This window comes from Rhyacophila brunnea, unplaced genomic scaffold, assembly GCF_057557595.1.
Source record: "Rhyacophila brunnea isolate RB1 unplaced genomic scaffold, BYU_Rbru_1.0 scaffold_2, whole genome shotgun sequence".
NCBI classification, from domain to species: domain Eukaryota; kingdom Metazoa; phylum Arthropoda; class Insecta; order Trichoptera; family Rhyacophilidae; genus Rhyacophila; species Rhyacophila brunnea.
Genome location: NW_028232859.1, coordinates 57,388,149 through 58,380,472, shown reverse-complemented (window position 1 = coordinate 58,380,472; position 992,324 = coordinate 57,388,149). Strand labels below are relative to the sequence as shown.

Below are 992,324 nucleotides of genomic sequence, written 5' to 3'. Positions count from 1 at the left end.
ATTAAATTTATAATGTTCAAAATGGTATGAGTGATCTTTTTAAATTGATATTATATTATGTGACTGCGTTATGAAGATGTATCTATCAATTTATTCAATAAATTTGTACATAAAAATAAATTTACTGTTGAAAGTTGTCTAGCTCGTAAGTGTTTTTTTACATTATTATAACAAATTTCCATCAAGAAAAGAATATGATAAATATTTATAAATATGAGTAAAAAAATGTCATGATATCGAAAAGGTTATTGAAAAATAAAACACATTTAAAAGGCAACACACGTATTTTATTTGTCAAGCATAATGTTTTGCTAACGTATCCCCATAACACAATAATAATGATTGCCCATTTTAGAAATGCGATTATCATGCGAAATTGTGGCACAATTGTCTCTTGTATTTTGTACAAAATTGCTAAAAACTTTATAAGCTTACAGTTATACAATAATAATTGATAATAATTTATTATATATCCCTTGTGTCCATTCACTGAAACAAATGTCTGCCGTATCGAAAACATTTGTTGCCCTCAACTGTTCGTCGAGTTACTCATCCAAAAAACTATGGCAACGTGCTGTAAACGAAAATCAAAGCGATAATAATCAATCCATTAATAACCATACATGAATAGCATGCAAAAAGAAATATTAATATACCAACATGTCGATTGGATTTTGCACAACTATTTATAACTTAAATGAGATTTATATCAATTTAATTCTGGCATACCCGAACAATTGACCCCCACAGACAGATTCACGAAGAGAAACTATTGCCTGTTACACAATGAAATCAAATATTGGCCACTTTGTGATTCACAACAAAAAATGTTTGACAACGTATTGGAATTTTGAATAAATAGTGTTAGACCGAGATGCATGGAATATCACAAATCGCTATAAGTACACTATTTTGCCATTTAACAGATAGCAAGAAAAAAATGTAAACAAACATAAGAACATGCATGTAGGACTAGTGACATGTAACACAATGTCTATCGCAACTCTTGAGTATTCATGGAAACAACCAAAAACCTATGGTTCCAACTTTGCATGCATTTGAAGTTTTTGGAGTATCGATTAAATACGCAAATACGAAAGACTAGCAGTTGAAACACATCGCCTTGTATAAATCAAAAATGTTGACATTTACTTTCGTAAACATATGGTATCGCAGTATGATATACAAAATTCTTGCCATGTCAATGAAAAATATACATACGTATCCAGTATATTTTACTAGGTAGGTATATGTATAAAATGTAGGTGCTATATCCACTATGGGTCAATTATTGATTCAGTTATCTACTGGATAAAGCAACAGTTAATTTTTTTATAGTTCAATATTAATTATAATAGGCAGAATGCGATGTGACATCACTAATTTAGAGTTACGGAGATGTCATTCTACTTTGGTGTATGTATGTCATTTTGATTGAACATAACTCAACATTCTACGCATCCTTGACATAATTTAGAGTAAATTAAATGTACATCTTTGGATTTTCTTTTTTCTTATTTCCAAGCATAAAATAAATAAAGAAATGGTAAGAAAAAACTGGAATTAAATAAGACAATAAATAATTGTTTGTTTTTCATTTACAGACATTGGTCTGTGATAATCAATTTTCCGTGAATTGATCCTAGCTGCCAGAAAAGTAAATAAAAGATAATGAATCATGGCTGTATTGATAAACAACTATTCTAGTTATTTATAAACAGGGCCATTCATTTATACCTAATAATAAAAACTATAAAAGTATTGCAAAAGAACAATGCTGCCATAAAAGATTATTATAGTTACTTACAGATAAAGCTTATCAAAAGATTCCATTTCTTTTTAAACTTGCATTAAGCTGATAATAAACCAACTAGCAACATTGTCGAAGCTAATGGCTAAAGAAATTTTCTCATAAATACTTTATTTTGATTGAAAAATAAATTAATTTTAGTACTAAATTGTGTTTCATCTTATATTATTTTTAATAATGTAATATGGAGCAAGCAAGCAGTCCTACAAAACTTACTTTGATGCAAAAAGCAACGCGATGTTCGTGTTTTTTTTTAAAATTTCTTTTCCGTAGGCAGTCAGTGTGTGAAAAAAACTAGGTTATTGAAGAAAAACTTAGTTCCATTGGTCCGATGTAGTATTTTTATAATATGAAATCACACTTGATAATCCTTAGGTTAATTTTATTTTTTTTGTTGCATCAGAGAGATTATTTTATATTTCTTTTCTACGTGAAATAACTTATAACATTGCATGCACAATAATATGAATTTTATCAAAGTACAATAATTATTATAATATAATTATATGAGATTTAATATTATTAGTGATATTTTACCGAAACTAGTGTTTTAATTTAGTGTAAAATATTACTTCGTGCCGCTGTGGATGCCACTAATAATTTTGAAAGGCGTGATTATTAATTATTACTAGCTATGTTTTGATTTTAAACACTGAACTTTAAGAATATTGTCCTACACATAGATTATTAAACGTAGGAACGATATAGTTAACAGGTGTCCACTAATCATGCAAACAAAGGTGGTAAACAGACAAAGGGCAACAGAAAATAGACCAAGGCATATAATTCGTGGGAGATTTCCTTAATATAATATATATATTATGAATTTTAAGATTTAAAAATAATCAAATGATTTGTTCTGTAAATTTTTTTATGTGACAAAAAAATACAATTAAAAATAATTCTACACTATATAGTTTGTAAACAAAATATACAACGCAGTTATCCAACATGAAGAACTTGGTCTCGGTTAGTAGTGTCTTAAAAGTTTTCACAATTTTGTTTACATCCCAAAAGGAAATATATATTTCGTCGTTGAAACTAGAAAATTATGTACTTAACTCCAAAAACACTACTTTAACAGTAGAGACAAAAAACTGTATGGTTTCATATACAAATATATGGTTATGGAGTTGAAACATCCACGATTTAACAATGTTACGATTTTTTTAGAATTACAGCATTTGCAAGACGAGAAGATATTAACAACGGTCACGAAATGGCATTCAAAGTCAATTTTCGATTAAAACGGAGTTACACATTATTCTAGTTTCAATGACGATTTGCTGTAGAGGACGCCAGTCATTTTTTACAATGGCGTCAAAATAATTTCAATAAAATCATAACACAAAATGATAATATAAAATTATATTAATATCTACGGGATGGTTTATTAGTCTACAACTATTTCGGTTGTCACACCATACATATCAACTATAAAATGGTGTTTTTGCTTATACGATCACCGCAATGCATTTGCAGACTCTTTAAACAAAAACAGCGATTTCTAATTTTGTAAAATCTTGCGCAAGTTAACAAAAATTTATAATTCTTTCTTGGTATAAGAAAGACATAAAACACTTTTATTGACTTACCAACATTATACGAAAATGGAAATTACTGTTTTTGTTTTGTTATTTGTTAAATAAATCCGATGAGCATTTGCATTACAATGCATGTACCTGCTATGCGTTCATTGCACAAGTAAAATCACTGCCTTTTGAATGTACACATTTAATTTGGTTGAATGAGATCAATATTACAATATTTCAGCCAAAATTCATAGTAAAATCACTATTTGATAACGTTGATTCAATTTTGATTATTGCAAGTAAAATTGAAATTTTCTGCTACAATCGCATGCAATCATCACACGGTAACACTGTCATTTTGATGTACAATGATCGGATAAGTAAAATCTTTAACATACGATTTGCCTCTTCGTAAGTATTTAACACAGTCTTGATAATGATGTGATGACCGAAATACCTATTGACTAATAAATCGACCTGTAATTCTAAATCAAAGTAAATGCTAAGTCAATTAATAAAATCATAACACTTGATGGAATGATCAGAGTTTCGCTGAATCTGGAATATGTCATTAAATTTTTATCGAATTACCTAAGAGTAATTGAAATTCATTGTCAAATAATTAAGTGAACAGATATCGATAATTTTATTTATTATACAAACAAAATAATTTCATCTAATCCTATTTATTGAAACGATATTATAAAAAATAACTTTCATAACCAAAGTGAGATACATTCAGACTTTTTCTCATTGTTTGCACACACCATACATCCAATCTTTTATTCTGTTGTAAAAGTTTTGATCAATCCTCAGAAGCTTTATATTACTTTTATAAATAACATGTAGATGTAGATGTAGATAGAACAGTGAACGGTGAACTTTAATTTGTCAAAATAATAACACTGCAGTTCAGAAAAAATGTGTAAGTATTGCACCGAGTTGTTTATTATCACAAATAATTATCTCACAAAAAGCATACAAATGAATGACTTATCGACAAAGGCGGATCGGGATCTTCAGTATATTTCTATGAGCCTTACTCATAATCAATAATTTAGATATACTATATACTTATATTAATAGGAATTTACTATACATATTCCAATCAACAACAAATTTTGTTAATGATTATGTCTTCGTAAATATTGTGTCATGAATATGCCTTTAAATGAAATCAGCATCTTTTTATTTCACTTTATTATCGATTGTAGATATAAGTGGCCTAATTTGAGCAGATAAATCTGAACGCCTGTTTGGACGATCCGCCCCTGCTTATTGATGTTTGATTTATTTTAATATTAAAATATTCCATACATACATAATATAAACCTAGCAAAAAATCTCACAGTCCTTGAGTATAAACAACAATGCCTTAGATAATATTATTTCAGGTAGTTCAGTGGGTATTATGCAAAATCCTTCAAAAAGCGTCACCAGCAAAGAAAATTTAAAATTTTGCAATATTTAATTAAATGGATCCATAGACACTATAGAATGAAGCTACTACCTGTGATGGTATTCCCAATATAATAAACACAATAGCCATAAATTGTTATTTTGTGTGAGGTAACATCAAAATGACTATGTGATTCAAATTGTGCAATTATTCATCAACTTGCTGTCAAAAATTGTAAAGTAAATAATAAAATATTATGTCGATTTTGTGTCCTATTGTCGCAAGATACGTGTCAATATTCTGACACATTTGTGCCGGGAGACTGCACAAGATTCCTATCAAAATTTGACATGTAATTAGTTGCATTTTTTGACACAAGCTGCTGGGTAGCGACGGCAGTGATGTGAAAGTTATCCATCAGCATTGTCGTTTAGGAAATAGAAGCTTCCAGAATAAACCGTTTAGCAGGCACACCCGCCTTCCCCGTCTTGTTGGTCCACTCCAAGAGACTGTTGCGTTTGCAAGTCCACAGCTGCACTCTGGTTAAGGATCACATATTATATTTATACCGATCACAAACTTAATACCAAAGACATAATAAATTAAATGGCTGAAAATTACTTACCACATCTCTCAGTCAAGTTCCAAAAATGCCATCATGTGTCGGCGAGCGGTGTTCTAGGTTTTGAGAAGATAACATATCTATTATATTCAATTTTATCGTCAGTACCCACGGTACGATATTACAATTTAATATGGACCTTATCGATTGCACATATTTTCTACAAATTTTACAAAATAATGAAGAGATAATTTTATTCATAAAACTATCTCTAATGAAAATAGAACGGTGGTATCTATTAGATACTGTGGACCATTCTTAAGGTCCTCTACATGGTAATGAAATAAATCTAAAATAAATTTCAAAAATCACAAAACTTAAAAAAGTACAATATAATTTAAAGCGTTGTGCAGTGCATAGCATGTGAGAAGCATTATACATAACATAAAAAAAACAATTACATATACCTTTGACGACATTATCCAGATTCGCCTCTGCATGTTTATAATTTATGAATGTATGTAATAGTAGTGTATTCTCTTCTAATCTATATTTTGTCCATATCCACTCCATGTGGCTGGCGTCTTCAAGAATTCCTGTATCTCGGTCGTCTTCCTGCATCTTCCCAGAATTACGTGGCTCCACTTTACGTATATTATATGGTATTTAATGGCTACGGAAGACACAGGAATCTGGCTGCATGTCTTTGTAAGATATCATAATTTACTGATGTGAAGCAACGGGTGGCATTTGATTGACACATTGAGTTGAATGTTCCTCCAGCTATTACCATTTGAATAGCCATTTACGAAATATGCACTTGCTTGTATCTAAAGTTGTCAACATTTTCGATGTCTTCTTCGTCACTGATCGAAGACGTATCTGGATCAGTACCTACAGTATAGCAATATCAGAAACCTTTGCAAATTTGCTGTAGGAACACAAATTAACTGCTTACTTATAGCTAACTGTTAACTGGGTAACTGAGTAAATAAATGTTATTTAAATCTGGGTAGAGGTATAACTGTTCAAACTGCTCCATATAAGTGTATTTCTAGCATAAAATATCTGGCACTGAAAACTGTACTAGAAATCAATGTAAATTCTTACTTATTCTACTAATCACGGATTCCCAACTTTTTTCGAATATAACATATTTGTATAATTTTCAATTAATCTACAACTCCCACTACATTTGCATAAAAATACATATTGAATTTGCAATCATCACATGTGTCACTAAATTTCAAAACCTGCCTATAACACTTTTTCATCATGTTGACAAAATCAATAAAAACTTTTTGAACTAAAAAGGTTTTTGAATGTTTCAGTAGTTATAGCGGGAATTGATAGATGCATTGAATTTGTTTTATAAATGAGTCAATCATAGCGGATTTTGAGAGGCGATAAAATTTGCATGTAGAGATTTTAATAACGAATCCATTGATATTATATTATATATCTTAATAATTTCAAAAAAGTGTTATAGCGGGTTTTGAAATTTAGTGACACACATTTGCTTTTACTTAACTGTTTACTGTTAAACATTACACGTCTTTTTCTATTCCCATGAAAAATATTTTAGCTTTTTTATTTGTGGGTCTATCTTTATTGCCCATTCCACGTTTATCAATTTTATGGTGAAATTGTTTGTTATCACTTTCAACTAACCAAATATCAAATAAATACACATAATTTTTTACAAAATATGAAATTACCTTGCAAGATATCAAAAATGAATCTTGCACCAAGGTGAATATTGTTTTTCATGACCTCATCACCCATGGGCTGGGAACCCGTGCACTACATTAATAATATTAATAACTGGCAGTCTAAACACACCACAATTAAAAATGTAAGTAATAATTGTTTTACCAAAATAAAACTGACAAAAAAAAAATTAAACATGCTAATAAATGTTTTGTCTACACGATTATGTCTTTTGTTTAGACTCAATTTATATGTATTACTATAATATTATAATGGTTTTGAAACAAAGATTACATATTTTCAAGTCTATTAATAAAATAAGACTTATTTTAGGATCGATAAAAAATAGTTTAGACAAAAAATAAATAAAAGAAAAACAAATTAGAAATGAACAGCTATATCCAATAGCCTGCCTTTTATTAATAATAATAATCATAAATACAATTAAAATATTATCTTAATAAGTAGTAAAACTAGTGCTTTAAGCTTACACTAGTAAATTGGAGGCTACTTTTAATTATTTCACCACCTCAAAGTACAGCTGTCATAAAATGCAAATATGTCATTTACATGTCTTGACAGCTTCTAAACATATTTTTGTCAATACATAATGAAAACTTAAATTTAATTAGTATTTACATGAATAAATCAATAGAATAGAATGTTTTTTTAATACAACAAATAAATAATTTGATTTTATAATGGGTATGGCAATCGTAATTAAAACACCAATTGAATGATTTTCGTAGTGGCCAAATTACACAACCATTCTCAATGCTCACCAACCCTCGGTCTATTAAAATGTCAAAAAAAACTATTCATGTGCAGCTATTACAAAATGTTAATTTGTTGCAAATTTTACAATCCATACACATGAGGCTACTTTAGACTTTGTGAAATATAGATATTGAATATCAATTTGTGTAATAAATAGGTCCAAAGATGATTATTATCCTTCAAGTTATGAGATTGGAGATGTAATATGGCCATTATTTTTTGCTTAATAATCAAAATTTAAGTTTTACTTAAAAATATTGCTTCAAAAAAGGCTTCAAGAAATTAGTAGTTAAGTAGTTATTCTATATAAATAAATATTTAATCCACTGGTCTGTGGAAAATTTTAAACAATGCATATAACTGTCGAGAGTAACACATTAATTATTCTTGTTGAAATGAAGTACGTGAAATTAGGATTAATAATATATTTTTACGATTATGTCACAACCCGATAAAATATGTGAAATTCTTACTCCCATTTGACACAAGAAATCTTTTCAATTAAAAGCTTTTGATATGCTATCGTCGGATGGAATATTTTACTGTTAGATAAACTCTAAAAAAATGGATATTGACAATTTTGCGGTCATCAATCACACTCATAGCATTAATTATATAAGAAAAAATCACCCTAAAAATCACATATAAGGCACCTTGTGTAAAATTAAAACTCGAAGGAATGAGTTGAAAAATGATACACCCAGCAAATCTAGTGAAAAAAAAACAATGAAAAATAAGAATCTGTCTCGATTTGCTGTCATACTTTTATAGATTTAAAATAATAGGTAAATTTAAAATAAATAGGTATAACCGAATTGAAATCACTAGTACCTATTGAAGATGATTTTTTATAAAACATTAATAAACAAATTATAAAAAGATTGTATGGTTTTCTATTATAGATGTTGTAAAAATACATGAACATAATACACTATGGTATGTTTAATCAGATAGTAATATTACAGTTTAATTAAATTTGTCTACTTTAAAAGAAAACGGAATACAGTTTGATACATATAAACAAGTCCAACTACTCTGATTGATGAAAGTATTATATTGTATTGAATTAGAATAAATAAATACATTTGAAATGTGATCCGCTAAAAATTCTAATGAACCAAAATCAACAGCTGCCTTCCAATCAGGAATGACTTTATTTGCTTTCACTATGTCTCGAAAATCAGACGCTACAATAGATGAAACATACGCAGATAATTTTGAAAACAAAACGTGACGTGTGAATCTTACGTAACGAAAATATTAAGTAATTAAAAATATAAAATTTACATACATACACTACTTCCATACTCATAAGTATACATTTTAAAAATCACATATTATTACAATATGTTTATTTAAAAGCTTTACATATATTAGTTTTAAGCACATCAAGCACGCTCAATTTTACTCTAGTATTGTTTAATTAATGCGAATAAATTAATAAATTTTCTTAAATACCATTAAACCCTAACAATGTCTTGTCTTTACTTGAGGGTGCTCAATCGGTGCATGATAGAATAGAAATATCTATTTTTCAAAACAATTACAAGCGGCTTTCATTCTGCTGCGGTTATAAATTATTATTGCACTTTATTTGAGTCATACTTCTCATGTTGCGAGTGAAAGAGTCGTGATTTTTGAGAGAAATTAAGCATGCGATACCGTCAAACGGAGAGAGTACAGAAGTTAATAATTGTAAGTTCACTTGGATGGTATAACTTCTTTAATAACCATTTTAGACTTTTCCAGCATGTGGACGTTTGAGGCATCGCAGATATTATCAAGGATGAACTCGACGACAATTGCTAACATACCTCATAGAACTCATCTTCGAATCCAGTTCTAAATTTCATATTAAAGTTTTAAAGAAGCATAAAATAACTGAATAAAATATTTTTTTAATTTTAATTTAACCCTTTCTAAGCGTTACGAATCCCGACTTAGTACAACAGTGCGCGTTGTGATTTCAAGCATCAATAAATCGTAATAAATGTCAGTCAAACATACACAAATAGAGTAGTAAAAAATCGGAGTCAAGTTCAAAAATGATTATGACAGAACCTAATATTTTATGTGACTCTAAAAATAAACATTCGTCGCCTAAATCTGATAAGAAATCACGAACAAGACTTCTTCATTGAAAAAATGCCAGCTTACTCGAGCGGCGCCATGACACTTACGAAATGGTGCTGGACTAATGCGTCGATGACAGATTAACAAGTGTAAGAACAGTTCAGTATTCTTATAGTCTACCGGCTACCATTTCGACAAATATGTCATACACATAATGAATAATAATATGGTTTATGACTTTTATGAGCATTTTTGTTGAGTGTGTTGAAAAAATATCAGTCATAAATAACTCATTTTTATAGCATCCAGGACATCTCAAACTGTGTAACTTTTGTTTGAACTCGCATACACATTGCAGCACTGCAGGCCGAGTATAAATAAATCATCCTTGAGAACTACTGGCTATTTGAGAGTGATGTACTTACCACCAGTGCCTGGTTTGTACCTACCATTGACCCCGAACTGAATGGAATCGAATGACACATAGTTTATATAACAAAATGGTTTATTTTTCGAATACCTATTACAATTCGTAAAATATTAAATTTCAAACACTTTTTGCACTTCTAAATGCTTTATAGTCACCACAATTTTATTTTCAAGTTCATTTGTTTTTTTTTTATTATATTACTTCAATAACCTGGTACTAGAATAGGTAATCTCTTATTTTATTATAATGACGTGATAGTAAGTAACTCGAGTTATTTTCGACTATAAATATAAGAAGAATTCTACATAAAAAAAATAGTAGTCATGAATCAAACCCTTTTGAATAGTATTACGAAAAAAATAATTCTCAAGTGTCTGTCTCACACCAGCAGACGATGATTTGCCGCGCAGTGTATAAAAATTCAGTAGCGCGGGACCTGGTGTTTGCGTAATACGACAATTTCCGCATTTATGCGGGAACGGGCGTCTGAGTGTTCGTGTCTTTTCTTTATAAATGGCTGATAACTAGGGTAAATAAATAATTTTTGTCTGTTTCACCTAATACTATAACCAGAAAATAGTATTTAAAAATGTTAATCAATGATAAACAAAGAGACATATTAAATCGCGGACTTCTAGGTATATTTAAATGACACCTGGTTCAAATTATTTTCCGAAACTATAAACTCGCGGATAATATACTGGCAGATAGGCGAATGAATGCAATCTCCAAAAGCATTCCTTTTGTAAAAATATTTTGTAAATTCACTTTGATCAATGTAACTTTCGAATATTCTATTTAACAGTTTACGCACCAAATAGTTTTTCAATCACTAAAAAACAATATAACTTATTATATCGCAAACTCGTATCGTTACAAACACGTCAGTCAAATGTCTTCGGCGCACATGCACTAAGAAGCGATAAGACACTATATACGCGGCAAATTTGAATTGGCCCGATGACTGATATATTTTTATTCAAGACACGCTCCCGAAAAATATTTATTTAAATTAGATAGAACAAAAGTTTAGGCTATCCATTGACAGATGTCAAGAGAAGGATGATTTTTGAATAAATTAAATCAATATTCGAATTATTCGCGCCTGGCGGAAAGCAGTACTAGGCAAACGAAAATCGAAATGACTTTAGTCAGCTGACGCGCGGATGACTCGCGCGTATAGGCTGACTAAAGTCAGTTGCCGCGTTAGAAAGGTTAAGGCTGTACAAATAATTAAAGAGTCAAGTTCACTCCGAATACCGGCGATGCCTGATAAAATCTGTATCGCCATTCTCACTATATTAAAAATACTTTTAGAGTTTTCTAGGGCCGGTTCACAGGACATAGTTTAGATGCGACCGGAGGAGACATCAGCAGGCGCATCCGCCCTCTTGGTCTTTTACTTCACTGAGCTTATCCTGAAGTACCACTTCTTGCACTACGACACGCAAATTATTATTTCAATTAAGGAAAATAATCAAAAGAAAAAATGCAAAGCAACAAAAATACAAAAGGAATCTATGACCATTCAATGAAACATGGAGATGTATTCTATATTTGAAAATGATTTTATGTTGGCAACACATTTTATCTAATGTTCCATCATTTGACAGTTCGATTAAATTTACCACCAAATGGGTTTGGTTTGGCATTTATTTTAATTGTACACTACTAATACGCACAGGTCTTGTGTGAACATAGGCAAAACAATTCGCACCTATGTACATTCTAAAAGTATTGTTTCCCAACACCAATTGATATTGCAGTCATTATATAACTATGTAAAGTAAAACTTCTTTAAACAATGAATTTCTACAGACAACATAAGCATTATATCATTGTTCAACCATCTGTGTTTACATATTATGTATTAATAGCTGTTTTGGTTTATCAAAATTAACTCTAGGTGACATTTGCAAATATCTTTATTGTCAGATATGCAAATATGTAGCGTTTACTGTTTAAAATCGCATTGTAAATTGAGCGTAGTTATGCACAAAGCAGCCAAGCCACAATTTTGAAAAAAATGAGTTATTGTGATTTCCATAATCTCACACGTTTGTTTTACGTTCTGCACAAATCAGCCAAGCTGTTGTCACACAAACATCTCATATAAATGCGTTTTAAAGATTTTGCAAATCGCAGAATATGACATTTTCGATTTGCATAAAGCAACCAAGCTGCTGTCATACAAAAATGTCATATAAATGCGTTCTAAAAATATGCAATATTCGTTCTGCAAAAAGTAGCCAAATAATAATATTATGTACTTACGTACATTTTTAAAATCGTGACTGTAAGGTATGTTTTTCTACATTCAATTAATAAACATTATTTTCTCAATTACATTATATGTTTTTCATTTTATTATATATAATATAATATACAGATTTTTCATATAAAAAATAGTGCCAGGCAGCTAAATATTGATGTATAATTTACAAGTTTTTCGAATTATTTTCAGAATTTTGAAATTCCCATAATAATTAAGTAACTTAGAAGGCTATTTTTAAAGAAAATAATCAAAAATAAAGACTTTTCTTACAAAAATAAGAGATGGCTGCATTCTGCAGAATGCACATTCTAAAATAAACCATTTTACTCAAAACACCTGGACTGCTAAAACACCAAAATTTCATAGATTATATGCTTTTATCTCTTCAAAAGTTATACAAAATCATATATATATATAATATCTATCATTCAAAAAGTATACATAGTATACAGAGGCTTTGCTGATTTAAAGAAACACAATTTACATAAAAGTGCTTCTATCTCTGTTTGAGGTTTGTGTGGCTCGGCTGCTTTGTGCATAACTACGCTCAATTATAATGGCAAGATATCGTGTTGTTTTTTAAAATAAGAAAAATGTAGTTTACATCATTTTCAATTCTAGGGTCATCCAATACATGGATAGATGTCACATCCTAATGGGAAGGGGCTGATATAATGTAATGATTTGTGATAGGATGGGTTGTAGAAAATTTGACATTGAAACACCAATAAAACGTAATTTCTTAGAATAAAATATTCACTGAGTTTATTTAAGTATACTGAAAACGATAATTTTTAAAAAAATTGTTTTTTAAGAATCAGTGTACGGACTGAGTGGACAGTGTTCGGCGGGGCGTGGAGCGGAGTGCGCAACTCAAACGTATAACTTTTGAGTTGCGCACATCGCTCCACGCCCTGCTGAACGCTGTCCACTTTGACCGTACAGAGGGGGGTAATTTAGACAGGGGGAGGGGTAAAAGATTTAATGACTAAGCATGACAATGAGGGAACGGTGGAAGGGGGGGTTAAAATACTGAAAATTGTGACATAATTTATGGAAAACCCCAAAGCAGCAAATTAAATTATAAGTAGGTAGGTCTACTTAAAAAAAAACCAAAAAAAACTAGTCAAGATCGAAAGATTGAAAACTTCCTAAGGAAGGCAGGTACAGTAAAACCCAGTTAATATGAACACGGTTAATATTGAATTCAATAACGAGATTTCCACTAATCCAATGAATGAATTGTAATAGTCACCACTGATAAAAATGCAAAAGAAATTGAATCGGAAACGGAACCAATATTACAAAATTACAACAAAAGACAACTTTTTCTTTCAAGTTTTATCGTTTTTCTGCCACACATTTTGTATTTCGAATTTCTTTTCGATTTTCGATCCCGTCGATTTCGAATTAACGGGATTTGACTGAAATACGTTGGCTTATTTACATTTTATAAAGATAGTATGTACACACAAGACATCTGTGGAGAACTTTTAGAGGCACGGTTTCATTGAACGGACACAGATAAAAAGAAGAACGAAAATACTACAGAGGTACATGTTCGAAAAAATATAAAAGCATTGAGAAAGTGATAAAGCAGAATGTCATGCGGAGTTTAAAGAAAACATACTTTACTTACAACACTCTCCCCGGCTTCGATAGTACATAATCTAGAAGAGCTTCTATTAAAAGGTATTTTAAAAGTGTAGAGCAAGTCAAATAATGTCTTAAATTCTAGACATAGACATCACATAGTATTTAGGCAGCTTTTTAAATTACATAAATCATATTCATATTACTGGCTGATTGTCAAAAAATAAACATAAATTGGCTTCCATTCGGTCATGAGACATGCAATCAATAGCAAGAAAGCTTTGTGAAAAATTAATGTTTATTTTGTAAATTCCATTTTCATAATTTCTAATAAAAGGCGTCTATATAGTTAGGCCAGTTACATGTAAATTATACGTAAAACATTTCACCGTGACACAGTTCTTTGTGAACTTTCTTATCGGAAAGAGATGAGATTCAATATGAACATTAATTCAATTTTCATAGCTGATTTTGGCAAAATTCATGAATTCAAGAATGAAAACCTAACCTAACCAAACATATAATCCAGTGTATCCGCTATTTGCTGGCTTCCTGTAAACCGACTAGAACCGTGTTTTATTTAGACATGAATTTTATGTCAGTACTATACGACCCAAAGAAGTTAGAGGGTTTATAATATACGGCCATATATTTCCGATACAACAATTCACGGTGAAGTGTGATACGTACAAGTTTCCGGACAGGAGTTAGGCCACGGCACTAAATTTCGAATTACGGTGGTAGTGCTAGTTATTGTTGAATTTTAAACGCAATGCGGTAATGTGTTCGTAATAAATGAAAATTTTTGATTGCATACTTCTTTCATATTGATTAACGTATTACCAACATTGAAAAATATTAATCAATCATCATTTTCTACAAACGGTTTGCCATATTGCATTCAAAGTATAGGCAATAACTAGCGCTACGATTTATAGTGGGCCTTGATTTCTAACTATAAAAGAATATTTCCAGAAGTTAAATTTAAGAATACAAAATAAAATCCTCAATATGATGTTTTTTGTTTGAGTGAAATTAAATATGTTATACACAAATCAATTAAATTCGTCAGAGCTATATCTGTGGATTCGCTGAATCACTCTCTCATTGCATTTGATCTTGATAACCTAAAGTTCATTTTAATAATAACGTCACCAATACAAGAGATAGTAAGTAAAAAGTTAAACATTTTGGGTCGAATGTTATGCTTCATACCAGCTTACTTTTGCACCGGTGGCTATAGCATCCTTATTCCCGCAAATGTGTTAAATGTTTACGCAAAACGGTGCATTTGTCTACTAGTAAACTCTGATCAGTTCTATAAACAAATTACATTTTTTGCATGAACAATTAACGAAAAAACAAGAAAAAGGTTGCAGCGTTGTAAAAAATAGCGAAAATGCATTATTTTAATTGTTTTAAAAAGGATACTGTCTTCTGGGGGCTTATTCTCTGTTGAATCCATACCGGGCAGAGCTGCTGCCACTCGTCGGAAGAGCTGTAACAATTTAAACAACATGATAAATCAATTAATCACAATTTAATTGCAATTACAACTGCTGCTTATGCGAAATTCATTGTTACATAAATTATCCTGCCCCTCACTGTTGTCAAAATTTGTTGTTGGTAAAATGCTCACATCTCTGTAAATAGACTAATAAGGTGATGGAATTCGATAAAATTAATTATTTTATTAAATAAAATAAGCAGAATATATAGTAGGCAATTTATCCACATAAGTTTCAATTAATGCATTTATAAAATTAATTTTTAGTATAGAATAAAAATAAAACTGATTTCTTTTGATGAAATAATAATATAGTCACGTTAATAATAACAAAAGTATTTTTCTTGGTGTAATACAACGTCCCAGTTCATGTCATTCTTCATAATTGCACATTTTTTTTATTAACTGTTCAAATTAACAGACCCTGTACATGTGCATGGATTTACTGGCACCAATAGTGTGTAAATTCACAAAATAATAACTGTTTACACGCAAAAGTGCCGACTGTCTCACCAACCTGATTCTTCAAGTATAAGCGAGACGCGTTGTTGTCATTGTATGGTACTATTTGATGGGTTGTGAAAATTGGAAGACGTCAAAATGCTCTGTGCGGTGTAGATTGTATTTTTTCCACCATGTTCGCCACTATCGATATCGCACGAGTTCCAACCAACGCGTGAAATTTTTTGATCCATGCATGCAATCTTCCAAACTTGCACAATAATACATGTTTACACATGCATTTCCTGTTATGGTCGCGATAATATGTTCTGTCAGCAGTAAATCCACGCATGTGTAAACTGGCTATAAGTACGCTGCATGTGGATACATATCGTATCCACGTATTCACATGTATTAGTATTACACTACAATACTCTGAATTTATTGTGAAATTTCACCTATTGCCACCGTGTCCAAGAAATATCCCTCGCGATCAACCTGTATTTCTCTTACAGTGGCGAAAAAAGAATTCTCTAGAAAAATAATGGGGGATAATAAATTTGTCTGTGTACCTGCTTAACGTTATAGCCTGCTTTAGCGCTTGTTTCGATAAACATAACATTGAGGTCCTTGGCCTTGCGGTCGCCTTCTTCGGCAGCCACCTGCCGCTTGTCGGAGAGGTCCGTCTTGTTGCCCACCAGCATGATGATGACATCGCCGCCGCGCTCCGTGCGGACGTCGTCAATCCATTTTGAAGTTTGGTGAAAAGAGTTAGCGTCTGAAAGGCAAATGTAATTTCAATCAAACAAACTACACACAGCTGCTCACTAGTCGAGAAATGATCCATAATACCCCAGCAACTCAAATGCAAATATACATGATGTATATTTATTTGAAGAATGAACTAGGTACTTAAATGTAAATTCGAAAAAAGGGCCGATGATTAAATATTCAAAATTTGGTAAAAACCAGAAGAGGAATTATTGCGAATATAACTCATAATATACGCATTTAAAAAAACGTTAAGTAGTTAACAAAAATGTAGATAAACGTAAAGATAATGATAAATGTACATATTAAGAAATTCACTAGGTATTTCAATTTGGTCATAGCTGTTGTAATCTGAGTCATCCAATACACACAATGAACGACTAACCTTAAAACAATTACCTATTTAAAACAGGTATTTCATCAATACACAATTATATTTTACTTCAAATAAGGCAAAATAAAAAAAATCAAAGTAGGCCAACCAATAAAATAGTTAAGACATAATAATCAGCACTTGCCTAATAAACCTTTTATGATGCAAATAAAATTTATCACATACGGCATTTTTAAATAAAAACTAAAGCCGCTTTCATAAAAATTTTATGTAAATTATTTATGCCAATAGTATTTCGCACTTGCATTGAGAATCGATCATCATCATCTATGGCCCTACAACTTAGATTAAAATAGATCTAGCGTTGACGCATTTCAGTTGATTGGCCGAGCATTTTTTAATTTACCGTGGCGCAGTTTAACCGCCTGGCTCTTGTCTTGCCCACAAGGAATGCATTCATAGCTCACTGTGCTGGTAACTCTTCCAGCATTCTATGTCTGATTCAATACAGTCTCTACATTTTCGCACATTATAACTCAACCTTTAAATTCCATTTTCATTAACCGGTTCTATGCCTTCATCGAGTTTTCACGCTCTATGAGGCCGTGATCAACAGGCTGCATATACAAATTTCCCGAGTTATCTCATCCGACTTTAAACTCAAATTACTAGCCACTGTCAATTGATTTGCATAATCTACAAAATTCAACACACAGTGACATCTGTTTGAATAATTATGAAATACTAAACCACAAATTATCGGTATCACAGCGATTTTAATAAAGCTTCGCATCTACATTCAACGTGTCGTTAAAAATTAGTAATATCGTGAGGCATAGAAAAGGTTAACATCCCAAAAAATTCTTCTTAGAACTCTTCTGTCAAGGATATGCATCTTTCTCTTACCCAGTTTGCTGAGTGCCCAGCATTCTGATACGTACACACTGGGTGCAGTAAAGTTTTATAGAAAGTTGTTTCGGTGTTCCTTGTATGTGCTTTGTTTTTTTGAAGCTTTTGGAGTGCAAAATACCACCCGTTGGTGAGGTTGTTCCGGCGATTGATTTAATCGCTTGTAACAAATAACCCCACTATTTCCAAAATACGCTGCCAACAATATGGCTGCTATTATCATTTTTGTTGATGCTCTGTGGAGAACAGTCCCATATTTGCTGAGCAGATTTTACAGAAATAAATGCCTCTTTGAGTACTTCTGCTGATCGGCCAATGATATCAATATTATCAGGATAGACCAGCTATTCAATTGATTTTTGGATAATAATCAATAATTATTGATACTCGATGCAATTTTGCTTTGTTGCAAACGAATAAACTAAATACAATACTTGATTTTCCTGTATGGTATACTTAGCGATCATGACAGCTGCCTATTATGTTTCCCAATTATACCGCTAAAAGTGGCAGCACTAGTAACTAAATGGCCAATTTCAGCCTTCATAGGCTAAGGGATATTTAAGACCACTTTTGTACTGTACAATCACTGCTGACCTTTTAATTACCAAATTTAAATAACATGTTAATTGTATCTAATGGCCAACTACTCCAAACGCGCCAGTCGCGGTGTTAGCACTAAATGAATACTGGTGCTAAGACTGGAGAGCTTTGAAGTATAAAATGAGATGTGTGCGTAGTGTTATCATTACTTGTAATATCATAGACGACAACAGCGACGGTGGAGTCCCGGATGTAGGAGGGGATGAGTGAACGGAAACGCTCCTGTCCTGCCGTGTCCCACAACTGCAGCCGCACCGTCCGGTCTTCCAAGTACATTGTCTTTGACAGGAAATCAATACCTATTGTTGCCTGAAATAATATTACTTTATTAATTTTTACATAATCTTTTGGAGCTTTTTATCATGAGTTTTTAAGTGTGGAATTAATATCGTACAATCAGCACATTTTAATAATTGGTTCTACACTCTGACTACAGTCACCCTGCACGTTATATCTGACGCTCTTGATCAATATCCATTTGGCTCCAAATGTTTGTAATATTGGAATTAATGATAAAAGTATACCGGTTTTCCTTTTGAGTTGAAATTGTTATTGTCCTCAATAATGGCGAAGAGTGCCTAAATAATTTAGTATTTTCAATTTCATTCATCATTAGATGATGTCCGATCATGATAAGATCATATGGGCATCCATAGAGTAGAGGTTTGCATTAACCGATTTTTGTTTTTACTAGAAATGGATGTTAGACATTTGCTCAACCTATTACAACCAAACACAAATAATTGAAAAAAATATGTGTATTTGCCAGACCCATTTTCAATTTAGTTATCATGAATAATTAACCTGATCTGTGCCAGGAGGTTTTGTATAGCGGCAAGTGAGAGGCCGCGAATTTTTTAGCAAAAATAAACCTTTTTACATTTTTTTTAAAAATATATTGAAAGTTTATCATAAACACTTCCCAATCATACGCTAAATGTCTCATTATTGGACCAGTATTCTTCCGAATTTTAAATTATTCAAAACAAACATTCTGTCTTCAAAGACAGGCGAATAATTTCGCGTTTTTTGTATGGTCAGCGTTGTACGCTCGGCCATATCCACGAATATGTCCGCTTAGGCACAGAACCGGTTAAGTACTATATTTCTATTCATATTAATTTAAATATATAAAAAACCAATGTCATTTTACACAATAACATAAGTGCATATATAGTAGACTCCCGATTATCGGGGCAAATGGTGGGGAAAGGCAGCACAGATAAACGAAAAACACGGATATTCCGAACAATGGTTTTTTTCTTTTTAAAATACTACATAATATTACTTAAACATTTCTAAAGCAGGCAATTATTTTAACATGTTTAATACTCATTATTTATTAAGAAAATCTGCGAGTTTGGTTTGCTTGCATGAATCTTTCTAATATTAGCTAGAATTTTCCTAAGTGAGGTTCATGTATACGAAAGTGAGCGTTTTAAAAAAAAATTAAATTCATGCACGGATAATCGGGAGTTTACTGTATTTGTCTCTCCACCTTGCGCTGTTCTTTCAGTATACCATCTCCATGGCAGAAGCTGTTCAATGAGCACCACTTATTATTATAGAAATTGAAGATATTATTTTTTTTGACACCACCACTGGTGTTAATACATTTTGAATGTGTCGAATAGGCTTAAATAATTTAGAGATTTCGCTGAAATTAGATCAATACCAACCACTGCCTAATTAAAAAGAAAATTTTCATTATATCTAGCATTAAACTTTTTAATATGTAACATACATAATTTTGAAAACACATCTGAGAAACTATACTATATTATAACCAATATAAAAAATCTTTTTGAAGAAATTAAGACACCCCACCCCACAGGAATGGAGCCAGCATCTCTCTCGGGTTTCGTGCCCATGCACATAGACCACTATGCAATAGGCGCCATACTTAATTGTGACAAATTTTAACTAATGGATTTTAATACTTCCTGAAGTGTTTTCTAAATTCAGCTACTATTGGCGATCGGCATTTATATTTTAAATCAAAGTAGGTATTACTTTAAATACTAACCGACGACACGGTTCACTCCAAGTTTTTTTGTTGTAACTTACTTGAACTCGCTAATAATTTTGAATTGACTATTTTTTTTATTCAACGAATAATTACAAGATTTAAGTCTCAGAAGTGTTTTCAAAATTATGTATGTTCAATAATTAGAATGTTACATTCTTAAATCATGTGAATTATTCGTTGAATAAAAAAAATAGTTGATTATTTTATATGTGTATCTTAATAATTTTTTGTAATTAAATAATTTCTTTACAAGTCAGATTAACTGTTGCATAATCGTGTTTATCAAGTCTTCGTCACTAGCCCTCGTTTTATCTCATTTTTGAAACTAGCCCGTTGACCAAAAAACCTTTCCTATAACTGTTTGGGTGTATTATCAAAGTAAATAACAAACCTCAATAATATACAATGTATTGGTCATATACTAAATTAAGTTTCACGGGTCATCAGTGAGACAGAAAATATTTATTAAATAATATAATTTTACAAAACTTGAATAAAAAAAATCTTTAGACTTTAGACCTCATTTGACACTGAAAGCAATTTTATTAAATGTTTCCTTTGTTCTGTCATTTCAATTCAGGAATTGAAACAAGTAAATGTGAATACTACACGTACTACTGCAGTGCTCACATCTCCCTGTGAATATACCTCAACCGAATTCGAGTACGGGTATGTACATGAGCAACATGTGACCTAGTAAATGCATTTTATAGCCGGCATAGAATTTTATAGTTGAACACCTCAACTAGTGGTGGCATTTTCATGGTTATTACAAACTGAATTCATGATCAGAGTTAAATTCTGAATGCATTTTAGTAACGGAAAACAATTATGTTCCTAAGAATTTTTTTAATGTGAATATTATCATTTGTTTACCAGTATGAAAAGCAATTGTGCACACAGGAAACGAGATATGGAGATTTTAACGTCGAATGTATAAAACTAATATGGCTTTCCGAAAAAAATTACATTTTATATTATGTTTTTTTTTAAGTATTACTCTATCGTATTAATCATGAAGGAAATATATTAAATAATGCATAAATCTACATTTCGTAAAAGTACTTATTTAGAATTTGAGATCACCCATGGCTTACATGAAATATGGAAAGAAAAAGAAGACAGACATATGCAATTAAGAAACAGACAGATTTATATTATTAACTGTTAATTTTCTTGGCACGCGCTTCTCTATCTACATCCCATCTTATTTCGGTGCAAACTATTGTTGCAAAATTTGTTTTGATTTATAGAAGCACACTTCTCAACTCACGCCTTGCCTCATATTGCTGCAAGTGCGTTACTTTTGAGAAGTGTCTTCCGAGTTATCAAAGATGTAAGTCTAATTAGTTTTATCAATATTGATCCAGTAATTTTTGAGTTATAACCGAACAGACAAACACTCCAATTTTATTATCAGTATAGACAAAGCCTAGAAAATTAGTTATCTTATATCGTCGCTTAAGAAACAACACCGCGGAAGTCAATTAATAAAAATTTTCAGGGGAAACAAAAAACGTCTCAAAAAATTGAAAATTGATACCTTTCAACTTTTTTTTTTTTGTGTTTAGTTAAAAGAAACATTTTTTTAACTAAACACAAAAAAAAAATAAGTTAAAAGGTATCAATTTTCAATTTTTTGAGACATTTTTTGTTTCCCCTGAAAATTTTAATTAATTGACTTCCGCGGTGTTGTTTCTGTAGATAATTAGTACTATTGACTGAGGATACTTGATCAATTTTAGTGGGCAACAAATGGCACAAAAGATAGTTACTTGCTGCTTATATATTAATACCCGGTTTGCATGTGCATGGATTTACTGTGCACAGTAAAAAATATGTGGGCAAATATGTATTATCCTGCAGTTGGCAAGATTGCGTGCATGAATCAAACAAGTTTTGAAGCTTCTGAATTGTGCTGATTTTTTATGCAGTAAGATAGTATAGATAGAAGTAGTAAGATCTGCGCCTGCGCAGTAGAACGATAATGGCGAACCTGCCGGTAAAAAAATGAACTACTCATTTTGAAGTTAACCGATTTTCAATATGTCCTCCTGTCAAATGGTAATATAAAATGACAACATCGCGTCTCGCTTACTCTTCAAGAATGAGATTGGAGAGACTGTCAGCACTTTTACGTGTAAACAGTTATCGTTATGATAGTTTAAAATAAGGACTATTGCCTATAGTAATTCCATGCACGTGTACAGTCGCTATAATGTATTAAAAGATCGTTCAACTACATTATTCTTCAGTTGCCTGAGTAATTCTTTAGTTATATAATGTATTTTCACAATCTTTTAATGTGCATAGTGCCAGAAGATGGCAGAAGGCTAAACCAGAGTCGCTTAAAATGAATCAAAAGGAAAAGAAGAAAACGTAAATAAATTTAAATTTATATGTAGACAGGAAAGACACCAGAGAGAATAATAAATTTAAAGATGGGAGAGAATTGAATTACAAAAATAAACAACATAAGTACAGAATATTATAATAAATGGTATAATTACCTGGTAAGTGTTATCAAAGCTGTCATACATAAACCTTGTAATGAGAGATGTTTTCCCAACTGAAAAAAATAAAAACTGATAAATAATAATACTTAATACAGTGACCTAATTACAGAATTTATTCTTTATATACATGATTAAAAATAGTTATTTACTAGATGTAAAGGAATTTACTACCATTCAACAATTTAAATTTCCTTTCTTAGCAGTTTGTTTTTTTTTTGATAAGCAGAGTTGTCAGAAAATATTTCTAATGTTAGACTCTCCATAGAAATTATTCCTAATCTGTTTCTATTATCCATCATAAATGGTGGTTCACCATTTTATCCAATTTGTACATTACTTATTACGCATTAATGCCTATACTTATGTGGGTGACATCAGTAGATAAGGAGAATTATACTTTCTGTATAGGTAATTGCAGATATAGTAAACAACAGTGGCGAAGGGTGGAGGTAGGCTGTTAAGATCCGCCCTAAATAGTGCACATTAAACTTTGTTAGTCATACATATTTGTTTTATTACGGCCACCCACCCTTCGCTACTGGTAAGTAAGTATGTATATAATATGCAGATAATTCTATAAACATTATTTCAACATATTTATGCAGCATACTTAACGTAAGATATAAAAATAAAATGAAACATAAAAAAAATAATCAAAACATCGCAGATGAATGACAGTTGAAGTGAAGGTTGGTACGGTAAGTACATTTTAAAATTCTTGATGAAAGCAGAAAATCTCATTATGCACAAGGTTCACAGGCCCCGGCTGGGCAACCACTGAACAAAAATACAATGTGATCTAATTCTGCAGACTGACGCGGCAACGCTACCCGGGCCACTATATTTTTATTATTGACTGTTCGTAGACGCTTTTCAGATAGTAATGTAAAAAAAAGTGCCAAACAATCATAATGGGCAATATATGATTTTTGTGTGTTTGGAGCAATGTTTGGAGAAATGAATAATTAACAACTTGCAAATTCCACACCTACCCATGCTGCCTCCTGTGGGGTTTCTCACTAAGAGAAATAGTTAGATCTTATACCTACTTATTTATAATATCACTGTTGCATTCTTCCTGTATAGAAAATTAATAATTTGGGGTGTGTTAGAGGTCTAAGCAAGACCAAACCAGTAAACATTGTAAAAAATACATTTATGTCATTATGATGCCTTACATTTTCTCATTGTTGTTTGATTATAAACAACATTAATTAATGATCTCATAAAGGATTATTTTTAACTGTCTGTTCTAAAATATGTATAAAACATAGCTACATAGACAATTTTTTGACGTACCTACCTATAGGTACCATAAATTCTCATTTAAGCCTATTTACGGCACCCAGTCAATAATGAAAACTAGCCTAGTTTTAAAATGAGGAATATTTACAGGGGTTATCAATATATTGATTTAATTTTATAAATGAGATAGACACCATGACAAATTATTGCACAACACGAAGTGTTGTTTATTTTTACTTACTTTTGAATCTAAAATATATTCTGATGATTAAATATTATATTAGTACAATATATAAAAGGATGAAAGTGGTGATGACTTCATTTCGTATATTGTGTACCTATTGAAACATTCCATTGTGTATGTTATAAAGTTATAAATAAAATTAAAATATATGAACGGTTTTGATAACAATAGCGTGAGATTTATAAAACCTCATCAATTAAGTACAGTATAACCTCTTTCCGGGTTGAGTTGAGTACACTTTTGTATGATACATGAATGTATCCATATATCGACATAGATGTGTGGGAATGACATCGAGGGTCTTATACACACAATGACTTCACAACTACAAATTATTTCGCCGAAATGATGTAATTTAGAATCATTCCGGCAGCTAATATTAAAATTAAGCACTTCATAAACAATTCAATATGCCCTGATTCGCCAATCTAAATAATTAAATTTTAAATGACAGCAGACAACTACTTACCACTTTGCTCTCCTAGGAAAACTAGCTTAAATTTTCTTAATGGATTGCCGAAATCACCAGACGACGACATTTTTCTAACAATTCTATAAAACCTAAACACCTATTACACGCTTTTTTAATTTAAATAGTATCACATAAAATACATTAAACGGTAAAAATGACAGCTACAGCCACTCCTCAGTCATGAAAGTACAAAACCACTAGCACCGCCACGTTAGCTGACGGACTAAGCATATACTACGCCAACTCAGCATTTTGACGACGAAATGAGGAAATATTTATGGAAATATTTTTATGTTGCTTAAAAATAATTATGTATCGTTAAAATCTCCATTAATAAAATAAACCACTTAAAAAATGCCAATATCATTAATACAAGACGTTTCCACGGATGTCATGGGTTTTGTAGTAAACATTGGCTAAGGAATTGAATTTGGTTTTGTCAATACATCTTATTATTATTTGAAAGGCCATATTTAAAATTTTGAAACGTAATTCACAGTGAATAATAATAAAATTGTTAGTTGAAAATTTTCAACATATTGTATACTTGGTACAACATTATTATTAATAAAAATCTACATTCAGTAGCCATAAGCAAAATGTTACCGAGCGATTTCATTATGGCAGCACTGTTCATGTATGCAAAAAGCGGGAATTTAATTTAATCATGGCCATTAACATGACGTTTCGTAAATAAAATTATTGAACTGTTTTTCCTGTGTTGACGGAAATATTCTATTAGGTATAACTTATAACGTAAATGTGAAATAAAAAATATTAACTGAATGTCGTGACATTGTGACACGTGAATATTGTGTTGACAGTAACAATATGAAGCTTCTATGTTTCGTTTTTGAAATTTCGATGTTACATTTTTTTTTTATAGTACATTACTAAAAGTTTTAGTTTCATGAGCATTGAACACTTTCTATAAGATCAATATATTTATATCATCCGTATTAATTAACAAAACTTGATTTTTTTAAAATTTAAATTGGTTGATATTGATAATTTGTACCTATCCGTAAGGATTGTAATAATAATAAAAAAATGACATGTCAAGATTTTCAGTATGCCCTCCATTTTTATAGTCTTCAACATCATCGTCGTCAATACAGGGCTCGAAATGGACTGGGGAACAGCTCCGGTTTATGAAATCCCCAAGGTTATTGCTACGCAGTGATGCCGACCGTACTATAATTATAGTACAATACTATAAATTTGATTTCGCGAAAAATGTAAAATACTATAATTCTACGCCAAATATACCAAAATACTATTAATTATAAAGGATTCAAGACGAAAAATGTTCCTGTACTATATATTTTTTAGAAATACTATAATTTGTACGCCTTTGTACTATAATCAGCATAGAAAAATATGGCAACACTGTTGCTACGTCTCGTAGAAAAAATAATTTGACCATCTGAGCTAAGTAGGCCATATAACAAAAAATCTAAGTGTACGGCCAGAGTGGAAGCGTTCGGCGGGGCGAGCGCAACTCAAACCTATAACTGTGTGTGAAATGTTCGTAGACAATGTCTTTTTTGTCTTTGGTTATACGTTTGAGTTGCGCATGCCGCTCACGCCCCGCCGAAAGCTGTCCACTCATTTTTACGTTTTTATTAGCTCATATTCTTGTTTGTCCAGTACAAATCTTGCAATCGATTTTTAACTAACTTCCCGACTAGCTAGACATTTGAAACTTTTAGAATATATCAGAACACGATGATAATGCATTCTTTTAATACTTTTAGCCATCTTTAAGCAGAATTGAATTCATTTTCAGTTAATTCTATTTTGTATGGAAAGTTATTTCAGAAAAATCCGTAAAAAGTAAGACTATTATTGTTGCTAAGGGGGTGGTCCTAGCAACTAAGTTATTAATATATACATGCGTTACTATGGAAATCAAAATGAAATGTCAAAATAACATTTCAGTATTCTATATTTGTTTGTTTTTTATTTACTTCCCATCAAGTACAAGTTTTAGCATATTGAGCATAATAATTCAACAGGAAATTTAAAAACGTTGTATATAAAGAGTTCTTTTTATCTTGTAATTATTATATAATTAGATCGAGAACTGCGGTTTGTGTACATTTCCATTTCGAGCGCTGTGTCAATTTGAGGCAACTGCAATGACATTATTAATGGACGACGCACTCAATACAGCTAGCAAGTAAATTCGCATGTATAGGTAGACATCACGCAATTTCCATTATGCGATATCACGTATCGGGAATTTATAGCAATATGACCTTTATTGTAATGGCGTTAGAGCAGTGTTTCTAATGTCAATGTTCATTTGAGCGAACCCGTTCGAACCGAACCATTCGGCAGACCCAACAAAAAGCATCAGGAATTTATAACAATATCACCTTTATTGTAATGGTGTTAGAACTTAGAACAGATTATGCCATTCGGCAGACCCGACAGTAAAGTGAGTGTAATTTTCTTTTCCAGATGATTTGTCCATATTAATGTCATTGGGCAACTGTAAATGATATTCTTGTCTATCACTATAAATGTAAATCATCTTATCTTCACTTCCACTAAGAGCCTCTCCATACTTTCAAAGTCAGATAGTTTTGATGACATATATCTGACGGATACGTAAAACTAGTAAAAAACAATACTTATGCATTATGGTTTGTCTTTGAAGTGTCGACCAGCAATATCGGTTTTCTTTTAGTTGAAAATTTCATAGCCGCGTGAGTGTCAAGTGTATTAATGGTTGGCTGACTGGCTCGATATTAGAAAAATCCATCCTCTCCAGTTTGTCAAGTAGTTGTGTGTACTAAGTGCTCTGGAAATTTTTCATATTTGCCATAATCTCAATGGTGCAATTGGTACCGTGTTCAGCTGTCAACCAAAAGGTTGGTGGTTTGAGGCCATACATGATTTTTTTTGTTTTTCAAATCCGTGTTGATGGTTTTCACTACACATCTGGCGGATTCACTCTACCGGCTAGATTGCTGTACATAATAATTTGTAATCCAGTTCCGCTTCAATAATATTATACCTACATCTTGAATATTATGTACGACGCCACATTGAAATCCAGTTGAGCTAATAATAATAAATGAAGCTTGTTTGGAAATTTCTACTATGTATGCAGTTTGCCATATCACAGTTGAGTATGAGCTGTTGTATCAGAGATGGATGGCCGTATAGTATTGAGATCAGATTCATGTCTAAATAAAACATTAAAAAAATACATAATAAAAACCACCGAAATACAAGGGAAAGACACAAAAATAGGTAAGTGTTTGTAAGTATCAAGTCATACCTATTACATATCTGATAATAATGACAGCGTTATTATCAGATATTTAGTACCAATCAATATCAAAATAATGTTCTGATTGAATCTCATAAAATTGGAACATAATTGTCTGCAATGCTCCACGAAGAAAGCATATTTTTTAAATCTCAATGCTATACAGCTATCTATTTCCGATACAATAGCTCATCTTCAACTGTAATACGAACAATATGAAGGCAGGTGAAGGAAGATTTACATTAAACAAATAGAGAAATATTAATACTATCGACCGAAGGTACTTGATGGAATTTGGATTCTAATGGATTTAAGTTTTGTACTACAGTCAACCTCGGTTATTACGATCACGGACATAGCGAGATTTCAGGTGTAACGAGGAAACATTCGTTGACATTTTAGTTTATTGTTTTCTCCATACATTTATTCTCTTTTATAACGAGCTACTTATCGGCTATACCGAGCTAAAATATCATCAAAATTTTTCTTAAAACTGTTGTGTCGATCATTAAAAAAATTTCACAAAATCCGACTGGACAGGATGCCACTGGTATTGGATTACGATTATGACACTAGTTAAGTGTCTTAAGTACCTACCTAATTGGTGTTTCACCGACAATATTGAAAAAGTTTCCACGCATATGGTTGAAATTGCATGTAAAAAATCCAAGGTTTGTGAAGTCGGTAGGTACCTACCAGCGTTCATTACAATAAACAACTTCTTTTGTAGTTATGATTGCCATGCTTCTTTCGGGGAAAAATTCTAATTGTGTATTTTTGTTTGAATTGCGACTTTTTGTGTTATGTGACCGCTTATTTCAAAATACTTCAAGTAATGCTTATAATGAGAAAATTCAGTCGGTCCCATCTTCCTCGTAATAAATAACCAAGTTCGACTGTATTTCATTTGAGACCATTCCATTCCATTGAGAATAGTACAAAACTTAAATCCATTAGAATTTAAATAGAGAAATAACAAAACGCCATGATTAAACAGGTTCCATTTATTTGCCATTTGAGTTACACGACCCATTTCATACATTAGTTTGTGCTAAACATGTAAAATGATAAGAAAAACTTAACCAGCTAATAAATAAATGCCATCACAAGTCAAACCAACCAGACCAAGACTAAAAAAAAATATTACAATAACGGATAATTTATTAGTGGTGAATTATCAAAATTAAAACAATATATTATTGCAAAATCAAATCAACGAAGGCGAAGAATGTTTTAAATCAACATAAATAGTGAAAAACTGTCTTGGCACATTTTTTATTTAGTTATTAAATCTAGTATCCAAAGGAGTATTATTAGACACATTTTTAATGGATATAAATACAATTCATTTGATAATCCAGATATTTTAATTTCTATATAAACAAACAATGAGTGAACATGTTTGTCACAATGAAAATAATAGTTACAAAGAAATACATTTACATAATTCTCTAACTGTAACCTGGACATGGCCCCCACATCTTGAAGCTGGCCCCCAGGCTATAATCTTCGGCGGCCCCCTACCTATCGCTAAGGTTAAAGGCAGTGTGACGATCTACAGTTGTGTATTCCAAATAGTGTCCAAATTTAGAGTATTTTAGCGATTTTTTGTATATATTAATACACCCACTTGAATTATGGACTTGTCAAATATCGACAAACAATAATCAAAAATTGCATCGCACAACCACATATTTTTAAACGTTAGTATGCTTGAAGTGAAATAGCAGGCGACATTTTTTTACTGTTAGTGAAATTTTGTGATGTGTGTTTATCTCACTTGGCTGGTGGATCCGCCATGCCGGGCCCTCCTTAAGCCCTCCCCCAGGCTAGAGCCCTGTCAGCCCCCGCTTGTGGGGGCCATGAACCTGGATATCGACAATAACCATTTTTTAGAATATTATCAAAGGATGATTGTTACGAACAAAGATATTTTCAAATAAATACGAATGTATAACTACTTGTATATTTATATAAAACAATATTATATACAAGTACCTACCTATGTAATAATATAATAGTATAATAAAATTTATGAAACCATTATATTTATATAAATGCAAACAAAATAATAATAATTACTCCATGAATATTAATATTAAATTTAACAAGAACATTTTTAGGATTTGTTACAAATAATCCAAAAACCAGACAAATATAATTTAAGCCCGCTTATTTATGAATTGGTATAAATAATAATAGCCACATACATTATAAACAAATATAGTAGGTATATTAATGCTATAAGTTATTGATTTACGTCTTTGTAAATGTTAGCTGTTTTCTACTAAAAGATTAATCAGTACACATGAATATTTTGGTGAATATGTGATAGACATTTCAGTATATAAATGCACAGAATAACAATATAGAATTCACAAAACTTTTGTAGTCACCTGTACACTTTCAAGTAATCTATCACTAGTCTTTGGAAAGACGTATTATTGAATAAACATTTGGATTCCATTATATAGTTCTATCATAAATCAACACTTTGTACGATAGCATATATGGAGAATTAGGATAAAGCGTGCATTCAATCATATTATAAAGCTTACAAAAAGACAAACGTAAAATAAGCTTAACACTGGTAAAAAACATACTTCATTGGTTTTAGCTAGACATTACCATTTATACAATGTATCATTAAGTGTTAAATATGTATTCGCATTGAACCTATGCTTTATTTAAAAATCTACACAACAGGATATGCTGCAAGCAGGCGTACACACGAGGGGGATGGGGATTTTTGGATCCAGACTGCCCCCAAAAACCGAAAAAATACAAATTATTAAAATAAAAGGCATGTAGTTGTTCTTCTTCGTTAGGACCCCGTGACTGAGGATTGTGACCCCGGATGATTTGACTGTCAAACAGCCTTCTCAACGGGTTGGCCCCACTCCTCTTGGCATAATACGACACGCAAGGCCTGTGGCCACTTGAAGACCCGTCACACTCATCAATTGGTACAACTACCTGCCGGTCTATTCTATACACAAGGCGAATATTGACCGCTAAAGTGATAGTATTTATTACATATTTGTATTGAGGTATTGTAATTGTTACAATAAGTTAGCCTTAGCCGTATAAAAAGTCAAAACTGTCTGTCTCGCTCTGAATTTTATCACACCCAAGAGAGGTGCTGTTAAAATATAGCACTTATTGCAACAATTACAACCAACTTATTGTAATTGTTACAATAAGTGCTAATACTTTGATACAAACCTACCCTAGTTAGCCGTCATATTTATCACTTTAGCGGTCGATAACACCGCTGGGGTTAGACCCACTGGGGTTTGTTTTAATATTCCAATGCGGCATGTCAAAATACAAGCCGGCGCGGATGACACAAATGGACACTAATGATCCTAAAAATTATGACTGTTAAACCATGTGCACTCGATAGCCACTTGTGGATGCGACTGCTCACGATAACACATAGGTGAACACCCTTAGTTATACCGGCAGGCCAGGTGTTTATAGCTAGACTGAAAGTGTAGTGTCTGGGTATGAGAATGTACAGGGAACTTGCGGTATTCCACGAATCTATAAGTAGTATGAGTGGTAAATGTGAAAGTTAGTGGCACTTGCTAGATTTTTTTAACCCCATCCCTTCCCAGCGCCTTAAAAAAATCGATAAGAAAATATTATGGATTTTTGTAAAAATGGTCCCTCCCCAAACTATTTTTCTGTGTGTGCACACCTGGCTAATAGTTTAAACATAATATAAAAATCACATGAATTGAATAAAAAAAAAAAACAAAATTCCTTTGGAAGATTTATAAAATAAGTTATTCCGTAAAACTGACAAAATTTTGCTAAAATGTTGAATTAGTAATATTACATATTCATTATAATATATTTTTAAACATTGCATAAAATACACATACTCAACGTAAAATTACATTGTAAAGGGTGCGGCACAAGTATGTATCGTGAAACCAATTGAAAACAAACTGTATTCCATGCATAAGCATTCCAAGATAATGTAACAAATTTTTTAAAAAGATTTGATTTGTTACCCTTTAAAATTTGAGAGGTTTTTTCTGCCGCACCTTAACCTACATAGTAATATTGAGATTTGGTACGGAATTTATTATTGGTATGTATGTAGTTGTCCTTTTCAATAAAGTACTTATTGAAGTTGGTATGAAACTTTGGGTAAAAATTAATTGTTTAGTTTTAAAACAGGTAGGTATCTTTTAAATGTATTGAAAATTATCTAAATCGAGTTGTACAAAACATACAAAAGTACAATAGAGACATTTGTTATACGTATAGACAGCCTTAAATTAGAAAAAAAGTTAAATTGTGCTGTTACCTAATGAAATAAAATGTTCAGATACTTTTGAACTGTGACAAAATTAAATAATAATATACTAGTATGCGTCTGCATTTTTTAAAGCAGCTGACATCGATATTATAATAAAATACATTACTATTTTTGTGCTTTGGCATGTAGTATGAGGTTAGAAAAGAAATATTGTAATTTGCCTCTAGTAAACGTTTGATAGAGACATACATTTTGCTACTAAACTTACTAGCATTATTTTTATTATATGTATGTGATTAATAATTATATACATGTATTCTTAAATAATTTTTTTTACATACAAGTAACTCATCTGGCATCCATTACCCTCAAAAATATACTTCATATCGATAAATGATAGAAAATAAACTTTTTATAAAATAAGTTAGAATATAAAACGAATACATATAGTTTATGCTTTCTTGTGCAGAAAAAAATGGATAAGACTAAAAGATTTTATAAACAAGGCTTCCCTTTTATATTTCGTGATTGTTCAAGTAAAATGCTACACTTTAAATAAAACATCAATGGCATTTAAAGCTATCAATAAATATTTTATAATAATTTGTGCATTATAAATTGGTTAAAAAATTACTTTTAAAATTAAAAACTGTAAAAAAAATCATTTTTCTGACAGCCGTAAAATCAAAATGACCACTGAAAGAACATTATTACCATAATGCATTATGAAAATGATCATGACACGTAAAAGGTTATAATATACTGACTATTGTTTGACCTACCTAAACATCTAGTAAAGAAATGAATGCAAACGTCATTTAGGAAGATATTCATACAATTCTCTATCACGCATCTCTCTGGTCTCCCTATAATCAGTACGGAAAACATTCAAAGCGATATTGAAAGTAAGAATGACTACAGTCAACCAAATAATTCATAAAAAAAGCATGCAGTTCTTTTGAGAATGTAAATAAAAGAAGTAACCACATGTACATCAGAATTAAAACACTTGCCACAAGGGATAAAATTAATGGGTGAAACTTGAAACTAAACTCATTAAAATACTAGACAGATTTTGTGTTAAAATTGAAAGGAGAAAATACGCGACGAGTTTATAATATCAATTAATGTTATCACATAACATGTAATGCAAACAGTACAAGTTTAATCTGAAACCGCACATACTAAGGTCCTGATTTAACCGAGTAATAATATTATTACATCCAATATGGACAACATATTTTCATTTCATTATACAAACACGCTACATGCTGGAAGGGCGACACGCGGGTCGCTGCATCTTCGGTCCTTAGTCCGCCGTACAAAGGTGAAAACGAGACTGTACAAATCAATTTTCAGATATTACTTACATCCCTATATATATCACAAGAGAAGTATATGGAATAAAATATGTATAAAACAATCCGTAATTTATAAAACAATTTATATACAAAAAGAATACCAAGTATAGTATATACGTATAGATAGATTCGCAGATAAAAAAATTGACAATCAGTTAATTCTGTTAGAGAAGAATTCGAGTCAGGCCGCCCGGTGAGGGGCCCCCCCGCGTGACGTTTGCAAGTCCTCAGTGCATCCACGGACACAAAATTGCTTGAGAAGATGACTTTCTAGCTGTACTTAGCGAGAGTTTCATGAATGTGGCGGTCGTGGTGGCCCTCTCGGAATCCTAACTGAATTAGTTTGTTGACGTGTCGGAGAGTTGTTCAAGCTTCTGGCTCTCCCCCTTTCAACCGCAGCCGTGCAAAATCTTCAAAGATGATGTCGTCATCGTGGTCTTGCCCGTTGTATGATTCATCCCTGAGGAGCAGAAAACAACATACAAATTTTATAACCATTAAAAATCAATCTTTTCAAGTAGGTACTAATTATCTTATTACATATTACCAGTTATGCTAATGTGAACTTTTTATACATCATAGTAAATTTTCAGTGTTTTTATGTAAGTATATCTCTTTTCTTTTAAAATGTGAAATTAATTGGCCTGGGACTTTTTGGTAGCGTCAAACGGGGTCATTCCGCCTGGCTTTTCTACGGCGTGTTGTCAATTTGTATTTTCTGATTTTTTTTTGTACTACCTATCCATTGTTATGTGGTTTTTATGGTTATACATACTTAACTGCAATTTTTAAAAATAGTTAATATTATTTATCTAGATTCTAATACATTAATTTTACTGATACAAATATGTAGGCGTAATTACACAGTCTCGGGGTTATTCTGCCTACTTTAAAAAAATCCATCTAACTCATTATCACTGTTACGAGGGAACAGCAATGTAGTAGAATAATACTCATAACACATGCTGCAAACATGTTAAATACCATAGTCCATCTACATTCATATTTTTTGTGTTTTTGCATTGTCAAAATTTTCTAGGCGGAATTACCCTTGTTTCACTGATACATGCATACATTTTGTAGATTGAACTTAGGGATGTGCAAAAATACAATTATTATGCTTATGTGTATTTTTATATTTTAGTACTTTTTGTACAATTTTATAAGACGCCAATATCAATTTCATCATGCTTCTATCAAATTGGTTTATTAACGAACAAATAATAATAATTGTGTTGTAATACCTATTTTCATATTCTACTAATAAATAATTGACTATTTATTATATTTATTGATATTGAAAATAATACTATTAAAAAGGTGTTTTGACGACCCTACCCAGGCGGAATAACCCCAAAACTTCATGTCGCTCTTCGGTACAAGTCCGCCTGGCGTATTTGAAGTCTTTAAATATAGCTATGCATTCTAATTGCTAACATATAATGGAATGGAGAGTAAAAATATCAATATCGTACCTTTTGTATTTTTGGTAGATAAATGATGATTTTTTGACAGTTGGCGTAACTGCATATGCACACACCATTTACAAAAGTCAAGTTTTATATTAACTAACGTAAAGTTATAGATGTTTAAAATGTACAATATGACTAACTGACAATAATTGAGAATAAAGTTATAAAGAAATATTTTGTCTACCCGAGTGTAAAAGAAAGTAGTGGCCATACAAACAAAATATTTTTTAATAGGCGGAATTATACTTAATGGGCGGAATAACCCCATTTGACGGTACCTCAGGCAAGCGATATATCGAAAAACATGTTTCGTTAAAAAATCTGTTCACTAAAAGTTGTGACCCTTTAATGCTGACATTCAAGATCCAAATTTTCTATTCAATCTGCAATACCAAGGATTCATTCTCTTCCCAATAGTTCTTCTATTGACATGGCACTCAAGCACTATAGGAAATGAACTTTTTTTTGTTGTGTACTACTCAACTTGTTTTATTGAACTTTTTCCTTGTTTATTTCTAATTTAATGGTAATTTGTATTTTGTTGTATTATTATATTCTTTTGCATGCACCTTTTGTAAATAAATAAATAATGTTTCTGAAAACCTTTGTTAGACTGTTATTTCCAAAAATATGCTGTCATGATTTAAATCACGATTAACAATAAAACTATTGTATTAATTGGTAGAGTAACTTACGCATCCAATTGAATGAGGTTAGTGTCGACTGGGACCTCGGGTGCTGGCCGATCTGCGGTTACCACGGAACGTGCGGGAGGTGCTTCCTCTTCAGGTTTCGGGTGCATCAGAATGAACGGCAACTCTGCTACCAAATCACTATAAAAAACAATCAACAAATTGTACTTATAGAGAGAAAGAAATGTAATAAAACTACTATTTTGATCTGTAACAACGATGTGTAAGCTTCAAAAAATTTATGTGGGGTAACACAGTTCACCACCAAACGCAGCGTTATTAAAAATACAATAAGACCCGTTTCACATGGGAAACTGTGTAGCGCCACTAGCATGGCGAAATTCCACATTTACACTAAACTGTGCGTTGTGTCTAACTAGCATTCAGATGGGGACACAAAGAGTGTCGCGTTCATTTATATATAAATGCGGAATCTCGCCACGCCGGTGGCGCCACACAGTTTCTCGTGTGAAACGGGTCTTAGAGTAATAAATAAAATGTTCAAGATTAGAAATAATATGCGAACTTACCCGCCTAATGCTCCTAAGCAAAGTTTGACTTTCACTTTGTACTGGACAATGATACCAAGATTTTCCCTTTGTGACGGATCGGCAACTCTACAAGATGGTAAAAATAAATAAGTATATACACACAATACAAAAGGCATCTTTAGATATATATTTCATTAGTCACCACCACATTATAGAACAAATTTCATGAGTTTTGGATGCGAGTATGAAAATTATAATAAATCAACTCATTTGTCATTTTGTGTTTAAAATACCTTTGAAAAATTAGGACAGGCAGGAAGTGATGGATGTTTCGGATTATGGATGCTACTTTCGAATCGAAATTGGACAGCATTTTGTATTTAGAAACCAAGAGAAGTTTATATGAAAACTTTTATGTTTTCTAAAATATCTATGCAATTAATGCAGTGGTGTTCAATTAAAATTCCTTCACAGCAAAATAGCAACACATTTGTTTGTTATTGTAGACTAATAGAAAGTTAGATAGCTTTCCCTTCTATCAATAATTTTGAACATTACAAAACATGTCTTCAGATTGAAATGAATAATAATTATTATCTTCAGAAACAAAATACTTTTAACTTACACTAAAACAATTATCTTTAGGAACCTTTGGTACAACACTACACAATGTTATAGGACATTTTTTCGTTAAAATAATGGTGTTATTATTAATCTACAATATTATATGCACAAATAATCAATACAATATTCAGAGACTGTTCAAATACAATAAAACCTCGACTTTGCGGAAATTGATTTAACGGATAAAATTTCAGACCTGCATGTTGTTGAGTCCTCGCTTGTAAACAATGATCGATATTCTGCAGCAATTTTAACACACACTTGCCATGGTGGTTCTGACATGTTAATAGATTTTTTTTGTGTTTGTATACAATTATATCTTTGTTTTGTTCAATAAGTCACCTCGTCACCTGAATTAGTCCGCCACATCGAAGTTTTACTGTATTCACAAGATAGTAGAAAAGAATAGTTTTGAGATGTTAAAACAAACAATTTTTCAATGTATCGAATAATCGGCTACAACTGTGTTGCGGTTCAATAAAAATATTTTCGAATTTGGAATACTTGGGCTGTCCTTAGGTACATACTGTCCATGAGACTTTCCCCGATAACTAGTGAATAGCATTAGTAACGCGTTGCCCTTGGATACATTGCTCAATCAATAGATATACAATGCTGTTAATTAATCCCGTTGAATAAAACAATAGGATAGGATAGGATTAATGATAGAAATAGAAACAAAAAATGTTTCAACGGATATTCAAAGTCAAATGGGTATTATCTGTAAAAACAATATCACATTATATATGTAGCAAATAAAGGACAACTGAATGTAGAAAATAATAAGTAAATCATGCAAAAGTATATTGAAACAGTATGAACATCAATGATATTTTATAACAATGCTTTCTTTGACAGATTTTTGCTGTAAAAGTATTATGATTTTTATAAATGAAATTGTTTCAATAGCAAAACAAATGCAACTAATTTACTACAAACTTATGAAAGCGTTTAAAAAAAAAATATATATATATATATATGTATCCATTCATATCTTAATAAACAGCTACTAATTAGTACTATTAAAGTACAATATTTCACTGCTTCATAATACTACTACTTTCAAATTGATTGCTATCTGAAATTAGTTAAAGAATGGGACAGTTATTTTTTATTGGCATTACCACTCAATATAATCAATCCAGATTTTAGGGTGGATTTTAAAATGTGGTAGATATAAATGATATCATGTATATCAAATGTTAAACGTTGTGAATAAGTTGTGAATCGAAGTAATAATAATTTATTTATTTATCATGAGTAGGTAAGGGTATTAGTTGGATAGTCAGAAGTATTCATGCGTGTACAATATTATAGCGCCTGTACACGTGCATGTATTTACTTGCAGCAATAGTGTGTATTTTAAACTATCGCAATAATAACTGTTTACATGTAAAAGTGCTGACTGTCTCGCCAATTTCATTCTTCAAGAGTAAGCGAGACGCGATGTTGTCATTTTATAGGACTATGTGACAGGTCGTGAAAATCGGTTAACCTCAAAATGAGTGCGCAGTGTAGTTCATTTTTTACCAGCAGGTTCGCCACTATCGTTCTACTGCACATGCGCAGATATAGAACAAATCCCAAATGTCGCGTGATTGTAATTCAAGCATGCAATCTTGCAACTTGCAGGATAATACATGTTTACATATATGCATTTTCTTGTTATGGCCGCAATAATACATACTGTTAGCAGTAAATCCATGCACGCGAAAACCGTATATTACGTTAATTAATTATTAAATCTTGAATTCGTTTAGTTTGACTGAAAATATTTTAAAGGAAACAACTAGTTTACTGTTTCCTTTCTATTTTTATTTATACATATCAACAAGACGAAAAAAAAAATTAAATTTTGGCATTCTAAAACATTTACGCAAGCAGTACTAGGAAAGCTTAGGGTAAGATTACCGTTAAAAGATCTATGGAAATAAAAAAAAAACACATAATTTGCTCATAAAAAATGTACATTATGCTTCAAGATTACTGAAATTTCTCCAAATTAATTATACCTATATTCCCCATCGATCAGAGAGCGAGACCTATGGAAAATAAAAGCGTTAATTTTAAAACAGTAAAATAACGCCACTTTTAAATTTGGAGAGAACAATAAATTTATAATATTTTATTAAACCAATGGTTGTCTTGTTTGAATTGTAAAAACAAATCATTGCTACGCTACCTACTGATGGAATTGAGAAATATTATTAAGCATGCGATATTTTCATTTATTTTAATGGGTTGAATTTATGAACACAATCATAGACAAACTGTAATACAGTCGAACTTGGTTATTACGAGGAAGATGGGACCGACTGAATTTGCTTGTTATAAGCGTTACTCGTTATATCAGAGAATAGGTATTTTTAAATGAACGGAACACAAAAAGTCGCAATTCAAACAAAAATACACAATTATAATTTTTCCCCGAAACAAGTATGGCATTCATAAACTACAAAAGAAGTTGTTTATTGTAATGAACGCTGGTAAGTACCTACCGACTTCACAAACCTTGGATTTTTACATGGAATTTCAACCATATGCGAGGATACTTTTTCAGGAAAAACACCAATTAGGTAGGTACTTAGACACTTAACTAGTGTCATAAATGTAATCCGACCCCGGCGGCATCCAGAATGGATAGAAGGCATAAAAGAATATTTCATAAAAAATGTGTCATCTTCCCATTAATAACCTTTAATATATAAAACAATAAATTAAAAGTGATAAAAATACATCACCCCATTAAAATAAACACGAATTTCTCAGTCGACTTTGTATGTATTAAGTCTATTAGTGAATAGGTGTTGTACAGATGTAAATTTCTTGTTTCTGAATCGTTACCTAAACTAATGTGTCACACAAATAGGGGGTTATGAATATAATAGTAGTTTTCTATTATAGTAAGATGTTTCCATTAGTGTAAATCTATAATACTACGATGCTACACATATTTTTAAACAAAGGCACATAAGAAACTAAACAAAAGGAATACACCAAAGACAAAAAAATCCAGAAGCACATATTTTAGTCAACGAATTTTATGTGTGAAGATAATGGCTGGAAAATTAAGTGGAAATACTTTCTTATAGGGCAATTTTTACATTAATATAATATACTATACCAGTGGTGGCGAACCTATGCATGCGTGCCATCTGTGGCACTCACGGAAATTCCGTTGTCACGCAAAAGAATTGCATAATTTATATATATATATATATTAGAAAAATAATGTTAATTTATCTTCATTACACTTGCAATACTGGACGTTATCATTATTTATAGTGAATAACCATCTGATTTAAACAGTTCTTCACTATTATATATTTTTAGGCGATAATACTTTCTGCTTCCCAATGAATGTATGTATTAACATTGCATTGAATGGTTTATCCTAGTTCGTGTAAGGGTTTTTAAGTGGTTAAATCTTCTCATATATGACATCAGATTTAAATGGATGTTAACCATCTAAGTTGTCAAATTGTATAATTATAAACATCGCATTTAATTGGGTTTTCACCAGTATGTGTAATTTTCGATGATTTTGCGTGATATCATGCATGCGTAAGAACAAACATCTTATTCACATTCATATCATTTAACGCTAATAAAATATAAATACCTGTAAATTTATAATGATAAATTAATACTACTAATATGGAGTACTTGTTTTTTGTTTTTGGTACGTACGCATGAAAAAGGTTCGCCATCGCTGTACTATACTAATCAAATTATTTAATGATTGTTGCAGATACACTATTTACTGTTTAACTTTAAAGATTGGTAGACATTTTTTTTATAATAAATTGAATAATAAGATAATATTTCCTCTAAGTATAATGGTTTTTTTTCTTTTTCAAGTACAAATTTTCTATATAGACTATGATACATCTGATGTTCATTGTATCTAATTTTTAGTTGACTCCGGATATCGGCTTATAGCTATGTTATTTATATCCATAGAATGATACTACATTCTACTACACTACTACTAATACACCAATAATTAAACAATGACTACATTGAAATGAAAAACAAATAAAAAAGAAAGTTTGTGCAACTAAGTGTTGGGAAGTCAAAAGCAATACAGAAGCGGAATTAACTAAAATATAAGAGGAATGGATACTCGCAATGGATGACACAGTTAATTTTACATGATATATCAAACACATTTATTATGTAACCCATATAATATAATACCTATATATTATATCATTACATCAACAAACCATACTCTGAACGCAGAGATGATTCTAAAAAAACCCATAAATATGCAGGCCTATTCCTAACACTACAGTCATTAATTGTTATAAAATTAATCTATGTTATGTTTTCCTAAGACACATAAATAGGCTTTCATTGTGGAGGTATCTCAAATAACTTTATCGAGGAGCAGTGATTAGCCATACCCTTGAACTACTGGTTAAATTCACTGGTTTTAAAAACAGTACAATATAAGCTAAATCCCATCTACTAGAGACCGACAACTATAACTCAATGCTAGTGTCGTATGTGAGTATTACGAGGTATTTGTTCGTCAAACTAACGAATTTCAAGTTAAATTTGTCAGTCTATATCACCATTCAAAGAATGTGGAGTTTACCAAATATATAGCATGAGGATGTGTCAGCGTAATGATATTGACATCACCTTATTATTTTGTCTAGGTAATTATGATTTTTTCACGCTATTTTAGCAAAATGCAAAATGGCATGTTTTAGTTTCATGTTCTTTATTTTAATTTTCAATGGTTTTCTTTACAATACTGGTCCTTTTTCGTGATATTCATTGTCACTTTATGACTGTTTATATGGTTATATATATGTCGAGAAGGAATTTAGAATTTAGATAAAGTATGATAATTTAGATTGACCAAAACTGAATTTCGTCTTGTAGCTTGGGATTAATTGTGATAAGAGAAAGAAATTTCTTCTTGATAACTTCACTATTTGATTTCATGCAGACAAAGTAATATTTGTTTCTATAAACATTTGCTCCATCACATTGTCAAGTGAGGGAAGAAATGCAGGAGTGTGAGGAAGAGGGTGTATGGGATGGAGGTTTGTGAGTGAAGAGTGAAAGTGGGCGGGGCGGACTTACAGCGTGCTGGAGGCGAGGTTGGTGTCCTCGTGTTTGAGCTGTCCGTCAAGGGCCAACCCCCACTTGTCCTTGTTGTTGGCCAGCAGGGGCGTGACGCTGAATATTTTGCTGAGCGTAAAGCCCGGCCCGATGGGGCACCCCTCCCTTTGAGCCGCGCCCGGCGTCACGACCAGGTGTCACCACCACCACAATCACGCAACAACGCAAACCAAAACCAAAAAAAGAAACAAGCCAATACTTTAGTTTCTACGGTATAAGTCCGCCGACGGCAGCTTACGTATGACTCGTCGCGTAAAATATTCACCATGCTAAAACACTTCTTCAACCAGAGGCGGTTCTACTTGAAGCACAGAAACCACTCACTTTAACAGAAAGTTGTTTTACAGATTAAAAAAATCAATTCTGCACAACTCTACTACTGTACTTATTTTAACACCATAATAAATTCTATCATAATACACGAAGGCTGATACGTGTATGTCATTCTGTTTGCGCAAATTAGTAGAATGTATTAAAGCTAACTATTTTGTAAAAAAAATATAATAAAATATTTATATAGTTGTTTGGTTTGATGTTTATCGTAGACAGCCCTAAATCAGTAAGCGCTTGGGGCTCCACGTGCCATCAGTGTCAGCAATTCTCATCTAAAATTTCCTCACTTTAATCAAAACAACACTTCATGACACCACACGTCAGAACTTCTGATGAAAGAGTAAATATTTTCCTGCAAACATGTCCACACTTGCCTATTTACATATCCTGTTTTGCATCCACAACGGAAAGGGCATGGGCATTCGTATTAATAACATTTTAAATGTTTTCATACAACTTTTGAATAGTTGTTATACATTTGTTTATTAATTGTTTCCAGGCCGATGTCTATAGGTTTATACGAGGCTTTAGCCTCGAGTTAATATACCACATTGCACGATGAAATAATGAACTAAAAAGAAACCTGAGAATAAATTAACTAAAATATACTTTTGGAGACTTCAAATAGAGAAAATACTTTGATTACAACAATGTTTATAATTTCAAACAACATTCAGTACAAGTTTTGACTGATTAAGATATTTACAATATTTAAAAAAAATGGCATGATTATAATAAGTTTCTTACAGTGTAGGTATTTTAGTCTGTGATAGAGTTGATTGGCACGTTGAATATTTTAGGTACGAGTCATACCGAATCTGTGGTGGGCAAAGCTATACGAGGGAGAGAGAGACTGCTGGAAAAGCGACAAGTTCGGAGAGATGCGAGCACTGCCCGGCTACCGGAGGGACACTACGGGATGTCAGGGCAAAACAAGAAACAATACACCGACACCACTGCGCCGCTATCCACGGCCCCACACCCCCACTGTTCACCTGCCTCCCTCATTCTCTGACACCCGGCCGGCCTGTCTCAGCATAACGCCATTTATATATGAGTATATCAAATTATATATATCTTTTTGATGTTATATTGTAATCTTTGATAATCATAGTATTAATTTCAATTTTATAAAAGAATATTTAAAATACTGGTGCCAGTGGCAAAGACTTATTTAACGTTTACCTTGACTCATAAAAATAAATTAGTTATAATATCTACAAAGTTATTCCATCCGAAAGTTATAAAATTATAAAAATAGAAACTAGTGACACTTTCAGTAAACTTAACTATGTTCATTCCGACTCGTATTTGCTCAAGTCAATGGGACCTTGCACTTGATAAACATACCTATATTGGAAAATAACATTTATTTTGCCCGCTGTCGGATCAAGCCCACAGTTTCAAAGATGGCCACTATGGGTAACAAGCGACACCTTTAAATATTTTGAAAATATTGAGTCTGTAATTGAAACTAATATTTATATGAATGTAAGTATTTAGTGCTGCACTTCCCAGAAATATGTAAAACTCAGTTTCTGTACAAAAATAATATATAAAATAAACAGAATATTTTAGTTCATTTTTTGAGTTACATCGAAAATGATAGAATATATTGTAATTCTTTTTATTTGTTATAATCTTCCATCTCTAACATATTGCCAACAAGTCTTCGCCACTGATCGATACTGATTGAATGATAAATGTTGGATGTCATTTTCAATAGACAGGTGACTGCAGAGCTGTCGCGAGAAAGAGAGAGCCGGCGAAGGGGGCATGAGAGCGCCTGGTGGGGTGCACGAATGGCTCACACTGTGGATGAGGCGAGATTGGTGTCTTCGTGTTTGAGCTGCCCGTCCAGTGCCAGCCCCCGCTTGTCCTTGTTGTCGGCCAACTGCGGCCGCAGAGCAAACACTTTACTCAGGGTGAAGCCCGGAGCCACTGGACACCCCACGCTGCAATTATTACCACAATAACGCTCATAACCCGGCTCAGGATCATTAACTATCGCGCGCCGGCGTCCACTCTGTTTGCCCTGTCAACTTACTTGTCATATTAATATCAGAAACAAAAAAATTATAACCAATCGCCGGAATGTAAACATTTCTGGAATAAACGTTTAAAATTAAATTAATTACAACAGCTCGAATTAAAAAAAATTTACAAAAAAATTTATTATGTCTTCATGAAATTAAAATCTTGTAATATACTGGCGGCTTTATTAAATTTAACGTAAGTTGTTGGAAATATTAAAATTTACTGCATATTTTTATAATACTCAAAAAATCTTGTGAATATGTATGTATATGAGGCAGTTAGTTTCAGAGTTGATAATTTAGAGACAATAGCAAAAAAGTCAAACAAATTTAGGACGTTTTCAACCTCAGGTTTAATTACATTTAACTATGGAAAAAAGCTGGATTTGATATTTTATGAATACAAATATGATGGAAAAGTACTTTCAAAATCAGAATTAAGAAAAGTAAAAATGAAAGTTAGTGACTCTGAAATTAATAGCCTCATATTTTAAACTATTGATGAGTATATTTTTTTCAACAAAGTACTATACGTAGGTACCTAATCAAAAGGTGATCAGATCAAATGTTTCTTTTTTATAAACAAATAGTCAGAAATGGAAAATCAATATTAACTAATTTACACAATTTCAATTATTGATAATAAATTGATGAATTTATAAAAATACACATTGTTGTAAAATTATGAATTTAGTTCCACCTGTAAAACAGCATATTAATTATGTACTTCAATCATTTTAAATAATCTAATAATATATTGTCAAACCCATGCAACACAAAAAATATATTGAAAGAGAATAATTATGTAATTACGCAAAGAAGTATTATTTGAACTTTAAAAAAGTCAATACGCGTATCTTTCAATTTAATTGTCCAAGTATTTTGAAATAAAAGAAATATTAGGGTTGTTATTGATTAAATAATAATAGTAACTATAAATACAGGGAAAAACGTATTTAGGAATAATGATATTATTATTTTTGGCTAAAAAATATGAAAATCTTTATTGAAATAAAAATCAGCATACTTCTTTGAAAATAAAAGTCTTTTTAGTAATTAGATATTATTCAACAGATATACGCATAGGTATGTACTCACTCACACTGCCAAATGAACTTTGAGATAATATATAAAATAATTATGAAACTAATGTAATGTTACATATTCTTAGAACAAAGAAACTTATCAGCCAAGAGTAGGGGTGTGTATTAATAATTATGTCCTTGGTAGGAGATTATTTCATTGGGGATGCGGTGAGTACGGGTTAGACGGGTAAACATTCTGAGCAAGTCGGTACTCACGTTTCACGATTCCGTGAGCCCCCGAATAGACCCGCAAAGGGATTTCTATATTTTCGAATCTCTCCTGTCATTATTTCCCTATCACACACAACATTACAGAACTGTCAATAAATTGAATTTGTTACTTGTCTATGGCAAGAATAGTTTACTATTAATTTTATTTTCAAATTTGATTTAGTAATTTGACTGAATGTCAAATGATATACATAATCAGAAAAATAAAGGGCAAAATTAATGTTTATTAATATTTAAATGGGGGATCCCTAACACTACTTTCAAGCCACATAGGGACATCTACAAAATATTTGATTGCATTAAAATCACATGGGAGAAATTTGAAATGCCATTTGGGATTGTGAATCATATTATTTATATCCAATAAATTTGAATTGGGACTTGTTTCTTAATCCTTACTAATGGACCAAGTTTAGCTTCAATTGGATAAATCATGCAAAAGGGAATCAAGTGAATTTTTCAAGTTATGTTCTGTAAAGACAAGATATTTACTATTTACTTCCTATTTCAAATAGCTGTTTACCTGAACTTTGACACACCATCTGAGTAATATAAAAACACATTTGTTATTTATGATTCAACAAGGAACCATGTGCAATGTCAACATAATAGCCATTCTGACAGAGAGCTGTGACTTATTAATTTATTTACATTTTACTGTCCAAGAAGCATTTATTAAATTGTTAATTGTTCCCCTAATGCATAAATCTAACCAAATGAAAATGAGAGAGACACGTTGAAATGCAGGAATCTAATAAATTGTTTTAAGATTGAGTGTATTCATAGCACAACTACAGATATCTATGCTCATTCCATCTAGCAAGAGATTTAGTGATCGGTTATCTATGGTTTCAGGACTTACTCGCTCTCGGCCTCGGCCACCGTGCATTTGTACTGTGCCGTCGAAAAGAGGCAGATGTCGGCGAATTGCCGTACGGAAACCTTAATCCTCTTCACTGTTCTGTTACTATTGTTGGCAATGTGCACATTTACTGCAATATTCTCTCCGTGGTGGTACAACTGAAATGGGAAATGTGAGCAATTTAAAAATGAATTTTGTTAAATCAGGGGTTTATATTCAGTAATAGAATTGGGCTAGTTAACAAATATCGCTTCAGTCCAATACTTTTAATACTAATTATTATATATATATATTAATACTACTTAATAGACTCATTGGAGAATAAAAGTAGGTAGCAGGTAAAACATAATGACCTAAAAGTGACCAAATTGATAATGACGAGTATGGGTTTACGTAGGGTGTTGATGTATACTTTTCCACTTATTAAAAACACTGATTCAGGGACATTGTAAGTATATTTCGCTTAACAAGTAACAATTAATTATAATAACATTTGTAAATGCACGCTTTGGCGCAAAAAAGTGGCAAATCGTATTTACAGGCGACGTTCAAGGCTCAAGGGTAGGATACCGACTGCCCGTACCGTACCTACTCTCAATCCTTCGTTCGCCCAGAAAACAGATAACGGTAACTTTCTTTTTGTTTGTTTCGCTGTGCGTGCATGCATCCTGGTCTAGCCTTGACTCATTTACAGTTACAATAATATCATTATATTCCCAACTCTGTCGATTGGAGGATTTTTGATGGGGGATTTAGGCATTATGATAATATAATAAATATTATTTGGTATCAATAATTACGACTGCTTAATCTGCAAACCAGCTAACTCCACTTTTAACCAAAAATGAGATTTTGATGGTATTTTGTCATAAGCATGTTTTATATGCTGAGACAAAATTTCAAACTCCTAAACCTATAAATAAATGCGTTATCGTTTTTCACACAAATCGTAAATTGAACAACTCCACTCTTTTTATAAATTTTCTTTATATATAAAAGGGAAGCTAAAATAGAGTAAACATTATTCATAGTGCAGATTATTTAAAAAAAAAAAAAAAGGGTATTTTTGAAATTGTTAAATTCCGCTCGATAGTTAAATTATTAAGTTTTTTTCTATTTCCTGAACAATTTGCCCAAATGGAGTTAGCCGGTTTGTAGATTAAGCAGATTGAATGCTCATAGAATTAATAATTGGTATAATAACTACGATCATAGAATATAATAAAGATTCATCATCATCATCATTAAACTGAATCAATCCATGGCTGCAAAAAGTCATATTCGAGCTGATTCAATTATTCCCAGCCCTACAATGTCAAGTACATCCACAGAAATTTTGTCAATCCAACGGCCTCCATATCTACATTTCGAACATTTTCTACCTCTTGAGAATCACATAACTAGATTTATTCAGTGATTATTCAGGCTATATTATAATATGTCCTATTTCCAATTAAGGTATATAGCAAACATCGCATAGCCATGTTTGTTCCATTATTCAATTACTGTATTTTTGTCCTTACGCACCATGTTCAGTATGCACCTTTCTATATCGCGTTGTCGGTACATTAGGTTAGGTTAGGTTAGATCTATTATACAATAATAATTAATTGAAGAATAAACTTATTTTCAAATCATTCTTAAAAAATTTCATGATTCATCGATGCCTTTTTCTAATGGTAATACAAAATGATATTCTAATGTTTCCGAGAAACGGATACGAAGGTATGTATACTAGGCATATTCATATGAATCATTGTGTTTTTGTTGGAAATATAAAACAAAGTCAGATGATTCATGTTTAATGTTACCTCCTTGTCAAGGGATGCCTCCAGATAGAGTTTATTGGGACTCATCATGAATTCTTTGGACACTTCCACTGACGGCTGCTCCCCTTGTTTGCTAGGCGCATACATTATCTTACGAATTGCTAGGCGAACGGAATTTCTGAAACAAACGTCAACAAAAAATTTAATTTGATTTATTCTTATGTAATAGTAATGTAGAAAGAATATTGAAATCTACTACATTCTAAAAAAAACCAGTTACTATGACTAAAGATTAAATCAAGTGCAAGTCAGTTCATATTACAGATTCAACCGTAGCAAGCTTAACATATCTTGTTGTCTGAAATAAGAAAGCCTTCCATTATTAAGAGCTTAAAAGAACATTTTTCATGGTTGGAACAGTAGACATAATTCTTTAGATGCACAGTAAAGTAAAATCAACAGCAAGGTTTATATGACTAATATAGAAAGACTAACCTTTTATGAGGTTTATCATCCTGCGATTCAGCCACAAAAGCCTTCAGCTCGTAATCCACACCGCATGGTTTCCCTGTGTCCCCGGGTGCCGGCTGAAGAGTTACGCTGGCAGGGCAGTGAGGCGGTAGTTCGAAGTAAAATGGAAAAGCACATGGCCCGAGCTTTCGGACCAGCCTCTCCTGGAGTCGCGTGAGGGGCCGTCTCACCCCTCCGCCACCCACCGCTGCAGCACCTCCCCCTCCCCCTGGAGGAACGGGAAAAATTTGCTCTGCGGCCAGGTAAAGATCTTTGCGGAAGGTGAGCCCCAATACGTCCAGGTCCTCTCTGCCGTACCGGAATGCGGCGAGCACATGGCCGAAGACCTTGCGCTCTTTCACATACTCCGGATCGATCAGCACCACGCCATCTGTAAAATGAAGAGGTTATTATTGAATGAAAGACATTTCATTAAATAAAAATAGATTAAATATATTTTTATTCAGCAGCTATCATATCAACACCAGTGGGTCTATTCTATACTTATCGAACGCTAAAGTGATAAATAGTATCTAACTTAGGGTAGGTTTGTATCAAAATATTAGCACTTATTGTAACAATTACACGAAGTTGGTTTTTATTGTTGCAATAAGTGCTTTATTTTAACAGCAGTAAAATAGGTGCTGTTAAAATATAGCACTTATTGCAACAATAAAAACCAACTTCGTGTAATTGTTACAATAAGTGCTAATATTTTGATACAAACCTACCCTAAGTTTGATACTATTTATCACATTATCACTTTAGCGGTCGATAGGTATAGAATAAACCCACAGGAGCTTTGTTATTTTTTAGCCCCCTTAGTGTCTGCTTTACTTAATTCAGCGTAGGTTCTTCAATGATTTCTTCCGCTGTATGATATACCATTTCATCGTCATGTTCTCCTTGTTCATTGCCAGCATGATGCCAAAATAATAAAGCTCCTGGTATTGATATGATAGCTGCTGAATTAATCAAAAAGGGGGGACCAAAGCTGGAAGAATATCTGTACTAATTAATTCTCAATATATGGAAAAAGGAAACACTCCCCGAAGAATGGAAGATGGGTATTATAGTACCTATACTTAAAAAGGGGGATAAGACTAAATGTGAGAACTACAGAGGTATCACTCTCCTTAACACAGCGTACAAAGTTTTTTCCAGTATTCTATATGCAAGATTACTAAGGTATACGGCGAGTATCTTGGGAGAATACCAGTGCGGATTCCGCCCCAATCGATCCACCATTGATCATATTCACCTGATGCGGCAAACTATGGAAAAGGCGTATGAGTATAATATGATTTTGTATCATGTCTACATCGACTTCAAACAAGCTTTTCACAGTATCAACAGAGAAAAAATGTTGCATGCACTAAAATTACTAGGAATCCCCTCAAAGCTTAGAAGACTGATACATATCTCCCTAACTGAGTCAAAGGCCGTCATAAACATACAAAATGAGCTAACGGACCATATTGTGATTGAGTCTGGTGTAAGGCAGGGTGACGCACTCTCCACCATGATGTTCAACCTGGTTCTCGAGGCCATAGCCCGTAAGGTTGACATAAGGGGTTGTGTTAACTCTAACACATCCCAGATGTGCGCCTATGCTGACGACATAGTCATAACTAGCCGACCCAAACAAAGACTGATCGACCATGCCACAACATTGAAAAAGGAAGCGGAAAAGCTTGGATTAGAAATAAATGCCTGCAAAACAAAATACATGGTATCCACGCGAGAGCAGGGTCCACCTCGAAATATCTGTGTGGAGCAGCAGGTATGGGAAGAGGTTCAGAGCTTCACGTACCTGGGCTCTAACCTAAACACACTCAATAAAACAACAGAAGAGGTGAACATACGACTCATAGCTGCTAATAAGTGCTTTTACGCCTGTAAGGGTCTACTGAGTTCGAAAATCCTAAGCAAGAATAGCAAACTGCTTATCTACAAAACAGTTATTCGACCAGTAGCTACCTATTGGCTGTGAGACATGGTGCCTCACTCAAAGGGAAGAACATAAACTGGCCATATTCGAAAGAAAGATCCTAAGGAGAATTTTCGGGCCCACATCGGAAAATGGAAGTTACAGGATAAAAATGAACCACGAGCTAGAAGAGTTAATAAAACATGAAACGGTGGTGAAATTCTGTCGATCCCAAAGACTAAGGTGGGCTGGACACGTTGAGATAATGCCTGAGCACAGGACGCCAAAAATCATGACCAAATGGATCCCACAGTGGAAACAGTCTAGGGGCAGACCAAAGAAGAGGTGGGCTGTCTGTATCGAAGAGAACTGGAGAAAGATGGGGAGGGCTGGAGACTGGAGAGGAGCAGCCAGGGAAAGGAGCGTGTGGAGGACAATTGTAGAGGACGCCAAATCCCGCCCCGGGATGTATTGCCGAGAAAGAAGAATAAGAAGATATTTTTATTCAACGAATAATTCACAATCAACCTGCATCTCTCGGGTATCGCGCCTACGCACATAGACCACTCTGCTAAAGGAGTCAACTTAATTGCGACAAATTTTAAGTAATGGCTTTTTTAATATTCACTGAAGCGCTTTCCGCGTAGGCGCGATATCCGAGAGATGCAGGTTCGATTCCTGCAGGGTGTCGAATTTGTCATTTTTTCAAAAAGATTTTTTCTTGCGTGTTTTCAAAATTATGTATGTTAAATAAAAATAGATTAAATAATTATACACTCCCATTCTTGAAGATTCGAGGACCAACTTAACAATTTCATTGATCTGAGTTGATAATAAGCTTGATAATGATAATTATTTGGGCCCCATATAAGTTGAAATACATACAGTAGAAATTTGAGACTTCTTTATTTCAGTCTGTATTGATACAAACCAACTGTGGCTTTTAAAAATATGGAAATTTGTATTCATTCAAAAGGCCACAGTTAATGGCCTAGAAAGCCACCGGTTCCCTACACCTAAAAGAGATCTGTATTTGGCTGAAGTAGTGATTTTACTTATGCAATGATCACTTAGGAGAGTGAATAGGGTAATTTACGTTTACATGATAACATGTTAAACTAAATAAATTGAAATTCTATTAGTTGGACATAGACGAGAATTGATTGATAATAAAATTAACTTACCTATAGGGTCTACATGTGTAATGTGATCCACGAAGTCTCGTTTCCCTAGGTAGACCGTGATCTGAAAAAAAAGAGAAATTAGAACCGTATTAGGGCTGTTTTCAGAAACCTAAAAGATGACTTGTACGCTGATCTACCACAAATTAGGAAATTAGAAAATGTGTGCTCCCCGCGATGGCACGCGGATCGGAATATGGACCCTGACCTGGTACACAAATTTAAGGATATCAAAATAAATCAGAAATGAAAATCGACGAAAAAAATCACATCCATGGTCCATTGGATTGCAAAACTGTGTTAGTGGGCCGGCATTATCAGTAGAAGGATAAACAATGAAGAAAAGTCCAAGAATGAATGCCCCAAATGGTACATTGATGTATTGTATTGTATTGGAAAACTCCCAAGGCTGACTATAGTCAGACTGCGACACTGCATTGTGAATTACAACGGTAGTACAAGTTATAGATTGTCTTCAAAATGTGATGTGGTAACGATAAATTAAAATTTTCGATTGTATATTTCGTTTAAATTAATTGACGTATTACCATTTATGTCAATATGTAACCACCATCATTTACTACACACAGTTTACCATATTGCATTCTAAGTATGAGCAAAAACTAGCACTACAATCTAAGTTCACAGTTTATATTGACTATAGTAGGCCTTGGAAAACTCCCAACTAGATAGACAGATGACATAGTACGAGCCACTGGACACAGTTTGATGCGGAAAACACAAGCCCGGATGCAGTGGAACGAAACGGAGTGGGATGTGTTCAGCCGTGGACGTCTACATGCTGATTACAAAGAGAATTATGTTATGGTAAATTAGTGATGAATTATTATTATACCTTCCCATTGGGCGAGCTCTTCTTGAAGACCCTCGTGGCCTGCCGCTTGCTGCTGGCGTCGTCCATGTCCGGGCTGCCGGCGGGCGCCCCCACCACACCCGCCACTGCCCCCTCCGCCACCACCGCTGCTCACCTGCACAAAACATACGCCTTGATGTACAATTGTACAGGATAAAACATTTCATCCGATTTTTGAAACATGATTTTGCTTTTCTCTAGCGATTTAATGATACGTGAAAAAGACAGAAATTTTTAATGGATTTAAGTTTTTATGACTATTCCATTTGAATCGTTTTTTACGGCCTGGGTTTCGCCTTTCGGTATATTCAAGCACTATGCGCACTCACTAATGGTAAATACATTCTAATCTAACATAATATAATAAAATACAATAAAGTAGGTAAAAACTTTATCAGCTACCCATTAACATTAAGTCAAGGACCACAATGAAAATTATAACAAACAAATTATGAATAATTGCAGTGTTTGTAAAAAAAACCTAATTAATAGATCATTAGATACCTAATCACTAATAATAGATTCAATATACGTATACATCGTCAATACCCTAACTCTACATAATATATCATTAGATATCGTGGAGAAAACTATGAGGAAATTAAATATTAGAATTTCAGAGCACCTTTTCATCCCAAAGACGGGAGAAAGATAAATGAACATTTGCGAACTATTTATTGAATGAAAATCATACAGTTGACATTGAAAAAGGTGCAACTTCACAGTCATACGGATGATTATAAATTATTATTCTACCAAGAATATTAGAGATAAATAGAGCACAGTTGCAGCGCCTACCTATCCTTAATGATCAGCTTACATTTTCTAATAGTCCATTGCTATATCCTATGATTGTTTAGATGCGAGACTATAATAAATGGTGTAACCCTCACAGAGCAAATTTTACAGCGGGGGCAAAAAACGTTATTTGAATGATTTTGGTTTAATATTTAAAAAAAAAAAAAAAAACAATAGGCACAGACATTGGGTGTATGATGATTATACATTGTTAATATCTAATAAAAGCACACTTCGAAAAATCGAGGGTTACGCCCTAAGTCGATATGGAATTGATATAAAAAATATATATGTATGCATAAGGGTTTGTTGTATAAGATTTTTCGAATGATCTTAAAACAACTCACAATCCTTATTTTTATCACAAACTAAAATTGTAAATTTATAATATTTCGATCAGAGATATTATATTTTTTTATTTAGAAACTGATCATTATTGAAAAACAACATAATCCTGAAATCACGGTATTCAAACATTTTCATTCACGGGATTATGGAATCACGAAAATGTGCGGTATTCCGGGTTAATAAACACTAGACATGAATGGAAGTCATCGTCTTCTATTGCAGTCTCCCCCCACTTATTTTGATGCAATTGTTTTATGTTTCACTTGGGTGTTTTGACTTCTTTGTTTTTTTTTGTGTATTTATTAATGAAAGCAATAACATTTGTTTATTATTGACATACCTGAATTTCCTGGGATGAATGGTGTCAGAGCACGTTGGAGCGATTCTGAAACAAAAGAAAATAGTAATTTAGTAACTAGTTAAATTTCACTTTCAACTCAAAATAATCAAAAAAAAAAATAGTCGTCGTTTAACTATAAATATGTAAATATGTTCCCAACTTATGGGTCGCGACCCCAAGTAGGGTCTCGTCAAGGGTTTTATGTGGGGTCGCCCCGGCTGAGATAGAAAAGATAAAAAATTTTGATTTTTAACCAAATTGCACCCCTAGCATGACAAGGCTCAAACAGCAAGCATTTTGAGTTAATGTTGGGAATGAACCTATTTATCTTTGTACTATTCCATTTGAGCCGTTTTTTGGGACCGGGTTTCGCCTTTCGGCATCTTCAGGCACTATATTGTGTACTCACCAAAAGGCAAATACACACTGACAACGAATACAGTTAATTCTAACTTACATAACAAATGAATACAATAAAGTAGGTAAAAACTTTATCACTTAACCTATTAAGTCAAGTATCACAATAAAAAATGTAACATACAAGTTATGAATACCTAGTTGAAGTGTTTGTAAAACCCGGGTCGCAAAAAACGACTCAAATGGGATAGTGCAAAACTTAAATACATTAGAATTTAAATTCAAATTCCAACAAGTACCCTCGGTCGATAGTAATAATTCTGAATCAGTTTTGAATCAATTCCGGTGTACTATGTATCATTCATATCCAAATGTTATCATGTTTGCCTTTCAAGTTTTACTACGATTTGCTTCTACATATTATCTTTGCGAGAGTGAATTCTCAACACTTTTTCATTCGAAAACCAAAACAAGAAACAGATTAAATGACAAAATGACATGAGGTTGGCATTAACGAATACTCAACCGCGAATTTTGAGGCTGGTTGACGAGATACAATTTCAACGATCGCATTAATCGCATACCTCCCATCCAGGAGCTCTGGGTTCGACCCGGTGAGGACACAATTATTTATGAGATTTCCTCAAAGCCTGGGCGTTTGTGATTGTTCAAAATTACTATCAACCACCTTGTACGAAAAAGCAAGGACATGGTTATTAATAATTGAAATAAGTATTAAGTAATTATTGTTTCCCATAATAAACATATTATGCGTCTGTCATAGAAAATAAGGATATTGTGTAACTATGAAATTAAAAAAAAAGACAAATTGCATTTCATGTAGAAACATCGCACCAATAGGCTAAAATGTGGGATAAAGAAAATTCAACATGTAAAAAATCCCCTAAATGATTTGACAAGTTTACATGGCTTGAAAATTGTTTTCCAATCGATTTGAAAATGATGTGGCCTGTCAAACGCATATTTTCTCGTTTGATGTCTCAAGTCGAACGAGTATTAAAAGGCCTCAAACAGGAAGGAAGCGAAGGCCAATATTCAGAGGCATCTATCTACATATTTTTACATACCTATTATAAAAAGTGTAATTATTATCTCGAGTTATTAAAACAAGTAGAGACGATTACGAAAAAGTAATTATAATAATAGTTTTATATTTTTAATTAGTACCTATTGTCTTTGACGAGGAAATACGTCATAGGTACGCGTGATGACAAAAAAAAACACGAAAATAATATTAATTTGATATTAACAACGTCATTATTATCAGATATTTGATATGTAGGTACGACTTTCGATTTACTGTTGACAGTACGTAATATTGCGGCCATAACAAGAGAATGTAAGGGTAAACATGTATTATCCTTCAGTTGGCAAGATTGCATGCATGAATCGAAAACGTTTGGAAGCTTCTGAATGTTCATGCCTTTTTCGATCTGCGCCTGCGCAGTTGAACGATAGTGGCGAACCTGCCGGCAAAAAAACTAACGACGAACGAATTTTCAGGTTGACCGATTTTCACTACCTGTCAAATAGTACGAAATAGTTCCTACCATAAAATGACAACATCGCGTCTCGCTCACTCTGTAATAGAACGCAGTGGTCGGGCGGGCGGCGGCGCGGCAGCGGCGTGCGCAACCTAAACGCATAACCGTGTGTGAAATGTTCGTAGAGAGTGTCTTTTTCTTGGGAATATCACTATAATAATATATTAATAATAATAATAATATATTGGGGTTTGAGTTGTACACACCGCTGCCGTCCCACTGCCCGCCCGACCACTGGGGCCAAGCGCTTAAATAAGCGAATGAAATGGTGAGAAACAGTTATTGTCACGGTAGTTTAAAATACGCACTATTGCTATCAGTAAATCAATGCACATGTACAGATGCTATTAGTTGTGTACTATTCCATTTGCGTATTTATTTATGAGTTTTATTTAAACATCAATTTGATCTCAATGCTATACGGTCATCAGGTTCTGGCCAAATGCGTACGTACACTACCGGATACGACAGACGGTAAATAAAACGAAACCGCTTGTCTAAAATAATAAATTCGTTTAAAAAACAGTCTCATACTCTCATAGGTAGATATATCATGTATGCAAATGCGATACCTACACAAAATAAATAAGTTTGATCGAATACCCATATGTAATTAATTAACTTATTCATTTGCATATATATAAGCGAGAGATTCGCGAAGTGCGATCGTAGAAGCAGGCTCTACGCGTGCCGTAGAAGCGATGACGTAATCAAAAGTTCTCTGGCGGCGTAGCGCTACCGGAGCTTAATGGAAAATGCATACAAATGCCAACTCCCCCCAGGTCATTGCTATGCAGTTAAGAAACAGTAGAGAGCCGTTATACGAGGGAAATGCATTTGGTAAACGCTACGTGATTATGTTACAGCCTTTTATTGAATGCTTTCTACTGTTAGTCGCACGCTACAAGGGGGAGAATGAAGCATGGGAAACGAGTATTGAATACGTGGTTGCTTTGTCATACCAACCTAATCTAACCAATATAATTATTGTAATGGCACAAAAAACCAATTTGTAGAATTTAATTCAATGGAAATATTTAAGTAGGAATTCTTCTTCTTTTTATGTTATACATCTGCGATTGTTGCGTTTAGATCAGTTGGAAATTTCCATTCCCTCTTACTGACAGCGTCCTATTGTATCGGAAATATTCTATTGCACAATACAATAATTATAGCGCCTGTACACTGGCAGCAATAATGTATATTTTAAACTATCGTGACAATAACTGTTTACATGTAAAAGTCCTGACTGTCTCTCCAATCTCATTCTTCAAGAGTGAGCGAGACGCGATGTTGTCATTTTATAGTACTATTTATTTGACAGGTCGTAAAAATCGGTTAATCTCAAAATGAGTCTAGGCGGTGTAGTTCGTTTTTCACCGGCAGGTTCGCCACTGTCGTTCTACTGCGCAGGCGCAGATATTAATAAACAACCGCAGGATAATTAATACATGTTTACACGTACATTTTCTTGTTATGGCCTCGATAATACGTTTTGTCAGCAGTAAATCCATTTACGTGTAAACGGGGTATTAATTAGTAATTGTCGTATCCTGAGGCTAAAGTATACTAGGCTTTTTCATCATCGATATTACCTCGACTTTTGTAACTGTATCATTCCAGTCAGAACATGATTTACACACATTTTAAAAGCTTCAAATGTTTTGATTGTTATCTCTGGTGTGCCGGTCCACGACTACACTCAGTACTATAGGGGACCAAAACACAGCGTCTTACTATTCTCATTCCAATTACCAGATTTAGGCTATCTATAGCCATTACTCTTTTCAGTCTTGTAAAAGACCTGACATTTCATTTCAACACGGCGGTCACTCATTCTACTTCGCACGGTCTTTCATATATAGAAAGGCTTACGATACGTTCCGATTTGACCAGGATTGTCATTTTGTATCGGTTTATTATGTTATAGTAGACATTTGATCTATATGCAAGAACCCGAAAAGCTAACCACTGTATTAAAAAAAACTATATAAGCACAGATCAGATAATAAATAAAATTCCGATAGGCTATAATTCAATAGGTACGCTACATTTTGATGCATAATTTCATGCATTTGAATGTGTGAGTGTCATACGAAAACGAAACACGCATTATGCACGTGCAATAGTGTATGTAATACACCAATATTAAATGAGCGTCAATGCATGAACCGAGAGCAGTTGTCAGTATTCGATGTATAACGTCTTCTTGACACGTGGTTAAGTTTATCCAGAATTCTTCCTTACTCGAGATTGGTTACCCGCTACTCCTTACCCATTAGGTATTTCAGTTCCCATTATTTCTGAGGTCCCTGTATATAAGTATAGAGTAGCTATATATATTTAGCTAAAATTATCGCCTTTTATAGATGGCGTCACATCATGTCACATTTATTTTTTTTAAATTATTTTATTTTATTTTATTCTGGTGTGGAAATAAAAATATTATGGTAAGCCTATATTACAACGTTTTTATTAGGTCGTATTCTTATTTGTCCGGTGGTTGTTTATCCAGTACAAATCTTGCATTCGATTTTTAACTAACTTCCCGACTAGCTAGACATTTGAAACTTAGAATATATCAGAACACGATGCCAATGCATTTTTTAAATACTTTTAGCCATCTTTAAGTAGAATTGAATTCATTTTCAGTTAATTCTGTTTTGTATGAAAAGTTATTTCGGAAGAAATACGTAATCCAATCCACTATTATTGGTTGCTAGGAGTCTGGGGTCCTAGCAACTAAATTATTAATATATACGTGCGTTACTATGGAAATCAATATGAAATGTCAAAATGACATTTCAGTATTATTTCTATAAATTATAATTTTTTTTGATCGTTTAAAAAGTTATTTTTATCTTGTAATTATTTATAAGGAACTTGCTCACACCCGTGTATTTGATCTGTTTAGTGTTCGGCTTAAAGCCATATTTATCACAGACCTACATTACCCCATTTATTATTTACAAAGTATCATACGTAAGTACATGATATAAATACCTGTTATAATATACTATTAGTGGTTAATCTTATTTGACATATTACGGTTTAATGTTTCATCCTATATTGGCATAATACTTTGAGTACACTTTAGATATGGGTTTGGGGATAAAGTTTACCTTCCGACGAAATAATTATTAATTAATTAACACACAACCAATGAAGCATAACCATGTACCCACCTACCTAAATTCTAATACCTTGTGGGTCTCAGTGGCGAAGGATGGATGTAGGCTGTTAAGATCCGGCAAAAATAGTGCGCATTAAAGTTTGTCAGTCGTACGTATTTGTTTTCATTGAAATAAAACTACACTTTACAGATGGTGTTGGTTAGTTTAAAATTCAATTAAACCCTTTGAGGCGGACGAACCGGTCCAAATTTATTAAATAAATAAGAGGAATAAGTACAAAAAATTGCGTTTTATCAATATTAATCAATAATACAATGCAGATCCACCATATATTGACAGTTAACACAATAAATGAGTTTATAAATGGTAGTTTGAGAAGATACTTGAATATATTATATTATTATATAGGCGTGTTCCCAATCTGTTCCCGTCATTATTTTCTACTAGGTCCGAAAATCAAATAGTATCTACGTAAGCCGACTTATCAAAATAAGTACCTACTTATTACTATGCAAAAGGCCGAACGTCGATCATTTAGTTAAAGTAAAAAACTAATTTGTGTTGCAACATAGATTTGCGAATGAAACATTCCATATATTGAACATACCTACATACCTTGAAAACACCTGAGATATATAATATGTAGGTATCTACTAGAAAAAATCACATTTGAAAAACTCGACGGGATTTAAGCCCGTATATCAACTGGTATTGCGCCGATATGCTTTGACAAATTAAGCAACGGCCGTCCTACCTAATTACGATAATTAAAACTAGTAGGTCTTATATGAAATATTTATTAAATCATAGCATATTGGCCCGATACCAGTGGATATACGTATTCAAATCCCGTCGGGAGTCGTATTTTTTTCAAATGTGATTTTTAGTAGGTATATATCTGAGGTGTTTTCAAGTTATGTATGTTCAATATGTTATTATCTTGTTCATTCTATCGGTAAGTACGATTTTAATTCTATTATTAACTACTTACATAATATAGTCATTAATATGTATACGAATATCATCATAAGTCATAACATAACTGACGTCAGTAATAGTATTGTATCGATCACTTTGCGGAACTCTTAAATTTATCATTCAGGTAATGTGATAAACTGATAAAATAATATGCAGCTTATTTAAAGTCTAATCAATCACGTCAATAATGATTCTTCTAAAGATGATTTATATACGCAAACAATTTCGACGAAAACTGTTCTAATCTGATACTAAGTATCGAATGAAAGAGCGTGGGTATATCATTATTTATTATATTATGCGGAAGATAGGCTTACTCCAATATGCCGCTACTAGGGAATCCAATCCCAAGCCAAAATTCTGATCCCGGGATTTCGGGATTACAATTCGACAATCCCGGGATCCCAGGACTGGTCCCGGGATTGGCATTTTTTTTCCATTGTTAATATAAAATTTTTATATTTACAAATAACATTGATAAAATCGGTCAAAAATAAATCTAGTATAATTTATACTATTTAAGACATTTATTGTTAATATTGTATACGTTCAATCTTGGAAATACACAAGTTTAATGGAGTAAATATTATTGTAATATAAATAATAATGTGAATTTAATATGAGATTGCTGTTTCTGATAGTAAAAACATAATGAATGGATTAGCGAGATTTAAAATAGTAAAGCAAATAATCATGGCGTACTTATGGCCTTTCCGCTTCATAAATCTAATTAGTCAGCCAAATATGAAACTGCCGTAAAACGTATGATATCATGGTGGAATTACTTTGTTAAAAGTGCGAAGCATTGTTTTTTTCCAATCTTTCTCATTTTTAATAATTTATGTGAAAAAATAAAATGAATCGGCAACCTACACATGGGTATAAATCAAACTTCATTCAAACTCAGTTTATTTCTAATGTAGTTATTTTTTATTAAAAGTATTTTTTCTGTTATATTTTCGCTTTTATTTTATTTTCCATAAAAATTGATAAAAAAATCAATCCCGAAATCCCGGGATTATGTTTATCAATCCCAGGATTCATATGTATTGAGAATAGCTCGGGATTGGAATCCCTAGCCGCTACCCAGAAGGTATCAAGTCATTGAATTACAACCTTCCAACATTTTTTTAAAACCTATTTATTACCTGGCGCTTTTACGCTGAATTTCGCAAGAAACATGACGTAATGTTTAGAAGAATAGTGTCAGTTATGTTTTTTCAATTCGAAAATTCAAAATAAACCAAATTGTAAAATGTATATAATATGCATTTCGTCACCTCAATATTACAACTAGATAACTCAAGATTTTGTCATTGTTGGTAAAATGAAATTTAAACATTATTTAATTAACATAAATCTAGGATATAATTATTATTAAAAAAAAAAATGGAAAATCGTGCTTGTCTAATTGGGAACAATTAAATAATGTTCAATTGTATGAAAAAATATTGTAGATAATTAGTACATATATTAATTATTTTATTTATTTAATGCATTTATGATTTTAAAGTTATCTAATATATTCAAACACAAAATTAATACAGTTCCCATTAACTTCTGCCTTGCCTATCTAGTTTTATCATTTTGTAGAAGAGGACATGCAGAATCATATTCAATAGTTATCTCAAAAACAGTGAAAATAAAGTTATCTAGTTGTAGTATTGAGGTGACAATCTGTAGTGTGGTATCAGCACCGAACACATAGACTGGGTGCTACGGGTAGTTGAGTGCCTATATAATATGAATAACGCAGTTTATTTTGTGATTCGTCTCCCATCAACTATAGTATACACGAAAAGTAGTTGTAGCTCCCACCCATCACCTCCGTAACTCGATACTTCAAGGGCACCGGACGCACGCCTGGGTTTCGTATGGATAGTATGAGATATGCGGTTTCTTCATCCGGGAAACGGTCCTCGGCCATGGGATTCCGTCGGGAAAAAATGATACCTACTATCAAATAAAATTTAATAAAAGGTAGGTACCTATTTGACATAGATTTGGAGACATCGTGCGTAATGTAATGCACACACGCGGTGCTTTTTAAATAGCAAGTTGGATTCACGAACAGTTCCCGAGCTGGCACAATGGCTTATCCGGCTTATCGTATACTATCATTTCAGGTTGACGAATCATAAAAAAACTGCGTCTCTCACATCACGCGAAACTGCGGCGTGCACGCGTTGCCCTGAAATAATAAGTCAGGTGAGGAGTGGGAGCCACAACCACTTTCGGAGCTGGAAACATAATTTTTCCTATAATTCTTACAGAATAAGAAATACTCAAATATTATGTTTGAACCTAGCTTACTCAAAAATAACCAGAATGGACTTGGTTCACTATGCTTGTTATACACTATCGTCTCAGTTATCGTCCCTCATATCATGTGTACTCCGCTCCTCTCAGTAGCAACAGTAACCTTGTCTAATTACTAAGTTAACGACATTACCAACAATAGCTATCCATCGTGAGAGGTCTGACGCTGATCTGATAACCTAGTCAGGGCGTCCATGAAATGCGGAGCGTCCGTCTTCAGCACGCCTCATCTGGAATGAGTGAATTTGTTTCCTATCGGATTCTTAGAAAGTCCAGATTTCAACAGTGTTTAGGAAAGATGCGAAAATCAACGATTTTACAAGTTAATAAAAACTATACGTACCTACCAATGTAATCAAGTACGATAGGAATCATATCAGAAGGTGGCTCTGACCTATGTTGTTTATTAAAAAATAAAAACCGGAAAATTTACAAATATTAACTCGAAGAAGAAAAAGAGAGAATTTTGTAAAGCGAATTTGTCAGCCATTTCAATTTCGTTCATGCTCATAAGTTTTAACTACCCGAGGCATTACGTAGGTAGGTAGGTACGTCTGGCAAAGCCCTGGGGAGAAAAATCTCAGTTAAAACTTACAGCAGAAAAACAACTTAAAAAAGAGAAAATTTATTTCTTTTTAAGTTGCGAAAATGTTGTGATATTATGTCTTATTAAGTAACATGAGAAATGAAGATGTTTATAATATCTAATGTAGTGTTTAGTAGTAAAAATAACAAGTTGCTGCATAGGTACCTAGATTAGGTATACATGCATTTAAAAAGAATGCTATATAAATTTGGAAAATTAAACCCTGACGGCTAAAATTATTAAACATGGAACATGCTTTGCTTACCGATTCTCTGAATGCCGGTTGTCCAAATTCGAAAGAAAATAAAATAAACTGCGGGGCGCGGGCTTACACGTCATTCTCGAAGCGCTTTTCGCGGCCGCGCTACTTTTGTGACTAGATTTTTCGTTACGCCTGTGCGATTTTTCGTAACGAATCCGCCCGGGAGGTCAAGACAAAAGCATGTATTCATGCTAAAAGAGTATTTTTAGAATATAGGTATTACATAATTTTCATCCTAGAGCCGGAGTGCAAAGTTATGAAGCATATATTCTACCTAGTAGGTACCTACGTGGAATCAGAAAATGAATCAAAGACTAAAATTGTGATTTTGAGATATGATACGATCGATTATTATAATTTCCAATTTTTATTAAGTAAGTACTTTTTTGTACATGTTTTCATGACTTATCCATCTGTCAGTAACGCAGCGCAACACAGCACATCACACACGCCCACTGTCTGCAAAAAAAGTATAGACAGCTAACAATAAACTGTCTCCCTATAACGCACATACATTTTCATGCGAGATAGTTTGGGTTTTCGTTGCGCGAAAACATTGATAGAATACTCATGTTGCATTTCTCTCATGCGCACTGCACTCACTTGCTTGGTCGCGTATATGCATTTCGCTCACGCTTCTTAACCCATACACTGAATTGTATTAAAGTTTCGTTATTTTAAAAAATGAAAAAAAAACTATTTTAAGAGAATACCATTGAAACTCACGTAAAATACATCAGCTTTATCGAAATAAATAGCTAACAATCTATATTGGTAGGTATTCATATCGACGGGTTCTTTTTATGATTTGATATAAGGTATTATTTAATTTTGGGTCATTGATGTAGGATCTCTCTAAATTTTAGTTTAATTAAACGTCCTTAATTTTGCTAATATTATTTAATGAAACTTATTTTTTCGTTCAATGAACCAATAATACACAACATTTATAAATTTGTAAGTAACTGCCTACATGTTGCCAAAACTAATGTGGTAGCACAATGTGAGGGTACCGAACGCAACAGAATTAATAAGCGCAGTAAGAGGAAGGTTAAGAATAGTAATCGATAAATATTATGTATGTGTACAATTTAGGTCGTAGGAAAAAACTCCCAACCAGTTAATATTTATATAATTAACTTTTGTGTTGCGTGGTAAATACTTTCCATAGAAACAGGGACAATGATGTCTAACTAAAGATGAATATTTACTTATTATATTATTATAACATAACGACAGGAAAAACCTTTTACGCACAAACCGAACGAGGAAAATGTACAATGCGAATGCCATTCCACAATCCACAATGTAGTCGTTATCGCATCATATAACTTGCTTTATGTATTTATTATATCTATATAGACAATTCAAAAAACGTACGTGACAATTTACAACTTTACAAGAGAACAATATATATGATATTATATATATATTATAATCTATAAATACAACCAAAAAGGCGTAAATGACAATTTGCAACTTTACAAGAAAACAATACAATATATTCTATCTATGGTATAGAAAGACTACCGCAAAGACGTAAGTGACAATTTGCAACTTTACAAGAGAGCAATTCTATAATATAAGTAGGTATATTCACAAACAAATAAAATCGAAGTGTAGGTATATCTGTAATTTGTACATATTTCGAAATATTTGCATTCTGATCACTGTGTTGACAATTTCCATGATACCTAAGCATTGATAATGGTTATATTTAAATTTTTGTTTACTTGTCTGGTTATTTTTAAAGTTACAACAAAAAAATACTAAAACCAAAATTGATGAAACATGCACAAGATAAGAAGACTTCATTAATTGATTCATCACGAGTAATTAAATTAGTCAAATGGCAATGGTGGACTGATGCATGGATAGGTGTAGAGGAGCGCGCGCCTAGATTCAACCACTGTCTAAATATAATTAGATGAATTACATTAAAATCGAATCATTGTATTTGTTTAGTAAACATATATGTTTTTATATTTCCGTATTTCATGCGGACAATCACCAGTTTGAAATAAGAATCGTTTCGTTCTTGAAGTTATCGGTTTCGTCATATATTTTTTCACTAACTACTTTACGAAAAAATAATTGTAACTTCGTCAAGGAGACTCTAATGCCGGCGTACTTTTTGGACGCCGACGATGACATTCTAACTAATCTAAACCAACAAATATAAAATTTTAGTACAAATGTCACTTACGCCCTTTTGGTTTACCATCCTCGATTATGTCACAATGTGTTATAAAATTATGTAAACAAATATTTATAGATAAACGTGATATTTTTCAAAGTTCAAAGATAACAGATAAGGATGTTATCACAGGAACTAGTTATAACTAAATAAATGTAATAAGTAGGATTTAATAAGCCTCAAACACACAAAAGGACTAGAAATGGCTAGGATCGAACAGGATTCAAACATACGTCTTTCGCTTGCGTCGAAACTTATTCTTACCACTTAGCGATCGAAGTACCAACCTTGCAGATGATTACCTAATAACTAGGTAAACTATCAGAGATATTTTCAATTTTCAATAATGGCTAAATATTTGTTATTGAAACCAAAATATTAGAATTGATTAATGTACCCTGTAAGGTGTGCGCGCGCACACCTACCAAAATGTGTCCGCACACATGTTTCCATCCCCCGCACAGTCCTCACACAAAAATATTGTAAAAGAAAGTTTACTTTGCCAGATTTTAGTTTTGCTCGAATGCACGAAATCATCACATGTACCTACAATTCTTTGACTCATTTCTCGGAAGGCGAAGGCGGAAGGTTTGTCAATGACTACCTATGAGTAGTTAATATATTTTATAAACATTATTATAAATTATCGTTGTTTGTGGTAATATTATATAAAATCACTGAAATTTATAAATACCTTAAAAATATAAGTTTTAATGAAAATCGGGGGTGGGGTGTAAATTTACCGCACCGGATGATGGCCCACTGCTCAGATGCGTTGATGATCCGCACACACAATAGAAAAATTAGAGGGAACGTTGGAATTGATATTAACTTAATTCATAGACGGCATCAGGATTAATCAAAATTTAGTTTTCATATACCTACTCGATAATGTCAAATTAAGTTAATTGTTTTTTGAGCTTAATAGTCGAAATGTGTCTTCTTTGGCATATTATATAGGATCGTCCACCTCTAATGCTATGGCGAATCATGATGCTGGATATTACTTATTATTTCATTGTGTATTTGGCTTCAGAACTTGGACACAAATTACAATGGCTAGATTTAATAATTATCGTAAAATAGCGACAATAAAATTGAATCAATCATTATAAAGACCATATTTTATGAAAATTCTTCATCAATTTGCATAAGACTTCGCGCAGATTTCATATTAGCAAAGGCACCCGACAAGGTGATACAATCTCACTCAAACTATTTAAAGCTACTCTTGAAGATTCAGGCAGTTTGATTGGAATGATAAAGAAATTCCTATAAATGGAGAGCATCTGAGACATATTATGGAAGAAAGGAAGTAAAAAAAAAAGTTAATTTCTGCGCACGTAGTAAGTGGCAATGTAATTCACAGGACTGAGAGGAATGGTCTCAGTTTGGATAGGCATTCATTAAGCCAGTGGTTTCCAAGCTTTATATTACTACACCCCTCCTTCAAAAAAAATCTAATCTTGGCGCCTCGCCACCATCCAATTTCATAAAATAACATAAGACACGTTTTAAATGATAAAATTATTAATCCAAAAAAATGAAGAAAGAAAAAAATATTTACAGAATAATAAGGGTGTAGGCATTATAAGTATAATATTATATTGATTTTAAAAATAATTTGTTTTTAATGCGATGGCTGTCCTTGTTCATTTGGACAAATTTTATCAAATCTAGGTGTTATTGAGGAGAGTGCTACTAACTGTTTGTTTCGATGAAGTATCGCATGACAATTCTATCAATTTTTCCTTTTCAATAGTACCTAAGTAGTCATTCCAAATTCATATCTTGTTCATCGACAAACAGATACTGTAGTAGTTACATTGTTCAATTTTTCGCGCCTCCCCTTGCACTGGTCCGCGCCTCCCAAAAAGCAAATAAATATTAAGGGCGTACGTACTTGACCTGTTTCTGTTGTATGTCCAAGATGTGATGATGGCCTTTGTGAAATATTCATGCAAGCTCGCAAAATTCAAAATACAAATCAAGCGATCAAGTATGTGAAAAGTTTTCGCAGACGCCAGAAACAAAGCCTCGCCGGAAGAAGATTCACCCATGTGAGTTATTTCAATTAAAACTTATTTAATTTGCAATGGAAATCTTCGAGCCACATTATACTTCATTATCAGTAATAAGTAAAGACATAATCTAATCTAATCATCCGAAGTAGCAAAGCGTAGTTTTGTGGACCGTTGTTTTGATTAAAGCGAGAAAAATTATATAACATGGACTGTCCAAACTACATTTTTTTAGACAATCCCGAAAACCCCAGAAAATTGCGCCGAATGTGACTTTTGCTTGCATACGAGTAGGTAGAACAAATTTGTGAAAAGGAAAAGAAAATATTATTTTGATAACATGATTGTAGACGAAATAGAATGACATCCAGTGCCACACTTCCCAATCGCTCGCGACCATTGGATACATACTATACCTACAACATACGCCATTCCATACAATATATTTTTACGAAGACAAAAATGGATACTTTTTCCAGAAAAGGTTATAGACATCTGCGCATCTATTCTACACATATGGTAGTTTATCATATTTATGCAGTGAGCTATTATAATTGTTACAATAAGTTAGCCGTCTAAACTGTCAAAACGGTATATCTCGCTCTAAAAGTTAACAATGCCAAGAGAGGCGCTGTTAAAATATAGCACTTTTTGACAGTTCATACCTCTATGGTTCAAACGATTGTACAGACCCACAAACTTATCTGAAGAATCGATGGGGGAGCCACAGTCGAGAACTACCCAATCAAGACTCGCAACTGGACAAAATCTGACATTCGAATGACGTTTTCAAAATGGCGTCCATATGGTAGTTCGTAATTCCATTTTTGACCGTTCTTCAGATAAGTTTGTAGGACTAACAATTAACCGCCTCAATACATAAATATGAGAAATTACCGTCGATAGCCGCCAGGTGTACAGAATAGATGCGCTGGAGAAATCTATAAGAATTGACCTTATTGCAACGTAGGAAGAGTTCAGTTTCAAGTGCATAAAATATGTATTTTTTTAAGATGACGAAAAAAATTACAGTCAAACGAAAACAATTTGCAAATTAGCCCTTACAGCGCTCGAAATGGAAAAGTTTACGAACCGGAGCGCACGTTGGTTTTCTGAAGAACAATACATAGTTAGCATAGTTAGAAGACATAGTTATCAATTTTTTGTGTATTTCATAAAAATAAGTATGCTAGATTTTCTATTACATGGCCTATCCAGCTCAGACGGTCAAATTATTTTTTCCACGAGACGGAGCGATAATTTTACCGATTTCAGGAACAGGAACGGCGCTCCGGTGCGCTCCGGTCCATTTCGAGCCGTTACATTAGATAGTCATCATTAGAAAACAATATAACTTTTCTGAGATGATTCTGGCGGATTAAATTTTTTTTATGTCATTTTAATTTTCACACTATGCTAATTTAATAGTACGCCAATGCTCGTGGCATACTAGTATGTTTTAATATTTTAACATACTACTTATAATATAATACTTACAATCTTATAATACTGTTTGATACGATACACGAAAATTACCAGTCAAATAAATTAAATGAATCAGTCAAAGTTGACTATAAACTAAGAGAGTGTAAATGGCAGCGCCTTGCTATAATTTAAATGCCAATCTCGTTTGTGCCATCACATCAATGTAAGTTCGATCATTTCCTGAGAAGTTTACGGCACATCAGCGACATATACGTCAAGTTAATCATAGGTTTTCGAAGTTTAATCGCCGAATGTAATAAGCGATAAAGTCGCACGGGGGATACATTGAAAGCAACCAGACAATAACCGTTCGGCAACATTATGAGTTTTAGTGGCCGCGGCGTGCCAAGAATTTTAATGGGAGACCTATTCCGATTCCATTCGGGAATAGTGTAAACATAAGTCATTTGGCAAAATTCTGGAGCAATGTGTGGTACGTTCAAATATATCGAAAGACCGCGCAAAGTTTACACGTTTACAACAGTTAAAAGTATTAGAGCAAGAACAACACGACTTCATAGTTCATAAAAAGTAGATATTGAACATATAGAAACCTACCCACACTATTATCAAATCATAAATATCATTCATTTGTAGCGGTCAAAGACTTCGGGCCTTGTCTGCATTATTTCGACAGTGTAAGAATTGGCAAGTCATTTAAACTATCGCACAATCGTCGCATCTACTGTCAGCATATTCTATACGCGTGACATTATTCGATGGGATCGAAACGTTCGAAGTGCAATAATGCAGGGGCCAGCCGATTTCTCAATTGCAAACTTCATCAATAATGACTTTATCAATTTACCGAATATACATCTACATAATTAGCGGGTGACTGTTGAATCAGTCAGTCTAAATACCTATTAGAATCTATCAATCTTAATCTCGGTCCGATCAGTAAGCTTCGTGTAAGTCGCTCCGCACGGGTGCCGGACGAAATCCCGAAGGCCGAAAACACGAATGCTGAAATCCCGAATGGCCGAAATCCCGAAAGCCTAAATCCCGAATGCCGAAAGCCCTAATGCTGAAATCTCGAATGGCCGAAATCCCGAATGGCCGGAACCCCGAAGGCCGAAATCCCGAAAAATAAAAAAAAACACAAACAGTAATAACTTATCCTTAATATTAACAGTCTTAACACTTATCTTGAATTGCGCAAATTTTACAAGAGAGACAAAACCCATTTTTCGTCTCTGTTGTAAAATTTGCGCAATTCACGATACATGGATTGCGCAATTATTACTGTTTGTATTTTTTTATTTCTTCGGGATTTCAGCATTCGGGATTTCGGCCATTCGGGATTTCAGCATTCGGGATTCCGGCCTTCGGGATTTCGACCCAAACCCGCTCCGCACAGCTCGGACCTCGGAACAGTATCATATCATAATTATTGTAACATACTCTTGTACCGACTGTTTACAGTGCAAATAAAACTCGCTCCTCCATCCATCGGAGAAACACCAAATCTTGACTTCTCATCTCTCCTCCTGGTCATCCCCAAACACAGAGGTCTCGATCTCGGTCCCTCAACAACGAGAGTCACTAAACATTAATGCGTTTCAGGGGAATTTTCTTCATTCACTACCAAGAAAATTCATTCTGCCCGCTCGCCTATTAGATGGTGTAATTTGCAGTGAAATTTGTGAACAACGTATGATTTCCGTGAACATTATTGCTTGGAGGGTCGTCGATATATGATACGTCACGCCCTGGGGGTGATATCATTTGATCATTGGTGGGTATGGGGTAAAGCTATCAAATTATTTTTTATTTCTGAAAATAAAATACTTATTAAAAGTAAAAATATTATTTTGGCATCGAAATGGACAAGGGTGGGGGAGAGGGTTAATACATACACCCATGCGTGTGTCCGGAAACTTGCACGTATGCAGTTTGCCGTATCACACTTCACCGTGAAATGCTGTATCGGATATACATGGCCGTATATTAAAGACCGTCCAACCTCTTGGGTCGTATAGTACTGACTACTGACATAAAATTCATGTCTACGTAAAACACGGGTTTTGTCGGTTTACATTTCACAGGAAGCCAGCAGCAAACAAATTTTGAAAATAGCCGATATACTGGATTATTTATTAGGTTAGGTTAGGTTAGTGTTCATTAATCAAGATTGTTTATTCTTGAATTCATGAATTTTGTCAAAATCAGCTATGAAAATTGAATTAACGTTAAAATAATAAAGCTCACGGCGTACTGTGCCACGGTGAAATGTTTTACGCACAATTTACATCTAACCACCTATGTGATGTCATTTATGCACGTTGCCCTTTTAAGAGAGCAGTGATTTAATTTTATTTCTCTTCAAATCGTGAAAATTATTATGTAATATTTTCTTAATCGTTCCGGTTTCAAACAATGAAAAAAGCAGCCTACGGCGCAATTTTCTTTGCTTATTATTAACTAATATTTAGTATTTCCTCGAACATAAGATAAATACGTAGTTATTCGTAAAATTGTACGGAGATTGATTCCATTATCTAAAAAGTATGAGAGTTCCATTGCGAAAATATGTGCCCGACAACTTAATTCTTGAACCAATTGTTAACTCTTAGAGTAAACTGTTTGCATTTCTCAAAATAATGTGACCAATATATTATCTTGCTTTGCTTCACTTGTGCTATATTAATATATCTGCATTAAATATAAAATCACTCCTTTTTGGCGCACAGCGTTCAGTCTCGGCGATTTATTTTAACATGAAAAAAAGTATCATAAGTCTTGGATTTATAACGTTAAACCCATATGAAAAGTTCACGTCTAACTAAGCTTTGTTTTATACGATAAAATATTATGAACATTACTTCGAATTACCACGCGCCCCGGCGCTGCTCGCTGATGGTAATAAACTAATAAAATTCTAACAATATATGTATATAACGACGTCCACGTTGTGAGAAAAGCTCCGACAGAGGAAATTCCGTCGCGCCGGACTCATTAATTAATTAAATAATTAATATTGTTGAAAACATTGTTTTCCAATTTGGGAAAATTAAAATCGCGAATCTCTTGTAACCGGGACAAAGCGGCGAAAAGGTCAAGCGTAACACGTTGTTATGAAACACTTTTCAATTTTGCAAAAGTAATCAGGCGCCATTTAGCCGATTCTATTCTGATGTGGGTACAATTATTATTTCTAACGTCGATTTATTATTAATCGATCGTATGTATTCCACGAAATATAATATAGTAGAATCAAAATACGTTATCGTTCAATATTTTTTTCCAATAACAAAGCATAATATCTGTGTATAAATTTAATACGTTTTCAATATATGATATGTAAATATACAAAGAAAAATAAGGAAATTATAGAAACAGAATGAGATAAGGCATACCTACATATAAAATATGATAATATATCAAAAGAAGCAGATACGTATACATGAGTAAAATAGACTGATAGAAAAATATATTATAAGTAATGTGAGGAATCCTAAGAAATTCATTCTTTATTGAAAATACATATCTTGGAAAAGCCTCAGTTCATATTTAAAAAACCGAACGCCCATTTTTCACTTCCCGGGTGAGTAGTAGGTACCTAGATATTTTCTAATAATTACGCATCTGAAATGTTCTAAATTCCGTCAAAAATAGCGACCATCTTTTGTAATTAAAATTAACGTAGTTACCTACTTAATAATATTAATAACTTTGATTTCATAGATGGCGCACGGATTTATCCAAATGTTAGATTTGACGTCTTTGCACTTGCTAGTAATTTTTTATTTAAAAAAAATATAGATATTTTGGAACACCCCAAAACATACAAACTTATTAGAAAAAATCTGGATAGGATAAGTTGGGTTCCGGCCAATGCGCTTTACCAATTTAGCCACCTGAACCCTACGTAATTACGACAAAATTAATTAATATTTATGCAACTGAAGTGGTCCTCAAACTTCGTTAATATTGGCTACCGGATTTTGTTGATTGAATCAAGGTGCCTATCTAATAATAGTGGAAATGTACATACCTTTATTCCGAGTCGACGTCAAGATATTTCTAAATTTATTTTTTCTCCGATCATATCCAATCCTAATAGGATCATAAATGTACCCCTACAAAGTGGAGGTTTGTATTAACAGATTTTGTTTTTACGAGAGATGGATGTTAGCCATTTGCTCAAGCTATAGGTCCATACTCTGACTCATACGCAAATTGAAAAACAATATGTGTACTCGCCAGAGCCAGGATTCGAACGTGGGACGACGCTCTAGGCCGACAATGAAGCTGCGCGGCCATCGTGGGGTAAAGCTTAGTCTGCACATTTTCTAATATATATATATTTCTGCGGTGTTCCCAATATATTCAATAATGTTGTTAATTAAATTTATAAAAAGATAAATTCAAACATATTAAACGAATTTTTACACACTGGTAATAATAAAATTAATATCTAGCTAGGATGTATCTACGAGTTCTTTGATTACCTACGTTACGTTGTATTTCATAAAAAGAAGAATCAACTGGTGTAAAATATTTATTTTTCTCAGTGTCATGAACAGTTTCACTCTCTTGAGTAACATAGCAAAATAACGGAAGGGTTTATATCACACTTAGGTAGGTATGTGCGAGAGTAGTATTTTATCCTTAGCTATTTAAAATTAAATTATGTTAAACAAATTCTGTGACCTGCAGTATAAGAAAATCGATAGAAAGAAAGAACAGCTGATGACGTAAATGAAATGTCGTTTCTATCATAGCGAAGGCCGACCGTTATGATTTCTCGAGCGATTTATTTCAAATGCGATGAACAAAATCGACGAAAAAGCTTTCACATTACGCTTTCATTGTTTCGCCACAGTAGCAGCCACGCGGAGCAATTCGCTTTGCTTTAAGTAGCGATGTATCAACGTTTCACGTACAAGCTCGCCTCCCCGAGCGTTTTTCCTGCGAAACGTATGTCAAAAAGCGACGCGGGTCACCGGATAATAAATATAAAACCCAGGAAAAATGTACTGCACAGCCCAATAAAAACTACCATCTAAAACAATTTGGAGGAGTCGAAAAAGTACTCGGACTAAAAAAGCTTCGAGACAAGATAAATTACTTGACACGATCGTCCACACTCATACACTGGATGTTTCGGTAGGAATAGTAAATATTTTATAACTTAGTATGGACCATTTCGAGTAAAATAGTTCATATAAATATAATTTATTTTATCCTATTTTCAATGGGTGTGTAAGACAAGACAGTGGCAATTTTCTTTGAGGCAATCGATTCATTATAAAATGTAATAGGTGGTTGCATTCTATGACATTTTGTTTCTAAACTAGTTTTTGAAATTAAAAAAAATACACGTGCAATTTTATCATTAGGATTAGGGGATGCGTTTTATAGAAAAATTTGATAGGAAGAGGGGCACTGAAAATATATATTATCTCTGGAGAGGTGGCAGTGAGCGAAAAAATATTGGAAAACTTTGTTCTGGACTGGACATATAGCTCGAAGAAGGGACAATCGGTGGACAATTCTAGTCATCCAGTGGTACCCAAGATGTAAAAAACGTCCGCAAGGTAGACCTAGAGGCAGCTGGATCGACGAAATGGTTAAGTTCTGCGGAAGTACGTGACAACGCAACGCACAGGACCGTGAGAAGTGGAATAGGAGTGGAGAAGCCTACATCCAGCAGTGGATAGATTTTATCTGATGATAATCTAAATAGCGATTGGGTTATTGTAGAAAAAAGCTTGTTTTAGGCTAGCGAGTCGTATTTATCTCAATGCAACCCTAGCAAATTGATATTCAATGCACAAAATTGTGTTGTAAACTACAAATGAATCAATAGACTTGGTAACACTGCCGTATAATTACAACAGTGATGGCCACGCGGATAAAGCGTCAGCCTATAGCGACGTGGGTCGTCCCAGGTTCGAGTCACAGGTTTGGCAAATAAACATAATAATTATTGTTTTTCAATTAGTGTAAAGCCAGAGTATGGAGCTAATAGGTTGATCAAGTGGCTGATATCCATTTCTCGTAAAAACAGATATCTGAGAATACAAACACCTCCACTCTGTGGAGGCAGTAGAACAAGGTTTCTTGCAATGGATATTGATACGGCCATTGTTATTGTACTTCAATATTAGGTACATATAATGTATATACATATTAAAAATAATAAGTAAATAAAGAATAACGGATTAACTTTGACGAATGTGTGGTTAATTGGAAGAGCGAAAGTAATACCATCAAGCCTTTATCCAACAACGTATAAGTCTCGTAAAAAAAAAACTAAAACTTTCTGCTTTTCTACGCCTGGAATATACCGCAGACATTTAATATTGAAATCTGCTTTAATTTACATGGCAAAGTTAAATATGCATTTGCCTGATAAATTAATTTCTTGTGGAACAAGTCCAGACCGCAGACCAAGGCGTGGAAGCCGCTAAAATAGAACCAAAAGGCGCGAAACGACCCGAAAACGAAAGATACGTGGCTGAAGAGGAAGGTCGGAGGTCTCCGAATGGCGATAGGAAACGGAATAACTTTGATTTATCGGGATTATATTTCTTGTCGGTTGTTTGCGAATAACCAAAGGCAAAATATTTTTCTGATATACTTTTATACTTAGGTATATTATTTTATTTAAATAAATTATGTATAAAAGAAAGCAAACACAGAACATCGATACGGGGTATAGTCAGATAAAATAATAATAATTAATATTAGATTAAGATAAAAAGAACTTTTAATGTACTTACCACGTTTTTAAATTTTCTGTTGAGTCATATAAACTTGACAATTCTATGTATTAATAAAAACTTTTTATTGTACTTGATAGGAAATACTGAATACATATAGAATACTGAAATGTCATTTTGACATTTCATATTGATTTCCATAGTAACGCACGTATATATTAATAATTTAGTTGCTATGACCCCCTTAGCAACCAACAATAATAACTTTCCATACAAAACAGAATTAACTGAAAATGAATTCAATTCTGGTTAAAAATGGCTAAAAGTATTAAAAGAATGGATTATCGTCGTGTTCTGTTATATTCTAAAAGTTTCAAAAGTCTAGCTAGTCAGGAAGTTAGTTAAAAATCTTCAATCGTCCAATACAAATCTTGAACAAACAAGAAAAAAAATGTACTGGACACACAAGAAAAAATTAGTACTGCACAAACAAGAATACGAGCTTATAAAAATGTGGTAATAAAATACGCTGTTTTAAAAAAATCATAGCATAAAACTTTGTAGGGGAATTAGTAGTGCCTTAATATACCTAGTGTAAAAAAATGGTGATGTTACATAGTATATTGGGGGGGGGGTCCAGTTACCCTTCCTGTGTGCACAATATTGATATAATATATCGTGCTACGACCTGCTCGTACCTGTTAAAGTGCCGGCTAGACGGTAGCGACTTGTCTGCGCGGTATAATTTTTGCAAAACATACGGAACACTTCGGTTTGCGCGAGCTACGGTTTTCCCGTCCATACACACGGGCTTCCCGATACAAACCGGTTTGCGCAGGTAAGCTTGCGGTAAAGCATGAGCGTCTAGCCGGCGCTTTAGCGTAGGAATAAGTCAACACAAGCAACATTACTAGAGAACAATTTCAAATTTATAAACGGTTGTAACTTTTATTGGGTGTCATAAAATCATGGAATAAATGGTGTGTTTTTGAATTATTTTTTTTTGACCATGTCCGATCCTGATAGGATCATATGGGCCTCCACAGAGTGGAGGTTTGTATTGACAGATTTTGTTTTTTACGAGAAATGGATGTCAGCCACTTCCTCAATCTATTAGGTCCATACCCTGACATACATAAATTGAAAAACAATATGTGTACTTGCCAGACCCAGGATTCGAACCTGGGACCCACGGCTTTATAGTCCAACGCTTATGCCGCGCGGCCACCGTGGGCGTACTGTAGAGTTCGGAACAGTCAAAGATTGAATTTTACAGTTTTAAATATAATCAAAAGATCAGGTACCTATTTGACTTCTGCGTGGATAGAACAGTAATTATATCTAACAAATTACTGGAGACAATAGATTCAACTGGAATACTAAGTTTGAAATCAATTAAACGTACAAATTTATCATGACACCTTTCAAGGGGAAGCTCTACAGAATCGGCCTTGAGAATTGAAAATATGATTTTTTTTAAATGTGGTCCATAATAACTGGTCTACTAGTTAATATAGAAAGGTTGCCGCCAATGTTTGTCTCAATAAAATCCCTCCAAGTGAAGCTTGTGAAGTGAAGCTATGGGGTGACCAAAAAATAGTACTTTCTAATAAATGTTAATAAATTCAATATGTTTATCAGTTCTTTGGTGTGAAGTATTGCAACTGATATGATTGATATGATAACTTTTTTGATTATATGTTAGCCACGATATAAACTTAGTAATATATTAATAACTTTTTAACCTGAAATTGTCCGAGAACTAAATATACGAAGGATGTTGACATACATATCTATCTACATTTTTATTTCATGTGCTATCCAAAAAACATTACTAATGAATAGCGTTTATTTGTAATATTTAGGACCTACATTGTTTAATTCTAATGCATATTTTTTAAAACGTAGAATTTAGTGTCTGCCTATTATAAAAAGAAAGTGACTTTTTATTGGCTGCGCAACTTCACTTTTATACTAGTGAAACAAATGGTAGGAAGAAGCATTATTGTATGTAAAGCCAATGGGCGAAATAATTTATATCATGAGTGCCTAAAAATAATTATTAACATACAGTCACTAGACACATCATTTATTTACTAGTCCATCCGACTGGCGGGCGACGCCAGGGCTGTCGACGCAATTAATTATATTGTACTAAATTTTATTTATAATATATTTTATTCAAGTTTTGTGCATCTAATGCCGGGTCCACACTGGCAACATGTCGCGCGACAACCTCGATAAATTTTACGATAATTATCATAATGGCTTAAGAAATTTTACGATAATTATCATACTTATCGTAAAATTTAACGAGGTTGCCGGCGACATGTTGCCAATGTGGACCCGGCATAATATCCACTGTGGTTCACGTAGTGGAATGGACCTGTTGTTTCTGGGGTCAACTAATTCAAGAAGTAAACACCCATGATAGAATTTTTCCAGTTTTAGTTGCATTATATTCCAAAACTCATTTCCGATTTTATAAGTGGAAATTTCTTGATGTACATAGTAAACAAACCTACGAATAAAAAAAGACAGGAAGGAACATACTGATTCATTGCCATAAAAACTGGCAACCAAATTCGCCATTTTGGAAAGCGACGACTTTGCGTAAACAAATATCGCGTGGTGTGCACGTGTGCGGTAAACTTAAATAGGTAATTTTGTGTATTTTATGTTTGTGTATCATGCATTTGTTGGCCATATTTTCCGGTCTTTCTTGATTGCCGTGACACAATATGTTCCTTCCAGTATTTTTATTCATAGAAAAAACAGTATGTTCTATTAGTTATATAATGTATTAGGAATCAGTAATAAAATAATACACAATTAAAATATTTTCAAATTGAAAAAAACACATTTTCCTAGCTTTGAGCCGTGCTCACTCATGAATGTCATTCTTCATTTAGGTAAGTATTTACAAATTTTGATGTTATCTTGCAAATTAAACAGGTATCTGACCTTTTCACTATATTATACATGTACCTACATGCAAATGTAATGTTTTCAAATAATTGATATGGATTATATACCATCGTATTATTTTCTCGAAATCATAAACATACTATAATAGTATTTGAGTATCAACCTATGCTCAATTTGAATTAGGTAATAATAATAATATACCCGTAGATATATCAATAGTATGTTTGCTACGATATCCACCCAAGTTATCAGTATGTACTTACAGGTTTGATTAAAAACTATGACGAAATTAACATTTAAAAAATATTAATCCATATAATATTTTGACAGCCCTGTTTTCTAATCGGCGGACACGTGCAGTTGTTTATCAAATAATAATGTGTAAGACGGCCGACAATACCAATAATATTTTTTTTTTTTTTTAAATAAAATCTCCGATGATTAGTGATTTTTGCGAAAATATCGATTTAAATTAACGTCCTAACGACGCCGATGTCCTTTTGATACTAGATTATATTTCAATCTCCTTCTCTTGAGCCCATTAGTTGAGGCACGGTCTAAAAAGATCGTCGCTAGGCGATGCGCGGATTGCGGGTGGCGGGTGAAAATGACGCCTGTCAAACGAAATATTAATTGTCATATAAATCCAACATACGTCCATTTTATGTTCTGTTTATTGTTCTATTAGTAACAATAATAATATATTCATTGACATGTTTTCTTTTAAAAGTAAATGGGTAACGTTTTTAGTCATCTTTACACGATTTTAGAATTAATTGACCCGTCGCCATCACGCAGCAAAGTGACGTGTTCCCGGGTCAACATTCTCTCAGTGAATGGCAGCGAGTCCAAAATTTCGTCGCGCGTACAGTTGAAAATTATTTGGCGTTTCACTGATGCGTCACCTTAATAATTTGGGTGTGAACATTGAAGGAGGTATAAATACGTATTTGACTTTGAACCAAGTGTTTTTTGTGTACTACACTAATTATATTTAAGGAGCCCACGTACCTAATGTTTTACAAACTATAAGATGTTTATAGTTTGTACTATATTAAATTGAGAAACGCTGACTTATAATCTTAGTAGGTATGTACCTATCATTATAGATCGTATAAAGGTGGTAATATCTGATGGAAAAATAAAATTACGATATAAAAATACTGATAATGACATAAAATATACATTAATGTTGGGCCTATGGCGAAAATCAGTGCTGTGCTATTAATTCGATATTACTAACAATATTTCCTACGCACATAAATATACGAATGAATAGTAAAGTATAAAGACGCCGTAAAATCTGGATCAACAAAGTCGTTAATGTGTTACTATTATTAGTGGTATAACATAACTTTCCGATAAATATAATATACCTTTTGGACAAATAGATTAGCAGTCATTGCTACTATTTAACGGTATATTGTTCCATATTCTACGTCTTCTTCTTTAATGGCACTACAGCCCCAATCTACATACACGATACTCGGTCCTCTGCTGTTTTCACCCAGTTGTTCATCAGCTGCAAGTCAATGGCATCCTGCCATATATTAAATATTTTTCACTACTTTTGTATCAACGGTGAGGTGTATAAATAAATCCACCCTTGAACAGCTGATGATAAAAGATAAACCCTTACGCCGCTGAAATAAAATCAAAAACTTTCACCCAATGAGCTCAGTGTCCAGAAATTTGTATGTATGCAGCTGACCTGAGATGTTATATCGAAAATAGATGGCCGTATATAATTGAGATCAAATGTATGTCTAACTAATACACGCAATAAAAACTACCGGAACACAAACGAAAGACCAGAAGAAAATAATTTGGTAACTAAATCAGAAATATAATCATTTTGTATAATTGATATAAAATTCTGGTATGTGCTCGTAAGTATCCAGTCGTACTTACCAAATATCTGAAAATAATGATAGCGTTATTATCAGACATTTGATATCGAGGTCAAGGTATAATGAGGAGCTGTAGGTGCACTTTATGTGGATGAAAAAATCACGTGGCGTATGAAAATGCAGAAACTGAGCTAGATCGGCCACATGCATAGAATACCAGATGAAATACCAGCAAGGAGGGCTATGTATGCAACCACCGCGGGCAAGAGATGACTGGACTCCGCCACAGAATATTTAAGAATGCTCGGTCAAAACAACTAGAGAGTATCTGTGTTGGATCGTCCAGGATGGAGGTTTTTAAAGGAGGCTAAGACCCGCCAAAGATTGTAGTACCTACCACACATGATGAAGATTTAAGAAATTAATTATATATAATATTATATCAATGTTAAACAACCACCTCTTCCGGTGAACTGTGCCACGACGAAATGTAATCAATGAGCTTAGTCGGAACTGGGGGAAAATCGTGTGCAGAATATGAACTATTCATGAAAACTACGATCCTGATTAATGGTGTAACGACTGAGAAAAATTAATTCGTTTAACGGTATTTATTATCTTTGCAAGTTTGCAGCCCTGATCGATTTATCATGTTTTAATTAAATATTTTGACTAAGGTAATTTATTAAAATCTATTTACGGGTCGATTCGTAAACAAAATAGGCAGAATATGCTAGCAAAAGGTCAGCGACTATTTAAATGCCTAGTTGTTAAAAACAAAGTGTTTTTGCGATATATCCTAGACCTAGAGATATAAAAGTCTTTAAGAGATTCTTTAAAAGAGAAAGAAAATATATCGTTATTTTTCAATCGGAAGTGTTATTCGTAAGCATAATTCAAAGTGTAAATACATAATATCAATGCTACAAGCAGGAGCAGAAGATGAAAGAGTGATCGATGCCCACGTGAAGTGCTTACAACGGCGAACACTAAATTTCCGAACGCTTTTAAAAAACGTTCGAAAAATATACGCGGAAAGCTTCGAATAGTGACAGTGCGTTGATTAATAGCGCTGAAAAAGCTCTCTTATATCCGTTGTTTTTGATGAATTATTATTAGGCACAAAACTGGCCTTCCGTAACGCGCGTAAAAGGCGGGATATTAATATTACGCAGTCCAGTATTGTAAACATTTTTTTATTTAATAAACACTTTTTCTTAGACGTTGCCGCATTACTGAGAATCGTGGTCTTGATGAGCTGTTCCTATTCTGGTCTTCACGAGCATTCTACAATCATCATTGTCCTAAAAGCTGAGAGAGAAAAAGAAGATCTTGCCTCCTGTATTCTTGATTTGATCGGTCCAAGCTGCCAAGTCACATGACCATAGAACTCAATACCTCGTCCAATGTTATAGTCCAAACTACGGTAAGTATATCAGCACGTAACCAAATAAACATTATATAAAACTGTTGACTTACATTAAATTTGTATACCTACATACATTTTTTTTAATGCAATTAACAATGTTTTTTGTCTTCCGTCGCAAATAGAAAACTGTAAATATAATGACAAACAAGCAAGTGTATCCATATTTGGAGAACACTATTACTGTCTCATCGAAAGTAGCGACGTGTGATCTTGAAGAATATTGTTTTAAAAACGTGTAATTGTACAAGACGAGTGGACTGTCCAAACTACATTTAATTCGATAGCAATATTTGCAGATTTGGAATAAGCGTATCTTTGAATAGTTTTGTCAGAGTGCTGGTCTACGTCGGAGGGACCTGCACAGTGGAAAACTAAGATAGAAACAATATCTGAGGTAGGAAATGGATATGTTTTGTATGCAATTTCCACTATATTCTCGAGTAGGCTTATTCAACCCGTTGGTCGAATTTGTAGCGTTCGAAATGGAAAATATTAACATGGTTATAGAATTTTATGTATATTTTATAAAACTTAGTATGTTTAAATGGTCTAACGGAGCGATATTTTTTGGGATTTCACGAACCGGAACAACGCTCCGGTGGGCTCCGTTCCATTTCGAGCCCTGAATGTGACCTTAAAAAGCTAGAAATGTGACCTACAAAATCGATGACTATAAAAAATTTAAATAAATTAGTAAGATTAGGTATGTTGTTTTTAGCGATTTTTATGAATTTCACAAAAAAAGTTGAACATCCCCCCCTCCCAGTTCTATATTTATGTGTTTTATTAAAATTTTATAATAAATGAAAATTACAAAATTACATATTATAATTAAACATATTTATTTATTTTGTCTGCGGCCCAAGACACATAATGAGGCCCAGGGAAGCTAAAAGTTTGGACACGTATGCTCCAGAGTAATCAATACAAAATATATCGACCATAAACTTTTCGTAACATATTCGCGGAATAACGTACGAGATAATAATGTACATACAAGACCCTGAGAGACTTGTGAAACATTTTCATAGTTGTCAAAGCCATAACTTACAAGCAAAATAACAAAAATATCCCCCAAGTAAGTACACATAACAACATGTTGGTAGGTACACATACTGTGGGAGGAAAATTAAGTGGTTCCCCGAAAGCCTCCAGGATAATGCATTACATCAGGAAAGAAAAGACGAGAAAGTTTCCACTGAAAGGAAAGTTCTTGAAACTACAAGTAAATAGTTTTGTTTTAACACATAACACCCTATCTTGTTTTATTAGATACTGATACCTCCTACCTAATGCGTGAGCTTGGGAATGCGGTGAAAATGATAAAGCTTGTAAAAAAAAATCTATATGAGGGAAGAGTGGTAGTAATAATTTAAACGTGAGGTTAGTGCAGAGGGTATTTATTACATTTTGCCGTAAAGAGATGGCCTTATAGCATTGAGATAAAAAATACGCGTTGTTCGTGGAGCATTGCAGGCAGTAATGTTCCAATTTTATTAGATTCAATAAAAACATTAATTTGATACTTACGTAGGACTTGAAACTTATGAGCACTACCAGAATTTTATATAAATTATACTTGTATTTCTCATTTATTTACATACCTATTTTCCTTTATCTTTCACTTGCATTCCGGTGGTTTTTATTACGAATTTTTAACTGTTTTTTAGACATTAATTTGATCATGATTATAATGATGGCCGACTGCATACGTACAATTTTCTGAACTTGGGTGCAGATAGTTTAAGTGTAGAGAGATTCATACGAACTTTTTTGTATTATAACACTTGATAGCAATTCCAGAACGTTGTAATGAAGGAAGTTGAATTAAATGCCAAATAAAAACATATTTTTGTTTATTAGCCGCATTGAAAGATGGCGACCTGTCATCCGTGTAAACCGTGTTAATTGGGATGGTACATAGAAATTCTCTAACTAATGATGGTTCAATGTATAAAAAGTAACACGAATGCAATGCATGTCATCTTATTGCAGTCCTGACAGAAATGCCAGAGAATATGCATATGTGTGAACATAAATAAATAAATATGTTTAAAGACTAAATTTTTGCGGAAATAATATTATTTAAGGGGCCGTGAAAAAAACTGTTTAGACGAAGGGTGCTGTAAAATGGAAAAGTTTGAAAAGCATAGGCATAGCGTAGATTCGAAATACTCTAAATCTTTAAAACTCCGGTAGGTAAATAGTCGACTACGAAGCATTTTGCATACGAAAGCGGTATAGGTATATAATGGGTAAGGTAGGCAGGTAACTACTCGACGGCCGAGGTTTGTAGACGACTCAAAGTATGTATATATAAACCGTAAAAGGATCAGCTGTTCTAATGTAAACTCGGCATAAGTCATACCGGTATGACTGTATGCCGGTATGGAATGTCCTAAAATATGTATGGAAAGGGAAGAGCTGTTGGGCCCATCGGACCGTCCGACCTAGTTGCCCACAAAGGCCAACTTATTGCAATTTAGATAAATTGCGGCGCCATACTGCCAACGTGAAAATCTCTTCACATATCATTTTCGGCAGTTTTCTATTAGCTTTAATTTGTTACTTATAAACTTTTTTAATATTGCCTCTACGTGCTCATCTCTCCTATGGGTACCTTAACTTAAAATCATGTAAATTCAGTCAAAGTACATTTGAGTGCATGGCGACCATATTCTTGAGTAACTGCTCCTGAGACATTGTCATTCATAAAAAAATGATGCTTCACAACCAAAAGTAGGGGCCCGTGACATGCCCGATTAAGACCGGGTGTGTTTTGGTAGGGTTATTAACTTCAATATACCGGAATCGGATACGTTAGTCCTCCGTGTGTAACCGTTCTAATTGAAAAAAAAGATTCTTATGACATAATATTGTAATCTGTACAAATTCTTAAAAAAGATATAATTATGAATAATTCAAAAAAGCGTCCGTATAGACTTACTTACGTGACTGAAAAATGAATTTATTAAAACGGTGAAAAATCACTTTGTAAAGCCCAGATTCCTGTGAAACTCAAGCGCTGTATTGTATTACATTTAATGAAAACAAGATCAAATTAATGAAGGTGTATAATATATTATTATATACTCACCTGCACTCAGCGAAAGCTTATTGTCATTCAGAGTAGTAACACACCTACTTACACAATTTTCAGAAGGATCTTGAATGTGAGTCAGGAATTCTTCGAAACTTCGAAAATGACGATAATCCACGTGTAAAATGTTAGAAATAGTAAGCGCAGATGCCAGTTACAATATCCATATTATATTTCTTCGCAATATGTTTCATTGTCAAACTCTTGAATGACTATTATAAAATTGACACACCAGTGACAAATATAATATTGTTGATGTATGAGTTTAATATTTTAAGTGCCTAGTTACTTGCAACTTGTCAGAAATATTTTCTTATATTTGAGAGGAAAATAACGTGAATTTCTTAGCTGCTGTCAGGAAAAACGTAGCATATTGGATTTACAATACCGATATAATAATATATTATATTATTGGAATTGTTATAAATCGAACGTACAATATAAATTTATAACTGAAGAAAAAAATACAACTAAATATTTTAAGCAAACGGAAGGTACGTTGAAATTTGAAATAATACTCGGTTTGCGTATTGTTGAATGCATAATCGTTAACAGACATAGCGTCCGTAATGCGATGGTTGTGGGTTCATGACCCAAATAGTTTTCCATGTTTTCTATAATAGATATATTTTTGATGTGTTACAAAACATAAATGTATAACATGATAAAATCACTACGACCATAGTTTAAACTTAAAAGCATTCGGTTGATCAAAAACAGCTCCACTTTAAATACTGAAAATGAGTGATTTTGTTTGTCTCGACTCTTGCAATGCAAACATCGGAGGATGCTAAAATGAGATGGATCGCAAGAAATATGAAATATGAAAAATACTCTCCTGTAATTGACACATGCGCGCATTTGGCTTAGCAGTCTATATAATATGAGATATTGGTATTACACACATTAACTATGCCGTATTTTATATAAGTACTTACTTAATATTACATTTCCATATGTATATATTATATCTGTCATATAAATTATCAGCGGCTTTTCTTATTAGTTTCTGTACGCATTTGGCTTAGCGACCAATCGACTTGAAATTCAGTATATAGTTTCTAATGTGATAATACTTTATACTAAAATTCGGGGGCGGTCCAGTGCTCTAAACGTGGGTTTCACATACCACGTTATTCCAAAAAGTAACCTGCATACTCACGGCCGACTATATTTAGACGAATTGCGAATTACGATAGTAGTGCCTATTGATTATCATCGAATGCAATGCGGTAACCTGTTTGCAATTAATGAAGAATTTATTCCTTCAGATTATTACCGTTTATGTAATTATTCAACAATCATCATTTTACATAAACAGTTAACCATGTTGAATTGGAAGTATGAACAATTACAGCAATTAGTGGGTCATGCTGTCTACCAAGTAAAAAAACATGTAACTACCAGTGGCGTGCGGTGACTTTTAAGATCTGGCATGCTCTTCATCGCAAGTGCTTTTATTTATCAAAACAGTGATTGATAAGGAACATATTATTAAAACTTATATATGCATATTTTCGAAAATAATGAATGACAGGTTTTATTGATATTTAGTATACACTGAGAACGCAAGCAACCCACACAGCGAAATAAATAGTTCATTTTTTTTCTATTAATATGTTATATAATACTAATAAGTAGGTATTATTATGATGCTATTTGTTCATTTCCACGGTGCATAGTAGGTAAATGTTTTTATCGTATAAATATCTAGGAATAATTTAGGCATGCACCGCACCTACAGCATATATGAACCGCACGCCGCTGCTAAATATATACATATAACATATAACTAACCTAGAAATCCAATAAGCAAAGGAAAGTCCTAGTCTAGTACAAATTAAGTTAACATAGATATATATTGTAAAAAGTATGTGATATGAGAATTGTTGGAACTATGAAATAATTCTCTTCCGTCTAATCAAGTACGCAATAAGACAGACGAGAATGTCCCGGGACCGGGTACAATGGAGAGGATAATAGAATTTTTATTGAAGATCGCAAAATGGAATAAGAGTTTAGAGAAAACGCGAAGGCCGTCAATCTAGGATGATCCTGCGCTACGGGGGAGAGATCCACGAACTAATATCGAGGGAAACCCGGCCGAGCGTTAAATGTACGGATGGAAAATTGAAAATCCACGAACCACGGATGCGATGTATATCTACCTACCTATAATCGGGCATGGGCAAGACTTGTATCGCGGTCCACCGGTGGACCGACAATAAATCCGTGTCCGGAAACTTGTACATATGCAATTCGCCGTATCACACTTCACCGTGAAATGTTGTTTCGGAAATATATACTACTGACATAAAATTCATGTCTAAATAAAACACGGTTCTCGTCGGTTTACACTTTACAGGGAGCCAGCAGCAAACAAATTTTGAAAATAGCCGATTTACTGGATTATTTGTTAGGTTAGGTTTTCATTCTTGAATTTTGCCAAAACCGGCTATGAAAATTGAATCTAATATAATTGGAGCCCGTATAGTAGGTATATGGTCATTTCTTTCCGATAAGAAAGCTCACGGCGAACTGTGCCACGGTGAAATATTTTACGTACAATTTACATGTAACCCAATAATAATCAGAAATGTAAGGTAATTATCATTTATTTAAATTATCTTTTGGTCAACACCGATGAATAAAACGCATGCTTTAATAATACAACAATCTTCAATACAACAGAAACATAAATATTCAACTAATGTATAATATAAACTCTCATTCGGTGTAATTTTGTTTTTAACAAGTAACTTTCTGAGGTACAAAAGATTATAATATATATTCAATAACATAATTATTACACTTTTAATTTTTGTGTACTTACTCATTGTAGTATTAACATGCTTATTATAAAAAGAATTTTCTTTCCAATTTCCTCTATATATAATCCAGCGAGGAAATAAAGAGGTTTCGTGATATTTTTTTACGAGAAAGAGATAGATGTTGGCCAGTTGCTCAACCTAATAGATTCATGCTCTGAAACAGACATTGGAAAAGAACAAAATGTCAATTTCGCCAGACCCGGGATTCGAACCCAAAAACCTTAACTTATCCAACGGATACATGGGACAATATTTGATTTCAAGCCAATTAAATTATACATCATGGACAATTGACTATCGCAGACAAATAAACGCGGACGGAAAAGTGAATTAGGAATAAGTACTTTAATTTCAAGACTAATCACAATTATTTGAATACGTACCTACTATGTATGTTGCTGCATTATTCAGGATTAAATAAAAAGAAAATCGCTAACATTCTAACGCAGACACTAAAATCCACATAAATTATTGCCTTATAATGTCATAGTGATTATTGATATTATTCAATAAAGCAATCAGTTGGTAGCAAGTTATTTGCATAAGCATGTGAATCGATTGATTTACGTGCATGAATCTTAGTCGTCAACGATAAACCAGAATCACATTAAAATATTATATCGAATTATTTAAAATTAATAAACTTTCAAGATTTTACTATAAATCTATACATGGCGTTGTTCTTGTTATTTACATTTTCATTTTCTTCTTGTTGTTTCCCTCATGGTTGCGGAACGTGACCACCTTGCAATGTAATTATCTTCTGAGAAATCAAGACTCAAGAGATACTTCTCTCAGGGCAGCGTGAAGCCTGCCCCCACCTCCAGTAAGCTCATTCATTTGGTCGCTGCAGCGCACCGACGCACTTATTCTGGTTCGTCTTCCACGGAGGCTAACTAAAACCACCAGACAATCCAAATTATCTGGTACGCGCCGAAGAATATGAAAAAAACTGCAGAATGCATTTCAGACACTTGGATGATTTATTGGTTCATTTTTTGCTCCGTTCAAGAAATACAAAGCATTCAGCATCACATTTCGAAGACATGACTTGGCGACCTCCGCTTCCTTGCCCACAGGGCATCGCATCACTAATGTTTGCACAAGCATTGTTTTCGTGGCAATTCCTTGATCCTTACTAGATAATACTTGTTTTTTATACACTGCAATTAACATACTATAGTGGACCGCGACACTTAAGTATGTCTCGGCCTGCAGCGTCTGCCCAGGCCTGACCTACATAGTTGTATAGACTTACATAAATCAGGGAAGAAAATTTGTGTTCGGGGGGAAGGAGCAAAAAGGTTTAAGTCCGTAAACACGACTCTCAGATTGAAAGCATTCTTGTACAGACAACATATTGAGTATTTTTTTCTATTTTACGTGAAGTAAACACCGGCTTAGTTTCTGAAGAATGTATTAGGTACTTAGTTGGGTGTCTTAACATTTTTATCACCGTTATCAACAACTGTCCATTCGTTTCAAGTACCTACTAAGCATTTCTATCTTTTTGTATTGGATACATTACGAGAATAGATTGAAACATACTTGTACGTAAGTAGTAAGATACCTATTCTAACAATAAGAAACGTTATCATCCCAATTAATTACTTACCTACCAACTTTATAGAAGAACCAAAAAATATTATATAATCAAAGGAACACAGAAATAATAGAAAATGCGTTACCTTCTGGGTGTGGTAGAAAAAATTTTCATATCTTGACCGAGTGAGTGTGATAACTATTGTAATCAATAATTACAACAGTTATTATAATGTACCTACCTACATTAAAGTATGTCGTATAAATGAAACGTGCATTCAATATTGGCAATATTTAAGGACACTCAGCGACCTATGTGTTTCATACGATTTATGACCCTGAGTATTTCTATATGAGGGGCATTTCGAAAAAATATTCATATTCATTTTAAGGCGGCCAACAAAATTAGCAGGTGCCACCGAATTACTCGCAATCACAGAACAGATTAATAAATAGAAATGTCAAAGCCACCGCCATGGACCAAAGTTATGAAGCAGAGTAGTTTATGGCCTGACTGCCATAAAACCCAAGTAAAAAAACGGCGTCGACTGTTTCCAAAAATTGAAAGGACGTTATATTAACGTGACAAACTAAAATGCATATAATTAACAATTGAAAATAGCATATTTTTAACACGTGTGTAAGTTTATCGCATATTTTCCACACTCGAGATATTTAGCCTGTTATACCACACCCAGTAGGGTTACCCGGTTCTCATTATTTTTTTGTTCTCTGCTCGCAATTAAAGAAGAAAAACCCGTTCACATTCAAAACCGTGAACTTTCCCTTTTAGCTCTTCTTACAACCTTTCTATTTGCATAATTTCTACACGGGGGGGGGGGGGTGTAAGCCCTCCGTTATAAATATTCACGTTTTTCAGAACCCTCCCCGCGTTTAGGGCGTTACTTAATATATGGATGACCCCAAGCCGCAGGTACAATAGTAAAACATGCGTATTTTTCTCAAAATGAAAGACTAAGGAATAATCGTCAATTTAAATACGTACTACATCCACTGAGCATAAACGTCGTTATACAGCAGAAAATATTTCGCATTGCTTGCTACTGTGCGAACATTTAAAAATTCTCACATGATAAAATTCCGGCGAAATAAAAATATTCAAAATTATTCTCGCGGATAATTTCCTCACTGCGTAACCTTCTAGGCTGGTAATACCGTTTCAAAATTCGTGTTGAATTTTTTTTTTCATTCCGGGAAATGTACGAAAGGAAAGATTCTCTTGCGGGATGTGGGTACTAGGAAAACTTTTATTTCCATAAATTATTCTGTTTACCTGTATCGATAAAAATAACATATTATATAAGTATGGAGGTACTCGTGCACGTGTCGTTAAAGAGCGATGTTTACATGCTTTGATATTATTTTACCCTGGAATCCAGGTAAGTTTTCATCATCTATTGAATCAATAATTATTCACTGTTGAGTGAAGGTCATATCAAAGTGATTAAATTTAGATGATTTTCAAACAAACAATAATTAATATACAAAAGAAATAATAGAATTCCGAAAAAACAAGAATAGTATAAGAGTGAGAAGTCTACCCTACAGAGTGTGTTAAAGACACTTAGTTTTACAAGTTCCTAAACAACGTATATCGAATTTAATTGAATATAATATTATATAAACGAAACAAATCGCCATACATACACTGAAAAAACCACTTGCAGGGCTATTCCAACTTATGACAACTCCAAAATCAATACAAAAGTGATAAATATGCGATGTCGTATTCCGAGAGTCAGTTATCGCGGGATATGAACTGTCAGATATTTGGCGACAATTATTATTATTACATATTGAGATACAGCTATTTGGAAAATAAATAACACTACCGCTACCGCCAAATCAAAGCTGTCGTATTACAAGACGCTCGCTGTGAAATGTCAATGTACCTTTTAACAATGTAATATCATATTATATTATAAACTACATATTATAATACAACAACAAAACTAACTGATATCAGCGCACACATAATTCCAAAAAACTTCAACGTGACATAATATTAAATAATTACAAGATAAAAAGAACTTTTTATATACAACGTTTTTAAATTTTTTGTTGAATCATATAAACTTGACTTGACTAGCTTAAACGATCAAAAAATTTTGTAATTGATAGAAATAATACTGACATGTCATTTTGACATTAATTTCATACTGATTTCCATAGTAACGCACGATTAATAATTTAGTTGCTAGGACCCCAGACCCCTAACAACCAATAATAGTGGATTGGATTACGGATTTCTTCCGAAATAACTTTTCATACAAAACAAAATTAACTGAAAATTCAATTCTACTTAAAGATAGCTAAAAGTATTAAAAGAATGCATTGGCATCGTGTTCTGATATATTCTAAAAGTTTCAAATGTCTAGCTAGTCGGGAAGTTGGTTAAAAATCGATTGCAAGATTTGTACTGGATAAACAACCACCGGACAAATAAAAATACGACCTAATAAAAACGTTGTAGAAAGTCAGTGGCATGGCGAATGCGCAGTGGGTATTAAATGTTACAGGACGTTTTAAACGATTTTTTATGAGGTTAAAGCCGTCCGAAGAAAGAGAAGCTAGAAAAATTCAAAAAAAATCTGGGGAAAACTTTTTATACCCACAGAATTTATTTTATACAATATGTCCGTGATTTAGGTAAGTATATTTTAAAGGAAATAATATCGTATTACGTCCTGCTCAATAGTTGTTTATCACTTTCAGTATGGCATATTTTTGTCGACGAGAATTGGCAACATCAACCGGGGATACATGGCGTAGTAAGTATGGCAACCATGCCCCCCACACTCTGAAGCGGGCCCCCAGGCTAGGATGTTTTGCGGGCCCCCCTACCTATCACTAATGGTAAAGGCAGTGTGACGCGCTACATTAGCGTTTTCCATGGTGTACGCGGTAAAATTAAGGTATATTTTTAGCGATTCTTTGTATTTTTCCCATCCATTTACATTCATTTGAATTATGGAGTTGTCGAGTATCGGCACACAATAAAAAATTGCATTGTACAAGAAAATATTATAATCTCCTATATATTATTATCCTACAGCTTTGCCCGTTTTTGCGAGCGATTGTGTGCCTTATTTGTTATGTCCGATGGGTTCAAACGTCAAACACACTAATTAAATGTTCTTAATTCAAAACGGTCGAATAGAGTGTGAAAGAAAGGGTTTTCCGAATTTAAGTTATCTTGCAATATAATATTGATGTTTCTCTAAAGCTTTGCGGCACGAACGTCACTTTATTGACAATATGGGAATTTATTTTTTCACAATGTTTGCTCACACTCAAACCAACTAAACAAAGATGGCCGCTTTAAATTTAAAATGCGTTTTAACCGATATATACAATCAATTTTCACAAACTAATCATTATAAGATTAACCGATAAACATATTAGAACTGATTTATTAAAATTTTTATGAATTAAGTTCTTTGTTTAAGTTAAGTTTCTACACCTCTGACGGGAAGGAAGTCTTTTGACACTGCGCGTATTTATCACGCTATGTATACTAAACTACGGTATTTCAATTGACTCACCACATATTTACTTATCAGATGCATTCGAGTGACTATAATTTGAAGTGAGCACAATTTTATAAAACTTAACACAGTCACAAAAAATCACTTTTAAAAACTAGGTACCATCCGTCATTTGTTGTTTATGTAAAAAACGACAGGTGATATTATTCACGTCTCATAATGATTTAAAAATGCACAGCACTATATAATAACTCACATTTATAACAAGTACCCACTGGCGGCTCCTTGCTTAGGTCATTCGGTCATTGACCTGCCAAAATAAATACCTTACAATCGACATAATTATATTAATAATATGTGCAATGTCATATATAATAATATTAATAATAATCGGTGGATTTGAAATTATAGGGCGCGCGATATTGTGTCGACCCAGTCTATTGGGCTTTTTTTTTGTTTGGGCGATAATTCCCCGAACAAAAATATTGTGTTCGCCGGCAGTCTGAAAATTGACCCAAATTGAATATTTTTATAAAATTTTCTCTCTCGTTTCTCATACATAAGACAGAGATCGATATAACACAAAATACGAGATCGAAGCTTGTAACGGTGCGTGAATTACTGTAATATCGGCAATGCCCGAGTGTGAGACAAAAGATTTTTTCACCTAATTAAATGAAACAGAATGATAACACTGACTAGATAATTGGTCTCAAGACGCAACTGTGTATGCGGTTCGGATTCGTTGACAGGTTTTGACGAATGCCTTTGGTTATTTTAATCATATGTAAGGAGTTTTTGGTGCAGTTATTGCATATACACACAACGTTTGGTTTTTAGTGATTTATAACATTTTTGTGAAGCAGTTAGTACGCACGCAGTAGGAATTGAAGTCTGTGATACAATTATAATGGAAATGGAAGCACGATTCGCATCCAACGATCATCTCATTATATCCGATTTGTTCAATAAAGAAAATTACACTGATTTTAAAAATAATTTTCCCACACGTCAAGTAAATTTGGTAAAACTGTTAGAAGAAATAAACATAATCAAGTTAAAAAATGAATTATTGGTGTTTTATCAACGAGATGATTTGCATGGCGCTAATAGTGCAGTTTCTCTTCTACATTTTTTACTCAGCAATAATTTCAACGAAACATTTTCCGAGTCGATCAAAGTTCTCCAATTTATTTGCGTCATACCAATGACAACAGTTGAAAGTGAAAGATGTTTTTCCACTCTCAAAAGAATAAAAACCTTTCTACGCAATACGATGGGCCAAGATAGACTGACCGCTCTTGCAATGCTCAGTATTGAAAAAAAATATGTGGGAAAAATAGACAATTTTTATAATCGTGTGATTGATGATTTTTCAAAAAGCAAAGAAAGAAAAGTGGACCTAATTTACAAAAAATTATAACGCGTTGTGTGCAATTTCGGTTAACGATGGGTTGGCGTTATGAAAAACGGACATTTTTTGAAGGGTAAGTAGGTACCTACCTATAACAATTTCTAGCACTTATTCTATAATGTATAAAAAGTCGATTTGCAATACGTCTTTTCAGTATACAACGAAAAGGCAAATTAAAATAATATATTCAAAATTGACCTGCTAGTTTATTCCGGATTAAGCCGCCAATGCAAGTACCCATAGATAACTATAATTATTCAAATAAATAATAACATTTATACGAATTCCGATTAAAACTGATCATTTCATTGAAACGCGGGCGCAAGAAAAATCGGCGTTTTAACATTACCAAGGAATAATATTTCAAAATGTAATGTCACTTTTTTTTTGTACGGCTGTTGAATGAATTTTTTTTTGAACCAATGAAACTTATATACATTTAATTAGCTCATTATATAACCCAAAAATAATTAAAAGGTATCAACCAGTGTTGCCAACTAAAATTTCTAAAGTTCAGTAGATTTTTTGTTTTTTTCTTCAAAATATCAGTAGATTGACAAAAATGTATAAAATTCAACGATTCTGTTGGGTGAAAGCGTGCATATTGACATAATCTCACAAGTGTCTTTTAAAAAATCATGTAAAAAGTGACTTTTGTTCATCACAAATATCATAATTTCTTCTTTTCCTGACAAAAATTTCAGTAGATCTAATGAAATTCCAGTAGACATGGCAACACTGACTATGCGATCAACCCAGTGTTGCCAAGTCAAAATTTAAAATTTCAGTAGATTTTGACAAAAAATTCAGTAGATTTCATAAAATATCAGTAGATTTTGAAAAATGTGGTTTATTAGATATGATTTAAAACTAATAAGAATAACAATGTATTAAATAAGTATTTATCAAAATCGGTGATATTATATTTATCCTCATATTCATATCGTCATCATAATCATCGACCTGAACCAATCCACTGCTGGATAAAGGCCTCCCTACCCTGATTCTACTCCGTTCTGTCATTTGAATTGCTGTATTTATCAAAATCGGTGATATTATATTTATATACATATTCGTATCGTTATCATCATCAACTAGGATCAATCCACTGCTGGATGAAGGGTTCCGCAACCTGATTCTACTACTAGCAGTTAAACGAATTTGTGATACTATACCTATTTATATCATCCTTATCAACATCGACCTGAACCAATCCACTGCTGGATTAAGGCCTCCCTAGCCTGATTCTATACCTTTCTGCATTTTAATTACTGTATTTATCAAAATCGGTGATATTATATTTATCTACATATTCATATTGTCATTATCATCATCGACCTGAACCATTCCAGTGCTGGATAAAGCCCTCCCTAGCCTGATTCTACTCCTTTCTGTCTTTTGAATTGCTGTATTTATAAAAATCGGTGAAATTATATTTATCTACATATTCATATCGTTATCATCATCATCATCATCAACTTAGATCAATCCACTGCTGGATTAAGGGTTCCCATGCCTGATTATATTCCTTTGTCATTTGAATTGCTGTATTGATCAAAATCGGTGATATTATATTTATCTACATACTCATCGTTATCATCATCATCATCAACTAGGATCAATCCACTGCTGGATAAAGGCCTCCCTACCCATATTCTACTCCTTTCTGTCATTTGAATTGCTGTATTTATCAAAATTGGTGATATTATATTTATCTACATACTCATATCGTTATCATCATCATCATCAACTAGGATCAATCCACTGCTGGATGAAGGATTCCGCAACCTCATTCTACTATTATTAGCGAAATGTCAAACTGTCTGACGTGAATAAAAAACCCATCCCGAAGAGAAAACTATGGCGCCATCTATGCATACTTATCAATTATATTAAAATCCAACACCGCCCAGCCGTCTGCAAGACCTAGCGAGACAGACTGGCGAGAGCCAGCTGGCTCAGCTAGTTATTAATAATTATTGAAGCAAAATAGCGCCGCAGGCGACTTCTTTTACTATTAGAGCAAATTTGTGGTGTGTGTTTATCTCACTCATCTGGTCGATTCGTCACGCCGGGCCCTTCCTGAGCCCGGGCCCCTAAGCTAAAGCCCTGTCAGACCCCCCTTTGTGTGGGCCATGATGGCAACAGTCCGTATGTATTGCAAGAAACTTAACAAATTGTGAGGATAAAAGATAATAGAAATCGTCTCAAGTGAGATCGTAAGTATAATTCAAAAAGATGTAAGTATGTAACAAAGTTTACATTTCACAGGAAAATAATTCATCTCCTTTCGTCGAATCGCGATTGAAATGTTTCCTTTGATTTCGTATAAATCGTAGAGATTTTCAAATGCTAATGTTGTTAACGATTGAATCAGATTGAACTGACAGGAGATAGACAGAGTGTTCCCCGTAGCATTATCAATTTGTTACTTCAGACTTGTCACACAAGACTTTTTGCCATTTTACAGTAGAATATGCCTAATATGTAGGTAAATTGGTTTTATAGGGTAGTTTATTTATTTATAACTTTGGTCGCCAGTTATAGTATGTTTTTGATATAAAATAGGAACACTTCCGGTTTTAGTATTTATTCCGAGCTCACAGAGATTAATTAACAATAACAGTGAATAATTCAAACGGTACACGAAAACAGATTAACAAAATAAGATCGCTCGACCAAATAACCAGATGAACTTGCCAAAGGATTAGTTCGGTTCAGGTAGGTATCACAGTTGACAACTAGATACCACACTTTACCTACCACCATTAGAAACGAATCTCGATAGTGTAAGTTGCTTAGTCTCAAAATAGAGGACCTGTATGATGAAAAGGGTCAGAGCTAATCAGACTATACAGACTGGCTGTAAGTCACGCCGCTAAACATAGAGTTCAATCCTAATCTGTCTACATAGCGCTTGCGGTGTCCAGTCAATAGGCCGCGCTATCTGTGGGTCTCTTTTCGAAGTCATGCCGGTGCAGGGTACACAGGGCGCTTAACGTCCGCGGACAGCAGAGCCAGTCCAAAAAACAAAAAAAAAATCTTTCTTAACTGTCTTCTTTAAGCACTACGATGCATGGTTGCAGCATCAGTCCCATGCGACTCCGTCTCGGGACGGAATGAGCACTTAAAATCACTTCTTTCAGACACGTTTAAAGCGTCATGGAAAGCGGCCGTGCATATCCACGGCTGTGCATATATGACGGGTGGAGGTGGGAACTTTAACGTAGACTACGATATACATAGTTTGAATTTAAAAATAAAATATTTTATCAAGCAGGTAATAAGTAAACACCAATAATTGAAATTTCTGTTGAAAAATTACATAATTAATTTATAAGTACAAAGGAAAGGCACCTGTAAGTTTTAAAAGTTTTTTTTCTCTTAATGACACGCTAACATTTTCCTATAATTAGTTTATGTATCTAATATAAGAACGGGGAAGAATCGATTAATGAATAATTGTTCCAATTGATTTAAGTTCTGTATATTCCAATTCACATTATGTTTTGTGACCCGTATATCGGCTTTCTGCATCTCCACGTACCAGTGATTCCATTCGTACTATAATTATAGTACAATACTATAATTTTGATTTCGCGAAAAATGTAAAATACTATAATTTTACGCCAAATATACCAAAATACTATAATTTTAAAGGATTCAAGACGAAAAATGTTCCTGTACTATATATTTTTTGGAAATACTATATTTTTTACGCATTTGTACTATAATCAGCATAGAAAAATATGGCAACACTGCCACGTAGGTACACACAATCATCAACGTAAAACGTACAACTGACACAAAATATGGTCAGGTAGAGTATACGCTTTATAACTTACAAATGCAACATAAAATGCATTTTTTGCATTTTTTTACTGGACTGATACGCCTCTTTGCCTGATTAAGTAATAAATAAATATGTATATAATATTTATATTACACCATTGTCAACATATAGTCGGAGTGCAGTCTATTGAATTGACATATTAAAAGATCGTGAGAATAAATTATGTTAATTTAGTACCCAACTATATTATGTGCCAATTATTGTACGTTTGCCAATGATGAGTGAAAAAGGACGAAACTCGGATCGCAAAAAAATGAAATAGTAAAATACAGAACAAGAATTAATTAGAATTTTAAATGCATAAAAAATCCATAAAGTTTTGTAAAAAAATTAACTTCAGTGGATAGTTAAACTCGTGTCAATATTTGAAATAAGAACTTTCTAATAAGACAGTGTGACAGAATTTGTGATGTTAGGAGTTATATGACACAAACGAGCCATCACTGAAATGGGAAAGAATACTATAACAGCCCAAATCCTATGTCGTAAAGATTAACTTGTCCATAAGGCGAACAAATCAATATTGGTTTTCATATTTTCCCGTATAAAATAAAGGAAAATGACCTTTATTGCCGCATTACTCCCGATACGCATAAATTTGACAATATGGAATAAAATTTCTTACACGTAAATGCTTTTTATTCCACAGTGGCGGATCGTAACTTCCCGTAAAATTATTTTGATTTCAGCAAAAGTGGATTTTTATTAGTTTATATCTTATATCTATAACGTTATCATTTCACCGTTCAACCCACTGGGGAAACGGCATTAAAAATCGCATAAAAATAACGATAAATAAAGGTAAGGTTATTTTTAACGTGTGTGATCTGAATACAATACAATTCGTTTAGCAGACTATACCAAGATGTTTAATTAAATCGGGTAAAGGGAAAGTTGTTTTTTTTCCGAACGTAGAAACTGATAAAGGGTCTGGGGGAAAAACCTCGCTATTTTCATTAGGGATTGCAATGCCGAACGGATTTTGAATCCCGGGATTCCGGGACTGGGGTAAATATATGAAATTGCGCTAATTGTTTCCGGTTCGGTATTGTACTATGTAACAAATACAATAGTTGAAGACTGGTGTGTGTGTGGTGAGTGTTGCATATTTTTTACTTTTGATACGAATTCTAAATTTCTAAAGATTCTGACGACAGTGTTTATTTTAAAACCTTATGATGTCTTCACCTTTTTTGTATTAGAAGGTAGGTTTTAAAGTTTAAATAATCGCCTAGTGTAAAGCCTTCGCCGTGCCGCAGGTTCGCCATCGCTGGTATATGGGAAATTAAATAAATATATGTTATAAACGTATTTATGCACGAACACTGGTATAATATAATAAAATTGTTGTTTTAACTCGATATAAATTTCAGTTGTTAACTTAATATCAATGCTATATTATGAAAAAAATGTTTGTTTCTACTTGTATATTGTTACTTACATGATGGGACGAGAACATAATATTCCTTATAATTTATTCACTCTAGTAATTATGTCAAATATGATAAATACTCTCATAAAAAAATAGAAAATGATTTATCTACATCTTTTCATAATGTAATACATTTCAGAATTAATTTATCATTATGTCCTTTGATCAAAATAATATGCTTGAAAACAGATATTGCGTACCTACTTATTAATTTATTATAAAAGTCACTAAAGTACGCTGTTTTGTTGGCCAATGTACAATGCTAAATAACAAGACTTCTTTCTCCCGAGAATCCCGAGAACAGCGTGAAAGATGACAAAGGAAACATTTCTCGACAAAAATAATTCGTGGAATTAATTGAAAAAAGCTGTTTGGCCTCCAACGAAATCGACCTTGAGGTTTTAACTTCGATTGACAAGACGAAAACACGTTATACCTTCATCAATAAATATTATTCGACATTAACATCAGGGTTGAAAGATGAAATAATATTATCAAGAAAATAAGAAAACTAATTAGGTACTGCATAGAAAGATTTTTAACATGTCGACAACACTAAATATTTAAATACAAAAAACAGAAACGAAATTTGAAAGACATTCCAATTTAGTTTGTGCACTTATAATAGTATATTTTTGTCTTAGATTGTATGGTGATCCCAAATAAATCGCTTGTTGGTTCCGGTGCAGTTGTCAGTTACTGTACCTTAGAGCTAAAAGTGCGGAAGTCACATTTTTATCATTTTAGAGTTAATTAAGTAATAAGTAGGCAGATGATGTGGGTTAGTGGGACCATTAACTTTGAGGTACTGACGCGACGTCCCGATTTTGGTTAGCCTCACAACTAAGCCGATCATAAGCTTTAATTTTAATAGCTAATTATTAATTACATTTTTCATCTTCACAGCATACATTTAGCATCAGTCGCTACATACGGATTTCTTCAACGTTTGTGTTGTACGAAAAAATAAACCTAATACTTATTAGGTACCTATCTGACTTTTAAGTTATTTTCAATTAATCTGAATATCGACCAGTGGCGAAAGGTGACTTTTGGAAAGATGTAGGCTGTGGAGATCTGAGAAAAAGAGCACACTTGTCAGGTATACTTGCGAGAAATAAGAAGATAATACGATATTACTACTAATGACTAGGTACACACTAGTGACAACGACACACTAATTCAATGAAACTTCAAAAACTCACTGACGACATAAAATTGAGCGATGATTAATTTAAATTACGTATTTTTCAAAACATTTATATAAAAAATCATTAGATAATTTTTTTTAAACAATTTATATTTATTAATTACTATTCGATTAAATGCCATAGAAATTATTTTTTTTAAATTATCTAAGTACTAATTATTTTGGACGAAGTGCAGTCATGATAACAATATTATGCACGAAAGTTTTAGGCTCTGCGATAGAATCCTACCATATTTCATACAATTCGATATACTGACTGAGTTTACGAGAAAAAATATCACAATTCCTTCACACATAATCTGATATTTATTTACGTCAAGACAGGTATATTCTTTTAAACCTTTGCAGATTGTTTTATAATCTGTATAATTAATACATTCTTACATATACGACATCTGTCGTTGGCAAATTAAATTGTTTTTATAGAATATGAAATAATCAAGTGATTATATTATAATGTGAATATGTTATTTAGAAATATTTTTCTTTAGAAGGTAGACTTTAAATAATCGCCTAGTATGGAGTCTTCGCCACTGATATCGACGATATTCCATAACATATTACAAGAAATCTATAATAATAAATTACTCATAAGGAATGGTACCTATAACTCATAATACCTTTCCTTGTAACGATGTATGAATGTAATATACCTATTCGTAGAATAAAATTAATGATTTCGTTTGGCGATACTTTGAGTATTACAATACACCATGAAATATGATTGCTTTGGTCATATCAATCAATAATATTACTCAATAGTACAATAATGGAATCGTAGATACGAATAAAAACTATTAGTCAAAAGAATTAGATACATTGTGACAGCAGACAGATGTGTACGTAGATAATAGATAGAAACATCTAAGTAACTACACGTTTGAATCCACGTGTACATTATCATTTCCACTACTAAAAAGATTTCACAATCAGTAGGTACATTTTTTGGTTGAAGTCTATAATACTAGACTATACTTTAAATGAAACAGGTTTGATTGAAGAGTGTCTCTGATAAAATTTAATAATGAGCTAATTAATCAAATCATTTAATTAAAAAAATATATTGTACCTAAAGCCTGGTCCAAAACAGTATTACATATATATGGGTAAGTACCTACACGAAATTATAGAATGGTTTATTAACACGTCCACAATCGTTTGTTCGAAAATCAACTCGTGTTAACACTTGCACAACAATTGCTATTCAAGTAAATGTAGTTTCAACAGTAGACATCGTATAAATTTGCTCGTATTGATCAAAACAACATTTCACAACACCACGCGTTGCTAGTTACGATGAAAGAGAAAAATCGTCACCCAAATTATGGCCACACTCGCTAATTTGTCATTATATTTACACGTGTTTTTGAACCGCGGCGGAACACAAAAAACATATAGAATATTTTTATACAAGTGGTTGTAGACAGTTTGTTGTTTGTTTACGGACAGATGTGTGATCGTCTGAAGTAGGCTTAAAATGGCTCGCAGTAGCTGCTGCTGGTTGTTTACAAAAGAATACATGTACCTACGTTATATGATAATATTTAGAGATGGACCACATTAACTTGATGTGCGGCGGTTTTGAGAACTGATAGCTCGCAATACGACGACAATACTCACGTCACGATACTGGTGTCAAAGCCTCGCCTCGTGTTATAGTTGTCGGCCTATATCTACCTCATAGTGGTGTCCAAAGTTTTCATTTTACGGCGATATAAAAAAATACAAATTTGTGGGATGGGAAATTAAGTTAAATGGTAGGTACCAGTAATATGTAAGTTTCATCCTAGAAGTAGGATTTAAAATAATGAGATATTTTAGTAGGTATATAAGTTGTCCGTAGTTATAACACGTTATGATACTATTGTTTTTTGATGTGTATTATACATACGTTATTTTTTTAACAAATATTATTATAGTGAAATATATTCAGAAAACTTCCAATTAGAGTTTACAATTGACTCGTAATTTTGGAGAAATTACAACATTTTACGTTTCGGATTTGCTATATGTATAATGGATATATTTTTTTAATGATGGTTTAATATATTAATTATTACACAAAATTCAAATTTATTTAAGTACTTATTGTATTATTCTATTTGAGTTATTTTCTGCGACCGGGTTTCGCCTTTTAGCATCTTCAAACACATCAAATTCTACCAACTACCCTCGATCGATAGTAGGTATAAATTTGATACCTAAAAATTTATTCTTTCCCTCCTTGAAGTTGATACAAGAATCCATATTATGCCAGCTTGCTTGCGTATAATTCCATATATAAATATTATGGAATTACATGAATAGTAAACTTGCATAGTAAGAAGTTTTTATTGCCATATTATGATTCATTCATCCATTAGCAAAAAAAATATTGATTGATTCTAATATTTAAAATTAACAATCAAAGCAATTTTTGAATTTGGAATTCGATAAATACGTATTTTTTTTAAATTTGGTTAATTTTTGGTAGTGGTGTTACAGGGACGAAATATTCCTACAAATAATTTAAATACGCGAGAAGGTACTTAGGTGCCTTTGACATGGCGTCGGTATATATCAGGCAGGTGAGATCGAAGATAGTGAGAATTCCTAACCGAACCGATGCATATCATTTGAATTGAATAGCTAATGGTGACGATGACGATTTCGTATGCATCGCGATGCGTTAATCGGGCAATAACACCAATAAACATAATATAAACATGTAATGCTTCTGTTCCACGAATCATCGGGAATACTTCTTGGAACAATAATGACACAGTGTTTTTTCATCTACAGAAATAGTAATTTTTTTTTTGTAAATCAAACACGATTCCTATATCCTGTGGATTCCTGGAAGCTGCAAGCAACCTAGGCTCATTATAAATAAAAATGAAGAGAAATAATTATTGTCGAGAATATTTTTATATATTTTAAAGAACGATATTCGTTCGCATGTCTTGGGTTTAGCTTTACTGAAATATACTTTACTGAAGTACCTACCTAAATGTATGTATGTCAGTTTAATAAATGTTTAAGGTAAACACAATATTATCGCGAATATCGATATGATTTGAGGAGCTGTATTGAAAAAATGTCAAAAAAAAGTAAATTGGGACGGTCCACGGGATACTATTTTAAGAATGCTTCTTTAAGCCAGGTTGCACATATAAACTCGCCTCGACTGCAACACGTAGAATTTATCGATGTGATTTGAAAACAACATTTAACTAAAGGGCCCACATGCCCAAAGAAAATGGAGCTTTTATGGTATTTTCAATGCATTGGCCTGAACATTCCTTAAACGTTGTAGATAATCTATTTATATAATTTTGAAGCCTTATTATCCTTTATATTTATTTTAAAATATTTGATGACTGCATAAAGTATTTTTATTACATAAAATATTTTTTTAAACCTCTCAATCTAATGTTTTAGAATATATGTATTGTCATATTTCAGTACATCCAAGTGCAGTGGTGTTAAGATTTTTTAGATTCATTAATTTTTAAACGGAATTATAAAACCATTAGTAAAATTTATGTTTAAATTATTATAGTGAAATATTTACGACAAAAAATTATATTTACAATTTCTGTGATCCCAAATTTGAAAAATATTAGGCATTTTATTATTCAAAAAATGGGCAAGATTACCACATTTGAAGATAATTCTAAATATACTGATTATAAGCTATGTCTGAAAATTCAAATGTGATAAACATCCTACGAATAATGATTGTTTTATAATAATTATTGACCCATTCCTATTGGCTATTCTATTTCCCAGTTACTTAAATTAATAATTACTTAAAAATCGTGAGTCTTTTCCGAATGTGCTCAGTCAGCTAGTCTACACACAATCGAATAGTTTTTTCAATGAGTGTCGAGAATTTTAATTGGCAATATATGTAATTGAAATATGCCTATGATGTGATGACTGATGAAACATTTCGTTTAATTTTCTCGTCCCGGAGAACGTTCGATTAATAAGCGCTCGACCCGAAAACAAAAAAGCCTAGCAGAGGTAGCCACTAAGCAGCCTTTTATATTGAATACGTAAACAAAGATCTCAGGAAAAAAGGTGAACAAAGTTCCCTTTGTTTTACAAAATAACAAAAAAAACTTCTATAAAGCCGGGAAATAAATGAGTGCTGATTGAGAGTTTGTTAGATCGAAAGGGGAAAAAACAACAGGAGGGGAAATCACAACAGGTGTTTTCCGCTAGGACAGGAAAGAGGCAATCATCGAGAGGCATTGAATACCAGGTGAACTTCCAAGTCCACTTTTCTAATTAGTGGACGTCTGCTTAACTTCGCAAGCTTTTTATTGAACAAACATTTCCTAACTAACTTAAGTAACCTGACGTTGACGTTTTAATGAAATTATCAGTCGGTAGGTAGAAATCGCAGAAAATTTTGAAGTTATTAGGTATCATCATCCACGTTCACCAAATGTGGGTATTGACCGTCTACAGGAAATGTTTTTACTCAGACTTGTGTTGCAAGATTCCTCATTCAGAAATGGTTTACGTACATCTTTCTACATAGTATAAACACTGCAGTGGGTCGATTCTTCTTTACCCTTGTGGTCTGTTGAAAAAGCACCTCAGAAGGCCTATTCTAACATATTATCGCTTAACATCAAAAAAGAGCTAACTGTGATAAATATATCACATTTATCACTTTACGTATTCTGTCTGTTAATTATATAAACAAGTTAACCATCTGAATTGTCAAAATGAGATATCTTCTAACAGCCCGTCTCTTGACCGTGCTAACTTTGAGAACGAGACAGAGGACGTCAATTTTTACATATTAATAATTAAGACGCGAGATCCGACTGTTTTGCTGCAATCATAATGATATGTCTGACGTGTCAATACAAAATTCTTGTGTTCGGCTCATTACCGACTAGATGGCGCTGATTCGGGTTTATCCGCTTATGTTCGGCAGCACGAACATATCCGAATTTGACCGACATGTCTACCGACCTAAATTTTCGCCGTATTACGAATTGGAGATAGCCACCGATAACCGTTTGGTGTATAGGATACCTTCCGTGCTAATGTGGAACAATGAAAATAACTGAAACGTGCTAAAGTGATAACCGTTAAAAATAGACCTGCTGATGGTCAGATGTATTCCATTCTTGAGACTATCTGATACAGTTGTCCCGCATAACCGTGCGAGAAAAAAGAAAAATTCTTCCATGCCATGTGCCATCTCTTTGTACACGGATCTGAAAATTCGGGTCTAGGACGATTTGGCGCCGGGACAACTGGACGCCACGCAATTCGAAAATAAATATACGTTAGGTACTTATAGATACTTAAAAAAATATTGAATATTATTATTTATATTTAAATTATTATATTATGATTTAATAGTTGGTGAGAATTTAAATATGCACGCGTAAATAATGATTTAATCGTGCATATGTTTAAGTTGCAACGTTTTTTTTTAAATTGTATATAAAGCCTTAGGCATAGTAATTCTCAATCCGCAATAAAAAATCGTTATGTTAAGAGTGAAATGAATTAAAACTACTAAGTAGTAGATATAAACTGATTAAAATTCCTCGTCTACGTTCTGTATACGTGTCAATGACAGTGCGACGTCCAATTGTCCTGGCGTCCAGTTGTCCCATTCCCGAAAATTCGTATTAGTATCCTAATTTCAAATAGGTTCGGTTTCTTTATAATTTATGTGATAATTCCGATCCATAGGCTATAAACCATATTTAAGTTTTCATTGAGTATATCTTGAACTTGATCTTAGCGATAGTGCTCATAGAACGCGTCGAGCGGGCGAAGTCGGCGTATGTAGCGTTTATTCATAACCATAATCACACGTCTCTTCCCGCGCATTACCCTTCACCTATGTAATAAGCGGCCCAAGCAGCACAAAATAATTATTTTTACAGCGTCTCTCATAACAAAGCAATAAAAATATTATATTATTTCGGGACTTGTAATTAATATTTACGACGACATTATTCAACCAGCGAAATATAGGACACGGAACAAAGAGTTCCCTGTTATTAAATAATTGCTTTTCGCCCGTCGATCGACGACGCCTCGAGCAGCGTAATTTTGGTAGCCGTGTTCAATGAATGGACTTCTTTGTATTTTCATTAAATCGTATCGCCGAGAAGCGAAAAACGGTGACTCATGCGGCAGGCGGGGCGCAAGGCATCGTCAAGTCCAGTGGGCGCTGGCGTATTTGATTACGTTGTATTTTTGATGATTTACGCGCCACTTGTAGAAATTTTGCGCGAGCGCCGCACTCGCTGCGTCAATGGGCTTTATGCCTTAGTGTCTCTGTGAACTGCGGTAGCATTTGTTTGCCAGGGTAATTTATTCTTCTAATAATTTCTTTACCGACCATACAAATGAAAGGCAAATGTAAACAATTGCCGTGCAAATTGCAACACTGCATACATGCTTCAAAAATGTTGAGCGGCTTCTGAATTTTCACGCGATGAAACGATGGTGGCTAACCTGATGGGAAATAATATACGAAATTTATATTCCGCAGAACACAAAACATGCACGCAACAACAACAAACGGATCTGACACTTGACAAATGAGATTGGCGCGACAATCAGCATTTTTGTGTGTAATCAATTATTTTTGCTATTGCTGGCAGTAAATCCATGCACGTGTAAATCCGCTATAATGATGCATGATCCCAGATATAGAGATAGGTATCTAAATATTTGGCAAATTATAGGATTGATCAAAGTAATTCCGTTACCTTGTAGACGTGAAGGCGTTCGCAGACTTGCTTGAATATAGGTAGACACTGGAAATCTGCAAATTAATAAATAAAAAAAGAATGAGTTGATGTTAGGTACATACAAAAATAATTATAGATATACATACCATATTATAAAAAACCTATCTCCAAGTGACGTATTCTTAATTATCTTAGTTCCACAAACATACATAATGAATAAATGCCTTAATTAGAGCTTAAAAAAATGCTATTTTTTTGTAACCAAGTTTGCCATTATTCATTGAGTTAGTACTTGAATATAATATAAATTAAATTCTATATTTTTAGCACAATAGACCATGAGAACAATGATAGTATGTTAGCAGTGGCGGCTCTAGCATCTTTTAGTAAGTGGGGTCAGATGGCGTGAAATATCTAATAAGTACCTACCTAATCAATATTAATCAAAGCGTAAAAAACATATCTTTTGTAGCTATTACTTCATCTTCATATGCCTCCTGCGTTCGAAAGAATTTTATTGCTACAAGAAAAACAAAATTGTCTTTTCAAGGATACACTCGCCGTCAACCATGTTTTTTTGGTAAACTGTTCGGAGTTAAATGCTTTTTTTGTTTTGATTAGTTCATACACAATAACTAAATCTGTTGGTGACTGGTTGGTGAGGTCCTAATCGTTTCACTTCTAGTTTGTCTTCAAATAACAATGTACTGAACTTATATTTCAATAAATGAACCACCTCATTCATCATAATACCTAATATTATTTATCAAAATTATTTTACTAACGTGAAATTCAACTATCCACTACTAGTAGGTACATTACAATAATTAATATTTAGGTAATACAAATTAATATTGATTTAATTAACTGAAATAGCACATACCTACTCTTTGTTATTAATATTACCATTCAAGATAATATTATAAATTATTATAGTATGTATTAACAAATATATTTTAAAACTTAAGGAGATAGATAACATATTTGATCACTTACTGGCAAACTAACTAATAAACTAAACCGGTGGGTCATGGGATATGAATTTACAGCCGACCGACAAGTTAACTTCATAATATATTATAAACTCACACTTATGCAAGACCAGGTATTTACTACAGTGTCCCCGGTCCAGCATCGGTACATGTGGGTAAAATGTGCATAGCACGTGCAAAACGGCCTACAGACGTACGCATTGTTCAGCTTCCTTATAAATTTTGAGAATCATAACTGGCAATCGCATATAGCATCTCATAATATAAAATTGCTTTGATTTTAAAGGGGCCACCGAATTTCGACCCCAGAAGTTTCGTTGTATTGTACGATGTAGGTAGAGCCAAAACTCACATAGAGCATTAGGGATGGGCCAAAAAACAAGAATCAAGGATGGGCAAACAGTACAAATAAAATATATACTTAATTAATTTATACAAAATCAATGTATTATGGTTGGAACGTATAACATGAATATTCAATTGAATATTGACTATAGAATGATGAGGGGACCAGGGTCTGTCCCCTAGGTACCCTAAGGAAGAGCCGCCCATGTATGTTAGTGAAACAGTAATGTAGCAATAAAAGGCCAGTGCCCTACGCACTGCACAACGATATAAACGAAATAGCTATCGATTAATATAAGAATCTGTAAATTCGAATGTAGTTTATATTAGGTTCGTAACTCATTCGAGGGTTTTTTTATCTTTTCTAGATGCCTGTATGGATACCTCGCATTTACTATCGAGGTTTATTTATGGACTTTGGGCACGCAAACTACTCTACTTGATGCTAGTCAAATGAAAATTGTGCCAGCTGAGAAATATGCCTAATTGAAAACTATTCTTCTACCCGCATCGGGTATTGCTAATTTGAATTCGGCCAAGGCCTATGAAACTGCCTTGCAAAAACCCTGTAAAATTCTTTGTAGCGCAAGGCGGTGGTGATTCTGATGAGTAACAGAAGGGTGTGACTATAAAACCACCGTTTCGAGATAGCATTGCTAAACATTTATTTATTTATACCTAGGCTTTGCGGTAACAAAACAATACACAGTATGGTGTAACACGAAGATTTTGATGAAAGGCGAAAGGGTTTAGGAAGGATTTTTTTTTGTTAACTGTCAATTCATGGTGGAACTGCATTGTATTGTTGTTTTTATTTAATAAAACGCATTTTTTTTAAATTTTGACTAATCATAATTATTTGTTGATATTTATGTTATTGTAAGTGTTGATTGTTTCATATTTTGTGGTTTGTTAATATTTAAAATAATTTGTTTAATGCCCCTGATGTAGTATGAAATATTTATGTCCAACCTCATTAATTTTAAATTAATCTGTTATTGGGAAGGTATTATTGGACGGATAATTATTTATGTACCTATTGTTATATTATTTCTGTCGCTTTGGATTTTGTTGGATAAATATGGTTTAAGAAAAATGAAATCAGTTGAAAATGTCCCTCTGAGGCGGACGAAGCCGGTCCTAGTATATTGATTAAAAGTGGAATAAGTACTACAAAAAAATGCGTTTTACTAAATAAAAACAACAAGATAATAATTGACTTTTGCATTCAGAAATAAATCCTTCCATCCGAAAGTCCTCGATTAGAATATTTGACATAATTGAACTCGCATAGGGATTGCAATACCGGTATTTGAAAAACCGGTATTCAATTATTTATCGATACCGAAATACCGGTATCAAAAATCCAAAATACCGGTATTTTCGGTATTAAGAAGGCATACACGTAGGTACATGTTTTTCAAAAATGAATTTAATGTTATTTTTCCAATACTACCTATTACATTGTACCTATATTATTAAATTTATTGTGTAAGTTTTATGCTGCCAAAACGCAAATATATGAACTGAAACCAACAAATGTTAAAAGATATTAAAACAAAATCCTCAAATATACTTATTGAATTGTCGCAGTGAATTAACATAATAAAAGAAAACATTCGTTCCAAATATTTCCTATAATCCTATAACTATTGATCCGACGTTGATAGTACATCCAATAAACGTTGATTTTTCTGTAAACAGACTTATAGTGTTTGTGTAAAAATTTGCAGTTTTAAAATGAAGCGCCTAATTTCAAAATCCCTTAAAACGATTTTAGGTAGTTTTGGGAAAAATGAGAAAAACTCAGCTGTTAGATCTGTGAACTTTATATGTATTTATTATTTAATTCGTACATTCTAAAGAGTATTTTGGTTTATCCATTTTATGGGTATTTGAAAGGCACACACAACAATTTTAGCGGATTTGGGGGAATTTGAAACGAGGCGCTTCAAATATACTGATCTATACACATTTACAAAAGTCAACATAATAAATGTAGGTAGGGACTTAAAGTTGATATAAAATAGTGTTTTTAAATAGATTTTAATAGTTATGTTGATAGGTACTTCTTATTTCTATAATATGTTTTGATGAATACCGGTATTCAATAAGAAATACCGAAATACCGGTGCTGATATTATATACATTCGGTATTGCAATCCCTAAACTCGCAGCGAGATGCGAAACAGAATGCGCAAAGGGTTCCGCGATTGAAATGAATCTGGAAACGCTGATATTAATAATGTAACATTATAACACATGATTAATATGACAAATTTTCATCACTATAATAATAATAACTAATCGGAAAATATTATTTATATCTAGACACCGGATATCTGGAGTCCTTTTTTTTGGACGGACTCGAATATTACAACATTTTTTAATTAAAAAATGCGTTAATAATTTATGGAACCTATGTTTTTCAGAAAAATAAGTTGTACGATGTAGTAGGTACAATGAAATATGAAATAAATGATATTGATAATATGTGCAAGAGACTTTATCGATACTTAATTATATAGAAACGCTGCTATTAGTAGGTAGTGGTAGATATACTATACTATTTAGAGAAATTAATGAAGCGCTTACGTATAGAGTGGAAAAATTAGTTGTTAATAGTAATATCTATAATATTTAATAATATTCCACTTTTTATATACATACCTATTATTGTAATCAAAGTTTAAAATTTCTACTAAACTACTTTTATTTTCACTATCAAATAACAAATCACACTTGCTCCCATAATGAGAAGGACCTGACAGCTAGTGTATTATTAAAATCGTACCAAATCTGAATGATTTCGTATATTATGTTGATACTACGAAAATATATAATATGAAAACATATTATTATATTATATGGATTTATGGATGGGTAAAATGGGGAATATCGGACCTATGTGGTTAATGAAACCCTTTAGAAAAAGTTTCGTACGAAAGATACTTCAAATCGTACTTTTGTGTTTCAAGCAAGTGGTTGGACATATTGAGATATTCAATTTTAATATATAGGTACTGATGTTGTAATGTTTTTTTTGACATTTTATAGGCCATTTTCAAAAACTTTATATTTATCATGCAAAATATGTAAGTACATGCGTTTTCTGTTAATTGCTACTCCCTAATACTATAAATTATATATCATAGTATTATTTCAATGAAATATATAAACCCGATATAATTATTTATTTCGGAAGTTATCAAAATGATACAATCATAATTAGTCGACATTGATACATTGTGTATATATAGTACCTAATACCATTGATAATAAATTATTTTATCAAGAAAATATTAGATATAAATAGGTATAACACAGTTGCAGTGCCTACCATTTGCCTTAACAAGTTGACCTTGGTTCTAATAGTTCATTGATTTATCCAATCTGGGAGTTCACACATGAAACTATAATTTGATGTTATAGTAATATGGTAGAAAAAACAAAAAAAACTTAACCTGCGCGTTTGTTAACTGATCTACGTATTTTCTTAAAATCCGAGATCACTTCAGTTTTAACGATTATGGATTATAGCTTAAAATTGTTTATTTGTTTTTATTTAGTGAGTAGGTATATTTTGTGATATTTCACATTAGCTGGTTCCATTGTTTACGGGAAATGACGATTTAACGGGCTTACCTATTGAATGTATTAATAGTATGTAATATATTCATTACGGGTTTTTCACAAACACTTCAGATAATCAAAATTTGTTTTTTACTTGATCCTTTACTAATAGGTAAGAAGGTTTTAACAATCTTTTATTATGTCAATGTGCATTTACGATCGGTGAGTGCGCATAGTGCACGAAGAAGCCAGAAGGCCATAAGCCAGAAGGCATAAGCCGGGTCGTAAATAATGACTAATAGAATACCTAGTACAAAACATAAATCAATTAGAATTTATTGATTAATATTTTTGCCACTCGTACCCGTTAGATATAGGGACCATTATACCACTTTCCTCTAGAAGGTGTATAAGGTACTTTTAAACACTTTGTACATTTTGCATTTTTGTTTATTGTTATTAAATCTTAGTTGATATTATTCTTTTGACTTATTAACTTAAAAATAACAACAATGGATGAAATATAATATTCCTAAATATTATAATATGTCACATATATAATATTGTGTAAGTATATAATATATAATTATCAAGCCTCGATGGCGAAGGCTGCGTGACTAGCAAATGCACTTACGACCTATGTAAACCTGCCGCTTTGTAATTTTATTCTTGTAAATCCACGGTATTATAGATGGTTGCACTATTATATCTAAAATGTAAACATAAATTTATATGCAATATTGGTATATACTAAAGCTGATGATGATACATACTATCGTATGGAAAATAATTCATTTTTAAGTTGTGGGTTTCTTGTACGTATCATGCGACAAAAGCAATAAAATCGTCTTCAAGTTTTTGTCATTGGTCGGGAACCTTTTTTGATACATACACCTACGGCAGGTGAATTTTAAACACAGCAAATTTTTCACAGTTTTGAAGTTACGCTATTTCTTAATGTATATAAACCAGTCATTTAATAAATAAGGACAAATATCACCAACAAGTTACGAGGGTGGGTCAATAAGTCCTTAGAAAAGCCGACAGGTGGCGCGACTAGTACTGTAAGCGGTTTGTTTTCATGCAGCGGCACTACCGATTCAGTATGCTGCGAAGTTTCAATCAGATTGGTCGGGTTGTTGTGTGTTTCTCGTACATTTAAAAAAAAAATTTGCTTGTGGAAAATGGAAAAATGGAAAATGGAGAAAATTGAGTTTAGAGCTGTTATTAAACATTTTAATATAAAAGGGTTAACAGCAAAGGAAATAAAAAATGAGTTGGATTTAGTTCACGGCATATCTGCTCCTTCACTTGCAACTATTTATAACTGGTTAAATGAATTTAAACGTGGTCGTACATCAACAAAGGATGAACCACGCTCAGGACGTCCTGTAGAGGTGACTACACCAGAAATGATCAATAAAATCCACAATATGGTGTTAAGTGACCGAAGATTAAAGTTGAGTGAGATAATTGAGGTTACAGGGATCTCAAAAGGTAGCGTCATTTCTATTTTACATGACAAATTGGGCATGGAAAATATTTCTGCAAGATGGGTGCCGCGTTTGCTCACAGTCGACAATAAACGAAATAGGGTGGTGGCCTCTAAAGCCCTGTTGTCGCTCATGCAACGCAATCCGGATGAATTTTTTCGTCGCTTTGTGACTGTAGATGAAACATGGATACACCACTATACTCCCGAGACGAAAGAACAGTCAAAGCAGTGGATTGCGAAGGCAAACCATGTCCAAAGAAGGCGAAAACCGTAAAATCAGCTGGTAAAGTTATGTCTACTGTATTTTGGGATGCACGTGAAATTATTTTCGTTGACTATTTGGAAAAAGGAAAAAAAATAACAGGGGATTATTATGCATCTTTATTGGACCAGCTAAAAAACAAAATTGAAGAAAAACGGCCTCATTTAAACAGGAAAAAAATCCTCTTTCATCAGGACAATGCCCGTGTTCACACATGTTTACGATCAATGGCTAAAATTGAAGAATTGAAGTTTGAATTGGTCGACCACCCACCGTATTCGCCAGATTTAGCCCCCAGTGACTTTTTCTTTTTCCCAAACTTAAAAAAATGGCTAAGTGGACAACGTTTTTTTTCAAATGAAGAAGTCATCGATCGGACAAATGCTTATTTTGAGGACCTTCCGAAAACTTATTTTTCTGACGGTTTAAAAAATATTGAGAAACGTCTAACCAAGTGTATTGAGCTCCAAGGAAATTATGTTGAGAAATAAAAAAAAAATACAAAAATAAAAACTGTTTTAATGCTTTTTTCTAAGGAATTATTGACCCACCCTCGTAGTTCAAGTAAACAATCGACTCCCACGTCCTCTATACTTAATTGACTTTTTATGCAATAATATGTACCTACCTATATTTTGTACTGTTATTCAATTGAAAATGTCCATTAGGATAAAATCGGTTGAATATCAACATTATGGAATAAATGTGGAAAAAGTACGAAAGTACATATTATAAAGTGTTTTAATGAAATATGTATCTAGGTACCAGTCGTTTTATGTGATGAATAGTTCTTTACACTTTATAATATGTAAGTATTTAAATCAAATACATAATATAAACATATATCAGATAATTTCTTTTTAATAACAACATTTAAATATAATGCTAATTATGTCGAATGGCCACCTAATCGGCGCTCCTTTAGCGTACAATGTATTAAATGGGACGGCGGGACTTTTTTTAATGTTACACACCTACAAACTTACCTGTAGAATGGCCAAAAATGGAACTACGAATTACCATAGGACGCCATTTTGAAAATTTCATTCGAATGTCAGATTTTGTCCAGTTACTAGTCTTGATTGGGTAGTTTTCGACAATGACTCCATTTTTTTTGTAGTACTTATTCCACTTTTAATCAATAAATTAGGACCGGTTTCATCCGCCTCAGAGGGACATTTTCAACTGAATCTTCCCTTGTTCGGTTGAAAATGTCCCTCTGATGCGAACGAAACCGGTCCTAATTTATTGATTAAAAGTGGAATAAGTACTACAAAAAAATGCGTTTTTTTAATTAAACAACAATAAATATTAACGTAATACAATCACTAAGTGAAAATCTGAAGTATTACATGGGACGGCGGGACTTTTTTTTAACGTTACACACCTACAAACTTACCTGTAGAATGGCCAAAAATGGAACTACGAACTACCATAGGACGCCATTTTGAAAATTTCATTCGAATGTCAGATTTTGTCCAGTTACGAGTCTTGATTGGGTAGTTTTCGACAATGGCTCCATTTTTTTTGTAGTACTTATTCCACTTTTAATCTATAAATTAGGACCGGTTTCGTCCGCCTCAGAGGGACATTTTCAACTGAATCTTCCCTTGTTCAGTTGAAAATGTCCCTCTGATGCGAACGAAACTGGTCCTAATTTATTGATTAAAAGTGGAATAAGTACTACAAAAAAATGCGTTTTATTAAATTAAACAACAATAAATATTAACGTAATACAATGACTAAGTGAAAATCTGAAGCAATATTATATTGCAAAACCTTTAGAAGAATGCAATTACGGCTTACGCAATACATAATATTATAATAGTAGGTTCAAACGAATATTTTCAGGGATGTCTCGCATCTTCAGATGTACGCCACTGGTATTTTGAAGATGAAATTTCTTACGATCGATTTGATGAAATTCTTCAATGTCAATAGTTTATAATCAAATAGACCAGTTTGGGCAGAGCATCCTCAAAATACTTAAATATCTAAAGAAATAAACAGGTAGGTATGTGACTTTTTTATCGATATGTAGGTACGGTATTGTTGCTTGTAATACTAATAGGTATCAATATGATACATTTAGAACATAAAACGGGTCAGCGGACAAAATCTTCCAATATTTGTATTTATATTAGTGGTAGGTACGCAAAAGCTATTCGATATTTAATTATGAAAAAACATATTCTACACGCATTTTATAAAAATGGTTTACCATAACTTACCTGCAATAAAACAAACCATCAATTTTGTAATGCGATCTTTTTAATTGCATTTTGCGAATTTGAATTCGTTTGTCGTAGCCGCAAGTCGCGTTATAATATTGGCAAGACGATTATCTTAATTACAATAATTACCATCGCACCTGAGCTGCCAGAAAAAACAACTGACAAATTGTAGAAATCCATACTTAGAATCATTTGGGCAAAAGTCTCCTTAGGATATTGGATTCGTCCACCATTTTAATGTGTTTTTTTATGGGTTGACGGTTAAAAACTTGAAAGATCCGGCCTTTATTTATATCAAAGCCAACAATAACTATTTTTTATAATTGATAAGTTTTTTTTTATTTGTTAAAGATAAGAATACAATAAAATAATAATACTGACATCCTGTTGATGTATAAAAAGTTTATCGGAATTGTGGTATTTGATAGTTTGAATGAAGCAACATTTTTTTATATGACGTATGAACAGTTTTGAATGAACGAGATTATTAGTCATTCCATGAATGTTGGAATTTCACTCGATGACGTTTCTGATCTCAATGGCGCAACAATTCGCGAAGACTGCTCGCACATGACAGCTTGCTGTAGAAGCGATAGGTCGCAGCCCACGTCTTCGTTGCACGACTGTCTGGACATGGAGAATGGAAGCGGGGACGCAACGAGGGACAAATCTTATTACATTTAGTCGACATCGTTATAATGCGCAAAGAAAGTCCCCATATAATATGACAAAGAGGAATGTTGAATATTGCTTTATGTCTATATGATGCAACTACCTTAATATTGATATACTTATGTAATTTATTTTTCTAATACGAATATTAATTAATGTTCTGATTTTTTATTCCAATAAGGGAAGTTTTTTAATGATTCAAATTCATTTTTTTTTTTTTTTTTTTTTTACATATAGTGAAAATAACAAATTATCAATTTAAGACGTTCACAACATGGCATTTAGAATTAAAGAAATATTATTAAAACAGTATTAAGTATATAAATATATAAGTTACTAAACAGTAGAAAAGTGTAAATAAAACAAAAAAAATACAATTAATTAGATACAAGGAAATACAACGAATGAGCTAAGCAGACTCTACTTTAAGAATTTATAAAACAATGCCCACCTATCCCACGCATTCTCACGCAGGTGGAATATGTCAATATCCGAAGTGACTTGGTTGAAAAGAGTTATAGCCCTCCCAATTGGCATTAATAATGGCAGGTTAGTTCTGCATCTCGGGAGAACAAACAACTGATGCTCACGATTTCTAAGATAGTTAACAGTCACACACAGGTCAATAGCCAAGAATGGTAGAGAGTTACAGTATGTAAGCATACCTAAGAGGAAGCCAGTTGGTCACACTTACCTACTTATAAGTTTTATTTCAAAATCCATCATCAAAAGACTAAAAAATAAAAATAAACTTGTCTACGTGTAAGTAGAAAACTCATAGAATGACGTGGAATGATCTCTCACCCTTACCATGGGACTATTCAACAATAATACATCCTTACATGGAAATCGTATACTGGCGTAATACTGGCTCAATTAAGTAATAACATTAGTGTTTAGATATGGCGACTCCTCGTAAAAAGAGTGCTAAGATTTTATTCATTATAGTCGTTTCATATTTTATATTTTTAACATTGGATCTATAAACCTGACCGACCCTCGAAGATGTTCTAAGACGATACATCAGTGAAACGGCAAATAATTTTCCACTAAAGGCGTGACGAAATTTTGGGCTTACTGGCATTCGGAGAGAGAACGTCGAGCTGGGAACACGTCAATTTGTTTTGTGATGGCGGCGGGTGTATTAATTCTTAAATCGTGTAAAGATGACTAAAAACGTTACCCATTTACTTGAAAAAGAAGACATGTCAATGAATATATTATTATTGTTACTAATAGAACATACGTTAAAGTTTCCACCACCACCCGTCATATATGCACAACCGTGGATATGCACGACCGCTTTCCATGACGCTTTAAACGTGTCTGAAAGAAGTGAATTTAAGTGCACATTCTGTCCCGAGACGGAACCGCACAGGACTGGTGCTGCAACCATGCACCGTAGTGCTTAAAGAAGAAAGCTAAGAAAGATTTTTTTTTTTGTTTTTTAGACTGGCTCTGCTGTCCGCTGACGTTGAGCGCTTTGTGTACCCGCATACTGAGTGTCACGAATTGAAATGGATGAGTCTACAGAAGAGTTGGGACTATCCCGCTCCCTATACGACGCTGCAAATTTCTCGAATGCCGCAAAGTTGGCCTCGGTTGCTATCAGATCTCCAAGACCAATTATTGGGCCCATAAACAGAACATTAAATGGACGCATGTTGGATTTATATGACAGATTATATTTCGTTCGGCATGCGTCATTTGCACCCGCGACCCACAACCGCGCATCGCCTAGCCACGATCTTTTTAGACCATGCCTCAACTGAGGTATAGCCTTAAATGAAAAATAGTTATTAGACTCAACCTATTATGCATAGTATTATAAAAAAAATAGCGCGAAAATTTGTCAGATGAAGGATTCAAGTTTCACTCGTTACAGCGAGCGGGTACCACAAAAAAACGTTCATATGAATCGGTGATGTACCTACCTTCATACTGTCTATATTAAGTTTTAATATTTTATTACAACGTAGCTCTCATTTTTTCAAACACATATTGGAGTCGACAGCATCCAATAAAATACAGGTAACGTGAAAATAATTTTTATAAGCTGGCACCAGTGATGCCAACCGTACTATAATTATAGTACAATACTATAATTTTGATTTCGCGAAAAATGTAAAATACTATAATTTTACGCCAAATATACCAAAATACTATAATTTTAAAGGATTCAAGACGAAAAATGTTCCTGTACTATATATTTTTCTGAAATACTATAATTTGTATGCCTTTGTACTATAATCAGCATAGAAAAATATGGCAACACTGGCTGGCACGCGAGTTCAATTTGGAGGAAAATGAATGGCTGTCATACGAACCGGCGACGGTTGAAATTTAAGAGACTTTCAGAATATTTAAGGCGGTATTAACGAGGGCGCTATATTCTCTCGGGGCGGGGAGATGGAGAAGGGGGCGCCTGCCTGTGAACCCCACCAGGAGACCACGCCCACGATTGATCAGCTAGATTTATATTGTTCCGAGTCGAAGATCCTGTCAGAGGTAACGATAATATTAAAACACAGTCATTCACTAATGGATTATTCTACCACTATGAATACTAGATACTGTGTAAGGCAGGGGTGGGCAAACTTTTTGGATGGAGGGCCAAATTCAAGAATTCAAAATGAGCGGCGGGCCGCAAGTAAAATACCATTTTTAGATATACACTATTTATTATCACGAAAAATAAACATAACAAAAAAATTAATGAGAATAATGAAACTGTTGTACATTTTTTTAAATTCAGGTGTTAATTTTGTAGTTGATATTTTCAAAACTGCTTGTAAATGGGCATCGGAGATATTGATCGTAAAGAATTTTTATTGAGGTTCATGATCGAAAATGTTTGTTCACATATATAGGTTGATCCAAAAATAACGAACATTTTCCTTGCATAATCTTTAAGTTGGTTGAACTTGTCTGAATAAAGTGCATTGTAAAATTTGGAGATTTCTACACGACGAAGCAATTCTCTTAAATCAGTGTCACACTGCAGATTAATAATCTCAAGTTGTAGCTCTATCGGTACACTATCAATATCAATTGAAAATGGATCGCGTACTATTTCTAAACTGGTCTCAATTTTTCGGAAGTCACCAAATCTTTGTGAAAAATCGTCATTCAGAGCTTTAATAATGTTACTATATTCTTCAAATTTATATTCTGATAGCAACTTCAAAGTTGGATAGTGGTCCACGTTGTTATTCGATATTTGTCGAAGGAATAACTTTTACCATATCATGGGCATTTATATTTTTTTTCTTTGCAACGCGGAGTTAAAAGTATTTAAATGTGTCACAATGTTCAACGTAGAAAATAGTGGTTACATAGTGTGAGGCGAGACGCAAGGAAGACGTACTGAGATAATACATTTACGAAACAACAAATTCTTCAAATTTTAATCTATTGTCAATATTTTTTTTAAAAATTATAAAAAAGTTATTCGTAAACGGAAGTTCGATTAATGATGGCGGGCCGCAAAAAAATACCCGGCGGGCCACATGCGGCCCGCGGGCCGCAGTTTGCCCCCCCCTGGTGTAAGGAATACAAGGGGAAAAAAGAAAATACATCAGCAAGTAAATTAGAAATATCATATCTCTATAAATTCTCGCGAGTGCCCGTAAGTATCAAGAATCTTTTTTTTTATCTCAATACCATACGGCCATATCTTTACAGCACGACAGCTCATGGTGAACTATGCTACGGCGAGATGTAATAATACACACAACTTACATATTGTAAACATTTACTTTGAGATGATTCACCAGATATTATAAAAAAATACATACCTACTTTAATATTATCTACTAATAATTACAAGATAAAAAGAACTTTTTATATACAACGTTTTAAAAAATTTCTGTTGAATCATATAAACTTGACTTGACTAGCTTAAACGATCAAAAAAATTGTATTTGATAGAAATAATACTATAATGTCATTTTGACACTAATATTGATTTCCATAGTAACGCACGTAGGTATATATTAACAATTTAGTTGCTAGGACCCCAGACCCGTAGCAAATAATAATAGTGTTTTACTTTTAACGGATTTCTTCCGAAATAACTTTTCATAAAAAACAGAATTAACCGAAAATGAATTTAATTTTACTTAAAGATAAGTATTAAAAAAACTGCATTGGCATCGTGTTCTGGTATATTCTAAAAGTTTCAAATGTCTAGCTAGTCGGGAAGTTAGTTAAAAATCGATTGCAAGATTTGTACAGGACAAATAAGAATACGACCTAATAAAAACGTTGTAAAAAATACAAAGATCAATCTATTTATACATATTGAATACTGAGTGATAAAATATAAAAAAGCATTGTTTCCAAACCACAACCGACATACAACAGCTGAGGTAAATTACAAAAATCTCATCTTTATATTATAACACCGAAATAATCACGAAACTGTACATAATTATGCATTTAGTAAGTGAATACAGATACAGTGTGGATGAAATTCAATCAATAATACTGGTTTATAACTTGATGAGCGTCAACATTATCTATACTGCGTAATTCACCTTAACTTAGCTCAACAAAATTGATTTTCACTTACGCTTTATTTAAAAACTAGTTAAAATAAAAAAAAGTTTTGACGATATTTACAAAGATTTTTTGATGGCGTTAGGGACGCGCAATATGATACTTGGATTTCCATAGCGCTCCGAAAAGAAAAGAAAACAGTTTACAATAATAAAAAAATCGCCAAACGGTTGGTAGACTTTCAAAAGTGAAACTGGTAATTCAAAAAGTTTTTCGTTCAAAAAACTATTCGGCGGCGCTGGGGTGGGACAAAAAGGCCACGGAAGGCTTCACGTGTTACTTACTCCAGTTGGCGGCGTGCCATACACATCATTTTGTTGTTTTCCGCAAGGGCGGGGAGACCAGGGTTTGCAATGGAATCCCGTTTTATTGCTTAAATGCTGGAATTTCGGAATTAGCTTAATTTAAGATTTTCATTTCAAACATCGTACAGAACTAAAACTTAAAGAAATGCCTAGTTTCTCAATAAGAATAAGTATATAAAAGTGGTGATTGAAGTAAGTATATGTATTTTCTTTTGTTTTTCTTTAATTCAAAATATCGTATAAGTACCTACACTACGCATTATGTATTCCCTTTCATAATAATAACAATGAACACTATTGTCTCGTATACACGTAGAAATGGCGGGACGCGTAGGATTTTTAAGGCGTACACAAATGATTCTATTGTCGATAATTTAAATATTTACGATAGTTTTTTTAGCGGTCTCGTTCTAAAATATAGAGGGACGAGACCGTTTAGAGGTGACAGGTATAGAGATGAAAGTCGGATTGGAGGTTGCTCAGATGAATGAAGGAGAGAGAGTTTATTGCTGCGTAACGGTATACAGTTGGTACAAGAGTAAATGATACAGGAGTTGCTTAAACAGTACGAGGCTCGGTGGAAGTGGGTACTGTGCGGTGTGATACCGAGATCTGACTGAGATTAACATTACGGAAGTGACTGAACTAACCCATCAACTGTGACTCGCTATTTATATACATACATATTTGCAAGAGTCATTGTTGATGTAGTTCTCAATTGGGAAATCTGTTGGCCGCTGCATTATTGTAACTTCAAGGCGTTTTAATGACCAAACCCCGAGTAGTCGAACTACATCACAGTATGTCACGTCTGTAGATGTGAAGATTGTGCGATAATTAAATGATTTGCTGATTCTTACGTTGTCGAAATAACGCTGAAAAACCCCGAGGTCATTGCCAGCTACAGTATAATCATATAGCTTATTGTTTTTTTTGTTAAAATGGGGTACGTGGGTCAAATCAATGCCTCGAAACATGTACACCCACGTCGTCATATTACCATCATAGGCTGATTGGTGGTAAATATTGACACAGTTCTAGACGTAAGTACCTACATAAAAAGCTCTAGACTCTGATTGTGTAGGGATTTTTATGTTGGGGTGACAACCGCTCAATACAAAAAAATATACGGAGGAACCGCCCTGCCAGAAAATATCATAACAAATATTTCCCTTGCGTAAAACCTTTGCCTTATAGTAAAAAATACTTAATGTTTCTCGAGAGAAAAAAATGAGAAATCTCTACACAAGCTCTACACACACCGTTAGATTTATGACAATTTTGAAGAGATGAAAGAGAAAGAGAGATGAAGAGAAATTTAGAAGACCACTATTATTGATTTTACCACTAGTTAATATTATTAAATTCAACATTTTTTTTAGATGAAAGCTACTTCGGCTGTAACTAGTGTTACTATACCTATAATTTCTTTTATTACCGAATTTTTTTTATTAAAAAATCATTTTCTTTGTCAATACGAGAACTTCTTAACGTCTCCCTAGATATGTGAATCGGGGTCGGAAATAATTATCCCAAAATACCGGGATTACAAATTCTACCCGGGATTGCAGTCCCTAGCGGAGAGCTCATGATAAAGTTTTCGACACATTGCCACCGTGGCCCGGATAACTCTGCGTACATGCGTCAGGACGTTTTGATTAAACGGACATTACATTACAAAAGATAGCCAAAATGGAAATGAATCATTGTGGCACAGTTGTTTTCTGGTGCGAGAGATAAAGTTGTAGCTACGGACTGTGTCAACAGAATCATCTGTCTGAGATTCACTGGAACAGTGTCCCCCTACTATTTTTGTTCGCAGAACCATTAAAGCATTTTGTAAAATCTGGAAAAACCCCTTCCTACGAGAATAAGACCTACGAAAATAAGGGAAGTGGGTTATCTCCTGGATGTGACTATAAGAATGAACAATTTTAGAGTGTGGAGGAATATGTGATAAACTTAAACACGTGTTAATGAATATATTTTTAATAGTTAGGGGGGTATCATAAATCATAATATTATGCATGTATGACGATATTGCTCACAGAACCAAACTGACATTGAGTGCGATTTTATCTGAATTACTATCTTCGGGAATGACCTCTTTAGTGTGTCTTAAGCGTAGAGTGTTAAACCAATGTTACCAATGTATGCTATCAACTTACTCGGCATGGGAAGGTGCATCTTGGGCATACCGTGAAAAGATCACAAAATAAATCAATGTATAAGGAAGCAGACAAGAGTAAGCGATGTGATAGAGGTCGCTAAGAAGATGAACTGGCAATGAGCTGGACATGTAGCTCGGTGAGTGGACAACTACTGGACGAATACCGTCATACAATGATAACCGAGGGGCACTGGGACGCTTTAATAGCCGCTGGATGAAAGTACGGTGGATTTACGTGGCAGCGAAATACTAAGGACCGAGAAGAGTGTAGGGAGTTAGGGGAGGCTTTCATCCAACAGTGGATTGACCCCGGCTGATGATAAATATGCAATCAATTATGTCACCCAAACGAATAAAAGCCGTTAATCAATTGCATGTTCTTTCAGTTACTTTACTTTTACATTATCAAGTTCACGACTTTTGCAGTTGTTTCGCATTTAATCTCGAAATTGAAAAATTTGCACATGTCTTGGTTTTACACTTACGGTGCGAAATGTAGGCAGGGTTAAATTTTGAAATACCTTAAATTTGTACGAGTGGACTGGTAGACTGGTTTATAAGGGACCTTTTACTTTCCACATGGTATATTCAGTTGTATCAACGGTTTAAAAACATTCGGGAAAATATGACAATATCATTTTATTGTTGTTTTTTTTTTTGTCAAACAAAAAGCTTTCCGGCCGCGTGTGTCCGAGCGTGTATATTAAATGGTTTTTAAACAACGGAAAAGTAAGCTCGGAGAAAAATCCGGAAATTTAAAGCCGGATAAATACGAGAGTTGGCTTAAAGTTGGACACAGCATTGAAATAACTTTACTTTAATGCGTGAGTATTAGATTATTCGAGAATTACTGGGGTTTCTTTGGTAATTTATTGTTTAAGAATATAAAAAAATGCGTAACGTGGAATATAAAATTATGTATCATTCGAATTGTGAAGCGAGCGAGAGAACCATAATACTTGTAACATAAAATCGTCGTTGCGAAAAATAATGAAATACCTATAAGCAAATCTGCCCACCTAACACTTTACACGTTTCCGTTATTTTCATTAACACGGGAAGCATTCCACATACAAGGCGGCTATCTACAATAATTGGTGAATTCGTAATACGGCGAAAATTTAGGTTGTAAGACAATATGTCGGCTAAATTCAGGTATGTTCGTGCTGTGGAATATGCCCGAACCGAAGATTTTTGTATTGAAACGTAAAACATATCAACATAACATAAATGTTTATTAGTAATGTCATTGCGATTGCAAAAGAAATGTAATTGCAGTAAAACAAATAATTCAAATTAATTTATTTTACATATAATGCACATAACAAATTATAAATTAAAAGCGTTCACAACATGACAAGAAATAAATGTTAACAAATTTTCAAATAAAAATACAGGGTAATAAATGAGTAATAAAATATGAAAAGAAAAATATAAGTACAGGAAGCACACAGAGTGAACTAGGTTGATAGACCCTATCTTAAAAACTTATAAAACAACGTCTACCTAAATTTAGCTCACTTAAGTGGAATAGATCAATATCCGAGGCGATTTGATTTAACATATTAATTGCCCTCCCAATTGGCATACTATGCCAGGTTAGTTCTGCACCTTGGGAGAACAAATAACGGATGCCCTCGATTCCTAAGATAATAATTATCAGAGACACACAAGCCAACACCACCAAGAATGGCAGAGTTATTATTATGTTACTACAGGCCGCTACTAGCCACTCGATAGGTAGTTGACAGCTTGCGGGAAACTATAGATTAAACCGGCGGCCGTGACGTTATTATATTTCAAAACAGTCGGATCTTGCATCTCAATATGTATCTACAATTGACGCACTAGTCTATCTCGCTCTAAAAGTTAACACAGCCAAGAGAGGTGCTGTAAGTTAAAACATAGCACTTTTTGACAGTTCAGACTGTTAACTTATTGTAATAATTAACTGCCTGAATACATAAAGTGATATTATGTTAGAATAGCCTCAATGAGGCGTTTTAAAATTATGTGTGATCAATAGGTATAAAGAATGTTACATTTTAAAATCTTGTGAACTATTCATTGAAAGAAATAGGTAGTTTATAGATTGTCTATAATAATAAAGACTTAACTCGTAATATTCTTACAAAACACAATTTTCTAGCTTTCGGCAAATAGCCGAAAGCTCCAATATGGCCACCGAACAGAAACAAAAAATGGGAGAGAATCTAATAACCGGGAAAGGATGGTCAGATTATTGATACAGATACACACATGCATTAGCAAGCGAGTTATTATAAGCGGCCATTAGACCGCGATTAATCGATCTCACGAATATATTACTGTATCTATCCATCCATCTTTCGTTTGTATTTATTTCATTCTTTTAAGTGGAAGCAGTCATTAACAACGCAACGCCGAACGAGAGATTTACGCAAAGTGATAACTACACAGGGTTGCCAACCGTACTATAATAATAGTATTAGTACTATAATTTTGGTCCGCGTACTATGTACGATATAAAATATGTATAGTACGCCCAAAATACTGTAATTTTGAATATCGGAAAAAATATGTAAAAAGTACTGAAATTTTCACATAATCGTTAAATAAATTGTTGCAAAGTACTATAATTTCGCAATATAAGAAGATTTGGTGAACTTTTTTGCTCGAAAAATGAAATTTCTTGAATTCTTCGGTAAGCATTTGTTGGAAGAGGTACCTAAATAAAAAGGAGTCTCGGAGTTTCTCAAATTCTCCGTTATTTTTTTTCTGAGAAACAAAGAACCTATACATTTCCAAGAGATGACAACGCGTACTATATTTTTCCCCAAATACTATAATTTTGGAGGCTCTGTACTATAATTCTACTTTGACAAGATGGCAACACTGTAACTACACGACGTGATGGCAGAAAATAATATATTGTTACATAGAGAAGATGCGTAATTGAAAATAGAGTGCCAATACGAAGATTAACTGTTAAGAATATCGATATGCATCAGCGGCGAAGGGTGGATGTAAGCTGTGAAGATTCAAAATAAATAGTGCACACTAAACTTTGTCAGACAATATCTGGTCGTTTTCGACCGTTTTCGAATCGTTTTCATTGAACTAATAAATAATACAAATTGTAGATGGTGTTGGTTAGTTTTTAAGTTTTAGCTTTAATGCATATTGATATGAACTATTGAATTTGAATATAATATAATAACACATGTTTAAGTTTATCCCATATACACTCGAGAACTGTACATTCGTACAGCCACACCTAGGAGGTAACTTTCCTTATTCCTTATGTGTCCCATTGGTTTGCACTATAATCATCAGTTATGTTGTAGTCAAAAGAATAATGCATGGTTCAAACTAGGGAATCCAATCCCGAGCTAAAATCTGATCCCGGGATCCCGGACTGGTCCCGGGATTGGCTTTTTTCTCAATATTTAATATTTAATTTTTATATATAAAAATAACGTTGATAAAATCGGTTAAAAATAAATCTAGTATAATAAGTATTAGAAAATATTATAATAATTTTCTTTTTTTCATTTATTTAATTTAAAGTATTTTTTCTGTTATATTTTCGTTTTTATTTTATTTTCCATAATCCCGAAAGTTTCGGGATTATGTTTACTAATCCCGGGACTCATAGGTATCAAAAATAGTTCCGGATTCCGGGATTGGAATCGCTAGTTCGAACATGTACAAGGGGTTAGACTGTTCGAGTTTATCATTATCTGTTGAAGTACTTAATCCCAATTATTCCGGATAATTGAGGTTGAGTGCTGCACGGCTTGTTCGGATTAATCCGCATTGAAAACGGCCGCATATAGCCAGACAATACCAGCCACTATATTATTTTTCTTACTTATTGAAAGTACACAACATACGAAACGATTTTTACATTTATTCAAAAATCCGGCTTTTCGAACCTTTCGTCAATACGTCAAAAATGTATACAAAAAACTGTTCGCGGCAGACACCAATTTGTACATATTGAGGCAAATGGTGAAACTTCGTGTAGCGTAGATGACCTGTAGAGGTCGCTAGTGGTCACAATTTGATAAGGGTTACAGCACAGCCCTTATACAACCCCCAAATCTTACCACATAGTGAGAATAATATGAATTTTACGGTTTACGTTGCGGACCTGATACATGCTTATCATAAACATGTGAATTATGTATATGCTTTTAATGACTTTCTATCTAGTTACGCCTACATAATATAAAAAATGGAGAAATAAACTCTACCCCTATGTACAATATGTACGTCTATTGGATAAAAGTACGACTGATACCTATATTGTTGACAACCCAGAACCGACATTTGACGGAATAGCTGCAACATCATTAATATTAATTTTCATTTATTTTGTGTATAAATTAGTTTTACGTAGTATAACAAAAATCTGCATATATTATGCTGAGATGGCGAACACTTTCCTAAAAATCTTGAAAAAAATACTGGTTTGTCAGATAAATAAATTTAAAAAAATGTTTTTACACAGTCGTACTACAGATGATTCAGTCTGTTGTACTTTCGATTTGAAATAATTCATCGACGAAAATAGTTTTTTGCAATCATATGTTTATTTAAATATCGTCACATTCAGAAATAGTATTACTTTTTGTGCACATACATTAATTAAAAAATATTATTAAAATTCAACCATAGTGATTTTTTGTTAATGATACTGTTAATATGAAACATTCAAAAATAGATTCCTCGTGTACGGCTTTCAGATATATTTGTAAGTAATAAACAGGGTGTCATCGATCTAGTTTTCATGATAACGTAGCTTAAACATTGTGTTGAGTTTTGCGCGTATAGCGAATGGAGTGTTCAGTGTAGGGTAGGCGGGCCCTACTAGTTTTTAATATCATTATTGTGGTGGGAGTTGAAAAAGAGATATCATGTAATGTGAGAAAGGGACACACTCTACCATGCTGTGGGGAGCGCTTGATTGAAAATATGAATGAATTCAATTTTCCTAGAATTTGTAAACATACACATCGGTTTGAGTTCACACGAGTTCGCATGTCTGAATACGCCGAACTCTCGGGTCGGAGGCAACGAAGTATGATAATAATATTCGTACACTTAATTCGAATTGATTTTAATTAACTTCGCATTTATTCAAATGAAGATAAAGCGACGCTATGAAAAAAAAATCACCGTCAATCATCTCTCGCGCCACGTGCTTTCGGGGTTAAGGATCCCAGCTCCTCGGTCGGCAGGTGAGCACGGCGACGGTGGGGCGAAGGACCGAAGCAATCAGCAGGAAGCCAGACCGGAAGCGGCAATTAAACCTCACCGAGATTATTAACGCGCGGTATTGTTTCCGCTTAGCCGGCCATGCCTGCCAACCAAAGACGCGGGACGTCGTCTATCTGCAACTTCGTGTTTCTCAATCGGTGGGTAGGTAGGTACTAAGTAAGACAGCGTAAATAAGGGTCTACAACTCTGTGGTGTTCTGGTAAACTACATAAATCATTTTTAGCAATTAACGTAGATTTTTTTCGGTCTATTTCTAGGTAAAAATAAGTACCTAGTCACCTGTAAAATTTTAATTGTTGAAGTAGGTACTGCATAAGTAAAATATTATAGTAAGTACTTACAACTATTTTCACGTTTAAGATAAATTTACGTGATTGTTTTATCCATTCTAATTTATTAATTTACATGGCATTTAATATTGATATGGATGTATGTAATTAATTTAGTTTTATTTATAAACTTCCTTATTGTGTCCCACGCTATTGATGATCGTCTCTCCAGCGATCACTGTGTATTATATACTGAATGAAGAAATTGATTTGATTTTTCCAAATAATCGAGATAGACAACAGTTTAATCTAGGTGCTCCCCAACCTACACCTCACCACACCACTCAACTGCTGCTATCTGACCACTTTACCCACACGTGATGAATTGTTACAGGTGTGTTAATTTTATGTGTTGTGTTATCTAAACTCCACTGAAGTGATACCAACAACGTATTCCGTACAAGTGCCATCAAAATTGATTCAATTGTTTGATTTATAACGGGATAAACGTACAAAAAAAATATTTTATGGCTACGTATTACTGAAATAGACAAAATACATTTGCAAGACTGTAGTATGGTGCAGTAGTGGGAAGGTACCACAGCACGCTCCTAAGCCATAAACTTTGGAGCTATGATGAACAGTATTTGATGAGGCTTCTACTGAATTGGTGGTCTAACCATAAGAACCAAAGTGTATGTGGTGGTAGGAATGCATACAGAAAGGCAGGTTGAAATAGGACAGAACTATGCACATGTCGATGTATGAATACGATATGAGTAAGTATTACATCTTATATCACTAAGTAGCATGATGGCAAATTTTGGTGCATTGGCCCACATTTTCATGCAAAGCAACCTGAGTAGACGACATGTAGTATTTTTTAATTTAATTATTAATTTTGAAATACGACGTTTCATAATGAATTCGCAAATAACAAAAAGATTTTGTTGATATGGGTGTGTTAAGATGCTGTTTAACGAAACAAGTTTGAGAGGCACTGGTCTACAACTGCCGGCCGTTCGTTGGCGAGTTTGCTTCATGCAGAGCTGGTTAAATTACTTCACGCGTGACAGATGTTGGTTAAATAGGTAGATTTATACAATATATACCTGCATTGAATATTACTACATATTTATAAATTGCATATACATATTTATAAGCAATTATCGAGCATTTAGAAGAATATCACTGGTATAAATTTATTTGTAGGTAATACATAACATTAGGTTGGCCACACATCCGAATTATCTCTGGAGTCTGGACGATTTCGTCCTTATTCGTAGAGTATACGCTTCATAACTTTGCACTCCGGCTCTAGGATGGAAATGATAAAATATATTCTAAAAATACTTGTATAGATATATTATGTATATATTATGTATATATACCTATATATATAATATATACACCCGCGGTGGCCGCGCGGCTTAAGCGTTGGGTCTCAGGTTCGAATCATGGGTCTGGCAAGTACACATATTGTTTTTCAATTTGTGTGTGCGTCAGGGTATGGACCTAATAGGTTGAGCAAGTGGCTGACATCCATTTCTCGTAAAAAACAAAATCTGTTAATACAAACCTCCACTCTATGGAGGCCCATATGCTTCCCATATGATCATATTAGGATCAGACATGGTAAAAAAAATATAATAAATATATAAATACATGTGAATATAGATTGATCTAATTTGATGCGAGGTAATCAGGCAAAGAGGCGTATCAGAGTAGGTAGCAAAAAGTGCAAAAAAATGCAAGTTATAAAACGTATACTCCACTTTCGTCAAAGATTGTCGTCAGTATCTTTGATAATGTTGGATGCGAAGCTGACACACGGTTAACATAAAAAATGAGCATTACGTATAATAGTGTAAATATATTTGAAAGACAAATATAATATATCTGATGGTAAAATCTGCGTTTTAGAATGAACTTTATAACGTGACCCAACTAGGGTTGCCAATATTTTCGGATTGACAGAAAGGGTCTCGGAATTGATATTAATGTTCAATATACCTGCTGGATCACATCCAGGGACGCAATAATATGTTCTGGAATTTTGATGAAATACATCGACTATAACACTCCATTTTCTTTTATTTTCTAGAAAAGGGAAAATATACTTGCACAAATGTATATTTTTGTATAATTATCAATTAATTTAAGAATAACAGATCATTATAATATCTTAACTACATTACAGTGTAAAAACTTAACCTTGAAATTGCGCAGTAGGGCAAATTTAATTATTGCTACCGTTATTATTTCCGACTGCTCGTTTAGGTATGCATAGTTAATTGCATTGTTTTCACATATATCTACCTATTTTGTACATGCCTACATAAAAAATATCTTTTATTTGTTGTTATTTTCAAATATTCGTTTTAACACTATAACAGGTATGAGGCCTAATGACAGTAGTGTAATTAGTAATAAATGTGAAACAGTCACCCAGGCTTTGATAAAATCAGATAAATATATTGTGACCTCACTGGAATCGCACCCGAAATCCCTGAATAAAAGACCAGCGCCTTACGCACTGACGAACTTATGAACGAGGGTGCCGGCCAGTTTAATGAAACATATTGTATAATATATTAGTATACCTATCTACGTATATTAATTTGGGAGTCGCTGGTATGACTTCAGTGGGATATGCCAGACGATGCAAGGCTTCTTGTCCCTAGTTTGCCGCTGCCACGAATATCCGCCGAACTTAACGAGTCCATCGATTCAGAGCGTTTTGGGGCGGCCCTGTTGTCTTTTAATGCCCGTTGGCTACCAATGTATTTGTCCAACGATTGGCGAGCAACATACAGTGACGTACCGAGACAAAATGCCGCCCCTAGCCAGCGCCATAATGCCGCCCCATTTTTTTTATACAGTATTTTTTATCATCTTTTCATGACTCCAATATCTAAGAAATATGTTGTATGGATACATTACTAACAAAATAAATACCACTAAAATATATAAAATTAAATTTAGATATAAAAAGCGAATAAATATAATATAATAATAGGTAGGTAATTATGTTAGACACCCAAATCACCAGACACATTTGGTATGTACCATTTGGCAATACACAGATTATTAGATTTATCATTTTCACTATGCTATTATTGTACAACATGACAACAAAACAATTTTAGCTATTTCTATATATTCTAAATGATTTTCCTCGATTTGCCGCCCTTCGAGTAACTGCCGCCCTCAAGCGACGCTCAATCTGCCTACCCCCACGGGACGTCACTGGCAACATATCAGGCCCATCATTAAGTCCATCAGCTTGGCGACATTTATCACACGCGCAAAACGAATTGAGTCGACTAATTGATTTTATTAAATAACTTGTATAAATCTGTCTGTTCACGCACGTTTAGTACATAAATTACTCACCACTCGACTGAAATACTTGCATAGTTTTAACCAGGCTTAAGTAGCAGTAATTATTAATTCAACTTCTGATTCATGCTACATATCCTGGAATTGCCTCGAAAATAGTTGGCAATCAAGGCCTGAACCAAAACGATTCATACGTGCTAGTGAGAAAGCATTCGGCACGCTTATATCGCAATATGCGTTAAGAGTGAGATAGAATTTCTACGGCTGAATTAAAATATTTTTTGTACGCGTCGCCAGTAAATATTGATTTGGGTGGACTATAGTCATTAAAAAACTGCGAGCACGTGTAGCTGAAATTTATTGTTTTTATGTTAAATATAAAGTTAGTGGTAATGATTTTGAATTACTGACAGTCCACGATGGCCGCGCGGCTTAAGCGTCGTGGGTCCCAGGATCGAATCCTGGGTCTGGTAAATACACATAGAGTTTTTTCAATTTGTGTATGAGTCGGAGTATGGACCTAATAGTTTGAGCAAGTGACTGACATACATTTCTAGTAAAAACAAAAATCTGTTAATACAAATCTCCACTCTCGACCATGTGATCTTATAAGGATCGGACATGGTCGGAAAATTAGTTTTTTGTTAATTTAGCAGAAAATTATTATGGTTAACTATAATGTTTTAAATTTGGTAGCTGTGCAACATGATGGTATAACGTTTCATAGTTAAGTTCATAATAATAAAATTGAGGTTCTACTGTGCGTTATAATCAATAAACACAGCTTCATCTTGCCGAACAATACTAATTATCTTTGTATTATTACTCCTGAGTTGGCAACCCTAGATCCGACATGCAAATGATACGAGAGAACATGTGGGATGTGCCAATGTGAAACGTGAACATTGGTTATTAGCAACAGGCAGAGTACCGCGCCGCGATTTCAATTATTATGAATGCACGTGCCGCGGGCTTATGGTTAGGATTATGACGTCACGGTTGCCTAAATACCGGCTTTTAATGTAAACGATGGAAGTTTACCGAACCGGCTTAAACGGCGCTCATGTCATGCCATTAATATGAAACACATACAAACTGTCGGAGAAAACGCGAAAAGGCGTTTATTTTGCGAGGAAATTAAAAATAAACAAGTGCGCCGAGTTAATTATGCACCAGAGTTTACAGATTAATGTCGCTAATGAGCTTAATGATAATGACATGACACACTAAGGCCCGTTTCAGACGAGACACCGGTATCGCACTCGATATAATATAAGAGGCCTTTGTATTCGAATAAAGGGGCATTTGTATTATGTTTATGAACGCCACAGAGCTAATCAATATGGAAGAACAAAAATATTACCAAAACGACGAAAATGCGTCTATTAAGATCTGATGTCTTCCTGATGTGTACATACCAAATATTATTCCTCCGCGACTTTGATGATTTACGCAGGATAAAGGCAGAGACTGGACGCTTTTGAAATGTGGTGTTGGAGATGGATGTAGAGAATCTCGGTGATGACGAAACATACCAACGAACTCATAATTAGAAAACTCAAAATTAGAGACAGAATCTCATCGGCTTGATTTTGCCGTATTTATCAGTATTTTGTTCGTATAGTCCGTCAAGAAAATGACGACAATGTTGGGACGAGTCGAAGGTCAGATGGGGCGATGAAAAAATCCCTTCAGATGGACAGACCAAATCAAGAGGACAACAGATTTCACATTAATATAGGGCGCGGAGAAGAATTCCACAAAGAAGAGTTATTCATATATGCAAAGAGACGAGATCATCTTCGTAATAATAATTATTTCAAACAAAATACTGTTATTCTGGAATTCTTATTTAGTATGTAAGTTATATTATAAAACCAAACCTAATTTAAAACTTAGACGTATTCGTAATCGAAACGACACGTTACCGGTGTTATTTCAAAATTAAAAACATATTTGATTAACCCGGGAAAATACAATCAACAGGTTTATATATTCACAAGCGGGAGAGTAAGCAACTTTTGAAAGTAAACATATTTGCATTATGCGTAGCAGGATCGTGAATATAAGGAAAGAAACTTGTCAAAAATTTTGGCACGCTTTCGTCGAATTTTACATCAGTACATATATTATAATATGTAACGTACATAATATATATGTTACGCCGAATGTACGAAATTGACTATTACATGAAATGGCCAAAAGTTTGGCTAATTCATGTAATAGTCAAGCCCGTTGCCATATTCATGAATTAGGTAAATTATCTGCCGAGTCTTAGTTAAAAGAGTTTAAACGATTAGTCCAAACTGTCAACATGACAGTAGAAAAAATAAATTTAATACGGATGGTTTTATTAGTTATAATTGGACATTATATAATATTACTATTATTAGGTTAGGTTAGGTTAAGTTTTTAAATTCTGAATTCAACTGAATGTCCATTTTGAGGTTAGCTAACAAGTGTCAACAAACTATCACACACATACAATCGACCATTGCACGATTGATTACCCAAGCACGAATCAAATCGTGAGAATAGCTTTTAATAAAATTCTTCCGTTATCATATTATAGTTCTAGATTTTTTTAGTAAATGGATATGAACATCATTGTAGTTATTGATTGGTATATTTTTATATTATAATCAATGACATTTGACACATTTGGTTAGTTTGATTAGTTGCAAAAAATACCACCGGAGCGCGACCGTCTATTTTGACCATAGATAATATACGTAAATTTTGACCAATGCATAAGCATTTGACACATTTAGTTTAGTTGCAAAAAACACCACCGTAGCGCTACTATCAAATTTGTCCAATGCATGAACTAGGCAGAAAAATTACTGCCGAATTCACGCACTTGGCAGATATTTTGTCTAATTCATGAATAAGGCAACGGGCTTGCATTGTTCATGATTTAGGCAAAATTTTGCCTATTTCATGTAATAGTCAATTTCGCACATTCGGCGTAACATATTATATACTCACACCGTATAATTAAAGCAGTGACGTCCCTAACCAAAGAGCCGCTCTTTGGCCTTCCCTAATTTTTAGTCTCAAATTATTTGCAAAATTGTTAGGTGCATACCTATCTACTTTATCATAAACTCAAGACAAATAAGGCAACAAAAATAGTGACAAAAATGACATAGGTACATATAATAATATACTGAGGATTAGAGCATTTCTACAAAACCTACTCGCAAACAGCGGTGATTTTACGTATGCAGAGGTCTACGGCGCTGACAAAGTAGAATACCACCAACGCAGCGACCCAAATGGACACTGCTTACAAAAGTTGTAATAATCGTATTCAACGGATTAGTTCCTTTGTTTACCGCCCTTAATCAACGCATGACCGGCGTACGCCACGAGACAACATTGAATCAAATCCCGCGTAATAAAATACTTCATCCGCAAATAAGATAAAGCTCGAAGGATACTGTACAAAAAGGGTTTTAACTATTAATAAGAGCAGAGATAAATTTGATAGACATAGAATATTTCGTCATTCAAGAAAAGACCCCAAAAAAGGGTTCGAAGCCTTCAGACCATATAGACCTTACGCAGGTCGTTGAGCATCTGGGGTAGCAAGGAAGTCCAAAGAGTTAATAGGGACCTGTTCCTGCTAAACTTGGCTTTGCAAGGGGATCGAAGGAGGTGTTCTACATACTAGTTTCAATATAAGGTTAAGGTATACAATGAAATATTATATCTTGTACCTAAATATTATATAAAACAAATTTACATTTGTAGAAAAAACTAAGCTAATAATAATTTTAAATTCTACATAACTGTTTTCAGGGTCTTGTAAAATGTTATGGTAGAATTACGTATTTAAGTAATAGAAAACAGTGTCTTTAATGAAGTGTTGTTAGTGTTTGATAGGGTGTAAGGGAAAACAGATTTAAATTAGATACTATTAATTAAAATAAAACACAATTTATAGATCTACCATCGTAAGTTGGCAGCCGGTCGAATTTGAAACTAAAATTGTCTATCGAGGATAAATTTGTCACAAATGCCATTTAATTTTACAACATGTTTCTCGAATTATGGATTGCGCTTGCGTTTATTTAGCTCTCATGGCGTCAAAATATCAAAAACACATTATATTTAGTGTTGATAAATAAAATATACCGACCTATTAAAAAAAGAGATCAACAAGTAAAAAAAGCTTTTTCCTTTTAAATAAGGAATGTACCTAATACATAATTTTATATTTGATATAGTATTTTATAATCGAATGAGTGTTTGTTGCTAATTTAGGTACGAGGGTGGGTCAATAAGTCCTTAGAAAAGCCGACAGGTGGCGCGACCAGTACTGTAAGCGGTTTGTTTTCATGCAGCGGCACTACCGATTCAGTATGCTGCGAAGTTTCAATCAGATTGGTCGGGTTGTTGTGTGTTTCTCGTACATTTAAAAAAAAATTTGCTTGTGGAAAATGGAAAAATGGAAAATGGAGAAAATTGAGTTTAGAGCTGTTATTAAACATTTTAATATAAAAGGGTTAACAGCAAAGGAAATAAAAAATGAGTTGGATTTATTTCACGGCATATCTGCTCCTTCACTTGCAACTATTTATAACTGGTTAAATGAATTTAAACGTGGTCGTACATCAACAAAGGATGAACCACGCTCAGGACGTCCTGTAGAGGTGACTACACCAGAAATGATCAATAAAATCCACGATATGGTGTTAAGTGACCGAAGGTTAAAGTTGAGTGAGATAATTGAGGTTACAGGGATCTCTAAAGGTAGCGTCATTTCTATTTTACATGACAAATTGGGCATGAAAAATATTTCTGCAAGATGGGTGCCGCGTTTGCTCACAGTCGACAATAAACGCAATAGGGTGGTGGCCTCTAAAGCCCTGTTGTCGCTCATGCAACGCAATCCGGATGAATTTTTTCGTCGCTTTGTGACTGTAGATGAAACATGGATACACCACTATACTCCCGAGACGAAAGAACAGTCAAAGCAGTGGATTGCGAAGACAAACCATGTCCAAAGAAGGCGAAAACCGTAAAATCAGCTGGTAAGGTTATGGCTACTGTATTTTGGGATGCACGTGAAATTATTTTCGTTGACTATTTGGAAAAAGGAAAAACAATAACAGGGGATTATTATGCATCTTTATTGGACCAGCTAAAAAACGAAATTGAAGAAAAACGGCCTCATTTAAACAGGAAAAAAATCCTCTTTCATCAGGACAATGCCCGTGTTCACACATGTTTACGATCAATGGCTAAAATTGAAGAATTGAAGTTCGAATTGGTCGACCACCCACCGTATTCGCCAGATTTAGCCCCCAGTGACTTTTTCCTTTTCCCAAACTTAAAAAAATGGCTAAGTGGACAACGTTTTTTTTCAAATGAAGAAGTCATCGATCGGACAAATGCTTATTTTGAGGACCTTCCGAAAACTTATTTTTCTGACGGCTTAAAAAAAATTGAGAAACGTCTAACCAAGTGTATTGAGCTCCAAGGAGATTATGTTGAGAAATAAAAAAAAAATACAAAAATAAAAACTGTTTTAATGCTTTTTTCTAAGGAATTATTGACCCACCCTCGTAGGTACGCTGTTTTTCTTGCTCGCAAGATTTTTATTGTTTGTACATTTGAAAACATAAAGAGCATTTTAGATTATTAATAAACGAATGTGACCTTTCAATATTTGACATTATTCGATAGCTACTTAGCACCAATTATTTGGTAAGTATTTAAAGTAAGCTATATTTTAATATAATAAACAACGAATTATGTCTCCGCAGACGAAGCGCAAGCCGAAAATAACTTCGCAGTAAGTAGTGTTTACTGATTGGGCGTTATGACAAATTTATTTCAGACTGAGTCAAATGTTTACATTTTGAAACGTCAGCGTGCAGAATTCGGGATATATATTGTGTTATTGAAAATACAGAAGAAAAAAGTATAGTGCATAATGGCAAGTAGTTCTAAAACAGTTCGTGGGAATGCCAGAGACATCATTTTAAAAGTATGGCAATTCTGCGATGATGAAAAGGAACAAAAAGAATTGATTATTTATATCGATAATGGAATACAACGGCCAGTCGCCATGACAGTTGAAGATTAATTTTCAGTGTTACCAAGTTGAATTTATATTATTACAACGAAAGTAATTTCTTGTTTTTTTTAGTTTTGTTCAGTTATGATATAATAAAAAATCTATGTCGGATAGCAATATAAATGAATACTTACTTATTATTTGTGTATGTAAACGGATTTATAAAGAAATTTAGTATATTAATTAAACTGACATTTACAAGTTTGAATTCCATAATATGACCTCGACTGGTTTTATTTTTACCGTAAATGGTCCTGAGAGTGACACAGAATCGGATGATAGTCTATCTGGAATTGAAACACTATGGTAGTTATATAAGTTCTACATTGTTTGTGTAATTTATAGCTATCGTGTTTCATTTAAAATTCCATTTATGTTGATACTATTTAACTGTCTTTAGAGTTTAATTTATTTTCGTTTTTTTTATTATATTTTTTCCATGACTAAAATATACACAATACTGCTTTATATTTTCTAATTTCTGATTTTTCCAACTATGCATTTCTTCCTCGTGGTTATAAAAAAAGTAACACGTTTTTATTTTGATTGTGTTAATTTTTTATTTTAATAATATTTGTACAGAAATCTACTACCAATAAAAAATTATAAATTAACATTTTTTTGTTAGTTATGGCAACATTCTCAATGTCATACTAGCGCCCTCGCTGAAATGCCAATTTATGATGGTAGATCTATACTAAGTCCACTTATTAGAGACATTGTCAACTAATAAAAAATAGATATACAATAAAACAGAAATGTATACTAACCAATTATAAAAAATATGCTAATTAGTAATCAGGTACTATTCGTTATGGTAATATTAATAAGCATTTTATTAAACTTTAATAATGATTTCTGATAAGCTGGGTAAATAAATGTGTTTGATTTATTTTGAACAGTTGATTTCTTAGAAATATATTTAATTAACATTCATATTTTCAATAAATATATTTATTTTAATTGGTTATTATAAATATGCGTTTTATTGTATATTATATTATTGTATAGTCCGTCTAAAGCAGACGAGACCGGTCCAATATATTTAAAAAAGTGAAATTAGTGCTATATTATATTGTGTTCTATATTAATTAATACAACGCATTTACACCATGAAAGAAAATAAATTAGATACGTTTAAAAATTATAACATGCTATACACGGGAATTCATAGTGTAATTCAATTCAGGAATAAAATACTTTTCATAAAAAGTAGTTACATACTTCTAATGGATTTAAGTTTTGTACTATTCCATTTGAGTCTTTTTTGCGACCCGGGTTTCGCCTTTCGGCATCTTCAGGCTCTGTGTACGCTCACCAAAGGCAAACATAGTCAGTGTATGTTTGCCTTTGTTGAGTGTAGACAGCGCCTGAAGATGCCGAAAGGCGAAACCCGGGTCGCAAAAAACGAATCATATGGAATAGTACAAAACTTAAATCCATTAGAATTTAAATCCAAATTCCATCAATTACCTTCGGTAGATAGTATTAATAGTCACATACTTGTTTGAATCACTTTTTACCGTGAAGTGAAAACTGCTCCTAGTTCATTTTTACTTAATATTATAAATCATTATTTGTACTCGTTTAATCCATAGCACATTAGGCGGCTCTCGTGGTGCAGTGCGTAAGGCGCTGGCCTTCCACCGGAGATATCTGGGTTCGAACCCGGTGAGGACACAATGTGCATGTGTTTTCCTCAAAGCCGGGGTGTTTGTGAATGTTAAAAATTACTAACAACCACCTTGTACGAAAAAGCAAGAACATGGTTATTAATAATTCTAAAAAAAAATCCACAGCACCTTGATTGATTGCTATTATTCAAAATTCGTAGAGTATGTGATCGATATTAAAACTTAATAGATTCTAGTTTTACATTGTTGACTGCAATGTAATTTAATTTGACAGTAAAATGTTTATAACTTTTCATACAAAGCAGTTGCTAGTTTGAATACATTTTCACACATAATGCTGAGAAAACGCCCCTTAACTCAATTTTACTTAAATGCCTCATATATTCCTTTAATCCCGACCACCCGTACCTTATTACTTCACTATATAATATATTGGCATGTCACGTAGGTATATCCGTGATATATTATATAATTTATGCAAAATTCCAAAGTATATTTCGTTTTCTCTATATCAATCTAAATGCACCGTTTTATTGATTCGAATTGCGATGCGAACACACACACACACAATAACAGTAATAGGCTTTGGGCTTCGAGAGGCAGCCCCCACTTGGCTTATGCCAATAATAAAATATGCAAGCCTATCGGAAAAGTCAAGAAAGACGCCGCGCAGAGTATTTACAGACGGGGGGAGTTTTCCGAACAGTCATTCCCGCCAAATATTATAATAACTTAGGTGTGTAAAATATTTGAAGAAAAAACACTTTACTACTCCAACTGGGTAGTAACTCTTCCCCAGTATAATATATGCACACAACGCAAGACTATGGACTGAAAAGGGTGAAGATAGCAAAGAGAGATAGTCATCCAGCAGTGGATCGGGAGTGGCTGAGATGACAACATTAAATATTAAAAATGGGTGTGCCTATGAAAGGCAGAAGTAAAACACGATAATGACTATTAAAGTGCAAATTAACCATTTAATCATCATCAGCCGGAGCCGATCCGCTATGGATGAAGGCCTCCCCATAGCTCCGCTCCATCCACTCTTCTCGGCCCTTAGTTCTTCGCTGTCACGTACCTACACCCACCGAACCGTATAAGTTCGTATATCCAACAGGTTTTATGGCGTACTATTGTATGACGGCATTTGTCCACTTTTAGCAGTTTTCCACTCGCCAAGCGCATTATCCAGCCCATTGCCATTTCATTTGCGTAGCGACCTCTATCACAATGCGTACTCTTGTCTGCTCCCTTATCCATTAGTTTATTTTGTGATCTTTCCGCGTTATGCCCAACCCAACGTGCATCTTTCCACGTCATGTTGCGTTATTGGTAATTTTTGATTTCTCTCACATTTACAAATTAATCATTTCAATCACAAAGTTCACAAGTTAAATGTAAATACTAAAAAAATAATTAAATTTTGAGAAAATTATGGAAAAACTATTTTGAGTCAAACCGAAACATTCAAATTATAAGTTAGTATACATTGCAATGAATATAATAACGACGGCCATGCATTAGTTGAGGCACGGTCTAAAAAGATCGTCGCTAGGCGATGCGCGGATTGCGGGTGGCGGGTGAAAATGACGCCTGTCAAACGAAATATTAATTGTCATATAAATCCAACATACGTCCATTTTATGTTCTGTTTATTGTTCTATTAGTAACAATAATAATATATTCATTGACATGTTTTCTTTTTAAAGTAAATGTGTAACGTTTTTAGTCATCTTTACACGATTTTAGAATTAATTGACCCGTCGCCATCACGCAGCAAAGTGACGTGTTCCCGGGTCAATATTCTCTCAGTGAATGGCAGCGAGTCCAAAATTTCGTCGCCCGTACAGTTGAAAATTATTTGGCGTTTCACTGATGCGTCACCTTAAGAGGGGGCTCAAGAGAAGGAGATTGAAATATAATCTAGTATCAAAAGGACATCGGCGTCGTTAGGACGTTAATTTAAATCGATATTTTCGCATCACTAATCATCGGAGATTTTATTTAAAAAAAAAACGGCCGTCTTACACATTATTATTTGATAAACAACTGCACGTGTCCGCCGATCAGAAAACAGGGCTGTCAAAATATTATATGGATTAATATTTTTTAAATGTTAATTTCGTCATAGTTTTTAATCAAACCTGTAAGTACATACTGATAACTTGGGTGGATATCGTAGCAAACATACTATTGATATATCTACGGGTATATTATTATTATTACCTAATTCAAATTGAGCATAGGTTGATACTCAAATACTATTATAGTATGTTTATGATTTCGAGAAAATAATACGATGGTATATAATCCATATCAATTATTTGAAAACATTACATTTGCATGTAGGTACATGTATAATATAGTGAAAAGGTCAGATACCTGTTTAATTTGCAAGATAACATCAAAATTTGTATATACTTACCTAAATGAAGAATGACATTCATGAGTGAGCACGGCTCAAAGCTAGGAAAATGTGTTTTTTTCAATTTGAAAATATTTTAATTGTGTATTATTTTATTACTGATTCATAATACATTATATAACTAATAGAACATACTGTTTTTTCTATGAATAAAAATACTGGAAGGAACATATTGTGTCACGGCAATCAAGAAAGATCGGAAAATATGGTCAACAATGCATGATACACAAACATAAAATACACAAAATTACCTATTTAAGTTTACCGCACACGTGCACACCACGCGATATTTGTTTACGCAAAGTCGTCGCTTTCCAAAATGGCGAATTTGGTTGCCAGTTTTTATGGCAATGAATCAGTATGTTCCTTCCTGTCTTTTTTTATTCGTAGGTTTGTTTACTATGTACACCAAGAAATTTCCATTTATAAAATCGGAAATGAGTTTTGGAATATAATGCAACTAAAACTGGAAAAATTCTATCATGGGTGTTTACTTCTTGAATTAGTTGACCCCAGAAACAACAGGTCCATTCCACTACGTGAACCACAGTGGATATTATGCCGGGTCCACATTGGCAACATGTCGCCGTCAACCTCGTTAAATTTTACGATAAGTATGATAATTATCGTAAAATTTATCGAGGTTGTCGCGCGACATGTTGCCAGTGTGGACCCGGCATTAGATGCACAAAACTTGAATAAAATATAATATAAATAAAATTTAAAAAGTACAATATAATTAATTGCGTCGCCAGCCCTGGCGTCGCCCGCCAGTCGGATGGACTAATAAATAAATGATGTGTCTAGTGACTGTATGTTAATAATTATTTTTAGGCACTCATGATATAAATTATTTCGCCCATTGGCTTTACATACAATAATGCTTCTTCCTACCACTTGTTTCACTAGTATAAAAGTGAAGTTGCGCAGCCAATAAAAAGTCACTTTCTTTTTATAATAGGCAGACACTAAATTCTACGTTTTAAAAAATATGCATTAGAATTAAACAATACCTATTATTTTTAATACGTAGGTCCTAAATATTACAAATAAACGCTATTCATTAGTAATGTTTTTTGGATAGCACATGAAATAAAAATGTAGATAGATATGTATGTCAACATCCTTCGTATATTTAGTTCTCGGACAATTTCAGGTTAAAAAGTTATTAATATATTATTAAGTTTATATCGTGGCTAACACATAATCAAAAAAGTTATCATATCAATCATATCAGTTGCAATACTTCACACCAAAGAACTGATAAACATATTGAATTTAGTAACATTTATTAGAAAGTACTATTTTTTGGTCACCCCATAGCTTCACTTCACAAGCTTCACTTGGAGGGATTTTATTGAGACAAACATTGGCGGCAACCTTTTTATATTAACTAGTAGACCAGTTATTATGGACCACATGTAAAAAAATCATATTTTCAATTCTCAAGGCCGATTCTGTAGAGCTTCCCCTTAATGTCGGCAATAAAATGCTTATATCTTCTCATACAAAGTAGTTGGCTGCCTTTTTCACGAAAAAATATGTAGGTGTACATTCGTCGTCTGAGAACTGTAGTGGGAAAATCCGAAGTCATACAACCATATATTTCGACAGTAACATATTTTTATTAAATTGTTTGAGTGCTATAGTAAGACATGTCTGTTACACCAGTTTAACATTTAACATAGTGGGATTTTTGTTCAATGTTATAGTGGTATATTAATCATACAAAGAAATTTTACTAAAAAGACCAAATATCTCAGTACAGCACTCAACATTATGAAACTTTATGAATTTTATAAGCAGATAAAAATTGGGGTTTTTTAGATATCCCATTATAGTTCTCAGGCGACGATATGTCGTGACGTGAAAACTGCTCTTATATATGTCTCACGTACTCGTCCAATCCGCAGCAACTCAATTAGTTCATTGAGCCTACAGACAACTTCATTTCATTAATTTCGAATTTTCTATAATAAAAAAATTCAAGCTCATTTAGCTAATTTCCGATTTTGTCTTCCTAAGTATAGCATGCGGCGCTGCAGCCCTATGTTGTAACTTGTGACATGAAGTCACCCGACGACATGACGTAATTGTGACATATGCTCAATACACGCATCGAGGCGAGCCGCCCAATGCACACGGCTCACCATATATATTATTATGCTGAAACACCTATTTATGTGTGGCGACAATGAATAACGCCAATATTAGAGTAGCGTTAATTTCTCGAAGACTATTGACTCACTCCGGTAGTACGTCACAATGATGTCATATGACGTCATGTCGCCGGGTGACTTCATGTCACAAGTTACAACATAGGGCTGCAGATACTTAAAAATATTTTGGGATTTTAGTATTAAATTCCTTTCATTCATGCGACGTTACGCAAGAACGGCCGAAGAAGTTTTTCTTCAAAAATCCGAAACCATAATTAAAATTCAATTTAACTTTACTGAATTCAATATAATTCACGCTCTACAGATTACAATTAAAGGGCCATTAATAAAGCCTGAAAGAAAAGAGAAAACTAATATTAAAAATACTTGACCTTTGTCTTCATTTATAAATATATGTTCTTCGTCGCTTGCGTCTAATATTCTGTAGGTAGGTACTACTCAAAAAAGCATCGGTATAATAAGATATTATCGATACTTGGTATAGTACCGAAAAAAAGTATTGGCATAAGAAAGTATTAGCACTTGTATTATATTCTCCTACCCAAACACCTGATCTAAGACCATGAGCTCTTCGTCGTCTCGTTCAATTGCAAATCCTAAATATGATGAAGATAAATCTTTGAGCGAAAAGAAAAAGGCGATAGGCAAGTCTTCAAAATGTTTAAATATGTCAAAAGAACCATTATACGAGTACATAATATAATTACACAAATGAGAAAATTGTTGAAAAAGTCGAAAGAACACCTCTTTATTACTAAAATTGACACATTGAAGTTAATGGTCCCACTAAACTACACCCGGTCTTAATCGGGGGACCCTGCATTTGGTGTGTAGCATCATTTTTTATGAGTGGGAATGTCTCAGGAGTAGTTACCCAAGACCGAAGTCGCCATGCACTCAAATGTGCTTTGACTGAATTTACATAACATTTATTCGAGAGTATCCATATGGGTGAAGTGCGCACGTAGAGGCAATATTAAAAAATGCCAATACAAAACTGCCGAACATTCTAAGTGAAGAAATCTTCACGTTGGCAGTATGACGCCGCAAATTTTCTAAATGCAACAAAATTGGCCTTTGTGGCGACCTGATCGAACGCTCCGATGGACCCAACTGGTTGAAACGACTTGAGCAGCTCTTCCCTTTCCATACACATTTGAGGACATTCCCAGAGGATGTCGTTTGCACCTGTATTTCTCAGCGACATGAAAATGTTGAACGGGTAACAAGACCAAGCTCAAAGAGCCTGTCAGCGAAGCCACCATGTCCAGTCAAGAATTGAAGCGGTTATCTCCGTTCGCCATCTAACTGTGTCACTGTCACCCAGCTACACACAAAACAGTCCAAGAATCAATCTTTTTTTAACTATCCTGAAAGGTAGTGATTTTAAACTAAACGTCTTTTCATCTTGTCTCTTAATGGCTGTTTGATTGTTGTGACTCAAATTATACATACGTATAATATAATAGAATAGATTTCTTACCTGAAGAAAAGTATTGATACTTAAAAAATTGTATATGAAGACTTTCAGTTCGAAATATCGAAAGAAAATATCGATTCTTGGTATCAGTATGGATACAATTTTGACATCCTTAGTAATGGGTTTTATTTAGGCGAAGTTTAGAAATCCGAAATACGAGATAATTTGTAAGAACTGTTTCATCACAGAGACAAATGATAAGTCTTTCAAACAATCTGATTTTGTCAATTTCGAAGGACATTAGAAACAATTTTCGTGTCTCAATTTACAACAATTAGGTACGCTTCATAAAGACAGCGTAGCAGAATAGGATGGAAGTAGGTAAATTGATATATTAAAATAAAATAAATTATATAAGTATTATTTAAAGCTTCAAGAACGACTTGCCAGATAACTTCGGGGAACCAGGGAAATCATTTTGATTCGACCCGGGGAGGGGCATGTGATTAGGGTAGGTTTTATTTCTGACATATTTTTCATTGTAGCAAAAAAAAATACTTTGCAAATACAAAACGTACAGCACCCACCCCATTCATCAGGATTTGTGAAAAAAAGTTATATGAAAATATATGCATTCATTTAATTACGCATTAATTATGGATTGACAAATGCACAATTCCTTAAATGTAAAAGGTCTGATGTCCATTTTTTTAATTATCAAAAAGGGTTATGAACGTATGTACATTTTTTTGTGAACGAATGAATTACCCAAAGTTTCGAACCAGAACTGAACCGAAAACATAACACCGGAAAACCGCTATTTTTGTCGGAACGAAAATCGGAACCGAACCGGAAATAATATATATATCTTATTTCCCACTTATTATCACTTTTTTACGTATTTGTATAAATTTAGAGCCATTTATATCATAATTAGATAATTCGCGAGTGCAGAACTACACGGTTCTAAGTGTTTATTTTTGGTAAAAGTAACAATGAGGCAGCTTTACTACGCCGTTGTTAGGGTTGTTTTGTAAATAATACACACTTAGAACCTTGTAGTATTAGGCTTGCGAAATGTCAAATCATGTTTTATTTTATTTTAATAAGAGAGCAGAATGGTTTGTATGTATGAGCTTAGTTCAAGCTTTTAGATTTGAATTGTAGACCGACCAGCCTAGCAAGCTTTGCGTCTGGGCAGAGAATTAGTGTCGGAAGAAAAGCTTGCAGTGATCGTATTGCGTAACGTATTGGTATCCCATATTGAAAAAGTGGAGAGGATGATAATATACCTGATTGGCAGAGCATTGATGTATACGCAAGACGGGTCATATATATTATATATGACAATCGTATAACCTTGGCAAAGATCTCGGATGAATACTAGTGCTATATTATACGAATAGCGGAATCATATCGAACACGGTGAATAAAATATTATTGTGGAAAAATGTAGCGCGTTGTGAAAGTAGGTAGGTACGTGATGCGATTGTCAATCAAGATTTTCCGGCTAGAATATTTCGACAACGAAACATTTCCAGTCAAAACTATTTTCTAGGAAACTGTCCCAGATAGATATAACCACCTACATAAATATGTTGGGGAGTAAGTAGGCTATTGAAGGCTTAGCTACTTCATTCGTATCACGACGCGGTAGAAGAATTTTGAACACCCAATGTCCGACCCTGAATGGCCTGAGGGTGAAATATCACATAATGTTTCATTTTGGTGAATCATGGTGGGTAGCATGTAGGTACTGACTGTAGACATTACGGTCATATGTGCCACACATATTCGCAATATGGAGCGTATAATGCCATCCCACAGATATAAAGCCTTGCTTATACATTATAATTTATAATAATATGTTTAAAGTTATGACATAAGTAATAATATATTAACTAAAACTGTATCGTTTAACGTCCATATGTTAGAATGTTATATTTTGGGCATACCTTGATAAAGACATGTCATTTATGTTTGACGTTTGACGGTGACGTTTCGGGCTCGGCATACAACCCAAAAAAAAAAATACTCCGAAATATATTTATTGAGAAAACAATGGCACAAGCGGAATTATGTCACTGTTTCGGGGCAGTGCTCTTATCCTACGGGGTGCCAATCCGTCAATAACTAATGCGAATAACTATGTGATCTGAGGTGCTTCAAATTCCGTAAACGGATATTAGTAATTATAAATATAAACAACGATATAATTCATAAGAGCTAGTTAAAATGTATGAAATTTTATAACTATATCGTATATTTCTTAAACGTTTGCATTTTGCAACAGAAAATATTTTTTCGCAATTTCGAGAATTCTCATTTCTTGAGAAATCATTTGAGATTATCGAGATATCGAGAAATTGCCACTAGGCTAAGGTGCCCAAGAAAATTTTACATCTCGGTTATATAAAAAAACGTTTGGATTTTTATTCTGAACAGAATTTTTGAAATATCCCGGTAAAAAATGGGCGAAAGAGGTAAAAAAAAAAGTTTTCAAATTCCCGGGTTAAAAAAAAATATTGGCTGAAACAGCTATAAAAACGCTCTGGATTTAACGGAATTTCTTAACGTGATTTTAATAACTGAATTTGATAAATTTCATGAGAATCTCAATAATTCTTGAAAAATCAAAAAAAAAAACTGAAATTCTCGAGAAAACAAAATAAATATCATTGATTTCGAGAATATTCGAATGTCGATAAATGAAAAAGGTCGAGAAATCACAGTCTCGAAATAAACGAACTGCAGTCGCAGGTCTAGGTCCTAGGACATATCCTAACCAAAAGTATGACTCTTGCTCGTCGTGGAGTGGTGGTTAGATAAGCCTTCAAAAATGCAAATAAAAAGAAGATAAAACGACCAAGTCAATGAGTTTACTAGGGCCAGTCTTCATTCAGCCCTGATTGACGTAGGTGAGTGAATTACTGTGAGTAGGTACGTACCGTGGCAGGCATACTTTACAAGGATCTTACTTTTTAGTGTCTGTGAAAATCGCTATAATATTAGTTATAAACGTATGCATGTAGTTGTGGGACGGACGTGAGTATTAGATTTTCCGGACGTGCTCCGTGATAAGAAGGATCTTCTCTAACCCCGCCATTGATATTACGGCAATATGTCTACTACCACGCCCGTCATTTGTGATTTTCAAAATGTCCGACACATTATGAAAACGATGTAATCAAATTGTAGTAAGACCCAATGATAGGCAACATAATCTTTAGACCTTTAATTATTATTACCACCATTGTATTTGGGTAATACTAGGACAATAGCATTAACAATTTACAATGTACGAGGGTGGGTCAATAAGTCCTTAGAAAAGCCGACAGGTGGCGCGACTAGTACTGTAAGCGGTTTGTTTTCATGCAGCGGCACTACCGATTCAGTATGCTGCGAAGTTTCAATCAGATTGGTCGGGTTGTTGTTTTTTATTTTCGTACATTTAAAAAAAAAATTTGCTTGTTTACAAAAATGGAGAAAATTGAGTTTAGAGCTGTTATTAAACATTTTAATATAAAAGGGTTAACAGCAAAGGAAATAAAAAATGAGTTGGATTTAGTTCACGGCATATCTGCTCCTTCACTTGCAACTATTTATAACTGGTTAAATGAATTTAAACGTGGTCGTACATCAACAAAGGATGAACCACGCTCAGGACGTCCTGTAGAGGTGACTACACCAGAAATGATCAATAAAATCCACGATATGGTGTTAAGTGACCGAAGATTAAAGTTGAGTGAGATAATTGAGGTTACAGGGATCTCAAAAGGTAGCGTCATTTCTATTTTACATGACAAATTGGGCATGAAAAAAGTTTCTGCAAGATGGGTGCCGCGTTTGCTCACAGTCGACAATAAACGCAATAGGGTGGTGGCCTCTAAAGCCCTGTTGTCGCTCATGCAACGCAATCCGGATGAATTTTTTCGTCGCTTTGTGACTGTAGATGAAACATGGATACACCACTATACTCCCGAGACGAAAGAACAGTCAAAGCAGTGGATTGCGAAAGGCGAACCATGTCCAAAGAAGGCGAAAACCGTAAAATCAGCTGGTAAGGTTATGGCTACTGTATTTTGGGATGCACGTGGAATTATTTTCGTTGACTATTTGGAAAAAGGAAAAACAATAACAGGGGATTATTATGCATTTTTATTGGACCAGCTAAAAAACGAAATTGAAGAAAAACGGCCTCATTTAAACAGGAAAAAAATCCTCTTTCATCAGGACAATGCCCGTGTTCACACATGTTTACGATCAATGGCTAAAATTGAAGAATTGAAGTTCGAATTGGTCGACCACCCACCGTATTCGCCAGATTTAGCCCCCAGTGACTTTTTCCTTTTCCCAAACTTAAAAAAATGGCTAAGTGGACAACGTTTTTTTTTCAAATGAAGAAGTCATCGATCGGACAAATGCTTATTTTGAGGACCTTCCGAAAACTTATTTTTCTGACGGTTTAAAAAAAATTGAGAAACGTCTAACCAAGTGTATTGAGCTCCAAGGAGATTATGTTGAGAAATAAAAAAAAATACAAAAATAAAAACTGTTTTAATGCTTTTTTCTAAGGAATTATTGACCCACCCTCGTAATATATTAACACCCAGCCATCCAGAATTTGTACAAACGTTTAGAAATCAAACTACTTGTGGAAACATCTAATGGACTAGATGGAGAATAATATATCAATATTAAGTATAATTATTAGTACACGTTAGCAGAATAGATCTAGGTCGCGTGATTTTTAATAATAATTTTTATTGCATTGTAGGTATTGTAGTGAACTTTTCAACTGCATCCAATAAGCGGTAGCAGAATAATAAGACATGAATATGAATTTTCAATATGCACAATTATTACCTATATTCATCCATTTTAATATGTTTACGAAAGAATGAAATATTACGTATGAGGCATGAGCCACACACAGCGGTGTGTAAGCAGGGTCTTACGAACGATCACAAAAATCGCTAACATGCCGCCATCTTTGAATGCCATCGCTGCTTTAATGTCTCATTATTAGCCTGAGTTAATCTACTTCTGAATGGAGACCTCGCCACGTTGAATTCTTTCCACTACGCCATATTGCTACGTACTTAACTACAAGAGGATTTCTTTTCGGTCCGAAACGCAGTAAAACAAAACTTTCATCATGGTTACGTTTACGATTAAGCTTAATTTGCTATTTATTCCGGCGAATCCCTGCATTCTGCTTTGGAGATCTTCTGAGACTTCCTAGCAGACTACTATATCAATTGCGGAGCGTAGAAGAACTAAGACATTCCTCATATAAGGAGATTCTGTTGACATTGCAATCAAGTTGCCTGAATAAGTTTTCAATGGTAGCTATAAATAGCAGGGCTTCGAGTCGGAACTGAACCGAAAAGCGGAAAAAAAACTGTGATTTTTGTCGGAACGAAAACCGGAACCGACGCGAAAAAAATCGGTTTTAAGGTTCGGTATAATATATTCAAACACGTGCGTTAACATTATCTCACTCCCCACTTCAGTTATCGTGACGCATCTCGACATAATTCTCATAATTTATGATTATTTTAATAATTTATGGCTACGGCCATGCGGTGTAGCATAAACATTGGTTTCAGAGCATGGCGCTGGGCTATCATACAAGTACCATAACATGTTCTAAATTATGGTAGAAAATATTTTTTTAATACAAAAAACTCACTCGGAACTGAACCGATATATTTTTTTTACTTGTCATCATCAGCCTGAATCGATCCACTGCTGGATGAAGGCCTCTACAAGCTGATTCCACTTCTCTCGGTCCTGTGTGTTGCGTTGCCACGTACTTCCACAGAACTTTATCATTTCATCGAGCCGCTGCCTCTAGGCCTACCTTGCGGACTTTTTGTACCTCTCGGGTACCACTGGATGACTAAATTTGTCCAAAGATTGTCCCTTATTCGAGCTACTATACTTGTACCGGTACGAAAAAAAATAACGGTTCGAACGGCCCTGGTAAATAGCTTTTTATATAGATTTAGTGACAAGTTGGGGAAAAACCTTCTTATGCGAATAATCTTAATTTGACTGGGAATACAGGACCAATACCAATGCTAAATCTGCGTACCGACCGAATTTGGCCGCTGGTATCCCTTTCCCTTGTGATTTCTGACGAGAGCAACCCGGTTCATTTTGTTTTACTTTATTTTACTTTTGCCTCCAACTTGACGCATACTCCCAGGACAATTCACAAATAACTTAATATATTTCTAAACAGTGTAAGATTATAGGGGGATATACTGTAACATTTATCCCTTGTTATAATATTATATCCCATATCGTCGTTAATTTTCTACAAACACGTATGTCAATATTTGTTAGTTTTGAGTTATTCGATTTAATGAATTCAGAATTTGAATACGCACATATTCCATTAACAAGTATCTCAAAATATACTTAATACCATAATAGATCTAAGCAATTACAAACTTTTTATAAATATTATAAACTCGTATCTTGAGATACGTGTTTGTAAGTACACATAATACTGAACTCCGACCAATGATTATACTGAAGCTCTTTCTCGCAAGGCAAGATACGTGTTTACTGCAGTAATATAGTGGAATGGAATGGCACAGTAAAGTTGCAACGCATTCTCGTACCTTCGGTAATACGACTGTTCGCTTGAAAGTGCAGTGCGATAGATTGAAGAAACATAACTTTTGTTTCATGAAAATATGTGGAACTATAATACTACTTAAATGGATATTTCATAGGAGAAAATTTATTTCTGGATTAAAAACTGAGAGAATAAAGTAGTTTTTTTTTGCTTCTTTTGAAAGCCATGTTTTTTGAAATACGTGGTTGTAGAAAAGTCACGACCATATATTTAATGCATAATGATGTCAACATAATATACGAGGGTTGTCCAAGAATTAAAGACCTTTATTCATTTTTGGCGACGCGGATGTTATTTTCCAAAAGATGGCGTGTAGCGTAGACTTCCCTCTCCAGAACGAGTGGTGAGCCGGCTCGGTAGCTGTTTTAGTTTGAGATGGACGCTCCGCTGTCGAATCCCGCCGCATGCGAGGTGCGTTCAACCATTCGGTTTCTCAACCAGGAGGGAGTCCACCTGTTGAAATCCATCGTCGTTTCACATCCAATTAAGGTAATGTGATGAACCAGCGGAATGTCAGGAAGTGGTGTACATACTGAGTTTTCGAGTGGTAGAACGAGTATTAATGATGAGGAGGGGAGAGGAAGGAGGTCCTCAATTTATGACGTTTTGTCGAAGAAAATCAATGATAAAGATCGCCGTCTGACAGTCCGTGAGCTCGCAATTTTGATCCCAGTCGTCAGTAAGTCTACCATACAAACGATTTTGAAGGGAAAATTGGGTTATGCAAGGGTGTGGTCGTTGGGTATGCAAAATGGTGACGGTAGCTCACAAACAAAATCGTGTGAAAAACCCGAAGCAACATTTGGCTGGAAAACGACCGACGAGGACGTGGAGGAAGAGATGAGAAAATTTTTGAGGTCAGCGGGGCCGGAGTTCTACTAGGGAGTCGAGAACCTAGTGCCACGGCTCACCAAGTGAATCGATCGTAACGGTTATTGCGTCAAAAATAGTGGGCATATGTACCTAAAATTTCGTATGTTTTTTTTGTAAAAATAAAATTCCTGATTTTTTTAAATAATAAAGGTCTTTAATTTTTGGACAACCCTCGTATATTATGAAAACGCGCGAAATATTGAGTTCAAGTCGCACTAATTGAGCACACAAAGTTAGACAAGTAACTAGGACGTGTGCGGCGAGAGAATGGCGGTATCGGTTGCAAAAGGAAAGGGGTGATTGGTCATTAATCCCCCATTCGGAAAACAAATAGGCGCGGGAAATTGTTTCCGTGACATAATTATCATTGTTACGGACAGGGACGGACGCGTCGGACAGACAGGGACGGGGCGACGGGAGTGACACGTGACATTCGGAATTGGGCCAATCGATCTAATGTGGACCTTCGGGATATTAATGTACCGTAAAATAATAGTCGACATAATGTTGAGATAACGGTCGCAATTTTGTAAAATGGATCATGCATCATTATCAGCCTGGGTCGAATCACTGTGTAATTACCTCCCCTAGCTCTTTCCGCTCGTCTCGTTTCTAGTTATTCGCTGCCATATAGGTCCACCAAATGTTATTCAAATTCAAATTTATTTATTTTTACATACCGTGAACATTAAAAATTATAAATTTAAGACGTTCACAATATGGCATTCAAAAACAAAGAAACGGTGTAAAGAAGAAATAAATATATGCAGTATCACAAAAACAGTATGAAAATGAAAGTAAAAGGTAAGTACAAAAATTATAAAAAAAATATATATAAAAAATATAAATTATAAAGCATGGAAGCACACCGAATGAGCTAAGTGGATCCAATTTTAAGAATTTATCAAACAACGTCCACCTATAATACTCATCTTCACTTAGGTGAAATATATCAACATCCGAAGCGATTTGGTTGAACAGAGTTATTGCCCTCCCAATTGGCATCACCAATGGCAGGTTAGTTCTGCTCCTCGGGAGAACAAACAACTGATGCTCCCGATTTCTAAGATAAGGATACACAAGTCATTAATACCAAGAATGGCAGAGTTCTCATTTACACCACGTATAAGTCGAAAAAAATACGTGGCCAAATGATGATATCTTCTAGCATTTAAACTACAGTATGTAAGCATACCTAAGAGAAAGCCAGTTGTGTTCGTCGATTCAGCGGGTTTTGGGGCGTCCATGTAATAGTCTCAAATTTGTTAGGTAGAGGAAGGGCGTATTCTTCAGGCATTGCGGACACGACGAAATCACTTTTCAATGGTGTAAGCGTCATTTGAAAGTAACGATACCAACAGCCAAATGAGTCGCCTGCATTGCCACAAGAATCTGACAATATTGGTACCTACCTACTTACCTAATTTGTTATTTATTTTCGGCTACTTATCTTAAACAGGCATGTGTACAAAAACAATAAAAAATACATACATACCTACTGAGGATTAGAGGTTTCCATTAGGTACGTAAATGTAAATCTGACAGGTTAAGAGATACGCGTGAGAAAATTTTGCATATGCGATAAATCGCTATTGGGTATCAATTACCATACAAACATACGATAGGTTGTAAGTTTTTTTATGCTTGCTTCCATGACTGTTTTAACTAAGATGTCGGCACTTTGTAACGAAGTGACCGCGTCGTCAGTAATAATCGTTTTGGAGTGTCATGGTGTTGTGGATGAAGAAGTCGAGGCTTTGGTGGTTGCTCCGATGGATGGAGAAGCGAGTTTTATTTGCAGCGTAAACAGTCGGTACAAGAGTATGTTACAAGAGCGTTATTTTATGATACTGTTCCGAGGTCCGAGCTCTGTGGAATAGAATGCTGTGCGGCTCGACTTACACGAAGCTTACTGATCGGACTGAGATTAAGATTGATACTAATTGAGACTGACTCATCAACTATGACCTGCTAATTATATGCAGGAATATTCGGTAAATTGCGAGTCATTGTTGGTGAAGTTTGCAATTGAGAAATCTGCATTCTCAATCATTATTGCACTTCAATTTATTTATTTTTTTAACATATTGTGGACATTACAAATTATAAGTTTAAGACGTTCACAACATGACATTTAGAAACAAAGATATATAAATATAACAGTATTACATAAAAAAAGAGATATATCAGTATATGAATTAGATAGGTACAAGGAAGTACACCGGATGAGTTAAGCAGACCCTATTTTAAGAATTTATAAAACAACATCCACCTAAACTCATTCTCACGTAGGTGGAATATATCAACACCCGAAGCAATTTCGTTGAACATAGTTATCACTCTCCCAATTGGCATTACCAGTGGCAGGTTGGTTCTGCACCTTGGGAGAATAAACAACTGATGGTCTCTATTTCTAAGATAGTTATCAGGGACACACAGGTCAACACTGCCCAGAATGGCAGAGTTCTCATTTATACCTTGTATAAGTCGAAAAAAATACGTAGCTAAATAAAGATTTCTTCTAAATTGCAGACTGCAGTATGTAAGCATGCCTAAGAGAAAATCAGTTGGATAAAGCCACGGATAGTATCCATACAACCTCAAGTAAAGGAGTCTCAAAAATTTCTTCTGTACCCTCTCCACTATAAGGCCATACTTTAATGGTGCGGTGCCCAAACAATAGACCCACTCTGAAGTCTGCTGCGAACTAAAGAATTAAATAAAAGTTTTAATACCGTAAGCTTAAGCGCTTTGTTACAAATGGTAACTATATGGCTAATAAATGTCAGTTTACTCTCAAACGTAATGCCAAGATCCCTTACAGATGATATTCGTGACAGAACTCTGCCATGCATCGAGTATTGGAAAAAAAACACTTTTGAGGCTCTGGTAAACGATAAAAGATTGCATTTATCAATATTGAATTCTAGTTTGTTACGCCTGTCCCATTTTAATATATTATCTATATCAAGTTGGAGCTGACGACAATCGTCCAAGGTGACAACTTCCAAAAAGAGTTTCAAGTCATCAGCGAACAACAAAAACATAGCATTTTTTATTACCAATGCTATGTCATTCATAAAAATCGTGAACAGCAACGGCCCTAAGTTTGAGCCCTGGGGGACACCAGAAAATGTGTAAAAGGACTTCGAACGTTTCGATTCCATCAAACGAGACACGAGTATGCTGACTGTAGATGCTAATTCTTACACTGTCGAAATAATGCTGACAATGACCGAAGTCTTTGACCGCTACAATCGTATTCGTGATGTGCCGCCCCTAAGCAATGCATGATTTGCCTACCTCCACAGGACGTTACTGGATAACAATATCCCATTTTACGTAACACTAAAACGATAATCTTAAATGTCTACTAAGTATACTAATTTTATTTTTAACTACCAAATAAAAAGTTCTATACCACACCACATTAATTTACTCTTCTTCACAAAGCAGTACCAGGGCTGGTATTAGACTAAATTGTGAATATCTGACAGATTTAAAACATGGCATTACTCCTTTAGAGACATATTATCCGGCATACCCAAATACGTTGAACTTCATCAAGATGGAGCCTTCTGTGGTTTGAAAACTGCTGAAGCAAGTTGAAGCTTGACATAAGTGCCACTATATATTTAAGTTCCAAGACGGTTTTCAACACAACCTCAGAAATATACCTATTCGAAAACATTCTTGAAAGAAACTTACTCAACGGGACTTTGACCCATATCCATCACAATCCGTACGTAACTTAAAGTTTCCGGCGCAAGTGATAATCATGTCGTTATATTTTAAGAAATACGCAGCAGACGTTTCTTCATTCCGGATTTCGATGGACATGGATTTAAAACCCATTCGGTCCAAGTTATTTTCAAGGATTTTTTTGAAGATATATGTTTCTTAGTCTATTAAATTACGTACCTACTTATAAAAATAACTTAGATAAAATTATGAGTTCCTTTGTTTCTGGGAATCTAATTGATTGTATTCATCTAAGTCAGGGATGGCGAACCTATGGCACGCAAATGGGCTGTGTTGAAGAGGGAAAAAAATAGATATACCTATACCTAATTTTAAAGATATTTTTTTACAACTTATATAATATTAAAAATGCGTATTTTCTTCGGTTTTTAATAATATTTTTACCAATAATATCTATCAATCGATGCGCAAACGGAGACGACGAAATCATGCATAAATGACAGATCGCATTGTATAAAAAATCACTGGCAGCTGATACTCTTGAAGAATAAGTATTATAATTAATTTAAATTGCATAGATGGGTCCATAAGTTTTATGTGTCACACATAAGAATATTATAGCACTGACCTCGTCAGGCGGCGGGGTAAGCCGTGTCGCGAACCTCTGATTTTGATCGATTTATAATCATTATACAATGCTTGAGACCACTGTGGCGAGAGGATGCCTCATCTGATTCGAGAAATTTTGGCGTCAATTTGTGCGTAAAGAACCAAACTAAGTAAGTATTATAGTAATAATACTCAAGAACTCAATTCCTTGTCATTTTGAACTTTTTAATAGAATTCTTACTATTTTTCATTTTTTTCCTGCTCGAACTACTCGAAAAACTGCTCGGCACGTTTTACAGCCAAAAAACATTGGGGAAATTTTGGCACGTGTACGTAAAAAGGTTCGCCATCCCTGATTTAAGTAATAGTTGTTAAATTAGTAAATGCACTACGCGATGTCGTTTTGAAAAAAAATTATAATAGTTTGGCGTACTGTCTAGATAGGTAGGTAGGTATACCTATCGTAACTACATAGTGCGCGAATCAAAATCATAGTACAAATACCAAAATTATATTATAGTTGGCAGCACTGGGTGAATGAATCACTTATACGTCAAATATTTTATCGGGTATCACGTCCACGTGATTGTAATAGCATGGGAATTGAGTAGATTATTTGATAAGCCGTTGATGACAGTATTTTTGTTCGTTGATTTATAGATACGACCATGAACATATAATGTAGAAGGCTTATTTTAGGGAATATCCAAATGTCGAGGTAAAATTATGGTATAGAGGTATTTTCTATTGTGTTCTCTTATTGGTACTGCTCGCCAACCATTACTTCAATTTTATGTTGCCAGTACAGAAGACATGATAATTGTTTTGCAACTGTTTTCTTACGTTTTGAAAATTTAAGAAACGGTTCCTATTATTTAATTTAGCCGCAAATGGCTAGCTACATTCGTACAGCACATTGGCCGGAATTCGGTGGATGAAGATTCGAGTTAGAATCCTATCAGGCGTCATATTTTTTCAAATAACTATGTATGTTTCTGAGGTGTTTCCAGATGATGTAGATATGTTCAATTTTTGTATGCAATATAGACTATATTTTGATATAATCGTTAATTTATCTTTAAACCTCAAAGTCAAACCAACCCTTTTTAGGAAACAGTAAAAACCGTCCAGCTGTCGTTTTGAACGAAAATTCGTAAAATGAAAATATAGAAGAAACGATTACTGATCCAGCCTGACAAGGTATTAATTCTTTCAGGCTGTATGGACACGACTAAAAATGTTTTGCAGATATATGCCTATATTACACCTAAATAACGCGATTTTCACTGTTTTTGCGATAGCTATTGACTATGATTCTACTCCCTTCTCCACAAAATGATAATGACACAATAAGTTAATGGGAACTGTATTAATTTTGTGTTTGAAAATAATAGATAATTTTAAAACTATAAATGCATAAAATAAATAAAATACTATATCTACAATATATTATCATACAATTGAACATTATTTAACTGTGCCCAATTAGACAAACACTATTTTCAATTTTTATTTTAAATAATAATTATAGCTTAGATATATGTTAATCAAGTAAAGTTTAAATTTCATTTTCCCAACAATGACCAAATCAGAGATATCTATCTAGTTGTAGTATTGAGGTGACGATATATCTATATTCGATAACATTAGTGTTAGTTCGATAAAGTTCTCGTTTTTGACGAACATAGAATTTATGTGTTTTTTTTAAGATAGAGCGATTATAATATTACATACGATACAGTAGGTAGAATATGTGAAACTGTTGATACAATATTAATGAATCAATATATGAATTAAAAACTATTTATACCTACTTTTTGGTTGGCTACTGTTATTAAATATTGATCCAGTAACTTCTACGATTATCCAAAGATATTCCTGGTATTTGTCACTTGAACGAAAAAAAAGTATTCATGTAAATGTCTTTCAAAGGGTTTTCTTTCATTAGACGTGAAAACGTTGAAAATTCGCTCGAAATGCTGCACTTTTTCTGCGTTTCATTGGAGCCTACACCTTTATTGAGAAATCTTCCTTATCCATATTAATTAATAAATTTAAAAAAAAATTGGATATGCACACGCCACTGTGTAGCCCTGGAGTTAAATAATTATTGATCATTTCGTTTCGATAAACGTAATGGGGCTTTATTACCTGACTGCAGATACGTTGAATACATTCCAGACGATATGGTATCGTAGCATGATGATCGCAGGATATGGGCAATATGGCCGGATATCAGTAACTGCCACGTGACATCTATAAACTAATGCCATTACATGCAAACCTTCAATCCGGAGAGGCTTAAGCCTTTCGCATTCAGTAGCGGAGAGAAAATTATATTAAAATATGTATCTATAATAATATATTAAAAAAAAAGTTATGGTGCATTTTTGCATTACCGCATGGGTTACTGACTATTTATAGATACAAAAGATTCCAACATGTCCCTGCTTTGCATAAAAAGATATAAGAATTTTATTTCTAGCATTGTATACACAATTCGTTCGGACTGAGAACCTAAAATAAATTTGAATCTCAGCATGGACTCAAACGAAAAGAAAATGGTCAGGAAAGCTAAAAAATGGGATAATGACGTTTCCAATTATTAATATTTGCCCCAATATATCTCCTTGACACGCCTAAGTACTATTTTAATATTTGTTTCAGTTGTTACGGTTCACCATCACTGATGTAGCGGACTCAAATTTTCCTACTATGAAAAAAATAAAGAATGTTTAAGGGCATATGCCGGATGTCCGGAGATTAATGCTTGAGGTATTGTGCATTCTAACGTCTAAATAAAACATTCGTGAGTGACCTAAGAGTAACCGAACGAGGAATGGGGAGGTACATTTTGGGCATAATGCGTAGAGATAGAAAAATAGAGTCATTGTAGTAGGTGTACAAGCAAAAGTATTGGACATAATATAAAATGCAAAGAACTTGAAGTATGGAGGAGATACATGGCTTCAAGAACAGATCGTCACTATTTTGGCAGAAAACACTAATTCGAAAAAAAAACTATTGTCCAAAATGTTCCTTATTTCAAACTTTACCGTCTGGAAACCGTCTTAATAAATAAACAGTTTTTATTTTAAAGTCATCCTTTTTACGATTACTTAATAAACTCACATGATAGACCATTATTTCAAACATTTTAACAACTTCAAAGTCAAATTACTCAAAACTAGTATTATCCAGTTAGTGTGTTCTGCCAGAACAGAGACGAGATAATCGCTCGATAAATCTTATCATCCAGTGGTAGATACCAAATATTAAACGACCCAAGAGGCTACCGAGCCAATTGGATCGATGAGATAATCAAGTTTAGTGGAAGTATGTGGTAACCAAAGATTAAAACGGAGAAGAATGGAAACAGCAAGTCTGATAACTATGATATAATATTATGTATATTAAGCATACAGCAATTTAGTTTAATTTATTCACATATGATCGGGGATGTTTATTATCTTACGTTAAACAATTATTAACAAATTACTTAATTAGTTTGCTCGTTTTTAATTATTATAAGGCTGTGTATAACTGAACAAATAAACAATGTTCTTAAAAAGAAGATTTAAAAATATATCGGCCGGCACGCGTTAAAACTGCTGCAGAAAGCCACGCCACGAGACATCCGCGCGCAATGGTTTGTGATTATTCCATAAACATTGTTTACGGCTAATTAGAAATTTCAATAATTAAATCGGTCCTGAACAAAATTCATAAGCAAAACTTAATTTGTACCATCATTATTAATTAATCATACCGGAGCTTATTCCTGCACCAATGAGAGCTTTAAGTTCGCCGGAGGACATAGAGTTAGAGTCAGAACCGCCAGAATAAAAATTACATGTACATATTCGGTATAAGTATGTATTCAAAATGTCATGTACACGCGCGCCGGTGCATGATTGTATTATTGAATTTAAGATGACATGTATGCATCCTGTATGTACGTGCCAAATGGAATCGCATACTCCACGACGAAATTGCATCACCATGATAAGATCTCTTGTCGACACAGACATTCTGGCGATTCTTGCGCAAATATACATTTTAAATTCGCAACATGTCGCCAAGTATTATTTCCTTGGAGGGGAGTGCACATATAGTGACGGAAATACGCGACATGCAATAATTATATAACATTCACCGAAAAGATACAACGATACGACCTTTTTTATTATTTGCGAAAGCATGGCAGAATTCCATTTTAAAATAATATAATACTTATCAATAATGTAAAATTCTCCTTTGTCAATAGCTATTAAGGTTGTAACACCATTAAATAAAATATGTCAGCGGTGAAGGGTGGAGGAAGCTATGCAAATCTGACATAAACAGTGCACACTACACTTTATCAGTCATACTTTTTTTTGTTTTCATTGAACTAAAAATACAAATTGGAGATGGTTAAATTTTTTTAAATAAACAAACCCTTGCTTTTTCGTACAAGGTGTTTTAAAAATAAGTATGACTGAAAAAATGTATATTATTTTTGTCGGATCCCCACAGCCTACGTCTACAATTATGGTTTAGTCTAGGCAGGGTTTAATTGAATTTGAAAAACTATCTAATTCCGTGTGCAATTTGTATTCTTAGTTTAATGAAAACAAATAAATATGACTGGTAAATAGTGGTGTGCTATATTTATGTTGAAACTACGCAGCCTACCTCCACCCTACGCCACTGCAATATGTAGGCATACTTTTAAGGCACTAAGGCGGCTTTTTATCCTCAACATATTTAGGATCCGCGATTGTATACAATATTTTGACGAAGACTTCATAGCCCTTGTGAGTCTGGAGGCAAGAAAAAGTGAAAAGAGGAAAAGGGGTAATACACTGGCTTCTCCTTCAAATTGACGGATTAGCACAGCGAAATAAGAATAGAATAATTAGTATGTGATCTGATGAATGGAAATATTAAAATATATAAAAACAGGGGTATAATCATTAAGTATATTAATAATGAGTAATTAGGTATATTAGGAAACCATATTAGCATAACCATGCATTCTAATAAAAGTCAGAGAATAATTATAGAATGTAGGATTTCATACAAAACAGTGATGCACAATTCGCATTTAAAAAATCTATTTATGATACTAATGTGAAAAAAATTGCAAAGGAATATAATGTGAATAATCTAGTCTGTGACAGAAAACCATACAGTGCTGTTTTTTTAATACAATTATGAGTGGAGAGTGATTGGAGTATTTGATTAGAGGATCACTATTAAGTTTGAAATAATAATAAAAGTATGTCTAGTTTAGTATAATATATTATGTATTTATAAACAATTTTACCCACTGCGGCTCGTGGACAATAAACCCATATTATCAAATAGGTTTTGCACGACTGATGTAAACGTACAAACACTTACATACAAATTGTTATAGATAGGTATCTGATGCGAAGTGATACCTCTGGTTATGTACACCACCTCGAGTAAAGCTATCGTACACAATCTTGGCAAATGCCAAGTAAAACATACCAACCGGCAACCCCCAGAATTTAACAGTGACGTTACATGGTATCGCCAAATAATTATTAATATTTTTCAGTTTTTCAATAACTAGAAATCGCGGAAATTCTGATATAAAGGTTTGTTAAAATTAATATTTCGCATAGAGAAGAAGCCAAACGAAGTGCTTAACATCACCACCCAAATGGTATTCTGCGGAACCCAACGGTTTCGCGAGATGAAATTAAGGGTATTCCGTGTGTGTTTAGTACATATTTTTTTGTATTTTTAAATAAATCAAATTGAATCATTGAGTTATCGGCACTCGGCATCATATTATGAAGAACTGATCGCGAGCTATTTTTGTGGTAACCAAGTAACATGCGACCCCTCGAAACACACGAAAAATAATAATTATAATATCATATCAAATTGCAATGCACAACCACATATTTTAAAATCTTAATATTCCTAACGTAAAATAGCGCCGCAGGCTTTTATTTTACTATTAGAACAACTTTATGATGTGTGTTTATCTCAGTTAGCTGGTGGAGCCAATAAGCCCGGTCCCCCAGACTAAAGCTCTGTCCCTTGTGGGGGCCATAATCCTGAGAATTTGAGGAATTCTATAAAGCCACATATAACGACGAATGCAGCGTGACCGACTTGGGATCAGAAGCATAAGACATTTATTTAATTAATAAATTTTACTTAGAAATGTCAAAGTTTAATGTTGATAAAACAGGACGCCGCCACTCGAAATACTGAATAATATTATATAAAATATATTGTCAACACAAAAGTGCATTAGCAGTCGAAATGTGGCGAGGTTCGACGCTCGGTGCGGCACTCCCCCTTCCCCTGCCGCGACGAAAACTCACCCGCCAACCGAGGGAGGGAAAGTGACATGAAAGGAGTACACACACAATATATGCGGAAAGGGATGTCATATCGAATAAAAGTCTCGATATCTGGTATTGTTTCGATATAACGTATCGTTACTGATATCGTATCGGAAGATAAGTATAATATAAAATGTCAATTAAAATTTAGATGAACACGTTGGCAGAATGTCAAAGAAGAATGTGATTTTCAATAATCACGTTTGTTACAATTTAGGTAGAGATAGTTCTTTTTTAACTACAGACAAGTGGATTTTATTTATATGAATTTACTTTATTAAATTTAGCAGAATAGGACTGCAATAATATGCAGACAAAAACACAGATTCTACAATAATAAACATTGTCACAATATACTAGAGTTCATTTTTCAACCACATTCATCTGCATTTACCTGCTTTCGTAAAAATCAAATTTTTATATCTGAGAGTACCTTAGGCCTTAGAGTATCTAAGGTCTTTTATAATAAGGTGAGATAATGCTAGTATGAATCGTACATACAGAACACTTAGAAAGGAATTGGGTTACCTACTAGTTCTGGGTGTAAGAAGGTACGAATCTCAAATGTTGAGAAATATGAGACCATCTAAAAACACGCGTTGGTTAGAGAATATGTTATTTTCAATATTCAAATCTGTATCCATTATCTGCACTAAAGTTTGCAACATAAACGTAATGCTCATTCAATATTAGTATTATTTGAGGAAATTCAGCGACCCCTGTATTTCTTTAGATATAGATCATGACTGCCATTACGTCATAAACGAAAAACTGTTTCAAAGTATTTGTCTATGCCGTCTATGGCCTATGGCGACTAGCTTACGCATTTCTCTACTGTGTCGTATCGAAAAAATCGTCCGTATGACAACGCATCACATATACTCAAGATCTAAGACCAAACTTTGGTCGAGCTTTTTTGCAATTTTTACTACACTGATACGCCTCTTTGCTTAATTACCTCGCATAAAATTAGATCAAATGATATGCAATTGAATTACTATATCTAGTACCTAATAAATAAATAGATACTAATTAACTATTTCTTTCATTCAACGAATAATTCACAAGATTTTAAGAATCAACCATTCTAATTATTGAACATACATAATTTTGAAAACACTCATGAGAAAATATAGCCAATAGAAAAAATCTTTTTGAAAAAAGTAAGACACCCGGCAGGAATCGAACCTGCGTCTCTTGGGTATCGCGCCCTGTGCATTACCACTATGCTACGACTGCCATGCTTAATTACGACAAATTTAGACAATTAAGGAAATTGTTTGCAATTGCTTAAATTTCCTTAATTGTCTAAATTTGTCGAAATTAAGCATGGCAGTCGTAGCATAGTGGTAATGCGCAGGGCGCGATACCTAAGAGACGCAGGTTCGATCCTGCCGGGTGTCTATTTTTTTTAAAAAAGATTTTCTCTATTGGCTACATTTTCTCATGAGTGTTTTCAAAATTATGTATGTTTACATGTAATTTTTTTTTGAATAATATATTAGGTAAGTACATCATTGTCATCCCAGCGCCGGAGTGCAAGTTATATTATAGTCTAATTGGAATCAATATCGTATCGAAACTCAAGTATCCGCCAAAAGTGGCGTCACTTTGACATCACTAGAAATGTACCTACCTACATCATTTGTTTGAAAATAAGAAAACACCTACATGCGAGAGGAGATTGACCGACATGGGATACGTGAGTTTACCCGAAGATAGTAATTCTCTAGAAGGGGAAAATCGATGAAGCGAATAATTTATTTGGGTAAAGCAATATTATCTTGTACGGTTAAGTCATAGGTCCGTGGTTAATTGGTCACTGCTTCATATTATATAATATTATTATGACTAGAATTACTAAATATTAACTCTGAATTATTTAAACAGTGGGTAATAGAGTTAACAATATAACTATAATAAATAGTGTAATTATATTTGTATAAGTATATAAAATACGTGGGTCTTATAAGGTTATTTACCATACATATTCGACCTAGTAAACAAAACGATTGTATTGCAATCGTGTGTTTACATTTTATATAACCAAACCGATAGCTTAAAAATCCTAAAATGGATCATAAATCGAAAGATTTCAAAGACCAGGCATGTCCAACGCGTCGATCGCACTATATGCCCATAGCAATTCGAGACCTATCTATTCCCCGCGTAGGCATACTGCGCCGATTGTCTTCTACATTTTCTACAGTGGAAGGGGCGACAGATGAGCGGGGGTCGAACGCTGCGTTCGGTGCATTAAGAAGTCAATAAAATGACGTCACAATTTTTTTTAAAGCACCGCGCATTACATTCGCTGAAAATTCGCTAAAAATTGAGTTAATATTTTGTTTAGTGGATTTGTGGACTCAATGTCAGTAGCGAAGGGTGGAGGTAGGCTGTTAAGATCCACTATAAATAGTGCACATTAAACTTTGTCAGTAATATGTATTTATTTTGATTACTACTACTGACTACTCTGATTACTACAACAGATGATGTTGGTTAGTTTTTAATAACCATAATAGTTTTGGTATATTTTGGACGATACGACAAAATTGTGCACACCTTTGTAATAATACTTATTGAAAAGTTTTCGTGTTTGTTTTCGTTCGATTAAGAATACATTATTACACATATTGTTGGTACATTTTTTAAATTTCATTAAGCCCTGCCAAATCCAAAATATAATAGATACAAAATATTATTATATCTATAAAATATCTAAAGTTATGTATGATTTAATTCCATAATTTTAGGTATTTTATAGATGTCGCAGGAATTAATTGAATTTTAAAAACTCTTAACCAATGCCATCAATAAATTGTAGTCTTATTTCAATGAAAACAAATACGTAAGACTGACAAAGTTTAGTGTGCACTGTTTATGGCGGATCTTACCAGCCTACCTCCACTCTTCGCCACTGCTCAATGTAATACGTACATATTATTAATTAAATTTAATAAAACGCAAATTTTCAAAACAACAAAATGCATGTTTTAAATTAATAATATAATGGATTTCCACCATGGATTGAAAGTTGACACAATAAAAGATAGAAATATATAATAATAATAGTAAATTATACATTCCTATTTCGAATAAAGCGGTCCTAGCGATGGTGTGGGTGTACTTACCTGCAACAAAGAAAAATAATACATTAAAACAGTGTCGATTTTAAGATAAATATGAAACAAAATTTACGTACTTATTGATATTATTACCAGATACAGCAAATAAATAATAACACAGTAATAGTTAAAACCTGGAATTAAAAGCTACGATATATGTTTATTAATTCGAATTAGATAATGATATTTTACAATCACTGGTTTACTCGGGTGCTGGCTACCTCGGGGCAATTTTAGACGCCTTCGAAAAACTACTAAGCAAGTCACCCGAAAACGCGTCATACTGCAAGATCAATGTAGCAAAAACAACCGATGAAAAAAAAACAGGTTGACTTCAAATTCTTGCCGAAACCACTATATTCAGCCAATATTACACCATTGGATTATCATTTGTTTCTATGAACATACGATCAGAAATAAAATGTTTCGAAATGTCAGTACGTACGTCCAAGTTCACACATCGAACCATATTTTTTATAGCTTTTTCATCATTTTTACAAAAAAAAGGAATTGAAAATTTACAGAAGAGGCAGTAAAATATTAGGAAAAAATGAACTAGAATGTGTGTTCAAATTTGAGCTTAATATACCTAGGTAGCAATAATTGATATAAACGCAGAACATATTAAGATAGAAATGTAAATCCATCCCCATAGGCCAGTGGTCTTCAAACTATGTTCCGCGGAAACACGGGGCTCCACGACACCTCTGGGGGTGCCACGAGTCAAAAAAAAAATCGACAAACAGACCTAGACTTCGACAAATTGTGTAAAAAAAATGTAATTATTTAAAGATATATTTTTCTAAGGTTGGGATGGGGTTCCTGAAAAAAACTTATAATTCTAAGGGTTCCGTGAGTCGACAAAGTTTGAAGACAACTGCCATAGACAAAGGTTTTGGAGCAAGGTGCTTTATGCCATAAAATACCATTAAAACAAAGCGCACCGACCGTCCTCAAATATTACGTTACATTTACGTGACAAACTTTAAAATTAAAATTAAAAATAACATCTTTTTTGTCCCATATTTTTCCACACTCGAGATTAATAGCCTGTTAATACTACCATCCAATAGGAAAGCCAATTCCCATCAATTGTGTGTTTCCCAAGCATAAATCGTGAAGTCACAGTATTTTTTTCCTGAGAAATATGATATATATCATGAAGAAATATCATAAACAAGTTTTTAATGAAGTCATTTAATTTCCAACAACACTTGAAGCCAATTGAATTGTAATTTAATTGATAATGGCGATGATATGCAGAAAATTTCATGAGTGTATGGCGAAATACTGCATTAGCTTGGTGCATCTTGGGATTCCCTATATAGGCAAGCGATCGTATGATACATCAGATGCAGTCATGGCAATGTTGTTGCGAAAACACGTCGTAATATTCTATTGACACGAAGTCTGCCTCGGCTAGACGCGTGGGAATCACGCACGCTACTGTCACCTTGCATTATTATAGCGTTCAACATTTTAATAATAATGCTTATCAAAATCGTGCAGACATAAATAATGATATTATATTATATTATTTTAATATAAAATCTTTGACAGACAGCCGTCTGTGTAGCATACATTATATTATAATAAATAGGTAGATACATATTTAAATATATATATAAATACCTACTTAATTTTGAAAACACTTCTGAGAAAATATATTATAACCAATAGAAAAAATCTTTTTGAAAAAATTAAGACTCCGCAGGAATCGAACCTACATCTCTCGGGTATCGCGCCCACGCACATATACCACTATGCTAAAGGAGTCATATTTAATTGCGACAAATTTTAACTAATGGCTTTTTTAATACTCACTGAAGCGCTTTCCAAATTGAGCTACTATTGGCGATCAGCTTTTGTGTTTTAAATCAAAGTAGATATTCCTTTAACTACTAACCGGCGTCACGGATTACTCTTAGATTCTTTGCCGAAACTTACTTGAACTTGCTAATAATTTTTAATTAACCATTTTTTTTAATTCAACGAATAATTTGCAAGATTTAAGAATGTAACAATCTAGTTATTGAACATACATAATTTTGTTAGTGAGTATAACACAGTGGTCTATCTGCGTGGGCGCGATACCCGATAGATGCAGGTTAGATTCCTGTCTTACTTTTTCAAAAAGAATTTTCGTATTGTTTATAATAATATATTTTCTGAGAAGTGTTTTCAAAATTATGTATGTTGAATAACTAGAATATTACATTCTTAAGGTGATACATCAGTGAAACGGCAATTAATTTTCAACTATAGGCGCGACGAAATTTTAGACTCGCTCGCATTCTGTGAGAGAACGTCGAGCTGGAAACACGTCACTTTGTTTCGTGATGGCGACGGAAGTATTAATTCTTAAATCGTGTAAAGATGACTAAAAACGTTACCCATTTACTTTAAAAAGAAAACATGTCAATGAATATATTATTATTGTTACTAATATAACAATAAACAGAACATAAAATAGACGTATGTTGGATTTATATGACAAATTATGTTTCGTTTGGCATGCGTCATTTGCACCCGCGACCCGCAATCCGCGCATCGCCTAGCCACGATCTTTTTAGACCGTGCCTCAACTGAGGTACAACCTTAATATTATTTGAATATTAACTTATTATCGACGAAACGAAAGCGATGTTCATATGTATAAATATTTAATAAAGTTGAATTAGCCATAAAACTATCTGCTTTTTTTTATTCCCATAAAATTATATCAGAGAAATTGTTTTATGACAATTCAAGCGGGACTATTTTAAATTCCGCGGAGTAATTTTTGAAGATTTTGTTTAATACTCGTATATCCGTCGCCTTGACGTGTCGAATTTTTAATTTATTTTATAGAACGCATTATTTCCTTATGCCTCTGGGTAAACGGGAAGTGGTCGGTTGCAAAGATCTCACATGAAAACGTGACATAAAATTCTAACATACACAAAAATCTGACAGTATACTATATGCTTAATAGATGGTTATCTTCATACATGTATACATATTTCAGTGTGGCCCACGCATTTTAGCTATGATCTCTCTAAATTATTCCATGAGGAAAAATTAAAGCACAAATAAGGAAGATTCGGGCACCCCTCGTGTTTCGACGCTCATCGGTGAGGATAGAGCTAGATGGAGTCGCCATCAAGCAGCAAAGTAGCAAACCCCGTTTACGTTTATATATGATGATCATGGCCCCCACATCCTGAAGCGGGCCCCCAGGACAGGGTCTTTGGCGGCCCCCCCTACGTATCGCGAAAGATAAAGGCAGTGTGACGGTCTACAGTAGGTGTACCAAATGGTGTAAGGGTAAGCGATAAAATTAATGTGTACATTTAGTGTTTTTTTATATTTTAATACATCCATTTGAATTATGGAGTTGTCGAGTATCAATACACAATTAAAAATTAAATCGTACAATCACATAATTTTAAATAATAACAATAGCGCCGCATTCGACTTTTTTTTACTATTAGAGCAAATTTGTGACGTGTGTTTATCTCGTCGACTCGCTACGCCGGGCACCCAGGCTAGAGCCCTGTCAGCCCCCCCCCCCCCCATGGCCATGGTCGACATCCTACATCGGATAATAGAGTAAACCAAGAGATTAAGTGATGACTTGGTGTCAATTCATGATAATGTACAATTGTACATTTAATTTACGCTTTTACTTTTTTTACTATTAAAGAGAATTTGTGATGTGTATTTTTATCACTTATCTGGTCGCCTCGCCACGCCGGGCCCTTCCTGAGCCCGTGCCCCAGGCTAGAGCCCTGCCAGCCCCCCCCCTTTGTGGGGGCCATGATGATGATATCGTTGTTTTGAAACAGTAAGAAGGTGTCTAAATTATCAAAAAATGCATAATAATATGTACTCACATAACTAATCTATGAGTACAATACACAAAATGTTCGTCTGCATCATATCTTTATGCTGTAAAAATATTGTATGTTCAAATAGGGTATTTTAGACGACACTGTATCATTCAAATACACAATATTCGATTCTCAAAACATACTAAACTGGACATACAATATCTGTGCGCTAAACCATCGATATATAGAATAGATGCTACTCGACTAGTTCCCCGCCCATTTTTCGTCAATCTAATATTTATTATTGATTAAAATATACGCTAAATGGCAAGAATGATGAATTTCACTTAGGGTCGTTCAGTGGAATCAAATTATACTTTGATATCGTAAATAAATAATGCCTAATTTATACCAGTACAATGAATTATTCACGATGTGTAATCGATTGTCTAGGGGCTGAAATTGTTTTTACTGTAGTAGCATGTCTCCTTGACCTGCCTTATCGGCGTCATCAACTTTGGTGCGTCCCCACGAGAACCTATTATTTGAGGCGATGTTTCCATCAAAAGAACTAGGTATACGGGCCACTTGTGAAAATTTCACCAATGTATAAAAAAAACTTATCGCGTTTTTTATACGAACGTGGCGAACGGTGGAAGTAGGCTGTTAAGATTTCACATAAATAGTGCACATTAAACTTTGTCAGCCATTTTTTTCCGAACATGTCCGATTCTAATAGGATCATATGGGCCTCGCCTCCACATAGTGAAAGTTTGTATTAACAGATTTTGTTATTTTACGAGAAATGGATGTCAGCCATTTGCTTGACCTAGTAGTGGCTCATACACAAATTGAAAAACAATATATGTACTTGCCAGACCCAGGATTCGAACCTGGGACACACGACACCAATGACTACAATTTACAGATGGAGTTGGTTAATTAAAAAAAGAATCAATTAAACCCTGCCTAAGCCGAACCATAATAGTTTTGGTATGCTTTGGGCGATCCGACAAAATTGTGCACACTTTTTCATTTATACTTTTTAGTTGAATTAAGAATACATACTAGGTACACATATTGTTGGTCAGTTTTTTTAAAATATTCATTAGGTGCTGCTTAAATCAAGCCATAATATATAAAATATTACTCTATCTATAATTCTATAACATATTATTACTATATCTATCAAATTACCAAAATTATGTATGATTAAATGTCATAATTACAGATATTTTATAGACAGACGAGTATTTTTCGACTATATCTATTATGGCTTGGTTTTTGCAAGGTATAATTGAATTATAAAAACTAGCCAACACCATCCATCAATAGTAGTCAGTCTTAGGTCAGTGAAAACAAATACGTATACCTTGCTTTTCCCTCCACCACCAGCCACATCTCCAAACCCGTTATGCAGGCGTATACCGTGGCGTAACGAACGTTAGGCGCTCTTAAAATTTGTGCCGAAAGTGTCCCAGGAGCAGCTTCCCAAGACCTTGGTTGGCGTGTACTAGGTGACTGAGTGTGCGTGTAAATATAACTGACAAATTTAAGCATGCACTATTTATATCGGATCTTAACAGCCTACCTCCACCCTTCGCCACTGGGTCAAGTCGATCGAGAAATGCCAAATTTAATCATGTTAAAAAATATTGATTGTTTATTTACACAATCCCGTAGTATGCTCACAAAATGAGCTTTTATATTGATAACAGTGCGACGAGTACAAAGTATCATAACAACATTATTAGTTTTTGTTATCAGATATTATTACTATGCATTTATATGTTGAGTATATTCAGACTTTTCTTTTGGCATAATATTAGATCTAATTGGAATTTTCTATATTATTTTTAGGACTCACAACTGGCATTTTGTTTATTTACGTAATTGTGATAAATATCTATTGTTATCTAAAAATGCAATGAGTGGCAATTGATAAGTGGGCTTATGCGTTAAGGGGGGACATGCTCGTCGAAGGTCAAAATTGAGTTTTTATTGTATTTTCAAACCATGATCCTGGACACTCCTTAAACGTTGTAGATAATCTATTTATATAATTTTAAAGCCTTATTATCCTTTATAGTTATTTTAAACATTTGATGACTGCATGAAGTATTTTTGTTACATAAAATAGTATTCTTTTAAACCTCTCGCTCTAATGTTTTAGAATATAGTCATATTTCGGTACAGAACTGTGCAGTGGTGTTAAAATTTTTTACATTTATTAATTTTTAAACGCATTTATAAAACCATTAGTATAATTTATTACGAGATAATTTTTGTAAAATATTCACGATAAAAAATTATTTTGATAATCTCTGTGATCCCAAATTTGACAAGAATTAGGCATTTTATTATTCAAAAAATCGGCAAGATTAACACATTTGGAGATGATTCTAAAGATATTTATTATAAGCTATGTCTTTGACCATTCAAGTGTGATAAACATCTTATGAATAATGATTGCTTTATAATAATTATTGACCTAAGAATAAGGTAGTGTTTTTTTGAAATACGCCATTTCTTTTGTCATTCCCTAGTGGTTAAGCTACAACATACGGCCGTAGCCATAAAATGACAAACTATAATTAAAGTAGGGAGTAAAATTATGTTAACGCGCGTGCTTGAACATGTACCTAACTGATTTTTTTTAAATTTTTTTTTAAACGGTACATGTTCAAACACGCGCGTCAATATCATTTTACTCCCTACTTCAATTATAGTTTGTTAATTTATGGCTACGGCCGTATGTTGTAGCTTAACCACTGGGGAATGACAAAAGAAATGGCGTATTTCAAAAAAACACTACCTTATTCTTAGGTCAATAATTATTATAAAGCAATCATTATTCATAAGATGTTTATCACACTTGAATGGTCAAAGACATAGCTTATAATAAATATATTTAGAATCATCTTGAAATGTGTTAATATTGCCGATTTTTTGAATAATAAAATGCCTAATTCTTGTCAAATTTGGGATCACAGAGATTATCAATATAATTTTTTATCGTGAATATTTTACAAAAATTATCTCGTAATAAATTATGCTAACGGTTTTATAAATACGTTTAAAAATTAATACATGTAAAAAATCTTAACACCACTGCACAGTTATGTACCGAAATATGACTATATTCTAAAACATTAGAGCGAGAGGTTTAAAAGAATACTATTTTATGTAGCAAAAATACTTCATGCAGTCATCAAATGTTTAAAATAACTATAAAGGATAATAAGGCTTCAAAATTATATAAATAGATCATCTACAACGCTTAAGGAGTGTCCAGGATCATGGTTTGAATATACAATAAAAACTCAATTTTGACCTTCGACGAGCATGTCCCCCCTTAAGTAACCACATGACACTTCGAAGCCTTTGCCTCATTACTGAGAATGGTTATCACTGAAATTACAGGTGTTGCCAACCATCATCCCCACAAGGGGGGCTAACAGGGCTCCAGCCTAGGGGCTCGGGGGCCCGTCGTGGCGGGTCGACCTAACAAGTGAGATAAACATGCATCACAAATTTTCTTTAATGGGAAAAAAGTCGCCTGCGGTGCTATTTTACTTTGAGAGTATTAACTTTTTTAAATATGCGGTTGTGTGATGCAAATTTTGTGTGTCGATATTCGAAAACTTCATAATATAAGTGTAATCTTATCGTGCCATCCCCTAGCGGAGGTCGGCCACCATCAAGGCGATATTATCTTTGTCGTCTGCCACCCGGAACTGTTCAGTGGAGCTGCACTCATACCAATCACGGAGGTTCTTAAGCCACAAAACGCGGCGCCGTCCTCTGCTACGTTAATACAAAATATGTATTGTAATTGATGACATTTTCCGAGTTTTTATAGGTAAGTTAATGATGAGGATCAAGTACTATTATGGTTTGTGTTATTTTAATTAATACAATATCTGCCACCAGGGATTTAGGTTAACGTGATAAATATTGTTAGTGCTAAGAAGCAGGTTGCAAATAACAATGTTAGGTACGTACGTAGTAGATAAAGTGAGAAATGGACAGCTAGTAAATTTTCAAACTACAGTCGACTTGATGGGGTAGGAATTGTGATTGGCTATTAACCACTCGCTCTACCCCTGTCAAATATTTTAGAACAAGAGAGGGAGTACATGCTGGTTAGTAGAATAAATCCCAACTCAAGAAGTTACTAAATATGTCAGTAAAGTATCAGGGACAAACGTAAATTAATATGTTAAACAAGAGTGGATAAACTGCCGTGTGTTAGCTGTATGGAGTTTTAAGGGTATGCCTTACATGTGTTGGACATTGTCAAAAGAATAAAATCGCAAAACATCTGATTTTCGAAACAACCATGTTGAAACAAATGCATGCATTTTCGTAACCTTTCTGCTTAAGAGCATAGGTAGGCACATCAATGAAACAGCAAATAATTTGCAAGTAATTTTGGACTCGCTGGCATTTGGAGAGAGAACGTCGAGCTGGGAACACGTCAATTTGTTCCGTGATGGCGACGGGGGTATTAATTCTTAAATCGTGTAAAGATGACTAAAAACGTTACCCATTTACTTAAAAAAGAAAACATGTCAATGAATATATTATTATTGTCACTAATAGAACAATAAACAGAACATTAAATGGACGCATGTTGGATTTATATGACAAATTATATTTCGTTGGCATGCGTCATTTGCACCCGCGACCCGCAATCCGCGCATCGCCTAGCCATGATCTTTTTAGACCGTGCCTCAACTGAGGTATAGCCTTAACAATTAGCAGGGTGTATCAAACGACAATCCGTCACGACGCGTAGATATGGCATTATTACTTAGTTAAAAGGTGGTGATAAATTTTTGAAAAAAGATTTATAACTACATTTGAATAAGTAATCCGTTGCGTAAGAGCATCAGAATGGCAACTGAGCGGTGTTAATATTAAATTTGTGGAGTTCACCAACTTAACTTAACCATGCTTCATGCGCTTACTAAATAATTTCATATGACGTATAACGCTCCAACTATTTATAGTCAAAATTCTTTGTTATTTAACTTTTCAAAAGGCCAGATAATCCGTAATGATTGTATCAAAAGAAGCTAGAGTTCAACTATAAATATCTGGGCCACACCACGTACAAAACAAGAAACAAGTACGCCAAATACAATAAACTCATTTGCCGGTGGTTACAACACTGCTAACATTAGAAACGAAATAATCGTGAGGTGTGTTAGTAAAATTGAAACACTATTACTATAAACTTGACCAAAAACATCTCGAATTTAAAATTTCAAAAATCGATAAACCCGCAAAATTTTAAGAATGTAATTCAACAAAATGCTCTAGTTAGTCTAGTTCATAAGCACACACGTACGACTATGGAGATGACCTAGCTTTCCCTACACCGCCACCACGACGCAGGAGCAACTTCATAAGTTATCCTGAGCATGAATGGTATTGGTCAGGCATGACCAACACACCGTTGGAAGGAATTTGATCGATAACACCATATGCACATACGAATTGAGTAGTGAAAATGTAAAAAAAAGTATCTATACATTCACTTGAAATATAATAATATGATACACTTAGGCTTTGAAGGGAAAGCTTTCAAAATTCCTATTTTTAATTACTTGACGAGCTTACGTGAAAATCGTTTTCATTATCACCAGGAAGCCCACTTATTACTTGATTCGTATTGCACCATTCACGACTTGGCGGATGAATGAGATAGAGAATATCCGAGTTCTCGCACTTTAAACTGAGGCGTTGTTTCCTCTTACCGCCGAACAGTGGGCTCTTTGTACAGACGGAGAATATTTCGACAGTAAATGCCGAAAATCGAGTACTTTTTGTGGGGTGTTAAATACAAGTGTTGTATTAATTGAACTGGTGTTTACATGTAATTCAACTATAATGGTTTCGAACCAAGTTATTTTTCTTTCGAAATTAATAATTGTTATTAATCATTGGTGTTTGACATAGGTATCTAATAATATTTAAGAATATCAAAAGATATTATGTATATACAATATACATTATTAATAACAATCTATTATTAATATTAATTTAACCGCCTGTCACCGTGTAAGATTCCTGAAATAATTCAGTTATACGTCTCTCGCTACAAATTCAACGCTTTCAATTCGTAGAAAGTTGAGAAACTTGACGTCTACGGTGCTACGCGGAACCGTAGAGCTCAGAGAAATCACTGAACAATTATGTACATCCATTTGCGGTATTATTACTACATTAGTATGTAAGATTGTAAGGTAACAGAAGCTTTGTATATTTCGAGTTTGTTTTCTTTTGTTCGATTAATTTAGTCTGTTGTCTTCCATCAACAGAAAACGAAGGCTTTCCATTTTTGGATAAATACCAAAGCTTTGTTTACACTACTGCTGAGGCACAGAACTTGTATGTAATTGAAATAGTCCTTGCCGGTTCTGATGATACTAGTAACTCCACTAAACTAAAATCTGAACCATTTCATGGACGTATGAAATTTGACTATGATGAATCCCAAATTCACTAAAGGCTAAAGAAAGAGAGACTCTTTTTTAAATGAGAGAATATATATATCAGAAACATACTCGTACAACCTAACAGCTCCCCACAAACCAACCCGCCTTGCACCACACTCGGTTTCAATCGAGCGTATCACGAGACCCTACATTTGCATGTGAAGCATCAGCAGTTGTTAATGCCTGAAAATATCACAAGAGTAGATGCCCAATACGGAGATCGTCACCCAATCAAGTATGTTTTGACCGAGTTTACAGTTTTGAGACAAAATTTAAACAAAGTGCCCATGGAAGAGAGGAGCACGGAGAATTATCAGAAAAAAATATTCTAAAACACACTAGAAAAAATCTTGAAAAAACACGACATCGGGCGGGACTCCAATCCGCATCCATCAAGAGTCCAGTCGACGTGCTTTATCAATTGAGCCACCTCCGTCCTACATAATTACGACGAAATTAGTCATTAGTCATACAACTGAAGTGCTTCTCAAATGACGTTAATATTGACAATCAGCTTTTGTGGTTTGAATCAAGGAATCAATTTTAGATACTTACTGGTAATAGGTAATGTAAAATCAAAGAGTGTGATATACTTAAATTGTATGAATTGAAATCGTGGAATACAAAAAAGGTTATAAGATAGAAAATATTTGCTACGTAGTAAATAAATAACGTCAAGAAATCCAATCAATCAGTTTACCCAAATGTCCAAAATGATCTTTCCATAAAGCTTTCGTAAAATACGAGTACTTATATAATAAATTCGTCAAAATTACGTTATAACTCTTTTCTACATACTATTATACATAAATAAACACCAGAGAACAATCCTCCAAGGATGTGGGTAAAAACACTTCCATATTAATATTCATTGAATTAAAGTTTTCGTGTCACAATTCCATTGCTTTTAGAACCATTGCATTATAATCTCACGATAGAGTTACCCCTTAAAGTAAAGGGATCATTATGTCCCATACGCTAGCCAGTTCTTTGAATATATATTATATATATGAAACAACTGTTCTAAAACGCAATAGCTAGAACAAGTTGAGAGGGTTTACATATCGCTCGAAGTGTGACTTAAAACAATTCCAAAAATAAAACAATATTATTAAAATATTATTTTAATACTGGTAATAGGTATATAATACGTAGTTATTCTATTAATACCTACATTTTGGGCGCCATCAAAAAATAAGCCATAACCGGTGTTTGTCGGCCAAATAAATGGAGTAGCTGCAGTACCAGAATAATTTAAAAACACTGTGTTAATCTGTTAAATGTATTAAGATTTTTTAATTATACTTGTTTTAGGTACAGAATACCCGTGTCCGGAAATGCGTACGTATGCAGTTTACCGTAACACAGCTCATCGTGAGATGTTCTATCGGAAATAGATGGCCGTATAAAATATTGAAATCAATTCCTTACATAATAAACCAATTAAAAATACGTTATAATAACCACCGAAATACAAGGGAAAGAGAGAAAAATAGGTAGGTACGTAAATTATAAATGCAATCATAATATCGTATAATTTATATAATAATCTGGCAGGCTCTCGTATCAAGTCGTACCTATCAAATATCTGGTTATAATAACACCGTTATTATCAAACATTTGATGCCGATCAATATCAAATTAATGTTCTTATTGAATTTAATAAAACTGGAACAGTGCTGTCTGCAATGCTTCACAACAAAGGGTTTTTTTCCATCGCAATGCTATACGGGAATTTTTGGCGAAATGTAATACGTAGAATTTACGTGTAACCCAGAATACCAACCAAAAGTATTTCGATTTACATTTATTTTGAATGACCAAATAAAGCACACCCTTAATGAATGTACGTTTATTCGTTAGTTTCTACGCCAATGGCTCGTAGGTAGTTAGTTAGTTACACAATTCCAAGGAGAATAAAATTATTCAGAACGGACTTTTCACATTTCCGGTGCATTTTCTACTTGGGTACCTGACCCAGATTCGTATGTCCATGATTTATCACATAAGAGTACAAAAATAAGCGCTCCACAATATTATTTTATTTGGGAATTTTTATCTAGCACAACGCCACGATGTGCGCGAAATATATCTCTATTTGAACGTCACAACTCGTATCATTTCACTTACGTATTCCGGTCTATAACATATTATTCGATTTCGTGTTATTTTATTGTTATACATAAATTAAACCAAGAACAAACAACTATATCAACATGTTTTACAAAGAGAAATACAAGTTAGAATGGTAGAGTTTTCATTTTCAGTACGCCAAAGTCGAAGAAATATAATCAAATAATGATATACTTTAAGTTTTAAACTACAACACCCGACTGACTTTCTCTGTGCCTAGGGATTGTAATATCGAATGAAAATACCAATACTGCTATCTCATATTGAATACCGATATTCGTGAAATATATGGGAAAAATAAAAGTATCTACTAAATCTCTTTAAATATTATTTTTTCATAATATGTAAACCTGTAACAATATGTACTGGTAAGATATGGTAAAGATGGTGATGTTTACAAATACTTAGTATTTGAATGATTGGAACTTTCTTCTTCGAATAATCTTTCAATAACTTTATATTATGAAATGATCTTAGATGTGTATGTGCCCCACTGATAATTCCACCTAATGATTTATTAGTTTATTGCATTGTTTATACTTACACGTCGAATGGTAACGGAAGTAAACCAGAAATCGCGTAACCCGACAAAAAATTACATTCCTGTTAAACCTTTTATGTTAGTTAATACATTTTGTTTACACTTTTAAAACAGGTTTTATCGGTATTGTCTGATTTTAAAATTGGTATTTTGGTATTGAAAAATACCGAGATACCAGTATTGCAATCCCTATCTATGTCATACTTAATACGAAAGAGTCAATTATTAATACACTTTACAAGTGTGGTGAGTTTCAGACCACGGCTCACATCGTGGAGTCATGCAACGTGCATGCCTTTTCTCCGGAGGTGTTTCAGCTATATACCGGGCCAAACCGAATGATGTTGCGTGAATTGATGCCTTGTAAGTTATTTCTTTACCATCTCCATAAAGGGGAAATATATGATAAACTTAAACACGTGTCAAAGAATATATAATTTTCAATATTTACGCCTATTTCATAATATGCATTCAAATTGACCGCGTGAACACAACCCGCAATCAATATTTGAGGACATTGTGTCCCTTGGTTTTATCGCCTAAAGCAGTGTTTCCCAAACTTTCGACATATGTGTACCCCTTCTATAATTTATGTAACACTGAGTACCCCTCGTCAAAAAAAATCCATATACTTAAAAACAATCAAAATATATTTCTTTTCCCTTTTTAGTACCTACATATCTAAAAAAAATAAGAGACGAAAAATAAAATGCATTCATAATAAAATATAAATAGGTAAAATAAATAAAAATTATATTATAAATACCATTCATTATAATCAGTGAAAAGGATGAAATTGTTTATGTTGAGAGAGATCATCATAATTTGGTTCTCTGGTTAATTTTAATCTGAGATGCGGATCTACATCCAAAAGCCTGTTTCTTTCTATAAATGCGGAAAAAGCAACTTCACATAGATATGAAGTTGGAAAAGGCAAGATGAATTTCAGGACTTTCTATGTTAATACTGGATACACATGTTGCATGTGTAACTAGAATGATGTTAAAGTACACTCCTTATATTTATCTTTCAAGAATCCGTCTGGAACTAATTTCAACAATTGCTCTTCTTCCGCATGCGATAAACCTTCCAGCACGCATGTTGTATTGATGTCGTATTAATGATTGTTGCACCAGGCGCAGCCAAAGCCCGGCGCAGCGCGTACCCCCACTAAACTCTTCCCGTACCCCAGGGGGTACGCGTACCACGCTTTGGGAAACACTGGCCTAAAGTAATAAAGCGAAACTTGCTACAAAACCTCCCTGTTGGCAGCATTGGCTAGGGGAGGTCTTCGTTCACGAGTGGATTGATCCTCGCCCACTCGTGAGTTTTCTAAACCAGCGACGGAATCACTTGGACTAACCGACTGTAACTTGCTAGGTACGGAACAATGAATATTCAAAGAAGAGCGGAGAAAATGGGAAAGCCAACGAGGCTATTGTGTATTTATGAGTTACGGGTTTTGGAAATGGTCTACGAATAAATCATTTTAACATTGTAATGCTTCGACCAAATTATATTACCCACCACCAATAAAAAATATTAAAATACTACATTTTGTAGCAATAAATTAAATAGATTATAATATTAAGAAGGTCATTAATTTCAGGATTATTCGAACGAGAATCTGTTTAATATTTTCAAGCGATTCCGCGCTAACTTGGTGGTGATTTACCACAGTTAACAAACTTGAGATACTATGCTATTATATAACAGAAAATATAATAAATAAAAATTCAAAGAGATGAATATTAAAAAAACAAACTAATTAAAAACATTTGAAATTCAATTTCTCCCATCATCTTTCTCCAATTATTTTCTCACCCCTTCTAATCAATTATTGTAAATTTATGAGCTGTACCTTTCTCACAACCTTTAAACAAATGAATTTCTTTAAGATTGCTCGATTCAAATTGAAATAATTTCCGGACTGCAAAAATCAAAATGAAAAAGGTAAAAAAATCAACAAACTGGCGTATAAATAAGAAATTAGTGAGTAATCCAAGAGATCTTAGCGTATTAATTAATAGTATAAGATAAGATAATATACTTGAGGTACACGTACGTCTGTCTGTTATATCTCAAAAACTATTGGACCAAAATTTTGCAATAATGTTAGACTAGGCGCGGATAGAGAAGCGGACGCCTAGACATCGAGAAATTAATAATACTAATCAGTATATTTCTTCATTATGTATATCCGCCTACTTTTGTTTCCATATTTCACGTGGATAGCGTCGTGGACGTCGGTGATTTAAAGCCTACCCTTTAACTAGTCGCAAAATGATTTTTGAATTATCATCTGATAAAGTAAAACATATTGTGATTTTCATTGGGATGATTTCTTTTTTGAGTGCGTTTTAAGTCTTATTAGTAATTTTGTTATTATATTTAGGTATAATGAAACGCGTGAAAATGTCTACTGCGAAGTAAGAAAGTAGTAATATAAGATTAGCTTTACCGGAGTATTATTACAAATTATTGTACGGCAATATAAATAGTCCCGACTAGGGATTCCAATCGCGGGATCCCGAGCTATTTTCGATACCTATGAATCCCGGGATTGATAAACATAATCCCGGGATTTCGGGATTGATTTTTTTATCAATTTTTATGGAACATAAAATAAAAACGAAAATATAACAGAAAAAATACTTTTATTAAAAAATAACTACATTAGAAATAAACTGAGTTTGAATGAAGTTTGATTTATACCCATGTGTATTTATTTTTTCACATAAATTATTAAAAATGAGAAAGATTGGAGAAACAAAAACAAAGTAATTCCACCATGATCTCATACGTTTTACGGCAATTTCATATTTGGCTGACTAATTAGATAAGTACGTCACGATTATTTGCTTTACTATTTTAAATCTCGCTAATCCATTCATTAAGTCTTTACTATTAGAAACAGTAATCTCGTATTAAATTCACATTATTATTTATATATATATATATATATTTAATATTAAACTTATGTATTTCCAAGATTGAACGTAGATATACAATATTAACAATAAATGTCTTAGATATTATAAATTATACTACATTTATTTTTGATCGATTTTATCAATGTTATGTGTAAATATAAAAAAATTATATTAACAATGGAAAAAATGCCAATCCCGGGACCAGTCCCTCCCGGGATCCCGGGATTGTCAAACTGTAATCCCGAAATCCCGGGATCAGAATTTTGGCTCGGGATTGGATTCCCTAGTCCCGACATGTGCAAAAATATATCCTCCCACAAATCTGACAATCTTCAAATTACAGTCCACTGCAAAACTGCCACCATATACAAAGAACTTCTGAACACTTGGTAAAACTAATTTAAAAAATATATATATATATTAAGTTACTATTCACAGAAATATTGTGATCTCTCAAAATAATCATCTTACCTCTTCTGTAAACAATGGATGTTGGAATACATAAATATTAATATGTCTCATTATTTGAATTTTAAATCGTGATTTTAAAAATATTGTAATATTAATAATTGGTCATTAACCATTCGCCCCGCTTCTTATTTGGGATATAAGTATTACATCAAAGAGAGCATTACATTTTTTTACTGGATACACAGAGACTGCGTACAAAAATAGTTATAAGACGAACGTTTCTCAAAAGAATATTGATGTAGAAAAGAAAAAAACATCTTACGGCCAAATTATCTCTTGGCCGATTCCGCTAAATTAAACATTATATTAAAAATATTCTGTCGATCAAAAGCGAAAAAATTCAAAGATTCCACGCGGCATTTTTTGTATGAAGCTTAACGTAGTACCTAGTCCTCAATATGCGCATTCCTCGTGAACAGACTGAATTCCGGAGAGCTTATGCCGTTCATAATTATTAAATTCGGTGACCTAGTTTAACAAAGTGGCTTATATGGTAGAGGGATGCATCTCTGTCGGGGTTAAACTACGCTGCCATTTGACGAATATTTAAACTATGTATGAAATGTTATTGTTTAAATAAATTAGTCCTGGCTTTTTTGTAATTAACAATAAACAGCTACTACAATATATGAGTTAGCTACTACAAAGATAAGTTATTTTATTTAGTGTCAGTTATGAGCTTTGGCACCTTATTCGAACGTGTGTTATATTGAGAAATTCAAAGCACTTCAATTTAATAATATCTCTACACAGCGAATGAAGAGAAGAAGCCCTCAATATTTTCCGACAACGAAACATATATGATCCAGGAGTAAGTAGTAAGAAACCTCACAACACAAAAGAATCACACAAAAGCTAATACCGAAGTTTATTTGATCGATTTCCCAACGGGATTTATTGAAGGGAAAATATTGTTTTATTTATTCTCTTGATTCCGGGCGGTATTTCAATTCCAATCCGACATATTATTTTGACAATGACGACCGACAAAAACCTCTATTAGAGAGATGAAAAATAAATAATAGCATATCTAACGATTCCAACGTATTTCGCAAGAAACCTTATTGCGAACAATTTTATAATAGATTGTTCGATGTGAATTCGATCAATTGAGTGGTATCATTAGAATCTTAACCTACAATTTTGGTGGGTAAAACAATTTAAAAATCTAACCCAATATTTCTAGTTCACACGCAAATATAATATATACTATTTGATGGTTGATGATGAATCACGGTGGGTTCGTTGCGTGTTCAAATCACGTCGGGGTCACCACTTAGGAAGTCAACGATGAGGTGGCAGTAAAGTTCGATGTTGCGTGGATGTTTGGGGGAGAGTCTATTGATCGTTACAAGAATACGGATGATAACGTGGGATTATAATCGCATGTAATGATGTACTGGTGAGATCGATGTGATCAAGAGATTGATTGTATTGATTAACTGAGAGACTTGATCCGAATGGAGTGATGCTTAACTGTGTCGAGTGAAGAACTCGTGACAATAGTAGTGCGTCTCGTGACGGACTAGATGAATTGAGTGAGGATCCATGCATTGTCCTTCCAGTTTATAGAAATGCAATACATATATTACAAGAGATATTGTCGCAATTAACGAATCAATACAGACCGTACTGATCTAGCTATGATTGCGAGAATGCTGACAATATTATTGTTATATTGCTATACATTTTAAAGTGTGTCACTCATTTAATGCTGAGTGGTATGATTGCTACAAGTCCCTGAGATAAAGTCAGTAGATTGGGCTAATGAGGAGATGAGCGGGTCAAAATGAACTGTGAACACGTTTTACCTGTATTGCAATTTTAATTAGACAAAATGGAAAAGTATTCACAGAGCATCCGCTTACGCGATATAAATAATTGGGTCACCAATGCAAAAGCACGTTTCCAGCAAACAAGCTTTTCAATTTGCCGACTTTATGTTCACTGCTCTAATTATATATGGAGTAACATAAAAATGGTTATACGACCATACAGGTAGAAATAAAAACATTTCGCTGTCCGATATGAGCGTATGGTATATTTAGGCCGTGACACGAAACTGTAAACTTCGATGGTGGTAGGTACTAATTATATCTCATATTTAGAATGAAATATGGTGAAGGTTATACCTCAGCTGGGGCACGATCTAAAAATATCGTGACTAGGCGATGCGCGGATTGTGTAAATGACGCGTACCGAACGAAATGTAATTTGTCATAAAAATTAAACATGCGTCCATTTAATATTCTGTTTATTGTTCTATTAGTAACAATAATAATATATTCATTGCCATGTTTTCTTTTTCAAGTAAATGGGTAAAGTTTTTTAGTCATCTTTACACGATTTAAGAATTAATATCCCCGTCACCATCACGAAACAAATTGACGTGTTCACAGCTCGACGATTTTCGTCGCACCTATAGTTGAAAATTATTTGCCGTTTCACTGAAGTATGCTCTTAAACTGTTTGTAGAAAATGACGATTGTTGCATTTTGAAATAAAGGGTAATAATTTGAAAGAAATATTATGCAACCGAAAAACTTCATTTATTGCGAACAGTGTTACCGCATTGGATTATAAAATAATCAATAACTAGCACTACCATCGTATGTATTGGGTGTGCGGTACGATAACTTTAGGTCTCAAACAAAGTGCCTTTAACAGAAGACCTCGCATCGTGCTGAGAGTGAAGAAGCGATATTGGACCTGGATCGCCCAAGCGTTGCGCCTCAAAATAATTTAAACATGACTCGACTTGTTTTTCAAGCTGACCTAATTCCGGCGTTCTGGAAGGTCGCTAAATACCAGTGGCGAAGGGTGGAGGTAGGCTGTTAAGATCCGCCATAAATAGTGCACATTAAACTTTTTCAGACATACATATTTGTTTTCATTGAAATAAGACTACAATTTACAGATAGTGTAGGTTAGATTTTAAAATTCAATTAAACTCTGAGAAACCAAGCCATAATAGATATTAGTCAAAAAATACATGTCTATCTATAAAATATCTAAAATTATGCAATTGAATCATACATAACTTTGAGTATTTTATAGATAGAATAATATTTTTTATTTATTATAGTTTGGTTTACGCAGGGCTTAATGAATCAAAAAAAAGAACCAAAAATATGTGTAATATGTAGTTTTAATCCAACGAAAACAAATAACTATGAATGAAAAATTGTACACAATTTTGTCGTATTGCCCAAATTAGACCAAATCTATTATGGTTTCGTTTAGGCAGGGTTTAATTGATTTAAAAAAACTAACTAATACCATCTGTAAATTGTAGTCTTAGTTCAATAAAAACAAATACATATGACTAACAAAGTTTGGTGTGCACTATTTATAGCGAATCTTAACAGCCTACCTCCACCCTTCGCCACTGCTAAATACCATCCTCAGAGTACACACGGCAGAGCCACGGGATTACCTGGGATAACGACTGGCGAGCGGCACTGATTCTAGGAGGAGTCCTGTGGTGCCCATATATGATTAGAAGCGGATATGGGAAAAAAGACGCGTATCTGAAGTAACTAATATTTTTTTTTCAACCATGTCTGATCATAACAAGATCGTATGGGACTCCACAGAGTAGAGGTTTGTATAAACAGATTTTGTTTTTACGAGAAATGGATGTCAGCCACTTGCTCAACATGTTAGGTCCATACTCTGACTCATACAGAAATTGAAAAACAATATGTGTAATTGCCAGACCCAGATTCGAACCTGGGACCCCACGACGTTATAGGTATTATTGATAAGATATTGACTGACTTAATACTGTTGTTGGCGATTGTGGCATATACTTTATTTCCTGGAAGTACCTTTGCAAGAGTACGTGATAAGTATACGTCTGGAAGTATTTGGATATTTGGTATTACACCTTTGTTAATTTCAGGATTTTGAACAACTAATTCCATAAGGGTTTTAGATCTAGGCTTTAAAGTATAGATATGATTGATTTTAGTGAATATAGGAATAATTTCATCATATATATGTAATGTATTTGTTTCATAGTCAATCTTTGCATTATTATTGACGAAAAAGTCATGACCTAGTAATCCGTCGAAAGGAATATTAGTGACATGGTTTGAAATGACATGGATAGTATGATGAAGTTGCTTACATTTTAAAAGAAATGTTAAATTAACTGTTCCGATAGTTTTTACTGGATTTGGAGAGTTATCGATACCCTTGAGCATGACAAGTTCAGTTTCATTAACAAGTTCGTTTCCATCTAGGGAACTTATTTTTACTAATGAAATGTCCGCGCCTGTATCAATCAACAGTTTTAGATTTTTTTCTCCGTATATGGAAATTCAACATATGCTGTATTTGATTCTAATGAAAATATTCTGCCTGAATGCTTTGCACGTACCGGGAGGAGGCAAGTCTCCTGGAGTGCTGGAAGTTGATAATCTTGAGAATTTTGCGAGTTTTGAGATTTTTTTGAATTTTGCGAATTTTGAGAATTTTGCGGAGATTGATGGAAAGAAACATTTGGGTTTGTTTGATTTGTTTGAAGCTGAGAAGGATTTGAATTATTTTTAAAACGATTATTGTACTGTCGTTTTCTGCACTCTTCGATTAAGTGTCCTGATTTTCTGCAATATCTGCACACTTTATTTACTGAAGTTTTGAACTGATTTATGTTTTGATTATTGTAATTGAAATGATGTGACTGATTATGATAATTATTTTTAGAGTTTATGTGCATACCTTTGAAATCGTTTAAAATCTTATCCTCGTCTATAGCCACGTATTTGAAGCTGGAGCTTGAAGAATTGGAGTTGGAGCTTGTAGAATTGGAGTTGGAGCTTGTAGAATTCGAGATTGGAGTTCGAAGAATTGAAGATTTGAGTTTGTAGAATTGGAGTTGGAGCTTGAATAATTCGAGTTTTGATTTTGAAGAATTGGAGAATTGGAGATTATTCGTCGAATTTAGGAATTTGAAGATATTTGAAGACTCTTGGAGACAGGAGTTTGTTGGACTTCTCTTGTAGATTTGAAGATATAGAAGATTCTTGATTTAATGATTTTGAAGATTTAGATTTAAACTTTAATTAGAGTTTGTCAATTTATGGCTACGGCCGTATGTTGTAGCTTAACTACTAGGGAATGACAAAAGAAATGGCGTATTTCAAAAAAACACTACCTTATTCTTAGGTCAATAATTATTATAAAGCAATCATTATTCATAACATGTTTATCACACTTGAATGGTCAAAGACATAGCTTATAATAAGTATCTTTAGAATCATCTTCAAATGTGTTAATATTGCCGATTTTTTGAATAATAAAATGTCTAATTCTTGTCAAATTTGGGATCACAGAGATTATCAATATAATTTTTTATCGTGAATATTTTACAAAAATTATCTCGTAATAAATTATGCTAATGGTTTTATAAATGCGTTTAAAAATTAATAAATGTAAAAAATCTTAACACCACTGCACAGTTATGTACTGAAATATGACAATATTCTAAAACATTAGAGCAAGAGGTTTAAAAGAATACTATTTTATGTAACAAAAATACTTCATGCAGTCATCAAATGTTTAAAATAACTATAAAGGATAATAAGGCTTCAAAAGTATATAAATAGATTATCTACAACGTTTAAGGAGTGTCCAGGATCATGGTTTGAAAATACAATAAAAACTCAATTTTGACCTTCGACGAGCACGTCCCCCCTTAAGCGGTTACATGTAAATTGTACGTAAAACAATTCACCGTAGCACAGTTCGGCGTGAGCTTTCTTAGCGGAAAGAGATGACCGTAGGTATGTATACTGTACGGTCTCCATTTTTATTAGATTCAATATTAACATAAATTAAATTTTCATAGCTGATTTTAGTAAAATTCATAAATTCAAGAATGAAAACTTAACCTAACCCAACACATAATCCAGTACATCGACTATTTTCAAAATTTGTTGGCTGCTGGCTTTCTGTAAAGTGTAAACCGACAAGAACCGTGTTTTATTTAGACATGAATTTTATGCCAGTAGGTAGGTACTATACGACCCGAAGAGGTTGGACGGTCTTTAATATACGGCCATATATAGGCAGAACACGCCTTAAATAGGCAGAAGCTTTATTGCCAGAAATGTAGAGCATATTCATTAAAGAAAAACAGGTAAGTAGGGCAGATTCACAATTATACAGAAATGCCGTTTTGTAGATCCGACTCATGATCCAATATACACGTAGATAAACTATCTGTGAGAAAATTCATCGACGTTCAAAGATAATCCAGAGATGACCTAATTGATGTAGTTGTCAATCTAATAAATATTCCTCTCTTGAATCTGTTTTAATACTTAAAGATATTCTGTAGAAGAAAACCATTCTAGTACACGCGTTATTTCCGTGCCAAAAAAACGTTTGCCAAATAAATACCTGTACTTAAAACAAAGCGAATTTCAGTATCATAGTAAGAGAGAATGATTTGTCACCTTGTGTGGATGTTCTTAGAATGATTTGTGATGATTATTTTGTGCATGGAATGCAGTGGAGTAGTGAAGGGCTTTCCAAACTTTTTCGCGTCATGGCACATTATTCAAATTATAAATTGTTCAGGGCACACTGAAGAATAGTTAATTATTCACAAATATTACCTTTGGAACTTTCCAAGGTGTCTGTTGGGATGGAGGTAGGTACTAGACTTGAAGTAAACAAAACATGAAAAAAGAGACAAATTCGCGACGACGGGCAACACTGTCGTAAAACGAAAGCGACTCCAGATTGGAAAAATAACAAATTGCGTCAAAAAATATATGCACACGTCGGGGTGCGGTTTACGCTGAGTTTTCAGACACCATTGGTTTAGTTATCTGAAAGCATCTTCAGCAATATGTATACTGGAAGGTATTCGAATTAAAATTTATTCAAATATGTTGATTTTCATAAGCGAACATTTAGGTATAAGTGACGTTCACAACATGACATAAAAAATTAAGTAAGAATTAACATTATTAAAATCAATTAGAGATCAGTCCAAAAAATAGAAAAACAGCATAGTATCTTTCACCGAGTAAAATATATCGATCGATATCTAAAGTAATTTGGTTGAACAATGCCTTCACAATTGACAACACCGAAGGCAGGTTAGACACCTTGGGATAACACTAAATTGATGCTCCCAATTACATTGATATACCTATATTATATTTATATAGGAGTACACAGACCGCTACTATTAATTTATAGATAGCACGCATAAGTCAGATAACATAACATAATACATCGGTGTCAGTGTACAAATTAATAGAATATGTCAAGGACATGGACACAGATCTGCAATAATCTTCCATATTACATATTTTAACAAAGTACCTACATTACGTCGCGGACACATTAGCAGAAACGTACAGAATGTTATAAATACATGAAGGCGGCTTTGCAATAACCACCCTGATTATAAGGTAGATATAGTTCACTTTCTGCCGTATTCGTATATTCCAATTGATTTGAGTTTTGTACTGTAGCGTTTGAGTCACTTTTTGCGACCCGGGTTCCGCCTTTTGGCATCTTCAGACACTATGCGCACTCACCAATGGCAAATACACACTGACAACGAATACAGTTAATTACCGTTTATATAAATAACAACAATAATAATTACTTTACCAAATTAAAAATTAATAATTAAATGGAATAGTACAAAACTTAAATCAATTTGAATTTAAATTCAATTTCCATCAAGTAGATACCCTCAAACACGCTATACCCTATAAGCAAGCGTAGATGTTTACAATCACGGACGTTTACGAGGCAAGGCAATGATAACTAATAACGCGAACGAACTTTAAATGAGGACTTTAAAAATATGAATGACTGAAGAAATGTGACGTTTTGTGAACAGTAAAAAATATATTATAGGCGCACAAAAGTCCAAACACTCCGATACATTTTATGATTTCTGAGTACTTTTACTTCAGGACAATAATTGGCATCATTGAGTTAATTGATTCTCGACGTTCGACTTTTTAACCTTGAAGGGTGAACCTTGAGGGAAAGTTGCCCATTCACCTAACTAATTAAATTAATTAATAAAAGAACGGAAGGGAAAATTATAATATAAAAAATCCTTGGGACAATTTTTCGAAAACTTTCCTTTGAAAACGTGCCCAGTAAACTTGAATCCTATTAACTTATCAACCGGTAGAAGGCTCGCTTGCTTACCTTTGCGAAAATTATATAAGCAACAAACGTAGAAGCGGTAAAAAAGTATTTATTATGTGGGAGTCGTAAATTATTTGATTAGGCCAGTGAAAAGATGAAAAAAAAAACACGTGACACGGTGGAAAACTTTTTACGCAATGTGAACAGGAATTATTACGCAAAAGTATGAAAGCTTTCCGCAATAGGCTGTCATGTTTTCCAGTGTATTAATTAAATTATTATTACTGATTGCGACGTGCTTTAGCGTGAACAAAAAGGTTTTTAGGTAACTAATAATTGTGCGCACTGTGCTCTGGTGGCGTGCGTACATCAACCCCCGGCGTATTCCGAAGCGACACAAACGAAACCCTACGTAATATTTTAAATTTTACACATTTCCAAAGAAAACACGTGAAACAGAGGTTGTGATCGAGATTCTCGCACTTCTAGAAAAGTAATCAGAAAAGGCGAATCTCAATTTTTTTTAATATTCCAGAATTTCCAGAGATCAATTCTCGAGAAATCATCAATTCAAGAAATTGTCACTATGCAAAAACAACAGAGGGAAATTTAAACAGAAAAATGGGGAGCAGACAGCAGGAATCGTAATTTAAAAAAATCACCGGTTAAAATTTGATTGGCATAGAAAAACCTAAAAAAACCTCGATTAATGTGTTAAAAATCTCGGTGAAATATTTTTGCCCGCAAGAGCTAAAAGAGCTCTCGACATTGCCTCTGAATGTAATTTCTCTAATGATAAAAAAAATCGGCAAGAATATGTTATTTTCATAACAATGTCGATTTCCCGAGATTCTCGAATCTTGAGAAGTAATGAGAAAAGTCGAGAAATCACAAGGTCTACTTATTACTACTTGGTATTGGTTACGATCAAGTCTATCACATGAGACAAAAATATGAGTTATGAAAACATTATTTTTCGCGTTACAGAATAACCATTCGAATTCTTGGTGGAAAGACATTGTATATATATATAAGATATCATTGACTTCTTATTCTTCTTCTTTTAGTGCTATATCCGTTACAGGACATCGGTGATGAGTTCGACCATTCTCACCCTGCCCATTGCTGCTCTAAATAAGGATGGAGTATTTAGAGGACAAAATCAAGACCTTGGTTGAAAAATTGTTGATAAAAAAACGCAGATGAAACATTTTCTGGCGACTATTGACATGTTTTGACCTTGCTAAACCTGCGTACGGCACTGTGTGTTGGCTCCGGCAGGTGAAAGGGACAATAATGGAAGGTACTTCGCAATGGGTACGTAATCAAATCAATTCATATAAAGCAAAACAATAATTTGATTATGAAAGTCCATTGTATTAGACTTTCTGAAAATTTAGCACTGCGTTGTGCACAAATTGAAATACAGCAAAAAAATCCCTTTAACTTTTTCGAAATTTTATTTTATTATTTAATTATTAAATAATATCGTGGCAACTCATTAGCCAATAAGCGAAATATTATATCGTCACTGTTCTGGCGGAAGACACTAATTCGAAAAAATGACATATTGAGTTAGTTATACCAAAATGTTCCTTATTTCAAACTTTACCGTCTGGAAACCTTCTTAATAAATAAACAGTCTTTATTTCAAAGTTATCCTTTTTACGATTACTTAATAAACTCACATGATAGACCATCTCAGACATTTTAACAACTTCAAAGTCAAATTACTCAAAACTAGTATTCTCCAGTTGGTGTGTTCTGCCAGAACAGAGACGATATAATACAATGTAATAATCATATAAATACATTCGATTTTATGTACCTAACAGAAAATTTGTAATTAAGCGCCAGGAAAGGGTTAATTGCCATAATACTCATAATGGTCTCTTCTGAGTGTTTGAACATGTAGTACCTAACCGATTTTTTTTAAACGGTACATGTTCAAACACGCGCGTTACAATGATATTACTTCCTACTTCATTTATCGTTTGTCAATTTATGACTACGGCCGTATGTTGTAGCTTAACCACTGGGAAGTGCCAATAGAAATGGCGTATTTCAAAAAAATACTACCTTATTCTTAGGCCAATAATTATTATAAAGCAATCATTATTCGTAGGATGTTTATTACATTTGAATGGTCAAAGACATAGCTTATAATCAGTATCTTTAGAATTATCTTCAAATGTGTTAATCGTGCCATTTTTTCGAATAATAAAATGCCTAATTCTTGTCAAATTTGGGATCATAAAGATTATAAAATATAATTTTTTATCGTAAATATGTCACTATATAATGTTAACATTAATTTTACTAATGGTTTCGTAAATGCGTTTAAACATTAATAAACCTAAAAAATCCTAACACCACTGCACATGGATGTACTGAAATTTGACTATATTCTAAAACATTAGAGCGAGAGGTTTAAAAGAATACTATTTTATGTAATAAAAATACTTTATGCAGTCATCAAATGTTTAAAATAAATATAAAGGATAATAAGGCTTCAAAATTATATAAATAGACTATCTAAAACGTTTAAGGAATGTCTAATGTTATGCTCTGAATATACCATAAAAGCTCCATTTTGACCTACGCTGAGCATGTGGGCCGTTAAGGCCCTGCCTATATTATCAAACTATAATCGATAAAAAATATTTCCGTATCTATAAAAAATCTAAAACTATTTATGGTTTAATGGCGTAATTTTTGATATTTTATGGATAAATGAATATTTTTTTACTATATCTATTATGGCTTGGTTAACGCAGGGTTTAATAATCAATGGTGCATTACTGACCACTGGTCAGTGATCACACTGCGTGGGTTGGAAGTATTTTACATATCGACTCATTACAACTACTAACTGTTAAATTATTAACTCCAAAACAGTGTTGGCATTAATTGACCGATGTATTATTTACGTTATTATTATATTACATTAAATATATTGGGATCCTCAATCGTCAACATTTAAATATTCCTACTATGGTAAAAGTATGGAATGATTCAATACTGACAAAAAGTATCAATATTATTTTGTCAACCCAGCCTACAACTACAGAGCTGAAACTCTTTCAATAAAGGTTTCTAAAGCATAATTTAATTGAATCTCGAGTGTTGTTGTAAATGGAACGGGTAAGTAAATAAATGAGAGGACAACAGTAAAGATTTATTTAAAAACATGTTAACTAACCCGAGTTAATGAGTCTCAGAGAGCCGGGACTACAAAAGAATCAAAAGTCTGCGAGAGCTTTTAGTAACGCGACGCAATAGGTACTATATATATATATATATGTATTTCACTTCAAGTATAATTACGACGGCACAAATTATTTGCTTTCCAACAAAAGTGCGGGAAAAATCATAAAAGAAAAAGATTATTATTATATTAATTTTCCCGAGTATCATATTGCGAGGCCATTAAGCTTTTCCGATAATTTAAATGAAATTAGTAATCGTCAGATTGCCGGGGGATTAGGTATCGGGGAAAAGTTTCGGCTTTTGAACTTTGGAAGTTTGTTTGTCTAATGAGTAGAATAAATCGAATTCCGAATATAATTTCACGCAGAGAAATACTTTTGAAAAGAATTCGATTTATCGCGGAGATTTGGCATGATTGCGTGAAGTCGAATTAAGCAAGATTCGATAGATAAGAACGCACGGATTCTGGTCATGTGAAAATCCAAAATTTCCCACACGTTTTCTTCCAAGTATGTCATCCCTGAACACAATCAATAAAAATCGATTTATCTATAAAAACATTTTTTTTCAGTAGACATAAAATTCCCAAAGTATCTCTTGTAATTTGATATGCCTTTGAAGAGCATGTCTGATTTTAAGCGACACCCCACGCCATTGGTAGGAAGGTACTTAAATATAATATAAATATCCTGGAATAAATAACTCACACTTTACCCTACTTTGGTTTAAGTTTTTTTTTTGTACAGTTGAAGATGATTTAAAAGTATTCATGGAAAAATAGAACACTGAAAATACTAGCTTAAAAAGTGGCATTATTACCAACCAGAAAAACATATTCGTAAAGAGGAAATCCTATAAGAAAAAAAATGACAAGCTGCCAGTAGCAGTCATGTTTCTCTGGACGGTTTTCGACCAGGATCGTTTCTCGGTGAGAAGCGAACGGCAGACAAGCCAACGAAAAACGAACGAGGAGGCGGTACGTAAAAATAGGGAAAATAAAAACATGGTCTATCGGTAAGCCGGCAAAACGGCCAAGACGGAACGAAAGATGTCACTTGAAAGGAATCCCGTAAGCCCTGTGGGGTTTGAAGAAGGTTCGGAAAACGTCACCGATGTTGCATTAAGAAGGATACGCGACAATACTGTTAATTAGGGCATCACTGTAAATCTGATATTTTCCGACGGCCATTAAACATGAAATGCGTGGTTTATATAAAGACAGTTATAATTTAAAATAATTGTAAGGTCATCGATGTACCAATGAGTACCATGCTTCATAAGACCCTTTTTTAACATTGGACATTCGAATTAAAAGTTTAACATGGGCAAATATTTAGATGCCGGAGTTGAACAATTAAAATGATAACCAACTCTATTGAAATAAAATGAAATGATCCGCAGTCCACCGGCAACAAAATCGTATTACGAAAACTGTTCATAATTATATGATTTAAAAAAAATCTATCTTTTTAAAGAATCATATTTTGTTTTATTCGTAAGATGTTTGTTATGAAAAATAGTGTGTCAAAACCCTGCGATTTTGTGTTGCATTCAAAAGCTCACAAATACGTTTTAAACGTGATTATGTATTGCGCAAATAATAAATTACAACTGTTAATGGAAATGGCGTTTACGTGGTAGAACTCCATTATAACGCTTTTGAAACAAAGTCATTTTTGTTAATTATGACTTTAAAGCCATGTATTCAATGGGGGACAAATAGAGCAATATGTCGCGGGATATGACACTCAACATCTACGTCGATGTCGCAGAAATGCCGCCCGAGGAGGTTGTGTTGGTCAGTGCTGCGTACATATTTATTCTAACGGGTAGTTTATCGAAACGTTAGAGAAAGAAAAGGCGGTGGGTGCGTAACTACTTACTACAAAGAGAAAGAAGATTGGATATTCGAGTGACACATGTTGAGCGATATGCTGCGCACCCGCATACACAGTATAGTGACGTGGGACAAACGCGTGGTCCATGCGCTCGCTTGCAAAGCGACAACATGCAACATGTCCCACGTCACTTAGAAATGTCGCACTATGTTGCGTGCAACGTTGGAGGACAGAGCGCAACGTTGTAACATCACGTAGACTCTATGTTGCGCGTCATGATGATAGACATTTTGTCCGTTCTTGTGAATACGAGGCTTAATGCCTTAAGGTAGAATTAACAAAAATAACTCTATTTCAAAACTTTTAAATTATAAATACTTATTTATAGTATGTATGACGTATCTGCGTATATATTCATTCTTGCCATTGGTGATCTCCGTTCCAAGTGGGATGTAATTTAATTTTCACTTGACGAGTTTTTTGACCACCTCACCACACGTCGCGGATGACAATTCAAGTAGAAAAATCCTTTACGAATCCACTCAGTTTGATTATATTGAATATGGCAATACCGTTCAAAGGGGTTCTTACGAATGTGATCGCATTACAGAGATCTTATTCTCGGTATACCTGACCACGTTCTTATGCGGTAAAATATTGTGGGAAGTACACATGTTTCATTTTAATCTGATAAAAAAAATAGTCATGAAGATATTTTCGTACACATAAGACGTCTCAGGAAAAATGTTGAGAACAATTTTAATTCGCGGTCTGCCTTGATTGCTTACATATAATTATTATTGATTTTACGTTATTGTTCCATCTAAATACCATACCACTCAGCATTAAATAAGGGAAACACTATAATATGTGTGTTTTGTTGTAAAAACAAAACAACAGAGCGATAATGATAGTCAGCATTTCCTCAATCATAATTAGATCAGTAGGATATGTTATGATTTGTTAATTGCTACAATATATCTTGTGATATATGTACTGCATTTAAATAAATTGGAAGGACAATCCATGAATCCTCACTCACGTATCAAGTCCGTCACGCGACGCACTACTATCATCACGAGTCCTTCACTCGACATAGTCAACCGTCATTCCACTCGAATTCAGTATCTCAGTTCATTAATATAACCAATCTCTCGATCACGTCGATCTGACCAGTACATTCATACCCGCAATTATAACCTCACGCTGTCATCTTTATTATTGTATTCTTGTATCGATCAATAAACTCTCTCCTCGAAACCTACAAGCAACTACGACCTGCTCTCTCTTCCACCTTCATCTACCGCCAAACATATACATACAGTATATCCCCTATTTTACGTTTTTTAAGGGACTGAAAAAAAATCTAATTTGAGGGAAAATGTAAAAAGGGGGTATTGAAAAAAAGAACATTTAAATTTTATGTTTCTAAAAAAATTACGTTTTATTAAAAAACAACATTGAATTAAAATTTTTATTGAAACATCGTTCGAATGTCACGACCCAATCATTGTCAAGCGCGTGTAACTCGCATATTTTGAATATTTCCGACGTAAATAGCGAGAAAGAAAAACGTAAATGCGGGTATTAAATGTACTGAAATACATCGGGACTGAAAAAAATACACGCAATTGCCGGGAAAACGTGAATTCCGGGCACGTAAAAACGAGGTTATACTGTATGTATATTATGTGATGCTGTCTGTTCTTTCTCAGACAGTTATAATTATACTCAGATTTTCCCTTCACCACCCGGCATGTCTCGTACTGTGGAATAACAAACGTTAGGCGGCCTTCAATGTTGTTCTGAGAGTGTCCCAGGGACAATGTCCAAAGACCTTGTTAGGCGTGCACTATAGTGTTGGATTTATAGTATAATTCAACTCAATTCATAATATGAATGATTTGGTTCCGGTACATGTCTTAGGTGTATCATGTTTGAAATGGTCAATGTCTGTATCTAGTACCTAATTAATAAAACGATATCGCCGAATTCAAGTTTCAGAGCTCGTCCTGGCAATATCTGTACTTTTAATAATTAGTGTATTCTGATTATATCTAGCATTGTGCTGAAATCACACTATGTAGCATACTACAAACATTTAATCAATGGTCCCACAGCGAGGTTAGTGTATTTATTGTATATAGAGTTGGGTATTTCCCGATAAAATCTCAATCTCGAGATTCGGGATTTCCAGAAAAGAATTCTCGAGAAATCGGGGAAATTTAAAAAAAAACCTGTAAAAATCCTCAAATCAGTGAACAAACAGACAAATTCCAAAAAATATGATTTTTTTTTTTTATATAAGAAGACAAACAAAATAGAAGTAGGAAAACAAAAAGAATTCAAAACATTACTTTTTAAAATATAATTTCAACAAACACATACTGTCAATCGCTGCGTCTGACAATCGCGTACGCTGTTGAGACACAAAATTCCCTGATGTTGCAAAAATTGCGCTCATTTTGAGTCGACGTTGGCTTAATTGTGTTAAATGCCCCGATCAGTCTGAAAGTTTCGTATTTCTGTCTACTTTTTTCATGTAGAAAATCGTTTTTTCAATTAATATTTGATAATAAAGAAATTCCGAATCCCGAGAAAAGATTCGGGATGGAAAATCTCGAAAATTTCTCAAGAATTACCGAAACCCAACTCTATGGTATATGGTCGCTATGACCGACAATGTTTAGATCGTATCTGTTACATCACCTAACTAAAACTATCTAACCATGTGGTGCATTTATGATAAGTAATCTATTTTTACTTTCACTTTAAAATATTTAGCTTCTGTCTATAAAGAAAAGAGTTTTTTCTAAAACGTAGTTAGGTAATGGCCATTGCTGTTTGGTTAAATGTTGTAGGTATTCCAATGCGCAACTCTCTAGGGTGGATTGATTTTGAAACGATTTTGACCTTTAGCTTAATACCGAATTCTTTGAAAGATTGTTTATACATCGATACAATAAAAATCAGTCGTAAATATCGTTAATCGCACTTCAGACTTTATGAGGCGATCTGCTTAATCCGTAAATACGAAAAGAAGTAATAAAACTGATATTTTTCGACCGTTAATAATACAGTTTTTTTCTAAAGTACTTATTAGGGTTTGCCAAAATCCTGGCATCCTGCTCGATTCCTTGATTCCGAAATCCCGTGATTAAAAATGCTGAAATCCCTAACTTTCGGTATTAAGGGGGATCAGCCAACAAAGAACCTAGCGGAAAAATACGAAGCTTGCAATGTGAGATTTTTTTTTGATAATTTACAATTTCAACTGTATTAAGGGGGGACATGCTCGTCGAAGGTCAAAATTGAGTTTTTATTGTATTTTCAAACCATGATCCTGGACACTCCTTAAACGTTGTAGATGATCTATTTATATAATTTTGAAGCCTTATTATCCTTTATAGTTATTTTAAACATTTGATGACTGCATAAAGTATTTTTGTTACATAAAATAGTATTCTTTTAAACCTCTCGCTCTAATGTTTTAGAATATAGTCATATTTCGGTACATAACTGTGCAGTGGTGTTAAGATTTTTTACATTTATTAATTTTTAAACGCATTTATAAAACCATTAGCATAATTTATTGCGAGATAATTTTTGTAAAATATTCACGATAAAAAATTATATTGATAATCTCTGTGATCCCAAATTTGACAAGAATTAGGCATTTTATTATTCAAAAAATCGGCAAGATTAACACATTTGAAGATGATTCTAAAGATATTTATTATAAGCTATGTCCTTGACCATTCAAGTGTGATAAACATCTTATGAATAATGATTGCTTTATAATAATTATTGACCTAAGAATAAGGTAGTGTTTTTTTGAAATACGCCATTTCTTTTGTCATTCCCCAGTGGTTAAGCTACAACATACGGCCGTAGCCATAAATTGACAAACTATAATTGAAGAAGGGAATAAAATGATATTGACGCGCGTGTTTGAACATGTACCTAACAAATTTTTTTTAAATTTTTTTTTAAACGGTACATGTTCAAACACGCGCGTCAATATCATTTTACTCCCTACTTCAATTTTAGTTTGTCAATTTATGGCTACGGCCGTATGTTGTAGCTTAACTACTGGGGAATGACAAAAGAAATAGCGTATTTCAAAAAAACACTACCTTATTCTTAGGTCAATAATTATTATAAAGCAATCATTATTCATAAGATGTTTATCACACTTGAATGGTCAAGGACATAGCTTATAATAAATACCTTTAAAATTATCTTCAAATGTGTTAATCTTGCCGATTTTTTGAATAATAAAATGCCTAATTCTTATCAAGTTTGGGATCACAGAGATTATCAATATAATTTTTTATCGTGAATATTTTACAAAAATTATCTCGCAATAAATTATGCTAATAATTTTATAAATGCGTTTAAAAATTAAAAAATGTAAAAAATATTAACACCATTGCACAGTTATGTACCGAAATATGACTATATTCTAAAACATTAGAGCGAGAGGTTTAAAAGAATACTATTTTATGTAACAAAAATACTTTATGCAGTCATCAAATGTTTAAAATAACTATAAAAGATAATAAGGCTTCAAAATTATATAAATAGATTATCTACAACGTTTAAGGAGTGTCCAGGATCATGGTTTGAAAATACAATAAAAACTCAATTTTGACCTTCGACGAGCATGTCCCCCCTTAATTAATAAATATGAATCTGAAAACATTAAAAAGATTTTTTTTAGTCAAAGAAAAAATTACAATTGTAAAAAAATGTGAATTTGTCACATATTTGGTACATAGGTTACGTTATTATTATATTATTTTTATGGTTGTATTTAATTTTTAAAATTTAGTTTATTAAGTTTTCAAATTTTCAGCGTTTAGATTTTTGACTAATTCATAGTTTTAATATTTTTTATATCTATTTTAAAAAACATCGATTTTTATAAAAAATATAAATGTGTACCTATAACGTGAAATCCTATACATCCTACAATATCTAATGTATTAAGTTTTGTACTATTCTATTTGAGTTATGCTGAAATGTGCAGAGATACTGAAATGGAATAGTACAAATTTAAATAAATTAGAATTTTAATTCAAATTCCATCAAGTACCTTCGGTCGATAGTATTAATATGATATAATATCTTCTTAAATATCGTATTTGGACTGAAGGTATGATGAGGTGATGGAAGATAAAGTCGTAGTCGCTTGGAAGTTTCAACGAGAGAGTTTATTTATCAATACAAGAAAAGATAAATACAATGATAAAGATGACAGAGTGATGTTATAAATGCGGGTATGTGTGTACTGATGAGATTGATGTTATTAAGTGATGAATAGGACCGCGAGACTCACTCGAGTGAATGAAGGTTGACTGTGTCGAGTAACCGAATTTGTGATGAGTAGTGAGCCGAGTAACGGACTCGAGATGAGTGATGGATCGTCCTTTCTATTTACACAAATGCAGTTCATACATTACAAGAGACATTGTTGCAATTAAATAAATCATAATAGAAACTATTGATCTAGGTTATGATTGAGGAAATGCTGTCAATCACTTCCGCTACATTGTTTTGTTTTCACAACAAAACATGAATATTGAAGTGTGTCACACTTGTAATGCTGAGTGGAATGATTGCTACAGGACGTAAGATATTGTTACAGATACGATGCAGATGAACGTTTTGTGAATTATATATACTATAAAAGATGTTTGACGAATATCTTCTACAGTGTAAATTAATATTTTAAAACATATATATTGTATATAAGGTAAAAGCACGACATTATCGTTTATCAAATGTTAGTTTATACTCTATAAGTCTGTAAAGACTGATTTCACAGTGATGTCAGATGATTTTTTTTCAAAATTCAGTAGATTCATACTTTTCATCAGGTCATTCAAACGTTTGTTGTAATCAAATAAAAGAATCTAAAAAAATACCATTAACATTAAATAACAAATTACTAAGTATAGAGAATAGATTCAGCTAGAATACCAGATTTATAGTTTTAGAAATAATTTTGTTCATTAGGAATCCGCTGACGAAGAAAATTCCTGGCGAAAATGTGCAAGTACCTAGTGTGAAAGAAAAAAAAATGTTCCAGGGTATGGAGCTAATTAACCCATAGCTTACGGGCCGCACAAAATTATGTTTTTGCTAATTACTTTTCAAATGCAAATTAACACGTTAATTACAAAATTAATTAAAAGGGCCCGTAAGCATTGCGTTAATTCCTGAAAGTATACAAGAGTTGTAGTGCTGCCGACGATTATGAAACAGCATAATTTCAAAGGTCAATTATTATAATGAAATATAATGACCACATCCTCTGCCATTGTACCCAATTCCCCTTTCCGCACTTTGTTTCACCTCAAGAGTCCTCTGGAGTATTTTTTCGTTTTGGTTTTCCGGCCGAAGGGCGTCTGCGCACGTAAATAATAATTGCGGACGCCTTCAACAAGTGGCACTGGATTCGGTCGCAGAGTGCTCTTTTCCCGCGCAAAGTGCTCCGCGGTAACAAATGGCGGGAGTAATTGGCGCCAAAACGCTGAAAGATGGTTGTTACTAGGCATTACAATTCCGGACTGAATTGAGAATTATGTAGTTTTTCTTAATTTCTCTTTTTTTAATACCAGTGAAAAAATTACACACACACCCAAAGCTTAAGAAAATAATATAGATGCAGGGCTTGAAATGGACCGTGTGCACCGGAGCGCCGTTCCGGTTCATGAAATCCCCGAAATTATCGCTCCGTCACGCGGAGAAATTATTTGACTATCTGAGGTAGATAGGCCATTATTACAAAAAATATGTTTACTTATTTTTTTATAAAATTAGATAACTACCCAAGTTAATATTTTCGGAAAATTATTTAGCGCTCCGATTCTTAAAATTTCCAGCGCTGTATAGATGCATTGTGAGGTTACTAGGATTCGAACCGGGAACCCGATATATGAGAAACCAATACCTGTACTATGAGGGTCGTGGCTAAAATTATGAATCCCGGGATCCCCGGGATTGGTTTCAACAATATATTTTGTGTTAAAAATGCTTTTTCTAGTGATCGCAAACCATAGTGGTCACCCAGACGACGACGACATTGTGTGCCCGTTGCCTTTAGAAATTTGCATTATTGTATTTATTATGCTGCTCATCGGCTTAAAATAAAACTTGGTAAAAATTATCGGATTCGCCCCCTTCCAGTAGGTATTTAAAATTACGATTAAATCTAAAATAAACCTAACGTAGTGTAATGTATTCAAATTTAAAGGGACAATTGTTAGCCCGTATACAAAATGTAAAGGATATTTTACTTTTTGAATTACCATCAGTTATAACTAGACTCCGGTCAGCCGGAGTCTTTTTTTTTGGGGACGGACTCTAATAATTTATGGAACCTATGTTTTTCAGAAAAATAAGGTGTACGATGTAGTAGGTACAATGAATTATGAAATAAATATTATTGTTATAGTATCTTTATGGATACCGAGGAATTTTCATTATGTAGAAGCGATGGTATTAGTATAATTTAGTACCTACTTATTTAGACAAATTATTGAAGAATACAGTCACAGTAGTTCATTAACTATTTAATGTGATCTACGGTGGGGAAAAAAATAACAAGTATGTGAGAACTTCCAGATATCATCGCATCCGAACTGAATGTGTGAATTCAAATGGCAGTGATTTTACTTGTGCATGCGATGCCATCATCGCACTCGATTCTACATTTTGTGCACTGTACTATGTATTTTGGCTGAAATATCACAATAGATTTTGATAAAACACTAAGTAATTTTGCAAACCAAATTACTATTATTTAATATGATGTTATTTGCATGGAGGATGTTTTGGCCCTTGGGTAAATCTACAATCTACCTCGAACAACTCTGCATGTTTTACTCCAAGAATCAAAACTCTTCGTCATCATAATACGTGGACAGTATGTCAAACTTGTATCTATCTACAGACTATTCATATGAATTTATTCAACAAAATTTCCCATTGCGGTAGCTAATAATATTTATAATATGTTAACATATTTAAAATAAATGTATCATATGAAAATATATAATTGCTGTGGAGGGATGTATCACTTAAATTTCAGCTTAACTGAATATATTTGTGATGAATGATTTACATCGCAATTGAATATAACGCAGGTAGCTTAGTTGGCAGAGCACATTGGCGCGAATCCAGTGGGCGCAGGTTTGTATCCTGCTGGGCATCGTATTATTTAAGATCTTTTCAGTTTTCTTTGATGTGTTATCTTGTAACTATCTTAAATTAAAAATGTTGCATTGTCAAATCTTGTGAATTATTCGTTGAATAAAAAAATAGTTCATTGGATGATTTATAATTTTCTAAAGCTCTTATTGTTCATTTCGCATATTTATTTGTTGTATATTAAATATCTACTTACTTATACATAGGTATGTAATATTATATCTTTGAATTCCTTACTTATTAACTTAAAAATAACAAATAATGGATGAAATACTCATACTTATAAAATATATTATATCACTTCAAGTACCTACCGATAACAAGGGCTGCGCGACTTATCAATACTCTCACTAGAGACGTATACATGTTGCATTGTATTAGGTATACTTATAAATTGCTTCACTTACTCTTATTCAAATTACATATCATATTGTGAACGTCGTGGATTAATAAAAGTTAAGTAAAACATTGTCTTTATGGAGCTTTCTATATTCTGACTGAATTGTCTAAAACAACTGATTTAAGAACAGTACGCATACCTAAAATAATGATAGTTAGATGGATACCATTTTCAGTCCTAATTTGAAAACATATATCTCTACGAAGTGCAAGTTATACCTACCTATTAACGTACCCTTCTTTACGAGGAATAATTATTATTGTTAGTCCATTCGCCCAACCCACCAACTTCATTCAATAGATCGAGTAGGTACACGCTGAAAAACAATATGCATTATTTTTCCCATCTGCCGGATTGAAGCCACAACCCAAAGTTTCATAGATGACTACACTACATCAGCCGCCGTGTGTACAAAATCTTGTATTTCGATAAAAATATATACTATATTGGTGTATACCACAGCTGATGATGATAAATAATATTGTATTGAAAATAATTCATTTTAAAGTTGTTCACTTTCTTCATTCATGAAGCGATTACAAGCAATTCAAAATTTGTCATCGATAGAGAACCTTTTTTGACACCTACAGTTGATGAATTTTAAACACAGCAAATTTTTCAGTGATAAAGTTACCCCATCTCATAACGTGTGTACATATCTACATAAATCAGTCATTTAATAAATAAGTACAAATATCACCAACCAGTTAGTTTTTTTATTAAAGTTAATTTGTATGTACGGAACAATATGCACCTATATTTTTTTAGTGTTATTCAATTGAAAATGTCCGTTACGATAAAATATGTTGTATATCAAAATTACAAAAGTACAAAAAAATTTAAAACTTTCATATTAAGTGTTTATTAAAGGAATGTGTCTAGATACCTGACGTTTTATATCATGAATCGTTTTTTACACTTTATATGCATTTAAATCAAATAATAATACCTAAATACATGAATAAATGGGCGTGTCTGGAAATCTGTAGGTACATAATATGCAGTTCGCCGTATCCGAAATATTGTATCGGTAATAATATATGGTCGTATATTAAAGACCGTCCAACCTCTTTAGGTCGTATAGTATTGAGATAAAATTCATGTCTAAATAAAACACGGTTCTTGTCGGTTTACAAGAAGCCAGTGGCAAACAAATTTTGAAAATAGCCGATTACTGGATGATTTTTTGTTAGGTTAGGCTTTCATTATTGAATTTATGAATTTTGCCACACGACATCGACTATGAAAATTGAATTAATATTCATATTGAATCTAATAAAATTGGATACCTTATAGTATACGGTCATCTCTTTCCGATAGAAAGCTCACCGCAAACTGTGCCACGGTGAAATGTATTACGTAAAATTTACATATAACCTTAAATGGGACAGGCGGTGACTTTTTTTAAAATTAACGGCAACCTACATTTTATCTACTTAAGGTTTTATAGCTAATTTAATCACGGTACTAAGTAGTAAAGTGTGTGGCATTGCGGATTAGTAGCTCTGTAATATTCTAAATCTAAATGTATTAACGTAATATTTATAATGAACGTAATGAAAATCTGAAACATTGTTATATTGCAAAACCTTTAGAACAATGCAATTACGGCTGACGCAATACACAATATGTAATAACATGTATTATAATTATTCAAACGAATATTTCCAGAGAACCTATTGTTTTGATACTATACACATACTTGGTAATGGTATCAATATGATACTTTTAGAATATTTCAAGATGGTCCACGGACAAAATCTTTCAATATTTGTAGGTATCTAATAATTAGTATGTGTATGTATAGTAGTTGTACGTACCTATGCAAAAGTTCTTACGAGATATAATTATTAAAACATGTATTTTACACGCATTGTATAAAATGGTTCACTATTGCTTACAATACAATTGCTGCAATAAAAAGAACAATAAAAGTAGTCACCCGAGTATTTTAATTGCTCCCCGCGAACATCAATACTTTGCAATACGCCGCTCAGCTAAAATTATTTTCGCAAGATAATTATGGTAAGTACCTTCGCACCTGAGCTGGCAGAAGAAACAACTGACAAATTGTAGAAATCCATACTAAGAATAATTAGGGCAAAATTCTCCTTAGGATATTGGATTCGTCCACCAATTTAATGTGTTTTTTATGGGTTGACGGTTAAAAACGTCAACAATCCGGCGTCTAGTTATAACAAATTAGCGAAGTTTTGGTCTTCCTTCAATAGGCAATGCCATATTTTAACAATCGGTTAAGCTTGGTTACCCGAAATTCGGTTTTAATTTACATATAGGTACCTAATTCACATTCCTACATGTATTATATTTAATACGCATTTATTATAATTTATGACCTAACTAGGTGCTTAGGAAACAACAGTATCTACCTAAGTTATGATTGTTATGAATATGTTCAATTATCAATAATCTACTTATATAATATATTTTTTTGTTCAACGAATAATTCACGAGAGAACATAATATGTACATTCCTGATACCAGTTAGTAATTGAGGTAATATTAAAGCCGATAGCCAAAAAGAAACACAATTCAGAAAGCGCTTCAGAGAGTATTGTAAAAACACTATGTTGTTAACTGTTTCGCAGCTAGATAGCACACGTTTAGCTAAGTGGTCAGGGCACTTGGGCGCGAATTCCAGGGGGCGTATGTTCGAACCCTGCTGGGTGTCATTTTTTGTCCAAAAAGATTCTTTTTAGTAGTTAAGTATATATTTATAAGGATTAATGAGGTCAGCAATTCTTATGTTTGAAAAATTAACCTCAAGAAAACAAAACTATTTTTACTAGTATCAAAAATAGCGACACCAAACACCAACACAAATTTTGTCATTAACAGCGAACCAATTAAACATGTCACCCATTATAATTATTTAGGTACATGGGTCAAAGAGAAATGGTACCAGTCTCGGGAAATTAAAACTAGAATTGATATCGCAAGGAGAGCCTTTCTCAAAATGAGACACCTCCTTAGCGATCGAGGTCTTAACGTAAGTCTGACACTGCGTATAGTACGTTGTTTTGTTCTCTCAATAAATTCATTTTTATGGTGCGGGAGTATGGAAGCTAAACCAAGAGATGTTGAAGCTTTCGAGATGTGGCTGTATAGACGCATCTTCAAAATTCTTTGTATGTACTGACCGGGTGACAAATGTTTGAAGTTATCAATCAAATGGGAAAGGACCAAGTTCTACGTAGTATCAAAACCAGGAAACTACAGTACCTGGCCACATTATGAGAGGATAAAAGTACAGCATTCCCCAAATTGTCATTCAAGGATAGATCAATGGTAAGCGTAGCCGAGGACGGCGCCACATTTCGTGGCTGACGAACATCCGTGATTGGTACGAGTCCAGCTCCACTGAACTGTTCCAGGCAGCAGACGACAAATCTAAGATCGCCTTGATGGTTGCCGACCTCGGCTAGGGGATGGCACAATAAGAAGAAAAAACCACTAAATAGCTTTATTGCAATTATATAGGACACGTATACCATAGTGGTCAGAGCGCAGGTTCAAATCCCGCTGGATGTCGTTATTTTTTCAAAAAGATTTTTTATAGCAGTTATACATAAGTGTTTTCAAATTATGTATATCTACTTATATGTAAAAGAGGAAAATGGTTCAATAAATTAGATATTATCTATAACAGTTAGGTATCAGTGATATTATAACATGAGTTTACACACATTTATATGCTGTACAAATCACAAAGCAAACATGCGTAGGAATTATCTCAAAGCCAGGATACATTATCTGCAGTATTAAAAGATTATTGGATAAAAAAACACGTTTATTGATGATATCCCCTGAAAAATAATTATATGTACGTTTTACAGGGCCAATTAACCAATTCACCTGTGCCTTTTTGTTTTACTTTCGCGCTAATAAATGTTGAGTAAATATTTTCGTTGTTACCTAATACGGCGGCGCGTGTCGCGTATCCTATACCTACCTGTAAAGGTGCGATCGTAAATATTTGACCCGTTTTAATTTGCATAAGAGTATTGCTCCAGTTACGCCCATTAATTTGTCGAGGTGTAACTTAACAATACGACGTATCTAAATGAAAATATATCCATTTTCCATTAAATTACTGGTTCCATTAAAAGCTTTGTGTGACATGTATGATCTCTCGTAATGTCTGATAGAAGAAAAACGAAAGAGAAAAGCATTATTTTGGTGGCCAGCCTTTTGCATACCATCCGCCAATTTTTTGCACAGGCGAGTTCAGCTGCGCCCTAAAACTCAAGCACCTTTTCTATCTTCTTACGTTCACGGGTGGGGTTGGAAAATATGGAATGGGGTAGGATTCTGCTTCGCGCAGTGGAGGAAAAGGAATAACTCAATCACGCAATTCAATTAATTAATTTATGCCAGTTCAAAAAACACGTTTGTTGGAGCACCAATCTACAATAGTCAGAAATGATCTCTGAGGGTGATCGGATAAATTTGTTACTGAGAGCAGCAAAGAATTCTTCAAATTTAAATCAGTTATTCGCGACCTTGTTTTGCTTTTAATCAATTTCATGGATGAGAATGCTTGTTCATATCTGTATGTCGATCCAAAGCGACATATATAACTTTTTGCAAATTTTCTTAGCTCTGGGAAATGTTCACAGGGTAATGAACGCCAGAAATTAATTAAGTATGCCAAAAGCATTTTGATCTGGAAAATTTAATGAAATTTCATTTTCAATAATGAATTTGTTTTTAAATCAATCAGTTTTATCGGTATGTTACTAGGCATCTGCATTACATTTTGTTCACTAAGTGAAAATGGGTTTATAAATGCGAGCATGCAGTTTACTTCTTTAGCAAAATCATGAAAACGACTTTCAAGTGACCCTTGCAATATCTTGATTTTTTCAATATATTTGGTTATCCGCAGCACATTCATTCTGCTCTTGCAAGTGTCAATTGACTCAAATCCTCATTTTCTAACTGAGAGGTGAACAGTTTCAATTCCATTCCAATGAACTGATGCTATTTACTAAGCTAGGAAATAATTTATTCTTGCCTTGTAGTTTTAAATTTAGATAATTGAGATGGTACTTGTAATCATCCAATGCGCCACGGTTTTGCCACCACTGATTTAAAACATACCCGTTATAACATAACCAATAGGTACTTTCGAAACAAGCTGACAAACGTTGTTTTACCAAAATTTACCGCATTGAATTGTATAACCAAATAGCTGAATCGCTGAATTATATTATAATTATATGTTATCTTCAGTAGTCATAAAAGCTTTATTAAAAACGTATGAAGAAGATGTTTAATACTTTTGCTTTGGATATTCCTAGGTTATGGGCACCTGAGCTTTAAGCTCTTATCCCTTCATATGAAGTGAGTGGTCTGCGGTACTGGTTTGTATGAGTTTAATAAATGTGATTTTGTACCAAGTGTACGATGTGCGCGATACAGAATGTGGCGTCAGTCACACCAGATCCAAGCGAAGCAGAAGAAAAAAGAAAAAAAACCAACACCGGATTACCAATCCTTTTTCGTTCATCAAAATTTGAACCGGGGGGGGGGGGAGAAAAACTGCGAGAGCGGTGTGCAATATTATCGGCCAAAAACCCTTCCACTGTGATTGTAATCTGAAAGGGAAGTGTTGATTAGGTGATCTGTGAGAAACAATGTGGGGTTTGTCATACTTTGTTTTGTAAGACGAAAATTACAGTTGCAGATTCTCACGCCGATCATCTGCCCCGATCATGAAATTTTTATTCGTTCCCGGGGGTCGTGCCCAAAATAGAGCAATTCATATTTATATTGACTCTTATTGGTGTCTTAGCATGGACTGCCGAGTAGGGCCGCGCGCGAGTTTTCCCGACATTTATTCTTTTATCAAACGATGGGCAAATCGTTATCTCAGAAAGTACATCAATAGTACATTTTTTTTAGATTTCAAACAGCGAAGAATTGATAACGGAAAGTTTCAAATCGATAGAACCAATACACAATGTTGGCAAGTGGAGTATACGTTTTATAACTTTGCACTTTTTTGCACTTTTTACGACTCTGATACGCCTCTTTCCTGATTACCTCGCATAAAATTAAATCAAATGATATTCACTTGTATTAATATATTATGTTATTTTTGGAATATATATTACAATCTCATTTGCATCCTAGAGCCAGAGTGCATGAAGCATATACATACTGTAACCAGGGCGACGGGCAGATTCAAACAAGCATCTAGCAGGGTAAACCAAACGATATTTGATTACGTAGCATTTTGGTTGAGTGGGTATGACGCTTAAAATTCTGTCGCGCGTAACATCGCCCAGTCGCTTCTTGTGGACTTTGCGCATTAAGACTTCAGAAACAATAATTAGCCAACCAAGCACACTTTCGTATAAGTACCCCCCTATAACTGAATACAGAGAAATAAGAGATAGTGTGTGTATAAAGAGTTAGGTTCATGTGGAATTTCTAGTTTTTGATTACCTACACATTCTAGCTATATGTAGTAGCTAGCTACGTAGTGGGCCACGCATTGATATGTTCATTTGACAAACCCAGGCAGGCGATCTTTATTGGGCCGGCTGTAAAACTGGAATCGTTACTGTACTAATAAAATAGAAAAAAATATACAAACGGCCGAAAGGAAAACTACATTTAGAATACTTACGTATTGCGGGATCGCCTTGTGGTTCAATAAATACATATGATTATTTTGATGATGCGAGATCCAAAATATGTGCATATGTATGTTCTACCCACAACTAAAGTAAATTTCTCTCTAAAAACATGAACATTATTCACGTGCTTTCAAGGTGAATACCTATTCTTATCACCATACAGAGCATCTTATTCGAATAGTTTTGTTCATAAAGGTATTGTTTTGTTCAAACATCTAAAATTATGTCATAGGTATTATTAATTCGTTGTGTTACTAATTATTGATAAATGAATCCGATTTCCGTTTAAGGTTGAAGCTTCGCCTGGCGGAAAAATACAAAGGTTTTTGAGACATTTTTTTTTGATAATTTACATCTGCCTTTGGTAGGTGAAGTATTATTCATATTAAAGTGTTTGGCTTGTTTTTATTATCTGAGATAAATATATCACCAAGTAGCTCAATTTAGTCTCAATATTTTAAAATTCCTAAAATAATAGTGAAAGACATATTTTTTAATTTAAATATTTATCCATAATTCCTAGCAGAAAATTTCATTGCAGTAAAGTACCAAATAACCCAAAGATAAAAATGACTTATTGAATATTTTTCCAGAAATTCTACTTTAGTTCAGTTTATATTGATTGCCTAACAAAATGTTAAATTTTAACCAAGACGCAGTTAATTACTGTAACCATTCCTGCACGGCTATGTCAACTAGTTTTTAGTAAGTATTAGTATTTTGTATTTCTCTTAATCTGAAATAACACAAATAAGTCTTTGATTAATTCTGTATACAAGACGGTTGTAGGTCAAGTAGCGTTTGGTTAACCTAAATCATCATAAATCTAAATCAAAAGATAAGTTATTTTATTATCATTGTATTAATCATGTGTATAATAATATACATTATATTGTACATTGTACAAAAGCTTTTGAAACATATTCCGTGTAATCAATGACATTTTACAGCTTGCGACAACTCTGTGACTTGACACGCTGTGATTAAGTATTATTTTCCAAATTACCGCATCTAAAGATATACCTAATAGACAATTGTTGTTCTCATCGATCTCGCTCAATTCAGTTACGAAGGCTGTCGGGGCAGTCCATACCTCGAGATAATACAATTAACTCTTAAAATACGACATAGCACATATATCACAGTTTATTGATTCTGTTGGAATAACCATGCCGGTAATTGATACAGACAATATTATAAGTCTTCTAGGAAACAATATTTCACAAAGGCTCCAACAATAACAGCGTAAATTTCGGCAAAAAATACTCTAGTCAAGCCTCTACCCTAGCTGGACGACAGCGAACCCTGCCTTATCAATCTTATCACACTTGATCTGACACTTCACCTCAGAGTAACCTTATTAGTTTTTTTTGAGACGTCTACAAGTCACGAGACGAATTTAGGTGAATTTATATAAATGTTATATATTTTCATATAGAGTATAACAATATTTTATGTGAAAAATTGCATTGTGTTAGCACATTTTATTATAAAGGAATATCGCGCACTTTCAGGTAATGAAAATATTATTACGACTAGCACTAGGTAGTATTGGGTAAAATCACAAAAATCACTTATGTACAAAAAATATTAGGTTAAAATGATATAAAAGCATTATTCTTTGCGTTACAAAATTGAATAATCAATAATTCTTGGTGGAAAGGCATGAAGTACTTAAGGGGGGACATGCTCGTCGAAGGTCAAAATTGAGTTTTTATTGTATTTTCAAACCATGATCCTGGACACTCCTTAAACGTTGTAGATAATCTATTTATATAATTTTGAAGCCTTATTATCCTTTATAGTTATTTTAAACATTTGATGACTGCATAAAGTATTTTTGTTACATAAAATAGTATTCTTTTAAACCTCTCGCTCTAATGTTTTAGAATATAGTCATATTTCGGTACATAACTGTGCAGTGGTGTTAAGATTTTTTACATTTATTAATTTTTAAACGCATTTATAAAACCATTAGCATAATTTATTACGAGATAATTTTTGTAAAATATTCACGATAAAAAATTATATTGATGATCTCTGTGATCCCAAATTTGACAAGAATTAGGCATTTTATTATTCAAAAAATCGGCAAGATTAACAAATTTGAAGATGATTCTAAAGATATTTATTATAAGCTATGTCTTTGACCATTCAAGTGTGATAAACATCTTATGAATAATGATTGCTTTATAATAATTATTGACCTAAGAATAAGGTAGTGTTTTTTTGAAATACGCCATTTCTTTTGTCATTCCCCAGTAGTTAAGCTACAACATACGGCCGTAGCCATAAATTGACAAACTATAATTGAAGTAGGAAGTAAAATTATGTTAACGCGCGTGTTTGAACATGTACCTAACCGATTTTTTTTTTATTTTTTTTTAAACGGTACATGTTCAAACACGCGCGTTAATATCATTTTACTCCCTACTTTAATTATAGTTTGTCAATTTATGGCTACGGCCGTATGTTGTAGCTTAACCACTGGGGAATGACAAAAGAAATGGCGTATTTCAAAAAAACACTACCTTATTCTTAGGTCAATAATTATTATAAAGCAATCATTATTCATAAGATGTTTATCACACTTGAATGGTCAAAAACATAGCTTATAATAAGTATCTTTAGAATCATCTTCAAATGTGTGAATCTTGCCGATTTTTTGAATAATAAAATGCCTAATTCTTGTCAAATTTGCGATCACAGAGATTATCAATATAATTTTTTATCGTGAATATTTTACAAAAATTATCTCATAATAAATTATGCTAATGGTTTTATAAATGCGTTTAAAAATTAATAAATGTAAAAAATCTTAACACCACTGCACAGTTATGTACCGAAATATGACTATATTCTAAAACATTAGAGCGAGAGGTTTAAAAGAATACTATTTTATGTAACAAAAATACTTTATGCAGTCATCAAATGTTTAAAATAATTACAAAGGATAATAAGGCTTCAAAATTATATAAATAGATTATCTACAACGTTTAAGGAGTGTCTAGGATCATGGTTTGAAAATACAATAAAAACTCAATTTTGACCTTCGACGAGCATGTCCCCCCTTAATAAAATTAACATTTTAATACTTTTCCCACGTAACTTAACAACGATCAGGGCTGGCTTTAATGACATTATTCTACTGAGAATTTTAGTTGATGGGAGTTTTGTACTATTCCATTTGAGTCTTTTTTAACGAACTTTACTGTCGTTTTGCCCGTCGACATCTTCAAACATTATTTAGGACACTTCTTTGTTAACAAAACAGTATTTAACTATTATATAGATAAGAAATGCCTGAAGATCGAGTCAATAAAAACGATTCAGATAGAATAGCCCAAAACTTATTATATACAAATTAGAATTTTAATTTCAAGTATCTTCAGTCGATTATAACAGTGTTCTAATATATACTGAAAAGTTTGTTGATGTTCAATAAAGGCGATAAAAAACGGTGAATTACCAAATGGAAACTTGCAGTAAGCATGAATAAAAAAAATAATGTTTACGTCATCAGTGGTGAAGGGTAACTTTTCGATAGAGGTAAGCTGTGGAGATCATAGAAAAAAGTGTCAGGTATAGGTACTTACGGAAAATAAGAAGATAATACGATATTACTACTGATGAATACCTGTACACACTAATAACAACGACACACTAAATTAATGAAATTCCAATAGCTCACCGAAGATATGAAATAGAGCTATGAGTTTAAATTTAAAAAAAAATCATAAACATACCAATCAAAAATGATTAGATAAATATTTTTTTTATTTTTGAAAACAATCTAGATGCGATTGAATGCCATAGAAATTATCTTATTAATTATATTTGGATAAAGCTTCAGTCATCGACAATAATATTTTGGGCAAATGTTTTAGGCTTCGCCTTTCGAGCCTACCGTATTCCATACATTTCGGTAGACGGGGCTGAGGTCACGTAACATGTCGGTCATACAAAATAAATCTGAGCTGCTAACAAAATAATCGTATAAAATACAACAGTTGAAGACAGAGTGCGCCGTCGCATATTTTTTTACCGTCGATACGAATTTTAAATTCAATACTTGAAAATTCTGACGCCAGATGGTTCTGTATATTTTTTAAACTTTATAATGTCATTAGTCTATTTTTCTTATGGTATGCTTTAAATAATCGCCTAGTATTGAGCCTTCGCCACCGATGTACATACATAATATTAGTTATATAAAGTTTACTTACATTTATGGAGATTCAATAAAGTCAGAACCTGAAATAAAAACAAAAAATAGAAATTAATCATCACGAAAAGTAGAAAATGCAATTTACGTTAAAGATACTCATTTCATTTTGCCTTCGAAAACAGAGACCGAAAAAACATGAAGCCAAAAACGCAAGAAAACTGTTTTACATACAGTAAGCAAATTTTCCCGAAACAGATTAAAAGAATGACTGGACAGAATTTATGAAATGGAAGGCCTATCTATATGGGTATAATAAATCGACCAAACATACAACATTATAAGGGATACTCTAGTTTTATTGTTGTCTAAAATTATTCTTCTTTTTATTCGAAAGTGATTGTCTTTTTTAGAAAAATCCATTGAAGTTGAAACACAATGTCTTCAACACAACAATAAGTGTGATATTATTCAGTATCAAAATCAGAATTCCAAACACTCTTCGGTAGATATTAAAGTTGTTTCAAAAAGTTTTCTTCACACTAATCTCATACTCAGGTAGACAACTATCGTATAATTGGACATGGCGTCTATTAAATATATAATAAACAATTGTAAGTATATAAAATTTGGGAAAACCTCCAACATTTATTAAAAAAATTTAAAATATGAACACGTCAAATAAAATATGTAGTAAGGAATAGTCATTAGTAATTATAGCAGTAAAGTTCACTACCCAGATTGTGATGTATGTGCCAAGTTAAGTCCTATTCTGTACCTTCTTAGTCGTTTTCTAGATTAAAAGCTTCTTCTGGGTAAAAGCTTTATCAAGCGTTACTTAGTAGCAAAAGTTTACATATTAACGAGTTTATAATATATGTAATATTGTGATATACTGCTATTTGGTAAATGTATAAAAAGAGACGAATGATGTGAGAAAGGGATAGCTGATCAAGATCAAGTTGTCTAGAGGGGGTGGTAATTTTTAGTTATGGCGCAGTTATGGCCAACGTAGCGAAATAAATAATACTGCCGCTAATTCATGGGTACGTTACGTCATTGTGATGCGGATAACTGCCACGAGCTAAAACAATCATGGCCCCCACACGGGGGGGAGGGGGCTGACAGGGCTCTACTCTGGGGGCCCGGGCTCAGAAGAGGCCCGATGTGGCGAGTCGACCAGATAATTGAGATAAACACAAATCACAAATTTTCTTTAATAGTAAAAAAGGCACTATTTTACTTCGATAAGTTTATTATTTTAAAGTATGTGGTTGTGTGATACAATTTGTAATTGTGTGTGGATACTCGACAACTCCATAATTAAAATGGATGTATTAAAAATACACCATTTAGAAAATACTACGGTAAAGTGTCACATTGACTTTACCCTTAGCGATAGATAAGGGGGCCCGCCAAAGATCCTAGCCTGAGGGCCCGCTTCAGGATGTGGCAGCCATGAAAACAATTTAATACATATTACCAATATCTTATGGGTGTCAACATCTTTAAAATTTTATGTATACAAGTATTCGGGTCTGTTGGAAAAATATTTATTCAGCGGAGCAAACTTGGTATTATGACTGTATCGGTGACTTTTCCAATGTTCGGCCGGCATGCCATACCGTAACGACTGTGGAAAATGACAATTTTGAGGTGCAATAGATATTCATCAATCACCAATAAATTCACCGCGCTTTATCGTACGAAATGATTGATTGCATGGAAAGCCATTTGACAGCGGAGTCCCTGTGATTAAGCGAAAAAACGTTCGAGTGGTGATTCAATTTTCGCGCTTACTCAAAAAAAAAACAATTGCTTATCACACTTTATTGGGGAATTATTATATCTGTTTTGGAGACCATAAAATAAATTCGAATGCAAACATTACACACTCACAGGGAATTAGGTACTTGAGAGTTATTGGTGATATGAAGGTATGTAATTTATAATTTTCCGAAAATAATAATATTATTATCTACAACCAAAATGTGATAAACATTAACAATCAGCTTAGGGTCTAAGCCGTCTAGGCCAAGTAGAAGCCTTCAGACTAGGGATCTATCCCAAGTCAAAATTTTGATCCCGCGATTTCGGGATTACAATTTGACGATCACGGGATCGCGGGACTGGTCCCGGGATTGGCATTTTTTTCGGTAGTTAATATAAAATTTTTATATATGCAAATAAAATTGGTCAAAAATAAATATAGTATAATTTATACTATTTACGACATTAAATTTATGGAATATTGTGTACGTTCAATCTTGGAAATACATAGGTTTAATGGAGTAAATATTATTGGATTATAAATAATAATGTGAAAGTAAAACAGTTTTACTTATTTATGAAAAGATAACAAATACAATTTCAATTAAAATAAAAAAATAACATAATGTGTTGACAATAAATACAATATATAAAGATTAAAGATTTAAGTAATTAAAACATTATTCTGAATGATATGCTCGAAGTAATCTCCAGAATAGCATTTTATGGTACTGCGCAATGGTTTACTCTCTATAAAAAGAAGACGGCTTAGGAGTAAATGGCTGAAACGTCTAACTAAACTATGTTTCTTGATTTATTTATTCCATTTCCTAAATTCACTTCACGGATGTTACCTACATCGTACAAAAAATTATGTGGAATTTTTAATTTATGTTAAACTATTTTCATTTATAAAATTTCGTAGAAGCAATATTGTGTTTAGTGTTTACATAATATATTATATGAGATTGCTGATTCTGATAGTAAAGACTTAATGAATGGGTTAGCGAAATTTAAAATAGTAAAGTAAATCATGGTTTATGTATTTAATCTAACAAGTCAGCTAAACATGAAACTGCCGTAAAACGTAGGTATGAGATCATGGTGGAATCACTTTGTTAAAAGTGCAAAGCATTGTTTTTTTTTCAATATTTATCATTTGTATTTATGTGAAAAAATAAAATTAATTGGTAATATAATAATAGATAATAAATCAAACTTCATTCAAACTCACTTTATTTCTAACGTAGTTATATATTATTAAAAGTATTTTTTCTGTTATATATTTGTTTTATTTTATTTTCCATAAAAATTTATAAAAAAAAATCCGAAACTTTCGGGATTATGTATCGATATATATGTATCGAAAATAGTTCGGGATCCCGGTATTGGATTCCCTACTTCAGACATCTGCCCGCAAACAAAAAAACATTCCTATATTTAAAAAAAACTGTGAGAAAATATGTCTTTTTTATTCCGCTGATCGACAACACGTCCAAATTCACTGACAAACAAGCAAGTCTACGTCTTGTTTGTGGGATTTTGTACCATTTCATTCATCATTACCTACTGGATTATCAGACATTTTCCTCTTCATAACCATTGTCAACAGATGCGCCACAATGGTTATTTATTCGTATATTAAATGGAAAAAAACTTATAGTAACACAATGGTGGTATGTAGAGGATGAATGCAAGGCATAACGCGTAAAAGAAATAAATGAGTAAAGAAACAAACAAAAATGTTGGGCATACTACAAAGCGCAAAGAACTCGAAGTGGAAAATGGCAGGCATACCGCTCGTAGAACAGAACACCGCTGAAAAACCTGAGAGACATGGCACACTTATAATATGATAATACTGGATCGATGTGATAATCAAGCTTAGCTGTCTGTGGCCACGAAAGACTAGAGGACCGAGCGTGGCTGAGATTAAGTAAACGTAGGTACACATAAGACGCGGGACTTTCTTTATCCTGGATAACCCAGTACTACCGTTATGAAATTTAATATTAATATGTTTTCACTAATGCTGAAATATCGTAATCTTGACTTAGATTGTTAATCCCAGGATTGAAATTTCTGCCCGATATTCCTACGCTACGTACCTATACTAGGAGAGTTCAAATTTGCTGAAATGAATGAAAACTATCGTAAAACATAACGGTTCGACCCTTTCTTAAACCAAATAATAATACATTGGATCATAAATGTTAACGCGGCTTCAGCGACTTGAAAAAGACTGCGAATTTGGTATCATATTAAAATTCGAAAGTTCAATCCGTTTAGAATGACATTGTAGATGTAGACAATGTGGAAAGACCAAAACCATACACATTTGTAATAAGTAATATCGCCCTAGTCGATTTTTACATAAACGAATTGACTGGGTGTATTAAACATTTCCAGTTGTTGGTAGATAAGTATGTTTAAACTCAACAATTTACTTAAGAATTGTAAACATTTTTGCGGAGAAAAATATAGTATACAATGTTTTTATTATGAAGAAATATTTAATTAAAACACAGAAGGTATAAAAAAATTAAATATTCCTTATTAATAGTCAACAAAGAAAAAGTTTTTTTTTTTTTTTAATCTGAGTGACTTCCCATTGAGTTAGAACATTTAAATGTTAATCGTATATTTCAAGGAAAAGATATAACAATATAGGTAGGTACATAATATGTAAACGGATGCCAACAAGTTTAATCTGCGTGCCGATATGTATTATATCATCATTACCAAACAAAATATATTATACTATCATTATAATATATGCTACATTTCGTTAGAACTAATAATGCTGATCGACTATTTAAAATCACCACCGAGAGAGAGTGCTGTATTGTATGTAGTTGAGAAATATTGTAAAAATCTCTAAAACAATTATTTCTAAACAGTATTCACTTGACAGCATTTCTCAATGTGTTCTGGTATATTATATTATTTACTTATGATTTTATCCCGAATTCGGCCGGAAAATTATTTATATAGATAGGTATATATATATATATAATATAAATATCGATTATCTACCACCGCCACAGAACCAAATCGTCATCCTCCAATAGCTCAAATAGCTAATTCAATCCTTACAATTTTTTTTAAACAACTAATTTGTCAATTCAATGCATTGCCAATTGAGCACTGTATGACAATGGGTAGCAAACTCAAGAGTAATGATAGTACCCAACCATTGAAACAAAAATGAGACTCGCTTAGCTGTTTTCACACAAGTTTTAAATTTTGATAGTTTTTAACGTTTGGTAATGATTTTGACGTTTCGCGGATAGGAGGTATACAGCCAATTAGGTCTAATTTTTATTATTATGTATTTATAAAAAGATCGCCAGTTGCTGCAGCGGAAAAAAATCTTAAAAAATATTATGCTTCTAAATGCAGAGTTTATCCACCCTGTTACTAAATACTTATACGTTTATGCCAATATAGCAAGAACATTGACGACACGCATGAAGTTGAATCCGCACATCCCGGAAACCATGCAACATCGGATAGTACCTACTAGGGAATCCAATCCCGAGCCAAAATTCTGATCACGGGATTTCGGCATTACAATTTGACAATCCCGGGATTCCGGGATTGGCACTTTTTTTCCATTGTTAATATAAAAAAATTATATTTACAAATAACAATGATAAAATCGGTCAAAAATAAATCTAGTATAATTTATACTATTTAAGACATTTATTGTTAATATTGTATACGTTCAATCTTGGAAATACATAAGTTTAATGGAGTAAATAATATTGTAATATAAATAATAATGTGAATTTAATATGAGATTGCTGTTTCTGATAGTAAAGACTTAATGAATGGGTTAGCGAGATTTAAAATAGTAAAGCAAATCATGGTGTACTTATGGCCTTTCCGCTTCATAAATCTAATTAGTCAGCCAAATATGAAACTGCCGTAAAACGTATGAGATCATGGTGGAATTACTTTGTTAATAGCGCGAAGCATTGTTTTTTCCAATCTTTCTCATTTTAATAATAGATGTGAAAAAATAAAATGAATCGGCAACTTACACATGTGTATAAATCAAACTTCATTCAAACTCAGTTTATTTCTAATATAGTTATTTGTTATTAAAAGTATTTTTTCTGTTATATTTTCGTTTTTATTTTATTTTCCATAAAAATTGATAAAAAAAATCAATCCCGAAAGTTTCGGGATTCTTTTATTCTTTTTAATCGTTGGTCCTATAACAGTGGTACCGCAACAACGCGGGTTCGACCGGGACGACGCAAACCGTCCCGGCATTTTAAAGGTCACCGACGATAAAAAAGCACTTGGAAAAAGTGGGAAATCGAGTCGTATTTTGGATGCATATTAATTATTATCGATGAAAAAATTGTTTGCCCCAGATTCACAGAGTAGAGTTTTTTAAAGTTCTGAAACTTGAGAGATTGAAGTTAAAAATACTGCTAAAAATGGCCCATTGGCATAGAAATGTTAGTCACCTTTAAACGATAATAACATTTTTACAAAATCCCTTTTTGTTCAAATACACAAACCAAATAGGTATCTGACTTCTAGGTAGGTTCAAAAGTCCTACAGGAATTAAATAGGTAAGATTGACAAACAAATAGGGTGATCAGATCATTATCATGTCGCACAAAATGGGGAGATTGAACATTATGTTAAGAGTACAAGAGAAATAACCTAGCTACACCATCCTCGCTCTCAATTAATTTCCACAATCGGATAGAGCACACTAGCTATCAGTGTTATCACAATCAGCCTATCCCATCAACAGGTACTCGACTCGGCTCGGTATCAGCGACTAGATACACATGTATGTAGTATCGCATACATACTACTTAGAAAGACACTCAAAGGTAAACACTGGATTGGCCAGCAAAATAAACGACAGTGGTGGAGAAAAACACGTGTACTGCGTCGGTATTAACCGGATTTATCCGCATACGAAAAACATGTTTTATATTTCAGTACTCAATGTCATGGAATGCTACAGGGAAAATTCAAATGTTTTATTCAAATTTTTATACAAAACATAAACTATAATAAAAATAAATTTAGAAAACACTCTTGAAAGAACATTTTGAATCTCATAATGTGTAAATTGTCCCAAACGCGTTTCCTACTTATTAATGGATGCAGAATCTGAAAAATGAAAGGGTCCATGAACACACTGTATCGACTAACATTAGCCCAGTCGCACACTGAAGATTGTCTCGACTGGGATATAGTCATTCACATGGCTCGAAATAGACCGAAGTTCGGTTCCGGTTCTTCGTGGAACTTATTTTTATAAAAGAAACAAGTCATTCAGAGGGCTCGAAATGGACCGAAGCGCTGTTCCGGTTCATGAAATCGACAAAATTATCGCTCCGTCTAGTGGAAAAAATAATTTGACCGTCTAAGCTAGATATATTATTAAAAAATCTAACAAACTTATTTATTTATAAAATACACATAAAATTAGATAACTAGGTTGATATTTTCGAAAAATTATCTAACGCTCCGGTTCGTAAAATTTACCATTATGAGTGCTGGTCATTCATCAAAACTGGGCGCAATGTTGCACCTTTCTTCCTGGAGATAAGTTTATAACCCGAAACAGTTGTCATCGAATTCAAATATCGTAGAATTAACAAAAAAAAAACTTTGTTGTAGAACCATTCTTAATCGTTACCAGTTAGACAACATAATTATTCTATTAAATTATAAAATTGATACTGTCGACTGCCAGACAGTAGGTACCTACTTACTTGACGGAATTTTAATTTTAATTGATTTAAGTGTGGTACTATTCCAATTTAATTAAATTAAAAATATTTTATTGTGCTCATTATTTGACATCGAAATTAAATTGTTTTGTTTTATAATTCTTGGGCAATCTATTTTTTTTTTTTAAATAATTCATTGGTCAAAACGTATTCAAGTCTCTACGACTGTATTTTCTAAACCAATAATTTCCACGCAACGTATGTGTGAGTATGGTAAGTAGGTTTTATAGTGAGCTACCTAATGTGGATAAATTGGATATTGTCGTCTACAATGGCAGCGTTGAAAATGTTAGAAATTATACGACATGGAATCCAATTATAATAGAGTTACAAACACAATACATTCAATTAATTAATAATTATATCTACAAACTTGAGAAAGGTACTATTATTTTGGAACAGATATCAATTAACACTGGGGGAGGGGTGTAAGTGTAGTAGCTCTATTTTCTAGAAAGTGTGTAGCTCTCGGGGAGATGATGGCATCCATATATATGGCATCACGTCCTAATGGGTGAATGGCTGGTAAATTTAACGAATTGTGACGAAAGGGTTAGGGGAGGAGATAGTTTTAGAAAATGTGACATCACAAAATATTATTTTTTTTTCAGATAATATTTGTTTTCATGAGAACATTAAATTGAAATCAATAATTTTCAATAGGTGCATTAATTTTTACAAACGAGGGTGAGTTTAACAACTTGATGTAATTTACATTGGATGCATCATTTGTAAATATTTACTAACGTGTTGTCATATTGTGAGAGTTTATGTCATAATCCATCTAAATGAAGATAGTCAATATAATAAATTTAAAAAAAACTTATTTTAGGGGTTCGAGCGTTTCAGTGTTGCTCTGTAAAATAAATAGCAACTATTAAAAGTTTACTACGAATGAAATTGCAGTCCGAAACGATTACACCTAATTTCATGATTAGTAATCAAGTGTACCGAGCTTCATTTTCGTATGAAAATGTTCTATCTGCTTTATAAGAACTTCAGTATCTTGGATAGGTATAGGTACCATTTTTGAAAAAGAGAACGCGAATAAGAAAATTACAATGTGAAAAAGAAACATGAAGGTATAAAAGAAAACATAAAGAATCGTTAAAGATCGCTCAGTCTTCATCGAATCGGATGATTAACTAACATTAAAAGAAAACAAAATGACAAATGTATTCTTGTCCTGATATTTAATGGTTAAAAATAATAAGGATATGACCTAGGTACATATCTACAAAATATATTTTCAAAAGAATGTTCATGAAATTTTCATAATTAGGAAACACCTCAGAGAAATATATGACCACTAGAAAAAAAACTTAATTTGTCACAATTAGGTATGACTCCTTTAGCATATTGGACTATGTGCGTGGGCGCGATACCTGAGAGATGCAGGTTCGATTCCTGCGGGGTGTCTTAGTTTTTTCAAAAAAAAATTTTGTATCGGTTATAATATATTTTCACAGAAGTGTTGTCAAAATTAGTTAACTAGCAGTTTTTAAAGTCTCACTGAAGCGGATTATAAATTTCAATATTGATTGGCAGTCGACTTTTGTATTTTAAATTTTAAAAAAATTACTTTAATTACACACCGGTGTTGGGATATCTCCAAATTGTGTTATAACGTACATGTACTTGCTGATAATCCGTTGAATAAATAAATAGTTCATGGAATTATTATTCAGAAAGTATCCAACTCACACATTGTTTCAAACGACTTTTAAAATACCTATGCAGAAAAATGTAAATTTAAAAAAAACTGCTTTACGTTCAACGCGTTGTACGCTTATTGAAACTGCTCACTTAAAAAACGTGGTTACGGGCTTTTAACCCAGATAGCAAAAGAAATAATCGCTTTCGGTGGGTAGTTTGGTTTATAGGCACATTTTTATGACCGCTTATTTAACGAATACAATTTTATGCAGTAGCCATGAACCCAAATATGACACGTTATTCACCAGTGTACAAATATGTTTTACGACACGTGTTTCAACCACATAATGGGATACATTATCAAGTATGACTACAAAATGTACCGTACGAGTTTATAGAACACTATGTGTTTGTTAACACCCCTCATGATTTTCCCATAAATAATATATAAACTCAAAAAAAAATGGTAAGTACCTACTCGTACTAGATAAACGTTTAATATGCGAGTAAAACACGTGTCGTAAAATAAATGCTGATGTATGTGGTGAATTCCAAATTGCTAATTTAGCTGATTTAGGAGTGTTAGGGTGAAAATGTTGAAGTTCTCAATCGAATGGGGAAGGACCGAGAAGTTCTACGTAGTATCAAAATCAGGAAACTACAGTACCTCGGCCACATTATGAGAGGACAAAAGTACAGCATTCCACAACTTGTCATTCAAGGAAAGATCAATGGTAAGCGTAGCAGAGGACGGCGCCGCATTTCGTGGCTTAAGAACCTCCGTGATTGGTAGGAGTGCAGCTCCACTGAACTGTTCCGGATAGCAGACGACAAATATAAGATCGCCTTGATGGTGACCGACCTCCGCTAGGGGATGACACAATAAGAAGGAGTGTTTTGGCCATATTTTAAAAGGTTTCGTTCTGGGCCACTGCTTTTTTCCATAGATTAAGGTACTAGTTGATATAATGTTATGACGTATGGCTGAGCGACTTACGCGTCGGCTTATAATTTCGTGGGTCCCAGGTTCGAATCCTGGGCCTGGCAAGTACGCATTGTTGTATGTTTTTTTTAAATATATTTTTGAAGTCAAAGTATGCACCTAATAGGTTGAGCAAGTGGCTAACATCCATTTCTCGTGGAAACAAAAATCTGTTAATACAAATCTCCACACTGTGGAGGCCCATATGACGTATTATAATGTATGAATACTGTTGGTGACGCAATCTAAGTTGCCGATATTGGCCTCTTAAAGATAGACGCGTATCTTATGGACTTACGCGACCGGCGCATCTATTCTATACATAAGACTGATATCGGCAGCTATCGAGGGTAGATTTTCATATGTTTTTATCGAAGTATTATAATTATTAGAATAAGTTAGCCGCCTAAACAGTCAAAACCAGTGACGTCCCGTGGGGGTAGGCAGATTGAGTGTCATTTGGGGGCGGCAGCTACTAGAAGGGCGGCAAAACGAGGAGAATCATTTGGTGTATATAGACATAGGTAGCTAAAATTATTTTGTTTACATGCCTACAATAATAGTATACTTAGTAAAAATGGTGTAGAAATAATAAATCTGTGTATTGCTAAATTTAAAGGTACAAACCAAATGTGTGTAAAATACGAACCACATAGAACCTCTGACTCTGATGATTTTGGTATATCTCCTATCATGTCCGATCCTAATAAGATCATATTATGGACCTCTACAGAGTGGAGATTTTGTATTAACAGATTTTGTTTTTACGAGAAAAGGATGTCAGCCACTTGCTCAACCTATTAGGTCCTTACTCTGACTCATACACAAATTGAAAAACAATACGTGTACTTGCCATACCACGGATTCGAACCTGGGACACACAACACTATAGGCCGACGCTTATATCTAAATTTAATTTTGTATGTATTAGTGGTACCTATATATTTAATTTGTAATGCATCCGTACAAGAGATTTTTTAGATATTGGAGTCGTGAAAGGATGATAAAAATACCAACTGTATAAACATGGGGCGGCATTTTGTTTACAGACGTCACTGGCAGTATAATACTCAGTATAATATCCCACAATTAGTACAGTTTCCCCTTGTATATTTTTTTGTATCGTTATAGTTAAAATTTGTTGGATTGAAACGACTCAATCGTTTTAAATATGGTAGCCAATCTTTCAATCGTCCCTCGAATAAATTACCTCTTTTTACGAAGCGACCGCTTAGCGGTTAGCCAGTCGCCATATTAACAAAATCGTTTTTTTAGTTTCGTCTCTCATTCTGTACACATTGCCAGTTTACATTCGGTTATTTGAACCAGACGATTAGATAAACCCGACGACATCTTGTTCACGATAAAGACGTTTATTTTGGAACACCCTGTTAGTATGGCCCGAGGTGAAGATTAATCGATTTGTATGAAATTATACAGCGATAAATAGATTGTTAGAGTAGCACAACGTGGTATGGAGAGGTGTATGCTGGGCATAACGCCAAAGGAAAAAAAGAGGAATGAGTGGATCCTTAGGAAGCAGAAAAGGTTTGGGATGTAATAGAGTTTATTAAAAGCCTTAAATGGAGATGGGCTGGGCACATAGCTCGAAGAAGAGACAATCGTTGGACAAATATATTCATCCAGTGGTATACAAAAAGTACAAAACGTCCGCATGGTAGACCTAGAGGCCGCTGGATCGATGAAACGATAAAGTTATGCGGAAGTACGTGGCAGCGCAATGCACAGGACCGAGAAAGGTGGAAGCAGCTTGAAGAGGCCTTCATCCAGCAGTGGATAGATTCAGGCTGATGATGATGATGATGAAATAGATTGTTATCTATTTAGATATGTATTTTTTAGCAAATTTTTATTACTATAGAATAGTATTCTTGTATACCAGTAGCGAAGGGTGGAGGTAGGCTATTAAGATCCGCCATGGATAGTGCACATTAAACTTTGTTAGGCATATATTATATTTGTTTTATTGCGCTAAGGCTATAATTTACAGATGGACGTCTTCCATCCCGAAGAGATAGCTCACGGCGAACCATGGCCCCCACATCCTGAAGCGGGCCCCCAGGCTAGGATCTTTGGCGGGCACCTCTACCTATCACTAAAGATAAAGGCAGTGTGACGCTCTACAGTAGCGTTTTCCAAATGGTGTACGCAGTAAAATTAATGTGTATATTTAGTGTTTTTTAGTGTTTTTTTATATTTTTTAATATGTACATTAATTTAAATTATGGTGTTGTCAATTATGGTGTTATCAATTAATACACAATTAAAAATTGTATCGTATATAAACATAATTTAAAATAATAACACTATTGAACGAAAATAGCGCCGCGACTAATTTTTACTATTAAAGCAAATTTACGATGTGTGTTTATCTCACTTATCTGGTCGAATCGCGTCGCCGGCACTTTAAAATGTAAATTATCAACAAAATGTATGATATTGTATGTTCGCATTCTGTTGCCTAGATGCCCCTAGCGGCCTTACACTCATAATTATCTACATTTTGGCGATACTGCGAGCTCAGGCCGGTTCGGATTAGTCGAGTAGTTTGGTCGAGTGGCGAGTGATTTAGTTACCACTAAATAATTATTTACTAACTGAAAAGTGTCCGAAAACAGTACATTAGTGAGTGACGTGTCAACACAATAGAGCACAACGTAACAAAGCAAGAATGAATAATTAACTATTATTTTTATTCAACGAATAGGTAATTCACAAGATTTAAGAATGAAACATTTTATTTATTGAACATACATAATTTAAAAACACTTCTGAGAAATATATAACCAATAGAAAAATCTTTTTTTATATAAAATACGACACCCAGTATTTGAACCTGTGTGATGAACCTGATTCGAAGTGTTTACAAATAATATAATGTTCAAAAAATAAATAAGTTAATAACTTCATTTATAATGCCTATATTGGAAGAATTAGAGGAAGAAATTCTACGACAACTGATGAAATTGAGAGGTGGTGGGGGCCGCTACTCGGCCGAAAAAATAGAACAAAATGGATTGACTCGACTAAATGATTTTACTAAATTACTCGCCACTCAGTGACGTCTCGTGGGGGTAGGCAGATTGAGCATCGCTTGGGGGCGGCAGTTACTCGAAGGGCGGAAAACCATGTGGTATATATAGAAATAACTACCTAAACTAGGTAATAACGAATATATCTTTTCATTAAAAAAATCATCTCACAAGTTGGAAACAACATGTATTAATTAACATAAAAGGTTTAACAGAACTGCATATTTATTGTCAGGTTTGCGGTGTCTAGTTTATTCTGTTTATTTAGATTTTAGTCTGTATCGAAGCATCGCTTTCGATTTAATAAAGCGTAAACCTTTGCGATCTCAGACTAAAAATATCATTACAAATGTTGCCAAGTTTTGTGAAGAGAAAAGCGACACGAATTGCCCTTAATTCATCAAGACGAAGCAAATTAATGTAAGCATCACAAAAATGACATGTAAGAAGCCACTAAGCTAACAGCGTCCAAAAAATCCCCACTTTTGAGAAAAATATATTTATAAATTTAATTTTGTGAATTTTAGTAGTAACTATATATTTTTTTAGTAACGTATCCATACAACACCTTTCTTGGATTTTGGAGTCATAAAAGGATGATAAAAAATACTGTATAAAAATATGGTGGTATTTTGGCGCTGCCTAGGGGCGGCATTTTGTCTAGGGACGTCACTGGTCAAAACTGTCTATCTCGCTCTAAAATTTAGCACACCGAGAGAGATGCTGTTAAAACATAGCACTTATTGTAACAACTACAACTATCTTATTCTAATTGTTACAATAAGTTCTAATACTCTGATACAAAACTACCATCGAAAGCTGCCGATAGCCGTCTTGTGTATATAATAGATGTACAGGTACAGGGATTGCAATACCGGTGTTACAGTATTTATCAATACCGAAATACCGGTTTTAAAAATAAATCCAAAATACCGGAATTTTCGGTATTAAGAAAGCACACTCGTTTACGTTTTTGAAAATGAATTATAAGTCATGTGCTGCTAAAATGCAAATATATTGAGTGAATCCAACAGAGGTGAAAAAATAATAAAACAAATTTCATCAAATATATTTATATGAGTAATTGTCGCGATGAATTATCATAATATTATTTCGAAATAGAAATTATCCGTGACAAAAATGTTCAATTATTCGATAATTATTGATGACTGTACAAGCGTTGAATGTAATAAGCTTTTCCTGCAGCCGGACTTATTATTTGTACTTGATGAACTTTTGAGGGTTTTTGTTGAAATTGTCAATATATTCAAATTATTTGTAAAAAAATCACTAGTTCTACAATTATGATCAATACATATTTTTAAATGTCAACATAATACATGTAGGTATGTAGGTATTTGCTATAACATAATATTTTTAAATGATTTTAATAGCAATATTTTTATTGATAACCACCTACTTCTGTTTTTTTTAATTTTTAAGAAATACCGGTATTCAATAAGAAATACCGAAACAACGGTATTGACATTTTCATTCGGTATTGCAATCCCTACGCAGGTATGATTCTGAATCGCGCTCTATATCTCTTAAAAATATTATCTATGGCTACGTTTATTTAAGGCGCAAAGCGTTGTGTGCAAACAAGAAATGTGCGAGTATAATATTAGCTTTGCATAAAATGCAGGTGAATTTCCCAAAGTCGACCTTAATCGAAGTCAAGGGCGTGCGATAATTTTCAGCCAGACGATATATCATTAGGCAAGCGTACATTAGGAACGAAATGGCTGAAGAGATTTAAGAGGTGCTATATTTCACGCTCACTTCTGCTAATAGCGAAAAAAGCTCTTTAGCGTGCATTTAAAATAGGTGGTGCAGTGTCGCTATGAGAAAGATTAATTCGCCAAATAAATGAACCCACCCGTAGACAATTTATTTTAAGCGCCATTATTTATCCACGAGAGTTAAAATATCCAACATTAAATATGGCAGTGGCGAAGACTTATTATTAAACGGTTATTTAACTTAGGCAAATAATTTTAAATTTTCAATCGTTAAATATGTATATTGTATTAATAATAAAATTGAATTTTCGCAATATTTCTCTTTTGATCGAACAGAATTTCGACTATTTCCTTGAAATTGAAAAAACCTCAGATATATACCTACCTACCAGAAAAAATCACATTTGAAAAAATACGACGCCTGACTGGTATCGCAATGTGATTTAACCAATTAAGCTACAGGCCTCCTACTTAATTACGATAATTTAAACTAGTAGGTTCTACATGAAATGTTTACCAAATTGCGTTATTATTGACTATCGGTTTTTGTGTTTTAAATCAAGGAATATTAATTGCCTTAATTACTAACCGACGCCCGGCTCTCGCCAAATATTAAGTTATGACGTCTATTTGAAGTTGCCAATAATTTTAAACCATTTCTTTTATTCAACGAATAATTCACAAGATTTGAGAATGTAACATCTCATATATTGAACATGGATAACCTGAAAACACCTCAGATATATACCTACTATAAAAAATCACATTTGAAAACAATACAACGCCTGGCGGAATTTGAACCCGTATATCCACTGGTATCGCGTCAATATGCTTTAACCATTAGTTAAAATAAGTATTAACTATTTTTTATTCAACAAATAATTCACACGATTTAAGAATGTAACATTCTAATTATTGAACATACATAATTTTGAAAACACTTCTGAGAAAATATATTATAATCAATAGAAAAAATCTTTTTTGAAAAAAGTAAGACACCCAGCAGGATCGAACCTGCATCTCTCGGGTTTCGTGCCCTCTTGTCTCTTAATACTCTCTGAAGCGCTTTCCAAATTGAGTTACTATTGGCGATCTGCTTTTGTATTTTAAATCAAAGTATGTATTACTTTCAATTACTAACCGACGTCACGGATCACACAAGATTTTTTGTTGTGCACGGGCCCAGAACCCGAGAGATGCAGGTTTCAAGATGTATCTACATTTGGGTGAACTTTTCTGAACTGTCGCGGACCCGGTTGGGAACGTATTATAGTTTCCCGATTGGGAACTCTACAGTACCGCTTTCCTACATATATCTGTAATATCTTTGATATAAAAAGTTTGCATAACCAGAACTAAATCAACAAGTAATTCTCGCAAAATATTTGCACATCTACTTTACCTACCTTAGTAATATAAAATTTCCCCAGGCAAAAAATTACTACAATATTTCACAGATAATCGATATTTGCTTACTTTATTGCTATGCGAAGGTCAATTTAAACAGTGCAGATTACATAATAATTCAGGAAGGTAAATAAAATCACCAGAAGCGGTTATTCCACTTAGCAAATATTTTCCAGTTTATTCAATTAGGCATGCATGTGCCGTGTGTGCGTTCAGAGGCGAACTCTTTACAATGCGATTATAGCTAACCTTAAAATTACCAGTGGTGAGGATTCGATAGCGATCGATTATTTAACTTTTGACTCTTGTTAAGATATGTGCGATATTTTTATTGGCAATTTTAAATTGCGCACAGTGATATCTATCTACTCATCTCAAATGAAGAAATGAAATATTTCAGCCTATTCGATGAGTTAAAAATAATTTATTCGTTTCTCAGTAGAATAATATAGGCAAATTGAGACCAGTCAAAGTATATATTTAAAAGTTTGTAAAGTTTGAGAATAAAAACCTGCGGACGGCGTTTTAGCTTTCTGCTAGTTGTGGTATTAATGTCCAGTATAGTTTTGTCATTGAAACTAGAAAATTGTATAACTCCAAAAATGCTACTTTACAAGAAGAGACAAAAAACCTTATGGTTTAGTATACAAATATATGGTTAGGGAGTTAAATCATCTACGATTTAACAATGTTACATTTTCTTTGGAATTACATCATTTCCAAGACGGGTGGATATTAACAACGGCCACTACATTCGCCCGGCATTCAAAGTCAATTTTCGATTAAAACACTAATTATAATATTAAATAGTTACACATTTTTCTAGTTTCAATGACGGTTTGAATTATATGTTTATCTCATGCACTCGAAGTGGCGGAGTTGGTAGAGAAGCCGTCTATTAAGAAGTGTCCATGTATTCCATCTATATAGGGGACATAGACAATAAAGAAGAAGAAACTGTAAACGTCTTAAATAACCACGAATTTCCAATATCTTGAAAAGCGTAATCATCGTTCAATAAACTAGCATTAAAAAATAAAACATATTTTTTAAAGAAAATATGCACTTCATACATTTGACACCGTTGTCAGTTTGTGATTATAGACTGTTCATTAGTAATGAGGGAAATTAAAAATAATTGAGTATTTTCCATTTTTTGAACAATGAGTGGATAAGATTGAAAACATTGTTGTTTCCTTAATATACAAATTTAAATTTAATACACCGAAGAAATTCAATCCCGGCGGGGACGGTGGCGCTACGGTGGAGTGTTTTGGTAATGATTTTTTCTTTGCTCAAAAGAAATGCAATTACTCTACAACGTAGAGTTCATCAAATGAAAACACATCACTTTTTTGCCTGAAACTTGATCAAATAAACGAAATTGGCTGAACAAAGCGTAATAGGTGGCAGAGTTTTTGAGAAGTCTACGATATTAAAGCGAACAGTATTTTGTTGTAATGTCAGAATTAACTTTGCAAGCAAAACGGACATTTCAATACAGAAAAAAACCAACCCACAATTATTCTGTAAAATAAAAGATATCAGTTTTCGTTGCAATCGTTTACAAAATAATTACAAGATAAAAATAACTTTTTATATACGACGTTTTTAAATTTTCTGTTGAATCATATAAACTTGACAATTCTATGTATTAATAATTTAGGACAAATAAGGCAATTGTCAGCAAATCATTTTTTTGCTATTTTGCAACAAACAAATAAACAAAATATAGAATACTGAAATGTCATTTTGATTTCCATAGTAACGCACGTATAGGTATATTAATAATTTAGTTGATAGGACCCAGTAGCGCACCCAGGGGGGGGGCCAAGGGGCCTTGGCCCCCCCCCAAAAACATTGAAATTGAAAGCCAATAGATTAGACAAATAAAAACACGGCAAAAAATGATTTTAAATTCTCCAGCACCCTCTAGAAAAATTTCTTAGATTTTAATTTCTAACACAAAAATTTCGAAACACTAATGTCGGGTTTTTTTAGAAACTCAATCTCTAATGGAAATGTCAAAAAATTATCGGTGTCCATCCGAATTCCGGAGTGGTGTACACCGAGTGCAATAGACAAAAGTGCGATAAACGAGAAATTAGGCTGTGTTCTGTTGGGTAGGTTTGTGTACCTATAAGTTAAATGCAATAATATTTTTTTTCCATTTTCAATTAATATTTTGGAACTTCACTATTAAAAAACCCAAAATCGACGATACAAATTCGGCGAAAAGTACGACTACACCCACCACCATGGGCTGACAGGGCTACAGCTTGGGGGCCCGGGCTTAAGAGGGCCCGGCGTGGCGGCTCGTCTAATTGTGAGATAAACACACACCAGAAATTTGTTATATTATAAAAAAAATCGCATGTGGCGCTATACTACTTCAGTACTTCATCAAAATTAACATAAAAAATATGAAGTATGATGAAAATATGATATACGTAACTACATGATAATAATTCACGTGTATCTTTTTATATTACAATTATTTTTAGTGTTTCTATAAAAATAAAAATGGTTATTTATCCAATATCGAAGGGTCGAATGCTACTTGGCTACCACAAGAGAGGGTCGCGACCAGTGGTTCATAGTATGATAACGATCGATAATATGATATGAGGTCCGACAAATCAAGAATTCAAGGGAATTATTTAACAATATAGTTAAATCCACGGAATACCATTTGGGAACACTACTGTAGAACATCACATTCCCCTTAACCCTGGTGATGGGTAAGGGGGCCCGCCAAACATTCATGATGTGGGGGCCATGCCCACCACAGTCGGTGGTGGTGTAAATTAAAAAAAAACATTTTTTTCGGTGGAATTCAGCATAAATATTGTGGCTCTAGACCAGTGGTTCTTAACCGGTGCACCGCTGGCTTGTTGCAAGTGCATCGCGAAAATAGTGATAAAAACAGAAAAATCCGCGAAATAGCGAAAACCGAAAAAGTCCTTCATGAAATTATGAAAGCCGATGAAAGATCTAATGTGATTTCGATGTTGCCGAATCGATCGCACGCGTCTACCGATGGCCTCACAGGTTTTCGTTTCATAAATGAAAACAAAATAGTGGATCAATATCTATGCTGCAAAGAACTCACCGAGCGTACGACATGACAAGATGTTTTTGATTCTATTTCTTCATATTTAGAAAAATCTAAAATATCATGGAGGAATTTGTATGGATGGTGCTCCGTCAATGTTAGGCTCATTAAAAGGATTTGTTACCCTCGCAAAGACAAGAAACCCTAACATTATAATATCTACGCACTGTTTTATTTACACAGGGAATCTATAGTTTTATTACCGCAGTGCTAAAACCTGTAATAGACCAATATATCAAATCCAGACCTTTAAAAACAGGCATTTTTAAAAAAAACTTTGCATTTATTTTCTATGGAAGCTAAGTACGAATGTTTGATTTTTCACATTGAAGTGAGGTGGTTAACGTGGCGCACCCAGGGGGGGGGCAAGGGGCCCTGACACCACCCAAACATGAAAATTATCAGAATGATTTTAACCATTGAAATTGAAAACCAATAAACCTTTGGGCTTAAACAAATAAAAACACTGGCAAAAAAATGATTTGTAATTCTCCAGCACCCTTTTTAGAACAATTTCTTAGATTTTAATTTCTAACACAAAAATTTCGAAACACTAATGTCAAGTTTTTTTAGAAACCCAATCCCTAATGGAACTGTCAAAAAAATTCTCGGTGTCCACTCGAATTCCGGAGTGGTGTAGGTCATGGATAGGGAGGGCTGACAGGGCTCTAGCCTGGGGGCCCGGGCTGTGGAGGGCCCGGCGGGTCGGGTTGACCAGATAAGTGAGATAAACACACATCACAAATAATTAGCTTTAATAGTAAAAAAAGTCGCCTGCGGCGCCGCTATTATATTTCATGACCATGAAAATTTTCAATTACTTATATAATTGTGCAATATATTTTTTGATTATTATGTGTCGATACTTGACAGCTTCATTATTAATGTGGATGTATTTAAAATCGCCAATAATTCACTGTGTAACTACCCTTAATTTCAACTAAAACACAATTTGAAAAACGTTAATGTAGTGTTTCACACTGCCTATAATCTTAGCGGTAGGTAAGGGGCCCGCCAAATATCCTAGCCTGAGGGCCCGTTTCAGGATGTGGGGACCATGGTGTAGGTACACCGAGTGCAATAGACAACGAGAAATTAGGCTGTGAAGAAGAAAAAGAGCCTATGGGACTAATTTACTTTCTCCTCCTTGGGCCCCCCCCAATATTAAATCCTGGGTGCGCCACTGATAGGACCAACCTCTTATAATAGTGGATAGGATTACGGATTTCTTCCGAAATAACTTTTCATACAAAACAGAATTAACTGAAAATGAATTCAATTCTACTTAAAGATGGCTTGGATTAAAAGAATGCATTGGCATCGTGTTCTGATATATTCTAAAAGTTTCAAATGTCTAGCTAGTCGGAAAGTCCGTTAACATCGATTGCAAGATTTGTACTAGATAAACAACCACCGGACAAACAAGAATACGAGCTAAGAAAAACATGGTAAAATAGAACATTTTCATACTTATTATTGGTTACTGAGTATTTACTTTCTTCTTCGTTATGGATCAAATCAGCTTATCAGTCCTTCCGGTGGTATCGATTACTTAGGCCAGGGGTTCACAAAGCGTGTCCCGCGGGCCAATTACCTCCCGCGCGACTTTTTGATGTGATGTTATTTATGTTAAATTGGATTTTAGGTTTAAGCGGATGTGCGAAGTGAGGAGGATTCTCGCAGGCGCAGTTACGGGCGCCATAATTGTGTTGTCAGCTGTCAAATTTTACCAGTTCTGTTGAAAAATATAACCCCAAAACTTAAATGGATAAAAGGCGTTGAACACAGGAGGTAGAGAAAATTTCAAGAAAAATGGAGTCTAGTATATTTTGTAATCGAACAAAATATATCCGTTATGAAAGACGTAAGAAGACACTATGATACAAGAGAACGTGGAAGCAAAAGCATCTTATCGTGATACGAATTTAATTGAATTCTACAAAGGACTTTCACTTGAGGTATATCCAATTATAGTTAAACATGGTCATCAAATGGCTTCTTTATTTGGAAGTACTTACCTATATTTGTAAAAAAAACATTTCTACAGTGAGCATTAACAAAAAACTTACGATCAAAATTAACAGACAACATATCCCATCTGTTTTGCGTATTCACACCACAAAATTTGATCCTAGATTGCAGGATTTAGTTTCAAAATAAAATATATAATAATGTATATTTAGTTAAAAATATAAGTTTACATGATGTAATATTTTTTGTTTTTTCAATTACAGGTTCTCTGAATCCTTTTATTATGCCCTATATTGAAAGAAAAAGTATTGACATATGGTATCGGTATCAAATCGAAAGAAAAGTAAAACAAAATATCTATACCTACGTTTTTTCTGACGGTCCTACCTGTACCTAGTAAATGACTATTCGCAAGATATACTCGTATCCCAGATAATCATCTTTTAGACTTTTTGACATTGGTTGCAAAAGGGTTTGGAATCCAGTCGTATTGATTGTATGAAAGTAATGATGCAAAGTTAAATGTTTTTGAGCCGGATCCAAAATTAATTGCTTGGTACATTTATAGAGATTCTTGTCTCAACTCCTGCCAAAGTTAGTGTTTATTTTGGAATCCTTCTAATTTATCAGAGCATGTCAACATATTTTCAATCCGACCTTGCATTGTTTTATTAAGTTCATTCCGGTGTTCAAATATATTACCAACCGTGTACGCAAATTTGGCTATTAAGTAAGTACATATATATATATTATACAAAATTATTTGCGATTTTTTTGTTGGGAAGCAATGAACCGCGGCACACCGGTTGTGGAGGACTGCCATAAACTATAAAGTAACGAAGATCACACGTAAAATTTGTTCACTGTTTGTCTCAGCGTTATGAAAATTTGCGTTATCGTTGCAAAATATATATTTATTTGATTTTAATTAAGGATGCTCACGCTACTTCGGTCCGGAATATTAGTACTATTGAAGTGCGTGTGACGTGTGACACATATACAGAAAATTCCCGGCACGTGAACCCTATACCCCGCTGATCTGTGACGGAAAATCGTCATAATTTATTTACCCGACAAATAAAAAAAAAGTAGCATGTGGAATGGGTCAATAGATATTTTGATTAACAAGCGCGTACACTGGCGGTTGCGCTATTCCGGACATTTAAGTGAGGTGGGTTATTTGTTTACATATATACATATCTACCGTACAATTTGTGTTATACCCCATTCACAGGTGCATGAATTTACTGCTGACAGTATGTATTATCGCGACGATAACAAGAAAATGTACGTGTACACAAGTATTATCATGCAGTTGCAAGACTGCATGTATGAATCAAAAAAGTTCTATATCTATAGTATCTATAGTCTAAGTTCTGAATTTTCATGCGACTTTTCATGAACCTGCCGGTAAAAAACGAACGACGAACAAATTTTGAAGTTAACCAATTTTCACTACCTGTCAAATAGTACCATACAATGACAACATCACGCCTCGCTCACTTTTGAAAAATGAGATTGGAGAGACGGCATAGAGACTGTAAACAGTTATCGTCAAGATAATTTAAAATACGCACTATTGCTGCCAGTAAATCCATGCACGTGTACAGGCGCTATTGGCATTGAAAGATTGACAATAATAAAATTGTATTAGATTTGGTTCTTTTGAAAAATGAGGAATTATTTTTTAAATTAAGATTTTTTTTCGAATAGCACAGATCGCATCAAAACTTTTTGATATCATCTTTGCTTTTAAAACCTATAATAATTCTGTAGCAGGTCATGTTTGTAGTTATTTATTAGAAAGTCAGAATAAAATAAAAATATTATGTACGTACGCAATCAAAGAATACAACGTTTACTCTAATGACTATTCAAATTCAAACTAGAAAAATTCTATAAGATGTCTTTGACATTAGGTTAACTACCATTTTTCTAACATAAATAAAACAATCCACAGTCAATTTTCCCAGTCCAAAGAGAATAAAAATTATTATTATTCGATATAAATGAAAGGCATCTTTAAAGAATTCGATGAGAATTATTATTTGCCCCGGCATTCTAATACTCCTTTGAAACATCGGTGCAGAAAACATGAAAGGGATGATTAAATAACAAGAAAGAATTTTTAATGGAAAATTCTATCTAGAATATTATATTAAAGAAAGAACCCGAGACGTAGACATCTTCGGCGAATGCAAATATGAAGAGTATATAAAACAAATTTAATATAACGAACAAGTTTTACACGACCCGATGGATAAATTTTATTTACTCGATGAAATTTCTTCCATAAGAAACTAATATTGCCAATTGGGGGAGTCAATTTAAATTGAAGTAGAAACATGCAAAATAGTCATAGAAAAATATTCTCCAAACGATCTGCTTGCCCATTTCAGTTTTACTGTCTTTGCCCTATCAAAGTGTTTCATTCTCGCTCTTTGTGGAGTGTACATTATGCCCAATATGCATCTTTCATACCGCGTTTCGTTACTCTTAATGTTTTAACCTTATCTTATATTCTAACGGATTCAAGTTTTTTGCTATTCCATTTGAGTTGATTTTTGCGACCCGGGTTTCGCCTTCCATCATCTTCAGGCACTGTGTACACTCACCAAAAGGCAAATACACACTGGCAACGAATACTATTAACGCTTACTTACATAACAAATCAATACAATAAAGTAGCTAAAAACTTTATCACCTACCTATTAGGTCAAGGATCACAATACAAAATATAACAAACAAATTATGAATAGTTGAAGTGTTGGTAAAAAATCCCTTACCTTATCAACAAAATAACACACTCGATAAGCGTATAATAAATCGTGAAAACCTAATAATAGATCATTAGTAATTATAAAAAATAAAAATACTACACTCAAGAGGTGTAAAATCGTCCAATCTTAGAACAATGGTAACGTATTGGGAATAAAATGGTGTTAACTAATGAGATATATCTGTATCAGTCTTTAAAAGTTATGTTATTTATTAGTTAAACAATTAATATTCAATAATATTCTTACATGATACCTAACCTACCTACTTTTTTATGTAATATTATTTTTTAAATATAACAAATCCACAAATAAACCCACCTAATATATATATATATATATATATATATATATATATATTCATGATGACATATGCGTGTGAAACATGGACCCTAAGTAAAAGAGAGATCCAGAAACTTAGAGTAGCACAACGTGGTATGGAGAGGTGTATGCTGGGCATAACGCGAAAGGACAAAAAGAGGAATGAGTGGATAAGGAAGCAGACAAGGGTTTGCGATGTAATAGAGTTTATTAAAAGCCTTAAATGGAGATGGGCTGGACACATAGCTCGAAGAAGAGACAATCGTTGGACAAATCTAATCATCTAGTGGTATCCAAGAAGTACAAAACGTCCACAAGGTAGACCTAGAGGCCGCTGGATCGATGAAATGATAAAGTTCTGCGGAAGTACGTGGCAACGCAATGCACAGGACTGAGAGAAGTGGAAGCAACTTGGAGAGGCCTTCATCCAGCAGTGGATAGATTCAGGCTGATGATGATGATGATATTCATAGACACACGTGCATCTACATCAACATACATACATTATGTGGCGAATTGCTGGGTGTCGATCACATCGTCTGGAAGTGTCCCCATATGTCGGTTGAAAGGGAAGCGCTGCACAATCTACGATGGAAAATTTATCAGATTTCAAATAGTTTACAATGTTTTCTCATCGCGGATTGACCGTACTATTTTATATCAGAATAGGAACCACGCACACTTTGGTGCACGACAACCAAGGTTTTGAGAAGGTGCTCAACGTTCATTACGCCACAATATACGCCAGCATAACTGGTGTGGAGCCTTGGAGGGTGGTAGTGGGAAAAGTAAGTTTTTGAATCTCTTATTGATTCCATATTTCGTAACCACACGTTAGTTAGTATTGGAAAAACACATTAGTTTAAGGGGGGACATGCTCGTCGAAGGTCAAAATTGAGTTTTTATTGTATATTCAAACCATGATCCTGGACACTCCTTAAACGTTGTAGATGATCTATTTATATAATTTTGAAGCCTTATTATCCTTTATAATTATTTTAAACATTTGATGACTGCATGAAGTATTTTTGTTACATAAAATAGTATTCTTTTAAACCTCTCGCTCTAATGTTTTAGAATATAGTCATATTTCGGTACAGAACTGTGCAGTGGTGTTAAGATTTTTTACATTTATTAAATTTTAAACGCATTTATAAAACCATTAGCATAATTTATTACGAGATAATTTTTGTAAAATATTCGCGATAAAAAATTATATTGATAATCTCTGTGATCCCAAATTTGACAAGAATTAGGCATTTTATTATTCAAAAAATCGGCAAGATTAACACATTTCAAGATGATTCTAAAGATATTTATTATAAGCTATGTCTTTGACCATTCAAGTGTGATAAACATCTTATGAATAATGATTGCTTTATAATAATTATTGACCTAAGAATAAGGTAGTGTTTTTTTTGAAATACGCCATTTCTATTGTCATTCCCCAGTGGTTAGGCTACATCATACGGCCGTAGCAATAAATTGACAAACTATAATTGAAGTAGGGAGTAAAATGATATTGACGCGCGTGTTTGAAAATGTACCGTTTAAAAAAAAATAAAAAAAAATTCGGTTAGGTACATGTTCAAACACGCGCGTTAACATAATTTTACTCCCTACTTTAATTATAGTTTGTCATTTTATGGCTACGGCCGTATGTTGTAGCTTAACCACTAGGGAATGACAAAAGAAATGGCGTATTTCAAAAAAACACTACCTTATTCTTAGGTCAATAATTATTATAAAGCAATCATTATTCATAAGATTTTTATCACACTTGAATGGTCAAAGACATAGCTTATAATAAGTATCTTTAGATTCATCTTCAAATGTGTTAATCTTGCCGATTTTTTGAATAATAAAATGCCTAATTCTTGTCAAATTTGGGATCACAGAGATTATCAAAATAATTTTTTATCGTGAACATTTTACAAAAATTATCTCGTAATAAATTATACTAATGGTTTTATAAATGCGTTTAAAAATTAATAAATGTAAAAAATCTTAACACCACTGCACAGTTATGTACCGAAATATGACTATATTCTATAACATTAGAGCGAGAGGTTTAAAAGAATACTATTTTATGTATCAAAAATACTTTGTGCAGTCATCAAATGTTTAAAATAACTATAAAGGATAATAAGGCTTCAAAATTATATAAATAGATTATCTACAACGTTTAAGGAGTGTCCAGGATCATGGTTTGAAAATACAATAAAAACTCAATTTTGACCTTCGACGAGCATGTCCCCCCCAGTTTACGCTATTCAGATGTCCAAATAATCTCCATCCCAACATTGATCTCGGGACTGTTTCAGAAATTCCAACATCTTTGGGTACACATTTGATGTTAAACTGATACGTAATTTCTGAAATGTTTGAGGTTATTTGCGGGTGAAAGAAATCCTTGTTTAATTGATAGGTAATACAAAAAAAAACATCAGAAACATGCATATGAACACGTTTTAACTGAGGTACTCCATTATGTTGTTTCTATAATAAACAATCTAACATTCTTAAATCGTGTAAATATTCAGTGTTGAATAAAAAAACATAATATGTGATTATTTACATTCATATTTACTTGAAATATACACCTATCTACCTATGGCATCACAAGTTAGTATCGAATCCCAGAGACATACCGTGATATGACCCTCTTAAATGCACTTGTGGCAATTGCTGCAAAATAAATAGCTCGTAAAAAAGATTTACGTGAGATATTAAAGATAGGGATAATAATAGTTATTTATTCCCGGAATTTTTAAATCGGTTCTATTTTATCAGTGAATCGTGTATTCGAGCAATATAATTTAATAGTGTGGTACCAATGTACTGGCGATTGGCAATAATATGGCAAAATAACACGCATGATTACTAACGTATTAGCTGCCGATATACATGCGAGTAACTATCTTCAGCCAACCGTATTCCAGCTACCACATCTCAACTCGCCTTGTCTGCCGCACAGCCATAAATCAAACCTTCTAGCAACCGATGTGGCTTATGAATACCGCGCACATAAGGCCTACCGTTAGTCGCGAGTAACCTCTCGAAACGTGGATATAATACTTATATTATAAGATGCGGCGGCCGGCGAGCCGGTATAGGAATGACCAATTCGTAGCGTGTGCGTATGCGTACTGGCGGTTTAGACTCGCAGCCCAAGACGCATGCGATTTGTTGTTAGCAGCACTAGAATTTTTTTTTTCAAACTAAAAAGTCGCATTCCACCAATGTGCGGAGCTCCATTTGGCATCGTGTGTTTTGTGAATAACTTGACACGTTGCAGACGAGACGAGTTTTGATGTGCGATCCGGCTTAAGCATATTGTGTATCCTGTCGCTGCGAGTAGCTCGAATGCGAGCTAATCGTATGGCGTTTGATTTTTCGCGTGCAAGTCGAACGCGGTATAGATGGAGGTGGGGAGCGCGTGGCGCGAGTCATCAGCATGTCTGAGCAAGCCCTACCAACGCGTGTTAGTAGTATATTATATGTATTAGAAATTAGAAGAGCGTGTGGCTAACGCGTGTATACTAATCATCAAGCATCCGAGTATCTCGCATTTGAGCTACTCGCGAAAAGCATGCGTGTGTTTCTGGGCCTTTAAGGCTTTAAGGTGACTAGCGCCGAGCGCTCCTCGCACGCGAAAAATCAGGCACTATGCAATTACTTCGCATTCAAGCTACTCGCAGCGACATGATAGATATTATGCCTTCAGTTGAAGAAAGCTACTTGAATACCTTTTGCGAGTTACTGGCATGTGTATTAGCCGCTATATTTATAATCCATATACACATGCGTGGATTTACTGCTAGTAGTATGTACGTATTGTCGCGACCATAAAAATTACGTTACGTTACGGCCTTATGTTAGAACTTACGAGTTGTAGTCGGCCGGTCGACATGACGTCATATGACATCATTGTGACGTACTACCGGAGTGATAATAGCATTCGAGAAAATAACGCTAGTCAAATACTGGCGTTATTCATTGTCCCCATACACAAATAGGTGTTTCAGCGTAATAATATCTATGGTGAGCAGTGTGTGTTGGGTGGCTTGCCTCGAGCGTGTATTGGCTGACGTCACAATTACGTCATGTCGTCGGGTGACTTGATATCACTAGTTAGAACATAGGGCTGCGGTGACAAAATAATATACGACATACACCGCGCAGCACACAATACGTAGCATAAAACAACAAACGCGTCTCGCTTACACTTGAAAAATGATATTCGCGTGATATTGTGAGTTACTGTCGCGAAAGTTTATTTGCACGCTATTGCTGGCAGTAAATTCATGCACATGCACAGGTGTTATTTTACTCCAGTCGACGAGTGTCGTCCACTTTGTTGGATATTATTTTACAAATCGACTTTAATCAAATTTATTTTTAATGCCAAGGCAGTACAAAAACATAAACTAAAATTATATTAGCTATATACGAGGGTGGGTCAATAATTCCTTATTTTTTTTTTATTTCTCAACACAATTTCCTTGGAGCTCAATACACTTGGTTAGACGTTTCTCAATTTTTTTTAAACCGTCAGAAAAATAAGTTTTCGGAAGGTCCTCAAAATAAGCATTTGTCCGATCGATGACTTCTTCATTTGAAAAAAAACGTTGTCCACTTAGCCATTTTTTTAAGTTTGGGAAAAGGAAAAAGTCACTGGGGGCTAAATCTGGCGAATACGGTGGGTGGTCGACCAATTCGAACTTCAATTCTTCAATTTTAGCCATTGATCGTAAACATGTGTGAACACGGGCATTGTCCTGATGAAAGAGGATTTTTTTTCCTGTTTAAATGAGGCCGTTTTTCTTCAATTTTGTTTTTTAGCTGGTCCAATAAAGATGCATAATAATCCCCTGTTATTGTTTTTCCTTTTTCCAAATAGTCAACGAAAATAATTTCACGTGCATCCCAAAATACAGTAGCCATAACCTTACCAGCTGATTTTACGGTTTTCGCCTTCTTTGGACATGGTTTGCCTTCGCAATCCACTGCTTTGACTGTTCTTTCGTCTCGGGAGTATAGTGGTGTATCCATGTTTCATCTACAGTCACAAAGCGACGAAAAAATTCATCCGGATTGCGTTGCATGAGCGACAACAGGGCTTTAGAGGCCACCACCCTACTGCGTTTATTGTCGACTGTGAGCAAACGCGGCACCCATCTTGCAGAAATATTTTTCATGCCCAATTTGTCATGTAAAATAGAAATGACGCTACCTTTTGAGATCCCTGTAACCTCAATTATCTCACTCAACTTTAATCTTCGGTCACTTAACACCATATCGTGGATTTTATTGATCATTTCTGGTGTAGTCACCTCTACAGGACGTCCTGAGCGTGGTTCATCCTTTGTTGATGTACGACCACGTTTAAATTCATTTAACCAGTTATAAATAGTTGCAAGTGAAGGAGCAGATATGCCGTGAACTAAATCCAACTCATTTTTTATTTCCTTTGCTGTTAACCCTTTTATATTAAAATGTTTAATAACAACTCTAAACTCAATTTTCTCCATTTTCCATTTTTCCATTTTCCACAAGCAAATTTTTTTTTTAAATGTACGAGAAACACACAACAACCCGACCAATCTGATTGAAACTTCGCAGCATACTGAATCGGTAGTGCCGCTGCATGAAAACAAACCGCTTGCAGTACTAGTCGCGCCACCTGTCGGCTTTTCTAAGGACTTATTGACCCACCCTCGTAATATAATACTTTTCAAAACGTTCAGAAGGATGGACATTTTATGTTTAACAGCTCATATTCCACCCACGCACTAAATCACAAAGCAACTTAGAAATTTTAAAGAAGAGTTATTCTAACTAATCATCAATGACAGTTTTTGGTACGCGGAGGCCCGGGGCGCTGATAATTTGGAGATTCCTTGAGGCAGTGACAGGTTTGAAGGAACCTTTGCAAGCATTTTGCTGTAAACAGCTGTAATAGTTATATTACACGGATTATTTCTGCTTTTAAAGATGTTGATATTTTTTGACGAAGCGACTGCCTCACTTGCGTCATAGAAAACCACCACTGCTATCCATACAGTTTTCGAAAAATATATCTAGATATATATTAATTAGTTCATATACCAGCAGCGAAGGTTGGAGGTAGGCTGTTAAGATCCGACATAAATAGTGCACATTTAACTTTGTAAGTCATACGTATTTGTTTTTATTGAACTACGACTACAATGTACAGATGGTGTTGATTAGTTTTTTTAAATCAATTAAACCCTACCTATACCAAACCATAATATATAAAATATTATGGTACTGTTCGGTTATACCGGAGGCAGCGGAAAACGCATTTTGAAAATAGCCGATGAACTGGATTATTTGTTAGTTTGGGTTAGTTTAGGTTCGGTTAGGTTGGGTTAGGTTAGGTTAGGTTAGGTTAGGTTAGGTTAGGTTTGGTTTGGTTAGGTTAACCTTACAAATAATCCAGTTTATCGGCTATTTTCAAAATGCGTTTTCCGCTGCCTCCGGTATAACTGAACAGTACCAATATTATTCTATCTATAAAATATCCAAAGTTATGTATAATTTATATAATATAATTTTAGATATTTTATAGATATACGAGTATTTTTTGACTTTTGTTTATTATGGCTTCGTTTCGCAGGGTTTAATTGAATTTTAAAAACTAACTAACACAATCTGTAAATTGTAGTATTATTTCAATGAAAACAAATACGTATGACTGACAAAGTTTAGTGTGCACCATTTATGGCGGATCTTCAAGCCTACCTCCATCCTTCGCCACTGTCATTTATACGCATGTACTGCGTCATATACTGATAGCTACATCTTGCTTTGGGTGATTTTAGTCAACAAGTTTTTCGATTACAGGTAATACATAATCGATTATCACACTTTACTGCAACCTGCTACACGGAGACACCATGTTGGCGCCGATTGTCTGCATCGGGTTAATAAGTGTTTCAGAAATAAACGACATTGTTTCTCAGTTCCAAAAATGCTGTCCTACTTCGTTGCCGCTACGAGTGTAGCAGACAAGCCAACCGCTGTAGTTAGTATCTTTGTGAACAAGACGTGCACTCTGGGGCTTTGTCATATTAATTAATGTAATTAAAGAAAGCCCGCTCAGCACAAAACGGGAACGAAATAATATACGGGACAAGGCATACGACACTCAAGGCGGAGATGTCTGCCTCGGGGCTTACGGCTGTCTTTATTACTGTCTGTGAAAAGGTTTTCTTACACAGTACCAACTATGTAACATTACATTCTAGTGATAAGAATAAGAATATAAAATTGTTTAAATCGAGCTACATTAAATGTGCTTCATTCGTAAGATCTAAACGCCGTGTTTAAGGGTGACCGTGGTGACCTCTGCAAACCAATTTGAAAACTACAAATAATCACGTACTAAAAATACTAAAAAAATTCAACTAACAAGCTGAAAAATAAACTAAATCCATATTCAATAAAACCCTCTACTATCTGGATCGTATTTGATGAATATTTATATCATTAAAACGTGGGTTGATAAGGTGACAAAACTATTTTTTTTTAAATCATAGTTTTAACGTAAGTATTATTTTGAATTAAAAAAATATATTTAAAATTTAGAAAAGTACTAAGTACATAAAATGTGAGTATTTTAAAGTCATTAAAATATAGCCTGGAAACTTTGCAAGGCGACAAAATAGTTTTTGAAAAATTTATAAGTAATCTACCTAAGTAATTGAAATGTATTTTTTTGTAATTTAAATCAATATAACTTAATATCATTTGCATGTACAGTAAACTTCCGATTATCCAGTTTGCGGATTATCCGTGCACGATATAATATGATGTATACAACGATATAATAGCTCTTAGGAAAATTCGAACTCATATTAGAAAATCATTAAAATATTCCTGCAAGCAAACCAAAAGCACAGATGTTCTAAATAAATAATGAGTATTAAACATGTTAAAATAATTGTCTGCTTTAGAATGAATGTATATGTAGTATTTTCAAAAGAAAAAAAAACTATAGGTGGTTCAGATTATCGGTGTTAATCGTTTATCCGTGCCGCCTCTCCCCGCCGTTAGCTCGGATAATCGGGAGTATACTGTGCATCAATTATTTGAACTTTGGTATGATGTCTGCATTAAAATTGCTCTATTCGACATGAAAAAATCAAATTAAGTATGTATACAAATTTTAATACGTTAAAATCACGACTTTTTCCAATTTGTCAACTTTTTGATAATAGAAATATTTATAAATACAATGGAGGGCGTAGGTAGGTACTTTTTTTTTGCTAAAAACATTCCAAAGATACAGTCGAAAAATCATTTCAATTATAATTGAAATAATATACCTATGAAGTAGAAAAACATCGCTTGAAACACCCGCGTCGTTATTAAGGGCTACAATCAAATTCATGTTAAATTGATTGGGGATCGGGGGGATGTTGACACGTCTACCTAAAGCAACTTACAGCACAAACATAAAGCCCATTAGTGAAATGTCGAAAACATCTTGTTCGAAATCGCTTAGCAAATGCGGCGAGCACTTCCATCTTGATAAAAGCCAAAGTGTCCTTTTATCAGGCGACAATCTATTGATAACATTTTAAATTCACACACACAAAAAATAAACAACGACAAAGCGACAAGAGTGGGGGAAGTGCGGACCAATATGGGAAACGCGTAATAACATTGCGCTGAAAACGCGTGCTTTTTAGTGTTCCATTAAAATTATTTTAGCAACCCGGTCCTCGACATACACACGACAAGCAGGCGCGAACACAAAATACGGGGGGGGGTCCTTTTCAAAAAATATCAATAAGAATTTATAATAGATTTTTTAAGGTGGTGGGAGAGGCCGGAGTATTAATCCCGTCTACTGCTTATCGCGTCTTGTCCAGGTACATTCCCCATACCCAGACACTGCGCATTTTCAACGCGGCTATGTTACAAGTGGTCCATTTGTGTCGTCCACTCTGTCTTGTCTACTTGTACATGTTGCGTTCGAATTTTAAAGCATACACTGGATGCCCCAGATGGTTGCATCAATTTTTGAATGTCACAGATCTTCCGCTGCCGCAAACATTACATCTCGTACAATGCGTAAACGAGTGAGGATAAAAGAGGATAAGTTTGAAAGCCAAATCATTCCAGTCACGATCATCGGTTGAGAGGTCCTAATTATGAAGAAGTAACATTTATGTTACCTAAATAATTCGTATTCTTTTGTTCTTGTATGCGCGCCTGACTACAGGTATAGGTAAATCAGTGTACAGTGGTAGCATAGGCGATTCGCAGGTGCATTAGAACGGTTTGCTGCAATGCCTGTTGCAATGCTAGCAAACAATACCACTACAGTCACTGCTACCCGCTTTTACCGTGGTGCCATTATATCAGGGATGGCGAACCTATGGCACGCGAATGTTTTATTTTAAAGAGAAAAAAACTACCTACAATAATTTAAAAAAATGATTTTTTTTCAATTTTTTTTTACAAATAAATTTATATGTAGGTACTTATACAATATTTAAAAATATAATGACGTTATGGCCATACGGATTTTCTTCGGTTTTTAATATTATTTTTACCCATAATATTTACCAATCGACGAAATGCATGCATAAATGACAGATCGTATTGTATAAAAAATTTGAGGCAAATACTCTTCAAGAATAAGCATTACGTTTAATGTAAAGATATAATTGCAAGGTCGGTTCTTAGGCTTGAAGATTTTATTGATCGAACTGTTATGCATTAGATCGATACGTAGATAAGAGATTGATTCTAATTAGAGAAACCGCAACTTCCGCTGATAACAATAGCATCCTCTGATATCAATAATATTGTCAATTTAAATATTGATTCATTTATTCTAATTAATTCTAGAAAACCACAAAACAATAAAATATGTTATTTGTGTTTGATAATTAGAAACATCTAGAACATTATTCATTTTCTATATGAACGATTGCACACGTAATTAATTTGTTAGTTCCCTGTCGACCATTGTACCTCACACATTGTAAGCTGGCTTTCTGTCAGTTGTAATAAATCTGTATTACTGTAATTCTTCACCGTTTAATAAATCGAACATCTATCAGAAGTTCTTATCTTTCAATTTGATATCTCCTGTGATTATTTCCGCCCTCTTTCGCTATTCCTGACAAATCAAAAGATACTTTAACAGAGTTCTTTTTCATAGTCCTCTGTATAATAATAATAAAATAGCAAATAATACCTTACAAGTATAAAGACTATTTAAATTCGTATATTACGAAACCTAAAAGTACTAGTGAAAGTGATTAACTATCTTACTTAAACTACTCCGCTTTTTGGGGACGTAACAGAACGATTAAAACATAAAAATATTCAATCAACAAACCTTACGAAATTTAATAGCTACTTGTTATTTTACAACAAACATAATCGCTAAAAATGGAAAACCGTTCGCTGATGGAAAATATATGAAAGTAGCATAATTAAAATCGTACCACGATCTCTTTGAAAATTTTGAAAACGAAAGAATAAAAGATATGTCTTCCGCTAAAAACACGATGAAAGATACCTCAAGTACTCAATAATTGTAATTTTTTTTTTTTTTAGCAGATCTCTTATAAACTACTTCTTTCATTTTTTCCCCATGAAAAACTGGTTGGCACGTTAGACAGTCAAAGAATATTTTTTGGGAAATTTTGGCACGCGTTCGTAAAAAGGTTCGCCATCCCTGCACTACATGCTGATTTCCGACTATTCAGGCGCTCGAATGTGCCCCAAAAGCCAGTTTGGTAATGCGAGCAATCTCGTCATAACTTGTTACAAAGAAATTTTATTTACTAGGTAAATAAAGGAAGGCAAAACCGAAATAGGGATCTTCCTGGGAATTCAAATACAAATATAGATAGGTATACATGTGTGCCAGCATTGCAAAGTCAATAGTTAAGGTGATTAAATTAATTGATTGTAATTTGTATTGGCATGTTTAAGTATGGTTTTGCACGTTTTTTGTATATGTATTAAATATATTATTCATTTCATTGTTGTCCATGATTGATACAAATGAGAAAGAAGAATATTTTCCGTGCGTGTTAACCCTACCCTCTCTAGTCGCCTCAAAAAAACAATAATAAATTAGTGTGTGTAGTTTTATCTAATGTGCGAGATGCATTATGGTGTTTCAAATGTCCGTCAACAAACTGCTATCGACCTATCGTCATTGTATATTTAAATCGAGGTAATAAAAATATTTAATTTAGTTACGGCAAATTTTTATAGTGACGTCCTTATATTTGCGAATATTTTTCTTATTTTGAGGAATTTTTCAATAAAGGATTACAACATAATTCAAAGCTTTATATTACTCTCATAGCTTTTTAAAGCTTCCGTAAAAAAGATCGAGACAAGCCAACTTGCAATAAACCTCTTGCGAACAGAAGAATATTGAAGAGATTATGTCGTACAAAAGCATTCTAGTACCAATGCATATTTTTGATCGATTTTCATATTCTCTTATAATATAGTCTTATTTCAAATATTTCACTAAATTCAAGACATATCTGGAATCCGACGAAGATGTTTTTACAGGCGAACGATTTTATTTCAAAGGATCAAAGAGGTTCCCGTAACAAAGCGATGCATACGTGAAATGATATTAGTTCTCGAATAATTTCAATCTCTTTCAGAGGAAATTCGTACGAATTTTCGATTTCGACAATTCGTACGGAATGCGCACCCTTTCGTTGCGATTCGATTGTTTCACAGAGGAAAAAGAGATTGGAACAAAAAAAAAATGGAATAGTCAATTAACTCTTTTTTGTCTATAAGTCTATTAAAAAGTGAGAACAAACGAAATCTGTAAATCGTTACCCACTGGCAGAATAATCGGCATAAAGTGCATACCTACCCTTATTTTTAATTGAGATGTCTAAGTAAATTTCGACATAAAGGACTGAATTACTAATGCAAAATAATAATATTTAGGTAAAATATGTAACCATGACAACTATTATTATTTTAATATTAGCGGCATAGCTAAATAATTGTACACTTTTAAAACATGAACTTTTGCATGATGAATAGGAAGTAAGGGCCATTTGTTAAAATATTGAGCGGATTCAAAGTTTACCCAAGAACTCCTGCATTCGAAAATTGCGGAGAAAATTTAAATTTTATATAATTACGGTCTAATTCGGTTTATTTACAGTTTGGAATACTAATTTGAAGTCAAACTTGGCATTTTATATTTTGAAGCCAATAAAGATGGTGGCTAAGGTACCAAGACTAATATTAGCAGAAATTCCTGACCAACTGACCTTACCAATTATTTGTACCTTAACTTAAACCACAAAAACCCAGTCGCCAATACTGGCGAACTTTGTAAAGCGCTTCAGTTGCATATTAGTCAATTCTAGTATTTTTTTAGTATTTTATTCTCTTTTTTCACCCTGTCACGCCCCAACACTGCGGCATAGGGCAAGCACAAGTTCGCGCCACTTCCCTCGGCCCACTTCATAGTCTCGCGCCTCCCGTCATACCAGACCTGCAGCACGTAGATCGCTTTTGTAGCACCGCTGCGGTGTGAGGGCCTTGAGGCTGTGCCACAGGGGTAAGAAGTGTCGCACTCTCTGGCGGCATTCGGAACACATGTCCTAGTCACGTAAAACGTCCCTTCGTGATTACCTGAATCGTCGAGGGCTGCTGTGTCTGCTCATGAACTCGAGTGTTTGTAACGCGGTCGTACTAATGTACCACTACAATTCAGCGGAGACCTCGATTCTCAAAGCTCAATAGCTGAGACCTTTGAAGCTTAGTAAGATGCCATGTTCCACAGCCATACAGGGCACAGGTAGTACGCACGCGTTGAATAGGGTGAACTAAATTGAAGTGTTGAAAGTATATAGGGTCTAAGTGCCAAAAAATCATATAACAAGTTTTTTACTTCAATACAATCTTTATGCCAAGCCTAATGATATTCTGAAGTGTCTAAGTTCCTAACTCTACCATTTTTGTCACACAAATACATTGAAATATGGGCGGATTATAAATATGTTCTCCTACCTACTGTCACATTTAGGTTTTGACAGGGGGATGGATAGGAATAGGTGGGAATTGTGACAATTGATCAGATTGTCACGTAGGGAAAAGAGGAGTGGATATGGGATAGGATGGGGATAGCATGAGACTCGGGGAAATAGGAAGCAGGGTCGTAGGTAGATTGACAATTACCTCTTTAGACCTCTGTTATCTGTCCGGTTACTTCGCTCATTCGTGTGATGTTCCTAGGTTAATAAAAAGGCATAATAAATATGGAAGTATTAATAAAAATCTCGGTTTGAGCGCCACTCTATGATGATGCATAGAGACAATAGTGATAAGGATAATTAAATAAAAAGCAAGTAGAGAAATTTCAACAAATGTATAATTAATAAATGAGTTTAACTTGCGGGCGACATTGTATAAAGTTGTATAATTATTTATCAAGTGACTTACGAGCGCCTAACACAATATAATGTTCAGACAAAGTTAGAATTAAAATAAAAAAGCTAGTTCGATGGACCGTAACATAAAAGAACAAAAATCAATACCAAATACTAAAAATAAGCTCTTCAGTTTCCATCGCGGTCCTTGAACGTGCCGGGTCCATGGGGGGTACCTTCGATCTCCTGGCCTGTTGGGGACGTCCTTCAGTGGGCCTTCATCAACGTCTCCAAAACGTCAGGACATCAAGGCCATGTGCCCCGGTTCCCGGGACTTGGAACTCGAGAAACACGTCTGCTTCGCTTAAAGGCTAAAAACTGAGAGACTTGCCGCTTCGCCTTTTTCGTTCTCCTGCCGCTTTTTCGTTAGCGCCGGAAATAGTTTGGCGAACTCCGTACAAACTATCCGGCGTGATCCTGTCGATGTTTTGTTTAGTTGCCATCCTCAAAAATCGTGTGTCATGTTATAAAATAATATGACACTACCACTCTACATAGAACGTTTCAATATTGTCCAAGTTTAAATATTTTTTTCTTTCTTTGTTTGTTTCATCTTTAAAATTATGTAAACTTATCATATTATACTGATGTTCTTCTGTAACTTTGTGAAAATAAAAATGTAAGTAAGTGTATGGTTTAATTCCTTTTTTTTGTTATATCTCAGTTTCACATTTTTGGCACTTAGACCCTATAGACTTTTAACCCTTCAATTGGTAAAACACATTGGCCGGAATCAAGATAGACGGACGCCAGACAGGATCGAGTCCTGTCTGGCGTCTTCATTTTTTAACGATTCTCTCTCCAATTTATGAATATTAGTAATTCAAAAAATCAGACTGCCCTCTTTCCAAGCTAAAATATTATCATCGGGGTGTTATTTCTGCATTAGCGGAGTTGTTTTTCCATGCCGCCAAACGACGTTAGCCGCAGTGAGAGAAGTCTATTGAGTTTTTGCATCTAGGCAGGCCATCAAAACAACACCCCGCCAGCGATCGTCGTCTCCACCGCCCCCGCAAATTAAATTACGGCACTCAGGGCTGTTAAAAAAGCGCTCCCGCCATTTGTCGGGAAAGTGGAGAACGCGGGGGCTGCCCGGAGAGATCTCAAATATTGCCGCGAGATGATAAAAAGCGAACAGCTGTTTTTGAACGCGGCAAATTCGACCCGCGATTTGTACAAAGTTTTTGTTTTCAGTCTTATCACAAATCATCCTAAAAAAACTTTTCAAAGTGAAGATAGTGCAAGCATATAGTTTACCAGTTTACATATTAAAATAGTACATAATCAACTCCCCTAATATTATTGTTATCGATTGTGATTATGATAACAAAATTAAAGTAGATATTCACTAGTGGCGAAGGGTGGAATTAGGCTGTAAATATGCGACACAAATAGTGCACACAAAATTTTGTCAGCCATGTTTATTTGTTTTCATTGAACTAAAAATCTTATACATTGTTTAGTTTGAATAGCGTTCGTTAGTTTTTAAAATTCAATCAAACCCTACCTAATCCAAGCCATAGTACATAATACTTAAAAAATATTCGTTTATCTATAAAATATCAAAAAATATGCAATAAAATCATACATAACTTTGGATATTTTACAGAATAGAAATATATTTTTATCTATTATAGTTTGGTTTAGGCAGTGCCTAATGAATTAAAAAAAATGAACAAACAATATATTCGTAATCCAACGAAAACTAAAAGTATGAATGAAAAAGTGTGCACAATTTTGTCATATCGCCCAAGCCCCAAAGTATACCAAAAGTATTATGGTTTGGCTTAGGCATGGTTTAATTGATTTAAAAAAAACTAATCAACACCATCTGTAAATTATTGTAGTCTTAGTTCAATAAAAAGAAATACGACTGACTGACAAAGTTTAATGTGCACTATTTATGTCGGATCTTAACAGCCTACCTCCACCCTTCGCCACTGATATACCCACCTACTCTGACAACAAATATAATAGTATGTATATAGGATTAACAAACCTCCAAATTTCTTGATCTCTACATGTAGGGATTAACAATAGTGAATTAGATTAGTTTCCATATTTTTTTTTAAATAACTTAGTTATGTGAACTATTTACCACGCATTAACGTGTCGGTTTTCAAAGTCGAGGGTCTCGTGTTCGAATCCAGGTCTGGAGCATGTCATTTTTTCAATGTGTGCTATGACTCGGAGCATGGACGTAATAACTTGACCAAGTGGCCAACATCAATTTCTCGTAAAACAAATCTTTTACTAAACCGCTCCGTGAGACAGTCAACATCACGGCCCCCACACCCTGAAGCGGGCTCCCAGGCTAGTATCTTTGGCGGGCCCCCCTACCTATCGTTAAGGATAAAGGCAGTGAGACGCTCTACAGTAGCGTTTTCTAAATGGTGTAGGTACGCGGTAAAATTAATGTGTATATTTAGTGTTTTTTTTTGTATATTTTAATACATCCATTTGAATTATGGAGTTGCCGAGTATCGACACACAATTGTAAATTGTATCGTACAATCACATAATTTTAAATAACATTATGGAAAGAAAATAGCGCCGCATTCGACTTTTTTTTTACTATTAGAGCAAATTTGTGACGTGTGTTTATCTTGTCGACTCGCTACGCCGGGCACCCAGGCTAGAGCCCTGTCACCCCCCCCCATGGCCATGGTCGACATCCTACATCACATTATAGAGTAAACCAAGAGATTAAGTGATGACTTGGTGTCAATTCTTGATAATGTACAATTGTACTGTAATTTACGCAATGAATAGTGCAAGGTCATGCGTATTGTCGTGCAGCCACTAGTAACGACCGACAAAGAGAAATACTTAACAACACTTAACAGTCCATAAAATTTCTTCATAGACGCTGAATTACTAAACAATATGTATCTCGCGCGCGTATTATAACAATAAAATGTAATACACAAACTATATTAATACGTAGGCACCTTCATTAATTAGAACCAAAGCCCAAGATCTCAAAAAAATAAATGGAATCATTTAGCGGAAGTAGTGACGATTTGATTTATTTCTTCCACTTGTTGCAAATGTTTAAGAAACCAGCGGGAACTTCTTGTAATGGGGTAGTTCTGAAGGAGGGAAACCACAAGAGAGACGCGGCTGGGGGTTGTAATGACAGTAATAGATTTGTCTAGGGCGTCTGGGCCTATGCGGGCATGACGGAAAACTACTCCCGAGCCTACTTACTGCTTATCGAATAATGTAGTATTATGGCAAACAGTTTATTTATTCACGCACACAAAAAATATAGGTATCATGTTTTCTATTTAGCCACCTAGTATAACGTTTTATTATTATGTTGTTATAAGTGTTATAACTTATAACTTATAACAACGCACGCGATGGAAGAAATGTTGAAAAGTCAAGGGTTCCTAAAAACGACGCCAAAAAGAAACACGATCCGCAGACAAAGGTGTAATTACTAAATATACAGAATCTCTGACCGCATCTACCAAACAATATGAGTTCATTTCCTCAGGTCAGATGACAAAATAATAAAGAATGGTTAAAATTAAATAATATATATAGTATTATATTATTAGTTATTTGAGATAAGTTTAGTGATAACACCGTTAGGCCCGTTTCAGACGGGACACCAGTGTCGTGCTCGTATATAATAAGGAGACCTTTGTATTCAAATACAGGGGCCTTTGTACTATGTTTATGAACGCCCCCGAGCTAATGAGTCAACGCGTGTCCGGTACACTTTTCCGTCGGCCGCTACATTCTCAAGCCGCCAATACACTTGTTTTTATTACCGCAGCCAGTTTTATGTTCTAATTAACGCGAAATTATGCGTTGACTCATTAGCTCTGGGACGTTCATAAATATAATACAAATGCCCCTTTATTCGAATACAAAGGCCTCCTATATTATGTAGAGCGCGAAACCGGTGTCCCGTCTGAAACGGGTCTTAACGCATGGGACACAGACACATGTACTAACCGTTTGAAAATATATACGTAGCATATTTAGATACTTACCTACGAAGAATATTTCAGATCAATGCGAGGAAGGGTTTGTGTATTTATGTATAAAAATACATGCCAAACAGGCTTTTCGAAGACTACGTCCAATTCAATAAAAATCAATACACAAAACTAGAGATATGTTATAATGACAGCATCTAGGAAGTTAGTATATATTACAACTTATTATATATTTCTTACATATTAGTATATTATTAAAAACACCGGAAGCCAAACAATATATTATATGTACAACGCAATCAATGAGAAAAATATATATGTGAGTGTAATATACAAGGGAAAACACTTCAATATTAACGAGCAATAAATAAGTGATCCCCAAGTAGCTATATGTATTCGAGGGTGGAAGATTTACCCAAGTCTGCGAAGACGACACAATCATCCCTTTCTTGCTTTTTAAGACTATAACAAGTCAATGACAGTAGTAAATACAACTCTATAAGTATCAGTGAAAAGTCACAATTTCACCCGGGCTTTGAGAAAATTACATAACTGTATTGTGATTTGTGACATCACCGGGAATCGGACCCGGAGCCAGAGCTGTACGCATTGGACTACGAGGGCCGCCATGAATTCTTTTTGATGAACCTAGGGCTCAGTAGATTTATCAAAGTTACCAATGTTCAGTGCATCAGAATGACTTAACATGCTAGCATGATGGTACGCAAATAGACGTGACAGCTTGGGAATCGTATGGATAAAAAATAATAGACACTAGATTGTAGAAGTATATTTAAAGCTGTTAATGTTCCATCCACCTACACCTGAGTAGCGCCACTAAAGATTTATATGAATTAAATATAGGTAACGGAAAGTAACGCCTGAATATTAAACACAACGAGCGAAAAGTAAGATCCATTTAATAAAGTTTTCCGAACTTTTATGGACTACTACCCTCATTATATAAATGTCAGCATGTACCACCTTAATTTATCAAAAAGAATAATTGAAATTTGACAATATATATTGATAAAAAAATCTATGATGTTTGTTCTTATACAAGAAGAACATATTTACAAACTATTTTATTCAACGAATAATTCACAAGATTTAAGAATACAACATTCCAATTATTTAACATACATAATTTTGAAAACACTTCTGAGAAAATATAGTATAACCGATAGAAAAAATCTTTTATGTACCTAATTATGTTCAATAATTAGAATGTTACATTCTTAAATCTTGTGAATTGTTCGGTGAATAAAAAAAATAGTAATTAAAAATTATTAGCAAGTTCAAGTAATTTACAACAAAAAATCTTGGAGTTATCCGTGACGTCGGTTAGTAATAAAAGTAATACCTACATTGATTTAAAATACGAAAGCCGATCGCCAACAGTAGCTCAATTTGGAAGGACGCTTCAGTGAGTATTAAAAGCCTTTAGTTAAAATTTGACACAATTAAATATGAATCCTTTAGCATAGTGGTTCCATGTGCATGGGCCCGATTCCTGAGAGATGCAGGTCCGATTCTTTTTTCAAAAAGATTTTTTCTATTGGTTATAATATATTTCTCAGAAGTGTTATGTATGTACAATATTTACAAACATTTAAAACACATACCTAATGACGAAATACAATTTAAATGCGATGTCTGTTCATATACAAGCAGAAAGTTGGACCACTTAAAATCCACAAAATTACACATATTAAAGAATGTTCATAAAATCGCGTAACCCCAATACAGAAAATGATGAAATACATACACAGACGAAGGTGGGAGGTTTGATTGATTTGTAAGTCTAGGCGATAGTGCCCATAGAACGCGTCGAGCGGGCGAAGTCGGCATATGAAGCGTTTATTCATAACCATAATCACACGTCTCTTGCCGCGCATTACCCTTCACCTATGTAATAAGCGGCCCAAACAGCACAAAATAATTATTATTACAGCGTCTCTCATAACAAAGCAATAAAAATATTATATTATTTCGGGGCTTGTAATTAATATTTACGACGACATTATTCAACCAGCGAAATATAGGACACGGAATAAAATTAAACAAAGAGATCTCTGTTATTAAATAATTGCTTCTCGCCCGTCGATCGACGACGCCTCGAGCAGCGTGATTTTGGTAGCCGTGTTCAATGAATGGACTTCTTTGTATTTTCATTAAATCGTATCGCCGAGAAGCGAAAAACGGTGACTCATGCGGCAGGCGGGGCACAAGGCATCGTCAAGTCCAGTGTGCGCTGGCGTATTTGATTACGTTGTATTTTCGATGATTTACGCGCCACTTGTAGAAATTTTGCGCGAGCGCCGCACCCGCTGCGTCAATGGGCTTTATGCCTAGTACCCTAATGCCGTCCAGCGCCTCTTGTGTTTTCTTATGTCCCACACTTTGGGGAATACTGACGTAACATAATACATATACATTTCTAATATTGTTCAATACAGACTGTCGATTTTAATATAACATCAAAAAGATTGCTTTGTTCCGGCGTTTCTATCTTAGTATATAATAATTAATAAGCATTGTATTGAACAAAGAAATTAATATCTCCCAAGGAAGTTACGCGTGTGCGGATAAGCGAGCTTAATTTCACCTGTCACTTTTGTTTTCTTCATATCTAAGAGGTTCTCTTCAACAGACTCATTCGGGTCCCATAAGCTCCTCCCATAAGATGAGAGGTCGGACAAAACGTATTGCTTAATTAGCGAACAATTCCATACGAAAACAGAATACTGAATACTAACGCATTAATTATAATGTAAAGGCGGGATAGTGTGATGATATAAAATATAATCAATATAAAGGACTAAGCCAGGTCGCACATTGAAAATCGTCTGGACTGGGATTAGGGATTTCAATACCGAATGAAAATACCAATACCGGTATTTCCTATTGAATACCAGAGAAACAGAAGTATTTACCAATATTTTTACATATAAAAATCTCTTAAAAATATTAATATTTTATAGCATAAATATCTAAATAGGTATATATTTGTATGTAAACTTTTAAAAATATGTTAAGATAAGATATGGTAGAGATGCTGATTATAAATACCTAGTAGTTGAACAATTGGCACTTTCTTCATGATTATACAAACGAACAGTATTTAACCAGGATTTCCGATATATCTACTTAATAATTACAAGACAAAAATAACTTTTTATATACAACGTTTTTAAATTTTTTTTTGTTTAATATAAACTTGACTTGACTAGCTTGAACGATAAAAAAAATGTACTTAATAGAAATAATACTGAAATGCCATTTTGACATTCATATTGATTTCCATAGTAATGCACGTATATATTAATAATTATTTAGTTGCTAGGACCCCAGACCCCTAGCAACCAATAATAGTGGATTGGATTACGGATTTCTTCCGAAATAACTTTTCATACAAAACAGAATTAACTGAAAATGAATTCAATTCTACTTAAAGATGGCTTGGATTAAAAGAATGCATAAGCATCGTGTTCTGATATATTCTAAATGTTTCAAATATCTAGCTAGTCGGGAAATTAGTTAAAAATTGATTGCAAGATTTGTACCGGACAAAAAACCACCGGACAAATAAGAATACGAGCTAAGAAAAACATTGTAAAAATACACCTGACAACTTCAAAACCCGCAACCGAGAGTGGCGAAAATATTTGGATAAACTTAAAATTATGGAAGAAGGTTCCTACCTACCTGTAATGCAGATGTATTTCACAAATCTGCACGTGTCATTGCTGGTCACCAAGGAAGTCGAAAGGCAACGGAAGTAAACCAGATATGGGCATAATTTCTTGTTAAGTATAATGGACATTATTGCGTTATTCGTGTATGTCTACTTGTTGGCCATTCTGAAATAGATAGATAAATTTTCACTTAGAATCAGATTCGTTAACTATTTTTCCCTTTTCCGATCTACCAAATGACAATTTTCCATTTACAATTACATTAGAGAGCTTTTATTAGCTTTTCCGACGAGCCAATCGAAAGTGTTCCTATCAGAATCAGGCGTAGGATATTTTCCCCGGTATAAATGCAATATTTTTTGGGTACCTTCACCCTTTTCTATACCAAAATAAAGTACAGATATCGAAATAAATTATGAATGAATGGTTATCGCAAATACAGTGAATAATAAATATAATTACTAACATAAATCATTATTATCAAAATTTTAATATTACTGATTTAATACATTGTAAATATATATCTATATATATTTTTATTCCGACAATGTCCGATCGTAATAAGATCATGTTGGCCTCCACTGGGTGGACACAAACAGACTTTGTTTTTACGAGAAATGGATGTCAGCCACTTACTCAACCCATTAGGTTCATAATCAAACTCATACACAAATTGAAAAACAATTGTGGAGGTGTTAAAAAGGTTACATTTATAATTGTATTTATTATTTTACTTTAATGTCTACATAAACACATACTTTCTTGTTATATTGGTTGTTATTTGTAATTAAGTCGTTTTTATATTTTGTATTTATTGTGTATTATGGCGCATTGGCCAATCGCTGTAATGCCATAATACTCTTTTTCTAAATAAATGAATAAATAAATATGTATACTTGCCAGACCCAGGATACGAAGCTGGGACCCACGACTCTGCGTCGCTCGACTCGGCGCGGCCACCGTAACTGTTATATACCAGTAACTTAACATACACAACTAGTTTAAAATTCAAATGTATAACATTAAACTTTTAATTCAACTAGCTTTACATTCTTATTTCATAGCGTCAGATGAAATATTTCAAAGGAAAAAGGCATTGCTTATAATGACCTCTTTTAAAGTCTTTCTGCTATCCTTCTGACTTCTGACAGTATCAACAAATCGACTTTTGTGTGCTTTCTTAAAGAAAAGCCCATATATTCAGCTGGCTTTTGCCGTGAAGAACTTTTCCCATTCCTTGTAGTTAAAAACTTTATAAGCCTTCCCTTTCCGTACTACTAAGTTTTTTGGCTTCTTTGAGGTCAATATTCGTGGGATTCTCACGTATTTATGACCACATCTACCTAGTCGACATATAAAAGATATCAGTTTTTGGATATATTTATCTATGGTTTTACGTTTTAACGTATCTCCAGTGAACTAAAAAATATAGAATTGTTACCACTTATAACGTAAAACCGATATATTATAATAAAATTATTGGGATAATTATTTTCTCGCCGGGTTAAATTTTATAAATTTCAAATGTCCCGCCATTTGTACATAGTACACAAAACTACTGATAGGTATAGGCGTATGATGGGACGAAGCGATCCCTCATAGGCTCTCAGCTACCGATAACATGATCAAATCTGTTTTATTTTTAGTCAGGTCGTCGGTCTCTCACATTAAAATTTAAGTGTATGCATAACCGTGTAAAATCATGTCTGCAATTGTTCATATAAGAATGTTGATGCAGTGCATTAATAATTAATCGTTTGTTCTCCCACGGTGCAGAACTAACCAGCCATTGGTAATGCCAATTGAGAGGACAACAACCAGTATCTATTCAATAAAATCGCTTCTGATATTGATATATTCCACTTACGTGTGTGAGAGCGGGTTTAGTTGGGTTTCGTTTAATGAGTTTTAAGAATAGGATCTACAGACCGACAAACTTATCTAAAGAATGGATGGGGGAGCCAAAGTCGAAAACTACCCAATCAAGACTCGCAACTGGACAGAATCTGTCATTTGAATGCCGTTTTCAAAATGGCGTATATATGATCTAGTCTGTAGTTCCATTTTTGACCGTTCTTTAGATAAGTTTGTAGGACTGTACTTAGTTTACTCGTTGTACTTCCATGTACTTTTTTGCTCCTATTACATTGTCTTTTATTTCAATAGTTTCAACACTTATTTCATATTCATAAAAATGGAATTTGAATACGTATGAACAATGAATTTTATATAAATACACATACAAATTGGTACAGAAAAAAATTACAAACTTTTCAGATAGTAGATTCCTACTACTGATACAGTTTTATTAAATTAAAACCACAGGCAATAATCGTAAAACAATGTGCAATTATTGTACAATCAAATTAGTTCAATTTATTTTTTACTTTAAATGAAATGCATCACATACTTACCTATAATTATATGGATGTACGCAATATTACTATTAATATTAATATTATTAAAAATTTTATCGTCCCCGCTCAATTATATGTAATTAAAATAACGCAAACATAAGTAAGCAAATGCTACTGGTGAGTATAGATATTTTAAAATATGAAGTATGAAAAGGTCAATTCACAAATCCAGGTATTCCAAAACTTTGAATTACGACATCAAAAAAGCCGGAATTACAGCCCCTAACCCGGTCACATACTTACATTTCGGAAATAAAATTATTTCGGGATCATCGCATTTTCATCGAAATTCCTCCAGAATATTAGGCCCGTTTTAGACAGGACACCGGTGTCGCGCTCGATATGATATAGGAGGCCTTTGTATTAAGTTTATGAACGACGAGTCAACGCATAATTTCGCGTTGTAAATTAGAACATTACACTAGCTGCGGTAACAAAAAGTGTATCGGCGGCTTGAGAATGTAGCGGCGGACGGAAAAGTGTACCGGACTCATTAGCTCTGGGGCGTTCATAAACATAATACAAAGGCCCATTTATTCGAATACAAAGGCCTCCTATATTATATCGAGCGCGACACCGGTGTCCCGTCTGAAACGGGCCTTATGTTAACACAGACTGTTGTGATGTGACCTTGTCGCTTCTTCTCACTGCTTGCCCGTCGGTATCTATTTGACCGATTGGATCATGAATGGTCAAGCAAATCAATCAGCCCGAGGCAGTAGCAAATGGCAATCGAATGAGCGATAGGTGGTCGGCAATTCTCTCTCGCCCGAATTGCGTCGAATGCCATCACCGCGGGACAATTGACATGCCGGCAGTGTTAAGTAGATCCGCCACACGCGGAAGCATTTCTTAGCGGCCTGTTGACCACGACACTACAAAAAATACTATATTTCTCGCAATTACACATCTTTACGCAGTTATAAACATTTTTTTCTCATTCTACGACCATAACAAATTTATAAATATTTATTTTCCTCTTTAAAAAAGATTTGTTAATAAACCTCTTCGTGAGATGCCTAAAATTCTCACCGGATCGTAGAGCCAATAAAAAAATAAAAGGATGAGACCACAGGGAGAATATATTCAAAATTATATATATATATTGATTTATCTGTCTGTAACGCATAAGCAGCCTCTGACGCACGTAAATCTGCATGCGAAACTGTTTGCGTCTTTGTTGCGCAATCGCATAAATAGAACACCCACGTCGCGTCCCTGTCATACTCGCTGTACTTAATCGCTTAGTCACATTGTTCTTTCGCTCACACACTTCTTAACTTAGTCGCCGTATTGTACTAAAATTTATAAATAAAAAAACTACTTTAAGACGATACCGAGGAAATTCACGTAAAATACACCGGCTTTATCGAAATAGATACATATCGTTCCACAGTGGTATTCAAATCGACGCGCTCTTTAGCTATGAATATATATTATATTGCTTTGCTTATGTTTAAAAAAAATAGTAGATGCCTAATATATAAATTATAAATAATATTATTGAGTGCATCAACAATGTAGCACTGCCACAAAACTAAAACTTGCTCACCGTAACATTGCATAATTTGTCATCATTTTTGCTAATGCATTATTTATTATACGGTAACATTGTAAGTATAATATGTAATGTATGCAAATCCATCCGTGTATGACGTATGCATTGATAACAAGCCGAGATAAGCAGAGGCCAGCGGGAAAGTCCCAATCACGAGTTAGCGCGAGGCGTCTCTCACACAGCCAGCCAGCAATGATGCGATATTATGGCGATGTGAGAGTATTTGCTCTCACCGGAAAATCGTTAACCGGGGACTCCCGCGGGGCGGAAGCAGGGACGCGATAAAAATTTGATAGATGTGATGCACGGCCCCTATTTCACTTTACGAACAGGCCTGTACACCGCTGAGTTTAATGTTAATTAATGCGTGCTAAATGGAATAATGCAAGCCTCGCTAAGTCAATAACTAGATCCCATTCCATGGATTAGTCGCCACATTTCAAAATCAGCCAAGTCCACCTTTAGGTATTTTTGACTTTTTTGTGAATTACTGAAAAACTATTACTTTCCAACATTTCTGCATTATCAAAATGTGGAATTTATTAATTTTAAATATTCTATACTCGAAATAATATAAACTTTCACCCTTGTGACTGTGTATTTGAGAAAACAAAAAGCTGTTTCTCTCCTATTCATCTATTATGGACTTGGCTGATTTTTAAGTCTAGCGACATTTATAGAAATAAACTGAACTGATGTAGGCATGCGCCTGTATGCAGAGTTTTTCTTGCAAAATTAAGCATTTTTCGTTAAGCATCTAGCTTGCAAAAAACGCATCTGGTTTGTGACGTTTTTACTAGCGTCTTTTGATGCTTCCAACAGATTTAAATGCGTTGAAAAAACGCAAGATAGCTAGTTTATTTATTTTCATGCGCTTCAAACTTTTGACTATCGCATACTTAATACAGGTAGGTTGATACATATTTTAGTAAAAAATAAAACACGACGAAACAATGTCATGGATTATTTTAATGTTTTGTATATTATTCCGAATCTAATATTAATATATAATAATTAATATAAACTAATATTTCAATTTATCTTAAATGTATATTTTTTAATTCTCTATGTCTCGTCTTCAAACATGAAACGAAACTTGAACGCCGTTGACACAATTATATAGGAATTTTGTTGTCAATTTTGAAAAATATTTCTGTTAAAATGTGTGGTTTTTACACGTATCCCCATTTTTCAATTTTTCCACTTTTTTCTATACCCGAAAGCATAGATATTGACTTCGTTCTTGGTTCAATAAGTAAATTTACTGGTACAAAATCTAGAGTTTTTCCTGCCAAATAGCTTGTTTTCATACCCCGTTTTTCATGTTTTTGTCAACGACAGTTGGCTACACTGCCTGTATCCACTTACCACAAACTATTAGAAACAATCATTGATAAATATGTAGTTACATCAATTTGCAAAACCGATAAAAAGAATCTTACATTCTAGAATCGCGTGTACTCATACCTATAAACAGTCTTGAAAAAAAAATTAATTCAATTATTCAGTCAGTGCATTTCTCAATGTCATCTGCCTAATATTTTCGATTTTTTCTGTAGATATCTTCTAAACCTGTTTTTGGTAATAAGCTAGACGTCTACTCAAAAACTCTAGATTTGGCAAAAAAAAATTCAACGCTGTGTAGCTTAGCTACCGGAATGGCACGCGTACCATAGTTTCGTCATCGCTGACCTAGAACAACCCACTGGTAGGCCACTCCTGACTTATTCCAAGTCGACACGAACATTGTGTTAGTAAGTATTTTTAACTTTATGATATTTTGTACGTTTTGAGTACAACTGGATAACTAGATTTATCTAGCAATCGCCTCTATTTCCAGGTACGTATGTGCCTTTCCCATATATCTACATTTTACGAAGTATAAGAAACTATTCCATGACATAGATGGGCGGTATTTGAAATATGAAAGTATGTAGTTATTGTAAAGAGTAGATCGTTTATTGGTTAAAGAACTCACCCGGCAAGAGAAGGACGTGTGTACAAATTCCACAATTTTTCCAAGAATTTGTTTAGGTTTTTTCTAATATACAATTATATGTTATGTATTTTCAATGCTCAGTGATACTTTCTGAAATTTTGTGTAGGTATGCAGTCTTGAATAAACGCCCACGATGGTCGAGCGGGTTACGCGTCGACTTGTAATGTCGTGGGTCCCAGGACTCCCAGGTTCGAATCCTGGGTCTGGCAAATACATATATTGTTTTTCAATTTGTGTTTGGAGTCAACAGTATTATGTAGCTAATTGGTTAAGCATGTTGCTAACATCTATTTCACGTAAAAATAAAAATCTGTTATTACAAAACTACACTCTGTGGAGTCCCATTATGATCCTATTAGTATTAAATATAATATAGGTAAATTAAATAGAAAATTCGTTTTCGTCATATTTCCATACTTTGTCATCCAAGTAAAGGTCAACGTCTGCTAGGTGATGACACAATAAGAATAAGAAATAGGTAATATTTTAGATACAATATTTTTTTATATTATGTATTTTTGTTATATATTTATATAATATATAGATTTAAGAATATCTTATACCTAGCACGGTATTAATAATTATTGTGTTATTTCTGATGAGTCCTGATTTTTTTTTCATACATTCACTTACAACTGCAAAACATCTATGTATAGTGGTTCATTGTTTATTGCACTGTCATATATAAATATAATATATCTTACAGGTGAACGAATAGATCAATTATTAGCACTATTTGTGACAATTATATTACGTTTAACAAATTCAAAATCATACACAAGACTTAAGAAAAATATAAAGTCGCAATTGATGGTAATACTAAATTTGTAAATTAAAACATTCGGAGAAATAAAAAAAATAAAAACTGTACTTACACGGATAACTACCTTTTAATGCTACCCCCATACATAAGAAGCAAGTAAATGGTAATGAAAAAAGGCTTGGTATTTCGATACGCCCGCCCCTACAGCGGAAAGGCCCTCAGGTGTGGGGATAGGAAGGAAGTGAGAACCTAGTCAACTGGGTCACGGTAAACCATATCACCATCGCAGTGGTACGGAGGCTGTGGGAGACCGTTGGCAGGTAGCCTCCCTAAAATCCGATGAGATAACGTCTTTGTTCCGGTGTTCGCACATATTTAAAACATTACATTTGCATATCTAATCTCCGACACAGGTGTACTAAGTGGCAATCTAACTACCTACCTTTTCGTGATGATATCAATTCATATAATATGTACTTCGATAGTTTAAATCACAGGTGCAAGAAGTCCAAAAAAACGATCAAACGATCGTTTACATGAGTGACAAAACGAAATTGATATACTTATTTCGATCGATATATAAATCGATCACTGTATTATGAAATTTATTACTTATTAGTTATTAGGCTTTGACGATTTATTATTATTAATAAGATAGGGGTTTTTACTAATTAGATTTTTTACTAACACTTCAACTATTCATAATTTGTTTTTTGTATTTTTTTTATTGTTGATCCTTGATAGGTAAGTAATGAAGTTTTTACCTACTTTATTGTATTAATTTATTAAATAAGCTAGAATTAAGAGTGTTCGTTGTCAGTGTGTGTTTGCCTTTAGCGAGTGTACACGGCGCCTGAAGATGCCAAGGCGAAACCCGGGTCGCAATAAACGACTTAAATGGAATAGTACAAAACTAAATCCTTTTATTTTGTTAACTGTCAATTCATGGTGGAACTGCATTGTATTGTTGTTTTTATTTAATAAAACGCAATTTTTTATAGGACTTATTCCACTTTTAATTAATATATTAGGACCGGTTACGTCCACCTCAGTGGGACATTTTCAAATGAAAAATTGCGTTTTATTAAATAAAAACAACAAAACTAAATCGATTAGAATTAAAATTCAAATTTCATCAAGTACCTTCGGTCGATAGTATTAATACTCCAAATAGATATGTTAGATAACAAATTGACATACAATGCCAAGGGGTAATTTTATCGCAAAATATGGATTGGTGTCAGGGTAAGACTTAAGAATGAAAGCTGGACTAAAATACATTGGGGCCCTAGAATATCTTCTTCTTTGTGTGCCATATCCGTTATCAGACGTCGGCGATGAATTTGGCCATTTGGCCCCTGTCCGTCGCTGCTCTGAATAGGGATGGAGTGCTGAGCTCAAACCAGTCCCTGAGGTTTTTGAGCCAGGACGTTCTTCTTCTACCAGGGCCTCGCTTACCGGAGATCTTCCCTTGAATGATGAGATGTAGAAGGTGATACTTCTCGGGATGCCGCATGATATGGCCAAAGTATGCCTGATTTTTATTAGTTTGACTATTTCTTTGGTCTTTTTCATCCTTGACATCACCTCGACATTTGTAACTTTGTCCTTCCAGCTGATACGAAGCATGCGCCTATACACCCACATTTCAAAAGCTTCAAGTTTTTTGAGAATCGTTTCTGTGAGCGTCCAAGCCTCTACTCCATATAAGAGGACCGAGAAGACGTAGCATCTCACCATTCTAGTTCTATTCCCAGGTGTATATCATGGCTATCTAATACTTTTTTTAGACGAGTAAACGCCACCCTGGCTTCCTCGATTCGGCATCTCAATTCCGTGGTATGGTTCCAGTCATCATCCAGAGTGCAACCCAAGTATATAATGGAATGTGTTCTCTCTAATGGGACTCCATTCACTGTGCACGTTCTGTCGTCATCTAGAATATATATTTAAATAATACTCTTGTTGAATCTTTTGTTCGTAAAATAAATAATTATTTCATTTATATTTAACTCTATCATTTTTCAAGACTACACATTATTTCTAACATTATTTGACAGATTATTTCTAACATTTGAGACTGTATTGGCAATAGCGAAGTAAGCTGAATAAATTTCGGCCAATAGTGTTGCATTTGATTCGTGACCGCGCAGAAAAATTTCCTACACCTTGGCAATTAATTGCAGTTAAACCGAGAAACATACGTATACTTTAGCTTCGATCTGGATGTACATATTAGCCCAATCGAACAATGAAAATCGTCTCGACTGGGATAATAGTCATAAATAAAACTGAGCGCAACATGCAACTTTCTTATCTGCGTATAGGCAAGGCCGTGCGAGGACAGTGACGTCACTCGGCAAGCCAAAATTAATGACGAAGTGCGACATTTCGGGATTATGTCGGATGAAAATAGTTGCGTGTGCCTCCACATGTTTTTTTCAAACTAACATGTTTTATTCCAGCAGTGTGAAAAGGTCCATAAGACAAGGTGTATTTTGTGAATAACGATGACGTCACAACGACGTATTCGAAATGTTGCAGACGGACGAGTTTAGATGTGAGAGCTGGCTTACACATTCGCGCAAATTTGGCTGTTCAGCCTAGTCTTAATAAATGTTAACGAATTCTAGAAAGTTATCGGCTAACCCATGGACTTAATGGGTTCTTTCATAACATCGCATTGACACCAGAGTCCCTGTCAATTCGCCATAACATGGTACTTACAACCTTTATTGGAGTATCTTTAATATTTTTTAATAATCCAAGTTTTCAGCCAAATATATTAGTTAAAATAGTAGATTTTTCTTTAAATCCAATTCAGAATAGATCCTTTATAGTTGCTGTATTGCAAAAAAATTCTAAAATTAAAATATGCAGCCAGCGGTCAATTTCCACGATTCATATTAGGCGCTTCAAGACTACTTTTGAACAAACTATTTAACTTCTAATGGATTTAAGTTTTGTACTATTCCATTTGAGTCGTTTTTTGCGACCCAGGTTTCGCCTTTGTCATCTTAATAGGTGGGTGAGTAAGATTTTACCTATTATATTGGATTAATTTATTATATAAGTTAGAATTAATTGTATTTGTTGTCAGTGTGTATTTACCTTTTGGTGAGTGCACACAGTGCCTGAAGATGCCGAAAGGCGAAATCTGGGTCGCAAAAAACGACTCAAATGGAATAGTACAAAACTTAAATTCATTATGATTTAAATTCAAATTCCATCAAGTACCTACCTTCAGTCCATAGTACCTATTATTATTAAAAATATTTAATGATGTATTATTGTTTCCGTTTACTATGTAGAGCAGAGCGGGATCACTTGATCATGATTTTGCTCAAAGCAGTATAGCTTCTAATTAATGAAGAAATAAGTAATGATATCTTTTAAACCAGTTAAGTTGTTTATTTGGTCATGTAACTTCATCAAAAAACTGTAACAAAGACGATGTTTACAAGACTAAATTTACATTAATGTCACAAATGCCAGATGGCTCAGTTGAGCCAGTAGGCGTAGAAAGGTTTTTTTCATCAGAGCAATATAAAATACAAACAAAATCTTTCTTAAATCTTTAATCCAAGTTATTAGAAAACAATAAGAACATATAGTTATACTTGTATGTACTTTTTTCTTCTTTTGGAGATTTTTAGTTTTCTTAACAGGTCGTGTCTCTTTATCAGATTCAGAGGAACTCTTCAAAATAGCTTTCTTCACTATCAGTTTCTTCGATTTTATTATCTTCTTGCTACCCTCACTTTTCCGTTTACTTTGTTCTGCAGCAAGCTGGTCCTTCTCAGGTGTATCTGTTACTTTCAGGTGTACGTTTGATATGGCTCAAATGACCCCTTCCCCAAATTATTACTAATTGGATTGAGCCACCCAAAGACTATTGACAATAGATTATTTTTGATACTGTCATCGCATAAACACACTATTTTTAAATCAAAATACATTTACTCGATTGCCGTAACACCACAGACATGTGCTTGAGAGTCTTGAGACCAAAAAGTATGAGGAACTGCTTTCTTTACTTTTGGCGTGAAAATAGTAACATCGCACGTTCACAGTCATATCGAACACCGGACGGTGACTGATGCAATTGCGGATTGGCTGTCTACCTCTCCCGCTTTGTTCGGAATCCTCCGCTTGTATCTATAATGCAGCGTAAGAGTGATACTACGGGTGGCTCAGGTGACCCCGTGGCTCAAATGACCTCGCTCTGCCCTAAGTATCTACAGAAAGAGAAGTCACACGTCGAGAATTGGTGTTTAAAACAAAATAAGCCGATCAAGATCCTTATTAAATCATTTGGATAAATTATCAAAATAAAGGGAATAAAATATAATATATCCATCAAGGCTTGACAGTTCGCAAAATAAAAATACAATTATTACTTATAAACATTACACAAAACGCGCCGCCTAATTCCTATATGTTTGTATGTGATTCACGAAAATCGATCGTAAATTCTAATATGTACACGAAACATAAAACGCTGATTAAAACCGGCCATTTCACTAATGAAAAATAATTTATAAAACGTAATATCTACTAGAAGGATTTCCTTCCAATACCCTCCCACCGCCGTCCTGGTCGCTTTCTCCGCCCACTACATATAACTATTATGGACCATGGGTGCTCAACCAGTCCACTGTCGGGTAACAGTTTTTAAAAGACTTTATATATTGAAATTATATAATATTTCAGAAATACGTATTTGTTAGAATCGCGAATGTCTCAAACATCATGACACCGTGATTATCGCGTTTTGTTACAAATAATTTTAAACCAATTATTTGACGATATCCATTGATGTAAGTACCTATTAATATTAAGTCGATGAATTCATATAAGTTCCTCATATACGTAGTCACGCATCATTTTTCAAAACGACAGAAGTGGTAGAAGAATGTTTACAGATATTCGAATCAAGACTCCTCCAGACAAATTACAATAAAGCACTATGGGACACGGGTTAAAGGGCTGCGGGTCTATTCTATACACAAGACCGCTAAAGTGATAGTATTATTACATACATTATGTATTGAGTTCATGGCCCCCACAAAGGGGGGGCTGACAGGGCTCTAGCCTGGGGGCCCGGGCTTAGAGGGGGCCCGGCGTGGCAAGTCGACCAGTTATATACACAAATTTGCTCTAATACAAAGAGCCAAAGTAGTTTGGCCTTGTAGCCAAGTAGCCTGATTTCGAAGAGCGCTGATGAGTAGGTATTAAAAGTGACCAATCGTTAAAATTTGTCGCAATTAGTATGTCACGCCGTAGCATATTGGATAAATGCGACGTTTGGGGCGTTTACCCGTGGAGATGCAGGATTCGATTCCCGGCCGGGGTGGCTTACTTTTTTCAAAAAAAAAAATTCTATTGTTATAGTTATAATATACTCTCTCAGAAAGTGTTTTTCTAAATTATATATGTTCAATAATCAGAATGATATATTCTTAAATCTTGTGAATTATTCGTTTGAATAAAAGAAATGGTTAATTATAGATGTATAATTGTATTTTCACTGCTTTTGTATGTTTCTGTTTTTTTATATTTACATTTTTATCGCTTTTATTACTCTTTTTCTTTATAATGTTTCATGTCGTGTTGTGATCGTCTTAAATTTATAATTTGCAATATCCACAATATGTTAAAAAATAAATTTAATTGAAAAATTGAATTGAATTCAAAATTATGGGAAGATAATGATAAGGGTATTCGGAGTCGAAAGCGACAAATGTGGGACGTGATGGGGTAGATACAACAACGTAGGGAAGGCCATGTCGTATGCTGCAATGAAAAAAGTGGCATAGTATCACTGAGACTGAGGAGCTTACTTCAAATCGGAGTGGAGTCGTTTTCTACATCGGTTTGTGTACTATGTCTTCCACTGGGAGAGTACAAACAAAATTTGTAGATAACGGTTCTCATTTCAGAATGAATACGACAAAATATCCCTCCACAATTTCAGATGTTGAACTAGGTCGACACAGTAGAAAGTTATCTCCCGAACCGAAAAAGGTTGTAAAACTCTGTATGGACCAGTGTAAACTTTGACGTGGCCATTAGGGTAGCTTACGACTGAAAGTTTCCCTCCAAGGACCGTCACAGAGGAAACTATCGCCGGCGAGCACCTAAGTGGAGTTCGAAATATCTTAAGCTCACGACATTCCAATACTATTTTAAAGCGTTGGTACCGCACTAATATTTTATTCATAGGAATTATCAGCACAAAATGTGTCTAAAAGATTAGAACGATAAATTTTCAAGGAATTTCTATCACCGACAGCACGTGTCAGAGCTCAGACAGGGAAAAATCTACATAAAAGACATGATCTACACAAAGTATAAATATTGTATTATAATTTGCGTAGGATGTAAGTAAGACTTATCATTCTTTACACTGTTACTTTGTACTTTACATTTCTTTAATGATTCTTTATACCAAACAACAATTGAAAAATGGAGCAAATAAGATCTCGAAAAATTTTAGTTCAATCCACAGACACTTCATTAAAATTGATACATTTTTGTAAAAAATAAGAGAAAACATTAGGTAGATACAGCAGAGAATAATAAATTGTGGCCAGCAACTTCCATACATTAGTCAATGTTTTAGAAAATTATTTACATTGTATATCAAAATAATACCGACGTTCCGACATAATTACAAACGAACATGCAGAGATTCGTATATTTAGTAATAATTATATGTAAATTTCGACCCGATTAGGAATGAAACCCAGACCCTTGAAAGGATATTATCTTTTGGCATTTTGTTGGTAGAAACCTATTTTTTATTTCGTTCGCTTAGCATTTATAAGTCTCTTTTGAGATTGCATTAAAATTACAAAACAACAAACCAAATTTTTAACCAAGTTGTGAATTTTATCCCATACAGGTTAAGTTTATCCCATATTTCATCAAACCCGAGAATCGTGCCTTTTTTAACCACGAAACCCCAATTATTATTGTCACAAGACTAGAAAGTTGGGTTTAGTTATCTCAAGCAACGAACGGGTGTGTATTGCCCCACCGCATTAACTACCGGGTGACTCAAAACATATCTGATCGACCTTCGTTGCACTAAGTCTGTTTCGGTTTGAGTGAACGTCGCGTCCATCAACCATACAACCTATCATCATCATTCATCAACCTCATATATCATCCAACAAAGTGTACCGTCCGTTTACCAGTGCGTGAAAGCGTGAACACCGAACCGGCCCCACCGCGCGCCAACCCTCTCAACATAAAGGTCAGTGCCTGGCATCCTATGTAACCCCCCCCAAAATCTGTAATCCGCCATCACCTTCAAATTACAGTTCACTGCTAAAAGCGCCACCAATCTGTTTAAATCTAGCCAGGTATAATATAAATAAATTTGGAAAGTTTGAATATTTCGAGAAGTGCGAATACGGCACAAATGCGTACGGAAGATATATGATTGAATCTAATGCTATGTGTGTCGTTACCAAGCGCACCCGATTGCTTCAAATTACATAAGAAATCACACAACGCAACGTAATGATGAAAATTTACAAATAATATATGAAAATGAGCTTTTCCGAGCACACCGCTCTGCGAGCAAAAGTCGTACCGGTGAATTTTTAAAATAACGAGTTGCGAATTCAACAAGTAGTCAGTTACGCCAGTGGAAGCCGGCACCCCAGTTCTGGACGACTGAAAACTTTTAGGTGGGTATTAGACCAAGTTACGACCGGAACTTTTCCCGTTAAAGATCGACTGTTCGGGAACTACCGGCAGGTATGCATACGTATAATTAATGGCAGTTGCAATAGCATGACTGGACCTAAAATTTATATAGATACCGGTTGGAACTTGTTAATGGGTGCTAACTTATATGAAAATGCTGATGGGATCGATGGACCTCGTCAATATTATGTGGTTTGGCAGGAAACTAACAAGGCCCGCTTACACTTCCCTACATGTAATGTTAAATAATAATAAAAATCAATCTGTATTATATATTTTCTTTTCCTAAAAAAGAAATCGAAATTTCTTCTAACTGATGTTCTGAATGTATTGAATTATTTAAATAGATAGTTAGTATTTAATTGACACTCTACCGCCCAATGTCGATATTGGCCTCTTCCAGGAAACATCTCCACTCTCATATATGTCTGCAGCAAGCTCTGTACTGAAACATTAAAGACCAAGAATAGGTCTATTGAGTCAGCATTTACTTGGCAGAATTCCATTAGGTATACAAAATGATAATATACCTAAATTATATTAAATTCTACAGGATGTTTAAGTGGATAGCTATTTCGGTTATTACATCATTATTATGACTACGGTTACTAAGTTATGATCGAATGATCTCTCTCCCTCATCCTGGGACTATTCAAGAATAGAATCTAGTTACTTGGAAACAGTATAACAATTAATTTACTTTCACGCAGGTCATTGTACCTACATAATATTTTTTCCGCGAATCTGAAATCATTCCATGCCTAAATGCATTACCATTATAAATAATACAATTAACCCTGTCCACCGCCTTAGCCTTAATGTATGCTGTGTCTTTTTCTGCATAGTCCAACTACCACAGTGCACAGCTCATGTACAAAAAGAGAATGACACATGGAGAACAAAACAGTTGTTCAAACCTAGTCCAGCTCAAAATGCATATGTCCGTAAACAAATAAACATTGTATACGAACATTATAAATATACCTATTGATACAAATATATGCATATTTTATGTAGTTGCATGAAAGCTTTTAAGACGAACCAATGAGCAGAGAGAGCTTAACTTATAGAAATATATTAGTATACCTTATTCATTACATTTTAACTGGTAATCCTATAGACCGGATTAATTCGGACAGATTCGACATTCGTCCCACAAAGGAAAAAGTAGGTCAAATAAAAATATACAAAAAGAATAATCCAAGCTTCACATTGCCGGCAATCAGGTAGAAAAAAACTCGAGATTAAAGTGAAAAGTGGGGAGGGGAGTATTTATCACCCGTGGAGTTATCAGCCCACCCCATTTATTTTCTCTTTCAGGCTGAAATTCAATTAGAAATCGTCGGACAATAACCAAGGTAACGGGCCGGCGAACTCGCGAGATCAGCCCTGGGCGATTCAACAGGGCGAATTCTCATTCAAAAAGGATCGTGTTATATTATACCTATTCAATAATCTCAATAAAATATATTGATTTCTGTGAAATTACGCACAAAACATTTTTAGAATATTCGTATTGCAAGATTTATTGACTTAGAAAATAATTAAATTATTTAATTATAATTGAAGCTGTGATGGTTGCAGTTTTCTAGGTCCGTTAAGTCTACGTTTAAGGCGACATGTAAAATACGCAACACCGTTTAGTCATGCCCACTATGCTATAAGCTAAGGAAAATAGTACTGCCTTCAGTAATTGGAAGAACCCAAGAATTATTCGTCTCTGTTCTGGCAGAACACACTAACTGGAGAATACTATTTTGAGTAATTTGACTTTGAAGTTGTTAAAATGTTTGAAATGGTCTATCATGTGAGTTTATTAAGTAATCGTAAAAAGGATGACTTTAAAATAAAGACTGTTTACTTATTAAGAAGGTTTCCAGACCGTAAAGTTTGAAATAAGGAACATTTTGGTATAACTAACTCAATATGTCATTCAGTGTCTTCTGCCAGAACAGTGACGTATTATAGTAATACCTACAACGCATTTTGGTGGCGATACCAATGATCTTTTTAGTGTGGTTGAATATTTACAAGTGCAGTGCATAATTGAGTGAAATACTAAAAAAGTGAACAGTGTATACCAATAATTAATAATATACGTAAGGTTAACATTATAGTAATACCTACAATGCATTTTGGTGGCGATACCAATGATCTTTTTAGTGTGGTTGAATATTTACAAGTGCAGTGTATAATTGAGTGAAATACTAAAAAAGTGAACAGTGTATACCAATAATTAATAATATACGTAAGGTTAATCAACCTCCCCATGACATTGTGTGATTACCGAGAATCGTACATTTCTATAATACGCTATGACATGCTTCAATGTTTAATTTATCTGTACCCTCATCTACCCTAACCCGTAAATTAAGACTCCCGAGCACCACTATGCAGAATCCAGCCGGGAGGAGTTCACAGTAGGTATAAAATTTAAAAAAAAATTTACCCATTTCTAGGAAGGAGTTGGATAAAACAATACCCCAGGAGACGTGGGCCTGTACAGATGTATACAAAAGCGTAGCTTAGATAATTCCGGTGGAATGGGAGAAGATCGTGGCAACAACACTGCTACGGCAGCGCCATTTATTTTCAAGCTGTAATCGAATCAAAAGGAATCAAATAATAATATGATCCCCTTTAAAATAAACAGAATTTATTCGATCGAGCGAAAAGCGAAGGCTGAAAGATACCCTCACAGCCCGCCAAAAGGCGACGCGCATTTTCACGATACATATTTATTTATAACTTGTTGAGTAGGTTGATACTACGCGGGCGATGAAAAAGAAACAAAATTATTACTCTCCCGATTGAATTATAAAAATAGTATCACTACTTAAACTGTAGGTACCAAGGATAACTGTTGAATAAAGTTATATTCGATATTATTACTATCGCACCTGTGCACGTGCATGGATTTACTTGTGTGTGTTTTAAACTATCGCGACAGTACAAGTAAAATTGCTGACTGTTTCGTAAATCTCATTCTTCAAGACGCGATGTTGTAATTTTATGGCACTATTTAACAGGTAGTGAAAATCGGTTAACATCTAAATGAGTCTATGCGCGGTGTAGTTCGTTTTTTTACCGACATGTTCGCCACTATCGTTCTACTGCGCAGGCGCAGATATCGCAGTCCAATCGTCGCGTAAAAGTTCAGAGCTACTGAACTTTTTTAATCCGTGCGTGGAATCTTGCAATTTGCACTAAAATACGTGTTTACACGTGCATTTTTATGTTATGGCCGCGATAATACGTACTGAGTAAATAATATGCACGTGTAAACGGGGTGTTATGCTCTAATTACACGAACATACCTGACTCGTCTATTCACGTCAACCGACGTGAGCAATCGTCAACTTCAAATACCAATAACGATTCAGATACCAATGTAATCATCTTATTTTGATTGGCCTTTAACGGCCCACATGCTCGTCGTAGGTCAAAATTGAGTTTTTATTGTATTTTCAAACCATGATCCTGGACACTCCTTAAACGTTGTAGATAATCTATTTATATAATTTTGAAGCCTTATTATCCCTCATATTTATTTTAAACATTTGATGACTGCATAACGTATTTTTGTTACAAAAAATCGTATTATTTTAAACCTCTCGCTCTAATGTTTTAGAATATAGTCATATTTCGGTACATAACTGCGCAGTGGTGTTAAGATTTTTTACGTTTATTAATTTTTAAACGCATTTATGAAACCATTAGTATAATTTATGATGAGATAATTTTTGTAAAATATTCACGATAAAAAATTATATTGATAATCTCTGTGATCCCAAATTTGACAAGAATTAGGCATTTTATTATTCAAAAATCGGCAAGATTAACACATTTGAAGATAATTCTAAAGATATTCATTATAAGCTATGTCTTTGACCATTCAAGTGTGATAAACATCCTACGAATAATGATTGCTTTATAATAATTATTGACCTAAGAATAAGGTAGTGTTTTTTTGAAATACGGCATTTCTTTTGGCATTCCCCAGTGGTTAAGCTACAACATACGGCCATAGCCATAAATTGACAAACTATAATTAAAGTAGGGAGTAAAATTATGTTAACGCGCGTGTTTGAACATGTACCTAACCGATTTTTTTTTAAATTTTTTTTTAAACGGTACATGTTCAAACGTTTAAAATAAATATGAGGGATGGTAAGGATTCAAAATTATATAAATAGATTATCTACAATGTTTAAGGAGTGTCCAGGATCATGGTTTGAAAATACAATAAAAACTCAATTTTGACCTACGACGAGCATGTCCCCCCTTAACATGAGTTGTGTTGCTAGCGTAAAAGTAAACCAAAAAATATCTATTGGTAGCCTGGGAACACAACTAAAAATACTCATATTCCGTATGTCAAATGTGACGGGAAAATATATTTGTACAATTAATAGTTGTCGATTGTATTTATTAGCGGATTATTTTGTTTATTATTGTGTGTATAAATAATGAATACGGTCGGGTGACTTTTTATAAAACCAAAAGTCAAACTGACAGTACCTATTAACCGGCCGGACACGGAAACTCACGTATTCAAACCAATCTGTCAACGATTTAATTTAATCGATGAAATGATACAAAATCAGATTTCTCGATCGGGTCAGATGGTCAGAGTGTGTGGAGAATCTACTTGTGTAATTTAGGCATTCTTCCGCTCTAGGAAGTTGTCTTCCAAAGGAATCCTTCTTCCACAGGTACTCCCATACCCTTACATTGTTTCTTGTATGACATGTTATTTATTTTATCGTTTCTTATAATGTACCTAATTGTCATTTATAAATTGAATATTTATGTTTAAATATTTTTCAATTATATTGTTTTAATATTTACAACTCAGTAGCGAAGGGTGGAGGTAGGTAATATCCTCCATTAATAATGCACGTTAAACTTTGTTAGTCATACGTATTTGTTTTTATTGAACAAAGACTGCAATTTACAGATGATGTTAGTTAGTTTTTAAAAATCAATTAAACTCTGCCACACCAAACCATAATAGCTTCGGTATACTTTGGACTATACGACAAAATTGTGCGCAATTTTTCATTCACACTTCGTTGGATTAATAATACATATTACACATATTGTCGGATCATTTTTTTAAGACTCATTAGACCCTGCCTACACCCCAAACTACAGTAGATAAAAAAATATTATTCTATCTATAAAATATCCAAAGTTATGTATGCTTTAATTGCATTATTTTATATCTTTTATAAATAGACGAGTATTTTTTGACTATTAGAATACCTTAACTATTATGACTTGGTTTTCGCAAAGTTTCATTGATTTTAAACTAATCTGGAAATTGTAGTCTTATTTCAATGAAAACAAATACGCATGACTGACAAAGTTTAGTGTGTACCTACTATTTATAGCGGATCTTAATAGCCTAGCTCCACCCTTCGCCACTGAGATACATATGTTTGTGAGGTGTTTCAAATTATCTATGTGTTGAATACGATTAATTAAACCATTATTTATAGTCAATTATTTACAAAATGTCAGATAGCTTTCAATGGGCCATTATTTAATTAATAATAACATCTTATGTGTGCTGGCAAATCCACGTATGGCAAAAGTAATTATTACAACTTTGTAGCAAACCGTGTAGGCATAACCGACTGATTAACTTTTAATCATAGCGTAACTAGTAACGTTACAAAGTTAATTGTAATAAAAAAAAAATTAAAAAAATGGCCTCGTTACGAAAGTTAAAATTATTACAATTATGTTCGTTAGCAACAAACGGCCGTTGCTGTTCGTTTTAATTTAATTAATACCACGTTATCATCATCCGTTTCCCTGGAGGAACGTTAAATCATTATTTCGCCTACATTATACTCGTACAAACTTCCCGGAATATTATTATTCTCCCCTTTCTTCGAACATCACTCACAGAGACGATCCACTTATGGAAATTAATTAACAATTGCACTACTTCACTAGTGACTTGTGCCTTGCTGACAATAATAAGGGTTGCTATATACACCGGAAAACTATTTTGGTATAAGTTTTTTGTTAGGTTACCCATGTGCGGGTCTAGGATGATTCCAAGCCGCCGACTGCACAAGAATTAAATGCCATATATAGAGAGAAACCGCATGTGGTTGGGAACCAGAGTTGTCAATTTAGTGTTTTTCTTGTTGGTCTAGTATTTTTGAATAAGCATTTAGCTAGCAAAATTTGCATTTGATGTGTAGCGTTAAAGTTAGCATTTTTAGACACTGCAAACAGCTTGAATCTTATCGTAGTAATAGCGCCTATACACGTGCATGGATTTACTGGCAGTAATAGTGCGTATTTTAGACCAATGTTTCTTAAGAGCATAATTCAGTGAAACGGCAAATAATCTTCAACAATAGGTAGGACGTAATTTCGTACTCGTTGCCAATCGGAGAGCGATAGTCGAGCTGTGAGCACTTCAATTTGTTTTGTGATGGCGTGGGAGGAATATATTCGTAAATCATGTAAAGATGCCTAAAAAACGATGCGCATTTACTCGAAAAAGAAAACATGACAATGAATATATTATTAGTATTACTAATATAACAATAAACATAAGATTAAATGGACCCATGTTGAATTTTTATGACAAATTATGTTTTGTTCGTCACGCGTCGTTTGCATAATCTGCGCGTCGCGTAGTCACGATCTTTTATGACCATGCCTCCGCTGAAGTATAGCCTTAACTTTTTTACATCCGCGGACCACAAAAAAATCAAAAAATGTTTTGCGGACCATCTACATTGGAATAAAATAATAAAAATGTATATTTACACTATTTTTGAAACAATTGTCGAAATATAATACAACCCCACTTCATATGTTGGGTTTTTAGGTAACGATTTATGACTAATTACTATATACAATAGTTTCATTCATTCCGGAAATGACTTGTTAATTCATTGTGAACCCTTGAAGGTACACGAGTTCTGAAAGATATTAATTTTATTACTTGAAATTTAATATAAGCTTTTAAAAATGGATAGGTACTAACTATTTTTGAACTGCAGAAAATTTTTGGGGCCCACCCAAAAATCTTCGCGGACCACCGGTTAAGAAACTATGTTTAAGTTAGACGACTATCGTGATAATAACTGTTTACACGTAAAAGTGCGTAAAACTGTCTCTCCAATCTCATTTTTCGAGAGTAAGTGAGGCGCGATGTTGTTATTTTATGGTACTATTTGACAGGTAGTGAAAATCGGTAAACCTCAAAATGAGTAGGTATAGTTCGTTTTTTTGCCGGCAGTTTAGTTACAGGCGCAGATGGAAAAAATCCCTACTGACACATGAAAATTCAGAAGCTTCCAAACTTGATTCACGCATGCAAGCTTGTAACTGCAGGATAATACATGTTTACCCATACATTTTCTTGTTATGGCCGCGATAATACTTTCTGTCAACAGTAAACCCATGCACGTGTTGACGGGGTATAAAGCTAGATTAATTCACCGTAATTGCTTAAAAATCAACATGTTGCTATTTTGTATCTTCTAGTTAAAAAAATAAATGTTACATACACAAATTAATTCTTACATGCATTCATTTTTAATTTTATTATTAGTTGTAAAATACGAAATTATTCTCCCACCTTTCTTATAATAATATCTTTTTAGAATGATAATTTCTAGACACTTGGATATTTACTATTTTTCCTAACATCCAAATTACTCTATTTCCCTATCTGGCATATTTTTTGCGAATAACAAACTACACAACACTATCGTAGTAGATTTTTGGGTTTCCACCGTGTGTCCTTACTTCTTTACTCGATGTTTCGGGCTAGTTGCAGAGGCCATTATCAAAAGATGATATGTTTTATGATGAAAATGTAGTGTAGGTATGTGACTGTAAACGATATTAAAATATTATTACCTATTAACGTATTTAAAAAAATAACTTAATTATTTTATATTCTACATAAATGGAATAATTTGCCAACGACATAATATTTACGAGTATATATTTATATTATAAATTGACTACCGGCTTTCTTAACGAGACGGACATGTAGCTATTGGCTATAATATTGGCGTAAAATGCAATTAGTACACAAAGTCACCAACATAAACCAACAAAGTCTTCAACTAATTTGGTACATTTCACGCAAATAAAACGATTACAAACGTATTATAAAACACATACACACACAATGTCAAAATCAGTGTCAAACTATCACGTGAACTGAGGTTGTAGGTATTTAAGTCTAGTAGTGCCTAACAATTGTCTCGCGGTCTAAACACCCCACTGCTGAGTTCAAATCCTGTTGCCTTTTTCGATGTACTTCAGTAATAAATCTATTATAAAAAGTAAATATAATATTTTTTGTCCAGTAAAATACTGAAAATGAACTGTAAATATTGATGTCAGATTACTTTTATTCAGTTATTATACGTTATTTATATGAACGAATACGATCAGGCGCGCATATATAATTATATTTACATGAATAGAAATATAGAATTTAGTATGGCACACGGTCCAAAACCGTATGCGGTTTCATTCTATGGATGACCCATTTTATTATAAATGTGTCGCTAGATTTCTAAACCAGCAGATCAAAGTCCATAATAGATGAATAGGAGAAAAACAGCTTTTTGTTTTCTCAAATACACAGACACAAGGGTGAAAGTTTATATTATTTCGAGTATAGAATATTTAAAATTAATAAATTCCACATTTTGATAATGCAAATGTTAGAAAGCAGTAGTTATTCAGCAACTCACAAAAAAATAAAAAATACCTAAAGGTGCACTTAGCTGATTTTGAAATGTAGCGACACAAATAACAACGCTGTTGTTATAAAAATGCAAAAATTTATTTTCATAAATACTGATATAAGATGAAAAACAACAAGACGGGCATATAAAAAATGAATACCGAAATTAATATTCGTCTCGAAAATTCAATATTATCGGATTACGTCGGCGGTGTTGGCTGGCAGCCCTTTCAAACTTAAGATAGGCTGTATAACCAAAGAGATTAAATTATACATCTTGGAAGATTTCCTCGAAGCTGTTATGTCGAAGGGATGATGCTTGGCTTCCGTCATGTTTAATTCATCTCGATGCGGAAGTTGCCAGTAACAAAATTGAAAGGGCAGATTAATGCCGGCACAATATCTGCGCGACAGAGAGCACTACATCTCAACAAAGCAATTTTATTAATACTCGCAATTCCGGGGGATATTGTATCAATGTATTATTAAATGTTTGACGATGATAACTAGGTATCTCTCAATTATATTATTGTAAGTGGTGAACATTTATAATATAATTACTGTCGCTATGTAAGTAAGTATTAATTTATTATACTCTGTAGCAGATGAAGATTTTACAATGTTCACATGGATGTAGGTACCTAATAATTAGTAATCTTGAAAATCTTCCTAGCCATGTAAATTTATAAAAATCTTGTCGCATCATGTTTTTTTCGTATTTTATTACTATTTATGTTTGTTACTATTCACACTCAGGTCCGTTTTTTACTGTGGCGTGCACCAGTGGCGAAGGGTGGAGGTAGGCTGTTACGATCCGCCATATATAATGCACATTAAAAATTGTCAGTCATACGTATTTGTTTTCATTGAAATAAGACTACGATTAACAGATGGTTAGTTTCTAAAATTCAATGAAAATGCGAAATCAAGCCATAATAGATAATAATCAAATAATACTTATCTATCTATAAAATATCTAAAAATATGCAATTAAATCACACATAACTTTGGATATTTTATAGATAGAATAATATTTTGTATCTATTATAGTTTGGTTTAGGCATGCCTTAATCAATTTCAAAAAAATGAATCAACAATATGTGTAATATGTATTCATAACCCTTGCCCATTGTCCACATGATTTTACATCATGTGAATACGTGTATTAATTAAGGCGCTAAGTACCAAAAAGTAGTTTTGCTTGTGGCTACAAAATACTGATTTGTCAAATAAAATTGTATGAAGCAGACATTTTGAAAAATGTAGTTTCACAGTATGAAGCAATCTCGGCAGCTTCTATAATTTTAATACTTAAATTTATTTTGAATTTCCACGGTACATAGCTTTGAAATTGACATTTCCGGTCACGGTGTAAGTACCACGCAAAGAATCTTATTTTAAGGTCTAAGTACTAGCTCAGGGACGCTGGTGGGATCTAAGTACACACTGATGACATTTTCAATAGAGATGGGTAAAATATTATAAATTAAAAAAAGAAGGTTTTTCGATACTTTTGTTTTATTAATTCAATTATTTATTTACCTACTCCTAATACAATCATTCTGCGTTTTATTTCGGCGATGTGCATATGACCCTAGAGACTATAGAGCAGTGGTTTCCAAACTTTATGTTACTACGCCTCCCTTTTAAAACTAAACTAATCTTGGCGCCTCCCCCCCCCTTTATTTCAATAAATAATACAGACACCTTTTTAAATATTCAACAATGTACTAACACAAAATGAAAAAAAAATACGGTTTTACTAAGTACTTATAGGTATATTCATTTTTAAATTAATTTGTTTTTCATGCGATGGATGTGCTTGTTTATTAGCACATACAATTTCAATAGAAGTCAATCCAAATTTATCATGTTCATTGACAAATTGATTCTATCATGGGCCCCACATTCTGAAGCGGGCCCCAAGATCAGTATCTTTCAGGCGACTTTTTTACAATTAATTAAATAATGTTAAAAATGCATTATCAACTATTCTAGAACTCTGCAGTAAATAGGCCGGCCATAATAAAATACTTGCTATGTTATGTCGTTATGTGTGCAGTGATTCCCATTATCCTTTACCTGTAAACAATACCCAGCCTGTGTCCATATTATAAACAGATACTGGTGATAAAACTGATAAATTATCAATAATTATTTTGAATTTAAGTAGGTACAATGTGAGTCAGTCAATATCACACTTTGAAATGTTTTAATTTAAATAGTAGTACACATTTTTTTTATTTGATTCCGTACAACTTAGCAATCATGAAATAATTAATATAAAATATGTTCTTAATTAATTATAGGATGTATATTTCCCATTTAATTCAATAAGGCATAATTAATTAATATTATTATATTCTGTAAATTATTGAAGAAGTAGGTACAATGTGTTTTATATATATATAATATATAACTAGCTGAAGTACCCGGCTTCACACAGGGTCGCTTCGTGGTTATATTGATCTTAGATATTTAAAAAATAATAAGAGGTAATTATTTTTTTAATATTAAAAGGTCAAACAAAAGAACACTAAATTAAAATCAAATCCAAAATATGAAAACGTTAATAATGTTATTAATATGTAGTAAAAAAAAAAAAACAAAATTGGATGGAACAAACAAACAACAAACTTTGTATTTTATATAATACTAATTTAGAAACCTTCGCAGGTGTGCGCATAACAACACTGACAAAAGTTTCATTGCAATCGGATGAATGGTATAGGAACCATACGAATAAAAGAAGATATAATGAAGAAGAAGAAAAATATGGTTTTTCTAATTTAGAAACCTTTGCGGGTGTGCGTACAATAACTGACGAAAGTTTCGTCGCAATCGGATGAATGGTATAGGAATCATACGAATAAAAGAAAATAGAATTAAGAAGAAGAAGAAGATGATGATTTTTCTAATTCAGAAACCTTTGCGGGTGTGCATACAACCACTTAACAACATGTCATCGCAATCGGATGAACGGTATGGCAGCGCATAAAATACGAATAAACAAACAAACAAACAAATATTGATTTTTAAATATTAGATATAAGTACTTAATATTCTGAATTTCAAACCAAGAAGAAAAATGTATTTTAAAAAAAAGTTGCTTAATATCGATATTATAACATTTATAACGATACGCATTGAACATCACTAGCGCTTTCTTGACAAATTAGCGGATTGTGTGAAACAATTATAAAAATGTACTTACCTCAGAATTTCGAGGTTTTTTGGCTGGAATCACTTTACTATTAATTGTGGAGTACTCTTGGCTACTAGTTTTTAGTTTTTTTTTTACATTTCGGACACTTCCTTCATTTTTTTGGCGACGTTTTTTAACAGAACTTGTGAGTGTCAACACACCGTTTTCAGCCATTTTATATGGAATGTTGTGTAACACTGCAGTGGTACTTACACCCTTACAAATAAAACACGCCAATGGACTTACATCGTCGCCAGATTTAAATATTTTATTGTATTTTTTTGACATGCTTAAGACACTTAGACCATAGTTAATAGTATTGGCGTTGTACGTAGAACAGTTTTCTATAAAAATTTCAGTTTTGAAAATGTTGGTACTTAGCGCCTTAATTAATACATGTATTCATGTTATGGTATTTTCAAAAGCATTTGCCTGAACATTCCTCAAACGTTGTAGATAATCTATTTATATGATTTGAAGCCTTATTATCCTTTATATTTATTTTAAAGATTTGATGACTACATAAAGTATTTTTATTACATAAAATAGTATTCTTTTAAACCTGTCGATCGTTTTAGAATATAGTCACATTTCAGTACATCCATGTGCGGTGGTGTTAAGATTTTCTAGATTTATTAATTTTTAAACGCATTTATAAAACCATTATACAAATTTATGTTGACATTATTATAGGAAATATTTACGATAAAAAAATATATAACGCCCAATATAATGATAACATCCATTAAAATGTGACATATACGAGTATATAAAGATAAACATCCAAATTTGTTATATTACTTACTGTTTTAACTTTTAAATATTTCTAAAGTGACATTTTGAAGCTGAATTCAACATAATATGTCATGCAACATGCTTGACAACTTAGATGCAAGATACGGGCTATTACGGGTTTATTCCTGCAGTGTTCAGATACGGGAAATGACTAAAATGGCTGTCTCATTTTTGTTAAAATAACTACAGATATGGAAATTTCGCAGTCGATGGACAGTATTTTTGTTGGTTTAAGTACATCAAAAAGTCCTTTTCGTCATATAGGTCAGATACCCCGTGTATTGATTGACATTAGAACATCGATATACTCGAGTTCTAGGTATTTGTTATCAAAAAGTTAAATAATTGCGAAAATAAAAATGTATTTGTGGTTGTGAAAGAATGGTTTATTCAATATAATAAAACTATAAGATACTTAAATTAATGGAATTTTGCCTTCACAAGAGTTCTTGGAAAACATTAACCAATTTTATCGCCGTATCCAACGAACGCGGTTATAATTATTATTTCTTGAAACCAATTTATTGCTACATAAATCATTCAAAGGGCTTCTTAACTTTACTATTTTCAAGAGTTGGTATTTATGGAGAGTACTAATAGAGCCTACTTATCTAAAACAGTATTGTCAAAAAGTTAAGGAAAATCTTGAGACAGTAATAATTATTTATAATATTAAATTCCACAAATTAGTATATTCAATTTGGTGAAGAGCTATTTAGTTTCACGCACTAGTATCAAAACAAGTCTCTTTCTGTGAATCCTGACAACCGAAATAACCGTTTTCTAAAAAAATACAAAATCCTGCAATTTAATATAATTAATCTAACACAAATGCGCCCAAGATACCCCCCGATCGGTTACGTGTCGGCTTATAATGTTGTCAGCCCCGGGTTCGATCCCCTTGCTGTTTCATCAATGTGTTTGGTGTCACAGTGTGGACCTAATAGGCTAACATCCATTTCTCGTAAAAAAACAAAAATCTGTTAATATAGCCTCCACTCTGTGGAGGCTTATAATTCGATGGTTTGGTGCAAAGATAAAGATATTGTATGTCCAGTTTTGTGTGTTTAGAGAAAATCGAATTTTAAAATTTGCATATAATATTTACATAATATAATATCTTCTCAAATATCCCATTTGAACGTACAATACTTTTACAGCATAAAGATACGATGCATACGAACTCAATTTGGTCAACTCAACAACTGGACTTCGGATCTTTGCACTAAACGACCAAACCATCGATATGATCACTTTATGATCGAACATAGTGATGAAATGTAATCAAATACTGTTGAAACACAGAATTTTACGAAGTAAACCAGTATTGATAAATGGTCGTACGGCACTCCCGCATCTCCCTGCAAAACATCTCCATGTCCGAACCGCTCCTTAAAATAATACACAGTCTGCGATCTCCTGCTACTTGATGTAACATCTTGTGATTGACGTGCGGAATGATTATAATATTCACGAATTTACTGTGAACCACGTTGATGATGACAAGGCTTAGGATTTTTAGGTGCTAAAAAATGAATAATATGTAGGTATCTAAAATATGTAGATATAATTGGAAAATATGTTATTAAAAATTCATAATTATATGCTAAAAAGCCAAAATAGGTACTAAAAATTATTATTAAGTATTACAATACATCATATATATTTCAACAGTATAATTTATTATTTATTCACATACAGAAAACGCTTTATTACAATAAATAATAAAATAATGCTTCAAATTTTCGAAAGTGAATCTTTGACGATTTGATTTTAGCAAATTTTTATACATGGAAAAACTTCTTTCCACTTCTACAGAATAGATGTTATTATTGCGTATGTAAATGAAACTATTTTTGAAGTAGAAAAATTGAAACATCTTAGGCATCTGTTAGATTTTCCAAGCAGCTATTATATTCTGCAGCTTTTGAAGTACAGTATTTTTATTTAAAGCACTATTTAATTTTGTACATATTTTTATTCCAATTGGTCGAAGAACATTACTTATTTTAGCAGCAGGATTGTTTAAAATATTAATTTGCTCCACTAGTAACTTTGTGGATAGATAGATGATTCTAACATTTCAATTATGTTTACCAGATGACCATAATTTGAAGTGATCAATGCCAATTCATTTTTTATGAAACGGTTTCCCATTAATTCTATTGCTATTGAAATAGAGTTGGAATCTTCCTCATCAAGCATCTCCATAATTTCTTGTAATATTTCCAAATTCGCAGTATAGTAATTTACTACACTAAGTGAAGTTCACCACTTAGTTTATCAAGGGTTGAGGGGGTATTGATTGAAATTAAAATTTTGTATTTATGTGAAAATATGTAATAATCGAAAAATATTTAAAAACAGGTCTTAAATATTTCAAAATTGTCTGAAACAGATGGATATTTTTGATATTCTGTTACATATACATAAGAATCCTAAGCCGAATGATCACATTTAAATAAGTAAGATAACAACTAAATGACTATTATTAAGCTAAATTTTACGATACTAAAATAACAAATAACATATCATTAACTATTGATATAGTAAACTATATAGATAGTAAACTAATAACTCAATATTTGTTTTATTCATACTACAGTTTTTGTTTCAAATTACCTGTAGTTACACAAACTTAAATATTATTTTACCTGTCAACAATATTATGCCAATAACAATAGTAATGATAGGCTAACGTTTTTTTCGGTGTGAAGATAATGTAAAAAAATGTACAAGCCATGTAAATTAATATGTAAATTGCGACCTTTCAAAGCAATTACTTTGAAAATACTTAGGCGCGCATGTATTATTTTCAATTCCCTATCGACAGCAGAATTTAATACGTTGACTGTCAATTAGTTTTCTGTTTATGGCCGGCGTAATTTCGTGTGACATGATATCGTTGTAACATGTAAAATAAACAAAATGAAACTGATATCGATAACCAAGTGGTATAGGTAAAAAAAGACAATAAATTAACAAATTGTCCTGTTGACTTTGGAATAATCAGATCGATATGACTTTTAGAAATGTACATGAACAGAAGAAAGGGTTTTTGGGTATCCCGTAAAAGAAGCATGTCAAAAATTTACTTAACAAATTTCACGCTGAGCATAGTTGTTTTACCCATAATAGATTATTAAATTAAATAAAAACAAGTTCGAAATAGCGTCGAAATTATAGATGTATTTAAGAAGTTTAGTTTTATTCATGTAGAATTTAATAGTTTGCTAGTAAAAATAGTAAATTGCTACATTTTAAGGCTGTTTGTACACGAACATTTTTTCTTGTCATACGTCATGTCAACCAACTTGTGTCCGGAAATTTGTACGTTTGCAGTTCGCTGTATCACACTTCACCTAGAAATGTTGTATCTGAAATATATGGTCGTATATTAAAGACCGTCCAACCTCTTCGGATCGTATAGTACTGAGATAAAATTCGTGTCTAAATAAAACACGGTTCTTGTCGGTTTACAGGAAGCCAGCGGCAAACAAATTTTGAAAATAGCCGATATCCTGCATTATTTGTTAGGTTAGGTTAGGAGGGTTAGTATCTAACAAAATTTGAACATTATTGTCTGCAATGTTCCACGAACAACGCGTATTTTTTTCATCTCGGTGATATAGAGATGACCGTATAGTATACGGTCATGTCTTTCCGATAAGAAAGCTCACGGCGAACTGTGCTACGGTGAAATGTAATACGTACATTTTTTTACGACCATGTCCGATCCTAATAGAATCATATGGGTCTCCACGAAGTGGATGTTTGTATTAACAGATTTTGTTTTTACGAGAAATGGATGTCAGCCACTTGCCCAACCTATTAGGTTCATACTCTTGACTCATTCACAAATTAAAAAACAATGTGTACTAGGAATCGAACCTGGGACCCACGACGCTATAGGGCAGGGATGGCGAACCTTTTCACATACGCGTGCCAAAATTTCCCAAAAAAATTTTTTCGACTGTCTGACGTGCCAAACAGTCGGCTCGTTTTTTTTGGAAAATATTTTCGCCGCGGGCCGCAGGTTGCACAATTTTTCTCAGTCGGCTCGTTTTTTTAGGACAAAATTTTCGTCGCGGGCCGCAGAAAAAGCGGATGGCTATGTCGTCATTATTTTTTTTATATGTAGGTAAGTATGCTATTTATTTGTAAAACTTTTTTGAAATTTTTTATTGGTTTTCGTTCGCGTGCCGTGCAAATTCATCTCGCGTGCCATAGGTTCGCCACCCCTGCTATAGGGCATAGGCCGACGCTTAAGCCGCGCAGCCATCGTTTGTTTATATTATGTTAGTACACTGTAATTTACATGTAATGACGGGGCCCTCCACTGCCGCGGCTAGTTCCAAGGGTATGGAAGTGAAGGTTGTCAATGCCAAGAGGAGTCACAGGCCAAGGTCTTCGTATGGTTGGAAGTCAGAATAAAAACTCATAGTTGGTAGATGGTCCATATATTGTTCAAGTTCACAAAAAGTTCACAAAGTCCACAATGGTTCGTCATATTATAATTATTAATGTTCAGAAAGTTAATGTTATTCACATAAATGTTCAAGCACGGTATACGGTCATCCGTCAGATGATAAAGTACATTAACACTCGCAACGAAGAAATATTAATTCGAAGAAAAGTTCCACAATTATTCAAAGTATTAAAAGATTACTACTACCGAACTTAAGTTGACAGTCAGGTACACACGACCCGATGAATAGCAGATAAAAGTCGGAAAAGATTCAGGGCCTCCGTTGAAGAACCGCTGTACGAAATTATACTTTTCACTCGAAAATTTTTAAAGTACCAGATGGGTATTTATATTCGAAAAATTATTCGCGAAATTTTTCTAAGTCGGGGTTAGGTATTTATAAACGAATACTCGCGCCGAAACGACTAAGTCCAACTTTAGGTAATTTTACCCGCAGGAGGAAAAGGGGGAGTTGGGTGGTCCCAAACTCCTGTGCAGACTTGCACAATTGTATGAATTTGTATAGTAAATCAGACCGACACCCGACGTGGGCCCGGTCCTGGAAGCAGTAGGAAACTGGATACAGAATTCGAAAATCCTGGGTTTTTATTCGAATCGGGAGATTTCATCCCCTGGGACGAGCGTTTTACGGGTCAAAAATCCGCATGTCATTTTCACTATGAGATTTGGACTAAATTGATTGCCCCGCGAAACCGCAAGTCGCGAGAGAGCTGAAATCAACGGTATTCGATAGGCGCGGGCCGCCGGTATAAATCCTCCTTCGCGGCATCCCGCTGAGAGTGATATTTCGCTTAGTTCTCCCTACAATGAATGCGTTTTTTAGCTTGTATTGTACTTTTAGATTTTAATTAACCAAGCGAAAACTCAACGCATCGAGGAGTGTGATACCTCAATCTGCTCGTCACCGTTCCAGCTAGCATATGAGTATACACCCTGCGATGTAAGCCTCGCCCTGGCTGAGTGGCGGGAGCCACAAGTTCGGACCTATGAGTGGGCCGCCCACGCGCTACGTGTACATTTATGATAAAAATTAAAATTATTAAAATACTAGGTCTTATTCTCTATGTATACATATAAAGGTTATATCGAATCAACTTATAACTAAAGCGGTAAAATTAATCTTGTCCTGAGCTCTATATCTCGCGAACCTTTATGGTTACGCGCACTATGGAATAACTGAAGTCTCCGCGGTCCGTAGACGCGTACGCCATTTCAAATTTTATGTTGATCGGACACGCGCAGCTCCAGCTATCATTAATAATGTGTTTGTATGGAGATCTCGCGGTCGTCACAGATTGCGTAACAAGGATGGGGCTCCACACATGAGCGAGTAGGCTGCGGTCGCGGTCGGGATAGGGAATTGATCCAGTTGTGCGAGGGAGACAACTGTCCGGTTACCGACTGGCGAACGCAGCTCCAAGAGCCGCTCCTCATATGTTACATGTGACCCGCGAGAAAATCTGCGGGTGGCCGCGCGCGAGATTCGTCGATTCCGCGCGTGATATTTAATATGGAAGTGATGAAAATTAGAAGTCAGAGGTATTCGGTACCTCGTGAATGTTTTTAGATGCTATGTGGATGCTACGTATGGAGCTCAGGTCTGGATCGATTCTCGTCTAATTAAATTAATTAAAATATTGATTAATTACTATCTAGCTTAATTTCGTGGATCGAACTATGTCAACATTATACTCTAATTATAGGTACAGATTTATATATTAATGTCGGTTTACAATTACACACGCTGACAAATACCTAATCATCGCAATTATACAATATTAGATCCATTTATCTTAATTACATTATTATATCTACTCGAAGTCCAATACAGTATTATGCTAATTTAATATTTATATACCTATCAATTATTTATTTAACATGGTGAAATATCTATTACTAACATTATATACCTATTGCTACCATCTTAATTAGGACACATAATCTTCGTACTGCATCTTATTAATTGAATTTTAATTACTACCTTATTATTACTCCGTCGTTATTTACATTCTTACCACCACTCTTCATGGTCCTTATGACCGACTTATCTCATCTACAGTTCACCCTGAGGAGCAGTGGGGCCTGCGGGGCAACTGTAGGACTTACTCATACATCATATATGGCTCGTCTTCGTCGAGGGTCGCAAGCTTATTACTTTATAACCGGTGGTACATTGACTATTTTGATCAGATCGAGCGGTTGGATGGTACCACTCCTTATGGGAGCGTCCTCTCAGGGGCACACTAAACGTGTTCGTGTCAGTAACCTAATGTCACGAACACGTTTAGTGTGCCCCTGAGGGGACACTCCCATAAGGAGTAGTACCATCCAACCGCTCGATCCGATCATAATAGTCAATGTGCCACCGGTTATATAGTTATAGGCTTACGACCCTCGACAAAGCCGAGCCATATATGAAGTATGAGGAAGTCCTACAGTTGCCCCCAGCAGGTTCCACTGCGCCTCAGAGTGAACTGTAGATGAGATAATTCGGTCACAAGGACCATGAAGAGTGATGGTAAGAATGTAAATAACGACGGAGTAAGAATAAAGTAGTAATTAAAATCCATCTGATAAGATAACTACGCTCATCGTACAAAGATTATGTATACTAATTGAAATGATAGTAATAGATATTTTGTAATAAATAGTTGATAGGTATATAAATATTAAAATAACATAATACTGTATTGGACTTCGATTAAATGTAAGCAATGTAATTAAAACAAAAATGAATCTTGTATTGTATAACTGCGATGATTAGGTATTATCAGCGTGTGTAATTGTAGACCGACATTAGTATATAAATTTGTAGCCATAATTAGAGTATAATGTTAACATAATTAGCCCGCGGAATTAAGCTAGATATTAATTAATCAATATTTTAATCAATTTAATTAGACGAGAATCGATCTAGACCTGAGCTCCATACATAGCATCCACATAGCATCTAAAACATTCACGAGGTACCGAATACCTTTGACTTCTAATTTTCATCACTTCCATATTAAATATCATGCGCGGAATCAACGAATCTAGCGCGCGATCACCCCGCGGTTTTTTTCGCGGGCCATATGAGGACAGGATTGTACAATCCTGTCTCCACATATGATCGGCTCTTGGAGCTGCGTTCGCCAGTCGGTAACCGGACAGTTGTCTCCCTCGCACAACTGGATCAATTCCCTATCCCGACCGCGACCGCAGCCTACTCGCTCATGTGTGGAGCCCCATCCTTGTTACGCAATTTGTGACAGCCGCGAGATCTCCATACAAACACATTATTAATGATAACTAGAGCTGCGCGTGTCCGATCAACGTAAAATTTGAAATGACGTACGCGTCTACGAACCGCGGAGACCTCAGTTATTCCGTAGTACGCGTAACCATAAGGGTTCGCGAGATATAGAGCTCAGGACAAGATTAATTTTACCGCCGTAATTATAAGTTAATTAGATATAACGTTTATATGTATGCATAGAGAATAAGGCCTAGTATTTTAATAATTTTATTTTTTATCATAAATGTATGCGTGGTGCGTGGGCGGCCCACTTATAGGTCCGAACTTGTGGCTCCCGCCGCTCAACCATGGCGAGACTTACGTCGCGTGGTGCATACTTATATGCTAGCTTGTGCGGAGAAGAGCAGATTGACGTATCACACTCTGCGATACGTTGAGTTTTCGCTTGGTTGATTGAAATCTAAAAGTACAATACAAGCTAAAAAACGCACTCATTGTATGAAGAGCTAAGTGAAAACGCGAGCCCAGCGGGATGTCGCGACGACGACTTTATACCGGCGGCCCGCGCCCACCAAATGCCGTTGATTTCAGCTCTCTCGCGACTTGCGATTTCGCGGGGCGATCGATTAAGTCCGAATCTCATAGTGAAAATGATATGTGGATTTATGACCCGTAGAACGCTCGTCCTAGGGGATGAAATCTCCCGATTTAGATAAAAATCCAGGATTTCTGAATCCTGTATCCAGTTTTTCACTGCCTCCGGGACCGAGTCCACGCAGGACGTCGGTCTAACATTTCCATACAAATTCATATAATTGTGCAAGTTTGCACAGGAGTTTGGGACCACCCAAACTCCCCCTTTCCTCCTGCGGGTTAAATACCTAAAGTTGGACTCTAACGTTTCGGCGCGAGAAAATCATTTATAAATACCTAACCTCGACTTAGAAAATTTCGCGAATAATTTTCGAACATAAATACCTATCTGGTACTTTAACATTTTCGAGCGAAAAGTATAGTTTCGTACAGTGGTTCCTCAACGGAGACCCCGAACCTTCTTTTGACTTTCATCTGTCGCCCATCGGGTCGCACGAACCTGACGGTCACTCTAAGCTTAATAGTGGTGACCTCTTGATCCTTTTGGACAATTGTGAAATTTTTCTTCGAATTAATATTTCTTTATTACGAGTGTTAATGTACTTTATCTTTGACGGATGACCGTATACCGTGCTTCGAACATTATGTGAATAATATTAACTTTTTGAACACTAATAATTATAATATAATGAACCATTGTGAACTTTTGTGAACTTTTGTGAACATGAACAATATATGGACCCTTTCCCGACTATGAGTTTTATTCTGATGACCATCCATCTGAAGACCTTGGCCTGTGACTCCTCAAGGCATTGACAACCTCTGCTTCCAAACCCTTGGAACTAGCCGTGGCAGTAGAGGGCCCCGTCACTAACCAACTAAGGGTTCCTCAAGATTTTACAAAGTGCTTCCGGTTCCGCCAAAAAAAGTTGGGAATCACTGTAAGGACTAAATAGACCTATCTTGGGGATTAAAAATTATTAATGTTGATTGATAAAACAGACGCACCACCAATAAATATAAACAATTCTTTAAGATGGTACTTACTGAAAGTGTAAAAATATTATCCGTCGGATTAGTTTTATGGGTCGGAAGCTTTTAAATGCATAAAGAAGGTTACGACTTACAATTTAAGTCTTTTAGGAGAAGCGAAATAATTCACAACATAAAGGCGATGTGCCAAATGGTGCAGGGTGAGGGGAGTATGGGGGTGCTGAACAAGGGAGAAAAGAAAGACTCGAACGTAAAAATAAAAAAGCCGCCCAATTTCCGTCGTAAAATTTACAAAGCCTTTTCTCGTTCTTTTTGGTGCAGCAATCTCGGCGATGTTAAATAGACTAGAAACAAGAATAAACACAGAAAAGAGTAAACCTGTTAAAGTGTCATTTCCATTGGAGGCGATGACAATATTGAATCCAATACGGCAAAGCGGAATGATTATGACATTAACCCTAACCTAACATTTCCCTTCTTTCGTTGTTATCACAATATACAAAACATTGCAGAGGTTTTGTACTCGTATACAAACCTACAAACTGTTATGTTGTCTATGATCTATCAATGACCGGAACTACAGAAAAAGGAAACGGTCGCATCTCGACCGTCCTAGAAACCGTTACATTTTGGCCCTTCAACAGTGTCCACTTACGCGGCAAGCTCCGCGTTAATATTTAATCTCAAATCAAATCATAATGTAAACCTTTAAACTCAACATAAAGACTAATGTGACAGTCCTGTATTAGTGCCGTGTGTATACAAACTTTAATACTACAATACAAAAACAAGAAAATACAACCACTGTGTACCCTCCCTCACAACCCTCACAACCCTCACTACCCGAATTTACCATATCTCGCACACTCAACGCAACCTTCTAACTAAGATAATCTTAACATCGGGGATAACATCTGCATCTTCTATAACCCCCGATAACATCTAACGATCTGTATTATAGATATAATGTTTGAGACTCCCGCGATTGTTTTTGGTCGTTATAGATTTTTGGGTTGTCACCGCGTGTTCTTCCGCTTCCATCCCCCAACGTTTCGGGCTCATTGCAGAGGCAATTCAATGCACAAAGGCCAAATATTTGACTTTAAGAACAAGATATTGGGCCAAATGTATTTTTCGCGCTTAGTAAAGGACGCTATTGGAATTCAAAGGAACCCTGACAATCAGTGGCGGCCGGTGGTTTCCAAAATTGCTTTCATTGGGGGTGCACTCAAAATTTTCTTACCTTATTTAAAAAGCATATCAATTCAGCGTTGTTTCTGTTTAGCGAACACCTCAATCACTTCTCATTAAAGTCTTGAACTGTTTGTAAAAGTTTTTTTCTGAATGCTTAACACAGGTAGACATGTTAAGTCAGTCCTGATTCATGGTAAGTATTTCTGAAAGACAATTTAATTCTTTTAATGGTTGAAAAACACTTTTCAATTTCCACAGATGTCATCGGACCATCCTTTTTTTATTCTGACTCTTATTATTATTATTGATAAAGTCTACGTTTACCGACATCATTTTAAAACACATACACTTCACTGATTGAACTATAATTATAAGTATTACGTATTATAAATCTTTTAATCAAAATTTATCATTTTAAAACACATATACTTCCCTGATTAAACAATAAGTATATATATTGTTATGAATTTATTTTTATGAACAAAACTATCGAAATAACGTGACAAAACACCTAAAAAAGCCGACTATAACGACGACCGCAGAAATCATACTGAATTGTATGTAAGAATTAATATTTGAAGAAAATATTAAAAAAACAAAACTATCGATTGTTTTGAATAGGTAGGTACGTATTTTTCGACTCTCGACAAATCGTCAGTTTCTTCGTCTACAAAAAGCAATAAAACTCCAGCAAAATGCCTGCATTGTTAAAAATATGACATCATGTTATACATATTCACTCACTATGAGAAAGACCATGGTAACTTAGATTTTAATTTTTTATAAATTATATTCAAATATTTGCAAATATAGAAGGAATAAAAGATCGATCCAAAATATTTATGTTGATAATAAATTTTTATTCAATATCAGCCTATTTTCAATGAATTTATATGAGATTTAAATAAAAAAAATCTATTTTTTTATCAATCCTGCTAAATCTCAGTTACTACATTTTTCCGCGTAACTTTTGAGCTGCGTCCCTAATGGTCATAAAATTTTGTGTATTAATGAGTTATTTATCGTTTTCACGTGTCGGCTTGAACTTTTATTACCCAATGTAATATGAACGGCAAACTAAGATCCATATTTGTGCGTTCCGACGAGCGCACGAATTCGGTGACTGTTTACTGAGTATATACTTTTGGTATAAATTTACATGGATTAAATTGCGATAAACGAGTGATGACTTATGAATAGCATTGTTGCACATTGAGTGATGTTTAGGAAAAAGCAGTGCAGCGCACATGCATGGTGTTAGAGGAGCCGCCGCTGCTGACAATACTGAAGGTACGTGGGCTACGTTTAAATACGTGATGGCTTCCGACACTTTCAGCGAAATCCATCTGTTATCTCAGGTCTTTACAACTGACTACTTTAACTAACTTACCCTGTCCTTCTCTCTCCCGTGGATAATATTACAGCAAGTCAGCAAGAAGTAAATTCAGTCAAACCCCACTTTAGTGGATGACAAACTCAGTCTTGGGTGACTACTACCGAGACATTAAGACTACAACAAAAAATCGTACATCACAATTTAAATCCCTCGCTATACGGCCTAATTAAGACCGGGTGTGGAACATGGCGGGTTTAGATTGAAGGATATTTTCTTGTTATCCACGTAGCGAAAGTAACAAGCCATTGGACCTTCCTTACGAATACTTGAAGTAACCATATGCTTTGAACAGTAGCGAACTCCAGAGATACCTCAAATTACGAGAAATATTTTCAATATGTTGCAGAAATGAATAGAACATTGATATGTATTCTTTATTTTTGGGAATGTGCATTGCGTACAAATTTAGGATGGCGAAATTTTTCCAGTCACAGAAGGGTTAAATCCAAATTTGCTCTGTCTTTTCAAATTGTCGTATTTTTTCTTGTTGCGGATTGAACGCAACATTTGGCACTGTACAGAATTTGATTTGCGGGAAACGGTTATAGACTTTAAAGGGTGAATATTAAAATTTATTATAACATCGGAATACGTCGATCAGATTCGCACAATAATTTAATATCGCGTCGTTCCGTCGAATATTTATCGCTTTTCAGTTGATTGCTCTTCAAATCCCAATCCTGTACCTAATAACCTTTTTATTGGTAGGGCCAATATATTACTTTAACGTTCGCGAGCTGCAGAAGTGACAATTATCACGAATGATATCTATTTAATTTTCACAGAAATATATCTGAATATATTTTGAATGATACATATTTTGCTGTATTCATAAGACGTTTGTTTTTGTGTTTCCTAACATATCGCACCGTGAGTGTAAAACCATAGCAAGTGCAAATTTTTCAATTTCGAGATTTAAATGCAAAACAACTGCAAAAGTCATAAACTTGATAATGTAAAATTGAAGTTACTGCAAACTTAAAAATTTTCATTAAAAAAGACAGATATTTGGGTTTTACAATACAAAGATTTACTTCCATTGTTAATGTAAAACCATAGTATCTGCAAATGATTATCCATAACTAATTGTGAAACCCGAGCATCAGACGCATTCTTTTGGTGTATGCAATGTGGCATCGTTTTTATTATTGTGATAGCAGGCAATTATTGAAATGATTCAGTGTTAAGACTTTGATAACGCATCCAGACGTATTCTACATCACATTATTGTTTCCTTTGATTCAAGTAATGTAGTGCAGTGTATTTTGTTTTTATCAAATATGAGTTTAAGGATTCGAATGATGGTGGAGTTAGCTTTAAAAGCTGAAAAACTTCTAAAAAGGTAAGACTTTGTGATAAATATTATACTAAAATGATATACAAAACTAACCTTAATATTATTATTGTTATGAAACTTATTATTATCGACTTATCTTATGTACCTATGTATTTATTTTATGCACCTACAATAATAAACTCTTTCAATTAACACAACAGTATATCAATCAGATCTATGATATTTTTGTTTTTGCAATGTTACAGATTTTCAAAAATGTGACAAGTACATTTCCTGATGCTGAAGAACCCATGTTGGACATAGATAAGGATGCTGCTGGTTTGCAAGAGGAACAATACCCATTATAATATAGGCTTTTTTCAACCAAACAAGGACCTATGTGACTTTTGTGAAAAATATAAAAATTGCAGTAGCGAAGAGAAAAATATAATTCAAGTTAAATAATATATTATGACATTCATCAAAAAAATAAACAATTATTGAGAACACAGAAGGCGAAAGACGAATACAATAGTATGTTGCTATAATCTGCAGGCCGTATTATCAACACCAAATGCCCAGATAACAGTGCTATATTATAAAAGAAAGCTTTCAACTTATAATTTTACCATCTTACACACATTAATAATAAAAATGGTTACTGTTTTGTTTAGCATAAAAGGACTACAAACAAAGGGGCCAATGCAATTGGTTATTGTGTTGTAAAATTTTTGGAAGACCAATCAATTGGGTAGGAAGTCATTTTTTATTCGGATAATTGTGCCGGACAGAATAAAAATAAATTTATTACAGCAATGTATTTATACGCCGTCCAGAATTTTAATATCCCAAAAATCACACACAACTTTTTGGTCGTAGGACACACCTAGAACGAGGGTGACTCTATAACACTCTTGCATAGAGAAACAAAAAAATAGTCTTGAAGTCAGGTCCAATTTATATACCAATACAGTGGATTCCAGTGATTCACTGGAAATTGGCACTGACGAGATTTTTGATTTTCACGAGTTAGCAAATGAAATGGGCAATAATTTTCAACTCAACGAAAATAGTAAAAAGGTTAGTTGGCTAGACATTCGCGTTATTGAAGTGAGGAAAAACAATCCTTATTGCCTGTTATATAAAAATAAGTATGAAACAGAAGTGTTTGATGTAATAAATATTAGAAAACGTCAGGGCGGACGTCAATCAGTACAACCTCAACTACACAAAGCATTTATAAAACCACCTCGGATCTCCGAAACAAAATTAAATGACTTGATTTCCCTATGTTCATCAAAAGTGATACCAGAAATACACCACAATTTTTATAAAAAAAACTTTCATCTACACATTTAAATACAGATTCAGATAATAATTGACGTCGATAAAATTAATTATAAAAACATTACAATTATTGTAATTTGCTATTTTTATTTTGGTTTAAAATTGTATGCATCTATTTTAATAAATTATAGTTAGTAAGCTTAAAATATCAAAATATTATAGGTAAATATCATTTTTGATTTATTTAATAATAATATAATATATTATATTATAATGGTATTACCAAAGTTCCCAATAAAAATCTTACTGCAATTCAGGTAACTGCAAAATATCAACATTTTCTATGCATCATGAAAGTGTAAAACCATAGCAACTGCTAAAACTTGTAATCTTGATGGATTTATATGAAAAAAAATAAAATTAATAAAAGAACATGTCATAATGTATACATACACCAAATATTATGGTTTTATTTTAGAAACTCTATTTATCCTGACCAAATGAAAACTTCAAACCCTTATATCTCCAAACTATGTAATTTGCACATACGTTGGTTTTACACTCACGGTGCGATATTGTGAGTGTGGCTATAGCGGTTTCATTAAATAACAAATTAAACAAAAATGCACGTTACAAGTTGTATGACATTATACTAGCTGCTCGGAACTATTATATGGTGTGAGATTTGCTATTTGGTGGTGAAAAATAAAAGCTCTATAGTGGAAATTCAATTTAAATTCCACATGCAATTTTGTTAGATAAGTAAGCAATCGCTCGGGAAAAAACAGAATGAAAAAATATCATAAAACAGACATAATTTAGACAGAATTTTAAATATAATCAGGGGACGTTGTTCTGGTAGCTTTTAAATCAATAAATAAAAAAACGTCATAAACTGACAATTTCTGACATTACAGAATATCTATCATATAAACGTAGTTTGTATGCATTGACAGAAGATAGGCATTATTTTTTTTATATATGAAATGAATGGATTGTATGCAAATGACAGTATTTGTGATCTTCTTTTGTCTTTTTTTAAATCTTGTATAAAATGAGTGGAAATAAAAATAATGCGTTTTAAATTTGAAATAGTTACGAATGCTTATAATATAAACAATTATATCGGAAAAGAACCCTTACACATTTAATATATTATGCATGATGATAATACCTATGTGAAAAGACAATGATAATATTTAGTTATTTATAAAACATAGTATTATGGCATTACAGCGATTGGCCAATGCGCCATAATACATAGATAATAAATACAAATTATAAAAATGATTATCTGCGATATATAGGTACAATATAATAATGCTTTAAATACCGAGATTCAACAACTATAAGTATCTACTAATAAAATATCGGATCAAATGTAAATAAAGCAAAGGCCATGATAACGCGACTGGAATAATCAAAATTTAATTAAACTAAGCTACAATAAGCGATGTCATGCCGAATTATCGTAAAATTGCATTAGCCGTTGTTGTGATCGACAAACATTTGCAATGGGAAACGCAAACAATGCACCGCACGGTATCCAGGTGTTTGTTAAACAGGTGAATATTTATAAAAAGCCATTATAGTACAAAAATAAAATAAGGCCTGCGAATTAATAAATTTTATTTACTTATCTATATTTTGAGTCACTTTAACAGTTGAATGATAATTATGGTGAAAAGAGGATTTCCGTTACGAAAAATTGCTGACATAGACATATTATATTCAGATTTTTTTTAAATGTTTAACGTTAGATTTTTGAATGTTGAGAGGCATCAGAGAATATTTTTAGTGTCTTTTTGTCTATACGTAAAAGATACTGGAAGGCAGTAGCGCACCCAGGGGGGGGGGCCAGGGGGCCTTGGCCCCCCCCCAAAATATGAAAATCATCAGAATGATTTTACATATTGAAATCGAAAGCCAATAAACTATACCTTGGGCTTAGACAAACAACACGGCAAAAAATGATTTGTAATTCTCCAGTACCCTTTTTAGTAATATTTCTTAGATTTTAATTTCTAATACAAAAATTTCGAAACACTAATGTCAGGTTTTTTTAGAAACCCGTTCCCTAATGAAATTCTCGGTGTCCACCCGAATTCCGGAGTGGTATAGGTCATGGCTGGGGAGGGTTGACAGGTCTAGCCTGGGGGCCCGGGCTGTGGGGGGCCCGGCGTGTCGGGTTGACCAGATAAGTGAGATAAGCACATATCATAAATTAGCTTTAATAGTAAAAAAAGTCGCCTGCGGCGCTATTATACTTCATGACTATCAACATTTTAATTTATATAAATGTCCAATATATTTTCTGATTATTATGTGTCGACAGCTCCATTATTAAAGTATATGACGTACTGAAAATCGCCAATAATTCACTGTATAAGTACCCTCAATTTGAACTAAAACACAATTCGAAAAACGTTAATGTAGTGTTTCCCACTGCCTTTAATCTAAGCGGTGGATAGGGGGCCCGTCAAATACCCTAGCCCAGTGGTCGGCAAACTCATTAGTCAATAGAGCCAAATATCAACAGTACAACGATTGAGATTTCTTTTGAGAGCCAAATTTCTTAAACTTAAATTATATACGTAGGTACACTGAATAAAACTGAATATCATGCGTAATAATGATCTTATTTATTAATAAAAATTAAATTGTAAGTAAGGTATCCATACAATTGAATCATGACAATGACTGACAATTTCAATGTGAATAATGGCCTTGCATCTCCTTGTAAAGTTTGGGTAAGTCAGGTTCGTATGTTGTTGATTTAATTTTAAGCACGATTCCAGGTTCTCATCAATAAATCGATTTCTCAATTTACTCTTGATTTCCTCTCTTGGAAATCTTTTCACTAACCACAAAACTTGCAATATTAACATTGTTGAAAGATTTTATTCAGTACCTAATTAAATACAGAACTTTATTTTTCTTGACTCTTCTCCTCAGCTGCTTTCTTCTTTGCATCATCGACAGAATATTTAGCGCAAAATTACTAGTTTTTAGTTGTAGTATCTCTCTAAATTTGAATGCGTCAATTTTTCCCGACACATAAATACAGGTCGTGAAGCCATTTAAGTTTTGAATAAACGCGAAGTCTCGGTCTACTCAACATTACATTTACGGTTATCCTCTTCCATTTTCTTTGCTTCTTCTTTGTAGTCATGTCAAATATGACAGAGAGCATCTGTGGCAGAGTCGCACTCAAAGGGCCAAAGAGCCGCAGTTTGCCGACCACTGCCCTAGCCTGAGGGCCCGTTTCAGGATGTGGGGGCCATGGTGTAGGTACACCGAGTGCAATAGACAAAAGACCGATAAACGAGATATAAGGCTGTGTTGTATTGAGTAGGTTGTGTATAATTTAAAGGCAATAATACTTTTTTTGTCCATTTTCAATTAATATGTTGGATATACTGGTGAATACTAAAGATAGATTAGATAAACTTAACCAAAGTGGAATTTATCTATTAAGTTGTGACTCTTGTGATGCCAAATATGTTGGACAAACGGGACGATCCTTTAATACTAGGATCAAAGAACATTTAGCCTGTGCCAAAAATGGTAATGAATCTTCAGCTTTTGGAAATCATTTAAGTTTAAATAATCACTCTTTTAATATCAGTAAAAATTTTAAAATCCTGCATTTGAATGAGAAATCTATAAAATTGGATAAACAGGAAATCCTAGAAATTAATAGGTATAAATTTTTGCCAAATTCTAATTTGTTAAATGATCAATTATATTTTGTGTCTTCTCCATTATTGTACCATATTTAATATTTGGGATTGTCATAACATAACTTTATATATTGTACATTATTTATTATTTTTATTGAATTCTGACTCATATTTTGGTTGTATTTGTTTTTTATTTCATCTCACTTCAATTGATAATTTTATTTTATTTTTTATATAAAAAAAAATTTATTGCTAATTTTGACTAATTAGAATTATTTGTTGATATTAATTTTATTGTAAGTGTAGATTGTTTCATATTTTGTGGTTTGTTAATATTTAAAATAATTTGTTTAATGCCTCTGACGTAGTATGAAATATTAATGTCCAACCTCATTAGTTTTAAATTAGTCTGTTATTGGGAAGGTACGAGTATTATTGGACGGAAAATTATTATGTACCTATTGTTATATTATTTCTATCGCTTTGAATTTTGTTTGATAAATATTATTTTAAAATAAAAAAAAAATGTATTCAGTTGAAAATGTCCCACTGAGGCGGACGAAACCGGTCCTAATATATTAATTAAAAGTGGAATAAGTACTATAAAAAATTGCGTTTTATTAAATAAAAACAACAATAATATGTTGGAACCTAAATATTAAAATACCAAAAATCTGCAACATTCTGCGAAAAGAACGACTACACTACACTACGGTGGTGGTGTAAATCAAAAGAACATTTTTTTCGGTGGAATTCGGAATAAATATTGTATTGTTGTTTTAGTTTAATAAAACGTAATTTTTTTTTTAGTACTTATTCCACTTTTATTAAATAGATTAGGACCGGTTTCGTCCGCCTCAGAGGGACATTTTCAACTAGTTGAAAATGTCCCTATGTATATCGCCATGTATTGTGAAAATATGTAAAAATATTTATATGAAGAAGAAAAAGAGCCTATGGGACTAATTTACATTCTCCTTCTTGGGCCCCCCCCCAATAATAATTCCTGGTTGCGCCACTGCTGGAAGGCGTAACTATGCGAACAAAAAATGTAAAATAAAATAAATTTAAGAATTACCATAATGAGAAAGCAATACAATACAATAATACATTTTTGAAACATTAAGGTGATGTCTCTAGGTAAAGTTGTTATCGAAAAATAGCTAGAAAAGTTTATTAATCGGTAAATATATATTCAAAAGTAATGAGAAAAATAAAATAAAAATTAAGATGTATCGTGGAGTTCTATATACCAAAAGTACGTGTCAAATTCGGTACATTTCTATCGGGTGGTAAGAATGAATGACATAAGATTTATTATCAAAATTACGATAAAAATGTACGTAAATCTATTACCTAGGGAAACGCTAAACGTTAATTGGAATTTATTATATCCTTATATCTTTTTTTTCAAATTTAAAAAACATCGATTTAGAGGTTAGAAAGCATGCAATTAAAATCGAAACATCTCGGTTCAGACTTAATTTATCGCAAAAAACGATTAGCGTTTCTATTAAAAATATTATTTATTAATTTTTAGGCTAGTTATTTAAATTTAATCTTGTATTTTTGTATATTAACGAATCGATTGTAAATAAAATGAATATTTGACAAGACTTTATCGACATATGCTGCTAACGCGGAAATAAATCGAACTATTTTTGAAACAGTACTTGCATAGATTAAAAAATACATACACACACACATACATTGAAAATAAAGGTTCGCCAGGTACGAAGACAAAAACTGTGTTAATTCTGCTGTCAATAATTTTTGTTTGCGATATTGGAGCATATGTCAATGGACTACATATATCAACCTCCACTTTCTGAAATAGTGTTGTGTAATTATTTCAGATATTTATTACTGTTTTGACGTACCTACCTTTTATAAAGCGATTTTAAAATAAATATAGTTTCATAATAATATAAAGAAAGCATACGAGCGAAAATGCCTAAGATACTTCTGACACACATCAAATTTAATCTTTGTCTAGTAACTGTACAATTTATCCATATTTATGTTAAGTGTTTAAAATGTTATAAGTAAAAAAAAATCGTCTATTCACGTGGTAGTCGCGAAAATTATGAACAATATACAATGTTAAAAATAATAAGAATTGTTAAAATTTCTAGTCACAATATTATTCAAAGACAAATTAACCCGATCAAAACAGCCTCGACAAACTTCCACTTCACTAACTTTTGTTCTATATGTTTATCCTGGATACAGCGGCAAACACATTTTGAAAATAGCCGATATACTGGATTATTTGTTAGTTTGGGTTAGTTTAAGTTAGATTAGGTAATCCTAACAAATAATCCAGTATATAGGCTATTTTCAAAATGTCTTTGCCGCTGTATCCAGGATAACCGACTTGTACCCTAATTTTAATTACATACATACTATTGTACTATATTTGGGCCATCAAACGTTCATTCCTGTCTACGGCCTTAAAATTATTATCTACGTGCCTATATAACTGTATGCCGTCCTGTCAAAAAGTGGAGGTTGATAATTTAGTATGTAGAAAATAGAAGTTATTATTAGTCTCCATAAAATATAGGGTAAACAATTCAGTGAATGAACACATAAGAGGTGAATTTGAAAATAAATTAAATTAAAAACGATTAAATGAACTAAGAAAATTATAACAATAGGTAGGTACAATAAATTGTGTATAACCGTGGTATTACTAATTTTATGCCGTGATGCTTTGATAGTTGAACTTTTCATAATATTTGGATCACTATTTAGTTGCTCATTTATCTGCTACATCATAAAGTCGTAAATATTGTTTTTTTATGAAGCAATCATAAATACAAAAAATTAAGATCTACTTTTCAATCATAGTAGATACCTAGGAATATGGTATAGGTGTTGATAATTTTTAATTATTTATTCGAGATCTTCATGGAATTACAAAAGTCCACACCTAGAAACCACTGGGCCAATAAGGTTTCTTTTTATATCTCCAAATCCATTTCACTTACACATTTATAGGTAAAATAAATAAAACTATCTTTTATTTTATCTTGCACTGTTCTTTAAAATCGACATTAGATTTTTTCAAAGAAATAACGTTCTGTCTTTTTCTTAGAATATTATGTAACCAGTGGTGCACTTACTTCAAATTCTAATTTTTTTTCTTACGTTTTACATTTTTTTTTTTAATTTGTCACTTATTTTGTCCTTGGGTTTGCTTATCAAGATTTGTTCGCATGTTTATTTACGTTTTTTCTTACCTCCAACTTCTTTTTTATTCAATTCGTTGCGTGTCTTACTTTATTCTTATCTCAGATATAGTTAGTTAGTTAATACAAACCGTCCACTCTGTGGAGGCCCATATGAACCCATTAGGATCGGACATGGTTGAAACGAAATGAATTGGGATGTCTATATAATATCGACATTGTCATAATTATAACTACAGTCGAACTCGGTTATTACAATTTCGGACATAGCGAGATCTCGGATGTAATGAGGAAACAGTCGTTGACATTTGGTATATGATTTTCTCCGTACATTTTTATTCACTGTTATAACGAGATACTTATCGGATATACCGAGCTAAAATACTGGTAATGTGTTGATCGTTTAAAGACATTTCGACCCTAAGCAATAAAATCCGATCGGACAGGATGCCGCCGGGGACAGATTACGTTTATGACACTAGTTAAGTGTCTAATTGTTGTTTTCGCCGACAATAAAAATACCTATTCTCTGATATAACGAGTACCGCTTATAACGAGCACATTCAGCCGGTCCAACCTTCCTAGTAATAACCAAGTACAACTGTATATTCCTTATTTTGTTTAATAATAATTCGAATGGCATTTGTTTTGCTATTCATTTCATATCATTCTTTTATTCCACCTCTAGTAGAAATTCGATGTAATTGTCAATTGTACAAGATTAAACTCAATCTTATAAACATTTGTACTTAAATGTTCATTTACTACTATAAATGAATTTTACTGTAGAAAAATATTTATATTAATTCGTATTGACAACGTAAAAAAATCTGGTTCATTGACTGGACAGGATACCCTTGTATTGCCACTGTAAAAAAAACTACGGTAAACAAAATGTAAAAATCATAAACACTTTAAATCAAATCAAATAGATATGTTAGAATTGTAAATATTTTATGGGGAAAATATTAATTGTAAATATTTTTACATAGGTAAGTAAATATATAATAAATTTAAATGCATTTTTATCAAGCTTATGATTTTTAATATCTGGCGACACACAATATTTTATTTTATATTTTATCGCCACCTGGTTGCGATCGACGAAAGTTTTTAGTAACACATTTTTAGAAATTCATGGTAGATGCCTGTAGATGCCTTTAGATGGCGTTGAAGTCACATTTGATCGTAAATTGAGGCAAAGAATTCGCCTTAAGAAAAGCAAATATAACTCAATATTATGACGTACCTTCGTATAAATCAATCTATTGAATAATAAAAAAAAAACACTGAATCATTTTAGCGCTGAGATATTTGAATGAAGAACACATTGGCACAGAGCCTAACCGTAAATGGATACTTCATATAGAAATATGATTTCATCTAAATTTATTTTATTGAAATATTTTTTTCTGATCTCATAGTAGGTAATAAGTAATAACATTTTAGGTCTTATGAATGATGCCAATTGAAACGCTTTACGACTCATAAATGCACTGGCTGTAAATGATGATACTTATATTCAGTATTATCGGAAAGAGATGACCGTATCTTCAGTGATGACCGGTTTCCAATTTTATTAGATTCAATATGAACAATTTTCATAGGTGATTTTGGCAAAATTCATTAATTTAAGAATGAAAACCTAACCTAACCTAACAAATAGTCCAGTATATCGGTTATTTTCAAAATGTGTTTGCTGCTGGCTTCCTGTAAACTGCAAAGTGTAAACCGACAAGAACCGTGTTTTATTTAGACATGAATTTTATGTTAGTACTATACGACCCAAAGAGGTTGGACGGTCTTTAATATACGGCCATATATTTCCGATACAACATTTCACGGTGAAGTGTGATACGGCGAACTGTATACGTACAAGTTTCTAGAGACGAAAAAAAACACAAATATGTTAATACAAACCTCCAATCCGTGGAGAATAATGATCTTATTAGGATCGGACATGGTCAAAAAAAATACGCGAAGGGCGCCGTTAATCGAAAAAGTTTGATAACCACCATGTTATGTAAGTAATTCAAATTCATTATTTTTCTTTTGTTTTAAATCACGGTAAATATAACCCCGGTGAGAGTGAACAATATATTAAAAGTCGCATAATATTAATTTATGTATGCCGTTCAAAACACACAAAACCACAACTAAATTAAAATTGAAAATCAAAGAGAGAGCCGTCACCGGCCTGATCAAATTTTAAATAAGCCCTCCCCTAACTCTAACCCCCACTAACGCCTAAAGAAATCTCCCCCAAAGCATTAACGCGAATTAAAAACGTTCCGAAAAAAATGAAGAAGGAAATCTTTCTGACAAATTTCATTAGGCTGTGAGGTTTCGTTATGAATATCGGAACGGTTTTATTGATATTCAATTTTCCATTTCGAGAAAGGCAGCTCGTCAAATTGAAAATTAAAAAAAAAAATGGGTTCAATCAAAGATGTTGAAAAAAAACTTCTTCTATAGAAATGAAGTCTAAGTGTATGAAATTGAAACTGATTAAGTGAGCTACATGTAACTTCGCATTACACGTTTAGTTGAAGAGAACTTTACACTACTGCTATGACATTTATTTTCCATTTTGCAAGGCATATATAAAAAGACAATCCATCACTATGAGTAGATAGGCAGCCAATAATACTACACTTCGATATTATTAATTATTTGAAAAATCCTGTCAAATTTAAGTAAAAACATTTATAACTGCACTAGAGTAAGTAATCATTGGATAATGGTTCCCTGGCTGATACGTTCTTCTCTTGATGACTTTGACGATGATTTAGGCCTTAGGGCTACACACTACTATATAACTACATTGATCCAGCGGCCAACCACTTGCCAGAGACATACCGGCTCATTGTAATTTAATCAATTATGAATATGTCTATCAATCTCTAAAAAATATATTCATGTAAGTATACCCATACATATCCGCTTCGGATAGCCAAACATAAATAATAAAGGATAGTAGGTAATGGTTGAACATACAATTTGAGATTAAACTAATATTAGGCAGCATTTTGATTCTGCTATGGGGCGGCCTATGCCTAAGCGTCGTACTGTCTACTGGGGAATGGGACAACTGGGCACCAGGACAATTGGGCGCCCCACTGTCGAATGAAATATATAAAATTCGTTAGGATTTTATACATAAAGTAGACGAGGAATTTTAATCAGTTTCTATCTACTTGGTAGTTTTAATTCATTTTGCTCTTAGCGTAATGTTTTTTTATTGCGGATTGAGAATTATCATACCTGATTGTGTAAAAAAATCATTATTTACGTGTGGATATTTAAATTCTCACCAAGTATTAAATAATAATATAATAATTTACATATAAATAATAATATTAAATATATTTTTAAAATTACCTATAATTCACGAACGTGTATTTATTTTAGAATTTCATTCGATTGCGTCACGCCCAGTTGTCTCAGCGCCGAATCGTCCTAGACCCGCCTACTGTTTTAGAAATATTTAAATTACGTACCTAGGTATATGTACCTAAAGGTGTAATTTTACTTATGCGATGATATCCAAGTTGAATGTATACGTATACATTCAAATGGCAGTGCCTTTACCTGTGCGCAGCGGCGATTTTCTTTAACGCAGATGACGCAATCGATGCATCGGAATATTTTAAAGGGGCCTCGAAACAGTTCAGATCAATCATAATTATTAAATTCTAGCAAAATCTTAAAAAGATTCGTATTTCTCACAAATTGAGTACTTACCGTATCTATACAATATTAGCCAAAACATAACAAAATCTCTGTACCTCAAATCAAAGGAGCTTATAAGATAAATCACTGCTATTATAATGTGACATCACTAATCGTCAATAATAATTATTTTTATTTACAGGATGTGATTTTAGGAAAAAAATAGATTGGTATTTTTACCGAGTGCGTTGGAAATTGGAATTTAATGTATTTATTTTTTATCGTGGAGGGCCTCAAAATCAGCCGGTACTTCAAGTCTCCACATCGCACTGAACGCCCTGAACAAATGCACATACCTACCTGTTATGCAAAATCATGATTTTAATATTATTATGTCAGTCATATAAATAGTGGTTCCCTGAGATATTACAAATGATACAAGGTTTCCGACAAACAAAAAAGATTGGGAATCACCGCTGTACGTGTATGATTTAAATGCAATTGCATATTATGATGTGTCGCTTGCATTAGAATCAGTTGAGGGCTATAGAAACAAAAACGGAAGTTTATATTTATAAAAAATGTCGTGTTTCTCTCTTATAGGATTAATTTCTAAAAAAAGTATTACAATATGCTATATATTATTTATATAGAAAATACATTTAAAAAGACTTTTAACATAAATTATACATATAAGAAAGATAAAAGACATTTTTAATGACTTGCTAACGTTTCACGAAAATGGAAACTGCTGTTATTGTTTCTAAGCCCGTCAATTAATGAATATTTATATTTTCCACTGCACAATAAAACTGATCAACACACAAATGAATAGCGCACGTGCATCGTGCATCTAACTAAACAAATATGTAAATAAGACATTACATTGCATCTAAAAAATATCTAATCGCAAACAAACGACCTTCTCTTTGTGATATCAATTACTTCCGAACGCATACTAGGTTACTAGGCATCACACATCAGTTTGATTTGTAACGCAGTAATCAACTTTACATAACGTGTGACGTTACCTTGTATCAAAAGCAATAACTCGGAAATCGGTAAACATGCCATCAGTAAACTATCGAGTTTACTTTATGATACATTTTGTAAACAATAATAAGTATATCTATTCATGCTATTGATGATCGCCTACCGATTCAGACATGACTCCCACAAGGGGGAGGCTGACAGGGCTCTAGCCTGGGGGCCCGGCGTTTCAGGTCAACCAATTAAGTGAGATAAACACACACCACTTTGCCTATTTCACGAATAGAATTTTATTTTATAAATAATTTTAGTGTATTTCCTGACTGATGAAAATGATTATTTATCCAATATGGCGAACGGTCGCATGTTACTTGGCTATCACAAAAGGGGGCCGCGATCAGTGCTTCATAATAATATGATGCCGAGAGCCGATAATTGAAGTGAATTTATTTAAAAATACCAAACATCGCTAAAATACACGGATTACCCTATATTTTACACGGAACCCTGAAGTTCCGCGGAATACCATTTGGGAAACGCTGCCGTAGAACAGTACACCGCCCTTATCCTTAGCGATAGGGTGGAGGGACCTCCAAACATCTTGGCCTGGGGGCTCATTTCAGGGTGTTTGGGCCACAGATTCAAATGTACATATTACTCCTACATCATTTAAAATACAATCAGCTTGTTACGACCGCTATCCACAAGCTTCGAAACCTACCGTTTGTATGGGATATCCGCACCGTCGTAGCGTTTTTCTTGCCAGATCTAGATCTAGCATTGATGAATAGACAACCAGCTTATAATATACGCATTTGGCATATGGCATTAAATTTAACTGCTTTAGATAACGCAATCACCTTAAAATTTCACATAAAAAGCTAGAATACTGCACAGGCCAGATTTTGCCCATCAATAAAATAGATGTAGCATACTCTATTTGCGTTGCGTAGTCGCCAAACCCGCTCTGGACGATTTTTCAATAAAATTAGTTTTGAATGTACATATGTGCTATATCGATAATTCTATCAGTCTATCGAGGTACGAGTTTTAAATTCTGATCTGTGTCGTAAAAAAACCCAAATGAATATTGACTTCAGTCGCCAAACCCGCTCTACGATAAATAACAGGTTGCTAAAGCCGCTCTACATAGCCGACCAATCAGACATCGCGATTGAAACCATGATTTTTAGCATACGCTTAAATCTATACTAACGTCACCACTACCGGCATCAACATCAACATCAACGTAAGTCAATGTACAAAATAGTTTTTCGTGATTTACTCGAAACTCAAAAAAAAAACCTCTAGAGCAGATTTAGCGACTAGGCGACTCATGTAAGCTATTACTATATTGTTCTTGTGAAAACAATGTTAATATTAATGATTTTTTTTTTGAAATGTTAACTAGTTACATTTTTTAATTTTGAGAAAATCCAGCGTTTTTTTTATAACATGCGACCTATCGCACGACAAAACTATTTTATCTTGCACGCATTGCTTATTATAAACTCGATTCTTGATACCACTTATGTGAGTTTTTTTAATGATAAATTTCCGATTCTATTTTCAATTTTCGGTGAGTCTAATTTTTTTTTGGCGGGTAGAAATTAAAATTATTGTTATATAACTTTCAATGCATGAGATAAGTATTTGAATCCATATTCGATGGAATCGGTATTTACCAACGACCTTATCCCTACCCAAAACCCATTAAATTCAAGTTTTTATAAATGGCTACCAAACAATGACTAACGCGTCCACTAGTCTTTGAATAAACCTACCTCTGTACTCATATTATGCTCCATCTGAAGCAGAAATGATAATTTCCCTGTTTAAATAAATATCAAGAGTTCATTACTAATTATCAGAATGGTGGCGACGCCCGAGTATTTATCGTTTGACTAAAAGTAGTAAATTTATGATGTACCTGTGTAAAAAAGAGTATAGTTAATTCTACGGTGAGTTGTCACGCGATCGTTCGGTAAATTTATTAGAAAATATAATATCATTTACTACTCGTAAACAAATAAAAAAGGTCATAAAAACTATATTAATCATTTATCAAGTACCTAGTCAACTATCCAGTACATTAGGCCAGAACTTCCCAATCTGCAGAATGCAGCGGCACCAGAGGCGAAGGCTCCATACTACCAGGCGATTATTGAAAGCCTACAATCTTAAGAAAGATAATTTTTAATTGCAAATACGCTTATTTAAATAATCACTTCCATAAAAATAATCAACGACACCTGACGTAGGTATATTATGTAGGAAGGTTTAAAAAAAATGTTACAGCGCACCATCTGTCTTTAGCGTATTTATCGGATTATTGGACGAGGAATACTGATGTTTTTTTTTGTATGGACTCTATGTCACGTCCACGTGACCTCAGCATGCCTATCGCAATGTATGCAATTCGGTAGGCTCCGATGGCTAAGCCTATAACCTTTGCGCACAATATTATTGTATATGACTGCAGCCTTGTTCAAAATAATTATTAATTAGATAATATATTTTTTGAAAAATCTATGGCATTCAAAAAATAGTTTTATTTAATGAGTTGTGCTGTGTATAAATGTTTAGGAAAATACATAATTTAAACTCATCGCTCAATTTTATGTCGTCAGTGAGCTATTTAAATTTCCTCGAATTAGTGTCTCGTTGTCATTCGTGTATACCTACTATCACTTCCCTCCATTTTGTGTGTGTGTGTGAATTTTTCAACTGTCACTTTTTGTTTTGTTTTCTGGTTTATCGTCTGCGTTTTAGGATTTGGAGGTAAATAATTGATACACCGGAATTATGATGGAAAGCGGCGAGTTTATTTACGTTAATATACTATATGGTTACATTTTTTTATAATATAATTCTACGGAGGGTGAAATGTACGCGTTCCCGATTTTGCTGCTTGTCGCGATCTCTGCGCCATCTTGTGATTTTTTCCAACGAGAGCCGTTGGCGAAAGAAGGCGACGTTGCAAATCATCAACGGTTAAAATTATGGCATTGTTGCCAGCAGATATTCAACATTATTTATTTTCGTAATCAGCGCTTTATTATTTGCTGGCTTCGATACCGATTCGGGCCTCTTCAGATACACAAAGACATCCCCAAATGGGGACCATACGGGGGTGTCACAAGCGCACCTCTCCGGAAAGGCCCGAATGGGGATCGGGCCAACTAAGGGCTGATTACAATAGCGTGTGTAACTGGACAGTGCGGCGGCTTGATAAGGGGTGGTTGCGTCTCTAGACGGTGAAGGATCGAAGCCCTCCCGGTACGTCGGCGGCTGGAGAGACTCGGATGCAGCACTGTAGCATAGTGGTTCGCGGTTCCCAGGCCTACCGTAAAGCTGCTGAGAGAGGAGGGCGTCGCGCCCAGCCCTCTCAACACCCTCGGACCGTCGGCAACCGGAGAGTTTCGGATGCAGCACTACGCCGCTTTGTGGGCGTAGTGGTTCGCGGCTCCCCATGTCTACCGTACGGGCGGATGCTGAGAGAGGACGTCGCACCCAGCCTTCCCAACAGCGACCGTCCGAAAATCAGTCGATCCCTCGCGAAAATGCATACCGGCGCATTACTTGACCCCCTTTTTTGCTCGCTTGCCCTGCCGCAGCTATCGAATTACACGCACTACACTGATATTATACTAATATAATATGCGAAAACTTAATTTTATACTTAAAATGGCTTTAGAGTTTATAAAAATAATTTTAAAAATATATCAGGGCCCGAAATGGACCGGAATGCCATTCTGCCTCATACAACCGCTCCGGGTTGTAAAATTTTCCACTTCGAGCACTGAAATAACTTATTATACATCGCTTCCAAACACAAAACACTTAAAACTAACTAATCTATGATGCTAATGGATGAGGATGCTGCTTGGCTGCTTTCCGCTGATGGAGGCTGCTTTGCTCAGCTGAAGAAGGCCGCTTTGTAGCTCTTTTCATCATGGTGCATCTGGGCCAGGGCTGCTTGCAAGGCTCACAGACATGCTGCTGTTGACGAAGAGGGCTCAAGCGGCTGATGATGCAGGGCATTTGACGCCGTTTTCCCTCGTTGGAGCCAGGGTCTTGCCCTATACACTCGTCCGTGGGCCAAGTTCGCTGGCGGATGCAGTTGGTCGGGAGTACATCGGGAGCCATGACTTCGCAATCCGGGTGTTTCTGCTCTTTTCTTCACTGGCTTGGCTTTGGCAGCATCCTCTTTCTACTGCTTATTATTATACTTTTGTTGAGCGCCACCAGAGGCAAGCCTCTGGATGTTTCTTCCTCGCCGTTTCCTATTCCGGTGTTTGGATCTCAGGGTGTGTGTTCGGGTGAAAGAAATTCCACCTGCTTCTTGATTCCAGACGATCAAAATCAAGAAGCGTAGTCCCACGTTGACTGGGGCCACTTATCACTTCCCTCCATTTTGTGTGTGTGTGTGAATTTTTCAACTGTCACTTTTTGTTTTGTTTTCTGGTTTATCGTCTGCGTTTTAGGATTTGGAGGTAAATAATTGATACACCGGAATTATGATGGAAAGCGGCGAGTTTATTTACGTTAATATACTATATGGTTACATTTTTTTATAATATAATTCTACGGAGGGTGAAATGTACGCGTTCCCGATTTTGCTGCTTGTCGCGATCTCTGCGCCATCTTGTGATTTTTTCCAACGAGAGCCGTTGGCGAAAGAAGGCGACGTTGCAAATCGTCAACGGTTAAAATTATGGCATTGTTGCCAGCAGATATTCAACATTATTTATTTTCGTAATCAGCGCTTTATTATTTGCTGGCTTCGATACCGATTCGGGCCTCTTCAGATACACAAAGACATCCCCAAATGGGGACTATACGGGGGTGTCACACTACTCATCAGTAGTAATATCGTATTATCTTCTTATTTCCCGTAAGTATAACTGACAAGTGTGCTATTTTATATGATCTTCACAGCCTACCTATTTCCAAAAGTCACAACTCGACACTCTAAATTACGTTTGGATAATAAATTGAATTGGATAAATATCCTGAAATACACCAAACTCCCTTTGTTATCTTGTATATTTTACAGAAAGAAAAGAAAGACCTCATAAACTATATCAATGATCTAACCACAGAACAGATTAATAAGACAGAAATGTGAAAGCCAGTCGCCATGGACCAAGGCTTTGAAGCCAGATTCGGTGTATTACTTCATAAACAATCCGAGTATCCTCAGACATTACCAATATCGAATGCGCGTTTCGTTTACTTGAAAAACTTTAAGCAATATTATGATACAGACGGAACTATTGAAAATTACATATTCTTTAATATGCGTTTAAGTTTATTCAATATTCCTCCACACTCGAGAATTAAACCTTGTCTCACACAAAAAGCAACCCACTTCTCATTATTTATGTATTCCCCGGATGACACCCACGAAGGTCAGCTCAAAAATATGTTTATAATATGTATACTTGTCATCATATACATATACATTATTATGTGACCAATCTTTCTCAACGATGGTGACCTATCATTTAAAATTGTAATTATTTTGAATGACGGTCCAATAGAAATATCAAGTCAATTTAAAATAATATGTATTTTAAAAATAAATTGACCAGTATGTAGAATTATCCAACATCAATCGTTATTGACATTAAATTTTCATAATATAGTTATTTGGTTCTATATTTGTATTTAAATACTATTATAAAAACTCTTTATTAGAAATAATTGCACCTGGCAATTTCTGAGTGTGTTCAATATGAGGTATAATTTTATAATTTTAATAGTGTGAAGTAACGCGCAACGGATTGGGGAGCACTGCACGGGGCTAGTCCGGAAACATCGTAAAATATTGTAATATCGCTAATTGGTTATTAATATTTATCAACATCCGTGTCTAAATTATTAAAAACTCGATGGCACCATTGGAAATATAGACTACATTATAGTAATTATTTCTCATTCCATAATATCTTCCAGTGAGTGAACAATCCTCAGGAGTACCATAATATGCGTAATGAAGTTGACATTAGTATCGCAATTCGCAATCATAAAGCAAATCGTCTAATTAAAATGACTCAATTAACGATAAAGATGGCATCTGAGGTCTTGTATACTTCGTGAAACGTATTTTCCGTAGATCAGGCAATATGATTATATCAATATTTTTATAGTATAGACCGGGGATGGCGAACCTTTTTACGTACGCGTGCCAAAATTTCCCAAACATTATTTCTCAACTGTCTGACGTGCCGAGCAGTTATGGGAAAAAAATAGTTTTTTTAAAATTCTATTTAAAACATGATGATGTTCTAGATACCACCCACAGAACATAGCACACATAATATACCGCCCTTCCAAGGAAGAAGGCAGTAACTCGCAAAATTTGTGAAATTGAGTTGTGAATGCCATCCGTTAAGTAATTTTGAAAGCTATATATTCTGTTCACTTTAAAATAAGAATTATCACTTAAATACCGTTAAAATCATTAGTGAAAAAATGAACATCTGCTAAAATAATACAAATTTCTTAGCAAAAAGCCAGTAATTGCACCTATTTATTGCAGTTACTGCTTGTTTATTAAGTATTGCTTTATTTGTATTTTAACATCCCACTAATAAAAATTATCACAGTTTTTTATTAATTCCCAATACCTACTAAGGTAGGAAAATAACCACATTATGTCATTTATCTCGAAAGTGCATGAGAGTCAGTTACTGCCTTCTTCCTTAGAAAGGCAGTATAGCTCTATCACTTTTTCCAATTACGTCATACATTTCGGTCCACCAATTTTGAAACCGTCTGCCGGAATTACTAGGTAGGTACTACACTACTAGCTTCGCCAAGTTTTTGTTTCTTATTTGGTATAGTCATTTTTTGTCGGTAGAAATGAAATTATTTGTTAATGTATTAATTATTTTGGTTATTTACGCACTAATTGAATTGAATTGCTCCGATCAAATGAGGCATACTCTCGCAACGGTGGTCCCAAGCAGTGTGAATCAATCAAAATTAGAGGTTTGAGGCGCGGCATTCCCCGCTGCCTAGTGAGGTTACTGCGATAATATCATATGCAACGTATACAGTCTAAGGACCGATCTATGCAATTATATATTAAAATTAATTGTAATGATTATTCATGAAGAGTATTTGCCTGTTATTTTTCATACAGTACGATCTGTTATTTATTATTATTATAGGTATTTTATTATTTCTCTTCAAACAAGTGTCATGCAAAATCATCTCGCGTGCCATATGTTTGCCACCACTGGTATAGACTATAGAATGTATAGATATACTATCATCTGTCAGGTGTTCGAATTTAGAACTAAGTTCATTACAGTATAAAAAGTATTGAATGATAATAATATGTCAAATGTGAGCAACTTATAATAAAAGAGATATCATTATTTCAAGCAAATTAATTGATTATAAATTGTACCTTCAAATTGAAATTAACAAAAGATTAGTGTAGGTTTTTTTTAAATACTCGTTAAACGCATATTTTTTTGATTTAATTAAATTGCAAATTCAGTCGATGCACTCATTATTTACCGTAAAATTAATCAATTATTTAAGTTGAAATTAGCAATAGATTAGTGTGGTATTTTTTTAGAATACTCGTTAAAGACCTATTTTTTGTGATTCGATTAAATTTAAAATTCAGTCGATGCACTAGTCATTATTAATCAATGTAATACCAAAAACACAAGTATATAAATAAAGACCTAATTAATTCAAGCAATTATAGGGTAATGTTACTCCGCGGGTTTTTATAAAACCCCTTACAGACAGACGGCCATGAAAGCTGTCTTTTTAGTATTGATTACAAATTACAACCCAAAACAAAGTGTTCAATGAACTTTACATCGAGAAAAACAAAGCTCTAAAACGTATTTCGGTTTCAATACCCTTTTAGAAATGCGAAAGAACGACCGTTGGATTATCCCTGATAATAAATATCCCAAGAAATATCCACTACACCTACTCTGCAACATAAAAATGAAGCTAAAATCTTTACGTTTTAATGTTAAGTTTTTCTGTCACACTAAATTTTCGCATATTTCCCGTAGACTTCAAATTAAATGTGTCAATGGGATGCCAATACATTCTATTATCATTCGGCGGTCCGGTACTCCACCCATGGGTTTCCATACAATATTCTTCAAATAACCTTTTTTGTTAATGACTATATTATGTTAAAGGCCAACTTACTGAAACCTTCACGTTGATTCCTCAAGGATGATTTCCAAATTGAAATGTAAAAAAAAACATAGATGTCGTCGATATACCTACTTTTCGAAAACTTAAACTTTACATTCCTCGTTTTTTAGTGTGTGTTGCGTGAGGAAGGAAGGGGCATTTGGCCAGAAGTGGGGGAGGCGTCTTATCATTCAGTCCTGGTAGAAGAACGTTTAGCTCAATTATGTTAAGGCCATCCGCTCACGTGAATACTCAAAAAAGACGAGACTGAAACTCCAGTATCTAGCTAATGTATTTCAATGGCGGCTCGCTGACGGCAATACTGGAATCTCAGTTTTAAAACTCACGCGACCGAAACCGAAGAGACACGACATGCCAGTCTCCCAGTCTCTCAGTTTCCAGTCACCCATAAAACAGTGGTACCAATATCAGTAGATTCGATGAAAAGTCATATTTTCTTAACAAACTTTGTAGCACTGAAGTAAACAAGCAATAACAAGCCAAGAAGTTCAAAGTTAAAGATGGGCGAACCGATTTTCAATTTAAAATATGTGGCAAATGTTGAGAAATACTCCTGCCTGTATGATTACAGGCTGCCAGAATATTCCCGTAAATATATTTCGGAAAAAAGCTTAGAATGAAGTGGGAAAGACAATGGGTTTGACACTTTGAGGTTATGAGATTATCAGGTTTCAGTAGCGCCGTGTGCTAGGCATCAGTCACTGGCCAATTTATGAGTTCCATCACCAACCAGTTCGTCCGATTTTAGTTTCTGCGTGAGCGGGTGGTCTAAGAGTCTGGTGTGAACTCAGCATTCCATCCATATTCAGAGCAACGATAGGTAGGAAAAATGGCTAAAATCATCGACGATGTCCGACATCAAAAAATATACAACAAAAATAAATAAATGTATTTTTGTGATAGCTACCTTTCCAACGTACAAAATAGGAAGAGCTATCTCTCAGAGTCAAAAATCGATTACGCAATCAGTCGTATAATATGTAGTAGGGACAAGTCTAAATAAATAATGCCTTTCATCAATTTGCTTTCATACGCAGCTATATACTATTGTTAGTTCGTGACAATGAAATTTGAATATGAAGACATCCTTTGAAACGTATGAATAATTGGCTTGGCAATTTCTTCACATAACTTCGATAAAGTAGCTGTGTATCAGAAACTACAAGCGATGAGAGATATGTTATATTATAATGGATTACTTACCCAATATGTAATGAGTCCGACTAGGGCGTCGCAGAACGTGTGGATGTTTCTGAAAAAACCAAGAAATAATATGTTTAGTAAAAATTTAATAAGCGCAAATAGAATAAACAATCAATAACAAAATACATATATTTTTTAAAGACGTGTGAAATTTATAACTTGAAAAAATATGACACCTAACGTGATTCGAATCCGCGCACCCTGGGATTCGTGCCCGTGTGCTCTGACCGATAAGCTACGTGTGACCTATATTTCTCACAGATGTTTTCAAATTATGTAACTATGTTCAATAAATAATGTTACATTCTTAAATCTTGTGAATCACTCGTTGAATAAAAAAAATAATAATAACAATATAGGATTCGAGTAAAATTTCACGAAGGTAGGTACTTAAAATAGAAGTTTTCTCTTATCATATTCCAGACATATTTGTGTAGGTATATAGAGAGGGCCTAAATATATGAGAATTAAATGGAAAGGGTACCACCAGACAGATGTTTAAATTAGCTACTAGTCATTTGTAATAAACTGCACATTTGATGTTTCAAAAACTAAAAACACAGCACATCACTGAAAATGTCTCTGGGGAGTATAATATTGATTAGTCTCGCACCCCTTGCCAGCGGTGCCTGATAAGCCTGGCACGAGGAAACAATTCAGAACCAGAAGAGGTCGGTCATTGCTGCAATCACGTAGGTAATTGACGGACGCATATAAATGCAAATTCTTCAGGACGTCAGGATTGGAAACAATCCCCCGTAAGAGCAGACAAAAATGTCTTAAGCGCAGAATTAGTGATCATTGAGCATCAAGAGAGTTAAAAGCGACCATGCTCTGAAGAAATGCAGTCGGAAAACAGTCAATTTCATAAATAAATTAATGAATGTGAAGATGTTGCCAATGTTATCATATGCCATGTATTATTAAATGGGGTTTCTTGACCCGCAATAAGTTTTGGGTAACATAAATGTATGAAAAATCGTACGGAAAACTATATATATATATATATAAATATCTGCTGTGTGGCCGATAAATAAATACTACTTTAATATTATTTTTGTCAAAAGTATTAGTTGATTACCGTTTACTAATAATTCTACCTGACAATGACATACCTTACAGAGCAGGGTATACGTTATTTAGGTCCGTATGTGGCGACAAATTATGGAAGGATTCGAATAATTCCAGTTTTGAAAAGAGACATAACAAATATAGGAAAGATAGTGATGTACGAGATTTAGTCAGTCAGTTTGGGGTTCCCCGAGATTTAAGAAAATGTTTCAAGAGTTCCGTTAATGAAAAAAAGGTTGGGAATCGCTATGTAGCTACCGTAGCGAAGACCCGGCACGACGACTTCATTATTTTATTAGACAAATGATAAATAATATATTGTTGGTACAAAAATTCTGACTTGTACCCACAATCTCGACCTGTCCACCTACTCAAAAAAATGTAGGTAATAATTCAACACGTTTTTTTGACCGAAATGAGATTCATAATAAAATGAAGCGCTGGAATCCAGACATACGGCGGAAACATTAATATCTAGAAAAATGTTAATAACAGCCAATTAAGTCAATTGGAGCAGTTATGATCAATTAGACGAGACGAATAATATGACGGTACATCTTGTATCGAATCAAAAAAAGCATCCGTGGAAGTTGTACGAGGATTGTCTTCCGACAATAATAATTAGTAAAAGTGGTGCTTACAGCAGTTACAGCTCTTGTAAGAAGGGACAATAAATTGACGCTGGCTATTACAGAGTGGATTAATAACAAGAAATTAATAAGTACCCACATGAGTTAAAACGCTAAAGAATTCAAATCAAAATATGAAAGTAAATAATCAGATAATAATCATATACCTACCGGTAGCCCTTTGTTGATCGTCGAGGTTGAGATTTATGGGTGATTTGAAAATAAAACAATTTAAAAATTTCGACTTACGTGAATTCGTACTTACGCGATTTAAAAAATGTGTATTTTTTAATTTGGCTGTACTTAAAGACAAGGAGTTAAGAGTTATTGATGGACAGAAAGGCAAATCTTTAACCAAGTCTGGAATAGTATAAAGCCGTTAAAAATATTGGTGATTCCTGGAATGAAATTTCAATATCTATACGATGAGTAACGTATGCAATAAGCTCATCCCCCACCCCAATTGATCGAGGATAAAACATTATATATTGGAAAAATATTTTTTTATAAATAAGATTCTACATACTTTATCCTGATTGGCTTGTTTCTCATACATATCTAATATTTGGGTAACTATTATTATTTTTTACAACGTTTTTATTAGATCGTATTCTTGTTTGTCCGGTGGTTGTTTGTCCAGTACAAATCTTGCAATCGATTTTTAACTAACTTCCCGACTAGCTAGACATTTTAAACTTTTAGAATATATCAGAACACGATGCCAATGCATTCTTTTAATATTTTTAGCCATCTATAAGCAGAATTGAATAATTTTCAGTTAATTCTATTTTGTATGAAAAGTTATTTCAGAAAAATCCGTAAAAAGTAAAAGACTATTATTGGTTGCTAAGGAGGTGGTCCTAGCAACTAAATTATTAATATATACGTGCGTTACTATGGAAATCAAAATGAAATGTCAAAATGACATATCAGTAGCAGGGACGGCTCTAGTAAAGGAGCAAAGTGTGCACTGCACTCCCATCATCGATTAAATAAAAATATATAATATACAACCCCCATGTATTCCGAAAAATGCGATATCGGAAACTTATACGAAATCAATCATTTTGAATTCCGCGCGTATTCGAACATGTGATTTCGACGCGCCAACGCCACCGTCTACCAATACACACGTAACTACACCAATGAGACGCGACCAATACACACATGCCTCCATCGGTGAGACATGCCAAGGAGCAAAATTCAAAGTGTACCTTGAATTTACACTATTTTTCACGCATACATTTAAAAATTTAGATCGACAAATGAGGCTAGTAGAATCAAAACCAACAAAGTTCTATAAGACTACATGAATCTTCGTTGGAAATGATGTTTTCCAAGTTAATTCTTCAGGAGGTTGCCTGTACCTAATGCCATAGCACACAAAGCTTAACTCGGCGTTCGGACAATAAAATCATACACTGGCCGATATAAATATTCCAACACAAGCGCTTAGGCCACGCGTCGAGATATAGTTGGAAGCCTAATTATTGATGACTAATGTCATGTCGATGCATGCAGTGCAAAAATAGAAACATACCTATTCCCGACTTATTTATCAAACGGTTAGTTTAGTAAGTTTAGTTCAACGTAAGCCGCTCCCGGTTTCACCGATTTCGCCGATATTATTATGCTAACGTTGGTGGATTAATTTTTTTATTTTCATTTTGAGATTACCCTATTACTATTAGTGTTTCAATAGGTAGGTATCTTAAATTTGATGTACACACAGTTCAGTTCAGCTTGTTAATTTGGTACTTAGGTGCATTATGATTTTAATCAGGTGGGTATTCCACAGAAAGGCTGTTATTGAGAATAAATAGGTACTTAGGTGTAGAATTGTAGACGTAGGTGGGTGGGTAGCTTTTAACAATTAATTAGCCTAGTGTTTGCCGCATTGAAGTAGGTACCTAGTTACATAGGACTTATAATATATATTATTACGCTTATTTTGTACAGATAGGTAGGTAGGTATCTATTCAATAAGAAGGAACATGGAGCATAGGTACTGTCGTTGAATGAGAATTTTACAAGTGAAATTATTATTGTTCATCGTTATTTTAATTAGCGATTCACATCGAGACGGATGACAGTTTACATTGGCCGACATTATTAGCTCAGCCAAGTATTCATTCATTGAACGGTACCTACCTACCTATTTATAATTTTTCTTATTTGAAACGATAATGGGGCCCTATTTCGTGGTCGATTTGAGATTAGGTGGTACCTATTTTGATAGGTAAGTAAGTACGATAAAAAGGCCCCATTTCTTTTGTGGTCATTTTGAGATTAGGTAGGTATCATTAACCTTATCATTAGGTAGGTAATTGTGTAGGTAGTATGTCGATAACTACCCACTGTCCTATAGTTTAATGGGAATTAATTTTCCGAGTCGAATTCATGAAGCAATTATTTTTCACATCGGCGCATCATCTATTCTATAGGTGGGTAAGTATAAAGACTGCTTTTGGATCACAACAAGTGCTAATACTTCGATACAACCCTACCTTGGATAGCTGCCGTAGCGGCAGAATGTCATCAATGGGAATTTAGAGCATAAATCGACGATTCAATTCAATAACGTCATCGTAGGTATCTTGAAAATGCATTCATTAAACGAAGTTGCGATTTTATATGACAGATTACAGCACTGTCGTGTCGCGGGAACGTTCTGCGATTTGAATCTGACATGGGCTGATTTTAAAGAAAATACCGAAGATATTAATTTTTTCCACTCAATATCGACGTTTCGGCTTAAATATGTTCAATAAGCATGTCACTCATGTTAAATGTGCCGAAATTCCTTCGTTGCAAAGTTTATATCATTTTTTGCAGTTCGACGTTTAACATAGGGGCAGATTGGCAATGCGCGGAGGTGACATTTATTTTTTATAACTTTTATTATAACTATCTTATTACTCGATGGACAACGCTAAAACTTTGGAATATGTAAATATGCATTATCTGAAACATATCTACAATGCGGCCGCACGCAATGAATTTTTAAAAATCGGCGGTCACAGTTAGAGTTCCGTAAACAACGCGACCGAATTATGCCAAATTATCAGCTATGTTTCGCATTAATCATTTCAAAATCATACGTATATTTAAAATGTGTACTGAAGAGAGCTAGCCGCCTACCTAGCCGGCTGGCTTTATATTTTAGTAAATGAATTTTTTTAAATCGGGTAATTTAATACTTAATTATAAATAATGAATAATTATTATTAACGTGACAAATTTAAACTTAAAAATGAACTAATAGTCTTATACAGTAGAGAAGATTTCTACGTTACTATTGGAGCATTATTGATACTTCAACTTTTCACTAATAATAATTTACTGGAAGTATTTGGCAAAAGTGTTACCCTATTAAAAATAATTTGTACAATCCCGATGATTTCAGTGGGAAGTGAGCGTTGTTTCTCAACTTTAGAAAAGGTTAAGTCGGTACTGTTCGGTTATACCGGAGGCAGCGGAAAACGCATTTTGAAAAAAGCCGATAAACTGGATTATTTGTTAGTTTGGGTTAGTTTAGGTTCGGTTAGGTTGGGTTAGGTTAGGTTAGGTTAGGTTTGGTTAGGTTAACCTAACAAATAATCCAGTTTATCGGCTATTTTCAAAATGCGTTTTCCGCTGCCTCCGGTATAACCGAACAGTACCGTTAAGTCATTTTTGAGAAATACAATGACTCAAGACAGGCTAAATGCTCTTGCGATGTTAAGTATAGATATTCGTCTTATCGACGTGTTTTCAAAATCGATGGAAGATGGACTTCTTGTATAAATAGGTGAGTTTTTTTTGCACTCCCTCATATTCTTGTCACCGGCCGCCACTGATCAGTAGATATTCTATATTTGTTTGTTTTTTATTTATTTCATATCAAGTACAAGTTTGAGCATATTGAGCATAATAATTCAACAGAAAATTTAAAAACGTTGTACTTATATAAAAAGTTCTTTTTATCTTGTAATTATTTTATTTAATTATGTTTGGAAGATATACGTTATCGTCAAGACAGCGAACAAAAAAGAAATCTCACAAGTTAAAATTCTAATAATCCCGCTGTTAATCGACGTATCCAATTAACAATATTTGATAATTTTTCATAATTTCTGTGAGGTCGAAAACTATGTTCGAAATGTCCACAATTAATTATTGTACATTTTCATTCATAGTATTCGTTGATACAATAAATTGATTATTCTATCACTGCTTGTCTATCTATCTATTTGTTGTTTCTTGACGGTATTTTCATTCAGATTGATGATGATTTTTGTGTATACTTTCGCGTGAAACTACATCGCCATCCCACACAGCACTACTTATAATTTAAAGATATTATTTATATTGTTTCAAAATTATTATCCTTACGTCAGCATTCCAACTGTTAGGTTACTGTAAATAAACAATTGAGTCAAAAGCAAAACAGAATTAAAAATGTAGGACACTGAATGATAAGTTACGTTAGAAATGCAAATGCAGCTGAAACAATGCACATTTATGCGGACTGAATTCACAGTTTTGTTTTAATACAGAAGCGAGCTGAAACATTTTATATTCTTTAGTTACAGTCAGTGGACGTTTTTCAGGAAATTAAAACGGAACCTTTATGTTTGCTGTGGTTATAATTAAAATTGCAGTGAAGTTTATTCGTACTTCTGCTATGTGTTTAGGTAGATAGGTACTTATTCAACGCAATTGTAATTATTATTTTAATTTGATAATTATTATTAAACTAGTCCATTTTGGAGATGACCTTGAAGTAAGGGTTGAATATAATATCGAAAACAATGTAAATTATCAATTTCGCTCCTAAATATATAGGTATATAATGATTATGGCATTTGTTATAGTCCGGATAATATTCGCGAGAACGATAGAATGATGCAAAACAATGTAATTTTATATTAAGCAAAAATGTAATTTTATAATCTGAAGAATGATGGAAGAAGATCAACAACAACCAGCCGCTATACATCGATTCAAAGGCGAACGAACGGACATCAGCTGATTATGATTGCGACGTTGATGGCTGGCCGAATTGAATATCTGGCGAAGGGAAATTGATAGGGCGGAAGGGCAATCTAACTCTTGATTAACGCTGGCCTGCCGTCCCCTCGTGCCAACAAAGACGGTGCACTTAGCCCTAATGCACGTCGCTCCGATCGGATCGGGAGCGATTGCGTTTATGGGCTGGTAACCTAAAACGAAGATCTCTATCAAAGCGAGGAAGCATAGCAGATGTATAAATAGCACTCCACGATTAAAATTTACTACATAAGTCATACCTACTGGTATATTTTAGGGTATTATATTCAGTATTTACACATTGGTATTAGGACGAATGAGATTCGTGCAAGACTGTTCCATAGGCGAGTTACGGTGCTAGTGGTAATTATTGCTAATCTTCGTATGGAATGCAGTAACCTGTTAGCAGTAGTAAACAAAGTTTTTTGATTAAATATTTCTTAAAATTAATTAACGTATTACCTTTTATATCAGTATGAAACGATCATTTTCTACAAACATACTATTGCATTCTAAGTATGAGCAATAACTAGCACTACGATCGAAATTTACAATTTATACAACTTATTCTTAGGTCAATAAGTATTATAAAGCAATCATTATTCGTAGGATGTTTATCACACTTGAATTGTCAAAGACATAGCTTATATTGAGTATCTTTAGAATTATCTTCAAATGTGTTAATCTTGCCCATTTTTTGAATAATAAAATGCCTAATTCTTATCAAATTTGGGATCACAGAGATTATCAATATAGTTTTTATCGTAAATATTTCATTATAATAATGTCGACTTAAATTTTACTGATGGTTTTATAAATCTGTTTAAAAATTAATAAATGTAAAAAATCTTAACACCACTGCACATTTATGTACTGAAATATGACTATATTCTAAAACATTCGAGCGAGACGTTTAAAAGAATACTATTTTATGTAATAAAAATACTTTATGCAGTCATTAAATGTTTAAAATAAATATAAAGGATAATAAGGCTTCAAAATTATATAAATAGATTATCTACAACGTTTAAGGAATGTCCAGGATCATGCTTTAAAAATAGAAAAAAAGCTCCATTATGACCCACGCTGAGCACGTCCGCCCTTAAGAGTACAATTTTCAGATGGTGTTGGTTAGTTTTTAAAAATCAATTAAACCTTGCCTAAATAAAACCATACTTAATAATTTTGGCATGTTATGGGTGATTCGACAAAATAGTGCACACTTTTTTATTCATTTTTTTAATTCAATAAGCCCTACATAAACCCAACTATAATAGATAAAAAATATTATTCTTTCTATAAAATATCCAAAATTATGTATCATTTAATGGCATATATTTAGATATTTTATAGCTAGACGGATATTTTTTGACTATAATCTATTATGGCGTGGTCTTCGCAGAGTTTAATTGAATTTTAAAAACTAACCAACATCACCTGTAAATTGTAGTATCATTTCAATGAAAACGAAATACATATAACATAATATATCGGTACTGTTCGGTTATACGGAATACAGCGGAAAACGAATTTTGAAAATAGCCGATAAACTGGATTATTTGTTAGGTTAACCTAACCAAACCTAACCCAACCTAACCTAACCTAAACTAACCCAAACTAACAAATAATCCAGTTTATCGGCTATTTTCAAAATGCGTTTTCCGCTGTATTCCGTATAACCGAACATTACCCATATATCTGACAAAGTTTAGTGTGCACTATTTAGGGCAGATCTTAACAGCCTACATTCACCCTTCGCCACTGATAGCAAATATAGTTAGTTGTATTACTACCTGTAGAGATTTAATAGCACTATTCGACTAAAATTTAATAAACAAGTCATATTGGTATATTTTAAGGTATTATATTCACACATTCAATTGGTATTATGACGAACGAGGTTAGTGCAAGGCCGTCCTCCATAGGCGATTGAATTTACGATGGTAGGGCTAGTAAAGTTATTGCTTATCCCAGAACCGATTAATACATATAATTCCGACAGGGTATATTCAATACACTACATTTGACGCAGGGTTTTCATTATGGTTCCAAGGAAGTTCACATGGAAAGCGAGCGGAATTATGGGATTGAAAATCCTAATTTAGGTGGGTAATGCATGTAATGAGTGTTCTCTGTTTAGTAACTTGGAACAAAACAATACTAGCAACAAACCTTATTATTTAAGTACAACAAATACCAATTCCTTTGAATTTCGGCGTTATAGGGAATCGTGTATAAACAGAAAACAGTCACTGATGGTGTTTCCGTCAGGTGTTGGTCCGTAAACCGCTTTTCCTATTGTTGTCGAGAAACCAAAGCACTTTCAATGCTGTGCAATCAGTTTCTATCCCGTCTACTGAACCCCGCGTGAATTCGCAATCGACAGGTCGGTTTTGCTCGGAATGATTGTCGTACACATCTCTCTCCCATTGAAAATGTCACGGTTATACAGAGTTATCCAACTCGTGGTACGAATTTCGCAGTCCTGTCATTTGTTACTTACCTGTCAAATATTTTTTGACATATCGTCAGTTGAAAGTCTACCATTTAACACAAATGATTGTTTCTCCAACGCACTACGCATGCAAATCGTACAATCATACTACGGAAATGGCAAATCTTCGACAGTTGTACTGCGAAAATTAATGTCTCAGTATAAAATAAATAATTGCCCAACTGATGGGTGTATCTACCCACAAGCTGATAAAAAGAATCGGTGTGTGTACTTATGTACGCGCGTTAGAAGTTATACTTCTTTGGTGTAACAAAACAAAAACAAATCTTGTGATAACCTACATTCTTCGACTAGCTCTTAATTATCTTGTTAAATTATACACTCAAGAAAAAGAACCGCTTATTGGAACGCTGTTAGTTTATTTCTATACACTTTAACTTAAATTACTAAATTATATAATTATTTATCGTTGTTTTTTTATTTTTAAAGTAACAACTGCCACTATGATGTTTAATAGTTTGTTTACGTAAGGAATTGCAAATGGCCGACAATAATAAATTCGCTGCCTAGGCAACGGAACAATTCTAAACAATAATATTATATTGTATTATAAATTCGCTGCCTAGGCAACGGAACAATTCTAAACTATAATAGTATACTGTATAATTGTCACGATTTGAGTATCATACTGTGGCGTAATGGTAGTGCGTTCAGCTGATAACCGAACAATCGGTGGTTCGAATCCAATCGAGTGAATCTATTTTTGTGTGAAAAAATAAATTATGTGTTACCTACATGTCACACGCCAATAAAACACTTTGATCTGATTTTCCAAACGCGCCTTAAGAAGTATAACTTCAAAAAATTGAAGAGACTTGTAGTGTTTTGGATCGCGTGACACCTAATAAAGTTTTAATAGGTTTGATTAAGATTAATGTATTAACAGTGGGTATTTTAATGCACAATATTTTTAACGGATTAACATTTTACAATGCCTGGATAATGTTAATTTTTAGGCGAGTCTGTGATAATTTGATTTATCTAAATAGCCATCATAGAGTAGGTATGCATTTATAACAGCTCCGATATGATGATTGATGACGTACATACTGTACTAACTAGTAACTAATAAGTAGGTACCTACACCAGAAGCAACTTTTCACGGTGTTATTTTACATTTAATTATACAATATGTTTATTTAATTATACAAACAAACTATGTATAACGATACAGTTTTATAATTTAACCGTATTTTGTTAAATAATTAATAACTTATTTAATTTAGGAGTTATGAGTATTATGACTTATGTTAATCTGAAAACAAGACGTACCTACCTATTCCCGGTTGGTACAGAATTATTACATTAGATTAGAGGAATTACGAAAATAAGACGTCTTGTTACAACATTATTATATAAAATAATTATATTTTAATTTTATTGGTACATACAGCAATGAGGTTTTGTTAAATTATGACGCCTAAACGAATAGAAAATATAAAAAATAAGCAAATTTTGACAACAGAGGTTTAACAACTCAGTAACGATTCATAAGTAGGTACTAAGTTTAATTCTTTTCCGTGAAAATATTGATATATTCTAGAGATTTTCAGTAAAATTAATATACCTAATAATATAGTTAATAGAAGTCAGAAATCTAATGAAAGCACTATAATATGCATATAAATTGCAAATTGGGATTTCCTATCTGTGTTAACAAAGGCGCCTCACTCGGGTTGGCGCAAGTCCACTAAACGAGATTAAACTCATCCACAATAACAGCAAACCTATTTCAAATACGGTCCTATCCACGCCCAACATTGGCCCACGAGCGTTGCAATAGCTACTAATTATAATTATAACAAAATCCATAAACGATATCTAGGCCAGGAAATGTAAGTGCAACTTTTGTTGTAAGTGCAATTTTAATTAAGCTTATTAATTATTATACTGGTAATGAAATACATATCTCAATGTTATAATGTACCTAAACCCAGTTTTTTGTAATATTATTATCTACCCTATTGTCTAGAATTGAATAAAAACCTCAATAACAATAATGTTATTCCCTTAATTTACTTATCTACCACACATCCGTTTTAACTTTAAACTATTCTTTTGATTAATGTTTTCTCTAGAATATTCTTTTGATATCCATTAATTATAATTGCATTTTATTTCTATTGCATTCGTCCTAGAATATTCTTTACACACTCAACATTGTAACTTATTTGTTTGCACCGATCATTACTTGCACTCTGCATCGATTACGTAATTTTTCTACTATATAGGGTGTAATTCATACATTGTATAGTAAGTTCTACGTTAGGTATCGTGGATGCTCTGGCATACCGTGATTTTGTCAGATCAATGTAATCTCTATTAAAATGTGGTGATTTATTGTCCGTTGCTCTAAAAACGTCCATCAGTTATTAAATCAAATAAAAGTGTAACATACTTGCAAGTTAGATCTTTTGCTTTTCAGTTAAATAGTGACTTGATAGCAGGTGATAATTTATTAATGTACCTTCCATTTTTACATTACCTGGCGTCAGCATCTCAATTGGCTTCAAAAGAGGAGGAGAAGTAACTCCTTTTATATTTTAACGTCAAGAAGAGGATCTATGCCAACCCATCATAAAAGCAAGATAAACTACGATACTCTCACGCTCCAACATACTGGTGTCAACAAAGTTGGATGTGACAGACAACCCGTTCTATAGCAATATTCAGTTTTCACAGGGGGTATGCGATGTGATTGAGTTTTAAAAAATGGAAGTAGACAAGTGGGCAAATAAGAGACAGATCCAAGAGGGAGAAAACGTATGAAAGGTATACTTAGAGATCTATCAAGGCCTGAACAAAAACGATGCATACGTGCGAGTGAGAAAGTATTCGGCACCCTTATAATCTCTGCGACACGCGCTAGAGTAAGATAAAAGGTTTAAAGATGTGGGAGATGGTTTGCTACGGTGTCGCCGCCAAATCTTAGTTTATTGCTTAACTAAGCGTCGATAACCGTGTTGCTAAAATTGCTATTTTTTGTGTTAAACATAAAGTCAATGGAAAATATTTTTAGTCAATTATTATTATGTATTTTAATATCAAGTGACCGTGTTTCTTTAAAATAACTTAAATTATGGATATCTTTACCTAAGGGCTTGCGCAGACAGAGCGCGGTCAGGCGGTCTGCGTTCCGCGTTCGGAGTTCGGCGTTCTTTGTACTGTATGGACTTCATACTGTATGGGTACACAGCCGGCGGTCAGACCGCGCCGGTCAATTGGAACGCTAGAGTTCTGGAGTTCTATGCCCGGAATTACAAAGAACGCCGTACCTCCCGTCCAGTCCCGTCATAGGAATTTGAGCAGTCACACAACATAGAGCGAAACCACACGGGGGAGTGAGTACGCAACAGCGGTGCTTTCTCACTTCCACTCGCAGTCGGAATATAGCGGTCTCGCATTATGCAGCGCTTGTGTCAGTACAACGTTTGTAAACAAATGGAACGCTTATTGTTGACCGCCACCTGTCTGCTGTCCCTGAACGTTAGCGGTCAACGGTCGGTTGAACGCAGAACTCCGACCGCTCTCTGTCTGCGCAAGCCCTAATGGTTGCATTTTGACCGCTTAAAAATACTATAACGTAAAAAAATAGAAAATTATATTTTAATTCTGAGCGTCTAGTGCGAGCACTTTGGGCGAGCACTAGCGAAATGGTCTATGGTCTCAAACATTTGTATACGAATGCGTTCGCTCGCCCACAATCCAAACGCACGGCACGCAGCTTCATTTAGCAATGCAATGGGTGGCGTCTAGATGTATCTATAGTCTAAGACCTAGAGGCTACTAGTTTGACAACGCGGAATACGTGACATAGTAATGCACGTCGCCAAGAGCATGAAAGCGAATCCAGAAGAATGATGATGATAATAATTGACAATGTGCATTATTTTTTTGCCAAGTTAAGTAGATTAGTCAGGCTAGCCGCGGCGATCGCTATAATACATTCGGTTCCTGGAAGGTCGCTGAATACCATTCACAGAATGTATACGACGGAGCTACGGGATGCTGGCATAACCTGGAAGACGCAAAATACTGGTAACGACAGGGAACTTAGTGGTATCTAGTGGTGTCCATTTGCTCCGACTAAGGAACTGACATAGACTAAGAAAGGAAATAAATACTACCAAGGCTAGCCAAAACGTATACCGGAGAAAACTAAATAAAAGTATTTTAAATTCTTCATAAATTGCACTTCCTTGTTTGAAATTCGTTCGCTGGAAAAAAATCCTGAATGGGTGCCGGATTTATAAGGTTTTTTAGTAAAAAAAAAAAAAAACTATTGAAACATATTATTCGTTATAAATGAGATGAAAAGTCTAGTTAAGCACCACTGCGGCAATGGATATATACATTATATATATTTCGGTGCTACAATACTATAAAGTAGATACGATCTTCATCCAGCATCCGTTGATTAAATGGATTTAAAAGCGTATAGCAATTGCTTTTAATGTCATTTCATAAAGTACAATATACATATAATAAAATAATATATATATTATATCACACTTATACTATAGGTAATGAAAACATTATGAAAGTAAAAAGGCCCTTCATAAAAAAAATCGAAAATTAAATTATATCTAAGTGTTATGATATCTACAAAAATAATTTTGCGGATATTTTTATTTGAATACGACCGATACAATAATGACAGGAGGAGCCGATTATTAAAAATGTAGTGGTACTTCAAAGTCAATTATGTGATAATAAAATATACATAAGAAACTGTTTTCTACATTTTGTAGATGCGGTCTTGTTCTCAAATGATCCTTATAACTATTCCACGAAAAAGTTTGACATTCAAATTAAATACGTTGATATAAAAATAATAAAACTTTTTTATACACATCAGTTCTTATCATGTGATCCAATGCTACAATATTATCATTGCGCAGTTTAACGAAATAATTACTTAACAATACGTATTTTTTCGTACTAGACGTTTTAAAAGAAATTTATTTCGAAAGCCCTACAATATTTTTTTTTTTTGTTTTACACAATGTAAATAATCTGGTTAAAAGTTACATGAAGCATTTTTATTTTATATAGGTATATTTTGAACAATAATTATACTCTAATAGTTTTTACAATATTAACTTCATGTCATGTAATTTATTAATAACGCAAAAAATCAGGTGAAAATGGGTAAATTTTGATTTTGAGTGGTACGAAATAGGACAACGGACTTTGCATAGGTATGGCTTCCATTAGAGGTGGCCGTGTCCCAACTATTTTTACTGACGTATATGTCACATGACGTATAACCATAATCGTCAGCCCCTCATATATAATTATGTAATAATTTCTTGATATTACAAAATTTTATCTTTTGTAGAAGAAAAATAATTAATACTTAAAGTGCAGGGACTACATAATTCCGGTTCAAAATCGCTTCGTTAAAAATATATAGCCGAGCCTTTGGAGCACCCCGAAGGAACACTTACGAAGATGTAAACTGGAGGGTCAACATTAATTAGATAATGAATATTACATTAATCCGGCAGGGGCTTAACGGGCGTGGCCAGAGACATCGGGGTCGCAGAGGTCACTCGCCTAAATTAAATAACGCCATGGGTTGATAATCTAAATCTAACAATCCATGGCGAATGTGATGTTATGATGGTACCTTTATTGTTGTAAAATGGTCGCTTGGGGTAGACCTAATTTGTCTGTGATATCATTACATGAATAAACCCCTACGTCATACGAAGAGGCTAATAAAGTATTTATTTAAAATTTCTATTGTTCTAGAGTTCCCAAACGTCACCTTTTTAAGTAAATGTCGGGATCCGGCATCTATTTTAATATTTAACGAACTGTTTTTGCGGTAACGAGTAGATGCTTCTATTTTTTGGTTTATCATTTTTGAGGTTTTGAACAATAACAAACTACGACGTGGTTTGGCAAGCCCACCGATTTTTATTTTAATATTATATTTTAAGCAATAAACCACATAAGAATCTAAATAATTACATAGAAAATACAATACCCGACATAAGGTTTAATGAATAAGGCTCGCCCCGGAAACGTTGGCTAGATAAATATGAGTTTTTACCTACTTTATTGTATTGATTCGTTATATAAGTTAGAGTTAATAAATAGTATTCGTTGTCAGTGTTTATTTGCCTTTTGGTGAGTATACACAGTGCCTGAAGATGGCGAAAGGCGAAACCCGGGTCGCACCCGGGTGCTCCACTATCACATGCATTATAATAAATACGCTGTATTGTAATATCGCATATTTAATAAATATCGTTCTCCGCACAAAATTAGTTGCTTCTTGGGATCCGCCCTACATCCCTGGATCAAGGGCCAAAACTTCACTCATTGAAGTTAATTTTTTAAAGAATGGTGATACTTATAATATATCAAATAACTTATAACCATTATAAAACATTCTATGTTGGTGGTCAGATGGTGGTATTTCTAGTGAGCTTGGAATCCGCATGGGTATGGCGGGTTGCATTCAGCCAACTTGGAGTCGCATGGAAGTCAACGCTGTATTCTGTGAGGACCAAATGCCGTTTGTTCAACGCGTGCGTGCTACCTGTGCTCCTTTATGGCTGTGAGACATGGCATCTTACTAAGCTTCAAAGGTCTCGGCTTTTGAGCTTCGAGAATCGATGTCTCCGCCGAATCTTAGGGGACATTGGTACGACCGTGTTACAAACAGACGAGTTCGTGAGCAGACACAGCAGCCTTCGGTAATTGACGTAATCACGAAGAGATGTGTTACGTGGCTGGGACATGTGTTCCGGATGCCGCCTAAGAGTGCGACACATCGTACCCTTGTGGCACAGCCTCACCCTGCAGCGGTGCTACAGAAGCGATATACGCGCTGCATGTCAGGAATGGGGGGAGGCGCAAGAGTTAGCGATGGATCGAGGGAAGCGGCGCGAACTTGTGCTTGCCATATGTCCCAACGCTGGGTCGTGACAGGGTGAAAGAAGAAGAAGATAAAACATCAGTATACAGCCCTCCTTCTTCTTTGACCATGTCCGATCCTAATAGGATCATATGGGCTTCCACAGAGTTGAGCTTTGTATTAACAGATTTAATTTTTACGAGAAATGGATGTCAGCCACTTGCTCAACGTATTAGGTCCATACTCTGACTCATACACAAATTAAAAAAAACAATATGTGTACTTGCCAGACCAGGATTCAAACCTGGGATCCTCGACACTATAGGCCGGCGCTTAAGCCACGCGGTGCATTATTACGTTGGTAACAGTATGGACAAGATTGCCATTATGAAAAATTGTATCGTTCAACGTTATTACAATACTAACAATATAATTTTATAGTCCTGGCGTTATATTATTATGGATATACGGACGGGGAAATAATAAAGATAAACAATCTGTCACATCTAAAATTCCGAAACACGCCCGCTCGGCGCGAACTTCTCGCTGAAACGTCAAACTTTGATCAAACTCACAATGGCGCGTTCGTCTTCTTCGTCGCTGGATGAATTTTCTCGGACATTCCGGAGGCGTGATCGATTGAAATTATTTATTACTTTCAAAAGGCGAGCACGACGCCCACCGATGGCCCGAAACAAAGGACGGAACTTTTAAAATACAAATTGAAAAGAACAACAACTAAAGTTGACGAGTGGGGTGGGAAAACGAAGGCTCAAGCGGCGAAGCTTAGAAGCTTTTACAAAGCGGCGGATTGAAAAAATAATTGATATTTCTTTTACGGTATACGGCATAACAACGTGTGCTGTTTCTTCCTCTTCCTTCTACCTACTTCGACGTTCCGGACTAGTTGGCAGATTGCCTTTACAAGAGATAATATGCTACGTACCAAGAGTATAAATCAATACCTACGTCAGCTGACATTTGAAATGTTTTGCAGAAGAGTTTTTTGAAACAGCCTACTTCAGTTATTTATTATTTATATAAACAAGTGTATGCACTATTTTTTTCATCAATAGTCTTATTTACATATTGAAAACCGGAAACTTAAAAGGGTGTAAGTGCCATTTTTCAAAAAAAGACGGTAGAGGGAATTTAAATATACACTCAAACATTCAATTCATACATCAACCATACAATTCGTACAACCAACGCCAACACCATCTTCTGGAATTTTTAAGAATTATTTCCTGGCATCAGTGGCACTTGTAACCTTCTGTAGGACATTGGCCTTGACACATGGCTATCCATTTCTTAAAGAAAACTGTTTTCATAATTTCTGGCACTTACAGCCTTTTAAGTTTCCGGCATTCAATTATGATGCGTACATTTATCCATAAAGATAATAAATAAGTTCAATAAATTGTTTCAAAAAACTATCTCCTAAAAAATTTCAATTGTAAGTTAAAATAGTTCTGCATTCAGCTGACGAATATTTGGCTACATACTTTTCCGGCCTATACGCGGTGTTGGACGACCAATAACTGTGTTTAACCGAATCGTTTCGGATATTGATATATTCCACCTACGTGAGGGTGACTTTAAGTGGACGTTGTTTTATTAATTCTTAGGATCTATTTAGCTCATTCGGCGTACTTACTTCATAATTTTTGTATTTACTATATTGTGAACGTTTTAAAATTTTAATTTGCAAATTTCACTATATGTCAATAAATAAATTTGAATTTGAATCAATAACCAACTTCAGGAGAGCAATTTAAAATTTATCAACTAGTATTGTGATCTGGTATAGTATAGTATAGTGCCACCTATCCAAGGGAAATTAGTGGAGACTGGGACGTCCCAAAACAATAACTCGTAAAGTTCGAAGGATGTACGTGGCAGTGAAGAACTAGACCGAGAAGTGTGGAAGGGGTTAGGGGAAGCCTTCATCCAGCAGAGGATCGATCTCGGTTGATGACGATAAAATTGATATTGGGTAATTATAATGAAATAGATTTTATGTTTTTTTAAGTAGATAGATACACAATATTTAATTATCAAGATGAAAAAATCGCAGTCAACTTAAAATATATCAGATTTGAAAGCGAAAAAATCGACTTTTCTGACGTTTTACGTTAAATTTGTGGTTCGGTCATAGCTTGAATAATGATTTGGTGCGCTTTCTACGGTTCAACATAACATACATTCGCATAAAATAAAAGGGTAACGATTGTTTATATTGTAAAAGAAAGTCACTTGATCCGACGACATTGTTAGAAAACGAGACTACGTGCGACAAACAAGAAAATATTTTTATATGTAACCTTATTCACTTCAATAATGCAAGAACAAACAGAACGTTATCCCTTTTGAGCTTGTTCTCATGCACCGTTTCCTTCGCACCCGTTCAAACCTAACGACATTCGTATCTTTCTTTCCTTTGTATAACTGATATTGCTGTAGTATTATTTAGATTTATATTGTACTCGTATCAAGATATCAAAGGATATTGAAGCAAACATAGAAAATAAATATGTGGGTATTGACATCGCCTTTTTGTGACGGCAAGCATCTGGGTGCTTTCTAGTCCGCACGCGGTCGTAAAACCGATTCACCACGCATTTGGTTGACGCTTACCCCAGACACATTTGACGTTCATTCCTCTCAATGTATGGTGCATTTTTGTATTTAATTATTATGCTGCCTTACTGGCGTGATGATAAGACGAATTTTCAAACCAATACTCATCTCATGTGCACGCGTTGTATAAAAAGATAAAAATAATATTTAGACGTGTTCTAATTAAACTCTGATCTCCCTGTCGAACTAAGAAGACGCGTTCTTAACACTTCTACCCACATACGCGCTATGAAACACAATATTGTATTGTATAGGTATCAAATTCGTATTTTCTACTGTGTCAATAAATCAATTTATCATAATCAGTTATGATCCTGACCATATCCACCACCATCACCGTAATCATTTCACATTTCTCACCCTCGATTCCATCCCTCAACCCCTGGAGCCCAAAAGGGCGGTTTGTTAGTACGTAATTACTATATATTGGGTGTAACATGTGTGAAGTATCAAGTTTTAGTTCACGTTGTCAAAATTGCCCACACGACCTTAGATGCAATTGATATGAAGTTAATTCCTCTATTTTCCCTACCCCTAAGTAGGATTTAAATAAAACTCGCCTATTTATCACTAAATTGTCTGGTATCCAAGATAATGCATTGAAATGTGTCGTCAAACAAAATTATTGCAGAGCACTGATTTGAAAATAGGTGATAAGGGGTCACAGGCAAGAAGGTTTATGAAACTGTGTTTTAAGACACTATTGGGAAAATGTCGTTAAATTTAATATACTATAAATATTTGGAAGCACGTTATTTTTACGACTTTTATGTTCTATATTATCACATTATCAGGTTCATAAAAGAAAATATAATATTACTTAAAATTCCTATAAAATAAACAGCTATGTTTTTTTTTCAAAAACCACAGTACCTACTTGTATGTAATTCATCCCGGACAATAATGCGTCGCAGTCCAGCCATCTCAGATTTATCCGCCAGGATTTTCTTCTGTCCTCGTGAGATACGTACATAGCCCGCCTTGTTGGTAACTCATCTGGCATTCCATGCTCGTGGCCACTCTGACTAGGGTTTACAATACCGGCATTCCAAAATCGTGATCCCCAGTAATTTATGAATACCGAAATACCGGTTTTACGTTTGTATTATTATTAATCGCTCTACCGCCCTAGTGGTGAATATTATTTTCATAATAAATTGCCAAGTGTACAATATCTTCAGCCGGCTATATTCGCACGAAGATAATACCAAGACTGCCAGACTTTTAGTTTAGTTTGTAAAAGTTAGCATTTCCGCTACTTATACTATTTTTTATAAATAGTATATTTATACTTTTCAATCCCTAGCTCTAAGCCGGCTCTCACATCTAAACTCGCCTCGTCTGCCGCACAGCCATAAATAAAACCTTCCAAGAACGTCGATCCGGTGTAGCATCTGATGACCGCGCACATCTACCTATCGACGGTCGCACGTAACCTTCGAAACGTATAGATATTTGGATGCGGCGATCGGCGAGCCGGTATAGCAATGAACCAATTCGTATGTGTTTGTATACGTCTTGGCGTTTTCGACTCGCAGCCCAAGAAGCATCCAACTTGTCGATTGCAACAGTAGATATTTTTTTCAAACTAAAAAGTCGCATTCGACCAATCTGCGGAGCTCCATTTGGCAACGTGTGTTTTGTGAATAACGATGACGTCACATCGACGTATCCGACACGTTGCAGGCGGACGAATTTTGATGTGAGAGCCGGCCAACACAGCCTCTGCACATACTACGCGAATTATACTTCTCCTGTTTCCGACTGTCCATAATTATGATCCATACAGGGCGCAGAGAGTTTTGAAAAGATTGTTTTACCAATGTCAAAAATCTGTTCCACTTCAATAAAGAACATTAAATTTTCGCGTAAAATTGAATAATAATCAAAGTCGAGATCAAAAGATTATTAATTAATTATACAGTCAAACCGAATGGATATTATATGTCAGTCGGCAGGAAACCATTAACATATTAGGTATATAAATATATAAACAGACGGTCCAAGGTCGCAAGCTTGGAGTGAAAATCATCACATCAATCGTCGCAATCTAAATGCCTGCATAATTAAAGGCCTCCTAACTAACGCCTGTCTATGATGTATAATTTACAGATATCTGCAGTTACGTACCTACTAACTAGTTATGAGAGCAGAGTTGCGATGACACCTTACTAAACGAGTAGGTATTCAGTTTTTTTTTACTTATTTGTATATAATTACATGCAATTAACTTATATACCCAAGCACAAAATTAATTGCAGATTTAGAAAAATATTTATGTTTATAGTTGTAGCTATTCGAGCGTTATTTCAGTAATTGAGAATATTATTTTGTATGAAACCTAACGACACCATCTAGCGTACAATTATCAAAGTAGAACCATTTGCACAACTTGAGATAAACGATAATTTCATAATTTATTTGGTAAGGGTAATTGAATAATTTGAAATTTAAAATAAATATGACCGCGCCATTAAATTTATATTCTATGGATATTATTAGAAATAGTAGGTAGTTAAAAGAGTTTTTCTCTAGCTAAATAGTACCTACACTTAATATTTATGTTGCTATCTATCTACTAAAGAGGTTGATAACCGCATTGCCATGGGGGACGCAATACAGAATTCTAAGTCGCCACGGATATAATAATAATATAACAGATAAACATAGTTTCTTGACCGCCAGCACATTTTTGAAATGTTAATACCTACTCCATACATAAAATTGCGGTGCAGGCGATTTTTTATTTATATGTAACCAGTTTATAAGAACATATGACTTTCTATGAGAATCTGTAAGATTTAAGAGAAATAGGAGGAAATCTTGATTCCTATATCTGGTTTACCGTGTCCCGGAAACTTATACGTATGCAGTTCGCCGTACCACACTTCACCCTGAAATATTGTATCGGTAATATATGGCCGTATATTAAAGACCGTCCAACTTCTTTGGGTCGTATAGTACCGACATAAAATGCATGTCTAAATAAAACAAGGTTTTTGTCGATTTACACATTACAGGAAGCCTGTCAGCAGCAAACAAATTTTGAAAATAGCCGATATACTGGATTATTTTTTAGGAGGTTTTCATTCTTGAATTTTGCCAAAATCAGCTATGAAAATCGAATTAATGTACATATTGAATCTAATAAAATTGGTATACCGTCATCTCTTTCCGATAGGTCATATAACTGTGTCACGGTAAAATGTTTTACGTACAATCTACACGAAACCCTGGTTTACCGACTCAAAAACGTGTAGACTGTAGACCTACGTTGAATAGGCAGACGTCGCCATTTTGTTTATTAATAATCATTCAACATTACAATCAGTCTGGTTCGCAATAAATAATACGATTATTAAGGTACAGGTGGGTGAATTACCTGTCTAACAAAGAATTTGTAAAAAAGATTGGATTACCTTGCAGCTTTAGCAAGTGCAGTCAGAGTACGCTTTTCCTGCGGGCCTGTTTTATTCTTTGCTTCGCGTTCCTTTGTCGCGCTTTTACAAGCCACGTCACATTAACTTAATATTCCTCTCGTTGTCATACAAACAATTTTCTTAAAAGCTTTCCTACACTAAAGAGGTGTTTGCATATTTTGAACAGGCTATTCTTAAATTTGTGTCGTCGCTGACAGGGGGTGTGTGAGGTGGGGGTGTTACCTTTCAACGTAATAAAGAGAAGGAACCAATTACAAAGGGGGATTAGGGCGTAGTCTTCAACTGCCGTGTCATCGTCACTATCACTTTACAAGAGTTGTAACTATAGCCTATGTTGGGTATCAGTGGGTCTATTCTATGCTTATCGACCGCTAAAGTCATAAAGTGATAAATATTATCAAACTTAGGGTAGGTTTGTATCAAAATATTAGCACTTATTGTAACAATTACACGAAGTTGGTTTTTATTGTTGCAATAAGTGCTATATTTTAACAGCACCTATCTTGCTGCTGTTAAAATATCGCACTTATTGCAACAATAAAAACCAGCTTCGTGTAATTGTTACAATAAGTGCTAATATTTTGATACAAACCTACCCTAAGTTTGATACTATTAACAATTTAGTGTTCCATAAGTATAGAATAGACCCACAGGTGTAATAATCATACGTAAACCCTCCTCGAACGACCTAATCGAAATTATCCTATTCCCGTCTCGAAAATTGTCAATAATAAAAAAGTTGACTCAAGAAAAACGCCCGAATGTCCGAAATAAATAAACCACTCAAGAAGTCTCAAATTAGAGAAATGATAAAAAGTCAAGAAATCGCAAAGCTCTACATACGGCGGCGTCAAAACTAATCTAGAGGAGTGTTTCTCAACCGCCGGTCCGCAGATATCTTCTGATGGTCCGTGAACTATTTATTGTCAGCATTTTCAATTAAGTACCTATTCATTTGAGAAGATTTTTCGTCTATGTCAGTAATAAAAACGGAACAGAGTAACTGAATGAATACCAATGCAGTATTTTATCTCTCCGAAACAACACTGAACCCACGGTTATCTACTATTCTAGCAAAGATGTAGCAGCAGATATCACATAAATTGATTTCTCAAAATTCCAGAAGATCTTATATTATTAATTTATTTAATGATCGGTTTCTGATTATTTCAATTTACAATACAATTTTCATGATATATTTTTTGTATTCATGATCATCATATTATATTATGTTATAATATATTACGACTTTAAAAACTAATTAACAAAATACCAAGTATTTAAATTATAGTTTTTATTTATATTTTAGCGGTCCGCGAAATATTTCCACTATTTTTACCAGTCTGTAGGTATAAAAAAGTTGGAAGACACTGCTCTAGAGCTCCAGCCGTTTGAATAAGAATAAGACACTTCGTAGGCGCTGAAGACGTAGACGTACAAGTCGTTTGAAATCGAACTCATATGATGCCGGAGGTTAATGCCGCGTCCAGACGCATGTAATGTAATGTGCAATGTAACGCGTATTTGTCGTATGGGCGTAGCTACGATCCTCACGTAACGTGACCATTTATTTTTTCCCCCTAAACCAGGACACCGAAAAAAATGTAGGTACTTATCCATTTAAGGCGCCTCATACTTTCATACAATACAATTGACAAGATAGTAATGTTTTTTCATGTCATATTAGTTTACCTATTTTATTTATTTATTTGAAGATTATCGGTAGGTATGTTTGAGTAGGCGCATACAACGATTGAGTTCCTACATATTTTTTAATAGTACATATTATTTTATTTATTAATGAAAAGTACACACAGGTATGAATGAATACATGAAAATTTATCTGATGTTATATTCTTTCGAAGAACAAATTTAGTTGCTGGTGTTGATTTTAAAAAAATTTCAAAAAAAAAAGGATTTTTTCGAATTTACTTTTATAATGAACATTGCTCTAAGGACATCTACTTTCAACTGTGTTTTTTCGCTCGTCTACAACTTATTCATAAGAGAGAAGTCCATTTCCACTGGTGCATTAGTGCCGGGCAGACAAAATATATTCAACGAAAATTTTTGTGATCCAAATTATTGGCGCGAAAGTGTTTGAACAACTCCACCCAACTACTTTCGGTTGAAACATTCCCAGTGTTCCACACTTTTTGCAGTGTACCTAATATAATTAGAAAAAAGTGAATACTAATCAAATATTTCTGTATCTTGGTCACAAGTTTCTTTCTTTTCGAAAACGGGACATTTTGGCGTCCCGAAGCTGTGTTCGGGGACACCGGGGCACGCCGCCTGAAAACGGGACGTCTGGTCACATTATCCTTACATGACATAATCCTTGTAGCGACGTTCGCGCTGATCCATCGGCTGTTGGTTTTTAATACGAACACAAAGGCTCTCGTGGTGTTCGAGAACTCCAACAACAGGATTCCCGTCGAGATCTGTACCGTCCATACAATCCGGGTTACATTACACTCGTCTGGTCGTCCATCAGCCACGTTGTGCACATTTTGTATAAAAGTCTAGTCACGTAAATCAAAATGAAATAATTAATCGTTCAGAACGAATCATGAATCATTTTCTCGTGGTAGGCATGGATTCATCTAGAAAAATTGCTTTTTGTTTTTACAAAGGTTATAAGCTAAAGCTACTGATCTAAATATATGAAAAATAATGTAGAATAGGACCATGTAATAACGAGAAGCTTTTGTTGAATTGTTTATATGTCAAGCAATTCTTAATACTAAGTCCCTACTACTTAGATGCCTCATAAAGAAACTAAAGCAGTGTCTCCAGAATTGTATGTTATATAATATTATCATACGTGTTGGCTTTAATATTTATTATATTACCTACACAATAAGGATATCTGACGTTTGATTTATGGCTGTTTGCAAACAACTTGCCTTTAGCGCAATTTTGAGCGGGTGTATGCTAAAATGTCGTTACCCTACTATTATCGAGTTATAGTGTAACTTATCACAATTATTGTGTTACGTATATGTATAGAATTGTGGCATAATCAGGGATGTCATATTATGCAACAAAAAAAAGTACTGATACAATATTTTGTCCGTATGTATGACCTTTTTTGGGGTACATTTTAGAAAATCCAAATATACATCCCGTACCAACTTTATACTTTCCATGTTAATTAAACGTACCATTTCATATCATCACATATTCACTATTAATACATTTTTAGTAAGCGATGCTTATACAGTATTTCAGGTAGACATTCAATTTATTTAAATACCACGGACTATTATTTCATTATAATTACATGATGGCCCAGAATTATTATTGGAATGATATTATGAATCATATGATATATCTGAGAGTGACAAAAATAATGAAATAAATATTATTGTAATTCGGTATAATTTTATCCTAACCTTTCAATGCTCAGATAATTAGGGCTTAGTACGTTCCATTTAAATCTCATTACATTACATTACAATGCCAATAATAATTGCACCAAGCAGTAGTTGTATTTAGTGCAGTTTTAATATTACAATGTTTGTATTATTTATAAAATGTATAATATAATGAAATTCATAATAATATTACTGCATTAACGACTGTCGAACATTTTTATAACCCCACACACTGAATAAATTTTTGGCAAGACAAGTAGAGTTGAAATTAATTGGAAAATATTTATTATTTTAATGCTACCTGTTCTATTATTATTATATTGTTTAATGGATATACATGTGACTCTTAATTTATGAGAGTAGTTGTGAAAATCGATTCAGAACATCAATAAAATTATATAACGTTTGAGGCTTTCACGGTTGTTTTTTTATCGTAGTAGAGTTTTGGGTTTCCACCGTGTGTCCTCCTTCCTTCTTTCCTCGACGTTTCGGGCTTGTTGCAGAGGCCATTATCAAGAGATGATAATTTTATGATGAAATGTAGTGTAGGTATACGAATGTCAAAAGGAATCCGATCAGCTAAGAGCAAACTTTGCTCAACGTAATGTGCCAATCGTTACGACCAGAGATACCGGCTCGAATATTGAATTTTGCTGATAGTGCTGGAAGCCATGACGTTTTTAACCGTAATCTATCATCCCTATTAATATTTTCAGGGTTTCTGTGGATTTCGATGGCCTCCTTTACAAATCTTTCGAAATATCCTTTATTCCGGCCCAATATCTTGGTTTTAAAGTCAAATTTGTGTCCTGTATCCATCAAGTGCTCGGTAATTGCTGACATCGTATAGTGTCTAAGTCGGTATGCCCTCTCGTGTTCACTCACACGCTTCTTCACCGTTCTAGAAGTTTGGCCTATATAATTTTTCGAGCATCGAGGAAAGAAGGAAGGACACACGGTGGAAACCCAAAAATCTACTACGATATCAATAAAATTGTTGTATTCTTTGGTTCGGCGGAGGATAGGTATTGCAGATGAGATACGGTACCTTGTAGTTGATCGTGATGATGGAGGAGGGGAGATTTTATTTACTGTTTCAAATAACTAGAATGGTACAGTCGATGCAATATAAATAAATATAACACTAGTTCGGTGCGATGTGTCTTTGACGGAAACTTGTAATCAAGTGACATGTCCAATCGATTCTGACCCGCTATTGATAGGTACATATTTACACTATGAAATAATATATTGAAATTAATATGAAATCATATTAATTCGTAATGTTATGAAATTGCAGATCCGCTATCTCATAACATTACGAAATCATATTATACCTATATAGGTACTGACTTGTGCGTGAAAAATGAATATTTAATAAATAATATTATAATTGAGATCTGGGTTTTAGGAATCCTATGACATCCACAAAAATATGCATAAACAGGTACGTATAATCATTCTTACCCGATTTCACTGTACGTGTTGAACGTTTACACAGATTATTTACAGATTAAAATCGCACTAACTAGAAATGTATCATCCGTAAAAAAATATATAAATTATAGTGGATCATGGTAGTGAGGCTGGAATGTCATTTGGCCAGTAGATAACCGCTGGACAATAGCTACACTTCAATTACTAAAATTTGCGTTATTTTTAAGGCACATAAATCAAGCGAAAATCATTCAAAAAAAAGTCTAACTGAATAATTGAAATAGACAAGGAATAATGAAATTAAGATTCGTAGTACAAAAACAAACAATTTCCACGCGAGCATTCCAAATTACTCGACGCTAATAAAAATAAAGGGGTTTTAAGCTCAGTTGGATATTTATTGGGTATTTTTGAGAAATCCCAGATGTAACGCTTCGTTATTTTCTATCCGACATGACGATAAAATGCCTTCATCGACTGCTCCTCGGCTAAATTCACGCCGAGTAATTTTGCAAAAGGACTTTGCGAAATTGCATGATTCAATTTTGTTCATCTACCGGCCAATTCGCAGTCGGTTATAAAGTTCATTAGCTGAGTGATTGGCAACCTCGTTTTCGTAAGTATTGGCAAAACATGGGTTTGTGAAAAACAAGATACATACGTAATATGAATTACTCTAAAAGCTTACAATTAATATCGGTCAAAAAGTATCGATTCTTTTTTAACGACCCTAGTTAGCTATAACGTTTGGTTAAGTCTAAGAATTACAAATTGCTTGAGTGTTGAGTGGTACCTATATAATATTCATGACGAGTTTTAGATCTAGAGTGATTTCTGTAGTAATTAGGTAGTGTCATTGTTATTTACCTAGTGTTTATGTATTATTTTGTTGTTTGGTATTGCGTGAAGGTTTTGCATTTCAATTTAGTAACATAGCCCGTCGCTCCTTTTCTAGTATTGGGCAGTCGTTAATGACATACTACACGATTTTAACATCGCCCCTTGGCATTAATCTTTTTAGATAGGCTATCAGTGCTCTGTGACCTGTTGATATTTGTGTTGAGTTCGTGTGATCTATGTATGGTTTTGGCAAAAGTGTTAGTGGTGATTATATTTGGAATACAGTGATACCCAGCGGAGAACTCAACGACCACAGCGCCACTCTAAAACTCGCCGGATCGACGAACTCAACTTTTACGAATTAGAAGGACCTCCCCTAAAAGGCATTCATCCAGCAGTGCGTCAATCCAGGCTGATGACAACCCCCAATCAATACTTCAACAGCTAATACAAGCTAAATACAATCAGCTTACACACTTCACATACCTTTCTTTAGCTTAGCCTTAGACAACCAAAAGATGTCTTATCGACTAATTATTAAAGAAACTATTTATCTTTATTTTTTTCTATGCAGACGGAGAACAAGCACCCTAAATTTTTATTGAGGATTGCTGTAACCGAATTGTTCAGACCATGCCTGAATGAAAGTGAGAGCATTACAAACATCATCTATTTCTTGAATATCTAGTTTAATTGAAAAAAAAAACACGCGTGTGTTTCGAACAATTAACAAAACTCTACTCCGGGACCGTTGTACTCGCGACGCTGCTTGCCCAAAAACAGAAGTAGGTATCTACCAATAAATATAATATATTATCTAAAAATCTCTTTAAAATTTTAATATTTTATAGCATGTGTCATTGCTGGTCACCAATGCCGATTAAGGCCCACGGAAGTAAACCAGACATCGCGTAACCATACAAAAAATTAGCCCTGTTGAGCCTTTTATGTTAATTAATATATTTTGTTTCCACTGTCAATACCGAATATATCGGTATTGTCTGATTTTTAAAACAGGTATTTCTGTATCGAAAAATACCGGTTTTGAAATACCGGAATGGCAATCCCTAATTACATGTTACCATACGTAGTTAAATTAAAAATTGACCCATCCGATTATAATAAGATGTCTAGTACATCAGTTAAATCCAATCACACTCAATTGCTGAAGCTTTCATAGTAATAAAATTGCAAACAAGGAATAACGAAAGCAATAAATCATTGCTGAACAATTACTTTTCTACGATGCAGCCAATATAATCGGATTAACCAGATTCGGGGTTAATCCCTATTTGCTACGCTTTCCTATCAAGTTTAATTGCAATTAAGATTGTCGAGGAGCAAAATTGAGGGGTGGTTGTATTACTTCTGAGGTAAAATCGTTCCTATTAATTTCGTTAACAAAGTAAATACTGTTTACCCTGAGGGTTATTTATATTAAATTTCAAATATACGAGAAAAGAAAGAAACTTTATCATGCTAGCAATTACAAATAGGTATAATTTAAAATATTAGAGAAATATTTGTCGACCTTGAGTAAAACGCCAGCATAGTAAGGACTCACTGTTAAGGCTATACCTCAGCTGAGGCATGGTCTAAAAAGATTGTGACTAGGCGATGGGCAGAATGCGGGTCGGGGGTGAAAATGACAGAAGCCGAACGAAATATAATTTGTCATAAAAGTTCAACATGCGTCCTTTTTATGTTATGTTTATTATTATATCTATATTATATCATCTTTACACGATTTAAGAATATTTTCATCCGACGCCATGACAAAACGAATCGACGTGCAGACGCCTCGACTATCGCTCTCCGAATGACAACGCGGCCGTAATTTCTTTCTACATACAGTTGAAAATTATTTGCCGTTTCACTTATGTACGCTCTTAATGGTTGTGTCCAGAGGACCAAACACTGCCAATGAACAAAGCAAGGCTTTTGAGAGGGCCAACAATTCCATATAATATATTATATGGGATTCTTCATGAACAATGATAGAAGCCTAAAAATATAAATTTAAAAAAAATACATATATATAAATTTTAAGCAACAAACATTGATTCGACCTTACAAATGTACTATGTTCCAAGGCATTGAACGGATATGGCTCTCGTGGTGCAGTGCGTAAGGTGCTGGCATTTCATCCTGGAGATCCGGATTCGATTCCAGATGAGGTCACAATATATTTATGTGATTTTTTTTAAAGCCTAGCCGTTTGTGATTGTTGCACTTATATTACTGAAATACATTGCTGTTTCACTACACTACTATCATTGGGCATCTTGGTATGTTGTAGTGTTATTAAGAATATATATGTACTCATATAATTTTTTTATTAAAAAAAATACACCTTACACAAAATTCTACAACACCAGTTGTCGTATATAGCTAGAACACCTGGTGAAAAACAAAAAATATGGATATACTAATGGGTTCGTTTGAGCGGAACATGCTGCGCAGTATCTTAGGACCCATAAATGGGTCAGGGTGGAGATAGATTTACATAATCTTAGTACAGGAGCCCCCGCATATTGTGTAGTCGCATCAAACCGGGCCGCCTTAGATATAGGCATATACACAGTAAGAATGATTAACACAAGACAATAAAATTATTGATATTCGGGAAACCGGAAGGTAACTAACCAAAGTCCTGGTCGACCTCGTATAAGGTGGAGGGATTAGTTATTAGTGGCGGGTTAAATTTAAAGAAGTTGGGCGACCAAAACTGGAGGAAAAATAGCTTGGGCGGGACCATATGCTGGAGTCGAAGACCTACATAGGGTTATAGCGCAATGAAGAAAAAGATACGTCACAAGCAGCAACATAGGGTGAAAATAACCTAACAGTCTTTGCTGAGCGAAAAGAGGTCCTAATCGATGGTAGTCAGCTCGGACAGTTCAAGAACTACATACCTACAGGTATCTAGGACAAATCTCTATATTTATTTTTTTATTTAGGGGGAAAAAACATTGTGGATGTAACCAATTTAAATTGAAGATGTTCACAACATGAGATTTACTTATGACTAACATTACCCTCATAATAAAGAAGAACATATATATTAAAAAACATACAATTTTATAATATGTATTAATACTATCGACCGAAGGAACTTGGTGGAATTTGAATTTAAATCCATTATAATACAATTTTATACTTGCAGAAAAATAAAATTTCAAAAACAAAATACATAGCACGTCTTTTTGGGAGCGCATTGAGTAGTCTTGCACCCCTCGCATGTATGGGATGCATACTAAGGCTGGACTGGGATGCTTCCCATTGTACATAAAGTGTTCACGTAATGTGCACTTTCTGTAAACACATATAGGTACATGCGAAACATGGACAGCGTCGTTGGACATGACGGGCAAGGAAGAAAATAAAACGAACTAATTTGATGTGTGATAATATGTGATTTAAGGTTAGTTTGCAAAAAACATCTAATGGAAAAGGGCAGAGCAGATAGTTAGGAGAAGAAACGATCGTTGGATAAATCTAGTCACCCAATGGTACCTAAAGTCACTGGATTTATGAGATATGAATACGTAATGGGGCAACGTGGTGCAAATGACCGAGAGGAATGGTGTCAGCTTGGAAAGACATTCAATCAGCAGTGGATTGATCAAGACTGAAGACAAGTTAAAAATGGATGACAATATTATTAAAATAAGAATATTACTATGAAATGTATCCTGGCAAGAAATGGTCTTAGAATTATTCGATTCGCATGTCCTCGGTTGTGACAGAATGCTTTAAAAGAGGGCCCCCCAGAGGAAATAGAGTTGTTTTGCGAGCGCCGGAGGACGCAGTATGGTCCAGAGGGAGGAGGGAGGGGTAGATGCAGGATGCACAAACTCCGCCCCGGAAGACATAGTAACGAACATATCGTGCAATCGTTGAATGTTCAACAATCACAATACAGAAACACCAATTCATTTTCTATAAATATTATGAAAACTTATACTTATAATATCTAGGTAAGTATTTCTAATTTTATTAGGGTTAATAAAATTTTATTATAATCACCTAACAATAGACCACAACGTAGTTCACGTGACGGAAATAAAAAGTAGACTATTATATACAGGACGATGAAATATATATTTTTTTAAATCAATGAGATATAAGACCGTTATAGACGCATCTCACCTCGCCATTCGACCGCTATCTCACCACTTTACTTATTGCACAATCTCGATTGAGTTATTTCCGTTAGATTTATATTGAGACTTCGAGATATAGAGATAAAACTGCTGAATTTGTTAAAAACAATACCGTCTATATTATAAGCTGTACCGTTTCCATCAGTGGCGAGGGGTGATGGTGGGCTGTTAAGATTCTACATAAATAATAGTGCACGCTAAATTTGTTAGTTATACTTATTTGATTTCATTGAAAGAAGAATACAATTTGCATACGGTGCTTGTTAGTTTTTAAAATTCAATGAAACCCTACCTAAACCAAACCATAATAGTTCAGGTATGCTATGCGCGATCCGACAAAATAGTGCGTACTTTTTAGTCATATTTATTTGTTTTCGTTGAATTATAAATAGATAGGTACATATTACAGATGGTGTTGGTTAGTTTTTTTAAATTCATTAAGCCCTGTTTAAGCCAAACCATAAAAGATAAAAAAAAAATATTGTTTTATCTATAATTTAATGGCATACTTTTAGATTTTAGATTATTTTAATGACAAAATTTAGTATGCACTATTTATGTCGGATCTTAACAGCTTACCTCCACCCTTCGCCACTGATTTCCATCAATAGTTATGGCGGAATAAATAAGTTGGTACCTATATAAACAAAATTTTAAAGAAAAGATCCACAACTAACTAATTCTTCTACTCGTGAAGAATTGTTATTTTTAAGTTTTATATTATTTTGAAGTTTTCGATATACCTACGGAGAATCGAGATAAAACTCTACTCTATAGATCAGTGGTTGCGAACCTATGGCATGCGTGCCACCATTGGCACGTGAGATGATTTTGCATGGCACTCGTTTGATGAGGGAAAAAAACATATAATAATAATAAATGACAGATCGCATTGTATAAAAAGTAGCCAGCAAATATTCTTCAAGAATAAGCATTAAAGTGCGGCCACACCGGCAACAAGTCGCGCGACAACTCGTTAAATTTTACGATAATTATCATAATTGCTTAAGAAATTTTACGATAATTATCATGCTTATCGTAAAATTTAACGAGTTGTCGCGCGACTTGTTTTCGGTGTGGACCCGGCATTACGTTTAATGTAAATATATAATTGTGTAGGTCTGTTCATAGACTTTATGCTTCACATATACTATTATCGCACTAACCTCACCAGGCGGCGGGCAATGCCGCGCCGCGAACCTCTAATTTTAATTGATTTACAATGCTTGAGACCATTGTAGCGAGAGAACGCCTCATGATCGGAGTAATTCTGGTATCAATTTGTGCGTAAAGAACCAAACTCTTTAATAGATTACAAACAATTTCATTTCTAACCACAAAAATGATTGCACCAAATGAGAAACAAAAACTTGGTAAAGCTAGTAGTAGTAATTCTGGCAGACAGTTTCAAAATTGGTGGACTAAAATGTATGGCGTAACTGAAAAAAGTGATAAAGCCCTATTTGTGCAATGTTCTGTGAGTGGTATCTAGAACTTCTATAATAACAGAATTTTTAAAAACTATTTCCCCCATAACTGCTCGGCACATCACAGTTGAAAAATAATATTTGGAAAAATTTGGCACGCCACCCCTGCTATAGATCATGGGATAGTCAAAAGGTAAAAATACCTTTTAATCAAATACAGAAAATCAATTATACTATTAGTACCTAAGGATGGTTAGTGGAATGTAAGCATGATTAAAAAGGAATTACTTATTTATTATTGAATTATTATAGCATAAATTAATATTGATGGAAACGAGTTAAAATAGTAATATTTACGTTTTGCATTCTTTCAATATGACACACCGCACAACGCATTCATTAGCATATTATTTCCTATATATTTATTTTATAATGTTAGTAGTGATTGCATAATGAGGGCACGCTATATATTATTCACCGGCGCGGTCAGCAGAGTAACTGGGTAGATAAGTAGGTAGGTAGGTACTAGGGATTCTAATCCGGGACAGAATTTGCAATTCCTAGATGAGTATTACCAACCCCGATTTATGTATCCCGATATTTTGCAAATAAAATACTTCTGCGGTATTCGTATATGAATATTATTATTTATTATAAAACAAAATAAATCAAGGTTAGTGATGTTTTTATAATAAGACAAACAGTATCTAAACATTCATAGTTTATTTCCCCGGGGGTTTCGGGTTCATTTATGTGATTTTCTCAAATCCTTGATGATTCTGTAATTTTTCAACTATACTACTATGGTCAAGGCCTGAACAAAAACGATGCATAAGTGCGAGTGAGAAACTATTCGGCACCCTTATAATCTCTGCGACACGCGCTAGAGTAAGATAAAAGGTTTACAGATGTGGGAGATGGTTTGCTAATAGTGACGCCGCCAAATATTAGTTTGTTGCTTAACTAAGCGTCGATAACCGTGTTGCTAAAATTGCTATTTTTGTGTTAAACATAAAGTCAATGGTAAATATTTTTAGTTAATTAAGTGGAAAAGATGGTTCTGTGTGTTGTATTAAAATGTGGTAGACGTACTGATAAGCAAGGAGATTGATACATGTTCGTGATAATTTATTTGTATATTATTATATATTTTAATATCAGTGACCTAGTGTTTCTTTAAAATAACTTAAATTATGGATATCTTTACCTAATGGTTGCATTTTCACCGCTTAAAAATACTATATAACGTAAAAAAAATAGAAAATTATATTTTAATTTTGAGCGTCTAGTGCGAGCACTTTGGGCGAGCACTAGCGAAATGGTCTCAAACATTTGTATACGAATGCGTTCGCTCGCCCACAAACTAAACGCACGGCACGCAGCTTCATTTAGCAATGCAATGGGTGGCGTCTAGATGTATCTATAGTCTAAGACTATGGTACTTATTCAATCAATACTTACTACACTATCATAATATTGGGCCTCACGGTCTGTCGGTAGTTCTAAAACAACATCTGTTCCAATAATTCAATTTTTAAAAAAGTGTCAAGAATTTGAAACAGTCGTATTTATTAACTGATTGGATGTAAGTTTCTTATAAAACAATATGTAATGAAACAATAATTCTTTGACATAAATATAAATCATTAATACTCCATAAGCTCAATCACTACAAATTTCCTAATTATGTATGAATTTATTGAGCATTGAACTATTTTTTATTGAACGAATAAATTACAAGATTTGAGAATGTAATATAATTTATATTGAACGTAGGTACATCATTAATTGAAAACACCTGAGATATATACCTACTAAATTTGTTTTTTAATATACGATGGTCAACGGGACGTGAACCCGTATCCACTGGATTCGCGCTAATGTGCTTTATTAATCAACGGTAGTTTTGACATCTTGAAATGCATATCAAATTGCATTAATTTTGCCTGTCAGGCATCGTATTTTTTTAAAGCCTTTTTTTAACAGGTTACTGAGGTGTTTTCAAATTATGTATTCTCATTTTTTTTTTATTTCACGAATTTTTCATTTGTTAACAAATATACGTTATTAAAGATGTCAATTATAATATAAAAGATGGTAGCGAATTCGAGCAGTTTCCTGGGATTCGGGATTTCGAGTTCGCAAACCCTAGCGTAGATGTTGATGCTCTGTAAGTCATTTGCGGTCCAGTGATAATGCAATCAACATGCGGTAGGTATACTGTGCGATGCCATGCCGTTCGATAGCACACATTATAATATATAAATCTAGGTTGAATAATATAAGTATATAACACTTCAACAAGTAAGTTACAACAAAAAATGATGGAGTAATCCGTAACGTCGGTTAGTAATTAAAGTAAGTAATTAATACCTACTTTGATTTAAAATACAAAAGCCGATTGCCAATAGTAACTCAATCCGGAAAGCGCTTCAGAGAGTATTGTAAGAGCAATTGGTTAGAATTTATCGTAATTAGATAGGATACCTATAACAATGTGGTCGATGTGCGTGGGCGGTAAACCCGAGACGCGGGTTCGATTCCTGAGTGTCGTATTTTTTCAAAAAAGATTTTATTTAAATATATATTTTCTCAGAAGTGTTTTCAAAATTATGTATATCATTTATTCTTCATGACTCGAATGACCTCTAAATCAATCAGAACGAGACATGAAATATAATTGTCACGAAGACTTTCGTTCATATTAAAAATTACTTATTTCAAATGACTAGTTACAAGACTTAATTAAATTATCATATACACGCTCATGTATTCAACCCTTCAACTATTCATTAAAAGGAAAGTATCACAAAGATAAATGAGTCAATAATAGAATCAAGAATATCAAGTATTTAATATTGGGTAACTAAGTGTTCTGAAAAGGCACACCCATTTCCAGAAATAGTTTTTGATTGAGTACAAACATGCCTAAATAAATCCAAATAATTAACGAAAATAAATCTAATAATATCAACAATTACATTGCTGTTTTCGTCAGCGTTATTGAAAACAGAGCTAAGATCTTAATCAAGATCCATTGTGAGCAAAATCAACAATGGAATTTAACTGCGAATGAACGAACGAGCGCTCGCGGATTCGTGTTTCGCGAAATTCGGCAGATCGAGTTATTATTACTTTATTGTGCTCGGAAATTTATTGTATTATCAACAATTTCGGCAGCGAAATAATCCTTCAGCCCTCCGTTTCCATGAATCGGAAAACAAACAGCGATCGCTTTTGCTTCAGAAAATTGAAGAGTAATTCAAATTCAAAGCATATATAAATTCACGGGTAAGTAAGATTTGACTTCCGCATATCAAATAACGACGAAAGTACAAATTTTAATTAGACATATTATCTACAGGGTGGGGCGTGGGACTTTTTTTAAAACGACATGAAGTTAGTAGGAGTCACATAGAGAGGAAGGCCTCAACGGTTTGTGTGATTACTTAACCCGACAAATATCATGTGAGCTGCTGGTTGACACCTTACCAAACGACGTGCTTGTGTTCTTCTCTGACGAGGCACATTTTCACCTTAGTGGCTGTGTTAACAAACAGAATATGCGGTACTGGAGTGAAACAAATTCCAAGGTACTTCATGAGAGACCCCTTCATTCGAATCTTGTCACGGTATGGTGTGCATTTTCAAGAGTAGGAATCATCGGCCCTTACTTTTTTCAATAAAACCGTTGTGCTGTAACCTTGAATTTAGACCGTTATTTGACAATGATCCAATGTGTTTTTTTTTTGCCTGGTCTCGAAGAAATGTAGCTAGAAAATGTGTGGTTTCAGCAAGATGGGGCCACAGCCCACACCACCAGGGTTTCAATTGATTTTTTGAGGCAAGCCTTCCCCGGGCGGCTGATCTCCCTGAGAGGGGATGTAAACTGGCCTGCGCGCTCGCCTGATTTAGCCCCATGTGATTATTTCTTGTGGGGTTATCTCAAATCCCTGGTTTATAACGATCGTCCACAGATCCTGGAAGACCTACAGAACATCCGAGCCGAAATTGCCAATATACCGGTCGGAATGCTTGAAAGAGTGAACCGAAACTTCCGAATTCAATAGAGGGCGACATTTACAAGATAAAGATATTATTTTTAAAACGGTGTAAAACCAAATGTTAAATGTTGTGTGACAGGCGAAAAATAGGAATAAAAAAAATTTAAACCTGTAGTCTTTTGTTTCATTTTTAAAAAAGGAAGTTCCCACGCCCCACTCTGTATAATGTCACATACTAAGAGTGTAAGTCAAAAAGTTACTTTTAAGTTGTAGTCATTTTTAATACATATTCAGGACATAATCTTGATATGGGATTAAAAGAATGTACAAGTGTCCGCATTATAATAAATTACAATCAAACTAATATATTGATTGTACAAGACATGTGTGTAGGTATATACAGCCAGCTAATCAGATGGGGATCACTTTAAGTAGACAGCAAATAAATGTAATAATTATATATATCTATATTATATCGTCACCTCAATACTACAAATAGATAATTTGATTTTCACTGTTTTTGAGATAGCCATTGAATATGATTCTACATGTCCTTCTCTACAAACTTATAAAACTACGTAAGTCAGAAGTTAATGGGAACTGTATTAATTTTATGTTTGAAAATATTAGATAACTTTAAAACCATATATAAGTAAATAAAATAATATATCTACAATATTGTTTCATACACTTGAACACTATTTAATTGTTCCCAATTAGACAAGCACAATTGGTCCATTTTCATTTTAAATAATAATTATAGCCTAAATTTATGTTAATCAAGTAAAGGTTAAATTTCATTTTCCCAACAATGACCAAGTCAGAGTTATCTACTTACTGTGGTGACGATATACCTACATTCGTTATTTCTTTTGGTCTGATCCTAATAAGACCATATGGGCATCTTTATATTTCCTGATTTTTGTTTTTACGAAAAATGATTGCAACCCATTTCCTCAACCTATTAGATTATTAGATCCCTACTCGGACTTTAAACATATATTGAAAAAGAATATTATGTGTATTACTTACTTACGGACATACTTAAAAAACAAAACAAAACACATTTTATTAGGTACTTACTTACATAATATATTAATTACCCAATAACAATTATTACAGTTTATAAATTTCATATATATCTTAAGGGGGGACATGCTCGTCGAAGGTCAAAATTGAGTTTTTATTGTATTTTCAAACCATGATCCTGGACACTCCTTAAACGTTGTAGATAATCTATTTATATAATTTTGAAGCCTTATTATTCTTTATAGTTATTTTAAACATTTGATGACTGCATGAAGTATTTTTGTTACATAAAATAGTATTCTTTTAAACCTCTCGCTCTAATGTTTTAGAATATAGTCATATTTCGGTACAGAACTGTGCAGTGGTGTTAAGATTTTTTACATTTATTAATTTTTAAACGCATTTATAAAACCATTAGTATAATTTATTACCAGATACTTTTTGTAAAATATTCACGATAAAAAATTATATTGATAATCTCTGTGATCCCAAATTTGACAAGAATTAGGCATTTTATTATTCAAAAAATCGGCAAGATTAACACATTTGAAGATGATTCTAAAGATATTTATTATAAGCTATGTCTTTGACCATTCAAGTGTGATAAAAATCTTATGAATAATGATTGCTTTATAATAATTATTGACCTAAGAAGAAGGTAGTGTTTTTTTGAAATACGCCATTTCTTTTCTCATTCCCTAGTGGTTAAGCTACAACATACGGCCGTAGCCATAAAATTACTAACTATAATTAAAGTAGGGAGTAAAATTATGTTAACGCGCGTGTTTGAACATGTACCTAACGGAATTTTTTTTTATTTTTTTTTAAACGGTACATGTTCAAACACGCGCGTCAATATCATTTTACTCCCTACTTCAATTATAGTTTGTCAATTTATGACTACGGCCGTATGTTGTAGCTTAACCACTAGGGAATGACAAAAGAAATGGCGTATTTCAAAAAAACACTACCTTATTCTTAGGTCAATAATTATTATAAAGCAATCATTATTCATAAGATGTTTATCACACTTGAATGGTCAAAGACATAGCTTATAATAAATATCTTTAGAATCATCTTGAAATGTGTTAATCTTGCCGATTTTTTGAATAATAAAATGCCTAATTCTTGTCAAATTTGGGATCACAGAGATTATCAATATAATTTTTTATCGTGAATATTTTACAAAAATTATCTCGTAATAAATTATGCTAATGGTTTTATAAATGCGTTTAAAAATTAATAAATGTAAAAAATCTTAACACCACTGCACATGGATGTACCGAAATATGACTATATTCTAAAACATTAGAGCGAGAGGTTTAAAAGAATACTATTTTATGTAACAAAAATACTTCATGCAGTTATCAAATGTTTAAAATAACTATAAAGGATAATAAGGCTTCAAAATTATATAAATAGATCATCTACAACGTTTAAGGAGTGTCCAGGATCATGGTTTGAATATACAATAAAAACTCAATTTTGACCTTCGACGAGCATGTACCCCCTTAAGAAAAAGTTGGTGGTATTGACTAATGTATTATATTCTTAGGACGTACGTACGAATGTGTCTTAGATATGTGTACTAATTAAACCGGCGTTTACGTGGTAACAATCAATTATAATTGCTTTGTTTTTTTAGTTATTGTGCTGTTACGGGCGATAAATAAATTAAATAAAAAAAACCACAGCGCCACTGTTATGTACGTTTATAGTCCCCATCATAGGTTGTCACCATCAATATAAAACAATAATACAACAATTAAAAGACTATATTATAAAATTGATTATTCATTAACTATTTTTTTTATTCAACGAATAATTCACAAGATTTAAGAATGTAACGTTCCATCTTTACACGATTTAAGAATTAATACGCCCGTCGCCATCACGAAACAAATTGACGTGTTTCCAGCTCAATGTTCTCTCTCCGAATGGCAGCGAGTAAAAAATTTCGTCGCGCCTATAGTTGAAAATTATTTGCCGTTTCAATAATGTATCACCTTAAAGTGAAAATTGTGAGAAATGCATAATACCAACCTGCAGAAATTTCAGGAATGTGTAAGGTAAATATACCATACACAATCTAAATGCCTAAAATATCTATGTAGGTATATCGGTTATGCCAAAACCTTCCATCTAACGCTCACCAAGTATGCTGAAATTGTTGGCAGAGTAGGTAGGCATACACCATCAATATATAAATTAATTAAATTGGGGATGACGACTCGATATTTACTTAAGATTTAAATGGAAAATAACAATATATAATAACGCTTTCCGAGAATTTACTTTATTGTTCAACAAGTTATACAGAATAGGTGGTTACCGCCCCGGTACCAACCCAAAATTTGATTATATTACGTTAATATATTATTATATTAAAGCAAGAATTAATCAAATAAATTGTTATAACATTTTCAACCAGTAAAAAACCACCGAATTGAATTATTAATTTATTGGAAATATTCCAGCAGTCTAAGAAAATTTTCTATTTAAAAATAATTCAATTAAATACGACCCATATAATATAGAGTACTTCTATAATCTGATCAAAATACTAGGTACTACGTATGAAGCGTGAAATGAAAGCCGTTATTTAAATAATTATTATTAATGTATTTAAATAATAACTCCATTATTTTATATTCTACAAAATATATAACTATATTTGTCTGTAGGTATGTAAGTATTATATATTGATTGTCCGCTTGCCCAACCAGAGGGACACATAGCTAAATAAAATGACACTAGTACGTAACCAGTTATGGCACTAATGCCACCAATGAAAGGCTGCAACTAATTTGGAACATTTCGTGAGTACAACAGATACAAACGATTACATACGTATTTTAAAAAATACACACAAATGATTTCAAAACCAGTGTCATACTATCGCGTGCCCCGAGGATGTGTGTATTTTAGCCTAACGTGCTTACAGCCATGTATTTTTTATAAATCTATACAATAATTCACGCGCGCTGGATTCGATGCCAAATGGTCTAGCAGTCAAGACGCTATCGTGAGAGTAGAATTTGCTACCCTGAGTTCGAACGAGGTTACACGCATTACTATTTTTCAGTTACCTATCTTCAAGAAGCAACCTTCGCCACTCCTTGTTGTCAGTCATGTCATCTCTTCACTCAGACGTATAATAATAGTGTTTTCATAATACAATATTTACTTTAAATGATATTCTGAACTGTACTGTTATTACTAGTTTTCAACGGGCGTATAAAAGCTCTACCTCCAATAAATTGGAATCGTCGTTTGAAGTGTGATACTGATAATGTAACAACGTACATATTTTTTATTTGTAAAGTGCTTTTATTCAGTCTTTGCTAAAGCAAACAATAAATTATTGAATGAAAAAGCTTTTATTGTGTAATGTATTGGTAAAGTATTACTTCCTTCAATTGTGTCTACACACAATGGAAATTGAGTTGGTCGGACATTTGATTCGCCGAAGCAGAATATGTTAATATCGTTATGCCAATTAAAGTGCTTCCTGAAATAACATATCCGAACCTTTTTCATAATGCCTCCTTGAAGTTGAGTAGTGATTAAATAACGAACCTTGGTCATTGTACCGTTCACGGAATCAAGAGAGCACGATCATTAAAAGAATAATTTTATACGAACAAAGTAAATCCATATATTTATAATACTTACGAGATAAAAATAACTTTTTATATACTTACAACGTTTATAAATTTTCTGTTGAATCATATAAACTTGACTTGACTAGTTTAAACGATCAAAAAAATTTGAACTTGATAAAAATAATACTGGAATGTCATTTTGACATTTCATATTAATTAGTAACGCACGTAGGTATATATTAATAATTTAGCTGCTAGGACCCCAGACCCCTAGCTACCAATAATAGTGGATTGGATTATGGATTTCTTCCGAAATAACTTTTCATACAAAACAGAATTAACTGAAAATGAATTCAATTCAACTTAAATATGGCTAAAAGTATTAAAAAAATCATTGACATCGTGTTCTGATATATTCTAATAGTTTTAAATGTCTTGCTAGTCGGGAAGTTAGTTAAAAATCGATTGCAAGGTTTGTACTGGATAAACAACCACCGGACAAATAAGAATATGACCTAATAAAAACGTTGTAAAAATACATATAAACATTATTTGGGAATATACCTATTATATTATTATCCAGGCCGAAGACGTTGTCATTTACGATAACTTCATCGAGGAATTCAAGAGACAGTCGACAGGCTGTAAAACAATTCGTCCGCGTCGATTTGAATATTAATAAGTATTTACCTCAACTCAACCAGGATGTCACAGGGTGTATACCGCGGAGCTACGGGATGCTAGCATGACACGAGGCGCCGCATGTTGTCCTTATGACCGAAATAAGAGGCTGATATGGACTAAGACTAAGAGAAAAAAGAAAAATGTATTTTTGTTTTAAGTCAACTATGTTCATCTACTCCTTCCTACTCGGTGGAGGAAACTGTTAAAAATTCTTATTAAATTATTTGGATTAAGATTAAGGTAACACTAACACACAATGATACATCGGCAGTGCTTTTTAGCCAATGACATATTAAATGGACGACTCACTTCATACCCGGCGCGCACGAAAAATTGTGCATGAAAGTCATTCACAGATGTATAGGTAGATGTCACGTGATCGTATCACGTATCCGTTTCCATTATGCGACACAAGCTTCGAGAATTTATAGTAATATAACCTTTATTGTAATGGCGTATTAGTGTCATGACTCATTGCGTTAGAAACAGATTCTCGGTTACTTACGACTTCTCGGAGATTAGACGCAAGTGAGCCCAGCAAATCACAGGCGACTGACTGTCCAATGGTTCCTGTCATTCAATTGCATTGCATAAACATTCATCAATATCTTAAAATGGCATTTTATAAATAATAAATAATACTAACACATGCAAAGTGATATCCCATCTTTCTTGGAGTGTTTAGTAGATTTTTTTACAATTTTTAACTAGGCACATTGGCATTTTGTAACACAATAATAACGGTGGAGTCGAAACCTTGCAAGCAGAATGTTCATTTGAGCGTAGGATACCGATATTAAAATATGAATTTCGCCATCCGGCAGACCCGACACAAAGTGAGTGTCATTTTATTTTCTAGATGCTTCGTCCATATTAATGTCATTGTTTTTAGCCGATACACCATGGTTATTGTGATTTAAATTAAGTAAAAACTAAAATTTAGTAATTTACCGCCAATCTCACAGTCCGACCAAAATCGACAATACCGTAAGTTGCACGTCCCGACGAAGGAAACGCGATTTTCTTCCAGGTACGAGAGAATCAGTCCGCTTCGCACCGTCTTTTGTAACTAATCTTGTCAAAATGTTTTGTTAAAAATAAATAATTTCCATTCTGAAATTAATTTAATTTGTGTTGTGTATTCTTGGTAACTGTAAAAATGTTCGTATATATATAAATAAACACGATCTGGCGCGATCCCTACAGCGTGTAAAAATCAACATGACGGGTTATGATTTACCCTTCATTACCTCGAAAATAGATTCTAACTCCTAGTATCTATTTGTCGACCTTCAAAGAGAGATGGCTACATGGCTGCATTACATGTTGTGTTGTATTTTAATTAATATATTATGTAATGCATACAAACATACTCAACATAATATGAATACGTGTATTAAATAAGGCTCTAAGTACCAAAAAGTAGTGTTGCCTGTAGTTACAAAATACCGAGTCATTGCAGTAAAATTTCATGAAGCAGACCTTTCGAAAAATGTAGTTTTACAGTGTGAAGCAATCACGGCAGCTTCTATAATTTTAGGTATTAAGAACACACCATCGTCAGCTATTTTATATTGAATGCCGTTGACCACTGCAGTGCTACTTACACCATTATAAATAAAACACGCTAACGGACTTACAACGTCGACAGGTTTAATTATTTTGCTGTATTTTTTTGACTTGCTTAAAATGTCAGTTTTTATTTTTTTGGTACTTAGCGCCTTAATAAATACACGTATTCATGTTAACAGATATTCTAGTACCTATTTCCGAGTTAATAATATTTGATAAAAAAATAACCCTAGAATGAAATACGTACTTAATTATTGTGAAAAGGTTCACATTCGCTTGTACCGTTATTTGTCCAAGGATTCTCTACATATTTTATCACGAATTTGTACGTATGCAGTAACATAATATTGTAAGGAGTCGTGAACATGTATTATAATAATGTTGCTCTCATAGTAAATTCTCGACATTTTGAGTAGTGGAAAACAGCCTGAATTATGATGTTAGTATGTTTTTTCATGCGGCCGAGAAGCAAGCACAAAAGAGGGAAGAGAGAAAGCAGCCCGCCCTGAGAATCGCGACGGGCTTTGTTTGCCCACAAAGGGTTGGTGCTCCGAGCACTAAATCTCCGCCTAGCAACAACATATTTTACCGAAACTCGCAGAACCTCGCCAGAAGCGAATCTAGGCTGCAACCTTCAGAGTACAGTAGGTAATGTTACCATCGCAATAATATATCGGTAAGACGTGTGTACCGATGTTTTATTGTATTCGTGAAAGCAGAGCCAGTTTGATTATTAATTGAAATACGCGCCTTTTAGCATGATGTGATTTCGAGCCCCTTTCAATAAATAAAAATCAGTCCATAATCGTGTTAGTATATCATACAAATGTTCTTTGTCGAATTTCTAAATGAGTATCAAAATAAATATGTCGTGCTGGATCCCAACGTAAATGATGTAGGTACTTACTTATTATCTGGGGGGGGGGGTATAATTTATATATTGACGATGGGATACTGTGTATATCACTGTCAGCTGGTTGTTATCTACTGGATAGTAGATAACAACCTACATATTTGAAGTTGGACGTGCCTGGTTTATAGAAACTCATATGAAACCTGCGTAATTTTATTATTTATTTATTATAATATTATATAACAGGAACATTGAAGAGGTTGTCACGTTGTGGATACCTACGCCTAAATCCAAAGTAGGTAAATGCTGTTCACATAAATGGTTCACGGTAAATATATATGTTCACATAGCGAAGATCACAAGTCTCTTGAATTTCATGTCTCTATCTTCTCACTTGTTTCAATAAATTCAATGTTTTCTAGCTTTGTTTGTTACTTCTAAATTGCAGTGTTTTCTTCAATGCTCTATTATACCATCATGCACACATCTAGGAAACACTTGGCGCCCTAATCATTAATCAATTTTATCATACACTTACAAAAGTCTTGTTTATACACATTTTTCTTAGTCTATGCTTAAATTCCTTTTTTTATTATATTCCATACATACAGGTTCACTGATAGTCACATACATTTGTCAGCGCGATCACATGCCCTGAACTATTTAATCATCATAATTTAATCTTTACTCTTACATCTTAATCATGCTCTACACGGTCTACACTTAACTTTCAACTTCTCTAGTCTCTCTTTTACTCACATCTCTCTCTCCTCACATTTATCACTATTGCAATGTGCTTAATTAAAAAAATACTCTCCTGTGAAGTTGATATTTACAACGTACTTTAATTTGTACGTAAGTTAGCCGAACAACACGGTGATATAGCATACATGATATAAAATATAACGCCTTGAATGTTCAGTGTTACGATGCTGAAAATTGCTGAACCGATATACGGTCCTGTTGGGCACTCCCATGCCAATACTTAGTAAACAATACAGTTTCCGGTCCACGTCACGTAGCATGATCTCTGGCTGGTTGAATCAGGCCGCCCTATTTGTTTAATCGGCGATATAATAAAGGCCCCCGAATGTTTGTCTGCGACGCCTCCGCACCGCACCGCTGTGAGAGACGACAGAACACACCACTGATAACAATACGCAAACTCCTTAAATGTACATGCAAATGTTGGTAGCACAGTAAAAAAAAAATACTGTTATGGTTTAATGTGTATACGATCAACAAACCAATGACATATATTATATATTATAACTAAAATAAACAAAGCGTATGAAAAATATTCAATTATATTATACGAGGGTGGGTCAATAATTCCTTAGAAAAAAGCATTAAAACAGTTTTATTTTTGTATTTTTTTTTTATTTCTCAACATAATCTCCTTGGTGCTCAATACACTTGGTTAGACGTTTCTCAATATTTTTTAAACCGTCAGAAAAATAAGTTTTCGGAAGGTCCTCAAAATAAGCATTTGTCCGATCGATGACTTCTTCATTTGAGAAAAAACGTTGTCCACTTAGCCATTTTTTTAAGTTTGGGAAAAGGAAAAAGTCACTGGGGGGCTAAATCTGGCGAATACGGTGGGTGGTCGACCAATTCGAACTTCAATTCTTCAATTTTAGCCATTGATCGTAAACATGTGTGAACACGGGCATTGTCCTGATGAAAGAGGATTTTTTTCCTGTTTAAATGAGGCCGTTTTTCTTCAATTTTGTTTTTTAGCTGGTCCAATAAAGATGCATAATAATCCCCTGTTATTTTTTTTCCTTTTTCCAAATAGTCAACGAAAATAATTTCACTTGCATCCCAAAATACAGTAGCCATAACCTTACCAGCTGATTTTACGGTTTTCGCCTTCTTTGGACATGGTTTACCTTCGCAATCCACTGCTTTGACTGTTCTTTCGTCTCGGGAGTATAGTGGTGTATCCATGTTTCATCTACAGTCACAAAGCGACGAAAAAATTCATCCGGATTGCGTTGCATGAGCGACAACAGGGCTTTAGAGGCCACCACCCTATTGCGTTTATTGTCGACTGTGAGCAAACGCGGCACCCATCTTGCAGAAATTTTTTTCATGCCCAATTTGTCATGTAAAATAGAAATGACGCTACCTTTTGAGATCCCTGTAACCTCAATTATCTCACTCAACTTTAATCTTCGGTCACTTAACACCATATCGTGGATTTTATTGATCATTTCTGGTGTAGTCACCTCTACAGGACGTCCTGAGCGTGGTTCATCCTTTGTTGATGTACGACCACGTTTAAATTCATTTAACCAGTTATAAATAGTTGCAAGTGAAGGAGCAGATATGCCGTGAACTAAATCCAACTCATTTTTTATTTCCTTCGCTGTTAACCCTTTTATATTAAAATGTTTAATAACAGCTCTAAACTCAATTTTCTCCATTTTCCATTTTTCCATTTTCCAGAAGCAATTTTTTTTTTAAATGTACGAGAAACACACAACAACCCGACCAATCTGATTGAAACTTCGCAGCATACTGAATCGGTAGTGCCGCTGCATGAAAACAAACCGCTTACAGTACTAGTCGCGCCACCTGTCGGCTTTTCTAAGGACTTATTGACCCACCCTCGTACCTACGAGCAACGCTCCCTATTGTGTTTATATTGTACCTATGTGTGGATCCTAAACTCATATGATAAGTAAGTTTTGCACAAACCACGCAAAAAATATTTAATAATTAATTGAAGTCGGTATAATGTAATTTGTCTTAGAAATGTTGTACCTAGTACCTAGACCAGGCATGCCCAACCCGTTTACCCACCACGTTTATCAACCAACATGTTTAATGAAATCGCTTCGGATATCGGATATCGGATATTGATATATTCTATTTACGTCATGGTGAATTTAGGTGGACGTTGTTTTATAAGTTTTTAAGATTGGGTCTATCAAAGTTCACTCTGTGTGCTTCCATCTACTTTTACTTTGTTATTTTATTTTATTTTATTTCTTTTCTTATTTTATTACCTATTGTATTATTAACTCACACTTCTCGGTATTTTTATTTTTTTTAATTATTAACACTTATTTTATGTCATCTCGTGAACGCTTTGAATTTATAATTTGTTATGTTCATTATATGTAAAATAAATAAATTTGATTTGATTTGAACCCGCGGCCCAAATGAAGACTTTTTTCAGCTTTCTATATTTTACATTTTAGTATTCATACAATAAAAAAAAATCTCGTAAATTTACCACATTTATATTTTATTTTGTGAAATTAGATCTTTCTTGTTGTGCTGCGTGCTAGTACCTGTTTTTATGCTTATGCCGGCTCCACACACTCCATACTTAATAGTGACCGTAAAGATTTTTTTTAAATATTCTAATGAAGTCACAAAATTAATTAAAGAATTCGATACATTTATGCAAAAGTATGAGGAATTGTTCAAAATATTCTTAACTCCATTTAACGTGGAGGTGGAATCAGCGTCTCCAAATTTACAAATTGAGCTAATAGAACTGCAATCAAGCATATAGTTAAAGTGCGTTCGATGGGAATAAGGTTGAGTTTTATCAGAAATATATTTATATCTTCGAAAATAAATTTACAAAATTAAAACGACTGGCAATGTGCAAGCAGCATTATTTGAGACTACATAAGGCTGCGAATCGTTCTTTTCGAAATTAAATGTAGTAAAAACGAAGTGTCGCAGCAGGTTGCTCGATGAAAACACGACCATTCCAACTACGATACGCGTCGGCTAAATTACCAGTCAATATGAAAAGTATATCAAACAATTTCCAAAAACAAGTGTCATATTATTATAAGGTAATAAGAATAACATATTTTGAATAAGTTCTTTTTTTATTTTTTTATATGTGTAGCCCACCTAAGCTCAGTAAATTTTTTTTTGCCCACCAAACGATTTGGGTTGGGTACCCCCCCCTGACCTAGATCCATATGTGCCAAAAGAATAACAAAGCAAATACATAGCAATAACTCTTTGATCTCAAATATACCTAAGTACTGGTTAATTATTAATACAAATGGAAATAAAGGAACCTTTCGCGATTAATTCAAGATTTAACATCATGCCTGATTTATGTAACCTAGTTGTCTATCCAAAACAAAGCTGAGATATTCATTATTGTAATTGAGGACTTGGCGAAAATACAAATTGTATTTGGCATACAGCGAAGCACTACCGAAATAATTATCGAGAGATGAACTTGTCTATGCGCCCTTACGACTAGGGTTGCCAACAAAGAGTTAAGACTGTAAGAATGTGGACATTTGCAGTCCAATGTTGTAGTGAGGTTGAAATAGCAACCATAAATAGATTAACATTCTGTACGTAGGCGTATTGAAAAATGATGGCCTGTTTTGACGCTTTGTTATATTATTATGTATGACCAGAGCACACAAAAATAATTAGAAGTGGGTTAACCTTCTGGATGAGGCTATAATAAGATTTAAATCTCGAGTGTGGAGAAATATAGGATAAACTTAATCCTTAGGCCTTGTCCACATGGCGTATTTTCGCGCGCATTCCGGGTACATGTGACCTCATTGAGCCATCCACATACTGTCGCTCGCGGTCGAGGTACAGGTGACCTCATTGAGGTGTCCACATGCAATCGCGGCGAGACACGCGTCATGTAGACAAGGCCTTAATCAAGTCATGGTAATATCCTTCCCATATACAATTTGGCTGTTGGAAATCTGTAACTATTCCTCAAAATCAGGCTATGGGAAAATTGTTCACACATAGCTTTACAAAAGTTTTTATACCTACTAAAATTTCCGTTCTTCCGTTATTCTGTGTCTTTCAAAACAGATTTCTGTGCAACTCTCATAGTTGTGCATACACCCTAATAAAACATGCACTAGCATATAAATCCAGGCCCTAGTCATAACTTTCATTAAATTGTATCATGCACCTAAATGAAACACGCATTGAATAGGTATTGGTAATATTTGAGGACACTCGGCGAGCTTTATCTTTCTTGCGATTTATGGACTGATGAACATTTAGCGTTTCGGAAATGATACAACCGGGATCCTGCACGTCGGGACGATTGGCAACCCTACCTACAACAGAAAAGTCAATTACATCACCAATTAACTACATGCTAAAATATTAAATTCCGTTACGAAAATCCCGGGCTTTGACGAAAATATATCAACACCATGTAGCCTACTTATATTCTAAAATAAACAATGTATGTAGTACCTACCTAAATTTATATTATCAATGTGTTGTAGGTATATCAAGCAAATAGACAATATTACAACAGTATCAACAAAATACAATACTTGGGTATATGAACAGATAGACTGACATACGTGAATAAGTAAAAGAGTGTACATTTCGTAACGATAACGCATGTTGCATTTATTATAATATAATACATGCAACATGATAAATGATAAATGATGAATGAATATGCATATTATGATAAAAACAATAATATTAAGGCAAGTACAAAAATGCTATACGACGATTTTACAATAAAAATCTGTTGTAATATTTTAACGTAGAAAGAGGATTGGAGCAGATTCTATTCGTCCGCTCCGTGCCTACTACGTGCCTAATGTACCCACACCTTATTTTTTAAATCTTGACCCTCCCTTTACGATACTAATAAATTCCATCTGTTTCGGTGATGTCACTTTGGGTTACCGTACGCGAATAACAGTATTACAGTAGATGAAAGGCAAATTACCTATTTTGGCAAGAAGGTTTCATCATCATTATTTGCTATTTGTTATATTTATAAAAATATCAAAAAGGCATAGGTACAACTTAATTATAATCAGAAGTTTTTTTTATACATTCTTACAGCCTAAAAGTCATAATAGTATCTCGAGTATTATGACTTGGAGGCAGTAAACGTAAAGTAAATGAAATCTGACTGATATTAATCAATTATTATATACTGTGTAGGTATACTTGACAATGCTATCGATTTATAAAATAATAAAATTATAGCCGAAATATGAAGATGACGAAGTGCATATTAAGTGACATATTTGCGGTTTAATGACTGAGTGTAACCAAATGTGGCATTACAGTAACGGGTGTGTTAAATGAGCTTTATTAAAAAAATGTTTAAAGTATCAATCTCCTTTTTGATTCTAAATTATGAATATGATTAGCGGACATAACATAATATTTAATCAATTGCCTTTTATCGTTTAAAATTTAGTTAAGACTAGGTACTATTCGAAAATCTGGAACAGCGTGGAACGGTCCAAATTTTCTGCCTGCCGGTTTCGTTCTTGCTCCGGGTAAAACTTAATGTCCGGCGTTCAGCACAGCGCCGATACTCTGTTTATAAGCTGTTTGGAGTTTAAAAAATATATATAATATATATAACGCCATACATCAGATGTGGTTTTTGGGAGCGCTAGTTGTATACTATTTTAAAATATGCTAAGTCTCGACGAAAGTACTAAAATGGGAACACCAATAGTACGTAGTCTCTTTATGTTACCATTCAGAAAGCTTCGCATGTTATATACTTCCGGAAAACTCGTTTTAACTCATGTTGAAAATGCGGGAAATCTTCTGTGGTAATAATTTAAAAATATTATTCAACAGTCATTATAACAAATTACTTATAGTATAAGTATAGCAGTGGCGAAAGGTGACTTTTGGAAAGAGGTAGGCTGTGGAGATCAAAGAAAAAGAGCACACTCGTTAGGTATACTAACCGGAAATAAGACGATAATACGATATTACTACTGATGAATAGCTATACACTAATGTCAACATCACACTAAATCGATTAAATTTCAATAGCTCACTGACTATATATCTACAATTGAGCGATGAATATAAATTGAGTATTTTCCTATACCTACACGTAACATACGCCCAAAAATATATCATCGGTAAATATAGCGGTATCAACAGCTCAAAATGACAAACTAAACCAAAAATAATATAATTATGTTAGTCTATGACTGAATTAACTGATAAATAATAATCATGGGATAAAATTATTATTTATTTTGACTCTATGACGTGAATGAACCTATAGGCTTTGCCTAATATGTTTATAAATTTGTATGAACAAAGCCAGACTACCCCGATGTCACGTGACACGCAGTTCATACAAAAAGCACGCCAAAATCATCTCGAATGAATCGATATTTCAATACTCGCTAGAGAACATGTGGCCCTGCTTTGTCATTTTTTTTTATTTATTCTAAATCCTGACGATAGATGGCTCTCATTTTTATTTTTTAAAGATTAAATAATTATTCTGACGATAGATTGGTTCCGACACGTTTATTTATTTATTTAAATTTAAATACTTTCTATCAATTTTTCTTAGAAGATAGTCTTCAAATAATCGCCTACTATGGAGCCTTCGCCACTGGTATATAGGATAATATTATACACAGAGAATATTCAGCATTTTATAAAATAATAACAACAATCCTTCAGATTCATTAAATTAAATCAAATGAATATATTATTTTTCATTCTCAGATATTATCTTGTTTTGGAGATTCGCAAACTATGCAAATTAGTTCGCTTAAATTTTAATGCTAATGAAAGAGCATTCCAAAGCAGTCTTTATTTAATAAATTCTTGAATTATTAAAACAATTAGCCATGAATAAAAAAATATTTCAAATGTGATGCGCACGGATTTTGATTTTTTGAATCAGCTAATTGATAATAATCAATTAACATTCCGAAATGGTCGATTATATTATGATTTAAATATTATTTAATTATTGTTAAAGAAAATGCCATTTTATATTGATCGACAGCCAAATCATCTGGGTCACGATCCTCAGTCATGAGGTTTTGACGAAGAATACGAAGTAATATTGCATCTACCTAATATCTTTCCGTTTTTCTGGGGCTGGGCCGGGCCCAAAACTACCCCCCTCCCCTATTGTGTATGTGCCTGCATTTGGAAGTCGAAGTAGGTATAAGGAGCGAAAATATCACGTAACATAATACGTGAATAAGCTGAGATCTGTGAGCAGAAACTGAGCTGGATTAAGGCTGCAGACACACGGCATTACAGTCGACGCAGGGTCTTATTGGATTCCAATTGCATCCGATTAGAATCACCGTTAGATAAAACAAATCCAATTGGTTGCAATTGGAATCAAATAAGACCTTGCGTCGACTGCAATGCAGTGTCTTTACCCCAAGCCTCCTTTCATATTATACGGTTTTGACCGTACATCAAAAAATCGAAAGGCGACATTCTTTTAGTGGCGTGAACTTGTTACCGATTCGGATTTTGACCGTTTGATTTTTGCCGTACGGTCAAAACCGTCTCAATGTGAATCGAGCGTAGGCTGGCGGAGTTACCAACAAAACGGGGTATGTACGCGTTCTCTGAGGGCATTAAGGCCATCCTCCCACGGCGCAACTTATGTCCGTCGGAACTGAAACTAAAATTCCAACCAGTATCTAGCCAATGTATTTCAATGGCGGCTCGCTGACGGCGAGACTGAAATCTCTCAGCTTCAAAACGGTCGCGAAGAGACGCGACATGCTAGTCGCGCGGTCTCTGAAGTTTCCAGTCACCGTAAAACAGTGGTACCAACATCATTAGATTCGGGAAAAAATCATATTTTCTTACCAAAATTGGTAGCACTGCGAACAAGTGTCATGCTATAAAAACCATTAACAAACCAAGACGTCAAAAATACAAGATAAGCAAAATTGAAATAACCTAATTGCATTCGAGTAAACGCAGCAGCGTGCGTTTTGTCGGTTTTTATACAAAACAGCCGATGGTCCAGTTTGACAGTTCGAGGTTATGTGATTTTTATTTCAAGTGGCTTCAGTAGCGCCGTGTGCGAAGCATCACATTGGTCAGTTTATGAGTACCATCACCAACCAGTTCCGCCAGATTTCAGTTGCGCCGTGGGAGGAGGGCCGAAGTAGACTGAGGTAGCTGGATTACGCCCGAAGTACGTAAGAATGTTGGCCAAAGCAATTTGAATTTTTTGTGAAACAAGAAAATTATTCACTGAAGGATGCACAACACTTTTGATTCTATCAATCCATAATAATACGTAGGTAAGTACACAAAGCTAATACAGATCCCAAAATGCAGATTTAATCTCCAAAATTACGAGCGTATTGCAAATGCACATAATATGTACAAAGTTTTTAGAACATAATTAACTACATACATAATAATATTTACATTTGATTATTTATTGTCCAAGCAAAAATAAAAAAAAAATACTATAAACTTTATGTTAGTCTGTCATTGTATTTTGATAAACTTATATAATTGGCCTATGCAGTGCTCTGGACTGATTTATACGGTAATAAACGGCAGACGAGAGAATAAACCGATTGCTCAGGGATATTAAAATTTGTTTCAATCTGCAATGGATATTTTGAAACAAAAGAATCGCGCCAAGTCATTAGAGCAGGTAAAAAATCTGTAGTCCATAAATTGTACACAATAATAATTACTGCAAGAAACATCATTTTGAATGTACTCTTGACAGTTTTTGTGTAAACAAAAACCATTATTTACGATCAAACACAATAGTAATTATTTTATGATAGCGTCTACGTAGATATTGGGACAAAGGCTCGGCAAAAAATCAATGGCAACAGGTGAGACGGAAAGAAAGGTAAGGTGCACAAATGATATGATTTACAGGAGAGCAATAAAGATGTATATTGCCGAGGAACACATCGACCTTTTCCAATTTTATTGCCCTGGAAATATCCTATGGATATTATATTTTAGGCAAGTTGAAATGAATCGAGCGGAAACAGATAAATCACAATACGTTTTCGAGAAAGGTAAGAAGAAATCATGCCTTCGCTAATTGCTGAGCCTTTCATAATAATATCCTTTCAACGATTGACAAACACAATATGTATATAATATTATCTCTACCTGTAATTCTATTGAGTACACACAAGTGATATGTACTTAACTTAGGCCCAGATGCACAGAACGTTACATAAATCCTAACGAACGACGAATAACAAGGTAGCAAAATTGTTACCACTTTACAGTACCCTACGACTATTAAAATATCGTTTAATTCACATACAAGTAAATACGTATTATATTAAATATAAATCAATATTTAAAATAAAACTTAAATAGTTTAATGTTTGCTTTTTCAGTTATACGTTATACCCACAGTGTCTTCATCATTCGTATATTTTTTTATTGACATGGCAATGAATTATCATTTATTAAATGGCGTCTGTTGACACAATAGATTGTCAATCTAGATCGACACAACATGTTAACAATTTAAAAATATTATATAATAAGATGCGTGTGATACTGCTAGTCGTTGGTGTTTGTCGAATAGATAGAACTTTTGTGACAGCCCTAGTCGTACCTTTTTGAATCTTTACGAACTATTTTGGCGTGTCATTAGCCCTACATTTCACAAGCACAGCAACAAACAATAATTAATAATTCCATCGTGAATTTGGGAATAGCATAAATTAATTATTTCGGTCTGAGAGTTTATTACATAACTCGCTAAAGTAGAGCATAGGAAATGGTGGGATAAGGTCTACCTAAACTTATTTTTATAGTGGCACTTGTTATTTTTGCTATGCGTGCGATATATTTTTATTTGGCTACACGACTGTTTAATCTGCAAACCAGCTAACTCCACTTTTGACCAAAAATGAGATTTTGATGGCATTTTGTTATAACGTATTTATCAAACTCAATAAACAAATGTGTTATCGTTCTTCACACAAAACAGCCAACTGCAGATGCCAAATTTCCAATATCGGAAATGGAACAACTCTGCCCTTTATATAAGTTGTCTTAATATATAAAAACGAAGCTAAAATAGAGTAATAATTATTCATAGTGCAGCTTATTTGTAAGTGTGTGTTAATAGTGTTAGTGTATTTTTGGAATTGTTAAATTCCGCTCGATAGTTTTTTTTTCTATTTCCTGAACATTTTGCCCAAATGGAGTTAGCCGGTTTGCAGATTAAACAGATAATATTATATACCTATTAAATTGGGCCTGGGCTGTATTCACAGGTGAACGAGTTACGCGCGACGAAAAAACTAACATTCGTACAAAATGGGGGGGGGCAGTGTTAAGTAGGATATAACGGAAGACGAGTGTCGTATGCGGGAGGTACGAGCAAGATCGGAACCATTCTGAAATGGGAGGAAAAGCTTCTATGGCTAATGGATAAAATAGTGCAGGTACCAGTTAGGATCGCAGACGCTTGTCGAATCACAAATACACTACTTATAAGGACATTGGACCATTTAATTTTTAATATATCGTCGGTCAATCTTGGATAACTCATGGCTGCTCTCATTGTCCAGTGCACAAGGCGGTGGTCCATCCTCCGGGGGCTCCGGGGTCGATTCCTATTGAGGTAACAATATTTATGTGATTTTTTCACTTATATTACTAATTACACAAATGTCATTTGGGCGCATGGCCAGTTGTAGTTTTAAAAATACAAAAAAAAAAACGAATAAAATAAATCCAATTTCGGTACGTATTATTAACGTAACCCATATAAAACGTCTAATCGCTTCAAAAAGTAAATTCATAAAAACCTCCTAAATCGTAAAAGTAATATAAGGAATAAAATTGCAAACCTCATAAATATCAGGGATCGTTGTCATGCTGAAGTTTTTTCTTTGTTTTCATTGATTTTATTGAATTTAAAAGGAGAATTTCACGATTTTTACAGTCCAGAAAAATGATGTATACAAAATAAACTTGTTGATGACTAATATCACAAGCTACATTCTTTCTCATTTATTAATTTTTTCAACCAATGACAATCATCGTAAAGTATGTTTGTTATGACGCCTACTAAATCCATATGCTACGTCTCAGGAGAGGAAATCGTGATTTATCTTTTTTTACGAAGTTTATAATACTCGCAAACATTCAATGAACGCAACAGGAAGGAATCGATTGATAATACCATTATATTTCGCTCAAAAGTTGGTTTGTTTGGATTTCTATTCTCATCTCCCGATATATTCAGATCTGTTTACATTAAAACACACTCTTTCAGATGATGTTAGAAACCACAGTAATAAAATGATCTGAATATTAGAAAAACGATTCTGTTAATACTGAATTCCATAAAATAAATAATTGAAATTATAAATTAATAATGCTTACGTTTACTTACATTATTTGTTACTTACTACAAAATTATAACTGATTTATTAAAAACTTTTTGTACTATAGTTCCCACAGCCTAGCGCCCTAGCATGTCACTTCGCGAACACGAATATCATTTTCACTGCAACAAAATAGGACCAACGACGTCCCGTGGGGGTAGGCAGATTGAGCGTCGCTTGGGGGCGGCAGTTACACAAAGGGCGGCAAATCGAGGAGAATAATAAGGTAAGTATATTTAGAAATAGCTACCTAAACGTAGTTATAACGGAAGAATCGTTACATTAAAAAGATATGCTCACTGGTTCGAAACAAAATGTATTAATAATTAATACGCGTATGTTAATTATTAACATACAAGGTTTAACAGGACTGTATTTTTTGTCGGGTTCGCGATATCTAGCTTACTTCCGTTGTACTTGGACGTCACGTCCTTGATGACCACTAGGGATTCCAATCCCGGGATCCCGAGCCATTTTCGATACCTATGAATCCCGGGATTGATAAACATAATCCCGGGATTTCGGGATTGATTTTTTTTATCAATTTTTATGGAAAATAAAATAAAAGCGAAAATAAAATAGAAAAAATACTTTTAATAAAAAATAACTACATAAGAAATAAACTGAGTTTGAATGAAGTTTGATTTATACCCGTGTGTAGGTTGCCGATTCATTTTATTTTTTCACATGAATTATTAAAAATGAGAAAGATTGGAAAAAACAATGCTTCGCACTTTTAACAAAGTAATTCCATCATGATATCATACGTTTTACGGCAGTTTCATATTTGGCTGACTAATTAGATTTTGCAGGTTGAGCAAGTGGCTGACATCCATTTCTCGTAAAAAAAACAAAATCTGTTAATACAAACCTTTACTCTGTGGAGGCCCATATGATCCTATTATGATCGGACATGGTCGACAAATTAGATTTATGATGCGGAACGGCCATAAGTACGCCATGATTATTTGCTTTACTATTTTAAATCTCGCTAATCCATTCATTATGTCTTTACTATCAGAAACAGCAATCTCATATTAAATTCACATTATTATTTATATTACAATATTATTTACTCCATTAAACTTGTGTATTTCCAAGATTGAACGTATACAATATTAACAATAAATGTCTTAAATAGTATAAATTATACTAGATTTATTTTTGACTGATTTTATCAATGTTATTTGTAAATATAAACATTTTATATTAACAATGGAAAAAAATGCCAATCTCGGGACCAGTCCCGGGATCCCGGGATTGTCAAATTGTAATCCCGAAATCCCGGGATCATAATTTTGGCTCGGGATTGGATTCCCTAATGACCACCAATTATACGTGCAGATTTGAGAATAATTATACGTAGTACATAGGTACTTACCTAATTTAAAATGTATCCAAATATTTTTGCCAGTCACTCGTGAGTTTTGGAAGTTTTCAGGTGTATTTTGAAATGTATTTGAAACCGTGGACTCGCAGTATTGTCTATTGAAGCAAAGATGGCATTTAGATTAGATTTAGTGGCGTATATTTTCTTAGTATCCACACAACACATTTCTTAGATATTTTAGTCATGAAAGGATGATAAAAAATAATGTATAAACAAATGGGGCGGCATTTTGGCGCTGCCTAGGGGCGGCATTTTGTCTAGGGACGTCACTGAATAGGACAATATGTTTGAAAGCACCTGTAATACTTTATTATTTGAGGCTGTTAGCTTCGGTAAACCAGATATACATATAACATTCGTTTCGACAAGTGACATGCCATACAATTTTTACTATACAGGTAAATCGATTAAAAACAACTAAAAGTGACTGGGACGTGTGTTCCGGATGCCGCCAAAGAGTGCGACACTTCGTAGCCTTGTGACACAGACCCAATGGTTCCGTTGTCGTGGCCGGCCCTACCTCGCCCTGCAGCGATGCTTCAATACGATCTACGCGCTGCAGGTCTGGCATGGTGAGAGGCGCAAGAGTTGGCTACGAATCGAGGGAAGTGGCGCGAACTTGTGCTTGCCGTGACAGGGTGAAAGAAGACGAAGAAGAAGAGGTAACTTTTAACACGCAATTGGCACGGTCGTATGATGATTTGTGCATTTTTTTTAAATAGCAGAAAACACGCACCCAGCATTTTCAATTTTTGGAATTGAATAAATTACCCCATTCGATTGAATTTCTCTATATAACACGACACCTATTTGTTTGCGACACCTAGGAGGCCATACTTAACTTATGACTTCGGTCAAACGCTTATATACTTAGTGAAAGTTTAGTATGACACACGATTCAAAACCACATGTGGTATTAGTCTATGGATGGCCTCTAGGTAATACTGTTCGTCTTGATTAATTACAGTTACGACCGTGTGCATTATTATAGTTATAAGCTACTCGCAGAATGTTTAATTATACTTACTAAAACCGTATGGCAATTTTGTCTTTGTGTTGGGACAAATATTCGCTGGAATGCTTTCTTTTTCATGTGCAAGCATAGGAGTTGTCCGAGCCTTATGATTGTTTTCAAAGGTACAGGAACATGCAGGGAACTGGACATTATTTCTGAGTTCTGAGTCCCTGGTTTCTATTCACGAAATTTTTACTATTTTTAGGTCATATTTTGTTTAAATTAAAGTAAATTTAATGTTGTACTTTTCCACTAAATATTTATTGCGATCCAGTTTTCCCCCATCAGCATCTTTAGGAACTATGCACACTCATCAATGGAAAATGCAGAATTGTATTACATAATTATATGCAACAGTCGATAGTATTAGATACGTACTTAGTTATATTTTGTTGTATATCAATTGAATGTTTGGGTACACTTTGGTTAATTTAACCTAACCTTACCTGACCTAAGTTAACATAACCTAAACTAACCCAACCTAACAATAATAATCCAGTATTTCGGTTATTTTCAAAATGTGTTTGCCTGGCATCCCTATAACTGACTTGTACCGATGTTTGTTACATAAAAAGTGCTCTCGAAAATATTGTGTTTCACTGTAGCTTACTCTTAATAACGCCGTCACGTTTTTGGCGCATTATTTCGGGTCAAAGGACCAATCTGGATTCTGGAGGCGTGTTATTCCTCGCTTTATTTAACGCGACCAGACGCTGAAGCAATTACCGCTTTGTTTACGAATCTATTCCGAAACAAGCGTAAAAAGTAACGTAAATGTCCAGGACCAGCGCAAACAAACACCACCGATTGAAAGGATCGCGATATCAGTATACTCTGATTTGCACGAAAATACTTGTACAAACGATTATTGCCCGAAGCCATCAGATATATTTACAAGTGGCAGAAGACCATTTAAGCTTTAAGCCGAATCTAGTTTTTATCTATCAACAAGTTGCCGAAGTTGTAATTTGTTAAAAAAAATATATATGTAGCATTATGTTGACATAAGTACGATATTGATTTAAAAACAACGATGAACCAAATATATTAATTTAGTTAGGATGCCTCCATACAACACAATAATAAAATATAAATGTGAAGCCAGTCGCTATAAACCGGTGATACACAAGCCGCGGCACAAAATTACAATGACTCCATTACCAAATTTTTCATTAAATAATACGTAAACATTCTAATATCCTATATATTAATAAATGTCGTGCAAATACATAATTATGTACGTAGAGTGTATAGTGATTGGGGTAGTGAAGGCCTCCGACTTCCTGACTAGCTCAGGCACTTGGAAGTGGAGGTTCATTAATGTGGAGGAACAGGCAGGAATCTCATAGACGTGGAGTAACCAAGAAGTTACGGTAGAGAAAGAAAGTCGATAACTCAAGAAAACACTGGTTAAACTTCATAACTGGTATATTATCAATGTTGTTACACAATTTAACTTATGGTCACCCTTTATTAAAAAGTTTATAATCAAATGTCAGTGAAATAATGTTTATATGTAACTAGATTCTCGTTAAACAATCACGATAAGTCGAATGTCAAAATTATTTAACGTCTACAAGCCACAATTATCCAAAAGCAAAATGTCTGAATTGTTCGCATCCGAAACTCACAAGTAAATTATGAAAAGTCATTTATTTAAATCTCGAAATTCAAAAAAAAACATTTGAAAACGTCTGATTTATTTATATCTCGAAGTCCACAAAAATAACCACATTTATTACTAATTAAGTAAAAATTAATTCGAATATTATTAATTAATTATTTTAAAATTAGCTTGATTATTATTAACTAATTATTTAACATTAACTTAGTTATTTCTAATTAGTTATGCAGACGAGATCGTGAGGGTCCCGGGGCAACAAAGCGTCGCCGAGGCGACCCCCGGAATCTACAAAACAGACTGATATCGGATTTTAGAATCTTGCCTTTTTATCCGTTAGGGGTGGTCGTATTTCTTACCCATTCACACCGATACCGCCATATGCTACACATTTATATAAGGTTGACTGATGTCAGTCTATCAACCAAACATATAGTGACATCGATGTACATAATATGATTAATATTAATATTACTTTAATTACATCAATTACCATATACTATTAACGCCCGTCCATATGTCCCACTTTATTATTTCGCTAACCCATTGCATATTACATTTCATTAGCCATTATATTACAATTATACATTACCAATTATCTTACAACCAAATCATATTTTATATTTAATCTATCTTAATTAACCCTTTACCTTAGCATATTATATTTAGTCAAAATTTAATCCTATTATCTTATTACCTATATGTACATGGTCTGTGACCGACTTATCTCTTCCACAGTTCACCCTGAGAAGTGGTGGGACCTGCCAGAGCAAACTGCGGGACTTCTACATATATTTAATATTGTTCTGCTTTGTCGAGGGTCGTAATCATCTAACCGGTGGTACATTGACTACCAGGATCAGACCGAGCGGCTGGGAGGCACTACTCCTTATGGGAGCGCCCCTCACAGGGGCGGAAAATTAAGTGTGCGTCAGTAGCTCATATGTAAATATTACATAAGAAAATGTAGAAAATAAATATAAAAATTAAAAAACGGATAAATTTGTCTTTCAAATAGGTTGTGCACCACCGCAATAGGCCAAGAGTTTAAAATCTAATTTACTGAAAGGCCATAAGACCGAAGAAATATAAATCCTCCGGAATGTCCTCAAATATTCTTCTTTGACCATGTCCGATCTAATAAGATCATAATATGGTCTCCACAGAGTGGAGGATTGTATTAACAGACTTAGTTTTTACGAGAATGGTCGTCAGCCACTTGATTAACGTATTAGGTCCATAGTCTGACTCATACACTAATTAAAAAACAATATGTGAACTTGCCAGACCCACGATTCGAACCTAAGACCCACGACGTTTAGGCATAAAGTCCACTAAAGCAGGCTTGCGGGGCGCTCGCGCATTTTCTATGTGAATCATCGAAAAAACAACGTAATCAAATACGCCAGCGCACACTGGATTTGACGACGCATTGTGCCCGCCTGCCCCATGAGACACCGTTGTGTGGCTTTTCAGCCGGACGAATTAACGAAAATACAACGTAGTCCATTCATTGAACACGGCGAGCAAAATCACGCTCTGGAAGCGTCGTCGATAGACGGGCGAGAAGTCATTATTTAATAACAGAGAACTCATTGTTCAGTTATTGCGTAATTACAAGCCCCGAGAAATAATATAATATTTTTATTGCTTTGTTATGAGAGACGCTGATAATAATAATTATGTTGTGCTTCTTGGGCCCCTTATTACATAGGTGAAGGGTAATGCGCGGGTGGGAGGGGGCCTACTCAGTAGTGAGCGCACCGAACGCTTTTTTGGTGGGCTTTATGCCATAGGCAGACGTATTAAACCGCGCGGCCATTGTGGATGTTACCAATATTAAATGTAAGTTACGTTCACGAGACAAACTTGAATGCACATTATGATAGAAATGTAACTATTGAAAAAACATACATATTCTCTAACACGTGTGTGACTGATCTCACATATTATCTCCACGCTCGAGAATTAAAACTTGTTTCAACCTCACCCAGAAAACAACCCACTTTCCATTATGATTGTGTTCCCTCCCACTCCCTTGCTTATTAGTCATTCGAAGTAAGTAAGTAACGATAATAATTTAAGTGGTTAAAGACTAAAAGGTAAGCAAGTACCTGTCGTTGTTTTAAATCTAACGTCGGACATACATATCTCAAATAACCGCTAGATACTTATTTTATTCGTATAAATAAGTGCTTTCGTATAAATTACCGGATTCGGCGTGAAGCACATACAGAACACCGTGGATAGCAAAAACGAAAGATTCGACCCAGCTTTGAGAATTCTGTTTGAACTAAATATACAAAAACTTTGGCCAAGTTTAATGTAAATATGGAAGGGAATATTATGAAAAGTCAACTTTGCCGTCATGCCCTGCCTACCACTTTAGAATTTTCAACCATTAATATTTATAACGCAAGAGAAATTTCTTTTCTTCTTCAATATGGGAAGTGGATATATTATGTAATATTATAAAGAAAGCAAAAAGCAATAGTTTGTCGGCATTACCATAAAACGGATGTACGAGTAAGTTAAAATCAAAATTAATTCAATGGATCGTGTAAAGCAATACTTGTGTATAGATCTTGATAACCATCAAGGTCATTCAGATGTATCAATACCGAACTTCTGCTATCGGCTAGTCACCTGTAGCGAATTGTTCATCGAATATCGACATCTTTGCCTCTTGTTTGGTGAAGCCATAGCAATGGCATTAACCCAAAGTATAATGGTAAAACTTCGGGCACAATAACTGTAGAAGTAGAGAAGAAAACCAAGAAAAATGAAAGTGTACACTTGAGGCGGCGAATGTCCACCATAAAGATTTAAGTCTACGTCAAACACTGGGTAAACTGGAACTCATATAATCTCCAAGTCTGACTCCACATTATCCATCAAAGTTTTTCTTATTCATTACAACATACCATGAGGTCCAATTTTATTATAGTCATGTAGTAGTAACATTAAAACAATCGCAGAAACAGACAAACTATAGAAAATTCTAGAACTATAGAAAAACCCAGTATGAGAAACCAGTACCCTACACCATGGTTTCCCAAACTATGGGTCGCGAGCGAATATTGAGTGGGCCCTCGTCACTGTATACATGAATTTAAAAAAATAGGAAGTGATAAATTTGATATTTTATTCCGCTATTTATAATTCCTAAAAATTGAAATAAACTTAAGGTGACGCATCAGTGAAACGCCAAATAATTTCCAACTGTAGGCGCGACGAAATTTTGGACTCGCTGCCATTCACTGAGAGAATCTCGAGCCAGAAGCACGTCACTTTGCTGCGTGATGGCGACGGGTCAATTAATTCTAAAATCGTGTAAAGATGACTAAAAACGTTACCCATTTACTTTAAAAAGAAAACATGTCAATGAATATATTATTATTGTTACTAATAGAACAATAAACAGAACATAAAATGAACGTATGTTGGATTTATATGAAAAATAATATTTCGTTTGACAGGTGTCATTTGCACCCGCGACCCGCAGTCCGCGCATCGCCTAGCAACGATCTTTTTAGACCGTGCCTCAACTAATGCATGGCCTTAAGTTACGAAATTCTGGCTCTCAGTTGCTGATAATTACCCTTGCCTGTTCGATGAAGCTATGAAAGTCTTCCTCCTCTTTACTACCTCATATCTATGTGAGGTCGGGTTTTCGGCTATCGTTAACATTAAAACTAAATACCGAAATAAATTGGATATATCAAACTCACTGCGATTAAAAGTAACTAAAGTTGAAGTTGATGCTAAAACTTTAATGAAGAAAAATAAGAAACAAATACATCTTTCCCATTGAAGTAACTTTGTAAAAAAAAAGTAAGTAATATTTTTTTTTATTTAAGTTGTGTTTCTTATTTCAATAGTCTTTCATTCATATTGGTAAAACTTATAAAAAAAAATATTTCAACTAATACAAATAAGACAGCATTAAGTAGTTCCACGACTCGCCACTAGGGAATCTGAGCAATACCAATATGTATGCCCTCTTTTCTCTAAGACAGCTAAGAGGTGGGTCCCAAGATTGGAAATTTTTGTTAGATGGGTCGGAGTCCAGTCGACTTTGGGAACCACTGCCCTACACATTTAACTACAAGGGTCGTACTAGGTCGTTTAGCTGTTTCTTTGGGATCTGACTATTCCATTTTTGATTGTCCATTTACCTACGAATGTACGGAATTCGATAATTACTACGATGCGTGGACCCCCTCTTAAAAAATTGGACCCATACCCATGGCTCCATTGTAATCATTTATGATAAACAATTCCCACAACAGATATCACGCAGTACTGTAGTACGCACGCTCAAATTGATTAAGTAATCGATAATAATTGTTAGGTGCCTACTAGATATTAACCAATAAAATCTACCAGAGCACCAAGTTGTATGCTGATAACTCTCATAGATAATAAAAAGTAAATATTTATATACAGTACATATGTATAAAACTGTATTTATTTCAATATTAAAAAGAGAAATAAAAATAAATATAATAATAATTCTCTTAATATCCCCAAAATAAATACATCCCAGCAACAAAATATACCCGCCAAGAAAAAACTTCTCAACAAAAGTCCTCCAAGAATTCAATAAATTTCTTCCTGGCAAATAAGAGAAAACAAAAATAAATAGGGCTTCCCTAAAAAGGTGAGTTTTCGTAGACTTCATACTTTGTTAGTTATCACTTTGTTTCCAGTTTTTATTTCCTCTTAGAAACCCCATAAAGGAAAACAATACCCCATTGCCTAGCAAGGGTTCTCAAAGAACAATGTTAGCACTCTTAGGAGAGTCGTTCACACGGCGTGAAATATTTATCGTCTATCAACATCACCGCGAGGGCGATTACGAAGGAGGTGATAAGTTAAATACTGGGATTTTTTTCTATTTTATTGCACAAGCTCGATTACATAAATTCCCATACGAGGTGATTGGACAGATCACACCACGCTGTCCGCGCGGATTGATACGTGGTTTTCTGTCCGATGTTTCTTTTCCGTAACTAAATTTCGCCGTTCACACCAACTGCGAAATTATAACTTGAAGTGGCATGGCCGCCGCCGTCTTGGCGCTGCAATATATTATGAAAGGATTGCCAGTATAAGGAAACGTTTTTTTCCCTAATTTGGTTCAGAATGTGAATATTGAATACAATACCAGACGACAATATTTTTCCAATCGGTTGGGATATTTTTAGTTATATAGTAACACTGAAATATCAAATTAAATCTACTTGTCATTGCATCGACTTTATTTATAGGTTATATAACACGACTAATAATCCTCCTGCTACCACTTTTCAAAACTTTTTGCATTATTACCACGTTTAAACCCTTTACAAGAACTTGCATCACGCACAAATAACGAACGTCAAATGATTTCAGGGCGAGGGGAACGAATTGGAAAGGGCTAGGGAGAATTGTAGTTCTCGAAACGACCACGCTTCACGTTATACTTGCCGCAGCTACTCTATGTATTAGATACAGGTGTACTGTACTGTCCGAAGATAATGTAACCATTGCATTTTTCGGAGACGCCGAGTGGAGGCTACAGATATGATATTTTGGCTGTCTATTACATAGTCTCTACATGTTATAAAAGTATACCTATAAGCAATTCATTGAAGTCGTAACCAATCCGATGATGATAGTGACATATGAGGTATTCGCATTCGTACGTGAAGCCCCCCCTAAATAAAGCTCAATAGATTTGATACTACTTAGTCAACTAAATCGAAGTCTCAAAAAATCTTCACTGTTTGAAAATTACAGAATGAACGATATAAAAACAAGTAAACTAAAAAAACTTCTTAATCTCTGTATTTACTCAAAATTCGACGCTGGATTTTTCATACAATAAATTATACACCAACAATACCGAGCGAGAGATGGTTCTAAACTTTCATGCGTGTTACGCATGTCCTCAATGATTCGCAGTTTATGACCATCGGAGAGCATATCTCTACTCTCCACTTCCTCGTTTTATCATCGGTTCTAGTACTTCTCGTTTTGTTTGATAGACAGTGTAAGAATAATTAGTATCTTTCGCGCCATTTCACTATTCTTTCCACCACCGGAAACGGCTTTGAATCTGTTTGGTCGCCCTGATGAACCTCTTCCGGATTTTAGTCGTAATTTCGCAAGTTTTACTCCATATAGAGGTTATCTTTTGGCACCAATTGCCCATTGCACAGCTCGTTGGTGATTGGATACTAATATTCGGGCATACGGTGGTGCTACTCTCGTGACACCTTTAAACCGCAACGAATCAAGTTTGACGCTTAACTAACAATAGATAATAATAAATGTCATTATGTCCTTTGTATTATATTAATATTTTCCGAAACAATATTTGATGTAATTATGTTATTCCGTGTGGACTTCAAACGACATAGCCGTACAACAAATAATACAATACATACAGAGAAAAATGTTTGCCGTTTTTTTCCAAGAGCATCCATTACACAAAACTGGAGAAATATTTATGCGTATGTACAGTTTTCTTTAGTATTATACTCGTCGTGATATATCGAAAATCATAAATCCGTTGCTGGAACGTGTGCAATGAAATACGCATGTAGAAAGTTAGATAAATTCACACAGATAAATACATATTATTCTAACACTTGTTATTTTTTTTTTTTAATTGTATGAATATTGTAGTATAACTTACTAAAGCCATGTATTCACTAGGGGACAGATGGAGCAACATGTCGCGGGACATGATGCTCATCATTTACGTCGATGTCTCGGGAACATTTTACTTGTACACACCATGACTCACATCAGTTGTCGCAGAAATTTCGCCTTCGCCCGAGGAGGTTGCGTTGGTCAGTGCTGCGTACATATTCATTTTAACGAGTGGTTTACGTAGAAGAAGACGAGAAAAAGAAACGAGAAAGAAAAGATGTTGGGTGCGGAACTACTTACTACAAAGAGAAGGAAGAGTCTATGTTCGAGTGACTCATATTGAGACATGTTGCGCACCCGTCTACACTCACCGACAGTATGCTAAATGTCCCATGTCACGTAAAATGCCGCACCACAGAACAGATAATAAATAGAGTACCGATAGGCTATATTCAATACGCCGCATGTTGATGCAGGGTTTTTGAATGTGCGAGTGTCCTACGAAAATAAAACACGCATTATGCACGTGCAATAGTGTGAGTAATACACCAACATTAAATGAGCGTAAATGCATAAACCGAGAGCAGTTATCAGTATTCGACGTACAACGTATTCTTGACACGTGTGTAAGTTTAACCCGGATTCTTCCTTACTCGAGTCGGTTATCTGCTATCGCCTTACTGAGTTCATTATTTCTGAGTTCCCTGTACCGCACTGTGTTGCGTGCAACGTTGAGGGACAGTGCGCGACGTTGCAGCGTCACGTATACTCTATGTTACTAGTGAATACGAGGCTTTACGGTCTAATCTAATATATAAATATTATACTTATTTAAATAAGTAAAAATCTCAAAATAAATTTATAAAACGTATAAATACACATAAGATATGATAAAAATTCCCGTACAATTTTGACTCGAAAATTTGATCAATCGAGTTTGAGCGAAGACAAAATTTTGGCATTCAATTACAGCCCGTGAAAAAATATTACCTAAAATCTCATCAAAGAGGGGGGAGGGGCACGCTCCCACCCTACTGTTCGCAGATGAAGTCACGTTTTCGGTAGCAGCCCGCTGTCACACGTCACTTCCGGAGGCTTCGTTAAATATGCAGGAAGCGGAAAAGCCCCCCCAAACTCTACACCTGACACAGCTCCATTCCACGGCCGCAAAACCCCAGTGCCAATCTCTGGAATTAAAACTGGTATTGTGTAATGGCCTACCCAACATAGCCGTTTTATAAGAATGCTCTACATTATTGTACCCGGATAATAAAATAATTCAATAAATTAGATTGAAATTTTAAACTCTACCACTAAATAGCAATTCCAAAACGTTTGAATATGTGTAAACTATATAACAATACAATTAATATTCTCTATGTTGAGTGGATTGAATGCTGTTTTTTTAAATAAAATAATAAGTAAATATGTAAGAAGCAAAAGGGCTTAACATTGACCACCTCGTATCTGACATTCAATATCTTCGATAGGGGGAATTAAAATGTTATAAAAAATAAACAAAAAATATTTTTCCACTAAGCGTATTTTTGTTTTTTTTCTTCTTATTGTGCCATCCCCTAGCGGAGGTCGGCCACCATCGAGGCGATCTTATCTTTGTCGTCTGCTACCCGGAACGGTTCGGTGGAGCTGCACTCGTACCAATCACGGAGGTTCTTAAGCCACGAAATGCGGCGCCGTCCTCTGCTACGCTTCCCATTGATCTTTCCTTGAATGACAAGTTGGGGAATGCTGTATTTTTGTCCTCTCATAATGTGGCCGAGGTATTGTAGTTTCCTGGTTTTGATACTACGTAGAACTTCTCGGTCCTTCCCCATTTTTTTTTTTAATTTCATTTAATAGTTTTTGTATAACTTTTTAGTTCCACATTGTTAAAATTATTGAAAGTCAGATACCAGGAGTGAATTTAAAAAAATCGATTATCAAATTAACCAGTGGTCAAAATAGCTCACTAATATAAAACAATGATATTTACAATTTGGTAGGTACCTACATGTTAAAACTTTGTTATTCTTTTTATGCGCATATTTCAATGTGTAAGTGAAACCCTTTTGCTTTTGACCTACTCAAATTAGGTTGTATATTGTATTCGATCGGAAAGCAAATTAGATTTAAGAATATTAGATTTCTACCCTATGTTAAAGGCACATTTACAGCTTGCGCCATTTTATTTTTTGAAAATACGTTATTTTAAGAAATCTTAGTAAATATAAGTCAGACCGATAGCTCAAATGTTAAGAGGACTCGATCCGAGTCCCACTTGCTCTACATTAAGTAATGGGATTTTTTTCTAATAATTAGGTACGATTCCAAGGTGTTAAAATTAAATGGGCATGCTGTAAACGTCTTGCTTTGGTTGCGGATATTTTATGACTTTACGTGATCATCTTAATAATTATAATTTATTGTGTGTATGAATTTGTGAATGAGCTAGTAAGTGTCAACAAAATTTAAAAATAACTTGCGGTTTTTTTTATACCAACCACCCACAGAACTGTTTAAGTATTAATTAAATTGAATACCGATAGGCTATAACCCAATACACTACATTTTGACCCAGGGTTTATAATGTGTGAGTGTCCTACGAAAATGAACCACACATTATAGACGTGCAATAGTGTGTGTTGCAATTTCAAATACATATTGATTTAGCGTTAGTGCATAAAATGAGAGCAGTTGTCAGAATGAAATACAAGTGTATTCTTAACACGTGTTTAAGTATATCCCATATTCTTCCACACTCGAGATCGGTTGCCTGTTTCTACACACCCCGTTAGGTATTTCAGTTCCCTGTTATCACCGAAGACTATATGAGGACGAAACCGGTCTTGGGGTGACAACAAAAATTAGTGTTTATTGTATTCAGTTATTTTATATTTATTAAATACGAACTTCCACTGGATACGGTAATATTTGTTTTAGATACATATTCCTCTATAAACCTCCAAACAAAACCTTAAGCCGTAACAACATTATTTACTAATAAACTAATGAGAGGATATATCTCAGGGTTTTCGTTGGATTTAATTTACCTGTATTTTAATTTACGTTTATTAACCCGGAGAGATTTCGAAGAAATATACTGCGTAGTAGGTATTAATCTATTTACTCACTATTTAGATGTCTACATTTAAGCAAGCAATATCTAAGGCTCACATCAGTATATTATGTAAGAAGCCATGGACGTGCAGGCAATTTAGAGTGGCAATTTTCAAAGTTTTCGCGGCACATTCTTTTAGGCTATGTTTACTTTGATAACACCAGAAATGTCGATGTTTATCTCGCCCAGCATTCGGAATTACTTCCTTGAAGCAACGAGTTCGTGTTTTCACAGATAACTCTCTCTCTCTCTCTCTCTCTCTCTCTTTCTGTCTCTGATCACTACTGTCTCATGATGGGACAATCGGGTGGATTCGGATAGTATTTAATGTAAAGATATTATAACATCGACAATTGGCATGGGTAGTCAACCTGGTCCCTACCGCCCACTAGTGGGCATTCCAGCTTTCATGGTGGGCGGTAGGAGTTTTATAAACATTTTCATTATGTTTTCATAAAATTCCCCGTGACAATTTAAATTTCATAAAATATATTATTTGTATCGCCCTCGCATAAGTTTAGGGATATCATTAATAATTTAATTAATTAAATGTAATTTCATCTGACTTCATGCTTCTATGTATGCAAAGTATAAATAAAAAGATAGATTTAACTACAGTAAGTTGTTTCATAAATATGTATACTGCCAAACTTAACGAAAGTCTGACATAAAGTATTTGGTAAATAATTATTAGTATATGCTTAAACTTGCTATGACTCTTACAAATTTTATAAAGTAAAGTTACTTCCCTATATATTACTGTGGGACCGGTGGGCGGTTAGAAAATTTTACTATTAACAGAGATACAAAAGTGGGCGATAGGTATAAAAAGGTTGACTACCCCTGGTTTAAAGAGTTAAATAAACATACCAATACGATGGCCCAATTAAATTGAAGGATTTAAACATGACTACTAATTAATCTGTTTCATATCAAATCGAAACCTTCAAACGTTGTAAATATAGACTAAGTTTACCTTCCCTATAAGGGGCATCACTTTGACCGTAACCGTATCTAATATAATAGCAATGGCGTATAGTTACCTACTTGATTAGCAATTTCATGATTATGTGTAAAATTCATATGGGGACGTGTTACGATTATGTTTATAATGTCAACGGTTAATGATAATACTATTTCACGTATCACTTTCTATTGAAAATTATCATCAATAATAAACGATTAACACTAGTTAGGATAACTCATTACCTCGTCTGCAGTAAATAACATCACAATACCACTATAACGAAATAAAGACACCGTCCACATAAAGCAATAAGCGGCAGCGTGAAAACGGGCCTTTACGTGAGTATACGCATGACGTAGGCAGTTCGGGATGTTGTAACTGTTCACGGGATCACTCCAAATATCTTTCCGAGATTACCGCAGAATAAAATTTAAATGGGGTGAGTTAATAAATAATAATTAAATAAATATAATATATCTACAGTCGAACAGATCTCGGATGTAATAAGGAAACATTCGTTGACATTTTAGTTTATGATTTTCTCCATACATTTACTCACTTTTATAGCGAGCTACTTCTCGGCTATACCGAGCAAAACTGTTAACGTGTCGATCGTTTAAAAACAACATTTTCGACCCTAAGCAATACAATCCGACCGGGCAGTTAACTAGACCGATGCCGCCAGGATCGGATTACGTTTATGACACTAGTGAAGTGTCTAAGTACCTAATTGGTGTTTTCGCCGACAGCATTGAAAAAGTATCCACGAATGTAGTTGAAATTGGTTGTAAAAAATCCAAGCTTTGTGAAGTCAGTAGGTACCTACCAGCGCCGGCGGCTCCATTACAATAAACACCTTCTACTGTAGTTTATGAATGCCATGCTTGTTTCGGGGATTTTTACGATGGTTTTCAGATTTTTTATGTTTAAAAATTTGCCTCAAAATTCAACAGTATGATTTGACCCTTTTATTTAATTTTTTCACGAGATAGCCAGCGCGCTTCACAATAGTATAGAAGTGAGGTATTATAAAATTAGTCTCCATATTTTCAGACAGGTTTGCAAACAACCTTTTATGGGACTGTTTTTTATGTAGTTTATAACTAGCGGCCACAGTAATAATTGTGTTTCGCGCCTCCCTTTGCAACACTCCGCGCCTCCCAGTTTGGAAATCGCTGGTTTAAATAGAACGTGGCGCGAAAAATATTATATAACAATATAACGAGAAATGCTTATAACGAGCAAATTCAGTCGGTCCCATCTTCCTCGTAATAACCAAGTTCGACTGTATATTATGTCTGCCGACATGTTCTTGTGGTAATAAAATATTGTACATAATATGTAATTAAATATCGCACTGATTATAGCGGTCGGTATATAGAATCTATCCATGTCTCGCGAAAAAGGCCTACGCGAGACCTTCCACTGCCGCGTTTCGAGATCGTTAATATTCCTCAGAACGCGCGGAATATGTAAATCGACGTGATCTCCCCCGAAACTTCGAAAAGGTGTTTACTGTCCGGTGGGATTCGAGTCTTACTTCTCAATCAGAGTGATTAGCTGAATCTTGATTCACCAGACCGACAACATTCAAAGATTCGAATATTTGCGAGCCGGTACCAACACTATCAGAAAGGATTTCAAAAGAAAGTTAGTTTTTCTAAGAAGTGATCTAATTCCGAGGATTCTTATAATGATGAAGGTAGCCATGTTTAAATACATTACGTATAAAACTGAATACGTTATAATAGGTATATCAACTAGGAATATATTTACTGTGGTATTCATTTATAAGTATTATCTTAATGAATATACCTACCATTCTCAATACTTGGCTGATTAATTAAATAATTACCTATTTATTTTTTAACATATTGTGAACATTACAAATTATAAGTTTAAGACGTTCACAACATGGCATGAAACATTATTATAAAGAATAAAGAAAAAGAAAAGTAATAAAGGAGATAAAAATTAAAATATGAAAAGAGAACATAATATTATAAACATACAAAAGCAGTGAAAAAACAATTAAACATCTATAGAACTTCAAAGAAGTACATCCAGTTTACTAAGGAGACCCTATTTTAAGAATTTATAAAAAAACTTCCACCTAAGTGGAATATATCAACACCCGAAGCAATTTTGATGGACATAGTTATCGCCCCCCAATTGGCATTACCAGTGGCAGGTTGGTTCTGCACCTTGGGAGAATAAACATGTGATGCTCCCTATTTCTAAGATAGGTTTAGTGAATATAGTATATTTACTATGTTATATTTAATATACGTACGTTTGTGGCACAACCTCAAGGGTTCCGACGCCGTGACCGACCGACCGTCACCCTGCAGCGGTGCAACAAAAGCGATCTACGCGATGCAAGTCTCATGAGGTTGGAGGCGCGCGACGTGGCGATGGATCGAGGGAAATGTATAAACCATGTGCTTGCCATATGCCCCAACACTGGGACGTGTCATGTTGAAGTAAGTGTTAATTAAATATCGGAATAGTTCAGATTGATATCAACTCAAATAATTCTAGGTTAAGGAAGCAACCACACTCATAATATTATGATACGTACCTACTAATACAGGGTTTGCGAACCTTTTTACGTACGCGTGCCAAAATTTCCCAAATATTATTTTATGACCGTCTAGACGTGCAGAGCAGTTTTTCAAAAATTATAATTATATTACTGTTTTACTTAGTGTGATTCTTTATGCACAAATTGACACAAGAATTGCTCCGATCAGATGAGACATTCTCCCGCTAGAGTGGTCTCAAGAATTCATTATAAAATGATTGTAAATCTATCAAAATCAGAGGTTCGCTGCGCGGCTTTCCCCGCCGCCCAATGAGGTCAGTGCTATTATATTATGTGTGACGTATAAAACCTAAAGACCGACCTATGCAATTTAAATTAAACGTAATGAACGAATGAAGAGTGTTTTATCCTCCTGCTATGTTTTCTACGATGCGATCTGTCATGTATGCATGAATTCCGTCGTTTCCATTGGCGCATCGATTGGAAAAAATATAAAAAAAAATATAAAAAAAAAACGAAGAAAATACGTATGGCTATGTCGTCATTATTTCTTAATATTATTATACATATCTACATTTTTGTATTTTTTTTAAAAATTATTGTACTTAAGTAATTTTTCTCTTCAAAAGAAAACATTCGCGTGCAATAGGTTCGCCATCACTGTAGGTACTAATATATTCTTGCGTAATATTTTGAGAATATTAATGTGGGTGCTTACTATCTTGTTTGCATGACTTTTATATTATAAGAAGCTACTATGGCAAAATATCAAACATTAATAACAACAAATTAAGTCGAGTTCACTGATTTAGGTTATCATCACTCATCAAACAATCATACAAATTAGTTATGTTTTTTAATTAAGTATGACGTTATTTGTAAAACAACTTACAAATTTATTAATATTTTCAATGGCATTTGTACGAAACAGTATTATCAGTTGGCATTCTCTTACACATAGTGACATAATCAATCCATATCATATAAAATAAAATACTTAATAATTTTCCTGAGCTACAAATTAACACGGTAGCACGTTCCCGTTATTTTTATTGCTCCAAAATAACACGGATATCACTCGGAGCAATTCGATAAACAATGCGGTTATCTATAACAATTGTTAACACGCGACACTGCGTTTTACTTAGTTCCAAATGCATCCGATTAGAATCAAGTAACATTTTTACAGTGTTACTCAACGATATTTGATAGCTCGCGGTTAACGCGGTCGTGTTCAAAAATATCACGCAGAACAGTTAACTTCCCGGGATAATTAACTGCCTGATTACGATATACCTAATCATATTAAATATGATAACTTTTATCATTTTTGTTAATGATTTTGGATTCAAGCGATATTTTAGGTTAGACCTACAGGAGTTTTGATAAATGTGTGACTTAAGAGCGTACTTCAGTAAAACGGCAAACAATTTTCAACAGTAGGTGCGACGAAATTTCTCACTAGTCGCCAATCGGAGACCGAAAGTGGAGGTGTCGGCATGTCGATTCGTTTTGTCATGGCGTCAGATGAAAATATTCTTAAATCGTGTAAAGATGACTAAAAAACTTTACGTATGTATTTAAAAAAGAAAACATGTCAATGAATATACTATTATTATTAGTAATATAACAATTAACATGAACGCATGTTGAATTTTTATGACAAATTATATTTCGTTCGGCACGCGTCATTTGCACAATCCGCGCATCGTCTAGCCACGATCTTTTTAGACTATGCCTCAACTGAACTATAGCCTTAATGCCCGAGGATATGGCAACTTAGCGAATTCACGCAAATACAGCCGATTCCACTTAATTGGGACACACCAAGAGATTTTGGCACAATTAAGCGGTTTCCACATAAAATTAAACAATGAATATTTTTCTTTAAAAAAATGATTTATTTCTATACAATAGCCAGGCTTCCTGGACAGTAACACCATGTCTTACGTAGGCGATAAGGCGGTAAGTCGATGCGATACGGCGCGGCACGGAAATGTCAAACACATGCGAATGCTACATGAGTGGCCTACTTGCAGATTATGCCCGGCGAGCGATGCGAAGCGGCACGTGGCTTCAGCGACGCGATCAGTTGGTTTGATATTTTTGCGCGAACGAACGCGGCGCGCTGCGGATACTGATTGAATATCTTCATATAAATGATGAAATTCTCCATGAACGTATCTTTTTAAATATATAACATTAGTTTAACTTCTTTGAGATAGATATTTCTGTAAAAAATTGTATTTAAAAGACACAGAAATAAGAGATTTCAAATAAATAAAACCCTTGCGTCAAGAGTTGGGTATTTCCCGAGAAAATCTCAAACTCGAGATTCGGGGTTTTTCCGAAATGATGAAATTTTGAATTCTCGAGATTCGGGATTAGCAGAAAAGAATTCTCGAGATATCGGGAAATTTAAAAAACCTGTAAAATCCTAAAATCAGTGTAAAAACAGACAAATTCCAACAAAATATGATTTTTTTTATTTATGTAAGAAGACAAAGGAAAATAGAAGTAGAAAAACAAAAATAATTCAAAACATTACCTATTAAAATAGAATTTCAAAAAACACAGACTGACAATCGCGTACGCTTTTGAAACACAAAGTTCTCTGATGATGCAAAAATTGCGCTCATTTTGAGTCGACGTTGCCTTTTGTGTTAAATACAATGACATTAATATGGACGAATCATCTGGAAAAGAAAATGACACTCACTTTATTGTCGGGTCTGCCGAATGGCATAATCTGTTCTAACGCCATTACAATAAAGCATTACAAATCTCGAGATCCGGGATTTCCCGAAATGTTAAAAATTTCAATTCTAGAGATTCGGGATGGAAAATCTCGAAAATTTCTCGAGAATTCCCGTCGGGAAATTCCCGAAACCCAACTCGGTCCTTGCGTCCATCCATGATAAACGTGCATTGCCGACCGGTGACGGGGCACATTGGACAACATTTCCGCTCCGCATCGTTTCGCTTTATATCGCTTCAAACCGCGTCGCCATCGCGTTCGCATCGGCTTCGCACTGCATAAAATAGTAAAATAACTCCTGGTTAGTCACATGCACAGGTAGATCATCATCATCGTCTTCTTCGTCTAATTTTTCATGTAAACATGTGATATGTAATGTATATTGTGATCTTAAATTCGTGACACAGCGTAATACGTGCATCAGAACATTGCAGTATGATTAATTGGAATGAAATCCTTTTCGAACAGCCTGCGGCGCGCACTTTAAGCACCGCTGGTCCAATGGTCGTTTTTTTATATGATCCGGACACGCACTAACAAGGCGAAAGTGAATTGAAAAACGAGTCGTAAAACGCAAAATAAAATCTCCTGCTCACCTACACTGAGACTGTCTCCTCTCATTAAACGAGCGGCGAATTGTATGTGTTTGTTTAATGGCGCACGGAAATGGGTTTTCGAATTTACCCTCGGAAATAATATGAAAATGTCAAAACGGGTTTACATGTGGCACCCCCGCAAGAAAGGGTATATCTACTCACATTAGTTGCGAAAATGTGCCCAAAAATAGTACCTTTCTTTACTTTTGTCTAATTGGTTTACTATTTTTGTTGCACTATGGATATATTCACTTATCATCTCATTAATACGGAATTAGCGAGATCTCGGATGTGATGAGGAAACATTCGTTACATTTTAGTTTATGATTTTCTCCATACACTTATTCACTTCTATAACGAGCTACTTCTCGGGTATACCGAGCAAAACTGTTTATGTGTCGATCGTTTAAAAACAACATTTTCGACCCTAAGCCAGCGGTTTCCAACCTGGGAGGCGCGATCTATCGCCAGGGGAGGCGCCAAAATTTTTTAATAAATTAATTTTTATACCATAATATCTACAAATAAATAAAACTTCATATCTTAACGTAACAATGAAAATTCAGTGCATGAATGTTTATTTTAATATATATACATAATACATATATTTAAATCCTATTAAAAAATATTTGGAGCGGAGAAATTTAAAAATGGTGCTTTTGCAAACGCTCTGTTTCGGTAATGCACAAAACGACCGCTGGTTGCATGAAAACAATAACCTCAAATTTAAATGTCACTCGTAGCTAAAGTGTCAACTGAAGCGTGTAGGCAGGGTGTGATATTGTTTTTTTAAATTGTTTTTGACGTGATTTCTTTAATATAATATAATAATAAAATATTTTTTAGTGGAATGGATACATTTTTGAGTGGTTGTAAGAGAAAAGATGCTGATACTAGTGGGAATAAAACCGAAATAGAACAAGGAAGTAAAGTTCCCAAGAAAAGACAATACAGTTCATCCTATTCATCATTAGGATTCACTAGTGTTAGTATAGATGGCTTGGAAAAACCAATGTGTTTGTTGTGTTCGAAAGTTTTGGCTTCAGATAGTATGAGACCAGTCAAATTAAAACGGCACCATGAAACTCTACATTCTGAATATGTTGATAAGCCCATAGAATTTTTTCAAAGAACTTCTGTATTATTGTGAAGTTCGCTGGCTATCTCGTGCAAAAGTGATTCAAAGCGTATTTGAACTCAAAGAAGAAATAGCAACCTTTCTCGAAGGAAATCACCATGAAGGGGCACATTTGTGGACGAACGATAATTTCCTTGTTAAACTTGCCTATTTGGTTGAAATTTTTGGAAAATTGAGCAGTTTGAATAAGTCAATGCAGGGATCACAAATGCATCCACTTGTTCAAAAAGACAAAGTAAAAGCTTTCATTAAAAAGTTGAATTTATGGAAGTCAAATTTACAAAAGAATGAGTTGGACATGTTTTCACTGCTAAAAGATTTCTGGGCCACAGCCAATATTGAATCAAGCAAGAATCTTTTTATTGAACACTTGGATGGTTTAGTGCTGCATTTTTCAAATTATTTTAAAGACCTTGATTTCTCAAAGTTTTTGTGGGTACAGAATCCATTTATCGACAATGAAGATGACGAATTTGAGCTGACAACCATTGAAAAGGAAAAGCTGATAGAATTATCATGCGATAGCCTACTAAAACAAAAGTTTCAAAATGAAACCTTAATTCAATTTTGGATGAATCTTAGCGGAGAGTATGAATATTTGTATTACAAAGCAATGCAAGTGCTTCTACCGTTTGTAACGTCGTATTTATGCGAAACGGGCTTTTCGGCACTGGCTGCAATGAAAACCAAATATCGAGCTAGGTTAGTAATCGAAAAAGAGCTACGAGTGGCACTCTCCACATTTTTTTTTTTTAGAATTATTAATAACCATGTCCTTGCTTTTTCGTACAAGGTGGTTGTTAGTAATTTTGAACAATCACAAACACCCAGGCTTTGAGAAAAACACATAAATGTTTTTGTCATGACCGGGAATCGAACCCAGGAACTCTCAGGTAGAAGGCGAGCGCCTTACCAACTGCACCACGAGAGCCGCAAGATTTGATAAACTTCGTGCCAATAAACAACAACAACCCTCGCATTAAATTTTTATGCGATAGATGTAGTTGGTTTAAATGTTTAAAAATACTTTTTTATAAAAAATAAATCTACATGTATGTGTATGTTATAGTTAAACCTTGTTATTATTCTGTTAATTGTAGTTTTCAGTTTTTTTTTTATAATAAAGTTTTTATTATTTAAAACGTATCTATATTATTTGATCTATTAAAACAATAAAAGGTAAGGGAGGCGCGGAAAAAAAAATTCTTCGGGGAGGCGTAGTAGCATAAAGGTTGGAAACCGCTGCCCTAAGGAATAAAATCCGACCGGACGTTAACTAGACCGATGCCGCCGGGATCGGATTACGTTTATGACACTAGTAAAGTGTCTAAGTAGCTAATTTGCGTTTTCGCCGACAACATTGAAAAAGTATCCACGCATATGGTTGAAATTGCATGTAAGAAATTCGTGCTTTGTGAAGTCAGTAGGTTCCTACCGGCGCCGGCGGTCATTACAAAAACAACTTCTTTTGTAGTTTATGAATGCCATACTGGTTTCTGGGATTTTTACGATGGTTTTCAGATTTTTTGTTCTATGTTTAAATAGAACGTGGCGCGAAAAATGTTATATAACGATATAACGAGAGATGCTTATAACGAGCAAATTCAGTCGGTCCCATCTTCCTCGTAATTACCAAGTTCGACTGTATGTAGAGCTCTGAGTGGATAAAGTTTGGCCGAAAGTGTGTTCATTAACGAACTAAAATATATTATTATTAAGGTATTTGAATTGGCGGGAATAAGAGAGCCTCAGACTGGACGACACTGACTGGACAACTGGACGATGAGACAACTAGGAGCCACACATGAAATAAGGGAAGAAGGAGAAATACGATTAAATAAAAGGGTAAGTAGACAAAGAAGTTTAACAACTCATTCTCGAGTACTTATTCGTAGTTTTTAATGTTTCATATCTAGTTAATAATTAATCACTACACTCCGCTAAGTAGTAAGCTACCTCCACTAACTTTGACTGTGTTTTGACTATTCATATAAGAGGGTAGACCGCTGGTATGTATGCCAGAAATGCCAGAGAGAAATCATACAAAAGGTTACAGATGTGCAAAAAATATAGATAGCTATATATACATATAAATACTTAGCATTTGAAACATGAAACATACTGAAAATGGTTCGTATTTTGCCTACATGTCGACCACAATAAAATGTACGTTAACTGACATTTTACATCAATTTCGGCGAGAGTGTTTAGAGAACATGGTAACCGACAATACAACCACAGCTTACCAAGAAGCAACTGCACTTTGCGGACCGGATTAACCGCACAATGTCATACGTTTGAGGTATGCCTTAGAGCAGGGGTTCCAAACCTTTTTGTACTCTAGAGCACATTCTAAAATATCGGTAGAGTGGCGTGCACCACCTATTTTTAATCGACAAACTCCTTCCATAACTTCTCATTTTCCCATAATTTATTTTCTTATATTCATAATTTATTAATAAATAATAAACAAAAATGTTTCAAAATAATAAAACTATTATTCAAATTGCATACACACGGAGAAATGTATTTACAAAACGTAAACAAAGTAAACAAAAAACACAAATACAAAGAAAACATTTTATAAAAAAATAGAATATCAATATGTCAATGTGATCTTTGGCATTGCATATCATTGGCCAGTGCCTCATAATTAGGAGAGTATGACGATAACCCTGTTAGTAAACAATCATAAAGATGCTCATCGGTGAGTCGAGATCTATATCTTGATTTTATTAAGTTCATGTTTGAAAACAATGATTCGCATAAATATGTCGAACCGAATAATGATTCAATTTTATATGCCGCTTTTTTCAAAAATACTACTGTCACGTGCTTCGGCGTTTATCGGCTCAGTTCGTGGCGTTCGTTCACTTCGGGTTTTCTGCGTGTGTCAGGCTAGCGTGAAAATTCTGTCTCTGTCGAATAGTGGCGGGCACATACGAATCGTTCCGCGGGCGCCATGGTGCCCGCGGGCACGGGGTTGGAAACCCCTGCCTTAGAGTCTAATGCGCCGGCTAGACGGCAGCGACTTTCTTGCGCAATAGGTATAGGTAGTTTGTGCAAACTACTTTTACAGCGCTTTTTTGTGCTCGGTTTGCGCGATCTAACATTTTCCCGTCTATACACACGGGCTTCCCGATACAAACCGGTTTGCGCAGATAAGCTTGTGGTAAAGCATGGCTTAGACTCTTAGAGAAAATATAAAATAATGGCGCCTATACACGTGCATGGATTGACTGGATACCATATAAATTAAATTAACGCGGCATTAACTGTTAACACACAAAATGCTGATTATCACGCCAATCTAATCTTTCAAGCGTCAGCGAGATGCGTGTGTTGTTGTTGCGTGCATGTTTTGTGTGCTACGCGGTGTAGTTAGTATTTTTTCCAGCAGGTTCACGACGATCGTCCTACCGCGCATGCGCACATGCCGAGAGGTTGCAACTATCGCGTGAAAATTCAGAAGCCGCTAAACTTTTTTAACCCATGCATGTAGAGTTACAACTGACGCGACAATAAGTATTTACAATATTATTGTATTATGTATTGCCGAAAAGACAGCCCACGCAAATGCGAAGACGAGAGTGAAGTACCAAATAGAAAAGCTGACAACTCCAAACGGAAGAGATAGCTACAGAAAAGAGTTAAAAAACCAAGTCGTAACACTCACCGAAGGAGAAGCCTGGAGTATCGATGAGAGGTGGAAGAGACTAAAAGAAGGAATGGTAAAAGCTGCGGAAGTCTTGATAGGACTGGCACCCAAGAAACTAAAGTGCCCTTGGTACGACGACACTTGCCGACAAATGGTGGAGGAGAGAAGAGCAGAAAGAGCGCTCTATCTGCAAAATACGCAGAGCGAAGAAGCACAGAAACGATATAGCGAGACGTGCAAAAATGTCCGAAGGCATCTGAGAAAGTGCAAACGAAGCTTCATCAAAAGTAATTTTGAGCAGATGGAAGAAGCAGCAAAAAGAAATAAAACTCGATCATTCTTCTCGAAAGTGAGCTTTGAAAAAAGAGGCTTTCAACCTAGCACGCTACAAATCAAAGGTCAACAGGGTCAGATAGTGGCAAACAAAGAGCCAGCGCTAAACATATGGAAGTCCCATTTTGAAAACTTACTTCAACGCTCTGTACCAGATGAACCTTTGGAACCGCCAGAAATCGCGACAGCAGAACCTCTTATACCGCCACCAAATAAGGCAGAGTTGATGGGAGCATTTTATTTTATATATCGGAGTTATTTAAAGAATAACAAATCGGCAGGAAACGATAATATTCCATCGGAGCTTCTCAAGCATGGAGGAGAAACCTTTCTTAATGCCATGCTTGAGCTACTGCAACAAATATGGGAGGAAGAAAAGATCCCTGAAGAATGGAAAGAATCACTGGTCTGTCCTATCTTCAAGAAAGGGGACAAACTCAACTGTGCAAACTACCGTGGCATCTCTATTCTGCCTACTGCATACAAAGTTCTGTCGAATATTATCCTCGAAAGAATTCTGCCATATGCCGAAAACATTCTTGGTGACTAACAATGCGGCTTTAGACGAAACCGCAGCACTACCGATCAAATCTTTACACTTCGCCAAATCTTTGAAAAGAAATGGGAATACGCCCAAGATGTATACTGTCTCTTTGTAGATTTTAAAACCGCATATGACTCTATTGATAGAGAAGCTCTCTGGAATATATTGAAAGAATTTGAAATACCGTCAAAACTTATAAATATAATAAAAGTGTGCATGGACGGATCCAGAAGTAGAATTCATATGCCGGGTAGTATATCTGAATCTTTTGAGATGGCAGCAGGACTAAAACAAGGCGACTTCCTATCACCAATGCTGTTCAACTTAGCTTTAGAGAAAGCCGTTAGAGAAGCTCTGAAAGCAGAAGGTGGAGTTACCCTGAATGGGTTACGCAGATGATTTGGTGATGCTGAAGAAGAAGTCAGAGATATTTTCACTCCTCTGGAGGACACAGCGAAAAGGTTGAACCTACGAGTAAATGTGGGAAAGACCAAGTATTTGAAAATGACAAGAGGCATTGAACCTTCTGGAAACATTGGAATAAGAAACTCCTCGTTCGAGAGAACCTTTCTTTTCAAGTACTTGGGCTCCAACATTACCTCTAAAAATGAAATGTCCCTAGAGCTCGCTGACCGACTGAGAAGTGGAAATGCAGCGTACTTCGCGCTGAGCCGTCTGTTCAGGTCCAAAATGTTGTCCATCAAAACGAAATTTCGGGTGTATAACGTAGTCATCAAACCGATCATCATGTATGGATGTGAAACGTGGGGTTTAACGGAAAAACAAGAAAAGGCGCTCCAAGTATTTGAAAACAGAATACTCCGGAGAATACTTGGACCCGTCAATGAGAACCACCGGTGGCGCATCCGCACAAACGCTGAGCTCTTCGACCGATACCAACCTAGAATCACTAATATTCTGAGGTCAAAGAAGGCTCAGATGGGCGGGCCACGTTGTACGATCTGAAAGATCTAGAACTCTCTATAGGATTTACAAAGGCACACCAGCTGGCACTCGACCTCTTGGCCGTCCTCGACGGAAATGGGCGGACAACATTCAAAGGGATGCGGAAAGGCTGGGGATAGTCAACTGGGAAGAGAGAGCGCTGGACAGAGATGCCTGGAGAAACTTTGTGCAGTCGGCCATGGACCTGAACGGCCCTAGCGCCAGTTTAATAATAATAATGTATTGCCGTGACAATAATTATGTACTGCAAGCACTAAATCCACGCACGTGTAAACTGGCTATAAGTTTCAATCAAACTGTATAATTACAACATTCTGTTAACATTAGTTATTAGTAAAGTTAATATTCTTAGTAAGGTTATAATTACATTAATACGGTATAATGCCCAACCTAATGCCCTACCCACACCACTGTCGGCAAAATATATTATCTTATACCAGTAGGTATGTCGCTCTGCTTTGTACCAAAAAAAGAGTGCAGAAGTAAATTCTCCTTGTTGACAAGAAAAAAGGCTCGAATGGGCTTATGTTTTCCGTCGTGTCGCAGGGCAACAAACAATCTTGGTAACAGCCACACCGCACGCGCATCATATTTAATTCAGGTGGCATTATTTTGTCAAGATGAAAGTGCGTACATATCAGGGGCGAAGAGTGGAGGTAGGCTGTTGATATCAGACATAAATAGTGCACACAAAACTATATCAGCCATACTTTATTTGTTTTCATTAAACTAAGAATACAAATAAATTGCAGATAGTACTGGTTAGTTTTTAAAATTCGCTGGCTCGACGAAATAGTTAGCTTCTGCGAAAGTACGTTGCAATGCAAGTCACTGAATAATTATAATCTTCGGGGTGTAATTTGTGTTAAATACTTAGGTTCAATTCCCCCCCCCCCCCCCCCCCAAATGATCACAAAAATACCCCGTGTCTAAATTAATACACATTTTTGAACTCCTTCTCCATTCGCTGAAAACTTTTTTTAACATCAAAAATTAGTTTTATATTTAGTTGATTTTGTGACGTCTGATTTTCTAAAACAACCCCCAACCATTTGACAAAAAATATCAGATTACGTCAAAATTTTAATAACGACGTTAAGTTTGTCATATGACATGGATGGATGACCCGTTAAACATTTACTTATATCATAGTACTTAATATATTAAAATTATTCTCATTAGTAAGTATGTTTACTGTATATCGCATAATTTCTAAGTAGTTTACTTTTTTATAATCATCGTACATCAGTAGGCTGTTAAGATCCGCCATAAATAGTGCACATTAAACTTTCTTAGTCACACGTAGGTATTTGTTTTTATTGACTTAAGACAACAATTTCCAGATTGTGTTCGTAAGTTTTTAAAAATCAGTTAAACCCTGCCTAAACCAAACCATAATAATTTTGGTATATTTTGGGCGATATGACAAAACTGTGCACACTTTTTCATTCATATTTACTTGTTTTCGTTGGATTAAGAATACATATTACACGTATTGTTGGTTCATTTTATAAACCCATTCATTCAATTCATTAAACCCTGCCGAAATCAAACTATAATAGATAAAAATATTATTCCATCTATAAAATATCCAAATTTTTGTATGATTTAATTGATTAATTTAAGATATTTTATAGATAGACGAGTATTTTTTGACTATTATCTATTATGGCTTGGTTTTCGCATTGTTTAATTGAATTTAAAATAAAAAAAACTAACAACACTATGTACACACTGTAGTATTAGTTTCATGAAAACAAATACGTTTGATTGACAAAGTTTAGTGTGCACTATTTATGTCGGATTCCTAACAGCCTACATATACCTACCCTTCGCCACTGTCGTACATACCTACCTAGATGTCTATACTTCGTATTTTTACTGTGTATTATGACGCATTGACCAATCTCTATAATAATGTCTGAATAAATAAATAAAACATTATATTATTACTTAGGGTGGTTTCTTTTACATTTATTTTGTCTAAAACATTTAAATTTTTCGTAAAGTTAAAGGTTATAAAATTTAATCCGATCGATTTGGCCGTCAAAAAAATCCTCCTATAACTTACTTTCAAATTTAATATACACAAGTTACGTTTCGCCCGCTAGCGAAAGTCTTTGGAGATTCAATCTTCCCGGCCGGAGACGTCACTCAAAAAGACCTTTAAAAAGTTAGTAGACCTATTCTCAAAATGGCGATATTTTAGAAAATGTAAATTCGCCCCCAACGCCAAGCAACCAACCCCATCGAGGCTGCTCATAAATAATACGGGCATTAAGAGTACCTTTATCCATTATGGTAAATTTGCAAGGTGACGTTTAATATCGAATGCCGACATCGAATATTTTTAATATCACATAAAACGAAAGAGGGCATTGCCACAAATTATTTTTAAAGAGTTTGGATTATTGAAAGAGGGATACATAGAATATTTTTTTATATTGCAACCTTTGGCAGCAGTAGTAATTGTGGAATGATTGTAGTATAATACTCCGTTTACATGTGCATAGATTTACTGCTGCCAGTACGTATTATCGCGGTCATAACAAGCAAATGCACGTGTAATCGTATATTATCATGCAAGTTGCAAGAGTGCATGCATGAATCAAAAGAGAGCGGAATCTTCTGAATTTTCACGCGACTGTTGGATTTGTTCGATATCTGCGCCTTCGCAGTAGAACGATAGTGGCGAACCTGCTGTTAAAAAAACGATCTACACCGCGCAGACACTCATTTTGAGGTTGATCGATTTTCACTACCTATCAAATAGTACTATAAAATGACAACATTGCGTCATTACTCTTGAAGAATGAGATTGGCGAGACAGTCAGCACTTTTACGTGTAATCAGTTATTATCGCGATAGTTTAAAATACACTATTGCTGCCAGTAAATCGATGCACGTGTACAGGCGCTATAAGTAAGTATTCAATTTAGGAACTACTTACCTACAACTAGGGACGTCATACCGAAAGAAAAGGTATCAGTATCGAATTATCAATACCAAAAGTATCGACACCTAATCGATACTTTTTTTATGTCCTTACTTACAAGTACAACACAGTTGAAGTGAATGGCGGCGTACTGTTGATGGTTTGCTTCGAATACTAAAAAAGCGTAAATTATCGTGTTCGATAAGCGAAGCATATGGGCGCCCACTATAGTCAGACCGTGTCACGAAACTGTAAACACTGATCTAGTGGGTAGGGATTCCAATCCCGGGATCCCGAACTATTTTCGATACCTACGAATCCCTGGATCTGCAAACATAATCCCGAAACTTTCGTGATTGATTTTTTTTATAATTTTTTATGGAAAATAAAATAAATACGAAAATATAACAGAAAAAATACTTTTAATAACATATAACTCATTAGAAATAAACTGAGTTTGATTTATTACCCATGTGTTGCCAAAATTGGAAAGGTCATAAACCATGATTTACTTATTTTAAATCTCGCTAACCCATTCGTAACATCTTTACTATCAGAAATAGCAACAATATAATATTATGTAAACACTAAACACAATATTGATTCTACGAAATTTTATAAATGAAAATCGTTTAGACTTATAAATAGGTTAACATACGAGTACATTAAAAATTCCACATAATATGTACGATACAGGTAAATCCGTGGAGTGAATTTAAGAAATAGAATAACTAAATCAATAAATATTTAGTTAGACGTTAAACACATTTACATCTAAGCTGTCTTATTTTTATAGAAACTAAACCATTCCGCACAGCCAAAAAATGCTATTCTACCATTTTTGTTGCTTTACGCAATCATAACATCAGAAAATAATAAATCAGTTTATTTAAATTAGTTTAGAGGACGAAAAATATTTTTTAAAAAAGTAGAGCTGGTAAGGTGATACATAATGTTTTAATGGATGTAAAATGCATTAAAATCTGAACTCTATCGTAACATCTGGGGAAATTAATGCATTTGTCATTAATAAAAAAGTTATTTATTATCTCTCCTTTTAAAATAATAACAATTGAAATTTTGAAAATTTGACGAATAAACAAAAAATCACAGGCTGCCTAGGTACCAAAATTAGATCCAGGTTAAATGACGAAACACTTGATGCTTTGGTATTACTTCGAGTATATTGTTCAGTCATGTTTTAATTACTTAAATCTTTAATATTTTTATATTGTATTTATTGTCAACACAATAGGTTATTTTTTTAGTTTAATTGAACTTGTATTTGTTATCTTTTCATAAATAAATAAAATTGTTTTACTTTCACAATATTATTTACTCCATTAAACCTATGTATTTCCAAGATTGAACGTACATAGTATAAATTATACTAGATTTATCTTTGACCGATTTTATCAACGTTATTTGTATATTTAAAAAATTAATATAAACTATTGAAAAAAATGAAATCCCGGGATCGTCAAATTGTAATCCCGAAATCCCGGGATCAAGATTTTGGCTCGGGATTGGATTCCCTAATAATGGGGAAAGAGGAAATTGTATGAATAAGTAGGTAATATATAATTTGATAAAACACGTGAAAGCATAATATACTGATACAATATTGGAGGCGCTTTTTAATTCAATAAATTGTGTTTTGACAAGATAACCTAATCCATCCCGAATTCGCTAGATTTGTCATTTCATTCCCGGTATTTCTTTATCAATAAATTGGCCAAGAATCGCAGGATTATAAGTGGAAAAATAAATTAACCAATGGGCGATGATAATTTATTTATATGCCACATATTAAGTAGTAGGTTAGTAGTAAGGAAGTGGTTAGATAATAATCATTATTGATATGTATAAATATAGAAATGGTATATTATACGCGAAGAATCTGAATTGGATTTATAAAATGGGTAGGTATATTACTTACTTAATTCTATGTGAGTCATTTTTTTTATCCACTTTTGTAATAGGGTTTCAATTCTATTCCATTTATTAATCCTAAAATCTCGGTAATGACAGAATATTGTGGAATCCCGAAATGAGTTTTTATATTAAATCTCAGAAAATATTTTTTTAACGTGATCGAAAAAAATATGCATGTTGAACATAACGTGGGTAGAACACAAAAGAAACCAATTGATAAGGAGGCAGACAAGGGTTCGTTATGTGAAAGGTAGCGAAGCTGTTGAAATGCCAATGGGCCGGCATGTCACTCGGCGAGTGGAAAACCGTTGGAGAAATGCAGTCGTGAACATCAGAGACACTAATCCATCACAGGGACGCCCTACAACCCGCTGGATCGAGAAACTCTGTTGATGTTCGGCGGATGTAGAGGAAGGACGGATTCCTCTGGCATTGCGGCTACAAAAATTAATTTGGAACGGTGTTAGGGTTATTTGAAAGTAACGACGCCAACACCTAAACGAGTCACCTGCAAAAGAATCTGATACCATTCTACGTGGCAGCGAAAAACTGTAGACCGAGAAAAGAGGAAGGGGCCAAGATAGTATTTTTTATATATCTGTATTATTAAAGTAATAATAATTAGAAGGTAAAAAGAACTTTTTATATATACAACGTTTTTAAATTTTCTGTTGAATTATCATGCTCAATATGCTCAAACTTGTACTTGATATGAAGTAAATAAAAAACAAACAAACAAACAAACAAATAATATAGAATACTGAAATGTCATTTTGATTTCCATAGTAACGCACGTATATATTAATAATTTAGTTGCTAGGACCACCCCCTTAGCAACCAATAATAGTCTTTTACTTTTTAAGGATTTTCTGAAATAACTTTCCATACAAAACAGAATTAACTGAATTCAATTCTGCTGAAAGATGGCTAAAAGTATTAAAAGAATGCATTGGCATCGTGTTCTCATATTTTCTAAATGTTTCAAATGTCTAGCTAGTCGGGAAGTTAGTTATAAATCGATTGCAAGATTTGTACTTGACAACAACCACCGGACAAACAAGAAAACGAGCTAATAAAAACGTTGTAAAAATGGAACATACATAACTTTGTCAACACCTCAGATATATATATATACACACTAGAAAAAATCATATTTGGAAAAAAAATACGTTTCTCGACGGGATTTGAACCCGTATAACCACTGGTATCGCGCCACTGTGCATTAACCAATTAAGCTATGAGCCTCTTACCTAATTACGGCAATTTAAAGTCCTACATGAAATGGTTATCAAATTGCGTTATGCATGTTCAATATATGGAATGTTAAATTCTCAAAATCTTGTGAATTGTTCGTTGAATAAATGAAATGGTTTATTAATAAAAATGGTTTATTAATAAATTCAGTAGTTTTGTATTATCCCCGGATAAAAAAAAATACTAATCCCCTAAACCCAGGATTGCAAATTCTGTTCGGGTTTGCAATCCTTGCTTTGCACTGTCAATGTTATTATCAGTGCAAACAATGAAGCGATAACAGAAATTGATAAGAACCTAATAGAAACCAGACACCAGATGCGCAAAAGATAATTTCGAAGTGATAACGCGATTTACTGAGATTGAAATAATTTGCTGTCGTGTCAAGTATGTATTTATGTAGGACCTATTGAGTTCCACAATGCATGGAAATGCCCTACGGGTAATTGAATTAATTGAATACAATATTATGATGATAAAAGAATGCAGCGCCAGACCCGTTAGTAGGGCGACCCAGGCAACCGACCAGAGCGTCGAGAATTAAGGAGCACCATATTTTACATAATACTTACATTTTTATAAAACACATAACAATTGTCCACTAAACTATTCCGCAGTTTATTATAAATTAAATATCACGAAATTAAAAACTGGACTCAAGAAGTAGGTACTTACTTACACAGGTATTTTGGTATTATGTGCTTTAGTTCTACAGAATGATATATTAAATTATGGAGATAGTTCAGGTCTTTTTCTACACCAGCTATATATAAATGGCGTGATTCATAAATTTAAAATAAATAAATTTAAATTTGAACACTCACCAGTTTGGCAAGCCTTCTCTATAACTATAACATTACTGATAAGGGGCATCAAAAAAGTATCATAAGTGACAGCCCCACCGCTGAATATAGTGGGAAATTTTAATTCGTTTTTTTTAATAAATTAAAAAATATTTCAACCCAAGACAGAAAAAGACTTCGCCTCTCCTGTTTTAAACGTACGTAAGAGTGGTATCCATCTGTTTGAGGAATGAGGGAGGGGGCGTCAAAAAATAACGGGCCGGCCCTGCCTGAAGGTTCAAGAAAGGTATAGCAATGCCTTCTTATAAAGTAACATTATGAAAAGAAATGTTCCACAAAAGACACAAAAGGAACAAAATTAATCAAACTCAACCATGCAACCATTGACAACGTAAAATCCACACGGCAAAAAATATCCGCCTATTCATACGAACAAAATAAGGTAGATGGAATAATCTGTAAAATTGACATCATCGAGACGTTCGCTGGATGTTCCCAGGCCTTAATCCCCTTTCTCACAGAACAATGAGGATTCCCACGGGATAAAGAGGGGACGGACCTACCTGTTCCCCGAAATCAGAACGATTCGCACATTTCACTGGAGGATATACAATCGATATGAGTTACTTAGTATTGCAAATTGTAATACATAATGTCGATAATTAATGCAATACATACAGGGTTGATTAAGTATCTATCTTTAACGAAAGAATATACTTACCTTACATACAATATTAATTGGCTTCAATTATATTTTGTAACGGATGAAAATGTGTAAGAGAGAGTGTATTCAGAGGAGAAAACGTATTTAACTTCGTATAAACGCAAATTCGGAATTTGAAAATAGGAGGATTCTTTTGTTTTAAGGGGGGACATGCTCGTCGAAGGTCAAAATTGAGTTTTTATTGTATTTTCAAACCATGATCCTGGACACTCGTTAAACGTTGTAGATAATCTATTTATATAATTTTGAAGCCTTATTATCCTTTATAGTTATTTTAAACATTTGATGACTGCATGAAGTATTTTTGTTACATAAAATAGTATTCTTTTAAACCTCTCGCTCTAATGTTTTAGAATATGGTCATATTTCGGTACATAACTGTGCAGTGGTGTTAAGATTTTTTACATTTATTAATTTTTAAACGCATTTATAAAACCATTAGCATAATTTATTACGAGATAATTTTTGTAAAATATTCACGATAAAAAATTATATTGATAATCTCTGTGATCCCAAATTTGACAAGAATTAGGCATTTTATTATTCAAAAAATCGGCAAGATTAACACATTTGAAGATGATTCTAAAGATATTTATTATAAGCTATGTCTTTGACCATTCAAGTGTGATAAACATCTTATGAATAATGATTGCTTTATAATAATTATTGACCTTAGAATAAGGTAGTGTTTTTTTGAAATACGCCATTTCTTTTGTCATTCCCCAATGGTTAAGCTACAACATACGGCCGTAGCCATAAATTGACAAACTATAATTGAAGTAGGGAGTAAAATGATATTAACGCGCGTGTTTGAACATGTACCGTTTAAAAAAAAATTTAAAAAAATTCAGTTAGGTACATGTTCAAATACGCGCGTTAACATAATTTTACTCCCTACTTTAATAAGAGTTTGTCAATTTATGGCTACGGCCGTATGTTGTAGCTTAACTACTAGGGAATGACAAAAGAAATGGCGTATTTCAAAAAAACACTACCTTATTCTTAGGTCAATAATTATTATAAAGCAATCATTATTCATAAGATGTTTATCACACTTGAATGGTCAAAAACATAGCTTATAATAAGTATCTTTAGAATCATCTTCAAATGTGTTAATATTGCCGATTTTTTGAATAATAAAATGTCTAATTCTTGTCAAATTTGGGATCACAGAGATTATCAATATAATTTTTTATCGTGAATATTTTACAAAAATTATCTCGTAATAAATTATGCTAATGGTTTTATAAATGCGTTTAAATATTAATAAATGTAAAAAATCTTAACACCACTGCACAGTTATGTACCGAAATATGACTATATTCTAAAACATTAGAGCGAGAGGTTTAAAAGAATACTATTTTATGTAACAAAAATACTTCATGCAGTCATCAAATGTTTAAAATAACTATAAAGGATAATAAGGCTTTAAAATTATATAAATAGATTATCTACAACGTTTAAGGAGTGTCCAGGATCATGGTTTGAAAATACAATAAAAACTCAATTTTGACCTTCGACGAGCATGTCCCCCCTTAACCATGACGTGAAAGAAAACAAATGATACTCTCATAATTAGTTTGACAGATGCTTACAGTGTGGTAATAGCATATCGAGTATCGAGAAATTAGTATGTTATCAAAGAGATTTAAGGGTACCTAATTATAATAGGGATAGGGTGCTGTAACACAAAAAATATAAATATTATGGATGATGAAGAACCATCACATAAGCGTCACCGCTTGACAAATGAACGAGTTAATTATAATTAATATATTTATTTTCTCAGAAGTGTTTTCAACATTATGTATGTTTAATAGTCATTTATGATATTCATAATTATATTTTATGTGGTTGTGAAATAAAAATTTCTAAAGTGAGAAAAGCATTGCACCCACAAAGAGGGGGGGCTGACAGGGCTTATCCTGGGGGCCCGGCGTGGTGGGTCCACCAAATAAGTGAGGTAAACATGCATCATACATTTGCTCTAATAGTAAATAAGTCGCCTGCGGCGCTATTTTCCTTTAATTATGGTTATATTTTAAAATATGTGGTTGTGCGATGTAATTTTTAATTATGTCATTATTTGAAAACTCCATAATTCAAGTGGATGTAAGTATTAAAAGTACACTAAATACCCTTAATTTTACTATAAACACCATTTCGAAAATGCTACTGTAGAGCATCACACTGCCTTTTACCTTGGCGTTAGGTAGGAGGGCCCGACAAAGATCCTAGCCTTGGGGCTCGTTTCAGGATCTGGGGGCCATGGAGAAAAGATAAGGTATCATAGTGATATATATATATATATCGTTCCATCAAAGAGTAGGTACATATTATAAATACCCCAAATTCTTCATTTTCAAACTTCACAGAACACCCGAGCCGCTGCGGAATTGATTTCAAATACTGTTTTTCCCGCCATTTATTCGTTTTCCTATGTGATTTGAACACAGGAATTTTACAGAAACTACGATAGTGTTATACTTCCAATACAGCACGAGTGCGTGGTATTTTATTGAACGGTTCTTACTTCATGGTCCGCAATATAATACAGCGGAACTCTGTTTTATTGGTAGTCACATTTTCATTTCTCATAAAGAAAAGTCAACCGCCTCCCCGCGAACGAAATTCCACCATTAAGCGCTGCCAATTTTCCGACCATAAAAACCATCGATGTAGTTAAATCATGGAAAAAGTTTTATTTAATACATACACGTCGTCATGAATCTCTATTTAGCACTCTCGCCAGATGACTTTCGGGGGAAAATTTTCGGATTCCAGAAAACTTCTTGCCAGAGTAAAATAAAAACCTCTAATAAAAATAGGTAGACACCCACCCAACACGTTCACTAGTTACTTGGGCGTGAAGTTCAAATTGAGAAAGCCAAAAATTATATGATTTTTCTCTATTGGAGTCGGTTTTAACATGCACATAGGTGGGCGGATAATCGTGTAATAATGTGTGTACTAATATGAATTTAAGCTTTAACAATACTACTTATTGGTTTAGTTGTACAAACTTTTACACGTTGTCGTCCACAAACAGTAGATGGGCTATCCACTTTAAAGATTTTTTTCTAGGCATTGCCTTGCACCTTGCCCATACTTTTAGGGCTTACTGACTGACTGCATGATAGCATCCTACGTGGTCTGCCGATCTCATTCGTTGTGATCTACGTATCAATACGTAAGGCCTGCTATTTATTTGGATAACAATTATATTCAGCCATTAGTGGTAGATTTTTTTTTAATCTGCTAACGTATTCAAATAAGTGTTGAATAGATTCGACTCCTGCACATATCGTGGCATGTTGGGAATAAAATATGGATCCTCGAAAAACATCACCAAAACGACACGAGCGCCACGCAACGGCCGCACAAGCCACTTTCATCTTTGCTTATTTATTTATCAACCCGGCCGCATTGCTTTACCTTCAACTTGTCTCATAACTTCAGCATCCATAAATTGATATACCTACCTATGTAATATGATGTATGTATTTCACACAAAGGGTAACTTTTGAAATGAGGTAGGTAGGCGGTGAAGATCAGAGAAAAAGAGCACACTTGTCAGGTATAAGAAGACAATACGATATTAATAGTGATGAATAGGTACACACTACATCGACGAAGTTTCAATAACCTACTGACCATATAAAATTGAGCGATAAGTTTGAATTGTGTAGTTTCCTACACATTTATAGGTAGACATCAAATTTAATATCATTAGATAAAAATTACTTTAATTTTTACAAACAATCTAAGTACTTATATAAATTATAAATGTGATTGAATGCCATAGAAATAATATTATAATTAATTATTTTTGTACAAAGCTGCTTCGCCTTTCGAGCCCACCGTATTGCATACATTTCGGTAAACGGGACTGAGGTCACGTGACCTAACGGTCATACAAAATAAATCTGAATTCCTAACAAAATAATCGTATAGGTACAGACAACGGTTGAAGACAGGTGGCGCAGTCGCGTATTTTTTTTACCTTTGATACAAATTCTAAACTCAATACTTGAAGATTCTGACGACAGATGTGTCCGTTTATTTTTGAACTTTATAATGCCTTTAGTCTATTTTTATAGTATAAAATAGAGAATAAACGTTGTAAAACTAAAAAAACAAGTTTAGGTTCAATACCCAATATATTATTTTGTACGAATAATAGCCAAATTAACATAATATATTAAGAAAAACATCAGTTCGCAAGTTCAAGGTCGACGTCAAACAAGTTAAGTAGTACCTCAAATTGAATAATGGTAAAATATTACATCTGACAGTAAGTATTTTATTTTGCACCTTTTTATTACTTAACAATAGTTATTTACATGTAATTTAATCCATAAACATATTGATGTCAATAAACTCGGGGGGAAGATGAAACCAAATATGGGATGGCTTGACTGAGTTAATGGAGACGTCATCCTCTTTGCAACTAGGGGTTACGGCTGCTGTGGAGAAAATATCCTATAGGCGGCAAAGATCTAGACACGATTGATTGTAGAGCTGATGATAATGATGAATGATGGCGATCATTCTAAGTATACAAATTCCATTGTTTCATAAACGGATAAATACAAATGAATATTATTGACTCTAACCTATATAATGTATAATGTTGTTACAAAGTTAATTATTACAAAACAATTGTGTGCATATCTATAGACCTACTATATCGTGTACATTTCCATTTTGAGATTTTATGTGTGGCAGCGCCCTGGTATACGTCAACGTCGGTAACTAACATAAACAAAAATAAAATAACTAATCAAATAGCCTCACAAGAGTAAAAATAAACATTTTCAAGTCTTGATAATATGTTACTTAGCAGTTTTACGATTGTTTTCAAAAGGTGAACCAATTTGATAGAAAATGTTAACAATGAATTAATGTGGTATAACTCGTGAATCATTCATTATTCATACCCAAATAATGATCTACCGGTACACCTTTTCATAGGTACCTGGTGATTTATTTTTAATACGAAGATTGACGACTAAGCTAGTAGCGTAGTAGGTAAATAATAAAGCAACATTCTGAAAAAGGGGGTGACGAGTGGACGATAAAATTCCCGAAAGTGCAAATAAGTAGCCAACTGACTTTTTAAAAAGTGGACTTGCTATGTACCTACTAAAACAGGCAGACTAAGGTGGTTGAGCTGTGTAGAATGGCATCCTAGTTGCTAAGGTAGTAGAAAACAGAACTGGAAGAAATGGAACAGCAACGCTGAGATCCGTATTATTTTGGGACCGCATCCTTGAGAACCCATTAAAAATGTCGGGGTTCCAGGTCGATCGTTTTTCAATTTATTATTTGAGAAAGTTTTAATTTATCATTAACTGTGAACGCCAATTAATTATTAATATCATAAACTAAGGGAATGTCATCTATAAAAAGGATGTGTAGTCATCATACTTATCATGTATGTTATTTTAATCAATTTGTATGCGATAAACCCGGTTCGTGAAATTAAATCTCGTGAAAATAGCACAGTCGTGCATTATTATTATTACACACATGACAATCGGTGATTACTATAAAATAAACAATGTAGGTTTGCAAACATTTTTTCCGCAGATACGCGCAGATAAATACTGACGAACGTTCCAATCATCTGTGAAACGGATACAAATTACTGTAAACAATTTTTGATAGAACATAATCAGAATTCACATAAGTACCAATAGTTGAATAATTTTATTGTAATTACGTTACATACCTACTCCGCTGAATTGTTTTGCGATGGATGGCTGCGCAAATCTATCAAAGACTTAAATTTAACCACGTGGGAATACCTATCCTTGATGAAGGACTCGAAAATCTTAAATTACGCCATGTAGGGTGGTGTTTAATGTTTAATTGTATATACCTAGGTATATACCCTTTTTTTATGAAATTATAAAACAGTAGGTTTTCGTTATTATGAGCAGGTAAGTAACACACAAGAGCACCGACAAAATATAACAAATAAAGAAACAATGCGATCACCTATGTATAATCTACATGTGTGATCGATGAAGAGTTGGAATAATAGGTATACAAGTTTAGTGTACAATATAATATTATATTAAATTTCAGTTAGAAGGAGATATTAAACTTTTACTGGTAAGGCTATTATAACCGTGTCCGTGTTTAATCGTTTACTTTAACTTGACTCAGTGTTGCCAACCGTACTATAATAAATTATAGTATTTGTACTATAATTTTGGTCCGCGTACTACGATATAAAACAGGTATAGTACGCCCAAAATACTATACTTAATTTTGAATATCAGAAAAAATATGTAAAAAGTACTAAAATTTCGAATTTCGCAATATAAGTAGATTTGGAGAACTCCGCAAAAAAATTGCTGGAAAAACGTAAAAAAATCCCTTGACTTTAGTTTAAAATGAAATGTCTTTAATTATTCTTCAGTAAGCATTTTTAGTCGGAAGAGGTAAGTACCTAAATAAAAAGGGTCTCGGAGTTTCTCAAATTCTCCGTTATTTTTTTCTGAGAAACAAAAAACCTATACCTATCTACATTTTCAACAGATGGCAACGCGTACTATACTTTTTCCCCAAATACTATAATTTTGGAGGCTCTGTACTATAATTCCACTTTGAAAAGATGGCAGCATTGCTTTGACTCCACACTTTGCGGTAGGCAGTGTGCGTAGTAAATACCTCTGCGTATGGAAAAACTAACAAAACTACATTAAACCTCTGCCAAAATTCATATCACGATATTCATGATGATTCAATGAACTGATGAATGCTGTTCGACGAATGGTGTAGGTACCTAAATAAATAACATGATACTAATTATTAAATTTCAAGAGTCACATTTTCTGTAATTTCTACATTTTTAAATAGTTAGCCGGTATATACCTACCTAATTTTTAAAAAGCTATACAAGTAACTTGGTGATTCGCGCAAGGCACTTGATAATAAATGTTTATTTCGAACATTTTCAAATACATAGTAAGTATGAAGATAACTTTTCTCATGCTCAATTGGAAAAAAGTATTGTATTTAAGAATTGTATATATATTATACATTAAATATTAAATAAAACAATAACGTTTAAGTTTAAAAAATACCAAATCCATAATCTTAAAAAGCAGGCAATTACAGCCGGCAGATGCGAGGCCGCTCCATCGCATACCCATGGGTTAAAAATCATGGAATCATTAACAGTACAATGATGTCTTGTATAGCCGGATGTCAGCTATTATAATTTCATTATCAATTAGTAATATTGCGATTTCATCAACCACATTGTCTAAAATACAAGATGTGATCAAATTCATCAACATTTCTGTCAAAAAGTAAAACTTAGCAAACATATCCTTTAACAGTTAATATCTTTTATGTGACACCTCATAACTGCAATATAAAATAATAAATTTGTTGTGTACTTACTGGGTAAAACAAGTACTTCACAGTGACAAGTAATTCAAGCTTTTAATAGTACAACACAACATCAAACTTGCCAAACATACTAATCACCAATACACCTTCACTACACTCACGACCACTTGCTTTATTTCACTAATAATAGATGAGCAAACTAATTTTGTGCAATATTTACGTCGGTAGAATTACCAATTTTTTAAATGGAGAAGCGTTATAAAATATTTTGAACGATCCAGCATTTTCAACAACTGCATGAAACACTGTGGAAATGACAGGGGACCGCACGAAATCAACAGCTCACGGGACAATTCCATAGACGACACAATAATAGGAAATCAGAGACAAGCGCCGTTTACAATACAAAAACATAATATATACAATGAAGGATACATGATTTCTATGTGAATACTTGGGTGATTAAATATTTGATTACTTCATTAATTAAATTAAATTATAATCATTTAGCTAATTAGTTTTTACGTAACAATAAATTTAAGGAAATGTGTATGTGGAAATGTATACCTAGGTACTCACAAACGAGCTCGTTATAAAAATACCTACCAATATTGGACCACCCAGAATATATTATTTAGCTAGGTATTTTTATTATTTAATGTATATGAATCATTGTGAGATCTTTTTTATTTTTTATGTAGTATATAAATTTAGATTTTGTAGTGAAATATTTTTTTTATGAATTGAAAGGATAGAATTGACATTTTTTAGTTTCTTTAATAATGTTAATTTTTTTAAATGCTATTTTAACGCAGGCTTAAATTTTCGGTAGATAGAGTTGTTAGTATATTAATTTGATTACTTAATTATCTATGACATAAATAACGTCTATTAAAAAATATTGAACTGACAGCAGACAGGTTTTCGTAACGTTTGATATTATTTATATTATATTTGCATTATATGATTAGACCGTGTTGCCCATCTCCATTGGAACTATTTGCACAACATTGATAATAGTAAATCAGTGGAAATGACTGACTGTACTGGTAAAGGTCCCGAAGATAGGACAGCCGCAAAATCATCTAATGATGATCAACCAACAGAGAAAGAGAAATATTTCGAAGCTCTTCGAAATTGGTTACACCAGGCGCAACTTTACCAACAAGCTAGTGCATGTTTTCCTTATTACTTCATGTCATGTCAGATGCCGTTGCTATATCAAAGTGCTGGTAACACGTCATTTTTAAATAACAATTATCAGCAGCAAGGACAGTGGCCATATCATCAGATATTTCAAAACAACGATGACGCCAGACCTTTACCAAACAATGCTGCACGAAATGATCAGCAAGGACGCGTGGATTTGGACTGTAATAAATATTAACATCTTTTTTTTCTCTTTTTTGCTCTTTTCAGATCGCTAAAAAATAAGCTTAAAAATGGTGCTCACTTCTATTTGTCTTGCCTTCATATTGGATACATATAAATTCTATGTATGCGGTTCGCGTATTACAGTTCACCGTGAACTGTCATACTAGAAACATGACTGTATAGCATTAAGATAAAAAAATACATGTTCGTGGAGCATTTCACAAGCACCTACTTTTGAATCATTCAGAATTCTTTATAAATATATACAATATTATATTTCTAATGTACTGATAAATCCAGGATTCCGGTCTAGCTCAGACAATGTCCAATTCGAACCCTGGTATCATAATTTATTTATTTTTTTGTCAGTGTTCGGCAGGGTGAAAAAAAAATAAGAAAACTCTGGAGAAGTAGTATTGTCCCACTTTATTCACGTAACGATCACATTCAGTTTATAGTTATATTACAGGCATTTATTAATTCTAACTTATAGTAAACCTTAGACTCTAGATCGTCTGTTACAGACGGCAGTTGGTTATCCGCCGTATAATTCTCACAAAATGGCCGCCCATTACTACAATTTCTCGCGAATGACTCGACAGCTTGTCTGGCAACGTTTTTTTGATTCCGCCCGAACGGATCTTTGTATTTAATCTCTTTCTTATTACCACCAAACGTGGATTTTGCGATGATCGGCTTTTTTCTTTACTGAGGACAAGATTCGTGCGTTTCCTGTTTGACTGTTTTCCGACACTGACGCCATGTTGTAATCTGCTTTCAACGGTTTATTTTTTTAAGGCGACGTTGCAATATCTCCAATGGTCAAAATTATGGCCTTGTTACTATTCAACATATTATTTTCTAACAACTCTTTTTCTTCTCCTTGCACTATCTAACATTCCTCTCTCTCAATTACAATACAAGTTATTTTTCCCATTCATTCTTTATACATGTTATTACAATTTATTGGCGTTTTGTCTACACATTCTACTGACATGTTTCATACATTATTGTTAGCGACAGTTGGTCACTTTTTATACTGTTTAAGTGGTGAAGCCCAATTGCATTCGTCGTCTCGCATACTTTCTTACTTATCCACATCTGGTCTTCCACGAACCGTGTCCTCAGTCTCAAAGACACGGGCCGTGGGACTTATTTCTGGAAAGAAACGTCCCTCTGGGTGATCAAGGGTGCGGCTCGGCGCAGTTTATTTGACTACGAGGCCAAGGGCGTGTTCAGGCCACTCTACACCCCTAAAAGGTACTCTAGGTATAAGACCCGAAGTCCGAGGTCGTGACAGTACCTACCTACCTATTTTACCTGTTTTTCCTTTGTATTCCGGTGGTTTTTGTCATGTAGGTACTTATTTTTAAAGTGAATTTGGTCTCAATGCTATACGGTCATCTGTTTTCCATACAACAGTTCACTGTGAACTATGATAAGTAGGTAAGTCAATTAGAAATACAATCATATATAGGTCAGAAACTAAGTGCTCGTAAATATCAAGTTGTGCCTTAATAAATAACATTCATCAATAGGTATTTGATACATCAATATCAAATTAATGTTGAATCTAATAAAATTGGAAGATTACTTACTGTCTGCAATGCGCCAAGAAAAACCCCTCATTTTTTTACCTCAATGCTATACAGCAGTGATGCACAAACCACAGCCTATGAGCTGCATGCGCCCCAAAATGGCATTTGTTGCGGCTCAAAATAACAAATACTTAATCACCAAATTTTTCACTGAATACGACAATATTCTAATTTCCTATATACTAAGTTCTATCGTGCAAATGCGTAATATATACGTAATGCAGAGTGGAGAGTGATCGGAGTAGCCGATATGTACCAAACTATTAAATTTAAAATAATAAAATGTATGTTTCGTCTAGTATATATTATAATATATCATTATTTTTCAATACTTTTACCCACTGCGGCCCGTGAAAAATTATAAAATAGATAAATTGGATTTTTTCAAATAGGTAGTGCCCGGTGTCGACTCGACGACTTTCTAGGTGGTGGGGTTTAGCCATTAATTCTTAAATATACATACCTACCTACTTTCTCATATTATTCATTATGATGAACCAAGCTACTTATAATATGATTTTATTAATGTGGAAATGAGATTACTGAGTCATTACTTAATCACATCTAAAAAGCGTGGTTAAAAATATTAGATTAAATTTATAATAATAATTATTATAGACTAACCATTATCAGTTTTGAACAATAACATACAGCAAGCGTTTTTACCCACCTAGGGGTCATTTGATTCGCTCCCCAGTATGGATATACTAACATGAATCTATTCACATCCTTTGCAGAACAAGATTTGTACTGCGGCGATGGGTTGGGCCCGAGTGACCACGGTCACCGAAAAATATTTGCCATATAGTGCGAAATCTTTGCGGTAATAGGTGGCGGCTAGGAGAACTAAATCCCCTCTTCTCGCGTTTCAGTACTTACAATACTTCGAAATCGAAAACCATAGACAAGATACAACACGAGCGCCGCCGCCAGGTCTCACGTTAAAGATTTCGCAGTCTAGCTTTCTTATTTTGTACATAGGTGTCACCGTGAAATAGGGCGTATTTAATTTATTATTTTAATACCGCGTAATCATCATTATGTCATTACATAGTTTACAATCATTGCTTTATTTATTTTTATAATGATAATAAGTATCTCTATAGAATTGCAATGGGTTTAGATTGATAAAATAAATTAAATAGTTCATTTAATCATGTAATTAAGTACATTGAAGTTAAGCGCCCTCCACCGAAACCCGCCCCGCACCACACTTGGTCTTAATCGAGCGTATCGCGGAACTGACAATGATAAAAATATGGAACGTGTATTTTTGGCATGATAACGATGTTGGGATGGTCCCTACGAACCCTTAAGGTAGAGCCGCCCCTGGTTGTGGTCATCTCTTGCCAGTACGACAGCTCACGGTGAACTGTAATATGGCGAAATTTCATTCATACAATTTACATGTAGGTAACCCAATTAACTAAATACTCCATTTTTATATTTTTGCAGCATTAAACCGTCATGGCGGTTTCGAATATACAATACCCCCTCTATGGAAACGATTTCTTGCAGAGCAGATTGATTTCTTCATTCTTGTTTTTATTAAACTTACAGTAACATACATCGCCGTCGACTATTTTGAACTCATGTAAGGACCACTCTAACTATTACAACCAGTGCTATTTTTTTAGAAAAGTAGGTACCTACATAGGACTTTAGTACCAAAGAATACTACTTGAAGGTTCTTGAACTAAGGTACATGGCTTCTTGTGAATTTGGTTGTTCTCCAACCTGAAAATGCCATCGAAAAGGATCTAATTCTAATGGATTCAAGCTCTGTACTATTCCATTTAAGTCGTTTTTTGCGACCCGGGTTTCGCCTTTCGGCATCTTCAGGCGTCGTGTACACTCACCAAAGGCAAATACACACTGACAACGAACACCCTTAACTCTACCTTATATAGTAAATCGATACAATAAAGTAGCTAAAAACTCCATTACCTACCTATTTAGTCAGAAATTACAACAAAAAATACAATAAACAAATTATGAATAGCTGAAGTAAAAAACCTAATTAGTAAAAACCCTCTCTTATTAATAACAATACACTGGACAGCATATTATTATAATAAATCATCAAACCTAATAATAGGTCAAAATTCTTTATAACAATAAAAATACTACACTCAAGAGGTGTAAATCGTCAATTCTAAGAAAAAATAATTAATCTATTTAACTCGATTCTTAGAATTGACGATTTACACCTCTTGAGTGTAGTATTTTTATTGTTATAAAGAATTTTGACCTATTATTAGGTTTGATGATTTATTATAATAATATGCTGTCCAGTGTATTGTTATTAATAAGAGAGGGTTTTTACTAATTAGGTTTTTTACTTCAGCTATTCATAATTTGTTTATTGTATTTTTTGTTGTAATTTCTGACTAAATAGGTAGGTAATGGAGTTTTTAGCTACTTTATTGTATCGATTTACTATATAAGGTAGAGTTAAGGGTGTTCGTTGTCAGTGTGTATTTGCCTTTGGTGAGTGTACACGACGCCTGAAGATGCCGAAAGGCGAAACCCGGGTCGCAAAAAACGACTTAAATGGAATAGTACAGAGCTTGAATCCATTAGAATTTGAATTCAAATTCCATCAAGTACCTTCGGTCGAAAGTATTAATATTAGAAAAGGATCCAATTTGAATCGCAAGAAAACATTATACGGAATGCATATGCCAGTTGTGCTCCATTCCCAAAGAGGCGTTCCAATAATGGCCGAACTGATGCAAGGTCGGATGCTTTTTGAACAGACTTAATTTATTAATTGATAAGAAGATGTCAAAGCTTTGAAGTACGAAAAGTAAATGCGAATGAAATTAATTAATGCTATAACAAAAGATTCTGGAACTTTGTCCTGTGCTTTCTGACTAAAAAATAGCACTGATTACAATTATCATTAGACACATGTATTTAATCTAAATGACATTTTTCTCTCTTTGTTTACTTAGAGATCTGGATAATTACGATGTTGAAACTATACGGAAAAAAATTCAAGAAGATTACAGCCACGCACTTGAAATGACATCGGAAATTTTGGTTCTCGAACTCATCTATCGTTTAGTAGTTTGTCTTTTTGAGGTATGGGTTTATAATTCCAATATGCATAACCGGGGAATGGGACGATTCGGCGCCGCCATCTGGACAATGTGACAACTGGGCACCACACTGATTAATGAACTGCATGAAGAAATAGATATACATAATGATATGAATCATTAATTAGACAAGAAATTCTAATAAATTTAAAGTATTTACATGTAATAAAGTGAGGTTTATTGTGGATGCAAATCAATAGGTTGGTGTGATATGTGATATTGATCGACACTGACAATCGATCTATCAACAATATTGTACAGTATTTATCGTTTTGTGGTAATCAAAAGTTTGCTTAAATGTCAACAATATTGCTTAAGGGGGGACATGCTCGTCGAAGGTTAAAATTGAGTTTTTATTGTATTTTCAAACCATGATTCTGGACACTCCTTAAATGTTGTAGATAATCTATTTATATAATTTTGAAGCCTTATTATCCTTTATAGTTATTTTATACATTTGATGACTGCATAAAGTATTTTTGTTACATAAAATAGTATTCTTTTAAACCTCTCGCCCTAATGTTTTAGAATATAGTCATATTTCGGTACATAACTGTGCAGTGGTGTTAAGATTTTTTACGTTTATTAATTTTTAAACGCATTTCTGAAACCATTAGTATAATTTATTACGAGATAATTTTTGTAAAATATTCACGATAAAAAATTATATTGATAATCTCTGTGATCCCAAATTTGACAAGAATTAGGCATTTTATTATTCAAAAAATCGGCAAGATGAACACATTTGAAGATGATTCTAAAGATACTTATTATAAGCTATGTCTTTGACCATTCTAGTGTGATAAACATCTTATGAATAATGATTGCTTTATAATAATTATTGACCTAAGAATAAGGTAGTGTTTTTTTGAAATACGCCATTTCTTTTGTCATTCCCTAGTGGTTAAGCTACAACGTACGGCCGTAGCCATAAATTGACAAACTATAATTACAGTAAGGAGTAAAATTATGTTAACGCGCGTGTTTAAACATGTACTTAACCGAATTTTTTTTTTAAACGGTACTTGTTCAAACACGCGCGTCAATATCATTTTACTCCCTACTTCAATTATAGTTTGTCAATTTATGGCTACGGCCGTATGTTGTAGCTTCACCACTGGGGAATGATAAAAGAAATGGCGTATTTCAAAAAAACACTACCTTATTCTTAGGTCAATAATTATTATAAAGTAATCATTATTCATAAGATGTTTATCACACTTGAATGGTCAAAGACATAGCTTATAATAAGTATCTTTAGAATCATCTTCAAATGTGTTAATCATGCCGATTTTTTGAATAATAAAATGCCTAATTCTTGTCAAATTTGGGATCACAGAGATTATCAATATAATTTTTTATCGTGAATATTTTACAAAAATTATCTCGTAATAAATTATACTAATGGTTTCATAAATGCGTTTAAAAATTAATAAACGTAAAAAATCTTAACACCACTGCACAGTTATGTACCGAAATATGACTATATTCTAAAACATTAGAGCGAGAGGTTTAAAAGAATACTATTTTATGTAACAAAAATACTTTATGCAGTCATCAAATGTTTAAAATAACTATAAAGGATAATAAGGCTTCAAAATTATATAAATAGATTATCTACAACGTTTAAGGAGTGTCCAGGATCATGGTTTGAAAATACAATAAAAACTCAATTTTGACCTACGACGAGCACGTGGGCCGTTACGTGAAATGCAAGATTTTTATATGAATACACACCATCGCCAAGAGTCTTTGCAACATCCATAAACCTTGCTTTAATATAGTTTTATTCTTTATATTACACTTGCTTGTCTACTTGCTGGTTCGAATCGGAAGATATAAATATTTCTTCGCGCATTTCATTAATCTGTCCGGCGTCCAGTTGCCCGTTTTCCGTCGTCTAGTCGAATCGTCCTAGATCCGCATAACTAAGCTGTTTATATCTTATTTAGCTTTCTAAATATCGTCACTGTTCTGGCAGAAGACACTAATTCGAAAAAATGACATTGAGTTAGTACCAAAATGTTCCTTATTTCAAACTTTTTTTTTTTTTTTTTTTCAACCATGTCTGATCCTAATAGGATCATATGGGCCTCCACAGGGTAGAGGTTTGTATTAACAGATTTTTTGTTTTTTAAGAGAAATAGATGTCAGCCACTTGCTCAACCTATTAGGTCCATACCCTGACTCATACACAAATTGAAAAACAATATGTGTACTTGCCAGACCCACGATTCGAACCTGAGACCCACAGCGTGATAGTCCAACGCTTAAGCCACGCGGCCACTGTGGGTTCAAACTTTACCGTCTGGAAACCATCTTAATAAATAAACAGTCTTTGTTTTAAAGTCATCCTTTTTACGATTACTTAATAAACTCACATGATAGACCATTATTTCAAACTTTTTAACAACTTCAAAGTCAAATTACTCAAAAACTAATATTCTCCAGTTAGTGTGTTCTGCCAGAACAGAGACGATATTCTTTCCAAGCAGAGTGGTGAATTATGGGTGTATGATTAATTCAGTCATTGACTCGGGAAGATAGGCAGATGGATATGTGAATAATTCGTAAGGTTAAGCACCATGCTTTGATGTCTATAGTTAAACATCAATACCTTAATATGCATGCTAAAATTTTGTTTTATTATTATTGATTGATTGTTTTTTTTTTAGGCTTGTTGTCTGAGCATAAATTTTGGCGGTCGTCCAGGAGGAGCAACGCCCGGTAAAGCGATATTTCGCTTGAGGGTTATATCTGCTTCTGTTATTATCCCTGTCGAAAATCGAGCGAAGGAAACCGTAATAATATATCCGGGAACGGGTCTCACTTTTAGCACATCCCTGTTGAGGGCGGCTGTTAAAAATGCTCTCATCGCGCTCTTATTCCCCATCTTCACTCTGACTTTCTTTTTCCAACATAACCGGACGGCGTACGATATATTGTGCAACGTTTTAGTTGTAGAGGAAGGGGTTTATCCGCCTCGAAGAAATCGACCGTAGATATGTGACCTATTAACTAAAGTAAGGGCTTAATCTTATGCACTTGAGTTGTCTTAGTGTTTGATTTTTAATAACATTTTATTAAAATAGAGTTTAATAAATAGTTCTTTAAGTTTACAATTTCTAAAAAGATTTAACATGGGTGTTTACACCATGTGATGAACACAAGGCCCACTATAGTCAGGCCATGAACTATATACTTCGATAATAGTGTTAGTGTTCGATCATATCGACACATACGTAAAATGTTGGAACTGTGTTTTTGACTATTTTAACTTAATTGCCTTGTATTAAATAATTTAACTATAATTCGATAAAAAAAACAAATATTTTATAGGCTGCATAACTAAAAATTACGATTCCAGCATTAAAATTAACGTTGTGGTGTCATTAAAATTTATTAAAATCGTACTACTGAAAAATTACCATTTTCAGATACAACCTTTGACGTAGGTGTCAATATTTCGAATGCAATTTAGTAAATTGTTTGTACAATAGATGATTGTTGGATGTTGAAATAAATTCAAAGGTAATCAATAACTAGCACTACCACTTTAATTCGCATTTCAGTGCTATAGCCTGACTATTATATTTGGCCTTGGATGAACACTACTCATAAGTTTCTTTGAGTCAACGTATGTGTTGTGATATAATGAATTGGTATTGATATTATAGATTTTCAATTAGTTTGAATTTAAAGTATCTTTGCAATTTTATAGAATGCAATGTTTTTCAAAACTGAGTTTTGTCCATTCTTAAATATGTATGCAATCTGCACATCATGCTTAATTCAGAACTTTCAGAAGAGATGTATGTATTGTTATTTTTAGGTCGTTGATATCGTTGTTGCTAAGCCAAAAAGGCGTTAGAAATGTGTGGTATAATTGATTTATTTATGGGGTTACATTATGTAGAATGACTCATTATTGGCTTTATAATACTGGTCGCCTCCAGAATATCTCCCCACGTCTGCCTATCCTGAACTGTAATTCTACAGTTTTGAAGACTCTGTGTGGTTGAATCTATTAACGTAGTCAAGCCATCTCAACTCAGGACTTCCAATTTGTCTTCTTCTTTCTCACCTCTCATCAATGACACCATTAGCGTCCCAAAAGTATGTCAGCAAGAGTTATTCTGTGATGAAATTAAAACAATTTTTTGACAGTATGAAAAATATATGACGCAACCGATAAAAAAGGTTAAAATGTTCACTTATGCCACTTTGACTTAGCACCTTCGATACCTATATATTATTTAATTTAAACATTTTACTGGAAGTTTTATTTACAACTATTTTTTTTTTTTCATATATCGCGGGCATTCTGAGGAAAGTATATTATATTTGATGTTTTGTCAAATTTTTTATGTTGCATGGATACGTTGCCAATCAATGCCAATTGCCATCAATTCAAAACACTCTGAAATATTAATAACAAAATTTACCTACCTGTATAATTTTTTTTCTATCTGCATTTTAAATAGTTAGATAACTTACATATTATACTCAAATGTAATCAATAAAAGATTTTTTAGCTTCATATAAAATAAGCGATTGGATCACTTTTTGACATCAATAATAATTATTTTTTTTGTAATTTTGTAGATTGATGATCAAATTGTCAGAATGCCAGCGATATGTCTCGTAATTTATAAATGTATAACATCATCTAAATGTACACAGTTGACCTTTTATTTTATCTGGTGATTGATTAACTGTAGGGCATATTAATCAATCGTAACTAACGAAACATGTAAATTGTACTTTAATGATTTCATAATCATGGTTTGTGATTGTGATATACTTATAACATATGCAATGGCACCTACATTGTGACATCGAGTACAAACGATTATGTTTAGGTATATATTATTTAAACCAAGCAGTATAAATATTTTTACTAGGCCATGTAACTAACTCGATGCATTTATTTAATGTATATAAAATATTTATTTTGTGAATAGGTTAATTTATTAGACACGGTTGTCGAAATCTTTTTGTTTTTTTGATACCTACTTTTCATTTTGATGGCGAACGACTTCTATAAATACAGTTAATATCTAAACTTAGATATAAATAATTTTACATTTTTCACAAGATGTATGTGATCTTTGATCAATTTATGGTAGTGCAAAATTGATAATTATGAGATAGGTGTACAGTTTTACAAGTTTTTTGGGCTTTTTTATTTAGACAAACTGCTGAAATATTTACAATATCACCACTATTTCCACTTTACCTCATTATGCTTCAGCATCGGAACATACATCTTAAGTTTAAATGCATGCAAATAAGTACAAGATCACACCATTCAACTTGACCCGATGCGACATGTCCGGTGATGTAATGGGGCTGGTGCGCAACAGATCGGTGAACTTTTTTCCAGAACGGAGGACGCTTGACAGTTGATAACAATATTATGTTGCATATTATAAACTATTTTGAATCATGCGAATATAAACAACCATTTGTCGTTGTTATTTTTAAATTGGAAAATATCGACAACATAGAAACTACGCGTGAAAATGCGGAAGAAGCGATTAATCAGTCCAATTCTGGAATGAAAATGTATTGCCAGTTTTACTTAACACGCTGAAATCCTATCTTTAGCATCCCTTCGCTTCGATTTACTTTTTGTCTATATCAGTTGTCCTTGATGTACCTTTATTTACACTACACCACTGGCCACGTACTGTGCCTACTCTCATGAGAAACCTGCAGCGTGTAAGTGGGCTTTGGAGTATTGCCGCAAGGTGAGAAAGGGACAGCGATGGAGTCTCTCACTCTCAGGTGGCATCCGAAACACCTGTCTCAACCATATGGAGCACCTTTTCGTGATCGGTCACCAAAGGCAGGTGTCTGCCCACGAATTTGAGTATATGTAACGTGAACTCCTATGATTTGGCAGAGACATCGATTCTCAAAGCTCAAAAGTCCAGGCCATTAGACCTTGTAATTTGCCAAGTCTCAGCCATATAGGACCACGGGTGGCATGCACATTTCATAGTTATATATAGATTGCTAATTTAAAAAATGTTACGTTTCAAACTATCCTAATAAAATGTATCTGTTTCACATAAATCGGTCAAAGACCACTGACAGTTGGGTAATGTATCCAATAATTTAAATTTATGTATCAAAATCTCATGCTGAGAAATCGAGCAATTGGATATGCGTGGTAATAAGTTATATGGGTATTTTTCTGAGGTGATGGATTTCAATCTTCGAAAGGATAGAGGTCATGTTTAAAAGAGTCTTAAAATTTTAGATCAAAAATATATTAATAGAATAATTAATCTACATGCACAAATCCAAAGATGTTGCAAATAAGCAAAATAACTTATATTTTTAGGCGATTCACTGCGAAGTTTGAGTATTTGTCCTTTCTTTTTGTTGTGAAAATCAAACTACTTTATCAATGAGATGCGTAATATAAGTGAATGTATTTGAATGAATAAGAATTTTCCATAAAGATCAGTTATATGGAGAAAATGATATTTTACTTATATCTTGAGTTATTCCGGACAGTAGTGACTTTTGATGTTTTGACCCATGTGTAATGAAGCTCTATGCAGATAATGTCTATATGTTATTCATAGTCGCAGCGTGAAAGAACCATGGAGATTTTTAGTCCCCGAAGTGGCTTTGATGTGTTAGCCAAAACATGAAAGTCACACCATCATATTTTTATTTTGTAAATTATTTTTTTTTCTAATAAAACAAACTATCATAGTTACCTGTGTAATTAACTGAAAATGCCATGTGACAATATCATAAAAAAACACATTGATATTTTGTTTATGCAATAAAATTTTAAAATAAGCTGTATTTTATTTTCTGAAAATTACTATTTCAGGCCATCAACAATAAATTAATTAATGTGAGCTTTCTCTAGCAGCAGACATGGTAAACTGAAATATTTTAATATTTCTGTGTAATGACAAGAATAAAATGTCATCCGTCGTGGTTTGATTGGCAGTAGTGTGCTGCATCAACCTGGAATCCACGACCAATTATAAAAACCTATTAATTCACCTCAAATTTAAGGGGGTGATAAATGTTCTATTTAAACCAGTTGCTCAAAAATGGAGGGGAGCAAACAAACAAATTTAATTAAGTAGCTTGGAAAATCAGCTAACTAAATGAATTTATGACGACCAATGACAAATCGCAAGGGGTGTCAAGTTTCACAACCCCCTAAAACGATTTTAGGTAGTTTTGAGAAAAATTCATCTATTAAATCCGTGAACTTTATGTATTTATTATTTAATTCGTACAATCTAAAGAGACTTGGCTTATCAATTATTTGAAAAGCACACCCAACATTTTAGCGGGTTTTGAAATTGACCTACCCTACAGACCTACAAACTTATCTGTAGAATGGCCAAAAATGGAACTACGAACTACTATAGGAGGCCCTTTTGAAAATTCCATTCGAATGTCAGATTTTGTCTAGATACGAGTCTTGATTGGGTAGATTTCGACAGTGGCTCCCCCATCCCACTCTTCAGATAAGTTTGTAGGTCTGTAGAGGCCGAAAAGCAGTCTTGTGTATTGAATAGACGCGCTGATAGACAATCTTTAGTATTTTATAACGTGATGTGGGCAATAATACAGTGAACTTTGTTACAAATGAATTTGCAATATGAAGTAATTAATTTACTACTTATTTATAATCATTGGTCATCTAGATTATGTTAACTTTTTTTCATTTCACTTTATTTTTATAAGTTCTTTTGAACATCATAAGAAACAAATAATTATTATTTATCTACATACTTATAATTTTTATTCTACTGCTTTTCCATAAAATTAATTTAATTAATAGAGATTACTGATTGTAGGTATTCAATTTATCAATTGTATTGTTTTTCTTCATTAGTGTTATCTTACAAAAAAAATATTGTCTTTCAAAAATATTTGATAAGGAGGTAAATTCGACATTGAAATTTTTAGATAGTTTTTTCATAATTCAGTTCAGTGTTGCCAACCGTACTATAATTATAGTATTTGTACTATAATTTTCGTCTGCGTACTATGTACGATATAAAACAGGTATAGTACGCCCAAAATACTATAATTTTGAGAAATCGGAAAAAAAGTTGCCAATAGAAGAAAAACAACGCCAAAATAATCCGTGAGAAGCAAAAAAATAGTCCCCATGTCTAAAAAAGGTGACGTTAATTACTTAACAGTGATTTCCAAACTGGGAGGCGCGGACTGTTCCAAAGGGAGGCGTGAAAAGTTTAACATAATAATGTAGCCACAGGTTTGCAGTTTGCAAGTGCATAATAAAATGGCAGCTAGTTAGGTATAAACTACATAAAAAACAGTCCTAAAAAGTTAGGTTGTTTGCAAACCTGTATGACGATATGGAGACTAAATTTATTATACCTCATTTCTATAGGTACTAAATTGTCCATGGCCCCCACAAGAGGGGGGCTGACAGGTCTCCAGCCTGGGGGCTTGGTGTTGCGGTTTGCATTAAGTGAGATAAACACACACCACAAGTTTGTTCTATTACTAAAAAAAGACGCCTGCGGCGCTGTTTCGGTTACAGGGTATTAACATTTTATAATATTCCTATGTGGTGTGTGCGATTGATGATAATTCACACATAGATTTTTATTTTATAATTATTTATAGTGTATTTCCTTACTAATAAAAATGGCTGTATGGAAACAGAAACCTATGTTAAATTTTCGTTGAATCGAACTGAAGAATAATAGCTATGCAAGTAAGAACTGCTACCATTTCGTAACATCATAATATTTATGCGAAACGGAATTTTCTGCATTAGATGCAATGAAATCCAAATTATATCGAGTCCGTTTAGTAGAAAAAAGCGCTTTGTGTAAAAATGTATTTAATGAAATAAAAGGTGGGCCAAGAATAGATTGTTTTATAAGGGAGGCGTAGAAGCGTAAAGTTTGGAAACCACTGACTTAAAATTTGAATTTTGTCTAAAAAAACAAGATCTTAATAACCCTCCGGAGGAAATTTTGTCTAAAAAAAACGAGACGTTAATTACCCCACGTTTAATTTTTTGAAAATGCAGAAAATTATTGGTCGCTCAACGCGTACTATATTTTTTGCCGAAATACTATAATTTTGGAGGCACTGTACTATAATTCCACTTTTAAAATATGGCAACACTGATTCAGTTTCAGTACTGGCAATCCAGACAACATTTGTAATGGCCGTCATTGCGATCGGGATTGAAGTTTAAGCGATAGCTTTTTATCCTTTTAAAAACGTTATTAATTTATTATAATGATATTGGCTGCGGCCAGATAATGCTCTTTTATGTCTTATTTGGGTAAATCGCCTGTGTTGGGCGAGGACGGTGCAAATCAGCGTAGGAAACGTACCTATTCTAACGGTGAACAATACAACAAGAAAAGCAAGCAAGAAGAAAACATGAATTCTGTCGATAAGAAATCAAATTTTTCTCTGTTGAATGCGAACAGCAACGGTGCCTTAAAAACGGCTTCGACGACCGTAACAAAGCCTGGGACAACAAAAAAGCTAATTATAAAGAATTTCAAAAGTGCGTTATTTTCAATATTGTTGGTTTTTAACCTCTAAATTGTGCTATTGATAATATTGTCGGTAACATTATTATAATCAATTTGTAATGTTTTTTAGGTAAACCCAATTTACCCGATAACTATCAGGAGCACACATGGGGGAAACTACGAGAAGCTGTGATTGCGATTCAAACATCCACCGCCATAGGTTATTCTCTGGAAGAATTATACCAAGCTGTAGAAAATATGTGCAGCCACAAGGTATATAACAATACGGTAAATGTGCCGCAGACGATATCATGAGATTTTATAACTTTCTTTTTAGACCAATCCTAACATAACCTAATCTAACCTACCCCAACCTTTACCTAATATAATCTTAGTTTGTGATAATGATGCTTCAAAATGTTTGCAAATTTTCAATTAACAATAATTGGATCGAAAAGCCTATGCGTTGACAGAAAAAGGTATGGTGGTTGTGACTAGTTCTCCGCCGTTGTCAGCTGTCAGACGCCATTCTTGAATTCTATCACAGTGTTGCTATATTTTTGTCATCGAATTATAGTAGGTACGCGGTCCAAGAAATTATAGTATTTCAGCAAAAATTGCGATGCCCTTCTTTATTTAAACACCTCTTACGACCCAAAATTGCTAACCAGCGAATTCAATTAATTCCATTTTAAGTCAAGTCTAGGACTTTTCTTCCTCTTTCGAGCTTCATACACCAATTCATAGTAGGAAATATCCAAATTTTAGTTCTTTTGGCATATTTTTAAATGTCGAAATTAAATCATTAACATGAAAATACATTTTTACCGATATTCAAAATTGTGGTATTTTGGACATACTATACTTTTTTGTCATCGAATTATAGTAGGTACGCGGACCAAAATGATAGTACAAGTACAATAATTATAGTTCGGTTGGCAACACTGCGTTCACTGATAGATAGCAGCGCGCGAGGGAAGAGAACTAGTCACAAGACCCAAAGGTATTTATTATAATTGTCTACATGGAATAAACTGTTATCGTAAAAAAAAAATATATATATAAGCTCATGACAACATCTGCGGCACAATTACCAACAATACATATTATATACTAATACATACTGTTAACATTTTATAAAATAATCAATGTTTTGTGTTATTTTTGTTAGTTTGTTCATAAATTTGGTAAATACACAATTGTGAACATTGTTATCTCCATGAGCAATGTGTAATTTTATTATATCAATGCTTTATGACCATCACTATCCGGTAAGGCTATGGCGAAATGTATGTACAATTTACATGTAACCATTATTACGTACTATCATGTCGAGTATTTCTGGGCATGCTCTGAATCCACAGAATCTATGCCGCCTGCTACTGCTGCCTACAATTTACTTATTCAACGACTTACGACTGCAACGTGTGACAGCACCGCACGACTTATTCCTATATATAAGTATTGTCGCTTTCGACTGGAAGTATGGTGCGAGACATAACACACTACAACTCTTGGAGCAGTAGTGTCATATGCAGTGTTGCCAATTTTGCATTTTTCTTGCATCGCATCTAGCATCGATATCTAGCATCGATATCTAGCATCGATAGCATCGCATCTAGCATCGATAGGCGTCTAGCTTGCAAAAACGCACCCGGCTTGTGGACGTTTTTACTAGCATTTTTGGTACAAGTTGGTTATGGGGAAGCCAGACGGGAACCGCGCTAATTGTCTTAGCCGATTTTTGCAAAATTCATGAATTCAAGAATGAAAACCTAACCTATACTAACCCAACCTAAGAAATAATCCAGTATATTGGCTATTTTCAAAATGTGTTTGCCGCCGGTTTCCCCATAACCGATTTGTATCGCATTTTTTAATTCTAACAGCTCTAAATGTGCTGAAAATACGCTAGATATTTATTTTATTTATTTTCATGCGCATCCAATTTCTGACTATCAGATACCTACTTAATGCAGGTAGATCGGTACCTATTTTAGTAGCGTGAGAAATAAAACATAATTTAACACTTGAAACAATAATAGCATTCATGGCTTTATAGTGAAATGTTATCATAATATAATTTAATCAGTTTGACAATTAATTATCGGGATGACATGAAAAGAAAATTGAACGTAGTTAACACAATACACCCGATCCTCTTTTTGCATGGGGGATGCGTTCCAAAGACTACCGTGCAAAACAAATCCGTGTAAAAAGAGATAAGGTGCCCATACAAAAATGGTAGATAGGTTCCATTACTTAAAATCAACTCAAAATTCGAAATTCTTGATCTCAAAAATAAATCGAATTTATTTATTATTTTACATAAAAATATTTATACATAAAAATCCATAGTTTTCGATTTAAATTAAATTTAGCATAGAGAAATATATGCATTCAGTGTCTCTACTTGACAATAAACGTGCCCGTTTACTGCTGTTTTCACTGGTGAAAAATCACTCTCATAGTTGGAAATATTTTATGACGCTGACGCCGAAGCACGCGCTGCGTCTCTCGTATCGAACCCGAAGTGACTGACTAGTCGTGTCATGTATGTCCATATGTATGTCTGGGCGGCATCCAGTGACAACATATGTATGCACCGGTAGCGTGCGGTCTATTGCAATGAAATTTTTTGATAAATATGGACATACATACATATATTTATTCTTTTTACTTTTTTTAAACTGTGTTTAAGCAAGAAAATCAGTGTAAATAAAAAATAATCGGTACTTTTTTTAAACCGTGTTATTTCGAAACTGTCCAAAAAAAAGCCGTGCATAAGGAGGATAGGGTGTATAGGCAATTGTTGTCAATTTTGAAATATATTTCTGTTAAAATGTACGTTTTTTACATGTATAGACATTTTTTGTTCCTGGTAGAATAAGTAAGTTTACTTGAAATTTTATTTTCACAAAATCTAGCACTTTTTTTTGCGAAATGGCTTGTTTTAGTACCCCGTTCTGGCATGTTTTTGTTAACAACAGTTGGCAACACTGGTCATATGTCACGGTCGCCAGGTTTTAAAGGCTAGCTTTAAGCCTACATGTTTTTCCTACGTATACTTTTTGAGCATACCGGATATTTGTAGGTAGATAAACGTACAGGTAGGTAGATAAACATTAAAAGGAATTAAAACATCTCATCTGTTGTCAATTGTCCCCATGGTCAACTTTCCATGAACAACTATTAGTTAAGTAAATATTAATGTCAGTTCTAATTTTAAATATATTAATTTCTTTCCAGATGGCCTCGCAATTGTATGTGAACCTGACAGGCCTGACGGAAACTCACGTGAAGGCCAATATCGAACAATTCTTAGCGGAGAGTATGGACCGCCATGTCTTCCTCAAGAAAATTAATGACTGCTGGAGAGCGCATTGTCGGCAAATGATCATGATTCGGAGCATATTTCTTTTCTTAGACAGAACCTATGTCCTTCAGAATCCGTCCATACATTCTATTTGGTTAGTATTAAAAATAAATTGTGCGATGTTATGTCATCATGTGGCAGCAGTTTGTCTATGACAACTATGAATATAATCACATTGGTAAAACTTGATGTGTCTATTTTTATCATTTGACGGCACCACGATGGCCGAGTGGCCTTCATGTCGGCTTATAATGTCGTGGGTCCCAGGTTCGAATCCCGGGTCTGGCAAATACACATATTGTTTTTCAATTCGTGTTTCGAGTCAGTATGGACAGGTTGAGCAAGTGGCTAACATCTATTTCTCGTAAAAACAAAAATTTGTTAATACAAACCTCCACTTTACGGAGGCCCATCTGATTGTATTAGGATCGGACATGGTCAAAAGAAAGAAGAAAAATATCTGTTTCTGTGTACACCAAAACTGGGAGATTTAATAATTTTCAGTCCCATTATTGATATTACGGTGACTAAAAATCTGGTAGCCACTGTCAAATTCATTAAACACGCTGCTGATGTTGGACTACTATTCTCCCAATGTTTATCATTTCTCAGCACAATGATATACGTCTTTCGGATGATGGTGGCTAATCAAGAACATTTTATGGCAGTTGACTATAATTAAACTTTTTACAATAAAACTTTGATCTGTCTTGGATCAAAATTAGGTGCAAATTTTTGATGTGTAAACATTTTAGCAGTAATCTTTACAAAAATTTGATAACCTAAATGGAAATACGTAATGCCCAACAAAGTCCAGGAAAAAGGGGTTAGTAAGAACACTGATAATTCGAAATTCGCCGTAATTCAAAATTTTCCCAAAAAAAAATCCCTTGAAGAATATTTTTATATAAAATCACACCTTTAATTCGAAGTTCGTAATCCGAAATGATTTCAGTGTCCTGGCATGTAAAAATATTCAATAAATCGTAATAAAGTACACTATTTCATGAGCCAATCATTGAAAATTGTGACGGACTTTTCTTAAAACATAAATTACTTATTTTATGAAAGTATTAAACTAATCCGGACATTTTCCGACACACAGTCGTATATCATCAGAAGCACAACTGTACTCTACTCAAAGGAAAAACAATAACTCACATGTTTCAGGGCTGTAGGTATTTAATTGTCAATTGTTTATTGGATTTTCAGATAGTTTTACTAGAGAACCAATGCCAAACAAATTTTAATTATAAAAATTAAAAATATTTTGTATTTATAATTCTAGCAAAACACAGGGTGGTAAATACCTACCTACATTACTTGGTAACTTCAATTAATGGAATAATGACAAATGGTATTTGCACAGATTTTAATTTGAAAGAATTGTATCGGAAATTTGGTAGGCAAATCTATAATCGTAAACGAAATTAATGAAAATCAATTTTTTTTTTTCAAAAGTTTTATATTTTCCCCTCATATATTTCGTAATTTGAATTTTTTTTCGATTTTCAGTCCCATGGAATTCATATTAACGAGGTTTTACTGTAACACTTCACCATGAGAGTACTAATTGGGCCCACAATTTTTTTTCCTCCTTTTTACAACAATCATAATATAAGATATTATTTTTAAAGAATTAAGCATGTTTGTCAATTTTAGACCATTGTTTTTACTGCCTTACCATTGTGAAGTCAAATAATAACAATTTATTTGTTCTTCCTGGGGTTCAACCCGGACCATGTAAATGCTATCAAGGGGCTGTACTCACATCCCAAGTTTTACCACATTTGTGATTTCAGGAATAATAGTTACCCTGAACAGTGTATATCATACCGGTTGACCCTCTTATCGCATATTAACGGCAAAAACAATAATATGTTATTTATTTCAGGGACATGGGGCTTGATTTATTCCGTCATCACATTGCATTAAACACCTTGGTGCAGACTCGCACTGTCGAAGGTTTGCTTATGCTCATCGAGAAGGAACGTGGCGGTGACGCTGTCGATAGAACTCTGCTGAAATCTCTTTTGCGAATGCTCTCGGACCTTCAGATATATCAAGAAGCATTTGAAAACAAGTATGTAATATTTTTTGCTACGCATGTATTATATTGTATTGTTTTGAAAAAGGCTCTTTCTTAATAGCGATTTGTATTATTAAAGATTTTTAGTGGCAACGGAAAGGCTGTATGCAGCAGAAGGTCAGCGATTAATGCAGGAGTGTACCGTTCCACAATACTTGGCTCATGTCGAGCGCCGATTACGAGAAGAGAACGAAAGACTTCTACATTACCTGGATCCATCCACCAAGTATGTTGATTAATGTTCATAATTATGCTTGTTTTTTCATATCCACAATCAATTATTACAATAGTTGCGAAACACAATAGTTATCATCAGTATAACTGCAATACCCACGACTGGACCGTTTTTTAAAACATTCAGAACAGACAAACACATGGGATTGCCTTTAAGTAAATTCTAATTAATATATTGTGTTTGGTTAGGCGACAACCTCACACAAACTAATTAAGCGACTCTGGAAAAGACCTATTTATATATTATTTAAGGAAGCAGTTTAGAGGCAGATTAGAGGATCCACTAATAGCGAATACCTAGACCACCGGATAGGATATAGGAGCTTGCAAATGAAAGCCGCAATGTGGATTTAAAGACAAATATTACAAGGCAGAAGTAATGATAAACTGATTTGCAGATCCAAAAGTGATCCTAATAAATGGTGTACAAATCGAGTGGGCTTATAATTACGTCTATCACGGATAAACCCACGTACTAACAAGGTCTCCATCTTATGGTCCATATGCAGCTTTTTTTACAGGAAGAACTAAGAACGGATCCTACATATAGTATTGATTTAAGTCGATATGTAACTAGAAAAATATTCGTATATTGTCTGTAATCGGTCTCCACGTTTAATAAAAAAGTAATTTCCACCCTAACAGCAGGATTTGAACCTGGACCTCTTGTATAAATAACACAATGTTTTATGGTGGGCAGCATATAAATTTGATGGCAAAGGCCAATACTATTCTTAGGAGATAAAATTTCGTCAGAAGTCAATGGATTTTTATCTGTGATTATGCATCCACGTTTTTAATTACATATTTCGTTTGCAGATGTCCCCTAATACATTGCGTAGAGAAGCAGCTAGTGAACGAACATCTCGGAGGTGTTTTAAGCAAAGGCCTGGCGGCCCTTTTGGATGCGCCTCGCATTTCCGATTTATCATTATTGTACAATTTGTTCGCTCGAGTTAAGAATGGTCTCACTGAACTATGTGCCCACTTCAATACATACATTAAGGTAATTGAATCAAATATAGTAATTATTTCCAAAGACGTTAAAGTAATGCCTGGATTACACGTAACGAGTACAGTGGCGAGACAGTGTTCTCGGCCGAGTGCTCGGTTGGTATAAACATATTACTGAGCGTTCGGCCTAGTAGGATGTCGAGACAGTCACTCGGACCCTTTTCTATTTACTAGACCGAGTGCCCAACCCCCCCACCCTACCGGCACTGACTCGCTAGCCCGCTCCGCACGTTTAAACACACTCGGTGCGTACTCGCCACTCGTATCTTTGTATCATTGGAGTAATATTTTTTAACAATTTATCAAAGCGCTCTACATCCATTCTCAGAAGCGCTCTAAATTCATCAGGGTCCTCTAACTCAAAATCACTAAAAAGAGTGTATGTTGCACCACGATCTGGTGTCCATAGAATCCATTGTATTGTCCAAAGACGTTTATCTTCTTCGCGCAATAATTCATTCAATTCTTCTATCAGGAGAGGTATGAGCAGTTTAGAATATTTTTTAATGTACTTTTTTTCGCTTGTAGCAATCCAAATCTGTGGACTTGTCTGCAGACCATATTCGTTTGATTTCAAACATGTTTGATATTTTACTCTCTGAGTTGCCAGAATTCGTTCAGCAATCACTACGTAAATTCGTAAAAACCTGTAATTGTTCTAAACATTTTTATTGAATAGATTGTAATTTTACATATTAAAAAATGAGAGATAAGTACAATATCAATTTTTTTTTTATTTGAATTTATGAAATTCTTAAAAAAAAACTTCAAATTTGTGTTTTTTTCACTACAATATTATTTTATGCAAATTTGCATTTAAATAACAACATTTCGGGATTATCGGAAGACATTACGATATTTTTAACTATCGCAACTGTCAAAGTTCGACTTTTTTTACTTGTCCGTTGGTCACTAGCAGAGCATAGACAAATTTGATGACTAATTGTTTGCGACTTTTGGCTCGTCAATCACCTGTCAATTCAGTGTACATAGTGGCAGTCAAATTTACCGAACTATCATTGTTTTGAATATTTTGATACACAAACATGGAGTATGGTATACGGATATTATCCAAATATCAAAAAAATTGTCGATGATGACAGCTTCAACAGCAGTTTTAACCACCCTAAAATGTTGCACAATCAGTCTCAAGTGTTGTCATATTAAAAGTTCTTATGATTCCCTCTGGTTACAGTCCTAAATCATTGATTATATTTCCTTATTTTCAACGATTATTGTAGTCATAGAGGTATCACTGTTGATCGCAGTTACATTTTGAACGCTGTCTCGGTAAGTGAAATTTCGGGGTTCGGATGAACAAGCGTTGGTTACCTGTAAATTATATTGTTAACGGTTGTGTTTTTCTTGACAGAAAAAAGGAAGGACTATAGTTATAGATCCTGAAAAAGACAAGAGCATGGTCCAAGAGTTGCTTGAATTTAAAGATAAATTAGATCACATTGTCCTCACCTGCTTCCATAGAAATGACAAATTTATTAATTCTCTAAGAGAAGCATTCGAGTACTTTATTAACCAGAGGACCAATAAACCGGCAGAACTTATTGGTAAGCTACCCATTTTATAACACTTATGACTCCATAGATCTTAACAAAATATGTAAATTTTTGAAACTTTCTTTCTCACTATTACAAAATGAATTAACTTATAAACTTTCAGCTAAGTTTGTTGATGTTAAACTTCGCGCTGGTAACAAAGAAGCAACGGAAGAAGAATTAGAAAGATTACTCGACAAGATAATGGTGCAGTTTAGATTTATACATGGAAAAGATGTGTTCGAGGCTTTCTACAAAAAGGTTAGTACAAACAATAGAAAAGTCTTAAGAATTATCCATCGATTAGTGACTCCCATCATTTTTTATTTGGTGAAAACCTGAAAGCCATTTTTTTTAAATCTTGGGGAACTCCTATCTAGTTGGCAAATATTTAAGATCCAGTGGGGTGAATTAAAAAAAAAACATGAAAGACAGTACGCAGTGACATCGTCATTGAAACTAGAAAATTGTGTAACTCCAAAAATGCTTCTTTACAGGAGAGACTAAAAACATTATGGTTTCGTAAACAAATATATGGTTATGGAGTTGAATCATCCATGATTTAACAATGTTTTCATTTTTTTGGAATTTCATCATTTGCAAGACGGGTAGATATTAACAACGACCACTAGATGATATTCAAAGTCAATTTTCGATTAAAACAGAGTTACACATTTTTCTAGTTTCAACGACGAATCTAGAAAAAATGCCGCCCCTTTCTGTAAATTCATTACCTACTAAATTTTATTATTTCTGCGCGGTTATCTTTATCGGGTGCATCTTTATCAGGTGCACGAAAATCTTGAAATTTCTCATGTATATAAACATGCCAAGCATCGACGTCGCAGATGAAAAAATTTTCATCTCAAGAATCCACTTTAAAAGTTGCATTATTCGCATGCCTTCCTTAATTTACTACCCCCATAAAATGTGATGCCTCTAAGCCAGGGGCTCCCAACCCCGTGCCCGCGGGCACCATGGCGCCCGTGGAACGATTCGTATGTGCCCGCCACTATTCGACAGAGACAGAATTTTCACGCTAGCCTGACACACGCAAAAAACCTGAATTGAACGAACGCCACGAATTGAGCCGATGAACGCCGAAGCATGTGACAGTAGTCGCATGCTCGTATCGTCCCGATTGCTTCGGCGATCATCGGCTCAGTTCGGGTTTTCGGCGTGTACAAGAAGTGATGTGCAAATAGCATTCCCCGCCTGGAACTGCGTTGTTGTCATTGTGATTGCGATTGCTGCCCCGTTCGGGTCGCGACAGCTAGGAGACATCTTCGTCTGACGAAACACGAATTAGGAGTTTGATATTCCTTCTATATAGTTCTAAAATGAGTGGACCGAGTAAAAGACAACGAACCTATAATTTTAACACTGACTGGGAGGAATCATATTGTTTCTTTAATGTGAAAAATAAATGCGTCTGTTTGTTGTGTGGTAGTAGTATTGCAGTGCCGAAAAAACATAATGTTGAACGACACTTTCAGACAATTCATGCCACTTTTGATGTGAATTATCCACTTAAATCTATAAAAGTAAGAAAGAAAAAAATATGTCAACTAAAATCAAGTCTAACTGCACAACAGACTGTTTTCACTAGCCATGTGGAAAATTCTAAAAAGGCCACCATTGCTTCTTTCAAAATTTCTCACATGCTCGCATGAGAAAAAATGAAGAAACCTTTCATTGATGGTGAGTTGTTAAAAAACTATTTTTGACTGGTGCCGATTGTTTGTTTGATGGATTTTCTAACAAACGTGAGATTGTCTCAGCAATACAAGACTTACAGTTGTCAAATAACACCGTCACAAGAAGAATATATCGTCACCGTTTTAGCAAAAGCATCTATGTGCACTTTCTCAAATTGTGCAGGAGAAGGATAAAACTGAATAAAAAAATAATGTTACATTTAAACATTAAAATTATGAAGAATACTTTATTATAATCAGAAAATGGTCTAAGATTATTATTTTGTTTACAAAAATCTTTTATTTTTAATACAAAAATAATAAAAATACAGTTTGTGATGTCACATAAGTTGTTTTGACCGTTTTGTAAATACACATAGTTTAATTTATTCATCAAAATGTGAATAATAATAAATTCATGAAAAACTGTTACATAAATAATAGTTGAAATATACATAGTGCGTTAGTGATAAATTGCAATATCATTTTATTAATTATTAATGCAATAGTGAGATGATATTATATTTATAAGTTCGTTTACTTTCTATTAGCAGGTTTAAATGTAAGGTTATCGTAGAAATAGTGGTGATCTTTCTCTATTACACTTTTTAATTCCTGAAGATGTATGTTTTTCGACTGCGATATTGGCAATGATTCATTATATATATTACAAAGGCAGTCAAACGGTTGCACTGATAAAGTTGAGTTTGTAAAAGATTGTTCCATCTGGTAGATACTGTAACATTTTAATATCATATACAACAGGATCTCCGATTCGTTTTCCTGGTCTGATTGAACTTAATCCAGATTTAATCTTATCCATAATTCTTAAAAATTAAAAATCAATGACATTAATTTTATAAGGTTGTTTTGGTCTTGCTAGCCGCATACGTGCTATATAATCAGATGGTGAATATATTGGAGGCTTAAAATACTTTTCTTAGGTGGCATGTGCACTGTCAGCCTCTATCATGGTGTGGCCTTTTTCCAGAAAAAGCTGTTGAATCTCGATGTTTTTTCTCTCTAAATAACTTAGAGCAATAGCGAATAATTTATTTCGGTTTTGATATCCACACCCATCCGATATTAGAATTATTTCATTGTATTGTCATTATTAAGAAGAATGTATATGGTGAAATTGTGTAGTTGCAGCTTTTGTTTATAATACATTTGTGCCTGTGTTTTGGACATAGCAGCACACTTTGGAGATCCATTGTGATTACTAACCGTCCAGTAATACTTCTGGTACTCTCCTTCATTTCATTTTTGGTCTTCTAGCATCTTTTTTTTTTTTTTTAATAATGTGGCTATTGTATTCCATTTCTGAAACATTCTTCATTTTATAACTACAGCAGATGGCAGTGATGGCGCACTGATCTTTACGTGGTTGGTGGATACTGATTTTTTGGTGGTAAATATACTGGAGTATATTCTGCTGCTTTATGACCATTTTCCAGAGACCATTTTTTATATGCATCATGCATTTGTATTTTGGATCGGAAACACGATTCCACATACACCCTGGAGATATTTTCTCTGCAATAATGGCTGGGAACTTTGGAATTAGATCCAACCATAATGTAACATTTTTCCACAAGTCTCTCCGTTTTGATTTTTGGTTGCACTACCAATTATTTATCTTCAGTCAGATTCTTATTACCTGTCATTGTTGCTTTCAATTGGCCACTGTCATCGAGACGTTTGTAGTTGTTTATCCAACTTTTAAATTAATTCTCGCCTATACCCTATTGACCATGTAGGCATCTTCCAGAAATTATTGAATATTTCCTGTCTCTCTTTTTGAGAAAGCATCTTTCAAACCGTCGTGCAAGACCATAATGCATAGCATATAACATAGAAACAAACTATGTGTAGCCAACTGTAAAAAAACATTACACTCTCGATATCAAAATACCATCTTACTTATATGTTACTATACCTATATACACATAGTTGTTTTTGTGAACCGTGGTTTTTGAACCTTACACATAGCTGTTTTTTATTTTTTGAAATAACTTCGGAGCGAGTTTACCCAACACATAGATCATTTTACTGGCATATAGAGAAAAAAATATGGAATGACTTGGTATTTAAAAGTCATTTTTGATAAAAGTGACACATAGATGATTTTGCTAAAACGGTGACGATATGCATTTTCAACAGACATACAAACTCAGTTAAAGACTGCCTTGGAAATATGTGACTGGTTCTCGCTACAATTTGACGAGTCAACAGATATATCAGACACCGCACAGTTAGCAGTTATGGTGAGAATGGTATTTAGTAACTTCACAGTAAAAGAGGATATGTTGCAAATATTACCTATGAAAGGACAGACAAGGGGTGAGGATATTTATAATACATTCAGAACATATGCATAGTCAATAAATATGCCTTTGCACAAGCTGTATGCGATAACCACCGATGGGGCACCATCAATGGTAGGTAAAAACAAAGGATTTATTGCCCTCTGCAAGAAGGATGAATCATTTTCAAACTTCATGTCCTACCACTGTATTATCCACCAGGAAGACCTGTGTTGTAAAATATTGCCATTTGAACACGTTATGAAAATAGTTACAAAAATATACAATTCTATTCGAGCAGTTCCTTTGCAACACCGACTTTTCAAGGCCCTGTTAGAAGATACTGAAGATAAAAAAGATGATCTTATTCTGCATACTGAAGTACGTTGGCTCAGTAAAGGAAAGGTTCTTACAAGATTTGTGAGTTTAATTGAAGAAATAAAAACATTTATAAACGATAAAAAGGAAAATTATGATGAACTAGCTGACTCTCGCTGGCTGATTGATTTGGAATTTCTCACAGACATCATGGAAAAATTGAATTCTTTAAATTTGGAGTTGCAGGAGAAAGACAAAAACATAGCTGAAATGATAAGCTCTGTAAAGTCATTAAAGTCATTTAAAGCTAAATTGGATTTGTTGATATCACATCTGCATATCAATTCTCTCTTGCATTTCCCACATATGAATAAAATGCTAGGTAACAATGAATTAAACGGGTCATCATTTATTAAGCATCTTCAATTGTTAAAAAAACAATTTGAAGAGAGATTTTTGCAGTTTACAGATATCGAGCCAATTGTTTCCTTCTGTATCAATCCTTTTACTTGCCAAATAAATGTAATGGAAATGGCCGCATGTATTGCAGATTTTGTTCAAGGTAAGACAAAAGAACTAGAGTTAGAAATTTTGGAGCTTAAGAATGATATTTTGCTTAAATCCTTAATATCAGAGGACTTTTGGAATACAGTGGACAGAGAAAAGTTCTCATTTTTTGAAAAAAGCGCCATATAAAATTGAATCATTTTTCGTTTCGACATATTTATGCGAATCATTGTTTTCAAACATGAACTTAATAAAATCAAGATATACATCTCGACTCACCGATGAGCATCTTTATGATTGTTTGCTAACAGGATTATCGTCACACTCTCCTAATTATGAGGCACTGGCCAATGATATGCAATGCCAAAGATCACATTGACATATTGATATTCTATTTTTTTATAAAATGTTTTCTTTGTATTTGTGTTTTTTGTTTACGTTTTGTAAATACATTTCTCTGTGTGTATGCAATTTGAATAATAGTTTTATTATTTTGAAACATTTTTGTTTATTATTTATTAATGAATTACGAATATAAGAAAATAAATTATGGGAAAATGAGAAGTTATGGAAGGAGTTTGTCGATTAAAAATAGGTGGTGCCCGCCACCCTACCGATATTTTAGAATGTGCTCTAGAGTACAAAAAGGTTGGGAACCCCTGTTCTAAGCAATGCATTAACTGCATATTACGTGGGACATCACTAGCAATAGGGTCATAATTTCTTACTTTTTGCAGACATATTTTGGATACATGATTTATTTATATCTTCACACATTTCACACTGTCCAAAATTAATGGGCAGGCCAATAAAACACATTTAATAATTAATAGTATAGGAATAATTCAATACTTTGATGTAACTGTAACATAATCCAAAGGAGCAGTGCATAGTAGGCGGAAACCTTTGTTATAGACATCTAAATCATTCATTAGTTATTCCTTTATTATTAATTGTTGCTACCAAATTTCCCTTGCTAAGTAGAGTTTTACTTCAATAATAATTATGACGTGACATCTAATCAAGATAAAATTTTCACATGCTTCATCTTTTACTTTTTATTTGCACTTAACAAAAAGTTTCAAATTGTACTTGTTATGCAAGATTTTCAGAATTCTGATGGAACCCCTGATACAGCTTATCGAACCCTTGTTGGAAATGACTGCTTTAAATAATGTTCACATCCAGTGTTTGATCCGTCATGCTAGTAATTTGATATTGTACAATATTTTGGTTTATGGTTTCATCATAATAATATGTATTGTTTAAATACAGGATTTGGCGAAACGTCTGCTGGTTGGTAAATCCGCAAGTGTGGATGCAGAGAAGTCGATGCTCAGTAAACTGAAACAGGAATGCGGGGGCGGCTTCACCTCCAAACTTGAAGGCATGTTCAAGGACATGGAGCTGTCGAAAGACATCAACATCGCGTTCAAGCAGGTATGCATGCCATAATTAATCATGGATTGACACATGACCAATGTGGTCAAAGCGATTTTAATTAATATTACTTGTCTGTTTCAGCATATGAATAATGCACCCGAATCTCCGCTGGAACTGTCGGTGTCGATTCTCACGATGGGCTACTGGCCCACCTATCCTATAGCAGAAGTGCGCTTACCGAGCAACTTAGCCAGTCATCAAGACGTGTTCAGCAAATTTTACCTCGGAAAGCACAGCGGACGCAAACTGCAGTGGCAACCAACTCTTGGACATTGTGTACTGCGGGCTACTTTCTTACAGGTAATTTATTTAATTAATTAATAATATGATTGTATATAATTTTATCTTGTTTAGCTTTGATCATGAAGTTCTATAGCTGTGACAGACAACCTTTTTAGCAATATGGCAAATTTATCAATTTATACATATCGACTGCTTAATCCGCAAACCAGCTAGCATTTCGACCAAAAATGAGATTTTGATGGCATTTTGTCATAAAGCATGTTCTCTATGTTCACGAAATTTTGAAATCCTATACAGTAAAACCTCGTTAGTAATGTCATTTCCCTCCATTTTCGGGTTGTGAAAACACGCTATCACTTTTATTCTTTTATGGTTTTCGTCTGGATTCGGGACTTGGAGGTGGACAAATAACACACCGGAATTGTGATCAGAAACGACGAGTTTTAATTGGGTTTATATATACTAATGGTTACATTTTTAATAATTTATTTTATACGTAGCGCGAGTGAACAATGTTTACTGTCTGGCCGTCTGCCGCGTATTATTCGCCATTTTGTTTCGCTTTCAGCGAGAAGCGTTGTTGAAAACGGCGACGTTGCAGATATTTTTAAACAGTAACAGTAAGAACACTGATAATTCGAAATTCGCCGTAATTTGAAATTTTCGCGAAAAAAAAGTCTCTTGAACATTATTTTCATATAAAACCATACCTTTAATTCGAAATGATTTCAGAGTCCTGGCATATAAAAATATTCAATAAATCGTAATAAAGTACAATATTTCAATTGAAAATTGTGACAAACTTTTCTTAAAACATCAAAAATTACTTATTTTATGAAGGTAATAAAAATAATCCTGACATTTTATGTCTCATTGACACACAGCAATATGTCATCAGAGGCATACCGAATGATTGGAAACAAAAATAAAAAAAATAGAAAATTTCAAAATTTTAATATTTTCCCCCATACATTTCATGTTTCATAATTTGAATTTTTTTTCGATTTTCGGTCCCATGGAATTCGTATTAACGAGGTTTTACTGTACCTGTAAATAAATTCGTTATCGTTCTTCACACAAAACAGCTAACTGCAGGTGCCAAATTTTCAATATTGTAAATGGTACAACTCCACTCTTTAGAATGGACGAATCACGAATAGCAAAGAAACTGACATTCGGGAAGCCAGAAGGCAAGCAAGGACCTGGTCGACCTTGTTCAAGATGTAAGGATAGTGTTGAGTTGAATTTAAAAAACTTTGGCATCCAAACCTGGATGGAGACAGATGCTGGAGGAGGTATTAAGACCCAGGGTTGTAGTGTCAGGAAGAACATTCGAATTAATTCATGTATTGATTTACTCACTTCACCCTGTGATGCTGTAGCCTTATAGCATATGGCAAGCACATTTCCCTTGGTGCAGCTCCAGTCATCGTGAAGGCAGGTGTATCCCAGTGTTGCGCCTAACTGTCTAATGTATTATAAAATCGTTTAATTGTGTGATATACTAAATATTGTTTTTCTTTCCAGGGAAATAAAGAACTGCAAGTATCACTATTCCAAGTATTGGTTCTTTTACTCTTCAACGATGGGGACTATCTTTCTTTGGAAGAGATTAAGGCATCCACAAATATTGAGGTACATAGTTTAATATTTCAGCATTCAATATTAATCTCTCGAAGAGGTCTGATCAAAGATATTGAAGAAAATCTTCTTCTATACAGATGGAGCTTCATGTATGAAAGTGAATTTGATGAAAGAGTTAATATGCATTATGGTTAATGCTTGAATTAGTTGCAAGTCATTTAACAAATGAATGATCATTATAGATCCACCAGTATGTTGTCCACTGAGTGAGGGCGCCACATTCTAACATTTGACATAATATCATTTCATATTTTCTATACTGAGATGAGCTTAGTTCTAAATTCAAACACCTGACGATTTATGATGGTATATATATGGTTAGATAACCAATCATGTAAAATCGCAAATACAGTGAAACTCCGATTCTACGATTTTCAACGGACCCTAGAAGAAAAACGATAAATGCTGCGGGATATCTATATTTTTTAAAGAAAAAACTTGTTTTTCTCCTCGATTTTTTCGACATCTTCGAATTATTTTCAGTTTCTCAGCTAGAGTTCTAGTTTTCTTCATGGGGGGCATTTTAGTTGTGGCTTATTAAAATTCGTGATACGAGATGCGAGGCAAGCCTGAGTGCCGACCGACCTGTGCAAACAAAGCGACGCGACTGAAAGGTCTGTAATCGTATGTATCATAACAGTAGCGCACCCAGGGGGGGGGCCAGGGGGCCTTGGCCCCCCCCAAAATATGAAAATCATCAGAATGATTTTACACATTGAAATCGAAAGCCAATAAACTATACCTTGGGCTTAGACAAACAACACGGCAAAAAATGATTTGTAATTCTCCAGCACCCTTTTTAGTAAAATTTCTTAGATTTTAATTTCTAACACAAAAATTTCGAAACACTAATGTCAGGTTTTTTTAGAAACGCGTTCCCTAATGAAATTCTCGGTGTCCACCCGAATTCCGGAGTGGTATAGGTCATGGCTGGGGAGGGTTGACAGGGCTCTAACCTGGGGGCCCGGGCTGTGGGGGGCCTGGCGTGTCGGGTTGACCAGATAAGTGAGATAAACACACATCATAAATTAGCTTTAATAGTAAAAAAAGTCGCCTGCGGCGCTATTATACTTCAGGACTAAACATTTTAATTTATATAATTGACCGATATATTTTCTGATTATTATGTGTCGATACTCGACAGCTCCATTATTAAAGTAGATGTATTGAAAATCGCCAATAATTCACTGTATAAGTACCCTCAATTTGAACTAAAACACAATTTGAAAAACGTTAATGTAGTATTTCACACTGCCTTTAATCTAAGCGGTGGATAGGGGGCCCGTCAAATACCCTAACCCAGTGGTCGGCAAACTCATTAGTCAATAGAGCCAAATATCAACAGTACAACGATTGAGATTTCTTTTGAGAGGCAAAATTCTTAAACTTAAATTATATACGTAGGTAGTAAGTAGGTACACTGCTAATTTACTTTAGTCAAAGTTTTAAGTCCTAATTAAATTATAGGTAGGTACACTGAATAAAACTGAATATCATACGTAATAATGATCTTATTTATTAATAAAAATTAAATTGTAAGTCAGGTATCCATAAAATTGAATCATGACAATGTGACAAACTCAATGTGAATAATGGCCTTGCATCTCCTTGTAAAGTTTGGTTAAGTCAGGTTCTTATGTTGTTGATTTAATTTTAAGCACGATTCCAGGTTCTCATCAATAAATCGATTTCTTAATTTACTCTTGATTTCCTCTCTTGGAAATCTTTTTACTAACCACAAAACTTGCAATATTAACATTGTTGACAGATTTTATTCAGTACCTAATTAAATACAGAACTTTATTTTTATTGACTCTTCTCCTCAGCTGCTTTCTTCCTTGCATCATCGACAGAATATTTAGCGCAAAATTACGAGTTTTTAGTTGTATCTTTCTAAATTTCAATGCGCCAATTTTTCCCGAGACATAAATACAGGTCGGTAAGCCATTTAAGTTTTGAATAAACGCGAAGTCTCGGTCTATTCAACATTACATTTACGGTTATCCTCTTCCATTTTCTTTGCTTCTTCTTTGTAGCCATGTCAAATATGGCAGAGAGCATCTGTGGCAGAGCCGCACTCAAGGGGCCAAAGAGCCGCAGTTTGCCGACCACTGCCCTAGCCTGAGGGCCCGTTTCAGGATGTGGGGGCCATGGTGTAGGTACACCGAGTGCAATAGACAAAAGACCGATAAGCGAGATATTAGGCTGTGTTGTATTGAGTAGGTTGTGTATAATTTAAATGCAATAATCCTTTTTTGTCCATTTTCGATTAATATGTTGGAACCTCAATATTGAAAAACCAAAAATCTACGACAAACATTCGTCGAAAAGAACGACTACACCCACTACGGTGGTGGTGTAAATCAAAAGAACATTTTTTTCGGTGAAATTCGGCGTAAATATTGTAGCTCTCTAGACCAGTGTTCCCCAAGCTTTCGACATCTGTGTACCCCTTCTATAATTTTCGTAACACTGAGAAAAATGCATATAAGTACTTTAATAACAATCAAAATATATTTATATATTCCTTTTGTAGTACATAAACAAAATAATAATAAACGACGAATAAAATTCATTCATAATAAAATATAAATCAAAGTTATATTATAAAAAATAACATTCATTGGTAATTAATTTTAATCTGAGGTGCGGTTTCACACCCAAAAGACTGTTCCTTTTTTACGTAATGTCTACAAATGCTGAAAAAGCAACTTCACATAGATATGAAGTTGGAAAAGGCAAGATGTATTTCAGGAATGTCTCTGTTAAAACTGGATACACATGTTGCATTTGCAACCTAAATGATGTTTAAGTACACTCCTTATATTTATTTTGCAAGAATCCGTCTGAAGTTAATAATTCCAACAATTGCTCTTCTTCCGCATGCGATAAACCTTCTAGCATGGATATTGTATTAATGCTTGTTGCACCAGGCGTAGCCATAACCCGGTGCAGCGCATACCCCCACCAAACTCTTCCCGTACCGCAGGGGGTACGCGTACCACACTTTGGGAAACACTGCTCTAGACCAAGCGGGTAGCACAGCCGATATTATTTAAGTAATCTTTTAGCATACTAGGTACACATGTCCAGCATGGTCGCTGTTCACTTCCAATCCGCCAGTCGCTGATGACACGCTCAACGGTTACCACCACTATGCCTCCAATTTAATAAAAACTAGGAGAAACTGTACAAATATATCGCCGCCGTGTATTGTGAAAATATCTAAAAATATTTATATGAAGAAGAAAAAGAGCCTATGGGACTAATTTACATTTTCCTCCTTGGGCCCCCTCCAATAATAAATCCTGGGTGCGCCACTGTATCATAAACAATTATACGAAAGCGAAATGAAAAATATTCAACAAAAACGGTCAATCGGGATAATATTTATGACGGGACCATAATATACAGACGATAGATCGAGGAAAACGATAAATCAGGGAACGGTTAATGCGGGATTATTTAACATTGTTCTTATGGGTGTTTGGCGGGACTTTCGAAAATGAACGATCCGTGCAGGAAAACGATTTATGCGAGAACGGTAGATCGGGGTTCCACTGTAGCAGGCTATCGGGCAACAATTTTCATTGTATTACCAATGTATCAAATGCCACAAACAGAATATTAATTATTCTATAGTTACCAATTCAACCATACTAAAAAGATTCTTGAATCACAAACAAATGTAATACAAAAAGTTTATGTTACTTCCTCAATTATTATTATTATTAATAATATAATAATTTCTGCGAAACTAAATTAATTAGTATTGTTTGTCCCATTTCCATAATATATTATGTACCATTGATTTTTTCCTTTGATGAATAATGTATGTAAATATAATTCAGGATGGCGAACTGCGGCGGACGTTGCAATCTTTGGCGTGCGGCAAAGCTCGCGTTCTCACCAAGATGCCTCGTGGCAGAGAAGTTCAAGATCTTGATCGATTCTCGTTTAATGCCGAATTCACGAATAAGCTGTTCCGAATCAAAATCAACCAAATCCAAATGAAAGAAACGGTCAGTAGTGTGTTAATAATTTAGCGATGCTTATATTTGATTAATTACCTATGAATTCGATGGTGTAATAACATGGGTGATAATACTTTATTGTTTCAGACCGAGGAACAAAAAGCCACAGAGGAAAGAGTGTACCAGGATCGACAATATCAAATCGACGCTGCTATTGTACGCATCATGAAAATGCGGAAGACTCTCTCGCATAATCTACTCATATCTGAACTTTATAATCAACTTAAATTCCCTGTCAAGGTATTTTTTTTTCTTTATCATGTTATATTATAATAAATAAGTGGATAGGTATTTATTGAATCGTGCACACTTCAATGTTTTTGGAAAATTGTCAAGCATTTTGTTCTGTTTTTGTTTCGAGCACTGTTTACAATCAGGTTATCTGTTGCAGACAGGCTGATCATTGTTATGAATCAAATAATGTAAAAAATATATACAGTTGAATTTGGTTATTACGAGGAAGATGGGACCGACTGAATTTGCTCATTATTAGCATTACTCGTTATATCGTTGTAAAACATTTTTCTATTTAAGCATAGACTGGCATTCATAAACTACAAAAGAAGTTGTTAATTGTAATGACTTCACAAAGCTTGGATTTTTTACATGCAATTTCAACCATATGCGTGGATACTTTTTCAATCTTGTCGGCGAAAACACCGTACTTAGACACTTAACTAGTGTCATAAACGTCCGGTCGGATTGCTTAGGGTCGAAAATGTTGTTTTTAAACGATCGACAAGTTAACAGTTTTGCTCGGTCTTGGAAAGTAGCTCGTTATAAAAGTAAATAAATGTATGGAGAAATTCATAAACTAAAATGTCAACGAATGTTCCGAGATCTCGCTATTTTCGTGATCGTAATAACCAAGTACGACTGTATATAATATATTCTTTTTAACACTACAACATACCAGAGGCCCAATGACAGTAGTATATAGTCAAATAGTAGTGTATTCAGTAATGTAAGTGAAACAACCATAAACACTTTGAGGGTTTCGAGAAAATCACATAAATATAGACTTAAACTGGGAATCGAATCTGGAGCCCCCGGATAAAGGACAATTCCTTCAGTACCGGATTACAAGGCCCACGTGCCGCGTTAAATTATGTGGATTAAGTATTAAATCATTGCTGTAATTGCAATATTGCACGACTTACATTAATCGTATTCTGTTCAAATGACAAAGACGCGTTGATTGGTGTATTCAAATTTCAGAATCAACGAACATCGGTTTAAATAAATACCACGCGGGAACCATGCATATACATTCTACTTATAAGCCAAACAAACAAAAACCTTGTTACATACTATGCTGTTTTGGTTTCACGTAATTCTACATATTATGTTCGCGGTATTGTACTTACACTGACGATATTCTGTTTTATTAAGTACTACAATCGCTTTCAACTGAGAATCACCAGTCAATGCCGTTATATGGTTTTAATGCCTAAAATATGCTAAATGGACATCCTGCAATGTAAAAATTACTAAGGCAATGTTTTTCAGTTAATATTACCAGGAATGTAATCATTATAGTTTTGCAAGAATTGCATAGGGTAATTTTAATTATTGTTACCGTTATTATTTCTGGACTGCTCTTAGCCTATTGCATTGTTTTCTCTCACTCGGTGTCGCTCTACCATGTCATATTTTTTGTCAAAACTATCGAATTTCACGCTTATGTGGTAAGTAGTTTATATTTGTTGGCCAAGAACTCTTCCACATCCTTGGTGACCTAGTTCGTGAAGCGGTGGACTCTGAAGCAGTGAGTTGCAGATTCAATCTGCTTTTTGCTGATGAAAATGAATTTTTGACCCAATGGGTTCGGTAATTGGTTACCAACTAGTATTTACTTTTTTTAACTTAGCTTTAATTGATTCTTTATAAATTAAATTGTTCTGTTTCAGCCGGCAGATTTGAAGAAACGGATAGAATCTCTTATAGACCGCGATTACATGGAAAGAGATAAAGACAATCCCAATCAATACAATTATGTTGCCTAAACAAACTGTAACATAATGATTGCAATACCTTCTAAAATTTGCAGTATTTTCTTTATTTTCATGAAGCTTGGGCGTAATCTAATCTACACGCGCATATACATCGAGAAAAGCTTTCTCTATAAGATGACAGTAGAGTATTTGTCGTTAATGATAAACATTTTTCATTATGTCTAGAATTATTACTGTAAATATAATTGTGTATATAACTGAACGAAAAAAAAATTGAAAATTTCATTTTTAACAGGGGTCTTGAGTTATAATAATTATAATAACTAAGTGCTTACACTTTATTTGAAGTATAAATGAGTTTTGTTGCGATTTTCAGTTCCTGTGATAAAAAATGCCAAGTAAAGTTCATAGGAAAATATATCTGTGCCAAAAGAAAAGGGCTAAAATCACTACTTTCAGGAGATTGAGTTTTGGACTACTTCGTATGGGAACTTCAATGTTTCTGTGTGATATTTACTAATTTAAGATTGTTGATTCGACTCATCCTTTTTCTCCTTTATACAGAATATATGCATTGTGATTAATTTGGTATAATTAATTTTGTAGACTTAATCTTCCTTTTCCTTTCGCACACGATATATTCCTAGAGTTTTATTAGGAAGTTAGATCGGAACATAACAAAAAAGGTATGAATTAGGGCTGACCCACACGGACCGCCAGCAACCACTGTGACTACCTAGCATAACTGCGCAGGCAGCCATGGGCTGCTGCTTCCTGCCCGTGTGGGCTGGTTCTTAGGTCTATAATTTTCACAAAAATCATATCATTTGCGATACTAGGTGTGATAATTTTATATATATGCAATCAATCAAATTGTCATTTTAGTTGTGATTGAATGTGAACAGATGAAACATGCAAGTATGTAATTTATTGGACCTCTATTGACCAGAACAATAAAGTACAGCTCGCAGTACTTTCGTGTGTATGTGTGGGTCTTGCAAGTTTTTCATTTGTGTTTATTTTTTTAAGAAAAAATGCTAATTACTCTTTTATATATTATTCATAACGTGTTTGTGTTATTATTTATGATTAAATGAGTTTCCAAAGTGTAAAGAATTGCTTAATTTAATAAAGCAACATAAATTGTCAACGGCGGGACCGGTCCACCGGTGTTTTATATCTAGGGCCATAGTTCTTCAAACGCTTATTGACAAATTTAATATTGTTTTTAATGTATTGATTTTTAGCTAATGTGACAGTGGTATACTTTTCATAATTAATACACTTATCAAGATCTAAGGCTTTTTATTTAATTCTATAGTAAATTAAAATTGGATAATCATATTTCTTTTATAATATATTTATTATTAAATGGTAAAATCGTAGCTTTTCCATGTTTTTATCACATAGGATTAATTCTGTGTGCACTGTGTTGAATACATTGAATCATGTGTAAACATGCTGTGTTCACATTAAATTATTTTAATACCGATCTATTGCGGCGGATGCTCACATAATATTAATTTAACATCGATTTTATTTGGCGATTTAATTTTTTATTTGAACTTTCCACAAGTTGTATAATAAAATTATTTCTTTCGACCATGTCCGATCCTAATAGGATCATATGGGCCCCCACAGAGTGGAGGTTTGTATTTTTACGAGAAATGAATGTCAGTCACTTGCTCAACCTATTAGGTCCATACTCTGACTCATACACAAATTGAAAAACAATATGTGTACTTGCCAGACCCAGGATTCGAACCTGGGACCCTCGAAACTATAGACCGGTGCACATCACGTGGTATCAATAAATCATTTTCATCAAAATCACCACATAGGTGATATTTAATATAGAGCGACGCAATACAGTTTACAATTTGATGAAATGACATGGTTTCATGTAGCATAATATTGTAAATAATTATATTAGGTAATGTAAATAATAAGAATGCTGGGTGTAAAATCATTATTCATCGAATAAAAACATTTTTTTTACTATCAACAGAACTATCATACATAACAGATATTTACATAATATAAATACAAATACACTCCGCACCAAAAGACAGCTGCAGATTATCACGGTTAAAAAGAATAAGTACACCATTCACCTTCATAAAATCCTTAGACCAGACCGGCTGGATCTCTGTAATGAATTCCTGTCTGTTGTCAGTTTGCTGCTTGGGACTGACCTAACCTAACCCAAACTTAAAATATCCTTGGTAAATAAATGCAATGTGGGGATTACCATTACCACTGTGGAACTGATGACACTTACATCATTCAGTGGCGAATCAAATTTAGAGTTGCCTAATTTTTACTCATACTTTGACATGGGTATCCAGAAGGGGGGTTACCATAAGCCAAACGAGTATAAGGGATAATTTGCAACTTTACAGAAAAGCAAAATAAAATAGTAGTTTTACTGGTTTTGTTCAATATATTTTCCACTAAAATGCCTTACTAAAATTGTAACTTCAGTCGGAAGCCAACAGCGGTGGAGTGAGGTTGTACAACTTCGCTTGCGTATTCGGGTCGCTAGTCGCCTGGTTACTCGCGAAAGGTTATAAATACGGGATACAACAAAAATAATATTGTTTGTAAATGAATTTGACAATAAACTCAACATGTGTGGTCCCATGTGATTTTGACAATCAGTGCCAGTGCTTGAGAAAAAGTGAAAAATATTTATTGTTGATTTACGGATAGTGCACTTTGTGCGGGGAGTGCGTCAAACGCTGTGAAGCGAGGGGTTGTCCACACTGTTTTTTGTTCACACTGTTGCGCGAATTCCAAGACCGCGTGAACGGCAAAAGCAATAAAATGGAAAACACCACGATGGAAGTGAATGAAACCAAAAAAACGAAGAAGAAAAGAAACGATGATGAAGAGGAAGTGGTTGGAGAAAAAGAAGAAGAATGGCAGACGGTGACCTCTGGAAAAAAACCCAGAAGAGACTCTGGGGTCACTCCAAAGGGAAACCAAAACATCGTCATGATAGCGACGGGAAGTAAAATTCCATTAAAATTGAAAATAGCGCAGATGCTGCATAAGGCAGGAGTAAAAGTACAGAAAATTTACAATAAAAATTTAAAGACGTACATCCAAGTAGAAGACGAAAAAGAAGCAGATAAAGTGAAACAAGCTGGAGAACTCAAAGATCTCGGTTTTGTGACCAAAGAGAATGACTCCTGCTCTTATGGAGTAATAAGAAAAGTCGATATTGATATGGACCTCCAAGAACTGCAAATGGAAATCAAAAGTGATGCAAAAGTAATCAACCTTAAGAGGTTGACAAGAAAAGGTGATACAGGAGAGCTGACAAAGACCTCGTCAGTCAGTATTAAATTTGGGGAGAAAATATTGCCGAGAACAATTTACATATATGGAGTCTCTTTTGCTGTAGAACCGTATGTATTCAGGGTTATGCAATGCTACAAATGCTGGCGATATGGGCATATCGCGAACAATTGCGGACGTACAGTAGAAACGTGCCCTAAGTGTGGTGAAAACCACAAAACCTGCGAAAAAAATGAGGAAATTACGTGCATCAATTGCAAAGGTAACCACGCGGCAAACAGCCAAAAATGCCCAAAGTGGCAAGAGGAAAAGAATTGCAAAGAAGCAATGAAAAAATGAACATACCTTTCAAGGAAGCAAAAAAAAATATGTTAAATAATAGCTATGCTGACATATTAAAACAAAAAAAAATCGTAGGAAGAGATGAAAGCGAAACAATTCAAAAAACTAAGGAAAACAAAAAGAAAGAAGAAGCGGTGGTAGAAGCTTCAGGCTCAACAATAATATCTACAGGTAGTAGCGTAAAGCCTACAAAAAATAAGAAAAATTCAAAGGGGAAGACAGAGGTTAACGCGATGGGAGAAATTATGAAAGTCTTGCTGAAAGGGGGAGACTGGCAGCAGATCATTAAACAACTAATAATTAAAGCAGTGGACTGGGTATGCAAACAATTCAAAGAAGGACACTTAAAGGAAATTCTAGGGGAGGTTCTGGAGCAAAATGGATAATAAAAAACAAATTAGGATTTTACAATGGAATGCCAAAGTATGAAGCAAAAAAAGGATGATATAGAACTCTACTTAATAAGACAAAAAATTTCAATAGCATTAATCTCAGAGACTTGGCTGAGGTCTGAATTAGACTATCTGAAATTCAATGATTACACGATGTATCGAAAATACAGAAGGGATGGATACGGAGGAGAGCGATTCTGGTGCATAAAACACTGGCGTCTAAAGAAGAAAGAAAGAAAGACGGAAGAGCTAGACAAAATAATTATAAAGCCATTTAACAGAATAGGAGTGAGGACCTGATCGAAGGATCCCCTTCTAGAAGAGAAGAGGCGATATGACAGCGAGTCGCAGTCAAAGCCTCGGTAAAATCACAAAAAAAAAAAAAAAATTGTAACTTTATATTATATACACAAAATAAAACTTGCTAAAAAGGGTTGTTGAAATGAAATTCTAAACAATCTGACTCCGTAAGTAATTCGTTTTTGCTAAAATGTCTCATGTCTTTTTGACTTGGTCATGCATAAATAATGTCACATGATTGCCCATCATTACAAAATCTTTTAACCCCCCCCCCAGTTAAAATTATGTCACATTATTGAACTCCAATTATTCATTACAAAAAAAAATGTTGAAAATTATTAATTTCAGTAAATGTTTCATGTCAGAATATTTTCTTTGCAGAACAAAACGAATTTATATTTTGCTGGTTTGGTTATATATCATATTTTCTACAACCCCATATGTATCCCAACCTATATATCAACACCTACGTATAAGCCGTAACTGCAAAATGGTACTTTTCAGTAGTACAATAAATTTTAATGACACCACAACGTTAATTTTTAATGCTGAAAGCAACCTCAACAACTCCGATACATGTATTTATAACCGGGACACTTTTTGAAAGTTATATAAATTTTTCACTCTTCTGGACAAACCTTTTTGATTCAATAATAATAAAATTAAAATTATAAAATCACATTTTGAAGACATCAGAAGGAGTACATATTACAGTAAAACCTCGTTAATATAAATTTCACGGGACCGAAAATCGAAAAAAAATTCGAATTACGAATTAGGAAATGTATGGGGGAAAAATATTAAAATTTAAAAAAATTTTTTTTTTTGATTTTCATCAATATCGTTCACGATCATAGATGTGCCTACCAAATTTCCGGTTCCATGTGTGTTAATGGGTCATAAAATGTCAGGATTATTTTTATTTCCTTCTTAAAATAAGTAATTTATGATGTTTTAAGAAAATGTCATAATTTTCAATGACCGTGAAATAGCATACTTTTTACGATTTATTGAATATTTTTATATGCCAGGACTCTGAAAATAATTTCGAATTAAAGGTATGGTTTTATATGAAAATAATGTTCAAGGGACTTTTTTTTCGCGAAAATTTCGAATTACGGCGAATTTCGAATTATCTGTGTTCTTATTAACGAGGTTCTACTGTAGTATGTTGCACATGTTAGGTTTGATTAAAGAAAACTTTAAACTATCTAAAATAAAACCTCTCATTTACTGTCAACTCTGCACACCCTTTCTATATGATCAGCGTGGTGATCGAGCTCATCGGCTAATGCATTAGCCAACGTGAGAGGAGTTATTGGCATCGGATCGAGATGCGCTGAAATAAGTTTCAGAGGTGGAACTGCACCGCCGTGTTGCAGAATATCCCTTCTGAAACGGTCTCCGGATCCTCGCGACAGTGGCGATGATGAGAACCCGTTACGCCACGTACTCCACGCGACGGCTCGCGATATCAAATACGCATAATACTTGGCTCCGTATCCCACCAGGTGGCTGAATCTGTGATGCCAGGCCTGTAATAATTAAAAGAATTTCTTTGATGAATTACAAGCAACAATACTTATTTGTGAATTCTTCTCTACCGCCAACTGACTGAATCATGTTTAGGTAATGTCAGAATTAAGATGTGTATGTATAGCAAACAATAATTTTTGCATTACAGAAATCACAATAAGAAACATTTTATTTCAAAGAAGAGTTATACTATTTAAATAATTGACCTGGCGTTTACGTGGTAGAAGTCCATTATGGTTTTGAAACAAGTACAGTTGTAGTGGACCATTCTGACGATGGGTTTATAGCCCGAAACAGATGTCAACATAAATAAATCAATAAAGTAGAATTAACAAATATAACTTTGTTTCAAAACCATTTGGTACATACATTTTTTAATAGTAATTAGCAAGGAATATTACCGTATCTTCAACGTAAGGCAATCCATAATATTCTTTCTGAACATCTTTAAGAATTGCTGTGGAAGAAGTAGCTTCATCAGGTGGATTTTTGCCATGGTATCGTTGATCCAACACTGAATAGAACACCTGGAAGAAAACATACAAAATGATTAAATTCAGCTAGTATTTTAAATACCTGTACAAACATATATGAGTGAAGAGATTATCAACCTGTTGCTGCATTTCACTAGCGCCAAAGACATGTTTTGCTGCACATAAACGTTGCAGCATCCCTTCTGGCATCGGTTCTTGCGTTTGAAAATGTTTTGCAAATAGCCTCAAAACCTAAAAGAAATATCAAGTCAACGATTATGTTATATAGAATTATTAGTTTATTATATATTTGGAATTTATTTTAATTTGGCAGTGACCTCTGAAACAGGGCTGTATGCTTGAATCCTACATCCAGGAAAATTCACATGTTTGATTCAGAGTAAGGACCCAATGGGTTGGGCGAATAGTTAATATTTTGTAAATCGACTTCAAAGTTAAAATATGTGTGATTATAAACTGTATACAACGTTCTACAAGTGAAAACAGTAATATAACTTTGAATTTGTATTAATCGTGTTGACCTAGAAATCGTCCAAAGAATCTACAGTAAACATTTCCGTTCTCCAGAACCTGCCGTATAGGTCATAGATAATAAATGAATTACTTTTATTTAGTAGAACATTTTTTAGTTTCATAGCCAGACTTACAGATGGATCAGCGGCAAAGTATTCCATTACCACGGAGGGTACTTCAGCCAAATCGGTCGGGCAACGAGTCCCAGACACGTGTTGGTAGGGAGTACGGCCCAGCATGGAGTGCATTGCGTGCCCTAGCTCATGGAATAAGTTATCCACGGCCCCCGGCGACAGCAGGGCCGGACTTCCCCAGCTGCCCCAAGCCAGAGACATCATCACCACCACGATAGGGTTCTGAAAATTCAGAAGGGTTACAAAACTTGGTATTTAATCTTACAAAGCATACAACATAGTTTTCAGTGTTACATCAATCAAAAAGATGTCTATGTCATTTATTATGGAGAATATTGAATTATGTCGGCTCACCTGATATGTTCCATCTGCAAGAACTTTTCCACCTTGAATTGTGAAATGACAATCTTGATGAGGTTTGTTGGGTCGTTCATAAAAGTCGCAATAGATATGACCCAATAACCCTTCAGATTCATGAACTACTGCCAGTTTATATACATCCGGAGCCCAGCTTTCGCCTGTAAGCAAATAATAAATATCCACTAAATTTTGATTTTTGAGAAGACAAGTTTCAAGCAAAAGGAAAAATGGAACTACAGATTTAAGAGGTAGAGAGAAGTAAAAAGATTACATATATAAATTTCATAGTACAGCGGACGCTGGATTTACCCAGTATCGGAATAAAAATCGATTTACAAGGTAATTATGTCCTGGTTAATCCAAAACATCAAAGAAAATAGTTGAAATTACGCAATCATAATGGTCTGACCCAATTTGACTGCACATATTGTACAAATTACAATTGTGTCAATGAGAAATACATTATCCGTAAAAATATAATAGTGTATCAATTAGTACTTCTCAATAGGGCAACACGACATTTAATTCAAATACAGGCGACCTTCGACTTTTGTACGTTCTACTTTCGTACAATTCGCTATTTCGTAAATTTCTTAAAATTTAGATTTTTATTGATAATGCAAAAACTGTGCACTTCCATGTAGTCGCAATTGATAAAAATACAGCATGTTATAGAATTCTTCATCAAGAAAAGGAAAAAAAGGGTGGTATTCAACTATCTCTTGACAAGTTTATAAAGAAAACACCTGATGGCTAATACGCCTCATTAACTTTATTATAGCCATTAATAAATAAATATTTTAAAGCAGTGCTGCCCAACTGGCGGCCTGCCGAAATATTTTGCGGCCCGCGAGCTGTACAGCAAATTTTTCATCAAACATTGGGGAGAGAATTACCCATCATACATTAAAATATGAAAACATTTCATTATAATACTAAATATTAAAAATACTTTTTCAAACCAAAGAAATACACTGCTTAATTTTTCCAGCTTGAAAAAAACATAAATTTGTTGATGAGAATTAAAATATTGCATTACAAATATGAATTGACATTAACTGACTTTTCATTTACCTATCCTCTTTGGCCCCGAAATGTTTGCTAAAGAAAAAATGGCCCGCGACCTAAAAGAAGTTGGACAGCGCTGTTTTAAAGTACACTTTTTGATGTTTTTTTTACATTGCTCTACTTTCGTACATTTAATATTTGTATATTTTTTTAAGGAACCAATTACGTACGAAAGTTGAAGGCCGCCTGTACACCATATATTGTGAATTTAATATTTGCAGTGTGAAAACAAGATCCTTTTTTATCATGGTTAATCCGCCGTACCCGGTAAATCGAGAGTCAACAATAACTAAATCAATCTAAAAATTACCTGGTAACATCTCTTCATGTTGAAAACAAATCCCATACAAAGATTGAAGTAGCAGATTAAATCCTTCAATACAACCTCCGAGAGAAAAGTACGGACTATATTCTGAGCTGGCCACCTTCAACCAGTCTTTCTTTGCCTTTTGGGTAAAATATGGAGTGTCCCAACAGTTCAGTTCGTAACTTCTTGATATTTCTCTCTTTTTCATTTGTAACATTTGTTCAAAATCTTTTTGAGCTCGACCTCGTAAATTGTCTGATAGTACGTTTAAAAATTCATTTACATTTTCCGCCGTTTCCATGGTGCTTGCTTTAATCGCCCTGCAGAGCATAAAGAAAGTTTACCCTTGTAGAAGTAACCGTTGGGATTATTATACAATCATAAAATGTCTGAACCCTCGAGTTAAAGAGTCGTTTCTATCGTTCATTATCTATTTCTATCAAATGATAATATTAAATAATTTGGAAGATCTGAGACTCTGTAGACTTATTCCAACTATATAACAACAAGATGTTATCCATCACGATCCGAGATACTTATATTCTATTCACACTGCACAAGAGTTATCGATAATAATAGGTAACATGGCACCGTATCCGGAAATTTGTACGTCAAAAGTTCACCACAGGACACTTATTCGTGCGCCGTAGTACGTGAAACATGAGTTCGTGTAACATTTAATCAAATGGCGAGTTCTTCGTTGAACATTTCACCGTGGAGTATATTTGTACGTATGCTACAACATGTGGCGAATTTTATGAGATGTCTTTACTAGGTTAGGTTAGGTTAGGGTTAATCTAATTGGAACAGTACTATTTCCAAACTATCGCCGCATTTTGTAAGATACGTACAAATGTATTCCACGGTGAAATGTTCAACGAAGAACTCGTCATTTGATAAAATATTATACGAACTCATGTTTCACGTACTGTGGCGCACGAATAAGTGTCCCACGATGAACTGCATACGTACAACTTGCATGTAACCACACGGCAACTAGGTGACAATTTCACACCGCTGTTACCGAATCCTATTTTTGAAAATCTAATATTCTAGGATACCTAACTCTTGGAATGGGGTTTAGAAGCTAAACTGCTTATTTGATAATGGTTTTTATTATTAATGCACTCTCACATCTTCCGAATACTGAATGGATAAGTTCTAGTAAGTATGTGTGACACATTACCTCTGGGGTTCAAATGTCAAACTATTTAAAAGTGCAGAGTTCAAAACTGCTTATGTATGTTATATTTCATTGACAGTTACAATTATTACTTACCTATCAGCATAACTATGAAAACCACACAGTTCAGCCATCTCACGTCTAGAGTCCAATAAATATGAGAGGAGAGCATCTTGTTGAGGATCAGGCGCCAGATAAAGCCGATAAGCCGCCTCTCTCGCTCGATGATCTTCAGTTTCTACCTGCAGGCCTGATATTATCAAGTCATTTGATCCGCTAAAACTGAAAACCATTTTACAAACGGTAATTCTTGAATAGAAACATGTTTATATCGTTGTAATGGCTGTTTTAAAAAGTTGAACACATACTATTGTCTAATATCTGCAGGGACGGACTCCTTTGAGATTTGTCTGGAACTGGAGGCGTTAGCCATAAAGCGTTGGCCTATTTGAAGAATAGCATCGTTTAATTGAACCACGCGCCGTCTCGGATTATTCTCCAGATGAATGCCGCTTTGTTCAAAGTCAAAAAGAAAAAGGTTCGCCACATGCTGATTTCCTGAATTACCATCTTTCACTGAGTCCCTTAAAGCCATGTACAGTGGCTGGTGTGTGTTGAGCCTACAAAGAAAGATAACTTGATGAAATCACATGAAAATTTATTACAATACATTATCTGAATATGTTAACACTGTATGGACACTGCTAGAATTTTCATTTTGGTGTAAAGGCCGATTTATCAAAAACAAATGTTTTAGTTTCCTTTATTTTTATTAAATGTCAATCAGCAGATCAGCACTCGTGATGGACTGACGAGTGGCTGAATTTTCGCTTCTAAAACTGTGGATTACGCATTCAAATCATGCATCAGGTGTTTTGATCCAGAGCAAGGAGACAATAGGTTGAGAAAGTTTGTGGGAAGTAGACATGGTGTACAATAATTAATCTGCAAAATACCTGCCATCTAAAAAAATATTTAAATATTCTTGACCTCTCTTGAAATCGATCAATTATCAATAAAATTAGTTTTATATTTAGACTACCTCGAAGTAATTGAAATTTTTAATAACGAACATAGTAGGAACATAATGTTGCTTTGGTGATAAACTGACATACTCATTATTTAGTTTCATTATCAAGCACATGATGGGTTGACTGATTGGAAGAATTAGTCATTGTAAAAAAAAAGAATGTTAAAACCTTCTCTTTTTATTATTGTATGGCTTAGTTTAGTGAAGATAAAATCATTAAATTTAATTGTATCGAAACTATGATTTCCCATATTCTACAGTCTGATTCCAAGGATCGAATTGCAAAGTTTTAAAGATAGAAAACGTTCTAATGAAAAATTAAAATCTGTATCATAATATTTTTACTTTTCAACGACACCACTAACGCTGATACAAGCGTCTTCAGCAGCATTTCGATAACGTACGTCGGGATGTGCAATCCTTATAAACTCCGATAAGTCTGCCACTTTACAAAGTGTGTCTGACAGCTCATCAAATATGTCCACCATCGGCCGTTTCCTCTGTGCCGATGTTGCTTCATCGATAAGGCGATTCCCATCAGCGATCGCTTTTTCTTTAGAACCGTAAAATCCTTCATATCCAATCAGATTTGGCTTATTGAAAAGTCCCTAAAATGTAAAACATTTATTTTTATTGAAAATATAGATTGAGCTATAAATTATTGGCCATCACCAATTTGGAATTTTTTAGTCGCTCAATTCAGTTATCTGACCAAATTATAAATTAAAACATGATGAATTAAACGTTATAAAATTATCTGGAATTATGGTTTATCATTAACTAGTGGGGCTTTGCCACCTGGCCGCGGACCATCTACCTTCCTACATGTCCAAAATGACAATGCACACTAATGTAATATTGAAGTTTCATTATCTCAAAAATTAGATCAATGACACCCATGTTTTTTTTAATATTATCATCTGGAACCCGTCCATGATAAGTTTATTAGTGAAGCTTTCAGATTGATAGCGTCCTTAATAAAAATACTGCCACTGGCAATACCGTTTGGGAATCACTGAATGTAGATAAATATTTAAAAAAAACTCACTGCATCTTGGATTAGGCTGAAATTTAGATGCTCTCGTTTTCTGTGGTTGAAAGCTGTCGCTAGCGGTGACCAGGTAGTTAAGGTTCTTCGAGAATTATGACTCTTTAAACGTTGCTGTATCCTGCAACTGTGTTGTATAATGTTTCTCATCTTGTTGCAAAGTCAAAATACCTATTGGATAATAATATTATTATGTGCAATTATTTATAATAGGTACCTATCTAAAAAAAATCTAATACCAATAAGAATGTTATGACAACTCTTCTAAAGATACCTACCTATAAGAAAAAAGAGAAAGCTTACGATGCGAGATATTTCGCAAATTTGAATATCGTAACAATTTATAGCATCTTAATATCATGATTGGTATGTTAGATAGTTGTAAAACTATGGATAGAATGTAACTTTCGCTACATTTAAAATGTTCACGGTTCGTTTGTTCAAGTTTGGTTTGTCACGCGTGGGATGGTAACAAGAAAGGTAAGATCTACACACGACAAAAGAACGTCGTAAGCAAAGTATAAGGTCATACTTATGACATGACAAATCAATTGAAAATAATCATATACCTGTGTTATATCAGTTTTCGTCTCCTACATTCCTAAAAACATAACCAAAAATATCACAAGTGACAGCTGAACTGTCAAAAACAGTCGATAATCGTGAAATCTGCAAACGCGCATCAATAATTTGGGGTTAAAGCTGCAGAACGTTATTGTTCAAAATTTTTACTTGCATGTAAAGTATTAATACGTTTCAACGGTCTTATATTATTAATGGTGAGCATTTGTTTATAAAACAGTAGATAATAAAACATAAATTTTGTAATATAGTGTAATTTATGGTACAATCGCGCAATGTTTACATTTTGTTTGTCATGATGTCTTTTTATTGGCACAAAGGAACTACTAATTAGTAATCTAATCTATCTAGGCTACTCCTCCAACGGCAAGGCGAGTTAGTAATGAATCTAAAAAGGCTGCTACCGTTGGATCAGTATCTGGCGTGACCACCAGAAATGGGGCACGAAAAGCAAAAATACAAACGAGGGCGATGTCAGCTTCTTCTAAGGTAAATTTTTATTTCGCAATTATAAAACTATATTGCCTACTTACTATGTTATCATTTCACATGATTTATTTATTTTTCGCAATGAGAGACGTCCAATTTATACAAATAAAACACATCCAATGGCTGGCTATGCTATGCAATAAATTATTAAGCCTAGTCAAAATCAAATGGGTCCACTAAACAAATGAAGCAGGATTCAAATCTACAGTCCACAAGCTTAGAGGTGGATGTTCTACCCTACTCCAACACTCCACTAGGAAAATTGTACTGTAAATTGTAACATGCCAGTCAAATGTATACATTTTAACCGATTTAATAGCGCGTATACACGTGCATGGATTTATTGGCAGCAAAAGTGTGTATTTTAAACTATCGTGACTATAATTGTTTACACGTAAAAGTGCTGACTGTCTCTCCAATCTTATAGTGCCTGTACACGTGCATGGAATTACTGTCGGCAATCGTGTTTATTTTAAACTATCATGACAATAACTGTTTACACGTAAAAGTGCTGACTGTCTCTCCAATTTCATTCTTCAAGAGTGCGAGAGGCAAGGTTGTCATTTTATACTACTATCTGACAGGTCGTATTGAAAATCGGAGCTCAAAATGAGTAGTTCGTTTTTTTACCGGCATGTTCGCCCCTATCGCTGTACTGCGCAGGCGCAGATCGAAAATAATCTTACTTGCGCGCAATAAATCATCACAATTTGGAATCTTCTTGTTTGATTTATGGACGCAATCTTGCCAACTGCAGGATAATACATGTTTTCCCATACATTTTCTTACTGTGCACGTGTAAACGGGGTATCATTCTTTAAGAGTGAGCGAGACGCGATGTTGTCATTTTATGGTACTATTTGACAGGTCGTAAAAATAATTTAACCTCAAAATAAGTCTTTCCGCGGTGTACTTATTTTTTTGCCGGCAGGTTCGCTACTATCGTTCTACTGCACAGGCGCAGATTGAAAAAATCCCGACTGTCGCATGAAAATTCAAAAGCTTTCGAACTTCTTTGATTCATGCATGCAATCTTGCAACTGCAGGATAATACATGTTTACACATACATTTTCTTGTTATGGCCACAATAATACGTACTGTCAACAGTAAATCCATGCATATGTAAGCGGGGTATAAGTTTTGTATTATTCCATTTGAATTGTTTTTTTGCGACCTGGGTTTTGCTTTCTGCATTTTCAGGCACAATGACTCACCAATGGTAAATGCACACTGACAACGAATTCATTAAAAGAAAATAAAATCTTATTACCTACTAAGGTAAAGGAGCACGTATAAAAACTAATTTGGGAAACTCACTATTAATACCCACATTTAGTAAGCGCATTAAGTTGTCATCACCTACTTATAAACAATGGATCTAGGTAACATGTTGGGAATTTAATAAAATTAGCTAATGAGAAATGTCATTGTAGGTATATTTAATGACATTAGTGACTAAATTTACCTACAGTGTTTTGATCTGTTATATAAACAAGAATTAACTGTATTCATTATCAGTGTGCATCTACCATTGGTGAGTGTGCGTAGTGCTTGCTATAGTGTATTAATTTATTATGTAAACGTGAATTATCTGTGTTCATTGGCAGTGTGTATTTATCATTGTGTGCTTGAAGATGGTGAATGACGAAATCCACATCGAAAAAAACGATAAGTAATAGTATAAAACTTAAATCAATTAAAATTCAAATGTCATCAAGTACCCTCAGTCGATAATATTAAATATTTAAGAATTTACACGATGGCCGTGTGGTAATATATCCGCCTGGTAAGTCCGGGTTCAAATCCCGGGTCTGGCAAAATTTCACATTTTGGTTTTTAATGTGTGTTTATGTCTAGAGCTTGGACCTAATAGGTTGAGCAAATGGCTAACATCCAGTTCTCGTAAAAAAATAATGTTACGTTACGTTAATAATGATAATAACATATTATTCATGAGTAAGAGATGATCAAACTTTGAATTCAATTACCGTAGGTTTGTGAAAACATTACTTGATCTATGTTTTGCTTGTTCTTCTTACGGTTCCGTCTTTTTTCGAAGACTAGTGACCAAATTAAAATACATCGGTACCTACATATCTCTATATTGGACCAATCATACCAGATCGCCAACGCCTTCAACGTTGACTCACTTACGGAGGTTGCGTATCAAAGACAAATTCCTCCCTCTGTCCCTACTGACCTCTATCTGTCCCTGCATCGCGAGCCAGAGTGAATCATATTATTATGTCTCGTTGCTGAAAATATAGCTGACATATGCAGTCCAATTATTCATGAACATCTGTGTAGTTAGCAAATTTAAAATTAAAACTAATATAACTTTCCAAAAATATTTAATAATTATAAGTACTTCAATTTATGGTGATTTTGTTTATCTTTAGCTTTCTTCAGCATTATTAGCCGCTAAGAAAAAAGCTCAACAAAAGAAAAGGAATTCTGCTGAAGTTTTAATAAGAGACCATTTTCAAACGGTGAGCTCCCCATTTCCTCAACTAAAACTATACTAATTATGCTACGTATGATTAATATTTAATCAATATTAAACATTCTCATATCAATATAGATTAAGTATAGCTTCAGAACAAATTTATCTTCAAAGGAATGTTTTTTTAATCCTTTAAATATTGATGATTTCTGTTGGTTTACTATCTACATCAGTGATTCTCAACCAGGCTGCTAACTCATGTTCTGGGCTCGGTGCAAATTGTGAACAAAGTATATCTGCCACCTTTCTTATAATAGATTAAAAATTTTAATTATTTCAATAATCTATAAATAAAAAATATTGAAAAACATTTTTAAAGTTTGACTTAGTTAAATATTCGCATACTGGTTTTAATTGAAAAATAATCGGTGTCCGGAATGTTCTTTGCCTACAGTAGTTCTTTCCCCGCAATTCTTCCTGCCCACAATTCTTATCTCGCAATTCTTACCCCACAATAATTATTATTCCCACCCATAATTCTTTGCCCACAATTCTTTACGCTCACAATTCTTAACTCACAATTCTTTGCTTGGAAAATTCTTCCCCAGACATATTAACATACATAATATACCATTATTATATAATATTTGGATGGGAAGATTTATTCCTAGAAGTATATATTATTTACACATTGTTTGTAATCGGTAGCTAAACGTAATGTGAAGGGGTTTGTCATTTTTTTTACCCATGTCGAACACAGTATAAAATTTTACAAGGCCCATCAACAAAAAGATAGTGACTATCACTATCAATGTGCAGAGATTAATAAATCTTTATGTTCTCCAATTTTGCTGTAATAATTTGACTTATCTTTGATAACTTCTGCAGTCAGGTGTTTTTCTGTGATAACAGTTTTGTCTGTGTTCAAAATAAAGTTAGCAAGTTGCTATAAACATCTTGTGGTATTTAAAAATTAGTTATTATTTACAAAATAATTATTGTATGTTTATTAAGATGGAAAACTAGAGAGTTTAACATTCTTTAAATCATTAATTTTTGTGAAGTTCAAATGAATATTAATCCAGCTGTCATGATGTTATTGACAAATATAATAATATTATAATACTTGTCCTACTTTTGTGTATAATCTTTACTTCAATATGTCATAAAATTATTATCTTTATGACTCTTTGCACTCACATAGGACATTTTGCCAACAATACTCAGATAAAAATATCAATTCTCTAATATTCTTATTCATTTTCATTAGTCATTTTTCATTCCATCAGCAAGTTGTAGGTAATTTAGAAGAAACTCCGTTATACAATATAAAATAAAATAAATAATATTATTCTAATTTAGGCGATGGATTCAAAAAATATTGTGAGAGGTGATGTTGGATTGGTAACGGATCCCCATATGCTACAACACAGATGCTTATGGGATCAAAGCTACCCTGAATGTCCAGAGCGATTATCTTCAATTATTGAAAGGTAGACTTTTTTCAAACAATCAATTACCACATTTTAGGTTATTCTAATCTGTCCACTTTATATTTAAATTCAGATTTCTCGCCTCCCTTGCAGCTTCCGCTTTTAAAGAATCGATGATCATTATATTAGGTAAATTGAATTCGAATATGGCTTTAAACAAATTAACTTAAATGTAATGTATTATTGAAGTACGGCATAAAAAACAAATAATAATTTTCATAACACTTTGGACGTCAAAATATATTTCGATTGTATGACATTGATAAGAGTTTGAATTTTGAATTATGTTTACTTTTAGATGTAAAGAACTGGGTTTATTAGAGAGATGCAAATCTCTCACTCCGAGGGCAGCGAGCAAAGAGGAAGTCCTCGAGATGCATTCCGAGAGTGTTTACGACATGATGCTGTCCACACATCAAAGTGAAGATTATGACTTTTTGGAAAGGACTTCTGCTAAGTATGACGCTGTCTACATTCATCCTGTAAGTAGTGTTTTATTATTGGTGATCACAAGATCTAGTTTTCTTCATGTCGTTTCTACTCCCATCACAGCTTGTAATATTATTTTTGGGTGGGTAAATTAAATGAAAAAGAGGTCATTATTTACAAATACATTGAAGTAGATTTTCTTTTAAAAAACTTAATTACGATTTTCACTCTGGAACGGATGTATATGCTCTATAAGGCGCTGCCTGATTTCCAAGTTGTTCTATTTCACATTTTTAAGAAAAATTACTTTTTAATGCCATTTTGTTCTATTTCCAGAACTCTGTTTAACCCATTAGTCAGAATATAAAAATTATGAACGCATTTATCGATAATCTCGAAAATAAGTTATTCTTTTATATGCAGAACACAGTTTTTAATATATATAGGTTGTGCATATATTTCAATGTGAACTATCAAATTGCTCTCCTTAGAATTTTATAGAAAATGACATAGAACAACCTGGGAATCAGACAGCGATATATATATATTGGTGGTACAATTTATTATTTCAATGTGAACTTTCAAATTGCTGGAAATCAGGCAAAGTAGGGCCACCACAAAGTGGACCATAACAGTTTCAGAGGCAGCCACATTGCCACTGCTCCATCACGGGTGATTTTCCACTTTACATTTGCTACGTTCTTATCAACCTGCAACCTTTAATTTATCAAGCTTTCATGCTCTTTGTGGAGAAATTGGTCACAAATTGGAGCAAACCAAAAAGAGTATCACGTACGTTAATTTGGGTGACAATTGATATGGTTGTCCGCATGGCTGCCTAAGTTTCCTAGGCACTAGTAATAATTCATTTAATATTATTTTTTTATTTGACAATTATTTTTATGTTTTTTTAGACTTCCCATGAACTGTCTCTACTGTCTGCGGGCAGTACGATAGATTTAGTGGAGGCAATTGTGGAAGGTCGAATAGATTGTGGCGCGGCTCTGGTCAGGCCGCCTGGCCACCACGCTATGACTGCCGAACCGTGTGGTTACTGCTTCTACAACAATGTGGGATTGGCAGCTAAGCATGCGCTCACCAAATGCGGTGTGAAACGAATATTGATCGTCGACTGGGATGTTCACCACGGACAGGCTACGCAGCAGATGTTTTACGACGATCCAAGGTAATTTTTACTACATTATATCTACAAGCTATTAAGCCTTTAATAGCATGTACTATTGTCTTGTTTTAATAGTTTTAGCATTTATCTCCTACTAAGTACATTTTAATTGTTTTTTTTTGTATAACACAAGGAAACACACAAGAGTGTATCGGAAATATAGATAACAGAGACCGAAAAGTTTGACGTGAGGCTTGGCGGTGCCGCTCGTATTGTTTTCAATTTCGAAGTATTGTGGGAGTATTGCCAGGATTGGAAGATATTATTTGCCCTTTAAATAATTATAATATATTTTCGCAAATTTCAAATACAATGATATACATTTTTTCCCAATAACTTAGGATAAATATTATATGGCAACATTTCAAGTGTGTTTTGTACCTATCATCGCGGCAACTCTTTCGATAACGTTGTTAAAAGGTCGAATGAGCTTATTTTGTCGTTTTTCTTCTTCGCAGTAGGAGATAAGATGACTTATGCTGTCACTTTTCAAAACTTTTGCCATTATTAACACATCCAAATGACTGATACCGCCCGCGCACACATAAGAAACGTCAAATGCTTTCAAGGTGAGGGGAATGAATACTGAAACGTGAGAGGAGGGGATTCTAGTTCTTCAAGCCACCGCACATCAACTTAAACTTTTCGCACTCTAGTAATACGTTTTGCCCTAGTAAAATAAACTCTTTAGTTGCTTAGGCTGGCGCTATAGACCATTAGGTCCATTGTTGAATACACAACCATCCTCCAGTCATCGCTATCCCGAATTCTTTCTCCCCAGTCTATCACGCTCAATCTCTACGTCCCTCTTGATTGATTATCCGCCCATTCCATGGCCCCCACATCTTGAAGCGGGCCCACAGTCCAGGATCATTGGCGGTCCCACCTACCTATCGCTAAGTTTAAGGGCAGTGTACAGGGACAATAGTGCTTCCCAAATTCTACACAGAAATTATCATTTAATTAAGTATATCAATCATTATATAGGTATCACATCGAATTGCAACGCACACCTACATATTTAAAATATTTAACAGCCTTGAAGTAAAGTACTTTTTTTTACTATTAGAGTAAATTTGTGATGTGTGTTAATCTAACTTAGCTGGTCGACCCGCCATGCCGGGCCCCTCCTATGCCCGGGCCCCCAGGCTAAAGCCCTGTCAGCCACCCCTTATGGGGGCCATGGCCCATTCCCTCAGGAGGCGGCGGCCTAGTGGCCGAGTATCTAGAGGAGTTACATTAACATAACTTTATTGAGATGCATTGCATTTATCGTTTTGACCGGCTTATTTAAGTTTTCGTGCCCTCAAAACATTGACTATATTGGGCTTAGGTTGTTCGCAGAGCTCAACATTCGTACGGATGCGAGACACCTTTGGTATTTTTTTAACTTGTCTTAAGTGTTCTATGGAAAAAAATTTTTTTCGAATACTTGCACAGCCTTGTCTTGTTTCCTAAACTCCTTGGGTTTCAATAAAGCATTTCCCATTTCTATTGGTTAATCAGACTGAATGAGAGAATCTTTCTTTCATTAATTGTTTTACGATATAGTAGAAAGATTGCAAGTAACTGATATCAGCTTTTGATGATTTTCAGAGTTGTTTACTTCTCTATTCATCGGTACGAGCACGGCTCGTTTTGGCCAAACTTGAAGCAGTCTAATTTCCAATATGTGGGGTGCAGCGCAGGAACTGGCTATAACTTTAATGTGCCATTAAACAAAACCAAAATGCAAGATTCTGATTATTTGGCCATTTGGCAACAAATATTACTCCCGATGGCCCTTGAAGTAAGTTGCAACATGCATTTTTTCATATTATATTGTTAATTATGGATACATAATAAAATTAAATAATTTTACTCAATTTATTTATGTTTAAAAATGTTTATCAAGTTATATTGAATATTTTAAAATTTTGAAATATTTGTTGATATGCTCTGTGCTAGTCTAATGGTTAACATCAGAACACTGACACACTTTGAAATCGTACTGCGTATTATAAGGTTATCGAGAAAATATTTTTCTCTAACTACCTATGCTTCCACCGAAATGTCAATATTATTAATCATAGAATGCCGAAATCCGACTCGTATAGGATTAAAAATGACACGGTTTAGGTGCTTCCGGATAATTCGAGTCAACTTCTATGGTACATCGTCATACTTGGCCTCTGAACTGGCATGTGAGTGCAACTTTCAGAAGCGCTTAATGACGAAGATGGAATGAAACTAGAATGTAAGCCACCCTGATTACAATGACACGAATAAAACCAAATTAAAATGTTGTGAACTTCCTTCCGCAGTATCAGCCGGAAGTGGTGTTAGTATCGGCAGGTTACGACGCGGCGCTCGGTTGTCCTGAGGTAATTTGGTTACTCCTTTTTTACTCCTTGTTTCAGTTCTCCCCCGAATTGGTCATTTGCTCTGCGGGCTATGACTCCGCCCTCGGAGACGAGAAGGTCTATTTATTTTTCTACTTGCGGGAATGTTCAGTTGCGTGGCCAAATGCTTGCTTATAATTTTACTAATTCATGAATTAATATTACGTTTATTGTTATGTCCGATATTTTAAATAAAATAATCATGTCCACTCTGAGAAAATCGAATGAAACTACCCACTCAATATTTAAAATGACATAATTGTAATTTATGGTTTATTTCCTGGTTTTTTCATTTATGAATTGTTAATTTCTCGGTAGCCTCTTGAAAATGAAGCAAATAAAGAGATTGTCTCATTTTTAGCTTTATATTATGTACTGCATTTAATAATCATAGTGGGTTTTATCATTATCATCATCATCATTTTAGCCATTAAAATTGGATAAGGAGCGATGGGCTTTGTCTGTCTATAATTTTCAATGAAATTTGTTTGTCCTGTCGTTAAATTATGATATATTACATAAAAAGGTTGTGATTGTGAAATTTTTTTTTTTTTTTGAATTATCGATATTATCATTTCTTGAGAAAATGTTATTGAGATTCTCGAAGATCTTAATAAAATCATTCTCGAGAATTCATAAGCTCTAATCATATATATATTTATACGTACTGTAGCAAAATGCTTACTACAGTTTAGCGGTGGCTTGAACTTATTACTTAGTACATTATCGTTATGGCAGTTCTATCAGTGTGGTTTCTGCCCTCTTTGTTTTTATTTTACCAAATTCTCTTCTCAATGTTTTATGGCTGGGCTTAGTGAGGCTAAAATCTTTTCGCTCAACTATGATTTTGTATATACTACAAAACATTCGTTCCAACGCATTTATTCGATACACAAGGCTGCTATCGGCAGCTATCGAGGGTAGTTTATCTTATTTAAGTATCGAGGTTTTATAATTGTTACAATAAGTTTGCCATCTAAACTGTCTATCTCGCTCTAAAAGTTAACACTGCCAAGGGAGGTGCTGTTTCAGATGGTTAACTTATTGTAACAATTAACCTCCTCAATACATAAATATGATAAACTACCCTCGATAGCAGCCTTGTGTATAGAATAGATGTGCAGGACAGCAATTTAATATATGGCTAACCAGCATATAACCATCATCGGATGTAATATACATTATTTTATTTGTTATTAATTACATTTTACATGATTCATAATAACATAACGAATTAATAAAATTGGTACATAATAATAACAAAAAGAGATCACATATAATAATTTCAATAATATAGTGTTTTGCCTATCAGCATATTCAGGTTTTATGAATTTATCTATGATATTTATACAACTGAACTAGAAAATTTAATTTTTACAATATTGTAATGAAACAATCATGCGAATAGATGTCAGTGGTCTCAGTGCCGAAAAGTGAAACCTGGTGCATTAAAGCTTTATGGGAAAGTTCCCATTTAAACTCCATTTCCATCAATAGTCAAGAGTAACATGACATTGAATGATATAACTTTTCAGGGGGAAATGGAAGTAAGCCCGGCATGCTACGCACATTTGACGCACTTGCTTCTCGGCGTTTGTAGTAAAGTAGCGGTGATTCTAGAAGGAGGATATTGTCTCCCTTCTCTTGCGGAGGGAGCTGCTTTGACATTGCGTGCATTGCTCGGAGATCCTGTGCCCCTCCTGGCTCCACTCTCACCGCCTTCCCAATCGTATGTACAACTATTAACACTGACTATAATTTAATTTTTTGAAGTTCTCCATAATGGTAGGTTTGTTCAAAATACCCACTGTATAAATAAACAATATTTGTCAAATTTCTTATTCATATTGCATTTTTAGGTAAGTATATGTACCGTCTCACAAGACCCGAAAGACCTCCAAGGTAGAATGCAAGAACTCGCGGATGTCAGTCAAACGGTCGGTCTAAAGATAAATGTCTCAAAGACAAAAGTGATGAGTAACTGTTTTTCGGACCCTGCGATTATCTGTATTTATGGCACCCAACTCGAGCAAGTCAGCAGCTACGTCTATCTCGCAGCAGGTGTCCATAGACGGAAGCATGCACGATGAAATTGTTCGAAGAACAAAGCTGGGATGGAGTGCTTTCGGACGTCTGAATAGTATCTTCAAGGGTGACCTACCATTATGTCTTAAGTGTAGGGTGTTCAACCAATGTGTGCTACCCGTGCTCACGTATGGCTGCAAGACGTGGACCCTCAACATGAGAGATGTCCAAAGGCTAAGAGTCACACAGCGAGGCATGGAGAGGTGTATGTTGGGCATCAAGGAAAGGACTATAAGAGAAATGAATGGGTTAGGAAGCAGACAGGAGTACGCGATGTAATAGACGTTGCCAAACAGCTGAAATGGAGATGGGCGGGGCACATTGTTCGCCGAAAGGACGGCCGCTGGACAAATGCCGTCATCCAGTGGTACCCAAGGGGCATGAAACGGCCACAGGGCCGCCCTAAAAGCCGCTGGATTGACGAATTAGTAAAGTTCGGCGGAAATACGTGGCAGCGAACGACACAGGACCGACAGAGTTATAGAAAGCTTGGGGAGGCCTTCATCCAGCAGTGGATTGACCCCGGCTGATGATATGTACCGTATAGGGACCTATTATTTTAATTGGAATTTAAACTTCTATGTTGGCTATGAACTAAATTTATTATGTGAAAAAACACTGTCTATCATTTATATCACCAGCAATCATGTTTTTGTATTTCCTAAACTTTTCTGTGTTCGAAAAGAAAAGGGGGACAAGTCTTATATTTTTAAATAAAGTGAGAATGCCAGCCACTCGATGCGGAGTGTTTGGAACTCACGATTGTACTCGGACAAAACCAAACGCCGCCTATTCGATGCTTGCATTCTGATGGTGCTGCTTTACGGTAGCGAATCATGGCACCTTACGAAGGCTCAGAGCAACCGTATACTGAGCTTCAAAAACAGATGTTTGCGACGGGTGTGCATGACTTTAGGAGCAACGAGGAGATAAGAGAACTCACCAAGCAGCCTCTCATCACGCTGTGAGTAAATAGGCGACGTTGGACCTGGCTCGGCCACGTGCTGCGAATGCTAGAAGAGAACCTCAACCTGGCTTGCCTGTTCTTCAAGCCAACCGGATTCCGGCGTCCTGGGCTCCGGAGGCCGCTAAATACTATCTATAGAGTGTTTACGGCAGAGCTATGGGGTGTTGGTTTGACCTGGAACGAAGCAGACTGGCGAGCGATAGGGATTCTTGGAGGCGCCTCGTGGTGTCCATATGCTCCATCTAAGGGGCGGATATGGCCGAAGAATAAAAAGAGTATGCCAGATTAACTATAATGCATAAATGACGAGACAATTCGAATCAATATCTCTGAAATAGTAAATTTCATACAGGAACGTGCAAGGTCCATTAAAAGTGGTTCGAAACTTAATGTGCTTTTAGCTCTTCAGAAAATTAGTGAATTTAGACATATCATCCTTTTCCTTTTGCATACAGATTTTGTATGTTAGCTTGTACTTCCTGCCGCAGAGTTCTATATAGTTCAATGACTTGTATAGCTAGCTGTCTATACAACACAATATTGGTGGTATTTTGCTATAACCTTTGTATAAAAAAAATTATAAAATGTTTGTTTTTATAATCTGATCTTTTCATACTCAATTCAAGGCAAACATTTTTTGAATTCTGTTGAATTTGGATCCCCCCATGCACACTCATAGTATGTCGATATGTATTCAGATTTGATATTTGAACATTTTATTATCATTAGATGGTAATTGAAAAAACAATTATGAACACATTATAATATAATATATTTATCATCATCAACACACACGACAACCCGGTGTGGGTCTTGACTTCCTTCAACAACTTTCCACATATTATGTTTTAGCTATGTTTTTTTGGCTTTAGCTTATAGTACTGTAAATTCCTTTTTCAGTGCCGATTTTGAGATGATAAATGTATATTGATAGCCATATGTTTTAGTTTGCTATTTACTGTTTAGTAACAATGGGGTATTAAAAAGCAGACAAGCCAGGGCATCGTGTCACCATACCTTGCCTATGACCATATTCCTGACTGCAGCTTCATGCGGCATTGCTCTGATGTCATTGTCATCTCTACAAGCTTTATGATTTTAGTCAGAGTTTTAAATGTTGTCATCGCTTCGTCTACCTGATAATATATTTGCAGCACAATGTATAGCAAAATATCCAATCCGGCAGTGACTGACAGATTCTGTTTATTGTTAATTTAATTTCTTCTATTCACAGAATAAAAGAGACGATTCTCAATTGCATCTACACTCACAAACCGTTCTGGAATTGCTTTAAATACCAGCCCACATACGGCACCGACACTTCTGTTCTTAACGTGTCAGATATTAACAAAGAGAAGCACATCGTAGAAGTGAAATGGTTGGGAAACGAGGAGCGGGCGGAAACATTTGCCACGCGGGATTGTTACCCGTTGCAGAACAAAGACTTCTTGGATGATGTTCACCGTCGGCTTACTCAGCTCAAAATAAGTAAGTTTTGTTTATTCTTCACTGGAGTCATTTCAATTTGAATTTGAATTTCAATATCTCGAAAACCACCTGTTAAGTACCACGACTTGTTGATGGTATAACAAAAATAATTGCTCAATGAAAGATGAAATCATACAAGGGTAAATGTACGTAATAAATAATACATAATTATAAAGAATAATTGAACACCAAATTCTATTACTACTGTCCGTCAAGAAGATCTAGGCAATAACCGGAAGTCGCTGCTAGTGCAGTTAAAAGTGGGAGGGGCCTGTTAGTTCACAGTTTTAACAAGTTCACAACTCGTCGCTAACCGGACGTCGCTATAATCGAATTGCGGTTAAAAATGGGAGGAGCTTGTTAGTTCACAGTTTTAACACGTAGCCAAGAAAATCTTGTCCTACAGTAAACATCCATGTGCTAACCATTTAAAAATGAAATTATCAGTTTATAATTACTTAAATATGATATGTAAATGATTGATTGTAATTATTATAAATGTCTAGGAAAAACTGTGTCAATCACAGTCCCAGAGTCGATACATTTTCATATGACGCATCTACCTCATTCAAATCCTCACAAAACAACTGGTAGTTTCTTGGTCCACAATGCGCAGTTAGCCACTGCCTCAGGTGATTGACACTATTAGTGTGTCAGAGAGAGTACAAGTCACCATTCATACCGTAGTAAGCAGCTTGTTTTCAATTTTTGTTTTATTTCGATTTGCATTGAACAAACATACATTTGTGTCTAAAATAGTTTAGTTTCAACAACAATATTATTAATTAACGTCTGTGATTGATGAAACATCTGGAATAAGTAGCTGTATTGTATGTGTTGTTTCTTTTCTTACAGCTACCAACCTGTCAGTTCCCGCTAATCGACTATGCTATGTGTACGACGAAGCCATGCTGAAGCATAAAAATATATGTGAGCCGTAAGTGTAGATATCTTTGTGATTTAGTAAAATTATCTTAATTCAATAGACATTGAAGGCAACTTTCTCTACTAGATGGAACAAAAGTTAATATGAATATAAGCTAAAAAGGACCAATGGATTAACGTGTAAATTAGCTGCAAGTCATTTTTCATGGCAGATTTTACCCTCACTTAATATTAGATTCATTCAACAGTTAATTATTAAATGTGCAGTTATGACCAAGATTAACCTCGAAACTTTTGTTACGAATGGATGTTATTTATTTTAATTATTAGGTACAAGTACATATACATAATATATGACCATTTCAAACACGATTTATACCGGAACAAAAAGATTTACATTATGAAACAAATTAAGCTAGGTTATGTATTAAAATGTAAATTTAGCCTGTCTAAGGAGAGACTACATCAATTATTTTACATAGAAAGGCGGTCAAATACACGGAATTATAATTATTTAGAACAATAATATATCAATTACAGAAGCGTCAACTGCCAAATGCGGTGGCTATGAACAATGCCAGCACATAAAATTTTCTGTCACTATACTACAATTGTTCCAGAAATAACATCAAGTGCTGTAATACTAAGGATTCATAAAGCTCCATCTAGGTATAGTCTACGATCTTTGGTTGAATCACAACTGTCAGTTTGAATATTGAAAGGATTGTCATGATCGTGTCTTTAGGAATTTAACGGGTTTTTGAAGGTATGCTTGGATTTCATCGTAGCAAGTTTGAATGTTCTCGCTTACTGTTGCAGTGGTCACGTAGAAAGACCAGAGCGCCTGTCCAGTGTTCACCATCGCCTAAGCGAGTGGGGCCTACTGGAGCGAGCTGTCCACATTGCAAGCCGCACAGCTACCGACGAGGAATTGCTTCTTGCACACTCGCAGTCACTGTTGACTTTGGTTCAGGACACCGCCGGCAGCCTTCCGCGGAACCTGATAGCGCAACAGTCCAGTTTCGAATCGCTCTACCTCCACCCTGATACATCTCTAAGTGCTAGCACAGCTGTTGGTAGTGTTTTACAGGTATTTTAATCATTCTTTTTCCAATACTTGAATGGAAATATATCACACAAACATAGACCCCTCCAAACCAACCCACACCGCACCACACTCGGTCTTAATCGAGTGTATCATGAGACCCTACGTTTTGGATGTGACGCATCAGCAGGTTTTTACTGCTGGGCATGTCTCAGGAGCAGATGCCCAAGTCTCTCAAGTGAGCTTTGACTAATTTTACTGAAAGACATAATTTAATGGGTGATTCTATTGATTCTTTGAAATGACAATACTTTTATATTCCCTTATGCCATATGGCCTCTCGTTACACAGATTTTTGATATAATGGCCCTTTTTTAATTATGGCACCATTTCAATACATCCAAAACGACAAATAGTTTTTGATACAAGTATTTTCTACATCATGCAGAACGATAACAAGTCAATTCAAATAAAATAAAATCTGACAAATAGCAGCGATTTATGAAAAGCGTTTCAACTACAAAACTGAAATTTTCAATATGTAGGTTGTTCATAGATTTTTTTTGGATCTGTATGGATATTTTTCAACATTTCTGTTTACAGGAATTTGTTTACCGATTACCATGAATTGATACAAAACTAAGTTACTGAATTTAAATCATGTCTTCATCAAGAAGCACCTACCCTCAGTAGTATTAATTTATTACTTGTTCAAAATCTTTCAGGATTCCAATAATATAACTATACTGAAATATGTACATATTAATAACCAATTACTACTTTACCTATGATGGATATAATATGTTACTGATGAAATTCAAAATATACCACAGTAATAATATGTAACTAATTAAAATATATATTTTATAGGTTGTAGACGCAGTGCTGGGCGGAGAAGCCCGATCTGGCGTTTGTATAGTCCGCCCGCCAGGTCATCATGCCTCCGAAGATGTGCCTAGTGGATTTTGCATTTATAATAATGTTGCCGTTGCAGCCAAGTACGCCCAGTCATATCACTCCCTCCAAAGGTGAGTTATCATTCAAAATCACTAACCCGTTTGTGACCTCATAATACCTTGCATTTTGTATTTGTTTTGATATATCTGTAGTGCATGGGAGAAAACATATGTAAATGTGTAGGACAGCAAGACAGGGAGAAGATGCAAGGTTAAAAAAAAAGATTGTAAACGCAAATTCTACACTTGTAAAATATACTACGAGGGTGGGTCAATAAGTCCTTAGAAAAGCCGACAGGTGGCGCGACTAGTACTGTAAGCGGTTTGTTTTCATGCAGCGGCACTACCGATTCAGTATGCTGCGAAGTTTCAATCAGATTGGTCGGGTTGTTGTGTGTTTCTCGTACATTTAAAAAAAAAATTTGCTTGTTTACAAAAATGGAGAAAATTGAGTTTAGAGCTGTTATTAAACATTTTAATATAAAAGGGTTAACAGCAAAGGAAATAAAAAATGAGTTGGATTTAGTTCACGGCATATCTGCTCCTTCACTTGCAACTATTTATAACTGGTTAAATGAATTTAAACGTGGTCGTACATCAACAAAGGATGAACCACGCTCAGGACGTCCTGTAGAGGTGACTACACCAGAAATGATCAATAAAATCCACAATATGGTGTTAAGTGACCAAAGATTAAAGTTGAGTGAGATAATTGAGGTTACAGGGATCTCAAAAGGTAGCGTCATTTCTATTTTACATGACAAATTGGGCATGAAAAAAATTTCTGCAAGATGGGTGCCGTGTTTGCTCACAGTCGACAATAAACGCAATAGGGTGGTGGCCTCTAAAGCCCTGTTGTCGCTCATGCAACGCAATCCGGATGAATTTTTTCGTCGCTTTGTGACTGTAGATGAAACATGGATACACCACTATACTCCCGAGACGAAAGAACAGTCAAAGCAGTGGATTGCGAAAGGCGAACCATGTCCAAAGAAGGCGAAAACCGTAAAATCAGCTGGTAAGGTTATGGCTACTGTATTTTGGGATGCACGTAGAATTATTTTCGTTGACTATTTGGAAAAAGGAAAAACAATAACAGGGGATTATTATGCATCTTTATTGGACCAGCTAAAAAACAAAATTGAAGAAAAACGGCCTCATTTAAACAGGAAAAAAATCCTCTTTCATCAGGACAATGCCCGTGTTCACACATGTTTACGATCAATGGCTAAAATTGAAGAATTGAAGTTCGAATTGGTCGACCACCCACTGTATTCGCCAGATTTAGCCCCCAGTGACTTTTTCCTTTTCCCAAACTTAAAAAAATGGCTAAGTGGACAACGTTTTTTTTCAAATGAAGAAGTCATCGATCGGACAAATGCTTATTTTGAGGACCTTCCGAAAACTTATTTTTCTGATGGTTTAAAAAAAATTGAGAAACGTCTAACCAAGTGTATTGAGCTCCAAGGAGATTATGTTGAGAAATAAAAAAAAATACAAAAATAAAAACTGTTTTAATGCTTTTTTCTAAGGAATTATTGACCCACCCTCGTAACACGAAAATAAATTTATTTTAATCAGTTCATGAAAGCAAACAAATGATAGGAAGGTTTCATAATAGTTTGACAGATGCTTACAGTGAAGTACTAGCACATTGAGTTTATATAATGAAACAAACTTCATCACAATAATAGATTCAAATTTTCATTATTAAACAAAATAGCCATGGTATTTTTGAACATGGAAAACGCTCTATAGCTGTCATCGGCACCAGATCTTACTTGACGTGTGTTAGAAATGTCATATAGCAATATATAAATTATGGTAACTAGCAGAGCCAGCTGCTTCGCTAGACTTTGCAGGTCGTTTGTGCGTCCTAATCAATTAGTGGTAGAATTTAAGTTTCTGAAATATTATTTATATTACTTAGGCTTATTACAATATAAAAGAAGAAGACACATTATCACAATTTTATATAATTATCATTAATAAATAAAAACATTGTATATTAATCACATATCCAGAATGTGACATGAGTTTCATTTACCTACAAAGTGGCGTTTAAATTAAAAATTAGTGTGTTATCCAAGAGATTTTATCGTAATAATTATATGTATTGATTAAATTAAATAATTGTGTGTCGGTACAAATATACACTTTTCCATGCCTTTATCGGGCCGATCATGTGGAAACTGTTGTTGTTATTGAATGAATGAGTGGAATGTAACTGTGAAGTCTGAAGGTTACACTATCGAAGTTTTATCATTGCGTGGCATTTTTTCTTTATAGAATCCTGATTGTTGATTGGGATGTGCATCACGGGAACGGCACACAAAGTATATTCATCGATAATAAACATGTGCTGTACATCTCGCTCCACCGATACGACCATGCTACCTTCTTCCCAACCTCAACAGATGGCGACTACACTAAAGTCGGTACTGGCGATGCTGCCGGCTTTAATGTTAACATTCCATGGAACAAGGTGAGCATTTGATGTGGTATTTAAATCTATATCGACTGTATACCTTCTGATTGTCAGTAGATACGTTTAAGGAATTGAAGTAGTCATGAACTAATAGATACATAATTACATTCTGTCTTTATAATCGTAATGGATTTTAAGATGGAGATGATCTCATGAACAAATACCTGTGAAAGTCTTAAAAATTTTGTCTTATAATAGTAAAATAATTTTTCCGAATGCTAATTTTGTAGTATATTTCAAGTTTATACGATTGTTAATATGGTTACAGGACAGAAACATCTTCTGTGAAGTAGTAGCAGAGTCATGCCCCTAACACCATGGGTCCAATTTTTTCAATGTGTTTGATCCAGAGAAGGACCCATTAGGCATGGGCGAGTGGCCAATCATTTCTCCAAAAAATAGTCTGTTTACTCATTGACTGCTGAGTAGATAATTACTTTTTAATTATCACATTTAAATAACATGCTAATTACATCTATCGGCCGCCTGATCGTTACGCGCTAGGTGCGTTTTCAGCGTCCAATGACTTAATATGTATAATGTTTCAGTCAGTGGAGGCTCGTGAGCTCGGACTAAGTAATATTTTTTTATCATTGCCTGCATCTATCAGAATAGCATAGGAAGAGGTAGTATGTATTAGCATCATACAGCTAATTTACTATAGTCTTTTGATGGAATTTTACTGATTAAATTTTATTAGAGGCTCATAGATGCATATGTATACATATAAAAATAATTGCTATGTACATATTTATATTTCTAGCGCGGTATGGGTGACGCAGAATATTTAGCAGCATTTACGCAAGTCGTACTTCCCATTGCATATGAATTTAAGCCAGAACTTGTCCTCGTGTCAGCTGGATTTGATGCTTGCATAGGAGATCCACTTGGAGGTAAATGATCGCCCTATTTCAAGATTTGCTCTATTAATTGAATTGGAATTTATGTCATAGATCTGTATTTAATAGTTTTGAAACAAAGTTTATGTTATACCAATGTATCATAGCTGTGGATATTTTTGCATTTGTGGATATGCAGAGCTACAGATCCCCTTACTCTTTCACATACACATACTGATGACATTCCCGCTGAGGTCACCGTTTATATGTAATAAAGTTTTCTGTTTGATGCTTTCAGGTTGTAAAGTGACTCCAGAATGTTTTGGAAGATTCACTCACTGGTTGTCAGGCCTCGCCAATGGAAAAATTATCCTATGCTTAGAAGGAGGATATAATGTCACGGCGATATCTTACGCCATGGCGATGTGCACCAAAGCTTTACTGGGAGATCCGATAGTTCACCATTACGAACCTAAATTGTTAATGCATCCGAGTGCTGTGGAATCCATAAATAATGTAATATCAGTTCAGAAACAATACTGGAAAAATCTCTGCTTCCAAATCGCTCTGCCCAAAGAAAATGTTCTACCGCCGCCGGAAAAAAGCCGAGGTCTCATAACAAGCGAACCATTGCTGCCTCAGAAAAATATCTTTTCTGATAACGCAGATGGGGATATTTCCGCCAACCTTGACAATACGGAGGATCAAGATTCATCCGTTGACAGTTCTAAAATGCATGACAGCATCAGGCTAAATCAAAGTGAACCGATTATTTCTATGTCCACGATGGGTATGGAATCTCTTTCACTCAGAGATTCTGATGTGTGTGCTAGTACTGTCACCCTCTGCCGTGAAATGAACAAAGTAAAATGCACTGATACACCCGAGCATTCCACCCCTGGAAGTTCTCAACCACAGAAGTCAACCGGAAATGGAGCTTCTTGCAGTAGTTCTAGCGGGCCAGCGGCGGGAAGCAGTGCTGCTGGAGATAAAGTACTAACTCTAACAGACTACCTTTCAGAGAATATACAAGTTAGTATATTGACCACTTATTTCAACCCATTAAATGCCGGGAGGTATTAGCATGGCGGTACCCGGCGGACCACGAATTTCTATGAAAACATAAAACTATAGAAACATATCATTATTTAGAAATATATTAAAAGTATATCATAAAGACTCATATCGGTTAAGAATGTCGCCATAATTCCTAGTGATGGCAGTATGTGTACAATATAATAAACTATTTATTAAACAATCGACCGGGGCTAGTGTAATGAGTGTAAAGTACAACATTTATACACGCTCATTTTCTATGCCCGGCCTTATATGCACGGAATTGTAGAGCGCGTGGCATACATCCGGTTAAGTGATCCATCCTTACTTTGCATTCTGTATATAAAGACTTTATATTGCTAATTGACTTATTAGCTGAACAGAAGACACCCTTCCTTATGTCATCTCTAGTGAAGTGATGTACAACCTCTTTATCAGTAGCCGGAAGCCAGGAATAAGGACACAGATAATTCGAAGTTTGCCGTAATTCAAAATTTTCACGAAAAAAAGTCTCTTGAACTTTATTTTCATATAAAACCATACCTTTAATTCGAATGAATTTCGTAATTCGAAATGATTTCAAAGTCCTGGCGTATAAAAATATTCAATAAATCGTAATAAAGTAGACTATTTCACGAACCAATCATTAAAAATTATGACAGACTTTTCTTAAAACATCATAAATTACTTATTTTATGAAGGTAATAAAAATAATCCTGACATTTTATGACCCATTAATGCACACAGCGGTATGTCATCAGAGGCACAACTGCACTCCACTCAAAGGAAAATCAATAACTCACATGTTTCAGGGATTTAGGTATTTAATTATTGTTGATTGTTTATTAGATTTTCACATAGTTTTACTAGAAAACCAATGCAAAACAATTGTGTTGGAATTGCAAATTAGAAAAATATAAAAATATTTCGTCTATAATTATAGCTACTTGGTAACTTCAATTTATGAATTAATGACACATGGTACCTATTTGCACAGATTTTAATTTGAACGAATTGTATCGGAAATTTAGTAGGCACATCTATGATCGTAAGCGAAATTAACGAAAATCAAAATATTTTTTTTAATATTTTCCCCCATACATTTCATAATTCGAATTTTTTTTCGATTGTCGGACCTGTGGAATTCGTATTAACGAGGTTTTACTGTATCGTATAATCGTCAATTAATGAACTCTCCTTACTCTAGAAATGTTATTCTTTTACGCATGTTTATTCATCGTCTTGTCAATGCTGCTCATGTTTTCGGTGTCAAATGAAAACACATTATCTTTGAAGTGGCGAGAAAGTTAAAAAACATGGTTTACTTTTAAAATCACAATTTGAGACATATTTATTGTTATGTGTGCCGCGCTAAGCACTCTTAACAATTGTCACATACGTGAAATGTCATAATTTTCTTTCACAGGCGATACTTAATGAGGAGATGTTTGCTGTGGTACCATTGGCGTGGTGTCCTCACATCGAAACCTTGACCACCATCCCCACAGAAGACAAATTCGCGCAGGGTCAGAAGTGCATTAATTGCGAGCATACCAAAGAAAATTGGGTCTGCTTACATTGCCACATCGTAAGTAGTTTTAGGATTCATGTTGTATTAAATTTTGATATTATCTATACAGGGGTGTGAACCAAAATTTCTGTGGATTTAAAGACGTGTTAATTTCCCCAAAACTGTGGAAGACTTTATTGTCCTTTCAAAACTATTAGTTAAGTATTAGCTTCATCATATTACATACAAATTCCTCTATCTCAGATTTCACTAGTTGTGTTGGGCCCACATGCGCCACGTAAGTAAAAATGGAAATTTTATGGTATTTTCTGGTCTGGACTTTCCTTAAATGTTGTAATTATATGAATAATTATATATTATATGTAGTATGAGGCGTCTAATTCCAAAAAGCGATAAGTCCACATTTGGCCAAAATCATAACCCTACGAAAAAAAATATTTTAAGTCTCGATTTATTACAAAAAGCGCCAAGTTTAAAGCTTGGTTGATTTCGCGCGTGTTTAAGTCAACCAATAAGAAATCGTTCTATATTGAAATGGGCGTCTCCCATGCTGTAGCATCTGGTAAACTCATGACAGTGCCAAGGAAATATGTGCCTTATGCGGAATAAATTAAAAAGTGAGATACAAGTAGCACTATGTCCAATTTTATTTTGCCTATATTTATTACATTTAAGAGTTTATCGGCTGAAACAAATTGTCATTTAGTTCTAATTTCGATATAGAATACAACGGAAAAAATAATAAATGAAGCTTTTATTCTATTTTCAAAGCATGATCCTGGACACACCTTAAACATTGTAGATAATCTATTTATATAATTTTGAAGCCTTATTATCCTTTATATTTATTTTAAACATTTGATGACTGCTTAAAGTATTTTTATTACATGAAATAGTATTAGAATATAGTTATATTTCAGTACATAACTGTGCAGTGGTGTTAAGATATTTTAATTTTGAAACGCATTTATAAAACCATTAGTAAAATTGTTTACTATTTAAATAATAGAAATATTTACGATAAAAAATTATATTTATAATCTCTGTGAACCCAAATTTGACAAGAATTAGGCATTTTATTAATCAAAATATGGGCACGATTACCACATTTGAAGATAATTCTAAAGATATTGATTATAAGCTATGTCTTTGACCATTCAAATGTGATAAAACATCCTACGAATAATGACAGTTTAATATGCCAATTCATATAATGTGTAAAATTGAATTTGTGTGTTTTCAGAGAGCTTGCGGTCGATACATTGGAGGTCACATGTTGGAACATTACTCAATCTCTGATCACGCGTTGGTTCTGTCCCTGGAAGACCTCTCAGTCTGGTGCAATGGCTGTGAAGCATATCTCGACAATAAACTCCTCTACCCGCACAGGAATTGTGCTTACCGTGTCAAATTTGGGGAAGATCTTCCTGTCTCTCACGATGAACCGAACACTATTGAAATAATCTGTCCAGTCAAGTTGACTTGAGTACTAATTTTATGCATTAATTTATTTACCTTATGTATTTAGCAAAAAACTTTATTGATAATTATTGATACTGGAAAAAACCATTAAATTTGAAACTAATAAAAAAGCTAATTGAGACTAACTAACCTTACAAGTGTTGGGTGCACTTTTAACTTAATTTTTTCTTTATTTACTTTATTTTTATATAAATATGTAAAAAAAAACCTTGATAAAATATCTATTGAAAATTAATAGATAACTTGATTAAAATTAGCAGTATTAATTGTTCCATAAATAAAAAAATGTAACAATCCAAATAACTCTTCATGACGTCTTCTCATTTATTACAACCTTCCGGAAGTTTCCTGTACATTTTAGTAATCCTCTTTGTTGTGTTGGGTATGTTATTGCAACATTATTTTCCAGAGCCTTAGGCCTTCCGCTCATGAGAATACTCAAAAAAGACGAGACAAACTAAAATTCCAGCCAGTATCTCACTAATGTATTTCAATGGCGACTCGCTTGCGGCAAGACTGGAATCTCTCATTTTTAATTAAAAATTTGTGACAGAAGTTGAGAAATACTCCTGCCTGTATAATTACAGGCTGCTAGAATATTTTCGTAAAGATATTACGGAAAAGGCTTAGAATGAAGTAAGAAAGACAATGGGTTTGAGGTTATGAGATTATTATTGCAAGTGGGTTTCAGTAGCGCTGTGCTCGAAGCATCAGTCACTAACCAGTTCATGAGTTCCATCAGCTGCCAGTTCGTCGGATTTTAGGTTCTCCATGAGCGAAAGGTCTTAGTCAGTATTTACTTGGTAGAATTCCATTTTACAAAGTGATAATATAAATTATATTAAACTCTGCAGAATACTGTATTGTCTGTTCTCTACCACGATTCGCAGTCTATATATAGGACTATGTTCGGTACTCGAAACACATATTAGCCATTTTTGAGGTCCTTAGAAGCATTCAATAATCACTGATTACATTATGTATGTCATATACATTTTAGCACATCTTATTATTAAAATAAAACACCTGAGTTAACTTTGTCTTAATCGTTTTATTAAATTGTATAGATTTTAATAAAAGCACATGTATTTAATTTCACTCGTGAAAAAAAAAACAACTATTAAATCTTTGACAATACCTAATACCTAAAATTAAAATGCATCAGTCAAAATAATAAAATCATTACTTCACAGGTAAATATATCATTCATAGAAACTATATTAAGGCAATTTCTGCTCTTCATTTAACCATCAAAATTCAAATACAGCAGAACGATTTACAACATGGACTAGATGAGACCTGTCTAGTAATGGAATGATTTCAATTGTCATCATTGTTCAACATTACCTTCTTTTAACGTAATATTCTTCATGAATATTTTCAATGGTCAAATACGAAGAGATATCTATTTTGTACAAAACGAGGGAAAACTGTTGCATGAAACATTTTAAACGATCCAACAATGTGAGATCGGATTTCCACGAGACGTTTTGAAGCAACTGGGATTCGTAAAAACAAGATTGATCTTTGGAAGAAGGTACATAAGGAAAAGCTTCAGTGCTCAGATGCGGGTAGAACTTCATCTCTTCTTTCAAAGATAAGGCGGTAGCGTTTGCATTGAACCAAGCGTTTCCCAAATCGGACTTGAGCGAGGAGGGGAGGACCAAATATAATCTGAAATAATTTTTATCGTCTTTCGCTCTGGCTTCGTTGACTTTCCAAAGCACTTTAACGTGACTCAGAACGTCATCGAGAGACTTTGAGCCGAGTTCGTATAGGAATATTTGTTTTGACAGACGATACTTCACGCCGGTGTCACGATTTGTGCGAATTGTTGACGTGCTCTCGGCTTGAAATAATGACTGCGGAATATTGTACAAGTGACTCGTGACCAAATGAATAGTTGTGCCACGAGGTTTAGCTTTCAACTCACTGTGAAAATGTTTAGCTACAAAATACACCCCTCCCTGATGAATAAAACCAAAAAATACAGTAAACAGTAAATTGAAAACAAACCATAAGATGAACGCGTATGATTTGATTGTTTTTAATTGTTTGCTGTCGTGATTAGTGGATTGGATGAAATGTGTGAACAAAAATATAGTCGGTAAGAGTATTGGAATGAGAAATCTCGGTTCTTGGTGGGGGAACATGGAAAGTAAGGCGACGGGGGTGACAAAAGAAAATATCATCAGCCCGGTGATGCTCTGCAGCCGTGGCATCGCACTGTATGATCCTTTGCAAACCCTGTAAAAAAAAAACTTTTAAACATTGTATCCAATAAATTTAAAGCAGCGATTTCCAAATTCCAAAATTTCCAGCGGAAGGTTGCAAAGGGAGGCACGAAAAGTTCAACACAAATGTAGTCACAGGTTTGCAGTTTGCAAATGCATAGTTTATAAAGAGCCTGGGGCTCGGGCATAACAGACATCACAAATTTAATCCAATAAAAAATTTAGGCGCTACTTTGTTTCAAGACTTAAATATTTTAAATATGTAGTTGTGCATTGCACTTTGATGTGATATCTATAAGATGATTGCACTACTTTAGAGCACCACACTGCCCTTAACGGCCCACGTGCTCGTCGTAGGTCAAAATTGAGTTTTTATTGTATTTTCAAACCATGATCCTGGACACTCCTTAAACGTTGTAGATAATCTATTTATATAATTTTGAAGCCTTATTATCCTTTATAGTTATTTTAAACATTTGATGACTGCATAAAGTATTTTTGTTACATAAAATAGTATTCTTTTAAACCTCACGCTCTAATGTTTTAGAATATAGTCATATTTCGGTACATAACTGTGCAGTGGTGTTAAATTTTTTTACGTTTATTAATTTTTAAACGCATTTATGAAACCATCAGTATAATTTATTACGAGATAATTTTTGTAAAATATTCACGATAAAAAAATTATATTGATAATCCCTGTGATCCCAAATTTGACAAGAATTAGGCATTTTATTATTCAAAAAATCGGCAAGATTAACACATTTGAAGATGATTCTAAAGATACTTATTATAAGCTATGTCTTTGACCATTCAAGTGTGATAAACATCTTATGAATAATGATTGCTTTATAATAATTATTGACCTAAGAATAAGGTAGTGTTTTTTTGAAATACGCCAGTGGTTAAGCTACAACATACGGCCGTAGCCATAAATTGACAAACTATAATTGAAGTAGGGAGTAAAATGATATTGACGCGCGTGTTTGAACATGTACCGTTTAAAAAAAAATAAAAAGAAATTCGGTTAGGTACATGTTCAAACACGCGCGTTAACATAATTTTACTCCCTACTTTAATTATAGTTTGTCAATTTATGGCCACGGCCGTATGTTGTAGCTTAACCACTAGGGAATGACAAAAGAAATGGCGTATTTCAAAAAAACACTACCTTATTCTTAGGTCAATAATTATTATAAAGCAATCATTATTCATAAGATGTTTATCACACTAGAATGGTCAAAGACATAGCTTATAATAAGTATCTTTAGAATCATCTTCAAATGTGTTAATCTTGCCGATTTTTTGAATAATAAAATGCCTAATTCTTGTCAAATTTGGGATCACAGAGATTATCAATATAATTTTTTATCGTGAATATTTTACAAAAATTATCTCGTAATAAATTATATTGATGGTTTCATAAATGCGTTTAAAAATTAATAAACGTAAAAAATCTTAACACCACTGCACAGTTATGTACCGAAATATGACTATATTCTAAAACATTAGAGCGAGAGGTTTAAAAGAATACTATTTTCTGTAACAAAAATACTTTATGCAGTCATCAAATGTTTAAAATAACTATAAAGGATAATAAGGCTTCAAAATTATATAAATATATTATCTACAACGTTTAAGGAGTGTCCAGGATCATGGTTTGAAAATACAATAAAAACTCAATTTTGACCTTCGACGAGCATGTCCCCCCTTAACCTCAGCGATAGGTAGGAGGGCCCACCAAAGATTTTGGCTTCTGGGCCCGCTTCAGGATGTGGGGCTCATGATAGAATCCATTTGTCAATGAACGATGATGAATTTGGAATGACTACTATCAAAAAGGAAAAAATTGATAGAATTATCATGCGATAATTTATTAAAACAAAAACCCTAGTTCAATTTTGATTGAATCTAAGTGAAGAAATAATATAATACTTTGTCAAGAAAACCAATGCAGTTGTAAGTAAAGTAGGTACTGCTATACCATTCGTAACATCATATTTTTATGCGAAATGGGATTTTCTGCATTAAATGCAATGAAATCCAAAAATCAACCCCGTTTAGTAGAAAAAGAGCACTTTGTGCTAAGAAACAAGCACATCCATCGCATGAAAAACAAATTAATTTAAAAATGAATACTTATAATAAAAGTACTTAGTAAAATCTTGTATATTTTTATACTTAATTAAGTTTTTTTTCTTTGTTGTATTAAGTAGTACATTTTTGGCTATTTAAAAAGGTGTCTGTATGATTTAATGAAATAAAGGGGGGAGGCGCCCAAGATTAGATTTTTTTAAAAGGGAGGCGTAACATAAAGTTTGGAAACCACTGAATTAAAGTGTGTAGGAGGAAAGAGTCAACAAAATTGCTTGATAAAAACTTTCTGAATATTTAATTTGGTTGTCAGATTGACATACTTTTTGCTGTTCAAAAATGACATCATTTAATTTACTCCATGTTGTCTTTTATAAAGAACGACTGAGAACAAAATAGACATTTAATATGTTGCTCAGGTCGTGGCCTAGTAAATTGTTTATGAGAGTGGACACAACAGTAGTTTTTTTTTTTTTTAATAACTATGCTCTTGCTTTTTGATATCAATAGCGAGGCTGAATTTTAATTCTTTAGTAGAAACTTATGATGTTTTTCTTCGTGTGTTTCACCAAATGGGTTGGGCTAATGGCTAATAACCATTTCTTGTGAAAAATAGTCCGATAATATAATCTCCACTCTTGCAGGACCAATATTCTATGCTGAGGAGTATGAATTATGGTACCTACTATAGTAAAAATGCATTGATAATATCAAACATCTCATTGTTGTAATTGAGGGGCTGAGGATTAAAGGAGTACAAGTGATATATGAGTAAAAAATAAGTCAAGAACAGCGTTCACATTACCACATACCTATGCGAAAAATTATTTAAACACTAAGTTACCATATAGGATAAGCATTTACCTAAGATTGCGTACATAGTTTTTGACATTTCGTAAAACAATCAGGGCCGTTCACTGGTCGGCCTAATTGTATTAGGTGCTATGTAGCCAACGATGTGTCGGCCCATAGGTATGGAGCAGTTTGCAGCCAATAAGGTTTTATAATCGCTTCAAACACAAAAAACACTGATAATCATAGAGAAATATCGATTATTTTTTCTTATAGCTCATTTAAAAACCAAACCCCATTTACAGAATGTAGAAAACAGTTATTTAGATTTATAATTATTGCATGTTTAATTTTGAAATTGATCTACTCAACTTGGTTATTTATGGACTTTGATTCTTTTAATCTCCAGTTCTTCAATTGGTAATATATAATCTAAATTAGGTATATAGATAATAAAATTATTTGCATTTTCGCATAAAATGCGTATTCAAATTGATTTTGTTATTTAAGAACATAATATTTGTTATAAGGAAACCATTTCTACTAACCTGTAGCACATTCTTATGGTGTACAATAGACCAGCTATCCCGAGGACATTGAAGAGAAGCGGTATATTGACAAGAACATGAAGCCATCTGGGATGTAGGCCGTGCTCCGCCAAATTATCAGACAGCAAATTATACTTTAGGAAATTGAAAGGAGTAACTACAAAGTTATTTATTGTGACTTCTAGGGAGTGTATCTCTGCCAATGTGAGATATCCATAATAGAATGAATCGATAAGAATTAAAAATATAATAGCAGGCAGAGCACAGACTAGCAAAATAAACATTCTGGCATGGAAGTCTTTAAAACCGATGAACTTTGTGCCGAGGCCGCGAAACAGCCAGAAAAACACAGACGGGAAAGCGAAACCGATGAAAGTCGGTCTGTTAAATATGCCGATAACGGCTACAGTTGCTATTTGTAAGCATTTACTGAGCGAATGAGCAGGTAATGTATTTCTTAATTTATAAAATTTCACTCTATCTACAATATTTTTCGATTTATCATATTCATCAGATAGATATTCGTTATAATATATTATGCAATCAGATTTATGCATACAGTTTGACACAAGCAGCATTAAAATTGATAGTAGAATCATTTCTAAGCTATTTGAAAAAGTGCGGGTCGCATAAATAAAGATAACATGTGAGCTAGCCAATGTTATCAATCTCGTTCTGTGATTTTGCCCATATAACTGGCATATTTTATAAAGGCAATAATCATTTATGAAGGAGAGCAAGCAGTAAAATATTCTAGGAAAGATTATTATGAAGTAAGGGCTTTGTAAGTTGATGTTAAGAGCGCGGATCGCAAGAAAATTAACATTCTGCAGTAGCATTAATGGAATGCCAATTGTGAGTCGTGCCAGCGCAATATTGCGAAGAGGAAACGTGACATTGAATTCCCAGCATCGAGTCGCGTCTATGTCCATAACATCACCTGAAAACGAATTTAATAGATGTAACCATAATATCGCAATTCTTCCATTTAAAAATTAGAATGAAATTAACGAACTCATCGTAACTCTCATGTCTGAGGATCGTGATTACTACGCAATTCTATATCAGCCTTCACCACCTTTCTCTATCGTCTGCAAGCCTTGTGGTGGATGATCCTAACGGTTATCCAGTTAATTCCTTTACTTGGCCACTCCACCTTATCGGTGTTCACCCTCTGACCTTTTATCAAGCACATGTGCAGCTCTTGCAGTATTGACTCATTGGATCGTTGTTTAGTCCAGGACACCCTCAGCAGTCAAAACGTTAAATCGACTGAAGTTAATTTGTTATACAAGTATCTTAGTAGGTTTATGATGCGAATACATACCGGCAATCGGTTCCAATGTTTGGAAGAATTCATCAGGATGTATATAACCATTTTGAGGAACTAAAGCTAATATGAATCTCAGTACAACTAATATCCAGTAGGAAAAGTGTATCCTTGTTTTCGGATTTTCTTTTATAGCAGAGTTCACATTATTCATGGAAAACATGTTGTTGATTCAATAATATCATCGTCGTTCCATATTGAATTTTAGAATATTATTTTTCGGCGAATAAGTAATACAAAACACTCGCTGACAATTGACATTTGGAGTGACCATAGATAATACAAAGTGACAGCAGACGGAGTTGTTACCATGTTGCCTTTTTATGAACGAGTTCAAGCAAGAGCAATGATTGCTTCATGTCATTTAAATCAATTTTATATAATTACAAATAGTTTATTGGATAAAGTTTTTTTATGTTCTCGAAAGACCATTTACGATTTTCTTTTCGATTTCTATGATGATGTCCATAGACTAATAGATGATGGCAATAATATTTGTTTTTCGCAAATCGCATGACACACGAACTTGACAAAAAGAAAAGAAAGGCAAGATAAAACTTTTGTCGAGGCTATATTTCTGTATTGTATTTACTGTTTACTAATAAAGTAACAACAATAATAAGTGAAGTTTTGTGCAATCCTCATCCCTTATGTTTGATGTAATCTCTACCTAAAACGAACAATAATTGATCCAGTGCTTAATTAATCTGAAATAGTATAAAATTTGATTGAAAAAAAGTTACAGAGTAGGTACGTACCTACTTCAAAACATTTTTCAACTCTGGGAAAACCTGACCTGAACAGCACGAAGGTTATCTAAATTTCAGTTAAAGATTATTTCCTAACTTTCGACCACTAACAAAAATATTGTAATAGTTTTTCGGAAGACCACACCAAAGATGGACATATTAAATAAAGTTAGTTCCAAGATATCAAAGCAGTTTTCCACACTTAAAACTGACGCAGTTCCTAGCCCACGAAGAACAAACCCTGAGAACATTGATGAAAATGAATCGTTTTGGGAAGCTTCAGATGTACCAGATGTTCCCCCGGTAAGGCCTGAGAGACGGAAAGCCAAAAAGAATACCCCAATTGATGAAAATATAACATTTAACGGAGCCAAGATTGAACCTCCTCCTATGAGTACTCATGGTGAGTAGCGTGATGTATTTTTTTTTATACACACAATACCGGATTAGTTAAGTGGCTTATACTTCATCTGCGGCACGGCATTATTTCCTAAACATGAATTAACCCCCTTTTTTTGAACATCATAATACTGTTGGGGTCAATATAATATGAATACGGGTATTAAGGCTTTAAGTACCAAAAAGTAGTATTGCCTGTAGTTACAAAATACCGAGTCATTGCAGTAAAATTTCATGAAGCAGACCTTTTGAAAAATGTGGTTTCACAGTGTGAAGCAATCACGGCAGCTTCTATAATTTTAGGTATTAAGAACTCGCAAGTGTCAACATGTCATCGTCAGCCATTTTATATTTAATGCCGTTGACCAATGCAGTGGTACTTACTCCATTATAAATAAAACACGCCAACGGACTTACAACGTCGCCAGATTTAAATATTTTTCTGTATTATTTTGACTTGCTTGAGGCACTTAGACCATAGTTGACGTTATTGGCGTTGGTATGTAGAACATTTTTCTATAAAAATGTCAGTTTTTATTTTTTTGGTACTTAGCGCCTTAATTAATACACGTATTCATATTATGGTGACATAAATTTTTAAATTGCTTAACAGATTTTTAGTAATTTTATAGTAAGTACTCCATATCATTTTTGTGCTATAAAATTATTGATTTTTAATAATAATATTTATTATTTATAATTCTGATGAATAAACAAAAAAACTTTATTGGATAAACCACCATGTTTATAATAAAATATACGGTAACAAATTTTAATGCTGTTTTTCTGTATAACATAAAATAATCGCACAACTCTGATTTTGATGGTAACATCCTTTACCCTTAGTTTTTAAGTGAGTCATTTGAAGTGATGTCTTCATCAGGAGGTCCATTTCCAACATTTATTGGGATAAATTCCAATAAATTTTTGAACCATTCAGCACTTTGTTGACTTCACAAAAGGCAAACAAAATGTCTTTTACTTTGCATTTGATCCCTGGATCGTTGGATTTGATTTCCCATTTCCCAAAACTTGGAAAATAAATTATTTTGTTCAACAGCTGAAAAAAATGTATTGCACAACTTCTGACAGCACTTACCCACATACATCAAAGTATATTTTCTTGATCATCATTCCTTTAAAAGTTTTATAATTTTGACCACTATTCGTTTTTGACATAATAATTAGTTTCACACACCTTTTTTAGAACAAATAGGTTCAGATTTTATACTCTGAAGAGTAAAAAAATATTTATCGCAATAACAAATGGAAATGCCGCAAACGTCCGTAAGCACGAATTGTGTGTGCAGTGCCGCAAACTTATCTGAAGAATTGAATTGATGGGGGAATCACAGTCGAAAACTACCCAATCAAGACTCGCAACTGGACAGAATCTGACATTGGAATGGCGTATTCAATATGGCATCCATATGAGTTCTAGCAATTCCATTTTTGACCATTATTCAGATAAGCTGGTTGGACTGTATGTCGTGTATGGCATATATATTATGGTATACGGATAAACAGCGTGCAATGCGTGGTCAGTTTGGACTGTCTACTGCCACCTATTGTTTGAATATCAAAGTAATATTTGGTGAGTGCATGCATAGGTGTATGCCGCATAATTTAAACCGATTTACCAAAAAAACAGCGTTATCGCGGTAACGCTCGTTTTCCGGATATGGGCTCTATTACAACTTATTAGTATTCAATTGAATTTCATGAATTTCAAATATGATTCCCTAGTCGATGACAGAAGCCAATGGAGGCAATAATCGATAGTTGTGGGCAATTTTTAATATGTTTTGTTTCTGTGAGATAACAAACAGATATCTTAATAGTGCCTGTACACGTGCATGGATTAACTTGCACTAATAGTGACTATTTTAAACTATCATGTCAATAACAGCTGTTTACACGTAAAAGTGCCGACTGTCTCTCCAATCCCATACTTCAAGAGTAAGCGAGATGCGATGTTGTCATTTTATGGTACTATTTGACAGTCATAAAAATCGATTAACCTCAAACTGAGTCTCTGCGCATTGTAATTAGTTTTTTTCCGGCAGGTTTGACACTATCGTTCTACTGCGCAGGCACAGATATCGAACAAATCCAACTGTCGCGAGAAATTTCAGAAGCTTCCGAACTTTTTTGATGCATGCATGCATTCTTGTTATGGCCGCGATAATACGTATTGCCAGCAGTAAATCCATGCACGTGTAAACGGGGTATCACAACTTGCAGTAAATAAGTTCTGTTAAGTTTTGGTTTTTTCGTAAATAGCGCCTGCCATTGTTGGATTTGCTTCTGTCATCGATAGGCCAAATCAAATTGACGTGTCTATTATTTATTGGCAATGAAATATACCTCTTAATTTAATTGTTTTACATTGCGAGGGTATACTGACAGAAAGCATTAACTCATTGAAACAAGTTCTGAGATAATCGCAAAAAGGACTTTAATTTTTTTTCAAAGCTTTCTCGCACGTAGATTTTTTTATGATTTAAAAACATTTTTTCTAACCTTTATGGCAAACACAATATACGACATGTTACAAGTCCTGTATTTTGTATACGCAGAACGCATTAGGTCATTATCATGCTTTCTATCAGAATAAAAAAACAACAATATGATTAAATAATGTTTCTATTTTCTCACCATTATATCCTATGCCTTTGTGCGTTTTACCAGGACGTAGAGCGTAAAATTGTATACATTTTGGCATTTAAAACAGAAAAACAGCAAAAACTGAAATAATGCGTTCTGTCAGTATACCCTCGATTGTATAGATTTGTCGAACACATTATTATGTCCAATTTCGTTTCTAGAGTCTGTCTTCTATAAGCTGGCGTCCCAGTTTCCCCCCCACTTCAGCATCCATCTCGTTCCCTCCCATTGAAAACTTGCAACAGTTAAACGCGATAGCTCAATGCTTTCTGTGTGACATGTATGCCAGTTTATAGAATACAGACTCTACATTTACAAGTACAAATATGATACCTTTTGCAGCTAACGGAAGCGTAATAAACATTGTAAACTCAAATGGTGTTCACTGGGGCCCAGAGATTACTTACAACATTAATACACCAAATACACCGAATAAAGGCGACATGGAAGAGAACACTGAACCTACGATAATGAAAACGCAATCTATTATAAATGCTTTGGAGTCAAAATGCAAGGTAGGAAATATAAGTATTTATTTTGTGCTTAGGGTCTAATACTCTAATACATAGTAAGTAATAGTTATTTAAATAAGCTGGCTTTTGCGTCAGTCAGCGGAGTTTCGGATGACGACGCCATCAGCAGCAAAAATGACAATCAATTAAATTATATAGTTTCGGACAAACCAAGATTGTTTTGAGTACCGATTATCTATGAAAACACCAACCAAAATAGAATGACTTAATTTGCATGCATTTATGGGAATTGCTGACCTTATAGATTTTGTAGATTTCGCAGACTAATCGATAGAGAGATTTGTCAATAATTTTAATGAACATAGAAAGTGTTGTCATTTCAATTCAAATTACACTAAGAATACTAACTTTATCCGCTGTGTATACATTCATTCAATTATTTACCACTGATAAACAAACCATTCAAATATTGAAAGTTTATATTAATTATACTATTATGTAATTTTGATTATTCAATTGATATTCCATGGGTATCACAAAAGTGAATTATAATTTTTGTGGTAGTGTTTACTAGCATTAAACAATGCCAATACACCTGCGAATCGCATATGGTGTCACTGTAGACTTGTTCGCCTCTACATAACGTCAACATTCTATGCATCAGGCCTTTAGAACTTATGACTATTTTACACTTTTGAAAAGTTTCAGAAAACAAGACATGTAATCGGAATAAAGTTTTTTTTCTCTTCTTTCCTTTTTATAATTATAAATTAACGTATCAAATAACACTCCGAGCAGATATTGGAAATTTGGATTGAATTGCATAATAAAAATTATTTTCTCTATGCTAGAATGACTGACTAATTTTATTTTTGTACTTAGGTGGAGCATGATCATTTAGATTTAGTGAGCAAACAACTAGGCGCAGGGTGGCGCGCTTTTGTCCGTAATATTGGTTACGATGAGGGAATGATTGACATTTTCTATGAATCTAATCAGCGCAGTGGCATATCAGAGGTAATACATACTCACTTTATTTGTTGTGAAAGTGGGGCTGTAGATTATTAGCTCTACAATCTGGTGTGGATATTGGCTGCCTCCTGACGAGGTTTCTTAATAACCTTTTTTACAAGAAGTGATCTACAAAAACACATCGATAAAACAACATACTGTATATTATGTAATGTGGTTCTGAATATAACGCAACTGTATATTTCGGAGGATGGTTGAAAGGAAAAAATTAAATATAATAATTTTGAAGTTTGCAAATTGTTCATTTTTCCCAGAGATGTTGGAAAACTTTCTTTCTATATAGAGATGGAACGAAAATATATGAAATTGAAGCAAAAATAACGATACATAGTCTACTGAGTTAGCTACAAGTCAATCTAGCAAATTTATTGACAGGGCTGCATTCAAAGCATTAGAAAAACACTATAAACAGTCAATTCAATTTATTTAAAGTAGGTACATAGAAGTACATTGACTGTAGACCCTATTTTAAGAATTCATAAAAAACAAATCCACCTAAACTCATCTGACGTAGGTGGAATATATCAATATCTAAAGTGATTTGGTTGAACAGAATTATTGCCCTTCCAATTGACATCACCAATGGTAGATTAGTTCTACACCTTGGGAGAACAAACAACTGATTTTTAAGGGACGCACAAATCAATAGTCAAGAATAGCAGGGATCTAATGTGTTGAACATGTAACTAATATCTAGTTTTTGTAAAAACAAAAATGTGTTCCACTCTGTAGAAGCCCATGTGATCCTCTTGGGATCGAACATAGTGATTTCTTTGTCACTCATTTCATTATAACTGCAAACCATGCAAAAAACCAATAAACTTTAATGACAACAAAAATTCAACCGTCACCGGTTAAATTAATTGAATATCAACATGTCGTCGCTATAGGATTGGTTTGTCGAATATCCATTTTTGTCGAAATCGACCTTTCAATGCAAAATGATTTTTTGTATCAAAATGGACCAGACCATCCTTTTCTTTAAATTGCTTTGTAATGAAAACAACATTCATATGCTGTAAAAACAACAATTTAAATACCTTTAAATATAGGATAATGAAATTTGTTTTTCGTCTCCTGAACATTTGACATTTGGTCTATTCGACAAACCAATCCTACAGCGACGATGTGTAAAATAGGGGTAGAAACATATTCCAGTATATCGTTTTCTACTAAAGCTTCAATCTAATGTGAATATTTTTTACAGAAAAATATTTAGGTTAAAAGCATCGCGTTTTACTCCGGTTAATACAGTATTAATATTGTTAGACCTCGTATTCGAACCCGTGCATACAGCTTCAGAAAGGGATTTGCTGCCACCAGTACAAGATGTGGATATTAATATAATATTGAAGTATTTTTATTAGTTTATTGATGTTGTTTGCCAGTTCTCTTCCCAAATGTTTTAGTGTTGCCAAATCCACCATATTAGAATATTACATTCAATAGGGTATTTGACAGCCTGTCAGGATGCCGGTATCCGGTTGTCTTAAAATATAAGCAGAAGGTCAGGTCAAAGTATTCCTCCTCTTTTCTGAGATATCCGTGCTATATCTATCGTCTCATATTGATGAACTCGTATGTGTATATACCTGCAGTTGACTTATTTAAATTCTTTTATCATCTAAAATTCGGCAAACTGTTTGAAGTCACATGATAACCTTTATACTGGGATATCCCAATGTAATTTTTTGTTGAAATGTTATTTTTTTTAAATGTTTATGGCTGTATGATTATTATCAACAATGTTTTAGGTCATATACCAAATATTTCTGGATTGGACTCGCATTGAAAGGAGGACATTGGGAGAGCTGTGCACAGAACTGTGGAAAGAAGGAAAGCGATCTCTTGTTAGAGATCTCGCCCTACTTTCAAAGACGTCTTCCAAGAATATTTCCGATTCTGAGTAATTAAGTCTTTTTAATTCTCATAATGAATATCAATCATTCAATAAATAATATAATTAATCAAAAGAATTTCTGTCCTCAGAAATTCATAAAATAGTATTTTTTTTGAACATGAGAATTTTGTACTATTCATCTCATTTTTTATTCCTTTTTTCTATATTATAATATTACAATAGTCATTATTAATTTACCTTATTTTATTACCTATCTATGAGTATTTAGGTTATGCTATTTTAAATAATTATTTATTTTTATTATTAGAATAATCTATTATAGTTATGCATATAAATTTCTTAACCGGCCAATAGTTATTACAATTCAAAATAGTTGTTAATGTTTTTAGTGTATTTTATGTTACTGTGAGATGATTCAAATATGGATGTCTGAATTTATACTAAGTCTGCGCACAGTAAAAAATTATACAAGGTATAATAATATATTGATTAAAACTCAAATCAAATTGAAAATTTTGATCCGATAATGTCATGGTCAGTTTGGTGAAAGGTTATCTATATAATGTAACAATTGTAAAATAACCTGACAATAAAATTTATCTATGTAGTTCCTTGAATATAAAAAAATCTGTGAATCTGGACAATAAATAAAATCATTGATGGTGAGGGTTTTTCCACCACTACCTTATACTCCATACACCTTCAAAACAAGAAATTTTGTATACATTCCTCAGTGGCGAAGAATCTTTACTAAGCGATTAGTGTCAATAATGGAGAGTATACTATACTTATATAATCTAAACCCAAATAAAATATATATATAGGTACATAGTAGTTGACAAGGCCGTATATAGTTACACCGCAACACTTAATTTGTGACTTCCAATTTTAGTGCTAGACCTATTGCATATTTCGTTCAAATTAATTATTAAAGTATCTTTTTTCGATATGAAATAATCATAATTTTCTACAAACAGTTCACTATATTATTGCATTCACTAGCACTATGATTTGGTACTGATCGAAATTCACGATTTCGTGCTGCGGTCTGACTGTAGAGGGCTGTGATAATTGAGTTGTCATATTTTGGTTCTACACGTTTGTGAAAATTATTTGATTGTGTATTGTGGTCATATTATTTGTCATTCCAAACCAGACTTTCTTAAAGATGTGTGATGGTAATTATCCAGTATGAGATTCCATATTTTTATATTAATTAGTAGGTTAGTAATATTGTTTTAGTAAAGTTTTTACTTAGTAGTTTTGAGTATGTGTATATTATTGCATCTTACTATATTTAGCAATCAGTGGTTATTTTTTTACAACATTTTTCTTAGGTCGTATTCTTATTTGTCCGGTGGTTGTTTGTCCGGTACAAATCTTGCAATCGATTTTTAACTAACTTCCCGACTAGCTAGACATTTGAAACTTTTAGAATATATCAGAACACAATGCCAATGCATTTTTTTAATACTTTTAGCCATCTTTAAGTAGAATTGAATTCATTTTTAGTTAATTCTGTTTTGTATGAAAAGTTATCCCGATACCATTATTGGTCGCTAGGGGGTCCTAGCAACTAAATTATTAAATAATATAAACGTGCGTTACTATGGAAATCAATATGAAATTCATTATTCAGTATTTCTATCAAGTACAAATTTGTTTGATCGTTTAAGCTAGTCAATTCAAATTTATATGATTCAACAGAAAATTTAAAAGCGTTGTATATAAAAAGTTCTTTTTATCTTGTAATTATTTAAAGTATATATTTACATTTGTCATTTACTATTTTTATAAAAACGCATGCAGTTGCCGTGCGAAATTTGTCATCAAATTTATTGATAAGGCTATATTTGACCACATTTTTTTTTATGAGATAAGACAGTATAGTATGTAATATTTTATTTTTATTTTTAAATGTATGATAAATCTTGGCTACATTTTTAATTTCCTCTTAAAATTATTGAAATCTCTATTTTTTTTAAATTATGTACCTACTCATTCCATTTTGGATTATCTTTGTAACAGAAGTTAACCAAAATAAAAGGATAACTCCTACAAAATTTCTGTGATTTATAAAAAAAACTAATTATGTTAGTCATTATGCCATATAGAAATCTCAAATCCTCAAATTTTAGGTAGGTAACTTTACCCATGTAATATTTCAATATTATTAAGCTGTTTGTACTACCTATAAAGATTCTAATTATGTAATCATTATTTTAAGGTTATAATTATCCTAACGGTTTTATGTAAACTTAAGTTGTGATTATATTGAGATACGCGGTCGTGTCCTGTCACGCTGCATGGTGACAAGTTTAGTCTATGGTTTCGTCATTTTACAGAATATTTTGAACGATCACCATCTCTGTAAATTCTATGATGGAGAGTGCACACTCTAATGTATTAGTATTTTGAACTATGGTTCATTATTCTTGCTAATTTCAATTAATTTTAACAGTTTCTATGTGTTCGTACGTTAATCCACAGATAATATTTTGAACAGAACCCAATCTGCAGACTATAGATAATAGACAACATTCTGATAGAAAATACAGTAAATAGAGTTGAAAATGTGTAGGCATGTAGAAAATGATAAAAAACGTCCATTGAGTCATGCAGGTGTCGATGCAGTGCGGTACAACGTGAGGTGACCTCATGGTTGTTCTGGTGATTTCGGCAGATTTTGCCAACTGACAATATTCATTTAAAGGTTCAAAATGTGCTAGGGGATGGAAGCATCAGTCTGATAACATTACACCAAGAAAAACGACATTACCTACACACTTTTTTCCCGTGGCGGCAGCTTACTCTGACGTCACGTGATAGTACGCGACGTGCAGCATAATATATTCACAACTTTATGGCCACAATAAATTTTTATTTTTCAAAGTCTACCGCTGTGATGTATGTATTGAAAATTCTAAAAATATAGTTATTTATGCGATTTTCGAAAGAGGCCTATTTATACAAAAGATATTTATGGATGAATAATTCATAATTATTATTGTGTTCAAATTTATTCTAAATTATAATTCTGTCAAAATTGTTTTATGGATATATTGTATATGTTTAATATAAATTATATTGATGTATAGAATATTATGAGGGAAAGTTGGCAATCGTAGTTGAAATCACACAATTAACCTGTGTTCTATTTGTATCTTTTTTATTTTTTCTTTGTTATCAGGTACGGTTACATGTAAATTGCACGTAAAACATTTCACTGTGGCACAGTTCGTCGTGAGAAACACTGCTGGACAATCAAAAGTCTTTAAAATAATCTAGGTTCTACTGTATTGCATCAAATTTTTAATGGTGCTTAATAATAATATGACCATTTTGCTATTTACAATGAAAATAAATATTATAATTTATTATATTTTTAGCAATGAGGTTGGCATTTATTACTTTTATGTGTATTACACAATAATTACTGTTTTTTATAATATATCCATAACTTTGTATTATACACCTAACAAAAGATAAGATATCTATTTTTTTCACTCTCCATTAAAAAATCCTGAATGTAGTATAGTATTTTTTATTTGCTATACTTATTCACACTTCTCTGCTCTGATTTGAGAAGCTGTGAATAACATAAAAAAATGTCTTATGCACTGGCTACTGTTTGAATAAACTTTAGTTGACATTTACTTTTTTAAAATAGTAGTCTTTAGTATAGTAATAATATCTTGATAGATTCTTAGAAATTATTAAATACTTTAATGTATTACGAGGGTGGGTCAATAAGTCCTTAGAAAAGCCGACAGGTGGCGCGACTAGTACTGCAAGCGGTTTGTTTTCATGCAGCGGCACTACCGATTCAGTATGCTGCGAAGTTTCAATCAGATTGGTCGGGTTGTTGTGTGTTTCTCGTACATTTAAAAAAAAAATTTGCTTGTAGAAAATGGAAAAATGGAAAATGGAGAAAATTGAGTTTAGAGTTGTTATTAAACATTTTAATATAAAAGGGTTAACAGCAAAGGAAATAAAAAATGAGTTGGATTTAGTTCACGGCATATCTGCTCCTTCACTTGCAACTATTTATAACTGGTTAAATGAATTTAAACGTGGTCGTACATCAACAAAGGATGAACCACGCTCAGGACGTCCTGTAGAGGTGACTACACCAGAAATGATCAATAAAATCCACGATATGGTGTTAAGTGACCGAAGATTAAAGTTGAGTGAGATAATTGAGGTTACAGGGATCTCAAAAGGTAGCGTCATTTCTATTTTACATGACAAATTGGGCATGAAAAATATTTCTGCAAGATGGGTGCCGCGTTTGCTCACAGTCGACAATAAACGCAGTAGGGTGGTGGCCTCTAAAGCCCTGTTGTCGCTCATGCAACGCAATCCGGATGAATTTTTTCGTCGCTTTGTGACTGTAGATGAAACATGGATACACCACTATACTCCCGAGACGAAAGAACAGTCAAAGCAGTGGATTGCGAAGGCAAACCATGTCCAAGGAAGGCGAAAACCGTAAAATCAGCTGGTAAGGTTATGGCTACTGTATTTTGGGATGCACGTGAAATTATTTTCGTTGACTATTTGGAAAAAGGAAAAACAATAACAGGGGATTATTATGCATCTTTATTCGACCAGCTAAAAAACAAAATTGAAGAAAAACGGCCTCATTTAAACAGGAAAAAAATCCTCTTTCATCAGGACAATGCCCGTGTTCACACATGTTTACGATCAATGGCTAAAATTGAAGAATTGAAGTTCGAATTGGTCGACCACCCACCGTATTCGCCAGATTTAACCCCCAGTGACTTTTTCCTTTTCCCAAACTTAAAAAAATGGCTAAGTGGACAACGTTTTTTTTCAAATGAAGAAGTCATCGATCGGACAAATGCTTATTTTGAGGACCTTCCGAAAACTTATTTTTCTGACAGTTTAAAAAAAATTGAGAAACGTCTAACCAAGTGTATTGAGTTCCAAGGAAATTATGTTGAGAAATAAAAAAAAAATACAAAAATAAAACCTGTTTTAATGCTTTTTTCTAAGGAATTATTGACCCACCCTCGTATCATTTTGAATTGTTTACTTTTGTGATTTTATCTTCCTAACATGCAATCAGAATTTTTAAATTTGTATCTGTGCCAGCAAACAAGATAATAATTTTATTTTAGTGAGTGTTGGGTGTGATATGTGTTTGGCTCATTTATCAGACAATAATATTTTTTTAACACCTGAATACCTTCAACTCTTTATTTTATTTATTTTCTTACAGTAGTGTTTTTTTTTTTTTTAGATATTTGTATTTTTTCATGGTTACATGTAAATTGTACGTAAAACATTTCACAGTGGCACAGTTCGCCGTGAACTTTCTTATCGGAAAGAGATGACCATATACTATACGGTCTCCAATTTTATTACATTCAATATGTACATTAATTCAATTTTCATAGCTGATTTTGTCAAAATTCATGAATTCAATAATGAAAACCTAACCTAACTAAACAAATAATCCAGTATATCAACTATTTTCAAAATTTGTTTGCCGCCAGCTTCCTGTAAAGTGTAAACCGACAAGAACCATGTTTTATTTAGACATGAATTTTATGTCAGTATTATACGAACTATAAGAGGTTGGACGGTCTTTAATATATACGGCCATATATTTCTGATACAACATTTCACGGTGAAGTGTGATACGGCAAACTGCATATGTACAAGTTTCCGGACATGTTTTTTCATAAGATCAAGTCAATGCCAATAATTGAACAAAAACTAAATTAACTTCTAATCTCTATGGTAAAACTACAAATAAATTGTTTTACTAACCATCCTTGATTTTATCCAAGGTGCATTTTGGTTCACTACTTCTTGACGACGCTCACTAATATTTTGTAATGTATTAATTTGCTACAATAAATGATGATTTGAAAATACTTTTATCTATTCTATCCTACTACATAATCAGCGGAAAGTCAGATATGTTTCTCGAAAATATTCTTATATAAGTAAATTAATATTTTGTTTACACATACATATTATTATGTCTTACACTTGAAATATTGTTAACTTATCCTCTTTGATCTTATAATGGTGATCATAAAAACCATGCGACAGAGTGTGTATATTCTATAAATAGTAAATACATACATATAATTTTTGCAAATTGAAATGTGAAAGTGAAATCTAACTCAACCTGTTCAACACATGTTTCTATTTCTAACCCATAGCAAGAATGACACTATTTAATTTTCTAAATACACTAAATCATATCATTTATTTATTATCACACCTATGACTTCACATTCTGATATTGCTAGTGTCTATTGAGTAAGTGGCTGACATCTACAGCTACATATCTTGAGATACGTGTTTGTAAGTACACAGAAAACTGAACTCAGACCAATGATTGTACTGTAATTTTATCTCGCAAGTGAAGATACCTATTTACTGCAGTAATGCTATGGAATGATTCACCGTAAAGTTGCTAGACATTATCGTATCTTCAACATCATGACTGTTCTGTCAAAAGTGTAGTGCAATAGATTGAAGAAAAAGCACATTTTTTCATGAAAATATGTGTAACTATTGAAATGGATATATCATAGAAGAAAAGTTGTGTTTTTTGAGATACGTGGTTGCAGAAAATTACCGACGATATGATCCTTTTAGGATCTAAACACGGTAATGTAACACAAAGAAACAAACATTTTTATATCTTTATACTATGGTAATTTTTTACCTACACAGTAAATTAAATATATATTACAAAAAATGCATTTTTGTAACAATCATTTTTACAATTTGAAAATAAATGTGTAACATCTGAACAGAAATTCTTTTAAAAACAAGAAACAGCATAAAATTCCAAAGAAATTTCTCCTTTATAATTTTATAATGTGTGTTTTTTACCTATCTTTCAATAAGATTTATTTTGATAATTCATATTTATCTTGACCAAATGCACATAATATGAATAATATGATTAAATTTTCTGATGCACCATGGATCTGTAAAATACTAATTTCCTGTTGTCAGTCTACAATAATTAATTTTATTTTCATAAAATTATGTATATATCAATGTGGTTCTTAAAGGGTTCATAATGAAAAGTTGAAAGATAATTCTGCTTATATAATATTATGGTTCTGCGAGTTGTTATTTTAGTTGACTCAAGAAAGTGAAGAACGTATATATTGTGCAAAACACATTAAATACCTATTATAAATAAATCCATATTATTTACACAACGTTTGTTTTATTACATCATGATCACTGATAAACGTGGACTGGTGATCTCCAGTGTCGATGTCCAAGACATCCGTTTTCCTACATCCATTGGGGGCCATGGTTCGGATGCATTGGTAAACATTTTAATATTCACCAAAATCTAGCACTCGTAAAATTTATATTATATTGCATACATACAAATTAATTAAATAACGGGAGTCCGGGTCACTAAAGCTAAGTTGGTGAGACTTTCAATTAACACAGGCTATGGGCTCATCCCAACACTGGTTTCAAAATCATTAATTTTACAAGGTGACTATTCACTTTTTTTCAATTGCCTTATACAAAAAAGATATCGTCGTTAAAACTAGAAAATTGTGTAACTCCAAAAATGCTACTTTGCAGGAGAGACAAAAAACATGGTTTCGTATACAAATTTAGAGTTAAATCATTCATGATTTAACAATGTTACAATTTTTTTGGAATTACATCATTTGCCAGATGGGTAGATATTAATAACGGCCACTAGCTGGCATTCGAAGTCAATTTTCGATTAAAACGGAGTTACACATTTTTCTAGTTTCAATGAAAATATGTAAAAATTTATATTATTTATATTAGAGTTAAAAACACTTGGAATATAAATTTAATCAGTTGACATTCTTCTTGCATGGCTTGGCTTTGCTAACATATTGCTTTGCAGTATGATTTATCTTTAGATAATAAGTTTGGTTTATTTTTAGATCTGAATAAAAACAAAATTACCCACATATTGTGAAAATACTAGCTTTTGTGGTAAATTTACTTGTCATTTACTATGAACAAAATAATTAAAAAAAAAAAAAAAATTTATTGAACATGCATAACTTGAAAACACCTCAGATATATACCCACTAGAAAAAATCCCATTTGAAAAAAATACGATGCTCGACAGGAGTTGATCCCGTATATCCACTGGTATTGCGCCAATATGCTTTAACCAATTAAGCTACGAGCCTCCTACCTAACTGCGATAATTTAAAGTAGTAGGTCCTACATGAAATGCTTGTCAGATTTCAGATTTTTTCTAGTTGGTATATATATATGAGGTGTTATCAAGTTATGTATGTTCAATATATGGAATGTTACATTCTCGAAATCTTGTGAATTATTCGTCGAATAAAAGAAATGATTTATTAAATCTAAAATCTAAAGTTTTTAATTGTTTGCAGCATACAGATCCCAATTACTCCTGTGCTTATGTGACAATTAAGACGGATGGTGGTAAAGTAGGATATGGGCTAACATTTACCCTTGGCCAAGGAACAGAGGTGGTAGTATTAGCGTGTAATTCCATGAAATCTTTACTTCTTGGTAAAAATGCAGCATCCATCTTCGAAGATTTCGCATCGTTCTGGCGCATACTAACAAGTGACTCGCAGATGAGATGGGTAACATTGTTTTTTTTATATAATTAACATCGCCTAGTTCTATGTCTTGTTATCTCAGAAAATGTACATTTTTGAAGTTATACTTCTTTTGGCGTGTTTGGGAAAACAGATCAGAGTGTATTTTTGGCGTGTGACGAAGTTGCGCGCGCCAATGCAACGCATAATTTATTATTATGATTATATTCATTTCGGTCTCAGGGGTACATGCGCATCGTGTCATTTAGTTAGTCGTTCAATACAACCAAGTAAACAGCACGTGTTGTAAATATAACCAATATTGTGTCATAATAAATATATTATGTTTATACACAAATTTCTGGAGACTAAAATTCTACACTGTTAATTTATATTCATAAAACTTTATTTATATTGGAGTGTATATTTATTTTTCATTGTAAAGATTGTTCATCAAGATTTGAGGCTATATTTATGTATTATTTATGAGTAAAATTATATATCAATAAATAAATAAATTTTGTGAATGTTGAGTTGGTAAATAATTCAAAAAAAATATTAAAATTTGATTTTTTATTAGTTCATCATGGGCACTTCTGAATCGATTATAACCGCTGTATGGCAAAGATGAGTTTTGGTCCAATATAATAATTAAATTACAATTATCATGTGCTATAATATGAGACACAGATGAATCGCGTACGTTATCATCAACCTAATCCACTGTAATATTAATAGACTCAGGTAACGGCTTATTTTGTTTCTTTTTAGATTTAGATAAATTTGACAAACTACTTATAGCATCTCATTATTCACTACGTGGAGGTGACTGGGATGTACTTCTAAGATTTATTGATTATATCTAGCAATCAACCGAAAATAAAGTCCTTTTGAACACAGTAGGCACAGTGCGTAGGGCCTACAATATGTTCCTTTAAAAAAAAGTTATAGGACTAATAAACAACCGAAAAATACAATCATTTAAAATATATGATAGGCAAAAACAACAATGAATAATTTAAAAATATATAATTTTGAAAAACTTCAGAAAAATACATATTAAAAACAAAAGTTGGACTTAGTAAGATTCAAACTCAGACCTTTCACTGGTTGTGTGAGTGCTCTTATACACTAAGCTACCAATTCGTCTATGACGGATGTGAAGAAGTATGTTCTCGGAAATGTTTTCTCTGGAAGGAAAAACCGACTTATAAAAATGATTTAAGTTTTGTACTATTCCATTTGAGTCAATTTGCGACCCGGGTTTCGCCTTCACTGACAGTGTCAGTGTATATTTGCCATTTGGTGAGTGTACATAGTGCCTGAAGATGCCGAAAGGCGAAACCCGGGTCGCAAAAATGACTTAAATGGAATAGTACAAAACTTAAATCCATTGGAATTTAAATTCAAATTCCATTAAGTACGTTCGGTCGATCGTATTAATATTATTAACATGAATCAAGGGTAGGGTGTCCGATGTTAACCAAACTTGTTAATGCTGTCCTTGAACTTACAAATACTGGATTTAATAATAGATTAGGTTAGACAGTTAACAGGGAAGCCAAACATTTGGTGTCAACATGGAGCTACCTAAACGAACTGGAAAACGGCCACTATTGGTAGTGATAGATGGAGAGAGTTGTTGAAGGAAGCCAACACTTACCCCCGATTGCGTGCTCTTGATGATTAATTAACACATACTCGCAAATCATGTTAAAATAAGTAAACAATTCTGACAAGAGACCTCTATAAATAATTGTGCGTTGAGCCTATGTATCTCTTAGAATGACCATGTCTGCGGTGCTATTTTCTTGTTTCAACACTTGAATAAGATTCAAACTAAATAACTTATATTTCGTCACTGTTCTGGCAGAAGACACTAATTCGAAAAAATGACATATTGAGTTAGTTATACCAAAATGTTCCTTATTTCAAACTTTACCGTCTGGAAACCTTCTTAATAAATAAAGTCTTTATTTTAAAGTCATCCTTTTTACGTTTATTTAATAAACTCACATGATAGACCATTTCAAACATTTTCAAAACTTCAAAGTCAAATTACTCAAAACTAGTATTCTCCAGTTAGTGTGTTCTGCCAGAACAGAGACGATTTAATGTTCCAGTGTCTAAAAGAGGTTCTAAAAGAGACAGGGGGAATGATTTTGTTCATTTCAGTAACTGATAATATCAATTGATCTGATTGTGATTCAGATTGGGCCAGAGAAGGGTGTCACGCACTTGGCTGTTGCCGCAATAGTGAATGCTCTATGGGACATGTGGGCAAGGATAGAAGGAAAACCGCTTTGGAGATTATTAGCGGACATGGAGCCAGAGGTAAGAATATTGAAACAACTCTTCAATTTCTAGCACTCGCATTGCAACACTAGTGCCAAGGCCATGCGTCAAGTTATAGTTATCTGTCTCTAATCTATTTTAATTCTGCTTGTGAAATCGTTTTTAATATTTCATATTTGCCGCTTCTTTTGGCTACTGCTTAATTTTGGCATTACATATTTCAATAGAGATTGACACCGGCCTTTCTCTGTCTAAAGGTTCGATGCCATTGACCTACTTTACAAGCTACTAGCCGGCGAATTTACAATCTGCTAGTAAACTCGCCCAGTGTCATCATATAAATAGCTAACAAGCAGATTGTAAACAATCGACCGAAAAGTTGAGAGCCGGGCTACTTTACTCGCTACTCGCTGACGTGTGGGCCGATCTACGTCTGCGCAGTAGAGCGATAGTGGCGAACCTGCCGGTAATAAAACAAACTACTCAATACGTCCTGTCAAATAGTACCAAAAATTACGTTTTAAGATACATAAAGTATAATGTGCCCTTTCAATATTGGGGTCTGACGTAAATCCCAATGAACTTTTATTTACATTCACCGCAAATTAAAGAACTAACATCGACTGTGTTTAGGAAAAAGGGCGTAACCCTCAATTTTTCGAAAAGTGCTTTTATTAGATATTAACAATGTATACAACTAAATACACGTTCTGTAAAAAGGAAGTAAGCCGCAAATGCCGATTTATTATCTAAATTCAGGTTTTAATTGAGCTTTAGTTAAATTTTAATTTATGGAAAAAGCATTTACCCTTAATTTTCATGTTTTTTCTGTAATAATCATTATTAGATCGAAAAGATATTACACCAAATCATCAATCATCATGCACCCATTGTACATAGGTTGCCGTTTATATTTCGGGAATTTGCAACACTGGTGTTGCTAGGTGCAATTTGATTTCTGTATTTTAAAGTTTGACATTTTTAACGGCAAAAGTACTCAGAACATTTTAACAAACGGACGCTTTTTGTATTTTTTAAATTCATTTGAAAAATTTATCTCGGCCAAAAAATGGAATTAACTCGTGAAAATTTTCTTGCGATTATTTTTAACAACTTTCGTCGTGGATTAACACGGGAACAGTGCTTCGTTGAACTTAATGCTTTATATGGAGATAAAGCACCATCAAAAACTACGGTATATCCCTGTTTTAGCGAATTTTATCGTGGCTGTCGTTCACTCACAGACGAGCCGCGTGAAAGTCGTCCAAAATCAGTTGTTTCTCTAGAAAACATCGATGCTGTGCGTGAACTGATAATGCAAAATCGTCATGTGACATACCGTGAGAATGAGGAATCTTTGGGCATTAGTAACACTAGCGTGTATATGATCTTGCATGAATATTTAGACGTAAGGAAGCTATGTTCGCGTTGGATCCCCCATAATTTGACAATCGCACAAAAAGAGGCGCGTGTCGATTGGTGCAATGAAATGCTCAAAAAATACGATCGAGGTGCTTCAAAAATCGTTAATAAGATTGTTACAGGTGACGAATCGTAGATCTATGCGTATGAGCCCGAAAGTAAACAGCAGTCGACCGTATGGGTCTTCCAAAATGAGTTTAAACCAACAAAAGTTGCTCGCGCTCGAAGCACTTCGAAGCAAATGGTCTCTTGTTTATTCAGAAAAACGGGTCATGTCGCAACTGTACCTTTAGAGAATTATAGAACAGTCAATTCTGAATGGAACACAACCATTTGTTTTCCAGAAGTTTTTGGTGAAATGAGGAAAAGCAACTGTCGGCGTCAAATCATCTCTTATCAAGACAATGCGAGCTCTCACACATCGGCTCAAACAAGCGCCTATTTGAGCACTCAAAACATCAAATTGATGAATCATCCACCGTACAGACTCGAGTTGGCACCAAATGATTTCTTTTTATTCCCGACAGCCAAAGATAAATTTCGTGGTCAACGATTTTCTACACCAGAAGAGGGGTTGATGCATTCAAAAACCATGTTTTGGAGTTACCTTCTACAAAGTGGCAAAAATGCTTTCCAGATTGGTTCAAACGCATGGAAAAGTGTATAAATTGTCGTGAAGAATATTTTGAAAAACAATAAAACTGTTTTTATTGTAAAAAAAATCATTTTGGTTTGTTATTCCCGAAATATAAACGGCTACCCTCGTATGTGCCTATTTTAAAAAAAATATTAAACAAAAATCATTCAAAAAACGTTTTTTGCCCCTCCTGTAAAATTTGTTTGGTTAGGGTTACGCCCTTTTTCCTAAACACGGTCGAATGGTTTCAACTCGCTAGCTTGTTGACTTCTGAGCGAGTGGAAAGTTTTGTGTGTCATCATCACTATCGCACTAGCTGACTTGCCCGCTTTTAAACCCGCCGACTACCAGTGCCAGTGGTGAAAGCCGTGTCACTGCTAATGGCCAAGAAGTAAAGGGTGGAACAGAAACACACGGTGTAGGTTTAACAAAATGTATTTAATTCTCATATATCACAACAATTTACAAGCAGTAGGTAAATGTGGCTGGCTTGCTAGAGCGCGAAATAATAAGAAAAAATGGCGGACGTGGCGGTATGGCGCTGCTGCGCTGGGGTATCCACGCGGAAGGTCGACCCAGACTTTTTAGGCGAGAGAGATGTTGGCTGTCGGAGAGAGAACAAAAATGGCGCACGAATAAAAGCATGGCAGACGCGGCGTCCGTTTTTTTTTTTATAACGCTTTAGGCAATTGAATTTAATGCTAAGTTATTATGAAGTTAAATGTAAAGTTGAAGTTGCTGTTGAAATTTTTGTTATTTGCTAAAAGTGGAAGTAGGCTGCAAAGTTTTTCTAATTGCAAGTAGGCTGTGGGCTTGTGGGACAGTCGATGTTTCGGTCAGTCCCTTTGCGGTGGTGTCCTATGGTAGGCCTTCATCTGGTATCAAGATTATACATCTAGAAAACACTATTAAATAATTATCTAATAATATTGTGTTTATTGTTCATTCTTTGTTTAGGAACTTGTTTCTACAATCGATTTTCGCTACATAACAGATGTCGTAACTCCAGAAGAAGCAATTGAAATGTTGAAAAAATCAAAAGCCGGAAGAGATAAACGACTCACCACATTAATGAATTATGGATATCCAGCTTACACAACCCAAGTTGGTATGTTAATAATATACAGTGGAACCTCCATTTTACGTGCCCAGAATTCACGTTTTCCCGCTATTTGCGTGTAGTTTCTAGTCCAGTTATATTTTAGTATCATATATCTCATTTTACAAAAACACATTTAATTGTGTATGTATGTATATAAATGCATGACGATCATTGAAATTTTAAGTTGCAGATGTATACCATAAATCAGGTATTTTTTTTTATCAAATCAATATGAATTATTTTTCAATACTTCCCATCTACATTTTTCCGCTATTTAGGCTGTTGAAAGGGACTATCGAAAATGTAAAATCGTTGTTTCACTGTATAACGTAATAGAAAAGTGATAAACTATTGTGAAAAGCGGTTGTATTCATTTTTAATGCGGTGGTGATTTGTAGGTTGGATGGGGTATCCTGATGAATTGGTAAAAAAACTGACAAAGAAATATATGGATATGGGATTCAATAGCTTTAAAGTAAAAGTCGGGACAAACTACGATGATGACTATAGAAGATGTAAGGTGGTCCGCGACGTTATAGGTGATAAAAATAATCTGGTAATTATTTTACACTATGAAATACTTGGTATGATAAATGTTATTTCAAGACATGTCCAATTGTATTATGTTGTGTTCTTTGGGAAATAATTATAGATGGTGGATGCAAATCAAGCGTGGGATGTAAATCAGGCAATTTCTTGGATGAGTAAGCTGGCAGAATTCAAGCCATTGTGGATAGAAGAACCAACATCTCCGGATGACATTTTAGGTCATGCAACCATTTCAAAAGCCTTACGGTAAGATTAAAAAAAATAATAATGAATAATCTGGCATTTCCCAATTAAATTTAGACACCAAACTATTTTAATTTTTATATAATACAGGGTATAAACACAGAATTTATTGTCCATGATAGTTTATTACTGATTTCTTATGGCGACGGGGCGGGATTGGGCGGAGTTAATTAAATCTAGCAGGTGGCACTGACTTTCGCATTTACCCCACCTACTACATATAGCTTCTCGTTGTTTCAACCGATGACCATTCCACTTTTCCTGATACATACCCCATACCCAGAAACTCCACACTTTGACTCTAGCGATGATGATAAGTACTAATAAATACTTGCATCCATAAGACGTGGTTATCGTATGTGTTTGGCCTAACGGTTATAATTATTAGGATCGTTAGTGTCGGGTCTTCCGCTGAAACAGGTCTTGCGTGTCGTTGCCGAGAGGATTGGGTCCAACCCATTGAGAAGACTGTTTTAAACGTCCGGGTCATGATCCTCATCATGAGGTCCAGATGAAGAAGAAAAAGACGTAATATTCCATTCACCAATATATTTTGTATTTTTTTTCATACTTCATAGGGGGTAAAATTATTTTTTATTGAAGGTCTGGCAAATTCATATGTTGTTTTTCAGTAGGTATGTGTTTGGACCCATAGTGTGTAAGTGGCTAACATCAATTTCTCTTAGATTGTCCAGTTACCACACTGTGTATAGGCAGATAGTAAATATTCCTGCTTTTATATCTACAGACCACTTGGTATTGGAGTAGCAACGGGAGAGATGTGTGCTAACAGAGTAATGTTCAAACAATTCATGCAGGCGGGAGCAATGCAGTTTTGTCAGATAGACTCAGCTCGTATTGGAGGAGTCAACGAGATTCTCTCGGTTTATCTCATGGCTCATAAACTGAAAGGTAATTTGTTATAGACGGATGCTTAACTATAGATTGAATTGGCGTGTACGTGGAAGAATTCCATTAAATATACAGTACTCTCTCAGTAATTAATCCGCCACCCCAAAAACCAGACAAGTGTCCAATTAGTGAAAACAGCGGATTATAGTGCATACATACTACATTCATGCATGCGTACATATATAAAAATTAAAACAGGTATTTCGTAAAAATAGTTTTTTTGAGAAATTTATACATACTAGCAAAGTGGTTTTATTTATAATCAAAATCAAGCATTTAATAAATTATACATATTTATAAACTAAGTTTATTAACTAAATATTAAACAGTAAATCACTTGACACAACCAGTTGTTCAAGTGAGGCAGATATTCTTAAATGGCTTAGGTCATAGGGATGGCTTTCCCTATGACCAAAAAGCTTCAGTTTGTGTATCCCGGTTACATTGGAGCACGGCATAATTGTGATGCGGTCCTTGGGCACTTTCCTCCCTGGTACATTACTATCTTCGCGATGAACGTACGTTTTATGAAGGAGAAGTTTCCAAAATAAACCCGTCACATCTGCATTGTATACTTGTACGCAGCGGACTACTGAATTTGACAATCGAATAACGGCGAATTATAGAGCTCGATTTTGTGCTTTCAACTAGTAAAAATAACAGCGGTTTATAGTAGTTGTCGGATAATCGAGCGGCGGATTACTGAGAGTGTACTGTAACTTCAGCAACGTTAAAAAATAGTTAGACAGGTGAGTGTTCTTATCCAGATCTGGCGCATACAAATTATGTAGTTCTATAATATAACCACGCTGTCTAAGTTTAAGAAAAAGCTACCAACTTTTATTTTAAATTATGTATTTTCAATAATAAGAATCTACATTCATGCCATGTACACTCAGTATTGAATAAAAAATACTAGTCGAGTCGCAAGTACAGACGTTATAAAAAAATTTGGTCAACACAAAATAAAAAAAAAGATAAAAGATACTGTCCGACAAGAAGATCTAGGCAATAACCGGAAGTCGCTGTAGTCGAAGTGCAATTAACTAAATAGGAGGGGCTTGTTAGTTCACGGTTTTAACACGTTGACAAGAAGATCTTGTTCGACAGTAGTGATAAATGACTTTTACCTCATTTGTTAACCATTGAAATCCTACTAACCTTATCATCTAAATGTTCTACCTCCATATGGTCGTTAGGTAAATTTTAATTTATGATAGTTTTCATAGGAACTGGTTTTAGCATCCCAGGTTTCGTCTTTCGACACCCTTAGACTCTATATAATATCAGTTACTAATTACTATGTCACTCTCTTAGTGTTGGTGTGTCCTCACGCTGGTGGGGTTGGCCTCTGCGAAATGGTCCAGCATCTTCAAATGTGGGACTATATAAGTCTATCAGGCACAATGGAGAATCGTTACATAGAGTACGTCGACCAGCAACATGAGCATTTTGTAGATCCTGCACGAGTTCACAAGGCACATTATATAGCACCTCAGGTAAAGATAATTATGTATTATAGACATAAGCTAGTCTAGACCAGTGGTTCTCATGTGCGGCCACCAACATAATTTTCAGTATTTCATTTAATTAACTGGGCTAACGTTAAACATGCGTTATTGGAAATGAGTCATGGCCAAATACTTAAAATCCATTCTAATAATACCACGGTTGAAAAATTTTGGTCGAAGTTATACGTTGACCAAGAATCAAGTCAATTCAAAGAATTGGCAATAGTTGCTTTATTAATATTGTCGATTTTTCCTACTACTGTATACTGTGAAAGATCATTCAGTGTAATGCAATTCATAAAAAACAAATATCGAAGCCAGTTGACAGATGTAAACTTAGAAGCAGCCATGCGGCGCGCATTGGTAAAAAGGAGTATTGAGGAATTTCCATTTGCATTATTTTTAAATAAATAGATATGTACTAAAATGTTCAAATGTCTTTTATTAAATGGATTTGTCTATAAATAAATTGATCCATTTTTTTAGTAAATAAATTTTAGCCTTAATTTTTTCAATCAGAAGTTCCATAGAACTGTCAACGTCAATTGTGCGGCCACAGTTAAATTTCACGTGAGAACCACTGGTCTAGACAATCAAATGATTTGAATTCATTTTCTGTCTAATGCAGTGGTTTTCAAACAATTAGTGGGATGAGTGAACACAGTGTTCGTCAGTTTCGCAAATCTTCGTACCAAACTAGACACAATTACCTTAATTTCTCATTCCACACTGAGTTTTGGCAATATTTGGTTCTTATTAAAACTAGCGCCTATTTCGATTCCATGAGTAATGCTGGATAAGAGAAGAGCAGGATTTTGTGTTGAGATATTGTTATTGTCTGAAGAAAAAAGTCACCAAACTCTATCTAATAGAGAAGATATTCATTGACGTTTTTGTATTCATCAGACTAAATAGAGAAAATAGCCTATTTACCATAAAAAACCACTATTTTATAAATTTTAAATAATTTGCAAACACAAATTAAAATTTTGAATTTAAATTGCGATGGCATTTTTAAGAATGAATTATTTTATTATTTTAGCTACAGGGATATAGTACTGAGTTCATAGTGGACTCGTTGGAGAAATTTGCTTATCCACACGGATCCGAGTGGAAGCGAATGTTTGATGAAGGAATATTTCCTCGCCCAGAAGACAATTAACGACCACAATAAAATGGTATATCAATGATTCTGTCATAAGTTATATGTCAATGTACATATCGTCGGTGTTTTGTAAAAAGGGAGAATCAACCATTTTGGCGAAATCGAGATTTTAATGAAAATACAATATGTACCCCACCAGCTTTGTTGTGTAAAAATGGCAACTTTTTATCTCTACAGGAAAGTACTTAAAAACGATAATCGACTAAAATTACGAAATAAAAAGCAAATGTGACATATTAGGCCTTTTAAAATATTATATAATAATACCTATTATAATGACAGTATTCTTTCTAAGCTTTATTATAAACTTGTTAGATATTTATAATCATCTACAGGTAAAAAACAAATAAATGTCAAAAGTTAAAAATCCTCCTCCTGTAAAGTAGCATTTTGGTTAATTCGCCCTTTTTACAAAACACCGACGATATGTACCACGTTGAAATAAAATAACAAAACACATTTACAATAAATGACGATTTTTATTTATAGAATAATCATAAAATATAAAATTAATAATGACCTACTTAGATTGCTTTCATAGTATTGAGAATAATTTAACGATACGATTAATTTACATACTTAAAACAGTAAAAATGAATGAAACATTTACAAATAAGCATGCACTTTTATAATACAAAAATCTTAAAAATTTAAAATATCCAATTAAAATCTTCCTTAATGATTTTCAAAATAAAATTATAAAATCACTCACAACACAAATGCGATGGCAACACCAGTCGCGCATCTGCAGATCGAAAGACGCTTCGTACACAACATCAATTATTCTAAATAAGATTCAAATGAAATAACTTCTTTCGAAAATGTGTAAAGTAGTACACAAATAATCATTGGTTTAATTTCTCTTTTGAAATGCAAAGGCACTAAGTTTTGATTGTTTTGGTGCAACTTTTCCATCATCTCTGGATTTCCCATCCTTGGGAGGTGGTGAGAGCTTCCTTTTAGGAGTGCCTTCATATGTAATAGCTTGTTGTTGTGACTTGAAAGTCTTCATAGCGAATTTTGTCAGTTCTGCCGGTGTAAGATCGGCGTTCTCTGCTTGGAGGTTCTCTTTATTCCGTTGGTACCATTGCACGAATGTTTCCGAAGGGAAATTTTTCGGAATCTGCAAAGTTTCAATAAAAATTAATAACCAATAAAATTCATTTTCATTCCACTTTTAACTTGTTTTAAGTACAATTAATTAATTAGTATTGAGTTAATAGTGTTTAAAGATTGAGTCCAAATATATTATTGGAATACACGGCATAGTAGAAATCAGGTTAAACGTTCATAAAAACGCGATGTACCAAATTCACAAACCTTTGTGAGTATATACCGAGAGCAATTCAAAAAAACTTTACAATTTAAAATGGGGTGACAATATGTTGATAAATTAAATCTTGTAATCGTTGTCACTGTGTGTTCTTCCATCTTCTTGCTTCGATGTTTCTGGGTCGTTCCGGAAGTTATTCTCAAGAGATAACATAGTGAAGTGCAATGAAATTAAATGCATAAATGCCAACGCCGCTTTAAGTGTGTTGAAAATGGTTCAGTTTAGCTGACAGCAAACGTTGCTCAAAGTAAAAAAGGGATGATAGTTGACAGTGTTAATTGCGACTAAAGACACTAGATTAGATTTTGGATTTTGGCTGAAAGGCCCGAAAGTCATGATGTTTTTAAAAGGTAGTCCATCATCACTATTAATATTGTTTAGATTATGGTGAATTTCAATCATTGTATGTTTCAGAGTTCTTAAAACTGCAACTGGGTCAACAGCATTCTGTTGCTTTTTATAAGTAATGGTTGGTATTCAGAATGTTCTGAGGTTTTTCAGACACATCAGACCAATGCTAATTTTCTGCAGCAGATTAGAATTCAACTGGTTCGCGTTTTATGACTACTATGCAAGAAGGTGGAAGAACACAACGGTGACAACCCAAAAACGAATTAAGATAATAACCAACAATGAAAGCCTTAAGCAATATAAATCTTGTGACTAAACACGTACCCTTGTAGACATTAAAAAAAGTCATTCAAGATCATAATTAATTATAATATTATGTCATTATACGGGGCTGTCAATATATGACATAAATGACACTCTAGGGAGGAAGGGGGTCTGATATAATGTAATGATTTGAGACGAAGGAGGGAGGAGGGGTCAGAGTAAATGTGATGTCACAAAGTAAACAAAAAAAAAAGGATCTGAAAACACAATATTGAGGATTTAAGGATAACTATTTAAAATAATTTTTCTGTTTTTTAACGTTTAGGGGGGGGGGAGTGTATTAAAAATGTGACGTATACACAGAGGAGTAAAATTATATATGACAATAAGGGAGGGAGGTTTAAAAAATAGCCAAAATCGTGTGACGTCAATGTGGATGGGCCCCTAAATATCGTAAGATATCTCACTAAATTCTTTCACAAATATTCAAGAATACAGATTGAAGATATGAAGAAAATTATATAAATACATTCACTTACGGGTTGTGAAGGAGATTCAATTGTTGTATTTTGATTAACGACTAACGTTCTTTCTGTCAATGATAGAGGGCTAGCACGGTCTGAGCTACCATTTTGTTCAGACGATTCGATTGTTTTACGGAATGGATTTCGATGGCCTCCCTGTGACAACTTCGGCATAGGCTGAAAAGTAACAATCATAGTAAGTATTCGTTGATTATGAGAGGTAAATCACTATTTCCACTCCAAGGCGGCACGGTTCCATGATGGGGAGGTATCCCAACCGACTTACTTTTAAAAACAATCAGTTGTTATAATAATAAGTAATCACTTCCAAATTAGATTACACATCCTTCAAACTTCAAAATGTACACCACTTATAGATAAGATATTCTGCGTATGATATCTCAGAAAGTCCTGTGACTTTTCGATAAAATCACACAGGATGTTATTTAGACACATTGGGTTGAATGTAGCAGAATATGGAGGTCAAAGTAGCGATAACCAAAAATAAATTATAATATTTACCGCTGGTTTAAGAGGAGTAATCGTTTCCCTACTAGATTTGTGGTTTGAAATGATTAAACTTTTATCTGCGTCTTGCGTATCATTCATTTCTTCCGATTCTTCATTATCTTGTGAGATCATTTCTTGGGGTGTTTCCTGGCTCTCCAATTGCTGGGCTAGACCGGACAGTTTATCAGCAAGATGCATTTTGCCGAGACGCGAGGCGTAACGGGCGGCGGGGGCCACGGCGCGGCGCTCTCCAATCACTTCTATTAACTCTGATGCGCGTTGCTCTATTTCACTCCGGCATGCCAACTGAAAAATGATATATATAGCTATGAGTGAATTGAGTGCTGGAAAAATATTAATTACACATCATTAATGATTTGGAACACCTTTGAAACACATAATGTATTAGAAATAATTAAAAAAAAAAATTGGAATGACTAGGACTTGAATCCACAACCATCACAATCCAGGCACAATGCTTTCGCTGCAACTACATATTAATCACACCCTGCAATTGAGGTGTTAATTAGTTTTTAAAATAAAAGAAAATATACAAAAGTGAATAAAAATGATCATACAAAAATAACTTATATGTACCTATGGTATGGTATATAATAAATATGATCATTAGATTGTGACCAATTTTACAAGACAGGTAGCAGTTGTGCTAGTGTCGTAATGGTGGCCTCCAAAGTCCATTGCGTAAGACATTGGCTTCTCATCTGAGGGCTCTGAGTTTGATTTTCTGTGAGGTCACAAAACAATAGGGCTTGGTCTTAAAGGTGATTGGGCTCAGTCACGACTCTAGCGCTAGGGGCCCCTGCGCACTAGGAAACATTGACAATCACAAAAAAATAAGCGGCAAGAGATTTGATTGTAAATATTTAAAAAGCCAGCCTACTTAAGCATTAGAATCATAGAACCCTTGAGCAAATTCAACTCCATTATTCATTATCACAGCTACACCCGGAAGTAAACCCACTTATTTTTGTGCTACCCGTTTAAAACAAGACATTTTTAGTTCACCTGTCCTTACTGTTTGGTTGCTTGGTCTGTGTAAGAACAACATCAAGAGATTATATAATAATGATACAGAGTAAATAATGGTATTTACCGCAAATAATTTAAGAGCTATTTCAATCCTAGAGTTTGCTGACCCATCTTCAGATCCAAGTAAAGCCAATCGCCGTAATTCTTCCTCGTGTTGGCTCTTTTCTGTTTCCATTTCGCAGAACGGCAGCTGTTGTTTGAAAAAAAGAAAAGTTATCTCAATAATCACTATAAAAATTATCAACATTTCAGTATAACAAGTATCAATACTTCAAAAAAATTACTCTTAAAGGTAGCTGCATAACAGTTGGCCGGGGGGCAGTAGGGGGGAAAGGAGCACCTCGGCACAGAATCAATCGAGCGCTTTCAGTCTCTTCGCTAACCTGGAAAATTATTATAAAATTAAATTTAACCTAAAAACGTTCACAATTATGTAGAGAGCTACAAGGTGGGATTTTAAATACAGGATCCAGATTTTACACGGTAAGATAGAATAGATTAAAATACAGAAAGAGGTCTTTGGAATAAGGCCTGTTACTACAAACCCTGAAAACGATGGCGGTGTGACTTAACATGATTACATACCTCCCATGGAGCAACTGAAATCCGACGGAACTGAAACTAAAATTCCAACCAATATCTAACTTATGTATTTCAATGGCGGCTCGCTGACGGCGAGACTGGAATCTCTCAGTTTCAAAACGGTCGCGAAGAGACGCGACATGCTAATCGCGCGGTCTCTCAAGTTTCCAGTCACCGTAAAACAGTGGTACCAATATCAGTAGATTCGGTGATGCGAAGCATCACATTGGTCAGTTTATGAGTTCCCTCACCAACCAGATCCGTCAGATTTCAGTTGCGCCGTGGGAGGAGGGCCTTAACAAACACTTTACTACAATATACTAACAGTCTCCCACAATGGCCGAGCGGTTACGCATCAGACTGATAATGTCGTATTCACATTCCAATGTGTGTTTGGATCCAGAGTATGGACTTAATAGGATGAACAAGTGGCTAACATCCAACATAAAATAAAAATCTGTTAATACAACCCTCCACTCTGTGGAGGCCCATATGATCTTTTGAGGATCGAACATGGTAAAAAAAAAATACTGACAATAGGTTCTGCTTCGTCGAATGCCATATAAAGAAGAAAACATTTGCCGTATTCCTAGATAGCAGAAATATTGTTTTATCAATCAAAACATGCCTACTAGCAGCTATGAAAATTATGTGAAACTTTTTTTTATCAATATCAACAGTGATTAAGTTCAACATACATAATTTGATATACCCACTAGAAAAAATCTTTGACCAGCTTTTGTGGTTTTAATAAAAATTTAGTTTATTGGTAATGTTTGGTCAAATTAATATAAATATTCATAATATCGTTAGTTTAATCGGGTATCATGCCCATGCACATAGACCACTGTGCTAAAGAGCCATACTTAATTGCGACAAATTTAACTAATGGCTTTTAATATTCACTGAAGCGCTTTCCAAACTGAGCTACTATTGGCGATCTGCTTTTGTATTTTAAATCAAAGTAGGTATTACTTTAATTACTAACCGACATCACGGATCACTCCACGATTTTTTTTTGAAACTCACATGAACTTGGTAATACTTTTTAAATCAACTACTTTTTTTATTCAACGAATATGTATGTTCAATAATTAGAATGTTACATTCTTAAATTTTGTGAATTATACGTTGAATAAAAAAATAGTTAATTTGAAGTATTTTCTGTAAATACTCACAGAAATCACATAGAAAGTGTCAGAGACACCTTTGGTGTGGTTCTGCGTTTCGCACAAAGGTACCCAGAGTCTGTCAGATTTTCGATAAAGTCGGAGAACTCCAGCGGAATCCATTGTGACGACTGAGCCTCGGTCGGAACAGCCTATCCATCTGAGCAATGCCCCTGCAGATAGTGGGACACGTGTTCCTTCTGTTATAGTTCGCACCTTGTCTCCTAAACACGCAACGGAGAATAAATGGAAGAATTTGAAGTGGTCATTTGCAGACCCGGAATAAAACAGTATCAACACTCATATTATTAGAGTTTGAGATAATCAGGTACAAACTTAGTTTATAAATAAATCAAATTTAATAACAGTCGAACTTGGTTATTAGAAGGAAGATGGGACCGACTGAATTTGCTCGTTATATGCATTACTCGTTATATAACATTTTTCGCGCCACATTCTATTTAAGCATAGAACATAAAATATCTGAAAACCATCGTAAAAATCCCCGAAACAAACATGGCATTCATAACTATAAAAGAAGTTGTTAATTGTAATGAAGTGCTGAACCTACTGACTGCAAAAAGCTTGGATTTTTTACATACAACTTCAACGATATGCGTGGATACTTTTTCAATGTCGGCGAAAACACCAATTAGGTACTTAGACACTTAACTAGTGTCATAAACGTAATCCGATCCCGGCGGCATCGGTCGAGTTAACTGCCAGATCGGATTTTACTGCTTAGGGTCGAAAATGTTGTTTTTAAACGATCGACACATTAACGTATGGAGAACATAAATGTATGGAGAAAATCATAAACGTATGTTTCCTCATTACATCCGAGATCTCGCTATTTCCGTGATCGTAATAACCAAGTTCGACTGTAATTTAAAATTAGGTTGCTAGTGTGGACTATATCTGGTGTGGACTGTTGTAGTGTCGACTGTAAATCAACTAGAATTTAAATTCAAATTCCACCGAATACCCTCAGTCGACATTATTAATTTTATATATAAAATAGGTATGATATCATTAAAAAAGGATCATACCGTGTACTTGAACTGTGTCGATGGCCATCTGTTGATCCTGCACTCCTGGATCTGTCATGTGATAGACAATGTGAAGAAGTCCTCTTCGACCAGTAAGGCTAATAATTTGTCCAGACAAACACAGCGTCTGTGAAATTATTACAAAGATACACTAATTGGTGTCCCTTTTCATGACACATACACAGAAACTGAATTAGATGGGAGTGTGCGCATGTATTAATAAATATGTTTATGGTAATACTTTTCGAATCTATCAGGAGGTGACATGGATTTTGTGTTTTAGAATTAGCTAATTGAAATGTAATCGAGCATTCGTATTAATATGACAATATGTGGACAGCTAAAAATCGCAGCTTTAGTGGTTTTTTTTTATTACTGAATTTTTTTTTACTGAATGAAAGAAAAACAATGGTTCTGAAAGATAGATATATTTTTATGTGAATAGTAGCTAAATATTGTTTAGGTATTTCAGAGGTTTTATAAAATCCATTTCAAGCGAAATATCGAAAATTTACATCAAAATAACAAATAAATGAAAGCAGTAATCCTATGATTTCTTATACGTATTAATACCTTTCTGGAACTCACGTGGGTGTTGTGGAGTCCTTCATTCGGGCATTTTTTTATGTTTGGGGAGTGAGACATAACGGACACAAATAGATATATTGATAACACAGATTTTCAATTTGAAAGATCCGCGCAGAGCTAGGTTTATTTATGGTTATACAAATATTGTCATTATAATTGGGCGAGCATTGATTTTATTACATTATTTTAAAACAACTCAACGGGGATTTTCGCTTTTACACGACACGGACATTTGGGGTGGGGGTAGATTAACTTTAGATATCTAACGGTACTTTTCACTTTGTATTAAGTTTCACGTCACGTCACAAACTATTTATCAAAGGGGATCTTTGCCCCTCGGGGTGCGGGGTAAGAGGAAGTCACTTGACAAACTTTCGAAAATATTACGGTAATTTTTGGCCCGGGGTCTTCTAGGCCGGAAATCCTTTCCAAGAAAAGGGGGGTCAGGTAGTTGTTTCTGGGTTCGAAGACACGCTGAGAGAGCGCATTTCGTTTGCGGAGTATATTTTATTTTATAATATTCAAATCTATCGACTGTGTAACAAACGAAGACGAAGCAACCAACTATCCAACTGAATTTTTAAACTCATTTGATTTGCCTGGCTTGCCACCGCACAATTTACAACTGAAGGTTGGCTCGGTAGCCATTATGCTTTGAAATCTGAACCAACAAAACTATGTAACGGAACGCGTTTGGTGGTGAGAAAACTCATGGGCAATTTGATTCACGCGACTATAATCAAAGGTGAGGAAGTTTTCATTCCGAGAATTTCGATGATCCCAACTGATATGCCATTCAAGTTTAAACGAATTTAATTTCCAATTCATCTTGCATTCGGCATGACGATCAACAAATTACAAGGCCAATCCTTGAGTGTTTGTGGCTTGAAACTATAAAATGAATGTTTCTCTCACTGTCAATTGTACGTAAAATGTTCATGTGTCGGCAAACCATCTGCTTTGTTCGTTTTCGCACCTGACAACAAAACGAAAAATGTCGTATATCACAAGTTGCTTCAATGAAGGAAATCGACCCGAGTGCAACCCATCAAGCAAATAGTTAAACAGAAAGTAGTGCAACAATGCTACGCGAATCATTTCGATTCGTTTCAATAAAGCAAATGCCTTGCTGCCACGTGAATTACATTCTTTTTTTTTCTTTTGACCATGTCCGATCCTAATAGAATCATATGGGCCTCCACGGAGTGGAGGTTTGTATTAACAGATTTTATTTTTACGAGAAATGGATGTCAGCCACTTGCTCAACGTATTAGGACCATACGCTGACTCATGCACAAATTGAAAAACAATATGTGAAAAACAAACTACGCAGATGATTTGGTGGTGCTCGGAGAATCTGAAGAAGAAGTCAGAGATATTTTCACTCCTCTGGAGGACACAGCGAAAAGGTTGAACCTACGAGTAAATGTGGGAAAGACCAAGTATTTGAAAATGACAAGAGGCATTGAACCCTCTGGAAACATTGGAATAAGAAACTCCTCGTTCGAGAGAACCTCTCTCTTCAAGTACTTGGGCTCCAACATTACCTCTAAAAATGAAATGTCCCTAGAGCTCTCTGACCGACTGAGAAGTGGAAATGCAGCGTACTTCGCGCTGAGTCGTCTGTTCAGGTCCAAAATGCTGTCCATCAAAACGAAATTCCGGGTGTATAACGTGGTCATCAAGCCAATCGTCATGTATGGATGTGAAACGTGGGGTTTAACAGAAAAACAAGAAAAGGTGCTCCAAGTGTTTGAAAACAGAATCCTCCGGAGAATACTTGGACCCGTCAATGAGAACCACCGGTGGCGCATCCGCACAAACGCTGAGCTCTTCGACCGATACCAACCTAGAATCACTAATATTCTGAGGTCAAGAAGGCTCAGATGGGCGGGCCACGTTGTACGATCTGAAAGATCTAGAACTCTCTATAGGATTTACAAAGGCACACCAGCTGGCACTCGACCTCTTGGCCGCCCTCGACGGAGATGGGCGGACAACATTCAAAGGGATGCGGAAAGGCTGGGGATAGTCAACTGGGAAGAGAGAGCGCTGGACAGAGATTCCTGGAGAAACGTTGTGCAGTCGGCCATGGACCTGAACGGCCCCTAGCGCCAGTTTAATAATAATAACTAAAAATGTATGCTTGACCTCAAAAAATAGAACATTCCAATGAATATTTGACTCATATTGAAAATAACAAAAAGAGACTGCTGTTAGTTTGGATTAAGTAGACAAAAAATCATTATTTAACACGCCATAATATTGAATCATATTGTGTTCTTACATATTAGTAGATACGTATCAATGGAGTATTACGGATCATTTAACGACTAGTAGATAGCTATAAAAACGCAGACATACTTACATGTAATTGAGTACCGAGTGGAGTGTAAAGTCTTAAAAATCGGGAAGATGTTGCAGCTGCCACGAGGTTATCGGTTGCAGTAATGCAAACAACTTCTTCCAAATCTGGCATCGACACACTCCATTCTTTGCTACCTCCGACAAGTGCTATACACACCAGTTTGCTGCAATATCAAAGATGATAATGTATGTAAAAAATTGGATATTGTAAATAGTTTCCTTTTAGGTCAACACCGTATCACCATGCTGCATCTTGCACTTACTACTCTTCTAAACTCCTTTCACTGCCACGTACATCTGCCGAAATGGATGAGTTCGTCAATCCAGTGTTTTAGAGCAGCCCTGTGGTCGTTTAGTGCCCTTTGGGTACCACTAAATGACTGAATTTTTGCAATGGGTATTTTGCCTTCAAGCAATATGAATGTATATTGTCATTCTATTTGGCAAACTTTATCACATAGCATACTTTGTGTATGTTCCATCACCCATTGGATCCTATTTCTATATAGCATTGACGAAGGCTAAGGATTAGGGATTGCAATACCGAATGAAAATACCAATACTGGTATTTCGGTATTTCCTATTCGGTATTCATAAAATAATTGGAAAAAACAGAAGTGTCTACCAATAAATATAATAAATGTAAAAATCTCTTTAAAATATTAATATTTTATAGCATGTGTCATTGTTGGTCACCAAGGATGATGAACGGCCACGGAAGTAAACCAGACATCACGTAACCTGACAAAAAATTACAGTCCTGTTTAGCCTTTCATATTAATTAATACAATTTGTTTCCACTTTCAATACTGAATATATCGATATTGTGTCTGATTTTTAAAACAGGTATTTCGGTATCGTAAAATACTGGAATACCAGTTTTGAAATACCGGTATTGCAATCCATAATAAGGATGTCAAAATAAAAAGTATCCACACTTGACATTAGTTATGTATTGAAAGAGAGTATTTATACTGGCAATGAATCGGAAGTACGTATCAGTATTAAATGATTTTGTCGACGAAAGCTTATTTTTAGGGCTTCCAAAATTCTGAAAAATCGTAAAAAGTATCAGAAAGTTAAAAAGTATCGTATAAGTAAAGTAAAGTACATTCATCGCCAATAAGTTTTACGTAAAATAGTTAAAAAATGATTATTTGTTTCTAAGGTATTATATTTTGATAGGTTATGAAAGAATATAATGTTTTTTTTATTTTGACGATATTTTTACGTAAATATTGGTTTTTATGATGTGCCGGCCTCATGTGTCCGTCGCGGCACCAACAGGTTAATTTATTATATTGCACCGAGCCGGCCATTTCGCCGGTCACCTATCCATATGTGTTGACGAGAGCATGGTGCCATTTCGAGGTCGAATTATATTCAGATAGTATAAACAGAAAAGACACAAATACGGAATAAAAGTTTTCAAATTGTGTAGTATACCTGGATCATGGCCCCCACAAGGGGGGGGCTGACAGGGCTCTAGCCTGGGGGCCCGGGATCAGGAAGGGCCCGGAGTGACAAGCCGACCATACCGAGATAATCACAGATCACAAATTTGCTCTAATGGTAAAAAAGTCGCCTGCAGCGCTATTTTCCTTTAATATTATTAATAATTAAGACTGGGTGCACGATGCAATTTTTTACTTTGTAGCGATACTTAACAAATCCATAATTCAAATGGATGTAAGTACATATTAAAAATATAAAAAAATGCTAAAAATACACCATTAAATTTGGATAATGCTACTGCAGCGCGTCACACTGACTTTACCCTTAGCGATAGCTAGGGGGGCCCACCAAACATCCTAGCCTGGGGGCCCGCTTCAGGATGTGGGGGCCATGACCTGGATACACATATAAACTGGAAATATATATATACATTATAATCATTTTTGTAATTCTATTTTTATTAATTCACATAATTTTATTTGAATTTATTAACTTACGTTTTTATAATCTCTTCAATTTTCATTTTTATATCAATAAAAATACATTTACGATTTAAAAGGAAAACTTTTTTTTTCATTACATTCTTTACATTAGTGAGCCTATCTTTAGTTACTTTGAAGGAATACCTATTCTCAGGCCAAGCTGCAGTAACATACAGAAGAGCCATGCCGGCCACCTCATATAGGATAATACACAGCGCGCGTGCCCGCCGGCGCTGAAAATCGACTCTAACGTAGGTCTTCCTTGCCGGTCACCGCTGACCCCCACAGCTTCTTTAGACTAACCCTGTGCCGGCCATCGGTGACCCCCATTGTTAAGAGCTTTAGCATTTGTATGTTATCGGAACAGAAGCATCAATACCGGTATTGGATGGAAATGAAAGTACCAAAATACCGATAAAAAGTATCGCAAGGTATCAATACTTGGTGACTTATCAACAGTGGTATACCATTTGGAGAAGAATTTGGTCTCTTACCTAGGAGCTTCACACGCAAGCACGAGGACGGTACTCGAGAGAGAGGCCAGAATATGGTTGAGGTGATTGTTGAGATGGATGCTGTGGTGAGTGTTCGAATCATGGAATTCTACTTCTATACTGCTGTCAGTGTCTGTCGAGTGACAACGAACAATGCCTACTTCATTCCAGCACATGTATCTATAAAATAAATAGAAATTGCACATCTATATAAAATACAAAATATGTTTGTTCCTTCCAATTTTGAATTTTCACTGCTATTTTCTATGCTATCAGTTAACCGTAGTACAGTGGAAATTAGAAATTCTGGTCAACACATCAGAGCGCTGTATGTAGTGTGAGAAGAAGTGAGGAGACGAGTATCATAAAGAGCAGAAATGATTTTTAGTTCACTAAACAGCCATGATTAGAGTTGGGTTTCGGGAATTTCCCGACGGGAATTCTCGAGAAATTTTCGAGATTTCCCATCCCGAATCTCGAGAATCTTTTTTTGGGATTCGGGATTTCTTTATTATCAAATATTAATTGAAAAAACGATTTTCTATATGACAAAGTGGACATAAAACAAAACGTTCAAAGACTGATCGGGGCATTTAACACAATTAAGCCAACGTCGACTCAAAATGAGCGCAATTTTTGCAACATCAGGGAATTTTGTGTCTCAAAAGCGTATGCATTTGTCAGATGCAGCGATTGACAGTCTGTGTTTTTTGAAATTCCATTTTAATAAGTGATTGAATTATTTTTGTTTTCCTACCTCTATTTTGTTTGTCTTCTTAAATAAATAAAAAGTCATATTTTTTTGGAATTTGTCTGTTTTTACACTGATTTTCGATATCTCGGGAATTCTCAAGAATTCTTTTCTGGAACAGGAATCTCGAGAATTCAAAATTTCATCATTTCGGGAAATCCCGAATCTCGAGATTGAAATGTTCTCGGGAAATACCCAACTTTAGCCATGATTGATGTGGTTGACAAAATATAAAAGTCGATATTGTTTTGAGAGGTAATGCGTGAATCTTAGATATATTAATTATATAAAAAATATTTAGAGAACTTATATACCTGTGTTCTAATGTCAATGGTGTCGCAGATGGTTGAAAGGGAGGTTGAGGAGTGACACGTCTTTCTACTGGGGATCTAGAGCGAGAGCGAGACCTTCTTTTGAAGTCCCCAATTTCTTCAAGTTCGTCCGGCGTTCCTCGAAGTGTTTCATTCTTCAGTTTATTTAAAGAAATTGCATTTTCATTGTCTTCATCGCTATCTTCTTGATGATCTACATTCATTTCACTACCATCATCATCTGTAAACAAATAAACATGAAATAATAATGCCCTTTCGTGTTAATCACTGTCACTGACGTTGTGGATCCAGAAATGTTGAAGAGAAATCTTCAATGAAGAAGGAGCCTTATGTATAATATGATGCGAAAGTAATATTGAAAAAGGAGTTACTAAGGCGATTAAATTAGGTTGAAAGTCATTTTGCATTACAAGTTAATTTGAAGCAAACTTCACGCTTATGATCTAAAACATTTTTACGAGGGCAGTAGGTAAATAAAAATGCATTGCAGTAATCTTACAAGCCGAAAAGAAGTTTTTAGATAATGAACGATCCTTAAGATTGCATTAAAAAAAAATAATCTGCCCTGATGTTTAGACTTTTACGGTTGTTTGTTATTATAACAGATTTTTGGTTTGTCACTGTGTGTTCTTCATCCTTCTTTTTTTGACGTTTTGGGCTTGTTACAGAGGCCGTTGTCAAAAGAATGGCTTCTGCAACGAGCCCAAAACGTCGAGAAAAGAAGGTAGATTACAATAACATTAATACAACAGGTTTGTATTACATCTTTATTACACTATTGATTGACATAAAACACAATATAAACCACTTTAAAAATGCTAATATAGAAGGCATCTAGTATCCCAACACATTTCATGAAAGCCAATTATTAATTAAAAATTTAAATGAAAAATAATATATATTTTTACCAATTTCTCTCTCGATAACCTCAATCAAATCGAGATCTTCTTCCGGAGTATCATCTTTCTTTTTCGCTTGCTTTCCGAAACAGTTAACAATTGTTCCCAACTGTCCAGTGATATCGCAGTAAGCCAGCTCACCATTGTCTGTGAGTATGAAAATGATATTGACTAAACAAGTAAATTACTAGATATACAATATAAAAATTTTCATATTTCATTCGTTAACACAACCATGAAACCATGACAATTTTGTCATCGTTAATGGTAATTAGAATGTGTGAAAGGTGCGAATTGGATTCAATATTCGTCTATATAATAATAGTCAGTTTATTTGACCATACAAGTACGTGAGAGCATGATGGAGGTAATAGATTACATTGCTGGAAATGATGCCGATTTCCCCTTTTGAAGTTTATTTTCTTACGATGGATAGGTGGCGCACTTCCATTTCCAACCTGTCCGACAATACTTCATAATCATTATAACTCAGGGTTATGGCGGTTAATATCAACGCAAGTTAATTTTTTATTGATCATTTATTCGTTCTATGCTTCACACAGCTGTTACAAGTTTAGAACGATGATCAAATCAAACTTAACATTCTTGCATGCCGTTCGTCGGCGCCTAATGTTGCTATCTTTATTATTTCAACTAAATTTACATTTTGTTTTTCATTTTGCGAGTACGAGATTTTAGCATGTGCTTCAGCAATAACACAAATTGGCACATGACAGACGCTACGAGAATTTCTCTACCAATGTCTCTCAGAATAGTAGCAGAGTACAGGAAGGAATGGCAGAGTAGTCGAGGGTAATGGAGCTGTTCCGAACAGTTGAGGTCGCAGCACTCAACAGTGAGGAATAACAATTACAAAAACAATAATTATTAAGATCAATTAGTACGAAAGAATACCTGATGGATTCCATGCCATAGAGCACACCCCATGAGATGTTGGATGTTCTGTGATTCCTATAGGGTTTAGATTATTTATATTCCAAATGACAATTTGTCCAGTCACCGTACTAGCGGCAATATAATTTCCACACGGTGAAAACAAACAAACTGAGATTGCACTCTTGATCTGTAACCAACCAAATTATTGTAACATAAATATCTAATATGAAAAAATACCATGATAATACATAACACTTTCACTTAATTTAACTTACTTTGGGATGAGTTAACGTGTATTTCTGTTGCCATTGTTTATTGTCTAAAATGATTATCTCTTTATTATTTGGATATGCCAGGAATTTTCCTGTAATTGGTTCGAAGCTCGCTCGTCCTATAATAAAAACAAAGTTTAATTTACTCTACTAATATAGTAGCATCCTAGAGAATATAATATGTGAGGCGTCTAATTCCAAAAAGCGATAAGTCCACATTTGCTCAAAATCGAGAAAAAAATACGCACGTATTCTTTGTATAATTTTACACAATATGTATTGATCTATAAATTCCAAAACGCGACATAACCCTACGAAAAAAAATATTTTAAGTCTCGATTTATTACAAAAAGCGCCAAGTCCGTGTTTCATATTATTTAAAGCTTGGTTGATTTCGCGCGTGTTTAAGTCCACCAATAAGAGAACATTCAATATTGAAAAGGGCGTCTCCCATGCTGTAGCATCTGGTAAACTCATGACAGTGCCACGGAAATATGTGCCTTATAAGGAGTAAATTAAAAAGTGAGATACAAATAGCGCTACGTCCAATTTTATTTTGCCTATATTTATTACATTTAAGAGTTTATCGGCTGAAACAAATTGCCATTTGGTTCTAATTTCTACATAGAATACAACGGAAAAAATAATCTCACGTTAAAACAAATAATTGAAGCTTGAAACATAAAAACGTTGTTTCCCGAAAATATTGAATTGTGGACTTGTCGTTTTTTGTAATTAGACGCCTCATGTTCACTCAGAGAACTAAATATAACAAGAGGAAGACTTGATGGTATTTCTGGAACATTTTTAGTGAGGTTAAATTGGTAGCCAGCACAAAATTAATATTTTGTTAGTACATTAAAATTTATGGGTGATTTAATTCCATATTGAGAAGCGATTTGACGATTCATCTCGTGACGGATAACAATTAGAATTAATCGACTCAGACAAAGATAATCTGTGATTAAAAATATATGGATTTGGTGACTTCATGAATTGGGCATAAAACACCACTTGAATGTTTGGGTGAATCTAAAATTGTTTTGAAATGCTTGCGGTTTTTGATAGATCTGGACAAAAATCGTGTAAAGTTTGCTACTGCCGAATCCGAAAATGAATCCGCATTAAGGGTCAATCTGGTAGAGAATGTTTTCTTGAACATCTTTGGAAGGACAAACACAGCTTTATTTTATTTGCAAGTTTTGAAAGTATGACTGTCACATGATAAGTTCCAAAAAGAACCATTAATTTTCTTACTAACCAAACCTGCCCCGCACCACACCCCTTAATTGGGCATTTCACAAGGCAGTTAAGTTTTGACGTAAAGCATGTTTTTTATGGAATGTTTTAGGAGCAGTTATCCGAGACTGAGATCTACGCGCACTCAAGTATGCTTTAATTGAATTTAATTGCCTTTAAGCTACGAATGCCCGTGAGAGAGAGAAGCACAGAGAGACATGGAATAAAATAATATGAGATTAAACAAAAGGCTAATACAAAACTGCAGAAAAAATCTTCCATGGAGTCAAATCGTCAATAGGTTCTTCTACAATATTCATACCTAAGACTTTGGCTGAATAAAAACTATTTGCCTTTGGGATACAATTGATCTGTTTGACAATGGAGTTATCTTCGAAATCCCAAATTCTATAGAATCCATCGCCAGACGAGGTAATGCCAAACTTTCCCAATGGGCAAATAGCCATTCCTAATACTGGCCCTTCATGGACCAATGGGGGTGAGGTTGTTTTGTCTTCTCCGAGAGAGCACAATTTGGCTTCCATGTTTTCCGAACAACATGCCAGCTTCTGCAAATGGTAAAAATAATGTAAAAATGATTGGTTATTTAAAAAAAAAATACAATTAAGATTATATATATTACATGGATGGGAAAACCACCTTTTGCTGAGTTTCATTGTAACTCTTAGCCCAGTCGCACATTGAAAATCATCTTGACTGGAATGATAGTCATAAATCAAAAACTTGCAACTTTCTTATCTGCGTATAGGCAAGGGCGTGCGAGGACAGTGACGTCACACAACAAGCTAAAATGATTGACGAAGTGCAACATTTCGGGATTATACCTGCGCTGCATGTTGCGTGAAAATAGTTGCATGTGACTCCAGATGTTTTTTTCAAACTAAAATGTTTTATTTTTGCAGTGTGCAAAGGTCCATAAGATAATGTGTGTTTTGTAATTAACGATTACGTCACATCGACATATTCGACACGAGTTTAAATGTAAGAGCCGGCTTAGGGCTAGATTAAGAAAATTTGGGGCTCTAGGCATGACAAAAAAATGAACATCTGTGTTTACAATGATCATGTTTTCTTTGTGACTGAAATTAGTATTTTGTGATTGCTCTTATTTTAGGTTTTCCGGACTGCAAATCAAAAATTTTCCGTTCAGAATAGGATGTAAGGATTTTTTTCGTGTCTAATACTACTAATAATAAATACACAATATCCTTGTTTTTTGATATTACTACTTTCATTTAAAGAATTATAGTGCTTCCAGCAAAAACAGACTACGGAATTCGTGTCTAGAGCTCTGTTTTAAAATAAAGTTTTTCATAATAATTGTCCTACACAATTGCATAGTATGCCTAGGCTACAATCCAGCCCTGGTAACCAGGCATAATATGGTGACCACATTATGTACTGTTATTGTAACTATAATTTGATAATTTTATGAAATAATTGGGTTAGGCATATATTTACAACCATTCTTCATAAAAAAAATATAAATATCAAAGTGGCACAACATCCACTATGTGGAGGCTCATTGCATCAATTGGGATACTTATAATATTCATAATTATGTAGTCATCTAATTATTTAGGTTTTTTCCAATATTCCTTAAAAAAATTTTTTTAGCAATACAGTATTGTAATAAAACAATACGGTGATAAAAAAAAAACAAAAAAAAATTACCATTTCCTTAACCCCATTTCGGAATAAAAAGGAGTATATCAATAATATCATCGACATTCACACCCAGGATCCAACTACAGGCGGCCCTCGATTTTCAAATGTTCTAAGTTCGCACAATTCGCTATTTCGTACATTTTTTAAAATTTAGATTTTTGTTGATATTGCAAAAACTGTGCGCTTCCATGCAGTCGCTCCCCATCACCTTCTTGAATACATAAAAGGGTGGTATTCAACTATCTCTTGACAAGTTTATAAAGAAAACACTTGATTACTAATACGCCTCGTTAACTTTATTATTCCCATTGATAAATAAATATTTTACAGTATACTTTTTGATGTTTTTTTTACATCCCTCTACTATAGAACATTCGACATTTGAACACATTTTCAGAAACCAACAACGTGTGAAAGTCGAGGGCCGCCTGTAAATAAGAAATATAAATTCAATTATAGGTAAGAAAATTTTATTAGAAAAATTATTTAGTTTAAGTATCAGCTTACCGAATTCTTATTGGAGAGAGAGATTTGAGTTATGGGTGCCGTAAACCGAGCAACGATGCCATCTTTGTCAAATGCTGGATAAGTGTATCTTTGCACAGCATGGTTATCGGTGGAAATGTACAATTTATCATCTCGCATGGCAACCGCCAGTGCCCACTCGCCAACGCACACGCTGCGGGGATCATCATCCTCCAGACCAGCCCAAATACGGACATCTCCATCACTCCCGCAAGTAACTAGCTCACTAATTAAGACAACATAAACTATATTTTAGTATAACTGCTGCAGCAATGCATCTGAAGCCTAAAACATACTTACATATTATATCTGTCTACAAACAAATTATACAATTGTCCGGAAACTTTTGCTGCTACATTAATGCATGCGCACAAACGTTTGTTTGAAACTCAACGCATGTTCAAATCTACAAGTATTGCCATTAAATTAAATGCAGTTTGGACAGTCAACATCATCAATTGCTAGCACACTTAATTATTTGTCAGTGAATTTTGCACTTGTCATGAGAACAGTTGTTATACATTTGTTTATTTTTTTAGATTAATTTATACATTGGCATCAGAAACAATAGAATTTGTCAGGCGACAAAAATGTAGAACATATTTGTGTTCCTTAGAAGACTTCTAACTGACACTATACAATATACCGTGTAAAAGGAGGGGAGAATTTGTCACTCTGTAGAGTGAATGTTTCTGATATAGTTCCATAACCAAAAAGAAATGTTGAAAAACTTCCCGAAATTCACATTTTTAGATGTAGAAATCAAAATGTCTGATCAATTTATGCAATGTACTTAAGAGCGTACACAAGTGAAATGGCAAATAATTTTCAACAATATGTGGAACGAAATTTTGGTCGTGTTGCCTTCGGAGAGGCATAGACGACCTGTTCGCACGTCAATTTCTTTTGTGATGGAGTCGGATGAATATATTCTTAAATCGTGTAAAGATGACTAAAAAACGTTCCGCACGTACTTGAAAAAGAAAACATGTCAATGAATATACTATTATTATTACGAATATAATAATAAATATAACATAAAAAGGACGCATTTTGAACTTTTATGACAAATTATATTTCATTCGGCTTGTGTCATTTGCACCCGCGACCCGCAATCCGCGCATCGCCTAGTCATGATCTTTTTAGACCATGCCTTAGCCTTAGGTATAGCCTTAATACAATCACAAATTCAAATGAAAATTGTATTTCATTAACAATAATAAACAAGATTCGATACAACCTATCGATAACAGAACAAATTACGGTCACTATAGTTTGTAGTTTCTAATCAAAATTATTTCTCGGTAGGTAGTTTAGTTGTCAGGTTTTGGTTTATTTTAGATCAAAAGATTAATACCATAAAAACCATTTAATTAATTAAAACTTGCCAACCGCCACTTGATAATGCTTTTGTTATTGACCGGTGTTACTAATAATTTTCAATTAAGTATCTTTCTTACATTGCATATTAAGTAGATTCATTTTGATTTCTACATAAAAAAATGACAATTTCGGGTCGTTATAAGTTTTTGACAGTAAGTATGTACCTATGTAGTTTTGAATTTAGTATTTTCTGTCAGGTAGGTAAGTAGTTGTTTGTTTTATACTTATTGTTTAATTATGTTTAAGTATATTTTGAAGAATAGCGCAATTCTTAAACAAACAATGATAACTGAAACTATGCAGAAATTACAATATTTTATTAAAAAGTAAATGGTAATAATATCGGTATCTTTACATCGTGAGATGGCATTATATTATCTATAAATGACATAATAATATGATATTGGGCTCTCCACAATTATTTGTTTATTCAGTATTATTACATAGATGAACACGTTACATTTTTTGATTGTGTTTGATAATATGTTATGCCAAAGACCAAAGAGTGCATTATTATAGATTCTGTCTCTCTTCTTTCGACAAAGAAAACCAAGATAACTTAGATCCGTAATCTTTTTTAAAATATAACATCTATGTATAGTACGAAAATAAAACGAGGTAATTACCTTCCAGATCCACTATAAGAAATATCGGTATATCCCTCGGCATGAGCGTATCGCATCGGCCGTCGATCCATTTTTAATAAATTATAGAATGCAGCTAAACGAATAAGGTCAAATAATGTTAATAAGTTAAATACAATGTGACAATGTCAAAACTTGTTTTCTGCAAACTTCATGGTTTTTGACATATTATTGAGAAAGTGGCGCGAAACGGCGAAACCATATTGCCATCAGTCAATGATTGCCATTAAAAAATATATTTAAAAAAAAAACAAAAAAAAGAAGTTGTCAATGTGTAGAGAAAAAAATGTTTTCCATTTTTGTTAATCATTAGACAATTATTAATGTGATGGCTAGAATAAACAAAAATCAATGAAAATACAATACTGAAAACAAAATTATTAAAAATAAAGATACGCATGTTGTCATAGGGCACAGTTAGCAAACCTACAGCACGCGTGCACGTGGCACGTTAACGATTTACAAATTCAATGTTTATGCATAGTAGGTATTCCCGTACTTATTGCGCATGGATTTTATTTACTTAAAATGACTAGTGGAAATAATAAAAACAAAAATTATTAGAATCAAGCAGCAGAGACTTTCAAAGTTGGTCAACTGAGGAGTATGGCATGATTAACGAAATCAATAAAACGGTTCATATTTATTTTGTATTCTGGGACAGTTGTATGCAGAACCTCACCAGTAAAACGGTATTATGTGCAAACCATAAACCATTCCTTGAGAAAATCAAGGATAAACATAGAAGAATTTATTGATCTGGCTATTAAAAATAAAAATAAAATCAACAAACCTAATGAAATTTATCAGAAGTCGTTCAAATAATTCATAACAGCTGCTTGTTATTTTGCCTCAAACGTAATCGCTAAAATGGAAAACGGTTCAATAATGGGAAATAATATATGAAAGTAGAGCGGTTAAAATGCTACCACGTTATTTGGAAATTTAAAAAACAAGGAAAAAAATATTCAAAGAATAAAAGATACCTAGGTATGTCTTTGGATAAAAACAATGTGCAAGATAGAATCTCAAGAACTCCATTCTCATTTTTAAACTTCAATAAAATCTTTAAAAACAATTTATATTTTGTTCATGAAAAACTGCTTGGCACGTCGCAGTCGAAAAATAATATTTTGGAAATTTCGGTACGCGCACGTAAAAAGGTTTACAAACTCTGTCACAGAGCATAGACTAATAAATATAACACTGTTCCTATTGTCAAAAGTTTTATTATGGTTTTATTTTTCTGGTGATAAGTAGTGATAAGTGGTGAAAACACTGATAACAGTGATATTATATTATGCTGTTTTGAAGAGAGCTGCCAGCTGTCATCAAAATATAGATTAATATACTTGAAATATATATTCGTTGGTTACATTATACGCACCAGTCTCCAGTTTTTCAAGATGGTTCGAGCATGGTATATGGATAATTTACAAACTTCGCAGCAATTAGAACACCATAGAGAACCTCCTCAATTTATTAGTATGGAGAAACTTTTCGAAACTACAGGGGTTGAATATTTTAAGGTTTGATTTTTAATATACTCGCAAAAAAACTTTTCGGTTTGTTATTATAAAATTAAGTAATTTATAGACATGCATAAGGCATCCGACTATTGCATTAATTGTCAGTTTTTAAAACTATTGTAGGTATATTATGATAATAAAGGTTTCTAAACTATTTACATTGATATTATTATTTTTATTTGTACTCAATTTACTCATGTATACAAAGTGATACAACTTGCTATGCTTTATGATTATTTATTCTTTTAGTTAAACCTTGAAACTTACGACACCGATGGTGTTGTTGACAAAATCAAACAAGCGAGAGGATACACATACGAAGATCAAATAACTTGCTCCAAGGAATGTCTCCCAAATTACGAAGAGAAGCTGAAGACGTTCTTTGAGGAACACTTACATACTGATGAGGAAATTCGATTCGTAGTGGAAGGCTCAGGATATTTTGATGTGAGAGATAACCGAGACGAATGGATCAGAATTGAAGTCACTCCTGGAGACATGATTGTAATTCCCAGTGGAATATATCACCGATTTACTCTAGATACAAAGGTAAGCATTTTGCATAAATACATATTAAATTTCTCTCCTTCACAAGATTTTTATGATATTGTCGAAATTTTACGTTGACTTACGCATGATGGTAAAACTGCCATAGGTATATCAAATCGCTATTTTACACACTACACCTCCAATAAACGACTGATATCAATGTGGATAATGGAATAACAAAATTAATATATATTTGAAACAATTGTAATAACTTAATTTAAATAAAACATAGAGACACAAAATATTGTGATATTCATAAATTGAGCCCATATCCGGAAAACAAGCGTTATCCTGAAAACAGCATTCAGAAATATTGGTAGTTAAACATTTCCGTTGGTTGTCGTGGAGATACCTGTTATCGAAAATATTTAATTCTGATGAATAAAAGTAGTTTGAGTAATTGAGAACACGGTTTATTAAAGATTTCTTTATTGGATAAACCACCATGTTTATAATAAAATATACGGTAACAAATTTAACACTGTTTTTCCGTATAACATAAAATAATCGTACAACTCTGATTTTGATGTTAACATCCTTCACCCTAAGTTTTTAAGTGAGTCGCTTAAAGTGATGACTTCATCAGGAGGTCCATTTCCAACATTTATTGGGATAAATTCCAATATATTTTTTAACCAATCGGCACTTTGTTGGCTTCACAAAAGGCAAACAAGACAAAATGTCTTCCGTTTACTTTGCACCCTGTTGGATTTTATTTCCCATTTTCCAAAACTTGGAAAATAAATTATTCTGTTCAACAGCTGAAAAAATGTATTGCACAACTTCTGACAGCACTTACCCACGTACATCAAAGTATATTTTCTTGATAATCTTTCCTTTAAAAGATTTATAATTTTGACCACTATTCGTTTTTGACATAATAATTAGTTTCATCAATGACACGCCTTCTTTAGAACAAATAGATTCAGATTTTATACTCTGAAAAGCAAAAAAAATATTTATCGCAATAACAAATGAAAATGTCGCGAACGTCCGTAAGCACAAATTGTGTGTACAGTGCCGCAAACTTATCTGAAGAATTGATGGGGGACCACAGTCAAAAACTACCCAATCAAGATTCACAACTGGAATCTGACATTCGAATGGCGTATTCAATATGGCGTCCATATGGGTTCTAGTAGTTCCATTTTTGACCATTATTCAGATAAGTTGGTTGGACTGTAAGTCATGTACGGCATAGATATTATGGTATACGGTATAAACAGCGCGCAACCCGTGGTCAGTTTGGACTGTCTACTGCCACCTTTTGTTAGAATATCAAAGTAATATTTAGTGAGTGCATGCATAGGTGTATGCTGCGTAATTTAAACCGATTTACCAAAAAACAGCGTTATCGCGATAACGCTCGTTTTCCGGATATGGGCTCAATTATTAAGACTTACTAATATAATTATAATTTATTATACCTATTCTATATCATTTAATACATATCACGTCCGACTGCTTAGTTAAGCAAACAAAATAAGTCTTGATGTTTACTAAATGATATGGAATAAGTATTAATTTATTATATTGTATTGTATTAATGAATGAATATTACATAATATATTTTATTTGTGCCGGAATATTTGTGTGTAGTTATTTTTGTATTATATCTATAATATAATATAATTATTAATGTTATTTATTTATTATTTTTATATTCGACCATGTCTGATCCTAAGTACTAAGATCATATGGGTCTCCACAGAGTAGAGGTTTGTATTAAGGCTATACTTCAGTTGAGGCATGGTTTAAAAAGATCGTGGCTAGGCGATGCGCGAATTGTGCAAATGACGCGTGCCGAACGAAATATGATTTGTCATAAAAATCCAACATGCGTCCATTTAATGTTATGTTTATTGTTATATTAGTAATAATAGTATATTCATTGACACGTTTTCTTTTTTAAGTATCTACGTATCGTCCTGAAAATTTTAATTAATTGACTTCCGCGGTGTTGTTTCTTAAGCGACGATATGTAAAGTTTTTTAGTCATCTTTACACGATTTAAGAATATTTTCATCCGACACCATGACAAAAAAATCGACATGCGGACACCTTGACTGTCTGTCTCCGATTGGCGACTAGTGAGAAATTTCGTCGCACCTACTGTTCAAAATTATTTGCCGTTTCACTGAAGTACGCTCTTAACAGATATTGTTTTTACGAGAAATGGATGTCAGCCACTTGTTCAACCTATTAGATCTATACTCTGATTCATACACAAATTTAAAAATAATACGTGTACTTGCCAGACCCAGGATTCAAATCTGGGACCCACTACGTTATAGGCCGACTCGTGGGACCGACAATAGATATTACCTATATATAATAATATATTATATCCTCTTTAATAATTATTATTTGCAGAATTACATCAAGGCGAAGAGATTTTTCGTTGGAGAACCTGTTTGGCTTCCATTTAATCGCCCTGCTGACGACATGGATTGCAGAAAGTCTTACATGAAAAAACTCGATGATGGATTTACTCCTGAAGTAATGTAATCACAAGATTATTACAATTTAATATAAACCAACAGAAATTTTAAAATTGTAACCTAACCCTTGGATATTAAATCTTTTAGCTTTGTACAAAGAAAATTAAAATAAATTATTATTGAAGATGTAAACGCTCATTATAATATTATTTCCACAGTTTTATTTGTTACTATTCTACTATTTTTGAAAACTGTAAAACTATAAAATTATTATTGACCAAATACTGTAGTTAAGTAATATTTTGACTTACATTGTCTGTAATTTATAAATACTGTAAATAATGAGTAACCGCAAATTTTAATTGAAAAATCATCTACTGCTATGCAGGGCAAAAGGAGGGCACAACCCCTTTTAGATAGAAAATTTTATGGGAGAAAAAAAGTTTTATTATGCCAGATTTAACTTTTTAGAGTCATAACCTGTCATTTTCATTTTTTTAATAAAATATTAATTATTGAAGTTAGCAATTGTTTCATTTTTATTGATTTCGTTTATTGAAGAAGCAATTATGTCAATTTAGTATTTAACTTTTATGTCTTGCCTTATGTTCTTTCGATTTAAGTCACCGACTGTGGAACCATCTATGCCATGCAACAGATTCTGGGTATTAGTGTAAAGTCATCTGATACATAAAATTTGTGAAGTCATCTCTATTATGATTATAGGAATAAGTATGTATGTTGATAATTGGTACCTTCCCTATATTTTTGTGAATACCCATAATAATTATGTTTTATATATATATGTACCTACGAACAATACTCTCACATTCTTATAATTAATGGGGAATATATATTAATTTTTATAAAATACTATTAATTGTTATATTGTTATCCTAATTCATAAATTTTGTATATTCGAATATAATCAATAAACTTTTTTGATAAATAAATGTATTTTCTTCTCAAAATGTCTTAAACTTTAGTAAAGTAAGAACAAGAAGATAGATTTTATGAAATTGTGAAGCTTATCGTGAAGGAAATTATAATTTTTATGATAATCATTAACCAAAATTATGGTCATTAGCTCAATTAGAATAGAGACTGTAAATAATTAGGTACTTACCTAATTAATTTAATATAGCATTTATTACACATTTGGGAGAATTACATTTTACAATCATTGTAGTAACCAAAAATGGTCAAAGTTTGGAACTCAGAAGAAAATAAAGGGAGTAATGAGTGATGCGAGGGAAATAGATGATGGTGCCAACTGGAGGAAAACAGTGGAGGAGTTTAGGGATGGAGTTGATCTGTGTTGCTATCGGATGAAGAAAAATAATATTATTTGAGCGGTTTAGTGCAATAAAAGCGCTTTTTTAATATTTTTTATTTTGCCTCTGTGTTTTTCTCTCTTACTCATGGTTTTATAGCCCAGTAAACTCAGTCAAAGAACACTGGTGTGTGGTGACTAGTCTTCGGTAACTTCCCCTGGGACATTTCCAGTCGTTAACAACTGAAGATGCCTCACATTAAAACTTATTGCCTCGTGCCAGATCAAAACTGTGTATGGTGTGGAGTGAATTTGGTTGATGGGAACATTAGGTAGTGCGACAAAAGCTGAAGTGAAAAAAACGCTGGCTGAGATATTGAGGATTTAAATTGAAGCAAAATTTAATAAGCAGTAACAATATGTAAATGCAAACACGTGTATTGATAAGTTATTATTCATGCAAAAGTGAATGCAACAAAGGTAAACAAGCTTTGTTGCAATATCAGCGAGATGACAATTTATAATGAAACTACGTAAAAGGATGATTCATGCCACACAGTGCCGTTTCTGAGCCGGGTATATCCGTGCTCAGAGATGACACAGTCAAAGACTTCTATGTACATTTTGTATGAACTGGTTCACGCTACACCGGGTCGAGTCTGAGCCTCGTCCGTGCCCGGTGTGGCATAAATGGGCGTTTAGTCCGATTCACTCCACTCCGGGCCGTTTTCAAGTCGGAGGTTTTTTTTGCCGCTTTGAATTATTCCTTCTACCCGTTCAAGTGTGGGAATTGAATGTTATTTTACTCCACAGCTGAGATCTAAAATTGTAACTTGCGAGACAGTAAAACATGTTATCTCTATACAATATATATTTATGTAAATAATGTATATAAACATTTACATTTTTATCCTTGTAGTGATAAACATAATATTTCATTTAATTGTGTGATTATGTCAGCAAGATTTGTAATAATTGTGGATAAGCATGAAATCTATGATCCAGAAAATAGGTCAACAATTTCTTGCTGTTGTTCAAACTTACATTCTAATGAAGATTTTACTTTGTGATGCCACCAGACTTCTGTACCTACTTATATCCGTATCTTACCATATAATATTAAATTATAGTAAAAAAAATCACAGGTTTATATGTTTAACTAGTCTTCTGCAGTCTCTTTGATAATCTCATGTCAAGGCATTTTTATCCTGCGGAACTCATTTTTGGAAACTCTAGTCTAGAATTATGATGTAGGTGGGTACATTATAATATTGTATGTAATCAATTTTATTCCTATCACGTTTTTTTATTTATGTTTATTGGTTATCACAAAATAATTGGTAGGGATACATGATATTCTAATAATTTGATAATAAAATGTATTTTTAAATTAGGTATATAATATAATAATTATTATGAATGTCGAAATTCAAAGCGATTCAGTTCACCAATCCAACAATTTGGTCATTACACATTCAATCTGGATCGTAATCATAAATTAAATTAACTTGATTGTGATCCAGATTAAAAGTTTAGTCTAACACGGTTACCCCGATCGTGAAAATTCACTTTTGAGTCGTTTGCTGAAGTCGTGATCAGACGTGGGTGAATTGGAAGAATTCCTATTTTTGGGCATGTTCGTGTTAATTTGAGCTTAGGGTTTTTTGACATAACAACACAAATTTGACATTTACATAATGCAGGTTGCCTGACTTAATAATACAAAACAAATAATATCCTAAAATATAATCAGCAACTCGTTATTTATCTAAATTTCATTTGTTGCAGGCCGCAAGTAAAATACCTACTATTATATTATATTATCATTGAAAAGGAATTTCCACATTAATAAAAATGATTTTCTAATAGCCAACAATTTAATGAGAAGAATGAAACTAATTTTGTAGTTGAGATTCTCAAAACTGCTTGTAAATCTTCATATTATGTGATGCTTGGTCATAAAGAGTTTTTATTGATATTCATAATTGAAAATGTTTGTTCACATAATAATGTAGGTTGATTAAAAAATAACCAACATTTTTCTAGCAGAATCTTTTTTATTTAAAAATAAAAACCTTAAAATGAAGAAAAGAGTAACGATTAAACGAGTAAACGAGTGTACGATTAAAGCTCACGGGCCTCAGAAATACTTGGCGGGCCGTAAACCCAAAGCCATAAACATAAACCAATCAAATCGATTCAGTTGGTAGCTGAATCGTTCCGTGTACCAAATTGGTATTTAATGTCGACGATTGCTCACGACGATTGTTGAATCTGGTCGGGTCTGCGAGTCTGCTCTGGGCGATCGGACCGATCGATCGGGCCCAACGGTGAGGCCGGATGTCTTCGAGAGTCGCAATAAAAAAAAAAAAAAATTATATTAATAGGAGGTACCGAAGGTACTTGATGGAATTTGAATTTAAATTCTAATGGATTTAAGTTTTGTACTATTCCATTTGAGTCGTTTTTTTGCGACCCGGGTTTCGCCTTTCGGCATCTTCAGGCACTGTGTACACTCACCAAAGGGCAAATAAATACTGATTTATGCGAAACTCCGGTCGCAAAAAACGACTCAAATGGAATAGTACAAAACTTAAATCCATTAGAATAGAAAAAATAATAAATCTTTAAATTAGACTAATTTTGAAAATTTCAATCAAATATACGAGTAAGTATAATAATAACGCGGGGGAGGGGGGCTTATGCATTAGAATCTCAGAGTTTTCGAGAAAAATAGTAATGACATTTCGTAAAAACATAATTTAAAATTAGCTCACTTGCATCGTGAGAGATGCAGTAGCAAACAATATTGTTACCAACATATTTTGCTGTCTTGCAATTTTATCTGTTAATTAAATTTTACCAAAGAAGGTAAGGGTTTAAATTGTGTATAATTTTCCGATAAAAAGACAAGAAGAAAATTATCATCTTGATCGCCTACGTAAAAGGTTTTGTGATATCAAGAGATTAGGATCTTTGAAACTGCGGATTAATTTGTTTATTTCGTTCTAGGGTCCTTTATTACAAACATTACCTAATAACACAAGCGACGAAATAAATCGCCGGATCACTCTCACCAACATGTGATATTTTGGACTCCAAAACCTTCTAGGTATTCTCAAGGAAAACCAAAACAACCTTATATATAATAAAACTCAGTAGCACACACAGTATTAACAAATGGATAAGAATGCTGGGCACTCAGCAAACAGGATGAGAGAAATATGGATATCTTTGAGAGCAGAGTTTGAGAAGAATCTTTGCGACTGTTCAAGAATGTTGCACTTGGAGGTCAGGGTATAATGAGCTGTACACACTTTATAGGCAGGGCTCGAAATGGACCTGAGCGCCGTTCCGGTTCATAAGATCCCCAAAATTATCGCTACGTCTCGTGGAAAAAATACTTTCACCGTCTGAGCTAGGGCAATATAACGGGCGAAAAGATCATATGAAAACGCAGACTAAGCTGGATCAGACACATGCGCACAATGCCCGAGAATATACAAGCAAGGCGGGCTATGTACCTACTCAGCCCCAAAGAACAAGAGAGGACCTGGATGGCTGGAAGATTTAAGAATGCTTGGTTAGTCAAAGCAACTGGAGAGTGTCGGCGCTGGATCATCCAGGACGGAGGAAGTTTTTGAAGGAGGCCAAAACCCGCCAAGGGTTGTAGTGCCATAAATGATAAATGCTGATCAAATTGTTAAAATATGGGTATCAATTATGATATTTTTTTGTACTTATATAGTCTTTCTTTCAAGTAAAACTATTTACAATGAAAAGCAACTTTCCCACTTAACCGATTTTGGAGGGTAAAATAATATACACAGGGCCTCGCACTAGCTAAGAGCGGTCCTGCATACTTGTGGAAGTATTTACAAAATTAATAAAATAGTAGGGATCTAACACTGTTCTGCCCCCATAAGCAAAAGGCAGCTATTTTTGAAAGTCATATTTTGAGATAATGAGACATTTACGTTTTTTCAACTTTTTATTAAGATTTTTTTCAATAATGTGGATGAATCTTTTGATTTATGGCACCTATAAGCAATAACCAGTATATTTTCAATCAATGCTGTGTTTTTTCTTATGAATCTCGTTATACTGTCTTCTTGTTTAGAATAAATACAGTTTTTATGAAAAAAAAAAACGAAAAACAATGTCGATTTTTATACTGAAATAAATTTTATACTGCTTTTGACTTTTATGTCAAATGGTTCAGAATTTCACGTAGAGCATTATCTGTACACTAACTCAATTTGTGATTTTTGTCAAAGAGTTCTCAAAGAGTCTTTTTCCTTATGGGGGCAGTAATTATTTAAAAAGATTCACGCTCCTACGTACATCTTCAGTTAAATAATGTAGAAAACATAATATGATGATAATATATTTATTAGAAGCTTTTAACATTATGTGGTAAAATTTTGAACATATTAATATCACAGGTAGAAAAAAAAACCTGCACGAAGTCCTAACTTCGTTATGCCGCTTTTAACCCAAACGCTAGTGAAATTGTTGAGGTTTTCTTTTTACGTTGCTGTTCCGATGGGACAATTTTAGAAGATGCAGGAAGTATTTCATTTCCAGCAGCTGCTGCGCGACGACTGCATTTTACATACAGAATAGATTAATAAGATAGAAATGAGAAAGCCGACGACCAGAACCCTCCCAGCGCATCTATTTTATACAAAAGACTGCTATCGGCCGCTATAGGCGGCTATCGGGGGTAGTTTTTCATATTTTTGTATTGAAGTATTATAATTGTTACAATAAGTTCTATGTTTTAACAGCACCTCTCTTGGCTGTGCTAACTTTTAGAGCGAGATAAACTGTTTAGACGGCTAACTTATTGCGACAATAATTGTCTACTGAATGTTGGCTCTCTATAATACTGCGTAATATAATACAACTATTAATACTAATAAACGTAATTTGAATGGCACATAACATCTCCCTTCAAAAGAATAAACTTATGGTACACAATTTTTACCATGAGTTTGGTTAAAAGATTTAAATGGTGGACTGTTACATTGTTGCTTAACATAACTTAATATAACATACTTATTTCGATAATAGAGACATAGTAATAATAATAATATGAATGACAGCTTACAGTATTTAGACATTTTTAATAAAACATTTACATAGGTCATGTCTGAGAATTGACTTACTTAAGGGAGGGGACATGCTCAGCGTAGGTCAAAATGGAGCTTTTATTCTATTTTCAAGGCATGATCCGTATTTTATATATAATATACGGATCCGTAGGATGTTTATCACACTTGAATGGACAAAGACATAGCTTATAATTAGTATCTTTAGAATTATCTTCAAATGTGTTAATCTTGCCCATTTTTTGAATAATAAAATGCCTAATTCTTGTGAAATTTCGGATCACAGAGCAGTGGCGCACCCAGGGGGGGGGGGGGGGGGGGGCAAGGGGCCTTGGCCCCCCCCCAAAACATTGAAATTGAAAGCCAATAGATTAGACAAATAAAAACACGGCAAAAAATGATTTGAAATTCTCCAGCACCCTCTTTAGAAAAATTTCTTAGATTTTAATTTCTAACACAAAAATTTCGAAACACTAATGTCGGGTTTTTTAAGAAACTCAATCTCTAATGGAAATGTCAAAAAATTCTCGGTGTCCACCCGAATTCCGGAATGGTATACACCAGTGGCGCACCCAGGTGGGGGGGGGGGGGGGCAAGGGGCCCTGGCACCCCCCAAACATGAAAATAATCAGAATGATTTTAAACATTGACATCGAAAGCCAATAAAACACGGCAAAAAATGATTTGTAATAATTCTCCAGCACCCTTTTTAGAAAAATTTCTTAGATTTTAATGTTTTTTTAAGGTTTTTTTAGAAACCCAATACCTAAGGGAACTGTCAAAAAATTCTCGGTGTCCACCCGAATTCCGAAATGGTGTAGGTCATGGCTGGGAAGGGCTGACAGGGCTCTAGTCTGGGGGCCCGGGCTGTGGGGGGCCCGGCGTGTCGGGTTGACCAGATAAGTAAGATAAACACACATCATAAATTAGCATTAATAGTAAAAAAGTCGCCTGCGGCGCTATTACACTTCATGGCTATGAACATATTCATTTACTTATATAATTGTGCAATAAATTTTTTGATTATTATGTGTCGATACTCGACAGCTTCATTATTAAAGTAGATGTATTAAAAATCGCCAATAATTCACTGTATAAGTACCCTTAATTCGAACTAAAACACAATTTGAAAACGTCAATATAGTATTTCACACTGCATTTAATCTTAGCGGTAGGTAGGGGGCCCGCCAAATATCCTAGCCTAAGGGCCCGTTTCAGGATGTGGGGACCATGGTATAGGTACACCGAGTGCAATAGACAAAAGACCGATAAACGAGAAATTAAGCTGTGAAGAAGAAAAAGAGTCTATGGGACTAATTTACATTCTCCTCCTTGCCCCCCCCCAATATTAAATCCTGGGTACGCCACTGTCACAGAGATTACCAATATAATTTTTTATCGTAAATATTTCACTATAATAATGTCGACATAAATTATACTGATGGTTTTATAAATGCGTTTAAAAATTAATAAATGTCTTAACACCACTTCACATTTATCTACTGAAATATGACTATATTCTAAAAAATTAGAGCGAGAGGTTTAAAAGAATACTATTTTATGTAATAAAAATACTTTATGCAGTTATCAAATGTTTAAAATAAATATAAAGGATAATAAGGCTTCAAAGTTAATTTCTAACACAAAAATTTCGAAACACTAATGTCGGTTTTTTTTAGAAACTCAATCTCTAATGGAAATGTCAAAAAAATCTCGGTGTCCACCCGAATTCCGGAATGGTGTACACCAGTGGCGCACCCAGGGGGGGGGGGGGGGGCAAGGGGCCCTGGCACCCCCCAAACATGAAAATAATCAGAATGATTTTAAACATTGACATCGAAAGCCAATAAAACGCGGCAAAAAATGATTTGTAATAATTCTCCAGCACCCTTTTTAGAAAAATTTCTTAGATTTTAATGTTTTTTTAAGGTTTTTTTAGAAACCCAATACCTAAGAGAACTGTCAAAAAATTCTCGGTGTCCACCCGAATTCCGAAATGGTGTAGGTCATGGCTGGGAAGGGCTGACAGGGCTCTAGCCTGGGGGCCCGGGCTGTGGGGGGCCCGGCGTGTCGGGTTGACCAGATAAGTAAGATAAACACACATCATAAATTAGCATTAATAGTAAAAAAGTCGCCTGCGGCGCTATTACACTTCATGGCCATGAACATATTCATTTACTTATATAATTGTGCAATAAATTTTTTGATTATTATGTGTCGATACTCGACAGCTTCATTATTAAAGTAGATGTATTAAAAATCGCCAATAATTCACTGTATAAGTACCCTTAATTCGAACTAAAACACAATTTGAAAACGTCAATATAGTATTTCACACTGCATTTAATCTTAGCGGTAGGTAGGGGGCCCGCCAAATATCCTAGCCTAAGGGCCCGTTTCAGGATGTGGGGACCATGGTATAGGTACACCGAGTGCAATAGACAAAAGACCGATAAACGAGAAATTAAGCTGTGAAGAAGAAAAAGAGTCTATGGGACTAATTTACATTCTCCTCCTTGCCCCCCCCCAATATTAAATCCTGGGTACGCCTCTGTCACAGAGATTACCAATATAATTTTTTATCGTAAATATTTCACTATAATAATGTCGACATAAATTATACTGATGGTTTTATAAATGCGTTTAAAAATTAATAAATGTCTTAACACCACTTCACATTTATCTACTGAAATATGACTATATTCTAAAAAATTAGAGCGAGAGGTTTAAAAGAATACTATTTTATGTAATAAAAATACTTTATGCAGTTATCAAATGTTTAAAATAAATATAAAGGATAATAAGGCTTCAAAGTTAATTTCTAACACAAAAATTTCGAAACACTAATGTCGGGTTTTTTTAGAAACTCAATCTCTAATGGAAATGTCAAAAAAATCTCGGTGTCCACCCGAATTCCGGAATGGTGTACACCAGTGGCGCACCCAGGGGGGGGGGGGGGGGGGCAAGGGGCCCTGGCACCCCCCAAACATGAAAATAATCAGAATGATTTTAAACATTGACATCGAAAGCCAATAAAACGCGGCAAAAAATGATTTGTAATAATTCTCCAGCACCCTTTTTAGAAAAATTTCTTAGATTTTAATGTTTTTTTAAGGTTTTTTTAGAAACCCAATACCTAAGAGAACTGTCAAAAAATTCTCGGTGTCCACCCGAATTCCGAAATGGTGTAGGTCATGGCTGGGAAGGGCTGACAGGGCTCTAGCCTGGGGGCCCGGGCTGTGGGGGGCCCGGCGTGTCGGGTTGACCAGATAAGTAAGATAAACACACATCATAAATTAGCATTAATAGTAAAAAAGTCGCCTGCGGCGCTATTACACTTCATGGCCATGAACATATTCATTTACTTATATAATTGTGCAATAAATTTTTTGATTATTATGTGTCGATACTCGACAGCTTCATTATTAAAGTAGATGTATTAAAAATCGCCAATAATTCACTGTATAAGTACCCTTAATTCGAACTAAAACACAATTTGAAAACGTCAATATAGTATTTCACACTGCATTTAATCTTAGCGGTAGGTAGGGGGCCCGCCAAATATCCTAGCCTAAGGGCCCGTTTCAGGATGTGGGGACCATGGTATAGGTACATCGAGTGCAATAGACAAAAGACCGATAAACGAGAAATTAAGCTGTGAAGAAGAAAAAGAGTCTATGGGACTAATTTACATTCTCCTCCTTGCCCCCCCCCAATATTAAATCCTGGGTACGCCTCTGTCACAGAGATTACCAATATAATTTTTTATCGTAAATATTTCACTATAATAATGTCGACATAAATTATACTGATGGTTTTATAAATGCGTTTAAAAATTAATAAATGTCTTAACACCACTTCACATTTATCTACTGAAATATGACTATATTCTAAAAAATTAGAGCGAGAGGTTTAAAAGAATACTATTTTATGTAATAAAAATACTTTATGCAGTTATCAAATGTTTAAAATAAATATAAAGGATAATAAGGCTTCAAAATTATATAAATAGATTATCTACAACGTTTAAGGAATGTCCAGGATCATGCTTTGAAAATAGAAAAAAAGCTCCATTTTGACCCACGCTGAACACGTCAGCCCTTAATATTAATTACATTTTATAGGAATTTATTGCTGAAGTATAAAGAAATTATAATCTTATGGTTTTTATAATCATATAATATTAAGTTTCGAAAATAGATTTTGTTGTGAATTCAGTGTGACAATTAATAGATTTTGAAATACTGGAGACATATTCCATATTTTTTTTTTACATATAGAAAAACAATTCTCAATATCAGTACATGTTATAATAATGTAAATAATAACATAATCCATTGAATTATTATAATACTTCAATACAAACATATGATAAACTATCCTAGATAACCGCCGATAGCATGCTAGATGCGCAGGAACGAAAAAAATACAAATTATTTAGGTACATGGAATAATACTCGTAGTTTTCGTCAGTAGTCTTGACTGAGGATCATAACCCAGACGATTTGGCGATCGAATAACCTTCTCAACGGGTTGACTGTTCTCCTCTCACCATTCCACGACACACAAGGTCTGTGTTCAGCGACGTCCCATGGGGGTAGGCAAGTCATGCGTTGCTTAGGGAAGGCAAATTCAATTAAACCCTGCCTAAGCCAAATTATAGTGGAGGTAAGATGTGGAGTCCGATAGACTTTTCTCACAATAACTCACAAAGTTTAGTGTGCACTCACTATTCATGTCTGATCTTAACAGTCTACCTCTACCCTTCCTTCAGAATAAAAAAAATATCTGACGGAATTATGCTAGAATTTTAGGCCTATATATAATTTTAAGGCCAAAGTAATGGATACACTGTCGTATTATTGGCCTTCTATAGTCAGGCCGCGGCACTGAATTGCGAGTTACAATAGTAGTGCTAGTTATTGATTATCTTCAGATGCAATGCGGCGACTTGTTCGCAGTGAATGAAGATTTTCGATTGCATATTTTTTTCGAATTAATCAACGTATTACCATTTTTTCAACATGAAAAAATCCTCTACGAGTGCTAATGTATGCATGTGAATCATTGACCGTTAATGTAAGATAAATCTAAAATTTTAGAGTAACACAGCGTGCCATGATAAGAGGTATACGATGGAAGATACTAATGAAATGGTAATGGGCTGGACATATCGTTCGGTTAATGGATAATCACTGGACAAATGTGGTACCTACTCAAGAGCACTAAATGACTAAAGGGACTCCCAAAATACTCTGGATAGACGAAGTACGGTGGATGTACGTGTGAGCGGAGAACTAGAGACTGATAAGAGTGGAATGAGTTAGGGGTTAGGGTAGTCAGCAGTGGATTGGCCCTAAATGCAGTCTATTTGATGCTTGCATTCTGACGGTGCTGCTTTACGGTAGCAGCCTCTCATCACGTTGAGAGTGAAGAGGCGATGTTGGACCTAGCTCGGCCATGTGCTGAGGATGCCAGAAGAGAACTTCAACCTGGCTTGCCTGTTCTTTAAGCCAACCGGATTCCGGCGTCCTGGAAGGCCACTAAATACTATATATAGAGTAGGTATATACGGTGGAGCTACGGGATGCTGGTTTGACCTGTGACGAACCAAGAAGACTGGCCAGCGACAGGGATTCCTGGAGGCGCCGCGTGGTGTCCATATGCTCCAACTAAGGGATGGATATGGCCGAAGAAGAAAATAAAGAATGATTGACTCTGACTGATAATGACCATTTGTGTAAGTTTTCGGAATGATAATAATATAATATATTTGTGTCATTCGTCATAATAATAATTGTGGTGTTAGCGATGGTGCCCATAGAACGCGTCGAGCGGGTGAAGTCGGCGTATGAAGTGTTTATTCATAACCATAATCACACGTCTCTCGCCGCGCATTACCCTTCGCCTATGTAATAAGCGGCCCAAGCAGCACAACATAATTATTATTACAGCGCCTCTCATTACAAAGCAATAAAAATATTAAATTATTTCGGGACTTGTAATTAATATTTACGACGACATTATTCAACCAGCGATAAACTGGACACGCAATAAAATTAAACAATGACTTTCCTGTTATTAAATAATTGCTTTTCGCCCGTCGATCGACGACGCCTCGAGCAGCGTAATTTTGGTAGCCGTGTTCAACGGTGACTCTGCGGCAGGCGGGGCGCAAGGCATCGTCAAGTCCAGTGGGCACTGGCGTATTTGATTACGTTTTATTTTTGATGATTTACGCGCCACTTGTAGAAATTTTGCGCGAGCGCCGCACTTGCTGCGTCAATGGGCTTTATGCCTTAAGTTTAAAAAAGTAATTTATTGCAAGTGCAAGTACGTTAATATAAGTTCAACAGTGACTCAGTTGAGTAAATAGGCGATTGTAAATTCTACATAATTGTTTTAAACATTCTGTAATCACAAGTTCTCGTTATCAAACGATCCTTTATAGTCTATTCCATGAAAAATATTAATATCGCTTTATGTTTGTAATGTTTGAAGTCAGGGCCGCGCCAAAGGAAACTGCCGCCCGGGTGTTAGCTTAAATGCCTCCCAATGATCTATATATTCTGTATGTATTGACGGAACACGGAAGTTCAATTTATATAAAAATAATAATGGCACACAATGAAATAGCGGTGACATTTTTACTGTCCGTAAGACAAAGCGATAAGACAAGTGGAAACATTTTAATTATTCTGTTATACCTACACGTCCTTTTGATACATAAAATAATGCTTATATTATACATCTTCACTGGGATGTTTTAATCAAAGATTGGAGATTTTAACGTCCCATATAGGAATATATTATAATTATAATATTTAAATAATTCAATTTGACTATTCGCCAGTAGGCAACTTAATAAATATTTCATCATATGATCCAGTTTATGTAATTGAATAACATATTATATATTTTTACAATAAAATATTTTAAAATGGTTTTCTCAGACGTATACCCCCCTCCCTCCCCCAAGTTTTGCGATGTTTCGCACCCTCAACACCACTTAACACGCCTCTGTTTGAAGTTAAGCTAATAATTATTTTATATGGTTGCTGTCAAAATATTATTATATACGTTTTATAATAATATGCTGCATTCATAATATTATGATACTAAAAACAAAAATACCAGGTGGCAGTCCCACCTGTCAACATTATTCGATGTGACTTATTTCTGTAACAGAAATGATTTTTTTTTTTTCAGAAATTAACATTCTCAAAGTCGTGTTTCCTATTTGATACCGTACTAATTCTCTATAACTTCACGTCAATATGTCACAAATTGATTGTAATGTCGTCACTTTCTACATACAGATATACTCGATATGGACTGTAAGCATCTGTCAAACTATTATGAGAGAATTCATTCATTTGTTTTCTTTCACGACTAAAATAAAAGATTCCTTTATTTGCGTGTCATTTTATTTTTCAAAATTATAATAATAAAATTTGCATTCACGTTCATGTTTTTTCATACATTACTGTCAGACAGATAGATAAATCAAACCAAATATTATATTGTAGGTATCACTCCAATGTTAGGAACAAAATTATTATCTATATATTTTCATACAAAGCAGTTACATTTGTATGAATTCTGTTTTATATATAAATAGGTACCGATGCGATGGTTTGAAAATTGCTCTTAGTAATTATATTAAACGTCTCGTGCTCATTTAATCGTGAGCAACTTATTTATGAGATTACAAAAATGTAGTATACTTATACCAATAATTATTGTGTAAGATCAAACACATGTTCGATGTTTTGAACGGAGAGAATTGAAGTGACTTTCCCGCGCCTTTTAGCGGAGACACCACCCTTGTTTTCCTGACCTATATACCTACAACCTTATACATCCACCCACCAGTGGCTGTAGGCTGGAATGGAAAGTACTCACGATCAATAAGCAGTATAGACGACGTGTCTGACCGGGTAACACCACTTCCCCAAATAGAGGTGAGTACGAATATTATTTACATTTTCCAAGCGTGGAATACATTATCAAGCGTGACAATGGCACTAAATTGAAGAAAAACCATTGTTCTAATAAATTAACCGGTTTAAAACGAGATACATCACGATCTCGCTCGTCAAAAAAAGTTCTTTTTCAGCATAACATGTGCAAAATTGTTGTGAAGTCTATGGAAAATGTACATACCTAGTTATGTTCCGTCTCCATGAAATGCGTAAGAAGTTATGTCACTCCTTGCGTAACATGTATTAATCATTTTTCATCTTATTTTAATGTTGATGTAATTATAAAAACAAACTAATCACTATTTTGACATATTATTAAATAAACAAGACATCTTTGTAATCTTATTATAATATATATGACAGAAAATTAAATATGGTGAATATCATTTTCATTGTGAACTAGGTATCAACAAACTAACCGGAAATGCTTTATAATACTGTTATTAAAACTATATACATTCATTACATATTATTTAAAAAAAAATATACATTGTTTTACAGTACTTACATAATTTCATAATAATATAGTGCATACCCAGATAAGTAAGTGTATAATTTTAAATATGCATAAAGTAAAAATGAAGGTATAACGTTTTTGATATTATGAAAACTTTTATTATATATAGTCGTCAATTATTAACAAAATATATATTATTTATATAGGTTTGACATTATTCTGGATATCTTTATTATATAATATTTCAGAACACATTAGAAAACAATTAATTTGAGAACGTAGCGAGCTAGATACTCTTTTTAGGTGTAGTTTGTTTTAAATTCCAAAATTTAACAGCCCTTATAAACAAAACTTCTTTTAAATTTTATATCACAGAATTAAATAATTATGTTTACTCTAATATTTTTAATTAATAAACAATTTTGAAATCTTATCTAGAAATAAATTCCTATGATATTTAATAAAAAAAACTATGTATGCAATTAATCAACGTCCACAGACTTCTAAATATATCTTCTAATATATTATAAATAAAATGAATAGAACAAAACTTATAAAATATGAAAATATAAATGAATAATAATTATGCATAAGGTAGAAACTATGGTGAGAGAATAATAACACACATATTGTTTAAAGAAACACTACTTTATATTATATTCAACCTGTTTTCAACTGTTTTAAAACAATAAAGACAGATTAGCTGACTGCATAATAGTAGGTGTTTTTTTGTTGACAGCATCCGACTTCATTTTTTGTTTTATTTTTATTTTCAGCTTGTCGCGTTTCACCAGTGAAAATCTCAATAGACTGCCAAAAACTTCATATATATTTTTTAGAGATTTACATTTTATTCGTCACCAAATTTACAAAGTGGAAAACCGCCTGGGGGCGGTTGCGACATCACAATAAGTCGACGTCGAGCTGTTCCAAAAGACCTAAACGTAACACTTAAAACCCCGAAAAAAGTGTTCATCAATCCAAAGGACTATTTAAAAGAACACGAAGTACTCAAGCACAAGGATAAAAAGCCTGGGAAACAGAATTTTATTAGACATATAACAGTTATTTTAATATCGGTTACGATAATGTTTACGTTATGGTATGTCACACTGGCGATACAGGAAAGCAGGTGAGTGATATTGCATATTATCATTAGTTTGAATTATATTAAAATAGAAAAAAATATATATCGATAAAATATTTATCATTAATCTGAGCCATTGTTGTCAAACATAAAATATATTTAGATTCATAGGTAAATTATTAATATTCCAACCGGAATGCATTTAATATAAACTATAATAATTATACCTACTATATTATCACTTTATTATTTTTATAATATCGAATCGTAAAAATAACGCAAGACACTGTGACTGTTCTTCTTTGTATCCGCGTAAACTTTGTTGATTTCACTTAACTTGTTTGGTCGTGACCAGATGTCGTTGTCAGAAGTTTTCCCGGGAGGATTGAATCTTCGATAGCTGCGCTGCAGCTGTCGTATACGAGTCTCTGTTAGTAAATGAAAATGCCTCGAGGTGGCAGTAGCAACCACAATAATAAATTATAACCGTCATCCCTAAACAACGAAAAATAATATTACGTTGAGACACTTGTCCGGCATCAAGTTTCTTGTATGTACGTAATGAATAATGATATTACTGTATACCAGTGTTTCCCAACGTGGGGCAATTTGAATGTTTTGGGGGGGAATGTGCAAATTATTAATATTTGGTACCTACATGTTTTGTTGTTGTTGTTAAAAAACGTATTTTCGAAAATATTTTTTTGATATTGCAACCATCTCTTTCCGAAAAAAATACTGTTACCATTCGGATCATAATATTTAGTTGAATGCGGCGCTTTAGCGCTTTAAATGATTTGATACTGAAAATAAAAGAAATCGTTTTTATATCACAGACTGTAGAGATTTAAGATTAAAATTGATCACATATATAGTATAGATAGTACCTCACATAAAAACTCTTTGCAGCTCACATCAAGCACAAGGATCTCAGTAATTTTCTTCCGAGTTGTACATCTAATATAATATACAGAGGTACTTACGAAAGTTAAATTAAAAATTATATTGCCTATGTGCATTTTTTATTTGAAGCAATTAATTTTTTCCAGAATTTGTTACTATGAAATTTTGATAGGCATGGAGATTTTTGAAGCGTTGAAGTGGGGCATGGCACAAATAAGGTTGGGAAGCACTGCATATACCTAAGTTGCAATAAAATACATACTAGTTGTGACCCTATAACATATTTTCAAAATCGGAAATGAATGAAATTTCAAATTATATTTAAGATAGGTGATGTGGTATTCTTGTGGAATTGTCCGTTTATATGCTACATTAAGGGGGTAATGCTCAGCGTACGTCAAAACGGAGCTTTTATGCTATTTTCAAAGCATGATCCTGGACATTCCTTAAACGTTGTAGATAATCTATTTACATAACATATTAATAATTATTATAAAGCAAACATTATTCGTAGAATGTTTACACATTTGAATGGTCAAAGACATAGCTTACAATCAGTATCTTTAAAAGTATCTTTAAATGTCTAAATCTTGCCCATTTTTTGAATAATAAAATGCTTAATTCTTGTATTAAATACAATTTTTTATAGTAAATATTTCACTATAATAATGTCGACATAAATTTTACTAATGGTTTTATAAATGCTTTTAAAAATTAATAAATATAAAAAATCTTAACACCACTTCACATGGACGTACTGAAATATGACTATATTCTAAAACATTAGAGCAAGAGGTTTAAAATAATACTATTTTATGTAATAAAAATTCTTTATGCAGTCATCAAATGTTTAAAATAAATATAAAGGATAATAAGGCTTCAATATTATGTAAACAGATTATCTACAACGTTTAAGGAATGTCCAGGATCATGCTTTGAAAATAGCATAAAAGCTTCATTTTGACGTACGCTGAGCATGTGGGCCGTTAAGAAAATGTTTGCAGTTATGATTATGTAAGTAGCGTCATAAACATTGAATAAACAATACAATTGATATATTATCATACGAGTACATACTGATATGCTTTATCTGGCATATTACATTCTAATATTCCATCCTATAAGCACCGAATTAAATAAAATTGTAATCAGGTGTAGTCCATGTGGAGCCCGATTTGAACAAGTACGCCAGACCCTTTGTAGTGGAGGTACGGGTATACGTATTATAAATTGAATCAGCATTTACTTGGTAGAATTTCATTTTACAAAATTTGTATTTATAAAATGGTAATGTAAATTATATTACATTCTACAGGTGTTTTTTTTAAGTCGATAGCTATTTCGGTTATCTGAACTAGGCTATAACACCATCATCTAGTCTTGATAATGGTGTTACATCCGAAATAAATGGCTATCGATTTAAAAAAAAAAATATGATCTATAATCTGTAGGCATTTGTTTAATCTTCCTAAAATCGGCTCTGCTTAAATGGGAGAGGTATAGAAATTTATTAAAGCTTTAAACATATTTTAATCGATCGACCATTATCTAAATACAATGGGAAAAATAAAATATATTTTTTTATTTCAAAGAGAAAGCGACGACAGTTTAGAAAAAAACGACTAAAAATAAGTTAATAATAAATCGACTGTTCGTTATTTTATATTGTTCTAAGTAGTTTCTTGAAATAAAATAATTATCAAATTAAAGTTGTTAATTAAATTTGTTTTACAAATATAGTAGAACAATATTAATTCTTATTAGGCACATTATATACTAGGTAATAATTACGTACATATAGTATTTTTTGGAATTTTAATGGACGGTGTTGTCTTTTAAGTTGGCGCTACTATACTTGCAGATGAAGCATTGTATTTTATCCATGCATATAGGTATAAAAACGATATTTATAAAGGTTGATTGCTTAGGCGCTTTGGATATGACGGATGTAAGTAATTTCCTATTTGCCTTCCTGACGCCAAGTCGTAAAACGAAAAAGGCACAATGTCTCTTTACGTCGTAAAGTAAAGTCTTTACGAGACGTGATACCAGTGATTTTCAGAATACAATCACGAGAATAATGCCATTTAAGGGGTAGTGTTACCATTACAGTAATGGTTCTACAGGCATCTAGCGATAAAATACGAAACATGCGATTTAATATGATTTACTGATATTTTGTTTATATTTAAAAAAATATCAATAATAAGTCAACACGTACTTAAATATTTTAAAACATTAAAAATAAAAATACATAAATTCAAAGATATACTTACAATTAAAAATGTGTCTCTTCTTATTTTTACATGGTTGTTTTTTATCATTGAACTGCAGTGTACTAGTTCTTTCGAAGTTGACAAAGAGATTTTTTTTACTAAGTATATTATATTTATAGTAAATACAGTTTCATGCATAAATGGCTAATACTGTGATATGAATATATCTACATAATATATCAGTGGCGAGGGTGGAGGTAGGCTGTTAAGATCTGACATAAATAGTTTACACTACACTTTGTCAGTCAAACGTATTTGTTTCCATTGAACTAAGACTACATCATGTAGACAGTATTTGTTACTTTTTAAAATTAACTAAACCCCACCTAATCCAAGTTATAGTATATAATAGTCAAGAAATATTCAATTAACTGTATATCTAATAATATGCCATTAAACCATACACAATCTTAGATATTTTATAGATATAAGAATATTTAATATGCATTGCGGTTTGGCAAAGGCAGGGCTAAATGAATTTAAAAAAAAACAAACTAACACCATCTGTAATATGTATTCCCCATTTAACGGAAACAAATAAGTATGATTGAAAAAGTATGCACTGTTTTTGTCGAATCGCCTATAGCATACCTAAACTATTACTGTTTGGTTTAGGCAGGGTTTAATTGAATTTTAAAAATTAACCACTACCATCTGCAAATTGTATTCTTGGTTCAATGAAAACAAATAAGTATGACTGATAAAGTTTAGTGTGCACTATTTACGACGGATCTTAACAGCCTACCTCCACCCTTCGCCACTGATTTATTATATATATATATATATTAAAGCATATATTATTTATGTTGCTGTAATCCTCAGCATCTTAATTATACGCTCATATGTATCATTCTTTTATACATAGGTACATTGTTTCTTAGCTTCGTATTGATTTTACAAAATGATTATAAAATGTAATTCTACCGAGTAAATGCTGATTCAATCAATACTTATATTCTTATATATTAAGTACCTAATTAAACCACTTTATTTGTATATCGCGTAATTCGGTTACGAGATGTCTCTAGCATAATTTATTACACTCTTCTACTTACTCACATTACAATATTGTTTTCAAAAAACGAATGTTTTCTCGGTATGCAAAGATAATGTTGACTGCAGGATAATAATTGGACTCTGTGTGCAAATGCTTCTCAGAACATGCTGAATTAATATGTAATCGTGTATAATAATGGCAATAAACGGGCAATGAATGAATCACAATAATTCAGGATGGGCGGGTACAGCAATCTAGCGATGTCATAATAGCTGATGTTCTCGAGTATAATTTCCAAGGTCCACTGGATCTTATCAAGTTCGATGCGAGATGCAACGAAGATAATTTTACGATAATTGTTTATTGCTACATGCATCGTGTGCCTACATGCAGGCCTTATTCATTGCATTATTTAAACAACGTTGCTATTGAAACGGCTTGACATAAACAATTTACAACGTTAATCTGCTCTATTGTTTGCAAGATTGATTATGGTCACAAAATCAGTATGATTGGATTTATTTTTGTTCACAATGTGAATCATATTTTTAAATAATGCATAATATATTGATCATATCCGCTTTAGATGCCTCGTTATAGCTACTCTCCCTGATGTTTTCATCTTTACTCTGTACTCACCCTAAGACCAGTCCAGCTCAGGTCTTGCAGTTCCTTTCAGGATATCCTGAGTAACCGTTAGCATAGCATTATAGGGGTGTGATAACGACTTTACTTTACCAGGATTGTCTATTCAGTTCACTACAAAATGGGAGATGCGGGTAAATTCTAGATATTCACATCTTCTACAATGTTCATCAGTGTTTTTTTTTCCATATGCGACTCCCACGTTTAAACACATTTAAATAACCACCACGGTTAAAACTTAACTAAACTACATTTTAATCGGCTTAATGATCTCTTTCCCTGAAGGTGAATGTTGCTCAAACTAAAAAAAGGATGGTGAAGAATACACGATGATGGTTAAAAAAACAAAATGGTTCAATAACAACCAACAACGGTGTCGACTAGGGCCGTCAAAGAAGTATAGATACTTTCTTTCAATGCTGATACCAAGACTTGCGAGTACCTATCAATAGTTTTTCTTTTTGTATCACAGCCCCGGTATCGACCAATATGTATTTACCCAGTATCTAACCCACTTACTAAAGATGAGGATGAAAACTTTTTTCTTGAGAGATGGTGTCAAAACACACAAATATAAAAGAAAAATAATTGATTTGTATTATTCAAATATTGTATTCAGGGAACGCAGAATTAATGGTAACTGAAATACTTAACGGATTTGGAGTGACAGGCAACGATCTTGAGTGTGGAAGAATATGGGATAAACTTAAACACGTATCATGAACACGTCATTCTAAGTTTGTCCTTCATTCTGACAACTGCTCTCGGTTTATGCACTGACGCTCATTAAATATTGGTGTATTTGAAGTTTGCAACATACACTATTGTGTTTCATTTTCGTAGGACACGCATACATTCAAAATCCTGCTTCAAAATAATCATAATAGCTTATCTGAATTCTCTTTATTAAATCTGTTATTGTATTTCTCTAGTGTTTATGTATTTATAAATAATATACCTAAATATATTTTAAATATAGCATTGTATTAGTTTACATTTAAAATTAATGTTCTTCTATATTATAGGTACGTGTTGAAGATTAGATACTATTTGTGGGTATTGTGTTATATTTTAATTAATCAAATTATATCGTACCTAAAGAGAGTTGTTTATACATGACACTGAAATTGTTGCCACGGGTGCATCAATATAATATTCAACAGGACGTTTTGCAGGCATTATGATATGCAACTTCCTGCTTCATCAATTGGTCACTCAAGAAATTGCATAGGTAGTTAGTCTGACTGTGATCACTGATTGGTTCCATTAATAAATGTTTTCAAAAAAATATATAATGGATTATTGTTTCTACATAATTTACGTGATGGCATTTTTTTATGTTGACAGTAAAAAATGCAGAAATTTTGTCTACTTAAAATATAATGTGTAAAAACTAGTATATTATGCGTAGGTACATTGGTTACATGTAAATTGTACGTAAAATATTTCACCGTGGCTCAGTTTGTGCGCTTTCTTATCGGAAATAGATGACTTTTTATTATAATTATTATTATAATTTTATTAGGTTCAATAAGAACATTAATTCAATTATCATAGCTGATTTTGGCAAAATTCATGAATTTAACAATGAAAACCTAACTTAACCTAACAAATAATCCAAATAAATTCAAAATTTGTTTGCTGCTGGCTTTCTGTAAACTGTAAAGTATAACCAACAAGAACCGTGTTTTATTTAGACTCGAATTTTATATCAGTACTTTGCGACCCAACGAGGTTGGATGGTCTATAATATACGGCCATATATTCCGATACAACATTTCACGGTGACGTGTGATACGGCGAACTGTATACGTAAAAGTTTCCGGACACGAGGTACATTACGTAGGTACAAGTAAAAATTTTAGATTTAAAGTTGTCCAAAGAATTTTATATAGGTGCGGTGTGTTCTTTCAGAAATATGACACTAACTAGATACTGATGGAAAATCCAAAGAATTGTATATAAAAGTGCACAATTCGCACGCGTAGTATCTAATGATTTTGTTCGTAAAATCTTTTAGTAAATCCTTTGAAAAGTAAAGTTTTAAGGGGTGAAAAATCTTTTCATTTACACACTTAATATTATAACTGATTAAAACAAAAATAATCATATTTTGGCCGCCATCTTGGTATTTCATCGGCTTCAATTTACAAAATGCCATGTTTAACTTTGAATTAGTATTCAGCATCATCAATGAAATTCGATGGTAATAATTATTATTATAGAAAAATTAAATTGTTGGCCACCTGCCAAATTTATTTAGGTATGTCCCTGGACTAACACTGGCATATTGTTGATATACGGGTACTTATTAAAGTTTTATAGTTTTTTGATACTTTTATTGGAAATTTAACGAGAAATCGATTATTATTACCATAGTTACATAGTAGGTACATAAACACAAAAGTATTAAAATCGACAGTATACGGACAAAGTCTCCGTATTAACGCGTTAATGATGCATCGACATTATCTGGGCGGTGATCGATCAAATCTCTATTCGATTGCAATCATTTATAATGACCTCATAAATGTTAATAAATTTGTCATTGTTTTTTGCAACTCTGTGCGATTCGCGAAATTAAAAATGAAATAATCATGTATGCGGTATGTACTTAATGCAGACATATTATTGAAGATAATTGCCATATTAATACAATCTCTCATCATTTTTATCTAGTGTGCAATTTTTCATAATTATGTAGGTGATTAAATTTATTCCACATTTCTATTCTATTCCACATTGTCAGATTCTCAGGTTAACCGTCTGGCCTGATCGTCTCCAATCGTGAAAAGTTGCTTTTGATTCGTGACCGAATTGGAACAATTCTTATTTTTAGCACGATTTACTTGATAATCGTGTCGAAGATTACCGAAAACGTACGAAAATATCCAAACTAACATTTATTGAGCTTCTGAGTATGGCCGCACGTGGAGTGCCCTTGTCTTGCGTTTGACATGACAATACAAATTTGACGTTTACGTTATGTAGGCTGCCTGACTTTAGTCATTATTATAACAGTCGATAATAATATAAAACACAAATAATATCCCAGTACATACAATCAGCAATTCGTTACTTGTCTAAATGTCATCTTCAATGTGGTTTCCATTGGCATTTAAAGTAACAACATATGAGGGAAGACTGTATAATAGTGTTTCCACCAAGCTGATCAATCAATATGTTTGGGCATACTTACAATTATTATTGTTTCCGTTGAATTCTTCCATGTAATTTCTATTTAAAGTTGATGATCGTTGAATTTGGTTGGATCAAGGAATTTGCTTATGTAATAAAGCCTTAATGCGCAACAATATTGCAACATTATTTTTATTCAGGTATCTACCTATTCTACATAGGTACCTACATTTAATTTACTGCCATTGGTGATGTCATAATACTTATTGAAAATCTGTTCTACAGTCCTACAAACTTATCTAAAGAATGGATGGGGGAGCCGCTGTCGAAAACTACCCAATCAAGACTCACAACTGGACAGAATCTGACATTTTTTCCCCCTAGATGCATTTATGGATACCTCGCATTTACTATCAAGCTTTCTTTAAGAACTTTGGCACGCAAACCACTCTACTTGATGCTAGTCAAATGAAAATTGTGACGGCTGAGAAAATATGCCTTATTGAAAACTATTATACCCGCATCGGGTATTGCTAATTTGAATTCGGCCAGGGCCTATGAAACCGCCTTGCAAAAACCCTGGAAAATTCTTTGTAGCGCAAGGCGGTGGTGATTCTGATGAATATTTTGTTGTATTCATTGGGAACTGAGGACTGCGATTTGTAACCGAGTTTTTCCCGTGGTAAAAGAAATGTCGCATAGGACTGATATTCTGAGCATATACTTATTCTATCTTATATGATTGCAGTCACTGGATCTGAAAGGCATGAATCATCATTACATGTCACCATTTATTATTTTTATACAGAATCTGACATTCGAATGACGTTTTAAAATGGCGTCCATGGTAGTTCGTAGTTCCATTTTTGACCATTCTTTAGATACGTTTGTAGGACAGTAACTTGGTTGTAACATAGACCAATATACTTTTGTTGTCATCATACCTACCGAATTAGTTTATATTTTTGCTTTCGCATCATTTTGATTTTCGTAAGGAATGTTTTGGATCACGTTTATTCATACAATATCTCGATAAAGTGTTATGGTGTTGTCATAAAAAATATTATTGTACCGACTAATTAATTTTCGTGGTGCGTAGCGTAAGCTAGTAAACTAAAATAAAAAGTTTGGTCAAGCAAGGCAAGTAAACAGTCGACTCGGTTGCTATTTTACTGCAGTTCTATTTCTATAGCTTGTTTGTAACATGATTCCTTACTGTCTCGTCTTATCCTGAAGAAAGGGGACAATACGTGGGACGCATTCTTCGTTGTATTCAGCGCTCGAAATGACAGGAGCGCATCGGAAGGCAGCTCCGGTTCGTATTAGCGTTCCGGTCCAGGAAATGTTATGAACATAATTACATTAATTTACTTAGCATATTTGTTTTTCTTTTAACAAGAAACCTCAACATATCATATACCCATATCTCTACAAACCGTAATGAGGTTGTATATGGTTTCATTTCCTATTCAATTTCGGCTTTAAGCGAATAAATTTTGTTTTTTATTGGCTATTCCTTATAAACAAATGCTGTACCTACCCTAGTAATAATAACTAATGATTTATATACAATATTATATGTGTATATTATATATAACCAGCTGCTAAAGGTTGGGAACTGGAAAGGGCGTGCGGAGGATCGTTCCGGCTGGAGGCCAGCGGTGGAGGAGGCCAGGGCTCAACTTGAGCTGTAGCGCCATCGAAGAAGAAGAAGAATATTATATATAAATTTTGATTATTGTGAATTTTGTACCATTCCATAGAATATGTACCCCAGGTTTTGCCTTTCAGTATTTTCACCGTTTGTGGATATATTGTATAGGTATACATAATTATTAAATTAACTAATTAATCGATAATAAATAATACAAAGCAGTGACGTCTTTTGGCGGTATACAAATCACACACCGGTTTATGGTGAGTGACAGATAAAGGAATAACAGTTAATAATACAATTTGTATAGTATATTTAATAGAAATTAGATTTTTCGTCCGTGGTACTGAAAAACGTTACTTGCTCAAATCTTCAGTAGGTGTGTGTATCAAATCTTAAAACTGCTATAGTATTTTCCATCCAAAGTAGGTACTAATGTAGGTATATGACCAAAAAGCGAGGGCACTTCAATATTATTGGAGAATTATCATGCGCTTCGGTTCGTCAATTTTTAGATTTCGAGCACTAGTTGTATTGTTATATCCTCATACCATAACATAGTAAGGCTTATCTTATCATAACTCAGTCATGTGAACGGTTCAAATATATATTTTTTTTAATATACATCGGTAGGTGCGTCACGTTTTGCGTAAATATCCTGTGCAATATTTAACTTCAAATTAATATTAAATATGGCTTTAAAAATTAATTTCCAATCTTTTCAACGAGACTTTCTTAGGTAGGTAGGCATGTTTTAATTTTTTTAAAATAGCCGCACTACAATTGCACATATTTATTTATCGAGCTACTAGCTTGGTATTTGTTGATATTTGAATGTCAATTATCGAATATTTTATTTATGTATTGTACCTACTGTAAAGTTTAGGTACCAGCTACTGATACCTCTCCTCCTCAGCACTACTCAAAGAGGGTGAGAAAGGACCGAGTGACGATACGTCTTTACCAGAAGTATAAGCATATTATCATGTAAAGGTCCTTTTAGACGTTCAGTCGAGGTTTCCATTTTGGTCCGTTCAGTTTTGAAACGATCCGTTGTCTCAAGTTCAGTGTCTTCAGTTGGGAGACGGCGATGTATATTTACGTATTTTTAACTACTAAAAATAAATAATATTTTTATAGTTTCTAAACAATATATTGGTTGGTATTATACGCTATCTATATTTGAAGAAATAATAATATGTCAATCGAAACTAGAAAAGTAGTATGAAAAATACGGCAACATAGTAATTTACACGTTAATTTATCTGGCAACTCTAAAACGGATACGATAAGTGATGGAAAATCCATCCTATCACGTCTCCGTTTCGGTTTCAGTCGGTCGCTTCAGTTTTGCATTTACATGTCAGTTTAACTGACAGCTCAACTGAAACGGAGCATCTTCAAGCAATGGTGCAGTCTGCACAATAAAACGATATACTTATTCATATTCAGTAAACTATGCATCAAAATGCTAAAGAAGCAAAATTACATAATATTATATACATACATTAAATATAGCATTGTATGACGTATACGATAAATACCTACACTCTAATACAATCAACAAAATATTGAAATGCAAAATATACTGCATGAACTAAAAATGATACCTAGTAGGTAGACAAAAATAGTAAAGTTTTCATTATAGAACTAAAGAATTTCATTGGAGACATTTTTATACTTCGAGTTTTGAAGAAATCTTTTTCGTTTCATTTTTTTTTTAAACAACACCAAAATTAAGGCATTTCTATATCAGTGCAATTTCGATACTGTCATTGAGGTTCTACCGATTTCTGTATTCATGAGAGTATAATATCCTTCTTTGCAAACATAGACTGTTGTAAAAGGCAACAGAATTTTTATTGCTTCATCGTAGGTAGGTACTATGCAATTTTGAAAGTCTTGACTTACAAAAAATAACAGATCTGCTTTAATTTGAAATCCAACGCGTGCTATTTCGCGGCAAGTATTAAATAGTATTTTTGTGCAAATTAAAGTAAGTACCTACTTATTTATCGTGCCTTCATTACTTTCATATTTAATTTTTACCCGATTTTGAGTAATATACCATAGTTTCCCAATTTTCGATTTAAGAATGTATTGCAGTTGACTTTAAAAACTATTTATTAGTATGGTATCCTGCTATTATGAACATAGTTATTATTCAACATATTATTGAACATACTTTGTTTAAATTAAAACGATAACGTTCTAAATTTAAATGTTGATGTTGCATCAGACACATAATATAAGCTATACTTATGACTTTGGAATAATATTTACACAAAAAAAACTTATCTCCCGGTGTAAAGGAATATTGCATAAGTAAACCATACAACTTACGAACAACACATCGTGTCAATATAGCTCTGATTTGACGAGAAATATACATTTATTATGTACACTACTATAACTAGAGTACAGTGATGATAGCCGTGATATTATTCTCACCATCATTATCAGGGAATGGGATAACTGGACGCCAGGATAATTGGACGCCGCACTGTCGTAGATACATATACCGTAGGCGAGGAATTTTTATCAGTTTATATCTACTACTTAGTACTTTTAATTCATTTTACTCTTAAAATAATGTTTTTTTTATTGTGGATTGAGAATTGAAGACCCGGGAATGATAATAAGATATAAACCAAAAAGTCTAAAAACGGTTTTTCGGTAATTTCATGTTAAAAAAAAAACCTCTATCGATGAGTTCGAGAACGAGATATAACGAAATCCTATTTTTGCCACAAGATGGCAGTAATGGTATCAAATTCAGGTGAAAGCTAACTTCACTTACTCTATGACAATATCTTCTTGGCTACGTGTTAAAACTGTGAACTCACATGCACCTCCCATTTTTAACCACACTTCCATTATAAACTAATAAGTTCCTCACATTTAGTCGACAACAGCGCCTTCCTTCACGTAACCTAGAAGATATTGTCGTACAATAGAATGAGAAAGATATATTAACCATTTATATCTTGTTTTCATTCTAATTCGAACGTCAGTGATATTTTTGTAAGCTGTCAATTCAAAAGTGTCTTCTTAATATGTCCCGTGGAAGTGAAGATATGTTCAAGAATATGGAAGATAGTGAATTTGAGTACATCTTAGAAAGTGAGGAAGAAGAAATTAGTACTCGTCGTCGTCTTAGGAAGACTAATAAACAACCGGCGAAAATGTTGAAGATGTTGATCCCTAAAATAAATGAAAAATATTTTTGATACTCATATTTTGTAACATTTTTACTTATAAGTGATAAAAAAACATTAATAAAAATAAACAAGCCAAACACGGAATGAATATTCATTTACTTAGTATTTAAAAATAAAATTGATATTGAAAACAGGATAAAGACCAAACACAATTTAATTGATAAAAAATATGTATCTGCAAATATTTAATAATTTTTATTATAAAATGTTAAAAACAACTTTACATATCATGTTACATTCACTTTTTGAATGATAGGATCACACATATTTTTTTAATCAGTTTATAGCTCTCCTGTAAAAATAAAATAATAAAATTGATATTGAAAACAGGATAAAGACCAAACATAATTTAACTGATAAAAAATATGTATGTGTAAATATTTAATTATTTTTATTATAACATGTTCAAAACCATTTTAACTATCACGTTACATTCACTTCTTAAATGATAGCAGTACACATATTTTTTAAATCAGTTTATAGACTCTCCTGTAAAATTCACTATTTGGTCTTTGTATAGTTTTCATTCTCATGTCTTCAATTACCATGCCTAAGGCTTTATATAAATTTAAAAAAAACTCTTTTTTCGTTCGAACTTAAACATATGCACGATTAAAAATCATTATTTACGAGTGCATTTATTTAAATTCTCATCAACTATTAAATCATAATATAATAATTTTAATACAAATAATAATATTAAATATTTTCTTTAAAAGTACCTATAAGTACATAACGTCTATTTAATTTATAATTGCGTGGCGTCCAGTTTTCCGGCGCCAAATCGTCCTAGACCCCATCATCACTACTACTTTACAATATATCATTCTAATTATTTCAATCTCTACTTCTTACATTTATATTATATTTTAGTAACATAACATTTAGTCACATTCCCTCAGTTTGTCAATGCAGTGGGTGTTATAGCAGCCATCTAGTACCGCATAATTAATTACAGTATTTGTCCACTCGCTGAGAGATTTTCCCATTTTTCCCAGGGACATTTTTATGACATCATGTGCCTACTTTTATCTACTCCTGTGTTCATCAGCTTATTTTGAAGTCTTTATGTATTATGCCCAACTTGTGCATTTCCATGCTAGATAATGATTTTTTGCCCTTTTTTTTGATAGAATAGAGGCTCAAATTTTGGCATAGAAAGGCAGCACGAAAGGACAAAAAATAAGGCAATTGAATAATGAAATAAACAAAAAGGCTATGGTAAATGTACCTAATATAGTTTTATAAAAAAAAACTAGCAAATACACTATATAAAAAGATGAAATTTAGATATTCATTTGTTTGGAGAGGTAGAACACACCAAAAAGATAGCTCTAGATGTCGGTGGATCAAGAAGTTCTGCAGAAGTACGTGGAAATGCATCGCATATGACCGAGAGTAATGGAATCAACGTCTAGAAGACGTTAACCAGTAGTGGAGTGATTCAGGCTGATGACGATGACGTTGATAACAAACAGTACTACATAATTTAATTATGTAGTACTGTTTGGCTATCTGAAGCGAAATCTCGATGCATCATTTTTATCTCGAATAAATCCAAATTATCGTGATTGCTTAATATTATGTATTGATTTTCATGTAAATATTAATAGTCGGCCTTAGCTACTTAGCACCACAGCTATCTGTCAATCGGCACGTAGTTAAAAAAACATAAAAAATGCAATATTTATAAATGTAATTGGCGTGCTATACCTATAGTATTATTACTTTAAATTATACTATAGTAATTTTATTACATAAATTAGTATTCTTTCAAACCTCTCGATCTAATGTTTTAGAATATTGTCATATTTCAGTACATCCATGTGCAGTGGTGTTACGATTTTTTAGATTTATTAATTTTTAAACGCATTTACAAAACCATTAGTAAAATTAATGTTAACATTTGAACATAGTTAACAGTGAAATATTTACGATAAAAAATTATATTTATAATCTCTGTGATCCCAAATTTGACAAGAATTAGACATTTTATTATTCAAAAAATTGGCACGATTACCACATTTGAAGATAATTCTAAAGATACTGATTCTAAGCTATGTCTTCGACTATTCAAATGTGATATACATCCTACGAATAATGATTGCTTTATAATAATTATTGACATAAGAAGAAGGTAGTATTTTTTTGAAATATGTACGCCATTTCTATTGCATTTCCCAGTGGTTAAGCTACAATATACGGCCGTAGCCATAATTGACAAACGATAAATAAAGTAGGGAGTAAGATCATGTTAACGCGCGTGTTTGAACATGTACCTAATCGAAAAAAACGATTTTTTTTCGGTTCGGTATTTTCGGAGATAATGAAAGGCTTATATGAAATTTCCAAATAACGTAATAATAGTAAAATTATAATTCAGTTGGTTAGAACCAAATGTAGAACTATTCGTAATTATATATTTGAAACTATTAAGGAAAAAACGTTTTGTACACTTAATTAAATCATTCACTAATTTTAATAGGTAAGTATATAATTAATTACTTACTTTAAAAATCTACAAGATTAATTTTGTAAATATTTTAAATATACGTTAGTAAATTTTGAATAAATTAAAACAGACAAAATGTTTTTTCATCAATAGGTCTGAATATTAAATTACGAATAAGTCAGCGTTTCCCAAGTTTTAATTACGAACCCTTTTATGTTTTGTACAACATAACGGAAACCGTTTTAGCGTAACATAAAAATTCGCTAATACAAGTTAAAGTTCTGATTCTTTAAGAATTTCTTTGGTTTTCGAAAATAGTTCAATTTAATAGACTCCACAGATGAGATCCAAAATTACAACTTACTAGACACTGAAAATATCTTAACTCTCAATATGCCGGCAAGATAGGTATATAATTTTACATAACTAGAGAATATTGATAATTAATCGAAATGTATGATAATCTAGAAAATAATGACAATAGCTCTTGCCGGAATTCAAACATTCTAAGAACCAAGCCATGCAGCACGAGTGTGGCTTGGCACTGCTGAGGAATTCGTTATAGCAAGCGGACTTCAAAATAATGCAAAAAGTAGGGACAAGTGGTGATTACCCATATCATCACATTTAACTTTAAATATTCGTGATTGTAATAGTTATATAATTAATAATCCCGACCGTTTAATCCATTTGTCTTCTTTAATCCCTTTAACGACAACACAACAAAAACTAACAAAAGTTGCGGAACATAATATATTTAAAAAAACGCTGGTGGGTATAGAACAGGGGTAGTCAACCTTTTTATACCTACCGCCCACTTTTGTATCCCTGTTAGTAGTAAAATTTTCTAACCGTCCACCGGTTCCACAGTAATGGTGATTTATAAAGTAAAGAAGTAACTTTACTTTATAAAATTTATAAAGCAGAGTTACATCAAGTTAAACCGTATAATAATAATTACGTACCAAATAATTTATGTCAGACTTTCGCTAAGTTTGGCAGAATGCATTTTAATAAAACAACTTACTGTAGTTTAATCTATCTTTTTATTTATGCTTTGCATACATAGAAGCATGAAGTCTGATGAAATTACATTTAATTAATTAAATTATTAATAAGATCCCTGAGGCTGATGCTGTGAAACTAAATACTGGATATCTGGCTCAATTTTTGTGAGGAACAAACGTAGGTCTCCTCTTTCGGAAATATTCAGGCGGTTTCTTTCTTTGGTCATAATAAATGATTAACAGCACTAAAACCTGATCCCACAAGATATGAGTTAGGCAAAGGTATCAAAGGGCATTTTTTATTTTGCCATTGGTTTTCATATCCACCACTCCATCGACTTTCTTTATCATATCTAATTTCTAAAACCTCTACCGCCCACCATAAAAACTGGAACGCTCACTAGTGGGTAATAGGGACCAGGTTGATTATCCCTGGTATATAATATAGATAATAATATAACCGATATCAATCGCAGTAAATGTATCAAGCTTCAGACTAAAGAATATTTAAAAAATTCACCAAAACCAAGAGAATGAAACTCCTACTTATTTTTCAGTTTGACTTGCCTTTTTGTTGAATTTCTTTTTCAATCTGTCTTCCTCGGCCTTTTCAATTTTACACGGGCGTCACTGAAAGATTAAAAATATAAAACAGTGTTTTAACATGCACGCTTAATACAATAATTATTATTATCTGATCGACCTCATCGCGGCGATCAATCATTTCATCGCCGATTTCTTAAACAAGATAACATCTAATTAATTTGCGAAATTCGGCTATTGTTCGAGTAACTATGCAGTTTTCTGGAACGATGCCAACATTCTGAACCCCAGTGCAAAACAATACGTTGTCGAGGTGGAACAACCGAGAGCAATGTAGCTTAAGGCCAAAACATTTAAAAAAAAATAGGTTCAAATCAGGGAACTCAGAAATAATGGGAACTGAAATACCAAACGGGTAAGGATCTCGAGTAAGGAAGAATCCGGGATAAACTTAAACACATATCAAGAATACGTCATACGTCGAATACTGACAACTGCTCTCGGTTTATACATTGACGCTCATTTAATATTGGTGTATTACACACACCATTGCACGTGCATAATGCGTTTTTAATTTTCGTAGGACACTTACAAATTCAAACCCCTCCATCAAAATGTAGCGTATTCAATATAGCCTATCGGAGTTCTATTTATATCTGTTCTGTGGTTCAAATATTATGCATTAGTGAGTATGTATTCAATATCTATCATAATACATAGGTAGGTATACAATTCAGGCGTTGCTCATTAATTTATCACTAGGTATTTTATCTCCTGCCGTTGTGATGTGCATTTATTGGATGATATATATAGATGATGATATATGAGATATGTTCTAATAAACTACGTAGTAAAACTAGAGTACCTACTAGCATATTGCAAAAGGCCAAAGATATATATAGGCCTTAGAAGACACCGCATTTTCATAGCTTCAGAATTTCCACAATTGATGCGAGTTTAGTTCTAACGAATTTTATCCACAGGAGTCAATAAAGTGAAGACAATGTAAAAACAATTAATATTGATCATTTGATATTTTAAATTCTGACATCTGGAGTGAGGAACTTTCACCCAGTAATGGTATAGCTCTCTCACGTCCAAACGTCCAATTTCCCAGAAAATTTATCGTGGGCATCAATAACATTCCCTGGGGACATACTTGGTGTGCGTATAAAAAGAATTACCGAAGAATAAATCTATTTCCTTTTTGGCAGTGCCGAGGTATTCAAACCACTGAGCATATGGTTGAGACCTGCCGAGAAGCCAAAGCTGTCGAGATCTTGCGTGGATTGATTACCAGCCGGTTCCTGTCTACGGAGTCAGACAATGTGATTTTGTGTTGGTGCCTGTAGTTTTGTTTCTGTGCGTATTTCCATAGCGTCTTCGGCAACCTGCCGCCATACATGTGAATGAATGAATTTCCGGTTGACGATTTTGTTCTTGGACATTTAGTTTGATAACACTTTTTGTTTGACGAGACATATGCAAATATTTCCATGGTGATAAACGGTCTTGATTTGAAAAAGCACTCGTTATAAAATACACATTACAAATAATGTGTATAATATACGTGTATAAAATAAAAAAATTATAAACCTTTAATTCTAACATTTTAATATCGAGATCAAGACCTTATTTGAATATTTATCCCCATAAATTCATGTTTACTTTTTGGAGTTAAAGTGAATACGTTAATTTAATGTAGAAATAGTTGGAATTTGCAAGTTTGCGATTTTGGCGTGCATTGTATTGGCAGCCTGCGCCAGCCAGATGCAAGTGACGATGAGGAGGGATGGTTAGGTTCGCAGGGAAAAGAGTAAAGGGGGTCGGAGTGCACTGTTGCCAGGCGAGGCTGCACTCGACGAAGAGGGAAAGAGCTCTTGAAATGCATCGCGCGCAGCTATGGACCATATTTTAATATTTATTTATTTCACTCTTCGCGAAACAAGCGAAAGCGAAATTCGTGCATGTATGTGTGTGACGTGTGAATGTATATAAACTTCCATAATCGGAATACTATCTTGTAGACATGATAATAAAAATAAAGTCTACTATTTTGGACGAATCGTTCCGAATTCAAAATATTTTTTTCAAGATGGCCTCATACCGTTTCTTCGCGACAAAATTTATTTTTACTCAATGTCACAATAAAAAAAAATCAATAAAACGACGTGAGAATGCCACAATATGTTTTTCTCATCGATTTTTTGAGTAATTTTATTGTCTTTTATTGTATTGTTTTACCAAGCAGGTGAAAATTTAAATTGTCAGTGTTATATTATTATTCTTTCAAGTTCACGAAGAATTGTTAAGTATAGGTTTCCCTCCTATAATAAAATTGCTACCTATTACCTTCGAGTATAATAGCCACTGATGACGTAATTTGAGACAAGAAATAATTTAATAAAACATCTTTTTTTCTTTATCCTTAGCCTGCCGTGGAGTATATTATGAAAACCACGTAGCGCCTCCAAGAATCCATGTCGCTCGCAAGTCTTCTTCTGTCTACCCACATTAAACCAGCATCCTATACATAGTCTGTATAACTTAACCGCGTACCTACATCCTGTATGTGGTATTCTAGGAAATCGTAATCCTGTTTGCTTCAAGAAAAGGCTGATAGGTACTCTCATGCGGCATCCTTAGTAAGTAACCGAGTTGGTTCGAAGTCAGTCGATTTGATGACGGATTACATGGTCCCATTATAGGTGCGCACAGATGGGTGGGGGAGAGCATCGAGCCCGGACGCCCCCCTCCAAGAACGAAAAAATACAAATTAATTAGGTGAATGAAATAATATTTCTTCTTCGTCAAGATAGATGATTTATTTTGAGGACATTTTATGATACGCAAGGCCCGTGTCAGTGGAACTCATGAATTGGTGCAAAATGACGCATCCAATGTTAAATTTGCTCTAATATTCCAAGGCAACATGACGTCTAAAGCGCAGATGATACAAATGGACACTAAGATCCTAATAATTATACGCGCGTTCTATATGCACTTTTGGATGTGACAGGTTACATAGGTGTATTCGTAGGTAGTTATAGCTGCATGTCAAGTGTTCATAGCCAGACTAAAAAATCAAAGTGTGTGGGTATGAGGAAAGTATAGTAGAAGAGATGAAAAGCTATAAATTGTATCCGGGGTAAATTCGGAAGTCTGTGATATCTGCTAGATTTTTTTAACCCCGCCCCCTCGCTTATTTTGTTATTATTATTTATTTTGTTATAATAATTATGTATTATTTACATTAATAATTATAATTACAAATGTATTTATTAACCGTACAATTAACGTATTTTTTAAACATTGGTACTAATACGAAATTTAAATTATTTTCATTTATATCATACATACATAGGGATTGTAATACCGAATGAATATAATATCAATATCGGTATTTCGGTATTTTTTATTGAATACCGGTATTAATACCGGTATTCGTCAAACCATATTATAGAAAAAAAGAAGTACCTATCAATAAAAATAACTATTAAAATCTATTTTAGGCACTATTTCATAGCAACCTAAAGTAGCGACCTGCATTTATTACATTGACCTTTATAAATAGGTAGATCATAATATTATGTTAGAACTGATAATTTTTACAAATATCTCTGAATGTATTATACGAACTTATCCGGGTTCCGGAAAATCTCTCTCAAATTAAACGTTTGTTGGATGTACTGTCAGCGTTGGATCAATAGTTATAGAATAATTATTGGAAATATTTCCCACAAATGTTTTCTTTTTCGAAATAATATGTTAATTCATCGTAGCAATTCTATCAGTATATTTAAGGGATTTTGTTCTTATTTCATTTAACTTTTGTTGGTTTCGGTCAATATATTTGGGTTCTGGCAGCATAAAACGTATACACTAAATTAAATATACAATAATATTGTATCGATACCGAAATACCGGTTTTCAAAATTCAAAACATCGGTATTAAGAAAGCATACACGTTTATATTTGTCAAAAATGATAATAGTAAGTAATAAAAAAAAACAATTTTGACAAACATAAACGTGTATGCTTTCTTAATACCGAAAATACAGGTGTTTTATATTTAGAAAACCGGTATTTCGGTATCGATAAATAATTGAAAGCAGGTTTTGAAATACCGGTATTGCAATCCCTCTACACACTAATGTTAATTTATGATGGTTTTAGAATTAATAATATTAATGTAGTTTCTAATATTATTGATACAGTGATTCCAATAATTAAAACGATCTCATATAATCAGCAATGCTCCACCTGGTGTTATCTAAATATAAGTAATCTATGTTTTTTAAAGCAAGTCATATTATAATATAATCTGGTTGCGTTGATACAAAAGTATTTTCGAGTATGTTGTGTGCACAGAAAAGAAATTATTTCTGAGTTCCCTGGTTGTGTGTAATCGCACCATTAGATGTCTCTAATACGACGTATTATCATCATCATCATCATCAGCCGGGGTCAATCCACTGCCGGATGAAGGCCTCCCCAAGCTTTCTCCAACTCTCTCGGTCCTGTGTCGTTCGCTGCCACGTATTTCCGCCGAACTTTACCAGTTCGTCAATCCAGCGGCTTTTAGGGCAACCCTGTGGCCGTTTCGTGCCCCTTGGGTACCACTGGATGACGGCATTTGTCCAGCGGCCATCCTTTCGGTGAGCAATGTGCCCCGCCCATCTCAATTTCAGCTGTTTGGCAACGTCTATTACATCGCGTACTCTTGTCTGCTTCCTAACCCATTCGTTTCTCTTACGGTCCTTTCGCGTGATGCCCAACATACACCACTCCATGCCTCGCTGTGTGACTTTTAGCCTTTGGACATCTCTCGTGTTGAGGGTCCACGTCTCGCAGCCATACGTGAGCACGAGTAGCACACATTGGTTGAACACCCTACGCTTAAGACATAATGGTAGGTAGTAACGTATTATAATCTGCCGTAATATTGATTAAAAAACACCTATAATATGTTTATTAGACTCCGAAATTTTACATTAACGTCCAATTACAAGAAACAATGCCTAAATAATATGAAGCGCATACCTACAAACTAGAACCTCATTACATTACCAATATAATATTATTATGTAAGCAGAGGAACCCTACCTGTACCTGTGCTTTCTTTCGGGAAGTTAATTAAGAGTGGGTTCATTATTATTATGACCTTAGAACTCCAAAATGGGCATACGATAATAAGAAGAGACTTGTGTTTTGGGTTTTCCTCTAATATCTACAAAATGTATAAATAATAATGAACATCTCAGCGTAGCTAATGAGGTTTTGTGTTTCAAAATTTACGCGTCTGAACTCGCGGGTAGTCCGAATCCCGCGACTGGTAAACTCATTATTTTCCTGTGTGTTTGGACCTAAAGCATGGGGCCAATATGTTGAGCATAGGGATTGCAATAATGAATGAAAATACTAAAATAAATAATAATAAAAATAAATACTAAAGAATACCGGTATTAATTTCGGTAAAACAATCATCAAGCTATCTGAAGTAAACTCTGTATGTTACATAATCTAATATATAAAAATTAATATTTGTGTGTTTGTGTGTTTGTTTGTTTGTATTTAATGCGCAGCCATACCGTTCATCCGATTGCGATAAAACTTTGTAAACTTATTGCTTGCACTTGCGGGAAGAGTATAGGTTATACTAATATATAAAAATGAATGTCTGTCTGTCTGTATGTCTGTCTGTCTGTGTGTCTGTCCCGTATGCGTTCCTATACCATTCATCCGATTGCAATGAAATTTTGGTAAGTGGTTGTATGCATACCCATAAAGGTTTCTGAATTAGAAAAATCATCATCTTCTTCTTCTTCTTCATTCTATCTTCTTTTATTCGTATGGTTCCTATACCATTCATCCGATTGCAATGAAATTTTGGCAAGTGGTTGTATGCACACCCATGAAGGTTTCTAAATTAGAAAAATTATCATCATCTTCTTCTTCATTCTATCTTCTTTTATTCGTATGGTCCCTATACCATTCATCCGATTGCGATGAAACCTTCATCAGTTGTTGTGGTAACACCCGCAATGGTTTTTGAATTAGTACAACCATCTTCTTCTTCTTCTTCTTCTTCTTCTTCTTCTTCTATTCTATCTTCTTTTATTCGTATGGTCCCTATACCATTCATCCGATTGCAATGAAACCTTCATCAGTTGTTGTGGTAACACCCGCAATGGTTTTTTAATTAGTACAACCATCTTCTTCTTCTTATTCTTCTTCTTCTATTCTATATTCTTCTATTCGTATGCGTTCCTATTTCATTCATCCGATTGCAATAAAATTTTTGTTAGTAATTGTGCCTACACCCGCGAAGGTTTCTGAATTAGTACAACCATCTTCTTCTTCTTCTTCTTCATTCTATCTTCTTTTATTCGTATGGTCCTTATACCATTTATCCGATTGCGATGAAACCTTCGTCAGTTGCTGTGGTAACACCCGCAATGGTTTTTGAATTAGTACAACTATCTTCTTCTTCTTCTTCTTCTATTCTATATTCTTCTATTCGTATGCGTTTCTATTCCATTCATCCGATTGCAACAAATTTTTCGTCAGTAATTGTGCCAACACCCGCGAAGGTTTCTGAATTGGTACAACCATCTTCTTCTTCTATTCTATCTTCTATTCGTATGCGTTCCTATACCATTCATCCGATTGCAATGAAATTTTGATCAACTGTTGTGCTCACGCCGCAAATGTCTCTGAATTGTTACAACTATTTTCTTTTTCTTCTATTCTATCTTCTTCTATTTGTATGCGTTCTTATACCATTCATCCGATTGCGATGAAATTTTGACCAGTTGTTGTGAGCACGCCCGCGAAGAGTTCTGAATTAGTACAACCATCTTCTTCTTCTTCTATTCGTATGCGTTCCTATACCATTCATCCGATTGCAATGAAACTTTGGTGAGTTGTTGTGCCCTTGCCCGCAAAGGTTTCTGAATTACTACAATCATCTTTTTCTTCTTCTATTTGTATGCGTTCTTATGCCATTCATCCGATTGTGATGAAATTTTGACCAGTTGTTGTGCGCAAGCCCGCGAAGGTTTTTGAATTAGTACAGCCATCTTCTTCTTCTTCTATTCGTATGCGTTCCTATACCATTAATCCGATTGCAATGAAACTTTGGTGAGTTGTCATGCGCATGCCCACGAAGGTTTCTGAATTAGAAAATCATCTTCTTCTACTATTCGTATGCGTTCCTATACCATTCATCCGATTGCGATGAAACTTTTGTCAGTTGTGTGCGGTTTCTAAATTATTATTATATAACATACAAAGTTTGTTGTTTGTTTGTTCCATCCAATTTTGATTTTTTTTTTATTACATATTTATAACATTAATAACGTTTTCATAATTTGGATTCGATTTTAATTTAGTGTTCTTATGTTTGACCTTTACTCCTATTATAATTATTTTCATATTGCCATATTGTATTACACAGATATTTTAATATTAACGAAATAATTACCTCTTATTATTTTTCAAATATCTAAGATAAATATAACCACGAAGCGACCCCGTGCGAAGCCGGGTACTTCAGCTAGTAATATATGAAAATAATGGTCACATTTTCATGAGTTTCTTTTGTGAACACTGTCCTATATTCTTCAGTATTGAAAGTAGAATAATGAATGCAAAATGCATGGTGATAATGCATGTACCTACCTATCAGTTGTGCGAACATCTCCGTTGGTTACCAGGCGCATTTCATAACAGAGGTTTGAATAATTTGTGAGTGATATCGATATGTCTCGGGACCAAAGGTGGAAATGTTCCCCGTGTGATAAATTGCAGCCTGCTCTTTTTGATTCTACGTTCTCACATATTCATAGAGGCTCTTATCGCCGAGGGAATAGCGGTGGTGGTAGTTGTGTACGTCACACAACCCCTCGGCGGTAGGGCAATTTTATGATTTTCAAGGTCAATGTGTAATAATATTGCATTATTCAATAATTGGAAATACCTGTTTAAGTAGACATAACTCATCCTGATAGTTATTAACATGTAGTAGGAACGAGTAACTATTTCATTAAATATTATAGTATACAATTGGATTTATTGAAGTTATACTTCTTTTGGCGCATCTGGGAATACAGATCAGAATGTATTTTTGGCGTGTGACGGAAGTTGAGCGCGCCGATGCAACACAATTTATTTTTATTTCATATTATCTTGGCTTTCGTACGAGAATTACAAGCCACAATAATATTGATTCAATAACGCGATTTATCGAATTTAATGGCCATAAATGTTTAAGGCGCGGGTTAAAAATATAAAATTGTTTTAAAATTCATTATATTATGCAAGTATTAAAGAAACAAAATTTGAAAAACACTAACCTTCGCCTTCGTGTCTGTCACCACTATGAACGGAAAATAATCAAAGGAAAGCGAAAAATGCAATTTTTGAGAGATGATTTATTGGAAAAGATTATTTTCCTTGATTAAAACGTTAATACATATTAAGAGCCACCGCCCATGACGACGGCAGGTCGGTGCAATGCGACGCAATGCCCCATAATCTATTGTATTTCCTATTTTCCGCCTGTCGCCGGTGTTGCCATCTTTGCTGCCAAAGCTTAAACCAAGCATCTGACAAATTTACAATATGCTGTTTTCTTCATTCATTGTATGTTTGGATCTAGCTAGCTGCTAGAGCATAAACCTAATAGTACCAAGAAACTTTCAAACAATTATCGTATTTTTTGTTGTTGATAAGAAACCTCTTTGGGAAACGACCTCAACGACCAATCGGAACATTACTTCTTCTTCCTCTTCGTCAGGTCCTCGTGACTGAAGATTGTGTCTCGGATAATTCCATCTCAACGAGTTGGTCTCACTCCTCTCGGAATTCTACGTTTCGCAAAGCTTATGACCACTGAAAAACCCGTGGCACTTATGAATTGGTGCCATCTGAGGCATCCAATCTTTGCTTTAATATTTTGATAAGACAAAATAGACAACACCAACATACACTAACGAACCTAATAATATATTATGACCGTTAGGCCACGCGCATTCGTTAATCACCTGTGCGAAATGTGACAATACCTCGTATGTGAGCACCCGTACTTATACCAAACCACGTGTTATCGCTAGACTCAAAGTCAAAGTGTCTGTGTATGGGAAATGTGCCGTGACAAGGGTTGCAGTAAATGTGGACGTCAGTGGCACCTCCAAGATTTTGTTAACACCGCCCCCCACCGCCTTAAAAATCAATAATAAATTACTATGGATATTTTTTTTTAAATGGACCCAACCGAACCATTTTTCTTTGTGAGCGCCTAAATGATTGCAACATTAAAGAACAAACAAACTGAATGTAGGTATGTTGTTATTTTGCAATTTGTGTTTAAATATTATAATAATTCAGTTCATCTTTTTTATTCATGCCTCCAACTAGGAGTGTTAAAATATGTCTAAGTATACCAGTACACTAAGGAAATCGATGCGACCAAAATGCTGACTTGACATTTCAAATGAAAAAGTCTCCGTTTAAAAAAATGTCTGCTCTTTTTCGACTGTACGATAATATATAATACGTTATAATCTATTGAAACTCGTCTTTTTTTTGATTCCATAAAATGATAATATTATTTTGGTAACATTTGACTCGCGTGACATTTCCATACCAACCCTTTAAATGTTGAGATTACCTCTATATCTATCTATGGTGTTAGCAAACGGCCTTGCGAGCGAGCCTTTCATATTAATTGAATTATATAACACGGTAAAATTGCATGTAATGGTAAATTATAATACTTAGTATTACTATGGTAAATGTGCCGCAGAGGTGGACATGAGATTTTACAACTTTCTTTTTAGACCAAACCAAACCTAACCTACCCAACCTAATATTACCTCATATAATCTTAGTTTGTGACAATGGTGTATCAAAATGTATGAAAATTTCAAATTTTCAATTAACGATTATTGGATCGAAAAGCCGATGCGCCGACAGAAAAAAGTATTTATTATAATTATTGTCTACATGGAATAAACTGTTTTCGTAAAAAAAATATATAAAAGCTCGTGTCCACCTCTGCGGCACAATTACCCTTACTATTATTATGTAGCATGTTATGTTGTCATTTACGGTGCTTTGAAAAATGTGTATTATTGTATTAGTATTAGAGCCGGATTTATCATTAAGGAATAAGCATAATGCATCTAGTGACAAAATACAAAAACTGCAATAAATTCTTCTAATACCTTAATACCTATAATTTTCATTTGAAATAATCAATACACAAAATTAAAAAAATAAATAAAAACAAACTTCAATTTTAAAATTAAAACTGTGAAAAAACAAGTGAATGTTGTGAAATGAATACATAAATATCAATATTATTATTATTGGCTCTACAATCTTGTGTGGATCTGGGGTCCTTTACGAAGAGGTTTCTTAACAGATTTTAATTTTACGAGAAATGGATGCTAGTCACTTAGCATTATTAGGTCCATACTCTGTGTCCAAACACACGTTGAAAAACAATATATTGTGAATTTTTGCCAGGCCAAAATATCTTATACCTACTTAATTTGTGAGCAAGATTTTGGTATAATTTAATAATTTTATGACCGATTTGAACTGTTTTAAGGCCACCTTTTAAATATCCTGACAAAACTGAAATACCTAACGGGTGCGGAATAACGGGAAACCGATCTCGAGTGTGAAAGAAGATGGAATAAACTTAAAAACATGTCAACAATACGTCATTTTAAGCTTGTCCTTCGTTCTGACAACTGCACTGGGTTTATGCACTGACGCTCATTCAATATTGATGTATTTGAAGGTTGAAACACACACTATTGCACGTCTATAATGTGTGTTTCATTTTCGTAGTACACTCACACATTCAAAACACTACTTCAAATGTAGTGTATTGGGGGGTACCTATAACCTATCTGAATTATATTTATTAATCCATTATTTGGGTATATTGTACAAGTAATTATTATTGCCATGTGACAGGAAGGCGGTCAACATAATATATACATAGTATTACTATTAGATATAATATTTTCGTAGCTCAAGTGCTATTCTATTTTTAAAAAGCGTGTTATCTTGTGTATATTGCAGAAGTTCGAGTATTCAGGTCTTGAAACATTTCATGTATATTATACTTATTACCTGCATTGCTTCTTATCTGTCAATGATAAATATTATAATAAATACTAACAACACTTAGGTAGTTAAACTTATTTATTACAAGACGTACATTTCAGATTACATAAATAATTATCAATAAGTTGTAGGTAATTATTTGGTTTAAATAAAAAATAGTATGTAGTATTCATTGCATGCATTTTAATAATGATCAGTTCCAGTTTCATCTGCTTCAATAGAACATTCTCAGCGGATATAAAATATCAATATAACACTTATTTATATGAACGATTTTAAAGACAAAGAATAAATAATTTAAATACAATATTCTAAAATAACAGAATATTGGATTTTATTATGTAACCATTTCAATACAAATAATATATTTTTAATTAACTATTTTTTTATTCAACGAATAATTCACATGATAGGTATAAGAATCTAACATTCAAGTTATTAAACATACATAATTTTGAAAACGCTACTTTGATTTAAAATACAAAAACCGTTCGCCAATGTAGCTCAGTTTGGAAAGCGCTTCAGTGAGTATTTAAAGCCATTAGTTAAAATTTGTCGCAATTAAGTATGACTCTTTTTGCATTATGGTCAATGTGCGTGGGCGCGATACCCGAGAGATGCAGGTTCGATTCCTGCCGGGTGTCTTACTTTTTTCAAAAACGATTTTTCTATTGGTTATAATATATTTTCTCAGAACTGTTTTCAAAATTATGTACTTATGTACAAATTATATAGATTAATCAATGAAGGTATTAGATATTTTTGTAAAAATAATAAACATGCTGGTTTCTCCTTACCACATATTATTCCGTCGAGTTTTCTACATTATTATTTTTTTGATAATTTGTAAACCACTCATGACCCAGTAGCGCGACACAAATAATGCAAATACTTTTTTTATATTAGTTCAATGAAAACAAATACATAACATTGACAAAGTTTAGTGTGCACTATTTATGTCACTTAACAGCCTACCTCCACCCTTCGTCACTTTCATGACCATAATATTATGCCTATCGAATTTCAAGCTTTTGTTTTTTATGATATAGTAAAGGAACGAAATCGGGCGTTATGTATGAGATGGCCTAATGGGTTAATTCAGTCAATTGTTAAATTTGTGGATGAATAATATAAATAAATTCACTTATTGACGTTGGTTCAAATGCCATAGATTTAATATGAAAACATATAATATTATTACTCTATTGAGTACTGGGGTAAAATATTATATGACAATCGTTCAACAATGAAGCCTTAAAAGTCGTAAGCCGTACTTTTGCAACTTTAAAAGTCTAACTAATTGTTATGTGTTGAGCCTGTTATGAAAAGAGATTGACACTCTATAGTAAATGTGATATTTTACTGACTAATTTTGTATTATGGAATAATTAGATGGATATCTACGGATTTTTATAAGCTTTTTTTCTGTATTTTGAGTAGTCTATATTGGAGTCAGTATTTACTATTTAGGTACCTAGTAGGTATATATTTAATAAAAATGTAATAATTGACTTAATCTTACATTAATTTATCAAAGCGTTAAAAATTCAATTGCAGCAATTACCTTATATTATATTACCATATTTGCATGAGTGAAAACATAATATGAAAATGTGTAAGAGAGCGAGATAGTGAGAATACGTTTTAAATATTATATACGTATAAACGCAAATTTAAAATTTAATTAATCAAAATAATCGTTTATTTTAATCGGGTCATGAAAGAAAACGTAATTATGATACTCTCGTAATAGTTTGACAGAATATGCTTACAATACCATAACCGGCAGAGCCAATACAGTATGAGTTTGGTGAAAGCATATTGACCTATTACATTATACTAAAATTAGTGTGTTATCTAAGAAGGCTAATTATGATAAAGAAATGGTTTTGTAACCTAATGTTATCTTAGGCAACATACATAATCGTTTAAAAATATATACATTATGGATGGGGATGAACCATCAGCTCGTCACCGCTTGACAAATGAACGGTTTCAGCGATGGCGTGCTCGGAAAAGTTATCAGACTCTATTGGCCCGTTCACATTACCATTACGTTACGTGTTACCACGCTGAGATTGAGATAGTGAATCACTATCTATATCTCAAAGCTTCTATCTCTATTACATCGTGAAAGCACGCGATAGCACGTGGCGCGATGGCAATGTGTTCGGGCTATATAAAAACTCCGACAGGCTGATACAGCAGCCAACAAACAAATAATTGATACAGTAAGACGTGAGCGAATGAGAAAGAGATGGAAGGAATACTGGGAGAAGACGTATGAGTATGTTGACAGGTGGTACTGCCACCTGGAAATATTTACAGTAATATTCTAAATATTTTTAATGGAATATGCAAAGCTTCATTCTTGATAGTAAAATATTGACATATTATTATTATTATTCTCCTTATGCCATCCCCTATCGAAAGTCGGCCATCATCAGGACGAATTTTGCTTTATCGTATGCTATCCGGGACCGTTCGGTAGAGTTGAACTAGTACCAACCACGAGGTTATTAAGAAATTAAATGTGGCTTATTCCTCTGCTACGTTTCCCGTTGATCTTTTCTTGGAAAATATCTTTTTGTCCTCTCATAACGTGGTCAATGTACTGTAGTATTCTTGTTTTGATACCACGCAGAACTTTTTGCTTCTTTCTCATTCATTTAAGAATGTCATGCTGTCAGTCCAATGAATTTGGATGTTACGTCTACACCGCTTTCGTACATCCATGCCATATATAAGAATTTGGTGAACATTACAGCAAACCAAGTATTTACAGTCTTAGGCATGGTCACACACAAGGGGAGACTGACTGGGCTCTAGCCTGAGTGCCTGAAATCAGCAGAAGCCCGGAATGGCGAGTCAACCGGATAAGTGAAATAAACACACATTACAATTTTCCTGTAGCAGTAAAAAAAAGTTTACTTAATTAATATCAATATTTTAAAATATATAATTGTGTCGATACTCGTAAACTCCTAAATTCAAATATATACACATTATTTTACTGCATATACCATCTGGAAAATGCTACTTTAGAGCGTCACGCTGCATTTACCCTTAGCGATAGGTATGGGGGGCGCCAATGATCCTAGCCTGATGGCCCCTTTCAGGATTTGGGGGCCATGGTCTTAGGTCTAAAATTGGGTCGATTACTAAAGAGGCGTCTCATCTTGAGAAAGACACTATTTGTTTTTATTTCTTGAGACTGATTCCATTTCTTATTGACCCATTTCTCATTGACCCATTTCTTTTTCACTTAAATTATTATCTATACACTATATTATGTTATCATGTGAGTATAATACTGGAAAAAATAATGTTGTACATGTACATACATATATGGCCATTGAATTCTTTATTACTCATGTATTCGTGTGTGGCTTTATTTATATGTTTACAACGTTCAATAACATGTATTGTCTATCATTACGTTTACCAAATACTACAATATGTATTTAATAATATACTCTAGAACCAATACGAAGGTTACACAGCGATGGTATTTATTGTCAGAAAGAAAAATGAATAACATTCTATGTATTCCCAAGTAAACAAATTCGCGTTAATTCCGCCCTCGTTTCATTACATGATTGCGATAGTTCGACGCCGGGGGGCGGCGGTCGGAGGCAGCGCGGCGACTGGGGCCTCACTGTAACCGTACGTGGGGAGGGTCGCGCGCACTGAGCCTCTCCTATCGAGCGGGCGTGCCTTACATAAAGGCGCCGCTGAAGCCTCCCGACCTACGCCGGGCTTCCCCGCAACGGCGTGTCAGCCTTCCGGTCCCTTCTCATCATCGTGGCCGTTGCGCAACGACTCTTCTCCTCTCCTCGAACGAAACTATTCACTAACACGATCCCGTGAAATCGAAACCTGTGAACATATTATTGATTGTCGTTTTTTATAGTTGTTCCAAATTTAAAATTAAAATTAGTATGACTACAATTGAGCTATTTCTAAAAATCAAAAAAACATGTACCTACGTACTTTCTCAGTTATCCGCCACCCCCAAAAACCAGACAAATGTCCAATAAAAACGGCGGATTATAGTGCATACATACAAAATAATAATATGGTAAAAATTAAAACAGGTATTTCGTAAAAATAGTTTTTTTTTGAGAAATTCGTGCTAGCAAATTACGGTTATATTTATAATAAGTATTTACTAAATTATACATATTTATAAACTAAGTTTATTAACTAATAGTAAATCACTTGACACAACCAGTAGTTTAGTGAGGCAGATATTCTTGAATGGCTTAGGATTCCTGGCTTTACCTATGACCAAAAGCTTCAGTTTGTGTGTCCCGGTTGCATTGGAGCACGGCATAATTGTGACGCAGTCCTTGGGCACTTTCCTCCCTGGTATATTACTTTCTTCTTTGAACGTACATTTTACGAAGGAGAAGTTTCCAAAACAAGCCAGTCTCATCTGCGTTGTATACTTGTACGCGGCGGACTACCGAATTTGACAATCGAATACCGATGATAGAGCTTGATTTTGTGCTATCAACTAGTAAAAGTAATGGCGGATTATATTAGTTGTCGGATAATCGAGCGGCGGATTACTGAGAGTGTACTGTATTGTTATTTTATAATTTTATAAATGGTAACAATAATAATAATAATACACAATATGCAAACACGTGGATATAATGAGGCGTGTCCGGAAACTTGTACGTATGCAATTTTCCGTATCACACTTAACCGTGAAATGTGGTATCGGAATTATATGGCCGTACATTAAAGACCGTCCAACCTCTTTGAGTCGTATAGTACTGACATAAATTCATGTCTAATTAAAACACGGTTCTTGTCGGTTTAAATCGCCGGTTTAATCAGAAAGCCAGCAGCAAATACTGGATTATTTGTTATGTTAGGTTTTCATTCTTGAATTCAATAATTTTGCTAAAATATACTATGAAAATTGAATTAATGTTCATATTGAATCTAATAAAATTATAGACCGTATAGTATACGGTCATTTCATTCTGATAAGAAAGCTCACGGCGAACTGTGCCACGGTGAAATATTTTGTGTACAACTTACATGTAACCATAATGAGGTAAGTACGATCAGGTTCTGTGGGTACGATACATTCTAATGCATTTGCAATAATGGCCCAAAGATGAACGGGCCTGTGTTGCAATATCAATAAAAGACGAAAATTTTATTTGCAACCACGAACTTTACACGGTAAATAACTTTACATTTGATTTGAAAACAAATATCCTGTTTGACGTTTCATGAATTTATACGATAAGACGATTTTAAAATATATATAATATGCACTAAACAGCTGAATTATACTAAATACATTGTATTATGTGGTTTCGGCTTTTACACTATGCTCAAGTATAATTTTAAATTCAAAATACTAACCTAATAAAAGCACCAGCATGTCCGAAAACTAATGGTAATATCTAATTAGGTGTATCCATAATATAGTCATAAATCAAAACTGGGTGCAATGATGCATTTTTCTTCCGTTCTGATAGGCGATGCCATGCCGGGATAGTCGCGTCACGCGACTAGGGAAAACGAATTACGAAGTACAATATTTTAGTATTATACCTGTGCCACATGTCGGGTGACATTGATTGTTATTTGCAACACCGGCATATTTCAACCAAAGCCAACTTTGAGGCATTTGAATTTTTTTTTGCGTCATATGGAGGACGGAATAATTTCGGTCCCTCCTTGGATTCATCACTTTCTACTCTTACACCTTAGTTTCAGCAGTTTCAATACACAGGTACAGAGGACACTTCATGTCATTAAAGATAAATGACGGCAGAACAAGTGAAGATTCTTTTTTATTTTCTAAAATTCTTAGGTGCATTGTTGCTACATCAGTCCCGTGCAGCATCGTTCCGGGACAAGGAAGTGTGGCACTAAAATATTTTCATTCTAACACGTTTATAGCGTCATGGAAGTCGGCCGTGCATAAATTGTGGCTGCATATACATGACGGGTGGAGATGGGGTAACTCAAATCATTGTTTCAAACTAAAATCGCACATTTGACGTGTGTGCGGAGTTACATTAAATTACATGGGTTTTGTGAATACCAAAAAAATCACATCGCCACGATCCACGTATTGCAGTCGGACGAGTTTAGATATGACGCTAAAGATTCCAAAAAAATCTGTGACAACAAATTCAATCACACTAAAACGTTCCAAGCCTCCCATCAAGTGTTGTAATACAAAATTTTCCTATTAATTAATTAATAGGTCTAGTATAGTTGGCTATTATGCCCATTATCAAGTATAAGTTAAAATCTAAATATTTGTTATGAATAAATGTGTGTTAATAGAAGATTATAACTGAGGTAGTATGATATCGTAATAGATTTTTAGGTTTCCACCGTGTGTACTTTTTCCTTCTTTCCTCGGCGTTTCAGGGTCGTTACAGAGGGCATTATCAAGATAATAAATAATATCCAAGTCTCAAACATTATATGAGGTAGTATGAATTGTTAATAATTTTAAGGAATTTATAAAAAAAATGTTTGTTCTCGCTTGAGACTATTACGACATAAATTTGTTTTCATTCTTATTAAAATGTTGATAGCACCCAATAAAAATTTGAAAATCGAAAAATATTTTTGTTTTAAAAATACTTACGCATTTTGGCAAAGTTTCAGCGATAAATAAAGTGATTTAAAAAGTAGCCGGCCAAAGAAAAATTGAATAAGACGATATTATTTACACAGCCATCACTGACATGCTTATTATAGCTTGACCTTGAAACATTTCAGCATTTTTTTAAATTGTAAAAGAAAACATTGCCGGCCTCTAAAATTTATGCAATCCGCCGACTATTTTCAGTGAATATACATTTTCATTTGAATGAGATTATTTTAAGTGATTTTAGTGTCAATGCCAAGGATGAACGACAGATTTAAAAATTAGGTTTCCACTAAACTTCCAGATGCATCTGAAACAAGTGTTATACACTGAACAACCCACGGCACCTATCTACTTAATATATATTTAAAAAAAAAACATACGTACACTCTATATTGTGTCGTCAGTACGGAGTATTCTTGAAAGTCTTGGATCTATATGGGTCCATTATCAGTGAGTCTATTCTATACTTATCGACCGCTACACAGTGATAAAATGATAAATATTATCAAACTTAGGATAGGTTTGTATCAACGTATTAGCACTTATTGTAACAATTACAATAAGATGTTTGTAACTGTTGCAATAAGTGCTACATTTTAATATCAGCAAAAGAGTTGCTGTTAAAATATTGCATTTATTGCAATAATTAATTATTACAAATATCTTATTGTAATTGTTACAATAAGTGCTAATACTTTGATACAAACCTACCCTAAGTTTGATAATATTTATCACTTTATCGCGTTAGCGGTCGATAAGTATAGAATAGACCGAATGAAGTCCTTATGAGGTTTCCTATAAGCTTGTTTTAGAGCGTGTTGAGAAGAAATTTCTTCGACATCTTTATTTTAATGTAAATAATTATTTTCCTTTTGACAGTTTCTCAAACGAGTATTTTCTGAATAATTTTCTTTAGGGCATGCTCGCCTTTCATTCTCTTGAACCTCGTATGTCACTTTTGCTCTTAAAGCATTTTCCCTGCTCTCACGTGGAGTTTCCAATCCTGATATTCTGGAAAATTAAATTTTTTATCCACCCAATTTAACACGCAATTGAATTAACACTATCTAACAGAATTTAAACGATCAACATATTTGAATATCGTCTCTCACACGAATCGTGAAGGTATTTACATTTATTACCCGCATTCGGAAAGGGTGTCCTCCACCCAGTGGAATGTTTGGTTTTAAAAAAAGGTTTACCACTTGGAATTTGGACGGAAAACTTTCACGAGAAAGCTAAAAGAAAGTCTAGGAACCTGATGAAACCTTTGAAAACATGAAACATGGTATAACTAATAATTACAAAATATTTTTTGGTTAATCCTGATGATGTCAAATCATATGGAAAATTGTTTTATAAGTATGATTTTCATTCATAATTTGAAAACATCTCATTCAAATTTTGTTTTTTTTTTTCGACCATGTCCGATCCTAATAGGATCATATGGACCTCCACAGAGTAGAGGTTTGTATTAACAGATTTTGTTTTTTTACGAGAAATGGATGTCAGCCACTTGCTCAACCTATTAGGTCCATACCCTGACTCACACACAAATTGAAAAACAATATGACGTGTACTTGCCAGACTCAGGATTCGAACCTGAGACCCACGGCGTGATAGTCCAACGCTTATGCCGCGCGGTCACAGTGGGTGTTGAAATCTCTCATTCAAATACCCACTAGAAGAAAATCATTAAAAGAAAGCCAGTGTGCTTTTCCAATTAAATTACTGACATCCTACTTAATTACGCAAATTGTAACCAGTACCTAGTTCTTACATGAAATGCTCAAATCTTAAAAAATAGTTTATTGTTACATAATATTTTTATTTGAATACTTAATGATAAATTCTTTATATTTTTGTCATTATTATCGCCACTACAACTCAATGTCAGTATTCGCCACCTCTAGAAGATGTTTTCACCAATCTCGGTCTGTTGTAAGTTCTCTTCATTGTCTTAGCCTAAGTAATACTGTGTTTTTATACACAGTTCAACCACACTGTATACGTGTATACGTCTTCTGGTGCTAATTTTCCCTTCTAGTATTTTCGGCAGTTAGGCATCCACGGCGGCGATCGCAGGTGACGCAATCAATCTGTCAAATTATTTAAAAGGGAACTTCAAAATGGTACATACAATAAAATTATTAAATATACCAAATTTTTTAAAATATGAGTATTTCTCATAAATTTAGTAGGTATAAAATATTACCCAAGGCATAACGAATTCCCTGCAACTAAAATAAAAAAGGGCCCATAACATACCCACACGCACTTGCGAATAAAATTGGATAGGGAATAGATACGTTGTTATTTTTACTAGGTTCGTTGGTAGTTTGAAATTATGGTTTTTATTTTATTTCTTATCGACGGAGGGGCTGAAAATCAGTCACTGCCTCGTGTTTACAAGTCCCTAAACCTACTACTGTCTATTCATGAATCAAGACATTGTCTATCCAATGGAGTCACTCAAGTTTTACGTGTGAGATGAAACAGGTATCACAGTACGGAGCATAAAGTTCGTAGTATTGTCATATTTTTTACATATGGTTCCGAAGACCCCTTTCAATATCTAGCTTTCTGTCATCATTTTCTAAAGGGATTGGTAACCAATTCGTTGGTCAAGATTCGCTGAAGTTGTAGAATTTAACGCTATTTATTACCAATATAATTACCAGTAATGAATTGCAATGACAGAGGAAATTGAATAACATTGTACGTATACAGCGGCGGCCATGACAATCTCGTGAAACTGTATTGTCATCGACGTCACGGTAGAAAATTAAAAAAAACCAAGTCTTTGCAGTTTTTTTCTATTAATCTCGTCATAAAAATAATAAATGCATTGTGATTCATCGAAATAACGGCCAGTTGCAGTTGGTATCGGTTGTTTATGCAAGAAAAACTATCATCAATGTCAGAGGATGGATGCATGACGAGAGATTTTCTTTTTTATAATGCCGCTAAATTGACACGGTCGATTGGACTCGTTCGCCATTTTAATTATTTCAAGGATCTCACGTAGATCGACAATTTGTGTCGATGTCTGCATGACATTGCGAAAACAGACACTGATTGGCATTCGAGCATTTTTCGATATCTGTGTAAAATTACAATATTTTTGTTTGTTAATGTTTTTCGTCTATCTATATGCAAGAGGCGCGTTCTTCAATTATTCTTTACATTAAATTTATTTATTTATTTAAGAAAACAAAACATTGTGGACATAACAAATCTAAATTTAAGACGTGTAGAACATGAGATTTACATTATGACAAAATAAATATTACCCTCACAAGAGAGAAGAAGAGAATATATTATAAAATGTTAATAATAATAATAACAAAAAATAAAATTTTGGAAACAAATAAAAACTTACAATTTTATACAGAAAAATAAAATTTCGAATACAAAATACATAGCACGTCACCGAAAATGTCTACGTCTTTGGGGAATGCATTGACTAGTCTTGCACCCCTCGCTAATGGTGTCTGATAGGCTTGACACGAAGAAATGGTTCCGATCCAGAATAAATCATGGCTGCGATCACGTAGGTAATTGACAGGCGCATGTAAATTCAAATTCATTAGGACACCAGGATTGGAAACCATCCCTCGCGATAACAGGCAAAAGTGGTTCAAGAGCAGAAGAGGCCTAAGAGATTCAAGAGAGTGAAAAGTAAGCATGCCTTGTAGAAATGCAGCCGGAAAATAATCATTTATGTCTTAAAATAAAGACATCGAAGAAATTTCTTCTGGACGCGTTCTAAAATAAGCTTATAGGAAACCTCATAAGGACACCAGATAATCAACCTATATTCAAGAATGCTACGCACTAATGAGACGTAGAGTGTACATAAGATATTTGGATTCTTGAATGGTTTAGAATGTTTAGATTGTCGCACATTATTGATAAAGATCTGAGAAAAAACGACGGTGATCATTGGTGATATCTAAAGGAGGACGTGCGACATCTTCAAGAAAGCGAGTCAATTAACCATGACTGTAGCAATAAGATAAGTCCATGAACGTATCAGATGGAAGAAGACTGTTGACAACATTTATGTAATTTCAGTAATCACCACCCTCAGAAATGGTGCAAAGTGTATGAAGAGATACATCATATCCAAGATGTTGAATAAAATCTATATAGCCTAAATAGCCAAAATACCCAAAATACCTAAAATCAGTGTTCATATAATATTTATCTACTCTATAATGGTGCCGCGTATAGTGGAATAACTTATCTTTGAAATTGCGCAGATTGTGATTTCTTCTACTGCGAACGAATTACATAGGGTAAATTTAATTATTCTTCTCGTTATTATTTCCGACTGCTCTTACATGGAACCTATTGCATTGTTTTCTCACGCTCGGCGTCGCTCTAAATACGTTATATTTTCTTAATTTCTTTTATTGTTTTAACTGTCAATTTATGGTGGAACTGATTAATTTAATAAAACGCATTTTTTTAGTACTTATTCCACTTTTATTATCTAATCAATTTGGAATTTAATAAAGAGTTGAAAATGTCCCTACTGAGGTGGACGAAACCGGTCAAAATGTATTAAATAATAAAAGTGGAATAAGTACTAAAAAAAATTGCGTTTTATTAAATTAATCAATAATAGTTATAGTTTCTGTTAAAACTATCGAACTTATGTAGTATGTTTTTTACAATGAAGGTACTTACGCAGAAAGACGGTGAAATTAATGTGTTCATTGTCTATGGTCGCTATCCTCGACAATTTTTGAATCGCACCTATTTTATCGACTTGTCTCTCTCTGTGCCCACCGGTTTTTTATCCTGTTTCCTGCCCAAACTATCGAACCTTACATAATATAATGCGGTACATTTATAGACATAAACCAATAATTCGTTTATACCACGACATAATTCCCGGCAATCTGCTTTTAATATTGGTTAATTTGGATTGATAATGAAATATAAAATAAATATTAATGTAACAAGACATTAGTTATTTTGTCTTTAATATTGAAATTACTTTATATATAAATGATTGCTAGATATAAACATGGTTCTCGTTTAGTAATATATCATAATATATGTTTTCAAAATTATTTATGAATCTATCTTACTGATTATATAACAGTGTTATGTATATTCATAATCGTATATCAAAATGGTTTACGAGCAAAATGATACATAACGAAAATACATTGATATCGATGTACCCTTTCCTACAAACCTGCCTAATTTGACACGAACATATTATGTACTTAATCAACACATCTACATACATAATAATATATTCTATCTAGTAATCGGTTTGGGGAATGTGAAATGTAGTTATCGATTTTTTGAAAACAGAACAACCTCTGTTTACTGTCTATGTATACTTTAATCTTGCAAAAGATGATAGCTTTATATTTTATATCTAGATATAATCGAGTATTTGTGCGTAAACAAGACACTGTTGTCAGGAAAAAATAAAAACTGTTTATAATATATTATAATGTTTTATAAATACACCTAGTAGTTAAAAAATAGGCAGAGCAAAGAAAACAATACGTGTTTCAATGGGAAATGTTTTGATCTTGAAAATGGAGTCGCAAAACGACAGCCTTGGACACCGCGTGGCAACACTGTGTTGGTAATGAATGTATTTTCAATGGCAATGAAAATGGGGCGGCCACAGGAAGCGTCATTCGACACATTTTGCTCTCCGGGCCATTGTCGCAGATTTTCCTCGCACTTTTTTAAATGGCCCATCTTTCAACCGATGCAAATTACGCCAGCTCGGAAACTGTCACATGGGTTTATTTAAGAAAAACAATTTTAGGTATATTTAATTGGTTAAAACATAATTAGAATCATCCAATCATGTGATAATTTTATTTTTAGAACAGTGAAAAATAAATATTAATCAAATAATAACATCACTTTATACACTAAATAAGAACACCATGGGTAGAAGAACACAATAAGTACCAAAATGGGGTGGTCTAGGACGATTCGGCGCCGGGACAATAGGGCGCCACGCAATCAAATGATATTCGAAAATAAATATACGTTCGTGAATTATGGGTACTTTTGAAATATATATTTAATATCATTGTTTATATTTAAATTATATTATTATTTAAATATGTACACGTAAATAATGATTTAATTGCGCATATGTTTAAGTTCTTTTATTTTTATATAAAGCCTAAGGCGTGATAATTTTCAATCGTCAATAAAAACATTATATGTTAAAAGCAAAATTATTAAAACTACTAAGAAGTTGATAGAAACTGTATAAAATTCCTCGTCTACTTTCTGTATAAAACGTCTATTTATTTCATTCGACAGTGCGATGCCTAATTGTCCCAGCGCCCAATTGTTCCAATACCCCAAAATGAAAGGTTAGATCAAATACTAATAAGATTTGAACAGAGAGAATAATAATTATAGGGTGCAGCGCTGTTTGCGTATAAAAATAAAATGGCTACTAAGGTTACTTATGTTATATTATTTGCGATTTAATACGATTTTTCATGTAAAAATGATATTTTAATAAAACTGTGCTTAATTTTATATCACTAATGCAGGGTGTGTTATCTCTCTGGATCTGGTAAATACATTTCAAATGCCGTGTGTGAAGCTTGCTATAAATGAATCAACGGAATTGGATGACTTTCAACAAATATAGATACTAGTATTAGTTTCCTTTTTTAGTTTCATGATTTTCACATTTAATCGATTTAGGCTTCAACTCCCTCCATAGAAGAAAGGTTTTCTTCAATATTTTGGTTTCGGCTTTAGTCCACTTCCGGCTTTGAATTTTAAAGGATGTTAACAATATCAAAGATTTTTTACTATAACATGAGGGATCTTATGAACATTTAGTATTTTATAATGCTCGATGGGGATTCTACAACGTTTTTTAGTATATTTGAATCGGTAGCCACAGTCATAAAATTTGTATTCTGATACAGTGAAAACTCATTGTTATAAACTATTGTTCAAAGTCGGTATCTTTGGCAATTATTGTTTTATAACTTTGCACTTTTTGCAATTTTTAGTAGGTACACTGATACGCCTCTTTGCCTAATTACCTCGCATAAAATTAGATCAAATGATATTCACTTGTATGTATATGTAGTAATAAATAAATTAATTAATAGATAATATAATTATGTAAAAAATATATTACATCATTTTCATCCTAGAGCCGGAGTGAAAAGTTATGAAGCATATACTCTACGTATGATTAACCGACACGATTTTTTGTGTTTGTACGTCTAAATATTCTAAATAATGATGATCGATTTTGGCTGCCTGTATTTATATAAATTTTCGTGGACTGTCTTATCGCAGGCAGTAAGTAATAACTACGTATACTGTCAATAATGCTTTTCTTTAATTCTGGTACAAGTCGAAATTTTTCATTTTTGAAAAGGTCTATGTAGCATAAACAAAAATACCATTCAGTAACAAGAAATTAAAGTTTTATGGTTTATCTTGGCAATATCTGCACGTTTAATAATCTATGGAATTAAGTGATTTAACTGACAGATGCGGGCGATAGCATAGTAAACGTTGACATGAATGGCTTGCATCTAAATTAATCATTAGTTTTACTAGTCATTTTCCAGATTAACTTTTATATCTTGTATAACAGGTTTTTTCCGATGACTTTGGCTAATAGTAAATATCGGTGAGCTAGTGTTAACACTTTTAAAACTATTTAGTTTCAATAAAACCGTAAAACTGCAAATAAAGGTGCATCACTAACATACAAAACTTTATTTTATGGAGCGCTAGAAAGCTTTTATATTTAAAGAAAGTTTCTTTATAACGAGAGCTTTCACTGAAAAGAAAAATAAAATTTTAATTATCACTTCTCGACGCACGCCCGGCTGTTTGGCAGGAATGATCATTTTTTTTTATTATTACATAACACAGACTTTTATTGCTTAACAGTAGAAATGGTAAACAAGAAGAATCCCTGGTCATGCGGTTTCCAAGCCAACTGGGGCCCCACGTGGGATCGTTGGCCCCAGCGTATTTTTTTCGGGCGAAGTTATTTTTAATTCGATATCTTATTATTTATAAATAGTTTGTGTCGCGGGCCTCGCGAGCTTTTGCCCGATAAGCTTGATCTCGTATCTGGCCAGCGAAGATGTTTGTCTATGCTCTCATCTCAACGCGTCGATTTGAATTATTGTTTATGCTTGTCTAATTTGACAGCCCAGTTCCTTCCGGCAGCGGTTTAATTTGGGTTATTTATTGTTTGTAATCATTTGATGAAATTGCACAGGTAATAATAATGTTACTAACGTTTGCAATTAATTCATTGCAGACTTGTCGATCCCAGTCTGTCAGGTTTGAAAAATAATACCCAGGAATTTATGGATTAGGTTATATATTATACATATAAATCGAAGACATTAATAATTTGAGAATGTCCGGGAGGAAGAAACCACTCTTGGATTTATATTCATATACGTATTGTGAAATTAAATACAAATAAAACTATAACTAAACATTTAGAAATTGGTTAGTTATTTTTAATAACATAATATCATTCCATTTACAATAATTACCTAAGTGTGACAATTACATTTATATTTGACTTGGTTTATCTATCTGTTTGTATGTAACGCATAATAAAAAACAAATGCAAATGTATAGATGAGAGCGAGACGGGGGAAAGCCTTATTAAAAAGCGGAAGGTGAGAGAAAACAAAAAAAATTGTTAAATAAACTGCCACCCAAAAAAGGAACCGTTTATTTTAATAGCACCGTGAAAGAAAACATATGATAGGATACTCTTATAATAGTTTGACAAATGCTTACATTACAGTACTAGCATGTAAGTGGCATTGTCACTTTGTATTTTTTGTAGTAGGTACTTACCATTTTTTTTTTAAAAGCTTAACTATGTAATATCTCAACATATTTCACTAGAAAAAAAATTGACGAAAAAAAAGTTAATTGCCGTTTTTTAAACCGGATTGACACGAATTAGATAGACATTTTGAAGGAAAAAATACCAAAATTGTGCGGTTCAACCCCGAAAGTCTATGGTCCAGGGATTGAAAAACGTAGTTTTGTCTTTATGTAGGACATACTTCCTGTTTTTGAAACACGTTAGTTTCGTCGAATAAAACAACATAAAAAAAATAACGGTATCTGTTACTACTCTGTATAAACCGCATCGAATCCAATTGTACCAATGTTGTTTCAATCAGAATATATTAAAAAAAATGGTAAATGCATATTTTAAACAACTATTTAAAGTATTATTAATTAATGAATGATATTGAATAAAGTTACGCTTGCAATAGGGTAGTAGACAGAAAGTTCCTATTACAGTAACATTGAGACAACGAATTTTGCAGCAGGGTGGGATTAACAAACAGTTAGTAAGACCAGTTTTTCATTAAAAGTATTTTACAATATTTTCCATTCTGCAATGATTCGTATTATATTTTTTCTCTATCGTTTAAGAAACGTTAGAGAAAAAAAAAAGTTTTAAATACAATCAACTCATCACTGAATCAAATCAACAAATATGCAACAAAGAAGCAACATAATCTCGGATATTTTTAAAATCGGAATTTTCTAGGTTGATCAGTTATTATAAGAGGACAAAATTGTTAATTAAATTAGTCATGTATAATATTATATAAGTACAGTAGTTCATTGTTCAAAATTATCAATATTTAAAAATAAATTATTTTGACGTCAACATAGTTTGAAAAAAAGATTTGTAAGTCTTGGAATATATTGATGACATATTCTCGATGTTTTCACATTAATAACAAGTTCTCTCGGATTGTTCAAAGATAACTCAATCATATTCTATTATCGATGGTTCGCTGCCAAAAACCACTGCAAGATCTACTGATTTTCTCAGACGTAGCCAATGCTCAATATTATATGATGGACAGATTTACTAGCATTCTAGCGAAAATTAAAAATATAATAATATATAAAGATATTTTAGAACCATATTTAAAGTTACTGAGAACATTTTACTGTGTACACACATCTTTATTGTGTTCGATTTCTTTTAATATTTCTTCAGATTAGCAAAGGCTAATAACGCTATGATTACGGGCATCGTTCTTTATTAATTTGTTTTTTTTTGGATTTATTTTATTTTGAAAACCACCCTGATATAAAAAATAGAAAAAAAGGAAAATAAAAAAATATGGAGGAAAAAGCAGCTAAAGCTCTGTAAGTTGGTACCTACTTTAATCTGAATGAAATAAAATCTTTGAAGAAAAACCGTCTCGACGGAAAAATGGAAATAAAAAAGTATTACTATTGAGGGAAATATGGTGATACAACAGGTGCGATATAAACACTGTCGGCGGTAGCGACCATATACATATAGTATATACATCACCTCGCCTAAAGTAATCGGATCTGCGCACATCAACAATTATTATTAAGCAGGACGATAAAACCGACTAATCTGACAATTCAAGGCGTACTTATGGAGGATTTCGGGCAAATATTTTGAATAAAATCTTCATCTATATAGATGGAACATAAACATAAAATTAAAGTGAGACAAAAAAGACCGCTGGTCTACTGATTAGGTTTACTACATGTATCTTCATTATAGACTCATTTGAAGAGAACACGTCTTTTACTATGAAATATTTTATTTTCTAATTTGCAGGGTGGATGAAAAGACAATCCATCATAAAGTAGATAAGCTACAATACTTTGCCATTACTCCTGTGAAATCGAGTAAGTTAACTGCGCAAACACAATGGATATCAAAAAAATGGTGGTCAGTTAGTAGTGCCCCAGTTAGGAAATCGGAAGTACCAACGTAGCGGTGTTAATATCTGTGCAGTTTATTAACTTAACCATGCTTCATTCGTTCGGCAAATACGTTCAAATATCTTTAAAATTGTATCAAATTAGTACTATAGATTTTTAAAACGTTATTGCAGCCATTTTTTTCTGATTCCAACAAAAATTGAAATTTGTGTTCAGTATTGTTTAGCAAATCATCATGGAAATATACACAGTGGTACAGTGTATACAAATTGTTAAACTTTATTACAACAACAATGAATCTATTCGAGCTACGTTTTGGGCATCACGTGAAATTTATGGTAAAAATAATCGATCTACGACTATTCATAATTTAATTGGAAAATCCGAGTCAAATGGTAATGTTTGCGATATTGTTATGAATCGAACCAATCAAAACGTAAACGTACTGCTGAAAATATCGATATTGTGAATCAAAGTGTGAATGAAAATCCATAATAATCAATTACACACCGTTATTAAGGGGATACATGCTCAGCGTAGGTCAAAATGGAGCTTTTATTCTATTTTCAAAGCATGATCCTGGACATTCCTTAAACGTTGTAGATAATCTAGTTATATAATTTTGAAGCCTTATTATCCTTTATATTTATTTTAAACATTTGATGACTGTATAAAGTATTTTTATTACATAAAATAGTATTCTTTTAAACCTCTCGCTCTAATGTTTTAGAATATAGTCATATTTCAGTACATAAATGTGCAGTGGTGTTAAGATTTTTTACATTTATTAATTTTTAAATGCATCTATAAAACTATCAGTATAATTATGTCGACATTATTATAGTGAAATATTTACGATAAAAAATTATATTGATAATCTCTGTGATTCCAAATTTGATAAGAATTAGGCATTTTATTATTCAGAAATGGGCAAGATTAACACATTTAAAGATAATTCTAAAGATACTGATTATATGATATGTCTTTGACCATTCAAGTGTGATAAACATCGGAAAGCTCCATTTTGACCCACGCTGAGCACGTCCGCCCTTAAGAACTTTGACTTTCTTACGGCACTGCATGAAATATTATTCATAAAGAGTTACAATTGAAGGCGTATAAAATACAGTTAATACAAGAAATTAAACGAAATGACCATTTGGTATGTCGAAATTTTGCTGATTAGGCTTTAGGACAACTTGAAACAGACCTGTTTTGTCATGAAAAAATCATCTTCAGCGATGTATTGAACGAACTTTGAATTATTGGAATGAACACAATTGTCGCATTTGAAGTTTTGAAACACCTTAACATCCACAGACATTAACAGTTTGGTGTGGTTGTGTAATTAAACTGTATTTTTTTGAAAATGAAAATTGTAGTGCTTAAATTTTTTGGCGTTGGGCGTAATTAAATAATTTTTAACACAGTAAAAGTTGTATAAACTAGACAAAGATCTGATGTCAGTTATAACTATTAAACTGTCAAAATATGAAACGCTAGCAAATTTTCTTAAATATATTTTTAATTAATTGTTATACGGTCGTGATGATGTAAATAGAGTTATTATATAAGAAGAGAAAATGGCGTAACTGTGAAAATGAACGAAATAGGATTAGTCGATGTCGTTTTTCTTATGATGGACAACTGCCAACTGTTATTTTAGGGAGATATCTCCGGGTAGCCAAAACTCGGTGCGGGATGTCACTTTCTTGCAAAATAATTGAAAACTTCTGCACGAAAACATTGGCGTATTATCTTTGCATGGTTATTCACAATAGTTGACTGGTACAGATGGTTACATATTCACGATAGACCTAATTTTCAGCGGCGTATAATTCTTGTAGATTACGATAAAAAATGCTAACTATATTCATAAAATTCCCTCAACCATAGCCATTTATTTTACGATAGATTTATTTTTTGTTCTATTTTTAAAAATAACGAATCTTTTATTTACCAATAAAAATGTAAAGCAATATTGTACCAAAAAACGTTTAATGAAATCGTGTCTAGAAGACTGATATCTAATATATGAAAAATAAGCTGAAAGAAGGACTGCCATAACTGATATTTAAATTAGCTGTTAGTCATTTCGTATTGTTGATTCAACACAATGTTGAATTCAAACAGTCAATTCCAAACATTATTAAATATTCAGAAATTGCCAAGATAACTTCAGAAAGCTGAATTTGTTATGAATGAATGGTATTTTTTTATATAAATTACTTCATACATCGACAATTTTATACACGAAGCATGGCTGACACGTAGCAAATCCTATATACCTACTGCTATAACTCATCTTAAATTACATATATGTATAAGTATAATAATATATACCTTTTAATTTAGAAGTTTGACATGCGTAAAAAACGTCAAATATAAATAAAATACATACCTACTTCAAATCAGATTCCAACATGAGCGACATGTTTCATTGCGTCAACGTAAAAAAAATATCATTTATAGAAATAGAGTTATAAATAAACCTAACCTAACCTAACCGATTTTTTTTAAACGGTACATGTTCAAACACGCACGTTAACATCATTTTACTCCCTACTTCAATTTTAGTTTGTCAATTTATGGCTACGACCGTATGTTGTAGCTTAACCACTGGGGAATGCCAAAAGAAATGGCGTATTTCAAAAACACACTACCTTATTATTAGGTCAATAATTATTATAAAGCAATCATTATTCGTAAGATGTTTATCACACTTGAATAGTCAAAGACATAGCTTATAATAAGTATCTTTAGAATTATCTTCAAATGTGTTAATCTTGCCCATTTTTTGAATAATAAAATGCCTAATTCTTGTCAAATTTGGGATCACAGAGATTATCAATATAATTTTTTATCGTAAATATTTCACTATAATAATGTCGATATAAATTATACTGATGGTTTTATAAATGCGTTTAAAAATTAATAAATGTAAAAAATCTTAACACCACTGCAAATTCATGTACTGATATATGACTATATTCTAAAACATTAGAGCGAGAGGTTTAAAAGAATACTATTTTATGTAATAAAAATACTTTACACAGTCATCAAATGTTTCAAATAAATATAAAGGATAATAAGGCTTCAAAAGTATATAAATAGATTATCTACAACGTTTAAGGAATGTCCAGGATCATGCTTTGAAAATAGAATAAAAGCTCCATTTTGACCAACGCTGAGCATGTCCCCCCTTAATAACGATGTGTAATTGATTATTATGGATTTTCGTTCACACTTTGATTCACAATATCGATATTTTCAGCTGTACGTTTACGTTTTGATTGGTTCGATTCATAACAATATCGCAAACATTACCATTTGACTCGGATTTTAAAAGAATACTATTTTATGTAATAAAAATACTTTATACAGTCATCAAATGTTTAAAATAAATATAAAGGATAATAAGGCTTCAAAATTATATAAATAGATTATCTACAATATTTAAGGAATGTCTAGGATCATGCTTTGAAAATAGAAAAAAGCTCCATTTTGATCCACGCTGAGCACGTCCGCCCTTAAGTATATGATTTTTCCAAAGCCTGGATGTTTGTGATTATTTCACTTTTATTACTAAGTGTAATTAGTAATTACACTACATTACAGTCATTGGGCCTTATTGCCTGTTATAGTGTTAAAAACATACATAGTCTATATTATTAAAAAACAAAATAGATTTTAATTATTAACAGGGAATATAGCAATACTATAATATGTACAATAAATTCTCATTAAATGTAAATTATTTTGAATTCCTATTCTTTTTATTTTAAAGCGATTAATTTTTGTTGTTTTTATTGTAAATACATTGGTATGTTATATAATATATTATAATTAGTTCGGATTCAGAGAAAATGTTTACGAGAATTTTCATTTCGGTGCATTCACATGTTAAGAGTGGGATTATTATTTAAAGTTAGACGCTGAGCGTTATATAAGTTCAGTGTCAATGAACTGGACGAGAGGTACTCAAAATGCAACACTATTCCAAACAAATCTCTTAAAAGTTTTCATAGATAATTTTCAGATTGCTTACAAACTAAACTTTCCCACCAACACGTGTCTAATAATATAAATCGTCGCTTGCGGATAATAAATAGTTTATTAAATATAATCACTTAGGAATATGATAAGGGTCGAAGAAGAGCTTTTTAATGTAGGCAATGGATGGTTGTTAAAATTCGTTCATATTCTATAATTTTGTATGTCTAATAATCTAAATTGTGTAAGATTATATAATAAGAAACACTGTAAAATTAAAGACGTGTTTTGACTCAATATCCATGTATTATATTATTAAAAGTCTCCTCGATATTTCTCATTTTTTATCAAAGTTATTTTGATTTTTATTACCTATTTAATTATATAATATATCAAAACGTAACGTCAATACCGAGTTACTCAACTAACAACTGAAAACTCATATCAAACTCCAAAGTAGTAATAACGTATTGCCAAACTCTCGTGCGTCAAACGATTTTCTGTTTTTCACGTGAAATCGACTTGGCAACGCATTTCCCGGGTTCCATATGTTTACAGTTTCTTGACAATTACTCCCGTTTTTTTTCTTTCCGCATATTTGATGAACCGCCAATAAATTTGAAATATTGTCGTCAAAATTAAACGCGGAGAATTTTAGATGTGTGAATTGATTTGCTACGGCTGCAGAAAATAATTGATTTCAATCTTGACAAAATTTTACAGTTTCGTCATTGATTGTTCTCATTTGTATGTAGATGAGGATTTTTTGCCATATATTGCCCGAAAAATTGGAGAACGGTTCTCTTCCAGTACAGAAATTAGTATGTATGGCCGTCCTTGGAATACGGAGCATCTTCCGGCAGCACTACATTTTGAATGCGTCAATTATCTTCCTACCGGCTTCTCTGAAAGTGCATGTTTCAACGGCGAATAAGAAGATTGAACATATTATCAGCGTTTTAATAAGTACGTAGTAAAAATATATCCGAGGAGCTTGAATAGAAAAGCGATCTCTGGTGCTTTCAAAGATAGAAGGTTGCAAGGGCGATGGCCCGATGGAGTGATATAATCAAGAAAATAACGGAATTAACAATGACTGAAGAAACACGATCAGCGCAGGTTTGCTCTATTGCTATGATTGAATATAAAGAAAGTTTTACTCTTTAAAGTGCCCAACTATTTTTTATGGCAAAAACTGTCCGTCCGTTGGAGAGAAGTAAACGAAAAGAACAACAATCAATATTCTATAATTTTGAATTTTGAATTTTCTTCAAGTTAGATCTTTGTGTGATGTATCTGTAAAAACAATTTCCAGTTTGATGTAAGCGCCATTTTTAATCTAAAAAATATAGAAGTACTTTTCAGAATTCATATTATGAAAATTAGTAAGTATAGACTTTCCAGAGGTGATTTTTAATCTCATTGCAATATGTTTAGGCTACATCTCTATTTTTTTTTTTTTTAATATATCTGGTTAAAATATAATTTGTAGTGGAAGTAGAAAAGGATAAAGTATATAATGTGGGAAGGATTTTCTACATACTCCCACTGCTCAATAATAACTATCTCTGAAATGTAAAAATCAAATAAATAAATAAATAGAATCACTGCAGATAAATATATATGTCTGATTAAAGTATGAAAACTTTTGTAACAATAAAATTGATAAGAGCTTAATTCCGGTACTTCCGGTTCCGCTCCCTTCAAATTATTCTTATCTGGGCATATTACGCGCAACCCGCTAGTAGCAAAAGATTTTCCGGTAGACTGGGCGTCGGGAAAGCAGATCCGGCGTTGTTTTCGTGAGAGGCGTCGCGGCGTCCTGCCTCGACGGCTGATCGACGTTTGACAATCCCCCCCGCCCGCCTGCCACCTTATCCCGAACCCAATAATTGATCCGCCGGGCAAGTGTGATTATTGGCTTTAACACAGATGGCTTTGGCTGTTGTTTTGTTTTGAAACGAGGGGCTTTGAATAAATACAACTTTATTGATTTCATTTCTCATTAGAAAGTATTAGTACTAGGAATACAATTTCAATTAATGTGTATTTAGTTGGAAAACAATACTATATTCGTAACTTTAAGTAACTACCATTTCTATTATTTGTAATAGTAGAGTGTAGTTTAATTACATTTAAACATACCGTAACTCTTGTTGAAGGTAGTTAAATTTATTTTATGCAATTTAACTGAAAATCGATTTCGTATGTAACACTACAAATCACGTGAATGCGAACTTAATTAAACGTTGTAGATAATCTATTTATATAATTTTGAAGCGTTATTATCCTTTATATTTATTTTAAACATTTGATGACTGCATAAAGTATTTTTATTACATAAAATAGTATTCTTTTAAACCTCTCGCTCTAATGTTTTAGAATATAGTCATATTTCGGTACATGAATGTGCAGTGGTGTTAAGATTTTTAACATTTATTAATTTTTAATCGCATTGATAAAACCATTAGTATAATTAATGACGAGATAATTTTACTAAAATATTTACGATAAAAAATTATATTGATAATCTCTGTGATCCCAAATTTTACAAGAATTAGGCATTTTATTATTCAAAAGATCGGCAAGATTAACACATTTGAAGATAATTCTACAGATATTAATTATAATCTATGTCTTTGAACATTCAAGTGTGATAAACAACCTACGAATATTGATTGCTTTATAATAATTATTGACCTAAGAATAAGGTAGTGTTTTTTTGAAATACGCCATTTCTTTTGGCATTCCCCAGTGGTTAAGCTACAACATACGGCCGTAGATATAAATAGACAAACTATAATTGAAGTAGGGAGTACAATGATGTTAACGCGCGTGTTTGAAAATGTACCTAACCGAATTTTTTTTAATTTTTTTTTAAACGGTACATGTTCAAACACGCGCATTAATATAATTTTACTCCCTTCTTCAATTATAGTTTGTCAATTTATGGCTACGGCCGTATGTTGTAGCTTAACCACTGGGGGATGACAAAAGAAATGGCGTATTTCAAAACAACACTACCTTATTCTTAGGTCAATAATAATTATTAAGCAATCATTATTCGTAAAATATTTATCACACTTGAATGGTCAAAGACATAACTTATAATTAGTATCTGTAGAATTATCTTCAAATGTGTTAATCTTGCCGATCTTTTGAATAATAAAATGCCTAATTCTTGTAAAATTTGGGATCACAGAGATTATCAATATAATTTTTTATCGTAAATATTTTACTAAAATTATCTCGTCATTAATTATACTAATGGTTTTATAAATGCGTTTAATAATTAATAAATGTAAAAAATTCTTAACACCACTGCACATTCATGTACCGAAATATGACTATATTCTAAAACATTAGAGCGAGAGGTTTAAAAGAACACTATTTTATGTAATAAAAATACTTTATGCAGTCATCAAATATTTAAAATAAATATAAAGGATAATAAGGCTTCAAAATTATATAAATAGTTTATCTACAACGTTTAAGGAATGTCCAGGATCATGGTTTGAAAATACAAAAAAAACTCAATTTTGACCTACGACGAGCATGTCCCCCCTTAATGAATTATTAATTTATTTTAAATAAATTACGTAAGTGCATATTATGGACCTATATCATAAAACATAAAAAATAGAGAATTCCGATAGTGGGGCGTTGTTTTAAATTCAACAGTAGTAGGTACTGAGTGTAGTGGTCCATGCTTGTATTATATTATAATTAATATTGCTATTAAACATTTACATCTAGGAAAAACAATTGTATATCATATTTAATATCTATAAAGTATTGGCTCAAAACTAAAGATATCATAAGAATGTATATAATCTTAAATCATCACACGTCAAATACATACCGAAAATCAGTGTAGTTATTATTTACTATATTTTTTGCATGCTGTGAAGTTTGTATTAACCAAGGCTTGACCAAAAACGAACCATAAGTGTGAGTGAGTAAGCATTCGGCACGCTTATATCTCCTCACTATGCGTTAGACTAAGATAGAATTTTTACGGCTGAATTAAATATTGTTGTAAGCGTCGCGGGTAATAATGGATTTGACTGATTATATTAATTTAAAAACTGCGAGTACGTGTTGCTGAAATTTATTGTTTTGTGTTAAATATAAAGTTAGTAGTAATTATTTTTAGTTAAGTATTTTAGTAGAACATAATATTGTTAACGGCCCACGTGCTCGTCGTAGGTCAAAATTGAGTTTTTATTGTATTTTCAAAGCATGATCCTGGACACTCCTTAAACGTTGTACATAATCTATTTATATAATTTTGAAGCCTTATTATCCTTTATAGTTATTTTAAACATTTGATGACTGCATAAAGTATTTTTATTATATAAAATAGTATTCTTTTAAACCTCTCGCTCTAATGTTTTAGAATATAGTCATATTTCGGTACATAACTGTGCAGTGGTGTTAAGATTTTTTACATTCATTAATTTTGAAACGCATTTATAAAACCATTATTATAATTTATTACGAGATAATTTTTGTAAAATATTCACGATAAAAAATTATATTGATATTCTCTGTGATCCCAAATTTGACAAGAATTAGGCATTTTATTATTCAAAAAACGGGCAAGATTAACACATTTGAAGATGATTCTAAAGATAGTTATTATAAGCTATGTCTTTGACCATTCAAGTGTGATAAACATCTTATGAATAATGATTGCTTTATAATAATTATTGACCTAAGAATAAGGTAGTGTTTTTTTTAAATACGCCATTTCTTTTGTCATTCCCCAGTGGCTAAGCTACAACATACGGCCGTAGCCATAAATTGACAAGCTTTAATTGAAGTAGGGAGTTTCAGTACGCACAAGTTTCAAAGCACAAGTTTCAATGCATCGGGTTCTTTCTTTTGACCAAATACACATTAAAAAAACTAAATGCTATTTTTGTCAGATACAGGGTGCAAAACCACGACTTCAAAGGTAGAGATTTTGAAATTATCTTGAAAAGGAGTTGATTTTAATTAAGTGGTACTGTTTTTTTGCAATGCTGATATTATATTTATGCACCTATTTGTATTATTACTGTACCTATCAATTGGGAAAAGGGTATAACGAGGGATGGCAGTCAAGTTTTATCAGTAAATCATAAGTTAAATAATATTAATTGTGCTTATATCATTTACTATGTTTTTGTTACAGAATAAGATTTCGTTAACATAAATAAATTCGCGAATTGCGTGACTGCCGTTCATGTTTGCTCAAAAGATTCGCGCCATTAATTAAGATTGAGCTTTTAATGCCTCGCTCACAATAGCCGGCAACAACGATACGTAAAAAGCACATTTTATATTATTTTTGTAAAACTACCCATGAATTAATTTCCTCAAAAGGTAAGTTGACCTTTATAGCTGGCTTTGATTTCAATTACATAAACAAAGCCAAATTTAATGGTAGTGATTTAAATAATTTAGGAAATAGGTAAAACGTTTTCTATTATGAATGAAATTGGTAGAAAATTTTCATGAATGGTTTGATCCAATTTGTTATCAATACCAATATTATATAACTTATTTAACATTTTTTTTATTCAACGAATAATTCACATGATTTAAAAATGTAACATTCTAATTATAGAACATACATAATTTTGAAAACACTTCTGATAAAATAATTAAAGGTATTACTTTGATTATTTTCTCACTTTGATTTAAAATACAAAAGCCGATCGCCAATAGTAACTCAATTTGGAAAGCGCTTCAGAGAGTATTAAGAGCCATTAGTTAACATTTGTCGCAATTAAGTATTACACCAGTAGCATAGTGGTCTATGTGTATGGCCGCGAAACCCGAGATATGTAGGTTCGATTCCTGCTGGGTGTCTTACTTTTATCAAAAAAGCTTTTTTCTATTACTTATAATATATTTTCTTAATTAATTATTCATTTTTATAAATTATGTAAGTATGTTATGTTATAACTTTAGAATATTTTTAAATTTTAAATTTAAATTTGGAATCAAATAAAAATGTAATAATGAATGACAGGATCCATCTTTGACAAGTGCGCAATTTTTGTAATACAATATTAAATTTGATTTACTTATGTTTTTATTGTATTTATGTTCACAACAATAATTCTAACGAGTTATACCACTAAAGCCTCAATTACATTGAGCTTCTTTACGAGCTGTTTGTTAGCGAATTTATAATCTGCCTGTAAATTTGCCCAGTGTAATCATCGAACAAGCTGACATTTCGATGATTACACTGAGCGAATTTACAGGCAGATTATAAATTCGCCAATAAACAGCTCGTAAAGAAGCTCAATGTAATTGAGGCTTTAGACACCAGCACAATTAATAAATAAATTGTTGGTTTATGTGTAAAATAGATATTATCTCAACCCAAATTTTACTTATTTCGGATGGTCATCTAAAAATTTAATATCAAAGGAAAACATTTTTCTAATGTTTCATTTTATGATTTTAGTTAAGTACTACATTCTTTCTTGCAAACTGTTTTTTTTATAAATAATAATATAATTACCTTTATTCTTATTTACCTATACTTACCATTATAAGTATAATGTAAATTTTCATTTCCAACATGAACATCAGAATAATGAATATTATGATGATTGATTATGATTATTTAAATTGTACCATCGCTGCAATTCTTATTAACGTAGGTAGGTAAGGTAGGTAGTTACACATTTTTATTATGGAGGTACCTACTTTATTAAGAGGTTTTTGTTAACATATTAAGTAAATTAATATTATTCAATAAAGTGTGTATATTTTAAAATTTTTCATACATGCAACAAATTTAATTAGTGTTGTAGATGTAATAAAAGCATACTGGTAGGACCGTTTAACCGTCAGATGTCCTCCCTGCGCAAGGAATAAACAGAGATACTATATTTATTGTTTATGATTACTATCGCTGACTATATTTAGATCGTGTCTGATATATCTCCTTGTCTCGTCTTGGTGAAATTAGAAACAAATGATAGATTCTCTCAAAATTAAAGAAGTGTCTAGAAACTAACATTTCAAAATTATTAAGTATTTCATATTTTACAACTAATAAAATAAGTCATAAAATGAATGCATGTAAGATGTTTACTCATTATTTTGTTTATGGCTTGTTCATTTATAAAATATAAGGTAGGTGCAAAAGTTGAATTTAAGGCAAATCTGGTATAATATTTTGCCTTTATTATGACAAGTTTTAAGTTGTCTGTGGCATCAAAAACGCTAGATTTAACGTTATACCTACGTCAAATTCGAATTTAGTAGTCTAGTTGCCTATTCAAAATACTTGACTTGGCAGGAAAAGCGATAAGTTGGTAATGTTGCTATGTGCTACATTTTATAGTCATATTATTATGTTTCATTGCTAAAGAGATCACTGCAGATAGAAATCGTAGAATTGTACCATATTGTTATTTATTGATTGATTATTGGATTTCTTTTTATCAGCTGATGTAGTCAATGATTTATGTAAAAATATAGTCGAGAGTTATATTATATTAAACTCAAGCAATAGATGAGCAAAGAACGCATTGATATTGTTTTTCATTGGTATGTGTTATTTGATGTATTTTAAAACAACGATTTTCGAACATTAATTAAATAATAAAACATCGAATATACGTGGTATGTATCATTTTATGTTTCGAAATAAACATGTTGAGATAATTAACATGAGCGAACATTGTATTGATTTAGTTTTTTTAATCTAGTAAATATATTTTTTTCAGATTATTGAGATGCGAATATTTAAATCAGCAAATATTCCATCGTATAGTTTTTCAGCAGTATGTTCAACTTTATGTGTTTTTATATGACCTAGTCGCAAGCATTTAAATGACCTAGTGTGGCATCGATAAGATTTTCATCCATGCGTAATGTTTATACGTAATTCAATATGAAATATAAAATTTAATGACTTCATTGTTCCTGCTTCTCATGTTTTTTTTTTTGTTAAAACGTGGTACAATCTGGTTCAGACCAAGTCAGACTATATACAGGCCAGAGCACTGAATTGCGTGTTGGAATAGTAGTGCTAGTTATTGATTAGTTTTTAATGCAATGATCAGTGGGGGTAGGCAGATTGAGCGTCGCTTGGGGGCGGCAGTTACTCGAAGGGCGGCAAATCGAGGAAAATCATTTGGAATATATTAATATAAGCTACTCGTACCTAAACTTAGTATGTAATAACCGAAATATCTTTACATTAAAAAATTGATCTCACTAGTTTTGTCGGGTTTGCGATATCTAATTTACTTTCGTTGCCCTTCGACGTCCTTGGTGACCAGAAACGACACGTTCAGATTTGCGAATAATTAGTTTGATATTTTGTTAGTAATGTAACCATACAACACATTTCTTGGATATGAAAGGATGATAAAAATAATGTATAAAAAAATGAGGTGGCATTTTGGCGCTGCCTAGGACGGCATTTTATCTAGCGACGTCACTCGTAATGAGGTAACCAGGGAACTCAAAAATAATGTGAACTGAAATATCTAACGGGTAAGGAGAAGCAGGCAACCGATCTCGCGTAAGGAAGAATACGGGATAAATTTAGACACGTGTCAAGGAATACGTTATACGTCAAATACTGACAACTGCTCTCGGTTTATGCATTGACGCTCATTTAATATTGGTGTATTACACACACCATTACAAGTCTATATTGCGTGGTTCATTTTTGTATGATACTCACACATTCAAAATCATGCGTCAAAATTTATTGTATTGGTATATATTATATGAGTCGCTTAGATTCATAACTCACATATTCCAAAAATCAAGTTTTGAGATAATCGCTAAAAACCAACAGAGCACTATTTTTTGTAATTAGAAGAACAATATTGAACTCCCTAGAATATTAATGAGTGAGAGTCGAATAACTTTTTTTTTTTAAATATATATACCTAATACTCCTAACGTTGCAGACATACAGCATACTATGAGAAATAGAGCTCCCCGATTGGTTAGGAAGGCGTTGGTGACAAAACTCTATTCTTTGAAATATACGACATATTACACCAACAATGAACTTTGTCAACGATTTTCACATGGTTTAAATTGACTTTTAATACTCAACTATTTTTCGGTATATGGATTAATTCATTTAGAATCACTTGGCATATTTAACTAAAAAACGACAAAATTGCAATATGTGAGTTATGATTCTAAGCGACTCATATAGCCTATCGGAATTCTATTTATTATCTGTTCTGTGGAGGGGTAAGCTGTTCGCGCAATAAATGAAAATCGGATTGACAAAATAATTGAATTGCAACGTTCCGAGGTGAGTAGGTGTTGCCATAAAAGTATGGTGTTGTGATGGATTTCTTAAAATGGTTTGGTTTCACACAGTGCTCAGTGCAGACGCGCACACGGGGAAGGGGGAAGAGGGTTAGGGTCCGATTAAATAGGGCTACATAAATTTCTTGCAAGACTTAGTAAACCAGGGTCAGGAAACAAGTTATTATCCCAAAATAAATTTGTATCAAATGTTATTCCCCTCTCCTCCAATCAAACTTCAAAGTAAACAAAAACAAGCCAATTGTCTCAAAATCTAGAATCAATTTCTGCCGCTTGTGCTATATAGCTATTTTAATAAAACTCTCAGCACACTTATAACACCTATAGAAAGTTTGAAGAACTTCTTTCAAAATATCTCCACCTCAGGTTTTTTTTTTATATTTTTTTTTATAAACATCGATATCAAATGTTGTATATGTTAACAATTAAGTATTACTCCTTTAGCATTGTGGTCAATGTGCGTGGGCGCGAAACCCAAGAGATGTAGGGTTGATTCCTGTGGGGTGTCTTACTTTTTTCAAAAAGATTTTTTCTATTGGTTATAATATTTTCTCAGAAGTGTTTTCAAAATTATGTATGTTAAATAATTAGAATATTACATTCTTAAATCTTGTGAATTATTCGTTGAAAAAAAATAGTTTATTAAAAGTTATTAGCAAGTTCAAGTAAGTTACAACAAAAAATCTTGAAATGATCCGTGACGTCGGTTAGTAATTAAAGTAATACTTACTTTGATTTAAAATACAAAAGCCGATCGCCAATAGTAGCTCAACCTAGAAAGCGTTTCAGTTAGTATTAAAAGGCATTAGTTAAAATTTGTCGTAATTAAGTATGACTCTTTTAGAATTGTGGTCAATGTGCGTGGGCGCGATATCCGAGAGATTCGATTCCTGCGGGGTGGGGCGTCTTACTTTTTTCGAAAACATTTTTTCTATTGGTTATAATATATTTTCTCAGAAGTGTTTTCAAAATTATGTATGTTCAATAATTAAAATGGCAATTTGAATTCCATATTCGTGAACCAAGAGATTTTTGTATTTACTATAATATTATGAAGTTCAAAAGTGAAAGTAATCCATGTTCACAAACGTACGTTATTGTAAAAGACAGCAACATGTTTGTCGCTTCGACACCCGCAATTTAAAAAGCGCTACGATTATTTTGTATTTGTTTATATAAATTATAATATTTACACTCCTATTACGACTCCTGTGTGTAAAGATAAATTCGTCGTTTGTGTTATGAGCATGTATTTTGAAAATTGAACACTGCATTTGAGACTATTTGCAAAAAATTGGCTGAATGATACACATTAAATTTAATTGGTTTTCCAGCTGATCTCGACGTGTTATAAAATTGGAAAAAAATGTGTCTCATCAAGAATCCAAACACGAAGATTCGTATGTGGGATAGGTAGTGGGTCATCTTGACCGAAATCATCATATTTTCATTTGACACAATATGCCGTTTATCTACCTAACTACCTCAATTATAAATGAATACACAGTTACCAGAAATTTTTGTGAGTCAGTAATGATAAAATAATAGTACAATGATTGATGATAGCTAAAAAAATATATTGTTCTGCAGGACTTATACCAAAATTACAAGTAAATAGTTCTAGGTATGATGACTAAGAGTGAAACTATGTAATATTAATATAATATTGTAAATGGAAAATTGTCAGTGGTGTACCTAAATGTCCTAAATGGAGATTTTCGATTTTATATTTTCTTCAAATTAACTAACGCATTATCATGTATTTCGATATGAAACAATCATCATTTTCTACAAACAGTTTACCAAATTGCATTTGAAGTATAATCGGTAACTAGAACTACGATCGACATTTACAGTTTCGTATCATGGCTTGACAATTAATGGTGGACATTGTGTTCAAGCGATTCGTATGTATTATATATATTAAGCATACCCAACTTCAAGTATGCTACGATCTACTTACTATCCAGTATCAAAACTAACACTTTCATTGACATGCATCTACCGCAAGTAAAATACCATTTTTAGATATACACTATTTATTATCACGAAAAATAATCATTTCAATAAAATTAATGAGAAGAATGAAACTGTTGTACACTTTTTTTAAATTCAGGTGTTAATTTTGTAGTTGATATTCTCAAAACTGCTTGTAAATGGCCATCGGAGATATTTGATCGTAAAGAATTTTTATTGAGGTTCATGATCGAAAATGTTTGTTCACATATATAAATTGATCCAAAAATAACGAAAATTTTTCTTGCATAATCTTTAAGTTGGTCGAATTTGTTTGAATTAACGACAATGTAAAATTTGGAGATTTCTTCACGACGATGCAATTCTCTTAAATCAGTATCACACTGCAGATCAATAATCTCAAGTTGTAGCTCTGTCGGTACACTATCAATATCTATTGAAATCGATGTTCAACGTAGAAAATAGTGGTTACATAGTGTGAGACGAGACGCAAGGGAGACGTACTGAGATAATACATTTACGAAACAACAAATTCTTCAAATTTTAATCTATCGTCAATATTTTTTAAAAAGTTATTCATAATCAGATGTACAATTAATGATGGCGGGCCGCAATTTGCCCTCCCCTGATCTACTTGAACATATTATGTATTATAAGTTATAACTATTTACTTGAGGACACTGGGGGGGTAAATTAAATAATAAAGTTGTGATTATATTGAGATGCATGTGGCGTATTGTCACGGCGACAAATTTAGTCTATGTTTCGTCATTTTGCAGAATATTTTGATCGAACACAATCTCTGTACATTCAATGATGGAGTAACCTTGTAACGAATTTCTGTAAATTCAACAATATTTTGAACAGAACCCTACCCGTAGACCATAGATAATTGTAGACAACATTCTTATACAAAATATATAGTGCCAACCGCAAAAAACAAAAAACACGTGATTTTGACATGATTTGAAAATGTGTAGGCATGTAGAAAATGATAAAAAAACATTCATTGAGTCATGCAGGTGTCGATGTAGTGCAGTACAACGTGGGGTGACCTCATTGTTGTTCTGGTGATTTCAGTAGATTTTGTTAACTGACAATATTCGTTTAAAGATTCAAAATGTGCTACGCGATAAGAGCATTATTTTAAGCACTTAGAAAAACGAGATTACACATTTTTTCCCGTAGCGGCAGCTCACTGTGACGTCTTGTGATAGTATACGATATGCACCATAATATATTTTGCGCTTTACTCTTGTATTTTACTATCACAAATAATCTCACATTCCTTGAGAAAATGTCAGGTATATAATAACTGGAATAATTAATGCTCGCCTATCAAAATATCAATGAAAACAATATAATATTATATTACAACTGAATATTATATTATACGTTCTTCTAAATTTTCATGACTCAATACCTATTGTGTGATCGAACAAAATCCATTAATTATATAAAAAAAAACAAGTTAAGTAAGTATCAAATTTATTTTCACTGGCAATTAAAGCAATTATATTTATAACGAGAATTATTTTAAATGTAAACGCATAGTAAAACCTAGTCATTTTGAAAAATAAAAGTTCACAAAACGAATTTAACGACAATATTCAAATAAATGAGGCAATCGATAACACAGCTTTGTTGTTTTTTTTTATTGGCGACTAAATCTTGGAAACAAAAACATTCAATTAATTTTCTGATTTAGTTGATATTCAAAGTCACGCAAAGGACGCGGTGGGCAACAACAGAAAGGGCGTGTGTTTTCCGACGAGTCGAAAATTCTTGGGCAGACAATTTCGGCTGGTTAAATCTGGCCCTCTGAAATAATGGCTTGGCAACAGTCCACGCACTGCCGATGTATTCTCGTTAAAAGATAAAGCTAGCAGTCGATAATAGAGTAAAAAGTATCTCGTGAAGTGTTTCCACTAATGCGAGAGCTTCCAGAGGCCTGGCTATTCTAGTCCTGCGAAGAGCTGATGCATCAACGCACGGGGTCCGGGAGATTGCACCTATAAGAATAATTGCATTTCGAGTCGAGTACAAAACAATTGCTTGTTTAGATATAGCCTGTTTCTGTTTTTGTAAACCACAATATAATTTTAATAGCTGATAATCCTTTAGATGTGTGAATTGGTAAAGTGAGGTGAGCTCAGTAAATTTTCTATTTATTCGGCCCAAAATAAATTATAGATACATTGACATGCCTATTAACAAAAACAAAATTCAATAATAACTCCTACTTTCGAATGTTAAATGGCTCGGAGGGCAATAAAGATGTAATACACACACTATGACAACTTTACTCCGGCGTCAGTAATTATAGCGTATGATGTTATGAAACGTCGGCACCCATTTTATATAAACACCTTCTATATTTAAACTGGCTTTATTATGTATAAACTAATATTATATTATATTTTAGATAATAACTTTTTAACAGTCAGATTTGATACAGTGATTGAATGCAGTCAATGCGTCCTTCTTTAATGTTGAATTAGAACTATGTTGAAAAGCTATTTTAATTATAGGTATATAAAACAAAAAATTATTTTACTTCCGGCATTCTCAGACATTTAATTTGATAAGGAAAGTGTATACATATGAAATAATATCCTTAGGAAGAAGTTTGAAACAATGAGCGATAAAGATGCATTGCATTCCAGATGATTAGATTGATAAGAACAATGGTGCAATAAGCAAATCTTTATCAAACGCATTGCTAGACATACATTATGCTGTTTATTAATACTTGATAAGAATACAAAGATAGGCTCAAAAGTGCGGAACTATAAGTAATTTGAAACTGTCGATTGAGATCATTATTATAGGCTATAACAATGATCTCAACCGACAGTTTCAAATTACTTTGAGGATTATATTATATTAATACAAAAAATAGCAAAAACAAAAGTATTTCGGTTCGTCGGCCTACCGGGATTTTAACGGTTGCCAACCGAGCCAATCCATCCATGAAAGTTGCAATATTTGTTGATAATATTTTTGTGATGTTTTTAATGTAAATTTTATTTAATTTTAGTTTAATGACGGTTTTAAATGTAAGCTGTGGAACATTATTACTTAGTAATAATTTAACCGTTCTTTTTATCACAACTCGAAATTTAAAATGATTTAACGGCATTGTCTGCATTTTTCATATGGAAGAGAAACGATCGCATGTTGACAAATTGATTTTTAGATAATCTCTGATGATTATATATATATATTTTTTGGGATTATTAATAACCATGTCCTTGCTTTTTCGTACAAGGTGGTTGTTAGTAATTTTGCATTACGCACTGCACCACGAGAGCCGCTGATGATTATATTATGACCATTACTATAATAAAGCGGTCTAAAACAAAAACTCTAGCAATACTGACACCATCAATCTTACATTGGTGTAATTGGTGGTATGATGTGTAGTTTTTATCATTTTTATTAAACATGTGCGTGTATACGATTATTACACTGACACTAAACATCAAATTAGTAATTAGTTAGAGTAATATAGTAGTAATTAGTAGAGTTACTTTAATAATCTAACATAATCCAAAAGCATCAAAATTTCTCGACTTAAATGTGCTAGCCATTTCATACGAATGCCTGATTTTTTAAAATGTGAATCCACCTGATCAGAAGAGTATTGAGGATCCCAAGTTGTGGTGATTGTATGGCATAACCATAGAACAGGTAAATAAAATATACTGTAAAAACCATCGCAATAGACCAAGATTTTGAAGCAGGGTACTTTATGATGGTCAGGCCATCCAATCCAATCCAAGTAAAACAAAGCACACCAACCGTCCTGAAATATTGAACTCACGTTACAAACTTTAATGCATATTGTTATGATATACTTATACCTACGTAAATATTAAAAATAATATATTATTTAGCACGTGTTTAAGTTTATCCCATATTTTTCCACAGTCGAGGTCCGTAGCATGATATACCACACCCAGTAGCATAAGGCAGTTCCGATTATATTTTTGTTCCCTGAGCGTAATGTATGATATTCAAATTATCGGCATCTCAGATTGGAGGAAGATACTTGCAGTATTAAATATACTGAAATGAGCTGACAGTCAGAAAAGGTCAGGAGCCACTCCTAGCTGTTGAGTCACGAATGGTGATGATGAAGTATCATAATATGACCATGAAACGTCTGCTTTATATAGGGATAGCTATAATAAATAATACAGGGTAAGGAAAAATGACGGTGTGTAGACTTTAACTAAGGGTTAAAGCATCGTAGCGACATAGTGTTATAGCCCCGCAATCTGAGCTTTTCTTTATATTATTTTTATCAAGTATTAGTAAGCAGTACAATGAATGTCTTGGAAATGCGTTTGATAAAGATTTGGTTTATCGCTTATTATTTCAAACTTCCTGCTAGCGGATATTGTCGTCGGAGAATGCCATACGTAATAATATCAATGTTTGTTTTATAATATACTTAGGTTACACCTCAGCTGAGGCATGGTCTAAAAAAGATCGCAACTATGCGACGTGCGGATTGTGCTAATGACGCGTGCCGAACGGAACATAATTTATCATAAAAATTCAACATGCGTCCATTTAGTGTTATGCTCATTGTTATATTAGTAGTAATAATAATATATTCATTGACATGTTTTCTTTTTAGAGTACAGGCATAACGTTTTTTAGTAATCTTTAAACGAAATAAGAATACATTCTCACGACGCCATCACAAAATCGACGTGCTCCCACCTCGAATGCCGCTCGGCGATTGGCGAATAATGCGAAATTTCGTCCCACATATTGTTGAAAATTATTTGCCGTTTCACGTATGTATGCTCTTAATCAAAATAGCTTTACAATTCAGTTTACAAACTATACTGTAACAAGTTATTGTCTAAAATGTAATCTGCTATATATATATATATATATATTATCTCTCCCACGATGGCCGCGTGGATTAGCGTCGTGGGTCTCAGGTTCGAATCCCGGGTCTGGCAAGTACACATATTGTTTTTCAATTTGCGTATGAGTCAGACTATGGACCTAATAGGTTGAGCAAGTGGCTGACATCCATTTCTCGTAAAAACAAAATCTGTTAATACAAACCTCCACTCTGTGGATGATCCTATTAGGATCGGACATGGTCGGGAAAAAAATATTAATTAGCTTCTAATGAAATCAGTTTAAATATAAACGGTGTTTATATGAAAATGATTCGGCCGTTCCATAACAATATATTGGATGGGCTTGCAGGTTAGATACGGGTGTTTTAGGCGGTCATGCTTACCATTGAGTTGTATGCAGGCGATAATAACTAATAAATTCTTATTCACTTTGACATATAAATATTTTAAATACAAAACCATTACAGCAAAATTAATTCTTGACATATATAATAATATGTAATTTATCTTTCCTGATTCAAAGTTCTAAATGTTACCGGTGTTCTATTTTGAATAAAATGCCTGTGTTTTATTTTCTAAGGGCGAGTGCAGTGAACTTGACTGAAGTCCTACGTGCAAATATTTTGATTGGTTCTCTTTGACAGCACGTTTTACTATCCGGCTAGTCGTATAATATAGAAAATTATCTACTTACATGAATAAATCAACCAATAAAATAAAATTATGATGTAAGTACAATAAGTTTATCTCACCGTTACCATATTTTGGTTTCTCAAACTTTTTAGTCAGAGAAATTTTTGAGGTTTTTACACAATAGTTTTTGTCGTGAATGTTTATTTATTTATTTATTTTTAATGTGAATAACATGCCAAAAGGCCCAATGACAGTAGTGTAGTTAGTAATAGAAGTCAAACGATCATAAACACCCAGAGTTTGAGAATATCACTTAAATATATTGTGACCTCATCGAGTCAAACCCGGAGGCCTCAGATGATAGTCCAGCTCCAGCCTACTACGCGGCCCGAGTACATTAAATTTCGTCTTAGCAGGATCATAATTTGTAAATATATATAATGAAAATATTTATTCACCGTATTTTCAGGACTCGAAATGAACCGGTGCGCACGGGAGCGCCGTTCTGGTTCGTGAAATCGGTGAAATTATCGCTTCGTCTCTTAAATAATTTGACCGTCTACGCTAGATAGGCCATATAACAAAAAAATCTAATACTTACACTTTATTTTTATAAAATACACATGCAATTTGATAAATATGTTAACCCATAGCTTACGGGCCGCACAAAATTGTGTTTTTGCTAATTACTTTTCAAATGCAAATTAACACGTTAATTACAAAATTAATTAAAAAGGCCCGTAAGCATTGTGTTAATACGAGTATCTTCAGAAAATTTTGAATGCAGCACATGCTACATATCGCTAAGGTTAAGAGCCGTTTAATGTTATACAAAAGTGATCCCCAAATGGTATTCTGTGGAGCTGCAGGGTACTGTGTAAAATAAAGGGTTTTTAGAGATTTTTGGCATTTTTAAATAAACCAACTTGAATTGTCGGTACGGTATCATATTATTATAAAGCAATGATCGCGACCCTCTTTTGTGATAGGCAAGTAACATGCGACCTTTCGCCGTATTGGATAAATATTCGTTTTTATTAGCAAGGAAACACACTAAAAATAATTATAAAATAAAATTCTACTCGTGAAATAGCCCCGCAGGCGACTTTTTTTTACTATTAGCGCGAATTTGTAGTGTGTGTTTATCTATCTTAAGTGATCGACCCACCGCGCCGGGGTCTTCCTAAGCCCGGGCCCCCAGGCTAGAGCTCTGTCAGCCCCCCCTTGTGGGGGCCATGATCTACATATTGTATTTCCAGTAACTTTTGCATATTTCTAAAAAAACAGCAGGTATATCACATCATGGGCTATATTAGATAACTTTGGAAGAATATTGTTCCAAGAACGGCAGTAATGTCAGATTTGATAGTTGCTACCAATTTGGATATTATTAACATAACTCAAAAGTTACGCTAATAATGGAACCGATGATTATTAACATTTCACGTCTTCGGTAGTGCACACATTAACACAGATATTAATTAATTCACAAAACAAACAAAGTGACAAATAATACTATAATACTGCCATATCAAACTTGATTATTGTCATACCATTATGCCAAAAAAAAAACAGTAAAAAAATTAACAATATTTTACTTGCTTCTCAAAAGAAATGATCGAATAATAATTACAATTCAGTTTATTTATTTGGTCACAAATTTCTTCAGTGGTTTTACCTATTGAGAGTTTGAATATTATGGGTAGGGAATCCAATCCCGGGATCCCGAATCCCGGGATCCCGGGATCCCGAGCTATTTTCGATACCTATGAATCCCGGGATTGATAAACATAATCCCGGGATTTCGGGATTGATTTTTTTATCAATTTTTATGGAAAATATAACAGAAAAAATACTTTTAATACAAAATAACTACATTAGAAATAAACTGAGTTTGAATGAAGTTTGATGTGTAGGTTGCCGATTCATTTTATTTTTTCACATAGATTATTAAAAATGAGAAAGATTGGTAAAAAAACAATGCTTCGCACTTTTAAAAAAGTAATTCCACCATGATATCATACGTTTTGCGGCAGTTTCATATTTGGCTGACTAATTAGATTTATGAAGCGGAAAGGCCATAAGTACGCCATGATTATTTGCTTTACTATTTTAAATCTCGCTGATCTATTCATTATGTCTTTACTATCAGAAATAGCAATCTCATATTAAATTCACATTATTATTTATATTACAATATTATTTACTCCATTAAACTTGTGTATTTCCAAGATTTAACGTATGCAATATTAACAATAAATGTCTTAAATAGTATAAATTATACTAGATTTATTTTTGACCGATTTTATCAATGTTATTTGTAAATATAAAATTTTTATATTAACAATGGAAAAAAATCCCAATCCCGGGACCAGTCCCGGGATCCCGGGATTGTCAAATTGTAATCCCGAAATCCCGGGATCAGAATTTTGGCTCGGGATTGGATTCCCTAATTATGGGTGTATGTTTGGCATACAAGTTGCTTTAGAGAACTTGTTGAAAATCCTATTAACTTCGTTTTATTGTTAATGGAGAACTGCCATAAATTTTCTTACGGCACAATAATAATTACAAAGATGGCAACAAGAATGCAGTTTAGAAATTAGCGCAATATTTTATAGTTAAAGACGGATATCATGTTTACATGTTTGGTTCATAATAAAATTATATTGGCTATAAAAAAACACTCATTATATATATTAAAATCTGCACAATTATTAGTATATGAATTAATTTGATATATTACAAGGTATTCATCTACGTAAATGAAATTAGTTTTAAAAAATTGTGCTTCTCTTTACTAAATTTTCTCACATAACATCGGAAACTGTCTCTCCGTTGATTTGTTCACAAGTTGCGCTTATGTCAAATTTATATTTGTATCATTCGGGGTCAGTAAACTTTCAGGTGTACATCTTCAAACGTGGCGTCGTTTTATTTATGAGACGTCGCATCGGAGACCTGGCAGAGTGTACTTAAATAATTACAATGCTTGCGATAAAAATAATAGTTTTTTTGTCAATATAGAACTGACCCTTATTTTTAGCAACGAAGTAGACGATTCTAATTTCAGTTGCGATCCGCAATTGTTTCAGGAGAGAGTAAATTAAATTTGATATAAGTGATATAATATTACACACACGGTGGCCACGCGGCTTAAGCGTTGGACTATAAAGCCGTGGGTCCCAGGTTCGAATCCTGGGTCTGGCAAGTACACATATTGTTTTTCAATTTGTATGTGTCAGGGTATGGACCTAATAGGTTGAGCAAGTGGCTGACATCCATTTCTCGTAAAAAAAACAAAATCTATCAATACAAACCTCCACTCTGTGGAGGCCCATATGATCCTATCAGGATCGGACATAGTCGGAAAAAAAAAATAATATTATTAATTTTGTACGAAGTAATTTAGACACCCGTGATTGATCATTGTACATAACTATTATTCTAATAATTATAACTAATTACAGAAAAAAATTAAAAAATCATAACACATGCCAATGCTCATTTTATTATAATATAAAACTATTTTTAACCAAATATTCAAGATCGTACATATTTTTCTTTCGTTTTATGTAACTACAAATTCGCAGAAGCGTTCGTTTATTCTTGTAACTTTGAAATTATTAATAATTATTTTCTGATGGAGTTGGTTTGATATGTTGAAATATTATACACACAGTAAGTACCTTTATATTTTTACAAATGATGGTTACTAAATACTTAGCTAAATTAAAAATTCAGTGCCTATATTTGACACATCGTATTTTTTCAGGGATAATGTAGACGCTTTGTTAGCTAGTCTTTCATCTGTAATTTATTTGCATCATATGTCAGCTTCTTAACACTGGCGGAGTAGGTATTTTCTGAAACTATTTTATATTTCGGGCTGCGTGAACAACTCCTCGAGTGAACTGATTCCTTTTCAATGTCTTATGCTGCGCACCCATTACAAGAATGTTCTCCACAAGTCTTAATATTATAAGTACTATTCATGTATTTATTTTTGACTGGCGGAAATAATTTTGTAAAACTACACACCGGAGATTACATGCCGCTCAATTTTCAGGTGAATGCTCGCAATTTTATCGGCGGACAGTTGCAGTAATCCGATCGGCCATTGTTGTAATCGGAAACGAGTGCGGTCGCATTATGCATGATTTACCTATATCTATATGCAACATGGCAACGCGCTTCTGACACTAACTCATCGGGGAACAAAGAATATAAATACTTGCAACAGGGTGTCATATTTTTAAAACAACACAAAATAAAATATAAATCTTCACTTTATAAATTGTTTTGTGAATTCCTGCCCTGCTCATTTATTAAGCATTCATAATCATCAATAATTATAATAAAAATATATATTTATCCGATCGATATATTATATTATATTATATAACGGAATACAGTGTATCTGGACTTGATGGGGATTACAGTTTCTGAATCGAAATATTTACATTGACATCCGGATGTCTGGCAACCCTGGTATAAAGAAATTAAAAAAAGTTAAAAGAATCGTGAGCATATTTTTATATTATGTGAAGTTAGTATGCATACACCAATCTGCATGTGAACTTGGTAGTAGGTATATGCAGTGGCGGGTTGGTGGTTTGGGACGAGCCTGAGAGTCTGAGACTATAATTAATACTCGTACTAGGTTTCTAATTACAAACGCCGATAAGTCTATAATTCGATATTAGTGTAGAATTCGATTTGTTGTTTTTGTGCGCCAAGCGGAATTGATTGGTTTAAAGTTAGTGTCTTTTTTTTCCACCGTATTTTATTTCCAAATTTAAAAAGTCCGCCAATTTCTGTACTTCCTTATCCCGCAGACATATCAACATAATATATTTATATCACTTTAAATACCTAAATACTTTCTGAAAATCGTTTATTTTTCCGTATGATTTTCGCGCTTTTTAGAAGTTAGATAGTATTATGTAGGTATTCTGTGAAAAATTAATATTAAAAACTTCAACTGTATAAGCTTATAGTCGAAATTGAACGGTATGGAGAGCGATAACATGTAATGAATACACAAGACACCAAAAGGATTTCAAACAAATAAAAATGCATTTGGAACATGTCGACCGACCGGGATTTTTGTATGTGTCCCGCTAATCCGCCCCTGGTATATGTATATATTGTCTCTTTTTTTTAAATGACGTCTTGAAAAGATGTGGCCGACGTGGTACTATAATGGTATTAAGAAATAACCAATAATGAATCATGTTAGTTAAGTATATTATTTTATTTTTTATACTATTTCCACAATTTATTTACTTTTACTACAATAATTATTTTTACCAATTGTGTCGAAACTGGTAAAATACATTGTAAAAATAGTACAAAAAAATATAATGAGTGTTAATTAAGTGTTTGTTATTTTTAAATTCTACATATACCTGTATTGAGTGTATACAATAAAATAATTATCAAGTTAAAAATATTTCAATCACAAAAATTTCGTACACCCACATTGCCATATGGGTCGGAGTGTTGGGATATTGAGAAGAGTATTCGAATCCGTATGCTGCAAAGATGACATGTTGCAAAATAAGCTAAAGCGAGGAACTGTACCCGTTGGGTGGTGCCCCATGTTACCACACGTGTGAAATACAGGGAATGTCTCAGTGGTGGAAGACATCCAACTACTCAATAGGCTCCTAATCATTAAACCGAAAGGAAAAAGGAGGCCAGAGAGTATTAGACGGATGGTTTGATGGTGCACAGGTTTCCTGAGGCTAGGTTAGGAGACGGCTTGTGGTAGATAGAGGAGAGTGGAGACGTTTTATGAATCAATTTGGATTGTAATTCTGATGATGATAATATTATTATGTGATAAAATAAAAGGCTGATCGATCATAAATAATATGCATAATTAATGACAGAAAAAAGTAGTCAGGATCATTGCACTTAAAACAATGCATTTTGTAATAATGAGAATATGGCAACGTCATAATATCTAATTTCATACTAATAATGTCACACAAATCTGCATTATGTATAGGTACGTTTTAATTTAAAGTTCTTTGATATTAGATCGTTGACATATTGTGGTTATGTGTCTTATTGCGGTTTGATTTAAAATAGTTACTACAAAATCTTTATTAAATTGATTTTAACATAGACTTTTTTTAAATTAATTATTTTCATTCTACAATAATGTTTAATTTATAATATTTTAGCAAGTAAAATAATATTATATTAAATATTTTATAATGACATAAGATTTACTTATCGGGACTTTGGTAGAAGAGTTAAGATTCAATACCTCAAACGATTTAATTTTATTGAAGAAAAGAAGTAAATACTACGTTAAATAGTCTATTAAGTACATTTAAAATATAATTAAACGAAATCAAACTTAGGAAAAGCATAATTATGAAAAGTTCTATGGATCTGCACATAGTAATATAATAATTCTGTTATATGGTGCCCTGCTAGCAATATGTAGATTGTGTACAAACTTTCCTCTGTAATGGTTACTTTATGCAAACTATACGTATCAGTATGTATACTATAACTAGAACAACATAGATATTAATTCTTGAAACCTATCCAGCGCATCTTAGCGTAGCTTATCATTTACTTATGTATGTATTGATGTATTGTAATTTTTACAATAAGTTAGTTGTCATTGTTACAATAAGTTCTATGTTTAAACAGCATCTTTCTTGGGTGTGCTAATATTTAGAGCGAGATAGACAGTTTAGACGGCTAACTTATTGTATCAATTATTATAATACCCACCATCTTGAAGCGGGCCCTCAGGTCGGGATCTTTGGCGTCCCCCTACCCATCGCTAGGGTTAAAGGCATTGGTACTTTTTATTGAATCTTTCAGGTAAAATTAAGGGTATTCTGTGTATTTTTAGAGATTTTTTTTGTATTATTGAATAAATCTATGTAAATTATGTAATTAATATATCGACACACAGTAATCAAAAATTGCATCACACAACTAGACATTTTAAAATGACAAGATTCTACAAATAACATAATTGCGCATGCGACTTTTCCCCCATTAGAGCGAATTTGTGATGTGTGTTTATCTCACTTATCAGGTCACCCGCCCCCCCCCTTGTGGGGCCATGACCTTAATACATAAATATACATAATTTGAAAACATCTGATCATATACACACTAGAAAAATCGTTTTCTAGAAAAAATACGATACCCGACGGGACTTGAACCTGTATCATTCTGCTGGATTCGCACCAGTATGTTTTACCAATTAAACTACGGGCACCTTAGATAATTACGACGATTTTAAGTAGTAGTTGTTACACGAAATGCTTATCAAATTGCGTTATAAAACATACTGGCACGAATCCAGCAGATACAGGTTCAAGTCCCGTCGGGTGTCGTATTTTTTTTTCTACAAAACGATTTGTCTAGTGTGTATTGCATGAGATGTTTTTAAATTATGTAGGTATATTCAGTATGTTAATGTTACATTCTGAAATCTTGTGTCTTATTCGTTGAATAAAAGAAATAGTTTATTATCAATAGATACATCACTATGATAAACTACCCTCGATAGCCACCGATAGCGGTCAATAGCAGAATTGAGTATAGAATAGATGCGCAGAGTTCTTTAAGTTTCTGACAAGTGACATTGCATGCTTATTATAGGACGTGCTGTTATTAGATTGCGACCAATGAAACTAGTGGGACCAATCGACCGAATCGATCGATCGTGTGAAGCCAAGTTGGCTCATTAGAGTGACAGTAAGCGGCTCTTTTGGCTATTTCGGGATCGAGTCCCGCACGCAGCAATGTCACAGTCACTGTCACACGTCCCAGTCATTACATCACATCGGATCATCATATAATATCACCAAATAATTTTCTTCGCAGGGATGGTCGACATTTCTGACGGTTTCTTTGTCGCTCGTAATGAATTTTGTGAATTTTGAAATGTCACAAATTATTTATATATAAACATGACAACTTTACTGTCAAAAGTTTGTATCATAATAATAGATGGTATTTGTTTGAACTATATTGTATTTACGAAAATTATCAATGTTCCCAATATCTTTCAAATTTCTTTGGTGCGTGTTAATAAGTACTCAACTAAACAATTAAACAGGATTAGTTGAAATATGAGCTTATCAATGTATGCACAATGTGTCCACATAATTATGTTTTACCAGGCAGATAATTGAACCCAGGATCTTCAAACGGCTTAGTGTATAAAGATTCGTTCATGGCGCCCTAAAACCGCGTAGGTACGTTCTGAGAAGCTAATTGAAGATTTTCTAATTGGTTCTACCTAATTTAGGTTTTTTTTTACATATTCAAATGTGAAAAATATCTCAGTCGCGAGTAACTACTCCTGATACATTCCCAATCATCAAAAAATACTGATGCTTCATAACCAAACGTAAGGTCCTATTATATAGCCGATTGCGACCGGGTGTGGTTATGTGGAGCCATTGACTTCAAAGTTGAAGGTGTCCATGTAATGATTGTAATGAATAGTATTACCATCTCACACTTTCTGCTGTTATTGTAAATGAGTGCTTTTTAACCACAGAACAGATTATTTCTGAATTCCCTGTTTTTAACGTTACCATACTATTAAACCTTTCCACTGGATTCCTCATGACTATACAATATAATAGGGATCAGTTTTAAGATTTTTTTGAAAAAAAAAGTCTAACTCTGTATGCGCCATACGAATGTGTTGGATGTATGTAGGTATGTCATATCTCACGATATCGCATGGATATTATATCGAATATAATGATTAGCAAATTTTGCTCTGATGAATTCTGGGGAGGAATGAATGTGTAAAGACTATAATATTTTGATTTCGTTGATACGATTCAAAGTTTTATTTATTAAGTTATCAAATATAAAGAGATATTTAAACCATTTATTGTATTCAAATGAATAACTCAGAAGATTTTGAGAATGTAACATTCCATATTATATTGAACATACATAACTTGAAAACACATATTAATTAATATTCCTTGATTTAATACACAAAAATCGATAGCCAATAATAACGCAATTTGATAAGCATTTCGTGTATAACCTACTAGTTTAAATTGTCGTCATTAGATAGGAGGCTCGTAGCATAATTGGTTAATGCACGGATTGGCGCGATACCAATTTTATTATAAGTTATACGGGTTCGAATTCCGTCGAGTTTCGTATTTTTTCCAAATATATTTTTTTCTAGTGGGTACCTATATATATATGAGGTGTTTTCAAGTTATGTATGTTCAATAAAGAGATATTTTAAAATATTTTGCTTATTTGGACCATAGCAACCAAACATCGATTTCACTGTTGAGACCCAGCCAAATTTGTAAGAACAAATTGCTGTTTTGATTCCGTTGCATTCAATTAATTTCAATCGGCTAAATTTATTTCGGTCGTAAACTATACATTGCAATTAGGTAGTCGAATCTGTTATTGGCAGCTTAATTCGTATGCCAAAATACCAACAAAAATTTTAGTAAGCACAATCAATTATTTTTGTATTTTTCTGTTAGGTAGGTATTTAAGATTGGGTTTTTTTCGATTAGGTTTACTTGGCAACACAATCTTAATACATAGATAATAATAACTGTCCGTATCTATGGATACAATGCAATTATTATCATGAATATAAAATAATAATTATTAGAGACATGTTATAAAATGTTATAATACTGCAATAAGTCGATAACTGATAAAACAATAATTGTATTGGAGGTAAAAGTTACAAAAATATTTGTCTATTTTCGTATAATATTTTATATATATCGTGAGTGTCTTTTATTATACATAATCAGTTCACATAAAATTAACTACCATTATTTATTTTGGTGTAGATACATATTTCAAAATATGCAAACTTATTTTTGAGTTAAGTTGGTTGTATCATTCTTGTTTTTTCCCCTTATCCATGTGGTAATTCATGACGTCAGTAATTTTATTAATGATTTATAACGCGTGTATAAAAAAATATGACACTTTAATGGTACATACTCAGTGTGGGAAATTCTGCTAAAATTAAAATAATTGAAAATGATGTCATTTAGGCAAATCTATATTGCAGCAATTTATTAAGTATTATGTAAATGCGAGGCCGAAATGATAATTAGAATAGCAATGGTAAACAATGCCATGCCAAAACTGCATTTAATTTAGAAGAGAAAAAAACATGCGTCTAGTATCGTCTGGTTTTTACAAATTGTATGTAATATTAATAGAATGCTGGACACAAACAGCAAACAGGATGAGAAAAATATGGATTTCTATGGGAGGAAAGTTTTGAGAAGGATCTTTGGGACTGTTCAAGTAAGTGGCATTTGGAGGGCAGGGTATAATTATGAGCTGTACCCACTTTATAGAGGCGAAAAGAAAGCGTGGCTTATCAAATATTACGCGTGGTTGGGAGTTGGGACATATTATGTTCCGGATGCCGCCAGAGAGTGCGACACTCAGTGTCCAGTGGCACAACTTAAGGATTCCGTCGCCGTGGCCGACCCTCCTTCACCTTGCAGTGGTGCTATAAAAGTGTGCTACGCGTTGCAGGTATCGCGTGGCTGGAGGCGGGACACGCGGCGATGGAACGAGGGAAGAGCCCGACCTTGTTCTTGAAATTTGACCCAACACTGGGCCGTGAGAGTAAGTAAATAAATATAAAGGATACCGCGCTCAAATATAGGACGGGTGGTAGTATTTCTAATATAACTAAGTTTACGCGTATAACAGGATAAAAGTCAAATATTTCAATAAAATTCGTTGTGTAATTCAATTTAATGTGTCTTGTTAAGTTTCAAATAAAAATATGAGACATTTGACGCGTTTCCTGTAAACCTAAAGCATTTCAAAGAACTAACGTCAGATGGTTTTATAACGGAGCGCTTTGAATAATGCGACATATTTCATCAGGGACGTCTTTAGTAATAAAGTAATTTAATTTACCACCACCTATCTCAGAATAAAAAAAATAGAATTTCCGAATTTTAATAATATTGTGAAGCGTCTACAAAGCTATGGAACTTAGGCAGATAGGTAATAGGTTTTTCTCGATAACATAACATCCACAAACTATTAAAAGAAAATATTATTTTCCATTTTATTTATAACTTTGTTTATATTAAATATTTTAAACCTGTTAAAATAATTTTAACAGTATCAAAACTCGATCCGATATAAAAAAAAAAAAATCGTTGTGTGTACTTATGTACGCGCGTTAGAAGTTATACTTTTTTGGCGTAACAAAACAAAAACAAAACTTGTGATAACATAGATTCTTCGACTATTTCTTAATTATCTTGTTAAATTACACACTCAAGAAAAAGGACCGCTTATTGGAACGCCGTTGGTTTATTTATATACACTTTAGCTTATATTACTAAATTATATAATTATGTATCGTTGTTTTTATTTTTAAAGTATCAACTGCCACTATGACGTTTAATAGTTTATTTACGCAAGGAATTGCAAATGGCTGACAATAATAAATTCGCTGCCTAGGCAACGGAACAATTCTAAACTATATTATAATACTGTATAATCGTCACGATTGGAGTATCATACTGTGGCGTAATGGTAGTGCGTTCAGCTGATAACCGAACAATCGGTGGTTCGAATCAAATGTGTACATCTTGCCCATTTTTTGAAAAATAAAATGCCTAATTCTTGTCAAATTTGGGATCACAAAGATTATCAATATATTTTTTTATCGTTAATATTTCACTATAATAATGTCAACATAAATTTTACTAATGGTTTTACAAATGCTTTTAAAAATTATAAATATAAAAAATCTTAACACCACTTCACATGGACGTACTGAAATATGACTATATTCTAAAACATTAGAGCGAGAGGTTTAAAAGAATACTATTTTATCTAATAAAAATACTTTATGCAGTCATAAAATGTTTAAAATATATATAAAAGATAATAAGACTTCAAAATTATATAAATAGATTATCTACAACGTTTAAGGAATGTCCAGGGTTATGCTCTGAAAATAGCATAAACTCTTCATTTTGACGTACGCTGAGCATGTCCCCCCTTGGCATCATGGAAATAGTCAATATTTCTAAATCAAAGACAGATAATTTAATTTAATTTATAAATAATGTAGAATAGATTTACCGTCAAAATTAAAATTTGACTTTTCTCGCAGTGAGATTTTTCGAACTAAATTCCTTCGATACCTATTGATATTATTGTAAATATTATTTTAGTTAATATTCGAAGGTTTCATAACCAGTGAGATATTTAATATATAAAAACAATATAGCCACCACTAATAATATATAGGTCAACTTACTATCTGTCCATTAGATGAAATTTATAATTTGAAAAGACCTACGTCTTGTTTACATACAAACAACAAATTGATACTTGGTCCTTCCCTGAGCAGTCTCGGTGTCAACTTTAAGCTGTTTTATTATTTGTCTGAGGACGTGACGGGTATTTTTGACGTCTGCCAGCAGCGAAAAGCTTGTCTGTCGCGTTGCCAATAAAATTTTGCTGCAATCCTCGGTCACGCAGATTATTATCCAACTTATCTCGGGTTATGATAATACGCAAAGCACAGAATACGCCTACGAATTAACACGTTTTATTGTACGGGGGTGACTTTCCGGAAACTGACACGTGTTTGTCATTAGTTATCAGTTACGAAGATTTATAATATCTACAAGGTGTCTTAAACTGTTTCAAGAGATTCAGCGATTACTCAATGGCAATAAGCAGTGTCGAAGGGTGGAGGTAGGCTGTTAAGATCCGATATAAATAGTGCATACTAAACTTTGACAGTTAAACGTATTTGTTTTTATTTAACAAATACTAAAATTCGCAGATGGTATTGGTTAGTTTTTAAAAATCAATTAAACTCTGCCTAAACCAAACCATAATAGTTTTGGTATATTTTGGGCGATACGACAAAATTGTCCTCACTTTGTCATTCATACTTATTTGTTTTCGTTGGATTAAGAATACATAAATTACACATATTGTTGGTTCATTTTTTTTTTAATTTATTAAGCCCTGCCTAAACTAAACTATAATAGATAAAAATATTATTCTATATATAAAATATTCAAAGTTATAATATATGATTTAATTACATGCTTTTACATAGTTTATAGATAGATGAGATTTTTTTGACTATTAGGTATCTATTATGGCTTGGTTTTCGTATGGTTTAATTGAATTTTAAAAACTAACCAACACCATCTGTAAATTGTATTCTTATTTTATTGAAATCAAATACGTATGACTGACAAAGTTTAAAATACACTATGTCGGATCTTAGCAGCCTAACTCTACCCTTCGCAATTGACAATTAGTGAGTGAGAAGCGTGTAAGGACATTAAACAATTATTTTCGAAAATTATACATACAATAATTTATTTACGATACAATATCAAAAATTCAATTTAATAGACATCAAGTATGTTTTTCTTTAAACATTTTTTAACTTCAAGCGTGGAGAAAATATCCACATTAAACGGTAGAAATTAGATGAAAATGATTAGTGAGTCTGTTTCCCTAAGATAAATATTATAGAATAATAAGATAAATATAAGATACGATAAGATACGATTTAGATCATAATAAGGTAAGTATTTCATCCTCTTTCTATTAGAAGCGCTTTACCAAATTCAATCATTTACAGTTTACACTCCTCTTATAAAAACGGTATTCCAATATTCATAAATACCAAAATACCGGTTATAACAATTCGAAATACCAATATTTTCCGTATTAAGAAAAAATAGAAATTTGTAAAAAAAAACACTAAGTAAGTAAGTACCTATTTATATCTAAATGCTTGTATCGTATAACAAATATGAACAATCCACCACACATGTATTTAGTTTTGGGCCTAATACATTTTTTTTTGTTAAGAAGAGCTTTTAAAAAAGCTCTCGACTCTGGTTTGATCGGAATTTGGTCTGAGCAAAAAAAGCTCTGTTTTGGCTTATTTTGGTTTCTGGGTGGAATTTATTATTTTGGGCGGAAAAGTTGATGGCATTGAGATAAAAATATTTTTAACGAACACATACTTGTATTGATTTTATGTAGTTAGTCATAATTAACTAATCCACAAAATATTGCACTTATTCCATAAAATAATCTTAAAAATAAAACGCGTTTTATAGAATTTAAATTTAAATTCTAATTGATTTTTAAAAGTTTTCCATTTCTGACGACCTGGGTTTTGCCCTTCGGTGTATTTAAGTACTGTGTATTAAGTATTCAATATGAAATACTGAAATATCGGTATTGATGTTTTCATTCGGTATTACAATGCCTGACTAATCATATAGCTAACTAATGAGTGATTTTTTATTTTAAAATTCCTTGAACTATACCTACACGAAATAACTAGGAACCTACCTACAATTTGTCTTTTAACTATTAAACCATTATTCATGTGTAATGAATCTTTTTTTTTGGGAAATACTAACAATATTAAAATGCATTAACAATTTTTACGACATATTATACCATTGATGTTAATCACTCTTCAATATAAATTGAAAGTCATTGAATACGAGCTGTATTTTGTTGACGTAACAACATTTTTAATTCAAACTTTAATTAATGGTTCTATATAATGTTATTTTTCGTATTTTCGTAACTGAGTTAAATAAATGTCATTCATAAGATAATCAATAATTATTAATAAAAGAGATTATACCAGACTCTACCCTCTTTTGCGCGCGCCTGCATTAAAAATATGTATTCCTGAATACTTGGAAGAATTATAAAATGTGACAGCTTATGTATCTACTACATAATTATTATCGTTTAAAAATACGTAATAATCAGAAAATAAATAAGAAAGTCGGAAAAGAAATGAGTGTATTTACCAAAAATATGCACACACTCTCCCAAGGTCTTCAACGTGAGTTGCTTGAACTGTGAATCTAATGAATTGCTTCGTTAAAATATATTAGTATTTTGTATTCAGTGACGTCCCGTGGTGGTGGATTATCCACAGTTGGTGGCACTTACTAAGGGACAAAAGAATGCCAATATTACAAGAATTTTAGACAATTTTTCGTGGAAATTCCCGACCATAAAAGTTTACGAGGTCTAAAGGCCAGTGGACGTATTTTCCAGATTTTCATTGCAGTTTAGAAAATACAATTTATATCGAAATATCCCAGACACAGGCCTATATAATACTCTTAAAACAAATAGCCTAAACTCTATATTAGATGATAAATGATAAATATTTCATATTTCTTTCTGCTAATACATGAAATAAGATTTATTATTACCTTATTCATATAGCACACGATATATGAGTATATAGTATGATTAATATTATTTATCGGTGACGAAGAGTTGAGGTAGGCTCTTAAGGTCCGATATAAATAAAGCACACTACATTTTTTTAGTTATACGTACCTATTTGCTTTCATTAAACTGTGACTACAATTTGCAGATAATGTTGGCTATTTTTTTAAATCAATCAAACCTGCCTAAATCAAGCCATGGGCGATCCGACAAAAATAGTCCCTACAAACTTATTTTTTTGTTTTCGTTGAATTAAGAATACATATTACATAATTATTATTATGGTGATGGTTCGTTTTTTAAAGCATTTCATTAAGCCCTGCCTAAACCAAACCATAAGAGATAAAGAATATTCTTATATCTATTAAAAAAAATCATCTATGTATGATTGAATGGCATACTTTTAGATATTTTATAGGTAGACAACTATTTCTTGACTATTATCTATTTTGGCTCGGTTTACGCCTGGTTTAATTTTTTTTAACACTAACACTATACACACAAACAAATAAGCCTAACTGACAAAGTTTAATGTGCACTGTTTATGTTGGATCTTAACAGTCCACCTCCACCATTCGCCAGTGGAATTTGTATCCTTTAATAGTGATTAGGACCAATTTCGTCCGCTTATAACTGTTTAGTCCACAGTTCATTTTAATAATATACATAATTCGAAACTATCACAGAAATATATTAGAAAAGCTGCATTTTGTTTTGTAGCAAATGAGCCTTTCACGCGTATCCACTCCGAGAGATGAGCTTTACTAATTAAGTTACCGATACAATTGATAAATACGCAAAAATATCCCAAAAACTCTGCATTTCAAATGTAATTTCAAATATACTATTGACAACCACCATTTGGTTGTGGGTGTGGTTCAGGCAGTGACGTCCCGTGGCATTAGGCAGGGCATGCGTTGCATAGGAGCGGCACATTATAAAGGATGGCGCATGAAGAAATGGATGCAAATATGACAAATTTTGAGAGCAGTAACAGTTTTCGATGTGGACGATGCGATTGCTTTAAGTATTGGAAAGTATCGACATCTTAGTTTAAACAATATTCGAACCATTAAAAAAATCTACTATTCTTGTATTGTAATAGCAGTTTATCTGTTTATCACAAATGTGTCTCCAACCCTGTCAGTGCCACAGACCATGCACCCAAAGCTAACACTATTTGATAGTAGGTTTCATGTAAAAGCACTAATTCTCAGTAGATAGTGTGACATACAGATTTTAAATTGTTTAGTGTATATTATGTCTGTCTGTTTTAAAAATCGTAATAATATATATATAAGTATAAGAAAGTAAAAAAAACTTAACATTGATTATTATTTTATGAGGCCAGTAGGTACTGCTAAACGCGTTATTGAGTGCCGGCTCGACGGGAGCGTTGCACCGATGCACTTTGGCTGCATTCCTGTGTTTTCAGTTTGCAGTCCCCCGCTCGGTTGCGAGGCGCGCGATGCGTTGGCCAAATTGGCGGGTATTTCAGAGATATTGCACTCGCGGATTATTCCTGCGACCGCGCCCACTTTCTTCATAACAATATCATTGTCCTATCTTCAGTCATCCTCTTCCACAAAATCAGCGATGCGATAATTAATTAAACTAAAACTATAGGTACGTACTCCTCAGTATCATATCAATATTCTCGAAAATGATTATTAGTGTTATGGAACGGCGGGATCACTTTCATATAAACACCTTTTATATTTAAACTGATTTTATTTGAAGCTAATTAATATAATATATAAAGCAGATTACATTTTAGACAACTTGTTATAGTACGTCTTTCTCTAAGGTTGAATTTAAACTGAATTTTAAAGCTATTTTGATTAATTATATTATAAGACAAACATTCATATTACGTATGGCATTCTCCGACGACAATATCCGATGAAAGTGATATGAGATTATTAATAAAAAGGAGGGTATTAATATTTTCATTCATAGTGCAATGAGTATATTGATTATAATAGTAATATAGATTTGTGAATTGTAGAAAAAATGATTTTAGTAGTGATTCCATAGACTATATTAAAACTATAGTTATACATACAGTATTCTGCCATACTAAGTAAAAAGACAGTGTTTTGGTGATAATGAAGTCAGGATACCCAATTTTTCAACTATTTTTTCTCTTAGATATATCATGTAAAATTATTAGATTGTTTTGAAAAAATCTCTAAACATACGTGTCTATTTAGATATTATGTCGAAAGTAGTTAAAAACTTAGGTTCTCTGACCACTAAAACCAAAACACTGTCTTTTTACTTAGCAGTACAATACTTGTATTGATTTTGATGTATTTCTAACCGAGTTTGTACACGTCTATTTCATTACAATTGTTGCTAAAACATTGCTGTTTTTTAACACAAATATAAATATTTACTAAGATTAATATTTTAATTTCTTTGTATGTACAGGCATCTTATATTTTCATGGAGAAATATGCGTCCAGATTATCACGCAATTTTTTTTAACAACAAACCTTTCTCAACCACAACTCGTCTGACCAGCCATAAATGAAACAAGAGCTTCTACCAGTCCTTCCGATCTAGAACGTTTTTCTTTATATCCAGCCCGTGTTGCATTCCCCTGTGTCCACCCTAACCTAACTCTGGTGAGTGAATCATAAACCGGGTCTCGAAACCAGGCTCTCTGGTTCGCCCACTCCACCAGACGGCTGTTTCCGCCAATTTGCAACACTGCGAGACCGCGATGATACACTCGTTTCAACGCGATGTCTCAGCCTCTCGTCTAAATAGTACGTATTAGATGCATCAATCATCGACCACTGACAGTATTGCGAGAAATGCAATTATTACATACATATATTATTTTCATTAAAATTTATATTACTTATTTCTTGAGCCCCATTGTATTTTTTATGACAACTTTTAGCATTGAAATGTAGAAACCGCATGTGGTTTAATGCCATACTAAAATTATGATCTATATTCATAATATATAATATTTGAAATATATAACACAGAATAGAAAAATAATGACGTTTACAAATTAACGCAGTTTTCAGATTGATTATTTTTATGCAGGCAGAGTTAATTTTTTGTTCACATCATTTTTAGAAAGAATACCTATAGGTAATTGGTATGAGCAGACTCATGCGGTAGTGTTCTGTACTTAATGGCTATCATTTATTATCACATGTATATTGAGTCAAATAATGATTGAAATATCTAAAGCATACCTAACTATTCTTTTTTTATATACGTAAGTATATATTATAAATAACCATGCGCTTGCTTTTTCGTTCAAGGTGGTTGGGAGGGTTAGTTGCATTGATGTGTAGTTAATGATGTTCCTCCATTTATATCTTTAATTTTCTTTATGGCCATAATTCAATATTTTGTGTAGTGTTCTTGTGTTATTTCATTGTCCTGAGAGTCCATCGCTCCCTTTCTAGTATAGGGCAGTCGTTTATGACATGCCACACATTTTGAAATGTGTAGCCGTCACATGGACAACAGTCATCGTCCCTCAATTTAAATCTTTTAATATAGATATGCTCGCACTGCTCCGTGGCCTGTTAGTATCTGTGTGAGTAACCTAAGCTAACCTAATCTAACTATTCATCGAAAATTTTCTTATTACGTATTTTAAATCGTCATAGCTAATTGAAAGAAGAATATAGCGTCAAGACAGGTAAAATAAATAAACGACAAGTTGAAAACAAACGTTTTTTGCCTTACAATGAATGCGCATTCTTTTAAATGAGCACGTTGTAAAGAAATATTCTTAAATGATGTTTACTGAGATGTAACAAAAATTATCACGTCAATGCTTATTATGCAACTGGTACAGTGTTACTTTTTCTCTAGCCCGTGTTATCATAAAAATTATCACTGCATTAGTCCACAAATGGTGACTCTGACATGTAAACAATATTTATGTTAATAGAAACAGCAGACGGACTTAAATATTATTATCTACCTGAATACTATGTTACGGACATATTTTACATTATTTAGTTAGATAGTAGGAATGGTGAATTAATTACCAATTTTTAGTTTTCATTTTTTATGAAACCATAATTGATTCATGGATGACATCTTTTAGTAAGTATATACATTTTTATCTCTTTAATTTCTTTGTTTCTATATAAAGAATATTTTTAGTTGTTTATTGAAGTCTGTACACAAACATTGTAACAGCTAAATTATATAGTAGAAGTAGAGTATATATTTTATAACTTTGAAACTTTTTCGAATTTTTTTAATAAACTGATACGCCTATTTGCCTGATTACCTCGCATAAAATTAGATCAAATGATATTCACTTGTATTAATATATTATGTAGTAATAAATAAATAAATGGATAATGTATGTAAAACAAATATTTTTATAATATATTACATCATATTCATCCTAGAACCGAAGTGCAAAGTTTCGAAGCATATACCTACTCGAGTACAGCGGCGAAGGGAAGAGGTATGCTGTTAAGATCCGCTATAAATAGTGCACACTAAACTATGTCAGTCATACATATTTGTTTTCATTGAACTAAGACTATAATTTATAGATAGTGTTGGTTAGTTTTTAAAATTCAATTGAACCCTGCGAAAACCAAACTATAATAGATAATAGTCAAAAATACTCGTCTATCTATGAAATATCTAAAATTATGCCATTTAAATCTACATCATTTAAAAGTATTTTATAAATAATATTTTTATCTAAGGATTATAGTTTGGTTTAGGCATGACTTAATGAATTTAAAAAAATAAGCAACATGTGTAGGTAGGTACTATGTATTTCTAATTGAATAAAAAAGTGTGCACAATGTCTTATCGCCCAATATATACCAAAACTACTATGGTTTGGTTTAGGCAGGGTTTAACTGATTTTTTAAAACTAACCAACACCACCTGTAAATTGTAGTCTTAGTTCTATAAAAACAAATACGTATGACTAACAAAGTTTAGAGTTAACAGTCTACCTCCACCCTTCACCACTGCAGTCGAGTAAGACGTTGGACATAGAAGTACATTTGAAATGATACAAAATTGTAAGTAATACAAACTATATTTTGTATTATCAGTTGACATTGATTTTGCTACTTATATAATATTACCATTTTAAGGAAAACAAAAATGCCGAAAGTATAAATACATGGAAACGAAAAGGTAATTAAGTTTATATTAAATTGGATTTTTAAATAAATGCTTAGATTAAATTGTCAGATGTAGGTATAAAAAAAAACAAATAAGTTTTTGCGACTAATGTACCTACAATACTACTAAATAATATTTTTTGATCGACGGAGAACTGGTGCATTCGATACGAATCTACAATCAAATTAATTTGTGTAGCGGAAAAGTATTTTTCCTGAAAATCGATAATGCTTCAAAACAATATATCGTCACCGTTTTAGCAAATCCATCTATGTGCACTTTCTCAAATTGTGCAGGAGAAGGATAAAACTGAATAAAAAAATAATGTTACATTTAAACATTAAAATTATGAAGAATGCTTTATTATAATCAGAAAATGGTCTAAGATTATTATTTTGTTTACAAAAATCTTTTATTTTTAATACAAAAATAATAAAAATACAGTTTGTGATGTCACATAAGTTGTTTTGACCGTTTTGTAAATACACATAGTTTAATTTATTCATCAAAATGTGAATAATAATAAATTCATGAAAAACTGTTACATAAATAATAGTTGAAATATACATAGTGCGTTAGTGATAAATTGCAATATCATTTTATTAATTATTAATGCAATACTGAGATGATATTATATTTATAAGTTCGTTTACTTTCTATTAGCAGGTTTAAATGTTAGGTTATCGTAGAAATAGTGGTGATCTTTCTCTATTACACTTTTTAATTCCTGAAGATGTATGTATTTCGACTGCGATATTGGCAATGATTCATTATATATATTACAAAGGCAGTCAAACGGTTGCACTGATAAAGTTGAGTTTGTAAAAGATTGTTCCATCTGGTAGATACTGTAACATTTTAAAATCATATACAACAGGATCTCCGGTTCGTTTTCCTGGTCTGATTGAACTTAATCCAGATTTAATCTTATCCATAATTCTTAAAAATTAAAAATCAATGACATTAATTTTATAAGGTTGTGTTGGTCTTGCTAGCCGCATATGTGCTATATAATCAGATGGTGAATATATTGGAGGCTTAAAATACTTTTCTTAGGTGGCATGTGCACTATCGGCCTCTATCATGGTGTAGCCTTTTTCCAGAAAAAGCTGTTGAATCTCGATGTTTTTTCTCTCTAAAGATATAACTTAGAGCAGTAGCGAATAATTTATTTCGGTTTTGATATCCACACCCATCCGATATTAGAATTATTTCATTGTATTGTCCTGCTTTCGATGAGATGAGACAAATTCATTAGAAGATACATTATGAAGAATGTATATGGTGAAATTGTGTAGTTGCAGCTTGTTTATAATAAATTTGTGCCTGTGTTTTGGACATAGCAGCACACTTTGGAGATCCATTGTGATTACTAACCGTCCACGTTCTGGTACTCTCCTTCATTTCATTTTTGGTCTTCTAGCATCTTTTTTTTATAATAATGTGGCTATTGTATTCCATTTCTGAAACATTCTTCATTTTATAACTACAGCAGATGGCAGTGATGGCACATTGATCTTTACGTGGTTGGTGGATACTGATTTTTTGGTGGTAAATATACTGGAGTATATTCTGCTGCTTTATGACCATTTTCCAGAGACCATTTTTTATATTCATCATGCTTTTGTATTTTGGATCGGAAACACGATTCCACATATACCCTGGAGGTATTTTCTCTGCAATAATGGCTGGGAACTTTGGAATTAGATCCAACCATAATGTAACATTTTTCCACAAATCTCTCCGTTTTGATTTTTGGTTGCACTACCAATTATTTATCTTCAGTCAGATTCTTATTACCTGTCATTGTTGCTTTCAATTGGCCACTGTCATCGAGACGTTTGTAGTTGTTTATCCAACTTTTAAATTAATTCTCGCCTATACCCTATTGACCATGTAGGCATCTTCCAGAAATTATTGAATATTTCCTGTCTCTCTTTTTGAGAAAGCATCTTTTAAACCGTCGTGCAAGACCATAATGCATAGCATATAACATAGAAACAAACTATGTGTAGCCAAACTGTAAAAAAACATTACACTCTCGATATCAAAATACCATCTATAATTCTATATGTTACTATAATATACACATAGTTGTTTTTGTGAACCGTGGTTTTTGAACCTTACACATAGCTGTTTTCTATTTTTTGAAATAACTTCGGAGCGAGTTTACCCAACACATAGATCATTTTACTGGCCTATAGACAAAAAAATAAGGAATGACTTGGTATTTAAAAGTCATTTTTGATAAAAGTGACACATAGATGGTTTTGCTAAAACGGTGACGATATTCAAATTTATGGTTTTATGACGGACGTTAGTTTGGAAAAATTGATGTAACTGTGGATAATATTCTGGTAGCGCAGAACACGACAAAATTTCGGATCGTGATATTGCGTGTTTCAAACATATTACTGAATGAGAATCCATATTTTTTAAGTACACCATAATCCTCGTCTGAGGTTATATGGCTCTTATGTAAACTACCTTCCATCCAATATAGATATTGTTGAAAACAATAAGTTTGGACAATAAATTATTTGTGTTTACCAATGTTTTGAACATGAGTGTGTGAAAAGCAAAGAAAAATATAATATGCTTTTCTATTCTCAATAATACATAACATATTAAATAAAATGATTATTTTATTAATGTTATGTGGACTATGATGTTGATCCCAGCTGTATTGCTATCTTTTGGGAAGTCTGCCAAGTCAAGAGGACGAAAGCCAGCGGGTCTTTGATAAATTTGACTATTTTTTTTTTGATAATTAATTCGTAAATAATCTTTGATTTTTTTTTTTTTTTAAATTTTACAGATTCGAAATGTCGAAAGAAACAATACTTACTGAAACTACTAAATTATGTTTTAGATATCAATTATAAAATTATCAAATAAATACTCCAGCGCATCTATTCTATACACAAAACTGTAGTTTTTAATTTTTTGTATCAAAGTATTAGCACTTATTGTAACAATTATAATAAGTTAGCCGTCTAAACAGTCAAAACTGTCTATCTCGCTCTAAAATTAATCACAGCCGAGAGTGGTGCTGTTAAAACATAGCACTCATTGTAACAACTACAACTAACTTATTGTAATTATTACAATAAGTGCTAATATTTCGATACAAAAAATGAAAAACTACCCTAGATAGCTGCCTAGTGTATAGAATAGATGCGCTGAAGTTAATTATAATGATATGTATTCAAGTAGTGTTTAATTTTATTAAGTTTAATTTAGTGTTTAAGTTTATTAAGTGAACATCAATATTGGGGAATAATTATTTTTTACCCACATAATCTTATGGAGATGTACCGCAAATTGCTACAAAAAATGCGGCACCCTCCAGCGGGTTTAGTTATCAATAAAAAAAATGCATATTGTCTAGTAATAGTGGGAGGTTTAAATTCATTTACATCATAGTCAATTTGTTCTATGCATGTATCCCATATCCTAAAGCGGGCCCCCTACCTATCGCTAAGTTTAATGGCATGTGTCAACGCATGCTGAACAGAAGCCTTTTCAAAATTGTGATAGAGGTAAAAGTAAGGGCATTCAGAGTATTTTTAAGCGTTTTTTTTTTGTAATTTTGATACATCTGCCTACTTGAATTATGGAAATCTCGAGTATTAACACATAACAGTCGACTTTTTTATTATTAGAGAAAATTCGTGATGTGTGTTTATCTCACATATCTCATACACCCACCACGCCGGGCCCACCTGGGCCTTCTAGGCTAGAGCCCTGTCAGCCCCCCCCCCCCTTGTGGGGGCCATGGTTATATGTGTACCAGAGAAATAAAAAGAAAAGAGTGAAAAATAAAGTATAGCCAATAAACTTATTACAAAATGCATATTTTTATTATAAGTAAAGAAAAACTAATATACTTTTTGAAGTTAGTCAAAAGAAAGGATATTATCAACCTATAATTATATTTTTTTTATTTAGCTGAAAACATGAAAAGATTATTTGCATATTTTGTGGCTGGCAACACAGCTATGAGGCGTAAGCAGGCTGATTCAAAGTCAATGCCAAAGTCATTTCACGTCGAAGATGAGTATAAAAAGAAAACTTATATACATACATACATCAGTAACATAATATTATACCTACTTGTCAGATTGCCGGCTGGTCGCGGTGATTAGAGAAGTATGTTACAATTCACACGGAAACATAGAAAAGGATGATTTTTCTAAAATATATTACTGTATATTCAATAAATTGAATTTTGAATAATATAATATTTATTTTGTAGTTTAAAAAATACGCATGAGGTAACAATGATTTTCTTTTACTTTACGCCACTTTACGGTAACAGTTAATAAATAATGTGCATAAGCGTCCAAATGTAAGTCGACCTTCTATATCTGTGGGTCTATTCTATGCTTATCGACCGCTAAAGTGATAAAGTGATAAATATTATCAAACTTAGGGTAGGTTTGTATCAAAATATTAGCACTTATTGTAACAATCACACGAAGTTGGTTTTTATTGTTGCAATAAGCGCTATATTTTAACAGCACCTATCTTGCTGCTGTTAAAATATCGCACTTATTGCAACAATAAAAACCAGCTTCGTGTAATTGTTACAATAAGTGCTAATATTTTGATACAAACCTACCCTAAGTTTGATACTATTTATCAATTTAGTGTTCGATAAGTATAGAATAGACCCACTGATCAATATTGTCTTGACTCACCAAACCTACTCGAAAGTGTGGGTTTTTCCATTGTCCATCAAAATTAACGCGAAACCAAACGTTCTACCATATCAGTCGTAGCGGTTCTAATTATGCACAAAACTCTTTTATTCGGCGCTCTTGTTTATTATTATAATATGTATTTCTCCACCGTTGATCCTTTTAATAACTCACCTGTTTCATTTAAACGCGCTATCTTCAAAATTTTGTATAAATAGATATATATATATATATATATATATATATGTTACTTTTTTTGTAAGTATACAATTTAATTATTCATTATTCTTCCTCATTTTTTTCATGTAATTTCTTTATATTTATGTTATTTTTAATCTCTATCTTGTTAGGTTTAACTATATTATAATGTATACATGGAAACTTTGCTGGTTGCAATAACTTTTCATTATTATATTTTAAATTTTTGTAATCAATATGTAATTGTTTGTTTCCTCAATAAAAAAAAATGTATGATAAATTATTTCTCTATGGCAGTAAACTGAACCACTAGAATAAGTGGAGGTTATCTTAGACTTTTTTTTACAAGGAATCGTTGATAGTCAACCCTTGGTCAGGATCCAAAAACACATTAGCATAAACAACATGATGCCCAGCGTCCTTGGACGTGACCGTTCTGTCACTATTCCATTTTGACTATCAAAACGTTATTATACTTGCATATTTAGGTAGGTACCAAATTTTTTTTTGACTATAAATATAAGAAGACTTATACGTTATTTCTTTTGACATATGAAATTATTTCACAAACGCGTGAATCATGGTGAAGTTGGTAGAGAATACCACAAATAATGACATCGCTCAGTTACCATTCCGATTTTATTATTCAAATAATATGGCGGCCGTTTTTTTATATTCTTTATAAACATATTCCAAGTGCTGTTAAATGGTTCTACACATTTTTTTAAACTAAATACTAATAAAAGTTTAGTATTATTGGCTGCTTATCTACTCATAGTGATGGATTGTCTTTTTATACGCCATGTAAATTGTTAAATAAGTGTCATAGCAGTAGTGTGAATTTCTTTGCAAATAAACCTGCAATGCGAAGACATTAATTGTACGAGGGTGGGTCAATAATTCCTTAGAAAAAAGCATTAAAACACTTTTTATTTTTGTATTTTTTTTTATTTCTCAACATAATCTCCTTGGAGCTCAATACACTTGGTTAGACGTTTCTCAATATTTTTTAAACCGTCAGAAAAATAAGTTTTCGGAAGGTCCTCAAAATAAGCATTTGTCCGATTGATGACTTCTTCATTTGAAAAAAAGCGTTGTCCACTTAGCCATTTTTTTAAGTTTGGGAAAAGGAAAAAGTCACTGGGGGCTAAATCTGGCGAATACGGTGGGTGGTCGACCGATTCGAACTTCAATTCTTCAATTTTAGCCATTGATCGTAAACATGTGTGAACACGGGCATTGTCCTGATGAAAGAGGATTTTTTTCCTGTTTAAATGAGGCCGTTTTTCTTCAATTTTGTTTTTTAGCTGGTCCAATAAAGATGCATAATAATCCCCTGTTATTGTTTTTCCTTTTTCCAAATAGTCAACGAAAATAATTTCACGTGCATCCCAAAATACAGTAGCCATAACCTTACCAGCTGATTTTACGGTTTTCGCCTTCTTTGGACATGGTTTGCCTTCGCAATCCACTGCTTTGACTGTTCTTTCGTCTCGGGAGTATAGTGGTGTATCTCTAGTTAACTTAATGCTTTTTGCTTCAATTTCATACATTTAGGCTCCATCTCTATAGAAGGTTTTTAACATCATTGATTGACAAATCTTTAATATACTATACCAGCTGCAATGCCATAATCAAGTTGGGTTAATATTTTAAGCAATATGAAGTTTTAGGACGTAGGTACGTCAATTATGGCGTAGATCGTAGGGCGTAGCTCTTCAAAAACTTGGTTTTAAACTAATGCAGTGGGTAATGTCTGAAAATAATAAATATTAAATTAATAATGTTCAGTCGTCACGCAATTTTAATGTATATTTTTATGTATTGCCAAAAAGTTTGATTTTTAATACTTTTGGTAATAGCAGTCGTATAATGTAATATAGCCACTTGCAACTTTTTTTTTACCGAGCTATTTGATAAAATTAGTAAGTACTTAATACATTAGTTTGTAAGATGCTCAAGTTGATATTTTCAAAAATGGTGTTGCTAATAAGATGGCATTGATATAATTTATTGTGACTCTTTACGGCGTAGACCTCAACAATATGTTTCGTAGAAACTTTCAAAATAAATAAAAAATTGTACACTTTAACAAAAATTGCGGCTATAATAAGATGGATTGTACTTATTAAAAGAATATTCACAAACATTTATAAGTACCCACTACGTTTGGCCGGGAATACCGATGCGGTGATTGGCTGAAACCGGATATGCGATTATCGGAAATGTATTGTTCCCGTGTTGCATAATATAATGCAAGTCGGCCATTTGCATTACGTGGGATGGACGCACCCTGTTGCAAAAATGCATCGACTCTGCTGCTGAAATACGATCGACAGTGAGTAATGATAGTCGATTGTATTGATTGATTAGATTTCAATAAAGGAAGGGTATTATGAATGATGCAGCGGTGTCACATGATTTGTGATGAACATGACGTACGAATGAAATCACAACTTACGTGTTATACATATCTAGATAGTTTTCAATTTTTATTGTTGTGTTTGTTAATACCTATTTAATATTAAGTCACTCTTAGAATTAAATAAAACAATGTCATATTTACTATATACATGAGAATCTACTTAAATTTATGATTTTGCAGAAAACCTTGTTCTTTTTTATACAAATTATTAAGACGTAAGTATTTAAGAATTATTTTCCAACTTCAAATACGTGTTTTATACAATGCAACATAATTATTTAGATGAATAAGTACGTTACATGGAAAACAGCAGCACGCAGTAGGGGCAGGCAGGTCATGCATCGCTTAGGGGCGGCATTTAATACAAGGCGGCGAATGAAGGAACGAATACAAATGTTACAGCTTTTGAAAGCAGTTATGGTTTTCCATGATACAGACAATACGGTCGTTTGGTTGGAAAGTAGCGATATCTTAGTTTTGAAAAAAAACCGTAGCATAAATAAATAGTCCTATCAACATAATTGTGTTATAGGTAATTACTTATCGCAATACCCTGTGACGAAAAATTTCACAGGAGGCCTCCAAACTTGTTAGCGCCTCAGACCTCCACGTACCTAATACCACCGCTATTTGAGAGTATATATTTCATAGTATCTAATGTTCTAAGCGTCTAATCTAATTGAGTAAATATATATTATAATTTTGTCAAGATTTTTGTTGCATTTTTCTGTATAAGATAATCGAAAATAATAAATAAAGTAGGTGTGTATCTAACGAATTTTCATATTATTTGGGATTAAAAATGAAAGACTATAGCATTCTAAGTCACTGGCAGTGCATATATAAGTAACCAAAGGTAGAATTGGCAAACAATGCTGCTAACACAAATAAATATATTTTTTATAGTTACCAATTTCTTCACACTAAAATGTTCTAGAAGCGAAATATTGTATAAAAAATGACGTAACGTTGCCCCTATTATAGTAGATTGTACCTTTTTGTAATAGGCATACACCTATTCACATTTAAAAGATTTAAATTTATTTTATATGAAACAGAAATTAAGACTAAATTCTCATAAATACTCATAAACAATAATTATTAGTCAATATTGACTAAATTATACAGACGAGATTGTGTGTAGGTACTTTCAATTATTCCGAAATAATCACAAAATTTGGTAGTGGGAAATCGTTAAAAGCTTATATCTAATTGAATAATATTCATTCACAAATATTTTTGATTTCATAGTTTTGAATTTTGACAGAGGGCGAGTTATAATACTGGTTGCCCAGAGCCTCTCGTTTTCTTTAAAAATACCTACTTAGGTATAATACCTATAAAATTAGTTGACTGTGTTTTGAAATTAATTATTTGAAATGATTAACAAATATTGCTGGTATTTGATTAAGGCTATACCTCAGTTGAGGCATGGTCTAAAAAGATCGTGGCTAGGCGATGCGCGGATTGTGCAAATGACGCGTGCCGAACGAAATATAATTTGTCATATAAATCCAACATGCGTCCATTTATTCTGTTTATTGTTCTATTAGTAACATAACACCCACGGTGGCCGCGCGGCTTAGGCGTTGGACTATCACGCTGTGGGTCCCAGGTTCGAATCCTGGGTCTGGCAAGTACACATATTGTTTTTCAATTTGTGTGTGAGTCGGGGGGTATGGACTTAATAGGTTGAGCAAGTGGCTGACATCCATTTCTCGTAAAATACAAAATCTGTTAATACAAACCTCTACTGTGTAGAGGCCCATATGATCCTATTAGGATCGGACATGGTTAAAAAAAAGTAACAATAATAATATATTCATTGACATGTTTTCTTTTTCAAGTAAATGGGTAACGTTTTTTAGTCATCTTTACACGATTTAAGAATTAATACCCCCGTCGCCATCACGAAACAAATTGACGTGTTCACAGCTCGACGTTCGCTCTCCAATTGCCAGCAAGTCCAAAATTTCGTCGCACCTATAGTTGAAAATTATTTGCCGTTTCACTCATATCGTTGCGAAGTTTAATGAAGATTATTATCACGGTTATGACAAAAGTGCCATTGCTTGAGGCAAAATAAAATTAAAAACAGTTTCAAAATATTACCTACGTACGTTCTTAAAATTATTGTTTCGGGGCAAAATATTATTATGTTAGATGTGCGTAATATTGCACGTAAATGTTTCCTTGTTTGACAGGTTAAAATAAATTAAAAAACAATTATTTGAAAATAAAAACTAACTCTTGCATTAATCACCACTGTAATTAGTCACTATCAGGTATTTATGTTTGTGTATGCATATCAATTATAGTATTATTATGAAATAATTACTTTTATCGTGATGGATTTCTTGTGAATGAGTCGTGGCTTCCAATCATAATATTTATAATATTATGTTCCGGTTTAAATCAATAATATGTGAACATAATAAATTTAGAATTATTAGGGCTTAATGGCATTATAATATCTATTTACATTATAAAACGTTTTTCTTACGATTTATATCACGGGTTTCCAACATATACCTACTTCGCGATATGTTGGCAATTTTTGTAGGTCAAAAACTGACTAAATTATTGGCTGTGATATGCCAGATGGAGATTTCTGTTGTTTTCCTTTGATAATCTCTCAAGCAAGTTCTCGTTATAAGTGATTTTTTTATAAACGAATCGCTCATCTATCTCTTCACAGTTTGTATGAAAATTAGTTGACAAGAGATTATTTTTTACTACACTTTTATAATTTGTTAAGGCTCCATTTTTGGGGAAGAAGACTTTTTTCATTATTTTAACCATTAACCCACGTTAATATGATTGTCAGATTGAAAAAAATAGTAACGTTAAAAATATAATCATTGAAAAATTCACGTGTAACATAGACAAATTGAGAGAAAAAAAATCATATGTGTTTTCTCCATCGAATTAAAAATTACCATTTAACCAAATTTTACGGGTAGATATCAGATTATTAGTTTATTATAAAATAGAATCGCAACCCTAAAAATTTCTGGTATATAATATATATTATAATAAAATAAGAAATGTAAACTTTACTAAATTATAAATTCACCCCTTGAATTAACCACAAGCAGCATTTTTGTTTGGGTCTACATTACAAACCTACGTTAAAAAGATGCTATTTTTAGCGTGATTTTAAAGTAAATATTTACAGATGAACGATCTCTTCGATTATCTTTTCTGTCATGATTCTTCGTATTTCGTTAATGATATACAGCAAAAGAATAAACGTTAATTTTAAAATAATATTACACAAACATATTACGTCTACAGATAAAAAATAATATGTATGTTTTTCAACTGTCAAAATATTAAATATTATATTTTATTTTAAACAGTCCTTCGAATTATAAAATATATCAGTTCATTAAGTGAGTATAATAATGAACACATACGAATTTATTGTATGATAATTGTATTATTTTGTGTATCCAAAATATAATAATATGACACTTATTTACTACTGACTACGTTATTTTTTGTAACACATCAACAACATACACACTAGAAAAAAATATTCTTATGTTTGTAGGTACCCAGTATATTTTCTAGGAAAGGATATGGCTACCTATGTCAAACTAAAATTAAATAAATTACTCTGTTCACTCCTAAAACGTACGTAATATGAGATTCCACAAAGTGGTTATTATATTAACAGGTATTTTATTACGATGAATGGTCGTTGGCTATGTACACAATTTAATAATATGTCCTTTCACTGGATTAAATATACAGTTTTACCAACCCACGATGGGAATCCGCACACCATTACTCTGACAATCAAGGTTACTGTGATACGTATACAGAATATTTAAACTTTTGTCACAAAGATTTGTCCCAATCTATGATTTTTAATCAGATTGGTCTTTCTTAGTACATACACTATTATTACACTATTATTAGTACATACACTATTATTACACTATTATTAGTACATACACTATTATTACACTATTATTAGTACATACACTATTATTACACTATTATTAGTACATACACTATTATTACACTATTATTAGTACATACACTATTATTACACTATTATTAGTACATACACTATTATTACACTATTATTAGTACATACACTATTATTACACTATTATTAGTACATACACTATTATTACACTATTATTAGTACATACACTATTATTACACTATTATTAGTACATACACTATTATTACACTATTATTAGTACATACACTATTATTACACTATTATTAGTACATACACTATTATTACACTATTATTAGTACATACACTATTATTACACTATTATTAGTACATACACTATTATTACACTATTATTAGTACATACACTATTATTACACTATTATTAGTACATACACTATTATTACACTATTATTAGTACATACACTATTATTACACTATTATTAGTACATACACTATTATTACACTATTATTAGTACATACACTATTATTACACTATTATTAGTACATACACTATTATTACACTATTATTAGTACATACACTATTATTACACTATTATTAGTACATACACTATTATTACACTATTATTAGTACATACACTATTATTACACTATTATTAGTACATACACTATTATTACACTATTATTAGTACATACACTATTATTACACTATTATTAGTACATACACTATTATTACACTATTATTAGTACATACACTATTATTACACTATTATTAGTACATACACTATTATTACACTATTATTAGTACATACACTATTATTACACTATTATTAGTACATACACTATTATTACACTATTATTAGTACATACACTATTATTACACTATTATTAGTACATACACTATTATTACACTATTATTAGTACATACACTATTATTACACTATTATTAGTACATACACTATTATTACACTATTATTAGTACATACACTATTATTACACTATTATTAGTACATACACTATTATTACACTATTATTAGTACATACACTATTATTACACTATTATTACTCGTGCACATTGATATTATAACGAGTAATTTTGTAGTATCTATTACGGAAAAGTTTGGAAGAATCCGAAAGAATCAGCTGGTAAATCATACGAACATTATTTTTAGATATTGTGTAATTGTGTTTGAGACCACGGAAACTAGAATAATATCTTTATTTTGAGTTAATAAATACATAATTAGAAAACATTTTTGAGAAATATTAATGTATTGATAGCGTGCACGTGTTACAATAAGATATTCGATTTTGAATTATTTTAGGAAGCGTTCATTATATAAAATAAATTTTCAAAACAAATTATTATACTTTGTTTGACTATATTCCGCGGGCGGAAGATAATTAATATTTTTATAGGAAACGGAAGTTGACCATTAGGTCATGCTCAAGATTTACCTCCTTCCCCTAACCTTCAGTCTTCAAACTAAACAAAAAGGTGCCGATAAAATGAAAAACAAATTTTCCCCAACGACAAGAATTATACTAAAAATGCTCAAAAATCTACATATGAAATGAGAATAGCACACATAAGCAATTTATAAATGGATTGGAAAACTAAATCATTTAATTGAAAATAGCTCTACGCCATGTTTTGTTTTATATTTTGATAATACCATATAATATAACGTAATTTGTGTAACTTGTATGCTGTCTTTGGAGTCCAAGCAATTTATAAACTTTGTTTTCAAGATTTTAAAGATAAAAAATCCCTGTTTACAAATAATTTGTTTTAAAACATAGCAGTATCTTTGTCACTTTCACATGCGCAATTTCGAATATGTTACGGTTGTTTTTTTAATTTAAATGAATGGATTTTACATTTATTTTTATAGCCTTCATAACTTTTAAAAATTTCACTTTTACCCCTATTCTAGATCTAAGCACATTTAAATAACAACAAAAGAAGAATTTCATAGACGCCATATTTGAACTCACCACTGACGGATGCAAAAACGATGATTCGGCTACTAATCCATAAGATTTATAATTGGCTACATATAAAAGTATATTACCAATATAAAGACAGTCTGATAGATATCGTAAGGATTACTTAGATGCAATTATTTTTTATCAGTAATAAATAAGTTATAATTTATTATTCTAGGCTTATCATTGAAAACACACATTTTTTAAAAGAAATATTTGATTAAAAAGATTTGACGCTTTCTGTAAAAACATGCAGATATTATACTAATAATAATAATAAAATCAAACTTATTGGAATATACTTTGCTTATTGTAACGTTCAGCAGGGGCCCCAGACGCTCACTAATTTCGAGCTTAACCTACGATATAAACTAACTCAACAAACTTTTAGTTAATTCTATTATTTTTTGTGGCGTTAATTGTCAATTCCAAGTGGATTGCATTAATAATTGTCAATTCCAAGTGCATTGCATTAATAATTAAATAAAACACACTATTTAGTACTAATTGACAATTTCCATTTGAAGCAGACGAAACCGGCCCAGAATAACATAATTATATAAAAAAAGTGGAATCTACATAAAAAAAAAATATTAAATTACTTTAATCTCATTTTGTTCATATGCATTTACAAATTAACTTAGGTGCGTAGTACTAATTCGTTTCATGCTTTATTTGTTCGTATTGCTATGCGACAAGACACTGAGTGTGAAAATACAGTAATATAGTTGTACTACAATGTTGATTTGTACTTAAAACCTACAGATTGTTAAAATGTGAAAAATTTGCAGGTGTGATAGTTACGTATTTAAATTTTCTGATGAAGCGAATGCCTTAAGGGAAAATGGCTACTGGAAACGTTTGCATGAAACTTAAAAGAATATAATGTTTTTGTGATTAAAAATGTGTTTACAAGTAGAAGCCATAATATCGCTGGTATTTCCAATGAATGATAAATAGAAAGTTGTCTGATAATTTTTCAAACGCAGAAACCACAAAACTATAATAATACAAGGAATGTGAAGTTTCCCGGTGTATTTGTAAATAAACTCACTATTATACATACAACGACGATTTAGAAAATTTAATTTTGAAACAGCTAAAATAATCATAAACAAAACACATCTTTAGGAACGAAAATAATTTTGTATGAGGATTTACTTGAATCAGAGCGATAATTAACGATTCTTTAATTAACTGTGGAGTAATATTTTTAACTTTTTACAAACGTTTGAACACTTTTATTAATTATGCAAGAAGTTTAATGTGTACCAAATACTTAATTACTGCCAACAAAAGGAAGACGAAACAAATAAAAATACGAAATTTAGTTATAATACAAACCATCTTTTAAAATTAATTTATATGAGAAGGGACTTAATACCTATATCATTAGATTTAGTAGGAACGTAAGTGGTTGATTCTTGTCGTTGTTTTTGAGTTATCTCCTTTTTTCGTATAAACAAAAAATAAATGTATATTATTATCATTGTCATATTTACCTATTTTATATATTAGTTTTATGTATTATTTTTATTATTTATTATTATTATTATTTTATATATTATTTTATATATTACTAAGGAAGACAGTCGCACAGACAAATAAAAATAATAAAATTAATTATTTATTTCGAAGTTCTAGTGGTTTACGCGGGACTATTATGAAAGCATCCAGGAAAAGTTTACTACGGGCTTATTTTTGCTACTCATTTGGTTAAACTTGGTGATTTCGATCGCCCTCGTATTTTTATTAAATACTTTGAAATAATGTCATGATGCTAGTTCGTTCTGGTTTACACAATACAAATGAAAATTTCAAGTTTGCTTGTAACGCTGGAATGGCATTGTATTCAATATTTATTTTATTGAGTTTTTTCGAATACATAATCGTTTGGTCACATCGCGTCCTGTGCCTACGTCGGTGCTGACGGCTTGCGTGCAAATTAAGTTCAAGGACAAAACTGCATTTCGTATTACAATATACTGCGAAATGCGCCTCGGGCTCACTGCACTCGCCAGAAACACGCGGGAAGAATTTAACATTAATTTTATTTTCAAATCAAGAACATAATAATATTAATAGACAAGGAAACTTGCATCCGACCTCCTAACGTTGAACAATCCATAGATAAAACCTATAGGTACATTTATTACACAGATTATTTTATGAAAAAAATACCTACCTACTGATTTACCTATAAAAATGATAATAATTAAAAAAAAATGTTTTCAATATTTTATTTAATTAAACGGCGCCAACTGTTTCGAAAGTTAGATTCGATTGTATATTTTTACTCATAACAATCACCGACTGTATCACCATCGATTGCTACCTATGTAGGTACATACGTTAGCGACTCTGTTGTCCTGAACTAAAAAGACAGATGTGAATATTGATTAAACAAGAAAATATTGGTCCTACTCTGGCAAACTGTATTTAATGGATAAACGACCATTAATTAATAATCTTATAATATACACACGGGAACACGGCGTTACGTTGTATGGCTGTAAATGTGAGTTACTCCGTGCGTATTAGAGCTTTATTCCTGTCCTCTATTTTATTTTCACTAAAAAGAACTTTTGCAATTCCAGCGACTATATCGTGCAAACCGTCAAGTTAAATCGACGGTGAACGTCACTCGTCTTCCTGAGGATTAAACTCGATTTCGCCGGCAAGAAAAGACAACTCCAATGGCGGGAAAAATGGTCGCGAGAGTCTTTCGGAAGGATTTGTGTGCGGTAACCTCGTCGGGCCTGGGCCCGGCACGGTGGTGGGAAGCAGAAGAAAGAGGTGGGAGGGCTAAATTAGGGTTTGCGCATGCTCTAGAGGTGTCGGGGTGGGGGGACGGACCCTCACAGAGCAGAGGGCCGTTGCATTTACGATCATTCCACACTTCAGCATTAGCTTGGAGAGTCGCTAGCAGCACAAGGTAAGCTATCCGGAAAAACTTGAAAATTTTCCTCCCAACGGCTAAACCTTAATAATAATTGAAAATTCAATCGAACAAATAAAAACAAAAATAATTAATAATTTTCCGCGATTTTTCCGACAAATTTTCAACGTTAAACTAATCGGCCATTATTTTTTTTAAATCTTCGAGTGAAATAAAGTGAAAGCGCATTAGAATATTACAATAGTGATCATTTAGTGAATTTCCCGAGTTAAAATGAATAATTAAAATCGTCTGGTTACTTAAATCGATTTAATTCTTCGAGTTTTCCGGAAATGCTCTCGGCTTCACAGCCGTTACGCAATACCGGCCTTCACTATAATAGTTCAGAGCTGCAAATTTCCCATAGTAAGAAAAAAAATCGACTAAATTTTTAACTATACTGTTAATAATAACACTTACCGACTCAACTCTTATATTATATTATATGAAATTAAATATTTTTCACTTTTTTCTCGACACAATCGACTTTGATACACTGTCTTTAATAATAATTCGACTGTTTTTTCGTCAAACATAAGGCCGCGAATGATATGCAAATTAAATAATTATTTTCGCATAAATCAGAACACGAGACAACTTTATCTTTTCGTATTTTCTTTATAATTGTTTGCTCACCGAAGAAAATTTTTACAGATTTGAAAAGTTAAGCCTTGATATCTCCAAGTCAAACAAGAGATGACGTGCTTAATCAGTAATGTTCTTCACTCACATACAATTATTATTTTATTATCTTTCGTGAATCTCTTTGAACGTGCATCGTTGCAGCAATCTCAATCATTTTCTGTTTTTTTAATCAATTCAATGCATTGATAACTCCATAAGATTACAAAATTATATCATTTGTATATAAAGTCGATCTTATAGAATTTTTCGATTATTATAAAAATATCTCGATCATGCTGCAAGCCTTTTAAAAAAATTTTTTTTTTTTTTTGCTTTGATTCAGTGATTTTAAATTTCATAAGTGAATAGATAGTTACAATTAATTTGTAAATAAAATAGTTTATATGAATTAATTTGATAAATATACTTCCGAAAGCCGATAACCTCTTCTGCAATCTCAAATTTTGCAAGTGTCTGTGAGATAGTAACAACATTGTAGTGTAGTATTGACATTAGCGCGGGAATATTGTCTAGAGGAGTTCGCGTTGGCGCCAACTCCAGGATTCAAATTGTGCCGCCAAGGATTCCGATTCATTTATCTGCGAGGAGTGTGCGTGTCATCGATCGGGTTGCGTGCACATCAACCCCCGTCCCATAAACCCACCCCCTGAGCCCCCAACCTGTCTGCGATCCCGTCCGCGATTCCTCTACGCCACCCCTACATACAAACAATCGGTCCCTCTTCATTCCCAGCCGTGTGACATTCAAACAAACAAAAATAACAGAAAACAAACCCCCCTAGTGTATATGTAGTGATATTCTTTTACTAATTTGTTTTGTAGTGTAGTTGTTATTAACATTATTATTATTTATTTACAATGGGCGGGTGTGCTTCAAAAGATAAAGAGTGTAAGCCGGTGGAGGGCGCGACTGAAGGGTGTGTATCTGACTCCATGGTTTTCCTCTCTAGGTGAGCCCCGTGGCACCTCAAAAAGTAGCAGAGTCGCTGTGATGTAGTAGAGATTTTGATTCGTATTATCGTCAAGCCTTTGGTAGTAATTATGCCGGCTTGTCAAAGGCCGGCGCCGGCTGTTTAGCTATTCTTGTTGCTTTGCTATAAGCCCGCCATTCTTGAAATAATCTATTTTAAAACATCCACTAAAAGGGGGGCTTTCCGCCACCCTGTTTCTTAGTAAACCCTCAAAATTCGGTTCGAAAATACTATTATTTATCTAATATATTATCTGCAAATATTGCTTGCCTAGCTTGCTTTGAAAGCTTTAGTGGTAGACGTATCTCATTTTCGTTTATTCATATTGCAAATCTTTGAATCTACTTTATACATATAATTTTGTAACTTCCATACATTATTATTTAGTATCTTCGAAATATTATCTATCCTAATGGAAAATTTTAGATAGATATGTGAAAGTTTTATTATCAATAAGATTATCAAAATATAGGTAGAAATGAAGTAAATACCTACTTAGTTTCAGACGCCGTCGCGACGCGCATCGTATTGCTACCCGGCGAAATAATTTCCCTCACGTGGTTTGGGAGATGCAAATAATGACGTAATCTTAGAGTAATAATATAATTATTATGTATGCATACCTCACTGAGATCTTTCGATGCCATAATTTAGAAGAGGTCCTTGTAACATTTCGATTAAATTATTATATCTTACGGGTAGAGTAGTATTTCACGAAGATTAATTAGAAAAATACATTTAAAAAATATATTAAATAATGATAATGCGAAATGGCAAGAGAAAAAAAATTGACAATAAATATGGCAACTATAATTTGTAATTACTTTCATTAAGACTTTGCATTATCAGCTGAAGTTTTAATAATAATATAATACCTATACCGGCTTTATAGAAAAAAATAATATGCATGCTTATAGAAATTGCATAGGTAATAATTTTTGCTTCATTTATTTTTATTAACAATAGGTATGCGAATTAAATATTTATTTATTTTTTTATATTTTTTATACAGGAACTATGGTAATATTTAATCATAAAGAAATTTTCGAATAGTAACACGCATTAGCCATAAAATTTCAATTATCGAATAAAAGATTTTTGAAATATTATTGTGTTCCAAAATAGTATATTGTCGTTCGCGAAAGAAACACAGTCTACCTTACGTTTTGTTTTTCAAATCTCTAGTGCTATTTTTTTTTTTTTGAAAAATCTTTAAAGATGTGTTCAAAAGGAACCTGCCACCGCTTGCAAAACGGGGCGTCTAAACCGATGACCAATGGCTCAGCGTAAATATTATTTTATCCGTATTTATTGAGAAAGAAAATCTATAAACATAAACCAAATGTCGCGTTTCGTATGCATTTTAACGTCCATTATTGTCGTCTGCGTCTCAATATTTTTCATAAGAGATGTTTATTATTTTTATAGGAATAAATCAAACACAATGGTTGATGCTGCAGTTCTTGAAAAACTCGAGTCTGGCTATGCCAAGCTCGCGGCGTCCAACTCCAAGTCGCTGCTGAAGAAATTCCTCACCAAGGAGATTTTCGATAGCCTTAAGAACAAGAAGACATCCTTCGGATCAACTCTCCTGGATGTCATCCAATCTGGTAAGATAGTATTCCCAATTGTTTTTCTTTAGTTGAACAAACGTACCTATTCAGTGAATTATTATCAAAATGATGTTGTAATCTCTCACATAAAATACATACCTACATTAATTGAAATCGATTTGAATGATTAACATTATTATCATTGTGATAGGTAGGTAGGTATATTATAACCTACGCGTAATTACGATAATAATATTAATTTTATAATAAGTATGTAATACACACGAAATTCATAATTTCTTGCTATCAATAATGATAATTCAAGTTAGTTAGTTACCTGTGGTAAAATTACTTTTACCTTCACCCTTATTTTTCACACAAGAAAAATATTATATTATAATGTAAACGAATTGTTTGATGTATTTCCAGGTCTTGAGAACCACGACTCCGGTGTCGGCATCTATGCTCCCGACGCAGAGTCATACACCACCTTCGCCGACCTCTTCGACCCCATCATCGAAGATTACCATGCGGGATTCAAGAAGACCGACAAGCACCCCCCAAAGAACTGGGGAGATGTAGACACCCTTGGCAATCTCGACCCCGCCGGCGAGTACGTCGTCTCCACCCGCGTCCGTTGCGGTCGCTCCATGGAGGGATACCCCTTCAACCCCTGCCTCACCGAGGAACAGTACAAGGAGATGGAAGGAAAGGTGTCCACCACCCTGTCCGGCTTGGAAGGAGAGCTCAAGGGTAAATTCCACCCCTTGACCGGAATGTCCAAGGAGGTACAGCAGCAGCTCATCGATGACCACTTCCTCTTCAAGGAGGGAGATCGTTTCCTGCAGGCCGCCAACGCTTGCCGATTCTGGCCCAGCGGACGCGGTATCTACCACAACGACGCCAAGACCTTCCTCGTATGGTGCAACGAAGAAGATCATCTCCGTCTCATCTCCATGCAGATGGGCGGTGACCTGGGACAGGTGTACCGCCGTCTCGTGACAGCCGTCAACGACATCGAGAAGCGCGTGCCTTTCTCCCACAATGATAGGCTCGGATTCCTGACCTTCTGCCCCACCAACTTGGGAACGACCGTCCGCGCGTCCGTGCACATCAAGGTCCCCAAGCTCGCCTCCAACATGGCCAAGCTCGAGGAAGTCGCCGCCAAGTACAGTCTCCAGGTTAGGGGAACCCGAGGAGAGCACACCGAAGCCGAGGGCGGAGTCTATGACATCTCAAACAAGAGGCGCATGGGACTCACGGAGTACGATGCCGTCAAGGAGATGCACGACGGAATCGCCGAGCTCATCAAGATTGAAAAGGAGATGTAAATCATCACATCACCCCACTGACACATACCAACATACCAGCGACGTTACGTACCGTTTTCATTTCTGCCGACTCACATCGGTTCTCCGCCATCTACTCCATCTCCATCCCGCGTCTACCATCGTCGGCAGGGCGCGTTACGGATCATTTATCGTGTAAATTATTTTAATTTATCTTCTATTAATATACTTACGTTAAATTAGTTTTTATTATAATATTGTGTTACTAAATTAATTTTACCCAGCCTGGCTTGGTTGTTAGCGCTTGAGTAGATCCGGTCCGGCGACCGATCGCCGCCGGAATCCAAAATTGTATATTTTCGCTAGACGATCGGGCTTTCTAGTCGTTACTTGTCTTCTGTGAGGACAGTCGAGTTATGGAGAACTGCACAATGAATCATATTTGACTATATGATGTGGAAACTCATGTCATCTGTTACCATCATGATATTAAAAATACCACAAGGGTAAAAAAATAAAGACATTATTAATAAAATCAAAATTGTATTTTTATTTCCCGTTGACTATCTCTGTTATTTGTACATACACTTATTGGGAACCTACACAATACAATATAAGTACTTATGTTTATTCGAATCAAAACGTATGCTATACATCTTTAGCTACAAAATTATATTATTTAACAACACTAAACATGTCATATCGAAATAAAAACTATGAGTGTTATGTTACAGACTTAGCTACAATCACAGGTTTTACCATTAATTTTTGGATAAAAGTACCTAGTTAAATTGATTATATTTTACCAATAATAAGTTTATCCAAATAGAAGGTAGGCACTTAATAGATATATCTCTACCAATAATTATTTTACTAATTGAAGCATTTTTTTTGTATAATCAAGATTTTTGTCGCTCATAAACAGGTACCTATAACACACATGAATTCAATACACCCACGATACCAAAAGAAAATAATATAAATTACACAAAATTACACACCTATATAATCATATTATGGTTACGAATGCGAAAGGTATTATGGTAACATTACTATTAAAATTATTGCAATACCTAGTAAAAAACATGTGAGATTCAGACATTATTTTGAGATATTTTATAATAAAATATATTAATTAATTATCGAACAACGACAAGAATGAAAAAGAAACGCTTCTTCTCAAAACTCTCGTGACTGAGGATGGTGATCATTCCGGAACAGACACTGTGGAACTCTGGATCAGCATTCTTCAACTTTCTCTATCCTCTGCAAGTAGATGCTATCGATTTTCCAGCGAATTCCTTCGCTTGGTAGATTCCACCTTATTGGTGATCACCTTCTGTCCCTTTCAACAGGCACATTTCCCAACACAATTATTAATTTTGTGAGTATTTTACGAGACTTTATCAGGTACATATACCCGATATGACGTGTGCATACCAAGTGAATTATATAAATAATGGAATTGAATAAAGAACATAAAGGTAATCATTAAAAATGTTGCAGAAATACATGCAATATAACACCTTTGTCCAAATTTTTATTATGTAAATCATTTCTCACATTTTCCGATAAATGAGTTTACTCAAGCGAGCTTTTCCAGAAGCTTATTTATCATTTCACCATATATCCAAGCCGCTGTTGTGGATTACATTGCCATCTAGCGATAATATTGTGATTAGCATTCATAAAAAATAGTTTATGGCTGCAATTAGACATCTGTACAATGGATATGGAATTATGTCCATCGATATTATGTCACTCTGGTGGAATTTATTTTATGTGTTTATAGGTTCGTTTCTTTCAACATGAACGAAACAAATCAAATTAAACCATAGACAATATACATACAAATTGTAGTTGACCGGAAATGGTTTGAGATTTGACGTTTGGTTCAGTGTATCATTGAAAATCAAACCGTTCTCGGACCATAAGAAATGGTTTGACATGAAACGTCAAACCAATTCGGACGATCCATAGACTAATGGCAATCTGTCAAAGTGTTGATAAGCATTATTCGGCATTTATATATCGTGAGGTGTTCCTATTAATATGTTAGATATTTACACCATAGGAGTTCACTTGAATTATATGTATTATAGATTAATAATCAATACCTATTATTTATAAGTAACCATACGCGAACAAGACGCCGCTTTTGGTGTTATTATCTCAAAATCCAGCACTATTTTCTATGCAAGTTCGATTTAATATCATTACTATAATTATTATGTCAGACAAAGAATTTATTTTCATTTTATTTATATTTTGTAACGGAGATTCTAAACTACAAACTGTGTTAAATCAACCCGGAATGATCTTTATATTACCTAACGAATTTAATATGTTCGATTGTCGTCTAAGTCACAATATCATACTGTCGACATGAACAAGTGGTCAATAATTATGAAAAGCTCTAATCAAAAGTAATTTTTAAAAACTCGTCATAACTATAAATCTTATAAATTAACTAAATGGCTACCTATTTATGAAGTATTCTTTATATTTTGTATATTTAAAATGAATGAATACGACAGTTTGTTAAATTTGTATCATTGTAGACCACGATAGGAGGTTAGAATTTCATAACAAGTTGACGTTTCAAATATGTTTCTGTTTTAGAGACTAATATATTATGAATTAATTTTAAGTACTGGCAACACTAATTAGTTGTCAGAAAAGCGTTTCCGTGGACATTCTACCAAACGGTTCCAAATCAAATAAATCCAACGGTGCCATTTGATTCGTTCAGTTCAGGTTCAATGATACGAACTTTATATAGGATATCATAATATTTATTCAATATGATTTTTTAATGTTTATGATTTTTTTTCAATCGTCCTAATCTATGATAAAAGATGCTCAATTCTCTATGCCTTTCATAAATAATTTTGACTTTTGGAAAATGGCGGGTACGGATAAACATGTTTCGTCGCCGAAAGTCAAAGATCTGCATTTACCGGTATCAAGAGTAAAAACTATTATGAAAAGCTCTCCCGATGTTGATGCTGTTGGACAAGATCCCTTATTTCTGGTCACTAAGGTTACGGTCAGTGTTAAATTGTTATTCGATTCGCTTGAAACGATAATAATATAACCTATTCTTTGTCAACATTTCATTTGGTCATAATATTGTAACGTAAAATAGGAGTTGATTGTGAACTTAAATACCGTTCAAATATACTCAGATTTTGGTATATTTAAGAATTAGGTTTTAGTACTTTAGTACTTCATGTCGTTTTTGTGTCTGCTTTGTAATTTTGATTAATTCTTTCATCAATAGTTTTCCAGTGAATCCTTCGCTTGGTTACTTCACTTCATCGGTGTTCACACTTTGCCCCCTTTATCAGGCACATTGTCCAAAGAAATTTAGTCTTACGACCATTTTACAAGACTTTATCAAGGATATCTGACGATTTTTATATACTTACCAAGTGATAAATTATATAAAAACATAGTGTCAGTCAGCGTATCAGTATGGTCTCAGTTTTTAGATGCAAATGTATTTATAACATGGTTAATTTATATAGATATTGGTTTTTAATGTGGAAGAAAAGAATTGTTTAGTTGTGACACATCAGCTATGTTTGGCAGTCTGCAGAGTTCGGGGGTGGGCGAGCAGAGAGCTTCTAATCAAGAGACAATGCCCCAAGTACCTCTTAGAGGTGTTAGATTTTTTATTGTTAAATTATTATGTTTATTTAACCATTTTTAAAAACCATGATTAAAATCACAATAGTTTTGCTGGATTCTATTTAACACGGCGCACTGCACAGTATGGCTTGGCGAGTTGAGGTGAATATGTCAGGCGCCTTAGCGGAAAAATATTAAAATATGAAACTTATAGTTTGAGACATTTTTATGATAATTTAATAGTGTATAATAAAATACAGTCGACCTCGGTTATTACGATCACGGATATAGCGAGATCTCGGATGTAACGAGGAAACATTCGTTGTCATTCTCTTATCTTATGATATCTTTTCATATCTTGTGATGCCACCGGAATCGGATTACGTTTATGACACTAGTTAAGTGTCTAAGTACCTACCTTGGTGTTTTCGCCGACAATATTGAAAAAGTATACACGTATGGTTGAAATTGCCTGTAAAAAATCCAAGGTTTGTGAAGTCACTAGGTACCTACCAGTGTTCATTACAATAAACAACTTCTTTTGTAGTTTATGAATGCCATGCTTGTTTCGGGGAAAAATTCTAATTGTGTACTTTTGTTTGAATTGTGACTTTTTGTGTTATGTGACCGCTCATTTAAAAATACATATTCTCTGATATAACAAGTAACGCTTATAACGAGCAAATTCAGTCGGTCCATCTTCTTCGTAATAACCAAATTCGACAGTGTTTCTTTTATACTTACTTGATTTTCTGTAATAAAATAGTAACATTTTTAATTATTTCAGGAATTATTTGTAGTGGATCTTGCAAAATCTGCCTACAACCGTTCACAAGCCAAGACCTTAGAATACAAACATTTAGCGAATGTGGTGCAAAGTGACGACACACTTGATTTCCTTCGAGAAATAATGCCATGCAAGATCACAGTACGACAGTTCAAGGAGCTGATGGCGAAGAAAGCTGCTCGCGGGGACAATTCAGAGAGCGACGAGTCCGACAGCAGCGGAGAAGAGGAAGAGGAAGAGAGCGGGGAAGAAGAAGAAAGTGATGATGATGATGAGGAAGATGAAAAGCCAACACAAAATGGAACTTCTAAAAAGTAGTGTAAATACAATAATGTACTATAACAATTTAACACCGTTTTTCATTTTATATGCAAAACATTTTGATGTTTACGCATCTCTAAGTAACATTACAGTTGAACCTCGATCATCTGAATTTTTGATTGTCGTGTTTTGATTGATTTTTTTATCATGTTTTCAATTAGCCTAATTTATTATTATCTCAACTAAATATGACGTCTTATATTCTAATGTCTTTCATGTGATAATTGGTTACAATGCGTATTAGAGGGTTGTTGAAAATCATAAAATCAAAAAATGTACCTATTACTCATTTTTGCTAAGAATAAAATATTCCATGAGCACATACTGAAATCGATCATTCAACGATTTTGTTTTTAGAGGGGGGGTTAGAAAACGTGCATATAACTTATGCAGTTAGTAAAAGATTTTCTGACATTGGGTGGGTGATCAAAAAATGTTGAAAAAATCATTTGTAGGTGGACCCCTTGATCCGGATAATCGAGGTTTTGTAGTACAGTACCTACTCTCTCAGTAATCCGCCACCCCAAAAACCAGACAAGTGTCCAATTAGTGAAAGCGGCGGATTATAGTACACACATACAAAATGTGGTAAAAATTAAAACGGGTATTTCATGAAAATAGTTTTTATTGAGAACTTTTTACTCATAACTTACGGTTTTATTTATAATCAAAATCAAGTAGGTACTTATGTATTAAATTATACATATTGATAAATTAAATTTATTAACTACATATCAAACAGTAAATCACTTGACACAACCAGTTGTTTAGTGAGGCAGATATTCTTGAATGGTTTAAGATTCCTGGCTTTCCCTATGACCAAAAGCTTCAGCTTGTATGTCCCGGTTGTGATGCAGTCCTTGGGCACTTTTCCTCCCTGGTGCATTACTTTCTTCGCGATGAACGAGGGAGAAGTTTCCAAAATAAACCCGTCTCATCTGTGATGTATACTACGCAGCGGATTACTGAATTTGACATACGAATACCGGCGAATTATAGAGCTTGATTTTGTGCTTTCAACTAATAAAAATAACGGCTGATTATAGTAGTTGTCGGATAATCGATCGGCGGATTACTGAGAGTGTACTGTATAACTAATTAGCTAATATGTAAATATTAGATATTTTTTTGTATCTGCTGATGCGTTTACTGCGTTTTTTGAGGAAAATTTTCTGTAACTACTGTAGTACAAATTTGTGAATTTTTTGTCAGCGAATTTTAATAGTGAAAAATGAAATGTATCTATCTGTCTATCTATCTGAAACCGTGTGCGATTTTGTACCTTGTGCATTACTATAGGTATATTATACCTGTCTAATCGTATCTGTTTATATACTGTATACTTATTGATATATTTCTATTAACAAAAATCATCAATCAAGTTGGTATATTACAATATATTATATCACATGGGGGTGCCAAAGGGAAAATTGATATAAATGCCTATTAAAGACCATCCATAGACAGAAACTGCATATGGTTTTATAGCATGTGACAGTGGGGAAAGGTGGAGGTAGGCTGTTTAGATCAAACATAAATAGCGCACACTAAATTTTGTCAGTCATACGTATTTGTTTTCATTGAATTGAATACATACAAATTGTAGATACCTAGCGTTGGTTAGTTTTAAAAATTCAATGAAACCCTGCGTAACCAAGCCATAATATATTATAACAGTAAAAAAAATATTTATCTATTTATAAAATATCTTAAATTATGCCATTAAATTACACATAATTTTATATATTTTATTGACGGAAGAATATTTTTTATCTATTGTGGTTTGGGTAGGCAGGGCCATCTGTAATATATATTCTTAATCTAACGAAATCAAATAATTATGACTGAAAAACTGCGCTATTTTCTCGGATTGCCCATAGCATACCTAAATTCTTATGGTTTGGCTGAGGCACGGTTGAATTGATTTTTTTAAAAGCCACCACACCATAAGCAATTTGTATTCTTGGTTCAATGAAAACAAATATGAATAAGAATGTCTGACAATGTTTAGCGTGCACTATTTATGTCAATATTAACACTTGACTGCTGACTAGGTAATTACTAATTAGTTTCCACATTTAAATAGCATGCTAATTATATATAATGGCCACCTAATCGTTACGCACTAGGCGCGTTGTTAGCATCCAATGAGTTAAAAGCCTACGCTACCCTTCGCCACTGTCACATTGAACAAAACAACATGCAGTTTCAGTCTATGGATGGCCTCTAATAGGCATGTATATCAATTTTCTGATGTTGCTTTATAGCGCCTGTACACGTGCATGGATTTCCTTGCACCAATAGTGTGTATTTTAAATTATCACGATAATAATTGTATAGACGTAAAAGTGCTGACTGTCTCTCCAATCTCATTCTTCAAGTGTAAGCGAGACGCTTGTCATCGTATAATGCTATTTGACAGATTCAGACAGGTTCGGACAAATTCGTAGATAATCGGTAGATGTCTAAATATTCTGTACAGTGCAGTTTGTATTTCTTCCGGCAAGTTCGCCACTATTGTTCTATTGCATACATACCGCCATGCAAGTACCAATTAAGAAAAGAAGAAGATAATGCGTGCTTAGATGTGCATTTTCTTGTTGTGGCTGCGATAATACCTACTGTCAGCAGTACATCCATACACGTGTAAACGGAGTATTACTTATAAAGAAGTACATTATTTTTATAATATGGTTAGTGAGCTGACAAAAAAGTATTGTAATTATATCTATTCCAATAGTTTTTACTTAATATGTCTAAAATAATAATTTTATTATCATTATTTGAGGAGCAAACATTCAAAACGTGATTTGTCACACAGATGTTGAGCTGAGATAATCAAGAAAAACATATTGTACTCAAAATGGTTTTTTTATTATAAAACTGTTTAAGGAAAGAATTTTAAACCAGGTATTTTGTATAATCCAAAATTCGCGGAAGTGGTTCATTTTTTGATTTGAAATTTGGACAAAACACGATTTGCATGAAACTCGTGGGCAAAACACCATTTGAATGAAAATCAAGACATTTTATTTTTTTATAGGATAAAAGGTTCTTTGAACACTGATTCTGGTTTCCTTTCATAGATTTAAATATGGACTATCAGAATTGACAATAAACGGCATTTTTCAAAATGTGTGACAAATCACTTTTTGAATGTTTGCTCCTCATTTATAAACAATCTTTCTTCAAATTTATTTTTCTATTACAACTATTATCCTATGGGTTCCCAATCTTTTTCAAATCGCGAGTAGGCAAGTAAGACGTGACCCAGTACATTTGCAGAAAAGGGAATTTTAAAAATAAAATGAAAATATATTTCTATGGTTTTTGCCTATCCAGCGCAGTCTGTATTTTTATATCCCATGTGATATTATTACCGCCATAAAGTAAAATAGATCTTCATTATTTCTTCTTTTGCCTTAATTTCTTTTCTTAAATTTAATTGCACGGTGATAAGTTTACATTTTTTAAAAACCCACTCTCGTCTTCAATTTTGTAATGATGCCAGAATGCCACACTAACCTTCATCCATTTGGATTCAGGTAATGTGTGAATTATTCGTTATATATTACAAAATAGTTTATTATTGCTCTGGCATATTGTGGTTGCTAAGGGGTGGATTTACGGTACTCTGCACGCTGAGAAGGAGCCCCCAAATACAGAAAAAAATATTTTGTGTTCTTTAAATCATTTCAGAATATTCAACACAAAAGCTTACATAATTCGATAGAAATGATAATAACATTAGTGTTCTCGGATATTCTCATATAACATTTTTTTTCAATACACAGTATGATACTGAATGCAAAAAAAAATATCTACACGTAAGATTTAAAAATAATATTACAATAATTACAAGATAAAAAGAACTTTTTATATACGTTTTTAAATTTTCTGTTGAATTATTATGCTCAATATGCTCAAACTTGTACTTGATATGAAGTAAATAAAAAACAAACAAATATAGAATACTGAAATGTCATTTTGACATTTCATTTTGATTTCCAAAGTAAAGCACGTATATATTAATAATTTAGTTGCTAGGACCACCGCCTTAAGAGGACGTTCTACAGAATTGGCCTTGAGAATTGAAAATATGAGTGTCAAAGTTGTTTGTGTTAATAAATTTGCTCTGTGACTGATCCAACTCATATTTCACATTTATTTCATCAGGGCTGTCGAAGACATAAATCATAATATATATTTATAATTTTAAATTTTTATTTATAATATATATTATTTAAGTTTTGTGCATCTAATGCCGGGTCCACACTGGCAACAAGTTAATTTGCTGGCAACCTCGTTAGATTTTACGATAATTATTGTAAAATTTCTTAAGCAATTATGGTAAGTATCGTAAAATTTAATGAGGTTGCCAGCAACTTGTTGCCAGTGTGGAAATGGCTTAATATCCACTGTGGTTCACGTAGTGGCATGGACCTGGGGTTAGCTAATTCAGGAAGTCAACACCCATGATAGAATTTTTTCCAGTTTTGGTTGCATTATATTCCAAAACTCTTCTGTAAAAATCGTTTCCGAGTTTATAAATGGAAATTTCTCGGTGTACATAGTAAACAAACCTACGAATAAAAAAAGACAAAAAGGAACATACTGATTCATCGCAGTAAAATCTGGTAATCAAATTCGCCATTTTGAAAAGCGACGATTTTGCGTAAACAAATATCACGTGGTCTGTACGTGTGCGGCAAACTTCGAATGTGTTTGTAATTTTGTGCAAAGTGCGAATGTAATGTTTTCAAATAATTGATATGGATTAATTATACCATCGTATTATTTTCTCGAAATCATAAACATACTATAATAGTATTTGAGTATCAACCTATGTTCAATTTGAATTGGGTTATAATAATAATATACCCGTATATATATCAATAGTATGTTTGCTACAAAATCCACCCAAGTTATCAGTACGTACTTGCACAGGTTTGATTAAAAACCATGATGAAATTAACATTTAAAAAAATATGAATGCTTAATATTATTTTGACAGCCCTGTTTTCTGATCGGCTTCATCTCGCAGGTGTTCATAAAATAATAATAATTCTCCATGCTGCAGAAATTATCAGTAATAATAATAATATTTCTTGAAATAAAATCTCTGATGATTAGTGATTTTTGCGAAAAGATCGATTTAAATTGACATAGTTACGACGACGCCGAGGTCCTTTTTATACTGAATTATATTTGAACGGCGGCCTCTTCAGCGGGCCCTTAACAACCAATAATAGTCTTTTACTTTTTACGGATTTTTCTGAAATAACTTTCCATACAAAACAGAATTAACTGAAAATGAATTCAATTCTGCTTAAAGATGGCTAAAAGTATTAAAAGAATGCATTGGTATTGTCTTCTGATATATTCTAAAAGTTTCAAATGTCTAGCTAGTCGCGAAGTTAGTTAAAAATCGATTGCAAGATTTGTACTGGACAAACAAAAATACGAGCTAATAAAAATGTTGTAATAAAATACCAACCTCGATTATCCAGATTTTCAATTAGGTATCTAAATTTGTTTTTGATTATCAATGTTATATGATTATAAGAAAAATGTACAATTTAATATATCATAATAGAACAAAGGGTGAATTTTTCAAAAATATACATAAAAAAATGAATAATCATGAAATGTAAGTTTTTCAGGTCTTTGATCTTTTTCAAGTAGGGAGTTAAATTCTGTTTCAAATACACTATATTATTAATGTTTTCCGCCAATTGATGTTACGTGTGGGGCCCGGAATGCTAAATCTGTCTCTGTTTCTGTCTTTGTTGATGCCTCTTCAACTGAATTTTGTGAATCTTTATTTAAGTATGTACTTTTAAAATATGATTATTTATATTTTTGTAATAAAAATTAATAAAACCATGCAAATTTATTTTATTTTAATCAACTATTATATCTGCATTTTGTAAATATTAATTGAGGCATCTATTATTAAACATGGCTGAGTCAATTTTTTTTCAGGAGGGGTGAAAGATTATTTGATTACTTTATCGTGACATTTTATGTTTGTTTTCTATATTTTTACTGTTTCATTATATGGTAAGTGTAAATAATAGTCTACTGAAAAATGTATTTCAACTGAAGATGACCAAGTACATCAAAAATCTATTCAAATAATGACTCGGCCATGTTGGATACGAAAGTGTCCACTTTGAAACTAGAATGCTGGCCATTTTAAAATATAATTGACGTAAACAATAAGTGAATTATTTTATATTGAATTTAATAAAATGATACATATTAATTAATTACTATCCATAATGAATAATTGCTAAAAATGAAATTGTACGGGTAAGGCCAAACGTAGTAAAATGGTGAATTGTCACAATATATCTTTATTGGCGATAAAAAAACCTACAATTGAAAGGTAAAATAATTCAGTTTTCCACCGTACCTACATTTCTATGAATCGCTTCTGAAGAAGGGTATTCCATCAGCTGATTCAAATGCTGCAATCTGATTGGTTTCTATAATAAGATGCGTCTGACTTGACCACTTTTGATAGTAAAACCATAATCCAAATTAATCAAAAAGTGATAATCGGGGAAAACAGGAAAACATGACTTGGTTTTGATTAGGGATTCCAATCCCAGGATCCCAAGCTATTTCCGATACCTATGAATCCCAGGATTGATAAACATAATCCCGAAACTTTCGGGATTGATTTTTTTATCAATTTTTATGGAAAATAAAATATAACAGAAAAAATACTTTTAATAAACTGAGCTTGAATGCAGTTTGATTTATACCCATGTGTAAGTTGCCGATTCATTTTATTTTTTCACATAAATTAATAAAAATGAGAAAGATTGGAAAAAACAATGCTTCACACTATTAACAAAGTAATTCCACCATGATCTCATACGTTTTACGGCAGTTTCATATTTGGCTGACTAATTGGATTTATGAAGCGGAAAGGCCATAAGTACACCATGATTTGCTTTACTATTTTAAATCTCGCTAACCCATTCACTAAGTCTACTATCAGAAACAGTAATCTCATATTAAATTCACATTATTATTTATATTACAATATTATTTACTCCATTAAACTTATGTATTACCAAGATGGAACGTATACGATATTAACAATAAATGTCTTAAATAGTATAAATTATATTAGATTTCTTTTTGACCGATTTTATCAATGTTATTTATAGATATAAAAATTTTATATTAACAATGGAAAAAATGCCAATGCCGGGACCAATCCCGGGATTGTCAAATTGTAATCCATGGGATCAGAATTTTGGCTCGGGATTGGATTCCCTAGTTGTGATGATAATAGACACCTCAGCAGCTGTTTTTTTGTTCACGAGTTTCTCCTTTGGTTATCTACCGGCATTATGAAGTTAGTAGGAATGTATACAACTGACGATAATAAAAGTATAATAAATGAAACAATCATAATACATTCAACCTCTATCCAGGATTCTGTCATCGTTATCATTTTATAGAACTAGGTATAAAATTCTCTAAATTGTGATATTATGCAAATTAATGCTGTTGTCTGAGGGTGCGTGTTTAGAAGTGTCCAAATTTAATATGAGACAATGCAATATCTTTGAGTTGAAATTACCCTATTCTTTTTTACAGTTTTAAGGTCAAATTAATTAAATCTAATATCATAAATTACAATAGACAGTAATTTATTATTATACTGTACAGCTGGTGAAGAATGTACGTACATGCAATAATAATTATTTTATTTTTAGAATAGTATGCTGGTAGTCAAGTAGTGACATCTATGAAATAAAGTTCATTACTATAAAACAATGCAATGGGTAAATAAATATATTACTAGATGGCAGTAACAAATAAGTTTTGTCAGCAATAGTAAAGTTGGTAATTAGTGTAATAAAATACTATTTGGGCATCTATCTACCATCATAAATTGGCATTTCAGTGAGGGCGCTAGTATGACATTGAGAATTTTACCATAACTAACAAAAAAATGGTAATTTATAATTTTTTATTGGTAGTAGATTACTGTACAAATATTATGCAATCCATAATTCGAGAAACATGTTGTAAAATTAAATGGCATTTATAACAAATTTATCCTCGATAGACAATTTTACTTTCAAATTCGACCGGCTGCCAACTTACGATGGTAGATTTTTAGTAACATAGTAAGTACTACGACTACTAGTCCAGTCAAATTAGACCGAAAAATACGTTATGGTTGCAAAAGGTGGGGTAGAAGATTTTTTTTCCTACTTGTATATTATATTATGATAACGAGTAAGAAAAAAAACGAGTTTGCCAATTCTCGTTAGTAGGAAAAAAAATCTTCTACCCCATCTTTTGCAACCAAAAAGTACAGATTGACTGGACTATACTACGTAGTTTACTGATAATAAATTTATGTACATATTTTATGTAAATAGAAAAACAAATATTATTTTTTTTTAATTAAAATCAACTAAAAACGTTATAAAATTAGTGCGTTGAACGGTCTCCTCTTATTATTATTGTGTTATTTGCATTGTAGTTCAACAAATTATTTGAAAGGTCACGAAAGGTGACAAAGAGATTTGTAAATAAATTATAATTTGTTGTAGGTTTTAATTTAAAAAAAAACATTGCTTTTTAGATATTTCTTTTCACACCTACAGGCATATATATGCGATCTCCATAATATACCTACTCAATCACGGACAAAGAAGAAGATTAAAGTAATGCTCGATAATATTATAAGCCAGCGGTGGCGAATATAAATATGGCTGAAATTCTGTCTGACACGAGAAATAATTATAGAACCTCAACTAATAACTTGAAGGAATACCAACGATATAGGTTGGCTATGATTCTGGACCCATATTATGTATTTATTTTCGGAGAAATAGATAGGTAGATGCTTATATAAGTCTGTTATCTATGGGTTACCTATCTATGGGTTACCTATCGAAAGATAATCTAAAAAATAGCTGTCGTTTCTGGACGGAAATTTTCTTTTGGAAAGGAAACCGTAAAAGAGAGTTAGAAAAGCCTTGAACTATAATCTGCACAGAAACTTTCTTTTGAAGAAAAGCGCTTGGTCGAAGCTAAAAATGCTGTTCAATTTTTTTAGAAAAATTCTTGGCATCCATTATCACAACTATTTTTTTAAATTTGTTACCTGTATTATCGTTTATATTTCGGATGGTCAGTGGCGGTTTTCCATTAAGCATATATGGAGGACGCTTCGTAGAAAGTACTGACGCAATATGAGGTGTCTAATATAACGAAAAATGATAATTCACTAGATAAAAATTCGTGGCGGGGTACGACAAGGGTGTATATAGTCACCTCTACTATTTAACCTGTACTGGGAAGCTATTTTCAAAGAAGCCTTACATGACGAATCGACGGGTATTGGCAGTGACGTCCCGTGGGGATAGGCAGGTCATGCGATGTCATGGGTTTTCCATGAAGCAGACGATGTTGTCGCTTCATTAGAATGCATGGACAGCTTAAAGAATAATCGACATACCCACCGTCTACTGAGAATTAGAGCATATCCACAAAACCTACAGTGGTGATTTTATGTATGTGGATGTCTGTGGCACTGACAGTGCTCGAAATGGAAAATTTCACGAACAGGAACGCTCTATAATTTTCCGAAAAAACGGTATGCTTAATTTTTTTCTTTACATACGTACGTACGTTGTATGTATAAATGCAACAATAAACTTTGAACTTCTTACGTGGATGTATATTGAGCAAGTGGGCAAGGATTGTCAGCGCCGCAGGCGAAAGAACCTCGTCTCAACAAAGTATACCATCAAGAATTGTATTATTCTTTACTCTTACTTTATCTAGCACCCATAATCAGCAGGCATGTTACTTCTACCACCACTCGTCACTGCTTATAACTTATATTACTGTCTCATTTGGGATAGTTCAGTTTGTTAATTAATTAAACTTAAAAAACAACATATCCACATACCTACCATAAAGATTCAAATTAAAAATTAATTTACATATAACAAATTTTACAGATTATAGATTCAAGACGAGCACAGAATATTTTAAAAAAAATCAAAGAAATAGTATTAAAATAGTGTTTAAAAATAAAGAAATAGATGCAGCAACTATTAGAAAAAATAGTAAGTACCTATACAGAGACGAGTAAATACAAAATTTATACAGTACATATCTGTACACCGATAGAGCTAACTACGCCATTTAATTATTTAAGAAGTTATAAAACTAAGAATTTATAAATCGTTCACATAAACTCGTTCTCACGCAGGAGGAATATACCAATATCCGAAGCGATTTGGTTGAACACAGTGTGTAAGCGTTCTTAAGATAATTCAATCGGATAAAGCCATGGATGGCATCCACACAGCTTCAAACAAAGGATCCTCAAAGATTTCTTTTGAACCTTCTCCACCATAAGGGCCATTAGGCCATACCTACTTCTAAGAAAAGCTTCAAGCCATCATCACCAAACTACGTAATTATAGCATTTTTAATTACCAATGGTGTATCATTAATTATCGGCTTTTGAGCTTTGAGAATCGATGTCTCCGCCGAATCTTAGGGGTACATTGGTACGACCGCGTTACAAATACCCGAGTTCGTGAGCACAGCAGCCTTCGGTGATTGAAGTTATCACGAAGAGACGATTTACGTGGCTGGGACACGTATTCCGGATGCCGCCAAAAAGTGCGGCACTTCGTACCCTTGTGGCACAGCCTCAAGGGTTCCATCGCCGTGGCCGCCTCTCCCTCACCCTGCAGCGGTGCTACAAAAGCGACCTATTTGCTGCAGGTCTGACATGGCGGGAGGCGCATGGCGATGGACCGAGGGAAGTGGCGCCAATGCTTGCCCTATGCCCCAATATTAGGACATGACAGGGTAGAAGAAGAAGTATCATTAATTATATAAGATAAAACATGACGGAAGGTGCAACTCGAGTTGCTAAACACGATTCCTATAGAATAATATAAAATTGTCATTAATCAGTAGGTACCTACCTATATTCAACATTATAAGGAATAATATTGTAGTGTATGTATATAGCTATACCATAGGCCCCACATCGTGAAGCTGGCCCCCAGGCTAGGATCTTTGGTGGGGCCCCCTTCTTATCGCTAAGAATAAAGGCAGTATGTACGGGGTAACAATAATCTGTATATTTAGTGTTTTATTGTATATTTTAAAACATCCATACGAATTATGGAGATGTCGAGTATTGATAAACAATTAAGAATTGTTTCGTATAACCACATAACTATAAATAATAGTATTGTAAGAAAATTCTTTTCTTTACTATTAAAGCAAATTTGTGATGTGTGTTTATCTCACTTATCTGGTCGATTCGCCTCGCCGGGCTCCTCCTGAGCACGGGCTCCCAGGCTAGAGCCCTTTCAGCCCCTCGTTGTGGAGACCATGATCTATATGTTACAATGATGATGCTTTGGTTACCATTATTGTAATATACGTACACTTACCACCTCAGATTAAAGAACTTACCACCGTATTTATTTAATCTATGACTACCATCTAAAATTATTTGTTGTCCGCACTGAACACGTACCTACCTAATTTGTGAGTGTATTTTAAACTAAACGATTCAATTTGTGATGTTTGTCCTTACCTAGTCTCATTATAGTCATTATTATTGCCACGGTGATGAATAATGATAATACAGAACAATAATTTATTATTATGATAGTAATAAAATTTTATTGGAGGATATTTCTTTTTTTTTAAAACAAATTTACAAAAAAAAATTAACTAAAAGTTCTCTACATAGTAGGTATCTATTATTTCTATTATTTTTAAAGTAGCAAGTTACAACGTATGTAATAACACAATAGAAACGTCCCTTAAAAATAAACTAATTACGGTAGGCTATTCAATAGTTTCATACCAAAAACATTTTTGTAGGAAAATGGCATAATGGTGCATTTATTTATTATTCATTGTAAAAATAAGGGTTTACGACACGTCATAAATATTTTTTAACACGTCGAGTCAATTGTCGAAATGACATTGAATCAGAAAACCCTGTTTCAACTGTATTGTCGATCTTAAATGCTTATCGGAGTGAATTCTTAATTTTTTAGCAGATTTACACGAAGTACCTACTACTTAATTAAACCTTCATAAAATTTATAAATATCCACTCATATTTATCATTTTCAAAACGAAAAAATTCTGCTTGTGGCCACTGGTCAACAGCATTATATGTTAAATCAGTTTGGATACCAAAGACAAAAAATATACTTATATGTAATATATAGAAAGGTATCGCCTGCTGAGATGTTTAACCAAATTTTAAGAGAACACATTTAAATAATACAAAATGTTTTAAAAAACAAGCGATTATCACTAATAAGTAGATTTTAGCGGAATTGTACCAAACTTTATCATATTAATTTTACGACCGAAAATTTTGTCCGCAAAAATAGACGTGGGTATAAAATTAACACGGCGATTAGATGGCGATGAAAATAAATAAGTTTTATCACTCACAATAAAATATAAGTAATAAATTAGTAGGTAAGTAAATTCGCAATGCATACCAGTCAAAGGTAAAAGCGAGATTGTACTGAGATATTTCATACTTTAGAAATTATTATACAAATATGTAGGTGCTATCTTTATTTTTTATTGAATTTAAGTTATTTAAGTACAAAAGGTTTTCAAACAATGTCAGCAAAGGCACAATTCTTTTGTAGCTTGCAGCTGTAGTTACTTTTTTTATGTAAGTATGCAATTATTTGGAGTGTTTAGACAATGCATTTAGACACGGATGTATCGACACAAAAAAGAAAATTGAAAGAAATTTAGGGATGTCATAAATTTTATTTTTAACCCTTGCACGCCCGGCATGACATAACTTCGTTAATTTTTATTTTTGAGAACAACTTTAAAAGATACATTCACACATAAATATCTCAATCTAACGAACCGCAACGCAATTTTAAATGAATCCACGAGCCGGAACGGTATATTTTGGAATTCCACGAACCACAACGGCGCTCCGGTGCGTTCCTGTCCATTTCGAGCGCTGGGCACTGACAGTTTTATAGGTACCCTTCTTAAAAATTTGCCTGTGTGATAAACCGCCATTATGATATGTATTACAATATTTTTTATAATATAAACAATGTAAATATTATTGTAATATTTACAAATTTGTATTCGTTCCTTTTTTCGTTGCCGTTTATAATGTCCCATTATTATGCAACTCATGATCTGCCTACCCGCACGAGACGTCACTACAAAAGAAAAACTAACGTTAAATCTAACCAGTGACGTTTGACGCACAAAAACGAAATTTAAATAAACGAGTTATCGGTTATTGGTGACTTTAGGTGCAACGAGGAGATAAGAGAACACACCTCGTTACGCTGAGAGTGAAGAGGCGACGCTGGACCTGGCTCGGCCACGTGCCGCGGATGCCAGAAGAGAGCCTCAACCGGGCTTGCCTGTTCTTCAAGCCAACCGGATTCCGGCGTCCTGAAAGGCCGCTAAATACTATCTATAGGGTGTATACGGCGGAGCTACGGGATGCTGGCTTGACCTGGAACGAAACAAGAAGACTAGGCGAGCGACAGGGATTCTTGGAGGCGCCGCGTGGTGACCATATGCTCCGACTAAGCGGCGGATATGGCCGAAGAAGAGAAGAGAAGACGCCTAAAATTGATATGTACATTTTCATAATCTAAATACTAAAAAATCGAAGATTTTTTTAACCGGACCATTGCTATATTATTTCGAATTAAGTATAGAATTATATTTTTGCAGAAACGTTCTATTTATGAAACCGACCACATACTATTGAGTCTTTAAATGAATGCTTTTCAGAATTTTATATACAATTGTGATACATTAGTCATAAATCGAAGATTTACAAGTACCTACTTAATAAGAATTTAATAATATTATGTAGTATGTAGTGTGTATTTTTAGAGCTCGATTTGCCACCCTGTGTTAAGTGCCGCCCTTCAGCAGTAGAAAACGTGCATATATTCCAACATACATACAATTCAGTTTATGTAATTGAATAAAATATTTTTTTAAATAGAATCGTTAAAAAATATTAAAAACATATACAGATCAATAATAACATTCCCGTTTTGGCGCGTCCCTGCCCCCAATACGATTTTGATAATATTTAATTTGGCCCTCGTGTAAGTTGCACTGATCTAATGTATGCGTGCACATAAATGTGATATTAGCACGGAATAAAATTAATAAAAGAATTCAACAATTATTATACAATAATAATCAGCGAAATGTATACTATTTTGCAAACATTTTTACTATTATTGCGGATCTGAAAATCGTTTTGTCGATAAAGGAAACGGATACGCGTCGACGTCTATACCAAGATCGCCTGCATGTCCGATTAACATTCTAAAACTAATTTTCCGTCAAACTAGTTTCTAGACTCTTGCGAATGTTGCAATCATGAAAATTGCGCGTATTTTACCCATTTTACATAATAAATATTATGATAATTTATTTTGTACTGACATAGATACAATGAGAAAAATATCACTGGGTACGTTTAGTTAGTTGTATACTGGATTTTAAACGCAAACGTTGCATTGAGGTAATCCTGTCCGTGTCCGGGAACTTGTACGTACGCAGTTCGCCGTATCACACTTCACCGTGAAAAATGTCGTATCGGAAATATAAATATCCGTAAGCATATTAAAGACCGTCCAACTTCTTTGGGTCGTATAATACAGACATAAAATTAATGTCTAAATAAAACACATTTGTTGTCGGTTTACAGGAAGCCAGCAGCAAACAAATTTTGAAAATAACCGATATACTTACTGGATTATTTTTTAGGTTAGGTAAGGTTAGTTTTTCATTCATTAATTCATGAATTTTGCCAAAATCAAAATTGAAATAATGTGTATAGTGAATCTAATAAAATTGGAGACCGTATAGTATATGGTAATCTCTTTCCAATAAGAGCTACCAGTGTGTCTATTCGATACAAAAGGCGACTATCGACAGTAGTTTATCACATTTATGTTTTAAGGTATTATAATAGCTTAATAGGTACCTTAATACATAACAATTTTATTATTGTTACAATAAGTTAACCGTTTAAAGTTTAAACACTCTAAACTGCCTATCTCGCTCTAAAAGTTAACACAGCCAAAAGAGTGGCCATATCATAAGGATGGTGTTGGTTTTTTTTTTTTTAATTTATTAAGCCATGTCTAGACCAAACCATAATCGATAAAAAATATTCTTTTATCTATAAAATATCTAAAATAATTCCATTAAACCATACATAATTTTAGATATTTTATAGATGCACGAATATTTTTTGGCTCGATTAGGCAGGATTTAATTGCATTTTAAAAACTAACAAGCACTAAACTAACAAGACTTATTTCAATGGAAACAATTACGTTTGACTGACAGAGCTTATTATGCACTAGTTATGTCGGATCTTAACAGTCTACCTCCACCCTGCGACACCAGTATCTATGTGTAGTCTCTGAGAAGTGTGTGCTGAAGCTACTTCCGCTTCTTGAGAAGAACCGGTGGAAGGGTTTACCTTTATATTTAAAATATACTTCTAGTCGCCCTCGTGACAGCGTTCGCGTCCCTGGTAGTAGTCGTATTTGCTTCGTCGTTCATCTTCTTTTCCCTCGTGAAGGTTCGTTCGTTTTTAGGTTGAAAGTCCATCACCAAACACTTCAGCTCCTATCGTATCATAATATCCTTTTTTTGACCATTCCCGATCCTAATATGATCATATGGGCCTCCACAGAGTGGAGGTTTGTATTAACATATTTTATTTTTACGAGAAATGGATGTCAGCCACTTTCTCAACCTATTAGGTTCATACTCTGACTCATACACAAATTGAAAAACAATATGTGTACTTGCCAGACCCAGGATTGGAACCTGGGACCCTCGACACTATAGACCTGCGTTTAAGCCACGCGGCCATCGTGGGTGTAAATATCATATTTAATAATATAAAATTCTGAATGATTCAGAAGTATGTTAGCAGGTAGGTCCTCGTATCAAATATCTGATAATAAAAGAGCATTGAAGCGGAGCTCCGAGAAGCAGCAAGGAGCAGTGTAACAATGGGAGTTTACCAAAAGCAGGAGCGGAGCCGGAGCACCGAAAATGTGTACTGTTCCGGATGTTTTTTTTATTATTAAATTTTCGTCCTAAAATCCAATGAAAATATTATATTTGACACTTGGCAACACTTGAATTATTTGAAATATGGCAACACTGCCGAATGATAAATAACTTCACTTTTTTTTATTAAAGAGACAGATAATGAAAGACGATGTCGGAAATTTTGTTTAATAGAATTAATAATGAAAAGGACGAATAATAAACCTTATTTCAAAATTACTTTTTTCTTTAAACATTTTTATAGGTATATCTTCTTCTTTCTCGGCACTACATCCCGGGGCGGGATTTGGCCTCCTCTACAATTGTCCATTTTCCAATGTGGGCCCGAAAATTCTCCTGAGGATCTTTCTTTCGAATATGGCCAGTTTATGTTCTTCCCTTTGAATGAGGCACCATGTCTCACAGCCATAGGTAGCTACTGGTCAAATAACTGTTTTGTAGATAAGCAGTTTGCTATTCTTGCTTAGGATTTTCGAACTCAGTAGACCCTTACAGGCGTAGAAGCACTTATTAGCAGCTATGAGTCGTATGTTCACCTCTTCTGTTGTTTTATTGAGTGTGTTTAGGTTAAAGCCCAGGTACGTGAAGCTCTGAACCTCTTCCCATACTTGCTGCTCCACACAGATATTTCGAGGTGGACCGTGCTCTCGCGTGGATACCATGTATTTTGTTTTGCAGGCATTTATTTCTAATCCAAGCTTTTCTGCTTCCTTTTTCAATGTTGTGGCATGGTCGATCAGTCTTTGTTTGGATCGGCTAGTTATGACTATGTCGTCAGCATAGGCGCACATCTGGGATGTGTTAGAGTTAACACAACCCCTTCTGTCAACCTTACGGGCTATGGCCTCAAGAACCAGGTTGAACATCATGGTGGAGAGTGCGTCACCCTGTATTGTATACCTGTGTTGTATAGGTACATATAATACCTATTATTTTTTTACCCGGAGTGGAACAGACCCTGGAGCGGAGCTGGAGCATGTAATAGGTCCCGGAGCGGAGCAACTCAAAAAATGGTCCTCTCCAACACTCCGGATAATAATGACAGCGTTATCAATATTTTTATTTAATCTAATAAAACTGGAATATTACCATAATCACCCACGAATATCAAATATCGATCCACGAATAACAGCTCACGGTGAACTGTGGTACGGCGAAATGTAATACGTATACAATTTACATGTAACTTTTGAACACAGATACGTCAATGGATATATGCATATTGCCATATTATTATCACTATCAGATCAAGTATCTACGTATTTTCGAATTCATTTGTTATCTGCCTCCCTAATTGTATGTTTTCGAAATAAAAGATTACCTTCAGGTTTTCTTTACAAGAACCGAGTGGCATAAATAATAAATACTAAACACTTAAAAAGCGTAATATTGCAAACGCGACAGGTGATCATGATCACCTCCATTCACTTTCAAAGTTTAATCTCAATATAGTCGAAGTGCCCGACTTCTTCTTGTATAATTTACCATTTACAGAACCCGATCCTCAATCAAAGGAACATGCTTTGCGAATACCAATGCCAATATGCAGTACGAGAACGGCAATATTTTTAATATACTCAATTGAAAAATAATTAATTAGGTAGATAACCGACGGAAACATAAAATATTATGAGCATACGAATGAATTTTAATATAAACAGTAAACCAAGACGTAATTAAGCATATTATAACTGACTAAGTTATCACAAACTGTGAAATATGTAGTAATTTTGCTGCAAACGATTTGATGTTTCTAATATCTGGCAAAACAGATACTAGTTAAAAAAAAAACTGTGCTTATTTATTTAAAAAATGATATTTGTATTAATGGTGTCATCCGAAATTCCATTCATTGGATGCCCTAAGCCAGGATTGGCGAACCTTTTTACGCACGCGTGCCAAAATTTCCCAAATATTATTTTTCAACTTTTTTCTGGGGAAAAATAGTTTTTAAAAATCCTAATAAAAACGTGGTGTTATTCTAGATACCACTAAAAGAACATATCACACATATAGCTTTTTCAATTACGTCATACATTTCGGTCTACCAATTTTGAAACTGCCAGAATTACAACTACTAACTTCACCAAGTTTTTCTTTCTTATTTGGTGCAGTAATTTTTTGTGGGTAGAAATGAAATAATTTGTTAATGTATTAATTATTATGTTGGTTCTTTACGCACAAATTAACACCAGAATTGCTACGATCAGATGAATAAATCGATCAAAATTAGAGGTTTGCTGCGCGGCATCCCCGGCCGCCTGACGAGGTTAGTACGATAATATTATATGTGACGCATAAATTCTAAGAACCGACCTATGCAATTAGGTATATATTTACATTAAAAATAATGTTTTTATTCAAACGCGTGCCATGCAAAATCATTTCGCGTCCCACTGGTGGCCCGCATATCATAGGTTCGCCACCACTGCCCTAAGCCAAAATATCTACTAATATTTTGTGTTAAAATAATTTATTTGTTTATTTATACAAAAATGTATTATGGCATTACAGAGATTGATCAATGCGCCACATTATACATACTACATACAAAAATATTTAATTACAATTACAACAAGATAACTTGATTGTCACTGTTTTTGAGATAGCTATTGAATATGATTCTCCATTTCCTTCTCTACAAAATGATAAAACTAGGTTAGTCAGAAGTTAATGGGAACTGTATTAATTTGTGTTTGAAATTATTAGATAATAATAAAATTTTTAATGTAATTGAACATTATTTAATTACTTATTACCAAATAGACAAAGCACGATTTTCCTTTTAAACAATAATAATTACAGCCTAGATTTATGTTAATCAAGTAAATTTTAAATTTCATTTTCCCATCAATGACCAAATCAAAGTTATCTATTTGTAGTATTGAGGTGACGAATTATAAATTCTGTGGCTATTTGGCAGAAGCAGATATGGTCGTTTTACCTATTTTTCAGGGTAGCAATTTGAATGTTGTGTGTCTGGTGATAAATACTGTGTAATTAATTATGAAGGAAAGTTAATGAAATATTATGAAAAAATTAACTGAGTTTTAATCAATTATAAGCATTTTTATTTAAATAGCACAGTTTTTCTTAAAAATCACTTTAAAGAACATATCAGGTTTTGGCAAATTCAATATTAAAAATAATGTACCAAATCTCACACGTATCTAGGTTAGGCATATTATTATACATTATTATAGGTGGCTTAAAAATAACAATATCCATGTTATTCATGCATAATCGTCTTCGCTGGTTTCAGAATCATCAATATTGGGTACAGAAGGTTGAGTTTCAAGTGAATTATAGAAAGTATGATACACGGGATCTATCAAATACATCATGCTTAGTAAGTCCTTCTTTTCTTGAGGATTTATTCGGGCAGGTGCCATATGAGTCCTCGGTATTCTGGGAATATGCGGACGCCCTCTGGAATTCCTTAATAACTTCATTGTTCTGAAGGGCTCCTCATCATTCAGAGAGTATTTGAATTTTATATCACGGAGTAGTTTTTCATACCGTAGCCACTTTATATTGTGCCAATTGATCGGTTGCCCTTCAACACACTTTGACTTCTTAATGAAAGTAGTTTTCAGTAGGTCTGAATATGAGAGAAAAGTATCTGCTGACATTTCCACCGTATAAAACAGATTTTTGCCTCGCACAGTTCGTACAAAGTGGTACCAGTCTTGTGGGATGTTAATGTTAAGTTCAATAGATTTTTTAGCCTTTTCTATGCGGGCATGATCCGTGTTACATTCCATCTTGGTGTGTCCCACTTTCAAAAAATTGTGTCTATTAATGCACATGTTCAAATTCACTGACATAATAAGACAATGCTGAAGAAAAGTTTACGTTTTTGTTTTGCCCTGGACAAGAGTCAGACTACTACAGCTACTGTATTAGTTACTGTTGCTGGAAGATTCTGCAAATGCTGCACTAAGTACGATGCTATTTTATCAGATCCCCGACCAGCAATCCCTTCATGCCACATGTAACAGCTTGCGGTATCTGTTATTCCACTATGTTGGTATTTAAGGAAGGTGTGGGCAGGCATTGTTGCAAATCAAAAACTAGTATTCGAGTGGACTGACTAGTTTTAGATAACAATTTGTCGTGTTCTTTCTTCTTATATGATTCATCAACCTTAGTCAAGTGTTCGTTTTTTTTTTTCCATTTTCAGTTTTCCAAGTTCAGCTTTCCTTTCTAAATCCTTTGCACACTTAATCTGATTGTTATATGTATCACATACTTTACAAGTGTCTATACTAGGACTTTTAAATTTGTAGCCTAGTTCACGAAAAATTGAAGCATATTTAGAATATGTAAAAGGTTTTTTTCTGTTGAGAAGTCCGGTCGTTTTTATACAGATCATCCATTTTTGCAATATTTAGTTGCGAAGATAAATAAAACTTGCGTGTATGTCTTCGGGAATAGCGACCTGTTAATATGATTAATTACTTCAATTTTTTTCAATGTTATTTTTATTGTATGGTTCGTGACGTCCTCTTTGGTCACCGTCTATGATTCTTGTTTCCGAGCTGCGTTTTTTCGCAATCGCGACGTCAATTTTATTTCGGGATACGCCACTAATATTCTGAAACATTTTGCAAAATTTTACTGAATAAATAAATAAAAAATGTCCCAAAATTAATGTAGTACCTACCAAAACGGTAACCATATCTTGTTTTGGCAAATAGAATACATTGATTATATTAAATACTTATTATTTTGCCAGAAGCAGATATGGTACCAGATATAGACCATATCTTGTTTTGGAAAATATGACTTGCTTAATTTTAAACATATCTGAAACTTGTTCCATTGATTATGAAGTCAGTAGAAGAGATAAACCATATCTGATTTTGGCAAATAAAAATATACACATAAAAGAACAAATCTGCATTTAAACCTCAAAACACCAAAAATCGAACATGTCTGCTTCTGCCAAATAGCCACAGAACTTAACATATTTAACACATCCACGAATATTATATAGTTCAAAAAAATGAATCAATCTTTATGGTGTCATCCAGGTTAATCGTACGATACACAGCATCGTGAAACATCATATTCGTCCTGCGACGTCAGACCTCAGAGTTACGAGTGATATTGGTGGAAATATGAAAATTAATATTTACCGGTATATAAGGAATGTGAATCAACCCACGAAGAAGTAAAAAGAAATGCTTTAAAAGAGCAACCACTCTTCGGGTGGATAAGAATTGTATTGATAAGATTGATGATTGTATTGGGTGATACTTAACACAAATGATATGTATAATGTACGTGGCATTCGAACATTTTCGAATGATTTTGAAACACTGAAAAAACCAATAATTATCTGTAAGATTGTAAAAGCCTTTTATCTACAGAATGTTAGGTGTCCAGATTGCAAGAGGGCAAGGTCGCAGCAAGCAATGCTACATTACTCGATATAATATATTAAAGTTAAATTTATAATTAATGATGTTAAAGTTGTTTAATATTATAGCCGTATAATGTAATTGTACTGGTCTTCAAATAAAAACCGTTCTCCGCAGCAACTCTTGATCATTATTTATTTGATCTATACGAAACACCTAATAAACAGACGGCGGCTTTCGTTTTCGTCCACAGATCTAATCGTACTTACTTAGAATATAATATTGTAAACTAGTGTAAGTAATGCAGTAAGTATCAGTAGTGTATTGAAACATTAGTGTAGTAGGTAATATAATATGTTAAACAAGGAATATGTGATAAAATCACATTAATGTATTGTAACCTCACCGGGATGAGTCCGGAGCTCCCGGATAAGAAGACAATGTCTTACGTATTGAATCATGAGATGCCGCCTTTCAAATCCTATTTTTTCTACAGTTTGGAAGTATGTTTAGATTGATAGAAGTATTTCAAAAAAATTCTTTAATTCGACACTTTTATGTCAAAGGTTTTTGAACCCATTAACAGTGTATACAAATCAGTACTGAAGTGATTATTTTAATGGTTATATTTAGAAATAATTAGTAGGTAAACCTAGAAATAGGTAGGTAAAAGGTCGGTTCACCACCAATTCGGCAGTCTACTCTAAAAGTATTTTTACGAAACGGAGCGCTCGATAATTTTCCGAAAATATTAACATATTTGTGTAATTTTATGTATATTATCTAAAAACGTGTGTTCGGTTTTTATTATATAGCATACCTAGCTCAAACAGTCAATTTAATTTTTCCACGAGACGGAACAATAATCTCGGAGATTTCATGAACCGGAACTACGCTCCGGTGCGCCCCAATCATTTCGAGGCCTGGTTTTAATATGTATCCTCAAACTCATTACACTTAGATAAATTATTGCCTTTGCTTGCAAGATGCACTTACCTATCTACATAATTAATAATACCTACGTGATTGACTACAAAGATTAGATAAGCTTAGAGCAGTCAGCATGATGATAATTCGCGGTGAGTTTCATTACGAATTCCTAGATAACAATATTATTCACAACGTCGTAAAAATGTTCTGAAGAAAAAACAAATCTTCTTGATTCTTGAGAAATGAAGTCAAGAAATCACAAGTTATGATTATTATGACCATTTAATAGTAGTTATAATTCTTGAGAACAGATGGTATGTAATTAATTATAAAATGCAACACTACATATGCAATAAGGACTAAACTATGGGCAATTAATGATTTTACGACATATTGTGGCGCCATTTCAGGTCATTAAACCCAGTAATCAGGAAACTACGTCATTGAGTAAACTGACATGAAATATATTTCAGAATCACCGCAAAAAATCACTGCGAAATAGTTAGATATATATGAGACCATAATTATTAATAGGCGGATAATATAGTCATCAACACGATTCCCAGGATGGTTGAACTTAAACTTTTCCCACTCACCGCTAGGATTGCAAAATATTTCCACGGTTGAGATATTCTCTAAACGGGTTTCACTGCAACAACCTTCGACCGCGTGCGATTTCCTTGAACCCATTTCGATTCGACCAGCTAGCGGCGCGAGCCACGCCACAACCGGCAAAATATCAGCATGCAGGTACTCAATTGCATGCACTTCAGTACTTCAGGTACTTCCAGGCTACAGAATGACCGGAAACGGTGCATTTTCCTTTTCACACGCGACGTGTTCGTTAATCAATATTGCGCTACATCGGAAGCAGTATTAAAAAAGATACCTATCAAACCGTTGCTCGTTTCAAATTTAAGTAAGTCCTTAATAATTATATCGTAGGTGTCATAATTTGTCAACGCGCTTTCTACTTGCTTATGTAGCGAATCGCAAGATAGGTGTGAATCACGTTATCTTATGAAAGTTCAGTGTGAAGAATTATCTACGCAATTCTGGGGCGACTGATCGTTATAGAACTCGTGACAATAGTAGTGCGTCTCGTGACGGACTCGGTGAGTTGAATGAGAATACCTGCATTGTCCTTTCAATTTATAAAAATGCAGTACATATAATACAAAAGATATTGTCGCAATTGCCAATCATAACAGACCCTACTGATATAGTTATGATTGGAGGAAATTCTGACGAAATATATTATCGCTCTATTGTTTTGTTTCGACAACAAAACAAACATATTAAAGTCTGTCACTCAATCAATGCTGAGTGGTATGATTGGTACATACGTTAAATAATATGAACTAAATATTAAATCAAAAATCTTCATTTACTCAGCGCTCGAAATGTAAAATTTACGAACCGGAGCGCTCGACAAATTTTCTGAAGATAGTCATCAAATCGTATGTGTATTTTTAAAAATAAGTGTGTCAGATTTTCTATTCTATGGCCTATCTAGCTCTGGACGGTCAACATATTTTTTCCACGAGACGGAGCGATAAATTTACAAATTTCACGAGCCGGAACGGCGCTCCAGTGCGTTCCGTTCCATTTCGAGCCCTGCATTTACTGCGAACAGGCTACCAAATAGCATTGAAAGTTACGAAATACCTAGCACTACTAACGGAACTCGCGATTCAGTGCGGCAGTCTGACTATAGACGGTCTTGGTTGAATAATAATGTCGAGTGTGACCGAATGATCAAGGAAACAGTGTACGAGTTTTATTAATTATTGGTTTTAAATGTATCAATCGGTTTGTATTTATTTTAGTAGGCACACTGTAAATTTTCCGGTAATACCACATTGAAGCGGTTTATCGAAGAAATCCGGTTACTGAACGATGAATATGTCCAGTTTGCTCGTATAACATTTTTCTCGATTCACATAAAAATATATTGTATTAAATTGATTTGACCAATAATTCATTTAAACAGCTACACGAATAAAATGATTCGCTTCAGAGCATTCAATTTCAAAAATGCATGATGCCAACGCGTAATTACATCTTCTGCCGTCGGAGGATCGCGGTTACATGTAAATTGTACGTAATACATTTCACCGTGGCACAGTTCGCCGTGAGCTTTCTATCGGAAAGAGATGACCGTACAACATACGGTCTCCAATTTTATTAGATTCAATATGAAAATTAATTCAATTTTCAAAATTCATAAATTAAAGAATGAAACCCTAACCTAACCTAAAAAATAATCCAGTATATCGGTTATTTTCAAAATTTGTTTGCTGCTGCCTTCCTGTAAACCGACAACAAACGTGTTTTATTTAGACATTAATTTTATGTCAGTACTATACGACCCAAAGAAGTTGGACGGTCTTTAATATACTTACGGACATTTATATTTCCGATACGACATTTCACGGTATAGTGTGAAACGGTGAACTGCATACGTACAAGTTTTCGGACACGGACAGGAATATCTCAGTGCAACGTTTGCGTTTAAAATCAAGTATACAACTAACTGAACGTACCCAGTGATATTTTTCTCATTGTATCTATGTCAGTACAAAATAATTATCATAATATTATATACTATACGACCCAAAGAGGTTGGACGGTCTTTAATATACGGCCATATATTTCCGATACAACATTTCACGGTGTGAAATGTGATACGGCAAACTGCAAACGTACACGTTTCTGGACATGGGGATCGCAACGTTTGGATCATGGGTTCCCTCCGGACTATAATAATGGCGGAAAAAACAGAACAGCAGTATACGGTACATGTTAAAGTTCCCACCACCACCCGTCATATATGCACAGCCGTGGATATGCACGGCCGCCTGCCATGACGCTTTAAACCTGTCTGAAAGAAGTGATTTTAAGTGCCCATTCCGTCCCGAGACGGAGCCGCACGGAACTGATGCTGCAACCATGCACCGTAGTGCTTAAAGAAGAAAGTTAAGAAAGATTTTTTTTGTGTTTGGACTTGCTCTGCTGTCCGCTGACGTTAAGCGCCCTGTGTACCCGCATACTGAGTGTCACGAATTGAAATGGATGAATCTACAGACGAGTCGGGAGTATACGGTACGTTAACGTGCCCACCACCACCCGTCATATTATATGCACAGCCGTGGATATGCACGGCCGCTTTCTCGGTACGTAGGAACTCATCTGAGGAAGCGTATTCGCATATAAATCCAATGAGGTACCTGATGTAATCGTTGTCTTGGCTGCATTATATGCCTCAAGAGTGTTGGGAGAGGTATTCTACATTTTGGGGATTGATTTTATATTAATTAGACAATATTATAACGTTAATTTTGTAATGATTTTTTTATAAAATTTATATTTCGCTTTGATGTGCAGCCTATCGCTCAATTTTTGTCGCCAGTGAGTTATTGAAATTAATGTCATCGAATTAGTGTGTATCAGCTATTCATCAGTAGTAATATCGTATTATCTTCATATTTCTCATCATATCTCGTGTTCTTTTTCTCTGATCTCCACAGCCTACCTCATTCCAAAAGTCATCCTTCACCACTGCAGTGATTCCCTACCTCTGGTGTAGACCTAATGCTTCAAATACACTCTATGACGATCAGTCATATATATGTCGAAAACCCGTTTCTTATGTTGGCGTCCTGTGCCACAGGGTGTCACAGAGTGTAAATACGATGTCATAGCTGTCATACAATATGTATGTATAAATGTCGGAATGGCATAGATTTGATCATAGACACTAAAACGCTCTTAGCATATATGTGCCCGATCGTCATATAGTCTATTTGAACCTTAATACTTATTTTCATAATGTTATTCATAATTAACGTGACCATTTATTTTTCCCCCAAACCGGGACACCTAAAAAAGATTATCTTAATAAAATAAATACTAAATAAAATAAAACTTATCCATTTTAGGCGCATCACACTTTCATACAATACTAGTATAGTAATAGTAATGTTTTTTCATGTCATATTAGGTGACCTATTTTCGTCTACAACTTATTCGTAAGAGAGAAGACCCTTTCTACCGATGCTTTAGTGCCGGGCAGACATAAAACATATTCAATAATTGAGCCGTTGCCCGGAATAATGTTGTATCCAACAAAACTGTCAATGTTGAGTTATTGATGGAATAATGTTGGGTATGTTATTATGCATCTTTTAAGGTAAGTATTATGGTCGGGAAACAATATTTAAGCTTGTGGCAGCATTTTAAAGTTATTGGTTTATGGAAGAACGTTGTCTATGCAGTTGTCAAAATGGCGTCGCCGTCCGTCAATATCACGGAGCGTGGCTTAATTCATGTAAATAAAGGAAGAAAACGGACATCCAATGTTTTAAACTGGAGAGATAATAAAGCCAAGAAGTTGAAGGATGCAGGAAAAGAATATTTATCCAGAAAAAATATTATTAAACCTGCAATTGAGCCACCGAAACAGGTTTGTGGAATAATGTTGTATACGATTTGACAGTTCTATTGATGTCACGAATAAAATTACTATGTTCGACATATTATTCCTCGTCGAACGTTAATCGATTGTATTCAAATGATTTATCCATATTGTTATTTGATAATAATGCTTGCATTATATTACTCTTTATATTGTTACTTAATATAATACCTTTTCAAATTTTTTAATCGTTTCTTTCTATTTTTCGCAGGGTCGCGTTTGTGCCGAAAAATGTTTGAATCGCGGATGTGTTCTCGATTTTAACATTAAGACAGAAATACAATCAGCATTCAGGTTGCTAAATCATAATGGACAGAGTCATTATCTCGTCTCATGTATCGAGAAATTGAATGTCGGACGCCGTATTCAGAGAGCAGACGAAGATAGTGCTAATTATGATAATCACTCACCGATTGACTTATGCTTTGTGACCGTGAATTTGCTTTAATAGAGCAAAGGAAACGGGTTTCGAAGGTAATGGTGCCGGATCAGTGGAATCAGGTTATTAAAGAAAGCCGTCCAAACAACCCATTTCATATACAGAATATGGATCGCATTGACTTTAAAAATTTCACAGATGTTGAAAATGCAATGCAGAGACCAACAAAAATGAAGATCACTGGTGCCATTTGGCTTCAGCTCTCTGCTGATGATCCCACGACAATCACGAGCTCAAACCTCCCACAATGAACTGGAATCATGGACATCATACAGTCTTCTACCACCTCTTCGTGGAGGACGGGGAAGATTGGCTAACGTACGGAGAAATTTCATGCAGTTAGGGAGCTTGGAACTCACTCCAATGTACTCCAATCCGCTGCCAATCAAGGCTGCTAAGCTCAAAGACCTCAATGATATGTGTGAATTCATGCTAGATGAGCACGCTGCTTTCTATAAGGCACTATTGAGTGAAGTAGAATAAATAAAAAGCATTTTGTGGAATAATGTTGTATGTGAAATTTTCATATACAACATTATTCCATTAATTCACTATATTTTTTTGCAATAAATTCAAATTTAATTGTCTTTCTTCACACTTTATATTTTAAAACTCCTAATAATTGTTTGTTTATTGTATTTCAAATATAAAATGTAAAAAAACATAACTGATTTAGTTTTTTCCATTTTTCTCAAAACAAGAATATTGTTGGATACAACGTTATTCCGGGCAACGGCTCAATTATACGAAATTTTTTATGATCAAAATTATTGGCGCGAAAGTGTTTGGACAACTCCACCCAACGACTTTCGGTCGAAACATTCCCAGTGTTCCATTCAGACACTTTTTGCGGTGTGCTGTAAGTAATTAGAAAAAAAGTGAATACTCATCAAATATTTCTGTATCTTGGTCACAAGTTTCTTTCTTTTCGAAGACGGGACATTTTGGCGTCCCGAAGCTTTGTTCGGGGACACCGGGACACGCCGCCTGAAAACGGGACGTCTGGTAACATTATTCATAATGTATTTCACATACCAATAATACAAACTTCATTCAGATGTGTAGGTATATATAAAATCACCATCATATTGACAATACATAATAAGTACGTAATAAAGTATTAACAAATACCAATAATAATTATTCTAAAACAGTTACCCATCGATTTCAATTGAATATAATAATATTATCTTCACAGGAAAATGTATGTAACTTGTTAATTAATATTTGAAGGTATTACATAAATACGTGTAAATTCTTTCATATTATAAATCCTATTATTGTGCAAGACTTCACTTATTCACAACAAAAGCACTATCAACTGAACCTCTTTTGTGTCAACATGCTAACTATTACAATATCTCTACATAATATTATTATGGTAGGTAATGACATGTAAAATGTCATAGACCTATTTTAAGTACCAGTGACATCTTTAGGTAAAATGCCGCCCTTAAGGGCGCATATTGTGTTATAATAATTATAATTATAAAGGTCGAAAATGCAGAATATGGTGTATCTTTGGGATTTAAGTCTTAACATGCTGCAGACTTTATTTATAAGATTTTTATGACATTATTATGCCGTCTTTTTCCATTTTGGTAATAATTAACTATTTTTTGGTAATATTATATTATGATATAGGTATATTAATCATAAAAGAGTATTATTTTATAAAATTGAGAATAAAGCCATATTTCGTTTCCTAAGATATTTGTTATCATAACACTTTTTTAATTATTCTTTTATCAGCACGTGCATTCATTTAATTTATACTTATAGTTATATAAATTTTACGAACCGGAACGGTCGATAATTTTACAAACATAAACAAAGATACATATATAAATACATAGTTGTTATCTAATTATGTGTGTATTTTATACAAACAAGTGTGTTAGATTCTTTGTTATATGGCTTATCTACCTCAGACGGTCAAATTAATTTTGGGAACGTGACATTAATTATTTTTCGATATTTGACTTAGAATTGACGATTTACACCTCTTGAGTGTACTAGTATTTTTAATAATGATCTATTATTAGACTTTGGCGATTTATTATAATATGCTATCGAGTGTATTGTTATTAATAAGATAGGGTTTTTACTAATTAGGTTTTTTACTGACACTTCAACTATTCATAATTTCTTCGTTGTATTTTTTGTGACCTTTGACTTGATAGGTAGGTAATGGAGTTTTTACCTACTTTATTGTATTGATTTATTATATAAGCTAGAGTTAAGAGTGTTCGTTGTCAGTGTGTGTTTACCTTTGGTGAGTGTACTCGGCGCCCGAAGATGCCGAAGGCGAAACCCGGGTCGTAAAAAACGACTTAAATGGAATAGTACAAAACTTAAATCTATTAGAATTCAAACTATAATAGATAAAAATATTACTCAATCAGTTATAAAATATCCAAAGTTATAATATATGAATTAATTGAATGCTTTTAGATATTTTATGGATAGATGAGAATTTTTTGACTATTATTTATTATGGCTTGGTTTTCGCGTGGGTTAGTTGAATTTTAAAAACTAACCAACAACATCTGTAAAATGTAGTATTATTTTAATGAAAACAAATACGTATGACCATATCCCCCACATCCTGAAGCGGGCCTTTAGGCTAGGATCTTTGGCGGGCCTCCCTACCTATCGCTAAAGATAATGGCAGCACAATTAAAAATTGTATAGTACAACTACATAATTTTAAATAATAACTTCAATGAAAGAAAATAGCTCCGCAGGCGACTTTTTTGACTATTAGAGAGAATTTTTGATGCATGTATCTGGTCGACTAGACACGCCGGGCCCTTACTAAGCCCGGGCCCCCAAGCTAGAGCCATGTCAGCCCCCCCTTTGTGGGGGCCATGCGTATGACTGTCACAGTTTAGTGTGCACTATTTATGGCGGATCTTACCTCCACCAGCCACCTTCGACAGCCTACCTCCACCGTTCGCCACAGGTACCTAGACCTTTTTTTAAATAATATAATTTTTATTTTCAATTAAATGGGTCACCTATCGATCGTTCTTTCACAGTGTGGACTTCATGTAGATTGTAGAATGTAGATCCACCTCTGGACCACATGGTTCTGTCATTAGGTTACGTACCAAGAATCACAACCAAACAGTGTTAATTAAATTCGGTAGGTAGATACTTGTTTACATAGTTTACACATCCTGTGTGAAAATAATCTTATGATAGTGAGACGGCGTCACACCGTGTCTTCACAAAATTTACATCGAAATAAATATATATTTTTGCGATAAGTAAATACCGATTGTTTACTCAACATACAAAAAATATTAACCATACCACTTCGCCTTTATTTGGTCATTAATTTTGGTAAGTTTGCCCAAGAGAAAATAATAAGTGTATTATAACGTGATTGTGACAGACGTATACTAAATATTTTCCTTTTCAGACAACAGATTAGGTTGTTTTTTGGATTTAAAAAAAGAAAGAAACTCTATACATCGTTATATAGAATCCTCTTCATGGAATCTCTTACGTTATTTATAAGTTTTGTCTAGTTTCCCAATAAAAATCACTGAATTAAGTCCCAGTATGATGTAACTACTTTTTTGTAAGTATACATGTAGGAGTAAGTACATCCTCTTTTTAAAGTTTCTATGAAAATAATTAGTACAGGAAGAAAGAATGAAAATTAGTGAAGTAAGAAGGGTCATTGGATAAATCTAGTCATCCAGTGGTACCCAAGAGGTAAGAATGTCTGCAAGGTAGACCTAGAGGCCGCTGGCTCGATAAAATGTTAAATCGTTCTGCGAAAGTACGTGGCAACGCAAGGCACAGGACTGAGAGAAATGGAATCATTTTGAAGTGTGGATAGATTCAGACTGATAATGATATGTATATATTGTTACTGCTATAATTTATTTATTTTACATAATGAACTTTTCCATAACGAATGCGGATGATATATAGCCTACACTGACTTGTTCCACCTTGATGATATTGACGTGAACTTTAGTGCAAATTATAAATTCCTGAAACAAAAATAGGTTACATTATGCACTCAGGGCCGATCCTAACAAGTGCGTGGCCCGATAAGGCCCGTAGCCTGGCTCTAAAATTATAGTCCCCAAAAAACAGTTGTTTGTTAGAAGTTTACCATAAAAAGTAATTATTTTAACAAATTATTTGACATTTTGACATAAGAAAACTTCTTACCCGATCAAAATAATATTTTTCTTGCCTTTTATTTGAAGATCCTTTCATATACTTAGGTATTATCAATGCTAAATTTTTTAACTCCTTAATAATAATAGAAAAAATTCCAAGGCAACAAAATACTTGACTGATTTTATTCGCCCAATAATAAGGTTTCATACACAATCTTCCATTAAGCTAATAAACTCAAACTATGTATGTTCAATATATAGAATGTTACATTCTCAAATCTTGTGTCTTATTCGTTGAATAAATGAAAAAGTTTATTAAATTATTAGCAAATACGTTATAAAAACTAACTAATGGAGTGATCCATGACGGCAGTTAGTAATTAAGGAATTAATTGATACCTACCTTAATTTATTATACAACAATCGATAGCCAAACATTATAACGTAATTTGATAAACATTATATGTAAAAACTACTAGTTAAAGTTGTCGTAATTAAGTAGGATGCCCATAGCTTAATTGGAAAAGCACACTTACGTGATTTCAGCAGTTACAGGTTCAAGTCCCGTCAGGTGTCGTATTTTTTTAAAAAATATTTTTTCTAGTGGATATGCATGAGATATTTTGAAACTATGTAGGTTCAATATATAGAATATTACATTCTCAAATCTTGTGTCTTATTCGTTGAAGAAAACAAGCAGTACATTAAATTATAAGTCATTTTGAACATGTGCTCCTGAATATTCCATTGAAAACCCGAATTCTATGATTCTACTGTCTAAGTTGGCTGGCTTTTTAAATATTTATTATCAAACTATTGTTTAAATTAAATTCAAAATGTTTCTCTTGTTGCGTATTTTTGTGACCCTCCATATTCCCTAAAGCGCGAGGCCCAATAGGGCCCAATCGGTCAAATCGCCGTAAGACTGGACCTGTAATACACTGCCTGGTATTTCCATAGGTAGTGTTTTTTAATTCACGATAATGTGATATATCACACACATTTGTCATAATATCACGAGTGAAAACATGTATAGAAATTAGTAGATAGATACTTACCGTATATTTAATTTTTATCTTTTCTCTGTGATAAATAATATTTTAATACTTGATATAAAAATTGCTCGAGTGTTAACAATACATCAAAGCAAGGATTTGATGAAATCCGTTCTAGTTAATTCAAGTTTAAATTTACGACAATTAAAACTTTTGACTTCTTGTGTGCTAACTGTACATTAAAGATTATATTTAATTAGTTCATGCATTGTTATAGTGACCTAGCATAGATAAAATTATTAATAAATTTTATTTGGCTCTGGTTAATTTATAATTAAAATACCGTTTTATTGTTGAGTCATAAACATTATTTTGAATTGGTTTCCCATTCCATTCCATTTATATTATAATAATATATAACCGTGTTTCCAAATCTATCATACTCAAGTGGTATTCATACCTTTTTTGAGACTATGAGTTTATTGGATTATGCGAAAAAATAGCAAAAGATATTATATGACATACATATTATTTATTTTTCATTATTAAATGTCATCACACATTTGTGGTTTTGAACGCCTAAATAATGTCTTCAAATGTGACCTCAAATTGTGCATAAAACGCAGTGTTCGACAAGACGTGTATACTCTCTGGAATCACATATATAATAGCATATGCATGCGAAACATATGCCATTAGTAAAATAGGTCTGTATAGGTACTGTGTGGAATTTACATACTATTAAATAATAAAAAAGGAAACCATCCGATGACACAGCCAAAAGAAGAGAAGATTTATAAACAAGACGTCCGAAAAGTAGACATAGAGGCCGCCGGATCAACGAGATAATATTATTGAAGTTCCTCCTGCAGAAGTGTGTATCAACGTATTGAACAGGATCGAAAGAAATGGAATCAACTTGGATAAACATCCACAGACAAATAAAGATGGTGATACATTCATTAATCAAGTGTCGTTTTTGAGAATCTGGGACGAATGGTTTAAAAAATGAATCGTTTCTTGTACGTATGTAATCGGCTATCATATATTATATCAAATACCCAGAAAGCACGTCTATAATATGAATAATACAATTAGTGTCAAAAACTACTGATGAAACGTACTCATCTTCTTGTGTTTAAAAATGGTCTCCATACGATCATCTTCCAACACAAGTAACTTTTTTATTAGTGATGGCATCGGTCTGAAACCTTCACCGACAGATTCTTCATGGTCGGTTTCTTTAACGCTAAAAAAGAGTGGGCGTCGTGAATTTATTTTACGAGATAATTAAGTTTAGTTTGACATTTCATTATTCTATAGGTATCTAAATAAATTTAAAAAAAAAATAACGAAACACCAGCGCGAGCCTGCCAAATACTAAATAGCATAAATCAAACCTAAACAAAGTAAGTTCTACGTCAGTTCTTTCGTTATATTATATTAGTTATAATCATAGATAACAGACGTACCTATATTATAGTATAAAAACGAAATTGTTGTAAAAAAGGCGATATCTCAAGTCAGATACAGTTTATTGCAATGATAATATTGAAATTTTGACATTGCGAATGACATCATAAATTTATGGGGATATAATTATGTAATAATAATAATCATAACGCACCCCGACCATTGGTGGTGATTATTTTTCTTTGTATTTGTAGCCTGAAGATTTCATTATAAATTTTCTTCGCAAACCAACAATAAAACCAATCGAAATAATAAAATGTAATGTCAATAAATAAAATAGCAATGGTGGCCTTTCCACTTTTGTAATAATGCGAAACTGTAATAATATAGAACATAAACTTTTTTACATATTTATGTTTACGTTGGTTGATTTGCAAATGTGAAAACTACAATAGTATCGTTATTTCGATGCCACGACCGCAAAGGATTTTCAGGGGACATACAAGCATTAAATTAAATAAATATCTATAAAAGTTTACTTTAAACCATTTAATCAATGTGGTTTAAAAATGGCAGACATCAATATTATTCTGACGCTAATAAAAAATAATATTCATAGTGGATAAAAAATACATAAATATACATCGCCGTTTCGTAAATATACTGAACGGATAACTAAACTGATCGTCTAAATCTAAATACACAGCCGTTTCAAAACTGAACGGACCAAAATGGAAACCTCGAGTGAACGGACAGCATAACCAGTGACGTCCCGTGGGGGTAGGCAGATTGAGCGTCGCTTGGGGGCGGCAGTTACCCCCGTTTCAGACGGGACTCCGGTATCGCGCTCGTATATAATAAGGAGGCCTTTGTATTCGAATAAAGGGACCTTTGTATTATGTTTATGATCGAACAGAGCTAATGAGTAAACGCATAATTTTGCGATATAAATTAGAACATAAAACTGGCTGCGGTCATAAAAACATGTGTATCGGCGGCTTGAGAATGTAGCGGCCGACGGAAAAGTGTACCACACACGCTTTGACTCATTAGCTCGGGGCGTTCATAAACATAATACAAAGACCCTTTTATTCGAATACAAAGGCCTCCTTATTAAATACGTGCGTGACACCGGTGTCCCGTCTGAAACTAGCCTTACTCAAAGGGCGGCAAATAGAGGAGAATCATCTTAGTAATAACGAAAATATCTTTCCATTAAAAAAATCAGCTCACTAGTTGGAAACAAAATATATTGATTAAGTAAGTAATATAAAATCTTCAACAGGACTTTATTTTTTTGTCTTCATAGTCACTTGCAAGTTATGGAAGTTGTCAGGTGTATTTTTAAATGTACCTATTTGAAACCGTAGACTCGCAATATTGTCTATTAATTAAAGCAGATATGGCATTTATAATAGATTTAGTAGTATACCTATATCTTGTTAGTAATGTATCCATTCTACACATTTCGTAGATATTGGAGTCATGAAAGGATATAAAAAGTACTGTATAAAAAAATGTGGCGACATTTTGGGACTGCCTACGGGCGGCATTTTGTCTAGGGACGTCATTGAGCATAACTGACGTCTGAAAGGAGAATGACATGTTATTTGGTTTTTTCGTTTAAATGTTTAAGACATGCAAAACTTGACCGAAAATGGAGGCGATGACTATTAAAACGCCTTATATCAATATAAAATAGTTTATTATTATATTTGTAAATATGGATATCATGGCCCCCACAGGCTGACAGGGCTCTAGGTTGGGGGCCCGGGCTAAGGAGGGGAGTGTGTTGATACTCGAAAATTCAATAATTCAAGTGGATGTATTAAAAAATACTAAAAATCGCTAAAAATATACTAAATACTCTTAATTTGACCTCGAACACGTTACTGTAGAGCGCCATCCTGGTTTTAATATTAGTGATGGGTAGGGGGACCTACAAAATATCCTGACCTGGGGTGTGGGAGCCACGATGGATATGTATATTATAATAATTAGCATGTTCAATTATTGTATAATTATAATATAAATCTAGATATGATCTGAAACGTAGTAGGTAGTGTTACACCCCCAAATGGTATCCATTTGGGGATGTCTCTGTGTATCTGGAGAGGCCCGAGTCGGTATCAAATCCAACAAATAGTAAGGGCTGATTACGAAAATAAATAATAATAGAGCCGGCAATGCCGTAGATTACGACCGTTGAAAAATATTTGCAACGTCGCCGTTTTTTGACAACGCTCTCGTTGAAAGCGAAACACAAGATGGCGGGTAATACGCTGCAAACAACCAAACACTAAACACGCACATTTCGTCCTCCGTAAAATAAATTATTAAAAATGTAACTATTATATAATATTAACTTAAATATACCTTGCCGTTTCCACCACAATTCCGGTGTGTTAATTGTCCACCTCCACATCCCGAATCCAGACGAAAAACCATACAAAAATAAAAGTGACAGCGTGCTACCACTATCGAAAATGGAGGGAAATGACAGTAGGTACCTACGCGAAACACGATCTCCACACTGTTAAAAATAATATACATAACGATGGGTTAAATAAGTTTGAATAGTATATTATATAGATAGTAGGTACCTATATTAATAAGAAATATGTAATAGCTTTATGTCTAATAAAATAGCATACTTAATATGTGTTTTTTTTATATATTTATATTATAATATATTATATTGTGAACTAGTAATCTACATCTACAGTGTATTTATTGTTTTGCAATATTTCATCATAATAAGCGTTTCTTAAAAAATGACACAAATTGAAGACAATGATCTAAATATACAAAATATACCTATGAGCAACTATCTAATAAAAAATTAGAATAATTACATATAAACGAGAGCATTTTTCAAATCGTTATTTAAATGCTCGTGTGCAGCAATCAAGCAAGCAATCAGTTTTCTTATTCTTATTCGTTATTTAGTTATTCTATTTAGTATGTTTATAAAAAAAATATAACATCGTTATGAATTTAAAAACCTATCGTAACAACGTAGGTGCCTTAAGAGTTTTTTTTTTTAATGTATTTTCTCTGTCTTCGTATGATAAATTTTCATTTCGGTTTTAGTTAGATTTAAGAACTATTGGTTATCCAACACAAATGCAAGTTGAGTGGGCAAGGTAAACAAGCTGCTTTAAAGAAATTCCAATGCACTACAGCATCATCAATTCTCTGTCGACTTATGAGACATTTACATTTTTTTTTTTACCAATAAAATCTACGAATTTCCATTTTTAGCAGTACGTGCTGTCAGTACTCACATTGGTATGCCTGTGAAACATTGACTCTTAATTTAAGAGAAATACAAAAATGGGTAAGGAAGCAGACGAGAGTACTCGGTGTGATAGTCTAGTGGTCTAAACAGATGGAATGGCAATACTTTAGACATATATTTTGGCGGGTGCACTACTGCTGGAAAAATGGCGTCATACAATGGTACCCAAAGGGCACTAAATGCCCTTAAACCTGCTTTATAGACGAATTCATAATGTTTGGTGGATGGACGTAGCAGCGAAGGACTAGGTAGGTACGAGAAAAGTGGAGGGAGGCCTTCATCCATCTAGCAGTGTATCAGATGATAATTTATATACATATATATCGGTGTTATTGTTATTTCACCGTTTTTTATATTGTGAAACGACACTCGATGTGATGTACTTATATATGATACAATTCCGAATATAAAACAATATCATTGAAATGTGCCATGTGTGATCAGTAATTGTTTATGATTATTATGTGTGTACAGCATTTTGTCACTAGAACGTAATGAAATAAGTCACTAATAAATGACTACTTACCTATCTTAATTTTTTAAAGTATTTCTAACTAAAGGCAGCCTTTTTGTCGCATACTGGCGACTGTATGCCTTGTGGCGGCCCTGACAATATGTACCTACATAATATTCATCAAACTTTAAAATTATTGCAATCAATATAACATATTAAAATGCGTTTAATTTTAAACATTCTCATTTTTATATTTCATATCAAAGCGCAAATATGATTTTCATACCTACCCACCTCGATATCAATCAGCGTTGCCAACTTAGCGTTTTTCTTACCAGATCTAGATATATTTAATAGTCTCCTATCTTGCAAAATTTTCATCTGTCATATGGCGTTAAATCTAGCGTTTTTGACATTGTAAACAATTTGAAAAAAATTTTGTTAAAAAACGCATGTTCGAAAATATTTTTTTGATATTGCCACCATGACTTTCCGAGAAAATTACTGTTGCCATTCGCATCATAATAGTTAGTTGAATGCGGCGCTTTAGCACTGGAAATGATTTGTTACTGAAAAAAAGAAATCGTTTTGATAACACAAACTGTGGAGATTTAAGATTAAAATTGACCAAATTAGTACCTCACATAAAAACTCTTTACTGCAGCTCACGTCATCAAGCACAAGGATCGCACTAATTTTCTTCCGAGTTGTACATCTAATATAATATACATATGTACCTACTTACTTACGAAAGTTAAATTAAAAATAGTATTGCCTATGTGAATTTTTTATTTGATGCTATTCATTTTTTTTCAGAATTTTTTAGTTAACTATGAAATTTTGATAGGGGGGGGGGCATGGAGATTTTTGAAGCGTTGTAGTGGGGTATGGCACAAATAAGGTTGGGAAACACTGCGGCCTACTTTATATTTTATTATAGTGTCATCTGTCACATTTAAGTCGATGCGCTCAATGCGTTTAGTGTGCTATATATATTATGTAGTCCATGGCCCCCACAAGAGGGGGCTGACAGGGCTTTAGCCTGGGGGCCCAGCGTGGTGGATCAACCAGATAAGTGAGATAAATACACATCACAAATTGATCCAGTAAAAAAGGCGCCTACAGCGTAAATTTACTTCAAATGTTAATTATAGTTAAAGACATGTAGTTATGCGATGGAATTTTTAATGTGTGTCGGTACTCGACAATTTTATTCAATAATTCAAGTGGATGTATTAAAAAAATACTAAAAATCGCTAAAAGTTATACTATATACCCTTAATTTTACCTCGAACACCATTTGGAAAACGTTACTGTAGAGCGCCGTACTGCATTTAATTATAGTGATAGGTAGGGGGGTATATTAAAGATCCTGGCCTGGGGGCCCGCTTCTGGGTGTGGGGACATGCTGTATACATATATAGAGTGTGTGTGCGTCTGCTTGTCTTACGCTGCATTACTGACAGATGAATCAAGACAATTAATGTTATATTATATATAGATACGTCATCCTAAATAAGTACACTAAATGTTAGATAATTATGAGGATTAATTTTCTTACCTGCATTTATTTTTCTATTAGGGTTGTCAAATACAAAATTCTTTGGTGATTATAATAATTGTGACACATTTTTTTTAAAATGCTACACACTATTTCAATTTTGAAAGAAAATCTAATATTTTATTCCGCCATCTAGCTTATTATTTTTATTACCCTAATTGGAATATTTTTGTGAATTACAGTTGGCAACACTGATCTCAATACGCCAAAAACAATTACGCCAATAATTTGAACTATTGCATAAAATACGTATTCTTTTTTGGTCAATCATAATAATATTATTAATGACAAGTTTGGTAATCGCCCGAGATTTAGATTGTGTCAATAAATTGCTCGCACCCGGACATGTGTCATTAAAACAAACATTAAACACGGTGAATTTGAAATGAACATCTACTGGTATAATTATCGTTGCGACCGTGCGAATTGCGGCGTAAAAAATGTCCGGCAAACATTACATCAATTCACTGCAAAAAAACACACAAACTCTTGAAAACTATTACGATATGATATGATAAAATTCTTATAATGAGCGTATTTAGTGCAATTATTTCATTGATGCGAGTACTTAGCCTGTTCTGATAGTATCATAAATGAGCAAATGACCAATGACAGCTAATTCCTTCGCTCCGCTCCGTCCATGTTTGCAAAATGTCCATTGCACGAGAACGGCGAGCACAATAACTATTAAAATTGATAAGAACTCGATAAAATTCTGTTTCATGCTGTCTATACCAATAATAAAATGTAATTGTCTATGATTTCGAAATAATTACATTTTCATCAGCGTTTTGATTATATATTATCAATGATACCTAAGTACAAAATATAGTTTTTTTTTTTTTTAATTTTGTCTGTTTTTTACCGTGTCCGGAAATGTATACGTATGCAGTTCAAAGTATCACACTTCACCGTAAAATGTTGTAACGGAAATATAAACACCGTCCAATCTAGTAACATGATAAAATTTATGTCTAAATAAAACACGGTTCTTGTCGGTTTAAAGGAAGCCACGGCAAACAAATTTTGAAATTAGCCGATATAATGGATTATTTGTTAGATTAGGTTAGGTTACATTTTCATTCTTGAATTCATGAATTCCGCCAAAATCAACCGTATAGTATACAGTCATCTCTTTCCGATAAGAAAGCTCACGGCGAACTGTGCCACGGTGAAAATGTTTTACGTACAATTTACATGTAACCGTATATTATAAAATTATGTTCAGTGAAATTTCATAAAAATGTATGTGAGTAGGTAGTAAATATTTGAATAATTAATCAGTCTCGCCGCCCTCCTCCAAGCAATCCATTGGCAGATAAATCATCATTGCAAACTCATGTCAGAAATCTCAATACCTATTTTTGACACTACATAATTTATGTAGTGTCAAAAAATATTGGCTCTATTTAATAGACAGGTGTTTGCAAAATGTCTAAAAATATTTGAGAAATACCTATGTAACTTGCAAAATTAACTTTCGTTTTTATGGTCCCCAGTGAAATCTTTAATTTTTTTATGCCAGTTAAAAAAACGTTTGGCCTAGCTAGACCATTGTGCGTAGTTTTTTTTTTTTAACTATGACAAATTTGAGCAAAATTGTTGTGTAAGGATTGCCTTGTCGGTTCTTTTTAGTAGATTTCAATAAAACTAATAATTTATGATGCATAAACTATTGACAAACGTTTTTGTCAGGCTTAGATCGAATTGTTTTTTGTCACTTTACGTCAATCCATAATATTTTTCAATGTGTAACTTTCCCTTTATCTTCCTCTTTATCACGATTTTTATAAATGACACAGCATTGGTAATAAAAATGCTATGTTTTTGTTGTTTGCTGATGACTTGAAACTCTTTTTGGAAGTTGTCACCTTGGACGATTGTCGTCAGCTCCAACTTGATATAGATAATGTATTAAATTGGGGCAGGCGTAACAAACTAGAATTCAATATTGATAAATGCAATCTTTTATCGTTTACCAGAGCCTCAAAAGTGTTGTTTTTCCAATACTCGATGCATGGCAGAGTTATGTCACGAATATCATCTGTAAGGGATCTTGGCATTACGTTTGAGAGTAAACTGTCATTTATTTACCATGTAGTTACCATTTGTAATAAGGCGCTTAAAATGTTGGTCTTCGTCATGCGTACTTCCCGGGTCTTTTCGGATGTTACGGTATTAAAACTTTTATTTAATTCTTTAGTTCGAAGCAGACTTGAGAGTGGGTCTATTGTTTGGGCACCGCATCAGTTGAAGTATGGCCTTATGGTGGAGAGGGTACAGAAGAAATTCTTGAGACTCCTTTACTTGAGGTTGTATGGATACTATCCGTGGCTTTATCCAACTGACTTTCTCTTAGGCATACTTACATACTGCAGTCTGCAATTTAGAAGAAATCTTTATTTAGCTACGTATTTTTTTCGACTTATACGAGGTATAAATGAGAACACATGCCATCCTGGGCAGTGTTGACCTGTGTGTCCCTGATAACTATCTTAGAAATAGAGACCATCAGTTGTTTATTCTCCCAAGGTGCAGAACCAACCTGCCACTGGTAATGCCAATTGGGAGGGCGATAACTATGTTCAACGAAATTGCTACGGGTATTGATATATTCCACCTACGTGAAAATGAGTTTAGGTGGACGTTGTTTTATAAATTCTTAAAATAGGGTCTTAGGCTTAAAGGCCTTAACTCATCCGCGGTACTTCCTTGTACCGCTCTAATTTATCTACTGATCTATCTCTTTTTTATGTAATACTGTTTTATATTTATTTGTTTCTAAATGTCATGTTGTGAACGTCTTAAACTTATAATTTGTAATGTCCACAATATGTTTAAAAATAAATTAGTTGAATCAAATAAGTACTATTAAGTGGGTGGCGAATTCAATAAAAGAACTTGAGTGAACAACGGATAATATTTTACAGATCGACTTTATTTTTCTACAAATTAATTACCAACGTTAATTGTTAACCAAGTTTGTAAGCCAAGCAACCCCTCCGGTAAGTGAGGTTCATGAAATGTAAAATTTTACGAACCGGAGCGCTCGATAATTTTACGAAAATATTACCTAACATTATTATCTAATTGTATAAGGTAAATCATTCTACAGTGACACCATGGGTACGGAAAAAGCTACTTGCAGTTGTAGTGGTATTGTTTGTTAGCATTAAACCAGGCATCGCAGCAAGTAATTCCAATACATAAGCGTAACGCTTACGGTGCCACTGTAGAATGATTTACCTATATATGTATTTAAAAAAATAAGATATGTGTTATTAGATATTAGATATGTGTATATGTGTTAAATATGTGTTAGATTTTTTATTATATGGCATATGTCGCTCAGACGGTCAAATTAATATTTCCACAAGACGGAGCGATAATTTTGGGGATGTTACGAACCGGAACGGCGCTCCGGTGCGTTCCGATCCATTTCGAGCCCTGATGTAAATGGAATATATCGGGTGATTGCCCTCTCGACTAGTATCGCCATTGCAAAGTTTGTGTTATAGGTACATTAGATCATTAGTAGAACAGACAACCGATGCTCTCGATTTCTTAAATCAAAAAGGGATATCCAAATATTGTCAGTTCCCATATAATATTATGATATATTATAGTACAACACGTACAAAATATTATAACATTTCTTCTAACTTTTAAAATACGATGTGTAGACATATATTGCATAACTTTAATAAAATGTTGAAAAATTATATGACATAAGAAATACAAACCACGTGTATATAAGGCCAACAAGATGCTCATGACATCAAAACATATATTCAAAATATGATATAATATTCACTTCTTCACTGTCTCTGCGTACGTTCATATGCAATGACACTAATGACTAAAGTAGAAACATAGATCAATTAAATACATGTTCATTCATCAGTCTAGACTCGATCAATTTGATTCGCGTTGAAGGCATCTCCAAGCTAACTCCATTTCACGTAGTCATTATACACCGTGTTGCAATATACTTCCGCAGAACAACTATCCCGTCGATCCAATGGCACCTTCGTCTACATTTCTACATTTCAAACTTTGGTATTTGTAGAAAACCATTAACAAACTTTATTCCATTACTTATCTTTGTTGATAAACAAACCCTTATCCAACTATTTCGTGTTTATCTTTATGCGTTATGCTCAGCGTGCAAATTTCCTTCCCGCACTATGTTATTTGTTCTTGGACATATCTTTTACTTAGCTGGTTGTGCATATTTCACTTTTATACGTATTTCATTATGAGGGGTACAAGCAGAGTTTAATTAAATCATACCGATTGTATATTATATTTCGATGCAAATATACCAATATATGTAATTTTGTCAGCATTGCTCGAGCTTACTCAACGATGTAGACCAGGGATTCACAACCATGTGTCCGCGAGCACTTTTGCGTGCGCCCACGGACTCATATGAAGTTTTTTTTTTAAATAAAAATATGATGTTTTTTATATTAATTGATTGGATATAAGATGTAGTAAATTTATCGTCAATGTATGGTTCCTAAAATGTGGGGCATATAATATAAAATAATCCTTTGGTTCAACTTATTTATGAGAACCATTATTTTCAACAATGAACATAATACAATCGAAATACAGATCGCGACTCACTGATAAGAATCTGAATCACTTTTTAAAAATAGAAATATAAATATCCGCATACATTCCTTACTGTGAAAAATGTATTGAATAAAATCCAATCCCAAAGATCCCACCAAATTTGTCATTATTTTTTGTTATACATTTTTTAGTATATTTAATGTTTTAAAACATATTTAATACAAGGTCATTTGTCACCAAGGATTGTTAAAAATATAACTTATATTTATTTGTCAACTATATTGTTTATTGTGAAGTATTCTCTGTCTAAGCTATGACAGTTTCGTTGGAAAAAAATTTCCCACCATTCCATTTTGACTGTAAATGTGCTCTTGGTAAAAAAAATAAGGTTGGAAACCGCCGGCAAAGACTGCAGAGGTTGGCAGTACTATATCCTTTTATCTATTGGCATTTATCACATGTTACACAGGCGTGACAGAAATTATCATAATTTATCATGACGTCAAATTATCAAAGCCTTTTCTTTCATCTTCGTTTAGCAGTATATTATAGATATAGTGTAAAAATAAAATGTATGTCTTATCTGAAATCAACATAAATATGTCAGTAGGTACGTAGTTTTATTATCGTTCAATAATGTTTACATCAAACGAAGATTTTAGATATCGTAACATTTGACACAAAAAGCGTAAATAACATTATGAAACTGGTTGACCTCTAAAATAGTCATTATTTTATTTAATTGAATGAAAATTCCAAATTCAAAAATAAACAATAATCTAATAATCTATAATCTCTAACCAACCTTACGGAACCAAAAAAGTATGTATTTCGAATATTATTAAACACACTGACATCAATATCGCGCTAGAATTGTCAAATTGTCCTAGAAACATACAAATTCATGGTCAAGCATAGTAAGTAATATGATAATTCCATTTGGAATATCTAATTTATTCAAAAAATAACATTATATAACGTTAAATTTAATGTTTGACGGATCCGACTATCATAAAGTTAAAGAAAAATCAGAAAAAAATACAAGGCATTCCGAAACACTTTCTCGTTGTAGCGTAGAACATGTACGTTTCAATGAAACTTTAAATAGATTCAGATAATTTTAAGACTAAACAAATTTAAACTTTAATTTATATGCCTAACTTATTTACCTAAATTTATAAATGTTTAATTATTTTTTATTTACTCAATTCAATGGCAGTTTTATATACGAACGAGACATAGGAAGTCATATTTGTTTGACTGTACGATATATATATATATATATCGCTATTATTAAATACTAACAATTTAGTAGTATAGTTTATGTTGTTAGGTTTTACTAATCTTTGCTGGATCTCAACATTAAAAAATATGATTCTTTTTAGGATTTTGATTCTTTCTGATAAAGCAACCGCCTTGCAAGTTTTCCTGCAGTTAAATAATATATAATCATACTGATTTTTGGCAACACAACCATCTTGACTTCTTCCAAAAATTTTGTCATTCTAGAATATCTAATGCTGTCAATTTCCAGCTGTCTGGCTTTATTTAATTACAATAATTGACTGAACAAAAACATTTTGAAATTGATTTAATTAAATGTAGGTACCTACCTATCTAAAAACAATAATAATGAAATTATAAATGTTGTTGTTAATTCATGGTAGATGATATTTCAAGATATTTCAAGTAGTAACTAAAAATTTCTTAATTACATATTAATTGTAACAAGCTTCAATATTGTGACCACAGCGAAATTAGATTCCATATAGATAAAAAGGATTTTAAGTTATATTTATTATTTATAAAAATTGATATTTTTGTAGATAAATATAAAATACATCAAAAAAATTACCTAGGTAGGTACTGAAAAATATTTTCGCTATAAGTATTAGATAAAACTTTTATACTAAATTTTAATGAAAAAAATGTCGTCATCGTCCCATAAGACATTATAATGTTCTCTGTACATTGATATCTTTTCGTGTGACATACAATAAAACATTATATGAAATGGAACATTCCACATTCTATAAAATGAAACATAATATGTGATCGTTTAATAGATTCAAATGTTATTACGTTTTTTTTTATTGTAATATCTTTGACTTTAATGTTTTTAGATACGCATTGATTAATCAAAACGCATTTAAATGTCAACTGTCTCTTCTTGCAAGCTTTGGATTTTCCGCTAGGTGTTACAGTCAGACGGAGCATTCAACTTAAAATTGTAATTCAATTTAAAAAAAAATAGCTTGAATCAATTTTAATAATCCTACTACTGCATCTGCAGGCGCTTCCCCGACAAAAAGGTTTAGAATTTTTGTTATGTCGAGTAATTTATAGTTTTTCCTTAGTAAATTGTATTTAAAAGTCACGTAATCATGTCGCTAGATCTTTCTAATAAATATCACATTCCAGCTTAAAAAAAATACAACAGTTTATAAACTGCCTGATTTTTTATCTTCGTGTTATTAATATAAATTGAACTAACTGTGGTTCTGGATTTACAAAATACAGAATATTGGATATCACAATTATATTATGCACACATATTTTCAAGTGAATTTCCAATCCAATAATCTAAAACCAATTTTCCTTGCCAATGCAAATTATAGTAAATCGCTCTTGTAAAATTTTCTGTTGATATAACTACTTATTAAAAATGTAGAGCAAAATGTTATAAACTGTATTTATACTCGTAGTTTAATTAAGTCGATTATAGATATATCCACCAGATATGTAAGTTGTCCGTTGAGGGCGCCATTTGTGCAGTAAGTACTTATTATACATATTATAAATGAGTCGCCTAGATTTTACAATTTTGTAATTTTTGAGTTGAATATACCAAGTGATTTTTAAAGGCAATAATCTATAATATAAAGAAAAATAGTTAGCTATTGGTTAAAGGTCACTTAAAACCATGTGAAAATCGTTGACAAAGTTGACTTTTGGTGTCATAATTCACATTTTTCAATGAATAATGGAGTTCTGACATCAAGACTTTTCTAACCAATCACGAAGCTCTATATTTCATAATATCCTGTCTATGTCTGCAGCCATAGGAGTATTATATATCGTCTCTGTTCTGACAGAACACACTAACTGGAGAATACTAGTTTTAAGTAATTTGACTTTGAAGTTGTTAAAATGTTTGAAATGGTCTATCATGTGAGTTTATTAAGTAATCGTAAAAAGGGTGACTTTAAAATAAAGACTGTTTATTTATTAAGAAGGTTTCCAGACGGTAAAGTTTGAAATAAGGAACATTTTGGTATAACTAACTCAATATGTCATTTTTTTCCAATTAGTGTCTTCTGCCAGAACAGTGACGATATATTTTAAATAATATAAATCGACTCACTGACTCATGAATATTCATGGGAGTTCAATACGTTTCGTCTAATTACAAAAAAACAGTGCTTTAGTGGTTTTTTGCGATTATCTCAAAACTCGATTTTTGGATGATGTGAGTTATGTTATGACTATAGGCAACTCATACCAGAAGGATACCATACTACTATAAAGTATTATTATTCAGTTATGTTGTATACAGTTTATACAATGTCGAGATCAGTTCGAATAGCGGACGAATTATATTGGTATAGGTATCTGGCAGAATATGACTTATCTAAAAAATAACATATTTTGTTACACCGTGTATATATTATGACCTTTTAAGGCTAATACCTCTACAAATACCTCAATATAAAACGTCATTTAAATCAACTCAGAATTTTGTCATAGGCCTGTTTTTTAATATTATACGGCATACCCTAAAGCCATATTTAATGTAAACACCTTTTATACGAAAGTAATATTTAATACTGTAGGTACCTAATACGTAGATTCATATAGAGTTCAATGATTTTATATTGATGGTTACCGATCGCGCATAACTTTGTACACATGAAACACTGAAAGAAAGAAAGGATGAAGAAAACACAATATTGAGATACAATTATTCGTATTATTAATTGTTCGATTTCTAGGCGAGCGCTTCTTTACACGCGCCTCACCTCATATTATTGCAATGTATTCACGAAGAATTTCTTCCACTTGTAGACACGCATTTCTAAACCCTCACCTCATATTTTTTTAATTCCATTATAGCACATGTACACGTGCATTTATAGGCACTTTAAGTGTATAAATTCAACTATCGTGGAAATAACTATTTACACTAATACGCACTGTCAGCAGTAAATCAATGCAGTGTAAGCAGGGTATTATTTTCTAAAATCTTTCTTTAAGACACTGAGAATCAAAATGCAAGTGTACTAAGTTTATGCATATCAATACTTATAGCCTATAAACAGTGAATGTTTCATCAATTTCAAGCAGTTTTTGAGTTAGTTACCCAACAAATAGAGATATAGACATATATATTATTAGTATACCTATGTATTATATTCTTTTAAATAACATTTATTAAACAAAATTATTTAAAAAAATTTGAGTTAAAATTTAAATAATAAAAAATAACACGCCCATAAGGCCGAATAACAGTAGTGTAGTTTGTAATAGAAGTGAAACAATCACAAACACACAGATTTTGAAAAAATCATATAAATGTTTTGAAATCTATATAGTTCATATAGTAATATTGAAATGCAAAAACGTTCTGTGCAGCAATATTTGCCCAAGCAGGAAAATAATCATAATAAACTACGATAGGTTCGGCTTTGGGCAAAAGTCATCATTTTTGACACGTCACATTTTTCATTCGCACATTTGGGTCGGTAAAAGATTACATAATATATTTTCGCAAACAGTCTAAAATGTTTCGTTATGTTTGTGAATATTACTATAGTTTCATGACAAAAATAACAGTAGGTAGATATGTTTTTATAACAAAATTGGGAAGGTAAATAATAATATGATGCGATTATTTTACGATCGCAATAAATAAATTTATCGGTATGTAAATCGCGAAACTTTTTCTCCTCTTTTTTTTTAAAAATCTACCGCTTTGAAAAAACTTTGTGTTTTATGATTTCATACATTTCTACATATTAATCGTATTTTAGGTAACCAATGTTGTAGTCCTAATTAATTTTATAAATGGATGATAGATACTTAAAAATAAATATCAACATGAAAATTTGGTTTTCATATTAGAACTCCAACTTTTATCTGTACATATTTGAGACCTTCAATATCTTAATACTGGTAAGTTTATAGGTACTTATATATTGTTCAATTGCCACCATTTTTAGTTAGTTATATAACATAGCATTACATAACAACATGTATTTTGAACAATGAGGTTTGATTTTTAGTTCTTACAAACGAAAACCTCATAATTTTCCGCCTTCAGTTTGGGAAAACCCGATACAAAATCTGATTGGCTGAAAACTTCTCCATACTAATTAGGCGGTACCGCATTGGCTGCATATTGTTTAATACCAATACGCCGAACTATCGAATATGTGTATGCATCAAATCTATGTGAATTTACCCAAAGGCCTATCAATAATTTTGAATAATTAGTATAGTAGGTAAATCATGTAATGTTTGAGGCTTTCACGGTTGTTTTTTATCGTAGTATATTCTTGGGTTTTCACCGTGTCTCCTTCTTCTTTCTTTACTCGACGTTTTGGGCTCGTTGCAGAGGCCATATCTCTTGATAATGGCCTCTGCAACGAGCCCGAAACGTCGAGTAAAAAAAGAAGAAGGAGACACGGTGAAAACCCAAGAATATACTACGATAGGTAAATCATGAATTAAAAATTAAATAGTCAAAATTCTTTCATTCATCACTTAACCCACTTAACTTATTAACAATCAGGATTAATTGATTTCGTTAAAACAAATACACAATTTCATGTCATAAACTTTAATTAGTGAACGACACCGGTTCTAATGCATTATGATATATTTAATAAAGTACAGTCAATATAGTTTGATTATATTTTATTTATTACATTATTTACATTATATTAGATTATATATTATATTTCATAACAAGCAGAGTTTCTCCAGAAGAATTATATAAAAACTAAATAAAAAGTTGGTCAAAGTATAACAAAAACCTGGCAACATATCTACTCAATATTGTATTTTTAATACCAAATGGAGGTTTATCACACAGACAAAAAATACAAGAGGAGCTACAAATCTGCCAGCGCGTCACGTCTTGACGTAGGTGCATAAAACCCCAATTGTTTCCAGAAAATTCAGTCATGTTGATAATAAAAATTAATTCTAATCAGACGGTTGATGGGCGCATAATATTTTCCCTTCGATAAATCTTGACCATGTCTCTATGGTGGAAGGCAGCAGCTAACCTGTTTTTATATACAGGGTACAAAACTACTACTCTCCATCTTTCCGGCTTCATCAAGTTATCGTTTTCATCATCAATTTAATGATTAAACAATAAGAGAAAGTGTGAGAATTAAATCACTTTCAAACGAGCTATTTCCACGTTTTTACGCATTCCTCCTATTAATGCAAATATCGCATCGCGTCTACGTGGTATCTCGTGCAAAAATGCTGGTTTCCAGTTTGCCGGGAAAGTTTCCAGCTTAACCTAGCATTGATATCACAAATCATGCAACGTTATCGACTCCCGAGAAAGTTGCTTTTTGTTAGGTATTTATTTGTATTTGTGTAAAATCTCGATAGGATGATAAACATTACAATGCTATTATTTTTCATTTACCAAATAATACGTGATCAAAGCAGATTGCATAGCCGAAAATATTAGGTACAGCCTCGTGGACATAAATAAAACGTCGATTTCCCAATAAACAATTTGTCAGTCGATTGATTTCAATATAATATCGATGTATTTTATATTTGTGCAAACACCATAATTATTATAACACGAAATTTTCATTACCCTGCCAATAAAATTGGCATCATATTATATATCGTCACCTCAATACTACAACTAGATAACTCTGATTTGGTCATTGTTGGGAAAATGATTTAAACTTTTCTTGATTAACATAAATCTAGGCTATAATTAGTATTTAAAATTAAAATGGAAAATTGTGCTTGTCTAATTGGGAACAATTAAATAATGTTCAATTGTAAGAAAAACTATTTTAGATAAGTATATTATTTTATTTATTTAATACATTAATGATTTTAAAGTTATCTAATATTTTCAAACACAAAATTAGGTCAGTTCCCATTATCTTCTGACTCATCTAGTTTTATCATGTTGTAGAAAAGGAAATAACGTAGAATCATATTTAATAGCTAGGTATCTCAAAAACAGTGCAATTTAAGTTATCTATTTTTGTATTATTGAGGTGACGGTATATATATATATATGATTATAATAACACAATAAATTATTATAGATTTATTATTGTAAGGGTTATTTTCAGATATTTTTGTTTACACGTAAATATGTAAATTTTTTGCCACTCCAGATACCTATTCCACTTTGAAATTCATTATTTTTACTAATACTCGGTGAGAGAAGGTTTTCAAAGCAAAAAAACAAATGTGAAGCGGATTTTTGGATTGGGGAAACTAAATGTTATTAACGTATTTTTTTTAGATAATTATTAATAATGATATTTTTTATATAAATATTCTACTTGAAAGTAATATTTATAACCAAATAGCAAGTCCCACACCACACTATATTTTAATATTTAATATACACTATTTCTTTAACCACATTGAGGAACCATTCATGCTTGTAAAAAACACTAACAACAATAATTTAGGGGTGTATTTTCAAAATAAACTTATTCCACTACTTGACGAAAATGAGTTATGAATGCCAGAATTTAAAGGATAAAAAATTAAACAAGTATTTTTTGTATAAAAGAATCTAATAGCATTCAATCCAGTAGAAAAATCAACTTCAAAAGCGGTGTTAGTTACAAAAAATATTTATTCCAATACAAAAAAAAAACATATGTAACATCAACACCAACGGTTTTTTGGCCTTTGCAAAAAAATGTGTTAAAGTTAAGTTTACTTTGAAAATACACGCCTCAATTATGTATGTGACCGGTGTAGGTACCTACTCATATTAGGCATATAGAGATAAATTTATTAACAGATCGCGATCATATTGATTTGACGATCGATCGAAATATAATATAACATACTCGTATATAAACGTAAAATAATTTTATCACTCGATAATGATTTTGGGTACCTACCTACCTAATAATCGTGATGAAATAAATAAATGAATGCATATACCAACATGAGAAATTGTATTTTTTTAAGAAGCTGATATTATGGTTTTGATGGGGTCGAGATTTTTAAGTTCGAAACTAGTTAAATACGTCTTTGCATGTAGGTAGGTACCTATATTTTTCATAATATCCTCTACAAGACCGATGTCCTTAATACTAGTTTTTCATAATGTTTGTCAAACAACAAGTTAAATGTCAGGTTTTTTTGTTTTTTTAGTACCTAGTTATTTTATTGCATTTTAATGACTTTTTTTCACGATTTTTAATCTGCTAGATATATTTAAGTCACAGTTTTTGTATCTTTACGAATTTATGATAATACTTATATACTAGATACGAGGAAATAGACATTGAATATGTAATGAAATACATTAATCTACTGTGCTATATTTTATCTGCACCAAAATCAAAATATTTTTTGCTATATTTTTTTATTATTTATATATTCATACAAGTATAATATGGCAATAGGTATTACTGCTATTGTAGGTACATAGTACACTATATTTTCTTCATTTAATAACGAACTACGGCTCTCGTGGTTTAGTGCGTAAGGCGCTGGCCTTATACAACTAAATATTTTTTCATCTCTTCTAGGAAGCGACAATCAAATGTTAGGGGATCCAAAGGCTCCGCTGGATATGACTCATAGAAAGGATGAATGAAACACAAACGTCGAAGAACTTAACGTCAGCATAACCGAAGGGACGACGACTCCTGTGACTGGATGGAGAAGAAAATTACCTCCAGGCTATCAGCGTGTCCAACTAGTGTACTCTAGGGAAAGAGAGAGAGGAAGTGGTAGAATGTAATTAGGCGGGTAATATTAATTATTTATATATTTAGTTAAGAAAACAAAACATTGTGGACATAAAAAATCTAAATTCAAGACGTTCACCACATGACATCCAGATTATAACAAATATTACCCTCACAAGAGAAAAGAGAATATATATAATTAATAATATAATAGGCGCATATAAATTCAAATTCTTGAGGCCACCAGGATTGGAAATCATCCCTCGCGATAACAGGCAAAAATGTTTCAAAAATGTCATAAATATGTACTTATTCGTTAATTACCCAACTATACACCTATATATTATTAAATTGCACACTATGACATACAAGTAAATTACCACGTTTTCTCCTAAGAAAGCCACACGAGTTTCTAAGGAGTACAAATTAAATATATATATTGACATTCTCTTTGGTTATTAACCTAGAATTAAGGCTTCAAAGACGAACGTTTTCCCAACCCAACACTGCGAGTCCATAAAGTTCAACACAAATAATTACTTAAATAGTTAGTACCCCACCTTAGATATGAAAAATATTTGAATGTGTATAATGTAAATCAATTTTTTATTATTAGTAATAAAATACATTTTTTATTAATTTTTAACATTATTTTATCGACAAAAAACTCTTTAATAACAATAAAATGTTTAATTCGGGACCATGATTATGATTGTGTTATAACAATGTATATTAATATTTTTATGACGTAAATAATACAGGGGTCAGATGGTCCACAGTTTGAATCTGATTGGCTTTAATCGATACTTTTCTTTGTTTCTTCTTACCTACTCTTATAAATTACTACCGCCTAAATAAGTATTGAACGAACGGTTTACAGCCAATCCTCAAAGTGAAATTTTACTTATATATAACTGAAACACGATTTTAGTAACAGAGGACCACTTGCATGTCTCAGTCCCGTTTTCCAGGGACGGTCTAACGAGATTTTAATACAATCATATCTTGGTTAACCTTAATAATTGTTTTGATTTAATTTGAGCAAACCATTGAAGGATAAGATAGTTCAGTTATGATTAAATCCTTTACGAACTTTCCGTAGCACTTCACAAATATTTCACATATATGAAAACTTTACATGATTTCGACCGGTCAGTCTCATAGATAAGTCAGTGTGGCGTGAAGTCTCGTTGAGTGCGCACGTATTCGTTGTGATCATTCTATTAAATAATTTAATTTTTTAATTAAATAACATAAAATTATAATCAATAACATAAACATTAATTAGTTTATCAAAATAAAATATTTGTCATCAATAAATATATATTTCTTGTGTGGATTAATAATATAAAGTGGTGTCAAATAAAATTTTATACTTTTAAAATATATTTATATTAATTATTGTGTATTTTGAAATATAAATTAAATAGAGATCACCAGGATGACGATCTACAGTAAGCTTGTGCAAATTATCCTGGTGAGCGTGTGATTATGGAAAAAAAATCTTCAGACAAAACTTGCATGGAAAGGAAGGATATTCGTGGTATGTAAATAAATCTTTTTTTAATTTATCAACATGACATTTAACTTTAATATGTTTGATTAATTTATGTTAATAAGGTTGATTACAACATTGTACTTCAATAATGTATTCCAAAGAGGAAAATACTAGATCAGTGATGGTGAACGCGTAACCTGCGAAACGATTCAAGGGACCAGCGTATTACGAATTTATAAATAAAATAAAAATCAAGATTTTAAAAGTTGATAAAGCACATTTAATTCAACAAAAATGTTAAAAAATGCATAGTTTATAATTTTGCGATTAACATAATAGGTAGAAAGAAGTTTTATTCTGTAAATTTTATTAAATATAGAGGAAAAATGTAAGCATAGCAAAATTAATGAATGTAAATAAATAAGAAATAACTATGTCAGTAATTATGAATCTAAGATTTAAAAATATTATTACATATAACAATATAATATTATATGTCCTATTAAACGAAATAGTTGTTTCGGTTATAGTAAAGTTATATTATTATGTTTTTTCTTATATAGTTTATTGTTATTGTTGTGATAAATTTTAATATAGATTACAATATTCGATTTAATTAAATTTTAAAACTTATATAGCTACTTATATAATATTAAATATTAACGAGCATTTTGGTGTTAGAAATTTTCGAATTCAGTGTTAACCCAACATGGATAAAAGGTTCGTTATCGATGGATTAGATAATTATTATTCAATAATACAAAAGAGATAAAATATTTTTTAGAATTTAATCGTTTTTAAAATATCCAGTTTATTTAAACTACGTAAACATAATGCCCTTATACGTGTAATATATTGTATTTTATTGATTCTAATATAATTCTTCATTTAAAAAACAGGCAGATATACATAAATGTAAATTGTCATTTTATAAGATCAATGCGTCTCATTTTAGTCAAATGTGTACACAAAACATACGCCTGTCTTTTGTCTCTAAAAATCTAAAAGCATTAGTATTGAATTGCCTATTAATTCCTATTAATTGTTTTATCCTATAAATTGTTTTTTCCTATTAATTGTTTTATGTAATTAATTAAAGGTTAAAATTATTATGAATGAATTGGATACTATTTTTTTCCATTCGAGGTATGACTAACAACCAACAAGACGTATCATAAGCTTCGTTACAAGTATGCAATACAGAAAATCCTTTTAAAGGGCACGCCAAGGTCACGCAGGAACACAAAAGTTAACATACCGTCATTTTATAAATAAATTATTAATGGTTAGTAACAACCATGAAAAATAAATTCAAAACTATTGAATAACAAGAAACACAGTTCTTTTAAAGTCCTCCAGGAATAGAAATGATAATATGTATAATACTGTTGGTATCTTTCGACACAAACACAGTAACACGAGCTTTTTTAAGTATGCGATACAAATAAAAAGTCTTTTCAAAGGGCACGCCAATGTCACCTAGGAATATAATATTTAATAATATACCGCCGTCTTTAAGAATTTGATATAATCTAATTCAAATTAAGGAAAACCTTATAAACAATCGTGGCGCCCCAAGCTAATAAGAATAGCAAAAATAACATAAGTATGAAAATTCACATCGGCGATATAAAAAATATGGAGAAAAAAAATAACCAAGAAATAATAGCTTTTAATAAAGCTTTTTGTAGACTTATTTATACTCACATACCACAGAAAAAAACAATATATATTGGTATACACTGGGCTATTAGTTTCAAATTCGGTAACCTTCTTTTTAACTTTTTTTTTTTAAATATTTTTCTTGATTCTAATTTATTCTGTAAATACTTTTGCATCGTATGTAGGTATATAATATTAAATCCAGCTAGACAGCCAGTTATAATCATCAGCTATCATTTTACGACTAACTTTAAACATGATTTTTTAAATTATTTTGGAGATATTTAGCACATTGTATTTCGCCATTTACTTTTTTTAATTGTTTACTATAATATGTTTGTTTTTAATTGATTATTTGGGATCAGAGTATAGGTTGAGCAAGTGGTTAACATCTTTATATCGTAAAAAATAAAAATAAATCTGTTAGTACAAACTCCACCCGTGGATGCCCATATGATCTTCTTAGGATCGGACATAGTCATAAAATACTAGATGGTTTTTTCCGATTATCTAAAAATGGCTGAATATGGAGGATACAGATTTGAAACTAACAGTCTCAATTGAAGCAAGTATCAACCGAAGTATGCGTGTTTCACCTGGTTAAATTCTAAAGTAAAGAGTGTTGAACCCACCCTAGTTACTTATTTGCCGAGAAGATGATCACCTGACCAAATTTAACAAAAACTAAATCAGATAATAATTTATCATGTAACTGGATGCTTATTTGAAATCCATTAGTCATGATGATTAAGTGTTTCTGCTGTTAAAATCCTTATACTTAGGTACCAAATCTAATTATTTGGTCAGTTTATCTGTATTGGTCTTCGTTAGGAAGGAATACATGAACATGCCAAAATTTATAATTGAAATAATTGTATAAAATTATTTAATTATTTATTGAAAAATTGCGTCGCAATATCTTCTTACATGGTATAAAAACATAATATATAGTATAATTATAGTAATTATTTTAAATCAGGATAAAATAAATAAAAAATGATGGATATCTGTCTATTATATTGATATATTTTTTATTTATATAATATACCTACATCTGTTTAGTTTACCTAATAGGTTTTTTTTACATTATTAAATGTGTATAAGATGACAGGATGCCTATCTGAATTATTTTTTTGTGCATTACACATAATGCATTTTAAATAAAAACCATAAACAACTACTGCAAAACATCATTAATCGTCCATAATGACGTTAATGACAAAATAATTAACATTTGAATTTCAGTAACAATAACAAGTGATTAATGATATCCCCTCCCGACATTCCCTGAAGTGGAGGAAGGCTAACACTGGAACTCTCTGCTCTGGAAAGGTTGACATAAAAATAGATGAACATTTCCGACTGACATAATATTATATTCTGTTAATTTTATTCGGAAAACCGATCCTACATTACTTACTATCGCAATCTTTAAAAACGTCTACATGGATATGAAGGATATAAAAGATAAGAGTCGTCGAGTCAAATAATCATAAGCATGCATAATTATTTGAAAACACTTCATGTAAATATATAAACAATACAAAAAATCTTTTTATTTCGGGATTTGCGCCCATGTGATTTACCAACTAAGCTTGTGAATATTATCTAAATGCGACAAGATTAACTAGTAGTTTTTACAATACTCACTGAAACTATTTGTATCAAAGTGGTATAAACGCCACCTCCTACTAAATTCATGTTATTGATTATGGTACAAAGTGCATATTATGCTCTTTTCAAAAAACTCCCCCAAAAGTATCAAAAACGATAGTTTTCATATAGATTTTTGAGTTTAAGGTTGGTATGTTATATAACACTCACGGTGGCCGCGCGGCTTAAGCGTTGGACTATCACGCCGTGTGTCTCAGGTTCGAATCCTGGGTCTGGCAAGTATACATATTGTTTTTCAATTTGTGTGTGAGTCAGGGTATGGACCTAATAGGTTGAGCAAGTGGCTGACATCCATTTCTCGTAAAAAACATAAGCTGTTAATACAAACCTCTACTCTGTGGAGGCCCATAATATTATCCTATTAGTATCGGACATGGTCGAAAAAAAATGTTATATAAAAAACGGACACTTTACACCCATGTTTGTGAGTCTTCTGTAATTTTTGTAAATGGCTTATGTCCCACGTTGATACCAACCTACTCTTTCTAAAATGTGTTTATTTGTATTTTAAATCAAAATATTAATTACCATAATTATTAACCGATATCAGGGTCTCACCAAATTTTAGTTATATTTGCACTTCTTAATAATTTAATAAACTATTTTTTATATTCAACGAATAATTCCCAAAATTTAGAAATGTAACATTCTTTATGGAACAATAATCAATTTAGAAAGTGAACCTAATTCTTTGATGGCAAAGTGGCATTTTTTTGTTGCGGCCCAAAATAAGTACTTCATTACCATTTTTTTCATTGAATACAACAAAATTCTAATTTCCTATATACCTACTACGAAATTAACTAATAGTCATGCGACTAAAGCGTTTCGGAAATTTGACTATTATTGAAGACTGTCATTTGTAGTTTGAATCAAGGTACCAAATTTGTATTATTAACCTGGTGAATCACCGTAATTTTGTCATAAAATAACTATAAGTATAGCTACTTTAATATTAAACATAATTATGGTCGATATGAATAATTAATAAATACGTTTTAATTATTGGTAATAATGCTTGTAAAGCTAATATAATATTATTATGATGTTAGTACTTGACATTTTATTTCTTCACTAAGAGTGGTGGTTTTAATTTTTAACCTAACCGACCAGTCAGTCAAGATATTATAATAGAAATCAAACCATAATAATATATGTAATAATATATATAAAATAATATATAAATAAGGTTTTCTGTAATTAGGTTGTCACGTAAATCTTATTTTTACAGAAAAGGTTCAAGAAATTGATAGTTGTTTCTGAGTAATAGCCATAATTACATAAAATGGCCGTTTCAAGACCATCTCGTTGCAAACGCTCGGTCAATGTACTGTTGCACCGACAATGCAGAGGTCAAAAAGCGTTAAATGCAGTTTTGTATGCCGTTGACGCGTTTGCTGTGAATAAAATCCACCGTCCCATTATTTCTATAATCTAAGATGCGTTCTATAATAAATATTATATCGGTATCATGTTTTGTTATAAGTTATAACATTAATTGTCATTAATAATTATAGAATCATTTTAGTATGGTTGAATTGTGGTAACTATAAAAAAATATTATATTCTCCACATTGCAACACAGTTAATATAAATTATATTAATTTCTATTAATTGGTGGATGGCTATTTTTGTTAAATATTTATTCCTGTTATATTGTGCGAAATGCTACAGCCTCATTACAAAGACTTTGTTAACAATTGTATTACATTTGGATCGATACTCCACTGATCGTATCAATTAATTAATAATTATTGTTAATTTAAGTCACTTTCTTGATAATAATATCGTACTATCTAGAAGTCGCATGCATTTCGACGCCAGTAGTGATCACCCCTTTCTCCAGGTTGCTCGGATATATTTTAACAATGTTAGAAGTGTTATCAGTTAAATATAACTATCGACTAATAAAACGATCTATAAAATTTAAAAACATATTATATTATATTCAGTGTTGCCAACTTAGCTTTTTTCTTGCCAGATCTAGCATTTTTAAATAGGCGCCTAGCTTGTAAAATTTCCATTTGGCGTATGGCGTTAAATCTAGCATTTTTAGACACCACATACATCTTAAAACTTTTCGTAATAAAGCTAAAATATTACACCAGATTTCCTTGAAAATCAACATGATATACATGCTTTATAAATCTTGCTAGTAAAAAACACCAGATGGCAGTGCCACCCGTCAATATTCTCGTCGTTCAGTGTGTTTAATATAGAAATATAATGTGTGCGTCTGTATATTGTGCCTTGCTTACAGACAGATAATCAAGACAAATATATATTACCTACATCTTATAATTAAAATACACATCCAAAATGACGACTTCATTTCTTACCTACATTAATTGTATATGTTATCTGTTCTATTTTATCTGATATTATATATTTTATCTGTTCTATTAGTTGTAAAATACTAAATTCTTTTTCGATATTTGTTCTTGTACAAACGATGTTTATTTATAATTGTGACACATATTTTTGAAATATTAGTTTCTAGACACTTTTTCAATTTTGAAAAAATCTCACATTTTATTCTGCCATCTAGCTTATTTTCTTACCCTATATGGCATATTTTTGTGAATGCTTGTTGGCAACACTAATTATATTTTTTTTTTTTTTTTGAATTATTAATAACCATGTCCTTGCTTTTTCGTACAAGGTGGTTTGTTAGTAATTTTGAACAATCACAAACACCCAGGCTTTGAGAAAAACACATAAATGTTTTTGTCGTGACCGGGAATCAAACCCAGAGCTCTCGGGTGGAAGGCCAGCGCCTTATCCACTGCACCACGAGAGCCGCCTAACACTAATTATATTATACCTTTCGTAAAATAAAATTCTAATGGAAGCAAATGCTAATTATTCAATTAATTCTCTAACTCGAAATAAAATAACAATGGCAGCCTGCCAATGGCGTTTGCTTTGATTATTTAATATTTTAGTACTTACTATTATTTGTGATCTTTCATTTGAATTGTTAATTTTAATATAGTTTGTGACATTAACGCAAGGCGTTTCTTTAGCTCTTATCTCTCCAATGAGCTCAAAACGTTGATGAAATAACAGGAAGAACACACTGTGGTAACCCAAAAACATAAAACAATAACAAAAAAAATTATGAGTAGGTATATAAAGCAAGAAAAAATTCATTAAATTCAAGACTATTGGTATTGTAATGTAAATTCTTATGAATGTATTTTTTTTAAACTCAGACGTGATAATAAAGGATATGTATATATGATAAATACCAATATATAAATTCTCATCACTAAGTAAATACGGAATCTCTTGAAATGATATCACCAATTAAAAATAAAAATAGAAAAATCCATATATTATCACCATATATTTCCATATAAGTACTATATTACTTTACGCAGTGAAAGTGCTATTTTAGAAAGTTATGTAAAATGATTTTATTTAATTTGACTTTCAACCTAAAACATTGACATCTATCCATAATCAATATTTTGACCTACTTAAATAACACGTTGTTTTACTATATTCCACATCCCAAACTATTGTTGACGATATTTAAGAGAATGGATATCCAACCAAATTATAATGTTTGGTCACCGAAAAATTTCTTGTATTAAATTTAAATAAAATAATGTATGCATATAAATATAAAAAAAATCTTCAATATTCGACTTCGGAATTAAGCTCATACCTATGTGGGGTTACTGCCAAAAGTTGGTAAGTCTCGAAATTATATTATAGAGTATTTTTTTGCAATTTGAAGTTTGGCAAGCCCTCTAAAATCAGGCATAATGCTAATTTATTTGTGCTTTATGTGCATGTTCCATACTTTATCAGACTAGGTACTTACCTTAAATTTTTGTCTAGCATACATATTTACATATAGACACATAATTCATTGTTCACTCTAAATTATCGATTTGTCAACTTTTGGCAGTAATATTATTATTATTCTTCTTCTTCTTGGTCGTGCACTCATGGCTGAGGATCGTGACCACATTTAAATTTCGCCATCCTTTGTGCGACCAAGACTTTCCATCCTTCTCGATCTTCCGCTTCTCTCAGGGCAGAATGGATGGTGCAGCTCTTTCACTTGGTCGCTCCATCGCATCCAGGCGCTCTTCCTCTGCTTCGCTTTCCCTGGAGGCTACCCAAAACTACCAGTCTCTCCAGGTTGTCCGGGTATTATTATACTATGCCAAATGTTATTATGTAGCGACCTCAATGGTCTAGTACTAGTCGATCTATAATCCTATAATAAACATGGTATTTTTAAATGTATTTTAATCATTATATTCTATTTAATATTAAATAAATATTCTATTTAATATTAAATTAAATAAATAAATAAATAAATATCGATATACCTTTATATAATATTTAAAATAAATATTGTAAGTGTTCATTCATATAATTTATTAACGATCACGATCGTTTCCGTTTGCTTAGAATAATACCAATTACAATTTAACAGACACCCCTGTCATTTTTGTCGTTTCTTAGATGAGATGAACAGACACTGTATGGGGTCCATAAGATAAAGTGACAGAGTAAGACAGAGGAAGATAGAGTAAGCAGGTTGCATTGAGTTGGGAAACAGAAAATGCAGTCGCTTAATTTATAAGTATCGACATCGAAGCATTCAAAATCCTAACAACATAACTATTGCAGTATAATGCCGGTTTATTGCACAGGTAACATTAGAACAAAGGTTCCTCCAAACATCTATATACCTAAAAAACACCACTGTTTTAGAGTAACTGTCGTGGAATCGCTCTAATTCTCACTAGGTACATTGTGTGTATGCCTTAATTTAAACATTTTTGGCGTATTTGTCCATTCCATATAACCAAAAATAAATAATAAAATAGTTAAGTAGATACCTAACAAATTTGCAGACAATTTGAAACTATACAATGAAAGGGGTCAGTATTCTGAGTTTGGATAAGGGCTGCACTTTGCCTACGGACGTCACTGATAGATCAAATTATCATATGATCCGTCTGGAAACGTTTATGTAGCAAAAAAAGTAGACAATGTTGACTTATTGACCGACTCGGTCAATTAATTTCTTTAATACGCCAGTGTAAAGTCCATTAGTAATTGATTGCACAATTGATATATTGTGGTTTGCTTTACCATAAATCATTACAAATCAAATTCCCAGTATTTCAATATTACTCGGTTAATACAGTCATATTAAAAGCATGTACCGCAGCGCCCTAGATTTGAATGCTTTGGTGGTAGTTTTTACAGGTGATGACATAGTTTAAACGCAGCATACTGCTCTCCCTTTATAACAGACGAACTGTGAAATATGCATTTAGTTAGTACATTATTATATGTATCAAAGACCATACATTGGTTGTCTTGAACATTACAATATAGCTATGAAAATTAGAAACAGGTATACACGTAAGTATGTCAGTGTGATACGTTTTGTTCTTATGGATAAAATTCATAGAAATACCACAATTTTACACAAAATTAATATGTCAATCGTTAACACAAATCAGAAATCTTCAAGGTGTTTTAAATTTAAAACTTTCACTAGGCGATCGATATGATTTGTTTTTCTAATTTATGGGACATTAAAAAAAGATCAAGGTGATGGCACAATTTTCTTCTTTTATGATTTTTAGTTTTTAGATACTTTTTCACGGTCTATCATGTGAACATGAATATTTAAATCAATAAACTCAATCATATGTCTAATATATTCACCTTTTTAGGAACAGTCCGGTAAATAGGTAATCAAAACAATTATTTTAAGTAAAAGAAAATAAAATATGTAGTTTTTACTTATTCTACATATTTTAACAAACATGTTTTGTCCACGAGGGACTGGCTTAGACTGAGAGAGACATTATTAACTGATTAAAAAAAATAGAAGAATTAGTATTGATTGTTAGTCTGATAATGTGAATGTAATATTAATTTACTAAATGAATATTGAAGTTCTGGAAATAAAAATGACAGTTTTCACTCTTATAAAATGTCAAATCAATAAAAAAAGCATTACTTTTTCATGAGTAATAAATAACATTCTTTCTTTCTTCTTTTTTTTTTACCATGTCCAATCATAATAGAATCATATTATGGGCATCCACAGAGTGGATATTTTCATTTAGTAACAGATTTTTGTTTTTCGAGAAATTGATGTTAGCCACTTGCCATTAGGTCCATACTCTGACTCCAAACACAAATTGAAAAACAATATGTATATTTGCCAGATCCCGGATTCAAACGTAGGACCCACGACATTATAAACCGACGTTTATGCCACTCAGCCATCGTGGGCGGCATTGGGCGGCATTTTATGTTAGCAAAACGCTATTAAAAAGCAAATATTGGTTTAAATGCATGCAATGAAATGTACAACAACATAATCAAAATAAAATTAATTTATTTTCAAACCTCAATGTAATTAATATGTAACAAAACTGTACCTTGAAACGTCACAAATCAATCTGTTTAACTATATTTAAAAGGTTTTGGAGGTGACGTGTTTTATATGTCGTATATAACTTGAAAAAAATTGACGAATTGAATAAGAACATTACATACTAATATGACAAATAAGTTGTTGCACAAACAAAATAGTTTTGCGTGCCCAAATTAATATCAAAGAATAGATTATTATTTTATTAGTTAAGAAAAAGTTGCGTATCTAGATTAGATTGGGCACTATTGACATGACATTAAATAAAAGTGTGTGTCAAATTCGAAATTTAAATTTGACAGGGTTAACCGTGAAAAAATATAAGTATTTTTTTTTGTTAATATCGGGAAATATAAATATTTAATTCGAATAATTCTGTTGGCATTTATTAGGATATTTTGAATATCGTGAATATTGGTTATATTAACCCGTGAGTCCGGAATACTTAATTGATTCACAGTTGCTTCTCTTCCAAATGTGCATAACTAATCTGCCCTTAGTATGCCAATTCGTAGGATAATAACTGTGTGCAATCAAATATTTTAAATAAAGTCTGCTGAACTCGCTCAGTGTACTTCCACAATATACTTTATGAAGTACTCTTATTCCTGCACTACTTTTGATTTAAATATTTTTATTTTTATATAAAAATTGTTTAAATTTTCTTTATTTTTATGCCATTAAATTTGTCATTTTTCATGCAAAAAAAATATTTTTTATATTTTATTTTAAATTTGAACATAATGAAATTAAGTACTGTATGGAATTGACACTTGACATCGTAAATAGCTTAAAACTTGTACCTAACCGGGAAAAAAACGTTTTTTTTTAACGGTACATTTTCAAATACGCGCATTAACATGATCTTACTCCCTACTTCTCTTATCGTTTGTCAATTTATTAATCAATATGTCAATAGAAATGGCGTATTTCAAAAAAATACTACCTTATTCTTAGGTCAATAATTATTATAAAACAATCATTGTTCGTAGAATGTTTATCACATTTGAATGGTCAAAGACATAATTTATTATCAGTATCTTTGGAATTATCTTCAAATATGTTAATCATTCCCATTTTTTGATTTAAAATGCCTAATTCTTGTTAAATTTGGGATCAAAGAGATTATAAAATACAATTTTTATCGTAAATATTTCACTATATAATGTTAACATTAATTTTACTAATGGTTTTGTAAATGCGTTTAAAATTAATAAATCTAAAAAATCTTAACACCACTGCACATAGATGTACTGAAATATGACTATATTCTAATCGATCGAGAGGTTTAAAAGAATACTATTTTATGTAATAAAAATACTTTATGGAGTCATCAAATGTTTAAAATAAATATAAAGGATAATAAGGCTTCAAAATTATATAAATAGATTACAACGTTTAAGGAATGTCCAGGGTTATGCTCTGAAAATACCATAAAAGCTTCATTTTGACCTACGTTGGGCATGTGGGCCCAGTGATGACCAATATTTACACATTTAATAGTTTTTAGATGTATGATTTATGTATTGGTTGAAAACAATTTCCTCCCCAATCTTTGTTCTCGTAAAACCCATGGTAATAATTATAACTTTTTTTAATGTTAGTTTCTCGCCCCATATTTCCATATTGTGAAAATCTGTCATTTTTCTGCCACCTAGCTTGTGTCCGGCATATTTTTGTGAATGACGTCTGTTAGCAACACTGGAGTTAACATGACAATTAATGTTTTTTTACCGTCTTATACTTTTACAATATATGAGAATGTATAAGGAAAAAAACTTTAAGCATCTAATTTATTATCTGTAGTAGGTATATAAAAATAGTTAAAAAAAAATGTGCTATATAGATAGCTGGTTTTTGTTATACCTACTCTTTTGAGTCACTTATGTTAGTAAAAAAATGTTTTTAGTGTTACTAGTTCTTTGCTATGCTGACATGTGATTCCAATGCATTATCTTTGACCTTGTTCATGGCATTACTTTACGGTTATATTATTTCAAAATAGTCACACTTGTTAAAGTGATGTCGTAGGTAAGCATCTATCACATCATGCCGTGTTACAAATTACTTACAATATATTATATCTTTGTTCCGTTATTCAAGTATTCGTTAGAAAACCGTGACAAATCGTTTTAGTAACGATATTCAATACGTCGGTTATTCTATTAAAAATCATTTCAATAGCTCGATTTTTTTAAATAAAGATGTACTTTGAGTCCTAATTACCATACGATGTAAAAATTATAATAATGGCGACTGGGGTTTGTGGTTTGAATCATGGTACCAGTGCTAAGATCAGCCATAAATAGTTTTATTTCAATGAAAACAAATACGTAAGACTGAAGACTGAGACAAAGTTTAGTGTGCACTATTTATGGCGTATTTTAACAGCCTACCTCCACCCTTCGCTACTGCAAGGTACCAATAATAGGTACTATATTTACCTTGATTACTGGCCAGCGTCAGGAATTTCTCGAAATTTAATTCTTAACGTCCTTGCACTTGTCAATAAATTAATAGACTATTTTTTATTAAACGTATCGATAAAGAAAAAAAACAGTTTATTGAGAACATAATATTATTTTACGAATATGGTTTTTATAATGCAAAAAAGCAATTTTCTAGGACAATAATGTAAGGAAATAATATTTATGTAAGAAAAAACTTTTTGACCATGGCCGATCCTAATAAGATCATATGGGCCTCCACAGGGTGGAGGTTTGTATTAACAGAATTTGTTTTTACGAGAAATAGATGTTAGCCACTTGCTCAAACTGTTAGGTTCATACTCTAACTCATACACAAATTGAAAAAAAATATGTATACAGAACCAGGATTTAAACCTGGGAGCCACGACGTTATAGATTATAGACCGATGCTTAACCGGCGCGGCGCGTCAATTTATTCACATTTTTATTTATAAAAAGTGAACGTAAAAAATATATCCGCAATTTTTTCGTATAACAAAAAAAATACTTGTTTACTTAGTCAATTTAACAGCTAGCTTAATCATATGTGAATTATATGAGATAAAAAAACATGAATTAAAATTTATAACAATTATTGTAATATTCAATCAAAATAAAAAATACTTTATTAGCAAAATTTGTTTGTGGAGAACTGCGTGTTTTTAAATAAAATTTCGTTAACACAAATATATATATATAATATGATACACACATATACAGTTTATTACCGAAAGGCAACATTATTCAGTTTTATAAGGTATCTATACGATTACAGTACTACATAGAATCGACGTGCTTCCACTTAATCAAAGTCAAGAAAATCTAACCAAATAATTATCGTGTATCGACCATAGATTGCATGCAGGAACACAAAATTAATTGGAAATGGCTTACCCTACTGAGTGTAGTATAATACGCTATGAATCGGTAGTGCGGAAAAATGTGGGATAAACTTAAAAACGTGTTATAGAATATGTTATTAATTTTAATAGTTGTATTATAATATTATGCATTAAAGTTTGTCACGTAAATGTAACGCGCATTCAATGTTTGAGACAGTTGGCGTGGCGCGCTTTGTTTTATTTGGGTTTTATCGTCTGACCGTCATAAAGTACCATGCTTCAAAATTTTAATCCATGGCGGTCGACCGCATGCGAATCCCTTTTATTGCAGCCCATTAATTACATGAGATATGCGTTCTTTTTTTGCGTTTTTCTTAATAAATCTTGACAAGGTTTAACAACATAATAAAATGTTTTCGTTGTATTAAATGTTACTTGTATCGATGAAAATAATGTCATTTATAATATTATACGATTAGTTATGTTGCCTTTGCTGTATCTTACTACGTATTATCGCGGCCATAACAAAGAAATGCACGTGTAAACACGTAATATCGTGCAAATTGCAAGATTGCATCCACGGATTAAAAAGTTCAGAAGCTTCTGAATTTTCACGTGACAATTGAACTGTGCGATATCTGCACCTGCGCAGTAGCTCGATAGTGGCAATCTGCTGGTAAAAAAAACAAACTACCGCGCTGTCTCATTTTACAGATTTTCACGACCTGTCAAATAGTACCATAAAATGACAACATCGCGTCTCGCTTACTCTTGAAGGATGAGATATTCGAGACAGTCAGCACTTTTACTTGTACACACTTATTATCGCGATAGTTTAAAATACACACGATTGGTGTAAGTAAATCCATGCACGTCTACAGGCGCTATAATACATGAATATAGTGTTGCTGTCATTCGCAAAACAGTTATTAATTAAATTATATGTGCGTATTATATATTTTGGTGGTTCCTTGAAATATATGGCAACTGTATGCAAAACATGTAGAAGATTTGTTTTAAGGTTAGAAAACATTCTGGCCACATTATTTTTTGTTACATACTACTAATTTTGGAGATAATACTTTTACACATGTACGCAAAGAATTTTCATTGACAGTTATAAAAATATGATAATGGGGCTAAGTAGAAACTTTAGATGCATATTTTTCTTTAATAATTCAGAATCTAGCTATATTTTCGTATGTTTATGGATGGGCTTTCTACCCGGTAATAATATGAATATACCGCCAGGCTACATTCTTTCATATACTTTATATTATAATAATGTAATTCCGTGAAGAATGTGAGAAATATGCAATATAAAAACTCTGAGAAAAATTAACCATGGTTATTTACTTCAACGCATATATTATTTACATTGATTTATAAGCGTATATAAGTAGGTCATCAACATCAAAACAATGCTTTTTCAGATTGTGATTATTATAAAAACCCATTTTATATAACTCATAAAAGGTAAGAATAAATTATGGAACACGCAATTATGGTATGAGAGTTTAGTTGAAATTGTGATTTCCCGGCTTTTTTTAGATTCTCAGGATTCGAGAATAATATTAAAATATGTGATATTCTAGATTTGACACTTCTGATTCTCGAGAATTCTAGATTGTTGCTTTTGATTTTATTTTATTGTTTATTTTTTACGCTGCCTTTTTTTCATCTAACAATGGCATAATATCAATTGATAACTAATTATTGATAGGTTAAAACTCAATCTAGATACGGTATATAAAACAATTAAATGTACGTAGCATATTTTTTAAACAGTAAACTATAATCGTTCGACTTTGAGTTACCTTCCAATGGACGACAAGAAAATTGAGTTGAGATTTTATTTCAAGTTAGTCGAGAGTAGGGAATCCAATCCCGAGCCAAAAATTTGATCCCGGGACTTCGGGATTACAATTTGACAATCCCAAGATTCCGGGACTGGCATTTTTTCCATAGTTAATATAATTTTTTTTATATATTATAGGTACAAATAACATTCATAAAATCTACTATTTAAGACATTTATTGTTAATATTATGTACGTTCAATCTTGGAAATACATATGCTTAATGCAAAGAGATTGGACTCACAGTCTTTCAATCTCTTTGGTTTAATGGAGTAAATAATGTTTCTATAAAATAAAAAATTACATATTGTGTTGAATAAAATTAAAGATTTAAGTAATTAAAACATTATTCTGAATGATATGCCCGAAATAATCTCCATAATGGCATTTTCTGGTAGTGCGCAATGGTTTACTTTCTATAAAAAGAAGACAGCTTAGGTGTAAATGGCTGAAACGTCTGAAGGTTCGTTTCTTTCAACCTGAACGAAACAAATCAAATTAAACCATAGACTATATACATACAAATTGTATGAGTAGAAAGTTGACCGGAAATGGTTTGAGATTTGACGTTTGGTTCAGTGTATCATTGAAAATCAAACCGTTCTCGGACCATCAGAAATGGTTTGACATGAAACGTCAAACCGATTCGGACGATCCATAGACTAATGGCAATCTGTCAAAATGTTGATAAGCATTATTCAGCATTTATATATCGTGAGGTGTTCATATTAATATGTTAGACATTTACACCATAGAAGTTTACTTGAATTATGTATATTATAGATTAATAATCAATACCTATTATTCATAAGTAACCATACGCGAACAAGAAGCCGCTTTTGGTCTTATTATCTCAAAATCCAACCATATTTTCTATGCAAAGAGTTCGATTTAATATCATTACTATAATTATTATGTCAGACCAAGAATTTATTTTCATTTTATTTATATTTTGTAACGGAATTTCCAAACTACAAACTGTGTTAAATCAACCCGGAATAATCTTTATATTACCTACCTAACGAATTTTATCAATTTAATATGTTAGATTGTCGTCTAAGTCACAAAATCATACTGTCGACATGAACAAGTGGTCAATTATAAAAAGCTCTTATCAAAAGTAATTTTTAAAAACTTTTCATACCTATAAATCTTATAAATTAACTAAATGACTACCTATTCACGAAGCATTCTTTATATTTTGTACATTTAAAATGAATGAATACGAATTTGTATTATTGTAGACAACGGTAGGAGGTTAGAATTTTATAACAAGTGGACGTTTCAATAAATATGTTTCTGTTTTAGAGACTAATATGTTATGAATTAATTTTAAGTACTGGCAACGCTAATTAGTCGTCAGAAAAGCGTTTCCGTGGACATTTACCAAACGGTCCCAAACCAAACGGTTTGATTCAGGTTGAATGATACAGACTTCTAATAAATGTTTCTTGATTTATTTATTATATTTTTCAAATGTTCTGTTGTCTGTGTCTAATGTGTATTCTATTATCTGCATCGTACATGTTATTTGGAATTTTTAATTTATGTTAAACTATTTTCAAATCTAAACGATTTTCATTTATAAAATTTCGTAAAATCAATATTGTGTTTAGTGTTTACATTATATTATATGAGATTGCTGTTTCTGATAGTAAAGACTTATTGAATGGGTTAGCGAGATCAAGCAAAGCAAATCATGGTTTATGGCCATTCCTCTTCATAAATCTAATTAGTCAGCCAAATATGAAACTGCCGTAAAACGTATGAGATCATGGTGGAATTACTTTTTTAAAAGTGCGAAGCATTGTTTTTTCAATCTTTCTCATTTTTATTAATTTTATGTGAAAAAATATAATGAATTGGCAACTTATACATGGGTAATAAATCAAACTTCATTCAAACTCAGTTTATTTCTAATGTAGTTATAAGTATTTTTGCTGATATATTTTCGTTTTTATTTTATTTTCCATAAATTATGTTTACGAATCCCGGGAGTCGAAAATAGTTCGGGATCCCGGGATTAGAATCCCTAGTCGAGAGGTATTTAATAATAGGTAAATGAGTTATACGATTGAGTTTCCAATATACGTATTTATTTTTATATTCAAGATAATTAGAGATGGAAGGCTAGGAGAATCGTTGGATATTCTTCATAGTTTCCAAACACTCTAATGGAATAACTTAACCTTGAAATTGCGCAGTTTGCAATTTCTTCTACTGCACATAAATTACATAGGGTAAATTTAATTATTGCTCGTTATTATTTAAGACTGTTCATACATGAAGCCTATTGCATCGCTTTCTCTCACTCGGCGTTATTCCAACTATGTCATGTCAAAACTATCGAACTTCACGCTTATGTCGTATGTTTATAATTTGTTTATTTAAGGCTATACTTCAGTTGAGACATTGTCTAAAAAGATCGTGGATACGCGATGCGCGGATTGTGAAAATGACGCGTGCCGAAAGAAATATAATTTGTCATAAAAATCCAACATGCGTCCATTTAATGTTATGTTTATTGTTATATTGCTAATAATAATAGTATATATATTGACATGTCTTCTTTTTTAAGTACATAGGTAAAGTTTTTTAGTCATCTTTACACGATTTAAGAATATTTTCATCCGACGAAATGACAAAACAAATCGACGTGCGCACACTTCGACCGTCAGTCTCAGATTGGCGAGTCCAGGCGACGAGTGAGAAATTTCGTCGCACCTACTGTTGAAAATTATTTTCAGTTTCACTGAAGTACGCTCTTTAGAAAATAAAACATTGTGGACATAACAAATCAAAATTCAGGACGTACACATTATGAGATTATAATAATAATAATAATAATAATAAAAGATACATAAACAATTTTATACAATAAAATAAAGTTTCAAAAATAAAATGTCTTTGGGGAGTGCATTTACTAGTCTTGCACCCCTCGCTAATGGTGTCTGAAAAGCTTGACTCGAGGAAATAGTTCTACAATAGTAGTGCAGTTTATATTTTACAATAATCATCTGGTAAAATGTAGATTAACCAAAATACGTACGTGCGGTTATCTGACACTTGACAGTGATAAAGCCGACCTTGTGAGATCGGACGACGCCTATTGATTTTCTTTTAAATTTTATTGTGACAAAACTACGCGAAATTACAAATTTACATAAAAACGTGTTTGTTTTCTTTAATTTATTCCGGTCATAATAATAGATCGGTTTAGAAACCTTGCCAATGCATTATCAAGATGGTGCCATTAATAAAAAGATGCTTATATTATAAATGTAATAATAAAGCCGATCAAAAGATCTCTTTTATTATTATTTAACACTGCATTATAAATACAAGGTCGAAGATATTTTTAAAATTATATTTTAAACGTGTTTTTTTATTTCAATAAATATGTAATAGAAATGCACCTTCAAAATAATATATAGATAATAAGTCAATGAAAATAAATTTCAATATCAATTTGTTATTTCTATTTTTATTAATATTAATATTTCTATTTTTGCACAACGGTTGAGTAGTGACAAATTGTCCGCATCCCAAATTCGAAGTAGTGGCTATAAGTTTTGCGTCTAAAAAAAATATAAGTATAACTATTTAAATACAATTATTTTTAATCTAAATAAAGCAACTTTCCAATATATTACATAATAAAGTATGTTAATATAACCCATTCGTGTTGCCGAACGCCTCGGTTTGGTGAGAATTGACCAGGAAAATAAAGACTAATCTAGGATCCCAGTTAAGTAAATTCCTTCATTTGTATCACATCTGATTTTTATAAGATAGGTTGAGGAGATACGTAAGCAGGCCTGGTAAGAGTTGTTAAAAAAGCTCGTACACCTAATTCTGGGGGAAAAAATATCATTAGTTTGCCAAGGGTTGGAAAACAATTTGTCAAAAAATCAAAACAGCTTAAAAAAGTTCACAAATTTAACGTTTGGATATAAAAAATATACACTCTTGAATCTGATTTAATACGGATGATTTTATTGATAAAAAACTGAAATAACGATAGTTCCCAATATCAAATGTATTGTAATCCCGGTTCAGATTTTTTTAATAATTCGTCTGTATCTACTATCATTATTGTATTGATTATCTTTGAATATATACCAATTAAAATATTATAATTTGTACAATATATAATAATGATATTATAATCAATTGTTGAGCAGAAAAAATCTAATTACTAGGTAGTTGATTTCAAACTGTGAAGGTTAATAATAATTGCATTCATTATTACCTCCACTTAGGTTATGTTTTATTACAAAATGTGTCTACTATGTACTAATTGCGAATGCAACAGTTGAATGGTATTTATTGAAAATAAATATATAATATTATTTAATGATACATTATCATGTCACACCTTGTGTATTTCTTATTCATAAGAAAATAAACGGTAAATCTGTTGCCTTCTAATAAATTTTATTGTATACTATAAATTAATTCTTCTCCTCCTTTCTCTAAGTTTCTTTTCGAATCATCGGTAAAGGGGAAGGATTATATATAAGTACACATAGTGATAATTCAATAACCACGAATTATAACAAATAACAAAGCAGTCTTTAATAGGTTTTTATAAAACCATATCATAGGCGATATTCTGTGTAAAAAATCCGCTAAGAACGAAGATCAGTCCTGTCAAGACCAATATCCTTATATCTATCTGCATGAAGACAAATTATACGATTGTTTATAAACTTTTCCGCTACACAAATGATCGAAGGTACACAAATATTTGCGTGAAACTCATCGCATATTTCCAACTACAGAAATATCCATCAAATTAAATGTAGATAGGTTGAAAAGTCAATATTGTATAAACTTACGTGTTTTAAATAGAATAACACTCGATGAGACTACGCATTGATTTCTTTAAGATTAAACATTTAATTTGTATATACAAATCGATATCCTAGTTATATACAGAATTATTCTGAGATTAATGGTCATCAGATAATGATAATTCAAGAATCTTGATTTAGGAAAATAGAATTAGCAATGATTAATGGAAATTAATGGAATAATGAATCAACTCAGACATTCTCAGATACAATAAAAATATTGATCCATTCTAGTGGCGAACATCTATAAATAGTTAGTACTGGTCCTAGAAGCAGGTGATAAAGCAAATATTGCCATGATGGTTGCTGACTTCCGTTAGGGAATGGCACGAGCAGAAGAAGAATCCTAAAAATAATTATTCGATTTATTAACGCATTCGCTGCTGAGTAGATAATGATTTTTTAATTAGCACCTTTAAAATGCACGTTAATTACATCGATCGGCCGCCTGGTCATTACGCGCATGTGCGTCTTCAGCGTCCAAAGTATAAAGTGAGTCAGCATTGACTTGGTATATTTCCATTTTACAAAAGATAATACATATTAAATTAATTTATACAGGACGTTGTTTTACATCGATAGCTATTTCGGTTATAACACCATTATGAAGACTACCTTTATGACACATTCGAGATATCTTAGAATTGTTTTTACTAAATTATAAAGATAAAAAATTCAGTCGTTTCCATATAGAACTAGGGTATCTAAATGTTTGTGAAGAGTGCCTATAGATTTTTAAACAGTTTTAAAACATTCTTATTTATTTACGCGCAGATGTGTATCTTGATGGATCAAATCAACAAAATCCGGATACCTAATTATTATAAAACAGTACAAATTTGTTATAATGTCATTATCATATAATTTCTAGAAAAAGTTTGTTCAGAGTTTAAGGTGAACGTGTTATTAAAGTACCTACTATTTATTTGCTTTGCTCTGTATGGTTTTTCATACAGGCATTTATTTATGTACATAATTATATAATATGTATGCTAAGTTAACATTTAAACCAAACAAAACGTGTAGCGACATTTAGTATACTGAAGAATAAGTAAGTAAAATGTGTTGTTTGACGTATTCTTAGATTAAATAGTTGGTTAAATACAGGCCCGGATTGGTACCTGAGACTGATCCTGAAAGTTTTCTAGTCAGTCGACATTTAAATATGCACATAACATTGAAAACAAAACAATAAATATTAAAACCAAGTATTGCCATGAAATAAATGACAAGTATTGAAATGAATTCTAAATTTAAATTACTGTCATATCATATTTCGAATATATACCTACATGCGTTGTGTGGATTGATGGATTTGCAATAAAAATGTTTAACAAAAAATGCATTTATCCGCGGTTTTTATTGCTATTCAGCTAGGTCAATTCGCTCCCGGTTACATTTATTACATGTTTACTTTGTGCTAATTAAAATTAATGCTATGCAAAGGTCAACCGAAATGTGTATTGGTATCTTAATTATAAAAAAAACAGTATTTTAGGTTAACTGTGCCACTATCTTTCAATCAGCTATAACATTAATTTACAAAAAATCAAATTAGATTAAATATTAGCATACCAACCATATTTAATAAATTGAATTGCTATCAGTTTTCAAATAAAAGCTTTTTATATAAAGAACTACTATTAAAATTAAAAAAAAACAAATAAACAACATCAATGAAAACACAGAGCAATACTTAAATCATACTGCAGTTATGGTACGGCTGATACTAATTATATTAATATAACTTGAACCTCAATTCCCGTCGGGTGTCATATTTTTTCTGAGGTGTTTTCAAATGATGTATATTCAATATATAGAACGGCACATCCTCAAATTATGATAATATATTAGTTGAATAAAATAAATGCTTTATTGAATTATTAGCAAGTGCAAGTACGTTTCACGGAAACTTTGCTGTTAGAACAGTTCGTATACAACTAATATCCTACAAAGCAGTTGCACTGGGGAATTTATTGCTCTTACTCATCGAGACAATATGCAAACTCCTTCTATTTTTTAGTTTAGTTTATACACCACTTCAGCCTCATCCCAGCTTAATTCTCAGCTCTTCAATTAGTATCCCAATTATTACAAACCAAAAATGATATTATAAAAAAAAATGAAAAATATCTGTAAAATATTTTTTTTTATTCGCTCGAAACATTGCTGGTCTGGTTGGTAGGTGGTATGAAGGTGAACTTAATAAAGACGCCTCGTTTCTCATAATATACATGAAAACTTTTTAAGATTCTTAATATTATTTCTCACACTTATGCTAATTAGGTGCATTTGGACCAAGTAAGTCCAATTTAATATAATAATAACGAGTTAGGCATTTATAGGTATACCAATATTTCTGAGCTCTCTCAATTATTCATATTATACATATCGAAAGTTTTGAACATAATGATATTATTTGATAGTTAATTATTATTTCTGTTGTCGGTTTATAAGGGAAAATAAATATTTAAAACTCCTGTCATGAAAAATATCCATTTATAACAAATTTTTTAAAGGTAAATTTTATTATTGTGTTTTAAAGACTACGTTGACGATTTTTACTATATACTGCATTCGTGAAATCAGTCTAAAACTAAATAAACATCATCAACAATATTTTCTATTTCAATTGAGTTTTTAAAATGAATTTAACACATTTCAAGGTCCGTTCATACCTACTAATATCAAACGTGTCAGACATGTAACGAAGCAGAAACGATATTTTCGACAATTTTCACACTGACAAGCACGACAAGCATGTAGGAAGAATCGCTTCAGAACGCTCTGTTCATTTGGAACATGTTAACCACATATTTTGAATATCTGACCATGATCGCACTATTACTGGATGAAGAACAAAAAACGATATGAATAAAGAAAGACAAATGAAGACTTTAATACAATAAGCAAAGAGTATTTGAATGCCATAGACATTTTTCCTATTTTCGTATGATTTGCATTTGAAGCTACATTGGATAAACTTAAGCTTTTGCTTACTACAGTCGTGGCTTAAGGTACCCAAAAAAAATTAGGTGCTCACCGAGTTCATGCTCTTTATGATATAATTAATCCAATTCACTTTTAGTACAAACATATATACTCATCTCATCTTTATAAAATGTATAAGCTAGTTTTATTGCATTTAATAAACTTGCGCCAACAGATCAAAGTTTCTACATACGTATTGGTTTTATGTTTAATATGTAATTATGTTCAAAATACAGTAATATAGCTAGGTTATAAAAAAACTATGGCTAAAATGTCAGATTGTGAAAAATCTGCATAGGTTTAAGTATTTGGAACGCTATGACAGAGAACTTCCTACGTTTCAAGTGAAACCGTTACTATAACCAAACACGGAAAAACAAAGAGAAGGACTAGAACAGACAAAAAAACTTAGTTTCTTTTATTTTGTTAACTGTCAATTCATGGTGGAACTGCATTGTATTGTTGTTTAATTTAATAAAACGCATTTTTTTTGTAGTCTGTATGTCTGTCTATAGTGATATGGATGAACCTTTTTCATATATCTCTATTACACAATTTTTGTTCGCTCGAAAAATTAGCACAGTGGACTTTATTGAATTTTCATGATATAACACCCAGCTGCATATTTAGAAAATTCTATGTGTCTATGTGACGTCCATTTCTCGTAAAAACGAAATCTGTTAATACAAACCTCCTCCACTCTGTGGAGGCCCATATGATCATATTAGGATCGGACATGGTCAGATTGTTGATTGACTGTGTCTTTTATTGCGAACCAATAATATACATAAATATATAAGGCAATATTTATGTGGTGTTGTACAGTCCCATTAATATTAATAAACTTATTCAGAATATGTATACAAAGAAGACATTATGTTACGTCTTTAATTTATCCATAATAACTCTAACTGATATAGAAACCTCTTCATGAGGCGGCCCAGATCTACATAGGAGTGTAGAAACAATTAAATAAAAATAATAAAATAACTGTATATATGAAAACAATTATAACATACTTAACGGCCCACGTGCTCGTCGTAGGTCAAAATTGAGTTTTTATTGTATTTTCAAACCATGATCCTGGACACTCCTTAAACGTTGTAGATAATCTATTTATATATTTTTGAAGCCTTATTATCCTTTATAGTTATTTTAAACATTTGATGACTGCATAAAGTATTTTTGTTACATAAAATAGTATTCTTTTAAACCTCTCGCTCTAATGTTTTAGAATATAGTCATATTTCGGTACATAACTGTGCAGTGGTGTTAAGATTTTTTCCGTTTATTAATTTTTAAACGCATTTATGAAACCATTAGTATAATTTATTACGAGATAATTTTTGTAAAATATTCACGATAAAAAATTATATTGATAATCTCTGTGATCCCAAATTTGACAAGAATTAGGCATTTTATTATTCAAAAAATCGGCAAGATTAACACATTTGAAGATGATTCTAAAGATATTTATTATAAGCTATGTCTTTGACCATTCAAGTGTGATAAACATCTTATGAATAATGATTGCTTTATAATAATTATTGACCTAAGAATAAGGTAGTGTTTTTTTGAAATACGCCATTTATTTTGTCATTCCCCAGTGGTTAAGCTACAACATACGGCCGTAGCCATAAATTGACAAACTATAATTGAAGTAAATAAATAAATAGATTATCTACAACGTTTAAGGAGTGTCCAGGATCATGGTTTGAAAATATAATAAAAACTCAATTTTGACCTTCGACGAGCATGTCCCCCCTTAATATTATTATAAATGTATGACAATATTCATTACTTTTCACACGTTAATGGCGGATGCTTATACGACAATATAATATTAAATACGAATTATAAATTAATATGTCACTGATTTAATGATACATATTTTATTATTACACCTTTATGCTATTTAAAGTCAAAACCATAACATGTAATAAGCAAAATAAATTGTTAATAACATTAAAGAAGTTATTGTGAATTGATTTTCACGCCGTTTTTTGTATGAAATCGTATTGCTAATTGATTAAACCATAAAACAAAAGAGAATAAATATGAGAGGTACTTTAGTTCCCCGATTCACAAGCTACAATTAAAATAAAAACACTACATACTCATTACAATAAATATTGTATAATTAATTAACTATCCTACATACTTACTGGGAGAAAGTATTGCGATCGAAATAATTCTTACCTTTTATAAATTAATATGAATTCAACATTGCATATTTTTTTTCAAAATAGAAGTTAGTTAAAAATCGATTGCAAGATTTGTACTGGACAAACAACCACCGGAGAAACAAGAATACGAGCTAATAAAAACGTTGTAAAATGTATTGTATAGCAAAACAAAATTGCCCGTATTCTTATTTGTCACTAAACACTAGCTGGGCAAGGGTTGGGCGGTTTACACGTTGCGAGCGCGAGTGAATTCGTGATGAGGGTACGTACTAACGATTAGTAAATAGGATGGGTTTCTATTCACTCGCATTTGCATTTTTACTGATGTTTATTGGTATTCGTCATGTTTACATGTGTCAGTATTAGTGTGAGTAACGAATACTAATTATCAGTACTAAGCCATTGTAAACAAGCCGTATCCTTTAGTTTATTTATTTTCATCGCAAGAATAATAATTACAAAATCATTTCAGTCAAAAACGATAAAATAAACTGATAACCTATGGATATATTTGAATGATTAATCTTCATCGAGTCTGATAATTTGGTTTACATTTCCAATATCGTTCGTTTCGAACGGCCTGATGGCTGATTTGAATGCATTACGATTTGTTCCGTTGTGAAGACTTACGATACGCTTGACAATATTTTATGATATTTCGTAATATTTATAAACTCTTTCTAAAGTTTCATAACAATAAATGATTTTTCCTAGTTTTACAGTTACAACAGTATTGTAAGGCGATGCCCAATTAAATAAATACGTTGATCAATCGATCGTAAAAAATCTAGGTCCACACGTTTGTATATTAGTAATTTAGACCATACTATCGTTGGTTTTATTAAGTTGTTAATGTTTCTGCATAATATTATAATTGGCGTTGTCTTCGCTTAAATATCTAAAAAAAAACATTTAACCTAACTAATGAAATATTTTGTTAAGCAATGTGAGATCTAGTTTCAAAACATATTTTAATTAAATCTAAAACATAAGAATTGAAACATTCCATTTTACATGGGTACATTCCAATTTACAGTTCAAAAGTTATATTTTAACGTATGTGTGTAATTATTAATTAAATTCGAAATTACCAAAAACTATGTAGATAGATACTTAACGTATAGAGATGTGGCATAATTTTTATTGTCACGTTTAGGTACTATCGCTACAATAAAATTATAACAATATGCATGTTCTAAATTTTATTGTCGAGAAAATTCAACGTAGGTACGTGTATTGTATATTATAGTTAATTTTAGCGACAATATAACTATGTAAATATAAAGGGCCCATAATGATATATTAATCGTAATGATTGCTAAAACCTCTTCAAGTAATACTCCGTTTACACGTGCGTGAATTTACTGCTGACAGTACGTATTATCGCGGCCATAACAAAAAAATGCACGTGTAAACACGTATTATCGCGCAAGTTGCAATATTGCATGCATGGATTTAAAAAGTTCAGAAGCTTCTGAATTTTCACGCGACAGTTGGACTCTGTGATATCTGCGTCTGTGCAGTATAACGATAGTGACAACATTGCGTCTCGTTTACGCTTGAAGAATGAGATTGACGAGACAGTCAGTACTTTTACGTGTAAACTGTTATTATCGCGATAGTTTAAAATACACACCAGTAAATCTATTCACGTGTACAGGCACTATAATTTCATAATATTGCTAATATTATATATCACGTACATAAGTCGTACCCTCGCAACTAAACTGCCATAATCCAAAAAACGTCAAACAGAGAAAATCAGCTTTGAAGTTTTTACCTTTCACATTTTTGTACTGTGTTTTTGAAATATGTTTAGATATTGAATGAAGTTTTGACTTGAATTTGATGACTTAGAGATATGAAATTTTCGATACATATACTATGGACGATAGACAATGAAACGTAGTAATTAACTCAAAACACGTAAATTTGGACTTGTGGCGGTTTAGTTTCGAGGGTGCGAAGTGTCCGTAGGTTATTGTATGTCATATTCATTTTGACTTTATTATTCGTTGACTAGAAGTTGAAGTAAATAGAATTCAAATTTATATTATGAATCTGCAAAGAATGACTTTTTAGAATATTGTTGAATGGCCACGTTAATAGTGTTAACTTTCAATTATTATTCTAAGCGAATAGGCATACTATCAATTGATAAATATTAGAATACAGTAAGTATAATGATTATATTTTTAATTGATAATGGTCGACTAAGCAGACAAAATCGATCCGTATCGAAAGTGTGCGAACTAATTTTATTATCTAGTAGATTTTGATTTTTTTTTAAATTAATGTTTTATTTTTCTTATTGTATCATATCCGTAACCGGATGTGGGCGTTTATTTTGAAAATAATTTCCTTATTTATCTGCTATGAGCGGGAACGTTGTGCTGAACTCAAACCAGTTTTTTGAGCCAGGATGTTCTTATTCTACAAACGTTCCTTGCTTACAGAAAATATTCACATGCATAATAAGATTCAGACGTTAGACATTGCAGATCTCGGGAATATCTTGTCTATATATATTGTTTCATATTTTTGTATGATACGTATTTAAATTATTACCTATTATCTGCTTACATGACGTATTGTATATTATTTTATTACTTCGTAGTGACTCGTATTTACAACAAAGTTATATTTATTTTTCTATAATCTAAAATTTAATCATAAGAAGGTGTGTTGAAAACGCTTATAAGTGTATAGTATAGTGCATTATTCATAATATGAAAGCTCAGGGGTGAAATAGAGGTGGTGGGTGAGTGCAAAAAGTTTTTCTTAAGAATATTAATAGACAAATTGTGGACATTTTTTTAATAACTCGCCCAAATCATATTCCAAACATTTCGCCATCGCCGTGGCTATAATGTATCCTAAATCTAATACCAAACATTAGTGGACCATTTGCAGATTGTGGGACATTGTATAGGTTGAAAGTGTAAGAAGGAAGTAAAATTCCATTGTCAAGTATCAAAATTATGGAGGAATCGAACCTTTTTAAGATTATAGTAATATTTTTGTACACTTCTCTCACAATTAGTGTGTTCTGTGTAGGTACTTGTGAAATCTCATACAGTGCAACTCTTTTTGCTGAATAATAATTTTTAAAAAATACGCATACCCACACAATATTTATATTGAATATACATAATTTGAAAACATCTCATGCATATACACACTAGAAAAAATCATTTTGTAGAAAATAATATGACACCCGACGGAAATTCAACCTGTATCTGATGGATTCGCGCCAGTACGCTTTTTCAATTAAGCTACGGGCATCTTGGTTATTAACGACGATTTTAACTAGAACCTAGTTGTTACATGAAATACTTATCGAATTGCGTTATCGAATCCAGCAGATAAAAATTAAAAGTCCAATTAAATTTGAATTTTAATTTTAATTAAAAAATCAATTAAAAGTCCCCGTAGCCATTGTGTTAAATAATATAGGCCGCATTTTTGTTACCGTCCCGGGTCACAAAAAACCTTGTTTTGCCCCTGTGAGAAGGCTATAAGGATAAAAATACATAATCATATTATTATAATTTTAAAGAACAGATTATCCCACCAAAAACATCTCAGAAACATTCCTATCATTTTAAGGTCACCATACCTACGCTTTCTGACGCAACTCAACCGTGTTGTCGGTTTTTAGATAAAACAGTTCATTTAATATGGTTGTTTGACTAGTGAAATATTACGGAAACTTACCATTTATTACTTTTTACGACCTACGTCTAATGGCTGAGAATGTGTGTCTTGTTTTTAAAATTGTCTAGTAAAATCAACACGCGATCATGAAAATATCTTATCACCTACATATTCTAATAAATTAATAATTTAAAATCATAAATAATGGTAGAAAAATAAAACTGGTCGTTCTATGCAATTTTTAAATATCTGAATAAATGAGTCGTGATCGTTTAATTATTTCGGCAATTAAACACCCGATAGGATTCCGTTATTACATAGACTTTTTATTTAATTTATTTAATTATTTGCCTGTAGGGTAACACGTGACAGTTACGTGATTTGATAAACCTAATAAACCTAAACACAAAGTAACCTAACATAAACTTGCTGATAAAACTTGTTACAATTATTATTGTAACCAAATTTTAAACCAACTGTGTACCCCAGTGGCAAATAGTGGAGGTAGGCTGTTAAGATCCGACATAAAAATATTGCACACTAAACTTAGTCAGTCATACGCATTTGTATGCATTGAACTAACTAAGGGAAGAAATTGCAGTGTTGGTCAGTTTTTAAAATTCAATATTAAGCCCTGCGTAAATGCCGCCATAATATAATAGTAAAAAAATATTCTTATAGGACATTTTATAGATAGTAGAATATTTTTTATCTATTATGGTTTGGTTTAGGCAAAATTAAGAAAAATAACCTACTCTAATAATATTACCTACGTGTATGTATTCTTAATTCAACGTAAACAAATAAGTATGACTGATAAAATTTAATGTGCACTATTTATATTGAATCTTAACGGCCTACCTCCACCCATCGCCACTGGTGTATCCAGTGTGCTCATTTAAAGACAGAAACGGCTTGAAATATAAAAAAACATATTTATTAAAAGTAGCATCAAAAATGAATAGGTAAGTACATCATTATGACAGTAATATTGTGCCAATTTCACAAATATAACATAATAAGGAACTGAAAAATGTGTAATCGAACCAACACTAAAGGTAATTAAACAATATGAAATAGTATCGAGGGTATACAGACAGAAAGTTCTGAGATAATCGCAAAAAGGACTTTAATTTTTTTTTCAAAGCGTTCTCCCACGTAGATTTTTTATGATTTAAAAACATTTTTTCTACATTATAAAGACTAACCTTTATGGCAAACACAATATACGACATGTTTCAAGTCCTGTATTTTGTATACGCAGAACGCATTAGGTCATTATCATGCTTTCTATTAGAATAAAAGAATAACAATATGATTTAATAATGTTTCTATTTTCTCACCATTATATCCTACGCCTTTGTGCGTTTTACCAGGATGTAGAGCGTAAAATTGTATGCATTTTAGCATTTAAAACAGAAAAACAGCAAAAACTGAAATAATGCGTTCTGTCAGTATACCCTCGGTATTATATTCTGATATAGCATATAACATCTCTATATTAGAAACAAATATGTTCTCGAATCTTGAAACATCTTTTCCATTTCGGATATTTTATATTTATAATTTTGAACCAATAATTATTCGCATATATTATAATGTTGTTGTTTTTACGTAAGAATAGTAAAATACCAAGGACATAGACATAACATAAATTATTATTACTACTAGTTTTGGTTTTGCAGATAAAACAGGAAAACTCGTTTTACCTGTATTGTATTATATAAAACTCCGATTCCAGAAAAAAATATTGAAAAAGTTATATCCACTTTTAGCAAAACAGTATGACACACCCAGGCGACCGACTGGTTATAATATGCTATTCAGTTTCTTGCGAATCACTACAAAATATCAAACAGTCATGCGATAATGGGGCATATCCAATGCACAGGTCCATGCCAAGGGCGGTTGCCGCCCGAGTATCAGCCGAAATTTGCCGTCCCCAAATTTATAGCATCAGGAATAAAATGGCTTAACATAAAAATATTTATATTATAGTAACATATACATTTTAACAAATTGTTTTCATAATATGTGACATATTATTATTACATATGTTATACGGAATTAAAAATATCATAAAACTAATGTGTAGGTATGTAGTCTTAGGAAAAATTAAATTAAAACACCAAATTTTTCTTTTTAATATATAAAATAGCACTATCCATATTTTTTTTTACATAAATCCGTGTGTATATTAAATAACCATTTTCGCTTTTGAGCGGAGCCACTGATGTCCCGTGGAGGTAGGCAGGTTGAGCGTCGCTAGTGGGCGGCAGTTACTCGAAAGGCGGCGAATCGAGAAGAATCATTTTGTAATATAGAATATATACTCAACAACGAAAATATCTTTCCTTTAAAAAAGTCAGCTCACTGATTGGATACAAAATGTATTAATTGACATAAACGGTTTAATAGGACTGTAATTGTTTATCGGGTTCGCGATGTCTAGTTTACTTCCGTTGCCCTTCGACGTCCTTTGTGACCAGAAACGACACGAGCACGGATGATAAAAAATATTGTACAAAAAATTGAAAGCATTATTGCGCTGCCCAGCGGGGGGAAGGGGGTTATATTAATTTTTTTCCGATGAATTATTATTAGACATTTGCGCAACTATACTTAAGTACTTGCTCTGGATCAAGATTAAACATACATTGAACATACGACATGTTATATTTTCCATTTGCGTGCAAATCGGTACATACGTCATCAGAAATGGACACACTACTAACTACTCAGAGAGGGGGGGGGTAATCTTTTCATGAATCGTGCCATTTGTCACGAGTAAACGTTCATATAACTTAGAAATTTATTTAAATGGTACTGTTCGGTTATACCGGAGGCAGCGGAAAACGCATTTTGAAAATAGCCGATAAACTGGATTATTTGATAGTTTGGGTTAGTTTAGGTTCGGTTAGGTTGGGTTAGGTTAGGTTAGGTTAGGTTTGGTTAGGTTAACCTAACAAATAATTCAGTTTATCGACTATTTTCAAAATGCGTTTTCCGCTGCCTCCGGTATAACCGAACAGTACCATTTAAATAAATTAATACGCAAAATTAATACGCAAATAAAACCGGTACAAGTGGGTATCCGGAAAAAATGAAAATAAAATATAATGACAGTGCATTATATTTTTACATTACATTTAAATCTTTGTGGGTATACCTAAATATATGAAATAAGCAACGCATTTCGTGTGTGCCTATCTACATATAAATTAGATTTATTTTCTAAAAATAAACATGTTTCATTCAGGATAATAAATAATTTATTCAAAATTCGTTGATGAATAAAAAAGCCAATGCTTGTAATTATGTAAATGTTATATGTTAGCACACCCCATTTGACGCTTTCTATACAATTCTAGGCAATCTATAGGCGAATTCTGATGAAGGCGGCGACACCTACGGATTATTTAGTCGTATTATATAATACTAGCTAAATTACCCGGCTTCGCACAAGGTCGCGTCGTTCATCGATATACATTTATCTTCCTTCAAAACAATAATATAATTACATTTGTCAATATCAAAATAACTGTTTATTCTCAGGATGTAATATTGTCAAAATAAATAATTACAAGATAAAAAGAACTTTGTAAGTATATTATACAACGTTTTAAAATTTTCTGTTGAATCATATAAACTTGACTTGACTAACTTAAACGATTAAAAAAATTTGTACTTGATAGAAATAATACTGAAATATCATTTTGACATTTCATATTGATTTACATAGTAACGCACGTATGTATTAATAATTTAGTTGCTAGGACCAATAATAGTGGATTGGATTACGGATTTCTTCCGAAATAACTTTTCATACAAAACATAATTAATTGAAAATTAATTCAATTCTAATTAAAGATGGCTAAAAGTATTAAAAAATGCATTGGCATCGTGTTCTGATATATTCTAAAAGTTTCAAATGTCTAGCTAGTCGGGAAGTTAGTTAAAAATCGATTGCAAGATTTTTACCGGACAAATAAGAATACGACCTAATAAAAACGTTGTAAAAAAATAATTCTGACAGCAGTAAAAGTCAAACAAAAGAACACCAAATTAAAATCGAATCCAAAATAAGCAAATTTCATCCGCGGTAAAAATTCAAAATTAGAAGGAAGAAACAAACATAATTTGTGTTTTATATATTATACAAAAATTATATGAATCATCGAATAATACCGAATATTACAAAAATTAAAACAAAATAAGTTTCTACTTTGCATTAAAAAGGATTAGGTATTTTATTTTAAACGATCTACATCTACTCAATAATTTCTTTTATTTTGTTAACTGTCAATTCATGGTGGAACTGCAATGTATTGTTGTTTTTATTTAATAAAACGCAATTTTTATGTAGTACTTATTCCACTTTTAATCAAGAGATAAGGACGGGTTTCGTCCAATTAAAGTCAATTAAAATATATTATGTACCAACTTAGTTTTGATTGAAACTAATTTATGTACTTACTAAAAACCTTGATATAAATTAAAAGGTCATATTTACTTAAATATGTATAATGTATATGGTGACCATTCGTAACTTGTTGTGAAGGGCAGTAGGTAGTTATTTTTTATTTAGATTTTTTTCTACTCAAAAAACCATGTCTAAGTATTATTTTTTATTATTTATTACGTTTTTCCGTTTAAAGTAGATGGCGATCAGCTTTATAATCCAAACTGCAAATCGTGTATATGCGCAGTACGTTTTTCACATCAATTATTTATGTATTACATACAATACATATATGGTAACAATTATTAATAATGTTGATATTTATGTGTTAAAGTCGAAGACTCTATTATCTAAATATATTTTCAATGTGGAATCGCAGTAAGAATTTGCTTTAATTAAGAAATTAACAATGGAAAGTGATGTCAAATATAAAAAACAACCAGCTAATTTTTGTATCGTAAATAATGATGGCTGAGCCCAATTATATGAAATTTCTTCAGCATTTGGCTCTACAATCGTGTATAGTTCTTCTCCGACTCCACTAACACTGAACATATTTGACTACCTACCCTGAGCTTTGAAGAATAATGTAGTCAAACCATTGATTTTCCAATTATTTTTCTTCCCTCGGGGTTTGTTCTCATTAGAATTTTCAGAGGACAGCGTTTTCTTTGTCCTTACAATATGATCAAAACATCCCACATAAACGAATTGCATTATTCATGTTTCACCAAACTGGCGACAGTGTTATAGCCCCGCAATTTTATATTATTCTTATGAAGTTTTAATAAGCAGTATAATGAATGTCTGGAAATGCGTTTGATAAATATTTGATTTATCGCTCATTGTTTCAAACTTCCATCTTACGAATTTTGTCGAGAATGCCATACGTAATATCAATGTTTGTTTTATAATACTTATACTTAAACAAAATAGTTTTCAATTCAACTTCAATTCAAGTCAACCTTAAAGAAAGACGCATTGAATGCATTCACTGTATCAAACCAGACTGTAACATTTTATTGTCTAAAATATAATCTGTTATAATTAATATATTAATTAGCTTCTAATAAAATCAGTTTAAATATAAAATGTGATTATATGAAAATGATCCCACCGTTTTATAACAACAGAGCTCCGAATTGTAAAAACTCTGATATTGTTATGGGTTCAGCCCTTTTCCCTTTTAAATCTTTCATACACCTTTTATCAACCCTTACATGTATCTTTTATTATTTTCAATGAAAATATAGTCACCGTAAATGTACCTACATGATACATGAACACTTCATATGGTGGTTTTTTTACCCAGCGATAAGAAAAAATCAAATATACGCATTACTTAATAACATTGATTGATTGATTAATCGTGACATAATATTCAAAGTTTTCATATCCTTATCAAAATATTGTTCCACATCTGTAAGTTTTTTCTTTAATAGAGCAGAAATTTAGACACACAAGGTCAAGGAAATAAATCGTATTCACAACTTTGAGATGTCATGTTATGTCATGTCAACGTAGCAGATGAAATGCGTACCAGCGTTACCTGTTCTGAAGAATCATGTTTGCTAAATAATATTATATATCAACAATAAATTCATATACATAATTTGAAAACACCTCACAAAAAAAAATCTTTTTGAAAAAAAAAAAAATACGACGACCAGCGGGATTCAAAACCGCGCCCCTAGTTTTTGCGCCCATATGCTCTACCAATGAAGCTATGTGCGTTCTATCAGATTGCGACGAGATTAACTAGTAGCTAAATTGCGTTAATTTATTTGGCAGTCGGCTTTTGTATTTTGAATCAAAGTATTACCTTAATTAAAAACCGGTGTCAGGATCTCTCCAAATTTCAGTTATATTACGTACTTGCACTTGCTAATTATTTAATCAACTTTTTTTTATATTTGACTGAATAGGAACAAGATTTAGGAATGTAGCATTATCTGTTAAACATTAATCAATTTAGAAAGTGAACCTAATTATTTGATGACTTTAAATTATTAATCGTGTTGGTTTTATAACTAGTGTTATATAACTGATCTAATAATGATATAACTTTCACACACAAAACTAGAATATCTTTTAAACCTGCCAACCACACTAATATTATGATATATCAGGTTTCTCCTGTCAATTTAGTGATAATCAATATTAAATTATTAATTAATTACAATACATACTCAATAATAACTGTTTTTATTATTCACAAGTTGGTAGAGCACATGACGCGAATCGCAGGTTCGAACCCGCTGGGCATCGAATTTTTTTTCATAAAGATGTTTTCTAGTAGTTTTATATTATTTCTCTGAGATGTTTCCAAATTATGTATGTTTAACAAAAGAATGTGGCATACTTAAATCTTGTGAATTATTCGTTGAATAAAAAATAGTTTAATAAATTCTTACTTTGAATAACAGTGACCCTCATAGCCAAACGCGTAACTGCAGTGGCAGAACATCAAATTCTGGCTCCCACGGAAAATCTGCTCCCCCCTCACTTTATATTTGAGTTGGCAATGGTGATACTATTAATAAAAATATATCACCAAATAATTGTATTGCTGATATTTTATTACATAATGATATTACATTTATGCATTATAGTATATGTTTACATTAATCACGGAGGAAAAATCAATCACTGTAGCGTTAATAATGATTATCACATTGGATTACTTGTCAGACATTTTTGTAATAGTCGGCCATGATTTTCTCTCAAGGTTGATCATCAACAATTATTTTTATGCAACATTGTTGACAGAAGTCAATCAATTAGCGCGATAGAATAATAATATTGTGAATAAATTATTTTGTTACCGCATACAAACTTAATATACATAGTTGAATGCACATTTTTTTATTGTAAGTATTTTATTGTACAGACATAATATAAGAACTTTATACATTATTTAATACCAGTGGTATTCAAACCGTGCGCCGTGACAAGACTCAATGACGACGCAGGCTACAAAATCACAATTTATTGTTTGTCAGATATAATGCTTTCTCACGATATAAAATTTATTTTTTAAAAGTACCAATCTCACCTTAGCAACGGGTTTCAAAAACTCTTGTTTATTTTGTGCGTGCGTCGTTATTAGAGGCGAATATTCTGCCACTAGATACTACACCGCGTGTACAACTGTTAAGACGTGTACACACTAGAGTTGGCAATATTATAAAAATAATTATTCGGCTCCACTCACCCATCAAATCTCGAAATACAGCGAAAAAAATTAAGCTTAATTAGATTATTAATTATTATTTGATTACTGTTAATTCTTGGCGACATGTTATTAGGCATAATAAATACTTTTGTTTTGTTAAAAAATGTTTAATTAAGCATGGAAGTCGTAGCATAGTGATAATGCATAGGGCGCGATACCCAAGAGACGCAGGTTCAATCCTGCCGGGTGTCTTACTTTTTTCGAAAAAGATTTTTTCTATTGGCTATATTTTCTCATGGGTGTTTTCAGAATTGTGTATGTTTAATTATACGTTTAATGTATGTAAACATTTGGTTGAATAAGTACAAATAAAATACATAATTAAACATATTTTAAAAGTTTTTTTTTATATTATCTAATAAAACAATTTACTGCAAAATAAATTACATAGGTTATTATAATAAATACTGTACGACTTTTCCAAAACATTTCACTGTGCGTACACGGCATTGCATATAATATGTACATACATATATACTTATTTTTTTATAGTTCTTTTTGTGATTTAGATTATTACTACCCTATCAATTCATATAACGTGGTACCTACAACACTGTTTAAGAATCAAATTTATAATAATTCACAATTCACCATAGACAATAATTTATTCATCCACTGCAAAGAATAAATTGAATAAAATATATATTAAAAGAACATAACAATATAAATTTTATGTTAACCACCTAACTTAATAATATTGTGTATAGCGCACGCACGAACATTACAACTTACCCTTATTTTCCTCTTGGTGCCGTCTTCTGTCGAAGGTTGGCGATGGCGAGTAGTGTAGAGTGAGGTTAACAGTGCATGGTAAGTTAACTGATCATTTAAAAAAAAACTGGTAATTTAAATGAAATTACTCACAAAAATGTGTAAGTACTATCATAATGTATAATCAAATTATGCTCAGTTAACCAACCCCTGCGGCAAAGTTAATCTGTGGCCTGACTCCCCCTTTTAACTATTTAAAATTTTTGATGATTTGATCTCTTTCATATAGTTTCATTGTAAATTTTATCAAATTTAAATAAGTTTCTTACACTGTACGAAAAAATCAGCAATATATTATTGTAAATGAAATTATAAAAAATAAAAAATATATTTAAAAGAGCCCAGTTAACCTTACCCTATATTTCCATGTCCTACGCCAGTCATATCAGATCACCAACGCCTTGAACATTAAGCCATCTGTATGTTACTATATTCCCTACATATACCTGACGTCACTTTAAATATAAACATAAATATTCATTCTTTTTGTGTAAGTATCCAAATTTGAACATCAATCATTGATAATATTAGCTTTTCATAATAGGTTTTTTATATAATTCTGAACGCAATGTGTAATGTGAATATGCTGTATCACACTTCACCATGAAATTGGTATTGGAAATAATATATGGCCGTATATTAAAGACCGTCCAACCTCTTTGGGTCGTATAGTACTGACATAAAATTCATGTCTAAATAAAACACGGTTCTAGTCGGTTTACAATTTACAGGAAGCCAGCAGCAAACAAATTTTGAAAATAGCCGATATACTGGATTATTTGTTAGGTTAGGTTAGGTTTTCATTCTTGAATTCATGAATTTTGGCAAAATCAGCTATGAAAATTGAATTAATGTTCATATTTAATCTAATATAATTGGAGATGGAGACCGTATAGTATACGGTCATATATTTTCGATAAGATAGCTCACGGCGAACTGTATCACGGTGAAATGTTTTACCTACAATTTACATGTAACCGTTTAAAATACATGGGCTGTTATTCCAAATGTGTATCTTATATTTTGGCTCCATAATTTATTAATTTATTGATAATGACACTGCCGACATACATGCATATATAATTAATATTATAATATGTAGGTACTCACTCACATATTTCGCTTCGCTTTTCGCGTCGCTTCGCATCGCTTTCAAGAATAAAATTACTATCTATGTTTCACGATAAAATGCAACTGAGAATGCAATTGTAGTGGTTAAAAAAGAGTATTTCATATTATATCGTTTTAAAATGTGAGCGATGGTTTTTTGATACCCGTAGCCAAAGGGATTTCAAGGGAAGGTCAGTAAGTTCTGTCCTAGTCTAGACTGTACATTCTATAACAAGTTAGTAAACGCAGGTAGGTACCTTTACAACTTTGAAGTTCTTTTTTCATCGCTTATAGAAATCCGATATTTTTGCAGGTTATTATTATATAGGTAGTTACTGTATAGCAGATTATATTCAGAAAACCACAAAGTGAGAGTTAAATTTTGGTTTATATTCAAAGATAAACCATATATTATAGACCTTTACAGTGTGGAAGTCTATTGATGGAACTATTACGAGATTTTCTGTTAATTAAAGTGAGAATTCACTCAATCAATTCCATTAGTTAGGCATAGTGATTCGGGCCCACATCATCACTAATAATAATACTGGAAAGAATTTGCGGTCCATTTTTCGATTATTTTTGTTTTTCGTGTTATTTTACGATTTTTGGATTAATATCCCAATCCGTTCTTCGGATTACTGGAATAATAAAATATTGTTCATTTTTTTCACTATTTGTGATACAAACATGATTGGTTTACTAATAAAAACGTGACATTTTTTGCAATTAATTAGCAAGTAAAAAGTTTAATATTATTGCGTCCAGACTCCAGATCCACTATCAATAATTAGATGTGTCAAGGCAATTTTTAAGCTTTCGTCCCTATATTATGATGAAAGGGAATAAATTTAATATAAACTGTATGTAAGTTAAATAAATAGTAAAAGTGTCATTTATTAAAAAAAAAATGTTCGATCCTAATAGGATCATATGGGCCTCCACAGAGTAGAGGGTTGTATTAACAGATTTTGTTTTTTACGAGAAATGGATGTCAGCCACTTGCTCAACCTATTAGGTCCATACCCTGACTCACACACAAATTGAAAAACAATATGTGTACTTGCCAGACCCAGGATTCGAACCTGAGACCCACGGCGTGATAGTCCAGCGCTTAAGCCACGCGGCCACCGTGGGTGTTATTAAAATTAGGGAATTATAAATTATTATTAACGTTGAAATGTTGGTGTAATCATCCCCTAAATATTACGATCATTTTTACATTGTTTTATTGAGAAATAGTAATTTTCTTCACAAACATTCACAAAATTCACAAACATATTTTCGACGAATTGAGCAAATCCTCGAAATCCCAGCATTTGAGATTACAGCACTGCAGACAGTAGTATATCAATATATGCATCTGCAAATGAATATTAAAAAAACAGCCTGTAAAATTGACATAGCCGCGTCATTTAAATCTGCGATCCATTCAACGACGGGCGAACATACCGTGGGCACATTAAAAAGGCCTATTATTTATGCTTTACATACACGCCATAGATACCCCCACAAAAATAATAACGTTCCTTGACGTTGAAAATGTTGCAAATAAATACAATAATTACAAGATAAAAAGAACTTTTTACATACCACGTTTTTAAATTTTCTGTTGAATCATATAAACTTGACAATTATATGTATTAATAATTTAGGACAAATAAGGCAATTGTCAACAAATCATTTCTTTGCTATTTTGCAACAAATAAACAAATATAGAATACTGAAATGTCATTTTTACATTTCATTTTGATTTCCATAGTAACGCACGTATATATTAATAATTTAGTTGCTAGGACCACCCCCTTAGCAACCAATAATAGTGGATTGGATTACGATTTTCTTTATAAATAACTTTTCATACAAAATAGAATTAACTGAAAATGAATTCAATTCTACTTAAAGATGGCTAAAAGTATTAAAAGAATGCATCGGCATTGTGTTCTGATATATTCTAAAAGTTTCAAATGTCTAGCTAGTCGGGAAGTTAGTCAAAAATTGATTGCAAGATATGTACTGGATAAACAACCACCGGACAAGCACGAATACGAGCTAAGAAAAACGTGGTAAAATACGGATTCAATCCTTTGGTTCTATAGTAAGATTCTAGGTCTCGGGAACAATGTATTAAGAAGAATGCAAAGCGTAACGTGTATATCTACGGTATTTGTACGTGGCGACCATTTTATCAGTTTATCACCTGTACATATTATGAGTATACACATTCATATGAATGTAAACTACGCTTATTAATGAGGAACCTATTTTATTATAGTCACTGCTTATTTATAGAAATTATGTTGATAGACTAATATCGTTGGTGTGTAAAAAATTTATTTGCAGTACTAATTGGAAAGTCCATTCATGGATGTACGAAAAATACCTAAAATCTTGTTAATTATCAGAGACTTATCATCTATATCATCTCTTGATAATGATCCTTGCAACGAGCCCGAAACGTCGAGTAAAGAAGGAAGAAGGACACACGGTGGAAACCCAAAAATCTACTTACTACGATAATAAAAAAAACAACCGTGAAAGCCTCAAACATTATATCAGAAACTTTATACCGGTATCCATAATTTTAGAAAGTGCTTTACGTAAAATAATAACACATATTACGTAAACTCCTCTTATTAAGTTAGTACCTAATCCCATCATCTGATAACGAAAATATCTTTCATAATAATGTATAAGTATTTCTACAATTAATAATTAATGAAGTTATTATACAAACAGCCAGAATGTCAAAATGTATTGCAATATTATATTTTTCATGCTTTGGATTATGTTTTAAATTAAAAAACCAACCACAATTTATACGCACGTATAATTTAATTAATAACTAATTTTCATTTGTTTTGTTTATCAGTCATCGACTTCAAAGTAATGTTTTTAAAATTGGAACTAAGCAGAAGTCCTGGTATCATTTTTTGGAAAATGGAAAATTACAATATACCTACTAGACCTAGAGCTTCGCTAGGAGTTTTTCCTTGGCGGTTGTGTATTTCTACTGTTTTATATCGCAGCCCTTCATAAATTATAAATATTTTGTTGTTGTTTGTTATCTTGTCTAGAGGTTATATTACATTCTTTTATCAAAATATCAACATTCAGTAATTGAAATAAACAACTGATTTTTAAATTACTCTCATCTGCCAGTAGTAGGTTTTTGAATTATAAATTTGAATTACTTTCATCTATCATTGTACAATATTGTTGTTACTGTCGATGAGTTATGAATTCAAATTGACGCGTAATAATTTCGTTAGACAATAATTTTGTTATTTCATTAACAAGGTTATTGATTATTAAAGAAATATAAACTGAAGTAGTACGTCGATAAATTAAAATTTTGATATTTATATGTATAAGAAACTTAAAATGTTTACATGTCGTTGAATTAAACACACAAAAAGCTTAAAATACCGTTGACCTTAATTTTGTCCAAAAATGTCAGCGTTCTGCCTGATATTTTGGAGCCTTTGAATATTAGAAAAAATCTTTATGCTTTATAGTATAGATATGATAAGATTCGCCTAGAGTCATAACTCACATTTTTCAATTTTGTCATCTTTAGTTAAATATAGGTACCAAGTAAGTAATACTTCGCTATCAAAAGTCACTTTAAACCAAGTGAAAATCGTTGACAAAGTTGACTGTTGGTGTCATAACGTCGCTATAGGATTTGTTTCCCGAATAGACCAAATGTCAATTTTTCAGGAGACGAAAAACAAATTTCATTGTCGTATATTGAAATATCAGTAGATGTATCAATCATTCTTTCTACACTGTATGATTGCAACATTATCTAAGAATAGATTCCAAGAATAATATACTGGTATAAATCAGTAAATGCACAGAAAATGCGTTTTATTTACAAGTACTCGTTGTGGATATTCGGGAAATTTTTAGCGCTCTCTCAGAATAATGGATATTCGGGACAAATCATGGACGTTCGGGACTTAAGACCGTAGCGTATTGCTGCACGGCCCACGGATTACTGAGTGGTTAAAAAGTACGCACCTCAAATGTTATATTTATTTACACGATAATTGGTAATGATTACTTTTACTATTTAAATACCTAATGATCGTAATAACCCAAGTTCGTAGGTAATAATAACATGCGGCATTCGCTTTTTTCGGTTTTTTTCGTAATAAGTAATAAAATAGTTTTTAATAATCTTTTTTTTTTATTCAACGAATAATTCACAAGATTTAAGAATGTACCATTCTCATTATTAAACATACATAATTTTGAAAATCACTTCTGAGAAAATATATTAAAACCAATAGAAAAAATCTTTTTGAAAAAAGTAAGACACCCGGCAGGAATCGTCCCTGCATCTCCTGGGTTTACGACCAAGTCCACGAATTATCCACTATGCTACGAGGTGACATACTTATGACGACAAACTTTAACTATCGGCCTGTTAATACCTGCTCATCAGTATTCTTCAAAATCAAGCGACTATTGGCGATGGGTTTTTGTTTATTAAATAAAAGTAGGTATCTACTACTTCAATTACTAACCGAAGTCACGGATTTCTCCAATATTTTATGATGGTACTTACTCGTACTTGCTAACAATTTTATATTAATACTTATTAATTTATATATTAATTTTATATTAATACCTATATATTTCTATAATTAACAATTAAACTTATTACAAACCACCAAATAAATATTATATATTTACTATTGGAATGACAACACAAAATAATAGCATCTATAAATTAATTACCATTGGCTGCTAATATTAGGTAGGTACCAATATCCTAAGTATATAATATTCACCAAATAAATAGTTACTAACATACATATTAAATTAAATTAACTATCAGCGCATTCAAAAATAAATCATAGCATCGCCTTTATTTTCATAGAAATACCTAGATTAAAAGTAAAATAAAGACAAACAATGTTTGATTAATAATAATTTGAAATAATAATTATTTTTTACGTCATAGTAGTTGCCGGGTCATCCTGTAGAATTCATATAACCGTTGGGATTTTGTGTCATTTATCAAAACAAAATGCAGTTATTTAGGTTAAAATACTCACTTCCATAACTTTACTATAAGTTCAGGGCAAACTGGTGATGTATCAGCTATAAACTATCTCTTCAAATTAGATGAATTCACTATTAAAACAATAGTAACTTTAAAAACAATATCAATAAGACGAAATTTGAAAGAGGATTCCAGACGGCCGAAAAATATGAAAGTGGGCGTGATTGTTTTAGAGCTAGACAGCGTGAATGTGGGAGCGTGATGCACGACGTCAGCGCGGTTTGATTGGCTAAAAGTCATATTCGGGAAATAAAAACTCAGCCAGAGATTTATTTCGACCGAAATTAACTTGGATATTCAGGTACGAATAGTTGGACATTCGGGAGAACAACACGGAGTAATTGTAACTTAACATGGCGTATTCGGGTTTTTCAAAAAAATATCTCTGTTCCTAGATAAAAAAATATTTTTTTTATAAATGATTTCGGTAGAGTTCGATAAAAGAAATTGAACTGCATTAAAATGTCGATTTCGACAAAAATGGATATTCGGGAAACAAATCCTATAGCGACGATAACTTACACTTTTCAATGAACAATGTGAGTTCTGTCATCAAGGCATTTCTAACCAATCAGTTAGCTATATTTCTCATAGTGTGCTGTGTGTCCGCAGCCTTAGGATACTTTTTTTTTAAAATAATGTAAATCGACTCCATATTCAAGGGAGTTCAATATTTTTGTTCTAATTACAAAAAACAGTGGCTCTGGTGGTTTTTGGCGATTATCTCAAAACTCGAGTATTGGAACATATGTTAGTGAGTTATGAGTCCAGAGGGTTGGAGCGGACCCTTTTTGAGTTGCTCCGCTCCGGGACCTGATACTTGCTCCAGCTCCGCTCCGGATAAAACCGGGTCTTAATATGTACCTATACAAATGTTAAAATTTAAAAAAAATAAGTAGTATTGAAATAAGGTTTATAATTCGTATTCAATTAAAAATAATTTCCGATAGCAAATCGTCTTTATTATCTGTCTCTTCTGTCAAAAAAATGAGGTTATTTATCACTCAGCAGTGTTGCTGTATTTCAAATAAATCCAGTGTTGCAAAGTGTCATATTCATTGGATTGATGAAAATGTAATAATAAAAAAAACATCCGGAGCAGTGGAGCAACTGCTAATAAATTATTTGATTTTTCACAGTATTTGGCTAGATAAATATCAATATCATATTTAAAATTAAAACGCATTTATAATTTCAACAACAAATACAGCTCAGCGGGTAATCGTCAGACATACGATTGATCAATTTGATTGAGTATAAATATGATTCAGTACAGTCGAGTTTCATCATACAATAATGAAATTGGTCGATAAAAATAATGTTGTCGTTATTTTAAAGCTAGCCTACATTTTGTCTACGTGATATCAATGATGTTTTCCATTCATATGACAAGACGATTGCAGAATGAAACTCCAACACATTTTGAACGTGAAATGTGGTGAAATATGCTCCACAAAATGACAGTCACAATATTTCGAAATAAAATGTCTCCGAAAACCAATATTTTTATAAAACTACTTTAAGTACACGGAGAAAAATATAAGATGTAGAGGCGATCGCCTTGAAAAGTAAGCTAAAAGCTGTTTACTTGAAGATTAGTAATAATATAAAGTCCTGCCTTGATTACAGGTTTTGTACAACAACTTCATTTAATTATTTATAAACAGATGATTAAATCGACTACCTTCATCGAGGCAACATTCAAAATGTCACACACCATAATACAAGAATGTATAGTCCCTAATAAAATAATTAATAATTAATATACTTAACTCACATATTATTAGTGAAAATTTCAAATTGGGATGTTTGTTTTCAATACGTTTACAATAGTGCGTCCGTTTTACTATTTTACGTTTTTTTACAACGTTTTTCTTACGTTGTATTCTTATTTGTCCGGTACGAATCTTGCAATCGATTTTTAACTAACTTCCCGACTAGCTAGACATTTAAAACTTTTGTAATATATCAAAACACGATGCCAATGCATTTTTTTAATACTTTTAGCCATCTTTAAGTAGAAATAAATTCACTTTTAGTTAATTCTGTTTTGTATGAAAAATTATTTCGATACCATTATTGGTTGCTAGGGGGTCCTAGCAACTAAATTATTAAATAATATATACGTGCGTTGCTATGGAAATCAATATGAAATGACATTACATTATTCAGTATTTCTATCAAGTACACATTTTTTTGATCGTTTTAGCTAGTCAAGTCAAGTTTATATGATTCAACAGAAAATTTAAAAACGTTGTAAATATATAAAAAAATCTTTTTATCTTGTAATTATTTAAAAAATCTATTCATATAGTAAATAGCTTCCTTCTAAGCGGACGACATTGGTCGTGATCATTAATGCTGTCACGAAATGATCATAATGAACGGATGACGCAAATGCACGAATATAAGAATATAGACCAGCGCATCTATTCTATACACAAGATTGCTATTGGCCACTATCTGCGGCTATCGAGGGTAGTTTTTCATATTTTTGTACTGAAGTACCTATTATAATTGTTACAATACGTGCTATGTTTTAACAGCAGCTCTCTCGGCTGTGCTAACTTTTAGAGCGAGATAGACAGTTTTGACTCTTTAGACGTCTAACTTATTGTAACAGTTATAATTCCTCAATACAAATATATGATAAACTACCCTCGATAACCCCCGATTGCAGCCTTGTGTATAGAATATATGCGTATGCATCATTGACGCGTCAAGCGGGGTTGTTAGGAGTGTGATACACCTGGGCGACAGAATTCAGGAGGTAATATGGTCCTAAAATAAATATTCTTTAATGATTTTATTATAAAACTTGTCAGTTTCATAGCATATCTACCGAATATAAATAACGTTTATGCAAAAATATAAATCTTTATGCGACAAAGGACGCAAAAAAAAGTAAGAGTCACGAAGGTACGTTTAAAGAAAAAATATTTATTCGTCTAATGACTTTGTTTCATGACAATAAAAAAGTTTCCTGCGGCGAAATTTTCATCCATGTTCTTATTGTTCATTTTTTAACTTTATATATTTGGCTGAGGATACTTAGTCACTGTCACAAAGAAATGCCCAATTTCCCAATCGTCGTAAAATAATAAGTTTTAGACTTTTCACTCATCGCCAAACTATTAGTTTACTGTCAAAAGAGCCTACTACATGACGGTAAAGGGAATCTATGCCTCAGTTTAAAGAGCAAAAATTCACATCTCCTCTTCCTCTCCATCCTTGTAGGAGGTCGTAAGTCATGCAATACGAAACTAGTGATACGGCGAGGTCACGCGGACATACTCATTGTTAATTTATAAGCGATTTTCACGTATGCTTGCTAAGGCAATGGTTAATACCTCCCCTTAAAAATGTCAGTAAAATCATGTTATAGTACAAATAAATGTAAGTATACACTTTGTAAATTTCTATGACTCAATTCATATGGGTCCATAGTGCGATCGATGCGTTGGACATGCCTGATATAGACAATCATTATGATGTCGAAAATAATCATTTTTGTTGCATTAAATCTAAACTGAACGTAATTTTTTATTGTTACTTTCGTGTTGGGACAACAGTTACTGTTGATTGCAATGATTTCTTTGTCAAGTGGGCATAGTTTTTTAGTATTGTTTTTGAAATCCACCAGGTATAAAGTATCGATCGCACGAACAAAAAAGAATTGGCATATACCTAAATACGAATTGCCACTTTGACGAACTTTATCAGGCTGTGTAATTGCGCCATTATTTTTTCAAAGGAGAAAACATGGCTGTCACAATATTTCAATTGGTCTCAGCGACGTAATTTCTAAATAAAAAAAAATAACTACATTGTCTGTTAAATATAACTAATATATTTTTGATATTTCGTTTGACATGGCTTTTAAAATCGTATTAACGTGATAGCTAAAGAATAATTAATTAATATTTACCTTCTACTCTATAATATCTTTCAAAAGATTCATGCGCATCTATTATATACACAAGACTGCTAGTTAGTGCAAGATAGTTGTTATTATTACAATAAGTGCTATGTTTTAACAGCACCCTTTTTGGCTGTGGTAAATTTTAGAGCGAGAATGTTAGAAACTTGGTTCTAAGTTTCTAACATTCCTAACAAGTTTTGACTGTTTAGAGACGGCTAACTCATTCCAACAATTATAATACTTCGATAAAAACATATAAAAAACTACCATCGATACCTGCTGATAGCAGTATTGTGTATAGAATAGATGCGATGGCGTCTATTCTATAGACAAGATGACGGTAGTTTATCATATGTATGTATTGAGGTATTATACTTTTATTGTTACAATAAGTTAACTGTCAAAACTGTCTATCTCGCTCTAAAAGTTTTCACAGCTAAGAGAGGACCTATTAAAACATATCACTCTTTGACAGTTTAGACGCTTAATGTATTGTAATAATAATCAGCTCAATACATCAATATGATAAACTACCTTCGATAGCCGCCTTGTGTATAGAATAGCTTTGCAAAATGTTGTTTATTATTCACATTAGACTTTTGCTATGTAAACAATAACACAGTATTGTATTTAATTTTAATTATAAAAAGTTTAACCACACTTTATTCCATTACTTACATATTCCATTATTTACAGAAAAAATAAGTATTTTATGTCAAAAGCTTTAGATACATATAAGAAGTTAATGCTATTGATTGTAGGACTATTATTATATCAGTTCATATTATTTTTGAGTAGAATAATGTAATAGGCAGTACTTCTACAGCGAGAGCTTTTGAGGCGACGTGACAGTACTGCAAGTACATACAACATAGTTCTATCACCTGGAGAACTGGTTTATATAACCCGTTGTAATAATTTCACCTTAACGGCATCTGCTAACCATATTGTTTAACCTTGGCAGTAAACTTTGAACGTAAAAGTCTTTTTAGCGTCTTCGAAATAAACTGTCATTTATGTAATCATACAAAATTTATTTTATAATGTAATTTCTCAATCTGATATTGAATATTATATACGTTGACCATGCTAAAAGATTATACTGCGCATAACTTACATAATTTTTACATAGATAATTAAATTATTATTTACTCAAGACCGAATGTACAATTTTATTTTTTTATTGTCTATTGAAAATATAATTTTAAAAATTACAGAAGCATACATATTATAAAAAAACTTCAAGAAAAAGGGTATATAGCGTGCGCTTATCCATTAAGCTACCGATCTAACTATTCTCCTTAGGAATAAATGAATAAAAAGGGTTAATTTTAAAATATTGTCTGCCGAATACAATTCATTACCAGCAAGTTCAAGGACGTCATAACTAAAAAAGCACCTCATGTTAGTAATATAAATCGTCTTCTTCTTCTTTAACCATGTCCTCTCCTTAGTTGGAGTATTTGGACACCACAGCGCGCACCCAAGTTCGCTCGCCAGTCTTCTTCAGGCATTCCAAGTCACGTCAGAATCGCATAGTTCCGCCGTAATATATTCTCTAAAGAAAAATATAATAAAATCAGTATCAATATTATCATTACCTTAATTTAAATTACCAAGATGTTAGCAATTTCTTCTCGGAATTTGAAACTAATACTATTCGCAAGAATGACAGATCGGTGGGTTAATGGATAAGAGCACAGAACAGAATAATAAATAGAATTCCGACCATATATACCAATACAGTAAATTTTGACGCAGGGTTTTGAATGTGTGAGTATCCTACGAAAATGAACCACGCACTAGAGATATGCAAATAGTGTGTGTCATCATCATCATCATCATCAGCCTGAATCTATCCACTGCTGGACGAAGGCCTCTTCAAGCTGCTTCCACTTCTCTCGGTCCTGTGCATTGTGTTGCCACGTACTTCCGCAGAACTTTATCATTTCATCGATCCAGCGGCCTCTAGGTCTACCTTGCGGACGTTTTGTACTTCTTTGATACCACTGGATGACTAGATTTGTCCAACGATTGTCTCTTCTTTGAGCTATGTGTCCAGCCCATCTCCATTTAAGGCTTTTAATAAACTATATTACATCGCAAACCCTTGTCTGCTTCCTTATCCACTCATTCCTTTTTTTGTCCTTTCGCGTTATGCCCAGCATGCACCTCTCCATACCACGTTGTGCTACTCAAAGTTTCTGGATCTCTCTTTTACTTAGGGTCCATGTTTCACACGCATATGTGATCACGGGAAGCACACACTGGTTGAACACTTTGCGCTTTAGGCACAGTGGAAGGTCACTTTTGAAGATATTATTCAGGCGGCCAAAAGCACTCCAGCCTAGCTTTACTCTGCGAACAATTTCGTCAAATATACATCCATCTATAGACACTTGTTGTCCCAGATAGATGTAGCTTTTCACCTGTTCGAGCTGAGTGCCATTGATGAGGATCTCTTTTTGGCCTGCAAAGCAGTTGAACATGACTTTCGTCTTTGTAACATTTATTTTCAAACCTACTTTGTTGCTTACTTCAGCGAGTTCCTGCGTTCTGCTTTGGAGGTCTTCTGAGTCTTACGAGAAAATGTCATCGGCAAAGCGCTGTGTAAAAATAGTGTGTGTAATACACCAATATTAAATAACCATAAATGCATAAACCGAGAGTAATTGTCAGTATTCAACGTATGACGTATTCTTGACACGTGCTTAAATTTATCCCGTATTCTTCCTTACTCGAGATCGGTTGCCTGGTTTTCCTTATCCGTTAGGTATTTCAGTTCCCATAAGTTCCCTGGGTAAGAGCCATTAGCCGATAATATCTGAGCTGAGTTTTTTAAAACCATATATTGTATAAGATGCTGCCTTTACGCTCCTACTATAAAGAGTGCAGTCGTGGACACTCACAGAAACGACGCTCGGAAACAGTATTGCCAACTGGCATTCACAAAAATATACCAGATAAGGTAAGAAAATAAGCTAGAAGGCAGAGTAAAATGCTAGATTTTTTCAAAATTGAAAAAGTGTTATAGAAACTAACATTTCAAAAAAAGTGTCACAATTATTTACAAACAACGTTTTTACAAGAACAAAGATCGAAAAAGAATTTAGTATTTTACGACTAATAGAAAAGTTCATAAAACGTAAGAAATTAATTGGATGTAACATTAATTTAGTGAATTAATTATAAGATATATATATATATATATATATATATATTTGTCTTGAATTCTCTATCCGTAACGCTGCGCGAGTCACAATAACAGGTGCACACACTGTATATAGATATATCTGCAGCGCATTGAACACACTGGACGAATAGAATTGCCACCTGGTGTTTTTTACTAGTTAGATTTATAAAGTATGTATCACCAACATGATGATTTTCAAGGAAATCTGGTGTTATTCTAGCTTTATTAAAAAAAAAATAGGCTGTGTGTGGTGTTTAAAAATACTAGATTTAACGCCATATGCCAGATGAAAATTTTACAAGCTAGATGCCTATTCAAAAACAGTATATCTGGCAAGAAAAACGCTAAGTTTGCTACGCTGCTCGGAAAGCTTTGGAAATGTGAATCTAATGCATGTAAATTCAACTGGAAAGATAAAATTACGAAGGTCGAGGATGAAAAATACGAAAGAATTAATCAGAGAAGTATACACAAGACGTTTGACATACTTTGGTCACATCATGTGGCATCTCTGGATGTATCAACTGCTACATCCTATCATTCGAGGGAAGATTTCTGCCAAGCGATGCCTTGACAGAAGAAAAACGTTCTGGATCAGTCTCACTCTCAGAGACCAGTTTGAGCATAGCACTGTTTAGTTTAGAGCATCGATAGACAGGAAAAATATAGCAAAGATTATAGTCGAAGTCATTCAATAACAGATATGGCACAAAAAGAAGAAGATATAATAATATCATTAAAATTTTCGGTGTTCGTAAATAGTCGTTAATTTAAATATCATTTTAATCTGGTTATTTGGCAATATGGTTATAAGTAGTTATACTTTCCCAACGTAAAATTGCTCTATCTCGATAATTGTATTAAATGAGATAATAATTCGGAGATATTTATTTAAATAAACACTTTACAAAGTGCATCTTAACGCATTCTCTTTTTCGTAAAATAATTGCATTTTAAGTATAATAATCATGCTTGCGTGTGGGTTTAACAAGTGTGCGGTGAATATTATATTAAATTAACTTTCAAAATACGTAAAAAGATATACCTACATAATATAATAACAATAATATGTAAATTATATATTTACCTACTGAATTATTTTCTGCATCATAATTGTCTTAATCGTGTGTTTAAATTTTATTTAATAGTGGCGACGAATGCATTACCAAATTTTCATTAATTATGTGATTACTTTTGGATAATTCGCGATTAATTAAACACACGATTAAGACAATAATACTAATAATATTTTTATTGATTAATAATGTCAATAAATAACCAATCGAACACTGTAATTTTGATAAATTTTGTAAATTTTGATATCCATTAAAAAAACCCACTTAGGGTCTTCAAAGTATTGATAATATTACAATTAATAATAAGTGTACAAATTCATAATATTGCTGGAACGAATAAGAAAATGTATTCTGTCTCTATCTATACACGTATAGTATTTAAGCAAAGGCAAACGGCCTATCTGAATAGTCTTGATAATGGTGTTACAACCGAAATAGCTATCGACAAACCTTTTTAAAAACCTGTAGAGTTTAATATTAATTTTATTTTCATTTCTTGTAAAATGGAATTCTACCAAGTAAATGCTAACTCAATTAATAATATAATGCATTTTCACTCCATTGAAATATGCGTACTGAATTTCAAATCTTTGAATACTTATATGGAAAATAGATGAAAGAGTTTTTTGATGAGGAATGAAAAAGTGACCGAAAAATGTTGTCGATTTTAGTTTATCTATTTATACATATAATCTAGTTTAGTAGATATGTTTACTTTTTTGTTTACATGGGAATCTTTCGTAGAATTAATAATATTATTAGTTTTTACATAAAATCACATATAATATTATGTGACTTATGACTGTATTTTTGATTTTGCGTCATGTTGTTTGTATGTGGGAATATACCATCTCACGACCCTACGATAGCTTTAATGGAGAACATTTATACACAGATTTTTTTGCATATGAAACGCAAATAAGTATGTTAAATTATCATCATTATTAATTTTACAAATCATTATGAAGCAAAAACAGCACTTAGGTCAAATAGAAAAATATGAAAAGTCATGATCAAGGCAATATCAATTAGTGAATATGATTAAGTCATCATGAAAACTCACGACTCTTTGATAGTTAATTTAACGTTAATGTAGTGTACAGTGTACACCATTAATTCGAATAAATCAATAAGAACATAAATGTGTCATAAATGTTACTTATTCATGTGACTAGCAGACAAGTGTAAATATGTTTACAGGTAAATTTATTACAAAATACTGAGGTCATTTAGAACACATTTAAACCGGGGCTTTTTTGACCGGTTCATTTCTTCTTTTCTTGGTGCTGTCTTCTATTAAAGGTTAGTGATCCACTTGCAGTACATTTCGCTGTCCTGGGACAGGTGTATCAGATAGCGGCGAAGGGTGAAGGTAGGCTGTTAAGATCCGACATAAATAGTGCACACTAATATTCGTCAGTCAAACGTATTTGTTTTCATTGAACTAAGACTACTATGACGTGTATTGTGTAGATAGTAGGTATTAATAATTGATAGTTTTTAGAATTCAATTAAACCCCGCCTAATCTATGCCATAGTAGATAATAAATAGTCCAAAAAATATTCGTTTATCTATAAAATAGCTACAATTTTGCCATTTTAAACCATATATCATTTTAGATATTTTATAGATAGAAGAATATTTTTAACGGAATTTTATAAAACTTAAACTAACCAACACCACATGTAATTCTGTTGTAATTCTTCATGTGTATTCTTAATTCAACGAAAACAAAATAAATAAGTATGACTGAAAAAGTGTGCACTATTTTTATCGGATCTCCCATAGCATACATAAACTATTATGGTTTGGTTTAGGCAGGGCTTAATGAAATTGAAAAAAACTATCCAACTCCATCTGTAATATAATGGGATTAGTTTTCATGTTCTTGAAATTGAATTTTATTTTTCCATTCCCTAAACTAAATAATTAGACATCAATTCCAGTTGCGTCCGATATTTTTTTGCTACATATGGCTCTCGTATTGCAGTGCGTAAGGCGCTGGCCTTCCATACGGGAGTTCTGCGTTAAATTCTCGGTGAGGTCGAAATATATTTACATAATCTAATATATAAATTCCTAAAGCCTGGGAGTTTTACCACTGTTATTGGGCTTCACGGCATGTTGTGGTGTTTAACAAAGAAACAAATATTTTATTGAAATTGAATTTTAATTTTCCCTTCCCTGAACTAAATAATTAGACTTAAATTCCAGTTGTGTCCGATAATTATTTTGCTACATGTATATACGAATAAGTACGATGTAAAAAAAACCATGGCCCCCACAAGGGTGGGGGTCTGATAGGCCTGTAGTATAAGGGCTCGCGCTCAGGAGGGGCCCGGCGTGGTGGGTCGATCAAATATGTGAGATAAACATATGTAAAAAAAACTTGCATGTGGCGCAATTTCACGAGAGTGATATTAACATTTTAAAAATGAGATTGTAAGATGCAATTTTTGATTGTTTTGTGTAAATACTCGATAACTCCATAATTCAAGTAGATGTTTTAAAACTACAAAAAGATCGCTTAAAATACACTGAAGGCCCTTACTTTTACCTCTAATACAATTCTGAAAACGCTTCTGTTGTGCGTCACACATGTCTTTAAATTTAGCGACAGGTAGGGGGCCCGCCAAATTACCGACATTATTTATGTGATCCCAAATCCAGTGACATTTTTCATTTAACTCTCCCATGCACAATCATTCGTAGAAAAAACTACCTCTTAAAACACGCAAATACCTATGTAGGTACTTTAAAAAATCGAGAAAAATGTGATTATTTCACAAATTTTCTTCTTTTCTTTCGACCATGTCCGATCCTAATAGGAACATATGGGCCTCCACATAGTGGAAGATTGTATTAACAGATTTTTATTTTTACGAGAAATGGATGTCAGCCACTTTCTCAACCTAATAGGTCCATACTCTAACTCATACATAAATTGAATAACAATATGTGTCCCTGCCAGACCCAGGATTCGAACCTGGGACCCTCGACACGAGAGGCCAGCGCTTAAGCCACGCGGCCATCGTTTTAAATCGTTGTAAATCGGGATTATTTCACAAATATCGGAATTAAAAATACCTACTCATTCCAAAAATCTAGGAATTTAAACTTTTTTCCCGATTTACAGTCCCTAGTAGAGATTGGCTAATTACTTTATCAATTTTCTCTATCTCGATTACATCAAATGTAATAAAAGATATTATAATATGTTTGATATATTTAAATATAACTCCACTGCACCTCTTAATTTATTGTCATAATTGAATAACTTTTTCCACTTTTATTAATTAAATCTGGGCCGGTTTTGTCCGCCTCAGAGGAACATTTTCAACTAAAAAATATGTATACAACAAGCATTTATCAAAACAAATTCAAAATGTGACACAAAGAATCTACCAATACATTAAATAATTATCCATACAATAATATTTTGTCTATAAAAATCACTGTGAACAAGAGTAGATAATGCAAAAGTCTCCCATAGCAAGCCCCGAAGCGTCCGCCATGTGTACAAAAATCTAATGTCAATGGTCATCTTCGCTTTTCTATGATACCGCGCGTTATAATGATCTTACTCCCAACTTCATTTATCGTTTGTCAATTTATGGCTACGGCCATATGTTGTAGCTTAGCCACTGGGAAATGCCAATAGAAATGGCGTATTTCAAAAAAATACTACCTTATTCTTAGGTCAATAATTATTATAAAGCAAACATTATTCGTAGAATGTTTATCACATTTGAATGGTCAAAGACATAGCTTATAATCAGTATATTTAAATGTGTAAATCTTGCCCATTTTTTGAATAATAAAATGCCTAATTCTTGTCAAATTTGGGATCACAGAGATTATCAATATAAATTTTTATTGTAAATATTTCACTATAATAATGTCAACATAAATTTTACTAATAGTTTTATAAATGCTTTTAAAAATTTATGAATATAAAAAATCTTAACACCACTTCACATGGACGTACTGAAATATGACTATATTCTAAAACATTAGAGCGAGAGATTTAAAATAATACTATTTTATGTAATAAAATACTTTATGCAGTCATCAAATGTTTAAAATAAATATAAAGGATAATAAGGCTTCATAATTATGTAAATAGATTATCTACAACGTTTAAGAAATGTCCAGGATCATGCTTTGAAAATAGCATAAAAGCTCCATTTTGACGTACGCTGAGCATGTACCCCCTTAATCGTCTACTTCGAGGAGCAGTGAACCAAAAAAAAATGGTAACACCTGGTCTAATATAAAAAATGGTAGTGTCGCAAAAAGCAATTATTTAAGAGGCAACAACACAAGCCTAACAATGAAAGGTAATATTTTAAATAATATCACAGTCGCCTTTCTCTTTCGCCCAGTTGGACTCCTTTCGCGTATAACGTAACTATTTTTATTATCCTTTTAATGTATTTTTTGCGTGGATGCTGACTCTAAAAGAATCTATGCTGTTGTATGTTGTATCCAATCACTTGACGAATAATAAATAAGTAATTATTGCTCCATTGCCAAATTATCGTGGCCCAATAAACATGTCTTTTGAGCCTCGGCGCCGCCTTGTAAGGCAATTAGAATTACATAATTTTTGATACATATTCAAAATATAATAAAGCAAATCAGGTTAAATTATGTATTAGAAAGGCCAGACTTTACTGTGGAGTGTAATTATTGTTTCCACTATTTTACGACGTTTTTATTAGCTCGTATTCTTGTTTGTCCAGTACAAATTTTTTCTTGTTTGTCCAAATCTTGCAATCGATTTTTAACTAACTTCCCGACTAGCTAGACATTTGAAACTTTTAGAATATATCAGAACACGATGACAAAACATTCTTTGAATTTGAATTCATTTTCAGTTAATTCTGTTTTGTATGGAAAGTTATTTCGGAATAAATCCGTCAAAGGTAAAACACTATTATTGGTTGCTAAGGGGGTCCTAGCAACTAAATTAATATTATATACGTGCGTTACAATGGAAATCAATATGAAATGTCAAAATGACATTTCAGTATTCTATATTTATTCAGTATTTCTATCAAGTACAAAAAAAGTATTTATTAATACATATAATTGTCAAGCTTCTATGATTCAACAGAATTAAAAACGTGGTAAGTATATAAAAAGTTCTTTTTATCTTGTAATTATTTATTATAAAAACGTGAGCAGAAAATTGATGAATGACAAAGATTCATAATCATGATCAGCCGGGATCGTTCCACTACTGCATGAAGGCCTCACCAAGCTTTTTCACTCTTCTCTGTCCCGATAAATCCACCAGTATAAGTTGTCCGCTGAGTGAGGACGGCACACACATTTGATTCATCAACACTCAATACTTTTATACTGTGATGAGCTTAGTTCTAAATTCGAACACCGGACTATTTATGATGGTATGTAGGTATGTCTATTATAGTTCCTTACTGCCACGTATATCTGCCGACATTAACGAGTTTTAAGTTTACCCGTGTATGACTTCATTCGGCCAGCAATGAATCTCTTTATATACATTATTAATAATAATGTTTCCATGAAGGGCAATGTCGATAAATTAAATTAAAATATATAAATTATACTAATATGATGGTCAAACAAATTTGTAATTTATTGATATGAACATAAATATATATTAATATGTATATATTATGTTTTATGAAATCTATTTTTTGTATAATCGTAAAATATATTTTTTACTGAATAAATGCTTAGGTATCTACTTAAATACAGATTAATGACAAATCATAATAATATTATTTCCATTAAGGGTAGGTAATGAAAATAAAATATCTAAATTAAAGTAGGTAAATATAATAATTACAAGATAAAAAGAACTTTTTATATACCTACCACGTTTTAAAATTTTCTGTTGAATCATATAAACTTGACAATTCTATGTATTGATAATTTAGGACAAATAAGGCAATTGTCACCAAATCATTGTTTGCTATTTTGCAACAAACAAACAAATATAGAATACTGAAATGTCATTTTGATTTCCATAGTAACGCACGTATATATTAATAATTTAGTTGCTAGGATCACCCCATTAGCAACCAATGATAGTGGATTGGATTACGGATTTCTTCCGAAATAACTTTTCGTACAAAACAGAATTAACTGAAAACGAATTCAATTCTACTTAAAGATGGCTAAAAGTATTAAAAGAATGCATTGGCATCGTGTTCTGATATATTCTAAAAGTTTCAAATGTCTAGCTACTCGGGAATAGCTGAAAATCGATTGCAAGATTTGTACTGGATAAACAAACACCGGACAAACAAGTATACAAGCTAAGAAAAACGTGGTAATTAGTAAACAGAAGAATCTGCACACGTGAGATTCTAATAATAATAAATATAATATGTAATGTATACTAATAGTATAAATATTGTAATATATTATTTACCAGTTGACAATGTCCCTTTAACATAGATTAAACCGGTCCTGACTATTATTAAAATTAGTAAAATTAGTGGTACTACGTCATACCTATTGTATTTATTTTATTCTTCTTCTTCGGCCATATCAGTTCCTTAGTTGGGGCATATGGACACCACGCGGCGCCTCCAAGAATCCCTGTCGCTGGCTAGTCTTCTTGCATCGTCCCAGGTCATACCAGCATCTCGTAACTCCGCCGTATACACTCTATGTCTATATATAGTATTAAACGGCCTTCTAAGATGCCGGAATCCGATTGGCTTGAAGAACAGGCAAACCAGGTTGAGGTTCTCTTTTGGAATTCGCAGGACGTGGCCGAGCCATGTCGCATCGCATCTTCACTCTCAGCGTAATGAAAGGTTGCTTGGTGCGTTCTCTTATTTCCAGTATCAACCGCAAACATCTGTTCTCGAAGCTCAGTATACAATTGCTTTGAGCCTTCCTAAGGTGCCATGATTCGCTACCACAAAGCATCACCGTCAGATTGCAAGCGTCAAATAGGCGCCATTTAGTTTTGATGATGTATACCCCCAGGTATTTGACGCTGTCGACGCTCTCGATGTTTTTTCCGTCGCTTATCAGAGGAAAATCCGGATGAGGACAGGTGCTAGGCCACAAAACGTTGATTTTATTCCGAATAAAACCAACACAGTTCTCAATCGAATGGGGAAGGACCGAGAAGTTCTACGTAGTATCAAAACCAGGAAACTACAATACCTCGGCCACACTATGAGAGGACAAAAATACAGCATTCCCCAACTTGTCATTCAAGGAAAGATCAATGGGAAGCGTAGCAGAGGACGGCGCCGCATTTCGTGGCTTAAGTTGGTACGAGTGCAGCTCCACCGAACTGTTCCGGGTAGCAGACGACAAAGATAAGATCGCCTTGATGGTGGCTGACCTCCGCTAGGGGATGGCACAATAAGAAGAAGAAGAAAACCAACACAAGACGAGTTGTCATGTAACCTGTCGATTGTGTCTTGAATGCCCTCGATCGAGTTGTGGAATAGTACAGCGCAGGGAACTCAGAAATAATGGGAACTGAAATACCTAATGAGTAAGAAGAAGCAGGCAACTGATCTCGAGTAAGAAAGAATATGGGATAAATTTAAACACGTGTCAAGAATACGTCATACATCGAATACTGACAACTGCTCTCGGTTTATGCATTGACGCTCATTTAATATTGGTGTATTACACATACTATTGCACGTCTATAATGCGTGGTTCATTTTCGTAGGACACTCACACATTCAAAACCCTCCGTCAAAATTAACTGTATTGGTATGTAGCCTATCGGAATTCTATTTATTATCTGTTCTGTGGGACATCGTCATCGGAATATTCCATTTTATTAATAATATTATACTCACTAGTAAGTAGGTGCTCGATTAAAAATAATAACGGAAATTCTTGATGCCGATTATAATTTTATTACAATTTATTAGTCGCTGTGGTGTAGGTAGGTAGTCAATGCATAATAAATAGGCAGTGAATGATAATCTCCATAATCTTCATGAATAAGCACCTGTATCATTAACATAAACCTACTTACCAGCGTACCTATTGTGTGATTCCGTCAAGGCGACATGTAATGTTCAATAATTCTATCGGATTGGAAGCGTGGATACTCACTCATATAAACAACGCTCAGAAAACTTGAGGTGATGCCGATGATGAAAATACCAAAGAAATAAACAGAGAAATTAAAACTAGATAGTTGGCGTTCTTTGTCCACATCATGCGGCATCCCAAGAGATATCAATTTCTGCATTTGACTATGATTTGAGATACCCCATTTCCCCCCCCCCCCCCCCCCCCCCCCCCCCATGTATATGCAGCCGCGGTTTGTGTACGGCTGCCTTCCAAGACGCTATAAGCGTATCACAATGAAAAGATTTTAGTGCCACATTTCCTTATCCCGAAACGATACTGCACGAGACTGATGTAGCAACCATGCACCTTAGTGCTTAAAGAAAGAGCTTTAGAAAATAAAAATAATCTTGAATTGCTCTGCCGCCATTTATTTTAATGACATGAAGTGTCATCTGTACCCGTGTACTGAAACTCTGCCGAAACAAAAGAGATATGAGTTGAAAGTGATGAATCGAAGGAGGGATCGGAATTATTCCGTCCTCCATATGACACAGCAAATTTTTCAAATGCCTCAAAGTTGGCCTTGGTTAATATCAAGTCGGCGTGGCCAATCAGGCCCGTGTGTGGACGGACCCTAGCAAACAGCCCCGTTCGGTCGGATGCCATCAACGGGCAGTCCCATAGGACGTGTTCAGCGTCAAACTAAAACCATGCAGCTCGAGAAGATTTCCGCTAACGAAGACAGAAGGGAGTACATCCCGGCTTAAGAATCTCAGAGACCAGTTTGAGGTCAGCACTCCATCCTACTTAGAGCAACGACAGACAGGAGAAGGATAATAAGAGTGAAGACATAAATTTAAGTAATCATCATCAATCTGGATTTGTCCACTGCTAGCAATTTGATGCATTTAAAAAAAATTACGGCGTCGTACTGCCAACGTGAAGATCTCTTCATTTAGATTGTTCGGCAGTTTTGTATTAGCTTTTGTCGCTGACTTAGTCAACACACATTTTAGTGCATGGTGAACTCAGGCTTGGGTAACAATTGCTGAGACATTCCCAGTCATACAACATTTAAACGTAGGATTGAGACCAAGTCATACAACATTTAAACGTAGGATTGAGACCAGGTGTGGTTTAGTAGAGGGCATTAACTTCAATGTCAACAGCTAGATGTATATCTCTCCAAGCTGATTCCATTCCTCTCGATCATTTGTGCTACGCAGCGTTGCTGAATAATTTCTCAAGAGTTATCAATCTGATATTTATTCTGAGTCAATCCAGAGTAAATCGTAGGTCTACCATTCGGACGATTTCTACATATTGGGTGGGTACCACTGAGTGACTAGATTTGTTCAGCAGTTGTCTTTTTAATTGTACCTATAATAGGTATACCTTTATTTTTGTACGTTATAAAATCTATTAAGACTAATGCGGATGATCAGGAGAAGTAAAACAGTTTGTAGTAGCTAGCTTCATGTGTCACAAAAGAATGATGAAAATACACTTTATTTAATTGACCATAGACAATAAAAGCAGATGAGTGAATAATAAGTGTGGCTATACAATATTATTGCAACAAAATCTGTACCAATTTTACTCGTAATACTTAATTATTATTAGATAAGTAATATAACTACTGTTTACTGGTACTTATTATTAAACCGGTTTTGAATCTGTATATTTAATCTTGTGCAAAAGCCGTTTGGTATGGTTTCGTTTTTATTGTATTATTTCACCATCTGCGTTTATAGAGCATTTTTATATCAGACCAGGAAGAAATTGTTCTACTTTCACTCAATAGTATTTGGTCTGTTAAACTAATGATACGTAAACATAAATAGTGGACAGTGATGGGGAACAATAATTTTTAGTATCATGTTTTCATAAATGAAATCGGTATATTGCGTGTTTTATACAAATACAAACCAGAAATAATATTACACAACCCAATTTAAAGTTTAGTTGAATAAAACTTACCCTACACTGTAGGTACCTGTACTCTACTGTCGAATAGGTAAGACACATTGTATCAGTGGTAAAAAGTGGAGGAAGGCTGTTAAGATCGACATAATTAGTCCTCAATTAACTTTGTCAGCCATACGTATTATTTGATTTCATTCAACTAAGCTTACAATAATTTACAGATGGTCTTGATAAAAAATTCAAATAAATTCTGCGAAAACCAATCCATAATAGATAATAGTCAATAAATAGTCGTCTATCTATAAAATATCTAAAATTATGCTACTAAATCATACATCATTTTAGATATTTTATAGATAGAATAATAATTTTATCTATTATGGTTTGGTTTAGACAGGGCTTAACGAATCTTGAAAAACTAACCAACAACGTGTGTAATTTATGTATTCTTAATTCAACGAAAACAAATAAGGATGAATTAAAAGTGTGCACTATTTTATCAAATCGCCCATAACATACCAAAACCATTATGGTTTGAATTAAGGTATAATTGATTTTTCTTACCTTAATTACCACCTTCTGTGAATTGTAGTCTTAGTTCAATAAAAACAAATACGAATGACTGACAAAGTATAATGTGAACTATTCATATCAGATCTTAACAATCGACCTCCACCCTTCGCCACTGTATTGTATAAGTACCTAGATTTACCAGGGCGAAGAGATAGGGGCGAAATATAAATTTAAAAAATCCATGAAAAAACTTCACGACCTGCCGAAAGCGTTGTAACGCCCCACAGTTGATGACATAATAAATGTTTTTAACGAAAATAGATACCTGATGAATAGACAATAAAAGAAAGAGTATTTAATTAATATTATATTTTAACATGGAACATGTTTTACTCATGATCTCCGACGCAAAAGCGTTACGAAAAATAGATGTAGAATAACTATAGACGCGCATGTAAATTGCATTACATGTAAATTGTACGTAAAACATTTCACCGTGACACAGTTCGCCGTTAGATATCTATCAGGAAGATATGAACGTATGCTATACGGTCTCCAATTTTATTCGATTCAATATGAATATTAATTCAATTTTCTAAATTTATGAATTCAAGAATGAAAACCTAACCTAACCTAAAAAATAAATCGGTGTATCGGCTATTTTCAAAATGTGTTTGCTGCTGGCTTCCTATAGTGTGAGCCGACGAGAGCCGTGTTTTGTTAGACATGAATTTTATGTCAGTACTATACGACCCAAAGAGGTTAGACGGTCTTTAATATACGTCCATATATTTCCGATACAACATTTCATGGTGAAGTGTGATACAGCGAACTGCATACGTACAAGTTTCCGGATACTAATCCTAACATAGTGATGTCCCTAGGCTAAGTGCCGCCCATGCCGTCCCCCTACATTTTTAGTTTCAAATTGTCTGAAAAATCGTTAGGTATCTACTTACTTATTACCACGTTTTTCTTAGCTCGTATTATTGTTTGTCCGGTGGTTATTTATCCAGTACAAATCTTTCAATCGATTTTTAACTAGCTTCCCGACTAGCTAGACATTTGAAACTCTTAGAATATATCAGAACACGATGCCAACGCATTCTTTTAATACATTTAGCCATCTTTAAGTAGAATTGAATTCATTTTCAGTTAATTCTGTTTTGTATGAAAAGTTATTTCGGAAGAAATCTGTAATCCAATCCACTATTATTGGTTGCTAAGGGGGTGGTCCTAGCAACTAAATTATCAATATATACGTGCGTTACTATGAAAATCAAAATGACATTTCAGTATTCTATATTTGTCTGTTTGTTGAAAAATACCAAAGAAATGATTTGTTGACCTAAATTTGTTGTCCTAAATTATTAATACATAGAATTGTCAAGTTTCTATGATTCAACAGAAAAAGTAAAAACGTGCTATATAAAAAGTTCTTTTTATCTTGTAATTATTTTATTATTTAATTTCCCCATAAATATTTAAATTGGCATACACACCATCTATTGAGAATTTAAAAATTTCCTTGAAATTTACTCCCAAATAATGATGGTTTCAAAGATGTGGAGATCAGTGGCGCTAGACAGGTTTGGAGGCAACCTTGTGAAAATATTGCTTGTGCGATAAACCGCCATTACAATATGTATTACAATGGACACAGTTATCTAGTCAGGATCTTTAATACTTCGTTCATTTTTTAAAACAAACATGTCGATACTTGTCAGAAAACCGCCACTGCTCTCAAAAATTATTTGTATTCATTATTTTATTCATCTGTCTTATATGCAACGCATGACCTGCCTACCTCCACGGCAAGTCACTGTATATTAAATTACTACAAAATATGTGCTACAAAAATATTTATTTCATTATAATATTATCGGTCGAAGGTACTTGATGGAATTTTAATTTAAATTCTAATGGATTTAAGTTTTATACTATTCCATTTGAGTCGTTTTACCTACTTTATTGTATTAATTTATTATATAAGTTAGAATTAATTTTATTCGTCAGTGTGTATTTACCTTTTGGTGAGTGCACATAGTGCCTGAAAATACCGAATTCAAAACCCGGGTCGCAAAAAACGACTCAAATAGAATAGTACAAAACTTTAATTCATTAGAATTTATTTCATTGATCAGAAGTGATGTTACGCACATTTCATATTTTTTTTCCGTCATATTTTTATGTTTTTATGAAAATAAAATAAAACTGTTAAATACATTGTCTAATCCTAATCAAAGACAAAAAATTGCTGACTACAAATTCCCAACATACTCGCAAAAAGTCTTTTAAAACACAATTACCTTACTTGGTTCGCTGAGCTTCGTAATCGCCATACGTTTTTGCGTCATATGAAATAGATAGGTATTGTAGAAGAAAAAAAAATAATAATACTGTTAAAAGGTGGAACGAAATCGATTATTCTGTGCATTATATATATTATATGTCATATCATTACTATTGTTTAAGACAAGCTAACATGAATTTATATATTTCATAATCTAAATTCTAAACAGTACAGTGATGATACAATCATTATTCATGCAAACCATTAATTCCTGGTCGAAGTTAAGCGTTGGACTATAACGCCGTGGGTCCCAGGTTCAAATCCTGGGTCTGGCAAGTACACATATTGTTTTTCAATTTGTGTGTGTCCAGGGTATGGACCTAATAGGTTGAGCAAGTGGCTGACATCCATTTCTCGTAAAAACAAAATCTGTTAAAACAAACCTCTACCTACTCTGTGGAGGCCCATATTATGATCCTATTAGAATCGGACATGGTCGAAAGAATAAGTTATTTTGATTTCCAATAAAATCATTTGAATGTTGATAGTTAGAATACAAAAATATCTAACTAGGTAATGTATATAATCAATAAAAATAAGCATCGCTTCACTGAATCGTTACATGGATGTTATATAACTGAAGTGAATAATTAAATCAATGTTTTATAGTATAATTAAAGTCAAGAATTCAATCGTTAACATGCAAACACAATCGGATTTCATGAAGTGGAAACTGAAAGATAAAAAATGAAATCATAATTATTTAATAAAAATCAATGGTTGTAAACAGAATAAATTGCATCTATCATGCATTTTAAAAAATGCAAAAAAAAAATGTTTTTTTAAGATGACAAAATTGGGTAATGGAAAGTGAGATAATAAAATGAGTAGGTAACTCATTTCCTGGCTAAAGATTTATTTTTATTGAATCTGGACACATTCACAAATAAAATTGCATTTTAAAATATAATATTGTATCTTATATCCTTCACTTCACATTCAAGCTGCTATTCTCAATAAATAAAAAATTGTGTTTAAAATAATAGCGACTTGAAAATAAATTTTTAATTGATGGGTTGTAAAAAGTTACTTCATAGATTTTTCAAATGCGGTCAATATCTTTATTTCTTTATTTATGAAAAATTACCACAAATCTGTATTTAGAATTTGGTAAATTGTAAAAATCAACAAAAATAAAATACACTTATAGAATAGTATGTACCTACAGATTATTTATTATAATATAAAAATTAATAACTGTATACACTACCCTAACAATTAAAGGACTAAAACAAAATGCCAATAATGATTAACAATTTAAAACGAATATATATTATAGGTATATCGTTTTTTATAAAACACAAGTATAAAAATCTTAATACCCTAGGTGTCCCAGTATGTAACACACATATTCTAGTCCGTTCGTTCAATCGTTTTCAAAGTGGAGGGTCTCCAGGCTCCAAATATCTCGAACCCTTGAGGACACATATAATTTGGTGTCAGGTAGTCATATTTTTGGCTTTGTCAGCCTCGGACGAGAAACCCTTGGATCCCGAAGATTCTACTAATTTATTCATTTAATGTGATGTGAGTGTATCCATGACAATAGTACCCCCCAAACCATGAATTTTCTTTCCCTCCATGGAATCATCGTGATTCATGGTATAATCAAAAGTGGGAAATCGGTGAATATTATAATGAGTGTTCAACGATTGTAAACGGATACAATTAAAAAGACAATTGAAATAATAATCTACGCTATTAATAAAATAACACACACAATATTGTTTTCCGAAGGTTCTTTTATATTATTTTTCTTCAAATATAGATATATTTATTTTTAAACCAAAGGATTTGGATGAATGTTCCACTCGAATTAATTTTGAATAAGTTATTATATAAACAGAGTGGATGTACAATATTTTATATTCAATTAAGCTTCCGATTTACCTACCTACTGCTTATCATAATCTCATTGTGATTCCAACCAGGAAGACATTGAACAAGTTCATTATTACCAACCTACTTCTTATTATTTATACTCACCATTGTTATACAATTGGAATCATTAGAGTTACTGCATTATTTTCTGTTTACGATTAAATTTTGAAAGGATATACCTAATCAAAATTAAAATCAATAACAGGAAAAGTAAACAAATTTCATCACCCTTATCAGTGATTCCAAATTTAAGCTTCTCTTGCTAAATTTAGCATTTTTTAATAAGCATCTAGCTTGCAGGATTTTATTTTCACATATCGCGTTAAACAAATCATTTTGTGACTCCGCAAACAGCTTAAAAGTTCTCATAATAAGACTAGAATATTACACCTGATTTCCTTGAAAATAAACATTCTTGTCTTTGAGACCCCAATAATTATGTTACTAATAAAATAAATATTACATACAATCTGATATAATATGCATAATATAAGCGATGCGGATTAGTTTTTAGTTTCACGACTTATTTATTAGTTTCAACACAGTAAATTCTTTTTTAATTATTTTCGACAGGAAATGTTGATAATTATGACGTATTAAAATCTAATATGTTTTCCGTTATCTAGCTTATTTTCTTACTCCATCTGATATATTATATTTTTTATTAATTATATCATTTTGACAGATAGACAGGAGCAGACACATTTCTTCAATTTGCATGCGCATTTGATTTGACTGATTGATTCAGGAAATGGATTAAGTTCTTAGCTAACCTACTCTAAGCGAAGTAGTAATTTTGTGCTTAATTTATATTAAACGATTTATATTTTATAGTGATAGGTGGTGCTGCGGTTGAAAATAATGTTAATTCCCTAACTTAAAGTTTCCCAATCGGAGTGCGAGAGATTGGGAAGATTTTGTTACATACTATATGCACCAGAATTTAAAAAATCCATCATTAAAATATCTTGACCAACAAAAATTTACGAGTACTACCTCTTTCAATCATTGAAACAGGCATATAAAAAGTATGTTCTCTTAAACAGGCCCAATTATTATGTCATGGAAAGAATTGATTATGTATCTATCATTTTACTTTGTAATTATTGATAATGGCAGTCCTAAAAAAATGTACCCAATTGAAGCACTTAGTATCTATCATAAAACTATTTTTTATTATGGAAAATGCATGTCAACGTGCAATTTTTACATGTTTCTATGCTTCCGTTATAATAATATCAATTTTATAAAATTATTTTTCTATAAATTCTGTAACAAAATCATTTATTACTAATAATTCGATCTGGTTATTATTCAGGTGAAATACGGAAAATGTGTTGACTTATTTTAACATATAAAAAACAATACAGCATATTTATTGTTACAATAATGCTTTTTTCTGTAAGTTAGTAATTCCCTAAGTGAAAGACGTCTTATTTTATTTATAATTTATATGCATTATTAATAATAAAATGTTTTCTTTCTTGCAGGAATGCTAGCGTGAAGATGATGGAGCACGGGCAGAGGCTTCTTGGGGCGCTCGAGCTGGCTGGGGCGGCAGTCTTCGCTGCAGGACTGGCTCTACGGACAGCTCGAAGGCGCCTTCGTCCTGGATCAAAACTTAGAAACCAGAAACCTCTTGGAGACAACCTCGTACTGGTGGGCTCATAATTAAATACCGATGATTATATAGCCGTTGCTTTGTGTTTCGATGTATTTAAATGTTTCTCAACAAATTTTATAAAGAATTAGGTAGATGAAAGGATATAGGAAGAACATTGAAGTTAATCCCTCCAAACCAAAAACCCGCCCAGTACTACACTCGGTCTTAATCGAGCGTATCATGGAACTCTGCAGTGGCGATGTGAAGCATCTATTTCAATTTTCCCTGGGAATGTCCTGGGAGAAAATACCCAAGACTGAGGTTGCTACGCTCAAAGTGAGCTCTGACTTAGTTTAAAGAATTTATTCTAATGCAAGGTGCCAGGGAGAGAAAAGCACAGAGCTCACAGAACAACGTGGATACCGCAAAACAGATAAAGCAGTGGCGAAGGATGGGCGTAGGCTGTTAAGATCCGACATAAATAGTGCACGCTAAACTTTGTCAATCAAATGTATTGTTTTCATTGAGCTGAGACTAGAATGTTTAGATAGTGTTTGTTAGTTTTTACAACGTTTTTATTATCTCGTATTCTTGCTTGCCCGGTGGTTGTTTGTCCAGTACAAATCTTGCAATCGATTTTTATTATTATAATATAATAATAAAAATCGATATATTATTAATTATTCAAATTCAAATTAAACCCTGCCTAATCCAAGCCATCTTCGATTATGTCAAAAAACATTCGTTTATCTATAATTATCCCATTAAATTATTAGTTCAATGAGGACTAATCAGTATGACTGATAAAGTTTAGTGTATACTATTTATGTCGCATCTTAACAGCCTACCTCCGCCAGCTGCCTAAAAAAACCGATCGCCAATAGTAGCTCAATTTAGAAAACGCTTCGGAGAGTATTAAAAGCCACTAGTTAAAATTTTCCGCAATTACCTATGACTCCTTTAGCGTAGTGGTCTATGTGCGTGTGCGCACCCGAGAGATGCAGATTCGATTCCTGCGTGTCGGGTGATTCCGGGGTGTCTTACTTTTTTCAAAAAAAAAAAAAATCACTTGGTTATAATATATTTTTTCAAAAGGCATTTATTTGTAAATGTGCCAAATCAAGCGGCTCGTGGGTGAACGATTATTTAATTAAATCCATCGAAAATCGATGTTACGTATGCGGATGGGTTAATAAGTAAATAAATCGTATAATAATGGTATTTTATTAATAATTAATTTATTTTATGTATTGTGGTGGTACGCTCAGTAACTACATATTATATCTGGTCATCCGAATATTATTACATCGGCAATCGCGAAAAGTTGTTTAAGTGAATTCATTTGCATTTTAATTTAATTGAAAGTTTCATGTTGAGTTATGGCACAGTTTTCTGCAAGACCTTGATAGTTCACGACTCGGGGAAGCAAAATGAAAACTGCATTATGCGAGCCTAGCTAAATTATTGAGGCTATTAGTTTCAAAGTCGGTAACCTCCATGCATGACCCCCACAAAGAGGGGGCTCGCAGGGCTCTAGCCTGGGGGCCCGGCGTGGTGGGTTGACCTGATAATTGAGATAAACACATATCACAAATTTTCCCTAATGCGGAAAAAAGTCGCCTGTGGCGCTATTTTATTTGTAGAGTTTTAACATTTTAGAATGTCTAATTGTGTGATGCAATTTTTCATTATTGTGTGTCAATATTCGACAACTCCATGATTCAAATGGATTTATTCAACAATACAAAAAAATCGCTAAAAATACACCGAATACCCTTAATTTTACCTGAAACAACATTTAGAAAACGATTCTGTCATAAGTCCCACTGCCTTTAACCCTAGCGATAGGTAGGGGGCCCGCTTCAAGATGTGGGGGACATGCCTCCATGTTAAACGTTGTTGGATATTTTTCTTGATTCCGAAAACTTTTCTATTAATAGAACAGATAATAAATATAATTTCGATAGCCATAGCCTATATACCAATACAGTAAATTTTGACGAAGGGTTTTTAGTGCGTGAGTGTCCTACGAAAATGAACCACGCATTATAGACGTGCAATAGTGTGTGTAATACACCAATATTAAATGAGCGTCGATGCATAAACCGAGAGCAGTTGTCAGTATTCGAAGTAGTACATATTCTTGACATATATTTAAAATTATCCCGTATTCTTCCTTACTCGAGATCGGTTGCCTGCTTCTCCTGACCCGTTATTTATTTCAGTTCCCATATCAAATATCAAATCCAGTTCCGTGTGTAGTTAAATAGAATTAAGCCGAAAGTTGATGGCAAAGTTAACTTTAAGACATTAATATTTCATACTACGTCAGGTGCATTAAACAAATTATTTAAAATATTAACAAACCACAAAATATGAAACAATCTACACTTACAATAACATTAATATCAACAAATAATTATGATTAGTCAAAATTTACAATAAAAATTTAATAAAAAATAAAATAAAACAATATTATCAATTGAAGTGAGATCGAATAAAAAACAAATACAACCAAAATATGAGTCAAAATTAAATAAAAATTTAAATAATAAATAATGTACAATATATAAAGTTATGTTATGACAATCCCAAATATTAAATAGGGTATAATAATGGAGAAGACACGAAATATAATTGATCAATTAACAAATTAGAATCGGGCTATTAATTTCTAGAATTTCCTGTTTATCCAATTTTATAGATTTCATTTCATTTTATAGATAAATGTAAAATTTGAATGAGAAATCTATAAAATTGAATAAACAGGAAATCCTAGAAATTAATCGGTATAAATTTTTGCCCAATTCTAATTTGTTAAATGATGAAATGTAAAATGATATTCTAAAACATTAGAGCGAGAGGTTTAAAAGAATACTATTTTATGTAACAAAAATACTTCATGCAGTCATCAAATGTTTAAAATAACTATAAAGGATAATAAGGCTTCAAAATTATATAAATAGATTATCTACAACGTTTAAGGAGTGTCCAGGATCATGGTTTGAAAATACAATAAAAACTCAATTTTGACCTTCGACGAGCATGTCCCCCCTTAATCGAGTATGAATCACCCAAATGTGCCCAGTAGACCATTCGAACAAAAAAATATCTTTTGGGCAACCAAACTCCAAATGTGCCCAATCCGTAAGGTTAAAATACAAAAATTACCTTTTGGGCAACCAGACGCTTTCTACGTGAAATTTGAAATAGTGTGACAGTGAATATTTACCTTGACTGAATTTCGTGCTTTGCGTAATTTCCGCCATTACGCGAGAAGAAATATTTGCGGTGTGGCTATTGAAATGAGTTGAGCAGGAATGACCATAGACTAATATACTATAATACTGGAATGACTAACTGATAGGTAACAATTAGATATGTAGGTAAACGTTTAAGTATAATATTAAATAATAATATTATAAGTTGCGATGCATGTCGTTTTGAATTCAAACTAAAAAACGTTTAACGTAATATTCTTACCTACTATGTTCGACCTTCGACCTATCATATTAAAAACGTGTTATAAATAAATAATATAATAATAATATATAATATATCTATGGTTTTTCTTGACATTGGTAACCCTAATCAAGTATATTTGATAAGAAAACAAAAGATGGTATTATTTTTTTAAAGTTATTGAGCTAAACAGTGCAGGTGCATTATTATTTATTATGTACAATAAATATTATAATAATATGCGTGAAAATATAATAATATTTATATTATCTAATTGAAATGGTGTTCATTCAGAAATAAATATCCCTTATATTATTTTTCTTTCTCCCTGTCTGTCTGTCTGTTTTCACTGTTTTTTTTAAAGTAAGTATTATCGTATGTTAGTCGCGAAGATTGCTTTGGATGGAGGTAAATAATTACAACAAACCGACCGAATAATAATACATACTTAGAGTGCAATGCAGAACAATACTGAGGAGTGTAAATCCCTAAGATTCGCGCCTATCTTTAAAATGCCAATATCAGCATCTTAGATTATGTAGCCTACAACAGTATCCAACATATTTTTTTCCGACCATGTCCGATCCTGATAGGATCATAATATGGGCCTCCACAGAGTGGATGTTTGTATTGACAGATTTTGTTTTTTAAGAGAAATTTAATGGATGTCAGCCACTTTCTCAACCTATTAGGTCCATACCCTGACACACACAAATTGAAAAACAATATGTGTACTTGCCAGACCCAGGATTCGAACCTGGGACCCACGGCTTTATAGTCCAGCACTAGAGTATATGCCCCATAACTTTGCACTTCGGCTCTAGGATGAAAATGATGTAACTACTTAATATATTCTAAAAATATTTTTTTACATAATATTATCTATATTATTACTAAAATAATATGAATATCATTTGATCTAATTTTATGCGAGGTAATAAAATATAAGATAAGAGTAATATAAGAGGCATATCAGTATAGCAAAGAGTGCAAAAAAAGTACAAAGTTATAAAACATATACTTTAAATCCTCGGAAAATGCAGTAACCATTCAAAATACGATCATGACACGCCTAACTAAGTCGAGATAAATTAGCAACTCTGGATGATGTGTATTGCCAAGTTAATCCAGACGGTTCTGCATTGCGCTCCTATACAGTTCGTAACTCTGAATGCCTCGCCTCAGCCGAAGAGGAACGACTATCTGCGTATTAGCAAATATAGCAAATATAGCTTCGGAGGTTCTCGAAGAATTGGTAACGCCATTGGTATATCTTCCGTATGAACCCAGTTACGACGCACTCAAGATAATATAGAGAAATGAGGGTTCTCGTCTGTATTAGGTGCGGGAAAATGAAATGCATGCAAGGCATGCCCACTAAAATGCAATTTCAAAGAGATCCCTTTTGATGCATCGTTGACGATTCACTGTGACGTATAATATGTATGTATATTGTATAACTACCTACCTATCTATTATTTTTATCTTATCAATGGAATTATAATATATAGGTAGGTATTTATTAATATTAGGTACTGAGTCAGTTTGTTTGAAAGCAATGTTTTAACACGGAAACATATGTCTTTATATAAAAATGGTATAAGAGACTTATTGTTGGTATACCTCAGAGAACTCAAAAATAATGGGAACTGAAATACATAACGGGTGTGGAGAAACAGGTAACCGATCACGAGTGTATGATAAATGGATATGGGATAAACTTAAAACACAAGTGTCAAGAATACGCGTTCGCATTCGTTCTGACAACACTGCTCTCGTTTTATGTACTGACGCTCATTCAATATTGGTGTATAACACACACTATTGCACGTTTATAATGTGTGGTTTATTTTCGTAGGACACTCGCACATTCAAAACCCTGCGTCAAAATGTAGTGTATTGGGACATATCCCGGAATTATATTTATTAATCTGTTCTGTGATATACCTAATGGTTTGTAATTTCTGACTACTCTGCTAGAGCCGTCATCGTAACTATCTATATACCTGTATACGCATAATATAATAAAAAAATATTCTTAATTATATTGTATACGCTTATTTATGTACATATACGTCTATAAGCGTATAAATATTATGTATTTTTTAAATTTAAATAACTAAGACACTGTTTGCTGGATCCGATCCGGAAGACATCACTCGAGAACTCAGCCGAATGGTTGGTTCCATGCTAGCAAAAATTTGCGATGTCAATCATAATGGAGAACAACGACCTCCGAAAAAATGGCTTGCATGTTAGTTGTCTGTAGGTATCTCAATACGTAAGGCTCGTTAATCGAGCAAAAAAATATATAAAAAAAATAACATAACATTAAACATGTAGGCACGTTACTTGTTTGTCACTACGTTAAAGGATTTTCTGACTCGTTTTTTTCCGTCTTAAAGTTTATTTTTTAATGTAAATAAAATTAAAATATATTTTTATCCGTATTAATTATTCAAAATGAAACTTGTTATAAGTTAAATATAATAAATATAATAAATACGCACTTGGTTGCCGGAGACTGAGAAAATGAGGGAAACTCACTCGGCAACTTGTCAGTTGAGTTGAGGTCAACCAATAAGATAGCTTGTGTTACTTCACGCGTTCCGCATTGCACTAGCAACCCTGGAGCGGGCCCCAGACCACGACTTTTGGCGCCCCCCCCCCCCACAACCTATCGTTTAGGTTAAGGGCAGTGTAATGTTCTACAGTAGTGTTTTCTTGAATTGACGGCACTCAGCACCATGAAGCACTGATCGCGACCCCCTTTTGTGATAGTCAAGTAACATGCGACCATTCGCCATATTGGATAAATAGTCATTTATGTGGGACGTGTTCATCTCACTTCACTGGTCGACCTGCCACGCCGGGCCCCAAGGCCTTACTAAAAAATAACCAATATTTTTCTTCTTGCGTGGTGCAGTCTCATATTCGTATCCTGGCCTGTGATTGACGGCCTCAATGCATTCAACATCTCATCAAAAAATCTTACTGACATTCCAATTTAATTGAAAAATTTATTTTCATACTTTCTCAAATCACTGAAAAACACATTAATAAATTCTTTTAATACAACGTAACAAAAATACAACGTAACAAGAATACAACGGGGGATGCACCATATTATTTATTTTTCTTCTTCTTTGCTTCTTGAGAAACAAACCTACTGTAAAAATATCTTCGTCCATCTCGAGACTGGTATGTGTTTGCCAGGGAACTGAAATACATAACGGGTAAGGCGATAGCAGATAACCGACTCGAGTAAGGAAGAATCCGGGTTAAACTTACACACGTGTCAAAAATACGTTTTACGTCGAATAATGAAAACTGCTCTCGGTTTATGCATTTACGCTCATTTAATGTTGGTGTATTACATACACTATTGCACGTGCATAATGTGTGCTTCATTTTCGTAGGCAGTGACGTCCCTAGACAAATTGCCGCCTCTAGGCTGCGCCAAAATGCCACCCCATTTTTTTAACATCCTTTCATGACTCTAATATCTAAGAATGTGTTGTATGAAAACAAATTATATACCACTAAATCTAATTTAAATGACATCTCTGCTTCAATAGACAATATTGCGAGTCCACTGTTTCAGATACATTTAAAATACACTCGATAACTTCCAAAACTCGCGAGTGATAGGTATAGGTACTTAGTGCAAAAATATTTGGATACATTTTAAATTACCTATGTAAGTACATATCTATAATTCAAATAAAATTTGAAAATTTGCACGTTATATTGCTACTCATTATGGACGTGACGTCCAAGGACAACGGAAGTAAACTAGACATCGCGAACCCGACAAAGTCCTGTTAAGCCTTTTATGTTAATTAATTTAAAAAATTTGGTTCCAACCAGTGAGCTGATTTTTTTAATGGAAAGATATTTTCGTCATTACTAAGTTTAGGTAGGTAGTTGTTTTCTATATATAATAACTAATGATTCTCCTCGATTTGCCGCCCTTCGAGAAACTGCCGCCCCTAAGCGACGCTCAATCTGCCTACCCCCACGGGACGTCACTGTTCGTAGGACACTCACACATTCAAAACCCTGCATCAAGATTCAAGATGCGGCGTATTGAATATAGCCTATCGGTATTCTATTTATTATCTGTTCTGTGGTGGTTGCCCTATTGGTCATCTTTGGTCGCCCACTTTCTGGTTGCTGGCAACCATGGTTGCCGAAGACTGGTTGACAGTGCGTAAGGGGCCGAAAGGAATCTAGACATACAAAGCTTCTTTTCTGTCATATTGTTAGAAATTAAATTTAATAAAATTATGGAATATGTATATTATACCTATTGCACCAAGAAAAAATCCTCAGACGACTTCAACAGTATACTTAATTGAATTCATTAAATGCATTCGAACTTAGCTACAGTCATGTCTGTATGCGTATATTATACATGGCATATTAGATGCATAGACAATAAAAGACAAGTTATCACGTAAAACGATCCAGCTTTTTGAGTTTTAGGTGTTTATAGATAAAATAAAGTATGCTTTTAAAATATTGCAGAAAGACAAAAAAAATATTTAATTTTATTGAGAAACGAAATGGTATTACAGATAATGAAAATTATAGCTATTTATTACACACAATAAATCGCAGGGCTCCAGGTGTGGACAAAGTGTGATGCGCTGTGAAAAATAAGACCTCTTTCGACTTATTATACGGAGAAAACTCACGGAAAAATGGATCCAGGCAGAAGAATCGTGGCTGAGGAATCGAAGAAATTGGTTTTATAAAAGCACAAAATACAGTGCGACTTTCATAATGAGTCTTCCACGTCACCACAGTCGTTTGTGAAGCTAAAACTCTCCCCATACATTTACTTTTACCGCTACTACATTCCCTGCTCCCGTAATTCGGTGTGTGTTCGATATTGCGTGGAATTTTATTAACATTAAAGAGATAGAGTATATACTATGACAAGTCAACACTTTATATAAAGTTGGTCTACATTTCTTATGGAAATGGTTTCAAAGCTCATAAAGATCGCTTTGATGATTGTCAATAATTGCAGAGGTGACGTCACTTTAATTAAAGAAGGATGTATCGGGTATATTAGTAGGTATGTGGGGAGTTACATTTTGTAAATACCTATACCCAATTAAAAATATAATAAAATAGAAAAAAAAGAAAAAGATGTTTGAACTTCAAATCGGAACAGGCAGTGATGGTATCATATAAAATCAAACGTTAATAATTGCTATGAATTTGAATGTACCTACTTAAGAATTGCATTACACACGTCATTCAATTTAATTCTGTATATTTTTATAAAATAAATATGCAATCCTTGAAAAAATAATGTATAAAAAAATATTTCAGTTGATTAATTGTTTTATAGTCCTAGTATGTCTAATTAGCACACATTCTACCATAAACATAGACATTGTAAGTGAAGATTACGCCAAAATTAATTAGACTAACCAGGCACGGATACGTTTGTTCAATGTATACATTTATTATTTAGCACCGATCGTTATGTAATATTAATTCATGATTTATTAAAATTTCCATCACTATATACTTCATAATAATTAATGTTATAGTAATATTATTATCAGTGACGTCCCGTGGGGTAGGCAGATTGAGCGTCGCTTGGGGGCGGCAGTTACTCGAAGGCCGGCAAATCGAGGAGAATCATTAGATATTATATAGAAATAGGTACCTTAACTTAGTAATAACGGTAATATCTTTCCATTAAAAAAATCAGCTCACTGGTCAACAGGACTGTAATTTTTCGTCGGGTTCGCGATGTCTAGTTTACTTTCATTGTCCTTGGACGTCCCGTCCTTGATGACCAGCAATGACGCGTGCATATTTGCGAATTATATTTGGATTATAGGTAGGTATATAAGTACTTACATAATTAATTGACTAATTAATAAACTAAATAGATTAATTAAATCTATGACAGAAAGAGGAATAGAGCGCTGTAGACGATGACCGCCGATAAAAACAAAAAAACGTCAACCATTTATTTTCTCAATTCAAAATGACTAATGATTTTCATAATGAATGAATTACCTGTGACAGGATCTCGTTGTTTAATGTTTATGCAATATCCGTCTCGTCCCTTCCAGAAAATTAGCGGATATTGGAGAGCGTCGTATGAACGGTGTGTGTCAGCGATGAACTCCAGATTATTGTTTCTTCTTCGAATCAAGATTTCTCGCGTCGATGTGCGGTCGCCAACCATGATTCCAGCAATGTCGTCAACAACAGGTGCATTGAATCGACGCACGTGCTCTCCAGCTGGTGTTTTATCAGGATTGATGACAATAGCGTGATTGTCACTTTGCAATTCGTGCATGTGTGCTTTGAAGAATTTCAATAATTCATTGTGCTCATTCAACAGGGCGTCCAGTTCGCCGACGATGCGCCTGGAAATAGGCGAATTGAGGCCATTGTAGCCGCAATGTGCATCCACATGATTGATGTCCTCACCGCCCATGATGTAGATTTGTAAAAAATTATGTGTTCGTTTGGCATTGGCAGCAATGAGCCTACTTTGTGGTATACTTGGCCTTTGATTTTGAACGTAGAATGGAATTGTTGACCATTTGCCGCAGTATTGTGAACTATTTCTGTTGCTCCGAACGAAGTCATTTAGAAGCATGAATTGAATGTGCGAATGGACTTCAGGGACAGGTTTGAATCTGAAACCGTGCCGATGAGCAAGCCGTTCAATGGTTCTGGTGGTATCTCAATTTCTGGTTGTTGCACTTGCACTATTTTTTTTGTCTTTCTGCAATATTTTAAAAGCATACTTTATTTTATCTATAAACACCTAAAACTCAAAAAGCTGGATCGTTTTACGTGATAACTTGTCTTTTATTGTCTATGCATCTAATATGACATGTATAATATACGCATACAGACATGACTGTAGCTAAGTTCGAATGCATTTAATGAATTCAATTAAGTATACTGTTGAAGTCGTCTGAGGATTTTTTCTTTGTGCAATAGGTATAATATACATATTCCATAATTTTATTAAATTTAATTTCTAACAATATGACAGATAAGAAGCTTTGTATGTCTAGATTCCTTTCGGCCCCTTACGCACTGTCAACCAGTCTTCGGCAACCATGGTTGCCAGCAACCAGAAAGTGGGCGACCAAAGATGACCAATAGGGCAACCACCACAGAACAGATAATAAATAGAATACCGATAGGCTATATTCAATACGCCGCATCTTGAATCTTGATGCAGGGTTTTGAATGTGTGAGTGTCCTACGAACAGTGACGTCCCGTGGGGGTAGGCAGATTGAGCGTCGCTTAGGGGCGGCAGTTTCTCGAAGGGCGGCAAATCGAGGAGAATCATTAGTTATTATATATAGAAAACAACTACCTACCTAAACTTAGTAATAACGGTAATATCTTTCCATTAAAAAAATCAGCTCACTGGTCAACAGGACTGTAATTTTTCGTCGGGTTCGCGATGTCTAGTTTACTTTCATTGTCCTTGGACGTCCCGTCCTTGATGACCAGCAATGACGCGTGCATATTTGCGAATTATATTTGGATTATAGGTAGGTATATAAGTACTTACATAATTAATTTATCCAAATATTTTTACCAGTCATTCGCGAGTTTTGAACGTTGACAGGTGCATTTTTAAATGTATCTGAAACCGCGGACCCGCAATATTGTTTATTAAAGGATATATGGCATTTAAATTAGATTTAGTGGTATTTTGTTAGTAATGTATCCATACAACTCATTTCTTAGGTAGGTCCTGAAAAGATGATAAAAAGTATCTACTGTTTAAAAAAAATGGTGCGGCTCTTTGGCGCTGCCTAGGGGCGGCATTTTATCTAGGGACGTCACTGATTATTATGTAAGTACTAGCTGACCCGGCAAACGTTGTTCTGCCATATAAATTATTTCTAGTGAATATTTTGGTTGTTAAATAAAAAATAACGAATGTATCGTAAGTGTGTGGGGATGGGATCTATGACAGAAAGAGGAATAGAGCGCTGTAGACGATGACCGCCGATAAAAACAAAAAAACGTCAACCATTCATTTTCTCAATTCAAAATGAATAATGATTTTCATAATGAATGAATTACCTGTGACAGGATCTCGTTGTTTAATGTTTATGCAATATCCGTCTCGTCCCTTCCAGAAAATTAGCGGATATTGGAGAGCGTCGTATGAACGGTGTGTGTCAGCGATGAACTCCAGATTATTGTTTCTTCTTCGAATCAAGATTTCTCGCGTCGATGTGCGGTCGCCAACCATGATTCCAGCAATGTCGTCAACAACAGGTGCATTGAATCGACGCACGTGCTCTCCAGCTGGTGTTTTATCAGGATTGATGACAATAGCGTGATTGTCACTTTGCAATTCGTGCATGTGTGCTTTGAAGAATTTCAATAATTCATTGTGCTCATTCAACAGGGCATCCAGTTCGCCGACGATGCGCCTGGAAATAGGCGAATTGAGGCCATTGTAGCCGCAATGTGCATCCACATGATTGATGTCCTCACCGCCCATGATGTAGATTTGTAAAAAATTATGTGTTCGTTTGGCATTGGCAGCAATGAGCCTACTTTGTGGTATACTTGGCCTTTGATTTTGAACGTAGAATGGAATTGTTGACCATTTGCCGCAGTATTGTGAACTATTTCTGTTGCTCCGAACGAAGTCATTTAGAAGCATGAATTGAATGTGCGAATGGACTTCAGGGACAGGTTTGAATCTGGAACCGTGCCGATGAGCAAGCCGTTCAATGGTTCTGGTGGTATTTCAATTTCTGGTTGTTGCACTTTTCCTGATGCGCAACACATCCCGGCTGAGTCATGTTTGAATTTGAGCGCATGACAATGGGGACATTCTTTGTCCATAGCACCAATCAGCACTTTCGGATGAGCGGAATATTCAATATCTGGCTCGTACTCGAATGCGAGACGAAGGAACGAAGCGGATGTAAATGTTCGATGTACTTGTTGGCGTTGTCGGTCATTTGCTCTGCATGTGTTAACTACGAACCGGCGCGCTTGGATCCGTTCCAATTTTCGTTGTTGATTTCGTTCAGCTCGTGTCTCTTATGATTGAGATGCACGCAATTGCGACATGTTTACACGCACGTTTTTGTTCTCTTGTTAAATTTGTTCGTTTGTTCTTTCTGCTCTACTATTTCGCATGTTTGTTGCTTTATTCGTTCGACGGCCTAAATGGCCCCCCTTGCGTCTTGCTGGCATTATGCACTGTAATACACGCACATAAAAATAGATAAATTAAAATAAATCACACAAAATTTTGCACGCACTGCGTTGTGAAATGCCGAATGAAATGTCAAAATGACGCGACGCTTCTCTTGAATTCTTCTCGGACGTAGCGCCATCTGTCATTCAACAACATAAAAAATTTCGTTCTGATTGAAATACGAACGACGGTTAAATTTGTTCATACAAAAATAATAAAATCGCGATTAAAAAATGGGAGGGTGGGGGTAGGAGGGTTAAAATTTGGGGTTATAGCTTGTCAAAATTGTCACAAAAATAAAAGAAAATTTTTCTGGATAGAGATACCCTAATCACCTAGCGGTATGAAATATACTTGTTGACCTATTCTCATATCTAACAAATATACATAAAAAAATTTCATAAAAATCGGTCGAGCCATTTCGGAGGAGTTCGACCACAAACATCGTGACACGAGATTTTTATATATATAGAGATGTAGTTTTAAGCGTATGCTGAGGTAGAGTAGGTATCATACGCTTCATAACTTTGGAGCTAGGTATATTGTTTACACTACGCCTCTTTTCCTGATTACCTCAGAGAACATTAGATCACATGATGTTCTCTTGTATTAATATTGTAGTCATAAATAAATAAATAGATGATATATATTTATAAAATATTTTTACAATATATTACATCATTGTCACCGTAGAGCCGGAGTGTAAAGTAGCTGATAATTAATTATGATATACCTCAGGGATGGCGATCCTATGGCACGCGTGCCACTAGTGATACGCGAGATGATTTTGCATGGCACGCGAATGTTTTGTGTTGAAGAGGAAAAAAATAGATAATATAATTTAAAAGATATTTTTTTTTTACAAAAAGTATTACAAATACCTAAATATATTTATAATATTAAAAATGCGTATTCTCTTCAGTTTTTAATATTTTTACGAATAATATTTATTAATCAGTGCGCAAACGGACGGAAACGACGAAATTCATGCATAAATGACAGATCGCATTGTAGAAAAAATAACAGGCAGCTGATACTCTTGAAGAATAAGCATTATAGTTAATTTAAATTGCATAGATGGATCCTTAAGTTTTATGCGTCACACATAATAATATTATAGCACTGACCTAATCAGGCAGCGGGGTAAGCCGTACCTCTGATTTTGATCAATTTACAATGCTTGAGACCACTGTAGCGAGAGGATGCCTCATCTGATCCGAGCAATTTTGGCTTCAATTTGTGCGTAAAGAACCACACTAAGTAGGTATTGTAGTAATAATACTCAAGAACTCAATTGCTAATAATTTTTGGACTTTTTTAATAGAATTCTTATAACTATTTTTTTCATTTTTTCTCCTCGAACTACTCGAAAAATTGCTCGGCTCGCCAGACTGTCAAACAATATTTGGGAATTTTTGGCATATGTACGTAAAAAGGTTCGCCATCCCTGATATACATTATGCAATACATCATAGTGTCCTATCTGGAAATTTTTGGTCCCCGGTATGATTACACATTACACGGATGGGAAATATATCGTGCTCGCATTCTATACACTATATTATATAATAGGTACAGATCATACCTACACCAGCTTATTTAAGGGGGATCCTATATGAAAACATAGAACCTAGAGGAAAATACGAAGCTTGCAATTTGAGATTTTTTTTTTGATAATTTACAATTTCAACTGTATTAAATATCTGAAAACTTTTTTAAGTCAAAGATAAACTTACAATTATTGTAAAAAAAATGTGAATTTGTCGCATATTTGGTACATAGGTTACGTTATTATTACATTATTTTTATGGTTATATTTATTATTAAAATTTAGGTTAAGTTTTAAATTTTTTAGCGTTTAGATTTTTGAATAATTCATAGTTTTAATATTTTTTATATCTATTTTAAAAAACATTGATTTTTATAAAAAATATAAATATATGTAACTTGAAATCCTTTCTATTTATATGAAATCTTATTTAGGTATGGTCCCAATATTTAAGCTCGATATTTCTGGAAACTTATCGAAATTTCCCATTTCGAGCGCTGAATCATTTACCCGATAATTCGTACGATATTGACACGAAGGATACCGTAGGTAGGTTTTTCAAAGATTGGGTGTTGATTTTCCAGGTGAAATGATAAATACAGACCGGAGATAAAAATAGGTCAAGGAAGAAGACGCATTTGTTGGTTGAAAAAAATGTGGGAGTGGTTTAACAAAAGCAGAGTGAGTCGATTTCGCAACGAATAGAGTGATGATTAAAATAATGAACATATTTAAAAATGAAATAACTAGATTTAGAAACTATTGATACCGCAGGCGAAAATTCTGTAATATTCACGCAATCTTTCCTTAAATCGTTCTTAGGGACAATGCGTGAATCGCTTACTCGCATTCATTATTTTTTTTAAATGTCACCTAAAACATTTTTAAGCTGACAGCCAAAAAATTTTCAAAATGTATATTTTTCAAAAGCTTTTGTGAATTCTCACGGACCCCAGGGTTCCACGGAACCCGATTGGGAATCAATGAATTAAAAGAAGATACATGGAGAGAAAGAAACTTTGTTGCCACCTCACACTTTCAGAAATGTCACAACAATTAGCTTACCTAATATGTAAAAAAACGTAAACATGAAACTAAATGTTTAATGGCAAAAAAGAGTTTTCTATTTTCAACAAAGGTTTGTTCAATCGTAATGTGAAAATGTTTCATTGTTGTGCACGCAACACCCACTTAAATACGTGTTACTATTGCAGTTAATTATTGCTGGTTTTGCTTGCAAACATCGGAAAACTCTTCACAATCGACAATCATTTTAATGGTGTTAACTATAAAGATCTTGGAGTGATCCGTGACGTCGGTTAGTAAGTAATTAAAATAATACCTACTTTGATTTAACAATACAAAAGCCGATCACCAATAGTAACTCAATTTGGAAAGCACCTCAGAGTATTAAGAGCCATCAGTTCAAATTTGCCGCAATTAAGTATGATACCTATAGTATAGTGGTCTATGTGCATGGGCGCAAAACCCGAGAGATGCAGATTCGATCCTGCTGGGTGTCGTATTTTTTTTTCTGCTGGTTAAGTACATATTTTCTCAGAAGTGTTTTCAAAATTATGTACCTATGTTCAATAATTAGAATGTTACATTCTTAAATCTTATGAATTAATCATTGAATAAAAAAAATAGTTTATAAAGCTCTTGGTGGAAATACTTAAGATTAATTTAAAAAAAAAAAAAAACACCATGTCAGCACCCCTTGAATCCGTCTATGTCTTTTAACAGTATTATGGCCACCATGTTGTATTCTAATAGGGTTTCTTACGAAGATTAGTTGGCATACTCTCAACCAGTGCCAGATTTATACACCAATTATAGTGCCCCCCAAAAACAACAACAAAATGTTAGATAATTCTGTCTTCCTGATTTTTGTATGATATTGCGCATCTTTCAACAGCGAATGTTTTTGGCTGTTAAATGCAAAATTAGCGATTTTTACATGGCATAACTTGCAGTGCTCGAAATGGACCGGAGCACAGCTCCGGTTAGTAAAATCGTTTTGTGAATATTTTATGAATTACGTTCTGACTCATGAATTAATTACTAAGTAAATAATATTAAATTCATCTGCATTACATTTGTATTCTTAAAGTATAATACATAACGCACGATAGGTAACTATATACTTATCTAACAGAAAAATTGAGCATATTTTAATATTTTAGGAAAAAAAAATATCGAGCAGTCCGGTTGGTAAAATTTTCCATTTCGACCGCTGATAACTTACCACCTACCTACCTGACCACTGTGGTGAATTTTAAGATTTAAATTTGTATACAATACAATGTCTACTAAGTCCCAGAACTATAGCACCTTTAGCCCTATGGTAAATCCGGCCCCTGTGATCACCCAACACTACTTCTTGTCGACCGTATTATCTTGGCACCATAATTAACTAAACATCATATTTATCTTCAATAGGTTTTAGGTGCGGACCGAGAACTTGGCCAAGAATTGGCAGCCCAATTTCTGAAGCGAGGCTGTCGAGTAGTCAGAGCTGGAATCGAACCAGACACTTCAAACTCGTTGCCTTTCTACCGCTGTGACTCTTCACAACCTGCGCAGCTGTCAAGACTCGCGGCTGACATCACCAGGGACCTTGGTGACCCCGATATTGTGATTTACGCTCCGCACTCTCCATCTGATTCCTCAGTCATGAATTCGCCTGAAGAACGCTTGGATGAGATCGCTAATCTGGTTCGATGCGACCTCATGGAGCACTTTCATGTAAGTTGTTGTTAGCAAATTATTACAAAATTATCTATACAAAATTTGAAGTGTCTATGTGATTTCGAAATATCTGCACAAGAATAAGCACAAAATATAGATTTTTAAAAATCTTTGTTGGTCTGTCTGTTACTCAACGAATACTGGACCAATATACCAAAACAATAATAAAAAACATTGAAACAGACATACCTATCAAACTACAAAAAAATATAATATAAGATAAAAATTCTATTGGTAATTAAAATAACAAGAAATCAATAAGTCAATAGAATATCTGTAATAATAAAAATTCTAAAACTTCGAAAATGGTTTAAAAAATTTAATGCAAAATCTGTTGCTGCTTCTTTGTTATATTTGATATCCGTGGCTTCAGCATTGTTTCGGAAAGATGAAGTGATGCATTCACATCCATTCGGTTTGTATGGAATATATTGTAATCAAAAATGAGGACAATATTTGTATGGCTTCTGTAACTAAGAGATGAATATTCCTCCTCCAGTGATATACAAAACTGTGCCAGTGTTTTCATTTTATGTATGGACACCAGCAGTGTTGCCATCTTTTTCTATGCTGATTATTCTACAAAGGCGTAAAAATTATAGTATTTCTGAAAATATATATAGTACAGGAACATTTTTCGTCTTGAATCCTTTAAAATTATAGTATTTTTGTATATTTGGCGTAAAATTATAGTATTTTACATTTTTCGCAGAATCAAAATTATAGTATTGTACTATAATTATAGTACGGTTGGCATCACTGGACACCAGTTTCAACAGACAAATCGATTAGGTTTACTATCTCTTGAGTATTAAGTGCACATGAATTTGTCTTTCATGAAAGGATTAATCCATAGATTGCCTTTACGAGGATCCTCATTATAGGAGTAATGGTGATTAAAGCTTGTAAGTAAAGTCCTTAAATGTTGAACAACTTAGAATTTAATATAGATATTATCCTTCTTCTAAAATGGAATCCACTAAGTAAATACTAACCCAATTAATAATTACAATACTCAAATCAATTATTTTTTTAAGAAGTATGAGAATACTCATGGAACTTAAAAATCCTATGTCACTTGTGTAGGTTGTATCACAATTCGTCCCTGTGCTGGCGCGGCGCTCAGGCCGGTTCGTGTCGGTAGAAATGAGAGGAGGTCCAGTCGGAGCCTTTGCAAGCACTGGAAACGCCATTTCATCACTTGCTGAGACTCTCACACACCAAATGGCTCCTGAGTATTTTAAATTTACTAAACACACTACCTATCACACTTAAGAGCCGGGCCACACCGGGCGACTCTCCCAGCTCCGAGCTCTCCAATTCAGTTTGCGTATGGCCGGCATTGAAAATAAGCGTGTATACACGCTGTACTTTACACTCATTATATTAGCCCCAGTCGTTTTAAATAATTTAATATATTGTACACACATTGCCATCTCTTGGATTCATGGTAAAATACTTAACTGAAATACAAATCTTTATGATATACCTAAGTACATTTAATATATTTCCAAAAAAGATATTTTAATAAAGTTTAATTTGCGGCACGCTGGGTATAATCCTCCCTGGCATTTGATGAGCTAAAACATATTTAATTAATTAATACCTTGAGTATGTATATAATTTAATATGACATCCAGTTTTGTAAATACTAATGTATACAGGATAAAAGTGTTAACCCTTATATTTTTAGTTTCGAGAAAAATCAAGTTTAAATTTTGTTCAAATTCATAACAGTTATAGGAATCCACTGCAAAACCTGTTTATTAATATTTGGTCACCAGTGTGTGATGACATTTAACCATTCACTCAATTGCCTTATCTTTCTATTTTATCTACATAATCTAAATATATAAATCAAAATATGTTTGTTTGATTTCCTTATTTTACTTGGCTCCAGCTGACATCTACATATAAAAAATACAAAGTTTGTTAGTTCAAATTACCTTTCCTTGAAATTTCAATTTTGACTTTTCACGACAGATAAAGTTTGCATATTTTGAATTAGACTTAAATTCCTTTTGTTTGATTTAGCTCTCGGAATTATTTTCATTTTGACATGTATGCCTAGATATAGATATTTTAATATTGATGAATGTAATTATTATTGTTTTGTTACGTAAGATAAATGTATATCGATCAATGAAGCAACCGCTTGCAAAGCTGGGTACTTCAGCTAGTTATGTATAATAATGACATGGGTGAAAGGTATGGGGATGCAACATTAGAAATAAAATAATTTAATTTTAACAACACTTATTTATTTGTACAAAATATGAAAAAATCCCTTTAAATTACAGCATATTACAATAACATTATGGTATACTTACAATAAATTCAAGGAAGAAAAAACTCTACTTAAACAAATATTGTAATTTCTTATATCTATCTACCTATTCTAACGGAAAGATTGTGGAAAAATAATTCTATTCGTGAGAACAGAATGCCTAAGATGTTGTACTAGATATCAACAGAACGCCAGCTTTAATAAATATCTATAATATATAAAATTAAATTAATTCGTCAAAATTATTATTCGATTTATACAATCAACATTATTTAAAAAATGGTGTTTATTAGATAGGCTGTTAGTTTCAAAGTTGGTAACCTCCATATTCCGTCATTTTGAGATAATCAAGACAAAACAATTAGAAAAAGCGATTAGCAAAATAAAATGTTTTCAATATCATTAAAATGTATAAAAAATCATGTTTAACGTTAGTCGTCAAATATAAAATATGGCAGCTGATGAATATAAACAAATTTGCTTCAAAGAACTTCCAAATTAACTCTATTTAACTAATAAACATTTACATACAATGTAAAAGTACTTAAAGAATCAGAATCATGAAAAAAAATTAAAAAAAACTTAAAATGGAGATTACCGACTTTGAAACTAATAGCCTCAGATGTTTATTAGTATTTGTAGCAGTCCTAGTGAGTATTAGAGATCACCAAATACAAGGGTTGTCTCATAGGGTTTCAGAACTAGGGAATGTTTGGGTTTTTTTTTTAAACATTATTGGGTAATGTAAAACCCAGTGGCCACGGTCATCCTTTGTATCACGAGATGAGGTCTAAAAATCACACAACTGAATCTGCTATGAACAACTGATGTGTGCCCGCAATGGTACAAACCACCTTTAATATCTTAGTTATAAATTCATCCAAAAGAAATATTATAACCATTAAAATATCTATGGAATTTTAGACCTGTTTAATTACATAAATTTCTTCATTTAATTAACTGGGCAATAAATAATTATATTTAATATATAAATATTAAAAAACAAATATCTTTCAACAATTTTAATTAATAGTTAGGATTATAGAATTGAAACCAATACAATACAAACACAGAACTGGGGCATACAATGTGGCAAAAATAGGGTTTCTATACATATATATATATATGTATACATAATATGTATAATTTGTAGATAAAGGCCAAAGTATATAATTATATAATTTATTTGTTTGTTTGACAGCGGAGATCCGGTTCACGTGACTCGGGTTATTCGGAGGGTGACGAGGCTGGGCGTTCTCGAAGACGTTCGGGAGTCGGCGGCAGCCATCTTGCAAGCCATAGAAGCCGGCAGAGCAAGCATCACCTTACCATCTGCAACACAACACGTCAAAAATATTATAAGGTTGGGAATAACTAAATTTAAATTTTATATTGTTTGTGATTTTCATGTTATCGGACTCATTGCAGAGACTATTCTCAATCCAATGTCCGATCTGGCATCCTTGATTGCATCTAATATAGTAAGCTTATCACCCTTTTAACTCTGAGAAATGTTCGCTGTGGGACCACTTTTTGCCACACTTAGAGTGGAATTTGGCAACTTGGGAATGGCCTCTGCAATGGTCCCACAATGTTGTGGTGACAGTCGAAAACTAAATTCAATAATACAAATTATAGTTGAAAGATGACGGCCAGTTGAATATAAGTAAAGCTTTATATTTAATTCAAAGAGATCAGAATAAATTATCATTTAGTGTCTAAGTTATCTAAAATTATGCATACAAAATCAATTTCTAAACCTACTTATTCAATAATTTTCACTCCATAGTATATTCTGTAAAACAATAATTACACTGTGCAAGTGTGTAATTAAAATTTCTTTTTATTTTTATTTCAGGCATATCTCTGGAGGATTATTTCATCTATGGAATGACAAAATATTGAGACACTGGAAGTTGGCACGATAAGTCAAAGACAGAATAGAAACATATTATAATTAAGGTTAATTTATTGGATTATAAATGTAACATGCCTGAGTATCCAAATTATTACTAAATACTTAAGGCCAGATGCAAAGTCGTACTTAAATACCCAAGTCGCTTAACCGTATACACCCGAAAGCGACAACTCGTGTTGTGCCAGACATCTAAGACAGCTCTCAAAATAATCAAACGCAGAAAAAGAGTATTCAGTTTATTCATTTACGATAAAGAAAAATTATATGTTGACATGGTGTTGTCATTGATATATTAAGATCAGAATGCAAGGATCACTGTATCCACAATGTGTACAATTCAATCAAACCATAGATAACGCGACCAAACTGTGAATTTATTATTATTCAATTTATATTGTATGTCAATTTTAAAATATATAACACATACATAATACAGAAATCGGAATTGTAAAGTTAACAGCGGTTTCGATCGCAAAAAGCAATGTTGTCATCTTAAGTATCATTGTGTAACTAAGTCAAGCGTAACTCTCAATAGTCAGGTTAACATAACGACCACATCTATGAATCTGACACTTATATGAGAATGTACCAAACTATCCTAGAGTAATGCAAATGACTTTATAGGTAGGTATGTAAAACGGTATTTATTTTTGATTTGTGATGTAATATGTAATATGTTGCAACATTCCCGTATTTGATGTAGATATTTGTATAAAAACACATTCACATGGAATGTAAACAAAATTACTGTTATTTCTATTTGAAAGAGAATAAAAAATATTCAATGATTCAAAATACTGTTTTCTTTAATATAATCATATTGGTCAGTGCAAAGTGACTAGGTGCATATTTAATTTTACATGATGACAATATAAAAATTAATATGTATAGAAGACATGACTGAGGGTAATTGCTTTAAATGAATCATATAAAGATATGTAAGTATTAGACATTACATGGACCACTGGATGGCGCGTTCGACCCCCGCTTGCCTGTCGACCCTTTCGCAGTAGAAAATGTGGAACGCAGTAGGCGCAGTCTGTATGCACGAGGTATAACGGGGGCATACATACATAACAATGCAACCATAGATGGCATAAACGGGCACGAGTGTAATTTATTGCCTTAGTAAATTAAAAATGAAATTTTCGAAAGAATAGTGAACCGGTTAAAGAAAACCTTCTTCTACCAACGCTGAGTTCTTAGAGTAATTTAGACTTACGATACATAATATCTTGAAAAGAAGACAGGTGGGCATGGCACGTTATATGCAATGAATTCAGAACTTTCAATAAGATTTACGAAAGAAACCCCCCCAGTGTGCACTTGGCACCTCAGAGGAGTTGGTCTAAGATTTAAGAGCCGTTTCACACGAAACACCGGTGTCCAGACACAGGTGTCTCGAGAGGCTGCATTTACACATAAATGAATGGGCGCATTCATACAGAGACACACGTGTGACGCGTTCATTTATATGTATATGGAGTGTCCAAAGACCAGTGTCTCATGTGAAACGGCTCTAAAACTTGAGGGATGCAAATACACTAAGTGTGACTGACTGGCTAGCAAGTACTCAGGACAGGGATCCTGGAGGACATTTGTGCAGTCTTATTAACTAACTCAGTGGTTTTTAAATATTTTCATACCATAATGCAGTGGCGAAGGCTCCATACTAAGCGATTATTTAAAGCTTACCTTCTATATTCAAGTATTTAATTTAAATAAATAAATATCTAGATTGTCTAGGACTAGGTAATATAATAAAAATATTGAGAGAGAGTGAAATATCTATCGTCAGAATTTAGTAGAGCGTTTAATTTAGTCAAGTTTCGAATCAAAAATAAATGATGGAACGTCACAGACATGAGTGCTATTTTTAGGATTATGTCGAACATAATCCTCGCCGGTTTTTCTACCGCGAGTCCGTCGCCAACTTCATACATGTCTGCATATTTGTTCCAGACTTGTAAGCGCTACAGGACAAGCTTACACTCTATGTTGATTTGTTTATTGTCGATGACTATTTTTTTAAGCAAATAATAAATAATAAGGATGATTAAAAAAAAAATTACTATTGTGTTCGATCACATATAATTTATAAATTGTTATTAAAAATAAATATTGTATTTCGTGATTATTATTTAGGTTACTTCAGTCATAGACAAACATAACATGCTATTCACAGTTCATGTCATATTGACATTTCAAAGACGGTGATAAAGTTTTATTTTATACTACAAAATTCAGTGTATTACTGTGTTTTGAATGTGGATAAATTATCTCATATTGTACCGAAATCATTCGTCAGTGCTTTAAATATATTTAACTTTAAAAGCATTTATTAAATTGTCTTGTGTTCCGATTGAAGTTGAAAATTGTTGTGCGATCGTTCCCGAGTTTGACGTTTCTTCAAAAATCAAAAATTATCAAAGCTTGACCTTCCAAGGATTCATTTAGATTTGAATACAGCAAAAAAACTTATATTAGACATTTTCACAACAATTTATATGATACATATTCGTTTTTAACTGGCAGTTATACATTAAACAAACTTTTTTGTTGGCCATGCGTATTGTTTGCTAAAGAAAAGTCTGCATGGAGATCTACTGGCATAAGTGATTTAAATAATTTGACAAATTCAGCGGTGAAACATATGACCAGTGTGTCGTTGTCATTAGTGTGCCCCTATTCATCAGTAGTAATATCGTAAGTATTATCTTCTTATTTCCCGTAAGTTACCTGACAAGTGTGCTTTTTTTCTCTGATCTCCACAGCCTTACCTCTTTCTAAAAGTCACCCTTCGCCACTGCCATAATGTATTAGTCATATTATTCTTTCACTGTGTATTTTGAATCCACAGCATGAACCCAATAGGTTGAGTGCATGGCTAACAATCAATCTCCGAAAAAAGTGTTTCAACACCTGTACACTGTGACGAGTTCATATACTCTGTTTCGGAGCCTTTACTCAATGTAATCGTTTACACGTATTTATTTAACAAGAATAAGTAGTTGCAATTCTTTTCTATTGACCATGTCCGATCCCAATAGGATCATATGGGCATCCACACAGTGGAGACGTGCAATATATTATATTTTTTTATTGTATCCATTCCATAGCCGGCTACTATTGATTTTAATGTCTGTTAAATTTATTCATAATCAATAGTATTCAAAGGGCGTAACCAGCCACACCTACATTTCCAGTACTGGGTGATAAATATGTTTTGGGCAGAAGTAAACAATATACAGGTAAGCACTTTAGGCTTGGTAAATGTTCTAAGCTTCATAAGAAGAAACTATGCAAGTTAAATATATATTTACTTATATACTTAATATATTTTTGAAAAAAATATTGGTATGGAGCAGGACTCGAACCAATACTTTTATAATGGGTATGTTTCTGAAGTGTTGAAATTATATAATATAATATATTACATTCATAACGAATGCTACATTTTTAAATCTTACTCATTCATTGAATAAAAAAAACGGTTTAATAATATGCAAGCCAAATTTATTAATTGATTGATTAGCCACTAGATAACTAAAAAAATATGCTTATTAAAAACACGATATTATATTCAAAAATTATACCAGTGTTTAGATCAGGGGGGGGCAAACTTTTTGGATGGAGGGCCAAATTCAAGAATTCAAAATGAGCGGCGGGCCGCAAGTAAAATACAAATTTTAGATATACACTATTTATTATCACGAAAAATAAGAATTACAAAAAAAATAATGAGAAGAATGAAACTGTTGTACATTTTTTAACATTTTTTTGAATTCGGGTGTTAATTTTGTAGTTGATATTCTCAAAACTCGTAAAGATCGTAAAGAATTTTTATTGTGGTTTATGATCGAAAATGTTTGTTCACATATCCAAAAAACGAACATTTTTCTTGCATAATCTTTAAGTTGGTCGAATTATAGTCAACAATGTTTTATTATGCCTAGGACCAAAATGGAAAAGGAAGGTAGGTACTTAATGGAGTTCAGAGTTCACGAACGAGCTGATATATAATTATTTTGTTCAGTACTCTAAGCTACCACAACACGGTATAGATAGAGAGATGCATGTTGCTTATAATGCGCAAGGATCGAAAATTAAATAAATAGACGAGGAAGTGTTGGGACATAATACAAAGCGTATGTAGATCAAGGCCTTGAAGTGGAGTAACATCACTCAAAGAACAGATCATCGCTGGCAAATCACATTATCCGGTGGTACCCAAGAGATATTTAAAGGTGTAAATGGCGACCAAGAAACCGTTGGATCGATGAGATGGTTGTTGTAATAAAATACTGTTTACCGAAAAGAGTGTGGGCAGTAAGGAAAGGCCTCCATTAACCGTTTCGCCGTGGAGTATTTAATTACCACATTTAAATAACATGCTAATTATATCTATTGGCCCCCTAATGAGGGCACAACAGCTGTGCCGTCAGCGGTCAATGAGTTAAGCCGAGGATTGAAAGCGCATGAGATTATATGTTTGAGATATTTCAACAAGTTGTATGAACCACACATTCCCGTAAGTAACAGATTTTATTAAGAAGATTGGTTGTTAGTCAATCATTTAATCCATATTCCTGATGGTAGGGATGTAAATTACCATTTTCACTCTAAGAGGGAAAATGTGGACATCCACAAAGTGAAGGTTATATTTACAGATTTTTTTACAACGGATGGAAGTCAGTTAACTACCAGCAAGGAAGGTTATGGGAAAATGTGGACATCCACAAAGTGAAGGTTATATTTACAGATTTTTTTACAACGGATGGAAGTCAGTTAACTACCAGCAAGGCAGGTTATGTGTGTATCCCCTAGGGCAGGGGTCGGCAAACTCTTGGACCAAAAGAGCCAAATATGAGTATCACGACGGTTAAAAAAATTTTCAAGAGCCATACATATATTTTTATAAATATGATTTATTTCAGTGAATGTTATTATTTATTTATCAAGTGAAGAAGATTTTGCGAATAAAACTAACGCAAATATACGTTTTTTATTGTTGAAGTATGAGTTACATACAATTTTCACGCATTCCTTAAAACTAATATGAACAATGACCTTCCTTGCATTTATTTGGAGAGTATCTGTATGTTTGGTATGTAACTTGTAGTTTTCAACTTTAATTCAATTCAAATTCTCATCGGTTATTTGGCTTCTCTAAATGCTATTTATATTGTTCATGTTTGAAAATGATTGTTCACATACATATTACGTAGACTCGAATAAGAGTTCGGAAAGCTATACCATGTATTAAAAAGCGCTCCGCTGTGTTGTGAAATTAAATAGCATTTTTCTCTCTCCAAATCCGAAATTTTGGTGCAAGACCTACAAATTTGGAACTTGCTAAATCCACCAAAAAAATCTATTTCAAAAGTGCTCATGAATTGGAGAAAAATTTAATTTCTCGACTTTTACAATGGGCAGATTTAAAACGACAACAATTATACTTTTTTTTTTAAATGTGAATAGGGAATTTGGCAAAGAGCCGCACGCCAATACCCAAAGAGCCACATGTGGCTCGCGAGCCGCGGTTTGCCGACCCCTGCCCTAGGGGAAATGAAGATTTGGATGGCCAAAACTGAAATAGCTGGACTGTGCTACGAGGGATTTTAAGAATGCTAGCTGAGGGTATAGTATAAAAAATTACAGTTCTTGTAGGTTTAAGGGAAGCCAGCGGCAAACAAAATTTGAAAATAGCCGATATACTGGATTATTTGTTAGGTTAGGTTAGGTTTTCTTTCTTTCTTGAATTCATGAATTTTGCCAAAATCAGCTATGAAAATTGGCGCTGTTCCCTCCTGGCTTCCCGTAAACCGACTTGTACTAAAATTATTAGTCATCAGTGGGTAGCAAGAGGAATACCCATTAAACGTAATCTTAACTACTACAGAGCACTATTGACTGACAACTATAACATGAGATGTGACTTTGTCACTAGTGTCGCGATGTGAGTATTGCAACCCATTACGTCATGAAATTGGTGCACCTTACGTTATAGTTGTCGATCTCTATAGCACCAGCATTTATTAATCAACATACAAGCAGCTTTTCCATCCAAATGCATGACATTATTCTATTAAATAGGTACAGATACATGCATTTGAGTTTTCTCGTATCAAAGGTAGAACCACGCTATATAATATTATATAGGTATGGGATAGTTCTACCTTAGATACTAGATGACTAAGATAGTACCTATTTACTTGGATTAAAACCGTTTCAATGTTGATGGTATTGAATTTTTAGGAAGGTTTTCTTTAATATTAGATTCATTTTAGTTAGTAACCTGTGTCGGAAATGTTGAGTGCTCTGTTCCTATTTGTGTAGTTTGTTATACTGTTGTTCTGTTTGAATCCCCTGCTATTCTGTCAACAATTGAGCTGATCACAGGGAAGTTTAACACTGATCCCACGACTGGAACTCGTCTCAGGAAATTGACGACCACCGGGAAGAACCCACTAAACAATAAAACAAAACCGTACGTCTCGGCTATCATGCCAATTATTGGCCAGCCGAGCAACACGACAATTATTCCACCAAAAAAGGCAAGCGATGCCTTCACTTTATGCCGCTGAAAGAAAAATCTAAATGTTCTTTCGAGTCCTATGACACAAGCTAGCCCACATATAAACAGTAAGTTCCCGATGGCTAGAAGTCCTTTGTCAAACAACAATAACACTCCTAAAAACAAAAATGTTACACCGAATCCAGCTAACCCCACACCAATCTTCTGAGTGTCAGTTATCTCAAACATTGTGAATATCAAAATATGCAATTGCAAATTAGTGAATCCTTCTGTACATCACTATTATCCATAACCTTAAAGGTTCCACGTCACTCATATACTTAATTAGTAGTCATAAGCCAATTGATATCATTGAAATGTGTTACAAAGAAATTAAAACTATAATTTTATTTTAATAAAGTATTAACTTTCAAACCAAAGTTAGAATAAAGTAAGTAAATTTTTGAAACTATATCATCCGATCCGGCAACTAGATATTTTCGGAGCTGGGGACTAGAACAATTGTCTATGGACTCTGATTTCTAAATTTAACCATAACTACTATTTTCTACTATGATCACTATAATACAGAACCCGGAAAAATCAATGTCGATGTCAAAACCGTTTGGCGTTTCCACAACAGGGTTGGCAGCACTGTTCCACGGTCACGTTGTATACATATAGTGATATTAAAAAAAACTTCTACTGAAGTGAAGGATGGACGTCAATGATGTCAATGTACCTACATCAAAATTTTCTGTGTTAATAAGTCGAGAGGCACGATTTCCTACGGCATAACCAGTTGAATACAATTTTAACGTTTTTCTTGTATTTACACTAAAAAACGTCAGTGAATAATATTATTTTTGCTTGCTTGTTTTGAGCCTTGTCAAAATGATCTATTTTTTAACCGTATTAGACATTTCGCAATAGACTAGCAACATTATTTTGCAATTCATCATCAGTGTTACGTGTGGTCGACAAAATTAATATAAATATTGTGTATTTGCGATAAATGTAAACGGATAATTACTATCTAAATCTATTGACGTGATTTTTCACGTCAATAGCTAATGAAATTCGCCATATTTATTTATCCTTCTCATTGTAAATATGGTAAGATAAAACATTAAACCTTTATATATTTGTAGGTTATGTGTCCATACCGAACAGTTTTTTTTAATTAAGTATATAGATTATAGACACTTGAAATATTTTCCTATTAAAAATCTTCGAAATATTACTATAACAGTGTTATAAAACCCTAGACACAAATAACTCGTTTAGTCCCACACGCAGAGGTATGCCCACTGGTCTTCGTGATGTATCTCAAATTCTTGAATTAACTGCTTCCCACCGGATTATCAAACATTTAATTTTATAGGATTGATTATTTATATATATATCATATCAACCCCATTAGCAGTACCTAAGCATAAATGCATACAAGTTATGATTCTAGCTTTGTGCACATCAAATTTGACAGGTAATCCGTGTGCCAGATTTAATTAGTGTCTGGTGTCTACCATTTGTTAACGTAAATAATAACAGAATTATGGCAACCTAAGTGAGGTAATGCCGGTGATGGACATAAAGCCCGACTCTAAATCCGTGGAGCTTTGGTTCGAATCCTGCGATTGCTCAAGCTCACTTTTTTATCATTAAATATTGTGTTTGGCCCAATAGGCAGTGGGGGTCTTTTTACTGGTTTTCCGCCACCGCTCGCTGTCATCTGTCAGTGAGCGCAGTTTTGCCAACTGAACTATAACTATAGTACATTTTGTACAAAAGTTACATTTTCGTCCGCGTACTATTAAAAAAGTATAGTACGTCAAAAATACCACAATTTTGACAAATTTTATTAATTGAATTCGCCGGTTTGGTTAGGGGTTCATATGTTGCGATGTTTAAAGTTACGTAAAATGTTCGTACTTCAATCACAGGAAATCATAATAACGTGAATCGAGGGACGTAGTAAGTATAATCTAGGTGTATAATATAAATAATATAAGATCTCAGTGTGCGATATTAGTCTATCGAGGTCGTTTTGTGTTGTATACCTACTCTAAAAAACTAACATGACAGTTAATGACGGCGGCCGGTGTTAGCATTTTTCGGTCGTAAGAGGTGTTATAATAAAGCAGGGCATCGGAATTTCTCGAATTCTCCGTTATGTTTATGTGACAAACAAAAAACTTTCATTTTCTACACGGCCTATAATTTTTGCCGAAATACTATAATGGCTTGGACCGCGTACTATAATTCGATGACAAAAAGATAGCTAAAATCCAAAATGGCGAATGACAGATTACGATGACGGAGAACCAGTAAAAAGCACCGGCAGTGGCGAAGACTATAAATACTAGGCGATTATTTAAAGCCTACCTACTTTAAAAAAAATTAATTGCATATTGACGTAGGTATAATAATAATCACTTATATTCTATAAAAATAATTTTATTTGCCAACGACACCTGTCGTATATGTAGGAAAGTAGGAATATATTATAAAAAATACAGATTACAGCATGTCTGTTAAAGGCTTAAAAATATGTGCCACAGCGCGACATCTATCTTTAACAAATTTGTCTAGTTATTTGCTGGGAATTGTGATGTTTTTTTGTATGAAGTTTATGTCACACGACCTCAGCATGTCAATCCCAGTCTATAGAAAACTATAGGCTCTGATTGGTAAGCCTAAAATCTTTGCGTATAATAATATTAAGTAATTAATATTTAAATAATTTATATGGCATTCAATCACGTAAACAAATTAAAAATAAAAAATAATTTTATCTTATAATATGATTTTTGATGTGTACAAATGCTTAGGAAATTACATGGTAAATGTGCCGCAGATGCCATCATGAGATTTTATAACTTTTTAGAGCAAACCAAACCAAACCTAACCTAACCTAACAAAACTTAATATTACCTAATATAATCTTAGTTTGTGATAATGATGCATCAAAATGTAAGAAAATTTTCAATTAACAATTATTGAATCGAAAAGCCTATGCGCCGAAAGAAAAAGGTGTTTATTATAATTGTCTACATGGAATAAACTGTTTTCGTAAAAAAAATTTTATAAAAGCTTATGATTACATCTGCGGCACAATTACCAAAGAATATAATATTATACATTCAAATAAAAAAGAAATGCCTAATTATCAACTCAGATGTATTTACATGTTCATCACTCTCACTAGTTGTATAGTCTGACAGATTCACTGTTTTGGAATAATATCACTTATCTCACTTCCAGATTCAAAATCACTCTGATTTGTCATCATAAAAGTTTTATTTGAAACCATAATAATTGTCAAAAGAATGGAAAAATAACATATTATTTAAAAAAAGGTTCAGTACAACACTCGCAATCTAGATGAAACAATCCACTTGAATACAAGTATATTTTCATTAATGAATTTCATTTATCTATGCACTCGAATGACATAATCTTATGTATGAACAATAAATAGGTGATAAATTTTGTGTAATTGGCAGCACAGGCTTGTTATGACATCTCAAAACGTGTTGAAAATAAATAAAAAATTATTGTATATTCATTTTATGTTAATAAGAATATTATTATAACCTAACATAAAAACAAATCATAAATAATAAGAATATTATTATAACCTAACATAAAAACAAATCATAAATTAAAAATTTTATAATAAATGGAATATTTCGAAAAGCGAATGGAATCAGCTCAGTGTATTACTATCTACTTTTTTTACAGTAAGTGGTTTTTAATTTGTTTTAGGATGTCGAATCACCTAGCGAAGATGAAGACCTGGAAGCGAAAATGTATGCCATGATTCATTTTGTTGATGGTGAAAACACGAATTATCCGGAATTTGGTGAAAATTTGAATGGTATAACAAACACACATTCGGTTTTATTTAACAATGAAGAAAACAGCAACAAAAGACCCACTTTGAAAACGACTGATGAACATTGTATTAGCAAAGATGCCAATGTAGACGATTCGCAAAAGAGTCTTGAAATTTTACACCGTAATGGTAGACAATTTAAAAGCAATCAAAACGGTGCCTCAAAGGAATCTTCTAATGATAGAATTGTTTCTATACAGAAAGTTCCAGTTGAGGACACTAGTAAAACCAAATTCATTATGACGGTCTCATTTAAAAATGACAGCAAAAATGAAGAGCAATGTGATTCCATTAGTAAAACTATTTTAAAAAATCAAGGCTCAACCGACACATCTGATGTGACATGTCTAGTTAATACTACCCCTGAGAATAGCGTGAATGAATCTGAGATTATTAATAAAAAGAAATTAAAACCCCAAACGCAAAAAAAAAATAGTGACGCAATCAGCGAGGAAAGTGAGTGTACTATATTAATAAAGAACTCAGCTAAACGACCTAATGAATCTGTCAGTAATAAAATGATTACTACAAAGAAAACTAAATCACCATCGCTCGTGCCCGTGTCACTGCCTATCAAGCCTAAAAACCGCAAGAAAAAAGGCCCTTCCAAATCACCAAAGATTCTGACTATTGACTTAAATAGCAGTGATGATGGATCAGACGTCGAAGTAATTCCTCAACCTGTTGTACCGATCAATGCTATCTATATAGAAAGCTCTGACGATGAAGTAGTAGAAGATGCTATTAATAAATCAATGGAATCTGCTGTCGTTGAAGAAATTAGCTCTATGAGTGTCTCTGCTGAGCCAGGAAAGCCTACCGTACCAAGTAGTAAATCGCCGAGTAATTCAAATATAACCTCAGATAAAATTACTTGCGTCAGTCCTGTGCCTTCAATCATATCGTCGATTTCAGATGAGTTTATTTTAGCAGACTGTTCTAATTTAAACATAACCTCTAACGAGAATGAGACATCTAATTTAAAGTTTAACTTTGAGTTGCACGGAGAAGATTTATGTGATAAACTTGTCAAGGCCACTCCGAAGAAACAATCGAAGAAGAAATCTCCGAGTGACGTTGACGCCGTTATGCTGGACTACACTAAAACGTTCGAAAGTCAAGATGCAATAAAAAAATTACCCACTTTAATCACCGGCGTCAATACGTTGGTAAGCCCTGAACACGGAGAAGATACTTTTGCCACTCCTAAAAGTAAATCTAAGAAAAAGAACTCTGTCACAAAATCCATAAGTTACACAGTAAATAATATAGATTATGTCACTCCTTCCCTTGATGTTTACGAATCGGAAAGTTCTGATTTTCCAGAAAGCGTAGTGGATGTGCCTGTTACATTTACGCCTAAAAGAAAAAAGAAATCAATATCTTACGATAATAACGAATCCGACAGCCTCGTGATGGCGAATGTTATCGGAATAGACAACTCTAGTAATCTTGATTCGCAAACTTTAGGTATGAAAGATACCCCACCAAATGATAGAGTTAATAAGAAGAAAAATTCTCAGAAGAAGAAAAAAAATAAAATTGATAGCAAGAATCGTTCTGATGATCTGGAATCATACATTATTTTCGATTCAGGCGCTGACTTTGATCACATTAAATTACAGAGAGAAATGCCATGTAAGTATATTATGTTATATGAAAGTTTCCTATAATATTTCTAGAATTTTATTGTACAGTCATGAAAAAAAGATTTAAAATCTGACCGTGGCTCCTACATGGATTGTAATATTTTATAATAAAAATACACATGGGACAGATATTGCCAATTAATTGATCCTTTCGATGCGAAGCTGTTGTATAATGTATTCATCGATTGCGGCAAAATTTTATTACAATTAATTTCAGGCACATTTAATTGCCCATCGTAACGTAGACTCAATTCGTTTGGGTTTGGGCATGTTGAGAAAAAAACATTGTAAATGCGTTAGTTAGTTAGAAAAAAATAGTTTGAATCGGTTTATTTCTGACAACATGACTTCGTCATAAATACAATGCATCATGACTCCACAGATCTGTATATTACAACCTTTATTTGACATCTCAAGAATTACAATCAATATATAATATGTAAATTCTACCAAAGAAATTTTGATACATATGTTATTATGTACATTTCATGTTCATACTGTCGTTATGCATATCATCAGTCTTATCTTGTTAAAATCGTAAATCCAAATGAGATCTCAATTAAGATTCTGACACCTTTAACACATGTAATTATTCCAAAAATTAATCCAAATAATCTTCCTAATTCATATCCATACAACAAACAAATTTGTAAACCTCTTAAATAGCAGTAGCGAAAGGTGGAGGTAGGCTGTTAAGATCTGCCATAAAAAGTGCACATTAAACTTTGTTAGTCATATCGCGAGTGGAGAACTATAAGGTTCTAAGTGTTTGTCCTTGGAGAAACAAAAGTAACAATGAGGCAGCTTAGAATACTACTTCATTGTTGGGTTTGTTTTTTCAAGGACGAACACTTAGAACCTTGTAGTATTCGGCTCCCGATATGTATTTGTTTTTATTGAACAAAGACTGCAATTTACAGACGGTATTGGCTGGTTTTAAAAAATCAATTAAACCCTACCTAAACCAAACCATAATAGTTTTGGTATATTTGGGCGATATGACAAAATTGTTCACACTTTTTCATTCATACTTATTTGTTTTCGTTGGATTAAGAATACATATTACACATATTTTTTTAAATTTCTGCCTAAACCAACCTATAATAGATAAAAAATATTTTTCTATCTATAAAATATTCAAATGTATGATTTAATTGCATAATTTTAGATATTTTATAGAAAAACAAGTATTTTTTGACTATTATCTATTATGGCTTGGTTTTCGCAGCCTTTCATGAATTTTAAAACCTAACCAACACCACCTGGTAATTGTAGCGTTATTTCAATGAAAACAAATATTATGTATGACTGACAAAGTTTAGTGTGCACGGTTTATGGCGGATCTTAACAGCCTACCTCCACCCTTCGCCACTGGTAAATAGTGATAATCATTGTGTATACAGAGTTAGTTTGTTTTTTTAATTTAAAACAAATAATAGATAATTTTTAACATCTTCTGAAAAAAAGTTGATTTGAACTTACGAGTATTCCAAGATAGAAAGATGATATTGGAGTAATGCAGTCAATCGCTAATTAAGAGTGGCATTTGGGCCGAACATATGACTTTGCAAATACAGTGAAACCCTGATTTGACATGCCCAGGATTCATGTTTTCTCATGCAGTCCCATTAATTTTCATTTTAGTACTTACATTTAAAACCCTGTGTTATGTTTTTATTTCCAGCAGTTTACGTTTGAAATACATATTATTCATATATGCATGCAGTTGTTGCGCAATCTTTTACTTTGCCATTTTTTTGTTTTGGTTCAAATTTTTTACTAGCGTTTACTTTATGACATACGAGACAAAACCTTCAAATTAATTTATATATACATAGGCCAAAAATGTGCAGCTAACCAATTTAAATAATTTTTTTATAAAAAAAATAATTGTATTTTTCAATTTACCTCATTTACATTTTCCTGGTATTTATGTTTTTTTGTCAGTTCCCTCAAAATGTATAATCAGGGTTCCATTGTAATACAGTAGACTCCCGATTATCCGGGCTAATGGTGGGGAGAGGCGGCACAGATAAACGAAAAACACAGATAATCCGAACTATGCTTAAAATTTTGCATATACATTTCTAAAGCAGACAATTTATTTTAACATGTTTAATTTCTTCCGACCATGTCCCATCCTAGTAAGATCATATGGGCCTCCACAGAATTGAGGTTTGTATTAACAGATTTTGTTTTCACGAGAAATGGATGTCAGTCACTTTCTTAACCTATTAGGTCCATACTCTGACTCATACACAAATTGAAAAACAATATGTGTACTTGCCAGACCCAGGATTCGAACCTGGGACCCACGATGCTATAGGCCGACGCTTAAGCCGCGCGGCCATCGTGGGACTGTCAACATGTTTAATACTCATTATTTTATTTTGGTTTATTTGTAGGAATCTTTTAACGATTTTCTAATATCAGTTGCTATTATATCATTCCTAAGACTTATTATATCGTTGTATACAATGTTGCGGGCATATTGAATTAATTATGAAACATTCTTTCTAACTCTCTTACTTTTTTAGATGGGAAAGACTACTGGCCAATAGATTTAACAGATAAACTCAGAGAAAAGAGATTTAAAAAATCACAAGTAATGTAAGTATTTTTATAGTCATAACATATTGTGGTAAATGCTTATCGCTTGTGCCATGGCACATGTTCTAATCCTCCATATTTTTTATAGTTGTGGGTTCTGCAATAAACCGGGACACCGGGAAGACAATTGTTATTCGAAGCCTAAGAAATGTGCCATGTGCGGATTTGAGGGCCACAGAGAACTGAGGTGCCCTAACAAAATATGTCTCAATGTAAGTATGTCCCAATAAAACTATGACACCTTGCAGTTTTTAATTTTAACACAAATGCGTAAAATGTGATAATCTCCAATTATCATTTTATAATTATTGGATCTGATTAGAATAGAACACATGGAAATAGAAGGAAGTTGAAGTTCAAAATAGTTCCTTGGGCCAACGATGAATTATGTCACTAATGGTACGTTTACATCTGACACTTATACCGTTATACTTATTTTATGTGTCTGACATAAAATTTCACTTACTGTTTACACCTGCATGGATCTGACATAAAATTCTCGTATACTTCTCGTTGAAATAAAGTCTCTACACTTTATTCAATGGCAACATTTGGAATAAATATATGCGGTGTTTACATATGAGGCGCCGAGCGCCAAAGGAGCTCAAGCACCATTTAATAAAAGTGCTACAAAATGGCCGACAAGTTTTCAGTGATTTTATTTTTTAAATTTTAAACTTATATGTTGAAATGGACAATTATTTTCTAAGCAAAGCAAATTTAAAAAAATCAAAGTATTATTTGCAATAATATTTAATTAAAAATATCTACTGGATTCTAAAAAAAATGGTGTTTGAGCCTCTTTGGCATATAGAAAAATGAAAAAAGGTGGCACTTGATACTTTTTTTTGTTGCATAAGCTTCTGTGGCATTAACATTTTCAAACTCAAATAATGGCGTTAATTTAAAAAAATAAATCATTTAAAAAAAATGTTTTAATGTAAGGGTTTGGAAAGCAATAAAAAAACTATTTGATATAAACAAATTTTATTATGCCAAATAAACACTGAAAAAATGGTCAAATTTGTTATGATTGTTACATGAGTTTGTTTGGCATAAAATTTGCCTTATAATATTAAATACGTTTTTGCCATTACAGCAATGATTTCAAAGCCTTTGGATTGTTTTTTTTTGTAATAACCGTCTATATACCCAATATTATTAATAATACTAAATCAAATCGTTACTCTAAACTGGCCAAAATAACAAAATCATTATTCAAATTTAACACCATCATTTTTTCTCAAGGATTCGGGTGATTTTTTAAATACTTTTTTTAGTGTATATCAATCGTAATTGGATGTAAAACAAGATGAAATTAGAAATAAGATTTATTTTCTTTCATGGAAGTAAAAGTTTAGTGGACATAATTACTAAAATGCCGTTAATAACCATATTTCAAAAGTAATCTAAAATATTTTAAACAACAGCGTATGTGAATAAAAAACGGATAAAACATGTTAAATTTACCGCGATTTTCCTCATTTACAGGTTTAACACACATTGAAACTATTTTTCTAATCCTTCTTGAGCTCATTTTTAGTTTTTTTCACTGTTGAGAACGCATATTCAATAAGACAAATCTGACAGCTGTTTTGGTCTCGCGCTCTCCATAGTATAATGGCGGATAAGCTTCTGTGGCGTGCCGACATAACGACCAAAACAATTATGCCACAGAAAATAAATCTCTATTGTAAAATATCTATAATTATTTGAGCGATAAGACTTTGTGGCATGATACATATCGATTTATAGAAAAAACCTACATTCAAATGTCAAAAATCGTAAAGTTGGCGCTTGAGCTCCTTTGGCACTCGGCGCCTCATATGGTATTGTAATTTATTCGGACACTTATTTCGTATACTTCTCAAAAACGTTATGTCAGTTGTCAATATGGGAATGTTAAAAAAGAAAGCAGCGAGTGTTATTATTTTAAGTCTTGGCAACAAAAAGGAGGAAAAAATGTTCTAGATGGGTGCGGGAACGGATTCACGACGAGAAGAACTAGGTGCCTTCCGTTTAATGTCAGAGTTTTAAATCGAAGATCCAACTCAATTTGTGAACTTTAGTTTGCAAGATTGGACCTTTTGCCAAAAAACAAGACACAATTCAGAAATGCCATAAGTGTAGAAGAACGATTAACAGTAACATTGCGATATCTAACACTTGATCGTCATTGCATATTCAATATAATATTAATTAGGTAATACCATTTGAAGGGCATTTTTTCTTCACAGAGTGCATCAGAATTAATCGTATGTGCCGAGAACAAGCGATATGTTATTTTCGAACAAAATCTATAGAACACGGCACATCCGATTTATTTCTCACTGTCTATGATTTTTGACAGATCGCTACAGTACATTTATTAACGTAAACGTTGGGCATACATTCATGATGTATGATAATTGATTGTCCGTTGTTTTAGAAATATACCTATGCAATTCACTACCTGTCAAACTACGAATAATGTGTCAGGTACTTGACTTAAAAGTAGACGGTGGTCCAACTTCGGTGATATATCGCTGCAAGTTCAGAATTGTCGAATACGTGGTGTTTACATTTTCCTATATAAGTAGATTGAATAAGTGACAGGTGAGTGTCGACACACGCAAAATAAGTGGCTGGTACAATTAATATAATTACTGTTTACACTTAGTGAATATGGTGTCATACATAAATATGACAATATAAGTGTCAAATGTAAACGTACCATAATTTTCAAAACCCGCTATAACACTTTTTCATTTTTTTGACAAAATCGATAAAAACTTCTCAGTTTATGGATAATAAATAAATATTTTGCACACCTATTTATATTGTATTCTAGTCCACTGATCAAATAAAACACTTAAATGCTTGGTTATAGCAGCTTTTGTAAGTTACATAGTGTTGTAACGGTTTTTTGAAATATGCATTGAAGGTTATAGCGTATTTTGTTGGGAATATTTTGACAACTTAGCCGGCTCGCACATCACAACTCGCCTTGTGGCGACAACGGCCATAAATCAAATCTTCTGAGACCGCCGACGAATGTTGCAAGCTACAACCTCGCACATCTGCTAGCGGCAAACGTCAAACGCGAAAAAGGAGAAGTCTCTCGTCTGCTATTTTTTGAGCGAGCGATGACAGTGTAGACAGAGACAGAAATGGCCGATGGCCGCAGGCTGTGCGCTTGCGCGGAGTCGACTTGCTTCGATCCAACATGCAGGCTGTATGACATACGACATGTTGCATCTGCGGATCGTCTCGCGTTGCAGTTGCATTGGCCAATCTGCGAAGCTCCATTTGATAACGTTTGTTTCTTGGTTTACGATGACGTCACATCGACGAATTCGTCGTAAGACGCATGCGGCGAGTTCTGATGTGCGAGCCCTCTTAATGTCAGAATGTTCCATTGGTGGCGCGTGGTAGGATGAATTAGGATTATTTTTATTTAAATTTCTTGCTACAAAAATGTTGTTTTCTCAACACAACATAATATATGCATATCAAATAATTAATCAATTAAAAAGATAATTAGATAAAATTTGCATAGTACATATTTAGTAACTTTTTATATTAATTTATCTGCTGGGTATCATTATTTAATGTATACAAAATATTATATTAGAACGATATTTTTAAATAATTTCGTGACCATTTATTCTTTGTAAAAAAATATATTAGTGAAAAGAACAGTTTTAACCACTCATAATTAAGGGGACGCTCTACAGAATTGCCCTTGAGAATTGAAAATATGATTTTTTTACATTTGGTCCGGAATTGTTGCTCTACTGGTAATATGCAAAGGTCGCCGACAATGCTTTGGTCTAAAGTAATAATAATGATCTCTTATTTAATTTAAATCATAACACTGTCAAAGTGTATAAAATATGGGGTGACCAAAAAATGATATCTTCTAATATACGTAAATGTTACTAAATTCAATTTGTTAATCAGGTGTTTGGTGGAAAACATTGCAACCAATATGATGGATAGCCACGATATAAACTTAATAATAATATATTAATAACGTTTTAACCTGAAATTGTCCGAGAGCTAAACATACGAAGGATGTTGAAATACATATCTACCTACATTTTTATTTCATGTGCTATCCAAAAAACATTATTAATGAATAGTATTTATTTTGAATATGTAAGACCTATTACATAACTATTAAAAAAAAAATAGGTACATATTGTTTAATTCTAATGCATATTTTAAAAAAAATTAATATAGTGATGTCTGTTTATTATAAAAGAAAGTGACTTTTAAAATGGAATTCTACCAAGTAAATGCTAACTCAATTAATGACTTTTTATTACTTACCCGATTAGTTTAATTAATTTAGTCTGACACTTTTACAAACAAGTAACGCAACTTTACTTTTAGTTGGTAGGTACAATAATTATTAATTAATAAAAGCCAATGCAAGAAATAATTTATACTCATAAAAAATGATTATTAACGTGGTCACCCATAGATTTTTTTTTTATTCAAAGCTAGCGATCGCAGAGAACAAGACAAAAAAAAACTGCCGACTTTATCGAATCAATCACCCAGGGCTGTCGAAGACGTCTTACTTGTTTTTATGATAAATTGTTTTTAATTGTGTGCAATTTGGCGGGAAAATATAATATATACAGTTGCTTACCATTCGGTTATCCCATGAGCTGGGTTTTGTTTACTCTTCTGCTGACATCCTACAGTTTTATCTGATATTGTAAAAGTCACACAGTACAACAGTGTTTAAATCTAATATGTAATTGCACCGGTTTAATTAAAAACTATAACGAAATTAACATTTTAATGATTTACAGATTTTCCTATGTTATATCAACTTAATAGCAATTTTAATGAGACCAGTGGGTCTATTCTATGCTTATCGACCGCTAAAGTGATAAAGTGAAAAATATTATCAAACTTAGGGTAGGTTTGTATCAAAATATTAGCACTTATTGTAACAATTACACGAAGCCGGTTTTTATTGTTGCAATAAGTGCTATATTTTAACAGCACCTATCTTGCTGCTGTTAAAATATCGCACTTATTGCAACAATAAAAACCGGCTTCGTGTAATTGTTACAATAAGTGCTAATATTTTGATACAAACCTACCCTAAGTTTGATACTATTTATCAATTTAGTGTTCGATAAGTATAGAATAGACCCACAGATACATATTACGATATATCCAAAATACACATCATCAGATAATATGTGAAATATTTTGATAAGCAAAAAAATAAGAACAATACAAAAATAACATAACATAATCAGCTAGTCTTTTCATAATTATTTTAGATGAATGTTGTATGCCGTTTGACGCTTGGAAGTATGTAATTATTCCATCTGTACAGTAAGCTATTTTTAACTTAAAATTTTTTGACAGCCCTGTATTCCGTCGGCCGGCACCAGGCTACGTAGCATATGTTATGTTTGGAGGTAATAATAATAAAAGTAATAATGATTATTCATTAGACCGAGAATTGTAAATAATAATTATTGCGTTCCTTAAAATAAATCCCCGATGGTTAGAGGTTTTTGAGGTTAGACTGAATTAAAATGACGTCCTTTCAACGCTGAGATTAGTCTCTGAATGAACTATGAATGACCTTGTTCCTGTTCAGCTCAGTCTTAAATTGCACACCACTGGAAATTCAGGTAGTGACCCATGCATTTCTAACACATTTATGTCACATTCAACTTACTATTTTTAGTGCATTTGGTTGACTTTCCAAGATTTTGGTTGGCTCAACATCTTCCTTGCTTTATTAATTGGACGTTTAACCATATTTATGACTACAAATAGTTAAATTATCAAATCATCATAACATTCTTCTTGCGAGTCACAACATAAATGTACTGGCGGCCATGTTGTTTTTAGTCTGATTCTCGCTTTTTATTGGTCAGTTGTGATGAAGCGGTTTTTGAATGTTACACATAGTGTTATGGCAGGAATTGATAGACGCATTGATTTTGTTTCATAAATGACAGTCAATCGTAGCGGATTTTGAAAAAGGCGATAAACTTTTCATGTAGAGATTTTAATTACTAATCCATTGATATATACATTATCTTAATTATTTCAAAAAGGTGTTTTAGCGGGTTTTGAAATTTAGCGACACTCATATAGCGATATCAAATCGAAAGTAAAACATCGTTTCGGTAATGATTTGACTGGAGCTTTTGGAGGAATGAAAAACTGAAATTATTTTACATACATAATTTCGAAAACACTTCTGAGAAAATAAATACTATAACCAATAGAAAAAATCTTTTTCAAAAAAGTAAGACACCGCCCCCGCAGGAATCGAACCTGTATCTCTCGGGTATCACATTCACACAAATACACAAATAGACCACTATGCTAAGGGAGTCATACTTAATTGTGACAAATTTTTACTAATATCTTTTAATACTCACTGAAGCACTTTCCGAATTGAGCTACTATTGGCGATCGGCTTTTGTAGTTTAAGTTAAAGTAGGTATTACTTTAATTACTATCCGATGTCACGGATCACTCCAAGATTTTTTGTTGTAACTTGAACTTGCTAATTATTTTTAATTAACAATTTTTTTTATTCAATAAATAATTCACAAGATTTAAGAATGTAACATTCTAATTATTGAACATACATGATTTTGAAAACACTTCTGAGAAAATATGTATAACTAATAGAAAAAATCTTTTTGAAAAAAGTATTAAAAGACATTACTTAGTTAAAATTTGTCGCAATTAAGTACAACTCCTTTAGCATAGTGGTATACGTGCGTGGGCGCGATACACGAGAGATGCAGTTCGATTCCTGCGGATGTCTTACTTTTTTCAAAAAGATTTTTTCTATTGGTTATAATATATTTTCTCAGAAGTGTTTTCAATATTATGTATGTTCAATAATTAGAATGCTACATTCTTAAATCTTGTGAATTATTCATTATTATTTTATTTATCTCCCACATGATATTTTTTTTTTTAATTTTTGTATATTGACACATGTAGAAAATAGTCAGCCATACCTGCTCTGAGTCCTGAAATGTGGTCCTTAGTTTAATGTTTAATAATTTTTTTGAAGGTGATAGAATAAGTACCCTATCCTCTGGATTGATTTTTTGTATCTTTTTTCCAGTGCGGTAGCCGAAATGATATGTTCACATCGGATTGTCGCTATTGTTACAAATGGAAGAGATTCCACTGTGAAATATGTAAAGGGCATGGGCATCCATCCGATTGCTGTCCAGACATTTGGAGAAGATACCACCGAACTGTAAATATATATTTTATTTGTTCATTCTTTAAAAAAATATACCCTTTTTTTAATCTGGTTGCTAAACGACTGTCTCTAAAGCCGTAGGTCACAAGTTCAATCCCACGACTGGATAAAAAATTGCATGTTATTAGTTTAACATGTGTTTGATCCAGTGCAACAACATAGTGGGTTGGGCAAATGCCTAACAATTATTCCTTGTAAACACATCTGTTAATATAACCTCCACCCTATTAAGACCCATATACTCCACTTAGGAGCGAACATAGCAATTTACTTCAAACAAAATTAAAATGTAAGCTTATCGTCAGTTTTTTTTATCTTTCAAAATGTATTCACTTCAATTAATTAACTGTAAATCTTATCGGGGAACAATATATTATTACTATCTATAATTTTAATAAACCATTTCTTTTATTCAACGAATAAGACACAAGATTTCAGAATGTAACATTATATATACTGAATATACATAATTTGAAAACATCTCATGCATATACACACTAGAAAAATTAAATAATGGAATAATCCTCGACGTCGGTTAGTAATTAAGGAATTAATTTATACCTCCCTTAATTTAATATACTAAAACCGATAGCCAACCTTGTAACGCAATTCGGTAATCATTTCATGTAACAACTACTAGTTAAAATCTTCGTAGTTTAATTGGTAAAACATACTGGCGCGAATCCAGCAGATACAGGTTCAAGTCCCGTCAGGTGTCGTATTTTTTTTCTTTCTACAAAACGATTTTTTCTAGTGTATATGCTTGAGATGTTTTCAAGTATATATCTATAATTAATTAAAATAAAAGACATCACATACTGCTTATTCCATATGATTATTTTAATTGGGTAATTAATTCACTACAAATTTAATTTGTTTACCACAGTAAAATTTGCATCTCTATAACACGCATTCTGTTCTTCGGGGTCACCCATAAATGATGTCATGCCCTAAGGGGGGAGGGGTCTAATATAATGTGATGTTTTGAGACAAAGGATATACGGGAGAGGGTTGTAGAAAATGTGACATCACAAAACCAAAAAAATATAAATTCATGTTTTCTGGAAATGGAATTACAGTCGCACTTGGTTTATTACGAGGAAGATGGGACCGACTGAATTTGCTCGTTATAAGCATTACTCGTTATATCGGAGAATAGGTATTTTTAAATGAGCGGTCACATAACACAAAAAGACATAATTCAAACAAAAATACACAATTAGAATTTTTCCCCGAAACGAGCATGGCATTCATAAACTACAAAAGAAGTTGTTTATTGTAATGAATGCTGGTAGGTATCTACTGACTTCAGCTTGGATTTTTTACATGAAATTTCAACGATATGTGTGGATACCTTTTCAATGTTGTCGGAGAAAACATCAATTAGGTACTTAACTTTGACACTTAACTAGTGTCATAAACGTAATCTGATCCCGGCTGCACCGGTCTACGGTCGGATTTTATTGCTTACGGTTGAAAATGTTTAAACATTTTTAAGAAAATTTTTGACGATATTTTTGCTCGGTATATCCGATATGTAGCTCGTTATAAAAGTGAATAAGTGAATAAGTGACGTATGGAGAAAATCATAAACTAAAATGTCAACGAATGTTTCCTCATTACATCCGAGATCTCACTATGTCCGTGATCGTAATAACCGAGTTCGACTGTATTTAGAGGGTAATATTTTCTGACAGTGGAGTCAAAACGTATCGAAAACAGCATTAATGATAAATTATATTTTTATTTATTTATGATTTTCCATATCATTCAAAATGTGAAAATTGTTATTTAATTTTTTTTCTTTTACTACGACTACGATGTCATCTTTATTCTAAAATAATTTTTGCTATTTTTTTTCAGATATCAAATGAAATTCCATTGATTGAAGACAAGTCTCGGAAAAATTCATCTCAGTTGTTTTGCAGTGGCTGCACAGGACGAGGCCATTTAATAAATAGTTGCAAGGAATTTATCTCATTTTCGGAATTCCAGATTCCTTCTCCATATGTTTTTGAATACACTCCCATTTATGGCGATAGTATAAAAAAGCAAATTGATAACCCTGGACAGGGAAGTGATGGAAATAGTCATAATCAAACTCCTATTAAAAGGAAGAGTGCAAATGAGTATATCACATCTCATGGTGAAGAGTTATCCGAAGCGATTAGTAGTATTCATGAGAATGCATCTACTACAAAAACTATTGAAGGTGATGATCAAACATCGTCACATATCTTGTTGTCACAAGAGTCTATTGCACGTCTTAACTCCGACGAAGGCAAAGAGTTTATAAAATCTGCTTCCTCTAGATATAACATATCCATTAATCAATCTAAAACTGATTTAGGTGATATTTTATTATTGACAGGGAACATCCATGAACACGAAAATTTCCAAGTTGAGTTCAAAAAGTGGATGAACGTTTCTGAAGTTACTATTCCCTCCTCGCCGAAATGCACTCTGCCGAAAAACAAAACGGCAGCTGTAAAATTCTTGGTGAACTGTCTTAATTCGCTTGATAACAAAGATTTTGGTAATCCACATAATATTCACAGCAATCTTCAATCTTTGGAGAAGGAATACAAGAAATTAAGCAAATATCAAAACAAAATAATTAATAAAAATAAACTTCAATCATTGTGTAGTAAAATAAACAATTCTCGACAACTCCTGAACAAAATATTAATTGGGCAGGCGGGTTTTAGTAATGGCCATCTCAATATTGCTAAACTGAGAAGTATTATAGTTGAATTGAAGTATTCACAGAGTGTTGTTATTGAGAGTAAAATGAGGAAGCGAATAATTGATTGTTATTTGCCAATATTTTCGGAAACCCCCAGAGATGATTATTCAAAACTTATCAGTCAGTATACATCAAATGATGTAAATTCAACACCCCCAAAATATATCAGCAATAAAAAGAAAAATCATTCTAAAGGTACTAATCAAAAGAAAACCTTATTAGACCGCATTCGCATTACCAGAAGGAAACTTCAAGACGCATCAAGATATACGGCTGGTGATCCCTATGCAATTATTGATTCAACGCATCATTTGTTGAACATGTGTGAGCAAAAAATCCAAAATGGTCAGACGTCAAAGGACACATTTTACAATTTAAAAAAAATCACTTCCAGAGTTGATAAATATATTTTTGAGGCGCAGTAAAGTACCTTGTGTAATATTTATATTGTGAAATAAACCAGATATTTTTATTACTTAGTGTATTTATTTCGAAAAGGTGTATAGTATATTATAAAAATGTATATTGCCTCTATGTAAATAGGTATTTCGCTAGTGCTGTACTCATCAGTCTATGATTTTTCACTGCAGTGACGATACAATATGTTAAAAGTGAATCAAAGCTCTGAGCTTAATCGATCGTAATGTTGATTATTTTCATAATCTGTAATAGATCAGTATTTATTAATACCAAAAATGTATCTGTATTCAATATTAAATTTTACATCATCCAAAACACTCAACTCTAAACTGAGTTTAATGTGGAGCACATACATGCTTTAATTTTGTATGAAATGTACATTGTCTGTCATATATATTGATTTATCATACAAGTAGGATAGGCTTTTGACTAATTTCAAAGTTTGAGGCATATACAATTTCTGACAGGGTGTCCCCATGAACCCAGCGAAAAAATTAAACCTCATCGGTCATATATAGGTAATATCGCATTGTACATTATAAAATGCAAAGCGAACCTCTGATAAAACAGGATTATGACAGATAAACTTCTTCTTTTGCCATATCCGCCCCTTAACTGGAGCATATGGACGTCACGTGGCGCCTCCAAGAATCCCTGTCCCTCGCCAGTCTTCTTGCTTCATTCCTGGTCAAACCAGAATCCCGTAGCTCCGCCGTATACACTCTGTGGATTGTATTCAGCGGCCTTCCAGGACGCCGGAATCCGGTCGGCTTGAAGAACAGGCAAGCCAGGTTGAAGTTCTCTTCTGGCATCCGCAGCACGTGGGCGAGCCAGGTCCAACGTTGCCTCTTCACTTTCAGCGTGATGAGAGGCTGCTTGGTGCATTCTATTATCTCCTCGTTGCTCCTAAAGTCATACCACCGCACACCCAGTATTCGTTGCAAACATCTGTTTTCGAAGCTCAGTATACGGTTACTCTGAGCCTTCGTAAGGTGCCATGATTCGCTACCATAAAGCAGCACCGTCAGAATGCAAGCGTCGAATAGGCGGCATTTGGTTTTCACAGAGTACAATCGTGAGTCCCAGACATTCTGCATCGAGTTGAATGTTGCTCCAGCCATTCCCAATTGGATAGCGAGCTCTTTCTGCAAAATGCCATCTCCCGTGATGTGTACCACCAGGTACTTGAAGCTGTCGACACTCTCGATGTTTTGTACGTCACTAATCAGAGGGAAATCTAGATCAGGACAGGTGCTATTACACAAGACAGATAAACAGAGGTAAATAATTATTTTAGTAGTGATTTTCAATCAGTTTGTGACCCTGTTAACGGGTTCATTTAGAATATGCAGAAACTTGTGGAGGAAAATTCAATCTATTTCTAATTTATTTATTATGCTTTTCATATGACCTACTTATTAATAAAATAATGAAGCTTAAATTCCTGTAATGGTTATTATTGAATTAGTTTATAAAACTATCAGACAATAATATAATTTATTCTTCTTGAAGAAAAAGACTGAGAACCATTATATTAATCTACGCTAGAACCAAAATGGAATATGTACCTACCTAACAAATCCTAACATCCACGGTGGCCGCGCGGCTTAAGCGTTGTACTATCACGCCGTGGGTCTCAGGTTCGAATCCTGGGTCTGGCAAGTACACATATTGTTTTTCAATTTGTGTGTGAGTCAGGGCATGGACCTAATAGGTTGAGCAAGTGGCTGACATCCATTTCTCGTAAAAAAACAAAATCTGTTAATACAAACCTCTACCCTGTGGAGGCCCATATGATCCTATTAGGATCGGACATGGTCGAAGCGAACAAACCATTAAAATCTGCATACATTATACACAAAGGTAAGGATTTTGCAAAATCTTTCAATCAGAAATGGTTTGGTGATAGTTTATCTGTAGAGTTTTATGTTATTTTGACGTATCTTCAAATTATTCATAAAATAATAATTTTCTGCTACAATAGAATAATAATTTATAATAAATATAGAGATTTTTAAGAATAAATTTAATAAGCCGTGAATGAAATTAATAACAAAAAATTGTTGAGTACCTATTGATATTATTAAATGTAGGTATTATATTTTGTATTAAAGAGGTTTATAGTAAATTCGTAATCCTTAGTTGTCTTTGAAATATTAATCAAATCACAATTGTTTATGGTCACTCAGCCACTACTGTCAAGAATCTTTTGACAGAAGCTCAGTTTTACATAAAAGCTCGTTGTAATGCAAATAACGAAAACCTCTCTGAGTTAAGAAATACCTGGCGTTATTGTATTTCCATTTCGATTTGGCTTTTCATATTTAGTTATAGTCATATACATAAACCTTGGCATGATGTATTTTGACTTATCATTTTACCTACCATATGTATCAACACTGTTGCTTATTTGCACGTGTATCATAACAGTTTCTACTCAACATGTTAGTATCCATGAATATCGTCGGAGTATTAAGTATTGTCTGCTAGGTGTAAATTTTGATTAAAGAGAGTGTTCGTATTATATTTTAGTATCCACAAACACAGCACTTTGGCACAGGGCAAAGATTTGTACCTGCACCCGTGTATCCTGACCAGGCAGATTATACGGATAACAATCAGTATTCCGACTACGCAGCATCATCTCAAAATGAGGGTCTGGACAGATCCTGGGCGATTGCTGCCCATCAACCCCAGCCCAATGTTAAAGTGGCAATTAGTAGATTGAATTATAGTAAGTACTTTTACGTTATTTTACCTTTATCATACAATTGTTGGTTTACAATATGTTTTTCGTTTAAAGCAGAGCTGTTTTTAAAAGATACTGTTATTTGTGTTGTTTGTACTTAAGTACTCCATATTGTCAAAAATATCTTAAAAAATAGCCCGTAAGTACCTATGGACCTAATAGGTTGAGCAAGTGGCTGACATCCACTTCTCGTAAAAACAAAATCTGTTCTCCACTCTGTGGAGGCCCATATGATCCTATTAGGATCGGACATGGTCGAAAGAAAGAATTTACATTTTTAAATGTAGAAATCTCAATTAACATAATATATCTGTATGCGGAAGGAAGCAGACCTTAAATCTAAAATCACTACTTTACAGGAGAGCCAAAAGAAAGTTGATTTTTGGAACGTTTTGTATGGGAACTCCAATGCTTCTGTGTGGAATTTATTAATTCAAAGGCGTTGATTCAACTCATCTACATATTATGTATTATGGTTCATTTGGTATATTTAACTTATTTTTAGATTTTTAAGACTTATCGTCCTCTTCCTTTCGCTCACAGATATATTGACACCTGTTTATATAATATAAAAAAATATACTTCATTACCAATAATAAACACGATACAATTTGAGTATAATTTTTGCGTTTTGAAAATTTTCCGGCCCTCTGAAATCTTATTTCTTGCTTGGTATGTACTTATTTATAAATATATTAAGCACAGACCGACAATTTATTGAACTCACCTCTATAAGGCAAAATGGCATATAGTCTATGTAAATTCAATACCGCGTATGAGCCAATATGTTCAAAATACGTATTTTTGGCGCACTCGTTTAAATGGCACAAGCCGCATTGATTGGTGCATTCAAATTTTAAAAATTGACCAATAGACTTCTTGCACTCTGTTAAAATCAATACCACGCATGAATTATCCATACTAAAGAAGCAAGACCGCGTATATCCATAGATCCAATACAGCGGACGAGCGGAGAGTTGCGGCAATACTGCGTAAGGTCCATCTGATTTACAAAATAATCCTATGGCAATTAATTTACACAGACGCATACGATAGTAAAAATATATTTTCTAATATAAAACAGGAAGACACAATAAACTGCATTTAAATTTATTTTTTATCTTTTTTATTGACGAAATTGCAAGGTTTTTTGTCCCTCCTGAACATTTTGACAAATGATTCTTCCGCGGTATTGAACTTACATTGACGATATTACAATTCTCATTATTCGTCATTATTTTTAGAAATGCCAACCAAGATTTCAGTAGTTAGCAATCAAAAACTCAAAACTGGATATGTCAAATATATACCTAAAATGAGTTATTAGAATATAATTCTATAACTACACATACATCTAGTTGACTTTCAATAATAGTCAAAAAATATTAAGGTAATGGTGCCACAGATGACCGCATGACCTTATATAACTTTCTTTTTAGACCAAACCCAACCTAACCTAACCTTAGTGTGTGATAATAATGTATCGAAATGTATGAAAATATCAAACTATAAATTAACAAAAGCATCTCCCCCGACAGAAAAAGGTATTTAATATAATTGTATAGATGGAATAAACTGTTTCCGCCAAAAAAAAAATGATACATGGTCATGCGGTGATCTGCGGTACTGTAACCAACATCAATTTCATATTGGAAAGAGGCTTTAAAAATGCGGTGACTTTCAAATCGAAAAATGTCCAACGCTAGTGACACTTACAATAATTACGACACGTCCATTTAAATTTTTTTTATTACATCAATGCGGGCAAATCGAACTACAGAAAAGTTCATCTATCTCTGAACGGTGAATAGTGGACACATCTAGTTTTGATAGTACTGATTTATTGAAGTGTTTTAAACAAAGATTTTGTTTTAGCTCCCGTATGGGTGCCAGATTGGCCTTCTCCGAGTGTGACATTGGGCCAAGTGACGGCTGTGTCGCTCGACACATCCGGTAGGGTGGTGGTGTTTCACCGAGCCACCAATACTTGGGACCTAAACTCGTTTACACTAACTAACCACTACTGGAACAGCAACGAGCTGCCCATCGCTGCGCCCACCATAGCAGTCTTCAACTCCACAACTGGAGACTTACTTGAACAATGGGGAGAAAATCTGTATGTTATACAATTTATTATATATCCTGGGTAGGCTGGCCATAAGTCCTAAGACAAACGCAAGTTTGATAGTAGAGGCAACGAATTTATTATTGTCAGCCATTTGGAATTTCTTACGTAAACAAACGATTAAACATCAGAGTGACAGTTGTTACTTTAAAAATAAAAACAATGAGAAATAATTATATAATTTAGTACATAATATAAGTTAAAGTGTATAGAAATAAACCACCAACGGCGCTACAATAAGTGGCCCCTTTTCTTGAGTGTGTAATTTAACAAGATAATTAAGAGCTAGTCGAAGAATCTAGGTTATCACAAGTTTTGTTTTGGTTTTGTTACGCCAAAGAAGTGTAACTTCTAACGCGCGTACATAAGTACACGCACCGTTTTTTTTATAAGAGAATGTACCATTCTTCAATGAAAATAAATAACAGCCTCAGAAACTATATTAGACAAGTCTCAAACCAAATGGAAATTGAAACTATATATTATTATATCGCATGCCTAACGAGTGATTTACACAATCGTGGGGTTACTACCAAAAGTTGGTAAGTCTCGAAATCATGTTATGGAGTAATTGCAATTTGAAGGTTTGACATGTCTAAAATCAGGCATAATCAGTGTTGCCATCTTTTTCTATGCCGATTATAGTACAAAGGCGTAAAAATTATAGTATTTTGGTATATTTGGCGTAAAATTATAGTATTTTACATTTTTCGCAGAATTAAAATTATAGTATTGTACTATAATTATAGTACAATTGGCATCACTGGGCATAATGCTAATTTCTCAGTGCTTTATATGTGCTTGTTCTATATGTCGGATGACCTCGATTTTTTTTCTAGCATATGTATTTATATAATATATACGCATAATCCGTTGTTAACTCTAAATATCTAATCAACAACTCCTAATTTTTGTTTTTGTCAAAATATACCTAAATTGTAATAATATGGAATTGGGGTTTCACTGTATATATAAATATTGGCTGATTTATCCTATTAGAATAATATACAGCTATAAATTCATGTGTGTTCGGGGTCATTCCTCTTTCAAAATAATAGCAATGTAGGAAAAAAATATTTTAAATTGTTCATTGAATATTTAGCATTCACCAATGAGTTAAATATGCAAAATCAATCGTGCATATAATATAAAGGACAGGTTTTTGACCGATCTCTCTTTTCCTTTCGCACACAGTTATTTTCAACAGAAGATTAAAAAATTTACAGTAACCTAATTAAAATATTTTAGAAGTTGTCTTTCTTGTAAAATTTACATTTCAACTCATAACAAACATTGCAAAATCAATGTCAATACATTGATAGAGTTGATTAAAATCATATTATAATCTAAGAGAAATGCGTATTCACGCATGTTAATTTATTTAAATATACGAAAGTTATTTAAAAAAAAATATGACATGAGGAAGGTTATTGAATATGAAATTTTTAAATGCCCCTTTCTAAATTTTGTAGAAATTGTATTTCTTATTGGTTTGGTTTAGATTCTTCATGCCGCATGGATTGACAGTGGACAGCAAAAACAACGTATGGGTTACCGATGTGGCTTTACACCAAGTGATGAAATTTTCAGCGGGAGAGAAAGAAAAACCGAGCCTTACTTTAGGTGTCAGGTAAATCTCTTAAATCATTCAAATCACCAATTTTTTTTAATCCTAGAATGTCACTTTTGATACTTATCGTGTTCACAGTTTTATATTATTATATTTTTAACGTATTGGAGAATTAACTCTCAAGGGTGAGATACGTAAATGAAAGTATCCTGATGGTTAGGTTAGGTTATATTTGACGTAGATTGATCTTAAGGCTATACTTCAGCTGTGGCATGGTCTAAAAAGATTGTGACTAGGCGATGCGCGGATTGCGGGTCGCGGGTGCAAATGACGCAAACTGAACGAAATGTAATTTGTCATAAAAATTCAACATGCATTATTTTTATGTTATGTTTATTATTATATTCGTAATAATAATAGTATATTCATTGACATGTTTTCTTTATCAAGTACATGCGAAACGTTTTTAAGTCATCTTTACACGATTTAAGAATATATTCGGACGACTCCATCACAAAAGAAATTGACGTGCGAACAGGTCAACTATTCCTCTCCAAATGGCAACGCGTCTCAACGCGGCCGAAATATTGTTCCACATAGTGTTGAAAATTATTTGCCGTTTCACTTATGTACGCTCTTAAAGAATTAATATTGTTTCATGGTGAAAATTTTTTCCAACAATTGTTATATATCATGGTTGGCGAACCTTTTTACGTATGTGTGCCAAAATTTCCCAAATATTATTTTTTGACTGTGTGACGTGCCGAGCAGTCTTTCATAGGGAAAAAATGAAAAAATATTTATAAGAATTATATTAAAAATTTCAAAAATTATAATTGAGTTCTTGATTCCGTACACACAAATTGACACCAAAATTGCTCCGATCAGATGTGACATTCTCTCGCTACAGGGATTTCAAGTATTGTAAAATGATTCTAAATCAATCAAAATCAGAGGTTCGTGGAGCGGTTTCCGCTGTCACCTGATGAGGTCAGTGCGATAATATTATGTCCAATACATAAAAGATACATAATTTAAATTAAACGTAATGATTCTTGAAGAGTATCTGCCTGTTATTTTTCATACAATGCAATTCTGTCATCTATGATGAATTTCTTCATTTTCGTTTGCTCATCGATTGGTAAATATTATTTGAAAAAATATCATTAAAAACCAAAGAAAATACGCATGACTATGTCATCATTATTTTTCAATATTATATAATAAGTAAGTACAGTACTCTGTCAGTAAGTAATCCGGCACCCCAAAAACCAGACAAGTCTTCAGACAGGTATTTTATAAAAACAGTTTTTTTGTGAAATTTGTACTAGCTAATTACGGTTTTATTTATGATCAAAATCAAGTATTTACTAAATTATACATATTTATAAACTAAATATTAGACAGTAAATCACTTGACACAACCAGTTGTTCAGTGATGCAGATATTCTTGAATGGCTTAGGATTCCTGGCTTTCCCTATGACCAAAAGCTTCATTTTGTCTGTCCCAGTTGCATTGGAGCACGGCATAATTGTGATGCGGTCCTTGGGCACTTTCCTCCCTGGTACGTTATTTTCTTCACGATGAACGTACGTTTTACGAAGGGGAAGTTTCCAAAATAAACCCGTCTCATCTGCGTTGTAGCCAGCTCTTGGATCAAAACTCACCTCGTTCGCCGCGACCGAGTTCTGAGACGAGCGAAAAATTGTTGCGTGTGACGAACTCGCACATCTACAAGCGACACTCGCTTCTCGTAACGTCAAAATAATAAGTACTCTGGCCAGACGCCATTAAGCAAATATGTCATCAGACGCTGAAATGGTGATTATTATGTATTGGTACTGCAGACATTTAAGTAAGTAAAAGGCGAAAATATTGGATTTATCCGTCAATTAGGCATAATATATCAATCAACAGTGCATCATTTATCGCAGCAGAACGGCCACCGGCGAGCAGTGATATCTAGATACGAATGGCAAAAATGACCGAGTATTATGTAATTTTTCTTCTCTTCAATATAAAACATTCGCGTGCCATAGATTCGCCATCCCTGCTATATATTATATATATATATACCATGCCTATTTTTATTCTATTATAAAGACACCCCACTTCCACTCTATTATTTAATAAAATATTCATTAAAGCCAATCTGCACTATGTGTCTTTAGGTTCATTCCGGGAAATGATGATTATCACTTCTGCAAACCGAGCGCAGTCGCCGTGATGGAAGGAGGAGATTTCTTCGTTTCTGATGGATATTGCAACAGTCGTGTCATCAAGTACTCAGCTAGTGGAAAAAAGATACAGCAATGGGGAAGAGGTGTATACAAAGGTATTCCATGCGAATTTTATTCTTATTCTTCCGTACGAGTTTCAGGTCCCCCTAATGTTGCCATAACTCCTCCGATTGCTTCCCTATCATAATGTTTTTAATAGGTTATGTATGGTGGCAAGTGAGAAAAGTGAAAAATAAACCTTATTATTTATTTTTTTTGAAATATATTGAAAGTTTATCATAAACATTTATTTACCAATCATTTGCTAAATGTCTCATTATTGAACCAGTATTCTTCCGAATTTTAAATTATTCAAAACAAACATTCTGTCTTCAAAGACAGGCGAATAAGTCCGCGTTTTTTGTATGGCCGGCACTGTACGCCCGGCCATATCCGCAAACATGTTCGCTTTGGCACAGAACCGGTCTTAATATGATAAATTTGAAAACAGATAAAATTATCATAACTTTTATGTAACTGTTATGTAAACATTAAAAGAAAAAAATATTAATTTACGACAGTAGGTAAGTTAAAAATTAAATACTCTCATTCCAGTTTTATTTCAATCTTGATTTAACTTATTTTGAGACCTTAAACTTACTTATTGATTTGATGAACAAAGATTTCATTTAGCTTAGTTATTTTAGCCTTGATAAAAGGTTCTTTTTTTTGAAAATTAGTTTTTTTCAGCCTCATGAAAGCGTTTTGGTTTTTAATTAATTTTTAAAAAAATAATAAATAATAAACTAGTCATAGACGTTTACCCGAGGTGGCAACGCGTACCCGAGGTGGCAACGCGTCTTAAGCGTTGGACTATCACGCCGTGGGTCTCAGGTTCGAATCCTGGGTCTGGCAAGTACACATATTATTTTTCAATTTGTGTATGCGTCAGGGTATGGACCTAATAGGTTGAGCAAGTGGCTGACATCCATTTCTCGTAAAAACAAAATCTGTTATTACAAACCTCTACTCTGTGGAGGCCCATATGATCCTATTAGGATCGGACATGGTCGGAGAGAGAGAGACGTTTACCTTATGTGTTGTGTATGATTCCCAACCTTTTTCATATTACAGCACACTATTCAAATTATAAAATAATTTTGGCACACTGTTCCACATATCACTTTTTTTCAGCTTTATTAAGATACGAGGGTGGGTCAATAAGTCCTTAGAAAAGCCGACAGGTGGCGCGACTAGTACTGTAAGCGGTTTGTTTTCATGCAGCGGCACTACCGATTCAGTATGCTGCGAAGTTTCAATCAGATTGGTCGGGTTGTTGTGTGTTTCTCGTACATTTAAAAAAAAAAAATTGCTTGAAGATTGAGTTTAGAGCTGTTATTAAACATTTTAATATAAAAGGGTTAACAGCAAAGGAAATAAAAAATGAGTTGGATTTAGTTCACGGCACATCTGCTCCTTCACTTGCAACTATTTATAACTGGTTAAATGAATTTAAACGTGGTCGTACATCAACAAAGGATGAACCACGCTCAGGACGTCCTGTAGAGGTGACTACACCAGAAATGATCAATAAAATCCACGATATGGTGTTAAGTGACCGAAGATTAAAGTTGAGTGAGATAATTGAGGTTACAGGGATCTCAAAAGTTAGCGTCATTTCTATTTTACATGACAAATTGGGCATGAAAAAAAATTCTGCAAGATGGGTGCCGCGTTTGCTCACAGTCGACAATAAACGCAATAGGGTGGTGGCCTCTAAAGCCCTGTTGTCGCTCATGCAACGCAATCCGGATGAATTTTTTCGTCGCTTTGTGACTGTAGATGAAACATGGATACACCACTATACTCCCGAGACGAAAGAACAGTCAAAGCAGTGGATTGCGGAAGGCGAACCATGTCCAAAGAAGGCGAAAACCGTAAAATCAGCTGGTAAGGTTATGGCTACTGTATTTTGGGATGCACATGGAATTATTTTCGTTGACTATTTGGAAAAAGGAAAAACAATAACAGGGGATTATTATGCATCTTTATTGGACCAGCTAAAAAACAAAATTGAAGAAAAACGGCCTCATTTAAACAGGAAAAAAATCCTCTTTCATCAGGACAATGCCCGTGTTCACAAATGTTTACGATCAATGGCTAAAATTGAAGAATTGAAGTTCGAATTGGTCGACCACCCACCGTATTCGCCAGATTTAGCCCCCCCCCAGTGACTTTTTCCTTTTCCCAAACTTAAAAAAATGGCTAAGTGGACAACGTTTTTTTTCAAATGAAGAAGTCATCGATCGGACAAATGCTTATTTTGAGGACCTTCCGAAAACTTATTATTCTGACGGTTTAAAAAAAATTGAGAAACGTCTAACCAAGTGTATTGAGCTCCAAGAAGATTATGTTGAGAAATAAAAAAAAAAAAATAATAATAAAAACTGTTTTAATGCTTTTTTCTAAGGAATTATTGACCCACCCTCGTATTTTAAACATAATAATATAATTGTTTCAAGAGATTTGGTGTTTACTTAGTGGTAATTTTTGATCATTTATAAAGTGAGCTAATCACTTTGTATTAATCAGTATCACATATCAAAAATTATTTATGACACATGTTCCACTCAATTGGTGACCGTTTAGTTGAATTTATCTTAGCCGTGACTACTGTATATGTATAATGTTTCCCATCCGCTTTGGTAAACAAAAATCCAAGGACGTTTTGTATCCGAACACATTAATTGTTCAGAAACAATTTTGGTATAACATTCAAACAGTTTTTATGCTGCATACATATTTTTAATTTTCACCGAACCAATGCATAATGGTCTGGACTAATAACCATAATACCCAGTTTACACGCGCATGGATTTACTGTTGACAATAAGTATTATCGCAGCCATAACAGGAAAATGTATGGGTAAACTGTATTATTCTGCAGTTGCAAGCTTGCATGCATGAATCAGAAAAGTTGGAAGCTTCTGAATTTTCATGCGACAGTAGGGATTTTTTCGATCTGCGCCTGCGCAGTAGGACAATAGTGGCGAACCTGCCAGCAAACAAACCAACTATGCTCATTTTGAGGTTTACTGATTTTCACTACCTGTCAAATAGGACCATAAAATGATAACATCGCGTCTCGCTTACACTTAAAGAATGAGATTGGAGAGACAGTCAGCACTTTTACGTGTAAACAGTTATTGACACGATAGTTTAAAATACGCACTATTGCCGTCAGTAAATCCATGCACGTGCACTACAGGCGCTATCAGTTTATTTTCAATACTGTGTGGTGAGGGTAGAAAAATAGCTATATACTATGAGAAACGAATAGTTGGTAAATTTATAATTCAGTTGAGTAAGGAGTGAGGAGCAATTACGGCTTAAAATACAGTCGAATTTTGTTTTTACGATCACGGAAATAGTGAGATCTCGGATGTAATAAAGATACATTCATTGACATTTTAGTTTATGATTTTCTCCATACATTTATACACTTTTATAACGAGCTACTTCTCAGGTATACCGAGCAAAATTGTTAATATGCCGATCGTTTAAAAACATTATTTTCGACCCTAAGCAATAAAATCTGACTGGGTAGTTAACTAGATCGATGCCGTCGGGATCGGATTACATTTATGACACTACTTAAGTGTCTAAGTACCTAATTGGTGTTTATGCCGACAACATTGAAAAAGTATCCACGCATATGGTTGAAATTGCATGTTAAAAATCCAAGCTTTGTGAAGTCAGTAGGTACCTACCAGCGCCGGTGGCTCAGCACTTCATTACAATAAACAACTTCTTTTGTAGTTATGAATGCCATGCTTGTTTCGGGGATTTTTACGTTGGTTTTCAGATTTATGTTCTATGCTTAAATGTTATATAACGATATAACGAGTAATGCTTATAACGAGCAAATTCAGTCGGTCCCATCTTCCTCGTAATAACCAAGTTCGACTGTATCGTCAATTAACACATTCGCGGACACATGTTAGCTAATAAATGTTACTGATAATATGACATATCGTCTTTTAAGAAACAACACCGCGTAAGTCCCCATTTGGCGGTTTTGAGTTTTGAATAACATTCGGTAGGTAAAAAAATCCTACACCGTGTTCCTTCTATGGAAAAATTCTTTTTGAATGAAAAAATGATTTTTTTTAACTAAACACAAAAAAAAAATTTAAAGGTATCAATTTTCAATTTTTTGAGACGTTTTTTGTTTCCCCTGAAAATTTTAATTAATTGACTTCCGCGGTGTTCTTTCTTAAGCGACGATATATTGAAATTATTGTATTAAGAATGTTTTACTAGATATGTAGAAATCAGTTAAATCTTAAGTAACACAAGTAGACAGGGAACATATTGTTATAATCCAAAATACGATTTCTATAAACGTCATAATATTCTGTTCCACAGTAGGACGTCAATGGACGTTCTGTCATATCATATTTCACAGAATACGACGTTTATAGTCGTTTTATGTGTTATTTCAGTAGATTTTTATTTTTTTTGATTTCTAGAAACCATTAATTTTCAAACCTGCTATTTACGATTGTTCACAGATATATGTTAATGGGCTGTATTTTTAGGTATTATGCAAGTGTTGCCGCAGCCATATACATTCGCCATTCCCCACGCGCTGGCCCTTGCCGAAGATAAGGAATTACTATGTGTGGCGGATCGAGAAAATGGCCGAGTGCAGTGCTTCAACTGCCACAATGGAACGTTTGTGTCGCAGTTCCATTCACCTATCATCGGCGCAAGAGTATTCAGCGTGGCTTATTCACCTGCCAAAGGTTGGTCCATAAACATGTACATATTATTTCTTAATCAATTGATTGAGTTACCGTATTATGGTAGATATATTCTTTTTTAACTATACACCCGATCCTCTTTTTGCACTGCTTTTTTTTGCACGGTTTCTAAAACTAAAAACTAAAAAAAATAAAAATATGTATGTATGTACATATTTATCACCGGATGCCGCCCAGATATACATACGTCCATACTTGGCATCACTAGTCAGTCACTTCGGATTCGATACGAGAGACGCGTCGTGTGATTTGTCGCCAGCGAAAAACAGCAGTAAACGGTCACGTTTTTTGTCAAGTAGCGACTCCAAATGAATATATTTCTCAATGCTAAATTTAATTTAATTCGAAAACTATGTATTTTTATGCATAAATATTTTTATGTATATATAATAAATAAATTCGATTTATTTTTGAGTTCAAGAATTTCGTATTTTGAGTTGATTTTAAGTAATGGAACCTATCTACTATTTTCATATGGGCACCTTATCTTTTTTTACACGGTTTTGTTTTGCACGGTAGTCTTTGGAACTTATCCCCCGTGCAAAAAGAGTGCAATTTATAATTTTACATTTTTTGACAAATCATATTACTGAATGTACCGCCGCACACCGCTTGATTGCAACATTTTAGTTTAAAAAAAAACAGCTGGTGTCACAAAATGTCGCAATTCGTCATTCATTTTGGCTGGTCACATCACGCCGCTGTCCCGGCATGGCCCCACTTATGCATAGACGAAACTTGCAATGTTGCACCCAGTTTTTATTTATTTCAATGTGCAACTGGACTTAATTATAGTTATAACTTTTTGTTAATTATTGTTAATTCTTAGACAGGAGACGTTTTGGAGTTGTTGTAATGATTTTCTTTATGTACATCCTTCTTTCTTAGAATATTGCAGCTCAATCATCCTCTAAGGTTTCCAATGAGGAAATCCTTTCATATAATGTGATAATGACGTGTTAATTGTTATTTCAACAGGAGGTCAACTCTACATCATCAATGGACCAGAAGAAACAACTCGTCCAGTTCGAGGCTTCGTGATCGATATCACGACACGCAAAATCTTATCTCAATTCGGTCCGAACAACAGAGACTTCGCCAATCCCCACGACATAGCCGTCTCGAAAGACGGAAAGGAAGTGTTTGTTGTGGAACTGGATCCTTTCAAAGTTCACAAGTTTGTCGATAAGAGTATTCCAGACGAGGTGGTAAAGAAAACAGATAAGTTAGTAGCGGAGGTCGTGCCATCGGTCACCAACAAGACTCTTGTTACTAACGCACCCCCGGCTCCGGCTAAGCCCACCGCTACAGTGGGTTAGTATTATTTCATCACTAACACAAACATTCTATTATATTGTCTATCAAATCTTGTTCATTGAGTCTATTGTAACAGTCGCATTTACTGTTATAGCGGAAAATAGCATCTGCACATGCTTCTGTAATTATTGTTTAGTCTGCCGTTGACAGATGACATTATGCAGTAGTGTCGTCCGTTGTGATTGCGGGGTTTAAATGGATAGCATAATTATGGCATTGTTATGCATGTACATTTTATAGTAATTCTTGCTTTAACATGTAAAGTGACTACTAGGATAAATCCTTAATGAATATTTTTTTAGGTACCTATATATTTGGACCTTGATTTATAATACCGGGTCAACGCTTTATTATAATAGATAATTTATCTCTTAAATGAATTAATGCTATTGCGAAAAACTTATTCATTATGATAAAAAATGAGACATTTATTACCTCGGACATTGTAAAAATATATATTATGTATTATATACAGTACCCTCTCAGTAATCCGCCACCCCAAAAACCAGACAAGTGTCCAATTAGTGAAAGCGGCGGATTATAGTGCATATGGTAAAATATGGTAAAAATTAAAACAGGTATTTCGTAAAAATAGTTTTTTTGAGAAATTTGTATTGACAAATTACGATTTTATTTATAATCAAAATCAAGTATTTACTAAATTATACATATTTATTAACTAAACATTAAACAGTAAATCACTCGACACAACCAGTTGTTCAGTGAGCCAGATATTCTTGAATGGCTTAAGATTCCTGGCTTTCCCTATGACCAAAAGCTTCAGTTTGTGTGTCCCGGTTGCATTGGAGCACGGCATAATTGTGATGCGGTCCTTGGGCACTTTCCTCCCTGGTACATTACTTTCTTCACAATGAATGTACGTTTTACGAAGGAGAAGTTTCCAAAATAAACCTGTCTCATCTGTGTTGTATACTTGTACGCGGCGGACTACTGAATTTGACAATCGAATACCGGCTAATTATAGAGCTTGATTTTGTGCTTTCAACTAGTAAAAATAATTAATTATATATATAGTTTTTGGATAATCGCGCAACGGATTACTGAGAGTGTACTGTACTATGTACAGGGATTTTTTTTATTCTAAATTAGTTACACCTAGGTCATTATTTAAGTGATTAAGTAATTGACGAGTTGATTACAAAAATTTGTCAAAAAATATTATGAAACTTTGATGACGTTTTTATAGAAACAACGATTTTTCAGACTTACATATCTTCTGACTATATTCTTCTTTCTACTTCTGACATATGAATTTGTAAAATTGAAAAATAGGGATAGATAGATATCTTAAACGCCCGTAAGATGGCATTCAAATGTCGATTTCTATAAAAATTTACATACATGTCTTTTTTTTTGGAATCAACTCATCAATTAATTCATTCATTCACATGGCATCAGTTTGTCAATGACAAAAGAAACAGAATCACTGTGGTGAGAACATTATGATACAAAGCTCACACAAAATGACACCAGTGTAGGTTAATGTGAAGTCTTTTTTGTCATATTGCCTCACTTTGTATATTATTTACACTGCCAAAACCTTAAGTTTTAATAATCTTCAATTTCACTATTTAGCGCTATTTGTGCTCTTAGTTTGTTAATTTACCCTTATGTTGATTTTTTCAATTTATTGTAAAGGATTTGAATTCTCGCATGGATTTTGGGACAGTGTAATTTTAATAATGAAAAATAATGCGAAATCCTCTGTAACGATTCTATTTCAAGTCTAGGAACTATGTATGTATTTATGCATATATACCAGTAGCGAAGAGTGGAGGTAGGCTGTTAAGATTATTTATTTTTTTATTTATTTATTTATTTAAGAAAACAAAATATTGTGGACATAACAAATCTAAATTCAAAACTTACACAACATGAGATTTACATTATAACAAATATTACCCTCACAAAAGAGAAGAGAATATAGAAAATAATAATAATAACAAAAAAATCAAAACATACTTAACTACAATTTAATACAGAAAAATAAAATTTTGAAAACAAAAAACATACAATTTATACAGAAAAATAAAGTTTCAAAAACAAAATGCAAAGTACATCAATGAAAAATGTCTATGTCTTTAGGGAGCGCTTTCACTAATCTTGCACCCCTCGCTAATGGTGCCTGATAGGCTTGACACAAGGAAACGGTTCTGATCCAGAATAAATGATGGCTGCGCTGCGACCACGTAGGTAATTGACAGCCACATGTAAATTCAAATTCATTAGGACACCAGGATTGGAAACCATCCCTCGCGATAACAGGCAAAAGTGTTTCAAGAGCAGAAGAGACTGATGAGATTCAAGAGAGTGAAAAGTAAGCATGTCTTGTAGAAAGGCAGTCGGAAAACAATCATTTGACGAATTATCGAAAATAGTTAAATGTCTTAGAATAAAAACATCGAAGAAATTTCTTCTGACGCATTCTAAAATAAGCTTATAGGAAACCTCATAAGGACACCAGATAATCGACCCATATTCAAGAATGGGAATTCTAATGAGACGTAGTGTATGTAAGACATTTGGATTCTTGAATGGTATGGATTGTCGCATGATGAATCCTAGAAGCTTACTCGTACGTAGAGCTGTAAAAGTTATATGTGAGTGAAAAGATAACGAAGAATCAAAAATTATCCCTAGATCTTTCGCCTCAGATTGACGCTTTAATGAACTTTTTGACATAATATAATTATATTTAATCGGGGTTTTTGACCTAGAAAAAGTAATACAAAAACATTTTTTAGTATTAAATTCTAATTTATTCTTTATTAACCAACTTTCAAGTGAACAGAGATTTCGCTGTAATATGCAACAGTCCAACTCATTGCGAATTGGTGCATATAATTTCAAATCTGCAAACAGTAAAAATTCAATTCCATCCATGGCTTTCACTATATCATTGACAAATATGAGGAACATAATAGGTCCAATATTTGATCCTTGGGAAACACCTGAAAGAGTTTGAAAGACTTTAGATGCACACCCAGTGTACTCGACATATTGACAACGATGCGAAAAATAAGATTTGAAAAAATTTACAAAATTAATTGATCCGCCTGCTGCACTCAGTTTAGTTAAAAGAATATCATGATCAACTCGATCGAAAGCCTTTGACATATCCGTATAGATTGCATCAACTTGACAATGATTGTCTAGTGAACGAGATATGTATTCAGGTACTCCATGAGGTTTGTAACTGTTGATCGAGTAGATCGAAAACCTTGTAGAGCATCAGTCAGCTGACCATCCACATGTTTATATATATATATATATATATATATATATTTATGTAAAATGGACTCGAATAGTTTGACCGGTGCAGATAGAACAGCCACTGGTCGAAAGTTAGTTATTTCAGATACCGAGCCATTTTTATGCACCGGTCTTATACGAGTTAAGCTCCAAAAATCAGGGAAGGTAGCTTTACTTAAACATAGATTGAAAATATACAGCAAAGGATCGCTTAACAGTTTTTTGCATCCTTTCAATAGCCATGGAGGAATACCATCTGGATCTACTGAGGATTTCGGATATAGTCCAGAGGACCAATATAGGCCAAGAAGACGAAAAGTATTCAGGTTGAGGTTGAAGTTTTGATAGAATCGTGGAATAAACTGACCTAAAATATTCAGCAAAACCGTCAGCGATGGATTTATAGCCATTCAATACACTAACCCTAAAAGACATACACGATACCTGTGCAGAAGAGTTACGTAAGCTCCTAACATACGTCCAAAAAGTTTTCGGGTCTGAGGTTAAATTCAAAGAAATTTTCTCAATGTACGCTTTGTGAGCAGCGTCAATGGCGTGATGAACTTTTAGCAAAAGAAAGCACCATAATCATTCGGGCACTTCGAGCACTTCCGTCGTTTATGACAAATGGATTTCAAGTCAATGGATTTAATAATGCCATGAGTGAACCATTTAGGGTAGCTGCGCGAAGTACCCGAAGACTTCTTAATGGGAAAAGACTCATTGGTTATAATATATTTTCTCAGAAGTGTTTTTCAAAATTATGTATGTTCAATAATCAGAATGGTACATTCTTAAATCTTGTGAATTATTCACTATATATAATTATATAATTATACACTATAAATAGTTACATAGAAAACATCGATTGCACTATTAATATCATCGGTACTATATAAAGCATTCCAATCAAATCATGCAACTCTGCATTTCATAATACAGCATTTCATAATACATTTGTAGTAGGTCACCTTTGAAAAAATTTCATTTATTAAAAAAGTAAGTATCCGAGCTAATAGAATCGAAATTATTGCTATCACTAAGACGACTATTGGAAAAATTATGATAATTGATTGGCAACTCAACTAATAGAGCAGGGTGGTAAGCGTCTTCATCAACAAGGGGATCAATGCAAGCATTCATCTGTGCATTACAATCTGCATCCGCCAAATTCCAAATCAACATTGGCAGATGCCGAATAAAGATTGAAGTCACCGATGATAGCAATTGAGGTGCCAATTGAAAAATTTTCAAATGAGAAAAACATTATAAGTATTACTCGATGATCGAGGAAGGAAATAAACACAGCTAATAATAAAAGGTGACCGATTACACAACAATTTGACAATAATTACATTGATACCAATGAATATATGGTCAATCACAGATTATCACACCGATCAGAGCGAACGGCAATTAACACACCGCCACCCCTTTAGCCAAATACACGATCACGATAACATCGATAACGAAACACAATTTATCTACTGTCGAAAAGTTCACTGTCACAAATCGAATCATTAAGCCAGGTTTCAGTCAGACGTATGACTGAAAAATCACTTGCCATGAGAGTATTACACATCTCAACTGACTTTGTCCTGAGCCCACGAACATTTTGTAGTAAATATCTATGATTTTTGATGAACGTGAGTTTTTACTTGTAGTATGGGGTGAAGCTGGCTTTTTCCAATGCCATTCATTGACAATAGAGTCAACCGGCCAGATATCGGGAACAAGAAAATGGTCAATAGAGGACTCATAATACTAATATGAAATTTATTTTCATTTCCCTCATTGGTGACGATCTTGATTCTTAGTAATGTCTCCAATGATCCCTGCATTCCACTGTCTGCATAGCTGAAGGTTTTGAAAGATCTTTGGCATCCTTCACTTGGTTGAACCATCATGTAGACAACAACTCTCTTCCACACCGGCCCTCGATGTTTCTCCTGATGATGAATCTTTCCAAATTGCTGTTTTCTCTTCTGGTTATGTAGCCAAAGAACTGCAGAACTTGGAGACATATTTTAGAGACCCGGCTTTTCATGTTTAGTTGTTTCAGAATGGAGATATCCTCTTTGTATCCATGGAATCCTTTGCACGCACTTCCTAAACTATGTGTCGAAGGCATTAATAATTTTGTCTTTCTTTTACTGTATATGTCTATAATATCGATGGTGAGAAATTGACTACTCGTAACCCAGTTTCGCGTTAAAGTTGATCCTTCGTAACCGATTTTTTGGCCAAAATGGACTATGAATGCCAACTTGTTTAGATTTTCAATACCTACCTATCTGTTGACTCAAAGTTACAAGAAACGTCATAAAACTTATCATAATAACATAAGTAGTTACCTCGTAACCATACTGTCCAGTGTTTAACTAAAAAGTTTAAGTTACGAGGAATCAACGTTACGGTTTACGAGGTGTCAACATTAAATATCTTAATTGCATTGTAGAATGACGCATTTTGAAAGTTGGTAGCTCGTATGTGACATGTTGGCAGTTTTTAAAAAATTTCAAGTTTTGCAGGAATTTAAATTTTAATACCTGTAGAATGCCACGCATTCTATGAGATTGGATTGAGAGGTTCCATTTAGCATGAACTGATTCCTCGTATCATAGAATTAAGCTTCTTTTGTCGTATATTGTAACCTCGTAAGATATATTTTCGTCAATAACTTCTGTTTCATAAATAAATCTTTTTAAATAAATAATTTTTTGGTTTTACTTTATTTTCAATACTTTTCGTTTTATTCAGTTTTATTGCTCCCCTGTAAAGTGAAAATGGTGGTTACGAGTGGTCAACTTTAACGCGAAACTGGGTTACGAGTAGTCAATTTCTCACTAACGATATGCAATTACTTTTCATTATTAATGGATATGTTATGATATTGCAAATTATTGGAAAAATCGGTTAGGCATTATATTTTTTTTGATACGCTTTCAGAGGTGCTACCCTTAGGTAATGGCGCTTGGGGGGGTTGGGCAGGCGTGGCGGGTGGAGTGGCAGGAGGTCTCGGAGCGGTTCTTCTACTTCTTTTGGGCGGCGCTGCGCTACTCGCCCGAGCCCGGAGGCATGGAGGTATCGCTGACAAATTTGATGGAATTTCATATGATTCTGAGAAGTTTATAGATTAGTTTGTCGTCCTATGTATGTAATGTATTATTCCAATTACTGTATTTCTTGATGTATTTTTGTAATGGTAGATTCATTCCTGACGCACTTTACCTAAGAAATTTATTGATGATTTATTTATTTTATGCATGATTGTCATAATGGTCTTAATCAGGGGTTCCCACCTAATTTTTGATCAAGAAGGGAGTACCACGCACAGATTTTCACAGTGAAACTTCAATAATAATAGTAGTGTCTAAATAATAAGTTCTTTGAAGGTTAATAAGTAGCAAGCAAAATTGCGCTACAGGCCACTATTTTCTTTTTATAAATTCTAAGAGAAAATATGACTTTTTTATAATAATTTCCAAGATTTACGTGGGAAATATAATGACATACAGTTTTGCACCGAGTTGCACTAATTCGTACACCTCTCTCTACCCAGTTAACGATGATAAATCGTTACTAACTTAATATACAGTTGAACTCGGTTATTACGATCACGGATATAGCGAGATCTTGGATGTAATGAGGAAACATTCGTTGACATTTTAGTTTATGATTTTCTTCATACATTTATTCACTGTTATAACGAGCTACTTATCGGATATACCGAGCTAAAATATCGTCAAAAATTTTCTTAAAACTGTTAATGTGTCGATCGTTTAAAAACATTTCGACCCTAAGCAATAAAATCCGACCGGACAGGATGCCGCCGGGATCACATTACGTTTATGACACTAGTTAAGTGTATCTACCTAATTGGTGTTTTCACCCGACAATATTAAAAAAGTATCCACGCATATGGTTGAAATAAGTAAAAAATCCAAGGTTTGTGAAGTCAGTAGGTACCTACCAGCGTTCATTACAATAAAGAACTTTTGTAGTTTATGAATGCCATGCATGTTTCGGGGATTTTACGATGGTTTTCAGATTTTTTATTTTCAACTTTTTGTGTTATGTGACGGCTCATTTAAAAATACCTATTCTCGGATATAACGAGTAATGCTTATAACGAGCAAATCCAGTCGGTCCCATCTTCCTCGTAATAACCAAGTTTGACTGTATTTAATATATTTTAAATATTTAATTAGAAATTAAGATTTTAAACAATTATTCAATTCTTAACATTTTACTGTGGGTGCACCCATGTACGGTCTGTTTAGAACCTCCGGTCTTAACCATTGTATCACGTGATGAATAATAGCTTTATTCATATAATAACACCACTGTGTAATCCTATAAAAAATATCAGTAATGAATACATCCTACAACGTCAACAGATGACGACACCTTTTAAATGACGTAAAATACTATATAACCAAATCTATGTTATTCCAATAATTTGAGCATTAAATGCGATCTATACTAATTCATTAGGTACTAATATATTAAAATGGTACAATTTATATCTTAATATAAGTTAAAAAAATCTTTAACATTAAACTAAGGCAATCGAGGCTTATTAGATTGTTAATTTATTATTAATAGATGACTAAATTGCATATTATTATTATCATACAATTATTATGAGTTGTCGATCTTGACTTCATTCAATACCGGTGAAGCAGTTTAATATTATTTATTTTAGATGAATTTAAGATCTACATCAGTATGTAATACATAATAATAATATTTGAACTGAAAAGAAAAAAAAGACTTGAGAAAATGACATGGGATCGCCCAACGTAAGGATGGACACCGAATTTTGAATTAATAATTATTTTTGCTGTTCGTATGTTAACGTTAATACTTTACCTACCACATGCGACATATGCAAATTTGTCATACGAAATAATTTCAATAAATTCAACGAATAATTCACAAGATTTGAGAATGTAACATTCTTTATTGAACATGCATAATTTGTTAATCGTTTCAGCTATATGGCTACTAGTTAATTTTGTCGTAAAAATGTAGGAAGCAGGTAGCTCAATTGGCCGGAATCGTGTCCTGCTTGTCGTATTTTTTTCAATATTTTGTCTAGTATGTGTCAGAAGTGTTTTCAAATTATGTACCTATACAATGTTTTTTTTAAGATTTATTATTTTAATATCAATTCAAAAGTACAATTTTAATGCATTTTTTTCCCTTAAACATACCAACATTTTGTTATAAATAATATGCAACGGAATACAATACTTGAAAGTGACCATAAAATCAAAGTGGATCGTAAATTGTCATTAACATGTGAAGTCTTTTGGATGGGGTGTTTGTTTTGAATGAACAGTAAATTTTTCTATTCAATAAATAAATAAGACCATAACTTCGGAAACACACCTATTCAAAAAATAACTTGATAAAACATAGGTGTCGGGTGGGACTCTTCCAAACCACTTCAGTCGCAAAACTATTAGTTAATTTCAACATAATTAGTTATAATGTGGGCGGTTAAATTGGTAAATCACATCGGCCAAAATCTGATGGATGCGGGTTCAAGTCCCGCCCTGCATCTACATTTTTTCAAGATTTTTTCTAATACTTAGGTGTGATTCTGAATTATGTAAGTAAACTTTATATCATAAATTACTTAAACTATAGATCCACCAGTATGAGTTGTCCACTGAGTGAGGGCGCTACGTGCTAACATTTGACATAATCATTAAATACTTTTTATACTGTGATGAGCCTAGTTCTAAATTCAAACACCTGAAGATTTATGATGGAATATCTATAGTACGTGGATAAACACAGTTTTAAACATTTTCTCAAAATTTGATTAAAATACGCAAGCTCAAAAAGTTTTTAATTTGTTGATCGAAATTTGTTGAGTTTTATCAAACATTGGTGGTATTTGGCATACCTACTCTGCGTAGGTACTTTTGGTGGGTAAAGTGTAAAGAAAACACAAGGTGCGCGATGTCCATCATTACAGTGGGCTGATTTACAAGAAAAATTAAAATAATATAGTGTCCTCTTGCCATTTTAAAGACTTAATATAAATGACAGACTGGCTCTCTGTTGTCGTAACATCTAATAAAACAAATTTACATTAGAACGTAAATTGCAAAATTTACAATTAATACAATGACTTCTAATTGGTAACACTTTGCTTAATGTGTATTCTAGTGAATAATAATAATATTAAGTGCCTTTATTTTTACACGCACATGACTATCTACTACCTGTGGCAGTTTTCACTGGCCCTTGAAGCACCGTCGGTGCTCACCGTGTATTTCTCACTATCTGAGGCTTTAAGCGTCACAAAATCCTTGCAGCACAACTGTATTACTCTATTTTAACCCTCAGTGGCGGGCAAAATATTTTAAACTGAGGGTCTCCAAATTTGACAAAAAATACAACTAATAATACCTACATTTTACAGCCCACGATGGCCGCACGGCTTTAGCGTAGGCCTATAGTGTCGTGGGTCCCAGGTTCGAATCCTGGGTCTGGCAAGTACACATTATTTTTCAATTTGTGTATGAGTCAGAGTATGGACCTAGTAGGTTGAGCAAGTGGCTGACATCCATTTCTCGTAAAAACAAAATCTGTCAATACAAACTTCCACTCTGTGGAGGCCCATATGATCTTATTATGATCGGACATGGTCGAAAAAAAAATACTTATTAACCATGCAAATTTAAAATACAACCTTTTTTGCTAAAACTTCATTGGTTTAATTTCTATCGTAGGGAACCTTGAAATCAGTCAGCACCCTGGGCCTCCACATACCCTAAATCGCCACTGACTACTAATTATGAAAGATGTGAAGTACAAGCGTTAACATGATCTAAAAGCAAAGCTAGTCTCCAATACTAACTATTTATTTATACATATTCGATAATCTTTGAGTTGTATCAGCCCTTGATTAATTATAAATTACATTGACTGAACTAAAACCATCGATGGACAAAGTGAAAGCTTCGGAGCCGACTGTATCCGAAAGGTATAGTCGAGGTGTCATATTCTTCCCCAATTTGACTTAACTAGTCTGGGGTTAAATTGTTAACGGAGCTAAATAATGTCCAAAGTCATAGTTTATTTAAATTTGTTTTTTTTATACTTAAGCATCTTTCTAGTTTACGAAATTATTTTTTTATTTACCGAAAACAAATTCAATATGAATGTTTTATAAAGTCACTCAAGTAGATAACGTTTGAGAAAGTTTAACATTTTTAAATTATCAAATTAACCTACACATTTATTTAACATGATAACACTGTAGTAATATGAAAATTAAGTGACAAAAACTATGTACAATGTCGGCTACACACTTAACTGCATACTTTAGCTATAATATGCTTGTAGAAGTACACGTGACTTCCATAATATAACATCCACACGGCACAGGTGTACTTTACTAATAAATAACAGTGCCAATTTACGCTTGAACCATTTATACACGCTTGTGTTAGTTTACATAAAAAAGATCATAGCTTGTGGTGAAAAGGACAATTATATCTTTGTGATTGACGTAATGTAATTACTTACGAATTGATAAAGAAAATCACCGGTCACTCCTTTAATGAGAGAGGCAACTGATTCCGACTTGCAGAAGTTACGACACGTGCATGTATACGATATAGAAATTCAAAGATTTTCATGTCACCTGTACAGCAAAATATTTGTGCAATATTATCATACGCATACACATGTATACTTGTGCAATAAATTTGTACAAGTATACCGCTAAAGTATGCAGAGATGTGTGTAGTCAGCTAACGCATTTTTTAAACACGAAAGAAACACCAAAATGGAATGAATTTTATGTATCGTACAATAATTAAATACAACATGGTTAATGTCGCTTATGATTATTTTGCTTTCTGTAAATGATATCACATGTGAACTAGGAATTTATTGCAATCTTCAGATAGCTTGTGTTGATGTTTCAATAATTTTGTGATATTTCAATGCGCTATATTATATTATGTACAATTTTGACACTCACTACAAAGTAATGGCAGAGAGACCGCTTTTAAAGCTGTGGGGTTGTGGGTTCGAATCTCACACGTTGTTTTTCAATGTGCGTGTAATCCAAAGAATTGGATGAATGGTAGTGCAGTGGTTTATAACAACAGCTTAAGAACTGTCCAATGCAGACTGATTTGTTTAAACTTTTGGAGATTAATGCAGAACCATACATAGAAGTAAAAATGCAAGTAGAAAAAATAAACAATTTATAACAAAGTGTAGCTTGTTTCTTCTCACTTCTGCTAAGGCATTTTAATAAGAATACAAAATATTTTTCTCACACAAACTAGGTTGCCGATTTTGACATCGTAAGTTAGACGTCTATCTTTTAGCTCTGCATTACGCTCTTGTGGGTCTATTCTATACTTATCGAACACTAAATTGATAAATAGTATCAAACTTAGGGTAGGTTTGTATCAAAATATTAGCACTTATTGTAACAATTACACGAAGCCGGTTTTTATTGTTGCAATAAGTGCGATATTTTAACAGCAGCAAGATAGGTGCTGTTAAAATATAGCACTTATTGCAACAATAAAAACCGGCTTTGTGTAATTGTTACAATAAGTGCTAATATTTTGATACAAACCTACCCTAAGTTTGATAATATTTTTCACTTTATCACTTTAGCGGTCGATAAGCATAGAATAGACCCATTGGTCATTGAAATATTACAAGGTTTTTTTTTATTTTTGTAGCAATTAAAAAATGTGTCGTTTTTATAAGTTTTGTAATCATTTATCAATTTTGTTGCACTATAGAATTGTATGTTTTTTATACTTCTCTATGTTTGTAATAAGTTCTTAATATTTGTTTTTGTAGTTATTTATTTTTCTACTTTTGGTACATAATATTACCGACATGAGAAACTTACCTCTACTATTTTCTTAATTTATTATCGTATAGAAGAAAATTAGTAATTATCTAATTGTTATTTAAACAGTGGAATTATAATTTAATTATAATCCATAATTATTATTGTAATATTTATGCAATATTGTTCTATTGACAATGAATTGGTCAACCATATAGGTAAAAAATTTCATTATAAACATTCCGTTTGAAAGTTGAAATTCAAGTTCTTCTATTAGTAGGTATGTACATTATTGTATAGATTCTTAAAGACGTTACATAATGTGCATACATACTATTTCCAAGGACCTGTACCTTGTTTTATGAATGTAATGGACTACATACTTATTAAAATATTGGTTTTGTCACAATCATGGCTGTGTATTTTATATGAAACAATTCCTTGATTTATTTTTTACTGTGTCAACTTACTTCAATTTATTATTTATGTATTCTTTCATTTGAATAAATGTTGTTTTATGGCTTGTGTAGTTTTCTTTTTTCGCATGGCTTTATTTCTTTGTCTACCAGAGATATATGATATAAAAATTTTACTAGATATAAATACCAATAATAGCAGACAAATCTTTCTGAGGTTTCGTTAAGGCAATCCAAAATACCAGCAAAAATCACACCACTTTGAGCCCGTTCTCCGTGAAGGTTTACTAAATTAAATATATTAGAATTCTTTTTAATAATTGATGTATTATCACGAATGAAAGTTAAATAATAACATTTTTTTTTTATGATTTCACCGAGGCTTTGACTGCGATTCGCTGTCATATCGCCTCTTCTCATCTAGAGAAGAATCCGCCAATCAGCTGCTCAGTCCAATTCTGTTAAAGAACTTTACAATTTTGCCAAGCTCTTCCGTCTTACTCACCGCCAGGGCACCTTTCAATTCGTCAACATTCTCAAAGATATCAGCAACAAGATATGTGTTGTTCATATTTAGGGCATTGTGCTGCTATATATACAATGTCCTCCAAAACATTACATTCATTGCAGAGCTGCGAATCGCGTATTCCCATGAGGACATCAAATCTTTTACCCTTTGCATGTCCTGTTCTTAGCCTCAGTATCAGCTTAAGCTCATTTCTCATCAAAGAAGACTACAAACCAGGGCACCAAACGTAGGGATTGTAGAATGGACTTACTCTATTTCCCCTTTTCTAGGGATGCCCGTGGTGAAAATCTATCTACATGTTAATAAAAACATTTATTTCGGTTTAGTTATCAAAAAAGAATATTGTTTTTGTTATTGTAGGTCTATCTATGTCAAAGTGTGATAATATGTTTTTTATACCTTGAAGAATTACATATAACATTGATATTATGATTTCGAATGGAGGCGAGTCATGATTTATGGTATTTTTCAGTCATCAGAAATCGATAGACTATTTTTTTAATATTATTAAAATTGTAGTCAGAGTTGGATGCCGAGCCACAGCCAGATTTGGATTTTTTTAAAGATTAATTTGACAGTATATCCAGCCGTCAGTTCGTAGACACTGTGTCAATATAAGTCAAATTTCCAATACATGTCAGCTTGGAATGGGATTGTTGTGTTGAATTTTTCCATAAAATTCATTGGGTTATTTCAATATTTTATACTATATGCTTGGAAAAGATCTTCACCCCACCGGAAATAAAATCAATTTAATAATATGGAACTACAAGTATACCAGTAGCGAACGGTGGTGGTAAGCTGTTAAGATCCGCCATAAATAGTGCACACAAAACTTGGTCATTCGTATTTGTTTTTATTGAAAGAATACTACAATGTACAGATGGTGTTGGTTAGTTTTTAAAAATCAATTAAACGCTCCCTAAACCAAACTATAATAGTTTTGGTATACTTTGGGCGATACGTCAAAATTGTGCCCAACTTTTCATACATACCTATTTGTTTTCATTGGATTAAGAATACATAATATTACCCAATATGTTGTTGGTTAATTTTTTTAAATTCATTAATCCCTGCCTAATCCAAACTATAATAGATAAAAAATATTATTCTATCTATAAAATATCCAAAATTACGTATGATTTAATTGCATAATTTTAGATATTTTATAGATAGACAAGTATTTTTTGACCATTATTTATTATGGCTTAGTTTCGTAGGGTTTCATTAAATTTTAAAAATTAACCAACACCGTCTGTAAATTGTAGTCTTACTTCAATGAAAACAAATACTTATGACTGACAAAGCTTGTGTGCACTATTTATGTCAGATCTTAACAGCCTACCTCCACCCTTCGCCACTGGAGTATATATACTATTGTACAAATAAACCCATAGAACTATCATAAGTGTTGATCCAACACGGCGTGCATTATTTTCAAATTATTAATTAAAGTCAAATGCTTTGAATTGGTATGGTATGGTTATAGGCATGTATTAATTAAATTGTAGAAATTATTTTGTCCGGAAGACATTTTACAAAGTGCTGTGAGAAGAATTTTTGTTTTGGCACCACTACATAATATGTATATCAGTGGCGAAGTGAAGATGTAGGCTGTTAAAACTCGACATTAATAGTGAAAACTATACTTTGTCAGTCGGTATTTATTTTCATTAAATTAACACTACAATGACTGGATAGTGTTGGTTCGTTTTTAAAATCCAATTAAACCCTGCGTAACCAAGCCATAACAGATAATAGTAAAAAAATATTCATATATCTATAAAATATTTCATATTATGCTATTGAATCATACAAAATTTTGCTTGATTTAGGCAGGGTAACATGAATTTTTAACCAGTACCATCTGCAATTTGTATTCGTAGTTCAATGAAACCAAATAAGAATGGCTGACAAAATTTAATGTTCAATAATTATGTCGGATCTTAACAGCCTACCTCCACCTTTCGCCACTGATGTACATTTATTATGTGTGAAAAATGATTCAACCGCGTAACTTCTTTCTATGAAAAGTTATAAACATTTTATTTATTTCTCACATTGGATTACATTTCATGAACTGCTGTGTATAAAATTTTATGTTATTATTTTCATAGTAACATATCTAATTTGAATGTTTTGACTTGAATTGTAGCTCATCAAATAAATATATATATAAATTTACTTACATAAAAAAATATGAATATTTTTCTTGGCATACGAATAAAATTTCATTTAAGAACAAAAACTCATTTACAGATGGTTAAAAACAGTTAAGTAGATTCTACTTGGATCTGTTTAATATCCACGTTCTTACTTACTGAGTAGATAATGTTTCGGTCTATATTCGAACAAAATATATTTTCTGCATGGGTAACAACCATATTATGAAATGCATAGGGTGTCTGTCGCCTCTGACTCCGCGGAACAGAAGACAGCGTTGGGACTACGCCCCCGGAGCGCCAGATTTCAAGTTGCGCCATCTGTTAGAGCGGCCAAGAGGCGCTGGGTTCGAGAGAATCAATACGGAAGAGAGCGACGAGGAACCTACTCCTGCCACCAGCATGTTGGCGCCGCAAAATGCCTGATCACAGGACTTGGATTCGAGCGTGAATGCCTAATGTTAGAGTTTTGTATGGATTGTGTTTACCGCTGGACATTTTTATTGACACTAAATAAGCATTAAGTGACAGCCCAGAACATTATTAATATTTACTCAAAGAATCCATTTAATCTGATATATCTACTCAATTTCATATCTGTAATGTAACAATGCGCAGTGTAAAGACAAATTATATGTTTGGTGGATTTCTTATGCAGATGACTAAACCTATTTCAGAGTTATCACTTTACCTACCATGCAAATTATGCAAAGTACTCCAAACTAGCTATTCTAATGTATCACTTAATTCCAAAATCAAAAAATAGTGATAAATATGTTATGTCGTATTCTGAGAGTTAATTATCCCGGGATGTGAACCTGTCAGGTGTGCCCGGATAGTCACACTACCTGCTTAGGGCGATTACATCTTAAGATGCGATGGTTTTGAAAATTAATACTGACACTTGCGACACCAGCATCACTGCGTAGCAAGCCAAGTCTCAGTTGGCATATTACACACACCACTAGCAAATGACATGACTAATAAAATTATTGTAGGTATGTTCAAATCTTGTTTGACGTTTCAATACAAAATTTCAAGCATTTCAAGGTTTAAATTTTCACCATACTACGAATTTATCAATTGTAGATAACTGCTGATACCGACTTGTGTATATAATTGCTTCCATGTTAATTTGGACCTATAAAAATAACAGAAACATGCTAAAGTGTTAACTGTTAAGAAAAGCTCTGCTTACTTACACTGTGTCTCACTTAAAATATGTCTAATTCAATAACCTAACCTTTGTAACACATAGTTTTTGTATCAAGTTATGATACACATACAATCTAAGCATGTGAGACAAACATTTGAAGAATCTAAAAATCGAGAGTAGAGATATTAGGTTACTTGATGGTTCCCACATATACTTTTTAAATATAATTGTTATTTGTCTACCCAAAGTTTGGTATGAACTTGTGATTTTTTTATTTTTCAAAATTACATCCAGAATTTATTTGAATAATTACAATATTTGTGTTGTGATAGTTTGTACATATTGAATTAATATATATGTTTATATCAATAATTACCTAATTCAATACATACAATGCCACCTGTTGACAAACAAGAAATCAATGACCAATTATTGTGAAATAAGAATACTAAATAGAATTCTGGAAATACATCTCCACCATATATCAAATTGTCAACAGAAGCGGGTTACGCCGGTTAAAACAATGCGTCATGTTGGAAATATTGCTCTATATAAAAAGGATTATTATACTAAAGCATTGAACAAACTGTATTATCTGTACCTTCTTGTCAATTAATAATTTTATTATTTCACAATTCTTTAATTTTATAAATAATTTTCTACCATGGGGGAATGTTAAATTTAACGAGTCCAGTAGGGTACATAGTAGTTACTAAGTAATGAGAAAAAACATTATATTATTTTTTAATCTATTCACCAATTTACAGGCTATACCCAGTATTTAAAAAAAATACATTCATGAGTGTCAAAAAAATCTGTAATACTGGGTCCTCAAACAGTCAATTGGTTATTAAATCGCGGGTGGAGAACTACAAGGTTCTAAGTATCTAAGTGTTTGTTTGTGGCGAATACTTTAATGCTGGGTATGTTTTGTCAAAGATGAACACTTAGCACCTTGTAGTATTAGGCTCAGGAAATGTTTTAATCAGGGCATCAAACTGTTAATTTTTTCATTTTGGTTTTCGTTCTGGTTCAAGTAAAAAAATATTTATATCAGTTCGGTTATGGTTTTCGTTCCGAAAAAAATAACGGTTTTTCCGGTTTTCGGTTCAGCTCAACAAAGACATAAAACGTGTTGCGCCTACAACTGAATGATAACTAAAGTGGGGAGTAAGATATCATATTAATGCGTTTGTTTGAAAAAACTGATTTTTTTTTTTTCGGTTTTGTTCCGGTTTTCGTTCCGACAAAAATAACGGTTTTCGGTTCAGTTCCGGTTCGAAGCCCTGGTTTTAATGCACTGAGATTTCAGATTTGTTCAAATATTTTTAATTAGTCATTTAAATTTGCAGCAATTTTCTTCAAATTTTATCACATCAGTAAAATAAATGTTCAGTAATTAAAAAATAAAAATCATAGGTTTATAAAAAGTGTGTATTATATGGAGGATTTTATAAAAATCATTTATTATTTAAACAAAAAAGACATGTTAGGCAGGTTACTAACATTAAAAAAAACACAAAATTCAAGTCTACCAAATAGAATTGTTTAATTTTTACGAGAGCACAAAATAAATAATGTGTATATTCGCTTAAGTTTCAAAACTTTTTATCAAATTGTGTACAAAATATTTCAATTGAGTGTAATAAATATTATTATGTAGTATAAATATTTAATATAATTTACCAAAGTCTATGTAAATAAAGCTAAATTAAAATTAGAGAATTAAATGCCAATTATATAAGTTTCGTAACAAATCGTTTGCAAGTTTGGAGAGATTAGATTTGTTTTTTATGCATGAAGTTTTCTAGCCGTAGTCATTTCCCAGTGTCATTAAATATAATCGCAATTATTGATGATGACGAATGGTTATTAGGAACATAGGTATGGTTTATTTAGTTTGAAACGCCCCCACCACCCCTTAATAAGTATTAAATTGAATTCTAAAAATAAAACTATTAAGTATATTATGTATTGTACAGTCACTATTATTTATAGTATGTGTAGGTAAATAATACGTGTTAACATTTTTAATGTAAAAAAATTCACAACTTGAAAATATTCAAAAGAGCAGATATGGGAGTTTTTGTTACGCACCGTTGAATTTAAATATCTATCAATTTATTATAACATTGGTTAAGAAAAATATGACAGACACCAAATTAGTGTAAATACATCAGAATGTAATAGTGTAATTGTAATATAATCTGTTCATAACAAATATGAAGTTATAAATATTCCTATGACGATTTCCATATTAATAATAAAAGCAATGGATAATTATGTATTAAATTAAAAACATTGATTTTTTAGCATAAATTTATTTTTATATTATGTGAGATATATAATATGCATGTTAGTAGCGAAGGGTGGAGGTAGGCTGTTAAGAGCCGCCATAAACAGTGCACATTAAACTTTGTTAGTCATACATATTTGTTTTTATTCAACTAGGAATAAGGAACTAGGAATAAACTAAGGATACATATTATTACACAATATGTTGTTGGTTCATTTTTTAAATTCATTAATCCCTGCCTAAACCAAACTATAATAGATAAAAAATATTATTCTATCTATAAAATATCCAAAATTATGTATGATTTAATTGCATAATTTTAGATATTCTATAGATAGATTAGTATTTTTTGACTATTGTTTATTATCAATTGGTTTCGCAGGGTTTAATTGAATTTGCAAAACTAACCAACATCATCTGTAAATTGTAGTCTTTTCAATAAAAACAAATAAGTATGACTGACAAAGTTTAGTGTGCATTATTTATGTCGAATCTTAACAGCCTACCTCCACCCTTCGCCACTGATGCATGTCTTATATTAATAAAAAACTATAATTATGAGTATCTATTTGTGGATTTATGGATCAAGATGTAACAAAAAAAAAATATCCACATTCTATATAATAATATAAAGAGTAAATTATGATATTAGTACAATAGATTTTTAAAACGTTACAGCAGCCATTCTTTTTTCTGATTCCCAACAAAATTAACATTTGTGTTCAGTATATTGTTTGGCAAATCATCATGGAAAGATACACAGTTGTGCAACATATACAAATTTATTACAACAATAATGAATGCATTCGCGCTACGTTTCCAGAATATGTTGTGAAATTTATAGTCAAAATAATCGACCTACAGAGTTTATTATTTGTAATTTAATTGGAAAATTCGAGTCAAATCGTAATGTTTGTAGAATGGAATATTCTTAATAAAGATGTACATTTGAAGGAGTATAAAATATAATTAACGCAAGAACTTAAGCTGAATGACCATTTAGAGCTGTCAAAATTTTGCTGATTAAGCTTTAGAGCAACTTGAAACAGATCCATTATATCATGAAAAAATCATCTTCATCGATGAAGCTCATTTTTGGTTAAATGGGTTTGTAAATAAACACGATTGTAGCATTTGGTGTAATGAAAGCCCACATGCATGACAATGTAGTTACTGTCAATGGAGAACGCTACAAAAACATGTTTACTGATTTTTTCTGGCATGAATTAGATGATTTTTATCTGGACGATATGTGGTTCTAACATGATGGTGCAACATGCCATGTAGCTCATGACACAATCAACTTATTGAGAGTTAAATTAAAAATATATATGTACTTATATCTAATTTGATAACTCTATAATTGCATATAATCTATAATCTAAAAAAAATGATTAAAAGTTCAGTTTTATGTTGCTTTTATTTCTTGCAATCAATGGTTCATTGGCATAATAAAAATGGGCTTATAATTTTAATTTGAAAATATATTATGATATATCTACGCTATATATTTACGCATGAAACACAAAATTTACGACAAACAAAAAATTGTGGACATAACGGTTCTTGGAAATAGATGCCTCGTTTAATCTTTTAGACATCAATAATTGTCACAAGACTAAATCACATATGTAAATAGCACCGATCCACTAAAAACATAAACATAGTAGCAACATAATTATTTTGCATGACTAGCGGAAAGACACGAATAATGTTGTCCTGAACAATTAATTATCTATGGATTATATTATTAATAAATATCATATTTATTCACTTATAAACAGACAGTCTCTCTATGATTATTCACGTTGGATGACTCCCCCCGATAAGGGTTGTAATTATTCACCGATCTTTTGTATTTATCATCTCTCATTTGTCATATCTTTCTGGCAATCAATATAAGATTTCTTGGAGATATGCTGGGATCAAAGACTGGCCGAATCTCACAAGAAGCTCCTGAAAAATGAATGCCTTTACTTCTTATCAACTATGCCATTAAAATAATAAAATATATTTGTATATATAAGTGATTTTTCATGGTATGTATTTTGCAAGTTAAAATGTTTTTATCAGTATTTAAATAATATGTATGTACTATAAATTAGAATAATAAAAAATATTAAAGGTGTAGTGAAAAGGATTAAATTAAAAGGTAAATAAAATTGTTGTATAACATCCAGCATTGACAAGTTAACATTTTTTTGCCATATCGTCGGTAATTTTCTACAAACACGTATCTCAAAAAACACAACTTTTCAGGAGAGGCAAATAACAACATTATTCTGTCAGTTTTTAATTTAGAAATAAATTTTCTTCTATGAAATATCCATTTAGTACAGTTACACATATTTTCATGAAAAAAATGTTATGTTTCTTCAATTTACCGCACTATACTTTCGACCGATCAGTCATATTGTCGAAGATACGAGAATGCGTTGCAACTTTACCGTGAATATTAATGCAGCAAACACGTATCTTGACTTACGAGAAAGAACTTCAGTATAATCATCTGTCGGAGTTCAGTATTCTGTATACTTATAAACACGTAACTCAACATACGAGTTTATAATATTTATAATAGTCTTTGATTGTGATACAATTTTTTTGTTATTGCTTAAATCTATCATGTTATAAAGTATATTTGAGACACGTGTTAGTGGAATATGTGTGTATTTAAATTCTGAATTCATTACATCAAACAACTCAAAACTGACAAAAATTGAGATACGTGCAAAAATTATAGACGATATCGAACATTTTTTGATAGTTATTGAGATCACAAAATACGTCTGATTTTAAATATAGCATTTATCGACTAAGTAGTGCCTTTATTCCAAAGTACCCGCCGCTAGGCAATTGCCTAAAGTAACCAAGGTACCACCAATTCGATAATCCTGGCGCAATACATTCCACTCGCGGTGGGTATGTTGGAATAAAAGCGCTGATTTGCTTAAAAATCAACATGCTGACCGTTTGTACCTTACAATATCTTAACAATATAATAAATGACCAAATTTAAAAATTCTCCTCGAATCTTTGCTCTTGTGAAAACAATGTTCATGATATTATGATTTCATTTTTTTCTGCCAACTAGCTTATCTTCTTACCCTATATGGCATATTTTAATGATTATTTAACGAATGATAAAATCTAGTCTGTTAATTTTTAAGCACATTAGCTAATATCTATGTTATATAAGGTACATATATATAATATGTATGTATATAAAAATTTCAATACATACAATGAATAATTATTACTGTATGTCTGGTTTGCAAACCATTCATAATCACATTCAACAGCTTTTTTCTTAGATTGGCTTTTCGGAAGTGAAATTTTCGACTTGATTTCTTCCATAATGTCTTTAATTAGGGAAAAGCAGTTTAAATTCTGTTATTGCCTAAAGAAAACATCTACTGAAACATACGTATCTATCATTGTGGTTGTGTATCAGTACATTGTATCAAGAACAGCTTGCGGTGCCCCTGTATCGCATACACTTTGAATACCACTGTTATATGTAATTATATTGTAAAACAATGTTTCCTTTTCATTATACCTTTAGAAAAAAACTGTTTGTATAGAATATAATATGTGTCGTCCGTAAAAATTAATCAAACACTGGCAAAAATCTGTACCTACTTAGCGTGTATATTATATAAGATTTTTTAAGATAACTTTACCCAGATAAATTGGTAAGATTGAAAATTTCATTCTAAAATAGCTCATGTGATTTTTCATTTTGTATTTCAATGATCTCTTTTCAATAGATAACAAATGGCAATGCTAGTTAGGTACTTATAGCCACATAGTCAGTAACATAATATTTGAGATATCTTTACACAATATATTAGCTACAGTCACTAAATACCTATTAATCTAATAAGATAGAATATATTCAATATGTTTGACACATAGCATCAACTGTATGCGTTGTACGAATAACTTAACAACTATTCTTTGTAAAAATAGCCTGTTAATATAACATCTGCTCTTTGGAGGCATATATGCTGTACATTTACATCTATAATAATTTATTGCTTTATTGCCCGAAAGATTTTTTTGTAAATATTTGACAATCCAGCCAAGATGTGTGTCAAATGAAATTTATAATATGTACACATATTTATTTATGTAGTGCATAATTTTACATTTCCAATTCAAGCATTCCATGCACTATATTGTTAATGCATTCGGTACGAATGCGACAGTTATTTTTAAATCATCAATTCCGAAGTCCCGGAAAATTTGTAAAAAATATAGTATTATCAAAGTTAAACTTAAAAGCCATCACTTTACTATAATTTAATGTAACATAATCAGTAAAATGGCATCCTACTTGTTTGTCAACAAACGAAACATGAAGAATCATTTTTGATTGATGACATTTATTTATATTGAATAATCAAATGTACATATTTCTTAAGTCATTATTTTAATCTAATTTTTTTAAAATACATATCGTCTTCGGACTTGTAAATTTCAAAACCTGCCAAAATCATAAGAAAAACGTTAACGTGCGTAGAACACGTGTTTAGTTTTATTATTACAAATATTTTGAGTACAGCGGATTACTGCCGACTCTGAAGCAGTTGGTGTGAGTTTGAAGATCGCATCTGGCAAAAATAACATGCATTTAATCAAGAGCAAGGCCCGAATGAGTTGAGCTATTGTCTAACTACCATTCTTCATAAAAGAACTGTCAAAATAACTTTCACTCAGTGTAGGCGCCCATATGCTCCGTTTAAGAGAGAAAATAACATTGTCAGTGACCGCAAAATTTATGTCACACTTCAATGAAATGACAAGTCCTTAGGAAAGACAAAGGTTAAATGTAGGCCGAATACAATATGACAGTTATTGAATTTCATGTTGTTTTTTTTTTCGCCATATGGTCCAAACGTTTCCATCACCAATTGTGTTTTGCCTAATATTTTATTAACATATTAAGTATATAAACATAATATATTTTGAAAATTAATACCGTCAATACTGATTGATAGAATTTAAATTTATTTATGTTTTTTCTATTCCGTTTGAGTCATTTTTAACTGGATTCGTTCGACAACGAATCCAGTCAAGTAAAAAGCTTATTGCCTACTACAAGTGCGCATAGTGAAACCGGGTTGCACAACACGACACAAATGGAATAGTACAAAACTTAAATAAACTATAATATAATGTATTTTTCCGTTTTTGGAAAAAATTAAGCCATAAACCGAAATTAAGCTATTACCGCAAAAAGCCGTATAACGAGGGTCCGTATAGTGAGATATGTGTACTACGAAACGGAATCGAGCTCTGTGTGTAAATACTGCCTGAAAAAATTGTGTCAATTAAGTTAAATTCAATCCAATTGTCATACCATTTTCAATGAGGTTCAACATGCGATCCATCAATATAACTGATTCAACGAGTGGTGCTAATATTAGTCGCAGTGTGTAAAATATAACGACATGTTTCCATTTTTGTAAGTCCATCTTCACATCATCAGAATAGGTGTCTTCCACGCTTAGAGTGACGCCCAATCTCTCAGTAGCTATTTCACAGTACCTAAAATCATATACAATTAATTACATTTACTTCCTTAATATTCCAAATATAATATTAACCACTCGGTAACATTGTCTGACTTGCCTTTGAAATGTCAATGTGTTGTAATGCTTAACACTCCTGACTCCAATATGTTTTAAATGTGGCCATTTTGAGATAAGAATTTTTTCTAACAGTGCTCGAAATGTATGAACCTGAAAAATTTAGTTAGTTTCAAATCGTGTGATCTACAACTTTTTTTATGACTGTATTTGTTTGATTAATTACTAATATAAAAATGTTGTATGTGAATATAATGCTTCAATACAGATATTTGTTATATTGTGAAGTAATTTGACATAATATTATGAACAATAAAATTATTGTATTCAATGTTAATTCAAATTTAGAAATCCTGTCATTTTTATGAAGTATTTTTCAATTAAAACATATCTTGATGACGCAAACAGGAACAACCGTTTAATTATCACACCATCTTGTATTTGAAAATAAAATATAACTATTATAATATTAAGTGACTAATAAAAATATTTTTTGTCAAAATAAACATAATCGTATGTTATTTATTCAACTGCATAGTAACTCAGATGAGAATTTAATAAATAATATCAATCGTTGTTCTAGCTATTAGATACAACTACAGTATCTAATATAACTCCAACAACCAAATTTGATTAGACCTCATGACATTTTAACACAAACTATTAATAATTTTTAACTAATTATAGAAAGTATATAGGCAGTGGCGAATAGTGCACAATAAATTCAGTCAAACGTATTTGTTTTCAATGAACTAAAGCATCAATGACATTGAGCTACTTTACAAGCTGCTAGTCGGCGAGTTTAAAAGCGGGTGATACAGCTACCACCCACAAACACCCACGATGGCCGTGGGGCTTAAGCGTTGGACTATAACGCCGTGGGTCCCAGGTTCGAATCCTGGGTCTGGCAAGTACACATATTGTTTTTTAATTTGTTTGTGAGTCAGGGTATGGACCTTGTCACCTCCGAAAGGAGGGGGGGGGCGTAGGAGTAGCTGGATTGAGTATTACAAAATAATCTTAAATCAGTTTAGAGTTAAGACTAAAAATATACCTACTAGGTATTCTAGGTATTAGGTACATTGTATGGCTGGGAACTTTGCTTCCAATATTTATATAGGTAAGTGTACGAATTTTAATATTGGTCAAAATTGGATGAAAGCTAATGTAGGTAATAATATTAAAAAATGGTATTAATAATTATTATTTTTGGCATCTAAAGTGTTGTGCTGGCGATTGTTTTAAGTTATATAGGTAACTACAAAATCGTTAGCTATTTATTGGCTTTAAAATTACAGCTTGTTTGTAAGTATTTTTAAAATTGAATAAGTATAGAATTTATAATGACGCTAGGTTTTACTTGGCTTGCTTCTAGAATTAATGTAGGTATAAAAAAATGCAGGATTGTATTTATATTAAGGGCTAGAATGATTCTATTAAATTTTGTTGAAGTTGCAAAAGGGTGACTATAAATTTTCATACATCTAAGCTTACGGGCTATAAATTTCTGTCTCGCAGTCGATCTGATCATGTCTGCATGAATCCGCCCAATGATGATCCAGGCCTCATGGCCTTGGATCCTCGGAGGATGCCATGCTATAGGCGGTAACAACCTAATAGGTTGAGCAAGTGGCTGACATCCATTTCTCGTAAAAACAAAATCTGTTAATACAAACCTCTACTCTGTGGAGGCCCATATGGTCGATTAGGATCGGACATCGTCGGAATGAAATGAATGAGTCAGCTAGTGCGATTGCGATGATGACACATGAAACTTTCCACTCGCTCAGAAGCCAACAAGCTAGCGAGTTGAAACCATCATTTTTGGCACTATTTGATAGGACGTATTGCGTACCGGCAGGTTCGCCACTATCGCTCTACTGCTCAGACGCAGATTGGCCCACACGCCAGCGAGTAGCGAGTAAAGTTTTTATAGATCATGGTTTGATATAAACCAGGGCTTAATAAATTTAAAAAAACCAACCAACACCATCTGTAAAATGTATTCTTAATTCAATGAAAACAAATAAGCATGACTGAAAAGGTGTGCACTATTTTTGTCGGATCGCCCATAGCATACCTAAAATATTTGGTTTAGTTTAGCCAGGGCTTACATAATTGAATATTAAAAACTAATCAGCAGTAAATTGTATTCTTAGTTCAATGAGAACAAATAATTATGACTGACAAAGTTTAGTGTACACTATTTATGTCGAATCTTAACAGCCTACCTCCACCATTCGCCACTGATATAGCAATACACATGACGTAATACAATAAAAAAAAAAAGAATATTATTAAAAAATTTGCAAAATATAAATACTTAATAAAAAAAAATTTAACATTAGATAATGACTAATTTCTGTGTGCATAAGAAAAATAGGTAGGTAAGTAAATTTGGAAGATGACTTTAATATGCAAAATTAACTATAATGCATACCTATATGCTTAAAGGAATCATGCACTGAATAGCAAATAACACATAGATAGTGTGAATGTCCGTTTAAGTTGTTTTAACTTTTTAATACCTGCAAATCTTCATACAATCCTTTATTTAATCGCTCACAATATGTTTCCAGAGCATGGCATGAAATTTCTCTGCCCTCATAAGTCAAATGATTATTTTGGAGTCCAGAAACGTATTTACTTAATGGGTATCCTATGAAACCGTCGCCCTGACAAGTTACTTTCATGTAACAGCATCCTACAATGCAAATAAACTTCACTTCTGGCGTTTCGTTGAATATTTTAATTAAGAGAGGTCCTAGATCACCGCAAGGGTGTAATCCAACTAGTCCAAAACATTTCAAATCAATAATGTTTTTTAACATATCACGAAGAAATGTTTTTTGCATTTCCGCAGTCAACATTGTGTTAACATGATGAGGCTTGTATTTTTTCAAAGAATTGTCTCCTTTGAAATATTTCAGAGCTGTATACTCAAATTCATCATCTAGTTTCCTATAAATAAGAAATTAAATAATTATTTAAAGCATATTGAATATCTTAAGAAAATAGGTGTAATAATTATGAGAGTAATGTTGGCTTATGATGTAAAAAATAATTCTTATTGATAGAAAAGCTTGAGAAAGAACCATCGATTCCTCCATAAGTGTCTGAGCTAATTTAGGGAGAAAAATTCAATAAGCGTAAGTTTAACAGTACATCTTGTCAAATATTCTTGGTGGAAAGATATGTGGAATAAGTACTACATAATATTGTCTATTATTTTAATTAACAATGCATCCTATCATAGACACGAGTGAAAAGTTTAATAAAATAACTGTGAAATAGTATGTTTCATTATTTGATAATTCAGGTTGGATCTGTGAAAATACATATAGGTAGGTATGTCATAATTTTTTAATGAGTTAGCCTTCCATGTGGGATTTGTAATCCAATTGATAGGTTGAATGCCTGAATGAGAAAACCTTAAACAAAAATTGCAGTGCTCCGATTTTTGTTACTTGAATTATTTATTGTTACGAAAATTATTTTGAGGATTTACTTGAATGGTAAGCAGTAAAAGGTGTAGGATTAATATGACTTTAATTACTACTATTTCTACTAACTAATTTCTACTACTAACTTAACGTTGGACGGACTTTAGTAGCTCTTCCATATCATATATGGGGACACATAAGCATTAGGTGAAGCTAGCGGTGTATACATTGTGCCTAGTTAAGAACCGGGAAGTTCAAAGGTTTCAATTAGCCAGTATTTTCATCCAACACTTGATGTTAGGAGTGAACAAATAATATATTTGTGTGTGGATGCGGTGCATTGTTTCTGCCAGGCCTGCAGCGCAGCATCAACATGTTTGAATAAATATATTCCTGTTGAAAGTATTCCACATAATAAAAATTAAATACCTAGCCCCTATTGTAAGTCTGTCTTGGGCTTCGATGCCAACAGCATCTAAGTGATGTTTGTATGCGAGAGTCCGTACAAGATGTCCAAGCCCTGACCCAACATCCACAACCGTACAACATGACGTCTCATTTGCGACACACTGAACCAGCTCTGACATCAGTGATACCTCGTGTCTTTTTTTCTTTTTGACATGTTTTAAAAACAAATTGACCAGTTTCGGATGTGTTCCGTATGTATATTCGGAGGAATTCCCTGTATCATTTAGACTATTTAAAGAATCGATTTGTGACTCCTCCGTCTCAGTCTTACTAATGTTATCTTTATCTGAATCATCTTTTAAAGGTTGTCTCGGAAGACAAAGCTTTTCAACAACTGTCAGAAGAGCCATAAATGAGAGTGGTAATACTTCTTTCGGTTTTACGCCTACTATTATGTCTGCAAGATCAGGGGGCTCCATGTTAACAAAAACATCTCGCCAACTCGATGGTAGCTTGTTCCAATGATCTTCCGTGAAGAAGTCCTACAACATTGTATAATATTAGTCAAATTAGTTACCGAGAAAATGATAGATAATTGATAGCATGATAATTTTGAGGAAGAATTACCAAAACGTAAGAGTTTAATAGCCAGCCGAATTCATGAATGACATGCAGTGCAACGGATATTTTATATTTAAGTTCGGATTCAGTGATGGAATTCATCATCAACGAGGTATATAGGTATATGTATTCGATATACTACAAAGGAATTCTATTCGTTAAGTGCGATCCGAGAATCGTTGTTTTGAATTTTTGTGACGTTTAAACACGCGAGGTTTGACATTTGTATACATTATTGCCATAATAAATAACTACCCACCATACTAAACACGAACTTAAGATTTTTGCTATACAATTTTTTTGTTTTTACGATCAATCAATAGCATTAAAATTAGACAAATAGGTAGCTCTTACTGACTACTAGCTGACAATAAATCTTTAAAAAATTAAAAGAGGATAACTGTAAACAGTAACGTCACGTGCTTATTTTTTTGTGGAATGTTTGTAGAACCCAAAAAGATTGCTGTCTTCAATCTCTTTGGTAGAACCCATTACAATTAAATAATAATTTTATTCTGCAGTAAACTGTTATCGTGGTGTATTTGGTAAACTGTTATATGGATCTATGTTTCCACTAAAATACGTATTTACAAAAATTGCTAAAACTATCTATTGGTAATTGGAATAGGGAATAGGTACCTAATTGGATAATATGAGTATAAGTAGAACTCAGTATACCAATATAGTCAAATAAAGAATATGGCCATAGACAATATACGTAAAATATGGCAGCACTGTTTAGCATAGACAATTAATTGGCCATCTTTGGCGTTTGATTGGCACATTCGCCATCCCGACTGTTAAAAATATTGTAGATTTCGTGATGTTTCGCGATGATCGCGATGAACCGGCCGGAAAAATGAAGGTTTGTATTATTCCCTTTCCAAGTTTGCAAAATGTTTCGGTCGTTGTGGGCTATCCTCGGTATTTCGTTGATATATTCTACCGCATTAATAATAGAACACCGAGTCTTTTCGAACGACCTTTTTCACGGCTGCTCATCGTAGGAGTTGTTTATTTCAGAAAATTGCCGAGCAAAAATTACAAGCCTTCTCCATTGGGGCTATGGGAATGCGCCCTCTTTCCAGGAGAGAACTTGAGGAACAGAAAAAGAAGGAAGAGGAAGAAGCTGCCGCCCATGTAAGATTTATCATTTTTTTAAAACCGTTTACGGATATATTTTTAGTTGACTTCTCTATCCTTTTAAGTAAATTGATTTAGGCGTAGCTAGACTTACCCTTACTTGGGCCCCTATGTTAGAATAGGGGTCTCCCCATCTGTGTTTCTAAGAATGTGTTTCCCCCCATAGAATTAATTTAACACCATAGAGTAATAGAGGAAGATATGATTTTTTTGAACTCCTTCATGGCAAGGTGCAGAATGTGAAATAGTATATTTATGCAATGCACTGCAATTAATTTATAATACTTAGTTGCATTTAATAATTCAGTAAGTCCGTTGCATAGTTTGTGCTTCAGGGTATATCCGTGTTTAATAGCCGTCGTGTGCTGCGCAGTGTATTTCATTTATTTTCCATTAGGTTCGCCACCATCGTTCTACTCGGTCAGCTCCAACTTGATATACCTAGATTATATGTTAGATTAGGGCAGGCGTAACAAACTATAATTCAATGTTGATAAATACATTCTTTTGTTGTTTACCAGAGCCTCAATAGTGTTGTTTTTCCAATACTCAATGAATGGCAGAGTTCCGTCACGAATATCATCTGTAAGGGACCTTGGCATTACGTTTGAGAGTAGACTGACATTTATTAGCCATATAGTTACCATTTGTAACAAGACGCTTAAGATGTTGGGCTTCGTCATGCGTACTTCCCGGGTCTTTTCAGATGTTACAGTATTAAAACTTTTGTTTAATTCTTTAGTTCGAAGCAGGCTTGGGTCTATTGTTTGGGCACCGCATCAGTTGAAGTATGGCCTTATGGTTTAGAGCAGGGGTTCCCAACCTTTTTGTACTCTAGAGCACATTCTAAAATATCGGTAGGGTGGCGGGCACCACCTATTTTTAATCGACAAACTCCTTCCATAACTTCTCATTTTCCCATAATTTATTTTCTTATATTCATAATTTATTAATAAATAATAAAACTATTATTCAAATTGCATACACACAGAGAAATGTATTTACAAAACGTAAACAAAGTAAACAAAAAACACAAATACAAAGAAAACATTTTATAAAAAAATAGAATATCAATATGTCAATGTGATCTTTGGCATTGCATATCACTGGCCAGTGCCTCATAATTAGGAGAGTATGACGATAATCCTGTTAGCAAACAATCATAAAGATGCTCATCGGTGAGTCGAGATCTATATCTTGATTTTATTAAGTTCATGTTTGAAAACAATGATTCGCATAAATATGTCGAACCGAAAAATGTTTCAGTTTTATATGCCGCTTTTTTCAAAAATGGGAACTTTTCTCTGTCCACTGTATTCCAAAAGTCCTCTGATATTTAGGATTTAAGCAAAATATCATTCTTAAGCTCCAAAACTCTAGTTCTTCTGTCTTACCTTGAACAAAATCTGCAATACATGCGGCCATTTCCATTACATTTATTTGGCAAGTGAAAGGATCGATACAGAAGGAAACAATTGGCTCGATATCCGTAAACTGCAAAAATCTCTCTTCAAATTGTTTTTAACACTTGAAGATGCTTAATAAATAATGACCCGTTTAATTCATTGTTAACTAGCATTTTATTCATATGTGGGAAATGCACGAGAAAATTGATCTGCAGATGTGATATCACCAAATCCAATTTAGCTTTAAATGACTTTACAGAGCTTATCATTTCAGCTATGTTTTTGTCTTTCCCCTGCAACTCCAAATTTAAAGAATTAAATTTTTCCATGATGTCTGTGAGAAATCCCAAATCAATCAGCCAGCGAGAGTCAGCTAGTTCATCATAATTTTCCTTTTTATCGTTTATAAATGTTTTTATTTCTTCAATTCAACTCACAACTCTTGTAAGAACCTTTCCTTTACTGAGCCAACGTACTTCAGTATACAGAATAAGATCATGTTTTTTATCTTCAGTATCTTCTAACAGGGCCTTGAAAAGTCGGTGTTGCAAAGAGTACCTATGAAAAGACAGACAAGGGGTGAATATATTTAGTAATACTTTCAACTAACGCCTAGTCAATGGAAATATCTTTGCAACAGAGCTGTCTGGCTGATAACCTACCGATGGGGCACCTAGCAATGTAGGAAAAAAACTAAAGGATAATCCTTTGTTTTTACCTACCATTGCTGGTGCCCCATCGGTGGTTATCGCAGACAGCTTGTGCAAAGGCATATTTATTGACTTGGCGTATGTTCTGAATGTATTATAAATATCTTCACCCCTTGTCTGTCTTTTCATAGGTAATATTTGCAACATATCCTCTTTTACTGTGATGTTACTAAATACCATTCTCACCATAACTGCTAACTGTGCGGTGTCTGATATATCTGTTGACTCGTCAAATTGTAGCGAGAACCAGTCACATATTTCCAAGGCAGTCTTTAACTGAGTTTGTATGTCTGTTGAAATTGCATGTATTCTTCTTGTGACGGTGTTATTTGACGACTGTAAGTCTTGTATTGCTGAGACAATCTCACGTTTGTTAGAAAATCCATCAAACAAACAATCGGCACCAGTCAAAAATAGTTTTTTAAACAACTCACCATCAATGAAAGGTTTCTTCATTTTTGCGAGCATGTGAGAAATTTTGAAAGAAGCAATGGTTGCCTTTTTAGAATTTTCCACATGTCTAGTGAAAACAGTCTGTTGTGCAGTTAGACTTGATTTTAGTTGACATTTTTTTTTCTTTCTTACTTCAGATTTAAGTGGATAATTCACATCAAAAGTGCCATGAATTGTCTGAAAGTGTCGTTCAACATTATGTTTTTTCGGCATTGCAATACTACTACCACACAACAAACAGACGCATTTATTTTTCACATTAAAGAAACAATATGATTCCTCCCAGTCAGTGTTAAAATTATAGGTTCGTTGTCTTTTACTCAGTCCACTCATTTTAGAACTATATAGAAGGGATATCAAAACTCCTAATTCGTGTTTCGTCAGAGAAGATGTCTCCTAGCTAACTGTCGCGACCCGAACGGGGCAGCAATCGCAATCACAATAACAACAACGCGGTTCCAGGTGGGGAATGCTATTTGCACATCAATCCTTGTACACGCCGAAAACCCGAACTGAGCCGATGATCGCCGAAGCAATCGGGACGGTACGAGCATGTGACTACTGTCACGTGTTTCGGCGTTCATCGGCTCAGTTCGTGGCGTTCATTCACTTCGGGTTTTCTGCGTGTCAGGCTAGCGTGAAAATTCTGTCTCTGTCGAATAGTGGCGGGCACATACGAATCGTTCCGCAGGCGCCATAGTGCCCGCGGGCACAGGGTTGGGAACCCCTGGTTTAGAGGGTTCAGAAGAAATTCTTGAGACTCCTTTACTTGAGGTTATATGGATACTATCCGTGGCTTTATCCAACTGACTTTCTCTTAGGTATGCTTACATACTGCAGTCTGCAATTTAGAAGAGATTTTTATTTAGCTACCTATTTTTTTTGACTTATACGAGGTATAAATGAGAACTCTGCCATTCTGGGCAGTGAAGACCTGTATGTCACTAATAACTATCATAGAAATAGGGAGCATCAGTTGTTAATTCTCCCAAGGTGCAGACCAACCTGCCACTGGTAATGCTAATTGGGAGGGTGATAACTATGTTCAACCAAATTGCTTCAGGTGTTGATATATTCCACTTGCGGGTGAGTTTAGGTGGATGCTATTTTATAAATTCTTAACATAGGATCCACTTAGCTCATTCGGTGTGCTTCCATGCTTTATAATTAATATTTTTTTATATTCATTTTTTTTTATAATTTTGTACCTTTTACTTTACTTTTCATACTGTTTTTGTGATACTGCTGTTGGTGTTCGATGTGTGGGTTATGGTGTTGAGGATGATGATGAAGAAGTCTAAGGTGTAGCAGGAGCGAGTTTTATTTGCAGCGTAACGATCGGTACAATAGTATAAATACAATGACAGTATATAATATCTACTGAGATAGTTATGAGCCAGGTACTTAGATTCGATTCGAGTGACATTTTGATAAATCATTATTCGTTATTTATACAGTCAAAAGTAATACATAAACATTATATTCTAGTACATAATTATCTTGAACGAGTCAGCGGTTTAAATCGAGTAGCTTGTGAAATTTTATTTATTATTACAGTCATAAGATAATATGATACTACTAATTTTCCATTGCGATACCGTATTTAATATCGCCAATCAATTTGCTGATCCAGCTAAAAGTTGTTTACTGGAATATGATTCGCTGCGAATATATTATTGCGGTCGAATAATTTGATACATTAAAAAATAGATATCTGATCACTAATATACTACAGCTACATGCATATATTTATTTCTTCTTTACACTGTTTCTTTTTTTTAAATGTCATGTTGTGAACGTCTTAAACTTATAATTTGTAAAGTCCACAATATGTAAAAAATAAATAAATTGAATACTTTGCATGTGTACATGCAAGTTGCAACTACCGCGTTAAAATTCAGAAACTGCTAATTTTTTTGATCCATTTATGCAGTATTGTAGTTTGGATGACAATAAGTGCTTACATTTCAATTTTATTTGGTTATTGTGCCACAGATGGTCATCTGGATGGATGGATGGATCATCATTTATCATTTTTATTGTCTTCAATAGTGTAATTCTGTAGTAAGATGGCAAAACATGATAATATGTATGTTTTGTTGGCAAACTTAGTTATATATACCTTTAGACTCACCTCAGTGAGATCTACAAGATATCAAAATATGGTATGTCTAGGTCTAATACAGGGGTCGTCAACCTTTTTATGCCTACCGCCCACTTCTGCTTATTTTTCATGGTTAAAATTTCTTTACTGCCCACCAACATCGCTATATTTCAATCCAGTATATGGATGAAAAAATTTCTAGAAGAAATTTAGGGGATTTGAAAAATCAAGTTTTTATAACCAACATTTTCTTGCAACAAAAAAAGAGTGCGTATACATATATTGAAAAAAACAAGAAATTTTAAAAATCAAATTCAATAACTAATGAGAACCTTGAGCCTGATGCTGTGTGACTAAATGTTTTATGTCTGGTTCAATTTTCAAGGAAGGTCTCCTCTTTCAGTGATTTTCAGACAATTTCTTTGTTTTGTCATGATGTTATTCACCACACTGAAACCTGATTCAACAAGATAAGATGTGGGAAAGGGTATTAAAATATAATTCATTGTTTCCCACATTTTTTGATATAAACCAGGCATTTTTTTATTTTGCCAAAGTATTTGGCTTCCGGAAATATTGAAAATATTTTTGCTCTCATCATATTTCAGTTTCAACAACTCTTTTTGATAAATTATGTCGACCTCATCCAAATTTACAATGAAAGGATTTATCATCCAATTATATATCTTTAAATTTAAAATGTCTTTGAATCCTATTTTCATATCAATTTTAAGCCCAGTTCCAGCACAACCTATGCCCCCCCCCCCCTCCTTTCGGAGGTGACAATGTGTTACTTTCTAAATGCAGCATTGAAGAAAGTTAATCCGATCACAATGTGTTTAGTCCATAGCTGAAGCTATGCCGAAAAACAAAAATTGTGAAGCAAAATTTTCAAAGATTTTGGGGTATAAGCAAAAATCGCCCACCGCCCACCACGGAAGCCTTACCGCCCACTAGTGGGCAGTACGGACCAGGTTGACGCCCCGTGGTCTAATAGGTTGGGAGGAATAAGTTGTGTCAATATGTGATTTATTCATTGTTTGAAATTGCTCTCCTGAACAATTTAGAAAAACGGACATTGTGTTTTGCCATCTTACTACAGAATTATCGTTATGAAGTACCTATGCAAGAGTGAGAAAATTATTTTTTCCAGGTATTTCAAGAATTTGTGGAGACATTCCAAGAAGCACCTAGTAAAACATCAAAGGTTTGGGTTAAGGCGGGAACTTATGATGCGGGATCTAGAAGTAAGACCAATGCAATGTTAGAATTATTAATTTAAATCATGAGAAGATAGATACCCTTGGTTTGTTAAACATAACGTAATTTCAATATGGAAGCATTACTTGACATTGTTCACTCTCTATTATTTTAACCAAATTGCAAGATTTATTTGAAACTAAAACTGAACAATCTTGTATTATTTTCTAATCATCTGGTAAATGTAATTAATATAAATAAAAATGTATTTTTAAAAATTCATTACTAATTTTTCAGAGGAAGACAATTCGGAGCGCGGAAAGATTTACAAACCGCAGTCCCGTATGTCGGACAAACCGACGTCTCTGGAGAGAGCTCAGGAGTATGTTCGACTCCTGGCCACTAAGCCTGACAAACCGATCAAAAAAAAAGATAAAGACAAAAAGAAAAGCAATTTAGAACTATTCAAAGAAGAATTGAGACAGTAAGGGTATTATGTACTATTAATTTATCTATGCCGTCGTTACGACTTGTAGTACCTGAACGATCATTAAATATGTCCGTACTTTTAGAATACAAGAAGAAAGGGAAGAGAGACATAAGTATAAAGGTGCCTTAAAAGGTGTTTTATCAGATTCATCGGATTTATCTAATTCTATGCAAGATGAACCGCCTGGATCTTTCTATTGGGACCTGACCACTACAAATATTTATGTGAGACACCTTCACCCCAAAGTAAGTATCCCTAATACCCATTTCTGATTGGCGTCCAAACACTAAATTCATTTTTTATGGTTTTTCTGAAAATCATTTAATACAGTAAAACTTCATTAAATTAAAACTGATAGGATCAAAAATTCAAAAAAATATATAAATACGGAATATAAAATGTATTGCAAAAAATTTAGGAAATTATATGTCAATATTAATTAATGGTGGCTATTATTATGGCTCATTCATTGAATTAGTGGAAATTGCTATAAATAGATTTTAGTAAAGATTTACAGCGAATTTTGAATGAACTATGTTCAAACAGAGTTTTACTATATACGTTTTGAAATTATTAGGGTATAGCCACACTGAGCTGAGTGGAACAAAATTTATCTATTTGCAAGTTCCAGCAACTTTAACTAGCACCCTAGATGTATATTTACTGAATTGCTGAATCGCCACTGGCCAAGCTTCAGTGCTACGTGAGTATCGAATATGGATCCGATTCAAATTTATGCATTATGTAGCTCTATTATAAACTTTTCAGTATTGGACATAACTAGATTGGGTGGCAAATGATAAAAATGCAAGAATTCCTGTCAGTCGGGAGGAATGCTTTGTCGTTACTTATACAGTGTCACTATTTTCCGTTCTTCTGCACAGTGGTTACGATACAGAATTGGCATCATTTCGCAGCAGACAAGATGTGATGGAAGACACGGCATGGCGACTTTGCATCTTCTATGCTCTGCTTCGCAGTAGTGTGGTGTTTTCTACACCAATGTAGTGTGAAAACCACAGAATAGATTAATAAGATAGAAATGCAAAGCTAGTCCCCACAGACCAAGACTTTGAAGCTGGATTTTCTTTATTATTTAATGACAGTCTATCCATAAGACGTAAGAAATATGAAGCCTCCACGATGTCCTTGATAATCTTTAATGCATACAGACGTACCTAACTATTGAAAACATCATTTTTTAACACATGTTCAAATTTGTTTCATATTTCTCCATACTTAAGAATTATTATACTTTGTTACCGCACCCAGAAGCTAACACACTTCCTTTATTAATATTTTTGTGTTCCTTGATAGAAACAGAAATTTTTTCCATTTTCATAATTCTGCTTTGTGGTTGGGCTAATGATGTTGAAGAAAACCTTTAGAGATAGATGGAGACCAAACATGAAATTGATTAAAAAAAGACCTCTAGTACTACAAACTCTCAAATGAAAAAGTTCTCCGAATTTTTTTGCATAAAAATCTAGAACATGCTTCGCTGACTTTTACAGCGAAACCACAGCAAGCTCCACGTGGAAGAAGATTCAACGTCTTTGGGTTGAACCCTTAATGTCCACTGATCAGAAAACAGGGCTGTCAAAATAATATAATATTTGTAAAATGTTAATTTCATCATAGTTTTTAATCAAACCTGTGCAAGTACATACTGATAACTTGGGTGGATGTCGTAGCAAACATACTATTGATATATCTACGGGTATATTATTATTATAACCCAATTCAAATTGAACATAGGTTGATACTCAAATACTATTATAGTATCTTTATGATTTCGAGAAAATAATACGGTGGAATATATTATATAATCCATATCAATTATTTGAAAACATTATATTTGCATGTATATAATATAGTGAAAAGGTCAGATAACTGTTTTCTCTGCAAGATAAAATCAAAATTTATATATACTTACTTAAATGAAGAATTACATTCATGAGTGAGCACGGGTCAAAGCTCAAAGTTGACTTTATATAACTAATAGAAAATGCTGTTTGTTTCTACGAATAAAAAATCACGGCAATCAGAAAGGCCGGAAAATATGGCCGACAATGCATGATACACAAACATAAAATACACAAAATTACAAACACATACGAAGTTTACCGCACACGTGCAGACCATGTGATATTTGTTTACGCAAAATCGTCGCTTTCCAAAATGGCGAATTTGGTTGCCAGTTTTTCCTGCGATGAATCACTGTGTTCCTTCCTGTCTTTTTTTATTCGTAGGTTTGTTTACTATGTACACCGAGAAATTTCCATTAATAAAATCGGAAATGAGTTGGAATATAATGCAACCAAAACTGGAAAAATTCTATTATGGGTGTTTACTTTTTGAATTAGTTGACCCCAGAAAAACAGGTACATGCCACTACGTGAACCACAGTGGATATTAGATGGACAAAACTTAAATATTATAAATAAAACTTAAAAAGTACAAAATAATTACGTCTTCGACAGCCCTGACGTTATTTTTTACCTGCCAGTCAGACTGGCAAATAAAAAATAAATGTGTGTGGTGACTGTATGTTAATAATTATTTTTAGGCACTCATGTGGGTCTATTCTATAGATACTTATCGACCGCCTAAGTAATAAAGTGATAAATAGTATCAAATTTAGGGTAGGTTGGCATCAAAATATTAGCGCTTATTGTAACAATTACACGAAGTTGGTTTTTATTGTTGCAATAAGTGCTATATTTTAACAGCACCTATCTTGGTGCTGTTAAAATATCGCACTTATTGCAACAACAAAAACCAACTTCGTGTAATTGTTACAATAAGTGCTAATATTTTGATGCAAACCTACCCTAAGTTTGATACTATTTATCACTTTAGTGTTCGATAAGTATAGAATAGACCCAATGATATAAATTATTTCGTCCATTGGCTTTACATACAATAATGGTAGGTACTACCTACCTATTGTTTCACTAGTTGTATAAAAGTAAAATTGCGCAATAAGTACCTATTATTTTTAATATGTAGGTCGTCCTACACATTAAAAATAAATACTATTCATTATTAATGTTTTTTGGATAGCACATGAAATAAAAATGTAGGTAGATATGCATTTCAACATCCTTCGTATGTTTAATTCTCGGACAATTTTAGGTTAAAAAGTTATTAATATATTATTAAGTTTATATTGTGGCAACCACATAATTGAAAATGTCGCCATCATATTGGTTGCAATACTTTCTCCCAAACAGCTGATTAACAAATTGAATTTAGTAATATTTACGTACCTACCTATATTAGAAGATATTATTTTTTGGTCACCCCATACTGTCTTCATGTCAACCGTGTATAAAAAAAATCATATTTTCAATTCTCAAGGGCAATTCTGTAGAGCTTACCCTTAATTACTACATACAAACATCAAATTTAATTTTATATCATGAGACACATTGGTTTTATTGGAAAGAATAATTATTGGTTATGATAATCTGCTGTCCCAATTTGCAGGTGTCAGAACAACAGTTGATGGAGATATTTGGGAAGTTTGGTCCTTTGGCGAGTGTAAAAATAATGTGGCCACGTTCGGAAGAAGAGAATGCCCGCCGTCGCAATTGTGGTTTCGTGGCCTTCATGTCGAGGAGGGATGGCGAGAGAGCATACCGCAGCTTGAACGGTAACGCCCCAATACTCTTCAATATGTGTCATATTTTATTGCTCTCTTAAACTGTGATTAAGACCAGCTTAGGGTTGCGCCGATTTACTCATACAAATGACATGATACGCTTTCAGATGTGCAGTCATTTATTATTTGTGGTTTTGCATACGTCCATTACAATCTCAAAAACCAACAAATTATGTAACCATATGCAAGAGATGGCGATTTACACCGTGTCCGGAAATTTTTGCATACGGAATTGGCTGTGACCGTGAATTGTTGTATCCGGAAATAGATAGCCGTGTAGTAGTGAGATCAAATTTATGTCTAAATAAAACACTTAAAAAATATGTAATAAAAACCACCGGAATACAAGGGTAAGACAGATAGGTAGAAAAAGTGAATTAGAAATACAATCATATGAATTTATATGAATTCTGGTAGGTTTAGGTGCCCGTAATGTGCCGTAAGTGTCAAGTCGTAACTGTAAAATTAATGTTATTATTGAATCTAATAAAATTGGTATAAAATTACTGACTGCAATGCTCCACGAACAATGAATATTTTTTTGATCTGTATGCTATACGGCCATCTGTTTCCAGTAAGACAGCTCACGGCGCTATGTAGAAATTTACAATTTACATGTAACCAGCATACACATATTTTTATGTAATATTCTTTAAAAGTGTTATAATTATTAAAATTATGACATTTTCAGAAGCTAAGTTTATAATATGCTTCATAATTAATAATGATAGCATGTATCCAAATATGTATGTATGTAGCATACATCCGATAAAAATGATATAAATGTGTGAAGTCCAAAAAAAGTACATATTTACAACATATTGGATTGGTACCTTATTATTGATTTCATTCTTTATATTGGCAACTTTGAACCTTCATCAATATGTAGTTTTGTTTGTTAGAAAAAAATATTTCAAAATATCCCTTTTGTGGATGACAATAATATAATCAGGATATATATGAGGTTATGCTATCACATTAATTCAAGGAAGCAGTGAAATATTATATGCATTTTGTTTTCGGCAGGCAAGGAAGTTTTAGAGTATGAGATAAAGTTGAGATGGGCAAAAGCGGTGACCATCCCAGCACACCCTATTTACATCCCCCCGACGATGCAGCAGCCCAGTGTGCTGGCCCCCCCGCCGGCCTCTGGCCTCCCCTTCAATGCCCAAGCTCCCCGACACCTCGTCTCCAAGGTATACTACCTACAACAAGCATCATCGTTCTGCGTCTCTTGGGCCTCGGTCATAATAAGAGTTAACTCTGAATCAATACAGTTCTCACTCAATGATTGCTTCAGACATTGTTTCTCCTTAATTCGGTATATAAGTGGTATTGGTTGAAACTTGTTAAAACAGTTACTGAATATTAATAAAAAATAATACCATCTACTAAAGAGTAGTTGATGAGAATACAATTTTGAATATTTATATCAGTCCTTGTTTGGGTTATTTATTAAATTGCTTTTATGCAATGAATGATGGAAAATGCTGCAGTCGGAATCGGAGTCTAAGAATAGACTTTCAAACTACAGATACTCACAAATTGTTATTACGGCTTAACATATTTGAAACGTATTAAATCAAACCCACATTGCTGAATATTTTCTTTTTTGCCCACTTCCGCATTAATTTTGATCTTCAATGGATAAATTTAGTGTGATATTCGAGATACTGTTGTGCCAAGGATTGTTTTACGGCGATCGATTTTATCTTTTTATTGTCACGACTAATTCAGATTAAATATCTCCTGCGACAGCATTATAAAGACCAGGCTTAGCCATGCTTTCAATGCGTGCTTGTCTATCAACAGTGAGTGTGAGGTGTAGATATTTTGCAGACTCGATAAGTGATATGCCGTTTGAAAGACTATAAAATTATTTTCAATATATGGGACAATAGTTAATTAAGGACATTTAAAGTATTCAAATTCAATTCGACCACTATTTTATGTGGCTGTGATATACTGTTTCTGTGATAGGTATTATAATATATAAATTTAATTAGAATCAATATTCAATAAAATATATGTTTGTATAAAATACCAATGATTTTTTTAATATTCAAGAATTGAATGATTCATTTTTACTATAAACTTGAAATATTTTAAAAATAAAACGATTCAGGAAAAATACAATTAAATCGACATCTTAAATGAATAAATTTTCATGCAGTTCTTTGTTCTCAACATCAGTTTTTTTTGTATTTTTCCTGTATTTATTACTATGTAGTATATTGATATATTCCTCTCGCAGGCATCTGCAAACTAAAGTCATTCGAGTCTAATATATATATCTATCATTTCTAATGAAATAGTTACATTCTATGTCTCTTTTCATTGGCCAAATTGTTGTCTCGTGTGGTGCATTCCTCTGTGCACCTATTGTCCATGTTGGAACTTGTGTAAAATAAAATCGCTGCATTGTAGATACCCCGTCTCAGGCCAGGTGAATCATACCCAAGTGATCCACAGGAGAGGGAACTATTCGACAAGGTACAGTACCCTCATATAACACAAATCTTCAATATTTATACACTTAACACAAGACATTTCAGAAATACGTAAATAACGCGCTGCACAACACTAATTGTGTATTTTTTTTTTATATAATTTTAATCTAAAGTACACAAACTCTAAACTACACCATTAAATTTTTTAAGCAACTTTTAATCTAAGAAAGCATAATAAACACTTACAAAATTATCAGCCAACATTTAAAAGTGACCTACAATTAAAATTCAATAAACAAGGCATATGGATGTATTCTATTACTTTGTTTACACTACTTTATACTGTTTTGACAAGGCTCTCTAGTAATCCAGCTTAAAAAAAAAGTCCATAGAATATACCAGTGTGTCTTTTGAATTTTAGTTTAAGTTAACTTTTAAGTATGTACTATAAAACTCATATGTGAAATGCCTTGAGAGAAATCAGTTGTATTTCAATTCTAATTTTTGTTATCTAAAAATATTTCTTTGCCATCTTTTGTTTTTGTTTATTAAAATTATTACAAAGTAATATGTAATATCATTCAAATGATAATAAATTGTTGCGTTTCTGCACAATATTAATTATTATTGTGGAATTGGTTAACCGCAAGACGTACGCATTGTTTACCTGCCTTGTGGACATTCAATTGGTAGCGATTTCTATTTGATACCTGGATTTTAACAGTGTATTATGAACTTTTTAGTCCTCAAATCACACATGGGCATTAAAAATTTCTGTAAAATCCATATAACATCTTCATCTGTCAATTAAAACCTGAAAGTTAGCTCATTTACACAATTTATTATCAGCATGAATGACCTTTTACACACACCAGTTCTGTATTTCTTGGTACATCCATATTTTTTTTAAATTTCCTTTAATTCATATCTGAGAAATTATATACCTACATTCTATGTTAATTTCTTGGTATTTTATTGAGACAAATAAATAGTTTTCACAGTTTCATTCTTATAAAATTAATTACTCAAAGTTTAATAAAGTCTGAACCATACCAGTAATTGGCTTAGTATTTTTCTTACGAAAGTATCAAATAAACTTTATTTTGAGGTATTTTGTAACAGATTTATGTAGTTTGTATTTCAACCAAACGCTTACCAGTTTTCAAAGTGCAGCAGATTTCCTTTTTGGTGTATGGTAGTTAGATTGTGTTTTATTTTGGAAGCTAACGAAAACCATACCATAAATACAGTTTACCAATTAGCTCATTGGCCATTTATTCATTTAAAAAGATAGTAAAAAATCCCTATTACTGTATTTCATTGATTCTAAAATGTTATTGATTTTAAGGTGTGTTTAGATTTAATCATAAACATATTATGTCATGTGTATTTCGTCAGGACACAATAAAATATGAATAATATCAATTTTATAATTTATGAAATACAGTTTTTGGTGCTATTCCAATATTTGACAGATATAATCTTTATTATGCCTAATCAAAAATTTGTTTTATTTTAAATTATTAATGAATTGAATGTAGTTTATTTTTAAACAATTTCTTTTGATGATTTGATATTTCCTTCTGTTGATTAATATTAATAATAAATTGTAATGTTGGGTTGGGTGCTGTCGGCTGCACTTCAGATTTTGTCGCAGTCTGTTGTCAAGGTGGTTATTCCAACACAAAGGTAATTGAAAATACCAATTTATTAGTTGATTATTCTAATTTTGTCCCCCTCCGCATTTTATACCTATTATTTCATCCTATACCCAATCCTTTACACAAACCCTTACACCCATTTCTCCCCGTTCAACTTATCAGTGTTGAGACTTCACATCTTCAGACGACATCTGCCTAAGTGAGTATAAATTTAACTTAAGAATTAGACAAGTTTTACCGAATAAACATATTTAAATACCATCTCAAAAAGGGTTTTGTTGTTACTATTAAATATTCAATTTCATAATGTATAAAGAAATCATACATTAATTTTTTACTGATCATTTTCAAAGAATTAAATGTGGATAAAAAAAATATAACTGAAGACATAGAATTTATAAATAATTATTGCATGCATATCCTTATTACCCAACTATTTAATTTTATTGATATAGTGGGCTATGTAATTCAACGAACCCTAGTAAAGTCATTGTCGATTCTATCAAACATTTTTCTATTGTATATTTGCTAGAATGTATTCTGCCCACTGTATTATTATCATCAACTGGAATAATGATTTTGTCTTCTCATGTTTTGAAATTTAAATTATTATAGTCTTGTTGGTTTTTTATTAGTATTAATGAATTATCTTTGTGCCGAATGGACATGTATAATAGTGAATATTTAAAAATGTGATATGAATTTTGATGATGTGCAATGCAATATTACTTAGGGCTGTATTGACAAAAATTCATCGCATGGTGGAGTTTGTCATCCGGGAGGGCCCCATGTTCGAGGCCATGATCATGAACGACGCCATCAATCATCCATGGTATAGGTAAGTGTATATTATAAACACCGACATCTTCTGTTAGTTTTCCCCCCATTGAGTTTATTTAGAAAAATTCACTATATTGTAGCATTGTTTTCTGTGTAAGCCACAATTGCACAAACTAACTTTTAATCAACAATAGATTCAAGCCTTAGAAACTATGTGTCTTCTTTCAGTCATACATTGCTGATACCCTCAACGTATAACAAGGATATCTAGTGTCTGCCTCCGAGGCTGTGGATTGAAGGTTCAAATCTTGCGTCTGGCAAAATTCACATGTTGTTTTCCAATATGTGCTTAATCGAAAGCATGGACCCAACGGTTTCGCCAAATGGCTAATGGTCATACCTCATTTAAAAAATTCAGTCATTATAACTGTCATTCTGTGAAGGTTTTAATTATGCTTTGTTTAGGAGGATTGCTTTTTTTAAAACATTCATTTATTACAGGTTTTTATTTGAGAATCAGAGTCCAGCCCATGTGTACTATAGATGGAAGTTATTTTCTCTACTGCAAGGCGATTCTGTTCATCACTGGAATACTAATGAATTTAGAATGTTCAAAGGTATGCCATATCCCCATTATACGTTGGTATTCTCCTTATATCTATTAGTTCTCTTGAGCTTTTATTTTGATCGATAACTGTTTGCAGGAGGATCTATCTGGAGACCGCCAGCCACTAACATGTATACTCAAGGAATGCCTGATGAACTGATCAACGATGAAGAAATAGATGACACAAAGGGTACTCTTAGCAAAACGTGAGTAACATAAGGCTAGATTTTTTCTTTCGGAGTACAACATAACTACTAATACCGCATGAGTCGCTTAGTCGCTGAGCTGGTCTGGGCGATTTTTCAATAAAATTAGTTTTCAATGTATGTATGTGCCAGATCGATAGGTCTACCAGCCTATCGTGGTGCGAGTTTTAAATTCTGCCCTGTTTCGTCAAAAAATCAAAATGAATGTTGACTTGAGTCGGCAAATCTGCTCTAGGATAATTAACCCTTAATTCCCGTATTACTCGAGTGCCGCCATAGCGGCGGCACACCAATAAAGTCATTTTTTGTAATATTTTCAGCAATTTTTATAATGCGATTTCAATCAAGTTAGAATGAATAATAATAGGTTATTACATTTATCTGAGAAAGAAGTCGGCAAAAGAATACTGCGTGCGTAATTTCTACATAGTATTTTTATCGGAATCTTCTCTTTTTTTATTCGTAGGTCGCTTGCTTGCAATCAATGTTTTTTTGTCACATAATTTTATTTATTGAACGTTCCCAGACTAGAGTGAACTGAAGTTGTTTGTCACGCATGATTTTGAAGTGTGTTTATTTTTTTTATTGGTTCTCGCTTGCGCAGGGGCGTCTCGTATAGTTTACAGTTTTATATTTGAATAGACTGTTTTTGATGACAATACTTACTATTATATTATGCCGATTCAGAACCTTACAAATATAATGTGAAATACTCTAACGAGTCAAATAAAAATTATTACGTATCGATTTATTATTTTTTGAGAAATCTTTTGATAATGTGTACCGCACTGGGAATGAGTTGTTATGAGCCCGAAACTAATTAAGAAAATTTACGAGACGGCTGCTTATATTACAAGTGTATTTGAAGGCAAATCATTTGGATCATATTTACAGTCATAACTATATGTATGGACGATTTACACTTTATAGCCACTTCTCTACATACCGCTATTTCATTACGATTCTGTGATAAGCCAGGATTACATATTGGAGATTTCTTTGTGAAATACCACACAATGAAGAATTATAAATAAACTAAAAATAAGTACAGTATATTCATTATAAATCTATTTTATAGAAATAAAAAAAAAAAAAAAATTACATTTTTTTCACCAATTAAATGTTTCATATTGATATTATGCTTTTTACGGAAAAAAGTCTCGAGTGGGTGGTATGTACCTATAAAAAAAAATTCGAGTGGAAAAGGTTAACAGGATACTGAATCCGCTTTACATAGCTGACCAATCAAACATCACGATTCAAACCATGGTTTTTAGCATGCATTTAAATCGCTATACAAACGTCACCACTAGCATCAACATCATGTTAAATGCGCAACACAGTTTTTCGTGATTTACTCGAAACCCAAAAAACCCTCAGAGCAGGTCTAGCGACTAAGCGACTCAATATTAGCATTTATAAATGTGTCATATCATTTTGAATCCATTCAGTGTAGTTTGATTGTTGCAAGTTCTATTAATTTGCATTACTACCCAATCGATAAACAGATTTAATGTTATGAATAAAGGATTTATATAGGCAACCTGTATAATAATATGATAAATTTTATACTCCTTATTCTTCAACTGAGTTGTATGGAAAGTTGGTTATTCAACTTGGGAAGCGCTGTTTTAAAGGAGCATTTATTTACATTGATTAATAAAACAATGTTTAATTTTTAATCAGTCAACGGGAGCGCTTGGAAGAGCTGATCCGGCAGCTGAGTCCGGAGCGGGTGAGCGTGGGGGCCGCGATGGTGTTCTGCATGGAGCATGCAGAAGCGGCCGACGAGATCAGTGACTGCGTGGCCGAGTCTCTCAGCATGCCCACCACCACCGCCCACAAGAAGATCGCTCGCATTTACCTCGTCTCCGACATCCTACACAACTGCGGCGCCAAACTTGTCAACGCCAGCTATTACAGAAGAGCGTGAGTTCATGTTCAGTCATTCAAATTTTACCATTTTCATATCGTCTCACTAGGTTCATATGACAGTCATCAGACTTACCAAGAAATCATGGTTGTGACATTGTGGCCATCTACAAGGCTTAAAATTTCCATGGACATATTTATGCCACTGTATAATCGAATCTTACATGGAATATGGTGCATTTATAGTATGTGATATTAATTATGATTGTTTGGACATTGTCCGATCAGTTTGGAAGCGCGCCTGCCACAGATAATGCGTGACCTTCACACCACTTGGAAGCAGCTGGAAGGACCTCTTCAATCAGACGGTTTCAAGACCCGGGTCGGTGCGGTTCTCTCCGCCTGGGAAGATTGGAATATCTACTCCAGTGACTATATCAGGAAGCTTGCCAATCTGCTTATTGGGATCGAGGTAAATCCCTTCCCACTGTTTTATTTTATTTTATTTCTTTTTTAATTTTTCAAATCAATTCAAAGTAAGTATATCTGCAACTCTTCAAATGTAGAAAAATTGCAGGGTTTCGAGATATCATTTTGTGTAGCAAGCGTATACTGTATAAAAGAAAGATTCAGTGAAAAGTAACTAAATATTTTTTGAATTTGCGTTTGGTTATTAAATGTTCAGAGGTTTTTTTAAAAGCCATGTCAAACTAAATATTTTGTGTTGAAATAAAGAAAACATAAAAAAATGGTACGCCAAGAGTAACTCGAGGCTCGTTAACTTCATATCACATTTTTTCACATGCTTGATTGCAATCATAATAGTAAATTTTATAAACATGACTTAAAGACTCTCTACTTGCATTCGAAAAAGAAACCATTTTCATGAATATTTTCCTCAGTATGAAAATAACAGTAAGAAACAATTTGCTTGAAATATTTCTAGTTATCGTGAATTTTTACGATTAGCGAGATTCTTTTGCTCGGAAATCTGACAGGAAGTCACATATGTGGCATCTAATAACAAAAACCGATATGGCTATATTATTAAACGCCTCGTATGTTAAAATTGTATATTGTCCTGATATTGTTGAATGTTTATCAATCAATTTAAGTCTATTTAAGTACTAATTACTTTTTTCCAATCAACTGTAATTATATGACTTTATTTTCAGAGAATATTTGAAAAATCAGTACACATAATTAACTTTGTCTCAACTGAGTTGTTTGTTCAAATTGGTAAATGCATTATAATATGAATGCATAATTAGTAAGTAATTAAATTATAATATTAATGTGTTCGGTTTTATCTTATCAGGAGCCTGAGAGATCCATGACAGACATGGATGAGATGAGAGAACCGGGCGATGCATCCTTTGACGGAGATGCGGATGGAAACGAAGACGAAGCAGAAACGGAAGCCGAAGAAGGAGGTCCTCTGGATGGAGCCGCTCTCTTGAAAGCCGCCCAAGGACTGCAAATGAGAAGTGGAAATTGCTCCATCCCTGTACCCGCATCTTTGCCAAAGCAAGACTTAGACAACTATGATATCGATGGAATACCCAGTAAGTTGATAGTTAGATTGTGTAAATGCTATTCCTCTCAATAGTATTAAGAAAAGTTCATCCTTTAATTACTTTTTGAAATCCATTGTAATGGTCTGCATCTACGCCATAAGAGTTTGTCTGCTAAAAATAATTATTGTCCTCCGATCATAAAATACAATTTTCCATCAACAGTGGATGACGACATAGACGGAGTACCATTCGAGGAGAGCTCGCCGCAGCATTCCACTCCGCTGTCGTCTCTATCGAAGAGTGCTCCGGGATTCGTTCCTTCACGATGGGAGTCTGTCGAACCAGGCGTCGTTGAAGCGGGCGCGGTCACCTCTCAAAGATGGAATCATCTACAAAGAGAGACTTCACCCCTCGCTATGCCTTCCACCCCGCCTCCACCCCCCGCACCTTCTTTCAGGGATGCAATCAATGTCGATAATGACTCCAGGTTAGTCCGTTATGCTCTTTATCTATTTATAATTACATTAAATTACATTGATCTTTTCTGGTTTTGAACTAATTTTTGTGGAATGTCTTATGCAGTGTAAGTTTTATGAAAAAAATTTAAGAAGTGTATCGTCTATGTAAGTTCAATACCGCGGAAGAACCATTTGTCAAAATGATCGGGAGGGACAAAAAAAAATGCAATTTCGGCAGTAAAAAATAAATTTAAATGCAGTTTATTGTGTCTTGCGTCTGTGTCTGTGCAAATTAAGTTGTGGCACATATGCGATATTCCCATAGGATTATTTTGTAAATCAGTTGGACCTTACGTGGTATTGCCGCAACTCTCCGCTCGTCCGTTGTATTGGATCTAGGGATAAACGCGGTCTTGCTTCTTTAGTATGGATAATTCATGTGTGGTATTGATTTTAACCGAGTGCAAGATTGGTCAATTTCAAAATTTGAATGCACCAATCAATGCGGCTTGTGTCGTTTAACCAAGAGCACCAAAAATATGTATTTTGAACATATTGGTTCATACGCGGTATTAAACTTACATAGACGATATGCCTTTGTTTGTCGAGATCTTCAATACAAATAATGTTATCTACATGAGCAAAATTTTACAACTGTCATAGAAACGTAAAAGTAGGTAACAGTAATTTGTTGGGTCTTAATTATAGAAGAATTCAAAAATATGAACATTTTCTGTAAGCCAGTAAAAATCAGATACATATCTGACAATAAAGAATAAAATTCATTTAACGGCCCACGTGCTCGTCGTAGGTCAAAATTGACTTTTTATTGTATTTTCAAACCATGATCCTGGACACTCCTTAAACGTAGTTATAGTTTGTCAATTTATGGCTACGGCCGTATGTTGTAGCTTAACCACTAGGGAATGACAAAAGAAATGGCGTATTTCAAAAAAACACTACCTTATTCTTAGGTCAATAATTATTATAAAGCAATCATTATTCATAAGATCTTTATCACACTTGAATGGTCAAAGACATAGGTTATAATAAGTATCTTTAGAATTATCTTCAAATGTGTTAATCTTGCCGATTTTTTGAATAATAAAATGCCTAATTCTTGTCAAATTTGGGATCACAGAGATTATCAATATAATTTTTTATCGTGAATATTTTACAAAAATTATCTCATAATAAATTATACCAATGGTTTCATAAATGCGTTTAAAAATTAATAAACATAAAAAATCTTAACACCACTGCACAGTTATGTACCGAAATATGACTATATTCTAAAACATTAGAGCGAGAGGTTTAAAAGAATACTATTTTATGTAACAAAAATACTTTATGCAGTCATCAAATGTTTAAAATAACTATAAAGGATAATAAGGCTTTAAAATTATATAAATAGATTATCTACAACGTTTAAGGAGTGTCCAGGATCATGGTTTGAAAATACAATAAAAACTTAATTTTGACCTTCGACGAGCATGTCCCCCCTTAAATCTATTATAACTTCAATTCAAATTCTATGAAGAATAGGTACCTACCTATGTACAGTACTATCTCAGTAATCCGCCACCCCAAAAACCAGACAAGTGTCCAATTAGTGAAAGCAGCGGATTATAGTGCATACATACAAAATATGGTAAAAACTAAAACAGGTATTTCATAAAAATAGTTTTTTTGAGAAATTTGTATTTACAAATTACGATTTTATTTATAATCAAAATGAAGTATTTACTAAATTATACATATTTATTAACTAAACATTAAACAGTAAATCACTCGACACAACCAATTGTTCAGTGAGCCAGATATTCTTGAATGGCTTAAGATGCCTGGCTTTCCCTGTGACCAAAAGCTTCATTTTGTGTGTCCCGGTTGCATTGGAGCACGCCATAATTGTGATGCGGTCCTTGGGCACTCTCCTCCCATGTACATTACTTTCTTCGCGATGAACGTACGTTTTACGAAGGAGAAGTTTCCAAAATAAACCCGTCTCAATTTGACAATCGAATACTGGCGAATTATAGAGTTTGATTTTATGCTTTCAACTAGTAAAAAAAAACGTCAGATTATATTAGTTGTCGGAGAATCGAGCAGCGGATTACTGACAGTGTACTGTAGTTCTTTTTTAGTAGTTACTGTAGTTAATTTATTTGTTTTTGCTTAGTTTCAACTAAGACAGACACGTAAATGCCTTCTATCTTTTATCCCATGATCAATATACATTCTAACATGAAAATGTTCCATTGCTGTCAACATTCTGTTCGAAATCGGAATGAAAAAAAAGCATGTCTGCATTTGTTAGTTGCCCAATCATGCCCAATGATCCACATTAGGATTACTACATGCCGTTCAATAGGTGTGTGTATGAAAACTAACTGATTGCTTTTATTTGTTTGATAGTGAGGTATCGGATGAGCGTAGGCAGTTACTCCGAAATGTGGAAGTGCGAGCGATGCAGTATCAGGATGAATTAGAAGCCGGACAGAGACAACTCAAACCCGGATGGACAGTGCACCAGCAGGTCACACATTACCGCAGAAAGCTCATCAAAAAGGTTATTGAATTTATATATAATGTCAATTATTGACAGGTGTAAAGTAGTGTATAAACCACTGTCAAAATAACATGTAATACAATGAAATGCATATGGGTGTAGTTCTGTCCATTTCATTGATAATTTTTTTCTGTACTTAGGCGGAGCGTGAAGCCAAAGAGAAAGAAGAATCAATAATCGATTCACCTGAAAGAGTTTTTGATAAAAAATCTCACAGAGAACGCGAGCGAGAGAAGGAGAGAGAAAGTCGAGGGGCGAGGAGCGGCTCTTCTGAAGATGGATATAATACGTAAGAATGCAATTTTTATCGTTGACTGTTTTTATCAATCCTGATCGAAATTAATATAAATATTCTGGAAGACCATGAATATTACCGGTCTAATAGAAAAATAACAAGCACTCCAATTGATTTTTTTAAATTCTTTTGAATTTACTGCTCTTTATAGTTCCCATTTTAAATTAGCAATATGTAGCTCATTGCAATATTAATCTATTGTTATTAAATTATCTTAACCTTAATGTATATGTAATTTATTTTGTAATGCTGATATATTATGTTTTTTCCATAGGTCAAATTCGTCTTCAAGAAAATCAAAGAGGTCTAGAGAAATTTCATTATCACCTCCACCTAAGAGATCACGGCATAGGTAAGTCATAGAGAAACTGCATTTATATATTTGTTGAAAAATTGGTCTTAGATATCCTAACTTTGTATCAGACCTACATACAGTAAAACCTCGTTAGTAAGAACACTGATAATTCGAAATTCGCCGTAATTCGAAAAGGCCCTTCCTTGAACATTATTTTCATATAAAACCATACCTTTAATTTGAAATGATTTCAGAGTCCTGGCATATAAAAATATTCAATAAATCGTAATAAAGTACACTATTTCATGAGTCAAGTCATTGAAAATTGCGACAGACTTTTCTTAAAACATCAAAAATTACTTATTTTATGAAGGTAATAAAAATAATCTTGACATTTTATGACTCATTGACACACAGCGGTATGTCACCAGAGGCATAACTGCACTCCACTCAAAGGAAAAACAATAACTCGCAAGTTTCAGGGCTGTAGGTTTTTAATTATTGTTGATAGTTTATTGGATTTTCACATAGTTTTACTAAAGAACCAATGCCAAACAATAATGGTGTTGACAAATTGGAAAAATAAAAAATATTTCGTATTTTTCTATAATTCCAGCTACTTGGTAACTTCAATTTATGGATTAATGACACGTTGTATTTGCACAGATTTTAATTTGAAAGAATTTTATCGGAAATTTGGTAGGCATATCTATGATCGGAAACGAAATTAATGAAAATCAAAAAAATATTTATTTTTACAAAATTTTTAAATTTTTCCCCCATACATTTCATGTTTTGTAATTCGATTTTTTTTCGATTTTCAGTCCCATGGAATTCGTATTAATGAGGTTTTACTGTATTGTGTTTTAACCACAATGCACCCATCCGCTTGGATTAACAATTTCATGTTATGCTTGGCACCAACCCTCACCTCACCTTTCCACGGGACCAAAAATCGAAAAAAAAATCGAAATATGAAATGTATGGGGGAAAAATATTAAAATTTTGAAAAAAAAAGAATTTTTTTTTTGATTTTCATTAATTTTGTTTACGATCATAGATGTGCCTATGAAATTTCCGATTCCGTGTGTTAATGTGTCATAAAATGTCAGAATTATTTATTACCTTCTTAAAATAAGTAATTTATGATGTTTTGTGAAAAATCTGTCGCAATTTTCAATGACTGGCTCTTGAAATAGTGTACTTTATTATGATTTATTGAATATTTTTGTATGCCAGGACTCTGAAATCATTTCGATTTACGAAATTCGAATTAAAGGTATGGTTTTATATGAAAATAATGTTCAAAAGACTTTTTTGCGAAAATTTTGTATTACGGCGAATTACGAATTATCCGTGTTGTTAACCTTTCTAACGCGGCAACTGACTTTAGTCAGCCTATACGCGCGAGTCATCCGCGCGTCAGCTGACTAAAGTCATTTCGATTTTCGTTTGCCTAGTACTGCTTTCCGCCAGGCGCGAATAATTCGAATATTGATTTAATTTATTCAAAAATCATCCTTCTCTTGACATCTGTCAATGGATAGCCTAAACTTTTGTTCTATCTAATTTAAATAAATATTTTTCGGGAGCGTGTCTTGAATAAAAATATATCAGTCATCGGGCCAATTCAAATTTGCCGCGTATATAGTGTCTTATCGCTTCTTAGTGCATGTGCGCCGAAGACATTTGACTGACGTGTTTGTAACGATACGAGTTTGCGATATAATAAGTTATATTGTTTTTTAGTGATTGAAAAACTATTTGGTGCGTAAACTGTTAAATAGAATATTCGAAAGTTACATTGATCAAAGTGAATTTACAAAATATTTTTACAAAAGGAATGCTTTTGGAGATTGCATTCATTCGCCTATCTGCCAGTATATTATCCGCGAGTTTATAGTTTCGGAAAATAATTTGAACCAGGTGTCATTTAAATATACCTAGAAGTCCGCGATTTAATATGTCTCTTTGGTTATCATTGATTAACATTTTTAAATACTATTTTCTGGTTATAGTATTAGGTGAAACAGACAAAAATTATTTATTTACCCTAGTTATCAGCCATTTATAAAGAAAAGACACGAACACTCAGACGCCCGTTCCCGCATAAATGCGGAAATTGTCGTATTACGCAAACACCAGGTGCCGCGCTACTGAATTTTTATACACTGCGCGGCAAATCATCGTCTGCTGGTGTGAGACAGACACTTGAGAATTATTTTTTTCGTAATACTATTCAAAAGGGTTTGATTCATGACTACTATTTTTTTTATGTAGAATTCTTCTTATATTTATAGTCGAAAATAACTCGAGTTACTTACTATCACGTCATTATAATAAAATAAGAGATTACCTATTCTAGTACCAGGTTATTGAAGTAATATAATAAAAAAAAAACAAATGAACTTGAAAATAAAATTGTGGTGACTATAAAGCATTTAGAAGTGCAAAAAGTGTTTGAAATTTAATATTTTACGAATTGTAATAGGTATTCGAAAAATAAACCATTTTGTTATATAAACTATGTGTCATTCGATTCCATTCAGTTCGGGGTCAATGGTAGGTACAAACCAGGCACTGGTGGTAAGTACATCACTCTCAAATAGCCAGTAGTTCTCAAGGATGATTTATTTATACTCGGCCTGCAGTGCTGCAATGTGTATGCGAGTTCAAACAAAAGTTACACAGTTTGAGATGTCCTGGATGCTATAAAAATGAGTTATTTATGACTGATATTTTTTCAACACACTCAACAAAAATGCTCATAAAAGTCATAAACCATATTATTATTCATTATGTGTATGACATATTTGTCGAAATGGTAGCCGGTAGACTATAAGAATACTGAACTGTTCTTACACTTGTTAATCTGTCATCGACGCATTAGTCCAGCACCATTTCGTAAGTGTCATGGCGCCGCTCGAGTAAGCTGGCATTTTTTCAATGAAGAAGTCTTGTTCGTGATTTCTTATCAGATTTAGGCGACGAATGTTTATTTTTAGAGTCACATAAAATATTAGGTTCTGTCATAATCATTTTTGAACTTGACTCCGATTTTTTACTACTCTATTTGTGTATGTTTGACTGACATTTATTACGATTTATTGATGCTTGAAATCACAACGCGCACTGTTGTACTAAGTCGGGATTCGTAACGCTTAGAAAGGGTTAACGAGGTTTTACTGTACCTTCTTTTTAATTGGCCCTACAATCTAACAGTTCGTCCTACGTAGACAAAGTCGATGCGAACGCGATCGCGACGCGGTTTTAAGTGATATAAAGCGAAACGATGCGAAGCGGCAACATTTTCCAACGTGTCTTGTCACCAGTCGTTATCGCATATTATTCATAATGGGCGGACGCAAGTGTTTTTTATTTGAAAACTCATATTTTAAATACAAAATTTTACAGAAATATCTATCTCAAAGAAATATAACTAATATTATATATTTAGAAAGATACGTTCATGGAGAATTTCATCATTTATATGAAGATATTCAATAAGTATCTGCTGCGCTCCGCGTTCAGTTTGCGCAAAAATATTAAACCAACTGATCGCGTCGCTGAAGCCACGCACCGCTTCGCATCGCCTACCGGGCGTAATCTGCATGTAGGCCACTCATTTGGCACTCCCATGTGTTTCATATTTCCGTGCCGTGTCGCATCGCGTTCACATCGACTTCGCCCACATAAGATGCCGCGTAATGTGGACCTAGGCCACCCCATGAAGAAGGTTTCTTATCAGATTTTTGTTATACAAAAAATGGATGTTACCCTCAGGTTCATACTCTGGGTCGAAACAAATATTTAGAAAAAGTGATTTTGCCAGACCGAACTCAGGACCCATGACTGTAAGCAAACACGTTGGAGATGGCTGAACAGGATATATTATGTACTACAGGGGGTCCTCGTTATCCTAGGGTAATTGGTATTGAAAAAATACCTCTTAAAGCGAATCCACTTAAAATGGGACCAAAATTACTTAATAAATGGTTTTAATTGAGACACGTTTAGAAAAGAAAAAGACACATGAGCAAGACAGGAATAGCGTAGGAATGAGGAATTGAAAGTGACAGTAGTTGACGACTGTGTGGTGCGCTTGTGTTTTTATATTATGTTTTTTTAATTTTTCTGCAAATTCGTAACTGTGGGGACTCAGATAATGAGGACCCCTGTACTTCATATTTTTTACTTTATTACATAAATAATGAGTATTCTCTACTGAAACCTCACTTTACTGTCTCTCATCTCATTCAGAATAATGATGATCACAGAAAGCTCTATTTACTACAATTGTTATAATATAAAATATTGACATGGTTTGTTTTCTAGATCACGTTCCCCGATTCGAAGTAGCCGTTCCAGTCGTCCGCTTTCCTCGCGGAGAAACTCTCCCTCACCTCCTCCGCCCCCTTCTCCACCCATCATCTCCCGAAGACGAGAGCTCTCATCGTCGTCATCACGAAAACACAAACTAAAACACAAGTATTGATATCTCAACTCCCGTCACTTATCGTAGATATCGGTAGTTGTCTATATAATAAGACTAATCGACGACACTAGTTTTGAACAAATTCATAGACGTACCACTGGTGCAGTGCGACGTTTATTTCGTTAAGGTGTGAGGCATTTCACTTAGCTATGGCTCTTATGTTCAGCTCATCGGTACTGCAAATTTCTGCATACTTTCAAGAAATTTTTAAAATAAAATTCATGTCACGTATGCATGATATATCCAGTAAAGTCAAGTGGGAAAGTCTATCAATTTCCTTTTTTAATTTTAGGCAAATGTCAATTGTAATCTGATTGCTAAATTTCAGTTATCAAGACTATCCTTAACCACAAAATCTAAAGGTGATCATGATCATTGAATCATCCTGGGTGATATTACAATATGAGCTGCCGTAAGAGAAACATACTATATCGCGTTGATTATAAGACACTGAAAATGTAGCATAGTGGTACGGTGATAGGGCAGCTCTTGGTGGCACAAAAGACGACATTTTATGGGAAAATGCAAAGATAGCCGCAACTCTTGGGTCGAGAAATCAGAAACTGAATCTTAAGAAGTTTCAGATTCTGTTATTATAGATGTCCATAAATAATATATTATGTACTGCTTTTTATTACTATTGTGCGGCTTTCGTCTTTGTAATAAAGTTTTTATGGTGGTTTGTTGAAATTTTACTGTCAGTATAAGCGTGCCTCTTATAATCAATGCAATACGGTAATAGTGTTCGTCTTATTCGTAATGAACAATGATATGTAGCATAAAAGCTGTGAATATTTATTTCTATCTAGTGATATGAACGTGTTTTTAAATCTGATTTTTTGATACTCTGTCCCTTGTAAATATAAACGATATTATCATACTTGCCTGTAGATATATTTGTAGATAAGAATGTTATGTATTCAATGAAGAATATAAACCCAAAAATATGTACCAGTTTTTTTAATACATAAAACAATTCACATGCATTAATCATTTGTTCAATAGGTACATATTCGTAAATTGAATTGGACTGTGTTATGCATTAAATCGCAGTCTTCAACCTGAATAAGTATAGGAGCTAGCTGTTTTAAAATTTTATATTATCTGGTGAGCTTTACCCACATTAATATAAGTCATATACATACCTACCTATTTAAAACAATTTTATCATTTTTGACTAATTGCAACATTAAAATAAATTAAAGCATTATTTTTTAAGTAAAACCATTAACAATATTTCAATAAAAAAAACAATGAATAGAATAGCATTCACTTTTCTCGTCATTTTTTAAAAATCTGGTTGAGTACCTACATACTTTATGATTTCGTATGTGGATTCAGTCTTCAAGTCTTTCAGTCTGTTTTACTATATGTATTTTTAAACATCTTCATCATAGTGGAAAACAAATCCTACTCATAACTGAAGTAAAATGATGCTTCTCTTTGTAGCAATATTCAAACCAAAATTGGTTACTTTTCTATTAAGATGAAAGGTTATAAGATCACAAGTGATAAACCAGTAAACTCCTATATATTTCACGCTAATTGTTCCCATGGGGTTTGGAATCACCACATAACGATCAAATCAATCCACCAAGAGATTGAGTGTATAAGTGAAGAACACAGCTTTCTTCAGTGACTGTTTTCATTTGGTATTCTTTCATTTGGCAATGACTATTGATATATTAATTGATCAACTAATGGCTCCTGCTTTTTGAATGAAATTATTTAATTTTTTACATTATCTTTTGTAGTTATTAAAATTAATATTCGAAATTGAATTTTTAAATAAATTCATTCCATTATATTTAAAGCTATAATATATTACCAATACATAGTATATATACTGGGATAAAAATAATATGTATTGTTGTACCAATAAAATTCTTATGTCTAAAAGGTGTTAAAAAAAATCTTCTTATACACAGATATAGCCTAAACATTGTTAGCTAGAGACCGACAAGTTCAATGTGAGGCTCAGCGGCAGCCATGCAGTGGAGCCTCACGTTAAATTTGTCGGTCTCTACAAGATAATCTAGCAAAAGTTTTGCAATCGGAAGGGGTTCTTTAACCTTTATTATTTTACAAGTTTATTGATTTGTTTTGTGATATCATAAAGATCTACTATACAATAAAACCTTCATTTAGCAGAACAGAGCATTTTCTGATCATTGAACCGATGTTCTGACATGTAAATGTGATAACATTTAAATATTTTATTTTTAAGAACATATAATTTTTTAGTTATGTTACTTAAAATTATATAATTAAAAACAGATAAATCAACTATTTTGTCATTTTTCAACATACGCGAAATTCGCTAAACCTATATTTAATAACAGACGTCCCATCGCCCGCAATAATCTGTTAAATTGAAGGGGTTATCGCAAGACAATGATATGCCACATAATTATGAATTTGTTGATTTTGAATAAAACCAATTCCCAGGGCATACACTCACGTGTTACTTAAGACACTTTAAAAAAAAAAAAAAAAAAACACAGATGTCTCAATAATTATGATCAATGTGTAGTTCTTACAGATTCAAATTTTGCTATAAAATGGTTATAACAATAATATGATACGCCATGCCAGTCAAAATTGATATCGGTCTCATCCACGCCTTCTGCTCCAAACAGAATAATTAGATGTGAGATATATCAAACATTTTAATGAGGATAGTAATTTTTCCTGTTACAGTGAACGAACAAGAACATTAACTTTCTCATATCTCCAAACTATGTTTCTGTTGCATATTTGTCTTGCAATAATCTTGCGTGAACTTGCATGTTTGTCTTTGAAATAATCTGTTGAATTGAGGTTTTACTGTAATGATATTATCTGATCTAAATGTAACAATTCTGTTGACATACTTCCAATTATCTGAAATTCCTTCAAGCTGTTTTGTAACTGCAATATATTTTGTATTTTAGCAACTAACTACATATTGTTATTTTATCCTTGTTTTAAGTGCAGTGTACATAAATGACAATACACTAAGCTAGATACGTAAATGCGTGTATATCATTGTGTAGGAATACTTTTTTATTTTTACAATGTCCTCATTTAACAAAATATGTTTTTAACAATAAGAACTGCCTTTGTTTTATTTGTATTTAAACTGTTTCTATTATGAGAAATAAAAAGATTATTATCAAAAAAAATATGTATTCTTCCTGTTAAATTAAAGTATCAGAAACCTCAACAGGTTTATGTTTTATTTGGTTGATAAATCTAGCAGTTATCAACGTAAAAAAACCATGAAAGCTATACTTCATAAAATTGTTTATAAGTTTTGTATTTTATAAAGAACGATTGAGGAGATAATAATATTAGTTTAGGTAGTATGTACTTAACTTATACCTCATTGACTTTGAATAGGTATGGTAATGAAAATTTTTTTATATGTAAAGCCTCAATTATATTGAGCTTCTTTACGAGCTGTGTGTTGGCGAATTTATAATCTGCCTGTAAAGTCACCCAGTGTAATCATCGAACAAGCTAACATGTTCGATGATTACACTGGGCGACTTTACACGCAGATTATAAATTCGCCAACAAACAGCTCGTAAAGAAGCTCAATGTAATTGAGGCTTAAGACACCATGATACATCTAATTTGTATATAATTTTTGGCTTAAAACAAATTAGTGTTTTTTCATTTAACCCCCCAGCGTTTCTTAACCTTTTTGATCTGTGACCCAATTTAGGGTAATAATTTTGCTTCGCGACCCTGATAAAATATATAAAATGGCACGTACTGACAAAAAATTATTTTATTTTAATAATACTATACAGTTTTGGTAAACATCTGATCTTATTAATGTGAAGCTAGGCTTTGGATAAGCTTTGAGAGTTCATCAAAGTTTGGTGTTATATTAGACAGGCTGCGTCTTGGGTCTTCTGCTCTTTGTATTCATTCACGTTTTGCCATTGTGGGTAGAATAAATTTTTAAGAACATTACTATAAGCAGACTAATGGTAACAGAGAAGAGAAAGTTGTCTCGAAAGAAATTATTAGTTTTGACCACTGCAATCGCGTGAAACATTAGCATGTATACTATAAATGCTGGCAAAAATATTGTTTTGTTGAGAATATTTCGCAACCCACTAAATATACCAATCAACCCAATTTTGGGTCACGACCTATAGGTTAAGAAACTAATTTAACCGATTCTATGCCTTCCTTTGTTGTAAGAGCTTCGCTCTACATTCAACATGTGTCGTTAAAAATCTGAGGCCTGTCAGTTACTGCCATAGTAATGTGTGAGGCATAGAAAAGGTTAAAACCCTATATGATTGGTATCTTATTTATTTAATGTATTCAAATACATTCTTTCTCACTTATGTGAGAGCCTTCAATCTACAAAACTGAATACATATTATTATATGAATATGGGGGTCGAACCAGGAAAAAGAACGTAAAGGAATAATTGTAAATATTTTATTTTGTTATCTTTCATTATGTAGTACAAAATTCCTTTGGCAATCAATGGCATACAAAACGAGACATTGCTGTCAGAAATCATACATTAAGTAAAAAAACATATTGATTAAAACGATTCATTTTAGACTAGAGGAGAACTTTTAAAAAATGTATAACATATTAGGCATAAAATGAAAGCGAATAAATAAGCAAATTATAAAATTAGATGACACGTGAGGGTGATATTTAAAGGGCATCTGCAAAAACGAAAGACTACTTGGTCTCTTTGGGCTTCTTCTCCACTTTCTTCCGAGGAGGAGGAACTGGAGTCTCCACCTCCGATGAGGCGGCTTCTGCGGTTTCTTCAGGCTTGACCTTGGGGACCACCTTCTTCACCATTTTTTTGACTTTGGGAGCAGGTGCAGGTTCAGCGGCCGGGTCCTTTTCCACAGGCGTCGTGGGGGCGGCAGGGGTCGTGGGTGTCGCAGGGGTAGGGGTTGCCGGCGTCGCAGGTGTTGTAGGTGTCGCCGGTTCTTTGCTGGACTCTGTTTCTTTCGCAGGTATCACAACTTTGGGGGATGCTACTTTTTTAACAGAGGTGGTTCGTTTAGGCTTTTCACAACTTTCAGGAGCTTTTGATTCAGATGCCTTTTCTTCTGTGACTTTTTTTTTAAGAACTCGCTCGGCGGGTTTAGTTGGAGCGGAAACGGGTTCCGGTTCGGGAAGTTTTGTCGACACTGCAGGTTTTTTGCAGACTGGCGCCGGAGCCTCTTCAATGGGAGTTTTCACTTCTGCCGGCTGAGTTACGGCCGGGCAAACTTCTGCGGGTTGTGGGGGAGAGGCTACGGGGGGTAAAATTCCGATTTGAGCGAGGGAAACGAGACCAGGGACGGGAGGAGTATCGGGAATGGAGGTATCGACGCTGAGATCCTTGATGTTTTGCAGAACGGGGGAGCATAGAGGGACAACTGGATCGGAGACGGGTGGGGTGGCGGACGTGACAGTGGGAGAGGAGAGGGCCTCTTCTCGTGCGATGATGCTCTGTGCGATGGTGGCGGCGTCCTCATTTTCCGTGTCGGGGGTCGGCAGCTGTTCGGCTTCGGAAGTCGGCTTCAAATGGCACACCAGCTTCTCTTTGTTGGGTTTTTGAAGTTGGACGGGGGCGGGGAGGGCGCACACGGGAACGTCGACCGGTTCCGCAGGAACCTCGCCTTCTCCCTTCTCCTCCGATGCGGCTGCGCAACACACGGTTTCATTGTCATTATTGGGTTTTCCACACAAATTGGGTTTCTTGATTGATTCAGGCGTTTAGTGGTTGTTGTTAAGTTTTCACAACATGGAACAGGTAGTGTTAGAGCCTGGAACAGAGTTAATGGAAGAGAGAGCTAAGATGTTAGAGCGAAGCGAGCCGAGAGAAATCTGCGGCAGAAAGAGAAGAGGCGAGCTCAAGAGAAGCAGACATCGGGTGCAGTGCGCAACATTCAATACTGAACATATTATACCACACTAAAACATTAGCTGACTAACGTAGAGTGTGACACGTTTTTGGAAGGATGACAACGGTAGATTCGATGTCATGCCACTATTTTGATCATTTTGAATCAATAAATCGCCATGATTGCATATCCATCCAAAACGTGTTGCACTAATATTTTTGGCAGCCTTCCGGAATGTCTATGGAGATTAATTGAATATTAGAGAAACCGGCCATTACAAACAATACATAATTATGTCATTTTAAAAAAAATTATAGAAACTGCTCGCAATATAAATTTTATGAATCAGATTATATTAAAAAGTCACTAAATTAATTAGTTAATATTTTGTATTATAGGTCGTCTTTTTTTAATAATAATTTGGCAATCAAGAAACTCAATGGAGTACCATACATATAACCGGATTAATATTATTTTGCTATTGGTATGAATAAGTGCTACCAAACCAAAAAAGTCATTGTAAGAATATATTATTGAGAATTTCAAATTGAAGAGATATTTTGTCAACTACAACATCACCAAAGATTGCTTCCCCATTAGGTTGAATTCATGTGCAAACTACAAATATTTAGCAGATTACAATACATTCACAATGCACAATCTATTGTTGCCATCTGGATTTACCCGAGTAATATATTATGTAATGAGTTAGATTATTTTTCCCAAGTGTCACACAAAAGCAAGATTCAAACTAAGGGATTACTCAAAAGTACGATAAACAATTCAGATATTATATTAAAGGCAAAAACATTTACTATTTATACATGCTTACATTGTCTTCGTATTAATACTTGAATGGATTTGTATACAAAGGCGATGGGGATAACAGAATAATAAATTGAGTTTACTCATTTCCATCTGCAGAAAAAGACATTCCATTTAAACGGGTATACAAAATTATGGGTTCAATCCATTTCATTTGCAAGGGGTAAAATAATGACAGTAAAAATAACGGTGGATGCAAAGGATTTAAACTACACAAAAATGATTCGATTTACAATCGCAAGATCCACCACAAAGCCTTATGATTAGAGCGTCTTTTTCTGAAAATAAAAAGAGAAATTTTCGCTGTAATGTTTTCTATTAAGCATGTAGAGTCGGGCGATCTAAGAAGAGAGATGAAGAAGAAGAAAGTTGGGCGGGGGAAAGTGAAAAGTTACCTGCACTATCAGAGCTGCGTCTCTTCGGCGGCTTCCTCGCGCGCTGAATGGGATAATCAAAGGGAAACGTCATTTAATATTAATAAAGTCTGCATCGAGTAAAAGTTAAGACAGTTAAAAGGGTGGCCGGACTATTTAACATTTCAGCGATCGCACAATCCATCCAAGACACCCGACAAAAGTTCATGCTACGGAACTGCTGTTAAGAATACACTCCCTGAACACCCCCGGAGGCAACATACACCCGATCAATTTACTCATGTAAGGAAATTATCCAATCAAAACATCAGACTATATTATTAATAATAATTTAAAGTATCTGATTTATTAAACTTTTACACATTTTGGAAAAAATCAATTTTTTTGACTAATTTATGAGTGTTATGTTTATGGCATTATTTATGATATGATACCGAGGTGTCATTCTGTTTTAAATTAGAGTAAATGACTTATAGCCCCAGAAATGGAAACATTACCAATGCCTTTATGAATGAATGTTTCTTTGATAATGATTACATAGAACATTTATGGCATTTTATAAACCGATTGAAACTACACCGAAAAAAGGTTCACTTAAAGGGGACATGCTCGTCGAAGGTCAAAATTGAGTTTTTATTGTATTTTCAAACCATGATCCTGGACGATCCTTAAACGTTGTAGATAATCTATTTATATAATTTTGAAGCCTTATTATCCTTTATAGTTATTTTAAACATTTGATGACTGCATAAAGTATTTTTGTTACATAAAATAGTATTCTTTTAAACCTCTCGCTCTAATGTTTTAGAATATAGTCATATTTCGGTACATAACTGTGCAGTGGTGTTAAGATTTTTTACGTTTATTAATTTTTAAACGCATTTATGAAACCATTAGTATAATTTATTACGAGATAATTTTTGTAAAATATTCACGATAAAAAATTATATTGATAATCTCTGTGATCCCAAATTTGACAAGAATTAGGCATTTTATTATTCAAAAAATCCGCAAGATTAACACATTTGAAGATAATTCTAAAGATACTTATTATAAGCTATGTCTTTGACCATTCAAGTGTGATAAACAGCTTATGAATAATAATTGCTTTATAATAATTATTGACCTAAGAATAAGGTAGTGTTTTTTTGAAATACGCCATTTCTTTTGTCATTCCCTAGTGGTTAAGCTACAACATACGGCCGTAGCCATAAATTGACAAACTATAAACTATAATTAAAGTAGGGAGTAAAATTATGTTAACGCGCGTGTTTGAACATGTACCTAACCGAATTTTTTTTTAAACGGTACATGTTCAAACACGCGCGTCAATATCATTTTACTCCCTACTTCAATTATAGTGTGAAAATTTATGGCTACTGCCGTATGTTGTAGCTTAACCACTGGGGAATGACAAAATAAATGGCGTATTTCAAAAAAACAATACCTTATTCTTAGGTCAATAATTATTATAAAGCAATCATTATTCATAAGATGTTTATCACACTTGAATGGTCAAAAACATAGCTTATAAAAAGTATCTTTAGAATTATCTTCAAATGTGTTAATCTTGCCGAGTTTTTGAATAATAAAATGCCTAATTCTTGTCAAATTTGGGATCACAGAGATTATCAATATAATTTTTTATCGTGAATATTTTACAAAAATTATCTCATAATAAATTATACTAATGGTTTCATAAATGCGTTTAAAAATTAATAAACGTAAAAAATCTTAACACCACTGCACAGTTATGTACCGAAATATGACTATATTCTAAAACATTAGAGCGAGAGGTTTAAAAGAATACTATTTTATGTAACAAAAATACGTTATGCAGTCATCAAATGTTTAAAATAACTATAAAGGATAATAAGGCTTCCAAATTATATAAATAGATTATCTACAACGTTTAAGGAGTGTCCAGGATCATGGATTGAAAATACAATAAAAACTCAATTTTGACCTACGACGAGCACGTGGGCCGTTAATTATTTGTCGATGGTTAAACAATTCGAAACATAGTTATTCCATCTTTAGATATTGTTTTGTTAATAATACATACCTAATTATTTACTTCTGGTTGCAGTCAATAATCAATTAAGATAAATAGGTTTTCTTAATTTGAATACTTACATAAAATTTAGAATTTGTAATAATAGTTTTGAAATGCTATGTTTCAAGTTGAAATACCTAAGGGCCCTATGCATAGTAGTGATTTAAATAAGTCGGCGATTTTCGAATAACTAAGAATTAATGGTCTATAATGTCATGGGTCCCAGGTTCGAATCCTGGGTGCAAATACACATCAGTTTTTCAATAAGTGGCTAACATCCATTTCTCGTAAAAACAAAAATCTGTTAATACAAGCCATCCTTTGGAGACCCATATGATCCTGTTAGGATCGGAGGTTAGGACGAGTGGCATTGATCATTGTAATAAAAGTGACAACCGCTGTCAAATAATCACATTTTGTTAACAGAAATGGTATACAGTAATAACCTCGAAGTTAGATACAGTAATAACGCGATAGATGGGTCTGACGAAAATCGCTTAAGTCGAATTCGCGGAAGTTGGGGTACAACTTTGCAAATAAATACATATAAATTTTGTTTCATCGACTAATAAAAACACTAGTTTAGAAGAAAAATATTTAATAAAATTGGAGTTCTTTGTACATCAGTATGTACAAAATATTAAAAAAATAAATGAATTACGTAAAATAGTTATTTCGATGCTGATGGCTTCATAAAATCTAAGAAATTCGTTTGATGACGCAATGCTTTCTTTTTTTCATGCAGAATTTCTTCATAGCTAGCTAATTTTTTTTTATTCTTTGCTTTGTAGCTATAGCCATAACGCATTCTTCGTTGGAGTCTATGTTTTCTAAAATTTGTAAGCCCGTTTCAATTGAGCTGAGACCTTCTATCAAGCTTGTAATTGCCAAGTGCTTTTTTTGTGGAACTGAAGGTGGTGAAGTATTACTGTATATAATTTTTGACAAAGATGATTAAATTGAGTACGATTATCTAAGCAAAAACCTACCAAATAGGAGTGAATAGTTTGCAAACATTTATTCGAATAATTACCATTGATTGTCAATTAAATATATATTGATAATTTCCATAAAATCATGATTTAAAAAATGAAAACACTTCTAATCGTGGGAAGTGATGTTGCCATGTTAGTTACTGTTTTTACATATCTATCATTACACTTTCATCTATCCGTAGCGTAGTTAATTTTACATGACATCGTCGTTCTATGCATTAGGCCCTAATTGAATTCAGCTAATCGAAGCGGTTAAGCGGTTTTAAGTGCCTTTTGTCGGTTTTGTTGACTATAATTTTTGCCGCCGTGAAGTGATAGAAAAGTTTGCCTCGCAGGGTGAATTAAACAGTAGAATCTATATGAAAAATTGTTCTTCACAAAATTACATCAGCAAAAGCTCACAAAAACTCACAGCCACACAGAAATATAGTCACGAGAATGGATACGTACCTTGCGGCTCGGGTTCGGGATCCGATGGGACAGAAGATGTGACAGAGGACACTGTGGTGCCACTAAGGGACAGGTCGCTACTCAGTGATTCGGGTGCGGCCGGCTTTCCCGCCACCTTCTCCCAAGAATCTCCGGATGCCGCGCTTGAGGCTTCTGAGGGCACTTCTTTCACAAGAGGGCACGGGCACGGGCACACAGCTACCTCTACAGGGGCAGCTTCTACAGGCACGGCCTCTATGGGGGCAGCTTCTACAGGCGCAATCTCCACTGGAGCCGGAGCAGGAGTTTGAATGGGTTCAGCTGGGGGAGGCGCCGATTCTACGGGGCAAGATGATAGGACGGGGGCAATTACAGGTTCCACAGGAATAGGAGTAGCGGGGGTTTCGATGACAGCGGGGGCTGGAGCTGGGGCTGGGGCCGGTTCAGGTTGCGGTGGAGGGGCGGCGGCCTCGGTAGGGCCAGAGAGGGTCTGAGAGATTTTGGCCCAGATGTTGTCGAATGCGTCAGCCCCCATGTAGTCGATGTTGCCTGCCTCCCAGCCCTGGCGGCGAAGGTGCTCCTCCACGGCAGCGGACTGCTGCGAGGCTCCGATGGTCAGCTGAGAGAGGGCTCCTGCCACACCCGCCTGAAAGTAAACGCCCCGATCAAAACTCCCGTTGGCAGTCGATTCAATGGGGTTCGAATATATCTCAGAGAATATCATACAGATGTATCTGCGCAATGTTGCTACATAATGACCGAACAGTCGTCAGTTCTCAGCATGCTTCTTAAGTGTCCTCCGAGTCAGTGCATAATAAAATTTTCGATGCGGTAAGCGGGTAGTCAGTTACTTTGTACCATTGTTATCAAATAGATTAATTTAGAAATACTTACGGGAAAGTGGTCACCAATGCATATCATATTTAAAAAATTTTCGATTACTTTACATTGAAATAAGTAAATCAGGAGGTTTCTCAAGCCCCGGTTACCCCGCATTCCGGATTCGCTCAAGCTGGTGAATATAACATTGACAAGGTAGATTTCTTAAACTCGATAAATATTACATTGTTTTAGAAAAGCATTGAGGAGGAAATGAAATTAAGGGGGCAGTTAACATTCATTAGCAGAAAAAGTTTAGTGAATTAATCAAACCAAAAAGTGTGCAAAGTTAGACAGTAAAGTTAAAGGTCAATAATCATGAAAAGCGGCAAGTCTGCCTTGATCTTACTTAACGTAATGAAAGTGTGGGAGGGCAAGGCGAGACCCACCTGCGGGCGAGGAGCTTCTTCGGGCTCAGGGGAGGGGGAGGGGGCGGGGGGCGACTCCTGGTGCGAGCATCTTTTACCCCCGCTCTCCGCCACTGTCCGGTGAAGAAGATAGAAGTTGTCATAGGGGTGGCGGGGGCGCACCTCTTCCACGGGAGGACGGACCGCTTCCACCAATTCTTCTTCATCGCTGGAACTTTCACATTCATAGCCCTCATCGTCAGGATGCCTGTGTGAGGCCACCTCTGACGGAGTGTACTCTGACAGGATTTCGCTGGAGACTGTGCCACAGTGCGACCCGCCTGCACCACATTGGCCGCTCTGACATTCATCCTCTTCTGGAGTATACTTCTCATACCACGGAGTGTGAACGTAAACGGGGGTCTGAACCGTCTCCGCGGGTATGGGTTCCTTCTCGCCCTCATCTGAGTGGTAACTGTCGTCATTCTGTTGCGGTTGGACAGGGTGGTCGGGCGGCGAGCGGTAATGGTCCCACGGGTCGTAGTGGTCGTCGGAACGGGGCTGAGCCGCGGGAGGGAGGTCGGGGGAGGCGGGTCTGTGCCAGGGAAAGAGAAGGGAGGATTCGCTCGGGGAGGGGGGGCGGTAGTAGCGCTCCGAGTTCTCCTCGCCGACCTCGAGCCTCGCCTGCCATCGGGTCAGTCAAAATGCGCATGCACACATATAACAGTATTAAAACAGTGTTAGATAACAGGAAATGTGAGCAATAGACAACGACAGAATCGTTTCAAGAGCAAAGAATGATATAAGCTTCGACATTGCTTTAGTTTATAACAAAGACACTCGGTAAACTAGCCATATCATCGATGTATATTGTTTCATGACTGATACAAACAAAAATAATTTTAATCTGTTCAAATCATTAACCAATTTCTTTGATAAATTTAATACATATATTCAAAGAGTAATTGTATAAACAAAGTAATCGACACTTATATTCCTACACCTCAGAAGCACACTATGTTAAAAAAAAGTAGTAGAGAAAATTGTTAATGTCGTGAAATGAAACCAGTCTTGGAAGATAGATGTGAAATAATGACTATAAATAAAAATATTTAACAAACATAATTTTGTCTTTTTACTAAGAATTATCGAGTGACTTGAAAGGAATTGATTTTAGGATTACATACAACTATTTCTTCCTAATAGATTGTTATTCGCAACCTAAGATTCGCTTTTCAGTATCATCACTTAACACATTGTACTTCTGGGATCTATTGATTTTCAACAGTTTGAACTACAGGGAAGAAGTTGCATAATTAAGTGCAGTAAATAAAAACATCCATGCGGTGCTCAAAGGGTGCAAAAAAAAACCACAAAAACTATAATACATTCCACAATCAAAACATTAATTATTTGGTAATCAAGAATAAGTTATGATTTGTATTTACAGTGTTAAATTAATTGTTACAATATTAAAATAATTCATTAAACTGTAAAGAATAAAAATAAAAGAAATTATATTGTGCACAGGGGAGAATGTTAAGTGATAAATGATTAAAGTGATTAACCTTTCACAGAGAACGCCATGTCGTTCCCGGTAGGCCTTCAAATAATTACGGTAATGTTTCTGAAGAATTCTCGACTTACCCTAGGTCCACAGCAAACCACTATTTCTTGTGAGGGCTGCATGAAAATTTTAATACTACCGTTAAGCCTATTCCACCGGACGACTGTCGGCAATGTCATATATCTTTGTAAGTCTTGAATTGCACTTACAATGTAACTCTATCTTTTAGCAATAACCACAGTGACCACTATGCAAAAGAACTCTATGTAATTCGATACTGACAGTGGGTATTAATTTCTATTGTGACGTCTGTCTTATGAAGCATATCGAGAGCTTAATGTCAAATAATATTACATCAAAAATTTGTTGCTAAGAGGTTAAGGAAATATTTTTTGCACTGAGGCCAGGTCTTGTTTGTAATAGTAATCATATTACCTATAATAGTCATATATGTACATATTATATCAGGAGTAGATTTAACCAGAGCACTAATTGGGGTCCCTTAGATTTATATTTCAAACAAAATTTTCTACATTAAGAATTTCTAATTTCTTAGTTACACAATTTTTAAATGGACTTAATAATAATATCTACTGTGGAGGTAGAGAGGTTACTCATTAATTTTTAATGCTCTTATTTTTTGATTCATTACTACACATTATTTATTATGTACACATAAAATGTCATATTTCAATATGAATTTTAATGATTCCTTTCTTTTCAGCAATTCCATAACTAATGTATTAATTACCTACTCTATGGAGGGCATTGTCACAAACCGTGTTAACTATTTCTACAACTAATTTTGTTTCCTTTTTGTAAGCCTTCAGTACCTAACATCAAATATATTTTTTTGTTTGTGTTTTCAATTGCAATCATGATTAATTATTTGCATTTTTCTCAATACTCGTAAAAACGAGTCATAATTCGAGAGACGATAATAATTCTAGACAATATTAAATGTGAATGCCCATATGATCTTATTAATATCGGACATGGTCGAAAAAAAAATTAACATTTCTTTACCGTAGGAATTCACTTTTTTCAGTTTCATAATACCAATTAACTGAATATGAAGGATTTGGCTATTTTTGTGTAATATATTTTGGTTTTGGAGACCCCTGCGCCGCACAGAGAAATAATGATAAATCTGGCCCTGACATATGAGGCGTCTAATTACAAAAAGCGACAAGTCCACAATTCAATATTTTCGGGAAACAACGTTTTTATGTTTCAAGCTTCAATTATTTGTTTTAACGTAAGATTATTTTTTCCGTTGTAAAAATTAGAACCAAATGGCAATTTGTTTCAGCCGATAAACTCTTAAATGTAATAAATATAGGCAAAATAAAATTGGACATAGCGCTATTTGTACTTCACTTTTTCATTTACTCCGCATAAGGCACATATTTCCGTGGTACTGTCATGCGTTTACCAGATGTTACAGCATGGGAGACGCCCTTATCAATATTAAACGTTCCCTTATTGGTTGACTTAAACACGCGCGAAATCAACCAAGCTTTAAATAATATGAAACACGGACTTGGCGCTTTTTGTAATAAATCGATACCTAAAATATTTTTTTTCGAAGGGTTATGTCACGTTTTGGAATTTATAGATCAATACATACTGTGTAAAATTATACAAAGAATACGTGCGTATTTTTTTCTCGATTTTGACCAAATGTGGACTTATCGCTTTTTGGAATTAGACACCTCATATAACAGACTCTTGATTATAAAAACATCACTATTACGATAAATACAGATTTTCATACTGTCTGATGACTAATGCTGGAAAATATTCATGGCATAAAAGTCAGGAAACATTTCAAAATTCTTGATAATCTAGATTACTTCTAGATAATGAATCGTATAAATATACACAGAACTTTCTTCATAGTGATATGTCATTGAATATTACTTTCTCAATATGTTAAAGGTTTGCTATTCAATAATTTACTGTAAACCGATACATACTCTTATCATTTAAAAAATTGATTTACAAATTGTCATCAGTGGCAAAGACTCGATACTAAGTGAATACATATATTTTTACATTTTCGAAGCATTGACTTATTTATTGTCCCATACGTAAATAACGAAATTACTACAACATGATAAACTAGCGCCACCTGTAAAAACTATCACATTATTGAGACTAATTTTATTGCAACTAATATTTGTATGAATATAAGTTATTAGCACCGTATTTTGGAGAAGTATGAAAGATCAATTTCTATGACTGAACTGAACATAATAGAATAAATTAAATTATTGTGCGTTATTATATACTGCATTAGTATTATAACTGCATTGAAGTGTGTATCATTAGTCATTCATCATTTCATTTATCTCCATTTAACGAGTAGTTCTCACCACTACATTTCATAAAAATTCGATGACAATATAGCTGAGGTGTGCTAAGCTCAATTTATGAATGCTGTCAGGTTTGAATATAAAATATGGATTTCTATTATGATGCAATTACCATAGCTGCGTCAAGTGAGGGGTGGACATTCTCCAGGAAGATGTCCCACCAATACTGGAGAGGGGCTTGCAGGTGACCGGTTTCTGACACGCTGCGGGAAGCCCAGTTAAAGCTCTGTAACCATGGCTTTACGTTTCCAATGAAATGAATAATTTTCATACCACTTCCATACCTAAAATAATACACACCGAATCAAAACAGTTTCCTATTGACCAAACCTGATACATATAAAGTAAAATAATAAGTAAACTTATTCTTATAGATGTATTTGTTAGCGTCTATGAGTATTGAGTGCAGAAAAAACATAAGATATTACATTATAGTACACTGTTGAGACCAGTATTATGATACGGATCAGAGACGTGAATATTAACAGTTAGTGACTCCTAGAAGCTACAGGTATTTGAGGGCTGAATCTTGCAAAAGATATTTGGCCAAATCTACGAGGATGGTATCTGACGATGTTGCTATAATCACGATCCCTTAAACACTTTGATGAGTCTGACAATGTCAAATATCAGATCCCAATGTTTGCGATGAGCATTTATAGGCACAGACAAAGAGCCTCAAATGTAACGTTCCAGAAGGAAAATGGTGTGTGGGAAGACCATGACTTAGGTGGCTTGATGGTCTACGAAGAGACTTGTGAGCACTAGGAGTGGTCTGCTTGAGGCAGGCAAGGTCCATCCCAGAGTGTGGATGAGCATGTGACATTTTTAACACAAACTTTAAACAGTTAATATGCCTGCAGGTCATAATATTATATTACCTTAATACTTCCAAGTAACTAATTATTACAAATGGCGAAATGTTGGTAATACTTACTGTTTAAGTGCCGGTAAATAAGAGTAAAATGCTGTGGAGCAGACATTGTAGAGGAAAGGCAGGTGTTTGCTGATGTCACCGCGTGCCCAGTCTGAGAAATATTGATTGAGGAGACCTTGGTCACCACCTATATAAGGAACAAAACATATTTAAATATAATTTTTATTATTCTTATCAATTAAGTGAAGAAATTCCCTGACAAAAATCCTGCTCGAACCAACCTTTGGAAACCTCATGGCTCAGGCCACAGACGTCAGGAAATGCTTGCCTCCTTAAAAATAATTGATTCATAAAACACTACAGAGGCCTCGGATGACAACTGGCTGTGACTAACTGTGAAAACGAAAATGAATGAATTGTTATCTAAAAAAAATATTTAGCCAGCCACTTATTTATGAGAGTGAGATGTGAGATGCCGGGTATAAACGGCATTTGTTCTGTGCATAGTAATCTGCATAGAATGAGTGCCATTTAGGCCTAATGCAATGCACGCGTATCACACCACCACTCGCAGTGGGTATTGAGCCTAATGGTGTTTGAAAAGAACAGGGTTACTACAGTTAGTGTACAAATTTATGGGATTGACGTATGCAGACAGTAGTGTTACAAGTAAATTAATCACATCTCTACCCCAGGGAATTCACACAGCTTTCTGTATACAGATAATGCAGATTGATTGAGACTAACATTATGAAAGAACAAACCATCAAAGCTGCCTTTTTCCTTAGCTAATTTGAGTAGAGACTGGAAGGTTTCATTGGAGGGACGGTAAACGAAGACTCCCGAGTTAAAGCAGTCTGGCCAGCCTACATCAGGGGCGGCTGATAATTCCTCTCTATCGAAGAGCTCATCGCAGTTTTGTAAGATCTGTAAACCAATACAATCCATAAGAATATGTCTGATAAATCAGTATACAAATGTAATGGTACCTTAGGTTATATTTGCTGCTATTTGACATTTAAAAAATGAAAGAATTGATTTAAGATAGGAAAATGATTAGAATGTAACTCATATCAATTGACAGCTATTATTATTTGACTAATATCTACGCAGAGAGTTCAGAGTCAGTCCAACAGAAGGATGTTGAAATATTATTCGATGATCGATATAAATATTATATTTGTAGACATAGTATTAAGTTATTGTGACACCCCCGTATGGTCCCCATTTGGGGATGTCTTTGTGTATCTGGAGACGCCCGAATCGGTATCAAAGCCAACAAATAATAAAGCGCTGATTACGAAAATTAAATAATAATAACAGAGCCGAGCCGGCAATGCCTTAGAGTAGATTATAATATGTTGAATGGCAACAATGCCATAATATAACCGTTGACGATTTGCAACGTCGCCTTCTTTCGCCAACGGCTCTCGTTGAAAAAAATCACAAGATGGCGCGGAGATCGCGACAAGCAGCAAAACCGCGAGCACGCCGATTTCGTACAGATAAAATAAAATATTCAAAATGTAACCATATAGTATAATATTAACATAAATAAACTCGTCGTTTTCCATCATAATTCCGGTGTGTCAATTATCTACCTCCAAATCCTAAAACGCAGACGATAAACCAGAAACTAAAAATAAAAGTGACAGTTGAGAAATTCTCATACCAAAATGGAGGGAAGTGATAAGTGGCCCCAGTCAACGCGGGACTACGCTTCTTGATTTTGATCGTCTGGAATCAAGAAGCAGGTGAAATTTCTTTCACCCGGACACACACCCTGAGATCCAAACACCGGAATAGGAAACGGCGAGGAAAAAACGTCCAGAGGCTTGCCTCTGGTGGCGCTCAACAAAGTATAATAATAAGCAGTAGAAAGAGGATGCTGCTAAAGCCAAGCCAGTGAAGAAAAGAGCAGAAACACCCGGATTGCGAAGTCATGGCTCCCGATGTACTCCCGACCAACTGCATCCGCCAGCGAACTTGGCCCACGGACGAGTGTATCGGGCAAGACCCTGGCTCCAACGAGGGAAAACGGCGTCAAATGCCCTGCATCATCAGCCGCTTGAGCCCTCTTCGTCAACAGCAGCGTGTCTGTGAGCCTTGCAATCAGCCCTGGCCCAGATGCACCAGGATGAAGAGAGCTGCAAAGCGGCCTTCTTCAGCTGAGCAAAGCAGCCTCCATCAGCGGATAGCAGCCAAGCAGCATCCTCAGCCATTAGCATCATAGATTAGTTAGTTTTAAGTGTTTTGTGTTCGGAAGCGATGTATAATAAGTTATTTCAGTGCTCGAAGTGGAAAATTTTACAACCCGGAGCGGTTGTATGAGGCAGAATGGCGTTCCGGTCCATTTCGGGCCCTGATATATTTTAAAATTATTTTTATAAACTTTAAAGCCATTTAAGTATTAAATTAAGTTTTCTGCATATTATATTAGTATAATATCAGTGTAGTGCGTGTAATTCGATAGCCGCGGCAGGGCAAGCGAGCAAAAAAGGGGGTCGAGTAATGCGCCGGTATGCATTTTCGTGAGGGATCGACTGATTTTCGGACGGTCGCTGTTGGGAAGGCTGGGTGCGACGTCCTCTCTCAGCATCCGCCCGTACGGTAGACATGGGGAGCCGCGAACCACTACGCCCACAAAGCGGCGTAGTGCTGCATCCGAAACTCTCCGGTTGCCGACGGTCCGAGGGTGTTGAGAGGGCTGGGCATGACGCCCTCCTCTCTCAGCAGCTTTACGGTAGGCCCGGGAACCGCGAACCACTATGCTACAGTGCTGCATCCGAGTCTCTCCGGCCGCCGACGTACCGGGAGGGCTTCGATCCTTCAACGTCTAGAGACGCAACCACCCCTTACCAAGCCGCCGCACTGTCCAGTTACACGCGCTATCGTAATCAGCCTTTAGTTGGCCAGGCCCCCATTCGGGCCTTTCCGGAGAGGTGCGCTTGTGACACCCCCGTATGGTCCCCATTTGGGGATGTCTTTGTGTATCTGGAGACGCCCGAATCGGTATCAAAGCCAACAAATAATAAAGCGCTGATTACGAAAATTAAATAATAATAACAGAGCCGAGCCGGCAATGCCTTAGAGTAGATTATAATATGTTGAATGGCAACAATGCCATAATATAACCGTTGACGATTTGCAACGTCGCCTTCTTTCGCCAACGGCTCTCGTTGAAAAAAATCACAAGATGGCGCGGAGATCGAGACAAGCAGCAAAACCGCGAGCACGCCGATTTCGTACAGATAAAATAAAATATTCAAAATGTAACCATATAGTATAATATTAACATAAATAAACTCGTCGTTTTCCATCATAATTCCGGTGTGTCAATTATCTACCTCCAAATCCTAAAACGCAGACGATAAACCAGAAACTAAAAATAAAAGTGACAGTTGAGAAATTCTCATACCAAAATGGAGGGAAGTGATATTATCCTCATATTATGTGGTAAATACTCAGTGATCAATTTCATAGAGATTAGGCCGAATTGAATTTTAAATTTTGTAATTCAAATTGTGTTTTAAATATTTTGTTTTCTGCAATTGAAAAAATACTTACAAATTGTGTTTTATTTAACTTTTAAATCTATATCAGAAAAAATAACAATGGGTTTATATTATAATAATGCGATTACAACAGAAAAAGAATATTAATTTTTATTCTATGGTGTTGGTAATTTGTTGATCATTTTTCTATCTATGGTTTACAAAAATAAATTAATGGCATTAAATATTACACATGGAGTAGTGATTGTTGCAAATTTGGTTTCTTTCTGCGATTTTATTAAAGTTTATTTGAAGAAAACAACAAGCATAATATGTTCATAGAAGCGTTATTGAAAGTCAAGGGTATTCCAAAGATGTATAATCAAAAATAATGTACTTAATACATTTTATGTTCAGTTTTAAAAAGTTAATGTTTTGAAATATTATTTTTTATGTCGTAAAACCTGATTAACACTTTTTAAACAGTGACAGGTTTGCCTTCACTATACCATAGTTCATAATAATTGACTGGCTACTCTGGTTATCTAAGGAATCTTTTTTTTTATTTGTTACTTTCTTTAACTGGTGCATAGATAAAATACTATCTCATATCTGACCTCTCTTATCAAGTTCAATATAAAGATATTTCTACTTATCTGTCTGTTAACAATGACCACTTTTGTCAGGTATAAAGACATTTAATAATACTACAATTATTTAAAGCTTTACGTTAGTCACTTAATGATCCAAAATCTTCCACTCCGACAAAACGTCCATCAAATGCATGATATTTTAATATTCTTTTATTTCTTTTGACCACCTTCGATCCTAATAGAATCATATGGGCCTCCACAGAGTGCAAGTTTGTATTAACCCAATGCTTACGGGCCGCACAAAATTGTGTTTTTGCTAATTGCTTTTCAAATGCAAATTAACACGAGCCCGTAAACATTGGGTTAACAGATTTTTGTTTTTACGAGAAATGGATGTTAGCCACTTACTCAACCTATCAGGTCCGTATTCTGAATCTAAACATAAATTGAAAAACAATATGCGTATTTGCCAGATCCAGGATTCGAACCTGGGGCCTATGACATTATAAGTTGACGTATAAGCCACTCGACCACCATGGGCGTATCATTCATCGAAATATTAAAATATTGTCTAGTAAATTTAAATTTTTGTACACTAAATTGATAGTTGTCACTGATTTATTTCATTATTTTCGTGCTGGGATAAATATTCATTAGGATGCTGTTTTTACGAGTGCAAGCATAGAATTTTTAAGCAATGTTTTTGTAATTTTACTATTACAATAATAGAAATCCAGCATGTTGAAAAATTTACATTCAGTGTCTATATCTCCACAATCTATACGATTTCTATACCAAAAAGCTTTTACCTACTCAAACAGTATGTATGTTACGCCGAATGTGCGAAATTGAATATTACATGAAATGGGCAAAATTTTGCCTAAATCATGAAAAATGCAAGCCCGTTGTCTTATTCATGAATTAGACAAAATATCTGGAGAGTGCGTGAAATCGGCAGTAATTTTTCTGCCTACTTCATGTCTTGGACAAATTAGATACTAGCGCTACGGTGGTATTTTTTGCAACTAAACTAAATGTGTGAAATGCTCGTCGATTGGTCAAAATATACGTATATTGTCTATGGTCGAAATAGGTGGTCGCGCTCCGGTGGTATTTTTTGCAACTAACCAAATTTGTGTCAAATGTCATTGATTATAATATAAAAATATACCAATCAATAACTAAAATGACGTTCATGTCCATTTACTATGCGCAAAAAAACTAGAACTATAATATGATAACGGATGAATTTTATTTAAAGGTATTTTCGCGATTTGATTCGTGCTTGGGTATCGTACATGCAATGGTCGATTGTATTGTTGACACTTGTTAGCTAACCTCAAAATGGACATTCAGTTGAATAATTCAGAATTTCAAAACCTAATCTAACCTAACCTAACCTAACCTAACCTAACCTAAGCCAACCTAACCTAATAATATTATATTATGTCCAATTATAACTAATAAAATCATCCGTATTATATTTACTTTTTCTGCTGTCATGTTGACAGTTTAAGAATTCCATGCCCTGGCGACTTCATGTACTCGGCAGAAAATTTACCTTATTCATGAATAAGGCAACAGGCTTGACTATTACATGAATTAGCCAAAATTTAGCCCATTTCATGTAATAGTCAATTTCGCACATTCGGTGTAACATGTATACTTGCTAAACCCAGGATTCGAACCTGGGACCCACGACAGAAATATATCAAAAGAATCATATTTTGTTTTATTCATAAGACAAGTAAATTCATAACTCATGTTTTCTCTTCATAATGAATTTTATTAAAGCTTTGGATGATCATAATTCAATAAACATGTGATGTCGATAGTTCGTATCTGAGGTAGTATTAATTGACCTTGATCCCCTGAGAGTATGAAAGTGATTATTCGGAACATGAATTTAATAAAGAGGACACATATCATAAGTATTATTATCATCTCATACACCGACTGACAAATTCATTATTAGATATAGTTTTTTAAATATGTCATAATATATTATTACACAGAGTGTATCAATATCAAAATGAATGTATATTTTTGACTGATAATGATATGTTTCAATTCACTTTTTTGTAAAGAAAAAAATTAACAGAAGAAATCAGTCTGAACAACAAAATGATTCTGGTTCGATGACTCATGTAGTGGCAAATACCTTTACATTTAGGAGCATTTTATGTCAGGATGTATTTAGGTGGATGACGTTTTATTAATTCTCAAGATACAGTCACTTCGTATCAGGCATACATACTAAAGAGGGAGAGGGGTCTGAAGGTCTGCCCGGTAACAAAAAAAAGAAATGTATGAATGGAATATTACTTACCTATGTAAAATAAAATACGATTGGTTTTTAAATAATACACCATACAAATTATTAAAAAAAATGGGACAGCAGGGTTTCGACGATACTAATGCTCCTAATTATTAAAACTGATAGGTAGTCCATTCGCACACAATAACCACTTTTAGGTGAGATACATCGCATCTACTCGTAGGTGAACATCTCACCAGTGTTATAAATTGTGTTGTGTTGCTACAATCTGTTGGGCATAGGGAATGCACTTGGGAAAGTGCAAGGTGGAGCCAACGAGGGTGGGGTAAGAAGGAATGTCAGAAGCACCAGTAGCTCTGGACTTTCGAAACTCTGTAATGAGTCACATCTGGCTGATACACGCAGTGTGTGCGGACTATTCCCTCTATACTATTTTTCCTTGCGGTACATATTTGTATCATCTTTCCTATGCTATGTTGTGAACGGTTTAAACTTGTAATGTTGTAATGTTCATTCATGTTAATAAATGAATTTGAAGGAAGAAGATGTTGACCACCTTCTTACGGATCAAAAGCAAAGTAATGTGAGTATTTACCAAGGTGTCAGCATCAAGGAAAACACACTTGGAGTAGTCGGTGAGGGTCCAACAGTGCAGTTTGGTGAAGGTGATTCCCAACTCAGGCCGAGCCAGCAACGCCAAGTGAGCTGCATCTCCTGAATCCAGGACATCTACTGTGATCACTTTGGAAAACACTGACGACAATCTTTCTCTGTAATTAAACATTTTAACTCATGAGGTACATACGATGATAAATGTATATTAATAAAAATAATCAACACCAATACAACTACGAGTTGCTTTTAGCGTACCCATGGTGCCACTGTAGAATGATTCTTGATTGACATAGGTACATATTATTGAAAAAATAATAGGTGAATACGGCAGATGCGAGATTAGAACCAGAGACGCATGACTTTAGAGATAGATGATCCACCTCGGATGCACCTGCTTCTATATTATAATGTATCACCAAAAAAGCATACATTGTAAAGGGTTTTCAATAGACCTTACCTCATAATAGGTGTGACTCCTGGAGTGACGAGAATTGCGAGCTGGTGTTTGGTGGCCACTCTACGCAGTGAGTGTGCCAGCACCAAAGCGCCAAGACTGTACGAGTCATTTGTAGCTAAAGTCACCCAGGCATTGCCTTCTGTAAATAATCAAAGGGCATCATTTTAGTTTTAATGTGATATGCATAGATGTAGTGAATAAACAGGATTATCTATATACAGAAGTGCTATAAAATATTTGGCCATGGAATTTAAGCTAATTCGAATGTCGGAACATGTCATCATACCAATTTTTCATAACCGTTGATTCGTCACACTATTATGCCATTCAATGCAATCTAATTTTCAATTGATCTATGCTCCATGCTTGGAGATATATCCAAAATTAAGGACATTAACATGTTGCATATCCAAGAGGGCAGTGGTAGTTCTAAGTATGCGGAGGTCCGAAGTATTGACCGGTTTGGAGGTCCCCTTATGAAAATTTAGCCTTTGATAAAATAACCATTGAGTTTTTAAAATACATGTAACCATGATATTGGGTTTTTACAATCATATCAGCGGCGATTTTCTTTGATGCAAATAACGCAGTCGATTCGTCGTGCAAATAGGTCAAACCAGCCATAAAATTATTTAATTCTACCAAATTCTAAAAATAACAAAGAGATTAGACTGTCTTTGAAAAATAACCATATTGATGTTTTTTTTTAAATAATCGATTTTTATTTCACTATCAGTAATGAAACGCTTAATGACAGCAAATTAAGGCAGAAATTACGAATATAATAATTTACCTAGGTACATTTTTAATCATTCAATTATATTACTGCCTTTTACAATATTCCAGCGATTTATTTCGCATATACTTAATATTCCAAGGAAGCTTCCGAACCTGTCAAGAAATACCAATAAATAAAACATAGGTAGGTACATGAAAATAGAGCCACGTAATCAGTCAATCACACACCCTCCCACTGACTCGATACATTATGATTTTTACATGTCAACACTGTGTTGATTGTTTGTTATACTAACAAATCAATAATTAACAGATGGCGAAACAATTAATTACACTGATGGTCGTGTAATGCTAAAATTACACGAACCGACGCGATTCCCGTCAACCGCTGGCACGATGATGATCGCTTGGATCTTGGACCAAATAACATTTTCTCTTTTACAAAATCTCGACAGACTGCCGTGAGTAATTTATAAGCCAGCAGCCAAAAAGACGACGGCTTCAAATAGCAAGTTTGTCACAAATTAATACACAAGTAACTAACCGATAAACGATGCATAACAGTTTTTTTCTCTTCCTTTGACCATGTTCAATCCTAATAGGATATGGGCCTTCATGGTGTGGAGGTTTGTATTAACAAATTTTTGTTTTTACGAGAAATGGATGTACCTACTACGATGTATTTTACTTGCTCAACCTATTAGGTTCATACTCTGACTCCACACACAAATTGAAAAAAACAATATGTATATTTGACAGACCTACGATTCGAACCTGGTGCCCACAACATTATAAGCCGACGCGTATGCCGCTCGGCCATTGTGGGCGCATTTAGGCATGTATTTTATCAAACACTGCTCATAGAATTACTTATCAAAATGTATCAATTTTATTATATAATAAAATTACATTATTTACGTTAGATTTAAATTAGAAACACTGGCAATCGTTAGAACGTGTAATAAGCAGTTTTCTTAACGACGGTCAACCCCAAAGAGATTGGACTCCTCTTGGTCTTCAATCTCTTTGGTCAACCCGAATATTGTTAACTAGAGAGGTCTAATTTGGCTACAAGGTTTATAGTAGGAGATACAGACACACTAAACTCGAAACTAGTTGGTCGGGCAAAATAAAGTAAATCAATATGAGGTGAGGTGTAGGTATTTAGTATGCTGAGTCACATGCCGTGAGATAATTGCATCTTTTAGTCTAGGCTCGGCCGAAGTGACATTAGAACTACCTCTCAAACCAGGAACCCTGCATACTTTATAGTTCACGCTATTCACAATCGGGGTCTAGAGAAGTTATTCTCCCGATATCTCCACGAAAATTTGACAATTGGACTCAAGAGTTTAAGAATGCCGAATAATTAAAAATAAATTAAAGTACAACATTCCATCAGAAAGAGATGACCGTATAATATACGGTCTCCAACTGTATTAGATTCAATATGAACAGTAATTCAATTTTCATAGCTGATTTTGGCAAAATTCATGAATTCGAGAATGAAAACCTAACCTAACATAACCTGACAAATAATCCAGTATATTGGCTATTTTCAAAATTTGTTTGCTGCTGGTTCCTGTAAAGTGTAAACCGACAAGAACCGTGTTTTATATAGACATGAATGAGAGTATGGACCTAATAGGTTGAGCAAGTGGCTGACATCCATTTCTCGTAAAAATAAAAATCTGTTAATACAAACCTCCACTCTGTGGAGATATGATCCTAATACGGCGAACTGTATACGTACAATTTTCCGGACACGGAATAATTAGAGGCGGGTTTCAATGAAGCAGAACGCGGTCGTAAATTTACAAACAGTTTACACCAAAAGTAAAATTACAATCGAAAAATCATAATCCATGAAATAGATACGTACTTACGTGCACATACAAAAAAGGATATCTTAATAGGTATAGCCTATTTGGCTGACAATGAGCCTCTGGTAAACACTGGATTTTATGTTTTGCTAATTTTAGTTGTGTTTGTTGTTGTTATTTCAACATATTTTTAACTTAAAACTTACGCAACGACAGTTTAGAGGAATATTGTAAAAATTTCATCCGTGCAAGAGTTTCCGACACATTTATTTTTCAGCAAGATTTTCAATTCAGTGCCAACATCGAAATAGCATTGTGTGGAAATTACTTATTTCAAAAAAATGCTTTACAATAAAGATGCTACTCCTGATTACATTTATGTGGTATTGTATAAAACGATTAAAAGTTAATATTACTGGTTATGCTATAATAAGTAAATAATAACATTCAGGGGCGGCTCTACCTTAAGGGTTCGTAGGGACCATCCCCACATCATTATGTCAAAAATACACATTCGATATTTTATCACTGTCATAATATACACAGGTAATTAATTACATGATTAAATTAACTATTTAATTTATTTTATCATACTGGGGAGCGAATCAAATGACCCCATGATATTAATTAAGCTACTATTTTAAGCACGGTGTTTAGATGTGATTAAGTGACGACTCAGATAATCATTTTATTTATTCTGAAAAATTACTCATTTCCTCATTATATTATATTATTATAAGTATCTTGGTATATAATATATAATGTGAGAAAGTAGGTAGGTATGTATATTTAATAATAAAGGGCTAAACCCCACCACCTAGAAAGTCATCGAGCCGCCACTGATAATACTAATAACACACTAATAATGATTGTATTATCTTTGTCTCATAGAGATAAGGAGTAATAGGGCATGGGACCTGTATCCTGAAGCGGGCCCCCCTACCTATCGCTAATGTTAATGACAGTGTGATTTTCTACAGTAGTGTTCCCCATGTGGTTTCCACGGAACCCCGTATTCCGTGTATTTTTAGCGATTTTTAAATAGATCCAGTTGATTATTGAGTTCTCGACATTTAGCATATTATGAAGCACTGATCGCGACTCCTTTTTGTGGTAGCCAAGTAACATGCAACCCTTCGCCATTATTGTCCTTTTATCCTTTAATTACGCCAATCATATCACATCAAATTACATTGGACAGCCACATATTTTTTAATGTTGATAATCATTAAGGAAAATAGCGCCGCAGACGACTTTTTTACTAGAAGAGCAAATTTCTGGTTTTTCTCACTTAACTGGTTGACCCGCCACGGCCATTTAATAGGTACTACATATTTTTAATTGGACGGCGTCATGCAATTTATTAATGACGTTTAAATAAATGTTGTAAAAATAGTATTCTTCATCTTATTTTGCCATCCCCTATCGGACGCCAACCAGTATCAGGGCGATCGTTATTTTGACAACTGCCCAGTTTGGGGCGTCGCGCCAGTGTATATTACCCTTAACTTAACTAATCTTTCCTTGGTTTGTGAGATGGGCAATGTACTTTTACGGAAATTAAATTATTAGTTTGAACATGTTGTGCGTTCCTGAATGTCAGCAATATCAACTAGATTTATCAACAGTGACATCCAGTGGGGTAGGTATGTCATGCACTGTTTAGGGGCGGCATATTATAAAATGAGGAATATGACTATTATAGTGCAGGCGGCTACGATGCCCGCGCGGCTTAAGCGTCGGCCTACAACGTCGAGGGTCCTAGGTTCGAATCCTGGGTCTGGCAAGTACACGTCATATTGTTTTTCAATTTCTGTAGAATCAGAGTATGGACCTAATAGGTTGAGCAAGTGGCCAACATCCATTTCTCTAACATACACCTCCACTCTGAGGAGGCCCATATTATGATCTTATTAGGATCAGATATGGTCGATATTATAATAGTACAGGCGAAATGTGCCTTCACCAAACGTCAGTTATTTTGTAGATGTGTATGCCAGAAATTTAAAGATGTTTTATTGCATTCGTCTGTTTAAGATAACCCCGAAGCCATAAAATATGTTTTAATTTAGATAAGTGGGTTTTGCATTATTAGTCAGTGGTAAACTAACATGGATTAATGTTTTTGGCTGCTTAAATATTAATAAATTAATACCTAATTTAAAGGTTTTTCTAGCTGTTGGTCGTATATTTATATCGCTCGACTATTTAAGTTTGATGCACAATGCTTTCATTTTTTTTTGTAGCATTATCGTTATCTTAAATATGGCTATTTCATTCTCATAACAAATTAAAACTGACGTGTAAAAATACGCAGTAATCAAAATCAAGTAACTTTATCGTTTGGTCGGTAGATGCATCATTTTCTTTTCTCGTAAAACTGGATTGACCGGACAGTGTCCACCATGATGAAAAAGTCCATCGCATCCAAAAGTTCGGTAAATCAAGTTTTCATCTCGCTCGCTTTGTTGGCTAACGAATGAACGGTACCTACACGTGGGGAGTAGGTATACATTCATTCATTTTCTTAGGTCAAGTTCAAGATGCACTGCGTACAAATGCATCGGCCCCCACGCCAACATACTTTCTTTCGCAAGCTAGCTGCCAGCCAGTCATTAATTCCGGTATGTACAGCAACGATACGTTGATAACTCATAATCTTCATTATTAAGATGACAGACGATTATAGGCCGCACATAAAATGGAATGGGAGCGTCCATTTCGAAAAAAATATTATAAAACCTAATTAATTATTTATTTACTATGGTACGAGGGTGGGTCAATAATTCCTTAGAAAAAAGCATTAAAACAGTTTTTATTTTTGTATTTTTTTTTTATTTCTCAACATAATCTCCTTGGAGCTCAATACACTTGGTTAGACGTTTCTCAATTTTTTTTAAACCGTCAGAAAAATAAGTTTTCGGAAGGTCCTCAAAATAAGCATTTGTCCGATCGACGACTTCTTCATTTGCAAAAAAACCTTGTCCACTTAGCCATTTTTTTAAGTTTGGGAAAAGGAAAAAGTCACTGGGGGCTAAATCTGGCGAATACGGTGGGTGGTCGACCAATTCGAACTTCAATTCTTCAATTTTAGCCATTGATCGTAAACATGTGTGAACACGGGCATTGTTCTGATGAAAGAGGATTTTTTTCCTGTTTAACTGAGGCCATTTTTCTTCAATTTCGTTTTTTAGCTGGTCCAATAAAGATGCATAATAATCCCCTGTTATTGTTTTTCCTTTTTCCAAATAGTCAACGAAAATAATTTCACGTGCATCCCAAAATACAGTAGCCATAACCTTACCAGCTGATTTTACGGTTTTCGCATTCTTTGGACATGGTTTGTCTTTGCAATCCACTGCTTTGACTGTTCTTTCGTCTAGGGAGTATAGTGGTGTATCCATGATTCATCTACAGTCACAAAGCGACGAAAAAATTCATCCGGATTGCGGTGCATGAGCGACAACAGGGCTTTAGACGCCACCACCCTATTGCGTTTATTGTCGACTGTGAGCAAACGCGGCACCCATCTTGCAGAAATATTTTTCATGCCCAATTTGTCATGTAAAATAGAAATGACGCTACCTTTTGAGATTCCTGTAACCTCAATTATCTCACTCAACTTTAATTTTCGGTCACTTAACACCATATCGTGGATTTTATTGATCATTTCTGGTGTAGTCACCTCTACAGGACGTCCTGAGCGTGGTTCATCCTTTGTTGATGTACGACCACGTTTAAATTCATTTAACCAGTTATAAATAGTTGCAAGTGAAGGAGCAGATATGCCGTGAACTAAATCCAACTCATTTTTTATTTCCTTTGCTGTTAACTCTTTTATATTAAAATGTTTAATAACAGCTCTAAACTCAATTTTCTCCATTTTCCATTTTTCCATTTTCCACAAGCAATTTTTTTTTTTAAATGTACGAAAAACACACAACAACCCGACCAATCTGATTGAAACTTCGCAGCATACTGAATCGGTAGTGCCGCTGTATGAAAACAAACCACTTACAGTACTAGTCGCGCCACTTGTCGGCTTTTCTAAGGACTTATTGACCCACCCTCGTATATAATTCCGGGTTCATTCTCCATATTCAGGCACTCCTTCACACTTTTGAGTCTAGTGCTGAACAACTGGACTGTAGCTATAATTGCACTCTACAATACGATATAAAGCAGTGATGTCAAATCAATTTGGATACAACCCCATTTTCCACAATCAATACTAAACAAAAAAGAGGTCAAGATACCATTGAAATAAGTATGTATTGGCCCTGGTAGAACTATTTTGTACCTATTTTTTCGTTTCTGGGGGGGGGACCGAACCCAAAGGACAAATATCATTTGCAATTTGTATTCTTTTTAATGGAATTTCTCCGTGGAAGCCCATATAATTTTCTTATAATAGGTATATATATATATATATATATATATGTCGGATCACCACATCCTACCTCCACTCTTCGCAACTGATTGATATGATACATGAAACAAACTAAATAATATATTGAACACACATAACTTGAAAACGCCTCAGAATATTATCTCACCCAACAGAAAAAATCACAATTCACAACCACAATTGTTACAATAAGTGCTAAAACGATACAAACCTACCCTAGATAGCTGCCGTAGCGGCCGAAAGCAGTCTTGTGTATATAATTAATATATGCGCTGGAGTGTTTTCAAGTTATGTATGTTCAATATATTTAATGTTACATTCTAAAGTCTCGTGAATTATTCGTTGAGTAAAAGAAATGGTTTATTACATAATATAATATTATGTACCCGATTTACAGACGATGCGAATATGCACTATCCTAAGTAGTTACCAATTATTAGAAAGTGTACTGATACAACCTGTCGATAATATCATAAATTAAGCATATCCACGCGTAAATTGTAGAATATATTTAACAACGTAATTATAATTATAATATACCTAATACGGCCCCGAGGGTTAAGTAATGTTATTGCTCATTATTATACAAATTCGGCGAAATGCTTTTTTTATTACTGTGGTGCATATTCGAAGGTCTACGGAAGGCGTGGGCATAGCAGAGTGAAAAGTTTCCAAGAGACGCAATAATAATTTGTGGTGATATATTCAATGCGACGCCGACGTCGGTTTTGTTCAAGACACCGTCGCTTCGTCACAAACGTCAAGCAAGACTGCTATTAATTTTAATTATTGCGCTGTCAAATGTTTCTTTTTCGTTTATGTCATTCTAGTGTAGGTAACAAGAAGAATTGGTTTACCGTCAGTTGTGGCTAAGTTAGTTGTGTATCGAGCTAGCAATCTAGGCTAAGTATAGTAATAGTCTACGATTCGAAATTCAAATCTGTAGATAAGTATAAATAAATTCATTCTATATTCGAGGCCAGTTTCAAAGTCAGTTAAATCCATATTATTCCGCGATTTGAGATAATCGTAAAAAAACTTTTAAGACCTAAACTAAAAGAACCTTTTAAACTACAAATACAATACCTATTATGTTTCTACCATTCCCACGTTTGGTGCCCTGTTTTGTAGTCTCCTTTGAAAAGAAATGAGCTTAAGCTGATACTGAGTAATGGGTAAAAGATTTGATGTCCTTATGGGAAGAAGCGATTCGCAGCTCTGCGATGAATGCGATGTTTTGGAGGCCATTGTACATAATAGCAGTACAATGCCGTAAATATGAACGATTCAAAGTACAGCTGTGATTTGCGGATATCTTTGAGAATATCGACGAATTGAAACGTGCCCTGGCGGTGGGAAGGACGGAAGAAGCTTGGCAGAATTATAAAGTTCTTTAACATAATTGGAGTGAGGGCCTGATCGGCGGATCCTCTTCTTGGTGAGAAGACGCGATATGTCAGCGAGTCGCAGTCAAAGCCTCGGTAAAAGCATAAAAAATATATTTAATTTATAATATTTTCTTTTTGTAAACATAGTAAACAACTATAAAAAACAAATAGTAAATAAATGTCATTTATAAATTTGGTAAATAATCACGTTTAACTAGTCGTAAATATAAAAATAATATGTCGGCTTATGAATATGAAAGACTTTGACTAACAAACAAAGCTGAATTTGATATAAATACGGTGGAAAAGTATTAGAAACGCAGAAATTTAAAATGTAGCTAACCGATTTTGAATCGATACGCCCCAATTATTGTTTCATATTCTATTAATATACTTATTATCCGTTTCTCATCAAATGCAGTAGGAGGGCATATTTTCTAATCTGTCTCTAGACCAGGGTTTCCCAAATAGTTCCGTTAGGTAAAATGAAACCTCCCTAAGTTCTCAGTTTCATTAATATTCCAGTAAGGCGTACGTATACTTGGTACAAACGTGTTCGATATTTATTTTATCAATCTGTCCATTTCAATTGTTCGCTTTGTAAAAAAATTTACGATCCACTTATTTATGGGACATAATTACTTTCCCCCCTGGAAAATGTAATTTTTAATTAAAGTGTAATTTGGACAAGAAATTGTCTGGCTGCGGCGCATTTTTTACCTGTGATACTTATTATGATATTAAAAATATGCTTTGTTTATGTCAGACAAAATATAAAAGGGATGAATAATTTCAATTAGAAAACGCTCTGTCCTCTATTTTTATTTATGGTCCTATATTGCCTCGCCACGCCTTCCAATACCAAAGATAAGGCTATTATCAAATTTAGGAAGCTGTTGAACGGATGTCATGTGTGATTGTTTACAAATTACCAACCTATTTATTTATTTATTTATTTATTTAAGAATACAAAACATTGTGGACATAACAAATCTAAATTCAAGACGTACACAACATGAGATTTACATTATAAGTCAAACATTACCCTCACAAGAGAGAAGAGAATATAGAAAAAGAAATATATATATAATAACAATAATAATAACAAAAAAAAAAAATAATCAAAACATACTTAAGTATAATTTAATACAGAAAATATAATTTTCGAGAACGGAAAATTTACAATTTTATAGAGAAAAATACAGTTTCAAAAATAAAATGCAAAGTACATCATTGAAAATGTCTATGTCTTTAGGGAGCGCATTTACTAGTCTTGCAACCCTCGCTAATGGTGCCTGATAGGCTTGACGCGAGGAAACGGTTCCAATCCAGAATAAATCATGACTGCGACCACGTAGGTAATTGACAGGCGCATGGAAATTCAAATTCATTAGGACACCAGGATTGGAAACCATCCCTCGCGATAACAGGCAAAAGTGTTTCAACAGCAGAAGAGACCGACGAGATTCAAGAGAGTGAAAAGTAAGCATGCCTTGTAGAAAGGCAGTCGGAAAATAATCATCTGACGAATTATCGAAAGGAAAATAGTTAAATGTTTTAAAATAAAGACATCGAAGAAATTTCTTCTGGACGCGTTCTAAAATAAGCTTATAGGAAACCTCATAAGGACACCAGATAATCGACCCATATTCAAGAATGCTACGCACTAATGAGATGTAGAGTGTACGTAATACATTAGGATTCTTGAATGGTTTGGATTGTCGCATGATGAATCCTAGAAGCTTACTCGCACGTAGAGCCGTGGAAGTTATATGCGAGTGAAAGGATAATGAAGCATCAAAAACTATCCCAAGATCTTTCGCCTCAGATTGACGTTTTAAAGAATTTTTTGACATAATATAATTGTATTTAATCGGAGTTCTTGACCTAGAAAAAGTAATACAAAAGCATTTGTCAGTATTAAATTCTAATTTATTCTTTTTTGACCAACTTTCAATTGAACGGAGATTTCTCTGTAACATGCAACAGTCCAACTCATTGCGAATTGGTGCATATAATTTCAAATCATCCGCAAAAAGTAAAAATTCTACTCCATCCATGGCTTTAACTATATCATTGACAAATATGAGGAACATAATTGGTCCAAGATTTGATCCTTGGGGAACACCTGAAAGAGTTTGAAAGACTTCAGATGCACACCCAGCGTACTCGACATATTGACAACGATGCGAAAAATAAGATTTTAAAAAATTTACAAAATTAATAGATCCGCCTACTGCACTCAGTTTAGTTAAAAGAACATCATGATCAACTCGATCGAAAGCCTTTGACATATCCGTATAAATTGCATCAACTTGACAATGATTGTCTAGTGAACGAGATATGTATTCAGTGTACTCCATGAGGTTGGTAACTGTTGATCGAGTAGATCGAAAACCATGTTGAGCGTCAGTCAGCTGACCATCCACATGTGTATATATATATTTATGTAAAATGGACTCAAATAGTTTGACCGGTGCAGAGAGAACAGCCACTGGTCGGAAGTTAGTTATTTCAGATACCGAGCCATTTTTATACACCGGTCGTATACGAGTTAAGCTCCAACATTCAGGGAAGGTAGATTTACTTAAACATAGATTGAAAATATACAACAAAGGATCGCTTAAAAGTTTTTGCATCCTTTTAATAGCCATGGAGGAATGCCATCTGGACCTACTGAGGATTTCGGATATAGTCTAGAAAAAGCATATTTCATATCTGACTCATCCAGAGGACCAATATTTAGTATGGGCCAAGAAGACGAAAAGTATTCAGGTTGAGGTTGAAGTTTTGGTGGAATCGTGGAATAAACTGACCTAAAATATTCAGCAAAACCGTCAGCGATGGATTTATAGCCATTCAATACACTACCCCCAAAAGACATAGACGATAGCTGTGCAGAAGAGTTACGTAAGCTCCTAACATACGTCCAAAAAGTTTTCGGGTCTGAGGTTAAATTCAAGGAAATTTTCTCAATGTACGCTTTGTGAGCAGCGTCAATGGCGCGATGAACTCTTCTGCGCATATCGGAGAAAGCACCATAATCATCCAGGCACTTCGAGCGCTTCCATCGTTTATGACAGATGGCTTTCAAGTCAATGGATTTAATAATGCTATGAGTGAACCATTTAGGGTAGCTGCGCGAAGTACCCGAAGACTTCTTAATGGGAAAAGACTTGGAAAATACACTATTTAATATTTACATAGAAAACATCAATTGCACTATTAATATCATCGGTACTATATAAAGCATTCCAACCAATACTCTGCATTTCATAATACATTTGTAATAGGTCGCCTTTGAAGAAATTCCATTTATTAAAAAAGAAAGTTTCCGAGCCAACAGAATTGAAATTATTGCTATCGCTAAGACGACTATTGGAAAAATTATGATAATTGATTGGCAACTTAACTAATAGAGCAGGATGGTAAGCGTCTTCAAGCATTCACCTGTGCATTACAATCTGTATCTGCCAAGACCAAGTCCAATATGCGTGATTTCACATTTTTAATTTGTGCATACAGTTCAGAAAGTGCGCAAATTCCAAATCAACATTGGCGGATGCCGAATAAAGATTGAAGTCACCGATGATTGCAATTGAGCTGCCAATAGACAAATTTTCAAAATATGAGAAAAACATATTATAAGTATTACACGATGATCGAGGCGGAAAATAAACACAGCTAATAATAAAAGGCGACCCATTACACAGCAATTTGACAATAATTATATCGATACCAGTAAATATATGGTCAATCACAGATACACTATCTACTCGATCAGAGCGAACGGCAATTAACACACCGCCACCCCTTTGACCAAATGAACGATCACAACGAAATACAATATATCTACTATCGAAAAGTTCACCATCACAAATCGAGTCATTGAGCCAGGTTTCAGTCAAGCATATGACAGAAATGTCACTTGTCAGGAGAGTATTACGCATCTCGATTGTCTTCGTCCTGAGACCACGAACGTTCTGATAATAAACGTCAATGTATTTAGGTGACCGTCACGAGCTTTTGCGTGTAGTATGGGGTGAAGCTTACTTATTCCAACGCCATTCATTGACTATCGAGTCAACCGGCCAAATTTCAGGAACAAGAAAATGGCCAATAGAGGATTCTGGAACTGTTATCCTGAATGAAGAATATTTATTCTTTGTATTTAATTTAATTACTTCAAATTTTATATCACCTACACTCTCCTTCACATAATCAGTTAGGCCGCTTACTGTAGTGTCTGGGTGTAATGACCAAATATGTAGACTTCTGCGTTTTTCAACGCCAGAACACGATTTGGAACCAGGTTTGGAACCACATATTTTTTGAGGGTAGAAGTTTGCAGGCTAGGTCGCTTAGATTCATTTCCAGTGGATAAATTACGATGACACCCTAACGGGTTGGCATTCTTGAATGATATTTTTACAGCGAGCCGTGGGGAAACGTTATGTCGGAGAATTTGTGCACTCATCAGTGGACAGTGGCATTGCGAATGTTTTCTGTAAATAGAGTAAACTATTCAACAAATATTTATTTAGGCGTTGCTGTTATGAACGTCTATTTCTAAGCTCGTGTAGGTGAGCTATTCAATAAAAGTATATTAGTCAATGCATTTCGCATTTCGCTCTAATTGTATCAAAAAGAGGTCCGTTTAGATGAGAGAAAAATAGTGTGATAGTCTGCAGTGTTAGTTGTGAGTTGTGACGAACAGAGATACTGGAATAAATATTGGAAGTCTCAAACATTCTATTATAAATTTGTCTAGAACTTTTTACATCCGTATTTCTCGAGGGTGATCACTAGTGTAATCACTAATCAGCTATCGTGTTGTCAATTTTTAAATAGATAATTTATTTATATATATTTAAGATAGATATATATTTAAGTAGGTACGTGTAACAGTTTCGTTCAATTGTGCATAATATATTGTTATTTACCTACCAGAATTGACTGAAAGCTTGGTATTTTCTTATGTTTTGAAGCAGGCTTTTTTGTTGGTACGGGTTTTCATAGGTTTAATTGTTTACTAACCACCAAATTTATTATTTTGGCATGCCAATAAGGCATAGCATATCGCCATTGTGTGTCCAGAAAAAACATATACTTACTTACTTAAATAATATAGGTACTTATATTACGTTTATATTGTTAGATTTACACGTCACTGAATGCGTGGAGGGAGTGTGTAAGACAGAAACGTGGGATTTGGTTTATTTTTATTGATCACCAGATACCCCATTTAGTCTGTCTGGGTACCGTTTAAGACTATCCCCTATAAATACAACGCCAGCATATTATTACATTGTTGTCAATTTACACCGTAAATTTTAGAATTGGAAGAGATCACTGAAGTAGCATTCTCTTTCGGACCAAGTATGTCAAAAACTAAATAAAATAATTAGCCATATTATTACAAATAAGACGCCAGAAAATGAGGAAAATATTTTTTTAAATACGAAATTCGATATTTAAAAATAACACAGCAAAATTTATTCTCACATCTGTATACAGAATTCGCAATTCGAATTTATAATTTGAGATACAAAATAAAATATATAAAACTAAACTATCTAATTCAGCGATTGCCAAACAGGGGGGGGGGGGGGCGAAAAGTTTAAGTTTAAATCCTTTATTAGGTAAGTAGGTACCTACTTTGTGTATTAAATTTAGTGTAAAAATACATTCTTTACAAGATTTTTTTAACACATTATGGGGCTGGGCGAAGTAGCTAAATTTTGAAAGTCAATGATCTAAAATACATCGTATTTAGGTACTTACGGCTTATTTAATTTAGCATCCGCATACTTTCATAGCATACCTACGTCTTTTATGTTTGATATTATTAAAATAAACATTGTAAATTATGTAGGTACAAGAACGTCATTCAACCCAAACCAAACTGAAAGTGGGAGTCTAGACATTGTCGATAAAATATGGTAATTTATTATGGGAGTGTCTGTCAAAGAGTAAATAATTGAATATGTAATTTCTACTACCTACTATTTTGAGAGAGCATGGGTAATGCGTTTCCGCTGAACGTTGAAAGCAAGCCATGTGCATTTTATTTCGATGTGGGACTGTGGGAGTGGGTAAATATGTAAATTTACTCTGCATGAGAGATGGAGCTGTAAGCAGTGACTAGTCCATGAAAGGGTGCAATGACTCGGTGTTTGGTTACAAGGTCGCGAGAACTCGTAACTCTCAGCCCCTTTTATGCAACACCCACATTATGCCGAAGTACAACAGGTCATTGAATGCAGATAATTAACCCATTCGGTTATTACCGCCGTTATACCATGTAATTTGAATATGGAATATCGATTACAATCGTTAATAGTCATAAACAATAATATATAAATCAAAGAACATTCGGTATACTTAGGTCAACAATACGCGAACGCGAATATAAATTTTGTATTATTCTTTAATAAAGCACATATTTATTACAACCGGGTTAATAGGTTAATTATTGTGGTGAGACTCGTGAATATCGTGATTATCAAATAATGGAAAAATTTTTATTTAACAACATTTTTCTTAATGTTAGTGGAAAGCTGTTTATTTTCGCAGAAAGTGTTGTAGACTGCAAGAGTTAAATTACAATGCACCCATCGACTATTAGACGACGCGAATTAGCATGTCGGTAGGCCGCAGACAGAACAAAATCTGTCGCCTACAGACGTTTGTAATTTATGTAAGTACTTGCATAAATTGCATAGCGAGGTTATATTTTAAATAAAATTCACATTTTAGGTACCTATATGATATTTTTGTTGAGAGTTTTTTTTGTTTACGTAAATACGTACATAATTTTGGTGTTTGGAAAAATTAAAAAGAAAATTCTAGAAAGATTCCAATAACAGCCATAGTAGTTACAATCATTTGTAGGCTAGTAGCTATATTATTCACTGCAGAGATCGGCAACCCTTTCCCTCGTTGGGGATAAATAATAAAGTTGAAAACCGCCAAGGGCACATTCTTATGGTATATTTTTTGACTGATTAAAAGTTTTGTAGTATCCCACAAGTACAAATTCAAATTATTACCTACCTAACTACTACACAAAATTACTCCGCGGTCTACTTTGTTACAATACAAAAATTTCAAGATTAAAGAGAAGAAAATCTAACATTCTTCATGTAAAAATTGCTTCTTTATGAAAGAAGGTAAGCCTTGTATGGTCCTATATTATTTTTGTCGACGAGAGTTGGCAACACTACCGTATGCGTAGTATAAATAAAGATTATTATTAATTGAAAGCCACTCTGTGAAGGTAGCTATCTGGATTATGATATTCTGAATACCTAAGTATTGAAAATTGCGCATGAGTATTTTTGATTTTGCAAGGAAATTTTCGCATGTTAGGTAATCAGATGTATTTATTTAATCTATGGGTCAGATAGAATTTGTTTAATATACCTATACATATCGCACCCCCAGTAAAATACTGTAGTAATCCAGAAATTGGCATTTTGCAGGAGAGCCATTTGAAGTTTCAAATATTCTTTGTAAATACAGGAAAAGTCTGAATGTAAAAATTATTCCTCATTTTTATGGAAAAACATGATCTATTTTCAACTGCTTCCATCATTTTTCTCTAAAACATATACAAATAAAGATATTTGAATATTTCTGAGTTACGACAGTATTTTATTAGGATATTTGAAAATTTCATGGTAAAATTTGAATCAACTCAATATTTTCTATGTAAATTTCCCTACCATCACTCTAATAATTTCAACTAATTTGTTGGGCACTGTAAAGGAAGGTTTTCAAAATATTAAGTTATGGTACAATCTTTAAAGATTTATTGAAAAAAAAACAAGAAAAATACAATTATTAGTTCAAAACAACAAAAAAATACTTAATTATTTTATTTAATGGGCAAATAAAATTTCTAGATACGATTTTTAATTTTTAAACATCACTTGGAAGAGAAGCAACAAAATCATGATAAAATTCAAGATGTTTAGCATTTCAGAGAGAAAGCAAATCCTTCTTTTTAATTGTCGTTATTTTTGGCCGCTCTTGATATGCTTTGGATGAATCGAGACCATCCATCGGTAACGGTTTACCTATTTTCCATTGACGAACATTCAATTTACTACATTCTTCATGATAACTTGTTTTAAAAAAATAATGTATGGATAGTCTCTGTCTACTTTTATAACTTTAATCTTCTGCCACAAAAATTTTTCTCCATTTTCATCCGTGTTGTAATTTTTACCGATTTCATCTGCTAGTTTTTTCTTGTTGTGAAAATTATTTGTTGTCATGGGTTTAACAATGTATGGTTGTCCTGTTTTATAACTTGTTTGTACAATGGTAATCATTTGGCCGTGCACAAATATTGGTCCACTTTTTAGAGCCCTAGTCTTCTGCTGCTCAATTGTAGAATGGACAATATCGCCTTCATTTTGGGTATGCCCGATGACCAAAAACTTATGAGAGATCGTTTTATTTTTTTGTGAATTCCTGATGGCATATAAATACATTGCAGCAATGTATTTATTTTTATTCTACCCGGCACAATTGTCTCTGTAAAAAATAAAATGCTCAATGTGATGATATTTTTCACATGCAATGTAATCGAGTACACAGCTACCAATTTCTTTGGATCTTCATGCAGCTTGACTCTCATCCCACATGTATCAGTTTGCAATATTTTCAGTGATATTATAGACTGTAAGATTGTACATTGCCGACTTTCGTTTATAATAGAAAGTTGACACATTTCCGCAAGGAAGCGGTAAAACAACCTGCAAATCATATACAGCTACGTTAATGACGCTGTTTTGGCCATTAGTTCGGGACTCTGCTACGTCTTTGGTCTTTTCATCCCTTGCCTCTTTTTTCCAGGTTGATGTGTCTCATACTTTTCTTGAAGTTGTTCTTTTTCTTCTGGTGAACAATTATTGTATGGGTCGCATTCAACCCACAAATCTTTTTTAGGCTTAAAGAAGCCAATATTAAATTCGTCATTAAATATGGATGTGTATAATAGTGTTCTTTTCCAAATGGCATATTGCTGTCAGCTTGTTGTTTTTTGTATAACCGATACATTTCAGCAATTGTTAATTTACCATCTAAATACAATCTAGATGTCTGTGCACGCAAATAATGTTACTCGATCACTGGAAAGACTTAATGTGAGTTCTTATATAATTTTTTAAATCATCTTCAATTTTTTTGTGATTGCCATGGTGACCTCTTTGTTCTGGAATTGGCGTTCCGGAAAGGAGATCTCTTGTTTTCCACACAGTGTAGCAGTACCTTTCACTCACCCCAAATGTGTTGATAAAGTATTTTTGCATACTTCTTGTATTTTACTTCTATTTAATTGAAGTTGATAACAAACATTGTTGCCTCTGCTGCTTCCAGTTTTTTTTTTGAATACTTTGGAACAATAATATCCATGCAACTAGTGAGAAAATTACGATGTATCTCAAGATCTTACTGTAGTAACAGAGTTACAACAGTATTTTTTTGAAAAATTTTGTTTTAGTTTTTTAGAAAGCTTCTTGTAAAATACTGTCGTAACTTAGTTACAACACTATTTTATTATCGATTTAACAGTTTTCGGAAAGTAATGTACTGTATTAAATGCTTTCTCTCTGACAATATTTGAGTTTGAGATATGACAATATTTTATTAAAATAGCAAAAAAAAATACGAATCCAACCACATCCATAACTCGAAAACGCCGATTTCAGACTTACGACAGTATCTTACTGGGGGTGCGATATATATGAGTCAGATGAAAGAAAAATCCTCCGCGTATCTATGGGCCAATAAGGGGGCAACCTATAGTCTAAAGCGTCAATTACATTGAGCTTTTTTACGAGCTGATTATTGGCAAATTTATAATCTGCCTGTAAATTCGCCCAGTGTAATCATCGAACAAGCTAATAAGCAGGTTGTAAACACTCCACCGAGAAAAGTTGAAAGCCGGTCAACTTTATAAGCTACACGCCGGCTTGTGGGCGTATCGCGTCTGCGCAGTAGAGCGTGGTGGTGGAAAAACGAACTACTCATTTTGAAATTTACCTTTTTGACGTTTAATGGAAACATTATTATGGAGCGTAGCGACCTCCCGGCAAAAAAACGAACTACGTTCCGTCAAAATCGCTCGCTGGCTTGTGGCTTATCAGCGAATGGAAAATTTTGTGTGTAATCATGAAATCGCAGTAGCTGAACCGCCCGCTTTTAAATTTGCCAATAATCAGCTCATAAAAAAGCTCAATGTAATTGACGCTTAAGGGGGCAACAATATTATTGGATTATTAGAAGAGAAGATACAATGCGGTGCTTGGAGCCTTGCACGCATTTGGTATTAGGGAATTTGAAGGCAGTTCGATTTACGAATCGAACGAATACTGTGTGTGTGGTTGTATTGGTAACAAATTTATTATTTTCTTTTTCTATTGGCTACCCCATAACTAAAACGCGGCTCACGATATGGTTTGAATTATGTTGCTTTGTTTGTGCGTGCCGGACACGCATGTAGAGAGCGTTTAAGGAAAGGCTAGGACCCACCCCGGATTGTCGCAGTTCAGATTAGCCAAAGGTATGTCGTGTTCGGGAAATATCAATTAGATTACATATAGTATAATACAGAAAAAGTTAAGTTATTTTATTTTTAAATTCTCAGAAGGTCGATTTGAGGCTTCATGTAAACGTAAACGCATCAAGCAGACGTAAAATAAATAAATAATTATTGTTGAGTTCTGTTTAATTGGTCCAATTTCTGACGGCATTGTCAGGAACATGTTTGAAGAAACGCGTCGTCGACAACAGGTGGTGTTTTTAACCTCAATAATTTGTGTCTTGTTCATCACAATGTAGGCGGCCTTACGATAAATTAGGTTAATAGATCACAAGTCGGCTGGCACAGTTGGCGAAACGAGCAAAAGTCCTGGTGACAGATGACTGATTAAAGCAGTGACAACTGAAATGTCAGAATAATAATATCCACTATCCATCGCGTACACCGGTCGAAAGTATTGTAAACATTGAAAATGATTTAAAAATAGAATAGTCAACCATAAATAACATAAACATTAACTATATGGCTGTTATTTTTAATATTTTATTCAGCTATCCAGCAGCGATTTTCTTTGATGCAGATGACGCAATAGATTCGAAGAAGATTTAAAAAGGGGCCTTGAAACAGTTCAAACCAGCCATACACAATTATTAAAATAAGTAAGTATACAAAAATATGCGTATTTCTCACAAATTAAACAACAAAATCCTTGCAACTAACATCATATGACTTATAATTATAACACACCAATCAAACAAATAAGTACGTACTTGTAGGTACACAAAAAAAACAACCACTAATATTATTAATATGTGTCATAAACGTTGGTAGTTGAAATTTATGGTTTTGATTTTATTGTTTATCGTGGGTCTCAAAATCTGTTAGTTTCTCGGGCCTTCAACCTCTTAAGCCCGCTACTGAGCCATATTACTCTTTAATATCATTATCATCAGTGCCTTCTCTAGGAACTTCCTGCATCTTTCTAACCTGGGTCAGTGCCCTTCGCTCTGGCGTCCTTGTTGACACCATCCAACCACTGAAGTGTGGGCCTGCCGGTCGACCTCTGACTGTTCGGTCAGCTATCGAGTGTACCCCTCGGCGGTTGGGCACTGTCCATCCTTACGACATGACCCGCCCATAGAAGTCTACAAAGTTTAACGAGTGTGGAGATACATTCATCATGGAAGAGGTTGTCAAGTTCCAGGTTATATCGTATACGCCATTCCCCCCTTCTAGTATGGGCCCAAATATTCTACGCAGGACATTTCTCTCGAATACACCGAGGGCACACTCATCGACCTAATGGCCAGTAGGTCAATATGGGTCGGGTCAAGGCCTTGTACCTACCTACATCAGGATTGTTGTACGCCGGGAGAGGATACATACTAGACCTTTCTGCTGCTACGACGACGATGTCATATTTCTTGTTTACCAGAAAACTACCTACCTACCTAATAAATAATTACTCGATTTGGTTATGTTCAAATAACATGCATATTGGATCAGCCCTAAATTTATTTCAAAATAATTTTAAATCGCTTATTGATGCCTACTCGTATCTATACAATGAAAATATACATAAACGAGTATCACATTATCCTGCTCAAAAACGTCGAAGATAACCTTTTCTTTTATATGGCTATAGTTAAACCTTTTAGTCTTGTTTTTATTTGATATAATATAGATAGGTAGGTAGGCACCATGTAGGTAGGCACCATCACTAAATGGAAGACGCAATAATCTACGATTCCAATTAATAATCTCGAACATTCATTGACTATTAAAATCAGCGTGCTTGATTTTGCGCATTGCATCTGAGAATAATGAAGGGTCTTTCAATTGATTGATTAACTTCTATTTCGATAATTCTAGCGTCGCAATCGATATATTCTGAAATCATTCTATAAGAATCTAGATCGTATCACTCTCCGGTGTGGTAGACGGGTTTAAATCGACTCTTTCAGACGTCTTTACCAGACCATTGGACTGTGCATAGTTTTCAATTTAATTATAGCTAGCGTCTATTTGCGGTGACGAAGATCGGCGCCACATGCGCGCAAAAGATTTTCCGCCGCAAGGGTAAAGAAAATTATTACTTATTGCACCTATTAAAAGTGTGGAAAAGTGCATGGAGACATATTAAATTCTATTTATTTTTAAGTAATGTTCCATTACAATTTTATAATACATGGATGTATGTTATATAGACTGGTAGGGACGATATGTACATTATTACGAATTACTTTGTCAAAATGGTTATAATTATTTTATACATAATAATATGTTTACTGCCGAAAACGTCATCACTTCAAAATTAAGTTTTTCAAAATAAAAACACCATTAGCCTTTGGTCCGGATCGATTCGATAAATTTTCGAAGAAATTCGATGAAGAAGTTGTTAGCTTATTGCTATCGCTATTGATAACGAACACAATGAAAAAAGAACACGTGGGTTTACCATCCGCGAAATTCAAATTTCGGAAGCGGATATTCTGCCATTTGTCTATGGGGTAAAGTGCTGTCATTTCATTTAAATTTATTCCAATCAATAATTAAAGAAATAAAGATACATTTTTTGGGTAAATCTGGAATTGTTGTTATTCTACTGACGAATACACATGTCCTATACGAGACTGCTCACACCACACGATATTTCTTTAAATGATTACTATCACACTATTGTTACCGGAAACGTACGTCTGTGGCAAAGGTGTATATTCTATAGAAATACCACAAACGATAGTAGGAGAGTAGTAGCCGCCGATATGTAGCGCGCGTCATAAATGCGTGACAATAATGACACCTACTGGCCCCGTAATTGTGGATGAAATCCAGCAAGGCAACTAAAGAGATTTTCAAAGGCATACGTTGGAAAGAATAGAGAAATGGGAGCGCACGGCCTTCTCGATGGTGCCAGATAAAAAGTATACAGCCGGGTTTATGCAGGTCTTCAACCGCAGTCGAACCGGAGTAAATATGACTCCGATAACCCCAGAATTTTCGATTGTGGCGCTTAGGAAACCGTGACGCGGGCGATGGTCTACCTGGTTAATGACTGTTGGAACTAGATGACGCGTTCACAACGGTTTTTGCTCCAGACCCAGAAATCAGAATCCAGACCATTTTTTTCACGAATACAACAGAAGAAAAATGCGTTGATTGCAAAAGAGCTTGGAGTATTTTGTAATTATAAGATTTAAATTTTAAAATAGTGAAATGTAAATCATATCGGGAGTAATAATTAATACCTGTATACCTGGATGAAAAATATTTTAGGAACTATTAAGCGTAGTTTAATCGAAACAAATTAAATATGTGTAAACAAATCAATTAGATTCAGTAAAACACAGTCAGATGTCTCCTCTCAATATATACGCCATTGTAGCCAATAGCAGAAAATGTCTTGAGGAAAAGCGTGAAAATTACTGACAGATATACGCATGTGTACACAGATAAAACACTCTGGTCTTGATGTAAAGTTTTCATAAATCATATTATATTAGCGGATTATTGAAATGTTGCCATGATTGTGGTTCCGCATTCATTTAAACGTCATATTGTAGCACTGTACCTATAAGTATTATTATAATATTATATTTGTTCGATTATTTTAAATAATACAATAGTTATGTTGGTACAGACTTACAAACTTATCTGTAGAATGGCCAAAAATGGAACTACGAACTACCATAGGACGCCATTTTGAAATTTCATTCGAATGTCAGATTTTGTCCAGTTACGAGTCTTGATTGGGAAGTTTTCGACAGTTTAGCTCCCCCATCCCATTCTTCAGATAAGTTTGTAGGTCTGTAGTTCCAACATGACATCGCATATTTAAACGTAAAATTATGGACACACGACATAACCTAATTAGTTTGAGCTGATAGCACAATAGTGGAATGCAAATAAATTCATTGCAATTGGTGAATCATGGCCCCCACATCGTGAAGCGGTCCCCCAGGCCAGGATATTTGTCGGACCCCCTACCTATCGATACCTATTCCAAATGGTGTTCCAGGTAAAATTGAGGGTATTCAGTGTATTTTTATCGATTTTTCAATAAATCCACTTGAGTTTTTTTCTACGTTAAAGTTCCCACCACCACCCGTCATATATGCACAACCGTGGATATGCACGGCCGCTTTCCAGTTATGAAGTTTTCGAATATCGACACAAAAATTGCATCACACAATCACATATTTAACATGTTAATATTCTCAAAGTAAAATTTCGCCGTAGGCGGCTTTTTATCATTAGAGCACATTTGTGATGTGTATACGTAAAAATATACCAATCACGACGCTGAAATTACATTGGGGGTAGTACGTAAGGTATGTTAACGTATTGTATAATTTATAAATATATTACAAAAAATACTGATTTTTGAATGGGTGTTATTTAAAGCAGATAGTATTCTCAACAAAAAGTCTGAAAATCAGGGTCAAGCCTAGTAAAAACGATTCTTACGAAAATACTTTTGAAAAAAATATATATGTCAAACATTTATAATGGTCTGAAAATAGTTTTAAGTTGTTGAATCTTTGGACCAGTGACCGAAAAACCTCATGTCACATTCATGGATTGCTAGATTGGTTAATTTCTGCTTGTGGCCGCATGCCAAATGACAAATTATTTAAAACTATGAACATTTAGCAGATATGCCTCAGCTAATACAATTATATTGAAAATAGTTTAATCAAAGAGTGTAAAACTCACACTCGATAATGGTACCTATATGCTTTATAACTTTGCACTCCGGCTATAGGATGAAAATGAATGATTTTTTTAGATATATTATCTGTATATTTATTTATTACTTTACTATCATTTCATCTAATTTTATGCGAGGTAATCAGGCAATGAGGCGTATCAGTACCTATAGTAAAGAGTGCAAAAAAGTGCAAAGTTATAAAACGTATGCTCTAATCAGCGGCGATTTTCTTTGACACAGATGATGCAATCTATCGGAAGTTTGAAAAGGTGGTCTCGAAACAGTTTCGACTAGTGATAAGTACTGTTATTAAAATCTTTAAAAGATGCGCATTTCACATAATATCGTGTAACGTAACATAATCCTTGTAACTAACATCAAATCGGTCTGTAACTTAACTACAGAAAATTACAGAAAATAAAAAACCACTAATATTATTAATTATTCTTCACTGCCACCTTCAATAATAATTATTTTTAGTGACAGTTGATATTTTTACTAGGCATGTACGTTGATAGTTGAAATTTATGGTTTTTTAAATGTCACCAAGCCAGCCATTAATGGAACTGTTACGTAGCACGCTTTGTGTAAATTGAAACAGTTTGATGTGTGTTATAATAACATAAATTTCGTTCCATGGCGGAGAATATATGAGACTCAGTAGTGTGCAGTAGGAATATGACGATGTATCTAGGTACCTGATCTATCTAAATCATGTAGAACGGTAGTAGTTAGTCAGAGCTCACTTTGAGCGTAGCAATATAAGTCTTGGGCATCTTCTCCCAGGACACTCCCAGGCCAATTCTTAGATGCTTCACATCACCAATTGATGGGTACCGTGATACTTTCGATTAAGACCGAGGGTGGTACGGGGCGGGTTTGGTGGAGGGACTTTAACTTCAGTAGTTAGTGCAGTTGCGATTGGATATAACCAGTTTGACTGCTGACCATCACACCAGTCAATTCTTAACTGGGCAAGGTGGATTCGCTGCCAAGCTCTTAGAGTTGTCACCCAACCAACATTATTATCCACGTAGTGAAGAACTAAAGGATGTAAAACATTTCCTCTGGGATTGTCAGATAATGTGCTGCGAAAGGGAAGAGAGTCGGCCCAACCAGTTGTTGGGCCCATCAGGCGGTCCGACCTAGTCGTCGCAAAGCTACCAACAAACTATAATAATGCTTTTAAAAAATTGTGGCATCTTATTGCGGGTGTGAAGATTTCTTCACATAGATTAGTATGTCCGTAACGCTTTAGCTTTGTTTTTACATATTATTATGTATATTAATTATTAATTAGAATCATTTATTTTTGTTAATTCTCCATGCTCCTTTCTCTCATGGGCACTTTAGTTAAATCATGTCTCAGTAAAGCGACCTCAGCCTTGGACATCTTCTCTTGAGACATTCCCAGGCATTATTAACTACTATATTCTACACTAGGGAATCCAATCCCGAGCCAAAATTCTGATCCCGGGATTTCGGGATTACAATTTGACAATCCCGGGACCCCGAGACTGGTCCCGGGATTGGATTTTTTTTTCATTGTTAATATAATTTTTTTATATTTACAAATAACATTGATCAAATCGGTCAAAAATAAATCTAGTATCTATAATTTATACTATTTAAGACATTTATTGTTAATATTGTATACGTTTAATCTTGGAAATACACAAGTTTAATGGAGTAAATAATATTTTAATATAAATAATAATGTGAATTTATTATGAGATTGCTGTTTCTGATAGTAAAGACATAATGAATGGATTAGCGAGATTTAAAATAGTAAAGCAAATAATCATGGCGTACTTATGGCTTTTCGCTTCATAAATCCAATTAGTCAGCCAAATATGAAACTGCCGTAAAACGTATGATATCATGGTAGAATTACTTTGTTAAAAGTGCGAAGCATTGTTTTTTCCAATCTTTTTCATTTTTAATAATTCATGTGAAAAAAAATGAATCGGCAACCTACACATGGGTATAAATCAAACTTCATTCAAACTCAGTTTATTTCTAATGTAATTATTTTTTATTAAAAGTATTTTTTCTGTTTTATTTTTGCTTTTATTTTATTTTCCATAAAAAATGATAAAAAAATCAATCCCGAAATCCCGGGATTATGTTATCAATCCCGGGATTCATAGGTATCGAAAATAACTCGGGATCCCGGGATTGGAATCCATATTCTACACATAGGACCTCGTGCTACGCTCGATCAAGACCGAGTGTAGTGCGGGGCGGTTGGTTTGGAGGGAACTATTATGTAGTACATAGTTAGTACACATAGTTACCAGGAATGACCACGAGCTCTCTGGGAAGTTTAAATACACGAAGTTCATTAATTTAAATTTCAAGTCAATATCAGTTCATAACAATGCAATATTTTCCATAGACGCCAATATTATCAAACAGATACACCATAAACACGCTTGTCTACAAAAACGTCAAATGAAATCGTAATTATACGCATTATTTACTACGGACGAAAACAAAATATTATTTATAATATCAACATTAAACATTTTATAGGAATGCTGATCTTGGAGCATAAATATTATGCATAATAATTTTGATAGCACGCGCAAACAGATTCTAAGTAGGTAACATTAAAATAATACGCTACAAATAAAATTTATAAACAATAATTTAAGGGCATACTTCAGTGAAACGGCAAATAATTTTCAACTATAGGTGCGACGAAATTTTGGACTCGCTGGCAATCGGAGATCGAAAGTCGAGCTGTGAACACGTTAATTTGTTTCGTCCGTCGCCATACGGGGGTATTAATTCTTAAATCGTGTAAAGATGACTAAAAAAACATTGCCCATTTACTTGAAAAAGAAAACATGTCAATGAATATATTAGTTACTAATTGAACAATAAACAGAACATTAAATGGACGCATGTTGGATTTATATGACAAATTATACTTCGTTCGGCACGCGTCATATGCACAATCCGCGCATCGCCTAGCCACGATCTTTTTAGAGCATGCTTCAACTGAGGTATAGCCTTAATATTAGCACTAAAACAGTGATTTAAAGATGTATGGAAATTGTAACGTCATAATAAAATAAATCAAACAGATAGATAATGTTTTTAGTTTCTAGACACTTCGATGCAGATAGACACTATTTTCCACGTCAAATTTGAGCATTTTAGGACTTTTTTTTCGTAAAACAATAATATTTCCATTCGATCCGTCACCAAATTTTGTAAGTACAAAATACACCAACAACCTAGAATTCGCCAAAACTGCAGATAGATACTATTGTCAGATCAACTTCGAAATTAATTTGGTTAGTTGCATGGAATACTATGTCAATATCAAAATAACAAAACAACCTGCTTATTGCGTTTTTAATAGTATAAGACACCCCTATTTTTGCGTCACAATAATGTATAATATCTATACATAAATTTATTAACAAACATTACACATTAAATTTAATTTTAATAATATCTAGGAAATACGTACATTCTAAAAATATCTGTGTAGTAAAGTTGCTTACTAACAAATTAATATTGTTGACATTAACGAGTCATGAATGAATGTTGGTGTTTTAGATAAAATGATATGAACATAATAATATTAAATACCTAGCCATTATCTATAATTATGTAATAATAATAATATATTGTAAGAGTATGTTCGTATCTGCATTATCTACCTATTTCTTTGGGTCCATAGCAAGTTGAGGGCTAGAAACGATATTAATAACTAAAATATCACAAGCGTACTAATTATAGATAAGATATGTAGAAGTATTAATTGACATCCGGCGTATTAGATAGCTTACTTATTGAACATTATAAAAGAAAATATTTTAGTGAATGTCACAATATGAAAATACTTATTACCACGTTTTTCTTAGCTCGTATTCTTGTTTGTCCAGTGGTTGTTTATCCAGTACAAATCTTGCAATCGACTTTTAACTAACTTCCCGACTAGCTAGACATTTAAAACTTTTAGAATATATCAGAACACGATGCCAATGCATTCTTTTAATACTTTTAGCCATCTTTAAGTAGAATTGAATTCATTTTCAGTTAATTCTGTTTTGTATAAAAAGTTATTTCAGAAGAAATCCGTAATCCAATCCACTATTATTGGTTGCTAAGCGGGTGGTCCTAGCAACTACATTATTAATATATACCTACGTGCGTTACTATGGAAATCAAAATGACATTTCAGTATTCTATATTTGTTTGTTGCAAAATAGCAAAAAAATGATTTGTTGACAATTGCCTTATTTGTCCTAAATTATTAATACAATATAGAATTGTCAAGTTTATATGAATTAACAGAAAACTTAAAAACGTGGTATATAAAAAGTTCTTTTTATCTTGTAATTATTTTTGTGAAAGGATTGAAGGGTAGGTAGGTATATTTTATTTATAAGCGCGCTTTAGAATTATTCCACCTTTTTACTACACAAAAAACAACGAAAGTTATACCTACTAAATACTAACCACAAGACGGTTTAATGAATCATAAGAAAATGTAACATCTGTAAACCCCGTTACACACACGGTGGATTTTATCATCGCGGTAAAAATTCGCTAAGTGTTTGCAGTGGAGCGTGAAGCTTTATAAGCAGTTTTCAAACGACGTTCAAAAGCTCACACAAAGCTTACAAGCGCTGACTGTCTAGGTCTAGGCATGGGTAATGTAATGGACGCGTGGAAGCGACAAGGCGCATTATGGTACTCCGTAGCCAATGCATCCGGTCGTCACACGCTACGCTAGGTACGTGTGCGGGGACGTATCATATAATTCTCAGCGGCGACGGTTAGCCGTTGTGTCTGCCCTCGTGTAGATGGTGGGTGCCTATGTCAATTTAGGATTTTTTGTGTATTTAATAGCCGAAAATAAATAATAAAACAGGTAAGTAAGTCCAAAAGATCTTGCAGACAAATTTTTTAAACTAAACATGAAAGGGGACGGAAGACTGCTTAAGGGAGGCACTTTGCTTGGGGATGTCACTGCTTGAATTTATATTTTACTCCTGGACTACTCAACATAACGTATCTACATGATTATTATTATACCAAATTACTCCATAACAAATTAATGTTTTTGAAGTTTTACTTCTTTTGAGGCGTTTGGTAGAGAGTGAAATTATTGAGAGATGCGCACGCACACCGTTACGAAAGTGCACGACAGTATGAAGTTAGCTGCGAATAAGTTAGCTGTATACAAATTTGATAGTAGAATTGTTCCGTTGCCTCGGCAACGAATTTATTATTGTCGGCCATTTGCAATTCCTTACGTAAACAAACGATTAAACGTCAGAGTGACAGTTGTTACTTTACAAATAAAAACAACGAGAAATAATTATATAATTTAGTAATATAAGTTAAGTGTATGGAAATAAACCAACGGCGCTCCAATAAACGGCTTTTTTTCTTGAGTGTGTAATTTAACAAGATAATTAAGAGTTATTTAGTCGAAGAATCTAGGTTATCACAAGTTTTGTTTTTGTTTTGTTAGGTACGCCAAAGAAGTATAACTTCTAACGCGCGTACATAAGTACACACATCGATTTTTTTATCAGTTTCATCACTTTATCACTCATCCAATTAGTGGCTTTAGATTTAGATATTCAAATGTAGTACCTATATCGATTCGAAATAGTGTAATGTAGTCGTAGTATTGCGTTTTAAAATGTGACGGATGAAATGATTGCATTTCTTGGCTCAAAATTCTCCCATCATAACAAAGTATGACAATAAAGATAGCCAAGGTCCGGCGGAGCATTACTTCGATTCTTATTCCTGATGTAAACGTCGCAGCCAAAAGTAGTAAGGCGTGAGATACCACAATCCACACTTCCAGAGAATCCTGACGCTTTCGTCATCATATTATCGCAGTTGGCTGAAGCATCTGCGGCTCTTATAAAAATATTACGCGAGTTAATATTCGCGATAAATTTAATCGACTGCTTTTTGGACGGAGAGCGTGACGCGCACAGCGGCTGGCCATTGCTCAAAATACTTTATTTTTGTGATTGATTTCGGACGCTGTAGCATTCGATTTTTAAATATCTTTCAAAAATTGTCTTCTAAAAATATTAAGCGATGAATTTTTGATTTAAAAAACAGAAAATCTAGTTTCATCGTATCATACATACTATTTACACCAATGATATTGACCACTCATTTAATTTTAAAACAAACATATTTTTTATGAGGCACCTATCGGTTGTATATTATTTTGAATGTATTCACAAATATTTTAAATGAATTTTAACATTAATTTTAATTCAACGAATAATTTTAAAGATCGAAAGATTTAGGAATGTAACATTCTTCATTGAAAATACATAACGTCATTGAAAGTGGAAAAGTGTGTAACTCCAAAAATGCTACTTTACAGGAGAGTCAAAAAACATTATGGTTTTGTATACAATAATACATAATAAATATAGTTATGGAGTTAAATCATCCATGATTTAACTATCTTATAAATATTTCTGGAATTATGTGCATCATTTGCAAGATAGGTAGATATTAACAACGGCCACTAGATGGCATTCAAAGTAAATTTTCGATTAAAGCGGAGTTACACATTTTTTCTAGTTTCAACGATGATAAGTAATAGGTATCTATAATATGAAACTTTAGAAGCCCTTCAGTTGCACGACTATTATTTAGGTGGGGTGCAAATGGTTAAATTGGTAAAGCACATTGCCCGGATACCAGTGGATGCAGGTTCGAGTCCGGTCCGGCGCTATATATTTTTCAATATTTGTTTTCCAACATGTATGTCACATTATGTATAATACGAGTATTATATTTTGAATTATTGTGGACGTCTTTCTTATATATATTTTAATTTAAAAAATAGTTAACCAGCCCACTAATCAAACGCGCAGTCTTCATTTAAATGTATATTATAAGTGACATATTATTAATTATTATACTACGATGTACGATATAAATCTTTCGATCAGTGTTTTCCAAACGGTGGTGAGAGTGCGGAAGGAGTACGAAATATATATTTTGTAATGGGCCGCGGACGAACTTTCTTCGTTATAATAATTATAGACACGGGTTTCTAGGACGATTTGGCGCCGGGACAACTGGGTGCCACGCAATCGAATGAAATTCAAAAATAAATAGACGTTCGTGAATTATAGATATTTTAAATATATATATTTAATATTATTATTTACATTTATATTATTATTTAATACTTGGTGAGAATTTATGATTATAATAGAAATACTGATTTAATTGTGCTTATGTTAAGTTCCAACGAGAAGAGGGTTATTTTATTTTTATATAAAGCCTCTGACATGATAATTCTCAATCCCCAATAAAAAACATTATGTTAAGAGCAAAATGAATTGCTCGTGTTCTGTATAAAATCGTAACTAACGTCTATTTATTTCATTCGACAGTACGGCGCCCAATTGCCCCATTAGGCGGCCACAGACGGAGAGTTCTCGTAACAGGTTGAACATGGCACAGACAATAACTGTTCAATAACTGTACGTTAGTGGCCACACCACAGATCAGTTTAACTACCCCATTTAAATCTGTCGAACTGTCAACAGACATGCCCATATACGTACAGTTATTGTCCGTGGCAGAGCAAGTGTCAAAAACTATGGAGGTTATGTTCGCGGAGATAATACACAGGGGTATTGTTTAAATTAGTTTTAGGTAGGGTATACTTGAACGATGATACACGAATAATTTAACTTTGAATTTATTATGGTTATAATTGTTTTTATTAGAAACAAATTGACATAAATACACACCTATGACGTTGGTAAAATAAATCATGATTTCGCTAGTGGATTGTGTATTTTATCGATTCACCGAAACAATATTATACACATTCGTGTAAATATAAAATATAATCTTTTCTTTTGAATAAATTATTCCCTTTAATGGACAGTATTAATTAAGTAAGAAAACGGTAATATTTATAAAGGTATTGATTTTATATACAATGAGCCACAAAATTATATTTACATCAATCATCAGTATAATAATTACTTAATTACTATGATATTATTAAAATATATACTTAAATTTTATTTAGATTAAGCGACATTGTCATTCACAATTAGGTATATTAATTTATGTTGTGAACGTCTTAAATTAATAATTTGTAATATTCACTACATACAATTAATAAAATTAGTCTATATTTTCACAATAACTTAATATTTATAATGCTCTCTAAAATTTTAACATTTATATTATATTGTATAAAATAATATGTTTACATAAATAACTATTACTTTGTTTTACTCTCGTAAAAATAAATAAAATATGATATTTGCGATCTCCGCGTACATAATATTATTATAGTTTTAATAATAAATGAATTTGTATTTTATAACAAGCAACACCAGCCGTAGTTGTATCGCGCGGTATATTCTACTTTACGTTACCGACATCTAATGTCACTCGAGAACTTTCGGCTAGTTGAAATTCCAACAGTTTTACAAGAACACGGCAGTGGGGGGTCGATGGCAGTTTGAACATGCCACACATCTGACAGGTCGAAAAGTGTCCGTCTATGGGCGCAGCAGATTATCTACCAAAGATAACTGTATGGTTATTAACTGGCATGTTCAACCTGTTACGAGAACTGTCCGTCTGTGGCCGGCAATTCCCGACACGGGAAAAATAAGTCATTTATTTTGAGCTAAGAACTTTAAAGCTCAGATATATGTCGCTAAAGGGGTGCTAGCATTTCATAATTTTGGGAAACAATATTTTAGATGTTGGATACATATTATCGTAATACATGATGTATAAATTCAATTGGGAGATCAAATTTAATATCATCGGAATCGAGGCCAATGCGGTGGGAAGAGCTGTTAACCGCAGGCGCCTTCACAAGATCGCGTCTAATGAAACATTACGATAATTAATTTCACAAGCTATTTATAAAATAAAATAAGAATACGTTTTTTTTGAAAAGGGTTGAGAATTAAATAGGTAAGTAATTAAAAGAAAATCTTCTAAATTAATAGAAATATTCGCAAATTAAATCTATATAAAGATAGGATTGTGATATTACACTTTAAAACACGTAAAACAATGAAAAAAATATCGTAAAAATAATGATTCCTTATAATATGAGCTGATGATAACTTTTCTACTACATATTGCGATATATATACTATAGGTAGAGTATAGATTTTATAACTTTGCACTTTTAACTACACTGATACGCCTCTTTGCCTGATCACTAATGATATTCACTTTTATTAATCTATATGTAATAATAATTAAATAAGTAGATATGTGTAAAAAAAGCATTTTTAGAATATATTATATCATTTTCATGTTAGAGCCGGAGTGCAAAGTTATGAAGCGTATACTCTACAATCTACAGTATGGTTGTGGCATTTACAGGCGTGCATACAGAAAAATAGCATGGGGAGGTCTATTTCGAAAAAAATATCCATAATAATTTATTATTATGGCAGCAGGGTCAATGAAAATCAGCGGGTGCCACTGATTTACCACTAATGTGCCACTGACATTTATCCTGCCTACTACTTAATAGCTTCTCGTCGCTTCAATAGTACCTCCACTAACATTTCTGGGAACATTCCCCATACCCACACACTCCGCACTTTGAGTCTAGCGATAAACACCTGGTTTGCAGCTATTGCTACCGGTCGCCCCTACGGGTGGTTATCGAATTCACGTGAAATAACGGTCATAATTATTATTATGATCGTTAGTGTTCGTTTGTGTCATCCGCGCTGTTGTCTTGTCATTTAACCGCGTTAGAATACCATGATGGCTCGAATGGTTGCATGATTTCCACTGACACAGGCGTTGCGTATCGTAGAATGACAAAATGAGAGAGGCCAACCCGTTGAGATCAATAGCAAAATCATTGGGGTCACGATCCTCAGTCATATGAGGTCGTGATGAAGAAGTAATATTCCATTTAAGTACCTAAATTATTTATATGTTTTTTCGTTCCTAGGGGGGGGGGGGGGTTCCACACCAGATTAATCAAAATTCAAGTCAAGTTACGGTTTTTATGGAAATGTCCATTCATGTGTCGTGCAATCGGTCATTGCTAATAAGATTTCATAAAGATGTTGTTAAATATCTCGCAAAACACTTAATTATTAAGTTTTGTTTATAAATAATACGGTTAGTGTGAATTATTATACTATTTTTATCTTTTATTAAAAGGAGTAACAGACAATGGTAAGCGGTTTTTCGACAATATAAATTTTATTAGGTATGTTCGTTGCTTTGAATGCAGTAATTTAATTAGAGCTGGCTTAAATCAACAGCACGAAATGAAAGTCGAGGATAAAACATAAAGCAAAAGAATGCGAGAGATGAAATTTCTTTTGCATTTTGAGTGGGATTGATAGACCACTAAAAAGTAAAAATAGTAATATGCTTACTTATTTCGTTTCCTGTCTTGTTTTAGTAAAACTAATTGATAATGCAAGTCTGCGATAGATAATAAAATGCACCAACATCCGTTTCGTTGCAACCATAATATGACTTTAGTCGCCAATCAGTCGACTGACAATAATTTTCATCGATGTAGGTATTATCGAAAACATTAATTATAAAGCTCAAGTTCAAGACGTGTCAAATTCAAATGTTAATAATTGAGATATGGATAATCAATCACTAATCAATGTTTACTCCAGTGTTACCATACCATTAAAACCATATCAAAATTGTAAAGTAGAATATCGAAGAGGAGTGTCAGTTATTAATTGCATGCGGGTGCATCAAAATGTCAAATGATACATTGCCATGGTAGTGTTGTACCATAATTAATAGAATCGTCCACCCAGGGATGTCACAAGGCAAAAAGTTGTGACCTAATTTTTTTCAAAATAATTATATTCTAACATGTCATTTTAAGAACTTATAAGTCATTAATCTAAAATCAGTATGAAGAAAAATAAGGTTTAGTGTCAATTAATATCGAAAGGAGCACTAAAAGGCTTTAGATTTGTGTTGATGTTTAACTCTGGGCTAGTTGTTCATATCAGTTTGACTGAATTACCCATTGCCACCACAAAGGGGGGGCTGACAGGGCTCTAGTCTGGGGGCGGCGTGGCGGGTTGACCAGATAAGTGAGATAAACACACATCACAAATTTGCTTTAACAGTAAAAAAAAGTCACGTGTGGCGCTATTATACTTCAATATGACCTATTGGCATTTTAAATTATATGAGTGTGCGATGTAATTTTTGATTATTGTGTGTCGATCTCCACAACTCCATGATTAAAGTAGATGTATTAAAAATCGCTAATAATACACTAAATAATATCCTTAATGCCAAAGACGGGCCCAGCACGTAACGATTAAGGTGGTCATTCGATATAATTAGCATGCTATTTAAATGTGGTAATTAAAAAGTAATTATCTAGTCAGCAGTCAATGTGTTAATTTGATTTGAAACACAATTTGAAAAACTTTTATGTAGTGCGCCACACTACCTTCAACCTTAAAGATAGGTAGGGGGGCCGACAAAGATCCTTGCCTAACCCTTACAGACCCAAGCCTAAAATTGAATACTTTTAACGGTTTTTTCTTTAAAACATATCTAAAATGGGTTTGAAGAAATCAAAAAAAATTTTTTTTTTTACTTTCTTCGTTATTTAGAAAAAGTGACCCTCACATTTGTGATGGTCGGGTCTCAAACACTAAAATAATAGGAATAGAAAGTTGAAATGTAAAATGTAAAGAACTGTTTTTTACGATTTTGAGACATTTTTTTATTTTTAATATGGGGCACAAATAACAATTATAACAATATATATTAAATACAATATTAATTAGTTGGAAATTACTAATAAAATTGATGTACAAGAATAAAACCTATGGTTGTAGTGGATGGTTGTGGTGCTACATCTGAGTTCCACAAATTACCATCGGTGTCAAAATTCGAATCTGATGAGTCATCTTTGTCGATAGTTGGCGGAATGTAATCAAAATCATTATCATCATCGTCTTTTTACTCAACATCGGAATTATCTCCATTTCCTATTAAATTATTTATCAGCTTCAATATTTTCCATTTTGAAATCTAAAATAAATATAATAAATATAAACAACATGTATAACAACATAAATCAATATAATTAAGTTCTTTAATCTTCAAATAATATGAAATTACTTATGAGTAAAAAAAAGAAAATTGGTAATTTAGTGACTGTTGAAACCTGGCACTCACAAACGTGAGTCACAAGATTGAACATGTCAAAAACATACTAAATTGATAATTATGATATCAAAAACTATTATGTTATTATGTTAAATATGTTGCAGGATATGTTTATTACATTATTCATCCCAATTTCATTTATTCGGAACAATTTTTGGTAATAAAATCAATAAAGTACTCACACAGAATGCTCCTTACACAGTGCTGTCAAAATGTCACTTTGCAATGTACTAGTGTCGCCAACCGACGCACGTGTAGAATTAAGGTTGACTATTTTCACTCTGCCAGCTACACTCACTTTCATGTGAGCCAGGGCCAAACCACATACACTACCAAAATAATTATTTATTCCATAATAAAGTGACCCTCACAAGAGTGAGTGCAGGGTCTGTAAGGGCTGAGGGCCTAAGCCTATGTGGGGGCCATGGGATTACCCTTTACATTTTACAATAATAGCAGTATGGCTATGAGTATGGGACCACATTGTGGCTTGAATATAACCAATCACAGCTAGGAAAAAGCACAGATGAAAAATCTTCTTGCAGATGAGTAAAGTTGTAGAGATGTACTGCCCCTCAGAATTTATAGCCCACAACACAACTAGAGTTTACGTTGTAACCTCATTGCCCCAACGTGTGCTTTTAAAGTCTCATCATCTTCAATGCATATACGAGCCATGAAAATCTCGCAAATATTAGAAACTACCTAAAAACTGAACATCATAAACTACCTAGTTGTTTTATAATACTTCGGACATAAAAGCAACTGCCAGGCATATTAATATTTTTAATTTGGTAGTGGAAAAATCTGATTTTTTATTATGTTATAAACTAGTGATTAACAGCATTGTAGTCACATACATACTGATGTGTCACATTATATTATATTATAGTAAATGTTCAGAATTGTCGAGATCAATTATTAGTATTGACACATTAAAAATGTTGATAATAATATAACTTAGAGCGGAATGGAGAAACTTTTGTCAAAACTAAAATTTCCTTAGCAGAAAACACTATGCAGAAACATTGTCCTTAGTTAAGATTATTTCTATTGAAAATAATACCATATTTAAAATTCTCTTTCCTATAGTTTAGATAAATTATTTTATAATTGTTAAACGATGACAAAAATATGACAACTGCATTTTATAAATGCAATAACTATAAATACATATTAATATTTAATTATAATACTCTTATGTTTCCGTTATAAGTCATTATATCTACGTGATTCCACAGGCACCGCAAGATATTTTTTTAACATGGTAACACTAGCGTCAAGTGTCATTCTATCACCTGGCATCTTGTATTTCTGCGAGCTGGCGTATAAAAGTAAAATAATATTCTGCAAATACATGCCAAACGAATTAACACTATCAATATCCATATTGAGATACATTGTTAAATGAATTTGAGTGTATGGACTGTTTTATAGACATGCGAATTTATTTTGACAGCAGCTGTCAGTGGTAAATGGTAATACAGAAGGGGTCGTGTTCATAACAAAAGTAGTCTATGGTTAAGGATTCCTTAACTCTATACTCAGGATTGTCTATAGTTAAGTCATGCTTTTCGGCGACTTATCCTTAGGATCGAAATCTTAGATTGTGCATTCCGCTCTTAGAGATGTGCAGATACATAATAATATTAGAAAAAATGATACTTAATTATTATTATAAACCATGCACTTATCAGCCTAAAATTCCTGGCTTTCCAATACGTATTTACGGCTCACGTATGGAGCTTAAATACTTGGTTAGGTACAGTTAAAATTGCATGAATTGTTATCAGTGGTTATACTACGTCATGACACGTTTTATTTTAATTTGATAAACAATTATTATTATCTAATTTTATGAATATTTACGGCGTTTTTTAACGGCTTATAATTTAAATTTGGCAGTACGATAAGTCGATAACCGGTCCGGGCGTGACTATTTAGGAGACAAACATAATATAAATGCAATCAGGCGAATATGAACGTATTCGTGGAACAAGTTCAAGATGAAAATAATTGCATAAGACATTTGAAAATTGGCGCCAGTATTGCAGTCATACGATCATCGACGGTTTATTTATTATTTTCAAACTATTGAAATTTGTGATAGTATTAGCTAGGTATAATATATTAAATAGTTCCAAACGTGACAGACACATTGGTTGAGTTCAAGTACCTACGTTTTTTGTATTTAATTTGAAAACAGGTAATAATTGTTATTATCTTGATATCGGATTAATCTGTAAGATTAAAATACTATGTACAATTTTATTTATATGTAGGCATTGTAACGTTACATTATTTATTTTATTTTATTACGCTTGTATCTGGTATCAATATGAGATTGAAAATAATATTATGTTGGACATCAACAAAAAATGACAATTTAAATTTAATTCAACCTATATTTTCACCTACATACTGATTATATATTTTAAAAAAATCATCAATACTAATTATGTAGGTTGATTTTCATAAAAACAAATAATATTACATACAAATCAATAAAATTGTACAGTATGTAATGTTCATTAGATTCCTTGAGAGTCGTTCTGTTTTTTATCAGACATTTGTATTTTAATATTTAGTAGATAGTCAAGTGTTGGTCAAAAATAAAATACTTTCAAAACATCTAAAAAAGTTCTTCAGCTGTTGACTTCTATCGCACAATCTTGACAGTGAGGACAGATTTTACTGTACTTTATCTGGAATGCAAAAAATGGCTTTCAAAACAATCCTTACGACATTTGAATCTGGTTTATTTTTATGAACGCAACATATTTGATTTATGAATAGTATTATGGATGATTTAAAAAAATTAAATAAAACATTGTGTTTGTGACAATTAAGCAGTAGTAAAATTTCCATCGATTTTTACACATTTAGGAAAGATCCGAACATTGGGTGTGATAAAAAAAGTTTTTTTTTACACTGTCAATACATTTATTGAGGTTTACCAGTAACGAGAGAATTGTAAAATAGTTAGTCAGGGATGGCAAATCCTTTTCTACAAATGTGATTAATCTTATGGCTCGATGACATTGAGCTACTTTACAAACTGCTTGTTGGCGAATTTACAATCTGCTTGTAAACTCGCCCAGTGTCATCATCGAACAAGCTAACGAGCAGATTGTAAACAATCTACCGAGAAAAGTTGAAAGCCGGTCAATTTTACACGCTACACGCTTGCATGTGGGCCGATAATGCGTCTGCGCAGTAGAGCGATAGTGGCGACATCACGGTAAAAAACGAATTACCTGTCAAAATAGTACCAAAATTGACGGTTCCAACTCGCTAGCTTGTTGGCTTCTGAGCGAGTGGAAAGTTTTGTGTATCATCATCACAATCGGACTAGCTGACTCGCCCGCTTTTAAATTCGCCAACAAGCAGCTTGTAAAGTAGCTCAATGTCATCGACGCATTATGCAAAAATATTGGAAAGAAATGCGTGCCAGATAGGTACTTAAATAAAATTAAATAAAACCAAAATATCTATATTGTTTTACAATGGTATATTAATTGTAAACTTACAATTATTATTGTAAGTTTACCAAAAAGGATTATATTATATTATGTCTTATCTACTTGAATATAGCCAAGGCTATGTTTACAAAAAGGGACTTTGTCGCTTGTCATAGGATCGCCATCCCTGATCTAGGGTGTATGAATAATTAATTGTTAATATTGACTGAGGATCGGTTGGGCAACGTAGACAAATTTAAGCGTATCATAAAAGACATAGGACATGATCAATACAAATTAATAATAATACGTAAGGTTATGTATTACAAATCTTGACACTAGAATTATATCAATTCTGTAGCATGTTTTTCTTCGCTTAATTCATTGGAATTTTCAAGGCATTATTATTTTATTGGGAGTCACTCCCACCCCCAACGTTGTAAACAGTAAGTTGTTGGCCGTGTGATTTATGAAATTTAATTTAAAATAAGTGGCCGACCAACGTAGGTAGGTACCTCATATAGTGCGGAAGAAACCACGTTTGATTCGATTTTCGAAAATAACTTGAAACTTCTGTGAATGCTTGAGAAGATTGTTGTTCTTAGGCACTTATTTAAAAAGATTCACTTTGATGAATTCACAGTGCGTACTAAATAATGTTTTTATCCTTTTTTTTATATTAGGCGGATGCATTTTATTTTCTTTGGAGTGAGACTCGGACGAGCAAGTAACCATTCCATTAGAAATCAAAAATAGATCTCGCCATTGGAAGAAAGTTTTTCTGGTTGTTTTACGTTTTGGCGTCGACTATTTCTGTCACATTCCTTCAGAAGTTAATAAAAAAAATCGTGAAAACTAGAGAAGAGATGAGTTTTCGGGAGAGGTTTAGAACCAACTGACAACAATTTCAATTTGTATTATAAAAAAGGTTATAAGTAAAATAAAGATGTAGGTAAGTACCTAATTTTTATAATTGAATTAAAAATATTCATCCGTTTAGCAGATTTATTAAAAAAAATGAGTCACTCATTATTGAAAAAAAAAACAATTGCACGTGTAAAAACTTTTTAATATTGTTGGAAGAATTGATTAATAACTAACTATATTGCTAAGTAGAAGTGGAAACTTAAGTTTTATTATTGTTACACGTTTAAAACTCCCGCTAAATCTCTGTTTATATTAAAAATTAGTTTAGAAGATAATGAATACTATTTCAATACAAGGTATACCTTTCTATTGATTTATTCTTTCTTTATTGAGTTTACATCTTCAAATAATAAGATGATAACCTTGATCTTGCCGATTTCATTTATTATCACTATGTTGACATTCTTCATTGGCTTCTTCAATCAATTCAATGTTGATTTTGAAGGTTATAAGGTCACTGTCAAGCTGTTGTTGAAAGAGAAAATATTTAAAATTAAATTTAATGATAGTACTTACCACCCATGATTATAAAGTAATTGAGGATTTCCTAATAAACAGATTACACCGGCACCTATTATATTCACTCACACGCACGATCCACTGAGAATCTAATACGATTATTATTGGACTGACTGAAAGAGACTCCTCTGAAGTGCGAGAGGGGCGCATTCGTACGTCGTCATTATCATTGAAGGAATATCAGAGACATCTATCATACTACGCGGCAACTTTTAAGCCTCGGAAAAACATTATTACAGAACTACAAAATTATCTGGTGAATGAAATGAAGGAGCCACTGTCGAAAACTACCCAATCACAACTCGTAACTGGCAAAATTAAACGTTCAAATAACGTTTTTCAATATGGCGTCCTATGGTAGTTCGTAGTTCCATTTTTGGCCATTCTCCAGATAGGTGTGTACCATTGAAACTCGATTTAAAATTTAAAAATTTATACGAACAATTTTTAGTTTCTGAAATAGCTAGGTACATAATGAAAAAAATGGAATATAATATAACATTATCTTTTACGATAGGTACCCAATAAATACTAACTTTGCAATAAAAGAATGGAACCATACCAATTTACGTTGTTTTTAGCATTCCATTTATTTATACGTAGCTGTAAAAATAATAAATAATAATGTACCTAGGTACCTATAATGAATAGTACAACACGTAGGTATAATAAAGTTATAAAGACGTGTCATTTTAGATTGATGAATAATATGTACTGGATGATTGATTACGTATAATTGAACGTAAATAGATAAAAAATAAATAATGCGTAAAATTAAAATGATTATCACATCACGCAATATATATATATTATATTTTTATTTATTTAATCCGATACGGCCTTTTTATAATATTATTATTATATATATACCTAATTATCTTTATCTATGAATCCAATTAGTGTTGCCAACCGTACTATAATTATAGTATTTGTACTATAACTTTCGTCTGCGTACTATGTACGTTATAAAACAGGTATAGTACGCCAAAAATATTATAATTTTGAGAAATCGGAAAAAAGTAGCCAATAGAAGAAAAACAACGCCAAAATAATCCGTGAGAAGCAAAAAAAATAAATAATCCACATGTCTAAAAAAAGGTGACGTTAATTACTTAACACAGCGATTTCCAAACTGGGAGGCGCGGAGTGTTGCAAATGGAGGCGCGATAAGTTTAACACAATTAATGTAGCCACAAGTTAAGAGTTTGCAAATGCATAGTTTATAAAACGGCCGCTAGTTATAAACTACACAAAAAACAGTCCTATAAAAGGTTGTTTGCAAACCTTCTTGCAAATATGGAGACTAATTTTATAATCCCTCACTTCTATACTATTAATTGTCAAGCGCAATGGCTATCCGGTAAAAAAATGAAATAAAAGGTCAAATTAATCATAATGTTGAAATTTGAGGCAAATTTGTTTAGGAACGATATATTTGTTGTTAAACTTGTCTATTTGGTTGAAATTTAAAAATTGAGTGAATAAATCAATCCAAGGACCACTAATGCATTCACTGATTTAAAACGACAAAGTGAAGGCATTCATAAAAAATGGAGCTTAGGAAATCAAAATGACAAAAAAAAAGTTCGCCATGTCTCCAATTTTAATGATTTCTACGCCAGATTATATTGAAGCAAACAAAAAGTTCTTGGTTAGTTTGCTAATGCACTTTTCACATTATTTTAATAATAGCAAAAAAAAGTCGCCTGCGACGCTGCTTTATTTCGGAGCTATTAAATATTTTACATATGTGGTTGAAAAATCCTGACC

At 33.5% G+C, this 992,324-nt stretch overlaps 20 protein-coding genes across 34 annotated transcripts; 12 read left to right on the top strand and 8 right to left on the bottom strand.

The window, feature by feature from the left end:
- Positions 1 to 11,512: 11,512 nt before the first annotated feature.
- Rab6 (RAS oncogene family member Rab6) lies at positions 11,513 to 25,467 on the bottom strand. The gene is made up of 6 exons (XM_085947008.1): positions 25,230 to 25,467; positions 23,266 to 23,324; positions 18,876 to 19,035; positions 16,682 to 16,887; positions 15,593 to 15,659; positions 11,513 to 11,731 (listed from the first exon to the last, which is right to left on the bottom strand). Exons 1-6 carry the CDS (start codon positions 25,297 to 25,299, stop codon positions 11,664 to 11,666), a joined length of 630 nt encoding a protein of 209 aa, XP_085803134.1. The 5' UTR covers positions 25,300 to 25,467; the 3' UTR covers positions 11,513 to 11,663.
- Positions 25,468 to 32,961: 7,494 nt separating this feature from the next.
- Positions 32,962 to 426,177, bottom strand: krz (beta-arrestin protein kurtz). 5 transcript variants are annotated; one of them, XM_085946994.1, is made up of 15 exons: positions 425,858 to 426,177; positions 326,160 to 326,208; positions 217,917 to 217,944; positions 108,278 to 108,333; positions 54,865 to 54,909; positions 53,361 to 53,493; positions 52,508 to 52,568; positions 49,379 to 49,784; positions 48,926 to 49,061; positions 47,115 to 47,272; positions 46,238 to 46,315; positions 42,529 to 42,672; positions 36,844 to 36,930; positions 36,317 to 36,454; positions 32,962 to 34,609 (listed from the first exon to the last, which is right to left on the bottom strand). In XM_085946994.1, the coding sequence occupies exons 6-15, from the start codon at positions 53,424 to 53,426 to the stop codon at positions 34,516 to 34,518; spliced, it is 1,368 nt and encodes a 455-aa protein (XP_085803120.1). In that variant the 5' UTR covers positions 53,427 to 53,493; positions 54,865 to 54,909; positions 108,278 to 108,333; positions 217,917 to 217,944; positions 326,160 to 326,208; positions 425,858 to 426,177; the 3' UTR covers positions 32,962 to 34,515. The 5 variants fall into 5 exon arrangements, with proteins under 5 accessions (XP_085803120.1, XP_085803122.1, XP_085803124.1 ...); XM_085946996.1 differs by lacking the exons at positions 42,529 to 42,672; positions 46,238 to 46,315 and adding exons at positions 39,441 to 39,470; positions 44,712 to 44,855; XM_085946998.1 differs by lacking the exons at positions 42,529 to 42,672; positions 46,238 to 46,315 and adding an exon at positions 44,712 to 44,855.
- A 518-nt stretch (positions 426,178 to 426,695) lies between these two features.
- Positions 426,696 to 435,419, top strand: LOC147072602 (protein FAM8A1). The gene is made up of 4 exons (XM_085947002.1): positions 426,696 to 427,179; positions 430,234 to 430,372; positions 431,736 to 431,865; positions 434,558 to 435,419. Exons 1-4 carry the CDS (start codon positions 426,840 to 426,842, stop codon positions 434,882 to 434,884), a joined length of 936 nt encoding a protein of 311 aa, XP_085803128.1. The 5' UTR covers positions 426,696 to 426,839; the 3' UTR covers positions 434,885 to 435,419.
- A 5,645-nt stretch (positions 435,420 to 441,064) lies between these two features.
- Cul4 (cullin 4) lies at positions 441,065 to 465,111 on the top strand. The gene is made up of 14 exons (XM_085946980.1): positions 441,065 to 441,432; positions 441,531 to 441,673; positions 444,650 to 444,870; positions 446,671 to 446,859; positions 446,945 to 447,091; positions 447,919 to 448,105; positions 449,486 to 449,678; positions 449,791 to 449,927; positions 455,770 to 455,934; positions 456,019 to 456,237; positions 457,708 to 457,815; positions 461,676 to 461,846; positions 461,946 to 462,098; positions 463,769 to 465,111. The coding sequence occupies exons 1-14, from the start codon at positions 441,189 to 441,191 to the stop codon at positions 463,862 to 463,864; spliced, it is 2,373 nt and encodes a 790-aa protein (XP_085803106.1). The 5' UTR covers positions 441,065 to 441,188; the 3' UTR covers positions 463,865 to 465,111.
- A 663-nt stretch (positions 465,112 to 465,774) lies between these two features.
- On the bottom strand, positions 465,775 to 476,465 carry LOC147072600 (mitochondrial intermediate peptidase). 2 transcript variants are annotated; one of them, XM_085946981.1, is made up of 12 exons: positions 476,102 to 476,465; positions 475,824 to 475,994; positions 475,121 to 475,383; positions 474,114 to 474,365; positions 473,842 to 474,027; positions 472,566 to 472,882; positions 471,182 to 471,345; positions 470,828 to 471,049; positions 470,298 to 470,411; positions 470,088 to 470,213; positions 468,246 to 469,685; positions 466,241 to 466,291 (listed from the first exon to the last, which is right to left on the bottom strand). In XM_085946981.1, exons 2-11 carry the CDS (start codon positions 475,971 to 475,973, stop codon positions 469,377 to 469,379), a joined length of 2,103 nt encoding a protein of 700 aa, XP_085803107.1. In that variant the 5' UTR covers positions 475,974 to 475,994; positions 476,102 to 476,465; the 3' UTR covers positions 466,241 to 466,291; positions 468,246 to 469,376. The 2 variants fall into 2 exon arrangements, with proteins under 2 accessions (XP_085803109.1, XP_085803107.1); XM_085946983.1 differs by lacking the exon at positions 475,121 to 475,383 and having other exon boundaries at positions 465,775 to 466,291; positions 476,393 to 476,465.
- Positions 476,466 to 476,484: 19 nt separating this feature from the next.
- HDAC6 (histone deacetylase 6) lies at positions 476,485 to 499,955 on the top strand. 5 transcript variants are annotated; one of them, XM_085946971.1, is made up of 18 exons: positions 476,485 to 476,602; positions 476,757 to 476,894; positions 479,295 to 479,384; positions 480,701 to 480,831; positions 481,130 to 481,313; positions 482,175 to 482,446; positions 484,040 to 484,232; positions 484,843 to 484,902; positions 486,360 to 486,553; positions 489,111 to 489,364; positions 490,220 to 490,301; positions 491,069 to 491,339; positions 492,165 to 492,322; positions 494,540 to 494,735; positions 495,502 to 495,631; positions 495,876 to 496,609; positions 498,060 to 498,221; positions 499,408 to 499,955. In XM_085946971.1, exons 1-18 carry the CDS (start codon positions 476,600 to 476,602, stop codon positions 499,648 to 499,650), a joined length of 3,495 nt encoding a protein of 1,164 aa, XP_085803097.1. In that variant the 5' UTR covers positions 476,485 to 476,599; the 3' UTR covers positions 499,651 to 499,955. The 5 variants fall into 5 exon arrangements, with proteins under 5 accessions (XP_085803097.1, XP_085803096.1, XP_085803098.1 ...); XM_085946970.1 differs by lacking the exon at positions 484,843 to 484,902 and adding an exon at positions 484,747 to 484,806; XM_085946972.1 differs by lacking the exons at positions 479,295 to 479,384; positions 484,843 to 484,902 and adding an exon at positions 484,747 to 484,806.
- Positions 499,956 to 500,677: 722 nt separating this feature from the next.
- PIG-Z (phosphatidylinositol glycan anchor biosynthesis class Z) lies at positions 500,678 to 506,912 on the bottom strand. The gene is made up of 3 exons (XM_085946984.1): positions 506,642 to 506,912; positions 505,315 to 506,254; positions 500,678 to 501,893 (listed from the first exon to the last, which is right to left on the bottom strand). Exons 1-3 carry the CDS (start codon positions 506,805 to 506,807, stop codon positions 500,990 to 500,992), a joined length of 2,010 nt encoding a protein of 669 aa, XP_085803110.1. The 5' UTR covers positions 506,808 to 506,912; the 3' UTR covers positions 500,678 to 500,989.
- Positions 506,913 to 507,159: 247 nt separating this feature from the next.
- imd (death domain-containing immune deficiency protein) lies at positions 507,160 to 514,004 on the top strand. The gene is made up of 4 exons (XM_085947007.1): positions 507,160 to 507,796; positions 510,802 to 510,974; positions 511,815 to 511,949; positions 513,719 to 514,004. Exons 1-4 carry the CDS (start codon positions 507,544 to 507,546, stop codon positions 513,872 to 513,874), a joined length of 717 nt encoding a protein of 238 aa, XP_085803133.1. The 5' UTR covers positions 507,160 to 507,543; the 3' UTR covers positions 513,875 to 514,004.
- A 6,948-nt stretch (positions 514,005 to 520,952) lies between these two features.
- On the top strand, positions 520,953 to 532,716 carry LOC147072596 (mitochondrial enolase superfamily member 1-like). Its single transcript, XM_085946999.1, has 9 exons — positions 520,953 to 521,159; positions 522,237 to 522,455; positions 524,622 to 524,744; positions 527,722 to 527,872; positions 528,265 to 528,422; positions 528,519 to 528,661; positions 529,407 to 529,570; positions 530,888 to 531,069; positions 532,124 to 532,716. Exons 1-9 carry the CDS (start codon positions 521,064 to 521,066, stop codon positions 532,241 to 532,243), a joined length of 1,356 nt encoding a protein of 451 aa, XP_085803125.1. The 5' UTR covers positions 520,953 to 521,063; the 3' UTR covers positions 532,244 to 532,716.
- Ctf4 (Chromosome transmission fidelity 4) lies at positions 532,706 to 553,276 on the bottom strand. Its single transcript, XM_085946977.1, has 16 exons — positions 553,078 to 553,276; positions 551,051 to 551,294; positions 549,177 to 549,423; positions 547,619 to 547,734; positions 547,362 to 547,530; positions 546,456 to 546,593; positions 545,530 to 545,767; positions 544,465 to 544,644; positions 542,035 to 542,197; positions 539,079 to 539,205; positions 538,039 to 538,253; positions 536,563 to 536,661; positions 536,343 to 536,468; positions 535,241 to 535,534; positions 534,734 to 534,895; positions 532,706 to 533,369 (listed from the first exon to the last, which is right to left on the bottom strand). The coding sequence occupies exons 1-16, from the start codon at positions 553,146 to 553,148 to the stop codon at positions 533,100 to 533,102; spliced, it is 2,859 nt and encodes a 952-aa protein (XP_085803103.1). The 5' UTR covers positions 553,149 to 553,276; the 3' UTR covers positions 532,706 to 533,099.
- A 1,077-nt stretch (positions 553,277 to 554,353) lies between these two features.
- Adi1 (acireductone dioxygenase 1) lies at positions 554,354 to 558,560 on the top strand. Its single transcript, XM_085947009.1, has 3 exons — positions 554,354 to 554,624; positions 554,874 to 555,173; positions 557,547 to 558,560. The coding sequence occupies exons 1-3, from the start codon at positions 554,502 to 554,504 to the stop codon at positions 557,679 to 557,681; spliced, it is 558 nt and encodes a 185-aa protein (XP_085803135.1). The 5' UTR covers positions 554,354 to 554,501; the 3' UTR covers positions 557,682 to 558,560.
- A 14,788-nt stretch (positions 558,561 to 573,348) lies between these two features.
- On the top strand, positions 573,349 to 681,328 carry LOC147072593 (arginine kinase 1). 2 transcript variants are annotated; one of them, XM_085947001.1, is made up of 3 exons: positions 573,349 to 573,575; positions 679,374 to 679,555; positions 679,928 to 681,328. In XM_085947001.1, exons 1-3 carry the CDS (start codon positions 573,532 to 573,534, stop codon positions 680,827 to 680,829), a joined length of 1,128 nt encoding a protein of 375 aa, XP_085803127.1. In that variant the 5' UTR covers positions 573,349 to 573,531; the 3' UTR covers positions 680,830 to 681,328. The 2 variants fall into 2 exon arrangements, with proteins under 2 accessions (XP_085803127.1, XP_085803126.1); XM_085947000.1 differs by lacking the exon at positions 573,349 to 573,575 and adding an exon at positions 676,283 to 676,327.
- A 2,358-nt stretch (positions 681,329 to 683,686) lies between these two features.
- Chrac-16 (chromatin accessibility complex protein 1) lies at positions 683,687 to 686,118 on the top strand. The gene is made up of 2 exons (XM_085947376.1): positions 683,687 to 683,836; positions 685,208 to 686,118. Exons 1-2 carry the CDS (start codon positions 683,693 to 683,695, stop codon positions 685,523 to 685,525), a joined length of 462 nt encoding a protein of 153 aa, XP_085803502.1. The 5' UTR covers positions 683,687 to 683,692; the 3' UTR covers positions 685,526 to 686,118.
- A 53,551-nt stretch (positions 686,119 to 739,669) lies between these two features.
- LOC147072591 (epidermal retinol dehydrogenase 2-like) lies at positions 739,670 to 829,567 on the top strand. 3 transcript variants are annotated; one of them, XM_085947003.1, is made up of 6 exons: positions 739,670 to 739,821; positions 807,460 to 807,628; positions 824,262 to 824,567; positions 825,657 to 825,805; positions 828,059 to 828,220; positions 828,716 to 829,567. In XM_085947003.1, exons 2-6 carry the CDS (start codon positions 807,476 to 807,478, stop codon positions 828,783 to 828,785), a joined length of 840 nt encoding a protein of 279 aa, XP_085803129.1. In that variant the 5' UTR covers positions 739,670 to 739,821; positions 807,460 to 807,475; the 3' UTR covers positions 828,786 to 829,567. The 3 variants fall into 3 exon arrangements, with proteins under 3 accessions (XP_085803129.1, XP_085803132.1, XP_085803131.1); XM_085947006.1 differs by having other exon boundaries at positions 739,684 to 739,821; positions 807,457 to 807,628; XM_085947005.1 differs by lacking the exon at positions 739,670 to 739,821 and adding an exon at positions 767,199 to 767,498.
- On the bottom strand, positions 828,052 to 835,690 carry LOC147072590 (vesicle transport protein GOT1B). The gene is made up of 2 exons (XM_085947010.1): positions 835,074 to 835,690; positions 828,052 to 828,189 (listed from the first exon to the last, which is right to left on the bottom strand). The coding sequence occupies exon 1, from the start codon at positions 835,539 to 835,541 to the stop codon at positions 835,119 to 835,121; it is 423 nt and encodes a 140-aa protein (XP_085803136.1). The 5' UTR covers positions 835,542 to 835,690; the 3' UTR covers positions 828,052 to 828,189; positions 835,074 to 835,118.
- Positions 835,691 to 836,249: 559 nt separating this feature from the next.
- Zcchc7 (Zinc finger CCHC-type containing 7) lies at positions 836,250 to 853,928 on the top strand. Of its 2 annotated transcripts, none has more exons than XM_085947651.1 (6): positions 836,250 to 836,408; positions 839,061 to 840,828; positions 843,377 to 843,449; positions 843,538 to 843,661; positions 850,564 to 850,701; positions 852,571 to 853,928. In XM_085947651.1, exons 1-6 carry the CDS (start codon positions 836,406 to 836,408, stop codon positions 853,876 to 853,878), a joined length of 3,414 nt encoding a protein of 1,137 aa, XP_085803777.1. In that variant the 5' UTR covers positions 836,250 to 836,405; the 3' UTR covers positions 853,879 to 853,928. The 2 variants fall into 2 exon arrangements, with proteins under 2 accessions (XP_085803777.1, XP_085803778.1); XM_085947652.1 differs by having other exon boundaries at positions 836,250 to 836,479; positions 839,037 to 840,828.
- Positions 853,929 to 856,040: 2,112 nt separating this feature from the next.
- Positions 856,041 to 884,349, top strand: Pal1 (Peptidyl-alpha-hydroxyglycine-alpha-amidating lyase 1). Of its 2 annotated transcripts, none has more exons than XM_085946989.1 (9): positions 856,041 to 856,317; positions 856,406 to 856,607; positions 858,498 to 858,738; positions 860,249 to 860,377; positions 862,490 to 862,653; positions 867,139 to 867,345; positions 868,342 to 868,677; positions 874,903 to 875,037; positions 884,147 to 884,349. In XM_085946989.1, the coding sequence occupies exons 1-9, from the start codon at positions 856,228 to 856,230 to the stop codon at positions 884,332 to 884,334; spliced, it is 1,692 nt and encodes a 563-aa protein (XP_085803115.1). In that variant the 5' UTR covers positions 856,041 to 856,227; the 3' UTR covers positions 884,335 to 884,349. The 2 variants fall into 2 exon arrangements, with proteins under 2 accessions (XP_085803115.1, XP_085803116.1); XM_085946990.1 differs by lacking the exon at positions 884,147 to 884,349 and adding an exon at positions 878,706 to 878,897.
- A 4,407-nt stretch (positions 884,350 to 888,756) lies between these two features.
- On the bottom strand, positions 888,757 to 897,637 carry LOC147072587 (methyltransferase-like protein 25B). The gene is made up of 6 exons (XM_085947299.1): positions 897,433 to 897,637; positions 896,827 to 897,347; positions 895,483 to 895,915; positions 892,998 to 893,107; positions 892,726 to 892,913; positions 888,757 to 889,316 (listed from the first exon to the last, which is right to left on the bottom strand). The coding sequence occupies exons 1-6, from the start codon at positions 897,529 to 897,531 to the stop codon at positions 889,237 to 889,239; spliced, it is 1,431 nt and encodes a 476-aa protein (XP_085803425.1). The 5' UTR covers positions 897,532 to 897,637; the 3' UTR covers positions 888,757 to 889,236.
- Positions 897,638 to 898,177: 540 nt separating this feature from the next.
- On the top strand, positions 898,178 to 927,092 carry LOC147072586 (U2 snRNP-associated SURP motif-containing protein). The gene is made up of 20 exons (XM_085946976.1): positions 898,178 to 898,291; positions 898,450 to 898,566; positions 904,396 to 904,489; positions 904,740 to 904,926; positions 905,015 to 905,177; positions 908,425 to 908,590; positions 909,626 to 909,795; positions 911,027 to 911,092; positions 912,695 to 912,738; positions 913,444 to 913,548; positions 913,992 to 914,107; positions 914,195 to 914,303; positions 915,990 to 916,232; positions 916,464 to 916,647; positions 917,494 to 917,740; positions 917,915 to 918,179; positions 920,566 to 920,719; positions 920,860 to 921,008; positions 921,289 to 921,366; positions 925,645 to 927,092. The coding sequence occupies exons 1-20, from the start codon at positions 898,250 to 898,252 to the stop codon at positions 925,802 to 925,804; spliced, it is 2,859 nt and encodes a 952-aa protein (XP_085803102.1). The 5' UTR covers positions 898,178 to 898,249; the 3' UTR covers positions 925,805 to 927,092.
- Positions 927,093 to 930,231: 3,139 nt separating this feature from the next.
- On the bottom strand, positions 930,232 to 990,665 carry Gyg (glycogenin 1). The gene is made up of 9 exons (XM_085946975.1): positions 990,552 to 990,665; positions 949,830 to 949,968; positions 949,353 to 949,527; positions 943,157 to 943,319; positions 942,453 to 942,579; positions 941,628 to 941,799; positions 937,613 to 938,254; positions 936,366 to 936,990; positions 930,232 to 931,464 (listed from the first exon to the last, which is right to left on the bottom strand). Exons 1-9 carry the CDS (start codon positions 990,556 to 990,558, stop codon positions 930,503 to 930,505), a joined length of 3,012 nt encoding a protein of 1,003 aa, XP_085803101.1. The 5' UTR covers positions 990,559 to 990,665; the 3' UTR covers positions 930,232 to 930,502.
- Between the last annotated feature and the right edge of the window lie 1,659 nt (positions 990,666 to 992,324).

What these genes read in the sequence shown, in the direction of transcription:
- Chrac-16 (XM_085947376.1), top strand. Translation starts at nt 683,693, where the DNA reads ATGGCGGGTACGGATAAACATGTTTCGTCGCCGAAAGTCAAAGATCTG. An exon ending in TTCTGGTCACTAAGGTTACG is followed by an intron (nt 683,837 to 685,207) that starts GTCAGTGTTAAA and finishes TAATTATTTCAG; the next exon opens with GAATTATTTGTAGTGGATCT.
- Cul4 (XM_085946980.1), top strand. Translation starts at nt 441,189, where the DNA reads ATGTCTTATTTGGGTAAATCGCCTGTGTTGGGCGAGGACGGTGCAAAT. An exon ending in ACTTCAATACATACATTAAG is followed by an intron (nt 448,106 to 449,485) that starts GTAATTGAATCA and finishes TTTTCTTGACAG; the next exon opens with AAAAAAGGAAGGACTATAGT. An exon ending in AGGCATCCACAAATATTGAG is followed by an intron (nt 457,816 to 461,675) that starts GTACATAGTTTA and finishes AATATAATTCAG; the next exon opens with GATGGCGAACTGCGGCGGAC.
- Gyg (XM_085946975.1), bottom strand. An exon ending in GGAGTCACACCTATTATGAG is followed by an intron (nt 949,528 to 949,829) that starts GTAAGGTCTATT and finishes GTTTAATTACAG; the next exon opens with AGAAAGATTGTCGTCAGTGT. An exon ending in GGAAAAAGGCAGCTTTGATG is followed by an intron (nt 942,580 to 943,156) that starts GTTTGTTCTTTC and finishes TTCCTTATATAG; the next exon opens with GTGGTGACCAAGGTCTCCTC.
- HDAC6 (XM_085946971.1), top strand. An exon ending in TAAGAGACCATTTTCAAACG is followed by an intron (nt 479,385 to 480,700) that starts GTGAGCTCCCCA and finishes ATTCTAATTTAG; the next exon opens with GCGATGGATTCAAAAAATAT. An exon ending in TTAACATTCCATGGAACAAG is followed by an intron (nt 494,736 to 495,501) that starts GTGAGCATTTGA and finishes TTATATTTCTAG; the next exon opens with CGCGGTATGGGTGACGCAGA.
- Zcchc7 (XM_085947651.1), top strand. An exon ending in CTAACAAAATATGTCTCAAT is followed by an intron (nt 843,662 to 850,563) that starts GTAAGTATGTCC and finishes TCTTTTTTCCAG; the next exon opens with TGCGGTAGCCGAAATGATAT. An exon ending in GGAGAAGATACCACCGAACT is followed by an intron (nt 850,702 to 852,570) that starts GTAAATATATAT and finishes ATTTTTTTTCAG; the next exon opens with ATATCAAATGAAATTCCATT.
- LOC147072600 (XM_085946981.1), bottom strand. Translation starts at nt 475,973, where the DNA reads ATGAGAAACATTATACAACACAGTTGCAGGATACAGCAACGTTTAAAG. An exon ending in TCAGCCTAATCCAAGATGCA is followed by an intron (nt 475,384 to 475,823) that starts GTGAGTTTTTTT and finishes TTTACATTTTAG; the next exon opens with GGACTTTTCAATAAGCCAAA. An exon ending in GTTAGTGGTGTCGTTGAAAA is followed by an intron (nt 474,366 to 475,120) that starts GTAAAAATATTA and finishes CTTTCTTTGTAG; the next exon opens with GCTCAACACACACCAGCCAC.
- PIG-Z (XM_085946984.1), bottom strand. Translation starts at nt 506,807, where the DNA reads ATGTTTTCCATGAATAATGTGAACTCTGCTATAAAAGAAAATCCGAAA. An exon ending in AACATTGGAACCGATTGCCG is followed by an intron (nt 506,255 to 506,641) that starts GTATGTATTCGC and finishes ATTCGTTTTCAG; the next exon opens with GTGATGTTATGGACATAGAC. An exon ending in ACCATAAGAATGTGCTACAG is followed by an intron (nt 501,894 to 505,314) that starts GTTAGTAGAAAT and finishes TTTTTTTTACAG; the next exon opens with GGTTTGCAAAGGATCATACA.
- LOC147072587 (XM_085947299.1), bottom strand. Translation starts at nt 897,531, where the DNA reads ATGATGAATTCCATCACTGAATCCGAACTTAAATATAAAATATCCGTT. An exon ending in TATTAAACTCTTACGTTTTG is followed by an intron (nt 897,348 to 897,432) that starts GTAATTCTTCCT and finishes ACAATGTTGTAG; the next exon opens with GACTTCTTCACGGAAGATCA. An exon ending in AACACATTGACATTTCAAAG is followed by an intron (nt 892,914 to 892,997) that starts GCAAGTCAGACA and finishes ATATGATTTTAG; the next exon opens with GTACTGTGAAATAGCTACTG.
- Pal1 (XM_085946989.1), top strand. Translation starts at nt 856,228, where the DNA reads ATGATGTATTTTGACTTATCATTTTACCTACCATATGTATCAACACTG. An exon ending in TAACAGTTTCTACTCAACAT is followed by an intron (nt 856,318 to 856,405) that starts GTTAGTATCCAT and finishes ATTATATTTTAG; the next exon opens with TATCCACAAACACAGCACTT. An exon ending in CCGAGCCCGGAGGCATGGAG is followed by an intron (nt 875,038 to 884,146) that starts GTATCGCTGACA and finishes TGAAATGCATAG; the next exon opens with GGTGTCTGTCGCCTCTGACT.
- Ctf4 (XM_085946977.1), bottom strand. Translation starts at nt 553,148, where the DNA reads ATGGATCGACGGCCGATGCGATACGCTCATGCCGAGGGATATACCGAT. An exon ending in CACTCGGTACTCAATTACAT is followed by an intron (nt 539,206 to 542,034) that starts GTAAGTATGTCT and finishes ATAATTTCACAG; the next exon opens with ACGCTGTGTTTGTCTGGACA. An exon ending in TTGAATCTCCTTCACAACCC is followed by an intron (nt 533,370 to 534,733) that starts GTAAGTGAATGT and finishes GAAACTTTGCAG; the next exon opens with ATTCCGAAAAATTTCCCTTC.
- LOC147072591 (XM_085947003.1), top strand. Translation starts at nt 807,476, where the DNA reads ATGATGGAGCACGGGCAGAGGCTTCTTGGGGCGCTCGAGCTGGCTGGG. An exon ending in TTGGAGACAACCTCGTACTG is followed by an intron (nt 807,629 to 824,261) that starts GTGGGCTCATAA and finishes TATCTTCAATAG; the next exon opens with GTTTTAGGTGCGGACCGAGA. An exon ending in ACCTCATGGAGCACTTTCAT is followed by an intron (nt 824,568 to 825,656) that starts GTAAGTTGTTGT and finishes TCACTTGTGTAG; the next exon opens with GTTGTATCACAATTCGTCCC.
- LOC147072590 (XM_085947010.1), bottom strand. Translation starts at nt 835,541, where the DNA reads ATGTTTGAGATAACTGACACTCAGAAGATTGGTGTGGGGTTAGCTGGA.
- LOC147072593 (XM_085947001.1), top strand. Translation starts at nt 573,532, where the DNA reads ATGTTTACGTTATGGTATGTCACACTGGCGATACAGGAAAGCAG. An exon ending in CTGGCGATACAGGAAAGCAG is followed by an intron (nt 573,576 to 679,373) that starts GTGAGTGATATT and finishes TTATTTTTATAG; the next exon opens with GAATAAATCAAACACAATGG. An exon ending in CCTGGATGTCATCCAATCTG is followed by an intron (nt 679,556 to 679,927) that starts GTAAGATAGTAT and finishes ATGTATTTCCAG; the next exon opens with GTCTTGAGAACCACGACTCC.
- LOC147072602 (XM_085947002.1), top strand. Translation starts at nt 426,840, where the DNA reads ATGACTGACTGTACTGGTAAAGGTCCCGAAGATAGGACAGCCGCAAAA. An exon ending in GTCGACTATTTTGAACTCAT is followed by an intron (nt 430,373 to 431,735) that starts GTAAGGACCACT and finishes TTGTTTACTTAG; the next exon opens with AGATCTGGATAATTACGATG. An exon ending in TAGTAGTTTGTCTTTTTGAG is followed by an intron (nt 431,866 to 434,557) that starts GTATGGGTTTAT and finishes TTTTTTTTTTAG; the next exon opens with GCTTGTTGTCTGAGCATAAA.
- LOC147072586 (XM_085946976.1), top strand. Translation starts at nt 898,250, where the DNA reads ATGTTTCGCGATGATCGCGATGAACCGGCCGGAAAAATGAAG. An exon ending in AGGAAGAAGCTGCCGCCCAT is followed by an intron (nt 898,567 to 904,395) that starts GTAAGATTTATC and finishes TATTTTTTCCAG; the next exon opens with GTATTTCAAGAATTTGTGGA. An exon ending in TGAATTTAGAATGTTCAAAG is followed by an intron (nt 914,108 to 914,194) that starts GTATGCCATATC and finishes AACTGTTTGCAG; the next exon opens with GAGGATCTATCTGGAGACCG.
- krz (XM_085946994.1), bottom strand. Translation starts at nt 53,426, where the DNA reads ATGGACGACGCCAGCAGCAAGCGGCAGGCCACGAGGGTCTTCAAGAAG. An exon ending in TACACATGTAGACCCTATAG is followed by an intron (nt 49,785 to 52,507) that starts GTAAGTTAATTT and finishes TTCATTTTACAG; the next exon opens with ATGGCGTGGTGCTGATCGAT. An exon ending in GATGATAAACCTCATAAAAG is followed by an intron (nt 49,062 to 49,378) that starts GTTAGTCTTTCT and finishes CGTTTGTTTCAG; the next exon opens with AAATTCCGTTCGCCTAGCAA.
- Adi1 (XM_085947009.1), top strand. Translation starts at nt 554,502, where the DNA reads ATGGTTCGAGCATGGTATATGGATAATTTACAAACTTCGCAGCAATTA. An exon ending in CAGGGGTTGAATATTTTAAG is followed by an intron (nt 554,625 to 554,873) that starts GTTTGATTTTTA and finishes TTATTCTTTTAG; the next exon opens with TTAAACCTTGAAACTTACGA. An exon ending in GATTTACTCTAGATACAAAG is followed by an intron (nt 555,174 to 557,546) that starts GTAAGCATTTTG and finishes TATTATTTGCAG; the next exon opens with AATTACATCAAGGCGAAGAG.
- imd (XM_085947007.1), top strand. Translation starts at nt 507,544, where the DNA reads ATGGACATATTAAATAAAGTTAGTTCCAAGATATCAAAGCAGTTTTCC. An exon ending in TCCTCCTATGAGTACTCATG is followed by an intron (nt 507,797 to 510,801) that starts GTGAGTAGCGTG and finishes TACCTTTTGCAG; the next exon opens with CTAACGGAAGCGTAATAAAC. An exon ending in AGCGCAGTGGCATATCAGAG is followed by an intron (nt 511,950 to 513,718) that starts GTAATACATACT and finishes ACAATGTTTTAG; the next exon opens with GTCATATACCAAATATTTCT.
- LOC147072596 (XM_085946999.1), top strand. Translation starts at nt 521,064, where the DNA reads ATGATCACTGATAAACGTGGACTGGTGATCTCCAGTGTCGATGTCCAA. An exon ending in ACCATTTCAAAAGCCTTACG is followed by an intron (nt 528,662 to 529,406) that starts GTAAGATTAAAA and finishes TTATATCTACAG; the next exon opens with ACCACTTGGTATTGGAGTAG. An exon ending in CATGGCTCATAAACTGAAAG is followed by an intron (nt 529,571 to 530,887) that starts GTAATTTGTTAT and finishes TCACTCTCTTAG; the next exon opens with TGTTGGTGTGTCCTCACGCT.
- Rab6 (XM_085947008.1), bottom strand. Translation starts at nt 25,299, where the DNA reads ATGTCGTCGTCTGGTGATTTCGGCAATCCATTAAGAAAATTTAAGCTA. An exon ending in TGTCGTCTATGATATTACAA is followed by an intron (nt 16,888 to 18,875) that starts GTAATGATAACA and finishes TTTGCCTTTCAG; the next exon opens with ACGCTAACTCTTTTCACCAA. An exon ending in GAATAAGCCCCCAGAAGACA is followed by an intron (nt 11,732 to 15,592) that starts GTATCCTTTTTA and finishes TGCGTGTCGTAG; the next exon opens with TGCAAGAAGTGGTACTTCAG.